The 1,153,433-nt window shown below is 44.2% G+C and overlaps 9 protein-coding genes, 5 long non-coding RNA genes and 2 pseudogenes across 90 annotated transcripts; 8 read left to right on the top strand and 8 right to left on the bottom strand.

Annotated features, from left to right (window-relative positions):
- Positions 1-82,680: 82,680 nt before the first annotated feature.
- LOC149126128 (uncharacterized) lies at positions 82,681-201,875 on the bottom strand. 13 transcript variants are annotated; one of them, XR_016236432.1, is made up of 5 exons: positions 201,275-201,541; positions 198,258-198,371; positions 196,368-196,400; positions 161,643-161,801; positions 135,033-135,504 (listed from the first exon to the last, which is right to left on the bottom strand). It is a non-coding gene; the product is annotated as an uncharacterized LOC149126128 (long non-coding RNA). The 13 variants fall into 13 exon arrangements; XR_016236431.1 differs by lacking the exons at positions 135,033-135,504; positions 161,643-161,801 and adding exons at positions 170,701-170,936; positions 201,551-201,875 and having other exon boundaries at positions 201,275-201,460; XR_016236434.1 differs by lacking the exons at positions 135,033-135,504; positions 161,643-161,801 and adding exons at positions 170,701-170,936; positions 201,551-201,875 and having other exon boundaries at positions 201,275-201,427.
- Positions 201,876-216,805: 14,930 nt separating this feature from the next.
- LOC127490526 (uncharacterized) lies at positions 216,806-668,375 on the bottom strand. Of its 35 annotated transcripts, XR_016236398.1 has the most exons (9): positions 667,761-667,979; positions 585,277-585,376; positions 563,241-563,310; positions 515,469-515,540; positions 500,633-500,777; positions 383,239-383,332; positions 245,682-245,766; positions 221,676-221,801; positions 216,810-217,069 (listed from the first exon to the last, which is right to left on the bottom strand). XR_016236398.1 is itself a non-coding variant. In XM_089336152.1 (6 exons), the coding sequence occupies exons 2-5, from the start codon at positions 585,322-585,324 to the stop codon at positions 500,635-500,637; spliced, it is 333 nt and encodes a 110-aa protein (XP_089192278.1). In that variant the 5' UTR covers positions 585,325-585,376; positions 667,761-667,976; the 3' UTR covers positions 466,516-466,802; positions 500,633-500,634. The 35 variants fall into 35 exon arrangements, 3 of the variants coding, with proteins under 3 accessions (XP_089192280.1, XP_089192278.1, XP_089192279.1); XR_016236402.1 differs by lacking the exon at positions 500,633-500,777 and having other exon boundaries at positions 216,808-217,069; positions 667,761-667,989; XR_016236406.1 differs by lacking the exon at positions 585,277-585,376 and having other exon boundaries at positions 667,761-668,003.
- LOC138850002 (large ribosomal subunit protein eL39) lies at positions 267,749-268,093 on the top strand. Its single transcript, XM_070075716.1, has one exon. It carries the CDS (start codon positions 267,763-267,765, stop codon positions 267,916-267,918), a length of 156 nt encoding a protein of 51 aa, XP_069931817.1. The 5' UTR covers positions 267,749-267,762; the 3' UTR covers positions 267,919-268,093.
- On the top strand, positions 634,596-634,938 carry LOC100348383 (elongin-B pseudogene; annotated as a pseudogene).
- LOC100350983 (small ribosomal subunit protein eS19 pseudogene) lies at positions 664,149-664,691 on the top strand (annotated as a pseudogene).
- A 12,041-nt stretch (positions 668,376-680,416) lies between the features above and the next one.
- On the bottom strand, positions 680,417-715,548 carry MRPL22 (mitochondrial ribosomal protein L22). Of its 9 annotated transcripts, XM_070076369.2 has the most exons (10): positions 713,807-713,855; positions 713,680-713,728; positions 710,746-710,832; positions 709,237-709,597; positions 707,281-707,578; positions 696,713-696,830; positions 691,424-691,489; positions 690,317-690,394; positions 688,191-688,260; positions 680,417-680,694 (listed from the first exon to the last, which is right to left on the bottom strand). In XM_070076369.2, the coding sequence occupies exons 7-10, from the start codon at positions 691,442-691,444 to the stop codon at positions 680,483-680,485; spliced, it is 381 nt and encodes a 126-aa protein (XP_069932470.1). In that variant the 5' UTR covers positions 691,445-691,489; positions 696,713-696,830; positions 707,281-707,578; positions 709,237-709,597; positions 710,746-710,832; positions 713,680-713,728; positions 713,807-713,855; the 3' UTR covers positions 680,417-680,482. The 9 variants fall into 9 exon arrangements, with proteins under 9 accessions (XP_069932470.1, XP_069932462.1, XP_051699513.1 ...); XM_070076361.2 differs by lacking the exon at positions 707,281-707,578; XM_051843553.3 differs by lacking the exon at positions 713,807-713,855 and having other exon boundaries at positions 707,281-707,574.
- A 2-nt stretch (positions 715,549-715,550) lies between these two features.
- On the top strand, positions 715,551-760,955 carry GEMIN5 (gem nuclear organelle associated protein 5). Of its 2 annotated transcripts, none has more exons than XM_002710179.6 (28): positions 715,551-715,855; positions 716,673-716,833; positions 719,270-719,451; positions 722,874-723,025; positions 723,216-723,335; positions 725,751-725,883; positions 727,415-727,580; positions 727,989-728,201; positions 729,370-729,455; positions 732,055-732,137; positions 733,253-733,389; positions 734,688-734,761; positions 735,705-735,886; positions 738,246-738,385; positions 739,646-739,817; positions 742,770-743,003; positions 744,310-744,423; positions 744,798-744,920; positions 746,803-746,898; positions 747,400-747,537; positions 749,096-749,243; positions 752,304-752,423; positions 752,949-753,159; positions 754,629-754,883; positions 756,800-756,962; positions 757,925-758,447; positions 759,241-759,337; positions 760,054-760,955. In XM_002710179.6, the coding sequence occupies exons 1-28, from the start codon at positions 715,690-715,692 to the stop codon at positions 760,219-760,221; spliced, it is 4,557 nt and encodes a 1,518-aa protein (XP_002710225.3). In that variant the 5' UTR covers positions 715,551-715,689; the 3' UTR covers positions 760,222-760,955. The 2 variants fall into 2 exon arrangements, with proteins under 2 accessions (XP_002710225.3, XP_008253533.3); XM_008255311.5 differs by having other exon boundaries at positions 715,560-715,855; positions 723,219-723,335.
- A 2,233-nt stretch (positions 760,956-763,188) lies between these two features.
- Positions 763,189-811,091, bottom strand: CNOT8 (CCR4-NOT transcription complex subunit 8). 8 transcript variants are annotated; one of them, XM_089336148.1, is made up of 7 exons: positions 810,971-811,091; positions 777,464-777,651; positions 775,633-775,826; positions 770,386-770,547; positions 769,673-769,817; positions 768,368-768,478; positions 763,189-764,674 (listed from the first exon to the last, which is right to left on the bottom strand). In XM_089336148.1, the coding sequence occupies exons 2-7, from the start codon at positions 777,578-777,580 to the stop codon at positions 764,525-764,527; spliced, it is 879 nt and encodes a 292-aa protein (XP_089192274.1). In that variant the 5' UTR covers positions 777,581-777,651; positions 810,971-811,091; the 3' UTR covers positions 763,189-764,524. The 8 variants fall into 8 exon arrangements, with proteins under 8 accessions (XP_089192274.1, XP_089192276.1, XP_008253521.1 ...); XM_089336150.1 differs by lacking the exon at positions 810,971-811,091 and adding an exon at positions 782,818-783,126 and having other exon boundaries at positions 768,312-768,478; XM_008255299.5 differs by lacking the exon at positions 810,971-811,091 and adding an exon at positions 782,818-783,126.
- On the top strand, positions 792,622-819,592 carry FAXDC2 (fatty acid hydroxylase domain containing 2). Of its 4 annotated transcripts, XM_008255297.5 has the most exons (10): positions 792,622-792,725; positions 797,777-797,986; positions 804,731-804,778; positions 806,676-806,767; positions 806,902-807,005; positions 809,823-809,944; positions 815,464-815,669; positions 816,109-816,214; positions 816,834-817,000; positions 817,674-819,592. In XM_008255297.5, exons 3-10 carry the CDS (start codon positions 804,731-804,733, stop codon positions 817,825-817,827), a joined length of 999 nt encoding a protein of 332 aa, XP_008253519.4. In that variant the 5' UTR covers positions 792,622-792,725; positions 797,777-797,986; the 3' UTR covers positions 817,828-819,592. The 4 variants fall into 4 exon arrangements, with proteins under 4 accessions (XP_008253519.4, XP_002710224.5, XP_089192269.1 ...); XM_002710178.6 differs by lacking the exon at positions 797,777-797,986; XM_089336143.1 differs by lacking the exons at positions 797,777-797,986; positions 806,676-806,767; positions 806,902-807,005.
- On the bottom strand, positions 813,923-815,555 carry LOC138850203 (uncharacterized). The gene is made up of 2 exons (XR_011389868.2): positions 815,422-815,555; positions 813,923-814,582 (listed from the first exon to the last, which is right to left on the bottom strand). It is a non-coding gene; the product is annotated as an uncharacterized LOC138850203 (long non-coding RNA).
- A 3,470-nt stretch (positions 819,593-823,062) lies between the features above and the next one.
- LARP1 (La ribonucleoprotein 1, translational regulator) lies at positions 823,063-949,622 on the bottom strand. Of its 6 annotated transcripts, XM_070076354.2 has the most exons (20): positions 949,529-949,599; positions 857,817-857,911; positions 849,345-849,406; positions 849,039-849,104; positions 847,991-848,165; positions 846,472-846,600; positions 846,188-846,394; positions 845,927-846,089; positions 845,059-845,203; positions 839,591-839,765; positions 839,298-839,467; positions 835,282-835,674; positions 834,322-834,445; positions 834,016-834,221; positions 833,497-833,603; positions 832,519-832,670; positions 830,478-830,622; positions 827,319-827,428; positions 827,030-827,157; positions 823,063-824,096 (listed from the first exon to the last, which is right to left on the bottom strand). In XM_070076354.2, exons 5-20 carry the CDS (start codon positions 848,112-848,114, stop codon positions 823,887-823,889), a joined length of 2,688 nt encoding a protein of 895 aa, XP_069932455.2. In that variant the 5' UTR covers positions 848,115-848,165; positions 849,039-849,104; positions 849,345-849,406; positions 857,817-857,911; positions 949,529-949,599; the 3' UTR covers positions 823,063-823,886. The 6 variants fall into 6 exon arrangements, with proteins under 6 accessions (XP_069932455.2, XP_051700363.2, XP_069932454.2 ...); XM_051844403.3 differs by lacking the exon at positions 857,817-857,911 and having other exon boundaries at positions 949,529-949,622; XM_070076353.2 differs by lacking the exons at positions 857,817-857,911; positions 949,529-949,599 and adding an exon at positions 923,338-923,538.
- Positions 949,623-949,644: 22 nt separating this feature from the next.
- LOC149126127 (uncharacterized) lies at positions 949,645-958,679 on the top strand. Its single transcript, XR_016236397.1, has 3 exons — positions 949,645-949,726; positions 958,068-958,221; positions 958,327-958,679. It is a non-coding gene; the product is annotated as an uncharacterized LOC149126127 (long non-coding RNA).
- Positions 958,680-1,010,963: 52,284 nt separating this feature from the next.
- LOC103347934 (uncharacterized) lies at positions 1,010,964-1,070,489 on the bottom strand. The gene is made up of 3 exons (XR_011389867.2): positions 1,070,353-1,070,489; positions 1,061,407-1,061,716; positions 1,010,964-1,011,118 (listed from the first exon to the last, which is right to left on the bottom strand). It is a non-coding gene; the product is annotated as an uncharacterized LOC103347934 (long non-coding RNA).
- Positions 1,070,490-1,091,781: 21,292 nt separating this feature from the next.
- LOC103347935 (uncharacterized) lies at positions 1,091,782-1,093,658 on the top strand. The gene is made up of 3 exons (XR_016236396.1): positions 1,091,782-1,092,105; positions 1,092,442-1,092,485; positions 1,092,995-1,093,658. It is a non-coding gene; the product is annotated as an uncharacterized LOC103347935 (long non-coding RNA).
- A 5,706-nt stretch (positions 1,093,659-1,099,364) lies between these two features.
- Positions 1,099,365-1,104,480, top strand: HAND1 (heart and neural crest derivatives expressed 1). 2 transcript variants are annotated; one of them, XM_008255296.5, is made up of 2 exons: positions 1,099,365-1,102,021; positions 1,103,542-1,104,480. In XM_008255296.5, the coding sequence occupies exons 1-2, from the start codon at positions 1,101,479-1,101,481 to the stop codon at positions 1,103,641-1,103,643; spliced, it is 645 nt and encodes a 214-aa protein (XP_008253518.2). In that variant the 5' UTR covers positions 1,099,365-1,101,478; the 3' UTR covers positions 1,103,644-1,104,480. The 2 variants fall into 2 exon arrangements, with proteins under 2 accessions (XP_008253518.2, XP_002710377.2); XM_002710331.6 differs by having other exon boundaries at positions 1,101,229-1,102,021; positions 1,103,539-1,104,480.
- A 14,727-nt stretch (positions 1,104,481-1,119,207) lies between these two features.
- Positions 1,119,208-1,135,538, bottom strand: SAP30L (SAP30 like). Of its 6 annotated transcripts, XR_007918998.3 has the most exons (6): positions 1,134,059-1,134,926; positions 1,129,656-1,129,778; positions 1,127,399-1,127,497; positions 1,124,100-1,124,275; positions 1,123,161-1,123,283; positions 1,119,208-1,122,387 (listed from the first exon to the last, which is right to left on the bottom strand). XR_007918998.3 is itself a non-coding variant. In XM_017341210.4 (5 exons), the coding sequence occupies exons 1-4, from the start codon at positions 1,134,275-1,134,277 to the stop codon at positions 1,124,147-1,124,149; spliced, it is 570 nt and encodes a 189-aa protein (XP_017196699.4). In that variant the 5' UTR covers positions 1,134,278-1,134,926; the 3' UTR covers positions 1,119,208-1,123,283; positions 1,124,100-1,124,146. The 6 variants fall into 6 exon arrangements, 4 of the variants coding, with proteins under 4 accessions (XP_017196699.4, XP_051700370.3, XP_089192267.1 ...); XM_017341210.4 differs by having other exon boundaries at positions 1,119,208-1,123,283; XM_051844410.3 differs by lacking the exon at positions 1,123,161-1,123,283.
- Positions 1,135,539-1,153,433: the final 17,895 nt, after the last annotated feature.

Genomic DNA, 1,153,433 nt, shown 5'->3' with positions numbered 1-1,153,433 from the left:
TCCATGTGGATGCCAGAACTCCTGCGTCACTAGCCACTGGAGCCTGCTGCTCCCATCCAGAAACGAGCATTCAAGCACAGTGTGAAGCCCCGTAAAGCCAAGCGGTATTTTCAGTGAAAACATCTTTATACAAAACTGCATGGGAAATTGCAGTAAGCTTCAAAACCAAGCAGAGAGAAGTAACCAACAAGGTTAGCCAAAAATCAGAAAAGTCCTTTCACAAAAGCCAATCACCTGCCTGCCCAAATCACCAGGAAATAAACCCATATTGAAACCAAAGACTAGGAGATTAAACCAACCACTGTTTGTAGACTCACAAACTTCAGAGAAGTGGGCCAGGGATGTGTCTCAGGATGCTGAGCAAATGAGGCGTCCAGTTGAACGTGAGCCTAGATCTTCTGATATCTGGTTTGCTTTCCAGAGAAGCACAATGGTTCTTGTTTTTCCCTCTGTAAAAGGAAGACAGAGCACTTACTGAACCAGTTGATTGCTGAGTTTCTTTCCAGCCAATAGCATCTCACAATTCGATCCTCTTGTTTTACTCTACTCCATCAGTGCTGTCTCTTCCATATCTGATCATATTAACCCTTGCTTATTTTATTCCCAAATAATTGCCATCTTCAAATGTACAATTCAGTATCACTGAGTGAAGTCACAGCGTGAAATGTAATATGAGCATTGTGGATATAATTTTTATATAACAATTCACATTGTTCCTTTTTAAACTATGCATTTGCCAAGACTGAATCATTTAGACAACTGTTCTCAGGCTTGCACTCCTTCTTCCTCAGAAGTCAGGTCACAGGATGCTCACTGTAAACTCTCCCACCTTATTCATGATAGCCCAGGCTGAGTGTGAAGGAAGGCCTTCAAGCAATTGTCATTCAATGCTCAGAGTATAACATTCAGCCTGACCTTGCCTCTCCTTTGGGAAAATAAATAACTGCTCATTTCCTAGAACCTATCTGTTTCTTGCAATAAAGTTCTGGTGGAAGAAATCCCATCTTACTCCAAGGGACAGAGGTTCTGAGTTAATAATTTCCATTGTGCACCACCCCTTCATTACCATAACCATGCTTTGCTCTTATCAGTAACACATTTAGGGATTCAAATCCTAACCCAAATTCGTTTTTCTTTAGACATCATAGATTATAATTTAATGGTAGAAATGTAAATGGCTCACCAGTCGCAAATAGTAAACTTCTTGACACATACATAAATTCACTTCAGAACTTCAGTCCTCTTTTAATACTAATTCTTATACAACAGTGCTTTATTAAGTTTATGATGTGTTATTTGCATTCAGAAACAAAAAAAAAAAACACAAATCAAAGTACTCCTCTCACAGGTTAACAGGTCTACTTTTCTTACATGGTGTCATTTTTGTCATTTACAATGCTTTCTCCAGAGATTAGGCTGTTAAAATTGCTTGACTGCCAAGTACCTAAAGATTGACAACATTATGTTATTTTGAAGCTAAAGATTTTTTAAAATGTTTAGGTCTTGAAATAAGCTTTTTACAGTATTTCAGATAGGTTATGGAAATACAAGTATCAGCATCACTAATTTATAAATGATCTGACTTCTAAAAGAGGCTATTACTTGTCAAAGACCAATGGAAAAGCTCCATGCCATTAGACAGATCTTCTTGAGCAAAAGTTATAACATCCAAATTGCTCCAATCATGGATTTTGGTCCATTTACTATCATCAAAAGTAAATTCTGGAACAATCAATTTCTTTTATATATTTTTATTTTATTTCAGGTAAACATGTCATGTATTTCATATAATAGATTTAGGAACATAATGATACTTCCCATCCTATCCTCCCTCCCCCACCTTGCTCCCACCCATCCTTCTCCTTCCTCTCTGATTCCCTTTCTTATTTTGTACTATGATCTACTTTTAGTTTACTTTATACTCATAAGATTAAGCCTACACTAAGTAGAGTTCAACAACTAGTAGCAAGGAAAAGAACGCTGTTCCTTAATGTTAGAGACAAGGGCTATAAAGAATCATCAAATCTCAAAATTTCAATTTCACTCCTATTCCTTACATTTTTGGTACTCAATCAGTTACCACAGATCCGGGAAAGGGTACAGTATTTGTCTTTTGGGGACTGGCTTATTTCACTAAGTATATGGTATCCATTTGCATCCATTTTGTCACAAAAGATAAGAAAAGATTTCATTTTGCATGTATGGTAGAGTAGTAGTCCATTCTTTCTCCCTTTCTAAGAGAGAATATATATACATATATATATATATTTTCTTTATCCAGTCACCAGTTGATGGACATGTGGGTTGATTCCATCTCTTACCTATTGTGAATTGAGCTGCAATAAACATGGGGGTACAGACAACCCTCTCATATGATGATCTCACTTCTCTTGGGTAAATTCCCAGGAGTGGGATTGTTGGGTCATGCAGTATATCTATTTTCAGCTTTCTAAGGTATCTCCATACTATCTTCCACAATGGCTGTACTAGTTTACATTCCCAACCAAAACTGTGTTAGTGTAACTTTCCTTCACATGCTTTTGAGCATTTACTGTTTGTTGATTTCTGTGTGAGATCCATTCTAACTGAGGTGAGCTGAAACCTCATTATGGTTTTGATTTGCATTTCACTGATGGCTAGTTATCCTGCACATTTTTTCATGTGTCTGCTGGCCATTTGAATTTCCTCTTTTGAAAAAAGTCTGTTGAAGTCTTTTGTCCATTTCATAACTGGATTGTTTGTTTTGTTGTTGATGAGTTTCTTGAGCTCTCTATAGATTTTGGATATTAATCATTTATCAGTTACACACCTTGCAAATATTTTCTCCCATTCTGACGGTTGTCTCTTCACTAGCTGAATGTTTCCTTTGCAGTACAGAAACTTCTCAGCCGGATGCAATCCCATTTGTCTGTTTCTGCTTTCATTGCAAGTGTTTCTGGGGTCCTTTCCAAGAAGTTTGCCTATGCCAATGTCTTGCAGAGTTTCCTCAATGTTCTCCTCTAGTAATTTGATGTTATCAGGTAGTAGACTTAGATCCATGATCTATTTTGAGTTAATTTTGTATAAGGTGTAAGGTAGGACTCTTGTTTCATATTTCTGCACATGGCTATCCAGTTTTCCCAGAACCATTTGTTGAAGAGATTGCCCTTTCTTCCAGGATTGATTTTAGCTCCTTTGTTAAAGATTAGTTGGTTTTGTAGATGCATGGATTGACTTCTGGAGTTTCTATTCTGTTCCATTGTTCTACATGTCTATTTTAGTTCCAGCACCAGGCTGTTTTGTCTACAACTACTCTGTCGTATGTGTTGAAATCTGGTATTGTGATGCCTCCAGCTTTTTTGTTGTTTGTTGTTATAGCTATTAGGGGTTTCTTGAATTTTAGCATAGTTTTCCTAGATCTGAGAAAAATGTCTTTGGTATTCAAATTGGGATCAGATTGAATTTGTCAGTCATTTTTGATAGTATGGATAATTTGGTGATATTAAATCTTCAAATCCACAAACATGGAAGATTTTTCCAATTTTGTGTCTTATTGTTTATTTAACATTTTGTAATTTTCATCATAGAGATCTTTCACCTCCTTTGTTAAATGTATCCCAAGGTACTTAATTTTTTGTAGCTATTGTGAATGGGATTTATCTTAGAAGTTCTTTCTCAGCCATGGCATTTTCCATGTATTCAAAGGCAACTGATTTTTATTAATTTTATGTCATGCAACTTAACCAAACTCTTTTATGAGTTCCAATAGTCTCTTGGTAGACTCTTTTGGTTTCCCTATATATAGAATCATATCATCTACAAATAGGGATAACTTGACTTCCCCCTTTCCAATTTATATTCTTTTGATCTTTTTTTCTTACCTCATGGCTCTGGCTAAAACTTCCAGGAATACTGAATAGCAGTGGTGAGAGTGGGCATCATTGTCTGGTTCCAGATTTTAGTGGGAAAACTTCCAACTTTTGTCCATTCAATAAGACGCTGGCTGTGGGTTTGTCATAAATTGCCTTGATTGTGTTGAGGAATCTTTCTTCAGTACCCAATTTGCTTAAGGTTTTCATCATGAGAGGGTGTTGTATTTTGTCAAATGTATCTGAATCTATTGAGAAAGATATATGGTTTCTATTATTGGGTTTGTTAATTTAATGTATCATATTTAATTGATTTGAGAATGCTGAACCACCCCTGCATACCAGGGATAAATCCCACTTTGGTCTGGATGAATGATCTTTCTGATATGTTGTTGGATTCAATTAGCTAGTATTTTGATGAGGATTTTTGCATCTTTGTCTATGAGGGATATTGGTCTATAGTTCTCTTTCTCTGTTGTATCATTTTCTATGAGGCTGGCTTCATGGAAGGAGTTTGGGAGGACTCCCTCCCTTTCAAGTGTTTTGACTAGCTTGAGAAGAACTGGAATTAGTTCTTCTTTAAATATCTGGTAGAATTAAGCAGTGAGGCCATCTGGTCTTGGGATTTTCTTTTTTAGGAGGATCTTTATTACTGATTCAATCTCTGTCTTGGTTATTGATCTATTTAGGCTTTCTATGTCTTCATGACTCAATTTTGGGAGATTACATGTGTCCAGGAATCTACCCATCCATTTCCTTTCTGATGATTCTTTCTATTTCTGTGGTATCCATTGTTACATCTCCTTTTTCATCACTAAATTTATTGATTTGTGTCTTTTGCTTGTTTTTTTTTTTAGGATAGTTTGGCCAATGGTCTATCAATTTTGCTATTGTTTCAAAACACCAACTCTTAATTTCACCAATGTTTTGTATTGTTTTCTGGTTTCAATTTTTTTTTAAATTCCTTCTCTAATTCTAATGATTTCTTTCCACCTACTAATTTTGGGTTTGGGTTGTTGTTTGTTTTCTAGGTCTTTGAGATTCACTGATGGCTCATTTATTTGATGATTTTTCAATTTCTTGATGTAGGCACCAATTGTATATAATTCCCTCCTAACACTGCTTTTGCTATACCCCATGTTTTGAAATGTTGTATTGTCATCTGTAATCTTTTCCAGAAATTTTTTTAATTTCCCTTCCGATTTCCTCTATGACCCACTGTTCCTTCAGGAGCATGTTTTTCAGTCTCCATTTGTTTGCCTATTTTCTAGAGGTTCTTTAGTTATGAATTTCCAGCTTTATTTCATTGTAGTCAGAAAAAATACATGGAATGATTTCAATTATTTCGAATTTTCTGAGACTTGCCTTATGGCCTATATAGTTTATAGTTTATCCCAGAGAAAGTTGCACACACTGATTAAAGGATTTTGTATTATGCAACTGTGGGAAGAAATGTTATCCTAACTTTGAACTTGCTACTGGTATATTGTTACCATCTAAAAAACTTCTGTAATGAGTACACATAGTAGATGACAAGATCAAGTGTGAAAGAAATATAGGTCCACTTTTTATTAACTGAATTGAGTTTCTCTCCTAAACTTTCTTTCTATGTGGTAGAAGCTGAACTCACTCAATTCAAAATGTTCCCAACCCTCCTTTTCCCTGGGTCACATGAAGTCAGGACATTAGTAGAGGAATGATAGAGGCCATTGTCATGTATCCACATTGACACCTTCTGTGACAACTTCATTCCAATCCAGTCTCATCAAGATCAATACTATCCTCCCTTACCCAATCTGAGGCCCTTTGGAAATCTGGTTCAGCTAAATGGTAACACTTTGTTGTGTCACCTGGGAGTTACAGGTCCACATCTGTACCATTTGAGGACATAGAAGGCTGGTGGTTCTTCCTAGCCCCTCATGCAGTCATTTCTGCTCTATTTTTCTGCACCATTCTGGCACAAGGGAAAGTTGAGGTCTTCTCTATTTTCTGGGGCTTGTTCATAGGTAGGAGAAGCACCTTTCTGTTCTTAGCTTACTCAGGTCCTTCTGGGGATGCTCTCTCCACTCAAAACTCAAAAATCGGGAACAGAATATAAGCCTACTTCTCAGGGACCCACCCAAGACCAAGTGTCTTCATCCCACTTTGATTTTCCCTCCCTCCATTCTGTTGGACATTATCGTATCCAGTCTCTGTGACACAGGAGCAGGAAAAGGTTGACTGCACTTGTCTCAATTATTTTTTTATCTTATTCTTGAACTTTGACTTTTGAAATTCCAAGGCCAGAGATTTTATTCTTTTAATTTTTGTTTTGGTTACCCCAAATCCTACCTGGAATACTGTGTCTGCCACTAAAATTGAAAAAGGATTATATGAAAAAATGAAGACAAAAACATACTGAGCTATCAAATAATATCCCCCTACTCTTCCTTTATGTCAACTGTATGGGAGCTACTTCTGAATTCACTCTCTCCAAATTCGCCCAGCCTAATGGAGTCCTACATTAATGAATAGTAGTTTCCCAGTACCAAGGTGGTTACCCAGACCCTTTACAAATAGAATCCCATCTACTGCCATGCACTTGATTCTTTCATCACTCATCCCTCTCAACTCCTTTAGTACTCCTATGGCTCTTAGGACGCAGAGGTGATCTTGAACACAAGGATTCTTCTAGAAGGTGATCTCCAGATCAAGGTTAAATCTCATCACTAATGCTATTTCAGATTGGAGAACTGTTGTGTAGCAGGGTTGAGGACTGCCCTATGCATTATAGCATCTTCAGCAGCAGCATCTCTGGATCTACCTACTATGTCAGTAACACTCAGGCTGACAACTGAAAATGAATGGAGACATGAACAAATGTCCCTTCAGAGGCCAATTGGCCCCTGACTATCACTGAGCTAGCCAGAGAAACAGGCGCACAAACGGATGATTGTAATACAGTGCAGTCAGTGCATGAATAGAGACACACACTGAAAACTACAGAATGCAGAAAAAAGCCATCTACCCCTCCCCCATCAGAAGTAGGACAATGAATCCTGAGTACATAATGCTCACAACTAAAATTGCCCTTCCACATTTCTGCTCTGCCATTCATCATCTGTTTATTTTAACAATAAACATATGTCATTACTGGTGCTAGGAACTAGCCAATGAGCATATAGGAAATAGTAAGATATGACTCCTGTTTGCACAAGGCCATGGATAATTATAATTAAGATCATGGGCTTCGAGGAAAACTGATTGATTTCCAATCCCAGTTCTTTTAGTTGCCAGGCCTGTGATACTAGGCAAATTGCTTAACCTCTCTGATCCATAGTTTGAATTCTGTAAATGGGGATGATAATGATAATAACCTATTGGAGTTAATGAGATTAGAAGAGATGATCCTTGTAAGTCTCTTAGCATCTGGCATGGCAGGTGGAAAGCATGGAATAAATGGTAGCTTTTATTAGTGACTAGAACTGTCCAAGTTACATATTTTTTGTGGGAAGGTTTTATTCCAAGCCATAGCTGCTCATCAGTGCCAGTGCAATTAAATGGATTATGTCTGGTAGTGTCCTGAGATGTGACAAGCAGAGACTTGGGATCTTGTCATCACTGGATTTCCATTAAAATATCATTAAGATTAAAAGTACTATAAAATCCTAATTAGGACATTAATTTCCATGGTAATAAATTAAAAATTCCAGGTCAGTTACAATAACCAGAATAAACAAAAAAAAAAAAAAAAAAGAAAGAAAAACTCTGAAAGCTAAACCTCACAATCTCAGATTTTAGCCCCATTTCTGAGTTGATATTTTCAGTCAAAAATTGTTTTTCTTCCATTTTAATATACAAACATTAGTTTGGAGACTCTATCTTCTCCAAGGCTTTGCGCAATTCCTAGTGCATGTTTGAGCATAGCAATTACCCACCAAAGAGAAGCTTGGGGATGGTTTAATAACAGTCTTCAAATATATGAAAAGTTATTACACGGAACATGATGACCAGCTGTTCCCTACTTCCACAGAGGACCAAGGAAAATAAATAGGCTGAAAATGACAGGGGCTGACAATTTTACTGAAGAAGTTTGCAGAGAATAAAGTCAATGTAGAAAACCTTAAAAAGAACTGAAGAAATACAGTATAGCAGGAAAAGTCCCCAACCTAGAGTCAGGGGATATAGGTTCAGTGCCATCTAAAACCCACAACTTTTTTCAAACTGCTAACCCCCTGAGACTGTTCTTTAATTGCCAGAATCTTCCACAGTTCTTCCTTATAAGAAGGGGTCATCGCATAGACAGATCAACAGTCTGTGGGTTCACATAAGATGACTTTCGAGTAGGAGCTCTCAATTGGGGTGATTTTTTTCTCTTAGGGGACATTTTGGTAATAAAAATAGAGACACATTTCTAATCACCACATCTGGGAAGGAAAAGTGCTGCTGGCATCCAATGGATCAGAGGTCAGGGATGCCATTGGACATTCTACAACACAGAATAGGCCACTACATCAAAGAATCATCAGGTTGAGTGTGTAGGTAATGCCAAGGTTGAGAAACCCTGCTCTAGAGTAAGAACTGAAATTTTTCAGTGCTATATATCTAATTATATAATCCCACATCTCAGTGGCCAGGATTTCATCATGAATTTGAGAGCTTTGGTGTGAGAGCTACTGCTATTCATGCAGTTATGGCTCTCTGTCTCTTAGGTCATGGAAGGGCTGGACTTCTCCATTACTTTGCAGTTAAGTGTGCCCATGTGACTTGCTATAGCCAATGAAACAGAATAGTGAATAGAAGTAATTGCTGAACTTGAAAGGTTAACAGGTGACTTACTCTTCAAAGGCATAGAATCCCTTCCCACTACTACATTGGCATTGGAAGTGCAGGTCAGGGATCATGACACCTTTGTCCACCTAACTTTCTCAGCTACTATGATGAGCAGTAGTTCCACCTAATAGGTTGGATGAGTAATATTTCAAATATTTTCCCATAATTGTACAGATCCAGGAGTATGACAATCTTGGAAGTATAAAACTACTTTTTATTTTCAAAATTATTTATTTGTGTACATATTTATTTGGCAGGCAGAGAGACATAGAGAGAGGAAGAGAGTTAATAAGTGGAGGGGGAGAGAAAGAGGGCTCCATATACAGGCTAACTCCCCTCAAAAACCTTTAAGACGACTGTGCTGAGGTCAAAGCCAGAAGCTGAGAATGCAATCTATGTCTCCTATGTGGATGGCAGGAACTCAAACACTCCAGCCCTTACTGGGTCCACATTAACAGAAAGTTGAAATCAAGAGTTGAGGATGGACATCAAGCCCAGGCTTCCCAATGTGGGATGCAGGTGTCCCAGCTGGGAGCCTAACTGCTAAGTCAAATATCTACCTTGAAAATGTGAATTTTGAAGACATGTACGCTGTCAAGTCAAACTTCCTTGATTCAAACTTGACTGTACTGCTTACTGGATGGATAGCTGAGATAGTTAAACTGTTCTGCATTCTACTTTACTTTTGTATTTAACACAGGGTGATTAATAGCATCTTCCTTTGAGGTCAAATAGGAATATGCATGTAGAGCACTTAGTAAAGTATCTTGCTTACCAAGGACATTATAAGCCTTAACTCAGTTAATCCTTATAATAGCTTTGTGAGATATTTACTGTGATCAACCCCTTCCCATGGATGAGGAAACTGAAGCACAAAACGTTACGAAACTTGCCCAAGCCCACAGAACTAGTAAATGGTTGAGGCAACATTCAGACTCAGAATATACAGACTCCACACTGCTGACCATGATGCAATGACAGTAATGATGATGAAGACCAAATAACTGTCTTTCAAATGGGATCTGTTGGGCCACATTGGACTACAGACTAGTATCTAGCCAGACTGTATCCTCAGAGTTCACCACCTAGCACAGAAGCTAAGACATGCACTGTGCCCAGGAAAGCTAAAATGTGATAAGTGCCATAAAACCAATAAATAAAAGTGCTTGGGCAATTTTACTAAATCTCCTATTTAACCCTCAGTTAACCTGAAAATTCAATTAACCAGAAGCATTACACATATGTTCCCATTAATCAAGGCTTTATAGTATCAGTTGAACTCACTTAACCTTAATAAGCAGATGATTGCATATGGATGGCTAGAGGATTTCGGAGCACAATAATTCAGAAATCCACCCCACAACTAAACAGTTTCCTAAAAGCAAAAGGAACACTGGTAGACAGAAAGAGAGAAGAGAATGCAGTAAGTACTTAACACAACTTGATAAAGAAGGGAAGAAAAATCTTGGTTCACAGAAGACTAAGTAGGTCAGAGGAGAAAGAAAAAGTCTTTGGCATCCCTGATGTTATCTGGGGAACGTCTGTCAGAACAGATGGCCCCACTTTTCTAGCACACAGTGCAAAGGACAGTAGCTGGTGAGGCAAGGTGTGCCCATCTATATAAAACCGATTCTGAAGATGGATGGACAATCACACACAGAGCCCCCAGGCATGATTACAAGGAAGGGTTAAAGAATTTGCAAGGCCATGACATTTAGGACATGCGCAGAGAAACTACAGAAAATGCACTATTACCCCCAGTATACAATAACCTTCTCATCCAAGCTGCCAAAATCCAATCCATCATTCAAGGCCCAACTCAAGCACCCTATGTATACTGCATAAATGCTCTGCAGCAATTAAAGTATTCCCTTTTCTGTATTCATATGGTTCTTATTTATGTCTTCTCTGTGCTCATTTTCAAGTTGCAGTTTATACAATATGCTTTTCTAGAAAGCAGAGAGCAACGTGGTCCCTAACAGTTACAGAGGTTTGATGAAGATTGATAGGAACCCTTGAAAGCAAAGGTCTAGAACACTTCTCCCTCCAGACAACTATGCTCTCTTTGTAATTTTACAGACCATGTGTCAATGCTTGTGACTCAGTGCCACTCAATGAACACACATTTTATGGTGAAAATTAATATTTTTATTGTGTTCCTTTTTCAATATTTGAAATAATGAGATAAGAAGATTGTGCCCAAAGAAAGAAGACCAAACACCTAAGCAAATAAGCAGAATTTTGATGAGGGATAGGGATAGAGAGAATGAGGTATAAGAATTCATGTTTCACTTATAAGTAAAATTAATCCTATTGACACATGGCAATAGTAAACCAAAAGTTCATACATTTGAACCAATTTCTCCCAATTTGAGAGTATTCGAAATCATGCCAATCATGGAGTTGGAATACACTCCGTGAGGATTTTTTTTCTTAATTCCACTTAGTTCATTTTCCCTGTTCCTATTCTTTCACTCCACTTTGCGTACATTTTAGCACTTGTAACTGCTGTGGAAGAGACTGCCTCCCCCAACAATACTGTAACAGCTGGTTCTTGTAACTACAAACCTAAAGAGCCGAATCAGACCTACTCTCTTCCTACAGAGAATGTAGGTTCTCATTTGGACACAAATCAGCAGGTGTGAGCTTGTTCCTTCACTGGAATCAAGGGTCACACTGTAAACTGTGGTCATCTCAGTGAGCTCATCAACCTCTAAAACCACAGAACCCAGTAATACATGAAGACGTGAACATCCCCAAATTAATATTAAAAAATCTGGGGCCAAACTTGTACGTAGAGATTAGAATCATTCTTGTTTTCCAGTCACCCTCTTAAGCCAATTTCAGCCAAATAATGATATGAAAAAGTATTCTCAGAGAACTACTGAACACATGAACTCCTGGGATTGGCATTTCTCTCCTGAGATTTGTAACAGGCTTATACTGAATGTTGCAGATGAGGCCTGAAGCTAATCAATGATTTCTTCTGCAGTGTGTGTCTATGTGAGCTTGTGTAGGCGTGTGACTTGACTCTATCTAATTAGAGTTGTTTCTGCTTCCTACAATGTCATCCTCACCTTCTCATTAAGAAGCTTTTTATTATCAAGTGTCCATTTCAGTCTATTAAGCACTTAGTAATGTAATTCCCATGTAAGTTTAGAAATGATGAATCTCACATTCTATTTCTAGTCAATGCCAACAAAATTAAGCTGCAGAAACACTGTACACAATATGACATTAAATTCTAAAAAATCATAAGCCATCTCTTCCCTATTGTTCCCTTCCTATGTGTAACTTTCAATGCCGATCATTACAATTTCCACTACTGTTATGGAAGGACAATTGTAAACAATTGCACTAACATTCTCCAGTAAATGACCACAAGAGAAGGCCTGTCAATACCCAAAGAGGATAATAAAACAGAAACTTTTATTTATTTCAAAAATTAAGGTCTTCATTCCTAGTCAACAAACAGTTAAGAGGGCATTGCCATAAAAACAGAATCATACCAGGTACTACACGTGGCTTTTGCTTTTAGTCTGTGGTGTTGACAATGCAGAGCAGAGGTTATCAAAGTAATCATCTTCCCTCTTGCGTGTTTACAGAAGTGGTAACTAAAGCTTGATCTACATGGTTAAACAGAAGAACCATGTCCAACAAATGATAGACAAAACATTATACTCATTTGAAATGTGTATTTGATTGCATTATTTCTAGTACTACTATTGGCCAAAACTGAATAGTTTGTCTTCACTACCTCTGTTAACTCTCTCCTATATTCTCTCATTTACATCCTTCAACTCGTATCTTAAAATTATGCATTTATTTCATTTTATTTAAAAGACAGAGAGACAGAGATATATGGAAACAGATTTGTCTTACAATGGTTTACTCCCCAAAAGCCAATAATAGCTGAAACTGGGACAGCTGATATCAAGAGCCTGGAACTCAATCCAGGCCCCACATTTGGGTAGCAGGGATCCTAATAACTTGAGCCGTCACTGCTGCCTTCTAGAATGTGTATTAGCAGGAAGCTGGAACTGAAGCAGAGCTGGGACACTAACCCAGACACCTGGTTTCAGGCATCCCAAGCGGCATCTTAACTGCTGTGCCAAATGCCCACCCCAAACCCTGCCATGGGAAGTTTGAGTAGTATTCTAGGTTTTATGGTTGTGGTGGGCCAATTAAATAAAACTGCATCCAAGATGGAAACAAATACTAGTTTATAAAGAAAAATTAAGAGACTATGGTTTCTATTGATGGTAAGGAAAGTTATTCTAGTATTGGTGGCAAAACAATTCAGAAAATCTTCCTGCTCATGAAAGTCAGAAAATAAGGTCATGCATAAAAATTTCTGTTTACAGGCTTCAGAGAAGCAGTAAGGTTATGGAAATTACTGGGTCAAGATCTCAGAGAAGGAAATCCAGAGATATGAGTCAAGCTGGCAAAGCCACCTTTGACCTTAGGACATCTGCAAAACGGGAATAGACATAAGAGAGGTGGAATGGAACTTCCAACAGCCTTCGGGGTAGGGTAAGAGTACAAGTACAACACCGGCCCCAGTGCAGGCATTCTGGTAAACATCTTTACTTTTGGTTGAGACTCCAAAACCTTAGTGCTAAACACAGCCAGGGGTGGGAGAGGAGGGGTCACTGAAAGTAAAACCTTTCTCAAGGGCTTCAGGCAAACTCTGAATTACCTGGATGGGCCAGAAAATACCAAGCTCTGAATTTGGATCAAGATGCTCCCAGAGAAACAGTGCTTCTGGCTATTTACCAGAAGTAAATTTGGCTTAAATTTCTCGCTGAAGGAACATAACATCATGATAGTCCTCAAAGTAATTTCAAATTCATTATCTATCATACAATAAAGATGACAAAAGCTAAAGAAAATAGGACAGCAGCAACAAGAACCAAGGAAAGCAACAAGCATTGACTCCTGGATGGGGCCCAGCCATCAGAAAATAACAAGCCCTCCAAGTGACTCTGAAACATGCTAAAGTTGAAAAGCTCTGCTCCAAAGCATTACTGAGAAAACTAAAGGAAAAGAAACTGAAAGATATATCATCTTTTTAGCTCTTGTCTATACTGCTGTGTAATTGTGGTCTTTCTATTTTTTACTTGTTGAATATTGTGGTTAGTGATACACTAACCTGTGATTATAGAGTGGACTGAAATTTTTTGCAAAAATTAAAGAAAAACAGAAAGAAAGGAGGGGAATTAAGGGAGGAAAAGATGAAAGTAGAGAAATATGGTTATCTTCTAAGAACTGTATGTATGAAATACATTAAAGCTGTTTATATTAGTAAATTTTCTAATGAAGAAAAGAATTAAAAATATAAAAAAAAATTCATAAGAGAATGAAGTCAATTCTCTAATAAACTATAGAGTTAATGTAATTCCAGGTGAAAAATCAACCCTTGTATGTGTGTTTGTAATTTGATAAATGTATCCAACCATATGTATGAAAACATAAAGGAAAAAGAGTTGTCCAAACATCTTGAAGAAGGTCACAGTGGAGAGACTCGCTGTACTAGATGCCAAGATTCATTATTAAAACTTCAATAGCTAGAACAGTGTGGTAGAGAACAGAAACAGACTGATTCCTAAAAGAATATTTGATTTTTTGAAAAATCAGGTTTCTACTACAGAGAATTTTCCATAATTGGTATTGATCCACAATATATTTATGTGAGAAAAAATGAAACACAAACCCATCTTTAACGAGAAACAAATATTTGATCTAAATATGAAAGCCTACATAATAAAACTTTTGGAAGACAACATGCTACTCATAAGGTTTATACATAAAGAAATTGATAAACTGGACTACCTTAAAATTAGAATTTTTTGTTCATCCAATAATGCTATCAAGAGGGTAAAAGGTGAGCAATAAGTTAAAGACAACATATTCTGCCCATAAATTGACAAGACTTTCATAGTTTGAATAATTTTTAAACTGCAAATCTATAAAACAATTACAACCAAACAGAAAAATAGACTGATGGCTTCAATTGGCACTGGTCAAAACACAATGATGGATGGTAACTAAACAAATACAAACACACTCAGTATTATTACTAATACAGGAAACATGAATGAAGACCACAATCATGAACCACCACACATTCTCCAGAATGGCCAAAAATAGCCTGAAGTGTTAGAGAGAATACAAAGCATCAGGAATCCTAATGCGCTGATTCTAAAAATTAGTAAAAATACTTTGAGAAGAGTGCCACGATCTGCAAAAGCTAAACATACATCTATGTTTTGGCATTTTTTCTTCTCCAACTCAAATGCGTGTGCATGTGCTCCAAAAGACATGGAGAAGAATGGCCATAGACAGTACGTGTTAACAGCCAAAACCTGGAAAGAAACCAAATGCCCATCAACAAAAAAATGGATAAATACATTGGGGCATATCCAAACAACACAGCATGAAGATAAATGCATTCTGTGTACATCAGAGTCATAATTATGAGAAGGAGGAGGAAAGGGAAGAACAGACCAGCAAATAAAATGAGCCTGTAAGATTTACGAATGAATCATGGGTGAAAATAGTATGTCAGTATTGACCATGAAAGTCATAAACAGTGGTTACCTTTGTGGGAGAAGGATGATTACTAGGAAGGAATGTGAAGGTCCTTCTGTGGTGTAGAATCATTCCATTTTTGGTGTACAGAGTAAGGAATCTAAAGAAAGTTGCTTTATAATAACTAATTAAGATATGCATTTATGTTTTTTGACTATGCTGTGTAGTTTATTTTATAATTCAAAGGTTAATAATAAACCTATTGCCTTTAAAATAAATTAAAAGCTACAGTTACAGATTTTAGACAATGTATCAGATTTTATACAAAGACCTTTACATTAATTAATACAATTATCAAACAACCCTAGGAGGCATATACTGTTAGTATCCTTATACCATAGCATGGTTTTTCAGATTTGTTTGCACATTTGAGTACTTAGGGAGCATCTATAATTTCCAACAGCCTGGCTATATCCCAGACTCATTAAATCAGAGCCTCTGGAGGCAGGACCCAAGAATCATTGTTTAAAAAAATACATAAATAAAACCTATCTTGTATTTCCAAGCCATTGCCAAGTTGGAGTACCATGAGATAGATTTATCAGATGATTATGTAATGTGTCCACATGGACACAACTTAAACTGGAGTCCAGTGTGATTCCCATTCTTAACCACCAGACTGCAGAGCCTCTTGGATTCAAAAGACAACATCACTTCTTACAGAAAGTGGAGAGATTTACTACACAAGGGAGCGGGGAGCCTGTTCTTCAAAAAACTAGAGCACACAGTGACTTTTGGGTTGAGGATATGTTGCAGGCAAGGCTAAAGGATAGGTGAAAACCAAGAATAGTGGCTAGGTCTAGCATGCCAAGTATTCAGGCTTTCTTCCGCTGCCAGTGAGGGCATTAGCCTATGCGCATCTGGGAGAGCACTCCAACTATACTGCAGAGGGTGTAGTGGAAAGCAGGACAAGACAGGAAGCAGGAGGGTCACCCTAAAGGACGATGGTACCTGCCTAGAAAGAAGATGAAGAGGATCTAGCTGAATGTGCTAGGAATTACTAATAGAAAACTTTAGTAGGAATACTTTAAATGATTGGCATGATTCTTTTACAGTAGGAATGAAAGATGGGAGGAAACCAGGATGCCATCTAGCTAGTTGATAGCATTCATCATTGTCAAAGAAACAGGAGGAAAAGACTTGGAAGGGGAAGATAATGAAATTCATTTGGAATGACTTGCAAATGGCTGGAAAATTCAAAAGATACCTGTAAATACAGTTTAGAAGGGAGGTCATGTCTTAAAATTGCAGCTTTAGATTTCAATAACATACACATGACACAAAAAAATCTCTAAGAGTAGGTGAGATGGCCCTGGATATCACCACACTCCAAAGTGTTGTATTGCTTTTAATGTTTGTTCCCTAGATTTTCATTGCGTCCCTGCTTCTGAAGTCAACAAAACAGCAGAGCGTATGAATGGCCCAGATCACAACTTGCACACTGCCTCATCCACCTCAGTACCCTTGTAAATAAAATTAAAGTGATTATCAAGAATTCTCTCATAAGGTTTCTGGGATAATTGCTTTACAAATACTGAGGATTATGACTAGTAAGATGGTCTTCATTTTCATAGCAAGACATACCAAAATACAAGATTCAAACAATGCCTCTTGACACATAGATCACTGTAGAATATAGGAATAAAATGTTTTGTCTTATGTTCCTTTTTTTGGATGACATATTTCCTAATCATTCTCTCCTACTTGCAGCCAATAAGAACTGTACACAAGAAATATGTCTTTGAAGAATACATCGTAACAGTCATCACTATTGCTAGCACTTGCAAGTAAGTACTATATGCCTGTGTACTTTTAAGTGCTTTAATGTAAACTGACTCATTCGATTCTCTACAAAATGGGAATCACATTAGTCCTCAATTTTGTTTCAGAAATCCTTATGGGCAGAAGAGAGCCTAGAAATCATCAAGAAGAAAAATACATGAATCCAAGGGGTAAGAGAGCATCTCGGAGGGCTTGCACTGAGTGTGGGAAACATGCTTGTGGTGGAATGAGTGTAGGATGAAAGTAACAGAGCTGATAGTGAGAGGGGGTGGAGAAAGGAAGCCTCAGGATCCACAGCAAGGCAGAGCTTTTGGCTCCTGGGAAGATAAACACAACTGAGTGTAAAAAGAAGACATCGTTTCTATAGACAAGTCAGAAAAAATCTAGAGCTAGGAGTATACTGGGCCCATATATTCCAGAATGCAGGACACAATTGCCCTACAGGAGCATGGGGCACAATGTGGGGTGTGTGCACCAGGTACACAGGTGATGCTAATAGAGCTATGCAGGTACCTATTTAAATAATACTTGAATCACATAGGGAAGAAATTAATCTTTTGATGCCTGTGCACTCTCCTTTCAACAAAGACACTTTGGCAGGTAATATAGTACTTAACTAGAGGTGAATAATATTATTCTATGTTCACTGTTCATTTTATAGCTGTCTTCTACTTATGTCAAGAATTATTTATTGTGGTAAGAAGATTATCTGTATAAAGAAAAATTATGTAAGAAAAATGTAAATGCTTTAAAGAATTATTACATACAAGTTATAAAGGTTTTAAAGAAGCATTACACATAAATAAAAAGGTCAAATATGTGTATTCAAAAATTTGTTATGATAGGGTATAAATGACCAAAGCCTGGAAAATCTTATTCTCAACCCTTCAAATGATTTGTGTTGTTCCAGTGTCACACCCTGCAGTGATTGGTCCACATCAGGAACATTGTGTTCCTTGCAGGAGAGCATTCTTTACAAAGGATTTAGACGCATCTTACCCCAATCCATCCAGAGTAACCAGACATACAAAAAAGCAACAACCAGAGCAGAAGAACCAGAGTGTAGTAGGGGCCTCTGCATCAAGGCAAAAGAACTGTTTTGAAGAACCCCAGGAGCTACCATGTGAATGGGACTCAGCAGGATTTAGTCATCATGTCTACAAAGGGTAGCTATGGAACAGTGATAACTGCTCCACACCATTTATGGAAATTTCATATTTTCTAAACCACTTACTGGTAGGAGTAGTGGTAAGAGGAACCCAGAAGGCATGCTAAGGTTCTAGTCTCCTCCAGAGGAGTTCCTGAGGGAGTCCCAGAGGAGCAGACAGCAGCTTAATTCTGAGTCATGTGTTCCCCATAGGAAAGGTGAAAAGGCTGAACTACAAGAGCTAAGGAACAGGCTGACATTGATAATACTGACTGCCTTGTATTTGCTGCCTGAAACACCTTGCTGAGAAAAAATTTGAGGCCATGTTCAGGGTTAGTGGGAAGAAGGACTGACTACAAGCATGCACCAGGGGTAACAAGTGTGCCTGACTGTGTTTCTGATGGCTTCAAACAGACCATCATTAAGATCCCTTCCAGCTCCATAACACAACATCAAATTCACATCACCTCATTTCATTTGCAACCACATGCATTTCGAAAATCAATTTCTTTTTTTTTAAGATTTATTTATTTATTTGAAAGTCAGAGTTACGCAGAGAGAGGAGAGAGAGAGAGAGAGAGAGAGAGAGAGGTCTTCCATCAGATGGTTCACTCCCCAGACGGCCACAATGGCCGGAGCTGTGCCGATCCAAAGCCAGGGGCTTCTTCTGGGTCTTCCACATGGGTGTAGGGGCCCAAGGACTTGGGCCATCTTCTACTGCTTTCCCAGGCCATAGCAGAGAGCTGGACAGGAAGCAGAGCAGCTGGGTCTGGAACCATGCCCATATGGGATGCTGGCGTTTCAGGCCAGGGTGTTAACCCACTGAGCCACAGCGCCGGCCCCAAAAAACAATTTCTGATCAGAAAGGAAAACTACACTATCTTCAAAATTTACATTACTATACTCATTATTATTACTTTGTGAATATTAATGTCCTTATTTTTATAAGATTATCCTAAGAGTCATGAACCAGAGACCAATAACACTATTCAATAGTCTCATAAATAAGTGGAGTAGTGGGTCTCTAGCACTTTAACCAACTTAAATAGAGAAATTATTCAAAATTTATGTGTTCTTCAGGTTTTTAATGAATGTGCTGTTTCAGTTGGTATGCCTGACTAATGAAAGGGAAATTCTATTCCCCCTCCACTCTGCTAAGGGTGACCTGTACTTCTGAACTGTAAAAAAAGCCCTCATTGGCTGTAAAATGATTTTAACAAGCATGCCCTCTTGAAAGGGGATTCTTCCACACACAGATGGTGATGGTATCTAGTAAATCTGCCTTTATGATAATGATGTGACTTCCATTTCATTTTACTCTTCTCCTCGTACATAACATACAGGATAATAGATGACACCACACTCAAATGCTATGGTAAGACCTAAAAGAGAATACATTCGTCAAGGACCACAGTAGACTCTGCCGACCACGCTTCATTTTTCATCAGCATTCTGCCTAATTTACCACAAGTGTCATCCTCCCAGGGCTGTCAGCCTGGAAAGATGATGCCCTTGTGTGTGGGCTTCATGGATTTTGACCGTGCAGGGGTTCGGGCTGGAAAGAGTGGGCCATCAGTCATAATTTCCCACTCTACTTAGTTGAGGCAGGCAGATGCCTTGGAACCTGAGGAAATGAAGGTTTCAAAGCTAAGCAGATGGACAGGCGACTGTCTCCACAGCATCTGCTGTTGCCTGTGATGCTTCTAGCTACACCTGTCCTTAGGAAGAGACTGCCTGCTTCTTAGTGCTTACACTGTAGATCTGTGCTATCCAATACGGCACCTGCCAGCCCCATGTGCCCACTGAGCACTTGTACTGTGACTTGTCCAAGCTGAAGTGTGTCTTGTTTATTAAACACACAATGAAATTTAAGACTTGATGCAACAAAAAATGTAATTTTTGAATTGAAATAATGATTTATTGGATAAATGAGCTTAAGTTATCATCAAAACTAATTTCAGCTCATGGACTTTTAAATATGGTTCCCTGAAAACTGAAAACGCCCCATCCTGCTTGTGTTATGTTCATAACAGACTCACTGTTCCAGAGTGAAAGTGATATGAAAGCACTCCCCCTCATTTTATAGAGAAGAAAACAAGAGAAAGATTAGGAAAAGGGACTTCACTGCGGTCACAGGGCCAATAAATGACAGAGTAGGGTGTGTCACACATCAACTTCGTCCAACATCACCTTCTTAGAAGTACACAATTTGAAGAGTAGCATACCATTTCCTGTTGTCTGTCACTGGAGATAGAACAGAAACTATGATAGTAATAATGTCATAGCTGCTACTTTGCTAAAATATGAACATGTATCCAGATGATCATCTGAGAAATCTAAAAAAATTTAAAAGTGTTTGAAAATTCTAACGACAACACAACATCAAGGCAGCCTAATGTAGAGTTTAAGACACAAGCGTTGGAGAAATACCACCCGTCTGCACTTCACTTCTGATGTCACCACTGTGTTAGGTTATTCAGCTTCTCGGGTCTTAAATTCTTCATCCATAATAGTCTCTCCATTAAGAGTTCCTGGGAGGATTCAATGAGCTAGTACATACAAAACACTTAGAAAATTGCCAGGCCTTTAGCAAACACACAGAAGTGCTGTTGTTTTTAAGAGGTGGCACTACTGCGCTTTCCTCATCCAGATCTCCTGTGAGCACACGGCACAGAAAGAACTGTTCTTAAATGTGAGCTCACGGCTGAGTCACTACTTTGTGTAGAATAATCAAGGCCTCCAAAAAAAGGCTCAGTTTCACTGTATCTAATAATAATAATAATAATAATAATAATAATAATATTTACCTCTCCCCCCGCTGACTGGGGCTGTCGAGAGAATTAGAAGCTTGTTACACTACCTGAAAATAAAAGCCTTGAAGTTTCAAAAACAACCACAAGAACGCCCCCATCCACTAGTAGATACCTTGAAGTCACCACTATAAATGTGCAGTGTTGGTTCTGTTTGATCTCTACTTGTCTTTCCTCTCACACATACAGAGAACCCATCATCTCCAACTCAGTCTCTCAACCCTAGTGATTCTCTAACTCTAGTCCTATTTTCTTCTGAACACCACCCAGCGGATTCAACTGAATGTGCCGCATCCACAGTTTCCTTTCTTTCTATGCATTTTCTGACACACAAGCCCCTGGGTGAAGTCTGTGAGTCTACACCACTCATCTCTAGAGAGTTTGAAAGTACCAGCAGACACCATGTGGCATCACCTTTTCTCAGTCTTTGTTTTCCTTCACTTTCCTGCACACTCTTGGTCTCATTATTTCTTTAACCATGTATCTTCCTCTTCCTCTTCTTGTTACATTCTTCCCCTCTGCCACCTCCAACTCCTAACTTACAATACTGTCCTCTTCACTATATCTGTTCTCTTTTGTTGACTGTATTCTCCCCACAGCTCCCACATCCTTGCTAGGCACATACTACATACCTCCCTTTCTCTCTCTCTTTCTCTCTCTCTTTCTCTCTCTCTTTCTCTCTTCCTCTCTCTCTCTCTCTCTCTCTCTCTGTGTGTGTGTGTGTGTGTCTGTCTCTCTCTCTTGCCCTTTCTCTCCCCTCTTTCTCCTCCTTCCTCCCTCCTTCTGTGAACCCCACTCACTCCACTCCTTGCCTTCTTCCCTCCTTCCTTCTCCCTTTGTCTTGACAGTAAATGACCACTCTTCACGTGAAGCCTACAACAAAATTCTAAAACTTTATTTCAGTTACTGATCTTAGGGTTCTTCCAGTTTTTCCAAGATTAAAAACTCAATTTCCTTTGATTTTTCACACTTTATTCTAACAAGTCTGGAATTGAAGCCTCACCATGAGCAAGTTACAGGACTTCTTTGACACCCAGTTGTGTAGCTGCTAAAGGGTAGTTGCAGGGAGTCAATAAACTAACACATTCATGACACTTAGACAACCTTTTTTCCACCATGAATATTCCCCTCCAACTAAAATTCTACTCATCCTAAAAGATTAATGGCCCATGATGTGTCTCTTTCCTCTGACAAAATATATTCATGTAATGTCAGACATAATTTTAGCAAGATGAGCCCATATTTAACTTGTAGAATTAACCTGTTGATTCTTTTCTGCATGAAGTAACTCATCATAGCTTGTATATTTTTTTCTAGGAAATGTTTGTTGTGTCTGTTCCCGTCTTTCCATTTTTTTTATTCCTACCACTTTCACCAGGCTTTGATCCTTTTATAACAAATAGGCATTTTATTTTCAATAATGTCATCTTCTTCTAATCCTTTTCTCCATTCATGTAGTCTCACAAACTAATTGCCCTAAAATGCCATGATCTGAAAGTCTCCCACCATTTCTCATTGCCTGCCTGTAGCAAAAAAGTAATAACACATAGACCTTCTTTCCATCATCTGACATTAAATTACTTTGTGAGTCTCATCTCCCACCATTGCCTGCTCCACTGGATTATTTACTGTTCTTTGAGTCGACTTTGTATTCCCACTTCAAGGCGCTGCTTACAACATTCTCTGCCCTGAGGATGCTCCATGTTCTCCTTTACTTATCTTTTGAAATTCTTATTCCCTAAAGTTCCCCTGGATTTCTCTGACCCCTACCAGTTGGTACCTCATCTAAATACACATCCATATCTGCACCTCCTGGTTAGTCCTGAATTATGCATTGCTTTAGAGCATGTCTTGGATTGCTATCTTATGAGTAGTCGGTGCACATGGTCTGCAAGTTCACAGGCTTTGAATCAAAGGTTGGGTTTAAATTTGGACCCTGCCTCCTACTAGCTAGGTGACCTGGAGCAAGTCAGTCATATAATCCCTCTGACTTTCCCTGTTCAGCTTTAAAAAAGAATTAATATTGCCTACTTCACAAAGATAGTAATATTAAGTAAGACTACATCTAATTGTACCAGTTAACAAGAAAGTAAAAATGCATCCCACAATGGGAAAAATGTATCCCGCAAATGGGAAAATATTGAAATTTCATATGTGATTATGGAATACTATCCAGACTATAAAACTATTACAATATAATTAAAAAAAACAATTTAATTTAAAAATCAGCAAAGAAGGAGAGGGCATCTGGCCTAGCAGCTGAAATGTAGGCTAAGATACCCATGTTCTACACTGTGATATCTGGGTTGAGTCAAGCTACCAGCTTCAGCCAGGGCTGAAGTGAACTAGCGGATGAGTGCTTTTTCCATTTCTCTGCTTCTCAAATTGAAAAAAAAAAATCAGCAAAGGATTTGTGTAGACATTTCTCCCAAGAAGTTATACAAATGGCCAATAAGCACATGAAAAGATGCTCAACATTATTAATCATTACAGAAATGTAAATAAAGCAATGGTGATAAACTATTTCACACCCACTAGCTATAAATAAGAAAAAAGAAGGTGACAATTTTGGTGGGTATGTGACATTTTCATGCATTGCTGGGGAGGATATAAAATGGCATTGCCACTGCTAAAAAGTCTTGCTGCCCCTCTCGAACTACAACATGGAGTTACCATATGAAACAGTGATTCTACTCACCAGTATTTCCTCATAAGAAACAAAGACATATGTCCACACAAAAATTTGTACTTGAATGCTCATAGCTAAATATGGAACAGCCAAAATAGAACCAACACATGTCCATCAGCTGATGCATGGACAGCAAGATGTGGTATATCCAAATAAGAGACTGTTATTTAGCTATACAAAGGTATGAAGTGGCATTGATATTTGTGACAAGGCAGGGGACCTGTAGGACATTGTGTTCAGTGAAATAAGCCAAACACAAAAGGACAAACACTATATCATTTCATTCAAATAATGTCCCTGCAGTAGTCAAATCACAGAAAAACAGAGTACGATTACAGTAACAGGAGACTGGGAGAGGGAGAAATGGGAATAATTGCTAAAGAGGTACAAAATTTCCTTTCAGGGAGACAAAAAACTTCTGGAATTAGATAATGGAAATAATTTCACAACATTGTGAACTGCTGGATTGTACTTCTTCCGTGGTGAATTTTATGATACATAAATTATACTTCAAAAAATAAACAAAAAGGAAGAGGGAGAGATAGAGGTAAGATACTGTCTCCTTTATACAGACTGAGCAATCTTCCTCCATAACAATGGTAAAGCTAAGATTCAAATCAAGACATTCTGATTCAAGAATGTGCTTTTCACCACCCCAAGGACCTTGCTTAGCACATGTGCCAAAGCAGAGATCTGTGGAAAACAGAAAGAGTGAAACAATCATTTCTGGTGGTTCTGCCATTTTGACTAAATACTATTTGTTCAATAGTATGACGTTGAGGAAAGAAAAAAAGATATGCATGTCCTTTGGTAAATTAAATGCATCTTTAGGACAGCATTAACAAATCTAGCCAAAGACAAAAAAGACAACACAGAAAACTTGAAAACTTGGAAGAGAAAGTAAAATAAATATCAACAGGCTGGAGAATATTAGCACATCTTTTTCCTAAACAAATTACTGCAAACAATGCTTTTGCCAAAGTGAATACAAACATTGTTTTAAAATCTAATTCAAGTTGAGGGAAACTTGGTTTGACAGATAATTCTTGAACTGAAGACTGCATATGAAACCAAGGATTAAAAAAAGAGCAAATATTTCTGGAACGCCTACCATGATGTAATGAATCAGGCACACATGGCTCCATAACTGTCGCCTGCCACTTTGTCCATAAGCTAACCTTGGCCAAGTAATTTCATTTTTCCAGCCATCTTTTTTCCTTATGGGTAAAATACATATAGAACAAGGTGTCTTTGTAAGGTTAGTATCAGACATGTAAAAGGCAGGAGAGAGGCACACTACCTCATGGCTCTGATTAATGAGTATTATTTGGGCCAGGATTGACAGTATCCAACATCTGGGTGGAGATCAAAGGATAATACCCAAATTGGGTAAGAGGGTAAAATTTCCAAATGTCAAGCACAGGCCTACAAATATAGACAAACCATGCCCTAAACCTATACTGATCAGGAATTTTGGGGGGAATAAATAGATAGAAAAAATAAAAATAAATAGATAGAAAAATAGATAGAAAAAAATATAATCTACAGAAAAATAGGATTTCTTTTCAAAGTAGCAGACTAAGCTGACAGATCAAATCATTTCTTCTCAAAAAATAATTAATTTTTTTTTAAATTTCCTTCAGGAAGGTTTCAGATTCAGTTTCAGAAAAAGAACTTAACAAATTTTCAAAGAGCATTTAAATTATAATATATGTAAAATGTTTCAGTGATTAGGAGAAAAAAGCAAATAGGCATCTTCATTTATAAAACTGGGATTTTTTTATAACAAAATGATAACAAGATGATATCAGGAAAGAAAATTGCTAACTAATCTAATTTAAAAATATATAGTGTTTTCAAATAAAATATCCAATGGTTAAGTACTTTAAATATAGTAAATCATGTCCAGGTAGAGTTTATCAGAGGAATGCAAAACTCTTTCAATGTCAGAACATGTTTTTTTTTTATTTTTTGTTTTTTGTTTTTTAAGATTTATGTTATTTATTTGAAAGAGTTGCAAATTGGGGGGTGGGGTGGGGTGGAGTGTCTTCCATCCACTGGTTCATTCCCCAAATGGCCACAAGGGCCGGAGCTGAGCTGATTTAAAGCCAGGAGCCGGGAGCTTCTTCCCGGCCTCCAACATGGGAATAGGGGCCCCAAGGACTTGGGCCATCTTCTGCTGCTTTTCCAGGTGCATTAGCAGGGAGCATGACTGGAAGCAGAGCAGCAGGGACTTGAACCAGAGTCCATACAGGATGCTGTCACTACAGGCGGAGGCTTAAACCCGCTGTGCCAAAGTACCAGTGCCAGAGTATGTTTTTAAAATCACCACACTAATGACTAATTGTGGAAAATATGTGACCATCTCAGTGCACACAGAGAAATCAAGTAGCATCCCAAGAACATGTTTTTCCAATAAGTTTTTACCAAAGATCAGAAATAAAACTTTTCATCTTGATGAAACCTGTACCAAATGCAATACTTACTGATGACATTTTAGCAGTATTCTTAGTAATTTCAGAAACAAGACAAAGATTTCCATTATAATGTCTATGATTTTTATGATGGTATTGATCAACAAAATAAGATATATTCAGAAGAACTAGAAATTTGTGTCATTTGTGAATGAGTTATATAGGCAACACATCCCCATCTCCAGAATCAAACTATCAGAATGTATAAAACAATTCAGGATGGTTGCCAGACACAGAATGAACTAGAAAATTCAGTAGTTGTTTATGTACTAAAAACCAATTAGTTATTAATAACAAATTAATAAACATAAGGGAAAAACTGCCACTATTCATAGTAGTAGTAAAATTATAAGAATCAAAAACAGATCTAATAAAATATGTTGAGCACTCAATGGGAAAATTTTTGGATATTAAAGGTCACAAAAAATATCTGAAAAATGGGGAATTAGTCACATTTATGAGTGGGGAGAGTCAATATCTTAGATAGGAAAATTTTCTCTGAATTAATATTTAAAATTTAAAACCCTTATAATCAAACTCAAACAGAATTTTTATAAAATAATAACAATGAGGAGTAGGGCATTGGATAGAAAAATAGACTAATGCAGAGTATAGAAAATTCAGAAACACACTGCAGCAACTGGCAACTTAGAATATAAGAAACAGAGGATCATTTATTTGAAGGAAAAGTATTTAATAAACTGGGTTGCCATCTGGGACAGAGTACATTAAAATTATGTCACAACAACTCATGATATTGGGATTTGAAAACTCACTCAATGTGTTCAGGAATTAACTTTTTTTTTTTTTTAAGTTTGAGGGGTAGGGTAGGTGCTATAGGATTCACGGTGACTTTCCACCAAGTCAACAAGGAGAATGTGACGAAGCCTCATGTAATGCACCATAACGACAAGAGTGTTAACCTAGTACCTCTGCCATATACATAATGCAATCACAGGAGTATCATACCCCACCATTTCTGGGGTACTGGTTAGAAGCATGTCACAGACCTCTGCCCACATCTAAGAAGAGGGAACGGTACAAGGACATGAACACGGGGAGCTGGGAATAGTGGATGCCACATTAAAGTCTGTCACACTGCAATTCTTTGACATTATGTAAAGTCATGAGAATGCTCAGAAAGTCAGAATGTACCCTGCCTTACTGAATTTTACTAATGTCCTTGATTGTGCTTGAGTAGAATAAGCCTTTCCTTTTGTTTCCCAAATTCAACATTCTTGATTTCTAAATAATTGAGAGTTCTTCTCCATCCCTCCCACAAGTATTCCTCCTTTTTCCGTCTACCAAGATGGGTTAAAATACAAATGACTATTGAGCAACTGTATTATTACTAGAGCAAAGCTGGAAGTTAAGATGGCTGTTTAAAAACAAGAGGAAAAGGTTTAATAAGAAATAGAATATAACAATCTGCTCAAACTATTCATGTTCTAGGCTTTGCATTATCAACAGATTTTTCAAATCAGAATTTCTAACCTGTATTAACTTTGAACTCCAAATGTATCCTGAGACTCCTTGGAAGCAAAAACTCTGGTCAACATTCTAGAAATCTGCACTTAACACATTTCTCTTTTCCACCAAGAAAAACAGAAAATAAAAAAACAAAACAAAACAAAGTTTAGATTTCTGGCATTCTACCAATAGGTCAGAAAACAATCTCTCCTGTGTTCCAAAGGAAGAAATCAAAATCTGGTTTATAAAAAACACCACAGTCTAGATCATCTTCCTCACTAGTAATAACTAAATGAAGGAAAATAAGAACTACCATTTATTAAATATTAACCATATACTGCATAAAGGATTTGCATGCATTGCTTCGTTTAGTTCTGATAAACAAGACTCTAGCTTAAGTATTTTTATGTCATTTTTCCAGATGAACAGACGAAGGGATAGTATAGTTATATAACTTGCCCAAATTCCAGTGACACATTAGTGGCAGGGCAGGGATTTGAACATAGCTTCATTTGTCTCCAAAGTCTACTCTCTTAGCCTTAGAGTCCCCATAATACCACACATCATACAGAAATTATAAGTACTTGTTAATGCTTAGATGGTTCCTTAATACACTATTTATAAGGAACATAGATTGGTAATTCATTTAACAGAAACGAAAAATATCATTACAACAGATTTAAAATCTGTCCAATACAAGCTATGTGATTATGAGCAGATGAATTAACCTCTGTGAATTCTTTTCTCACAGGTAACATAAATATTTTATTCTTCTTTTCTTATAGTATTTTGTTAAGTATCAAAAGCAACATATACTTTTCAGGTATTACATAAGGCAAAGACAATATGCATAAAAGGAGTTAATATTTTTGTATATGAGAAGCAATGTGAAGAATTCACAGTTAATTCAGATGGCACTCATGTTCAATATCCCTGTATAGAACACAGGGCACAAACTATCTGTTTTGTAAAAAATAATGAGAAATGGAATAAACTACTTACTGAGCTTACCTCAAACAATCTTATTTCCAAAAGACAATTTGATATAGCTATGCCAATTAAACACTATAACAAATTCTTTACTTTCTTAAAAGATTTGTTTATTTGAAAGGCAGAGTTTCAGAAAGAGAAAGATAGGCAGAAAGTCAGGAGAGAGAAATCTCCCACCCTCTGGTTCACTGCCAAATTACTGCAATGGCCAGGCCAAGTCCAGGCTGAAGCCAGGAGGAGCCAACATCTTCTGTTGTCTCCTACATGGGTGCAAGGACTCAAGTATTTGGGCCATCTTCCACTGCTTTCCCAAGCACATTAGCAGGGAGCTGGATCAGAAGAAAAGGAGCTGGGACTCGAACCTATGTCCATATGGGATGTTAGCACTGCAGGCAGTGGCTTAACCCACTGTGCCACAGTGCTGGCCTCACAAATATTCTTAAACAATATTCATTCCCTCCAAATCTGGTGACACTTGAAACACTTCTCAACATGAAATACAAAGATGACAGAGAGTACAGAAAAACATCAGATCATTTTAAAAAGGATGCTTTTGAAGTCAGAGATTCACTTCTTCAGCTGTGAAACAGGTGTATTAAACACCTACCGTGCCAAGATACTGAAAGAATTCCGGAAGTCTGCATTCAATAAAGGCAGACTTGATCATTTAAACCAACCCTCAGATACTGAGGTAGCTAAAACTTCTGGAAAAACTATGAAAGATGTCTTGTGAAGAGATACATTCTAAGAGTCAACGGTTCCCTGAGGAATGAACCCTGAAGAACAAATGTTTAGAAGAGAGAAATGCAGACAGCTGAGCCCAGCACTTGTAGGAGCTCAGAGGTGGAGTACCACATGGGATGATAATTTGGAATTTCAACAGTTTTTTTTTAGAGTTAGGGGGACAAAAACATTATCCAAATCTGCCAAGAATGGAGGGCCTAATAAAACCCCTGTGCTTTAAATGGATGACGCAAGAGCTCCTCCTAGAAGTATCAGGCAATTAGAATGAAGACAGCCCTGCCACAGAACGCATCTGTCTTCAGGATGCCTCTGCGTCCCAGCGAGTCTGCAGCCCAGACACAATTTAATGGAGAGGTCAGATATCTGAGGTCTACAGGAACCTGGCAGAGCAAATTAACATCCTTTTGGGAGCAAGATAACATCAACCTAGCTTTATATTATTTCTGTAAATATATTTCAAATGCAATGTCCAGCATATAATAAAAGCAGACCAGACAGTCCCAGAGATAAATCAACATGAATGGGGACCAATATAAATAACAAAAATAGATTTATACTTAATTCACAGAGTAATATTACCAGACTCAAAAAAATATATGTTTTGAAAAAGCATGACTGTAATGCTTAAGTAGAAAAAAATAAGAATTTAAAATTTCTGCCAAGGAATGGCAAACTATTAAAAAGAAATGATTTAAGGTCAGCATTGTGGCATAGCATCTTAAGCCACCCCCTGCAATGCCAGCATCCCATATATGTGCTGGTTCAAGTCCCGACTGCTCCACTTACAATCCAGCTCCCTCCTAATGCACGCAGGAAAAAGCAGTGGAAGATGGCTCTAGTGCTTGGGCCTCTGTACCCACATAGAAGACCCAGAAGAAGCTCTTAGCTTCAGCCTGGCTCAGCCCTAGCCGTTGCAGCCATCTGGAGAGCAAATCAGCAGATGGAAGATCTTTCTCTTTCTTTCTAACTCTGACTTCCAAATGAATAAATAATCTTTAAAAAATGGCATTGACAGTATGATCCCTCAAAATACAGATATGAAAACATTTGATAAAATTAATATATCACTTGTTTGGTTTAATAGGAAATGAAAAGGAAGTGTCCGCATTGTGATGCAATAGGTTAAGCCACATCTTGAAACATTGACATTCCACATCAGAGCATTGAATTGAGTCTCAGCTATTTTATTTCTAACCCGTCTTGCTGCTGATATGCCCAGAAAGTGGCAGAAGCTGGCACATGTACGTGATTCCCCGTCATCCACATGGAAGACGAGTGGAGTGCCAGGATCCTGGTTTCAGTTTGGGCCAACCCAGGTTGGCCCAGCCATTCAGGTAGTGAACCAGCAGACGCAACATCTCTGTATCTCCCTCTCTGCCTTACTTTGCCTTTCAAATAAATATATCTTTAAATACATTTTTAAAGAAAATGAAAAGAATTTTAAGAATTATTTCAAAGGGAGAACTGGTTGATAATTATTTAGGCAATTATTCACTATTTAGAATGAGTCACAAAGAGATAATATTACAGAAATAAAGAAGAAAGTGTTAGATGTAGAGAGAATACAATGAGAGGGTCTAATATGAGATATACACACACACATATGTATGTATATATATATATCTATACACACACAGAGAGAGAGAGAGAAAGAGAGAGAGAGATTAGAATCTGGAAGAAGCAGAGAGAGAAGATGGAGTGTCTGAATATATGACGGTTAAGGATTCACTACACCTGAAGAAAGAGACTGGTTTACAGATATAAGAACCTCATGCAGAGAGAAGCACAATGCGTTCCTCTAACAACTATACCAGAAAATTCAAAAGAAAGTCATCATCATTTAAAAAAAATCATCTATTATTTTTCACTTTATGTTTCTGTGTGGGAGCAAACTGTTGAAATCCTTACTTAATGTATACTAAGCTGATCTTCTGTATATTAAGATAATCTAAAATGAATCTTGATGTGAATGGAAGGGGAGAGGGAGTGGGAAAGGGGAGGGTTGTGGGTGGGAGGGACAGTATGGGGGGGAAGCCATTGTAATCCATAAATCGTACTTTGGAAATTTATATTCATTAAATAAAAGTTAAAAAAAAAAAAGAAAGTCTATGAGCTCATGACTTTTCTTGAATACTACAGTTCAATAGCAATAATAAGCCCAAAATCTGAGGCGAGAAGGGCACTTGGCAGGGAGGACAGACTGCAAGCACGTCCTGACCTGGGGATAGACACAGCAAGACATCAGTAAGAAGGGTTCAGTTGGAATTATTCATAAATTAGGGCAGGGCAAGCATGGGCTGGAGTGCACATGCAGAGTTTCTCAGGGCTGCAGATAAAGAGTCTGCATGCGGTTCTTGTGGTTTCTTCTCCACAGACCTCACTGGGTACAGACGAAAAAGGGTGGTGGGATTCCTCAGAAGACATTCCTCCTGATACAGATGGAGAAGGGAGAAGAGCAGTCACAGCTGGAGGGGCAGGAAGACGAGCCCCCAGGATTCAAGTGATATCTCAATGAAACTGCGGGAAAGACAGATAAACACATCCTCTACTGACAAGGGACAGGCGGGAATAGAACTGAGCTCAATTCAACAGCTGGAAAAGGGGCAGGAGGCCACCCTGTAAGGTTTTTAGACACAGTACCCACCGAACAGTGAGCTTTATCAGAGCAGAGAATGCCCCTCTGTCAATCCTCACCAAAGAACATCCAGTTACAAGCAGGAACAGACACGCCTGGGAGAGAAGTGTGTCAAAAGGGACAAAGAAAGGAAAGAAAAATTGTCTGAGGCCAAGAGCAAGTGGGAGGCCTAAAGCTGGTGATAGAAAAGACCTTGAGAAAAACCATTCAGCAAACCAACCCCTCTGCCTAATACAAGATGAACCAAGAGGAATGTAAACTCTGCTGCAAATTTCAATGGATTAAAAGTACATAGTGTGTTTTGACTTTAGTGCAATTAAGTAAGAAGCAAATATAACTAGAAAATTCCATGTCTATAAATTAAGAAATATGCTTTACACAACCCATGAATTAAAGACATCAGATTAGAAAGTGAAAAAACCTTAACTGAACAGTGATTAAAATGCCACTTCACATAACAAGTGAGATTTGGCCAAAGAAGTATTTAGAGGTAAACTTCTAATGTACATGCATATGAGGATACTTTGAAAAAGTCATGGAAAAATAGAATTAAAATAGTTTACTTTGGTTTAAAAACATTCTGAAATCTATGCATTATTTTTAATAATGCACATTTTTTCTATTAACTTTTTCAGATTCCTCACATATGGCATAAAAAGAGATGACAAATTAATGAAGTAAGCATCCATTTGAAGAGGTTAGAACAAGAAAATCAAAATAAACACTAAGGAAAAATAAGAAAAAATATTAAGTAAAAACAGAAATGAAAGAAATAAATATTCAGTAGGAAGGATCCACAAAATGATATGATTTTTTGAGAAGAATAATACAAATGACAAGCTCCTGATAAGATGACTAAGAGTAAAAAAGAAAAAGAAGAAATAAAAATTACCAGGAATAAAAATAACCAAGTCCCTATAGATCTGAGCACAATTCTAAAGACAAGAGGCTATAATGAACAGCTGGAAAACAATAAATTGTAAAACTGTGCTACAATTCTGAAGTAATTTTTCTCCTTCTAATTTGATCTTAAGGTCTCTCTTTGGAGAGTGACTATAAACTATAGCCTTGGTTGACAGGTTTCCAAGAGATACGGTTGTACATATTTATAGTGTGCCTTTCACAGGATAATTCCCAACAGATGGCCTAAGACTCAACTGTTCAACCTGTGACCAAGTGTTCCTCTCACAAGAAATGTGCGTATACTGGCAGATGCCCTTATGGCTCTCGTCTGACCTGCATCCAGTTTATTCCTACCAAGAGTGTCTATGAGAGCCCCAATGGGAAGAGAAGTTAAATCATGTGTGTCAGTCAAGAGGGGCAACTCAACAAATCACATGAACTAACACAAGCAGTTTGTTACTCACAGTCCCAGAGTGAAAAGAGCCGCTTGCTTTGGCGAGCAATGGAAAGAGAGGAGCCATTCAAGACACTCAGCAGGTGGGGAAAGAGACAAGAGAGGGAGACAGTGAGGGAGGGACCTGAGGCCAACACCTTTATGGGAGCACAGGATGCTACTTTTGCAGACTTCTTGGAGGGATTCTACTGGTCAGTGTACAATGAATGGGCAGGCACCAACTCTGTGGGATTGGACTATGACTGAGCGGGGGTCACTGCAGCACATCTAGAAGTCCAGGCAAGGGTAGGGGTCAGTGGAGCAGTCAGGAAGGTTGTCCAAGGGGCAGGTGTCCAGTAAAGAGGTGGTCACAAGGAAGCGGTTTCTTATGGCAGAAATCTCCAGCAAGCACACTGAGGAACTAAGAGGGAAGCAGAGAGCCAGAAATTCAAGGATGACCAACCCTTCATTAGTATGAGAAAGTCCAACTGACTTTTAACTTTTTAAAAATATTCAACTTTAGTTTTGATAAATAAACCATGGTTTTGGTAAAATGTTAACATTACAGGAAGCTGGTGAAAGCATATGGGAAAACTCTGTACCATCTTTTCAACTTCTATAAAACTAAATTATTTTAAAGTACAAAGTAAAAAAGGGTCAACATAATTAATCACATTAACAGGATGAACAGGGAAAATACATTAATACTTTAATAGCTGAAGAAAGGATACTCAATAAAATTGAAAATCTGTTCACAGCTTAAAAAACTTAGAAAACTAGGACTAGATATAGAACTTATTTTACTTAATAAAGAGTATCCTTACATAATCTTTAGCAAACTAACAAGAAAATATTCAGTCTTTCATTATGCATGGCAGTAAGGCAAGAATTCTTACCATCACCCTTCTGCTCCACACTGTATACATGACCCTAGATACGACAGAAAGACAGAGGCAAATACCATGTGCTGATTGGAAATGGGGAAATAAGACTGTTGCTTATAGATGCTATGTTTGCATAGGTAGAAAATACACAATTATCTACACATACAAGGGTAGTGTAAGAAATGATCATCACCCTATAATTCAATTGAACCATTGTCTTACCTTGGGTTTTGCTGAAAGGAAGACCTGGAGACAAAGGTTTGTCTGTAAGTTGTATGTTTGAATTGAAAGATAAAGAGGCCTTCAAAAAGGTTTTGGAAATGTGTGTCTTGAAAATACACATTAATCCTATTTTCCATAATATTGTAAGTACTCTCAGAAATTATTACCAGTGAGTAATGAAGTAGTGTATTTTGTACCATTTCTGGTTTCTCTTCTATACACCAGATACAAGGTTAGAAAACAAGAAAACATAAATACCTAGAAAGGTATCTAACAAAGATGCCCAAGATTACTCTATAGAAATGCTGGAAAGCACTTTTTAGAGCAAGTAAAGAAGGGTAAATTATGCTCGTGGAAATCTTAATGAGGTAAAGACAGCATTTTTTACTAAAATGATCAACAGTTTAAAGATAATTTCAGTTAAAATCCAAAATGTTGGGTGGTGGGCTTGATAATGCACACAGAAATGCAAAGGACCAACATCAGCCAGAACATTCTTAAAAAAGAAAAGGTAGGAGAATTTTCACTACCAGGTAGATAACTTAGTACAGAACTACAATTTTCAATAAAGCATGGTAATAATTTGAACACAGCTAAACAGTGCTGTGGATTAGTGTAAAGAACAACTGTGAGCCACATCAAAATCCTCTCCCAGGCACCCCTTACTCCAGCCTGCTACTCCAACAATCATGTTGACATTGACCAGTATCTCACACCTACAGTCACAACCACAATGCATCTGGCTTTCAACCTACACTTTGTACTTCTTTCTCCCTGGTCTATGACTTTTCTATTGCCAGGACATAGCAACAGAAGCACTTATGTACATATAACCTTGAGGTATAGAGAAGTTAACTCTTGGAGACAGTCATGGCCAGCAGGCAACCCAGTGGAGAAATATTTCTTCCATTTGTTCCCGGGCAGAAAGTTCTGGATTGTATTTCCTTCTTGTAATGATTCAGCACTACTGATCCATAGCAGTGGCCAATTTGATCACACATACTTTTATTGGCTTTTTCTGCTTTCTTATTTTATTGCCCATCGTATACTTCTGCCAAACATACAACTTACAGACACGCCTTTGTCTTCAAGTCTTCCTTTCAGCAAAACCCAAGGTAAGACAATGGCTCAACTGAATTATAGGGTAATGATCACTTCGGCAATATATGGTACTGGGACAACTAGATATCCATATAGCAATAATGAAACTTGACCTCAAGTTATACTTCATTTCAAAAATCAATTTTAGGTGGATTATAGATCTAAATGGGAGAAGCAAAGCAATAAAAATTTAGAATGTAGAATATCTTCATGACCTTGGGATAGAAGAAGGCTCATACAAAACGCATCACTAAATAAAAGCTTGAAAAATTTGACTATATCAAAATTAAGAACATCTGTTCAGGGGCCAGGATTGTGGTGTACCAGGTGAAGCTGCCACCTGCAATACCAGCATCCCATATGGGTGCCAGTTTGTGCCCTGGCTGTTCCACTACCTATGCAGTTTGCTGCTAATGGCCTGAGAAAAGCAGTGGAAGATGACCCAAGTGCTTAGGCACCTGCACACACGTGGGAGACCCAGAAGAAGCTCCTGGCTCCTGGCTTCTGATAGGCCCAGCTCCAGCCATTATGGCCACTTGGGGAGTGAACCAGAGGATGGAAGATTTTTCTCTCTTGTCTTTCCCTCTGTCTGTAATATTTATTTATTTACTTGAAAGGCAGTGTTACAGAGAGACAGAGAGAGCAAGAGAGTGAGAGAGATTTCCATGCTCCAAATGTCTAGGAAAGGGTCAGGCCAAATCCAAGAGAAACGAATTTCACTGGGGTCTCCCACATGGGTGGTAGGGGCATCTTCTGCTGTTTTCTTGGGCATGTTACCAGGGAGCTGGGTCACTAATGGAGCTGACAGGACTTGAATAGGTGCTCACATGGGATGCCAACATTGCAGATGGTGGCTTAACACTTGGCCCACAATTCCAGCTGTAAAAAGATATTTCAAACCCATACAATAAAGAATTTGCATCTAGAATACAAAAACAAGTTCTATAAACTAATAAGAAGCCAGAAAATCTAATAGAAAAATTGGAAAAAGAAAATATCCAAATAGCTACTACACATATAAAAATTAGCTCATTAGCCACCAGATAATACTATAACACACCCACCAAGCGGGCTACATTTTTTAAATTGAGAATTCCAACTTCTGCTAAGAATGCAGAGCAAAGGAAATGTTCAAATTCTGCTGGTAGAAGTGCAAAGTGATACGATCACTTGGAAAACAGGACAATGTCTATTTAAATTGAATGCATGCATAACCTATAACCTAGTAATTCTAGTCCTAGAAATACACCTGTTGGAAATGCATGGACACGTGTAACAAAATGTATAAAAGTGTACACAGTGCCGGCACCGCGGCTCAACAGGCTAATCCTTTGCCTGCGGCGCCAGCACCCCGGGTTCTAGTCCCGGTTGGGGCACCGGATTCTGTCCCGGTTGCCCCTCTTCCAGGCCAACTCTCTGCTGTGGCCAGGGAGTGCAGTGGAGGATGGCCCAAGTCCTTGGGCCCTGCACCCCATGGGAGACCAGGAAAAGTACCTGGCTCCTGGCTTCAGATCAGTGCGGTGCACCAGCCGCAGCGCCCATTGCGGGGCGAACCAATGGAAAAGGAAGACCTTTCTCTCTGTCTCTCTCTCACTGTCCACTCTTCCTGTCAAAAAAAAAAAAAAAAAAAAAAAAGTGTACATAGCACATTCTTTTAATAGGCCTGTATTAGAAATAACTCAGAATTTTATCAGTAACTATTCAACAAATCAACCATTGTGTATTCACACAATGGACAACAGCAATGAAAACAAAAGCCCTATGGCTATTCCAGGATACTTCATAAAGTTTGTGGGAAAGTAAAATTAAGATAATTTCACCTAGGTATAAAAAATTTAAATTTAGACAAGTTTTTTTCATGATATGCTTTTTCTATGAACTTTCTGAAGATCCCTGTATACAACATAAATGAGTGTCACAAACATGTTATGTACAGAAAGTCAGACACAAGCATTTCAATGACAAAACAGCCAAAACCAAACTACAGTGTTTGCAGAGATATAATTTTCCCTTTAGAAATACAAAAATGTGATTGTCAGAAAGTCATAATAATAATCAGAAAATCAGAATTATCAGACAGTAATAATAATGTAGGTAGAGAATGGGAGCTGTAGCTGTCATCTGAGGATGGGTGGGTGCTGACAATTCTATTGCTTTATCTGGCCTATGGTTATACAGATAGTTTATTATAATAATCCACTAAGTTATATGTTCATTTTTTTTCAGTAAGCATAGCATTTCATGATAGAAAATTTTTTGAAAGAGGGAGGTAGCAGAATCCTGATATATAGATTTTTACTATGTTTTAACTCTCTTTATAATTATGAAAAGAAAGTTCAATAAGAAGCCAAAAGCTATAGTACAAAACTTGAAAAGTTTTCATCATCAAAATGCCCTGTCATTGTCCCACAGTGAAACTTTCCAAATTCAGAGACTCGATGATATTTTTCAAGTGGTAGGAACCTGTACCTCAGACAAGTCAAGTGACTTTTCCAACAGCAGAAAGCTACCAGATGCTTTTAAAAGGACTTAAACATAACTGTTCTTCCTTGAGTCTAGCAATTTTTCTCCTAATCCCAGAAAATTGGCTATGAGGAGGAATAAGAAACTACAGGGAAAATAACATGAGACAGTAAGAGTTGTTGGTATTGGCTTTTTCTACTCAATTTTAAGAAATAGTTGTTGAGAATTTGCCTCTGTTTGTAATAGTGTGTGTGTGTGCTTGCACATTGTTTGACTTGTTTGTGTTTACAGAGGGTAATCTTGCCAAGGCCACTTGACTAAGAAGACAGTAAAAGTGGGGAAAGACTATGATCATTTGCGACAAGGGAAGGATCCTTGGAGTCCTGGCTGCTTTTCCCTGTATTAGTACTGGTGTGAGGTCACCTTGCACCTGTCTTCAGGGGTCACCTTTTTGAAACAGCATCTATTGTTGACATAATAATTATCCCTCAAAGCTTTGTTGCTGAACTTCACTTTCTGAGAAATTTCTAAGAAATGGCTCTACCTCACCTATGAATAAATTACCCATCATAAATGCTCTTCAGCCCCAGAATAATAAGCTTTGCCCTGACCCCATTAGATTACATCAGTGTAACTACATAGATGCTAATTGTAATACTCTGTTATTTGCACACTGAATCAAGGGGCAATGTCCTGCCTTAAGAGTTTAATGGCTCTAAAGCAGCAAGAAGCAGATTTCGTTATCCCTTTCTGACTGTTCAGCAGCTGGTGGCCTCTGTAAGAAAATGCAAATGCAAAATCAGAGTAGTTGAACCTTGGATACTTTTGCATTTGCACCTGCTAATTAAACCAAACGAAAAACCTCATCTTCTCTGTGGAAAACCTTCTAACCTGGGGTTTCAACTCAGACATAAGCCCAGGGTGCAATGTACACCATATTTGCAGCACAGTCCATCAGAAATATAATGTGAGCCAACACTGAGAGTCTTACTTATGATTTTAAATATTCTAGTACCTTAGAAAAATAAACAGACAGAATTAATCTTAATGATATTTAGGGCAGTTTTTCTGAAATATTATTTCAATATGTAATCAATATAATGATATTTTGCATTATTTTATTTATATTAAATATTTAAAATCCAATGTATAATTTACTTACACACATCTCAATTTTCACTTGCCACATTTTTCTCCACTAGTCATAAGTGACTAGTAGCTACTGTATTGGATGTTATTATATTACCATTGATAAATAATATAAATATTTACCTACATCTTTAATGGAACCTACACACTTCAGTCCTTTTTCATCATATCCCTGATATTAGAATATTTGCATAATATTTGTTTTATTATTTTGGACTTGTCTTCAGACTAACTTGCTTCTTCAATTGATTGTTTTAGACTTTATCCTCATCCGAAAAGGTCACAATTCTGAAATAAGAGTCTCACATGCTAGATTCATACTTTTCTTAATGCTAAAATAAATCTATAACTATTTTTAAGAAATGTCCTTATGCCTTTCCTAAAGGCATAATATTTACAACAATACTGAACATAACACATTTTAAGAAAAAGTTATGTAATAAAAATCATATAACATTCCATCCTGGCTCTCCTATGTTCAAGCGTTGTGGTGGTAAGTTACTGAACCTCTCTAAGTATTAGTTGTCTTATCTATAAAATGGGGAGAGTGACAGTATCTACTGCCTGGGGATTTTGTGTTTGGACAAGATAATGCATGTGAAATGTCTGGTTTTCTCGAGTGCCTTGACCAAAAATATCAGCTTTATTTTTATAAGTAGTAATATACATTACTACTTATAAATAATTGTAAATAAACAATTCTCATGTACTATTTTCATATGAACCTACTGAAGAAACTGAGGTTCATTATGTCTACAGGTGAGCAAAACAATACCTGATAAACTGTCCTGGATTAAGGGATCAGTATGCAGTAAAGCTGGACTCAAACTGAAATCTTTGAAGGCAACTTCATTGCCTCTTCCGTAAGATGTCTTCCGGTGTCTCAACTGACTTTAGTAACACAGGTTTCATAGGAATTTATTCCCAGAACAAATACCCAAACACACATTACAGTAAGTCATCTCCTCAGGCTGAACTTAACTTGAACCATCACTCAACAAATTAAAGAATCTGAGTAATTTTCTAGGCTATGTGGTTCTGGTGTCTAAAATAATGTGGTTTATTGAGTTGGGGGAGGGGAATAGCATTTTCTTTTAGAGTTTAATTTTCTTTTTTTTCTTTTTTTAGCTTTTATTTAATAAATACAAATTTCCAAAGTACAGCTTATGGATTACAATGGCTTCCCCCCTCCATAACTTCCCTCCCTCCTGCAACCCTCCCCTCTCCCGCTCCCTTTCCCATTCCATTCTTAGAGTTTAATTTTCAAGTCAAGTTTGAAATTCTCTATATCTCCCTATAAAATTCTCAAGACATGTAGCCTTGGTGTCTTTCACAGACTAAGGGCAGACTCTGCCTTTCACCAGACCCAAGAAACCTTTCAAAGACAAGTTAAGCCAAAAAAAATTATGTCAGAAGATTATGCAAGAAAATATTCATATGAGGCATTATAGAAAGCTGTGAAACATGTTCATAGGACTAAAGAACTGTCCTTTTCACCACACTTTTTTCTATTTTTCTTCTACAAGGAAAGTTAAGCAATTAAATCAAAGTAGAATTTGGAAAACCAAAACAACTTGTATTTCCAGAAAAAAATAAACCACATCTATGAAGGCCTAAAAATACAGAATCTGTACCATATATCTTAGATTTTACATACTATTCTTCTTTCAAAAAAAACCATTATGTATTTATTTATTTAAAAGGCAGAGTAACACAGAGAGAGAAATAGATTTTCCATCTGCTAGTTCACGCCCCAGATTCAACAGCCAGCAATAGGTGAGGCTAAAGTCAGGAAACTGGAACTCCATCCAGTCCTCCCACATGAGTGGCAGGGGCCCAGGCACTTGGGCCATCATTTACCGCTTGTCCAGCCACATTAGGAGAAAGCCAGATCAGAAGAAGAGAAGCTGGGTATTGAACTGGCACTCTAATATGGAATGCAGGCATCATAAGCAGAAGTCTAACCTACTTTGCTACAACATCCACCTTCATTATACTCTTTAAAATTTATTATACAGATATTGGCCTTCCCTCTAAAAAAAAAGAAAGTTCTGTAAGTGCATATATCTTAGAAAAGTACATTGTTGAGTGAAAAAAAAAATAGTTCACTCTAAAATGATTTATTTCGGGGATGGCGTCATGGCATGTAAAGCCACCACCTGCAACACCAGCATCCCATACAGGCACCAGTTTGTGTCCTGGATGATCCACTTTCCAGTGCAGCTCCCTGCTAGGAAAATCAATGGAAGATGGCCCGGATGTTTGAGCTTCTGCTCCTCTCTTGGGAGACCTGGAAGAAGCTCCTGGCTCCTGGTTTCAGCCTGGCCCAGCACTGGCCATTGCAACCATCTGGGAAGTGAACCAGAAGATCAAAGATCTCTACCTATACCTCTGACTTTCAAATAAATGAATGAATCTTAAAATAAATAAATACATGGTTTGTTTCATGTGATTTTGTTTCTGTAAAACAATTACATATGAAATATGTTTTATCAATACATCTCTATCCATATCTGTCTATCTATATGGTACTCATTACATCAAATGTTAACAATGTCTTCATAGGAAGGAATTTATTATTTTTTTAATATAGCTTCATATATTAACTTAGAACACTGACAGTTACTGTAGACTCAATGCCTGTGTCACCCCAAATCCATATGCTGAAGTTGTTATGGCAATATGATGGTATTAGGAGATGGGGGGTTGGGGAAGGAATTAAGGTCAAAAGTGTGGAGCTCTCACAAATGGGATTAGTGCCCTTATAAAGGGATGAAGAGACTATAGCACATGCAAAAGCACTCTTCGTTTCACAGGCTCATGCTTGTATGTGTCCCCTCCACTTCCTTCCTCCCCCACTAGGATAAAATGAGACAACAGCCATCTGCAAATCAGAAAGGGAGCCCTCACTAGACACCAAGTCTGCCAGCCAGTCCCTTGACCTGGGACTTTCCAGCCCCCAAATCCATGAGAATTCAGTTTCTGTTGTATAAGCCACTTTGTCATACTCTGTTACAGCAGCCCAGACTCACTAAGATGCATGTATTATTTGTATGTTTTCCAAAGTATTTAAAAATGACAACTAAAACCATTGTGGTTTTGCATTACTTCCTCCCAGAGGGAAGTAATAATAATTATAATAATATAATTATTATTATATTATAATAATATAGTTGTGCTGACCATTATTAATTATATTATATAATATGTAATAATTATTAATATATAATATTAGTTATATTAATATATAATATATTATATTATATATAATTATTATATAAGGTCCCTTCTTGCCTAGGCCTCAGTTTCTCCATCTGTGGATAACATACCTGCAGATCAGATAATAATTATAATAATATATAATAATAATTATTATTATAAAGACATTCTGTCTTTCAAATAAAATTATAACAATAATTATTATTAATAATAATAAAATCTTTTCTCCACATAATGTGAGGATGAGAAGTGCTCTTGGGCAAGGGACACCAAGCACTGTTTCTGGAACAGAGAGGAGATGCTTCATGAAGAGGAACTAGCAGCAGCCACACCCAAATCAAGTCTTTTCGTCAAGCCCAATGGGGAGAGATGAGGAGAGCTAAACCCTCAATTCTCTCTCCCTTGAAGTTTACTGCTTCAATGACTCAGAGAACTTTTAGCTTTCACTCTCCCTCCGACGCCACCAAATAGTTGGGAAGCAACAAGACTTACACTCTCAACATCCACAACACACAGCAAGAAGACTACCTCCACCAACTCCAGATTCTCAGTGGTGACTGGTGGACCCTGAGGATCCTGCAGGAAAACATAGTCTTAGCTCCCTGCGTCAAGAAAGCTGACTACAGGAGAAAATTAAATTTTGATAATGCCGTTTAGAAATGGGCACTAAAAATGGGTTAATGTAAACCCACTGAGGAGAATGCAATTGTTTGAGAAAGAGGATAATTCTATGCAACAAATAAAATAATAATAGTAAGCTTACAAGAGGATAACAGAACCGAATTTGCTAGAGAAGAATAGTGATGCTAGACTTTGAAATGAGTGTGACTCCGTCAGTTGCTTCAGTTTTGAAACGTCAGAGTCATGCAGTTTCCTCATCTTTAAGATAACGCTGATAATAGAAAATCAGAAATTATGCTCTAGTTTGTAAACTACTCTGTTAAAATAGAGTTGTCAGATTTAGGAAATAAAAATATCAAGATGCCCCACTACATTGGAATTTGAGATCAATAACAAGTCATGTTTTACTGTATTAGCCATGGAAAACACTAAAACAATTCATTGCTGGGGCTAGTGTTGTGGAACAGTAGGTTAAGCCACCTGCTTGTAATATTAGCATCTCATATTGCAGTGCTGGTTCTGGTCTCAGCTGCCCCACTTCTGATCCACCTCTCTGCTAAAGCGCCAGGGAAGTTTGTGGATGAGGGCCCTATTACTTGGGAGAGACCATGATGGAGTTCTGGCTCCTGACATTAGTCTGACACAGATCTGGTTGTTGCAGCCATTTAAGCAAGGAATCAGTAGATGGAAGCTCTCTTGCTCGCTTGCTCTGTGTATGTGTATGTATGTGTGTGTGTGTGTGTGTGTGTATGCTTGTCTTTCTCTCCAAGTCATTCTGTCTTTCAAATAAAAACAAACACTTTTTAAAAAAGAAAAACCTCCCTCTCTCAGCTTCTCCCTCTCTCTGTGTCACTCTGCCTTTCAAATAATTAAACAAAAGCTTCTTTAAAAGTATTTGTCATCCTTCTAAAGTTGAGGTGTCCTGTATTTTATCTGGTAATCCTAATTGGGATGTAAGCACAGGCATTTATATATATGGTCTGACCAAAAGAATAGATTTTCTTAAAATCTTGAAAGGTGTAATTCAAGGCAAAGGGATGACATTTTACAGTTTTTAAACCATAAAGCATCTGTGAAGCACTTTAGACTTGACTAATAATTTCCTTTGATTTCAGTCCTCCCAAACTGACACTCAAAGGAATGATGCTCTTTGCTCCATGTCACATAGCTAGTAAGTTAAGAATCTGACATTTAAATCTAGATCACCTAATTCAGCTGCTACTCTTTCTTCTCTAGCTAATAATGGTCAGCACAACTATAATTTATTAAGTGCTTATTATACACCCTGTCAGGGGCTGTGGTTAGAGTTTATACATCATCTCTTCCTTTATGTGAGGGCAAACTTCTGCATAGAAAAGGTTTTCATTGAGTTCTGCTCAGAATTTTACTTCTCATATTTATTCCTCATCACAGTATGATAATGAGTAACTAAATTGAATAAGAGCACAATTTAATAATTTAGTGCAAAACCTTACAAATTCCTAGGATATTATTTGGAGAACCACTGTCTATTAATGTCGAATGCTACAATGACAGAGCTGCCTCTTCGTGTAAGACTGGGACTCTGTCTGAGCCACCAGTGCGGCATCTTTCACTGAGTCTGGAGTCAGTACTTTGCAGAGAGACTCAAACAATGCTTGTTAAATGAGTGAACAGGGCCGGCGCCGTGGCTCACTTGGCCAATCCTCCGCCTGCGGCGCCGGCACCCAGGGTCCTAGTCCCGATTGGGGCACTGGATTCTGTCCTGGTTGCTCCTCTTCCAGTCCAGCTCTCTGCTGTGGCCCAGGAAGGCAGTGGAGGATGGCCCAAGTGCTTGAGCCCTGCACCCGCATGGGATACCAGGAAGAAGCACCTGGCTCCTGGCTTCCAATCGGCGCAGTGCACCAGCCGTAACGCCCATTTCGGGGGTGAACCAACAGAAGGAAGACCTTTCTCTCTGCCTCTCTCTCTCTCTCACTGTCTAACTCTGCCTGTCAAAAAAAAAATGAGTGAACAGAGGTCTAGAGAATATGAATCTCAGATTCCAGAAGAGACTGGAGAACATCTCTTGCTTTGGTTAATAATTCAAAACTATCAGAGAGAGGATTTTAAGAGAAGAAATGGATAAATCCTCAAGAGGTGTGAGTGTAGAATAAGCCTTGTTTCTCTAAGCTATTGCTTGAAAAAGTATTGTCAGAGAAAGGGAAAAACTGGAATAATGAGATAAAGGCTTTCATTTAATTAAGTAATATCATTCAGTAGAAAACTCATTTCATTGTGCAACCCAGAACAACATGGAGAGTCATTCTAGAAAGAATATCCCTCAAAATTCCCCCCACCTCCCCCACTGCTAACAGCACAGAGAGTTTTGCTGTTAAGAGACTTCTTAAGTTTGTGGTTGATGGTACTAAGACAGAGCTGGCTGAAGGCAATGATCAGCAAAAGCTACCAATAACCTGGTCACAAGGAGTTCAACAGTCCTTTACTGCTCTGAGACAGAAAAGCATTACAGAGGAGAGGGGAGGAGAAGAGGAGAGGTGAGGAGAGGAAGGGTATGGAGGAGTAGAGGAGGATCGAAGCAAAGAGCATGACAGGGGAGACATTAATGAACTCACCAAGAGTAAGGGGCTGGATTTCAGGACCACTACAACTCCCAGAGACAAAATCTAAGGAAGTCCCTTCTTGCCTAGGCCTCAATTTCTCCATCTGTGGATAACATACCTACAGATCAGATACATGAGATATTGATAGACAATATAAAAAAAGTGGCGGGGGGCGGGGTGGACTTCCACGGTCACTTAAATGTTGATAAAGCTAGGTCAAACAAAATTAAATGAGTTTCTTTATTTCAGAATTTGGGGTGCCTTTGAAGCTCTGTGTATTTTCTCATCTTGAAAAAGGGATGGGGAAGGTGTTTGGCAAAATGGTTAAAGTACCCCTTGGAATGCCTGCAACCCCTATCAATTGTGCCTGGGTTTGAGCCCCTACTCTATTTCAGATTCTACCTAATGTGCATCCAGGAAGGCAGAAGAATATGGCTCAAGTACCATCCATATGAGAGACTCAGATGGATTCCCAGGCTTCTGCTCTGGCCTGGTGCAGCCCTGATTGTTGCTAGCACTGGGGAGTGGACCAGTAGAAGGAAGCTCTTTCTGTGTCTGTCTGCTCATCTCTGTGCCTCTCCAAAAAATAAATAAATAATTCAGAAGGGATTATTAGTGTCTGAAATTCTTGTAAGGATTAAATGAATCAATTCTAAGCACTTAATAAATGTTAGTTTTAATTGTTATGCCTTTTATCATCATTACCATTGTCTGGAAATGTGGAGAACATAGAAGAAATAAACTCCATATCTATGAGACCGTGGAACTCTTATGTATTTAGTTATTTATTTATTTGTGAACTATATTATTTGGGGCTAATATTCATTGTTGCACTTCTAAGAAATCCAATGCAGAATGATGTCACAGTCCATCTCTGATGTCCCATGATGATTTCGGGGTAAAATAAGCTTCTAAAAATAGACTGTGATAGCCTGAGTAAGCATGCTAAAGCCTCAACAAGTATTAAACAAATATATGTTCAAAGCACAACTGCCTTTTATTTATTTATTTATTTGACAGGTAGAGCTACAGACAGTGAGAGAGAGAGACAGAGAGAAAGGTCTTCCTTCCGCTGGTTCACTCCCCAAATGGCCGCAATGGCCGGCACTACACTGATCCGAAGCCAGGAGCCAGGTGCTTCCTCCTGGTCTCCCATGCAGGTGCAGGGGCCCAAGCACTTGGGCCATCCTCCACTGCTTTCCCAGGCCACAGCAGAGAGCTGGACTGGAAGAGGAGCAACCAGGACTAGAACCCGGTGCCCATATGGGACGTCAGCACCACAGGTGGAGGATTAACCTAGTGTGCCACAGCGCCAGCCCCAAGAACAACTGCATTTTTTAAAAAAGTTCAGAACCCACAAATTCCACGCAGTTCAGAAGCCCCAACCATAGCCCTGGCTCCCAGCTGCAAGAGGCTTTCAGAGCCTGTGGATTTGATATTCTAACAACAAAACATGAGTCTTTAGTATACCTGCAAACGCTCATCCCCTCTCAGGCTAATTCACCCATAAGCACCCAAGCCATTAGGTGGTTCATTCATTTGCTCATTTATTCATTCACTCTGCAAATGTCTACAAAATTCTCCATAACATCCACGTATTGTTACTTCAAGGAGGAGGTTACAGAGGAGATTACGATGATGAGTCATTCACAAAGCAAGCCTTCATAGTCATTATAGTCTCCTTGAGAGGAAAACACATGGACCATAATGATAATCTAAGGCGATCAGTGATACAAGCAGCAGCTCAATGCGGTCATAGATTACAGTTAGCTTTGAGAAGCAGTAAAGTCATCAGGGGAAAAACACATAGCATTTAAAGCACAAATAACATTTCGGGTAGAAGGAATTCATGAGCAAAGCATTAATACCACATCACACCAACAACCTGGATCTCAAGATGTGACCAAACGTATGACACAGCCCGACAGAGTAGGAAGCCAGCGAATTATATCTCACGGTGGCCACGAGCTGAAAACTAGGATGATGCAGGTCATCACTCTTTTTCCTTATTACTCATAAAATATGAATATTAAAGTCAGATGAGCAAATATGGCAATAGTTAACGTTTACTTAGTCCTTTGAAAATGCCAGGCACCATTTTAAGCCCCTAGTATGTATTAGAGCACTTAATCTTGACCATAAACACATTCTCAGGTAAAAATATTTTGAGCAAAATCAAAGAGCAATAGGATTGAAACCCAGACTTTTGCCCAATTCTTTATGATTATGGGTCCAGAGCAGACTCTGGTAATTGCTATTATCATCTCTATTCTCTTATTGAAGAAATTAAAGTTCAGCCAAGGTAAGGAACTCTGAGTCAAGATCACACAGCTGGTTAGGTGGCAGGTCTGGGGTTCTGTCTTGTTTGTTGGCCTGTGCGCTGAAGGCTCATGCGCGTCCTGACTGAGGAGGCAACAGCAGGAGCAGCAAACGTGCATAAAACAGCTGTGCGCATGGCACTGTTTTAATTGGTTAACAGAGGTTAACACACTTAGTCCTTGCAATGGTCCCATAGAACAGACAGAAATGAGTAAATTCAAGGATGGAGCTGTCTGGGAACATGTCCAGAGTCACACAGGTAGGCATCCTGAGCAGGTTTCTGGCTTCAGCGTGGGAGTTCTTAACTACTATATTATAACTCTTCTTTCAAAATAGGGTGGAAATGATGGGGTTCATTTGGGAAGTGCAGAACCATCCCCCTTCCTCCGGAGACAGCTTAAATGATCAAAATTTCAAGAGCAGCATTTTAAAACACAAACGAATCCACTGGGAGTTACTCCTTTTTCTCAACTGGATCACTCATATTTTCACTGCATAAGCTGAGTGGGACTTCGAAAAAGATTTCATCAAATGAATAATATGGAACCTTCTGTAGGCGCAAACTGATCTTGTCTAGATGTGCTCTCACGGAAGACATTAGAAAACCTTTGACACAGGGGCTTGTACCCAGTGTGTCATTCTGTTTCTGCGAATGCACACTCTATGGGAAAAGAAGTGAAAAGGTCATTTAGCCAAGTTAAATAATGCACCTTAAAATGAGAAGAGATTAGAGTTTCTGAAGCTTAAATGAAAGAAGTCCTGTGGAGTCTTTTTGTTTCTACCACTTCTCATGTTCTGTGACCCTCTTTTGAATGGTAGCTATCATCTTCCTAAAGGTGGTGAGCTTCTTCTTAAATTAGAAATGATTGGGCTGGTGCTGTGGCATAGTGTATAGAGCTGCTCCCTGCAGTGCCAGCATCCTCTATGGGCAAGGGTTCAAGTCCTGGCTGCTCCATTTCTGATCCATATCTCTGTTATGGCCTGGGAAAGCAGCAAAAGATGGCCCAAGTGCTGGGGCCCCTGCACCTATGTGGGAGACCCAGAAGAAGCTCCTGGCTTCCAGCTTCGGATTAGTGCAGTTCCGGGCATTGCGGCCATCTGGGGAGTGAACCAGCAGCTGGAAGATCTCTCTCTCTCTCTCTCTCTCTCTCTCTCTGCCTCTCCTTCTCTGTGTAACTATGACTTTTAAATAAATAAATAGGCCGGCGCCGCGGCTCACTAGGCTAATCCTCCGCCTAGCGGCGCCGGCACACCAGGTTCTAGTCCCGGTCGGGGCTCCGGATTCTGTCCCGGTTGCCCCTCTTCCAGGCCAGCCCTCTGCTGTGGCCAGGGAGTGCAGTGGAGGATGGCCCAGGTGCTTGGGCCCTGCACCCCATGGGAGACCAGGAAAAGCACCTGGCTTCTGGCTCCTGCCATCGGATCAGCTCGGTGCGCCGGCCGCAGCGCGCCGGCCATTGGAGGGTGAACCAACGGCAAAAAGGAAGACCTTTCTCTCTGTCTCTCTCTCTCTCACTGTCCACTCTGCCTGTCAAAAAATAAAAAAAAAATAAAATAAAAAATAAAAAATTAAATAAATAAATATTTAAAAAAAGAAATGATCTGATCTCTAGCTCTGAAATTGAAGATGGTAATAAGTGTCTGATAATCTGTGACAGTTTTGCTATTTCCTGATGCTCTTTTTTGCTTGTTTTTAATTCATGATATGAAAATGCTTAGTAGGTATATTTTCTGTCAAAAATCAAAGGAAGATGCATTTTGGCTAATTGCTTTGTGTAAGAGTTGGTTAGGAAATAAGAGTTACTGTTAAACAGCAAGATAAATGTGCAATTAGTGACAACTGTGTAGGAAGTAAAGAGCAGGAAAATATTACAGTGAGTCTAAGCTAATGGAAAGAAAATAAAAATTCTCCAACCTCTTGTGGCAATCTATTCTGCTTCCTTGCTTTGTATCTTGAGTCTTTTCAATTTTATTGCAGTTCGCAGGAAAACAAAAAGCAAATCTATCATCTATCTTTTACTTGCATTTGAAACTGCAATATGAGGTAGAAATAAAGCCATGCTACAGGTTTATTATATCTACAGTACATATAAAATATTAATAATAACATTTATTAAAAAGTAATAATCACTAAAAATTCCCTTGGAATTACTATGTCTTGAGGACTGTTCTGGCTACACAAGCATTTGTTCACCAGGTCCCCACAACTCATAAGGATGAGTCATGTAATCCACTGAGAAAATCATGGCTGAATGAGGTCAAGTAATTTATCAACGGTCATGCAGATTATCAGTGGTAGAGCAGAATTCCAGCCCGTAGCCATCTGACCAAACACCTGCTCTTTTAATGGCCACTCTGGATGCCAGTTTTCCCTGGTGCTCTTTCCTCCATGCTTAAGCAATTCACTTGCAACAGTGAAGAGACCTGACAATGGCTCTCTTACTATCTGATAGTTGGATAAAGTTGCATCTCAAGCAGTAAGCTCTAGAGTGTAGAGAAGTGCCTGGGGCACTGAAACCACAGGGTTTAAAATGAAGCCTCTTCCTGGAATGTAAAAACCAGGCAGTAATGGAGGGGAAACTGGTCATTATAAACATTATTTTACATTAAAACACATATGATGGAGAAGCTGTCTCATGAACTTTTAAGAGAAAACATGATGAAGATTTAAAGAACCACCAGTTCATCTTTCTACTAAAAGGGCTAGGCCCATGACTCGAACCCTGATTCATTCTTTTTGGGTCACTTCATACCTTCACCTGCCCTGCATCCCACTTTACACAGTGATTTTCCTCGAGGGAACTATATACTCTGGCTCATTGTCATTCAGTGATCAGTCCAAGTTCCCTTCTAAGGGAAGCCTGTGATCCAGGTTGGACCAATGCAATTCAGTTATAGGTAAGTTTTTTTTTCTTTTTCTGGACCTGAAGCTGTGAAAAATGAGGACTTAGAGTTGCTCTGGCCCATCTGGCCACTGCATAAGCAGAACTTGCCTGAGAATGATGCCAACATAGGCAAAATCAGAACAAAGCAATGAACCAAGACCAAGTCTTGCTGAAACTGAGCATAGCCATGCTTGAGCTGAATTTATTAGTTACTTTACCCAGCATGTGTGTGTTTGTGTGTGTTGTGTGTGTCCATGCACACTTTTGTCATCTGCAACAAAAGTACACTAATACAGTGTCCATCAATCCATTTGATCATTATGCAAATTCAGGTATCAAGCATCAGGCAACAGATGGAGGAAAAAGCCATGGCTTCTGGTGGTTTTTTCACAATCTAGTTGGTTTCCACAGCATGGCAGACAAAGAAGCAGGAACTCAGAAAAAAAGAATTTTGGCAGTAAGCAGCTCAGACCTTCTATCCATACAAGTACATAAATCAAGCAATGAAACAAAAATGATGTATTCAGAAAAAGGGGAAGAGATGAATACAAGATTGGACTAAGATGGCAGAGTAGGGAGGGAGCTTGGGATGCTGGTTTAGGAGAAGATAGTTTAAAAAAAAAAAGTGGAGGGGCTGGAGCTGTGGCGCAGCATGTTAATGCACTGGCCTGAAGTGCTGGCATCCCACAAGGGTGCCAGTTTGAGATCTGGCTGCTTCACTTCTGTTCCATCCAGCTCTCTGCTATGGCCTGGGAAAGCAGTAGAAGATGGCCCAAGTCCTTGGGCCCCTGCACCCACGTGGGAGACCTAGAAGAAGCTCCTGGCTCTTAGCTTCAAATTGGCATAGCTCCGGCCATTGCGGCCAATTGGGGAGTAAACCATCAGATGGAAGACCTCGCTCTCTCTCTGCCTCTCCTCTCTCTGTGTAACTCTGACTTTCAATTAAATAAATAATCTTTTTTTTAAAAAAAATGGAAAAAGTGCAGTCTCAGGGAAGAGTTAGGGAGAAGACTGCAGAGGAAACTCTATGCAAATTGGAGGGACAGAGTGGACCTACATAGAGAGCAAGAATACCCACAACTCAGGACCCCAGCAGCCAAGAGCCCCTGCACCAGCACTGGAGAGTGAGGTGAGACCAGACTGCAGCAGCCCAAGCCACTTATGAAAAAGCTTCAGGAAGAACCTAGAGGGAATCCAGCTTGGAGCCCCATGGGGGATAGTGTACTTGCTAAAATAGGAAAGAAAAAACAAAGGGAGGGGGCATGTTTTCTCTCTCCTCGATCACCCTACAATGGCATCCTGTAAAAAGCCAATAGGAGGCCGGTGCCGCAGCTCAATAGGCTAATCCTCCACCTGCGGCACTGTCACACCAGGTTCTAGTCCCAGTCGGGGTGCCGGATTCTGTCCCGGTTGCCCCTCTTCCAGTCCAGCTCTCTACTGTGGACCAGGAAGGCAGTGGAGGATGGCCCAAGTCCTTGGGCCTGCACCCGCATGCGAGACCAGGAGAAGCACCTGGCTCCTGTCTTCAAATCAGTGCAGTGCGCCGGCCGCAGTGGCCACTGGAGGGTGAACCAACGGAAAAAGGAAGACCTTTCTCTTTGTCTCTCTCTCTGTCCACTCTGCCTGTCAAAAAAAAAAAAAAAAAAAAAAGCCAATAGGCAGCAGCTGCCATTTTCGAAATAGATAACAACATTTGTCTGCACCCAGCAACCAGCTAAGTGGAGACTCCTGAGTCTAGAGGGGGAAGAACAGACAGGAGGCTGGGTGCTCATGACTGTGGGAAGCTTGTGTGCCAGGACTGTGAAAACACTGAAGCTGCATGGGAGGACTCAGGGTGTGGCTGCAATATTGGGCAGTCACTGTGGGAGGAGCCACATGATCAGGGCTCCCTGGTTACCTGGTGAGGGACGTTGCTGGGAAATCTGAGTTACTCTGAGGACTGCACAGAACCTTTGTGTGGTTTTTGTGGCAAAGCAGATGAATGATATACCCACTGGGGCTAGGGCCCAGACACTGGTCTCCTTTGAGGTGAGGAACTCAGCTGAGTCTCGGGTAACAAAGAAGAAACTTTCCCTCTGTTGGTTCACTTCCCAAGTGGACTCAACAGCCGGAACTGTGCAGATGCAAAGCCAGGAACCAGGTGCCTCCTCCTGGTCTCCCACGTGGGTGCAGGGGCCCATGGACTTGGGCCATCCTCCACTGCTTTCCCAGCCCACAGCAGAGAGCTGGACTGGAAGAGGAGCAACTGGGACTAGAACCGGTGCCAAGATGGGATGCCAGTGCCACAGGTGGAGGATCAACCTAGTGTGCCATGGCACCAGCCCCAAAAACTTACCTTTTCTAAATGGATTTAATGAGTATATGTGTGTGTGTGTCTACGTGTGCTCTTAATCCTGACACCGGCTTGGGAAAAAAAGAAAACTTAATTGCACTATGTATGATTTCAAACGTTTCTGCATCATAATGGATACTTTCTAATTCCACGCTTCTACAGACCTTTTGAAGTACCCTTATATTCTTCAGAAGTTCCCTCACCCATGCTATCAGCTAGGTTAGGTCCCCAAATGGGACTCATTTACTTTACGGAAGCTAACTCACATCAAGGATAAAGAGCAAACAAGTCTCAAGCATTCTCAACAAGTGATAAGTGAAGAGAGTGTGCTCACATTTTACCACTGAAAATGGAATGAAGGAGCATCCAGGGATCTAAAAGTTCCTTAAAGAAAACACCTGCATCTGTGCGTGGAACCATGGTGACACTTGAATACTCACTGACAAATATGTTCTGAATGATGTTACTTCTTAACTTTAGTAATGTTTTATATTTGGTAGTTTTGCAAAATTGAGAAAACAGAGGTAGGGAATCCAGAAAATAAGAATCAAATGACATTTATTTTATTTTGCTACACAATACAAACGACATGTTATTTTTGTCAAAGTTGTATGTACTCATAGTTGTTTTTTTGCTTTTGCTCAACAAAAATTTTTCCAAGAAATTTTTCTCCAGAATACCTTAATTTTTTGGTACATTAATTAATTAATATCAAAAATTAAGCTTAAGAAAAATACTATAGAGATCCAAGATGGCTGAATAGAGAAAAGACACTCTAAATTCAACTGCTGTGGGATACATGAAGAACAAAGGAAGGAACAAATATCCAGGGGTCTAACTGATAGAAATTTTTGGCAGAGAAGTGAAAAAACAATGAAGACCACAAGGGATAAGGGGAGAGAGGACAGCCACTGATGCAGTCAGCTGTGTGGCACAGCCAGCTGCTGGCCGTGAGCCTCCATCTTACCAAGTCAAGGTAGGAAGAAATTGTTCCATGCTCCACCACTCACAGTTTTAGCTGAGAGGGAATTTCACAGTCACCCAATGACTTTTACTCCAGACCAAGGAGTTGACTATGGTCTGAGCAACTGCCAAGCTTAGAGAAGGGTAGCTAACATTTTTCAAACTATTCCAAAATATTGAACAGGATGGAACTCTGCCAAACTCTTTTTATGAGGCCAACATTACTTTGATACCAAAACTGAACAAAGACATGACACATAAAGAAAACTTCAGACCTATATCCCTAATGAACAAAGACACAAAGATTGTCAATAAAATACTAGCAAATAGAATCCAAAAAATATATGATCCAAAAAGATCATATATCACAATCAAGTGGGATTTATCCCAGGAATAACAGAGTGGTTCAATGTGCAAATCAGCCAGCATCATAAACCACATCAACAGAATGAAGAAGAAAAAGCATATAGTCATCTCAGTAGACAGAGAAAGCATTTGATAAGATTCAATACCACTTCATGACAAAAAAGCCTCCATAAATTAGGCATGGCAGGAACATAATACAAAACTATAAAGGCTATATAAGACAAACCAACAGCCAATATCATACAAGCTAGGGAAAAGCTACATGCATTTCCCCTCAGATCTGGAGTAAGACAAGTATGCCCACCTGTACCTATCTTATGGAATAAAAATTGCTCTTTTAATGAGAGCAATTAGGCAGGAGAAATAAAAGGCATCAAAGCTAGAAAAGAAGAAGTGAAATTATCCTTGTCTGCAGATGACTTGATGTTGTATATAGAAAAACCTAAATACTACACCAAAAAATTATTAGAACTGATGCACCAATTCAGGAAAGTTGCAGGTTACAAAGTAAGCATACAAAAAAAAAAAAACAGTGGCCTTTTTATACACTAAAGAATTCACTGAAAGAGAAATGAAGAGCAAAATCTCATTCACAATACCTACACACATGATAAATCAAATATTTAGGAATAAATTTAATCAAAGACGTGAAACCTCTACAATGAAAATTTTCAAACACTGATGATGGATATCATCAAGGACACATAAACAAAAATATGGTGGGATATTCCTTGCTCATGGGTTGGTAGAATCAGTATCATTAAAATGTCTGTACTATCTAAAATCACCTAAAGATTTAATGTATCCTTATCAAAATATCAATTACATTGTTTACAGAATTAGAAAAAACAATCCTAAAATTTGGGCCCCACACCCATACAGAAGACCCAGATGAGGATCATGTCACCTGTTTTATTTCTTTCATATTATATTCATTTATTTCTTCATTTAATTTATCATTTTTCCTTTCTAAATAAAAGGGTCCTCATGTCTACCAGGATATGTGCACACAAAGTCTAGAAATGAAGACACTGATAGCCCACTGCACCCGCATGGGAGACCAGGAGAAGCACCTGGCTCCCAGCTTCGGATCAGCGCAGTGCGCCGGCCGCCGCGGCCACAGCGGCCATTGGAGGGTGAACCAACAGCAAAGGAAGACCTTTCTCTCCGTCTCTCTCTCTCTCACTGTCCACTCTGCCTGTCAAAAAAAAAAAAAAAAAAAAGGAAGAACTTTGATATGGGTTGAAGTCATTCCAAGAAATGAAGACACTGACTTTTTGCCTAGGAGATGAATCCTCACTACCTAACACAATTTCTAGTACAAACCAAAACCCAGCAAATGTTTTTCAAATAAATAAAGGAACTTCTAAGAAGTAGAGATAAACTAAATCAAATAAAATATTATGATTACTCAAAATAAAAGAAAGTTTAGAGGCCGGTGCTGTAGCGCAGCGAGTTAGAGCCATGGCCTGCAGCTCCAGCATCCTATATGGGCGCCGGTTTGAGTCCCGGCTACTCCACTTTTGATCCAGCTGTCTGTTATGGCCTGGGAAAGCAGTAGAAGATGGCCCAAGTCCTTGGGCCCCTGCACTTGGGTGGGAGACCTGGAAGAAGCTCCTGGCTCCTGACTTCCAATAGGCACAGCTCCAGCCTTTGCGGCCATCTGGGCAGCGAACCAGCAGATGGAAGACCTCTCCCTCTCTCTCTCCTCTCTCTCTCTCTCTCTCTCTCTCTCTCTCTCTACATCTCTGTAACTCTTTCTTTGAAATAAATAAAAAACAATAAAACAAATCTTTAAAAAAAAAGTTTAAGTGATCATATATAATTAGAATAGCTGTGCTTTAAACTTAATATTGTGGAGTGTTTCTGATAAAATTGTTAATGTATCTAAATAGTATAATTATGTTCCATTATATTAATTTTAAGTATCTTTGGCACTTTTCATGGTTTAGAGTATACAAGATTTTCTCTCATTCAAAACATAGATAGGCCAAATCCAACTCTAGACACTTGTTTTTAATATGAAGAGACATCGAAATTCCTAGATTCCACTCTGTGTTAGCCTAAGTCCTCTAAGAAAGAGTAATATGCAAGTCTTGGGTTGAACTGTGTTTCCAAACCTGTTTTGAAGTGCCAACTACCAGTACTTTTGAATTTGCGGTCTTATGTGGAAATAGGTTCTTTGTAGATGATCAATCAAAGATGAGGTCATTAGGATGAGTTCTAACCAGTATGACTCTGTCCTTATGAAAAGGGAACATTTGGATACCAAGATGACACATATCAAGGGAAGATGATGTAAAGACACATGAGACACAACTACAAACTACAGCACACCTGAGGCCACAGAATCCAGAGAAGATGCATGCAACAGCCGTTAGAAGAACCTAACATTGCAGACATTTTGATGTTGGACTTATAGTCTCCATAAATGCAGGCCAATTAATTAATGTGGTCTAAGCCATACTATTTGCAGAATTGTGTTAAGGCAACCCTGAGAAATTAATAGAGTGGAGTAGACACACAGGAGACTAAGAAGGGAAGACATCTCTGAGCAAAAATGGAGATAGTAACACAGCAAGTCAAGAAATAAATCGAAGCGTCATGCAGGTCTGTCCTTTATGAACCAGAGAAGTGACTATTATTAAGTGCAAGAGTCTTAGACTACATTTAAATTTTAAAAAAGCTTGTCAGACTGGATGGGGATCCCTTGTACCAAGGACACCTGACAGAGAAAATCCCACATCTCCCAGGAACAGACCTAAGTTAGTGTGCTTGCCAGCCTCAGTCATTGTCTTGGAGAAGCCCAGTCTTGGCTTTATCATGAAGCTCTTCCTGAAAGTTAATCTAGAGAGATTTTACAAACTTTCTAGATAGTTACCCCATACTTAGTGGGTAAGATCTTAGCATCCCAATTAGACAGACTAGACCTGGATACCAGCTCCACCTCTGCCACTTACCAACTGTGAGATCTCAAGCAGTTAATTAAGCTCTTTGGGCCTCAATTTCTTTTTCTGTAAAATAGGCTCATAATAACACCAAATCCAAAAGACTGCAGTAAGTTTTTAATGAAAGAATGTCACAAAAGTGTTCAGCATGGTTTCTGGCATATCATTATCAACCAACAAATAGCAATCTATGGTTATCATACTACCATTATTCTTACTGGTGATATTATCTGTGCAAGAAGGACTTGTGATTTAGTGTGGATGGGTTGTTTTATTTTGTTTGTTCCATCTATTGACAATGCTTAGCTACTCCTAACCCTTTTTTTAAGCAATGGGAATAGTTTATCCTATCAAGAACATGGGGTTTATCAATCCCTTACTACCTACCCACCCCTGTGAGACTTGCAAATCCTAGGATTAGCCAATTAATGGACCCCATTCCTCTGCTGTCATCAGAGATAACTGCATGTCCTAAGCTAGTCTCACTGGTCATCATTTCCACCCAAGCCTCTAATGAAGAGGATCTCTTCCTATGAGTGTTGTGGAGCCCTGTCTTTGCATAAGCTGGGTCCTGCTTACCCTCTGTCATGTCAGTTTGTATCTCTCTCTTTGTTTAGTCACTATGGTAAGCCACACAGACCCTCTTTAAGGCTCTCAGATGCCCTAAGTCCCATTATTATGGAGGCTTTTGCCAAGAACACTTTCTTCTCCCCTGGCTGCTTCAGCATTTTGTGATCTCATCAAATATTTGCTTAAACATTCTTTCTTAGAGAGGCTATCAGCTTCCCCCAAGGTCTCTAAGTCAACATGTCCAAACTGAAATTCATTATCATCTCCACCATGGTCCTCTCGCCCTGCAAACACTCTCACCATAAATAGAGGAAAGTGAGCTATAAGCACTAGTCTTCACCTGCCAGTGATGAGCACTCCTACCCTGTTTCTAGAGCCATCTGATAGCTAAAGATTCAGAAACCTCACTCAGGGTTGGCTGGACTTTCCAGATGAGTGAGCCAATGTATCTGCTTTTCTTCCTAAGCTAACTTGAGCTTGGTTTCCGTTACTACAGAGTTGGCTAATGTTTTTATTATAATTATTATCATTAATACCAACATATTTGTTGTTATTATCTGCTTGAAAAAGTGTGACTTCATCTCTCTAGGAGGTGGAAATGTGACCTTATTGGCAAACAATGAGGTAGGCTAGATGACAAATCAGAGCTGTATCCAGATAAATGATTTTAGGAGCTAGAACATCAGAGGTGAGTTTCTTGCTTAGGTTTCACTGCCCTTAACCTTCAGCAATGCTCATTTTTCACAGTCACCAAAACCATTTCACAAAACTTTGAGTACCCATTCATCCATCCACCTGTGTGTCACTGAGAGTGATTTAGAAAGATTACAAATCTCCTGTGCCTTTCCATTGTCCTTAGAATAGACAAAAATCTAGCCTGAGATCTCAGGGCAGCATGAACAAGGAACATCATGATATCAAGTCGAGTGTGTATTGGGCAATAATTATGGTGTGAGAAGCCAAATGGAATATAAGCAAAGTCATCCACAAGTTTCTAGCCCCAATGATCAAGTCAGAAATGCCTATGTAACCTTGACTCAACAACTCGGGTCAAAAATAAGTAGAAATTTGCTAGTAACACTGAGGCAAAGAATCTCTGTGCTGATGGACGTAAATGAGTATGTGTGAAATTCTAGGAGCTTAAGAAAACCATCCTGGGACTCAGGTGAATAAGCCTTAGAATGAAATTGAACCTGGGGAAGAAAGAGCAGAGGGGAAGAAATACTTAGGCATCTGTGACATTGTTGAGTTTCTCAATCAGCCACTGCCTGGAGTCAGATACTCCTGGACTTTTGGGTTACTTGAATCAATAAACTTCCTTTAGAGTTTAAGCCTGTGTCATAGGGTTTTCTGTTACTTGCAACTAAAGCATCCTGAGAGACTGATATTTACATACTTTTTTTTCTGTAAAGGTCAAAGTATCCATCAGATTCTGAAGATATCTGTGACTCCCGATGAAATATTTAAAGAATTTGGTCTAAAGAATTTCTAAGGTTCCTTGCAACATTTGCATTCTGTGATCTTTCCACTGATTTTGTTTGAAAGTCCAAGCTTAGCAGCTAATACATAAATTAGGCAATATGAAAATATGATTCCCAATAAAGTCAGGGTTTTCTATTAGAAAAACATGCTTATAGAAATATGCTTATTTGAAATATATGAAAAAGCATAAAATGACAGAAATACAGCCACTATTAATATCTGGGGGTTATTTTTCTATGCACATTTACACACAGATTAATGCAAGTTTTATTGGGGCTATGTTGATAATGTACATACATAAAGTTTTGTCTAGTTTTTTTTTCTATTGTACTTCATGAAAGAAGTATTTTTTCTAGACTATCAGAGTCTTTTCATAAGTATAATTTTTAATATATGCATAACTTTCTACTAAACAGAATAATTTCCTTAGTGTTGGACAAAATGAGGTACCTGCTTTTGTAATGTTTTCTTTATTTTGGGGAAAACAAGGAATGGGAGGATTCACTACAAACAAAGAAGCCCCAGTGAAAAAAGGCTTCTCACAATGGCAGGAGGAACCACAGGAAAAACACAAGGAAGGACGCAGGAGGACACCAAGGTGCTCCAGGTTGCATTTCTGTCTCACTTCTGCTCCTCTTTGAGTGTCATCCACATCAATCCCCTTATGCAGAATGTCTTCCTCTCATTTTAGACCACGTGGAAGCTCATAGCCATCAGTGACCTTCAAGTTCCTTGGTCAGCCACTGGGAGAAGATGACTTTAGCTGAATCAGCTTCCCAGAGAAGGAACTCTAACTGCTCTGGCTCAAGTCATATTCTTATCCTTAATCCACGTATGTTTTCAGCAGGAAAGGGAGGTGAAGAGGGTCCCATTGGACAAGATGGCTGCAGGAACCCACCAGCATGGAGTCAGACCTCACTGTACTGGTCAGAAGTACTTCTTTCCAGAGGAAAACAGGTCATTGACTGGGAAGCACCCCAATCTATCCATATTAACATTTATGGCTTACAAATACAATACCACCCTTCCCTGCCGTGGCTCCCCAGTTTTCCCACTGTTCTTTACACCAGCTACCAACTTGTGCAGAAGACATCTTCAATACGTCTGAGTATTCCAGCAGGGATGTACACAGTGATTCAGTAAGAAGATACATTTTTTTATGCCTTTGGCTTTTCTTGCTTATTTTTTGCCCAGTTTCTGCAAGACCAGCTTTAGCAGAGGCCAGAATGTGCTAATTTGTAAATCTTGCCTGGACTTTCTCATTGTTTATAATACAAAACACTTCCCTACAGGATCTGCCCTGACAAAGAGCTAAGAATGCTGGCTTCTTCTGCATCCTGGATTCATGAGGCGTTTGATGTTTCCTGCCTGCCTGTGGCTACCCCATGGGTTGGAGAGGTGGGAGCGCAGCAGGCAGGGGGAGGACAGGTGAGAGAAAAGGAGCAGAGGGTTTAAGTAATTCCTCGGGGCTCTACAGCATGTCTTGTAAACATTTGCTGAAAACTCTCTGAAGTCTACACTCTTTTGAAGGGCACAGTTAATAAATGTGTATCTCTAAGGAGACATGAAACGGCCCACAAAGCCTGTTGCTTGCTGATCTAATCGGCAGCTACACACATTTCATGCTTTTTAACTGTTCACAGTTTGAATGGTTCTGACTGAAGAGATTTCCTTCCCTAAACAGCTCTCCTGCCCCCAAGAACTTAATCAGGAACTGTACGACGTGCAGAGTTGAAATCAAAACGGAGTAAGTGAGGCTAGAAGCTAACTTCGTGATTTCCCGCTTCTGTAAAGATGAGTCTTGCTTGCTTGCTTGCTAATGGCTGTCTTGTGAAACTGTGTGGGGCAGATTCCAGGGACTGATGTATGGGGCCAATTCCAGGAACCGAGAAAAGGCCCAACCCAGTGTTCTGGCTAAGATTAGAGAAATGTGCCTCACACCACGTTTATCTTACAACTGCATTCTGGGCCTGGCAACTGCATGACAAGAAGTTTCAAAATTGTGAGCCAGAATTCTACAAAAAGCTGTGTACCTCGCTGTTGGGGGCCACACTCTGGTAAGGGGTATCGGTCCCGATAGGTTGCCTTGCCCCTCAAAGAAAATTTAAGCGTGTGACTGTCACTAGCCTCTGTAACATTTTGTTTCAGTGAATGAGTGGCTGTAACACCAAGTGCTGTAAGCAACAAAATCAGAAAAAAATACCAAGCCCAGATCCAGAGACATTTCCAGTCTAACGTGTAAGCAAAAGACACCATTGCAGAACAAGGTGAATGGAAAAACGTGCAGAAGAGGCCCTGATTCTGTGAGATTAGAGTATTTACAGAAAAAAACAATGATGTTCATTCCGAACTATAGCAATGAACATGATCATGTGATCTAGATTAGGACTAAGGGGATAACATGGAAGACCCGTTCAGCTAAAGAAATATTACAAATAACAATGAAACAGGTGGAGGAAAAAGTAAGTAAATGGGACTTGTTCAGAGACGATTACCCATCCTTGTAAAATTTTAGCAGACGTTTCAAATGATACATTTAGAAGAAACAGGCTGAAAAGACAGCCTGAAACCAGTAGTTGGCAGATTTTTAACTTTTAGCTCTAATGCAGCCATTATGGAAAACACAATCAAGGTTCTCAAAATATTAAAAACAGAACTACCTTGTGATCCAGCAATCTTACTGTTGCATATATATCCACAGGAAACGAAATGCCTAAGAGGAACTGCATTCCGTGTTCACTGTAGCACTACTCACAATAATTAAGATATGAAATAAACCTACATGTCTGTCAGTGGATGAATGGAAAGAGAAAATGTGACATATATTTGCAATAGGATATTCTTTAGTTATAAAATTATTAGATCTTGCCATTTGCAATGACATAGATGAATCTGGAAGCCATTATTTTAAGTAAAACGTGTGATTCTGTTCGTATGTAGAAGGAATGAATAGAATGGTGGTTATCAGATGTTGAGGTGTAGCATACGAAGAGATGCTGCTCAAAGTATGTTCACAAGTAATTAGACAGAATGGACAATTTCATGAGATCTCATATACAGTATGGTGAGTTCATGAAAATGTATTGTATAGGGGCCAACGCCATGGCTCACTTGGTTAATCCTCTGCCTTGCAGTGTCGGCATCCCATATGGGTGCCGGGTTCTAGTCCCAGTTGCTCCTCTTCCAGTCCAGCTCTCTGCTGTGGCCCGAAAAAGCAGTGGAGGATGGCCCACGTACTTGGGCCCCTGCACCCACATGGAAGACCAAGAAGAAGCACCTGCCTCCTAGCTTCAGATCGGCGCAGCGCTGGCTGTAGTGGCCATTTGGGGAGTGAACCAACGGAAGGAAGACCTTTCTCTCTGTCTCTGTCTCTCTCCCTCTTTCTCTCACTGTCTACGACTCTACCTGTCAAATAAATTTTTTAAAAAAGAAAATGTTTTGTATGTTCAAAAAATGCAGATATTAAATGTTCTTACCACAAAAACATGATAAGTATGGGGTGTCATAAATTTGTTACTTAGCTAAATTCAGTAATTCCACAATGTATATATATATATATAAGTAAAAATATTACATATGATAAATATATATTATCTTTATCTGTCAAATCATAAAAAATAAATGCTAGGTTAAGGCATTTGGACTTTATATGCAGTAGTAAAGTCATAGAAGCTTCTCAAGTGAGAAAGAAAATGGAGTCTTATTTTCACTGGAAGAAAATAACTTGGGAGGCAATTCAAAGGATGGATTGAGGGATGGTTGACAGGATGCGCTATGGTAACACAAGAATGCCTAGAATGAGAATTGGGGCAGTAACAAAAGCAAAAAGAAAACTAAGCTTTGTACCTAGAACCTGCACTTGACACAATTTTCTTCGTTGATTCCTAAGGAAGAAGGGAATTGTCACTCCCCCTCTTCATGGAGGAGCGACACTAAGCCCTGCCTAGGCTTCATATCCGAGTCACGGCACCATTATGTCGTTCCCCGTCTTTGTGGAGGAACGACACAGGACCCTGCGCTGTTCTTTTGTCTGCTCGGCCCTTCCAGGGTTTGCTGCTGGTTCTTCCCGGGTTGGCTACCATCCCTTCCACCTCCGTGGAAGGGCGGTTCCCCCTGCCACATTCCCCACTTCCGCAGGGGAGCGGCACACCACCGGCCGGCTCTCTCGGGGGCTGCACAGGTGTTCCTTCAGATAGATGTTCCTTCAGATAGATGTTCCTGGTACATGTTGTCTCTCTCCTCCTTTATAGTCCTCTTCCACCAATCCCAACTCTGCTACCCACACGCCGAGTACGCTGCTCTCCTCCAATCAGGAGCAGGTCCTGCTGTTTATTGGTTGAACTGGAGGCAGCTGTGTAGAAGCTGCTCCCTCCTCTCCCAGCACCACATTGTGGGAGAGCAGATGCGTAAAATAAGTCTTAATTCGAGTAACAGTCTAATCCCAGTTGCTCCCCACAGGGAATTGGATGTGCCAGGGAACAAGACAATAAGTCTTAAGAAAAATACAGGCACAAATTATTAAAATTGTATGGTAAGGCAGTACTATGCTAAGTATATCTAGGAAATTCATTTCAACATGAAGGTATACAATCCAAATAATGAAAAGTGAGAAATGAAGGAAGTACATCTTAGAAATCCATACAGGGTAGGGAAACGTTCCTTTGCCAAGCAAGCACCATTTAGATATTTGTAACATCATTCATGGGCCATACAAAATCATCAAGTTAAAAATTAGTCTGCTCTAGATTTGATGAATTTTCAGTCCTGCTTGTGGATTGCCTTGGCAGGGCCCAAACAAATTATTTTGCAGGCCTTAAATGGAACCACGGGCCAGATGTTCCCCAGCCCTGTGGAGAACTCGTTGGCCTGAGAAGCAATGCACACTGGGAAAGTTTTGCAAGTCAGACTGATGGTATTTATTGAGATTCAAAATCAGATGCTGCGGTAGAATCAAGAGGATCAGCTTCCTAAATGTCAGCTAGGGAAAGACAGGTGTAGGTTGGACATTGTGATGACCATCAGGGAAGTAAGAGGGTAAAGGGTGATATGAGCCAAGTGGTCCTAGTGTAGTCTGTGATTTGTGGCATTGAAGATGAAATTGCTACATCTATGGCTATTTTATCACTAAACTATAATTCTTAACTATCTTCCATTTTTGGTAAAAAAAAAAAAAAGGTGTTCTGTCAAAATGACTGCCCAACATGCACAGCTGCCATCCACGGGTGAGCCTTGTAAAGAAGGCATCAGTAACTTCCACTCTCTTTCCTTTGCAGTTCTACTTTAGGAAGACAGAGATGGACAGAGAGGGGAGCACTAGCCTGTCTCTCTGGAGGTTCTGGTCATCTTTGCTTGCATATTCCTTCATGCATAAAATGAGGATTAATTATCTGCCCTGTCTCTGGAAAAGGGTTCTTAAGAGGACAGAATGACAGACTGTGTGTACAAGTGCCTTGAAAGCAAAACCAGCAAAGTAATTACATGTGATCAATATAATGTTAGATTCAAAATTTCCATCTGAGCTATGTGGAAAGCAAAGATAAAAACAAAACACCACTTTTTTCTTGCACACACCACACATGCCAGGCACTATGACATAGGTTATATATGTATGACCTTATTTAATCCTCCTGTGAATTCTGTGGAATCAGATTCCTTTTCTCAGATGACAACACTGAGACACAGAGAAATTAAGGGTCAGATCTGAGATCACACAGCTAGTAACAGAGTGGACCATGAACCCAAGCTGGCTGAGAGCAGAGTTCCTTTAGTATCTTCTATACTACACTGCCTTTGAGGGACTTCAAGCCCAGTAGGATACATCAGAGCTGAGCCCAAAGATGGGCTAAAAAGAACAGTCTCCTGAGACCACTGATCAGTCTCTTAGATGGTCACACCTAAGGCTTAATTCTCATTAATGACACTTGTGCATGCTAATGACAGGCAGCAAGTGGTAAGATAAAATGAAGTCAGGGATAGATCCGCCAGACCTAAGAGAAATGAACATGGGATAGGGGAATCTCAAGTACATGTAGCAAAAAAACTAGAAAATAACTGTTTGTGGTATGGATAAGTGGGTGGATACATTAACAAATTTATTGTTAAGAAGACATCTCATTTTTGCTGGCAAATTGCTCTTCACCAAGTTGTATGGGGCTCATCAAAAAAAGTTTGCCAAAAAATAGAAAAATAAGTATGATGCAGAAAAATTGAAGTCCATGCATAGCTTTTTCATAGCATGCAGTTTCCATGAACTTTCTGAAAACCCCATATCTTATTTTTAAATTCATCTTCTTTTTACAAGGTCACTTATGAGCAGTTGGGGAATGATTTAAGAGGAATTTATTCCTATAATTAATAAAAACAAAGCATTGTAGAGATTGGGAATGAAACAGTGCCTTCAAGCCAGCCCATGGATGTCATGTCGCTAGATGGCTGATTCAAAGCTCTCCAGTTAGTGAGTGCAGTAACTGTTCTATTCCTGAAAGGTTGCTATGGAAAGATCAGTCATAACACCTTCCAGAAAGAAGAGTCCAGGGAAAATATTAATACCCAGATATTTACATGGCTGTCACAGAGTCATTATGCTATGACTGAATGCATTTCTGCAGCTGCTGTTCAAGTATATTATGCACATTTGGAATTCCACTTGAGTGAAATTTTCTATGTAGTGCTTCTTTTATTTGTGAGTAGAGAGGTGGGCAGTATCATTCTGGTTCCACTGCCACGTCATTGTGCAATCCTGAGAAAGACAGTACCTCTCTAAACTTCAGTCGTCTGACCTAAAAAGTAGGTATGAAAATGCTTATTTCTAGGCTATAAAGCTGCAAATGAAGTGAAATGATACATATTAAAGACTTAGCCTGGTATCAGGAACATGACAATATCTGAAAACTGTTCACTGTTATTACTGCCATAAATGATCTATTTACAATGGAGAACCTTCATGACCCACCCTGAGCAGCACAAGCTAAGCAACTCACTCCTATAAATCATTAATAAGTTTCTTTATAAAACTGAAAAAGGGGGGACAGTATTTATTCTCCCATCACTGCTTCATCTGAAACAAAAATTTTAGCAGGTACTGCACAAAAAGCAAAGAAGTTGTCTTGTGACCCTGCCACATACTTATGAATTATAGGTATTCAAGAGTCTCAGCAAGTTACAGTCTTCCCAAGGTGCAAAGTGGAATGGCCACCAGATAAATTGCTGGAGACACAGGTAGCAGAGAGAAAGAGCAAAAGGACTGTGGTTTGTAGCAGATTAGAATCTATTCCTCTAGTGGCTCATGGCACCCTATCAGATGGTACAATTTATTCTGGCATTGTAGTAAGACATCCTGTGGTTAGCACAGCACCTGTGACTTAGGCTTCCCATAGTTCCCGATGCCTTTGCTTTTGGCTCAAAGTTACAATCCTTTGGTAGAAGAATGATGTCTCATTTAATGGCTTATTTTTTTTTTGGATCTCAGAGACTTGCAGAGCTTAATGCAATATAACTGATCCGGCAGAAAGCATGTTTACGAACTGGGTTTAAGGCCTGGAATGACAGCGTTAAGATGGTAATGGCACTGCTACTTCAGGTTGATTTCTGAGTTTGTCTGAAAGCAGATCAGCGAGATGTAGGAACAAAGATTTCTGGCATGCTTATGTATAGACCAGGGCATATTAACTCTGGAAAGGATTTTAGGAATTTTTTTTATCCCAAGTCTCTTGGTAACCAGGAAGTCAAAACAAACCAAGATAATTTGGTTTGGCACACATAATCTTCAAGATCAATTTGAAAGAAAAATTCTCTCCAGCTGTCCCTTCAGAATGCAGTCCCTCCCCTGTTCTTCTAGTGTCTTCCCGTAGTCAAAATCACTTTGTCTTTTTGCTACTCAGCTAACTTGGGTCCCCACAAAATAACTTCCAATAAGCGAAGCTGACAGCTTTGATTTGATTGTTGTCTATGGTGCTGTGGAACAGTGGTCTGTCCATCTTTTACTTGCAGAGCACTTTGTTTAGAGGGGCACTGAGGCTGTGATTATAAATAAATTGAAATTAGTTTATCACAAAAATTCAAAGAAAAAAGGAAAGAGGGAGGGAGGGAGGGAGGGAGGGAGGAAAGCATCACTGGATTCTTGTAGTCATATCTATGAAATTCATGAAATCTGTTCCCTAAATATTAATAAACTTAAAATGTAACTTTAAATAATTTTACAAAGATTAACTTGAATGAGATGCAACTTCTCAAAATTGAAAAATTATACATAATAATCAAGATTTTTGGTTTTTCACACACACAAAAGAAAGCTGAAGAATTTGGTAACATTGGGTCCAGAGGCAACGATGTTTGAGCTGTCCCCTTCAACGATTTGCCATGGTCCTTTTGGCATGTTAAATCTCTTCAACACTGAGGCCAAATGAAAGACATCACTGACCACTGACACTGGGGTGCCATAGATAGTTAAACAGCTTTCTATCTAAAGTAAGAGAGTGGCAGACCAGGAGGGCTTGGATTTTCAAGAAAGATGAGAGAAGAAAAATTTATTTTCTAACATGAGAGCAATTTTTTGCGCATTTAATATCCAAAAAAGCATGTCCTTCTAGAGAGAATATGGTTTAAGACAAAAAGACAGACACCATTTTCAAACTAACCTGGCATCATCTGACATCCGAGTTTGTAGCTGTGGGCTCATACAATGTCCCCATCACTGCACAGGTAAAGACAGAGAGGCACAGAAAAGACCCAAGATCTCACCCACATTTGACTGCAATGGCATGAATATACACATCCATGAGAAAGAAAACACAGAGTACAGAAGCAAGTTCCCATGGTTTATGCTAAGAAGGTAAACGATGGAAGCATGCAGTCATTGCTAAACCTTGAATGAAGGTAAGGTATATTGTATACCTCCTACTTAACAGCACAAACCTTGGCAATGACCTGTTCTGCACAGATTCATCTCACTTTGCATAGGTGCTGCTCTGGGGCTTGGCAATGACACATGTGTAATCCCGGATATAGGGGAGTTAATATTCCTTGGGACAACTTTGACTGGAAAGGACAGATACTGATGGGTTTATATGTCCCATTCTTATTCCCTCCACGTGCACATTTCTAAGACAATTTCATACAACTTCTTAAAAAGTTCAAAAAATGAGGCAACAGCTTCTTGGTGACAACTTCAGTAGTATATCCACATAGTTCTCCACCTCCATCCCCCGTGTCTTAGTAAGTCTATATGCTACAAAAAATTTTTAAAATACTAGAAATTAGGCATCTTAGACATTTATTTCTCACAGTTCTGTAGACTTCGAGGTCCAAGGTAAGGTACTGGAAAATTGTCTGGTAAGGCTTCACCTGCTCACATGTAGATATCCACCTTCTCACTGTGTCTTCACACAGTGTAGAGAGAGGACACACTCTCTCTCAAACCTCTTCTTATAGGAGCACTAGTCCCATTCATGGGGGCTTCAAATTGTTTTTTAAGATTTATTTATCTGAAAGGCAGAGAGACAGAGACAGAGATAGAGATAATCAACTTTCCATCTGCTGGATCACTCCCCACATGGACATAACAGCTGGGACTGAGCCAGGACAAAGCCAGAGGCCTGCAATTCTATCCAGGTCTCTCATGTAGGTGCAGGGGCCCAAGGATTTGAGCCATCTTCTGCTGCTTTCCCAGGTGCATTGGTGGGGAGCTGGGTCAGAAATGGAGCAGCCAAGACTGGAACTGGTGCTTATATGGGATCCTGGCATCACAGGCAACAACTTAATCAACTATGTAACAAGGCAGGCCCCAAGGTATCTATTCTTAAGACCTACTTACTTGCCCAAAGTCCCGCCTCCTAATAACATCACACTAGGGCCTCAGTTTCAAGATATGAATTTTGCGGAAATAAAATATACAGTCCATAGTACCCAATCACCCAAATCACCATACCTGGTAACTGAAACGTGTCCAAATAAACTACTCTCGCCAAAGCCTTTGTCTCAGGTTTTGCCTTAGGAGAGCTTGGACTAAGACATGAGTCCAGTGGCAGGGGAAGTCAGATATTTCACATAGGACATCAGGTAGCTTTCAGAGAGAGGACTGCGTATTTCCAATACAAGGCTTCTTGGCAAAGGAATATATGGGAATAATTGGTTTTGGTGGTATTACATCATACAAACTCTTGCGAGTTTTAATTAAAGGATATTAGAAATGCCCTTAGAATGCCCTGTTCACTGACTCACTGCCAAAAGTAGTTGAAATAGAGTTATGAGCTTAAAACAGCTCAAGCATAAGCACTGAAGTTTATTTTTGTTTTTGCTTTTCTTTAATATTTAATTCAAAGTAGTCAAATCAAGTTTTCAATTGAATAAAATTGCCCAAATTTGTAGAACTCTTTCAAGAAGTATCCAAATACTCAAACTATGCCATTATTTGAGGCAGAGTTTTATTTCAAGTGGGCTCGCCTAGTTTCTCCTTTTTTGATAGTTCTAATGAGTGAGGTCTATACTTCTTCCCTTCAGCAATCCCAGGGTAATATTGGGGATTATTTCTAAAGGTTCATGTATGTCCAGTGACTTGCATCACAAGCTTTGCAAAATACCTCATTCTGGCACCAGTACTGTGGCACAGCAGGTTAAGCTGCCACCTGTGATGCCAGCACCTGACACGAGTGTCAGTTTGAGTCCTGGTTGCTCCATTTCTGATCTAGCTCCCTGCTGATGTGCCTGAGAAGGCATCGGAAGATGCATCCTGACCCAGCCCTGGTTGTTGAAGCCATTTGGGGAGTGAACCAGTGGTATGGAAGAACTTTCGCTTTTGCTTTCTCTTTCTTTTTCGCTTTCTCTCCCTCCCTCCCTCCCCCCTCTTTATATATATGTATATGTATATATATGTATATATATATAAAACTCTGCCTTTGAAATCAATCAATAAATCTTTTAAAAATATAGCTCTTCTGTGTCAGAGAGTACTGAACTCTTTCAACTAGCCCACGTGCCAGTTGAAAATGTTCCTGAGTGGAGAAAACATAGTTGTTTGCTTGCTTGCTTGCTTGTGTGCTGGGTTTACAGCAGTCTTGCTCCAAATATAATCTGAAATGGCAAAGAGATTCCACAAGCCTGAGACTCCTGAAGGCACCAATGTTATCATAAATTTCTTGCTGTCATTTGTTTCATTCATTCAGATGACCTCTGAAATTCCCTCCCCTGTGGGGAGCAACTCGGACTAGACTAAGTTACTGGAATTAAGACTTATTCTATGCATCTGCTCTCCCACAATATGGAGCTGGGAGAGGAGGAAACAGCTTCTACGCAGCTGCCTCTCGCCAACTTGAGTGATGACCTACAGGAGCTGATCCTGCTCCTAATTGGAGGAGAGCAGCGTACTCGGCGTGTGGGTAGCAGAGTTGGGATTGGTGGAAGAGGACTATAAAGGAGGAGAGAGACAACATGCACCAGGAACATCTAAGGGGAACATCTATCTGAAGGAACATCTGAGCAGCCCCCGAGAGAGCCGGCCGGCAATGTGCCGCTCCCCCGTGGAAGTGGGGATAGTGGCAGGGGGAACCGCCCTTCCACGGAGGTGGAAGGATCGGCAGCCAACCCGGGAAGAACCAGCAGCAAACCCGGGGAGGGCTGAGCAGACAAAAGAACAGCGCAGGGTTTAGTGTCGTTCCCCCGCGAAGAGGGGGAGCAACATAATGGTGCCGTGACTCAGATAGGAAACCTAGGCAGGGTTTAGTGTCGTTCCTCCGCGAAGAGGGGGAGCGACATAATGGTGCTGTGACTCAGATAGAAACCTAGGAGGGAAGAAGCGGGAAGAAGCGGGAAAATACCGGAGAGAGAGACTAGCAAAGAGCCTAGGGAAAAGCCGGATGGAAAAGGTGCTGGAAAAAGCTATCGAAAGCCTAGGCATAGACTTGGATACGGACTACGGGGGGAAGCTGGGAGAAATCTCTAAGGTCGAAAGCGAAAGTGAAAGCTAGAAGAAACTTAGACTCGGATACGGACTGTGGGGAGAAGCCAGGAGAAATGAGAGGGGAATATTGTTGGAAGAAAAGTTAGGAAACATACTGGGTAGAGAAAAATATGTTAGGGAAAATGAAGCCGCGGGGGCAGGCTGAGGTGGAGACGTAAGCTATGTTGGGATTCGTCAAGTCAGCCCAGGGAACAAAAGGCGAAAATCTAAAACCAGAGGCGGAGACGTAAGCCAGGTTGGAATCCGTCAGATTAGCCCGGGGAGCAAAAGACGGGAAGCCAAACCGTAAGGCGGAGACGTAGGCTAGGTTGGATTTCTCCAGGTTAGTCCGGGGAACTTAGACCGAAAACCGAGAAGCGGAAACGTGAGCTAGGCTGTGTAATTCGCGGAAGCCGCCGTGTGCAGAGCGCGCGGGGCACGAATAGATAGGAAGTGCGGGGCTGGCGCGAAGGCCGTGGTGCGGGCAGGAAGGGGCGCGGAGACCGCGGAGTGCGCAGGAAGCCGGGAAGCCGCGCAGAGCAGGGAACCTGCCACAGGGTGGGCGCCGGGAAGCCGCGCAGATGAGAGAAGCACGGGCTGAAGCCGGGAAGCTGCCACGGGGTGAGGCGCCGAGAAGCAGCCTCGGGGCGGGCGCCGGGAAGCCGCGGGGATAAGAGAAACAGAAGTTTAGAAGTAAAATGAGAGAAATAGGAATGCTGGCAGATAGAAGTAAAATAGGAGAAATAGGAATGCCCGGAGATAGAGAAATAGAGAAAAATAAGGCCTCCCCACAACATGGCAATGAGAGAGCTTGGATTCGGTCTGCCTGATTAGGCACCAGCAGGCAGCTCGACCAGAGTATGAGCTGCAGGTCACCGAAGATAGGCACAAATCAACATCAATAAGTCTCCCCACAATACGGCAAGGAGAAGGCTTGGATTCAGTTTGCCTGATTGGTAGGGCTTGTAAGCACCTGCAGGCAGTTCTAGCAGAGCAGAGCATGTGCTGCAGGGCACCAAACACAGGCACGCATCAGCACCTAAAAACCTCCTCACAACATGGCGAAGAGAGGACCCAGATTCGGTTTGCCTGATTGGTAGGGCTTGTAAGCACCTGTGGGCAACTCCAGCAAGCAGAGCAGAGTGTGTGCCGCGGGGCACCGAAGACAGGCGCGTATCAACGCCAAAAATAAAAAGAAAGGGGGAATTGTGGGGAGCAACTCGGACTAGACTAAGTTACTGGAATTAAGACTTATTCTATGCATCTGCTCTCCCACAATATGGTGCTGGGAGAGGAGGAAACAGCTTCTACGCAGCTGCCTCTCACCAATTTGATTGACTGAGCTGCAGGAACTGATCTTGCTCCTGATTGGAGGAGAGCAGCGTACTCGGCGTGTGGGTAGCAGAGTTGGGATTGGTGGAAGAGGACTATAAAGGAGGAGAGAGACAACATGCACCAGGAACATCTAAGAGGAACATCTATCTGAAGGAACACCTGTGCAGCCCCCGAGAGAGCCGGCCGGTGGTGTGCCGCTGCCCCGCGGAAGTGGGGAAAGTGGCTAGGGGGAACCGCCCTTCCACGGAGGTGGAAGGATCGGCAGCCAACCCGGGAAGGACCAGCAGCAAACCCGGGAAGGGCCGAGCAGACAAAAGAACAGCGCAGGGTCCTGTGTCGTTCCTCCACGAAGAGGGGGAGTGACACTCCCCAAAGTTGTTGGGGTTTATTGTTTAATTTATTCCCCCTTCTGTATGTCTGAGAAATGTTTTTCCCCAACAGAACTTCTAGTAATATTGGAGATGGCCTTTTCTGACTGGCTACACGGTGAGAGACTATACTCTCTAACAACCCACTTTTGGCCTCGCATAAGCCTGACTTCTCTGGCCTTCAGTCTACCACTTTGTGGCTGCATCAGGAAAGAAAGGAGCAGACATCAATGCTCCATTACTACTGCAGGAAGAAAGAGCATAAAAAAGAGTTTAACTGATCCATTTTTTGACTTGCATCTCTGAACCTCAGGAATCAGCCAGTGACTAATGCTGGCGTTTCTGGGCCCTCTGTGTGGGTGCCATCTGATTAAGCATCTGTAGGTGTCAAGGCATGGATGACATCCAGACCTTTCCTTCTGGCTGGACTTCATTGGCCAAATGTGGCCTTTCATCACACATCTGTCCTCCAAGCTGGTCACACACTAGGTACCAGCATTTTGGCAGACTATACAAGCATCACAATTACCACTATCTCTGTGTGGTCCTGCACATCCAAGCTTCTTAATTAGCCAATTTGCCTTAAGCTTGTTATTCACAATCTTGCCCCTAACCCCAAGAGTGCAGTCTGCCCCAAAGAAGTTCTGCACGTTTTCATCAGATTTAGTCTCAAACACTTGCTATTATGTTTGCTCCTATAATGTTATATTTTCTTCATTTCATTTTTTTATTTCTGGCACACATAAATGCAACACAAATTGTACAGTGAAACTCTGTGATGACATGCTCTGTCATACTGCAAATACAGATATAAAGCAATCAGTGTTCCAGTTCGGTTTGGCCTCAGCTCCCTCATGGGTGTGGGGTCAGGTTCTTCTCTGGAAGCAGGAGGCACACAGTTGGAGAGTGGCTGCTTTTGCTCTGTGGTCACATGGTACTTTCTTGGGTCACTGTGTAGTCAACTGGGTGCAGTGTAAATGTCATCTTTACTTTTGTTTTTTGTGTGTCACTACAGGTGGTCTGAAATATTTGCCTTTACATTAACCTGACCAGAAATGAGCCCTTACATTTTACTTGTTGAAATTTTGGACCTCATTTAGAATAGCATGGTGGTTGTTGTATACTGGTTTCATTTCCAGCAGCCTTGTTCAATTTATTGTTGATAATCATTTGCTGTAGATTCTTTTATTATATCATTTACAAATAATGAAATTTTGCTTCTTCCTTTCCTTCCATTGAGCCCTTTTTTCTCTCTGATCATACTGACCAGAATCTCCAGTTCTGTGAAGAATGTATTTATAGCAATATCCATATCATAGAAAGTTTCAATGTTTCACCATTAAACATAATGTTTGCTGTAAATCTCTTGTAGATTCACTTTATAAATTAAGAAAGTCTCCATCTATTTTCTTATTTAATAAGAGCGCTTATTATAAATGGAAATTAAATTATAGCAAATGCTTTACTGAAATAATTATATGATTAATCCTTTAATGTGAAATACAATCTAAAGTTCCTGGAACAAAGAAGGAACATATTATTAATAATATATCATAGTTTTCACCTTTTTATGTGATGTTTGATTCAATTTGTTAATATTTTGCTGACTTTTGCTTTTATTATCAAAATCAAGATTGTGCTGGTTCTCATCCTGCCATCTGCTACCTCAGAAAATGAGCCAGGAAACATAGTCTCTTTGTTTATCATTTTCTGGAAAAGTTGACTAGAAGTATTTTTTTTTTTTTGAACAGTGGGTAGCACTCATTAGTGAAGCTATCGGGATTTGGAGGTTTCTTTGAGGCGAGTTTTTGAAAAGCTAATTTATTTTCTTTATTTATTACAGGATTTTCAGGTATTCTTAATCTTTTGCTAACAAGTTTTTTACTTGGGTGGCAACTTCCACATTTGCTCTACATTTTCAACTTTTTTGACATAAAATTGTAGTATCTTCTTGTTGGCTTTTAGAATCATCTAAAGACTCTGTAATGATGTCACTTTTTCATTTCTTAAAAGATTGGTCTGCTTATTTATTTATTTGAAAGGCAGAGTTACAGAGAGAGAGACGCAGAGGCAGAAGCAGAGGCAGAGAGAGAAAGAGAGAGAGACAGGCCCTTCATCCTCTGGTTCACTCCCTAAGTGGCCGTAACGGCTAGAGCTGCACCAACTGGAAGCCAGGAGCTTCTTCTAGGTCTCCCACATGGGTGCAGGGGCCCAAGATTGTGGGCCATCTTCTACCAGGCCTTAGAGAGCTGGATCAGAAACGGAGCAGCAGGTGGCAGCTTCACCTGCTATGCCACAGTGCCGGCCCCTCTTTATCATTTTTATATAAGCTCTTTTATCTTCTATCTTTTCTACGTTTTATGAGAAATTAATTACAGCGTTTTCCCCCAAAGAAGCATATTTTATCTTTGTTAATTTTATAGTCTGTTTTCCATTTCCTTAATTTCTATTTTCTTCCTCCCACTTTCTTTGGATTTTATCTATATTTCATTTTTCAAATCCATTCAATTTTTCTGGATTTTTTGATCTGTTTCATTAATTATGAAGAGAAGTTGTTAAAATATTTTTGAATTCCAGATTTGCTCATTTGTCTTTTTATTTTGTCATTTTTAGCTATTTCATGCATATTATTGAAAGCATACAAATATATCTTTCTGCTGAATGTCAACTTTTCGCATTACAAAGGGACTGTACTTCTAATAATGACTTTAGGCTTTAAATTCTAGTTTGTCTGACATTAACACAGCTGCATCAGTTTTCTTTTCATTAATATCTGTATAGTAGATCCATTTCTACTCCTTTGCTCTTTTTGTTTTTGGATTCATATGTTTCACATCTCTTGTGCTTCTCTTTACCTCCATTTCTGTCTTTTGCAGTAAGAGTAATTCCATTGTTGTTAACTTCTACTACTTTTAGTGATTATATTCTTTATTACTTTTTTTAATGGGCACATAAGAAATTGTGATGTGAACTTTCAACATACTAAAATATATCAAATAATGTCATTATTCTTACTTACATAAACTCTAGATAACATTTTCCACCCTTTTAACTTACATGCATTTTTTAAGAAATATTCTCCATTTTTTACTTTGAAAACTTATTACTATTATTTTTAATTAATTTTGATGCCCTCTTTATTATTTATTTCTTCTGGTACCTCTGACTTTGCACCAGAGACCACTTAAGTTTTATTTGAAGTTTCTCCAATATAATCTCCTTTAGGAAGGATCTAATGGAAGTAGAAAGTCTTCCTATTTGTGATTCTGTGAAAAAAAAATCACAAAATATACCTTGATATAGAAGTCTGTCATTAACAATTATTTTCTGAAGACCCTATGGCTGCCAGATTCCATTTTATTTTTGAAACACTGGTGCTTATACTAGACAGAGGCTAGTATACCACAACCCTCAACCTAATCCAAACCACAATTTATTTTAATAAAGTTCTACATAGCCATGCCTATGCATCTATGTATTATCTCTGGCCTTTTTACACTACACTGGCAGAGTTAAGTAGTAGAGACAAAGATCATAAGACCTTAAAACCCAATATAAACACTTTGGGGCCCTATTTTAGAGAAATTTTGCTTAGCTCTAGAAATTTATTTTCTCAGGCTTCTCTGAATATTTTTTCCTGTCTTCATTTCCTTAATTTTTACTATAATTTGTCTCTTTATATTTATTTTTGAAATGCTTAGAGGATGCTGAATTTGTTGACCAATGTTAGCAGTGTTGAAGTAATCCTGATTCATTATCTCTGCTAGTTATCTATTGATGCACATGAAAGCTCACCCGTAATCAGTCACTAAGACAATGAGCTTGTCAGGTCTCACAATTTCTGAGGATGGGAAACTCAGGAATGACTTGGCCGGGCAGGTGCGGCCCAGGAGCTTTCACAATGTTGATTTCACAACTTAGCAGAGGTTATAGTCAACCAAAATAATGACTGGGATTGGAGGATCCACAGAGGGTAATTCAAATGGCCAGCAGTTAGTGCTGGCTGTTGATGGAAAGCCTCATTTGTCTTCAGATGGAACTCTCTATACAGTGTGGCATCCTTGCAACATGAAAGCTGGCTTCCCATTAGAAGAAGCAACCCAGGAGACAGAATGTTCAGCAGAAGCTACCCTCTCTTTTGCCACCTTTTTTTCCTTTCTTCAGTTCCTTTTTTATTTATTTGAGGGACAGATGGAGAGAGAGGGGGCAAGTGCACCCCCATGCACTGCTTCACTCCCTGAATGCCTGGGACAGCTAGAGCAGGGCTGGGGTCAAACTGGGAACTCAATCCAGATCTCTTACAGGGTGGCTTCAATCCAATTACTTGAGCCATCACCTCCTGCTTCCTAGGTTCTACATTCACAGGAAGCTGGGAGCTGGCACTGTGGTACAGCGGGTTAAAGCCCCAGCCTGCAGTGTCGGCTGCTCCACTTCCAATCCAGCTCTCTGCTTTGGCCTGGGAGAGCAGTAGAAGATGGCCCAAGTCCTTGGACTCCTGCACCTATGTGGGAGACCCAGAAGAAGCTCCTGGCTCCTGGCTTCGGATCAGCTCAGCTCTGGCTGTTGCAGTCATTTGGGGAGTGAACCAGCAGAATGGAAGACCTCTTTCTCTGGTTCTACCTCTCTCTGTAACTCTGTCTTTCAAATAAATAAAATAAATCTAAAAAAAAAAAAAAAAACCAGGAGGCTCAAGTCAGGAGCTAGAAGCCAGGCACTTCTATATGGGACATGGGCACCTTAACAAGTATCTTAACTACTACATCAAATGCTTAAGCATTGTAGGCCACACAGTATCATTTGTACCACATTCTAATCATTAGGAGGAAGTCACTAAATTCAGCCCATACTCCAAGAAAAGGTGAATTAGGATCCAGCTGGTAAATGGAGGCATGTCAAAGAGTACAGACATATTTTAAAACCAAAACAGTTTTATAATATTTTACTCTACTCCCATTTTCTCTTGCTTCACTACTCCTAGGACTCTAATTAAATTTAGATTAAGCTTTTTCACTGCATCTATGTCTTCCACTTTCTCTTTTCCTATTTTCTATCTCTTTATTCCTCAGTGCTACACCATGAGTAGTTTTCCCAAATATTCCAATTCATTAATTCTATCAACAACTATATCTAATCTGCTGATAACTTCACCATTAAGTTGTACACTTCAGCTATTTCATTTCAAATATATTTTTTCTTAATTAAAAAATAAATGGGGTTTTGAGATTCTATTTGATTTGAGATCTACTAAATCCAATAATCTTCTATTATTTGCAAATGATTTTGATTTTGCAAACATGTCATTAATGTGGTTCTCATATCTATCTCTGTTAATGCCAAGTGCTTGTGGGCTTTTTTTTTTTTAGGAGTAGGGATTAGAGGAGCTGTCTCTATTGAATTTTATTCATGAAGCCTAATTTTCTCACATACCTGGATCCTTACATTAAAGAATGTACCTTAAAAAAAAAAAAAGAACGTACCTTAAAAACTAATTTTATTCTATCAGACACCTGGGGAACACTCTGAGTCTAGCAAGTTCCAGGACTGAGACTTACTGAAAAACACAGTATATGCAATCTGTAACTGTAATTCCTCAGAAGCGCTTTTCTAGATCTTGTTCTCTCTCTTCCTTATAGTGCATGGAATCTTTGAGAGTTGCAGCTGAGTGTGATGAGAGGACTGGTGAGATTTCTCCCTTATGGTGAGTGCTCTAGATTTTTATATTTGCCCACCTTACTGTACAGAATGATCAAATAGCCTTCCAGGGAGAAGCAGCAAATGTTACAGTTGAGTCTTAAACCAAGGCTCCTATGTTCTTCCTATGCCACACTCAATCTTTATAATCAATAACTGTTAATGATAATTATGGTATTAAACTGTTTTACTTATTTGCATTTTTATTTAAAAGGCATAAGGACAAGAGACAGTTGCAAAAAGATCTTCCATCTGCTGGAGCTGGGAATCCAGAACTCAAACAGGATTTCCCACAGAGGTGGCCGGGACCCAAGTATCTGAGTCATCATTGCTGCCCCCTAGGATGCACATTAGCAGGAAGCTTTACTGGAAGTAGAGCTGTGACTTGAACTCAGGTATTGCAATCACAAATGGTGTCTAAACTGCTATGCCAAATGCCTATGCCCACGGTAGCATACCTTCTTTTCCTTTTCTAACAACAGTGTTCAGGCAGACATTCCATTCAGCAATATCAAATCATACAAAATATAGGTATGGCAGTAAAAGATGGGCCCACAGATGCTGAAGGGGGAAGCACTGCCTGTTACTATCTGGATTGCCAATTGACGGAAGTAAAACCTTCAACTTGAGTAATATGAGGAGAGCTAGCCAGCTACTGGGAGAACAACTGTGTACCTTCTGACTTAGTGCTGATGATACTGCAGAAAGAGAACAGCACTGTCTATAAGATAGCAGGATATTTTTTCATGGTGCATGTCAGCAGGCATCTGATTGATACACTGCATTGTTTTCAATCATGGTTTTATGAGCCACCCGTTAAATATTGAAAAGCAAGCTATATATTTAGAACAGTAATTAGTCTGAAGCAACCTCTGTGTCGTATCCCTGTTAAAGTTTTAAAGTAAACCAAGGATGATGAATATTTAATGTACTGTACCTCATTGTCATCTGATAATAAGATTTGTTATAGGGTTATAAAATGTTATGTTAGGTTCTTACAGCATATCATTAATATTGTAGAATGTATCTGGGCTCAGAGGCAGAGCTGCATGACAGTAAAACAATAGAAAGATAAGTGATATCAACCATTTTCTCCAAGGGCTTAGAAGACAACCACCCAGGAGGGGAAAAGATGTATTTGGAAGCTGGGATGCATTTGCTACAAATTAAAGAGAAAAGAAAGGTGAAGACAAAGAGGGAAGTAAAAGAGAGAAAGGGAAAGGACAGAGGGGAAAGAGCCAAGAAAATATGAAAAACAAGGGGAAGAAAGAGTTGTTTCATGGTTAATAATTCGAGGGTCAGAGGGAAAGTTAGGTGGGATGAACATTAAAGCCCTTTCCCACATTTTGATTCTATGGTTCCCTTTTCCTTGTAATGGAGATAAGAACATGCCACCCTATATGTGCCACTTTGCCATAAGGATTATTTTGACTAAAAGTGTCAGGGAAAAAAAAATCAGACACCAGGAGACCTTACTTTCCTCCCCAAATCTGCCTAAAAGCAGACCATAAATTTCCATTGCAAAAGTGCCACCCTCTCCAATGTCAAAAAGATGAAAATAACCTTTATTGTTAACAGAGATGGCACCAAAATGAGCCTGTATAAACAAACTTTACTAAATAAATCTTACCTACCATTAGTTTCCCCCATATATTTTGTAGTGACCTTCCAATAATTTACTGCTCCTGTAAATCCAAAGCCCCTTCCTTTGTTTAGTGCCCTATCCATGGTTTATTGTCCTTTGTTGAAAGTCACAGATTTTCATTAAAGTGAAAATGGAGATTATGAAACAATATGTAGAAATGACAATACTTAAGCAAAAGGGTCATTTAGAGATGTTGAGATGTGGAGTTTTGATATTTTATTTGTTTCTTATCTATTTTTAATTGTCTTTTCTTAATAAGTTGGAATCATTTTCATGTTCAGAAAAAAAATGAAGTTCATTTCATGTTGGAAAGACAAAGGTAATATTTTAAATTGAGAGGAAGTAAAACAACAGAATGAGTCAGTGTAATATAAGAAAAGATAAATCTAAAATCCTCATTTTAATGAATTCTTTAATACTCTCCTTTATCAAATCTTACCTAAGAGAGTCTAAAGGAGCAACAAAGCTTTGAGTTCACAAATGTTCTTTTCTCTTCTCTTGAATCTACAACAATTTCAATGAGCAAGAAAATTACCAAAGCGGAGGGGACATAGGCTATCTAAGTCTGGGTAATTTGTAGATAACCTCCACTGGGTCCCAAGGGTAGGAAAAGGATGAGAACAGGAACTCAAAGAGAGACAAATTTGGGATTAAAGTGAGAAAGGACACTCAGAGTAGCAAGCTCAGAATCCCTGGAGGTCTTTAGGCAGAGATGATTTGACCATTATTTGTCAGTGCTGCTTTACAGGGAATGGACTCCACCAGCAGAGGTATTGGACCAGATAACCTTTAAGTTGTACTTTGGTCTAAAATTAACTGTTTCTGTCTACTGCTGAACAAGTGACAGTTCTCTGAGTACTGAGTAGAAAAGATGCCTGTAGGAGATTCCAGAAAAATTGTGACTTAAATGCCATTCTTTTACTCTCTCCATCTCAATTCAAATCTTTTCACATCTAAATAAGAGCCTAGGCCCTCTGGTGGGTACACTGAAATTTGTGAGAGCCTTTTGGGCAAATAATCACTGGAGAATTCCTTTGTTGTAGACTAGGGGCACATACTGAGACCATAGGCAGAAAGCCCTGGGGCAAATATCTCATCTAAATTGTGGATCTTGGGAAGGTTTGGCCTGCCAAGATCTGTGGGTCAACAGGGCCCCCAGAAAATGCCAGGTTTCCCAGGTTCCCAGGGATCTAGAAGTAGCTGTAATGGGTGAGTGAACTCTCACCTTTTAGATTGGTGAATACAGGAGATGGGGGATAAGAAGGTGCAACAGGTATGGTGCTAACCATACCTCAAAGGGACAAAGCTGGGGCCAGCACTGGGGCACAGTGGTTTAAGTTGCTAAGGTGCCAACTGCAATATCAACATCCCATACCAGTGTTGGTTAAAACCCCAGCTGCTCCACTTCTGATCCAGCTCTCTGTTAATGTTCCTGTGAAGGCAGCAGCAGAAGACCCAAGAGCGCCACCCACATGGGAGACCTGGATGAAGCTCCTGGCTCCCGGCTTCAGCTTGGCCCAGACCCAGTCATTGTAGCCATTTAGGAAAAGTAAACCAACAGATGGAAGACCTTTCTCTCTGTAACCCTGCCTTTCAAATAAATATATGAATGAAAGAAAATTTAAAATGGGGGAAGGAAAACAGGAAGAGAGAAATTGAAATAAAAAACAACACCAAAAATGCACAGAAACAACCTTTAAAGATGCTAACAGACGAATGACAGCTTGGAAAGGAAATAATGAGAGCTTAGTGACACCTATGCATAGTTCTGCCGGTTTTCACTCCCTCTCCACACATCCAAAAAACTTTCCAGGAAAAAAAGATTTGATTTCTAGCTAAACTATTTAGTTGTGAATTAAAGATGACATTCAAAATCACTTTTGAAACTTGACTTAGTTGCTTGGAAAAAGAAATCAGAGTATGAAGAAATATATAAAAAGATAAAAATCATGAGGAGGGGGGGAATGAATTGGAAGATGAATATGAGAAACTTAACACACAAATAAAAGCCCCCAGAACACACATATAAATAGAATAAAACTCCAGAAAATAATTTTACTTAAAATGCAAATAAAAGCAGCTCCATAAAGGGAAGAAAAAAAAAGCAAAATAGAAAAGTAGACCTATAAATTCATTGCATTTCCAATCAAAACAGGGTTTCTGTAGAAACTGAAAAGCCAAATCTAATATTTAAATCAAAAACCCTTTCAAATAACCTATGAAAATGTAATAATAGCAAAATTGGAGGACTTACACAACCTTCTTTCAAGACTTACTTGGAAATAAGTGAAGGTCACCCAGATGAGAATAAGCAAAGCCTGTTTATCCAGAGCTTGCTAGAGCCAGGCAGTCAGCCACTGTAGTTGGGAGAGACTCACAGAGAGGCAAGGGAGTTGGAAAGCACTGGAAGGACAAAAAGGAAAATCTTTAGGTATGCTCTGATCACAGACTGGACATTAAGAATGTGGAACTTAGTCCTTTTTATAGCAATAGTTAAAAGACTCTGTACAGGGTACATGTTTGATACAGCAGTTAAGTTGCTAGGTGGGATGTGCAAAACCCATTTTGGAGTCCACAGGTTTGAGCTCTGACTCCACTTTTGATCCAGTTTCCTACTAACATGCACATTAGAGGCAACAGGTAATGGCTCAAGTTCTCTTCCTTCCTGCACACCCCACTTTTCAAATATGTCATTTCTTAAAGATTTATTTGAAAATCAGTTACAGAAATAGAAAGGGTTGGGGGGAAGAGAGAGAGACAGAGATGTCTTCCTTTCATTGGTTTATTCCCCAAATGACCGCAACAGTCTAGATTGGGACTGGCTGAAGCCAAGAGCCAGGAGCTTCTTCCAGGCCTCCCACATGGGTAGCAGGAGCCCATGCTTTAGGCCATCTTCTACTGTCTTTCCCAGGCCATTAGCAGGGAGCTGAATCCGAAGTGGAGTAGATAGGACTCAAACTGATGCCCATGTGGGATGTTTTACCCACTATACCACAGCACCAGTCCCTCAAATAAATAATTTAAACATAAATAAGGGGCCGGCACCATGACGCAGTAGGTTAATCCTCTGCCTGTGGTGCCGGCATCCCATATGGATGCCGGTTCTAGTCACGGCTGCTCCTCTTCTGATCCAGCTCTCTGCTGTGGCCTGGGAAAGCAGTACAAGGTAGTCCAAGTGCTTGGTCCCCCGAACCCACCTGGGAGACCTGGAAGAAGTACCTGGCTCCTGGCTTCAGATGAGTACAGCTCCAGTTGTTGTGGCCACTTGGGGAGTGAATCAATGGAAGGAAGACCTTTCTGTCTGTCTCTCCCTCTCACTGTATGTAACTATCTCTAAAATAAATAAATAAATAAATAATCTGAAAAATTTAACATAAATAAAAAACAGCATACAAAATATCAATTTAAAAGATAGTAGAAATAAACGTAAATCCAAGAATTCTCAGACTAAACACTGAAGAAAATCTATACTACCTTCAGGTAAGGAAATGTTTTCTTAAAAAAATGTGAAATGTACACATGTGTGCACACATACATACACACACACATATATTTTAATGCCTACATCATTAAAGAAAGATGAAAAATGAAGGAACTTGGAATTTATCTGTAAAAAATAGGAAAAAAAAACACAAAACAAACAACACACACTAGAAAAATAAGATTCAAAATGATGGAAAGAGTTGAGGAAAATGAAAATGAAAATTTGTAGGAAAAGTAAACTATCTTCAGGCAAAAGAAAAGACACATGTACACATACAAAAGTGATTAGAAATTGAAAGGAAATTCAACCATAGGCACAAAAGTAACAACAAAGAATCATAAGAGGAAAATGCTATATGTAAGTATAAAGCAATAACTTTGAAAATCTATGACAAATGGCTAAATTTCAAGCCAAATATAAATTGTTATTATTGATTGGAAAGTAATGGACAAGACTTACTCTAGACTGTATTGATAGTCATCAAAGAGCAACAAGGAGGGCAGCGGGGCAGCACAGCTGGCTAAGCCACTATGTGTGACACCGTCATCCCATAACCAAATGCCAGCCTTGCCTACTCCACTTCTGATTCAGTTTCCTGCTAATGCACCTAAAAAGGCAGTGCAAGCCATCCCATGTACTAGGACCCTTGCCAAAAGGTGGGAAATCAGGATAGATCTCCTGGCTTCTAGCTTCAACCTGTACCAGACCTGGTTTTGCAGCCATTTGGGGAATTGAATAAGAAAACGGAAGCTTCTGCTCTCCCGTTGTTGTTCTGCCTTTGAAATAACTAAATCTTGAAAATATAAAATAAAGGAGTAATCAGGACTAAAAGAGCTCGCAGGTCCATCTATCTAACCTTCAATTAAATTATACTGTAAATGTTATTTGAATGTCTACAAGCTAGTAAGGAACCAAAAGCTAAAAGTTCCAAGTTTATCACAGAACGCCAGCACTCCTTTATTACCAAAATCTGACTAACATATGGAAAAGGAGAAAATTAATGACCACTTATATCCATGACAACATTTGAAAAATGGAATACAGCAAGGCTTCAAAATAATTTTATCCTTATACCTCTGTATAATTAATTCTGTCAATGCACAGGAGGTTTAAATTCAGGAAATATATCAATATAACACATCATTACAAAAAAGGTGAAGAAGGAAATCATGTTGGCCAATCAATAAATCAGTGGCTTTTGATACTATATATTCATGATAATTAACTAGGGAGCTTTAAAATTGTGATGAACTAGCTCTACCCCCACATTCTGATTTTATTCACCCAGGAAGAGGTTTAGCACTCCTGAGTTTAGTACTGTGGTGTTTGCAACATACAACCAGCAAGGAGAATGTCTAATAAAAATTGACAGTGTTTTTCATAAAACGGGAATAGACAGAAACTACTTAACTACACTTATCAGAAACTATCAACTATAACAAAAGACCCTTAGTAGTAAAACATGGTGTCCACTTCAATTATAAGGCAGAACTCAGTAGGGATGTCTACTACAGCTATTATATTCATAATACTGCTCCAGAGAACCTCGTACATATAATACAATTTAAAAGTCAAATAGGTGGTATTAAAATTGGGAAAGTGAGAGAGAAAGAAACATTTTGCTGTGGATAGGATTTTATTTTTAGAAAAATGAAGTTTATCATTTTAAAACATTCTTGGATGGATTCCAAGATGGCTGAATAGGGAAAACATGTGCCAATTTTGACCAGAAGAAAACTGGAGAAAGTCTATTCCCAGGGGAAAGTTGGAGAGAAGTTTGCAGTGGAAATTCTACAGAAAGAAGAGGGACATAGTGGGACAGTGTGGAAAGAGCATACGCACAGCAGTGAGTGGAAATACCACACATGACTCCCAAGGCCAGGGCCTGGAGGAGACGCCAGCTTCTGAGAAGGAGGTGAGAGCAGGCTGCAGCAGCCCATGCCACTGTTGATACGTCTGAGGGAGAACCTTGTGGACAACACTGACTTTTAGTCCAGCCTGGAGCACTGGGGAGGCAGGGTAACCACCCAACCCAGCAAAGGAAAAGCAGGTTTCTTTTTCCCCATCCTCCCATGAGGGAGTCTGGCACCTGACGAGGTGAAGGCACCATCTTCACACCAGTAGAGGCTGTGACAGTTCCTGCACACACGACCGGAAGATTTTAACAGAGGGAAGAATCCACATTTCCCACTGACTTTGAGATATGCTGGGAGGGTTGACAGGGGGCTAGGCACCCAATTAGGATTGTGAAGTGTTCCCATCCTCTTAATATAAAACAAGATCCAGGGTTCAGACTGCCAAGACAGAAAACCCACAGGCAGCTGGCTCTGGGAATCAAAGTTTCTGCTCTCTTCATGCATAGGGCAGATTTGCAGGGCTGAGAGGGAATCCTCTGTATCCCATAACTATGGGAGCCTTGCACCCTATGATAGTGGGAATTCTGTGATTTCACTACAGGACTTGGGGTGTAGCTAGGTTTCTGTGCAATTACTATGCCTGGTGTCAGAGACTGAGATCCCTGGATGCCTGGGGTGGGTCACTGCAGAGGGTTCCATGTTCACACTGAAAACTGCACAGAACATTTGTGTGGTTCATGCACCAGCATGGGAGAAGGTTGTGTTCACTTTGGGCTAAGCCCAGGCACTTACACTTTGGAAAAGAGGAGGTGAGATTGTGATTATGCCAATAGGTGTGACCATACCCTGATGACAAAAGAGATCTACCACACCTAATCTGGGTGTCATTCTGGATTCTTGCCCCATCCTGGAGAACTGAGAGAGTTCCCAGGCCGGCCCTACCAAACACATGCCTCTAGCATTTACTTAAGGAGCAGAAAATCCATTCAGCCATAGAGGCATAGTTCAATTATAAAACCTATCAGTGGAGAAAGCCAACAAGTGATTGCACAAACTAAAAATAAAAGCAGAAAAACAAGAAACAAGAACAAGTAAAACAAAATAACTCCCCCAAAGGAAAATACCAACAGTTCAATACTAGAATGTGAAGACAGAGAGACTGATGAAATGCTTGAAACAGAGTTGAAAAGAATGACCATAGTATTACTCAGAAACAATAAAAAGCAAAGTCATGAGTTAAAGAAATACATACGGCCAGCGCCGCAGATCACTAGGTTAATCCTCCGCCTTGCGGCGCCGGCACACCGGGTTCTAGTCCCGGTCAGGGCACCAGATTCTGTCCCAGTTGCCCCTCTTCCAGGCCAGCTCTCTGCTGTGGCCAGGGAGTGCAGTGGAGGATGGCCCAAGTACTTGGGCCCTGCACCCCATGGGAGACCAGGAGAAGTACCTGGCTCCTGCCATCAGATCAGCGCAGTGCGCCGGCTGCGGTGTGCTGGCCACGGCGCGCCGGCCACAGCGGCCATTGGAGGGTGAACCAATGGCAAAGGAAGACCTTTCTCTCTGTCTCTCTCTCTCACTGTCCACTCTGCCTGTCAAAAAATAAATAAATAAATAAATAAATTTAAAAAATTAAAAAAAGAAATAAAAAAAGGAAATACATACATGACAAGGATGAAAAATTTTCCCATGACATAGATATTACAAAGAGAAATCAAACTGATATATTAGAAAATTTCAATATGTCAAAGAAAAAAATACATTGGAAAGCCTTAAGAAGAGACTTAGTAAGGCAGAAGATATAATATCCAGGCTAGGGGACCGGCACTGTGGCACAGCAGGTAAAGCAGCCGCCTGCAGTGCCGGCATCTGTATGGGCACAGGTTTGAGTCCCAGCTGCTCCATTCTGATCCAACTCTATGCTATGGCCTGGGAAAGCAGTAGAAGATGGCTCAAGTCCTTGGGCCCCTGCACCCATGTGGGAGACCTGGAGGAAGCTCCTGGCTCCTGGTATCAGATTGGCTCAGCTCCAGCTGTTGCAGCCAGCTGGGGAGTGAACCAGCAGATGGAAGACCTCTCTCTCTCTCTTTCTCTCTGCCTCTCTGTAACTCTGCCTTTCAAATAAATAAATAAACCTTTAAAAAGTATCCAAGCTAGAAGACAAATCTTTGGAAATATCTCAGTCAGACCAAAAAATGAATAAATACCAAGAAAAAAATTAGAAAAATTAAAAGCAGTGTTTGCAATTTATGGGATACTATCAAAAGACCCAACATACAGGTCTTAGGAGTTCCTGAAGGTGTGGAAAGACAGAATGGACTAGAAGTCCTATTCAGTGAAATAATAACAGAAACTTACAGACTTTGGTGAAAGAAAGGGACATCCTAAAAAAGGAAGCCCACAGAACTCCTAATAGACATACCCAGAAAAGACCTTCACCATGACACATTGTAGTCAAATTTTGAAAAAGAAAACATGAAAAGAAGATTCTAAAATGTGCATGAGGAAAACATCAGACTACCTTCCAAGTATCTCCAATTAGAATCACAGATGATTTCTACTCAGAAACCACACAGGCTAGGAGAAAACGGAGACATAGTTTAAATCTCTTTTTTTTTTTTTTTTTCTTGACAGGCAGAGTGGACAGTGAGAGAGAGACAGAGAGAAAGGTCTTCCTTTGCCATTGGTTCACCCTCCAATGGCCGCCGCGGCCGGCGCACCGCGCTGATCCGATGGCAGGAGCCAGGAGCCAGGTGCTTTTCCTGGTCTCCCATGGGGTGCAGGGCCCAAGCACCTGGGCCATCCTCCACTGCACTCCCAGGCCACAGCAGAGAGCTGGCCTGGAAGAGGGGCAACCGGGACAGAATCCGGCGCCCCAACCGGGACTAGAACCCGGTGTGCCTGCGCCGCTAGGTGGAGGATTAGCCTAGTGAGCCACGGCGCCGGCCTGACATAGTTTAAATCTTAAAAGAAAAAAAACCTGTCAATCCAGAATACTGTAACCTGTAAAGCTCTCATTCATGAATTAAGGTAAAATAAAAACCTTATATAACAAACAGAAATTGAAAAAATTTGTCACTGCCTCTCTACCCTTACAAATGATGCTAAAATAATTGATATATCATTGGCCTAACTAATCAAAAATAAAAGAGAAAAAAGGCATAAATCAATAAAACCAAAGATGAAAAAGGATATGTAACAATGGATACCACAGAAATAAAAAGAATCCTCGTAAATTACTACAAACAGCAATGTGCCAATAAACTTGAAACCCTAGAAGAATGGACAGATTCCTAGACACATACAATCTACCAAAATTGAGGCAAAAAAACACTGAAACCTAAAAAGACCAATAACCAAGACAGAAACTGAATCAGTAACAATGATTCTCCCAACAAAGAAAAGCCTAGGACTTGATGGCTTCACTACTGAATTCTACCAGACTTTTAAAGAAAAATGAATTCCAATTTTTCTCAAACTATTCAAAACAATTGAAATTGAGAAAATGGAGGGGAAACTCCCAAACTTCTCCTAGGAGACCAGCATCACTTTAATTCAGAACCAGAAAAAGATACAACAAACAAAAAGAACTATAGAGCAATTTCTGTGATGATCATAGATGCAAAAATCCTCAACATAATACTAGCTAATTAAGTCCAACAACACATCAGAAAGATCATTCATCCAGACCAAGTGGGATTTATTCCTAGTATACAGGGGTGGTCAAACATATGCAAATTTAAAAATGTGGTGCACCACATTAACAAATTGAAGAATAAATATCCTGTGATTATCTCAATAGGTGCTGAGAAAGGATTTTAAAAAATACATTATCTTTTCATGATAAAAAAATAAATAAGCAGGGCCAGCGTTATGGCGCAGTGGGTTAACACCCTGGCCTGAAGTGCGGGCATTCCATATGGGCACCGGTTTGGAACCTGGCTGCTCCACTTCCAATCCAGCTCTCTGCTATGGCCTGGGAAAGCAGTAGAAGAAGATGGCCCAAGGCCTTAGGCCCCTGCACCCATGTGGGAGACCCAAGGAAATCTCCTGGCTCCTGGCTTCAAATCAGTGCAGCTCCAGCCTTTGCGGCCAATTGGGGAGTAAACCAGCGATGGAAGTCTTCCTCCCCAACCTCTCCTCTATGTAATTCTGACTTTCAAATAAAATCAATAAATCTTTTAAAAAGTTAAGCAAATTTGATATAGAAGCATTTATCAACACAATCAAAGTAATATACGACAAATACAAAGCCAGCATCACATTGAATGGAGAAATTAGAAACATTTCCACTAGGATCTAGAACCAGAAAAGGATACCCACTCTCACCACTGCTATTCAATATATTTCTGGAAGTTGTAGCCAGAGCAATTAGGCAAGAAAAAGAAACCAAAGGGATACAAACTAGAAAGGAGGAAGTCAAATTATCTCTGCTTCCAGATGACAGGATTCCTTATATAGGAGAACCAAAAGACCCCACAAAAAGACTTTGAACTCATAAGAGACTCTGGGGAAGTTGCAAGATATAAAATCAACACACAAAAATCAATAGCCTTTGTATACATATACAATGTCATGGCTGACAAAGAACTTGTAAGATCAGTCCCATTTACAAAACTACAAAAAAAATTTAAATGCCTTGGAAACAATAAACCAAGGAGTTGAAAGATCTCTATGATGAAAGTGACAAAACACTAAAGAAATTGCAAACAACAAAAAAGTGGGAAAATCTTCCATGCTTGTGGATTAGAAGAATTAACAGCATCAGTGTCCATTCTACCAAAAGCAATTTACAGATTCAACTTGATCCCAATCAAAATATCAATGGCATTTTTCTCAGTTCTAGGAAATGATGCTAAAATTCATATGGAAACACAAGAGATCTCAAATAGCTAAAGCAATCTTAAGCAACAAAAACAAAGCTGGAGGCATCAAAATACCAGATTTCAATATATACTACAGGGAAGTTAATCAAAACAGCTTGGTACTACACAAAAATAGAAATGTAGATGTAGACAAATGGAACAGACTAAAAACCCCAGAAATCAATTCATGCATCTACAACCAACTACTCTGTGACAAAGAAGCTAAAATCAATCCCTGGAGAAAAGACAGTCTCTTCAACAAGTGTGGGAAAATTGGGTCTCCACGTGCAGAAGTACATAACAAGACTGCAACCTTACACCTTATAAAATAATCAACTCAAAATGCATCAAAGATCTAAATCTATGACCTTAACATTGGGGAAACTATGAAAGACATTGGTCTATGCAAGCACTTCTCAGAAAAGACCCTACAAACAGGCAATAAAAACAAAAATAGACAAATGTTATTACATCAAGCTAAGAAGCTTTTGCACTGCAAAAGAAACACTCAACAAAATGAAGAGACATTGACAGAATGGGAGAAAATATAAGCAAACTATGCAGCTGGTAAAGGATTAAAATCCAGAGTCTATAAAGAGCACAAGCAGCTCAACAACAACAAAACAAACAATACAGTTAAGAAATGGGCAGAGGATTTGAACAGGCATCTTTCTAAAGAGGAAATTCAAATAACCAATGGACACATGAAAAAATGCTTATTGTTTATTGCAACTCAATTCACAATAGCTAGGATATGGAATCAACCAAGATGTCCATCAACTGATGACTAGATAAAGAAAATGTGGTATATACACACTATAGAAAATGACTTAGCCATGAAAAATTAAATCCTGTCTTTCACAACAAAGTTGTTTCAACTTGAAACCAGCATACTTAATGAAATAAACCAGTCCCCAAAAGATGAATATAATAAATTTTCCCTGATCTGTAGTAACTAATGGAATACTAAGAAAGTAATGTATATGAGCAAAAAAATAGGCCAGCGCCGTGGCTCAATAGGCTAATCCTCCACCTTGCGGCGCCGGCACATCAGGTTCTAGTCCCAGTCGGTGCGCCGGATTCTGTCCCGGTCGCTCTTCTTCCTGTACAGCTCTCCACTGTGGCCTGGGAGTGCAGTGGAGGATGGCCCAGGTCTTTGGGCCCTGCACCTGCATGGGAGACCAAGAGAAGCACCTGGCTCCTGGCTTCAGATCAGCACGGTGCGCCGGCCGCAGCGCACCGGCCGCAGCGGCCACTGGGGTGTGAACCAACGAAAAAGGAAGACCTTTCTCTCTGTCTCTCTCTCTCACTGTCCACTCTGCCTGTCAAAAAAAGAGTTTATTTTTAAAACACAGTAATATGGTTTAATATAATATAAACAGAAACAATAGCTTTACTTCAAGCCCAAAGTCACTATAAAAGGATAATCACCAAATATTATTTTCATGTTGGTAACAGAAAACATAAAATAAAATACATGTAATATGACAGTCAAAAGATTTATATTAAAATCTACATTTTTACATTAAGGGTTAAAAATAGAATAATAGAAATACATATCAAAATTAAAATACTCTGAGGAGGCTTCATTGATTCAATAAAGTTAAGATAAAAATTTTACCTTTTAGGTAACAAAGAGCACTAAAATCCTGACACAATCCAAGATTTGTTGAAAAGAGTAAAAAAAGTACTTTCCATGCCAAATATCAGAATACTTTAAAGCCTTGGTATTAAAACCAGTATGTGATATTGGTACAGTAACAGAAAACCTAACAAATAAAAGTTAGTAAGAATTCTAAAATTAAATTTTAGAATTTGTAAGAATATGACAAGGGCTGGCGCCGCGGCTCACTAGGCTAATCCTCCACCTACCGGTGCCGGCACACTGGGTTCTAGTCCCGGTCGGGGCGCCAGATTCTGTCCCGGTTGGCCCTCTTCCAGGCCAGCTCTCTACTGTGGCCAGAGAGTGTAGTGGAAGATGGCCCAAGTACTTGGACCCTGCACCCCATGGAAGACCAGGAGAAATACCTGGCTCCTGCCATCGGATCAGTGCGGTGCGCTGGCTGCAGCGCGCCAACCATTGGAGGGTGAACCAACGGCAAAGGAAGGCCTTTCTCTCTGTGTCTCTCTCTCACTGTCCACTCTGCCTGTCAAAAAAAAAAAGAATATGACAAATTAATATTTCAAAGTGATAAGAATGAATTTTTTAAAGGAATCACCACAAGTTGTGATCCATACAAAAGAAGATAAATGAGCCTCTCAATATATACAATGTGAAGTAAAGATAGAACAAAGGAGAAAAAAATATGTAAATCACACAAGAAAAAATAGATGGCTTCATGTATATTCTCATGGTAAATCTATAAACACCAGAAAATAAAATACTACAAAAGCCACATTGAGCCATGTAAAAGTTTAAACATCTACAGCCAAAGACATTGTCTTAATCCATTCAGTTTGTTATCACAGAATACCTCAGACTGGGTAGCTTATGAGCAACAGAAATTTATTTCACACAGTTCTAAAGTCTGGGAAATTCAAGATCAAAAGTACATGTAAAATGTGCCCTTGTCTATGACTATATGGAACATGAAGGAAAATGTAGACACATACACATACTAAGTTTTTTTTTCTTTTTTTGAGATTGATTTATTTGAAAGGTGAAATAGAGAGAGATCTTCCATCTGCTGGTTCACTCTCCAAATGGTGCCAATGGCCAGGGTTGGGCCAAACTGAAACCAAGAGCCAGAAGCTTCTTCAGGGATTCCCACATGGGTGCAAGGGTTCAAGTGCTTGGGCTATCCTCTGCTGCTTTCCCAGGCACATTAGCAGGGAGCTGAATCAGAAGGGGAGCAGTCAGGACTCAAAACAGTACCCATACACAATGCCAGCTCTGCGGACCGTGGCTTTAACCGTTGTGCCACAGTGACAGCCCCCATACTGTTTTTATTTATTTATTTTTTTTTTTTTTTTTTTTGACAGGCAGAGTGGACAGTGAGAGAGAGAGACAGAGAGAAAGGTCTTCCTTTTCCTTTGGTTCTTTCCCCAATGGCTGCTGCAGCCAGCGTGCTGCAGCCTGCGCACTGTGGCTGGCACACCGCACTGAACCGAAGCCAGGAGCCAGGTGCTTCTCCTGGTCTCCCATGCAGGAGCAGTTGGGCCATCCTCCAATGCACTCCCGGGCCACAGCGGAGAGCTGGACAGGAAGAGGAGTGACCGGGACAGAATCCGGCACCCCAACCGGGACTAGAACCCCGTGTGCCGGTGCTGCAGGCAGAGGATTAGCCTAGTAAGCTGTGGCGCCGCCCCGTACTGTTTTTAATATAGGTTTTCTCAAGATGGGTAATATGGATAAAGAAGGCATGAAGGAAAGAAGGGAGGGAGGGAGAGGTACTCAGCCTAAAACATCCTTAACTGTGATATGATCATGTGTACTCACTTAGGTTAAGTAATAGCTATATAAATAATCTTTAAATATTCCTAGCATAGAATAATATGGTGTAGAATCCAGCAGTTCATAGCGCAGTATGCACAGAGTGGCACCACTTTTACTGGCAGATTCAGTGTCTGATGAAGCTCAGAGAAGGGCCAACTTCCGACTGTATCGTCTCACGGTGGAAGAGGCAAATGAGCTTTCTGACATCTCTTCTATCAGGGGTACTAATCCTGCGCGTGAGAATTCTGGCGCATGACCTGGTCACCTCCCAAACTCCATCTCTAAGAAAATCACATTGGAGATTTATGAATTGTGAGGGGCACAAATATTCAGACTATAACAGAAACAAATCCTAATGTAGTAGAGTACCTGTAATAATTTTTAAAAATCTCTCTTAAAGAGACAAGAAGAAAATTTCCCAAGAGCAAAATATGCAAAGTCATAAGTAGGAATTCACTGAAGGATAAATTGAAATAACTAACAGAATACAGAAAAGGACTTAAAATCACTGGCAGTCAGGAAAATGTGAACTAATCCACCAATTAATTATGATTTTTACAAACATTCAACTGGCAAAAGATCAACAAAAATTATTGCCAGTGGGGATATGGGAAGGAAAAGTTTAGTCTTGCACATTGCTGGTAAAATGTAAATTATTAAAGGCTTTTATAGAATACATACTGGCAATATTATTAAAATTAAATATATATATATATATAGATATATAGATTCAGCAATTATATTCCTGGGGATTTATTTCATAAAAAAATTAGTCCCAGGACACAAAGATATATTTTTAAGGATATTTAATACAATATTATTGGAGGTGGCTAAAGAGCAAAATGAAACAAACACTGGCTGAAAACTTAATATCCACTAAATCATTCACAACACGAAATAGTATAAGCCATGATACGTAATCACTTAGAACTTCAGCAAGATTTCTGTGAGTGATAAAAACAAGATCCAGAAATGTCTATCAGTTTCAAATTCATCTTGAGGTAGAAAGATGTAGGTTTGGACATCTGCATCTCGCATCAGAGCGCCTGTGTTTGATTTCCAGCTCCCACTCCAGACTCCGGCTTCTTGCCAATGCAGACCTTGGAAAGCAGTGGTGACAGCTCAAGTAACTGGGTTCCTGTCACCCACCTGGGAAACCTGCATGGAACCTGCATTGGGGAATGAACCTATGGATGAGAACTGTTTCTTCACTTCTTAAATAAGTAAGTAAATATATTTTAATATGTTTAATCATAAAGAAGAGAATACCTAGAGACCTAGGTTTTAGACATTAGATTTTATTTCAGAAATCCAGAGTTGGCTGGCACTGCGGCTCACTTGGCTAATCCTAATCCTCCACTTGCGGCACCGGCACACCGGGTTCTAGTCCTGGTTGGGGTGCTGGATTCTGTCCTGGTTGCCCCTCTTCCAGTCCAGCTCTCTGCTGTGGCCCGGGAAGGCAGTGGAGGATGGTCCAAGTGCTTGGGCCCTGCACCCACATGGGAGACCGGGAGGAAGCACTTGGCTCCTGGCTTTGGCTTGGCGCAGCACACTGGCCATAGCGGCCATTTGGGTGGTGAACCAATCCAGAGTTCAGCAGTTGCTGGTACAAATTTAACCTCTCAAAGTGCTACCAGGAACCTCAGCCTTATATCCCTATCATGATACTATTAATATTGTGGCGTGTGTCCCAAGATGATCCAAAGATGTTGTCTCATTCCAGGTTCCATTTCCACTTTCCAAGAAGAATGAAAGGAGAGGGAGCTCCCAAAAGCCAAATAATCTATTAGGAAAGAAAAATTCCCTAGAAATCCTTGCAACATATTTCCTCTTGAGCATAACAGATAGGCACAGGAACCCTCACCTCTCCCACCCCAGCAGCAAAGGCATTTGCTGGGAATTCAAATGCTAAGCTTTCCAGTCTCAATTAGTAAATGAGGGCTCAGAAAAAAAGTCTTTCATAATTTATCAATTACAGAACTCCATATGGATGATATGTACTTTTGTCTATAATAGCAGCATGAAGGAAAATGTAGATACCTACATATACTACGTTGTTTACGTGGAATCCTCAAGACAGGTAATATGGACGGGAAGGGCTTAAAGAATAAAAGCAAGTCTCAAAACATCATTAACTATGATATGGTTGTATGCATGCAATTGTGTTAAATAATAGATATAATTTTTAAGTTTTCATAGCAAATTGTTAGTTTAAAAACTAACCTATATCATAGCATGCATAATGTGGCACTATGTATACGTGTCAAAAAATATGTATGTTTCACATGCCTGGAAAAATACTGATAGCCAATATTCACTGACTCTTTGTTTTTACACATTTATGAAAGTGGCATATATCCTTTAGTCCTGTCAACAGTGCTACAAGCTAAGTAACTCGTGTTATCCTCACTTTACAGAGATGAGAAAAGCTTGGAAGAGTTCAGTAGCTTGCCCAACACAGCCCAACAGGTGACTCATAGAATACATACCAAATTCATACTACATACCCCTGGGAGTAAAATAAGGGCAGGAGTGGGGAGAGAGGGGGACAGAGGTCTTTGTTACTTTTCCCTTCATTTTACTCAGAACATTTACACTATTTCATAGTTTCCTGTGCTTTAGAAACAAGTTGAGATTTTTTAAAAATTTGACCTATATTTAACCACAGAAGTGAAGCAATTTTGCTTTACTTTTCTATACCTCTTCTATATTTAAATTCGTATCCCCGCTTACTTCTCTATATCATTGTTCTTGTAGTTTTATTCCTGCCTCAGAACAACATTGTTCTGGCTCCTCAGTTTTTTCTCTAATTCTCACCTTCAAAGTAAGATAAATTATATCTCCCATCCTCTCACACACACAAAAGGAATCACAGAACAGAAACTAGGCTCTTTCGTCAAGCTTACAGAGGATTACATATGTCACAGAAATGCATTTTGATGTGAAACAGATCTCAGCACAAGCTCTTGGGAACTGAACCATCAAGCATGAATTGAGGAGGGTGATCAAGCGCGTACCTGGGGTACATCAGATAGAATTCACTGCTGTACATGGCAAGAAGGGAACAGAAATAAAACAGAAGATGTGGATGACTTCAAACACCCAGTATTAAACAGAGATTGGAAGGCTGCATTCCGGTGTCAATCCCTCAACTGTCTGAAGAAAAATTCTGAGTCAGAGAGAAAATCCCTTCAGCTTCTTAAGTCACTAGATCCCTGCCTCCACTTAGCCCCTGACATTGCGCATGTTCCAAACTCCAGTTGAAAATGGTGACAGGGAGTGGATTAGGCCCAGATGGGCTTTCACACTTCAACTCTGAGCATTAACGATTTAGCAAAGCAAGGTTTTCCCACTGCAGCTATGGTACTTCCAAGTTCAAACTTTTGATAAGCTCCCAAGTTTAACACATTTGAAAGAAATATGCATGTGTGTTGGCCATGAATGAGAACACACATCTAAAAGTAGAAACAGGAGTCTAGGAAAACAGCCAAGTGGAGACCGCCTTGGCTGAGACAAATAGCATTTCTTACACATTGCTGGGCTTAGAAGAATAAGTTTTCCCAACAACAATTTATCAAACATATGAGGGTGCTTCAGAAAACGGAAAATGTAACTAAAAGATAAGTTCATTGTGGTGCAGAAAAATTTGAAACCTGTGAATAAGTTTTTCAAAATATGCATTTTCTTTGAGCTTTTTAAATATCTCTCATAGTAGCCAATGTTTAGGGGCCAACACTGTGGCTCAGAAGGTTAAAGCCATGGCCTGCAGTGTTGGCATCCCATATGGGCACCGGTTTGAGTTCCTGCTGCTCCACTTTCCAACCAGTTTTGTGCTAGGGCCTGGGAAAGCAGTGGAAGATGGTTCAAGTCCTTGGGCCACTGCACACATGTAGGAGATCCAGGAAAAGCTCCCAGCTCCTGCCTTCAGCTTGGCCCTGCCCTGGCTGTTGCGGCCATTTGGGGAGTGAACTAGCAGAGGGAAGATCTCTCTTTCTCTATGTCTCTCCTCTTTCTAATTCTACTTTTCAAATATGAATAAATCTTTTTAAAATGAATAAATGAATAATAAATAAAAAATGAACAAATCTTTACAAAATAAATAATAAATATAATAACTAACATTTAAAGAAAGGGATATCCATATATAATAGATATTGAATTGCAGTTACCAATGAATTTTTTAAAACTCTGCCCCAATAAGCAGTGTTAATACCCTCCACTTAAAACAATTTCTATGGCACATTTTCAAAGAGTTTGATCTTTTAAGTTCAACTCATCTTTATTGCTGTAATAAATACAAATATCATTATGGCAGTCTCAATTTGAAAAATATTGTTATACATACAGCTTGTTATATTTCGAAGATGGTGAGTGAGATTTATCCTTATGTTGGAACATTCAGGGACTGCTATCTCCCTAAAGACAGTGGAAAGTGAGACTTAGAAAAAAAGAAACCTCCCATGAAAGAAGTATTAAAGTAATCTCTAATTACATTTCAATAGTGTCAAGGGAAACCCATTAGGACTCTCATAAAGGCTAGCATTTCTTCATTGTTACTGAAATTCCCTTAGAAATGACTTTCCATTGCCCAGATTCCCTCTGAGTGGTCTTAGCACGTGGCAGAGGAAGGGGAGGGGATAAACACAGTGAGGAGATAGTCAAATGGAATAAGACAAAGATAAATGTAATAAATGTCCTGAGAAATAATGAGGAGGAATGTTCTTCCTTTCTGGAAAGACATAACAATAACAACAACAACAATACAATCAGCTATAGCAATCCTGGTATACCCAATGCTAGGATACTCACTATGTCTAGTGCCTTCCTTGTAAACCTCAGATGAAAACTTGTATTCCTCCCATTTGGAACATGAGAAAAGTGGGCAAAGAGCAGAACTTTTTCTTGGTCACACAGCTTAGAAAGCAGCCAAGGGGGAGTATCAGTCAGCTTTTCGTTAATTTAGCTATAATACCTAAGAGAAGCTTCCTGGGATGGAAAGCGTTTATTTTGGCTCACAGTTTGGCTGTCACAGCTCAAAATCAAGTGGCCCCATAGTGTGGCATCTGGGGGACAGTGGCAATGACAGAGGACACACAGGGACAGTCACATGGTGATCCAGGAAGCAGAGAATCCAGGCCGAACTGTGCTCAAATAACCAACCCTTTCACAAGCGCCAACCCCATGGGCACGCCACACATGACCAGTCCCAACCCCTCTTCTCAGACACCCCAATGGGATCAAGTCTCCACCGTCAACCCCACAACCTTGAACATTCAGACAGCAGAGTCTAAACATCTGCATGAGTTTGGGCAGCCAACTTCTCTTCAGAATGGGAAGAATGCTATCTTCACCCGGTCCTCTGAATTCCTTGAGAGAAAGAGGTGCTGATGAATATTAGACAGAAAAGGGTGGGAAACGATTATATAAGATACAAACAGGAAAAAGAAAGGAGAGCTTGGGGGTGGGTGATGAAGGGGGCCAAAGGAAGAGCAGAAGAGAAAAGGGAAGGAGAGAGACAACAGGAACCAAGGAAATCGCCTGGCAGTGACGGGGACTACATTGTTCTTCGAGCTACATTTCCCTGTCTGGTTACCTCAACTGCCGAACTTCTTCAAACACCCTCTTCCTACATTATTCCCTCCTGGCCCTCATTCCACAGATAATTCAGAATCTTTTCCAGCAGGGAGAAGTAGTCAAACTGTGAGATTGAAGTTCCACAACATTCCCAGATGGATTGATTTGGAGCTGTTAATTAAACTACCTGAGACATGTGTCTCCAGAAACCAGACCACAGCTTGTATAGCCATGATCAAATATGGTTCTGAATTTTTTTTTAAGTTTTATTTCTGTACTTGGAAGACAAAGAGATAGGGGGTAGGGAAGAGAAAGGGAGAGGTAAGGGAGGGAATGAGAGAAGAGAGAGAGATCTTTGATCTACTGGTTCACTCCCCAAATGCCTGCAACAGCCAGGGCAAATCCACGCGGAAGCCAGGAGCCAGAAACTCCATTCAAGTCTCTAAACTGGGTTGTAGAAACACAAATACTTGGGTCATCATTTGCTGCCTCCCAGGCACATCAGCAGGAAGCTGGATTGGAAGTAGGGGCAGAGAGAGGCAACACTTGATCCCAGACACTCTGATAGGAGTTTCAGATATTCCAAATATGTTGGCTTAACCCATTATACCACAATACCCATGCTGGGTTTCTCTTTTTATATTAGCTACTCTATTAATTCTACTTGACATAAACAAGGCACTACGCTGCTGTATCCTACCAATTAGAATCTCAACACACCATCAGGAGTGTAAGGACAAACTTAGTAACTAGTATCAAGCAACATAAAACCTATAGTCCTGGCCGGCACCACGGCTCACTAGGCTAATCCTCCACCTACCGGTGCCGGCACACCGGGTTCTAGTCCCAGTCGGGGCACCGGATTCTGTCCCGGTTGCCCCTCTTCCAGGCCAGCTCTCTGCTATGGCCAGGGAGTACAGTGGAGGATGGCCCAAGTGCTTGGGACCTGCACCCGCATGGGAGACCAGGATAAGTACCTGGCTCCTGCCTTCAGATCAGCGCGGTGTGCCGGCTGCAGCGCGCCGGCTGCGGCGGCCATTGGAGGGTGAACCAATGGCAAAAGGAAGACCTTTCTCTCTGTCTCTCTCTCTCACTGTCTACTCTGTCAAAAAAAAAAAAAAAAAAAAAAAAACCTATAGTCCTGAGACTTTCTCTAAGGTAGTAGCTAGATCAATTGAGTGTTTTTGTTTTGTTTCCAAATAGCACAACTGACTTTAGCAAACTGAAGCCAAACAGTTTTATTGGCAGGATATACAACAACACAAATAATTGAAGAAACTGCTAAAGAGCCAGTCTTAGGGGGTGGGAGAAAGGGAGAAGAGACCCAAGTAGAAGGAAATAATAAATAACAAGGGTGGCAACCCTGTAAAAGAATCAATCCTGAACGTTTCATCCTAGGATCTCTGAACTTTAAAGTTTCAAAATGAGAATCAAACTGGCCTTGTTTGGGTATCTTGTTGACTTCTTGATTAGAGAAATTTATTTCACTAAAAGTCAACTTCCACTAAAAGTCTACATAATAGAGAAGACACAATTCTCCAAAGAAACTTGGGAACCGAGTTCCCAAAGGGGTTTAGGGGTGATGTGGGAAATGGATGCTTAGTACAGGAAAAATCCACTGCAATATTCCAGAACTTTGATTTTTCACTGGGAACATTTTGTTGTTTGTTGGTTTGATTTGGATTCCCTCATTCATTCATTCTCATTTTCTCTCTCTGCCTTTCTTTCTCAAGACTGAGAAGACTGGGAGGGAGGGAGAAGGGATAAAGAAACACTGAGAAAGGCGGTAACTTTCAGCAGCATTCAGGACATCCATTCTGGCTTAAAATAACAGGCCTGTGACACAACTTATTTGTAGATTTTTTTTATTTAATCAACACATAAAGATTGTACATATTCTTCAGGAACCATAGGATGCTCTATGCATTCACACACTACATGATGTCCAATCACCATTACCATATCTATCTCACCGAACATTTAACAGCTCTTCACAGAGGGCACACTCAAAATCCTTTCCTCAGGGCTGGTGCTATGGCATAGTGGGTGAAGCCACTGCCTGCAGTGCCGGCATCCCATATGGGTGCCAGTTCGAGTCCTGGCTGCTCCACTTCTGATCCAGCTCTCTGCTATGGCCTGGAAAAGCAGTAGAAGATGGCCCAAGTCCTCGGGCCCCTGCACCTCTGTAGGAGACTCAGAGGAAGCTCCTGGCTCTTGGCTTCAGAGCAGCACAGCTCCAGCTGTTGCGGCCAAATGGGGAGTGAACCAACAGAAGGAACACCTCTCTCTCTCCCTTCCTCTCTCCATCCCTCCTTCCCTCTCCCTCTCTCCCTCTCTGTAACTGCCTTTCAAATAAATAAATAAACCTTTTCTAAAAATCCTTTCCCCTAGGCTTGCTTCCGTTGAAATACACAGTTTATCTCCACCATCCACAGTCACTCCACTGTGCCGTGGGACATTAGCACTTCTTCCTCTAGCTAACTATGTAACTCAGTCCCTGTTCTCAACCTTTCACCATTCCTCCATCCTCCACTACTCTCCTCAGTCTCTGGTAACCACTATTCTACTCCCAACATCTATGACATCAACTTTTTATAGGTGCCTTCATGAGCAAGATCATGGGCTACTTATCCTTCTGTGCTTGGCTTAATTCACTTAACAAAATAACTTCCAGCCCCATCTATGTTGTCGCATATGACAGAGCTTCATCTTTTTATGGCTAAATAATATTCTGCTACGTATACATGCCACATTTTCTTTAACCATTCACAACTAACGGACTGTATGCTGGGTTTATAAACATGAGAGTAGAGAAGTCTCCTGACAGACTGATCCCATTTCCCTAGAATATATAGTCAGAAGTGGGATTGCTGGATCATATGTAGTACTATATTTGGTTTTTTAGAAATTTCCATACTATGATCTGCAATTGATGTGTGGATTGGCTTTCCTACCAACATTGTGCAAAGGGGTCCCTTTTCTCCACATCCTCACTAGCAGGTGTTACCTCTCTGTCGTTGACAGTAGCCATTCTAACTGCACGGAGGTGGTATCTCATTATGGTTTGATGTTCTTAATACTCTATTTTTCAGAGAAGTTTTAAATTCATAGCAAAATGAAGAGAAAGGTACAGAGGAGTTAAAGAGGTTTCCTGTATATTCTCTGCCCCCACACATGCATCGGCCACTTTACAATCAACAACCCCACCATCACAATGTCACACAGAGAATTTTCCCAGCTCTAAAAACTCTCTCTGATCTGCCTACTTATCCCCTTCACCACCCTTGCCCTTCCCCTAAGCGACTACAGATCTTTGTACTGTCTACACAGTTCTGCCTTCACCAAAGTATCACAGAGTCGGAACCATAAAGCATGCTACCTTTTTAGATTGTTTTCTTTGCTTAGTAATACACATGTAAGTTTCCTCATATATTTTAATGATCTGATAAAGTATTTTTTTAAGTGCGGAATAACCCACATTCCATCTGGATATACCACAGTTTATTTATCTGCCACTCACTGAAGGAGATCAAGGGTACTTTCAAGTTTGGGCAATAATGAATAAAGCTGTTATATAAGGGCATCTTAAAAAAATGTAGAAAAAGAGAAGTAAAGGATAAGTTCATTTCACTATAAAAGAAATCCATGCATAATTTTTAGAGTATATATTTTATGTGAATAATTTTTCCTTTTTTTTTAAAGGCAGAGTTGTGTGAGAGAAAGAGAGAAAGTGGAGGGAGGGAGATCTTCCGTCTACTGGTTCACTCCCAAAAAGACATCAGTGGACAGGGCTTGACCAGACCAAATGCATAAGCCAGGAACTCCATCCATATGGAGTTGCACATATGGGTGGCCAGGGCCCAAGTAACTTAGGCTATCTATCAGTGATTTCTCAGGAGCATTAGCAGGGACATAGATCAATCAGAAGTGGAAGAGGTAGGACTCAAACTGGCATTCATATGGCGGCCAGCATAGCAGATGGTGGATTAATCCACTGCACCACCACACCAACCCCTACACAAACTTTCTGAAGACCCCTCAATAACATTCACATGTAGGCTTTTGTATGGTCACAGGGTTTGTTTTTAATGTATTTGAGAAGCAGTGAGTCGGAGAAAGACATAAAGCTCTTATCCGTGGATTCACTCCCCCAAATAGCTGCAGTGGCTAAGGCTGTGCCAGGTCAATGCCAGCAGCCAGAATGGTAATCCATGTCTTTCACATGGGAGGCAGAGACCCAACTATTTGAGCCATCACTCAAGGTGCACATTTAGCAGGAAGCTGGAATCAGAATCAGAGACAAGACAAACCCAGACACTCCCATACTAGATATAGTATCTTCGACATAGCATACAACTGATATGTAAAACACACCCCAAGAAATAGGTTTCCTTTAAAAAAAAGATTTATTTATGTAAAAGTCAGAGTTACAGTGAAAGCAAAAAGACAGAGATAGAGAGATATCTTCTATCTGCTGGTTCACTCAGCAAATGGCTACAACTGCCAGGTGGGGCTAGGCTGAAGTCAGGAGCCTGGAGCTTCATCCAGGTCTCCCACATGAGTTCAGGGGCCCAGGCATTTGGACCATCTTCTGTTGCTTTCCCAAGCACAATAGCAGGGAGCTGGATCAGAAATGGAGCTGCCAGGTCTTGAATTTGAGCTTATATGGGATGCCAGAGTCACAGGCGGCAGCATTATCTGTTATGCCACAATGCCAGGCAGAAGATAGGAGTTCAGTTCATCGGGGTAAATATCAAGGAATGTGATAAGATGCACTGTATGGAGAGAGTATATTTAGTTTTCTAAGAAACTGCCCAACTCATCTGAAATAGCTATATACTATTTTGTATCCTCACCAGCAATGAATGATAATTCCTATTGCTCCACATCTTTTTTTTTTTTACTTTTTAAAGACTAATTTATTTATTTGAAACCCAGAGTTAACAGAGCAAAGGCAAGAGAGAGAGAGATCAATCTTGCATCCACTGTTTCACTCCCCAGATGGCGCAACAGCCGGAGCTGAGCCAGTCCAAAGCCAGGAGCCAGGAGCTTCTTCCAGGTCTCCCACATGGGTGTAAGGGTCCAAGGACTTGGGCCATCTTCCACTGGTTTCCCAAGCACATTAGCAGGGAACTGGATCAGAAATGGAGCAGCCAGAACTCAAACTAGTGCCTATATGGGATGCCTGCACTGCTGACAGCAACTTACTCCGCTGAGCCACAGTGCTGGCCCTATGCTCCACATCTTTTTAACATTTCATGTGGTCAGTATTTTTGAGTGATTCTAATTTTTTTAAAAATTTTTTTCCACTTGATTTGAAAGGCAGAAAGACAGAGTACCAACGAGAGCCAGAGATAAGCCTGGCCAAAGCTAGGCACTGAGTACTCAATCTGGGTCTCCACGTGGGTGGTAAGGACTAAGTTCTTGGGCCATCATCTGCTGCCTCCCAGGTGCACATCAGCAGGAAGCTGGATGGAAAGTGGAGAGCAGATGAGAACCAGGTCCATGATATGGATGCAGGTATCTCAAGCATCTTACTCATTGCTCCAAATGCCTGCCCCTCTAGGTTTTGGACATTCTAGTAGGTATGTAGTGGCAGCTCACTGTTGCCTTAATTTGCATTGCCCTAATGAAATAAGATAGGAGCAAAGTATCTTTTCATTTGCTTATTGGTCCTGTGTTTATCTGCTTTGGTGAGGTGTCTGTCAAGGTCTTTGACCCATGCAGACAATTGTTAAAGACTGTCAGAAAGGTTCTGGTAATAATAGAAACGTTTATTTTGGAAACTTCAAACAGGTATTTTCTAAAAGGATGGATTTTAATAAATGTGGGCTGACAACTTGATACACAAATCTGGGAGAAGAGATGAGAGCATGGAGTGCCTAAACCTGGCAGGAGCTGAGGAAATGGAGTTCAGAAACTGCGTCCAGACAGCTGAAAACCCTGGAAGCTCAGGACACATAAACAGAGACTGCCATTCTGAAAAAGCCATCTATGGTATACGCAGCCTGGTCCAGCTGAAGAGGTGACCAGCGAAGCAAGGCAAGACAGAAAGTGAAAGAGTGGGGCACACATGTAGAGAGTACACTACAAGGAACAGGAGTACTAAAATAACTGCCTTGACATCTCAAGTCTATCCAAGTCCAGTTTATGTCCCTCCTGACAAATGGGATTTCTAGACCTTTGGTCAAAAAGATGTCCCTAATTCCTTATAACAAATCCTTGTATTATTGAACCAGATGGGTTGGCCTCTGTTTCATTGCTATCAAAACAATGCCAGTGTAAGACAAATCTCCTTGTTTAACATGGGGAAGAAAGTTCACAAGCTGGCCAGTAAGCCAGGCTGCAGCATCAGAAACCATGGGGGTGGAAATACAATCCTTGGCCCACTCGGGAGAACAGTCTGCAACACACACCTGAGTCCTGCAGCTCCAGCAGACGTTGCACTGTTAGCTAGCTCCACAGCCCATGTGGGGTGAATGAGGACACTCTGACCAGCCGCCCTCAGATGGCCAGCAACCTGAGCCATGAGAAGGCTCTTCACTACTTTTCACAGCTCAGGAGTGGTGAGCGATTACTGTGATTAACACGGACACCGGGTCCATTCACATGATGAACTTGCAGCTTTGGACAGTGAGGAATTATGGTGATTAGCCATTCAGAGTGATTAAAAGTTCACTGGCTAAGGCAAAATCTCTACTGACGGGATAAAGTGATGGAGAGGGGCATGCCCGGTGCAAGAGGAGGGAAGCCACTAATATGAGGAGCAGAGGATGGACATCAATTGTCATTAGCTTGGTTGCACCCACCGTGACCCATAATAAACTGAGCTTCCCTGACAGAAAGGGGAAGAAAAAGCAGTAATTTACAAAAGAATATCATCTTGTTTGGGAGGGGAGAGGAAAGACTGATGTCTTTATCCTGATTAAATAGGATTAATTTTAAAATATCTCCATTAACTCTTTTGCAGCCAGGTTCAAGGATGGCTGAATCTAAGAAAAACAGGCATAAAGAAATGGCACAGAAAAGACTTAGCATTGCAGTAGAAGTCTTGGGCTCTGGAGTCAGATACATCAGGTTAATCAGGTTTTCCTATTTATCAGCCGTGACTGTGTGAATTTCACTTTAAGTCTAAAAAATGGGGCTAATGTCAATAACTCCTGCCACTGAAATGCTGAAGTCTTAGAAAGTGTTTAGAAATGTGCCTAGCACATCACACTGAAATAATATTATTAGTAAACACAAAAACAATCTTGAAATTATTTTGCCATTCATTGCAAATACAAGGAAGGGATTGATATACTTTTATAAATCCCAATAAAGTCTCAATCACCAGAGCATGCTTACAAAATTTATAATTACTATGATACTATGGAAAATATTCAATGAAATAGATGATAAAATTGAGATTTCAAAAGGTCACATCTACCTAAGATGACAATTCAACCCTAACACAATGAAACTTGATTCTATAACCGACTGTACATCAGGCACCATACTGAGCACTGAACATACACAGAAAATCAAGAAGTGGTTCCTGCTCTCAGTGAGCTCAAAGCGTAGTCAATACATACTCCAACACAAGCAATCTCCTTGTATTAGCACAGTGAGAAATACATATCTGGTGAAAGGACTGTGTTATCCTCTCCTGAATGGGAGCAAGGGAGAAAATGAGGGAGCCTGAACTGAGCTGAACTCCACATGCAGGAAGGACAATGAGCAAAGGAGCGAAACATTCACTGCCATGGCCTATTTGAGAAGCAATAATAGGACAGAGGGGTGAATGAAAGGAGAAGAGGTCAGAAAAATAGAAGCTGGGTGGGATCTTGAAAGGTTTCACCTTTCAGGCTAAAGGGTTTGGGCTTTATTTTGAGTGGTTCAAGGGAGAATTTAGTAATTTATCCAATACATATGCTTATAAAGTATCTAATTTGTGTGAGATATTTTTCTAGGCACTGGGAATATATATGGTAGCAAACAAGAGTTGCTGCCTTTTGGGGCTTACATTCTAGTGGCAGAAGGGAATAGACAACATAAAAAAATTAAAATTTTACAGATAATATTGCACGTCATGAGATATCCTGCAAAGCAAGTAAAATGGGGTAAGGACCTAATGGTACGGGTAGGGAGGCCACTTCGCCCAAGGAAGTCTGAGAGTGTTTGAGAAGGTGGCATTTGAGCTAAGCCCTGAGCAAGATCCAAGCCAGGCAAAACTTTGGAAACACAATAGTCCAAAGGGTACAAAAAGAAAATTCAGCTTTCCACTATTTATGACAGATAAAGAAGGCGATGAATTTGGAGCATGGTAGGAAGGGCAGGTAAGAGACACAAGAAGAGAAGAAAGAAGTCAGGACCACACGCTGCGGACAGAGGCTCTCCATTGGATTCGTGGGTACCAGCCACCCCTGTGGACATTTCTAGTGGTTTTCCAGTTGGTGACAATGACAGAAATTCTCTCCTGGTACTGGGAGGGCTCAGATCAGGATTTCTGGGCTTCTGGGAACACACAGGACAGTCAAGACATTAGAGTTACAGTTCATCCTATACGACATTGTAACATCTCACCAGACATTCACTTGGATAAAACTCCAGCTTACAATCATCTCAGCCTAGAATCTACATTAATTTTATATAATATAATTTTAAAAATGATTAGTCCCTCAATTTTCCAAAAACACAAACACCTTGTGAAATTAAGAATGCCTCTTTTGTTTGTTCTGACCATTGACAATACTTAAAGGTATAATATCACCAATAGCAATGCTGTTTGAGGTATCTGAGTCACTACTCAAAATACAAACAGACCTAGAGCAACCTACATTTGTCCTTTATGTATTCCTGATGACTTTACCTGTGGGTCAATCATCTATAAGAGTACTTCAAAAAGTTTACAGAAAATGGAGCTTAAATGTTTATTTTGGTTTGAAATATAAAATATTTCCATATAAATATGTTTTTATTTTGGTGTGGAAATTTTTTTAAATCTGTGCACAGCTTTTTTATAATATACATTTCCATGAACTTTTTGAAGACCTCTTATATGTATAGATTTCAATCTTCCACACCAAAAGAACTGCTTCTACCATTCTGTTTCCATGAACTATCATAATGATCCCTATATAGGTCCAATCTATAATACATATTGCATTATTGTGCACTACTTCACTTCCATTCTGAATTTCATAAAATTAGATTATTTTTATTTGTAATTAATGGTCAGATAGGCAACATGATCTGTAACATTCACTACAAGGGAGTAAAGGCAGTGATTAAAAACATTTGTTTACAAGAGAGTATCTGGATCTGACAGAGGGCCCCTGTAGGACAAAGTGAAAACTGTGTGTTTCATTCAAAGGCCAAGAAAAAGTTTGGAGGATACTGAAAAGGGGAGTGCTGTGGTCCAATTTTCAGTTTTAAATGCTCCCATCTGCATTGGTGGAAAACTGATTGCAGGAGATAAGAAGGAAATCAGAGACCAGAGAGAAGCATAATGCAGGGGTCAAGTCAAACAAGGATGGGGACCTATATTGGTGCTAAGAACAGAACGAGTGAAAAGGTTGGCTTTTTCATCTGTTTAGGACCACTGAAATATTTGAGGGCTGTTATCATTTCACTCTTTATTTGCCTTGTTGCACTAAACATGCTCAGATCCTTCAATTACATTCCATATGACAGTTTCTAGACTCCTTTCTACCTTTATTGGCAACTGCTGACAACATTCTAGGTTGTCAATATACTTCCTAAAGCAGAACTCCCAGAATTAAAGGAAATTCTACAAAAAGGATTTGACTTATCAATTGAAAGGTATAACTAACACCTGTGACCACTCTATCATGTTGCCTACTGGGTTTCTGTTTTTGGCAGCTACACTGTATCATTTACTTATTTTCAGCTTGTGATAAATGGTGACCCCTTTTTTTTAGCCTACATGCCAGTCTTCATGGTTCTAAGACTATTACCCTGATGAGCTCTACTTCCCCCATCCCTTTCCATTACAACCCAGCACATGCTGGAAACAGAAGCCATTGACATGTTACTGAAGCCGAAAAAGAGAAGCCAATATGTGAAAACTAGCAGCTAAACAGTCCAAGCAACAGCTACCATGGTGTGTCCCTTTTTTTTTTTCCCCCACAAACTCCACCCTGCATAGGGTCTTTCCCCAAAGCCATTTCCTGATGCAGCAGTTTGAGTCCTATCACCAGTCACTTCTATCCAGTAGTAAGAGCATCTCTTTGGTACACCCATTTATAACTCTGCAAGAGAGAATGTTTCATAAAGTAGTGACTTCCTCATCATTGGAAGCATGTAAGTAGAGAGTAAATCACCTCCACTTGACTATTTCAAACAGAAAATACCTATTAGTAGCTACTGAGGGACTGTGAATTTACTAGACAGAATTTAGAGTCTCTAATATTTCTAAATTTATTAATTCTATGATTCTTGTAGTCTTTTACCTGTGTGGGTTTGCAGTTAATCTCGCTTCTCCTTCTCAGATTTGGAAGATGGCTTAAAAAAAATCACTGTTCCAACTATCTATTGCTGTATAACACACTACCCGAAAACATAGCAACATAAAAACAACCACCAGTTTATCATGCTCCTGGATTCTAGAAGGGTAGAATTTGGACAAGGAAGAATAGGGTTGGCTGGTCTCATCTCCCCATTGTCTATATCCATGTCAGACATGAATAACTGTGGGTGACTGGAATGTCTGGAGTTGGCTCAAACCACTGGGGACTGCATTCATTTGGAAACTTCTTCACTCGCATAGGTGGCACCTGGATTGGAGTAACTCAGAAGCTAGCAGCACCTCAAGCTGTTAAAAGAAGCATTGTGTGGCTTCTCCTAGGTCCCTAGGTTTCCTGACAACACAGTGATCCTCAGAGTAGTCAAACTTCTCACATGGCTCTAACAGTTCCAAGAGCAAGTGTCTCAATGTCAAGGTGGAAAATGTGTTTTTTTTACCTTGCCTCTGAAGGCACCTGACATCACATTTCATTATTTGAATATGTCATTTGCCTACCTAGATTTAAGTAGGGGGAAGTATAGATACCACCTTTCACTGGAAAAAAATGTCGAAGAATTTGTGACTACAGTTTAAGTTTCCACATTCCATATGGTGTTTATTTTTTAGCTTTAGAAAGCAACTACAAGTCTGGGAGTTTTTTTCTTCCCCTGGATTTCCTGGCTCTGATTGAAGTAAAGTATGTACTTGTGTAGCTTACAAATAGGCATTGGGGTTTCTAAACACAACAGGGAAGAAGACAGAGAGTGAACCAAAGCTTCCAGAGGACATGACAAAATTTTTCTAGAGCCAAGAGCACATATGCCTTTGGAGTGGAACAAAGACTGACATTCTGAACACCTGCTGCTTCCTTTATAGACCCTGGGAGCTCCAAGATTAAACTCTGCAGCATCTCAAATCCTGGGAGGAAAAGCCTTGCTCAGACTCAATTTATTGAACACTGACCTTTAATCCGCTGAATGTGTATGTGTTCTGCAAGTCTCCTGATGCTCCATTTTGGTTAATTGGTTACCTGGACATGTCCTCATTCTCCCCTGGGGACTGTAAACATGCCTGAGCGAGGAGGTGCAGACAAAGAGATGATTAGGCTTCCCACAGACACCCATCGAGTTCCACTTCTGAGCAAGAAGGAAACGAAGGAAGCTATCTCAGCACGGGAATTGAGTGTGAGAGGAAGAATACGCTCTTAACTGAGTGTAATGGCATTCTCTGCAGTAACAATCAACTAATTACTTCTCACTGACACCAGCAAAAGCTGACCTGATTAAAATCATAACTCAGTCCTGTGTTTCCATGTGAAAGCTGTGGAACTGGGTATGTACCTTAAGAAGGGCATTATCACAAAAAATAGAAGCTCTGGTCAAGTCACAGCCCTTCCTCATGTTTAACCCCAGAAAAGCAGCATTCAAGTTCAGAGACACTGACTCTTCAGTCCAAATTTGAAGTCAATGAAATTGAAGACATGCTATTAATCGACACCCCTGTCTTTCACAGCAGGCTCTGGGGTCATAGGCACAAGGAAGAAATAAGAATATTTTGTGATCACAGATTAACATTTATAACAGTAATCATTGGGAGGTAATTAAGTTAACTAAGCACTTGCCATGCAAACATCAAGCCATTCATTCACATCACCTCATGCCATCCTTTTAAAAGTCCCATTTTGGGGCCAGTGTTGTGACATAGTGGGTTAAGCTGCTACCTACAATGTTGGCATGCTGAAATGCTGGATGTTCCAGCTGTACCACTTCCAACCCAGTTCTCTGCAAAAGTGCCTGGGAAAGCAGTGGAAAATGGCCCAATTTCTTGGGCTCCTGCACCCACATGGGAGATCTGGATGAAACTTCTGGCTCCTGGTTTCAGCCTGTCCCAGCCTTGTCTGTTGTAGCCATTTGGGAATTAAATCAGTGGATCAAATATTTCTCTCTGTGTGCGTGTGTGTGTGTGTGTATATGTACATATGTGTCTCCCTCTCCCTTTCAAACTCAGCCTTTCAAATAAATTACTTCTTAAAAAAAGAAATCTGGGGCCTGCATTGTGGAGTAGTGGGCTAAGCAACTGTCTACAGTTCAACATCTCATATGGGTGCCAATTCGAGTCCCAGCTGTTCCATTTCCTATCCAACACCCTGCTAATGGCCTGGGAAAAGTAGCAGAAGATGGCTCAAGTGTTTGGAGCCCTGCCACCCATGTGGGAGACCCAGATGATGCTCCAGGCTTCATCCAAGATTTCAGCTTGACTCAGCGCTGGCTATTGCCATCTGGGGAGTGAACAAGCAGATGGATGCTTGCTCGCTCTCTCTCTCTCTCTCTCCTCCCCCATCCCATAACTCTTTCAATGAAATACATTTTTTTAAAATGTCCCATTTTACCTACATAGAATCTGAAACTCAAAGAAGTGAGATAACGTACCCCAAATTCTAGCATTTGAAAGTGATGGACAAGTTTCAGTCTAGATTACCATTTCAGCCACTAGACAATACTATCTCTGCTCAGAAGTATATGTGAGACACCTTTCAGGTACCACCTGGACTGTAAGAAAGAGGGGAGGTAATGCCCGGCGTGACTCCTTACAGGAGAGAGAAACCACCTGGGCTGAGAAAGGCATGTGCACAAGGAGCGGGATGGGGGGCAGCATGAAGAGAACATTGCAAGCTGAAGGAAGAGTGGGATCGATGGAGCTCAGAGGACTTTTGAAAGCAGTGACACTCCTCCGCATATTATGGTGTGGATACATATAATTCTACATTTGTCAAAGCCCACAGGATGTACCACATCAAGAGGGAAGCCAAGGTCAACTGTGGCCTTTGGGTAGTTAGGACGTGTCAGTGAAGGTTCATCAGTTCTGACTAATCCACTCTTCTGGTCGGTGAGGTTCATATACCGCCCTTATGGGGGAACAGCACATGAGGACACTGCAAAAAGTTCACAGAAAATGTATACTTTGAAAAAAAAACTATGCAGAGATTTCAAAATTTTTACACTAAAATAAATTTCTCTTAATTCCATGCCCATGAATCTTTAAAAAAAACTTTAGTATAATAATAATTATAATAAAATAATAATAGTAGGGGAGATTGTGGCCATGTGGGGGCAGATACACATGGCAACTCACTGTATCTTCTATTCAATTTTACCATGAACCTGAAACTGCTCTAAAAACTGAGGCCTTTTTAAAAAATAAAAGGAACAGCATGTATAAGATCCCGAAGGCTGCCGAGAGCCAGGAGGGAAGCTCCTTGAAGTCAGAAATGATGTCTTCTTGCTCACCACGGAAGCCCTTGGTGCCTGGCAGTTGACAGGCACATGAAGCGCCAAGAGAGAACAGTTGTCCTGAGCACGGGCTCCGGAGCTGGTCTGCCAGCACTCAGTTGTGTGACTGCAAAGAACCAGCTTCCTCGCTATGAGCTTTGGTTCTCCCATCTGTGCAAAGCTGGGGATGGGTACAGAATCCGCCCCTTCAAGTGGTGAGGGAGAAATCAAATGAGGTCACCCAACTAAAGCACATGCATTGTCTATCGCAGGCCTTGGAGTCCAAGCTCGAAACTCAGTACAGACAGTCGCTTGTTATTAGGGCTGTGAGTCTCCATCATGGAATAAATGAGTGCTATTGGTCCAACTTGTAAGAGGGCAGTGAGGATTTCAGTCTGACTACACAACGTGACAGAGCAGTGACACGAGATCAAGCTGAAGCCAGGTCAGACCTCCCAACTTTGCCTTCCACCTTTTCCTTACATCCCATTATGCTATGAGGAAGAGGAGGAGAGTCTACCTCTGCTCACACTGGAACTCGCACTTCACAACATTCTTTTACAGCTGTGATTTAACTCTATCCCACAAACAAATATACGACAAGTAACGCAATGTGAGTCTTGTCCTTGTTTTCTATAAATCTGTGGAGGCTCACAGAGTATATGTTCCTATAAAAGTCAACAGGCTGGTAAATAGCAGAAAAGCAAATAAAGCTTGTTTTTTCTGGCCCCTGGCTCTCGATCCCTCTGCATCAATAATCAGAGTGGGTGTGGACACTCTAAAGGAATTCCCATCATACCAGACCATCACTTTGGCCAGCTGGCTCTCTGCTGTGCCTGCTTGTTTTTCCTCCTTTATAGTCTCCCTTACACTGCATTCACTCTTTTTATGATGTCTTCGAATGTTTGTTTTTGTCAGAATAGCTTACAATTTTCTGTCTTTCGGTTTTAGTATTATAATAAGTATTTCCTCTCCTAAAAAAAAAAAAAGCCATTCAAAATAGCTCATCCCTGGATATCAGGAACTTTAACTGAATGTTTTAAAGAAAATGATATCAAAATTCCCTTAGCTTTGATGAAGAGAAATCTTGTCTTTTGGCTGTGCTCTGGAGAACAGAAGCACTTCCTATCTGCATCTATGACAGTATGACACTCCTCTCCAGTTAGGGGAGATCACGTGACAACGCTCCTCTGTTCAGTGGAGAGTGGGTAGGAGGAACTGTGGCGCTTGCGTGCCTGACCCAGGAGATCTTCCTTTCTTTCACCTTGAACAGCTACTGGGTAGGTAGAAGATGGCAGATCTGCAAGACGGAAGGAACCTGGATCCCTGAACCACAGCTTTAGGTGATACTGCAAAATGATCTGGGACCCCATTTTTAGAAAGTACACAAACGAGAAGTATAACCCAAGTATGCGAAGCAGCTAGGTTTATCTGTTTCAACATCAAGCATTACATTAACTAAACAAAAGCAAGTACTATAAACGCAAACATCAAGACCATCTTCAGAATTCTCACATCTGAAACTCTGATGAACTTTTACATCTTTTTGAGAATGGTATCAAGTGCCAATCCTGACAACAAGTGGTATTGATTACAATTGCAGGACTATTAACTCTTTTTGTTCAGGGTAGGTACCATCTACCTTATGACGGCAGCACCTCACAAAGTGCCAGGCACAGAGCAGATGTTCCACATTTATATGTTCAACAACATATAACTGATAAATAATCATCCTAACACCCATCATCTAAGGAAATGATAGTTGAGTGGATCTGGAAAGTACAGGTTCTTCAAACAAAAGGGGCAATTTCTTTCAGGAGGCATCCTAGAGAAACACAAGATCCTTCACAACCTGGTTATAGTTCAGGTAGCAACAGATTTTATTCACCCATTCATTAATTTCTTGAAAGCTATTTATCAAGCACCTATTACTTACCTGGCACTATTCCAGGGGACAAAAGTGCAGTCAACAATAAAATAGACTAGACACTCTAATGAATTTCTGTGTACATGCTGAAAGCCTTACACACAAACCAGGAACCAAATCAGCTGGGTAGTCAGTGATCTGGGTTTACATTACAACAATGAGCATGTTACAGTTTAGCAAAGTTATGATGAGAGGCGCATTATGATAATGGCCCATTCTCTCAAAACGGAACACCTGTTCCAAAAATATGATGCAAAATAGTCACCAACTGAAAGCTGGAGAGCAAATTACGAAGATCCGCACTGAAGAAGTTAAACGGTGCAGGAAATAAAATTCACAATTACAAATGGCAACGGTAAAGACAATCTACTGTGGATGGTCAGAGAATTGGTGATGAGGATGATATCAATCTACTCTGTTTCTAAGCTCCTGTTTTAAGAGAGTTAATCACACAATTTGGCTACAGAAACACCAGTGGTAGCAGATGTGCTGTCCAACTGACCAGGTTAAGAAAAATAAAGGCAGATGGTTTTAGATTAAAGTCTGGACGGCAATGTTGCCATTCGAGAATTGACGTCTGTCAGCAGGCCAAGCTTCTTTTATTCTACTTACTTTCCTCTCTGAATTAACTGCCACCTGGTGGCCCAAGAAATAATTCAGAAGTTTAGACATGGGCAGTAGGTAAAAACTCACAAATGCGGATTCAGTGATTCATTCAACAAAAATATTTGTTTATTTCAAAAGTATACTGTCAGAGACAGAGAGTGAGAGTGCGTGAGAATGAGTGAAAGAGAAAAAGAGAGAGAGAGAGAGACCATTCATCCTCTGGTTCACTGCCTGAGTGGCCACAACAGCCAGGGCTTCACTAGACCCAGGCCTTCTGGTCTTCCACATGGGTGGCAGACACCTAAATACTTGGGTCACAATTTTCTACCTAGAAGAAGCATTAGCAGGAAGTGCCTAGTAGTTAAAAATAAAACATGGGACACAGGCATCCCAAGTGGTGTCTTAACTCACTGCATCACAAAGCCCACCCTTAAAAATGTTTATTTAGTGCCTACTCAATATACAGTGACATTCCAGGCTGTGGAGGACACAGCAACTAGCAAGAAAATGAGCACAGAAGGTGGCTTTAGATTCTGCTAAGTGGTAACCAGAGAATAAATCAGATCCATGAGAAAAGGAGCCCCACAACATTGGAGGGCTCAGAGAAAGCTTTGCTGTGGAAGTAACACTTCAGCCAAGACAGGAAATAAGAGGTGTGAGATTTCTATTACCATAGGATAAATTGCCATAAACTTGACCCCTTTAAAAAAAATGCATTATTGCAGAGTTTCTCTGACTCAAGTGCCCAGGTATGTGTTACCAACATTCTCTACTCAGGAGTGGATTCAACAGAGCACATAGACATGAGCGTGAAAATCTAGAGGGCCTGTGTAGATTTTTTCCACTTTAGCTATGAACCAGCTGTTCGAAACCAGGAGGAGTCTTTCAAGTAGGGTTGCCAGAAATAGAAAAGACTCAGAGTTGGTGACAAACTTGATGTTTTCAGGAAAGGGAAAGTATGTTGTTGCACCAAAGCATGAAAGAGGAGGCAAAGCATAGGCGGGCATGAGGTAGGAGGTATCAGCACGTGCCAGAATATCTTGGTCCTTGGTGTCAATGACAAAACCTTGAGTTTCAGTTTTTGTGGGAAGTAGAGCCATTAATATTAGCTGCTCATCCCTTGTATGCGATTACACTCCTCTGCAACAGAAATATCAATAGATGTCCAGTTAAGAAGGAATGGTGACAGTAATTCCCCGCCCCTTCCTTTCATTTTGTAAAGTGAGAGCTTGGGGTAAAGGTTCTACACAGATTTGAAATTCCATTATTTTCTGGGTACCATTAAAAAGACCATTAAGGAAAAAGTAAAACACTATGAATGTAATGTCTTTCCAATATTGGCTGACCTACTTAGAAAGAAATCCAGTCTTCTGCTTCTTCCATGCATCTTCCAAAACCCATGAATGCACCCTTGAGTCATTTGATAAATTCTAAAAATAATAATAATATTAATAATACAGATGCATTTCCAGGAACAAAATGCAATTTGTCCTTTAGTCAGAGGTAAAATCATAATTAGCATTTTTAGAAATTTCTATCAGGGCTGGCACTGTGACACTCAGTGTTAAGCCACAGCCTGCAGTGCCAGCATCCCCTACAGGCACTGGTTCAAATCCCAGCTGCTCAACTTCCGAAACAGCTCCCTGCTAATGTGCCTGTGAAAGCAGTGGAAAATGGCCTATATCCTTAGGTCTCTGCACCCACGTGAGAGACCCTGATGAAGCTCCGGGCTCCTCGCTTTGGTCTGGCCCAGCCTTGGCCATTGCAGACACTTGGGGAGTAAACCAGCAGATGAAAGACTTCTCTGTCTCTGCCTCTGCCTCTTTCTCTCTCTGTAAATCCATCTTTCAAATAAACAAACAAATCTTATTACAAAATTAAAAAATAAGAATAATTTCTATCAATGCATATTTTCAAAATTACATTGAGACAAGACCTTATTTTTTAGAAATCAAGCTCATCATAGTCATTTTCCTCCTCTTTTGTAAGCTGAGACTGAATGGGAGTTTCAAGTCTGAAACAACCTACTAAAGAGGCACTCAATGCTCACCTACCCAGAAGTAAGAAACAGACCTCTTTCTTAGTATCTTCAATTCAAGACCTAGCTGGACTTATTCCAAGCCACCCTTTGAACTTCTGATTAGTAGAGGGCAAAACAAATTTTTAAAAATCCAGAATTTCAATTATAAATTCTGAAGACCCAACAAAAGCTGCTTGATGACACCCACATTTTGTGAAATACCTCCTCATTAATGTAACTTCCCCAGTCTAATTTGAACTAGGATGTGGATTATCACTAAAATAAGGCAATACAAGATCCTTATTCTCAACATCCCATTCTTGTTCCCATGGCTAAGACCTCAAACTGTAAAGATCGTATTACAGTATTTTCCTCTCAGAAAGTAAGAAATATATGCAGTGAAGCAATCTAAAAATAACTCATTCGAGAGCCAGTGGCTTCCATGGTTACCAAAAGACCCTGCTGATTCTTTGCTCTAATGGGCAACCACAATTGGGGAATCATTTGAATAGAAAACACCACACACTCTAAATAGCACCAAGGACTCTAGAACAGAACTGTGCATCCTTCCATTCCACTAAGTGCAATTTTCTTCTAGCCCCATGAGAAGCACATGCCAAGAAGGAAGGAATACACGTATTGTGAAACTATTGTGTTCAGAAGTAACAGTGAATTATTATAATTTTGATTTAAAAAAACCAAACAGGTTACCTGAGGTACTTTTTGCTTAGATAAAATTGCATCACATAACATTGTATGAAAGTTACATATAGGGGCCGGTCCTGCAGCCTAGCAGGTAAAGTTGCCGCCTGCAGTGCTGGCATCCCATATGGCCACCGGTTTGACTCCCGGCTACTCCATTTCTAATCCAGCTCTCTACTATGGCCTGGGAAAAAAATTAAAAGATGGCTCAAGTCCTTGGGCCCCTGTACCCATGTGGAAGACCAGGAGGAAGCTTCTGGCTCCCGGCTCCTGATTGATGCAGCTCCAGCAACTGCAGCATCTGGGGAGTGAACCATCGGATGGAAGACCTCTCTGTCTCTACCTCTGAGTCTCTCTAACTCTGCCTTTCAAATAAATAAATAAATCTTTAAAAAAAAAAAGAAAGTTACATATAAAGCTAATGATGGTTGGAAATTGAGAAATTAATGTACTATGCATATGTATGAAAGATATATATTCATTTATTTATATATTTCTTCATGCATGTGAATTTCAGTCTCCTAAGATTTGGACACCCTATTTCAAGCTATTTCCAGAATTAAGGAACTAAGAAGGAACTACTTTTGAAAAAATAATTTCATATTCTCATTACAGATTCTCTAGTCTAGCATACTTGAAATGTATTTATTGAAGTATAAGAAAAACAAGCAGCAAAATACTTGTACATCGGTTACGTTTTAACCAAGTGAAACAGAGAACATACATTTATTTACCAGCAATCTCGGTTAGAGAAATCAACAGTCATATCTGACATAGAACCCATTTGAAACTGATTCAAGAAATGATTATTCAAATACAATCAAATCACCTTAGTTTTTTACACCAAACATCACCTTACAGTACTTTCTTACATTCAGCAACTTCAGCAAGTGGTTACTATGTGCCAAGCCATTATTCTAAGCATAAGGACATGCTTGAATAAGATAAAAAAAGATAACTGTCCTTGTCAATCTTACTTAATATTTTTTGAAAGGCATAAAGATGGGGGGGAGGAAGAGAGAGAGCGAGAGAAGGCGAGCCCCATTCACTGGTTCGTTCTTCAAGTGCCTATAACAGCCAGGGCTGAAGCCCAGAACCAGAACTCATCTAGATCTCTCATTTGGGCTCCAGGAAACCAAGTACTTGATCCACCACCACTGTTTCCCAGGCTCTGCATTGGTAGAAAGCAAGACTCAAACCCAGGCACTTCAACATGAGATGATGTCTTAATACGCCAGGCCAAAGACCAACCACCGAAGTTTATATTCTAACAATGAAGACAAAAGGACTAACAGAATTTCAAACTGGAATGAATTCCATTAAGGAAATTAATTTCAGATAGAGAAGAGACTATTTGATAGCGCCTGCTCAGAAAGGCCTCTCCTACGCTATTTTCAACTCTGACTTAAGGTAAGTAGGAGGATTCAGCCGTGAAAAGAATCACGTGAAGGTTTACATGGGCAGAAGGAAAAAAATACAAAGGCCTAAAGGTAAAAGAGAGCTTGAGAGAGAAAAAGCAGCGAGCCAGCATGCGTGCAGCAGAGGAGACCAGCCAATCAAGGGGAGATGGAGAGGAAGCCAGAAAGGATCCTGGTAAGGAGCTTAGATGGCAGTGTAAGTGCTTCGGGAAGCCATTAGAGAATTGAAGGAACGAAGTAATAGGATCAGAGGCAAGCTTTTAAAAAATGACTCTGAGGGACTGCAACAGCCTAAGCACATGATCAAAGCCATTACTCTGGGTGCCAATTGGAAAGCGCAAGTGGAGGGTAATGCTGGCTTGGCAAGACCAGGTTTAGAAATACAGACAGACATGAGTGGAGTCCCTTCAACAGGATACCTGGACACAGGAAAGGATGGAAAATGCTGAGGAAGGTACGAGAAGATGTGGTGTTTCTCATTTAAGAGTGGGCTATGTTCCAAAAACTTCTAGTGGATTGTTTCAAACTCAGATTCAACTTTGCCACAGATGTGGTGAGCATCTGCTGGCTATTCATATGAATAATGAAGTGGTCTAATGCTTAAGCTGATGAACAGCAGGAAAGTCCCAGAATTCCACACCTGCCCCGTCCCAGACTTAATCTCAAAGCAAATGGTTCCAAATGGTCACACATTTGCCTTGAGGCTTTTTTGATCTCCCTTTCTCTTTCTTTTACCACATCTAATTTTGAAAATCACTTGTTGATTAAAAAAAATCAATGATCTTCAAGCATCAGAACCATGAAGAAAACTACACCAAGGTATACCTAAATTAAATGTCTTAAAACTAATGATAAAGAGGGCCAGTGATGTGTCATAGCAGGTAAAGCTACCATCTGCTGTGCTGGCATTCCACGTGGGCACCGGTTCAAGATCTGGCTGTTCCTCTTTTTTTTTTTTTTTTTTTTTTTTGACAGGCAGAGTTAGAGAGTGAGAGTGAGAGAGAGAGAGAGAGAGAGAGAGAGAGACAGAGAGAAAGGTCTTCCTTCTGTTGGTTCACCACCCAAATGGCTGCTATGGCCGGTGCTGTGCCGATCTGAAGCTAAGAGCCAGGTGTTTCCTCCTGGTCTCCCATGTGGGTGCAGGGCCCAAGCACTTGATCCATCCTCCACTGCCTTCCTGGGCCACAGCAGAGAGTTGGATTGGAAGAGGAGCAACCGGGACTAGAACCTGGGGTGCCGGTGCTGCAGGCGGAGGATTAGCCTAGTGAGCCGCGTCACCAGCCTGCTGCTCCTCTTCTGATCCAGCTCTATGCTATGGCCTGGGAAAGCAGTACAAGATGCCCAAGTGCTTAGGCCCCTGTACCTACATTGGAGAGGAAGAAGAAGCTCCTGGCTCCTGGCTTCAGATTGGCACAGCTTCAGCCGTTACAGCCATTTGGAGAGTGAACCAGCAGATGGAAGATCTCTCTCTATGCTTCTGCCTCTCTGTAAGTCTTTCAAATAAATAAATAAGTCTTTAAAAAAAACTAATGATAAAGAAAAAAGTAAACAACTATGAAAAAACTTCAGTGTGAGTATGGATTACATTGCTATTCTTTCACAATGCAAATACTGATATAATAGGTCTGGGTAGGACCTCAGATTCTACAGTATTAAAAGATCCCAGGTGACACAAATACCACTAACATGAGGACCAGACCTTCCAGAAGCAAAGTCCTAAATCTCTAATGGACAAACTGTTTTGGTTTTCTAAGTTAACCCAAAATGTAAGAACCTCGCAACCAAAAGAAAAAGAGAGATTCAGGAAATCTCAGAAATATCTGAATTTTGTTGGGTCTTCAACCAGTTCTACAACAAATCTAGCCTTTAAAATTTTACTTTCAATTCCTTTGGAAATAATGGCAAATGCTGTTTTTGGTTTTCGGAACTATTCCATCTCATTGGGTAACTTTATTCTGATTTCTTTTTGAAATATAAGCATCTCATCCATTACCAAGTTATTAACTTTGAGTGGGACTCCCTTTGAAACTGTAAAAGTGGGACCTGGAATCCACCCATTCCCAAGCAACTCACTATATTTCACCAGACATGACAATCGACCATAGTTCTTCAACTAGATACATGTGGGAACATCAAGAAAAAGAATCTCTTCATTTGAGCCTAGAAATTTTCAGGATGCAACTTCTGCCATCAACTTGCCTCCTTTATTGGAAATAATGTAAGAATGCAGTCCAAAGAGAAACAGCAAAGGGAAGACAAGGAGAAATAAAAACTAGGTTCTGGTGTGCCATTTAATCCCTGGATCATACCATTCCTGGTACTTGACCTATGCCTGGACTCTGTGGGGATATTAGCCAATAAAAGATCTTTTTTAAAAATTTCTTCAATTGGGTCCAGCACCATGGCGCAGTATGTTAATTCTACCTGCAGCGCCAGCATCCCATGTGGGCGCTGGTTCTAGTCCTGGCTGCTCCTCTTCCAATCCAGCTCTCTGCTATGGCCAGGGAAGGCAGTAGAAGATGGCCCAAGTCCCTGGGCCCCTGTACCCACGTCAGAGACCGAGAAGTAGCACCTGGCTCCTGGCTTCAGATTGGTGCAGCTATGGCTGTGGTGGTCATTTGGGGAGTGAACCAACGGAAGAAAGACCTTTCTCTCTACTCTCCCTCTCCTGTCTGTAACTCTGCCTCTCAAATAAATAAATAAAATATATTTTAAAAATACATTTCTTCGGGGCCGGCACTGTGGCGCAGTGGGTTAATGCCCTGGCCTGAAGTGCCGGCATCCCATATGGGTGCTGGTTCAAGATCCGGCTGCTCCACTTCCTGTCCAGCTCTCTGCTGTGGCCTGGGAAAGTAGTAGAAGATGGCCCAAGTCCTTGGACCCCTGCACCCGTGTGGGAGACCTGGAGGAAGCTCTTGGCTCCTGGCTTCAGATTGGCACAGCTCTGGCCAATGTGGCCAACTGGGGAGTGAACCAGCGGATGGAAGACCTCTCTCTCTCTCTGTCTCTCTCTCTCTCTCTCTCTCTCTCTTTCTCTCTGCCTCTCTGCCTCTCTGCCTGTCCTCTCTCTGTGTAACTTTGACTTTCAAGTAAAATAAATAAATCTTTAAAAATTATATTTCTTCAATAAATTTTGACTAATGTTTTCCTCTCATTAAACAAGAGAAACATGATCAGAGAAGAATTATAAATGCAATAGTCTGACCTCAAAACTATATAGAGACAGAGATAGATAGATAGATAGATGGAGATAGATTAGAGATAGAGATAGAGAGGTAGAGAGGTAAAGAGGTAGAGTGGTAGAGAGGTAGAGAGGTAGAGAGGTAGAGGTAGAGGTAGAGGTAGAGGTAGAGGTAGAGGTAGAGGTAGAGATAGAGATAGAAGGGCCAGCGCTGTGACGCAGCAGGTTAACACCCTCACCTGAAGCGCCAGCATCCCATATGGGCACCAGTTCAACACCCAGCTGCTCCACTTCCGATCCAGCTCTCTGCTATGGCCTGGGAAAGCAGTAGAAGATGGCCCAAGTCCTTGGGCCCCTGCACCCACATGGGAGATCTGGAAGAAGCTACAGGCTCTTGGCTTTGGATCAGCACAGTTCCGGCTGTTGTGGCCAATTGGGGAATGAAGCAGCAGATGGAAGACCCCTCCGCCCCCCGGTGTAACTCTGACTTTCAAATAAATGAATAAATCTTTTTTTAAAAAAGATAGAGATAGATGGTTTGTTTCCCAAAGATTCATATGCTAAATGCTTGGTCCAAATTTTAAGGATATTGAAGGATGATGGGATCTTTAAGGGGTGAGTCCTAGTGTGAAGTGATTAGGTCATGGGGTCACAGCTCTCAGAATTAATGCTCTCACTTTGGGAGTGGTTTAGGTCTCACAGAATGGGATTTGTTACCATGAGAGTAGGCACTTACAATAAGGTTAGTCTCCTTTCTCTATTCTCTCACACACATGGTCTGTCCCTATGTATGTGCTTCTTCTTGGTGCTTCTCCATCATGATACAACATAGCATGAGACCCTCACCAGAAGCTAAGCAGATGCCAGCACCATGCTCTTGGACCTCCAGAAAGGTGAGCTAAGAGAAACATTTTTCTTCATAAGTTACATAGCCTGTCATTTTATTTTGGCAACCAAAGAACAGGCTAGGACACGTATTGTTTTATGTCCATAAATTTAATCAAAACTGGTAATGCATCATCTTTGAATGATGAGGAGTTGCAAATCAAGTATTAGGATTCTTGGAGACATTTCTTCCCCACTTGCTGATACAGCATTTGTGAATGAAAGGAAACTTCTGCCTGGATGGGAGATAGATGTTTGTCAAGGAGTCCCTAAAATTGTGTCTAGCACAACATTCACTAATTATAGAAATAATCTCAGAATATTTCTAAAAATAGATGTCAAAAGACATCTGATGTGGGGTGGGCATTTGGTCTGGCAGTTAAGATACTAGCTGAGACACCTGCAACCCAAATCTGAGTCCCTGGGTTCAAGTCCCAGTTCCACTCCCACTTCCACCTTCTTACTAATACAGACCCTTGGAAGGAGTGGGTGATGGCTCAAGTACTTGGATCTTTGCCACTCATGAGGGATACCAGTTTGAGTTCCAAGTTCAGAGCTTTGGCCCTGGCCTAGACTCAACTATTGAAGGCATTTGGGCAGTCACAGAGTATGGGAGTTTTCCCTCTCTCTGTCTCTCTCTCTCTCTCTCTGTCGGTCTTTCAAATTAATTAAAAAAGATATGGTGAGTAAAGTGAAAACAGCAGCAGCACCACACTCATACACATCTGGACTGACAAAGAGGGTACACATTACCAAGAAAAACAGCTGATCTGCACATACCTTCTTCATTTTCTTAATTTAAAAAAATTACACTAGATCCCAAGATAACAGAATAAAGAGCAAGCTTACTGCTCTAGTCTAGGGGAAGATAGTTTAAACAAAAGTGGAGAGAGTACCATCTCAGGGAAGAGTTAGGGAGAACATAGCAGAGGAAACTCCTCAAAAGTTAGAGGGACACTGTGGGTCAACATGGGTCTACATGTTGCCAGCACCAACAAGGACACAACACAACACTCTGGCAGCTGAGCGCCTCAACACTACCTTTGGAGAGTGAGGGGAGACCAGGCAGCAGCAGCCCAAGCCACTGGCAATAAAGTTGTGGGAAGAGCCTGGCATGAGTCCAGCTTGGAGTCCTGTGGGTAACAGTATACCTGCCAACCTAGAGGGAAAAAAAAGAAGGCACTTTTCTCTCTCCCTGAACCCCAGCACCAGCATCCTGTAACTAGCAGAGAGAGGGTGGGCACCATTTTGGACATACATAACAGCTGTGCGAGCTTCTGTCCATGCACCAAGCAACCAACCAAGAGGAGACAAATGAGTCTGGCTGGGAGAACTGACAGGGGGCTGGGTGCTCATGTCTGTGGGAACCTTGAGTGCTGGCACTGTGAAAACATCGCAGCTGCATGGGAGAATGCACAGTGTGGCAGGGTCTCGGGGCAATCACTATGGGCAACTCCACAAGCAGGGGCTCCAGTTGCATAGTGAAGGTTATTGCAGTAGGATCCGTGCTGACACTGAGGACTGCATGGATCCTTTGTGTGGTTCTTGTGGCAGTGTGGAAGAATATTGCACCCACTGGGGCTAGCGCCCGGCACTGGTCTCCTTGCAGGAAAGGAGGTAAGCAAGAGACTACGCCAACAGAGCAGATCAAAACTCCCCGATGATTAAAAAAAGAGAGAGAGAGGATTTGCTACACCCAACTTGGGCATTACCTTGGACACTCCCTTCACCCTGGAGCACTAAACAGAGCTCCCTGACCACACCCACCACACACTTCACTGTATTCACTTCACTGTATTCATCAAAACAGCAGGTATGTCACTAAACAACAGAGGCATAGTCCAAAGATAAAAGCATTCATAGGGAAAAAAAAATTTTAAGACCAGTAAGTAATTCCACAAATGCCTAAAAATAAATGCAGGAAACCCAAGAAATAAGAATAAGGAAGACAACATGACCTCTCCAAAGGAACACAACACTTCATACTAGAATATGAAAATGAAGAGATTGAAGAAATGCTGGAAATGGAATTAAAAAATTGATTGTAGGATTAGTTAGAAGTAATCAGAAGCAAATATATGAATTAAAGAAATCCATACATGGCACGAATGAAAAATTTTTCCAGGAAATTGAGATTTTAAAGAAAAATCAAAATGAAATATCAGAAATCAAGAATTCAGCAGTAGAGCAAATAAAAATTGCAGTTGGAACACCTTAATGACAGAATCAGAGGCAGAAGAAATATCCAAGTTAGGAAAGAAATCTCTAGAAATTTTACAGTCAAACCAAAATAAAAAGATGAAATTAGAAAAATTTTAAAAAGTATTGGAGATTTATGGGATACTATCAAACAACCCAACATATGGGTCTTAGGAGTGCAAAGAGAATGCATTAGAAGGCCTATTTAGTGAAAGAATTATAGAAAACATCCCTGGTTTGGAGAAAAAAGGGACGTCCAAGTGCAAGAAGCACATAGAACTCCTGACAGACATGACCAGAAAAAATGTTCACCACAACACACTGTAGTCAAACTCTCCACAGTAAAACATAAAGAAAAGAACCTAAAATCTGTACAAGAGAAACACCAGATTACTTTCAGAGACTCTCCAGTTAAAATTACAGCTGACTTCTCATGAGAAACACTACAGGTAGAAAAGAATGGCAAGATATATTCCAAGTTTTAAGAAGAAAAAACAATCTACCCAGAATACTGTACCCTGCAAAACTCCCATTCATGAATGAAGGTGAAATAAAGACCTTCCATAACAAACAGAAATTAAAATCGTTTATCTCCACTCATCCAGGCCTACAACAGATGCTTAAGAGTGAGCTACAAAAAGAAACACAGAAATCTGGTCATCACTAGGACAGAAGGTGAAGGTAGAAAATCTCCTAGTAAAAGTACAAAGGAAATCCCAAGTAAACAAAAGGAATATTTATGGAAAAATGGCAGGGTCATTCATCATTTATCAGTAGTCACCTTGAATATAAATGCACTCAATTCTCCAGTTAAAATAGACAGGCTGAATAGATTAAAAACAAGACCCATCTATTCACTGCCTACAAGAAACACATCTCACCAACAAAGATCCATGCAGACTGAAAGTGAAAGGATGGAAAATGATATTCCATGCTAACAGAAACCAAAAAAAGAGCTGGTGCAGCCACCCTAATATCAGACAAATTAGACATTAACACAAAAACTGTTAAGAGACAAAGAAGGGCATTATGTAATGATTAAGGGATCAATTCAACAAGATGATGTGACTATAATAAACGCCTATGCACCCAACTAAAGGCATGTGGCTATTTAAAAGAAATGCTAATGGAGCTAAAGGGAGACATAGATTCCAATACAGTAGTAATGGGGGACTTCAACACCCCACTCTCAGCATTGGAAAGATCAACTGGAAAGAAAATCAACAAAGAAATAATAGCGCTAATCAAAACTAAGGACCAGTTGGGCTTGATACATATAGAACATTTCATCCCTCACTTACAGAATATACATTCTTCTCACCAGGGCATAAACTTCCTCTAGGTTAGACCATAGTCTAGGCCATAAAGCAAATCTCAGCACATTCAAAAAATCAAAATCAGGGGCCAGCACTGTGGCGCAGTGGGTTAAATCCCTGGCCTTAAATGCCGGCATCCCATATGGGTGCCCGTTCTGATCCCAGCTGCTCCTCTTCCGATCCAACTCTCTGCTGTGGCCTGGGAGGGCAGTGGAGGATGGCCTAAGTCCTTGCACCCCTGTACCCACGTGGGAGACCCGGAAGAAGCTCCTGGCTCCTGGCTTCAGATAGGTGCGGCTTCAGATCGGCTCATCTCTGGCCATTGCGACCATCTGGGGAATGAACCATCAGATAGAAGACCTCTCTCTCTGTCTCTACCTCTCTCTGTAACTCTTTCAAATAAATAAAATAAATCTTTTAAAAAATCAATATCATACCACGCATCTTCTTCTGACCACAATGGAAGCTGGAAATCTACAACTTAAGAATGTCTAGAACATATGCAAATATATAGAAACTAAAAACCATGATCCTGAATGAACAGTTGCTTATTGAAGAAATCAAAAGAGAAATCAAAAATTTTCTGGAAACGAATGAATATGACAATACAACATATTAAAACTTATGGGATACAGCAAAAGCAGTGTTAAGAGGAAAGCTTATAGTAACTGGTGCCTACATCAAGACACTGAAAAAGAAACCAAATAAATGGGATATCAATGCACCTCAGGATCTAGAAGTAAACAGCAAAGCAATCCCAACATCAGTAAGAGAAAAGAAATAACTAAACTTAGAGAAGTAATACATAAAATGGAAACTAAAAAAAAAAAAAAACAGCAAAACAAAGAACTGTTTTTTTGAAAAAACAAAATTGACACATCACTGGCCCAACCAACCAAAAAAAGGGAGAAGAACCAAAGCAATAAAATTAGGGATGAAAAAGGAACTGTAACAATAGATAACAGAAATATAATGAACCATCAGAAATTACTACAAAGAGCTGTATGCCAACAAATCAGGAAACCTAGAAGAAACGGATACATTACTGGACACATACAACTGACCTAAGTTGAGCCATAAAGACACAGAAAACTTAAACAGGCAATAACTAAGAAAGAGACTGAATCAGTGATAAAGACCCTTGCAACAAAGAAAAGGCCAGTACTGGATGGTTTCACTGTTGAATTCTACCAGATATTTAAAGGAGAACTAACTCCAATTCTGCTTAAGCTATTCAAAACAATTGAAAGGGAGGGAACCCTCCCATATTTTTTTCTATGAAGCAAGAATCACCTTAATTCCTAAACCTGAAAAAGATGCAACAGAAAAGAGCATCACAGACCAATTCAATAACCAGAATATATAAAGTGATCAAGAAACTGTGGGGAGCAAACCGGACTAGACTGTTACTGGAATTAAGACTTATTCTATGCATCTGCTCTCCCACAATATGGCGCTGGGAGAGGAGAAAACAGCTTCCGCACAGCTGCCTCCAGTTCAACCAATTAACTGTAGGACTTGCTCCTGATTGGAGAGCAGCGTACTCAGCCGAGTTGGGATTGGCGGAGGAGGACTATAAAGGAGGAGAGAGACGGCATGCACCAGGAACATCTATGGGGAACATCTAAGGGAACCCGTGCAGCCCCCGAGAGAACCGGCCGGCAGTGTGCCGCTCCCCTGCGGAAGTGGGGAATGCGGCCAGGGGGAACTGCCCTTCCACGGAGGTGGAAGGGATAGTAGCCAACCCGGGAAGAACCAGCAGCCAACCCGGGGAGGGCCGAGCAGACGAAAGAACAGCGCAGGGTCCTGTGTCGTTCCTCCACGAAGAGGGGGAGCGACATAAACTCTACAACAACAAAACAAACAACCCAGTGAAGATATGGGCAAAGGACTTAAACAAACATTTTTCAAATGAGGAAATCCAAATGGCTGACAGACACATGCAAAAATGTTCAGGAACACTAGCTGTCAGAGAAATGCAAATCAAAACGACAATGAAGTTTCATCTCACCCCAGTAAGAATGGCTTTCACACAGAAATTAACAAACAAAAAATGCTGACAAGGATGTGGGGGAAAAGGTACCCTAATCTACTGTTGATGGTAATGTAAACTGGTACAGCCACTGTAGTTGACAGTATGGACATACCTCAGAAATCCGAATATAGACCTACCATATGACCCAGCCATTCCACTCCTGGGAATTTACCCAAGGAAAATGAAATCAGCATATGAAAGAGTTATCTGTTCCACCATATTTATTGCAACACAATTCACAATAGATAAGTATTGGAATCAACCCAAATATCCATCAACTAAAGACTGGATAAATATATTATGGGATGTATACACCATGGAATACTACACAGCGGCTAAAAATGAAATCCTGTCATTTGCAACAAAATGGATGCAACTGGAAAATATCATACTTAGTGAAATAAGCCAATCCCAAAAGGACAAATACCACATTTTCTCCCTGATTTGTGGTAACTGATAGAGTACCTAAAAGGTATTCTATAGAAGTGAAATTGCCACTTTGAGATGTGATGACTTTGAACAGCTCTTATTTCACTGTTGAGGAACGGTTCTTTTTTTCATATTATTTGTTGAACTCTTTACTTAGTACTGAGTTAATCTTCTGTGTATAAATTTAAGTGAAAATTAATCTTAGTAAAAAACAAGAATGGGAATAGGAAAGGGAGGAGGAAGAAGGGTGGGAATACAAATGGCCGATGCAGTAGGAGAATCAGTATGTAACAAAATTTGTAATATATGAAATGCATTAAGTTTGTATACCTTAACTAAAAGGTTTCTGGGTAAAAAAATATTACACTGATATGAGATTGAAGTCTTAAAAAAACTACAAGGCAGAAACCTTAAACATACATTTCTATTAACAAAACCACAGGGTCCCAGATCCCTGTTAATACACCTGGGAAAGCAACAGAAGATGGTCCAAGTGCTTGGGTCCCTGCCACCCATGTGTGGAGATCCAGATGAAGCTGTTGGCTCAGGACTTCTGCCATGTTCAGCCCAGGCATTGCAGCCATTCAGGAGTGAACCAGCTCTTGGAAGATCGATCTCTCTCTCTCTCCTTCCCTCCCTCTCTCTCTCTCTGTCTCTGTGTGTGTGTGTGTGTGTGTGTGTATGTCTGTAACTTTCTCTGTAACTCTGACTTTCAAGTAAATAAATCTTAAAAAAAAAAATAAAACCTGGGGCCGGTGCTTGGCGCAGCAGATTAAAGCCCTGGCCTGAAGCGCCAGTATCCCATATGGGTGCCAGTTCTATTCCCGGATGCTACTCCTCCAATCCAGCTCTCTGCTATAGCCTGGAAAAGCAGTAACTATGGGCCCTTGCACCCACGTGGGAGACCCGGAAGAAGCTCCTGGCTCTTGGCTTCAGATCGGCACAGCTCCAGCCGTTGCGGTCATCTGGGGAGTGAACCAGCGGACGGAAGACCTCTCTCTGTCTCTACCTCTCTGTAACTCTTTCAAATAAATAACATTAATCTTTAAAAAAAATATAATCTTACAAGGTATGAATCCTATATCATATAACTATGCAAGTATTTCAAATTTGTGTAGCAAAACACACCTCTTTAAAAAAAAGATTTTATCTATTTATTTGAGAGATAGTTACAGATATAGAGGAAGAGACAGAAAGAAAGGTCTTCCATCCACTGGTTCACTCCCCAAATGGCTGCACTGGCACTGGTTGGAAGCCATGGCCACAATGGTCTGAAGCCAGGAGCCAGGAGCCAGGAGCTTCCTCCATGTCCCCCACCTGAGTCCAGGGGTCAAAGTACCTGGGCCACCTTCAACTGCTCTTCTAGGAAATAACAGAGAAAAAGAGGAGTAGCCAGGACATGAACCAGCACCTATATGGGATGTCAGTGCAACAGGTGGAGCCATAGCCTACTGTGCCACAGTTAGCCCCCAGATCACATCTATCTTTTAATTCCTTTTTTACGTGAACTTTCTGAAGCACCATTGTATAATTCTGTCAAGAGACAGAGCTAATTAAGGTTTCAAAAGCTTTCAATAATGAGACCTGATATTAATCCTAAGTCATCAGAATAGTGTGGGCATAGTGTAGAGCAAAGTCTGTTGAGCAGAAAATATTTGAATCCTCCACAGTCCATTTTGTACCAGGTTGCTGTCCATCTCTCTCCAAAGCCACACAGCATTGGGTTTACATGCGCCTTTCCTCATGTTCTAAACCAAACATGGGGCTGGTGCTGTGCCATAGTGGAGAAAGCCATCACCTGCAGTGCTGGCATCCCATATGGGCGCTGGTGCCAGTCCCGGATGCTCCACTTCTGATCCAGCTCTCTGCTATGGCCTGGGAAGGCAGTAGAAGATGGCCCAAGTCCTTGGGCCCCTGCACCCACATGGGAGATCTGGAAGAAGCTCCTGGCTCCTGGCTTCGGGTCAGCGCAGCTTTGGCCATTGTGGCCACCTGCAGAGTGAACCAAAGGATGGAAGACCTCTCTTTCTATCTCTCCTTCTCACTCTGTGTAACTCTGTCAAATAAATAAATAAATCTTTAAAATAAATAAATACATAAACCAAGCATATGAGGGGGCTTCTGCTAACATCTGGCTAACTCTCGAGTTCTCTTATCATAGAGACACATGCAGGTTTGCCTGAGAAAGAGCTTCAAGGGGAGCAAAGGAACAATGGCGATCCAAGGACTCTGGCCCATTAGTAACATCCACAAAATAGGAAGATACTACTTCTTGTAAACACAGCATCAGAAACCTCTCCACCTGTTTTGTTTATGAGTTACCATGGAAACAGGAGGAGGTGCTTCTCAAGGAGACTACAGAAAACAACAGATACTGTGACTGAAAAATGTCTATGAATGTATCTTTTTGTAGGTAGGCATTTGGTTCAGTGCTTGTCACTTGGACTCTGTCACACCCCATATCAAGGTGGCTGGTTTTGAGCTCCAGCTCTGCTTCTGATTCCAGCTTACAGCTTCCTGCTCATGCACACAATAGGAGGTAGCAAATAATGGCTCAAGTTCTAGGGTTCCTGCCACTCACATGGGAGACTCAGACTGAGTTCCAGTCAGCCAGCTTTAGTCTGGCCAGCTCCAGCTGCTGCAAGCATTCATGGAGTGAACCCGTAGATGAAACATCTCTCTCTCTCTCTCTCTATCTCTCTCTCTTTCTCTCTCTCTCTCTTTCTCTCTTTCTTTCTCTCTCTCTGCCTTTCAAATAATTACAAGTAAATCATTAATTTTTAAAATAAATTACCTCGTTCTGAGTCAGGCTTGTAACTGAATATTTCCCATTTCAGTGAGTGATAAAGTAGTTTAAGTCTTTGTTGGTGTCTACCTCCATTTGAGTTCACCTGGAACATGGAACATCCCAACTACCTTAGGTCTTCATCATTCTAACAGTAAAGCTGTTTTCATATACAATCACGTCAGTGCCTTCCTATGCTATTAGTTCAGATTCTCATACATCAATCCTGAAACCCAGTAGCATTCTACAGAACTCACAAGTTAAATGAATTTATTTCATTCTATTATTCCAACAGTAAATAAGCCTTCTCCCTGAGAAACAAAATCCATTGTGAAGGTGACAAAAAGTCTTTGTGGTCTGTAATGATCCCTTATCCATCTTATACCCTTTTCCTCTGGGTTTTTGGAGTTGGCACTTGGCTTCTCTCCCTCTTTTCATTCAGACACAGGACAGGAAGAAGCACTGAGCCCAGTGCAACCCTGTGCAGACTATCTCATGGAGGGAGAAGCAGTGATGCTTCCAGGGCACAAAAATACTTCCTGCAGAAGTACAGTGAAGTCTTCACTGTTACCCAAACTCAATCAATGGTAAGCCATGGGAGCTGGATTAGTGGATCAAACACCTGTCTGTAGCTTGCAGCTTTTCCAAAACCATGGGAGATTATCACAGCATTACATGTTCCCGGTGCAAAAAAAAAAATTTCCAGAGGAGACCACAAATATCCAATCTTGCCTCATCTAGCAGCAAGTAGCCTAAGAAACATCCTACCACAAGCCTCAAAGAATATAGATTTGTTCCTGCTTGAGTCCTGTGGACCAAATCTTTAATCCCCTATCAGGAAATTCCAGTTTCACAAAAGACGTGGATGCACATCTTCTAAGCTCAGAGATTCCTTGGAAATGGCTCCAAGATTGTTCCCACTAAGGAGAACAGGGTGCCGTCCTGTTCAGCTGCATGTAAACATTCTACTTTTCCTCTCTCACAACGGGTCACAACGTGCATCTGTGTTGTCGCTCCCCCTCTTCGTGGAGGAATGACACAGGACCCTGCGCTGTTCTTCTGTCTGCTCGGCCCTCCCCGGGTTTGCTGCTGGTTCTTCCCGGGTTGGCTACTGTCCCTTCCACCTCCGTGGAAGGGCGGTTCCCCCTGGCCACTTTCCCCACTTCCACAGGGGAGTGGCACACCGCCGGCCGGCTCTCTCGGGGGCTGCACAGGCGTTCCCCTTAGATGTTCCCCTTAGATGTTCCTGGTGCATGCCGTCTCTCTCCTCCTTTATAGTCCTCCTCCGCCAATCCTAACTCGGCTGCCCACACGCCGAGTACGCTGCTCTCCTCCAATCAGGAGCAAGTCCTACAGTTTATTGGCTGAACTGGAGGCAGCTGTGTAGAAGCTGTTTCCTCCTCTCCCAGCGCCATATTGTGGGAGAGCAGATGCATAGAATAAGTCTTAATTCCAGTAACTTAGTCTAGTCCGAGTTGCTCCCCACACTGTGTGTGTGTGTGTGTGTGCGCGTGCATGCATGCGTGCGCACATCCATGTGTAGTTGGGATGTGATGATGTTTGATTCATTTATGTATTTATGCCATAAATATTTAAAGACACTGCGTGCCAGGAATATGTGATACATGGAAATTTGCCTCTGATGTCAACAGTCACCTGCTAAAGTCCCTGTATGCTCAGAATTCACAGAATGGAAGGAAACAGTGAGCATGTGAACAGGTCACATAATAAATAGAGATGCAGGAAACGGAGGAAGTGCTGAGAGCAGAGAGAGGCACACCCACCTCAGGTTTGGGAAGAGAGGAAATGTTTTCCAAGGAAGGTGGCTTCCGAGGCGAAATTCGGAGGATGAGAAGAAGCTGATGATGGCAGAGAAAAGTTTACAGGCACCGGGAATGGCATGTGCAAAGGCCCAGGAGAAGGGATAACAGGAATAACTTGGAGAAACTGCAATTATTTCAGTCGGCATGGGAAAATGATTATGCAGCTGGGGCGTACAGAGGAATGTGGCTTGGAGAACAACAGGACTCAAATCATCAGGAGACTTCTGGTATCCATTAAGGAGGCAACCTTCTTCCTTAAGAAAACCCTGCCACGGTCCCCCATAGACAAACAGCAAACCCATCTGGCTAAGTTTAATACAAATTTAATGCAGTCAGTGAGTGAACTGAGAGGACTGGATCTCATACTGGATCCTGACGCTTTGTAGAAACAGAAGTTACAAGTGGACAAACACAAAGTGGGTAAGTACTTTTGTCCAAGGATAAGATAAGATGAGAAAAAAGCTGGACCCTCATGTCTCCACACTGTGATCTTAGCAAGGAAGACACTGTACAAGTCCCACCCCTGGTTTCTCAGTCATGAGCCCCACTCACCCCATCCTTGCCTCATCGCAATGAGAACAGCCACCTGCAAAAGAGGTTCAGCAGTACACGGAGCAAGGCTCGCTCTAAGAGCTGGGAGTGGGACCAGGGATGCAGCAGGAGAATGCAGTAGAAAGTGGAATGGGTCAGAGGATGAACTCAGTTCCACAGGCCTGTGGTCTTTCCTAACGACTTTGGTCACTATAGTTCATACACCAATGTTCAGCCTTCACATCGTCCCATTCGTCCTGATGTTTGCAGGAAAAAAAAAAAAAAAAAAACCAGAGGAATCAGGTGAGTAAGCTTCCCCAGATAATCTTCTTTTCTCAGTTTTACAGATCAGGGAACCTGGATTCAGAGAGGTAAATTAACTTGTCCAAGTTGCACAGTCAAATAAACAGCAGAGTCAGAATACCAACCCTGAGAAGTTAGACTGCCAAGTACATGCTGTCAAGTCTTCTGGATCACCACAGAGGATTTCTTCCCAGAAGCTTGAAATACTACACAGGTGATTTGTATGGCCTTACCCCCTTGGGATTGTGTGCATGTCTGCGGCCTTTGGAACACTGGCATAGGCCACATCAGATAATGCCACTTCTATCTTCTACCAAGGACAGACTTAAAATCCCAAGCATGGCCTTGTGTAAACTCTATGCCGTCTGTCCTGACCCACTGCTCCAACCTCTCACGCCCTCTTCCCAGCTCAGGCATGCCACCTCCTCTGGTGCTCTCCCAGTCCTGGTTGCCAACATGCAGGCCACTCTACCTGCGGGCTCCTCCTGCTCTTCACACTGCTCACTCCTCCCCTTCCAGGCCACAGAGGCCACCACCCCAGAACCTTGGGAACAACCCAGTATAAATGGTTCCTGATGCACAGCAACTGCATGTTGCTTTATTTGGATATCGTTTTCTGATTCCCACCCTGTTTCCAAAAGGCAGCCTCCATGAGTTCCTAGCCACACTCGGACCACCATTTGGTACCTTGCAGAGGATAAATAACCATGTTGAATGAACAAATAAATGTTGAAGTGAAAGGGATTAATTTCATATGGTGATCATGTTTTAAGTCCTCACAGCATTTCAATTTTTTTACACAATTGCAAACTCCAGTACCCAACCTTTCCCAGGATTCCTTTGTCCCAAAAATAATAACCTCTCTACACATTCTGCAGACCACTCCCTGCTGGAATCCCTGGACAGCATTGATGGCGAGCTCAGGGCTGAGTCAGCAAATCCTTCCCTTGGTCCCCACCTTTATCTCGGAGCTGCAGAAAAGCAGAGACTCCCAGGCCTTCCCACTCATCCATGTGCCAATAAACATGATAAAGATGAAATCTCTTTGTGCCTAGGGATGTGATGTTAAACAATGCCATTTGCATTGCTACAAGTATCCCTATGAGAGAACCTACTCCAGTCCCTGAAGTCACTACAGTAAGTACTATCTGTATGCACTAACAGCACTATTGACTACAAGGGATGAGTCCTTTCTTAAGAGTGAAAGGATTCTCTAAAAGATAAACAGTTATTGGCAAGGAGCCTGCTGCTGGTTGATTTGAAAGGGAATGTTTTACAAATTATTTTCAAACTAGAGTTGTAATTCCTTAGGGTACATGAGACCAAATTTGGTGAAGAAATAGCAGAAAACCTTAATGTCTGATTAAAACAAAAACCAAAGTGGGCATTCTCAGTCAAAAGGATGTTAACTTATTTTGGAGGATTCCTTGACTCACTAGAGTAAGTTTAGTGCTTCAGAATTTGAAAAACTTCTGGCTAGAGGCCACAGAAAAGGGAAAATGTGTTGCTGCCCTGGATGCGTTGATGGAACTGGGGTCTGGAAACTGAACTAGCACCAACTCAGGATCTAGAAATCGTGCGATCAAGGCCTGGGACAAAGGGCCCCAGAGAAACCTTCTTAGCAGCAGAGGCTCTTGCCTGGGAGTCACCCAAAAACTGTGCAGTGTGAGTGAAGCAATGAGATGTGATAGGAACGTTAAAGGCCAAGGGTACAGAGACACAAAGAGTTAGTGCTGTTTTTCCTCTGATGCAAAGACGCTTTCTGGATTTTGAAAAAGCATCACCAGAACTCCACGCAAAGCATAATTGTAAAAGAACAGTTGTGTAATCCACAGAACATTTGTAGAGAGCCATAGGTTAGGGCCAAGAAGGCCTCTTGGGTTCCCCTTGAGTTCGTTGAATAGAGCAGGTGGCAGAGGATGAGAGAGGAGAGCTGTCTTCCTCTCTCTGTGAGAACCAGTAAGAAGCTTTTAACTGGAGAGGGGTGCTGGAGAGCTTCGCGAAAGTCCTTCCGGTTAACACGACAAGTAGAAGCAGTGGTCATTTGTAACAGTCGAAGCATGATCATGTATGTTTTTTCTAACTGCACCCAACTAGTCCTTGCCAGTAAGATGAGAATTCCACTTGACAGGCTAGTTTGGCAGACAAAACAGGATGATGTTTATATGAGACCTGAAATTTTGCCCAAATTTAAGAATGCAGTGCGTGGCAGCTGCTATTATCAGAACTAGGATTACTGCAGAGGTTGGTTATCCCTAATCCAAACATCCAAAAAGTTCTAAAATCCAAAACATTTTAAGTGTCAACATAACATCATAAGCAGAAAAGCCCACACTTGACCTCCCATAAGAAGGCATGGTCAAAATGCAGGCACACTAAAATTATTGTATACAATTATCTTCAGGTTGTGTGTACATACAACATAAAAAATTTCACATTTAAACTTGGGTTCCATCCCCAAGATATATCATTATGCATATGTAAATATTCCACAATCCAAAACACTTTTGAGCTTAAGCACTTTGGATAAGGGATATTCAACCCTATAAGCTGTCCCAGATGGGGTTTCTGGGGCCAGAGATTGGCAAATCCATTATCAGAGTGTGCTTTAAAAGCCAGTACCTGTGGAGGGAGGAGAAGAAACATCATGGGACAGAGGGAAGTCGAGCTGTCACCATTCCCAACAAAGGTCTCAATCCAGCTGGCGCCACGGCTCACTCGGCTAATCCTCCACTTGCGGCGCTGGTTTTAGTCTCACTTGGGGCTCCGGATTCTGTCTTGGTTGCTCCTCTTCCAGTCCAGTTCTCTGCTGAGGCCCGGGAAGGCAGTGGAGGATGTTCCAAGTGCTTGGGCCCTGCACCTGCATGGGAGACCAGGGGAAGCACCTGGCTCCTGGCTTCGGATCGGCGCAGCGCGCGGGCAGTAGCAGCCATCATTGGGTGAACCAATGGAAGGAAGAGCTTTCTCTCTCTCTCTCTCTCTCTCTCTCTCTCTGTCTAACTCTGCCTGTCAAAAAAAAAAAAAAAAAGTCTCTGTCAATCCTATGGTCTCTGTCAATCCTATGGAGAGCTCCAGACGAGGTTGGCTCCACGACCTTATCACTGACTGGCTCTTTCTACCCTCACACTGATGAGTAGCTATTTTTTAAAAGTTTATTTTATTTTCATCCACTTGAAAGAAGGAGACAGAGACAGAGACAGATAGAGAATATCCCATGTGCTGGTTCACTCCCCAAATGCCCACAGCATCCAAGACTGGGCCGTGCTAAAGGCAGGAATTCAGAACCCCACCAGGTCTCAAGCACTGGAGTCATCATCTACTGCCTCCCGGATGCACTGGCAGGAAGCTGAACTGGAGTCAGAGGAGCCATGACTTGAACAAAGCACTCCAAAATGAGACGCACACATCACAAGCAGCAGCTTCCCCACCCCCCACCACAATGCCAGCCCCTGTGAGTCATTATTTTGGATTGTCCTTGAAGGAAGCAGACCCTGTGTAAGGCAGTTTTCTCCAGCTGAGGCCACCCCCAAACAGAGGTTCATTTTTTGGAGCACATCCAGAAGCTGGGGAGTACATCATTCATTGCAAGAGGGACAGCTGGTTGCACTGTAGACCCTCCTACAGTTAGTCGATAAGAGGGCTCAAGTGACTGGCCCAAGGCATTAGTGGGTAAACAACAGTGCCGGAACCAGAAGTCATGACTCCTTCTGACCTAAGGCAGTGCTCTTCAAATCCCAAATCAGGTGGTATTTCCATTACTTATCATGCCACCAAGTCCTTTACCTCCTCTGGTGCCCTACAAATCAAGGAACATCTGCTTAAAGCACTTGCCATGTCTTTTCCTGACAATCAGGTTGCTACACTTATTCAATAAGGAGAAGAAATAGGGAAAGGGTTTTTCTTTTCAAATTTTGCTTACTCTTATGATGGTGTTCAAATTTTTACCTTGCTACTCCCATTTGCAACACATACACACCCTGTAGACCTCAAAAGTATCTGTTTAAATGAAGACTTCAACCACAGACCCACCAAATCTCTACAGATGAGACACAGACTGGCATCTGCCTTTCTCAGAAGCACTTCAACTGAGCTCAAGCATAATAAATGCTACAAACCTCCTCTGTAAATTCAGCACACACTGGCCTGAAGTTATGATTGGGGAATGTATTTAGTAGGGTGGCTAAGTCGAGTGCTTAAGGTCAATGGCAGGCTTTTGCACTTGCTCCAGTTCCGGCTCCTGACTCCAGTTTCCTTCTAAAGCAGTCCCAGTGAGGCACGACTGATGGTTCAAATAACTGAGCTGCTGCTTCCCAGAGGCCTGGGTTGTGTTCTCAACTCCCTGTTTCTTTCTGGGCCCAGTCCTGGAGATTATGGGCATTAAAGAGTAAACGAACAAATAGGAGGTCTGTCTATGTACCTACCCACCTATATACCTATCTGTATCTCTATGTCTGTGACCATCTGCCTCTCTCTAAAATAAATAAATTTTAAAGTTGTGATTACATTTTATTTGTTTCTGTAAACAAAATTATTCCCCCAAAAAATTTATTGAACAAAAAAGTTCTCAATTTAAAAGACATCCTGAAGGGGCCAGTGTTGTAGCACAGTAGACAAAGCCACCACCTGTGATGCCATCATCCAATATAAGCGCTGGTTCATGTCCAGGGTGCTCCACTTCTGATCCTGCTACCTGATAATGGCCTGGGAAAAACAGCAGAAGATTGCTCAAGTTCTTTGGCCCCTGTACCCAGTTGGAAGACGCAGATGAAGCTCCTGGCTTCTGGCTTCTGGCTTGGGCCTGCTTCAGCCCTGGCCATTGTGGCCGTTTAGGGGCTGAACCAGCAGATGGAAGATTTCTTTTTCTTTCTCTCTCTCTCTCTCTCCTTCTCTTTCTGTAGCTCTTACTTCCAAATAAATAAATTAATCTTATAAAAAAGAAGTAAAAAAGACATATTAGAGATTATTTAACCTTTATTTTTAAGAAGAAAAAAAATCGAGACCAGAGAAGATGAGTAAGCATGTGGTCATAAAAAGGTTAAGGACCAGACCCAAGCTCCCATTCAAGACTTTTTATTGCTATAACAAGCTTTCCCTTTAAAGAGGATTCAAATAACCTGGTATTAATGAAAAGAACAATTTAACAAAATGGTTAGGGTGAGCACTTGGTCTAGTGGTTATGACGCTGATTGGGAAACCCACATTCGTATGAGAGTGCCAAGATCTGAGTCCTCGGTGTGCTCCCAATCCTAGCTTCCATCTAATGTGCACTCTGGGATGCGACAGGTGATGCCTCACGTGCTAGAGACCCTGCTGCCCACCTGGGAGACCCACACTGGGTTCCCGGCTCCCGGCCTTGTCCTGGCCCAGCGCTGGATGCTTTAAGCACTTGGGGAATGAGCAAGCATGTAAGATTCTCTCTCTCTCTCTCTCTCTCCCCCCCCTCTCTCCCTCTCTCCCTCTCTCCCTCTCTCTTTCTCCCCCTCTCAAATAAATTAAATAAATAATTTTTTTAGGTTCCAGGACCATTTTTAAAGTCACAAAATGTCAGAATGCAAAAGACATCATTTACTTTGTCATAAATACCTCAGCATATCACCTACAACCCTCCCCAGCTCGTGTATCTTGCAATATTCAAGATGCTGGAAGCCTGCTTATCTGAACTTGGTTTACCCTATGGAAAGAGAAATTCTGAAAGCCATCCCAGCCAAAAGAAATAGCATTACCCTTCTACAGTTGAAAACAGACTTAAAAAACCTACTTTATTTGTACTCAGAAGTAGACTCGGCCTTTGATTTTGTTCCTTAAAGAAAAAGAGGAGAGACACTTCAGGGCATGACATTTCAGATAATTTTTTTTCATTTGAAACCTCTCGGGCTTTGATTAATGACAACAATAATGATGATTATAATGATGATCAAAAATCAACTTACACTTTTCTCTTTAATATTCCCCACATGCTGTGACTCAAATAAACATGAAATATGAAAGATGTGGCTGCTTCTATTGGCATCTGTGGTCTCCAAGTCCCCAAGTGGCCTGTGGTTAATTTCATTTATAGTAAATTCAGGAAGTAAATAAACTCTTAATTTGGGTGCCTATGAAAATATGGCAGGCTGACATGCCGTCACAGCCAAAAATCTGCCTCAGCTGGTATTCTTGCCCATTAATTCCATTAAAACTTGCTAAACCAGGAGCCCTGCTTAGAGTGAGATGCAGAGAGCTTCTGGTTCTGTCCAGGGAGACGATCTGGGTTGGTGGGGAGAGGACTGGGAACTCAGCCAAGAAGTCAGGATGCTCTCAAGGCTGTGTTTCTGGTCTCTGCCAACACATGGCGTACATTTCAAAAACACTTTTTCTCTCCTGATGCCTCAAGTACTTTGCCCACTGCTGGATGATTTTCATACCTGAGACTTGTTACCTGAAAATAGAGGTGCTATCAAGACACACAGCCGTGTAACAATCGAGGGGTGTGTCACAAGTACACTCTAACAAATATAAGGAGACAAACATTTGTTAAAGAGAGTTCATTCCACATTGTCCCCATAACCTGGCATTCCTGACGATTTCTCAGAAGAGCAAGGCATGGGCTTATTTATAGATACAAAAGAATAAATAAGTAACACTTAACATACATGTTAGCTATGTAAGTATTTTTCCAAACAATGTTGCTCACTTATAATATATTTTAATAGAGAAGTACAGCTGAGAGAGGTAACTAATTTGTCTGGGATTCAAAAGCTACATAATTTGAACCTGGGCCTGCCTAACTTCAGAGCCCAACCCTCTGAATCATTCTAGGCACACAGCCACTTGAATTTCATCTATCATGTGTGACACAGCAGAAAGTCAGTCAGAACACCTGCCGCTGGAACTGCGAATCTGGAGAATAAAGAAATGCAGTAAGCCCCACCTGCATCCATCCTGTTCAACTGCTAGTTCCTATCCCACTGGACCTTGGCTAGGGAGTTTCAAGTCTGCCAAGAAAAGCAGCAGACCTCCTGGGGTATGTTGGCAGGGCTATGAAAAAAAAAAGTTGCCCAAAACAAGTGAATTCAGCCCTCCTTGGCAGAGGTAAAAGACTTTCCTTCTGCCATTAATGGGGCCCCAGTGACCAGTGGGTCCTCCGTAAGAGTGAATTTCATGATACATCTGGACTTGTGGGACAAACACTTGCTGAAAAGACCTGGGTCAGGGATGCTGCAGTCATCCTGTAACCACAGAAAACAGGCATAAGAGAAGAGCCAAGAGAAAAATGGGCCAGAAAGACAAATTGAGGCCAGATGAATGTGCTGTTTTACTCCTGTATCCCGTGTGGCAAGAAACACCTTCTCCCATCAGTACTGCTCAATTATATAGCCCCATTAAGACTTTTTCTGCCAAAGGAAGGAAGGAAGGAAGGAAGGAAAGAAGGAAAGAAGGAAAGAAGGAAAGAAGGAAAGAAGGAAAGAAGGAAAGAAGGAAAGAAGGAAAGAAGGAAAGAAGGAAAGAAGGAAAGAAGGAAAGAAGGAAAGAAGGAAAGAAGAGAAAGAAAGAAAGAAAGAAAGAAAGAAAGAAAGAAAGAAAGAAAGAAAGAAAGAGAAAACAGACAAACCCTCAAGTCAAACCACTGGTCATTTCTAACCAAAAGAGACCTAACTTCTTCAATGTAAAAGTGACTCACAAAAATTCTGAGTGTCCTTCCCAAGGACATGAATCTTTTAAGGGATGAGTAAGTCCATGAACAGATTCCTAATACCCAGCTCACAGCATATTCTACTACACCCCATGCCTTTGACCGGCTGGCATCAATAAAAATGCCTTCCTCCTTTTCAAACAGGAGGGGTTTAAATGCTTTCTGACCTGGCATCACATATGCAGTGGCCCAGACCTTAACCCATTGTGTTTTTGTCTGTTTCAGACAAGAGGGCCACTGGACATGATTTCCAAGTGTGAAGTGTCAGAGTATCTTTAATTATCTCACTGACATGGAGGAATGACCCTCAGCACCAGAGCCATGCAGCCAACTGTCCCCGCAGTGTGGTTTCTCCAGCATAGCCACAGACAGCTTCTAAATTTAAGCTCCAACTGCCTTCTAATTGGGTGGTTAAGTATTGTTTCCCGCCCACTCTTGCTACTAGCTTAGCCTCAGGCTACTAATTACCAGCAAGACAGGTCAGTTGTGAGGCTGCAGCAACTCCATCATTTCTGACATTCTCACACAATGACAACCTTGCCCTTTTCCTTTGAGTGAATCTGGGTTAGCCAGGGTTTGGCTTCATTTTCATGAATTCAGGATACCCAGTAGTCCTATCCGTGACTTAAATTATTTAGCTGGAATGTTCTGCAGCTCAAATGTGGCTGTCTGCTCAACAAGTAATTATTTATTCAATGCCTGTTCCATGTCTAGCCTTCTGCTAGGCCCTGAGTAGAAAAATAGGGTTAAACAGACCAAGGTCTTGCCTTCATGGACTCTGTCATCCAATAAAAGAGATAGATAATGACCTAATGAAGAATCACAAAAACATAGAAGTAAATACAAATTGTGTTCAAGGCCAAAAAGGGAAAAGAAAAGAATGCTATTAGAAGCAAATTTAATTCAGCTGGGGGAGACAGGTCAGAATGGCCACTCTGAAGAAGTGACACTCACACTGAGACCTGACTAATGAGAAGGTGCTTCATATTAGTAGGAGTGAGGAGCCCGGGAGTCCAGAAATCGAACAGCTGTGGAGAAGGCACAGAGGCACCAAATGCTACTGATGCATCTGGATGACTGAAAGAAGCTGGACTTTAATGAGGACTGAAGGTGAAGCTGATGGGAGAAAGGGCCTTGTAGGCCATATTCAGGAACTGTGATTTTATTCTGCTGTCGTCAAAGGTTGAGACAGTTTATTCACACGTTCTCCCTATCACTCAGACAACAGTTTACCAAGCATCTGCCATGGCTGGGCACTATCCTAGGCATCAAGAATACATCCTCTCTCTCTCTCTCTCTTACACACACACACACGCACACACACACACTAAATCCTTGACTTCTTGAAGCTTATTTTCTGCAATAATGACTAATAAACATTTTCTTATGTCTCCCACAATTTTTAAATGATCTCTTTGATTTTTCTAGGCAGTTCTTGCATGGATCTACAGGGGACATAGAGAAACATGGATGCTTTCCATGCTTCAGAAAGAAGCCATTCTTCTTGATGTCCTTTTCAGAAGGTTTTTCTCCTGGGTTTTGGGTAGTTTCACCTTGTTTTTGTTATTGGCCAGAGCAGTAATGACTTTGCATGTCACCATTATTTCATCTCCCCTCCCACATTGTGAGAGACTGGCTAAAGCTGAACTACAGGCTATTGCCCAGAAATGACCAGAGCTGAGCAGTACTTCTGAGACTCTTTGAAGCAGGAAGCTATGACCAAGGATGCATGCTGGATACAGCCCTGAGTGGAAGAATACATACAGAGATGTATTTGTGTTTAGCTGATTCCTCAATCCTCCTTACTAACACATTCTTTTCCCCTAACTAACTAACTCCATTTCCAACATTTTCCTTCTCTCTCACCACTTAACATTGCAGGTGTGCCTGTACACACACACACACACACAGAGAGAGAGAGAGAGAGACCTTTAAACAAGTTAATCCAGGAAACCTGGGCTCCATAGAGCCTGGAATGCACAGCCGTAACAATCCATCTTTTCTCAAGCTGTGACCGAAAGATCAGGTTAGCAAAAGCAGCAGGGAGTGAAGAAACATCCTATTCCTGTGCAAATTCTTACCCAGACAGACAGGGGGAAGCCCAGGAGTTCTCATCATTCACAGATGACTCCAAGTTTTGCTTCACTTCTCTCACCATAAGAATTCACTTATTCAACCCAAGGAAAACCACACAACCTGTCTGCTCTTTTTTCCATAATTAGGGGTTGATGGGAACCAGGGAACCAGAGACCAGTCCGTGATCTCTAAAAGCCCTGCTCACACTGAGAGTCCAAGAGAGGAAGGATGTATGGTGACAAGAGATGGTAACAGGCCATATCTAGGTTCAAATACTAGCACTAGCAAATAATTATATGTTCATAACAGGTGGCTTAGTCTCTTCATCTTAGTTTTCATCATGTAGAAAATGGAGACAATGACACTTCATCTATTTCTGTGAGCATTCAACGGAGCAACAAAGTCAAGTCGCTGGCACAGACCTGGTACATGCTAGTGTACAACCTAGTGTTATGGCAATGGTAATGATGATTGTGATTTTTTTTCTTTTTCACCTTTGCTATTAGAACCTGCAGGGCATATTGTAAACATAAAAGATAAAGATTACAGACTAACAAGTCCATCCTCTCTAAAAGTGAATTTTAATTCACCTTAATCACTATTCAAGACATGTTTCCTTAGCTGAGGACACACAGAATGCCAGCCTGGATCCCTTATGTAAGTGTAGAAATCGCTATTCCCACAAGGAGCAGAAGCAGAACACCCACACTCTAGTTCTCCCAAGCTTAGTCAACACGCAAAAGCTGGGCTTGTCAGAAACACCTCTTGATCTGTCCCTGGAGATCATTCTAACCTAAAGTTAATTTGATGCCTCTGGGGGAGAGGACAGGGAGGGAAGAGGTGGAGAAACTGGCATCCAATACCATCTCAGAATTTCATCCTGTTTTAAACTTGCAACCTAATAAAAGCAGTAACCTCTTGAGAAGTAACTTGCAGAACTACATTATTCCCAAATGGCAGAAAGGACACTGAAGACTTAGTGAAGCAAAATGTACTCTTCAGGATTGGTGATTATGATAGACAAAAGACAACTCCCTTGCCACTCTCCCTATTCTAGTTACTGTTTCCTTGCTAACACTCATCTTTGCCCTTTTTGGATGTGGCCCTCCTAACCTCATTTTTAAGTATTCTATTTGGAACACAAATCAGTAAAACAAAATATGCATTCTTTGGATGAGGGAAGGGGAAGAGACTGAATTCAAGTTTTTTCTCAATCAGCCATCAGCTCACAAAAGCAGAGATGATACAAGCAGAAGCACTGAGAATGTCAAGGTATATGTCTGTTACTGAATGAGAATGGCACCGCTTTGAAGGGAGGCATGACACATGAGAGGGCTTCTCTTCTGAGTTCTGGAGCATACTCAGATCTGGGGAGTTTGTCTTGCTGGTTGTGATGGCTGCTGTCTTCCTAGAACAATTCCTCTCCTCACTTTGTTCTAGCAAGAAGCCCTACGACTCTGATTACAGGGAAGGAATTTAATCTTCATCAAGCCAGGACTGGCCACATATAGTTGGCCCATGGTTAGATTTGTGACCCTCGTAGGGCAGAGTCTTTCCCAGGGATCTTTTAAAGGGGCTCATGGAAAAAACCTTTTTTTCACTATCCACAAAGCCTGAGTACGTCCCTGCAAAGGCACAGGACAATATCCTTCAGCAGGGGATCATGGGTAAATGAAGCTGATCCCTGGGAGAACATTCTGAATCTTATGTGAGAGTGGATTTGAATGCCAGCAGGCCCTGATCTGGAGGCCCTGACCTACAGCTCCTTAATTCATTAAGGGACCAGCTCTTCCCTAATCTAAAGAACCTGAGTACTTAACACTTGGAATTCCACAAATCCCAATATAGTTCCATCACAAAATAGACCAAGCTGTAGCCTGACTAATCCTGTAAGCTCATAGGAAATAATGGATGTCTCTTCTTTAAAATCTCACTCACTCAAAAACAATATAATTTAAAGTAGCAGGAAATAAACTGTTAAAAACTACTGGGGGGAGGCAGCATTGTTGTGCATTGGATCAGCCACCGCTTGCCAAACCAGCATCCCATATCAAAGTGCCAGTTTGTGCCCCAGATGCTCTGCTTCTGATCCAGCTTCCTTCTAATGCACCTGGATAAGAGCAGAAGATAGCCCAAACAGTTGGGCCCCTACCACCAAAGTGGGAGAACATGATGGAGCTCCTGTCTCCTGGTTTCAGTCTGGCCCAGCTCAAGCTATTGCAGCAGTTGCAGTCATCTGGGGAGTGAGCAAGTGGACAGAAGATATCTCTCTCTCTCCCTGCATGTTTGGATGTGTGTGTGTTTCAATCATTCATGCGTTTGCTTGCTCTTCCATTCAAAAAATAAATATTTTCAACCTACTTGGTGATAAATTTGATAAAAGATACAAATCTATACACTGAAAAACAACAAAACCTTGCTAAGAGAAATTAGGAAGACCTAAATAAATGGATATATATACACACACACACACACACACACATACTGTTCATAGGTGAGAACTCAATTATAAAGATATTAACTCTTCCAAAATTAATACATAAAACACAATTCTAAAAAAATTCACCATATTTTTTGGAGAAATTGGAAGACATACTCTAAAGTGCACATGGAGATGCAAAGGACCTAGAATACCAGAACAAAATTGAAAAACAAAAACAAAGTTTAAAGAGGTATATTACCTGATTTCGAAACAGATAAAGCTATATGATTTCTCAACCTCACAACATGACATTTTGTACTGAATAATTCTTTGTTGTAGGGGGGTTGTCCAGTGGATTATAGGATAGTTAGCTCTACTGATCTCTACCTGTTAGATATAAATAATGACCTTTCTTTAGTTGTCATAACCAAAAATGTTTCCAGACATGGCCATGTGCTCCTTGGGTAACAAAATCTCACCCTGTTCAGAGACACTGAGCTATACTAATAAATAAAGTGATATAATGGCATAGAAATGTACAGGCTGATGGAATACAAATAGTACATCAAAAAGTAGACGTAAACATTAATGATCACTTGATTTTTGATGATGATACAAGATAATTCAATGGAAACAAGTCTACAACAAATGGCATCTTACAATAGGATATCACAGGCAAAGAAAAGGAAAAGAACCCAGGTTCATAGTCATACTACATATAAAAATTAACTAAAAATGAATTCTACACCTAAATAAAAAATAACAATTCTACACTCCAGAAAACTTCCAAAAGAAAACATAGGTGAAAATATTTGCAATCTTGAGTTAGGCAAATGTCTTTTAGTTATGACATTGAAAGTATGATCCATAAAAGAACAAAGTGATGAACTGAATGGCATCAAAATTTAAAACTCTGCTCTTCAAAATACATTGCTACAAACACAAAAAGGTAAGAAAAAGAAGGTAAGAAACCTTTTCAAATCACTTCTCTGATAAAAGAATTAATGCAGAAAATAAAAAGAAATCTCAAAGGTAATAATAAAAAGCAAACAACCCAATTAAAAGTAGGTAAATTATTTGAATAGATACTTCATCAAAGAAGTTAGGTAGATGGGAAATAAACATATGAAAAGATGTTCAACATCACTAACTATTACAGAAATGGAAATTAAAGCCACAATGAAATACTACTAGAATGGCTAAACTTAACCAACACTAACCCTATCAAGTGTTGATGAGTTTGTGGAGAAAATAAAACTCCTATATACTTCTGCTGGGAATGGAAATTGGCATAATAACATTGGGGGTGAGTTGAGTGATTTCTTGAAGCAAGAGATACTCTTCTAATGTATTAATTTTCTAGGGCTGCTATACAAAAGTCCCTTGAATGGGGTAGCTTCAATAACAGTTTATCATCTCACTGAATCAAAGTTCTTGCTGAGGGCTGAGGGCTCAGTTGTTGATTCAGGCTGACAGCTCCAGAAAGACTCTGTTTCAGGCCCCACCCCTGCATGCCTGTGGTTTTCTGGCATTCTTTGGTGTTCTTTGGCTTGCAGAAGCATCACCCCAATCTCTCTGCCTTTATCACCACACATCATTCCAGTGTGCATGTTTGCATGCCAGTTTTCCCCTATGATACCCACCACATTGAATTTTATCTTTGTGATGTCTGTAAAGACTCTAATTCCAAAAAAGAGGAACCACACATTACAACTCCAATGTATCAATTGGGGAAATACTATTCCACCTATAACAAACGTCTAGCCACCACATTCACAGGCATTTACTTGGAAGAAATAAAAACAAACACCCATATGCTCAGCCACATTATTCATTATAGCCAAAAATCAGAAACAACCAAATGCCCATGAACAAGTGTATGGATAAATAAATTGTGATGTATCTATACAACACATTACTATTTAACAATAAAAGCAAATTAGTTATTGATCTATATAATGATATAGGTGAATGTCAAGATAAATTATACTGAGTAATAGAAAACAAACAAAGACTAATGCATCTGGCCAGCGCCGCAGCTCACTAGGCTAATCCTCCACCTTGCAGCGCCGGCACACCGGGTTCTAGTCCCAGTCGGGGCGCCGGATTCTGTCCCGGTTGCCCCTCTTCCAGGCCAGCTGTCTGCTGTGGCCAGGGAAGTGCACTGGAGGATGGCCCAAGTACTTGGGCCCTGCACCCCATGGGAGACCAGGGTAAGTATCTGGTTCCTGCCATCGGATCAGCATGGTGTGCCGGCCGCAGTGCATCGGCCGCAGCGGCCATTCGAGGGTGAACCAACATCAAAGGAAAACCTTTCTCTCTGTCTCTCTCTCTCACTGTCCACTCTGCCTGTCAAAAAAAAAAAAAAAAAAAAAGAAGAAGAAGACAACAACGACGACTAATGCATCAGGGCCAGCGCCTCGGCACAGTAGGTTAATCCTCCACCTGCGGTACCGGCATCCTATATGGGTGCCAGTTCCAGTCCCAGCTGCTCCTCTTCCAATCCAGCTCTCTGCTGTGGCCTAGGAAAGCAGTAGAAGATGGCCCAAGTGCTTGGGCCCCTACACCCACATGGAAGACCAGGAAGAAGCACCCGGCTCCTGGCTTCGGATCAGTGCAGCTCCAGCTGTTGCACCCATTTGAGGAGTGAGCCTACAGAAGGAAGACCTTTCTCTCTGTCGCTCCCTCTCACTGTCTATAACTCTACCTCTCAAATAAATAAATATTTTTTAAAAAAAAGACTAATGCATCTTTTGTGATTTGATTTATGAAAAAAAAACTCAAGAAAATGTAAAACAATTTACAGCAACAGGAAGCGCTGGGTGGCAGGGATTGGGGGGAACAGCCAAGAGAAAGTGAATATAAAGGGAACAAGGAAACTTTCCATCGTGACAGATTTGTTCACCACCTTGATTGCAGTGATATAGTTTTATGGGTTTATACATATGTCAAAACTTATCAAACTGTACACTTTAAATATGTGTGGTTTGCACGTCAGTTATACCTCAACCAAGATGCTTTTTAAAAAACCCAAGAGTTTGTACATAAAGAAGGCTCCTGGTAATACAAACAATAAGAAACTGTCATGCTAACTGGATGATTTTAAATGGCAGTTAGGACACTTCCAAGAAATACCACTCCATCATTTAAAGCAAGACATTGATGTTTCCGCAGTATTTTTTTTTTTTTATCTTGGGACATCATCCAAGATTACATAAAGGAAATACTGCCATCTCTAAGAGGTATGGTGTTTTAGGCTGGAGGAAGGATACATGCAGACACTGACTACCCTACATAACTAAAGTGGAAAGGGAAACTGCACAGGGTTTCAGGATAACATGCCCCACCAATGCCATCTCAGTTCAGTTATTCGACACACATATACTGAGCTCAAAGAAGTGCCTCAAGCTCTGGATGTGTTGATGAATTAGACAGCTCCCTATCTGTAAGGAGCTCCTAATCTAATGGGAAAAAGGCAGAGGCTGCACATTGTCAATTTATCAGAATTCTGTTTGATGAGACTCTGATACACCAGTGGGTACTAAGTGCTGGGAGCACAAAGGAGGGGGTAAGCCTGTCAATTACAGCTAATTTGGCATATAAATCACCAGAATATAAATCTGTCACAAGTAGATCAATGGCCAGGCTGCCCAGGTCAGCATTTTGCACCTGACTGTAATATGTAACAGGGAATGTGAAGGAGAAACACGTAAGTATGCTCCTTGGTGTTAGTAGGAAATGTGTGACTTCCCCCCCGTATTCTAGGGTCTTTATCATCTGTGCCTTAAAATTTAAATTTATCCAAGTTACATGGAGTCTGAAAGGTAGATTAGAATGATATAATTAGAGCATACACAATCAGTGGTAATCTGAGTAAGATTAATTTGGACTTGTTAATTCACTGAAATCCACTTAGTCAAACAAACCAATGTTTACAACTTGCAGGAGACCAACCAATTGATTTGCTATCTTCTTTTAATTATTGACTGCTGCTGGATGTAGCACAGCAGAAGACAGCATGTTATTTTCCATTTTTCAATAATTTTTTAAAATTTTTAACTGACACTTAAGTATCATACAGATTTATAGAGTATCATGTGATATTTTGATATTTGTATGCATTGTACAATGTTCAATTGGGGTAAACATATATCTCTTAAAATATTTATCATGTGTCTACTGTGACATTCAAAGTTCTTTTTATAGATTTTTTGTTTTTTGGAGTTTTTTTTTTTTTATTTGAAAGGCAGAGTCTCAGAGAAAGAGAGGGAGAGAGAGTCTTCCATCCATTGGTTCACTCCCTAAATGGCTTCAATGACCCAGGGTGGGCTGGACCAAAGCCAGGAGCTTCTTCTGGGTTTCCCACATGATTGCAGGGTCCAAGGACTTTGGTCATCCTCTGCTGCTTTTCCAGGCACATTACCATGGAGCCAGATGGAAAATGGAACAGCCAGGACTCCAACCAGGGCCCATATGGGATGCCAGTAAACAACCACAATTGGTGACTACAATTGTGCTCCTAACTTCTATGTGATCAACTTTTTTTTTTAAGATTTCATATATGAATATTTAATCAAAATCCTAATAAACAGAAAGGAAGTAGATGGAAGACAAGTACTAGAATCTTTCACCTAACTGCATAACACTTAGATCTGTTAATGGAGTTCTCTGACACTTAAATTCTTCATTGATATAAAAACAGTAACAGTACGTACCTTAAAGAGTTGACTTAGGGGGGCCAGCACAGTGGCATAGCGGGTTAAGTTGCCACCTGCAGGGCAGGTATCCCATATGGGCGCCAGTTCAAGACCCGGCTGCTCGACTTCCACTTCAGCTCTCTGCTATGGCCTGGGAAAGCAGGAGAAGATGGCCCAAGGACTTGGGCCCCTGCACCCACAAGAGAGACCTGGAAGAAGCTCCTGGCTCCTGGCTTTGGATCCATGCAGTTTCGGCCATTGAGGCCAATTGGGGAGTGAACCAGCGGTTGGAAGACCTCTCTCTCTCTCTGCCTCTTCTTCTATCTCTGTGTAACTCTGACTTTCAAATAAATAAATAAATCTTAAAAAAAAAAATAGCTGACCTAGGGATTTCAAAGTTAATGTATGTGGTCCCTAGTATATTTTTTTCATTAAAAAAAATAGTTACCATCATCCTCATCATCAGTAGTTACAGTACTGCTATCATTTTCATTTATGTTCTAGACGTGTTACTTGCTTTCTAGGCATGCCTTCACTGCTAGGACTTCTCACCCTTTGTGAGTTTACATTCACTAACCTGTAAGATGACAATAATGACAGCTACCCAGCAAATTAATTCAAAATATAGTTCTTTCTGATAGGTGCATGCCAGATAATAGCGATATAGAGATAGCTAAGATATGATTTCTTTTGTGTGGTTAAATGAGCAAAGAAATGTAGAAGCAAGTCTGATCAGTAATCATGTATCTAAAGTATTGCTTTTATTTGATCTATCTAAAGTATTGCTTTTATTTGATGACATTGTTAGGTGGGTCCCAACTGGGGGGTGGATATGGGGGGACAGCTTAAGGTAATCTTGACTCCAGGAGGCTTAAAGTTCTGGAGGGAATTTCAGGAATTCCAAGCCCAGGAAGTCCACCCAGCTAAATCTCAGAGAGGAGGAAGGGAGGAGAAAAAGAGGATCCACACCGATATCCATAAAAACTTCAATCTGAATGCACACTGGGCTCTCAGTCCTTTGATGAGATGCCTATCTGGTGTATCAGGTATCCTCTCTGCATTACTTCTCATTGTATTTGCCTAGCATGCTTACTGCTAAAAAATAAAAAAATTAAATGATAATGTGAGCTTAACATGTATTTAACATCATCTCATTTTGTATTAAAAAGTATATTTTCCAAAAATGTATTAACAGAAAAATGAAGTTCATCTATATCTTGCTTGAAAATACAATGCCAAGATTCTTTTTATACCCAAAAGGTTAAATCCAATTAGAAGAATACGTTTGATTCTCAAAACAAAACAAAACAAAAAGATATGATTCCTGAAGTCACGGCATTTTTCAGTCCAATAAGGACACTAGACAAGACACCTGTGATACAGAATGAAGGCACTATACTAAGTGACATCCTGGATGCCAAGGATCCATACCGGAGGGACTATCGGTAAGTGGTTGAGTACGGGACAGCTTCTTCAAAGGAGTTAACCAAGAGGGCCGATGTTGTAATGCAGGGACTTAAAGCCACTACGTGCAACACCAGCATCCCAGAAGCCCGTTGGAGTCCCAGCTGCTTCACCTGCACTTCGGAGAGCAGCAAATGATGGCCCAAGTACTTGGGCCCCTGTCATCCATGTAAGAGGCCCGGTTGGAGTTTCAGCATCCTAGCTTCAGCCAGGCCCAGCCCTAGCCATGAGAGTAAAGCCGTGGATGGAAGATTGATATCTCTCTCTCTTCTTCTCTCTCTGTCCCCCCACCTAACCCTCTCTCTTTCTGCCACCTGCCTTTCAAAGAAAGCAATCAATAAATCTTTTTTTAAAAAAGAAAGGAGTTATGGTTCTGGCAGAGGAAACATATATCCTGAGACACAAAAGGAACAAACATTTCATCATTTAGCAAATAAGGAGTTTTGTCTGACTGTAGGATAGAGATCCACAAAGGGAGAGATGGAAGAAGTATTGATGAAATAATTAGAGATTACACTAGAAAGGCCTCCTAAACCACCTGAAGCAGTGAGGACATTATCCTCAATACACAGCTGGTATTACAAATAAATGTTGGGGCCGGCACTGTGGCATAGTAGGCTAAGCCCCACCTAAGCGCCAGTATCCCATATACATGCTGCTTCACATCTCAGGTGCTCCTCTTCCCATCTAGCTCTCTACTTATGGCCTGGGAAAGTGGTAGTAGATGGTCCAAGTGCTTGGCCCCCATGCCCACGTGGGAGACCCCGAAGAAGCTCCAGGCTCCTGGCTTCAGACTGCCACAGCTCTGGCCATTGAGGCCATTTCAGGAATGAACCAGCAGATGGAAGACCTCTCTCTCTGTCTCTCCCTCTATCTGTAACTCTACATCTCAAATAAATAAATAAAATGAAAAAAGAAAGAAAAGAAAAAACTGTTATAATCTAACTTAAAATACTTAGCAATTATAAAACTCTATTCAAACATTGCTCTTATCATCAGATACACAAGGATTCAGCTTGAGCTATGTGCAAAGGATAGCCCATATCCTCACCCTTCTTTCTCTCCCTCTCTCTCTCTCTCTCTCCCTCTCCCTCTTCCTCTCCCTCTCTCTCTCTCTCTTGCTGTATCACACACAAACATGCACACACACTGTCATATGATTGCTTACAATTACAAACATGAAGTTCCAGGCCTGCTCATGTTCTTCAAGAAATTCAACAGGCCAATGAACTTAACCATCACTACATGGGGAAAACAGCTATTATCCATAGTTCTACTTTTACTGCTTTTATGTGATCAGAAACCAAGAACTCCTAGTGAGGCTGCTCTGTGTCTCCAGTTTTCCTATCCCTTGTGGTGAAGCAGTCTTGCTCAGAACACCTGATATGTCTTGCAAAATGGAGAGAAGAGAAGTTCATTGTTGGGAGACGTGACACTGCTTATCCTTGGACAAGGTGGGACACTTGTGGGGTGGACAAGGGTGGGTCAAGTCCTCCAAAAATCCAGAAGAAAAAGGGACCACTGAAGGTCCCACAATAAGCAGTGCCCAGTGATCAGAATATTAACATAGTCTTAGAAATTCAATTGTCAGTCATCCATAAACCTTCTTGCCAGATGAGCATTTAGCCTCAATGCCTTGGGTTGCCGACAGATGTCTTATATTGCCACTAATAGATTACAAGAGGGAATTTGAGGAGATGCTACGTAAACAGGGGAAGAGACCATGGAAGAAAAAAGGAGGGCCGGCGCCGCGGCTCACTAGGCTAATCCTCCGCCTAGCAGCGCCGGCACACTGGGTTCTAGTCCCGGTCGGGGTGCCGGATTCTGTCCCAGTTGCCCCTCTTCCAGGCCAGCTCTCTGCTGTGGCCAGGGAGTGCAGTGGAGGATGGCCCAAGTGCTTGGGCCCTGCACCCCATGGGAGACCAGGAAAAGCACCTGGCTCCTGGCTCCTGCCATCGGATCAGCGCGGTGCGCCGGCCGCGGCGGCCATTGGAGGGTGAACCAACGGCAAAGGAAGACCTTTCTCACTGTCTCTCTCTCTCACTGTCCACTCTGCCTGTCAAAAACAAAAAACAAAACAAAACAAAAAAAGAGTCTTTGAAGCACATTAGAGGGGCACCAATTTATTGTCCTTTGAGATGAAAACTAAGATCTCTGCATCTGAAACTCTTCATAAGAAGAATGGCTTAGGAGGTTGGTCCTGTGGCATAGTAGTTTAATCATCCACCTGCAGCGTAGTCATTCCATATGGGTACCACTTTGAGTACAGGCTGCTCCACTTCTGATCCAGCTCCCTGCTAATGGCCTGGAAAAGCAGGAGAAGATGGCCCAAGAGCTTGGCCCCTGCACCCATATGGGAAACCCAGAAGAAGCTCCTGGCCCCTTTCTCTCTGTCTCACCCTCTTTCTGTCCATAACTCTACCTCTCAAATAAACAAATAAATATTTAAAAAAAGAATGGCTTAGGAAAGCTGCTACGTTTTCTCATATAGAAGGAAAGCAAATATACTCTCAAGAACTTTTAAAAAGGCCAGTACATTGTATGAGTTCTCAACTGTGCTTTTATTTTGGAGAAACAAAGAAATGAAGAACTGGCTTAATCTCAGACAACACATTGTTTCTTCTGGAACCTGCCTCGTAAAAGGAAGTTCTCTGTGATTCGGTAATCACAGTTACGTAGCTGATTCGCTCTAATCGGCTCATCTTCCCCAAGTGTCCAAGGTCATGAAATAATACAAATTCACAACAATTTTTATGAATTCATTATGTGTAATTTTTGTTTCTCAAATTATTATAACAAATGTTAGCTAATTATTAGGTAATATTAGATTATAATTATTACAATATCAAGATTATAGTAACTGTAATTAACTTACTGAAATTAATGACAGTAGGTTGCTATAAATAAAACAAGCCAAAATTCCCTCAGGAACTAGAAAACTCAAACTGAAATACATGACCTGGTATTCTAGAGCCAAAGATCACATCCAGAGACACAAGATTTAAGAAAACTGGCTTTCAAAATTTCCTCTAGTTCAAGTAGTACAGTCTTAGGAAATAACAGTGGTGCTGACAGGATGGTGGAGAAATCTCTATGCCTACAGTCCTACCATGATCGGAATATCTGCAAGTAACAGATCAGATGCCTTGTCATTGTTTCAAATTATTGAGTTCTCTAGAAACCTTAATTTCTGACCTACAAATAAAGCCTCCTGATGGAATGTCTTAAGAGTGGCTTACACAAAGCTAGATTTGGAAGCCTATGCAGTGTACAGTTTCGCTCACATGGATCACATCTAACAGATTTGAAGAAGGAAAATTAGAATGAATACACTTGTTTCAGTAAGTTCACAAAACAATTATCAAATATTTAGTCAAATGGAACCTTGGAATCACTGCTTCAAAGTGACTCTTGGAGGATGAAATACTAATCAAAGATGTCATGTCATATTCCAATTGTCAAAATGGCATTGATTCGGCCGGCGCCGCAGCTCATTAGGCTAATCCTCCACCTTGCAGCGCCGGCACACCAGGTTCTAGTCCCGGTCGGGGCGCCGGATTCTGTCCCAGTTGCCCCTCTTCCAGGCCAGCTCTCTGCTGTGGCCCGGGAAGGCAGTGGAGGATGGCCCAAGTGCTTGGGCCCTGCACCCCATGGGAGACCAGGAGAAGCACCTGGCTCCTGCCATGGGATCAGCGCGGTGCGCCGGCCGCAGCTCGGTGGCCGTGGCGGCCATTGGAGGGTGAACCAACGGCAAAGGAAGACCTTTCTCTCTGTCTCTCTCTCTCACTGTCCACTCTGCCTGTCAAAAAAAAAAAAGTGAAAAAATGGCATTGATTATTCCATGCTTACAAACATAGTGGTTCAAGTGGTCAAGTTAGAGCAACACAACAAGTTTTTAATTCATTACCATCAGATGACAAATCCTGCACTAAATGCTGTGAAACATATAAGCATTGTATGTGTGTATGTGTGTGTGTTTTGTTATAAATTTTTAACTTTCACAGTGGGGTGACTACAGTTCCTGATGATTTACAACACCCTGTATAGAGAACTTGAAGAGAGCAGACAGTAGGTTCCAAACAAAAAGATAAGGAGATGGAAAGGCTGGTTATCTGCTATGGTTGGTTTAAGCTATAAATATTTGTTGAAAAGTTGTACTGTATGCTTCAAAAATGTGTAAGACATATTAATCTAAAATTTAAAAATAAATATATAAACACCATGTAAGATATGGATACTATTCTTAATATTTCCATCTCTCCTAAAAATTAAAACTTTTAAAAATCAAACTTAAAAGTAATATAATTTAGTAGAAAATTAAAGGCTGTATTTTTAAACAATCAATAATTTATTCTACATTTTTTGAATGGCTACTGTATGAAAAGAATTATATTTGCACTGAAGAAGCTCCTGGTTCCTGGCTTCGGATCAGCACAGCTCCAGCCGTTGCGGCCATATGGAGAGTGAACCATTGGTTGGAAGACCTCTCTCTCTTCTCTACCTCTCTCTGTAACTCTGTCTCTCAAATAGATAAAAATGAATCTTTAAAAAAGAGAGAGAGAGAGAAAGAAGATAGCAAAAAAAGTTTCTCTATTTACAAAAGCACACCAAAACTACTTTGGTGTGAAAAGTATAAAAGTGGTTGGCTAAAAAGGTATAAAGATGTAGTAAATTTTAATTTGATTCTAAGTAGCAGAATCAATCTGCAACATTAGAAAGGAAATCATCAATTTTGGCTTTGGCCTGCCCCAACTTTGGCCATTATTGGCATTTGGGGAGTGAACAAGAGAGAACAGAAGATCTCTTTCTCTGCTTCTCTCCCTCTTTCTGTTGTTCTGCCTTTCAAACAAATAAATGCATCTTTTTAAAATATGTAAAATAAAAGAAAACTATCTTTCACAAAAACTCTGGAGTTAAGAACTGAGGGAAATAACCAAGAACTTGAATGCTTGAAAAGATTCCATTGTCTGCAAACTTATGCAGCAAGTAAAATACAATGGCTCCTATTTCTGCCAGTAAACATAGTTGAAAGCAAACCTAAAAACAAAGACTATAAGAAGTTAAAACTAAACGATGAGCCAGCCCAATCCCCCATTTGCCAGAGGGAGGAAGGGAACTCCCTGAAGGCAAGAGGCTTGTCCAGGTCACGCTGGACACCTGAAGGCTAGAAGTCAGTTTGCAGCTTGTCAGTTTTGAGCCTTCTGAAACCTGAGGCTTTTCTATCTTCGTGGGAGTACCTAGCCTGGGTCACAGGCAGCTTACTGTACAGTAGTGTCTGTCTCAACCCCTGCCAGTCTGAGGAGTGGACCACGTCCTGTCCTCTCCGTTTTAGTCATTAGTTAATTTCCTAAATTGGCCTGGACTCAACATCTTTATTGTAGTCATTAATTTTAAAAGGCTCCGTTGGCAGTGCATTGAAAGACATCATTTTTCTCAGGATAGTATGAACTTCCCTCCCTAAATTGTTTTTCTCTTAAGCAGGGTCAAGAGTAGGAAGCAGAATTTTTCCCTAGTTTTGATAATGACCACATTTCCTTTGGCAAAGATCTGCTCCAGGCAAAGGAGTCTAGCGCTCTGGAACCTGATATTCCAACTCCTGCCTGTCGAGAGAGTACCACACACTTGAAACAGAATTCCTAGAAGCAACTTAGCATGTCTGCCCAGGGAGGTGGGAGAGAACTCTGATTTAATTTGCAACTTTTTTCTGATGTTGGAAACCCTATTACAAGTTCTAAAATTTGAAGTGCTTACTCAGTTTACTTCCACAGTGTAGAGCTTTAGAAGGATGAAGCTGCCACACCTATTGCTTTTCTTGCCACTTAGCCAGTGATAAATTCAGAAACATAGAGGGAATTGTGTCAAGGCCCTTCATCTCTCCAATCTCCCTTCACATTTGCAGGGATCTGTTTTAGAGAATGAGGCGATCCGGCTAAGGTTGGAGTTCATTTTCTGACACTCCCGAGATTTTCCATCCTTACTGACAAACCACAGGAAATTTCACATTTTTCCCTACACTGTGACAGCCCCCTGGCTCTCTGTGCTCTGTCACCAGCTGGATTATGGTCCACTAATGGGAGTGGATTCCAAAGAGACAGAAGGCTGTTTTCAATCCATTTGTTATTTTAATGACAACAAATCACCCCATAAGCCTTGTTAAAAACTCATTTAATCTAGAAAACACAGAAGCATGGAGACACTTAAGCAGGAACAGGGAATATCAACATCCATCAAAGAAGAAAGAATGGAATAGAAGGAGGCCTGGAAAAGAAGTCCTGTAGGCACGTGACCACCCCAGAGTGAAGGAGAGCAACCATTTCACTCATCAACGTTAGCCACCACACGGTCCAACCCCATACTTGATGAGAAACAGGAAACTTTGCTTTGCTGTTCTCAGACTCTGGGGTTCAAGTAGTTAGAAAAAAACTGAGCTCAGAGTATGTAGGAAAAAATGAATTAACAAATAACAAGGGTGGGCATTTAGCTTAGGGGTTACGACACCTGTTAGAATACCCATGTCTATTATATCAGGGTATTTGGGTTCAAGACCCAACACTGGCTCCTAACTCCAACTTAGTGCTAAGGCAGACCCTGGGAGGCATTCAAGTAACTGGGTTTCTGTCACTCATGTAGGAGACCTAGAAGGAGTTCTGGGCTCCCAGTTCTGGCCATGACCATGTCCCGGCCATTAGGAGCATTTGGAGAGCAAACCAGTAGTTGGGAGAGCTCTCCTTCCCCCTAGCAAATAAATATTCATTGTTAAAAGTTATGTTTATTTAAAATTTAAAAAAAAATAGCAGCTTGTGTAGGGATCTTGGAGATTATCTGTTAACAAGTCCCCTCACTTTACAGATACACAAACCAAAGTTTAGAGTGGAAGAAGTAAACAGGACTTCCCTCAAAGAGTGTTTAAAAATAGCATCAGGTTGTGTGAAATATAATTTGCCAATAGTCTTTATCCTAGTCTCGTCTCTGTCACTTATTACCTTCATGATCCTGAACAATTAACTGAACCTCTGCATCAGCTAGTTTTCTCATCTCCAAAACAAAAGTAACAATGGTGCTACCTCATGACGTTGCAAATAATAAATGACAAATGCACATGATATGCTCATCATACAGTCAGTGCTAGAAAATGACAGCTGTCACCATTGTTATTTATGACACAACATTTTACTATAATTCATCTGTGGAGATAGATCCATCCAAGAACTCCTCTGCCCTGATCCCCTGTTTCTCCATCTGCTTCCCTCGTTCTCTGTCACAGATGTGTTTTATAAGCATGGAGTGTGGAGGCAGAAGACCCGGATATCAGTCTCAGCTGTGTGGCACCCTATGTGGCTCATTTGGATAAGCTCTTCCCCCAGTCCAGTCCTCTGTCTCCTCATTCACTGGATGCTGAAGTGGGATCAGGCGACATCCAGGGTCCTAACCATCTTTACTAGTAAAACAATTCTAGACTGGAGACCGCTGACCCACGTCCCAGGCCATTTGCCTGGATTTGAAGTGAAGAGGAAGGCTTCCCATGATATTCAGCCCCACCAGGGGCTTTCAGAATCTGAGAGAAGATGATGCTCAGCTCTCCAAGGATCAGTTTCCATACATCGCTCTAAAATCCCCAGCAACTACCATGCTTCGATAAAGCCTGGGCCGCCTGAAATACCCCACATATCTCACACTCTTCCCTGCCTGACCGCCTGCCTGCCTGCCTGCCACACGTTTACAGTGCCCCCAGCCCTCCCCGACATCACAGCACACACTGACCTGTTACCAAGTAATCCCAGTTGCAAGTAGCTATGAGCTGTTGCTGAACAGGCTCACAGGAGTCCAGATGGAGGATTTTCACATTCAAAGTCCACTGTTTCAGCAAATGACTCTCACCGAAACAGAAAACCGTAGGAATGAAATTCAGAGCAGTAACGTCTGTAAGACAGTGCCCAAAGCTGTACTTAGATTTCCTAATTTTTTAAATGCATAAAGAGAGTTTCTTATTTGTCAGGCATAATTCTAAGAACATCATTCCATCTTCTTCACAACTTGGAGAAAGATACTTTATCACAGAAATTTTACACTGAGAAAAACTGAGGCACAGTCCTACCATGTCATCTTCCTGGCCACTTCAACTAACATCCAGTCTTCTAGCCAGGCAGCAAAGATGCCATTTGGGACACTCGCAGCCCATATCACAATGTTTATGTTTAAGTCCAAAATCTGCTTCTAATTTAGATTCCTGCTAATGTGCTCCCGGGGAAGCAGCAGGTGATGGTTCAGTTTAGTCCTTGCAACCCATGTGAGAGACCCAGATTGAGTTCCAGATTCCTAGTTTTGGCCTGTTCTGCTACTGCGGGAATTTAAGGAGTGAACCAGTTGATGGAGTATCTCTGTCTATCTCTGTCCATGTGTTTGCCTCGCAAATAAATAGAAAAATTTTGTAAACCTTCCATCCATATTTATCACGTGGTTTTGATAAAGACTTTTTTCTTTTATATGCAGGATTTGCTTACACCATTACAGGTTTTAATTGAGCCTTCTTCACACCTATATAGCAGGTGCATAAAATCATTAAATACTATTGAAAACTCTCAACAGGAATATTGATTTTTCCTATAGATTTTGCCTGTCTTGGTTGTTCTTGACAATGTAGACTCATGCATGTCAAAATAAATTGGCCTGGCATTGCTGCTTAACACAATGAGTGATCCTTTGTTGTCCAATTTCACATCCTCACATAAAATGATGCTGCCACAGAATGAGACACAGGCAAACATTTGCTATTTTGCCAGCAACTCATGATCATAAAATGGAAAGATTATCTTTTTCAGAATGTCTCTTTTAAAATAAGAAAGCTTTTACATTTAAGGGCCTTGATTTCTTTATTAGTCAAGGTTCTTTGGAGAAACAAAACCACTAGAAAATAAATAAATATATACATATAAGGTATCTTCAAAAAGTTCATGGATACTGATACTATTGAAAATATAAAAAATAAATAAATAAATACATAAAGAATGAAATCCTAGCTCAGTAGGTTAAAGCCATGGCCTGCAGTGTTAGCATCCTATATGGTGCCAGTTCAAATCCTAACTGCTCTACTTCTGATCTAGCTCCCTGCTAATTTGTCTGGGAAAGCACTGGTGGATGGTCCAAGGCCTTGGGCTCCTACACTCTTGTAGGAGACATGGAAAAAGCTCCTTGATCCTGGCTCCTGGCTCTTGGCTTTGGCCTAGCCCAGCCTGGTAATAGAAGCCACTGGGAGAGTGAACCAGCAGATCTCTCTCTGTGTCTCCTGTTCTCTGTGTGTAACTCTGCCATTCAAATAAAATAAAATAAATCTTGAAAAAAAAAAAAAAACAGAATGAAATCCAGACATTTGCAACAAAATGGATGCAACTGAAAATCATTATGCTAAGTGTAATAAGCCAGACACAAAAACATAAACCCCACATGTTTTCTCTTATTTGTGATAGTTAACATAGAGAGGATAAAAATGGTTTGGATGTCAGATCATCTGGTATATAGTTACAAGCATTGCTTCACTGAATCATACCATGTGAATGACACTATACTTCTGTATCACAGGTTTAAAAAAAAAAAAGAAATGGAGAGATGTGATTAGTGAGGACTCTTGGGGCAGTAGTCATGCTTTGCTCTGAATTTGGGTGTTGGATATGAGTAGGATCACATGACCCAAAAAAGCACTAATCTGCACACTTAAGTGCAGTTCTTGGTATATTACTGTACTTTAATAAAGTTTTTTTAAAATGAATTTTAAAAAGTGTGTGTAAGTTTTAAAAAAATTTGGCACCCAAATAAACTTATCTCTTAATTCCACTATTTCATAAACACATGCAAATAGAGAGGGATTTATTTTAAGACATCAGAGGGGATTCCAAGATGGCTGTATAGGGAAAAGACATGCTGATTTTGACCATGGGAGGATAGCAGAAGGAGTGTATTCCCAGGGGAGAGTTAGAAAGAAGCTTCCAGTGGAAATTCTACAGAAAGAAAGGGATGCCAAGGAGCTGCGTGGAAAGTGCTGACTCATAGCAGCCAACAGGGAAACCACAAACGAGTCCCACAGGTGGGAGCTAAAGGGAACTCCAGCTTCGGAGGGTGAGGTGAGAGCAGAAGGCAGCAGCCCATGCCACTGGTGATGTTTTCTGAGGGAGAACCTGTGGACCACACTGACTTTGAGTCAGTCCTGGAGCACTTGTGGGGGGCAGGGTATCCACCTACTCCACTGCAGGAAAAACACATTTCTTTCCTCCCACTCCCCCAAGAGAGAAGCTGGCAATTGGTGGGGAAAAGGCATCATCTTAACACCAGTAGAGGCTGCAACAGCGTTTGACCAGGGGATTTTACCAAAGGGGAAAATTCATGTTTCCCACTGACTTGGAGACTGGCTGAGAGAGTTGACGGGGGCTGGGAACCCATAAAAGACTGTGAGGTGCTCTCCTCCTGTCAACACATCATAGGCTCAGGGGCTCAAACTGCCAAGGCAGAAAACCCACAGGCATTTGGCTCTGGGAATGTCTATTCTCTCTCTGTGGATGGGGCAGACTCACAGGACTCGTACTCTGATCCTCTGCACCCCGTGACTGTGACAGGAGCCTTGTGCACTGGGATTGTAGGAATTCTGTGACCACACATTTGGATGAAGGGTACACCCGGGTCTCTGGTCATTCATTGTGTTTGGAATCAGAGGCTCAGAGCTCCCTGAATGTCTCAGGCGGGTCATTGCAGAGGGTTCTGTGCACACAATGAGGACCACAAAGATCCTTTGGAGTGGGTGGGGGTTGTACTCACTGTGGGATAACCCTGGGTATTGGTCACCTTGGAAGAAAGGAAGTAAGGTCAGGATTACGCCAAGAGGCATGATCAAACCCTGCCCCTGCTGCAAATTGAGATCTACCATGCCCAACTTGGGTGATATGCTGGATTCTCACCCCACTTTGAGCACTGACCAGACCTCCCTGGCCCATCCACCACATTCCTCTGGGTATTTACTGAAGGAGGCATGGTACAAGATAAAACCATCATTAGAGAAAATCAAGTGTTTCCACAAATGCCTAAAAATAATCACAGAAATACAAGAAATGAGAACAAGGAGGATGGGGACAGGTGATATAGCACAGCAGGCAAAGATACCACCTATATATCTGGCATCCCATAAGGGTGACAGTTAGAGTCCCAATTGCTCCATTTCCAATCCAGCTCAATGCTAATGCATTCAGGAAAGCAAGTATGAAGATGAAGAGATAGATCAAATGCATGAAAATGAATTAAAAAGAATGATCGTAACATTACACTGAAACACAGAGAAAAACTTGTGAAATAAGAAATCCATACACTATATGAATAAAAATTGTGCCAAGATATTGAGATAATGAAAAGACATAAAACTGTAATGCTATAAATGAATAATTCAATATGTCAAATAGAAAATGCAGTGGAAAGCCTCAACAACAGACTTGATGAGGCAGAAGAATGAATAACTGAGCTAGAAGACAAATCCTTGGAAATAGACAAAACAACAAAAAATTAAAAACTAAAACTAATGTTCAAGATTTATGGGACATCATCAAATAACCAACATAAGTGTCTTAGAAGTTCCTAAAGGCATGGAAAGAGAGAATGGCTAAGAAGGCCTATTCAGCAAATAATAGCAGAAAACTTCCCTACTTTGGAGAAAGAAAGAGGCTTCCCACTACAGGAATCAAACAGAATTCCTAATAAACATGACAAGAAAAGACATCCTAGTCAATCTTTAAACAGTAAAACATAAAGAAAAGATTCTAAAATGGGCACAAGAGAAATGCCAGATTACCTTCAGAGTATCCCCAATAAGACTAAAAGTTGATTTTTCATCAAAAATCCTATAGACAAGCAGGTGTAGCCATTAAAATAACAGACAAAACAGACTTTAAGACAAAAACTGTTCAAAGGGATAAAGAAGGGCATAATGTGATGATTAAGGTATCAATTCAATGGGAAGATGTGACTATAATAAATGTATATGCACCCAATACCAGGGTGCCTTGTTATTGAAAAGAAATGTTAATGGATGTAAAAGGAGATGTAGGCCGGCGCCGCGGCTCACTAGGCTAATCCTCCGCCTAGCGGCGCCGGCACACCGGGTTCTAGTCCCGGTCGGGGCGCCGGAGTCTGTCCCGGTTGCCCCTCTTCCAGGCCAGCTCTCTGCTGTGGCCAGGGAGTGCAGTGGAGGATGGCCCAGGTGCTTGGGCCCTGCACCCCATGAGAGACCAGGAAAAGCACCTGGCTCCTGGCTCCTGCCATCGGATCAGCACGGTGCGCCGGCCGCAGCGCACCGGCCGCGGCGGCCATTGGAGGGTGAAGCAACGGCAAAGGAAGACCTTTCTCTCTGTCTCTCTCTCTCACTGTCCACTCTGCCTGTCAAAAAAAAAAAAATAAATAAAAAAAATAAAAAAATAAAAAAAAAAAAAAGGAGATGTAGACTCCACTCCAACAGTAATGATAGACTTGAACACCCCACTTTCATCGATGGACAGATCAACTAGACAGAAAATAAACAAAAAAACAAGAGTTAATCTAAACTATGGACTAAATGGAGCTGTTATTTATGGAACATTTCATGCCACAGTTTCAGAATACATATTAATTCATCAGTACACGGAACTATCTCTAGGATAGAGCAAATACTAGGAGATAAAGAAAGTCTAGGCAAATTTAAAAAAAAAAAATTGAAATCATATCACGTATCTTTTCCGACCATAATGGAATGTAGCTAGAAATTAACAATTTCAGAATTTCTACAAAATATGCAAACACATAGAGAGACTGAGCAACATGCTCCTGAATGAACAGTGAGTCACAGAATTAATTATGAGAGAAATAAAAACATTACTGGAAATGAATGAAGATGACAATACAACACAGCAAAAGCAGTGCTCAGAGGAAAGTTTACAGTAATTATTGCCTACATAATGAAATTGGAAAGGCATTATATAAATAAGCTATGTATGGCATCTCAGAAACCTAGACAAACAACAAAACAACCCCAAAATTATTATGAGGAAAGAAATAATCAAAATTAGAGAATAAACAAACAAAATTTAAACAAAAAATGAAAAAGCTTGGTGAAATGAAGAGCTGCTTATTTGAAAACACAAAATGAATACATCATTGGCCCAACTAACCAAAAATAAGAGGGAGAAAACCCAAATCAATAAAATCAGAGATGAAAAACAGAAGTGTAACAAGGGATATCACAGAAATAAAAAGAAGCACCAGGAATTACTACAAACAGCTATATTCTAACAAACTGGAAAATCTACCAGAAATGGAAAGATTTCCTGGACACAAAAAAATCTACCAAACTTGAGTCATGAAGAAGAAGAAAAACTAAAAAGATTGATAATGAAAATGTAGATTCAATCAGTAATATTGAACCTCACAACAAAGAAAAAGCCCAGGAAAAGATAGCTTCACTGCTAAATTCTACCAAACTTATTTCTCTTCCAAGAAATCTTTTAATTAAGGTACCCAAATTTTATGCATTTCATAAACATAACTTAAGAAATACAGTGATTCTCCCCACTGTATCTGCCTTCCCATCCACACTCCCACACTTCTTCCTCTTCCCTCTATGACTCCCATTCTTATTTTTTACTAAAACCTATTTTCAATTAACTTTATACACATAAGTTTAACTCTGTACTAAATAAAGTGTTCAATAAATATCATGCAAAAAAAAAAACTGTTCAACAGTCGAGAAAAGGGCTGTTTCAAAGTGTCATTTTCACTTCTATGGATTACCTTACAGGGATTCTATTAATTACCTCAGACCAGGGAGAACATGTGGTATTTGTCCTTTTGGGACTGACTTATTTCACTAAGTATGATGTTTTGCAGTTTCAGCCATTTCCTTGCAAGTGACTGTATTTCACTTATTTTTACCACTGCTTAGAATTCCATGGTGTATATATCTCATAATCTCTTTATCCAGTCTTCAGTTGATGGGCATTTAGGTTGATTCCATATCTTAGCTATTGTGAATTGAACTGCAATAAACATGGGGATACAGATAACTCTTTTATTTGTTGATTTCATTTCCCTTGGGGAAAAATTACCAAAAGTGGGATGGCTAGGTCTTATGGTAGATCTAAATTCATATTTCTGCGGTTTCTACATATTGTCTTTCACAATGGCTATTCCAGTTTACAATCCCAACAATGGATTAGGATACCTTTTTCCTCACATCCTTGCCAGCACTTATTACTTGTTTTCTGTACAAAAGCCATTCTATCTGGGGTGAGGTGAAACTTAATTGTGCTTTGGATTTGCATTTCCCTGATGGCTAGTGATCCTGAGCATTTTTTCATGTGTCTGTTGGCCATTTGGATTTCCTCTTTTGAAAAATGCTTTCTTAAGTCCTTTGCCCATGTCTTAACTAGGTTGTTTTGTTTTAGAGTTTCTTGAGCTTTTTTTCATAGAATCTAGATATCAATTCTTTATCATTTTTTAGTTTGCAAATAATTTCATGCATTCTGTCAATTGCCTCTTCATTTTTGCTGAGCGTTTCTTTTGCAGTGCAGAAGCTTCTCAGTTTGATATAATCCCATTTGTCAATGTGGATTTGATTGCCTGTGCCTCTGGGTTCTATCTCAGCCATGGCATTGTCTATATATACAAAAGCTATTGAATAGGGTTGAATTTTATGGGTTTTTTAAAATATCTTGCCAATTTACCAAATTCTTTTATGAGTTACAATAGTCTCTTAGCACAGTCTTTTGGATCCCCTATATAGAGAATAAGGTCATCTGCAAATATGGATAGTTTGCCTTCCCCTTTCCCAATTTGTATCCCTTTGATTTCTTTTTCTTGTCTAATGTCTCTGGCTAAAACTTCCAGGACTATACTGAACAGCATCAGTGCGAGTGAGCATCCTTGTCTGGTTCTATAACTTAGTGGGAATGATTCCATTTTTTAAAATTCAGTAGGATGCTGGCCGAGGGTTTGTGATAAACTGCTTTGAATGTGCTGAGTAATGCTCCTTTGAACCAACTGATGGAAGACCTCTCCCTCTGTTTGTCCCTCTCTCTGTAACTCTGACTTGCAAATAAATAAATAAATCTAAAAAAAAAGAAACCCAACTTGTGTAAAGTTATCTTTATGAAAGGATGCTGTATTTCATCAAATGTTTTCTCTACATCTTTTGAGATAATCATATGATTTTTGTTCTTCAATTTGGTAATGTGATGTGTCTTAATGATGGTTTTGTGAATGTTGTACCTTCCTTGCATACCAGGGATAAATTCCCCACCTGGTCTGTGTGAATGAGCTTTCAGATGTGATGTTGGATTTGATTAACTAGTACTTTGTTGAGGATTTTTGTGTCTATATTCATCAGAGAAATTGGTCTGCAGTTCTCTTTCTCTGTTTTATCTTTTTCAGGTTTAGGAAGGTAATGCTAGCTGTTTAGAAGGAGTTTGGGAGGATACCCTCCCTTTCAATTGTTTGGAATAGCTTGAGAACAATTGGAGTTTGTTCTTCTTTAAATACCTGGTAAAACTCAGCAGTGAAGCCATCCATTCCTGGGCTTTTCTTGGCTAGGAGGGTCTTCATTACTCATTCAGTATCCATCTTGGTTATAATCTGTTTAGGTTTTCTGTGTCTTCATGGTTCAGTTTAGGTAGGTTGTATGTGTCCAGGAATCTATCCATTTCTTTTAGGTTTCTGATTTGTTGGCTTACAATTCTTTGTAGTAATTTCTGCTGATTCTTTTTATTTCTATGGTTTATGTTGATATTTTTCCTTCTATTGATTTTGGTCTTCTCCCTCCTAACTCTATTTTTTTTTGTTAGCTAGAACAAAAGCTTATCAATTTTGTTTATTTTTTCCAAAACCAGTTCTTCATTTAGCTGATCTTTTGTATTGTTTTCTTCATTTCAATTTTGTTTATTTCTTCTTTAATTTTAATTACTTATTTTCCCCTACTAATCTTGGGATTTGTTTGCCGTTGCTTTTCTAATTCCTTGAGATGCATGGATAGACCATTTATTTTTGGTGTCTTCCCAATTTGAGTATTCCTCATTGCTATAAATTTTCTTTTTAACACTGCTTTTGCTATATCCCATAAGTTTTGATATGTTGTATGTTTGAATTCTCCTCTTACCCATTGCTCATTTGGGAGCCTAGCATGTGTCTATCCTAGACAAAGTTCCTTGTACTTGTGTGAAGAATGTGTATTCTGCAACTGTAGGGTGAAAATTTCTATAGATACCACTTAGGTCCATTTGGTCTATAGTGTCAATTAACTCTGTTGTTTTCTTGCTGATTTTCTGTCTGGTTGTTCTGTCCATTACTGAAAGTGGGGTATTGAAATCTCTCACTACTATTGTATTGAAGTCTATGTCTCCCTTTAGATCCATTAAGATTTCTTTTAAATAGCCAGTTGCCCTTAATTAGGTGCATAAATGTTTGTTATAGTTAAATCTCCCTGTTGAATTGATCTCTTAATCATTACATAGTGCCCTTCTTTGTCTCTTTTAACAGTTTTTGTGTTAAACTCTATTTTGTATGATTTTAGGATGGCTAAATGAGCTCTTTTGTCATTTCTGTTAGCATGGGATATCTTTTTCCATCCTTCAACTTTCATTCTGCATGTATGTTTTTTGGGGAAATGTTTCTTGTAGGCAGTAAATAGATGGGTCTTGTTTTTTAATTAATTTGTTTATCTGTATCTTTTAACTGGAGAGTTGAGGCCATTTATATTCAAGGTGACTATTGATAAGTAACAACTTTGTCCTGCCATTTTTTTAAAAAAGTTTATTTTATTTACTTGAAAGTGAGTGTTACTCAAAGAGAAGAGAGGCAGAGAGAGAGAGCGAGAGAGCGAGAGAGCGAGAGAGAGAGAAATTTCTTCCATCTGCTAGTTCACTCCCAATTGGCCACAATGGCCAGAGCTGTGCTGATCCGAAGCCAGGAGCCAGGAGCTTCTTCTGGGTCTCCCATATGGGTGCAGGGGCCCAAGAACCTGGGCCATCTTCCACTGTTTTCCCAGGCCACAGCAGAGAGCTGGATTGGAAGAGAAGTTTTTTGGTTTTTGGTTTTTGTTTTTTTAAAGACTTAGAATATCTCACCATTCTCTCCTAGCCTATAGGGTCTCTGATGAGAAGTCAGCTGTGAGTCTAATTGGAGATCCTCTGAAAGTAATCTGGTGTTTCTCTCCTGCACCTTTCAGAATCTTTTCTTTATATTTTACTGTTGAGAGTTTGACTACAATGTGTTATGTTGATGTTTTCTAGTCATATCTATCAGGAGTTCTATGTACTTCCTGTACTTGGATGTCCCTTTCTTTCTACAAATTAGGGGAGTTTTCTCTAATTATTTCACTAAAAAGGTCTTCTAATACATTCTCTCTTTGCACACCATCAGGAACTCCTAAGACTTGTATGTTGGATTGTTTGATCATATCCCATAAATCTCCAACACAGTTTTTAAGTTTTCTAATTTCAATTTTTATTTGGTCTGACTATAAAAGCTCTAGAGATTTGTTTTCAAACTCACATATTCTTTCTTCTGCCCGAGTCTGTTGTTAAACTTTCCACTCATTTTTATTTCATTTATTGAATTTTTCGTTTCTATTAATTTTGGTTTCTCTTTAAACTCTCAATTTTATGAGAAAATTTTTCATTCATGTTATGTGTGAATGTCTTTAATTGATGGATTTACTTCTGATTACTTCTAAGCAACCCTATGATCTTTTTTTTTAATTCTGTTTTTGGCATTTCTACCATCTCTTCATTTTCACATTCTAGTATCAAAGTGTTGTTTTTGTGTTCCTCTGGCGGCATCATGTTGTCTTCCTTATTCTTGTTTCTTTGATATCTGCCTTCATTTTTAGGCATCTGTGGAGATACTTTTTGGAATTTTTTCCCCCATGATGGCTTTTATCTTTGGACTATGCCTCTGTGGCTTAGTGGAATATCTGTTCATTCAATGAATACCCTCTGGTGTGTGCTGGGTGAGGCCAGGGAGCTCTGTCCAGTACTCCAGGGTAAGGGAGTGTTCAAGGTGACACGCAAGTTGGGCGTCACAAATCTCCCTTTTTTTTTAATCAGAGGGGAAGTTTGCTCAGCTCTGTTGGCATAGTCTCACACTTACCTCCTCTTCTCCAAGCAGACCAATGTCTGAGTGCTAGCTTCAATGGGTGCAATATTCAACCACCCTGCCACAAAAACCACACAAAGGATCTATGCAGTCTTCAGTGCCAGCACAGATCCCATAGCAATGACCCTCATCAGGGAATCAGGGAGCCCTGACTGTGTGGAGCCACCCACCGTGACTGCCTAAAGACCCAACCACAACCTCTGCCCTCCCATGCAGCCATAGTATTTTCACAGTCCCAGCACACAAGGCTTCAACATTCATAAGCACCCAGTCTCCTTTCAATTCTCTCAGCCAGACTCTGCCATCTCCTCTCAGCTGGTTGCTTGGCCTGTGAACACAACCTGGTGCCAGCTGTTATATATATCCAAAATGGTGCCTGTCCTCTCTCAGCTAGTTACAGAATGCCATTGTTAGGTAGGTCAGGGAGAAATGTTTCCCCCTTTTTTCCCTATAGGTTGGCAGGTACACTGTCCTCCCACAGGGCTCCAAGCAAGACTCATGACAGGCTCTCCCACAGCTTTATCACCAGTGGCTTGGGCTGCTGCAGTCTGCTCGCATCAAACTCTCCAAAGCTGGTGCTGAGGCTCTTGGCTGCCAGGTTCCTGAGGGTTTTTTTTTTTAAGATTTATTTATTTATTTATTTGAAAGGCAGAGTTACAAAGAGGCAGAGGTAGCGAGAGGGAGGAGAGGGAGAGAGGAAGAAAGGGAGGAAGAAATTCCATGCACTGGCTCACTCCCCAAATGGCTGCAATGGCCAGAGCTGCACCAATCCAAAGCCAAGAGTCAGGAGCCTCCTCCAGGTCTACCCTGTGGGTTCAGGGTCCCAAGGTTTTGGGCCATTTCCACTGCTTTCCCAGGCTATAGCATACAGCTGGATCAGAAGTGGAGCAGCTGGGACTCAAACTGGTGCCCATATGGGATGCTGGCACTGCAGACAGTGGTCCCATCCACTACATCATAGAGCCGGCCCTATGGTTCCTGAGTTTTGCATGTCCACATGCTCCACAGAGATCCAAAGTCTCCCTCTAATTTCCATGGAGTTTCCTTTGTAGTTTTCTCCCTAACTCTTCCCTGAGGTTGCACTTTCTCCACTTTTTTCCACTATCTTCCTCTATACTAGAACAGTAAGCTCCCTCTCTATTCAGCCATCTTTGAATCCCCCACACTTTTGAAAAGGACATAATTCCAATTCTTCTTAAATTATTCAAAACAATTGAAAGTGAGGCAATCTTTCCAAACTCCTTCTATGAGGCCAGCATCACCTTAATTCCAAAATCAGAAAAAGATACAACAAAGAAAAATTACTATAGACCAACATTCCTGATGAACAGAGAGGCAAACGTTCTCAACCAAATACTTGCTAATCAAATCTAACAACATATCAGAAAGATCATTCACCTGGACCAAGTGGAATTGATCCCTATTATTCAGGGATGATTGAACATTCACAAATCAATAAATGTGATACATCACACAAACAAATTGAAGAGTAAAAACCACAAGATTACCCAAATCGATGCAGAGAAAGCATTCCATAAAATATAACATCCTTTCATGATGAAAACCTTAAGCAAATTGGGTATAGAAGGAACATTCCTTAACACAATCAAGAAAATATATGACGGCTGGCGCCGCGGCTCACTAGGCAAATCCTCCACCTTGCGGCACCGGCACACCAGGTTCTAGTTCCAGTCGGGGCACCAGATTCTATCCCGGTTGCCCCTCTTCCAGTCCAGCTCCCTGCTGTGGCCTGGGAGTGCAGTGGAGGATGGCCCAAGTCCTTGGGCCCTGCACCCCATGGGAGACCAGGAGAAGTACCTGGCTCCTGCCATCGGATCAGCGCGGTGCACCGGCCACAGCTTGCTGGCCACGGCGGCCATTGGAGGGTGAACCAACAGCAAAAGGAAGACCTTTCTCTCTGTCTCTCTCTCTCACTGTCCACTCTGCCTGTGAAAAAATAAAAAAAAAGAAAATATATGACAAACACACAGCCAACATCATATTGAATGGGGAAATGTTGGAAACATTTACACTAAGATCTTTAACCAACAATGATGTCTACTCTCACCACTGCTACTCAATATAGTTCTGGAAGTTTTGTCAAGGGTTATTAGGTAAGAAAAAAAGAATCAAAGAAATACAAATTGGAAAGAAGGAATTCAATTCAAATTGTACCTATTTGCATATGACATGACATGATTCTATATATAGAGGAACCAAAAGAATCCACTAAGATAGTATTGGAACTCATAAGAGAGTTTGGTAATGTTGCAAGATGTAAAATCAACACAGAAAAATCAAACAGCCTTTGTTTGCTAGACTGTCACAGCTGTTCATTTATTGGAAGAATTAATATCTTAAAATGTCTAAACTAGCCAAAGCAATTTACAGATTCATTGTGATCCCAATAAAAATACCAATGACATTCTTCTCAGTTCTAGAAAAAATGATACTATAATTCATATGGAAACACAAGAGACCCCGAATAACTAAAGCAATCTTTTTTTTTTTTTTTTTGACAGGCAGAGTGGACAGTGAGAGAGAGAGACAGAGAGAAAGGTCTTCCTTTGCCATTGGTTCACCCTCCAATGGCCGCCGCGGCTGGCGCGCTGCGGCCGGCGCACCGCTCTGATCCGATGGCAGGAGCCAGGAGCCAGGTGCTTTTCCTGGTCTCCCATGGGGTGCAGGGCCCAAGCACCTGGGCCATCCTCCACTGCACTCCTGGGCCACAGCAGAGAGCTGGCCTGGAAGAGGGGCAACCGGGACAGAATCCGGCGCCCCGACCGGGACTAGAACCCGGTGTGCCGGCACCGCTAGGTGGAGAATTAGCCTAGTGATCCGCGGCACCAGCCTAAAGCAATCTTAAACAACAAAAACAAATCAGAGGCATCCCAATACCAGATTTCAAAATGTGCTACAGGGTAGTTATAATCCAAACAACTCCATAGTGCACGAAAACAGAAATGGAAATATAGACCAATGGAAGAGAATGGAAATCCCAGAAATCAGTTCATGTATCTACAACCAACCAGTCTGTGACAAAGGAGCTAAAATCAATCTCTGAAGAAAGGAAGTTCTCTTCAATAAATGATACTGAGAAAATTGGATCTTCACATGTAGAAACATGAAATAAGACCCCAACCTTACTTTTCATACAAAAATCAACTCAATATGGATCAAGGATCTAAATCTATGACCTGATCCCATCAAATTACTAGAGGAGAACATTGTGCAAAGTACGCAAAACACTGTATTCAGCCAGAAGAACAGGCAATAAAAACAAAAATAGACAAGCGGGATTACACAAGCTAAGATGCTTCTGTACTGCAAAGTAAATGCTCAACAAAGTGAAGAAGGAACTGACAGACTGGGAGAAAATACTTGCAAACTACACAACTGATAAAGGATTAATTGCCAGAATCTATATAGAGCTCAAGAAACTGAACAACAAAATAAACAACCTATTTAAGAAATGGGAAAAGGATTTGAGCAGGCATTTTGCAAAAGATGAAATTCATATGGCCCACAGACACATGAAAAAAATGCTCAAGATCACTAGCCATCAAGGAGATGAAAATAGTAACCACAGCAAGGTTTCCCCTCACTCCAGTTAGAATGCCTTTTATACAGAAATCAAAAAGCAATGTTGTGGAGGACATGGGTAAAATGTACCCTAATAAACTTTTGCTAGGAATGTAAACTAGTACAGCCATTATGGAAGACAGTGTGATGATTCCTCAGAAAGCTGAAAAAAGATCTACCATATGATGCAGGCATCTCCCGCCTGGGAATTTATTCAAATGAAATGAGATCAGCAGTTGAAAGAATTTCCTATACCCCATGTTCATTGCTGTTCAATTCACAATAGCTAAGATATGGATTCAACCCAGACTGGATAAAGAAAATTCTGTATATATACATTATGGAATACTACTCAGGCATAAAATAAAGAATGAAATGCTATAACAAAATGATGTCGATGCAAACCATTATACTTATTGAAATAAGTCAGTCCCAAAAAGACAAATATCATATATTTTCCCTGATCTCTGGTAACTAATAGAGTACAAAAAATGTAATGTATAGGAGTGAATTGATATTTTGAGATTCAATGCTTATTTACAGCTCTTGTCTCTACTGCTGAGGAACAGGGCTTTTTTTCTTCTTATTCTTTGTTGAATTCCTTACTGAGTGGAGGGTGAAGCTTATGATTATAAAATAAACTCAAAGTATGTTGTAAAATTTAAGATATAGGGGATATAGGGTGGAAATCATTATTATGCTCCTAAATCTGTATATAGGAAACACATGGCACATTCAGAAAACAAAAATGAAAAAAAAGAAATTAAATCTAAAGAAGTCTATAGAATTAGCTATCAGCTAATAGGAAAAAAAAAAAAAAAGACATCGGCCTATTTGGTTGTGGAAGTTGGGAAGTTCCATGATTTGTCACCTGGAGCTGAAAGCATGGTTTTAGTCAAAAGTCTGAGCATTTGAAGAGCTGATGGTCTGAGTTATAGTCTAAGAACCAGGATTGCCAATGATGTAAGTACCAGTCCAAGAACAGAAAACCAACGCCCCAGCTAAACAATCTGATGTAGAAAGCAAATTGTCCTTTCAATCTCTTTTTTGTTCTTCGGGCTCTCAGTGGACTGCAGAGACATGTCCACACCTGGGAGAGCAATCCACTGAGAATACTGGCATAAATGCAAAACTCATCCAGAATCACCTTCACAGACCAACTCAGAAGTAGTCTTCAACCAAATACCTGGATACCCTCTGACCTAATCGAGTTATCACCTAAAACTAGCCATCACAGTTCCTCTAAGTTAAAGGACACTGAGTAAAGGAGCTGTGATGTGCAAGTTCAGCATTGAATTGCTACATAATCAACTGCAATGAACGCTACCTTTCTCAGAGGTATTCACAGAGATCTTCATCTGAGACCAATTAGCAGCAACTGTGGCCAACATCGGAATATTTTCCCTTGCTAAATTACTACAGATATGAATTTTATCAACTTAATCCACCCAGCTTAAGCTATTTCTTCATTAAAGCAAAACTTTCTCCCACAGGAAAACCTCTAAATCCTGCAAATAGAAGTGTGAACACCTTCAGTTTGTTTTAATTATTTTGCTTAAATGAGAAGTGGAGTGCATTTTGCCAAGGATTAAATTAGGTCTCAGAAATTGGTATGCTTGAACTAAATCCATGTCCTCATGTTGCAACTCTTTTGAAACTGAAGGGTAATCTTTTCATGCCACTGGGGAAAACTATTTAAAAACCTAGGAATGTAGCAAGCAGCTTAGGCAAGACCTTATCTCCTAACACTGCTGCTAAATTCAATATCAATTTCCTAAAGGGCTATAGATTCCTCATCAATCTCTAATAAAGTTTCAAAAGAAAAATTATTGTTAAAAATTAAAACACTCAACAGAATGAAAAGACAAGCTATAGACTAAGAGAAAATGGACTGTTATCCAACATATACAAAGAATTCTTAAGATCCAACAATAAGAAAGCAAAAAAATATGATCTAAAAGTACTTGAATTTTGGGTCCATGCTGTGGAGTAGCAGGTTAAGCCTCCGCATGCAGGAACCATACACTGCAGGAACCATACCCTGGGCTCCCACCTGGGTGGCAAGATCTTAGTATTTGAACCATCAACTGCTGCCTCCTGGAATGCATAAGAAGGCAGCTGGTGAACAAGAATAGGATTAAGATGGCGGGGAGGGGGGGCGGGCTTACTACTCTAGTTTGGCAGAAGATAGTTTAAAAACAGTGGAGAGAGTACATTCTCAGGAAGAGTTAGGGAGAAAACGGCATTGGAAACTCCATGCAAATTAGAGGGACACAGCAGACCTACATGGAGGGTGTGGGCACACGTGAATCAGGACCCAACATCTGAGAGCCTTCACACTAGCTTTGGAGAGAGGTGAGACCAGACTGCAGCTGCCCAAGCCACTGGAAACAAAGCTGCAAGAAAAGCTGGGAGGGCACCCAACATGGAGCTCTGCGGGAGACAGTGTACCTGCCAACCTAGAGGAGGAAAAGAGGAGGGCACTTTTCTCTTTCCCCAGTCTCCCCGCAATGGCATCCTATAACAAGCTGATAGAGTGGGTGCCGTTTTGGACATGCGTAACAGCTGCACCCAGCAACCAGCTGAATGGAGACTGCTTAATCTGGTGGGGAGAAATGATATGGGGCTGGGTGCTCATGACTGTGGGACACTTGTGTCCCAGAACTGTGAAAACACTAAGACTGTGGGGCTTTGACAACGCTGAGGCTGCAAGGGGAAGGCTCTGGGTGTGGCTGAGACTTTGGGCAGTCTCCGTGGGAGGCTTCACATGCTCAGGGCTCCCTGGTTCCCTGGTAAAGGACGTTGCTGGGGAATCTGCTTACACTGAGGACTGAACAGATTCTTTGTGTAGCTCTTGTGGAAGTGTGGATGAAATTATATCCACTGGGGATAGTGCCCAGGCACTGGTCTCCTTTGAGGAGAGGAAATGCATTGAGTCTATGCCAACAGAAGAAAAACCTCCCCTCTGATAAAAAAGAAAAAAAAAAAGAGATTATACCATGCACAACCTTGGTGTCACCTTAATACTCCCCTGACCCTGAAGCACTGAACAGAGCTCCCTGGCCACACCTACCATAGACCTCTAGATATTCTATGAAAGAAGACACTCCACTGATCCACAAAGACATACTCCAAAGATAAAAGGCACCATACCAAAAAAAAAAAAGAAGAAGAAGAAGAAGAAACCAACAAGTATCTCCACAAATGCCAAATAATAAATGCACCGATTCAAAAAACAAGAATAAGGAACACAACATGACACCCCCAAAAGAATACAACACTTCACTACTAGATTGTGAAGATGAAGAGTTTGAAGAAATCCAAGAAATGGAATTCCAAAAATTGATCATAAGATTACATAGAAGTAATCAGAAGCAAATGTACGAACCAATGAAATCTGTACATGACAGGAAATAAAATTTCTCCCCTGAAATTGAGATCTTAAAGAGAAAGCAAAATGAAATCTTAAAAATGAAGAATTCAATAAAACAAATGAAAAATGTAGTGGAAAGCCTTAACAACAGAATCAGTGAAGCACAAAAAAGAATATCCAACTTAGAAGGCAAAATCAGGAAATTATATATTCAGACAAAATACATGAAGAAGAAATTAGAAAACTAAAAAACACTGTTAGTAATCTACAGGATCCTATGAAATGACCCAACATAGGGCTCCTAGGAGTTCCTGAAGGTGTGGAAAGAGAGAAAGGATTAAAAGGCCTTTTAAGTGAAATAATAACAAAAAACTTCTCTAATTTGGACAAAGAAAGGGACACCCAGGTATAGGAAGCACATAGAACTCCTAATAGACATGACCAGAAACAAACTTCATGATAAATTATAATCAAACTCTTCACAGTAAAACATAAAGAAAAGATTCTAAAATGCGCTCGAGAGAAATGCCAGATTACTTTCAGAGGATCAGCAATTAGACTCAAACAGACTTCTCATCAGAAACTTTACTGGCTAGAAGAGAATGGTAAGATATAGTCCAAGTCTTAAGAGAAAAAAACTGTCATCCCAGAACACTATGAATGAAGGTGAAATAAAGACCTTCCATAACAAACAGAAATTAAAAGCATTTGTCACCACTCATCCAGCCTTACAAAAAGATGCTTAAAGATGTGCTACAGATAAAAACACAGAAGCATGGTCATCACTATGAAAGAAGGTAAAGGTAGAAAATCTCCCAGTAAAAGTACAAAGGAAATCCAAATTAAACAATAGGAATATTGATGGGAAAATGGCAGGGCAAAGTCATTACTTACCAATAGTTACTTTGAAAGTAAATGGCCTCAACTCTCACTAATAGACAAAAACTGGCTGAATGGATTAAAAAAAATATCTAGGAGCCAGCAATGTGGCATAGCAGGTAAAGCCACCACCTGCAGTGCCGGCATCCCATATGGGCGCTGGTTTGAGTTCTGGCTGCTCCACTTCCGATTCAGCTCTCTGCTATGGGCTGGGAAAGCAGTAGAGGATTGCCCAAGTCCATGGGCCCCTGCACTCGCATGGGAGATCTAGAAAAAGCTTCTGGCTCCTGGCTTCAGATCGGTGCAGGTCCGGCCACTGCAGCCACCTAGGGAGTGGATCAGCAGATGCAAGACCTCTCTCTCTCTCTCTCCCTCTCTCTCTCTCTGCTTCTCCTTCTCTCTCTAACTGTGACATTCAAGTAAAATAAATAAATCTCTAAAAAAAAAAAACACATCTATTTGCTGCCTACAAGAAACACATCTCACCAACAAAGATGTATGCAGACTGAAAGTGAAAGGATGGAAAAAGATGTTCCATGGCAACAGAAACGAAAAAACAGCTGGTACAGCCATCCTAATATCAGACAAAACAGACTCTTACACAAAAATTATTAAAGGAAACAAAGAAAGGCACTATGTAATGACTAAGATTGATTCAACAGGAAGATATAACTATTAAAAACGTATATGCACCTAATTCCAGGGCAACTGGCTTTGCTTATGGCCTTGTCTGAATACTGACAGAGCTTGTGGATTCAAAAGCCTTCCAATAGCCTAGCCAGCTCATAGGAAGAGCCTCAAGTGACCACTGCTGTCATACATAAAAGTGTTAATTGTTAAATTAACAAGAGTCACTGTGCACTAACTTCCTATGCAGGACCTCTGTCTTCAAAGAATTGTATTATAATTATGTCTAAGTGCTTGCAAAAGATGTATCATTCCTGGGTGCATTTTAAAGGTAAGTAAAAGAAATGAAGTGAAATTAACTTCAATATGCAATGACTTTGCACAGCCCTTGTCTCGACTGTTGAGGAAGTTTTTTTGTTTATTTGTTTTGGTTTTTTGGTTTTTTTTTTTACAGTGCAAATTGTTGAAGTCTTTACTTAGTATAGAGTTGGTCTTCTGTGTATAAACTTAATTGAAAATGGATCTTAGTGGAGAATTGGACTGGGAATGGGAGAGGGAAAAGAGGGGGCAGGGAGACTGGGTGGGAGGTTGGGTATGGTGGGAAGATTCACTATATTCCTAAAGTTGTACTTACGAAATACATGAAGTCTACTCCTTAAGTAAAAGGTTTCTTTGGGTGGAAAAATAAATTTTAAAAAATTTTAAATAAAATTTTAAAGAGAATAATGTAGACCATTTATCTTTAGGTCATAATTATGTCTCTTTGTAAATCATTTGTATTGTTTCTAAAGAAGAGCTCCTTTTTCCTTCAGGTGCAGTAACTATTATTGTTACTTTGATCTTTGCAAGCACATCTTTCTTCGGACTGTTGTATATTTATTGATGGACCAATAATAATGAGGAAAGCATGATATGTATATTGCCTTATTTAAAGCAATTATTGGAAAATATTAAAAGGCTACCAATTAAAGGACCAAGGTGGGAAGGGTGAAGAAGGAAGCTGGATTTAAACTACTGGCAGGAATCCCTCTCAGGCTCTCTAAAATAGGATATGGGTATCCCAAGGAGCTCCTTAACACCATCTGCCACAATGTCCTCCCCTCTGCTTATTCTTAATCTTAAAACATCTTATAAAATTTACTGATAGCCTCTTTGGAAATATGCATTAAAATAGATACTTTCTTAAACTGACTACAGATCTCTAACCTTAGATAATAAATCAAAATTTCTAGATCATTTTCTACTGAATATTGCTTTTTCACCACAGTAAAATAAAAAAAAATCATACCTAGGGACCACCTGTGTGAGCAATTGATTGGGCCATTTTAGAAGGTAAACCTCAAACTACTATCAGTTTTTTCTACAAACAGGAGTCAAGTGAAGAGAGGATAAACCAAGGCAGATTTTTATTTTATCTTCATTGCTAGTGTTTTCTTTAAGAAGATATTTATAATGCTATTAATAAATGGAAAAAAGGAAAGAATATGAAAACAATGAAAAGGTAAAAATAAGAAAAAAATTGGAATTCAAACAGTGTAAAGTCATTATCCTTTAGAGCTCAACTTGCCTTGCCAGGAATAGTTTAAAATCTGCATTGTTGAACTGTGCAATGTCCAGGGTGAGGTGACACCAGCTCTGAACTATGGCTGTAAAAACACCACCAGAAAGATGAAAAAAGTGAATTGGGAGGAAAAGCATTCATATTAAAACACTAAAAAAATGAACAACCACAATGAGAACACTGACCTCTAATTAACCATATGTCTCCCCGATGAATTATTCTGACTTTTACATGTGTGATCAAGCATGAAAGTTTGCTTTTAATTTACTTTACAAGACCTTTTCCATATCCTTCCCCCAAACTACACAGTGCATTATTAAAGCAATAAAATAAATCAGATGCCACATAATTTCGCATCTTAGGTATACCAAAAGTCACCCCAACAAGGAAAATCTTGAGAATGGTGGTAAGAGAAATAGTCTTCATATTTCTAAGATTCAACATAAGCAAAAAAAATTTTTTTAAGCAATTCTTTTCCTCAAACTCAAAAACAAGGTTCAGCCTGCACTTCCCATTAAATTTCTCAAGTGTCACGTGAACCACGTTGGAATTCAGACACTGTCACTTTTTTCTCAGTGTGAAATATTCCAACATGATTTGATAGGCACCTGCTCTGAGATTTCAGCTAATGCTATTAGAATTCTTGTAGGCAGATGATCCTGGAGTAAGGGGTAACTTCATGGAACCATGCAGTTCAATTATTGTTCAGTCACTGATCTAGATTAAGTGGCAAAGGGAGAATTAAATCCCACTCTGAATATACCCTGGAGTCCATCAAAGCCTCACCTTTTCATTCTTGTATGACAGCATGCACAATACCATTTACACAAAATCACTATAAATCAGTTCAGGGTAGGTAGCCAACAAATGATGTGCTTCTACAGATATGAGCCTTAAAGAATCCACTCAAATTATGTTCTAGTCATATGATGGCTTTTTTAAACTTCAGGGGGAAGAAAAATGCAAGTGTTATGTACTTGGACAAAATCAAACTCTGGAAATTCCATGTTTCTATCCAAAACAGTGGTTCTCTGCCAGGAGCATTTTGCACCCCTTTTCCAGAGTACATTTGATAATGTCTAAAAACATCTGAAGTTTTCACAACTGAGGGAGAAAAATGCTACTGGCTTCTAATGGGTAGAAAGCAGGGATGATGCTAAACTAGAATTACCAAGCCTCAATTTCCAACAGTGCCAAATTTCTTTCAGAAACATAGTCTGAAGTTAATCAGTTCCACAATCTCTTTCCACTGCAAAAGCAAACTTCAAAAAGCTGTTCATACACCCCACCTAGTCGCACCACATCTTACCCCAACCTGGACTGGGCTCCCTTCACACCAAGCAAACAACCCTCACTGAGGTCACTGACGAGTACCTGTCACCCAACCCAATGAATATTTCTCAATAGATACTCTCCCTCCACTTCCAGAACCATACATTCTCCCAGTTTCCCCCCTTTCTATCTTCCTGGTCTCATTTGTGCACGTAGCCTTCCTATGTGGCCATTACATATTGAAGTTTCCTCATTCAGTTTTATGCCCTATCTCTAGTGTCTCTCAAGGCGATTGCTTTAACTTCCTATAGCTGCCGTAAAACATTACCACAAAGGTAGTACCTTCAAACAACACCAATGTGTTACCTTGCTGTCCTAGAAATGAGAATCCCAAAATGGGTCTCCCTGGGCTATCAAGTTTTCAGCCAAGCTGTGTTCATTTCAGGAGACTCTAGGGGAAGATCTGTTTTCTTATCTTCCCCAGCTCTAGAACTCCCCCCTATTCCATGGCTAGACACTCCCTTCCATTCAAAGCCAGGACTGGCAAGTCTTTCTCCTTTAATTACTAATACCAACTCTTCTGCACCCCCTCCCCTTCCACATTGAAAGACCCTGGTGTTTACATTGTGACTGGACAGATAACCCAGCATAATCTGATTATTTTACCACTAACTGCATAGTGCTAGCCACCTGCCAGGCTTTCATTGCCTTTGCCTGTTTTAACCCTTCCAAACACCATTCTTTGTATAGCAGAATCATCTTCTTGAAACACAAACCTCAACAAGTTGTCCTCCCATTTCAGTTCTTTAACAGCTCATTTTTCTAAAACACAACACTTGAATATACGTAACAAGGCTCTGTGAACTCTGACCCCTGTGTCTCTCCAACCTCAGGAGCAGCACAGCATATTGTTCTTCTGCCAGTCTGACAAAGCACCATCCAGTCTCTCCCCACAGGACTGTGGCACACACTGCTTTTCCTCTGGACTGTTTATTTCATTTCTCTTCTGCTGCATTTAGCTCCTACTCACTCTCAACTCACAACTTCCACAACTTCCATCTCCTTGGGGAAGCCTTCCCTGACCTTTGCTCAAGCCCTCAAGCACCATGTGTCTGTTGTAGCACTTAGCATAGCTGGGATTTTAAATGTCTTTGTGAGACTATTCAACAGTTCTCTCCTTCAATTGATTACATGTTTTATCCAGCACAGAGAGTGCTCATGCTCACAATGAATCCCTAGTGCCTAGTCTAGGTCCTGGTACAATGTTGGGACTCAATAACTATTTGTCAAACAGGTCAGGGAGTGCATGAATCAACAAGAAGCCTAATGCTGTAACCAGTCATAGTAATAATCAGCTAATGATCTTTCTGCTTGTTCATTTAACAAAGATTTACTAAATATGTGTGTATGTAGATATCACTAAGCTAGTTATATGCTATATTTTATGTGATAATTAGAATATTCGGTACTGTAAAGCAGCCTAACAAATTTTGGACAGGTCAAGAAGAAAGGAAAATGCTCTTTTCAGCATCCCTTGCTTTCTTCCGCAGATTCTGTTGACTTCTCTTATGATGGATGTGAACTATTCCACAGGAATGTAGCCTGATTCTCTGTCCTCAGCATCATTGGCAGCAATTGCCAAAACTGCCAATGACTGCGGTGGACACTTATTGGAAATGACAGATTTCAATATGGCATGGATTTACATGATTTTTTTAATGCTTAAGGAGTTTGGTCATGTGTCAGAGCTGCTCATGTTAGATGATCTATTAGGTGCCATGATCTCCATGAGGGTCATCTGTCACACTGTAGGCCAGAAGTGTCACCCCTGTTGAATGTGATATAAAGTCAAACTCCTAAACTGACTAGAAGGAAATTGGCATATGTCACTGCTGATGGATCAGAAGTTGAAGGTCTCAGTTCATATCCACAAATGAAAAGTGAAGACTCACAAACTTTAGTACATAAATATATAGCAGTTAGAGACGCTGTGACATATCAGCAATTGAATTTAACAGTTATCACAGGGGCAGGCATTGCTGCACAGCATATTTCGTGTCTCCTCTTCAGACGCCTACATCATACATTGGAGTGCCAGTTCAAGTCATGACTATTCCACTCCAACCCATCTTCTTTCTAATGTACCTGGGAAGGTAACAAGATGGGCCAATACTTGGATCTCTCACACCCATGTGGGAGCCACAGATGGAGTTCCGGGTATTTGGAAGGTGGACCAGCAAATGAGGATCTCTTCCTCCCTCTCTCTCTCTCTCTACCTCTCTCTGCCTCTCTACCTCTCTACCTCTCTCTGCCTCTCTACCTTTCTACCTCTCTACCTCTCTATCTATCTCTCTATCTCTCTATCCTTTTCCTTTGTCTGACATTCTGCCTCAAGTAGTCTTGTATTATTATGACTAAGATGAATGCAAACTTTGGCTTCATAATAAAAATATTTAGAAGTAAAACTGTGAAAATGAATTTGTCAAACAATAAAGATTTTAACTATGAAGTCCAGGAAAGCAAACATAGTAGTTGTGGGAATCTGAGGGGATCTCCAAGTTGGCTGAAGAAAATTTTATGCACGGCATCAACTAAATTGAAATCAAGTTTAGCAAAGTATGCCTGAAGAGGGAAATACAGCACTCAACAGAAGAGTACCAACTAGTTGTCACTATACTAACCAACAATGGAATTTCTAAAATTAATTATAGGGAAAATGTAATTAATATACCTATGCTAATAATTATGCATATCAGGGGCTGGCACTGAGGCATCCTGGGTTAAGCTACCACCTGTGATGCTGCCATCCCATATGGGTAGGCACTGGTTTGTTTCCCAGTTGCTCCACTTCTAAATCAGCTCTATACTAGGGCACCTGGGAAAGCAACAGAGGACAGCCCATGTGGTTGGGCCCCTGCACACACATGGGAAATCCAGAAGAATTTCTGAGTTATTGGCTTTGGTGTGGCCCAGCTCTGGCTGTTGCAGACATTTGGGAAGTGAACCAGCAGATGGAAGATTCTCATTCTCTCTCTCTCTCTCTCTCTCTCTCTCTCTCTCTCTCTCCATCCCTCCCTGCTGTAACTCTGCCTTTTAAATTAATAAATATTTTAAAGAAAAGTATGCATATCTATTTGGATTTATTCTGATACTACAAAAGGCATAATCAGGTTTACTCTGCAAACCTTTGTACCAATATATTTAAAAACAGAAGAGAAAATGCGTGCTTCAGACAGATATTTTGTTATTGATTTGTAGAAAATGTATATTTCCTTTGTTTTTTTTCTTTCACTACAATCTAAGTAATCTCAACTATAATACAAAAGGGTGTTTCTAAAGTATAAGTTCCATTAGAACAGCAAGGAAACACAAAGTGGTTATTTTTCAAAAATACACAGTTACTGTAGAACAGAAAGAGACAACAGTCTTCTCACTTGAAGTTCTGTACGTTTCCAATGTACCAGGCTGCCTCCCCACAGCTAACACTTTTCAGACATGATCAGTCTCCACAGTCTTTTGCTTAAACAGTATGACAGCATACTTAATCATAAAATAGATGTTAGGAAACTGGAATACCACAAACTATTGAAAAGAACTGATAAACTGACAACATCAAGTTCAATAAATGTTATATTTAAAATAAAAGCTACAGTTGAGAAAATACTAGTAGTAGACATAACTGAAAAGGGATGAGTCTTCAGAATACATAAAGAGCTCCAATAAGTCAAAAAGGAAAACAATGGACAAAGGGTTGAAAGAAGCAATTCATATACCAAGAAACCCAAAGGAATAATAGATGAATTAAAAGGGGCCTACCATATAGATAGGAAGACACAAATTAACAATGAGATAGCATAAAATAAAAGTTCATATCTGACAATGTCAAGTAGTACAACCATTGACAATACCCGGTAAAGCTGTAAATGCTCATATCCCAACATCTGACAATATTCTCCTAGAACAATGGTTCTCAATGGTAGAGGAGGGGACACATGACAATGCTCAGAGACATTTTTGGTGGTCACAGCCAGGGAGGAGAGAACAGATACTACAGACATCTAGTAGGTGGAGGCTACAGATGTTGCTAAACATCTTACAATGTACAGGGTGTCCCTATCCCCAGAGAATTCTCTGTCTCAAACTATTAATAGTGCTGAGATTGGGAAACCATCTGAGAGGGTTGTATGGTAGTTCCCCAAAGTCATGTCCACCTAGTGATAGGCATACAGAATGGTGGTTAAGGTGTCACCTGGGACACTTGAACCCCATATCAGAGTTCTGCTATTGGGAGATAGAAGGTGCTGTTCAAGTACTTGAGTCCCTACCACCCATGTGAGAGATCCAGATTTAGTTCCCTGCCTGGTTCTTTAAGGCATTTGAGGAGTGAAGTAGCAAACAGAAGATCCCTCTATGGTTGTTTCTGTTTCAGTATCTCTGGTTTTCAAATAAAATGAAAATACATTTAAAAAATTTTTAAAGATCTATGTCTACCCATAACCAGTCAATGTAATATTTATCTGGGAAAAGTGTCTCTATAGCCATAGTAAATTTAGGTATTTAAGGAGAGATCATCTTGGATTATCCAGGTTGGCAGCATATTCAATGACAGTGTATTTGTAAGTAGAAGGAAACACATGGACAGAAGAGAGGCATAGAGAAGGCCATGTGAAGACAGAGGCAGAGATGGGAGTGACACTGCCACAGGCAAAAAAAAAAAAAATGCCAACAGCCACCAGGAGCAGGAAGAAGCAAAAGACAGAATGTCCCTTCAAGCCTCTTGAGTACAAAGTGAACACTCTGATTTTGGGCTCCTGTTCTCCAGAAGTGTAAGGAATAAAACGCTGCTGTTTTAAGCCACCAGTTTACAGTAACTGTTACAGTACTGCTAGGAAATTAACAAACAGTTCTGGACATATACTCAAGAGAAGCTCACACGTATGTACACAAGGAAGAAGGATTAATGCTACTTGAGCATTAATCATTATAGCTGAAGGAAACCTGCTGGACAGATGTGCAGTTTCAGTTGTGCAGGATGAGTAAGTTCTGTAGATTTAATGTATAGCATGGTAATCACAGCTCACAATGCCGGGTTGTAACTTGCAATGTGTTAAGAGAATAGATCTTAAAATGTTATCCTTTAAAAAAAAAGGTTAAGTATGGGAGGTGATGGGTATGTTAATAAGGTTGACTGTAGCAAGCACTTCACAATATATACATATATCTAAACAATGCCTTATATACCACAAATATGGACAATTTTTATTTATAAATTTTAATACTGTAACAAATCTAGAAAAATAAACTGTATTTTTTGCAGAAAAAGGTCCTTGGTAATTTATATTTGTATTACTGAATAGAGAATATAAAGATACCAAAAATTCCCCCTGAAAATGTACTGAAGTATGTTCATTTGCTGCTCTACAGCTGTAAAGGTGAATGAATTAGAGCTGCTTGTGTCACGACATATTAATTTCAAAATATTAAATGCAGAGGATAAAAGTTCAGAGGCCATATGTGCTGTTATCATTCACATAAAGATTTCAAAATTGCAAAGCAATATTATATAACATTGATAAATATCTAGAAATCTAGAAATGTGATAGGTAAAAACACTCAACCCACAATAGTAGTTACTCCTGTAATGGGTGAGGAGAAAAAAAAGAAAAAGAATGGGTATACACAAGTGAGTCAAAAAAAAAAAAAAGAGAGAGAGAGAGAGAGAGCAACAGAACAATCAGGGTGAATCACCTTTGGCACACCCTTAACCTTGTAGAACCAGAGCTCTCTGGCCACACCCATCACAGCCTCTAAGGATCCATCAAAAGCAGACAGTCCTCTTAATCTAGAGTCATAGTATAACAAGAAAAAAAAAAAAAACAAAACAAAGAATATCTCCAACATGCCAAACAAACGCAAAAGCCAGGGAACAAGAACAAGGAAGACACTATGACGCCCCCAAATGAAATAGACACCCCAATTCAAGATTATGAAGATGATAAGATAGAAGAAATGCAAGAAGCAGATCTCAAAAAATTGATAAGAACATTAAGAAGTTCTCAAAAACAAATTCTCAAACTACAGAAATCCTTAATGGACAAGATAGAAAATCTCTCTTGTGAAAATGAAATATTAAGGAGGAATCAAAATGAAATGAAACAACTAGTACAACAGGAAACTGTGATAGTGACGAGAAATCATAATGAAGTGAAGAATTCAATAGATCAAATGAAAAACACATTAGAGAGCCTTACGAACAGAATGGGTGAAGCAGAAGAGAGAATATCAGACTTACAAGACAGAGAACAGGAAAGGATACAGTCAAACCAAAGAAAAGAAGAGGAAATTAGAAATCTAAAAAATATTGTCGGGAATCTTCAGGATACTATTAAAAAAACCAACATTCGGGTTCTAGGAGTTCCTGAAGGCATGGAGAGGGAGAAAGGATTAGAAGGCCTTTTTAGTGAGATACTAGCAGAAAATTTCCCAGGTTTGGAGAAGGACAGGGAAATCCTAGTGCAGGAAGCTCATAGAACCCCTAATAAACATGACCAAAAGAGATCCTCACCACGACACGTTGTAATTAAACTCACCACAGTGAAACATAAAGATCCTAAAATGTGCAAGAGAGAAACGTCAGATTACTCTCAGAGGATCTCCAATCAGACTCACAGCTGACTTCTCATCAGGAACCCTACAAGCTAGGAGGGAATGGCGAGATATAGCCCAGGTACTAAGAGAGAATAACTGCCAGCCAAGAATATTATATACTGCTAAACTCTCATTTGTTAATGAAGGTGAAATAAAGAACTTTCACAACAAACAGAAATTGAAAGAATTTGTCACTACTCGTCCAGCCCTGCAACAGATGCTAAAAGATGTGTTACACACAGAAACACGGTCATCAATATGAAAGAAGGTAAATGAAGGAAATCTCACACCAAAAGTTCACAGGAAGTTCAAAACATATATCAGAAAATATCTTTGGCAAATGGCAGGGCAAAGTTACTACTTATCATTAGTCACATTGAACGTTAATGGCTTGAACGGTCCAGTTAAAAGACACCGATTGGCTGATTGGGTAAAGGAACATAACCCATCTATTTGCTGCTTATAAGAAACACATCTTTCCAACAAAGATGCATACAGACTGAAAGTGAAAGGCTGGAAAAAGATATACCATGCCAACAGAAATGAAAAAAGAGCAGGCGTAGCCATCTTAATATCGGGCAACATAAACTTTACCACAAAAACAGTTAGGAGAGACAAAGAGGGGCACTATATAATAATTAAGGGATCAATTCAACAGGAAGATATAACGATTATCAATGTATATGCACCTAATTACAGGGCACTGGTTTATTTAAAAGATTTGTTAAGGGACTTAAAAGGAGACTAAGACCCCAATACAATAGTACTGGGAGACTTCAATACGCCACTCTCAGAAATAGACAGATAGGACAGAAGATCAACAAGGATACAGTAGATTTAAATGACACTATAGCCCAAATGGATCTAACAGATATATACAGAACTTTTCATTCTACACAGAAAGCATTTACATTCTTCTCAGCAGTACATGGAACCTTCTCTAGGATTGACCACATACTAGGCCATAAAGCAAGTCTCAGCAAATTCAAAAGAATTAGAATCATACCATGCAGCTTCTCAGACCATAAAGGAATGAAGTTGGAAATTAGCAACTCAGGAATCCCTAAAGCATATGCAAACACATGGAGATTGAACAACATGCTCCTGAATGAACAATGGGTCATAGAAGAAATTAAAAGAGAAATCAAAAATTTTCTGGAAGTAAATGAGGATAAAGTACAACATACCAAAACTTGTGGGATACAGCAAAAGCAGTGTTAAGAAGAAAGTTTATATCAACAGATGCCTACATCAAGAAATTGGAAAGGCACCAAATAGATGAGCTTTCAATGCATCTCAAGGACCTAGAAAATCTGCAGCAAACCAGACCCAAATCTAGTAGGAGAAGAGAAATAATTAAAATCAGAGAAGAAATCAACAGAATTGAATCCAAAAAACTTTACGAAAAATCAGCCAAACGAGGAGCTGGTTTTTTGAAAAAATAAACAAAATTGACACCCCATTGGCCCAAATAACTAAAAAATTAAAAGGCACAAATCAATAAAATCAGAGATGAAAAAGGAAATGTAACAACAGACACCACAGAAATAAAAGGAATCATCAGAAATTACTACAAGGACCTGTATGCCAGCAAACAGGGAAACCTATCAGAAATGGATAGATTCCTGGACACATGCAACCTACCTAAATTGAACCAGGAAGACATCGAAAACCTGAACAGACCCATAACTGAGACAGAAATTTATACAGTAATAAAGGCCCTCCCAACAAAGAAAAGCCCAGGACCAGATGGATTCACTGCTGAATTCTACCAGACATTTAAAGAAGAACTAACTCCAGTTCTTCTCAAACTATTCAGAACAATCAAAAAAGAGGGAATCCTCCCAAATTCTTTCTATGAAGCCAGCATCCCCTTAATTCCTAAGCCGGAAAAAGATGCAGCATTGAAAGAGAATTACAGACCAATATCCCTGATGAACATAGATGCAAAAATCCTCAATAAAATTCTGCCCAATAGAATGCAACAACACATCAGAAAGATCATCCACCCAGACCAAGTGGGATTTATCCATGGTATGCAGGGATGGTTCAACATTCGCAAATCAATCAATGTGATACACCACATTAACAGACTACAGTAGAAAAACCATATGATTATCTCAATAGATGCCGAGAAAGCATTTGATAAAATAAAACACCCATTCATGATGAAAACTCTAAGCAAACTGGGTATGGAAGGAACATTCCTCAATATAATCAAAGCAATTTATGAAAAACCCATGGCCAGCATCCTATTGAATGGAGAAAAGTTGGAAGCATTTCCACTGAGATCTGGTACCAGACAGGGATGCCCACTCTCACCACTGCTATTCAATATAGTTCTGGAAGTTCTAGCCAGAGCTATTAGGCAAGAAAAAGAAATTAAAGGGATACAAATTGGGAAGGAAGAACTCAAACGATCCCTCTCTGCAGATGATATGATTCTTTACTTAGGGGACCCAAAGAACTCTACTAAGAGACTACTGGAACTCATAGAAGAGTTTGGCAAAGCAGCAGTGTATAAAATCAATGACCAAAAATCAACAGCCTTTGTATACAAAGGCAATACCATGGCTGAGAAAGAACTTCTAAGATCAATCCCATTCACAATAGCTACAAAAACAATCAAATACCTTGGAATAAACTTAACCAAGGACGCTAAAGATCTCTATGATGAAAATTACAAAACCTTAAAGAAATAAATAGAAGAAGATACCAAAAATTGGAAAAATCTTCCATGCTCATGGATGGGAAGAATCAATATCATCAAAATGTCCATTCTCCCAAAAGCAATTTACAGATTCAATGCGATACCAATCAAGATACCGAAGACCTTCTTCTCAGATCTGGAAAAAATGATGCTGAAATTCATATGGAGACACAGGAGACCTCGAATAGCTAAAGCAATCTTGTACAACAAAAACAAAGCCGGAGGCATCACAATACCAGATTTCAGGACATACTACAGGGCAGTTGTAATGAAAACAGCATGGTACTGGTACAGAAACAGATGGATAGACCAATGGAACAGAATTGAAACACCAGAAATCAACCCAAACATCTACAGCCAACTCATATTTGATCAAGGATACAAAACCAATCCCTGGAGTAAGGATAGTCTATTCAATAAATGGTGCTGGGAAAACTGGATTTCCACGTGCAGAATCATGAAGCAAGACCCCTACCTTTCACCTTACACAAAAATTCACTCAACAGGGATTAAAGGCTTACATCTAAGACCCGACACCATCAAATTACTAGAGAGCATTAGAAAAACACTGCAAGATATAGGTATGGGCAAAGACTTCTTGAAAAATACCCCTGAAGCACAGGCAGTTAAAAACAAAATTAACATTTGGGATTGCATCAAATTGAGAAGTTTCTGTACTTCAAAAGAAACAGTCAGGAAAGTGAAGAGGCAACCGACAGAATAGGAAAAAATATTGGCAAACTATGCAACAGATAAAGGGTTGATAACCAGAATCTACAAAGAAATCAAGAAACTCCACAAGATCAAAACAAACAACCCAGTTAAGATATGGGCCAAGGCAGCTCTCTGCTGTGGCCAGGGAGTGCAGTGGAGGATGGCCCAAGTACTTGGGCCCTGCACCCCATGGGAGATCAGGATAAGTACCTGGCTCCTGCCATTGGATCAGCATGGTGCGCCGACCGCAGCGCGCCGGCCGCGGCGGCCATTGGAGGGTGAACCAACGGCAAAGGAAGACCTTTCTCTCTGTCTCTCTCTCTCACTGTCCACTCTGCCTGTCAAAAAATAAAATAAAAATAAAAATAAAAATAAAGAGATGGGCCAAGGACCTCAATAGACATTTTTCAAAAGAAGAAACCCAAATGGCCAACAGACACATGAAAAAATGTTCAAGATCACTAGCAATCAGGGAAATGCAAATCAAAACCACAATGAGGTTTCACCTCACCCCGGTGAGAATGGCTCACATTCAGAAATCTACCAACAATAAATGCTGCAGAGGATGTGGGGAAAAAGGGACACTAACCCACTATTGGTGGGAATGCAAACTGATTAAGCCACTATGGAAGTCAGTCTGGAGATTCCTCAGAAACCTGAATATAACCCTACCATTCAACCCAGCAATCCCACTCCTTGGAATTTACCCAAAGGAAATGAAATTGGCAAACAAAAAAGCTGACTGCACCTTAATGTTTATTGCAGCTAAGACCTGGAACCAACCCAAATGCCCATCAACAGTAGACTGGATAAAGAAATTATGGGACATGTACTCTATAGAATACTATACAGCAGTCAAAAACAATGAAACATGGTCATTTGCAACAAGATGGAGGAATTTGGAAAACATCCTGCTGAGTGAATTAAGCCAGTCCCAAAGGGACAAATATCATATGTTCTCCCTGACTGGCAACAACTAACGGAGCACCAAAGGGGAAACTTGTTGAAGTGAAATTGACACTATGAGAAACAGTGACTTGATCAGCTCTTGTCCTGACGGTTGATGTACAATGTAATACTTTATCCATTTTAGTATTTTCTCTTTGTTTTGTTTTGTTCTAGTACTATTGGTTGAACTCTGTAATTAACACACAATTATTCTTACGTGTTTAAATTTTAACTGAAAAGTGATCCCTGTTAGGAATTTGGAAAGCATTATGCTGAGTGAAATAAGCCAGTCCCAAAGGGACAAATACCATATGTTCTCCCTGATCGGTGACAACTAACTAGCACCAAAAAGGAAACCTGTTAAAGTGAAATGAACACTATGAGAAATGGTGACTTGATCAGCCCTTGCCCTGACTGTTAATGAACAACTTAATACGTTATCCCTCTTAGTATTTTTTGTTTGTTTGTTCTACTTAATACTTTTGGTTGAATACTGTAATCAATACACAGTTATTCTCAAGTGTTGAAACTTAACTGAAAAGTGATCGCTGTAAAATATAAGAGTGGGAATAAGAGAGGGAAGAGATGTGCAATTCGGGACATGCTCAAGCTGACTTACCTCAAATGGTAGAGTTAGAAACATACCAGGGGATTCCAATTCAATCCCATCAAGGTGGCATGTACCAATGCCATCACACTAGTCCCAGTGATCAATTTCTGTTCACAATTGATCATAATGATAGGACTAAGAGCCAAAGGGAGCACACAACAAGACTAGTGTCTGCAAATACTAGCTGATAGAATAAAAAATGGAGAGAATGATCCAACATGGGAAGCGAGATACACAGCACACTCATAGAATGGCAGATGTCCTAAACAGCACTCTGGCCTCAGAATCAGCCCTTAAGGCATTCGGATCTGGCTGAAGAGCCCATGAGAGTATTTCAGGCAAGGAAAGCCAAGACACTCTGAAAAATAAAAATAAAAACAAAGAAAACCTAAATGAAAGATCTCTGTGAGATCCCAGTGAAAAGAACAGGTCATCAAAGAAGGAGGTACCTTTCTCTGAAGGGAGGAGAGAACTTCCACTTTGACTACAACCTTGTCTAAATATGATCAGAGTTGGTGAACTCAAAAGGCTTCCATAGCCTTGGCAACTCATGACAAGAGCCTAGGGTGATTACTGATGCCATAAACAAGAGTGTCAATTTGTTAAGTCAACAACAGGAGTCACTGTGCACTTACTCCTCATGTAGGATCTCTGTCCTTAATGTGCTGTACACTGTGATTTAATGCTATAACTAGTACTGAAACAGTATTTTTCACTTTGTGTTTCTATGTGAGTGCAAACTGTTGAAATCTTTACTTAATATATGCTAAACTGATCTGTATATAAAGAGAATTGAAAATGAATCTTGATGTGAATGGAAGGGGGGAGGGAGAGGGAAAGGGGAGGGTTGCGGGTGGGAGGGAAGTTATGGGGGAGGGGGGAACCATTGTAATCCATAAGCTGTACTTTGGAAATTTATATTCATTAAATAAAAGTTTAAAAAAATTTAAAAAAAATTAAAAAAAAGAATGGGTAAAGAATGGGTATACAGGAAGCTCCTATTTGCATCTGAGATATCTTATTTCTTTTGTTACATAAATAGGTCAGTTGCATATTTACATAATATTAAGATCTGACAAGTTGTAATAGTCTCCATTCTTGCCTATTTTATATCACTTATGGTAAAATTAACTGCAATGTTTCTAAGACATGGACATTTTTGTCATCTAAAAGCAATCATAATGAGGTTTACATGTGCCAAGGGAGTAATGATGAGAGAAAAAAATGACAAAGAAACAGAATATTATTGAAGTATTTGATCCTACACAAAGAGTAAGCCTTAAGGAGCTAAATCACAACACAATTCTTTTTTAATGGTTCCTCTGACCATCTCCCTGTTTTCCTCCCTGCCTCGCTTCTGATTCTGTCACTGAGTTTCAGTAGAGAACATTCCTACATGCCCTTCCCCTTACCTTTTGTTTTCCAAGTCCAGTTCCAGATTGAATCTGTAATGGTTACACAAGAGAGGGCAAATGAGGGTGGAGAGACACCAGTCTTTGATATGATGATCATCAACAGGCAATGTGGAGATCAGCATCCATGACTATTCCAACGAATCCCACTCTTCCTCCATTTGGAGGAATTGCATCCACTCTATTTTCCATAAGACCCCTGAGCATAAAATAGAGCTGTTTTACCAATACTTCTGTGTCTTGGCCTAGTGTTTGCTCCAGGCAGACAGGTGAGCAATATGAATGAGTGTGTGAGCCTAGTACAGCTTGTGATTAGATGCCAAGTTCAAGTTCCATTCATGATTATAAACATAGTCAAAACACCCACCTAGAAGGGTCATGGAGGATTTCAGACAGGAAAGGGGGAATGAGAAACTCTGCCTCTTATATGTGGGAAGGACAGGAAGTGTGGGGAGGTGTTTTGGGAAGCAGAAATATCAAGATTATCTAACAGCCTAAAATACCTATGCCATCACTCATTCCTTCCTCCTCCTATGTTATCTCTGATAGCAAAAACTGGATTTTCCTAACTGAATGATTGTCTTGAAATAATTAGGGAGACAGTGCTCTAACATCTGTTCTTTTGGCAGTAACAACTGTTATAAAATGAACCCCATTCACGCATGAATTTTCATGTTAGCAGAAGCAATTCCAAATGTGGAATGGAAATACAGTGCTGTTCTTTAAACACACACACACACACACACACACACACGCTATTTCTATTTTTGCAGTTCATTATCTTTCTTTGTCACCTACATACAATCTGCTCCAAGTCTAGGAATTAAGAACTTAATCATATGATTGCATCACTCTTGCTAACCTCTGTGTTATTTCCAAAGCTGCTAGACAAATGCTGTCTTTGGGCTTTGCAAAAATCCGTTTTCTCCCCAAGATGTGTTTGCCAGAACAGTAATTATTCCCTTTACAATCACTGGTTTACTATGTATCCACCTAACGCAACTGGAAGCTCCGTGAGGGGAGGGAGAGTGACTGCCTTATTCACTGCTGTTCATTGGTGCCTCGAGTAGATTTCACACCACTGAGTCCTTGTTATAGATTCATTTACGCTCCCACCACCATCAAATTTATACATAGAAGACATAACCCCAATGTGGAGATAGTGCCTTTAAGGAGATGATTAAATTTAAATGAACTAAAAATGAACTCAAAAGTGTGACCCCTAATCCCATGGGACTGGTGTCCTGAGAAGAAGAGGCAGAGACACCAGAGCTCAATCACTCTTGGTCAGGCACACAGAAGAGGCCATGTAAGGACACAGTCAAGAAGGGAGAGCAAACTGCAGGCAGCAAATGAGGCCTCACTAAAACCAACCCTGAGAGCACCTTAATCTTGAATTAGCTTCTAGAACTATGAGCAAATAAATTTCTGCTGTATAAGCCACCCAGTCTTTGATATTCTGTTATCACAGTCCAAGCTGAGTAACAAGTACAGTGCTCAATAAAATCTTGCAAAATAAATGGAATGGAAGTGGTGAGGAGCATAATGAATACAGGCTGGTAAAGCATAGACACTATGTGTGCAAAGGTGTAAGTGACTAAAACAATATTAATTGAGATTTACTTCTACTTAAGTATACAAAAATAATTCTTGATCTCAAAGGTGTTTAAATTACATTTAGCAAGAGTACATGGAGGCCGGTGCCGTAGCTCACTAGGCTAATCCTCCACCTTGCGGCACCAGCACACCAAGTTCTAGTCCCAATTGGGGCACCGGATTCTGTCCCGGTTGCCCCTCTTCCAGGCCAGCTCTCTGCTGTGGCCAGGGAGTGCAGTGGAGGATGGCCCAAGTGCTTGGGCCCTACACCCCAGGGGAGAACAGGAGAAGTACCTGGCTCCTGCCATCAGATCAGCGTGGCGCGCCAGCTGCAGCGGCCATTGGAGGGTGAACCAACGGCAAAGGAAGACATTTCTCTCTGTCTCTCTCTCTCACTGTCCACTCTGCCTGTAAAGAAAAAAAAAAAAAGTACATGGAGAAAAATAAATTTCATTCTTGACTGTTTGTGTGTGTGTTTAGCATTTGTTTCCATTTGTAAAGCATATTTGATCTTCCTAATCCACTTTGGTAATTTCCATGATTATTAAATAATTGAAAATGTTCATACAATCCAACAAATGTCAACCTAAATCTATATCCAAAGTAACATGATTCCCAGATTCCTTTATTCACTTGAACATGGAATTCAGAAAGAAATGATGAATGTTCCCTTAAAACAGAGGTAATTTCTTATTGCACAAGTATATGAGTATATATATGTATTTCTCACTCCCCAACCAATATGACATTTCTCACATCTTCTCCCCTTGTTTCTTGTTCATTTGTTTTATAACACTTAACACAATTATAATTTATAGCTAGATTTGAATTTTTTATCTTACTCTCTTACTGAACATTAAGCTCTATGGAATGGCAGATAGACAAAATTTGCTCTACCACTGCATTCTCTGGCCCTAGCACCACATCACGCACACTACATAATAGGAACTCAATAAATAACAATTGAATCAATCTTGGAAAAATTTACCCATTTCACCAAAATCCAAAGGTAAACAAAAATCCTCATCTTCATTTTAATATCAAAAGCCAGCCCAATAAGGTTAGACACTTCCAAAGGACAATTTTTGAGTTAATTGCATACCAGAGGCAACATAGAAACATTTTCTCTTGCCAGAATAGAATGAATCCATCAAGGGAAATAAATGCTACCCAGGACTTTCAAATGGTCTTCTGGGTGACTGGCATAAAAGAGGATAAAATTGGCTATGCCAAGTGGACTAGCCACTCTCTCCAAATCAGCACTCAACATGGTTGACTTACCACCCAGGAAACGTTCTCCAGAAGTCCAGAAAACAAATACACTTGTGTGATGAATGTGACCATGTTTGCTTTTGCTATTCATTTTGACTCACAGAGAATGATGTGTGGTGCTACAGGTCAGAATAAAAAAAAAAAATCACAAGAATCTAATCATGGGTAATAATGAGCTTCCCTTAGCTAAGACGCCAGAAATTGTTTCTGAGGAAAGTTCTTTCCCACATGCTCAGATGACTTAGGTCATTATCCAATCATTTATAGTTCTGAAAATGCCTTTATACAATAAGCTGGAAGTCTTTCATAGTCTTTAAAATCAAGCCTGTCAGAAAACACATCGTGAAAGGGAAAAGTTCATGACATAAATCTTTATGTTGGCTTAAAGTTTAATAACTCCTTCTACATTCTCATCTTCTAGTCATTTACTCTGGGTATATAGGGAAGTGCATTATACTCAATGGACCTACTGATCAGTAAGGAATGAATTGGGGAGGTGTATTAAGCTTTTTAGGCCATTAGGATGCCATTTAGTGCATTGGAGAAGGTCATTTACTTCTAGCAAGCAGCCAAGGTCCCTCTCAAAGATGAGCCATTTAATCCCAGCTCACCCACATGCCCCTGCCCAAAGTGCATTTACAAATTTAATTTCCTCTGCAGGTTTTCTTTTATTTGCCCTATTTTATTTCTCTTGTTTTATGGTCACGTTGTCTAATTTAAACTCAATTAAAACTTTCAATTACAAAAAAAGAGGTAGTTCTGAAGACCTCCCAGGAAACACTTCATTAATGGGGACTACTTAATAAGCAAAATATCTCACAGCACAGACTAAATCCAAAGCTTCAAAGATCCAATGGGTTTTTTCAAAGCCTGGCTCAAGTTGGCCTGTGATGATTAAATGCCTCAAGGCTAAAGGGTTTGGAGTCTAATCCCACACAGCTTTGGCTGAAGGTGCAGGAAAGTATTGCATTCACCTGCCCATTACGATGGACTTGGGAGTAAACCATCACCAAAACCAAGGCCAACAAATACAAACGAATGAAAGAACTTTTTTTCTGAAAGTACTTGGGGAGGATGCTCTCTTCTTTTTGCTTTTCTACTGTTAAGAAGAAATTCTGGATCTTTAGGGAGCCTAAAAGCCAACAAAAAGAACAGCAGAGCCTGAAAATCGAGAGAAAACTCTGGAAGATCCTCCTTCAGCACTTGATCCAGCTGTTCCTGAAGCAACAGTAACTCTTCTCCAGGTACAGAAGGTACAAAAGCAAAAAATCTATATAAATAAAATTTTAAAAATTAAAAAAAAATGTTCCTCCCCACCTTCTTTTTTTCCACTTAAGACTCCAAAACCAGGAGTCAGCGCTGTGGCATAGGTTAAGCTTCTGCCTACAGTGCTGGCATCTGATATGGGCACCAGTTCATGTCCCAGCTGTTCCTCTTCTGATTCAGCTCAGTGCTATGGCCTGGGAAAGCAGTGGAGGATGGCCCAAGTTCTGGGGCCCCTGCACCCATGTGGGAGACCCAGAAGAACCTCCTGGCTCCAGGTTTCTCATATGCTCAACTCTGGCCTTTGGGTCCATTTGGGGAGTGAAACAGCAAATGGAAAGCCTTTCTCACTGTCTCTCCGCCTCTCTGTCTGTAACTCTACCTCTCAAATAAATAAATAAAATCTTCAAAAAGAAAAAGACTTCAGTATCTATCAAAATTTCAGGAGTACTACCATTAGCTATTTTGAATTCTACTCTATCAGTTACAGCTGAGGTATTCCTAATAAACACAGATAGGTTCTAATATCCTCTCTTTTTACAAAACAAGATCCTAAAACTCATAGAAAGTTCAGTTGTTCAGAATCACACAGACAGGAATTGTGGAGCTAAGCTGGACATACAGGCTGACTCCAGAGCCCATGTCTTTAACCACTGAACCGTAATACAGCGTTCACAGATTGTTATCCCAGCTGTATTAGCCAGAGTTGTTCAAAAAAACAGAACCAAAAGGACTTGAAGAGACAGAGAGAGTCACAAATGAAGGTATTGACTCACATGATTGTGGAGGTATATATAGCAAGATCAAAATCTGTCTGGCAAGGCTGGAAGGCTGGAGACTTGGGAAAGAGTTGCAGTTGGAGTCTGAAGGCAGCTTGCCGGCAGAAATCCTTCTTGGGCACGAGAGGTCAGTCCTTGTTCTATCAAAGGCTTCGAATGATTGGATGAGATGATTAGACCTACCTAACAGGACATACTTGTTTGACTCAAAGCCCACTGATTAAATGGTAATGTTATTATTAATAGAAAAAAAAGGCACGCTCACTGAAATACCTAGAATAATGTTTGGACACATTTCCGTGTGCCATGGCCCAACCAAGGTGAAACAGAAAATTAACTTTCACAAGGATTCATGGAAACAATGCTTTTGCCTCCTTGTATGGTACATGGCAGGTTCAACCATCTAAGAATAGCTCAGTAATAGACCGAATCTTTTAAGGATTAGCAGCTAACTAACTTATCCTTTCCGACACACAGTCATTCTCCAAGGAGTTTTATAAACCCCTACAGTTTGGCCTAGAAACTCATCAAAGGCTACTTTGGCTACAGCTGCTTCTGCTTAGAGACTTCCCAGGTGCTTCCAGGAAAGCTCTTGTCAATACAGGTCATGCTAAAAAGGCTTGGACATCACATTTAGGGAGGCCTGAGAGGCATGGGTGGTAAGTGGGATCTCTGTCCCCTGGTTTTCTGTCTTAAAATAATGAAGCCACGCTAAAAAAAAAAAAAATGAACCTCACATAAAGCTGGACTTTGTAGAGGGCTTTGTCAGAGACCGCCAGGTCTTCCTGCCTTGCCTTTAACTTCACTGTTCATTTTGTGGTTTGATTTTTTATTTACCTAGCTACACTTGAGGATACTTCAAAAAGTTCATGGAAAATGGGATTTTTGGGTTCAAAAAATTTAAAATCATACATATAAAAGATCTTCAAAATGTTCCGGGAAAATGCTTATTATGAAACAAATCTGTATGGATTTCAAAAATAATTTGTACCAAAATGGATTTATCTTTTAATTCCATTTTTTCATGAACTTTTGGAAGAACATTTTCATATATTTTTCAGATAATATGTTGGTTTTATTGAAGACAACTGACATTCTTTTAGAATGCAAACCCATTATACTTTTTCTTATTTTTATTCTTCCTTTTAGATTCATTTAGAACTCATTTCTAAGGATTATGGTAAGCATATGTATTGCTACTCTCCCCTTTCAGCTTTTTCAATTTTTCTTCATAAAATATTTTTCTCCATATATGCCTTGTGTTAATCAGCTTTGCATTACTACAATGAAGTACCAGAGGCAGCTAATTTAGAAAAGGCTTATTTAGCTCACAGTTTCAAAGGCTCGCACTCCTAGTTTGGGCAGTCCTACTGGTGTGGCGTCCAGTGAAGGTGGCAGGTAACAATGATGACAGCATGTGTCAGAGCAGGTAGTTACATCTCAAGCCACAAGCAAAGAGAGTGACAGAAAGAGGACAAAGAGTGGCAGAGAAACTAGGGCTCCATGGCCCACTTCAAAGGAACACCCTCAAAGACCAAGGGCCTACCAACCAGGCCACACCTAGTAAAGGTCCACAGTGCCTCCCAATCCTGCCACCGGAGAACTCAAGCCCTTCCATGGAGAAACGCTGAAGATCCAAACCATAACATGCCCTAGCAGTTCTTAAATTTTCTAAACACACATGCATAAGGGTCTCTCTGCAGATTTTGTCTTCCACAAGCTTGAAATACCTTTTGGGAAGACATGCCAAATTTACTGGGTTGATGACACCCACCTGCTATGATGTAAAGAGTAATGAGATTTTAAATCCATTATCTCTGATACAGAAAGCAACCAAGACAACAACATGCCACAGGAAGAAAGGCATGGCACTAGACGTGACTTAGTTGTGTGGCCTTCTGCAGACCCACTGGTGAAACATGATGGGGTTGCAGGCTTGACCTCTGTAAAGAGCCAAGGCACTGCTAGCCTCCTGACAGACTCCCTGAGTGACAGCAGGTGGCTGAGGGCAAGATTCAAACTTGTGACAACAAATGGACAATGAGTGCTCTTATTTTGATATTGGTCCAAGTTTGTTATTCTGCATATTCAGGGAAGAATCAAGTTGTAGATTCTCCATCCTGAGTCAGGATCTCTAGCTCAACAGTTACCCTTTTGTAAAAGAAGGCTTTAATGCATGTTCAGTGTAGCACAATCCATATTAGGCTCCCTGGACTCAAAAAGTTGGTGTCTAAGGGAAAAGGGAGAACTAATTCCCTGCCAGATCCAGGGTATAGGGAAGACTTGAATTGCTCTCCCTTTCAAGTTCTGAATACTTCACCAGGTTATAGTCCTTAATAAGTGCCATTAAATGTCCTAAAATGAAAATCTCATCAATTTACCTCCCTGCTTTAATCCCCCAATGACTTCTAACTGCTCCTTGGATTGATAGCAAAGACAATGATACTAAAAGATGACCTGGTTTGCTGTGTGCCAAGCACAGTCCTAAGTGCTTTACTGACACCTCTCCTTCTCTACTTCATACTCTGCCTGACACCCAACCTGCACTTCTCTAATTTCTTGAAAATGCCAAGGTCAGATCTGATGCAGTGGCATAGCGGGCCACCGTCTGCAACACCGGCATCCCATACAGGTGCCAGTTTAAGACCCGGCTGCTTCACTTCTCATCCAGCTCCCTGCTAATGGCCTGGGAAAGCAGTGGAAGATGGCCCAACTGCTTGGGCCTCTGCACCCATGTGGGAGACCTGGAAAAAGCTCTTTACTCCTGGCTTCGGATGGGCCCAGCCATTTGAGGAGTGAACCAGCAGATGGAAGACTTCTTTTTCTCTGCCTCTCCTTCTCTGTAACTTCGCCTTTCAAATAAATAAAGAAATCTAAAAAAAGATGAAGAAAGAAATGCCAGTGTCTCCCGCCAGCCGCAGGCCTTTCCAATTCTACCCCCAGACAACTCTTCTCCTACTTGTTCTCCAGGTAACAATTTAAGTATCATGTCTGGAGGGAGATATCCCTAACATTCACCTTCTAAATTACTAGACACACACACACAAACACATTATGTGATTCCAGGGTTCCCTGGCTTCCTGCTTAATAACACTTTTCCCATGTACAATATTCTGTTCAATGTCCATCTTCCCCCCTGGATTATGAGCAGAACAGCATTCCTTTTGTTTGCCAAAATAGCCCACAGTACATCACCCATTGCTTTGTACACAGTAATGCTTGTGGGATGAATACATAAAAATAATCCCACATGATTTAGGACAAAATGACATAATCTCTGACATCGTCTCTGTCGCTCCCCCTCTTCGCGGAGGAACGACACAGGACCCTGCGCTGTTCTTTTGTCTGCTTGGCCCTCCCCAGGTTTACTGCTGGTCCTTCCCGGGTTGGCTGCCGATCCTTCCACCTCCGTGGAAGGGCGGCTCCCCCTGCCACTTTCCCCAGTTCCGCAGGGGAGTGGCACACCGCCGGCCAGCTCTCTCGGGGGCTGCTCAGATGTTATCCGGATGTTCCCCTTAGATGTTCCTGGTGCATGTTGTCTCTCTCCTCCTTTATAGTCCTCTTCCACCAATCCCAACTCTGCTACCCACATGCCGAGTACACTGCTCTCCTCCAATCAGGAGCAGGATCACTCCTGCAGGTTATTGGTCGAACTGGAGGCAGCTGTGTAGAAGTTGTTTCCTCCTCTCCCAGCGCCATATTGTGGGAGAGCAGATGCACAGAATAAGTCTTAATTCCAGTAACTTGGTCTAGTCCGAGTTGCTCCCCACAGTCTCGGTTCCCCCAAATTTGGGGGGCCTTTCACAGATTTCCCTCAAGGGTAAGTTTCTTTGCCCATGGTGCTACCTGTTACAGTAGCACTCCCTAAATGCACAAACTACTTGGCCTCAGGCAACAACACCTTCCCATATCATGGGACTGGATCCTCATGGCCTTGGCATCACTCTGCTCAGTGACCATAGAGGATAAGACCTCTCATGTGTCTACAAGGTCTTCAAACCTAATTTATCAAAAGCCCTCGTAGGGTTGAATGGTAACATGTTAGGCACATCCTAGTGTAATACTACCAATGCATTATCCCTAGGGAAGAAATGTTGATTTAAGACAAACCTATTGTGTACCAATATTATTAATGATGATAACTAATGATGCTTATGACAATGATGGTAACAACATCACAATTCTTTCTTGAGCACCAGCTCATAATAACTCAATGAGTTTATTATCCTTATTTTACAGAGAAGGAAAATCAGTCCCAGAACCTGCCAGTGTTCACTCAGTAAATAAGGACAGAGGGGACAATTTTTATCAGCTAGATCAGTGTGGCTCTAAATGTGGTTGGAGATCCACAGACATGAGAATTACCCGGTGTTACTTAAAACATAGACTTCTGATACATACCCCCATAGAGACTAGAATTAGAATCTCTGGGTGGAGTCCATTAAGCTCCTCTTTAATGCACCTTAAAATTTGGGAAACATCAAACTAAACTACAGTCTTTCTGTAAGCTGTTGCAAATCCACCGCCTCAGCTCGTTGAGCTACTATTTGTCGGCTTACTACATCTTTCAAAATGAATTCTAGACCCAGTATAGCCCCTCATTTTAGCAGCCTCAGATCCCATCTGCATCCTTACATGATCTGATAAAGAACTGAGAAGAGGGACAGATGTTTGACCTAGACATTAAAATGCCAGTTAAGGGACAGGTATTGACACAGCAGATGTCACTTTGGACACGTGAATTCCATAGTGGAGTACTTGGATTTGAGTCCTGGCACCACTTTCAGTTCCAGCTTCCTTTAATGCACATTCTTGGAGGCAGAGGACATGGCTCAAGTAGCCAGGATCCCATGTAGACACCCATGTGAAGACCTGGACTAAGTTTCTCGTACTCAGCCTCAGACCAGCTCAGGCCCAACTGCTGCAGTCATCTGGAGTAGGAACCAGTGGATGGGAGCTCCCTGTCTGTTTCTGTCTCCATCTCCATCTGCCTCTAAATAAATAAGTAAAGCTTGAAAAAAAAAAAAGAACTGAGAATAAGAAATAAGCTGAAGTGTTTTCATACACATGCATGACTACATATTCATAGCTAGTATCTTTTCAACTTTCTACTGTAAAATAACTTGAGATTCACAGGAAGTTGAAATGAAATGTCTAAGAAGGTACAGTGTCCCTTTCCCCCAGCCTCCCCCAGCGTTAGTGTTTACAGAACTATAGTACAATATCAAAACCGAGAAGTTGACAATGGTGTAATTCAGACTTTTTCAGACACCCGCCCTCAGTTATGTGTGTGTACAGGTCTGCACAGTTTTGTAATGTGTAGCTTGTGTGACTACTGCTAAAATCAAGATATAGAACTAAACCATCCCTGCAGAGCCCCTTTATGCTACTACTTTTAGCCACAGCCTTTCCTGTCCCCAACCTCCTTCAGTAATCTATTCTTCATCTTTTTAATCTTGTTATCTTAAGAGCATTATATACTGAAATCATTCAGGATGTGGCATTTTGTGGTTGTCTTTTTCACTCAACATAATTCCCTTGAGATTCACCAAAGAAAATTGAGTTGTTATGCAGACCAATAGCTGATTCATTTTTATATCTTAGCAGTCTTCCATAGCATAGGTGAACCTAAGTTTGTTTTAAAAATCACCCACTAAAAGATATTTGGGTATTTTTCAGTTTGGAGCTATTAAAAATAAATCTGCTATGAACGTTTGCGTAAATTTTTCTGTGGGAAACTAAGTTTAATTTCTCTGGGATAAATGCTCGTAAGTATAATTGCTGAATCATCTACATCCATTTTTAGCTTTCAAGGAAAATGCCAAACTATTTTAGAGTAATTTTCCTTTTTGCATTTCTAACAGAATTATGTGTAACCCATCTTCCCTTCATTCCTTCCATCATTTGGTATTATCACCATTGTGACATCTGTGAACAAAGTTTATTTCTTCCTTTTAATTATAGGGTCATTAATTTCTTTTTCTTGCCTTATTTCACTGAGTAGTACAAGGAGTTCTGTGTTCAAATAACCCACATGAAAGTAGGAAAAGAGAAAAAGGAAAAACACAGAAAATAAAAATGGCAGACTGAAACCCCAACATACCAATAATTATTTTAACTATAAGTGGTCTAGACACACCAATTAAAAGATGAATATTGCCAGATGAATAAAAAAAATGTTGTGACCCAATTATGCTGTCCACAGAAAGCCACTTCAAACAGAATGACAGAGGAAGGTTGGAAATGAAAGTATAGAAAAAATATAGACCTTGAAAACGTAATTTTTAAGGGCAGGAATGACAATGTCAACATAAAACAAAATAGAAAATAAAATGTTTGACTGTTTTTAAAGATGCCACCTGCCTTCTTTCAGGCCAGCTCTCCTCCCAGGCCAGCTAGGTAATAGAAGTCAAGAGGGTGCCCTCCCTAAGGAGATTGCCACCTCCCTTATGATGCACCCCATGTGAAGAGAAAGATAGGTCCGGGCCTCCTAACTTGCAAGACTTTAAAGTCCACCTGATTATTAGCAAGCCCCTTCTGTCGGTTTCTATTTGCCTCTCAATTGGAAAACTTGCTCGTGGTTTAGACTGTATCTTTTGTAGGTTTTCTAATAATGACTCTGTCCTTCGTTTTAGACCCTGAGTTTAATCTGCTTGCTAGATTCGTTTTCTCTAGACTTGAAACAGTGAAATTCTAGGTGGCCATGCACATGAAACCTCAGGTGGAAGCACTTTCTGCAAGCTGGCACTGCTGTCCCCTTGAGAAGCCACCTCCTGCTGAGAAGCCACCTCCTGCTGGAACCCTGTCTCAGAGCTGTTCCCAGTAATGCCACCCGCGGTGGAGATCACTGCCCAGCTCCCCTAACAGAGGGTAGGGTCTATTCATCCTGGGAAGGGGAAATGTGATGAGTCAGATGGGTTGAGAGGCACTCAGTGGAAACTGGGGTGCATTTATCTAGGATTCTCCATTTCACCATGAGAACAGCAAGGGAGTGGTGGTGATTCCATACTCCTGAGCTCACAGTTTACTGTGAAAACAAGCTACCTATCCCACCCTTCTGGATGGCTTTGTTGTTTTATCATGAGCAAGCCAGACAGGATAAAGGATTGCAAAGCAAGTCTTGTGATGGGTTTTGTCCCTGCCTTGTAACTGAATATCAATATGATTGTCCATCTTTTTTTCCAAAATTGTGCTAAAAAACCCCACTACCACTGACTAGGCACTTTGGGTTTTTCCTCTCTTGGAAGGCCCGCTCCATGCCACTCTGGCTGGAGGTCTCTGACTCTAACAAATCTTGCTAGAAAGAAAGAAAGAAAGAGAGAGAGAAAGAAAGAGAGAAGGAAGGAAGGAAGGAAGGAAGGAAGGAAGGAAGGAAGGAAGGAAGGAAGGAAGGAAGGAAAGAAGAAAGAAAGAAAGAAAGAAAGAAAGAAAGAAAGAAAGAAAGAAAGAAAGAAAGAAAGAAAGAAAGAAAGAGGAAGGAAGGAAGGAAGGAAGGAAGGAAGGAAGGAAGGAAGGAAGGAAGGAAGAAAGGAAGAAAGGAAGGAAGGAAGGAAGGAAGGAAGGAAGGAAGGAGGAAGGAAGGAAAGAAAGAAAGAAAGAAAATGTTTTATATAGAAAACTGATTTTAAAGAAAGCCACACATCTTTCCTCCCTCACCCCCCAAAAAAGTAAGCTTGGAGCACAGAACATTAGAAGAGACAGAAAGGGATAGTACAAAATAATTAAAGAGGCAATCCACTAAGAAGACATAGCAAGATTAGTTGTGGAAAGGCCAAACGACAGAGATGCAAAAACTGTGAAGCCAAACTAAGAGCAGTAACAGGAGAAACAGGCAAATCAATAGCTGTAGTTGGAGACCTATATACTCTAAACTCAACAATTATTAGAAATATTAGATAATCAGCAAGGACACAGAATTCAGCATGATCAACCAACAGCATCTAATTACCATTTGCAGAACACTCCACCCAACAATAGAACATACAGTATTTTCAAGTATCGAAGGAACAATCAACAGGATAAACATATCCCAGGTCATCAATAAACTTAAATAAATTTAAAAGAACTGAAATCATACATAGTATGTTCTCTATCATAAGGGAATTAAACTAGAAATCAGTAACAGAAAGACAACAGGAAAGTTTTTAAACATGGAGAAAATAAAGATCTTCTGAAATCTCCCCTAAGGCACATCTTCTCTCACATCATCACAAGAGATTGTTTTTAATATAAAACTGTCCTATTAATCATTTGGCGATGTAGTTATCTTGCAAGAGCTGAGGGAAATAAGTAAAATGAGTAAAAGCTTAGAAACAGAATATCACATCCCTGACCAAAAAAATCTTTTCTACCCTTTCATTCTATGGAAAATGGAAGACACTGATGAAACCCCAAAGCTGGAAGCCTCTCCCTGAGCTATATGCCTACTGGCTCACAGGTAATTGAAGATTTTCAACCTATTCAGCTGAAATTTTAGGCATCAAGGGTAAATCTCTCTTCTTAAGCTGCCCACTTTTTCCTGATGACGTACAACCTTAAAGTACATTAGCAAGGAAGAAGTGAGTTCCCTGAGCAGTGCTGTACTGATAGGTAATCAGGTGCCATTTCAGTAGAAAATTGCCTTCTACCCAACAATCCATGAATCCAGCCGAAATGGCTCACACTTGCCCCTTAAGGAAAGATCTGTTCCACTCCAAGAAAAGGACTTCCAAGTGACTTTAATCAAAACACTAATGAGCAGAGAGAGAGAGTGAGATAGTACAATGCCTTTTTCACCAGGATCTCAAAGGTGCAGCAGGAAAGCCACTGAAAACAAGTCTGTGGTGTTTACAGAGGTGAGACTAACAAAGGCAGAACAGGTGGGACTTAAATGGTTTCTTTCCCTCCATACTGAAATTGTCTAGAGGCAGTCAAAGCAAATGCATTGCCCTCACAAAACTGAGAGCTCCAACTTCATTTGCAATCACAGATGGTACCTCTAACCTCAGCTTCCTTAAACAGTCTCTGTGTCCCATTGGCTCCTGCATAGAAAACAGCTACTTCAGTCTTAGCTAATTCTTTTTTTGTTTGTTTTGCTGGAAAAATAACTGTTATTCTCCTCTTCAATCCCCTTAAATGTCTTCCCCCAAACCCAGTGACTAAAGTTGAAATTTCTTTTGTGACTTGCAGACAATTGTTTGTAAACTTCCCCTATTTGCTGTATGTCGTCAGAGTCATCTCTCAACCACCTTCCCCTCTATCCTGTTCTCAGCTACAATCAACTTCTGCCAGTTCCTTCACTACATTATGTTCTCTCTTATCCCTAGGCCTCTGCATACCATGTTTTCTCTCCATAACACACTTCTGCCTCTCCACCTGGTTAACTACTACTTATTCTTTAGGTCTCACTTAAATGCCATTTCTTTCTTGGATCTGACTCATGCCAGTTAAGCCCATCTGCATCACCCTGTACCGGCCCTATCGAGTCCTTTATTCACTTGTGATTATTACTTGCTGATAGTTTCTCTTCCTCACAGATTAGAAGTTCCACCTGTGAATGTAGGAACCATGCTTAACTTATTCATCAGTCATCCCAACATTATTACACAGTACCTGATACAAAAAATACACTTCATAAATGCTTTTTGGATGAATGACAAAAGTAACAAAATCAAGAAAGTGCAATTCTCTGGGAATAAAGGTGCTTCTTATATAAACAGAAGCCCCACTCGAAGATAATATCATTAGATTTAACAATCAGGACATGGCCTATGGCCCCAAGCAACCATGGGACACATGAGTATCATCTATAAAGCTATTTCATAATATCAACATTTCCACATTTCAACTTGATATGTTCAATACACATTTGATAAATTAATATATTAACAAATAGCAGGGAAGGATAATTTTTCTCCTCCAAAAACCATTTTCAGCCATCTCATCACTTATTACTTTATCTTTACGATGATTTTTTGTCTTACCATTTTTTATGACTAATAGCAAAATAAGTGAAGCATGAGGTCCAAGAGATCCAAGACTTTCAAACATTAAAACATGACATGATCATGGGCCACAGCTTGTCTTTCTTGATCCTAAGTTTCTTTATAGCCAACTATGTCAAGATAAGCGAGAGGATGCTACAATGCTCTTACAAACCTGAACAAGTCACTTATTATGTCAAAACTAAAATCAGAAATTAATATTCTTCTTTATCTCCTATTTTCATTTGGGAGTCAGAAAAAAGTTTGAATATGAGTGTGAATAGAGAGAAACACATCAAAGATGATTTCATGAAACTGATACTTAAAATTCCATTCTGAATACATAATGTTTTCAGAGGTTCATGTCTTGGATTTCTGTGCCATTCAATATCTTGGTTCTAGTATCTGCCATCTCAGAGATGAGTAAACTTTTCTGTAAAAGGGTCAGATAATAAATGTTTTGGATTGCATTGGTCATGGAGCCTCATTTACAACTTCTCAGCTCCACCAATGTAGCCAGAAGACAGTCATAGAAAGACAATCACAGCCAATAAGTAATGAACAGATGTGGCTGTGTTCCAATAAAACTTTATTTACAAAAACAAGCAGTTGTTACCAATACAGCAAGATATTTCCCATGGGCCAGATATTAGCCCCTTCTTCTAAAGTGATACCAAAGGGTTTTCTGTCACAGATTGCGTTTCAGGAAAAGCAGATGTTGAGATGGAACAGCATGGAAAAGCTTAATCAGGATGTATCCTTGGGGTCAACATTTACAGAAGGGAAAGAAAGAAAGCACGACTGGAAAATCAGACAAAGAAGTGGAGCTGCAAACGCAATAAAAGTCTCATTTAACTCCAAAGGGAGCTCTCCAGTGGGGATGTCTCTGCAGAGTGGCACAGATTGGAGCAGAAGGCTAAAGCTTTATACTCCAAAAAACTGGTTATTGGTTGGGCCCTGCCCCAAGAAAGTAACATGGCCTCAGGCAAGATTAATCTCTTCAAACTGGGCAATTCCTGTCAGAGTGCCAGCAGCACAGTGCTCCCAACGACCACAGGAGTACCCTTCACTGCTCATGGGTGAATTCAGTCAGTCCATCATATCAGCTACCAGACTCTCTCTTGGGATTTAGCTCCTTATGTAAAAAGCTACCTTTTGCTCATTTCAGTGTCTCATCAATACATAATATACTTATCTTAAATATATCTAATATTACTGCAACCAGCTTTAGAAAAATCTTAGCTCATTGTCATATTTCTCAACTTTCTAAAACAACATGAAAAGGAGTAAGATCATTCTGGTTCATTGCTTGCTTGTGTTTCATTCCAAACTCAGAAATCTCTGGTTGACAAGAATTGCCATCTGGCTAGCAAAGGGGCCATGCACAAAGTTTCTTTTACTTAATGCTCACTGAAAAGAGGGCAAGGTTTTGGTGACCGTGTAAATTTGTGCAAGTTCCATCATAACAAGCCTGAATCCCGAATGCTACTTCAGGGACACATAGCATTAAAAAAAAAAAAAAAACCTACAAAAGAAATGGTATTGCAGAAAGCCTTACTTACAATATTAAAAACCTAAGAAATATGCTTTAGGCCTTGGATTTAGTACATTCAGGGATGTCCAAGGGATTATGTCATAAAGAGGATTGAAGTACATTAAGTTGTGAGGCTAGGAAATCTTCTAATTCACAGTTGGGGTTCTACAGGACCTCACAGGTCTACAATATTTTTGGAATTTTAGCTTTGCTAATTGCATACCCTCTGAAGAACCGCATTTAAGCTGACCTTTATGAACAAGCTAGTGTATCCCATTGCAATGACAATGCATTCTTGCATGGTTTCATAGCAACAGCTTGTGGTTGACAGACAACTGAAGGATCTACAGGATAATCTACAGCTCCCAAGAAATGAGTCCAGAAATAAATACAACCGCAGGCCTTTGAGGGTCATTCTTATCACAATAAGGCTAGAGCAGCTGGATTTTCTAGGGGGAGAAAAAAGTCAGAGAGCTGGCTTTGCATAGCACTGGGCCTGAGAGTTCCCGTCTGGGCTTCTTTTTCCAAGCGACAAAATGAGGAAACAGCCCAAAATAAACTGTTAGCTTCCTCTCATTTCCAACATTCTACAACTAAAATGTGAACCTTGTCCATAATGTGCCTTCCATCTGTGTCCACAGAAGAACTAAACCAAAGATAAACCACCACAGGAATGCATGAGCAAAAGCAATTTGTCTTTGGGTTGGCAGAAAGCTACTTCCAGAGAACAATTTGCAGTGTTCTCCATAGTGGTCCCCCAACAGACACAGACTTAGATTTTATTAATGCTTTGGGTCAGACACAACTTCAGAAAAACTATTCTATGCCAATCTAGACTGTGAGATTACACAAAAACAGACCTTGGGGGCTGGCACTATGGCACAGTAGGCCAAGCCTCCACCTGCAGTGCTAGAATCCCATATGGGCACCGGTTCAAGTCCCGGCTGCTCCTTTTCCAATCCAGCTCTCTACTATGGCCTGGGAAAGTAGTACAAGATGGCTCAAGTGCTTGGGCCCCTGCACCCATGTGGGAGACCCAGAGGAAGCTCCTGACTCCTGGCTTCGGATCAGCCCAGCTCCGGCTATTGTGGCCAATTGGAGAGTGAATTAATTGATGGAAGACCTTTCTCTCTATAACTCTACCTCTCAAAAAATAAATAAAATCTTTAAAAAATAAAAAAAAACAGACCTTGAAAAGCACAGATCCTAAATTGTCAAGATGGTTTGCAGTTTTGCCTAGAATTAATAAACAAACCAGGTGCTATAATTTGAATATGATTTACCCCCCCAAACTCATGCAGGAGTTTAATCCCCAAAGTCTTATGTTAATGACATTAAGTAGGTAGAAACTTAATGCATCTTTGATGCTGGGAGGTGGAGCCTTCAGAGAGAGAGTAGATGCTAGATGGCAGTAGGGTGGAGTGGCCAAGACTGAATCCTAGTGACTTTATAGACAGTGGGGAGAGATCACATAGATGTAGATGGACACAAACCCTTCTCCAGGATGAGATGCAGCTAAGGGAGTCCTTGCCTAAGCTTGTGTCATGCTGACTGGAATTTGAATCTCCAGAGCCACGTGTTAAAACAAACCTCTTTTCTTTATAAAGTTGCCCGTTACAGGTATTTCATTACAGCAATGGAAAGCTGAAAACCACAAAGTAAAATCTGTGATCATGGCCAGCGCCCCGGCTCACTTGGCTAATCCTCTGCCTGCCGCACCAGCACCCCGGGTTCTAGTCCCAGTTGGGGTGCCGGATTCTGTCCCAGTTGCTCCTCTTCCAGTCCAGCTCTCTGCTGTGGCCCGGGAAGGCAGTGGATGATGGCCCAAGTCCTTGGGCCCTGCACCCGCATGGGAGACCAGGAGGAAGCACCTGACTCCTGGCTTCAGATCTGCGCAGCATGCTGGCCGTAGCGGCCATTTGTGGGGGGTGAACCAACGGAAGGAAGACCTTTCTCTCTGTCTCTCTCTTTCTCACTGTCTACTCTGCCTGTCAAAAAAAAAATCTGTGATCAGTAAAAAGCATATATTAGGGGCCAGCACTGTGGTGCAGTGTGTAAAGCCGCCACCTGAAGTGCCAGAATCCCATATGGGCTCCAGTTGGAGTCCCAACCACTCCACTTCCAATCCAGTTCTCTGCTACAGCCTGAGAAAGCAGTAGAAGATGCCCCAACCCTTGGGCCCCTGCACCTGCATGGGAGAACTAGAAAAAGCTCCAGTCTCCTGACTTTGGACAGGTCTAGCTCTAGCTGTTGTGGCCACTGGGGAGTGAACCAAATGGAAGACCCCCCCCCCCTCTATCTCTGTCTCTGTCTCTCTGTAACTCTGCATTTCAAATAAATAAATAAATCTTTAAAAAAATATATTAGCATGCATACAAATAGATGCAAAACTATTTAAAATAGGCTGTTAGGCCAGAAAATCTTGAATGGTTCAAGAGAAATAATTGTTTGAAGTTATTTAAGCACAGCACTATACTGGCTAAGAGTCTATTGCTAGTTAATTCTGGCAACACAATACCTCTTCAATCTCCACCAGATTTCTGCTGGAGTGACAAAGAGGGCGAGATAGAGAAAGATCCTCTTACCCAAATGCCAGCAACAGCTGGAGCTGAGCCAGGCCAAAGCTAGCAGCTAGAACCTCCATCTGGGTCTCCAACATGGTAGCAGGAACCCAGATATTTGGGACATCATTTGCTGCCTCCCAGGCACGTGAGCAGGAAGCTGGATAGGAAGGAGAGGCAAGACCGGATCCCAGGCTCTTCAATATGGGATGCAGGTATCCCAAGGTGTAACCACTTGTACTGCAACATCCACCCCAGCTTCCTGCTTCTAAGAGTGTAGCTGGATCTTCCTGTCAGTCTAGAGTTTAATTGAGCATCAATCAATGTGCATTTCTATCTTTGTAGCACTTTCCGTAGTGGTAGCAGAAGAAACAAGCTTTGATAGATTGTATAGATTAGCTCCATTTCTCTATATAAAGGTCCACGAGGGAATCATTTATGATTTGTAATAGTGCTGCTGGGGATAGCCTTAATCATCTCTTCACATTCAAAAATTAAAATTGGCTGTGAAATTAGAAAACGTGTAGGGGCAAAAAAAGAAGGGGGAAATTTTTTTAAAGTATCAGAATAAAGCCAAGATGCACGTTATAGTCATTTGTTTATTTTAATTGAATGGTTTGTATCTTCAGGAAATCTCATTATTCTCCCCAGAGGAGAAGTGGTGAATGAAGGCACCAACCTCATTAACCTTTGAATGCTGAAATCAATAATCTGCAATAAATCTAAGCTAATTTGTTGCCAATAAATCTCACAAAACACTGTGTTTTGTAGCTGGAGACGCTGGAGGATGTGATAAGAGCATCCAAGTTCATTCCAAGATGATATCTGGGGCTTGCCTTGTTGGTTTTTAGGAGTTTCTGAATATGAAACAAGTTACTAATATTTATATAGAAGATGGTTTTCCAGTGAGGTTAATAATCTGTTTTTTAAAACTGAAAATCCTGTGGAAATTTTTCTTTTTACATGATTCTTTCCAATAAATGAAATGAATAAAGGAAAACAGGCACACATCCAACTGATAGCTCCTTCTTAAACACCTGCCCTAAAATTTAGGAATGTGGCCCACATTGCGGAACTACAAAGAGGTCCCCTGAGGCCACAAACAGGGTCTGACTTCAATCACGGAAGCACATAGTAGGAACTCAGAAAACATTGGTTGAAGGAATAATGAAATGATCCTGAAGTTTAAGAGTTAACTTTGTCTGCTAAATGTATACACACATGTGTATGTGTATAAACACACATAGATACACACATATGTGTACACAGATACACATGTCTATGTAAATGTATTTTTATACACACACAAATGTGTGAGCAAAAGAATGGGATACTTTCTAGTTTGTCTTTTTTTTGCTTTTTTATTTTTATTTTATTTAAAGCACACAAATTTCATGTATTTCATATATACATATTTAGAAACATGGTGATTTACCCCACCTTCTCCCTCCCTCCCATGCGCCCACCCTTCCTCCTCCTTCTCTTCTATTCCATTTCTTTTTTCTTTTAAAGATTTATTTATTTATTTGAGAGTTAGAGTTACACAGAGAGAGGAGAGGCATATATATAGAGAGAGGTCTTCCATCCAATGATTCACTTCCCACTTGGCTGCAACAGCCAGAGCTGCACTGATCCGAAGTCAGGAGCCAGGAGCTTCTTCCAGGTCTCCCACGCGGGTGCAGGGGCCCAAGGTCCTGGGCCATCCTCCACTGCTTTCCCAGGCCATAGCAGAGAGCTTGAAAAAGGAAAGAATGGGACAATGAATTAGATATCAGTTTCAGGGAAGGGAAGTGATTGGGAAATAGGGTCCAGGGAACAAACATGGCTACTCATCTGTGTTACAGTGAAAATCCCACAAGAGCATCTGCTTTGTTGTATTCACTGCTAAATACCTACCCCCAGTGCCTAGAACAGGGCCTAAGAAACAGCAGGTGCTCAGCAAGTACTTAAAGGCTGAAGGATGCATGGGTGGGTAGCTGCAGAGATGAGGAAATAGTTGTTGGAAGCAGGAGAAATAAGAGTGAGTGTTTGGTCAAGCTTTTAAGACACCCATGTTCCATTTAGAGTGCCTCAGTTCTGGTCCCGGCTCTAACTCCTGACTCCAACTTCCTACTAATGCAAGCCCTGGGAGGCAACAGGTGATAGCCTAAGTAACTGGCTTCCCATTTTCCACTGGGGGAGATCTGGATTGAGTTCTCAGCTCCCAGCTTCATCCCCAACCCAGCCCTGACGCTTGCAGGCATTTAGGGAGTGAACCAATGGATAGGAGTGTCCATGTTTCTTTCTCTCTCTCTCTCTCTCTCTCTCTCTCTCTCTCTCTCTCTCTCTCTCCCCCCTCCCTCTCCCTCTCCCTCTCCCTCTCCCTCTACCTCAACCTCTAAAATAAGAACTTTTTAAAAAGTAGGAGAAATAAGAGAGTAGTTGTGATTTTTCCACAACTGGTCTTTAAAGCAAAAGGACCATCAATGTGCGCACACAGCAAGGGACTACTTACTCAAATGTCTCTATCCCGTGCACTGGGTGAACCTTTTATCCAGGAGAAGAGTTTTCCATTCTAATGCAGTATGTCAAAACCATAGCATCTAAACAGGAAAATGGAGGCCCCTACCATCCTGTCTTATTTCGTTGATGTTTCCTCTCCTAGGTCAAATGGAACAACTTCATGTTTCTGAAAACTCTACTGAGTCCTCTGACAACCAGACCCCATACTGAAGTGTTCCTGTGAGAAGCCACCTGCTGCTGCTGATTGACTTGCCTTGAAGGAAGGCCTAATTATGCCTCCTAACTCCTGGTAGCCCTGAGTTCAGCAGCAATCATTGAACCAGATGCTGCTTACCCTGCTGGAGTTGCCCCTGGCTCACTAAGTGTTCTGTGAATTAGGCTTTGTTATTTAATGAGCCAAAATCCGTTCCCGTTCCCTAAGTAACAGAAGCAGAAAAGGTAGAAACTGTTGCATCAGCTTTGGGTTTCCACCCAATGGCATACAACTGCTCAGGTGGACCTAGCTAATGAAGAACTTGCAAAATAATATTTCTCAGCAGTATCATCCCCAGGCTACCTGCATCAGTACCACCTGGATGAACAGGTAACAATATAGATTCCCAGACCCTTCTGCCAGAGATTCCTGTAAGAGATCCGAGATAGGGCCAGGGAAACTGCATCAACAAGCACCCTAGAAAAATCACAAGTGCACTGAAGGTAGAGAAACTTTGACTCAAAAATTAATTTACATCCATCTTCCTCAATAAACATTTCACAAACAGCTGGTCTTGACTCATCCTGGAAGGCAGACTATTCTCTGGAGAGCATGGTCAGGACAATGTACTAAATCTTTACATGCTTACTGAGTATCTTTCTCAACAAATGAGTGACAGGCTGACTACAGTAGAAGATAAGGTAGGGCCTTTGGGTTGTGGTTGCCTGAGTTTGGGCTCCAGCTCTGCCACTCTGTAGCTGTGGGACCTTTAGCAAGTTAATTAACCTCTTTGCATCTTAGTTTCCTAATTGTAAAATGGTGATGATAACCACAGCACCTGTCTCACAGGGTTGTTAGGATTAAGTAAGCCAGTACATATGGAGTGTTCAGAATTGAGCCTGGCCCAAGATACATGCCTAACCAATAACTAAAAATGGACGGCTTTTATGACTATGGGCACAGGGTTAAGCTGGGAGAAGACAATCTTGTCCCTGCTCTAATGAAGTTCAAAAATAACAAGAAACAGAGTAACAGTAATCTACAAAGCATTACTAAGATACAAGGGTATCCTCAGAAGGAGAAATAGAATTTGTCATTAGAGTGCATAAAAATGTAGTCCAAAGAAGAACCTGTCACGGTGGGTTCCTGAGACCGGAACTATCTGGTAAAAGTCATTAGGGAATAAGAACTAGGGTCACAGGGTAGGTTGTGGGGAGCAACTGAGACTAGAGTAAGTTACTGGAATTAAGACTTATTCTATGCATCTGCTCTCCCACAATATGGCGCTGAGAGAGAGAGACCAAACAACCTCTACGCAGCTGCCTCATCAGTTTGATAAGCTGCAGGAGCTGATCCTGCTCCTGATTGGAGGAGAGCAGCGTGCTCAGCGTGTGGGCAGCAGAGTTGGGATTGGTGGAAGAGGACTATAAAGGAGGAGAGAGACAACATGCACCAGGAACATCTAAGAGGAACATCTGAAGGAACACCTGAGGAACATCTGAGCAGCCCCCGAGCAGCCCCCGAGAGAGCCGGCCGGCAGTGTGCCGCTCCTCTGCGGAAGCGGGGATAGCGGCGGGGGGTGCCGCCCCTCCACGGAGGTGGAGGGGCCAGCAGCTAACCCGGGACGGCGTCATTCCTCCGCGAGTGAGGGACCGCCAGCAAACCCGGGAAGGGCCAAACAGACAAAAGAACAGCGCAGGGTCCAGTGTTGTTTCTCTGCAAATGGGGGAGCGACAGTAGGTGTTGTGGCACAGTAGGTTAAGTTGCCACTGGGAATGCCCACATTCCATATTGGAGTGCCTGGTATGGATTCTTGCCTCTGCCTTGACTCTAGCTTCCTGCTAATGCACCTGGAAGACAGCATATGATGACTCAAGCACTCAGGTTCCTGCCACCCATTTGGAGACCTGGATGGAGCATCTGGCTCTTGGCTCCTGCCTGGTCCAACTCCAGCTGTGGCAGGCACTTGAGGATTGAGCCAGCAAATGGAAACTCTGTTTGTCACTTCCTCTCTGTCACCTGCCTTTCAGATAAAGAAGATCAGGATCTTCAAATCTCAAGATCCAGACTCTACTCCCCACCTTATCTCTCTAAGTTTGCCTTGGGCAGGCCTTGACCTCTTTGGAACCTCAATTGCCCTATGCATAAGATGAGGGGCTTAGCTGAGAGAATCTCAAAGGCCCCTGCAGCAAGGCAGAGAACAGGGAGGCTCTACAGGGCCTCTTGCACCAGAGTCCATGCTGCAAGAGGCAGAGGCTCCATCCTGGGAGGGGAGGCAGCAAGGGAACAGGTTAAAGAAGAGGGGAGCTGCCTGGGCTCAAAAGAATCTTCGTCTTCCCAGAATTCCCTTTAGCTTGAACTTGCAGACATATTTCACCATTGTTGAAAGCATTTTCCTCCAAAGTTTTATTTTTCTAAGAAGGATAAGTGGGATGGAAACACACAAACTACATGGCGTGTTGGGGCAATGATGTTAGGCTAGAATCTGGGTCTCTAGAAAGAGAAATGCACATTTTTCAAGTTGGGACACAAAGAGGAAAGGAAAGCATAAAAGATCCAAAGAGGTGGAGTGGAAAAATTGAGGCAAATGGAGGCAGTGGCAGGAGACAGAGACTAAGAGGAGCTAAGATGAGGAGATACTAAAAGTCCAGGTGATTTCATCAGAAGGAGGGGTTCACAGTTCAGTAGCTTGCTCCATCCTACTGTCTCTTCCCCATCTCCCTCTGCCTCTCCACTCAGACTCTTGTAACCACACCCCAGAACCTTTCAGTTGCTTCTTCTCTCCTCATGTATTTGTCTGAGTAGCAATGATACATGAATGTCAAGAACGACCAACATCCTTCCAAGGTTAAGATTGGAAACTGCCTTTATGTAAGTGAGAAAAGTTTTAAATTGACCTGTCTGCCCACATGAGCTCTTCTTTCTGTTATAAACATTACCTTCAGCTGGCAAGAGAAAACAAAGAGGAAAAAGATAAAGCATTAAGAATCCATTTCAATTTGAAGATGGAGAGATGCCGGTATGGAAAAGAATTGCTACCTGCACAGGGTCATAGAATCAGAAAGTGGCAGGACTGGTGTGTTGCACAAGTCATCAATCATCTAGTGCTAGTGAGGAACATTCACAAGAACACAGGAAGCATTTTATATTTTAATAAGTTATATACATGGTGCAGTATTATGAGGGTACTTCAAGAAGTCCACAGAAACTGTAATGAAACTATTTTGGAGGAAAACATTTTGAAATCCACATATATGAGGAATCTTAAAAAACTTCATGGAAAATGTACCTTAAGAAAAAGCTGTTTATTTCTTTTTCTTTCTTTTTTTTTTTTTTTTGCATCAAAATAAATTCACCTTTAATTCAGGTTAAGCCCTCCTAGTTTTAATAAAATTAGCATATCACATCCACATTTGGGGGGGACATATTTTTTAGGTATAAATTATTAATCTTTTTAAAAATGTGAATCAATTTAAAGACAACATTAGGTAAATGACACAATCATTGGTACTTGCATAACTGATTGGTCCTGACTACATTTCAAATTATTGAGAGAGACCATGTTTGTAGCCTTTCAGTAAGAAAAAAAAAAATCCAACCAGCTTGCAAACTAACCCAGCATCCTCTGAAAAGTCAACCAACTCACCTTGGGGCACCTCCTTCTCTCTCCAAGCAAGCCAGGGAAATGAGATTTGAGCGTTCAAAGGACTCAGACAAGCATAATATTATATACGCTCTCGACATCCATCTCCTGCATGAAACCTCATTGTTCCTGTGTAACAAAAAGTAAATATTTACCATGAGGCAGGAGAGGTAGCAAATGATCAGCAGCCAGGCCATCAATCACCAGGAGCCATGCTCCCATTCTAATAATCCTCATAAGGGAGGGCAGGCAAGGACGGCAAAGACTGCCCAGGAGATAAGAGTTTGTCAGAGGAACCAAATCGCTCACAGTGGAAGAATATAAGGAGAGGCATTCAAGCATGCAGGTTGCAAAGGTCCCTCAAAATGAGTTTAGGTATAAATTATTAATCTTTTTTAAAATGTGAATCAATTTAAAGACAACATTAGGTAAATGACACAACGTTCAGTCGAAGCAGAAAGGCAGAGCGGTTTGGAGCACAGCCCCTGCAGCTGGACCACTCAGCAGCTGAAGGCGCTTAGATGAGACAATTTCTCTTGGTTGTTTCTGCAACTGTGAGATGGACAGAACCACCAGATCCACTTCGTAGGGTTGCTGTGAGGATTAAATGAGTTAATGCAGGCCTAGTGTTTAGGACAGTGCAGCACAGGAAGTGTTCGATAAATATCTCTTTGGGTATGAGAAGACAGTAGCCTCACAGCTGCAAGAAGATGGCCGAGACAGAGTCCTCAATCTCTGTTAGCTGTGGTGCATGCACAGTCCTGGAACTGAATCAGCTAGTTTAGAAGGTAGGTAAATGTCCTAACGCTCGAGGAACTAGGATTTGAGCTTTAGCAATCTGGCCAGAATCATGGCCTTAACCATCATGCCATGAAACCTCTCTTAAGAGATCATGGGGCTGGAGTTGTGATATAGCAGGTAAAGCCACCACCTGCAGTGCTGGCATCCCATAGAGCCTGCTCTTCCAGTCCTGGCTGCTCCTCTTCCAATCCAGCTCTCTGCTATGGCCTGGGAAAGCAGTGGAAGATGGCTCAAGTCATCAGGCCCCTATTTCTATGCGGGAGACCGAAAGGAAGCTCCTGGATCCTGGCTTCAGATCAGCTCAGCTCCGGCCACTGCAGCCATTTGGGGAGTGAACCAACAGATGGAAGACCTCTTTGTCTATTTTTCTCTCTGCCTCTCTGTAACTCTGCCTTTTAAACAAAATAGATAAACCTTAAAAAAAGAGAGAGAGAGATCATAACACACATGTTCTTGTTTTTTTTTTTTTTCTTTCATCCTTCTTTTCCGGGTAGTTACCTTTCCCTCTTTCCAATACAGAAATTGACTAATTCTCCAAAGGAAAGATAAAATACCTAAATGAAAATAAACATCCCAAACAAGAGACAGAAAACTTATGTTCTAGTCTCAAGTGACTGAAAGAACTGAGAATGATTAAGCCTGGTGAGGGGCTTATTTGTGCAGAGCTTAAATCTTTGTGCACTGAGAACTTACAGAAACCTCAAAAAGTTCATGAAAAATGGAATTAGAATATGTTTATTTTCGTGAAGCAAAATTTTAAATCCATGCATAGTTTTTTCATAAGATGCTTTATACATCAATGTTTTGAAGACCCTTATGTGCATGGATTTCAATTTTTGCACCAAAATTAATTTTAATGTTAACTTATTTTTTCATCTACTTAAAAGGCAGCACAGCAGAGAGAGACAGAGAGAGTGTGCGTGTGTGTGTGTGAGAGAGAGAGAGAGAGAGAGAGAGAAATCTTCCATCTGCTGCTCCACTTCCCAAATACTCACAGCAGCCAGGACCATGCCAAGCCAAAGCCAGTAGTTCAGAATTCCATCTGCATCTTCCAAGTGAGTGGCAGCTACCCAAGCACTTGGGTCATTATCTGCTGCCTTCCAGGATGTATTACTAGGAAGTTGGATTGGAAGAGAATAGCCAAGCTTGAAAAGGCTATCTGATACAGGATACAGGCATTGCAAGTGGTGGCGTAGCCTGCTGTGCCACAATGCCTACCCCCCAAGAAATGTATCTTTTACTTTCATTTTCCATGACCTCTTTGAAGCACCCTCGGGGAGAAGGAAGAAGAGCCTTATTGCACATAGCTCAAAAGAGAGAGATCTATATCCAGTAAATGAGAGATTATCATGAAATTCCAGTCCAGTGTTAAGACTGAATGTCTTATTAGGCTTTTCATTGCTACAACACACCACAAACAAGCTTGGTTTATAAAGAAAAGAGATTTCTGTAGCTCTCAAGTTTTAGATGTTCCTAGTCCAAGATCGAATGGTTTAGCATCTGATGAAAACCTCATGGTAGATCACAATGCTTCCTCTGGCATGTGCAGGAGGAAGGTAGCTGATGGCAAGGTAAAGCAGAGAGATAAGAAGCGCAAAGGTTCAGGATTTCCTGACAACCCTCTCAGAGGTACTGCATGGGAACTACCTTCATCTATTCCAAAGGGCAGCTCCCTCAGGTGACCTAAGATCTCCCACTGGGACCCACCCCAAAAAGTTCCATATCATGTCATATCCCAATACTGCCACCCTGTGGATGAAGCTCCCAACACAGGACCCTTTGTGGGGGATAAACCATTGCACAGAACATCCCAGGAGCGATAAGAGAGGGAAGAGATGTATAATTTGGGACATGCTCAAGCTGACTTGCCCCAAATGGTAGAGTTAGAAACATACCAGGGGACTCCAATTTAATCCCATCAAGGTGGCATATACCAATGCCATCTCACTATTCCAAGTGATCAATTACAGTTCACAATTGATCATAATGAAAGGACTAAGAGTCAAAGGGAGCACATAAACAAGTCTAGTACCTGCTAATACTAACCAATAGAATAAATAAAGGGGAGAGTGATCCAACATGGGAAGCGAGATATTCAGCAGACTCATAGAATGGTGGATGTCCTAAATAGCACTCTGGCCTCAGAATCAGCCCTAAAGGCATTCTGATCTGGCTGAAAAGCCCATGAGAGTATTTCAGGCATGGAAAGCCAAGACACTCTGGCAAAAAAAAAAAAAAAAAAAAAAAAACCCTAAATGAAAGATCTCTGTGAGTGAGATCCCAGTGGAAAGAACAGGTCTTCAAAGAAGGAGGTACCTTTCTCTGAAGGGAGGAGAGAACCTCCACTTTGACTATGACCTTGTCTAAACAAGATAAGAGTTGGAGAACTCAAGGGGCTTCCATAGCCTTGGAAACTCATGACTGGTGCATAGGGAGATTACTGATGCCATAAACAGGAGTGTCAATTGGTAAAGTCAACAACAGGAGTCACTGTGCACTTACTCCTCATGTAGGATCTCTGTCCTTAATGTGCTGTACATTGAGGCTTAATGCTATAACGAGTACTCAAACAGTATATTTCACTTTGTGTTTCTATGGGGGTGCAAACTGTTGAAATCTTTACTTAATGTGTACTAAACTGATCTTCTGTAAAAAAAAAAAAAAAAAAAGAAGAAATTATCAATTCCCAACTTGACTCTCGCTGGGATTAAACATGACAATAGGTCTGATCTGATTTCATCATCATTTAAAAAATCATCTATTATTTTTCACTTTATGTTTCTGTGTGGGAGCAAACTGTTGAAATCTTTACTTAATGTATGCTAAACTGATCTTCTGTATATAAAGAGAATTGAAAATGAATCCTCATGTGAATGGAAGGGGAGAGGGAATGGGAAAGGGGAGGTTGCGGGTGGGAGGGACGTTATGGGGGAGAAGCCATTGTAATCCATAAGCCGTACTTTGGAAATTTATATTCATTAAAAATAAAAGTTAAAAAATAAATAAATAAATCTTAAAAAAAAAAAAAAGAACATCCCAGGAGCTAACACTGAGCAACTACAATGGACTTTTGTAGCCTCTCAGAACTCACACATTGAAAACCCAAACTCCCATGTGATGATCTAAGGAGGTGAGACTTTGGGGTACAGATTCAGTGATGAGAGCAGAGCCCTCACGAATAGGAATGACGTCCTTATAAAAGGGACCCCAGAAAGCTCTCTTGCTCTTACCACACAATGCTGCAACAAGAAAGTAGCCACCTACAGCCTAGAAGAAGGCCCTCCCAGAATTCTGCCACGTTGACTCCTGATCTCAGACAATCAGCCTCCAAAACTGTGAAATAAATGTCTGCTGTTTATTACCAATTTATGGTAACTTATTACAGCAGCCCAAATAGATTACAACAGAGATGAAGAACTTTAATTCAAGTCAGACAAATCCTAGCTTCACCTCTTACTATCCTCATGACCAAAAGCAAGTATTACAGCCTCTGAGCGGCTGCAGTTCTAAGAGGAGAGCTTGGTATTACCTTTCTCGCCAGATCCATAACATCTTTAAATAAGATAAAGCATTTTTTAAAAGGTTAGAACAGCTCTTGACTTACAATGATCCTTGCACGTGTGTGGGCTATAAAGCTGGTCTAGATTATGAGAAAATAAAAACAATTTTCTGTGGAAAGATAGCAATTTTTTGATATTCTAGTCCTCTCTAGAGACTTCTGTGATTAAAGTTTTTGTTTTTTTGTTTTGTTTTGTTTTGTTTTTTGGAACACCATCATCCATTCTTTCATTTAGCAAGCAAATGTTCCCTGGGCAATGACCAGAAGTGTCCCTAGGATAGAGCGTGAAGACTTGTGAAACGGTCCACCCATGAGTATCTTCCACTGAAGGAGGCCAGTTAGATGAGATCATCGTCCAGTGAGTCATTCAACCATAATCATAATACATGCTATGAAGGATGATTCCAGAGCTGCCACCAGAGCATTTAACGAAAGGACTGATTCAGACGGAGCAGAGAAAGCGCGGGGCCCTCCAAGTGCGTACATTTTCAGCTGAGTCACCTCCAGGTGATTTGTGGTCAAACAATGGCCTGCACGAGTCCATAGAAGAGAGTTATTAGTCTTACACGACCCAGGAAAGCTTCACATTTCAGCTAGTTTGTGAAAGATGAGGAGCATTTCCGCAACAAGAAAAAAAAAGAAGGATTTTTGTGGTTGGGGATTTTGTATAGACTTGAACAAACTCTCAGAACAGAGACTCACATAATATTACTTTTGTTATGAGTAGCAGCTGTTAATCAAAAATTAAAAATATTCTTTAAGATTTTCACTGTCATGGTATTCATCAATGAATCTTGGAAATAATCCTAATAAATAATTATCTAACACTTGCAGAAAAAATCAAGCTAAATTAATTCTAACAGGACTTTCTACGTAATACCAATAATATATTAAATACTATATGCTTAAGGCTCTGGGATAACATGGGAACAGGAAACACACTACAGTTGCAGTGTGAGCACAACCACATTCTTTAAACCCAACCCTGTGTAAATTCTCCAGGCCTCAAAACAATTCTGCCCATTTACACATTCGTCATTGTCTGTCTCTTTCTGTGTATGTGTGTGCATGCACACAAATGTGCCCCTGTTTTTTATATATATTAAATAAAGCTAATGACTGACTTTCCTGGGCAAATTGATTTATATTCATTGGTGTTTGGAACTCTTTGAAATCACAAACTGCTGTGCCAGTCCAGGTTAAGAACAAGCATGCCACCCTGGTGCCAACTGTGAAATTAAGTGGGAAATTGGGCAATCGCCAGTAGAACTGTATCTCTCATCCTGGGCCCTACAGCCACCTTCTAAGCTAGTGCTCCAAGTCAGGAATATGACCACAATAAAGTTGACAATATCTACTTATTTTTATCTCAATAGATGCCAAGAAAGCATTTGATAAAATACAACACCCGTTCATGATGAAAACTCTGAGCAAACTGGGTATGGAAGGAACATTCCTCAATACAATCAAAGCAATCTATGAAAAACCCACAGCCAACATCCTATTGAATGGGGAAAAGTTGGAAGCATTTCCACTGAGATCTGGTACCAGACAGGGATGTCCACTCTCACCACTGCTATTCAATATAGTTCTGGAGGTTCTAGCCAGAGCTATTAGGCAAGAAAAAGAAATTAAAGGGATACAAATTGGGAAGGAAGAACTCAAACTATCCCTCTTTGCAGATGACATGATTCTTTATTTAGGGGACCCAAAGAACTCTACTAAGAGACTACTGGAACTCATAGAAGAGTTTGGCAAAGCAGCAGGGTATAAAATCAATGCACAAAAATCAACAGCCTTTGTATACACAGACAATGCCATGGCTGAGGAAGAACTTCTAAGATCAATCCCATTCACAATAGCTACAAAAACAATCAAATACCTTGGAATAAACTTAACCAAGGACGTTAAAGATCTCTACGATGAAAATTACAAAACCTTAAAGAAAGAAATAGAAGAGGATACCAAGAAATGGAAAAATCTTCCATGCTCATGGATTGGAAGAATCAATATCATCAAAATGTCCATTCTCCCAAAAGCAATTTATAAATTCAATGCAATACCAATGAAGATACCGAAGACCTTCTTCTCAGATCTGGAAAAATTGGTGCTGAAATTTATATGGAGGCACAAGAGACCTCGAATAGCTAAAGCAATCTTGTACAACAAAAACAAAGCCGGAGGCATCACAATACCAGATTTCAGGACATACTACAGGGCAGTTGTAATCAAAACAGCATGGTACTGGTACAGAAACAGATGGATAGACCAATGGAACAGAATTGAAACACCAGAAATCAACCCAAACATCTACAGCCAACTTATATTTGATCAAGGATCTAAAACTAATTCCTGGAGCAAGGACAGTCTATTCAATAAATGGTGCTGGGAAAACTGGATTTCCACGTGCAGAATCATGAAGCAAGACCCCTACCTTACGCCTTACACAAAAATCCACTCAACGTGGATTAAAGACCTAAATCTACGACCTGACACCATCAAGTTACTAGAGAACATTGGAGAAACCCTTCAAGATATTGGCACAGGCAAAGAGTTTCTGGAAAAGACCCGGGAGGCACAGGCAGTCAAAGCCAAAATTAACTATTGGGATTGCATCAAATTGAGAAGTTTCTGTACTGCAAAACAAACAGTCAGGAGAGTGAAGAGACAACCGACAGAATGGGAAAAAATATTTGCAAACTATGCAACAGACAAAGGGTTAATAACCAGAATCTACAAAGAGATCAAGAAACTCCACAAAAACAAAACCAACAACCCACTTAAGAGATGGGCCAAGGACCTCAATAGACATTTTTCAAAAGAGGAAATCCAAATGGCCAACAGGCACATGAAAAAATGTTCAAGGATATTAGCAATCAGGGAAATGCAAATCAAAACCACAATGAGGTTTCATCTCACCCCGGTTAGAATGGCTCACATTCAGAAATCTACCAACAATAGATGCTGCAGAGGATGTGGGGAAAAAGGGACACTAACCCACTGTTGGTGGGAATGCAAACTGGACAAGCCACTATGGAAGTCAGTCTGGAGATTCCTCAGAAACCTGAAGATAACCCTACCATTCGACCCAGCCATCCCACTCCTTGGAATTTACCCAAAGGAATTTAAATTGGCAAACAAAAAAGCGGTCTGCAGCCTAATGTTTATTGCAGCTCAATTCACAATAGCTAAGGCCTGGAACCAACCTAAATGCCCATCAACGGTAGACTGGATAAAGAAATTATGGGATATGTACTCTTTAGAATACTATACCGCAGTAAGAAACAATGAAATCCGGTCATTTGCAACAAAATGGAGGAATCTGGAACACATCATGCTGAGTGAAATAAGCCAGTCCCAAAGGGACAAATACCATATGTTCTCCCTGATCGGTGACAACTGACTGAACACCAAAAAGGAAACCTCCTGAAGTGAAATGGACACTATGGGAAATGGTGATTTGATCAGCATAGCCCTGACTGATAATGAACAACTTAATACATTATCCCTCTTAGTAGTTTTTTTGTCTGTTCTACTTAATATGACTGGTTTAATTCTGTAATTAATACACAGTTATTCTTAAGTGTTAAAAATTAACTGAAATGTGATCCCTGTTAAACATAAGAGTGGGAATAAGAGAGGGAAGAGATGTATAATTTGGGACATGCTCAAGCTGACTTGCCCCAAATGATAGAGTTAAAAACATACCAGGGGATTCCAATTCAATCCCATCAAGGTGGCATGTACCAATGCCATCTCACTATTCCAAGTGATCAATTTCAGTTCACAATTGATCATAATGAAAGGACTAAGAGTCAAAGGGAGCACATAAACAAGTCTAGTACCTGCTAACACTAACCGATAGAATAAATAAAGGGGAGAGTGATCCAACATGGGAAGTGAGATACTCAGCAGACTCATAGAATGGTGGATGTCCTAAATAGCACTCTGGCCTCAGAATCAGCCCTAAAGGCATTCGGATCTGGCTGAAAAGCCCATGAGAGTATTTCAGGCATGGAAAGCCAAGACACTCTGGCAAAAGATCTCTGTGAGTTAGATCCCAGTGGAAAGAACAGGTCTTCAAAGAAGGAGGTACCTTTCTCTGAAGGGAGGAGAGAACCTCCACTTTGACTATGACCTTGTCTAAACAAGATAAGAATCGGAGAACTCAGAGGGCTTCCATAGCCTTGGAAACTCATGACTAGAGCATAGGGAGACTACTGATGCCATAGACAGGAGTGTCAATTGGTAAAGTCAACAACAGGAGTCACTGTGCACTTACTCCTCATGTAGGATCTCTGTCCTTAATGTGCTGTACATTGAGGCTTAATGCTATAACGAGTACTCAAACAATATATTTCACTTTGTGTTTCTATGGGGGTGCAAACTGTTGAAATCTTTACTTAATGTATACTAAACTGATCCTCTGTAAAAAAAAAAAAAAAAAAAAACGAAATTAGCAATTCCCAACTTGACTCTCACTGGGATTAAACATGACAATAGGTCTGATCTGATTTCATCATCATTTAAAAAAAATCACCTATTATTTTTCACTTTATGTTTCTGTGTGGGAGCAAACTGTTGAAATCCTTACTTAATGTATACTAAGCTGATCTGTATATTAAGATAATTGAAAATGAATCTTGATGTGAATGGAAGGGGAGAGGGAGTGGGAAAGGGGAGGGTAGTGGGTGGGAGGGACGGTATGTGGGGGAAGCCATTGTAATCCATAAATCGTACTTTGGAAATTTATATTCATTAAATAAAAGTTAAAAAAAATTATTTATTTATTTATTTGAAAGTCAGTGTTACACAAAGAGAGAAGGGGGGGGGGCTTCCATCCACTGGTTCACTCCCCTGATGGCCACAACAGACAGAACTGCACTGATCTGAAGCCAGGAGCCTCCTCCAGGTCTCCCACATGGGTGCAGGAGCCCAAGGACTTCAGACATCTTTTACTGCTTTCCCAGGCCATAGCAGAGAGCTGGATTGGAAGTAGAGCAGCCAGGACTTGAACCAGTGCCCAAATGGGATGTTGGCACTGCAGGCGGCGGCTTTACCCACTAAGCCGCAGCGCTGGCCCCCTGACAATATCTACTTATAATTAAAGTCAGTAGTGTGTGCTAGATGTAAACCACACCTAGTAGAAGAAAATGACCAAAGAAAGAAATGGAACCTCACCAGCGTGATGCTTAGGTGGCAGACATCCATCCAACTCACTGATCGGTAAGGGAAAGCACCCATGCCTCCATAACTTCTGTGTGCAAACATGTGAGTGCTTGACAGGCTCAACCTCCAAACTAAGTATATGGTCACCTACACGCTACTATAGTAACACATATCTCTGTGACCTACCTGCTCTATTTCTGAATACCTCTGTGACCTGCAACCTCTTCAGAGAGACTCAGATGTGTGCAGGTGCACATTTATGAATGTTTTAGTTTTACAAATCAGTTCAGCCAGCACTTGCCTAGGCATTGTAGAAGGAAAAACAAGAGCAAACTACAGGAACCACCCATCCTTTGTCCATGGTTCCACTTTTCACAGCTTCAGTTTCCTGGAGTCACTTTTGGCCTTAAAACATTACATGAGAAACTCCAGAATTGAACAACTTGTAAGTTTTAAATAACTTTTATTACAGTGTGAGGGTACTTCAGGAAGTTCCTAGAACAAAATATACAAATAAGTAAATTTTGGTGCAATAATATTTTGAAATCCATGTATAGTTTTCTCATAATACATGTTTTCTCTGCACTTTTGTTTTGGTATAGGATTTTATTGCAACAAAATTTTTTTAAAGATTTATTTATTAATTTGAAAGTCAGAGTTACAGAGAGAAAAGGAGAGGCAGAGAGAGAGAGAGGTCTTCCATCTGCTAGTTTACTAGTTTACTTCCCAAATGGCTGCAACAGCCAGAGCTGGGTTGAGCCAAAACCAGGAGCCAGGATTTTCTTCCAGATCTCCCACATGGGTGCAGGGGCCCATGGACTTGGGCCATCCTCCACTGCTTTCCCAGGCCAGAGAAGAGGGCTGGATCGGAGTGGAGCAGCTGGGACTTAAACTGGTGCCCATATGGGATGCCGGCACTGCAGGCGGCAGCTTTACCCACTACGCCACAGTGCCAGCCCCAACAAATTTTTTAAATGAAAACATTTCTATTTTATTTTCTATTTTTACTCATCTACAGTAAGTTTTAAAATAGTCACAGCTCATTAAAACTATAGTAGCATATCACTGTTAATGATTTTTTGACAAATATTTAAAACAAAGTTTGACAAATCATTATATTTGCATAAAAACTGAAACGGATATCACAGACACTTTTTTCTTTCTTCATTTTTGTTGTCTTTTAATTCTAATGCCCACATATAAGGGAGAATATACAACATTTGTCTTTCTGTGTCTAGCTTATTTCACTCAACATGATGCCTTCCACAAGCAACCCCTTTGATGCAAATCAGAGAATATTATTCTTTTGTATAACTAAATAATATTCCATTGTGTATATAAATATATATTCTATACTATATATATCCATTGTATGTGTATATGTATGCCACATTTTCATTATCCATTCATCTGATGACGGACACCTTGTGGATTCCATATTTTGGCTATTGAACGGTGCTGCTATAAACACAGTGGAACAGGTATCTCTTTGACACAATGTGCACACGTCTTTTGAGTATATACCCCTTAGTGGGATTGCCAGTTCATATGGCAAGTCTATTTCCAGTGCTTTAGAACTCTTCGTAATCTTTTCCACCAATATACATTTCCATCAGCCATGAATGAGTTCCCTTTCTCCACAGCCTTGCCAGAATTTGTTATTCTCTGTCTTTTGGATAGTAACCACTGATAGGGGTGAGGTGACAACTTACTGTGATTTTTCTTTTTAGTTCCCTGATGGTTAGTGATATTGAGCATTTTTTCATATATTTGTTGGCCATGTGTATTTCTTCACTTGAGAACTCTCAACCCAGGTCCTCTGCCTCCTACTTAACCAAATATTTTTTGTTGTTGAGTTTTTGAGTTGCTCATATATTCTGGATTTTCACCCTTTGTTGGATAGATACCTTGCAAATATTTTTTCCCATTTTCTCAGAAATCTCTTCACTCTATTGTTTGTTTCCCTTGCTGTGCAGAAGTTTCTGAGTTTTATATAATCCCGTTTGTTTAGTCTTTTTTTTTTTTTTTGTCTGTACTTTGTGGATGTTTTCCAAGAAGTCATCACCTACACCAATGTCTTGGGAGTGTTACCTCTATATTTTCATCCAGCAGCTTCATCATCTCAGATCTTAAATTGATGTCTTTGATCCATCTTGAGTTGATTTATGTGTATGGTGTGACACGGATCTAATGTCATTCTTCTACATATATACATCCGGTTTTGCCAGCACCATTTATTGAAGAGATTATCCTTTCTCAAAATTATGGTCAGGCACTTTTGTCAAAAATCAGGTGGCTGTACATAGATGGATTAATTTCTGGGCTCTCTGTTTCATTGATATATGTCAGTTTTTATGCCAGTGTAATGTTGTTTTAATTGCTGTAACTTTGTAGTATGCTTTGAAGTCAGTTATAATGTCTCCAGCTTTACTTTTTTTCTTTCAGGATCAATTTAGCTATTCTAGGTCTCTTGTGATTCTATATGAATTTTAGAACTGTTTTTTATAATTCTGTAAAGAATGTCATTGATATTTTGATGCTGACTGCACTGAATCTATAGGATCTTTTAGGTAGTATAGGCATTTTAATGATATTGATTCTTCCAATCCATGAGCAAGGATTATCTTTTCATTTTTTTCTGTGTCCTTCATGATTTTTATCAGTATTTTATAATTTTCATTTTCATTGTAGAGATCTTTCACTTTTTGAATTATTTCTAAATATATGATTTGTGTATGTGGTTATTGTAAATGGGATTTCTCTTTTTGTGAACTCATTATTAGCATATAAAAAATTTCTACTTTTTGTATTTTAATTTTATAACCTGTAACTTCACTGAATTGTTTCATCAGTTCTGACACTTTTTGGTGGGGTGTTTAGGTTTTTCAATGGACAACATCTTGTCATCTGCAAACATGGATATTTTGACTTCCTCTTTTCCAATTTTCATGCCCTTATTTTTTTTTATGACTATTTTTTGAAAGGCAGAGTTAACAGAAAGAGAAGGACAGAGACAGAGACAGAGAGAGCAATCTTCCTACTGCTGTTTCACTATCCAAATGGCTGCAATGGCCAAGGTTGGGCTGGTCCGAAGCCAGGAGCTCCTTCCAGTCCCCGACATGGGAGACCTGGATGGAGTTCCAGGTCTTTGTCCTGGCCCAGCCCCAGTCATTGTTGCCATTTGGGGAATGAACGAGCAGATAGAAGGTCAGCCTGCCTCTCTCTCCCTCTCCCTCTCTCTCTCAATTTCCCTTTCTCTGAAATTTTGCCTTTCAAATAAATACATCTTTTTAAAAAGAGAGAGAGAGAGAAAACTCTGCAGATTTCCACCAAATATCCATGTTCCTCCACCCTCCCACTCCCCCATCCATGTAGTTGCCCAGCCCAGAACTTGGAAGCCTCGTTACACACCTCCACTCCCCTGTGGCCCATATATCATCATTCCAAATCTCTTCCTGTTGCTTCTCAATCCTTTTCTTTCCACCTCTACCACTGCCACCTTAGCTCAGATCATCAATGGTCACTTGATGAGACATTCAAGCTCCAATCCGTTTTCCACACAGAGTCAAAACTCTATTTCTGAAAGTCACATCTCATCATATTCTTCCTTACTCCTGGTTAAGGCCCTTTGCTAGGATCCCACTGTACTAAGGACAATGTAACCCTGTGGCTCACAAGACTCTTCCTTCTCTGTTCCAAACCTCCCTACCCCTTATTTCTCTAGCCACTTTGGGCATCTTTCAGATTCCTAAATATACCAATATCTCTCTCTTACTTCAGGGTCTTTGCATATGCTGCTTCCTCTGTCTAGAAGCTTCTACCTACACCTGGATTACTCCTCTGAAAAATATCTCCTCCAACCTCAGGGACCAGTTAATATTTCTTGAATTCCCATAGTTTCACTCATAATTTTAAATGCTTCTGTGACCTTTTTCCCCTCACCCTCACTGCAGGAGATTGTAAATTGGGAGCTTTGTTTATTGTTTGTTGATGCATTTTTAATACTTAAATTGAAAAGTACTAAAGAAATATTTGCTCATTATGTTAATGAATGAAACATCAAATGAAATTACAAGATTCCACAGCATAAAAAGAAAGAAAAGGCCACCACCCTACTAAAGCCTTGGTAAAACAGATGCTAATATTCCCTCCTATTCCTCAGTATGGTTGTCCCTACCTGGACTCTCATTAATGGTTCTTCCTTCATTTCATTAATTTCTTGTCTCTCTCTTCTGCTTTCCAACTTAGAAACTCTATCATCAAGCCTGAATCTTTCTGGGGAGCTCCTCACTCAGAAAATGACCACAGTTTCATCCAACTCTTCCATATCTTTATCCACCACCCACTGTGCATTAGGGATTTTACTGGATGAATTACAGAGAAAGGCTGAAGTCTTTCACTTTATTACCAGATAATGAAAAGTTCCCAGTCTGTGGACAGATGCTGTATTAGAAAAATGACATCACAGGAGGACATTTTTCACCTTAGATGGAACAGCAAAGTGTTTCCTCTTCAAACACAACACAGCAAACTGGTGTCGCCTACGGGCTGTAGGGAGAACTCTGGGGTCAGACTAGCTCACACTGGACCATGGTGAGGCTGGTTTGGAAGGACTCTAGAGAGATCCATGCTGCTACAAGTCTGACCCATGGACTTGTTCTCATTGACATCAGAGCAAAAATTGTGAGTAAACATCTAGGAACTTTTAGGGCTAGTTAACATGGCTGCAATATTTTCACTGCACTTTATAGAAGTATCAGTCTGAAAAAGAATGGGCATTAAATACACATAAAAAACTAGTACTTTACTACAGATATTTGGGCAGCACTAGAACAGACAAGCTGAGAGACAAATTCATCATGAAGGGCTTCCTTTCAATCATAAGTAGTTTGTGCTCATCAATAAGAATAGTTCTATAAGAACCTGGTTGTGCAAATTCAAGAGAATTCAAATAAAAATATTTATGGCAAAAGAAGAACCTGTTTCTTACACAAACGTAATTATGCAAGGCTGATCTGCTCCTCATCTTACATCATGTAGTAATGCTCACAGTAGTTAATAGTTAGGAAGCTAGCTCCACTCTGGGCCAGGCCATTTAAGTCAGACATATATTATTTAATACTCAGAATTCTTTGAAATAGGTATTATTATAATCTCTACTTTAATCATGGGAAACTTGGAAAAACCAGAGTTTAATTAAGTTGTGCAAGATCACATAGCTAGCAACTGGTGACACCTAGATTGGAGACTCAATTCCAAATCTGCAGTAAATCCTTTAGCCCTAAATCTGTATTATACAGCCTTAATCATTCCATCTATATGACTAGTCTTTATCATTCAAAAGAAACACCAAGGCAACTGCAACGCAAAATAACAGAAAGAACATTGAACTTTGAGTCTACATACCCATACCTGGGTGCCAGCCCCAGATCTGTTACTAAACAATATGATATTGTATATGAAACTTATATTTTCTCATTTATAGAACAGGGACCATCATGCTGGTACCATCTACCTACTTCACAAAGTTTATGAAGGTTGAAATGAAAAAATTAATAGGAAAATTCTCCTGACCCCAGTTTCCTACTAATACAGATCCTGAGAGGCGGTGGAGATAACATAAGTAACTCGGTTCTTACTGTTCACATGGAAGACCTATATTGAGTTTCTGGCTCCTGGGTTTGACCCTGGCCTAGCCCTGGCCATTGAGGGCATTTGGTGGGTGAATTAGCAAATGGGTTTTCTCTTTCTCTCTACCTCCCTCCCTCCTTCCCTCTTTCCCTCCTTCTTTCTTTCTATGCGTGTATGTGTATGCGTATGTGTGTCTGTCTGTCTCCCTACCTCTCAAATCAATAAATATTTTTGAAAAAATAATATGAAAATTATCTAATAACTATAAAAAAGCTGTTGGCTCAATGTAGTCAATTATTAATATCTGAGAAAACTGAGACCTGTCTACCTTCATCTCAGGGCAGATTCAGAATACTTAGATCATTTAACTATCTTCCTGAGAAATATAAAGTAATTGGGACTATTTCAGTTAACAATTCAAGCCAATAACTTTATAAACTCAGGATTATGTCATGATTTTTAATAGTCCTAGAAGACATATTTCCTTCCTTCAAAGAACTTCTCATTTTATCCAAGCAATACTATTTACATACACTGAAAATAAAGCATACAAAAAAAAAAGCAATCTCACAAAGCAATACAAGATCACACAATTAACCCAAGTCTGGATGATATGGGACAAACTCAGGAGAAAAGTCACCAAGAACCAATTAGGAAACACTTCATGAAGGAGGGAAGCCTTGAGCTCAGACAGAATTACACGAGACCTGAATGCCAAGATTGGAAAGCTCTTCGAGATCAGCTCCCACCTTCTGGCTGTGGAGAAAAGGAAGCCTACATGACAGGCAATGACTTGCCAAAGCCCTTACAGCACTGCAGTGAGAAGGGCAGCATTATATGATCATGGTGCTTCCTCCTCATCACCAACTTCCCAAAGGAGCTATGAATGAGGTCTTGATGTGGGAATTTTTAAACAGATTGACAGACCTGTGGCAAGCGTATTTCTGGATGAAGAAAAGGGAGGTAGCTTACTTAGCATGCACATTCTGCTTCTATGACAGAATCCAGCCCTGCCTAAAGAGTTAAAATATGGGGTAATGAATAAGAATGCAAACGTCACACCCCCTACATGCTGAAAACAGTCTCTTGTAGACAAATTGTATGGCATGGGAATCTGTGCAGGCACAAAACATCTACAGGGGCTCCTGACAAAGACTACATCATGGCCATACTCAATTCACAGCTGCTCCAAATAGTGTCCTCCCTCACACACCCACCTCCAACATCCAAATAGCAACTCACTGCAAAAGCACACTTTCAGGACCAGACTCTGAATCTGGACATGATGTCACCATTGCAAAAAAAAAAGGCAGGAGAAGTATGGCTAAAACAAGAGCAGAAAAGCTAGAGACACCCCTAAGACTTGCACTGTCACAGGTCCAGATGTTGCTCCTCAAAGGGTAGTTAAGGCTGCTTCAAGATAGACCTGAGAGAATGGAGGGACAGAAATGGGACCTGCTTTGAGCCCCCAAGGAATTACCTCTGGTTCCATATTGACTTTTCAGTGTTTACACAGTTAGGAATAGGGGAGCAATAGCTATAGGACACCCTTCAGCCAGACTGTGGGTCTTTGCCTATGGAACATCCCTTGTCTCTCTGCCCAGGCCCTTGGCAGGCAAGAGAATGCAGAGAGAATGCATTCACCTCTCCAGGGTTGTCTGATCAAATGAGCAACAGTTCACTGGCATGCCAGAACCCTGGCTTCTCCTGGGGCTTCAATGTATCAGGAGTCTGCCACTTGTACAAATGGCTCCTGTAGACACAGTCAAAAGTGCCTGCCATGCCATGACCCTGCTCTTCACAAAGCAACACATTACTCAATCCAAACATGGCGTGAGAAAGAGAAATCAAAGAACATGATCATTTCTCAGGGCTTTGGGCCACTACAACCAATTCATGCCTACTAATGATTGAGGGTTACTATTCATTCTTCTGCTTCTCAAAGAAAATGCAAACAAAGCCTCAACATGTAGCCAGAGTTTTTATTAAAACCACAGTGTCCCGGGAGCTTAGCTCTGGAAGGATGAGAGGCTTGTCAAATAAGTTCAGAGGGCCCAGGTAACGACATTGCCTCCATCAATTTCATTTCCTTTAGTTGCACAGTGTAATGTCAAATCCCCATGTACCTGCCCCTCCCACCACTACAACCTTAGATCTGGGCTTTGCTTCCAATCCTGGTCAAGACAGCAAATCATGTTTCCTTTCTCTTGTCAACTCCAATCAATTGCTAGTAACTTACTTCAGGGCACTCTGAAATATCTAGTTCCCATAGGAAAGAATGCTATGCTGAGTTAGCAAATGGCTTCCAAAAACTTGGTGTAGGTTACAGGGATAAACTTACACACAGTATATGTCTATCATCCCATGATGTTGCCTTTTCCAAGTCTTTTATGCATGGTCTCATAGCAACATCAGTGCAACAGCAAGCTTTCAGAACAATTGCTTTCAACACAATAAAAATTCAGCCCATAGGTCTGTAAGATTACATACATATCCACTGATTGTCACATAGTAAATGCATAAGTATTTGAATGAGAGTGAATGAGAGAAATGCATGAAAACCACATACAGGTTGGCAATCATGGTCAAAGGCAAAAACCTTACTCTGGTCTTGGAGAGCAGGCTTTCCTAATGAACCACAATTATCTCTTTCCAGTTTCTAGATTCAGAAACACAGAAGCAGAGCTTCCCACTGTCCTCAGTATTGTGGAAGGAGTTGAGTTCCCACCTCCGCCCTCCAACCCATATCCACAAGCACGCAGAAGCCACAACAACATATTCTAGTCTGTGGCTTTGAAAAGCTTTTGAGGTAGGAAACAGGAAGGAACTCAACATCGGAAGATGTCCAAGACATCTTAGCCACAGCTAAATGATGGTGACACACCCAATGCCTTGGGAATGCTCCTTGTCTTAGTACTGACCCCATGGAAGGAATAAAAATTCCAAGTTCACTGAAATTAAGCTGTACTCCCTTTGCCTCCATGCACGGAATAAAGAGTAAACTCACTTACTTTCACTTCCCCCAGCAAATGGAAGCACAAAACACAAAGTAGAATCACTTAAGAAGAAACAGAGAATATTACGTCTCTTACACATACGAGTTGTTAGAGAAACATGCCCACCTCACATATATTTTCATCTGAATTTCACTCACTTTTCCCAACTAATTATTTTCATTATTAACATTCTTGCTTTACGTGGAACATTCATTTCTTTTTATGAGACACAGTATAATATTTCAACACATATCCACAGCATAAACCCAAGCCAATTTTTTTATATAAGTTTTGACTGGCCAAAGATCCACATATTTAGAAAGAGGCAATCCAATCTAAAGTAAGTCTCCCATCCTCAATCTTGTCCCCTTTACATAAATTTATAAAAAGAAAAAAAAATGGTGCTGGTGCTGTGGCTTAGTGGGTAAAGCTGCCACCTGCAGTGCCTGCATTCCATTTGGGCCCAGATTCAAGTCCCAGCTGCTCCATTTCTGAGCCTGGCTCAGAGGAGATGGCCCAGTCCTTGGGCCCCTGCACCCACATGGGAGACCTGGAAGAAGCTCCTGGATCCTGATTTGAACTGGCCCAGATCCAGCCATTGCAGCCATTTGGGGAGTGAACCAGCAGATGGAGGAGCCCTCTTTGTCTGTCTGTCTCTCTCTCTCTCTCTTTCCCTCTGCCTCTCTATAACTCTACCTTTCAAATAAATAAATATATCTTTAAAAAAATTAAAAGAAACAGTTCACAAGACATGAAATTGATGCCCAGATGTGTTGGCTAACTTAACCCATCCATATCACACTAGTAACAATAGTACTAAGATTTGAATGAGTTTTGCTCACTGCATCAAAAGTTGATCCCTGACATCACCTGAGACCCAGGAAGTGCAGTTTCCAGTGAGCCAAACCAGACATAGACACAGTGAGTGGGATTCTGTTCAGACACCAGTTGGTTATACTGTCATGAACTTCAAAACTAGCAACGGTGCTGCTCTACCGCATTTTCAGAATGGGAACTCACTTTGTGATTTCAAGATATTGTTTCTACAACCAAAAATGCAGGTGGTCATCAGCCCAGTAGGCACCCTGACATTCTTCCTGGGAACATTCTATCCTGAACTTCCTGCTGTGGGAAATTGTTAGGACCAGGCTGGGCAACCACCCTTCAGTGCGTATGGAGAAAAACTGCATCAAACTTCTCATGCTGATAAAAAGTTACAAAGAAAGAAAATAATGTGAACTCCTACTGTTCCTGAATTAATTAGAAAATGTATTTTTCTTTCTTAAAAAAGGAAGAGAAGAAAAGTAGAACATCTTGTTCTTTATACTTGCTAAAAAAATTTCCTTTTCATTTAAAAGGTTAAGTAAAACCATTTATGTGCTTTTACATGTTTTCTTCCCCAAAAAAATCACATCACTTCTTCAAACTTAAAAGAGTTTTATGTTTCTAGACTGGTCTAAGCCAATATGACCGACTTCCTGCATTACTATTGTTAATAATTTTTCATTTTCCTATCATTGCTGGAAAGCCATATTCCAAGACTGGTGCTCTGGGCTCTGCAGGATTTGCAGTGCTGTTCTAACGAAGTGACTGGATGGCAGCACTTCTGTCTCATGGTCTTCGTTCACAGGGCATTACACCACCACTGGGAGCTTCAAAATGGAATCTGTGCCTCCAGTACACGCCCTGAGCCCAATTCTAAGAGCACCAGAACTCCAAGGTGTAATTCTTTTAAAGAAGAAATAGCTGCTCATTTTCAAAATTAAGATGAAACCATAGCAACAAAAAATTTTTAATATCTTAAACTTCCAAAATTTTAAGAAAAATTTCATAGTCTGAAATGGACATCCTTTTTTTAAAGGTTTTTATTTATATGACAGTCAGAATTACACAGAGAGAGAAGGAGAGGCAGAGAAAGAGAGAGAGAGAGAGACAGAGAGAGAGGTCTTCCATCCGCTGGTTCACTCCCCAAATGGCCACAACAGCGGGAGCTTTGCCAATCCAAAACCAGGAGCCAGGAGCTTCTTCCAGGTTTCCCACATGGTGCAGGGGCCCAAGGACTTGGGCCATCTTCTACCGCTTTCCCAGGCCATAGCAGAGAGCTGTATTGGAAGTGGAGCAGTCAGGTCCCTAACCAGCATCCATATGGGATGCCAACACTGCAGGCAGTGGCTTTACCTGTTACACCACAACGCCGGCCCCTGAAATGGACATTCTTAAAGCCAACATTTGACTGATTATATAGTGTCATGACTTTAAAAAGTGATGAATCACTTGTATTATGTTAAAAAACATTTTAAAACACCTCTTCCTCCTCCTCTCTGGAGAATCATGTTTCAGAGAGTCAATGAAACTGATGAGAGTGCATGCTGCACAGAGAACCGTGGTATCATCTGAGGACCATTCTGCAAAGCTAAGCCACACTCCCAGGTTTGGGGAAGGGAGGCATCTACAGAATGCTCAGAAACACTCCAGATGCAAGCCTAAACTCGGAGAATTCTCAAAGAAAGCGATGATAGCAGAGTAAGTGGAAGCAAGACAAAATGTCAGTAAAGTTATACAGATGAAAAAAGAAAGGCTATTACAGAGCTAGGGATAGCGGCAGAGGTGGTGGGTCAAAAGTTCACAAGTCAAAGAAGGCTACCGTAGAATGCAGGAGAACAGTACAAAGCAAGTCTTTTTGCTCTAGTAGACAGGAGAGAAAATGAAGAGCTTGACACTCTACACACATTTTAAAGATGGCAAAAGCCACACCACAGATTAGAGAATTATATCTGCTTGTGAAGGAGGTAGTTCAATGCCAAGTCAGTGGGAGACAGAAACCAGTCGGTTGGCTTGGAGAACTGTACTCATGTCCTCTGCATTGGATAATCCATCCTGTACTCTCAACAAAAGTCCTATTCATCTGTCAAGGTTTCTCTCAACTTCTCCCCAATCAAAAAGTCTTCCCAGATCCCCTGAGTCAAATTAACTTCATCACTACTCGGATTGTGTGTTCCCTAGGACTGCTGTCCTCTGCTCTGCATTAAAGCCAATTCTACATCGCTGCTTCTCTTCAAAGTCTCCTTCCAAAGCTGTTTCACAGGCAGCAGTAGCAACCCTTGGGGAAGGTTTAAGGAAAGGCTCACACATACTGGTTTATGTGTGCTGGTTGCAACACTACCAAGGGGGGAAGTGATGAGTAGTGTCCATATCCAAAACTCCTTTGGAAATAAGGCTTTCCCTTCGGGCCACAGCTTCAACCCTGCCCCAGATTACCCTCTCAGTCACCATACTTCCAGATTCCACAAGAACACTGCGTATGTACAATAATAGTAATAATACATCCCTATCTGTCTTCCAGAATGCAATCACCAGTACCGCACCCTAAGATCCCTAATAAGCTCCCGAGAGCTTCAAGGTTTATCCCAGTCCACGTTTTCACAAGCAGTCTCTGAGTTCACTTTTCTCTGGGTGATATGAGAAATAAGCAAGCCTACCTAACTTCTTCAACCAACTTTAAAAAATCCACATCACATTACCATAATACGTTTTGATTTTGTTTTCAAATGATTACTTCTGACAGGCTCCCCATTCTAAACTATGTGTGGCACAAAGTAGCTTTCACCTTCAAGAAGAGCTTTGTTCACACCGTACCTTTCAAAACATAAATCAATAGGCACACTTTAACCTCAAACAAGAGCATGAGAAAAACCAGTTTGCATTTCTAAGAGATATAAAAGAAATCATACGCAACTGTCATGTGGAATTTACAGAGGATATCACACACTTTCTTAATATAATTAGGCCCTACGCTATGGTATCCTGTAGTGTCTGTAGTACTTCCTGTAGTATCCAGGCTCTTTAATGCCATCAGCATAACTTTAAAAGCGAATGGCCTTTTCCTACCATATTAAATGTGTCATACTATTTTTTAACTATAGAAAAAATTTCTAAGTGGGGCATAAAGAAAAGTCACTCACACTCTTACCTCACTGAGACCCTCCTCTTAATAGTTAGGTCCTCTTATTCTTTATTTTATCTAAGATTTTTATAAGCAAGGAAATTTTGGGAATTCTATACAAATTATCTTTTTTCAACTATTACAACAAGTTTGGTTGGCTTGCTTACAAAGGGAATGACCACGTAAATCAGCAATCCCTCATTTAGATATAAACTAAAAGGAAATGAAATTACCTTCTCATAAAGCTCTCTGCACTCTTGGGAACAATGTTAGAGTCCATGAATGGGTGAATAGATAAAGCATCACTGGCATATTATTCTACCCTAAAAAAGGAATGAGTTCTTGCCAATTGCTACAACACATGTAAGATTTAATGATATATTGCAAAGTGGAATAATTCATAACAGTAAAAATATTGCATGATGTCACTTATACATAGAATTTGGAAAAAAATCAAAGCTACAAAAATAGAGAACAAAATTGATGATCAGGCCCAGGAAATAGGTTGAAGAGAAGGATGCAGGGAGACATAGGGCAGAGGATATGAAGTAAAAGATATGCAGAATAATTAAGATGAGACGCCTGGTGTGCAACATGAGAACCAAGATAATAAAATTGTTCTGTCTACAGGATTCATGCTAAACAAGTACATATATAAGAGGTGGACATTGTGGTACAGTGGATTAAACCGCCACTTGGGATACACATATACTGTATTAGCATTTCTGGTTTAAGATCTAACTACTCCACACTTCCCATCTAGTCTCCTAGGAATGGCCTGTGAGGCAGTTCTTGCTGGCCCAAATACCTGGACTCCTGCCACCCCTGGGAAAAATTCTTAGCATTCCTGGCTCCTGCATACATAACATAATTAGCTCTACAGCATAATTAGTTATTAGACAAAAAATTTTATGGAAAAACTTGATATTCAGTATAAATAAAAAAGTTTAATACTTTATAATTCACCTTTCAATTATATTTTGTAATCATCAAAATTAGATTTTTAATGAACTGCAATGGCATGAAAATAATATAATTGTAAATAAGTAACATATAGGACACAAAGGTACTCAACTTCACTTTTATTATTTGTAATGTATTAAACAGGGTGTGTGTGTGTGTAAAAGTATCCAAGAAGGGCCGGCACCGTGGCTCACTTGGTTAATTCTCTGCCTGCGGCACTGGCATACAGGCACCGGGTTCTAGTCCCGGTTGCTCCTCTTCCAGTCTAGCTCTCTGCTATGGCCCGGGAAGGCAGTGGAGGATGGCCCAAGTGCTTGGGACCCTGCACCCACATGGGAGATCAGGAAGAAGCACCTGGCTCCTAGCTTCGGATCGGCATAGCTCCGGCCGTAGCGGCCATTTGGGAGGTGAACCAATGGAAGGAAGACCTTTCTCTCTCTCTCTCACTGTGTAACTCTATCTGTCACAAAAAAAAAAAAAAAAAAAAGAAAAGAAAGAAAGAAAGAAAAGTCTCCAAGAAGAGATCTCAGGTTATCAGATTATTTTTCAGGTTGTGAAATTAATGATTTTTGTACCTTTTTAGATCTTTCTCTGGATTTTTACATTTTCTACATTGAGAGTGGATTTCTCACAAAACCAAAATAGAATAAATGTAAATGCATACATAAACATTTAGATATCATTAATCTAAAATTAGAGGCAGAAAATTAGTCTGAGTTAGATTGTCATGTGAAAGTGAGGACACGTTTTACTTACCCTCTGGGAATAAATTTCATTATTTTTAAGTATATTAATTTTTTTTGACAAACCACTGTCATCACATATAAAACACAGATTGTGAGGGTCATATCTCTTTTAGAAAGCTTTTCACATCTCTCACAATAATATCTACAACCATATATAGAGAAAAACGTCAGACACAAAGATGTAGAAGCCAAAATACTTACCCTCAAGAAATCTCGTGTGACCAGAGAATTCAGTGCACTGAGATACAACTGGAAGGCTTCAGTGGAAAGCCCTGAGATTATGCACCTGGGGGAAAAGAAGAATCCATTCATTCAGGTATTCACTTATTTATTCAACAAATATTTATTAAGCACTTATTAGTTTCAAGCACTGTTGAATTCCTGGTTACACAGAGATTAACAAAACACAAGTAACTCCCATCCTCATGGCACCTAAGTGATTAACAAGTAGACAGTAAACTACACATGGAATCACAACTGAACTCTGTGGAGAAAACAAGGAAAATCCAGTAAATGACACTAATGGAAAGGGAAAGGGTGTGAGAAGAAGAACAAAGTAGATCAAGGGATCAGAGAAGACTTCTCCCAGGAGATGGCAGCTGAGCTGAAACTAACAGTATAAAAACTAACCAGAAAACCAACAGAAAAACCATCAGGCAAGACAGCCCGTGCTGTTCACTGACTGAGTGGTGTAGCTGGAGCCGGGAGGCTGCAAGAGTAGAATGCGCTGCGATTAGAAATGAGGCAGGAACTCAGTTGTGAAGAAACTTGCCTTTTACACACTTCGGTTAGACTGAAATCTGACCCTCATGGTTATTTTTGACATCTTTAAAAGGGAGCTAAGTAAAAAAAAAAAATATTAGAAAAATTTTAAAAAGGGAGTTAAGTAAAGATGAATTTCAAGAGGCATTCTTGGACATATTTGAGGAGCTAAATGCCCCAAGATGCCCCAGTATGTCCGAGCCCTCTTATACACTCCATTGTCCCTACATGTTGTACGGAAGCAACATGGAGTAACAGGAAGGAAGGAAGGAACTTGAAGGTCACATGTGCAGTGTGCACAGAAAGTATTGCTGTTCTGCAAAAGGTAGCAATCAATTGAACCAGAGGATGTGGATTTCTTGCACTAGAAATATGAATTTATTAGTTCTAGTTGGATGTTATTGAATACTATCAAAAATAGTACTTTAGCATCGATTGAGAACTGTAGGGTGCACAATCAGCATAATTAAAATGAGAGAACCTAAGCCATTTCCCCATCTTGCTTCCTTATTATTGTCTAATTGTTCAGAATGTCTGTCTGTTATGGAGACAAAGCAATTAAGCCCAGCAAGTTGCAACAATGGGGATCATAAAGCGGGGGTCTGCTTCATTAGCAACTTGGGTATCACATAGAAAACATTAAAGAAAGAAACGCAATTGTAATTGCAAATAATTGGATAGCACAGTTCACTCAGCTGAGGAAAATACACTCTCTACATTTGGAGGCTTTTTTGAATTTTGTGTGTCTTTTCTAACCTGGGCTCTTCAAATCGAATTCCATAAACATCATGGTATCACAGTTGAGATACCAAGAGGCTCAATGAGTGCCACGTTTTTCAGAGGATGGCACCTGCCCCCAGGGAATCCAAAAGACTTTTGTTTCTTGTTAACTAGCCCAGCAAGAAGAGGCAAAGAGTCAATGTTTCTGTTAAACACTAATCACCAGAATAAAGACTCCCATGTTTCTCCTACCCCATTTCCCACAAATACTGAGTTGTTTCCAAGAGTCCAAAGGCTACTCTTAGAACACATTATTTTTAAACACTGATCATCTCGAATGCATTTACAATGCAAGGGATTACATGACAAGCACAATCGCATGTTTGGGTCTGAGTCTAACCATAGTTTCAAAAGCCCCCTTACCTAAAGCCAAGACAGGAAATGGACTTGCCCCAGAGACGATAAAGCAAAAGAAAGACAAACGGAAAACATAGGTCCCCTGATAACAATACTACAACATAGTGAGGGTTACTGAATATTATATCATCACTATGTGGTACGCATTGTTGAATGCTTTCCATATATCTTTTAATTACATGAGATTTAAGAACTATGAATTGTATATATCAGAAAATGAGTTACACAACTGGCTCCTACTATATACAAAAAGTCATAAATGAACCTAGTTGTATCTGATGGCAAAGCCCATGCTCTTAACTGCTAACTGCTCCCACTTCCCTGGACCAAGTTACAAACACAAAGCAGAGAAGGGCATTTAGTCATTTAATCTAGCAGTTAAGATGCAAAAATCCCATGTTGGAGGACCTGGATTTGATACCAGGCTCTAGCTCCTGATTCCAGCTTACTGCTAATGCTGACCATAGAAGGAGACAGCATTGGCTCAAGTAAATGGGTCCCTGCCATCCATGTGGGAGATCCAGCCCTGACCTGGCCCAGTCCCTACTACCGCAGGTATCTGAGTAGTGAACCAGCACATGTGAGCTCACTGTCTCTCTGTTTATGTGTGTATAAGCGTCTGTCTACCTTTCAAATAAATGTTTAAATAAAAGAAGAATTAATGTGTCCTACTGTTATGGGTGAAACGGTGGTGGGGAGAAAAAAATTACCTCAGTTCTTTGTCTCACATGTTAGAATTCCCAAGCAGCCAAGGCAAAGAGAAATCAAGACGTATTTAAAAGCAAGATGTACTTCAGTCAGAGACCTCTTGGTGGAGTGGCCAGAACAGGGGCAGGCAGGCAGGCACTTCTGATGTTGTCAAGATAACTTTCAGGGAAACCAAGCATTTTGTACCCTCAGTTTCCACTGGAACCAACCTGGCTACCTATTAACCTGTCTGACTCCCCACACTACTATTTCCTATCACCAAACCAGAAACAAAAGAAAACAATGGTAGGTGTAGGGAAATTAGATAATTCCTTAGACCAAGAATTAACAAAACATAGCCCACCAGTTGATTTTAATATACCTCATGAGTTTAAAATCATTTTATATTTTTAAATGGTTAGAAAATATCTGTTAGTTTTATCTACGGTGCGATCTACACCCTGATTTACATCCTATGCCCTGGCTTTCCCCCCACCCCCTATTGCTGAAAGCCAGGTGGTCACATGGCCCAACCCAACCGCTGTTGTCAAGCTCCACCCCCATCCTAATGGAATTCGTTGCTCCTGCTTCCCTGCCCATCCTCCGGCAAAGTTTTAAAAGGGCCTGTTCCTGAACACGTGGCGCTCTTGGCTCTTCTCTCCTGCTCGCTCTCCTCTCTTGGCTCTTTCCTGCGCTCTTGGCTCTTCTCTTCTGCTCTCTTGGTCTGCTCTCCTCTCCTCCTCTCATCTCTCTTCTCTCTTCTCTCTCTCTCTCTAGCCTCCTCGTCTCCTCTCTCTAGCCTCCCATCTCTCTCTCCTCTCTCCTCTTTCTCTCTTACTCTCCTTTTCACTCTTCGCCCCTTCCCTCCAGTCTGCTGGGTTTTCCCCAGGAAACCCTTTCCCTTACTCCGGTGTTCAGTGTGCTTTGTGATGGCTAACAATATCAAGATTATTTAGTGACATATAAAGATTTTATGAAACTCCCAGTTCAGTACTCATAAATAGTTTATGGAACACAGCCATGCTTATTCATTTTTGTGTTATCTATGGTTGCTTTTTTGTTGTTGTTCTTTGCAACCATATAATCTTTATGTAGAAAAACTATAAAGCGTCAGTCTGATCAAGAAAGTAGCTCCAAGCCGGCGCCGTGGCTCAATAGGCTAATCCTCCACCTTGCGGCGCCGGCACACCGGGTTCTAGTCCTGGTCGGGGCGCCGGATTCTGTCCCGGTTGCCCCTCTTCCAGGCCAGCTCTCTGCTATGGCCAGGGAGTGCAGTGGAGGATGGCCCAGGTGCTTGGGCCCTGCACCCCATGGGAGACCAGGAAAAGCACCTGGATCCTGGCTCCTGCCATCGGATCAGCGCGGTGCGCCGGCTGCAGCGGCGGCCATTGGAGGGTGAACCAACGGCAAAGGAAGACCTTTCTCTCTCTGTCTCTCTCTCTCACTGTCCACTCTGCCTGTCAAAAAAAAAAAAAAAAAAAAAAAAAAAAAAAAAAGTAGCTCCACAACAAACCTAATCCTTCTATCAGGAGTAACTTAATTATGGAATCAGTTCACCCAAAAAAAATTGTCTTGCTGTACATTATTCAGTTAAGCTAATTTCAACTATAGCATTCTCACTTCTAAAAAATTCTATCCTGACAATTCAAATCACCAGATCCAACTTACCAGAGCCTTCTGAAGTCAAAGGATAAAACACAAGCACTCTAAGCACAATTACAAGTGAAAATGAATGAGGGCATTTTATCTATAGATCTACAAAACTATACAAATTGCCAACTGTACATATAATCTATTTACATCAAAGCTCCATGAGGTGGTACTGAATAAACACGGAGGCAATGAACTTTCAACAATGGAACAGCAGCACATTCCCACCTTTTAGCCTAGCATCACACTTCCCCTGGGATTTGTATTTGCTTGTTATCTAAAGTCCTCAGAAGTTGGTAACAAAAATAAAGAAAAACTGAAAAGTGATCCCTGTTAAATATAAGAGTGGGAATAAGAGAGGGAGGAGATGTAAATTTGGGACATGCTCAATCGGACTTGCCCCAAATGGTGGAGTTAGAAATGTGCCAGGGGATTCCAATTCAATCCCATCAAGGTGGCATGTACCAATGCCATCTCACTAGTCCAAGTGATCAATTTCAGGTCACAATAGACCATAATGATAGGTCTAAGAGTCAAAGGGATCACATAAACAAAACTAGTGTCTGCCAATACTAACTGATAGAATTAAAACGGGAGAGAACAATCCAACATGGGAAGAGGTATACACAGCAGACTCATAGAATGGCAGATGTCCTAAACAGCATTCTGGCCTCAGAATCAGCCCTTAAGGCATTCGGATATGGCTGAAGAGCCCATGAGAGTATTTCAGGCATGGAAAGCCAAGACACTCTGGGGAAAAAAAAAAAAAAAAAAAAAAAAAGACGACCTAAATAAAAGATCTCTGCGAGTGAGATCCCAGTAGAAAGAACAGGCCATCAAAGAAGGAGGTACCTTTCTCTGAAGGGAAGAGAGAACTTCAACTTTGACTATGACCTTGTCTAAATAAGATCGATGTCTGCGAACTCAAAAGGCCTCCATAGCCTTGGCAACTCATGACTAAAGCCTAGCGAGATTACTGACACCATAAACAAGAGTGTCAATTTGTTAAGTCAACAACAGGAGTCATTGTGCACTTACTCCTCATGTAGGATATCTGTCCTTAATGTGTTGTCCAATGTGAATTAATGCTATAACTAGCACTCAAACAGTATTTTACACTTTATGTTCTGTGTGGGTGCAAACTGTTGAAATCTTTACTTAGTATATACTAAATCGATCTTCTGTATATAAAGTTAATTGAAAATGAATCTTGATGTGAATGGAATGGGAGAGGGAGCGGGAGATGGGATGGTTGTGGGTAGGAGGGAAGTTATGGGGGGAAAGCCATTGTAATCTATAAACTGTACTTTGGAAATTTATATTTACTAAATAAAAGTTAAAAAAAGAAAAAAACCAAAGGGTAACTAAATATTCCCTAAAACCTATTCTAAACCATGCACCTTACTTTGGAAATGTTTAGTCATATATTCCTTTAACTTATACCAATGTCTTCACTAGTATCTGCACTGAACTGCCTATGATTTGCTTTATATGGTTGTTTTGGAACTTTGAAGGCAAAGCTAGGCAGTTTGCAGAGACTGTATGACCTACAAAATATTTACTATCTGGACCTTTACAGAAAAAAATAATGTGCTAACTACTGCCTTTGATCACATTTAGCTCAACTGACAGAAATAAGAATATAAAGAAATAATTATATAATCACTATTCCATTTTTTCTGGAGATGAGAGGGAAAGTAAGGATTATGTGGTCAAGGGAGAGGGAAGACAATGGCTTGCTTCACCTTGATAGCTGAAAATCATTTTATCTACAAAGGTGGTTTATGTCCCTAGAAAAAGGAGAACAGGGAATGTGCCATGCATGATTCTTCATTCTACCAAAGAACTTTAAAAGGAAAATAGCATCCAAAACTGCAGTGTGTCCACCAGGAAGCAACTGTCAGGCTCTACTTTTCACCTACCTGGACCATATACTTGGCCAACAAAGTGATTAGGGGAAGTTGGCAATGGCCTTCCTCTCTTGATACCAAGGAGACATAAAGAAAAACAGTAATAATGCTACACACCGAACTCTATTAGACTTTCCTTGGAAGCACACATAAATTTAATTCACTGTGAATGCGTGGGGGAAAAGTGAATTTGGCTGGACGGGAAAGTGATTTGGGCACCATTGGTCTATGTAATCCCCCAGCTGCTGAAGTCACACACCCTTCACAAAACATAAGGCAACAGAATGACTCACTTACTTGGGAAATGAATTAACCCTTTAGTTCACCAGACTCTTTTAGCTAAAGACTCTGGTCTAGTTTCATTTCTTGTTGCATATTTTAGAATTTTCTTTGGAAATATAATTTGACTTCCCATGTAGATTTCCTATAAGAAAATTGTGGTGGCTACTGACACAGATGTTCTAGCTTATGTAACAGGTATATTTCTCAACATGAATTAGCATTCTGGTTCATATGCCCATTGGTCTCTATTAATTAGTGAAACTATCACTGCTGTTAAAAATCTGAAATTGTTAGGTATGGAGTCAGAAATTGAGCCTTTGTGTGTATGAGAAAGGCCTGAAGACCAGCACCTAATGTGGATGCTCCAGAAGCCCAGCATCTGCACTTCAAAGTCCTGCCTGGATCCTGCTGACCTTCCAGGGGGTCCTGCCCCTTCTACCTGGCCTGATTAACATCCTTCCTCTAAGGCGGGGTGGCGCCAGCCAGGCTTCCCCTGTCCGATAACTTCAATGGGAAAAACTCAGAAAGGAGTTTTTCAGATTTACATCCAACAAGTCCTTTGTTCTGGGTGGAGAAGGAGAGGGGAGAGTAAAGGCTCATGCCTGAATTCTTTCTTGTGTGAAGACAAGGACCCTTTGCTTCTCCGGTAACAGCTTTACTTACCATGCCATGATACCAACCCAGTGATTTTGTTACAGGAGAAGCAAACGGTCCTTGTCTTCGCACAAGAAAGAATTCAGGCGTGAGACAGACAGCAGTGGAAAGCAACACGGCAAGGTTTATTAGGGCAGGGACATCTGTAAGAACGGATGGGCACCTCTCCAGACAGAACCTGAGAGAGAGCCTAGTGCACGGTTAGGCTGGGGTGTTTAAGGGGATGGGACTTGCCTTCCTGCCTTTACTCTCCCCTCTCCTTCACCTCCCGGAACAAAGGACTTGCTGGATGTAAATCTGAAAAACTCCTTTCTGAATTTTTCCCATTGAAGTTATCGGACAGGGGAAGCCTGGCTGGTGTCACCCCACCTTAGAGGAAGGATGTTAATCAGGCCAGGTAGAAGGGGCAGGACCCCCTGGAAGGTCATCAGGCTCCGATCGCTGTAGATGTCAATTCCTTAGGCCTTTGTCACATACACATAAGCTCATTTCTGACTTCCTATCTAACAAAGCCACCACCTGCAATGCCAGCATCCCATATAGACACTCATTTATGTAACACATGCTCCACTTCCAATCCAGATTCCTGCTAATGGCCTGGGGAAATCAGTGGAAGATGGCCCAAGTGTTTGGGTTACTTTAATCCACATGGGAAACCCTGATGAAGCTCCTGGATCCTGGCTTCAGCCTAGCTCAGCCAGGTAGTTGCAGTCACTGGGGTGTGAACCAGCAGCTGAAAGATCTCTGTGTGTGTGTGTGTGTGTTTCTCCCTCTTTCTCTGTACCTCTGTCTTTCAAATTTCTGATCTTTAAAATTAATTTTAATGAATTTTTCAATTTTTATTTTTTAAAAAAATATGAAACCAATGAGACTTTAAGGACAAAATTCCAGATTGCATCAAATTCACCAAAGGCCATATGGCAAGTGTCTTGAAACCAGGTTTCTGGCATTCCCCTGGAGGGAAAAACAACTCTCTAAAATTCTGTGCACACTACAGAAGGAGACATTGAAGCAAATTTAATATATGTAAGTTTAATAATACATGCTGAGAGACAGAGACAGAACTATTCAAATAGTATGGATAATTCCGTGAGCTCTTCCAGTAAATACAACCATTCTCCATAACTCAGAATAGGAGACGTGGAGTTGCTATTCCCTCAGTCAGTCCTATTTCAACCCACACCTAAAAGTCTAAGCATCTTACCATGCTGACTGTAGATCTAGGGCTTAAAGACTCCTGTTCTTCAAGCTAGATGCTACTCAAATACTTGATAGGACACATCAAAAAAAAAAAAAAAAGTGAAAATGTTGGAGGGTCACACAAGCTACACCACACTTTATGAATGATGGTACATCAGTGTGTAATATAATATAATAAAATTTTTTCCAAAGAAAATTTTTACTAGAATGTAATTTTGGTTTTATGTGTTAATTTTAGTTTCTAACTCTCATGTGAGATGTAACTTCACTACAGCTGTCTTAACTTTTGGAAAATTGACAAATCTAAAATTCAAGCAATGAAACAGACCAGATTTCATAAGGGGGTGGGGATTTCATCTTACTTTTCCTAATAAGATCATGATTCCCTTGAGACTGGCACTTCCAATATAGAGTTCCAGAGAACATTGACTGTTAATAGATCTTCCTCAAAACAGGGTTGTGAAATTCGAAAAGTTTGAGCAATGCTGCATATCATATTCTCTTTCTAAAAGTCACAATGTATATTAACATGCTGAGAAAATCTCGCATTAAATAAATTGAATTTTGCTTCAACAAGAAGTTTTGCACATGCAATAGGCAAGAGCTCTCAACTCTTTTTATCTTCCCCATCCCTTCTTCATTTCTTCCCAGATTTAAAAGTACTAATCTTTTTTTAAAAGATTTATTTATTTATTTATTTGAAATTCAGAGTTACACAGAGAGAGGAGAGGCAGAAAGAGAGAGAGTTCTTCCATCCAGTAGTTCACTCCCCAATTGACTGCAATGGCCAGAGCTGGGCCAATCTGAAGCCAAGAGCCAGGAGCTTCTTCCAGGTCTCCTACATGGGTGCAGGGGCCCAAGGAATTGGGCCATCTGCTACTGCTTTCCCCGGCCATAACAGAGAGCTGGATCAGAAGTGGAGCAGCCGGGACTATAACCGGCGCCCATATGGGATGCTGGTGCTTCAGGCCAGGGCATTAACCACAGCACCGGTCCCTAAAAGCACTAATCTGATTACTCAAATTTGCGGCAGAGATTGGGCCCTGATTAGTAAATAGAAGTCAGGGTCACCACATAGGAAAGTCACAGTGAAGGTCCAACCGCGAGCAGCTGAGTTGACTCTGAAGCCTGTTTCCTGGAACAATGTGTCTCAAACATGAACAAGCATACACATCACATGGAGATCTTATTAAAAATGCAGATTTTGACTCAGTTGGTCTGGGATGAGATCCCAGAGTCTACACTTCCTTTTTTTTTTTTTTTTTTTAAGATTTTTTTTTTATTTGAAAGTAGAGTTACAGAGTGAGAGAGGGAGAAAGAAAGGTCTTCCATCCACTGGTTCACTCTCCAAATGGCCACAGTGACTAGGTCTGGGCCAGGCTGAGGCCAGGAGCCTGGAGCTCCTTCCAGGTCTCCCACATGGGTGCAAAGACCTATGATTTAGGCCATCATCCCCTGCCTTTCCAGGCACATTGGAAGAGAGCTGGACCTGAAGTGGAGCAGCCAGGACTCAAACCAGTACCCATATCGGGTGCCAGCATTGCACATTATAGCTTAAACAGCTGTGCCACAGTGCCAGCTCCCAGAGCCTACATTTCTAATAGACTCTTAGTTGATGTTGTTGGTATGCAGACTACATTTTAATAATATATTAGGAACAATCCCAACCATCCTGTTCCCCCTTCTTCAATACATGGCACACAGAACATCTGTGTCTCCAGCAATTGATGGTAAGATTTGAAATCAGGATAGGCCTCAAACCTAATATGACTGTCCTAATCCAGTAGTACAGGAGAGCTCTCATGGGGGATACTATGCCCTTATTCAAGAGGTGACAGTTTTAATTATGATTTTCTTTGCCTCTGGCATGTGAAGCCTCCTAAGTAACACCACAGTGGAAGTAGGCATCAACAAAACAGGATGATGCACTCTTGTATCTCTTAGCCTAATGTCATTCTAACATGATCAGAATTTCAGGAGGGCCCATCACACTTGCTGGCTGCTGAATCACGATTCACACAGGACATCTTTTAGCAGCAGGCTATGGTGTGGAAAGAGAGCTTTGTGAAGTCTGCTTCCTTGTTAGTGGAGCCTATCTTCCAGCTGACAGAGGCTAGGACTGAAGAAACTGCCCTTCTGTTTCCCCAGGCTCTGTCTCTTTACATATGCAAACTCGGATCCATGGCATCAAGAGCTGTAGTGTGGAGTCTGCAGCACCATCTTTTTCTCACTGAGAGACAGGAGAGCATATGCCAGGTCAGCACGTAAGCAACAGGTCGCTAGGATCTTCCACCTACCCGGGGAGCATCTGAGAACAGAACAATCCAAGGGGATTCTCTCTGCCATTGCAGAGAGCAAGAAACTGACTTCCCGAGGCATGGTAACTCAGCTTGAAAAAAAAGCAGGGGGATGGGGCTTTACTAAATTCCCAAATGTTCAAGGAGAGCTGTGCATATTTAGTAAATGAAATTACCCAAACAGACAAACAGAAGGATTTACCCACTCCTGCCTGGCAGCTAGAAATAGTTTCTCTTTGCATTTCTTTCCTTCTTTGCTGTTAGATGATGATAAAGGCGACTTCCTAGGGAAAAGAGGAGGAAGGTGGGCCAGATGAGCGCTCAAAGTACCTTGTGAGACTTGAGAACAGGTGTCTAATATATTGGGCTTTGAGTATTTCCAATTCAGCATCCAAGAAGGGCAGGAACTGTCCACCCTAGTTTCTTAGCCGTAAAGGCCCAGTAGGCCAAAGAATAATTTGCTAAATCTTGCATTACGACTTCCACTGCAGAAGGAAAACAGTTTAAATAAAAGTTTTATTCTGAATTTTACTGTTTGGGCTACATGAATTCTTGGATGCAATAACAGAAATCAGTGTCAGGCAGAGAGAAGCAGCACCAACATTCAACATTCCATCATCTCCCAGGGCTTCTCTTTAACATACAAGTTTATTCTTGGCCATTCAGAAATTCACATCTGTGGTCATCACCCTCAGCTTCCAGAAGAGCAAACTAAAGGGTATTTTTCTTTTGACAGGTAGAGTTAGACAGTGAGAGAGAGAGACAGAGAGAAAGGTCTTCCTTCTGTTGGTTCACCCCCCCCACACACACACACACACCGCAAATGGCCGCTACGGCCAGCATGCTGCACCAGTCCAAAGCCAGGATCCAGGTACTTCCTCCTGGTCTCCCATGTGGGTACAGGGCCCAAGCACTTGGGCCATCCTCCACTGCCTTCCTGGGCCACAGCAGAGAGCTGGCCTGGAAGAGGAGCAACCAGGACAGAATCCAGCGCCCCAACCGGGACTAGAACCCTGGGAGCCGGCGCTACAGGTAGAGGATTAGCTTAGTGAGCCACAGCACCGGCAAACTAAAGGGTATTAAAGTGAAGACCTTACTCAGCCTGAGTTACAGAGCCTAGCATAGAAACCAAGGACATACTTTCTGCTTAGAACTCTGACTGGCAGAGAAGATGAAGAGAGATTTACTGCACTAATAGCCTTCTGGGTTAAAAAGGTGGGGTGTTTAGCAGATTTGAAAATGGTGGGAAGAACTATTTCACAGTCAATTTTATAACTTAGAAAAGAAAACAAATCATTCATTTTATATTCAGATAAAAGCTTGAAGGACAATCATAGAAACTAATGAGAAAAGGAAGCACTTTAGTAAGCCCATACGTATTTTCTTAAGATTTTTAATTTTATGTATTCAAGGGACAGAGTTTCAGAGAGAGGTAGAGATAGAGAGAGAGGTCTTCCATCCACTGGTTTATGCTCCAAATGACCACAATGGCCAGAACTGAGCTGATCCGAAGCCAGGAGCCAAGAGTTTCTTGTGGATCTCCACATGGGTGCAGGAACCCCAGCACTTGGTCCATCCTCTGCTGCTTTCCCAAGCTCATTAGCAGGCAGCTGGATCAGAAGTGGAGCAGCCGGATCTCTAACTGGCACCCATACAAGATGCCGGCACTGTAAGCCTCGGCTTTAACCCACTGCGCCACACTGCCGGCCTCAGTTCATTTTCATTACAGTTAGAAATAACCTATTTTTCTAGAGATTTAAATTTTCACATTTTTAACAGTTTAACATGTATGAAATACTTACTTGTATAACCATGTATAGGATAGGTAGGGTAGATAACAGAATTCTCAGGCCAGCGCCGTGGCTCACTAGGCTAATCCTCCGCCTTGCGGCGCCAGCACACTGGGTTCTAGTCCCAGTCGGGGCGCCGGATTCTGTCCCGGTTGCCCCTCTTCCAGGCCAGCTCTCTGCTGTGGCCCGGGAGTGCAGTGGAGGATGGCCCAAGTGCTTGGGCCCTGCACCCCATGGGAGACCAGGAAAAGCACCTGGCTCCTGTCATCGGATCAGCGCGGTGCGCCGGCCGCGGCGGCCATTGGAGGGTGAACCAACGGCAAAGGAAGACCTTTCTCTCTGTCTCTCTCTCTCACTGTCCACTCTGCCTGTAAAAAAAAAAAAAAAAAAAAAAAAAAAAACAGAATTCTCAGTTAGAAGCCATGAAAAAGCATGTTTTTAACAAATGGTTAGTTCCTTTCATGATTTATTTTCCCCTTCTTAGAAAAAAAAAAAAAAAACAATTAGCCAGTTAAGAACTCAGAAGCTAACTTATTAAACACAAGGAGTTAAAATGTTGATGTTTTCCCTTCTCCATAGCCTTGTATATTTGTGTCCACGTATGTCTATTTGTGCATTTGCATAAATCAGTTCATGAAATTGAGGTCCTGTCTGTATTGAAGTAGTTTTTTTTTTTTCTTGCCTTTATTCTGTATTAAAATCTGAACAGGATCCTGGGAAGATGGAGAAGATATGCTTTTCTCTATCCCATCCTGGAATACAACCAAAAGCTCAGGTCGCCATATAGACAACACATAGAAAAAGACTAACAGTTAAAGAGAAGAAGACATATCAGATAAGGACCTCAGGACACAAGAAACGACAGGGTACTGAGTTCCCTGGGATTTCTATTAGCTTTTGATTTGTTTTGTTTTGTATCTTCCTACACCTGGAGCTGAAAAAGTCAGGAACCCAAAGCTGGTGGCATATATGACACGGGCACAGGCTGGAAGCCTGAGGATGGCGCAACACCAGGGCAGGCCCAATCTCTGGGGGCACTGTGGCCTGTTTGCAACTGAGAGCTGTCCAGGGCCTGGTAAATGAGCAGTAATACAGCCCCAGGTGTGCATTACCTAGTACCCACCTAGTACCAGCACAAGTCTGGAACCTCATTCCATAGCTGCAGTCCTGGTGTCTGGAGCTGTGAGGGCCTGCTTCATGTTCAGTCTTACGGTGGCATGCTGGTGTTGGGGTTCAAGGCAAAGTCCCATGCTCATTTCCTCCTCTTTTTCCCTAAGTGAATAGTATTTCTTTTTGTGCTGTTCTTTCTGAGGTTGTGTGGATAATAGAAAACCTCCCTTCATACCCTCATCAATGCATATTTTCTTATGACTATGCTGTGTTACAACCAGGCATTGTGGTTTTTCACCTGATTTCCTTAGCTCTTGTGTAAGTATTTTTGGATAGGGATAGCTATTCAAGTTGTTTCTCTTGGGAGATAACTACAGAGAGTAATATTCTGCTACCTTGCTCTGCCCCTCTCTTCTAGAATCTAAACACAGGTATTTCTTTTGAGAAAAATCTGAGAGAAATTAACAGTTCAGTATCAATGTGCACACCTAGCTCTGTCATCATGAGATTTTGACTATAAAATCTACATGAGGTAGAAGGAAAAGTATTACGCTAGGTGTGTGTAGGATATCACAGTATGAATAAAGTTAGATTATAGTGAGTGAGTAGACTAGGGGAAATGTCCACACACCATCAGAGATGCTCACAAGTAGTTTTTTCCAATCCCAGGCATCGGACAAAAAATAAAAGTTTCTAACAGGCCATCATAATCATTGATTTACTTAATATAAATTGGGAATTTGAATGAAAACTACCTATGATCCTGGAATTCCTAAGTCCTAACTATTTATGAGGTGCCTGGCAGAAGGCATTGCATTACTATTTTGAAGGGATACACTTAAAACCTAGGTGTATTATATTTTATTATATTATTTATCTTATTATTCAATGTCTTTCCAACTTTCAAATAAATCTAAATTTTTTACAAAATTTTAAAAGGAAGTCTTTTTTCACACTTTTTTTTAGTTTTTTTCTATTTGTTTCCCACTACTTTTCATTGCAGATAATACTTCAATGTGTGCACAAGACTGTAAACCTTTGCTCATTCATGAGAATTTCCTGAAAAAAAATCATTTCTGGATCAAAGGATAGATCCACATTTTTGAAGGCTGTTAATATATAATTTCAAATTGCCCTCCAAAAAGGACTTATCAAACTTGATTCTCATTGGTAGTATATTATAGTGCCTATTTTATCTTGTATCATTGTTGATATGAGCTAATATAGGGCATGTCAAGAGTTAATGGATAAATGGAATTTAAAAGTAATTCCTGTGAAAACAATCTTGAAATCCATGTGCAATTTTTCATGAGATGCATTTTCATGTAATTTTGAAGACCCCTCATATGCACAGTTTTGCACCAAAACAAATTTATCTTTTAATTCCATTTCTCCACAAGCCTTTTTAAGTTCTCTTACACAGTAGTCAAAATGTTTTCCAAGTTGATAGGTAAGAGGTAAAAATGCCATTCCCCTTTAAGATTAGTAATCCTTTGCTACCACAGGACTAAACCTGAAAAGAATCGTCAGATTACCTGTTATAAATTCCTTTAACAGAGCAACTTTGTCTAAGGCTCAAATTACTCTAAATTGCATAAGATGACAATATGTAAAACTTGGGAGGCAAGGTTTAAAGAGTGCAAAAAGAGATCTGGTTTGCAAGACAGAAAGAGCTTAGAAATAAGAACAAGATAGTGCAAATTTCTGACACATGAACCTGTTCTTCCCTTTCCATTACACCGTGGAACTGAGTTCCTGTTCGTCCCTTTCTTACACTTATCAGACAACTCCTCAATGAATTTGGAAACTACATCTATCCTTTCAATACAGCACTCCTGCCAGTAATTGATTACCATTGGTGCATAACATAAAACGTCTCCTCACCCATCTTGATTTAGGAGATTACAGTCTTTAGGTCATGACAAGAGGAAGAAGTATATAATATTTAATGTTGCTTTGTATGTGAGTCAATAAACTTTGCAGCTGGGTACAAATGCTATTGTTTGTTTGCTCAGGGGAGAGCCAGTGTCAAGATCACTGTTAGAGAATTCTCCTCTCTCAGAGCAAGACAAAATTCAAGAAAAAATTCCCAACCATGGTATCTAGGTTGCCTAGTTAGAGAATGGGAACACAGTGGGAAAAAATGCAACCAGACAATTCCCAGACATCACCTGACTTTTAGCAAAGACTCTTCCCTTTGTGAAACAAGAGGATGAAGACAAGAAGTGAACAGCCACTTCTATTTTCTCTCTCTCTGACCTGTGAAGCCTCAGGTCATAGTCAACATAAAATGCTCTCGGAAAAAAACAAGGGAGCTTCCAGATGACTGCCAGGAAACTCCACACGCACCGAGACTTTACTCTGCACCTTCACATCAATTCTCTACGGAAGGAAGCTCCCCAGAGAAGTATCCTGAAGATGGAGGTTTCAACACAACAGTCCTGAATGGAGGGTTCTTTTTACTCTGGGCTTTGCTTGATGTGTAAGCTGAGCAAACCACCAGATAAGGGGTGAACTTGGATCACAACATTCATAACCCAGTATGACAGCATTTGAGTCCCCACTCCTTCATTTCCCTGATTTGGGAATCTCAGCCCAGGGTGCTGCTTCAAGGACTTTCTGCTGATGGAGTAAGAAGGCAGTAAATAAAATGACTCACATATCACAAAAGTTCAGCACTACCCAGGGAACATTTCCAATATAGAAAAATGTTTCTTATTCTTCTCCATCTGACCTAAGGATTAGCCCAATCTCATGCTTTCTGACACTTAAAGCCAGTCACCTCATTGCTCATGACCTATCCCACCTCAATGCCACCCCTCCCCCACCAACCATGACAATACTCCTTTCTATTATGGGGAAATGTATTTATTGTAGGATATAATGTTCTGACCAAGCAAACCACACTCTTTCACAATACTTTGCCATGGGAAAGTACACACAATCACCTGTGTGCACATGTGCACATGCACACACACACACACACACACACACACTGTTCTACCATTTCCCGCTCCTGCTACTTTGTACCTCCTAGCCTAGATGGGGCAACCATTTTCTCCAGTGGAGGAGAGGTTTTGATGATGACAGCGGACACAGAAAGAGCAAAGAGCCCTTCAAGATGAGGAGGAATCTGGCATCAGGATAAGTTATTTTAAAGACAATAAAAACTCTGTACCTCAACGACTAAAATTTGATAATATAACTCATCTTACTACAGTAAAGGAATCATTGCCCTCTCCATTACCCATTGATTTAGGGTTTTTTTAAGATTTATTTATTTGTTTGAAAGTCAAAGTTACAGAGGCAGAGGCAGAGCGAGAGGGAGAGAGAGGGAGGTCTTCCACCTGCTGGTTCACTCCCCAAGCGACTGCAACCTGGCCAGAGCTGGGCTAATCTGAAGCCAGGAGCTTGGAGCTTCTTCCAGGTCTCCCACATGGGTGCAGTGGCCCAAGGGCTTGGCCCTTCTTCGTTTACTTCCCCAGGCCATAGCAGAGACCTGGATTGGAAGTGGAGCAGCCAGGACTTGAACTGGCACCCACATGGGATGCTGGCTCTGCAGGCAGTGGTTTTACTCGCTACACCACAGTCCCAGCCCCATCACTGGTTTAGTTTTAAAGGCTTCATTTTATTCTTATTAGTCATACCCTTTCATATGCTAGTTTCTGAGAAGGGGGAAGAAAATATCTTGCAGTACATATACGCACTGCCCTAAGCTGCAAAACCTCTATTCTTTGTTCTCTTGCTGAGACTCCTCCTTATCCTTTGTCCCCTCAAATTGTCTGTGAAAATGTAGACTTCCCTTGGGAGACACAGAGATTTCTTCCTAAGGTTTCTTCTGCAACCTATGAGCATAATTCTAATTACATTCTTCCACGCATGCTACTGTATCTGCCTTGCTGTTGTACTGAGGGCTCCTGAGGGTCAGGAATGCTTGTCCTGGACTTGCTTTCTCTAGCATTTAGCCTACCATCAGGTATGTGGATGGTATGTGATAAATTCTATTGCATGGTTGGATGGATGAACCCCCATGACGAGAGCCTGTCTAAATCTCACTTACAAATCTTGGAATGTAAAGGCTGGAAAGAACCATAGGATTCATAGCATTTAATTCCCTCTTCTCAAATACAAGGGAAATAGAGATGTGATTTAACTGAGGCCAGAGAGTACATGGTTCTAGATTCACAAGCAGTCCTCCTTCTATGTAACACTTTTTCATTCATTTGTGTAAGAGAAAAGGAAAAAAAGTACCGAGCATATCCAGTGTGTCAAGCCCTGCAAATACTATAAAACAAGGGAGTTGTGGGGTGTCGCTCCCCCTCTTCGTGGAGGACACAGGACCCTGCGTTGCTCTTTCGTCTGCTCGGCCCTTCCCGGGTTTGCTGCTGGTTCTTCCCAGGTTGGCTACCGACCCTTCCACCTCCGTGGAAGGGCGGTTCCCCCTGCCACTTTCCCCACTTCCGCGGGGGAGCGGCACACCGCCGGCCGGCTCTCTCGGGGGCTGCACAGGTGTTCCCGGTGCATCTTGTCTCTCCTCCTTTATAGTCCTCTTCCACCAATCAACTCTGCTGCCCACACGCCAAGCACGCTGCTCTCCTCCAATCAGGAGCAGGATCAGCTCCTGGAGGTCATCACTCAAGTTGTTAAGAGGCAGCTGCATAGAAGCTGTTTTCTCCTCTCCCAGCGCCATATTGTGGGAGAGCAGATGCATAGAATAAGTCTTAATTCCAGTAACTTAGTCTAGTCCGAGTTGCTCCCCACAGTGGGGCAGGCGCTGTGGTACAGGAGGTTAACGCCCTGGCCTGAAGCACCGGCATACCATATGGGCGCCAGTTCGAGACCTGGATGCCCCAATTCTGATCCAGCTCTCTGCTATGGCCTGGGAAAGCAGTAGAAGATGGCCCAAGTCCTTGGGCCCCTGCACCCACGTGGGAGTCCTGGAGGAGGCTCCTGGCTCCTGGCTTCAGATCGGCGCAGCTCTGTCCATTGTGGCCATCTGGGGAGTGAACCATCAGATGGAAGACTCTCTCTCTCTCTCTCTCTCTCTGCCTCTCCTTTCTCTGTGTAACCCTGACTTTCAAATAAATAAATAATTTTTTTTAAAAAAAGAAAGAAAAACAAGGGAGTTGCTGCACAAGGAAAAGGATAGAATAGTTTTTTCCTCCTACTTTTGGTAGAGTGCGACAACTCAGATAAGCAGATGATATTAGGAATACGGTGAGGTGAGTCATGCAAATCAGGATAAAATCCTAAGTTTATTCAAAATGCTGATATTTTGTCCAAAGATTTTTAGTTTGATTATTGAAAAATATTGGATTTATTCAGTAATGGGTAGTTCACCCAGATAAAATAATAAACAAAGAATTACTGAGGTTAAAGTATACCATAGACCAAATGGATTTAATAGACATTTATAAGACATTTCACCCAACAGCTGCGAAATACATATTCTTTTCATCACATCATGGAATATTCTAAGGACAGACAATATGTTAGGCCATAAAACAAGTCTCAACAAATTTTAAAAAGACAAAAATTATAGCCTGTGTTTTCTCTGGACACAGTGGAATAAAACTAGAAATAAACAAGGGAAACATTAGAAATTGTACAAACACATGAAAATTTAACGTCATTCTCTGTAATAACCAATGAGTCAATTAAAAACTCAAAAGGAAAGTTCTTAAATTATTCAAACAAATGAAAATGAAAACACAATATCAAAATCTGTGGCATATAGCAAAAGCAGCACTAAGATGGAATTTTATATTATTAAGTGCCTACATAAAAAAAATACAATCTAATAACCTAGTGTTGCAACTCAAGGAACTAGAAAAGCAAGGGAAAAACATCAAAATTAGTAAAAGGAAAAAAAAAAACAACAGAAAAAATATAATTAGAGGCCAATAGACTATATATGGGGTTACTATTTTAGATATTTCTCTATTTTAAGAAAAACTGGTAGGGCCAACACTGTGGCACAGGGGGTTAAAGCCCTGGCCTGAAGTGCCAGCATCCCATGTAAGTGCTGGTTCAAGACCCAGCTGCCCCTCTTCTGATCCAGCTCTCTGCTATGGCCTGGGAAAGCAGTGGAAGATGGCCCAAGTCCTTAGGCCCCTGCACCCACATAGAAGACCCAGAAGAAGCTCCTGGCTCCTGGCTTTGGATCAGCTCAGCTCCGGCCACTGCGGCCAACTGAAGAGTGAACTGGCAGATGGAAAACCTCTCTCTCTGTCACTACCTCTCTCTGTAACTCTATCTTTCAAATAAATAAAATAAATCTTTAAAATAAAAAAAGAGATTTTGGATGCTTTCACTATAAAAAAATATAAGATGCTTAAGAGGATGACTATATTTACCCTGATTAGATAATAAATAATGTATACATGTTATGAAATATCACACAGTACCCTGTAAATATCATGATTTTATAGGTCTGTTCAAATTTTTTAATAAAGTTTTAAAAAATAAGCGAAATGACTATTTGGCTTTTTGAAAAAACAAAATCATCAACCCTTTAGATAGTCTGAGTAAAAAGACAGAAAATCCAAATAAAGTCAGTGATGAGAAAGAAGATAATACAATCGATGCCACAGAAATACAAAGGAGCATTAGAAATTAGAAATGAACAACTATACTCAAAAAGCAGGAACCCGGCCGGTGCCGCGACTCAATAGGTTAATCCTCCGCCTGCGTCGCCAGCACCCTGGGTTCTAGTCCCCATCGGGGCACCGGATTCTGTCCCGGCAGCCCCTCTTCCAGTCCAGCTCTCTGCTGCACCCCATGGGAGACCAGCAGGAAGCACCTGGCTCCTGGCTTCGGATCAGCGCAGTGGGCCAGCCGAAGCACGCCACTGGGGGGTGAACAAACGGCAAAGGAAGACCTTTCTCTCTGTCTCTCTCACTGTCCACTCTGCCTGTCAAAAAAAAAAAAAAAAAAAAAGGCAGGAACCCTACCAAATTCATTCCATAAAGCCAACTTTACTTTGATACTAAAACAAGACAAGGAAACAACTACAAAAAAGAAAGCTACAATCCAATATCCCTGATTGACATAGATATAAAAATTCTCCAAAAAATACTAACAAATAAAATTAAACATTATAAAAAGATTACACAACACAATCAAGTTGGATGAATATATAAAGAAAATATGGTATATCTACACAACAGAATATTATTTGGCTATAAAAAGTGAAATTCTGTCATTTCAACAACATGGGTAGAAATCAAGGACATTATGGTATGACAAAATACCACATTCTCAATTACACAAGTAAAAGGCAAAATACTGACCCAAAAGAAATAATGGAATAATTGTTATCAGAGTCTTGGAAGGATATAGGGTTAATGGGTACGGGCTATAGTTGGACAGAAGGAGTAATTTCTAATGTTCTACATCACAGTAGAATAATGATGGCTAACAATCATTACTTGGATATTTCAAATTAGCAGAGATGATTTGGCATATTCCCGACATGAAGAAATTATAAATATCTCAGTTGCTAAATATGCTTATTACCTTGATCTGATCATACCACTTTGTATACATGCATTGAAATGTGACATTGTACTCCATAAATATGTACAATTATGTAGTGTGTCAGTTAAAAATAAAAATATATTTTTTAAAAATTAGAGATCAGGGACCGGTGCTGTGGCACAATATATTAAAGCCCCAGCCTTCAGCACTGGCATCCCATATGGACACCGGTTTGAGTCCTGACTGCTCCTCTTCCAATCCAGCTCTCTGCTATGGCCTGGGAAAGCAGTGGAAGATGGCCCAAGTCCTTGGGCCCCTGCACCCACATGGGAGACCCAGAAGAAGCTCCTGGCTCCTGGCTTCAGATCAGCTCAGCTCTGGCTGTTGTGATCATTTGGGGAGTGAACCAGAGGAATGGAAGACCTCTCTCTTTGGCTCTATCTCTCTCTGTAACTCTGTCTTTCAAATAAATAAAATAATTCTTTAAAACATAAAAAGTAGAGAGCAGAATAGAGGTTAGTAGAGGCTAGGAGGTGTAGAAGGAAATGGGAAGGAAAAGAGGTTAACAAGTAGGTGCGAAATTACAGTTACAGGGCCAGCGCTATGGCATAGCAGGTAAAGCCACCGCCTGCACTACCAGCATCCCATGTGGGCGCCAGTTCAAGACCAGGCTGCTCCACTTCCAATCCAATCTCTGCTATGGCCTGGGAAAGCAATAAAAGATGTCCCAAGTCCTTGGCTCCTGCACCCACACGGGAGACCTGGAAGAAGTCCCTGGCTCCTGCCTTCAGATTGGCCCAGCTCCGTTGTGGCCATCTGGAATGTGAACCAGCAGATGGAAGACCTCTCTCTCTCTCTCTCTCTCTCTCTCTCTGTCTCCCCCTCCCCCCTCCCTCTCTCCCTCTCTCTGTAAGTCTGCCTTTCAAAAAATAAATAAATCTTTAAAAAAAATACAGTTAGATAAGGGGACTAGGTCTGGTGTTCAATAGCACAGTAGGCTGACTACAGTTAACAACAATTTATTGTATATTCCAAAAGAGCTAGAAGAGAGGATTTTCAATGCTCTCAACATTAACAAATGATAACTACTTGAAGTGACGGATATGCAAATTTCTTGATTCAATCATTATACATTATATACATATTAAAATGTCACATTTTATCCCAAATAGTATAATTATATGTCAATTGAAAATAGTAAGTGTTTAAATGAAAATGTAACACACACATGGATACTTCAGTAAGTTCATGGACATGGAATTAAGAGATAAATTTATTTTAGTGGAAAAAAAGTTTGAAGTCCAGTCCCTGATTCTTCCTTGCCATGTCTTCTCACAAGACCTTCAGAATCAAGAGGTTCCTGGCCAAAAAACAAAAACAAAACCGCCCCATTCCACAATGGATTCGGATGAAAACTGGTAATAAAATCAGGTATAACTCCAAGAGGAGACATTGGAGAAGAACCAAGCTGGGTCTATAAGGAATTGCACTTGAATGGCGTGCTCATTTCTTCTGTCTCAATGTCACAATGTCACTATCACCACATCAAGCTGAAGATGTCACCATCATCTGGACAGCTGGACATGTTTGATTAGGGCTGTGACCAGTGGGCTGGTTCAGTAATAAATATGTGAGCCCTTTTGAAAAAAAAAAAAGTTTGAAGTCCATGTACATGAGAAGCTGTCAAAAACTTAATGGGAGATTTTTTTGAAAAAATTAGGTATAGATTTCGAAAATTTCTTGCACCAAAATAAAGTCATTCTTTAATTCTACTTTTCCAAAACCTCTAAAGTACCCTCCTGTGTGTGTGTATGTGTCTGTATGTGTGTGTGATGGGAGTGGGGGTAATTTACCTTGATTCCTGAGTTTCAGGGTACCTCCTGACTATTTGTTTCTGAGACAAGTACCTCATTTACTTCACCCTAGACCTTGCCCTATATGTAACTGAAAATTTAAATGAAGAGGAAATCAGATGACCAAGGCTATATGACATACCTCCACAGAAAAAAAATTTTTAAGATTTATTTATTTGAAAGGCAGATCCAAACCTGCACTCTGACATGGGATGTGGCCATCCTACGTGGTGGCTTCACCCACTGCACCCAATACCAAACCCCAGAAAGCTTTCATAATGTTCAGTGGTCCTTGGTCTGCTTGTGAACAGGATAAGATGACATACTGTGAAGCATGGGACTCTTCATTTATTACCTGAATGCTCAGACAGACTCAGATACTTCCTAGCCTATTAAGTCATTTTTTATGATATCCTAATTTATTAGATAATTTTGTGGTCTTCAACTAATTATACAAAATAATTTGATTTTTAAGTAAAATCTCACACTCACTGTCAACTTAGATGATCAAAATGGACCCTGTGATTTGTGTCACCAGGGAGACACCATCGGGTTGATTTAAGGCACATTCATCAAATAAAATAGGAATTTTCTTCATACATCATGACTATCAGTGCCATTCTTAACTGACCAATATTTCATGACTATCAATGATGACAACAACAAAAATATGAATTTAAAGAGTACAGAGTAAGAAAATAAACAAAAATACCAAGTTATCACCGTGAATGCACAATTATGAAGACCACCGGCAACACAGCAAAACTGCAGAACATATGGTTACTAGCTCTGGTAACAGCAGTATACAATGCACTAGCCATGCCAAAGCTGCTCACGAGTGCTCCCTGATTCTGTGATCCAGTGGTTACAGTTACGAGTACAGAGCCAGGTTCACAGCTCATGCGCTAGCACTGCAGTCAGCCTACAGTTACCTTAGGCAAGCAGTGTGGCCTTTCCATGAGTCAGTCATCTAGCCATGACAAGTTCCATTCCCAGGAACTTATTTAGAGAATCAGGATTCTCTAAAGAAACAAAGAAGACTCCCTTGTGTTACACTGGCAGTGCTCAAGGAGGATCTGTCTTACAGAGTAGACAAGTGGCCCTGTGCAGGATATTACTGGATGATGACCACTTAGCACAATGGAAATTCAAAGGCAATTAAACGTAATTTTCCCACATCAATATTAAAAGAATACAAGAAAATAAAATGTGTGTTTGCTAATGGTTAGTAAAATGGCGCAGTCTTATCTATGGCACAATCTACACCCTGACACCATTCTAGGCTCTAGCCCCCGCCACCATTGCTTGGAAGCCAGGTGGCCACATGACCCAACCACCAGTGTCAAGCTCCTCCCCCAACCTAATGGGATTCACTGCTCCTACTTCCCTACCTGCTCCCTGCAAAAGTTTAAATGGACCTGTTCCTGAACCCATGGCTCTCTCTCCCTCCCTCCCTTCCCCCTCCCCCCACTTCCTCTCCGTCTTCTGACTTCTTTCTCTGTCTCTGTCTCTGTCTCTTATTTTCTCTTTCTCCTTCTTCGTTCCTTCCCTCCGGTCTGTTGGGTTTTCTACAATAAACCCTTTCCCTTACTCCAGTGTTTGATGTGTTTTGTGGCAGCCTTACACTAATAGTGTGAATACTGCTGGTTTTCATGGCTTGAACTTCATGGAAAATTAGCATTGTTTCTTTTGTCAACACAGTGTCCCTGGTGGGTTCATTTAATACCAAATAACTTATCACCTAAAATGCTTGTATCAGGTATTTAAGCATTGGTGTCAGATTCATCTCATAGCATTAACAATCTTCTTCATGGAGTTTCTCTCAAGATTAGAAGAGATGCACATATGAAAAGCATCATGCCACATATGTAGAAAGCATGTGATAAATGGAAGTAAAGAGAAAACAAACAAATAAAAAAAGACTTTAGTATCCCTCGCCCCCCCCCACACACACACACCTAGAACAATACCTGGCCCCCAGCAGGTGTGAACAGATGTTTGAAAGAATTAGAGTTTACACATTTCAAGTACTATACAAAGAGGAAGGAAAATAAGCAAGAAAGAAATGACAAAGAAAAAAAGACAGTGAAAAATATATATATTATTCCCATTCTTGAGGTCATTTATTACTCCTAATAAATCCAAATATGTTTTAATCTCTGAGTACTTCTTACACACAAGAATGGCCAGTCAAGTACACTGCCCACAGCTCTGCCCATGGAGAGGCTTATTCCTCATCACTACCTTTCAAAGCCAATGTCAACACTGCAGTGCAGTTCTTACCATTTTCTGCATGCCTCCACACGCCCACGTACTATATCAACCTGTTAACTACCCAGTTGTGAGTCTATTTCTCAGTGAGTAGAAATCAAAACCTCTACCTGCAGTAGTTGGCACACAAAGAATTTCTCTACAGCAAATAAGGAGAATGAATGTACAAGAGGGGAAGTTCTCATCGATCATGTGTGGGTGTGGGCAAAAGCTCATACAAGTATAGCTTAGAAACATGACCCCACAATGAGAAACAGACTTGCCATAGGACCCAGAAATCCCACTATTGGTTATATACCCAGAAGATATGAACTGACTGTATCAAAGAGATACCTGCTCCACCATGTTTATAGCAGCACTGTTCACAATATCAAAATAGGGAATCGCCCAAGGTGTCCATCATTAGATGAATAAATAAAATATGATATGTGTGTGTTTACAGACACACATAATGGAATATTATTTAGCTATAAAGGAAAAAGGAAATTCTACCATTTGCAGAACTATGGTTAGAACTGGTGAATATCATGTTGAGTGAAATAAGCCAAACACAGAAATGCAAATTCTGCTCATTCTCCCTTATATGTGGAACCTAAAATTTAAAAAGAAATGCCGAAGTGTACTAGCCTTGCTGCAAACACAGTGTTTTGTCTAACTTTGTTTTAAATACTTATCAAATTTATTATATACAAATATAGTTTAATGATATTGTGACTATTTTAAAATTTACTTTGTATGAGTGAAGTTGAATATCTTCTCCTTTGATGACTGTGTATAGCCCTTGCCTATATCCCTGCTGGATTACAGTCTTTTTTACTTTTGACTTGTTGCACTCTTTATTTAATGGAATCAATGGTCTTTTGAGCAAATTGTAAATTAAAAATGCTATCTTTGGGCCATTTCTGTGGCATAGTGGATAAAGCCACCACATGCAGTGCTGGCATCCCATATGGGTGCCAGTTTGGGTCCTGGCTGCTCCACTTCTGATCCAGCTCTATGCTATGGCCTGGGAAAGTGGTAGAAGATGGCCCAACTGCTTGGGTCCCTGCACCCACCTGGGAGATCCAGAAGCAGCTCCTGGCTCCTGGCTTTGGATTGGTGCAGCTCCGGCCATTGCAGCCAATTGGGGAGCGAATCAGTAGATGGAAGACTCTCTCGCTCTCTCCCTCTCTCTCTCTCTGTTTCTCTCTCTCTCTCTCTGCCTCTTCTTCTTTCTGTGTGTAACTCTGACTTTCAAATAAATAAATAAATGTTTTTAAAATGCTATCTCAAAAAAACCTGATAAATATTTTTTAAATAAAAATACAATATAAACATATCCCAACACACACCACGTGTTATGGTAAAAAGGTTTCAGTTCCACCTGGCTGAAGATCTTAGCATTAAAATTAGAGAAAGACTAATCTTCAAACACTTGGCATGTATTGCTCTCCTGTCTCTGGTCATGTCTAGTTACAGTTGGTTTCTTGGGGGTCTTTCAGATCCATTGGAGTCATCTGTTTCCTACATTTAGGCCTCAAAATAATGTTGAGGAAATGGGACTTTTAGTCTTACCAGACAAAATCACCTCTCTGGTTTTATCCTGATCCTCATTCTTGAGGGGAACAAGGGAAAGGTCTTCCTTCTGGCACTGCTTCCTGCTACAACTGGATATTGTCTCAAGGCCCAGTAGAGGAGCTGAATTTTTCACCTCCTAGCCCATAGCTGGCTTGGGGAAGATCAGAAGTAACTTCTGATTGTATATATCCCTGGATAACATTGATATGTAATTCAATGACTCATTGCATTTGATCCCAAAGTGTACAAGGCAGTTAGATATACAAGGCCCAAAGGGCAAAAGAACGACCACCGGTGGCCCCAGGAATAGGAAAAATCCAGTCATGCTAGGAAAGCTTTGCTTTATTTCATTTCATGTTTGCTTTGTTAGGGTCAGATTGGCTTTTTTGTTAGCCAGGTGGTCTTTTTTCTAGTGGCCTAGTTGTGCTTTTATTTTGGAGCAACACTAGCATTAACAGAGAATCACCAAGGTGTGCTGGCTAAGACACAGATTCCCTATTGGTCTGCGAAAAGATTATCAAAGGCAATATCAATTCTAAGTGATACTTTTATTAAGGGTAGGAGTAAATCATATTAGAAGAGCATTCATTTATGAGTGTCCCAGGCAAGGCACAGGTGACTGTAAATATCAAAGCCATTAACAAAGCTATAAGAAAAGAGATTCCCAGTATAGAAGCAAGACCGGGGGTTATACTCTTACCATGTAGATAGAAGGTCTGTTTCCTGTAAGAGGTAGAATCATGAAATTTTTAAGGAATCCCCACATTGTCTATTTGGTGACCCAAATCCTTTCTTGCTAGTTTATCATTTAGCATTACCTATTGGGGACCAAAGACAACCCTCTGTAAGAGAGCATCCCTTATTTTAACAAGGGAGTGCATTGGTGTAAACTCATAAAAGGTAGAGAAGAAATTAATGGCAATTGGAGAAACTCCTGACACGGCAGTTCTTTTTTGCTGATGCACCTGTTTTTTTTTTTTTAATGGTCTCTGATTTTCCCCTTTTATGACCTCTACAATGACCACAGTTGCGTTCTTAGGGCCAATGCACAACTTGTAGCAGTTTAACAATCTCTGGTCCATGTTTAAATTATTATTGTTGCTGTTCAGAAGTCCTCATTCTTTCCAAATGATTCCATGAGTGTGAATTTCAGAGGAAGCGTACGTGGAATCCACGTACATTGTGGTTATCTTCCGTCTTCCCAGTTCCAAGTCTCTACTTAGGCAATAATTTCTGCTTTTTGAGCTGAGGTGGCTGCTCCTGGTTCTTTGGCTTCCATGACTGAATGCAGGGACACTGCTGCATAACCTGCTTCTCTCGGTCCATTGTTCATAACACAGTCCCCAACTGGAAACCACATCTTCTTTGCGTTAGCTGTGGGTTCACCCTAGGGATGTTTCTGACAAGAGTAAACTTGATCATGTCATCAACATGTCAAACTTCTGCTGAGGCGTGGGTAACAGGCCCACTGGGATCAGGGAGCTGGGTAGCTGGATTCAGAATATGACAGGGTTTTCAGGAGATCTGAGAGGAGTCTAGCAATATGGCTTGATACTGTAGTACTCTATTTTAGGATCAAACAGATGTCCTTTAGTCTCTAGTAGGCTGGAGACTTACCATACTGTCAAAGGCTGACTCATAGTTTTTTGTTTTCTTGATTAAGGGACAAGTGACAGCCACAGCTCCCGTACATGGAGACCATCCTTTTGCTAATGTGTTTAACTGCTCTGAGATGTAGGCTACTATTCATTTTAAAGGCACCAATATTGGCCGGTGCCGCGGCTCAGTAGGCTACTCCTCCACCTTGCGGTGCCGGCACACCGGGTTCTAGTCCCGGTCGGGGCACTGGATTCTGTCCCGGATGCCCCTCTTCCAGGCCAGCTCTCTGCTGTGGCCAGGGAGTGCAGTGGAGGATGGCTCAAATGCTTGGGCCCTGTACCCCATGGGAGACCAGGAGAAGCACCTGGCTCCCGCCTTCGGATCAGCACAGTGCGCCGGCCGCAGCACGCCAGCCGCAGCGGCCATTGGAGGGTGAACCAACAGAAAAGCAAGACCTTTCTCTCTCTCTCTCTCACTGTCCACTCTGCCTGTCAAAAAAAAAAAAAAAAAAAGGCACCAATATCTAGGTTAATATTCATGTAGCTATTCCTCTCCTTTCATGGACGTATAGGTCAAATGGGTTATTTAAATCAGGTTTAAAGCCAGTGTAGGTGTTTCCATAAGCAGGCTTTTAAGCTTCTTCAAAGATTGGTCACACAGCTTATCTTATTTAAAGGACTCCATTTCTCGCCCCTATAATTTATCATAGGGAAGATTATCAATTCACCCAAAGGTAGGCATCCAAATACAATAAAAACCAGTTATCCCCCAAGAATTCTTGTATTTGTTTATGAATTGTTGGCAGAGCAAGTTGGCATGTTATCTTTTTTTTTTTTTTTTTGAGGAATGTTGTGTTGCCCTTTTGAGACACTGAATCCCAAATATTTTACAGTTTTGTTTTTTTTTTTTAAAGATTTGGGCCCTTTCTTTAGACTTTGTATCCCTTGCCTGCAAGAAAGTTTACCATGGTTACAGTTTTCTCATTAGATACTTTTTAGCAGGATAAGAATCAACATGTCATCTTTTTTTTTTTTTTTTTTTTTGACAGGCAGAGTGGACAGTGAGAGAGAGAGACAGAGAGAAAGGTCTTGCTTTTCCGCTGGTTCACCCTCCAATGGCCGCCGCGGCTGGCGTGCTGCGGCCGGCGCACTGTGCTGATCCGAAGGCGGGAGCCAGGTGCTTCTCCTGGTCTCCCATGGGGTACAGGGCCCAAGCACTTGGGCCATCCTCCACTGCACTCCCTGGCCACAGCAGAGAGCTAGTCTGGAAGAGGGGCAACTGGGTCATCTATTATTAATACATTACTCTGTCTCTAACTCTCCTAAATCTAGACCCAGGATTTTCCCAAAGCTAGTAAAGGGAGTTTTGATACTTTTGAGGGTAGATAAGGCAGCAGTTCAGTCTCTTCTGGTGGGAGTCTGCAGTGCTCCCATTCAAAGTAAGTATTCCAGAGATTTAGAATCCAATGGGAAACAGAAGGGGAAAAAAATCTTTTGAACAGAATTTGTTTAAATAGAATTAACAGACATATTAAAACTGTACAAATTTTTTTGGTTCTATGTGACATTTCATTGCATGTTCATACTGTGTAATGTCCAAGCATTCCTTTCAAGCATTCACTATTTCCTCATAGTGAAAACATCCAAAATTCTGTCTTTTTAGTAGAGAAATATACAGTCTTTTTATATACTATCTTTTTATATACTTTTATATACTGTCTTTTTAGTAGAGAAATATACAGTAAATGAACATTATCTATCTTCACTCTACTGTACAAAAACTTCTTACTCCTATCAATCAACGTTTCCCAATCCCTCCTTGCCCTACCTCTGGGAACCACACTTGGGCTTTTAACTTCTCTGAGATCACTTTTTTTTTTTAACTCCACATATGAATGAGATCATGTGATACTTGGCTTTCTGTATTTGGCCTGCAGCACCAGTATAGTGTAGAAATCCAACACAGTCTCCTCCAGCTACTAAGGTTACCCTGGGCTCCTTGGAGAAGATGACTTGCCTGGAGCCAGCCCAGGAGCCTCATGGCCCCATCATAGCTCATCTTCATCTCATCTCACTGACATGCTCCAGACCTGTTCAGTTCCTCCCAACTCTATGTACAGTTCAGACAGACCCACTGCCAGTGTCCTTCCTACTTGTAGTACCAGCAGAGACTAGTTGACTTGGTTCTAGTCCCTCATCAAGAAGACTCTACCATGGCATCTTCTCCATTGGGCTGCCTCCAGCAGACCTGAGGCCACAGCTAACAGGGCAGCTTACTAATTGTCTACCCTTTCTTCTGTGGTCAAAACTCAGTTGTAAATACATTAAAGCCTGTGATAGCTAGGCAGAGTTAGGATTAGGAGCTGTCAGGGATCACCACATGGCCTGAACTCAGTTAAAGGCCTAGACTTTAGAGACCACTGCATTGACTGAATTCTGCCAAAGGCATGCTTGGCCAAATTGCAAAGGTGATTGGTCAAGTTGTGTTAACAATGGCAAAGGTCATTTGACATGATGCTGAAGCAGCTAAAGAAATGCCATGGGCTCCAGTAGACAGCAAGTGGGATCAGCCCCAGTTAATAATTAGTCCCCCTCAAGACCCTTCAACATTGAGATTGCTTTCTTAACCCCAGCTTCTAATCAACAAGTCCTCCCTGTTTCACTATTTTAAACTGCCTCATCATGAAGTCCTGTTTTCACAAAACTGCATATGTTTATGATTAATCAGTCACATCACCACTGATAATAAATACTTGGAGTAATCAGACATCTGGGCCTCTGCCTCCAGCTTGGGCAGTGGATAGAGTATCCCCTGGTTTCCCCACACTAAATCTTCAGCCTGAATCTGTTTCCTTAACCTGTGCGATCTCGTTCCTCTTTTGGGTTAACTGGCCACCCTGCCTTGATGGATGCAGCAGGGAACTACAGCCAAGATCTGGACCTTCCTATGGATGCCTGGAACACTTTCAGATATGCACTAAGTACTGAGAATCACTGTAGTTCCTTGGGCATAAGAGTTCCAAGTCCTAGCCGGTGCCGCAGCTCACTAGGCTAATACTCCACCTTGCGGTGCCGGCACACCGGGTTCTAGTCCCGGTCAGGGCGCCGGATTCTGTCCCGGTTGCCCCTCTTCCAGGCCAGCTTTCTGCTGTGGCCAGGGAGTACAGTGGAGGATGGTCCAAGTGCTTGGGCCCTGCACCCCATGGGAGACCAGGAGAAGCACCTGGCTCCTGCCTTCGGATCAGCACGGTGTGCCGGCCGCAGCGTGCCGGCCGCAGCACGCCGGCCACGGCGGCCATTGGAGGGTGAACCAATGGCAAAGGAAGACCTTTCTCTCTGTCTCTCTCTCTCACTGTCCACTCTGCCTGTCAAAAAAAAAAAAAAAAAAAAAAAAAGTTCCAAGTCCTATGTCACCTGAAGCAGTCCCCAGTCTTTATAAGATGGCAGGTAAGTTTTCTTCAGAATCCTGCTGGACTTTTCCTAGCTTAGGCCAGTTAAGGCATGACAGATTCACCATTTGTATGGCTTTCAAGAGTAGACCCTAAAAACATCCTAACTTTTTTTTAGTTATCAGGATCTTTGGGATCCCGTTTAGGGTCATTCCCTGGCACAGCCTCTTTATTGGACCTCAAATATCTGACTCTAACTGGCTCATATTATCTGTTTTTCTCAGCTTTTGTCCAAGGATGGTATTAAAACTGGGGATCTCATTTTCTGGCCAACGTACTTTTTTCTCTAAAAAAGAAATTAACATTATCTATATTGTGGCGCATGGACTGTAATGAGAATAAAGACCCAGGCCAGTGGGGAAATCACAAAGGCCTTCCCATTATAGAAGATGCAGCCCCATGGGCCCTCTTCCCAGACGAAGCTTGCTCTCTGTAATCTAGGGACCTTCCTCAGAGTTTGTTTCTAGAATCCATGTGGTAACTTAAAAGTGATTAGTCACAACACAAATGGCATAGTTTTTAGCCCAAATCAGACTACAAATTTGGTGGGCTTGATTGCCAGACCCAAAATGAACATGGGTAGACATTAGGAGATTGTAACTTATGGAATTCCTCCTAAAGGATATAACACTCTTTCTCCATGCTTCTTTTATTCCCTCTGAATATAGACAACTCCATAGGACCAAGCTGGGCACAGGCTCAGGCTGACTCTGGCTAAGGCTGACAATCATCTAACTTCTTTTAATAGAAAGAAGATAGCTCAGAAGTAGATGGCTCATGGGTTGGGCTGGGGGCCTTGAGAGAGGTACTTCCACTGGGAGTCCATGTACAAGTGCACCATGTGAGAGAGACGTGAGAAAGCACCAGGAAGACCGGAGAAGATCTTCTGAAAAAGGAAGGAAGTTTAAGGGAACTCTGAATGCATGTGCAAGACAGTCTAAAAAGTCTGGGGCACCATCAGAGAGCAGTAATGGGAACTGGGAGAAGCAAGCACAGTTTAGGTACCCTAAAAAGCCAGCCTGATAATTTAAACTATGAGAAGTTGGGCATCCCCAACAAGGCTTTGTTTAATCACCCAGTGACTCTGGAGGGGGTGAATGCATACATGGTTATTCAATTACATGTTGACAGAAGAGGGGGTTATATCCATACTTGAGCTATGCAGAAATGATTGGTCAAAGTTTAGACTACTCCCAAGATTAAGGACTCTCTTTTAGGGCTATGTGATCATCAGATTTCACAAGTCAAGTTTTACAGACTATGAGATAACTCAAAGAAATAATTCATAGCCACGCTCGTCTTGGAGATCCTCAGCAAAGTTTTCAGGGACATTTCTAGGTCTCTTAAGTGGGCAGTGATGCCAGATTAGCAGCATCAGCACCATAAAGGAAGCTCCCTTCATGAGGTACGATCCCGGACTCCCAGTTGGTGTGAACAGCTTAGCTCAAATGACATGCCATTGCCCTCCTCTTTATCTGCTGGACACTGGGAAGTGAGAAGACCAAGATCCCCAAGGGACAGAGTCCTGTCTGGGTTGCCGAAAAATCTGTTACCCACTCAAGTTGTGTGCCAACTTCTTGGTGAGTAAAATCAAAACCTCTACCAGAAGTAGTTGTCACCCAAAGGAATTTACACATAACAAATAACAAGACTGTGCAATGGCCTCCCGATCGAGGAGAAACAGGCATCTTTTTCAGGGAAAATGAATATGCAAGAGGGGAGGTCCTGCCATCTTATGAGGCGATGGGCAGAGCTCACACAGTAGAGTTTGGAAACATGCTCCAACATGCAACATGTGTTACGATAATAAGGCTTAAACTCCACCTCAGGTGGCGATCTGTGGGGAGCAAACCAGACTAGACTGAGTTACTGGAATTAAGACTTATTCTATGCATCTGCTCTCCCACAATATGGCGCTGGGAGAGAAGTAAACAGCTTCCGCACAGCTGCCTCCAGTTCAACCAATAAACTGTAGGACTTGCTCCTGATTGGAGGAGAGCAGCGTACTCGGCGTGTGGGCAGCCGAGTTAGGATTGGCGGAGGAGGACTATAAAGGAGGAGAGAGACGGCATGCACCAGGAACATCTAAGGGGAACATCTAAGGGGAACACCTGTGCAGCCCCCGAGAGAGCCGGCCGGCAGTGTGCCGCTCCCCCGCGGAAGTGGGGAATGTGGCAGGGGGAACCGCCCTTCCACGGAGGTGGAAGGGTCGGTAGCCAACCCGGGAAGAACCAGCAGCAAACCCGGGGACGGCCGAGCAGACGAAAGAACAGCGCAGGGTCCTGTGTCGTTCCTCCACGAAGAGGGGGAGCGACAGCGATCTTAGCATTAAAATCAGGAAAAATTTCACTTTGAGATACTTACACATTTTCAGTTATCTTGACTGAGTTCATCACCGGTTCTAGCAGGTTTCTTAGGGCTTTTTCCAGGTCAGCTGGAGTCATGTGTTTCCTCCATCTCAGCCTGAACACCAGCTCTGAGGAAATGGCACTTTTTGTCTGGTTATTCAAGGGGGTGGACTCCTAAAACTCTTGTTATGTGGGTGACAGAATAATCCATAAATAAAGTTTGGCATGTTTCTTGCTCTCTCAGCTAGTGTTAAATGATGTTCGCCATAGGCAGAGGTGTGGCTGAGGGGTAGGAAGGCAGGGACCTAGAGCAACTGTGGTGCATGGCAGATTTTTGGACCACATGCTCATGTACTTTGCCTATACCCCCTAGTCCTACTTGCATTCAACTCCAGTTGTAGCAATTATCTTTGGGTAGATTCCTGAGCCCACCCAAACTTATTACTTTGCTAATGATGGGCAATTTAAGACCCACTGTATCCTGGTAACTCTTGATGCTCTACCTCTCCCAAGGTCCAATGATATGACAGGAGATGTTTTCCCCAAGATGCACAAACACCTATTATTCTTGATCCAAATGTAAAGACACTGTGTTGTTCTCCCACTGACTCTTTTTTTAAAAGATTTATTTATTTTATTTGAAGGGCAAAGTTACAGAGAAAGAGAGAGAGAGAGAGAAACAAAGAGATCTTCCATCCATTGTTTCACTCCCCAGGTGGCCTCAATGGCTGGAGGTGGGCCAGACTGAAGCTAGGTCTCCCAAGTAGGTACAGGGGCCCAAGCCCTAGGGCCATTTTCTGCTGCTTTTCAGGGTGCATTAGCAGGGAGCTGGATTGGAAGTGGAGCAGTCAGAAATCAAACTGGTGTCCATATGAGACACCAGCGCTGCAGATGGCAGCTTAACCCACTTCTCCAGCCTCTCTCATTGAGTCTTGACCTAAGCACCACACGGTAGCTTCTCCTTTCACCGACACCTCTAATAATGCAGGGCCCTCCAGGTTGTAGAGCCAAATAGCAGACTGTTGTGGCATAGCCTAGACCTACCACAGAGCCCTTCCCTGCTCTGAGTTCCATTTAAAACTGGATGCCATTTGCATGATTTGGCGTATGAACTGGAACAATATTCTTAACTATGGAGTAAGAACCAAAGAGGCTCATCAGACACTATGGTTCCTTTTCTGGTGAGAAGTGCAAGACAAAATAATTTGTACTTTAATTTGGAGAGCAGGACCTAGTTTTTCCTTACTACAGGTCTCTAAGTATTTTACAGATGTCTATGCCTCTGAATCTTTTTGGGTTGTATCATCCATCCAATGGAGAGCATGTACCTTACTACAGTCTCTAGTGTGCTAGATGCTTCTTATCCATTGGGCTAGATTAGCATAAGAAAAAATTAGTGTAGGAAACTGAACCACTATAAACTGGACCTTAGCCAGGTCTCTATTCCCAGGATTGCCATGGAGCTCAGCTCCAAGTCTACAGGTATCAGTCTAAGTACCAGCTCCCCAGATACCAATGCCAATTTGAGGACTGCTGGACTTGGTCCTGAATAACCAACCGTAGTTCTCATATGGGAAGCCTGCTACCGTGTTACACAATCCCTTCAGGGGTCTCAGCCTCCTCATCAATTAACAACTTCTGGGTCTTAAAACTGAGTCATGAGCTCAGTGCTGTGGCATAGTGGGTAAAGCTGCCACCTGCAATGCGGGCATCCAGCATGGGCACTGGTTCAAGACCCAGCTGTTCCACTTCTGATCCAGCTATCTGCTATGGCCTGGGAAAACAGTAAAAGATGATTCAAGTCCTTGGCCCCTCGCACCTGCATTGGCGACCTGGAGGAACCTCCTGGCTCCTGGCCTTGGATCGGCACAGCTCCAGCCACTGTGGCCATTTTTGGAGTAAACCAGTGGATGGAAGACTTTCTCTCTCTCTCTCTCTCTCTCTCTCTCTCTATCTCTCTGCCTCCACCTCTTCATAACTCTGCCTTTTAAATAAATAAATGAGTCTTAGAAAAAAAACTGAGTCATGTCTGCAAACCAGTCAAATGATCAAAACTTGTTATTACAGCAACAGTCCTCCACCTCTCAAGCCTTCTTTTCATGAGACCCTATTGGCTGATTAGAACATTTTTTGGCTGCCCAACTAATTTACCCCAGGGACTTTGTGTTCCATTAAGCATATTGCAACTCCCCGTGGGTCAGGCCTCTTTGCTGCCACTCTGACCCTGCCACTCATTAGAATAATTGTGTCCACCTGGCTGCTACTGAGTCTGGGCCCTACTGCTACCAGGGAACCTAATTCTGTAACAGAATCTCCTATCACCACACCTAGCTTTAGAGCAGAGACATCTTCACTCATCTTTTAACACTACACTACTTCTGCTGTGGCTAAGAATTCAGCTGGAGGCCAGCGCCATGGCTCACTAGGCTAATCCTCCACCTAGCAGCACCGGCACACTGGGTTCTCATCCCGGTCGGGGCGCCGGATTCTGTCCTGCTGCCCCTCTTCCAGGCCAGCTCTCTGCTGTGGCTGGGGAAGGCAGTGGAGGATGGCCCAAGTGCTTGGGCCCTGCACCCCATGGGAGACCAGGAGAAGCACCTGGCTCCTGCCTTCGGATCAGCGCGATGCGCCGGCCGCAGTGGCCATTGGAGGGTGAACCAATGCCAAAAGGAAGACCTTTCTCTCTGTATCTCTCTCTCACTGTCCACTCTGCCTGTTAAAAAAAAAAAAAGAATATTATGATCCTTTTTGTTTTCCCTATTCCCTCTTACCACCTAGCTCCCCAAGAGAGAATGATATGAATCTCTCAAGGATCTGAAAACAGCAGTACTAATTTCTGAGCCAAACCTAAGCAACCTAAAGGCTTTGACTAGGAATTTGAGGGAGCAGAGCAATAAGAGACTCAACTTCACTGGCATCTAGACACCCATCGGCAAAGGACAGGGGGTGTGAATGCATAGTTTTCTTGAGTGTTAGACAGGAGATACAGGCGAGAGGGAGAGAACTGATTTTTGATGTCCTTTAAATGTCAGCGGAAGGCATTGTCCAGAGGGATGTAAAGAAACCAGAACCACATATTCCCTGGCGATGGTGGAGGAGATACAAAAGGCCAGCAGATAGAAAAGCATCTCTGGCTTTGCAAGAAATGCAGAAAAATTATCTATCTCAGTGTGATGCTGCCTCCAAAGAACCCACCACCAGTTCCCAAAAAAGGGACTCAACTGTGATCACTCATGAGCCTCAGTGCAAGTCGGCTTTCAACACTCGCCAAGGTCAGAAGAAAGAGGAAACCAACGCCAGTTTCCTAATCCTTTCTGGCCCTTTTCTACTGATAGAGAGGGAAAGCTTTTCCTTTAACTTCAAGTGCTCAGTACCTGAAGGCTTGTAAAATAAGCTAACAAAAGACAGGTTAACAGGGGGAAAAGAGCACACAATTTTCCTCAGTATTTATGTGCACTGGAGTTACCAGAAAAGAGGTGAAACTCAAAAAAAGGCAACTTGGAGGCTTTATTCCCTTTTAATACAGGAAAGGGAGTTTGGATATCTAGGGACAATAAGTCATGGGGAAGTGACTAGGAAATACAGGGGGGACCTAGTGGTAATGTCTGTTAATGCTAACTCATCTCCATGCTGGCTCTCCACCGTCAACAGTCAGAATCTCCCTTTATTCCTCACACAACAGAAGCACCTTTCTCAACTAGAAATTTATGCCCTGATTTTAGGTAGACAAAGAGAGAAGTGAACTCTTTCTCTGTTGTTTCTCAGTTGCCTGTAGCTCAAAATAATCCTTATGACAAAGTAACATGTTCAAATCCTCTTGAGTACTCCTCTCTGCCCCCTGCTCCATCTTTCTCAAAGAGGCTATCTGGGGATCACATGGAGAGCAGAAGGATACCCAAACGGTGCAGAAATGAAGAAGTCAGACCAGGCCAGAGCTGGGAAAGAGAAGAAATGTTAACTCTTCCTATAACGTCAAACAAGGCACATTCACTGCTATACTGAGACTTCTTGGGAAACGTAAAATATTTAGCAATATTTTTGTAAATGACAAGCATGAATATAGGATACAGGGCCTGCCTGATCATATCCAGGAAACTGGGAAGAAATATTGGAAGTGAGAGTGTGTGCACACATGTATGTGTACTATGTGACTGAGAGCATATACACACTTGTGTGGCTTAGTACACGTGCACATGGATATGGATTTGTGAAACAGACTGTGTGCACATACATACACTTATATAATTGAGTGTGCACAGACGTGTCCGTGTGAGGCAGAATATGTGTGTATATGCATGTGCTCTTGCATGTGCTGCACAAAGGGAGGGTGAAAAAAGGGGTAAGACAAAGTGGGAAAAATAAAGTTGTTTTTTTGATTCTGCCCTGAGTTCTATCCACTTACTATATCAATTATGTATGGGTTAAATTTATTTAAATTAATCTTAGAGCAAAACATTTTGTAGCTGCCATCTTGAGCTCACTAGACTCTCGAGTATCCCTTTTTATCCTGAGGGGAGAACTTCAATTCCTGGGAAGTTTTATTGATTTCCTCCTCTTCCATAATACAAGATGGATTTTCAGCTGTGTATGAGACTACTGTTGTCTGATGTGTTCTGGTTTTTGCTTTTTTTTTTATTTTTAGTTTCCTTGCAGCTGCTTTTGAAAAAACAAATTCTATTGAATTGTATAGCTTATACATCTCAGGGCTCTGAGTTTATTATCCATCAAACACTATGCAACATGTTTTGAAATATTTCTCATAGCTTTTCCCGGGGCTTTCCTGTCCTGGGAGGCAAAACAGCATGAAGTTCTGCAGTTTTCAATTCCCTCTTCTAATGTACAGGTAACAGAGACAGGAAGACTTTAATAAAAACATAATGACACTTCTATGTCATAATAAAATTGCTAAGTCTTTACGGAAACCTTCACACTAGGGTCTTTTCTCCTCCCTAATAATACACGAAGCAGATAAATAAAGCCAGGAAATAAGCATCCTTCGTGAACCAAGAGCTCAAAAACCTATGGGGGTGGTGGAGAGACATGCTGGTCACTCAGACTTCTCAGTACCTAGACTTTATGACTCCCATGTTACCCACAAGTCAATTAGTAGAGAGGGAACCAACTTAATCGTCGCTTGTCCCAGTGCAAAATACAATACATACAGTAAGTGCTCAATACCCACTTGTTAAGTGAACAGCAACTGCAATTATAGAATCAAGGTAGCAGGAAAGCTGCAAGAGTACCAGGATATAGTCCTTGTTAATACAGATTATGTTGAAAAACATGTGTAGACTAGGCTGAGCAGAGTCTCAATGTTAATGTAACTTTTGAATCATTGTATCACATCTCTGTAAAACATCATGATGTGTTTTCATATTTACCATTGTATAAAATTATTTAAGTATGTGTGTGCATACATATATTATATATAATGCATGTGTCTATGCATATACATAAAATGTGCTTACACATACACAACCAGTGTAAAGGTTAGCACCTCCAGCAATACTAACCCCAGCTCTTCCCTTTCCATCTCTTAGACACTACTGAGTCTTTCGTACAGCTACAGCCTATATCTGTGTTTAACCTCTAAGAACAATCTACCCCATAGACTAATCCCATCTCCTCACCTGTGTCAGATTCCCTAAATTTCAGAGATACAGGTATGCCTGCTTTATTTGGGCAAGCTGGGGGCAGGGCAGAGGAGGGCGAGGAGGAGGGTGGAGTGGGAGGCATGAGGGAGGGAAATGAAATAGATCAGAGAAGTTGCTAAGTAGGGACATCATATCCAGGAGTCCCTGAAGCAGGGGTCGGCATTGTGGCACAGTGGAATAAACCACTGCTTGTCATGCCAGCGTCCCCTATCAGAATGCTGGTTTGAGTCTCACCTAATTCCACTTCCAATCCAACTCCCAGATAATGCAACTGGGATGCAGCGGATGATGGTCAAAGTATTTGAATTCCTGCCACTCATGTGAAAGTCCTGGATGGAGTTCCTGGCTGCTGGATTCACCCTGGTCTAGCAGCCCCAACTGTTTGGGGCCACTTGTTGAGTGAAGCATCAGATGGAAGCTCGCTGGCACTCGCTCGCTCTCTCTCTCTCTCTTTCTCCCTCTTTCTTTCTCTCTGTCACTCTGTCTTTCAAATAAATAAACCTTTAAAAAACAACAGCAACAACCTTGAGACCACACCGGTTGGTCATTGGCTGATACTGGGGTGGGAGGTTGTAGAACAACATGTAATAGCCAGGATACTCCCAGCTACTGGGGGTGGATATCCTGGAGGACACTTGTAACAGTCCTCTCTACAGTAGACAGTAAGAGGATCCTAAAGTCCCTGAGGGTAGGCTTGCTGATTTTTCATTTTTTCCTAACTTCTCACCCCTTAGCACAGAAGCTTGGAAAGCTGAGATCCACTTTTCATCCTACTTTCAGGCCATTTGAGAGCTCTCGTAATTTTTGCAATTGAGGAAACTAAGTCGCTCTGTGAGCTGCATCAAGGCATGTCTGTGGCTCACGGGCTAACTTCTCAGCCACCACTGGAGGAGGAGAGAGCCAGATTCAAGCAGTTTCAAAAGGGAAATGTCGGCCCTTCTTAGTGAGCAGCCAGCACAGTAGCAGCTACCTGCACTGGCCAGCTGGAAAGATACTTGTTTGCAGTAAAAACCCAGACTTCCTGGCATGCATCTCTGTCCAGGAGCTGTCTGACTAGCTCTCTCCAGCACAAGCTCCCAATAACGTAAAGAGGCAGAACCATGGGAGAAAGCACTTGGACATTCCTTAATACCACACCCAACACTGGCTAGATCCTCACTGTGTGCCAGAAATTACCTTCAGTGTTTTGCACACTAAGTCATTCCATCCTCACACCCCCCCACCCCACAACCCTATGGACTAGGTATTACCACCTTTGTTTTCAAATGTTCATACGCTCTTATCCAGTAATTCAAATTGTCAGATTTCCCTCCTTAGGAAATAATATTTAATACAAAAGACCATTACCCACATTAACTTATCTAGATATTTACTATACCAAACATCATCTAATAAAAGAGAAATGTTAATAACAGCTAAACAATGGAACTTTATGTAGCCATTAAAATTGTACTTAAAAAGTTGTAATAAAAAAATCTGACACATTTCAATGATACTAAAAGACATAAGATTTTCTGTTCAGAACGATCACAACTTAAAATCACGCACAGAGGGTTTTCTGGCTCAAGATGGCAGATAGAATATGCAACATTATTTTCACTGTGACAGAAATGTGGGATGGTCTTGGAATCTCAGATCATTCAGATCCTAAAAAATAAAAGGGCAGAAGTTCGGCGCAGCAGTTAACATGTCTCTTGGGACACCTGCATCCCATATCAAAGTCCTGGCTCCGGCTCCCAATTTCAATTTTATTCTGATGCTCAACCTGGGAGTCAGCTAGTGATAGCTCAAGTAGTTGACTCTATGCCATTTTTGTGGAGACCTGGAATGAGTTCCCAGTTCCTGGCTTCTGCTTGTCCCAGCCCTGGCTATTGTAAGAATTTTTGGAGTGAAGATACAGATGGGAGATACTTGTCTGTTTCTTTCTCTCTCTTTCTCTCTCTCCCTCTCTCTCTCCCTTTCAAATAAATAATTTTAAGTTAAATAAGTAAGTAGAACAACTTAAGTTAAACTGAAAAAATTCAATGTGAACTTAGGTGCCATAAGTAAGTAATTTTTTCAAGTCCTGTTGCCAACAAGGTCAAAAGTAGGTGTAGTGTAGGGTTTTTGCTTACAACCATCACTTACAAGAGCTCCAAAAGCCCAGATCACCAATACCATTATTCTCTGAGGAGCCATGCCTCCTAACTTTGACCCAGAAAGGGCAGTTTCTCACTTATGGGAATAGTGGGAACAAAGTCAGATTGGTCTGGTTTACTTTACAAAGCAGAAAGAGCCGAAAGCTAGAGTCAGCTCACAGGGATCCCATAGCCCAACACGAGCACCAAAAATGGGGTAATAACCAGAGTTAATTGGAAAACTCCATAAGGCCAAGACGGTGTAATAGCTCACCAAAGAGGTTTTAAAAGTGCAAAAAGGAGCTGTAACACAATACAAATACAGAGAGCACATACTTAGTTTTTATTGATTTTAATAAGCTGCAATGTATTACTACACATGAGTCAGATTTTGATTTAAAAGTGTACCTATAATGTGCAGACAACTATATGCATATATAATATATAATACTTAAAAGTCTATGAACTTCCCTCAAAATGTAAAGAAAAATAGTCCACAAAGACAGATTATTTCAGAAAGTATGATTGGTGCTAAGATTTATTCATAATAACTGAGTGGAAGGCAGTGCCCACTGATCACCAATACCAAAAAGAAGGCCTCGTACTCCAAGATGGTAAATTAGCTGTGTTCTAAGAGTCAGAGGAACCACATGAACTTGACCCCTTATCTCTTTGAAGAGTAAACCTGAAAGCAACTCTACTAATTATCATCAGACCCTGATAAGGCATAGGAGGGTATTTTTAAAAGTTCATCTAAAGTTCACAGTATCTCTTACTTCCATTTTTTTTTTTTACAAACTTTTTATACCAATTTCTATGAGGACAATGAGAGAGATAATGCCAACCTAACAAAATTTAAAGAATACATAATTTCTGGAAAAGTGGCCAGATTTCAAAAAAATTATAAATCCTCACGAAAGGCAGAGAATTGCAATGTAACAAATGAACATTGATCCTAAGGGGGGGTACTGAGCCTAATCACAAGTGATTTGGGTTTGAATCACCTAATATCTCCTAACCAGTTAGATACCAACTCAGACTGTAGAACTTAACCGCTCTGAAGTCTGATAAATATGACTACACATACACAAAGTTGTAAAATAACATCTAGCAAAACTACTGCAAATTTAAGAAGGTCACCACTAAAAGAAACTTTTTTAAAAAGAAGAGGCCAGGACAATCACATCTTAGATTGGATTTTTAATCCTAGTATTATCAGCAGTTCAGTAATCACCAAACGTTCAGTGCATATTGTCTTCTACATCTTAGGTGCTTACTAGCATTTTAAAAGATTCTAATATATCAAAGTTTTTGTAATGAATTCTTACAAAGTTTATTAAATAACTTTGGGTAAATATAATGTATTAAAATAACAAGTGTTGATTTATCAACTGTATAAATAAGCATACAAATATTTAAAGAAGTATTTAGAGGAATATTTTTAGGTTAGTAAGATTTAAAATTCAGGCGTTACACCACATCCAGATCATAGGAAATCAGTTTCTATGCCCAGAAGTTTCAGGGGGTACTTACAAAGTTATTAATAGTTAGCACTTTTCCATCCAGAGACACTATCAAAATGGTAATAATGTTTAAGCCATACTCAACAATAGTGAAAGAAAAATGGAGGACAACCAAAAAGATATTTTAACAAATTTCTTGGACACAAAAAGATGGACATGGTTTGGGTGGTCAGGAAAGAAAAGGAAGCTGGAGCTAAGACAATGTTTAGAGGTTCCCAGAGGAGCTGAGCGCAAGGTAAGGCAAGTACAGGGTCATGGAACAAAGCCTGGGACAGACACTCACCACCCTCACCATCACCCTGCCTCAAAACCTCAAATAAGCACTCTGGAAAAACTGAAGAAGACTTGTGAGAATGAGGCTGGCTGGTAAGAACACCAGGTTTTAAAGAAGGGAGCAAGAAATGAAGTACCAGCAGTGGGAATTTCAAGCACAAGGGAAGAGTTGTCTCAGCAAGGAGTAACGCCAGTGCCTCTGAAACTCCCCCAAGTAGACAGACACCTGATGATGGCACCTTCGGGCCTAGTCATCAATGCTTTTTACTATTATCTCCAGTAAGTATTCCTGAAACCCAGTAAGTTTAGAACAGAACCACTCTTAGCCCTAAAACAGTCTTTCCTCCTGGAACAAGAGGATGAAGTGTTAGGAAAAGCCACATCACAAGACGATAGTGCAGCAGGCATTCCTGAATTCCAATTCAGCCCTCAGGTAAGCAAGGTTGTTAGGGGAGAGTCTCACATAGGATCCAGAAACATCTCTAAAATCTCACAATCCAAAAAACACTCCTGTACATGAAATTCCAAAGCACACAAGTGAAATTTTAAAAAATTTTAAAAATCAGAGCTTCTCTCACCAACTTTCACCAAGCCCATAGAACCCAAAATTTTTCTCCATTCCAAAAATTAAAAAATATAAAAATTTCTAAGATGTTGTCCATAGCCATAAAGTAACCTTTGCTTAAATACAAGGAATTTTTTAAAAGTTAAGGTAAAATGTGCATTATATAAAATCTGCATGGATTTCAGTTTTTTCCACACAAAAATCAATTTTTAATTCTGTTTTCCACAAACTTTTTGAAGTATGCTCATAGATAAGATACACTGTCTCACACACTTCAGTAGAGAAGAACACAATACATCATTAAAAAGAAAAAAGTATGCATAAAAAAGTAAGGGTAGGAGTATTCTTTCTTTCTTTTTAAACCTGCAATGAGTCACAGACATGAATAACAATGACTCTAACAGAATCCATAAAGCATCAGTATGGTGTATCAGAAGGGGTAGCATTTATTAAGAATCACCTAGAATGAGTGCAGCTCTCCCATAGACTTCACACAACTCCACCCCCCCCATTTTTTTCTGGGTCTTGGTTTCACATCTGATCACAGAGGGGACTAAATGATCCAGATAGTCCTAAAAGATCTTTTTACTATTTGGATTCTTTTCTGGCTTTGTAGGTCCCCTAAAACCTGAAAAACCTGTATGAAGAAACTCACATCTGACTACTGCCACCCACAACCAGTCCAGACCCTTAGACCACATTAAGATATATAAGGCCCACGGGGCCAGCGCCATGGCTCAGCTTGGTTAATCCTCCACCTGCAGCACTGGCATCCTATATGGGAACTGGGTTCAAGTCCAGGTGGCTCTTCTTCCAGTCCAGCTCTCTGCTGTGGCCCGGGAGGGCTGTGGAGGATGGCCCAAGTGCTTGGGCTCCTGCACCCGCATGGGAGACCAGGAGAAGCACCCGGCTCTTGGCTTCAGATCAGCACAGCGCCAGCTGTAGCGGCCATTTGGGGAGTGAACTAATGGAAGGAAGACCTTTCTCTCTGTCTCTGTCTACAGCTCTACCTGTCAAATAAATTTAAAAAAAAATAATAAAAAGCTATGTAAGGCCCAGTTCACTCACTGGGAAACCGGGCCCTCTGCCATTTGTTCAGTCTGTGTACACACTGGCAGTTGGCCACCCACCTCTGTGACTTATTTTTCTTGAAGAAATTCGTTCATATCGTGTCTCCTCTCTGTTTTGCTTCCCTTTTCCTTTCAGCTACTATTAACAGCCTTATTTCACAAATGTGAGAAGTGAAGCTCAGAGAGCAAATAACACACCCAAGGCCATACAGCCAGCACACGGCAGGAGGCCCTTGTCTGATGGTTCACCACTGTAGCACCTACATGAATGATATTTTAGTCTGTCCACTTACTATAATAAAAATATTTTATACTATGTAATTTATAAACAATAGAAATTTATTGTTCCCAGTTCTAGACACTGCAAAGTTCACTTTCAACCATGGCTACAGGTCTGGAGTTTGGAGGGCACACATAGATGGCAACTCGCTGCTCACAGGACAGAAGGCTGAGCCCAAAGGAGCTCAAGCCTATTTTATATGGGTAATAATCCTAATTAATCACTTCCCTAAGGCCCCCACCTCCTATTTCCACACTGGGTGTTAGATTCTAACACGTGAATTTTCAAATGACACCAACATTTGTAACACAACAAGTGACAGGTACGTCATAGGCACTGGACAGAAACTGTTAGTTGAAAGAACTGAACAGGCTTAGGTTTGCATTCAGCTCTGCTGGGCTTGCCTTCTATACTTCCTGCCTTTCTTGTTAATAATGGGTACCTGCAAGTTCTTATCAAATGCTTCCAAGTTCCACTTGGAGATCTACAGACCCTAAATTTTGGTGAAAGGTCACCATTCTTCTTCTTCTTTTTTTTTTTTAAAGAAGAGTTACAGAGAGAGAGAGAGGTAGAGACACACAGGATGAGGAGAGACAAATCTATCATCCTCTGGTTCACTCCCCAAATGGCTGCAACTACTGGAGCTGAGCTGGTCTGAAGGCAAGAGCCAGGAGCCTCTTCCAGGTCTCCCACGTGGATGCAGGACCCCAAATACTTGGGCTTATAGGGATAGAGTCCCTAGCTTGCTAAATATTGGTTTCTCACTCTGGCCATGACAGGCCTCATTCTGAACCGGGAAGGAGGCAGGCCGGGTCCTTGAGAACAAAGAAAGTAAGCTCTCCTGTAATTTATGACCTTCTGCCCTCCACCAGCTCCCCTGGAGTCTATGGCCCAATGCTTCCCGCCAGTTCCTCCCCGTGCCATCCTTTGTGTGGCCTTCCTGCCACATAACGTATATAGCCTATACGTTTAAATGAACCAATGAATATGTTAGGTCACAATACCTTGCCATACAGAGAGTAAGAAGGTAACCTACTAGGAGATGACCTGCACCCTTGCAAGTGTGAGGCCATAAAAACCTCTCTTATGCAAACGAAGGGGCCTTTTGCCTGTGCAGTGCTAAATGGCTGTGTGCAGGTAGGGGGTCCCAGCCAGCTGGTAACAAATAAACCTCTGCTTTTGCATCCGCGACTGTGCCTTGTTCATTGGTTGGGAAATTCAGACACAACAGGCTATCCTCTGCAGCTTTTCCAGGCACATTAGCAGGGAGCTGGATTGGAAATGGAAGAGCCAGGACTTGAACCAGCTCCCATATGAGATGCTGGCACTGCAGGTGGTGGCTTTACCCACTACACGACAAAGCCTACCCCGCATTCATTTTTAATAAAACAACATCTAACAGCTGCTGAGCACTTCCCAGATGCTACACCCAGTGCTCAGTGCTCCATAATTATTAACTTCTTTAATCCTCAAACCAAGCTGATGATTGGAGTACTATCATTATTTCCACTTTCAAGAAGAAAAGTGAGGCATAGAAGAATTAAAGAAAACGCCAGAGCCGGCACTGAAACCCAGGCTGTCTGACTGCCGGGTCTGCCCTCACAACGGCCTCAGCACACATTGTACTCTTCTGGCAATTTCATCACGGACATCAATCAACTTGACTTTCAGTCCTTGACTGGAGAAGTAACAAACAGGGTGTCTTCTCTCCTCCCGGAATAAATCTTGATGGTGACTCCTCAAGCAGTGACTTCTTGGGGGAAGCTCTGCTGACCCCAACCATAAAACTGGATTCCGGTAAGGGAAAGGAAGTGGGGCCAACGGTGAGTGATGAATGTGTGGGATATTGGATACGAAAAGAGCAGCCAGTGAGTGACAGCAGCTGCCTGGTTAATCTTTTACCTGCCTCCTCTCCTTGTAAAGTACTTACCCTACTACATTTTAATGAAAAGGCTGATTTGGGCCATGATTTAGTGGGTTTCTTAAACATGTGTCTTTCAGAGACGTGCCTGCAAGACATCCATTTCTCCTGACCTTGGAAGTTCAAAGACAGAGTCAGACTCACCCCTGCAGCACTAGAAACAGTTGCCTAGGAGATGGGATGTCAGTGGGTGGCAAAGACTCCTCCCTGGCAAAAAGGGAGGGGGAAGCCAGTTCCTCCTGTTCTAGGAAGTCTAAAACTCCTCCAACAGAGAAAAAAACTTTTATTCCACAACAGCAAAAGAGGAATATATGCAAAAACTCCTGAGAAAGCAAATACAAATATAGTGGTCCCAATTCACATTAAAGAGGAAAGAGCTAATAACACAGCAGTCCCTCTGAGCCCTGTGAAGAGAAGAGGGTAAAGAGGGAGGATGGGGCTGCCACAGAGAGGAAGAGGGGGAGAAAACCCCCTCTTTCAGATGAACCCAGCACCCTTCCCCACCTCACGGGCCATACTTTGCCTTGGGCTTCCTATCCCTGTCCTTATCATGCAGATTTATGCAGCTCCTTCCCCCAAAGGGCGTGTCTTCCTCACCCTCCACAGGGCTCCTCCTTCCTGGCTCCCCTGGCACTTCTTACTTTTCTCCTATCATTACTATTCATATTTAAGAGAAGGAGAGAGAGAGACAGGCAGGTACTACTGTGGGGTAGGCGCTACTTCCCAAAATGCACGAAACAGCTTTGGGGCTGGGGAACAGTTCTGCCCAAGGTCATGGAGCAAATACGAAGCACAGCTGAGATTCTGCCTGTGAAGGAGAAGAGTGCAGCTTGGTGCCTCCTCACACAGGGCACCAACATGTAAGAAAAGGGCGCAGAAGAGAGAGGAGACAGAATATGAAGTCGCAACCAGACCGAATTTATTCAGAGAAAATAATTCCGCAGACCAACTGCCATCATGTTCACACACGTGGCAGAGGCCTCAACCCCAGCAGGCTGGGCCCTTTTGTCTCTTGGGTGGGCTGGGGCTGGCAGTGGGTGGCAGCAGGTGGAGATGAGCTTCTCCATAGTGGTTCTTATGGTTTGGCCCACTGGCTTTCAAACCCCGGGGGGAGAATGAAGGGGGAGGGGGTGGCAGGGACAATGCAGGGTGTGAGATGGAACTGATCTCTGGAAAGAAGGCAGGGTAACAAGGAACCTAAAACGGCTGAGGCTTATGTCCTTATTCCATCAGCCTATTTGCCATCCAACCCAATCTGGCTCTTAAGCCCTCTTCCTTATCAAAATTTATCATCCACTCTTTTCAGTTTTCTCCAGCAAAGAACTAACTCCCTGGAGCAGGAATCCGGATTGATTTATTGCTTCATTTCCTTTTCACGGTGCCCAGTTCAGTGTATGGCATAGACTAGGCAAAAGTTTGTCAAAGAGAGGAGGAAGGGAAGACAGGAAAAAAAAAAAAAAACTTAGAAGGAAGCCAAGAAAGAACAAAAAAGAGTGACTTAGTGAACAAGGAGACAGGAGGGTAGGGAGTACCTCAGTGCCATCAGCCAGTATGTGCAGTAAAATTAATCCAATGGATCCGCACATAGGTCCTGGGAGTCAGTCACCAGCCCTGCAGACATTAACACAGGCAGACACAGGCTCTAAACACACAGTGGCAGGATTGCATTAACCTGAAACAGGCTCTCTTACTGATTATACCTTCTATCTGCTATAAACACAACTCTTTTAAGAACATTATCTAGTAGTTGCCACAATCTTACTCTGCGAGAAATGCAATTTTTTAACAGTCACTGAGCCAGACCCATTCAATGTGCTCCGGGCAGTGATTTCCAATTGCTTTGCAGTTCTGACAGCCTATCAGTGCTGGGCCTCCCGATAGCAGGCCCCCATCTTGAGCAGCATGGTGCAGCAGGAGTTGTTATCGTTACTGCTTTTGCTGATTACCAAGGAAAAGTCAGCGCGTTGCAAGATTTCAAATGATACTGAAATGTACTAGTATAACTTATCAAGTGCAAATTTCGCTGCCTCCCTTGCCCAGCTTTCACACCACCCCTTCCTTGGAGATAACCACAAAGAACCATTGGCCTTCATATTAATAGCCCTGTATTTGTATACAAAGGTATTTCAAGAAGCTCATGGAAAATGAATTTCAAAGAGGAGTTAAAAATGTTCAAATTCATGCAGCGTTTTTTATAAACAATTCCCATGAACTTTTTCAAGTGCCCTTGTATTGTCGTTAACTCAAATGGGATATTATATGATAGATAAATAGCTTGAACATTTTCCCATACCAGCTAATATTATTTTTCATTCTTTAGAATACCTGCATCAGCATTGTTTATTTAACCAACCTCCTACTGATGGAATAAAATGTAGAAGCAGCTCCAACATCTATAAAAACAAGGTTGCAATGAAGATTCCTCTAGAGATGTAGGTGACATAATACATGACAGATGTAAATAAAGACAACATTATATATTACATCCATAAAGAGACATAGATAATAGAGATACATAGATCTTCAAATCTTAGGCAAATATTCTGTGCTACAGATTTCTGAGGTAGGGTTTCTGGATCAGAAGAGAGGCACTTATTTGATTTTAATGGAAATGCCAAACTGAAAATAGATAAAGTTATACTAATACTCACTCCCATAAAGTACTGAATATATGAAAAGAACATTTTAGGGAGTGTGATTCATGTAAAAAAATGTCTTTTTATGAGCCTTGGTTTCCTTTGTTATAAAATTAGAACATCTCTAAGACTCCAGGTCTATGGAGAGAGGGTGGGGATTATAAGAAAAACAACATGGCAGTCACTCCTTTTGATGTGGGCAAGGGAGTGTATTTATTTTTACTCTAGGTTCTTGTCATGCACACTCATGCTTAGAGCTGACAGGTATAAGGTGTGCAAAGTGATAAAAATTTATGCAAAAGGTGAGAAAGTGAACACACACGTAAGATGGATTGCCTCACACAGAGAAGTATCTGCCTGAAAAGGAGAAGGGGTTGGGGAGAGGAGACAGAGAAAGCACCCAAATAGCTCCTCTAGATGTGGTCATTGGCAGGAGAAAGTGAGAGTGAGAGAGACTGAGAGCAATGCTCCCCCAATGTTTATCTCTTCTATGATGTTCACGCCACCTGAGAATTACATAGCACTTCCACAAGCTCCACAAAGGGCTCAATATCCATATTTTCTTTTTTTTTTAAATATTCACTTTATTTATTTGAAAGACAGAGTTACAGAGAGAGGTACAGACAGAGAGAAAGGTCTTCCACACGCTGGTTCACTCCCTAGATGGCCGCAATGCGGGAGCTTTGCTGATCCAAAGCCAGGAGCCAGGAGCTTCTTCCGGGTCTCCCATGTGGGCGCAGGGGCCCAAAGACTTGGGCCATCTTTCACTGCTACCGCAGGCCATAGCAGAGAGCTGTCAGTATCCATATTTTCATGGCATCATCTCTTAACTTTTGGATGAAGCAGATGAATCTTGGGAAAGGGGGTGTTTGGATTGACAAGTAGTAGGATAGAATTACCCACAGGGGCTTGTGAATTCCAACTCAGCTGACCTAGCTGGCTGCCTGCTTATCCCACATCACTTTGAGATCCTAACCCTAAGTATTCTCGAAGAATTCAGGTATACCCTAAAGGAGCCTCACAGAGTCTCCCATATTTAAAAGAAATGGAAATAACTTTCTATTCCCACTTCCCCTTTTTTCTAGCCCTACACACAACACTTCCAACATGGGCTAATCAAACTGTAACATTCTAAACTCAGATGGCTTCAGGGGCCAGAAGGTAAAGTCAGGAGTAGAGCAGCCCAGGGTGCCCCAAAGTGAGTGATGTTCATATCACTATCACCCAAAATCTGAAGAGTTAAGTTGCATTGTAGACTTTAGCACTTGCCTATTAACTTGTTATATCAACTGGCCAAGAAGAAGCTACTTTAGTAGAAAGAAAGAATATGGCAAGAGTTGCACATCCCCACAGGCCATAGGTAAAACCTAGGAATCACTTTAGCTAGCCTGGCACTAACACAAATTGTCTGGCTCCGCTCCTTCCACTAAAGCCTGAAGCCAGGTCGCCCATGGTGCTACTTACTCCCCCTAGCACCTCCATCACTTTCCTGAGCTCATTTTTTACTCTGATGCTAAGAATGAGAGAAAGGTTCATTCATGTAGGTAATAAATGAACCCCTGACTTTGGAAGAGGGGTAATTAGTGCACATTATCACTTGGGCTAATGAGATCAGAGTGGCGCTGTCCTCACCCAACATGTCTAATCAGGAATTTAAATTAAGAAGTCCCACTCTTTGTGATTAAGGAGATAGTCACTGAAACACTGCACTCATAATTCCTTTGTATTTTCATTCACCAGCTCAGTATAAAATGTTTTATGACACTGAAAATATGCTTAGTTTAAAAGGAACAGATGCCCAAATCTCTTTGTGCTCATTTAGAGAGACAACCTGATTTTTCTTTATCTGGGGTGTTATCAGCCAGGATTACACACAGATACAGAGACACACAAGTGATTCTAACTGGATTTTGTTGAAATTGTTTCTTTATGAGCTATATAAACAGAGCTTTAACAAAAATCCCACTGCCATGGGGAAAAAGAAAGGGTTAGACACAGGAGGAGGTGGAAAGGGATGTATCTAAATTCTACTATCACAAAAACTTCTTATTCTGTTTGGATGATCATTCTACCAGGGGCAGGGAATAAAGTTCCCTTGAATTACCTAAAAATGAAATCTAATAAAACTTCTATGAACTCCAGCTGTATGCATTCCCTTTTTACTATTGCATGGAAGCAGTGCAATCTAGTAGTGTGAAATCAATTTTTGCACTCAGATCTGGAATCAAATCTTTCCCAGCAGCTACCGTAAATGCCTTGTGTAACACACTTAAAGACTCCATGCCTCAATTTACTCATCTCTTATAAATTAGATGGCATTAAAACTGAGAAACATGTCATCAGTAGGTACCATGAAGGGAGTGAAGAAGACAACGCAGAAATGAGGAGATGCTATTTTCAACAAGAAAGACAAAAGCAGTGGGCAGAATATACAAAGATCTCCTGCAAATAAATAAGATAATAAAATAGAATAATGAACAAAGGATTCAACACCTTACAAAACCCAAATGACTAATAAATATATACAAAGATATTCAATTTGATTAATAATTGGAGAAATATACACTAAAATCCCAAGACACTATCCTATATACATCAGAATGGCAAAAAAAAAAAAAAAAGAGAGAGAGAGAGAGAGATATCTTATTTATACTATCTAAAGGTAGCAAGAATGCAAAGTGATGGAATATTTACCCACTACTTGTCAGACTGGATTATGTTATAATCATTTCGAAATACAATTTGGCATTAGCTAATAATTTGAAAACAGAGGTACCCCATGACTCAACAATTTCTAAGTTTCTACCTCAGGTCCTTGCTCTTATGAAGTTCTTACAAACGTGCACCCACATATTACAGCAGCACTGTTCATGAAAGTAATGAAAATCTGGACAGAACCTAGATGTTTATCAGCTATAGAGTTGAATACCTGTAGCATATTCATATTTGGGGATACTCTTACTGGAAAAAGTCCAGTGTTCACACTGTGTCTATAGGGGAGGCTGAATCTGGAAAGGCCTAGAGGAACTTCCTAAGCCGGCCTCAAATTTGAAAACCTGTCTTTAAGTTTCAAATCCCTGGCGGTAAACGACCCAGCCCCAGGGCACTTCTGCCTAAGGATCATTGAAGTGGTATAACAGGATTGGCTAAAACCTTTTTGCATCACATCACCCCACCCCTTGCCTGCATCTGCATCCGCTCTGTACCACGGCTATATAAACACCTCCCTTTTACAATAAAGTGAGATCCTGCTTCCTCTCGATTGTCCCCTGGGGTTCCGGGAGGCTGAGTGGCAGGTGGCGGTGGCACACTTCCCCTCCTCAGCCAAGGCAAGCTGTTGGCAGCCTGCCTAATTCCCTGGTGGTGAAGAGGAAGAGTCACCACAGCGTCAAAGTCAGAATTCTCACTTACATCTAGCATTGAGAGTCCCTCCTTCACTTCTCCAATGAGGAAAAATGGAGAAGATACAAGCAGCCGTGAAGGACTTGGTATGGTCTGGACATCAGACATATAGTCCAATGCAGTAGTTAAGATGATCTCCACGCACCTGTGAGAACATCCGTGTTCAGAGATGTGAAGTACACATCCTCCTCCACTTATGATGAAGATACAATCAGATAAACTCATCATACATTGAAAATGCACTTAATTTACTTAACGTATTGATGACCATAGCTTAGCAACACAGAACACTACAGGTATCACCCTATGACTGCCTGAGAGCGGTGGCCGTCTGCTGGTCTCCAGCATCGTAAGAGAGTATTGTATTACACATAGCTAGCCTGGGAAAAGATTTAAATTCAAAACTGGAGGTGCAGTATAGTGTCTACTGAATGCATATTACTTTCACACCATCAAAAAGTTTTAAGTCAAACCACTGAAAGTTAGGGTGCAGTTATAACTTGCTTACAGCCACCTGGCAAGAAAGCGACTAGATTAGCGTTCAAACCTAAGTCAACCAGGGTCAAAAGCCATAATCATTCTGTTCAATTTCAAAACCATCTTCAGACAGTTTGACTGCTGGAAGTCATGTTTAAAAACACACACACACACACACACACAGTAAATCCTGGCAGAGTAGGTATGGAAGAGAAAATAGAAAGGTATAAAGTATTAGAAGTCACATCAGCTATTGGAAACAATGGCTACTGGCTCCTGGGAAACCAGGGTCCTCAAAGTATATCAATTGGAAGAGAAACACATACATGGGAGATATGTTATTGGAGAAGAGCTGTGGAAGGACATGAGAGGAAATGGGAAGTTAAAAAAGGAGGTAAGGGGGCTGGTGCTGTGGCATAATGGGTAAAGTTGCCATCTGCAGTGCCTGCATCCCATATGGGTGCTGGTTCAAGTCCTGGCTGCTCCACTTCCATTCCAGCTCTCTGCTATGGCCTGGGAAAGCATAAAAGATGGACCAAGTCCTTGGGACCCTGCACACACATGGGAGACCCAGAAGAAGCTCCAGGCTTCTGGTTTCAGATGGCCCATCTCTGGCCATTGCAGCCATCTGGTGAGTGAACCAGCAGATGGAACACCTCTCTCTCTTCTCTCTCTCTCTCTCTCTCCCTCTTCTTCTCCCCCCACCGCCTCTGCCTTTTGAATAAATAAATACTTAAAACAGAAATAAAAATGTAATAAAGATTATAAGTCTCCGCAAATTCATTCTTTTAGTAAAATTCTAGGTGCAGCAACACTGTACCAGTAACTCTAGATACTACATTGTACAGCAGATTTCTAGAACTCAGTAAACTTCAAAATTTATTCAGTGGATAGATCTCACAAGAAGTGTTCTTACCGTAATAAATTAGACACAAAGAGACTTTGGGTGGGAGGCACTGGATATGTCAGTTATCTGCATTGTGGTGGTTATCATGTGTGTTCATAGATCTTCAAACTTATCAGATTGTGCATATTAAATATTTATACTTCTTTGTATATTGATTATACCTCAATAATACTGTTAGAAAAGAATATCCCCATCCTCGCCTTTGCTCAGATCAGGACAAGTCATTAATCTCTCTATTCAGATCAGGGTCACAATACCGGCTACCACTGGGCTTCCTCCCCTAAATCCCTCAAAGTCAACCCAAGCACCTCAACTCACTCCCACTCTTTCTCTTGAAGCAGCTAATAAATCAGCTATCACGGACTGTTTCTGTCTCCCTGCTCACTCGATTAATGATAATCTACTGGGGATGAACACAGCGTTCAGGCCAATGTCAGAGGAACGTTAAGAGAATTCCAATTAATTCCTCAGAAAGCAGCTCTCCTGTGACAGGCTCCTTTGCAGAAAGCCCCGGCATTTATCTCAGCCAAACAAAGCTGTAATGTGATCTCAAGTTGCTTTTAGAAAAAGTACCTTTAACATGGAGGGAACTGAAGGACATTCTCATTGTTCAGTGTAATAGACCAGACACAAAAACACGACTACCACATGTTCTCACTCCCATGTGGAAGCTTAAAAACTTGACTTCATAAAAGTAGAGATTAGAAGAGTGATCACTAGAGACTAGGAAAGGAGAGGAGGGCAGAGGGTGAGAATGTAAAATGAACACCAAAATACGACCAGATAGAGGGAGGAAGTTCCTGTGTTGTACAGCAAAGTAGGGTGACTATAGTTTACAACCATTTATTTTATGTCTTATAAAGAACAAAAAGAGAGGAGTTCAAAGCTTCTCCACGCAAAAAAGTGACAAATGTTTAAGACAAAAATGCTATTTACCCTAGACTTAATCTAGGGTATCCATTGTATTCATGTATCCAATAAATATGTACAAGTAAATAAGTATCAATTAAAAGGAAAAATACAGGGGCAGGTATTTTGTCCAGCAGTTAAGATGCCACTTGGGATGCCTATATCCCATATCAGCGCTCTCGATTCAAGTCTCAGCTCCACTCCTAATTCCAGCTTCTGCCAAAATGGAAGAAGTTTATAGCTCAGGCTCTTGGGTCCCTGCCACCCATGTGGGAGACCTAGGTTGAGCTGTAGGCTCCTGGTTTTGCCCTGGTCCTGCCTTTGCTATTGTGGGCATTTGGAAAGTGAACCAGTAGATGGGAGACCTCTCCCTGAATGTCGCTGCATTTTAGATAAATAAAACAAATAAAGAGCCAATTAAAAAAGAATAAAAATGGAAGTAAGTAAAAATAAAACAGAAAAAGCAGGCTGTCCTTTGGCAAAACAGGGTCTTGCTAGAATGGGGTGGGAGAGTAGTCTTCCTGTCTATCTTAAATCCCAGTACCAAAGCCCACTCAGTAAGTCACTCGTTTCCATAACCAACCAATGTCTCCATAACCAACCAATGTCTCCATAACCTTTAGCCCCAAATACTGCCCATTCTGTCCCAGGCATGGTGGGATTCTGGGTAGTAGTTAGGGACACTGTCTGTGGAGTTTGGCCATCCTGATTGGATAGCTGACTCTGCCTTTTAATAGCTGTGTGACCTAGAGCAATTTGCTTAATTCTTCCAACTCTTGGCTTTGTAAGTTTCCTTATCTAGAAAACAGGTATGGTAATAATATCTCTTTGCACAGGATTAAAACCCTTAAGGCAATACCTGGTGCCAAACAAACTCAATCGATATTAACAATTTTGATTATCATTCCCATAATCTCATTGAGGCCAATACAATAGGTTTTATTAATCCATCTGATAAAACCAAGACTCAAAGAGGTAAAACTATTTACTGTCTGTGGACATATAGCTCATTCAAGGAAATGGCGTTGTAAATCTAATTTAGGATGGTGCCAAGATCAGGAATCTCCTTCTTTGAACATGTGGGTTTTTTTTATTTTATTTTAAGATATTATTTATTTATTTATTTGAGAGGTACAGTTACAGACAGTGACAGGGAGAGACAGAGAGAAAGGTCTTCCATCCACTGGTTCATTCCCCAAATGGCCACCAAGGCCAGAGCTGGGCCAATCTGAAGCCAGGAGCCTGGAGCTTCTTCCAGGTTTCCCACATAGGTGCAGGGACCCAAGGACTTGGGCCATCTTCTACTGCTTTCTTAGGTAATAGCAGAGAGCTGGATTGGAAGAGGAGCAGCTGGGATAAGAACTGGCACCCCTCTGGGACACTGGCACTGCTGGTGGAGGCTTTAGACCACCATGCCACAGCGTCAGCCCTGAATATGTACAATTCTTTCTCAAACATGAATGGAACCTTGATTTTAAGGCTGTCTTTTGATACCCTCCTGGGGAAAGTCTCCAAGAGGTTCAGAATCAATTCAGAATCCAGCAAGACAGGTGTTCTCCTAGGAGGCTGGAAGACCACAAGGTTCTTTGTCATCATCCAATAGTTATGTCACTGGCTAGCAACAGGCAACTCTCATTCACACAGTCACCAATCCTGACCCACACCAGCGGTTCAGACAGTCACATGGCACCACCCTACAGTAGCTCTAGGAAGCAGGCTTTCTCAGCACAGCCTAGGCTCCCATCTCAGAAGAACATGGAAAAATTTTTCACCACTCAGACATTATGAATATTATACATATATATATATACACATCATACACATTGAAGAATAACTCTTATCCTGCACATGAAATTGAAATGAGCCCTTTTTTCCCATGGGAATGTTTACACTTAGAAGAGTTTGAGGTCAGAGGGAAGCAGCCTTGTGCCTCATAAATGTTCAACAGCAATCTTCCCATGTTGGCTCTCATCTTTGTAGGAAGTAGCTATGGCAACCCTGATTCTACAGCTTAGGAAGGAAATCATTAGCTAGTTAACATCAACCTTAAAGACTCAGGATGGCCCCTAAAAGATTCCAGTTTCCTTTAATAGTCTTTATGTTTGGAGATCATACATTTATGCTAAGTGCGTTACACTAATACTTCTGTAATATCCAACATTTTTAAATTCCCTTCTCACATGCAGAAAAGGCCAGGTTCTTTAAAATCTCTCCTCCCAAGTGATCTTTCTTAATAACAAGAGGTAATACCATCCTGTCATAAAGCATATATGGGGAGAAGCTAAGTGAATCATGGCCAGTACAGGGAAGAATTCTATCCCCTGCACATAATCTCTTCAGTTCATATTTTAAAACCCACTTTAAGTTCCATCTTTTCCAGAAAGCCTTCTTAAAGGACACAAGCATAACATCAGCTAGAGGAGGCCATGAGAATTCTTAGAAACAATCTCAGTTGGTCCCTTATTCTTTAATGTCCTGCGACAATAACAATAGTTCAATGCTTTGTTATATCATTCATAAACACATTTATCGTGTTCTTAAATTCACTGTTTGACTTCCATGTGTATCTTCATTTGTACTCTCCCAATTGCCTACTACAACTTAGGATACAAAGCTACAGTTAGATTAAGTATTGGCTGATGTGTCACATGATGGTGACACCATTTGTGTTTGTGTACTGCCAAACCTGTGGAAGTTGTATTAGCTTTTATTATCCTCTCATGAGTCAAAGAAGCAAAATGGATCCGTTGTACCACAAGAATAGAGCTTCTAATGGAAAGAGTGAGAAGGTTCACTCTTCTAGGCACTTCTTCTGGGAATTAACTTTTACTTGAATGAATTAAAGGAAAGAAGAAATAGAGATTGCTGTGTCTGGCAGATGCAGCCAAAGACCTTATGAGAAGAGCTTAAAGGACTCAAGGTTTCTACACTGACTAATTCCCTCAAGCTTCTGCATTTAGCCCAGACCCTGCTGTTCATTGTGTCCCAGACCAAACAAAGCCCTGGCCAATCACAGCTTTCTTTGATTGGCTCCAACAGGACCACATGATCTGAGTAGAGACAATCAAAGTACTTCCTTAATTTTAATATATAGGCATTTTATATATATAAATATTAAATATATATAATATATATGTGATATATATTATACACACACACACACACACACACACACACACATATATATATATATGGTCACCTGGCACAGGGATCATTCAAGCCTATATCTGTTAGCAACCATCTTCCTTGGCTATATGGAGGAATCTGCCTACATTGTGACAGAAGGAACTCAAAAACAAAGACAGCACAAAGGGATCACATAAACAAAACTAGTGTCTGCTAATACTGATAGAATTAAAAAGGGAGAGAACGATCCAATATGGGAAGCAAGATACACAGCACACTCATAGAATGGCAAATGTCCTAAATAGCACTCTGGCCTCAGAATCAGCCCTTAAGGCATTCGCATCTGGGTGAAGAGCCTGTGAGAGTATTTCAGGCATGGAAAGCCAAGACACTCTGGAAAAAAAAAAAAAAAAGAAGACCTAAATGAAAGATCTCTGTGAGTGAGATCCCAGTGAAAAGAACAGGCCATCAAAGAAGGAGGTACCTTTCTCTGAAGGGAGGAGAGAACTTCCACTTTGACTATGACCTTGTATAAATAAAATCAGAGTTGGCAAACTCAAAAGGCTTCCATAGCCTTGGTAACTCATGACTAGAGCCTAGGTTTATTACTGACTCCATAAACAGGAGTGTCAATTTGTTAAGTCAACAACAGGAGTCACTGTGCACTTACTCCTCAGGTAGGATATCTGTCCTTAATGTGTTATACAATGTAAATTAATGCTATAACTAGTACTGAAACAGTATTTTACACTTTATGTTCTGTGTGGGTACAAACTGATGAAATCTTTACTTCATATATATTAAACGGATCTTCTGTATATAAAGATAATTGAAAATGAATCTTAATGTGAATGGAATGGGAGAAGGAGTGGGAGATGGGAGGGTTGCAGGTGGGAGGGAAGTTATGGGGGGGGGGGGGGAAGCCATTGTAATCCATAAACTGTACTTCAGAAATTTATATTTACTAAATAAAAGTTTAAAAAATTTGAAAAATTGGAGTTAAACCTATTACAAAGGGCATATTTTGTCATTTACTCATTTTTTCTTAAAATGTAAAGTTTATTAAATTGAATTTTATTTAAAAAAAAAAAAAAACAAAGACAGCAAAGCCAAAGGCGCATGGAGAAAAAAGCCTTCCTAAATCATGTGAGCCAGTGAATCAAGTGTGGCTCAATCTCTCTCCCCGCAGGACTTTCTAGTTTCTCAAACCATGCCTTCCCTTTTCACTTAAGCCAGTATGACTTGAGTTCCTGTCACTTACACAGAAGAGTTCTGGCAAACACAAGGCAAAGTCCTAGCAGCAACAGAAAGTATACATCATGAGTGTGAGGAAAGTATGTGTTATTGCCAGCTTGATGATTATTTGGCAGAATGAACGAATCAATATATTAGGGTTTCTAGATACTTCAGCAGGAAATGGTCAGCCAAGAAGAGGCCAAAGGCCCAGCACACATCTGAATTATCACTGTTGTTTGAGAAACAGTATCCATCCTTCTCTTTATTATTCCAGTCTACCCTAGGCAATTCTCAAGAAAGCACCAAACATCTTCTTGGTTAAATACTCCGATTTTCTTTCTTTTTTTTTAAGATTTATTTTATTTATTTGAAAGACAGTTACAGAGAGAGCTAGAAACAGAGAGAGAGGTCTTCCATCTGCTGGTTCACTCCCCAGATGGCCGCAACAGCCGGAGCTGCACAGATCCATAGTCAGGAGCCAGGGGCTTCCTCCGGGTCTCCCATGCGGATGCAGGGGCCCAAGCACTTGACTGATCTCTCACTGCTTTCCCAGGCCACAGCAGAGAGCTGAATGAGAAGAGGAGCAGCTGGAACTTGAACTGGCGCCCATATGGGATGCCAGTGCTTTAGGCCAGGGCTTTAACCCACTGCGCCACAGCACTGGCCCCTAAATACTCCAATTTTCTAACCCAGCTCCTTCTTGGTGATTTAACTCTGGTTTTTAACTATTTATTGTCATCAAAATGCTTTTCACATTTCTGTGGTGTTCCTCTCAAAGATCTTTAGGGTTTGTCCTTCAACCATTCACATTCTTCAGCATACCACAGGCCCTTACCAAATTACAAAGAGGTTTTCTGGTAGGATGTTGATCAGATGGTTTAAAATAACTTCCATTCCCCAAAGTAGAATCCTTCAGTGTGGTAACTTAGCAACATGACAAAGCACCTCCACAAACAAAAAGACACAGGAAAGTCTTGGTCTTTTGTCATACTTATTTACTTGCAACAAGTATGTTACTTACTGATAAGCAAAATAGAGATGCCACTGCACATATGTTTCCTGTTGGTGTTGACAGGGATGTTTGTGTACAAACAGGAAGCCCACGTCCACAAATGGAGTCTGGCAAATCTGCCATATATCTGATGCCCTTAGCTAATTTTTCATTCCCATTCCACCCGTATGAAATACCAGGCAATTAGAAAGAGACAATAGGGGCTGGCATTGCAGCACGGCAGGTAAAGCCTCTGCCAGCAGTGCTAGCACTCTGTTTGAACACTGGATAGTGTCCTGGCTGCTCCATTTCCAATTCAGCTCCCTGCTAACGGTCTGGGAAAAGCAGTAGGAGATGCCCCAAGTACTTGGGCCACAACCACCCATGTGGGAGATGCAGAAGAAGCCCCTGGCTCCTGGCTTTGGCCTGGCCCAGCCCAGGCTGTTGCAGCAATCAGTGGATGGAAGGTCTCGCTCGCTCTCCCTCTCTCTCTCCCTCCCTCCTTCCCTTCCTCTTGTAACTCAGACTTTCATATAAATAAATAAATCTTAAAAGTGGAGGAGCAGGGAGAGAGAAACTATTTGGAATCAACTTTAAACTACGACCTTTTTCCTGTGCCTTGCAAGATGTGGAATACCAAAGCAAATGTTCACATGTATCCTAGACACAGTGTACCTGAAGGATTCTAGTACAGTACAGGGAATTAACAAGAAGATGCTGAGGGGGTTTCCTCTTGCACAGGTCTTCAGTGAAGGGCATTAAATGAGACATTGGACCATGTGTGGTGCTGATGATGGATATGGCCAAAGCCTGGGCCTAGCATCATGAAGCAGGTACTCCTGATAAGAAGAGCCTGCGAAGCTATTCTATTTGTCCTTTCTGAGGTCACAGAGCTTTTCTGATATGATTCCATTATGTTAGTAATAATCAGGCCAATGAGGCCACAAATGCCATCTCAGCCTCTGCTTAGTCTCAGGTCATACTGATAAGGCAATGCCAAAATATCTCCAGAGTGGGGTTCCTTATGAGCAGGTTAGTCCATATCAGACTACATCAGTTTCAAATTTTTAAGGAATCCCTGCCCCCATAGGATAGACATGTCTTAGCATAAAAAACAGGACTCCAATTTCTCACGTGCAAAATATCATGCTTTGCTCCCCGAGAGCACAGGCTATTTCAGCATTCCCATTCATCTCCTAGCAATTTTTTTAAAGATTTATTTATTTATTTGAAAGGCAGATTTACAGAGAGGCAGAGGCAGACAGAGGGGTCTTCCATCTGCTGGTTCACTTCCAAAATGGCCGCAACTGCCAAAGCTGGGCTGATGTGAAGCCAGGAGCCAGGAGTTTCTTCCAGGTCTCCCACACAGGGGCAGAGGCCCAAGAGCTTGGACCATCTTCTATTGCTTTCCCAGGCCATTGAAGAGAGCTGGATCGGAAGTGGAGCAGCCAGGACTCAAAATGGCACCCATATGGGATGCCGGCACCATAGGCAGCTACTTTACCAGCTATGTCACAGTGCTGGCCCCTCCTACTGATTCTTATCCCAGTGCTTTTGCTCATTTTGTTCCCTTTTCATAGCCTCCCCAGATCACCATTGGTGGTCAAAATCCTCCCATCTTTTTTTCCAGGAGTCCTTCCCTACTCCCTCTTCTCCAGGCCACACATGCACAGGCTGGCTAAGTTCTCCTTTTTGGTGCTTGTGCATCTAGCAAGTTCACTATAATTTTCCACTGATGAGTCAGTCTCGTCCATGAAACTAAGTCCTCTTTCTGCATAAGAACTGCATCTTAGGCAATTCTGAATCACCAATGCCTGGCACAACAATTGACTTATAGAAGAAAAATACTTGTTGAATGAATAAATTAACTTTTACGTTTTCTCAAAGTAAATCATAACCCCCTTAAAGCGTACCCACAAGTGTGCACGTATACTTGTATTTGAGTATATACACACACACACCTTATTACAATGTTTTAAAAGAGCAAAACAATCAAAACAACTAGATACCAGCATTACAAAAGTCTATCCTTTTGCTTGACGTGAATATCCTCTGCATCTCGTTCACTAAGTCATGTCCAACATGCGCATGTCCCATGACTGATGGAGAACTTACCACTTCCAAACACAACCTATTCTACTCTTGGACTACTTGAGTGTTCTCAGGTCCTGTTCATGAAGAGCTGAAATTGGCTTGATTATTATTTCCATTAACTCACTGGTTCTAGCTGTGTCCCTTGAAGCTATACAGATCAAGCCTAATCCTTCCCACATAGCAGCCCTTCAAATATGTAAAGAAGCCAAGATTTCGGACGGTGCCGAGGCTCACTAGGCTAATCCTCTGCCTGTGGCGCCGGCACATTGGGTTCTAGTCCCGGTCGGGGCGCCGGATTGTGTCCTGGTTGCCCCTCTTCCAGGCCAGCTCTCTGCTGTGGCCCGGGAGTGCAGTGGAGGATGGCCCAAATGCTTGGGCCCTGCACCCCATGGGAGACCAAGATAAGTACCTGGCTCCTGCCATCGGATCAGCATGGTGCGCCAGCCATGGCAGCCATTGGAGGGTGAACCAGTGGCAAAGGAAGACCTTTCTCTCTGTCTCTCTCTCTCACTGTCCACTCTGCCTGTAAAAAAAAAAAAAAAAAAAAAAAAAAAAAAAAAGCCGAGCTTTCTCTAGAGTAACTATCACAAATCCTTTTAAACTGACACCAGAATGTTTAAGTTCTGAATACCTCTCAAAGCATGGCCATTCTTCTAGGACGTATTCCAGATTGATCCCCCAGGATCATCTGTTATGAGATGGACAGTTCTACATTCTAAAATGATATTCTTAAACTTGATGGAACATTAAAATCACCCCCAGGGAATTTATTTTAAATGTACCTGGGAACACCACCTCACAGAAGCTCTGATTCCTTAGATACACATAGCACCTATGGCATCTGCATTTTGGTGGCTACTCAACCAAAAAAACACAGTCAACTAAGATGTCTACAAACTCAATTTTTAATTCTGCAAATGGGGATTACACCTGTGTTGCTCTCAGTTCACAGGGTAAGTTGAATCGTAACTCCAAAGTTGCTTACAAAATACCACCTGACAACTGAATGTACACTCAGAATAGAATGGGGAATCATACATCCTGTAAGCATTCAGATTTAAGCAAGATAGGAGCTGGCAAGGCTGTCCCTTCACCGACACTGAGTTAAAAAGGTTGGTCAAGGAGGTGAGAGCAGAAGTCAAGTTCTTTATCCTCCTAAACAGTAGCAAACAGCATACTGGTAAGCGATTTGCTCTCTCTACTTTCTTAATGTGTCATGGGAAGGCTTTAACATTCCATAAACACTTATATTAGCAAATCAAATAAGCTGGAGAAGCACTTAGGCATAATGCCAAGAGAAAAATCATGCCAGTGTTGTTTCACCTCGTTAATGTTATTAGTAAATTATTAATTGCCACTATTGATGAGTTCTACTTAAAGAGTATCTCTAATTCAGCTATAGAGAATGAGTTACAGAGAGTAAGGCAGTACAGAGACAGTTTCAGGGAGGGAGGCAGACCTCAAAGGATGCTAACTGCTCCGACTCCAGAATCAGACAGTCCTGAATTTGAGTTCTGGTCTTTCCATTTCCTCACGCTTTACCTTTAAACATGGTACTTCACTGTTCAGAGCTACCATTTTCTCATCTGTATAGTGGAAGTCTTGCTGGTATCATTACCATGGGTTATCGCCAAAATTAAATACAAAAAATAGTACAATGCAAAGGTCTCCGTTTATTAGGTGTTACTGTTTTTCCATATTTATATACATTTACATTTATGCAATATTTCTTCCATCTCCATAAAATACTACATCAAACTGTCAAACTATTACTCCCATTGCACAGGTGAAAAAACTAAGGCAAAGGTAAATCGCTATGGAGGTAAAATCCAGGTCACTCAGGCACCTCCCAGTGCTCCATTTTCCAGCAACCTCTCTTTGAGAGCAACCCCCACAGTACCTGCACAGCAAGAGCAGCTGCTCAAAGCAAACTAGGCAGACACCGACCCTACGGAGCTAGAACATAGGAACAGCTGCGGCTAAAATTCTATCCCATTCGATGCATCTGCTTATTCCTTCACTTGTTCCTATTTATTGAACCCTTTTTCCTGTGTCAGGCCCTGTGCCAGGATTGGGGACAACAGTGAGTAAACTAAACTGGAGTGTCTCTGTTCTTTCTAAAAGAAAATATCTATTTATCTGAAAGGCAGAGTTATACAGAAAAAAAAAAAAAAAAAAAAAAAAGAGCCCACCACCCACTGATTCTCTCCCCAAATGGCTGTACCAGCTGGAGCTGGGCCAGGCGGAAGCCAGGAACCTGGAACTCCATCTGAGTGAATTATCTTCTGTCAATGGGGTGGGGGACAGGGATTTGGCAACCAGTTGCATAAGTGAGGTTTGTTTCTAATCAGAAGGTGCAGCAGAGTATCTCTAGAAAAGGCTGCCTTTACACTCCCCACGGGGTATTCTGGGAAGGCAAGGACTTCCCACACCTCCCGTTTTGTTGAAAAACTGGAAGTATAAAAGCCTCACCACATCCTCACAATAGAAGAGCAAAGCAGGTAGAGGGGAGCAAACAGCTCAGATAGGGGCAGAGTGAATCATTCAGGTGCAATACCCTCCAGGCCTCTTCTATTCCTCTCCTCCGTACCTACATGCAAACAGCATTTCTGGAATCTTTTTTTTTATTTTTTTTTATTTTTTTTTTTATTTTTTTTTTTTATTTTTATTTTTGACAGGCAGAGTGGACAGTGAGAGAGAGAGACAGAGAGAGAAAGGTCTTCCTTTGCCGTTGGTTCACCCTCCAATGGCCGCCGCTGCAGCCGGCGCACCGCGCTGATCCGATGGCAGGAGCCAGGATCCAGGTGCTTTTCCTGGTCTCCCATGGGGTGCAGGGCCCAAGCACCTGGGCCATCCTCCACTGCACTCCCTGGCCATAGCAGAGAGCTGGCCTGGAAGAGGGGCAACCGGGACAGAATCCGGCGCCCCGACCGGGACTAGAACCCGGTGTGCCGGCGCCGCAAGGTGGAGGATTAGCCTATTGAGCCACGGCGCCGGCCCGCATTTCTGGAATCTTAACCACAAGACCCCAGACTCTGACATATTCACAGCTTCAGATTAACACCATGGTACTCTAATTTGAAACCCAGGGATTTTGTCCCTGACACTTGATGGCCATGCAGCCCAAGCCCATCACTTCACCTATGGACCTCCATTCCCTCATCCAACTCATTTCTGGTAAATAGCACTTAAAAAAACATACAGAGCATTTTGGAGAGATAATAATTTTATACAGGATAATTCACATTAAGCCATCAGCACTCTACCTGGAATTCATTTATTAGATTAGCTTTGAAAAAGACATGACAATGAATGAACACAACCAAGAGCAGGCAAGCTTCAATGAAAAAAAACTAAAACATGATCCCCTGCGGCAGAGGGCAGGCCTGGAGACGGAGCTTTCACTGGGCAGCCCAAAGCAGTCAAAGATGACAGAACAAAAGGAGGAGCCTGAAGAAGGGCTCAGAGTCAGAGGCGTGAATCAGGAACGTATTAACTTCCTTGGAGAAGGCATTTGGCCCAGTGGTCCCACATCGTAATACTAGGATTCATTCCCAGCTCCAGCTCCTGACTCCAGCTTCCTCCTAATAAAAACTGTGGGAGACATCGGAGATGGCTCAAGCAACTGGGTTGCAGCTACTCAGGAGGGAGACCTGAAATGAGTTCCTGACTCTTGTCTTCAACCCAGTCCGGCCCAGGCCATTTCACATGTTTGGAGAGTGAACCAATAGATGGGAGCGCATGTGCTCTCTCTCTCTCACTCTGTCTCTCTCTTTCTCCATCCTTCTCTCTATCTGCCTCTCAAATAAATAATAAATATTCTTCAAAAGTGATGGGGGGAGGTCACCTTCTCTATAACTTTGCCAACAGCAGGCCCTGCCCTCCAAACTCTGGGCCTCAGTCATTGCACCGAGAAAATGAGCACATTAACTACCCCCTTAAGGTTGGGTGAAGATTGAATCAAGAAACATTTGTCAAGCACCAGTGGGCTTAGAACATAGCAGATACTCTCTAATAACGTGGCTAATTTAAAAAATAATAGTGATGGTAATAAGATAATGGCAGAGATGAGGAAGGCCTGGCAAGAGTGGTCTCTATGGAGACAGATGAAGGAAGAGAAAAGTCAACAATGGTGGCCAAAGGGTACTTCTTAAGGAAGTGGCGCTCACTGCTTTGGGCTGATGGCACCCCATTTCTTAGGACCAATCCTTCTGTCTCAGCTTCACTTTCCATGTGAGAGCATGGCAGGGCACCAACAAGGAGCTTCAATAAAAGGTCTGTGGAATGTAAGAGTACGGTTGACCTTACCATGGACCTCCTTTGTACCAATACTCTGTGTTCCCCATCTCATTAACACTTTACTACTCTTTTAATATGTTATGATTATTATTCCCATTGCACAGATGAGGAACCTCAGCTGCCTAGCAGGTAACATTCTGAGTCCTCATAGCTATCACATGGTGCAGATGGGATTCCAACACCTAGATACTATCAATCATTAACATTTATTGGGTCCTGCTGAACTCCAGATAGTGCAAATGCCCTTAATATATCATGTCATTCAATCCTGAGCCAACTTTAGGAACTGGCTGCTATTAGGATATCCATTTAAAGGTGAGTAAACTAAGATTCAAAGAAGTCAGGCATCTCACGTTTTCACAGTTAGGGGAAGGTATCTGGCCAAACAGTTAAGATACCTGTGCCCCACGTCATAATATCTGGGTGCAATAGCCAGCTCTACTTCTGATTCCAGCTTTCCGTCAGTGCAGACCCTGTGACGCAGCAGATACAGTTGAAGAGATCGGATTCCTCCAGGGTCATGAGCAACCTGGACTGAATTCATGCCTCTGAGCTTCAGTTTAGTCCTGGAGCTGTTGCAGTTGTTTGAGGAGTGAAATACTAAATGGGAGCTCTCTCTGTCTGTCTGTCTGTCTCTCTCTCTCCCCCCCATCACTGCCATGCAAACTAAAAAATTATTTTTTAAAAATTACACAGCCAGTAAGTAGGAGAAACAAGCTCCAAAATGCAGAATCCATATTGATCTTGTCATGCTCGTGGTCTGTGGCTTGTTCCACATGCCACACTAACAACTTGGATAACAGAACAGGGAAGACACAGCATGTTGAAACTGGAATGCCATGTACTGCAGAAGCCTAAGGGCCCAGGAAGAGGAATTTAGCTGGGGAATGGAGTGCCTCCAGCCAGAAACAGAGAGCCCCACTTCCTTAAGAAGTACCCTTCAGCCTCCAGTCCTGTCTTTTCTCTTCTTCATCCTTTGGTGTCTCTTTGTCTCCGTACAGACCACTCTTTTTTTTTTTAATTTTTTTTTTTTGACAGGCAGAGTGGACAGTGAGAGAGACAAAGGTCTTCCTTTGCCGTTGGTTCACCTTCCAATGGCTGCTGCGGCCAGCGCACCACGCTGATCAGATGGCAGGAGCCAGGTGCTTCTCCTGGTCTCCCAGGGAGTGCAGGGCCCAAGCACTTGGGCCATCCTCCACTGCACTCCCTGGCCACAGCAGAGAGCTGGCCTGGAAGAGGGGCAACCGGGACAGAATCCAGCGCCCCGACGGGGACTAGAACCCGGTGTGCCAGCGCCACAAGGCAGAGGATTAGCCTAGTGAGCCGCAGCGCAGGCTCATACAGACCACTCTTGCCAAGGCATTCCTCGTCTCTGCCAGCCCCTCCCTACTGGTGAAGCCATTGATGAGCCAGTTCCCACCTTCTGACTGACTGTCCTGGGGGACCCCAGCTGAGATGCCATGAGTACCAGCAATCTTCTCTCCAACATCCTCCCCTGTGCCAAAAAAGGCTTAAAACTAAGGACCTTTATTATGTGCTGCCTGATAGTTGAAGCCAGGAGGTTTCAAACAGCCTATGGTGAATTCCCTGCCAACTCTGTTCCCACAGGTAAGTGTCTCCTTATCAAAGGGGATCCAACACAGTTCTTGCTAAGCCCTGAGTAGTAGATACAAGTTCCTTGTAAGCCCATGAAATTATTCCACTAAGGCAGTCACATCCTCCTATGCGAAACAGGAGGCACCACATCCTCTGGCTACTATACAACCTGCATCGCACAGCCCCTACTGGAACACTCTATTGCCAATTGCAACCCACTTCATGTGTATCCATGACTAATGCGATGCTGTTGATCCTACTTGTCCAGCATGAGGTGTCACACACTGAGCCATCTCCAGAGCACTAGAGTGGGAACAGAATGAAGAGGAAGGAATTGAAATTCCCTGGATGACAGGCTCCATGAGAAGACCATTCTGTTGATCTTGTTCAGTATTCTCTCCATAGACCAGCCCAGGCCCAGTGCATGCTAAGAGCGCCGACACCTGGACACATGGAATTGAATTATTTCAAAGACCTCACAACTACCCTTGGAAGCTTTTTTTTAAAAAAATGATTTTTTTTGAAAAGTACAATTACAAAGAGAAATTGAGATCTGCCATCTACTGCTTCACCTCCCAAATGGCTGAAGTGACCAGGAGTGGGCCAAACCAAAACCAGAAACTTCTTCTTGATCTCCCACATGGGTTCAGGGGCCCAATCATTTGAGATATCTTCCACTGCCCTTTGAGGAGCATTAGCAGAGAGCTGAATAGCAAGTAGAGTAACTGGGACTTGAACCAGTGCCTATGTGGGATGCCAGCATTGGAGGTGGTAGCTTTACCACTATGCCAGTATGCCACTTGGACCATCTTCCATTGCTTTCTCCAGGCATATTAACTGGGAACTGGATTGGAAGTGCAGCAGACCATACTTGAGCCAGCACCCTTATGGGATGCCACAATGTTGGCCCCCACTAAACTGCTTTTTATCATAACAGATTTGCTTATTCTAGACATTTCAGGTAAATGGAATCCTATGATACGTGGTGTTTTATGATTGGCTTCTTTCACGTTGTGTGATGTTTACAGGGTTCATCCATGTTGTAAGCCATATCGGGGTACTTCATAAAGTTTGCAGAGGGGCAGGAGTTGTGGTACAGCAGGTTATGCTGCCTCTTGGGACACCCATATCCCATACTGAAATGCTAGGGATCAGGTTCTGCCTCTGCTTCTGATCCACCTTCCTGCAAAAGCACCTAGGAGGCAGCACATGATGGCCCAAGTATTTTGATTCCTGCCACCCACGTGGGAGACCAGGCTGGAGTCTCTGCCTTCAGCTTGACCCAGCCCCAGCTGATAATGGGCATTTGGGGGGTGAACCAGTAGATGGAAGATCTCTCTTTTCCTTCCTCTCTCTCCATCATTTATGTCTTTCAAATAAATAAATAAATCTTTACAAAAAGTTTGTGGAAAATGGAAATAAGTTTATTTTTATGTAAAACATATTTGAAATTCATACATAGGGCTTTTTCATAATATACATTTTCCACAAACTTTCTGAAGACCTCTGTACTTCATTCCTTTTCTTACGGAGTAATATTCCATTGTATGGATATATACCATTCATCACTTTGGTGGAAACTGGAGTTGGTTCTACTTTTTGTGTATTATGTAATATGAACCTTTATGTACCAAAAATAAATAAATAAATAAAAGCTGGCCTGGAAGTCACCTCTCCCATTGTGAAAGTACTGCATTTCCTTATATCAGATGACTTTTCTTTGTGGAAAAAATGATGTAAAGTATAAAGGATCATTTAAAATAACAATAATAAGACCTCCTTGGGTTGCACATTTGGTATGCAGCTCAAGCTGCTGCTTGGGATGCCTGCGTCCGTCCTGTATCTGAGTGCCTAGTTTGAATCCCGGCTACTCCACTTCTTTTGTGGCTTCCTACTAGTGTAATCCTGATAGGCAATGGGAGGTAGTTCAAGTACTTGCTACCTGTCCCCAGGGATGGAGTTCAGGACTCTTGTCTTTGGCCTGGCCCAGCTGTGGCTGGTGAGGACATTTCAGCTCTGTCTCTCTGCCTTTCAAATAAAAGTTAATAACAGTAAGAACATCTAACATGTAGTATGGTTTTCCATTATAGCAGACACTGCTATGTGTTCACAGAGAACACTGGTAACCTATTTGGAGTGGTAGTCCTCACTTACTCACAGCTTCATTTTCTAGTTTCAATTTTCTACAACCAACTGTGGTCTGAAAATATTTAATGGAAAACTCCAGAAGCAAACAAAAGTTTTAAACTGTACATCATTCTGAGTAGGATGATGAAATCTCATGCCATCCCACTCTGGCTGGAATGGGATGTGAATCATTCCTTTGTCCAGTATATTCATGCTGTACACCCTGCCCACCCCTGAGTCGTGTAGTGGCTATTTATTATCAGAACAGCTGTCTCACGATTGCAGCCCTTGTGTCACCGTGCCGACATCTGTATCTCACTTCATCTCATCTCACATCATCATCAGAGGAAAGGTGAGTACAGTACATAAGATTTTAAGAGGGGGAGGGATTAGAGACAAATACCATACTCACATAATTTTTATTATAGTACATTATTTTAATTGTCCTATTTTACATTTAGCTATTATTAATTTCTTACTTTTTTTTTGACAGGCAGAGTGGACAGTGAGAGAGAGAGACAGAGAGAAAGGTCTTCCTTTTTGCCGTTGGTTCACCCTCCAATGGCCGCCGCGGCCGGCGCACTGCGCTGATCCGATGGCAGGAGCCAGGTACTTATCCTGGTCTCCCATGGGGTGCAGGGCCCAAGCACTTGGGCCATCCTCCACTGCACTCCCTGGCTACAGCAGAGAGCTGGCCTGGAAGAGGGGCAACCGGGACAGAATCCAGCGCCCCGACCGGGACTAGAACCCGGTGTGCCGGTGCCGCAAGGCAGAGGATTAGCCTAGTGAGCCGCGGCACACTTTATCTATAAATTAATTATCTATAAATTAATTATAATTATCTATAAATTATCTATAATCTATAGATTATCTATAAATTAATCTTTGCTATAGGTAGATATGTATAAAACATATAGCATAAGCAGGGCTCAGCATTAGCCACAGTTTCAAACATCTGCTGAGGGTCCTGAAACAAAGGGATACAACTGTAAGAATCTTTTCTTACTTTCATCAAGTGCTTTGGGCACCAGGTGTTGTGCTAAGGGCTTTACCTACACTCTCTTATGTTTATTTTCATGGAAGTATTTGTCCCATGTTACAGATGAAAATTGGTGGTCCATTCGGGGGTTGTGAAATTAATTCAGTAAGTGTTGATGTGCATTGCATTAAATTAATAGGCAGAAGAGAAAAGGTACAGGAGGGAATGAAATAGAATAGAACATATCAAAACATATTATATGGGGTAAAGGTTAAGTGTTATTTCATTAGCTGAGTTTTAATTCGTGTGCACCTCAGTAGCTGTATTGTGGAATGAAATGATTACTGGGTTCTCGATGGGAGGTCCAAAAGCCACAGTGCCAGAAGTCATGCGGCCAGAAGATTTAGGAGCCAGGATCTAAATCCAGACAGTCTATCTGCAGAGACCACACTCTCCACCTTCAAACCATCACAGGTCAAAAAAAAAAAAAAAAAAAAAAAAAAAAAAAAAAAAGCAAAACACATATGCAGTTTAAACCTTTGTACTATCCATATCTAAAATGTTAAAAAGCAGCATTGAAAAGTGGGGCTGGTGTTGTGGCTTAGCAGGTTAAGCTGCCACCTGCAACACCAGCATCCATATGAGCAGCAGTTTCAGTCCCAGCTGCTCCACTTCTAATCCGGATACCTACTAATACACCTGAGAAGTCAGTGGAAGATGACGCTAGTTCTTAGGCCCCTGCACCCACGTGGGAGGCCCCGGTGACACTCCTGGCTCCTGGCTCCTGCCTGGCCCTGCCCTGGCCTTTGCAGCCATTTGGGGAGTAAATCTGAGGATTTAAGATTCTCTCTCTCTCTCTCTCTCTGTCTCTCCTTCTCTCTCTGTAACTCTGACTTTCAAATAAATAAATAAATCTTAAAAGAAATTATTTGGGCCCATGACATTCACTTGGGAGATCAGGATGGAATTCCTGGCTTCCTGACTTCAGCCTAGACCAGCCCTACTATCAGGAAGTCAATCAGTAGATGAAGATATTCTTTCTCTCTCTCTTTCTCTCTCTCTCTTTCTCTCTCTGTCTTTGTTACTTTGCATTTCAAATAAATAAATTTCTTTTTAAAAAACCAGTATTTCACACACTAAAAAAATGGAGGGGGAAATAGTGAGGACTCATGGGATAATAGCAATGCTTTGTTCTTAATTTGGGTGTTGGTTATAAATGTAATCAGATGACAAAAAACTCATTTGTATGTAAAAAAACTTAAATAAAAATAAAAGTTCCCCCATTCTCTACCAAAAAATTAAAATTAATTTAATGTTTTTTTAACTTTTATTTAATAAATATAAATTTCCAAAGTACAACTTTTGAATTACAGTGTCTTTTTCCCCCATAACAATTAATTTTAATCATATATTTTTCAATTTTCCCTCAATATATCAAAAACATCCCAACATGTGAAAATAAATTTTAAAATTAAAGTTGAGGGAGTTTTTTGGCACTAAGTCTTGGATAGCTAGTGTATATTTTACTCTTGTAGCACCTATCAGTTCCAGGGAGCTCACCTGCAAGTGCTCAGTAGCCACAGATGGCTCATGAATACCATACTGCACAGCACAGCGCTGAACTACACAACCTCCAACACCCCACTGAGCCCTGGCCTTGATCTTCACGATTCAGTACAAAGGAAAATTCCCTGTCATTTCTCATCCACTTCTATTACCTTCCAGTGGCCTCCTTCCCATATTTCCAGAATATTTAAACCCAAGTCCAGTGTCCATTGTTATTAGGTTCTGCTCACATTGGCTACCCTTTGATGTCACATCCTAACTAGGCTTTGAGGGAGAAAAACTGATGTGAAAGGGACTCAGCAGCCAAGGCATCCTTTGTCCTAGAGTGAGGACAAAGACTCTAGATAATAGGAACCTGTAGGGGGAGGAGGGGAATGGCCCAGAACATGCTATTTACAATGCTGCAGGTTCATTGGCCTCTGAATACCAGCTTTTAATAGCATTTCTCCTATTCAGCTCTGAAGAGACACCCTCAATCCTTCACATTCAGCCGTAACAGAAATCAGCTGGCCTCGTTTCTCTTTCTTTGCCAAAATAAGCAGACTGTGGAAGTGCACGAAGATTGGTGTCTGGTCATTAGAAGGGGTGACAGCTATTGAGTAACTTGGGAGCAGCCCATTGGATAATGGGATAAGTATCACACATAAACGAGCTGTAATCACAGCTGATAACAGCCCTTTCACAACATGCACCAAGGCCCAGGTGGCCATTACTTAAGTTGTCTTTGCTGCTTCAGTGGACTGAGAGAGCCTCTGCACAGACACAGAGTTGGCGAGCGCTCCAGAATCCAGGGACAGCCAGGGCTTGGAAGCAAGAAGCAGACATCCTCCAGTTTCATGCTCTTCACAGTTTCTACTAGACCCAGCTGCCCATCTACCGAGGCAAGTCTACTCATCAGTCCTTTGATTAGACTTTCAAAGAGACCAGCCAATCCTCACATTGAATGGGGGAGCTGAGAGAAGACTCACCATGGAGAAGACAATGCCAGGGCTAAAAGAAAAAGAGAAATCATTTTTGCCTGGATGGTGGGCTATGTCTCCCTCAAATTGAGAAATGAAATCACAAGTCCATGGAGTCTTTGTTTATCTCAGTGGAAGTGATCAAGACTTCTGTTATTCACTGGCTTCCTGCTCACTATGCAACTACTGCGCGCAAAGCACCCTAGCTGGATCCTCGGCCCTCAGAGATACACTGGTTGCCTTTCTTACATTGGAGTACTCACACACCAGCCAACAAAACTGATTACAAGAACCCATCACTGCACAGGCTTAATTGGAGCCAGAAATTAAGTTGGACCTGGAGAAAAGGGTACTAAATATTCATGGGGTAGTTGGGGGAGGGGATAGAATGGGCAACTGTTGCTCACAGGATCCTACACATTTTTACTATTACAAGAGCTCATGAGCATCCTATTCAAGTCATGTAATATTTATAAGGCCAGTAAAATGCATATTTTATTATTGGGGAAGTTGAGGTCAAGCATCAAGGTACTCATTTATTAAATGGAGATAAAGCTCTCACTTCATGGACATTGGAAAAGTGGCAGCCAACCATAATTATTTGGAGTGTATGCCACATCCTTTTATTTCCTTGTTAAAGAGGCTGCCCTACCACCACATCAGAGGGTCTGGCTCACAGCTTCTGTCCAAGACAGCCATGACATGACATACTTGCCAAAGACTCTTCCATAGGATCTTAGAATTGAGACCAGACCTTCTTTTCACTCTCTGTGGACCACCTAGACAGCTACTTCCACCATATCATGGAGAAGCAAAATTCAGAGTCTATTCCAAAGAGTCCAAAGGTGGAAGCAATCTAAATATGCATCAGCTATTCAATAGATAAGTAAATGTAGTATATCCATACAATGGAATATTGTTCAACCATTAAAGGGAATGAAGCACTAATGTATGCTACAATATGAATGAACCCCAAGAACATTTATGCTAACTGAAAGGAGCCAGACACAATATCTGTGCATTGTTTGATTCCGTTTACATGAAACAACCAAATGAATAGGCAAACAAATGAATAGGCAAATTCAATGAAAGTAGATAGCAGTTGCCAGGGAATAAGCAGAGAGGGGAATGGGAAGTAACTGCTTCATTGATGTGGGGTTTTATTTTGGGGGTGAAAGAGCTCTGAGAATCAGAAAGACCGTGAGGATTGCTATACAATGTACTGGAAGCTACTGAACTGTGCATTTTAAGATGGTGAAAATGGTGAATGTTATGTGAATTTTACACCCCCAAAAAGTAATTTAATAGTCTATGTTACTCTTTTAAAAATAGCTTTAGTGGATCTATGTCTCTCACAACTAAAATTCACTGACTAAAATAAGTTAAATTTCTTGTCAAGGGCATTTAATTCTTTTTTTTTTTAGTTTGTTTTAAGGTTTACTTATTTATTTGAAAGGCAGAATGATGAGGGAGAGATCTTCCATTCACTGGTTTATTTCTCCAAATGCCCACAATAGCCAGATGTAGGGAAGACCAGAGACAGGAACCAAGAATTCCTTTTAGGTCTCCCACATGGGTGACAGGGACCCAAGAACTTGGACAAGGGACTCAAGAACTCTGACCATCTTCCACTGCCTTCCTAGCTGAATCAGCAGGAAGCTGGATCAGATGCAGAGAAACAGGACAGGAACTGGTACTCACATGAGATGCCAATGTCAAAGTGGCAGCCTAACCTAAAGCACCAAAACGCTGACCACCAGGTCACTTAATTCTTAGAAGTCAGGGCCTGGTCTCAATGCTGTGTGCTACTAATTGCCATCCTATCTCTTTTTCCTCCATACTGTACCCCTATTTAATATGTAAAAGAACTCTTTTTGCATGTCTTAAACAGACAGCTGGCTGGTTCTGCAAACCTGCCCATAAGTGGTGAAGTGTGCATCCAAGTACATTTATTTCAGATCCTGTCAGCAGGACTTTATTAAGAGGGCGTGAGCAGGCCTCTTTGCTTTCCTGCTTTTGTGAGAATTCTTAATGGCTCCAAGGCACACATGCCATTTTTCAGCAAAATCTAATATTTATGTCATTTCCAGAAGAAGAGCATTTGTATCACTTCTCGTTGTGCTTCATGGCACAGACTGGACAAATTGCTCAGGTACTGTATCTGTCACATATCCCCTCACCTGCCTCCCAAGTGCAAGGTTAGGCACACTGTTCACTGAAGCAGAAAAGGCAGTGCAGCACCAGGACAAGAAATAAGTCCACATCTCAGAAATGTCCTGGTCTAGTGTTTTATGGAAATTCAATCTAGAGGAGACCTTGAAACTTTAAGAAGTCACAGAATCTCTTTATCCAAATTATCTGAGACCTGTGATTTAGCTATAAAATTTCAATAATTCTATTATAAATAATTATAATATTTATTTTCAGCTAGCCACTGACTCTTGGTTTTGACTAATAGAAAGAGCTAATGTTTAGGGGAGAAAAGTTAGGGACAATGATGGCAAGGAGGGTGTCTGTTAAGCTACTTACAAAGAAAGGGGTGTGTGTGTGTGTGTTTGTGGGGAGTACAAGGTGCATGCTTCACATGTGTGACCTCACAAATTTCATCCTCCTTACACAGATGATGAAACTGTGGTTCACAAGATTCCATGATCTGTACCAAGTTCCAACATTAAGTAGGTGAAGATGACAGATGTTATCTCAAAGCCCACATGATAGTATAGAATGATTACACAGTAAACAGTCTAGAGTCATATCCTGAGTACACAACAGTGCTTCCAATTTGTACAGCAATTCCCTACTTGTTTTGAAGTATAGACGCCAAGCTGCAGAATTTCTGGGGTGAGAGAGAAACAGGCAGCAGACAACAGGTAAGACTGCAACATGGAGTGGGCTTCAGAGAATTGATGTTTTAATCATTAAGCAAGCAAGTGAAGAGGGCAGCACGAAATAGAAAACACGAAATAGGGCAGCAAACACAAAACTGTGGAAGAGAAAGGTATAATAAATATCTGTGAATCCCTAGAATAAGAACATAATCGTCAACTAGGTACCACAGAGACATTCACTTTGGGGTCTTTTCCTCAGAGGCAGCATACAATGATGATGACCATGATGATGACCATGATGGTGATGATGATGATGGTAATGATGATGATGGTGATGGTGATGATGGCTGCCACTCACCGAGCCTGGTGAGCATGTTCATTACCCTCTGGTAACCAACCACAAACGCCCACACGTATGTATTTTCAGGTCACATGATTCTCTCAAAACTGGATCCATTCCCAGCTCCTAGCGTCAGTTTTGTGACCCAGGTCTTCACCAAGTAGAGCATAACATAGGAACCAATACTGGCCTTGATATGGATTCAGAGATAGACATGATAACCAATCAGAACCAATGGTAGCAACTTCTTCCCTGGAAGCAGGTAAGGGTTGGAACTATTAGTGTCATCTTGTTAGAGGTGCAAAGTTCTGAAAACATGGTTTGAGCCCCCAAACCCGGCCTTTCTCCTGTACATTTACATTTGGCTGAAAAACAGAGTGTCCTTTAGCCTATGGTGGCATCAGTCAGGTTTTGGGCATTCAACTCACGAAATCCTAACCAACATAAACACTAAAAAGCACCTTGGCTAATCCCCACAAAAACATCAAGTACACACACACATACACACACACACTTTTTAGATGAGAATTTGAGACACGGGGAAGTGAAGTCACCCTCCTACCTGGTAAAGGCAGGATTTGAATCCTCATAGTGGGACTCCAGAGCCAGTGTTCCCAACAGCAGCTTTAGGGCTTAGCTCCACTCTTGGCAAACAGAACTCTCCACGAACTCAAAATAAGTCTTTGCACTCAAAATAGTTCTGAAGGCTTAAAATACCTTAAAGGGTGTAAATTTTCTCAAGCTCCTGTAGGTTTGCAACAATCCCTTTTTGGCTTCAGTTGTCTCCCTGAAAAGAATCATTTAAGCAATAAAAACGACTCTCCCTGAGTCATCCTTCAATTGCTGAATCTTCACTTTCCCCAAAATTACAGATAAAAATAACAATGCACAGACGCCAAGACTATAGCTGCTAAAATGGACAAGAGGGAAGACACGAAGAGATCCTGGCCAAACATTGTCTATATCAGTATTCAAGAAGGTTGGATCAATATCATCTGGTCATTTTTGATGGCTTTCTTAATTAAAGTGGGTTTTTATCCATCACACAAACTCTGGGACTGGTAGCATGGAAAAGCCCCAGCTGCTGCCTCCTAAATGCTTTAGAAATTAAAAAAATAAAATAAATACTAGCTAAGAGGACAGAATGACATGTATACCACAACTAAGCAATCTTCTCTCTTTGTTCAGTTTCCTAGCAATTTGCCAGTGGCTGGGCAACTCTAAGAGATAGCAATTGTGAAATCAAGAGAAAGCAAGGAGAATACGCCAGGATCAAAAAACTCAAAGACCTACTGGTATTCTCCAGGAGCATCAAAGACACACTTCAGCCATGAGAATTGTTCAACTCAATCTGTTTGATGGCCAGAAAGAGGTTGGACCTAGGAGCAGGAATTCTTCAGACTGCCACTGTCTAATTTCGAGTTTCAGGTTGCCAATTATAAAATGCTCACTAGGCAAAATCCTCTGCCTTGCGGCGCTGGCACACTGGGTTCTAGTCCCGGTCAGAGCGCCGAATTCTGTCCCAGTTGCCCCTCTTCCAGGCCAGCTCTCTGCTGTGGCCAGGGAGTGCAGTGGAGGATGGCCCAAGTACTTGGGCCCTGCACCCCATGGGAGACCAGGATAAGTACCTGGCTCCTGCCATCGGATCAGCGCGGTGCGCCGGCCGCGGCGGCCATTGGAGGGTGAACCAACGGCAAAGGAAGACCTTTCTCTCTGTCTCTCTCTCTCACTGTCCACTCTGCCTGTCAAAAAATAAAAAAATAAAATAAAATAAAAAATGACATGAAAAGACTTTATGTTTTGGGTTGGATTCAATTAATAGTAAAGAGGGTGTATAATGAAGAAAAGCATGGGCTTTGGATTCTGAAAGAGTTAAATCTACACATCAACCTTGTAATTTAATATAGATGCAACCTTGAACTGGTTACCTAACTGTACTAGCCTCATTTCTTCATCTCCAAGTGAATAAATGCTGCCTACTCTTAGGGCTATTGCAAAAGTGAAAGGAGACCAAATAGACTTAGTACAGTTGATTCCTCTGTATTAAGAGAAAATAAATATAAACCACTATTATTTTTTTATTAGCATTACTAATGATGAGGTTTAAACTTGGGTGTAACTCAGAGGGCAGTAAGGCCCTCCCTTGTAACAAAAAGCCACACTGGAAAGCATCCCAGAAAATGCTGGCAATCAGCAGCAGTACTTTCTTGGTTTGTATTTTGTATTTTTGTATTGTTGATTGTCTGGGGTGAGACACATTTTTTGGCTTGTTCTTTGTGTTTTTTTTAATTCTGTCATTATCATTAATTTTATCATAACTTATTGATGTGAAGGTACCTGGACATTGCTTGCTGGCATATGACTTGGCCTCAGTTTTACTCATGTGAAATTTGTGGGTGCTAACAGGCTGGCAGGTGAGACTGAAACTCCAGCCATGCTGCCAAGCCCTGCTCCTTTCCATCGTAACTTTTCCTCACTGCCCCTAAGAAGACCTTGTAGAAACGCTTGCCTTAGCCGCATATTAAATCATAGCTGTTCTTCCTCCAAGACTATGCACTATCACTTGGACTTTGGCCAAATGATTAGGGAAATAGCATGCTTTATCTCCCAGAGATTTTCCACTCATGAATAATTTTAGCAAATCTAAGGATTTAACAGCATCTTTTTGACCAAAGATCTTTGTTTTTGACTAGACAGTGTAAGACTGAAACGCCTAAGGTAGATAGCATGGCATGGGATGTGGTATGGTCAGAGAAGTCAGGCAAATTTAACCATGGTAGCTACAGGTGCTGTGACTCCTTTTTTACTGAGTTTGTTGGACTCCAGGTGGCCTATCCTACAAAGGAGACTGTATCTGATTAAGTCATCCAGAAGATCTCTCACAACTGTGAAACTCAGCACCTCTCTCTGTCTACACAGTGAGATTTAACGCTTCCTTATATGCCATCTGGTGGTAGTCTTTGATTCTCCTGTGAATTTCAAGGTAAAGTGGTAATCAGTAATCAGGACTCGGTTCCAGCCCCAGCTCTGAGACCCTTCTTTCCATGATAATTACATGGCCGTGGCTTCATATGCTACCAAAGGAGGTATGCCACATGGATCCTCTGTTGAGAAAACACTTTCTTGCAGCTACTAGGTAAGCAGTTGGTTGACAGCCTGCAGCTGTAACACTTGCAAGGTCCATTTGAGCTTTTGAGCCAAGACAGTCTTTTTTCTAGGCAGCCCCCAGCCAGCAGCAAAACACAGCATGGTTACTAGGGTCCATCATTTCTGCTCCACGCAAGTTGCCTCTGATGGGAAATCACTGGTCTGGAGCGCCTCCTAATAGTGAGACATGCTCCATGTTCTGTGCTTGTCACTCTCCCAAATCCTGTTCTCTTTCCCCTTTTCTTCTGCTAGCGCCTTCATCTGAGAGCCTTTCCCTGACTCATCTGTCCTCCCCCTTTATTTTCACAGGAGTTGGCAGCTGCTCCTGACCCAAGTTCAACATCTCTTTCCTGGGATAGTCAACTGACCTGGTATTAACATTCCAAACTTGCTCACTGGTTTTGTAAAGCAGGCATCAATAACAACATCATCATCATTATCATGAAGAGGAGGGGAAGAAGGCAGAGCAGGAGGAGGAGACAACAGTTTTGCAGGATCATTTTGAAGTGCAGAGAGTACCCCCCAAACTCTTCACATCCCACCACTACCACTATTCATTCCAAAGTACTCTTGCCTCAGGAAATGGCTTATAGAGCAGAAAAGCTAAATAATTGATTCTGAGTTTTCATGGCATAGCTTTTGTGTCTTAAGAGCCAGGCTTTTTGAGATTTAAACATCTAAGGTCTGAAATACTTGAAACAAAGTTTGTGCCCTAAAACATTTCAAAGAGAAATTGCTGCACCTAGTGATCCTCTAAATAAGGACTGGGTGGATTGAGAAAAGAGGGAAGAGAGGGGTACGGTGCGCGGGAGGGCAGTGGAGCCTGGCATTAAAAGGAAGAACCCAGAGGTGTAAGTCTTCATCATTGAGAGGGATCACCACTTCGATTAAGACACCCATCTTCTCCCAGCACCTAGGGCCCTGTGGGAGCCACAGCAGCACCCACTAACTTCCTGGCCTCCACCAGGGTAACCACCCCTACAGGACCAATTGCCAAGGAACCTCCTAAGTTGCCCTTGCTGTGGGGGCCTCCTACTGCCTACAGCCAGCAGAAACACTCCCTCTCCAAGCACTAATCCTCTGATGGCTCCCCACGCCATTTACTCTACGACGTCTTTCTCTACAGCCTGCATTATTTACCATCTGCTTGCAGCTTCCTCAAAGAGGTGAACCCTGGAGTGAACATTTGGCTCAGTAGTTTAGACAACATTTGGGATGCCTGCATCCCATATCCGAGTGCCTGGTTCAAGTCCCAACGCCTCCACTTCCCACCCAGCTTTCCATGAATGTGCATCTCCGGAGGCAGCAGATAATGACTGAGGTCCCTGCCACTCCTGTAGGAGACTCAGGTTGAATCCCAGACTTCTGGCTTAGCTTGGTACAACCCTGATTATGGTTGGCATTTGAGGAATAAACTAGCAAGTGAAAGATCTCTCTTTCAAATGAAAAGAAAATTTTTAAATTACACAAAGCATGAACTGTAAATATTTAAAGGAAAGATCCTGTGTGGTTTTTTATTAAAAAAAAAAAGCATCCACACCCCAAATTCAGTCAGAAGTGAAAATAAAATAGTAATAACCATTAGCTATTTTATATGATTCTATGCATTCCTGAATGCCAAGCACGATAAAATGTCCTTTCCAGACATCATCCCATGACTCCTCAAAAAGCAAGGCCACTGAGGCTCAAGGAGACTTAGCAAGCTGCACAGACTCATCTAGCTGTAAGAACTGCAAGGTTCTACTTAATTCAAATCTCTCTCTGGTCTTGACATTAAACTCCTTAGGAGAAGAGCTGTCTTCAACTTTTGTGCCCTTCTCTGTCCCCCCACATAACACTTAGCCCAGTACTGGTCACAAGATTCTCAGTAAATATTTTGTGTTTGGACCAGCTGTTTGCTATATGCACCCCTCATAGAAAGGAAAAAAAACGGCTTGCAATGTGTGTCTCCATTTCCTCAGCACCAGCAAGACTCCCAGTGCAGCTGCATAGAAGGAGGTGGGAGGCTGTGAGTGTACATCCACAGGAGAGATCATATTTCAGTCTTTTCATTTCATTTGACAGGAGCAATACTGATTAAAATCAGCCGAACATGTCACGAAAGGGTAACTGGGATCTTCATTTTTTTCTGTGCGGTGGCAGCTGCAACTGTACTTCAGAAGGAAACTCTTCATGCATAAAATTACTAATAGACACCATCTATCTGATGAATGTCTTCTCCTTAATAATTTATATCACTTGATCTATTTTCAAAGGTTAGTCTTACATTAAAATTACAATCCTGAATAGGTCAGCCTGTTATTTAAGAATAAATTATTTCACCTCTTCATGTTAGTGTTGTGTTTGGTTAATGATGAGGTTTTTATTTCTAGCCCCCAATGAAACCACGACGGAAATTGCTAGCCTGACCTAACCCTCATCACCCTGAGTCTTACTCCTTGCTTTATGCTGACTCACTGTCAGTCACTAGCCTGCATGCTTCAAGGCACTTCACTCCATCCTGGTCTTACTCTTCCATATTTTTCTCACCACCTGGCCATCTTTCCCCATTTCCTCTCCTCACCCACTCCCACCTTTCCCAGCAAGGAGCATTCTTGAGCCCTGTCTCTGGACACACAGCTCTATGTCCACACCCTCTTTAGCCCACTCCTCCATTTCTGCAGAGATAATAAAGGTGGCCCACAGTACCTCCTCTAGCTTTTCCCAGGGAGTGACTCACCACTCACTTAATAAGAATGAGGAAGCCCTATGGCACATGCAAAGAGGACTACAGAGAAAGCTGTTTAAGTTCCACAAGAACTATTCCAGGCAGTAGTGATTCACTCCTGGTTCTAGTTTTTGTTTTGCTTTGTTTTGTTTTAATGCAATGGAAAGAGCCCAGATTTGAAATCAGATAGTTTAAATTCAACTCTGGCATTCCTCATCACTTGGTAATTTGGAGCAGAGCAATCTCTGAGAGTTGTTTTCTTCTATAAAAAGGGAATTGTCACATTTCTCTGAGAGATTTGTTGTAAGAACTTATCAGTTAAAATAGGAAAAATATCCCACATAATGTAAACGTAATAAAAAGCAGTTAATTAAAGTTTGTTAAATGAATTAAATGTTGGGGAGGAGGCAGTTTATTTGGCCTAGCATTTAAGATATCAATAAAGACACGTCCCAGTTCAGAATGCCTCGGTTCAATCCCATTCTCTTAACTTCTGACTCCAGCTTCCTGCCACTGCGTATCCTAGGAGGCAACAGTAATGGTTCAAGTGATTGGGCTCAGACCACCCATGTGGGAGACGTGAATCGAGTTCCCAAGTTCGGCCTAGCCAGCTGTAGGCAGTTGTTGGCGTCTGGGGGCTGACAGAGTATACCTCTGTCGCTCTGCCTTCCACATAAATATTTTTAAGTGAATCATGGATTAATAGATTATCAGTACACCGAAGACTTACTATGAGGAAAAGGATTTTTAATAAAAAATTTGCCTAGTGAAGAAGACCAGAAATTGCAAGTTAAATAAAATTAAGAAGATGATCCTGTTGAAGAGTGGCTAACAGAATGCCTCCCTGTAAATGGAAGGTATCATTGATAAATAAAAATAAAGTGGAGTGAATGGTCTCTGGTAACTCTACCTTGTAGGAGCTGTTAAGGTAGATAAAGAAAATACTTTGTAGCCAGAAAATATATGAACATATGAAGAGATTGTTATTACTATTATTAAGGATATTAAGAATGAGCTGAATAGATGACTTTTATTGGATGAAGTGCAAACCCCATGAGACGCTTCTCCACCTGAGGTGAGTGTATGTGCACAAATACTTGAGAAAGGTATAGGGTTGGTTTGTTTAATTAAAGGATAATTTCTGTTGTTGCTCTGAGTGCACAAAGTCATAAAGTGTGGGTGTTTAAAAGAGAGGCTGAAGTCATGTGCAGAGAATCTAATTGATACTCTAAAGCTGTTGATTGTAAATATGCTCAGGAGGTAGATAAGTTCACACTGTTTCATGGCAGGAAGGCTTTTTATTGGTAATTTCGTGTAATTGTGAAGTTGGAAGAATCACTGGGCTGGAGGGATCCTCTCCTGCTTCGAATTTTGAGGAGGACCCATGGGAGCTGTGGCCATGACCTTCCCTTTTCTGGGTAAAGGGTTTTCTCTGAAGAGACCAAGAGCAAGACACAAGAAGACAAGAGGTTGTCAGCCCAGGCTTCTCCCCACATTCCCAAGGGCATCCTCTACCCATAAACATGTGTCTCTGCTCCTAGTATCAGAAACAGGCCAGGCAGGGGCAGAGGTGATCTCACAGCAGTGAGATCTCGGAAATTGACAGAACCACACTAAAAGCTTCCAGGAACCTAAGGTGTTGGCCTGCTCATTCTCACACATGTGCCTTACTTGTGATTTGCTTCTACCTCATCACCTTGTATATCTGCTCCATTCTGTCTCAGCAGACTGCTCCTCTGCCCACCCCCCCACTATGAACTTGGCAGACAATAGCACCCCAGCTGCCAAGTTTGACTTAAATTCAAACAACCAACAGACCAGCGGCCTGCCAGGTGAGAGACTGTCCGGTCAGGTGTCTACGAAATCACCTAACAGGGTCACAGAATAACAACATGGCTGCCAGGGCTTGCTGAGCAGTTCTCAGCGAAGGCTCATAGGCCCAGAAGATATCCTAAAAGGAATTAACTTCTCTGAGTATAAAATATGTGATGATAAATTTTTAATACCTGGTGATGAGGCCCAAGTATTGACTAATTATGTTAGCAAATGCAGAGAGCACTTACCATGGTTGCTCTCTCCTCAGTTTTAATGGAGCCAACAGGTATGTGCTGCTCCCAACTAAAAAAAGAAAAAGTCTCCATGTGGCCCAGAGGAGACATATAGGTAGAGTTAATCCTTACATTCTCCTCGGTGAAGGGCTCCGACTGTCATCTTTCCTTTGCACATTGAACAAGTAAGACGAGCATCAGCAGAGCACCTATTAGAGCAGAAGTAGAAACACTTTGAGGTCAACACGGGCGTGCCATTTCTGCTTTGCTCCAAAAGCACAGGTAGAATCTTACCTCCACCAACTAGAAATGTGCCAGGGGATTTCAACTCAGTCTTATCAAGGAGGCATGTACCAATGCCAGCGCACTTGGTAAAGTGATAAGTATAAATACACAACCGATCAAAAAGATAGGGTATGTGTCGAAGAGATTACACAAATAAGACGAGTGTAAGCAAATAATGAAGGATAGAATTAAAAGGGAGAGAATGATCCTGCAGGGGAAACAGGACACACAGCAGACTCATAGAATGGCAGCACTCCTGCCTCAGAATCAACCGTTGGGACATTCAGATCTGGCTAAAAGGTCCATGAGAGTCTCACAGGCATGGAAAGCCATGACACCGTGGCAAAAAAAAACAAGCTAAATGAAAGATCCTGGTGGACAAGACCCCAGCAGAAGGAACAGGCCATCAAGGAGGGAGGCACCTTTCTCCAAAGGGAGGAAGGAACCTCCACTGTGATATGATCTTGACTAAACAAGTTCAGAGTCAGTGAATTCAAGGGGCTTCCATAGCCTAGACAGCTCATGGCAAGAGCCTCGGGGTATTGCTGACGTCATAAATAAGAGTGCCAATTGTTAAATCAACAATGGGAGTCACTGGGTACATGCTCCCCACATAGGATCTCTGTCCTTAATGTGTTTTACTATGAAATTTAAAGACAACACTACTAGCCGTACAATACCCTATACCTTGCGCGGTTGTGTGAGTGCAGCCTGTTGAAATCCTTGCTTAGTATATACTAAATTGATCTTCTGTATATGAAGGTAATTGAAAATGAAACTCGATGAAGGGCAGGATGGGAGAGGGAGTGGGAGGGGGAGGGCCGCGGGAGGGAGGGAGGTGGGGGGGGGGAGCCACAACAATACAAAAGCTGCACTTTGTAAATTCACATTTATTAAATTAAAAAAATTTTTTTTTAAATCATACCTCCACCCAACACAAAAATCAATGTGATTAAATGCAACTGCATTGCTAATGGGTTTTCATAATGACCTCTTCCTTTAAAGAGAGTTGTCCTAAAAGTGCAGCCTGGTAAGTCACTTAGCCCAGTAAGACAAGGGATGTGTCTTCCCATGTTACAGGTGACAAAACTGAGGCTCAGAAGGATGAAGTCCAAATGACTAACAAACAGCAGAGCTGATACCAAAACTAACATCTTCTCATTTATAACCCAGTTGCCTTTTTGGTATATTGCTTCACTTCCCTATAGGTTACTATAGAGAATTTCCCATTATAGATATTTTTCCTTTCATCACTCAAGAGCCACTATATAATCTTTATCTGGTTCTGTGCCCCAGGAAGAGGACTTTATCAAGGGAATTAACAGAAGCCTGTGGCTCTAACTTATAGCATGTTGGGTCAATCAGAGGAACCAGAAAGAAATCATGGAGTTAGGTCATAGTATTTTATATGTTCCTTCCTCTGGGATACCTCTATCAGAGGCCACAGTGCCTACTGGAGTTTCTCCAGGTTCCAGTAACTCCTTCCTCCCCTTGATCTTTGAAGACTAAGGATGACAATTTCTTCTAAATGCTGCTAACCCTCAAGTGCTGCATCACCCCTTGTTGGTGTCCCTTACTCCTGCCTCTATTAAACTCACCCTTTTTCTATCAGAACCCTGAGTGACCAAACAACTAACAGCATTCCTTAAACCTCTGGTTATTGTACAATTGAGGTATGTGTATATATTTTTATTAGATGGAGACACAGAGATCCCCACTTACTGCTTGACTTCCCCAAGAGCCCACAATAGCTGGTGCTGGGCAGGGCCATAGCTAGGACCAGGAACTTCATCCTTATGGTTATTGCGACCCTGGCTCCCAGGGTACATATGAGAAAAAAGCTGTCAAGAGCAGAAGTGGAACTCATACACAGGCACTCCAATATGGGACGAGAGCATTCCAGGCACGGTCCTAACCATTGCACCAAATGCCTACCAAGTCTTACTAATATCCTGTGAGAAGGATAGACTTTATAATCTTCTTCCAACTCACCACCCACAAATACTCTCAATTTGCATGAAAGGGCACAGGTGTTTTTCCATACTGTGCTCATAACAGAAAAAACATACTTTGCTCCTCTTAATCTTAAGTAGGCAGCCTGGATGGCTGGAACCCATTGCCAAGGTTCTTGTCTCTCACATTCAGGATTAGCTCTACTGATCCAAACAGGAAGTTCAAAAGAAGAAGAAAATACTGAAAGGACTCGCCTACCTCTGGGAACATATGGGTCAAAAAGGCTGAGACTTAGAGACAGAGAAGAATGACAATAAAGAGAAAGAGGAAGAGAACACGGTACACTGTACATACAAGGGGTCTTAGAAAAATTCATGGAAAATATGTATTAGGAAAAAACTATGCATGTGTTTCCAAACTGTTTTGTACCAAAATAAACTTCTCTTTTAATTCCATTTTTTCCATGAATTTTCTGATGCCCTCATAGAACAACAGAGTTATAAAATCATAAGAAACAACCCAGGGGGCTGGCGCTGTGGTGCAGCAGGTTAACTCCCTGGCCTGAAGTGCTGGCATCTCATATGGGCGCCAGTTCGAGACCCTGCTGCTGCACATCCAATCCAGCTCTCTGCTATGGCCTGGGAAAGCAGTAGAAAATGGCCCAAGGCCTTGGGCCCCTGCACCTACATGGGAGACATGAAAGAGGCTCTTGGCTCCTGGCTTCGGACTGGCACAGCTCCGGCTGTTGCAGCCAATTGGGGAGTGAACTATCGGATGGAATACCCCTCCCTCCCTCCCTCCCTCCCTCCCTCTCTCTCTCTCTCTCTCTGCCTCTCCTTCTCTTTGTGTATAACTCTGACTTTCAAATAAATAAATAAATACATCTTTGAGAAACAAAAAAAGAAAGAGTGAACCCAGGGCAAGTGTTTGATGCAGCTGTTAAGATAAAGATTGCATTGTCCATGATCAGTATCTGGGGCTTTGCATTCAATCAAGCTTTGTACTAACACACACCCTGAGGGGCAACAGATGACAGCTCAGGCACTCAGGTCCCTGCCATACATTTCAGAAACCGGGATTAAGTTCTGGGCTGCTGGCTTTAGCCTAGTCCAGCCCTCACCATTCACTGCAGGCACTTGAAGACTGAACCAGCAGATGGAAGATCTCTTTCTGTGTATCTCTGTCTCTTTATCTGTGTTTCAAATAAAATGAAAATAAAAATTAATAAAAAGATAAACATTCCAATCCATACTGCCTGTGTATAATACCTGAACTTCAGTCAGCTGTTTAGTTGCTGACATATTTTTATTTGGCCTAAGACTAAATAAAGAGAGCAATTTACTTCAAAGTTGAGTCTTTCAAAACATGAGTACAAGAGAACAACTTTTAAGTGGGTCACCACATACCTTCCTCTTCACCACATATACATACGTAAGTCAACATTCTCCATGCAAATTGCTCTATAACGCTATTTTGGTGTTTACTGATCCCTGTCAGCCAACTGTGCTCAAAAGACTAGCAACAATCTTGCCCCAGATGACAAACTTACTTACTCAGAGCAGTTTTTCTATGCCTTCTCAGTGCCCAGGATCCAGCACAGTGCCTAGCACATGGTGGGCGTGCAGGAACTGTTTTTGAGTCAAAATGAATGCTGCAACAATTTTGGAAAGTACTAGATCAGTAGAATCATGTCAGAGAGAGAAGAGGAAATATAAGAGATGATGCTGAATGGTGCCCTCGGACTGAGTCTGTGCCTGATCTCTCCCCCTGCTCTCTAGCAGTTCTGCAAAGAGCTGCTTCCTCCAAGCTGCTGCTTCCTCTTTGGAGCTCATCAGACATGGCCACTTTCCTAATCAGAGCTGCAAGTGAGCATTCACATGGACATTTCCATCTAAGTTGTGTCTGCCCTTACCAAGCAATGTTTAACAATAGAAGAAAACGAGTTCCCAATTATTCTCTGAGGAGGGCACAGCACGGAACACACTGAGCAGGTGGCTCCCGCTGCATTCTTTGCCTCCCTACCAACAAGTCACACACCTGAAGGGCGGTAATGAAAGACACCTCCAGCTCTTCTTGCCAGTCAGCATCCCAGTTTTTCCTGACTCAAAAATAGTTTTCTAGCTGCTGTTTCGAGTCTCCACAAGGAATTCAGAGTGTCGCTGATGATAAAATATTCAGCTCTCCAGAAAGCGAGACAGCAAAGCGAATTCTTCGCTACTGCAGCAAAATGTCTTACTTTATTCTCTCTGGTACAGGAAAGAGCAGGTGCCTCTTCTCCATCGCCTGTGCCCCATAAAAACTTGGGGGCACAGTGACACCACAGAATGTTTCCCTGTATCCAGTACTCCTTAATACTTAAAATCTGGAGATTTCATTCCAAGTAAATTCCAGATACATCTTCTGGGCTCTAGTTCTGGCACTGATGGAAAATAAAGTAAATAAAGTTGGCCCTTATACTTAAAGAACTCAAAATCTAGCATTTTTTCTTGTTTTCATGGATTTATTATTTTCAACCTAAAAGGGACTGAGGTGGCTTACCAAAAATGCAAATGCTACAAATAAGATAGAAGACAACTTAGAATAAGTGGGTGAAGAAATTGAGAAAGAACTAACATGAGGATGAAGGTAGGAATGCAGTTAACACCCAAATTGCAGGCTGTAGGATCACATATGCCTGCGAGGTATAATCCTCCACTTGACTCCAGGCTTTCTAGAAGACAGGAAACAGTGAGGAGCCAAGCCAGGTTTCCAAGTAACTACAGTGAGTACCGTGAGCTATGCAATCAGAATATCTGGGTTCTAAACTCAGCTTTGAGATCTAAGAGAAATCACTGGATTTTTCTTCAATTGCCTTTCCTTACATGCAAGATAGACAACGGTGCCTGATCCAAGGGATTGTTTGAGGAATAAAAGAACTTATGCACCCAGGAATGCAAAACATCCAAAATACTGTACCTGCTTCTTAATTCTTGTCTATGACAAGACAGAGTGCAACAAGTATTGCAAGCAAAGTTCAAGTTTATTGCTGAAAAGAGGAGAAAAAGAGTGATGTTAGCTGAGGATGGGTGAGGGACATACATCAGGAAGCACTTTGCAGAGGAGGTGGTAACAAAATGTACACCGAAGTAGAAGTAACATTTTGGCTACTGGATGGAAGGAAAAGAAAGGAAGATATTTTCAGCAGAAGGAACAGTACAAGTGTTAAAACAGAAAAGTACATCATGTGCCAAGGAACAATAAGTATTTGAAAATTCAGAAATATAGTTGTTTCTTGTCAGCATTATATCAGACAAAAACTTTTAAATAATGATAGAAACTCAACTGGACTTCCAAACCAAAAGACAGGTTATATTATTTCCCTTAACTCAGAACTTAGTGGTAGTTTCAGGTACAACTGGATCCAGTACCTTAAACAATATACTATACAAACTTAACTTATCTCATTCACACAGTTCTACTTCCCTCTACATCAGATTCCTTTTCCACCAGGATCTCTCCTTGGAGAATTAGCCAACCATTCCAGATTTTCATCTCCCCAGCCTCAGGTTGGTAGAAATGCCCCCAGCATTCATCACTTAAAAGATACTTGAAGTAATTCTGGAGAACTTCAGAGAATACTTCTATTCTCCTCCTGAGCACAAGACTACACTAGGACTGCACGGCTGACTTTAATCAAAGAATCCTGAGTGGAAGTGATGTTCTCACTTTCAGTTGAGAGTTTTAAGAGCTGCTAGCTGCATTTCCTTCCTCATCATGATGACTGCAATTCTTTCGTGTCTGGGTAGGACTTCATCAGCCTCGCTTACTGACCAGCAGGCTCCCAAGCACTGGGTTTTCTCACTCATAGTGGTCTCATGGTTTTCTATGATCTAGAGAAAGAGCTTGTCAATCTTGCTTTCAGCATGAGATCAAGTGCCAACCAAAGCATCAATTTCTATTTGTCCCATTCTACTTCTTCTCCAGAGTCTTTGTGAACTCTCTCAAGCCCTAACTTCCAGAAAAATATCTAATCTCCTTCAACACTTTCGTATCTTCTATGAACCAGACGCATGTGCTACCTGTTGGTCAGACACCAACACTACACGTCCTGTTCCAAAATGCAGGAAAGGAGATCATGGCTTAAACCATGTGATCAGATAGATTTGTGAAAATACCCAAGAGCTGATGACCCCCACCATTATTTGATACCATTTCTTTCTTCAACTTGTAAGGAAAAAAAAATTTAATGTTGGAAATCCTAAGGAAGCAACATAGCATGGTTGCAGGTTATAACATCAACAGAGTCATTATTTATGACAGTTCTCTTCTGTACAGTTATAAATGTTCCCCAGGGACTCGCAGGAACCTAACCTTTTATTTCCTTTTGGGCGCACACATTCAGCATTTACTAATGCATTCCTTAAAGCTTCCTTTAAACTGTGAACCACTGGCAGGCTTAATTTTTCTTTGCTGTTCATGAGCGAAGAATCACCTTTGGCTCTCCCTTTTCATTACCTAAAGAAGGCAAGTTTTCAGCACTTCTGTGGCTTTCCCAAGGAAACAGCCACAAGGTGTTTGGAAAAGTAAATTGGCAATAGGCTGGTAAGGCATATACCTGCATCAGATAGAGGTAGTACAGTTGTCAACACTTCCTGGCCAGGAGGTAGGACCCTTATCAAATTGTTAAGTAGGCAAGACTACTTTTGCTTACCTGACACCTGAATGAATTTCCCAAGTCTTCCTTTTTTTCACTGGCACACCTCTTCATTTCTGCTGCCTGTCGCCTCCCACATAGGTAACCTTCTTATCGTCTTCCAATTCACCCATTCATCACTTCAGTGCCATTCTCCCAGGTGGCTAGCAGGGAAAACTGTCATTTGATGAATTCATTCACACTTAGCTTGAGTTACTTTTTAGAACTTGATTATAAACTTTCTCAAAGGCATTTGAAAGTTAAAAGAAGTTTATTCAAGGAAGAAATCCACATCAAACTAAGCTCATGACCTATGTCTGTTTTTCATTTCCCTGTGAGCCACAACTCTCTGTCTCCAACAAAAAAACTTTGGATATTCCAGGGTTTACCAGGTTAAAACTTATCCCCTCAACACAGCTACACGGATGCTTTGGGCATTTTGCCAATTACTACTTAAGAAAACCTGACTTCCCTTTCTCTTCCTTTCAGCCTGTGTCTTCCTCCTAAGACACAAAGGGACATCTTCCTAGACTGTCATTCTTTTCTGCTCTATTTTTGAGTAGCCTAGTAGGGAAAACAAACCTATGAACACAGACAAAGCAATATCATATGGCAATTAAAGTAATGGGAACAGAGACCTGTAGAGGGTAAAGGTTTGAGTACTAACTATGACCAAATGGCACTGTCCCTTAGAACTCTTCTGTTTCTTAAATGCAAAGAGGAATCAAATTATTACTAGATAAGGAAGAGGCAGTTCAACAGGAATTGAGGCTGACATGATGCACAAGTCCAGAAGACATCACTCATCCAAGTGAATGGTGCCCCTGGGATTGTGTGACAGTGATGCTGACAGGCTCTTTCAAAACATAGCAACCAGTTCCACCATCTCCATTGGGCAGGTAAAGCCATTCTGAGAAGTTTGATGGTTATCCTTTTGAATTTCTGGACTTCATATCTTCTAGAGACCCTTCAGTAAAAAAAAAAAAAAAAAAAAAAAAAAAAAAAAAAAAAAAAAAAAAAGGGGGTTCTAAGGTGGCAGAATAGCAACAGGATGCTCTAAATTACATGGGGTGAAATTAATATCTGAAAAAGGGGAGGTGATTAGAATGGCTCTCATACAGAAATCAACAAATAACAAATGCTGGCAAGGGTGTAGGGATAAACATACCCTAATCCACTGTTGGTGGGATTGTAAACTGGTACAGCCACTATGGAAGACAGTATAGAGATACCTCAGAAATCTGAATATAGACCTACCATGGGACCCAGCCATCCCACTCCTGGGAATTTACCAAAGGGAAATGAAATCAGAATATGAAAGAGCTATCTATACCCACATGTTAATCACAGCTCAATTCACAATAGCAGATATATAGAATCAACCCAAATGCCCATCAACTAAAGTCTGGATAAGGAAATCTGGGGATATGTACCATGGAATACTACACAACAGTTAAAAAAAAAGAAATCTGATCATTTGCAACAAAATGGATGAATCTGGAAAACATCATACTTAGTGAAATAAGTCAGTCCCAAAGGGACAAATACCATATGTTCTCCGTGATCTGTAATAACTAATAGAATGCCCAAAAAGCAGTCTGTAAGACTGAAATTGGCATTTTGAGAAGCAATGACTTTCAACAGCCTTTGTCTTGCTGTTGAGGAACAGTTTTATTTTTTTCCATACTATTTATTGAACTCTTCACTTAACATAGAGTTAATCATAGGTGTATAAAGTTAATTAAAAATAGATCTTAGTAAAAAATAGGAGTGAAAATAAGAGAAGGAGAAGGAAGTGGAGTGAGAATTTAAGTGTGGGGGTGGGAGAGTGGGTGAGCGGGTGGGCATGTTATAAACAATCACCATGTTCCTAAAGTTGTAATTGTGAAATGTATGAAGTTTGAAACTAAAGCAATATGGTTCTGCAAACATCCCTACAGACTTAATTCTATGGGTACAGCTTAAAAACTTGCCATGGGACCTCAAATCCCCTTACGCTGAGTATTAAAGTGATTTTAGTGTTAAAAGTGATCATAGAGATAGGATTAAGGGTTAAAGTCTCATATAGATAGGATTAAGTGTTAAAGTGATCAGATAAATAGGACTAAGTGTTTGGTAATAATAGAAATAAAAAGGAGTGAATGTTCCAACATAGGAAGCAGTCCATACAGCAGACCCATAGAATGACAATCATCTTAAGTAGCACTCTGACCTCAGAATCAGCCCTTAAGGCATTCTGGTCTGGCTGAAAAGTCCATGGTAGCATTTCAGTCATGAAAAGCCAAGACACTGAGGCAAAAAAATGTTCTACATTAAGGACTTCTGTGGGTCTCACTGTGGGTAAGACTGCAGTGGAAAGAAGCAGCCACCAAAGAAGTATATACTTTTCTCTGAAGGGAGGAGAGAACTTCCACTTTGCTTATTGCCTTGTTGAAATACTGAAGGAGTTGTGGATTCAAAAGTTTTCCATAGCCTAGGCAGTTCATATCATGAGCCTTGATTGATCACTGGCCTCATACATAAGAATGTTAATTGTTAAATTAACAATAGGAGTCACTGTGCTTTAACTTCCCATGCAGGACCTCTGTCCTCAAAGGGTTGTATTATAATTAAGTCTAAGTACTCTCAAAAGATGTGTCATTCTTGGGTTCTTCTTTAAAGATAATTAAGTTGAGAGAGAGAGAGAGGGAGGGAGGGAGAGGGAGAAAAAAAGAAAAAAGAAAGAAAAATTAACTCTGAGATGCAATAACATTGAACAGTCCTTGACTGGACTCTTAAGGACCAGGGAGTTTTTTGGGTTCCTCTCCTCTCCTCTCCTCTCCTTTTCTTTTTTCTTCTCTCCTACAAAATGCTGAACTCTTTAAGAAGAATAGAGTTAATCTTTGGTGCATAAAGTTAATTAAAAATGGATCATAGTAAAAAAAAAAGACTGGGAATAGGAGAAGGAGGAGGAAGAGAGGTGGGAATGTAGTTGGGAGGGCAGGTTGTTGGGGAAGAAATGCTATGCTCCTACAGTTGCAATTATAAAATGCCTGGAAATACATACATACATACATACATACATACAATACCAAGAGAGTACCAAGAAGAAATTGATGCTTCCATCTATTACATGGTAGAGGTGGAAAAGGTACTCCCTGATCTGTCCTGTGTTTGCATAACCTTAGTACCTATGTAAGTTACATTCATCATAGCAAAGTATTATTTTGTTGATTGGCATCTGCCCTCTAAAGTTAACCAAAATGTTGTGACAAAAGTTTGTTTGGAAAATGTTAAACTCTTACCTTATGGTTCACTGAAATTTTTCAGATTTTTTGAAATATTTTCTTAGATTCCAAATTTCTCAGCAATCTTTTTTTTCCATTTATTGTTTTCCCTTGAAAAATAATTTTTCTCCCAACTTGCTAACTGGTGCTTATGGCACCCTATTCATCAAACAACCAGCCATGCAATCCCAGTCTTTTGCACCATCTTCTTGCAATTTATATCCACTTAATTTGCCAAGTCTGTTGAGTCTTCCAGTTTGCTGTCACCTGCTTCCTCATCTCAGTCCCCACAGGCATCACCTCTCTCTTAATTATCATGTTCACTCCAATCTCTCCATGCTCCACTCCTCCTAAAACTTCCTTAAAAATAAAACCTTGGGGCCAGGGCTGTGGAGCAGGAGGTCAAGCCGCTGTCTTCAAGTTAGCACCTCATATTGGCAGCAGATCATGTCCCAGCTGCTCCATTTCTGATCTGGCTCTGTGATAACAAGCCTGGTAAAGCAGCAGAGGATGGCCAAAGTACTTGGATCCCTACACCCATTTGGTAGACCAAGATAAAGCTCCTGGCTTTAGCCTGGCCCAGCCCTGGTTGTTGCACTCATTTGGGGAGTGAACCAGCTGATGGAAGATCTCTCTCTGCCTCTCCCTCTCTCTCTGTAACTCTACATTTCAAATAATTTTTTTTGCAAAAAATAAAACCTCAAAACTTTTTTACAGTTCTGATCTAATATCTTCAAATACAATTAGGTACCAACTAATAACAACTCTTCAGCCAGGCATGACAAAGTCTCTATAATATACCCTCTGGCTATTTTATTTTTTGGCAGCCTCCTAGATCACTATTCCTCAAAGTATGGTCCACGGCCTACCAAAGTATCACAAGGACAGGTCTTGAAATGACCCCAAAATCCCTGTCCTTTCCTCAAATCTCAAGAGCTGATTATGAGCAATTCCACAAATAACTATACCATGACTGAGTATTTTTCATTGGGAACCCACTAAGGAGGAAGGGGACCAAAATCAGGTAGTCATACGCTGTAATTACCACCACAATGGAGTTTCCCAGGCACTCTACTTCAGTATTTCACTAAACAGTTTTGATATCGTGCAGAATTAGAAAGCTCCTCTGTGTGCACACGTGTATCAATGGAATTCCTATGGATAGGCTGGGTGGGGTAAGTGGGCTTGAAGGCATTTTACCCAGATAACCCCAGTCAAAAAAGCTATCGGTAATGCTGCTTTAAGGAATCTCAATGACAGTCAAAGTCACTCTTCTCTGAGTCTGTCTGTATGCTTTACTTCTTTACCTTTGCTAACTCAGGTCTTTCTGCCTAGGCTGCCCTTCCCATACCTGACTGTACACTAAACATCCTTAGACCAACATTGTGGTACGTTAAGCTGCTGCTTGCAATGCCTGCATCCCTCATCAGAGTACTGGTTCTCCAATTATCTAGCTCACTGTTAATGTACCTGGGAAATCAGCAGAAGGTGGCCCAAATGCTTGGGCCCCTGCCACCCATGTGGGAGACCTGGGTGGAGTTCCTTGCTCCTGACTTTGGTCTGGTCCAGTCCCAGCCATTGAGGCCTTTTAGGCAGTTAACCGGTAGATAGACTATCTCTCTCCCTTTTTCTGTCATTTTGCCTTTCAAATAAAGTAAGTACAACAAATGTTTTAAAAATACCAAATATGGGGCCAGCATTGTGACACTGCGACTCCAGCACCCCATAAGGGCACTGGTTCAAGTCCTAGCTGATCCACTTCTGATCCAGCTCCCTGCTAATGTACTGGGATAACAGCAGAAGATGGCTCAAATATTTGGGCCCTTGCCACTCATGTGGGAAACCCAGATGAAGCTCCCCTGACTTCTGGCTCCTGGCTTCAGCGTGGCCCAGCCCTGGTCATTGCAATTACCATGAGAGTAAACCGGCAGACAGAAGGTTCTCTCTCTTTGTCTCTCTCTCTCTCTATAACTCTGACTTTCAAATAAATAAATCATATATACATACACACACACACACACACACACACTCTAGATCCATTTGAAAAGCTCCCTAGCCCATCAAATTCAATTTCAATGTGTTAACTCTACGTGGTCCTAACAGATCTACTGTGAAACATAATTCATCTATTCCAGTGTCATTATATAAATTCTTACATTATTTCCTCTGCCAGATTGCAAACCCTTTGAAAGTAAGTTTTGTGCCTAATTTCTATTTGCATCCCTTCAAACACCTAGCACAATGCCATATACATGATGAGCCCCCCCTAGTTTGCATCAAAACAGAAAAAAGCAGTAGCCCCAATGATACAACAGTACTTGAGGTAAAGGAACAGTTTTACATAGTTGAAGTACTTTGGCTAACACAAATGGAACTATCCAATCTATAAGAGTTATCACATGTATAATTCCACTTTAAAATCAGCCACCCATAGGATAAAACATTTTAAGCAAAGAAATGGAAAAGATGTCCAACCCTGGGGTGTACTGAGACACAATGTATCAAAAAAGAAACTCTTGCCATATTTTCCTGAATCTGAAATCTCTCCAAAACTGACCCTCTTCTGTCCAGAGTTGTATTCCCACCCTACTCCCCCCCCCCCCACACACACACACGCATACAAGTCACTACTTGGACAATTTAGACAATTTAGAGAGCTCCTTGGATGCTTATATCCTTAATATGTTAGGGGGCAGGGTTGTGATGCAACACGTTAAACCACCTCTTGAGGTCCCCACATCCCATATCAGAATGTTGGTTGGCGTCCCAGCTGCTTCACTTCTAATCTTACCCCCTGCTAATATTCCTGGGAAAGCAGCAGAAGATGGCCCAACTACTCGTGCCTCTGCCATTCATATGGGAGACACTGATGGATTTCCAGGCTTGGCTGGCTGAAGCCTGGCCCATCCCTGGCAATTGCAACCATTTGGGGAGTGTACCAGTGGATGCAAGCTCTCTTTCTATCTATCTCTGTCTCTGTCTCTTCATCTTTCTGTCTGTAACTTTGCCTTTCAAATAAATAAATCTTTTAAACAATAAAATAAATAAATGTCTATGTGAAATGACAAAAATCACACTTTACTAATGGGCCAATAGCTAAGACTGTATATTTCAACTTGAGTTCTAGAAGACAGCTGGGAAGAATACTAGCCAAGGAATCTCACTACCAAGGTTTCTCTTTCAGCCTGGCTTCTTTCTAACAGTATGTACTTGAAAAAGTCACCTTCAGAATCTCAGTGTCCTCATCCTAACGATGGGGAGAAAAATCACCAAATTCTTCAAAAGAAATTTCTAAAGATTCAATACAATCATGCATATGGAACATAAGCTACAAAGTGCTCAGGAATTAATTTTTGCACTGAGTTATGTAAGATGAATTAACCTAAACCCAGAGACTTCATTTGATTTTTCACACCAGTCAGAACATGTCAAGTTTCAGTTGCAGAATGACTTCAGACCTTCTGCAAAGCAGAACGGCTGAGAGTTGGGGGCTAGGAACTTGAGCAATGATCAGAGGAAAAAGAGAGGCATGGAAAGGGAAAAAAAACAGATGACTTTCTTGATGTTTCCCAGACACTGAGAAATGACAGCCTCTAAGTCTATAAGGATACATTCTGTGTCCCTGAAGTCAAAGGATGCTGCCCCAGCTCCTCAGTTTCCCTGTCACATGGACGGGGGAGCAAGGTTTGAGCAAGAAGCAGGGTCTCTCCTGAATTCACAGCTAAGGTTCTGCTGTCAGGGAACTCCGCCCCTGTTTCCTAGAGATGGGTCAAAAAACTCCCAAGGCATTTCTGCCCACAATTCTGCCCTGTCTCCCCAGGAAGGAACAGATGAGGAGTGAAAGGGCAAATATTTCCCAACTCGAGTCACTGAGGCTAGCACAGAAATAGAACAGGGACAGCCAGCTCCCTAGTTATTAATATTTTAAGCCTGGTGGCCTGGCTCTGCAGTGCAGAATGTGATGCCCATATAGATGCAGTTCTTAATGAGCCAATTATTTTCTTCCTAAGAGGGAGAAGACTGGTCTAGGAGGACAGATGCTGGATGCCTAATACCCTCCAGTCATCTAGCAAACACAATCGGGAAGAATTCATTCATTCCCCCACTCGACAAATACTTACTAAGTCTCCACTGTGTATTGTCTCAGGTCATGGAAACTAAATTGACCAGAACCTTGTTATCCCAGAGCCTTCCTTCTGAAGTGTGTGTGTGTGTGTGTGTGTGTGTGTGCCCAAGTGTGTGAGAGTGAATGAAAGTGAGAGTAAGAGTGTTGGAAGGCAGAGGGAGAAAATAGGATAAATAGATGAATTAATTCATTTTTAAAGTAGGATAATTTCAGACAATGATCAGGATCATTAAAGAGGAAGAGAGTAGTAAGAAAGAGACTGCCGAATAGGATGGGAGAATGGCTGTAGTCTCAGAGTAAAGGAAGATCTCTTTGAAGAGGTAACGTTTGAGCTAAGAACTAATAAGAAAGATTCGGTTGTGGAAAGCAGACACGACTTCCCAAGAAACACCACCACTTCTATTTCAAAAGCAAAGCATGCTCAGTGTTTCCATGATGGAGTCTACTCACACAGCTCAGTGACACTTCAGTAATTATGGTATCCAAGTTGCTTACTCCTCTGCTTTCCTGGAGCTGGGAAACACTCTTGAGGTGAATTAAGACATTATCAGGAACTTCATTTTATATCTTCAGCTTGGGATGTTTCATAATTTTTTTTTTTGACAGGCAGAGTGGACAGTGAGAGAGAGAGACAGAGAGAAAGGTCTTCCTTTTCCATTGGTTCACCCTCCAATGGCTGCCGCGGCCGGTGCGCTGGGGCCGGCGCACCACGCTGATCCGATGGCAGGAGCCAGGTGCTTCTCCTGGTCTCCCATGGGGTGCAGGGCCCAAGCACCTGGGCCATCCTCCACTGCACTCCCTGGCCACAGCAGAGGGCTGGCCTGGAAGAGGGGCAACCGGGACAGAATCCGGTGTGCCGGTGCCGCAAGGCAGAGGATTAGCCTAGTGAGCCGCGGCGCCGGCCTGTTTCATAAATTTTAAGTTTCTTTTCACAGCATATTCCTCAAACTCACCTGTGACAGAATGTGTATTGCATAAATACATGCATATGGGCATATTCCTGCGCACACACACACATATATATATACATATCAGTATACTTGTGCATGTAAATTCACATGCATATATCTGTGAATATATTTATATGTATATATAAACATACACACACGTATACATACACATATATACATACTGAGCTTCTTGACATGCCTGTCAAAGATTTGGAGATGACGCTTAGAAATTATTATATGTGGTAAATAAATATATATTTCTGATGCCCTTGATCCCCTTCTACCTCACTGATGACCCTAAGGTTGCACATGAGTTTATGTCTGAGCAACTTCAAGAAAGCAAAAGCTAGGAAAGTGATTTTAAGAGATACAGGACATGGCACTTAGAAATCAGGCAATCATTTTCAGCTTAGCAAGGGTGCAGGACACCTGTGGCAGTCAACACAGCCCTGCTGCAGAGGACTTGCAGATTTTGGCATCTCAAGAGAAAAATCCCTTTTTCAGGGATGTCAATGTTTCACGTGTGCCTCCCCTAACCGGGGTGCTCATACGACCAGTGACTGTGGATGTCAGCGCATTGTCTGAAACATACTAGACTAACAACAAGCTTTGTTGGATTTGCTGGATTCCTAAAATGGTCACTGACAATAATGGTAAAAGATGGTTTTCACCGGGGTGTGCGAAGGCAAGAGCAGAAGACATGAGGGGATTATTTATAAGCACATTGGGTACTTCCTGCTACACTCATCAACACTTGGGGGCTAATTTTGCAAATCAGGAGGGTGCAAGAGGCAGTGTGTAGAAGCAAGGCAATTACTACTTATTTCCCCCTTGTGTATCACAATAAAGGGACCTGTATATGCCAACACAATCCAGGTTAATGTGGCATTTTATATCCTTGGTAAGGCCAGAGATATTTCAATGGTCAATCTGTGTGACCATTTAAAACTATAAGGAAATAGTTTTGTTTGAACATACACTCAACACAAACCAAGTAGGCACTGTATTCAAAAGCAAACCCGAGTTAAAAACCCGGCTTCTGTTGTCCACCCTACTTTCCTAAACAATTGCTGATTGTCTCAATTCTCTATTGGGACTTTCAGGTGATATCAACATCCTTGCTTTCTCAACAACTCTGATGTCCTGAGCTGTAGTTCTGGGATCTCTGCTGAGATGATGATACATATTATTTTACAAAAATAACATTTCCTTCACTGTAGTGTATGTGTACTCATTGACAGCCGAGTGACTTGTAGTGAGGAATCCTTTCCATGAGATTTTGACCTTGGTCATTGTGCAGCTCACCAAGAACCTAGCTCAGCAGTCAGCAATTAACCTTCCATCCACAGGAGCATTTTCTTCTAAATGCACTTTTCAAACCTCTGAGTACTTCAGAAGATAAAGGTAAGCCATTGGAGGCCAGTGTACCAACTCAGTGCCAAATCACAGATGTGTGGTAAACTTCAACTGTAGTGTTCACCAAGGACCTCCAAGTCATTAACTCTTAATCACGACTGTAATAATAATGCAAATTTTAGGCATTGTTTTAAAAGGGGTCAGAGGTCTTCAAAGAGAAAGGAAAATTATTCCATATTCTCATCTACGATGAGATTCAAATCCTTTACTAAAGGCTGTAAGCCCTCCGTCCTTTGTGCCTCCTTCTGCACTCACCCCCATTCTCCCCTCCACACACATGCATAAACCCTTCATTATGACAAAATGATGTCAAGAATATGATCTTCTATCCAGGTTCAAATTTTGACTCTAACTACTATCTAATAGGCCAAGTTTTCTTAACTTCACCAAACCTCAATTTCTTTACCAGTAAAATGGATATAATAAAGCTTGTCTCCCAGTACAGATGAAAATATTTGACTAAAGAATGTCTGTAAAACTCCTGTGAGTGTACGGAATTGGGCAAATACTCTATAACTATTAACAAAAAAAAAAAGGGTGGGGGGGAACCAAACAGAATTCAACCTAACCCAATAAATTGCTTCCCATCCCCTGAGTAAAGATTCCTTTGGGCCAATGGTAATGTATCAGTGTAAGTACTTACAGATCTCCAGAAATAGCTGAATGGGTTTTGTGGATGAGAAAAGGAGCCAGTGGCATGATGGTTTTAGTTAATGAGATGACCTCCTGGGAGTCATAGTCTGAAGAGTCTAGGAACACAAGCCCACGTAATAAATCCAATGGCACCTGGACCCAGTGATAGAAGCCACAAGTCCTATATTAATCCTGTAACACTTCCTCCTCTGGTCCATGCCAGAACTCAAAGGAAACATGTTTCTACTTTACAATCACCATAAACATCAAGAAATGTCTCCTGAGTCCAAAGTGTATTCTACCTTCAAGACTTCTGATTGGCCTCTTCTCAAAGACAGAGACAGCCCCTCCTAGTACCAGAGTACTAGTATCTCTAGTGTACTGTCACCATACAGTGTGGCATGGTGGTTCCAACTAGCAACTCTGTAGAAATGAGACCTTGCTCAAGTCTGGGATCTGCTTCCATTTTGCCAATCTCTTGACCTCTCTGTACTTTGGCCCCTCATTCACCTGGGGTGTGGAAAGAACACCTAATCCACTTCCTAAAGTTGTTGCAAGGACGAGAAAACAAGAAAGCTCTTAGCAGGGTATCTGATCTACACAAGGGCTCAATGAGTAAGAGTCACCCTGGCCACTCTCGAATCAGGGCTGGAGCCCAGCAGCCTTTGGCAGCCAGAGGATCAACCACTGAAGGCGCTGTTCTCACAGTCTGCAGAAAGAAAAACAAGGAAAGGCCCCCTTGCCTGCCAAAACTGTGCGTGGTAAATAATTGATGTCCCACCATGTGTTCTTTTATTCAGAACCGCCTTTGAAGTTTCCCCTCGCCCTTGCCTCGGGGAATTGGGAGTGAGGAGGCTGTGAAGGGAAGGAATTGCAGAGGAGGAATGGGCCATGTGTGACCAGGAAAATGGAAAAACTAAAAGCATGTCTGGAATCCATTCAGGTTTGAAGGCACTTATTGTAAGTTTCAATAAGGCAAGGATTCTTAGGAGCCAAGATCCTAAAAAACGGAGAGGATCAGGAAGAATTCAAAAGTAATTCCTAGGAACAGCTGTGGGTGCTAGACCAACAGCTCCCTCCTGGGGAGGGAACAGTTGGTGAAAACAGTGTGCAGCAGACAGGAGTTTACCTGTGCAGGAGCAGCCAGCCAGGGCCTCACAGGGACTAATTATGAAAATATGATTACAATGGATTAGTAATCTTGTCAATCAAAGCCACATGCCAGGTAGCACCTGGCAGTGAGTAAAAATGCCACAGGACAGAAGAAGATGATGTTGTGGGTTTTTGTACAAAACGTTCCTCCCCAGGAGGGCAGGTCTTCCTGGGTTCAGGGGCTGAGAACGTGCAGTGGAGGCACTAACAGGCCCTCTAGGGACAGCAGGAAACTCAGCAGGACAGTTCTCATGCATGTGTATTTGAAATTCTGTTTGGCGTCCTCTTATTGCTACCCTTGAGAATTGGCCCAGTGCTTGCTCCCTGATTTACATAAGCCTGAAAGGAAATTAGTAAATAGAGTTTAAGAAACAGTGGGAACAGTAATGGCACAGCCACAGCTGCCTTTCCCAAGCACGCAGAATGTTCCTTACCCAGGGCCCGGCACTTCACAAGCTCCATCCCACCTCATCCTTACAACACCCGGTCAGACTACATCTCCTCCACATCATCGGCAGCTCATACATGTTGTGACTCGACCGATATCACACCATGAGCCACACCATGAGAAGAGTAAAGCCACTGAACACCACAGCTCATACTCACAATCATCAGGTTGTAACGCCTGTGGCAAAGTGGGAGGCCCCAAACCTAAGCTCTCCTCTAACCCTTGGCCTCTGTTTGAGAAGTATTCTAAAAGTCAGCATCATATCCTCAGAAAATCAAAGACCAGCAGCAGGAAAACTTTATACAAATCAGGTGATGCTTGTTCCAGAGAACTATTTTTAAGTGAATGTTTACTGTACTTTGCCATTGTATTCAGTGCTTTGGCTGTACTTTGATATTAAATCCTTACAATAAATGTACAAAGGAGATATTATTCTACTTTGTAAATGAAAACAGGGTACTTTAGAAAAATTGCAGAAACTGATCCATACCTCAGTCAGAAGAGAAATTCCAAACCGTGGTGTCTTTGGTCCCTGAGACTCATTTGAGAGTTTTAACAAACCCTCATCTGCTCTCAGCCTGACCATGTATGTAGACCTCTTGGCCACAACGTGTTGCGCAACCTTACTTTCCTAATCCATACACAGGACTACATTTGTGAGGGCATTTATACTGAGCCATAATGATGCAAAGTCACTGGAGTGGAGGGAGATACAATTCTGTCCAAATTCACAGAAGTGTTAGTAGTGAGAAATCCTACAGCTACGTAAATTTTATTCATGAATTTCAAAAGCATCAGAGTGAAGGAGACAGATGTTTTCCAGCCTATAACTGTTGGAATATTAAAAAAGAGACATGCTCAGCTAAATTTAAAAAAAGAAGAAAAAATTATTTTGTACTGCCTTTTAGCAGAAAAGCAGAATTAATACACTAATGGAACGTGAGTTGGACTGCCACTCCTCCTACGCCCACTTAGGTTAAAGCACTCAGCACCCACTCCTGAGATTGTTTATTTGGATAGTCTACAAATCTCCATCGCTGTCCTGGGCACAGGGGCTCAGCTTACGTATCACAATCCATGCCCCTGTGCGAACACAGAGCCCTGAGCAGACACTCAGCCTAGCAGTGATTCAAGGGTTCCCTCCAGTTAATCCTACGTAGAGGCAGAGAGATCAACGAGAGGATCTTTCCACTTCCTTTCAAGGCTTAACATTCCATAATCCTGGGGAGAAATAGATGTGATGTATGGGAGGCATTCAATTCTTAGACTTAAACTCCCTCTCACTGACCTGAAAGGAAAAAAACAAACCTTAAAAAAAAAAAAAAAAAAAAAACTGCATGCACACTGCCCTGTTGCAGTGACAGATGGCATTGTCAGGAACTTGATGAGTAGCGCGAACCACCATGGAAAAGGATCCATACATAAAGCACACAAAGGAATACGGAAGTACAATCGAGAGCTGTGTTGATAGATTTCCCCCATTTCAAAGACACCACCCCCTGGTGTACTGCAAGCAGCCCAGACTGAAGGAGAATTTTTATGAAGAGGGCTGGTGAATGCATACCAATGCTGTGAGTGACACGTGTGAGAATACTGCGAACCAGAGGTTGAGTCTATTGATAAACTCAGCCGACACAGGAATATACCCACAGCACAAAACCAGCCTTGAGCATCAGAGTGTCTTCCTGGTAAACAGCACTGGGTTAGCTTGGAATTCATGCTTCACATCAGGAGCCTGTTTGCAGCCCTCCTTCAGAGCCACACTGTTCAAGGGAGGGAGAGGGGAGGAAAAACAAAAAAATCCTCATAATTGCTGAATTATCCCTTTGAAATATGCTGCTCTCTCCTCATATAGATAACAACTTCAAAACACAAGGGCATTCTAAGAAGAGAACCCTCTCTGTGTTCCGAAGAGATGAAAACCACACTGTACATTTTAGGTCAAAGGAAATGACTTCTGAGTGTTCGCATTTGTATTTGAAAGTGCTTGATGGCTTTTCGTTTCCTCGAGGAATGGGTCCCAATGCCTCCACCTAATAAATACTCTTTAAGTCTGTCTTACGGGCCGGCGCCGCGGCTCAATAGGCTAATCCTCCACCTGCGGTGCCGGCACACCGGGTTCTAGTCCCGGTTGGGGCGCCGGATTCTGTCCTGGTTGCCCCTCTTCCAGTCCAGCTCCCTGCTGTGGCCAGGGAGTGCAGTGGAGGATGGCCCAGGTCCTTGGGCCCTGCACCCACATGGGAGACCAGGAGGAAGCACCTGGCTCCTGGCTTCGGATCAGTGCGATGCTCCGGCCGCAGCAGCCATTGGAGGGTGAACCAACGGAAAAAAGGAAGACCTTCCTCTCTGTCTTTCTCTCTCTCACTGTCCTCTCTGCCTGTCAAAAAATAAAATAATAATAATAATAATAATAATAATAAAGTATGTCCCACAGAGTCCCCAACCATTCTTCCAGCATGCTCCTCTCCACACCCCACATGAGGGGCACACCATCTGCTGTCATGGCACATTACAGTCCCACCGTCATGCCTCTAGTCATGCCACTAGTATCACCTGGACTCCTGCCTTCTCCAAGAAAAAATCTCAGCTACCCCTCAAAATCTATCCGATGCTTCCTCCCTCAAGAAGCCTTTCCCAAACATCTCCATCCCTAGTGTCTCTTCCTTCTCTGAGTTACTCTTTTAGGCCTGGGATCTTTTGTTTTGTTTTGTTTTGTTTTTTGCCAGACAGAGTTAGACAGTGAGAGAGAGACAGAGAGAGAGTTATAGATAGTGAGAGAGCAGCTGAGAGAAAGGTCTTCCTTCTGTTGGTTCACTTTCCTAATGGCTGCTCCGGCCGGCGCACTGCACCGATCCAAAGCCAGTACCCAGGTGCTTCCTCCCAGTCTCCCATGTGGGTGCAGGGACCCAAGCACTTGGGCCATCCTTCGCTGCCCTCCCAAGCCACAGCAGAGAGCTGGACTGGAAGAGGAGCAACTGGGACTAGTACCCGGTGCCCCAACCGGGACTAGAACCCAGGGTGCCAGTGTCACAGGCGGAGGATTAGCCAAGTAAGCCATGGCGCCTGCCACAGGCCTGGGATCGTAAGACAGACCTTCCTGTGATCTAATGGCTACCAATGTTCATGCTTTGATCAACTCAATGAGAAAAGAAAACCAACAGTTGATATTAACTGGGGATGTACTACATTTTGAGGCATTAAACACAAACTATTGTGATCACACTTAATCCTCACAACCAACCCATAAGTACACACCTATGCTACAGGGGAGGATAACTCAGGTATAGGGAGGTTGCATATCTGGGTCATAACACCAGGGCATGAGTCCAGGCCAGCCCAACTCCAGATCCTCTGACTATAAACATCCTAGGGAGCTGATCATTCTCCTGGATCTCCCTTAGGACTTCATACACTGTGTATTCCATTCATTTCTAGTGAAAGAAATCCTAGAGTAACCTAAATTTCATTCATAACTTGCTGATTCTTCATCAATCACCCAAAATTTATTGAAAATTTTCCATGTGGCCATCTCTGTGCTAGGTCCTGGGTAGATAAAACACAGCTCCCCTGTCTCTGGAGCACATAGTCATAAAACAGGAGCTCAGTAACTACTAGAACTGGTCTACTATAAACACAAGCTAATTACTGTAACCTCAACCAGATCTGTGTACAATGGTCACTTTGTCAAAGAAATATTAAGCTATATTAACCACAAAGACTGCTATGATTGACTATGGCTTGTATACCTTGAACTCACAGAGTTCTGCAAAATTTTTTATTTTAATTTTTTTATTTAATTAATACAATTTTCATAGGTACAACTTTAGGAATATAGCAGTTTTTTCCCTTTACCCACCTTCCCACCCCCACTCCCGTCCTACCACCTACTCCTTCTTACATCCCATTCTTCATTAAGATTCATTTTTAATTAACTTTATATGCAGAAGACCAGCTCTATACAAAGTAAAGATTTCAACAATTAATCTGCAAAATCTTAAGTGAATAGTATTAGCAAAGTAGAAACTTCACTGAACTATGGTGTTTACAGGTAGGGCCTTCAGTAAAACATCAGAAGTAAATACAGTCATTGGTGCTTCTGTAACTGAACATAATAACTTCTAAAGAAGAAAAGAGACCAAGCATATACACAGGCTAGTACATGTGCTCCCATCTCTTGTCATGTAATGCTCTGTGCCACCTTGGGACTCTGACAGCAACAGAGTTCTCAGATATAGCTCCTTGATCCTGTACCTCCAGAACCATGAGCTGAAGTAAACCTTATGTCTTTACAAAGTAGCCTGCCACAAGTATTTCACTATAGAAATGAAAATGGATGAGTACAGAATCATTGGGATATAACCAAGAGTACCGGGTTTCCCCCTGAACTATGCATAGCATGCTGTGCAACCTCCAGCAAGGGGAATTCCACTTATCAGCTGTCATATAAAATCAAAAGGCTGGCCAACATCACAATTTGGCTGAGCATCAGAATCACCTACTCAATGATTCTTTTTATTGCTGAATGAGTATCTGGGAAAATATTAGGGAATGAATGAGCAACTTGGCTGATCTGTTTTGAGATTTGGAACAGAAGGGAACTCCCTTCAATGATTGCCCATTAATGATGTACAATTGATCTTCATTACTCATGGACTCCACATGTGCCAATTTGCCTACTCACTAACATTTATTTGTAGCCCTAAAATCAATGTCTGCTATGCTTTCACACTCATTCGCATATATACTCAAAGTAGCAAAAAAAATTTTGAATTGTCCAAAGTACATGATCCCAGCTGAGTTCAGACAAAGAGATGTTCTGCTTTCTTATTTCAGCTCCCATACCAGAAATAAGTGTACTTTTTGCAGTCTATTTAACACAACACTTTTTACATTATTGTGCTTTTTGGTGTTGATTTTGCTATTTATATAGCTGCCCAAGAAAGTGCTGAAATGCTGTTCAGTTTTCCTAAACATAAGAAAACTGTGACTGTGTCTGACAGAGAAAATACATGCATTAGATAAACTTTGTTCATGTTGAGTTAGATTTATTAGCAATAAGTTCATTGTTAATGGACCAGCACTACCTATTAAATAATGTATGTTTGAATAAGAACACACATCAAACAAGGTTATACATTCTTCAATTGATTAAAGTATTATGATTAGAAAATCACAGGAATCTAAGCCTATATTTTCTCTAGGGGTAATATTTCCATACTTAGTAATTTCATGTCTATAGTAACTTATAGAACATTAACTATTGCAATACTGAGAATAATTCTATTCCTGGTGAGCCTGCTATAAAAGAGGTCTTCAGGCCAGGTCTCAATGAGTTAGCTATGACATTTCAAGCGTAATCACCAAAACAACATAAGATGAACAGAAGGGAATGTATTAACAATGCTGTGCAATGTCTTTGACAAGTTTGACAGTGCAACAGTCACCCCCAAAGACCAAGACTAAAAGCAAAGTCCAGGAACATTGCTTCTCAGTATAAGCCCTTATGTACCATTGGATTTATTAACAATAGCTTTGTTAAAGCATATGTGTTAGCTTATAACAATAAAGATAAAGGAAAAAAATCAATTCATTAGCCCCCCCTTTGATTTCAGAGTTCCAAAAACCATACTCATAAATCATTTTCTTCCTGATAAACAGACTTTCTTTTTACCCCAGTTTTTTGATCTGAAAAATGATAAATAGAACAGTGCTTGTTTCCTATGGTTTTCATGTGGGCTAAATGAAGTAATGTATTTAAACAAGTTAGCAACATGCCACTGGAATGTAAGCAACAATGAGAAGGAAGGCACAACATAATCTGGTAGAGGTGCAGTTAGAGAATTATGATTTCTAGAGGATTCTTACTGAGTAGAATCTCTCAAAGATGCATTTTCCTGACTGACCCCATATACCTCCTTCCCAATACAGTCTTTTAGTCTGAGTGATTATTTTTGGTTTTCTGAGGCTTGTGTCTAAACCAATAAATTGTTAGCCAAAAGTTGTGTTTAAGAGTATGAATTTTAGGGTCTGGCACTGTGACGTAGTAGGGTAAGTCTCTGCCTGTGGTGTCAGCATCCCATATGGGTGCTGGTTCCAGTCCCAGCTGCTCCTCTTGCAATCCAGCTCTCTGCTATGGCCTGAGAAAGCAGTAGAAGATGGCCCAAGTGTTTGGGCCTCCTGTATCCATGTGGGAGACCCAGAAGAAGCCCCTGGCTCCTGGTTCCACCATAGGTTCAGCTCTGGCCATTGCAGCCATTTGGGGAGTGAGCCAGCAGATGAAAGACCGTTCTCTCTATCTCTCCCTCTGTCTGTAGCTCTACCTCTCAAATAAATAAACAAATTCTTTGAAAAAAAAATGCAAAAGACCCCATATTTTAAAATAAAAGAGCATGAGCTTTAGAAGCACACAGATCTGGGTTTCAGTTCTGACTCAAACAAGTATTAGCTATTAGCTTTGGTGTAGGCTATGTAACATCTTGGGGCCTCAGCCTCCTCTTTGGAATACAGGGATCACATTTCTCTTGAATACTTTTAAGTAAGATTAAATGGGATTGTCTTAGCGTCTCCTGAGAAGTAGATGCCAAGACAGAAATGAAGTACTACAGATTTATAAAGATAAGAAGTACTGCTACACAGGCTAAAAGTTTCTATTTTGGATACTGAAAAATTTTGGAAATAGAAATAGATGGTGGTGATAGTTATACAGCATTGTGAATATAATTAAGGTACAGAATTGTGCTCTTAAAATTGTTTAAATAGCAAATTTGACATATATGTATATATTATATTCACAATTCATAAGCAAGGTTATATTGGAGGCAATACCTGTGAGATAAAATGGGAAGAGGCACTGGACATGCAGGGAGAACCATAAGACTATAATGCAGATCTGACTCTAAGCATAGGAGACTGAGATAGAAAAGTCTTATACTACAAGGCAGGCTTAATGAAAGTTCAGCAAGTTCATGAGAACATGCACTGCTTCCTAAAAATGGGGCTCCTTGGGGTCTCTGCCACTCTCAAATACTGGCGGGAAGTATTTCCCAGCAGGAAGCATGTTGTTGGCACACACAGAAAAAAAGTCATAATGACTTTCAGAGTACAGACTGTGGGGCCATGAGTCAATTATGCTCTTTGCATAGCCTCATGGCTGCCGAAAGCCTCATGCATGTAGAAGCATTCATCACCCTGAAAGGATGGTAGATAGTAAAAGTAGTGATATTCTCTATAGCAACTATCAAAATACTATCATCATTAATCATCATCATCATCATCTTTATCTCTACGTTTGTTCAAATTACCATACAACCAACCTATATTTCCAATTTGTGTTAGTTATAACAGGTTTTACTGACTGCAGTACCCATCAAGGTAGCTTAAACTGTAATGTCCGTATTAGAACTGCTAAATTCTGTGTCTCTTGTAGGTACAGAAAGACAGGAAAGTACATAGACTCAAAAAGAATAAATCAGGAGTTGTGAATTACATCTTTGTGATGCCTTCAAATTCCACAGCCTTCAATCACATTTCACAGGCGGCACTGGTCTCCACTGGCTTGGGGACTGTCGCACTACTCATCTATTTTCTGCCCATACCATATCATCACCTACAGCCCAACTCACCAGGAGAGAGAAGTCATGTAAACTTACCTTCATCAAAAGTGAACCAGAAAGCAACAAGAGTTCTTCTCTATATGTTCCTAGAGTACAAAGCAGAGGAGGGGGTGTTGGAGGCTTGCAGAGGGGACAAACAGGAAGGCTTCTCTTTCCCTGAGCAAGGGTGGGAAATGTCTTCTCTGCCAAGGGCCATTTGAATATTTCTAACATCCTTCACTGGTCACCTAAATTAGCAACTTAGAAATAAGCCTGCTAAACACGTATTGAATTTCAAGTCCCACCTGTAGCTGCCTTGGCAAGCCAAGACCAAATGATTTTGAAGGCCTTATACTGTCCATGGGCCAGATATTCCCTACCTCTGCCAGTATAGGGCAACTAACCTTGGACTATTTAAGTCTGACTTTCTCTTAATCACATGAAGAAAATCCACATACACAAGAGACAAAAATGATACAGAGAAGCAGAAATGAAAAAATGGAAAAAAACTGGTTAGGGCCGGCACTGTGGCATAGCGGGTAAAGCCTCTCCTTCATTCTCTGTGTAACTCTGACTTTCAAAAGGAAGAAAGGAAGGAAGGAAGGAAGGAAGGAAGGAAGGAAGGAAGGAAGGAAGGAAGGGAGGGAGGGAGGGAGGGAGGGAGGGAGGGAGGGAGGGAGGGAGGGAGGAATTGGTCAGTACTAATGATACAGCACTCTGGCCTCAGAATCAGCCTTAAGGCATTTGGATCTGGCTAAAAAGCCCATGAGAGTTTCACAGGCATGGAAAGCCAAGACACTGTGGCAAAAAAAAAAAAAAAAATGTTCTTAATGAAAGATCTCTGTGAGATCCCAGCGGAAAGAACAGGCCATCAAAGGAGATACCTTTCTCTGAAGGGAGGAAAGAACTTTCACTTTGACTATGGCCTTATCTAAATAAGATCAGAGTTGGTGAACTCAAGAGGCTTCCATAGCCTTGGAAGCTCATGACAAGAGCCTCGGTGATTACTGACATCATAAATAAGAGTGTCAATTGTTAAATCAACAACAGGAGTCACTGTGCACCTGCTCCCTATGTAGGACCTTTGTCCTTAATGTGTTGTACTATGTGAATTAACGGTCAAACTACTACCCAAACAGTACTCTATACTTTGTGTGTCTTTATGGGTGCAGTCTGTTGGAATCTTTACTTAGTATATACTAAATTGATCTTCTGTATATAAACATAATTGAAAATGAATCGTGATGAAGAATGGGATGGGAGAGGGAGTGGAAGATGGGCTGGTTACAGGTGGGAGGGAGGTTATGGGGGGAAAAGCCACTATAATCAAAAAGTTGTACTTTGGAAATTTATATTTATTAAATGAAAGTTGAAAAAAAGTACTAATGATACTCAGACTACTGGTCTGATCATTCCAAAACCAGCTCTCCTCCCTTTTCTAACAGGTGAGCTAGGCCACAAGAAATGTCAAGAACCCATTGGAAAAGAAGAGCTACAAGATAAGATCCTTGAGGATGAAGGCCCTTGACTAGAGGAAGGGGTTGCATCTGAAGATGTGTTCCAGCATCTCCTGACAACTGGCCCTCTACTCTAAGTGGAATGGATGCTAATGTGTGAATCGAGGGGGCAAAGGAGCCTCGGGACTGTCCGAGGCATTATGGTAAGAATGACATAAATTATACAAAATTTAGTATTTATTCCTTTGAGAACAAGAAATCTAACATTACCCATTCCATTGGTCCAAGTAGGCATAATGAGGACAATTAAGTCTCTCAAAGATTCTGCAAACTACACTTCCCCCGAGGGAGGTGACAGTTATTAAGAGAACCCAAGTCAAGCAAAATGATCCATCAGCTGTAATCACAAGAAGCTTCTAATTCCAAAATCTGTGTAACCAACATTCAAGATAATATGGCTTTTAGTTAATGTTTGAGGGGCCTGTGTCCTGTATCAGAGTACCCGAGTTAGATTCCTCACTCTGGATCCTGACTCCTGCATCCTGGTAATACATGCCTTTGGAGGTAGCAGTTATGGCTCAAGTAATAGGGTTCCTCCCACTTATGAATGAGACCTGGATTATGTTCCCAGACCCTAGCTTTGGCTCTGGTCCTTGGGGCTATTTGGGGAGTGGACCAGTGGATGAGAGCTCCCTCTCTCTGCCCTACGATTTCTGTCAAATAAGTAAAAGTTAAAAACAAAATCTCTAATGTGCCAAAATAGGAGGCTTGCAGAGGTTCAGTACCAGAAAACAACTGTTCAGCCCTTCTTCCATTTGAAAATAGGAAGTAGCTGACAACTATGTATTTCTCAAAATGATTTCATCTGTAAAGCAGGCACAGACTAAGAAAGCTTTCAGCTCTGCAGGTGGGGAAGGAAGTAAAAACCAAGCAGTCAGTCAGTAAAGGCCTAGCAGCCTTCCTTCTCGTGCAAAATATGGTACGTGAGACCAATCCAATGCCTAGGAATGTGGGTGGCGAGAAGGGCAAGAATGTGCCACACTCAGCTCTCAGGTGTAGCCAGTCTTGTCATGCTAGGCACAGGTGCAGCTAAGATACATACTCCATAAGCCTTTCAAGGAAGGTAGTCACATACACTTTCCATCCCACTCTCTCCATAGTACTTGCCTTCCCTAGAGCTGGCAAACTGGTTACACTAGATGACACCATCTGCTACAAAGGAAACTCCAAGTACAGAACCCAGACCTCAGTGGAAAATGTGTTAGGATAGACACCATCAAATAGTGTAATTATAGTAACCATAGGATTTTATCCAATCATTAGAACAGAAACCCCATCCTGTCTTTAACAGTAACTCTGCCATTTACCATCACGAACCTGTTATCTTGATTCCCCCACAGGTGCTTTGTTGGTCACAAGAGGAAATGATGAAATCTTCCAGTTTTCAGTTATCCAAGTACAAAAGTATCTTTCTCGAGCAAATCTGAAAGGTTCCATTTCTTACAGATTGTACAAGCCTACAGGGCTCCTGAAGAAAATACCTGCTCTCTTTCCTTTGAATCTCTACTGCTTTCCTTTTGCTCTAAGAACACCACAGAGAGAAACCAAATGTGCCTAATAAATCTGCTACCAGCACATGTTACAGTTCCAATGGCGATTCTTCTATTCACATTTTTCCAAGCCACTGGCACAATTTTATCCCTTTACTTTAAACAAGGCCCTCTTCCTATACTCTTGAAATCTAGGGCATCCACTTTGGGCTTCCTTGTCTTCAATCTGTTCCCAGTTCTCTCTCCTCCTTGTCACCATTCTACCTACCCCACTGCCTACAAACTCCCATAAGACTGCCAACAGCCTAACCTCTTAATCAGGCCCTGCTCTTTCTCCACAACAATTCATCCCTCATACTGCCTGACATATGAATATTATTACAGCACCTTTGATCATTTCATACACATACAAGTTCCTTTTCATTCAGTCCTCATTACTTAAAAGAAGAAATTAGCTCCGTACCTAAGGACTGAACCACACCTGACTCCAGAATTGCATCCCATTCTTATCTGATATACAGGCTTGCTCCAGGTGCACCCTAAACCTCCTTGCCTCTGCAGCATTGTTTGTGCCCTTTCTGCCACCTAGGATATTCTCTCCCCCTTGTCAACTAGTCCAACACTCATAACAACCTCAGGTCTATGTGCCACTGATGCTAGAGTGTAAAGTCAAAGGCTGGAAAGGGAAGCATGCCTTCAGTTCATAGAAACTGTTGTGGACCACAGGAGGGGCTAGCACTGATCCCTATGATACTAGGAAGCTACTGAAGATTTGCAGAGCAGTACATGATCCTATTAGACTGTAGTAAAGTCTTACTGCAGCATATAGATTAAGAGATCAAGCTATTGTGGAAATACAGACAAAAGTGATCTCCACTACCACAGTTCCACAATGATGTAAAAGAGTGGGCTGAAACTACAACTGGCATATGGACACCTGCATCCCATATCAGAGAACCTGGTGCAAGTCCTAGCCACTCTCCTGCCAGCCCAGCTTCCTGAGAGGCAGCAGCTGATGGCTCAAGTACTTGAATCCATGCTACCCATGTAGGAGGCCCAGATGGAGATGTAGGCTACTGGCTTTGGCCTTGCCAAATGTTGCAGGCATTTGGAAAGTGAATCAGCAGTTGTAGAATCTGTGTTTCTATCTCTCTCTCTTTCAATTAAAAAAATTTTAGAAGAAAGAAGTGGACTGATTTGAGTGCTATTAAGGAAGTAGAACCAACAGAATTAGCCATTTGATGAAGCCAGGAGTGAAACACTCATATTTCTGGCTTGGATAGAGTACCGCTTACTAAGACAGGAGAACATGGGGCAGGAATAGATTGAAACAGGTTGCATACAATGTCAGAGGGATTTTCAAGGCACAATGTCCAATTAGTTAACAAATAAAAGAAGCTAAAATTCATGAGAACTACCTGGTCTTACTTTTTCAACCTGGGTAACACCAGCTATAGGCAAATGGTCATCTAGTCACTATAAAGAGATTAAATCTATCCAGAACAAGTATATGGTGTGAGTACAGATGAGGGCCATGATGACTATCAATATTTCAAGGATACCCAGGGGAGAATTTTCAGAGAGAACACAGAAATAAGAAATCTCAGTTGTAGAAGAAACACCAAGAGTGAGTGAAAAGTGCAGGACGGAGAAAGAATACCTACAAGAGATTGATGAAGTCAAGTAGAACAGGGGATGCCATTATCCTTCAGATTTAGCCACAAAGAGGTTACACATGAAAACAAAGTATTTTTTTTTCCTTTGGAAAGGTGGGATCAGATGCCGTGTGTGCTGTTAAGGACACTTACTGGATAGAGTTGGACAGCAATAAGGCTGTGTGTCTCCCAGCACGCCTTCCAGACCCCCGTTCTGATTGAGAGGCCACAGAGCCTTATTCAGTCCCCTCACACACAGGAGGCACTGAACAAACACATGTAGAAAAGGAAGTGCGAATTGACATTCCCTCTTGCAACAACTTCATTTGTAAGCACAGCCAAAGTTGCCAGAGAGAGGGGAGAAGACGCTTGCAGTTGCTCAGTGACCTTGTGTGGCATTTGTCTATCTCTCACCCCATTTGCAGACATTAAATTAATCATGCCCTCTCTTTCCACCTCTACTAGTAGGTCAATAGACTTGGGTTTTCTGGTCTAATAAGACTCCTAAATGAGCTCTAGAGCCTTAAGGCAGGGCCTGGGCTGAGGAATTCAAGTCACCCTCCCTTCTTTTATCTAATCCTGTTGAGTTGATGCTAAAAATTTTTTAAAAATCAGACTGGTTTTGCCTTCTGATTATTTCTCCTGGATCCTTCAGTGACCTCCCTCAGAGAGAGTGACCACTCATCACTCAGATGACAGGCGAAAGCCACAGCAGCAAGAGTCCAACTATCATTTATTAAGCCCTTACTACGTGCCAGATATCCTCCTGCCCTTCCTGAACCCCCTTACAGCTCAGTCCTGTTCACACTCTTCTTTGCTCCACACTGTCCACAGAGTCAATTTCATTGGCCTCATTTTCTTGTCTAGTGTCTTTAATTCATTCAGAGTAAGACAAAATAAAAGAACAATGTGCTAGATTAAAAAGCTGTTATCAGATTGCAGAAACACATTTGAGATCAAAGTATCCTATTGTTGGTAATTCTAACAAAACAATGTCCTGGGAACAAATGGGGAAAAATGCTTTCTCTTTGCTTGGCTTAATCAATTTATTAATTGTGCGATGGCCACATTTATCACTACTGGAGTTCATTTTCACAAAGGACTACACAAGTAGTCTCTGAAGGGAGACATGGCTTAAAACACTCAGGGGAAGGAAACATTGAGTAGGTAAAGCTGCGCATTGGCTACTACTGTGAATTATTGAAAGGGGGCTCTGCCTGGGGAACAGAGCACTGATCCTCTGACAGTCACTCAGAATTAAGGATTTATTTTATCACCATCTGTGCCAGTTGACAATTAATTGCCTTTAAGCTCCGAAGTCACCCTTCATTGCCCACTTTGTGAAAAGTGGTTCTTTTGAATGACTTGTCATTTGCCAGAGGGCGTTGTGTTTGGTTTTGTCAATAGAGGGCGCTGAAGATACACTTCAGCAGAAAGTTTTTCTTGGTTCCAATGGGCTCAAGAAGGCTACTGCAGACTAGCTTCCCATGAATGCTGTTTTCCCCAGCAACAGAGGGTAAACTGCTCACAAATGCCAAAGGGCAGATTTCTAGTAAGTTCAGCCAATGTGACACAGTGACTTTCATGCCATTCAGGGAACCATAGCCATGTCCTCTCCAACAAGGTCTGGGTCTCAGTCTGGAGACAGAGGGGTCTCTTTTGGGACACTCAATCTCAGTCCTTGGGGAATTGCAGCTGTTCCCTCTCTCTGACATCTCAACCTTCTCAAGGGCTCTATCCACTTCTTACTAGCCAATCCACCATTACTCCAACTCTGTGTAATATTTGATTCTTTATATTAAACTGTTCTTATTCAAATTACTGTATGGCATTTGTCATCTGAGTTTTGGTGGGCACAGCATTATTTATGCTTGTGTGCACATGCACACACCCAAAATGGTTCACAAGTTGTAGAATGGTATAAATTGTGATGGCCTTCTAGATCCACCCCATCCTTTGCTGGGCTACAGACGGTCATATTAGCTTTTAAAATCCTCATCATATCCCTGTGAGACAAATATTTTATCCCAAATTTATAGAGGGGAACTGAAATTTTGAGTGTTCTTATTTATCCATGAAAGCCATATGGGATACTCTACACAGTTGGCTGCTCCAACACTGATGTTTATTAATATAGTTAGGAGCATCAGATCTTTCCAAAAGTTGCATCTATCTAATAATAATATGGATTATTCTAGCTGTTTTTTTTCCCTCTTGACTTCTCTCACAACAACCCAGATTCAAAATCCAGGCTGACTGATTCAGAAATTCACTCTCCTGACTCCTGTAACATCACTATAACCTTCAGTCCTCAACACTTCATCTGCTACATGGTTGAGCACACAGAGGAAAAAACACCTTCTAATGGAGACCTAATTTTTCCCTGCACTTCCAAGAAATGAGTCCTTCAAGGAATCCTGCCTACATTAAACTCTACAGTGAAAATGGGATAGTCAGAGACCAGTGACTGGGAAGTAGCATGATGTCAAGCTATTCTTTTGCGTACATGCGGATACCCACGTCAAAATAAGGATCCAGCATTTTCAATAAAGGAAAGTAATAGCATGAAGACTGACAGCTGTTTCTCTCTAAAGCTGGAAAAGATACTTATATAAGATTAAGGCTCAATCTGACATTTTTTTCCCAGTGCCCCCTCTTTTCAAAAAAATTTTAACAGCCACCTGCAAAGTATTTGTTGGAGAATTTTTAATGACTTCTTAAATCCCAAATCATGATCAGCAGAAGACCTGCATCTGCCAAGGCTTAAATATTGTGATCCACTCTCCTGTCTCTAGAACTCACATTATCTTCCAAAAGAGCAGTGCCGACTGATAAACAAAGAAAGCCAAACAAGTAAAAATGTTTTAAAGCAAAATCCATCCTTGGAAAAATAGCTACTTTTTCTTTGTTTGTTTTAGTTAAGTCCTGGCTTAAAACTACTTTGCTTGAATCGAAGACAGAAGTGGGCTGCCAACAATGACTCCTGGGTGCCTGCTGGTAGAAGTCCAATACCACAGGCCAGAATGCAAGGCCTATGGAGACAGCTTTGTCTCATCAGCATAGATGCATCTTCTCCAAGCTCAAGGGTAAGATTCAGCCACGACACACCTGAATTGTACCTCCACGTAGTAATATACTGCAACCTTTCTGTCAAGTAAATAAACCCTTTGCCCCAGACTCATCCCCCTATCTCACACTACTCCACCTCTCAGCAACTAGTTTCAATTCCTGGCATAACCAGGAGACCTCCTAGACTTGTTTCAGGCCATGAGAGCTTAAATTCTTGGTCATCAGCGTCGTTGGCAATCAGCCCCCTAAAACTCCTATTGTTTGGCTCCTGCCAGAGTAGTTGAGGACCCAACAGAGGGAAATGCATCACTGATACTGGCACTTGACACTGATATCCTGGTGGACAAATATGAGATGCCTATGTAGACCCTGAAGCTGTGACCCTACATTACCAGCCTGATCTCCCATGGTACTGATCATGTAGCTATTGGTGGTAACCACAGCTCCTGGGGGACTTCAGCCATAAGATCAATTTAGGTTCAACAAGGAAAATTGGAATAAAGAGGATATTGGCAATAACAAGATCGCCAACAGATACTGAACATGAATAATGGGTTGTATCAGTATCGTGGGTTCTACTGGATGCCCCAATAACAGGAGGAAGGCTACAAGTAATAGCCCTCTTTACACCATTCCCATTTTAGTTCAAGTTGCTATAATGGGATGAGTTGAAAAAATCTTCTGGATTCTCACTCAGACATTAACATTAGCATACATAACACAACCCACACTAAAGACGTAGTAATTTATATGAGTACTACAAACATCAAAATAATTATCCCCGATTTAGAGAAATTTAAATATTGTTTCTGGGCCTCAATTTAAGACACAGAGCCAAAGTTTGGTACATCTTCCAGAAACAGGGCTTTGCTTCCTCTCTTCTGGCCTGAAGGATTGAGTTGGACCTAATCAAAGATGACAGTCCAATATACTATTTTTATGACATCTGATAATGGAAATATTGAGTATTTTAAGACTTCACACAATATGGTAAGAGCTGGGGAATCTTCAATGTCAGGAGTATGAACTCAGCAAAATCTGAAGCAATTTAACACCATGAACATGAAAGAAAATGTCATGGACAAGTTTAATGCAGTTTCCCTCATCAAATCATGACTCAGACAGGGGCATCTAGCTAGTAAGAGGTAAAGCAAAAGAGCACAATTTGTAAAGGTAAAAAAGAATAAGACATTTATTGGAGTACTATCATAATTGATACTGTCAACAAATTATATCATTTGGCAAACAGCTTTGTAATGTAAGTTTAAGTATAGCTAGGAGTTGGCACTGTGGCATAGGTGAAGCATCCACCTGAGGTACCAGCATTCCATATGGGTGCCAATTCAAGTCCCAGTTAATCCACTTTTGATCCAACTCCCTGCTGATGGCCTGGGAAAGCAGAAGATGACCCACGTGCTTGGGCCTCTGCACCCACGTGGGAGACCCAGAAGAGGAGCCTGATTCCTGGCTTCAGATCAGCCCAGCTCCAGTCATAGCAGCCATTTGGGAAGCAAACTAGCAAATGGAAGTCCTCTCTTTCTGTTTCTCCCTTTTTCGGTCTCTGCCTCTCAACTAAATAAATGAATAAATATTTAAAAAAATCTTTTTGGTTTAATAACCAGAATCTCCAAAGAGGTCAAGAAACTCCACAACAACAAAACAAGCAACCCACTCAAGAGATGCGTCAAGGACCTCAACAGACATTTTTCAAAAAAGGAAATCCAAATGGCCAACAGGCACATGAAAAAATGTTCAGGATCACTAGCAATCAGGGAAATGCAAATCAAAACCACAATGAGGTTTCACCTCACCCCGGTTAGAATGGCTCACATACAGAAATCTACCAACAACAGATGCTGGCGAGGATGTGGGGAAAAAGGGACACTAACCCACTGTTGGTGGGAATGCAAACTGGTCAAAGCTACTATGGAAGTCAGTCTGGAGATTCCTCAGAAACTGAATTTTTATTTTTATTTTTTTTTTTTTGGACAGGCAGAGTGGACAGTGAGAGAGAGACAGAGAGAAAGGTCTTCCTTTGCTGTTGGTTCACCCTCCAGTGGCCACCGCGGCCGGCCCGCTGCGGCTGGCACACCGCGCTGATTCGATGGCAGGAGCCAGGTACTTATCCTGGTCTCCCAGGGGATGCAGGGCCCAAGGACTTGGGCCATCCTCCACTGCACTCCCTGGCCACAGCAGAGAGCTGGCCTGGAAGAGGGGCAACCGGGACAGAATCCGGCTCCCCAACCGGGACTAGAACCCAGTGTGCAGGCACCGCAAGGCGGAGGATTAGCCTAGTGAGCCACGGCGCCGGCCCAGAAACCTGAATATAACCCTACCATACAACCCAGCCATCCCACTCCTTGGAATTTACCCAAAGGAAATTAAATTGGCAAACAAAAAAGCGGTCTGCACCTTAATGTTTATTGCAGTTCAATTCACAATAGCTAAGACCTGGAATTAACCTAAATGCCCATCAACAGTAGACTGAATAAAGAAATTATGGGATATATACTCTACAGAATACTACACAGCAGTAAAAAGCAATGAAATCCGGTCATTTGCAAAAAAATGGATCTGAAAAAAACATATCCACTTTTTTTAAACACTCAGATCAATTTCATCCCTCAAACACATTCCTAAAACTCTTTCCTAGAGGTCCTCTCAATTTGACTCTCTTTATCTTAATGCCTCTTTTGAGAGTCAAGAGTGTTCCTCAAAATATATGTTTACCTTGAACCCCAGACTGTGAAACTACCTCAAAATAGGTTCTCTGTACATATAATGAATCAAGATAGGGTCACACTGCATTAAGCTGGGTCCTAAATCCAAGGACTGCAGTCCTTATATAAAGGAGAAAGCCTACAATATGAGATAGAAGAAGCCATGTGAAGACACAGACAGCTACTGGGGTGATACAGCTATAAGTCAAGAACACCAAGGAAGAGCAAGAATCGTGGTGCCACAGGTTAAACTCACTTGGAGTGCCCCCATCCCTAGATTTGAATGCCTGAGTTTGAGTCCCACCTGTTTCCAGTCCAGCTTCCTACTAATGCATACCTGAAGGGTAGCAGGTGATGACTCAAGTGGTTGAGTCCCTGCCACCCACATTGGGAAGCAGAATGGAGTTTCCTGCTCTTGGCTTTAGCCTGTCCACCCCAGCACTTGGGGAGTGAATCAGCAAATGGAAGATCTCTCCACTCCTCTCCTCTCCTCCCCGCCCCCTCTATTTGTTTAAAAAGAATTTCAAGGACGGCTGGGAACACAGAAAGAGACATGGGGCCAGCTTCTTCCTCAGCGACCACAAAAGGAACCAGCCCTGCCGACACCTTCATTGATGGCTTCTGGCCTCCTAAATAGTATGAAAATTAATTTCTGTTATTTTCAGTCAGCCAGTTTGATTTGTTGTAGCAGCCTAGGAAACCAGTACATTACCTTTAACATCTACAGTCTACCAGGGGTTCCCCCATTGCACTGTATATTAGAAGTCACTTAGAAGTCCCACTCCCAGAGTCTCCGATTAATCAAGTCAAACAGGTTCCCAGAGGCTGCTGATGCTGCTGGTCTGGGAATGACATTTTGAGAGCGACTGTTTTATGCCATCTATTTGAGTGCTTAATTTCATTCAATTTAGAACTTCATGACATCATATCTTACATCATGTTTATAATAAGCTCATAAGTGCAAGGTTTGCCTTCCCAGTGATCCCATGAGTGCCACAAAATCCATGCTTTAACCTACTTTTGTTTATTCACAGGACAGAATAGAGAATGGCATGTTGCTAAATTGAATGGTCCAGCACACTAAATCTTGTTTCCTCATAGGTAAAATGGGGTTATGGTATTTAACAGAGATTTTTGTGAAAATTCAATAGGGGTAACTTAACTAAAATATCTATTATCTTGCTTCTAGAATGCATGCAACAAATGTTAGGAACTATTATTTTTTGACATTTTTATTAATGTACAAAGGTGGATATACCCAGGAAGAATCTTCTGAAACAACAGGTATGTCCAAAGTGAAATACAGCTTGTCAGAAACAGACACAGAGGGCTGTGGACTTTGTGCACACCAGGTAGTCAGGAAGGGAGACTGCTAGTAGTAGCTTCAGTTACACAGAAGCCCCACGTGCTTCTCCACTAAACTCCGGATTGACAGGGTGGTGGCAGCCCAAAGGAAAGGAATAGCAAAAGGAAAATAGATGGCAAAAATAGAGGACCCCCTCCAATAGCTGTGACATTTGACTATTAAAAAAAAAAAAAACACGAATCTCACACAGTGACCAAAATTCCAGGACCACTGGAATATGATGAATTCTTTCTCACAAAATTGAGTTCCTTATTCTGTTATTCCCCAAATACGCAGCATTCTACTGGCTGGAAAGCAGATCACTAGAGCCAATGGAGACCTCTCTGCCTCCACTGCTCAACAGGTCAGGACAATTCATGTTGTAAGATACTGTGTCACACATCGATAGCAGCAGAGGTGAATACTGGAAAAAGCAAATACAGACAGAAACTTCCAAGGCCAACAGCAACCAAAATGAGGATGTGGGTAATCTTTTGCATAAGGATGCATATTCATTCTAGAGCCAGCATTCACCATTAAATGGGAAAGTGATATCTGCAAAGGTCACACCAGGAAAAGTGCATGGCAGGTGTATAGGGGGTAGGTCCTAGGGTCTGATTTGTGAAGTTTTTCCTTTAAAGTCAGCAATAAAAAAGGAAATTATATTTTCCCAATCTTTAGCACTTGTCCTAGTCCCTTTCCTGTATGAGGATACTTCAAAAACATCATGCAAAATGGAATTAGAAGATGAGTTTAGTTTAGTTTAGTGAAAAAGATTTGTGGGGCCAATGTTGTGGCACAGTAGGTTACAGCATCACCCGGGATGGGGATGCTGGCATCGCATATTGGAGCACTGGTTCAAGTCCCAGCTTCTCGGCTTCTCATTCAGCTCCCTGCCAATGCACCAGTGAAACCAGCAGAAGATGGCCTGAGTGCTTGGGCCCCTGCCATCCATATGGGAGAACTGGATGTAGTTCCAGACTCCTGGCTTCAGCCTGGCTCAGCCCCAACCATTGTGGCCATCTGGAGAATGAATCAGCAGATGGAGATCTATTTCTCTCTGTGTCTGTCCCTTTGTCTCCCTCCTTCCCTCCCTCCCTCTCTCTCTCTCTCTCTCTCTCTGTCACTCTGCCTTTCAAAGTAAATAAATCTTTTTTAAAAACTGTAATCATAGATAGTTTTTCCTAGTACACATTTTTCCACAAATTTTTAAGTCCCCTTGTACTCATCCATAACTGAGCAATCTTGTCCTGTCCTTCAGGCCTACTAAATAGCAATCAGACACTGAATGAGCATCCTTGTGCCAGCCACAGAGCACAGGGTTGGATACCCAGCAGGGACAGGAAATACGTGGCCTGTGCCTTCCTGAAGGCTGGTAGGGAAGAAGAACAAAAACCTTTAAGTAATTTTTCAATGACGTGATGTCATGTGCTAAGGAGGAAGGCAGGAGGAAGAATGCTGGGGTGTATTCAACACAACCTCACTCTCTTATCCAGAGAGAAAACTGTGGAACCTGCCTAGCACCCAAGTCACAGTGCTGATATATACCCTATATCCACAAGGAATGTTATTTTACATCTCCATCAATTTAATTGACTGGTGATTTCGACCGGCTCAGTTCCTCTGTTTTCCAGTTGAGCAATTTTACAGACTGTTAAAGTCTTCCACGACTTCAAAATAAGGTGACTAGGCTTTCCTTTAAGTACAGCCCTGGGGCTTCTCCATGAGTTAGATAATGTTTTAGGAAATGCCTAAAGCAAGGAACTGAAAGCCAAAACCATAAGAGAGAAGACTGCAAGGAGGAGATGGAATCCTACTTCCAACAGTAACATGTTTCATCTAAAAGAGAACACAGTTCAATCCAAAGAAAAAGAAATTGGGAGAATAAGCCTTGGCTTTAGTATAGAATCAAGCATGGGATGTCCTTGGGTTTCTCTCTGGTTTGACTTTTCAAACAGTAACTTTGGATTATTAACTTTATTCATATTGTTGTTGTAAATTTTCATTGACACCACAATTAGAACAAGAATCTTTTATTGAAATATTTTTTACCTTCAAAAGGGAGATTCCATCTAACCCCTGTGGAATTGCTAAAGCCACTTTGCAAACAGGACCAAGGTCATGTAATAACCACCATCATTCATGAAAAGACCTATAAAATGACCAATCCAAAATAGAGATGCTAATTCCTGCCCACAAGGCATTGAACCCAGAATAGTTCAACTCTATTCCCTTATCCTTTAGTCAGTCAGTGAGTCCATGAAATTTACTTGGCACCCACCAAATAATACACTGTGACAAAGTTCAAAATGAATAGAGATGTTGTTTCTTATTCATCCACGGTCTCTGGCTTCTGAGATCAATGCAATGACCCTTAAGCTATAATTTATAAATTACAATAGTACAAATAATTTAAATAGATTCAGGTAGGATTGCATGGCCAGCACATAAAGAGACTCAAAAAAAGATTTATTGAGGAGAAACATGAATTTGTCCAATCAAGAGTTAGTCAGTTTGAGCCCTGTAGCTAACATTCTCTTTTCAGACCCAAGTGGAAACTACATAATGAAAAACAAAGACAGTGAAGGGGAAATCTGTAACGTAATTATTTCTGACACTAAGGGCAATAAGTTTAAGGAGGGGCTATTCACACTATGGGCAATAAGTTTAAGGAGGGGCTATTCAAAGTTTCTGAGGTGTCTGTTACCCATTGCAAGGAGATAAGGAGTTTAGATGAGGATGTGGATAAGTGCGCTGCTCCCTTCACTAACAGCGTTTTGTCTCTTCTCACCCCCCCTCTCCCACAAAACATGTCACCTGGCCTAAACACTAAACACTTGACTTTATAATACAGCTGCCTGGTTGCTCGCTCAAGCTCCTGAGAATTCTAGAATGAGTAACATAATTCTACTTTGAGTAGAATTTGTTTAAGGAATAAGAGTTCAAAATCCGGAGTGGTGGGAGCCAAGTTTGAATCACACCTTCATGACTTTCGTCTGTGTAACTTTAGGTAAAAAAAAAAAAAAAAAAAAAAAAACTCTTGGCCGGTGCCACAGCTCAATAGGCTAATCCTCCGCCTGTGGCACCAGCACCCCAGGTTCTAGTCCTGGTCGGGGCGCCATATTCTGTCCCGGTTGCTCCTCTTCCAGTCCAGCTCCCTGCTGTGGCCCGGGAGTGCAGTGGAGGAGACCAGGAGAAGCACCTGGCTCCTGGCTTCAGATCAGCGCAGTGCACCAGCCGCAGAGTGCCAGCTGCAGCAGCCGTTGGGGGATGAACCAACGGAAAAACGAAGACCTTTCTCTCTGTCTCTCTCTCTCACTGTCCACTCTGCCTGTCAAAAAAAAAAACAAAAACAAACAAACAAAAAAAAACCTCTTGCTGCCTTAGCCTACTTCTCTGTGAAATGACATCAACTTCACTGAGTCATTATAAGGACTGAATGGGAAAGTGTCTAAAACACTTAATGCAGAGTCTGGTATGTGATTGACAACAGAGAATGTGACCTAACATTGTGATTTAGGTCCTTACTATCTCCTCTTCTTCACAGGCAAATGTTCAAGTTAAGAGATAGCAGTCTCAATGCACAATGAGTTCTTCCTCCTTATGACTTTTTATTCCATGCTGCATAGAGCAACAGCAAAATATAGGATGAGGTGCAGAGAAAGGACACCTAGATTAAAGGGTAGAATTCTTAGATCCCAGTCCTAATTTACAAAAGAGTCCCTTGGGCTAGAATTTCCTCTCTCAAGCTAAAAATTGAAAAAAAAGAAGGGAAGGATTAGTGCTTCATTAAAAACAGCTGTAATATTACTTTTGCTGCCTACATCACAATCACTGTATCAAATAAACCAGTGTTTGTGAAAGCATTATATTAACCACTCAGCCTGAATACAAATACAGTATTTAAAGGAGAACGCCCTAAGAAAACAACTCAGGTGAAGGCACATGCCCACATTTCCTGCTCCACACTACCTAGTTTCAAGTATCCTCAGCCACTTGCCATGCAGCATTCTCTGGACAACTTCCACAGTAATTCCCCGTACATTCCTGAGCCAAACAGGGAAGAGCTGTGGAAGCGATTCCCAACTCGCTCTCTCTCCCGGCTGCCTCTGGAACCCACTCCATGAGTTAATTACCCAATGTGAAAAAGCCACTTATCCTCAAATCCCTGAGCACAAAGCCTTTCACACTGGTGCCCCTGGTTTTTTGAACCTTGTTGCTTTTAATGGGTTGTGACATTGTCCTCTGTACACCGCAGAATAAACGGCCTCCCTTGCTTTCCTCTTCCTGGATTTCTATACCTGTTCACATTGGTATAAATTTGGGGGTTTTCTGGAATTATATTGTAGACTTTCTAGATAATAAATATGATCTTAAAATGTCAGCTGGTGAAACAAACACACAGACAGATTCATCTGCAAAGATATTGACCCAAACTTAGAAATACTCCCTGAATGGGGCAAGCACTAGGAGAATGTTCAGATAAGCAGCAGGGCTAGGTGCTGAGACAGCTCTCCATCCTACCAGTAGAATTTTATATCGGGAGGCATTAGAAGTCATGTAGGTCAAACTTAAATATGTATAAAAATTACCCAAGGCATCTTTCTCCTTACTTTTGTTTGTTTGTTTGTTGTTGTTCCTAGCTGCATAGAACAACAGAGAACAAATCCATGACTATATGAGTGCCTTTTCAAGTTGCAGTCAAGCTCAGCTGGTACAGGGTGGGGCCCGGGTTTCTGAATTTTTAGCTAACTCCCAGGCAACACTAGTCCTAAGCAATCTGTAGAAATGAGTGGCTAATAAAATGAGAATCTGTGAACAAGCAACCCAAAAAGGGGAAGAGAGGCTAAAATGAGGCTGTTCTCAAAAGAAGATCATAAGGAAGAATTTACTTATTTATCCAATAGCTTCTTGCAGATTCCTGTTTTATGCCATATATGCAGTAAGGCTTATGTGCTGTAAGCTGAAGTCTCTGAACATAAATCAGTGAACCTGGCAGAACTGATTCTACCCCCATCAAGTTCACAATCAAACACCACACTCTAGTTTCAACTGCTTAATAAACCAGGTGAGATGGGCAAGTTTACGAAGACCAACACTGCATAGAACTCCCACAGCAGCAGTGCCTCCCAGAGCGACACTCGGAGGCCTCCACCTCTACCCACCTTCACTGCCCTTACTCTTTCAAGAGTCTCGGGCGGCTCTTCCCCTAGACGCCACAGCCGGCCTCCCAGCTCATCGCCAAGCTTCACCCGTCCTTCCTGCTTCCAAGTCCTTCTCCCCCAACAGCTGGCAGTGATCTGTCATCGGTGTACACTGTAATGCCGCTTCTGCCCAAGACAGTGAGAGAGAACAGATTCCCCCTCCTGCTTAAAACAAGAGAGAAGTCAGATTTATGAAACAAGGGTTTTGCAGACAGAACATCAGGCCATGGCAGCCATGATCCCTGGGAGCCCTGTGATGTCCTGGCTTACTATCGTGAGACAGTGTGCAAGCAGTGGCTTAGGGAAGGGGAATCCAGGCAAGGACCAATGAACTGCTGTGCAGACAGAGTGAAGAATGGGGGCAAACCGAGGCAGGTGTACAGCAGAAAGCTGTCCCCTTCCTTCAAGTACACAGCATAGTATTGATCAGCACATACAGACATAACCACCACCTGAGGCACAGAAAACAGTATCTAGCAGGATTAGCTACCCACCACTCATCCCTTAGGAACTTGGAGCTACCCCAGGGCTACTGAGTCACAAACTCTAGGGGCAGACCCCCAGGTCTGCATTTTCAAACAGGCCCCAGGTAATCCTTAAGCACATCCACTGCCCAGAATCATCTCAGAAATCTGAAGAAAATCTTCCCTCTGAGATCCCAAGCTCCCACCTAGACACCAATTTAATCAATCTCTGTCTGGATGGGGTGGGTACGACCTGAGAAACTGCATTTCTAGCAGGTTTCTAGGTGATACTGAAGTAGATGGTCCATAAGCCACAATTTGAGAACCAGAACCAGTGGTCCCCCTAGTGATGAGGCCATCACTATCCTCTACATTATCCTACTGAGGAGCAACTATAATTATTTACAATTTCTTGGGGTAGGTATTGTGGCACAGCATGTTAAGTCACTGTCTGTGGTGTTGGCATTCCATATAGATACCAGTTTGAGTCCTGGCTTCTCCACTTCCAATACAGCTCCCTGCTAAGGTGCTTGGGAGAGCAGTGTAAGACAGCCCAAATGCTTGGGCCCCTGCCACCATGTGGGAAACCAGAATGAAATTCCTGGCTTATGTTTTCAGCCCAGCCCAATCCTGGAAATTGCAGACATTTGGGGAGAGAATCAGCAGATGAAAGATATATCTATCTCTCCCTCCAACTCTGCATTTCAAATAACTTTTTATAAACTATTTGAAAGTCAGAGTTACAGAAAGAGAGGGAGAGTTCTTCCATCTGCTGATTCACTTCCTAGATAGCCACAATGGCTAGCACTAGACCAGGCCAAAGCCAGGAGCCAGAAGCTTACTCCAGGTCTCCTACATGGGTGGAAGGGACCAAAGAACTTGGGCCATCTTCCACTGCTTTTCCCAAGCCACTAGCATGGAGATGGATCAGAAGTGGAACAGTCAGGACATGAATCGGCACTCATGGGATGCCAATGTTGCAGGTGACAGCTTTATTCCAAAATAACAGCCACAAATAAATATTTTTTTAAAAAAAATTCTTACACAGAGGCCTAGCACTGTGGTGTAGCAGGCTACGCCTCCACCTGCAGCACCAGCATCCCATATGGGTGCCAATTCATATCCCGGCTGTTCCTCTTCCAATCCAGCTCTCTGCTATGGCCTGGGACATCAGTAGAAGATGGCCACAGTTCTTGGGCCCCTGCACCCATGTGGGAGACCAGGAGGAAGCTCCTGGCTCCTGGCTTTGGATTGGCACAGCTCCGGCTGTTATGGACATTTGGGGAGTGAAACAGCAGATGGAAGACTTTTCTCTCTGTCTCCCCCTCTCTGTGTCTGTAACTCTACCTCTCAAATAAATAAATAAAATCTTTTTTTAAAAAATTCTTATCCAGACTGAATTAGCACCTCACTCTCTATGACTTTTCAGCTGTTTTTGTTTAAGTCCTTTCCTATTCGCTGACTCCATTCTTTTCTCCTTTGAACAAATTAAACAAAAACATATCCCACACTGATCATTTTAAGTTATTCATTGCTATCTGTCTTTTTGAGTTTATTATTATTATTATTATTATGCTGTTATTAGAGAGATAGAGAGATTCCAACCCCTGGCTCATTTACCAAATGGCTACAATGGCCAAGACTGAGCCAGGACAAAGCCAGGAGCACGAGTCAGGTCTTCCGTGTGGTGGCATCATTACTTGAGTCGTCACCTGCTGCCTCCCAAGGTTTGCACCACAAAGAAACTAGAATGGACAGCCAAATACTCACCACTGTAAGGATCTTCACTTACTAAACCTATCAGACCTCGAGTGCTCAAACTTCAATGTGCAGAACAACCACATGGAAACCTGCTGAGAGTGCAGCCTAAGAGCTGATTCACTAGGTATGGCATGGGCCCCGGCTTCTGTATTTTAATAAACACCAGGAGTGGCATGCACAATTCAGTAAACATCAGGAGCATCTGTGACGCTCTGGGACATGCACTGGGACCCGCTACCTTGGGATCTCATTGTCAGTATCCATTTTCAGAAAGAAGCCTTCCTACATAAACACAAAGCATCCTAAGACTTTCACCTCTGAACAGTGAAAATTCTGTTACCATCTCTAGGTACAGTTATGCCAGCAAAGGCTCCTGCTGTTCCCAGGTGGCCTGGGGGTGACTGCTGAGGTTTGTATACATGGAAACTGTCTCTATGGTAGCGCCAGCTGGCGAAGAACCAACAGGCCCAGTGGCTTTAAAGCCTGATGGAAATCACTCAGATTGGTTTTCTCCAACTTTTCCCTAAGGTTCTCACCCGTTTTTTCTTCCCTTCATTTACTGTCCCTGTTCTCTTTGTCCTCCAAAAATGACAATAGCAACTGTCCATGGAGCCTTTGTCTGAACAACTAGGTGCCTTGTGCCTTGCTGAGGAAGTCCCACTCTTCCTTCCCATTTGGCCCCTACAGTCACTGTAACTTTAGCCTTATTTTATAAATGAAAGAAAAGAGAAATTTGCCCCAGGTCACACAGCCGGCCCCTGGTAGCTCCAGTTCCCAAACCCCCACGTCTTCATCCCATGCCTGTTCTTCTCCAGCATCCTTTGTGTTTCTTCCCGTGCTCTCGCCCACTCTCTACCAGGTTTGGAACTGGTGAGAAACTGAGAAAGAGGCAGGAGGGAAGGAAGAGGAAGGAACAGGACCAAAAGAGAAACAGCAAGAACTCTAAATTGGCAAAGTTAAATTAAGAACCTTAGAGATTTGGGCCAGGTAACTTTAATTCACAAACATCCAATGTATTCAGTCCCACTGATTCACATTTGAGGAAACAGCCCTGGAAAGAGATTGCATTTGCTCAGATAATGGGAATTAACACACAATAAGAAGCATCCAGAATGTCCAACTCCAAGGACGGTGCCCTTGGTACCAGGCAGAGAGCTACGTAGTCATTTTCTGCCTGTGTTCATCCTGAACCCTGTAATCCTCTTCCTGAGGACATAGGAGCAGAGTTGGGAGGGAGCAGCAACAACAAGGTAAATCTGGTGCAAGCTTCATCTACAGAGCCAGCAGGGAAGGTGGAACCCTAGGTTTTATGTGAATGCCTGTGTCATAGGTCAGGGTGGTGATGTGCTTAGGATATCTGAGGCCCTGTAGCAGACATAGGCACAAAGCCTGTGGTTGAAGATCCTCTGAGCCTTAGTCTGGAATTTCTCCAACACTCTTAGCCTTCACAGAACACAGACCTGTCACTATGAGCCCAGCTGGGACTTGTTTCCTGCTTGCTAATCTCTGAATGTCCATGAAGAGGCTCATCTGCAGTCAGTGCACTTATCTGATTCCAGGAAGAGCAGCCTGGGTAGCAAGAGTCAGCAATACAAGTTCAATGTCTGAATTCTCCTTGACTGCTTGCACTGCCCAAGTGAACACTGCACAGAGAGACTTGGCAGAAGAGCTTCACACCACCTCCTACGCCAAGAAGCTGAGGCCATGCCGAGCAGAGCGTGTCTCATCTTCCATCTATAGCAGCTCAGGTTCCTTTAAGCACTGATGAACTCCCCAGGGTGCTTCAGGACCAGATTCAGACACAGTTAGCTAGAATGCTAGCCACCACTGCCCTGGATGAGTGAAGGTCTTGCTGGATCCAAGGGCAGTTCCCAGACATTCCAAGAATTCCTTTTTCTTAGAAGTCCTAGGAGCCTTCAGCCAGGGACATTTGATACACAGAGCATTCAGAAGGTGTGAACACACATTTCTTCTTCCAAGTAACAAAGATTAGTGTGTCTCACAGGAAAGGGACAAAGAATACTAAGTACAAAGATTTCTGGGAACTGACAGCAGATTTTGAAGACCAGTCCAGAGACAAGGGACAGACACATCGTAGGCAGATTAGACTTTTCCCAGGAAGGTAGCACATAGGGTCTGAAGTCAGTAATCGAAAATGAATCTTGATGTGAATGGAAGGGGAGAGGGAGTGGGAAAGGGGAGGGTTGTGGGTGGGAGGGACGGTATGGGGGGGAAGCCATAGTAATCCATTATTCGTACTTTGGAAACGTATATTCATTAAATAAAAGTTAAAAAAAAAAAAAAAAAAAAGAGAAGGTACTCCTCGAGTAATACTGAAGCACCAATTAGTGTTGAAATAATGCAAAGATAACTTCATAGTCAAGCTGACTTTGGCATCTTTGAGCATGCTACATGTGTTCCCAACCTACACTTTCCAAGTTTGATAGAAGAATGAAAATCCCTCTCCCATAAATTGTAAAGTTCATTACAACCACAGACAAATGTAATGTAAACTATTTGAGTGTTAAAGTGAATTCCGGCCGGCACCGTGGCTCACTAGGCTAATCCTCCGCCTTGCAGCGCCGGCACACTGGGTTCTAGACCCGGTTGGGGAGCCAGATTCTGCCCCAGTTGCCCCTCTTCCAGGTCAGCTCTCTGCTGTGGCCAGGGAGTGCAGTGGAGGATGGCCCAAGTGCTTGGGCCCTGCACCCCATGGGAGACCAGGAGAAGCACCTGGCTCCTGCCATCGGATCAGTGCGGTGCACCAGCCGCAGCGCGCCGGGCGCGGCGGCCATAGGAGGGTGAACCAACGGCAAAAGGAAGACTTTTCTCTCTGTCTCTTTCCCTCTCTGTCCACTCTGCCTGTCAAAAAATAATAAAAAAATAAAAAATAAAATAAAGTGAATTCCACTCACATTTTGACATTATATGGTTTTTTAATTAACCCCCATGAGGGAGATGCTTTGGCTTCTTCTTGGACATAATGTCATCCACAGACACGTCCCAATTAAAGGAACATTCTATACATATGACCTCCATTACTTTTCTCCAATGGCTCTGGCTAGACCAGGGTGACACTTATATCCCAGGGATGCCCATTCATGAGCTGGTTGATGTATCAAATTTTCATGAGACTAAAACCTTTGACCAGTTTTGGGATTGTGAAACAGGAAACAAGAGAATAATCAAGCCACTAGGAAAAGAAACACAAGGCAGTGAAAAATATTAACACAAGAACTGGAGTAAAGAAAAAGGCATAGAAGTTTTGGAACACGGATGGTAATGGATGGCAACACAATGGAAGCAGAGATAGAAAGGTATAGTTGAGTTAATAGGGAAGCCCAGAGGGAAGTCCGCAAATGCCTAGTACTGACTTCCCTACAGATATCCTAAGTCTGGTTCCTGTCTCTAAGAGCAAGAAGATATCAGTTTCTTTTATTGCATTCCTGTGAAATTCCCATTGCCTTTATAACAACATATCTCCTTTCCTCAACCAAGTTTCTATGGGTCTGTCTTTTGCAGGCCAAAGGATTTAATTCATATGGCAACAAGTAAGTATGTGAGATTCTGGATGGATATTAGCCATACACATATATTAAGAGGGGTATCTCTGGGCCAGCACCATGGCTCACTTGGTTAATCCTCTGCCTGCAGTGCCGGCATTATATATGGGCGCCGGGTTCTAGTCCCGGCTGCTCCTTTTCCAGTCCAGCTCTCTGCTGTGGCCCGGGAGGGCAGTGGAGGATGGCCCAAGTGCTTGGGCCCCTGCGCCCTCATGGGAGACCAGGAGGAAGCACTTGGCTCCTGGCTTTGGGTAGGCACAGCGCCAGCCATAGCGGCAATTTGGGGGGTGAACCAACAAAAGGAAGACCTTTCTCTCTATCTCTATCTCTCTCTCTCTCACTGTCTAACTCTATCTGTAAAAAAAAGGGGGGGGGGCGGTATCTCTGATAATAACTGCAGGAAGTTTTGCTCTAAGTCTTCACAACTTCATGCAAAATCAAATCGTAAAGGCTACCACCCTTCAGTTTCCTTCCAGGCTGCAGGATGGACTGAGGGACTTGAACATGAACCTTTTGAAGGGAGGTACTGATTTACATAATGGTTATAAGAGAGCTTCAGCATATTCCCTTTTCCCCAAAATGCATCATGCTCCTTTTTAAAAAAAATAATCAAGGGAAAGGGACTTTAATGTTCTTTATTTTCTTTGCTTAGTTTAATGTAGACAGCAAGGGAGATGAGAATTCGTGGACTAAGCAATTTGCTGGAGTGGCTGTTAAAGTGATGTGTGGAGGGGACCACAGCAAAACCTGCTTAATACCCAGAAACACCTGCTGGGAAATATTTTTTCTGCATGGATTGCAAACAGCATTAAAATAATTTTCTCGCCTTTAACAAAAGAGGAGGGCTAGGAGAGGCAGTAATGTTTCCATGGGTGAGCATTATGGGACAGAACTGGAGAGAAGGAAGAGCTAAGCTAGAGGCTGGCAAAGAAGGCAAGGGTCTCTGCTAACTTGGGGCGGACCGCTCTGCTGCCTTGACCTTTGTTCTGCAGCTCCAAGCTCTCTTCAAAAGGTTCATGTTCAAGTCCCTCAGTCCATCCTGCAGCCTGGAAGGAAAGCTGCCATGAATTCCCACTTGGCTGCCCTCATTTCAGAGTCTTGGGGGATCTCAACTTCAAATCCTCTCCATAGCTCAGTGTGGTCCAAACATTTCATTGAGTGTGGAGGGTGAGGAGAAGGCCCATCAGGGTCCACCCCTCACTGAGGAGGTCAGTAATCAACATTCCCTTTCTGTCCACTCCCCTCTACCCTAGCACAGGTTGTGAGCACCTTTCAGCACAATTATTTCAGTGGCCACCCACCTGGTCTCTTTACTTCTGGTTTCTCATTTCTCCATTGGCCCTCCTACACTGGTGCCATCAATGTCCAAAATGAAACCAATCCTATGTGGCAAAAGCTCAAAAACTTCTATGACTTCCTTTTGTCCATGGAACTGAGTCCTAACCTCTCAGTCCTGCAACTCATATTCTCCACAATCTGACTCCAGGCCACATCGCTCCTCTAAGCACTCCTCGGATTCCTTTGCTCTGTGCCTTTGTTCTCGCTGTTACTCTCTCAGGAGTTCCTTTTCCTCCCAGGGGACTCTAAACTTCAGGCACTTGAAGATAGAAACAACCAGGATATTGTGGGCATAAATCGGATGTTTGAGAAGCAAATTAACAAGTCCAGGTTTGTGTAATGTGAAAGTGGAAGTACTTTGGGGGCCCCCAAAAACTATTCAAAGGACCTAGGAAATATTTCACAGATTCAAAGAGGAGCATCACAGCTGGCAGAATAGATTTAGGAGAGGTTGTCTAGAAGATCATAAACAGCTCAAGCATCACTTGTTTTACGTTTGGTTAGGGAGTGGATGCTTTTGAGATGATTTGTTTTTTGCCCCCAATCCCTGGGTTCCTTTTTGTAGGTATGGCTCTTGTTTCATCTATTGTTCATCTCAAAATTACATCCAGCTAATTTGAACCTTAAAAGACCCTGAATAATTGGTCACCAACAGATGCAGAAGAATCACAGATCAGTGGGTATCATGATGACACATACCAGGAATTCCACCAACTCTCATTCTCCAAGAGGAATTTCTGCTTCAAGGGTACTTGCATACAGCCACCCTTGGAAGTGTTAAGTGCATTTTGGTTTTCACATGGTCCCCAGAACAAAATGCTGACCTCTCTCTCTTTCTCAAATTGCTACCCTCTCATGGAAGGAAAAGGTAGATGGTTTTCATGAACATGTATCCAAGCTGGGAAAGTTCCTTAACTTCTTTCCCCATAAAACACATAAAGGGGCTGGATTAGTCATAGTAGACAAGATATGCTAAGGTAGTAAGTGACTCCAAGATTCTGTGGTTCCTAATAACCAACATCTGTTGCTCACTCATGCTACATGTCTACCACAGGTAAGCACCAGTTTTGTTCTATACCATTTTATTTGGAGCCCAAGACTGTGAGAGTAACCTCTATCTGATACATTACTGGTCTCATAGGCCAAAGTGTGAACCACCCAATGGCTTTTCAAACTTCTGTGTTGAAGTAACCCTTCTTCTTGGAAGAGTCACATTTAACTTCTGCTCATATTTTAGTGGTCAAAAGCAAACACACAACCATGTGACAGAGATGTGTAATTCCTCCATAGGAGGAGCTGCAAATATTATAATCAATAATACAACCTACCTGCAAGGGTGAACACCATGCGACGCCAGTTGGCCCTCTTACTTCTGCATGCTTTAAGTATATCCACAACAGTTGGTAGTCAGAACTAAAACTCCTGTAGAGGTCAAGCATATCACACCAATATGTCAATAAACTATAGGGAAAAGAGGGTATAGTGAGGCCTGAGGCAAACCAACACTCCAAAACAATTTTTAAAAACCCAAACAAATAGTATTTAGGAACCAGATTTAAACCTAGAATGATGAGCAGGCATTCTGTACAGCTATTAAAAGACCATGTGGGACACCTCCATCACATTTTGAATGCCTGAGTCCAAGTCATAGCTCTGCTTCCAATTCCAACTTCTTGCGAATGTACAACCTGGGAAATACCAGAAGATAACTCAAGTGCTTGGGTCCCAGCCACCCATGTGGGAGACCTAGAGTTCCAGGCTCCTTGCTTCAGGCTGTCCTAGACCAGTACTGCAAGCATCTAGGGAGCGAACTAGCAGATGAGAGCTCTATCTGCCTTTCAATTAAAATGGCAAATAATTTAATTTTTAAAATAAATCCAGAATGATTTTTGTTAGGAAATATGTATATATATATATGTGTATATATATATATATATATATATATATAGTTGATGAGGAAAACTATCTATTTCGTGTCCATCCTATCTTTACAAATATTAACTTCAGTATCCTTAGGATCCAGAGTTGTCTGCCTTTGATATTTAAACAAAACTAAGACCTGTATCACATATCCTATAGGAAAAACCAGGACCTCTTTAAGACTACTGTGAATCCTTGAGGCTTCATTCCCATTTGCACTTTTGCCTCTGAGTCACGTGCACTAAATACCCCCTCCCTACCACAGATGGGACAGACATGCCATTCAGCCTCATTTCCTCAGTGTTGCCCATGACCATTCATTCATACAGCACACAACTGAGGGCTTAGAGGGGTGGGAGGGGAAGTTCTAGTCCAGCAACACTGAAGCCACCCTACCCCACAGTCACTCCCTCCTGCCCTGCTTCTAGCCCCATGGTACCCAATCCCACTTATCCCACCTCCTACTCTACTTTCATCCTCGCCCCTACATTTGTGCCTGTGTAACATAGAACAGTTCAACTATTACTTTGCTTTGCTGTCTCATTCCAAACTAGGAAAATGGGATCTACCTTCCACCCTCCTGGAGTCTTTTTCTGGTCTTTCTACAAAACCCCCTTCACAACAGGTACTTTGTAACCTCTTGTTACAGTAAGAATGTTCACCCTACAATACTTAAAATAACTGACTGAGGTAGACTGTTGCTGAAATCTTACAACTTAGAACTTGAAATGATAATTCCACGATAGATTTTTTTCTAGATTTGAACCATACAACCCATGGCCATGCTGCTCAGTCAGTTACAGGCCTACAGAATGTCTTACAGGAATAGTGATTCTTATCATGAGTAGAAGAGTGGGCAAGGAAGTCAGGAGCAAATATGGCAGACACATTTGAATGCTGGGGAGCTCCTTAAAAGCCTCTGTTTCTCTACAGCTCTCTTTGAGGAGACCATTTTTTTCCCTTGTTATAAGAGGAAACTGTCTCTCCAAATTGATCTGAATAACACTCCCTAACCTGAGTCTCACTGACAGCTTTAGATTCAGAGTTAGGCTCCTGACACCTCCACAGAGAAGCCAGCATTACTGCAGAAGTACACAGGACTTGAAAATCCAAGAAATTAAATTCAGGAGCACCTTGGCTATAAGTGAGACTGTCGCTCCCTCTCTTCGTGGAGGAACGACACAGGACCCTGCGCTGTTCTTTTGTCTGCTCGGCCCTTCCCGGGTTTGCTGCTGGTTCTTCCCGGGTTGGCTGCTGTCCCTTCCACCTCCGTGGAAGGGCGGTGCCCCCTGCCACTTTCCCCACTTCCGCGGGGGAGCGGCACACCGCCGGCCGGCTCTCTCGGGGGCTGCACAGGTGTTCCTCAGGTGTTCCCCTTAGATGTTCCTGGTGCATGTTGTCTCTCTCCTCCTTTATAGTTCTCTTCCACCAATCCCAACTCTGCTACCCACACGCCGAGTACGCTGCTCTCCTCCAATCAGGAGCAGGATCAGCTCCTGCAGGTTACTGGTCGAACTGGAGGCAGCTGTGTAAAAGTTGTTTACTCCTCTCCCAGCGCCATATTGTGGGAGAGCAGATGCACAGAATAAGTCTTAATTCCAGTAACTTAGTCTAGTCCGAGTTCTCCCCACATGAGACCACAGACTACACTGGGATCAGCACCTCTTCATCATTCATACAGCCACGTGGGAACATTCGCAACTCAGTTTCCAGTCCAGGCTTCCAGGCTGAAGCTCTGACAGGATTGAAGCTTGACTACTTTTATCACATCCTGGAATCTGGTTCACTGCCCCCTTTCCCTGTAGCCAGTGATCCCCTAGCTCTCACCATGAAATTAATCTTGCAATCACTGCTAAACATGTGGGACACAGTGAGAACACAAATGTCTCCACCCTTGGTAAGTTTCCATTCTGCTGAATGCAGACAGATAATAAAAATTTGTATTAAGTATTTCAATTATATAACATATTAGAGGGTAAACAAGTACCATGGAGAAAATATGTCAGAGAAGATATGTCCTCTTATCTTCTCTTTAAGAAAATGTTGGATGGGGGACGGCGCCATGACTCACTTGGCTAATCCTCTGCCTGCGGCACCAGCATCCCATATGGGCACAGAGTTCTAGTCCTGGCTGCTCCTCTTTCAGTCCAGCTCTCTGCTGTGGCCCGGGAAAGCAGCTGAGGATGGCCCAAGTGCTTGGGCACCTGCACCCACGTGGGAGACCAGGAGGAAGACCTGGCTCCTGGCTTCGGATTGGCGTAGCTCCGGCCGTAACAGCCATTTTGGGGGTGAACCAACAGAAGGAAGACCTTTCTCACTGTCTTTCTCTCTCTCTCACTGTCTAACTCTATCTGTCAATAAAAAAAATGCCTTCTCTTTAAAAAAAAAAGAAAATGTTGGATGTACATAGGTTAGCCCAGCATTTCTCAATCTCAGCACTACTGACATAGGGGATCGGATTATTCTTTGTGTGGTGGCTATCCTTTGCATTGTAGGATGCAGAGCAGCATATATTCACTAGAGATCATTAGCACACCTTTCCCCCTGTTGTGGCAATCAAATATATCTGTAGGCACTGCCCAATTTCCACCAGAGGGTATAGTCACATCCAGCTGAGAGCCGTTGGGTTAGAGACACAGAGGTAAAATCATTAAGCACATACTCAAAGATAAGGGAAGACCCTCAATTCAGTCTCTTTCACTCACTTAAGGTATCAGCTCTGTGACCTCGTCCCTATTTCTTAACCTCTATATCTCTTTCTCTATCTGTGAAATAGGATTAATTGCATTACCCTTCAACAGATGCTGATTTAAAGAATTAAACACAACATAGATGTAGGTAGATCACCTGGTGTGCAAGGCCAATATAGAATTAATAAGCCTTTCCTGCTCAAAACTGAAAACTAGAAGCTTACTTTTTCCACTTGGTAATCTTCTGTAGAAGAAAAGCAGGCAATACCGTTATTTTATAAAAGGGTAAACCTGGAGGATAATAGGTTAAACACTGTGTCCAAAGCCACACAATTAGAAAGTAGCAGAGTTATGACAAACCATCAAATCTTGGTTTGCCTTAAATCTCAGTTTTGTGTCTTCTCCCTGATTCCACTACCTCGCTAATTTTAACTTGCTTGCCATGGGTTAAGGACATAACTGCCTACAGAACAAGATACACTAGTCAAAGAACACATTTGGATCACAACAGTTTTTCCCACAAGTTGATCAAATTCCTCTATGACCTTGATTTATATACATTGGTGTGACTTCCCAAGAAACTCCCATCCAACAGACCCAGTCTACCCACCTCCAACACAGTGACAACATGGAAGCCCAGATCAGAGTGCATCCTATGTGTGGACATTTTCTTCACATTGAAAGTTGGTAGGAAACAACCCAGTCAAGAAGTGGGCAAAGCACTTAAATAGACATTTCTCAAAAAAGGAAAACCAAATGGCCTACAGGTACATGAAAAAATGTTCAGGATCACTAGCCATCAGGGAGATGCAAATCAAAACCACAATGAGGTTTTACCTCACCTCAGTTAGAATGGTTCTCACACAGAAATCAACAACAAATGCTGGTGAGGATATGGGGCAAAAAGGTACCATAATCCACCACTGGTGGGAATGCAAACTGGTAAAGCCATTATGGAAGACAGTTTGGAGATACCTCAGAAATCCAAATATAGCCCTACAATATGACACACCCATCCCACTCCTCAGAATACCCAAAGGAATGAAATCAGCAAATAAAAGGGGTCATCTAAACCTCCATGCTTACTGCAGCTCAATTCACAATACCCAAGATATTGGAAGACTGGATAAAGAAACTAAGGGATATGTACACCATGGAATACTACACAGCAGTTAAAAAAATGGAATTCAGTCATTTGCAACTAAACGGATGAATCTGAAAAAAATCATTCTTAATGAAAATAAGCCAGTTCCAAAGTGACAAATATCATATGTTCTCCTTGATCTGTGACAACTAACAGAGCACCTAAAAGGAAACATGTGAAACTGACACTATGAAAAACAATCACTTGAACAGTCCTTGTATTCACTGTCGAGGGACAGTTTATTATTTCATTTTATTTATTTTTTTATTCTCTACTTACTACCATTGGTTGAACTCCTTACTTGATGTAGAATTAATCATAGATGTATTAAGTCAACTGAAAATAAATCCCAGTTAAAAATAAGAGTTGGAATGAGAGAGGGAGGAGCTATAAAGATCAGCACATATTCCCACAGAATTACCTGGTAAGTCAAAGAGATCATATAAATAAGACCAAATGCCTGGTAGTAACAATAGATAGAATTACAAATCAAAGAAAGTTACATTATGGGAAGCAGTCCACATAGCAGACCCATAGAATGACAAACACCCTAAACAGCACTCTGACCTCAGAATCAGCCCCTAAGGCCTGGCTGAAAACACCATGAGAGCATTTCAGGCATGGAAAGCCAAGACATAGTAGCAAAAATGATTTTGCATGAAGGATCTCTATGAGTGAGACCTCAGAGGAAAGAAGGGGCCATCAAAGAAGGCTGTACTTTTCTTTGAAGGGAGGAGAGAACTTCCTCTTGTCTAAACTTATTTAGACAGGGCCATAGGCAAGGCCAATATAGAAGGCCTTTGATCTCTAGTGAATATATGCTGCTCTGCATCCTACAATGCAAAGGATAGCCACCACACAAAGAATAATCCGATCCCCTATGTCAGTAGGCCCTGTCATAGGCCCTGTCTAAATACCGATGGAGTTTTTGGACTCAAAAGGCTTTCATAGCCTTGGCAGCTCATGTCAAGAGCCTCGGGTGATCACTGACGTCATAAATAAGAGTGTCAGTTGTTAAATCAACAACAGGAATTACTGTACACTTGCTCCCCATGTTGGACCTCTGTCCTTAATGAATTGTACTATGAGAATTAAAGGTAAAACTTGTCTTCAAACTGTACTGTACACTTTGTGTATCTGTGTGGGTGCAAATAGTTGGAATCTCTACTTAGTATAGAGTTGGTCTTCTGTATATAAAGACAATTAAAAATGAACCCTAATGGAAAATGGAATGGGAGAGGGAGTGGGAGGTGGGATGGGAGTGGGGGTGGCAGGCCAGGAATGGGAGGAAGAAACACTGTATCTCTAAAAGCTGTACATATGAAAATTTGTATTCATTAGATAAAAACCTTAAATTAAAAAAAATAAAGTTGCTAGGGCAAATGTGGGGGCACTCTATACCCAAGCTTCCCTTACAGAACATCAGCATCTCACAAGCTCAGACACAAACAAGATTCAAATAACCAAATGACCTGAGGAAAGGAAGAAAGGCGTAAGACTGGATGAGGCCATAGCCCACAGCCTTGGACAAGTGCACACACCCTCCTGTTGCCATTTTAACAAGACCCCAGTCCTCTTAGAGAACTAATTCCTCCCTGGATCACTGCTTCCCAGAGCAATAACATAAATCCATCTAACATTTAAGCAAAAGGATATTGAGCTTGGCAGATCCGTACGTGTATGTTTGCCTCTTGGAGTGATAAGGTCACTCAATCAAGACCTGCTAGGAAGAGCAGATGTAAACACAGATAGCCACAACATGAGGTAGCCAGTTCCAACAAGAGAGGTAACCTCCGATGAACCAAAGAATAAGCAGGGGGAACCAAGCCAGTGCTTTCTTTGAATTTATATAATTTCTTTTGCTGCTTGAAAGGCAGAGTGACAGAAAGAGATGGAAAGACAGAGAAAGATCCTCTATCCAGTGGTTCACTACCCAAATGGCTGCATCTACCTGGACTGAGCCAGGTCTAATCCAGAAGCCCAGCATTCCATCTGCGTCTTCCACGTGTATGACAGAGGCCTAAACATTTGGGCCACCTTTGATTATTTTCCCAGAAACATTAGCAAGCTGCTAGACCAGAAACAGAGCAGCTAGCATTGCAAGAGGCAGCTTAACCTGTTGCACCACTACACCAATCCCTAAGCTAGAATGTTTAAGAAGCACAAGCACAAGGTGTAGAATTGCCATTAAGAAATACAGAAAGCAGGGGCCGGCGTCGTGGCGCACTAGGTTAATCCTCCGCCTGCGGCGCCATCATCCCATATGGGCGCCGGTTCTAGTCCTGGTTGCTCCTCTTCCAGTCCAGCTCTCTGCTGTGGCCTGGGATAGCAGTGGAGGATGGCCCAAGTGCTCGGGCCCCTGCACCCATATGGGAAACCCGGAGGAAGCTCCTGGCTCCTGGCTTCAGATTGGCACAGTTCCGGCTGTTGCAGCCATTTGGGGAGTGAACCAACGGAAGGAAGACCTTTCTCTCTGTTTCACTCTCTCAATGTCTGTAACTCTACCTGTCAAATAAATAAATAAAATCTAAACAAAAAAGAAATACAGAAAGTGAAAAACAAGTCAAAATGCATCCTGGTATTACCAAGATATGTAAGTCACATTCACATGGCTGGCAACTCATAAGAGGCAGATTTTTGGCCCTAAAACATTGATGTTTACCTTCTCACATCTAATCAAGTGATTTTTATGTATTAATCCACAGCTTCCCGAATCTAACTTGTACCCAACTTTTCAGAGAAAACACCCCTATTTATTTCACTATATTATGTCCTAGAAACTGATCACAGCCACTAAAAGAATATGTTAAAATCAAAAAGAAAAAATGATCATCTTCTCATACTGTTGCTAGGACATTAAACTGATACTGTGTTTTTGGAGAGAAATATTTTAGGGTAGGGTCTTCCAAATTTAGAACCTACATATCATTTTATTCGGAAGTTCCACTTTTAAGAAAATATTAAAACAGGTACATTCACCCATGGCCAAATTTTTATGTATTCTCAATACAGCATTTTCATAATTGCCCCAAAACAAAAATATCTGAAAGGTCTGTCAAAGGAATTCTGGTTAAAACATGTCAGTAAAACGTTAAAAAGTCACTGAAAAGGATGAGACAGGTCCAGGGGTACTATGGCAGAACAGAACAGATCCTATCCAAAAAGTATTGTTACATTTTTAAAAAGGGTACTTGTAAATTTTAAAAAAATACTGCAGGTCAGTATTATAGCATTCTATCATGTATGTAAAAAGACCAAAAAGAGCATATACAAGTGTTTGTTTATAATTTACAGGTATGCTGAATCATGTATGCACACACACATACAATACAAACAGATCCATATCCATGTATATGTATATAATATCTCTGGAATGATAAAGAAACATAGTATAACAATAAGTGATTTCTGAGAAAAAGAAAAGAAAAATTTTGAGGCTGCTTGAGTATTTTACTGCTTGCAGACATTATGATAAATGAGAAAATGAAAATTTAATATAGGTTATTTTGTAGGCTTCAAAAGCCAGGAGCCTGCAGAGACTCATCAAACCTAAGCAAACTCCAACCTGGTTGGAAGGTAGAACAGAGATCAATGAAGAGCCATACAAATGCATATTCTTGCCTTGCAGTGGTCTGTGTACACAGGATACCATTTTACATGCTATCCACTGTAATTTGTTTCCATTCCAAAGCATATTAACTCTGATACCTCAACAACATTTTGAACCACTATGGCATCTCATTGGTTTGCAGTGGAAACTAATTTTCAAATTAGCTTAAGAAAATATGATTTATAAAGATAAATCTACTCACCCAGGAAAAACATTTAACTCAAATACAGGTGGTTTCTTGGAGTTAATGATATGTTCTTAAAACCAAAGGACAAAGAATGAGACTCTTGCTAGCTAGCTGGTAAATGAGACTCAGATTTTGGAGTATAGCTTTGAGTAGGCAATCTCTTGTGGCCCCCAAACTCACCTGATTAAGAGTCCATTTCTATAGTCCCATAAATCCATCTAGCACATCTCCTTCCCTTCTATGTCATCATCGCTCACTTATACATCTGTCCCTTGCACTAGACCAGGAGCTGCCCAAGTTCAGAGGCCACATCACTGCTTCCCCAGCCATTCAGTGTGTGGCCAACAGACTCTGCTTAATCAAGACTTACTAAACTGACTGCAGCGATTTTCCATCAACCACACAACCTTCATGCAGCTCATCCTGGGTGCTGGTAAGCTATCTTTCACTGCTGCATACTTTCATGGGTCTAACACAGAGGACAATAAATGATAGAGCACACAGGTAAATTTCAATCATTATAGCTGTGTCCTGGGGCAATTCACTTCATCCCTAAGAACTGTTTTGTTATGCATGAAATGGAGATGCTATCAGCTTCTTTGCCAGGTCGAAGTGAGGAGCAGATGAGATTATGGAAGCAGTACATCTTGTACAGGGCAGCCGCTAAATAAATAGTAACTGTGCACACCTTCCTCGTGTTAACGATGAGCACCTTCTGAGCACGGATTCTCTTTTACACACCTTGCCAGTCTCCACACGCTCATCGAGGTCGCTTGTACAGATTGCATGTTCAGTAAATGGAGGCCATTAGATATAGGTTGGAATCTAGGCTTTGGCTGATGACTTAGCTGAGTATTTCTGGACAAGCTACTTCACCTTTGAGTCAAAGTTCTTATCTATAAAATGGGTACACTAATGCTTATCTCATGGAGTCAGGGTAAAGATTAAGTGAGATGACCCATTTCAAGAAGGCAAAGCTTGGCACAAAGTGTCACTGAATGGTAGAATTCATTATCAAGCAGAAACCACTGCACACTGGAGCCCTGAGGCATGAACACAGCATGTGCTGTTACTGCGAATTCCTTTGGGGTAGAGAGAGAAGGAATGTAGAAAGGAGAGGTGAATTCTACTGAGAATAAGAAAGCTAAGCGGTACGCTGGAGGCAGCCCAACTCTGAGAGCTGAGTTCAGCTGCAGGTGAGAAAAGAATTCTTTGCCGGAGTAACACCATCACTGTCTGCTGGAAGCAGTCCAAGGCGACAGCCCTGCCAGACTACACTGGAAGACTGCACAACGTCCCAGGAACTTGAGCGACTTACAGATACAGGAACAGAGGATGAATGACTTGAGCAGGAAACTTCGAAGTTAAAGCTGGACCTCAGACTTAGGTCCTCTGGACAATTAGCTCAGTACTCTTCCCACTGTATCACCTGCCTTTGAAGGGAATAAGAGGCAACAATGATCCTGTCTACCCATAGAGTAAATAATGGCATTTCAGAAAGTTTAAAACATAGTCCCCCTCCAAAGACAGAATGATCATGTGTCAAAGACTTATTCAATTCATTAATGAGGAAGACAGGAGGACAACACTGGTTCAATGAATAACTGAGGCAAAGAGATTCATCTTTACAGGAAGCATGCACCAAAGTAAGTTCAATCACCTTGTTAGGTTAGAGCCCTAAGGGGCAATGAAACTGTAACCTTTCAATTACTCTTTTCCGGTGGCAAAGCTCATTTCTTTCTCTAACAGACAAATATCCATGAGCTAATGTGCAACTTCAGAGCTGTGGTCCTCACCAACAATAAATAATAAGACAAACAAAGGTTCATGCCCTAGAATTAAATATTCCTTGGGTAGGTCAATTAGATCATGCTTCAGAATAACACTGAAAGGACAGGCAATTGTTCTTCGCCAAGTTTGAATAATTGTTCAAACATATCTATTAACCTTACTTACTATGTGGTAGGCACTTTTAGCACTTTACATACATTAATTCATGTGATTATAACTACATGAGTCATAGCACCATGAGCTGCTAGCTATATCTGTCCTATTTTTACAAATTAGAAAAACTGAGGAGAGACAAATGGCTTAAATGAGTCACTCAAAGTCAAACAGCTAGTATGTGGTGTAGCACCAATTTGAACCCACGTTGATGACAGGGTCGCCAAACTTAATATGCTATTCTGCTTTACCAAAACAAAGACTATAACCCTTCAGGATAGCAGCAGGGACTATAGCGCAACATTTGCTGAAACTCCGGCATCTTGCTCATAATCAGACAGATGGGTACTCAGTATTTTCAGGCTTTGATTTTGAATCTAGATCTAAGAATAAAATAGCTAACCCTAGGGGCCAGCATTGTGGAGTAGCAGGTAAAGCTGCCATCTGTGACACTGCAATCTCATATCTCATACGGGTGCCAGTTCATGTCCTGGATGCTCCACTGCCAATCCAGCTCCCTGCTAATGTCCTAGGAAAAAAAAAAAAAAAAGATGACCCAAATGCTTGGGCTTCTACACCAATGTGGAAAACCTAGATGAAACAGCTAGATCCTGGCTTCAGCCTAGCCCAGCCCCAGCTGTTACAGCAATTTAGGGAGTAAACCAGCAGACAGAAGCTCGCTCTCGCTCTCTCTCTCTCTCTCTCTCTCTCTCCCCCTCAACTCTGTAACTCTGACTTTCAAACAAGTAAATAAATCTTAAAAAGGAAACAAACCCTGAGATAACAAATTATTAAATGCTACTATGTGCCAGACAATGAATTTGTTCATGAACTAACAATTTTAGAATCAACTTGAGACACTCAGAAGCATATAAGTACTCATACTAGGTGAAAAAAGTGACAAGGCTTTGCACTAAGACTGTTCAAAGCAAAATGGAGAGAATAAAGTAAACAAAGATTAAAAACAAAACACTATGTGCATTGTGAATTGTAAAGAATAAGGTGGTATGCAGGCTTATTACGCTCCGGGATCAGAGTCCTTGCAGGAGGACTTGGCCATACATGAATGTTTTGTCCTTAGAAATTATCAGGGGGCCGGCGTTGTGGTATAGTAGATAAAGCTGCCACCTGTGGTGCCAGCATTCCATAGGGGCACGGGTTCAAGTCTCAGCTTGATCAAGCTCTCTGCTATGGCCTGGGAAGGCAGAGGAGGATGGCCCAGGTCCTTGGGCCCCTGCACCCGCATGGGGGACCCAGAGGAGGCTCCTGGCTCCTGGCTTTGGATCAGCACAGCTCTAGCCACTGCAGTCAATTGGGGCATGAACCAGCAGATCAAAGACTTCTCTCTCTCTCTCTCTCTCTCTCTCTCTGACTCACAGACTCTCCTCCTCTCTGTGTAACTCTTCAAAATAAATAAATAAATCTTTTTAAACAAATAAATTATCAGGACTTTTTGATCATATTCAAGTCTTCTTCCTAGAACAAGGAAGAGGATGATGACATCTCTTTCCAATTCAGGCCAAGTTCAAAGGTGAATTTAGCACAGACTTTATAATAGAGCAGTAAATAGATTACAAGGATTGTAATTATTGGAAAGACGGTGACCAAGGACTCATCAGCTTGGTGTACCTGGACTTCCTTATCAACCCTGTGGCATGGTAGATGAATTCATCAAATGTTGATTACAGGGATTCCAAGATGGCGGAATAGGGAAGAAGCTTACTGCTGTAGTCCAAAAGATAATTTTTTAAAAAAGTGGGGAAAGCACAATCTCAGGGAAGAGTTAGTGAGAAAATTTCAGAGGAAATTCCAGGCAAATCAGAGAGACACCATGGATCTGTGTGGGGGGTGTGGACATGCACAGGTCAGGATCCCAGCAGCTGGGAACCTCAGCACCAGCTTTGCAAAATGAGGTGACACCAAACTGCAGCAACCCAAGCCACTGGAGACAAAGCTTCAGGATGAGCCTGGCATGAGTCAGGCATGGAGCCTAGTGGGAGACAATGTACCCGCCAACCTAGAGGGAAAAAATGGGGAGACAAAATTCTCTCTCCCCAACCACCTGGCATCAGCATCCTGTAACTAACTGAGAGAGGGTGGGTGTCAATTTGAAAGCACGTAACAGCTGTGCCAGCTTGTGTCCGGCAACCCAGCAACAAGCTAACAGGAGACACCTGAGTCTGGCTCAGAGCACTGGACACTTGTGACTGTGGGAGCCTTGTGTTCTGTGACAGACTGTGAAAACACTGTGGCTGCATGGGCAGGCACAGGGTATGGCTGGGTCTCTGAGCAGTCACTGTGGACAGCTCCACATGCTCAGGGCTCGCTGATTAGAGGCATTGTTGTGCGATCCATGTTTACACTGAGGACTGCATGTATCCTTGGCATGGCTCTTGTGGTGGCACAGATGAATATTAGACCCACTGAGGCTAGTGCTTGGGCATATATCTCCTTGCAGGAGAGGAGGTGAGCATGAGACTAAGCCAACAGAGCTGAGAAAACCCTCCCCTCTGCCTCTCAGATAAAGAAGAGAAAGAGGGAGGGAGAGAGAGAATTTTCCATACTCAACTTGGGAGCTACCTTAGACACTCCCCTCACCTTGAAACACTGAACAGAGCTCCCTGGTCACACCCAGCGCGTTTCTCTGTGTAGTCACTGAAAGAGCAGACATTCCACTATCCCACAAAGGCATACTTCAAAGATAAAAACCATCACAGGGGAAAAAAAGTATCTCCACAAATGCCTAAAGATAAACACAGAAATCCAAGAAACAAGAATAAGGAATACAACATGATACCCCCAAAAGAACACAACACTACTTCAATAGTAGAATGTGAAGATTGAGATTGAAGAAGTGCCAGAAATAGAATTCAAAAAATTAATTGCAGGGTTACTTTGAAGTAATCAGAAGCAAATACACAAATTAAAGAAATCCATAATGACATGAATAAATATTTTTCCCATGAAATTGAGATTTTAAAGAGAAATCAAATAGAAATATTGTAAATAAAGAATTTAACAGAATAAATAAAAAATGCAGTGGAAAGCCTAAAAAACAGAGTCAGTGAGGCAGAAGAAAGAATATTCAAGTTAAAAGACAAATCTCTGGAAATTTTACAGACAGACTAAAAGATAAAAAGATAAAAGATAGAAGATAGAAGAAGAAGAGGGAGGAAGAGGAGAAAGAAAGAAAGAAAGAAAGAAAGAAAGAAAGAAAGAAAGAAAGAAAGAAAGAAAGAAAGAAAGAAAGAAAGAAAGAAAGAAAGAAGGAAGGAAGGAAGGAAGGAAGGAAGGAAGGAAGGAAGGAAGGAAGGAAGGAAGGAAGGAAGGAAGGAAGGAAGGAAGGAAGGAAGGAAAGAAGGAAAGAAGGAAAGAAGGAAGGAAAAAAAACTAAAAAACAGTGTTGAGGGCCAGCTCCATGGCGCATAAGGTTAATCCTCCACCTGCAGTGCCAGCATCCTATATGGGCTCAGGTTCTAGTCCTGGCTGCCCGTCTTCCAATCCAGCTCTCTGCTATGGCCTGAAAAAGCAGTAGAAGATGGCTGAAGTGCTTGGGCCTCTGCACCTACGTGGGTGACCAGGAAGAAGCTCCTGGCTCTGGCTTCAGATCAGCGCAGCTCCGGCCATTGCAGCCATCTGGGGAGTGAACCAATGGAAGGAAGACCTTTCTCTCTGTCTCTCCCTCTCACTGTCTGTAACTCTACCTCTCAAATAAATAAATAACATCTTGAAAAAAAAAAGTGTTGTAGATTTATGAAATGCTATCAAATGAATCTTAAGAGTTCCTGAAGGCATGCAAAGAGAAAATGGATTAAAAGGCCTTTTTATTGAAATAATTACAGAAAACTTCACTAATTTGGAGAAAGGACCATCCAAGTACAGAAAGCACAGAGAATCCCTAATAGACATGACCAGAAAAGATCTTCACCATGACACATTATAGTCAAATTCCCCACAGAAAAACATAAAGAAAAGATTCTAAAATGTACCCGAGGGAAATGCAATGCTTTGAGGATCTCCAATTAGATCCACAGCTGACATGTCATCAGAAACCATATAGGCCAGGAGAGAATGGCAAGATAAATTTCAATCTTAGAGAAAAAAACTGTCAACCCAGAATACTGTACCCTGCAAAGCTCTCATTTACCAATGAAGGTGAGATAAACACCTTCCAAAACAAACATAAATTGAAAGAATTTGTCACCATTCGTCCAGCCTTATAAAAGATGAGTAAGGATGTGATACACATAGAAACACAGAAATATGGGAATCACTGTGAAAGAAAATGAAAGCAAAAAATTTCCCAGCAAAAGTATAAAGGAAACCTAAAGTAAACAATAGGAATACTTATGGGAAAATGGCAGAATAAAGTCATTACTTAGCAATAGTCACCTTTAACGTAAATTACTTCAACTCTCCAGTTAAAAGATATAGACTGGCTTAATGGATTAAAAAAGAAAATATCAATTTGCTACCTACAAGAAACACATATCATCAACAAAGATGCACACATCCTGAAAGTGGAAGAATGGAAATATATATTCCATGCTAACAGAAACTAAAAAAGAGCTGGTATAGCCATCCTAATATCAGACAAAATAGAATTTAACACTTAAACTGATAAAAGAGACAAAAAGGGCATTATGTAATGATTAAGAGATCAATTCAACAGGAAGATGTAACTATTATAAATGTATAAGCACCTAATTATAGTAGGACACCTGGCTACTTACAAGAAACATTAATGAATCTAAAGGAAGATACAGACTTCCTTTAGAAGGAACTAAACTAAAAAACACTGTTGGAGATTTATGAGATACTATCAAATGAGTCTTAGGAACTATAACTGTATATGCACCTAATTACAAGGCACCAGGCTATTTATTTTTTTTAAGGGAGAGTGTTTATTGGGGAAACCCAGCAGGCTGGAGGGAATGGGTAAAGAAGGAAAAGAGAGAGAAGGAGAGTATAAGAGAAACAGAGAGGAGAGGAGTTAGTGAGGAGAGAAGAGAGAGAAGAGAGACTAGAAGGGGAGAGGAGAGCAGAGAAGAGGAGCCAAGAGAGAGGAGAGAGCAGAGAGCAGGAGAAGAGCCAAGAGAAAAACGTATTCAGGAACAGGCCCTTTTAAAACTTTGCCTGAGGGCAGGCAGGGAAGCAATAGCATCGAATCACATTAGGATGGGGGTGGAGCTTGACAACAGCAGTTGGGCCATGTGGCCATCTGGCTTTCAGCAATGGCAGTGTGAGCCAGGGCATAGGATGTAAATCAGGGTGTAGATTGTGCCATAGATAAAACTCTGCCATTTTCCTAACATTCCCCCCATTTTTTTTTTTTTATAAAGCAGGCATTGTACGGGATTTCATTAGTCCCAAAAGTCTAGGAGGTAGAGGGATGATGATCAAAGCACCAGACTATTTAAAAGATATGTTAAGGGACTTAAAGGGAGACTTAGATTCCAATACAATAGTATTGGGGGACTTCAATACTCCACTTTCTGCAATGGACAGATCAAGCTGACAGAAAATCAGCAAGGAAACAATAGTCAATCAACACTATAGATCAAATGGACATAATGCTATCTACAGAACCTGTCATCCTACAGACACAGAATACACATTCTTCTCATCAGTGTATGGAACTTTCTCTAGAATAGATCACATGCTAGGCCATAAAGCAAGTCTCAGAAAATACAAAAATATTGAAATAATAGCATGCATCTTCTCTGATCACAATGGAATGAAGCTGGAAATCAACAACTCAAGAATCACTACAATATATGTAATCACGTGGAGACAGAACAACATGCTCCTGAATGAACAGTGGGACACTGAAGAAATCAAAAAATTTCTGGAAACAAATGAAGAAGACAATACAACATATAAAAACTTCTGAGATACAGCAAAATCAATATTAAGAGAAAATTTTACAGAAATTGGTGCCTACATCAAGAAATTGGAACCCATAAGAGCATTTCAGGCATGGAAAGCCAAGACAATGGGGGAAAAATGTCCTAGATGAAGGATCTCTGTGAGTCAGACACCAGTGGAAAGAAAGGACCATCAAAGAAGGATATACTTTTCTCTTAAGGGAGGAAAGAACTATTTGATTATGGCCTTGTCTAAATACTGATGGAGACTGTGGATTCCAAAGGTTTCCATACCCTTGGCAGCTCATATCAAGAGACTCAGTTGATCATTGACATCATACATAACAGCATTAATTATTAAATTATCAAGATTCATTGTACACTTACTTCCCATGTAGGGCTTCTGTCCTCAATGAGTTGTATTATGAGAATTACTCTCAAACAGTTTTTTTGTATGTGTGCATGTACGTGCAAATTGTTGAAATTTTTACTTAGCATAGAGTTGGTCTTCTGTGTATAAAGTTAATTGAAAATGAATATTAATGGACAATGGGAATGGGAATGGGAGAGGGAAGAGGAAGTAGGGTGGGAGTGGGGGTGGGAGTGCGGGTACAGTGTGAAGAATCACTATATTCCTAAAGTTATACTTACGAAACTTGTACTCTTTAAATAAAAGGTTTCTTTGGGGAAAAAGGGAAAAAGCAATGGGATTTAATTTCAATTCTATTCCTATTTTGGGTTTTTAGATGTAATTACTAAGAAACACTGTTCTCATAAATAGATAGAATTTTGTTATAACAGGAAAAAAAATAAATTGGAAAGGTACCAAATAAATGAACTATCAATGTATTTCAAGGACCTAGAAAAAACCGCAAACCAAACCCAAAATTAGTAGGAGAAAAGATATAATTAAAATTAGAGAAGAAATAAACAAAATTGAAACAAAAAATAAATACAATTAGGGAAACAAAAAGCTTTTTTATTTGAAAAAATAAACAAAATTGACACACCACTGGCCCAACTAAACAAAAAAAGAGGGAGAAGACCCAAATCAGTAAAATTAGAGATGAAAAAGTAAATGTAACAACACACACCACAGAAATAAAAAAGAATCATCAGAAATTACTAAAAAGCTGTATGCCAACAAACCAGGAAACCTAGAAGAGATAGATCCCTGGACACATACAACCTACCTAAACTGAGCCATGAAGACACAGAAAACCTAAACAGACCCACTACCAAGAAGGAAATTGAATCAGTAATAAAGACCCTCCCCCCCAAAAAAAGCCCAAGACCAGATGGCTTCACTGTTGAATTCTACCAGACATTTAAAGGAGAATCGACCCCAATTCTTCTCAAGCTATTCAAAATAATTGAAAGGAAGGGATTCCTCCAAAACTCCTTCTATAAAGCCAGCATCACCTTAATTCCTAAATCCAAAAAAGATTCAACAGAGAAAGAGAACTAAAGACTAACTTCCCTGATGAACAGACTCAAAAATTCTCACCAAAATACTAGCTAATCAAATACAACAACAGGTCAGAAAGATAATTCACCCAGACAAAGTGGGATTTATCCCTGATATTCAGGAATGGTTCAACATTCACAAATCAATGCGATACATCACATTAACAAGTTGAAGAGTAAAAAACACATGATTATCTAAATAGATGCAGAGAAAGCATTTGACGAAATACAACACTCTGCCATGCTGAAAACTTTAAGCAAATTGGGAATAAAAGGAACATTTCTCCACACAATCAAAGCAATTTATGACTAACCCATGGCCAGAATCCTATTGAATGAGGAATAGTTGGAAGCATTCACAATGAGATCTGGACCTAGACAAGGATGCCCACTCTGACCACTGTTATTCAATATAGTCCTGGAAGTTTTAGCCAGAGCTATCATGCAAGAAAAAAAAATCAAAGGGATACAAACTGGGAAGGAGAAAGTCATACTATCCCTATCTTCAGATGACATGTTTCTATAAATAGAGGATCCAAAAGACTCCACTGAGAGGCTACTGGAACTCATAAGAGTTTGGTAAAGCCAAAGTATAAAAAATTAACACACAAAAATCAATAGACTTTGTATACACAATGCCATGGCTGAGAAAGACCTTCTAAGATCAATCTCATTCACAGTAGCTGCAAAAAAGTCAAATACTTTGGAGTAAATTTAACCAAGGACATCAAATATCTCTATGATGAGATTGCAAAACATTAAAGAAGGAATAAGAGAAGATAAAAAAAAGTGGAAAAATCTTCCATGTTTGTGGATTAGAACAATCAATATCAAAATGTCCATATTAATGAAAGCAATTTACAGATTCAATGTAATACCAATCATAATACTAAGGACGTTCTTCAAGACAGAGGAAAAACAATGCTGAGACCCCTACCATACACCTTACACAAAAATCCACTCAAAATGGATCAAAAACCTAAATGTACAACCCAATACCATCAAATTATTAGAGAACATCAGGGAAATGCAAATTTAAATCTCAGTGAAGTTTGGCCTCACCCCCATTAAAATGGCTTTCATATAGTAATCAATAAGAAACAAATGCTGGCAAGGATATGGGGAAAAAGGTACCCTAATTCACTGTTGGTGGGGATGTAAACTTGGTAAAGCCACTGTGCAAGACAGTGTGGAAATACCTCAGAAATCTGAATATAGACCTACTAAATGACCCCGGCTTCCCACTCCTGGGAATTTACCCAGGGGAAATGAAATCAGCATGTGAAAGAGTTATCTGTACCCCCATGTTTATTGCAGCTCAATTCATAATAGGAAATATATGGAATCAACCCAAATGTCCTTCAACTAAAGACCAGATAAAGAGATTCAAGGATAGGTATGCCATGGAATACTACACAGTGATAGAAAAAAAATAAAATTCTGTTGTTTGCAACAAAATGGATGCAACTGGAAAACATCATACTTAGTGAAGTAAGCCAGTCCCAAAAGGACAAATAATATATGTTCTCCCTGATCTGTGGTAACTAATAGAGCACCTAAAAGGTAATCTATAGAAATGATATTGACACTTTGATATGCAATGATTTTGAACAGCCCTTGTCTCAACTGTTGAGAAAAAGCTTTCTTTTTCATACTAACTGTTGAACTCTTTACTTAATATAGTTAATATTATGTGTATAAAGTTAATTGAAAATAGATCTTAGTAAGAAATAAAATAGGAATAGGAGAGGGAGGAGGAAGAAGGATGGGAGTGCAGGTGGGAGGGCGAGTGGGGTGGTAAGAATTACTATGTTCCTAACGTATTTACGAAATGCATGAAGTTTTTATACATTACATAAAAGGTTTCTGGGTAAAGAATAAAAATTTTTGAGCCGGCGCCGTGGCTCAATAGGCTAATCCTCCACCTTGCGGCGCCGGCACACCGGGTTCTAGTCCCGGTTGGGGCGCCGGATTCTGTCCCGGTTGCCCCTCTTCCAGGCCAGCTCTCTGCTATGGCCAGGGAGTGCAGTGGAGGATGGCCCAGGTGCTTGGGCCCTGCACCCCATGGGAGACCAGGAAAAGCACCTGGATCCTGGCTCCTGCCATCGGATCAGCGCGGTGCGCCGGCTGCAGCGGCGGCCATTGGAGGGTGAACCAACGGCAAAGGAAGACCTTTCTCTCTCTGTCTCTCCCTCACTGTCCACTCTGCCTGTAAAAAAAAAAAAAAAAAAAAAAAGAATAAAAAAAAAGAATAAAAAAAGAATAAAAATTTTTTAAAAAGTGTTGGCTATATATCCATTTAAATAACTAAATTAATTAAATAGCTGTTTTTGCTAAGATTATATTAGGTGCAACCAAGTAAAATAACCTATTAGTTACTAAGACATACATATTTAAGAATTCCATGTTGAATGGAGGAAAGAATAAGTTGGCGTTTTTTGTCAGCCACTCAACTCAATTCCCCACTGCTGGTGTTAAGTATTAAATATCTGTTACCAAGGCAAGAGCAGAATTTCTTCAAGAAAGATCGAAGACCCACACTTTTAAGTATTCTGACTCCTATTTCCTCCTGAGAAGGAAGCTTCTTGCCAGCTATAAAGAAGAAAATTAGACCCATGAAGTCACTGAGTAATAGTGAACCTGGCAGGGAGAAAGTCGATGACGTATTTTATGGAATTAAACCTGTTCTCTGTTTATACAGACTTTATGTGCTTTAGATAACATAGCATGAACCAATCTACCTGGAGCTACTGACACTCAGGAGTTAACCTAACATGTCAATGCTTCCTGTAACTAGCAGACACGAAGTTCAGACTTGTTCTCCACTCTTTCCCATAATTACTATCATATGATTCTGTGCATACCTGATAGCCAGAGGATTCTGGATATGCCTTACTCACCAAGACACCCCAGTAACTTAACAGTGTCTGGAGCACAGAAAAAAAAGTCATAAATGCTCAACCCTCTGGGCATCTGTCCTCTGCCTCCAAACCAAGACTCCTTTGACCTGGAAGTTCCCATTATAGCAAGTGGGCAAAAAGGAGCTACATGTCATGCTTCCCAGCTTAAAGAAGAGCTTTGGTTACCTCACCCTGACAGAAAGTCAATGGGAAGCCATGTGATTTGTAGAGCCTGGCTTTATCAAACAAAGATGGATGACCAAAGTCCAGCTAGCCTCTGGGGTAAGGTGGCATTGGGCCAGCAAGCTCTTCTGGGAGGGTGAAACGGACAAAGCATAGCAAATTTTAATGCAGCTCCAAACCTTTTCTGAAGGGAATTTACTTTCGAAGCTTTTATCTTGGGTCTTTTCATTGCTGAGGTCTGCATCTTTCCATCTGACAACTCCAAGCTGGTGCCCAAGAGGGGACAGTATAGGCTTTTGAGCCTCTCTCTCTCTTTTCTCGCTCTTTCTCTGTTTAAGCTAGACGCTTCTAATTCTCAAGATGAGCTCATGCAAAACTGATTGAACTGGCAGAAATATGTAGCAATTTGTAAAGTCCAACTGTTTTTTGTTATTTCCAAACAGAACTAGGGTTTTCAAAATAGCTTATCCATACACTACTGTGTGTGCTTGGTAGGGGGAGAGGTTTTGTGTTTCTATGTTCCAGAACTGTTTGCAAATTAAATGCCAAAACATCCTCTAGGCTAGAGGTTGACAAACTTAACCTGTTCTTGTGATAAAGTCGTATGGGAACACAGCCATGCTTTCTTGCATACATGTTATCTATGACTGCTTTTGTGTTACAATGGCAGAGCTGGGCAATGTGCAAACACAGTATGGCTGGCAAACCCTACCATATTCACTACCTAGAACTTCAGAGAGAAATGCAGATCATCCCTGACCAGGCTTACAATACATTTTACATTCTCTCCAGGTGTACAAAAGAGGAAATTTCCCTGGCATGCTACAATAGAAACTTCTCTGCGTATGACAATCTAAGGAACTAGCATGAAAAATATAATATGGTTACACCTATTTTACCACCACAGTTTGATTTTTCACCTCAGTCAAGATCTTTTGCAGATTGTGAGCATATGACCCACTACAGAGGAAATATTTTTCAGTCTTCAAAACAACAGGTTCAAAAACTATGCTATATATAGAGAAGGAATTTGCTAAATTCTTCAGCTCCCTCTTAGCAAATCCAGGGTTGTTCGGGCTGCTTTCAAAAAGAAAGAGTGACCTCTATCCCTGCACCTAATGGCCACTTATAGCCAGAATAAAGAAACACATTTTGGGCCCGGTGCCATGGCGCACTAGTTTAATCCTCTGCCTGCGGCGGCAGCATCCCATATAGGCACCGGGTTCTAGTCCTGGTTGCTCCTCTTCCAGTCCAGCTCTCTGCTGTGGCCCGGGAAGGCAGTGGAGGATGGCCCAAGTGCTTGGGCCCCTGCCCCGGCATGGGAGACCGTGAGGAAGCACCTGGCTCCTGGCTTCAGATCGGCACAGCTCCAGCCATTTTGGCCATTTGGGGAGTGAACCAATGGAAGGAAGACCTTTTTCTCTGTCTCTCTCTCTCTCTCACTAGCTGTAACTCTACCTGTCAAAGAGTAGAGTTACATTTTTCTATGTACAGGAGGGACTTTGTGAACCTGACTAGAAACTATAGTTACTCTTAGATATGCACTAGGGCTGATTATAGGACACTTCCTTCCCCAGATACCAAAGTGTCTGGATGCTCAGGTCCCTTAGAAAATGGCATAGGATTTGCATATAAACCTATGCACATCCTTCCACACACTTTAAATCAGCTTAATTGTAAACATGTGCAGGCTTTAAACATGTGTACATGTTCAGCACACAACCATGTCTGCTCTGAGTATTTTTCAGTCTGCAGTTGGTTCAATCAATCTGCAGACATTGAATCCATGAATACAGAGATCAAATGTATACTGAAGCTACTTGATCACTTTTTAGATACATACTTCTAATGCTGACTCCCTATGCTGTCACTGTACTAGTTTCCATATTCCCAAGGAAAAGTTGGCCTTCTGGCCTCTACTCATTTACTTCTCAGGGCCAAAAGTTCCATGTGGAGGGTACACAGAAAAGGCAATGAGGAAAGTGAAGGTTAAAAAAAGTAAAAAAAACACATTGCCAGAAAATGGGAAAATGTACTTCTCATCTGATAAACTTGTAGTTGGTTCATTTGTTCTTTCTTTGATTCATGTATTCATTTTACTCATTTAATAGATATTTAATAAGCACCTAAAATATGTTGAGCATTGACCTAAATTCTGGAGACAAAGAAGGTAACAGAATAGACAAGGTTGCTACCTCCTAGGGTTTATGTTTTAATGTGAGGAAAGATAATAAACAAATAAATGGATAAAAATGCAAATCATCTTCATTTCTGTGAAGGAAACCATCAGAGTGAACCTATAAAGGATAACAGGGAACCTATCTGGAACTTTCTCTGCCTAACACAGCATATGCTACAACAATGTGCTTTTTTTTTTTTTTTTTAATAATGTGGTGCTCAACAGTAAAACAAAAAACTAAAAATGCCCTGTTTGTTGTCACTTCTATATGGCCAGTTCAGGCCAACTCTGACTTGTAGAACAAGACTAAAAGGAAGAGAAGAAAGGCTAAGGTGGTATTCCTTGACTCCAACAGAATTACTACAGATGAAAAAAGAAATTCTCCTTTGAGAGCATTTGCAATGACAAGGCATGCACCTGTCAAGCTGATAAGAAAGTCAGAAATCAGTGGTTCAGACAAATGGATCTCAAAAGAGATCTATTCATCCAAGACAAGATTATCTTTTTTAAAAGACTTATTTATTTATTTGAGGGGCAAAACAACAGAGGAAGAGGATAATAATGAAAGAGGAGACGGAGGGAAGTCTTCCATCTACTGCTCCACTCCACTCCCCAAATGGCTATAACAGTGAGGTATGGACCAGGCAGAAGCCATGAGCCAGAAACCTTATCCTGGTCTCCCATGTGGGTAGCAGGGATCTAAGTATTTGAGCCATCTTCCGCTGCCTTTCCAGGTGCATTAGCAGACAGCTGCATCAGATGGAGCACTCGGGATGAGCACTCCAATATGGGATGCCTGAATCAAAGGCAGCAGCTTAATCCACCATGCTACAATTTCAGCTCCACAAGACAATATTCTTACACTCATATAACTTTCAGCAAGTTCTTAGCTTCTCCAAACTTCAATGCCTCATCTTTACAGTGGGTATAAAAACAGAACCTACTTTTTAGTATCATCACAAGGATTCAGTGGATTAACTAAATGAAAGTCACTTAATACCAAGCTCTGGATGTTGCACACATTGAGTAAAGGGTAGCATCACTTGGAATTTATGCCTCCGCCCTTATTTGTGTAATGAAGATAACAATACTTACCTCAAGCACTGATAGGGGGACTAAATGAATTAATCCACATAAAGCATGTAAAACATCACAGCCTACAGTAAGGACTTAATAAATATTGGCCTTTAGTTAATTAGTATCATTATTAATCTGACTCACATGCTGGTGACAGTGGTAGTGAAGCCATCCCATTTTTAAAGCAGCAATAATGACTTTGAGTCCTGGATTTCTGAGCAAATTCTGCAAAAGAATTGGATTAGCTGAGCCCAACCCACCTTGACCACTGATTTGTCTGTAATTTATTCATCACTTGAGATTGATGGAATGGGGGGACAGAATGGATGAGTTACAGGAACCCACTGATAATTTTAAGTATCACTATCATGAATTAATCACCTTTTCCAAATTTATTTATTCAATAATGATATTCTCCAATTTTATTTATTCAAATTAATTTCATTTTCAAAATTATATTCTTTGTATTACCGTACTATTTCTTTAATTCCTACTATTGGAAGAGGACCAAAATTTGCAAAATCATATATTGTCTTTCATCTGTTCATTCTCAAATTCTACATCTGCACTGGACTACAAATTCTACTAGGTAAGGAGCCACATTGGTTAGGGTCTTAGGCCATCCCTAATGCCTTTATGTATCTATCACAGATGTGCAATTACAGGGATGCAGAAAAGCAAGGGGAAAAAATAGTAGTGGCTAAAGGTCTTTGTCTTCCCAGTACAAGTTTCTCCAGCTTTGGATAAGGGGACTTCTACATCACCCAATGCAATCAATCACAGTAAAGTATCCAGCAGTTGGTACAGAGATGAGCACATGACTTCATCTGAGCCAACAAGTCCTTCCTCCAATTTTTCTGGCTGGAGTTTTTAGGAGAATTTCCTTTTCTCTCAATGGTTATCTGATCACAGATTATTCCTTTAAATGGGAAATGCCCTATCTGGGACATCAGCATGTCTGGTCACCAAGGTTACCTCTAAACCTGCCATATTTCTACAATTTGCTTAGACAAATGCATTCCCCTATTGCTTAATCTACTTCAAGTCTCCTTTCTCTCCATACATCCAAAAATCTAAAAAGGCTCTAGGAAGGGATGATCAAGCTCATTATTAACAATAGAAATGACAACATAACTTTCTTCTGGAGACCCCACCACATGTCACTCACGGTATTAAGTATGTTTTTCTGTATCATTTCATTATTCACAAGTCCATGAGGTAGGTACTAACATTATCCCCTTTTTGCACAATGGAAACAGGCAGAGATATCAATTAACTTTCCCCGGGACATAGAGCAAGGAGGTAATTGACATCAGAGCTTATCTCATACGTATGTCAAAGAGAGCACATATCCAAATACCGTTCCTGCACTATTGCTATTAGGATTACTGGGCAGTGGGAGGCTTCTTTGAAATACAGACCAACAGACTGCACCTTAATTTACTGAATCAGAAGTTTCATGGGGAGAAAGAATTACAGTTTATTAGACTGGTAGGTCTATCTTTAGATTCCCTAGAGAACAGAATAAACTGAATTCTTGGGATTACATTCTCACCATTACAGTCACTATTCACCAAAACCAACGAGTCAAATTAATGGCAGTATTACTTCCATCCTTCATGGCAGAATTACAGGGAGTATGAGGAATGAAGGAAGGACAAAAGTACAGAAAACAATCAGGACATCATGTCCCCAATCTTATCCCTCCTTCCATATCCAGTTGGAGCCACTGACTTTATAAATCGACAATAAAGAAGGTTAGAAACTGAGATTACCAAATAATATAAATAATTCTCCTTTAGCCTACCTTCATATGTGGCTTTGAACTCCAAAGACATAATCTTCACACAAGTTCTTCATTTTAACAACTTAAGGCAGGTGCTCTGAGAGCATTTTGAGCTCCAAGAAGAATCAAGTTAGAAGAGGTCCAATTTCACCTTTCCACAATTTCTCTGAAATGCTTTCCTTTCTCTCATTCCAAAAGTTACATTTTAATTTTGTTCTCACATTTGAGTTGTTTTGGGCTTTCCACCACCAAAGCAATGTTTTCTTACCAATGCTTCATTGGCTTGTGTTTCATTTATTCCACCTCATCTCCTACTAAGTTTCTCCCTGGAAAGGTTTTACACGTATGCTGCAGCCTCCCCTCTTCCCTGACCCACCACTAGGAGATGATGGGCACCTATACTCATTACTTTACAGTCACCCTCCACCAGCAAAACTGCATTTCTAACTAAAAGAGGGAATAATGACTATGAATGCTGGAGTTCAGTACCTGGCTAGGATGAACAACACCAGCAGATCATATCTGGGTTTTTATAAACCTCTTCCTTTTTTTAAAAAAGATTTAATTATTTATTTGAAAGGCAGAGCTACAGAGAGGCAGAGGCAAAGACAGAGAAAGGTCTTCCATCCACTGGTTCACTCTCCAGATGGTCGCAACAGCCAGAGCTGAGCCCATCAAAAGCCAGGAGCCAGGAGCTTCTTCCTGGTCTCCCACATAGGTCAGGAACCCAAGAACTTGGGCCATCTTCTACTGCTTTCCCAGGCCATAGCAGACAGCTGGATTGGAAGTGAGCAGCTGGGACTCGAACAAGCGCCCATATTGGATGATGACATCATAGGCAATGACTTTACCCACTACAACACAGAGTTGGCCCCTAAACCTCTTCTTCTTCTTGTTTTGTTTTATTCTGTTTTTTTTTTTTTTATAAAGGGATGTTTTCCCTCTTCTATTCTTTTTTTTTTAAGCTTTATTTATTTATTTGGAAGGCAGAGTTAGAGAGGCATAGACAGAGGCAGAGAGAGAGAGAGTCTTCCATCCACTGGTTCACTCTCCAGATGGCCACAATGGCCAGAGCTGAGCCCATCAAAACCAGGAGCAAGGAACTTCTTCCTGGTATCCCTCATGGACGCAGGGGCCCAAGGACTTGGGTCACCTTCTACTGCTTTCCCAGGCCATAGCCATGAGCTGGATCAGAAGTGAAGCAGCTGGGACTCAAACTGGTGCCCATATGGGATGCCCGCACCACAGGCAGTGACTTTATCTGCCTTACTTACTTTATGCCAAAACACTGGCCCCTAAACCTCTTCATAATTCACTCATTCTTCTGTGAAGAGATTGAAAATCCATTTTCTGCTATAGTGGCCCCTAAAATTAACAATAGAGGAGTCAAAACCCTCTAAACCTAAAACATCCAAAGATTTTTAACTAGATACATGGTAGCCCAAGTCTATTAGAATAACAATTTCACAAAAATTTCCTAAGTCCCAACATTGTCATATCTCTCCCAGTTTCCTCTAAATTCATAGCTACCACCACCAATCACTAGAGCAACCCACCCAAGAAATGAGATGAAATTTTCTTATGGGTAACATGTTTAGGGTCTTGGTCATCATTTGATATTTTAAGACTTACATCACCACCAAACAGACCTCATCCATACTCCATGATTTATATTCCACTAAATAGGTACCTTACTTTCAAACTCTAAATAGCCAAATTTAACATGTTGTACAACTTATCCTACCACTTAAGTCCTCCAGACTGTGGCAGAGGCATATTAAGATACTCAGAAACAAAAGGAAAATCATTTGGCAAATACAAGGCTGCTTAAAAAATTTCATAGAAAACTAGAACTTTAAAAAGTTTATATCAGTGCAAAAGTAATTTGAAACTGATAGTTTTTAATAATATGCATTTTCCAAGAACTTTATTTTATTTTTTTATTTTTTGACAAGCAGAGTGGACAGTGAGAGAGAGAGACAGAGAGAAAGGTCTTCCTTTGCCATTGGTTCACCCTCCAATGGCCGCTGCGGCCGGTGCCCTGCGGCCAGGGCACCGCGCTGATCCGATGGCAGGAGCCAGGTACTTCTCCTGGTCTCCCATGGGGTGCAGGGCCCAAGTACTTGGGCCATCCTCCACTGTACTCCCGGGCTACAGCAGAGAGCTGGCCTGGAAGAGGGGCAACCAGGACAGAATCCGGCGCCCCGACCAGGACTAGAACCCGGTGTGCCAGCGCCGCAAGGTGGAGGATTAGCCTAGTGAGCCGCGGCACTGGCCCCAAGAACTTTTTGAAGAAGCCTCTTCTGTGATCCTTCAAACTTCCCTGCCTTGAGAAAATAGTGTAAGGCAGAAAGCAGAGAATGGTAAAGGATGAAATGGAAATATTTCTTTCTTTCTGTTTTACTCTGCTTATATTTGAATAATACATCTTGATGTATTATTGAACTATTTAATATTCCTCAACTCATCTTCCTAACTTGGACAGTACCTGGAACAATTAACAGTACAGTATTAACTAGCAATAGTGACAAATAATAATCACCTCCCCTGAGACACCACCATTGGGCCAGTTTCCTGGCATGATTGCCTTACTTATAATGAAAGCTAATAAGAGAGGGGATTTTCACCATGGTATTATGTGAAAAGGAAGTTCTACTTAGTGTTGAACAGGCACATTGAGTATTGCCTACTAAATGATCCAGACAGGGTCTTTTCTAACCCATTTTGGACCTGATTGAGGACTAAGTTCTTAGTGTTGATGACACAAAAGTAACAGCCAATCCCAACAAAAATATTCTAATCCATCTTTGATCCAATCAGAGATTGATAGACTTTCACCTTTCTTAAATAAAATTTATTTCTCAGACTAGAGCCAACTCTTCTGTTTTCCTTTGGGGGAAACTGAAGTAGTTCCTAAGGAATGTGGGTTTCCCTTGCCTAGCAAACAATCAAGTCAGCTTTACCATGGACTCTTTAAGTAGTCAATGGATCTGTTATGTGATATGTCATACCTACTTCTTTGATTCTTTTATACTGCTCAATATATGAGCATAATTTATCATGAGTTGGGAACATCAAACCAACCATCCATCCACATATTTGATTTTCTGTCCATCCAATAAATACTGTAATATTTTCCAACATTTTTTTTTTTGACAGGCAGAGTGGACAGTGAGAGAGAGACAGAGAGAAAGGGCTTCCTTTTGCTGTTGGTTCACCCTCCAATGGCTGCCACGGCTGGTGCGCTGCGGCCGGCGCACCATGCTGATCCGATGGCAGGAGCCAGGTGCTTCTCCTGGTCTCCCACGGGGTGCAGGGCCCAAGTACTCGGGCCATCCTCCACTGCACTCCCTGGCCACAGCAGAGAGCTGGCCTGGAAGAGGGGCAACCGGGACAGAATCCAGTGCCCCGACCGGGACTAGAACCCGGTGTGCCGGCGCCGCAAGGCGGAGGATTAGCCTAGTGAGCCACGGCGCCGGCCTTTCCAACGTTTTAATTATCAAAATATACATTAGACTACATTACTTCACAGTGGAGCAGAGATGAAGCTGCTAGAGGTGAAAGGGAACTGACTGGGGCCGTGGCTCACTTGGTTAATCCTCTGCTGCGGCGCTGGCATCCCATATGGGTGCTGGCCTGGGAAAGCAGTAGAAGATGGCCCAAGTCCTTGGGCCCCTGCACCCACATGGGAGACTGGGAAGAAGCACCTGGCTCCTGGCTTCAGATTGGTTCAGTTCCAGCCGTTGCGGCCATTTGAGGAGTGAACCAACGGAAGGAAGACCTTTCTCTCTGTCTCTCCCTCTCACTGTCTGTAACTCTACTTCTGAAATAAATATATAAAATCTTTAAAAAAAAAAAAAAAAAGAAAGGGAACTGACCACCTCTGTCCACAAATGGACCTTCCCAATGGCTAAGTGATCAGTATATCAGCGTACCTATCATCCACTTGGGACTCTCATTTGTGCCAAGGCCATCTGGTTGGGGTGACTTTGAGCTACTATAGTTGCACCAAGAACCAGAAGAAACCACCAAGACAAATTAACAAGTATGGCCCTGGCCCTCATGGAATTTACAGCCAAGTGAGTATTTCAAGAGTAATGTGTGATACAAAAGAGGAATTATGGGACTTGTGCAAGCACATGATAGCAGATCCACCTGATCTGGGAAGCCTTTTAGAGCTCAGTGAACTTTGGAAGTGATCCAAAAGAACTAGGTCAGAATTCAGCATTGAGAGGAGGTGAAAGTTCTGTTACAGAGATAACACTACAGAAGGGGTTAGATGTGCTAATTTGGCCTTCCTCATTTTGATAGACAGGAACAATACCTAACTCCTTACTGTCTTCGAGATCATTGAGCACTGCACCATACTGCACATATAACAAATTTTTATGTATCCAAAAGCTTTTCCATCACTAAAATAAATTGTTGAGTTAGGAAGTAATTATATTGAAAAACAGAGCAAAACAACGCTATTACCCTGAACTATCTTGAAGTTAAACTTAAACCCTTCTTAGCTTTTTACTCTTAGATTTAATAAGCACTCTCACGCATCCTATTTTGCTCAAGGTCAACACCAATGAAGTTAATGAAAATCTTCCTGTTTGGAATCAGTCCCCGATGTGCTACACACAACCTTTAAGACTTACTTATTTCTCTGTGCGGTGCTCTCAATCTGTACGGCAGAGGAAAAGTAGCTTGTGTCCAGTTTGAGTTTTGCCTTTAGCTGTCAGTCCCTTATTCTGGCCTTGGGTTTTTTACTGATAAAATGAGGAGAGTAACCTCTATGGTCCTTCTTTCAGTTCCAACTTGCAACACAGCTGAGTACAAGTGGAAGCAACATGCCTGAAGGAAAGGAAGCCTGAATGACAATGAATTCTGTTTAAATAGCATTCTCATTACAAATAACCCCTGGGAAAGAAACACACAGTCCCAGGAGAACAGCACCTGGTGATGGTGGTGAACAGAAGGCAGGAAGAGAGGTAGGGGCTGGGCCCACAAAGATGGAAACAAATGAATCAGCACTTTTGAAGCAACTTCTTCTGTTTATCCCATTTCTCCTTCCCTCCATTGAGTAAACAGATTCATGATCCATGTGGAGATTTTTAAGGCCATTTTCAATTATAATGACTTTTCATTTATATTTGGCAGAAAGACCAGAGAAACAAAGGATGCTTCAGTATTTTTACAAGAAAAGATGCTTAAAGGGCCAGAGTGGATTGCTCATTAAAAAAGAAAAGGCCACTCCCTGCATAGCAACAACACACATGGCAACCAGAAATACTAGGAAGCCAAGTTCACCCCCATTTAGGTAAAAGGATGAAAACTGTCAAAAGATGACAATGCTATCATTTCAGGATTAACACCTGTCAAGGAGAAAAGGAAATGAGCAGAGGTGCATAATCTGTCTGAGAGTCAAGGTCAGAGGCAAGCAGGTCCTTATTTTATTCATTTTTCTAAAGGTACAGAAAGATTACATCCAGCAGATGGAGGCTTTTAGCATTAAATAAGCTCCTGTGGCTGCGTTTACTCGCAACACAAGGACAAGAAATATACAGCTCTAGTTGGCCATCTGGTTCTTAATGTGAAGGTAGAGGCCAAGGCAAGTTTTTTTTTCAACTTTAGGTTTTTGAATTTACAGAATAATCATTATTATTTTTAAGCACAGACATCATTAACAACTCCCATACTGCATTGTTTATGCGAAGGTCTATGCATATTGTATGAAGCTTTTGCCAAAATGATAATACCAGGTGTCAACATACACATCTCAATAGCCCTTAAAAGAAAAAAGTGCCTGTGTTTGCAAATTAGCACCTGAGCACTCATTCCTGTTAAGAGCTGGATTTGCTTCACCCATTCTTTGCTGTGAGTGAGACATTCACACGGAAATGGAACTGTTTCTGGGACTGAAGGAGACAAAAAACTGATGGGATTTGCTGTGTTTATCCTGAAGCTTCCAAATCAGACTAAAGTCCTTAACAGTAGGAAGTTAGGTCCTGACACCAAAAAGATGTGCACCTTTTGATTAATTGGGAACTTCTATGCGATGCAGGCTGCAAAATATGTCTTCCAAGCCTTGCAGAAATTTAGGGACCTGGATCTTCCCACATTGCTCCTAAGAGGCGGTGTTGCAGTGCAGATGATGTCTGCACCCAGCTTTTCAGCGGGATGAACAGCATAGGGGAGAATGCAGAGCTCAAGGTAAGAATGGCATCATTAAAGCACCAATGAAAAAGTACAAGGCAAAATGTTTCTCAGAACCAAAGAACCAGAGTAGCTGTTGTGGCACAGCAAGTTAAGTTGCTCATTCAGATGCTCACATCCCATACTGGAGTGCCTAGGATCAGGTCCTACCTCTTCTTCCTATCCAGCAGGCAGATGATGGCTCAAGTGCTTGGATTCCTGCCACACGTGTGGGAGATCCTGATCGAGTTCTTGGCTCCTAACTTGGGCCTGCCCTAGCCACAGTTGTTGCACCATTTGGTGTGTTAACTAGTGGATAGACAATCTCTTTCCCTGCCTCTGTCATTCTGTCTTTCAAATGAATAAATAAACTTTTAAAAGAACTTTTAACAGAAGGAATAGAGCCAACATAATAGCAAGGGTGAGAACAGCTTCATTCCAGAGGTCCTGCTCCTGATTCCTTCCTCAAATGCATCACAGTGCACCCAAGTTCCTTCCACCACTCATGCCCTTAATTTTCTCAAAATGGAAAACCTAGTACAGCAAATACCCACACCTTCGATTTCCTGGACTTCCATTAAAAACCAAAAGAGTACAATTTAGCTAGTTAGATGCCAGTGGAAAGTTTCCAGATGCCAGTCTTACAAGTCAGGCTGCAAAGTGGACTCGGAAAATCACTCTAAAGGCTGGGAACAGAGACTCCTAGCATAGACTCCCAGGCCTCCCTTCTGCCCAGCAGAGAATGATAAGAAAGACATAATATTCCAACACTGTTTGCAATTATTAATCTTTTAGTGTTATCCATTAAAGGGATTGCATTTGGGACACAGGATACTTAGAAATGAACATAGCTTTGTTTTATCTCTCTGATGTTGGCCCACAAATCATTAATCTAACATGAAGAAACTCAATTGCCCAGATAAAATTTTTCCTCTTAAACCGAATAAACAGATGCAAATAACAGAATGGCCTACTTCTCAAAGATGTAGTTCATTTCCAAGTGCTGTCAGAGAGACACGTGCTAAATCAGCCTCATCTGTATCTCTACACAAATATTAGAGCAGAGCACTTGTTTCGTATTCTTCTATGAGATGGTCAGTCACATGGGGCCACAAGAAGAGACAGGGACAGGCACAGGAAAGCAAACTGTATTATACACACTGTTGTGGGAAAAGGAATCCTCCCCTTCAACTCAAAATAACATGTACGTCCAGCTAAGGGTGCTTTTTTTTTCTCTGAGATCTCTATCACAAGAACTCTTCATACCTGGTGACCTGGGAGATTTCTCAGAACAAGTGCTCATGCCCTTAACCAGCAAGCTTCCTGTCTGTCTAGTGCAGTACAACCACAGCACCTGCAAGACACCGCAGTTGCTCACTCCTGTGGTGCTATCATCTCCTGGAAAAGGCCCAGGATCTGATAAGAAAACCCCCGAACCTTGGGCCTGCTGCTGCTTCTCCAGACACAGCTTTCTAGGGCTGCTGCTCCATTAAGCACAGCCCTTCACGGCCCTTCCTCTGTGAAGTAAAACCTCCTCTCTGGTCTTTTTCCCCAGCCTCTCTGGGGCTATTGCTTCTTAAAGATACAGCCCATCCTCTGTAAAATAAAACTTTGATCACAAATGACAGCTAAACCTAATTTGGCTGCCATTGACCTTGGCCTGTTGAATACCTGTCGCTCACGGGTCCTAGAAACAGGCAGCCTGGCCTGCCACAAAAAGATCTGTTTTAAGGGTGGAATTTTGTTGATTCTTGGCAGTTAAGAATATTCCAGGAACCAATATTTTGAGGGTCAGCTACTGTGTTTAACATGGTAGCCACTAGCTACACGAGGTTATTTAAATTGAAATTAAAATGTGAAGTCCTCAGTGGCCACGTGTGGTTGGTTCCCACTATCTTAGTCCAACGGAGAACATGCTCATCATTTTCCAAGGCTCTCTTTGACAGAGTTTCTCTAGAAGCTTAAATTGGAAGGAATCTTCCATGTCTCTCTAGTTCTACCTGTTGTATAAAATCCATGACAGAGTCTAAAAATAAAGTTTGAAGAAAGGAAAACTCAGATGTTCAAGATCTTCCTGAGAGCAGTTTATCAGGGTCGTTTGGCAGTTCTGGCGTTCCTTCGAAACCCAGTTCTTCCACATGCTGGCTACGCAGCACTGGGATGGTTACCTCATTTCTGAGCCCGGCCTCCCTCAGTTTCCATGGCCACCCACAGCCTCGCCCCTCTCTCTTCTTCCTTAATAATAGAAAATTTGTCTACAACATATGTCAGCAGATCACAGGGCTTCCTTAATGGGTGGAGGCCAGATCCCTCCACAGACATGAAATGAAGTCTTGTATAAGGAGATACGAGGGGAACTTGGCTAGGGAGGAGTTCTAGTCCCAGATAAAAAAACCAAGACTGTGAGGAGCAAACCTTAGGCTCTTCCTTATCTTTCTTTCTTGCTGTGCAGACCTAATGCCTGGATCTGTAGTAGCAATCTTGCAGTCATGTGGTATCAAGCATGATGATAAAAGCAAATACACTAAGGGTAAAAGAACGGAGACTGCAGAGAACTTGGGCTCTGAACAGCCATACACAACTGCACTCGTTATGCTGGGGGCAGGGGCAAGAACCTACATCTTAACTCCTATATGCTTTGTTTATTGTTACTTACATCCAAAAGCACTTCTATCATAGGTAAAAGAGATTTGAGGTAGACAGGGGAAGTTCCAGTTCCGAAGTCATCAAGGCTTCTGCTCTGTTATCCTAGCATTTGTCCTCCAATCTCAAAACTACCTCCTGTTCCAGAATTTCAGCCATCACAAGGAGGTTTCAGGCAGCAGGAAGGAGGAAAAGGGAAGTACAAGTGGCTGCATCTCCCCGATGACTTAGCATCATAATACAACCAGTCTAAGAAGTTCCACACAACACTCCCACTGAACAGCCCATCTGTCAGAATACAGTCACAGGGCATGACTGGTCCCAAAGCAACCTGGGAATGTAGCCTTTGCAATGGAGACCATTGCTAGTCCAATAAAATGGGCTCTGCTACTTAGGAACAAGGAGAGAAAGAATCTCAAGTGACACTTGGCAGGCTATTGTAAAATAAAAAGAGTTGAGGCAAGCAAATTGTTCGACACAGTGTATCATACAACTTGTATAATCAACACTAAATAAAAGTTGGGACTGGGGATGGGGACGGAATGAAATATATTTGGGCTAGTATTCAGTTGGTCTTCTTTCATTAATACAGCATTCTCAAAACTTTGGAGCCGGTCTGTGGCGCAGCGGCTTAATGTCCTGGCCTGAAGCGCCAGCATCCCATATGGGCACCAGTTCTAGTCCCAGCTGCTCCACTTCTGATCCAGCTCTCTGCTGTGGCCTGCGAAAGCAGTAGAAGATGGCCCAAGTCCTTGGGCCCCTGCACCCATGTGGAAGACCAGGAAGAAGCTCCTGGCTCCTGGCTTCGGACTGGCACAGCTCCGGCCATTGCAGCCAATTGGGGAGTGAACCATCAGATGGAAGACCTCTCTCTCTCTCTCTCTCTCTCTCTCTCTTCCTTTCCTCTCTCTGTGTAACTCTGACTTTCGAATAAATAAATCTTTAAAAAAAAAAAAAACCTTCACTCATTTGCACACTGCCTTCACGATTTCTCTCAGAATTCATCATGTTTATTATTAATACTATTCTTAAATCATCTTCTTTTAAGCAAGTATATAATTTCCATAAATACAAAAATGAATATTCCTCTAACAATGAAATAAAAAAGATATATTTGGAAGTTACCTAAAATCATCCTTCACACCACGTTTTTGGAAAACACAACTCTATCGAATGCTCCGGAATAAATGCCTCCTGTGATTGATTGCTGCAGGTTTGCTGTGGCCATTAATCAATCTCTGCTGCTATTTATTTGCTTCATCTAACACTGTCATATGGAGATTATTCCTTAAATATCTTTAGTAATTAGCAAAATTGGCATTTTGTTTAAGTTTAGCCAAACTCTCAAAGAGAATCAATGCCAGAAAGAATGTGGTCCCTGAGCCTTAAAAAAGCCAACTCACTCAACAGTGTTTTTATTCTCTTTTTTGGGGGGATCTGGATAGAAACCTACTGAGAAATAGCGATTGAACACATTGTCAGTTTCAAACATATCTTCTGCATCTTTCCTTTTTGATCTCTAATCTCTATTTAACCTTCCCCACTAAGCTCCTTGACATGACATCCAGGTCCTCGGTGATGCCTCCCTTCATTCCGCCGCACACCTTCTGCTCTGTCCCCTGCTGTCCCTGCCATTTTCAAGCCCTCGTGTCGTTCCTCAGTAGTTCTTCCCATCCATGTTCCCTCATATGTAAAGGGGGCAATTTTAGCTCCTGCTCCATTCAACTGCCAAACCTGTCAGGAGGATAAAACAAGGCCACATTGTGAAAAGCTCTGGAAAACTAAAAGTGTCATATGTCACATAGTGTCATCCAACTCAAAAGCCTTCATGTTGCAGTGGTTCTGAGCATGGGCTCCACACCCACAGCAATTAGCTCACCACCATTCATGGGCTGTGTGGCTCTGTCTGTCTCCATTTCTTTCTCTATAAACTAAGGAAAGCATGTAGTAATGAGTACTGTTAAGTCAGTGGGTTAACACACATAGAACAGAGCCTGGCACACAGTAAGCTCTCAGAACTTGTTAGCTGTTATCCTTGTCAGTGTTACCCTCAAAACAGTGGTTAAAAGGATGGGTTCTGGAGTCATGCAAATTTGATTTAAATTCTACCACTCATATGTAGAAAAGATCACAAATCCACTCACATTGCTAAGGAAATGCTGCTTCTTAATTTATCTCTATAACAAACCAACTCTTTCACACAAGCTCTTACCTACTGAGCAATGGGAAATGAATAAACAAATGGAGATTTAGTCTACTCTAGTTAACATAGACCAACATAATAATTTAGAGTTCCCTAGGAAAGGCTCATTCATTGTAACTACAAGTATATAATCACAGATTTCCAAACCCCTCCCCTCCTGCTTCTCTCCAGGGGGACTAGTGGAACCAGGCTGTGTTGTGGAGAGGCAGGGCCAGGACAAGGGTGCAGCAAGCCATGCCCCTAGCATGCAGAATGTAGGAGGCACCTGCCCAAGGCTGAGAGCTAATGACTCCTCTGACCTAGAGCTTCATTTGCCTTGCTCTAGTGCCAGCCCTGGGGGCAGGAGGACCCTTGACCTCATGCTGCCTTTTGAGATGAGTCAGCCAGTTGAGGACCTCATTGTTGATAGTGCTTTTGCCCCCGGGCACGCCAATAATGCTGAACTTGGTGCCTGGCATATCTCTAAAGTAGGCTTTGATGACTGTCTACAGAGGTTCTCTAGCCAGCTTATCTCCCCATAGTTCCTGCTAAAGCCACTGAGTTTCAGGCAGATCTTCCACCGATAGGTCAGATAGGCAAGGCATTCACATTCTCTGCCAGGCTGTGTTGGGGTCCCTCGGGCCAGCTTCTCCAGAGCCCACTTTCTTGAGCACCCAGGCACTCCTGGGCTCCCTCCATACCACAACACAGCAAGGACTCTGAAGACAACTTAGAAAAGCTGAATGTGGGCCTTCTCTCTGCCTGAGCACACTGGTCTGGCCAGCTAAATGCCCTCAGGTGTGGCCATGCCCAAGTCCGAAGCATGGCAGCCTGGAATCAGTCTCCACCCAGGGCCCTGAATATACCTACATCCAAAGCCACATGACCTTGTAACCTCCTCAGTTAACCTCACCATCCCCACTTCTCCAGCCACAAGTCTCCAGGAGGAGATCAGGATCCATCCCTGCCTCTCTCACCTCTTCTCCCCACAAAAGTCCTGTCCGGGAGAAACAGGTCCCTACCTTTCTCATCAGACAGCATGTCTGATGTTCTTCCTAACATGGGCAGCAAATCACATGGCCTTGCCAACAGGGGAAAGAGTTCTCTCTATTCAGTGAAAGAAACCAGGATCAAAATCTTCCAGGTTTCCTTTCTAGATGCACTAAAAATACTGAAAAATAAATCAATCCGATCCACCTCCCTTTCCCTTTCATTATCCTCTTCCTTCTGAAGCTGGCTTTAATCTTACTATCTCATCCCTAAATCATAGTTTCAAAGTCAGAAACTGATTAACCCATCCTCTGATCTTTTAATTTCCGTCACAATGCTTCCAAGACCCTCATCTCCCACCTGAAGTAGATGCACGACTCGGGGCTAATTTGCAGAGTCAATAAGGAATATAGAAATGCAAATAAAAAAGTGTAATCTATGTTTTTAAAAAATATTACCTCTACTGCATTTATCACCTCATACAAATTTCATATTTTTAAACCTCATTTTTATCACCTGGAGAAAAATAAATGATCATGGCACTAAAAAACTAAATAATGATGGTACAACACCATAGGGTAATTGAGGCAACTTAAACTGTGTGTACACAAGGGCATGTGAGCAAATGTTCATTATAGCATTACTCACAATAACCATAAGCTAGAAGCAATCCAACTGGAAACGGGAAACAAAATGCTATCTAGCCACACAGGGTAAGACTACTGGCGATAAACATGAAAGAACTACTGTTACATAGCACAGTAAGGTTGAATCTCAAGGACACTATGCTAAGTGAAAAAAATCTGACTCAAAACCTACATATGGTACAATTCCATTTATTTCAATGTCCAGAAAAGGCAAAACCATAGTGACAGAGAATTAATCAGTCCAGGTCTAGGAGTGGGAATAAGATTGATAACAAACAGGCACAAGAGAATGTTTGGGCATGACAGAAATATTCAACAACTAGATTTACTAAAACCATTGAATCGTGTATGTACCATGAGTAAATACCATGGTCCATAGTTTGACCCCCTAAGAAGTTATTTTTAAAGTGTTGTGTGTATACCCATCACAGAATACATATGCATGCACACACACACACTCACAATGTCTGCACAGCATAAGCACTTTAAAAATATCAATACCTTTTATGATTGTTTTACTGAAATGTTTTTATTATTATTAGACCTCTTATTCCATATAATTTACATACATAAATTCCATATAATTTACATACATACATACATAAAATAATTTGGTGACATATTTATGCTTAGGGAGTTAGCTATTTAGTTATAGCATCTATTATAAAATTCTTAATATCTTCCAAAATTCTAGCTGTGCAGAAGGTCAGAAAATATCCTCATTATTTTTTTAGATCTATTTATTTATTTGAAAGGCAAAGTTACAGAGGGAGAAACAGAGAAAGATCTTCCATCCACTGGTTCACCCCCAAAATGGTCATGATGGCCGGGACTGAGCCAGTCTAAAACCAGGATCCCGGAATTCCACTCAAGTCTCCCAGGTACATGGTAGGGGTCCACATATTTGGGCCATCTTTGTTGCTTCCCCAGGTGCATTAGTAGGGAGCTGGATCAGAAGCGGAGTAGCTGGGACTTGAATCAGTGCCCATATGGGAGGCCGGTACAGCAGGCGGCAGCTTAACCCCCTGCACCACAATACCAGGCCCTATCCTCATTATTTTATTGTACTTTAGAAACAAAGGTAAATAGGCTCATATTGCTAGAGAGCTATTAGAAATCTCAGCTGATCCTTTGCCTTTTGTGAAAGTCAGTTTTCCAAATCACAATACTTGAGACTAAAAATAAATAAACAATAGTAAAAGCATTCAGCACACCTGCTTCACTAAGGTGCTGTAGCCTTTTAAAAGAACGTTAATATTTATACTCTTCCCCTGGGCTGGTATAAAGGATGCTTCGTCTTTAATATTTAAAGGCATAAGTACATCATCCACTTAGCGTTTACAGCCATTTGTTCCTATTCATAAGGTGATATCTGTTTTAGTAGGAAGAGAAATCTGAGGCATTTAACCAAACCCTCAGCTATACCTTCACATTGTTTCCTGAAAGCAGCTGCTTGCTCCACATTTGAGATGACTGACCATCCATCTACACTCTCCAGGGTCCAGAGTCCTGTGAGGCTTCCTCTCCATGTGACCGGCTTCCAAAACTCATTCCTTTTCTCTCCCAAACTGATCTTCTCCCTCTAACCAGTCAGGTTGCTAACTTCCTAGTCTCCTGATCTCCACTCAGCCTGCTTGCTCTCCTCTTGCCAAGGAGATTTCACCGCCACTGTCCCTCCTGCAGAACCCAGGTCCCTCTGAGGGCTTCGACCTTGCTTCAGAGCTTTCGCTTCGCTCAGCCCTCCCATCATCCTTGTGCTCCACACGGGGGTCAATTTACCCTCCAGCAGATTTATATTCCAGATTAAGTGCTTTTTTTTTTCCCCAGCATTAATTAGGTTACAAACTTCTCAAAAACAAGACCATGGTTTCTACTTCTTGGGGAGCCCTGAGGTGCTAACCTGGGAAATTCATCACACACTGCATATTCATTCAGGGACACAGGCTCTTTGAGGAAGTGTGTACTAGATTGTCCATATTCTGTAAGTTCCCTGGCTCTGCACAGATGTGAATTTCTCTAGCTCGGCAGTTCTCAGAGCCTGGTCCCCAGCATGAGCATCCAGCCCTCCAGCTGGTTCTGAGGCATACCTTATATGGAGAGCCACTGCACTAAATTGAATAGCTATGTCATTCAACTCTGCTCTAATGCGATCAGGGTGGCTACGACGCTCAAACTTCTCACTGCTTTACGCGCGCTTCTAAATTGTTAGCTGCCCCTTAAAAGACCTCTGTCACCCTCCAGACATTTTGCCTTCATTGCAGCCAGACAACCACAAAATGAGGAAGAAAGCAAATCAACTGCGTAGCTTCCCAACCTGTGTGCAGAGCTGAGCTGACATTATTAATGATCGTCATCAGAGACGCTGATGGAACTGAAAAGTTCCTTTGGTGAAATCCACTGTGGCTTGTGCTCTACTGGAAACAAGGGTGGCAAAGGGTCAGCCTTTGCCAGATGGAGAAGCATCCATGTAGCAGGAAGACAATTTGCTGCAAAGCTTTGAGCAGAACTTGGAACGTGCATTGCAGTGGTGTTAAAACTTTTTTATTTAAAAAAGTGTCTCAGAGGGCATAGAAGATCTTTTTCAAACAGCAGACACAATAGCTCCATTAGCAGAATACAAAGCAGCTGGATTTTTAATTTTTTTAAAAATGGTTTTTGTGTATTGCTCTTGTTTTTGAGAAGTCATTCCTTTTTTTGTGACCTGGCAACATAATACATCTAGAAAATTCTTTCCAAAACAAATGAGAGTGGAGGTTAATGCATTTGTCTCAGTTATGTGGGTTTTCCAGACTTTGGAAGGAGACAGATTGGGATCCACATAAGTGAGGACTATAAACACTTACTGAGAACCTCTTAGATGGAAGGCTGTCTGACCAGAGGCAACCACTGTGTGCACCAGCCAAACACCATCATCTCTCACCAGAACAAATTCAAGAGCCTCCTACTGGCTTTCCCAAGAATGGAACACGCTTCTACACCTGCAGACAGCAGTCAGAGATCCCTCTGACACTCAAATCAGCTCATGACCCTCCCACCCCCAAGACTTCCAGCACACTCAGGACGAAGTCCACAGTACTAACTTCAACCCATCCAGCCCCTAGTGAGCTGTCCTCTTTCCCCACAACCTCTGAATCCCTGACGACCCCTCTTCCCTCACTGCACACCAGCCCCTCTTGCCATCCTGCACACTCCCACCTCGGGGCCTTGGCACCTGCAGTTCCCTCTCCCTGGAGCTCCGCTGCCTCATAGAGCCATGGTGCTGCTTTCTGCCTACCTTTTAGACTCTATTAGATGTCATTGTGTCAGAGAAGCCATCTCCTTACAGGAAATATAATGAGGGCATACAAAGCCCTGCCTCCTTTCTTTCTTGCTCCCCTCTCCTTTATTTTCTGCATAGTGACATATTGTACTCCTATTCTTTTAGCCTACAGGGTGAGCAATGTTTAGCCCATGAGTTCTATAAGGCCCATTAAATCATTTGGTCTGGCTCTGCTAAGGCAGGACTCAAAATTCACTAATTGTAAAGCAAAATAATTTTTCAGTTCATAATTTTGTATGACCCGTGAATGATGTCATAAATATCCAAATGGCCCTTGGCAGAAAAAAAACGTTGCCCACTTGTGCATAAGCTCCATAACAGCAAAGATTATATCTGTTCTCTGCTCTATCCTCAGAACCTAGAACTGTGTCTTTTTTTTTTTTTGACAGGCAGAGTGGACAGTGAGAGAGACACAGAGAGAAAGGTCTTCCTTTTCCATTGGTTCACCCCTCAACAGCCGCTGTGGCCGGCGTGCTGGGACAGGCGCACTGTGCTGATCTGAAGCCAGGAGCCAGGTGCTTCTCCTGGTCTCCCATGCGGGTGCAGGGCCCAAGTACTTGGGCCATCCTCCACTGTACTCCCTGGCCACAGCAGAGAGCTGGCCTGGAAGAGGGGCAACCGGGACAGAATCCGGTGCCCCGACCGAGACTAGAACCCAGGGTGCTAGCGCCGCAGGCAGAGAATTAGCCTAGCGAGCCCGGCCTAGAACCATGTCTTGTATATAGTACGTGCTCAGTAAATATGTGTTGGATTAAATAATTGTTAAATAGATGAGGGATTGTTAGGTGCTAAGAATCCAAAAAGGTAAGTTAAAGATTTCTGCCCTGGAAGAGGTCACCATCAGGGTCATGGTTATAGCCTCACGGTTAGGTTCTTTCTCTACTTGAAGAAATTAAAATTGGTGGCAGATGTGAATTATGCAAAATATTTGCTTCTCATCTTTACAGCTGGAAAGTATACAAACATATTAGCACCTGAAGTGTTTTTGTAAACCATCTGGTAAGTCAAATTCATTTAGTAGGACTCATAAGCACAGACACTTGAAAATTCTGGTTCTCCTTAAAATCCAGTCTGTCACCATTGGCCAGAAGTACCCACATAATTTCCCTCTGTATGATGGTGAAGCCAGGTGTCTAGAAGTTACTTAATAACTGATAAGTCTGATAAGTGACGTTTCCCAAGGAAAGGGGAGTAATGTGCCTTTAAATGCTTCTAACTGCAAGAAGGTCAACAAGATTTATGGTTTACCAATGTGTAAACACCTCACTTTATAAGTATGTCCCTGGAGACCTGGAGAACACTCAATAACCTCTGTCTATGAAGGTAAGCAAAATCATTACTACTAGAAACGCATTCTGCTCATTAAGTCAGACTGGCGTTTCATGAAACTGACGTCAGTCATAATTTCCCTCTTCCGTGGTTTGTTTAATAAAGGTAGTATTATGAAGGCATTCTCTCTGGCTTTGTCCATGGTTGTGAGATAAAAGGATTTTAAAACACTGTCCAGAAATAGCTTACTCTTTTGGATTATTTGTTCCCTGGGTTGGTATCACTTTATATATAGGACTTAAGAGAGAACTTCTAGCAGAAACCTGTTGGTGAAACATTAACCAACCTCCATATAGCAATGCCCTGTCAGAAACTTACTCACAACATCATCTTCAGAGGAGTCATATGAATGGATATTTAGGAATGGGCATTTGGTGAGCAGTTACAAGGCCCCATATTTCACATGGGAGTATCTGGGTTCAATTCCTGGCTCTGGCTCCCAAAGGCAGCTTTCTGCCAATGAAGACCCTGAGGGGCAATAGCAAATGGCCCAAGAAGTTGGGTCCCTGACATCCATATGGGAGCACTGGATAGAATTTCTGGGTCCTGGCTCTGGCCTGGCCCACCCTGGCTATTTTGGCTGTTTAGGGAACGAATCAGCTGATGGGATCTCTCTCTTTTCTGTTATCTCTCTGTGTGCCCCTCAAATAAAAAAAAATGTTTAAAGGTTAAAAAAGAAAAAAATTTATTTAAATATCTGAGTCAGATCGAGTCAATGTCTAGGAGGAAGACTTCTTAGACAAACTTAAAAAGAAATTTAAAATATCCCCAGGGTAGAAATTGGAACCTTTAGGAATTGATCCTATGTGGGCTGGTATCCCACCTGCACACATACCCAGAGTAAGGGACTGATCTGTCTGAGTTCCTACCTCCCTGGAAGGAGGGAACACACAGAAAACACGCATGCCCAGCCAGGCAAGTGGGACTTCTCCAGGGAGCATCAATCCTCTGGTCCCCCAAAGGACTCCTGTTGTGGGGGCTGACACAGATTCAAAATCTCTTTGGATCAGTAAAGACAAGTATTCTGCTACTAGCCTGGCATCACAGATCGGTGCAATAACAGCTTCGTGCCTTCACTGCCAATATTCACGCCTCAGAAAGAGTCAGAAGGCTGAAGAGCTGTGTAGTAAAATGTCCCCTCTCCACAGAATGGCACCTAGAGAAAACTCCACTTTGTGGCCCTGACAGCTGGAGCTCTCCAGAGACATCTCAGTGCTAATAGCCTGGACATTAAAACTCCACCCACACTACAAAGGAAATCAGAAACTCCAGCATGTGCTACAAGATATAAGTTTTCCTTAGCATCCTGGTCCTGTCCCAGGGTCACTATGACCTTCTGTCCCCGGGGTTTCTGTTACATGTTCCTGTGTACTAAAGGACAGCATGTACCCCAGCAAGCACTCCAAGAAAGGAGGCTGTGAAGTTGCGTGAGCCAAAACTTACTGAAGTACAGGAATGGACAGGGGAGAGAGAGGCACCTGTAGTTCAGAGAAGGAAAGCTTTGGCTGATCCATCAATGAAAGATCCCAGCATGTAGGTACCTAAGCTCTCTAACAGTCTCAAGGGTATAATGAAAAGAATATCAAGGGATTCTCAATATGAGGAAAGTTAAAGTTACAGGTTCCCAGGGAGACAAGGTTAAGTCTATGACCGAACATATATGTAATTTATCTATATAATATTATATATGTGGTTTATATAATATATATATATTTATAGAAACATAACCAGAGACCACTAGAATTTATGAATATAACAGCAAATAGCATCAGGAAAAAAGACTTCACAAATGTTAGAGAAAACATTAGCAGAAGGTTTCAAGCACAAATAGAGTTTGATAGATACAAGTACCCCAGGAGGAGTTGGTGGCCCCAAGAGATGTAGGAGAACATGCCCACCTCTGTAAGGTCCCCAGAGAACTATTACAGGTGTGTGAGATAAATCCATACGAAATGGATTCTATGGGAATGTATGGCTTTATCCCATGGTACCTTTTAAAACTGTTCTACAAGTTCAATGGGAAGATGTGAGTAAAGCACTTGGCACAGAGTAGATGCTACCTAAGAAGTCACTGAAAGAGAAGGAGCTAAAAAAAAATAGTGCTTGGCTGAGCTGAACAGTTAATAGTATGTCAGGTGGGAAGAGAAATATGGAATCATTTGTAGACAGAATGACAGGTGGACTCCAAGTCTGTGTCATATTCATCTTCTGCCTCTGAATTACCAAAACTTGGTGAAGGGAAGGAGTCAACATGTTTTCTCAAATGGAAGGGAACTGGTGAACTCAGCCATATTTTATCCCACTCAAACATCTACATCTGTTGTTTTTCATTTTCAACACTAAGTGGGATATTTAAGAGCTGAGTTATTCTCTTATTTAGTTCATATGGCTAAGAATGAGGTGTGAAAATGGCTTAATATTTTTAAGCTTACTGTTAAGTAGTTCCCATGTTTCCATAAAATATCTGCATGTCGCACTGCAGGGTGGGAAAAGAGAAGAGGCAGAATGCAATTTCTAAGAAGGAAAAGAAAACCTGAACTGGCACCCAAAGTATCCAAAAAGCCTAGAAGGAGCAAAGTGGCCTTTTACAAAAGAAAAAAAAGCAACAATAATGCACTGTTTTAAAACAGGAAATATCTCTTCAAAATCTAGCTTTTAAGAAAGGTCAGAGAAGTTTAAGGTTTACTCAAGTGTAAATGTCAATTGGAATAAGTGATACCTGTGAGAAAATGGGGAGACCACTGACCTTTTATCCGAAAGGAGGCTAGAAATGATGTCTAAGAAAGGTGAAGGGAAGAAAAGTTTTGCAAGGATTTTGAATGAGGGAAAGGAGCCAGAATGAAGGCAAATACAATTAACTGAAACTGCTAGTTCGACACACAGAATGCAAAGTCATATTCAATCTGAAAAGAGGATACATTAGGTTAAGTGACAAACTTCAAGAGAGGTTTGTCTTATCTCAGTGTGGTCCCAAACTCTTTCTCACCATTTCTCAACTGCTTTAACCTCACAACTGGGCTTCAATACCAGGCACATTTTCCCCTGGTAGCAGCCAAAAACTTCCATGTGAACACAGAAAGAACCTACTCACTGGATAAAGTAAAATCCCAGAACTTAGTCTTGTGTTGATCAGTCTAACCTAGATTATGTGTTCACCCCAGAGCTGAGTGGTCATGGATATAGGACACAATGAGTGGCTTATGCCCCTGGAACTGAGAGACAGGTCCATTCCACCAAAACCACACAAAGTGGAATATTGTGAAGAACTAAGAGGAATGGATACAAGGAAAGCAGTAAATAACCCCTACACAAAGTGACTAGGTTTCTATTTGAAAACAAGTTCCACACTTGTAATTAAGCCACCCTGTCTTTAAAAGGTTGACACTAAATAACTTCTTAAGACAAAGGCATTCAAACATCCTTATGAACCTCACAAGCTTATCACAAGCCACATGTATCCTTCAAAGAAATGCAATCTATGAAGAAGGTATATAAAATCAACTTAGCTAGAAAAATCTTTATTTTATTAAAGTTAGTAGAAAATACCATTAAATACCCAAAAGATTTTTAAAACTTAGACTAGTTTATAAAGTTTTCCATAATCAGCCCATATACCTTTCCGAATTTTTCTCTTAACACTCCCTGCTCACGTCACACTTTCTAAGCAGTCAACAACTTAACAAGATGTGTCATCTTTTTAATTGTCATGATTTTGGACTGAGCATTTTTTGTGATTTTATTTCTACTTTGGCCTCTTACCTATACTTCTTTTTCCAGTATTTTCAGTTGCAGCTCTAGGATTTCCATCTACTTTCAAATAATACTCTCCATGTAGAGGATAAAAACCTTATAACAGTATACTTGGAATTCCTCTCTCCCATTTTTGGTGATGTTGTTGAATGTACTTTATACTTACATATTATACCCCAAAGCACTTTATTACCAGTTTGCTTTAGATAGGTAATAATCTTTTAAATGATTATGAAATCAGAATAAAATTTCTATTTACCTTCGTTTTTACCATCTTCAGGGCCTTATTATTTTTCTTATATCCAAGTTTCTGTCTGGTATCATATAACTGATTCCTGAAGAACTTTTTTTTTAACATTTCTTATGGCACAGATCTGCTTGTAATATATTCTCTCAATTTTTGAAATACATTTTGAAAAAATTCTTTGTTTTTACTTTCAGCTTAAGACATGTACACTGGATATAAAATCCTGGGTAGTTTTGGTGGATTTTATCGATGATGTTTTCTTAAAAGATGCCTCTCTATTGCCTTGCTGATTTGCCTGTCTCCTGAAAGAAGTTAGCTGGAATTCTCTTATTTCAGTGTATATTACGCATCTCTTTTCTCCTGGTGTTTTCAATATTTTTATTAAGATTTTTTAACATTTTGAATGTAGTTTGTTGTTGATGATGTTTGGGTTTTCTGAGTTCTGTTATGTTGCAGTTTTTGTTGTGTTTCCTTGTCCTACTTGGAGTTTTCTGAGCTTCCTAGATCCATAGTTTGGCATTTTTTCATTATTTTTAGAAGATTATCAGCCATTATCTCTTTAAATATATCTTCTGCCCTTTTCTTCTCTTCCTGGGATTCCTGTTATACAAGTGCTGAATAATGTCTCATTGCTGTTAGGTATTCTGGAGGTTTTTTTGTTTGGGTTTTTTGCCTTTGTGCTTCAGTTTGCACAATTATTGATTTAAATTCAAGTTCACCAATTCTTCCCTCAGCTCTCTCAACTTTACTGATGACTTGTTAAAACAATTATTCTGGGGCCAGCCCTCTGGAATGGTGGTAAAGTTGCTACTTGCAGTGCCCACCTCTCATATGGGCACCAGCTCAAGTTCCAGCTGCTCTACTTCCAATCCAGCTCTCTGCTATGGCCTGAGAAAGCAGTAAGAGATGGCCCAAGTCCTTGAGCCCCTGCACCCATGTGGGAGACCAAGAAGAAGTTCCTGGCTTCTGGCTTCAGATCAGCCCACCTCTGGCTGTGAAGGGCATCTAGGGGGTAAACCAGCAGACAGAAGACTTTTCTCTGCTTCTGCTTCTCTGTAACTCTGCCTTTCAAATACATAAGTAAATTTTTTTTTCAAAAAAATTATTCATCTCTGATTTACAGGTTTTTTTTTTATTTCCAGCATTTCTATTTGACTCTTTCTTAGAGACTGCCTTTCCACTGGTGTTCCCAATATGTTCATTCATATCAATGAGCTTTTTCATGATATCCTTTAATGTACTGATTATAATCACTTTAAAGTCCTTGACCTATAGTTCTAACATCTTAATCATATCTGGTTCTATTGATTGCTTTCTTGGGTATCTCCTAAGATTTTTTAAATGTCAGATTTTGTGTGTTGAAAGATAAGACCAACAATATTTCTGCTGGGAAGTGGAAATGCCTCTACTTTGGTCAGGCTGTAGGTATCAGGAGTTGTGTCAACCTAGCAAGTACAATGAAGCAGAGACTAAAACTGGGCTTACGCAGTTAGGCCTAACCTCTTAAGTCCCCAAATTTTCCTTTAGCAATAATGAGTCTTTACTGCCTCAAAGTTGCAGGGTGCTGGACTTCCTCCATAGCTTAAGTGTTTGGATCTGTAGGAAATTTGGTTAGGAGTAGCAAGGTAGGGTTTTGGGCCTTTCTCACAGTGGCCATCCCTTCCTCCACACCTACATTAATGAGAATACTGCTCTCTGGCCTTTCACCTCCAAAATTTCTTGTGAGTATCTGATGATGGCTTATAGAAAAAAAACAGTAATTAAGTACAAACTCTTCTTATATCAGAGGGCCTCTAGTGTTCCCTTATTTTATTCTAGCCCATTTTCAGCTTAAAGAAATTCATTCACATGTTAATTCTCCTTACTCATTTATATGGAAGCCTCTCCCTCTTCCTGTATTCTGTCACAGAGGAACAAGGTCACCTATCTAGTCTCTCTTTAGAGGGATGTCTCACTTTTCTAAATTTAGCATATATAGGGGCCAGCATTACAATGCAGCAGGTTAAGCCATCACTTCCTAATCCTGTATGCCATGTCAGAGTACCTGTTCAAGTCCTGGCTGCTCTGCTTCCAATCCAGTTCCCTGCTAATGCATCCGGGAAGGCAGTGAAGATGGCTCAATGCCTGGGTTTTTGGCCTCCTGTGGGAGACCATGACAGAGTTCCCAGTTCCTGGCTCTGGCCTGGCTCAGCTCTGGCTGTTGTGACCATCTGGGGGATGAACCAGCAGATGGAAGATCTCTGTCTCTCATTATCATGCTGTCACTCTGCCTTTCAAATAAATAAATACAATTTTAAATAAGAAAATTCAACCTGCTGGCTAACTCTATGACTTCAGCTCCCCAATGGATGCAGGCACAACTAATATTTTATAGTTTCACTGACTTTGTCTCATTGTTAGAATAGGAGAAAAGTGCTGTCTAGCTCTCCACATTTAAGTGGAAGATAACACTTTGTCTTAATATGTTCACATTACCACAGCAAAATATCATAAATGTGGTAGCTTAGAAACCACAGAAATTTATTTCTTACAGGTCTGTATTCTTAGAAGTCCTAGATCTAACTTCCAGAAGATTCAGTTTCTGGCCAAGATCTCCTTTCTGGTTCACAGACAGCAACTTCCAACTATATCATACATGATTGAAGGGGCCAGAATTCTCTCTTGGGCTTCTTTCTTTTTAATTGACACATAATAACTATATACATATTTATGTAGAGTGCAGTATTTCAATAATGCATACAATTTATTTCTTTATGTTAGAAACATCCAAATGCTCTGTATTAATTATTTTGAAACATAAAATTAGTGACTGTCAATCAGTCACTCTACTGTGATATAGAACATTAGAAGTTATTCTTCTTATCTAACTGCGCCCCAGCTCCCATTAACCATTCTCTCTCCATCCCCCTGCACCCTTTCCAGGATCTGGTAACCACTATTCTGCTCTCCACTTCCATGAGATCAACTTTTTTTAGCAACCATATACAAGTAAGATATTATCTTTCTGTGCACTGAACATGATGTCCTGTAGGTTCATCCACATTGCTCCATTATGGTTGAATAATTCTCCACTGTGTGTATGTACCACATTTTCCTTATCCATTCATCCATTGAAGGACGCTTAGGCTGAGTCCACATCTTGGCTTTTGTGAATAGTGCCACAACAAACATGGATGCATAGATACGTCTTTGACACACTGCTTTCCTTTCCTTTGGATGTATACTCAGACATGGAATCTCTGGATCATAGGAAAGTTCTATTTCTAGTTTTGAAGGAAGCTCCATACTGTTTACCAAAATGGCTGTGCTAATTTACACTCCCACCAGCAGTGTGTGCATGTCTCTACATCCTTCTTTGGTACCTTTTGTAAGAAGACTGATCACATTCATGAGCCTCCTTCTCATGATTCAGTCTCCCCCAAAAGCCCTACCTCCTATTACCATCACATTGGGGATTAGAATTTCAACTCAGGAATTTTGAGGGAACACAGACATTCTGATCATAACACTCTTCTATGTTCTTGTACACTAATAATGAGAAGAACTCATATTTATTGCATACCAATTATGTGCCTGGCATAGTGCTACAGGATTTATATGGATTAGCTCATTGAATTATTACATCCATTTCCTAGGTTGAAAATCAAAATATACAGCAGTTAAGTTAAGTGCCCAAGGTCTTGGCAGCTGCAAAATGGTAGGGATTAAACCCAAACCCAGGAAGTCTCACTCATAAGCTCTGTTCCTTGAAATAGTGACAAGTCCTTATTCTTGTGTATATCTTATTATACCTTGTAGATATCACATTGCATAATTCAAAAGAGTACCTAACAATGCTTGTTGAAAAAGGAATTAATTGCCTTTCTCTTGATATGAAAGCCAAAGTAGGGTTTAGAAGCAGTGATCTAGAGGTGGGTTTACCAGTCTTATTTCTTCTCACCTTCCAGTCTCACACACAGGAACTTTATGTCATAATACATGATGAGAAAAAGTTCCCAGTACCTTGAACAATCTCCTCCCTACACTGAACAAGTCAATCCACTTATAAGAAAGCAATGATTAATGACTTCTCTGCCAAGGGATGCTTGCTTGATTAGGAAGAAATATAGTTCATATTTCATATGATTTTCCCTAAACTTCAAGCACAAGGACTGAAAGTTCAGACTCTATCAAGCGATGGCTTCACACTGTATCTTTGCCATCCTCTCACTGTGATTAAGCAATAAAACCTTAAAGGGCAAAATCTAGAAATTGTACTTCTCTGTATCCCACACAGTACCCAGGCAAAGCTCTACAAATACCTGTTGAAGGAAGGAACAAAAAAAGATTAACTTCAACTGCTCTAGTGTTACAGTCCAAATAAAACATCTCACAGTGACATGCTTCTACTGAAATGCTAGGAATTTTTAAGACACATGTGATTCAAATGCTTGGGACCAAACAATTTCAGGGGTAAGTCAGTTTTATCCAAAATGAATGAATGCCAGTTCTCAATCTTTGTACTTGATATTTCCTTCTTAGTTCTTCAGTCAGAAAGGCTACTGGACTTGGGAAATACAAAAATCTAGGTTCTTGTCCAACTTTTGCCACTTATTAGCCATAACACATTAATAAATATGGATGATGGTATTTCAGATGATGGTTTATTGTGAAAATGGAATAAGTTGGCAAATATAAAATACCTCAGTAATTATAAAGTACTCTCCAAATGCCTAAATTCTTATTATAAGAATTCCCATTTGGATCAGTGCATTAAAATCCTATAGATAACTGGAATCCTAACAACTCACTTTTATTTAAAGCTTACAGGGTTCTAGGCTATAATCCAAATTAACCCTCACAAAACTTTTCTACATTAGGTACTATCAGCATATAAACCTCTGCAACAAGGCAAAGTTAAAGGGCAGAATTAATGTTACAGGCAGTAAATTGCAGCATTTGGATTCAAACCTACACAATCAGTCTGATTCCAGAACCACAACTCTTTTTTTTTTACTTTTATTTAATGAATATAAATTTCCAAAGTACGATTTATGGATTACAATGGCTTCCCCCCACATAACGTCCCTCCCACCCACATCCCTCCCCTTTCCCACTCCCTCTCCCCTTCCATTCACATGAGGATACATTTTCGATTCTCTTTATATACAGAAGATCAGTTTAGCATACATTAAGTAAAGATTTCAACAGTTTGCTCCCACACAGAAACATAAAGTGAAAAATAATAGATGATTTTTTAAATGATGATGAAATCAGATCAGACCTATTGTCATGTTTAATCCCAGTGAGAGTCAAGTTGGGAATTGATAATTTCTTCTTCTTCTTTTTTTTTTTTTTACAGAAGATCAGTTTAGTATACATTAAGTAAAGATTTCAACAGTTTGCACCCCCATAGAAACACAAAGTGAAATATACTGTTTGAATACTTGTTATAGCATTAAGTCTCAATGCACAGCACATTAAGGACAGAGATCCTACATGAGGAGTAAGTGCACAGTGACTCCTGTTGTTGACTTTACAAATTGACACTCCTGTTTATGGCATCAGTAATCTCCCTATGCTCCAGTCATGAGTTTCCAAGGCTATGGAAGCCCTCTGAGTTCTCCGACTCTTATCTTGTTTAGACAAGGTCATAGTCAAAGTGGAGGTTCTCTCCTTCCTTCAGAGAAAGGTACCTCCTTCTTTGAAGACCTGTTCTTTCCACTGGGATCTCACTCACAGAGATCTTTCATTTAGGTGTTTTTTTGGGACTCCAATTCAATCCCATCAAGGTGGCATGTACCAATGCCATCTCACTAGTCCAAGTGATCAATTTCAGTTCACAACTGATCATAATGAAAGGACTAAGAGTCAAAGGGAGCACATAAACAAGTCTAGTACCTGCTAATACTAACCGATAGAATAAATAAAGGGGAGAGTGATCCAACATGGGAAGCGAGATACTCAGCAGACTCATAGAATGGCAAATGTCCTAAATAGCACTCTGGCCTCAGAATCAGCCCTAAAGGCATTCCGATCTGGCTGAAAAGCCCATGAGAGTATTTCAGGCATGGAAAGCCAAGACACTCTGGAAAAAAAAAAAAAAAAAAAAAAAAAAAACAGAACCACTGCTCTTAAGCACTACATTCTTCTATTCTTTATCTCCTAACAAGAAGATAGAGATTTAGTTCATATCTATTTAGATGAAATCTGGCTGGAGGGTAAAATCATGGACATGTGGAGGTTTCTCTTCTTGATTCTTTATTATTTTTTTAAAATTTATTTTATTTGTTCGAAAGACAGAGTCACAGAGAGAGGTCTTCCATCCGATGATTCACTTCCCAGTTGGCCACAACGGCTGGAGCTGCACCAATCCGCAGCCAGGAGACAGGAGCTTCCTGCAGGTCTTCCATGGGGGTGTAGGGGCCTAAGGACTTGAGACATCTTCTACTGTTTACCCAGGCCATAGCAGAGAGCTGGATCAGAAGAGGAGCAGCTGGGACTAGAACTGGCTGCCATATGGGATGCCAGTGCCTCAGGCCAGGGCTTTAACCTGCTGAGCCACAGCACCAGCCCCTCTCTTCTTGATTCTTATTCTCTACACTATCCCCAGATGATCTCTTCTACTATATTGCTTCAATCATCATCTATATGCTAATAGTATTCAAAATTCTGTCTTCCAAGCCTTGAGATCCATCTATCTACCTCACCACTCATTCATTCAGCAAATATCCACTGAGCATCTACATGCTGGGCCTGAGCTAGATGTTACAGCATAAGGTAAAGGACTTAATCTCATAGCATTTACTCTAGCCTGAGTGAAATGAAATAATTCATGTAACAAAAAATTAATTAATTAAATACCATAATTTCACATAGACATATACTGTATTAATATATAATTATTAATTTTTCCATTTAGGTTTTCTTTTTTAAGATTAATTTTATTTATTTGAAAGACAGAGTTACAGAGAGAGGTAGAGACAAAGATAAAGGTCTTCCATCTGCTGGTTTACTCCCCAGAAGGCCGCAACAGCTGGAGCTGCACTGATCTGAAGCCAGGAGCTTCCTCCGGGTCTTCCACGTAGTGCAGGGGACCAAGCACTTGGCCCATCTTCTACTGCTTTCCCAGGCCATAGCAGAGAGCTGGATTGGAAAAGGAGCAGCTGGGACTAAAACTGGCACTCATATGGGATGCTGCTGGCACTTCAGGCCATGGTTTTAACCTGCTGCACCACAGTGCTGGCCCCTCTGGTATTTTTTTTTTTAAGATTTATTTATTTATTTGAAAGAGATAGAGAGAAGGAGAAAGAGAGACAGAGAGGGAGAAAGAGAAAGAAAGAATATTCCATCTACTGGTTTATTCCCCAAATGGTTGCAATGTCCAGGACTAGGCCAAGCTGAAGCCAGGAGAGACATCCATGTCTCCCATGTGGGTTCAAGGGCTTTCCCAGGTGCATTAGCAGGGAGCTTCATTGGAAGTGGAGCAGCCAGGACTCAAACTAGCACCCATATGAGGTGCCAGCACTGCCAGAGGAGACTTAACCTTCTACACAGTGCTGGCCATAGTTTTCTGGTTTTTTATAACGATATATGGTGCTATAATGAATAACTGTTTTCATATATACATATGTAAATGTTAAAGAGAACATGTAAAATAAAACATAGAACAAAGGCATATGCATTTTAAATTACCAAATTGTCCACTTCAGAAATTATACCAAAGATTGATCCAGCCAAAAACTATGAAGTTCCTACTTTTCCACATGATCTTGTCCATAAAAGTAAACCCTTAACAAAAAAATTAACCTCTCCAATCTTCTGTATGCTCTGAAATTGAAAGAGAGAGCTAGAAAAGGACTCAAGAATTATTTCAGAGATTGAATCATTCATACTTGGTAGTCATTTGAATAGACTAGACTGCAGAAAGGTGAAGAAGAAGTTAAACCCAACTTCTCTGCAACTGAACAGATGATAATGTCACTAACTAAGCTCCGAAAGGCAGAATGAAAAGCAATTTTGGAGGGAAGGTAATAAGTTTGATTTTTGACACACTGACTAAGAGGTGCCTATAAATCTGGAGAGACTGGTAAGATAGATAGTAAGGAAAAAATGGCTCTGCAGGAAAAGGACAATAGGTGTTTTTAACCATAATGCACCTAGTAGCATTTTAGGAACATTAAAGTTGTGCCATAACCACAGATTTAGGAGACCAGCTTAAAAATTGGGAAAGAGGAAAGACGGGAATTGATCATTTATGTAGCAAATTTGAAAACAATGCAATTCTTTTAACAGTTATGATTGCCTCTCCTCTTATCTACAATTATAGCAGATTATAAATTGTCTTTACTTCCTTTTCTATCATTATTTAAGGATTCCTGTTCCCATCAGGCAACTGTCTATAGGTTTTCTTCTAAACCAGAGATTTTACATGAAGTTGCTTCCTAAAACACAGGAACAAACCACCAGCTCTCTAAAGTAATTGTTCAAGGTCATCGGTTATCTTACTTATCTACTACTATGTAACAAACCACTCACAGCTTAGTTGCCTAAAACAACCACAATGTTTATTTTTCTCACAAGTTGGCAATACAGATAATATTTAATGGGGACAACTTGTTTCTGCTGTGCTTTTTGTCAGTCAGTGTGGCTTGAAGACCAGGGGCTGGTATCATTTGAATGCTCACCTGTTTGTGTGACTAGCAGTCAACAAAATGCAAGCTCTCAGCTGACATCTCAACTGGGGCCACTGATTTCCATGTGGCTGTCTGGCTTCCTCATACCATGGTGCCTGTATTTCAAAGGTGAACATCCCAAAAAAGAAAAAGCCTGCTGAAACCTCTGTTGCCTTTTCTAAGGCTCAACCACATTACTTTTGCTATGTTCTAGAAGTTAGTCACCAAAAACAACTCATACTAAAGGAAAGGGAGATTAGATCCTACCAATTGAAGAGGGGTATGCCAAAGAATTTTCTAACAAGCTTTAGAGCCACCAAAATAGGGACTTTCCTTAACCTACAGATGGAGGTGGACATTCACAATACCTACTAAAAAAATTAAATACCTTGCAACAAATTTAACCAAGGATGTCAAAGTTCTCTACAATGAGAATTATAAAATATTAGTGTAGGGTTAATATTACAAATATAAAGTAAACTGAAAATAGATCTTTGTAAAAATTAAGAGTGGGAATAGAAGTAGAAAAAAGAAGGGAGGGAGCATGGGTGGGTGGGAGGGTAGTGTGAGAAGTATCACTATGTTCCTGAATCTGTATATATGAAACTCATGAAATCTGTAAACCTTAAATTAAATTTTAAAAATTTACGGTGGCTTCAAAAGTAGCAAGGCTGCCCTGACAACCAGTAGAAACTCAACCACACCCTTTAAGGAACTTCCGTGGGACTCCACGGAGCTGGCTCTGTCCACAATGCCCAGTGTAATCTTTCTCTCTTCTGAGCTCACTACACATACTTTCCCATCATGACACCTCCTTGATAACCATTTTATATTTCAGCAGGGTCAATATAGAACTTTGATTTCCTAGTCTCTTCATCTGAGTTGGAGGTCCTTAAAAGGCACTACATACGCCATAGGGAAAGAGGGAAAGATAGAAAGGTATTCCATCCCCTGGATCACTCCCCAGATGGCCACAACAAACAAGGCTGGGTCAGGCCAAAGACAGGAATCAGGAGCTTCTTCCAGGTCTCCCATATGGGTATAGGGACCCAATAATTTGGGCCATCCTCCACTTCTTTCCCAGGCTCAGTAGCAGGAAGCTGCATCAGAAGCAGAGCATCCAGGCCTCAAATAGGAATGTATATAGGATGCCAGTGCTTCAGGGAGCAGCTTAACCTGTCGTGTCATGATGTCAGCCCCTCACAATATTTTAAATAGCACTGCACTCATAGATTGTGGAGAAAAGAAGGAAGGGATGGTTTCTTCTTTACTTTCTAAGAATACTTGTCCCTATAAAACCCATATAACTTTTTTTTTTTTTTTTTTTTGGACAGGCAGAGTTAGACAGTGAGAAAGAGAGACAGAGAGAAAGGTCTTCCTTTGCCGTTGGTTCACCCCCCTAAATGGTCACTATGGCCAGCGCGCTGCGGCCAGCGCACTGCGCCAATCTGAAGCCAGGAGCCAGGTGCTTTCTCATGGTCTCCTATGTGGGTGCAGGGCCCAAGCACTTGGGCCATCCTCCACTGCACTCCCTGGCCACAGCAGAGAGCTGGACTGGAAGAGGAGCAAGCGGGACAGAATCCAGCACCCCAACCGGAACTAGAACCTGGGATGCCAGCACCACAGGTGGAGGATTAGCCTAGTGAGCTGCAGCGCCAGCCCCCACTATAACTTTTATGCTATACAAATCATAAAATACGTACATATACTGCATGGATCATGCTGCAAACTATATGTAATATCAAATTCTTAAATATATGGATAGACCTTAAAGATCATCTAGAATACAGTCATCCTATTTAGTCCTGGAATTCTATAAGCACTGTCTTATGTAATTCATACAATAATTCTATAAGGATGGTATTACTATTATCCATTTCTCCCATTATATGGTTAAAAAAATGAGAGTAAGCATGTGATATCTTAAGCTTACACCAGTTGGTGATAGGAATGCTGGGGCCCATCTGAGTCTTGAGTCCAAATACATATTCCACTTCAATGAGAAATTTCATGTCCAAGAAATAGGGACTTGCCCAAGATGAGAATTTAAACATCCTGACTCCCAGTCCAAACTTTTGCTCAGATAAATAAGAGAAAACTCTTTTATAAATAAGTTCAAAGTTAGAATCTATTTGCCACCAACCTAAAATCTCAGATTATGTCTTTTATCTTTATTTTTTCCTCCCAGGCCTTAATTAAAATAAGTGAGAAAGACTATACAAGCAAAAAAAAATCATAAAAAGAGGGAGTCCCGATAATACAAGATCTTGCCACATGAAAAGGTCAAATGATACTCTGTTTCAGCCTATAATAGGCTACAATTTGAGCAAACCTGGCCATGAAATACTGGGCAATTTTCTGACCTTTTTAGCTGTAGCTGAAAGTGCTTTGATTCTTGGGACATTCTATATCTATATTTGAAACTAACTAAAAAGAAAATAAAAAATGTTTCTAGGCTCCACTTTCATGATATAAAATATAACCTACAGGCATGTGTGGAAGACACTGGATGTTACTTGGAGCTTTGTTCATTTGCTTTATTTTGTTTCAGCTACCAAATATCTGAGTGTCTTTCCTCTAACTGTAGATGCCCTACTGAATTAGTCAAGATTCTCTAGAGAGAGATGTGCTGGGGTAACTGGCATACACAATCATGGCAACTGAGAGATTCCATGGCAGATAATTTGCAAGCTAGAGATCCTGTGATACTGGTAGCATGGTTCAGTTTTCAGCCCAAGGGCATAAGAACCAGGGAAACTGATGGACTAATTCTCAGTTTGACTGAAAGACTGAGTACCAGCCAGAGAGCCATGGGTGAGTCCTGGAATCTAAAGTCCTGCAACTGACACCAAAGGTAGGAGTGAAGCAAAGCTCACATCTCACAGCCAGACCAATTTGCCGTCTGTGTTTAGTTTCTGCAGATCCTTAGTCAATTTATGGTGCCTGCCCAAATCAAGAACTGTATTCCCATCATGTCCATTCAGATGCACATGATCATCTCATTTGACAACACCTTCCTAGATGCACCCACAATCATGTTTTTTTTTCAAGCTTTCTAGGTCTTTCTTTAGCCAATCAAGTTGACATCTTAAAATTTACCATCAAACTTGTCTTAGAAATCTTAGTGGCAGACAGAGTCTACCTCCCACCATAGAAACTGAAAGACAAGACACTTGCCTCTCTTAACTGCCTTGCAGTTACTGCATAAGACCCAAACTTGATCCATAAGATCCTTCTACACTAGATTATGGAGTAATAAAAAGAGGCAGGAACAAATAAGAATCCATTACAGAAATGAGCACAGCATAGTAGGAGAAGCTTCTAGTTTCCAGGACAACAAAATAAGTGATAACATTTTCTTTCCAGTGCCAGAAACAGTGCAAGCAAAAACAGCTATACCCTCCAGTTGAGACAGCTGAGTCTTCATAGAGGCTGCTTAGTGTCATCTTGGCTGAACCAATGGTTGTGGCCTATTATCCCTTACCTCAGTCCATATCCTAAGCCTAAATCTTTAGCCTTTCCAGTGATTCTGTAAGTAAATTAAAAATCACTTGAATAAAATCCCTTCCTAAGTCAGACAAACTAAGTCAGGTTTTTTTGCCTGCATTCCTATCACCATGCCTACAACTAAGGACCCCAATACTAAGCAAGAAAAATTAAAATGTAGGCCAGCGCTGCGGCTCAATAGGCTAACCCTCTGCCTGCGGCACCGGCACCCTGGGTTCTAGTCCCGGTTGGGGCACCAGATTCTGTCCCGGGTGCTCCTCTTCCAGTCCAGCTCTCTGCTGTGGCCCAGGAGTGCAATGGAGGATGGCCCAGGTCCTTGGGCCCTGTACCCGCATGGGAGACCAGGAGGAAGCACCTGGCTCCTGGCTTTGGATCAGCGCAGCGTGCCAGCCACAACACGCTGGCTGTAGAGGTCACTTGAGGGGTGAACCAACAGAAAAGGAAGACCTTTCTCTCTGTCTCTCTCTCTCACTAACTCTGCCCGTCAAAAATAATTTAAAAAAATTAAAATGTAGTAAAAACACAATGGATGGAGGCAGAATTTTGTGAAGAAATTATATTCGAATGTAGTTGGTAAACTGATAGAATTAAAAAGGAGAGAACGATCCAACATGGGAAGCAGGATACACAGCAGACTCATAGAATAGCAGATGTCCTAAACAGCACTCTGGCCTCAGAAACCTTAAGGCATTCGGATCTGGCTGAAAAGCCCATGAGAGTATTTCAGGCATGAAAAGCCAAGACACTCTGGCAAAAAAAAAAAAAATGACCTAAATGAAAGATCTCTGTGAGTGAGATCCCAGCGGAAAGAACAGGCAATCAAAGAAGGAGGTACCTTTCTCTGAAAGGAGGAGAGAACTTCCACTTCAACTATGACCTTGTCTAAATATGATCAGAGTCAGCAAACTCAAGAGGCTTCCATAGCCTTGGAAACTCATGACAAGAGCCTCAGGTGATTACTGATGCCATAAACAAGAGTGTAAACTGTTAAATCAACAACAGGAGTCACTGTGCTCTTACTCCCCATGTAGGATCTCTGTCTTTAATGTGTTGTACTATGTGAATTAATGGTATAACTAGTACTCAAACAGTACTTTATATTTTGTGTTTCTGTGTGGGTGCAAGCTGTTGAAATCTTTATTTAGTATATACTAAATTGATCTTTGTATATAAAGATAATTGAAAATGAATTTTGATTTGAATGGAATGGGTGAGGGAGTGGGAGATGGGATGGTTGTGAGTGGGAGGGAGGTTATGGGGGGGAAAGCCATTAAATCCAAAAGTTGTACTTTGGAAATTTATATTTATTAAATAAAAGTTAAAAAAAATCGCACAGGAAAAAAAAAGAATGTAGTTGAATATTTTAAGTTAAATATTTTAACTTAATTCATTTGTAAACAAGTCACTACATCTACCTATTAACACAGTTTCATAATTTCTAAAATAAGACCAAGATGTAAACTGGTATTTCCACCCACATCTAGCTATTCCTCTAGATTATTTCTGTAAGAGACATCTAAATTTCCTCATCATTCAAGCCTGAAAACCTGAAATTATCTCATCTTGTACTTCTTCCTGTTGTCCATTAACCAAATACTTTCTAATTTCCTTTATGGTGACATTTCAGGTCTTCTCCTGCCTTCATACTCAAGGGCCCATACTTAATACTGGAACTTATCACCTCCTACATGAGATGCTGAAATAATTTTTTAACTGGTCTACCAGTCTCCACTGTATCTTGTGCCAAATTAATGTTCCTAACATACTTTTTTTATGTCAGCACTCTCTAGATCAAAGACCTTGGTGATTCACTATTGCCTGCAAGACAAAATCCAAACTACATATCATAACATATGGGACTCCCTCAAAATATGATGCCTTCATACCTTCCCAATTTTACCACCACATGTTTCTATATATTCATGAAAATAGTACTAGAATGAGGAACATATTTTTAAACATAATGAACTGATGGCAAAAACAGGAAATCAAGATATATAATGCATGCTTGAATAAAGATTACAACAGTTTACAAATAACCAAATAAAACTTGCAAGATTTTTATAGCTCTAATGTTATAAATAACCAATACTAAAAAATAACTATTGTGTACAGAATGCTTATTATGTGCCAGACTACATTTTAAATTTCCTATTAGTATTGTCTACAAAAACATTACAGCAACTTTATGAAGTAGGTGTTTTAATCCCATTTACATGTAGAAATACTTGAGTGTTGAGAGAATGTATTCAAAATCATTCAACCAATCAATCAGAGCCAAAATTCAAACATTAAGGAGTCAATTCTTAAATAAGGATCATATTTTATTAAAGGAATATTATCACAGAAGTGAGTAGCTACATATTTGCATATGTTGTTTTTTATAACACTTTAAATCAGTTGTAAAAGGGACAATATTACTAACCTCAATTTCCCAATTGAACATTATTAACATTTTTAGATGATCATTTTTCTATGCAAACTTTGTCTCATACCACAATAACAAAAAAATCCAGATTTTCTGGCTCCACTTCATAGGAATTCTATTCTACTGGGTCTGGCATGGATTTCAGTACCAGACATTTTATTAAGTACCTGAATGCTGCTGATACAGTTGAGTCAACTAGTCCATCAATCCAACTTTGCGAAATCTTGAAATGGGTAATAGGGGAAGGATGTGATCCTTGGTCATGGATCTTCCAGCTCTACCCCTCACTTGATACATAACTCTGAATGGTTATTTTACTGAATCTCAGTTCTTTCATTATTAAGGGAAGGATGATGAGTTAGATGTGATAACTTGCCACCACATACCCAACTCACCAATTTGCTATTCCAGGAAAACAACAAAAATATTTGCTCACTTGCTCACCTTACACAACTGGTGGTGTCCACCTGAAGCTTTGAGCTCTGTGTTGGGAAGGATTCTAAGTTACTATTTCAAGGTTATCATTCAAAGATGAGCATCACACTTGTATGAAAGGAACTACAACCATGTTCTCAACCATGTGATAGTTTCAATATAGTTGCTCAGGTCTATTTTCCTCTGCTTAATTCATACTTTCTTGTGCCCTTAAGGTTACTGAAATTATCCTTCTAGTTTTGCTTCAAAAACTCCATAAACACTTACAGATCACCCCATTTCATCATCCCAGTTTTTATATTTCAAATAAGTAATTTCATTATTCAGCCTTGTAATCTGGGTAGTAACTTACCTGGATCTCTCTCTCTTCCTCAAAACAAAGGTCTCTGAGTTCTTGTGAAGCCTTAGTGAAATTACAAATATACAATGCCTGTAGTTTGGTAAAATTTCATTATTATTTATTGAATTCCATTCAACTCCTAAATTCTCAACTCCATGTAACACTTAATTAAACACTGGTGATGGGCACAGTTGGCAAGCATGCCTGAGATGGTAACATTTCAGCACCTTGGACAGCTCGGGAGACTTTGCAGCATTCCTGATGCAGTTGTGACATAACTCTCAACATTTCCCAGCCCTACCTCTTCCTAAGGATAATTTCAAGGGTCTATTCTCTTTTTTTATTTATTTGACAGATAGACATTGAGAGAGGGAGACAGAGAGAAAGGTCTTCCTTCTGTTGGTTCACCCCCCAAAATGGCCGCTACGGCTGGCGGCTGCGCCAATCTGAAGCCAGGAGCCAGGTGTTTCTTCCTGGTCTCTCATGCGGGTGCAGGGGCCCAAGCACTTGGGCCATCCTCCACTGCCTTCCCGGGCCACAGCAGAGAGCTAGACTGGAAGAGGAGCAACTGGGACTAGAACCTGGCACCCATATGGGATGCCAGCACCGCAGGTGAGGATTAACCAAGTGAGCCACGGTACTGGCCAAGGGTCTCTTCTTATCATTATTTTCTCTGCCAGTCTGAAGGAAGAGGAACATCCTTGTCTCTTTGGTACATTTTATGTCCTCATCTAACTAACTTATCTCACTGCAGAATAGTAACAAAGTTAAAAGTTGAGGCTATGCTGAAATTAGTCGATTGTGAATTCATGCTTCTCCACTTCCTAGCAATGCATATTAGGCATATTCTTTTGTATCCAAGTGCTTCAGTTACCTTCTGTTTTAAATGGCAACAATTAGAGTGCCTATCCCACAGAATTTTCATGACAACACACAGATACTATCTGCATATAGTGCTTAGAACAGCCTAACACGTAGCAAGCACTCAGTAAGTATTAGTTGCTAGTGGCTACCACAGGTCACTGAACTAAATCTATGTTGGCCCTTTCATAGACTCATATGACCTTTTACTTCCCCAGTTGTGAAACAAAAGAATTGTGACAGACTAGATAGTCCTAAAGTATAATCCATAAAACCTAAAACATTCTTTTTTATACCCCAATAAAAATTTTTCCTATTTAATTCCTATCCTTTCAGTCATCCTGGGATGCTGTCAAGAGTGAGTCTTTGAGAGGTCTATGGATATGGGATACCATAACCCCAGTGCTTCAGCTCAGGTTCCCTTATAGTAGTGTCCTAAATTTTAGATGATTCAAAAAAAGAAGAAGTATAAGGTTCTCAGCATCCCCCTAAGATTCAGGTTTTCTGAATCTTCTTCAGGACCAACTGCAAATTCAACACTAATTCATGAAGGATAAGCCCTCAGATAAGGAAAGAAGGCATGAGGCACCAATATTTCCAGACCATTACCCTGCTCTCTGCTACCTGTAACAATCTTCCTTGGCATCTGTAGTCATTCATTTCAATAATCCTAAAGAGTTGCTTCAAGTATTTGGTGGTTTGCATATTTTAGTTTTCTATTCCACCTTTCTTCCTGAGAGAACTTGAAACAAAACCATGAAGCTCTAAGTCTCTCTGTACAAATCTTCTTGTGAGTTTTCTCTTTAATCCTCAACATCTTTGTCCAAGAGCTTTGAGAAGTATTACAAACCTAAACAGCTTCATGGCCAACTGTGGTTTCTGACACACGATCATGGTTTTAAATCTCCAAATCACAGTGTACTTGGTTATTAATAGCAGGGGATTTCATCTCAACACATGATCTAGTAGACTGCTAGAAATCCAAGTTTAACATCCTTCAGGGTGTGAAATTAAAAAAAGAGAAAAATCCAAAAAGCATGAGTGTTTCTGTTTCATTTGAACTAGTTTTAACTCTAAATCTATTAGCTGTAAGATCACTGCATTTAAGGTTCAAAAATCTATTTTTTGAGGGCTCCTGGGACAAATGACTATCTCTTCTTCATCTTTTTATCTTTAATGACTTGTATATAATAAGCACTTGTAGTAGAATGGATTATTATTCAATAATATTCATTTCCTCCCCATCGCTGTCACAGGAAGACTATATGTCCTTGTACAATTGGTGCTTGGTGAGGAGAGTTCCAAGATGGCGGAATAGGGAGGGAGCACACCAATGGTCCGGGAAAGGAAGGTTCAAAGAGGGGTGAGAATTTGTGGTTTCAGGGAAAGGGAAGCTCTTCCGAAACGGGGGAGACAGGGTGGACCTGCGAGGAGGACGCGGATGCCTGAGGAACAGGACACCAGCAGGAGTGTGTACACACCAGTGCTGGAAGCCTTGGTGAGACAGGGCGCTCGCCCAGCACTGCTGTAGCAGCCGCCACCGCCCCTCCCTCAACCCACCCTGGGATGGACACTGAGACACGCATGACTGAGTGGGGGAGGAAATAGAAAACGGAACAGAGTGAGTAGCGCCTGCGGAAAGAGTGAGCAATTCAGGGGGTCTGATTGAGGGACTGAACAATCCAGGATCCCTCCCCCAAGTTGGAGCTGCAGCGGGCAGGAAGCAGCCATCTTGTTTGTTTACATTCGGACTTAAAGGAGAACTGCCTCTGCCTCCGCACTAACCTTCAGAGGTGGAGCCCAAAGGTGGAGTGGAGCGACACAACGTTCCTTGCGCAGGGGCGGGCAGCGAGGGAGGGCAGCTCAAAGCCCTGACACCCATCTACTCAAGTTACCAGAAAAAAAAAAGTGAATAGCACCCGTAGGAAGAGGGCAGGATCCAGGGGTACAAACTGAGGGATCAATAACGCCAGGATCCTTAGGACCACCCAAGCCACAATCAGAGCTGCAGCGGGCAGAGTGCAGCCATCTTGTTTGTTTACATTGGGGCTTAAAGGAGGCTGGCCTCTGCTCCAAAGGAGGGAGCAGCAGGGGCGGAGTCCAAAGGTGGTCTAGAGCTACTTGACACTCCTCACACAGGAGGTGCAGTGAAAGAGAGTGGCTGACCAATGAACCCCAGGCACAGACACGTAAGGGCAAACATAGGAACAAGGAAACCCCCAAGGGGAAGAGATTGGCACCTCAAAGCCCTGACACCAGCCCACTCAAGTTACAAAAAGTAAATAAATAAATAAGTAAAAAATAAACAAACAAACTCTAGAAGGCAGAGCAGCCTGCTTACACTGCATATTGGTACAGACTCACAGCAGCCCATAGCAGAGGGAAATCAACCTGAAAAACCACCCAGAAGGAATGCCAAAAAACAAAACAAAACCCACAATAAGAATATAGAAGAACATATAAACTCGCCAATGGAGCAGGCTAAACCAACCATAACAGAGGCTGAAGAAGAAGAAGAATTTGAAACTATGCCAGAAAAAGAATTCAGAAAATTAATAATCAGAATACTTAGAAATAATGAGAAACAGTGTCAAGAGCTGAATGAAAAACAAGCCCAAGGATTAGAGATCCTAAAGAGAAGCCAGAATGAAATACTGGAAATGAAAAATGCAATTGACCATATAAAAAACACCGTGGAATCCCTCGGAAATCGAACAGATGAAATAGAAGACCGAATATCAGAATTCAAAGACAAACTTCCAGAAATAATACAGTCAGTTCAAATGCAGGAAGAAGAAATTAAAAAATTAAAAAATATGGTCGGAGACCTACAAGATTCAATCAAATGGTGTAATGTTCGGATAATAGGAGTCCCTGAGGAGGTGGAAAGAGAGAATGGATTGGAAGGTGTTTTCAATGAAATAATATCAGAAAACTTCAAACAAAGGCAGCTGGATAACAACAGGCAAATTCAACAGATAGCCAGGACTCTGAACAGGGTAGACCAGAAGAGAAATTCACCACGACACATTGTGGCAACACTCAGCTCAGTGACACACAAAGAACAAATCCTAAAATGTGCCAGAGAAAAGTGACAAATCACGTTCAGGGGTAAGTTAATCAGACTCACCCCAGACTTCTCATCTCAAACACTACAGGCAAGGAGACAATGGCATGATATATTTCAAGTTTTAAAAGACAAACAATGCCAACCTAGAATACTATACCCTGCAAAGCTATCATTTATGAATGAAGGGGAAATAAAGATCTTCCACGACAAACAGAAACTGAAAGAATTTGTATCCAAGCGTCCAACCCTACAACACTTGCTCAAAGGCGTGCTGCACACAGAAATACAAAAACAAGAACTTCACTACAAAAAAAAGCGAATGTAGAGTAACCTACAAACAAAGTTCAAAATACATTAACAGCTCGTTTAGGAAACATGAATGGGAAAAGACAGTACTTAACAGTAATCACATTGAATGTGAATGGTCTTAATTTTACTACCAAAAGACATAGACTAGTTGATTGGATCAAGAAAGAGAATCCATCTATATGTTGCCTTCAGGAGACACACCTTATCAGCAAAGATGCACGCAGACTGAAAGTGAAAGGATGGAAAAAGATACTCCAAGCTAATGGAAATCAAAAAAGAGCTGGTGTGGCCATCCTGATATCAGACAAAATAGACTTTAACATAAAAACTATTAAAAGAGACAGAGAAGGGCACTATATAATAATTAAAGGATCTATCCAACAGGAAGACATTACTATTATAAATGTATATGCACCTAATTACAGGGCGCCTGGCTACCTGAAAGAATTACTAAAGGATTTAAAGGGAGATATAGATTCAAATACAATAGTAACAGGGGACTTCAACATCCCACTCTCACCAATGGACAGATCAACCAGTCAGAAATTCAACAAGGAAACAACAGAGTTAATTGACGCTATAGACCAAATAGACCTAATAGATGTCTTCAGAACCTTCCACCCCACAGCCAAAGAGTTCACGTATTTCTCCCCAGTACATGGAACGTTCTCTAGGATTGACCATATGCTAGGCCATAAAAGGAGACTCAACAAATTCAAAAAAATTGAAACTATACCATGCAGCTTCTCAGACCATAGCGCAGTGAAACTTGAAATCAACAACCCAAGAATCTCTACACCATAAGCAAAATATGGAGAATGGACAATATGATCCTAAATGAACAGTGGGTCATCGAAGAAATTAAAAGAGAAATCAAAAGATTTCTAGAAACAAATGAAAATGATAACACAACCTATCAAAACCTGTGGGACACAGCAAAAGCAGTGCTAAGAGGAAAGTTTATAACAATTGGTGCCTACATCAAGAAGCTGGAAAGGAACCAAACAAATGAACTCTCCATGCACCTCAAGGATTTAGAAAAACAGCAGCAAATCAAGCCCAAATCCAGAAGGAGGAAAGAAATACTAAAGATCAGAGAAGAAATAAACAGAATTGAAACCAAAAAAAAAAAAAATACAAAAGATCAACAAAACCAGGAGCTGGTTCTTTGAAAAAATAAACAAAATCAACACACCATTGGCCCAACTAACCAAAAAAAGGAGAGAGAAGACCCAAATCTGTAAAATCAAAGATAGGAATGGAAATGTAACAACAGACACAACAGAAATAAAAAGAATCATCAGAAACAAAGAGATATATGCTAACAAATTGGGGAACCTGGAAGAAATGGATAGATTCCTGGACACATACAACCTTCCTAAACTGAGCCATGAAGATATAGAAAATCTAAACAGACCCATAACCATGGAAGAAATTGAATCAGTAATAAACGCACTACTGAAAAAGAAGAGCCCAGGACTGGATGGATTCACTGCCGAATTTTACCAGACATTTAGAGAACAACTAACCCCCGTTCTTCTCATGTTATTCAAAACAATTGGAAGGGGGGGAATCCTCCCAAATTCTTTCTACGAAGCCAATATCACCTTAATTTCTAAGCCCGGAAAAGACACAACAGAGAAAGAAAACTACAGACCTATCTCCCTGATGAACATAGATGCAAAAATACTCAACAAAATTCTGGCAAACCGAATCCAACTGCACATCAGAAAGATCATTCACCAGGACCAAGTGGGATTTATCCCTGGTATGCAGGGATGGTTCAATATTCAAAAGTCAATCAATGTAATAAATTACATTAATAAATTGAGAAACAAAAATCATATGATTATCTCAATAGATTCAGAGAAAGCATTTGACAAAATACAACACCCTTTCATGATGAAAACCCTAAGCAAATTGGGGTTAGAAGGAACATTCCTCAACACAATTAAGGCAGTCTATGATAAACCAATGGCCAGCATCATATCGAATGGGGAAAAGTTGGAGGCATTTCCATTGAAAACTGGCACTAGACAGGGATGCCCACTCTCACCATTGCTATTCAATATAGTCCTAGACATGTTAGCCAGGGCCATCAGGCAAGAAAAATAAATTAAAGGGATACAAATGGGAAAGGAGGAAGTTAAACTATCCCTATTTGCAGATGACATGATACTATATATAGGGGACCCGATAAACTCCTATAAGAGACTATTGGAACTCATAGAAGAGTTTGGTAAAGTAGCAGGATACAAAGTCAATGCTCAGAAATCAACAGCCTTTGTATACACAGACAATGCCAGGGCTGAGGAAGAACTACTAAGATCAATCCCATTCACAATAGCCACAAAAACAATAAAGTACCTTGGAATAAATTTAACCAAGGATGTCAAAGACCTCTATGATGAAAATTACAAAACACTAAAGAAAGAAATAGAAGATGACACAAAAAAAATGGAAAAACCTGCCATGCTCATGGATTGGAAGAATCAATATTATCAAAATGTCCATTCTCCCAAAAGCAATTTACAAGTTCAATGCAATACCAATCAAAATACAAAAATCATTCTTCAAAGACCTAGAAAAAATGATGCTGAAATTCATATGGAGAAACAGGAGACCCAGAATAGCTAAAGCAATCCTTTACAATAAAAACAAGGCCAGAGGCATACTACAGGGCAGTTATAATCAAAACAGCCTGGTACTGGTACAAAAACAGATGGATAGACCAATGGAACAGAATAGAAACACCGGAGATCAATCCAAACATCTATAACCAACTCATATTCGACAAAGGACCTAAAACCAACCCCTGGAACAAGGACAGCCTCTTCAACAAATGGTGCTGGGAAAACTGGATATCCACATGCAGTATGAAGCAAGACCCCTACCTTACACCTTGTACAAAAATCCACTCAACATGGATCAAAGAACTAGAGATGTGCCACGACACTATGAAACTAATTGAGAGCATAGGGGAAACCCTTCAAGATATCGGAATAGGCGAAGAATTCCTGGAGAAGACCCCAGAGGCACGGGTAATCAAAGATAAGATAAACAAATGGGATTACCTCAAATTGAAGAGTTTCTTTACAGCAAAGGAAACAGTCAGGAAAGTGAAGAGGCAACCAACAGAATGGGAGACGTTATTCGCAAACTACACAACAGATAAAGGATTAACAACTAGAATCTATAAAATGATCAAAAAACACCACAAAATCAAAACAAACAACCCAATAAAAAAAATGGGCCAAGGACCTTAACAGACATTTTTCAAAAGAGGAAATCCAAATGGCCAACAGACACATGAAAAAATGCTCAGGATCCCTAGCCATCAGGGAAATGCAGATCAAAACCACAATGAGGTTTCACCTCACTCCGGTTAGATTGGCTTACATACAGAAATCAACCAACAACAGATGCTGGCGAGGATGTGGGGAAAAAGGGACACTAATCCACTGTTTGTGGGAATGCAAACTGGTAAAGCCACTATGGAAGACAGTTTGGAGAGTCCTCAGAAACCTGAATATAGCACTACCACAGGACCCAACCATCCCACTCCTTGGAATTTACCCAAATGGAATTAAAGGGGAGAAAAAAAGAGCCATTTGCAGCTCAATATTTGTTGCAGCTCAATTCACAATAGCTAAGACATGGAATCAACCTAAATTTCCATCAACGGATGACTGGATAAAGAAACTATGGGATATGTACTCTATGGAACACTATACAGCAGAAAAAAAAACCCACAATGAAATCTGGGCATTTACAACAAAATGGAAAAAGCTGGAAAACATGCTGAGTGAAATAAGCCAGTCCAAAAGGGACAAATATCATATGTTCTCCCTGATCGATGGCAACTAAACAAGTATCTAAAATGATACCCATTGAAGTGAAATGGACACTATGAGAGACAATGACATGATCAGCCCTTGTCTAGACTGTTGAGGAACAACTTACTATTTTATTCCTTTTAGTATTTTTGTTGTTGTTGCTCTGTTTGTTCTACATAAGACCACTGGTTGAACTCTGTAATCAATGCACAATCATTCTTAGGCGTTTAAAATTAACAGAAAAGTGATCTCTGTTAAACATAGGAGTGGGAATAAGAGAGGGAGGAGATATATAGGTTGGCACACCCTCACTTGGACTTACCTCCAATGGTGGAACTAGAAATGTGCCAGGGGATTTCAACTCAATCTTACCAAGGAGGCAGGTACCAATGCCAGCGCACTTGGTAAAGTGATAAGTATAAATACACAACCGATCAAAAAGATAGGGTATGTGTCAATGAGATTTCACAAATAAGACCAGTGTAAGCAACTAATGAAGGATAGAATTAAAAGGGAGAGAATGATCCTGCGGGGGAAACAGGACACACAGCAGACTCATAGAATGGCAGCACTCCTGCCTCAGAATCAACCGTTGGGACATTCAGATCTGGCTAAAAGGTCCATGAGAGTCTCACAGGCATGGAAAGCCATGACACCGTGGCAAAAAAAAAAAAAAAAAAAAACAAGCTAAATGAAAGATCCTGGTGGACAAGACCCCAGCAGAAGGAACAGGCCATCAAGGAGGGAGGCACCTTTCTCCAAAGGGAGGAAGGAACCTCCACTCTGATATGGCCTTGACTAAACAAGTTCAGAGTCGGTGAACTCAAGGGGCTTCCATAGCCTAGACAGCTCATAGCAAGAGCCTCGGGTGATTGCTGATGTCATAAATAAGAGTGCCAATTGTTAAATCAACAACTGGAGTCACTGGGAACATGCTCCCCACGTAGGATCTCTGTCCTTAATGTGTTCTACTATGAAACTTAAAAAACAACACTGCTAGTCGAACAATACCCTATACCTTGTGCAGTTGTGTGAGTGCAGCCTGTTGAAATCCTTGCTTAGTATATACTAAGTTGATCTTCAGTATATGAAGGTAATTGAAAATGAAACTCGATGAAGGGTGGGATTGGAGAGGGAGTGGGAGAGGGAGAGGGAGGGCCACGGGAGGGAGGGAGGTTGGAGGGGGGAGCCACAACAATACACAAGTTGCACTTTGTAAATTCACATTTATTAAATAAAAAGAACTATATAGCAAACAAAAAAGGAAAAAAAAGAACTTAATACTTTACCCTTTTAGTATTTTTTTATGTTCTACTTAAAACTATTGGTTGAATTATGTAATTAATACACAATTACTCTTAGGTGTTTAATTAATGCTATAACTAGTACTCAAATAGTATTTTACACTTTGTGTTTCTGTGTGGGTGAAAACTGTTGAAATCTTTACTTAATATATGCTAAATTGATCTTCTGTATATAAAGATAATTGAAAATTAATCTTGATGTGAATGGAAGGGGAGAGGGAGTGGGAGAGGGGAGTGTTGTGGGTGGGAGGGAAGTCATGGGGGGGGAAGCTATTGCAATCCATAAGCTGTACTTTGGAAATTTATGTTTAAATAAATTAAAATATAAATTAAAAAAAAAACAATTGGTGCTTGGCTTGGCCAAGTGTCTTTTGATTCAGTCAACAGGAAGTCAGGAAATGCAACTCAGCAAAGGCTAAAAATGTTTTCATGCTTGGATCCTATTCTCCTGGACCTCTGCCATAACCAGGAGAAGAAAATTTCTGGGCTGTCCCAGTGGTCCCAGAAGGGATATGAAAAATATTGTGAGCTACACAGCCTACCTTAGATCAGACAACTTCCAGTCAAGTCAACTAATGAGCTAAATTTCTATTGTTATATATCATTCACATTTTAAACCCTCTTGTTACAACACATAGCTGTACTAGTAAACCAATAAAGGCCTCAATGAGTGAATAAACAAACAACCATTAGGACTGCAGAAGTTTCATATATCAATTCTTTACCTACTAGAGACTAATAAGAGAGAAACTAGGTCATTCATCGCTGGGGAAGTATTCTAATATCTGTTTCTCTTCCTACTGCAGATAATGGCATAACAGTGCCATGGCCACATGGACATGACCTATAATTTGTTATTACTTAACATCAGGTTAAGTAAAGGACAAAGTTTTCCAATTTCATTACATCCTCTCTTTTCTTCCCTGACCTTGTTTCCATCCCACAGATAAGAAAGCCACCCTTTTAAGAAGGGCAGAACTATCCTGAAGTCATGCTGTGCTAAGGGGAAAATATAATCTCTACTGTAATAAAACTCTTTAGAATATATAAGGATCAAGAATTCCCAATAAGCATATAATTGAACTTGTTTTTACTGTTATGGTAGAACTGGACTGAAAATTAAAAATTCATTACCTAGTACAGTTTTACAGAAGCTATGTTTCAGCTCCTTGGACAAGATTCCCAATTCACTCAACGTAACACAAAAATTATCAAACCAGGTCAGATCCTTTGTACCCTTCAGCAAAGAGTTCTTTGACAGCTGAAAAACAAAGTTGTCCTTGATAAAAAGTTAACTTGCAAACAAAAGACCCCTGGTCACTGTAAATAAATCATCCTGGATCTGTCATTCAGACCAGCTTCTGGTAGAATTAACCAGACTTGTCCTGTGCCACAACAAAAACCTATAAAACAGAGGAAGCCATATCTTTAAGCTCGATACAGCTTTTTTTTTGAGAGGCAGAGAAAACTGAAAAGGTCCCATCTGCTGGCTCACTCCCCAAATGCCCACACAGTGAAGGTTCCAAAGCCAGGAGCCAGGAACCAATCAGAATCCTTCCCAGTGATGGTAGGGACCCAACTAATGAACTAGATTACCTGATACTTCCCAAGATTTGCATTAGCAGGTGGCTGGAAGAGGGAGCAGAGCTGGTGCTCAACCCCAAGTTCTCCTTTAATGAGATGCAAGTATAGGCATCTTTTTAAAAAATTTTTTAAAGATTTTATTTATTTATTTGAGAGGTAGAGTTACAGACAGTGAGAGGGAGAGACAGAGAGAGGTCTTCAATTTGCTGGTTTACTCCCCAAATGGCCGCAATGGCCAGAGCCAAGCCAGGAGCTTCCTCCAGGTCTCCAATGTGAGTGCAGGGGCCCAACCGCCTGGGCCATCCTCCACTACCCTCCCAGGCCACAGCAGAGAGCTGGAGTTGAAGAGGAGCAGCCAGGACTAGAACTGGTGCCCATATGGAATGCCATCACTGCAGGCAGAGGATTAACCTACTGCACCACAGCTCTGGCCCCAAATATGGCATCTTAATCAATCTTCACCTTCCTCTTAGGAAGCCACTGTTTTCAGGCATTGCAGCAACCTGTCTGGAGACTGTTTCCCAACTGTGCCACGCTGAGCTCAAGTCCAAGCAGAACATGGTGGTTCTGCTGAGCTGACAGTGCAAAGATCAAAATCTGAGGTAGCTGAATCATTCGAAAACTATGGGGAGCAAACCAGGGGAAAGGATAGAACCACAGGAGGAGGGAGGGCACTACAGAAGTTACTGTTGGGCATCCCAAGAAAGTCCTAGCCCAAGGGTTTAGCTTACATACATGGGATGATTACTGTATGAGGCTTACCAGCGAATGGTAGCTATGAGCTTCAGAGTGAAAAAGAGATATATGGACCAAGCAGCACTAGAGAACCTTCAAAGGCTAGTCCGTTATGGATAAAAAGATTTTATTAACACCTCATTAAATCTCCAGACAGCAAGCTGACACACCCAAGAGGCTTCCTCTTGAGAGTTAAGACCATTTGCCAAGGGGCCAGCGTTGTGTCACAGTGGGCTAAGCCGCTGCCTACAATGCTAGCATCCTGTATCTGAGCACTTGTTTGACTCCTGTCTTACCTGCTTCCAATTCATCTCTGTTTATGCACCTAGGAAAGCAGCAGAAGATTGCTCAAGGGTTTAAACTCTGCCACCCACACTGAAGAAGGAGCTTCACGCTACTGGCTCAGCCTGACCCAACCTTGACTATGGTTGCCACTTGGGGAGTGAACCAGCAGATGAAAGATTCTGTCTGTCTGTCTGTCTGTCTCTCTATCTCTGTGTGTGTGTGTGTGTGTTTCTTGTCTCTCACTCTCTCTGTGAATCACTGTGCCTTTCAAACAAATAAAGTAAATCCTTAAAAAAATTTTCCAAAATAAGATCTGCTCTAGACTTGCTGTTGTAATGCCTTAAACTGAGTCCTGACAACAACTACAGAGAAAATAGCTTGTAAGTTGAGTCCCAGCAAAGTTGAATTTTGGCAATCACTCTGGACCTTCCACTTGTAAACAGCACAACTAGACATAAAAATCAAGCCTACACAACTATTAGGTGATCATTCAGTAACTGAAATAAATCATCTTCTGAGGAGATTACAGAATCCAGTGTCTCCACAATGTATGAGCAATGAGTAGTACAAAATAAAACATTACAAGATGTAAAAGGAAGAAATATGTACCCTGATGGAAAACAATCAGTCAAAAGAAATGGACTCCAAGGTATTTTCCCAAGAGAAATGAAAACTTATATTAATACAAATATCCTTATATGAATGCTTAAGTCAGCTGTATTTATAATCACCAAAAATTGAAAACAAGTCAAATGTCCTTCAGTGGGTGAATGGATAAACTGTTGCCTAGCCACACAATGGAACACCATCAGTAATAAAAAGAAATGAACTACTGGTTACTTAAAACAACAGGGATGACCCTCAAAGGCATTTTGCTGAAAGAAAGAAACCAGTCTGAAAAAGTTGCACACTGCATGGTTCCATTTATATCACATCTGGGAAAAGGCACAATCATAGCTACAGAGAACAGAGGAGTAGCTGCCAAAGTTGAGGAATGGGGAGGGTTTCACAGCAAAGGGGGGGCAGGAGAGTGTCCTAGGATGACAGAGTTGTTCTGCATTGTAATGACACCAACTTGCAAACACATCAAAACTCACAGAACACCAAAACAGTACATTTCACTGTGTGTTAATTTTTTAAATAAAATTGAAAGTATGAAAGGAAATAAGATATAAAGGGAATCATATAAACATCTTTAATCAATTCAATAAAAGAAAATATAGGGGCCGGTTCTGTGGCGTAGTGGGTAAAGCTGCTGCCTGCAGTGCCAGTATCCCATGTGGGTGTTCCACTTCCAGTCCAGCTCTCTGCTGTGGCATGGGAAGGCAGTGGAGGATGGCTCAAGTGCTTGGGCCCCTGCACCACCCATGGGAGACCCGGAGGAGGCTCCTGGCTTCAAATCGGCGCTCTCTCTCTCTCTCTCTCTGCCTCTCCTCTCTCTGTGTAACTCTTCCAAATAAATAAATCTTTAATAAATAAATAAAATAAAAAATAAAACACTTCTGAAACAATGAAAAATGGGCAAATAATATAAATATACAATTCACATAAAAGGAAACACAAGTTGCTGTTAAACATACGAAGAGGGGCAGATGTTGTCACACAGCAGGTTAAGCTGCCCCTTGGAACAATTGCATCCCATACTAGATTGCTGGTTCTGATCTAGCTCCCTGCTAATGTACCTGAGAAGCAATGGATGATGGCCCAAGTGTTTGGCTCCTGCCACCCATGTGGGAGACACAGATGGTGTCCCTGAATCCTGAATTCAGCCTGGCTCAGTCCCATGTGTTGTAGCCGTTTGGAGAGTAAACCAGTAAATGGAACATCAGATCAATCTCTCTCCCTCTCCCTCTCCCTCTCCCTCTCCCTCTCCCTCTCCCTCTCCTTCTCTTCTTCCTCCTCCTCCAGCTCCTCTCCCTCTCCCTCTGTGTGTGTGTGTCTGTAATCCTGCCTTTCAAAAATGTAAATAAATAATTTTTTTTAACAAACACACACACTAACAGATACTCAGTCCCCTTTTTCACTCACTGGATTGACAAAGATGAAAGACCTAAAAATGTTTGGTGTTGGTGGGAATTTTTGGTCAGCAGGTATTCCATCACCATGCTGGGAGAAGGTAAGCTGGTATAATGTTAATGGAGGGGAAATTGTTAAGATCTATCATAATGTTCAAAAAATGCATATGCCATTTTACCCAGCAAGGTCACTTACAGAAATTTATCCTAAAGATATACTTGTAGGGGGCAAGTGCTATAGCATAGCAGGTAAAGCCACCATCTGCAGTGTCAGCATCCCATATGGGTGCCAGTTCAAGACCCGGCTGCTCCACTTCCAATCCAGCTCTCTGCTATGGCCTGGGAAAGCAGTAGAAGATGGCCCAAGTCTTTGGGCCCCTGCACCCACATAGGAGACCTGGAAGAAGCTCCTGGCTCCTGTTTTCAGATCAGCCCAGCTCCGGCTCTTGCAGCCATTTGAAGAGTGAAACAGCGGATAGATCTCTCTCTCTCTCTCTCTCTCTCTCTCTCTCTCTCTCTCTCTGTAATTCTACCTTTCAAATAAATAAATAAATCTTTTTAAAAAAAGCTATATATTTATCGCTTCTCGGCCTTTTGGCTAAGATCAAGTGTAAAAAAGCTATATTTGTAAATGTATCAGTGACTTAGGAATTAAGTTACTTATTGAAGCTTTGTGGTTTTTTGGGGGGGTTGTTAATTATCTTTCACTCTTTGGATTTTTTAAATTGATTTTCACTTTATTAGGAAGGCAGAGAGACATAGATTTTTCATCCATTGGTTCACTCCCCAAATGCCCACAACAGTCCAGGTTAGGACAGGCCAAAACCAGGAGACTGGAACTCAATTTGGGTCTCCCATGTGGGTTGCAGGAACCCAATTATTTGAGCCGTCACATCTGCTGCCTCCCAGGGTACGCATGTGCATGCAGGTTGAATTGAAAGTAGAGTCGGAATTCAAAACCAAACATTTCAATATGGGGTGGGATGGGGGTACCCCAAGTCGGATTTTATTTTTGTTGTTTTGTTTTGTTTTAAAGATGTATTTATTTATTTATTTATTTGAAAATAGAGTTACAGAGAAAGAGAAGGAGGAAGAGACAAAGAGATCTTCCAATTACTGGCTCACCCCCAAAATGATTTCAATGGTGGGGATTGGGCCACACAGAAGCCAGGAGCCTGGAATTCTATCCAGCTCTCTCATGTAGGTCCAGGGTCCCAAGGACTTGGGCCATCATCCACTGCTTTCACATCAGCAGAGAGCTGGATGGGAAGTGGAGTAGCCAAGACTCAAACCAGCACCGACATAACATACCAACGTGGCAGGTAGTGGCTTAGCCCACTGTGCCACAATGCTAGCCCTTCAAGTGGCATTTTTACCACTGCACCCATCTCCCAACCCTGTTTTTAATAGCAAAATGTGGAGGTCAACCTAAATGTCCATCAACATCAGATTACTTAAATCAAGTATAGTGAACATATGCAATGAAATACAATGCAGATTTTCAAGTTCTGAAATGAAACTTAAGTGAACATTTTAAAGTGAAAAATGTAAGATAAAAACACTCTGAGGTAAGCAGTCCTATAAAATAAAAGTAAAAAAGTGTCCACAAAATCCCATAAATAGCATAAAATATCTTTAGCAAAATACACAAGAAAGTGATTAAATTGGCTGCCTCTAAAGAAGAAATCTATATAACTGAGTGACTGGGGGCAAGGCAAAAATGTGTAATTATACATCTACTTGTTCTTTCTAAATTTTGAGCCATGAGATCAAATGACTTACTTCCAAATAAATAAAAATGTTAAAATATCAGAACACTTTTGGAAAGTTATGTGTTTGGAACCACAGTTCCAAACTCACTTTTTTCCCATAATCACAGTAAGCACTCTTTTGCACCTGGCTTCTTTAACTCACCATACGTTTTCAAATTCATCTGTATTATCATAAAATACAGTTCTTTCTGTTTTTAGTTCTATCTTTCCTTATTTATTTATCCTTCTTATATAGTAGTAACATACCATAATTCATATATATATATATATATATATATAATGTTTCCTATTGATCCAGATTTTACTATTTCCAGTATGGGATCATGTTGAATAAAGCTGTTCTGAAAATTTGTACAGGTTTTTGTTTGGATGCATGTTTCATTTCCTTGGGTAAATACTCAAGGGTGGAATAACTGGGTTCATGGGAGGTATATACTTAATTTTCAGGGAAATGCAATTGAAACCACAGGGAGATATGAATTCTCATCTACTAAGATAGGTATAATCAAAAAGACTGATGACCCTGAGTATCAGAAAGGACACAAAGCAATACTCTGAAAAGTTAACTCAATTCATAGGGTTGGTTGGCCAGTTCAAGGTACTGTTATCTCCTGTGCTCTGGGCACTCAGTGTCCATGAATTAATCCAACTCACTCTGCCCTGACTCCTTCTGAGTTTGACATCAGGGGCACTCTAAAGACTTTTCTTCATTTACTACAGTGAGACTTACTCTCTCCAAATTCTTTTGTTCAAATGATCTTCACAACCAGGATGTTGAACGTAATTTTCTGACTTTAATGAACTATATAACAAATTACATTTGTTCCAATTATAAAGTAGAAATTGGTTTGCCACCAAAGCAAACACATAAGAAAAACTTAAAATGTTTATGAAATGTCTATAAAATAAAACAAAATGAAAAATAAGAAGAAAAGCAAATTATTGGAAAAAAAGAGTACATTAGCCATATTTCAGAAGAGAAAATATTTCCTATACATGGTCTCTTTTACAATAATCGCCGCTGGATCTGGCAGGTGACTTAATCTCTCACATATTTTGTGAAGGAAGATTCATGTTCAAAGGGAATAAGTGACTTGCTCAAGATTGTAGCACTAATGAATTATCAATTCATGAATTAAAATCAAGTTCATGACCAGAAGTTGTGTGAGTTTTCTGCTACATTGGCACATCTCACCCTGATTACTCTAAAAATCACAAGAGAAACCCTGATCCACTTGACCAGTTTGCATCAGGCTTAGTGAGGACAGATTTTGACCCCCATTTTATGATTCTTGATTGTTCAGGTTAAAACATAAGTCTCTTGAAGCACTCAAATTAGCCTTTCCTTTGTTCTTTTGTCTGAGGTTCAGTGGCATCCTGCCATGGAGCAATAATATGGACAGTAGGATCAAGAGGCTTGTTTTCTGGGGCTGGCTCCATTGCACAGTAGGTTAATCCTCTGCCTGCAGAACCAGCATCCCATATGGGGACTGGTTCTAGTCCCGGCTGCCCCTCTTCCAATCCAGCTCTCTGCTATGGCCTGGGAAAGCAGTAGAAGATGGCCCAAGTCCTTGGGCCCCTGCACCCACGTGGGAGACCTGGAGGAGGCTCCTGGCTCCTGGCTTTGGATCGGCACAGCTCCGGCCATTGCAGCCATCTGGGGAGTGAACCAATGGAAGGAAGACCTCTCTCTGGCTCTCCCTCTCACTGTCTGTAACTCAACCTCTCAAATAAATAAATAAAATCTTTAAAAAGAGAGAGTGAGAGAGAGAGAGACTGGTTTTCTGATCCTGACCAGGTATTAACAAGCTAAGACCTTGTACTGAGAACATTTGGGGGGCGGGGAATGTGAGTATTGGACCCAAGAAATACCTGGATTTAGGCTAACCAACTGTGTGGACTTGATGATAGTTACTTCACCTTTCTAGCCTCATGTTCCTAATCTGTAAAAGGGGGATAATAATATCTATCTTACAAAGATCCTGTGGGGATTAAATGAGGTGATATGCTTAGAGACCACAATAGCAGGAGTTCCAGGAATGAGATTTACATCATCATCATCATCACCTTCATTACGAGTCATTACTGTCTCAAGAATGGACTGCAGGAGCATGACGCTCATGGGCAGCTTTGCTCCTCTATGAGCCTGCCCATGACCACATCTTCATATACGCAGTGGAAAAACTAGCTGTTTGGCAACTCCAAAAAAATAATTGGATGGTTACCATGTCACTCTCTGGAATATTCTTATAGAAGTGTTTTCTTGACTCAGTCTTTCACTCATTCATTATTGCCAATCTATTATATGTCAGGAACCTTGTTAGATAGGAAATGAATATCCAGTGAAACTGACAGTTATCCTGTTTCAGAAATACGCATAATTTTCCTTGCAGGGGACATCGAGAAACCAGTCCAAATGCCTTCAAAAAAGTACTGCTCTTTTTTAAGATTTATTTTATTCCATTTATATGAAAGAGTACAGAGGGAGAGACAGAGAGAGAGGTCTTCTGTCCGCTGGTTCACTCCTCAGATGGCCACAATGGCCGAAACTTCGTCAATCCGAAGCCAGGAGCCAGGAGCTTCTTCTGGGGCTCCCACATGGGTGCAGTGGCCCAAGGATTTGGGCCATCTTCCACTGCTTTCCCAGCCCATAGCAGAGAGCTTGATTGGAAGAGGAGCAGCCGGGACTTGTGGGGACCCATGAGCCGGCCATGGGCCCACAAGCTAAGCCTTAGCATGTGGGCCCATGGCCGGCTCATGGGTCCCCACGGGGACTCAAACCAGCACCCATATGGGATGCTGGTGCCTCAGGCCAGGGCTTTAACCTGCTGCACCACAGCGCTGGTCCCAAAAGTACTGCTCTTTTAAAATCTGTGAATGTTAATTTGCTCCCAACAATCACCACTCAACAGGAAAGTTTACTAAAGAAGTTCCTTAGAGACTGCATGCTGCATGAAAGGAATTTTTGAAAACAGACACTAATTTGACAAAGCTACGTATTTGTTCAGATTGGTGGCTTCTCATAAAGGGACCCACATATGCAAAATTAAGGAAATGGATGTTGGATGCTGAGGCCAATACCAGCTCAAACCACAAGCCAACACAATACTCAGGAAAACTTAGGTGTTTCCAGGAGACTACACATGCACCTTGCTTTGCCCAAAAACAGCATCCCAAATAATTATGTGCAGATCAATTACTCTTACATGAAAATCTCTTTCAAGTATACATAAGGGGGAAAAATACCTATAGAAAGTGCTTTTGCAAAGCCAAAAGTTGTTGTAAAAAGAAAACATAATTCCTGAAATACATTTTATAAATCCAGACTTCCATGTATCAACACTGTTTAATTAAATAAGGTGCACATGAATTTTTGGTGAACATTCCATTTAGATCTCCCCTGCAAGTGATTATTCATCACTGTGGTCTGCAGCCTCCAATGAAGTACAATAGTCCATTTCTATTTCATTTCATTACACAGTCACACCATGAACAGGAGATGAAGAATGGCAATTTTCGTAACATTTTTGCTCTTTGGCACAATGAACTTGCAGGAACTGGGGTATCCTAAGGTTCAGGTAAAGGAGCAACTCTTTTCCTAATTATGAAGGATTTGCAAGAGGAGAACAGCCTGAGTAGGGTGCTGGGCAGGGCGGGGAAGAAAGGCTGGCAGTCCAGAACAGGAAAGTTATTTGCCTATCAATCTGCAAACTGCATTTTATTAAAAATGTAATTACCCTCAGGACTCTTATTTGCAAAGACTGTTGAAGGTATATTGACATTTGGAGCTGTGTGAAGGTCTCTGATGTCATCACAGAGCACTGAAATCTTCCTTATCTGGTTCAGTGTTTGTGGAGTTTTCTTCTCAAAAGACATGAAAACCCAAGAGGATGTTGCTTTACGACAGCAGATACTTGGGTCAATAACCAGAAAAAAAGAAACAGGGTCTTGGGATTCCTCCTTTGCCTCTTTTTCATTCCCTCCTCCATCCTATCCCTAGTCCTCAGACTGGCTTCATAGGCCTGTGGGTGTCCAGCTTGTGCATAGAGCCTTGGGTGCAGAAGGACCTCATGTTCGGTTTGATGTTCTGCTGTTGCCATTTTTAAATACTTAATAACTTTTTGAACAAAAAAATTGTAATTTGTGCTGACTCCCACCAGCTTCCCCCACTACAAACACACCCCTCATAGACACTTCCCTGAGGCCACATGGTGACCATTTACTCTAATCCCTGACCAGGTCAGCAAGGCAGAACGCTGGCTCAGAGCCAGACTGCACAGTGAACCTGCTGAGCTCCTCCTCCTTCCTACCTTTGTGACCTTGATTTTCTCAGCTGCTTAATGGGGACAGCATCCTTCCTATGCCTTGATGCCCTTAGAAGAATTAAATGACAAAATGTACAGAACACTCAGAAGAGTGGGTACTCCACAGAGGGGACTGTTTGTCTATGGCAGATTTTTTAAAGATTTATTCTATTTATTTGAAAGAAGGGTGACAGAGAGAGGGGGAGACAGAGAAAATCTTCCATGTACCCACTCCCTAAATGGTTGCAAAACCCAGGGCATGGCCAGGCTAAAATTAGGAACCTGGAACCCCATCTGGGTCTCCCACATCGGTTGCAGGGGACCAGACACTTGGGCCATCTTCCACTGGTTTTCCCAACTGCCTTAGCTGGGAACTGGATTGTAAGTGGTGCAGCCAGGACTCGAACCTGCAGGCATATGGGATGCCAGTGTCACAGGTGGTGGCTTAACCCGCTGTGCCAAACTGTAGGCCTCTTCGTGGTGGATTTTATATTGTTGATTAGAGAAGAGGGAGGGAGACTGCTACTCCCCTATGAAACATGCCTGCCCTCCCAGGGTGAGCCACCAACTCCTGTATCTCATGAACTACACTCAGTGCAGCCCTACAGTACCTCCGCCCAAAAAGCAGCCCTTGCTAAACTTCCCTTCTCTTCAGGATTTGCACTGTCTACCACTTCTACTCCTTGATAGATTCGTTCTGATCAACTGAATTTGTTTAAGTGAAATAGTTACTTTACAAAGAGTATATAGTATCACCATTATATATTTTAGGGAATATGTAAATAAGCACTTTTTATTTTAATATGGGATAGCTAACATTTTAAATGTTCATTTACATAGCACCAGTGGCACCCATATTAACCTCATTTCGTCTTCCATCAGGCTCTGAGCATTTTTTTGTTTGTTTTTGAAGATTTATTTATTTATTTTTTGAAAGGTAGTGTTACAGAGAGGAAGAGATAGAGAACATTTTAAGTGAAGCAGCTGCAGTCTCATTTCAATATTGTCAGCTCACACAGTGCACTGTGTACAGCCAGTTTGCCACAGCTGTTTGTTGAATGAATACTTGTTAGCAAACTGATGACAGTGATAGTTCCCCACGAAGCTGTTCATACCTTGGCCAGTGTCCATCTCAAGTCTGTAAAACTTTCAGATCCCAAAAGCACTTCTCCAATGTGGTGGTTCCTCAAAGCCTCATCTGAGAACCACCTGCAACAGAATCCATCAGGGAGGGGTGGGTGTGGCAGCCCAGCAAGCAGAGCCACTGCTTCAAATGCCCACAGCCCTTAGTGGAGTGCCTGGAATCAACTTTCACCTGTGTTTCTTACGCAGCTTCCTGCTAATGCATTCCCTAAGAGGCAGTAGATGATGGTCCAAGTACATGAGTCCCTGCAACCCACATGAGAGGTCCAGATGGAGTTCCTGGCTCCTAGCTTCAGCCTGGCCCAGCTCCAGCTGTTGCAGGCATTTAGGGAGTGAATCAGTAAGTGGAAAATTAATCCACTTTCTCTCTCTACACACACACACACACACACACACACACACACACATCATCACACATCATTCCATCTTTCAAATAAATAGAAATAAAAAAAGAATCACTCATAGAGCTTGCTAAAAAGGCAGATTCCACGGCCCCAGATTCCCCAGTCCCTACTAACTCAGAGCCTCTGCACACTAAAGGATAGCCCTGTGGTAGGATTTTAGAATTGACATAAGTAGTGGTAGTAGTAATAGTAACAGCACAAGAAGAACTCATACTAATTATATACCAGGGATTAAACTCAGTACTAACATATATGATCTCACTTAATCCCCTAACAATTCTGTAAGATAGGTACTTGCCTAAGTTGTACAGCTATTAAGGGGCAAGGAAAGGATTTAAACCATGCCATCTGACTCTACAACTAAACAGCTAATCGTCACACAGTATTCCTGGGGAGAAGGGAAGCATCTAGAGAAAAATCTCATCAATGAATCCACCCAGAACCCTTTGGAGCACACCATTTATTTTACAGTTTATAAGCTCAGATCAGCCTACAGCACAGTCATTATCTAAGCTGAAAGTTTTTTTTTTCTTAGTGCTATTTAGTTTATCATGTGCATTCAGTTTGCATAGTCATCAAAGCTGCCTCAATACAGCTGTATTAAGAAAGAATCTTTTATTATCGAAGGCATAGGACCTTCACTTCCTGGCAGGACAAAGCTGCCACTCTCAGATTCTGAAGACCATGTCAAGGAAGGGGGGCCCTTACCTCCAAGAACTTGAGATGATAAACTGGTGTAGTAATTAAATTTGAATACGAAAGGGTTAAATGACCATTGCCCAGATGTTCTAGATGAGATTTTTGCCTCAACTGAGGATTTAGAGTTCATCAACTCCTGGAATCTCTCCCAAATCTGTCCAGATTTCATGACCATGCATTCCACAGAAAGAAGCTTAATTAAAGGCAGTGTTTGAAATAGGTACATTTGTGCTCCATGAAAGGAAGGGAAAAAAGGACAAGATGGGAGAAGAAAGGAAGGAAGGGAGGGAGAGAAAAAAGGAAAAACAAGAAAACCGAAAAGAGAAAAAAAAATGTTGACTGATGTTAAGAATCATTAAAGTCTCATAAACATGGAAAATCCAGACCAGGTGCAGGCATTACTTAGCAACCACATTATTAATCATCAGTCTAAAGAAAACAAAAAAACCACTAAGTCAGGCAACATCCATTCTGCAAATGTTTAGTGTGACATGATTCCTGCTGAAGATTTGATATTGGAATTTACAATTCAATGTCCAATGGAAACATTCACCTTAGCAAAATCTGAGCACCATGCAAATCCCTTGCTCCACATAATTATCACTCTTTGAAATCATAAGAAATATTTCCAAATAAATAGTATTTAAAACTTCCTATTCTCAAGTCTTATTTAATTTGACCAAAGGTTTTGGAGCCACCTTCATTCTATGCTAGATTAATAGTCACAAGCAATTCTTGCAAGTCTAAATGTGCTAAGCAGAAAAAAAAAATGTTATTTCTGAAGCAGTGAGAGGAGAAAGTTCTGGAATGATTTTAGTGCCTTTTGTAGCTGTGAACTCTGTTCAGGCTTGCAGATGACAAATCACATAAAACCCATGTTTTTGGAACTGCCGCTAAGTTGGACATTTCAATAATATTCAAGATCACTTGGTAAAATAAGTAGCTTTTTTAGATACCAACAATGATCTTGCTGAGAAAGAACTTAGAAAAACAATCTCATTCACCATAACTACAAAAAGATTAGGTACATTGAGATAAATTTAACCAAGGATGTGAAAGACCTCTACAATGAAAGTCATGAAGTAATAATGAAAGAAACTGAAGAATACACACCAAAGCAATGGAAAGACCTCCCATGTTCATGGATTGGGAGAATTAGTACTATCAAAACATCCATCCTATCCGCAGCAATTTACAGATTCAGTGCAATCCCTATCAAAACACTAATAACATTCTTCACAGAAATAGAAAAAAAATCCTAAAATTCATAAGGAAATACAACACATCTCAAACAGCCAGAACAACATTGAACAACAACAAAAAACAAAGCCAGAAGCATCACAACATAAAATGTCAAAATATACTACAAGGCTATTGCAACCCAAACAGCATGGTACTAATCTAAAAATAGACACACAGACCAATAGAACAGAATATAAACCCCAGAAATAAATCCATACATCTATAATCAACTTATTTTTGACAAAGTTGCTGAAAACACTTCCCAGAGAAAAGACAATCTTTTTAATAAATGGTGGTAGGAACACTGAATCTCCATATGCATAAGTTTGAAATAAGACACCTACTTTTTACCCTATACAAAAATCAACTCAAAATGGATAGAAAATCTAAATGTAAGACCTAAAACTATGAAACTTCTAGAAGAAAATAGACTGTCATCTCTATAAGACATTGGGATAAGCAACTATTTTGGGGATAAGACCCCCAAAGCATAGGCAATAGAGGAAAAATAGACCAAATTATAGATCAAATTAACAAGCTTTTAAACAGCAAAAGAAACAATGGAGTGAAGTGACAACTAACTAATGAAGAGAAAATATTTACAAACTGTGCATCTGATAAAGGATTAATATCCAGAATGTACAAGGAGCCCAAGGAATTCAACAAAAAACAAACAACCCAGTTAAGAAATGGACAGAGTCTGAACAGATGATTTTTTAAAAACAATTACAGGTGGTCAACAAACACATGAGAAAGCAGTTAATATCACTAATCCTCAGCAAAATGCAAGTAAAAACCACAATGAGGTTATCACCTTACTCTAGTAAGAAAGTGGCTATCTTCAAAAAGTCAAAAAATAACAAATGTTGGCAAGAATGTGTAGAAAAGGGAAACCTAATACACTGTTGGAGGGAATGCAAATTAGCATAGCCATTATGGAAAACAATATGGTGGTTCCTCAAAAAACTAAATACAGATCTACCATATGGCTTAGTTATCCTACTCCAAAGGGACTACATCCAAAGGAAATGAAGTCAGCATATGAAAAAGATACCTGCACTTGTATGTTTATAGCAGCCAAATTCACAATAGCAAAGATATGGCATCAACTTAGATGTCTAAGAATGGATGAGTGGATAATGAAAACGTGGTATACACACACAATAGAATATTGTTCAACCCTAAAAAAAGAATAAAATCCTGACATTTACAATGAAATGGATGGGAATGGAGATCATTATGCTAAGCAAAATAAACCAGATGCAGAAATATAAACAGCACATTTTTTCTCTTGTATGTGGAAGTTATATTTTTATAGTAAAAAATAAATGTGGTAGGCATATTATTTGAAATACATTTATAAGGGTTGCATTCATTGAATTAAACCCCTTACATAATAATATACCTTTCTTTCTACATTTTATGATGTTTTTCACAAATCCTGCATTTCGTGATATTAATACATCCGCTTTTGCTTCCAAAAAAATAATGTGTTTATATATAATATTTTCAGAAGAAGTGAATATGATGGGTTTTTTTTAAAGTTATCTTGTGAACAAATTGTCATTCATACACAAACCTAATCCCTGTTATATAGGGCATTTGAGTGGCTGCAACAGTTTTTATCTATAGCTGGCAATTATGGGCTGGGACATTTTTTTCTGCTAGTTAACATTTCTGTTTACTTATCTCTGTTTCTTCAGCTCATTGTTGTACTTGCTACCATTTTCCCCTCCTTCTCCAATTTTCTCATTTTCGAGTTTGTTTTTGACTGAACTGCTTGGGATATGAAACATCTAGAGCTATTTTGCATAAGTGTAGTTATGTAGTAGGCATATTCTCTGAGACTGTCGGAAGTCTCCTGGAAGCCTTGGTCAAACATTATCTCCCCTGATATAAAATTACGGGGTGAAGTCCTGGTCTGTTTTCTGTTGCTAATAACACAATGCCACAGACTGGGTTAAACTATAAAGAAAAGAGATTTACTGCAGGCCACAGTTCTACTCCGAGACCCAAGATGGGTCCTGGTGATGATCCTTTCACTCACAGAGTCCTGGTCATGTGCAAAACAAAGAGAGGCTCACACCCCAGGGACAGAGCCATACTGGCTCTTAGCGCAGACTCACTCTCCTTGATCCATTAATCGTATGAATGGATTAACCCATTCATGAGGGCAGAGTTCTGATCACCTCTTAATCTCTCATAATGAGGATTAAATTTCAACAGAAGGCTCAGAAGGCACAAACCACAGCAGGACAGCCCTGTGTCCTCTCAGAAATGTCCAGCTCTTGCCCACGTTCACCCAACACTGGCTATTCAAAACAAGAAAATAGAAATTAACTTGATTGATATGCTCTTAAAATAATCTGTTTTTGATGGCTCAAGTACTTGGGTCCCTGCCACTCACAAGGGAGATCCAGAATGAGTTTTTGCCTCCTGGTTTCAGCTTGTCCCAACTCTGGTGGTTGCAGACATTTGGAGAATGAACCAGCAGCTAGACGAAAGGGCTAACTCACTCTCTCTCTCTCTCACTCTCTCTCTCTCTCTCTCATCATTCAAATAAATAAAAATAATAAACAAATAAAATAGCCTCCTCTGTTCTTTTTTTCTAATTTCCTGTTTGGCGCCTATAGAACTTTCTGTTCCTCCCTAAAAATTTAAATCCTTAACAGCATTTATCCTCACCTTGAAGTGCTGCCTAAAAAATTTACTTTCTATCTAAGTGGAGGTTTTGGTTTGCTTGTTTCAGTTGTGGAAAGTTTCCTATTATTCCCTCAATCACCATGTATACTCTATCTGCTCTTCACAAATTCTCATTACGTGTAGGTTGCACTTTTGATCACTGGCTTCTCCATTTCTTCACTCTTTGCATCCCTTTCACCTTTTTCTGCATTCTGGGGAAGTTTCTAAAATGCATGTCCTGTTCTTAAACATTCCACTGTATGGACTCTACCTTCCATGCTTCTAATCAACAATCCCTGTTGGGAATTGCATTTTGCTGTACTTTGCTTTCATCGCAACATTTTAAGAAATGATATGAGGTCAAAACTGTGGTGTAGCAGGTAAAGCCGCCGCTCACAGTGCCAGCATCTCATATGAGCACTGGTTTGAGTCCCAGCAGCTCCACTTCTGATACAGCTCTCTCCTAATGCATCTGGGAGAGTAGCAGAAAAATGTTCAAGACCTTGGGACCCTGCACCCATGTGGGAGACCTGGAAAAAGTTCCTGGCTCCTGAGTTTGCATCAGCCCAGCTCTGGCCATTGTGGCCATTTGCAGAGTGAACCACGGGTGGAAGATTCATTCTCTCTCTCTCTCTCTCTCTCTCTCTGCCTCTGCCTCTCCGTAACTCTGCTTTTCAAATAAATAAACAAATCTTAAGGGGAAAAATGATGTATTCTTTATCTTATTCCACATAAATTATCTCCTGAACTTTGCATTGGATCACTGGGAGGTTTATAAGCAGAGAAGAATATTCCTATTCTTGCTTTCTTCAACCCTGTGCTCACCAAGAGCAGCGAAGTCTTAGAGAGATGCAGCAGTTAAGCCAAAGATTCCAAAATTGAACACCTGCAGCAGGTGGGGCAGCCCAAAGCTAGGCAAGCAGAGGGACTCTTATCCTAATCCTAGGGGACAACCACTACCCATCTCCAACCAGAAATGCAGATGCCACAGTGATAAATCCAGATGTTTACACATCAACAACTAATTTGAAAATGGTGTAAAACACTCTGCAGGCCAGCAACACGCATCGCAGGCTCAGTATGTGCACTGAGCCAGGAAGCTGCCTGTTTATGTCCTCTGAGTTAACAAGTCAGTTTTCTTATTATCTCATTGTTTTCATTTTATTTGAGAGGCATAAAGATAGAGAGATCTTCTATCTTCTGGTTCACTCCTCCAAATGCCTGCAGCAGCCAGAGCTAGATAGGGCCAAAATCAGGATTCCATCCAGGTCTCCCGCATGGGCAGTAGGGACCACATAAGCCATCACCCACTGCCTCCTAGGGCGAACATTAACGGGAAGCTAGATGAGAAGCAGAAGAGCCAGGACATGAACCAGGCACTCTGACATGGTCTGAGCACACCTCAGCTGATGACTTCAACTGCTGCACCAAATGCTGGCCCATGGGTTTTTCTTAAGCAAATCCATTCCAGCCTCCCTTCACCTCTCACTTAGTAGGAATTCTGAAAAGGGGCTTCAAGCATGAAATGTGGAAATGGGGAAGGATGGACTGCAAAACATTTATGGTCCTTTAGATCTAGGTTTCCTCTACCATTTCACTCTACTTGATACTCCCACTCCTATCCCAACCACTTACAAAAATCTTCATCACTCCCACCCCCCCCCCAGGTTAGCCTTGGGGGCCACCTCTTCCAGGAAGTTACCCAGGATTACCTAATCCTGTTTCCTGTTCTTCCTTCTAAAAAGAACTTCTCTACCACTTCCTTTCTAAAACTCTTACTGTGTTCTATAATCATATCAACTCATATTCTTTATAAAATTCACTAACAAAGTATTTTTATTCTTTTTTTATACCAAGCCTTAAAAATTATCTCCTTGAAGGTTTTCTCTGTTTTTCCTGGTTGGGTCTAGAACTGACTTTTTATAAATATTTATCAAAGTAAAAAGAACATTTACTGGTATTGTAGACAGCAAGAATTTGCTCTCCAGTTACTCATTTTCCACAGTAAAAGGACCAAGGGATTCCCACACCCAGTTTCTCATCACATCAGCTTCTGAGTACCGGATCAGCAGTCAAGGGTCCCTGCAGTCGTAGCCTCACGCAGACCCTCCACACTTTCCTCTTTACCAACTGTCTCTGGCACCACCTGCTGGCCACTCAATATATTCAACAGACATAATAAAGGCAAAGATGAATGATGTCCCTAAAGGCGAACCCAAGTCCATTCTCCTTGAAAAACAGAAATATCCTTAAGGCTCAGGCTTCAGGGCTCAGGGTAGACAGGACCAGAGCACTTCCCCAGAAAGTCTTCTCTCTGCTTTTTGGATCAAAACTCTTAATTTAATGTGACTTCTGTGCCGAGTATAGAACCATCACAACTATGACATGGCCTCCAGCATCCAGTGAGAGTTTCCTATGCAGCATGAACTTTGTTACATCACAGGACCCTCAAAATCGAAGGAGCAGGACCGGAAGGACAGAGACCGGTGTCAGTTCCTCACCACTTGCCCTGCACAAGGCTTGGACAACGGGAATCCTCCCTTTGATGTCCTTGCTGCTAACTAAACTCTCCAGCTTGAAATCTCATGGTAGCAACAATCTTGTGTCAGACCTTCCAGTCTACTAAACATGCTGGCCAATACACATGGCGGGTACCAGCAGCAAAAGCCAACTATGATCAGCAAGCCCTTGAAATGTGGTTAGCGCGGCTGGTGCTGAGGCATAGCGGGTAAAGCCACCACCTGCAGTGCTGGCATCCCATTTGGGCTCCAGTTTGAATCCTGGCTGTGCCACTTTCAGTCCAGCTCTCTGTTACAGCCTGGGAAAGCAGTAGATGTCCAAAGCCCTTGGGCCCCTACACTTGCATGGGGGACCCGGAAGAAGCTCCTGGCTCCGGATTGGCCCAGCTCCAGCCGTTGCAGCCATTTGGGGAGTGAACCAGCGGATGGAAGACTTCTCTCTGTCTCTGCCTCTCTATAACTCTGCCCTTCAAATAAATTAATAAATCTAACAGTGGATGGAAAGAGGGAAGGGAGGGAGGGAGAGAGGGAAGAGAGGGAAGGGAGGGAGGGAGGGAGGGTGGGAAGAAAGAAAAATGTGGTCAGTACAATCTGAGGCATGCTTGAATGTCAACTAAACACTGAATTTAAAAGACCTAGTACTGGGAAAAATAATGTAAGATATCATCACTAATGTTTATATTGATTATATATAAAATGATATTTTAATATACTCAAAACACTATCAGAATTAGTTTTACTACTTTACTGTTTGTGCGTATGTGTGTGACACCAGAAAATTTTAAACTTCATATATGAGAGTGAACATGAGTCAAGTAGTTAAGGCACTGGTTGGGATGCTTACATTCCATAGAACTCCTGGGTTCAAGTCCAGGCTCTGCTCTCAATTCCAGTGTTATGCTAACACACACTTGGGAGGCAGCAGGCAATGGCACAAGTACTTGGATCCCTGCTACCCACATGGCAAACCTGGAAAGAATTCCAAGCTCTGAGCTTTGGCCTGGTACAGTCCTGGCCCTTGCAGACAACTGAGGAGTAAGCCAGCAGACAGGCTCTGTGTGTATGTGCATGTGCGTGTGTGTGCCTCTAAGGTAAATATAACATACATTTTTAAAAATTGCACACATGCGGGGCCGGCACTGTGGCACAACAGGGTAACGCCCTGGCCTGAGGCACCAGCATCCCATATGGGCGCCGATTCTAGTCCCGGCTGCTCCTCTTCCGATCCAGCTCTCTGCTGTGGCCTGAGATAGCAGTAGAAGATGGCCCAAGTCCTTGGGCCCTTGCACCCACGTGGGAGACCTGGAAGAAGCTCCTGGCTCCTGGCTTTGGATCAGCTTAACTCCGGCAGCTGCGGCCAACTGGGGAGTGAACCATCAGATGGAAGACTTCTCTCTCTCTGCCTCTCCTCTCTCTGTGTGTAATTCTGACTTTCAAATAAATAAATAAATCTTTTTAAAAAATTGCACACATGCTTCACGTTCTGTTCCCATCGAACTGCACTGATCTCAATAGCTGAATGCTTCTAGCACACAGTTGTCTTCCACAGTCAGCCACAGGCTCCACATTCAGACTCAACCTACCACATTTGGAAAATATTTGGAAAACAATACTTCTGTGTGTACTGAACATGTACAGACTTCTTTTTCCTTGCAATTATTCCCTAAAAGATACAGTATAGCAGCTACTGACATAGCAGTTACATTGTATTAGATGTTATAAGTAATCCAGGGATGATTTAAACTACACAGGAAGATGTGCATAAATCATATGCAAATGCTGTCATTTGGCATAAGGGACTTGAGCCTCCAGAGCTAGGGAGATCTGAGACCAATTCTCTGTGGTTACTGAGGGACAACTGCATACCAGCAGAGGAAGGGGGTCTCAGTTGCTAGGATCTTTCTGATTTTTTTGTCCTTTTTGTATGAGTCTCTGTAGTAAATAAAAAGGCTTAGGTCTCCTGCTCATAGGAAGACATTTTTTCTCTCGGAATCTTGGAATCTTGACGACAGTCTCCCTAGAGCTAGAGATGGCCTGGCCAGGAAATCTTGTGACATCTTCTCTGAGACATGTCCTAAAGGGGTATGAGCTAGACTGAAAGGTTCTCTATCTAAAAACTGATGTTGGTAGGGTCAGGAGCATTCCAAGAGTCATAAATGACCAGCATACTTGCAAAAAAAAAATGCCCAAAAACTTATTTAAAATTATGGTCAGTGTTGGCCAGGATGTACAGAAGTCATTACACTCCCTATCTGAAAACTGGTGCTTGCATGGCCTTTTTAGGGGACAATCTAACCATATGGAAACACAGCCTTATAACCACGCATGCCCTCTGAGTCAATGCTTCCTCCTCCAGAGAGTCAGCTGAAGTCAATCATCGCTGCCATGCTCTCCTAACCTATAGGGACACTCTTTTTTACAAAAATCATAACAAAAATGACACCAAATCAAGGCTTTCAAAAATTACAGCATATTAAGCAAATAGAATAGTATGGTGCCATTAAAGATGGCCTTCTAGGGGCAGGTGTAGTGTTGCTCAGGACAACTGTACCCCATATTGTAATGCCTCAGATCAAGTCCCAAGCTCTGCCTCTAATTCAGCTTCCTGTTAGTGCACATCCTGGGATGAAGCAGTGATGGCTCAAGTACTTAGGTCCCTGTCAGTCATGTGGAAGACCTGGAGTGAGCTCCATTATCCTGGCTTCAGCTTGTCCCACCCCTGGCTCTTATAGCCATTTAGGGATAAAATGTGTGTGTGTGTGTGTGTGTGTGTGTGTGTTCCCCTCCCAGTCAAATAAATTTCTCTTACAAATCTTTTCTAAAAATTGCCTTAGAAAATATGTGACGATAAACTCCTCCCTTCCTGCCCTCTATTCCTATTTCTCAATCCAGCCTGTGTGCGCATCTTAAAGTGAAGCAGATCACGTCACTCCCCTGTTTAAAATCCTTCAAGTCCTTTACTTGATATGATAGGTCTTCAACAAGCCCTTATATAGGCAAAAACTATGCACAGGTTTCAAACATTTTTTCACCAAATATTCTTATCTTTTATTTCCACTGTTCTGTGACCACTAACAAAGTTCCCTCATTGTAGAACAAAGCTGCTTGCCCCTATATGACCATGGGATTCTGGGCTCTGCCCTCCTTCTCAGCTTCATCTCTTGCCAGGTTCCTCTCCTTTATTTACCTCCCAACAGGCACAGAGAACTTTCTTCAGTCCCAGAGCCCTGGAGAGCTCTTGCTGGCTGTGGGGTTTTGCTCACAGCCCCCTGACAGGATGCTGCCTGTAACTCACCACACTCTTCTCCTGCCAAAAGCCTACTAAGAGGGCTCAGTGTTAAATAGCAATTCTTCCAGAAATCCCTTTCCTGACTCCTTGGTCCAGATCAGACCTCCTTTTTTTCCTGTCTCACACTATCTTCTTTTTCCCTCCATAGGACTTACCCCAGTATCTGACTCTGCAAGTGTTACTGTGATTATTTGTTGCATGTCACTCTCCCCACCTGATGATATGAGTCAGTTCCTACCTGGCAAGTACAGGGTGCACCAGAAGCGCATGTTGAATAAATGCATGCTATTTTAATGGTAAAAGGCAGGCTGTGAGAGAGTATGTATAATGAGATTCCAATATCAATTTTAAAAAATGTGTATGTAACACATCTGGACATAGAATTTTTTTTAAAAATGAGATTCTAAGCTAATAACAGCAACTATCTCTGTGCCCTATTTTACTTATTTTGTTCAAATTTTCTACAGTGAGCATGTTACTCTCAAAAAAAAGAAAATTCATTTTGGAAATAAATAGTGTTGAAAACTTAAGTCCTGGGTCCAAGTCTCAATTCTTAAAAACAGTGTGATCTCAGGAAACCAAAACTCCTCACAGACTATTCATTATAAATGGAGGGATACCCTTCCTGGCGATCTCATAAAAGAACGCACAGAAGTATGCACAGGAAAGTTCACACACATTTCACCATTTCCTTTGGATGTATAGGGGAATGAGACAAACACAGTGTGGGAGGGGGGTGACAGGCACTTAACAACTGTGTACTGTGTAAATACCAGGAGGAGTTGACAATTGGTTGAGCAACTAGAACCCGTGACTTCTGACTGCCATATAGACCACTAACCACCAAATGAGATGAGAGTTGGAAGCATTGAGAATACAAGAGGAGAGTCCACTACAGGGAGAGAAATGAGAAAAATGTGCAGGTACAGGGTTATCTCCTTTCCAAGACCAAAGGCTGGGAGACAGGTGATCCCCAGAGCCCCAGCGTGAATTCCCACCAGGGGTAAGAAAGGCCCAGGTTGAGACACAAAGTTCCTTCATCCTGAGGAACTCAACATGGAACAACTCCTTCTGCACTCTTTTGGCAAAAATCCAGTAGTGAGGGGCATTCTCTTTGAGTTCTTTCTCCTCAACTTTCTACTTGTTGAAGACAACTTCAGAGAAGAGCTGCTCTGACTCTAGCAGAAGGCAATATCTAATTCAGTTTATTCTATAAATATTTATTGAACATTTACAAGGTAGGCACAATGCTAGGAGCAGGGGCCATGCATGAGCATGGCACTCTCTCTGCTTGCCAGCAGCCTATGACCCGGTCATCATTATCTGCTGCTACCCTCAACTTCCCCCAGTACAAACAACCGCAGCACTCCTTGCTTTGTGTCCCTACTATGCTCATTTTAACATTTATCCCACTGAACTGCAGCCCACTCACCCAGCAGCCTGTCCCTATTAAGCCTGTAATCACCTTGGGGACACAGATGCCACCTTTAATCTGCATCTGCAGAACAAGTCTGTTATAGATGCTGCTCAGTAAATGAGCAAATGAACAAATGATTTAATTGCCTGAATCATTTCACAAGCACATGCCAATAAAACAGTGAAGGTTATCTAGAAAATAAATGCTCAGTGAGGCTTCATGCTTTGCCGACTGAATAGAAATGTGTGCTCTCTTGGTGTGTGTTCTGTCTGCGGTAAAATAGACTGCAAGTAAAGAAGACATAGGAAATCAGCTTTCTCTTCAAAGTTTCCTCTGTTACAGATGCTTCAGCTCTGACCCCTCTAGACAGTGATCCAAAGGAGATCACAGCTCACAGAGTCCAATAAAGACTCAAAGTTCCTCCTGAGAAGTAATCATACCTGCTAAAGGCAACCATCAAAGACATGTCACCCATACACCCAATTATCTTGCTACAAGGCACAAAACTAAACAAAACTGGAATAAATAGTAGCTTGCATCAAAAAGAGAACATCCAGAATGGTGAGGGCAATACCATGAGAAACAGGAAAGGAATATGAAATGGACAGCCCAGTGGAGACCAAACTCAGAGGCGGTGTAACAGCTGACTACAAATATCAGAATGATTATGACACAGAAAAGGCATGATAGTTTCTCAATGTGCCTTCCCAAGATCAAAACTATGTTCTGGGATCAGCGATGTGGTGTAACAGGTTAAGCCACCACCTGTTCCACTTCTGATCCAGCTCCCTGCTAATACACCTGGGAAAGCAGCAGAGGATGACCCAAGTTTTTAGGCCCCTGTGCCCACTTGGGAGATCTGGATGAGGCTCCTGGCTGCAGCCTGGCCCAGCCCAGGCCACTGTGGCCATTTGGAGCATGAACCAGAAGATGAAAGAGTCTCTCTCTCTCTCTCTCTCTCTCTCTCTCTCTCTCTCCCCTCCCCGTCCACCCCCACCCCATAACTGCTTTTCAAATAAATAAAATTAATCTTAAAAAAAAAACTATGTGCTACAAAAAAAGTGTTATAGGGAGGCAGAATCTTGGCTCCAATAAAAGAGGCACATGATATTAAATTACCATAAAGGATGCAAGTTGAGAACTCAAGGTCAAAAGCAGTAACACAGGAGAGAACTACCTTTGAAATGCTGATTTCAAAGTTTACAAAGAGTGCTAGAGATTCACACTGAGGATATATAACTGAATTGTTTAGTTCCCTGTCTACCAAGAAAGAATGCTAAATCTAACATCCATTGAGAGTGCTTTCTTCAAATCGATGGACTCAAGGCCTGCCACATGGGCCTTGGTTTTTTGGCAACTCACTTTGCACATAACAGCTCTACCTACCTTCAGTGCACTTTAACTATTCAATTCTATAAAGCCCAATAACATCTCCATAATGAAAAGCCCATGGATCACTGTAAGCCACAACTACCCCTCCAGTCATCAAAGCACATATCACCATGGTCCCTCTACTTTGACCTCTTTGGACTTGTCATTTCAATTGTTCCAGTATTTATGTTTTGCCCTCCAATTAGATGCTAGTTGCCTTAAAGGAAGATGTTACATGTTTTTAATCTACAGGAACTAATACAGTATCTTGTATTTAACAGGTCCTCAGTAAATATCCACAGACTTGGTGCTGCTGGATTGAGGCCAGAGAATGAAGGGAACCCATTATGTCAAGGTCTTGGACAACATCTGTGTTTTTTCAGCACAGCATTTGCCATCCATCACAGAGGAGATTGGAATAGAAGAAGTCAAGTAAAGTACAAGGTCATTTTCAGCAGCCCCAGCAACTCCATTCTCCAAGGTTGAAATGTTCTCTCCCTCTCTCCAAGCAGCGGACCAGATGGTCTCCTAAATCTTGGCTTTCATGGTTTAACTCTAATTACAACGTTAGTTAGCAATGAGTTCGGTGATTCAAAGTCACTAGTAGATTCTTTTTAGGCAGTCAAGCTTTTCTTCTGCTCTCACTAAGAACAAGGTGGCTCCGTCATCAGCCTTGTTCTTGCTTCCCATATTATAATTGCTTAGCTCTTCAGAAAATGAAATGAGCCCAAGACTACCAAACCTAGCTGCAAGCAGTGAACGAACGCTCCAGGAGACAGGAGGCAGCAGCAGCCAGATGGCTAAGTAGCCTCTGATGACGCTGCAGTCAATTTGGGAGGCACAAATCAGGAAATGCTCCTGAATTGTGCAAATGCCACATGCCAGGTGTTGAACTCAAAGGTGTACATGTGTTTGCCTAGATAGTTTGTGAATGTGTAGAGAAGAAACTCTTCAAACTAAGTCCTTGGAATTGTAAATGTGGCAAAGAACTTTTCAAGGTCATCTAATCTAAACCTTTCCAAAGGCACAAACACCTCCCCAAAGGAGCGCACTCAAGTTCTGCTCAAATGTGTTCCATGAAGGAAACTTGGGGGTCTCAAGAGATAGTCCATGTGGAGATGGTTTTTCTTAGGGTTTCTTTTTCCTAATATGCACAACACCTTACTCTGACTTTTACTCATTGGTTCTTGTGGTACTCCCTGAAGCTATGCAGAAAAAAAGACTTCCTCATCCAGGGTAACTCTTTTTAAGTAATTAAGGAAGCTTGTGGTTCCCCTTCTAAATCCTTATTTATTTCCTTTTAAAGATTGGCTTATGCATTTGAAAATCAGAGTTACCAAGAGATAGGGATAGACAGAGATTTTCCAACCATTGGTTCACTCCCTAGATGGCTTCAATAATGGTGAGGGCTGAGCAAGGCCAAACCAGGAGTCAGGGAGCTTCGTTCCAGGTCTCCCACATGGGTGTAGGGACTTGGGTCACCTTCCACTGATTTCCCAGGCCATAGTAGAGAGCTGGCTTGGAAGTAGAGCAGGCAAAACACAAACTGACACTTGTATGGGAAGTCAGTGGTGGTTTAATCCAGGACCCCACAATGCCGGCCCTGATCCTTACTTCTTTAAATATCCTCAAGGATTCAACTGTACAGTATTTAATTTAATCTCAAATTCCTGCACTTCCCTTGCCCACATCCTTCCCTCAAGGCATCAGTTACTTACTGAGCCTTGTTGGGTCTACCTGATCAGATTCTCACCACCTAACCCACCTCCTGGCCACATTTGATTGGTTCAGGGATAGAGACCTGGCACAAGCTCAGCTACCCATAAGTAACCTGTGCCATCAGGCTGGTGAGAAAAGGTGAACTAAGCAAATCAGGTTGCTTTCCTGAGAACAGGAACTGGGAAGCTTAGAGACTTGTTTATCCATGGGCTGCTGAGCTGGAAGGATATCCACAGTCTGGGCTGCAGCGGCAGCTGAGCCAGGGGAAAGATAAGCAAGCAAAGGAAATATGCATTTTAGGAAGGACAGGATAATGGCACAAATGCAGAGAAGTTGAGGCCCTGTGAGGAAGTGACATTGACATGAGCGAGGAACTATTCCTGTCTTTCCTGAGATTTGAGTTGTAGCTTCTCTGGGATCTCAGGGTTCTTTAGCCTTTCAACAAAAGATGAGGAAGATTGAGAAATCTCTATTCCTTGCAACCCTAAGATGCTGGGCTACAAATTGTTCTCTGGACAGTGTTGCATCTGTTAAAAGGAAATCATTCATTTCCATGCAACTCCAAACATAGCCTTTTCCAACTTTGTTTGCCTATTTATGCCATAGACATTAAAAGTTTGTCTATGCAAACAGGAGAGGGAGGGAAAGGAGGGGTAGGAGTGTGGGTGGGAGGGTAGGTACGGGGGGAAAAATCACTATGTTTCTAAGGTTGTATTTATGAAATGCATGAAGTTTGTATTCCTTAAATAAAAGGTTGCTTTGGGGAAAAACATAAATAAATACAAAAAAGAAAAAAACTAGGTCTATGGATCAGTGCTGTGATACAGTGGAAAAGCCACAGCCTGAAGCAGCAGCATCCCATATGGGTACTGATACAAGTTCTGGATGTTCCACTTCTGGTCCAGCTCCCTACTAATGGCTTGGAAAAGCAATGGATGGTGGCCTCTGCATCCATATGGGAGACCCAGCAAAGGCTCTATGCTCCTGACTTTGGCCTGGCCCAGCCCCAGCTGTGGCCATTTGGGGTGAGCCTGCAGACTGAAGATTCATATTCTCTCTCTCTCTCTCTCTCTCTCTCTCTCTTCCTTCTCCCCCTCCTCTTTCTCCTCCTCCTCCTCCTTTGCCTTTGAAATAAATAAAAATAAATCTTTTTTAAAGATTAAAAAAAGAGCTGACGCCGTGGCTCAATAGGCTAATCCTCTGCCTTGCGGCGCCGGCACACCGGGTTCTAGTCCCGGTCGGGGCGCCGGATTCTGTCCCGGTTGCCCCTCTTCCAGGCCAGCTCTCTGCTGTGGCCCGGGAGTACAGTGGAGGATGGCCCAAGTCCTTGGGCCCTGCACCCCATGGGAGACCAGGAGAAGCACCTGGCTCCTGGCTTCGGAGCAGCGTGATACACCGGCCACAGCGCGCCAGCCGCGGCGGCCATTGGAGGGTGAACCAACAGCAAAAGGAAGACCTTTCTCTCTGTCTCTCTCTCTCACTGTCCACTCTGCCTGTCAAAAAAAAAAAAAAAAAGATTAAAAAAAGAACTCAAACAGCATCAAGACATCACCTTTAGTTTGACCAGGCATTTGGTGATGTTGGGCATTTATTCAACCTTCAAAGAGGTCCTGTACTTTAAAGTTGGTTCATATTTGCATGGTTGTGTTGTGAATACCATATTCTTCCCTAGGCCAGGAGTTTCTGCATTATTTCTACTTAACTTTAACATGTACTCCTCTAACATGACAAAATCCATGTGAAATTACAGAAGAATCCATGAGACAAAACCTTGCTGTATCCAGCCTAGACGTTAAAAGTTACATCAGCAAAAGAGTTTATCCTAATCTGAAGCCACTAAAAATCCACCTGCATGTCAGATTGAGACTTTCAGTGATGCTGAAACAGGTTAGCAAAGGTTATTCACTTCAAGATCCAAAGGCAGCTAAGCCACAGCCACTGAAAGTGACCAACTTTATTTCAAAAGTAACATTTTTTATCACCCACAAAATGCTTGAGAACCTTCATTTCCGTACAAGAGATCATGACACAGAAATAAGGTAGAGGCATGAAAACAGGAATGTGCATATGGAAGCAAAGGCATTTCAGAGATAGGAATTACAATATGTTAAGCCTAAGTAGAAAGAGATAGAGACAGGGTAATAAAATAGTGCATTCACTCAATCAATAATCATGCACTACATGTGCACTATCTGCTCAAAATCAGGCTTGGTGTGAAGGTTACAACTGTGAAAAAGACATCTTACCACTCACTACCTCGTAGATGTTATAGACAAGACAGGAATCATAACAAAGAGAGGGAAACAGATGATGCTGTGGAAGCAGCTAGAAGGAGAATGCTAACATAGCCCAGAGGCATCAGAACAGATTTCCAAGAGGAATCAATATTAAAGTTGACACCTAATAGAGGTACTATATAAAAACTAGCCATATGAATGGCAGGTCACAAAGCATGGGTAGTGATTGAAGACATGTGCCCTGAGTCATACTTTGCAGGTTCAAATCCTTGCCAGTTGTGTGACCCTGAGCAGGTAACTAAATCTCTTTCTGTCTCATTGTCCTTATACATTAAGTGGAAGTAATAATTCTTTCCTCAAAGAGCTATAATAAGGACCAAATTAAATAAACAAAGAGTTCTTGGCACAGTAACAGGCACATAGTAAGAGCCAAGTGAATGACAGCATTTTACTTATTATTAAAAAGGAAAATGAAGCAGGCATTGTGAAACAGCAGGTTCAGCAGTTACCTGGGATACCCACAACTCATATGAGAGTGCCTGGTTCAAGAGCCGGTTACCCTACCCTTCCGATTCAGCTGCGTACCAAAGTGCCGGGAGGCAGCAGATGATGGTTTAAATACTTGGGACCCAACCACCCACATGGGAGGCACACAGAGTTCCTGGTTCGTGACTTGAGCCAGGGCTAGCCCTAGCTATTGCAGGCATTTCGGTAATGAACCTGTGGATGGAAGTGCTCTCTCCCTCACTCCCTCCCTCTCTGTCACTGTGCCTTTCCAATAAAGTAAGAAATTTAAAAAAAAAAAAAAGAAGAAGGAAGCAGGGCCAGAGCTGTGGTGCAGTGGGTTAATCCTCCACTTGTGGTGCTGGCATCCCATATGGGCGCAGATCATAGGCCTGGCTGCTCCTCTTCCGATTCAGCTCTCTGCTATGGCCTTGGAAAGCAGTACAACATGGCCCAAATGCTTGGGCACCTGCATCCACATGGGAGACCCAGAAGAAGCTCCTGGCTCCTGGTTTCAGACTGGCTCAGCTCCAGCCATTGCAGCCATATGGGAAGTGAGCCAGCAGATGGAAGACCTTCCTCTCTGTCTCTCTCTCTCACTGTTTATAACTCTACTACTCAAATAAAGAAAAAGAAGAAGAAGAAGGAAGAAGAAGAAGAAGAAGAAAGACTGGAAGGTAATAAAGAACATAGTAAGTTCAAGGGAAACAGTTCAGTGTTGTTGGAGCATTGGGGAAATAGCAAATGAGAGGCAAGCAAAGGTAAAGTCAGGAAAACTCTCTTAACTTGCCTTAGAAAGGTAATAAAGTGCATGGCAATATCATAAGACAAGCTATGGGCTTGGAGAGAAACCCAGAGCATCCTTCTGAGGACACAAATGACAATGATTACCTGACAACCATCTTAAAACATTCTCCTGGGACTGGTGCTGTGGTGTAGTGGGTAAAGACACCACCTGCAGTGCTGGCATCCCATCTGGATGCCGGTTCGAGTCCCAGTTGCTCCACTTTGAATCCAGCTCTCTGCTGTGGCCTGGAAAAGCAGTAGGAGATGGCCTGAATCTTTGGACCCCTGCATCTGTGAAAAAGATCTGGAAGAAGCTCCTGGCTCCTGGCTTCAGATCAGCGAGCTCCAGTGATTGCGGCCATCTGGGGAGTGAACCAGTAGATGGAAGACCTCTCTCCCTCCCTCCCTCCCTCTCTCTCTCCCTCTCTCTCTCTCTTCCTCCCTCTCTCTCCCTCTCTCTGACTCTGTGTCTCTGTAACTCTTCCTTTCAAATAAATAAATAAATCTTTTTTTATGAAGTTCAGCTGAGAGCTATAAATGCTAAGACAGTGAATGAGAAGCAGCCAGAGGTCCAGAGTGATAGCAAACAAGAAGGAAGCCAAGTCCTTGGATAAGACTCTTAGAGTAGAAATAGGTCCCATTTGAATAGCAGGGCAGAGGGAAAGGCCACCTCTGTCTTTGTTCAGACTCTACTTCTGAGCCTGCCTTATACAAAAAGCAAAACTCTGTATCCTAGTAAACAGAAGAAGAGCCTATGTTGGTTCATTCTCAACCCAAGAACCATGGACAACTACAAATCTAGGAGGTCCTAACACAGTCAAAATTCGTCCTCAAGATACTTTTTGTTTTTAAGATTAATTTACAGATTTGTACAATTCACTATAGCTAAGATACGAAATCAACCCAGATGTCCATTAACCATTGACTGGATAAAGAAATTACAGTATACATAAACTATGGAGTACTACTCAGCTGTTAAAAAAAAATGAAATCCTGTGTTTGTAAAAAGATGGATGCCACTAGAAACCATTACACTTAGTGAAAAAAGCCAGTCCCAGAAAGACAGATATCATAGGTTTTCCCTGATCCAAGGTAACTAATAGAGAGTATCTGAAATGTAATGTCTTGGAGTGAAATAGACATTTTGAGATTTGATGATTGTTTACAGCCCCTGTCTCTTCCATTGAGGAAGTGTTTCTTTTTTTCATACAATTTGTTGAACTATTTTGTTTAGTGTAGAGTTAACTATATGATCAATAAGTAAACTGATATTAAATCTGTAAAAACTAAGAGTGGGAATGTGAGAGGGAGGAGGAAGAGGGCGGAGGGAGAGAGGGTGAGGGAAGAAGAGGGAGGAAGAGTAGTTGGGGGAAGTACCACTATATTCCTTCAAATTCTTAAAATTTTAAAAGATTAATTTATTTATTTGAAAGGCAGAGTGACAGAGACAGAGAGATTCTCCATCCATTAGTTCATTCTCTCAATGGCTACAACATCTTGGGCTGGGCCAGGCCAAAGCCAGTGGCCAGGAACTTCATTTGGATCTCTCATTGGATGGCAGGGACCTCAAGTACTCGGGCTACCATCTGCCACTTCCAAGGCACATTAGCAGGGAGCTAGTTCAAAAATTGAGCATTTAGAACTCCAACTGGCATTCTGATATGGGATGTTGATGTCACAAGCTGTTTTGTATCACAAGCTATACCAAAATGCTAGCTCCTGTTCTCAAGATACCATTATAAATATCCCAACACAATACTGTTTCTTTCAAGCTGATTAAAAGGCTAGTGCCCAATGCACATTTTAAATTAATTCCTAATAACTGGGGCAATAAATTAATGATAACTTATTAAATGCAATGTGTCCTTTTTAAGAAAGAATAATAAATAATAAAGGTACTGAATGGTTTGATGAAGCCATTCCAGCCTTCACACTCACCTACCATCAGATATCTAATTTATGAGTTTATGTCGTTGAGATTAAAATCATGGGACTCAGAGTCACACAGGCCTGGGTTTCAAGTCTCAGCTCTGGCACTTGCTAGCTGAGTGAGCATGGGTAAATGACTTAACCTTGGTAAATCTCAATATCCAAGCATGTGAAATTGAGACTAAAATACTATTTCCTGACAGAGCTGGTGCAAGGAATGAGATAATGCAAGCTTTAGTCATTGGCATACTTCTACTTGATCTTTGCCAAATCTGCTTAAAACCTGAACATTAGGCAATACTTTTCTTTAAATCAATGCATGTTTCTGCTTAAACTCGTGTACTTCAACAGAAAGCTGTAGATTGCTACTGTGAATGGGAAGCCAATATCACCGTAAATCAGCAGACACTATAAGAACAATGCCAATAAAAAGCATATGGAAAATTTCTGTCCATAAATAACAACAAAAATGTCACTGAGTTTTAGCTAAATATTATGCCCTTCTGAAGGCTGCCTGAGGCTGCGTTCTCATTGTTAAAATGGAGATTAATGTATAAAAACTGAGTTTAGGGACAAGCACTTGGTCCAATAGTTAATGTGACACTTGGGGTGCCCATATTCTATATCCAAGGGCCTGCATTGAATCCTGGTTCTGCTCCTAAATACTAGCTTCCTGCTAATGAGCACTGGGGGGAGTCAGCAAGAAAGGCTCAGGTACCTAGGTTCCTGCCACTCCTGTGGGAGACCTGGATTGAGTTTTGGGCTTCTGGCTTCACCCTGCTCCAGCCCCAGCTATTGCAGACATTTAGGAAGTAAACCAGCAGATGGGAGATCTCTCTTTCCCCATCCCCTTTCAAATAAATAAAAAATTAATTTTGTAAAGAATGTTTTTAAGAATTACTTCCCCTTGAAGTATTTAGAAAGTTGGAAAGAAAAATGAAAAGGAAACTGTCCATGCCACTTAGTGTCGTTCACTGCCTCAGCTGGGTATCAAATAAACAGTCTTTTAGAACACATACACCACATTTGGGGTACACTGAGACCATGCGTTCAAAGCATTTGTCACTGAGCTTGGTCTGAAATAACTGAATAGGTTCATTTTTATTATTACTGGTGACAGACCCAATCCTCTTGGTTAGGACACAGCCCCCCTTGCTCTCCCCACACTGAGTGCTGACAGTCTAGCCCTGTCACCACAGAGGCATCCCTATGTGGCACTGTGGTTTACTGTCTCCTGTCTTTTAAGACCACTGACTCAATTTCTCCCTTATTCCTTTTTTTTTTTTTTTTTTTTTTTTTTTTTTTTTTTTGACAGGCAGAGTTAGACAGTGAGAGAGAGAAAGAGAGACAGAGAAAGGTCTTCCTTTTTCCGTTGGTTCACCCCCAAGTGGCCGCTAAGGCCGGTGCGCTGCGCTGATCCAAAGCCAGGAGCCAGGTGCTTCTTCCTGGTCTCCCATGCGGATGCGGGGCCCAAGGACCTGGGCCATCCTCCACTGCCTTCCTGGGCCACAGCAGAGAGCTGGACTGGAAGAGGAGCAACCGGGACAGAATCTGGCACCCCAACTGGGACTACAACCCGGGGTGCCAGTGCCACGGAGCTGGCCTCCCTTACTCCTTTTAATCCATCCTGTTCTGTCCACTTTGATAATGACCACATGTCACCTGGCCTTGGTTTTTATACCAACCTACTCTCTCTGTGTACACTTTAAGATTTATCTGGAATCATTGCTTTGAGAAGCCTCACCTGATCTCCAACTCCCACACTAGAGAGAACCAGCAGCCCCCTTGACTGTGGTCCTTGAGTCACCCACACATCCTTCTGTTTGTGACAGTTACCTGGCTGTACCACAGAGCTGTTTCTGTCTTCCCTACTCAGTTATAAATGTCTGGAGCCACATTTTACCCTTTAGTTCACAACAGATGCTCAAATCTGTTTTCATATATGGGTAGAATATAGAGGAGGAAGGAAGGAAGGAAGGAAGGAAGGAAGGAAGGAAGGAAGGAAGGAAGGAAGGAAGGAAGGAAGGAAGGAAGGAAGGAAGGAAGAAGGAAGGAAAGGGGAGGGGAGGGGAGGGGAGGGGAGGGGAGGGGAGGGGAGGGAGAAGGGAGGAGAAATGGTTTCACAGTGATGGATCATATTGCTTCCAACTTTCTGATCTCCTAAGAAGGAAGAGAAACAAGGTAATTCAGGCAGAGCTGGCTTAATTCCCCGGTCTGATTTTTTTACATCCCTTGCACACACCATCCATGGCATTTCTCTCATGCTACAAACACCTAAGGACTCTAGCTTTCACAGAAACTACCTTGGCTCCTTGCCAGAAAACAAACAAGCCTAAGAATAAAGAAAAATAAATAAATAACAACTGCAACGCCTCCTACTTCGAGGTCTGGGAAATGAATTCCAAATGAGAACTGAACTCAAAGCCAAATGTTTGGCTCTCAGTGACAACCAGCTCCTTGGCCGAAAGCCTCAGCCCCCTCCTGAGACCACTTAGAAAAACGTCTGCCCAGAGCGCTTCCTGAGAGCCGCTGCCTGCTCTCCACCTCTCTGAGGCATGGAGAAATCTCTGCCAAGAGAAAACAATCACACCTCCTACCTACCACTTCAAGGTCATTGTTGGTAGTTGATCATTTTCCACCTCGGGAGCTTTCCAAACGCTTCCTCGGGAATTTGGTTATGTGTTGAAAGTGTTTGCTCAAACCAGGTGAACCCCCATCTACCTGTATGAGTCACACACACACACACACACACACAGAGTCAGACTTCGAACCTGGCACCTCCTTGCCGTTCAAGTTCCACAGCAATATATGTCTTACAGAAGCTCCAGACGTGGCCTAAGCCTGGGGCAAAGTCAGCTTCCAGAGAGGATGAAACCAGGACTAGGGAGTGGCAGAGGAGGCTCTGAGATGTGCTAGGACAAGACAGTGGAGAAAATGCACAAAATGAAATAATAACAAAACCTCCCTGCTGAGCACTTGACTCAGATAAACCAAGTTCCTGGGAAATTTTGAATAGTGGTGCTCCCGGAATGTGATCGCAGGAATATTTCTCTATGCCCCAGCTCCTCTTTTAAGAACATCTCACACCACACACAAAAAAGCCATGTTCAAAGCCTCAGTTCTCACTAAGTAACAGCATCTGGCCTTGGGTCTTTTCCATCCACTGCTCTCCTACGTGGAAGGAATCCATGATGACATAGCTGGCCCACTCTCCTGATGATAATGTCAAGGTATTATCCGAGAGAAGCATCAAGTTCAAACCACACAGGCCCAGCAAAGCAGACTAGGGAGAATGAGAGAGCTTATACTGAGGCAGTGTTACCAGCCAGAGGCACGCCACTTTGGGAGACATAAGACTCTAAGCTCAATTCCATGATGACTTCTCATCTCTGAGCTTAGATTCCTCATCTGGAAAATAATAGGGATATGGTCCGTCCTGAAGGATGAATTATGAGGTCTGTGTTCAGTGAGTGATATATACTTATACAATGCTCAGGTACTATAATCAAAGAAGTGCTCGATGATATTTGTTGAATGTCAAAACAAAATGACTCCCCCTGTCCTGAGCTCCAGGTAAGGGAATCCAGGCATATCTTGAAGAGCAGGTTGCTCATTCCTGGCTTTCATAAACAATTCCTCATCCCCAACCTGCATATGAGGGCAGGTTGTAGGAACAGTCAGCTCTGTGTACAGACAATGAAGGGGTACACTTGTATTTAGAGAATTGAAAATGATTAAAAATCAGTCTGTTTTAGTGGCACCATGCACAAGCAATTCTAAGCCATATCAGCAATAAAATATCCCTCCCCTCTCCCACCACCTACCCCAGTCATGCCGCCGTCTTGGTTAAGAAAGGATTACTCCCTGCACCCTGGCTGTTCCTGTCTCTCCTCAGACCCCATCTGGCACGGCAGAGGCCAAGTCCCCAGGACTCTTCCAGCAATCAGAGCTGCTCCTAGATCTGTGTCTGTATCTATTTTTCTGGGGAATGCCTTAAATCTTTTGGCCCATATAGTTTTGAGAAGAGGGCAGGGTAAGAACCTGAGCTACAAGTAAAGTTACATTAAGCCACTAAGTCTCTAAACAGACCCAAACCCGGATAATGGGCTCAATTTTATCAAACAAAACTTTCCCTTTTATTTGGTGTTGCTCAATGGGCTTCTTTCCTTGAAACTGAAGTTTGACCACTGGAAGGCCTTAGGCCTCTATTTGTTTTTTTATATAGTAGGAAGAGAAAAGGACATAGAAAGTAGAGCTGGAGGAGGTTATCTAGACAAACTCTTACATAAAAGGACACTGATAATCAGAGAAGAAAAGGGACTGGTCCAAGAGCACACAGCAAGTGGGTGGCAAAGAGGATGAACAAGCACCTGTGGCACTAGGGCAGCAAGGCTGTACACACAAAATGCTGAGCTCAGTGCCCGATGGAGCAAGCTGCTGATGAACACTACCTGCTACTTTTGTGCCCTTGCTGCTGTTTACCGTTATTGTTACTGCTGAAAACAAGACTAGACCCACATCTTCAGGCTTTGGGGAAGCTCCTCCCGGCACCTCGTTCAGTGTCAAGCACAATCAAGGTCATGCTGAACTAACTGTGGGGTAAGTACATTAGCTACTTCTGCTCAGAGACCATCTATCCTGTGTGACCATCTCCAGCCTGAGACATCCAATCTCCATACCCAGAGACTCCAGCCTGCCACCAATTCCTTCCAATAAACAGCTCGCCTTCATAATGAGTCAGGTTTAAAAGAAAAAAAAAAAAAAGAATGCATCTCCTCCTCTCTGTGTCCATTGGTTATTCCTGGATTGAATCTCACCAGCTATCAGCCTTTTTGCAAAGAAATTTCGATGTTAAATCAGGATGTGCTGGTCCCTGGACAGAAACCATCCAATTAACCTGACTGGGTGGTTAAAAAAATAAATTATCTTTCATCAGTCATTCACCTCGCAAAAGAAAAGGTCGATCTTTATCTTAATAACAAAGAGGACACCTTAATCATGGCAAATCTGCTGAATAAATCAAAACAGTAAGTTTTCAGGAGGCAAATGCCCTCTATTAGGTAAATTAAGATGAGCACTTTAACAAGTGCCCATTACCCTGACAGGAGCAGAGAGGAACTTGTCTCTGTCAATCTTCCCTCTGACAAGACAGCATTGATTAGATGCTGACACAAATTTATGTCTGAACAGGAATGAACTACAAACAAAAAGGAGGTCTCAGACATCATCTTTCCACCCAACAGCAGACAGAACAATCAGTACAGTTTTATGCAGCTCTTTCTATACTCTGAAAACAACGTTCATAGGGTTTTAGCCTTTATGCAAATTCTGTGATATAACTTTTACAGAACACTCAATTGTACAGATGACCCAGTGAGACAGAAAGTGGCCAGCCATGGGACGTAAAGACCATTTATTTATTTATTTATTTGGCAGCAACTTATTATTGCATACTGACTCTAAGCTCAGCACCATGCTAGGTTCTGCAGATGTGACAGTGAGCAAACCAGACAGGCTCTCTGCTTCCATGTCTCCTAAAACAGGAGAAAACAGTAGATTGAACAAGCATGTGGGATAAATGGTAAGTGGGGAATGCAGGTCAAGGGTAGGCTATGGAGGGTCAGTGGGATGCAGGCAAGCCACACTTTGACCCTGGGAGGCTCAGCTTAGAAAGGAGAACCACTTAAGGCAGGAGATATATTAGAGCCATCACAACAGCAAATGGCATTCCTGCACAGGATCATAGCATGGTACAGGAGGCTCCAAACAAGGAGACAGATAGGAGGTAGGATGGTATAAATGTATAAATTCAAATACATTCAGTGGCCACAGGCTCCTGAGACTTCAAAACTCTCTGGAGTTCCCTAGTGTGATCCCTGAGAGATAATGAGATCTGATCACTGTATTGTAGCGTAACAGGCAAACACAGAAGCCAGATTCCTCTCACTGACTTCTTATTTACCTCTCCCTCATAACCAGGGGTGACAATGAATACATAAGGCCAGGTATCTCTGTCTGTACAATAGCCACGATAAACCAGAGTGGCAAAGAGTCTGCATCTCACCAGAATGATGAGAAGAGAAATGAGCACTGGAGAAGGAAGTTCGCCAAGTGGCTGAGGTACTGGAGAAGACATGGGCTTTCTACACTGCGGTGCCTGAGCTCAATCCCCAGCTCCAGCTCCTGACTCCAACTTCCCACTAATACAGACTCTGGGAGCAGCAGTGATGACTCAAGTGATTGAGTTTCCTCCCAACCACGTGGGAAACCTGGATTGAGTTTCCAGGCTCCCAGCTTTGGCCCTGACCCAGCACAGGCCATGGTAGGCACTTAAGAAGTAAAGTAGTAAATGACAGTGCGTGCTTGCTCTCTCTCTAATAATTTTTTTTAATTTATTTGAGAGAGAGAGTTACAGACAGTGAGAGGGAGAGTCAGAGAGAAAGGTCTTCCATCCGTTGGTTCACTCCCCACTGGCCACAACAGCCAGAGCTGTGCCCATCCAAAACCAGGAGCCAGTTGCCTCTTCCTGGTCTCCCATGTGGGTGCAGGGGCCCAAGGACTTGGGCCATCTTGTACTGCCTTCCCAGGCCACAGCAGAGAGCTGGATTGGAAGAGGAGTAGCTGGGACTAGAACCAGCACCCACATGGGATGCCGGCGCCACAGGTGGAGGATTAACCTACTGTGCGATGGCACCAGCCCCGTCTAATAATTTTTAAAACTATTTTTCTTAAGAATATCTCCAGTCTTCCTCCTTCATCTTAAGCCTCTAAAGTGACAGACCTGTGCCATGAAGAAAAGGATGGCAGGCACCAGAAAAAGGAAAGGTACTTCCCAACTCCGTAACACTTGCTGTTGACACAATGAATTGATTTTTCAAGGAGCACAAATGAGAAACACTTCAAATATAATTTTTTTTCAGCTGAGAGTACAAGGGTGCTTCAAAAAGTTCATGGAAATGGAATTAAAAGACAATTTTATCTTGGAGCAAAAAAACCTGAAATCCATACAAACTTGGAGCCTTTAAAAATTTCATAGAAAATGCATATTATGGAAAAAATAGACACGAATTTTCAACAAATCTGGTACCAAAATAATCATTTGACTCCATTTTTCTATGAATTTGTTTCCATACATATATATTTATAGAAAGACATCTTAAGAGAGAGATGTATGATTAAGAAGTGGCTCACATGATCATGGAGATTGAGAAATGCCATGATCTGTCATCTACAAGTTGGAGACCCAGAGGAGCTATGGTGTAACTCCAGTCTTTTTCTGAAGATCAAGAATCAGAGCCAAAGGTATAAATCCCAGTTCGAGGACAACGTAAGACCAACACCCCTGCTGCAGCAGGCAGGCAGGCAGGCAGGAGGGGACAGATTGTCCTGCTTTCTGTTCTATTCAGGTCCTCAGTGGCTGGGATGATGCTTGTCCACACTGGGAAAGATGGTCTCCTTCAGAAAGCCATCAGCAGCATTTTTAATCTCATCCAGAACACCCTTGGAGATACACCTTTTTTTTTTTTTTTTTTTTTTTTTTTTTTTTGACAGGTAGAGTTATAGACAGAGAGAGACAGAGAGAAAGGTCTTCCTTCCATTGGTTCACTCCCCAAATGGCTGCTATGGCCAGCACTGCACCGATCCGAAGCCAGGAGCCAGGTGCTTCCTCCTGGTCTCCTAAGAGGGTGCAGGGGCCCAAGCACTTGGGCCATACTCCACTGCCCTCCCAGGCCACAGCAGAGAGCTGGACTGGAAGAGGAACAACCGGGACTAAAACCTAGTGCCCATTTGGGATGCTGGCGCCACAGGCAGAGGATTAACCAAGTGAGCCGGAGACACACCTTGACATAAGGGTTCAAGAGAGTGCACCATGGCCCAGTCATGTTGACACATTAAAAATTCACCATCACAGTCAGATTGCTTGTTCCTTTTGTGAACTATGTGTTTTTCAAATAGGTTTCATTTCAACTATTTCATTCCCATGAAGAGATGGGGGAGCAAATGACAGTATAAAAAAAAATAAACAAACAAACTTCTTTCACCTTTGACTTGTTCAAGCCTCTATTTGTCTGGTGGCCTCTCAGTCTTCCTCTTCCTTGTCTCAACTTTGAATTCTCTCCTGTAACCACCATCTCCAAGCCCTGAGCCCTACTCTTCCTAGTTTGCTTCCTAGGTCCATAAAATATTTTGTCTATCCTCAGTCAACAAAATTTATTTAAGTTATTTTGTTATAAGTTGGCTACTCAGTGCAGCCTCTCCAGCCGTCATAAATTCCTAACACAATTCCTCTGTGCTCCATTACTGGAACAGTCAGTAGCTTTTATGACATTGCTATAGGTGCAGAAATGTTGCCAGGTAGCTCAGACACATCACAAAACAAAAAGCTGTAGCCCACAGAGCTCTGAGTCAAAATCCCTCTCAATCAGGCCAGTGAAGTTTCTCTTTTTTCCCCACAGGAATTCTAAGATTAGAATGTATATGGTTCAATTCTTTATATTCTAGAAATTATCTATTGTCAACATGTGGTCTGTGGCTACTAGCACCCAATTATAAGCCTTTATTTATTCACTTCACCAGTGTAGAACACCTGCTACTTATGAACCACACTTTCAGTTTCTTCATATGAAAACTATTCATTTACATTCCACACATTCACCATCTGAAACGCTCCTCTAATTTTTGGTTCATTCTGTCTCTCCCAACAAAATACATGTTCCATGAAAATAAAGATGTCATGGGCTTTGCCTAGCAAAGTGTTTCCTGTGCTCCATCCAGGGCCTGATGCACAGCAGATAACGAATAAACATGTGGTCGCGAATGACAGTGACAGGCAAAGGCACTGTGAGGATCACTCATTCACTCAAGGGTTTTAAACACAGAACTGCTGATTTTTTATGTCATTGTGTTTATAATACAATATTGACTGGGACTTTTCTCATATATCAATCTTTTTTCCTCCATATCAAATTTTGTCATTTAGGTATCTCTCTTCCCAGTCTCTGTGAGGGGAACTGAGCTACATACACTGGAGGTCAAGGTCCAAGATACCATTAGAGATGCTAGTGAATTTAACATTTTACAACATTCTAATAGCTCTTTCTGATGATGGCTGGGACACTCAATTGAATTCAAATATGTTTAATAGCATTCTAAACCAAGAATCTAGAAGACATAGCAAGAAATATGTAGCTTCAAAAAATATAGCTCCACTTTTTCAGTTTACTGTATTGGGTGCCATAAAGGATTTTGTCTGGGAGAAAAAGAGCTTTCTTGGGTTTAAAAAAAAAATGGGAAAGCACTCTTCTAGGGAATAAGGCCCTTCCATCTGTAAACTTCTACAAATCTCCATTTCCACTCTAGGACTCCATGTTCCTCTTAACCTTCCACATTTGTTAAATGAATATATAAATTTATGAGGGTACTCTTCACAGGGAGGGTGTCTGGCACAGTGATTAAGGCATTACCTAGAATACCCACATCCCATGCCTAAGCACCGGGGTTCAAGCACCAGCTGTGCTTCCAATTGCAACTTCCCGCTAATGCACACACTAGGAGGCAACAAGTGATGGCTCAAGTACTTGCATCACTGCCACCCACAAAGGAGTTCCAGACTGAGTCTCCAGGTCCTGATTTCAGCCTGGTCTAGCCTTGAATGTGCAAGTACTTCAGGAGTGAACTAGTGGATACAACAGCTCTGTCCCTGTCTTTATCTGTGCTTTTGCCTTTCAAATAAATAAAAATTTAAAGATTGTTTAAAAAGTTCATGGGAAAATATAATTAAATGGTACATTCATTTTGGTGAAAAGAATTTGAAATCCATGCACATAAGGTATCTTCAAAATGTTCATGAAAAAAACATAATGAAAAACGGATATTTTCAGATCTATTTATTTGAAAGTTGGGGTGGAGGGGAGAGAGTGAGAGAGAAAGAAAGAGATCTTCAATCTGCTGGTTCACTCCCCAAATGGCTACAAAAAACCATAGTTGGGCCAGGCCAAAAATCAGGAGCCAATAACTTCATCCAGGTTTCCCACATGGGTGACAAGGGTGCAGACTCTTCAACCATCTTCTACTGCTTTTTCCAAGTCATCACCAGGGAGCTAGATGGGAAGTAGAGCAACCAGGACATATATTTGGTGCCCATATGGAATGTAGATATCACAGGTGTTCGTTCAACTCAATATACCAGAATGCTCAACCCTTATGTTTGGATTTTAATAATCTGCACCAAAATAAACATCTTTTAACATCATTTTCCATGAACTTTTTGAACTATTTTATATTTATAATGGAGATGAGCCTTGTTTAGATAAATAAGCTGCCCAGTTAGTTTTCAACTTAGAAAATGGGAATGTAGGCCGGCGCCGCGGCTCACTAGGCTAATCCTCCGCCTAGCGGCGCCGGCACACCAGGTTCTAGTCCCGGTCGGGGCACTGGATTCTGTCCCGGTTGCCCCTCTTCCAGGCCAGCCCTCTGCTGTGGCCAGGGAGTGCAGTGGAGGATGGCCCAGGTGCTTGGGCCCTGCACCCCATGGGAGACCAGGAAAAGCACCTGGCTCCTGGCTCCTGCCATCGGATCAGCGCGGTGCGCCGGCCGCAGCGCGCCGGCCGCGGCAGCCATTGGAGGGTGAACCAACGGCAAAGGAAGACCTTTCTCTCTGTCTCTCTCTCTCACTGTCCACTCTGCCTGTCAAAAAAAAAAAAAATTAAAAAATTAAAAAAAAAAAAAGAAAATGGGAATGTAATAATGTATTAGATAGATTTCTATGTGTTCAAATCTTTTGATCTTTACAATAGCCTTGTGAATTTTGTATGAGAGACTATCTCTTTTCCCCAAAGTAGCATGTGAATGTTCAAGTTTGTCCAAAATCCAATAATCCATTATGGCTAAACCAATTGCTAATCTTGTGTTCTTTGCACTGGTTGAGGATGGCAAAATGACTAACACTTGAATCACTCTCCAAACATGGTAGGCATTACTAATCAATCAACACCCTCCTGCCCACTGTCCTGGAAGCAACTTCAACACTGTGAAGCTCTTTCAACCTGGTGTTCTAGGCAGCCACTACCAATCAATCTCAAGTTGAAAACCAAGAGTTGAAATTGGTTTGCCTACCTGGCACTAACCAGTTTCCTCTGTGCATTAGGCAGCCCCTTGCAAAGCAATGCAGAGGTGAAAGCTGCCATGTGCAGAAGGAGGATGAGCATTTGAGAACACAGGAAGGTGATCTAGTAGGACAGGAGATGGGATGGATTTTTAATTTCCCTTCCTATCATTGCCTGAATGATTTTACCCCAGTTTTTGTAGGAAGTAGGGGTGAATCATTCTCACCACCACAGAACAGTCAACTGTTACATGCAAATGGTTGTTTACTGCATTCCCTGCCTCCAGGGAAAAGGTAAATAATTATTTCAACCTCTCCCTAGGTGACCAGTGTGTATATATTCCAGCCCTATTCCCTCCATGAAAACATTTAAATGGTGCTTTTATAATCAACCCAGCTTTAAATGCAGCCACTTTAGAGGTGATGTGCTACCTCTGAAATAAAATCCTACATAAAATCAAATGATTTTCACTTACGAAAAACAAATGCAGCTGCACTGCTCTTAGAATCTTTCTTTCTTTCTTGGTTGGTTCACTCTCATTCTTACTTTAGTTTAAAAAAAAAATGCTCTATAATAAAACTGGTAACTACCTGAAGAGGTGACTCACAGCACCAACAGATCATTTTCTCTTAGAAGGATTGACTCTTTCATATTTTCTCTCAGTAAATCACTTTAAAAGAAAATACTTCTTGAGTTAGCACTTAGCAGAAATAAAGCCTATTTATTAGCTGCTGAATAACTGGAACAAAAATAGAAATATGAGTGTGTGCAAGGATTGGTGACTTTGCCAGGATTCTAAAATAAACATAGGTTGCTGAAATCATCTATGTCTGACAACGCCCCCATTTGGAGTTCTGCAATGAGATAAAAAAAAAAAAAAAAAAAAACAACCCAGCCCAAAAGCTGGAGATAAATATTCTTTCCAGCACTGCCTAATTGCTGTGCCTAAACAGAGCAGATGGGGTACTGGGGCGGGTCTACCCCTTGAGATCACTGAGCATTTTCCTATTTAATTGTACTTTGAAAGCAGATTGTTCTGCTCAGGTACCTGTGACCAGGAGCATTTGGGATTTTACTCATGTTATTTATGGAGGTCATCCAACTTGGAGGTCACCCACTTCATCTTTTATTGTGACCTCCTTCTTCCAAATTATCCTTGAAGTTGGACATATGGTACATCATGGACATCAGCAGGCCTTGCAATTTGACCCTTTTGGCCAATCCCAACCTCAAGTCTCTCTAACTTAGTCATAACAGCTATAATTGATTAAGTACTATTATATGCACGGCACTGTCCCAGGAATTCACAGACATCGTCTTACAAGAACCCTAAGAGGTAGATGCTAAGTCATCTCTTTACAGATGAGGAGATTAAGGCTGATAGAGATTAAATAGTTATTTCCAAGTCACCAAGCTGGTAAGTGACAGAGATCGGAATAGAAGTCAGGATCCAGAGCCTGTGCACTAAGATCTGTGTGTACTTCATACCTGGCCAATGACACGCATTCAGACACTCAAGGAAATGAGAGATAGCAGACTCCTTCATGGTCTTTCATCCACTACACATTGCATGTTGAACCAACAAAGCATTTTATTATTAGGATCTAAAATATCAAGGAGATAACTTTTTCACTGCTTCCAACAATGGTTTAAAATAAACACAACATGAATCTTTTGGCTACCCAGCAGATAAGATTATTTTCCATGTTTGGAGAATTCCCCTTGCCTTAAGGATCTTGTTGGAAATCAGAACTTATAATGTGATATTTGTATTCCCAGCCATTCTGGACATTGCTGGGGCTGCCGTTTGGACTTTCAACCCATTTCTTCTCTAACAGTCAGTCCATTTCGGCTGCGAGCTCTGACTAGACCTGTGAGGCAGCAGTAGGATAACAAATGCCTCTGTTCTCCATAATCCCTTGCCAAGCACTTCACTAAAGAAGAAGTAGGGGATCTCATTACATGAAAAACCCAGAATCCTGAATTTACTCACCCTTAGAGAAGACTATCAATATAGGAGCACTGGCCAACTCTGAAAGAATTCATTTGTACACGACTACTGCAGCTAATGAACACATGTTCCAAATAGTTCAAGTTCTGAGAATCACAGAGCTGGAACCCAGCAAAGGCCAAGGGATCTGCAGAAATGAAAACACCCAGGGGAGCAGGATGATTTATCTCCAGATTAAAGAGGGACATGTTGGGGCTAACATTAAACAAGGCAAGGAAATTTCTTAAGTGAAAACAACTTTTATGAAAAAAAAGTTTTTAAAAAATCAAGTAAATCAAAGCTGAACTACAGACAGTGCTTTAGTCCCTGTGCTTTACTCTATATCAGTCAACACATTTCAAGGCTGTATGTGCTAAACATTCACAGGCTAGCAAATAATTTTTAAATGTTTTCTATCCAGAAAACTTACCTGTTGTAATTTCCAGATGCTTATAATTTTGTTTCTGGTAAGAGACCCAGACATGTTTGTTCTATTCTACTGTAATTCATCAGATTCCTTCTATGGGGTAATCACTTTGCCAGGCCCTAATAACACAGAAGTGATTTTGATTAGGGTTTGGCCCTGAGAAGTCCCAGGCCACTGGGGAAATTGGTCTCATGAACAGGAGCTCACAAGGCAATGTGGCAAGAGCTAAGAGAAACACAATGTAGGATGATAGCCATGATGATGATAAAAATATTACAAAGTTGATCCTTAGCCAATAAGTCATCAATTTGTTCATTTTACATACCAAGATGCTAGCATAGATTTCACCTCCTAGTAATACTCTGTTTACTTTTGCACGTTCCTCATATGTATCATCATGGAAGGAGAGTAATCCCTGGTGGTCATTTCCCAGTAGAAAAGCTGAAGCCACATAGCCTTCCTCTCTGTGTTCACAAAATAGCCATGGAGCAAACTTGTGGCCTATTCTGAACCAGTTGACCTTCTTCTGGAAGTCTTGTTCTAGACAAATGTTGCAGTGAGAGAAGGAAGCCTTGATGGCAGACCAACCAGTAGATAAGCCTGTCTTCTGGTGACATGAGGCTATTGCTGTGGGCCCTGCTGCCCAACTCTCCTGGGTCCTGTTTTGTTCCTGCCTTTCTCCAACATGGGATGTGCTCTGAGAACCTTTCAATTTCTCCCTATGTGATCCAGTTCCCATAGTCTTCCATTAAATTCCTATTTGCTTAAGTAGTCCAGAGTCTTTACAGTGGCCGGTGCTGTGGCACAGCCGGTTAAAGTCCTGGCCAGTGGTGCCAGCATCCCATTTGGGTACCGGTTCAAGTACTGGCTGTTCCACTTCCAATCCAGCTCGCTACTGATGCAACTAGGAAGGCAGCAGAGGATGGTCCAAGTCCTTGGGCCCCTGCACCCACCCAAGTACTTGGGCCTAAGTCCTTGGGAGATCTGGAAGAAGCTCCTGGCTTCTGGCTTCAGATTAGTTCAGCTCTGGCCATTTCAGCCATTTGGGGAATCAGCCAGTGGAGGGAAGACCCCTTTCTCTGTCTCTACCTCTCTCTGTAACTCTTTCTTTTTTTTTTTTTTTTTTTTTTTTTTTTTTTTTTTTTTTGACAGGCAGAGTGGACAGTGAGAGAGAGAGACAGAGAGAAAGGTCTTCCTTTGCCGTTGGTTCACCCTCCAATGGCCGCCGCGGCCGGCGCGCTGCGGCCGGCGCACCGCGCTGATCCGATGGCAGGAGCCAGGAGCCAGGTGCTTTTCCTGGTCTCCCATGGGGTGCAGGGCCCAAGCACCTGGGCCATCCTCCACTGCACTCCCTGGCCACAGCAGAGGGCTGGCCTGGAAGAGGGGCAACCGGGACAGAATCCGGCACCCCGACCGGGACTAGAACCCGGTGTGCCGGCGCCGCTAGGCGGAGGATTAGCCTAGTGAGCCGCGGCGCCGGCCTCTCTGTAACTCTTTCAAATAAATAATGCTTTAAAAAAATAAGAATCTTCACAAACCAAGGATTTAATCCAATTCACTGAAACTGGACCCCTTAAGACACACTGTAGAGCTCAGCAAAGCAGTTTTCATATTCTCCTTTCCAAAAACCACCAATCATTTTTCCTTCCACTACTATGCTAGCTGTTCTCTAATCTTTTTTCCTGCCTCAAGTGACCAGCAGCACAGTTCGTTGTTTGAAAATGTACAGATTCAAAATCCAAGAAGTTATCTCACATTGGAATTTTCAGCCATATCTTAGCACTACTTAATGATTAGCCACAAATCCCTTCATTCTCCCAAGCCTCTGAAAGCCATTAAATGCCATGTTGTTAAGATTGACCACATACAGATTACTGAATTGGAAAATAATGTTAGGCCTCAAATACCATTGCTTCACTTTTATGGATAATTAAGCCTGAAGTGCTACTGGGCTTTGAGGAATCAATTACATTGAATGTATGGAATAGAATGTCCTTCTTCACTACTTGTTCAGGAAGATATTGGAAAGTCACTGTCTAGACCAAGTGGCTGCTAGAGTGTCATGCTTGGTTTCCATGTGCACAATGAATGGGCCAACATTTAAGAGTTACAACTGAAAAGCAGCTACTGTGACTGTTTATTTATCAAGTGTCCCCAATAGGGTGGCAACCACATCTACTTTGTGCACTGCCGAATCTCCAAAGCCTAACACGATAGACCAAGTGTTCTATATACATTTTCTGAATCAGTGTATGTTAAGCATAAGGCTAAGCACTTCATTTACCCTTCCATTTAACCATCTCAATACTTTCATCTATAGCATATGCAACAAAGGAGGGCCTGAGATATCAAACAACTGGGAGGTAACAGAGTTAGAACTTGAATTCAGGCTCAAATAACATCAAGGCTGATGTTTTTAATCACTATGTTTCATAGCTTCTCCCTTCACTACGTAAGTACCACCACCAAGGTATCCACTATCTCGTGGAATAAGCATAGATGGCAAAAATTATTGTAAGAAGTTGAGCAGGAAAGGGCCACAGTATAAGCCACAGGCTACCCTTCCATGTCTACTGCCATGACCTTAGTTTTCGAGACTCACATGACTGCCAGTCTGCTACCACCACCTACTCACTGACTTCTATTTGTTTATCTCATTTATTTAAAAGGCAGAGTGACAGAGAGGAAGAAACAGATAGAATCCTCCATCCATTGGTTCACCCCCTAGATGGCCACAATAGCCATGAATGAGACATGCTGAAGCCAGGAACCTAGATCTCCATGGGTGGTCAGGGCCATAGTACTTGGGCCATCTTCCGCCGCTTTCCAAAGTGCATTAGCGGTAAGCTGGATCAGAAGTGGAGCAGCAAGGACCCAAAACATCACTTCAACACGTGATGCCAAAGTTCCAAGTGGCAGCTTAATTTGCTGCACCACAATGCCAACCCTCTCACTGATTTCTATTTTCCAGGTTCACTCAACTAATATCCATTGTTCACAGCACTGGTAATGGTATCTTCTACCACACCGTTAGGTCATGGTACTTGCCTACCTAAAACTCTTTGATGGTTTTGCCATTGCCCTTAATGAAGGAGTCAAAGGTGGTCCAGAACCAGAAGCACCATTATCATCTGGAAGCTTATTAGAAATGCAGACTCTCAGACTCTACCTGACCTCCTGATTCTCAAACAGCATCTTAACACGACCACCAGATGCATACGCGCATGGCTCTTTAGACTTTGTTTAATGGATCCTTCAAGATCGCTCCATTGAAAAACAATGTCCACAAAAAAAAAAAAAAAAAAAAAGGTGGGGGGAACCATTGTTGTGTAGCAGGTTAAACCTCCTCCTGCAATGTTGACATTCCATATGGGTACCCAGCTGCTCCATTTCTGATTCAGCTCCCTGCTAATGCACCATAAGATGGCCCAAGTGCTGGGACCCCTGCACCCATATGGGAGACCTGGACGAAGATCCAGCCTCCTGGCTTCAACCTGGCACAGTCCCAGCCATTGTAGCCATTCGGGGAGTGAACCAGCAGATAGAAGATTCCTTTCCCTTTCCCTTTCCCTTTCCCTTTCCCCTTCCCTTTCTCTCTTTCTCTTTCTCTTTTCTCTCTCTCCACATTTCAAACAAATAAAAAATAAATCTTAAAAAAGAAGCAATATCAAACTTCCTCATCATACTATAGTCCAGCCCACATGACTACTTACAACCCCCTAAATTCAAAAAATAAAAAGATGCAGGAAACTTATGTAAACAGCATTTCCATCTCTACTGACTTCCGGGAGGAAACAACAAAGTAACTGATAGCTGATGCCAGCACACACACTCATGCACGCTGACCTACACAAAATGACACCAACTGTTCATCCAGGTAGAGGGAGACAGAGCACCAGAAAATGAAATCCAGTCACTTCACGTGTGCCGAATGACAAGGCTGTTGTGGGCAGGCCTGCAAAGCTTTGAAGAAGGGTGGGATGGTAAGAAAATATTTAACAGAGTATATTTTTAGAGTTTTATGGGGTTTATCTAATGACATCTGTCTATAACTTTCTTAAGAGCTCAGTAGGACTCCAGAGAATTCATGAAAAATCAGAGAATTCTTTTCAGACTTGTCACAAAACCCAGCCAGAGAGAGGTCATGCTAAAATAGCAGGTATGCAAAATTCTTCACACCCAAGGTAACGACAGATGTCATCTCTTTTTCCCCATACCAATTAGGCCCTGTCTTCACAGCATTTTGCACACATCCATGCCATGCATACATCAACATAAAGTTACTGATGCATCCATATAGCAGAAAATACCATCACATTGGATTGCTGTCAAACTCTCCCAGAAAAGTCACCAAGGCAAAGTGAGAGAAGAGAAGCTGAAGTCATTCAGGCTCCAAAATTTACAAAGAAGTTGCTGTTAGCAGCTTCCTGAACAGCAGCCCGTGTCTTCAGAGCCCAGTTCTGGTGTTATCTGCCCTGGGAGGCACGGTGAGCACAGAGCCAGCAGGCACTCCCGGTGATCTCATTATCCTTCTTGGCTGTGATCTCCCAGAGCTCCCCGACTTGGTGATCCACACAGCCACCAATCATGGATCCTTTCCTTGCCTCTGCTGATGGAGAGCGCGGTGCCTTTCTTTGGCAGGAAACAGATTTTCTCTCTCCTCCCTCGGGGCACTTTCGGCTCAACCTCTATGATCTTTCAACCAAAGATTATGATTTGCATGAAAGTCCGTTTTCCATGCATCTCTTCAACATAGAGGTCTTCTCTGAATACAATTCAGTGTTAATCCATTTAACGCCTTTCTTTTTGTGGTGCTTTTAACTTTTTCAAAACCATTCTAAATTATATTACCATTCCATTCACAGGAAAAAAAAATCCTGTGAGCTAAGTTAAGCAAGTAGTATTCTGTCCAAGAGAACTAAGGCCCAGAGAGTTAAAACACATCACAGAAAATCATCCAATGAGTTAGAAAAAAAAAAAAAAAACTGGGTGGAACTGACATTGTGGCCAACAAATTAAGCCACTGCCTGGGATGCTGGTATCCCATGTTAGCACTGGCTGCTCCACTTCCAATCCAGTTACCTGCTGAAGTGTCTACAAAAAGTAATGGAATATGGCCCAAGTAATGGGGATCCTGTTAGCAGTGTAGGAGAATCAGATGAAGTTCTAGACTTTTGGCTTCAGCCTGGGCTGGGCCATTTGGGGATTGATCCAGTAGATGCAAGATGTCTCTAACTCTGTCTTTGAAATAAATAAAAGAAGAATTTAAAAACAAAGCAAAACAACAAATAAAATCTGGGTGGAATATCTGGGGAGACCAGCTGCCACTTCACACCATGTACATGATATCACATTGCCTTATATCACCTGTACCTTCTGGTGGAGGTGATGGAGGACTTGTCTTTGTTACTCTTCACACACACACGCACACACACACACTATGGACACACATGCACCTGCAGAGAAAGTACACACAGAACGAGATACCTGTTTAGAAAGGGATATACTCATGCATTGAAACACATACAGTCATAGACTAGGTAATTCAAAAAGTTTGTGGAAAATGGGACTAAAAGATAAGCTTATTTTGTGCAAAAAATGAAATTAATGTATAGTTTTTTCACAATATGCATTTCCATGAAATTTTTGAAGACCCTGCAAACATATCTAGTCAGAGTCAGAGAGACAAAGAGAAATACAAAGGCATACACTCAGAAGATATACCCAAAAAATACACAAGGAGAAACAAAGAGACGTACCCACACAGAAAGAAATGCAGAGACACATACAAGGACATGGATGACACACAGTCCACAAATACACACATCAAAACCCAACCATACAGAGAGACAGAGACACACGCACACACAGAGGGAGACAGGTGCTTTGCAACAACTTTCACTTCATCAGCCCCGTGCGGAAATCCTATTTTTTTTCTGTGGACCCTATCTATGTGAGTTACAGAGAACATCCTGCTCCTGATTGTTGCATAAAGGACACCTCCTGCTGTGAGCTCAGGGATAAGAGTATGTTAGATGGGAGAAGATGGCTCTCAGCAGAACTGCTGTGTGGCAATCTGTATGGCACTCATGCGCTTATTAATCAATCACTCATAACCTAGTTTGTGTTGAGATAGTCTCAGAGGCTGTTATGCTTATTAGGAAGGATCAGAATGCATTGTGGCTGTCACTTTGGGTTCTGATGACCCCACCTAGGGGCTGACTCCCTATTGGAACTGTCACATTTGTTTTAAGAACAGGTTATTGAAGCCATCACCTGATCTCCCAAGAACAGAAGCACTTACTGTTAGTACTCAAAATGGTAATGGATCTCTGTAAAGAAGCAAGGGGAGAGAAGGAACAAATGCGAAGTTTTTGGTTTTTTTTTCAAAAGTTCATGGAAAATGCCTATTTTGGAAAAGCTATACACAAATTTCAATTTTTTGCACCAAAATAACCTTATCTTTTATTTAGTTTTTTAAAGTTTTTTTTTATTTATTTTTAAGAGTAACAGAGACAAAGCGGGAGATGGGAGGAGAGGGAGGTAGGGAGGGAGAAAGAGAGAGAAAGAGAGAATCTTCTACTTGCTGGTTCATTCCCCAAATGTCTGCAGTATTCAGGGCTGGAGAAGTCCAGAATCCAGAATTCCATACTAGTCTCCCACATGTGTAGCAGGGGCCAAAGTACTTAGCCCATCTTCCACTGATTTCTCAGCCCCTTTAGCAGGAAGCTGGATCCAAACAAGAGCAGACAGAACTTGAACCAGTGCTCTGATATGGGATGCCAGCATTGTAAGTGGTGGCTTAACCCACTGTGCCACAATGCCAGCCCCAAAACTTATCTTTTAATTATATCTCTCCATCAACTTCTAAAGTACCCTCATGGCCAACAGACACAGGAAAAGATGCTCAGGATCATTAGCCATCAAGAAAATGCAAATTAAAACCACAATGAGCTTTCACCCATTTAGAAAGGCTCTCATCCAAAAATCAAAACACCATAAATGCTGGAAAGGATGTGAGGGAAAAGATACCCTAATACGCTATTGGTAGGAATGTAAACTAGTGCAACCATTACAGGAAAACAGTATGAAGATTCCTCAGAAACCTGAAAATTGAACTTATGGCCCAGTCATCCCATTCCTGGGAATTTACCAAACAAAATGAAATCAGCATATGAAAGAGCTATCTATACCTCCATGTTTATTGCACCTCAATTCACAATAGCTAAGATAAAAAACCAACCTGGATGTCCACCAAATGATGAGCAGATAGAGAAAGTGTGTGGAGCCAGTGCTATGGCGTAGCAGGTAAGCTGCCATCTGCATTGCCGGCATCCCATGTGGGCGCCGGTTTGAGTCCCATTTGCTCCACTTCTGATCCAGCTCTCTGCAACAGCCTAGGAAAGCAGTAGAAGATGGCCCAAGCACTTGGGCCCCTGAACCCATGTAGGAGACCTGAAAGAAGCTCCTGGCTCCTGGCTTCAGATCAGCCCAGCTCCTGCCATGTTGGACATTTGGTGAGTGAAGCAGTAGGTGGAAGAGCTCTTTTTCTCTCTCTTTCTCTGTGTCCGCTTCTCTGTAAACTCTGTCTCTCAAATAAATAAATAGACCTTTAAAAAAAAAAAAGTGGGCCGGCGCCGCGGCTCACTAGGCTAATCCTCCGCCTTGCGACGCCGGCACACCGGGTTCTAGTCCCGGTCGGGGTGCCGGATTCTGTCCCGGTTGCCCCTCTTCCAGGCCAGCTCTCTGCTGTGGCCAGGGAGTGCAGTGGAGGATGGCCCAAGTCCTTGGGCCCTGCACCCCATGGGAGACCAGGAGAAGCACCTGGCTCCTGCCTTCGGATCAGCGCAGTGCGCTGGCCGCAGCGCACCGGCCGCGGCAGCCATTGGAGGGTGAACCAACGGCAAAGGAAGACCTTTCTGTCTGTCTCTCTCTCTCACTGTCCACTCTGCCTGTGGAAAAAAAAAAGAAAGAAAGAAAGAAAAAGGAAAAAAAGTGACTCTCCCACCCTCAATCTTCTTCCTTCTATTTTTTTAATAATTTTTGCAGATAAGGTTTTTTTAAGATTTATTTATTTATTTGAAAGGCAGAGTCACAGAGAGAAAGAGAGAGGCAGAGGCAGAGAGAGAGAGAGAGAGAGAGAGAGAGAGGTCTTCCATCAACTGATTCACTCCCCAAAGGACTGCAGTGGCCAGAGCTGAGCTAATCCAAGCCAGGAGCCTCCGCTGGGTCTCCCACACAGGTGCAGGGGACCAAGGGCTTGGAACAACCTCCACTGCCATCCCAGGCCACAGCAGAGAACTGGATCAGAAGTGGAGTAGCTAGGACTCGAACCAGCACCCATATGGGATGCCAGTACCTCAGGCAGTGGCATCACCTGCTACTGCACAGAGCCAGCCCTGACAGATATGCTTTCAATCCTCTCTATAATCACAGGCTTAATTCACCATTAACCATAATATTCAACAAGTAAAAAGTAGGAAGACCAGAGATCTATAGGGGTATAAACAAGGGCTAAAAACAACAATCATATCACAGGATATCCATTTCATTCCTACATTTTTAAATATTCTATATTAACTGCCACATATCAGAGAAAACATGTGATATTTGTCTTTTGGGATCTGGCTTATTTCACTAAGCATAACGGTTTCCAGTTGCACTCATGTTGTACAAAAGACAGGATTTCATTCCTTGTTATGAGTAGTATTCCATGGTGTGTATATACCTCACTCATCGCACTATGCGTAGGAGTGCTTTGTTTAGGCAGCACAGCTAACCAAAACAAATGACAAAGAAAAAAGATGGAAAAACCTGCTCCCTGATGGCAAGGCTGAAAGGCTAAATTAACCAACTCCAAACACGTCTTGCCTCTAGGTTTATTGGTAATGTGAACTAATTGGCTCCTCCAGAGTTTGAGCTCTTTTGCAATGGTGTGGTATGTTGGCTAGGGCTGTCATACTAGAGTACCACACACAGGTGAGTTAAGCAACAGAAACTTATTTCTGGAGGCTGGAAGTCCAAGATCAAGGTGCTGGCAGGTGTGCTTTCTCCCAAGGCCTCCTTTCTTAGATTGCAGGTGGCTTCCTTCTTGCTGAAGGACAAAGTCAACATAAAGACTCTTTTTTATAAAGACTTTTTTAAGATATAAAAGAGCTGAAAGAATTCATTGCCAGGAGTCATGCACTACAAGAAATATAAAAGGAAGTCCACTAGACAAGAAGAAAATGATACCAAACAGAAGCCACGATGTACAGAAAGGATAGAAAAGCACTAGAAATGTTAAATATCCAGGTAAATACACAATAATTTGTTCTTATTTTAAAATGTATAATAAAAAAGTAGGAGGAGGGGCTGGTGCTGTGGTGCAGTGGGTTAAAGCCCTGGCCCGAAGCGCCGGCATCCCATATGGGCACTGGTTCTAGTCCCTGCTGTTCCTCTTCCTATCCAGCTCTCTGCTATGGGATAGCAGTAGAAGATGGCCCAAGTCCTTGGGTCCATGCACCCACGTGGGAAACCCAGAGGAAACTCCTGGCTCCTGGCTTCAGATCGGCACAGCTCCGGCTGTTGCAGCCATCTGGGGAGTGAACCATTGGATGGAAGACCTCTCTCTCTGTCTCTACCTCTCTCTGTAACTCTGTCTTTCAAATAAATAAAATAAATATTTAAAAAAAAGTAGGAGGGTACATTGTACTGTAAAATATAAGACTTCATGTATGATGGCAATAAAAAAGTATTCCCACCAAATGGCCAACAGGCACATGAAAAAATGTTCAAGATCACTAGCAATCAGGGAAATGCAAATCAAAACCACAATGAGGTTTCACCTCACCTCAGTTAGAATGGCTCACATACAGAAATCGACCAACAACAGATGCTGGCGAGGATGTGGGGAAAAAGGGACACTAACCCACTGTTGGTGGGAATGCAAACTGGTCAAGCCACTGTGGAAGTCAGTCTGGAGATTCCTCAGAAACCTGAAGATAACCCTACCGTTCAACCCAGCCATCCCACTCCTTCGAATTTACCCAAAGGAAATGAAATTGGCAAACAAAAAAGCAGTCTGCACCCTAATGTTTATTGCAGCTCAATTCACAATAGCTAAGACCTGGAACCAACCTAAATGCCCATCAACGGTAGACTGGATAAAGAAATTATGGGATATGTACTCTTTACAATACTATACAGCAGTCAAAAACAATGAAATCCAGTCATTTGCAACAAAATGGAGGAATCTGGAACACATCATGCTGAGTGAAATACGCCAGTCCCAAAGGGCAAATATCATATGTTCTCCCTGATCGGTGACAACTGACTGAACACCAAAAAGGAAACCTCCTGAAGTGAAATGGACACTATGAGAAACGGTGACTTGATCAGCATAGCCCTGACTGTTAATGAACAACTTAATACATTATCCCTCTTAGTAGTTTTTTTGTCTGTTCTACTTAATACTACTGGTTTAATTCTGTAATTAATACACAGTTATTCTTAAGTGTTGAAATTTAACTGAAATGTGATCCCTGTTAAATATAAGAGTGGGAATAAGAGAGGGAAGAGATGTACAATTTGGGACATGCTCAAGCTGACTTGCCCCAAATGGTAGAGTTAGAAACATACCAGGGGACTCCAATTCAATCCCATCAAGGTGGCATGTGCCAATGCCATCTCACTATTCCAAGTGATCAATTTCAGTTCACAATTGATCATAATGAAAGGACTAAGAGTCAAAGGGATCACATAAACAAGTCTAGTGCCTGCTAATACTAACCGATAGAATAAAAAAAGGGGAGAGTGATCCAACATGGGAAGCGAGATACACAGCAGACTCATAGAATGGTGGATGTCCTAAACAGCACTCTGGCCTCAGAATCAGCCTAAAGGCATTCGGATCTGGCTGAAAAGCCCATGAGAGTATTTCAGGCATGGAAAGCCAAGACACTCTGGCAAAAAAAAAAAAAAAAAAAAAAGTAAATGAAAGATCTCTGTGAGTGAGATCCCAGTGCACAGGGATCTTCAAAGAAGATGAACCCAAAGAATCCAAAGAAGACCCAGTGAACAGGTCTTCAAAGAAGGAGATACCTTTCTCTGAAGGGAGGAGAGAACTTCCACTTTCACTGTGGCCTTTCTAAATAAGATCGAAGTCGGCGAACTCAAGAGGCTTCCATAGCCTTGGAAACTCATGACTAGAGCCTAGGGAGAGTACTGATGCCAAAAACAAGAATGTCAATTTAAGTCAACAACAGGAGTACTGTGCACTTACTCCTCATGTAGGATCTCTGTCCTTAATGTGCTTTACATTGTGATTTAATGCTACAACAAGTACTAAAACAGTATTTTTCACTTTGTGTTTCTATGTGGGTGCAAACTGTTGAAATCTTTACTTAATGTATACTAAACTGATCTTCTGTATATAAAGAAAATTGAAAATGAATCTTGATAAGAATGGAAGGGGAGAGAGAGCAGGAAAGGGTAGGGTTGCGGGTGGGAGGGAAGTCATGGGGGGGGGGGCAATATAATCCATAAGCTGTACTTTGGAAATCTATATTCATTAAATAAAAGTTAAAAAAAAAAAGTATTTTCATTTCATCAATTAGAAAGATCTGCTCAAAAGCAACTGAATTAAGTAATGGTTCTTTTATTTTTTTTCACTTTAGTCAATTATCACCTATATATGTTTGAAAGTAGTCATACGGGATGGGCGTTTGGCCTAGCAGTTAAGATATCTGCATCCTATATCAGAATACCTGGATTCAGTACCCAGATCCAGCTCCTGACTCCAATTTCTACTAATGCAGACTCCAAGAGGCAGTAATTGAGTTCCTGCCTCAATCCAGAGACTTGTATTGAGTTTCCAGCTCCTGGCTTCAGCGTATGTCTGTTGCCCCAGCTATTGTGGGTACCTGGAGAGTGATCCATCTGATGGGGGAGATATCTCCCTCACTTCCTCTGACTCTCAAATTAATTACATTTTTAAATTAAAAATTAAATAAATAAAAATAGGCATGCATTTGTACGTAAAACACATCACCGACTCTTGGTGAACATACAGATTTGTAGAAATGTTGTAATGACCGAGAAGCCAGTCTGTTCTGCAAGTCACAGGGAATCGCAGGACTGAGACTGTTCCATAAAGCAAACAAGAATCACACAGTGTGTCAACACGGACACTAAACCTATCATTAACACCTTGATAATAGTCCACTCTGTGTACTCAGATTTCTAAAAGACACTCTAGTTATCATATCTACTGTGCACACAATACAACCTTACAAGTAAGAAGCACTCCAAAAAATACTTGTCCAATGTATGCATGGCATCCTCAGTATCACCAATATATGATGACTATTTTCTGATGGCTACTCAAGAAACAGAACTACCACGTCACACAAGTGCCACGTCCAGAATTTAAACTTAAGTTTCTCTTTCTACTTATCCCTGTCTTTCCCATTTCAAATCTTCAAACTCTTCAGGCCAGGTGTCCACCTTCAGCCACGTGCCCTGGGACTCACCACGGCACATTCCTTCAGAGCCAGACATAAGACGATGCATTTAAATCATAAAACAACGCAAGTCACAGTTGCAACTGTAATCATCACAGCAGACCTCCATCAGCCGGAAAAATCTCTTTCTGTGGTTATAAAACTGAGATATAAGCTGCACACTGTACCCAGGTGAAAACGTGACCTTGAAATAATTTTGCCATATCTATACCCTGGTAATACCTGTCCCCATATTGCCTTTGGCTTTGACAAGTTCTAAATGTTACAGCTATGACAGTTATACACCAATCAAAGGGTCCGAGAGAGTGACTTGGGCAGAACCCACACTCACACTACCCAAAAGGAGTAGAAAAAGAAGATCTTACTCTTCTCCTGGGATGTCCCCTGGGCTTCCAACAATTTAGAATGGGCCCACCGTAAAAAACTGAACCCTCACTCACACCTATCTTACTTATGCCCATCCTCGTTCCTCAGCGACACTCCTCTCATCTCCACTACTCAGTCAAAACTGAAGAAACTCTCCCACCATTTGCTCAGTGCACTTTGTGAGAGCGGGGAATATTATCTATCTTCAGCCTGCAACATCAGCTTAGAGCAGAAGCAATCAGCAAGCCTCATTTTCTTAATTTCATGTATGATTGAATATTATTAGAGGAACTGTTAAAGTTACAAAATTCTGTGCTCATATTAGCTTTAGGATGGAGTGGCTATGGACACATATAAAAAGAATTATCTACTTCTCCTTTTCTTAGCATTAACATTTAGCACCAAGATATTGCTTTTCATTTCCATCACTCTTTACAAACATTAACTGTACGATTTCACTACATTAACTGCAAAGAAAGTCAGAGATGGCCCTGTAATTTTGTAGTCACTTTGGTGATATTCAGTGTCTCTCAAAATGATGTACTCAGCCCCAGAGTCAACGTTTAACCTGATTTAAAATAGGAAGGTAAGAAAAAAGGAAAGGAGCAAAGAGGTCATATTCTAAAATAACAGAGATCTCAGGAACCCACTGAGGGATTCCAGGAATGTATCCTGTGGATTAGAATATAGAATAAGAATAATAAGTGAGCCAAATGACACAAATAAATTTGGAAGAGTCTGTTATGCTGAGCATATTAGAGTTTGCATTAAAAATGAATAAATAAACACAAAGAAAGGCTCCAAATCTCTTCTAGCAGAGAAACGGTTCCTTTGAAAAATTTGGATATAGTGAGTATATATATCCATACACAGACAAATAGGCACCCTATGTGCCGTCTTTATTTGTAATACAATTTTAGCTCACCTCTCCCTGGAACCATTTTTTCAACAAACACCCTGGGAATGATAAAAATTTACTAGTATTTGTTGAATCTTTACTATGTGCTAGGCACTGTGTTAAGTACTTGTCTTAGTCTGTTTTCTGGTACTATACCAGAATATCCGAGACAGGGTAATGTACAAAGGAAAGAAGTTTATTTTGGCTCATGATTCCAGAGGCTGGAAGACAGTGGCACATCTGCTCAGCTTCTGGTGAGGGCCTTAGGTAGCTTCAAGCCACAGCAGAAAGTACAAGAGCAAGTGGTCATGTGCAGACAACAGGCATACATGCCAAACAGTGAGGAGGAGATACCAGATCCATGTCAGAACAATGTACTCTTGCAGCAACCAATCATTGCTATAAACATCTTACCAAATGTCCTACCAGAGGAAGAACTCATGCCCACCCTGGAAAAAGTCATTAACTCCTCTTAATGACCTAATCATATCCTAATGGCTGAAAAACCTCTCAACATTGCCACATTAAAAACAAACCTTGAGGTGATTTTTTGGGGAGAAAAACCAAATTCAGTAATAAACCAAACTCATATCCTTCTCGCATATAACATATAGTCATCCCATTACAATGGCCCAAACATCTTACCTTCTTCTAGCACTAACTCACATATCCAAAGTCTCATCTGAGGTTCAAGAAAAACTCCATCCAGTTGTGAACCTATAAAATCAAAACAAGTTATCTACATTCAATATACAATGGTAGGCCAGAGGTGGGGGACACATTCCCATTCCAAAAATGAGAGATGGGGACTGGTGCTGTGGCGCAGCAGGTTAACTCTCCACCTGTGGCACTGGCATCCCATATGGCACCAGTTCTAGTCCTGACTTCTTCTGTTCCAATTCAGCTCTCTGCTATGGTCTAGGAAGGCAGTAGAAGATGGCCCAAGTGCTTGGGGCTCTGCACTCATGTGGGAGACCCAGAGGAGGCTCCTGGCTCCTGGCTTCAGATTGGCCTAGCTCCAGCCATTGCAGCCATTTGGGAAGTGAACCAGTGGGTGGAAGACCTTTCTTTCTGTCTTTCCCTCTGCTGTCTGTAACTGCACCTCTCAAACAAATAAATAAAATCTTAAAAAAAAAATGAGAGATGGGCCAAAAGAAAGGAATAAGCAGTCCAAAGCAAATCCCAATGCAGCAGAACAGACATTACATCATAAAGCTAGAGGATAATCTTTCACTCCCTGTGCCACTTCCTTGATAAATAGGGTAGAAAGGTGGGCCTGCAAGGCTTTGGCCAACTGTACCCCCAAGGCTTTGCTAGGCTCAGGCCACATGTCTGCTGTCTGTGATTGAGGTTGCAAACTGGTGCCTGCAGCTTTCCCAGGACAGTGCTGTATACTGTCAATGGCTATTCCACCCCAGGGTCTCAGAAATGGCAATCCTGCTCCAATAGCTTCACCAAGCACCGCCTTGGTAGTGACACCTTAGAGCAGTTTCATCCCCATGACAGGTTTCCGCCTGGATTCTAATCTGGTTGACACATCCCTTGAAATTCACCTCCGTGGCTCATATATTCTGCAGAATAAGCATCATGTAGACACTACCATGTCTAACTGCTTGCATCCTCCAGAATAGTGGCTCCAACCACAGATGCACTTGAACCACAGCAGGGAGTAGAGGCCCACAGTGGCCCTGGATGGCAAGCCCTTTCTGTCCTCAGCCTGTAATAGGAAGAACAATCTGAAAATACGTGAAAGAAGGCCATCTTCCTATTCAGATTAATGGCTCCTAGCTCTACTGCAGCTGTGCTTATCTCCTTAGTAAGGGGTTGCTTGACCTCACCCTTAGGGTTCTCCACTGGATACACTTCTTTATTCTTAATATGGCCTGGCTGCAACTCTTCCAAATGTTTGCTCCCTGTTTCCCTTTGCTCTCACATCTCAGCATAAAAAGTTAAAAGTAACCACATAGCCCCCTCTGAATTTTATTTAGAACTTTCTTCCACCATATAGTCATCACTCTTAAATCCAGCCATCCACAAGGCCCTCAGATGTGGACACATTTTGGCCAAGTCCTTTGCAACAATGGGACAAGTGTAGCATTCACTCCAGTTTCCATTAAGACAGTTCTCATTTCCACTCAAGGACTCATCAGCACAGCCTTTATTGTCTACATTTTTTTTTTTCATTTTTAGCAGCACTGGGGCCACAATCATTTAACCAATATCTAAAAAATTTCCAGAGTTGCCCTTAATGCTCCATTCAGGGCAATACAGGTTTTTCCCAGCCTGCTCCTCCAAATTCTTCCAGCCTCCAACTATTACAAAGCTATTTCCATATTTTCAGGTATTAAACTCCACTGTCAGCCAGCTCCGAGGCTCAATAGGCTAATCCTGGCTCCTGGCTTCGGATCAGCACGGTGCACTGGCCACAGCGCGCCAGGTGCAGCAGCCATTGGAGGGTGAACCAACAGTAAAGTGAGACCCTTCTCCCTGTCTCTCTCTCTCTCTCACTGTCCACTCCACCTGTCGCTCCCCCTCTTCATGGAGGAACGACACTAAACCCTGCCTAGGCTTCATATCCGAGTCACGGCACCATTATGTCGCTCCCCGTCTTCGTGGAGGAACGACACAGGACCCTGCACTGTTCTTTTGTCTGCTTGGCCCTCCCCGGGTTTGCTGCTGGTTCTTCCCGGGTTGGCTACCGTCCCTTCCACCTCCGTGAAAGGGCAGTGCCCCCTGCCACTTTTCCCCACTTCCGCGGGGGAGCAGCACACCGCCGGCCGGCTCTCTCGGGGGCTGCACAGGTGTTCCTCTTAGATAGATGTTCCCCTTAGATGTTCCTGGTGCATGTTGTCTCTCTCCTCCTTTATAGTCCTCTTCCGCCAATCCCAACTCGGCTGCCCACACGCCAAGTACGCTGCTCTCCTCCAATCAGGAGCAGGATCAGCTCCTGGAGGTCATCACTCAAGTTGGCAAGAGGCAGCTGCGTAGAAGCTGTTTTCTCCTCTCCCAGCGCCATATTGTGGGAGAGCAAATGCATAGAATAAGTCTTAATTCCAGTAACTTAGTCTAGTCCGAGTTGCTCCCCACATCCACCTGTCAAAAAAAAAAAAAAAAAAAAAAAAAAAAAAAAAAAAAAACACTCCACTGTCCAGTACTAATTTTTCTGTCTTAACTTGTTCTCTGTTGCTATAACAGAAAACCTGATACTAGGTAATTAAAAAAAAAAAGAGGCTTATTTGGACTCAAGGTTCTGGAAGTCCAGGAGCTTGGTGCCAGCATCTGCTTGTATTCATAAGGGTCTCATGAGTGGAAAGTTGAAGGGCACAGGCAGCTCCCTCTAAAAGTGTGGTTAACTACATAGCTACTCATAGAATGGCAGATGTCCTAAACAGCACTCTGACCTCAAAATCAGCCCTTAAGGCATTTGAATCTGGCTGAAAAGCCCAGGAGAGCATTTCAGGCATGGAAAGCCAAGACACCATGGCAAAAATTTGATCTACAAGAAGTATCTCTATGAGTGAGACACAAGTGGAAAGAAGGGGGTATCAAAGAAGGATGTACTTTTCTCTGAAGAGAGGAGAGAACTTCCATTTTGCTTACAGCCCTGTCTAAATACCGATGAAGTTTGTGCACTCAAAAGGCTTCCATAGTCATGGCAGCTCATGTCAAGAACCTCGGGTGATCACTGATGTCATAAATAAGACCGTCAACTGTTAAATCAACAATAGCAGTCATTATGCACTTGCTCCCCTTGTAGGACCTCTGTCCTTAATGTGTTGTACTATGAGAATTAACTGTAAAACTTTTCTTTTTTTTCAGTTTTTTAAGAAAACTTTTATTTAATAAATATAAATTCTGAAAGTACAACTTTTGGATTATAGTGGTTTTCCCCCCATAACCACACTCCCACCCACAAACCATCCCATCTCCTACTCCCTCTCCCATCTCATTCTTCATTAAGATCAACTTAGTATATACTAAGCAAAGATTTCAACAGGTAAAATTTGTTTTCAAATAGTACTTTATATTTTGTGTGTCTGTGTGGGTGCAAACTGTGGAAATCTCTACTTACTACAAAGTTGGTCTTCTGTATATAAAGTTAATTTAAAACAAATCTTCATGAAGAATGGGATGGGAGAGGGAGTAGGAGGTGGGTTGGGAGTAGGGGTGGGAGGGAGGGTATTGGGGGGAAGAATCTCTATATTTCTAAAGCTATATCTATGAAATTTGTATTCATTAAATAAAAGCTTTCTTAAAAAAATAATAAAAGAGCAGTAACTGACCCAGTCCTGTGAGAACACAACTCACTCCCAAGAGAAAAGGTGAATCCCTCTTAATGACCTAATCACCTTTCAAAGGCTACACTAAGGACCAAACTTCAACATGAGTTTGGTGGGGACAAACCATATTCAATCCAGAGCAGTTTTTTTTTTTTTCATTTGAGAGACAGACAGACAAAATGAGAGATCTCATCTGCTGTTTCACTCCCCTGATACGCCAGCAACACCTACCCTGGGCTAGGCTGAAGCCAGAAGCCAGATAAAATCCAGAATTTCCAGGTTGGTGGCAGGAACAAAAGTTCTTAAGCCATCATTGCTACCTCCCAGGGTCTGCATTAGCAGGAAGCTGAGCCTCAGGAGCTGGAGCCAGGATTTGAACACAAATATTCCCATGTGGAACACAGTATCTTAACTGCTAAGTTAAACACCTGCCCACCCCAGCAGTACTTTTAATACATATGCATTCAATTCAGCTTCTCCATCTACAAAATGAAGGAATTTATCTTGAGCAGGTGTCAGCAAACCATAGCCCACAGGGTAAATCCAAATACGACTTTTGAAAAAATAAAGCAGCTTAGGAACATAGCCAAGCTCTTTGATTTAGAAACCACAACTGCTTTCCCACTACCTGAGCAGAGTTCATTGAGACAAAACACATATGGTTCTCAAAGCTTAAAATACTTAAGAACTGTTTCTTTACAGAAAAAGTTTGCCAATCTCTGATGTACAAGACGATCTTAAAGAACTTTCAAGTACAACGTCCTGTGCTTTGACACTAGGTGCTGGGGACTCGGCCTCCACTATGCCATTCACATCATCAAACAGCAAAAACAGCCTCTCGGCTGGGGCTTTCCTGTGTGTTGTTACATAGGCTTTTGCACCAGTGTCAGTTTTTCAGGGAACTATCCTTAGCATTTTACATTTTTAATAATACATTTATAAGGTCATTGTTGAGAGCTAACAACTTCAGGCAATCCAATTTTAAATGGTATGCTCTTGATAACACCCACATTGGCTGTAAAAAAGTGCAATTATGAACTCTAATAAATTACACCAATACAAAAAGACAAATTGTCTCACTTCTCCCTTCAGTCTCTCAAGTTCATTCATTGCTCCTTCTTTCTCATTGCTGCCACCAATGCCTACTGCAGTTTAACCCATACTTGAATATTTTTTTAAAAAAGATTGATTTATTTGAAAGTCAGAGTTACACAGAGAGAAAGAGAGGTAAAGAGAGCCCTTCCCATCCACGGGTTCACTCCTCAATTGGCCGCAAGGGCCAGAGCTGTGCCGATCCAAAGCTTCTTCCCGGTCTTCAACCTCCACGCAAGGGCCCAAGCACTTAGGGCATCCTCCACTGTTTTCCCAGGCCACAGCAGAGAGCTGGATTGGAAGCAGATAGCTGGGACTCAAACCAGCACCCATATGGGATGCCAGCACTGCATCTAACCCCAACACACTTGATTTCTACCTGAGCAGAATTCAGTCTAACCTTAAACAAAAAGTACCAGTCCATGCACTTGATATCCATGATTTGCATTTTGAAACCATAAGAGCTAGGTTTGTAGAAATTTTCTAACATTTTCTTTCATTTCTTCCCACAACAAAAAATAATGAACAACTATCCCTTTTTTCAAATCCTCTAATATCCAAATAGTTCTCATGTGGGGTCTAAGAGTTGACCATTTAATAAAACGTATAATTGGGCTGGGAATTCAAAATGTTTTAAACTCATTTATCGCCATAGTTGTTCTAGGCAGTACTGGAACTGCTGCAAGTTGTCAAACAACTTGATTTCCTGCTCTCTCTTAGGGTCTGCAAAGAATTACCATTCTGGGGCCAGCGCTGTGGCATAGTGGGCTAAGCCTCTGCCTGTACCACCGGCAATCCATATGGAATATCCTGGCTGCTCCTCTTCCAATCCAGCTGTCTGCTATGGCCTGGGAAAGTGGTGGAAGATGGCCTAAGTGCTTGGGCCCCTGCAACCAGGTGGGAGACCCAGAAAAAGCTCCTGGCTCCTTGCTGTGAATCAGCTCAGCTCCAGCCATTGCAGCCATTTGGAGAGTGAACCAGCAGATGGAAGACCTCTCTCTGTAACTCTTTCAAAAAAATAAAAAATAATAATAAATCTTTTAAAAACAAAAGAATTACCATTCTAAAATAGCCAAAGCAAGAGCATTGAGAGGACACGAACACACTACTTTATTCAGTGCTGCCAAGTCAGTATCAGTGCATACAGGGCACAGTTTCAAGGAAATATTTTTAGCCTCAATAAGACCAGGTGCTGAATTTTAACACTGTTTCTGAGAACTTTCTTTCCTATTTAATCTAAAATGTTAATCATTCCTTTAACTGACTGAGTCACCGACTTCGCCATTCAATTTGTTAATAGCCTTTATCGGGTTCACTCTAAAAGACTTCAGTACTGACCCAGAAATGATTCAGATTCAGGTATAAATTGCAGCTTAACTATTATTACAGAAAGAGATAGAAGTACCCTTGTTATTCTTTGAGGGTCAATTTTTGTGTTATCATCAATATATCAGTTAAATACTACCAGAACCCTCCTCCAGTAGAATACTGAACATCAGAGAGGGAAGCAGCAAACAATCCAACTTTATCCCATCTTCAAGTCTGTAAATGGAATTAAACTAATTCTGCTCTATGAAGTAGGGATTCAGCTTGATATAGCCAGTCATCTCAAGCTCTGGGTGATCCTAAATGTCATCTCAGACCTCATGACTGCATTAACAAACCCCTTCAGTTAATTTTCTAGGCTTCTCTTGTTGAGTTGGACCCTAGATTGTCTCTGAACTGATGCTTGTAATACTAATATTTCTTGAAAAAGTTCAAGTGCACTTAAATTAGCTGTGGGCTATCTTTACCTACCTTAAAAAAACTCCTTGCTAGTGATTGGGGGTGCAGGTATCTGTTATCTCATGGCCACCTAAGACCATACTTCTGTCTGTAAATCCCCTTAATAAATTACCTTCTATATAATCTTGGATTTGTCATTCTTTGGTCTCTTGGTCTCTTCTGTCTTTGATGTCTAGGACACACATTGCATTTTCCCAAAACATAAAATAATTCTTCTCATGTGTCTCCAGAAGTAGGTGACTGAACTGAAATAGATTCTTTAATGAAGTAGTCACAGCCTCTGACAATACTATTCGTGATTATATGTTTAAATGTTACTGGTGACACTGGATGCCTACTGTCTTAGACTGTCTCTCATCTTTCTGCTGGGACAAATGTTACAATCCATACAACTTTTGTATATGTCTGATCCACTAGCAAGCACACTGCTACTACAAGAGGTAGACTCCAAATAACATCCTTTATATCAACATCAATCTGAAGGCCAAGAGCTCATAAAAGGAATACAAAAAGGGTGGGCATTTTGGTGCTCCTTAGAATTTCTACAGCCCATATCAGAATACCAAGGAACAAGTCCTACCTCCACGTCTGATCCAGCTTCCTGCTAATGCAAACCCCAGGAGGCAAAAGATAATGGCTGGAATATGTGAATCCCTGACACCCACAATTGGGGAAGACCCAACTGGAGTTCGAGGTTCTTAAGTATAGCCTGGCCCAGGCCCAGTTGTTTAAGACATTCAAATGGAAGTGCTTTCTCTCTTTCTCTCTCTCTCTCCTTCCCTCCCTCCCTCCCTCTCTCCTCTTCGTCTCTCTCTCTCCCTCCCTCTCTGTTGCTCTTTCAAATAAAAAAATTACTTTTTTTAAAAAAGGACACAAGAACCGGAACATCTTTCTTTAGAGTCAAGGGATCTAGTTGCAGGCCAGCTGCACCCAGGTAAAACCTTTGTTGCTCTACTAACTGGAAGAGGTTGAAACCAAGAGTGCACAGAGAAATGGCGCAATGGGAAGAGGCATTCTCCTTTCTGCTATGTGAGCATTGTTCAGAATGTAATGATCAGAGGCTGGCACTGTGGCGCAGTGGGTTAAAGCCCTGGCTTGAGGCGCCAGTATCCCATATGGGCGCTGGTTCGAGTCCGGCTGCTCCTCTTCCAATCCAGCTCTATGCTATGGCCTGAGATAGCAGTAGAAGATGGCCCAAGTCCTTGGGCCCCTGCATCCATGTGGGAGACCTGGAGGAAGCTCCTGGCTCCTAGCTTCAGATGAGCAGAGCTCCGGCTGTTGCAGTCATCTGGGGAGTGAACCAGCGGATGGAAGACCTCTCTCTCTGTCTCTACCTCTCTCTGGAACTCTGTCTTTCAAATAAATAAAATAAATCTTAAAAAAAAAAAAGAATGTAATGATCAGAATGAGTCTGCTGAGGTATCAACTGCTTTGCCATGCGCTTTCCATACATGACTTCATTCAGTCCTCTGAAGAGCCTTAGGAGGTAAGAAGTATCACCACCACATTCACACACAAGGAAACTTAAATGAAACACAACTAAGCAGCAGACAACTGGGACTTAAAGAGGGTTCTGAATGACTCTCTAACTTGGCCTTGTGACCCTTTGTTTTGGTTCTGATGACACGTCCCAGATAGAAAAAGTCAATAAAAATTTAAGACACAGAAAATCCTATCAGTGTACAGCTTTTTTGTTATTCTAGAACACTGAAGCTTTATGGTTATTTGAAACCGGATCCTGGAACTGTGAAAACACATATTCTGCAGACGTGGACTTCTAAGATGGCTGAATACAGTGTAGCCACACTAACTTCGGTTGCTCTGGGATGTGAAAAGAACAAAGAAAGGACCACGTTTCCAGGGGTCTGACTGACGGAAATTGTCAGTGAAGAAGTGAAAAATCAACGAAGACTCGACAGAACAGGAGGAGAGCAGAAAGAGACACTGCTGCAGGTAGCTGTGTGGTGCACCCAGCTGCTGGCTGTAATCACCATCTTAGCACGTCAAGGTAGGAAGAAACTGGTGTGCACCCCGCTGCTCGGAGTTTTAGCTGAGAAGGAATTCCAGTCACCCGCTGAATTTTACTTCCGCCCAGGGAGCTGAATGTGGTCTGAGCAACTGCCAGGCTTGGAGCAGGGAAGCCGCCTTGCTTCCTTCCCCTCCCCCACTCCCACAGAGCACCATACTCAGCAGCTAAAAGCTGGGCAGTCAGGAAGAGGTGCCAGCTTCTTAGAGAGAAGTGAAAGGAGTCTGCAGCAGCCTGTGACATCGTTGACACTGCCTCAGGAAGAACCTTGCAGACCACACTGACTTTGGGTCTGGCCTGGAGTGCTAACGGAGGGAGCGGGGAGAATATGGTGCCCACCTAACCCTGTAAATAGAGAGAAAGAACACTGTCTGCTTCCCATCCCCTAGACAAGGGCTCCCAGCAACAGGGAGGAGGCGCCATCTTGCAGGTAGCCACAGCCTGTGCATGTGCAAATAGGGGATTATTTTCTGAAGGGATAAATCCATGGTCCCCACTGACTTTGAGTCCAGCCTAGAGGGTTAGCAGGTGGCAGGACATCCACTTAAGCCTGTGAGGCACTCCCCTAACTCTATCACTGGCAACCTTACTCACATTGCCAAGACGGAACACCAGCAGGCAGCAGGCTTTGGGAAAGGACTCACGGAGTGGGCTCACAGGAATTCCCTGCTCCCTATGATGGCAGGAGCCCTGCTTGCTATGACTACGGGAATTCTGTGACTGCATGATACAGTGTGGGGTATAGCTGGGTCTGTGGGCAATCACAGTGTCCAGCTTCAAGGCTCAAGTTCCCTGGGGGCTTGGGGTGGGTCACCACAGTGGGTTTTGTGCTCACCCTGAGGACCACATAGATCCTTTGTGTGATCCATATACCTACTGGTGGGGTATGTAGCCACTGTTGTGCTTGCCCCAGGCATTTCTCACCTTGGCACAAAGCAGGTAAGGCTGTGATCACATCAGTTGATACGATCATACCCTCCTCCACCCCTGCTGACAACATGACATCTGCCATACCCAACTGGGCAAATAAAAAAGCTGTCTGCACCTTAATGTTTATTGCAGCTCAATTCACAATAGCTAAGACCTAAATGCCTGTCACCAGTAGACTGGATAAAGAAATTATGGGATATGTACTCTATAGAATAGTTTACAGCAGTCAAAAATAATGAAGTCCGGTCATTTGCAACAAAATTGAGGAATCTGGAAAACATCATGCCAAGTGAAATAAGCCAGTCCCAAAGGGACAAATATCATATGTTCTCCCTGATCGGTGACAACCAAAAAGGAAACCTGTTGAAGTGAAATGGACACTATGAGAAACAGTGACTTGATCAGCCCTTGTCCTGACTGTTGAGGAACAACTTAATACTTTATCCCTTTTAGTATTTTTTTGTTCTAGTTAATACTATTGGTTGAACTCTGTAATTAACACACAATTATTTTTAGGTGTTTAAATTTAACTGAAAAGTGATCCCTGTTAAATACAAGAGTGGCAATAAGAGAGGGAGGAGATGTACAGTTTGGGACATGCTCAATCGGACTTGCCCAAACGGTAGAGTTAGAAACGTGCCAGGGGATTCCAATACAATCCCATCAAGGTAGCATATACCAATGCCATCTCACTAGTCCAAGTGATCAGTTTCAGTTCACAATTGATCACACTGATAGGTCTAAGAGTCAAAGAGATCACATAAACAAGACTAGTGTCTGCTAATACTAACTGAAAGAATTAAAAAGGAGAGAACGATCCAACATGGGAAGCGGGATACACAGCAGACTCATAGAATGGCAGATGTCCTAAATAGCACCCTGGCCTCAGAATCAGCCCTTAAGGCATTTGGATCTGGCTGAAGAGCCCATGAGAGTATTTTAGGTATAGAAAGCAAAGATGTTCTGGAAAAAAAAAAAAAAGAGGACCTAAATGAAAGATCTCTGCAAGTGAGATCCCAGTGGAAAGAACAGGTCATCAAAGAAGGAGGTACCTTTCTCTGAAGGGGAGGAGAGAACTTCCACTTTGACTATGACCTTGTCTAAATAAGATCAGAGTTGACAAACTCAAAAGGCTTCCATAGCCTTGGAAACTCATGACAAGAGCCTAGGGTGATTACTGATGCCACAAACAAGAGTGTCAATTGTTAAGTTAACAACAGGAGTCACTGTGCACTTACACCCCATATAGGATCTCTGTCCTTAATGTGTTGTTCAATGTAAATTAATGCTATAACTAGTACTCAAAGAGTACTTTATACTTTATGTTTTTGTGTGGGTGCAAACTGTTGAAATCTTTACTTAATATATACTAAATTGATCTTCTGTATAATTGATAATTGAAAATGAATCTTGATAAGAATGGAATGGGAGAGGGAGCAGGAGATGGGAGGGTTACGGGTGGGAGGGAAGTTATGGGGGGAAAATCCACTGTAATCCAAAAGCTGTACTTTGGAAATTTATATTTATTAAATAAAAGTTAAAAATAAGAAGGGGCCTGATAATAATCAGGTGGGCTTTAGAGCCTGGACAGGTATGAGGGCAGGCCTATCTACATCTTCACATCATAAGGGAGGTGTGAACCTCCTTGGGGAAAGCACCCTGTTGACTTCCATTACCTAGCTGGCCTGGGAGAAGAGCTGGCCAGGTGAAGGCAGATGGCATCTCTAACAAGAAATTTACAGTTCTGCCTGCAATACTGCTGGCCTTATTTGGCCGTTCCCTTAGCAGACACACAAACAACTTTTAAGAGCACTTCTGTGTGGGCCAAACTCCCACAGACTACACCAACCCATCTTTTTGACACAGGCCTTGCAGGGAACATGAAGAAGGGAGGAGGAGCATTTCTGAGCTCTGTGGTTTGAATGATGTTATCTCTTCCAAAATGAAAGTTGAAACTTATTCCTGCATGTAAGAGTATTAAGAGGTGAGGCCTTTACAAAGTGTTTTGGCCAGGGAGACTCTGCCTTCGGAGATGGAATTGGCACCCTTCTAATAGGGATCAATGGAGTGAGTTCAGCCACTTTGTGACTTTGCTTTGCTTCCACCACAGGCAGACACAGCATCCATACTCTCTGGAAGGTACAACAACACAGTGACAATCTTGAAAACAGGAAGCAGTTCTCTCCAGACACCCAAAGTTGCCAATGCCTTGACCTGGGACTTCAGCCTCCAGAACTATGAGAAATACATTTCTATTGTTCATCAGTTCTCCAGTTTTAGGTATTTTGTTATAACAGTACAAAAGGACTAAGACACTAGTTCTTCAGTTATACAAAGAAAACCCAGAGCCGAGTTAGGAAGAAAAATCAAAAGAGGACCTCATTGCTCTGTGTAATAAAATCAAAGAAATTGTTTTCATCACTGAAAACATAATTGAAGGAAGAGAAAAGAAGGGCTGAAACACTGTCAATACATAGGGTCTAGGGAATATATTTAAAGAACACATATAAATCATGTATTACTGAAATATTACATTTTCCACCTTACCAATCTTTCAGGAAAACTAACTCCACCTCACTAAATACTACACTACTTTTCCTACCCAAAAAAAAAAAAAAAAAAAAAAAAAAAAACCAAGTAAAGAATTGGAAAAAGGGCAGAAACAGATTTCTTAATATTTTCAAAGTGGTGGTGGAACTTCCTGTTTTGCAGGCTAGAAGAAATACAGGAAGATGGTAAGGGTGGTGTCAACTTAGGCAAGGAAAGAAAAACAGTCAGAGGACTCTGACCAATACTTAAAAAGTCTTTTAAACCTATCCCATTGTTTTTTTCATTCCCTAAAGGCAGTTGTTGCCTATAAAAAAATGAAGAAGTGTGTTTCTAGAACTTTCTAAAACCTGACCAGCCAGTCTCCAACTCACTCTGTATCTCCCTGCAAGGGCACAAGAGCCAAGTAGCTCAGCTAGTAGACACCAGAGTTAAACTTCGGTGAACCTTACAGCCCACGTTTTTCCCATGCCCACCCTCCTTATCTGTCCCAGCATCAGGATTCATGCAGGGCCGACTCTGTTGAACTTATTTATAAGTTTTATCATCACACTCACCCACATTATGCAAGCAGTTTGCAATCTCCCCTAATTCTCTGACTTTAATTATATAATTGAACAAGCCAAAAACTCATTTTTCCCAGGAAACATTAAACATTACCATCTTAATGAAATTCTTAATGAAATGGTTCACTATGCATGCAAATGACTGGTAGTGGCTGGGCCACTAGCTTATCACTGGGCAAGGCAGTTGGACAAATGTTCTTTCCTTTGTCAGTCACTAGGAATGGCAGTTCTCACCCACACTTTGGCTGGAATGATAATTCCACAAGACTGGAAGATGAGCCTCTGTAAGATACGTGGATATAATTAAGATTGGATGAAAGGAGTTTAAATGAAATAGGAAGTGATCTCAACCTATACAAATCAAAACTTACTTTCAGGGCTGAATGAGCTCACTTCAACTTTTCTGACCAATTTTTTAAAAAGCTAAAACTGTCCTTATTTTCCAGAAATGAGAGGTCTAAAGAATTAATAGCATCAAACTTGTTTCTCAACTTATTTTCAGGGCTGAATATAGGAAATAACTGAAATAAAGGAAATGTGATGGATTCCTGAAATGCTCAACATAACTAATGGATAATTCTTTATGGATCTCTTCTTTTCCAACTGCATTTTTTCAAATGCCCTTGTTGTATAAAACTCAGATCTTATACGCTGCATACAAGCTCATCATGCCAAAGCCACTACCTGCCAAAAACTAAAATGGAAAGAATGAAGGCCTGTTTACACTTTGATTCAAACAGCATGAACAACAGTGTTCTGGGCCACACAGACATCCAAATTAAAGTACTTAATAATAGCTTATTTATATAATAAATTCCCAGTACCCAAATCGTGTCAAATCTTTGCATTGCCAAAAAAAAAGTCAAGATGCCCAAAATGTCCAACCCAAAACCTTATCCTAACATGCAAGACTTGGAAAATGCAACGACTGTACCTATCTCGGGCTCTACCTGAGTAAATGTACTTTTTCTTTTTGTTATGGTTTTCCATTTTTCCCCAAAAGGAAAACCTTGTTTGTAATTTTCTGACATTTATGTGTGAGGTGGAGAGACAGAGACAGGCAGAAGCATAGTCAGAGAGTCAGACATAAGTCTTATCTGCTGATTCACTACTCAAATGCCTACCGTGGCTCAGGCCGGACCAGTCCAAAGCCAGGAGCCAATAACTCAGTGTTGGTCTCCCACATAAGTGGCAGATACTCAACTACTTGAACAATGACCTGCTTCCTCCCAGAGTACACATTAACAGGAAGCTGGAATCGGGAGTGGGGTCAGGATTCAAAACTGAGCACTCCAATGTGGGATGGAGACATCCCAAGCAATGTCATAACCACTAGGACAAATACCTAACCTATAGAACACTTATCCTCAGTTAAGATGGACCCTTTTTCTTGGATTTTTTTGAATTTTTTTCATCTCTAGAAGCTTCTCCCAATCCCTCTCCACCACCAGACACTCATTCTAAGGCATTTGATACAAATCTTTAAGTACAAGAGGTCTTCAAAAATTTATTGCAAATGCATGTTATGAAAAAACTATGTTTGGATTTCAAAAAAATTGCACCAAAATAATCTTTTAATTCCATTGTTTCTATGAACTTATTGAAGTACCCTTATACATACATAGGCTTCTAAAATACATAACTATGTATTATTCAAACTTACATATAAATGAATTTAATCTATATAAATCTCATTCTGATTCTTACTTTTTCCCTCAAATCTATTTTCAGATATACACATATTACTAGTTTAATGTTTATTCCCTGAACTAAGACATAAAGAGATAAAAATGCTCTCATTTTATTACGTTTCCTCTGTTGAGGAAGATGACTCTCACTGTAACTGCTGTACTTCTCTGAGACACTGAAGAAACCTCTGCATCTCTCCCTGCGCTACCCACTGCATCTCCGTAATGAGAGGGTTCACCAGATCAGAGATCTTCGATGGGCAGTAGGCAGCAAATGACCTGAAAATATTTTTCAAAATAATGTCTCCAAACTGGGAGAAACTCTCAAGACAGTAAAACCCTGGAATAAATAAATTTGGGGGAAAAAACACTCATAGATGAGTCCGGTGTGTACCCCTGGTTAAAATCCTTGCACAAAACAGGTGTCTGAAGTCTCATCCTTTTAATCCTCCAGGATTTGCGATGATACAAATTTTGTGTGTGTGTGTGTGTGTGTGTGTGGCAAAAGTCCCACAGCAAACCAAAGGGTAGATCCTGGCAATAAAAATGCACTCATGTCTCAGCTTTCTGTTCTCTAAATATAAAATCTATTTTAAACGTGCTTATGCTATTTTATTGCTCTCTTCCATAAGTATATTCCCAGGATTAACTGGTCCTGGTTAACACGCTCATTCACAGCTCCTCAGGGCTCAATCCTTCCTTAGCACAGATCATGCCCTCTGGTTCCTGCATTTGATAAAAGCTGAAAGAAACTGGGAACATCTTTCATTTCTATTCCCATCAGAAATTTGTGTAGCTCAATAGGGTCACCTCTGAGTGTCTGCTTTTGCAGGGAATACAGAACCGGCTTCTATAGTCTGGTTTAAAAAGAAAACATTTGTACCACACTACATGTGTGGTGCCCCTCCTTCTCTCCTCCTCCACCAGCCATGTCTTGTTCTGAATGCAATAATCAGGACTCACTGTCACAGCCTTCTCTATCTTGCCCCCAGATATTAGTGCTAATAACATGGAATACAGAAAATAGGAAGAGAAAAACAAAAATGACTATAATCCCAGTGGGTAAAATTACTTTTCCTCACAAATATGTCCCACTCCAGGCTTCCCCATTTGTTTGTGGTGTCCTATCAGCCCCCTTGCTCTAACCCTGGGCCTCAAAATTAGAGCCAGTTCCTCTCTTTTCCTTATAACCTCCAACCCATCAACTCAACCTCCAAATATATTCTACATCCCTCTTCACCTTTCCCTTTCCATTCCTATCACCTTGGGCACTTAGTGCTATCATCTCTCACCTGGATGTCCCATAAGCCCCACTAGTAATCTGCCAAGGAATTGAAATATATTGATGAGCAGAATCATAAAAACAGAAGATCCAGAATATCTTCAGGAATTGGGCCAAAACCAACAAGATTACATTTAATGCAAATAAGGGTAAGCTTCTGCATTTACTTTCCAAAATTCCATGGCAGAAGTTATAAGATACATAGAGGAATTACATGATTTATTTCACTGCAAGCTCAATTAAGAAAACAATGTGACATACCCAACCAAAAAAATAAAGTTTTGCTACACTGGCTGAATGAATAAAAATGTGGCACCCTGTATAAGAGACATAATTGTCTGTCTGTGCTGGTCATACACAGGGTTTCATTCTGGAAAACAGATTTGATTGAGAAGGATTATGAGAGGAACTGATCTAGTTCATATGAGCAGAAGCTCAAAGAATTAAGGATGCCTGTCTGAAGAAGAGGAGACTGATGATCTAAAGGGCATATCACACTTGAACTACTCCAAGGCTTTGCCCCTACCAGGAAGAGAGGTTTCCAACAATACAACTCCAAAAGGTTCCACAGAAATCCACACAACTCTCATAGCCCAGATGAAATGTCTCCTCCTCAGAGAAGCCCGCCCTGATCACCCTGCCTACACAGCCCCAGTCACACCCACCCCATAACCCTGTTCCCTTCTTTCGCTTGCATTTCTCTCCAGGTAGAGTTGTTTGGCTGTTGCTTAGGCATACACTGTATCTCCGACCTGAAGCTAACACCTGTGAGAACAGTGGTCTTGCTTGCCCATCTCGCACAACATCCTGGTGCCATAACTGTGTATGGCACATAGAAGGAACTCCATAACTACTTGCTGACCAATGGAGTGAGTGGACTTCGTCCCACAACAGCCACAGGCATTAAAGGGCCCTAAGGAGCCAAGCTTCGGGACCTTGGGAAAGCATTTCAGGGTTCCAGCTAGTAAAAGAGGATGCAGAGAGTAGGGTTCATTTTCTTCTGCCTCCCCAGGCTTTTCCTTCACTCAACATTTTTCATTTCACAACTGTAGACTCCTTGCTGTCCTCTGTTCTCCAGTTGTCCTTGTACAGGAATATTATTTTGGGTTCTCCCCAGAGTAAGCTTCCTCCCTCCCTGTAGATTCCTCTGGGGTTTCCTGAAGTCCAGGACACTGCTGCCTCTTTGCCTTCTTCGTGTTAGATCATCTGGAGATGTTTGAGACCCAAGCTCCCAAGGACATCAGGAGGAAACCTCCAGAGTGCTATTCTGCACTGCCTGGCACATTCCTTCCGGAAAGGTGGACTGCATCCCGGAAGTAGATTTTTATCTTCAGTCAAGTCTTTGGAAGATATGTTAAAGGTACAGTCAGTAGAAAAATAATAAGTGGTCTTTACCTACTTACGTGACAACTACCAATAGGATAATATTTATTTTTTACTTAAATAATGGGTGACAAGTCAATATGCTGAATGTATAATACCCATTTCTGTTTTAGAATAAAACACATATAAAAATCCTGCAGAAAATGTTAATGATAGAATTGCTCAGTACAGAGAACAACAGTGCCTTTGCTTTCTTTTTTATAATTTTTTTCAATTTTTATAATTTTGTGACAGTGATCTGTAATTTTCATAATTTAAAACATAGAAGAGCTAGGCATTAAGGCTACAGGTTAGAATGCCAGTTGGGACATGCGCGTCTCACACTGGAGTATCTGGGTTCACTTCTTAGCTACAACTTGTGACCCCACTTTCTGCTAATACAGACTCTAGGAGGCAGCAGTGGTAGCTTCAGGGACTGGGTTCCTGTCACCTATACGGAAGTCCTGCTTTGAGTGCCTGACTCCCAGCTCAGGACAGACTCAGCCCAGCCATTGTAGATCCCTCCGGAGTAAACCAACAGATACAATCTCTCCCTGTCTGTCCATCTCTCTCCTCTCTTTCTCTCTGCCACTCACTGCCAAATCAACCATTTCTTAAAACACAGAGTAGTTTATGGTACAGCAAGTTAATTCCTTGCATGGAGTGCCCATATCCCATCCTGGAGCACCAGTCTGAGTCCTAGTTATTATGCAATTCCAATCCAGCTTCCGGCTAATGGACCTGGGAGGCAGCAGATGACGACACAAGTACTTGGATTCCTGGCGCCCACATGGGAGACCTGAATGGAATTCTTGGCTCCTGACTTTGGTTTGGTCCAGTCCAGCTGTTGTGCCCATTTGGGAAGTGAAGCAACATTTGGATGATCCCCCTCTCTCCCTCTCTCTCGCTCTCACTCTGTGTGTGTGTATGTGTGTGTGTGTGTGTGTGTTTCTCTCTGTCACTCTGCCTTCCAAATAAAAACATCTTTTGAAAATAAATAAGCAAAACAGGAGTAATTTGAGGTGAACAGTTGGTTTGCTTGTTAAGGAAGGCTGACCTGAATCTTGAGACCGATCTGAAAGCTGGGGCAAGGAAAGGAGTGCTGCACACGCAGCAGGGCAGCCTACTGCCTCCTGTAACCCTCACAAGTCAGCGTCGACAAAGAGCCCATTTTACAGCTAGGAAATCAGACTCAGGGCAGTTAGCAACCTGACTAAGCCACACCATTAGTGGAGATGGGGGTTGGATCCAGCTCTGCCTAACCCCATGCTGGTGCTTTAGTACAATTAGAACACTGTCCTTCTAACTTGGCAAGTCTGAAGTTGGGGCAAGAGAAGCAGCAGTGTCTGAGATTTGGTGAGCTTAACATTCAGAGTCATCTCAAAGTTTTAGATTTCTCTGTCCACTAGCAAAAAATCCTCTACACCCTTGTTACTTGCGGAGTGGTGCGTGGCAGCATGGGCACCACCCGGGAGCTTATTAGTAATAAAGAAGCTCAGGCACCTTCCTAGGCCTGTGGGATCAGAATCTGCATCGTAACAAGGTGCACAAGTGATTCACCTGCACATGACAATTTGACAAGTGTGTTGAAATACACCTCCCCAGCCTCACTTCCTACCCGGGTTGCTATGGTAACAGCCATCTTTTGTTCCAATGTCCAGTCTCTTTGCCCAGAGCAAAGTGCTCTCTCTGTCAGACACTCACAGGAGCTTTGGGGCACCAGAAGAGAAAAGTTATTTCGAAAGGTACTTTATTGATCAAAATAATGCCTGGTGTACAAGTGTGAGTCTTGAGGAAAGCTGAACCTGGCCCCTCTACAACAGCCACGGCAGCCATAGGTTGGTGAACGCTTAACAAACAGCTTGGACGGGAGCTGGATTTGTAGCATTTGCCAATTTCCATGGAATGAATACCTCTACCAGGGCCAATTCCAAGCAACCAATGTAAAGTCACTGAACATGGAGCTGAGAAGGGACGCATGCAAACGGCTCATGAAAACAGCCCTGAGTAGGTACAATCAGCTCCAGCACACCACTGACTGCAGCCTCATTTTTATGAATCAAGAACCATCATATGAGATGCAAGTCCACATTATTATTTCAGCTAATGAGGACATAATGTTTTATTGTTGGCTTTCACAACCATTTAAATTTATCCATCTCTAATTAGTTTTGGAAACAGAAAATGACACGCCAAATACACTCTGCAACAGTCTGGCAGACTGGAAAACTGTCTAGAGTGGCTGTTCTCTTGGAAAACACAGACAGTCTGGGGTATGCAATGCAGCAAGGCTGGGAAGCCCTGACTTAAGACTCATGAATAAAACATTTCCAGTAGCTCCCACGTGGAAGGAGAAAGGGGCTCAGGCAAAGCCTGTGCCATGTGTTTCCCCCTAATCTTCATGTCTCAGTGGAGGAGAGGTGTGGAAGCTGTGTAGTTTTGAATTAGGAAGTCAGAAAATCTAGGTAGAGAGCCCAGGAGGAGCTGGATTGACTGGGAAGAAAGACAGCATGGGAGCTGAGCTGAGAAAGTAAAAATGAATGGCCAGCGGTGGAACTTGGAAATTCTTTGTTCAACACTGAGACAGATCTGTTGGGCTGGAGGAGAGAGTTGCTGAATATCACCATCATTTTAGCCTTCATTTACTGAGCACCTATTAGGCTCTATGATTCCTATCTTAAGTCAACTGTCTCTCCTTGACTCTTTGTAGAAACCCTGTATTGTTACTGTTTTCCTCCTCCTCCTCCTCCTCCTCCTCCTCTTCCTCCTCCTCTTCTTCCTCCTCCTCATCATCATCTTCACCTTACAAGGTTGAAACTTCAGTTTAAAAGTCTTAAGCAAGGAGCAGGTGTTGTGGTGCAGCTGGTTAAGCCACCACTGGGACACTGACACCACATATCGGAGGGCAGTGTTCAGGTCCCAGTTACTCCAAGCTTGTGACCCATCCTCCTTCCTGCTACTGTGCCTGGGAGGCAGCAGATGATGGTCCAAGTATTTGGGTTCCTGCCAGATGTAGGAGAACCAGATGGAGTTCCTGGGTCCTAGCTTCAGCCTGGCCCAGCCCAAGTGGTTGCAAGCTTCTGGGAGAGTAAACCAAAGGATGGACCATCTCTGTCTCTCCCACCCTCTCTGTCAAATAAATATTTTTTAAATGTTTTAGGGGTATGGGCATTGGGTTCAGCGGTTAAATCATTGGGGTTTTTGCACATCCCATAATATTCCTGGTCATAATCCTGGCTACTCTGCTTCCTTTCTTGCTTCCTACTAATGCACACCCTGGGAGAAGGCAGGCTCAAGTTCTTGGGTCCCTGCCAGTCATGTGAAATATATGGATTGAGTTCCAGGCTCCTGGCTTCATCCTGGGCCCAATACTGACTGTTACAGGCCTTAGGGGAGAAAACCAACACACCAAAGATCTCTCAGTCTGTCTCTTCTAGTTGATATCTCTCTCTCTATCTGTATCTCTATCCCTTTCTATATCTCTATATCTTTTTCTGTCTGTGTGTGTATCTGTATGTCTTCCAAATAAAATGAAAATAAACTTTAAATTTTTAAATAAATTAAATAGAAAGCTTAAGCCAGTTGCTCAGCATCACATGGTTCATAAGAAAAAGAGACGAGGCTCCAGTAATTAATACACAGTTATTCTTAAGTGTTGAAAATTAACTGAAATGTGATCCCTGTTAAACATAACAGTGGGAATAAGAGAGGGAAGAGATGTATAATTTGGGACATGCTCAAGCTGACTTGCCCCAAATGGTAGAGTTAGAAACATACCAGGGGACTCCAATTCAATCCCATCAAGGTGGCATGTACCAATGCCAGCTCACTATTCCAAATGATCAACTTCAGTTCACAATTGATCATAATGAAAGGACTAAGAGTCAAAGGGAGCACATAAACAAGTCTAGTACCTGCTAACACTAACCGATAGAATAAATAAAGGGGAGAGTGATCCAACATGGGAAGTGAGATACTCAGCAGACTCATAGAATGGCAGATGTCCTAAATAGCACTCTGGCCTCAGAATCAGCCCTAAAGGCATTCGGATCTGGCTGAAAAGCCCATGAGAGTATTTCAGGCATGGAAAGCCAAGACACTCTGGCAAAAGATCTCTGTGAGTGAGATCCCAGTGGAAAGAACAGGTCTTCAAAGAAGGAGGTACCTTTCTCTGAAGGGAGGAGAGAACCTCCACTTTGACTATGACCTTGTCTAAACAAGATAAGAATTGGAGAACTCAGAGGGCTTCCATAGCCTTGGAAACTCATGACTGGAGCATAGGGAGATTACTGATGCCATAGACAGGAGTGTCAACTGGTAAAGTCAACTACAGGAGTCACTGTGCACTTACTCCTCATGTAGGATCTCTGTCCTTAATGTGCTGTGCATTGAGATTTAATGCTATAACGAGTACTCAAACAATATATTTCACGTTGTGTTTCTGTGGGGGTGCAAACTGTTGAAATCTTTACTTAATGCATACTAAACTGATCCTCTGTAAAAAAAAAAAAAAAAAAAAAAAGAAATTATCAACTCCCAACTTGACTCTCACTGGGATTAAACATGACAATAGGTCTGATCTGATTTCATCATCATTTAAAAAAAATCATCTATTATTTTTCACTTTATGTTTCTGTGTGGGAGCAAACTGTTGAAATCCTTACTTAATGTATACTAAGCTGATCTTCTGTATATTAAGATAATCGAAAATGAATCTTGATGTGAATGGAAGGGGAGAGGGAGTGGGAAAGGGGAGGGTTGTGGGTGGGAGGGACGGTATGGGGGGGAAGCCATTGTAATCCATAAATCGTACTTTGGAAATTTATATTCATTAAATAAAAGTTAAAAAAAAAGAAAAAAAAAGAAAGAAAGAAAAAGAGACGAGGCTCCAGCCCAGGTCTCAGATACTGAAGCCCAGGCTCCAAGAGTGGCTGGAAAGGGAGGAGCCCTCTCCGAGAGAAGTTCCAAGAAATACCTGCCAACAAATCAAAAGTAGAGGGAATGGAGATGGACCACCTTATGTCCCCCAGGTGCCTGAGGCTGAGTGAGGTGCCTCACCTGCCAGGTTCTGCCCTGTTCAGACTACTCCTGGGTGTATGCTCAGCTCTGGGAATGCCACTGTCAAAGGAAACTGGCAAATCAATGTACACACAGAGAGGAATGACAAGAAGGTAGGAAGATTCTAAAGACACAGCTACCTGGAAGGAAATGGCTAAACTGACAAACACATCTGGCAGAGATGACTGACACTTCCCCTTCTGCCTGGACACACAGCCAGACCACAGCTGCCAGCTGTCCTTGTCATCAGTCTGACCATAAACTGAGTTCCAGCCGATGGAATGCAGGTGGGAGTTACTTAAGATACCAGAGGCTTGGGGGCCCCTGAGAGTCTCCCATGTGTTGTCTTTCATCTCCTTTCTCCTCCTGCTTCCCCTGTCGAAGACGCCAGGGCCTCAAGGTGAAGGAACCTGATCTCTGAATAACTGCTTGCAGACATGCCACCCATATATCAAAAATAAGAGCAGGAAATAAACTTGAATTTATTAAATTTTAGAAAAGGGCATCCTTGTAAGAAAGCTTGCACCGTAGCCTGTAGAAACTCACAGGCAGAGAATGATTACGATTTCCAGCTTCAAGTATCTCATAGGCCACCATGAAAGATTTCCTGTGTGACTCCAAGGAAGAGAACACAGACCAGGGTAGTATCTGTAGGAAGACTGATTGCATAGGAAATTCCCAGTATAGGTGAAATGAACCTAGAAATTTGAAATATCCAAAGACCCAGCTCCTGTCCACTCTTCAACTTCATCTCCCATCCCTCCCCTTCACTACACATCTTCCCTTGTGGTTTCATGAGCATCCTGTGCTGGCTCTTACTTCTGGGCCAGTATGCATGCAGATTCCTCTACCTCAGACATTCTGCCTAGCCGTTCACAGAATTCATTCACATATCCATTCAATAAGCATGCACAAAGGCTGGTGTTGTGGTGCAGCAAGTTAAGTCGTCACCTACAATGCCAGCATCCCACATAAGCTTTGGTTCCAGTCCTGGCTGCCCCACTTCTGATCCAGCTCCCTGCTAATGCACCTGGGAAGACAGAAGAAGATAGTCCCAGTGCTTGGGACTCTGTTGCTCATGTGGGAGACCCAAATGGAGTTCCAGGCTCCTGGCTTCATCCTAGCCTGGCCCCGGCCATTGCAGCCATATAGGGAGTAAACAAGCAGATGGAAAAATCAATCAATCAATCAATCTCTTCCTCCTTCTCCCTCTCCCCCCCCTTTATGTTTTATTCTGCCCTTAAAATAAATAACTCTTAAAAAAAAAAAAAGCTACAACTATACACCAGGAACTGTTCTGAGTACTTGGGACAGATCAGTGGATAAGCCAGGTAAGAATCCTTGCCCTGTTGAACATAAATTTTAAACCTGAGTAAATGACAGACAGGTTAGATGATAAGCACAATGGGGGAAAAGAAATGATAAACAAAGAGTCGGGACGTGGGAGTTTCAGGGCAGGAGGCAGAAGTAGCTGCCATGGGAGAGAGGACAGGCAGGTGATATAAGCAAAAGCATCTCTGGAATGTTCCAAGAACAGTAAGGACCACGCGTCTGGAATGCAGTGAACAAGAGGCAGTAGGAAGAAGATATGGGAGAAGCAGCCAGGCAACTTGGGCTACAGGGAAAATGTCACCTCTTCATGGAGGCCTTTCTGGATTTCCAAATCTAAAACTAAATTACCCTTCCTGGATCGCCTGTGTTCCCTCTCATAGCCCCCCTGTCTTTTATACCATTATAACTGTTGTACTTGTGCACTGACTTATTCTCTGTAACCCCACTAGACTAGAGGTTCCCTGAGGGTACAGACCAGGTCGATCTGAGCCATCTCACCACACCCAGCACCTAGCTCGGAGGTGCTCAGTTAATATTTGTGGCCAAAGGAGTGGCTGTTGCAATCAGTTGCCTCCAGAGGCGAGGCTGCCCTGATCCTGGAGCTACGGGGACAGGGGGTTAGGAGTCAGTGGTGGGAATTCAGCCATCACAGGGTGCCATTAGAGCAAGTTCTGAAGTCCTTTCTCACCCCAGGAGTTGGTAATTCCCTGGCATTCCTGAAAGAAAGCCCATGTTTATTTTGTTCTGCTGCAAAGTGGCAGAGCCACTTCCTCTTGTCCCTCGGGTCTGCCGAGTTCTTTCCTTCCACTCAAAACCCTCTTCCCTCAGGGCTGTGCTGTGTTCTGTTGGCAAATTACACATCCTACTAGGTTTCCTCACTTGATGCTGCCTCTCGGCCGTTTTCAAGAACAGCCAGGCAATCATTCCTGCAGTTATAATGAAGCTCAGTTTACTCGACTCTCTTTTCTCCCCCACTTCCCATGCAATCTCCTAACACAGCCAGTGGCTACGGAAAGACACACATAGCATGCAAACATAAACCTTCTGGACACAGACTGATAAGGCATCCAAAGTCCCCTGTGGGGAAACAGCAAAATAGCAAAGAGAGCAAAAGTTCAGTGTAGATTTATGTCCCCATTCCTTAGCCAGATGTTGATTTGTGATGGGATTTTGAAGATCTCGTTATTCTCATATATAAATTAAACATAATAATGAACAGGGTTAGCATCATGTCTTAGCCTATTTCCCATTGCTATAACAGAATGTCCGAGGCTGAGTCATTTAAAGGAAAGAACTTCATTATGATTCACAGTTTTGGAAGCTGGAAAGTCGAACAGCACAGCACTGACCAGGACCTGGTGCTGCTTCAACTCATGATAAAAAGGACAAGCAGGGTGTGCAGAAGAGAGAACATGAGTGGCAAGCCTTTGGCATAGCAGTTAGACAGCACTCAGGACACCTGCATCCCATAACAGAGTGCCTTGTTCAAGTCCCAGCTCCACCCGCAATTTAACTTCCTGCCAATGCACAACCTAGGAGGTAGTAAGAGAAGGCTCAAACAGTAAGATCCTTGCCACTCAGCAGATTCACATCTGGTTCCTGGTTCCTGGCTTTGGCTTGGTCCAGCCCCAACTGTTGTGGGTACTTCAGGATTGAACCAGTGGAAGGAAGATCTGTCAGTGCCTGTCTGTCTGTCTCTCTTTCTCTCTGCCTTTAAAATAAACAACATAAATGTTTTTTCAAATAAAGGAGCACAAGGGATAGGCCTGCTTTTTAACAACTTGCTGTCACAGTGATAATCTAATCCTGTGGGAGAAAGGGTTCCTGTAAGAAAGATTAATCCATCATGAGGGCCCTGTCCCCATGACCCAGACACTCCTCATCTGACCCCACCTCCCAACACTGCCACACTGGACAATCAATGTTCCAACACGTGGACTTTTAGGAAGCACACCCAAATCACAGTACATCATAACCACACACAGCTATCACCACGCTATGAAGGCTTCCAAGCCTTATCCTAATGTGAAATGTTTTATGGCAATCTAATGACACAGCTTTCTATCATCGCCTACAAAATCTGGCCCTAGGCGCTCCAAATCTACCTGGAGCCACTCTCCAGATGGTTATGTATTAGTTCTATAAACACGCAAGTTCTCCCAGCCTCAAGAGCTCTCTCTTTACCAGGTGTACTTTCCCCTTCCAAAAGTTTACATGCTTCTTTTCCTTTAGTTCTCAGCTTAAACTCTGTCTTCTGCTTTGCCCTGAATGTTGGTATCTCCCCACAATTCAGATACCCAAAGTGATAGTGTTAAGGGGTAGGGTTTGGGGAAGTGATTAAGTCCATCTTTAATAATGTGACACTGCCCTTATAAAAAACACTCAAACAAGCTCCCTTGAGCTTCTGCCAGAGAAGGATGCAGCACAAAGTCACCATCTTTAAAGAGAGGGCAAACCCTCGCCAGACAATGAAACTGCTAGCACTTTGGACTTGGACTCCCCAGCCTCCAGGACTGTGAACAATAAATTCTGTTTTCTATAAATACTAAGGTATTTAGATACAACAGCCTGAGTAAATTAAGATCCCTTCTAAAGGTCCGTTCCCCAATTATTCTCACTCTTACGTCTCCACAGCACTTACTAAGTCTTTCCACTCATTCTACTCACTTTTCTGTCTCTCTCCTTCACTATCCCCATGGTGCAGTATATAATGTGACCCATAACCATGATTCAATGAACATTTTTGAAAATGTGAATAGATTAAATTATGACAGTCAACTGAAAACAATAAAAAGGCACAATAAAAGGGGGAAGCTAAGGAACTTAAGCTACACATACTTAATAAAAACACTCTAGGGACATTCATAATTGTTACTAGGAAGACTATACAGCACAGCAAAAAATTCAGAATATTCAGCAGGTGAAGCCACACCTGCAGTGTTGGCATCCCATATGCATGCCTGTTCAAGTCCCAGCTGCTCCACTTACAATCCAGCTCTCTGCAAGGCCTGGGAAAGCAGCAGAACATGGCCCAGTACTTTGGCCCCTCCACTGACGTGAGAGACCCAGAAGACGCTCCTGGCTCACAGCTTCAAATCAGCACAGCTCCGGCCGTTGTGGCCATTTGAGGAGTGAATCAGCAGATGGAAGGCTTTCTTTCTCTCCACCCCCTCCCCCCGCCCGGCTCTGCCTCTCAAGTAAATAATAATTTTTTTTAAATATATTATGCCAGAAAATGCTATTTATCCTCAGAGTGCAACAATGTAAAAATATAACACTTTATGGCCAGAAATTAAAAGGAAACGAAGAAAGAGAATCCAAGATGCCTGGACAGGGAAAAGATGTGCTGATTTTGACCTCAGGAAGATAGCAGAAGAAAAGCAGAGTGAATACATACCCAAAGGAGAGCTGGAAATGAGTTTACAGTGAACATTCTACAGAAAGAAGAGAGAAACTGTGGAAAGGCATGGATAGCACAGACACACAGCAGCGAACAAGACATCAGCAGCGACTCCTGCAGCCAGGGGCTGGAGGAGAGCAAGGCGAGAGGTCACTGTGGCTGTGCATGTCACTGGTGATGGTGCCTGAGGGAGAACCTTGCAAACCACACTGACTTTGAGCCTGGCCTGGAGTGCTAGCTGTGGGTAGGGTGCCCACCGAACCCCATGATGAAAGAGCACATTTCTTTCTCCACATCCCCCCTCAAGAGCACCCAGTAACTAGCAGGGAGAAAGCACTATCTTAATAACACAAGGGGAGGCTTCGGCAGGCCACGGGCACATGAGTTTCTAGGGGATTTTATCAGAGGGATAAATCCACCTTGCCCCACTGACTTTGGGTCTGCCCTGGAGGGCTGGCAAGGTGTGGGGCACCCACTTGGGACTATGAGGCATGCCCCTCACCCCGCTCTATCACATGTGCCTGGACTCAGACTATCAAGGTGGAGCACAGACAGGCAGCTGGCTCTGGGAACTCCTCTGCTCTCTCAGTGGATAGGGCAGGTTCTCAGGTGAGAGTGGATCCCCAGTTCCCCGTGACTGGGGGAGCCTTGCACACTATGACAGCGGGAATGCTGTGACTGCATGCTAGGGTAGGGAGTATAGCTGGATCTCTGGGCAATCACTGTATTTGGCTTCAGAAGCTCAGTGTTCCAAAAGGGCGTGGGGTGGGTCACTGCAGAGGGTTCTGCGCTCACACGGAGGACTGCACAGATTCTTTGTGTGATTTTTGTAATGTGTGGGTGGGGTGTGCAGTCATTGTGGGCTAAGTCTGGGCATTGATCACCTTGGAAGGGAGGAGGCGAGGCTTTTATCATGCCGGTTGATATCATCATACCCTCCCGCTGCTGACAATAGAGATCTACTCCCAACTTGGATGTCACCCTGGACTCCTGCCCCAACCTCAAGCACTGACAGGAGCTCCCTGGCTGCACTAGCACACACCTCTGGATATCCACTGAAGGAGCAGACACTCCACTAAGTCACAGAGGTATGTTTCAAAGATAAAAGCCATCAGAGGAGAAAACCAAGTGTTTCTATAAATGCCTAATAATAAACATAGAAATACAAGTTCATCTTTAACACTATAATCCAAAAGTTGTACTTTTGAAATGTATACTTTTATTTAACAGGTAGAGTTATAGACAGTGAGAGAGAGAGTGAGAGAGAGAGAGAGAGAGAGACAGAGAAAGGTCCATTTGTTCACTCCCCAAATGGCCACCACGGCCGGCTCTGTGCTGTTCCGAAGCCAGGAGCCAGGTGCTTCTTCCTGGTCTCCCAGGCAGGTGCACAAACCCAAGCACTTGAGCCATCTTCCACTGCCCTCCTGGGCCACAGCAGAGAGCTGGACTGGAAGAGGAGCAACCAGGACTAGAACCTGGCGCCCGTATGGGATGCCGGCGCCGCAAGGCGGAGGATTAACCAAGTGAACCACAGCGCCGGCCCCAAATGTATACTTATTAAATAAAAGTTTTCTATTAAAAACATACTACAAAAAAAGAAATACAAGAAACATGAACAAGGAAGACAATATTACTCCTCAACTGGAACACAATAACACCTCACTATTAGAATGTGAAGACAAATGTAATTCCATACAACTCCTACTTTATAAAAAATAAAAGGGGGAATGTTAGTAAAATGGTATAGTCTTATCTATGGTATGATCTATACCCTGACACCATTCTAGGCTCTAGCCCCTGCCGCCACTGTTGGAAGCCAGGTGGCGACATTGTCAGCTCCACCCCATCCTAATGGGATTCGCTGCTCCTACTTCTCTGCCTACCTCCCAGAAAAGTTTTAAGAGGATCTGTTCCTGAATACGTGTCTCTCTTTTCTCTTGCTCTCTTTCTCTCAGTCTCCTGATCTTTCTCCCTCTCTCTGTCTCTTGATCTCTCTCTGGATCTCTCTGTTGCAGTCTCCTTTTTTTTCCTTCTTTGCCCCTTCCCTCCAGTCTGTTTAGTTTCCCCCACTAAACCCTTTCCCTTTAAAAAAAAAAAAAAAGAGAGAGAGAGAGAGAAGACAGAGATTGATGAAATATCTGAAAAGAAATTCAAAAGAATGATCATAATAATATTCAAAAACACAGATGAGCAAATATATGAGATAAGGAAATCCATACCTGACACGGATGGAAAATTTTGCCAGGGAATACAGATAGTGAAGAGAAATCAAACTGAAATATTAGAAATGAAGAAATAGAAAATACAATAGAAAGCAATAACAGCAGACTTGCAGAGGCGGGAGAAAGACTATCTGAGCTAGAAGACAAATCAATGAAATATCTCAGACAAAAAAAAAAGAAGGAAAAACTAAAAAAATCTGAAAATAGTGTTCAAGATTTAGGGGATACTATCAAATCACCAAACATATGTGTCTTAGGAGTTCCTGAAGGAAAGGGCTGGAAGGCCTACACAGTGAAATAATAGCAGAAAACTTCCTTAATTTGGAGAAAGAAAAGAACATTCAGATAAAAGAATCACTCAGAATTCCTAATAGACAACATGATCAGAAAAAATCTTCAGTATGACACATTGTAGTCAAACTGTAGACAATAAAACAAAGAAAAGATTCTAAGATGTTCATGAGAGAAATGCCAGATTACCTTCAGAGGATGCCCAACTAGACTGCCAGCTGATTTCTCAACAGAATCCCTACAGGCTAGGGAAGAATGGAGAAACACAGCCCACATCTTAAAAAAAAAAAAAAAAAAAAAAACTGTCAATCCAGAATAGTGTTCTCCAAAAAGTTCTCATTAATAAATGAAAGTGAAACAAAGACCTTGCAAAACAAATAAAAATTCAAACAACTGATCACCACTTGTCCAGCCTTATAAATAATACTTAAGGAAGTGCTACACACAAAAACAGAGAATGATATTCATCATTATGAAAGAATGTATGGGGGCCAGCACTGTGGTGCAGTGGGTTGAAGCCCCAGCCTGCAGCGCCAGCATCCCATATGGGCGCCAGTTCGAGTTCTGATTGCTCCACTTCCAATCCAGCTCACAGCTTTGGCCTGAGAAAGCAGTAGAAGATGGCCCAAGTCCTTGGGCTCCTGCACCCATATGGAAGACCCAGAAGAACCTCCTGCTCCTCGCTTCAGATCAGCTCAGCTCTGGCTGTTGCAGTCGTTTGGGGAGTGAACCAGTAGATGGAAGATCTCTCTGTCTCTCTCTTTGGCTCTACCTCTCTCTGTAACTCTTTCAAATAAATACAGTAAATCTTTAATTTAAAAAAAGAATGTGAAGGCAGAAAGTCTCCTAGTAAAAATACAAAGGAAGTTTAAAGCAAACAACAAGAATATTTACAGAAAAATAGCAGGACCAAGCCATTACTTATCAATAGTAACCTTGAATGTAAATGGCCTAAATTCTCCAAGTGAAAGATACAAACCAGCTGAATGAATTAAGAACAAGACCCAACTAAGTGAAAGAATCAAAAGATATTCCATGCTAACAGAAAACAAAAAACAGTAGATGTAGGTTTCCTAATTTCAGAGAAAAAAAAAAAGACTGTAACACAAAAACTGTTAAAAGAGACATAGAAGGGCATTATATAACAATTAAGGGACTCATTCAAAATGGATATGTGACTGTAATAAATGTATATACACCTAATGCCCAGGGCACCCCGCTATTTAAAACAAATGCTAACAGATCTAAAGGGAGACATGGACTTTAATACAATAATAATGGAGGACTTCACCACCCCACATTCATCAATGGACAGATCAACTAGACAAAAAAATCAACAAAGAAACAACAGAGCTAATCTACATTATGGACCAAATGGACCTCACTGATATCTACAGAACATTTCATCCCACAGCTGTGGAATACACATTATTTGCATCAGTGTATAGAACTTTCTCTAGAATAGAACATATTCTAGGCCACAATGCAGGTCTCAACAATTTAAAAAAAAAAACTGAAATCACACCATGTATCTTTTCTGAACACAATGGAATGAAGCTGGAAATTAACAACTTGAGAAACTGTAGAAAATACGCATATACATGGAGCCTGAATAACATGCTCCTGAATGAATACTGGGTCAAAGGGGAAATTAAAAGAGAAATCAAAAAATTCATAGAAATGAATGAAGATGGCACACAACATATCAAAACTTATGGGACACAGCAAAAGCAGTGTTAAGAGGGGAGTTTATAGCAACTGCTGCCTACATGAAGGAACCGGAAAGGTACCAAATAAATGAGTTATCACTGTATCTCAAGGACTTAGAAAAATAAGAACCAAACCCAAAATTAGTAGGAGGAAATAAATAATTAAAATTAGCTAAGAAATAAACAAAATTGAAACAAAAATTACACAACATCAGTGAAATGAAGAGCTGGTTTTTTGAAAAAACAAAGTTGAGGGGCTGGCTCTGTGGTGCCAATTCGAGTTCTGGCTGCTCCTCTTCCATTCCAGCTCTATGCTATGGTCTGGGATAGCAGTAGAAGATGGCCCAAGTGCTTGGGCCCCTTTACCCATGTGGAAAACCCAGAAGAAGCTTCTGGCTGCTGGTTTTGGATCAGCACAGCTCCAGCCGTTGCAGCATTTGGGGAGTGAACCAGCGAAGGGAAGACCTCTCTCTCTCACTGTCTGTAACTCTACCCCTCAAATAAATAAATAAAATCTTTTAAAATAAAAAACAAAGGGGGTACTGACTGTTCCTGGCCAAAAAGAGTCTCTGTCTCCACTACATTATAACAAGTGACATGTGACCAGTTTGTCTCAGTGCTTAAGGGTATTTTACATACACAATTTCATTCAGTCCTCAAAATTCTTCTTTGTGAGGTCACTGGTTATCAGAAATGTGTTACAGAATAGAAAACTGACAGTGGACATCATCGTCTTCTTTTTTCACCTTGCAAACTGTCAAGGCAGTGATATCTGTAACTAGATTTATACTTCCCAACAGGAAAACTGCACCATGTATTTCCTTATGCAGGCCGCTAGACACAGACTCTTGTGACTGTGTGGTACCATGAAGGCTAACCTGCCAACTCACCTGAGCTGTCTTTCATGAAGTGCCACAGGATGGCTGGACAGTTCTCAACCTTCCACCCACTGAGACACAAATGATGGATGTCACTCACATGTGCAACATGCATCCATGGAAATCCTCAGGGCTACAGTTCCCAGGCATCAGCATGAGGACTTTCTCACCTGTCCAGGATGGCACCCTACATACAAGTAAGCTAAAAGGCAAACAAGTTGGACTGACACTGTTGCACAGCAGTCTAAGCCACCTCCTGCGATGCCAGCATCCCATTTGAGTGCCAGTTCAAGTCCTGGGTGCTCTACTTCCAATCCAGTTCCCTACTAACACACCTTGGAAAGCACAAGAAGATGGCCGAAGTGCAGAGGTCCCTGTCATCCACGTGGGAGGCCTGGATGGAGTTCCTGACTCCTAGCTTTGGCCTGGTCCAGCCCTGGCCATTGCGGCCATTTGTGGAATAGACCAGCAGGTAGAAGCTTTCTCTATATGTAATTCTCTGCCTCTCAAATAAATAAATAAATCTTCAAAACAAAGCAACTTTTGACAAGTAAATCAATTGAATACTTTGTTGTTGTTGTTGTTGTTGTTTTTTTCACAATTATTAGCACAAGAAACAGTTTTGCACCAAGGGCTAAAAGTGTGGTCTGCAATGGCAGCCAGAACATAACATAAATGTTGATTCTAACTCATTCCTTCTAGCTAAATCTGAGATTTAATTATCTCTTTGCCTTAGTCTCCTCATCTGTAAATTGATTGTAGTAACACCCATGACATAGAGCCTCCGTAAAAGTTAAAGAAGCTGGTATACCTACAAAGCTCTTGGCAATGAGCTTAGAATATAGCATGCATTCAGTAAGTGTTAGAAATTAATTTAGGCCAGCGCCGCGGCTCAGTAGGCTAATCCTCCGCCTTGCGGCGCCGGCACACCAGGTTCTAGTCCCGGTCGGGATACCGGATTCTGTCCCGGTTGCCCCTCTTCCAGGCCAGCTCTCTGCTGTGGCCAGGGAGTGCAGTGGAGGATGGCCCAAGTACTTGGGCCCTGCACCCCATGGGAGACCAGGATAAGCACCTGGCTCCTGCCTTCGGATAGGTGCGGTGCACCGGCCGCAGCACGCCGGCCACAGCGGCCATTGGAGGGTGAACCAACAGCAAAAGGAAGACCTTTCTCTCTGTCTCTCTCTCTCACTGTCTACACTGCCTGTTAAAAAAAAAAAAGAAATTAATTTAGAAAAAGCTATTTGGTGTAGCAACCAAGATACTACTTGGGATCCCCACATTCCATGTCATGGTGCCTTAGTTCAAGTCCTGGCTCCACTTTTGATATAGCTGCTTGTGTGTTAATTTTTTTATTTTTTATTTATTTTTTTTTTGACAGGCAGAGTGGACAGTGAGAGAGAGAGACAGAGAGAAAGGTCTTCCTTTGCCGTTGGTTCACCCCCCAATGACCGCCATGGCCGGTAAGCTGCGGCCGGCACACCGCGCTGATCCGAAGCCAGGAGCCAGGTGCTTCTCCTGGTCTCCCATGCGGGCACAGGGCCCAAGCACTTGGGCCATCCTCTACTGCCTTCCCGGCCAACAGCAGAGAGTTGGGCTGGAAGAGGAGCAACCGGGACAGAATCCAGCACCCCGACCGAGACTAGAACCCGGGGTGCCAGCGCCGCAGACAGAGGATTAGCCTATTGAGCCGCAGCACAGGCCAATGTTTAGCTTTTTAGCTATTTATTAGTAAATAGAGAGCAGATATCACAGCATTAATGCATGCTTTGAGAAACAGCAAAGACTCAAGTACTTGAGTCCCTGCCACCCACGGTGGGAAACCTAGACTGAATTCTCAGCTCCCAGTTTCATTCCCTTGCAGTTGCAAGCATTTGGGGACTCAACCAGTGGATGGTAGTGGGACCTGCTCACTCTTTCTCTCTCATTCAAATAAATTAATAAATAAATTTTTAATAAGTAGCTCGAAAAAAATCCTTCCAAAATAACCATAACACACTAGGCAAATCTGCTGCCTGGAGCCACTTTGTCCCAAGAGTTTCTCCTATAGAGTTGAGAGTTGACAGCTAGTGTGGTGAAGGTCAAAGTGAAGCAGGACCGTTCCAGCAGAAACCATAGTGTCTGTGGTGGTCCTTCGAGCAGAATTCTCCCCATAGAGGGGAGAAAAGGAGAAAAGTTCAGAGGATCTATGAGATCTGCTGATGGAGGGAAGCACTTGGCACAGCCAGCAAAATTTCCAAGAAAAACAATCACACAAAGCTTTTTGAAAGACTTCTGAAAGGAAGATGGGGTTGGCCTTGAAGGACAGGTAAGGTCTGGGTGGGGGAAGAGGGGCAGAGCAGGGCCAGCTATGCAAGACAAGGAAGGATGGGGCCGGCGCTATGGCATAGCTGGTGAAAGCCCCTGCCTGCAGCACCAGCATCTCATATTAGCGCCCCTTTCAGTCCTGGCTGCTCCTTTTCTGATCCAGCTTCCTGCTAATGTGCCTGGAAAAGCAGAAGAAGACAGCCCAAGAGCTTGGACCCCTGCACCCATGTGGGAGACCCAGAAAAAGCTCCTGGCTCCTGGCTCCTGGCTCCTGGCTCCTGGCTCCTGGCTCCTGGCTCCTGGCTTTGGATTGGCTCAGCCCCTGCCATGTGGCCATCTGGGGAGTGAACCAGCAGATGAAAGACCTCTCTCTCTCTCTCTCTCTCTCTGTCTCTACCTCTCTCTGTAACTCTTTCAAATAAACCAAATAAATCTTGAGAGAGAGAGAGAGAGAAGGAAGGCCATGAGGCCAAAGCATGGTTTTGTACCTAGAGCTGTGAGTGAGTCTCCTTGCCTTCTTCTTCAGGCCTCTCTCTTACCCTCTGCCCTTCGCGAAACAACAGAGCTCTTTGGCGAAGTTATCAGGGTGTTCCAGTTGGTTCTTTTGCAGTGTCTCCCTAGCCAGCTAATTAAACGCAGCTCGTTTAATTGACTCATAGCGAGGACCACAGCTGATGTCTCCACACCCGCAGGGAAAAAGGTGGAAAGTAATGAAAACCAAGCACATCTCACTGGTGCCAGCAAGAATCCTGTAGATATTTTCAGACCTCAGCATAAAAACTTTGATATTTGAGGCAATATCATGCACAGATTAGAGTCATCTCCCAAACAAGAGAAGAGAAGATATCCCTTTTATACAACAACACTTCAGTAAATTTTGTTTAGCTTGCGTAGGATACAGTTAATTACAGTAATTTATCAAAGTGGCATAAGGTGGTATTCACACGCACAAAGAGTATTTTCCCACAGTTGAAAATCCTTAGTTTTATATAAGCTGAAACTGGTCCTAATTGAATTTTCACTTGGGTAGATAAAATCTTTAACAACTCCGGAATAACTAAATGCTCTTTGCTCGATGATGCGGATCGGGATGATTTACAACACCTATCACACAATCAAGCTAATTTTGCTTTCATATGATTAATTAAAACAATATGTTCGTTCTTCCTAAAGTGGAATTAGGGCACCCAAGGAGTTGGCTTTTATTATCAACTTCCCTACCCAGCAATAAAAGCAATTTTCACACAGCATCCTTGAGAAAGCAGTAAGGGCACGGGCCCCCTGAGGAAGAGGCTTTGTAAGGTTCAGCTTTGTTCCTTGGAAGACTGCAACAGAGGTGAGTCTGATGGGAAGACACAAGTGTCTAGAACTTCTGAGCTACACAGAACTCGTGAGAATGCCCCATTTCACAGATGAGAAAACTGAGGCTTGGGGAGGCAGGAAAGTTTACCTCAACTTACAAGGCCCCATTTTTGGCACTTTTTATATCATATCCAGTCAATCGGACACTTAACCCAGTCTTAGCATTTGTAGGTAATTTCTTCACCTGTAAATTAGGGATGGTAATATCCATCTTAGAGGGTTTCAGTATAAGAAAGAACACTGGATGGGAGTCTTTGGGCCTAGATTTAAGATTGCAGATCTGAAGTTTTAAGAGCCACGAATGATCTGCAACATTTCAACACGGAGGACATCGACCCAGCCCCAGAAAAGAGGACACTGGGCTATCAGAGTCTGCCTCTCGCAATCAGTCCCGTTTATTAACAGCTCTAGGTCAAGCGAATTCCAGGGAAGAGCTACTATTAATTTCATCCTTTTTATAGGAAAATTCAAGCATAGCAAGTTAAACTGCCACCTGTAATGCTGACCTCCTATATGAGCAGCGGTTCAAGTCCTGGCTGTTCCCCCTTTCTATCTAGCTCCCTGTTAATTCACCTGGGGAAAGCAGCAGAATAAAGTCCAAATATTTGGAACCCTGCCACCCATGTGGGTGACCAGATGGAGTTCTGGGCTCCAGGCTTTGGCCTCAAGCATTGCACCCGTTCAGATAGAGAGAACCAGCAGACCCTCTCCCCCTCTCCCCCTCTCTCCCTCCCCCTCTCCCCCCCTCTCTCCCTCCCCCTCTCCCCCCTCCCCCTTTCCCCCTTTCCTCCTCTTCCCCCCTCCCTCTTTCCCTCTCTCCCTCTCCCCCTCCCTTCCCCTCCCTTCCCCTCTCTCCCCCTCTCTCCCCCTCTCTCCCCCTCTCTCCCCCTCTCTCTCCCTCTCTCTCCCTCTCTCCCCCTCTCTCCCCCTCTCTCCCTCTCCCCCTCTCTCTCCCTCTCTCCCCCTTTCCTTCTTTGCAAAGAAAAAGCAGAAGTTCTGAATAAGTTTCCCTAGATCCTGCTGGCAGTAAAGAGGCAAAGTGTAAATTCTGAAGCCCTGGGCCTTGGCGGGGTCTCTGGGCTTGGGTTTTCTCATCCAGGAAATGAAGGGCTGAGGCTTTAGAAGCTCTGAGTTCTCTCACATCTCCACATGTAATGTTTCCTGATGGGACGAGCGCCTCCAGCTCCTGCCTAGCAGGACAGGGTTCATTGCCTGGGCTTTCCTTCAGCTACTGAGCGTCTCTCCTCTCTCACCCAGAACATCCCATCCCAGTGCCTCAAATCCTATCTTTGTCCTCCAGGACTCACTGACCCCTTGATGACTGATGTATCCCATCCACCAAAACAGCACCTAGCCAGGCAGTCAATTCAGGAGGGCCCAGCACTTGAACTGCCCAATTCCATTGCCAGGAAAAATCCAGAAGCACTTACAAGCATCTTTAATTCTCTGATTCAAGATGAAGCCATACATATTTACTGAGCACCTCCTCTGTGCCAGACTCTGTCCTAAGTGCTGCAGACGTGTCGCTGAGCCCACAAATCCCTATCCTCATGGGGCTTAGATTCAAGTGAGAGAGATAGATGAAGTAATATATCAGGTTGATCAGGTGTTAGCTCAAATCAAAGTTAAGGGCAAACAATTACATGGGAATGGGGGCTATCAAATGTGGGGGCAGGGGCTGAAAGCTTAGGGTAGCCTCTCTGAGAAGGGGACTTGGGGAAGAGTTGAAGGACATCTAGCCATTAGGAAGTCTGGGACAAGAGCATCTGGCAGGGGGCAAAGCAAGAGCAAAGGCTGTCTGGTGGGCTCAAGGAAAAGGGCAGGGGAAACACCAAGGGGGAAAAGAGGACTGAGGGGCATCCAGGAGCCAGACCCACCTGGCTTTGCAGGTCATGGACATGGACTTGGAATTCTGGAGTATTTTATGCAACAAATTATATGAAGTGACTTAAAGTCACAAGAGGCATCCAAAGGGATCTGTGAAGGGCAGAAGGAAGCAGCTGCTTAAACTTGGGCAAGAGACAATGTTGTCCTAGATCCAGGTCATGGCCATAGTGGTGGGGAGGAGACAAGTTATTTGGAATCTGAGATTTGGGTGGAAGAGAGAGTCAAGGCCATCTCCATAGCTGTTGTCCTGAGCAACTGGACCTCTTCTGCCTCCGAGCTCCTCCAGAGGCCTGGCACACACTTCCCAGGTAAGATACTCAGCAGGCTTCTATGGGAATGAGTGAATTCACGTGCTATTGCTGCTGCAACACATCATCACAGAGAGGGCCAGTCAGGCTCTGCTTCCAATGCGCATTCCTGCTAATGTGCACCCTAGAAGGCAGCCGGTAAGGCTGAACTAGATGGGCCCCTGCCACCCATGTGTGAGACCCAGATTGAGTTCCTGGCTCCTGGCTTCAACCTGGTCCATATCCAGCTATTGTGGGTGTTTGGGGTGTGAACCAGCAGATATGATATTGATATTTATTCTCTCTCTCTCTTCCTCCCTGTTTCCCTCTCTCCCCCTCCCCCCTTCCTCTCCCTTCCTTCCTCCTCCCTCCCTACCACTCTAACTCTCTAACTCTCAAATAAATAGAGTTCAAATTCCTCTCCCTCTCTAAAATGAACAAGCCCACTGCAGAATCGCCAACAGGCCTTCCACGCAACAGGAGCCCATTCACAGTTTCGTCAGGAGCAATCACAAAGGAAAAGAGGTGACAGAAGGTCCCAGGAAATGCCTCACCACAGACCCTCCGAGAATAGTCAAGGGTGCTATACCCAGAACCTCAGCACTCCTGCAGAGAAATGGGCTCATGGGTGTCCCTAGCACTCACTCACCCACACACTAAGCACACTGGCAGCCCCTAGCTTGGCACTTGCTCACATAAAAGTTGCTACAGCTTGGCCTGACCACATTGCATTCCACAGTTGCCTTCCTTCTTGTGTAGTCTTCGGATACCAGCCAACAAAACCAGAATGCTTGGCAAGAGGCTGGGAGAATAGCTACATGTGTCAGTCTGTGGGTAACTTCACTAGCTCCTCAAAGGCAAAGCCTTGCAGATAGGAAAATGCCATGGTGTCCAAAAGAGGAAACTGTTCAGCAGGCTGTGTGGTGCAGTGAGGAGTCTTGATCCCTCCTTCCTTGGAGGCAGAGAGCTGGTAAACTACACACACTGCTGTGGTTGAAATTCCAACTCACAAACTAAAAAGTCAAATTCATGGAAGCAAACAGTAACATGGAGGGAGAGGACTGGGAAGACACTGGTCACAGGATACAAACTTGCAATTAGGGAGAATGAATTAAAAAAATGAATCACACAACAAAGTGCTGACAGTCACTAACAATGTATTGCATACCTGAACGTTGCTAACAAAGGAAATTTTAAGTACTCTCACCACAAAAAATGCTAAGTATATGACGTAATGTATATGTTCATTAACTCAATGTAAACATTCCAAAAAATCATGCTTTTAAATATCATGTTGTATACCATAAACACACACATTTTTAGTTTTTCAATTATAATTGATAAAATAATACCCAGGCATGAGCATTTAGCCTAGCAGTTAAGACACTCACATCCCATATCACAGTAGTTGGCTTTTATACCCAGCTCTGGCTCCTGACTCCAGTTTCTTGCTAACAGACACCCTGGGAGGCAGTGGTAATAGCTAAACTGGTTGGGTTCCTGTCACTCATGTGGGAAACCTGGAGTGCATGCCCAGCTCAGCTGTTGTGAGCACGTGGGGAGTAAATCAGTGGATGAGCTCTTTCTCTGTTTCTGTCTCTCCCTCTCTTGGTCACTCTGCTTCTTGAATAAATAAAAATTTAAGTTAATAAGTAAATCCCCAAATTCCAACAACAAATGAGGAATCTTAGCTCCTAGCTCAATAGTTTAAAGCTCAGCAACAGTGGGCAAGCTACTTAAACTCTCTGAGCTTCAGTGTCTTCATTTGTAAATACAGACAAGTAATACACTCATATCACCTGGCTGCTTGGAAAAATCTGATGAGATCACTAAATCAAACCTAGAGGCCTGTGTTTGGCATAGAGCAGGGCGCTTTCAATGTCAAGACCATTTTAATGATTTTAACTTTGGTCCACATGTTGAACTACATCAAGATTATAGATCTTCCAAGTCTGAAGGTTCCACCTGGCCTGGACTATAAGACAGATGAGCTTTGGAGCCACTCCTCCATCCCTGCCCCCCACTGTCTCCTGAATTTCTCAGACCCGACTGGCTGAGTTCCCCTTCACTAGGTCCTTGCCACACTCCACTCCTTAGACTCTGCAAAAGCAGTCTTATATTCCAGCTAGGAATGCTGAAGCCAGGAGACAGCAAGGCACCACTGCTGCTCCCGAGGAAGCTGAAGTCCAGAGCCACTTCTCTATGCTGCCTCCTACACCCATCCCGTCAGGACCCTGCCCTCTACCACTGGTGACAGTGGGTGGCAACTGTCTTGGATGACGATGCTTAACCCTGAGGGTGCCTCCTTACCCTCAGACTGACTTAGCTGCCAGCCCCAAAAGTGATACCCTTTTCCATCAAGACCTCTGATATCTGATTCAAGCGCTTTTTCAGAAAAATATTTAATTAATTTATTTATTTGTAAGGCATAGTTACAGAGAGAGAGGGAGAAAGAGAGAGATCTACCATCCACTGATTCATTCCCCAGAAGGCTGCAAAGGCCAGGACTGGTCCAGGCCTAAGCAAGAAGCCCAGAACCCTATCTGGGTCTCCCACGTGGGTGCCAGGAACCCAAGTACTTGGGCCATTTTCTGCAGTTCTCCCAGGAGCATTAGCAGAGAGCTGGATTGGGAGTGGAGCAACCAGGACTCAAACAGGCCCCCATTTGGGATGCTAGCCTCACAGGTGGCAGCTTAACCTGTTGCACCACACATGCTAAGAAAGAAGCCCAGATGATCACATAAATAAGACTAGTGTCTGCTAATACTAACTGATAGAATAAAAAATGGAGAGAACGATCCAACATGGGAAGAGGGTTATACAGCAGACTCATAGAATGGCAGATGTCCTAAACAGCACTCTGGTCTCAGAATCTGCCCTTAAGGCATGCAGATCTGGCTGAAAAGCCCATGAGAGTATTTCAGGCATGGAAAGCCAACACACTCTGGAAAAAAATTAAAAAAGAGAGGACCTAAATGAAAGATCTCTGCGAGTGAGATCCCAGTGGAAAGAACGGGCCATCAAAGAAGGAGGTACCTTTCTCTGAAGGGAGGAGAGAACTTCCACTTTGACTATGGCCTTGTCTAAGTAAGATCGAAGTCAGCAAACTCAAAAGGCTTCCATAGCCTTGGAAACTCATGACTAGAGCATAGGGAGATTACTGATGCCATAAACAGGAGTGTCAATTGGTAAAGTCAACAACAGGAGTACTGTGCACTTACTCCCCATGTAGGATCTCTGTCCTTAATGCGTTGTTCAATGTGAATGAATGTTTTAACTAGGACACAAACAGTATTTTACACTTTATGTTCTGTGTAGGTGCAAACTGTTAATGGAGCAATGCTCCCTATGTAAGTGAAAAATAAAATCAATTAGGAGGTGCCAAACACAGGTGTCACAGGCATTCAAACTGATGGCACACAGATTTCAAATGGATATTCAAGGGTTCTTGCTTCCCTCAAGGAGTCACTGGCTCTGGTTCCACCAATGCCATTAACATAATGACAACGCTGCTTGCTGCCTCAGTGCCCAGCTGCCTCCAAAGTGGCCCCTCTGCTTCATGCTCCACTGGACAGCACAGGCAGCTATGCTCATCTACTGCAGAAGCCTTAAAACCCATTCAACAATGGGCATGCCCTTGCCCTTGTGACCAGCTCACCAGGAAGACCCACGGTTCTGATGATCAAAAGTAGGTAACAGAAAACTTCTAAAACCACAGGCAATATGGGATAATACAGCAGAGAGAAAACTGGGTTTTATATGGCATGAAAACAATAATTCATTCAGCAAACATTTTTATGATCAGGTTTTCCCAAACTCAGTTCTACTAAGCAAAGATTCTAGAATTTCACCAAAGAATCAAATGTCATGTTAGGGTCTTTAAAAAAAATTATCAAGATTTATACTGCACTTCTGCAAAACAGAAGGAATTGTATTCACTTACATAAAATATCCCCAAATTATTTTGTCATCCTGTGAAGATAATTTCATAGACAGAAGCAAAAAGTAGGCAAGACTTTTGAAAAGCTTCAATAGCAATACAATGCTAACATGGAGCAATGGGCTTAGGAACTGGGTGGCCTGGGTCTTCCTCTGTCCTGTTACTCACCAAGGGTTGGACCTGGGGTATGATACATGTCTTGGCCTAGTCTCACTCCCTTCCTCTGTGATGTGGGGATGATGATTATAAACAATAAATAAAATAATAAATATAACAATGCAGAGAGAATGTTAAATAGGGAGAATTATGTCCATTACATTAATGAGAATTCTTGCTATTAGAAAAGATTGCAGCTAATTTGAACCCAAAGAAGGCACAAAAGATATTACCTTACCACCTAGAGAGATATGTGTTGCGTCATGCCCAGCAACTCAGACAGCATGACAGTCTCCACAAGTCCCCTCAGCTTTGCTCTATCAGTTGTCCTTATTGTCTCAGTTCCCTTGGGGATGTGGTTCCTGGAATCAGTTCCTTACACATCATGAAAGAAGCCCACATGGAGATCCCACCTCCACCTACAATTCCCTGAATTTCCAGGGGCATTTTCAGTATCCAGGGAAGCACTGACTCTAGATCCACCAGATCCACCCATTACAGGGAGCAAGTTTTCTAAAGGAAAAGAGGAAGGACAGACCAAGTGATACTGGGCAGGTCAGTTGACGGATGCTCATTATACCTGTCATCATTGTATGAACCTGCCTGTCACAAGAAGTGCTTTTAAAGCATATATGTGAGGGGACTTCAAAAAGCATGGAAATGAATTAAAAGTTTATTTTGGTGAAAAAAATTTGAAATCCATGCACGGTGGGATCTGCAAAAAGTTCATGGAAAATGCTCATTATAAAAACACTATGGGGGGCTGGCACAGTGGTGCAGTGGGTTAATCCTCCGCCTGTGGTGCTGGCATCCCATATGGGTGCCCGTTCTAGTCTCGGCTGCTCCTCTTCCAATCCGGCTCTCTGCAGTGGCCTGGGAAAGCAGTGGAAGATGGTCCAGGTGCTTGGGCCCCTGCACCCACATGGGAAACTGGGAAGAAGCACCTGGCTCCTGGCTTCGGATCGGCACAGCTCCTGCTGTTGCAGCCATTTGGGGAGTGAACCAACAGAAGGAAGACCTTTCTCTCTGTCTCTCTCTCTCTACCTCTCACTGTCTGTAACTCTACCTCTCAAATAAATAAATAAAATCTTAAAAAAAAAAAAAAAACACTATAGGGGCTGGTGCCGTGGCGCAGTAGGTTAATCCTCTGCCTGCAGCGCAGGCATCCACTATGGGTGCCGGTTCTAGTCCAGGCTGCTCCTCTTCCAATCCAGCTCTCTGGTATGGCCTGGGAAAGCAGCAAAAGATGGCCCAATGCTTGGGGCCCTGCACCCACATTGGAGATCCAGAGGAAGCTCCTGGCTCCTGGCTTCATATGGGCGCAGCTCCAGCTGTTGTGGCCAGTTGGGGAATGAAATTTTCTCTGTCTCTTCCTCTCACTGTCTGTAACTCTACCTCTCAAATAAATAAATAAAATCTTTAAAAAAAATTAAGGGGCCAGCGCTATGTTGTAGTGGGTAGGGCTGCCAGCTGCAGTGCCACCATTCCATATGGGAGCCGGTTCAGGTCCCAGCTGCTCCTCTTCCAGTCCAGCTCTCTGCTATGGCCTGGGAAGGCAGTGGAGGATGGCCCAAGTCCTTGAACCCCTGCTCCCATGTAGGAGACCTGGAAGAAGCTCCTGGCTTCTGACTTTGGATCGGCGCAACTCTGGCTGTTGCAGCCAACTGGAGAGTAGACTGGCAAATGAAAGACTTCTCTCTCTCTTTGCCTCTCCTCTCTCTGTGTAACTCCAATTTTCAAATAAATAAAATAAATCTTAAAAAAAAAAAGACCATGGCAGGATTTTCAAATTTTTGCACCAAAATAACCCTACTTTTAATTCCCTTTTCCACAAACTTTCTGAAGTACCCCCACAATACACTGATCTACAATAACCAATATATACACATGTTGTGTATCAAACAACAGTGATGTGCCCTGTTACAGTGAGAGTTATACACTCAGGCAATTTGGAAGTAGAGGTTAGGTTTATACTCCCTTCTGTCCTCCCCAGCCTCAGCATAGAACAGGCACTCTAAGAAATACCTGGAAAGGGATTCACAACTCAGCTCTGGAGTCAAATTCCACTGCTGTCAAGTTAAGATAAATGAGATTTTGCTTCAATGTTTTAAAATAGCTCCCAAATCTTAATGACTTACTACAAAAACTTGATTTCTCACTCACACAAAGTTCTCCATAGGTACCTGCAGGCCACCATCTGCTACTTGGGGGTCCTCAGTCAACTACAAAGTACAGCTCTAGGGAACATCTCAAAATAGTTCTTTATTCTAGAAGTTACTCATATCGTTCTGCTCACTGGCCCCTGCCTGGGGGTCATCTTTCCATGTGCCTGCAAGGACACAAGAATCAGATATGTTTAAACACCAGCCATTCCTACTAAAACTATAAAAAAGCTATGTCCTTTATACATTATATTCCAATTTTTAAATATTATAAAGATCCAAAGAAAAGAAAATAGCCTAAAACCTATTACTGCGGCTTTCCGACTGCCCTGTCACTGAGTGTCTCAGCCCAGCTAGAATTATAAACAGTTGTGACTAAGCCTCTATTACAACCTAACAGTGACTGATTCCATTTGAAAGTTCAAAGTTGATTTATTTTGCACGCTCCACTATTAGAAATGACCTTCAAAATCCAATTGAGCATACAAACTTACCAGAGGGTGAGTGACAGTTCTTCACAAAAGCCTTCTTAAAAAAAAATGCACCTACTCGTTTACCCTGTAATTCTACTCCTGTGATCTAACCTGAGGAAAAACCATCATGTGCGCATAGATTTAGCTACAAGAATGTTCTTTGCAACCCATTTGTAATAGGGAAAAGTAAGAATTAACCTAAATGCCAGCAAGAGAGCCAGCAAGCAAATAAATTTTAAAATATCCCCACACTAGAGTAACATGCAACCATTAATAATCACACTGTGAAGGTATATATATTAATGTGACTGGAGGCCTGTGGTATATTAAGTGGGAGAAGAAAAAAGCAGGCTATAAAATGAAGCATATACTATATATGCCTGGGGAGGATTTTAAAAGAAAATATATTGAGGAATTAATGTTTGCTCCTGTATGGGTAGGATTATGGGTACTTTCATTTTTCCTTTATACTAAACTAATATTTTTTTGCTATGCTAAGTACCGCTGCTGAAATAAGAAAAACAAGAGAGTTTAAATTATAAATAAATAGGGCCTCTCACATACCCACTACACATAATGAGGCTTTTATCCTAGACGTGCACTGCAGGCTATTAGGTTCTCTATAGTCTTTATTGTTCACAGTCACACTAGCAGGCGACTTCATGAGAGACAGCATTTCCCAGTTTATAAAACCCTTTTACATTCACAGCCCCCTCCCCCCAACTGTAACGCAGCTCAGGCTTTGCCACCCTCCCTGTAGCACTAAGGGTCAAAACCACTAAATGACTTGTCCATGGCTAAAGACTACACAAGAACCCAGAACTCTCCCAGGGAGCCCCACTATTCCCTAGTGTGTCTTTCATACCAAATATAATATGGAAGGTGGCCCCTGGAGTTGTGAAACTCCAGTCCTGTTCAAACCCTTATTAGCTGCCGCTATCTTACACCAAGGGGCCATCCTATGTCAAAAGTAGGGTACAACAAATCAGTAACAGATAGTTATTGAGCACTTCTGTAAGTCAACACTGTTGGATAACTTGAAACTGAAGCAATTAGCCTTTATCCTTTAAACAACAAGATATTTGAGGATCTTAAAGTGTAGAATTATGAGATCATAGCAATGTTTAGAAAGAAAATTCAGGTACAGTTAAGAGTCAGTGAAGGTGAGTGAGATCAAATGAGGCAGGGTGACAAGTAGGTTAGAAGGCTCCCTAGGCACTCTGAGCTCAGAAACAGCCATTAAGGCTTCCTGGTCAAGCTGAAAAGCCTGTGAGAGCATTTCAGGCATGGAAAGCCAAAAAAACTGTGGCAAAAAATGTTCTACATGAAAGATCTCTGTGAGTGAGACCCCAGTGGAAGAAGTGACCACCAAAGAAGAATGTATTTATCTCTGAAGAGAGAAGAGAACTTCCGCTTTGCTTATGGCCTTGTCTAAATACTGACGGAGTTTATGGATTCAAAAGACTTCCATAGCCTAGGCAGCTCATGTCAAGAGCCTCAGGTGATCACTGAGATCATGCCAGTGCTGTGGCATAGTAGGTTAATCCTCCACCTGTGGCGCCGGTATGCCATATGAGCGCCGGTTCTAGTCCCATCTGCTCCACTTCCAATCCAGCTCTCTGCTATGGCCTGGGAAAGCAGTAGAAAATGGCCTAAGTCCTCAAGCCCCTGCACCCATGTGGGAGACCTGGAAGAAGTTCCTGGCTCCTGACTTCAGATAGGTGCAGCTCCGACAGTTGCAGCCATTTGGGGAATGAATCAATGGAAGGAAGACCTTTCTCTCTGTCTCTCCCTCTCACTGTCTGTAACTCTACCTCTCAAATAAAATAAATAGAAAAATCTTTAAAAAAAAAAAAAAGAGTGTTAACTGTTAAATTAACAACAGGAGTCACTGTGCACTAACTTCCCATGCAAGACCTCTGTCCTCAATGAGTTGTATTATGAGAGTTAAATGTAAAACTTGTTCTCAAACAGTTTGTGTGTGTGTGTGTGTGTGTCTGTGTGGGTGCAAATTGTTGAAATCTTCACTTAGTATAAAGTTGGTCTGCTGTGTACAAAGTTAATTGAAAATGAATCTAAATGGAGAATGGGACTAGGAAGGGGAGAGAGAGGAGGAAGTGGGTGGGAGTATGGGTGAGAGGGCGAGTATGGTGGGAAGAATAACCATATTCCTAAAGTTGTATTCATGAAATCTGTATTCCTTAAAAATGGAGGGAGAGAGAGAGATAAATGAAGAAAGAGAAGAGAAGAGAAGAGAAGAGAAGAGAAGAGAAGAGAAGAGAAGAGAAGAGAAGAGAAGAGAAGAGGAAAAGGAAAAGGAAAAGGAAAAGGAAAAGGAAAAGAAAAGAAAAGAAAAGAAAAGAGAAAGGGGGGGAGGAAGGGAGGGAGGGAGGGGGAAACAAACGAATGAATGAACTGGGGCCGGCACCGTGGCACACTTGGTTAATCCTCCACCTGCAGCGCCAGCATCCCATATGGGCACCAGTTCTAGTCCCCGTTGCTCCTCTTCCAGTTCAGCTCTCTGCTGTGGCCTGGGAAAGCAGTACAAGATGGCCCAAGCCCTTGGGCCCCTGCACCCACATGGGAGACCCAGAAGCTCTTGGCTCCTGGCTTCGGATTGGCGCAGCTCTAGCCATTGTGGTCATTTGGGGAGTGAACCAACGGAAGCAAGACCGTTCTCCCTGTGTGTGTCTCTCTCTCTCAAAGTCTGTAACTCTACCTGTCAAATAAATAAATAAAATCTTAAAAAAAGAGAGAGAGAGAAAACCTTTCTATCTCTCTTTCTCTTAAATAAAGCTCTCACTCTCTTATGCATCTTTTGTACTCTCTCTCTCTCTTAAATAAAGAAAAAAAGAACTGCTGAAAAAGAAGGCTGTTTAGGGGCTGGTGTTGTGGCATAGTTGGCTAAACCTCTGCCTGCAGCACCAGCATCCCACTGGGTGCTGGTTCATGTCCAAGTGGCTCCTCTTCCATTCCAGCTCTCTGTTTATGCCCTGGGAAAGCAATAAATGATGGCCCAAGTGTTTGGGCCCCTGAACCCATGTGGGAGACCAGGAATAAGCTCCTGGTTCCCGGCTTCAGATCAGCCCAGCTCCGGCCATTGCAGCCATCTGGGGAGTAGACCAGTGGATGGAAGACCTTTCTCTCTGTCTCTTCCTTTCTCTGTCTACAACTCTATCTCTCAAATAAATAAATAAAATGTATTTTTTTAAAAGAAGGCTGTTGAAATAATCCAGGCAGGATAAAATAAATGCCTAAGTAAGAATCATTTGAGTTGCAGAGAACATCAACATCATCACCATAATTTTGATAAAGCAGTATTGATGAGGGGAATATGTTCTGAGAAGTTCTTCATCAGGCAACTTTGTCATTGTGAAAACATCAGAGAGGGTGCTTACCCAAACTAAGATGACTCAAAGTCTCTACGTGATATGATCTCACTGGAACACCTCTGTACATGCAGTCCATCTATAATCAAAATATATCATGTAGTAGTAGTTACCATTTATTGAGTACTGACTATGTGCCATATACTGTGTTAGTGATTTACATAATGATCATAATATAGAATACTCCCCAAATTTTAAGATTTGCTATAGAATCCCCAAAACTATGTCTGCTCTCCTGGTGTTTGTAAGCCAACCACTGGTATGAGAATAAAGTAGTTTATTGGCAATGCACAGAACAAGAAACCATGCAGCTAATGCTGACTTCGCATATACCCCCAAGGGATTAAAGGCAGCAGATTTTTTAAAAAGATTTCATTCATTTATCTGAAAGGCAGAGTTACAGAGAGAGGGAGAGACAGAGAGAAAGGTCCTCCATCTGCTGGTTCACTCCCCAAATGACCACAAGGGCTAGAGCTGGTCCAGTCTGAAAGCAAGAACCAGTCTCCCACATGGGTGCAAGGGTCCAAGCACATGGGCCATCCTCCACTGGTTTCCCAGGCCATAAGCAGAGAGCTGGATTGGAAGAAAAGCAGCTAGGACACAAACCAATGTCAGTACGGAATGCCAGCACTGCAGGTGGCAGCTTAGCCTACCTTGCCACAGTGCTGGCTCCAGCAGTGGATCTTATACCTGGAGGTGAGTAGTGTATGATCAGCTCATGTGTGGGCCTCTGATTGATAAAGACTATACAGACTGCCTTTGGTTGGTGATAGGGACCAGTGTGTTCCTTTTGGAATGGCAAAGGTGGCCCTAGTCTCTTTAACACTGGGTATGACTTTGGTTGATCCAGTGCCTGTGAGTTCCTGCTCTTATATTAGAGGTGGGCAGTGGGAATAAGTGAGGGAGGAGATGTACAATTTGGGACATGCTCAATCGGACTTGCCCCAAAAGGTGGAGTTAGAATCATGCCAGGGGATCCCAATACAATCCCATCAAGGTGGCATGTACCAATGCCATCTCACTAGTCCAAGTGATCAATTTCAGTTCTAAGAGTCAAAGGGATCATACAAACAAGACTAGTGTCTGCTAATACTAGCTGATAGAATCAAAAAGGGAGAGAACGATCCATCATGGGAAGCGGGATACACAGCAGACTCATAGAATAGCAGATGTCCTAAATAGCACTCTGGCCTCAGAATCAGCCCTTAAGGCATTTGGATCTGGCTGAAGAGCCCATGAAAGTATTTTAGGCATGGAAAGCCAAGACACCCTGGAAAAAAAAAAAAAAAAAGACCTAAATGGAAGATCTCCGCGAGTGAGATCCCAGTGGAAAGAACGGGGCTCCATCAAAGAAGGAGGTACCTTTCTCTGAAGGGAGGAGAGAACTTCCACTTTGACTATGACCCTGTTGGAATAAGATCGAAGTTGGCAAACTCAAAAAGCTTCCATACCATTGTAATCCATAAGCCGTACTTTGGAAATTTATATTCATTAAATAAAAGTTAAAAAAAAAAAAAAAGCTTCCATAGCCTTGGCAACTCATGACTAGAGCCTAGGGAGATTACTGACGCCATAAACAAGAGTGTCAAATTGTTAAGTCAACAACAGGAGTCACTGTGTACTTACTTCTCATGTGGGATCTGTCCTTAGTGTGTTGTCCAATGTGAAGTAATGCTATAATAGTACTGAAACAGTATTTTATACTTTGTGTTTCTGTGTGGGTGCAAACTGATGAAATCTTTTTTTTTAACTTTTATTTAATGAATATAAATTTCCAAAGTACGACTTATGGATTACAATGGCTTCCCCCCCATACCGTCCTTCCCACCCACAACCCTCCCCTTTCCCACTCCCTCTCCCCTTCCATTCACATCAAGAGTCATTTTCGATTATCTTAATATACAGAAGATCAGCTTAGTATACATTAAGTATGGATTTCAACAGTTTGCTCCCACACAGAAACATAAAGTGAAAAATAATAGATGATTTTTTTAAATGATGATGAAATCAGAGCAGACCTATTGTCATGTTTAATCCTAGTGAGAGTCAAGTTGGGAATTGATAATTTCTTTTTTTTTTTTTTACAGAGGATCAGTTTAGTATGCATTAAGTAAGGATTTCAACAGTTTGCACCCCCATAGAAACACAAAGTGAAATATATTGTTTGAGTACTCGTTTAATATATACTAAACTGATCCTCTGTAAAAAAAAAAAATATATATATATATATATATATACTAAATCGATCTTCTGTGTATAAAGATAATTGAAAATGAATCTTGATGTGAATGGGATGGGAGAGGGAGCAGGAGATGGGAGGGGTGTGAGTGGGAGGGAAATTATGGGGGGAGGAGCCATTGCAATCCATTAACTGTACTTTGGAAATTTATATTTACTAAATAAAAAAAAAAGTAGAGGTGGGCAGTGAGATATTAACTATGTTAACCATAGGGGCAATTCCAGTCTTTGTGATTTAGGGTCTTACCTCTGGCTTTACCCTTATGTCATTCCTTTAATTTAATGAGTGAGTCTTCAAAGAGAAATTATGAGCTAAGGGAGAGATACTGTGCCCTGATAAAATCTACAAAAAAGAGGCTGGCACTGTGGCATAGTGAGTAAAGCTGCTGCCTGCACTGCCAGCATCCCATATGGGGTCCAGTTCAAGTCTCAGTTGCTCCACTTCCAATTCAGCTCTCTGCTATGGACTGGGAAAGCATCACAAGATGCCCCAAGTCCTTGGGCCCCTGTACCAACATGGGAGACCCAGAAGAAGTTCCTGGCTCCTGGCTTCTGGCTCCTGGCTTCGGATCAGCCCAGCTCCGGCCACTGCGGCCATCTGGGGAGTGAACCACCAAATTGAAGACCTCCCTCCTCTGTCTCTCTGTAATTCTGCCTTTCAAATAAACAAATAAATCTTTATAAAATATTATACCACAAAGCCTTTTGGGGTAGGGAGTCGGTTTCAATCTCATTCAATCTGCAGACCAATCCTATGAAGAAGGTACAGTTACTATCTCCATTCGGTAGTTTGGGAAATTGAGGTCAGAATGGTTTGGTCATTTGCCTAAGGCCACATATCCATACAAACTCAGACCTATGTAACTTTAAAGCTTGTTCTCTGAGCCACTGTCCTAAGAATTAATTTTTAAAAAATAGTAAAAAGTTGGGGCCAGTGCTGTGGCATAGTGGGTAAAGCCGCCGCCTGTGGTGCCAGCATCCCATATGGGCACTGGTTCGAGACCCAGCTGCTCCACTTCCAATCCAGCTCTCTGCTATGGCCTTGGAAAGCAGTGGAGAATGACTCAAGTCCCTGGGCTCCTGCACCCACATGGCAGATCCAGAGGAAGCTCCTGGCTCCTGGCTTCCAATTGGCACAGCTACAGCTGTTGCAGCCAATTGGGGAGTGAACCAGCAGATGGGCCCCTCTCTCTCTCTCTCTCTCTCTCTCTCTCTCTCTCTCTCTCTCTCTCTCTTTCTCTCTCTCTGCCTCTCCTCTCTCTGTGTAACTGTGACTTTCAAGTAAAATAAATAAATATTTTTTTAAAAATAGTACAAAGTGTAGCTGGCCGGATGTTGATGATAAAGAATTCAGTTTCAGAAATGAGGGGTGCCAAGGAACATCCAGGTGGACAAATCCTGCAAACATGAAAAAATTCAAGGGTTAGGGATGAATCTCTGGATTCATCAGTGATTAGGTGAAAGTTTATTCCATGACATTGAACAAGCTTAGCAACAGAACACATAGAGGTGCAGGCATTGTGGAACAGCAAGTTAAGCTGTCTCTTGGAACACCCACATCTTGTGTTGGAATGCCTGGGATTGAGCCTGAAATCCCACACTTCCAATTCAGCTTCTTGCTAACACCTGGGAGGCAGAAGGTCATGTCTCAAGTACTAGGATCCCTGCCACCCAGGTGGGAGACCCAGAGGGAATTCCTGGTTGCTGGTTTTAGCCTGGCTGGTACAAGAATTTGAGGAATGAACCAGCTGATGGAAGATTCTCTCTGTCCCTATCTCTCTCTCTCTCTCTCTTTCTCTCTCTCTCTCTCTCTCCATATCTCTCTCTCTCCCCAACGCCCAACCCTTATATCTGCCTTTAAAATGATTAAACAATTAGAGAAAGAAAAAGAGAAAGAGAGAGAGAGAGAGAGAAAGAGAGAGAGAGAGAATAGCACAGATAGCCTTGGAGGGAACTCTAGGGAATCCCAAATTTTAAAGCTTAGAAAAGCATCTTCAAAAAAATAAAATATAATCAAGACAGGAGGAAAATCAACAAATAACAGAGCCAAGTATACAGAGAACAAAGAATTTCAGAAAGCAGAGGGTGGACCCAATTGTGTCAACTGCTACAAACTCCTCAACAGTAACAGGGTTAATAGTTTCAAGGAGGCACAGTTTATTCAATCCTCACAATACTTTCATGAGGTCCACGCTATTGTAGCACAGTAGATATTCGAATTTCTATTCCAGGTTCTTGTCTTACACAGAGTTAAGAATTCTAGGCAGAGACATGTGTAAAAGCACACAAAGTGAGACCAAAAATCATTTAGGGGTTGTGGCATAGCCTTGTAAGCTGCTGTCTGCAGCACTGGTTCAAGTCCTGGCTGTTCCACTTCCAATTCAACTCCCTGCTAATGCGCCTGAGAAAGCAGCAGAAGATGGTTCAAGTGTTTGGACCCCTGCCACCCATGTGGGAGACCCAGATGAAGCTCCTGTTTCCTGGCTTCAGCCTGGCCCAATCCTGGCCATTGCAGCCATTTGGGGAGTGAACAAGGGATGGAGAGGGAAGACCTCCCCCCTCCTCTAATTTTGTCTTTCAAATAAATAAACCTTTAGAAAGATAATTATTTAAAAGGTGAGAAACTGCATATACATTCACAGGTGAATGTGAGACTCTGTTCATGTGGAGACATATCCATCACAACCAGGCCTAAATAGAGGGGGTGGGGCAGGGAGAGAGAGAGAAAGAGAATTCTGAGTAGCACCACCAACCATGGTCCATGGTGAAAGAGCGCTCTCCCCCACTTTCAGTCTTTTTGATGAGGTAAGCCATCGTGCTTGAGCATGCGTGATGCCATCTGGGAATTTCATGGCACCTCCATAAACTCCAGGTGGAGCTTAATATCCACATGCTCATCATGGTGACTCCCTTCTTGGTCCAGGATGAGACGCAAGGGCATCTTTGACAAATAAAGAGATAACATATATGGCTGTAAGGATTCCAGCTCACTTAGACTAAACTAGCTGCCTACCTATCCGCACCACATCATCCTCCCTTTACAGATAGAAAACTACTCCGCCCTCCCTACCATGGCTTCTAAGCAGTAGAGCCAGGATTCAAAGTCAAGCTGTCATATTCCAGAGTTGGTATTCATATCCCCCACACTGTATTGCCCTTCTTAGTACTGCCTAACAGTTTTTGAGTGTTCAATATATGCCAAGCCCTGTACTAAACACTAACTCATTTAATTTTCACAACAGCCTTATGAAGTAGGTACCATAATTATTATTATTCCTATGCATAGATGGGAAGGCTGAGTCACAGAGCAGCTGCCCAGAATCACAGAATTAATAGAACCATGATGGTATAGCAGGCCTATTCATGAGGAAATTAAAGAATTGTCAATTAGGAGATGATGGATGAAGGAGATACTCTATAAATTCTAACAAAAACTGTAATTCTAATCAAAGCGATAGGCAGGAGTGAAAACTTGGATGTCCATCAGAACTAGAGGATTACAAAATCTTGGTCCTGGAAGAGGCCTGGGATACCCATTAAAGCAGTTCAACAACTGCCAGGCACCTGGTAGGACTGCAGTTTCCAGTGCTCTGTGCTTATGTGAGACCTTTAGCTCCAACCAAAGGGTTGTGACAGGACATGACATCTGTCACTTTGGGGCCAGTTGACTGTCAGGGAAAGACCTTCCAGAGCATTCTTCCCTTTACCACAGCAATCTGCAACAATGAAAATGGTGCAACCTGAGTGGCAGAGCAAAGGGACACCGAAAAGAGCCATGGTAGACAGTTGGTGTGAATGAGAAGTAAACTTTGGTGACTTAAATTATTATGATGACTCTTCTAGCTGATACAAAGTATTAAACATGACCAAAATGGGGAAACTGAGGACTCAAAAGAAAAAGACCTGCCCAATGCCAAGGAACCAGCTACCAAGAGGCACCAATTGCTAGAAGCCCAGCCTCTAGTGCGCCATGCAGTGATCTTCCCTTCACACCTCACTGAGCATGTCACACATCTTGCAGCTCACTGTCCTTTCTAACCCACAGCAATTCCAGCTTATGTAAATTAGTGCAAAGGCTTAATTAAACTAACCATTGCCCAGTTTTTACAAACCGTCTCCTAATGCAGAATTCTGTATTCTCAAGAGGTACAGGGAGATGGCACAGGGCTCCAGAGGGATGCAGGAGGGAAACACTGCTCTATTATTTATAGAATCAGGGCTAATTTAATTAAGTTTTGACGGAAAGTGCTCAATTTCGCAGACAGTTGCCACCCATTTCTTCCACAGCCCAAATCTCCCTGTAGTAACTGACTCCCTTCCATCTTCCTCTTTGATATATGAGGCCATAAAATGGGGAGTGAACAAGTCACCTTCAAAGAGGCCTTTTGTCATCGCAATAACTAGAAATAATTTATGGGCCCCTGGAATTGTGGGCTCTTTGTCTCTGGCTTGGCGAGAGACTGAAATCACAATACAGATGCTGGCAGTCAATTGGAAGGTCGAAGTGACTCTGAAAGTTATCTGCCTTCTAGAATCTAGGATAAGGACACATCCGTGTCCACCCTCAAAGATGAGGCCATCAGCAAGTTTTCGAACAAGGCTGCCAAATGTGGTATGTGAATTTAATTCACATTTGGGGCATCCTGGGATATCCTTTCCCATGACAGCCACCATCTAAGTCTCTCCCATCATTTAAGGCCAAGTATAGTATCTGCCAATCCCAGGAAATCCTCCATGACTACCTTAGCCTATGACACATGTTGGAGAAGAGCACTCAAACAAGTTCATGGAAAAATTAAATTAAAAGGTGTGTATTCTGGTACAAAAAATGTTTGAAATCCATGTGTAATTTTTTCATAATATATGCTTTTCATGAACTTTTTGAAGACTCCTCATAATTCTGAGAACCTAAGAATTTTTACAACTGTTTTGGCATTTATCACATTCTCCCTTGCTTGGTATGTAATTTTTCGTTCACATGTTTAGACCCAGTTGTTCATGTTTTCTGTAGAAATAGCTTTCATCTCATGTGCCAACTCTCAGTTAGCTGTGGCTGCCTAGAGTGTGATAAAGAGAATTCTGCAGCTGCATCTGGACTTAATGATTAAGAGTGTCATGACTGATTAGCAAGGTCTATGATGGGCATGGTAGGTGAAAAAGGAAAATGTATGGCATATGTTTGCCATCTAAGCTGCATACAGGAAATTCCTTAAAGATAATGTCTGGATGAGTAGGTATCTCCCCATGCAAAAAATGCCCTGATGCTAATGCATTAATTATGAGGCATCTTCAAAAAGTTCATGGGAAATGTGCATTACTGTTTAATTCCATTTGTCTATGAACTGTTTGAGGTCCTCTCATCTAACTAAATACCCTAATTATGATTCCTTCAATTGCCTTTAACACACCCATGTGTAGACATAATTCTCATCAGAATTTTTCAAGGAACAGGCATTTGGTCCAAGAATTAAGACCCTGCTTGGGACACCTGCATCCCACATTGGAGTGCCTGGATTAGTGTCTCGGCTCCACTCCTGATCTAACTTCCTGCTAGATCCTAGGAGAAAGCAGGGATGGTTCAAGTACTTGAGTCTCTCTCACCCACATGGGAGACCTGGAATCAGTTCTACACTCCTGCATTCAGCCTGGTCCAGCACCAGCTCTTTTGGGCATTTGGGGAGTAAAACTAGCAGAAGGGAGTTCTCATTCACTCTTGCTCTTTCCCTGCCTCTCAAGTAAATAAAATAGCATATAATTTTTTAAATAAATTTTCCAAAGTTGGATTTTTTTGAAGGATGGTTTTTGGTACATCAGTCCCCTAACATTTTGCATCTTAAACCATTAAAATCTTAATAATTCTTATGTCTGTGCAGTTATTAATGGTGGTTAAATTTTATACCTAGCATTTCATTTGATTTCTTTATGACCTTCATGAGGTGCAACATTATTTCCCTTGTACAGATTTGAAACCACTTGTTCAGATTAGCATAATAATCAGTCAGGACCTGAAAAGGAGATAACCCATATATATACCAATTCCCAACAACATAAAATAAACACTTAAAGTCTAGGACAGTGTTTCCCAAAGTTTTCTCCCAAAAGATCAAGATATTAGCCAGAGCACAGCATGTGTTTTGGTAAATAAATGTCAAAGAACAAAACTACAACTAAGGGGCTGGTGCTGTGGCATAGCAGGTAAAGCTGCTGCCCGAAGTGCCAACATCCCATATGGGAGTCAGTTTGACACCCGGCTGCTCCACTTCCACTAAAACCACATTTATTAGTTAAGACAACCACAGGCTGGACACAACACACATGTTAAGAAGTGGACTTTTAAAACTTAACGTAAATAGGTAAATTTTTCCACAGTCCCACAATCATTTCCATAGTTTACAAATTAAAAGGCCCACGTTGACATTAAACAGTAAAATACGTAATAAAATGTTCCAACCTATCTGCAAAGCTTCAAAAGATCATGAATTTGACTAACCATGCCATTGAAATCACTCAGTATTCAACGAGAGGTTGAATCAGTTTCAGTATATTAGTCCTAGAAATACCATAGCTCTCTGCTATGGCCTGGGAAACAGTGCAAGATGGCCCAAGTCCTTGGGCCCCTGCACCCACATGGGAGACTTGGAAGAAGATCCTGGCTCCTGGCTTCAGATCAGGCCAGCCATTGCAGCCAACTGGGGAATGAACCGGCAGATGGAAGACCTCTCTCTCTCTCTCTCTCTCTCTCTCTCTCTGCCTCTCCTTCTCTCTGTGTATAACTTTGACTTTCAAATAAACAAATAAATTTTTTTAAAAAAGCACAACTATTTTAAAGATCCTAACTGGCTTTGTAATTCTAGAACTAGTCAACACTTCACCCCATAAAACAGAATGAACATTTTGGTGAGCTGAGTGGTGGAGTTTGGTTTTATGGACAGAAAAGGGCTAAAGAAAGTAGGGGAAAAAAAAAAAAACAGAATAAATGCAGGTTAGGTTAGGAGAGCAGGTGTTCAGTCTAGCAATTAAGATACCTACAAACTACATAAGCATGCCTAGGTTCGATTCTCAGCTCCAACTCCAACTCCAGCCAATACAGACCCTATGATGACTCAGATGGTCATGTAAAGGGGCTAAGAGGTCCAGGTTCTTTTTGTCAACAGAGGAAAGAATTCAAGGACAGGAAATAAACTCCAATAGGAAGACAGCACTGACAGAGCAAAAATACATGTAAAAAGACTGTGTGGACAGGCTTGGAAAACAAGCACTGCAACAACCGGGCCTGAGCTAGACTGTTTGATCAGGTTCCTCCAGTAGAGAGGGGCACCCTTCACTTTGCCATGTTCAGGGTGCATCTTTGTTTGTACAGGAGCAACTGGAATTGTTCCAACACACATCATATGTTTCATTAGCACCTTAAGTCTCCTCCACTGTTATAAAGAAGCAAAGGTGCGTCAGCAGTCAAGACGACCTCTCAATCTGATTAAAATCTATTTTTGTTTCAGAGTCCAGGGAAATCACTGGTAGTAAGAGGGTGTTTCTTATCAAGAGATACTTGTCACATCGTTAATGTTTGCCACTTAGGGAGCTGCCCACCCTAGGCCAATTATTTATCTCTCTTGCCTCAGTTGGGTCCATTCCACCCACATGGTGGAACCTAGATCATGTTCCTATTCCCAGATTCAACTCCCACTCAGCCTTGACTCTTACAGGCATTTGGAGAGTGAATGCACAGATGGGAGGCCACTGTCTGTCTAAATAAATAAATAAACAAATGATTCAATAAATCCAACCTGCCAAGGCACTGCATTTTGGGGTGATAATACCTGGATTCTTCCCCCAATAACTTTAGATAAAAACTGACAGGTATTTGGTGAGCCCAGGCCAACATTTCCCAAAATGTTTTGCAGAACACAGATGCCTTTTGTCAAAAGAGCCCAGGAACCAAAGAGGTAGGCAGTATTACATGTCAAGTGGAGGGTCCCCTGTGCATGTCACCAAGTGAGTTACTGTTATACGTGTTCTCAGAAGTCTCACCATAGGGAAGAGTATTGATGTTTCCCAACTTTGGGACTAAAAAAGCTAAAAGGTACCATTGGTTTGGACCACTTGAACTATTACCTGCTCCTCCCAGGGTGCACGTTAGTAGGAAGCTGGAATTGGAGGCAGAGCTGGGACATGAACATAAGCACTACAATATAGTATGTGGGCATCCCAAACGGCATCGTACCTGCTATGCCAAACACAGACCCTGGTATGCCGATTTTAGACAAAAGAAGCTTAAAGAGCAGAGGACGCTGAAGGAGGCTCTACTCTAACACCCCTTTATATGCCTAATTACCAGATCCATCAAAGGAGAGAATAATTACCTCTGGTCCCTTCCCTGAGTTTTCATTAACTCAACTCATTTTGCAGGAATAAACACTGAAGCTTGTCAACACACCTGGAAGACTTTTGTTATACACCACTGTCTTCTATTTCAAGCCCATCCAATATTCCCAAGAGAATCACTTGGGAATATTGTTTCACAAGCCCAACAAAATCTGTCCTGAGCCATTATATGTTCTCCCAGCCCACTGAATTCACCTAAAAATCATTTACTAATCCCCTTACTTCTCTATAATCCTCCTTCCTTATGGAAAATGGTATCTAAGCTTCTGAACCATGTTGGGCCAATGGGTAGTTACATTTTGTGATTCCCGCATGCACATTAATGGATTTGTGTGTCTTCCCTACAATTGATCTCTTTTTTTGATTAATTCCAGAAACATGAAGAGGGTGAGGAGTGACAGAGAAACTTTGCCTTTCCCCCTATGCCAGCAAGGTATGAGAAAGACAGCAGAATAGCTGGGAATCTACATTTCAATAAGGTTCTGATTACTTACTGTGTAGCGGTGCACCAAGACATAAGTCATGGAATTCCTAGTCTTACTCCCTCATGTGTACCACAAAAATTCGAACAACTTCATTCCTAGGATTGTCATGAGGATTGAGAGAAACAAGGCAGGTAGATTGCCTAGTTCATCATAAAGACCCAACAAGCGTTATCTGATATTTTTGCCAATGAGGAAGAAGGTCAGAGTGGAATCCAAAAACAAAACAAAATGCCACAGATTGGGTTACATAGCAGGTAGATTCTTAGGTGGAGTTTAGCTTGTGGGAACTTGACTGAAGAGTGCTCTGAAGGTCAACACCTGTGGAGCTGTGATGCAGCCCAGTGATAATTGCTATGGTCTGAATAGGCACCCAAATGTTTGTGTGTTAGAAACTTAATCCCCACATTGATAACTCATGGTGTTTGAAGATGGGAACTTCCAGAGAGATAAGGGATTAGACAAGGTCATCAGGATAGGTTCTCTTGGTGGACTTCATGAGGAGAGAGAGACTCAAGCTAGCACGTTCACTGTCTCATTGTGTGACACCTTCTACCACATGTGATATAGCAACACGGCACTCAGCAGATGCCAAGCAGGTGCCAGCACCACGCTCTTACCTCCCAGCCTCCAGAACTGTGAGTTAAGTCAACCTCCATTTTTCACAAGTTACCCAGTTCATAGGATTTCAGTTATAGCAACAGAAAACCAACAATGCCAATAGCCAACCACACAAAGAGATCCAGAACTCAAATGAGAACAGCAGGTCTTTTAGCCCCACATAGCTCAGGAAAGACCAAACTTGGGTGCGGCAGCTCTCCACCATTCAGGTAGCTCCTCAAGGGGACACTAGCACTCCCACCAACATCTGTCTCCCAAGAGGCATCTAAGCAATATACATTATGTCCTGCAAATAACACCCACCACCTAAGTAGAAAAATCAAAAAACAAAACAAAGTAAAAACTTCCTCCAACCCTCTGGGAAGGAAATGCAGCAATCTGCTGACATCAACCAAATGCAATCATTTATTCATTCATCATTTATTAATGCCTACCATATGCCAGGCTCTGGGGCTTGGGGCTTATGAATCAGTACTGATTCTATAACAATCATCATAATAGTGTTTTCTCTTTACTTTGTAAGGCATGAAAGTAAAGATAGGGAAACAGAGAAGGAAAACATATCAAATCACTTGAAGCCAGAATATATTCTCAGGTGATCAGTCACCTGTCAGCCGGGTATGAAAAGGTGTTAATTTGAATGAAGAAAGGGACACAGCAATTTTTTTCTCCTCACAGCAATATATCAAGTTGTTCTTCCAATGACTTAGCATGCTTGGCAAGCTGTGTATGCTGCACAAAATTGAATTCTCAGGTTTGGGGAAGCCTGGGTAAGCTTGAGATGTAGGAGGATTTATTGCTTTAAGTATTTAAAATACCTTCCACTAAATTGTTTGTGACCCCCATGGCCTGGGGTAGAGCAAAGGTTAACAACACACCAAATAAAACAAAAGCAGCCCCAAGGAGACAAGTCTCTGCTCCATGGAAGTGATACAGCCAGGTCTTTCATGTCCCTGGAAGACATGGCTGCAACCCACTGTACCCAAGAGCAAGTTTAGTCTTTGCTGCCCACCTGCCACCCCCATGCAGTCCTCTCTGACTTGCCACTTAACCTATCTTGTCAGTGCCCCTCAAGCATTCTTCTCTCTAGCAAAAAGTAACTCTTGGGCCGGCTCCATGGCTCAATAGGCTAATCCTCCGCCTTGCGGCACCAGCACACCAGGTTCTAGTCCCGGTCGGGGTGCCAGATTCTGTCCTGGTTGCCCCTCTTCCAGGCCAGCTCTCTGCTGTGGCCTGGGAGTGCAGTGGAGGATGGCCCAAGTCCTTGGGCCCTGCACCCCATGGGAGACCAGGAGAAGCACCTGGCTCCTGCCATCGGATCAGCGCGATGCGCCGGCCACAGCGCGCCGGCCGCAGCAGCCATTGGAGGGTGAACCAACGGCAAAAGGAAGACCTTTCTCTCTTTCTCTCTCTCTCACTGTCCACTCTGCCTGTCAAAAAAAAAAAAAAAGTAACTGTTGCTATACTCACCTGCTTATATTGGTGGGACCAGGACATGTCACTCCAAAATATGAGTGTAAGAGACCAAAATACACCATCCCAAAATATGAATCCTTGCCATAAAGATCATTTGAATTGATTATTTTAAGAAAAAGCAGACACAGGAGAAGGTCCAAAAAATACTTACAAAAGTTACTCTTTTAGTGTTAATTGTTAAATCAACAACAGAAGTCACTGTGCACTTACTCCCCATGTAGGACCTCTGTCCTTAATGAGTTATACTATGAGAATTAACTGTAAAACTTATTTTCAAACAGTATTTTATAGTCTGTGTGTGTGTATGTGTGTGCAAATTTTTGAAATCTTTACTTAGTATATAGTTGGTCTTTAGTATACAAAGTTAATTAAAAATTAATCTTAATGAAGAATGGGATGCAAGAGGGAGTAGGAGCTGGGACAGGAGTCAGGGTGGGAGGGCAGGTATGGGGGGAAGAACCACTATATTCCTAAAGCTGTACCTATGAAATTTGTATTCATTAAATAAAAGCTTTACTTTAAAAAGTTAGTCTTTTATAAGAGAAACTTACATGTATAAAAGAAATTTCCATCTTTTTTTTTCAATATTTACCTATTTCTTTGAAAGGCAAGTGACAGAGAGAGGGATAGGGAGAGGCAAAAAGAGAAAGGGATCTTCCATTAACTGGTTCACTCCCCAAATGGCCTCAATTGCCAGGGCTGTGCCAGGCTAAACTCAGGAGCCTGGAACCCTTCAAGGTCTCCCATGCTTGTAGCAGAGCTCCCAAGCAGCTGGGCCATCATCTGCTGCCCTCCCAAGCGCATTAGCAAGGAGGGAGCTGAATCAGAAGCAGAGCAGCTAGGGCAATGCTGGCAAGAAGCATCCTGGCCCAGAAAATTTCCATTTGTAAGGGCACCACCATCTCTGCATAACATACCTCACCCTTATTTAGCGTACTTTTTCTGCCTTCCCCCAACAAAACACACACACACACACACACACACATGCATGCACATGTGTACACCAACCTTGCCTTTCCTCACATCTTTCTTTCTTTCTTTGTCTAGGTTGTGGTTTTAGGGGTGGTATTTAATCCTGAAGTCTAAGACAAACACTTTGAGACCCACTCTTGAGATGTTACTCTTTCAGAATTCCTTCAGCATACCAGTCCCTCCTCTGTAGCTTTACTTTTCTATGGTTTCAATTACCCACAGTCTACAATATTAAATGAAAAATTCCAGAAATAAGAAATTTATGTTTTAAGTGGCACGCCATTCTAACTGTGAAATGATATCTTGTACCACCTGTTTCTTCACACCTGGGACATAAATCATCTACCACATCCACACCCCACAAGCTATCCTCCCATTAGTCACTTGACACAACTATGTTAAAGTGATTGTCACAGTATTACAGTTTGCTTTTATTTGAAAACTAGACCCTACACAGTGCCCTGAAAGCAATGCTAGATACCATCTGTCTTTCACAATCTCCCAGCCTCCTTCCTTTGCTTAAAGTTCTTTGGCCAGCTTTTCCCATTGCAAATCAACTTCTTAGTAAAATTAGCTCAATGAACTGAGGTAGTGGAGCAGATACATACTGAAACAGGCAGGGCAGGGAACTAGTTAGGGAATATAGGAGGTCAGAGGCTGCCAGCTCTCCCCTGGCCACAAACCTGGAGGACTAAAACCCCACCCCCTTCCATACCAATTCAGGAAACCCACTTTCCCATGATGCACCTGAGCCTCACTTCTCATGCCAAGACTCTGTGATATCCAGGTGTATGCTGAGCTCCATGGGGAGACGCCATGAAAGATGCCATGATCTACCCAGAGATCAATTTGCACAATGAACCCCACCCAACTCCACTGCATTTGTATATTCAAACAGTGCACATTCCTATAAAATGTTGATTGAACTTGGGTGGTGGCAATTCTCCCTCATGAGGTTTTGCCTGCCCTCATGTCTGAGTGTATACTATCTCTTTACCATTCAATAAATCCTACTTTCCTACTCATCTCTATCTATGATGTAGATGTAGGAAGACAAGAACCTGGACAAAGTCTAGCCAGAGGTCTCCCTGAGCCCAGCAGAGGCTCCCAGTATCCACAACATAATTCAAGTGTCCTGTTCCTCATGACACTAAAAGGTCCCTAATCATCTGAGGTCACTTATTTCCCCTATAGATAACATTCTGACTTGGTCTTGTCATGAGGGGCTTTTTGTCCAGGCCACAAGCAAAAAGTATCACCTACAAGTAGCCCCTAGACTGACTAGAGACCAATTTCCTATCATCAAAATTCCCTAAAGGACATGATATCACCCACCAATCAAAGAAGGGCCACAAGCACTACAGACAAACCAAGAACTTGAATATGAGTAGAACTTAAGCCTCTACACTCCAACTTCAATCTGTAAGACCCTTACTATTAAATCCTCCAGGAGCCCAGAATTAAGCACAGCTGCCCAGCTCCTTGCTCTGCACTTTGTAATAAACTCCTCTACTATCATACTGATTTCAGTGATTGGGGTTCTGCACATTGAACAAGAGGACTGAGTTTTTGAAGGTTCTATAACAACTCCAACCAGTTTTGGGAGTGTTTTACTTAACAAGGGAGTGTTGATGCTAGTAATTTGTATACACCAAAGAGAAGCTGTTTTCTTTAAGTGAAAAACATGAAAATTCTGCACTTAAGAAAAAAAAATCTGTGCTGAAGTTGCCAGATTTACATAAGAATGAATTTTCTGCCCATGAAATTGCAAAGAGAAAAACAAATTCATGTAGTTTTGCTGTTGCTTCCCAAACTACAAAAGTTATGGCCACAACATGTGACAAAGCGTTCAGTTAAGAAGGAAAAGGTATCATTGGCTAATGTCCATGGTGTCTGTTTCAATACCCTAAAAGCTCTTGATTCTCTGAAATAATCATTCAGGTTTTCAGGCACATTCCAGAGATGCCATAACCACCAATCTGGACTGGTCCAACCCCTACTACAAGCGCAATGCCCACAGAGATAGAACAAGAAGTACCCAAATGTCAATTTTTGCTTCATTTTAATACTAAGATCTACCCCCAGGAGGAGCTTAGGTCTCATTACCATATCATACAGCCTATGTTATCACATATTTCTGAAGTGTGCCTGTGTGGACTTGTGTCCACCCTATATGTGATGACAAAAGTTTCTCCTCTTACATATTAATTTCCCCCAAAAAATCAAAGATACCCATTTCCCTTGCTCATTAAATCATGGCTTTGGAAATTATTCCCTCTGGTCTTGTTATTTACTGCACTTAACTTACTTTGCATTGTAACTCTTTTTGGCATATTTTTTAGAAATCACCAGAAAGTGCGCCCACAATTGGGGGTGGCAACATGGCATTAAGTAGGTAGATGAAGAAGGAACCGAAAACATTTGAGTCCTGACTGATAGAGTATGTTATGCCTCAGAACTCATACAAAGAGTTCAGTGCAGGATTCCCTGAAATGTGTGATGCTAACCCATTTACCTAACTTTTACCACAGTATATTGCTATAATTTATCTATTTTATTACTATTGTCATTAATTTCTTACTGTACCTAATTATGTATAGGGAAAAAAACTAGTATATACTGAGATGGGTAGTGTCTGTGGTTTCAGGCATCCACTGGGAGTCTTGGAGGTATCTGCTAAGGATAAGGGGTGACTTCCACATGCCCCATGATAGGAGACAGACCTATGCATGTTATTAGATGTCTGTTTGGTTTTCTATTGTCATTCTGTCTTTTGCTCTAAAGAGTCTCAGCTAAGAACTATGAAGAGTAAAGAGAAAATTATTTTTCTTCCCTTTCAATGTCTTGTTAAGAAGTCAACAGCCTACCCTGCTACTGAGTATTTTGTACTTACATAGTGCATTACAATTTATGGCCTGCTGTGTGGTACAAAAAGCAGGCACTGTGACAGTGACCACTCAACTCCAGAGATGAGGACACTGAGGCCCAGAGGGAAAAAGTTACATGTGCCCATGGTCACAGGGCAGAAAGACAGCACTTATACCACACCTCCGCGCCACACACTAGAGCCACTCACCATCCCTTGGGAACAAGGACCAGACCACACGTTGGCAGTGAAGCTTTACACTTAATAGAACCACTGAGCAAGACCACAGGCTGGGGGCCGGCGCCGCGGCTCACTAGGCTAATCCTCCGCCTTGCGGCGCCGGCACACCGGGTTCTAGTCCCGGTTGGGGCGCCGGATTCTGTCCCGGTTGCCCCTCTTCCAGGCCAGCTCTCTGCTGTGGCCAGGGAGTGCAGTGGAGGATGGCCCAGGTGCTTGGGCCCTGCACCCCATGGGAGACCAGGAAAAGCACCTGGCTCCTGGCTCCTGCCATTGGATCAGCGCGGTGCGCTGGCCGCAGCGCGCAGGCCGCGGCGGCCATTGGAGGGTGAACCAACGGCAAAAGGAAGACCTTTCTCTCTGTCTCTCTCTCTCACTGTCCACTCTGCCTGTAAAAAAAAAAAAAAAAAAAAAAAAAAAAAAAAAAGACCACAGGCTGGGGAGAATCACCTGGGAGTAAATGACAATATCCAGCCTGCAGAGGAGACTCAAATACGTTATCCAACGTGAGCACACCAGAAGAGCCAAGGTCTTTTTTCTTCTCTTTGGATTGCTATCAAGCCAAAACAATGAATTAGAGTTTTGGGATAAAACAATATACTTTTTCTTTTTTTTTTTAATTTATTTTTAGCTTCACTGTCCCAAGTAAATTAGGAAATTATGTTCCTCCAAGTTAAAGTCCTTGTTTTAAAATATTCCCAGGCAAAGAGAGGGAAGAGATGTATAATTTGGGACATGCTCAAGCTGACTTGCCCCAAATGGTAGAGTTAGAAACATACCAGGGGATTCCAATTCAATCCCATCAAGGTGGCATGTACCAATGCCATCTCACTAGTCCAAGTGATCAATTTCAGTTCACAATTGATCATAATGAAAGGACTAAGAGTCAAAGGGAGCACATAAACAAGTCTAGTACCTGCTAACACTAACTGATAGAATAAATAAAGGGGAGAGTGATCCAACATGGGAAGTGAGATACTCAGCAGACTCATAGAATGGCAGATGTCCTAAATAGCACTCTGGCCTCAGAATTAGCCCTAAAGGCATTCGGATCTGGCTGAAAAGCCCATGAGAGTATTTCAGGCATGGAAAGCCAAGACACTCTGGCAAAAGATCTCTGCGAGTGAGATCCCAGTGGAAAGAACAGGTCTTCAAAGAAGGAGGTGCCTTTCTCTGAAGGGAGGAGAGAACCTCCACTTTGACTATGACCTTGTCTAAACAAGATAAGAATCGGAGAACTCAGAGGGCTTCCATAGCCTTGGAAACTCATGACTGGAGCATAGGGAGATTACTGATGCCATAAACAGGAGTGTCAATTGGTAAAGTCAACAACAGGAGTCACTGTGCACTTACTCCTCATGTAGGATCTCTGTCCTTAATGTGCTGTGCATTGAGATTTAATGCTATAACGAGTACTCAAACAATATATTTCACTTTGTGTTTCTATGGGGGTGCAAACTGTTGAAATCTTTACTTAATGCATACTAAACTAGTCCTCTTTAAAAAAAAAAAAAAAGAAAAAAAAGAAATTATCAACTCCCAACTTGACTCTCACTGGGATTAAACATGACAATAGGTCTGATCTGATTTCATCATCATTTAAAAAAAATCATCTATTATTTTTCACTTTATGTTTCTGTGTGGGAGCAAACTGTTGAAATCCTTACTTAATGTATACTAAGCTGATCTTCTGTATATTAAGATAATCGAAAATGAATCTTGATGTGAATGGAAGGGGAGAGGGAGTGGGAAAGGGGAGGGTTGTGGGTGGGAGGGACGGTATGGGGGGGAAGCCATTGTAATCCATAAATTGTACTTTGGAAATTTATATTCATTAAATAAAAGTTAAAAAAAAATAAAAATAAAAAAAATGTCAACATATGAAAAAAAAAATATTGCCAGGCAAACTTCTAAGAATGAACCTTTAGCGAGTATTCATTCTATAGTTTCCCTTTCACTCAACAAATATTTCCTGAGCCCCTACAGATGGCCTGGTGCTATACTGAACACTGAGGACACAGCCAAGAAAAGGCAGGCAGAGTCCTATCTCAGGGAGTCTTACAGTCTGGCAGGATGATGTGGTTATTAAACAAGGAAGTAGAATGTCGAATTCACAAACATTACTCTTGTCAACTCTGTTGGTGGGAGTTAAAAATAGTACAACCTTTTCAGAGGGCAATTTGGCAAGAGCTATCAAAATGGTGATCATGTGTAACTTTGGATCCAGCAGACACAAAAGTAAAACAAACCAAGATAAACTATAACAGTAGTTACTAGAACAAGGCCATAAAGTTACAGGTACAAAAATACTCAATGCTGAGAGTTGGTGTTTAGCCACGATTTTAAGACATCCTGTCCTATGTCAGAATACTGGGTTAAATTCTCAGCTCTGGGTCTTGACTACAGTTTCCTGCCAATGCAGACAGTTGGAGGCAACATACATGGCTTAAGTAATTAGGTTCCTGCTACCCACCTAAGATATCTGCATTGAGATCTCGGCCCCAGGCCAGCCCTTGCTGTTGCAGGTATTTGGGGAGTGAACTAATAGGAGCTGGGGAGGGGGGGCGGGGGGAGCAAATTTTATGAGGTGCTGGACAAAGAAAACATACTTGATTGATTTATATTAATATTAATATTTAAGTCCCTAGTTAGAGGTTAGTTGGTAGTGTCTTATTGACTAAGCTAAATTGTATTTTACTGTCCATAATGGGCTTCGTTGCTTTCATATGAACTCAAGGTGTTAGAGCCTAATGGCCTTCCAATTAATTACTTTTAAATACAAGTAGGAGGGAAGAAAAATCTAAATCTTCATCCAGAAGAGTATGGTTTAAAAATTTATGGCAAAGTCATACCATAGTATTCCATGTAGCCAATGAAAATGATGATGGATCTATCCGTAGCAACTTGGGGAAATGTTTATCAAATATGCTAACTAAAAATAAGCAAGTTGTGGGGCCGGCGCCATGGCTCACTTGGCTAATCCTCCGCCTGCGGCACCGGCATTCCATATGAGCGCTGGGTTCCAGTCCCGGTTGCTCCTCTTCCCAGTCCAGCTCTCTGCTGTGGCCCAGGAAGGCAGTGGAGGATGGCCCAGGTGCTTGGGCCCCTACCTCCGCGTGGGAGACCAGGAAGAAGCACCTGGCTCCTGGGTTCGGATCAGCACAGTGCCGGCCATAGCAGCCATTTGGGGGGTGAACCAACAGAAGGAAGACCTTTCTGTCTCTATCTCTGTCAAAAAAAAATATAAAAAAATTCATAAAAATAAGCAAGTTGTAAACACTGTTTGTCTTATAGATGCCTATATTTGAGTTTGCAGGATCTACCTATGTAGGTACATATGGATGTGTTATGTACATCTATATACAGTCTAAGAGGGATATAAGGAAGGATACAGATCAAACTACTCTGAGTATCTGTGAGGATTGGAACCAGGATGGTTTTAATCAATCACCTTCTGAGGTATTTGCAAGCAACACTACTTAGTCATTTTAAAACCCGAATTCAACAAATTCAGGAGTACTAAATGCTATGACAGGGTAAGAAGAAAGTGCCATTTCTGAGCACAAAGCCAGTGTCAGTCACCCTTCCACTCTTTTCCTTTCAATCTGTTAATCCTACACCCTCCAAACAGGTCCCAACAAAGACCACAAGCATCCTGTAATTTAGAACCCTCACCTTGCGGTCAACGTGGGTGAACTTAAGACACCAAACCATGACAAAACAGAGGCTTAGCTGTTTTTCCAAAAGGAAGGTGGATATGATGGGTTTCATAGCCAAATGCCATGCTAGTTACAAAAAGAGACCACAGTGATCCTTACTTAACTCACAGGGTTCCCGTGAGAAGAAAAGGAGCAGAGGGTGTGTAGAGGTTACGATTCCCAGTCCACAGACTCAGTTGTGCAAGAAACACGCTTTCCCTTATTCTACAAAGTCATCTAAACTTCTATTTGGAGCTTTCACACTGCCAAGAAGGCAGAAACATTTTCAGCCAATCTAGTTCCACCTGTTCTGCCCCCACTAGCACTGCCATACAAATTTTCACATCTAACACACAGCTTGTGTTAAAGTTCAATAGGGGAGGGTCTCTGAAAGTCAACATACTGAGGACAGGAATTTAAATCTCCACAGGCTACTGCTAAGAGGCTCCTACACCTCATTAAAGAACAAATATTCAGCCACTTGGTAAAGATGGGCAGGCTGACTTTATTCAGGAGGGTTACTGTAATACAGGTTGACAGCAAGGGGAGAGACATTGGGCTCAACTTCAAATACAGCAAGGAGAGCTGGGAATTTATGCCAAATGCATGGTACAGGTCATCGAATGGAATATTACTAAGAGGAAACATCAAGGCTGAAGAGAGTCCTAGTACATCGATTCAACAGGATTCTTGCTAAAAGTAGGCCCAAGTGATAGTGAGAGTACAGGAGGAGGAACTCAATTAGGAATTCAATCAAATATCAAGAGGGGTCAAACACTAAGAAGAGAGGATTTTCTAAAATCAGACTAAGCTGGCCAAGAAACAAATTCAGGGCCAGGGTCTTGAGGACTGAGAGGATCCTGGGTAGAGTCACCACAAGCAGGGGTCTGTCAGCCTTTGCACTTGGCTCTTCCAGACCCAGCAACCATCCCCAGCTTCACATCAGGAACTTCCCTGCCTCCCTGAATTGAGAGCAGAGGCTCTCTCTCTCTGGTTAAGCCCTTCCTGGGGCTGAGCTCTGGCTCAGTACATTTGTGCTGATTCAACAGAAGACCACAGAAAGGATCACTTACAACCAACAGGAATTTTCTGCTCACAGTTCTGGAGGCTAGGAAGTCCATTATCAAGGTGTCAGCTCAAGATCTGGAAAGAGCCTTCTTGCTATGTCTTCAGCTGGCAGAAGGTAGAAGAGAAAGTTAGCAAACCTCTGTGAAACCTCTGTTGTAAGGGCCTTAACACCATTAACAGGAGAGCAGCCCTCATAGCTTCATCACCTCTTAAAATCCCATCTCTTAACACTATCACATTGGCAACATCTGAATTCTAGAGGAGACATCTTCAAAGCACAGAAGTCAGCCTTGGCATTGAGTTCTTTCAGGCCCAACAACTTCTGTTGCTTCTGAGTCAGGATATCTCCCTGCAAGGCCATCGCTGCCTCCCCCATCAAGACTGGCTGCACTGCTTTTCTCTCTTGCTATTCCCTTCCAAGCGCTGAGCTCAGGGGCAGGACATGGGACCTCACTCTGCAGAGCCACCAAGTTCACTGCCACTTCCCACTCCACCCTGCACCACCAGGAATCTTTCTCCAGTCTGAATGGGGCTGTGGAAAGCTATAAATCCCTCTGGCCTCTGACCGTCTCCACTCAGCTGTGTGGGGACAAAAGCCTTGAAACTCTTCCCCAAAGTCAATGAAAGAAAAAGCTCATGGCAAGGGAGCAGGGAGCAATGCAAGGATGGGGAGAAGGAAAACAGAAGGGAAGAAAAGAGGAGGCTAACATGCCATGGATATACATTGTAGCATGGTGGTTAAAGGTCTGAATTTTGGTATATGATGGTCTGGGTTTGAATCCCCATTCCTTTTTTTAAGATTTTATTTATTTATTTGATAGGTAGAGTTACAGTGAGAGGGAGAAACAGAGAGAAAGGTCTTCCTTCCATTGGTTCACTCCACAGATGACTGCAACAGCTCAAGCTATGCCAGTCTGAAGCAATGAGCCAGGAGCTTCCTCTGGGTCTCCCACGTAGGTGCAGTGGCCCAAGGACTTGGACCATCTTCTATTGCTTTCCCAGGCCATAGCAGAGAGCTGGATTGGAAGAGGGGCAGCCAGGACTAGAACTGGCACCAATATGGAATAACAGTACCACAGGCAGAGGATTAACATACTGTGTGTGCCATGGTGCGGGCCCCTGAATTCTATCACTTAATATTTTAGGTTTCTTCAATAATGGTATGTACCTCAAGAGACCACTGTGGAATTCAGCAGGATGTTGCAAAGGACAGCAGATGCTGAATTGACCCTCCTTTATACCTTTTCCACTTACAACTAAAGATGAAAAGTTGGTTTATTGTCATTAAATTTGGGCGTGCTCAACCCACTTGAAAGTGGAAAAAGGCCATTGGCTAGTGTGAACCTCATGGTGGCACTGTATCATTGTTAGCCATACTCAGTTTTGTGCAGAACTCCAAAACTTATTTTTCCTATCTAATGTAATTTGTACTTAATAGCCAGCCTCTTTCCCTTATTCTTCCCTCTACTCTGTCCAGTCTCTGATTGTTACCAACTCTATTTTTATAAGAACAACACCTTCAGGGGCTGGCACTGTGGCATAGCAGGTTAAAGCCCCAGCCTGAAGTGCCAGCATCCCATATGGTTGCCAGTTCGAGTCCTGGCTGCTCCACTTCCAGTCCAGCTCCCTGCTAATGCACGCCTGGGAAAGCACTGGAAGACAGCCCAAGTCCTTGGGCCCCTGCACTCACATGGGAGACCCGGAAGAAGCTCCTGGCTCCTGGCTTTGGATCAGCCCAGCTCTGGCCATTGTGGCCATTTAGGAAGTGAACCAGTGGATGGAAGACTTCTCTGTTTCTCTCTCTCTCTCTCTCTCTCTTTATCTCTCTCTGCCTCCTTCTATGTGTAACTCTGACTTTCAAATAAATAAATAAATCTTTTTAAAAAACAACACTTTTAGATTTTGCATGTGAGATTTTTTTTTCTTTTTTTTTAACTTTTATTTAATGAATATAGATTTCCAAAGTACAGCTTATGGATTACATTGGCTTCCTCCCACCCCCCGATGACTTCCCTCCCACCCGCAACCCTCCCCTTTCCCGCTCTCTCTCCCCTTCCATTCATATCACGATTCATTTTCAATTTTCTATATATACAGAAGATCAGTTTAGTATACATTAAGTAAAGATTTCAACAGTTTGCACCCACATAAAAACACAAAGTGAAAGATACTGTTTGAGTACTCGTTATAGCATTAAATCTCAATGCACAGCACATTAAGGACAGAGATCCTACATGAGGAGTAAGTGCACAGTGGCTCCTGTTGTTGACTTTACAAATTGACACTCCTGTTTATGGCGTCAGTAATCTCCCTATGCTCCAGTCATGAGTTTCCAAGGCTATGGAAGCCTTTTGAGTTCTCCGACTCTTATCTTATTTAGACAAGGTCATAGTCAAAGTGGAAGTTCTCGAGTGAGATTATAATGTACTTGTCTTTCTGGCCTGGCTTATTTCACTTAGCACAATGTCTTTCATGTTTTGCAAATGACAGGATTTTATCCTTTTTATAGCTGAATAATATTCCATTGTATCTACCACATCTTTATCCATTCATCTCTTAATGGGCTCAAGTTGTTTATACTTCTTGGCTAGTATGAGTAGCACTGAACTGAATGTGGGAACGCAGAAGCTTCTTCAACTCACTGATATCACTTCCTTTCGACATATATCCAGTGATGAAACTGCTAGATCATATGGTAGTGTAATTTTTTTCAAAGATTTATTTATTTATTTGAAAGGCATCCCATATGGGCGCCAGTTCGTGTCCTGGCTGCTCCACTTCCGATCCAGCTTTCCAATCCTGCTACACCACAGCGTCGGCCCCAGTAGTTATAATTTTATTTTTTTAATAAAAAATTATGTTTTCCATAATATCAATACTAATCTATATCCCACTAATAGTATTGTAAGGGTTCACTTTTCTTTATATTATCACAACACACATTATCTTGATTTTTTTATAACAGCCAGTCTAATTGGACTTAGGTGGTACCTCACTGAGGTTCTGGTTTGCACTTCTATTGCAATTGGTAATGGTGAGCATTTTTTTTTTTAGGTATCTGTTATCCATTTGAATGTCTTATTTTTTTTTAATATTTATTTTATTTATTTGAAAGACAGTTACAGAGGGAGGTAGAGACAGAGCGGTCTTCTATCCACTGGTTTACTCCCCAGATGGCTGCAATGGCCAGAGCTGCACCAATCCGAAGCCAGGAGCCAGGAGCTTCTTCTGGGTCTCCCACTTGGGTGCAGGGTCCCAAGTACTTGGGCCATCTTCTACTGCTTTACCCAGGCCATAGCAGAGAGCTGGATCAGAAGAGGAGCAGCCAGGATTAGAACTGGCGCCCATATGGGATGCTGGCACTTCAGGCCAGGGCTTTAACCCACTGCACCATAGTGCCAGCCCCTTGAGTGTCTTCTTTAGTATGCCTGAAAAACACCAGGAAACAGCCTGCTGGGATCCACCCACAAAGGATCTGATTCTGTAGACCTAGAACAGGGCAATGAATTTCCATGTCTAACAAGTTCCCAGCAATGTTGCTGGGAGATCATTCTCAGAATCACTGTATTACAGAAACATACAGCGAAATATTAAGGATCAGCAGGAACTTTAATGAAGAAAAGGGATTTGCATCCATAACCCATTCCTCCTGGGGTAAGTTTATAGATATATTACATGAAAGAGTGCAACAATCTTGGCATAGCTCACTCAAGAACTAGGCTCTTGGATTTATTAACACTCATTATTCCCCATAAAAGGGAAAATGTTATATGGTTAATGCCCAGGAAGTTTCAGGCCTCAATGGGAAGTTTCCCCAAATACTCGCAGAACCACTCTAATATAAGCCAGTTGGATAAGACCAAGGAATCCATTAGTCCTGTCACTTGCTGGCACATGTGCCCCCAGCCAAGCTCTGAGTACAGAGTTGACACCCTCAGCTCACTGTCACCCCTTCTATAGGTAGGCACCTTCTTTCACAGACTCATCAAGGCAAAGCAGCCACTAAATAAATCCGTATCTGCCAGCTCCTAAGTGCCTTCTCTAAAAGCTTCCACCTGACTCATGGGAGAGAAGAGGAACAACTATGTGACCCTACTCTATCATTTCTGATTTGACAACAAATGGACAGCTGACCCAAACTCGGCCAATCAGATCCACTCCTGGAAGTTGGAAACTAGAACCCATAGACATCCTGCCAGCATTCAAAATTGGCTACACTAGTAATTATGAGGTTAATTCACCAGGTAGGCTGAGGAGCACAGGAAACTAGTCCACAGAGAAGAAAGAACAAAGAAGCAGAGCATAGGGGAGAGAGTTCGTGCAATATTCCCACACTCCACCTTCTATTTTTTGCTGAGGCTTTTCTGGGGTTTCTTAATCCTTCCCCACTATGACCACCTTGAATTCCTTCTAATTTTTTATGTCATCATCATTTTCCCTTTTTACTTGAATTAATGCCTTCATTTGCTTATTTTGGCATCAGCTGTTTATTGAACTGCTTTGCCAGTACCAGGAGCTGTCCTCGGTACTGAAAAATGATGGTGAACACAACCATGGTGCTTTCCTGCACAGGTTTTGTCACCAGTAATCAGAACACCTAGTGTAGCTGCTTGCACCTATCACAATATAAAGAACTGCACACGCAGAAAGAAAGGTTGTAGGGAAAGCATACAGTTTACTGAGCACCAACTATGTGCCAGACACTCTGATAAGTGTTTTACATTTATCTTCTGTCACAATAAACCCTATGAGGCAGGTTCTATTATCACTCCTATTTGCTCAAGGATAGACAGGATTCAAACCTAGGCAACCTAACTATTCAAGTTAGTACGAGGCAACAGAGTGGGCCGGCACTGTCGCACAGTAGGTTAAAGCTCTGGCCTGAAGCGCCGGCATCCCATGTGGGCACCAGTTGAATACCCAGCTGTTCTTCTTCTGATCCAGCTCTCTGCTGTGGCCTGGGATAGCAGTAGAAAATGGCCCAAGTCCTTGGGCCCCTGCACCTGTATGGGAGGCCTAGAAGAAGCTCCTGGCTCCTGGTTTCAGATCAGCACAGCTCCGGCCACTGCGGCCATCTAGGGAGTGAACCAGCTAATGGATGACCTCTCTCTGTCTACCTCTCTCTCTGTGTCTTTCAAATAAATAAAATAAATCTTTAAAAAAAAAAAGTAAGAGACAACATGGTAAAAAAAAAAAACCTAGAACCAAGGCAGACACTGAGGAAGACACACACACACAATTCTGGCCCAGCTACGTCAACACAGACTTGGACATCCTGTTCATCAGGCACTGCCCTTTCCATCTTTATCCTCAAAGTAGAAACAAAATTAGAACGTCTATCTTCAAAAATAATCCTGAGGAACAGTTGGGCTCAGTAATACTTTAATTGCACAAGAACCTTCCAAATCTGGCCTCTTGAACACAGCAGGGGTGTGGTTTCCACCTGCCTTTTAGAAAAGGGGCTGTCCTGGATTGCATATGAATGCTCTTTGGGTAATGTCAGAGAATCACTGTAGAGTGCTTTCTGCCAGCATGATGGCACTTACCCACCAGATGCCTCCTGGGAGGACACATTTAAGTACTCTTTCACTTCCCTCCCACAGTGCTCTCTGCCAGGACAAGGACAGCAGGGGGCAGCCCTAGTCCAGTTGGACAGAGGTGTAGATGTAACTGCCAGCAGCCCCCACCTCCTCAGAGTAGGTAAGCAGAGTAATTGAAGGCCAGCCAGGACTTCAAACCTGGGGAAGAATCAGGATGCAAAGAGGCGAGGCGCAGACCAGCAAGAGGGAATGGAGGAAGCAGAGTGCAGGTGAATGCACTAAACTTGCCATTCTTTAAAGCAGGGATGCTCACGTCTGCCCTGCCTAGAAACAGTCACTACTACTGAGCACTTGGACCAGGCACTGTGGGCATTATCTGTAAAGATTCCTGGTAAGCAGGGATAACTCCCCATTTTGTAAATGACAAAACTCAGGTTCCAAAAAGATAAAGCTGGTTCCAGAGCTAGTACTGGTTCATATAACTAGTAAATGGCAGAACCATCATTTCCTAAATCCCATGCTCTTTGCAGCTAGCTGGCTTCCTTTGTCTTCTATTTGGGAAGACAGAGCCAGCAGTGGGAAGAGAGAAAGGAAGAGCCACCAGAATGCTTTCATAATTTGCCAGCAAGATCCTGAGCTGACTGGATTTCTAGCTCCACATTTGCTCCACTCCACCTATGAATTTTCTCCCAACCCCACCACAGGGTTTTTAGAACCCTCTTCAGGATCCTAAGTCAAGAAACGTAGCCCTAAAAGGCTTTAGCTGCCAACCAGCCTGGCAAGTACCCAGGGCTCTAAAACAAATATGATCTCAAACCCAGATTTTTTTTTTTTGAGAGAGAGACCTTCAACTTACTGGCCCACTCCCCAAATGCCAGCAATGACCAGTGCTGGGCCAGGCTCAAGGCAGAAGGAACCAGGAACTTAATTCAGGTCTTCCACCTGGGTGGCAGGGACCAAACCACTTGAGTCACCAGCTGTGGCTCTCCAGGGTGTACATTAGCAGAAAATGAGTCAGAAACAAGCACTCTGGTACGGCATGCTGGCAGCTGAACTACTAGTCCAAATGCACAGTCCAAAACTAAAAGTTTTAAAAGTGAAAATCAGATGTGCTAAGGAAATTAGGGAATGAGAAGTACATCAGTAGTTAGACTTCGAGTGCTTCTCTAAGCAATAGGAAATGTTTGTCTTATGGTACATTTAGGAAAACCTCTCCGAAATCTTATCTGCCTCCCATGCTCTCTGCTGGTGATGATCACGCACTCAGCGTTTCTTGCTTTGCCCTCACCCCAGCTGCAGGGTTATCACCTTCTTTGCCTTGTCCTTCCCAAATTCTCAGCAGAAGAAAACAAAGCAAACAGCCAAACATCCAGTCTCTACAGGAAAATAAACCCTCTGAGACACATATCCAGGAACAGAAAGATGTTTCTTCCCCCACTTCAGATCACTTCCTTCCCAGGTAAGAGAACTCTGAGGCACGAGTTCTGCAATGACTTCCAGATGTGATGAAAATAATTCAGTTCCCGTTACTCTCAGTGGTAGAAGTTTCTGTCCTCCCATCCTTGCCACATTTCTCTACTCTTCTGCTGGTGTGTCCTACACTAAGCTCCTAAATAAACTCCTGCCCTTGAATTATTTTTTAAAGATCTCATTCCAGAGGAATCCAAATGAAGATAGCATCTTTGTTCTTGGAAGTACTTGGGCAATTCTACGTGCTCTGGCTCCTTGCCCCAGCTGCCTGGTTCCGTAGCCTCCTATCTCTTTTCTCTCTCCATAGACAGTTAGTTGGTCTTAATATTTTCCCCCTTCTGTTCAGTAGTAGAACCCCCAGTTTTTACCTGAGTACAGTATTGGAGGGAAGACATTTCCCAGCTTCCTGCACAATCAAAGCAAAGCCATTTACATAATTCTGACCAATGGAATATAATAGGAACTAGTTTGAAACTATGACTCCTTCATGGGTGGGCATGGCCTGCTTACCTGTCCCTCTTACTTCCTGCTGTATAGAATGTGGATGTAATGAATAGAACTCCAAGGGTCACTTGAGACTTGGAATTCCCCAAGTCACTTGAAGGAAGTGACCTTGTTAAGATAAAAGGAGCTTGGATCCCTGAAAGTACCTCTGAACGGTAGCCATTTCCAAATGAGAGAAATACCTTCCTACTTTATTTAAGGCTCCTCGTTTTCATTTTCTGTTATTCACTACTAATCCTAATCCAAACTGCTATAGCCTATGACATCTCATCTCCCCCTCAGCTCAGTCTCCACTTAATTTAAATGTAAAATAGCTAATCCATCTTCTTTGGTGGTTTTTCAGGATGTTTCTCTGAAATAAAACAGCTCCCTCCCGAAGATGAACTATGGTGCTAGTTAATAAGCTAGTATTTTATCACCCTATATAAGCTTAATAATTGTGCCACTCAATATAACATTTATGCCAAACATCATGACCAAGGTGTACATGATTAAATCATACTTATGAATCCAAATTTTCCTTCTATAAAAATAGCAATTTATTATGCTTTTTCTTTATAAACTATATCTCAGTATATTGCACTAAACAATGAAGGCAGGGGTTCTAGTCCCAGTTGCTCCTCTTCCAGTTCAGTTCTCTGCTGTGGCCCTGGAGAGCAGTGGAGGATGGTCCAAGTACTTGGGCCCCTGCACCACACGGGAGACCAGGAAAAAGCACCTGGCTCCTGGCTTAGAATTGGGGCAGCTCCAGCCATGGCGGCCATTTGGGGAGTGAACCAATGGAAGGAAGACCTTTCTCTCTCTCTCTCTCTCTCTCTCTCTCTCACTGTCTATAACTCTACCTGTCAAATAAATTTTAAAAAATGAAGGCAGTTTTTCAATCTGTAAGAATTTTAGAAAAACTATGAAGAAACAATAGAATTAGAATATTTCTACACTACAACTCCTGATGAATTAATGGACCTATGCAATGATCTAATAACACTACAAAAATCATCCTTAAAAAAGAACTAGATCGGGCCGGTGCCGCGGCTCACTAGGCTAATCCTCCGCCTTGCAGCGCCGGCACACCGGGTTCTAGTCCCGGTCGGGGCGCCGGATTCTGTCCCGGTTGCCCCTCTTCCAGGCCAGCTCTCTGCTGTGGCCAGGAAGTGCAGTGGAGGATGGCCCAAGTGCTTGGGCCCTGCACCCCATGGGAGACCAGGAGAAGTACCTGGCTCCTGCCATCAGATCAGTGCGGTGCGCCGGCCGCAGCACACTGGCCGAGCGGCCATTGGGGGGTGAACCACCGGCAAAAGGAAGACCTTTCTCTCTGTCTCTCTCTCTCACTGTCCACTCTGCCTGTCAAAAAAAAAAAAAGAAAAAAAAAAAAAAAGAACTAGATCTTTGTGCCTCCTTATGGAAGAACATAGTACTTCTGAAATAGGCTTGCAAAAACAAATCAAATATCAATGAGATCACACCTTTTATTCCCCATTTACAGGAAATACAGAGACATAGGAATGTACTAAATGATAGATACCACATGAATACAGTTGGCAAAATCCACACTGGATACAGGAAATAATGTGACTTCATCAAGAAAACTCTCTTAAAGAAAAATGGTGATGATGGAGGAATGTATGGATTAAAATACACAAGACGGAACTGATATCACTTAAAGTAGCAAAAAACCTACAAAAACCTCTTCTTCCATAAAAGCAAAGAGAATAGTAATAAAAATTGTCAATATAAATTTTTTTAGAACTCTAGATATTAGCCAAAGTTTTGCAACAATTGGGAGAAATGACTGAACCTCAATAAGAACAATGAACTTTGTTGCATTTTACCTTGGTCTAGTCCTAGCCCCTCTCCAGCTCAGCAGCACCTGAAAACCAACAACCCACAAACATTGTGAAAAGCAGCAAACTGGCAACCACTAGAGGGAGCAGCAGAGAGTTAGATATCCTTCAAAGTCTTATGCTCAGAAAATTATTATCTGACCTGTGTAGTGACCCCCTCCGAGATCCCACTTGGAAGTCTTTCTTTGGCCTAAGTTGGAGCTCATTCAGTTTGAATTGACTTTTTCCTAAGGACATTTGTTGAAAGCAACTGTTTAGCACCCCTGCTGCCTGGGAAAATAGTTGGGCAAATCACAGGATAACAAAAACTTTTAAAAGAAAAAAATAGAAAATGAAATGTCTACTGATGGCTTTGCAAAGCTCAGACATATTGCTGCATCACAAGGCTACATATATGCACTGGGCTGTGTGCATGCTGAAAAAAGACCCAGGAAGGTCCTAAGTTCTCATCTGTGGCTAATATTGAGGCACTATTCAAGGTAAAAGTCAAAGCTGAAGCAAAGTTGTGCAATGCTTATGTGGGAACTGAAGGTGTGCCCCATAAAAGACCACACAGCTTCTCAACAAACATTGGCAGACTTACTGATTTTGGCGATTTATGAAAATCTCTGACTAGTCATTAGCTGACCAACAAGCCAAAGGAGCAGACTCCAGTGACCATACATGACAAGGAATACAAACTGAAAAGAATTTTACATGTTTTTAATTCTATTTATTTATTTATTTAAGAGGTAGAGAGAGCAACAAAGAAAGAGCTCCCAGTCATTGGTTCACTCCCCCTAAACACCTACAATAGCCAGGGCTGCACTGGGCTGAAGTCAGAAGCATGAACTCAACCATCTCTCCCATTTTGTAGGAACCAAATTATTTGAGCCATGATCACTGCCTTTAAGGGTCTGTATAAGCAGAAAGCTTAAATCAGGAGCTAGAGCTGGGAATTGAATCCTCTAACGCAGGACACAGATGTCTTACCTGCTATTGTGTACCCAATAATTAATTTTTTAAATAATGAAATACACAATAACAATGATGACTGGCAATAACAGCAACTCTCTGGGAAGAGGGAAGCCTTTGATTTCCACATTATCTAATTTAAAACTTCCTGTCAACAAAAAATATGAAATATACAAATAGGGCCAGAGCTGTGGTGTAGCAGGTAAAGCCACCGCCTGCAGTGATGGCATCCCATATGGGCGCCAGTTCATGTCCCGGTTGTTCCAATTCTGATCCAGCTCTGCTACAGCCTGGGAAAACAGTTAGAAGATGGCCAAAGTTCTCAGGCCCCTGCACCTACATGGGAGACCTGGAAGAGGCTCCTGGCTTCGGGTCGGCACAGTTCCAGCCATTGTGGCCATCTGGAGAGTGAACCAGTGGATGGAAGATCTCTCTCTTCTCTCTCTCTCTCTCTCTTTCTCTCTGCCTCTGCCTCTCTGTAACTCTGCCTTTCAAAGAAATAAATAAATCTTTAAAAAATAAAGAAATACACAAATAAACAAGAAAAAATGACCCACAACTAATAAAACTGCCCCCCCAGAAGCACCACAAGACATTAGCCTAGGCAAAGACTTTTTGGATAAGACCCCATAAGCACAGGCAATAAAGACAAAAATAGACAAATAGGAATACATTAAGATAAGACGCTTCAGGCCGGCACCGTGGCTCAATAGGCTAATCCTCTGCCTTGCGACGCTGGCACACCGGGTTCTAGACCCGGTCGGGGCGCTGGATTCTGTCCCGGTTGCCCCTCTTCCAGGCCAGCTCTCTGCTATGGCCAAGGAGTGCAGTGGAGGATGGCCCAAGTGCTTGGGCCCTGTACCCGCATGGGAGACCAGGAGAAGCACTTGGCTCCTACCATCGGATCAGCGCGGTGCGCTGGCCACAGCGCTGGCCGCGGCGGCCATTGGAGGGTGAACCAACAGCAAAAGGAAGACCTTTCTCTCTGTCTCTCTCTCACTGTCCACTCTGCCTGTCAAAAAAATAAAAAAAAAAAGACAAGACGCTTCTGAACAGCAAAGGAAACAGTCAACAAACTGAAGAGGCAATCAACAGAATGTGAAAACATATTTATAAATTATATATTTGATAAAGGATTAATATCCAGGATATATAAGGTGCTCAAGAAACTCAATCACAAAACAATCCAGTTTAAGACATGAGCTGAGGATATGACAGGCATTTTTCAAATGATAAAGTACAAATGGATGACAAAAACATGAAAACTGCTCAGGATGACTAACTATGAGGGAAATGTACATAAAAACTACAATGAGGTTTCACCTCACCCCAGGTAGGATGGCTCTCATACAGAAATCAAAAAATAATAAATACTGCTGAAAATGCAGGGGGAAATGTTCCCTAATACACTGTTGGTAGGAATGTAAACTAGTATAGTCATTATGGAAGACGGTACGGAGATTTCTCAGATATGTGAAAATAGATCTACCATATGACCCTGTCACTCCACGCCTGGGAACTTACCCAAAGGAAATGAAATCAGCATATGACAGGCTAATCTGTATCCCCACAATTATAGCACTCACCTCACAATAGTAAAGATATGGAATCAACCCAGATGTCCATCAACAGATGACTGGATAAAGAAAGTATGGTACATACACATGATGGAATAATATTCAGCCATTAAAAAAGAATGAAATCCTGTCTTTCTCGACAAAATGGATGAAATTGAAGAACATCATGCTTAGTGAAATAAGCCAATCCCAAAAAGAAAAATGTTATAGGCTTTCCTTGATCTGTGGCACTGATACACAGAGTACAAAAAAAATGTAATATATATGAGCAAAACTGACATTCTGAGATTCAATTATTGTTTAGAGCCCTTGTCTATACTCCTGAGGAACACTGGTTTCCCTACTTACACTTGCTGAATTCTTTATTTCGTGGAGGGTTAAGCTTGTGATTCTAAAGTAACTTAAAAATATGTCATTATAGGCCGGCGCCACGGCTCAATAGGCTAATCCTCCACCTAGCGGCACCGGCACACTGGGTTCTAGCCGCGGTCAGGGCGCCGAATTCTTTCCCGGTTGCCCCTCTTCCAGGCCAGCTCTCTGCTATGGCCAGGGAGTGCAGTGGAGGATGGCCCAAGTCCTTGGGCCCTGCACCCCATGGGAGACCAGGAGAAGCACCTGGCTCCTGCCTTCGGATCAGCGCGGTGCGCCGGCCGCAGCACGCCAGCCGGGGCGGCCATTGGAGGGTGAACCAATGGCAAAAAGGAAGACCTTTGTCTCTGTCTCTCTCTCTCACTATCCACTCTGCCTGTCAAAAAAAAAAAATATGTCATTATAAAAATATCTTGAAAAATAAGGAAGGAAGGAGAAGGGAGGGTGGGAGCAAGAAAGGTAAGGAGGGTAGGGTGGGAAATATCACTATGCTCTTAAATCTGCATATATGAAATACATGAGATTTGTTCCCCTTATATAAATTTTTTTAAATGTTAAGTGCCCCTTTGGAAGCCCATTGAATTTACTACACAACAACTTTAAACATCCATTTTAAATATGTTTCTAGAACTAAATAAAACTACATCAATAGGACAATGACATCTCACAAGAGTAATCTGTAATATACAAGGGATCCTCAAGAAGATTAACTGCTGAGGGGCTGACACTGTGACGCAGAGGGTTAAGCAGCTGCTTGTAATGCTGGTATCCCATATCAGAGTGCTAGTTGGAGTCCAGGCTACTCTATTTCTTATTCAGCTCCCTATTAATGTGCCTGGAAAACGTGGGTGATGGCACAAGTACTTGGTCCCCTGCCACCCAAATGGGACACTCAGATAGAGTTGCTATGTCCTGGCTTCAGCTTTTCTAATTCCAGCTGTTGTGTCATTTGCGAGTGACCCAGCAGATGGAAGCACTCTCTCTCTCGCTCTGTGTGTGTGTATCATTCAGCCTTTCAAACTAATAAAATATTTTTTTAAAAAAACTATTAACTGCTAGTCTCTCATCAGAAATTACAGTGGCCAGGAGATAGTGCGGTGACAGATGCAAAGTAATGAAAGAAAGACTATCTAAATCTTAAAAAAAAAAAAAAAAAAAAAAAGCCCGGGGGGGGGGGGGCACTGTGGCGTAGTGGGTAAAGTTGCCGCCTGCAGTGCCGGCATCCCACATGGATACCAGTTCGAGACCTGGCTGCTCCACTTCTGATCCAGCTCTCTGCTATGGCCTGGGAAAGCAGTAGAAGATGGCCCAAGTCCTTGGGCCCCTGCACCCACGTAGGAGACCCAGAAGAAGCTCCTGGCTCCTGGATTTGGACCAGCACAGCTCCAGCTGTTGCAGCCATCTGAGGAATGAACCAACAGATGGAAGACCTCTCTCTCTCTCTCTCTCTCTCTCTCTCCTTTTCTCCTCTCCTCTGCTCTCTCTGTGTAACTATGACTTTCAAGTAAAATAAATCTTAAAAAAAAACTAAGAACTGAAAAATAAATGTATATATAGACTATTGGGTACAGTGTTATTTTATGCCACTACTGGACTCAGATTATCAGATAGACTGGAGTTTGTATCTCATCACTGTCAGTTACTAAATAGAAAAGCAACAATAATAATTAATATTCATAGCAATACTAATAATTAATATTATAAACTCAACCTGTTCCTTTCTCCCTGGGGCATATCACCTGATTCCCAGTGCCCATATCTATGATAATAATGAGTGGCAGTACACATGGATGGTAGCTATAACATGAGAAATTCTCAACAAAGAGTTTTCTAAATGGCATTATGTTATTTTGAACAATTTGTAAGCTTGTTCAGAACAATTACTCTATCAATATCCAGACAAGTGCAAACTTTGCAACCACCTACTGTGGAAAAAAATCTATTCAAATATGTTTGTCTTTACTTTTCTTGAAAACTAGTGTTTTTAAATGTCATCTTTTATCTTCTGGGTTGTTCATTCCAGCAGAAATAATAAATGTATTATTTGCCCATTTCCCATTATAATTCCAAAATAATTCTCACAAATTCAGGTAGCTCATTATAAGATTTCACAAGGAATGAATGAGAAAAATAAAAACATCCATCAGAAGCATATGTGTATGCTCTATTGAAATATTAGAGTCAAGAATGGAAGGTTTTTAAAGGTACATGTATGAAAATGAGACACTCGGTTGCTCTATCCAGGCAGTCCTGTATTAATAACACTATATCCTTACCACCATAAGGATGTCCTTTCGATAGGATTTTGTTATTTGTATTGATTGCACTGTAGAATCAGAACTCCTGGAAATTATCCAATTCAACTGCCTTCCAGCTCCAGGCCCCACATGCAGAAGAGAAAACTGACAGCCCAAGAACCAATCAGGCAGGAGGTCAGCTATTTGCTGTTGAACATGTGTTATTTGTTAGACACTGCTCTAGGTTTTGGGGTTACTTCTGTAGACAAAAGAATACCACACCTCATAGCACTCATGTTCTAGTGGGGACCAATGACTTAGCTGGGAACTTGAAAGGCTGGCTGGTAAAGCCAAGTCAAGGTCCAAGGCTAGGCTTGAACTTCTACACCCAGGGAGCAGACACTTCATTTATCTCAAGTGTTGAGTTCTAGTTATGGTTAGGATTATTTTTCCTCCATTTTCCCCACAAGGCTTCAAAGCTCTCTTTCTGTTCCATCTCTTTAGCAGAGGTGAAATTGATTACCAGGTAACCCTTCATCAGCCAGCAGAGGATGCAGTCTATCCACTGACACTGGCCAATACAATGTCACCAAACATAGCAATAAGCCTTATAAACTGTGCATTACTAGAAAGGTCACAAGGATTTTTGGAATTGTTTGGAGTTGGATATTCATGCTATATTCTTTCATAGTACATCTAGCTTCAATTATCATATTTCTTATAACATATTTTATAGGTGTCTATTTACTTCCTACCTTTTAAACTCTCTCTCTGCAAGCTCCTACCTCTGTAAGCTCCAAGACAGACCAGGGGCGTGTGTGTGTGTGTGTGTGTGTGTGTGTGTGTTTACTCCCTTGGGCCAATATCTAGCCGTATCACTGGCATGTGGTTGACATTTGGTACATAATCACAGATGGAATAAAATAATGATCTATTTTCCTTCTAAATCCTCTCAGTTGCCCTTTTAAGTGGGTAGAGATTACTGTCCCATTTTATTGACTGGAGAACTGAGACTCAGAAAGCCCTGATCACATTTCCAAGGTCATGCAGATGTTGTGATAAAACCTATAGTGCCAATCTGGAAACTACCTCAGCTACTTTTCATGTTCTTTGAAGTCTAAAACCACAATTTTTCCATCTCTGAGCCCTTTCTAGAGTATATCACAGTATGGTGTTTGGCCTCTAAAAAAGCAATGGTATATTCAACTATTAAGAATAATTTTTACTAAGAATAATTTTTTACAGAACAGAGATTTGGAATGAGAGGGCTGTATTTCCTCCCCTGTCACTCACTCGCTCAGAGACCTTGGACAGACTTCTTCACGTCTTTCACTTCCTTACAAACAGAATAATCGTTCCTTCCTCCAGGGAGGTTAGGAGGCTAACTTGAGAAAATACATGCAGAGATCAGCGTGACTTGGGCATCTATGCAGCACCTTCAGGCCAAAGCCCCTTCCTTCCCCAAATAACAAAGACTTCGCAAAGGAAGCAAGACTGGGACTTCTGCACCACCCGGTATAAAGTGTAGACGTGCCCTGCCAGGGGGAGTCAGGCTCTCACTCACTGATCCCCACCTAGACCAGGGATGCTCACAATCCCACTCAGAGTCCCCAGAAGGCTGCTTCCCAGCCTCCACTCATTTCCAAGCCTGCTCACCAATTCCCCCAGGGTCCATGCAGGTTCCCCATTTCAAACACTTTTTTCTGGAGTTCCCCATCTGAAAAAAGCATAGGTGCTACTAATTCTTAGTCTGCAAATCAACAAAGAAATGCTTTTTGTTCAGAATACAAGCCCTGAAGAAACAAGCCAGGTAGTGACATAGGAGAGGAGCCTGATAGTCAATAGCCAGATAGTATTAATAGAATAGGAGAACAATGGGAAGCCCCACCTTTCTCCTACACATCAGTGAATAAACAAAGGCCCAAACCAAGACCACCACATATTAGGTGACAGAGGGTTAGAAAATGCTCTGCTTTCCAAGCTGTTGTTCCAAGTGTTGGCTCTGCTTTCCAAGTCATGCAGCAGAGGGACACACTCTACCCTGTACCTACAACAAGAAAGTCACTTCCAAATAGTTGTGACAATACAAGCATGCTATTTATTGTAGCTTATTACTTCTACAAAGCAAAGCTTTGGAGCATCCCTTTACAATTTAACATTGTTTTGTAATTTTATTTTATTATTTCCCCCCAAAGAAACCTTTTATTTAATGAGTATAAATTTCATAAGTACAACTTTAGGAATATAGTGATTCTTCCGATCCCCACTCCCACCCCACCTCCTCCTCCCTCTCCCATTCCCAGTCCATTTTCCATTAGAATACATTTTCAATTAACTTTGTACACAGAAGACCAACTCTATACTAAGTAAGAATTTCAACAATTTGCACACACACGCACACACACACACACACACAAAAAAAACTGTTCAAGAGTAAGTTTTACAGTTAATTCTCATAATACAACTCATTGAGGACAAAAGTCCTGTATGGGGAGTAAGTGCACAGTGACTCCTGTTGTTGATTTAACAATTAACACTCTTATGTATGAAGTCAGTGATCACCAGAGGCTCCTGCCATGAGCTGCCAAGGCTATGGAAGCCTTTTGAGTCCACAAACTCTGTCCGTATTTAGACAGGGCCATAAGCAAAGAGGAAGTTCTCTCCTCCCTTCAAAGAAAAGAACATTCTTCTTTGATGGCCCCTTCTTTCCACTGGTGTCTCTCTCACAGATCCTTCACATAGGACATTTTTTAGCCACAGTGTCTTGGCTTTCAATGCCTGAAATGCTCTCAAAGGATTTTCAGCCAGACCAGAATACCTTAAGGGTTGATTCTGAGGTCAGAATGCTATTTAAAGCAGTTATCATTCTTTGATTCTGCTGTGTGGACTGCTTCCCATTTTGAAACATTCTCTCCTTTTTAAATCTAGCTATTTATTATTATCAGGCATTTCATCATATTTATATGATACCTTTAACACTTAATGCTACCTATATGATCACTTTAACACTTAATATGGCCACTTTAACACCTAAGATGGTATTTTTACCACCCATCTGAATGGGATTTGGGGTCCCAAGACAAGATTTTAAACTGTACTCTTAAAAGTAAGTTCGTAGGAATGCATGCAAAACTATACAGCCTTCCAGTTACAAACTTCCTCCTCCCAGTTTTCCCAGCACCATTTGTTGAAGAGATAGTCCTTGCTCCAGAAACTGGTTTTACCTCCTTGGTCAAATATAAGTTGGTTGTAGATGTTTTGATTGACTGCTGGCATTTCTATTCTGTTCCATTGGTCTATCCATCTGTTTTTGTACCAGTACCAGGCTGTTTTAATTATAACTGCCTTGTAGCATGTCCTGAAATCTGGTACTGTGATGCCTCTGGCTTTGTTTTTGTTGTACAAGATTGCTTCAGCTACTCAAGGTCTCCTGTGTTTCATATGCATTTCAGCATCATTTTTCCAGATATGAGAAGAATATCTTTGGTATTTTAATTGGTATCACATTGAATCTGTAAATTGCTTTCACAAGTATGGACATTTTGATGACATTGATTCTTCCAATTCATGAACATGGAAGATTTTTCCATTTTTTTCTATCTCCTATTTCTTTCTTTAATGTTTTCTAATTCTCATCGTGGAGATCTTTGACATCCTTGGTTAAACTTATTCTAAGTTATTTGATTCTCTTTGTAGCTATTGTGAATGGGATTGATCTTAGAAGTTATTTCTCAACCATGACATCTCTGTGTACACAAAGGCTGCTGTTTTTTATGTGTTGATTTTATATCTTGCTATTTTACCAAACTTTTTTGTAAATTTCAATAGTCTGTTGGTGGAGTCTTTTGGATCCCCTTTATATAGAATTATGTCATCTGCAAATAGGGATGACAATTTTTATTCCTTTGATTTCTTTTTCTTGCCTAATGGCTCTGGTAAAACTTCCAGGACTATATTGAATAGCAATGGTAAAAGTGGGCATCCCTGTCTGGTTCCAGATCTCAGTGGGAATGCTTCTAACTTTTCCCCTTCAATAGGATGCTGGCCATGGGTTTGTCATAAATTTCCTTGATTGTGTAGAGAAATGCTCCTTCTAGATCCAATTTGCTTAGAGTTTTCATCATAAAAGGGTGTTGTATTTTATTAAATGCTTTCTCTGCATTTATTGAGATAATCATACAGTTTATGTTTTTCATTTTGTTAATATGATGTATCACATTGATTGATTTGCAAACGTTAAACCATCCCTGCATACCAGGGATAAATCCTACTTGGTCTGGGTAAATGATCTTCCTGATGTGTTGTTGAATTTGATTGGCCAGAATTTTGTTGAGGATTTTTGCATCTATGTTTATCAGGGAAATTGGTCAGTAGTTCTCTTTCCCTGTGTGTCTTTTCTGGGTTTAGGAATTAAGGTGATGCTGCTTTCATAGAAGGAATTTGTGAGGATTCCCTCCCTTTCAATTGTTGTACATAACTTGAGAAGAACTGGAGTTAATTTTTCATTAAATGTCTGGTAGAGTTCAGCAGTGAAGCCATCCAGTCCTGGGCTTTTCTACGTTAGGAAGGCCTTTATTACAGATTCAATCTCCATCTTGGTTATGGGTCTGTTTAGGTTTTCTATGTCTTCATGGCTCAATTAAGGTAGGCTGTATGTGTCCAGGAATCTAACCATTTCTTCTAGATTTCCCAGTTTGTTAGCATAGAGCTCTTTGTAGTGGTTTCTGATGACTCTCTTTATTTCTGTGGTGTCTGTTGTTAGATTTCCCTAGCCTGTAGAGTTTTTGGTGAGAAGTTCCACTGTGATTCTAATCGGAGATCCTCTGAAAGTAATCTGGCATTTCTCTTGTGCACACTTTAGAATTTTTTCTTTATGTTTTTCTGTGGAGAGTTTGATTACAATGTGTCATGGTGAAGATCTTTTCTGGTCATGTCTATTATGGGTTCTATATGCTTCCTGTACTTGGCTGTCCCTATCTTTCTCCAAATTAGAGAAATTATCTGTTATTATTTCACTAAGAAGGCCTTCTTATCATTTCTCTCTTTCCATGCCTTCAAGAACTCTTAGAACCTATATGTTGGGTTGTATCATAGGATCCTGTGGATTATTAATAGCGTTTTTTAGTTTCCTAACTTCTTCTTCATGTGTTTGGTCTAACTATATAATTTCCTGTGCTTTGTTTTCTAAGTCAGATATTGTTTATTCTGCTTCACTGATTCTGTTGTTGAAGCTTTCCACTGCATTTATTTGTTCTACGGAATTCTTCATCTCCAAGACTTCAGTTTCCTTTCTCTTTTTAAGATCTCAATTTCGTGAGAGAAATTTTCTTTCATGTCATGTATGGATTTCAGTAATCTGTACATTTGCTTCTGATTACTTTTAAGTAATCCTATGATCAATTTTAATTCCATTTCTGACATTTCTTCAATCTCATCAGCTTCACAATCTAGTAATGAAGTGTTGTGTTCTTTGAGGGGCATAATGTTGTCTTCCTTATTCTTGTTTTTTGAATTGGTGCATTTGCTGTTCAACATTTGTGTAGAGACTTGATTTCTCCTTTGTTTTTTCTGCAACGGTGGCTTTTATTTTTGGATTATGTCTGTGTGGATTAGAGGCGTGCGGTGGAAGTGGCCAAGGAGCTCTGTTCAGTCTCCAGAGTGAAGGGCATGTCTGAGATGACAAACTCAGGTTTAGCATGGTAAATCTCTTTTTTTTAAAAAGGGGGAGGTTTGTTGTTGTCTGTTGGCATAGATTCAGCTGAGTTTCACTCCTCAAAGGAGACCAGTGTATGGGCACTAGCACCAGTGGGTATATTACTCGTCTGCTCTGCCACAAAGACCATACAAAGGATCTGTGCAGTGCTCAGTGTAAATTCAGATTCCCCAGCAATGTCCCTCACCAGGTAACCAGGGAGCCCTTCGCATGTGGAGCCTCCCACAGTGACTGTGCAAAGTCCCAGCCACGCCCTGAGTCCTCCCATACCACCTCAGTGTTTTCACAGTCCCAGCACACAAGCCTCCCATTGTCCTGAGCACCCAGCCTCCTGTCTGATCTCCCCCACCAGACTCAGGGGTCTCCACTTGGCTGCTTGCTGGGCATGGACATGAGCTGGCACAGCTGTTATGTATGTTCAAAATGGTGCCTGCTCTCTATCAGCTTGTTTGTTACAGGATGCAGTTGCAAGGTGATCAGGGAGAAAGAAAATGTGCCCCCACAACTTTTGTTTTATCTCCTGCAGTTTGGCAGGTACATTATCCCCCACAGGGCTCCAAGCCAGATTCCCTCTAGGCTCTTCCTGCAGCTTCTTCGCCAGTGGCTTAGGCTGCTGCAATCTGGTCTCACTTCACTCTTCAATGCTGTTGCAAAGGCTCTCAGCTGCTGGAGTCCTGAGTTGTGCATGTCCTCACCCTCCATGTAGGACCACCATGTCCCTCTAAACTATCTTCTCTTAGACTAGAGCAGCAAACTCCCTGCCTACTCCACCACCCTAATCACCTATTTTATTATTGTTAACACAAGACCTAACCTCTTAAAATTTTAAGTGTACCATACCAAACAGCTAATCACAGGCACAATGTTATAAAGTACAACTAATTAATCATGCAGAACTCAAACTAATAGCCCATTAACTAGCAGCTCCCTATTTTCCATCCACTCCAGCCTCTGGCAACCATCATTCTACTTCCTCTACTTCTATGAGCTTGAATATTTCATAAGCTTCATGTGAGTGGAATCATGCAATGTCCTTCCTACTATGATTGGCTAATTTCCATGGAAAAATGTTCTTAGAGTTTAGCCATATTGCTTTATATTACAAAAATTCCTCCTTTATAAAGCTGATAGTCCATTGCATGTGTATAACACATGTTCATTATCCATTCATCCATCAGTGGACACAGGTTGTTTCCACGTCCTAGCAATTGTTAATTGTACTGCACTGAGCAAAGAAGTGCAAATATCTCTTTGAAATTCTTTTGGATCAATACCCAAAAGCGGAATTCTAGATCATATGGTACTTCTACTTTTAATTTTTTAGTAACTTACACACTGTTTACCATTATGTCTATACTAACTTAATTCCCAGGTGTACTAGGGTGAAAATTTCTCCATATTGCCATCAATTCTTGTCTGTCTCTCTCTCTCTCTCTCACACACACACACACACACACACACACGTATATACCCTAACAGATGTGAATTATTATCATAGTGATGCTTAGTGATACTGAGCATCCTTTCATTTACCTATTGGCCTTTGTTTTCTTTGGAGAAGTGCCTGTTCAAGTCTTTACTCTTCAATCAGGTTATTAGTTTCTTTACTTTTGAATTGTAACATTCCATTTTGAGTTCCTTGAATATTTTGGAAATTAAAATCTTACCATAGTTTACCAATATTTTCTCCCATCCCATAACTTTCATTCTGTTGATTGTTTCCTTTGTGGTGCAGAAACTTTTTGATTTTACATAGTTCCACCTGTCTATTTATTGCCTATGCTTTTGGTATCACATCCATGAAATCATTACCAGTAACAATGTTCTGAAGCTTTCCCCTTATGTTTTTTTTCTCCTAGAAGTTTTACATTTTCAGATCTTATGCTTAAGTTTTGACTCTGTATTGAGTTGATTTTGGATTATACTATATACTTTCTCCTGCACATGAATATCCAATATTCTCAAAACTTTGTGAAAGAGATTATCCTTTCCTCATTGCATATTCTTGGTATCCTTCTCAAAGATTAGCTGAATATATATGCATAGATTTATCCCCATACTCTCTAGTCTGTTTCACTGGTCTATATCTCAACCCTTCTGCCAGATCATACTGTTTTCATTGCTCCAACACTAGAATATAACTTGAAATCAGAAAGCATGATGCCTCCAACATTGTTCTTTCTCAGTATTGATTTGATGATTCAGGTTCCCTTGTACTTCCATATGAAATTTAGATGTTTCTTTCCACTTATAAGAAAAATGCCATGGGGATTTTAATAGGGATGGCACACAATCTATAAATCACTTCAGGGAGTATGAATATTTTAACAATATGAGAGTACTTCAAAAAAGTTCACAGAAGGGGCGGGTGTTATTGCACGCTTTAAGTCACTGCCTGAGATGCCAGCATCCAATATGGGCACCTGATCAAGTCTCAGATGCTCAACTTTTGATCCAACTCCCTGCTAATGTGCTTAGGAAAGCAGCAGAAGATAGCGCAAGTGCTTGGGCCCCTGTTGCCCATATGGGAGTCCCAAATGTAGTTCAAGGCTGCTGGCTTAGGCATAACCCAACCCCTCCCAGTAGATGGAAGATCTCTTTCTATCTCTCCCTCTCTCTGTGTAATTCCGCCTTTCAAATAAATAAATAAAATAAATAAATCTTTTTTTAAGTTCACAGAAAACAAAAGTAAAGAATAATTTATTTTGGTACAGAAAAAAAAAATTTGAATCCAGGCATAGTTTTTCATTATTTAAAAATATTTTATTTCTGATAGGGAGCCAAGATGGAGGTATAGCAACAGGACCTTATGAGTCTTGGGGGCAAAATAAGCAAAGGGGATATGGGCTGGTGACAGAGCTGCAAAAGTTTTGTGAGGAGAAACCCTGGAGTCCAGCAGAGACTGAGCAGTTCCACACAGAGGGAGTAAAGAGTGACAGAGGCACAGGGGACATGTGGTAGAGAAGCCAAATGTGTAGAATGAAACCACACATACCCTCCTTCCCCCAGCAGACCAGGTGAGATGCAAGGTCAGGAGTCCACAGAGCTGCAGTTAGCAGCGGGAGGGAGAGCAGGGCAAACTGTGTTCGAAGTTCCAAGCAGGAAGAATATGGGAACAGATAGAGAATTCAGGCACACCACTTTCCATCCACATCTCCCCTGTCCCCCCAACTGGACCTGCAGCCAGCTGAGAGAAGCCATATTGTCTGTTTACATCTCCAAATGTAAACAGGGTGATACTGCATTTGCCTCCCATGCACACACCCATCAATTGCAGGGGCCACTTCACAACATGCTCATACCCAGAAAAAAATGATCACAACATTTCAGAGTAATTTCTCCCCATCACCATGCAAGCTGTACAATGGGAAGAAGTTCTAAACATTGAAACCCCTAGCTCATTTCACACACCAAAGCCCGGTCCAAGTAGGCGGGGCTTAGGTCATCAGAGCTCTCCTATCTTTCCCCATCAACACTGAGAAGTGAGCATGACCCTCAGAGGCAAGGCTGTGACTTTCCACTGGCAATGCACAAGCACACAGCAGCACATAGCAGAGGGAAATCTCACCACAAGCACCAAGATACATATTGAAGAGACAAGCAACCGGAAATGCCAAAAAAAAAAAAAAAAAACAACGGGAAAAATCTTAATAAGAGTAAGTAAGACAGTATGAGCCCCACAAAGGAACACTACATCTCCTCTTCAATAATAGAAGCTGAAAAAGAAGAGATCATGGATATGCCAGAAATGCAATTCAGAAAATTAATCATCAGATTACTTAGAAACAATCAGAAAAAAATTCACAATCCAAATGAAAAGTGTTCCCAAGAAACTGAAATACTGAAGAAAAGTCAGAATGAAATACTAGGTATGAAGAATTCAATAGATCAAATAAAAAGTATAGTGGAAAGCCTCATAATAGAATAAATAAAACAGAAGAAAGAATATCAGAACTTGAAGACAAATTTCTGGAAATAACAGATAACAATGTGTTTGTCAGACCAAACACGAGAAGAAATACAGAAATAGAAAAACTGGAGATCTGCCAGATTCCGTCAAATGACCTAACATACACCTCCTAGCAATTTCAGAAGGCATCAAAGCAGAGAAAGTATTAGAAAGTGTTCTTAATGAAATAATAACAGAGAACCTCCCCAATGTGGAGAAAGAAAGAGACATGCAAGTACAGGAAGTACACAGAACTCCCAATAGACATGACCAGAAAAGATCCTCACCTCGACACAGAGTGGCAAAGCTCTCCTCAGTAACACTTAAAGAAAAGATCCTAAAATGTGTATGAGAGAAATCACAAATCACATTAAGAGGAAAACCAATTAAACTCACCCTGGATTTCTCATCACAAACCCTACAGCCAAGGAGAGAATGGTGAGACAAACTCCAAGTCCTAAGGAAAAAAACTGTCAACCCATAATACTATAACCTGTAAAACACTCATTTATGGAGGAGAAATAAGGATCTTCCACAAAAAAAAAAAAAAAAAAAAAAAAAAAAAAAAAAACAGAAATTTTAAGAATTTGTAAGTACTTGCCCAGCCCTACAAAAGATGCTCATGATGTGCTACACACAGAAACACAGAAACAGGAACACCACTACAAAAGTAGATGAATACAGAAAGTTACCCAGCCAAAGAACAAATGAAATTCACAGTACAGAAACAGAATTATTTTAGGAAACATGGCAGGGTAAAGTTGGTACTTAACAATAGTCACACGGAATGTAAATGGTCTTAATTCCCCAGTTAAAAGACACAGACTGGCTGAATGGATAAAAAAAAAAAAAAAAAAAACTTATCTATTTGCTGCCTACAAGAAACATATCTTAACAACAATGATGCACTAGATTGAAACTGAAAGGATGGAAAAAGGGGGCCGGCACCATGGCTCACTTGGTTAATCCTCCGCCTGCAGCACTGGCATCCCATGTGGGCGCCGGGTTCTAGTCCTGGTTGCTCCTCTTCCAGTCTAGCTCTCTGCTGTGGCCTGAGAGGGCAGTGGAGGATGGCCCAGGTGCTTGGGTCCCTGCACCTGCATGGGATACCAGGAGGAGACACATGGCTCCTGGCTTCGAATCAGCACAGCGCCGGCTGTGGTGGCCATCTGGGGAGTGAACCAATGGAGGGAGGACCTCTCTCTCACTGTCTATAACTCTATCTGTCAAATAAATAAAAAAAAACAAAGAGTGGAAAAAGATAATCCATGATAACAGAAACCAATAAAGAGCTGGTGTGGCAATCCTAGTATAAGACAAAATAGAATTTAACACAAAAAATCATTAAGAGAGATAAAGAAGAACACTATATAATGATCAAAAGATCCATTCAACAGGAAGATATGACTACTATAAATGTATATGCACCTGGGCCGGTGCCATGGCTCACTTGGCTAATCCTCCACCTGCGGTGCCAGCATCCTACATGGGTGCCAGATTCTAGTTCCAGCCGCTCCTCTTCCAGTCCAGCTCTCTGCTGTGGCCTGGGAGGGCAGTGGAAGATGGCCCAAGGACTTGGGCTCCTTCACCCGCATCGGAGACCAGAAGAAACACCTGGCTCCTGGCTTCAGACCGGCACAGCACTAGCTGTAGCAGCCATTTGGGGAGTGAACCAGTGGAAGAAAGACCTTTCTCTCCGTCTCTCTCTCACTGTCTGTATCTCTACCTGTCAAAAATAAATAAATAAATAAATAAAAAATGTATGTGCACCTAACCACAGGGCACCCAGCTATTTAAAAGAAATGTTAAAGGATTTAAAGGGTGATATAGACTCAAATAAAATAGTAATAGGGAACTTCAACACTGCACTTTCAGCAATAGACAAATAAACAAGACAGAAAATTTACAAGAAAACAAGTTAACTGACACCATGGACCAAATAGACCTAGCAGATATCTACAGAACCTTCCTCCCTACAGCCAAAGAGTACACAATTAATCTCCGGTACAATGAACTTTCTCTAGGATTGGCCACATGCTAGGATGTAACGCAAGTCTCAGCAAATTCAAAAAATACAAAGTTACGCCATCCACCTTCTCAGACCACAATGCAATGAAGCTAGAAATCAACAACTCAAGAATCTCTACATCATATGCAAACATATGGAGAATGAACCACATGCTACTGAATGAAGAGCATGTCATAGAAGAAATCAAAATGGAAATCAAAAAATTTCTGGAAACAAAAGAAGATGACAATACAACATACCAAAATTTGTGGGATACAGCAAAATGAGTGTTACGAGGAAAGTTTATAGCAAATGGTGCCTACATCAAGAAATTGGAAAGGCACCAAACAAATGAACGATCTATGCATCTCAAGGACCTAGAAAAGCAACAGCAAACCAAATCGAAAACCTGTAGAAGGAAAGAAATCATTAAAATTAGAGAAGAAGTCAAGAAAATTGAATCCAAAAAAATACAAATTATTAGCAAAACAAAGTTATTTTTTGAAAAAATAAACTGACATACCATTGGCACAATTAAGTAAAAAAAGGAGAGGACCCAAATCAATAAAATTAGAGATTAAAAAGGAAATATAATAACAGACACCAAAGAAATAAAAAGAATCATTAGAAATTACTACAAAGGGCTGGTGCCGCAGCTCAATAGGCTAATCCTCCGCCTTGCAGTGCCGGCACACCGGGTTCTAGTCCCGGTCGGGGCACCGGATTCTGTCCCGGTTGCCCCTCTTCCATGCCAGCTCTCTGCTGTGGCCAGGGAGTGCAGTGGAGGATGGCCCAAGTGCTTGGGCCCTGCACCCCATGAGAGACCAGGAGAAGCACCTGGCTCTTGCCTTCGGATCAGCGCGGTGCGCCGGCCACAGCACGCCAGCCATGGTGGCCGTTGGAGGGTGAACCAGCAGCAAAGGAAGACCTTTCTCTCTGTCTGTCTCTCTCACTATCCACTCTGCCTGTCAAAAAAAAAAAAAAAAGAAAAAGAAAAAGAAATTACTACAAAGAGCTACAAAGAGCTGTAGGCCAACAAACTGGGAAACCTAGAAGAAATGGTTAGATTCCTGGACACATACAACCTACCTTAATTGGACCATGAAGACATAGAAAACATAAATAGACCCATAACCAAGATTGAAATTCAATCAGTAATAAAGACCCTGCCAACAAAGAGAAGCCCAGGACTGGATGGCTTCACTGCTTAATTCTACCAGACATTTAAAGAACTAACTCCAATACTTCTCAAGCTATTCTAAACAATTGAAAGGGACAGAATCCCCACAAATCAATCTAAGCATCTATGACCAACTTATATTTGACCAAGGAGCTAAAACCATTTCCTCGAGCAATGAAAGTCTCTTCAAGAAATGGTGCTGGAAAAACTGGATTCCACATGCAGAAGTATGAAGCAGGACCCCTACCTTACACCTTACACAAAAATCCATTAAAGATATAAATCAATAATCCAATAGCATCAAATTACTAGAGAGCATTGGAGAAATTCTGCAAGATATCAGCACAGGCAAAGAGTTCGTGGAAAAGACCCCAGAGGCACAGTCAATAAAAACCAAAATTAACAGATGGGATTACATCAATTGAGAAGCTTCTGTACAGCAAAAGAAACAGGAAAATAAAGAGGCAACCAATAGATTGGGAGAAATTATTTGTAAACCATGCAACTGATAAAGAATTAATAACCAGAATATATAAAGGGATCAAAAAATTCTACAACAGCAAAACAAACAACCCAGTCAAGAAATGGGCAAAGGCCTTAAACAGACATTTCTCAAGAGAAATCCAAATGGCCAATAGACACATGAAAAAATGCTCAGAATCACTAGCCATTACGGAAATGCAAATCAAAACCATAGTGAGGTATCACCTCACCCCTGTTAGAATTGCACTCATGGGGCCGGCACCATGGCTCACTTGGTTAATCCTCTGCCTGCATCACCGGCATCCCATATGGGCACAGGTTCTAGTCCTGGTTGCTCCTCTTCCAGTCTAGCTCTCTGCTGTGGCCCGGGAAGGACTTGGGCCCGTGCAACTATGTTGGAGACCCAGAAGAGGCTCCTGGCTCCTGGCTTCAGATCGGTGCAGCTCCAGCCATTGCGGCCAACTGGGGAGTGAACCATCGGCTGGAAGAGCTCGCTCGCTCGCTCGCTCTCTCTCTGCCTCTCTTCTTCTCTCTGTGTAACTCAGACTTTCAAGTAAAATAAATAAATCTTAAAAAGAAAAAAAGAAATCCCAGTTAAAAATAAGAGTGGGAATCAGAGAGGGAGGAGCTATACAGTTCGGCACACATTCCCACAGACTTACCCGTAAGGGTAAAGCTAAAAACTCGCCATGGCACTCAAATACCATTAAGCTGGGTGGTACTAATTCCATCTTATGTGATAAAGTGATCATATTAAGTATGGAATTGATCATATAGATAGGATTAAGTATCAAAGGGATCACATAAATAAGATCAAGTGTCTGGTAATAACAATACATAGAATTACAAGGGAGACAAAGCTCTAAATGGGAAGCAGTCTACACAGCAGACTCAGAATGACAAACACCCTAAACAGAACTCTAACCTCAGAATCAGCGCCTAAGGTATTTGCATCTGGCTGAAAAGCCCATGAAAGCATTTCAGGCATGGAAAGCCAAGACATAGCGGCAAAAAATGTTCTGCATGAAGGATCCATGTGAGTGAGATCCCAGTGGGAAGAAGAGGCCATCAAAGAAGGATGTACTTTTCTCTGAAGGGAGGAGAGAACGTCTATTTTGCATATGGCCCTATCTAAATACCAACGGATTTTGTGAACTCAAAAACTTCCAAGGCCTTGGCAGCTCATGTCAAGAGCCTCGGGTGGTCATTGACATCAAAAATAAGAGTGTTAATTGTTAAATCAACAACAGGAGTCACTGTACACTTACTCCCCATGTTGGACCTCTTTCCTTAATGAGTTGTACTATTAAATAACTGTAAAACTTGCTATCAATCTGTACTTTATACCTGGTATGAGGGGTGCAAACTGTTGATATTATTACTTAGTATAGAGTTGGTCTTCTGTGTATAAAGTTAATTTAAAACGAACCTTAATGAAGAATGGGATTGAAGAAGGAGTAGGAGGCAGGACAGGAGAGGGGGTGGGAAGGCGGGATTGGGGGTTAGAACCACCATATTCCTAAAAGCTCTACCTATGAAATTTGTATTCATTCAATAAAAGCCTTCTAAAAGAATACTTTATTTCTTTTTAATATTTTAAAGGCATTGAGAGAGAGTGAGAGAGAGAGTGAGAGAGAGTGTTCCCTTAATGCCGAAACAGTCAGGGTTGGGCCAGTCTCAAGCCAGCAGCCTAGAACTTAGTCACGTCTCCCTTATGGTGGCAAGGACCCAGTATTTGAGCCATCACCTGCTGCCTGCCAGGGTGCACATTAGCAAGAAGCTAGAAGCAAAAGTGGAGACAGGACTTGAATGTAGGTGTCCCAAAAGTGTCTTAGCCTATACACCAAATGCTCATCCCTGCACAGTTTTTTCATAACATATGTTTCATGAATTTCTTGAAAATTCCTCTCTGTACCTAAGCCTTCCAATCCATGAACTTGAGAAGTCTTTCCATTTGTCTTCTCTAATTTCTTTGATCAATGCTTTGTAGTCTTCAGCATGTAAGTCTTTCACATCCTTGTTTTTTAAGATTTATTTATTTTACTTGAAAGTCACAGATACACAGAGAAGAGATGCAGAGAGAGAGAGGGAGGGAGAGAGGTCTTCCATCTGCTGGTTCACTCCCCAGATGGCCACAATGGCCGGAGCTGTGCCAATCTGAAGCCAGGAAACAGGAGCTTCTTCTGGGTCTCCCATGTAGGTGCAGGGGCCCAAGGACTTGGGCCATCTTCTACTGCTTTCCCAGGCCATAGCAGAGAGCTGGATCGGAAGCAGAACAGCCGGGTCTCGAACCAGCACCCATATGGGCTGCTGGCACTGCAGGGAGCAGCTTTACCTGCTACACCACAGTGCCAGCCCCTCACATCCTTTTTAAATCTATTCCTAAATATGTATTCTTTCTTGTGCCATTATAAATGAGTTATCAGTTTCCATTTTAAGATAGTTCATTAATAGAATGCAGAAACACAAATATCTTTGCTGTTCATTTTGTATCCTGCAACTTTAATTAATTTGTTTATTCTAAAAAATTAGTTATAGTCACTAGGGCTTTCTGTATATGAGATTATGTCATCTGCAATCAGGGACATTTTCCTTCTTTCTTTCCAATTTGAAGGCTTTTATTTCTTCTTGCCCAACTTCTCTGACAAGGACTTCCAGTCATATGATGGACAGAAGAGGTGAGAGGTGGCATCCTTGCCTTGTTCTGTTTCTGAGAGGAAAAGCTTTGAGTTTTTCACTACTGAGCATGATGCTAGCTGTGCGCTCTTCATATGTGGCCCTCACTATGCTGAGGTCATTGCCTTCTATTCCTACTTTGTTTAGAGTTTTTATCATAAAAGGGAATTGAATTTTGTCAAACACTTTTTCTGCATCTATTGAGATGATCATGAAATTGTTATCCTTTATCATACTAATATGGTATATAACATCTATTCTTATATGTTTAATCATCCTTGTATCCCAGGTGTATAATTCTTTAGTACATTGTTGAATTCAGCCTACTAGTATTTAGTAGGAGATTTTTGCATTTTTATTCATAGGGAATATTAGCCAGTAGTTTCCATTTCTTGTTGTATCTTTGTTTAGCATTAGTATCAGGATGATCCCGGTCCCGTGAAATGAGTTTGGAAGTATTCCTTTCTCTAACTTTTTGGAAGAATTTGAGAAGTGTTGATATTCTTTCTTAAATGTTTGGTAGAAAATACCTGGGAATATGTTTGGTCAAGGGATTTCTTTGGTGAGAGGTTTTAGATTATTGACTCAATCTTCTTACTAGTTATAGATCTGTTCAGACTTTCTATTCTTCATGACTCAATCTTGGTAGTTTGCATGCTTCCAGAAATTTATTCACTTCTTCCAGTTTACCCAGTGTATCAGTTCTAATGGTTCTTCATAGTCTCTTACAGTCCATTTTTTTTCCTGTAGCAATAATTAGATTGTCTCCTATTTATTTTTTGAGTCTTTTATCTAAAGGTTTACCAATTTTATCTTTACAAATAATCAATTCAGTTTTGTTTTATTTTTTCTATGGTTTTTCTATTCTCTATTCTGTTCTTTTTCTGCTCTAGTCTTTTTTAAAAAAGATTTATTTATTTCAAAGTCAGAGTTACACAGAGAGAGGAGAGGCAGAGGTAGAGAGAGAGGTCTTCCATCCACTGGTTCACTCCCCCAGTTGTCACAATGGCCGGAGCTGTGCCAATCCAAAGCCAGGAGCCAGGAGCTTTTTCTGCGTCTCCCACACGGGTGCAGGGACCCAAGGACTTGAACCATCTTCTACTGCTTTCCCAGACCTTAGCAGAGAGCTGCATAGGAAGTGGAGCAGCCAGGTCTCGAACCAGCGCCCATATGGGATGCCGGCACTCCAGGCCAGGGCATTAACCCACTGTGCCACAGCACCAGCCCCATGCTCTAGTCTTTGTTATTTCCTTTCTCCTGATAACTCTGGACTTAATTTACTTTTGCTTTTCTAGTTCCTTGATATATAAAAAAGATTGATTGATGTGAAAAGTAGAGTGACACAGAGAGAGGGAGAGACAGAGAGAAATCCTCCATTCACTGGTTCACTCCCCAAATGGCCATAACAGCCTGGGCCGAGCCAGGTCAAAATCAGGAGCCTAGAACTTCATCTGGGTGCCCCACATGATGGCAGGGGCCTAAGCACTTGGGCCATCTTCTGCTGCTATCCCAGGTGCATTACCAGGGAGCTGGATTAGAAATGGAGCAGCCAGGATTCTCATCTGCCCTTATATGGGACAACCTCATCACAGGCATCGGCTCAACCTGCTGACACCAGCCCCAGGATCTTCTTTTTTAAAATAGTATTTATTGCCATAAATTTCTCTCTTAGTACTGCTTCTGCTGCAACTCAAAAGTTTTGGTGTACTTTTATTACTATTATTTTCATTTTTGCTTGTCTCAAAGTATTTTATACTTCTTTTTTTTTTTTTTCCAGTGGTAAGCCAAGTAGCAAGGTTTCATGGGGCAGGGCATCCATAAGAACGGATGTGCTGTCATATATTAATGTTAGCCATTGCAAAACACACCTAACATCGGAGTAAGGGAAAGGGTTTATTGGGTAACACCCAACAGACTGGAGTGAAGGGGCGGTGAAGGAAAAAGAGAGAAAGTATGAGAGAGAGAGCCAGAGGAGAGGAGCTAGTGAGGAGAGAAGATAGAGCAGAGAAGAGAGGAGGAGAGGAGAGCAGAGAGCAGGAGAGGAGAGCCAAGAGAGCACAGGAAAGAAGGGCCAAGAGAAAGGAACCAAGAGAGAAGAGCCAAGAGAGCACGTGTGCAGGAACAGGCCCTTTTAAAACTTAGCCCGAGAGCGGGCAGGGAAGCAGGAGCAGCGAATCCCATTAGGATGGGGGTGGAGCCTGGCTCAGGTAGCTGGACCATGCGGCCACCTGGCTAAAACTGCCCCAGTTTGCTAACATGTGCCCCTCTCCAGACAGAATTTGAGAGAGAAACAGCCCACTCATTAAGACTCTGGAAAGCAAGGTTACATAGATTACGTATTTTAAAGGAGTGAAGCTACCTCACGGACAAGGCAGGCGACTCAGGAAAAAGCTGAGACCTGAGCACACAGTCTGTATTCTGACGGGGGCTAATAAAGGAAAGGAGTCCAGTTCCTCCCATCGTTTCTCCTGCCCCTTTCTCTCTTCTCCAGGACAAAAAGTTTGCTGAGTGTGACTTAGGTGGAATTCTTCCCAAGGTTTCAGTACTCAGAGCTATCAGCCCGGGTAGTCCACCTGGGGCTAGGAAGAGGTGATTGCTCTAGAGTGTCACCCTTGGAGGACGGTTGTGAGGGTTTTATTGGCCACTGTTATCAGGCTAGATAACCCATTTGGTGCTGAGTGGAGATGATGCTCCTGGGGAGCTTTTCTTAGGCAAAGGCTGAGACCACTTGTAAAGTTATGGGGTATGGACAGGACTTCGTATTGTAAAACACTGGGATGCTTTCAAGGTGTGTTTCCCAGCTTAGCTTCTGTGCAGCCTTTGTTTTCTCCAGGCCCCTCTCACATACAAAAGCTGATTTCTAACTTCCTACCTAACATTCCACCTCCTCAAGAAAAGTTCCCCATAATCTTATGGGGATAGAATGGATAAGGTCTAAATTTCTGTGTCTTCTTCCAGCTGACAAAGGGATGTAGAACTGCTTATGGGTATTCTTCTCTTGATACCCGTCCTATGGTATCTGAGAGTGGCCTTGGAAAGGGCTGCCCTGCTTGATCCAGGGGACTGTTCTTATCATCTGATGGGATAGGCTGGAAGCCTTGATTTTCCTTGATTCTCTGTATTTGTGGATGTTCATCACACAAAACAGCTATTTCTCTCTGTCTTCCTAGACTGGTTATATAAAGAAGAAGAGCTCAGCAATCAGGCCAGCCAAAAATCCTAGAAGACTCTCAACATTTATCATATGATCCAGTAACCACATTCCTTTTAAAAATTTTATTTATTTATTTATTTATTTATGTGAAAGGCAGAGAGAGAGAGAGAGAATCTTCCATCTGCTGGTTCACTCCCCAAACAGCCACAACAGCCAGGTTAGACAAGGCCAAAGTCTCGAACTAGGACCTCCATCCTGGCCTCCCACATGTGTGGCAGGAGCCCAAGTAATCAGGCCATCATCTATTGCCTTCTCACGCACTTTAGGAGGGAGCTTGGATCAGAAGTGGAACAGCCAGGACTCCAACTGACACTATGACATTGGACATCATCATCACCAGTAGCGGCTTAACCAGCACACCAATACACTGGCCCCCACTCTTCTTGCTATTTATCCCCAGTAGTTGAAAATCTATGTTCACAAAAAATTTGTGTATGAATATTTAAAGTAGGTATATTCATAATTGCCCAAACTGGGAAGCAACCAATATGTCCTTCAGTACATGAATGGATAGACCGTGCTACATTCAGAACATAGAATATTATTCAGCACTAAAAATAAATTAACCATCAAGCCATAAAAAAGCATGGGAAAAAATCAAATACAAATTACCACATGAAAGAAACCAATCTAAAAGGCTAAACACAGCATGATTCCAATCATACAACATTCCCGAAAAGGTAAAACTAGGGAGACAATAAAAAGATCAGTGGTTGCAGGGGGTCGTGAGGAGCGGTGGATGAATCAACAGAGCACGAGATTTTTAGAGCAGTGAAACTACTCTGTATGACACAAATGGCAGCTCCTTGTCATTATTCCTTTTTCCAAACCTACAGAATGTACAATACTAAGAATGAACCCTAATGTAAGCTGTAGGCTCTGGGTGGGAATGATGTGTCCATGTAAGATCATCAACTGCAACCAACGTATCACTGTGGAGGGGGTAGCTGATAACTAGGGAAGCTGCATGCATGAAAAGGCAGGGGATTTACGGGAAATCTCTGTATCTTCCTCTTAAGTTTGAGTTTAAAACTGCTCTAAAATATAAATTTTTAAAGGAAAAATCATTATGTAGAGCAAAATATGTTAAACCAAAAAGTAAAAACTGTATGAGTATTCATATGAAATTCTAAAGTAGTGGGAAAAATAATCTATGGGCATACAAGTCACTTTCTAGTCATCCCATAGACATGATGAGGGTAGTGAGGAATAACTGACTGGAAAGTGCCACAAGAGGCCAGGGAAATTCTCTTCTGGGGAAATTGAAATGTTTTAAGTCTATTTTGGATGGTGGTTACTCAAGTTATACATTTGAGGAAACATCATACTGAATTCTTAATTTGTACTTTTATCTGTACATTTATTTATTTATTTATTTTTGACAGGCAGAGTGGACAGTGAGAGAGAGAGAGACAGAGAGAAAGGTCTTCTTTTGCCGTTGGTTCACCCTCCAATGGCCACCGCAGCCGGCACACTGCACTGATCCGAAGGCAAGAGCCAGGTGCTTCTCCTGGTCTCCCATGGGGTGCAGGGCCCAAGCACTTGGGCCATCCTCCACTGCACTCCCAGGCCATAGCAGAGAGCTGGCCTGGAAGGGGGGCAACCAGGACAGAATCCGGCGCCCCGACCAGGACTAGAACCTGGTGTGCTGGCACTGCTAGGTGGAGGATTAGCCTATTGAGCCGCGGCACCAGCTTTTATCTGTACATTTTAAAACATAGATTATATCAATTAAAACTACACCAGCGGGGCTGGCACTATGGCATAGCCGGTAAAGCTGCCACCTGTAGTGCCGGCATCCCATATGGGCACCAGTCGAGTCCTGGCTGCTCCACCTCTGATCCAGCTCCCTGTTAACATGCCTGGGAAAGCAGCAGAAGATGCCAAAAGTGCTCGGGCCCCAGAATCCAAATGGGAGACCTGGAAGAAGCTCAAGGCCCCTTGCTTCAGTCTGGCCGAGCCCTGGCCATTGCTGCCATTTGGGACGTGAACCAGAAGATGGAAGACTTTCTCTGCCTCTGCCTCTCCTTCTCTGTAACTCTGCCTTTCAAATACATACATACATACATTACTTTAAAAACAGATACTTAGCGTACACCCATGATTATTCATATGTACAACATCCTTCCTGTAATTTCAGTGTATTTCTTGTCCTCAGAGGTTCATTTGTATCAAGATTAAGGACTGCTGGACTAACTGACTTCTCACAGTTTTCTAACGTCTTAAATTCTTTGAAGGAAAAAGAGTTCTGGAACCACTCCATAATTAGAGTCAATGGGGAAAATGACTACTCCAAATTCCATAGACCCACATTTCACCTAGAGCATAAAGTAAGAAACACACACATCTTTCTTTAAAGTTAACTGTAAAGGTCAATGTCTTCATTCAGGCTTAGTGGAGCAGAGATGGAAGTCAGGACAACAAAGAACAACACTAACTGGAGAAGGCCACCAGCCACAGGAGATTCACCAGGAGACAGATTCACCACTCACAAGCTGAAGAACCCTGAAGGTCAGTTGTCTCATTTCAAGGATAAGCACACTGAGTCCTACGTAAGATTGAGCAGCTGAAGTCCAAATAGCAGGTTAATGGCAGAGCCCGGATTACAACCCTGTCTCATCAAGCTCAACTGCTATAGACCCTGGTGGTTTTTCTGCCCAGTCTCTATTTTCTTGGAATTTTTTTCATAGAATTACTATGTACATAATCACAACAGTTGCTACTGCATTCCTTTAAGATGAACCCCCTGGCCTGGCCCCCAGTTTATGAGTCCATAGGTGGACACAGGACTAAGCTTATACAATCTGTCTTTTCCAGAGAGAGAGAAGAGAACAGGTGGAGAAGGAAAGAAAGGCTCCAACCTCTACTAGATATTTAGATGAGGGTACTTCAAAAAGTTTATAGAACTTGAACTGTATTTTGGGGGACAGGTGTTGTGCAGCAGGTTAAGCCGCTGCTTGGGAAACCCAGATCTCATATCAAAGTACCTGTCTCAAGCCCTGGCTACTCTGTACTTCCTATCCAGCTTCCTGTTAATACAACTTGGAGGCAGCCGATGATGGCCCAACGACTCGGATCCATGCCACTTACATGAAAGACATGGATGCGGTTCTGGGACCCTGGCTTCAGCTTGGCCTGGCTCGGCAGCTGTGGGCATCTGGGAAATGAACCAGCAAATGGATAATCTCTCTATATCCCTCAAACCCTCTGTCACTCTTTCAAATAAATAAGTAAATCTTTAAATTAAAAGTTTATCATGATGCAAAAATTTTTGAAATCCACTTCATAACTTTCTCAAAAAACACATTTCCCATGAACTTTTTGAAGACCCCCTCATCTGGGGCCAGTGCTGTGGCCTAGCAGGTTAAGCCTCCATCTGCAGCACTAGCATCCCATATGGGCACCAGTTTGAGTATTGGCTACTCTGCCTCCAATCCAGCTCCTGCTGATGGCCTGGGAAAAAGCAGTGGAAGATGGCCTAAGTGCTGGGGCCCCTGCACCCATGTGGGAGGCCCAGAAGAAGCTCCTGGCTTGGATCGTCCCAGAGCCAGCCATTGTGGCCATTTGGGGAAATGAATTGGCGGATGGAAGACATCTCTGTCCCTCCCTCTGTCTATAAATCTGCCTCTCAAGTAAATAATAATTTTTTTAAATCATCTGCATAGATTTATAATCTTATTTCTCTACTGATTTTTTGCAATAGCTTCATACCTCAGGAGCTTCTGGCAAAGGCCATTACCTGCCCCATGACACTCATATACCTTGCTGCTGGACAATCTGTAATTCAGAAGCACCTAGGGAGTACAGCTACTGATTGGCTTCCAGGTTCTCTTTGAGAGGTCAGAGGTAATGGAAGAAATCCAGAGACCATGAAAAGGCTGTGAGGAAAATTAAACCTAACAATGGCAAATAAGAGAAGTGGTGGCATGAGAAAAATAAGGAACATTTCTGAAGTTGAGATGTTTTATTCTTTTTGTTTGTTTTTTTGTTTTTACAGGCAGAGTGGACAGAGAGGGAGAGAGAGAGACAGAGAGAAAGGTCTTCCTTTGCCGTTGGTTTACCCTCCAATGGCCACCGCGGCCAGTGCGCTGGGCCGGCACACTGCGCTGATCCGAAGGCAGGAACCAGGTGCTTCTCCTGGTCTCCCATGGAGTGCAGGGCCCAAGCACTTGGGCCATCCTCCACTGCCCTCCCTGGCCACAGCAGAGAGCTGGCCTGGAAGAGAGGCAACCGGGACAGAATCCGGCGCCCCGACCGGGACTAGAACCCGGTGTGCCAGCGCCGCAAGGCAGAGGATTAGCCTATTGAGCCGTGGCACCGGCCAAGATGTTTCATTCTAAAGAAAAGTTATGGAAAAACACATGGCCATTTATCAGACAGTCATTGAGAAAAGCAAAAACTTGAAAGTCAACTAAATGTCCAAAATAGAAAACATGTCAAATAAGTGTTGATTTAGCACTTTAATAAACTATTGCATAAACATTAAATATCCTATTCTGGAGAATATTTAATCATTTGGCCATTGCTTTCAATATAATTTCAATCATTACCAACAGAATACAAAACCATATGATAAAATAACCCCAAGCTTTAAGAAGTAGGGATACCTATTTATATTAATACGTATGGAAGAAAGACTGGAAGGAGAAAATAGTCTAACAAATGTTATCTCCAATAAATCAGATTGTGATTTTTCTCCAGTTGGTTCTTTGTTAACCACCAGATTTATAGCACAGAAAAATCACTTACTCTACTTCCACCCAATCCAAACAATTAAATTAAGTGCAGTAAATGTCAAGTTTCTTAATAAGAAAAACAGACTTATTTATTAGAGTTGATAGACAAAGAAGGAAGAATTGACTCCCAATCCTTGTCTTTGCAGATGTTCTGCTGCTGATTCCATACAGGATCTTTTCAGGCCCCCAAGCATCTCTTTTTCTCTTTCTTTCAAGATTTTTTTAAATGCAGTTACAGAGAAAGAGGGAGAGATACACAAGGAGAGAGAGACAGAGACAGAGAGAGAGGTAAAGATAATCTTCCATCCACTGGTTCACTCCCCAAATGGCCTCAATGGCCAGTGCTGGGCAGTGCCAGGAGCATCATCTGGGTCTCTCACATGAGTGCAGAGGCCCAAGCACTTGAGCTGTCTTCTGCTGCTTTCCCAGGCACATTAGTAGGGAGCTAGATTGGAAGTAGAGTCTGAAACTTGAATAGGAACCCATATAGGATGCCAATGCCACAGGCAGTGGCTTAACCTGCTGCACCACAATGCCAGCCCCTCAAGCATCACTTTCATGTTAACAGTTAATGTGGTTGCAATGTCATAAATCATGTGACACCCATATACCTTGCTTCTGGGTTCATAACAAACATACCTGTTTTGGACAGAGCAAGGTGGTCATTGTGACAGCTGGTGAAATCAATGTGACCCGGAGCATCACAGACCATCATCTGAGCTCTGTTTTCTCACAGAACCCACTTTCCTCCTACTATCACTAGTCCATATCCGCAAGTTTTTCTGTACAAATCCAAACGGGTGCAAACATTGGCTCTAGCAGGGTGTCGTCGAAGCCCTTTCTATGCTCAGCATTGCCATTTCAGTTGTGGGATCATGGGGAGAGCCAGGGAGTTGGTGCTTAGGGAGGGTCAGGGCCGCAAGGGTTGTAATGAAAGATCACACAGGATTCAGAATAGCAGCTATCCCCAACCACATGCACATAATTCAGTATTTTAATTATCAGCTCAGTCATCTCAGCGTATGATTCCACCCACAGACCTTGGCACAAAGGGTCCTTGCACTGAGCCTCAAATTTAAAAGGCCCCATGTGTCACAAAAATATGTTTATTAAATAACACATAAGTAAGTGTATCCATCAGTACTCAGCACTAGAAGGCAGAGCCCACTCCCTAAACACCTGCTCTCAAGAATGGCACTGCCAAGGTTCCAGGAAAGCAGTTCAGCTTTTGTCCTATGTCCTTGAATACAGCATGACTGACTCCAAATGCCATGGGGGTCTGTGGGTTGTGTCACTGCCAGCATCAAAGACATAATTCAGCATGTAGGGAGGATTTGTGTGGCTTAGGTTACAGGAAAGATGAATTAATTAACTTGTCACATCCTTCCACAAAGATAGCATGAATGTGAGATTCTGGAATAATGAAATATCATTTCCCACTGGTACTCAGTGTCTCCCCCCCTCCATTTTTTTTTTTTTTTGCTTCTCTTTGTATTACAATACGTATTCCAGAAATATCCACAAAAGAGTATATCATTCATAATTGCACATAGTAACTATGGAATATTTTGACATATTTAACAACTCATTGAAAGGTATCTGGAAATCATTAAGTAAAAAAAATAGGGGTGAATGGCTGGTGTAGTGGCTAAGCCACTGTTTGGGATGCCTGAATTGCCTATTAGCATCCCTGGTTCAAGTCCCAGCTACTCCACTCTCAATTCCAGTTTCCTGCTAATGCATATCTTAGGAGGCAGCAGGCAATGGCTCAAATACCTGGGTCCCTACCACCCACATGAGGGACCTGGATGGAGTTCTGAGCTTTGCTGTCATTCTGGCCCAGATCTGACTATTGTGGGAATTGGAGGAGTGAACCAACAGATCAAAGAACTGTCTCTCTCTGTATGTGTTTCTCTGCTTTTCAGCTAACATGAAAATAAACAAAAATTTTAAAAATAAAGAGAATAGTATGTATACTATTTTCTCATTTTTGGAGTTTTTAAAAAAAATCATATAGGGAAACACAGTGGGTTTAGTCACTGTTTGCAACACTGGCATCCTGTATCAGAGTGCCAGTTCAAGTCTGGGCTATTCTGTCTCTGACCCAGCTCCCTGCTAATGTACATGAAAGAGCAACAAGTGATGGCATAAGCGCTTGAGTTCCTGCCACCCATGAGGGAGACCAGGATGGAGTTACAGTTTTTGGCTTCATGAAGCCTGGCCCATCCTTGGATAGTGTAGCCATCTGGGGAGTCAATCACCAGACAAGAAAGATCTCTCTTTCTCTCTCTTTGAAACAAATAAATAAATCTTTTGAAGGAAGGAAGGAGGGAAGAAAGGAAGGAAAGAAGGAAGGAGAGGTGTCAACAGTTTAAGCCACTGCTAACATCCCATATGGGCACCAGTTTGAGTCCTGGCTGGTCCACTTCTGACCCAGCTCCTTGTTAATGAGCCTGGGAAAGCAGCAGAAGTGGTCCAAGTACTTGGGCCCCTGTACTTATATGGGAGACCAGGATAGAGTTCCATGCTCCTGACTTTACCTGGTCCAGTCCAGGCAGGAGTTGTAGTCATCTGGGAAGTGAACCAACAGATGGAAGATCTGTGTCTGTGTGTGTCTCTCTTCTCTCTCTCCCTCTCTTTCCCTTTTTCTCTTTCTCTCTTTCTCTCCTTCTCTCTCTCTCTCTCTCTCTCTCTCTCTCCTTCTCTCTCTCTCTCTCTCTCTCTCTAACACTGCCTTTTAAATGAATATTAGAAAAAGAATACATTGGTATAACCATACTAAATTTCTAAAATCTTCTGTCTTAAGAAGAGATTACAGTCTAGTACTAGAGGATCTTGTTCTTTATCTCCTGTTCTTCTGAAGTATTTGAACATTTCATACAATTCATAGATTACTTCAATTAACAAAAACTAGGATTTAATAGCAAAAATTCCTTATGCATTAAATTAATTTCATTTTCTTTTCTGTTGATCTTCATTTTGTAATATTTGTATGTTGAACATGTATTATATAGCAATGTCTTAAATTCATAAAAGTTATAGTAACTAGCCACTCTCCCCCCTTAATTAGCCCAATATGCTTCCAGGAGATTTGCTCCCTGTATCTAGCTGAGAATATTTCTAGTGACACACTATTGCAGGTGGTGAGTGTGAGTGTGGGTGTGAGAGAAAGAAACAGAGACAGAGAAATACAGAGACAGGACAGAGACGTACAGAGAGATACAGAGAGAAAAAGCCAACAGCTGCCAGTCTCCCTGGAGAAGCAAATGCAGGAAAGCAGCAAGGACAACACCACGAGGATAATGCTTCGTCCTGGGTTACGAGGGACTCTTCTAGACAGCACTCTCTGAAAAATCCCAAGTCCCAAGGATGACGCTCACACACTTGGCCAGCCTGAAAACTGCTGACAGGATCAGAAGCAGACGAGGAAGGCACATGGCCCAGCAGCTGAAGCTGAGTTACTACGAACAGAATGTCCAATAAAATGAATCAGTAACAGGGGAGTGGGGGAAAATAAGAGAGACAGCCAGAGAGCAGGAGTCTGACCAACAAACTCAGAGTGGGACGAGGCAGGCACAAAGCCTCCAGCTGCCAGGACTCTGTGGCACTCACCTGGGATTCCAACAGGGCAGGTGGTGGCTTAACCCAGTGAAGCACAAAGCCACCCCCTGATTATTTTCTAAACTTGAATAAAGTTCCCATGGTATGTCTTCCTTCCTTCTCTGCAGATAGGAATGGAAGGGACACTCCCTTTCTCTGACAGTCCCACAACTCCATCAGCATCCATGACCTTCCCAGCATACAAGTCCATCATCTCAAAGGCCTCCCTTCCTGCAAGCCTTCAGAGTGAGCAGTCATGAACAAGAGTCACCTGTACTCAAGGACCTTCAAGTTATGAAAGTTTGTGTTGAGCACATAAAACTGAGGACAAGAAATGTAGGAAGGTGGATTCACAGGATGGGGAAGAGAAACTAGAGAACAAGTCCAAGTAAAATACATTTTATTACCAATACCTTAGAAATAATTAGCTCTTATGAAAGCAATGTCCTGTACCTTTCATCTCTATGTGTCTTAGTACAATCTTCCTATTCAAGAAAATATGTGACTGGGGTGAGCATTTAGCCTAAGGGTTCAGATGCTGAACCCATTAGGGCCGGTGATGTGATATAACAGGTAAAGCCACTGCCTGCAACACTGGTATCCCATATGGGTGCCAGCTTCGAGTCCTAGCTGCTCCACTTCCAGTCTGGCTCCCTTCTAAAATGTCTGGGAAAGCAGCTGAAGATAGCCCAAATGCTTGGGCCCTTGTACTCATGTGGGAGACTGGATGAAGCTCTTGGCTCCTGGCTTCAGTCTGGTCTACCTCTGGCTGTTACAGCCACTTGGGAAGTGAACTAGTGGATGAGATCTCTCTCTCTCTTTCTCTCTTTCTCTCTTTCTCCCCTCCTCCATCTTTCTGTGGAACTCTGACTTTAAAATAAATAAGTGGCTGGCACCGTGGTTCACTTGGCTAATCCTCCGCCTGCGGCACCAGCACGCCAGGTTCTAGTCCCAGTCGGGGCACCAGATTCTGTCCTGGCTGCTCCTCTTCCAGTCCAGCTCTCTGCTGTAGCCTGGGAGTGCAGTGGAGGATGGCCCAAGTGCTTGGGTCCTGCACCCCATGGGAGACCAGGAGGAGCACCTGGCTCCTGGCTTCGGATCAGCGCAAAGCGCTGGCCATAACAGCCATTTGAGGGGCGAACCAATGGAAGGAAGACCTTTCTCTCTGTCTCTCTCACTGTCTAACTCTGCCTGTCCAAAAAAAAATATATATATATATATAATAAATAAGTAAATTTAAAAAAAAAAAAGCCTACATCCCATATCAGTGTGCCTAGGTTTGATTCCCAGCTCCACTCCTAACGCGAGTTGCCTGCTAATGTTGAGCCTGGGAGGCAGCAGATGATGCCTCAAGTGGTTGGGTTCCTGTCACCGACAGGGGAGACCTGTATTGAGTGATTTAATTCTTGGTTCCTGACTTTGGCCCTGCTCCACCTGGGTTGTTGTGGGTATTTGGAGAGTCAGTCAGCAAATGGGATCACTCACTCTGTCTGTCTCTGAAATAAAAATTTTAATACATATGTGAGAGTTCACTGGTATCTGTGAAATGCTTAAGATATCTGAGTAGGAGGGTCTTTTCAAGAATATTCTAATGTAATACAAAACACCCCACACCCACACACCCACACACCCACCTATAAACCAACGCCAAGACCCCACAGGTACCCAAGAGCCCCAGCACAGTGATCATCCATTCAAAATTCTGCACGTAGAGTCTCAATAGAAAAGAAAATTGGAATTCAGTCTTGCCATCCAACAGCTCTCAGATCCGTGCTGCTGCCTCTACGTGATTCTTATCAGTCTGATTTGAAAAGCCTGACGCAGGCACTTTTCAGCCCTGGGCCAGGGTAACTGCTGCTCTCCTCAGAAAATGTGATCAGCAAGCTAGTTGCTGAATTCAAAGTCTAAATCCCTTAATCGTGAGGAACATGTTTTCAAATAACGATACCGCCTAGAAATCGTACAGTGCTTTATATTTTCAAAGCGGCTTCACCGGCACGGTCTCACTTGATCTTCTTCCAGTACTGACAGCCGGGCAGAGCAGAAGAGAGCAAACCACTCAGGGCAAAGCCACATGCCCAAGGCTGCTCATGAAGGCATGCCCCCAGGGTATGCCAGTCAGAAGGAAGACCCTGACCCCAGGACTCTTTCTGTTGCCTGGGCAACCTTGTACACTGAGGGCACTTCTGCTAGCTTAATTGAGAGCTCACATGCACTTGGGTCCCCTCAAGGTCTTTGTGTCTCCATCTGCTCGGAGGGCTCATCCTCCCACAGTAACTCCCAGAACAGCCACTTCATTCCCACTGTTCATATCTTGGCTCCAATACTTCCCTCCAAGAGGCCTTTCCTAACCTCACTTCTCAGGAGGTGAGGCTCCTCCACCAGGACATACCTTGCTTCCTAGAACCTAGCACTTTCTGAATGGGTGATCTTGTTAATTCAATTCCACATCTTTTGCAGACCTTTTGGGGAGGAATCAGTAAATGGAAGTCCCTCTCTTCCTCTTCCCCAACCCACATGTCACTGAGTATTTGCCGCTCAAATAAATGTTTAAAATTTTTTTAATTTGAAAAACAAATAATTCTTATTAATTATGAGTTATTTCATGTACCACTCAATCAACCAACAAAAAAATGCTGAATACTTACTAAGCCCCAGAAAGTATAGTAAACATCTTGAAATATCAAAGGATATTGGCAAGTTACGCTTCTGGCCCTCAGACGTACCGTCTTCTTAGCTGACGTAAGTACATAAGCATTCTCAAAATAAAATAGAAAACCTCAAGTGCTATTATGGACAAATTCATATTTGAAGTCTCCATCTCCAGTATTTCAGAAGATGACCTTGTTTGAAGACAGAGTTTCAAAGACGTGATCAACTAAAATGAGGTAATTTGGGTGGATTTTAATCCAATGTGACTCCTCATAAGAAGGAAGGCACCTAAACAGCACTCTGACCTCAGAATCAGCCCTTAAGGCATTGGCTCTGGCTGAAAATATCATGAGAGCATTTCAGGCAGGGAAAGCCAAGACATAGTGGCAAAAATGGTTCTCCCTAAAAGATCTCTGTGAGTGAGACCCAATTGGAAAGAAGGGCCCATCAAAGAAGGATATACTTTTACTGAAGGGAGGAGAGAACTTCCACTTTGCACATGGCCCTGTCTAAATACCGACAGAGACTGTAGACTCAAAAGGCTTCCAAGGCCTTGGCAGCTCATGTCAAGAGCCTCGGGTGGTCATTGACGTCAAAAAATAAGAGTGTTAATTGTTAAATCAACAACAGGAGTCACTGTGCACTTACTCCCCATGTTGGACCTCTTTCCTTAATGAGGTGTACTATGAGAGTTAACGGTAAAATGTGTCTTCAAACAGTACTTTATACTTTGTGTGTCCATATGATTGCAAACAATTTAAATCTCTACTTAGTACAGAGTTGCTCTTCTGTATATAAAGTGAATTAACAATTAATCTTAATTAAAAACGGAATGGAAGAGGGAGTAGGAGGTGGGATGGGAATGAGGGTGGGAGGGTGGGAATGGGGGGAAGAAACACTATATCCATAAAAGCTGTAAATATGAAATATAAATATGAATATAAATTTCATATTATATTCATTAAATAAAAACCTTCAAAAAAAAAAAAAGGAAGGAAGGCACCAGGGCTGGCACTGTGGGGTAGCAGGTGAAGCCACCACCTGTGATGCTGGAATCCCACATGGCTGCCAGTTCACATCCTGCCTGCTCCACTTCCTATCCAGCTCCCTGCTAATGCACCTGGGGAAGCAGTGGAGTATGGCCCAAGTAGTTGGACCCTTTCACCAGGTGGTTGGCCAAGATGAAGCTCCTGGTTCCTGGCTACATTCTGGCCCAGGCCTGGCCATTGCAGTCATTTGGGGAGTAAATCAGAGGATGGAAGACTTCTCTCTTTGCCTCTCCTTCTCTCTCTGTACCTGTCTCTCTTAAGCAAATACATCTTTAAAAAAAAAAAAAAAAAAAAAAAAAAAAAAAAAAAGGAAGGCAGGCACACAGAAAAGTCCCTGTGAGGACACACCAGGATAGCAGCAAGTGCCAGTTAAGGAGAGAGACTTCAGGAGAACGCAAATCTGCTGACACCTTGATCTTGAACTTCCAGCCTCCAGAACCATAAGCAAATGAATTTTTGTTGTTTAAAGCAGCCAGCTTATGGTACTTAGTTACAGCCACCCTCCCAAGCTCAGACAAGTGCCTACACGGAAATGAAGAAAATCTTCATCCACAGACACATCTGCGAAGATTCTTGGAGAAGATGGAATTTCATTTAGACTTTAAACGTAAGTGGAATTGTATTTATAGAGATGGGGGGGGGGGGGTTGGAAGCCAGCTCCAGCTTGAACTGCTTTTCAAGGCCAGATCAAAGAGCAGGATCTCACTCTATTGGTTTAGAGGGCCTCTGAGGGATTTTGCACAAGACAAGGGAAAAGCCAAACCAAATTCAAGGTGCACTAACTCTGCAACTTGTACAAAATGCACTGAGAGAAGAGGAGGAAAGCGTGAAGGAAAGTTGAGAAATTCCATCTGTAGCCCAAGCAGGAAGTGCTGGGGCCTGAATAGGACAATAAAGGCTACAGGAGATACCTAGACTTCTCGTCCATGCAGCTTCCATTCTCCCTTTCTGGTAAACGTTCCCCAGTTTTCCCGGACAGAACTATCATTCCCTCCCCACCTGCCTCCCAGGCGAGGTCATTTGAGTGAAATGACACATGTGATGGCACACATCCCAGGCCTGGCCAATCATCTTTTTTTTTTTTTTTTTTTTTTTTTTTTGACAGGCAGAGTGGACAGTGAGAGAGAGACACAGAGAGAAAGGTCTTCCTTTGCCGTTGGTTCACCCTCCAATGGCCGCCGCGGCCGGCGCGCTGCGGCCGGCGCACCGCGCTGATCCGATGGCAGGAGCCAGGAGCCAGGTGCTTTTCCTGGTCTCCCATGGGGTGCAGGGCCCAAGCACCTGGGCCTCCTCCACTGCACTCCCTGGCCACAGCAGAGGGCTGGCCTGGAAGAGGGGCAACCGGGACAGAATCCGGCGCCCCGACCGGGACTAGAACCCGGTGTGCCGGCGCCGCAAGGCGGAGGATTAGCCTAGTGAGCCGCGGCGCCAGCCATGGCCAATCATCTTATTCCAGTCTCCTGGCAACAGTGATGCCAAAGCCAAGAACCACAAATGGGGTGGCTTACAACAGATTTATTTCAGCACAGGTCTGAAGACTAGAAGTCCAAACTGAAGGTGTCTGCAGGGCCAGGCGCCCTCCCAAGTCCCTTCCAAACTTGGTAGTCCCATGTGTGTTTTGCTCCAGCTGATGTCACTCTAATTTCTACTTCTATCTTCACATTTATCCCTCTTCCCTATGTCTCTTTGTCTTTGCACAGCATTCTCCTCTGTGTCTCTCTCTTCTTTTTAGGAGGGCACCTGTCATGTTGGATTAAGGACCCATCCTGCTCTATTATGACCTTATGGTAAGTTAACTAACTACACCTGCAAATAAGGTAATACTCTGAAATGCCGAAGATTACAAGCAGGCAGTTCAATTTCACCCCCAAAAGACTTTTCCTAGGACTTTATTTGAAATATTAGAAAAGATTAACCTTACCACTACATGGCTTAACATAAGGAATGCATAAGCCTGGAGCTACCAAGGGTCATGAGTGCACCATTAGAGAGGAATCGGCACAAAGTCCAGCCTGGAGAACAAGAGAACAAACAAATCTTGATGGTGTGGTCTGAATTCCTAGATCCAACCATGCCTGAAGCTGAGTTCCAGCTATGGAAGTGATTGTATTAAGTTTATTCATTAGTCCGATCTATATGTGTCATTTAAAACCAACAGGCCTGCATATCACTGAAATACTAAGATTTGACCAGTGACTACATATGAGCGCAGTAGGAGAAAATCAAAGATTTATCCAAACCTGAGTTACAAAGAAGTAGGGAACAGTATGGGCAAAGAAAACTCAATAGGAAGAGCAAGTATGGAGACGAGGTAGATACTGATATTAATTTTGGACTTCCTGAGCTTAAGGTTCTAGGAGGATGTACATGGGGCTACATTCTGTGTGACACAGGAAAGGTAAGATAAGTGCTTAGGAAATAAAGAATATTGGCCATCACAATAAGTATGATTTGTACTAGCACAGAGATATGTGTAGGTCAGAGTTCAATACAAAGGGAAAAAAATCACTGTAAATATTCCAAGTCAAAGGAGATTTAACACAGGGAATTACCAATGCCATAAGCACTCCAAAAGCCAGAGGGCCAGGAGGGACAGAAGCTGAGACCATGGCATTCCAAGACGTGCTACCACTGCTGCAATTCCAAGGTTACAGGCTGTAGCTACCACTGTCCCTTCCAGCCCTAGTAGATGTTAACTATACAGTGACACGATGCATTCAGCCATCACAGCAGCTTCTGAACACTCATGTTGCCACCACCTTGGCTCTGTATAGGCACCGCTGCGGGAAAGTCTCAGGCAAGAACAACCAAGCAGTAGGACTTCCCCTGCAACAGGCATCCTAGCTTCAACAAAAATGGGTTTACTTTCTAACCTCTCCCAGTGGAAGGAAGAAGAAATAGCAGTTGACAAAGCCAAGTTGAAGATTCTGGCATAAGGAATGTTTGAGTACTATGAGGACACAAAGGAGCAATTAATTGTCACTGTGATCACTGAACAGCCTGAGCTTGACCTTTATGCACGAGGTCTGTCTACCCATCTCTAAAATGAGGCAGCTGAAGTCTGTGATTTGCAAGCATCTCTTCATCCCAGTTATTTCAGAAGTCTGTGAAAGACAACCTCGCTCCAACCCACAGTTAGTTTTCTCCCTGGGAGTATTATCTTCCCAGGCGACAGGCAAGCCCCGTACATTGGAACGTAATCATTAAACATCTGGCAAGAAGCACCACCCCATACACAGTTTAATAACTCACATTCCAATCCAATTACTGCAGGTTTCATAAACAAGTACTTATTAGAATACGGTCGTTTCCTCTGAGCAAGCAGCATTTTTAGACGGGAAATTACAATGATTAGCTTCAAGATACAGGCATGAATAATAGAATCACTCCTCTTCTCTCCTTGTTCTTATTGTTCCCCTTGCACGCCGTCTTAAATAGGCAGTGTCTGTGCAGTAGCTCAGTGCAGCCGGCTGTCCCACTTGGACCTGTCCATCCCTTGACAGAAGATCCTGTAGGTTTCTTCATCAAAACACATCTGCCAGCACCTGCGTGTCAAGAGGAGAAGCAGCCAGTGTGATGGATGTTCTCCTCATGATCTGCCATCACCAAATCACCATCTTCAGTGATGCCGAGGAACCAAGTACCATGCTCAAACCGAAGCGCAACATCCAGGGCATCTTCAAGCAGCTGCCCGATGAGCAACAGCTGTGCAAGGCCAACCAGCTTCTGGATGCCTACAAGACGCTGGGAGAATGTGGCTTTACCAGCCAGAGAGCATGGCCACAGGTTCCAGCCACAGTGGGACTGGCCTTCCGGGCAGATGGTGCTTTTGGAGCTCAGCACGTTGAGCCCTTCTCCAGCCCTCCGGAGCTGCAAGACTCAGAGAGCAGTACCCATGAACAAGCTGCACCGTGAGGGCCCCAGGCCCACCCCCATAGAGGCACATTCACCCAGTTAGGGATCTGGGCGTCTGCCTGGTTGCTGCCTCTTTCTCCCCCACCCTCCTCCAGACTCCAGGAGCTACCCTCCCTGGGATGGGTCCTGCAACCCTACAAGACTTCAGCTTCTTGATAGCCAGGCAACCTGCTGCCGCTGAGAATTGGGTACGTGGCTGCCCTGAAAGCCGGACCATTCTCCACAGCCAACATGGGGACAAGGGAAGACTAGTCTGGGACAAACAGTGAATTCTTTCTCCAAGGTACCTTCCCAGGGACCTCCTGGCTTGTTCCAAGTCTTCCAGGATGAGGAATAAAGGCCAGGAGCCAAAGTATGAGCTGAAGCCCCAGTGCCTGTAGCCTGAGAGCAGGATCTGTGAGGGAACCACAACTTAGAACACCTACTGCACAGCCTGTGGGCCTTTAGCAGATCCTGACAGCGATAGAGCACATGTGGTTTTTCCCTCGCTATACTTAATTAAGCAGGCTACAGACCCCAAGAAAACATGCATCTGCCTTGCTTATGGGTCTGCTAGGCGTCCTACTTATTGTTTATCCATTGCTGAGTGGCTATCAATAGTATGAGAATATGAGGGGACTTTGGTGGAAGAAGAGCAGCAGCAGACTGACGGTGGACTGCCTGGCTTCAGATACTGGTGACCTCTTGCTGAGTCAATGAATCCCCGTTGTTCAAATGAATGGGCTGGATTAGAGCAGGAATTCTTAACCTGTGGTACGTGGACATGCTTCAGGCAGATTAAGAAGCTGACAATGAGTTAAGAATACGGTAGTGACTTATCCTGACTATCGAGGAACAACTTACTACTTTATTCCTTTTAGTATTCTTTTTGTTCTGCTTAATACCATTGGTTGAACTCTTTAATTGGCACACAACTATTCTTGGGTGTTTATTTTTTTTAACAATCAATATCTGTTTATTTTTTTTAATTTTCAATTATCTTTATATACAGAAGATGAATTTAGCATATATTAAGTAAAGATTTCAACAGTTTGCACCCACACAGAAACACAAAGTGTAAAATACTATTTGAGTACTAGTTATAGCATTAATTAAACACCTAAGAATAATTGTGTATTAATTACAGAGTTCAACCAATAGTTTTAAGTAGAACATAAAAAAATACTAAAAGGGTAAAGTATTAAGTTCTTGTTTAGTCAAGGCCGTATCACAGTGGAGGTTCCTTCCTCCCTTCAGAGAAAGGCTCCTCTCTCCTTGATGGCCTGTTCCTTCTGCTGGGGTCTTGTTCACCCACATGAGATGCTGGCACTGTAGGCACCAGCCCTGTAGTCAAATTTTCAGAATATAATATAAAGAAAAGATCCTAAAATGTGCAAGAGAGAAATGAAAAACTAACTTCAAAGAATCTCTAGTTTGACAGGTGATTTCTCATCAGAAGCCCCACAGGCTAGGAGAGAATGGGGAGTTATAGCCCAAGTCCCGAAAGAAAAAAACTGTCAGGCCAAAAAACCTCTCATTTATAAATGAAGGTAAAATAGAGACTTTTCAAAACAAACAGAAATTGAAAGAATTTGTCACCATCCAGCCAGCCTCACAAACAGAGAAGAATGATCAGCATCATTAAAGAATATGAAGGCAGAAAACCTCCTAGTAAAAGTACAAAGGAAATCCAAAGCAAACAATAGGAATATTTATGGGAAAATAGCACAAACAAGTCATTACTTACCAATAAAAACCTTGAATGTAAATGGCCTAAATTCTCACAATTTAAAGATACGGACTGGTTGAATGGGTTAAAAAATAAGACTCCAGTATCCAAGATGGCTGAATGGGATATAGCCACACAAACTTCAGCTGTTCTGTGGTATGAAAAGAATGAAGGATGGACTACATTTCCAGAGGTTTGACTGACAGAAATTTTCTGTGAAGAAGTGAGAAAAAAAAAATAATGTGGACTTTGTGGAACATACAGAGAAAAGATGAGATACTGACAGAGGCAGCCACATGGTACAGCCAGCTGCTGGCTGTGAGCCACCATCTTGTCACTTTAAGGTAGGAAGAAATTGCTGCATGCACAGTGCTCCCAGTTTTAGCTTAGAGGGAATTTCATAGTCACCTGCTAACTTTTACTTCAGCTGGGAGAGCTGTCAGAGCAACTGCCAGGCTTGGAGCAGGGAAACCAGGACCACATCGTCCTCTCAACAGATGCAGTGAAAGCGTCTGCTAAGATTAAACACCCTTCATGATAAAAACTCTCCCCAGGTTAGGTATAAGAGGAACATTCCTCAAAACTGTAAACCAACAGCCAATGTCATACTGAACGGAGAAAAGGTGAAAGAATTACTCTCAGATCTAGAACAAGACAAGGATGTCCACTTTCACCACTCTCATTCAATACAGTACTTGAAGTTTTAACAAGAAAAATTAGGGGGGCTGGCGCTGTTGCACAGCGGATAAAGCCACATCTGCAGTGCTGGCATCCCATGTGGGTGCTGGTTCAAGTCCCAGCTGCTCCATTTCTGATCCAGCTCCCTACTACAGCATGGGAAAGCAGTAGAAGATGGCCCAAGTCCTTGGGCCCCTGCAACCATGTAGGAGACCCAGAGCAATCTCCTGGCTCCTGGCTCCTGGCTCCTGGCTCCTGACTCCTGACTCCTGACTCCTGGCTTCTGGCTTCTGATTGGCACAGCTTTTAGCCATTGTGACCATTTGGAGAGTGAAAACATCAGATTGAGACATCCTTCTCTCTGCCTCTGCCTCTCTGTAACTCTGCCTTTCAAATAAATAAATAAATCTTTAAAAAGAAGAAAGAAAGAAAAATTAGGAAAGAGAAAAAAATAAAGGGCATCAAAATTGGAAATGAATAAGTCAAATTATCCATGTTTGCAGATAACATGATGTTATAGAAGGAAAAACCTAAATACTCCATGAAAAAGTTGTTAGAATTGATAAACCAATTAAGTAAAGTGGCAGATTACAAGATAAACATACAAAAAATAGTAGCTTTTATATGCCAATGATGGACCCACAGAAAGAGGAATCAAGAAAGAAATTCCATTCACAATAGCCACAAAAAATCAAATATTTAGGAATAAATTTAATCAAAGAAGTGAAAGAACTCTACAATGAGAATTATCAAACATTGATGAAAGAAATCATCAAGCATTCAAAAAAATGTTAAGATATTCCTTGCTGATGGACTGGAAGAAATAATATCATTAAAATTTCTATACTACCTAAAGCAATCTACAGATTCAATTCAATTCCTATTAAAATATCAATGACATTCTTTATAGAACTAGAAAACACAATACTAAAATTCATATGGAATTATAAAAGACACAAAATAGCCAAAGCAATTGTAAACAAGAAAAATCAAGCCGGAGACATCACAATACCTGATTTGAAAGCATATTGAGGGCTGGGGCTGTGGTGTAGCAGGTAAAGCTGCTGCCTGCAGTGCTGGCATCCCATGTGGGCGCTGGTTCGAGTCCTGACTGCTCCACTTCTAATCTAGCTTTCTGCTATGTCCTGGGAAAGCAGGAGAAAATGGCCCAAGTTCTCAAGCCCCTGCACCCATGTCAGGTACCAAGAGGAAGCTCCTGGCTTTGGATCAGTGCAGCTCCAGCAGTTGCAGCCAGTTGGGGAGTGAACCAGTGGGTGGAAGACCGACCAACCTCCCTCCCTCCCTCCCTCTCTCTCTCTCTCTCTCTCTCTGCCACTCCTTCTCTGCCACTCCTTCTCTCTCTGTGTAACTCTTTCAAATAAATAATAAAATAAATCTTTTTTTTTAAAAAAAAAGCATATTGGAAAACTATAGTAATTAAGACAGCATGGTACTGGCATAAAAACTGACACACAGATAAACAGAACAGAACAGAGAGCCCAGAAACTAATCCACTGAATACAGCCAACTGATTTTTGACAAAAGTGCTCAGATTATTCAGTGGAGTAAGGATAGTCTCTTCAACAAATAGTGCTGGCAAAACTGGATTTATTTATAAGCAGAAGAATGAAATTAGATCCACACCGCTTGCCATACACAAGATGGATCAAAGACTTAAATTTGAGATCTGAAACTATGAAGTTGCTGGAAGAAAACATATGGGAAACATTCCAAAACAATGGCGTAGGAGATGACTTCTTGGTTAAGACCCTCAAAGCACAAGTAACAAAAGCAAAACTAAATAAACGGGACTCTATCATGCTCAGCTTCTGCACAGAAAAGGAAGTAATCAATAGAGTGATAAAGCATCCAACAAAATGTGAAAAAATGTTTGGAAACCACCAATCTGACAAAGGTTTAATATCCCAAATAAATATATTATCAACTTTAAAAACTCTACAACAAAAAGCAACCAATCCAGTGGAGAAATGGCAAAGGACTTCACTAGACATTTCTCAAAAGAGGAAATACAAATGGCCAATAAATACATGAAAAAATGCTCAACATCATTAGTTATCAGGGAAAAAGCATATCAAGACCACAGTGAGATATGACTTCACCCTGTCAGAATGAGTAAAAATCAAAACACAGAGAATAATACATGCAGGTGAGGATGTGAACAAAGGGGAAAACTTACCCACTCTTGGTGAAAATATAAATTAGTGCAAAGACTTTGGAAAACAGTGTAGAAACTTCTCTAAAAAACTAGAAATAGATTTGCCAAATTATCCAGCAATTCCTGTATGGGGTATATACCCAAAAGACTCAAACATAACATGTCAAAGAGATACCTACACTACCATGTTCAGAGCAGCATGGTCACAATAACCAAAATTTGGAATCAACCAACATGTCGATCATCAGATGAATGGATCAAGAAAATCTGGTACATACACATAATGGAATATTATTCTGCTGTAAGAAAAAGCATGAAATTCCACCACTTGCAGCAAAATGATGCAACTGAAGGACATCATGCTGAGTGAAATAAGCTGGACCCAAAAAGACAAATATCACATGTTCTCTCTTATATGTGGGAACTAAAATTCAAAAACCAAATAAAAAGAAGAAAAAAGGGAATGTCTATGTGTGTCAGTATTACTGCAAATATAGTTATATAAAATTGTGCTTTATACCTTTGTGAAACCAATGGTTAAGAATGTTATAGCCATGGGAAGCAGTCCATACAGCAGACTCATAGAATGACAATCCCTTTAAGTAACACTCTGACATCAGAATCAGCCCTTTAGGCCTTCATATATTCCTGAAAAGACCATGAGAGCATTTCAGGCATGGAAAGCTAAAACATAGTAGCAAAAACATCCTACATGAAGGATCTCTGTGAATGAGACCTCAGTGGAAAGAAGAGGCCATCAAAGAAGAATGTACTTTTCTCTGAAGGGAGGAGAGAACTTCCACTTTGATTATGGCCTTGTCTAAATAGTGACAATGTTTGTGGGCAGAAGAGCCTTCCATAGCCTTGGCAGCTCATGTCAAGAGCCTCGGGTGATCACTCATCATAAACAAGAGTGTCAATTGTTAAATTAACAGAAGTCACTGTGCACTTACTCCCTATGTACGACCTCTTTCCTTAATGAGTTGTACTATGAAAATTAACTGCAAAACTTATTTTCAAAACAGTACTTTATATGTTTTGTGTGTGTGTGTGTGTGTGTGCAAATTGGAAATCTTTACTTAGTACAGACTTGATCTTCTGTATATAAAGTTAATTAAAAATGAGTCTTAATGAAAAGTGGGATGGGAGAGGGAGTAGGAGGTGGGCCAGGAGTGGGGATAGGAGGGTGGGTATGGGGGGAAGAACCACTATATTCCTAAAGTTGTATCTATAAAATTTGCATTTTAAATAAAAGCTTCAAAAAATAAAAAAAAAGAATGTTATAGGGGCTGGCATTGTGGCATAGTGGGTAAAGCTGCTGCCGGCATTACCGGCATCCCCATACAGGTGCCAGTTCAAGTCCCAGCTATTCCACTTCCTATCCAACTCTCTGCTATGGCCTGGGAAAAGCAGTAGAAGATGGCCCAAGTCCTTGGGACCCTACACCCATGTGGGAGACCCAGAACAAACTCCTGACTCCTGGCTTCAGATCAGATCAGCTCAGTTCCAGCCATTGTAGCGATTTGGGGAGTGAACCAGCAGATGAAGACCTCTCTATCTGTCTCCCTGTCTCCCTCCCTCCCTTCCTCCCTCTCTGTCTCTCTCTCTGCCTCTGACTCTGCCTTTCTAAAACTGTGCCTTTCAAATAAATTAATTAATTTTAAAAAAAAGAATGTTATACTACTATAGTTTTAAAGTGATCTGAAGCTGACTAAATGTGCTATGTAGCAACTCCTCTCAGGCTTTTGTCATATGTTTCCATAGGTTGGTCACTCCATCAGGGAAAAGAATGATGCTTATTAGATCCTTTAAAAACCAAAAACTAGGGGCCGGTACTGTGGCGCAGTGGGTTGATGCCCTGACCTGAAGTGCCGGCACCCCATATTGGCACCAGTTCTGGTCCCGACTGCTCCTCTTCTGATCCAGCTCTCTTCTATGGCCTGGAAGGGCAGTGCAAGATAGCCTAGGTCCTTGGGTCCCTGCACCTGCGTGAGAGACTAGGAGGAAGCTCCTGGCTTCAGAACAGCACAGCTCCAGACATTGCATCCATCTGAAGAGTGAACCAGTGGATGGAGGACCTCTCTCTCTGTCTCTACCTCTCTGTAACTCTTTCAAATAAATCAATCTTAAAAAAAAAAAAAAGAACAAACAATAATACCCTCTATTGGTACTAAATTTCTTCTCTTCCCATTCTGCAAGAGGTTGCTGGCATTTAGGGCTCTCTTTAAAGGACTTAGCTGAAGGCAAAACTTGTTGCCATCTCAGGACCTTGGCAATCAAATGATGGCCAGGCAGACACAAAGAGTATAGAACCACTATTTACAGCAGCCACTGCCATTTAGAGTGGAAACAACATGCCCTGCATTGTATCTGTGGGGAGCAAAGCGGACTAGACTGTTACTGGAATTAAGACTTATTCTATGCATCTGCTCTCCCACAATATGGCGCTGGGAGAGAAGTAAACAGCTTCCGCACAGCTGCCTCCAGTTCAACCAATTAACTGTAGGACTTGCTCCTGATTGGAGGAGAGCAGCGTACTCGGCGTGTGGGCAGCCGAGTTAGGATTGGCGGAGGAGGACTATAAAGGAGGAGAGAGACGGCATGCACCAGGAACATCTATGGGGAACATCTAGCTGAAGGAACACCCGTGCAGCCCCCGAGAAAGCCGGCCGGCGGTGTGCCGCTCCCCTGCGGAAGTGGGGAATGCGGCCAGGGGGAACTGCCCTTCCACGGAGGTGGAAGGGATAGTAGCCAACCCGGGAAGAACCAGCAGCAAACCCGGGGAGGGCCGAGCAGACGAAAGAACAGCGCAGGGTCCTGTGTTGCTCCTCCACGAAGAGGGGGAGCGACATAATGGTGCCGTGACTCGGATAGGAAACCTAGCTCGGTTAGGAAACCTAGGACGGATAGGAAACTTAGGAGGGAAGAAACGGGAAGAACTGGGAAAATACCGGAGAGAGAGATTAGCAAACAGCCTAGGGAAAAGCCGGACGAAAAAGGAGCCGGAAGAAGCTATTGAAAGCCTAGGCATAGACTCGAAACAGCCTAGGGAAACGCCGGACGAAAAAGGAGCCGGAAGAAGCTATTGAAAGCCTAGGCATAGACTCGGATACGGACTACGGGGGGAAGCTGGGAGGAATCTCTAAGGTCGAAAGCGAAAGTGAAAGCTAGAACAAACAGACTCGGACGCGGACTGTGGGGAGAGGCCAGGAGAAATGAGGGAGGAATATCGTTGGAGGAAAGCTTGGGGAAACATACCGGGTAGAGAAAAGTGTTAGGGAAATTGAAGCCGCGGGGGGCAGGCCGAGGCGGATACGAAAGCCACTTTGGGATTCTCAAGTTAGCCCGGGAATAGGGGGCGAAAAGTTGAAACCAGAAGCTGAGACGTAAGCCAGATTGGGATCCGTCTGATTAGCCCGGGGAGCAAAGGACGGGAAGCCAAACCGTGGGGCGGAGACGTACGCTGGGTTGAATTCGCCAGGCTAGCCCGGGGAACTTAGATTGAATGCTAGTGGCGGACACGTAAGCTACGCTGTGTTACTCGCGGAAGCCGCCGCGTGCAGAGAGCACGGGGCGTGAATAGATAGGGAACGGGGCTGGCGTAGGCCGTGGTTCAGACGCGAAAGGGTTAAGCGTGGAGACCGCGGAGCGCGCGAAGCCGAGCCGCGCAAAGCCGGGAAGCTGCGCAGATGAGAGAGGCGCGCGGGCTGAAGCGGCGCAGAGCCGGGAACCCGCCGGCGGGGCGAGGTGCCGGAAAGCCGCAGGGATAAGAGAAACAGAAGTTTAGAAGTAAAGTGAGAAAAATAGGAATGCTGGAAGATAGAAATAAAATGGGAGAAATAGGAATGCCCGGAGATAGAGAAATAGAGAAATAAAAAGGCCTCCCTACAACACTGCAATGTGAGAGTTTGGATTCGGTCTGCCTAATCAAGTGAGGCGATGAGCACCTGCGGGCAGCTAGCAGCTTATGCGCCGCAGGTCACCGAAGACAGGCACGAATTAACATCAGTAAGGCTTCCCCACAATACAACAATATTAAGCTTGGATTCGGTCTGCCTGATTTAAGGCGGTAAGCGCCAGCAAGCAGCTCGACCAGAGTATGAGCTGCAGGTCACCGAAGATAGGCACAAACCAACACTAATAAGTCTCCCCCACAATAAGGCAATGAGAAGGCTTGGATTCGGTTTGCCTGATAGGTCTTGTAAGTCCCCTGCAGGCAGAGCAGAGCATGCGCTGCAGGGCACCGAACACAGGCACGCATCAGCGCCTAAAAACCTCCTTACAATGGCGAAGAGAGGACCCGGATTCGGTTTTCCTGATTGATAGGACTTGTAAGAGCCTGTGGCAACTCTAGCAAGTAGAGCAGAGTGTGTGCCACGGGACACCGAAGACAGGCGCGTATCAACGCCAAAAATAAAAAGAAAGGGGGATCTGTGGGGAGCAAACCGGACTAGACTGTTACTGGAATTAAGACTTATTCTATGCATCTGCTCTCCCACAATATGGCGCTGGGAGAGAAGTAAACAGCTTCCGCACAGCTGCCTCCAGTTCAACCAATTAACTGTAGGACTTGCTCCTGATTGGAGGAGAGCAGCGTACTCGGCGTGTGGGCAGCCGAGTTAGGATTGGCGGAGGAGGACTATAAAGGAGGAGAGAGACGGCATGCACCAGGAACATCTATGGGGAACATCTAGCTGAAGGAACACCCGTGCAGCCCCCGAGAAAGCCGGCCGGCGGTGTGCCGCTCCCCTGCGGAAGTGGGGAATGCAGCCAGGGGGAACTGCCCTTCCACGGAGGTGGAAGGGATAGTAGCCAACCCGGGAAGAACCAGCAGCAAACCCGGGGAGGGCCGAGCAGACGAAAGAACAGCGCAGGGTCCTGTGTTGCTCCTCCACGAAGAGGGGGAGCGACAGTATCAAATGTGTTACATGCTTAGTTCATGCTAAGAAGAAACCCTGGGATACAGACTGTATCCTCCTGTTTGTCAAGGGTGGAGGCAGGCCCAGAGAGGTTTGGAACACGCAGACTCACACCGTCAACACTGAACAAATGGGGATCTGCACTGGAAGACCTCGGAAAGCCTGTCCTCTTATCTACAGGGCTGGCACAGGCAGCCCCAGGGGTCCATCTGAGTGGGGAAAGGAGAGGGGCAGCTCAGAAAGAGCGTGGAATCCCTCAGGACCTCAACTTTCAAGGGCATTTCGACCCAGCTAGGTCTTTATCTTCCCAGAGACTACTTTGACAGCATTGGTGTGCTTTAAAGGGACCTCACAGTGGATTTTGTTTACTTTTAATTTCTGTTTCTTGAGATAAAATTCATCATTTTAAATTATACTTTTTAATGGCATGTACTACACTGACAGTGTCATTCAACCACCACCTCTATCTAGTCCCAAACCATTTTTATCACTCCTTAGGGGGCCCCTCATTAAGCCACCACTCCATTTCCTCTCTCTGCAGCCTTTGGACACGGTTAGTTAGCCTTTTGTCTGTGGAATTCCCTCCTTCAGGCATTCCATAAGAATGGAGTCTCCTCTGGGAGAGGTCTCACAGATGATAGCAATTCTCACAAGCCCCTGGTTTTGTGGCAAGGGAATCAACTCTCTATGCACAAGGGAGGACAGAACCAACCTTTCAATGCCTAACCCAGAATTTTATTTGTTGGATGTTTTCTCCCTAACTGAACTAGCCTTCCCCAACTCTTACTTCCCATCTACTCTAAATCAAAAACCTTCTAAATCAATGAGCTAGGACTTCTCCTGAGCCAATCTGGGAAATTCCAAGGATTCAACCTTTTTTCTCTTGGCTTAAGAAGTGTCACGATCAAAATGGCACCCATTTTGACTGGAATCCAGTAGTCCAAACAGCAACCTTCAGCCTGGACACACAGGTTCTCAGGGTATCAATGAAGTGTCTCCCCCACCCACACACCCACTGGCCTTCATCCTTCATCCTTGGCAGAGAACTTCTGAAAACTGCATAGAAACTTAACAATGTATTATCTCTTCTTCCTAAGCTAATTCTGATGTGAGGCAGGTATTAAGTCCTCACTCAAGGCTTTTGTCATACACAAAGACAAGACAATTCTAAGTGCTGACATATGTAAGGTAAATTTTATTCAAAAGCTGAGAAATACAACACATACATACACATGAGCACAGATTGCCCCACACAGAGAAACACGTGTTGTGAGTGGTCAGTGGACCAGAAGGTTTATCCAAAAAGAGAGGGAAGGGAATAGAGAGAGCATCTAGCAGTCCCCCTAGCCATGGTCTGTGGTAGGAGAGCACTCCCAGTCGTTGGCCTCTTTTATGAGGTAGGGGGTGGTGCCTCTACAGGTGTGAAGCTACCTGGGAATTTTATGGTACCTCCATAAATTCCGCATGGAGCTCAATATCCATATTTTATGGTATCTCCCCACCCCCAGGTCCCAGATGAAGCAGATAGAATTATATATGCTGGCTTGTGACTTGCTCAAGGTCCTAAACTAACTCCTACATCAAATCTAGTACTTCCTGTAGTAGCTAGAGCAGTGAGCAATGACCCTGGTTTGTCACTCCTGTCTGCATTTTTCCCTCTATTAGTTGGATACAGCAGGGGAGAACTTCAGAGCTATTCAAACAACACTGTCAGGTGCAGAGGAGATAAGGCAAAGGAGTATCTGGTGGTCACATGGGGAGGGAGGGAATCTGTTCTAAAAAGTGACTTCTGCTGGCGCCGCAGTTCACTAGGCTAATCCTCTGCCTTGCGGCACCGGCACACCGGGTTCTAGTCCCGGTCGGGGCGCCGGATTCTGTCCCGGTTGCCCCTCTTCCAGGCCAGCCCTCTGCTGTGGCCAGGGAGTGCAGTGGAGGATGGCCCAAGTGCTTGGGCCCTGCACCCCATGGGAGACCAGGAGAAGTACCTGGCTCCTGCCATCGGATCAGCGCGGTGCGCCGGCCGCAGCACACCAGCCGCGGCAGCCATTGGAGGGTGAACCAATGGCAAAGGAAGACCTTTCTCTCTGTCTCTCTATCTCACTGTCCACTCTGCCTGTCAAAAATTTAAAAAAAAAAAAAAAGTGACTTCTATATCTTTTATACCATCCTGCAGAAACACAAATTAAAGCTGAAAGCAGCTGGCTGACTCTTGGGGAAATTATGTGGGCACAAAGCATATGCTTCACAATGTGGGCAGAGTAAGTCTTCCCTGTCCTCTCATTTGAATAAAGACGCATACACAAACCTTAAAATTCCAACAATTTCCTATGTCTGGCCTAATTTCTCTGCCTCTTACACCACCAAGAAAATTGCACAAGGAAAGGGACAGAGCGAGCAAGCAGGAGATCTGGGACAAATCTGCCACAGCAGCCTTGCCTGTTGTCCTAGCATGTCCCCCACTACTTTTCCACATGTGTCCTTGGCATCTGAGATCCTGAATATCTACCCATAACTGAAGACTCCCGGCTCTCCTCAGTCATGGCACTTGTTGGCCCCCAACACACACACACACACACACACACACACACTCCCCTCCAGCTTCACTAAATCAGTAGACAAATAACCCGAATCTGTTTGGGAATTTATTATTCAGGCTCTATTCATGAACAGGGAAATGAATGCTCTCTAACAACTCTAGTTAAATGGGGGTCCAGGAGGCCATGCCCTTCACTGACTCTTTCTCATTAGTTTGCTAGAGCTCCCATGACAGATTATCACACACTGGGTAGCTTCACAAAACGTCAAATTATTGTTCCTGGGATCTGGAAGACATCAAGATGTGGGCAGAGCCATGTTACCTTCAAAATCTTTAGGGGAGAATCCTTCCTTACCTCTTCTATCTTCTGGAGTCCCCTTGGTTCATGACAACTTGACTCAGTTCCTGCCATTGCTGTTAGGAAACTGGCGCAGTTTTATCTATGGCGTGATCTACACCCTGCTTTACATCCTAGGCTCTGGCTCCTGCCCCCATTGCTGGAAGCCAGATGGCCACATGGCCCAACGGCTGTTGTCAAGTTCCACCCCCATCCTAATGGGATTCGCTGCTCCTGCTTCCCTGCCCGCCCTCCGGCAAAGTTTTAAAAGGGCCTGTTCCTGAACACGTGGCGCTCTTGGCTTCTCTCTTGGTTCCTTTCTCTTGGCTCTTCTCTCCTGCTCTCTTGGCTCCTCTCATTGCTCTCCTCGCCTCCTCTCATCTCTCTTCTCTCTGCTCTATCTTCTCTCCTCTCTCCTCTTTCTCTCTTACTCTCCTTTTCCCTCTTTGCCCCTTCCCTCCAGTCTGCTGCGTTTTCTGCAATAAACTCTTTCCCTTACTCCAGTGTTCAGTGTGTTTTGTGACGGCCTAACAGAAATATATAACAATTGCCTTCCCATGGTGTTCTCCTTATGTGTCTCGATCCTGACTTCATCTTTTTATATAGATACAGCCATTGGATTAGAGTCCACTCTAAACCGATATGACCTCATCTTAGCTGGATTACACCTGCATAGACCTTGCTTCCAAATACTTTCTTAAGTAGTGGGAGCTAGGACTGGAACACAGTTCAACCCACAACACTCTCTAATAAGAATCAAATCAGAGGTCTACAATGCATCAACAGTAAAAAGATTTTCCTGTTGGCCAGCTCCGGGGGCACAAAATTACATAGTCATCAACATCACAAAATACCAATATTTACTGAGCACTTACTAAGTGCCAACCACTGTAATAACTTTGTGGATTTTTTCATTAATCCTCATACTCAACCTATGAAGTAGGAACTATTATTATCACCAACTTACAGGTGAGGAAATGGAAGCTTGGACAGGAAACATAGTGGTAGATCCAACACATGAGCACAGCTCTTCTGGCCCCAAAGCCCACTAGAGTCCTCCCATGATTCACTGCTGAGCTAAGCTGTATGACTTCGGGCAAGTAACTTTCTGTCTCTGGGCTACTGTATCCTTATTTATAAAAGCAATTCTGTCTGCCTGCGGCGTCGGCACACCGGGTTCCAGTCCCGGTCGGGGCGCTGGATTCTGTCCCGGTTGCCCCTCTTCCAGGCCAGCTCTCTGCTGTGGCCAGGGAGTGCAGTGGAGGATGGCCCAAGTGCTTTGGCCCTGCACCCCATGGGAGACCAGGAGAAGCACCTGGCTCCTGGCTTCGGATCATCGCAGCACACCAGCCGCGGCAGCCATTGGAGGGTGAACCAACAGCAAAGGAAGACCTTTCTCTCTGTCTCTCTCTTTCACTGTCCACTCTGCCTGTCAAAAAAAAAAAAAAAAAGTATTCCTAAAAAAAATTTTTTAAAAAGCAATTCTGAGAGGTTCTTAATGGCTCTCCTATCAAGAATCTACAGCGCTATGAAACTTTTCATCTTTTCACTACAGCCTCTGACCTACCTTTGAAATCCACTACAGGCATCAGCACTGTGGTGTAGCAGGCAAAGCTGTTGCCTGTGACGTCAGCATCCCACATGGGCACCAATTTGAATCTGGGCTGCTCCACTTAGAATCCAGCTCCCTGCTAATGCACCTGGGGAAGCAGCGGAGGATGGCCCAAGTGTTTGTGCCCCTGCACCCACATGGAAAACCCAGAAGAATTTCCTGGCTCATGGCTTTGGCCTGGCATAGCCCCAGCTGCTTAGGCATTTGGGGAGTGAACCAGTGGATAAACGCTCTCTTTCTCTGTAACTCTGCCTTGAAAAGAGAAGAGAAGAGAAAAGAGAAGAGAAGGAAAAGAGAAGAGAAAGAAAAAGAAAGAAGGAAAGAAGGAAATAAAGGAAAGAAAAGGAAAGAAAGAAAGAAGAAAAAGGCAGAAATTCACTATAAAAAGACCTGCCCGACCTCCACCCCCACACCAGACTGCCTAGATGCCTCACAACGTGTTTATGCAACATTCTAACCAGTAGGATTTCAAATGCCTTTCCCACATTCTGAGGCAAGGCTCAACAGCCTCATCAGAAGCAGTGATAATTTCCACCTGTGTTTGTTTTCGGTCCTGCCTCACTGACCCACAGGGACAGACCAGCTCATCTTTATAGCACCTGGAGAAAAAAGCTGACATTTCTAATTTGTTTCTTATCAGCGGTGTTCCTCCTGAATTAAAAGAGAACATCACATTTGTCATGTTTTTACCTTTAAAAAAAATACTTCATATTCCCATTTTAGGAAACGTGCTAATGGACGAGCTTTCCGTATTTCCTGCCCCAACCTCCTGGCATTCCTCCTCTGCTTTTCATTCCATTTTCCACCTCAGCCATGTGATCTGGGGCTCCAGACACAATGGCAAAAAGAAAAAGAAAAAAAAGCAGGCCAGGAAAGGTGCTGGAAAAATTAGAATGGGGAAGGAAGGTGGTAGGAAGATAAGGAACAAGGAACAGTGCTCAGAGCAAGCTGGAACCAAAGGACCGTAAAATGTTCTTTACCAAGCAGCTGCTCCAACTCTGGCTGCTGGATTGTTATGCAGAAGAGAGTGAAAATGAGTCACATTTTATTGAACACTATGCCTTTTGAGCATATTTTCTCTTTTAATGATCTCAGCAGTTATGTGGAGCATAATTATGGTCCCCTTTACAGACGTAAAAAAAAACACAGCTCAGCCAAAGAGATTCAGGACCAGGTGTGGCTGATTCCGAAGCCTCTTTCGTCTACAAGCCTGAGGGCTGGTGCTCATGACGGGTAGAACAGTCTCCCCACTCGTTCTGGAGTTTACTTGGCTGTCAGTGTCACAGCAGCCAGCTTTCAAAGGCATGTTCTGTTTCATTTTTTTCATGGAGGAGGAGACAAGATTTTATTCTAGTGAAGTCGGTAACAAGCAAGATGAGCTAAGATGCAGAAGTACTTGCAGAGGGTACAGGAGGAAAGAGTTGGTGTTTCTGTCCACCCTTGATTCTCCTCTCTCTCAATTCAATCACAGAATCAGGATTGAGTGATTCCTGCTCCCTCTCAAAGACGTTCCCACCCACTGCACACACACCACATCCCAACAGAGTACGAAGTCACAAAGACAGAGATTCCAGGCCTGGCTCTCAGCAGTCAGATGAGGACTCTAGCACACAATCAGCTATTTCATAGACTGCCCGAGTCCCACCACGTCTCACTCCCTGCAGCCTAAGGCCATACCCAAGAGCCACCGAATGCATCTCCTTTCACTCTTGCTCCTGTTAAATAAAAATTTTAGGAGGCCATGGATTTGTACCGGAAACTGCAGAGGACCCAACTGACGAAACCAATATAGAGTTTAATCACAGTGACTAAGCTTCAGTTGGTTGCAGGAGGCCCTGCAGCCAAGTAACTAAGCAGTAAACGACTAACTCGGTAAACCGTAAACCAGCTGACTATTGACTAGGCTGGAGCCAATTAAGCTCACTTTGCTTCCGGAAGTACGGTCTGATCACGTTGTTGGTTGGAGTTCTCACCCATGCTGGAAGTGCAGATTCATCAATCATTTTTGTTTTGCTTCACTTTGCTCAAATAAACTCAACTAAATTAAATGGTCTAAGGAGTTTTTCTTTTAACTCCCACTACAGTCCACTGTACTCAGTGGGCATAGTGATCTTTTTAAAATGTAAATTAAATTAAATCACATAACTACATTTGCTCAAAATCCTCAAGAGGTAACTTCTTATTCCTAGATCTTGAAAAAATCTCTGTTGTAAACTTCAAGGCCCTCCCCTTTGATCCCTGTATATCAACCATATAAATTGTAGCCTAGGTCAAGGTTGTCCTTGAACTCGTTCTTCCCTCACGCTGCCTTGCTGCTCACAGAGCTTCACACCACACCCTCCTTTGCTTCATGCAGATCTCTGCTCAAACATCCTGTCCCCAGGGAGGCTTTTCCTCAACTCGCCATTTTAAAAACAGCTTGTTTTTCGGATTTTTCTACAGAAATTCATTATTCACCTAAATTATACACCTAAATGTATTATTACCTAAATTATAAATGTTACTGTTTGTAACATTTGCTAAAATATAAGCTCTGTGACAGCAGGAGACTTGCCTAGCTTTATCCAACATTTGTAATATAATAAGTACTTAGTGAACATTAGAATGCATGAAGAGACCATGCCAGTTGTGGCAAAGACCGCTAGTTGTCCCCAGTATCCATTATCCCCTTTTAGTAATTAAATACCTTTTAGTAATTAAAACACCAAGTTGAAAATGGACAGATGACCAACCAATGAAAGACTACATTTCTCAGACTTTGTTGTAGCCACATGGGACCACATGACCAGTTAGCCAGTTAGCCAGTTAGTGTTGCCATATAAAATGCAGAATAACCAATTACATTTGAATTTCAGATGAACCAATCATTTTTAGTATAAACTTGTCCCAAATTAAAAGTTCAGTAATTTTTTACTATATCCATTGGACAAAAGTATGTTCAATTTGGACAAAAAAAAATGTACTGTTACCTGAAATTCAAAGTTCACTGGATGTCCTGTATTTTCATCTGCTAAACCTAGTGCCCATCTATGGCCAAGGGTGCATAAGAGAAAGTGATGTCTACAACTCAACAGTTATGGCCTCCAGTGAAATGGCTCACCTTCGCTTTCCTTCCCACTGGCTGAAACATCATTATCGAGGGTGGTACGAGTCATTCTGGCCCTGGAGACCAGGGCTGCCTTCTAGGACACAGGTAGAGCAAGCACAAAAAATCAAAGGGTCCCAGGCCAGGAGGACCTCAAAGAGCTGCTTCGCTCCCAAAGCCCACCCACTAGCTCCGACTCCTATCTGAGAGCACAACTAACTTCCATCTCATTGAAGCCTCTGTTATTTTGTTCTCTGTTAAAGCAGCTAAACTAACACCCAAATAAATGCAGGATTATACTTGGGTTATGGTCGTGTGGCTTTCCATTACATAAGAAAGCCTCAAAAAATACTTTCTCTTTTCCTCCTTAACAAGCTGTCCCCTCCTTGGCTAATTTCATAGCCGTGTTCTAAAAGGACTCAGTGCCTTCATCTGTCATCAACAGTCCTTGAAAGCCTCGCTTGTTTCAAAGCACCAGGGTGGGGCTAAAGGACTCCAGCTGCCCTCTTGGCCTCTCAAGAGTGGGGCTCAAAGCCAGGCATATGCTCAGGTTAAAATTAAAGCTGGAGCAGGTGTTTGGCCCACGGATTCATCCCGTTCCACTCCCAGGTCTAGGCTCCTGCTACTGTGAGCCCTGGGAGGCAGTAGATGATGACTCAAGGAGTTGAGTCTCTGCTACCCAGGTAGGAGATTCAGATTGAATTCTCATCTCTTAATTGAAAATGAATCTTGATGTGAATGGAAGGGGAGAGGGAGTGGGAAAGGGGAGGGTTGTGGGTGGGAGGGACGGTATGGGGGGGAAGCCATTGTAATCCATAAGTCGTACTTTGGAAATTTATATTCATTAAATAAAAGTTAAAAAAAAAAAGAATTCTCATCTCTTGACTTCAGCCTGACTCAGCCCTGGCTACTGCAGGCATTTGAGGAGTTAACCAACCAATGGATAAGAGATCTTTTTCTTTTTCTCTTTCCCTCCCTCTCTCTCTGATGTTCTCCCTTTCAAATAAATAAATATTGATTTTTAAAAAATCACTGGCAAACTAGCAGACTTTACTAATGGCTTACTCCATAGAGTAACAAAAGCTACATGGCTAGGAAGATGCTGTTGCTTCACCAGAGGAAACAACCCTTTTGGCAAAAGGCTTGCCTTCCTACTGCAATTCCAGGTAAGAAATGACATTTCCAGGGGCTGGCGCTGTGGCATAGCGGGTGAAGCTGCTGCCTGCAGTGCCAACATCCCATATGGGCGCCGGTTCAAGTCTCAGCTGCTCCACTTCCGATCCAGCTCTCTGCTGTGGCCTGGGAAGGTAGTGGAAGATGGCTCAGGTCCTTGGGCCTCTGCACCTGGGTGGGAGACCCCAAGGAGGCTCCTGGCTCCTGGCTTCAGATCAGCGCAGCTCTGGCTGTTACAGCCAACTGGGGAGTGAGCCAGCAGATGGAATACCTCTCTCTCTCTGCCTCTCCTTCTCTGTCTAACCCTGCCTTTCAAATAAATAAGTAAATCTATTTAAAAAATGACATTTCCAGAGAACATTAGGTCCAAAGAGATCTGAAGTCCAAGTCCCTGATGGTGAAACCAAGGCCGGAAAGAGGACAGCGATGTGCCCATCACAGTAACTGACATCCGTCAAACTGTTAACTTCACAGAGCATCCTTTTCACAGCCAAATGGCAATACTATCGATACTGTTATGATTTTATTTAAATATAATTTTAGTCTGCTGAACTTTGTACTTAAAATGAAGATCATAAAATATAGGTTATGTGCTTTAGAACATAATTAAAAGTTAAAATTAAATATACATAATTATTAGCCACAACTCCATTTTGCAGATAAGCCAGACAAAGCTCAGAGAAGCTGTGACTCACAAGGCACACAGCTAGGTGTTGGAGAAGCAGCAACAAAAAGCCTTCTGAGACCAGCTCTGCACCTCGTCCACAAGGGAGAGAAAACCTTCCCTACACAAACAACCTTCACTCTGCAACATGAGAATCAGCCTGCAGCTGGAAGATCTGCACCCTGGGTTTTACAAGGCTCCTTCCCAAATGCTCACTGCAGCCCACCTGCTCAGGAAGCCGGCTGCAGAGGCCGGCTTCCTCCTGATGCCATGCCCAAGTGGCTGATCCAACAGACAACAGTTCAATACAGACCATGTGTCAGTTATTCTCATTTTGTGACAATTAATTTGCCCGGGGACCAAGTGTGCCCAATGGTTACATTAATGTGCAAAGTAAAATTAAACATTTATGCATCCTTTATCTCCTCATTTCTAGAGGTATAAGCCCTGTCAGTGTCTGCAGAAGATTATTTTCATTGACATTATTTATCTGCTCCACTTGACTCAAAATTACACTTGAGAAACAAGAAATAACACACCATAGTGTTTATATACAGCAGTGGGGAGTAAAAGGGGCCCCATACGAAAGGGAAGTGTCTTGCCTGAGAGCCTAGTGCCACATAAATTTAGGGCAATATGACACGAAGAATCAGGCCTGAACACGCAGGAACTCAATAAAGGCTTCTTGGAACAGCCCATCTGGGATCCCTGAGTCTCTACTTAATATGCAGCTTTTGGCTGGGAATAGCAGAAAGGTTTCACCTCATATGCCAGCCTTGCTCTCATGTCCAAATCACTGTGTTAAGAGTCAGAGGACTAATTATGAGAGCTGCAGTCACAGTATGGAGCCGATTCGACTCTAATTGTCTGTTTTCTTGTCCGCTGCCAGCTCTTTCAACCTACCTAGGTCATGTTTATCCCTTTCATATGGGCTGCCTGGTTTTAATTCAATAGCAGGCTGCTAAGAGAAACTTTGGGATCCAAGAGACCTTCATTTCTTTCTTTTTTTTTTTTTTTTAGATTTCATTTATTTGAGAGGTAGAGTTACAGACAGTGAGAGGGAGAGACAGAGAGAAATGTCTTCCTTCTGTTGGTTCACTCCCCAAATGGCCGCAACGGCCAGAGCTGCACCGATCCAAAGCCAGGAGCTTCTTCCTGGTCTCCCATGTGGGTGCAGGGGCCCAAGCACTTGGGCCATCTTCTGCTTTCCCAGGCCATAGCAGAGAGCTGGACTAGAAGAGGAGCAGCTGGGACTAGAACCAGTGCCCATATGGGATGCTGGTGCTGCAGGCGGAGGATTAACCTACTGTGCCACCGCACCAGCCCTGAGACCTTCATTTCAATCTTAACCACCATCAGTACCAGCTGTATAACCCTGAAGAAGATACTGAATCTCATTGATCCTGGTTACTCATCTCAACAACAGGGATAATAATATTGCTTATCTCATAGGATTATTTTCATTTAAAGCATTGCTGATTTAATTAATATAATTAGTTTAATTTTGGATTGAATGAGATGATATGTGCAAAGCACTACGTATTGCACCTCCTGGCACAAAAAGCTCAATCAGTGGGCAATTAATGTATGGGACACAATGCCTAGCACTGCGTTCATCTCATCATACACTTCCAGTCATCTCAGGATCATAAGAATGAGCCATCTCTTGGTTATTTTTTACTGCATTTTGTTAAGTATTAGTATTCATTAAGCATAAAGTAAGTGCTAGGCCCTGTTCTATGTGCTGCCCAACAGCCCCATTATGCCACTGGTCTGGCACAAGTGGGCTCCGCCCCTGGAAACCTGGTGCCCCCCACAACTAAACTCCTAACCACGATTCTCACAGCTCTTCCCCGGAGCAGCTGTTACTTCTTCATAATCAGGAAAAATCCATTTTCAAAACAATCTAAGATTTTAAAGAATTACTTCTTCAGTGACTATCAACTCCCAACTCAATCTCTAAGAAGCTCAAGATGGAAATACTGACACTTCCTTTAATTCAGATGGAAATTTTTATGGAGAGCAGAAAGGTCAGGCACTGGGAAATAAAAGAAAGAGAAGACACTGCAGGCCCTGCAGCTGTGGAAGGGGAATCCCTGTGGTTTAGAGCTGACGTGTGGGGCCAACACTGTGAGGTAGTAGGTTAAGCATCCGCCTGCAGCGCCAGCATCCCATGTGGAAACCAGTTCGTGTCCTAGCTGCTCCACTTCTGATCCAGCTTCCTGCTAATGGCCCAGAAAAGCAGCGGAAGATGGCCCAAGTGCCTAGGCCTCTGTACCCCATGTGAGGGACCTGGAAGAAGCTCCTAGCTTCAGATCAGCCCAGTTCTGGATGTTGGGGCAATTGAAGGAGTGAACCAGAAGACGTAAGACTTCTCTGTGTCTGTAACTCTGCCTCTCAAATAAATAAATAAATCTTAAAAAAGAGAAAAAAAGGAAGAAAGAGAGACAAAGAGCTGACAAGTAGGGTCAGTGTTATGGCAGAGTGGGTTAAGCCAACATCCCATATCGGTTTGAGTGCTGGCTGCTCTACTTTTGATCCAGCTCCCTGCTAATGTGCCTGAGAAGGCAGCAGAAGATGGACCAAATCTTTGGGCTCCTGCACCCACAATGGAGACCCAGATGGAGTTCCAGGAAACCATTTGGGGAGTGAACCACCAGATGGAAGATCCTCTTTTTTTCTTTAAAAAAAAAAAAAAAAGAGCTGACAGATGTTTAGTACAGAGTGGTCACTGTTCTAAAAGTTACTTCATTTAATCCTCCTAACAAATAGATGAGTTAGGTAAATTAAAACTCTCTATGGTGCAAATGAGGAAACCAAAAGCCTTTGCAGGTTAACAGGCTCCGGGTTTCCCAAGCAGGAAAAACCTGCGTAAGCTAAACGCCTCAAGACTACCTTAGCCTATGGTTTCTATCCACTTGCCTTTTCCCTGCTTTGTCTTAGAAAGACACACACCTGATAGGTACCTGAAACATGCCTGGCGAAGTGAATACCAACTTTTAAATGCACTCTCGTCACTAAATGTCAGTGCATTTATGAGACACTAAACTTTAAAACAAGACACTTACAAAGCCGGTGGGTTCCAAAGAATCCTGTTCTCAGAATTTATGGAGCTCCTCCACCAGCACCTCCCCTCTCCACTTCAGCCTTTGCAGATGGGTCCAAGGTGGACCCATCTGCAAAGCTCACTTGCTAATGCTCGCTTTCAAGATGTTCTATTAGACCTGATTTACAGCCTGACAGGGCTCACTCTAGTCTGCAACCTTGAGCTTGTAAAATGCTCAGGGGGAAATTTACTAACAATGTGTTCGTCTTCATGCACCGTAGGGAATTATTTTAAGTGAAAAGGGCTCAAGAAGCAGGGACATTTCAAACCGCCAATTATGAATAACAATTGCGTGATGGGCGAGTGCATGGATCTTCCAGCTCATTCGGTTTTCATCTAATTAAATCTTTCATTTCCACGGGCAGCATGCTGTACAAGCGTGTGTCTGCCTTTGTCGGCAGGAAATAATCAATAGGAGAAATGTGGGTGCATTTCAGCATTTATTAGCAGCTCAATTGGAAGTTGTTTTATTTTAATAACATCTTGCCTGCATTCTGCTAGGGTAAATCGACAGCTTTGATGAATAATAGACGGCAGAAAACTGGTTTATATTATCCCATTAGGAGTGACAAAATCAGAGAATTAAAGGGAGCTCAGAGGGAAATTGAAAAACACTTTAAAATCATATTTTCTTTGTTACAAAAAAAAAATTCCTTCCATTCACTCTAAAAGATCATCAAAACTATTTGACTTGAGAAAATAACAATAAAATCCCTCTTTCTAAAGCTTTCCAGCACTTTTATTCACAGCTCATATTTACTTATTTCTTTGTTAATTTCCAATGGCGCCACACTGTGGTTTAGAAAGCAGAGAACCAGGTACAAAATGCTATTTGTTTACCAGGGATGAACACCAATGCCTTAAGGTACACAACCTTCAATCTTCAGCGCCCTTTACAACATGGTGCATCAGGCTAAGCCTCTGAAAGTGATGCTAGCATCCAATACCAGAGTGCTGGTTGCAATCCAGCTCCCTGCTAATGCACCGGGAAAGCACAGAAAATGGCCTAAGTACTAATGTCCCTGCCATCCGTATGAGAGACCTGGAAGGGGTTCCTGGCTCCCTGCCTGGCCTTCACAGTTGCAGCCAGCTAGGGAATGAACCAGTAGATGAACGATCTCTTTCTCTCTGTCTCTTCCTCTTTATGTTGCTCTGCCTTTCAAATAAATAAAAACTAAATCAAAAAAAAAGTCATGGGAGGAGGAGGGGGAAGCACTAAGAACCAACAAGGAAGATCCACCAGGAAGGTCGATCAGAGCTTTGTACCCTAGAGTCAGTGGGAGTCTCAATGACCAGAGACCTCTCTTCTGAAATCCAGAGATCACAACCAACCAATCACCCAAGAAATGCAAATTTAACACTGCAGACACCTGAATGGATACCACTGCACATGCATTATGATGACTGTAATTAAAACACACACAGAGAGACACAAAAAATATGGGCTGCCAAACTTCCAGAAAAATGAGAACCCTTGTGTATCACTAGTAGGAATATAAAATGTGCAGCACTGTGGACAACAGTATGGTGATTCTTGAAAAAAATAAATACAGAATAAATACAGATGATTAAAGGTTTCAGTTAGACAAGGAGAATGTCTTTGAAATCTATTGCACAGTGTAGTGACTATAGTTTCAGTAATGTGATGTACATTTGAAAATTGCTCAGTGGTACTATATTTGCCTGGAACATTCTCTTCTCGTTGGTTGTCTGGCCACACCCTCATTAAATGTCAAGTCTTGGCAAAAACGGCACTTCTTCAAAAGACCCTTCCTGGAGACCACAAGCTTCTGTCCTTCATGATATGTTCTCACTTGTGTATCTGTTGTTCCTCCTTATACAGTATGCCATGTCTGTCTGAATATTTTCAGTGCCTAGCACAGTATCTGTGAGACACTTGATAAATATTCACTGAACAATTAGACAAATAAAGGAATACATGTACCTTGCAGTCCTCCAGAAAATTAAAATAGCAAACCTTCCTTTAATTCAGAAGACCCCACCTTATACTGTCTTGGATACCAGGACCATCCCCTACGATTCTATGAAACTGCTGTGCATATAGCATTCCACAGATGCTCTCATAACCACTGATGCTAGCTAGCCAAGTGCACTCAAGACCCTCTGGGAAAAGGGCCTGGCCTTTCCTGAGGTTGCGATATGAGTGATACATTGTCAACACAGTAATTGCTTGAGTTTTTGTCTGCAATGCTACCAGTCTGTTGAGTAGTGACACACAGCTCTCGCTTTTCTTTGGGTTTCCATGGCACGCTGCCTTCCAAACATGAAACTGGCAATAAAGATTAGCTATAAATTTAGGCCTGTAGTTGCCAAGTCTCCTGGAGCAGTCCTGATTCCTGACTTCAAAAGTCACATTAAAGGCATCAGCTCCACCCACAGGTGATCTTCCCCTAGGTAACACTCCAACCAGCAGTACTTGGGTAATTAATGACCAGAGCTACAGGGGTTATTATTGTTAAAATTAACTCTATTTTCATTTAATTAGTAATTATTTCAAATTACATGGCTAAAAAGCTGCTACAGTGGTGCTTCTGGGCATCCAGTGGTTAATCCTCTAACAGTGCTGAAATATGGGCTATTTTGAGTTTAGCCATTATAAGCTGCGATGATCAACACCTCTCAGTGCCATATGGAGTAAGCCAAACTTACTGTCTTGTCACACCAATAGTCTCCCTTCTGTTACTATTCAAGAGAAATCTATGAGGGGGCCGGCGCTGTGGGGCAGTGGGTTGAAGTCCTGGCCTGAAGTGCCGGCATTCCATATGGGCGCCAGTGCTAGTCCCGGCTACTCCTCTTCCGATCCAGCTCTCTGCCATGGCCTGGGACAGCAGTAAAGGATGGACCAAGTCCTTGGGCCCATGTGGGAGACCCGGGGGAAGCTCCTGGCTCCTGGCTTCAGATGGGCGCAGCTCCAGCTGTTGCGGCCATCTGGGGAGTGAACCAACAGATGGAAGACCGATCTCTCTCTCTTTCCCCTCCCTCTCTCGCCTCTCTCTCTCCGTGTAACTCTGACTTTCAAATAAATAAAATAAATAAATCTTTAAAAAAAAAAAACTATGAAACCTGGTTTTTATGCAGACAGAGCCCTATGCTGGCAGGCTCCTGAGTATCTGAGAGGAGGAAATCCAATAATCCCACAATATATATCAGCATTAGCTCCTTCTGCATCACGCCTCACAAATATTCAAGCTCACAGATAATACACAATCAGTGGTCAAATGCACACATCTTCTATGGGAGTTTATACCTAATCTGTTAACAAACCAAGGGTGAAATCTTAGACCTGTGTGCCTGGGCAGTAGGGTATGCCCATGAAGCAAACTGGGTAACACTGGTGGCTTTTGCATTTTAAACACCTGAAAGTAGTCTCACTTGATGAATAAACATGCTCTCTTCCAATTACTAGACCCAGGGATACCACAAGATCAGCCTGGATCATCATCTGGGGTCATAAAATAAGGAAATGCTCCAACAATGATGAAAAAATGTCAAAAGGACATAAGGACCAACTTGAAGTGGCTCCCATGGGCCAGATCTAGAAAATTTTGAGCATTAAAATACATAATGACAGTAACAGATTATAATACATTGAATAAAGTAAGCACCTGTGACTCCATACTGATAGAAATAAATGAGTAAATAAATAAAAAGAGAAAGCTCTTCTTTTTAGCTTAAAGACCATTAATAGATGCAGAAGGAATGATGATGACATTAGATAATCACCATTTGGCCACCCTCACAGTAATGATTAATTCAACCAACAATTATCAGTGAATACTGAGCGTATTTACTACAAATCTCTGGTGAGTGCAGGGTTGAGGAAGGATGAGGTAATTACACAGACTCAAAGCATCTCCCCACAAGACTTTTACTAATTACAAAAAGAATAAAGAGTAACTTTACAGTAGATATGTCTAGAAGATGCTGAACTAATAAGTGATCAAAGTTTAAAAAAAACACCAGTAACCAAACAAACATCCCATGCAATGAAAAATACACAGGACCTATGACATTCTAGCCAAAATGCATACCACGGTCTAACCATGAAGAAAAGTGACAAGACCAAATTGAAGAACATTCTACAAATCACTGATCTACAATCTCCACCCAAGTCTCCGTCATGAAGTCAGGAAAAGGCACAGTAACTGTTCCAGGTTCAAAGACACTGAAGAGACAGGGCAGCAGGCTGCAATGTGTGAGTTGGATGGGCTCCTTGGCCATCAAGAGTGTTACTGGAACAATTAAGGAAGCGTTCATGGGATCTCTAAATGAAAAATATGCCAGAGTTCTGTGTACTCAACTTAGAATTCTACACTCAACTTGTCTGAAAGTTTGAAACTGCTTCAAAATAGAACATTTTTCTTTTACGATATTTTATTTATTTGAAAGTCAGAGTTACACAGAGAAAAAGAGAGGCAGAGAGAGAGAGAGAGAGAGAGAGAGAGTCTTCCATCCGTTGGTTCATTCCCCAGTTGGCTGCAACAGCTGGAGCTGCACCAATCTGAAGCCAGGAGCCAGGAGCTTCTTCCTGGTCTCCCATGTGGGTGCAGGGGCCCAAGGACTTGAGCCGTCTTCCACTGATTTCCCAGGCCATCGCAGAGAACTGGATCACAAGTGGAGCAGCCAGGGCTTGAACTGGTGCCCATCCATATGCTGGCACTGCAGGCAGTGGCTTTACACACTACGCCACAGCGCCGGCCCCAAAACATTTTTTCTGTAAATGCTCTCTTCTATTTTTCTTGAAACCAATAACTTCTCTATCATTTTTCACTTTTGATAGAGGCAGGTTATAGGAAATGACCTTTTTCATTAACATAAGAAAAATAGTCCAAGTTCAGTGAACAACGGCGCTTGACATTTAACTCCAGTATTAGGGACACCTGGCACTGGTGGTGCAATGTGAAGAATGGCTGCTCTCACTTTTTCTACAAATTTGACTTTTTAATGAATATTTGTTACTTTGGTAAAAAGGAAAATTCATTAATTCTTTAAATAAGCTGAGGTTATAAGAGGAGGAGTTCAGGATTTCACATTGAATCAGTATCACTAACCATTAGTCAAATGTAGTATCACTAACCAGAAGTCAAAACCACAATAAGATACTCCTGAACACTCATTAGAATGGCTATTGGAGCAATATAAATAAATAGCAAGTATCAGCATGCTATGGAGAAATTAGAACCCATGCACATGTCTAGCAGGAATTTAAAATGGCTCAGCTACCATGAAAAACAATATGGAACTTCCTCTAAAGCATCAAACATAGAATTACCATATTACTCAGGAATCTCACTTCTGGTTAAATACCCCGAAGTGGAAGCACGGACTCACACAGATATTTGCACACCCATGTTCACAGCAGGGATGTAGGCAGGGAAATAATGCTAGCAGCACCCTGCAGCCCCAGGCTGTGCAATAGGCCCAGGCTATACTACCCAAACCATCCCCTTCCCTGCTTCCATGCACCACCCAAACCACACTTCTGTGCACTGTCCAACCTCCCCTCTCATATACTGCCAACCCCTCCCCTCCTGTGCAGAAGAAAATCTCAACTCACAGTTTTGCCACTCAGAACCAGCACCAGGGCCAGCACTGTGGCACAGTAGGTTAAAGCCTAAGTCTGCAGGGCTGGCATCCCATGTGGGTGCTGGTTCGAGTCCCAGTGGCTCCACTTCTGATCCAGCTCTCTGCTATGGCCTGGGAAAGTAGTGGAAGATGGCCGAAGTCCTTGGGCCCCTGCACCCACATAGGAGACTCAGAAGAAGCTCCTGGCTCCTGGCTTCAGATCAGCACAGCTCCGGCCTTTGCAGTCACTTGGGGAGTGAACCAGCAGATGGAAGGCCTCTCTCTTTCTCTGTCTCTCTGCCTCTCTTTTTCTCTCTGTGTAACTCTTTCAAATAAATAACTTTAAAAAAATTTTTAAAAACCTGCACCAGCTGAAAATATCCAATATGACTACAGGCTATGTTTCCACAATCCCTTTAGGTCATTATAATATCATTATAATAAAATTACCATGGCCAAAACTCCCACTCCCAACAGGTACCGATATCAGGGTACTTTCCAGTTTTTTTTTTAAAGCCAAGGAAATAGATGACACTCAAGCCCTGCCCCCCAAACCCCACCCCTTCTGAATATTCAATTAAGCCCTGCCCCGGACAGCACCCCTTGTGCCTCCAGATCATGCAACTGGACAGCCCTGAAACTTGCTGAACACAGCTCTGTCTCCTGAGCTTGCCGACTCTCCTGAGTATGTACTTCTGCTTTGCATGTAAATAAATCTTGCTCTCTGCTGACCTTTACCCACATCTCAGTGAATTCCATTCCACTTGGAGACAAGAACCTGGACTCAGCCTAGCCAGGGGACACTCAGAACAGCAGCACTGTCACAACAGCCAAAAGGACAAAGCAATCCCAAGATTCATCCACGCGTGTAGGGATAAACAAAACATGGTGTAGACTGACAATGGAATAGGACTCAGCCTGTTGAAGACATTAGGTTAACTGAAACATGCCAGTGACAAAGGGACAAAAACTGCATGGTTCTGTTCACATGCAGCACCTGGAGCTGTCAGGTACATAGAGGTGGAGAGACCAAAACAGAATGGTGGTTCCCAGGGAATTCAGGGAAGGGAAATGGGAAGTTACTGTAAATGAGTACAGAGTTTCAGATGGGGACGATTAGAAAGTTCTGGATATATTAAATAAATTTTTTTTTGAATTCTGGAGATGGATGGTGGTGATGATTGGACAACACTATAAAGGTACTTAATGCCATAAAATTATACATTTTTAAATGACTAAAATACTAAATTTTATATTATGCATATTTTACCACAATTTTTTTTAAAGAATTCAGGGGCCAGCACTATGGCATAGTGGGTAAAGCCACTGCCTACAATGCCAGCCTCTCATATGCGCCCCAGTTCAAGTCCCAGCTGCTCCATTTCCAATCTAGCTCTCTGCTGTGGCCTGCGGAGGTAGCAGAAGATAGCCCAAGTCCTTGGGCCCCTGTACCCACGTGGAAGACCTGGAATAAGCTCCTGACTCCTGGCTTCAGACTGGCCCAGCTCCGGCTGTTGTGGCCATTTGGGGAGTGAACCAGCGGATGGAGGACTTCTGCCTTTCTGCCTCCGCCTCTTTGTAACTCTCTGCCTTTCAAATAAATAGATAAAGCCTTAAAAAAAAATAAATTGTGCTTTCCCCTGGCTGGCAGCGCGGAGGCCGCACGATGTCTGGAGTCACCGTAAAGGACGTGAACCAGCAGGAGTTCGTCTGAGCTCTGGCCGCCTTCCTCAAAAAGTCCGGGAAGCTGAAGGTCCCTGAGTGGGTGGACACCGTCAAGCTGGCCAAGCACAAGGAGCTAGCCCCCTACGATGAGAACTGGTTCTACACGCGGGCCGCGTCCACAGCGCGGCACCTGTACCTGCGGGGCGGTGCTGGCGTCGGCTCCATGACCAAGATCTACGGGGGCCGGCAGAGGAACGGCGTCATGCCCAGCCACTTCAGCCGCGGCTCCAAGAGCGTGGCCCGCCGCGTCCTGCAGGCCCTGGAGGGGCTGAAGATGGTGGAAAAGGACCAGGACGGGGGCCGCAAACTGACACCTCAGGGACAAAGAGATCTGGACAGAATCGCCGGACAGGTGGCAGCTGCCAACAAGAAACATTAAAACAAGTGATGCTGGGTCAATAAATTGCCTCATTCGTAAAAAAAAATAAAATAAAATAAAATAAATAAATTGTGCCTTTGGCATCAAATCTGGCTTGAAATTCTGGCTCTATCATTTAGTAACTATGTAACCAACACACATTATTTAATTCCTTGCAACCTCAGGTTTCTCATTTATAAAAAGAAGACAATATTCAGGTCTACAGGATAAGACTGCCCTAAGAAGAGAGATCAATTATGTAGCACAGGGCCTGGCCCCTTGGTAGGTGTCTGATAATATCAGAAATACTCTAAGTGCCCAGAGACAGGAATGAGCGTGTCATATGTGAGCAGAAAACTATGGCTGGAGTATGTGGTGATCAGCAAGTCTCCGAAAGTTTCAGCTCTGTCCTGAAGCCTGTGGAAGGCCTCTGGAAAGCTGTGAGTCGTGCGGTACAGAGAGGGAGTAAAAACTATGCTAAGGTGCTACACATATAAATGTCTATACATTTGACTTAGTCATTGGCTTTTTTCTCTCCATCAACACTGACAATTCATAACAGTGGCTTAAGGGAAATCAAATTATTGAGGGAAATGCCACACAACCCTCTCAGCTTCCACCAGCACCTCTTCAGACAGGCAACTCGGATATGCAGAAGTAGCCCTCTCACAAAACCCAAGTTAGGCATCCACGTTGACTCCCAAAAAGCTCCCTCGCTCCTGTTCTCCCACTTTGAACCGCTGGTTGGAGGAAGAATGGCTTCCCCTGCCTTTTCCCAAGGCTTCAGCAAGCCTTCCCCAACCCGGGGGTTCCATCTGTCCCCTGCTTCCATCTTCCCCAGGCTTGCTTTGGACCCTTAACAACCGTGATGAGCAGGGCTGGGTCAGAGGCGGTTTTGCTCAGGTTACTACCTGCCTGTGTTTGAAGGGCCTGTGTCACAACCTCTTCCTATTTCAACATTCCAGTGCGGCCACACTCCACCAGCATTTGCCTAATGTCATTTAGTCAGTCATTCTCTCTTGACTTTTTCTCTCCACCTATAAAACTTAAATTTTTACACGAAAAATGTGAGGAAAGCAGCCAAAAGCACAGATTTCTCATGGGTTAGCTGCTTTCTTCCATTCCTGGTGCTGCTCACAGTCCTCAAAGTGAGATTTATTTTTAATTTTACTGTTCTTTCTAATTACCTAGGTAAATATATATATTCCACCCAGAACATATCAAAAATGTCGAATCATACACAAAGGAAAATTAAATGTCGAATGTAATCTTATCACCCAGGTACATCTCGTGATACTCTGAAAACATTCATCTTCTGCCTCTGCTTTATAAAAAGGCTCTCTCTACCCTAAGTCAGGTAGACTTCAGCTAAGTTTGCTCATTTTTTATTCAACACCTCATAGCTGCAACCTAGGTTCTTTCAGATTGGCCTTGGTTTAAAGAGTTCAGACTGCTAACTTCCACTGCATGACATGGCTGCTTTGGCTGGGAGAGCAACTGCCAGGAGGAGGAGTACGGAATGGGATGAACTGTTCCTCACAGATGGACTCAGCCTCTCTAGGCCTAATTTTCCTTGGGTACAAAATGCAATAAATGACACTTGGATCTCAAATTTGCCCTTTTTTCCTACTGTGAAATTTGACACGTGAGGGCTCCACAGCGTGACAAATAATCACAAAATAAATGCCCACTAACTGTCATCCGGATGAGAGTGAGAGACCTTTCATGGGTCCTTCTTGAGGAAATGCCCCTCTTACTTCTTAGTAACTACTCCTGTCCTAACATGAAATTCTTCACTTCCTTGTTTTCTTTACACTTTTATCTCCTAGGTATTCATCACCTATATTATCTGCATATTTCTAAGTTTCGTATGGTTTTATTTTTCATTCATGTCTATAGTGTGTTTGCAATTTATCTTACTGTATGATAGGAGAAATCGAAAGCTATTTTTCACCATTTGGTTTACCGATTATTTCTGTACTACACATAGCACAATACTTCATCCCTAAACTATTTTTTCAAGCCAGGTTTCTTTAGGTATAAGTCACAAACAGTAAAATTCATCTTTTTTATAACTATGGCTCTATGGACTTTGACAGATGTATACAGTTGGATAGTCACCCTCACAATGAAGACATATAGAGAGAACATTCCTATCAGCCAAAAAAGTTGCCTTGTACTCCTTTGTAGTTGATCTCCAACTCACATCCTCAGCCCCTCGCAACCACTGATCTGTTCTCTGCCTATAATTCTGCCTTTTCCCAAATAGCAACATAATATGATCCTATAGCACACAGCCTTTTGCATCTGGCATATTTCACTTAGCATAATGCATTGGAGATTTATTCTTCTTGCTAACATCAGTAGTTCATTCTACTTATTGTGAAACAGAATTTCACTGTATGGGCATACCACAATTTATAAATTCAACTCACCACCATTAAGTAAGATGCCCTTTATCAAATCAAGGAAGTTAACTGAGTTTTTATCATAAATGGAGGCTGGATTTTCCCAAATGCTTTTCTTGCATCAATTAACCATTTTATTTTTGCCTGGCTTTGCCACTCCTACATCTAAAGCTTCAAGCTATCGTCCAGGGAAAGCTGTCTGGGGAACTTGATAGGAGAAAATGGTTCAGAGAAGTTAGGAGAGCTTTGTGCCTCTCCTGGCTACCCCACAACCATCAATCATTTTAAGCCTTTTGGGGCCAGTGCTGTGACATAGTGGATAAAACTGCTGCCTGTAGTGCCAGCATCCCATATGGGTGCCAATTCCAGTCCTGGCTGCTCTACTTCCAACCCAGCTCTCTGCTATGGCCTGGGAAAGCAGTAGAAGATGGCCCAAGTCCTTGGGCCCCTGCACCCACGTGGGAGACCTAGAAGAAGCTCCTGGCTCCTGGCTCCTGGCTTCGGGTCAACTCAGCTCTGGCAATTGCAGCCATTTGGGGAGTGAACCAGTGGATGGAAGACCTCTCTCTCTGGCTCTACCTCTCCCTGTAATTCTTTCAAATAATAGAGTCTTTTTAAAAAATTTAAGCCTTATGATTGAGAAAGTTTGCTGATCTACCCCAGGAACTTAAGGCTTCTGATGGCTGTGAGAGAAGATTCCAGAGAAGCGTATGGCATTTTGTGGCCCCCAAAACCATCAACTGCCACCTACCTGCTTTCTCTACTGGTGTGGGTTGGAAAGAGCCAGACTCCTGCCGTGCCTCTAACATTTCTAGCAAGCACTGGATGGAGATCTGTGCAAAGAGTTTACAGCTGAGTGGAACTCCCCTGCCAACTCAGCTATTCCAGATTTGTAGATCAATCCACACATGGGTGTTGACAGTGTTTTGCAATTTAGCTGATTACTTCTCACCCCCTGGAGTAGGGGCGGCCTCCCTTCCTGAGCTCTACTCCAGCTGAGACAGCCGTACGTGTAAGTACACTGAAAATCCATCCTTATCCTATTCCAAATGGAGGTACTGAGCTTGTCTGGGGGGCTATTTTTATTCTTATGCAAGAGTCACGCTGCTTAAATATAAATCTTTCTTCCTAGCAGTGTGAGAAAGCTTTCAATCTGATAAAAATTTCTATATCCCTTTATTAAGCTTCCCAGGTGACCTTAAAATTATATTGTCCAGTTAAAAAATACTTTTGACAGATATTAGAATTGAAATGGCAGAATGACTGAGTTACGCCATCCACAAATGTGGAATTCCCCATCATTTTATTCAAGTACTTCTTCAAGTCCCTTGGTAAAGTTTTACAGTTTTATTTCTATGGGTCCTACCTACTTAATGTTAAGTTTTTGCTAGATATTTTATGTTAGTTTCTAGCTCTAATGTCTGCTTAATTTGTATTTTCTGATGACTCTTGATTTTAAAGAGTATGCATTGAATTTGCATGCTGATTTTGTAAGCAAGTGCCTTATTGAATGCTACTTCTTATAAGGTTTCTGTTTACTTTCTTGGGTTACTAAATAATTTTTTTTTTTTTTTTACACAGGCAGAGTGGACAGTGAGAGAGAGAGACAGAGAGAAAGGTCTTCCTTTGCCATTGGTTCACCCTCCAATGGCCGCCGCGGAGGCGCGCTGCGGCCAGCGCACCGTGCTGATCCAGTGGCAGGAGCCAGGTACTTTTCCTGGTCTCCCATGGGGTGCAGGGCCCAAGTACTTGGGCCATCCTCCACTGCACTCCCTGGCCACAGCAGAGAGCTGGCCTGGAAGAGGGGCAACCGGGACAGAATCCGGCGCCCCGACCGGGACTAGAACCCGGTGTGCTGGCGCTGCTAGGCGGAGGACTAGCCTAGTGAGCCGCGGCGCCGGCAACCTGTTTCCTCTTATCAAAAGATTTTCCCCTGAGTTCATTTGTTTTGCCACTTTGATTGAACCTTCAGAAAATACTAAATGAGCATGGACAGTGAACATACTTGCTTTGGCAAACACCAAAGCTTCATCATTAGAAATACCTGTGACAGACTCACTAAATTAACTTACCCAATAATCCCAATCTACCTTGCACTTGAGAAAGAAGAAAAAAGAGCAACCTCGGACATTCAGAAACTGGCCAAGGCCTCCTAGCTAGGCCATGTTGTATCTTGTTGGGCATAAACCCTCTCACAGAATATGGACCTCAGACAAGATACCACTAAGAACATGGTAAGTGAGATCAAGCAAGTTCACACCACCATTTTTTCTAAGCTCTGACAAAAATCTCATTGTGCCACCCACAAAATACAAATAATGTCCCTTTCTATGATCAAATGACTGTTAATTCCTTACCATTTATGCCCTTTTCCCCTCACTCTAGTTTGCCATCTCTATTGATAAAATTAGAGATGGTCTCAGAATTGCCCCCACTTTCTGACTTCATTCAATCTAAAGTGAAACTCTGCTTCCTTAGGCCCTCCATAAATCACCCAAGCAAAGCCCAAATCTTGTAACAGGTTCTACATAACACCCTCTTACTAAAACCCACACTGGCTCTCCATCCTTGTTCTTCCTCTTGCTGCAACAGATAACAAACTCAACTTGTTCAACTATGCTCGTGTTCCTGGTAGTCTCTGGCCACAAGACACTGACATGCTTTACAGATAGAAAACTATAAAGAATACTTCTAGACTCCCTTACAGCTAAGGTTCAGTCATACAACTTATGTCAAGATTCAGATATGGAATAGAATCATGTGAAGAGGTAGTCACAAGCAAGGAGATTACTTTTTTTTTTTTTTTTTAATTTATTTGACAGATAGAGCTAGACAGTGAGAGAGACAGAGAGAAAGGTCTTCCTTCCATTGGTTCACTCCCCAAATGGCCGCTGTGGTGGAGCTACGCCAATCTGAAGCCAGGAGCCAGGTGCCTCCTCCTGGTCTCCCATGCAGGTGCAGGACCCAAGGACTTGGGCCATCCTCCACTGCCTTCCTGGGCCACAGCAGAGAGCCGGACTGGAAGAGGAGCAACCGGGACTAGAACCCGGTGCCCATATGGGATGCTGGCGCCACAGGCGGAGGATTAACCAAGTGAGCCACGGCGCCGGCCCAGAGATTATGTATTAAATAGGACAGGGCACAGGTACCTGGCCCTTCTGGAGCAGCAATGGAAGAATCTTGCTGTCAAGTCCATAGTATCATATGTGGTCTTCCCACTACAATAGTACTGTTGTGGTGAGAGGGTTTTTTTTTTTTTCTGGGTGTCATCCCTTGTTGCATTCTTCCTTGTTGCATAAAATCTAGTTCTTAGGGCATGAGTTGTGGCACGCAGTGGGTTAAGATACTATTTGGGACACCGGAATTCCATATTGGACTACCTGGAATTGAGTCCTGTCTATTTCCAATACAGCTTCCTGCTAACATGCCTGCAGACAGCAAATAATGGCCCAAGTATTTAGGTTCCTTCCACCCATGGGAGACGCAGATGGAATTCCTGGTTCCTGGTTTAGGTCTGGCCCAACCCTAGCTATTGCAGTCATCTGGGGAGTGAACAAGCGGATGGAAGATCTCTCTTTCTCTATGACTCTGTCTTTCAAACAAATTAATAAAATTTTAAAACCTAGTTCTTAGACCTACACATTCTGAGCTATTTAATATTATTTAACAATTCCTTTATCTTTTTAAGATTTATTTATTTATTCGAAACTCAGAGTTACACAGAGAGAAGAGAGGCAGAGAGAGACACAGAGACAGAGACACAGAGAGAGAGATCTTCCATCTGCTTGTTCATTCCCCAGATGGCCACAACAGCTGGAGCTGTGCCGATCTGAAGCCAGGAGCCTTTTCTGGGTCTCCCATGAGGGTGCAGGGGCCCAAAGACTTGGGCCATTTTCCACTGCTTTCCCAGGCCACAGCAGAGAGCTGGATCGGAAGTGGAGCCAGGACTGGAATTGGCACCCTTATGGATGCCGGCACTACAAGCAGCAGCTTTATCCACTATGTCACAGCGTCGGCCCCAATTCCTTTATCTTTAATTTTAGAAGATGTTAGAATTGCTGATTTGGTGTGTTAACTTTTTGTTAAAAGATTCATTTATGTATTTCTTTATTTGAAAAAGGGAGAAAGAGAGACAGACACAGAAAGATCTTCAAATGGCTGCTTTGGTGGGGACTAGTCCATCACCAAAACCAAGAGCCTGGAAATCCATGTGGGTAGCAGATGCCAAAGTACACGGACTATCCTTCGCTGCTTTTCCAGGTGCATTAACAGGGAGGTACATTGGAATCAGAGCAGCCAGAACCCAAACCAGTGCTCCAGTATGCGATGCCAGGGGCTTAACCTGCTGAACCACAAACACTGGTCCCTGCTGTGCTATCTTTAAAAGAAACATTGCTGTAACTGACATTGGTATGCCAAAGTGATTGAGAGAGCATCACTTCCAACTCTCAGATTTTACTTGAGTTCATCATTTGGCCAATTTTATCCCAGAAACTGTAGAGAAAAGGGGGTTCTGTACTTCCACATCAACTGAACTGGCAGTAGAATGAGCCAGCATATTCCTGCACAGCATTCTTAAGTTTCACTCTACGCCCTTTTCCCAAAGCTAGTTTTTTCAATTGTATCTTTCTTGATTGTTTCACAGAATCTGTGCATTTCAGTGATTTTTCTCCAATAAGCCAAGAGCTAGGGGGCCGACGCTGTGGCATAGCGGGTAAAGCCATCACCTGCAGTGCTGGCATCCCATATGGGCATTGGTTCAATCCTGGCTGCTCCACTTCCGATCCAGCTCTCTGCTGTGGCCTGGGAAAACAGTGGAAGATGGCCCAAGTCCTTGGGCCCCTGCACCCTCATGGGAGACCCCAAAGAAGCTCCTGGCTCCTGGCTTTGGATCAGCACAGCTCCAGCCATTGAGGTCAGTTGGGGAGTGAACCAGCAGATGGAAGGCCTCTCTCTTTCTCTGCCTCTCCTTCTCTCTCTGTGTAACTCCAACTTTCAAATAAATAAATCTTTAAAAAAAAAAAGTTAGTACCGTTCCATTATCAAGTAGTTAAAATTATGTTTAAACTTTTTATTTTTTTTTAAAAGGGACATTCATTGAAAAAAAGGAAAAATTTTTAGTTTTAGGGAGTTCATTTTCTTTTTTTTATTTTATTTAATGAACATAAATTTCCAAAGTACAGCTTATGGATTACAATAGCTTCTCCCCCCATAACATCCCTCCCACCCACAACACTCCTCTCTCCCACTCCCTCTCCCCTTCCATTCACATCAAGATTAATTTTCAATTATCTTTATATACAGAAGATCAATTTAGCATTTATTACGTAAAGCTTTCAACAGTTTGCACCCACACAGAAACACAAAGTGTAAAGTACTATTTGAGTACTAGTTATAGCATTAATTAAACACCTAAGAGTAATTGTGTATTAATTACAGAGTTCAACCAATAGTTTTAAGTAGAACATAAAAAATACTAAAAGGGTAAAATATTAAGTTCTCTTTTTTCTTTTTTTTTGTTATATAGTTATTTTTTTATTTAATAAATGTGAATTTACAAAGTGCAACTTTTGTATTGTTGTGGCTTCCCCCCTCCCCAACCTCCCTCCCTCCTGTGGCCCTCCCCTCTCCCACTCCCTCTCCCATCCCACCCTGGGAGTTTCATTTTCAAAAGTGGTCTAGATAATTCCTATTTGGAAAAATCTACTAAGGTCTTTTTGATAAGTCTAGAATCAATTTTATAAATTCTTACAGCCACTTGAAAAGGATAGGTAGTCTTCATAGGATATATAGATTAGGCCGGCGCCGCGGCTCACTAGGCTAATCCTCCGCCTTGCGGCGCCGGCACACCGGGTTCCAGTCCCGGTCGGGGCGCCGGATTCTGTCCCGGTTGCCCCTCTTCCAGGCCAGCCCTCTGCTGTGGCCCGGGAGTGCAGTGGAGGATGGCCCAGGTGCTTGGGCCCTGCACCCCATGGGAGACCAGGAAAAAGCACCTGGCTCCTGGCTCCTGCCACCGGATGGGCGCGGTGCGCCGGCCGCAGTGCACCGGCCGCGGCGGCCATTGGAGGGTGAACCAACGGCAAAGGAAGACCTTTCTCTCTGTCTCTCTCTCTCACTGTCCACTCTGCCTGTCAAAAAAAAGGATATATAGATTAAATATTTTTCATGAGTCTTTATGGTCAGTTTGTGGAGGTTTTTCTGTTCTAATCTGCATCCATTCATGCTTCTGCTGTCAGTTTTTGGCTGGGTAGGTGACTGTGCTGACTCAGACGAGGCTCATATTTAGGGGCTGAATGGCTCTCACTTGCACACAGCTCCTTCCTAGTAGTCTCTTGTTCTCCCACGGGTTAGCCTGAGCCTGTTCATATGGCATAAGCAGAGGTCCAAGCAAGAGGTAGCTACCAAGGTTCTGAGGCCAAAGCCAAAAACTGGCAACTGTCATTTCTGCCACAGTCAATTGCCTAAAGTCACATAGCCAACCTAGATTCAAAGGCTCCACCTTTTTAAAAGAATCTACAGTTAGATTGCAAAGTGTATGGCTATAGGGAAAGAGGCAGGAATAGATGAACAGATAAAGATTAATTAGGATAGAGATTGATAGATAGATGTTGAGAGAAACTTCAAGTATTTAAATTGGCATTTCTTATCCTGGGATTCCCCATGGACACCAAGAATTTGTAGATGATCCTCAGTAGCAAGCACTTGACATGGAGTTAAGATGCTGCTTGGGACATCCACATTCCATATCAGAGTGCTTAAGTTTAAGTCCCTGCTCTGCTTCTAATTCTAGCTTCCTGCTAATGTGCACCCTGAGATACATTAGATGATATCTCAAGTACTTGGGTCCCTGCTGCTACTGTGGGGGTATCTGGATCAAGTTCTAGACTCCTGACTTTGGCCCAGCCCTGGCTATTGCAGGCATTTGGGGAATGAACTAGTGGATGGGAGATCTGTCTCTCTGTGTCCCAAATAAAACAAAAATAAATAATTGACAATGTATAGACAATCTTTAGGTTTAGAAATTTTCCCAACTGCAGAATGTGTTCATCCATGTATACATTAAGCAAGGCTTTTTGGTTCAGTTTATGCCTTTTTAAATTCTACTTTGATATTAAAATTGTCATCCTTTCCTTTTATGAACCTCTTTGGGCTTTAGAGGAAAATAGAAATTCATTTGTCCCTATTGGACAAATATTTTTAAAAATATTTAAATCTTTACACAAATGTATCTTTACAATATGTCTTCTCTTTCTTTTAAAGTATTAGAACTATCTGTGGGGAGCAACCCGGACTAGACTAAGTTACTGGAATGAAGACTTATTCTATGCATCTGCTCTCCCACAATATGGCGCTGAGAAGGGAGAAGCAGCTTCTACACAGCTGCCTCCAGTTCAACCAATAAACTGTAGGACCTGCTCCTGATTGGAGGAGAGCAGCGTACTCGGCGTGTGGGTAGCAGAGTTGGGATTGGTGGAAGAGGACTATAAAGGAGGAGAGAGACAACATGCACCAGGAACATCTGAGGGAACACCTGTGCAGCCCCTGAGAGAGCCGGCTGGCGGTGTGCCGCTCCCCCGCGGAAGTGGGGAATGTGGCAGGGGGAACTGCCCTTCCACGGAGGTGGAAGGGACGGTAGCCAACCCGGGAAGAACCAGCAGCAAACCCGGGGAGGGCCGAGCAGACAAAAGAACAGCGCAGGGTCCTGTGTCGTTCCTCCACGAAGACGGGGAGCAACACTATCAAAACAGATACTTCCTAAATTACACATTAAGAGAATTCACAGGCTCGTTTAAGAATAAAGTCCAGGCCGGTGCTGCAGCTCACTAGGCCAATCCTTCACCTACGGCACCAGCACCCTGGGTTCTAGTCCCGGTCAGGGCACCAGATTCTGTCCTGGTTGCCCCTCTTCCAGGCCAGCTCTCTGCTGTGGCCCGGGAGGGCAGTGGAGGATGGCCCAAGTCCTTGGGCCCTGCACCCGCATGGGAGACCAGGAGGAAGCACCTAGCTCCTGGCTTCGGATCAGCACAGTGCGCCGGCCGCAGCAGCCATTGAGGGGTGAACCAACGGCAAAGGAAGACCTTTCTTTCTGTCTCTCTCTCTCACTGTCCACTCTGCCTGTCCAAAAAAAAAAAAAAAAAAAAAAAAAAAAAAAAAAAAAAAAGAATAAAGTCCAGAACTTCTCTAAAATATAAGAAAAAAATTGCTCCTGGACAGTTACATCAGGGACAGAAACTTTAGAAAGAATCTCACTTAACTTTCTTCTAAGTTCTTTTCTTTCCATCCACTGATGTGGATGTTACTCCCCAGATGTTCAGAAATGCTGGGGCTGGGACAGGCCAAAGCAAGGAGCCAGGAACTTCATCCAGGTCTCCTATGTAGGTGGCAGGGGTCCAGTACTTGGGCCATCTGCCACTGCTTTTCCCAGGCCATTAGCAGGGGGCTGGATTGAAGTAGAGCAGCCAGGACACAAACTAGCACCCACATGCCTACATTGCAATCAGTGGCTTTACCCGCCTATACCACTTCAGTGGCCCCTTTAAGATTTATTTATTTATTTTGAAAGTCACTAGTTATGGTGGGGAGCGAAAGAAGTGAATGAGCACCTTACACCTTCTAGTTAACTCCCCAGATGGCTACAGTGGCCAGTGCTGGGCCAGACTGAAGCCAACAGCTTCATGGGGTCTCCCAAGTGGGTGGCAAGGGCCCAGACACTTGGGCCATCTTCTACTGCTTTGCCCAAAACATTAGCAGGGAGCTGGATCAGAGGTGGAGCAGCCAGGACATGAATCGGCACCCATATGGGATGCCAACATTGCAAACAGCAGCTTAACCTGCTATGCCACAATGCTGGACTCAACTTTCTCCTACTTAGAACCTTCCTGAATGTTCAGCTACTCCAAGAATGCTTGAAATTTATTTTAAACCCACATATGTGACCAAACTTCTCTTAATCAACTAAAAGTACTATACAGCCTCTTATTAAAATCAAATGCATGGAAAAAAAGCCTAATTACTATTCATCTTCAGAGAAACACATCCATTTTACTTAGCAATGTTCATAGTACATTTCACACATCTTTCCCCTTAGACTTTGCTAAAGCCTATGGAGTTTGCTGAATCTCAGCTCTAAAAATAGTACCTTCCCCACAGTGCCTCCAACACCCACATCAAGCTTGTGGAGGGAAAAGTGGTCCTAATGTTTAGGCTGTTAAAAAAATTTTAAAAACCCTTAAGTTGGTATTCTGATATAATTCTTTACTGACCCATATATTCGTTTTTAACTTTTTCTCTTTTTATCTCAGGAAATAACTAAAACAGGACAAAGGAAAAAAAAAAAAGCCCTAGTAACTATTTTTCAGGGCCCCAATGTCTGTTTCCACAGCCTCCTGCAGCTCCAGGTATGTCACATTCAGCATGGCAAACTCTTGCAATGACTGAATTACTGCCTGTCCCTTCTGAGTGAATTCCAAAGGGCACAAGCTGTGTCTGCTCTATTCACTGCTTATATATACAGTGGCAGGCATGTAATGATTACCTGATGAATTATCCTGAATGCAAAAAAAGAAATCAAACCACTCTCTTATAAAAGCTCTGATATGTCAGAGGTCAGAGGGAAGCAGGGAGGGAGTGGTGACTGGGAAGGGGCATGAAACGGACATCACATTGATAGGTATGTTCCATTTCCTGACCCAGTAAAGGTGACTTGGGCAAGCTCACCAGCTGAGCTCAGGTACTAAGCTGTATACTCCTTTTTGTATGTGCTACCCTCCAGCAAGCTTCTCTATGAACATTCTAGGAAAAAAGAAGAAAATTGCAGGCCTTCAGAAATTGCCATGAAATAAATTTGTATATGTGAAGTTAAACTTCAAGTGGGGACCACTATGTTCTTTTATTAAAAGTTCACTCTCAACCACAGAAACTAACCAGATATCCTCCACCCAGTGACACTAGAAAAGATGCACTAATTGAGATAATGTACACAATGTGCTTAAAATAGTCATCAGTACCTTGTAAGGTATTGCCATGACAGTATTGCACTTTCCAACACCCAAAATGTGGTGCAGTACCAGATGAAGTCTAACCTTAGGTCCTAAGCAGACTTTCTTCATCAGAATATACGGTTCTTCTCTTCACCTTTTTCAAAACAGCATAAATAGCCTAAATGAAGCAGTAGTTTCACCACCACCATTTTATGGTAATGGAACTCACACTACCACTGGGCTTGCTTTACCCACACCTGAGGAAGTCAAACTCCAAGGCTAAGAATCACAGAGCTGAAAGCCAGCACAGAGATCCTCTAGTCCACTGACTCCCCAACACACACATCACCCAGGTACTGGCTGAAAGTAAAGGTCCCGGGTCTCCCACTCAAGATTCTGCTTCACTTTGACAGTTGGGTCCAGGTGTTAGTGTTGGTTGTCTACAGACCACAATTCACCGCTGTGTTACAGATGGAGGCCCATGAGGGACAGGACCTGCCCAGTCTTTTTTTTTTTTTTTTTTTTTTTTTTTTAACAGGCAGAGTGGACAGTGAGAGAGAGAGAGACAGAGAGAAGAGTCTTCCTTTGCTGTTGGTTCACCCTCCAATGGCCGCTGCGGCCAGCACACTGCGGCCGGCGCACCGCGCTGATCCGATGGCAGGAGCCAGGAGCCAGGTGCTTTTCCTGGTCTCCCATGGGGTGCAGGGCCCAAGCACCTGGGCCATCCTCCACTGCACTCCCTGGCCACAGCAGAGAGCTGGCCTGGAAGAGGGGCAACCGGGACAGAATCCGGCGCCCCGACCGGGACTAGAACCCGGTGTGCCGGCGCCACAAGGCGGAGGATTAGCCTAGTGAGCCGCGGCGCCGGCCACTGCCCAGTCTTGATTAGTGTGGGCAAGACCTAGATTGCTTTTTACCACTCTAGTCTCATTTCCATGACCTCACACTATAACAACTTAGGACTGAGAATGAACCTATCCTAAACTTTGGCCTATTTTACTGAGTTCTGATATCATTTTTATCTTTCCACTAGTTTAACTGGAGAGACACAAAAACCCCCTCCCCTAGATGTGGAGTGCCGGGTACTTCAGAGATGCAGTTTCAATCACAGCATGTTTAGTAACTCTGCGACAGTTACCTTGAATTTTATGTGCTTCTGTTCTGTGCTTTCCTTCGTAAAACAGCAAAACAATACCTACAGTTGCAGGATGTTGGGAAGGATTATGTAAAGAATTAGCAAAGTCCTAGCTAAGGAGTAGCTTTACTAACACCATCTTAAAACATGGCACTGAAACAACATTCTTCCATTTACTAGAGCAGTGTTTTCAAAGCATATTCAGAACCACCTGGAAGTGCTTGTTTAAAATACTGATTTCTGGAACTAGCCCCTCACAAGACCTGGTGAATCAGAATCTCGGGGGCCGGGGGGTGTGGGGGGAGAAGGGACCCAGAAGTCGACATTAATAAGCAAGCACCCTAGATTCTTCCTTTGCATTCAAAAGCCTGAGAAATGCTGGACTAGGGCTGTGGACAGTGTGTTTCCTGTCCGAAAACAGGTGTCCAACAAGTCAAGCAGTGCTGAACACTCTGATACTAACGAGGTTACACTAACAACAGGTAAGAGACTGCCATCTACTGCCTTATTTTAGAATGCAGGATTGATGTTGGCTCAAGTTCTTTCTCAGTAACTGAATTCATTTTTAAAAAATGAAATGAGGGGCTGACGCTGGGCATAGTGGGTAAAGCCACAACCTGTTGTGCTGGCATCCCATATGGGCACCGGTTCATGTCCTGGCTGCTCCACTTCCCAACCAGCTCTCTGCTATGGCCTGGGGAAGCAGTGGAAGATGGCCCAAGTCCTTGGGCCCCTGCACCCATGTGGGAGACTCGGAAGAAGCTCCAGCCATCGCAGCCGACTGGGGAGTGAAACAGCGAATGGAAGACCTTTCTCTGCCCCTCCTCTCTCTGTGTAACTCTGACTTTCAAATAAATCTTTAAAAATAAAAGAACAGGCTATCCAAGCAATAGAAAGCATACTGGAAGGAGATGTGAAAACAGGCTTTATTTAACAGGAAGAACACTTTATAACTTAAAGAGGTTTTAGATTAATATAATAAACCTGTAATTTCAAGTCAGTGCTAAAATAGTGAAGGGAAATACAACTCCTCACCAAGTGGCCTGTCCCAACAGCAAAAAGAAAACCAGAACCATTGATATTCTAACTGTTGCAATGAAGCAACTTGCAGTCATATTCCCACCATACCCTCCCCAAGCCCCAAGGGAAAAGCCAATGAAAACATATACACACTTTCTTGTCCCACACCATTCTGTCAAGTTCAGCATCAAAACCGCCACCTGCAGGAGAGTAAAGCCCTTCCAAGATGCAAATGCATACAAATAAGACCAGGGCATGAAAAGCCAAAAGATCTACAAGAAGGACCTCTGTGAGACCCCAGTGGAAAGGGGCCATCAAAGAAGGATGTACTTTTCTCAGAAGGGAGGAGAGAACTTCTGGCCAGTGCCCCGGCTAATAGGCTAATCCTCTTCCTAGCAGCGCCAGCACACTGGGTTCTAGTCCCGGTCGGGGCGCCGGATTCTGTCCTGGTTGCCCCTCTTCCAGGCCAGCTCTCTGCTGTGACCCGGGAAGGCAGTGGAGGATGGCCCAGGTGCTTCGGTCCTGCACCCGCATGGGAGACCAGGAGAGGCACTGGCTCCCGGCTTCGGATCAGCGCGGTGCGCCGGCCGCAGTGTGCTGGCCGCGGCAGCCATTGGAGGGTGACCCAACGGCAAAGGAAGACCTTTCTCTCTGTCTCTCTCTCACCGTCCACTCTGTCAAAAAATTAAAAATAAAAAAATAAAAAAAGGGAGAACTTCCACTTTGATTTGTGGACTCAAAAGGCTTCTATAACCTTGGCAGCTCATGACAAGAGCCTCGCGTGATCACTGACGTCATAAGAGTGTCAATTGTTAAATCAATAACAGGAGTCACTGTGCACTTACTTCCCATGTAGGACCTCTGTCCCTAATGAGCTATACAGTAAAACTTGTCTTCAAACAGTACTTTATACTTTGTGTACCTGTGTGGGTGCAATTTGCTGAAATCTTTACTTAGTATAAAGCTGGTCTTCTGTATATAAAGATAATTAAAAATGAATCTTAATGAAGAGTAGGATGGGAGAGGGAGTAGGAGGTGGGATGGGAAAGGAGGTGGGAGGGTGGGTGTGGGGGGAAAACTGCAACATTCCTAAAGCTGTTACTATGAAATTTGTATTCACTAAATAATAGCTTTCTTAACAAAAAAAAAAATAAAAAAAGACCAGGGGCTCCAGAGACATGGGCAAAGCTTTATCAATGTCCCCATCAAACTAGCATTTGTATATTTTGTTCATTAATTCAATGACAAGTTGACAAGTCATAAAAAGCATGCTTTTAATTTTTGTTTATTTTTAAAAAGAAATGACAAAATATATACACAGTGGTGCAGAATCCCCCGTCACAGAGTGTGAATGATGGTCCGGTTGCGAAGCTCCTGAATGTAGTCTCTGGCGTGGGCGAGTGCGGTCTTCGGGGGCTCACGTGGAGGTGGGGGTCCTTCCATCAGCTTCACAAAATAATGGCAGTACACCTTCTCCATGATCCCAAAGCGACCTCTGCCGTGGTAGCGGATGCGTTTCAGGCACTGGCCTCGCCCTGAAGTGGACTCAGCTGCACAGAGGAGAAAGGAGAATGATAGGAAAAGACTGCTAGCCAGAAAACTAGAGCTGCCAGCTGCACAATTTTGGTCGTTTCCTCCACTAGAGTCTAAGATTCCATGAGCTCACTGGTCTACTGGAGCAAGTATCTCCAAACAAGTATCTCCTGAGCACTAAGAAAGGACCACGTACTATTCCAGGTGCTGGAGAAACAAGACTGAGCCAGACTGGCAAGGCCCCTACCTCCATGCACTTTACTTCTGAAAATAAAGTCATACATTTCAGTTGGGGGTAACTGCTATGAAGAAAATAAATCATAACAACATAACAGAGACTGATGGGGCACTGGGGCAACCTCGGGTGGGAGATGTCAGAGGCACCCCTGGGAAAGACATCTGACCTACAACCAGGACGAATCAGTCTCACAGATATGCATGGACAGGGGAACAGTATACTAAGTCGCCACGGCAAGAATATACTTGTTCTAGGAAAAGAAAAAGGACAAGCATGGTAAGGCACAGCAGAGAGTGGTAAAAGAGGGCAAGGGGTGCCAAACCCACAGAAGACATAACTATTAAGGCAAAGGGATAGATTACATGAAGAGACTTCAAAAGTTCATGGAAAATGGAGTTAAAAATAAGTTTATTTTGGTGCCAAAATGTGAAGTTCATGAATGTGGGCTAAGGTGGGGATTTCAGATTTTATTCTAAATGCAATAAGAAGCCACTTGAGCCACTGGTTCTCAAATGCTGGCTCTTAGACCAGCAACATCACACTATCATAGGGAACATACTTAAAATGTCATACTGTGACCCTGACTGTGAAGATTCTAATTCAGTATATTTGGGGTAGGCCTTAGAAATTACATACTAAGCAAACACTCCAATCTAGTGATTCGGAGTCACATCCAGTTTTAGTAACTCCAGCAATTGCCTTCTTTCTTCATTTTATTTGCTATTTGAGAGGCAGAGGTCTCCCATCCTCTGGCTCACTCCTCAAATGCCTATAACAGTCAGGGCTGGGCAGGGCCACAGTTGGAAATTAGGAACTCAATTCAGGTCCCCCACGTGGGTAGCATGAACCCAACTACTTGCTGCCCATTACCAGAAAGCTGGAATTGGAAGCAGAGTCAGGGACCTGAACACAGGCATTCCTATATGGAATGGATCATCCTAACTGGTATCATACTGGTAGGACAGACACCTGCCAAAGAGAATCTTTTAAATAATACATAAGGGAGCCAGTGTTGTGGTAGAGTGGGTAAAGCTGCTGCCTACAATGCCAGCATATCATATACAAACTGGTTTGAGACCAGGCTGCTCCAGTTCCCTGCTAATGTGCCTGGGAAAGCAGTGGAAGATGGCCCAAGTACTTGGGCCCCTGCACCCACATGGGAGATGAGAAAGAAGCTCCTGACTCCTGGCTTCGGCCAGGCCCAGCCCCAGCTGTTGTGGCCACTTAGGCAGTGAACCAACACATGCAACATCTCTCTGTCTATCTGTCTCTTCCTCGCTCTGTGTAACTCTGACTTTCAAATATATAAATAAATCCTAAAAAAAAAAAAACAAAAAAAACATAATAATTCTGATCACCTATCAATCCATAGTAAATCAGAATAGTAAGCTACCATCTACAATTTTCTGTATGTAAAGTCAGTTCTTCTTGGTTTATTAATACACCTTTTTAAAAGGAAAAGATAAAAATCCATAAAATACATATCAAACTAATTTATTTCAATATTGAATTATTTTCCTATTCCGACATAACTTTATACATACAGGGACTACATCAAAGTATGCACTTGTCAACCTGGTAACTAGAATCTTTGCCAAAGAGAAAAATGAGGATAAAATAGTTAAGAAAACTGTTCAGGATCTCAGTGAGATAAAGGAAGTGCTACTACCCTCTACCAGCTTCATCTACCCAGCCCTGAAAAATGAGTCTAAGAACTTCCTAGAGAAAGTAGCATTACACAAATCACTTTTCAATGAAACACCACCAGGTTCCCTGGATCAACTCGTCACAAGGAAACCTACAAATAAAAATGGTGAGACTCGGAAGAGATCAAGAAATTTCTAAAAGCATTTTATAAACATCCGAATTTTGCTTCTATCCAAAACTGCTATTACACCCAACTTGTGTAGGTATTTCCAAATACTCAGGATAAAGAACACCTCAGTGAAACAAGTATTAACACTGGCCAACTGTGCAAGATTACACAGCTATCACCTGTATCTGGTCTATGTCACTTCCATTTTCTTTCCATCTTCCACAAAACACAAACTACAGAGCACAAGCACAGAAGCTCAACATCAGCTAAACACAGTCATGATTTCACCCTAAATCCACAGAAGATCTTCTTCTATCTTATAGCACATAATGCCATCATTTCGTTAGATCAAAACAGAAACATTAATTCTTTTATTTATTTTTTTAAAGATCTATTTTTTATTTATTTGCAGAGAAAGAGAAAGGGGACAGGGAGGAAGAGAGAAAAGAAGAGAGAAAGAGGGAGAGAAGGAGAGAGAGAGAGAAGGAGAGAGAGAAGGAGAGAGAGAGAGAGAAGGAGAGACAGAGACAGAGAGAGAGAGAGGTCTTCCATCTGCTGGTTTATTCCCTAAATGGCCACAATGGTCAAGGCTGGGCCAGGCCAAAGCTAGGAACCAAGGTCTCCCACGTGAGTGGAGGGGCCCAAGGACTTGGGCCATCTTCTATTGCCTTCCCAGGTGCACCAGCAGGGAGGTGAATTGGAAATGGAGCAGCCAGACTTGAATCAGTGCACATATGGGATGCTGGCATTGCAGCAGTGGCTTAATCCGTTAGGCCACAGCACCAGCCCCCAACATTAATACTCTGGGTACACAGAATTCTTTACTACACTGAAAGGAGAATCCCCAACACAGCAAACCTGAGGTCTCCATGAAATCAGGACTTAGAGCAAATAGCTTCCAAATTAGTTTCTCCTCCCACCTCTCCTCCACTAATCCTGTGTGTTAGCGGTTTCAAGTGCTTTTATATGCAGAACAATTTCAATTAAAATTAAACAATACTTGTGTATAGAAGCCCAATATATAAGACACTGTCGCGTGGATGTGTTGCAGTTGAAACATGTGTGGAAGAAGAATTGAAACTCTGCCATTCATTCACTCAATAAGTATTTCTGAATTCCTATTACCGGGTATGAGGTTCTAGCCTGTGCTAAAGAATATAGTATTGACCAAAAAATCAAGAGCCCCATCCTTCAAGGCTCTGGAGAACCCAATTTCAAAACTTCAGCCCTTAATTAAGTCTTAACAGCAGAAGAGGTTCAATACAGTTTGAACCAACTGCCACTACCTGCCACATTCAGCCCTCTAGAATCTAAGCCCAATTTACTCTTCCAATCTTCTCTACTTTATCTCCTTCACACTATTCTGTTCCTTCTATCACACAAGTATGACATATGCCAACCTATGAACCTTTGTTTATGTGGTTACATCACTTTGAAAGCAAATTCTCTACAATTCCAAAAACCTTAATTTTTCTAGAAAATCTCCGTGACTATTTTAACCCGTATGGAATTTTTCTTTTCTACTTCAATAATAGCATTTATCTGTATTCTACTTAGTCCCAAATAATATGCTGTCTTTATAACTGTTCATGTTTTATCTGTTAAAGTCACTTCCTCAACCAAATTTATAATTATTTTGTATTGCCCCAAAAGTACACAATATACAAGGAACAGAAATTATTTTGAAAATTCATCCTCTGTTAATCCATATCATTTTTTAAATAGCAGGTTTCTGGAAATTTGCTCAAATTATGAATTTCAAAATTTTCCAAATAGCTATAATATGCACGCTTTTGTTCCAACACAGAAATCAGAATTTATGTCTTTTTCAAAGGAATACTTGTGACAAAGAGCAAAACTACATGTGCCAGATGTCTTAAACTGATTGAAAAGATGTACCATCTCCTAATTATATGGGCAACACGCACATAGAAAGCACTCAGATGCTTTGTGAAGGAAAGCATATGTTGGAACATCACAGAAACTGAGAATGACTTTTCTATTTTATTTATTTATTTAATTTTTATTTATTTATTTATTTTTTTTGACAGGCAGAGTGGATAGTAAGAGAGAGAGACAGAGAGAAAGGTCTTCCTTTGCCGCTGGTTCACCTCCAATGGCCGCTGCGGCCGGCACGCTGCAGCCAGCGCACAGCGCTGATACGATGGCAGGAGCCAGGTACTTCTCCTGGTCTCCCATGGGGTGCAGGGCCCAAGCACCTGGGCCATCCTCCACTGCACTTCCGGGCCACAGCAGAGAGCTGGCCTGGAAGAGGGGCAACCGGGACAGAATCCGGTGCCCCGACCGGGACTAGAACCCGGTGTGCCAGCGCCGCAAGGCGGAGGATTAGCCTAGTGAGCCGCGGCGCCGGCCTTGTTCTCGTCCATAGATAATACCCCAAAGGTACCACATACTTAAAATATTTAATTTTCCCTATTACTATTATGTAGGTAAATGCACACATCTTGACATCTTAATATTAGAAGTCCTCTTTTGCCCCATTCCATCAGTCTTAGCTCAGAAGACTAATGTACAAAGTCAGTTGACCATCTTCCCTAAAGTGAATCATGAAGCAATGACATTTCATTGGTTCATGTCCACTTGTTAAGGACTATTCATAGTGTCGTTAGTCATCATTATAAGCTTGAAAAAGAAATGAACTTTAACGCAATATCAGGTATTAGGATTATACTGATGCCAGGCATGTGATGAATTACCACATAATGAAAACCTATGCTACCAAGAAAGTAGGTCCCTTAAAATGCCTACAATTATCTCAGGGTACTAAAACAGTCACTACCAAAATGGTAGCCAACTAGTAATCAATTTTCCAAAACTCTAATACATTTCTGAAGAATGAAATGTGTAGGACTTTTCCATGAATGCAATAAAATAAATAATATAAATAAAATAAATCAGTTTCCAGCATTTAATAGGTATCCAACTAGGGTAGTTATTAAACAGACAGCTTCCCAGGCCTCTGCCCTGGGTTTTTAGGACCCAGGTATGTATGGTAAGGCCTAGGAGTCCAAAATTTTTATTAAGACTCTCACATGATTTTTTTTTTAAAGAATTATTTATTTATTTCAAAGGCATAGTTACAGAAAGGCAGAGGCAGACAGAGAGAGATCTTCCATCCACTGGTTCACTCCCCAGATGGCCGCAATGGCTGGAAATAAGCTCCTTCTGGGTCTCCCATGTGTGTACAGGAGCCCAAGGACTTGGGCCATCTTCCACTGCTTTCTCAGGCCATAGCAGAGAGCTGGATTAGAAGTGGAGCAGCTGGGACTCATACTGGCACCCACATAGGATGCCAGCACTGTAGGCGGCTACTTTACCTGCTATGTCACAGTGCTGGTCCCTCATATGATTCTTACCAGAGAAGTTTGGTAACTTAAATGTCCAACACATCAGGGTAAAATGTTTCATCTTCCTGAGAGTACCCATGAAAATATGACTGAATCAGGCATCAAAACATTTAAAAGAATGAAATTTTTCAACTCATAAAACAAATTCAATCTATTGTCCCTTTTTAAGAAAAGTACTTTCACAGAGAACTTGAAGAAAAGAGAGCGCAGGAAGAGCAGTGATTTTTTTAGCAGAAAAAAATGCATAAGGAGACCTCTGAATTAACAGCCCCTTGATACAGGACTGCTGAAGTATATTTCTGCTTAACAGCAACAGTGGAATTTGCCCCTTCAATGGGGATGACAGTTTTAAGAACCTCAGACTATTTCTCTTTACTACAATTATTGAAAAGGATTTTAAAAGTTATTGAAAAAAGTTTTGAAGACAAATCCTATTTCAGTTCTTATGTGAAATGTATTATAAAGTCAATCATGTCAGAATCCCATATTTACATGGAATTGAATAAAGTTAAATTTAATTTGAAATCAGAATCATAAAGCAGGAAAGGTCACCAAGGTTTTAAGCAAATGGTCTTGCTCCTCTTCTAGTCCAATCCCTCCAGGGATTCTGTGGCCCCTACTCCCCAGCATTACTTATCCAGGCTGCTCCCAGAAGGAAATGCTTATGAGTAATTTCAGGGGCCCTGTATCTTCTCAGTTGCCATTTTGATTTCCTTCCTAATTTGTGCACACATCAGAGTAAAAGTAGTTGTAAAGATTACAATTTAAAATAACTAATTTGAATTTCAGAAGGAGGTGTGGTTGCTGACAGCAATTCCTTAAGAGCTGAGTTGAGATTTTAACCTAATCGGAATAAATATGTCCAGGAGGACAGAGGTTAGAAGACAAAGTAGGATTTAGATGATTTCTCTGTTACTCTAATTCAGGGGTAGAGAACCTTTTTTCTGCCAAGGACCATATGGATGTTTCTATCATCATTTGCAGCCCAACAAAACTATCAATTTAAAGATTATCTTCTATAGATTTATTTACTGAATTTTGAGTTCCACCTGTTATTGCCTTGGCAGGGCCAGAGAAAATTATTTTGCATGCCTTACATGGTCCATAGGTCAGATATTCCCCACCCCCATTCTAACCGTTGAAAAACTATAAAGTACAACTAATTCCACCTAAAATGCTTCTGCCCCTTTCTCCCATTTGAAGAAATAGCAGTTTCCCATATCTTGAATTTAAAGTATTTAGATAAAATAGTCCTTCTTATTTGGAGGTTCCATAGACTGAGACAATTTCACATCAACAGCAACATCTTTGTTTGATTATGAAAATGCTGAGGTTAGGAGAAACTGCTGCTGAAGAGAACAGAAAACAGTAGCTCTACCTTACATGGTACTGGGAGGGGACAGGAGAGCTCTGCAATAAGGCTGATCTCCTTCTAGGAAAAAGCTATATACAATATGCTGCAAAAAACCTCCCTTCTCTGTGTACAGTGTATCACTTCCCAAAGCATCTTCCTGTACATCAGTGCAATGTGATGGGGAACAAGCAGATACAAGCAGAGGTAATGCTTCAGGATGTAGCAGCCAAGGGAAGAAAACATGAGGGTCACCTGAGCCTTCCAAAGCCACTTAGCTTCCTCAATTCTACACATCTTCCACTCTGATAACTACAAGGTTAAATGACAAAACCCTTTTAGGGATACAGACCTGGCTTGGACCATTACAAATGAAGATTTATTTTAAGTCTACTTCTGATCTTTCATTCCTTCTAGCTGACAATGAATTTGATTTTCAGAATTTAAAAAAAAAATGCTCTTAGTTTTATTATGATAAAAGATCACCTAGGTAGCAGTCTTGGAATCTATTATTCACTAATTATTAGCAGTTAAGTTTCATGGTCTCAGACTCATTACAGAAGAGGTAAGAATAAAAAGTACAATTATTACCAATTTTAACACATTAGCAATGATATGCTAAAAGCTGAAGAATAAGTCATTACCAGCAAATTTCACTGGCAAACCTAGTCCTAAGTAGTTAGATATCAAAGAATGTATTGGAAGACATTTTCCAATGTAAAGAATACTAAAAATCTTACCTATATATAAATTGGATCTGAATTCTACATTGTGGTCTCTCACTGCCATATCTTGTGCTTCTAAGAGAACCTAAAACAAGGAAAAGAAAGACATTCATATGGCTAATCCTGAACTGCAACAGAATTAAATATCTCATCTCTTGTCATCTCTGTATTATGACTGTTAATCACATGCCTTCACCTTATAGCCAGTTTTTAAAAGTATATCAAATGATAAGGACACTAAGGATAAGCAGTACCATGAGTTTTCTTTCCACAAAGAAGAAATGAAAAATGCAAACCACACAGTCTATCCTGCTAAATTTTAACTGGCACACATAAGCCACAGAGGAAGAAGTGGCAGCACTGGTACAAAGTCATGTATTTCAGTAAGGGACTTACCAGAAAGGTCAAGAAATTCAAGAGCTGAAATTTACTGAACATTTAAAAATTCTAGATCCAAAAAATCCATTAACAGTGTCTGAGAAATACAGAAAATCATACTTGAGAATTTCCTTTAAGAAGGCCAGCACTGTGGCGTAAAAGGTTAAGTCTCCACCTGCAGGGTAGGCATCCCATGTGGGCACCAGTTCAAGTCCCAGATGCTCCACTTCTGATCCAACTCCCTGTTAATGCACCTGGGAAAGCAGTGGAAAATGGCCCAAGTCCTTGGGCCCCTGCACCCACGTGGGAGACCCAGAAGAAGCTCCTGGCTCCTGGCTTCAGATCAGTGCAGTTCTGGCCATTGCAGACAACTGGGGAGTGAACCATCAGATGGAAGTCCTCTCTCTCTCTACCTCTCCTTCTCTCTCTGTGTAACTCTCAAATAAATAAATAAATCTTAAAAAAATTAATTATTAAATATACTCTCCATAGATATTTTGAATTAACTGCCTCCAGAATACATTTTTTTTAAAAGACAAAAACCATTGTCAGAAATAACAGAAACCAGATATTTTATTCCTTTAAGATAAAGAATGTAGCACAAGGCTAGGTATATAAAAGATACAAAATAAATGCACTGAGTTGAATTAAATACAGTAAAATCACAGCATCACAATAGAAGCTCTTAGACATCTGAATCCATCAGTGACAGCTATTCAATCACTAAACTAAGAACTCACTTGGCCGGTGCCGCAGCTCAATAGACTAATCCTCCGCTTGCGGCACCAACACACCGGGTTCTAGTCCCGGTCAGGGCACTGGATTCTGTCCCGGTTGCCCCTCTTCCAGGCCAGCTCTCTGCTGTGGCCAGGGAGTGCAGTGGAGGATGGCCCAAGTCCTTGGGCCCTGCACCCCATGGGAGACCAGGAGAAGCACATGGCTCCTGGCTTCACATCAGTGCGGTACACCGGCCACAGCGCGCTGGCCGCGCCGGCCATTGGAGGGTGAACCAACAGCAAAGGACGACCTTTCTGTCTCTCTCTCTCACTATCCACTCTGCCTGTCCAAAAAAAAAAAAAAACTCACTTAAGGTGAGAATTAACAGAAGATATAGAAAACAATGCTGATATCCCAAGATGGTAAATATCAATATAGTTTGTTGAAATAAGAATATTCCTATGCGTAGAATGAGGCAGCACACTTACCACTGACACAGTATTACCTAGAAAATCAGCCACATTTGGGATTAGAATGGTATTTATTGATAAGTTAATTCAATCCCACCAGATGAGAAAAATGGAAGCAGACAGGTTAAGAGTCTTGCCCATGGTTACAAGAAAAGTGTCACAGAAAGGACAAGCTTTCAGGTATCTTGAGTTCCAGCCTAGTGCTCTTTCAATTCAACTAGTAATAAAATTCCAAGCTCTCATTTGTAGACTTGACTTAAAAAAATAATTTTAAAAAATTCCTAAAAAACAGCCTGAGCCCCAAATCATTAAAAATAAAGTTTATCGTTGATAGTAAAAATAATAAATAAACGTCTGGTGCAAATAAAAGAATCTGAGGGGAAAAAAAATGTTCAAAGTATGTACATTCCTAAGGTAAAAGGGGGTCAATAAAACTGAGTGCCCTAAATCTTTATCATATAAAGTATATATTTACACCAGAAAAGTCAGGGAATTCAGTAATTACGCTGAGATTATTAACACCCACAAGATGGATACGCATCTCCCCTGTCCCCTGCCCGGATCTTACAAGTTTACCTCTTTAATTATCTGTGCTCCTTTTTTGTCACTGAACTCCAACTGAGCCAAAGCCTGGTCAATGGACATTCCTCTTATCTAGAATTAAAGGGTGACAAACCAGAGAGAATAAACAGGTTATTTTACAAAGTTCCCTTTCCAATAAAAACTAAAAGCTTTACATAATCCAAATAATTTCTAAAAACAGTGAACCAATCCAGGCAAAAGATAAGAAAACAAGTTTGCAAAAGGATATTACCCTCTTGAGGTCAAAATCAAACACATTAACAATAAAACCTAGGTTGTAGTAGCTCTACTAACACTGAAAGACAGAAGACATGACAACAAATCACAGCTGGCAATGTTCACACTAGCACTGAAGGCATCTCCTTCTCCTTTCTAAGACAAGTAATACATGTAGATTTGCTGCTTTTTTCTTGCCTTAGCTACAAATATTTTCCAGGGAAGCGCTGCAGGACTTTAAAAAGCAACAATTTTGAAACAAGTTGAATGTACTTTACAGGTAGCTAATGTTCCAGGATTCTCTGCTTATACCCAGATTCCCAATGCTTTATTTTAATGTGAAGAAGAAGTAAAAACTGAGTAAAGCCATATATCTCTGAGCAATCATTCTTTGATTACCTACCAACTGTCAGAACATGGAACTGTTATTTCTAACTTCTTGGGGAAATCAGGGCAAGCTTTTTTGGTTTCCTCAAATGTTGAAGAAAAATCACAGCTTCTTTCCTAAGTATTATATGGCAGTGATCAGGGCCAGTATCGCAGCCCAGCAGTTAAGCTGCTGCTTGCGAGGTCAGAAATCTATATTGAAGCCTCTGGGTTGAGTCCCACAAGCTCCACTTCCAATCCTACTTTTTGCTAATGGCCTGAAAAGGCAAGAGAGGATGGTCCAAATACTTGGTCCCCTGCCACCCACAGTAGGGACCCAGGTGGAGTTCTAGACTCTTGGCTTTGGCCTGGCCCAGCCCTGGCTGTTGCAGCCATTTGGAGAGTGAACCAGCAGATTGAAGATAACTCTTTCTCTCTCTCTGTTGTTCTGCTTCTCAAGTAAGTAAGTAAGTAAATAAATAAATAAATCTGTATATGAAAGTTGTCATTTTAGCTTACCAATTTTGCCAGATACCACATCTTGTCTTTGCTGTATTTTATTTGTCTTCGACAGTGGTAGATTTCCTTACAAATAGGAAAACAAAAAGCAAACAAACTTTAGCTGGCTTATTAAAATAACACTAAAATACAACATTAATGAGGTTTTCACTTTCTATGACTAATGAAAATTCTGACAGTACTGAAAATGTAGAGATCTCTTTTCCACATATCTTTCCAAAATTTCACTACGTTAACGGATCACTAAGTGTGAAACAGAAACTATAAAATGGGAAGTTTGTGCCAACATTTAAATATCCAGAGGAGGCTGGCGCCGCGACGCAATAGGCTAATCCTCTGCCTGCGGCACCGGCACCCTGGCTTGTCTCAGCTCAGCTCCTGATTCCAGTTTCCTGCCAGTGCACACCCTGGGAGGTAGCAGAAAATGGCTCAAGTACTTGGATCTCTGCTCCGCATGTGGGAGACTTATTTAGATGGAGCTCTGGGTTTCTGGCTTCAAGCTGGCTAAGCCCTGGCTATGTGGATATTTGTAGAGAGACAGCAGATGAAAAAGCTCCCTCTGTTTATCTCAGGCTTCCTCTGTTTATCTCCCCCTGTGACTGTGCCAGCATCCCATATGGGCGCTGGTTCGAACTCGGCTGCTCCACTTCTAATCCAGCTCTCTGCTATGGCCTGGGAAAGCAGAAGATGGTCCAAGTCCTTGGGCCCCTGCACCCGCGTGGGAGACCCAGAGATTGCTCCTGGCTCCTGGCTTCATATCGGCACAGCTCCGGCTGTTGCAGCCAATTGGCGAGTGAACCAACGGATAGAAGACCTTTCTCTCTCTCTCTCTCTCTCTCCCTCTCCCTGTCTATCCTTGTCTCTCTCCCTGTCTCTCTCTCTCTCTCTCTCCCTCTCCCTCTCTCCCTCTCTGTCTCTCCCTCTCTCTCTCTCTCCCTGTCTCTCTCTCTCTCTCTCCCTCTCCCTCTCTCCCTCTCTGTCTCTCCCTCTCTCTCTCTCTCCCTGTCTCTCTCTCTCTCTCTCCCTGTCTCTCTCTCCGTAACTCTTTCAAATAAATACATATATCTTAAAAAAAAAAAAAAGAAAGAAGGAAAAAGAAAAGGGAAAACAAACAAACAAACAATTTCACAATTAGTAAAGAGAATAATGGCAAAATCAACAAAGTAAGTGTTTTACAGGTGTTTGGTCAAGAGTGTAGGTTCCAGATTCAGAATCCCTGGGTTGGAATCCCAGTTCTACCGTTTACCACTACATAATCATGGACAAACCACTTAACCTCTAAGTTTCTTCCTCTTTAAAAGGTAGATAAGCATACGGACTATATTAAACTCTAATGAGAACTAAATTAAAAAAAAAAACATTTAAGGAAACCACTTTGTATGGCATGGCACATGGCAAGTTCTCAGTGAATGCTAGCTTTTATTATCCTCTATTTAAAGTGGCAGGCATAACCTATTTTAAACCAATTCACCTATTAAACAATTTATAATGCACAAAGCACTTTTTAGACCCATTACTTGATGAATAGAACTCTAAGTGTGACAGGAAAGATTTTATAAATATTTTACAAAGGGAAAACCAAGTGAATTGTCCAAACCCACCAAGCTTGTGAGGAAGAAAGCCAGAAGTCAAAGAGCAGGGAGGTATGTGAAATACCTAATATAAGGTCTAGCAGGTGGACTTTGCAAAGTCCCCCTTCTGACCCTGATACTCATGTTACAATAATCTATCACACTGCCACTTTAAGAAAATTAGAAAACATTAAGACAAACAATAGCAAGATCTTAAAACTTTCTAACATCCTGACCCCTTCTGGAATTTTCAAATGCCTTAGAAACAGCCAAGTTTTCTCAAGTGGCCATCTTTCAATATGCAGCATATTTCATTTCAGTGGCAACAGAAGCTGACAGGCTGAAAACTGTAGCAAAAGCCTAATTACATTTTCAGTAATAAGTGTCCTAGGGAGCAAGGGAGAAGAAAGAAGAACTGTCACGACTGATAACAGTAATCTGCAAAAGTTAATCCACTCAATGAAACCATATACACAAAAACCTTTCAACTCATGGGTTCCCATGGCAGAATATCTTTAAAATGAACTGTCTATGATTATCCACAAATTTTGTTTTCATAAAAAAAATTTTTTGTTACACTGTTATATAGTATTTCCAGCAAGAGCCTAAGAAAAAATGGTTACAAGCAAGGTGAAAGTTAATCAAGCATCCTCTTCTCAAACTACAAAGCTCAGCATTTACTTTGGACAGTTGAAATGTCTAAGGACACTTTCTAAAAATTAAGTGGACAAAGTCTCAGAAGAAGAAGACCTATCATGGCAAACAGATAAAGTAGGAAAACCAGAAATCAGAAGGCAAAGCTATATATCATTGCCATTAATTAAATACAGTAATTATTAGGTAAAGTGAAGTGAGGATAAAATGCACAAAAGGGTCATTCAGATGAAATAGTAGTCCAAATATAAAATGCCCCCCCCCTTTTTTTTTTGGACAGGCAGAGTGGACAGTGAGAGAAAGAGAGACAGAGAGAAAGGTCTTCCTTTTGCCGTTGGTTCACCCCCTCCAGTGGCCACTTGGCCAGCGTGGCCGGCGCACCGTGCTGATCTGAAGCCAGGAGCCAGGTGCTTCTCCTGGTCTCCCATGTGGGTGCAGGGCCCAAGCACTTCAGCCATCCTCCACTGCACTCCCGGGCCACAGCAGAGAGCTGGACTGGAAGAGGAGCAACCGGGACAGAATCCGGTGCCCCAACTGGGACTAGAACCCAGTGTGCTGGCACCGCAGGCAGAGGATTAGCCTATTGAGTTGCGGCACCAGCCGCCTAAAAATTTTTAAAAACCATTTTAAAATGTATTTTTATTTTATTTGGAAGGCAGACAGTCACAGGGGGAGATAAACAGAGGAAGCCTGAGATAAACAGAGGGAGCTTTTTCATCTGCTGTTCTCTCTACAAATATCCACATAGCCAGGGCTTAGCCAGCTTGAAGCCAGAAACCCAGAGCTCCATCTAAATAAGTCTCCCACATGCAGAGCAGAGATCCAAGTACTTGAGCCATTTTCTGCTACCTCCCAGGGTGTGCACTGGCAGGAAACTGGAATCAGGAGCTGAGCTGAGACAAGCCAGGCACTGTGATATGGGATGCGGGTAACTTAACCACTGAGCCAAACACCCACTCTAAGACAACAACTTACCTTTTTAAAAAAAAAAAAATTATTTATTTACTTGAAAGTTGGAGTTACAGAGAGAAGAGAGGCAGAGAGAGGGAGGTCTTCCATTCACTAGTTCACTCCCCAATTGGCTGCAATGGCCAGAGCTGTGCCGATCTGAAGCCAGGAGCCAGGAGCATTCTCTGGGTCTCCCACGTGAGTGCAGGAGCCCAAGAACTTAGGCCCTCTTCTACTGCTTTCCCAGGCCATAGCAGAGAGCTGGATCAGAAATGGAGCAGCTGGGTCTTGAACCGGAGCGCATATGGGATGCCGGCACTGCATGCAGCAGCTTTAACGACTACGCCACAGCACCAGCCCCAGCAACAACTTACATCACATAACTCAAATAAGGAAAACATGTGACCCAATAAATGTCTTTGCTAAAGAGGGGCCAGCGTTGTGGTACAATGGGTTAAGCTGCCGCTTTTGATGCCGGCATCATATTATCACAATGCTAGTTCCAATCCAGCTTACTGCTAATGCGCCTGGGAAGGCATAAAAAGATGGCCCAGATGCTTGTGCCCTTCCCACTCCTATAGGAGACCAGGATGAAGTTCGTGACTCCTGGCTTTGGCCTGGCCCAGACCCAGCTGTTGCAGCCATTTTACAGGTGAAACAACAAATGGACAATTAACCAATCTTTCTTTTTCTCTATGTGTCGCTCCCCATCTTCGTGGGGGAACGACACAAGACCCTGCGCTGTTCTTTCGTCTGCTCGGCCCTCCCCGGGTTTGCTGCTGGTTCTTCCCGGGTTGGCTACTATCCCTTCCACCTCCGTGGAAGGGCGGTTCCCCCTGGCCGCTTTCCCCACTTCCGCAGGGGAGCGGCATACCGCCGGCCGGCTATCTCGGGGGCTGCACAGGTGTTCCCCTTAGATGTTCCCCTTAGATGTTCCCCGGTGCATGCCGTCTCTCTCCTCCTATATAGTCCTCCTCCACCAATCCCAACTCGGCTGCCCACACGCCGAGTACGCTGCTTTCCTCCAATCAGGAGCAAGTCCTACAGTTTATTGGTTGAACTGGAGGCAGCTGTGCAGAAGCTGTTCACTTCTCTCCCAGCGCCATATTGTGGGAGAGCAGATGCATAGAATAAGTCTTAATTGCAGTAACTCAGTCTAGTCCGGATTGCTCCCCACATCTATGTACCTTTTAAATAAATAAATGAATAAATCTTTTTTTAATAAAAGAGTCGTGGCGGGGGTCGGCATTGTGGCACAGTGGGTTAAAGCCCTGGCCTGCAGCGCTGGCATCCCATAGAGTGCCAGTTCCAGTCCGGGCTGCTCCACTTCTGATCCAGCTCTCTGCTATGGTCTGGGAAAACAGCAGAAGATGGCCTAAGTCCTTGGACCCCTGCACCAGCATGGGAGACCCAGAGGAAGCTCCTGGCTCCTGGTTTCTGATCAGCTAGGCTCTGGCTGCTGCAACAATTTGGGGAGTGAACCAGCAGATGGAAAACCTCTCTCCCTCTCTGGTTCTACTTCTCTCTGTAACTCTTTCAAATAAACAAAATTAATCCAAAAAAAAAAAAAAAAAAAGAGTCATTGGTGCCAGCATTGTTGCTTAGTTCGGTGCTGGTTCAAGTCCCAAATGCTCCATTTCCGATCCAGCTCTCTACTATAGCTTGGGAAAGCAGTAGAAGATGGCCCAAGTCCTTGGGCCCTGCACCCGCATGGGAGACCAGGAGAAACACCTGGCTCCTGGCTTTGGATCAGCGCAGTGCGCCGGCCACAGTGCGCTGGCCGTAACAGCCACTGGGGGGTGAACCAACGGTTCTTTCTGTCTCTCTCACTGTCCACTCTGCCTGTCAAAACAAATAAAAATAAAATAAAAAATTAAAAAAAAAAAAAAGAGTAAAGGCCCCTCCCTAACCAGCACATTAACTAAAGGCAGAAGGTAAGTAAAGCAAGGACAATCTTTTAAACTACAAAAGGATAAATATAATACATGTTCTGTCAAAAAAATAATTCATAATTGTATAGTTTTTCTTTTCACAACTGAAGAATAAATCACTGCTGGCCACATAAAAATAGGAGCACTGATCACAATCAGGAGACTGATTCTAGACACAAACTTACTGCTGGTCTCCGAGGTTCTCCAGGGAGTTGAGGAGGATATACAATTTTATTCTTCTTTTCCCATCTTCGAGAAATATCAAGAGAAGCACTTGTGTGGATATATGATTGGGGTAAAACCCTGGGGGATGAAAGAAACCAGTAAAACAAAATCTTAGAACTTTTTGCAGAGTTTAACCTATCTTCTGAACCACAGAAACCACCTAATGATTACAAGTCGAAGCACTCTGTTAAGTATTCTGTAATAGAAACTGATTTTACATAAAATATCACACAGAACTAGTTTATTAGAGGCTAGGAAGGATGACAGCTAACAGATCCCTGAGTTGACCTCTGAGTGAGCAAGACAAACACAGAAAACAACTACAGGACAGTATGACTGGGCCTGGAGAGCATGCCTTTAAACATCGACGTAAGGCACAGTGACTTGATGACAAAGATACTAAATACATCACTCCCTGAACTCCCCCACTCTAGTTATCCATTCTCCTTCTTCCATATCACTAAATAAAATCATCCTTGAATAGGGTCCTAAATTTATCTTCACCCTCCCAATTATCTATCCTGCAACAGTCAGTCACCAAGTCTTAGATTTTTCTATCAAAATATTTCTCAAATGCCTTGCCTCTTCTCATTCCAATTGCTACCATCCTAGTGCAGGACCTGTTCTTCTCTTTCAGATCCACAGCAACTGTTTTCTCTGCCACGAACATCCTTGGTTCCAACCCACTTTCTCTGCCTGAGAACCAAATGAGCTACTCTTCTATATTACAGAGCTATCGATGTCATTCTCCAGTTTAAAATCCTTTGCTAAGATAAAACAAATGAATAATTATGTAATATCCTAATTCTATCTCTTTTTTCATGTCACTACCAACTGGGATTGTTGATATGGGAACAAGAAGAGATTTCGTCAAAATCCTCTAAGTTCTAGGAGGCCCAGAAAAAGCTGCTAACAATGACCCAGGAGCAATTAGTTTCCCTTGTGCCCAGATTATTATCTTGAAATACCTATCAAAAAGAATCCAACTTAGGGAGAAATGGCAGACTGCAGATCTTGAACAGAAAATATACAAAATGGACATGGAACATCATGTGATATCAGAAAGCAAGGAAGCTATCAAAGACTGTCAGGGTCACGTCAAAGGCACTTAGGAGCGAACTGGTAAATGCCCCTATGGACCAAAGAAGGGAGAATTAGAGCATTTATAAGAATAAGCATGGGGGTTAAAACATCAAAAATGAAAATAAGAATAAAAAAGAATTAGCTACCATTATAACATGTTTGTAAGCCAACTTACTTCAAAAAGTTCATAGAAAATTAAAAAATAACCTCAGGGGGTTGGCGCTGTGGCATAGCAGGTAAAGCCACCACCTGCAGTGCCGGCAGACCACTTAGGCGCTGGTTCCCAGCTGCTCCACTTCTGATCCAGCTCTCTGCTATGGCCTGGGAAAGCAGTGGAAGATGGCCCAACTGCTTGGGCCCCTGTACCAACATGGGAAACTTGGAAGAAGCTCCTGGCTCCTGGCTTTGATCGGCCCAGTTTCAGCCACTGCAGCCATTTGGAGAGTGAACCAGCAGATTGAAGACCTCTTTCTGTCTGTCTGTCTGTGCCTCTCTGTGACTCTGCCTTTCAAATAAATAAATGAATCTTTTAAAAAAAAAAAAAAAAAGATAACCTCGGGATGGGCATTGTGACACAGAAGGCTGAGTCACCACTTGGGACACCTGCACCCCCTATCAGAGTGCAGGTTCGTGTCCTGGATTCCCAGCTTCCAATCTAGCTTTCTGCTGATGCATGCTAGGAGGTAGCAGATGGTGGCTCAAGTGCTTGGGTCCCTGTCACCCATGTGGGAAAGCCAGATGCAGCTCTGAGTTCTTAGCTTCAGTCTCCCCGAGGTCTGGCTGCAGAGGTCATATGGGAATGAATCAATGGATAAAAGACCAAGCTATCTCTCCTCTCCCCCTCTTTGCCTGTCACTGTCTTTCAAGTACATTAACAGGGAGCTGCATTGGAAACGGAGCAGCCAGGACTTGAACTAGTACCCACATGGGAGCCAGTGTCACAGACAGCAGCTCTACCCACTAACTACAGTGCCAGCCCCATAGAATGCATTTTCCATAAACTCTTAAAACACTCCTGATACATATGTATCTCAAAATTTTTTTGGTATCAAAATAACCTTTAAAAAAATCTTTTTTAAAAGGTAAGTTGGGGCCGATGTTGTGGAATAGCAGGTAAAGCCACCACCTTGACACCGGCATCCCATATGAGCATTGGTTCGAGTCCCAGCTGCTAATCTTCTGATCCAGCTCCCTGCTGATGTGCCTGGGAAAGCAGCGGAGGATGGCCCAAGTGCTTGGTTGGGCCCCTGCACCCAAGTGGGAGACCCCAAAGAAGCTCCTGGCTTCAGTCTGGTCCAGCTCCGGCCATTGTGGCCATTTGGGGATTAACCAGGAGATGGAAGACTGCTCTGTCTCTCTAACTCTGCCATTAAAATAAATAAAAAAGAAAAGGAAAACTTCTATTTCAGTTTTTTAAGAAAAGAAAATAAACACTATGAAAAAAACTATGCATAGATCTCAAAATTATTTTGCAGCAAAATAAGCCTCATCTTTTAATTCCACTTTTCGACAAATTTTTTTAAGTACCTCATATTTTCAAAACAGGTGAATAAAGAGAAACAATCAAACATTTATCCTGTGTTTCCTATACAAGCTGTACCCCTAACTGCTAAGTAGCAGGTGAAAGTTTGACTTCTACAGAGTAAATAATGAAGAAATAGTAGAATTATAATAGCACCATTTTATAATCCTTAATAAATTAACGGCCAGTGCTAGAGAGGCCAGAGTTAGGAATCAGGAGCTTCACCTGGGTCTCCCACATGGGTAGCAGGGTCCAAACCCTTGGGCCATCTTTCACTACTTTTCCCAGACCATTAACAGGGAGCTAGATCATTAAGAGGAGCAGCTGGGACTTGAAGCACTCAAGTGGAGCAGCCAGACATAAATTGACACCCATACAGGATGTCAACATTGCAGGTGGCAGCTTTACCCGCTACACCACAACACTGACCCAAGAAAGCTGGTGGCTTTATAAAAGGAAAGAGACCACACACACTCACTCTGTCTTTGCCCATGTGACGCCCTGTGTCACTCACCACCTCAGGACTCTGTCAACAAGAAGGCCATCACCAGATATAACCCCTTGACCTTGGACCTCCAGAACCTCGAGCTAAAATAAATCTCATTTATTCATAACTTACCTAGTCTGTGATATCATACTATTATCAGCAGAAAACTAACCAACATACCACCCTGCTTGGCTTATTCACATAACGATTTAGCCACATAGATGCTCACTGTTGCCTGAATAAGCCCAGTACTTTCAGATCTTTGCTTGTATTGTTTTCTCCTGGTTTTTCATCTCCTGAGCAAAATGTTTTTTCTGTTTTAAATGACAGTTTATCAAGACTAGAGTCTGCAAACACTAACTGATAGAATCAAAAAGGGACAGAATGATCCAACATGGGAAGTGAGATACACAGCAGGCTCATAGAATGGCAGATGTCCTAAACAGCACTCTGGCCTCAGAATCAGCCCTTAGGGCATTCGGATCCAGCTGAAAAGCCCATGAGAGTATTTCAGGCATGGAAAGCCAAGACACTCTGGCCAAAAAAAAAAAAAAAAAAAAAACTAAATGAAAGATCTCTGTGAGATCCCAGTGGAAAGAACAGGTCTTCAAAGAAGGAGGTACCTTTCTCTGAAGGGAGAAGAGAACTTCCACTTTGACCATGGCCTTGTCTAAATATGACCAGAGTCGGTGAACTCAAAAGGCTTCCATAGCCTTGGCAACTCATGACAAGAGCCTACGGTGATTACTGATGCCATAAACAAGATTGTCAATTGTTAAGTCAACAACAGGAGTCACTGTGCACTTACTCCTCATGTAGGATCTCTGTTCTTAATGTGCTGTACATTGTGAATTAATGCTATAACTAGTACTCAAACAGTATTTTACACTTTGTATTTCTGTGTGGGTGCAAACTGTTGAAACCTTTACTTAATATATGCTAAATTGATCTTCTGTATATAAAGATAATTGAAAATGAATCTTGATGTGAATGGAAGGGGGGAGGGAGAGGAAGATGGGAGGGTTGCGGATGAGAGGGAAGTTATGGGGGGGTAAAAAGCCATTGTAATCCATAAGCTGTACTTTGGAAATTTATATTCATTAAATAAGTTTAAAAAAATCAAAACAAAAAAATGCCAGTTTATGTCACTTCAATGCGAAGCATCAAGTAATCCCTTATCCCAGATTCCCCCTATTGTCTTTTTTAAAAAATATATACATATATTTATTTGAAAGGGAGCATTAAAACGAGGCAGAAAGACAGTAAGAGAGAGGTCTGCCATCCCCTAGCTCACTCCCCAAATGGCCACTACAGCCAGAGCTCGGTCAATCCAAAGGCAGGAGCCTGGAGCCTCTTCTGGGTCTCTCGTGGGAGCAGCAGCCCAAGGACCTGGGCCATCTTGACTGCTTTCCCAGGCCACAGCAGAGAGCTAGATCAGAGAGCAGTAGCCGGGACTCAAACCAGCGCCCACAGGGGATATAAGCACTGCAAGTGGCAGCTTTACCCACTACACCACAGCACCAGGCCCCTCCCTACTGTCTTCTTCTTTTTTTTTTTTTTTTTTTTTTTTTTTTTGACAGGCAAAGTGGACAGTGAGAGAGAGAGAGAGAGAAAGGTCTTCCTTTTTTTTTGCCGTTGGTTCACCCTCCAATAGCCACCGCAGCCGGCACATCGCGCTGACCGAAGCCAGGAGCCAGGTGCCTCTCCTGGTCTCCCATGCGGGTGCAGGGCCCAAGGACTTGGGCCATCCTCCGCTGCACTCCCAGGTCATAGCAGAGGGCTGGCCTGGAAGAGGAGCAACCGGGACAGAATCCGGCGCCCCGACTGGGACTAGAACCCGGTGTGCCAGCGCCGCAAGGCAGAGGATTAGCCTAGTGAGCCGCGGCGCCGGCCCCTACTGTCTTAATACTTTCTTTTTGCCAGTAATCCAGTACTGGCTTACACCACTATACTTAGGATGTGGCCACACTATAAAGAGTTCCTATACTAAGTGTACAGATGAGTACCTCAAGGACAAGCCTGACACCTTTTGTAGGCTGAAAGTTTCATATTACACAATTTTAAGCTTTCTTCTCATGTTTATAATCATGAGCATTTGTATTTTTATGTGATACAACTGTCACCTCTTTGGACCTGGGTTTCTTTGTGAAAAGATGAACTGGCCTATGTCATCTCTGGGGTCTCTCTCAAGCTCTATTCCATCTCTAGTCTCATCAGTGACAACATACAGAAATACAAACCCCTCAGCTTCAATTTCAATCCTTCTTGGCACATGAGTGGTTATTCAATGAACATCTGAGTCTTAAACACTCAAAGTTGTTGTATATTGGCAGATTCTCACTCAGAAGTTGTAACTTGTATGATAACCTGGCAGAGCCTTTAATTTTAGTCTTCAAACATTTCAGACTAAAGAATCAAACAAATTGATTCTCTTCCTACTACATAGTTTTCTAAAAAGATTTATTTGAAAGAGAGAGGTTGTCCAAATGCTGGTTCACTCCACAAATGCCTGCAATAGCCAGGGCTGGGCCAAGAGGAAGCCAAGAGTCAGGAAGTCCATCCTGGTCTCCCTTGGGTGACAAGGGCTTAAACACTTGGGCCACCTTCCAGTGCTTTCCAAGGAGCATTAGCAGGGAGCAGAATCAGAAGCAGAGCAGCTGGGACTCGAACAGGTGCTCATACGGGATGCAGCATTGCAACCAGCAGCTTAATCTGCTGCACAACAACACCAGCCCCACTTAGCGTGTCATCTCTCTAGTTCACCACTCGTATCCAATTATCAAGATCAGTGCCACCATAATACTTAATAAGCTGATCATCAGCATCCCCATTTAGCTTCCAATGTTTTAACTGAAAAGCACAAAAATAGGATATATGATGTTAGTGGCCAGCACTTCCTAATGAAACTCTACACCAAGGGTGAGGGCAGAGGTTCTGGAGTAAAGCAGACCTGGCTCTAAATCCTAACTAATTTTCTAGGGAAATCATATAACTTTCTAGATCTCAGCTTTCTCATCAATAAATAGAGTAATAATAATTACCTCATAACTTTCAGGAGCTCAAATGAGATATTGCAAGTAAAATACTTAACCTGACACTTAAGGGGGCTCAATAATGTCAGGTGTAATTATTTATAGAATGAGAATAACAACTACCTCATTCCATTCTTAGATTAACTATTAATATTACACAGCCTACAGTCTCTATCAGGTGATAAACACTGAGGGCTAATATATTTTTAAATTAGCCCCTCTGAACAGCTGTCTCACTGTTCCCACCAAAACTAAGTCCTGTGAACTGAAAATGATATATTACACAATTTCAAGCTTTCTTCTCTAGTTTATAATTCTGAGCATTTGTATTTCTGTGTTGTAACTGTCTTTGGACCTGGGTTTCCTTGTGAAAAGAGAAACTTGCCCATGTCATCTCTGGGGTCTCTCCGAAGCTCAACTCCATCTCTAGTCTCCTCACTGACAACGTACAGAAACACAAACCCCTCAGCTTCAATTTCAATCCATCCTCAATGAGACCTCTGCTGCTCCAGCCAACCTGAAAGATTCACCTGGGGGAGTCCCATATCTTCTGCATCTTCCCATTAGCAGTGTCTTGTACTCCTTAAGACCTTAGTACATATTTGGTAAATTAAATATGCAGCTTAATAAATCAAATATATTATGAATTAATAACAAGCTTTCTGAATAACTATAATACTTTTCAGAACTTAGACAGTTATAAACTGAATTATTAAGCAAATACTCAACTACTGTAATCAAACAAAATTAAAACAGTATTCCAAATGGGGTAATTAATTTAAAGTACTGTACATTAAATCAAAAGTTCCTATGTGCCCTCTCCTGGCCAATTGTTGGAATAACAATGAATTAAAGCATAACATGAAGCAATCTAAAGGTAAAAATGAAATGAATACAAAATTGACATTTTTATGAGATTTTACATGTGAGAAGCCTTGTGAAGAGTCAGTAGGGAAAACACATTCAAGAAAAGGAAGTTATTGAGGCTGGCATTGTGGTGTAGCAGGTGAAGCCTCCGCCTGCATCCCATGTGGGCTCCAGTTCAAGTCTCAACTATGCCACTTCTTTTTTTTTTTTTTTAAAGATTTATTTATTTATTTGCAGGCAGAGTTTCAGAGAAGCAGGGGCAGAGAGAGAGAGGGAAGTCTTCCATCCACTGGTTCACTCCCCAGATGGCTGCAATGGCAGGAGCTGGGTCAAGCCCAAGGTGGGAGCCAGGAGCTTCTTCCAGGTTTTCCATGTGGGTGCAGGTCCTTGGGCCCTCTTCTACTGCTTTCTCAGGCCATAGCAGAGAATCGGATCAGAAGAGGAGCAGCTGAGACTTGAATCAGCACCCATATGAGATGCTGGCACTGCAGGCGGCAACTTTACCTGCTATGCTACAGCGCCGGCACCTAAATAAAAATTTTTTAAAAAATACTATAAATCTGCTTATAGCTATAGTTTACTGTTAGCATTCTAAAGAATAAAAACAAACCAAAACTTTTTAAAAGCACTGCTTCAAAAGACATGTAGGATCAACTTTTATCACTAAAGTTCAAATATCATTACTGACAAAAGCCTTTCATTGACCTGGAAACCCAAATCCGTTTAGCTTCACCATCTGTGTTTACTTGGTGAAAGAAGGGTAGGTGTGAACCAAGTCCCCAGAGTGCCTGTTACACAATACACATGCAAGTCCTTGACAGCGAGGCGAGAATATCAGAGCTCAAGTCCAAAGCAGGAAATACACTGGGACTAACATCTGGATTTCCTTTTTCTCTCATTATTCAGGTGTTTTCTACCTACAAATATTTTAAAAGGCTAAGCTTAATGACCATTTTAAAAACTCTGCCTGCAGTTTGAAGAGCAGCAGGTATAAGCCAATTTTTTTGTTGTTGCTAAGAGTTAATTCAGATAAAAGAGTATCTGAGAATTTTCTAAAGTCACAATCTGAAAAACAGAACTAAGACCTCCTATTTACTACCCAAGTTCATCTTGAAACTTAGTACAAGGTATACTCAAGTCCCCAGTGAAGATAATAAGAGCCTCAGGCTCAATCATGCTATTATATTCATCAAGGGTAAAATGTTCTTTGTTCCAAATTTACTTCTGAGAACATTAAGTGAATTCTACACTTGAGACTGAATAAAAGAACATCTTCCCTCTTGTCTCAATTAAAATCTAAAAGAGGCTGAAGTGAAATGTATGTTCTCATAAGTCAATATAATTTTACTTCGTGAAAGTCAAGGACAAACAAGGAAACATGAGTTTAGCAAACAAAGAAATCCAGCAGTGATTATCCAAAATATGCTCAGGGTTTCTCAACTTTTGCACCACGGACTTCTGGGCCAGATAACACTTTGTTGGGAGGGGTATGGAGGTCTGTCCTGCACACTTACAACATATTGAAGGCCAATAGCAGTCAACCAGCCTGAGTTTTAAGCACTAAAAATTTCTCCAGACATTTCCAAATGTTTCCTGGGGAGAAAAAAGGCTCCCCATTTTAAAGTCACTGAGCTACAGTAACAGTAAGCTTACAGTAAACAGTAAGATGTCACAGTTTAATGTACTCTCCAGTTTACTCACTTGGCTCACTACTTGCTCCCTTCAGTAGACTATATGCTCCAAGAAGGTAGGGATAGTTGTCTTTGTGCATTACAAAACTCCCCGTGCTAGAACTCCTCACACACAGCAGGCACTAAATACATATTTGCAAAATATGAAAGAAGAAAAGGACCTAAGTGACAGCCAAGATAAGAAAGCTGTGTGTAAACAACTACGCAGAAATCAAACATGGTTGGGAGCAGAGGAAAACTGAAGAGCATATACCCCATCTAAGGAGGGGATGCAATTCAGCTCTGAAAAATGAGTTGCCATGTTGGTGGAAAGCAGTTTTAAACTCTGGGTAGTCCAAACAAAATATCCCATAGGTCTTCAGCCTACAACCTCTTAGGGCTACCTAGTACAGCCCCAAAGCCACTATTTAAAGGAACTTCCATTCCTCCCTACCCCCATGTTACTCTCATTTTCCATAAGGTACAGGGTCATTAAAATGGGAAAATGGAATTAAAAGGTAAGTTTATTTTGGTGCTAAAAAATTTTTGATTCACTGCATAGATTTTTTTAAAATATGCATTTTCGTGAACTTTTTGAAGACTTCTCATATAGCAAGGATGTTTGACCACTACAGAGGGGTATAAGAACAAATAGAAAACAAAGTATCACAATTCTTAGCTGAAGAATTAAAAATATAATAATCTGAGAACAAATCAAGAAGTTTGTAAACATGTCCTTGATCAACTTATTTTACAGACCTAAGAGAAAGTAGTGGAAGCCTTTGGTGTCAGTACTCATTTTTAAATAAGGCCCTACCATGTTCGTATTACTGCTGATCATTAAGAGTAGTTACAATCATACTCTTATCAGTAACTTATTACAAGGGCTAGTGCTATGGCACATTAGGTTATTACTCTGCAGCTCCAGCATCACATAAGGGTGCCAGTTCGAATCCTGCCTGCTCCTCTTTTAATCCAGCTGTCTGCCATGGCCTGGGAAAGCAGTGGAAGATGGCCCAATTGCTTGGGTCCCTGCACCCGTGTGGGAGACCCAGAAGCTCCTGGCTCCTGGCTTCGGATCGGTGCAGCACTGGCCGTTGCAGCCATTTGGGAGTGAACCAGCAGAACAAAAACCTTTCTCTCTGTCTCCTCTCCCTCTCACTGTCTATAACTCTACTTCTCAAATAAATAAATAAAATATTTTAAAAAATAACTTATTACATGGGTATTCAGAACTTAACAGAATTTGGATAATCAGCATAAGCCATGCTGTTACACAAAGCTGAAAAGCAGTGCCTATGCCAAATTGGCAATTAGGATTCCTTCTTGGCAGTGCACTGGGAAAAAAAGGAATCCCAATTCCTGCCAATCTTTCAGAATACAACTTGCATCTGTTCAGACTGACATTTTGTCAACTTACACATAACCACCTAAAACGCATAGGGCACCAGTGCCTTTTTTTTTCCCCACACCAAATGTGTAGGGGTTTTCCAAGCCAATAACCTATTCTCTAATTCTCAGACTCCAACTGGGTGTCAAATAACTGAATTCAATTCTGACATTATCCCTCCTACAAGTCCTACAAGCTTAGCTGTACTTCAGATGGCAACTGCAAAAGGAGTGCCCAGGCTATGCACATTTCCTGGCTGACTGCTAACTTGGGGCTCTCACAATCCCTCCACCAGCTTGAACAACATGCTAGAACGGCACACGGAACCAGAGAAACACTCTGTGATGATTACAGAAGATGCAACTCAGCAACGGTGAAATGGAAGTGATGCACATAGCGAGGCAGAGAGCAAGACAAAGCACAGAGCTTCCACCCCCTCTCCAGGTAAGCCACCCTCCCAGCAAATCAATGCATTACCTGGGGTTGGCGCTGTGGCACAGCGGGTAAACACCCTGACCTGAAGGGCAGGCATTCCATAACGGCGCCGGTTCTAGTCCTAGCTACTCCTCTTCCGATCCAGCTCTCTGCTATGGCCTGGGATAACAGTGCAAGATGGCCCAAGTGCTTGGGCTTCTGCACCCAAGTGGGAGACTCAGAAGAAGCTCCTGGCTCCTGGCTTCGGATCGGCGAAGTTCCAGCCATTGCGGCCATCTGGGGAGTGAACCAGCGGGTGGAAGACCTCTCTCTCTGTCTCTACTTCTCTCTGTAACTCTGTCTTTCAAATAAATAAAATAAATCTTAGGAAAAAAAATCAATGCATTACCAACACAACAGTGAACCTCACATTTTTATAACCTAATTTCCAGGGCCGGTGCTGTGGCACAGTGGGTTAAAGCCCTGGCTTGCAGCACTGGCATCCCATATAGGTGCTGGTTCTAGTCCCGGCTGCTCCTCTTCCAGTCCAGCTCTCTTCTATGGCCTGGAAGCGGTAGAAGATGGCCCTAGTGCTTGGGCCCCTGCAGCCACGTGGGAGACCCAGAAGAAGCTCCTGGCTCCTGGCTTCGGATCGGCGAAGCTCCAGCCGTTGCAGCCAGCTGGGGAGTGAACCAGCAGATAGAAAACCTCTCTCTCTGTCTCTACCTCTCTCTGTAACTCTTTCAAATAAATAAAAATAAATCTTTAAAAAAAAAACAAAACTTAATTTCCAGTCTGTCTAGAATACCCTTTGTTCCAAAAGGACTTAGTATGAAAAACAACTACATTTCTGTTACTCAAGATATTTCAAGGGTTGTAGGAGTATAGTGCTAAGAACCAGAGATAAAATCCAAAATCCAAATAGTTTTTTATTATACCAGAAGTACTATTCTAGGGAAAGGAAATGAAGAAAGAAATAAAAAATATTTCTAGTCATCAAATGCTTTACAATTTAGTTAGAGGGTTGGGGCCAGCATTGAGGCACAGCAGATTAAGCTGCAATGCCAGCATCCCGAATTGGAGTGCTGCTTCAAATCTCTGCTCCTTTACTTCAGATTCAGCTCCCTGACAATGCACCTCAAAAAGCAATGGAAGACAGCCCAAGTGCTTGGTTTCCCGTCACTCTTGTGGGAAACCTGGATGGAGTTCTAGGCTCCTGGGTAGGCCCGGCCCAATCCCAGCTGTTGCAGCTATTTGGGACTAAATCAGCAGACAGATGCTCTCTTTCAATCTAAACCTCTCTCTGTCATTGCCTTTCAAATAAATAAAATAAAAGATTAAAAAAAATTAGAGGGATAGAAGATTAGTCATAAACATGCAATTGGCATTAAAATATCAGGGGAATCAACACAAGGACTGAGGTAACTGGGATGACGTAAGAAATGGAACTTGAGCTGTGTGAAGGACAGACTTCAACACAGACCAGATATATAGGGCAGTTGGGGTTGAAGTTAAGGTGAGACTTATTTACAAGGTGAAAGAGCTGAGCAAAAATAGGTTCACAGTGAATGACACCTTATACAGCAAAGGTGTGATTAGAGATTATTATTACAGGAATGGGTTTAAATCTGATTATCCTATTCAACCTAAAAGCAATCTGATGTGCCTTTATGAGAACAAGGCAGAGGGAGTTTGGAGACAGACCACAGAGCTTTGAAAAGCCAAGGGAATGCCAAAGCCACCAAAAGTTGAAGGAAGAAACATTTTCCCCTACAGCCTCTCCATGGAGTACAGTACACTGATACACTGATTGTAAACTTCTAACTCAAGGAACTGTAAGTGAATTTCCACTGTTTTAAGGTGCCTACTTTGTGGTAGTTTGTTGTATCAGTCCTAGGAAACTAAGATAGAAACCTTTCAGATCAGAGTTAGACTTTAACCAGACATAAACTCAAACTGAAAGAACAGTACTGAGAGTGATGTGAAAAGAATAAAGAGTCACATTTACAAGAAACTTACCAAATGAACATAAATATCATGGAATTGAAAATGTCCACTGGGACTGGTGCTGTGGCATAGCAGGTAAAGCCACTGCCTGCAGTGCCAGCATCCCATATGAGCGCCGGTTCAAGTCTGGCTGCTCCACTTTTGATCCAGCTCTCTGCTGTGGCCTGGGAAAGCAGTACAAGACAGCCCAAGTCCTTGGGCCCCTGCAACTTCGTGGGAGACCCGGAAGAAACTCCTGGCTCCTGGCTTCGGATCGGCACGGCTCCAGCCATTGCAGCAAATTGGGGAGTGAACCAGTGGATGGAAGATGCCTCTCTCTCTCTCCACCTCTCCTCTCTCTGTGTAACTCTGACTTTCAAATAAATAAATCAATCTTGAAAAAAAAAAAAAAAGAAATGTCCATCTATAAAATGTTATTTCAGTGCATGATAATTTTAGGGCTTATTGTCAAACTGCAAATAACAGCCAATTTCTCTCTTTATTTTTTTTTTTAAGATTTTTATTTGTTTATTTGACAGGTAGAGTTATAGAGAGAGAGAGAGAGAGAAAGGTCTTCCTTCCACTGGTTCACTCCCCAAATGGCCACCATGGTCGGAGCTACGTCGATCCAAAGCCAGGAGCCAGGAGCCAGGAGCTTCTTCCTGGTCTCCCATGCAGGTGCAGGGGCCCAAGCACCTGGGCCATCCTCCACTGCCCTCCTGGGCCACAGAGAGAGCTGGACTGGAAGAGGAGCAGCCGGGACTAGAACTCGGCACCCATATGGGATGCTGGCAAATCAGGTGGAGGATTAACCTAGTGCGCCACCACGCCAGCACCCAATTTCTCTTCTTAAAAAAATAAATGTTGAGGGCCAGCACTGTAGCGCAGCAGGTTAAAGCCTGAGGCACCAGCATCCCATATGGGCGCTGGTTTTAGTCCCAGCTGCTCCTCTTCCAATCCATCTCTCTGCTATAGCCTGGGAAAGCAGAAGATGGCCCAAGTCCTTGGGCCCCTGCACCCACATGGGACAAGAGGAAGCTCCTGGCTCCTGGCTTCGGATCAGCACAGTTCCGGCTGTTGTGGCAATCTAGGGAGTAAACTAGTGGATGGAAGACCTCTCTCTCTCTCTCTACCATTCTCTGTAACTCTCTTTCAAATAAATAAAATAAACCTTTAAAATAAAAAAATAAAAAATAAAAACAAATGTTGAGGGTAGCGTTGTTGCATAACGGGTTAAGCCGCCACCTGTAATGCCAGCATATCATCTGGGCACTGGTTCAAGTCCTGACTGCTCCACTGTCAATCCATCTCCCAGCTAATGTGCCTGGAAAAGCAGCGGAGGATGGCCAAAGTCCTTAGGTCCCTGTACCCACGTGGGAGACCCGGATTAAGATATTGCCTCCTGGCTTTAGCCTGGCCCAGCCCCAGCCCCAGCCCCAGCCGTTATTTGTGGAGTGAACCAGCCTGGCATAGCACTAGCAGTTGCAGCCATTGGGGAATGGAAGCACATGCTTGCTTTCTCTATCTATTTCAATTTCTTACCTTCTTGCCAGCTGTTCCATGAAAGTAGAGCTGATAGCTGAGATGTTCAGAGGAGTACTGATCCCTTTCCAGCATCAAGTCTGATTCCTTTGAAAGAACCTCATGAGGATATCATCACCATCACATACCTCCCAGTGCCAAGCACTATAGTAGACATTTTACAGCTTAGTCTCCTAATTCCCACAACCACCCTTTAAGGTATATGTTATCTTCATTTTTTTTTTTTGAGATGATGAAACCAAGCCTCAGAGAAGATGAACAAGTTGCCCAAGGCCATGCCATGTAACCCTGACAGATACCTGAAACTCAGCTCTATCTTCTGCAGCCCAGTGTCATTCATTCTTCCCCAAAACTGCTAACTCATGACATTTCCAAATTGGTTTTTCTTGGAGAGAATTTTAACCTATGTAAAACAGCTTATTAGACACCAGAATCTTCAAACTTTCACACTAAGCCTTCTACTTCTTCTTCTTCTTTTTTTTTTTTTTTTTTTTTTTTTTTTTTGACAGGCAGAGTGGACAGTGAGAGAGAGACAGAGAGAAAGGTCTTCCTTTTGCCGTTGGTTCACCCTCCAATGGCCGGCGCACCGCGCTGATCCGATGGCAGGAGCCAGGAGCCAGGTGCTTTTCCTGGTCTCCCATGGGGTGCAGGGCCCAAGCACCTGGGCCATCCTCCACTGCACTCCCTGGCCACAGCAGAGAGCTGGCCTGGAAGAGGGGCAACCGGGACAGAATCCGGCGCCCCGATCGGGACTAGAACCTGGTGTGCCGGCGCCGCTAGGCGGAGGATTAGCCTAGTGAGCCGCGGCGCCGGCCTTAAGCCTTCTACTTCTAAGCACCAAAATACATGCTTTCAACTCTTATATTCCCTCTTCAAAAGATTCCCCTTGTCAAATCTCCATTCACCCCATGACTTTGTCACTCCCAGTTTGATAGAGCACTGTTTAGAGTCACAGAATTTTTTTTTGTTCAGTTTAGTAGCAACTAGCATTGCTACTTATTAACAGTGTAACCTTCAGTAAAACACAAAACTTCTTAAAAATGCATCCATCAGTAAAACAGGAGACTTGGCATTCAAAGATTGAAGACTGTCCCTTTGCTACCAAACACAGCCTACAGGAAAGTTGTATTTGGTCAGCAGCATTTTTTCTTAACCCAATTAAATGCCTTTCGATGAAGAATGCACTCAACAGACTGCCAGAGGTCCCACCTCTCATTTTACACAGGGGTCTTCCAGTGCATTTATCTCTATGCAATTAAGTTTCCATCACTGCATCTAAGATTTTCCATGTATACTACAAGAATTATTTACATCTTTTTACTTAATATTCATACGGTAATTACCCCCATTAGAAGCCCAGAATGGGTGTTCACAAAATTATATAGTAACTTCAGAACTACAGAGAGCCTCAGAGATGATCTAGCAAAATTCAACACTTCCATATCACAACATAGATAAAAAGACTGAAGTCAAACTCCTTAAGTTACTCGCTCAAAGTTTCTAAGTATAAATCATAACTGTAAGACGGTTCAAATCAATAAACATTATCAAAGTATTTACTTTGTGTAAAACTCCACACTGGAGCTAAAGACCAACAAGAACTATTCCAACCTCATCAAGACACAAACTAACAAAAAGAACAGCCACATACACATCAAGTCCTTATACAAGTATACTTGCTAAGACAAAGGGGAAGTTAACTTCTTCCAGGTTTATGGAGATCTGAGAAAACTTCCCAATAAAGAGATCTGATAGGGCTGCTGGTATAGATAGAAAGTGAGAACACAGAATAAGAAAGAAGCAAGTAAATGAGTAAATGCACAGAAAAAGTAAGTAAATCAGCATTACTGGACTGGAACAGAACATAACTGAAAAGCAAAAGCGTGGACGAATCCTAAGAGCAAGTGCCTTCTGCTTTCTTCTTTATGATGAAGTCCACTTCACACTCCCAACCCAAATACCTAAAACAGGGCTAAATATATTGGGAACTCACTACTAGCCTATAATAGGAAAAATATTAATGGCAGCTAGAGCTGAGGGTGGGATTATTACATGCCACATACTGTACTAGCATTTCATTTGCATCTCATTTAATTCTCATGAAATATTTATAAGTACTAACACTATTCTCACACAAGAAATAACTGAAGCTTAGAAAAGGTAAGTAACTTTTCTAAAATCACACATTTATAAAATGGAATCACAGCCAACTTGCCTCCAAAGCATATGAACTACACCAAACTGCTAACAAATGCATCCGACAGAAAACTTACTAAGATTTTCCAATCAGATTATCGATCTCCACATATCAATAACTGCACTGCAAAGAGGAACAAAGAGAAGAGGCCAGGCAAAGACTTGGATTCTCTAACCTTGCAAATGCATCCCTACTTTTAAAGAATGCTTTTATCCTAAGGCCACAAAATGCCTGGGAGAGTATAAAACTTCATAGCTTCCTTTAACTGAATGTTCTCGGGCAAGTTATTTTACGTCGGGGAACTTCAACGTTCTTGTCTGAACAGTGGGAACAGCAGTACCCACTTACTAGGATGCTATGAGAACGAAATCATGCATACACAGCACTCAGCATAATGTCATGCACGATGTGAACCGTGGCGGTCTACAAACAGTCCCAACTCACGTAAGTAACCAGAGAAGTAATTAGGAGAGGGGGACGCTCCCATACCCTAACCAGGTCCGGCAAGGTCCGATGAGAAGGCTGACGGAACGCATTCGCAGTAGTGCTTGCGTGATGCGTAACCTAATCCCCGCAGGTCTACGCAATACGACGGCGGAAAAATGACATGTCAAAGCAAACACATGGGCGGTCTAGTTTGCCTCTGTGGCCCCAGACTCTAAAGCTCTGCCGGAAAGTAAGCGCTCAACAACTGACACACTAATAATTGGGCCTTGGCCTGGCACTTCCAGACTTACCCCAGGGCCAGCTTCCCCCGGGTCCTCAGGTTCTGTATCCAAAACGCACCTGTAACATCAACGCAAGCTGTTAACTCACATCTCCAATCCTTTTTTCCGTCCCTTAACCGCTAAGAGAAATCCTCACCGAACTGCTGCAGCACGGCCACCGCCATCTTTCCCGCCCTCCAGCCTCTACGGAAGCCTCCGAAATCAAACGCCGCACGGACAACACGCATGCGCAATACCCCGGCGTCCCTCCGGTCAGGATACCGAGTAGTACCCACGCCTGCGGTGTTGTCATGGAGACCGGGAAAGCGCAGCTCTTGGCTTCGGGCGCCGCAGGCCAGAATTGCTTGGGAAGGAATGACTTAATAAAGCCCAAAAACTAGTGGGTTTCCAGAAATCCACTAAGATAAAGAAAAACTGTGAGGAAAGAGAGAACTGAGTCTGTGAAAAAGCCACCTAGCACGGTGGGCCTCATTTTCTTGACAGAAATGCTCTTACGGAAGCACAAGCTTGTAAAAATCACTGAAAATCATATGAAAGTTCCCCTTTTTAAAGAATTCTTGGCCATTGGAGGGTGAACCAACGGCAAAGGAAGACCTTTCTCTCTGTCTCTCTCTCTCACTGTCCACTCTGCCTGTCAAAAAAAAAATTAAAAAAAAAAAGAATTCTTATTTATTCATTTTATTTTTTAAATTAAAGGCAGACTGAGACACAGATCGTCCACCAAGTAGTTCATTCCCCAAATGCCTGTAATAGTCAGGGCTGGGCCAGGCGTCCTGAATCTGAGCCTCCCATGTGGATGGCAGGGACCCAGGTACTGTAGCCATCAGTCACCACTTCCCACCATGCACGTTAGCAGGAATCTGGGATTGGGAGCGTAGCCGGGACTCAAACCCAGGCACTCCAACATGGGAGGCAGGAGTCTTAGACGGTACACGAACGATTCTCCCCGAAAGCTCTTTTGAAGAACACATATTTTAATTATGAAATAATGCATGATGTCCTAATTCCCACACATCTCCAGGTTGATCCTAAAGGGATCTTACTACCATATTATGTGCGGCAGTCATTTCTCTAAATCTCATTTATTCCTAATAGCAATCCAGCAAAACATGGATTATCATCTTCCTTCTTCAAATTAGAAACATATTCAGGGAAAGTTAAAGTCTCCACTAACAACTGGCACAACCAGTGGTCAGTCTAGGGCTACGTACCTCTGAAGTTAGTGGCCCTTGATACCTCCCAGTACATGATACATCTTTGATTTCTCCTTATTATTGATAGTTACCTCCGGTTAGAGTTTGCTACACACACAAGGATTCCAGATGCAAACAAACAATACAGGAGTAGCAGAACCTAAGCATGTTCCACTGTTTTTCTTCGGCACCACTCACCATTATACAGTTCCCTTAAGAGCAGACAAAGAAATCAAAAGAGTAGCTCCATTTGGCTTCTCTTAAATCTTTTAACACCCAAGAATTCAGTCGGAATTTCCACCCAGTTGCAGAAACCGTTCATTCCCGTTTTGATTCCTGATTCGTACTTTTATGTTATTGCTAACTGTCTTTTTTGTAGATCATCTTTAAAGCATCTGCTGACCTAGCAAAGCGCTCTGGCTGGCAAACAGCGTTCAAAAACCACTGGACAGGATAGTAGTTGAACAGCTCCAAAGCAACACCCGCAGAGCCGGGAGTTGGCACAGCTAGTCCAACTCTCTCATCACGTGCTTCGCCGTGAGATTTGACTACCTCCAGGGCTGGTCTCCAGGATCACCAAGATTGGGGCGGATCTCCTGCCCCAGGCTAGATTAGGACGAAGAGCGAGGTGTGCGTGGCTGCGCCCTTCCCAGCCTAGAGCGGCGGGACCGGAGCTCGCGCTGCCGCATGGGCCTCGGCGCGCGCCGTAGCGGCGGCCTATGGGGGCGGGGCTCAGGGTCTACCCCGCCCCCGTTTCCCGCTACAGCGTGGGGCTGCGAACCGTCTACACCTGCGGCTGCTTCCCTGAGCTGTAGCACCGGTGATCATGGGGCAGGAACCGCGGACTCTGCCGCCCTCCCCCAACTGGTACTGCTCCCGCTGCAGCGATGCGGTACCCGGCGGCCTCTTCGGCTTCGCGGCCCGAACCTCCGTCTTCCTTGTGCGTGTGGGCCCCGGCGCGGGCGCGAGCCCTGGGACGCCCCCTTTTCGAGGTAACTTCCCACCCCTGGGCCGGAGTTTTCCTGTCCGTCCTGCTCCTCTGGGGCGTCAACTGGACGTCTCCAGCTAGCCCTTTTCCTACAGAGAGTGCCACTGAGACCCCGGCAGGAGGAGAATTTGCTCACGGTCACTGAGCTAAGTTGCCGTGGGTCTCCGAGAATGAGCTGCACCACGCTGTGGCAGACCGGTCCCGCCTCCCGGCGCTCGCACGTGGGACCGCTCCCTTTCTGCAAGTTTGCACTGCGTAGACCCAGCACTTGAAACATGGTTCCCTGCAAGACCAAGTGCGCGCTAACCCCCTGGGAGCCTTGCCGAGACGGAGGTTGGGGACCTGCCTGCGGATGCAGACTCAGAGCAAAATCATAGGAATATGTGATGCTCCTCTCTGCGGGATGAATGGGTTGAGCCTGATGCTGTCGGGCTCCAAACTAAAGCTCTGATCGTGCCTTGGGCTGAGACGTGCGAGATATTTATTATACTCCAAACGACCTCAGGCCTAATGTAAAACTGGCCTTCACATTCTTCCTCTGAGTAGCTTCCCAGCCTAGGAGGTGACGAAGCAACAGACACCTACTGCGATTACAGCTAAGGAAACTGAGGCACAAAGAGATGATAGGATTCTGTCTGACGTCACATGGCAGAGCCAGTAGTATTAGTCCTTGGGGTTTCAGGTTGTTAGTCTGTGGTTATTTTTATTATAGCCTGAGTTGAGTTCACCCCATCTGATCATTCGCGATCCAACAACAGTATGATTCTACCAAGAATCTTGGAGAGCACTTTAACTAACCTAGAGTCTGGTTTTGCTTGAAGTTGTAGGAGAGTTGGTGGGACACACCGAAAGGGTCTCGGGCTTCACGTTTTCTCATCATCCTGGTCAGTACAACCTCTGTGCCTCCAGCTCCGACGATGGGACTGTGAAAATCTGGGATGTAGAGACAAGAGCAGTTGTGACAGAACATGCGCTCCATCAGGTACTGTGGATTGCTGGTTTCTCTGACCTTTTTCATTAGATCTGTGCCAGGTATAGTTTTGCTGGCTCATGTGCAAGGTAACTTTTACAGTTTTGTTCATTATTTATAATTTTTACTTACTTTTATCTGATAGGCAGAGAAAGACTGCCACACGGATATTTTCCAGCTGTTGGTTCACTCCCCAAATGCCTGCTGCACCTGGGACTGCACCAGGCTGAAGCCAGAAGCCTACAATGCAATTGGTGTCTCCCATGTGAATGGCAGGGACCCAAGTACTTGAGCCATCACGTGCTGCCCTCCAGGTGTCATGTTAACGGGAAGCTGAAATCAGAAGGGAGCTCAGACTCAATCCCAGGCACTTCAGTATGGGAAGCAAGTGTCCTCAGTGGCAAACTGTGTCACTGTGCCAAATGTCTGCTTGTGTTTTATTACTTGGAGAAGGAACTCTATGTTGTAAAGCTCCTCAAATCTTTTGTCATAGGAGGTGCATATAAACCAGAAGTTGGTGAACCATACTGCCTGTTTTTGCAGATGGTTTTATTAGAATATAACCATATTGATTGATTTAAGAATTATCTATGTCGGCTGGCACCGAGGCTCAGTAGGCTAATCCTCCGCCTTGTGGCGCTGGCACACTGGGTTCTAATCCCAGTCGGGGTGCCAGATTATGTCCTGGTTGCCCCTCTTCCAGGCCAGCTCTCTGCTGTGGCCAGGGAGTGCAGTGGAGGATGGCCCAAATCCTTGGGCCCTGCACCCCATGGGAGACCAGGAGAAGCACCTGGCTCCTGCCTGCAGATCAGCGCGGTGCGCCGGCCGCGGCGGCCATTGGAGGGTGAACCAACGGCAAAGGAAGACCTTTCTCTCTGTCTCTCTCTCTCACTGTCCACACTGCCTGTTTAAAAAAAAAAGAATTATCTATGTCTACATTGATGTTACAACAACAGAACCAAGTACTTGGCAACAAAGATGGCATGGCTTCTGGAGTCTAACACATTTACAACTGACTCCTGCCATAAACTATACATGAGTGAATGAAGCTCATTTCTAAACCAGATAATTAACTGGGGACATGTGACCGTGGCGCGCGAGTCCAGCATCCCATGTCAGTGTGCCAGTTTAAGTCCCAGCTGCTCTTCTGTTCCAGCTTCCTGCCAATGTACCTGGAAAGGCAGTGGAAGATGGCTCAAGTGCTTGGGCCCCTGCTACCCATGTGAGACCAGGATGGAGTTCCTGATTCCTGGCTTCAGCCTGGCCCAGCTCTGACTATTGCAGCCATTTGGGGAGTGAACTAGTAGATTGAAGATCTCTGTCACTCTCTCACTCTGCCTTTCAAATAAATAAATCTTTTTAAAAATTAAATAAAACAGCTAGTTATCTGATATACCTGCCTTTTGAGAGAACAAATAAAGGAAGGAAAAGAATCCATCCAGTCTTCAAAAGAATTTTTATTAATGGGGCTAGCATTGTGGCTTAATAGGTTAAGCCACCACCTGCAATACCAGCATCCTATATAGGCAGCAATTCGAGTCTCAGCTGCTCCACTTCTGATCCAGCTCCCTGCTAACATGCTTGAGAAAGCAGCAGAAGATGGTCCAAGTTCTTGGGCCCTGCCACCTACTTGAGAGGCCTGGAAGAAGCTGCTGGCTCCTGGCTTCAGCCTGACCCAGCCCTGGCCGTTGCGGCCATTTGGGAGTAAACCAGTGGATGGAAGATTAGATTCTCTCTTTCCCTCTGCCCTGTAACTGCCTCTCAAATAAATAAAATAAATCTTGAAAAAAGAATTTTCATTACAATTTTTTGTAGAAGATTTTATTTACCTATTTGAAAGGCGGAGTTACAGAGAAGCAGAGGCAGACAGAGAAAGAGAGGTCTTCCATTCGCTGGTTCACTCCCCAAATGGCTGCAACGGCCGGAGCTGTGCTGATCCAAAGCCAGGAGCCATAGCAGAGAGCTGATCAGAAGTGGAATAGCCAGGACTTGAACAGGCACCCATATGGGATGCTGGCACTGCAGTTAGCGGCTCTACCCGCTTCGCTTCAGTGCCAGCCCCCAGATTATATATTATTTCTTTTATATCTTTTATTACTGTCTTTGCAAGTTCCATCCCTCCTGAGGTGAGAACAAATCAGAATATGAAAAGAAACAGATTTCCATTTGTTAGGGGCCATTGTTTTGTTTGCTCCCTTTCTTGGTAGATGTTAAGACACTGGAAAAAGCACTAGAGAAGAAAATGATTCTTTAGTCTCCACTAGTCTAAATTTTACAGTCACTTGGTTGATAATGGTGTCACTATACAGGTAGTACTTAACAAGTATTTTTTTTAAGTACCTATAATGCACCTAGCATATTATGATGGTCTGTTAAATGGGTAAAAATTAAGTAAAAATTCAGCACTGACAAGTGAAAAACAAATATTTTTTTGTTTTTTTCTTAAAGCATACAATCTCAGCACTGCATTGGTCTCCTCGAGTAAAGGACTTAATAGTATCTGGGGATGAGAAAGGAGTAGTTTTCTGTTATTGGCTTAACAGAAACGATAGCCAGCACCTCTTTATAGAACCCAGGGCAATCTTCTGTCTTACTTGCTCACCTCATCATGAAGATTTAGTGGCCATTGGGTAAGTACTTTGCCATCATTATTGAGCTTTATTTTTGTTTGTGATTATTGATTATATTTTGCATGTGCCTTACTTTCTCACCTGCCTTTATTCCTCAATACAAACTTTCCACAGAAGGTAGAGGGCTCATACCTCCAAGCCTATGGTATCATTTATTACTGTCTATCCCATTCCCTCTCTCTGTGTTTGTTTCCCTGATACTATACTTCCCACATTCATCATATCTAATTCCTCCAGTCAACCTCCAAATGTTGGACATGTCCTCTTTTACCTTTTATCACTTTATACTACCTTGGGCTATAACAGTGACTCCACAAGTGTCAAATGATTGTATCTGTCTCTCTGGCACTGAGCTGTCCTTTTAGATTGGGGAAGTGATATGGCTTTGGGGTCTATCTCCCCATTGATCACCAAAGCTGTTTCACATAAGCTGCAGAAGTGAGCATCCTCTTTGCCCTTGCTACTCCATGAATTTTTCATCCAAAGATACCCTCCAGTTTGAAGACTTCACATTAGCGATGACATTAGACTTTTGGAGGAAAAAGTTGGACTTGGGCAGATTCAAGAAACTAGGGGGCAAGATAATAATGGACATATGCATGTATACAACTTTTCTATAAAGTTGTAAAAAGGTGGGGCCAATGTTGTGGCATAGTGGGTAAAGCCACTTCCTGCAACACCAACATGGGTACCATATGGGTGCCGATTTGTATCCCAGCTTCTCTGCTTCTGATCCAGCTCCCTGCTAATGGCCTGGGAAAAGCAGCAGAAGATGACCGAAGTACTTAGGCCCCTGCCACACACATGGGTGATCCGTAAGAAGCTCCTGGCTCCTTACTTGGGCCTGGCATAGACCCAGCTGTTGCAGCCATTTGGGGAATGAACCAGCAGATGGAAGATATCTCTCTCCCACTCTCTATTTAATTTTAACTTTCAAGTAAATAAATAAATCTTTCAAAACATAGATGAAAAAAACATACATAGACATGAAAGCAGAAGAGGAATATTGGGTCAAGGAAATCTTTAATGGATGATACCAAGAACATGTTATTATGTAAATGGAAGTAAAACCGAAGAGAGAAAGCTTGTTGCAGGAGCAAGAGCGATGTTGAGATGTCAATAGCACATTGGAGGGGCCGGCACCGTGGCATAGCAGGTAAAGCCGCCACCTGCAGTGCTGGCATCCCATGTGGGCACCGGTTCAAGTCCAGGCTGTTCCACTTCCGATCCAGCTCTCTGCTATGGGCTAGGAAAGCAGAAGATGATGGCCCAAGTGCTTGGGCCCCTGCACCCACTTGGGAGACCCAAAGAAGCTCCTGGCTCCTGGCTTCAGATGGGCGCAGCTCCAGCTGTTGTGGCCAATTGGAGATAAAAAGAGTACATTGGATACAGATGACAAGCAGAACGATTGATAATATTGAAATAGATGCAAGTAGGTTTGTAGGTCAGTTTGGAAAAGGAAAATGTTCCATTCTGTAGCTTCTGACTTTTCTCAGAAAGGCATAAAAGCAGTGGGGTGTCAAGTTCCAGGTGGGTTGGAACTCGATTCAGGATGAAGGGACTAAAACCATCATCTCAGAGAACATGACAACGAAGTTGTGGAGATAAATTGTAGGTGTGGTGTTCAGTGTTGAATACCAACCTGATGGGGCGGGGGCTGTGGTGTGGAGGGTTAACACCCTGGCCTGAAGCTCTGGCATCCCATATGGGCACCAGTTAGAGATCCGGCTAGCAGTAGAAGATGGCTCAAGTCCTTGGGCCCCTGCAGCCGCGTGGGAGACCCAGAGGAGGCTCCTGGCTTCGGACCGGCGTAGCTCTGGACATTGCAGCCGATTAGGGAGTGAACTATCAGATGGAAGACATTTCTCTCTCTGCCTCTCCTCTGTGTAACTCTGTCTTTCAAATAAATAAATAAATCTTTTAAAAAAAGAAAAAATACCAAGCTGAGGGGCCAGTGCTGTGGCATAGCAGGTAAAGCCGCCACCTGCAGTGCTGGCATCCCATATGGGTGCTGGTTCAAGTCCCTGCTACACCACTTCCAATCCAGCTCTCTGCTATGGCCTAGGAGAGCAGTGGAGAATAGCCCAGGTCCTTGGGCCCCTGTACCCATGCGGGAGACCTGGGGGAAGCTCCTGGCTCCTGGCTTCGGATCGGATCGTCGTAGCTTTGGTCGTTGCGGCTAATTCAGGAGTGAACCAGGGGATGGAAGACCTCTCTCTCTCTCTCTCTCTCTCTCTCTCTCTGCCTCTCCTACTCTCTCTGTGTAACTCTGACTTTCAAATAAAAAATTAATATATCCTTTTTTTTTAAAAAGTACTTTACACAATAAAAGGAATTTATTTCTTAAAATTTTTTTTAAAAGATTAAAAAAGAAAAGAATACAAAGCTTAGGATCACAGTCATAAATTTAAATAACTACTGAAACTGAGAAAGGAAACAGTTGGATTCAACCAGGTTTGGGGTTTTGTGGAGTAAACACCCCAGGAGAGAGGAGACAAGGGATACAGTGTTGAGCTGATGAGAGGAGACAAGGGATACGGTGTTGATGAACACTGTGCTGCAGGATGGGAAGGACAGGAGGACAGATGTGGGTGAGTGAGGGTGAAAACGTAAGGGCTCTGTGAACCAGTGATCCTGTGAAGTGCAAGCACTGTTGCAGCAGAAGAGTGAACATACAGGGTGCAAGGCAGGGTTCAGAGAAGCCTGAATCAGACTGACCGTGAAAAACGAGCAAGGGGTCACAAGTAGATGTAAAGGAACTGCAGAGTTGGACAAAAAGGACCAAATCAGAGTGATGTGCTTTTAGAGGATCTTCAAAACTATGATTATTCCTGGAAAGCTTAACTGGAACGTTAAAACAACTTGATCCCATGACATTAGATTGCATACCTTGAAATCCAGGTGTTCAAAGATTAACATACCATTTTCTTTCTTTCTTTCTTTTTTTTTTTTTTTTTTTTTTGACAGAGTGGATAGTGAGAGAGAGACAGAGAGAAAGGTCTTCCTTTTTGCCGTTGGTTCACCCTCCAATGGCTGCCACGGCTGGTGCGCTGCGGCCGATGCACCGCGCTGATCCGAAGGCAGGAGCCAGGTGCTTCTCCTGGTCTCCCATGGGGTGCAGGGCCCAAGCACTTGGGCCATCCTCCACTGCACTCCCTGGCCATAGCAGAGAGCTGGCCTGGAAGAGGGGCAACCGGGAAAGAATCCGGCGCCACTAGGTAGAGGATTAGCCTATTGAGCTGCGGCGCCGGCAGTATTATTTCTTTTTGTTGGTTTATTTTTAAATAAAGCTGTAATGTTGTTGTTCTCTTTAGAATCACCTAATATGTAGACATCCACAATGGTGACTGCTAAGCTGAAATGTTAACAAGAGAGAATGTTCCGGGTTGGCTTTTCATTAATGTTTCTAACTTGTTTTTTAGCTACAAGGATGGCATAGTGGTCATAATGGACATCAGTAAGAAAGGAGAAGTGATTCACAGGCTTCGAGGCCACGATGATGAGATCCACTCCATAGTCTGGTGCCCCCTGCCTGGTGAAGACTGTTTATCCCTGAGCCAAGAGGAAAACTCAGGTAGAGATGATTTAAGGGAGAGTTCAGAACGAAGTAAAGAGAGTTGTATCATTTGAATTAAACCTAAAATTTAGGTTTTCTGTATCAGACCTTTGAAAGAGATAGCTAAGTTTTAGAATTGCTTACAAACTAATTTTTCATTAATAAATGTATATTGAATGCATATTAATGAAATTATCATCTCTCCTAGAAGAACCTGACATTCACAATGGGAAAGTTGTAGCACAAACTCCACTGTCAAAAGGCTGCTACTTAGCCACTGGAAGCAAAGATCAGACCATTCGGATCTGGAGCTGCTCTAGAGGCCGAGGTAAGACTGGTTTTTGAGATTCATTTTGTGAGATGACCTGTATTGATCCAGTGGAGGTAAAAGCTTTTTTGTTGTATCCTCTGATCCCAAGAGTGTATCATCTGTTAGAAAGTTTTTCTCTACCTTTTTGTTCCAGAAAATTGCTTCCCCCATTTAGCTTGGGCTGTAACTCTTGGTGCTATGAACATCTGGTTTTCGTGTTAGAAATGAGTTTCTGATACATTTCAGGAGAAAGCAGGGTCCCGGCTTTAGCAAAGGGTCCTTAGTATGGACAGCAAGGTATTTGTTAGAAGAATAGGAATACTGGAACGTGACAAGGCCTGAAGCAAAAGAATAGAAAATATGTCTAGAGTTAGAGCTTCTTACGCACAGATGCAGAAGAAAGAACATAAAGCCAGCAAGCAAGTGTGTGTGGACATGTGGAAGCTTACTGTACCCGAATTATGGGGGCCCTCAGCATGAGGTTTTCCCAAGCTTCTAACAAAACTCTTCCCTTAAGCTTGGAAACGGAGAGCAGCTCCAGAGAAACTGCATGTCACCTTTGTAGTAACAGTCTCACCTTTTTATAGTGGGCCTCTCTTCTCTGACTTTGTTTTCCTTTTCTAGTTTTTTTTTAAATACTATTATAAAATTCACATAAAATGTACCAGCCTAACCACTTTATTATATACTTAATTATTAAATTTGCTGTAATGGTGTACAGCTGTTGGCACCATTCATCTCTAGAACTCTTGTCATGTTGTGAAACTGAAACCATGCCTGCTAAACAGTAAGTCCTCGTTCTCCTCTCCCCACAGCACCTGACAACCACTACCTCTGCCTGTCTCTGAACTCATACTGTGTATGTCTTTTTTGTCTTACAGTACATGTCTTTTTGTGGCTTAATTCACCTAGCATAATATTCTTGATTCCTTCTGTAACACATGTTAGAATGTCCCTCCTTTCTAAGGCTGACTAATACTCTGTTGTACATATGTGCCACGTTTTGCTTATTCATTCACCCATCAGTGGACTCTTGGGTTGCTTCCCGGTTTTATCTGTTGTGTATGATGCTAGTGTGAATGTGGGTGGACTGTCAACATTATTTTAAGCCATGAACATTTTATGATTTGGGCCCATATGTGTTAATGCATGTAAGGTGAGCAGCACAAGGCTTGACATGCAGTTCAGGGTTGGTCAGTGGTGAACTTTGCAAACTGTGGGCAACTTGTAGACTTACTACAGCTAAAACTGAGGGGGACGTCAGGCTGAGACTCCCTCCAGAAGGGCAGCCTCTAAACTATGGATCTCTGAACTGGATCATCTGTGGTATTTGAAAGGCAGAGTTAAGAAAGAGAGAGTGAGAGAGAGAGAGAGAGAGAGAGAGAGAGAGAAAGAAACAAAGAGAGACAGAGAGATCTTCCACCCCCTGGCTCATTCTGCAAATGGCAGCAATGGCTAATGTTGGGCCAGGCCAAAGCCAGAAGCCTGTAACCCTATCCAGAGTTAGAATGATCCAACAGAAGTTCTTAGAACCCTCTTCAGATCTACTCGGTCAGAATCTTCAGGCAGTAGGTCCTGGCACATAAATTTTTAAAAGCTGCCTCTGTGATTCTGATGCACCTACAAATTAGGAGCCACTGGTTGGTAGTGTGTCAGTGCAGCAACTACTGCCACGATGTGTTGACTGACAATTTTTCTCTTTTGGATCTCTAGCCACCTAGAAGAAGTAATCCTACCCTCTGTCCTTCTAACTCTGGAAAATTTGGAGTTGTGTTACCAGCATGGGCTCTTAGTTATAATTGGGAACTTGTTTTCCCCAGACCAAAAGTGTGTGTGTGTGTGTGTGTGTGTGTGTGTGTGTATTCTTAATGTGTTAAGGTTACCTAGACAGCATGTAAAAGCTTACTTGACATGAATGTTGCTAGGCTGATCTTAACCACTATTTATGATAATGTCTCTGTGGAAAATGAGGTTTATATTATAAGTAACCAAACTAAGAAAGCTTTAGGGGCTGGCACTGTGGCATAGCAAGTTAAGCTGTCACCTGTGACAGAAGCATCCCATATGAGCATCGTTTAGCATCCTGGCTGCACCACTTCCGATCCAGCTCCCTGCTGCTATGGCCTGGGAAAACAGTGGAAGATGGCCCAAGTGTTTGGGCCCCTGCAACCCACATGAGACCTGGATAGGGTTACAGGCTTCTGGCTTTGGCCTGGCCCAACATTAGCCATTGCTGCCATTTACAGAATGAGCCAGGGGATGGAAGATCTCTCTGTCTCTCTTTTTTTCTTTCTCTCTATCTCTCTCTTTCTCACTCTCACTCTCTCTTTCTTAACTCTTCCTTTCAAATACCACAGATGATACTGTGACCTGCTGATGACTTGTGCAGTAGTTTCACTGTCTTGAATACTATTAACCTTTTTTGATCCACAGGGGTAATGATTTTGAAATTGCCCTTTCTGAAGAGACGAGGAGGAGGAATTGACCCAACTGTTAAGGAGCGCCTGTGGTTGACACTCCATTGGCCCAGTAATCAGCCCACACAGCTGGTGTCCAGCTGTTTTGGGTAAGTCTTTTTTTGATAATATCACCTTGATGTATTTTGTTTTTCTGTTGTTGGGGATTCCCAGGGCTTCTCTTCGTGGATAAAGAAGTTAGAGTACCAGTCAAGACTTGTGTTAGGATGAGCCATTTGAAGTAGAAAAATCATGAGGCTGATAGCTGTGCTGTCTACTAACAAAGCTTGAACAATAACTTGGTGGTTAAATGTGTGGGTTCTGAAATTAGGCAGAACTGAATTTTGTAACCTATCTGCTACTTACCTGCTTTGTGTTCATAAACAAGATGCTTTATTTTGCTGAACTTCAGTTGTAGCATGTAAAAAGAGGAGATAGTAGTAATAGTTTACTTCTTAGGGTGTTTATGGGAGTTCTATAAAAAAGTAAATTTGACAAGTTCCCTGCCTTTAAATGAGGTAAAACAGGGGCCGGCGCTGCGGCTCACTAGACTAATCCTCCGCCTTGCGGCGCCGGCACACCGGGTTCTAGTCCCGGTCAGGGCGCCAGATTCTGTCCCGGTTGCCCCTCTTCCAGTCCAGCTCTCTGCTGTGGCCAGGGAGTGCAGTGGAGGATGGCCCAAGTCCTTGGGCCCTGTACCCCATGGGAGACCAGGATAAGTACCTGGCTCCTGCCATCGGATCAGCGCGGTGCGGCGGCCTTTGGAGGGTGAACCAACGGCAAAAGGAAGACCTTTCTCTCTGTCTCTCTCTCTCACTATCCACTCTGCCTGTCAAAAAAAAGAGGTAAAACAGGTAAAGCACATAGAAACCACCTGAAAATGTTAACCTTGTCTATTCCACCACCACCCTAAAAGAGAGATACTGTATCTTAAACTTAAGGAGCTGTGTGAATTATGGCAGCATTTTATTATTAAAGCTGTTAGGAAAGTCTATTAAAAAGTAGTCTAGGACATTCACATGGTTCAAAAATAATGAACCTATATAATAAAGCATCCTTTTCACTTCTGTCTCCCTAGCTGCTTGGTGCCCCTCCCCATAGGCAATGACAAATTTTGTGTGTATGCCCTCCTAGAGATATTCTGTGGATATCTGAAAAATATGCAATTCTTCCTTTTTTTAAAGCAACAAGTGACAGAAATTACCTGTAGCTAAGGGCTCTGACTCTGGCTCAACAACCACTGTTCTTCAATTACTTGTGAAAGACAACTAACACGGGGGACTGGCACTGTGGCACAGTGGGTTAAGGCCCCGGCCTGCAGCTCCTGCATCCCATATGGGAGCCAGTTCGAGTCCTGGCTGCTATGCTTCCAATCCAGCTCCCTGCTAATGCGCCTGGAAAAGCAGTGGAAGATGGCCCAAGTCCTTGGGCCCCTGCACCCACATGGGAGACCCAGACGACGCTCCGGGCTTTATATTGGCTCAGCTCTGGCTGTTGTAGCCATTTGGGGAGTGAACCAGTGGGTGGAGGATCTCTCTCTGTCTCTGCCTCTCTCTCTATAACTCTTTCAAATAAATAAAATAAGTCTTTCAAATAAGAAAGAAAAGAAAGAGAACTAAGATCTGTGTTTTTCCTTCCTAGAGGCGAACTGCTGCTCTGGGATCTCAACCAGTCTTGGAGACGGAGATACACCCTCTTCAGCACTTCATCAGAAGGGCAGAACCACTCCAGAATCGTGTTTAATTTATGTCCTTTACAAACTGAGGATGATAGACAGCTGCTGCTTTCCACGTCCATGGATAGAGATGTAAGAGCTGCTTGTCAGTACTCAGCACCCCACCCCTGGTTGCAGCTTCAGAGTTCCTGCGACTGATGGGCACTAAATATACTCTCAGTACCGAGTGGTGAGATGTGAGGGGCCACCAGGATGCTTGTGTTGAGGGAGACATGATCTGGAAAAGTGGGTGTGTCCAGGAAAAGATGTGTGAGGACATGCTGCTGTTTCTCCTGGTCCATAGTTTACGTAGCCGAAATCTCTTGAGATCCCTTTAAGCTATATAATTTGTACTGTTTTTTTTTTCCTAAGCCACTTTTTCTAATTTCTACCAGAAAAATTAAATTATATTACCCACTCTGTTAGCCAATCCTATTTGAAAACTTTTTCCTATTTCTCTGATCTTTTTAATATTTATGCCCTAACCTTTACTTTATTCAGGTAAAATGTTGGGACATGGCCACACTGGAGTGCAGCTGGACCCTGCCTTCCCTTGGTGGGTTTGCCTACAGTCTGGCCTTCTCTCCTGTGGACACGGGCTGCTTGGCAATAGGTGTTGGGGATGGCATGATCCGCGTCTGGAATACACTCTCCATTAAGAACAACTATGACGTGAAAAATTTTTGGCAAGGTGTCAAGTCCAAGGTTACATCAGTAAGGATGCTTTTTTTTTAAGCTTGTTTTGTACATTTCTTTTCAAATAACTAATTCTGCTTTTAGAAAATAATCTATTTATTATTTGAATTCTATTGGGAATCAAAAGTTGTTTAAAAACATTTTTGGTGAAGTTTGAAACTGGGAGAGCAGAAGGAAACCAAACTTATTATCCCAAATCAGAGTTTAAACATATTGAGGCTTTGTTGAATTCACTGTTTTCATAATACTAAGAAATGAGAAATAACCTGAATGTGTTTTCATAGAAGATATGTCAAGTTATAAACACCTGTTTTGATGCTATCAAACTATTAAAACTGATAGTATAGATGTCTCTTTGATGTGGAAAGACATGATTCATGAAAAATGCAAATTATAAAACATGGAATGCAGATTAGAAAAGACTATATATAATAATCTTTGCTTTCCTCTAATGTTGGGGCTGTTGCTTTTTAATCCGAAAGCAAAACATGTTTGTGAATGAAAGGAAACCCAACAATCTGGAAGTGTAGAAAGCAAATATTATTTCCTACCCTGTCTGCCACTCCAGTCTCCAGCTTCCATAATGACAATGTGTGCTTTTTCCAATTCATTAATTATTAAAAGAGACATACTCTCTAAATTTTTTGGAATCTTTTATTCCCACTCTACAGTATACCAGCCACATTCTTAAATGTTAGGACTCTTTGTTTTTTTCTGTTGTGTATGAGGGTACTTCAAAACATTTGAAAAATTTATTTTATTTTGGCTCTAAAAATTCTGAGTTCCATGCATATAAGGCATTTTCAAGAAAATGGATATTCTGAAAACTATGGGGGAAAATGGAGAATGCATATTCTGAAAAAACTACACATGGATTTCAAAATACTTGAAATTAACTTATGTTTCATTCTGTTTTCCCATGAACATTCTAAAGTACTCTTGTATATCTAAAGTTTATCCATAAAAATGCCTAAAAACACACAAAATTGGTGGATTGGGGGGGGTAGAGATGATTAGATCATGGTAACTTTCATTTTTTATTAAAAATATTAAATTCTTTGTTTTTCTCTTGAAATTGATTACAGTTAGAAGAAATGTCCATTTGAATGGTTGGAGCCTAATGTAAGGACTCCCTTAATGGCATGTCCCTCTTCTCATGTATTCTTATTGGAAACTTTTTTTGTAGCTGTGCTGGCACCCAAACAAGGAAGGTTGCTTAGCTTTTGGAACTGATGATGGAAAAGTGGGATTGTATGACACCTACTCCAGCAAGTAAGAAATGTGTGATTCTCTTCAGCCTGTTGACCAGAATATCAATGATGAAGATCAAAGTGGCATGAATGGCTTTTTTGGAATAAGATTCTGGCTCTGAAACTGAGGTTCAGAACTGAGAATTTTATTTTAAAAAGTTTTCAGGTGGTAGTATTTCAGCACATTTGATATTTGGTAACCACTGAAATAAACCATTATTTTGTTTTATGTGAGTTTTCAAGCATACATTAAAGTCGTAAAATTGGTAAAAGAATATCCATGTCCCTTCTATCTAGATTGATCAATTAACATATGGCCATACGTGTTTTATGTGATTTTATATGTGTTTTATCTGAAACATGTGAAGCAAGTTATAGTTCTCAGAATAAGGACATTCTATATAACTATAATATCCTAGTCACACAAGAAAATTAATAATTTCATAATATGATCTTATATATATAATGAGGTGCTTTTAAAAGTTCATAAAAATGCATATTATGAAAAAATTATGCATGGATTTCAGAAACTTTTTGTTCAAAACTTTTCTGTGAACTTTTCAAAATACCCTCAAGTTATAGCTCACTTTAGGTATCTTTTTTTTTTTTTAAAGGTTTATTTTCTTTATTTGAAAGAGTTACAGAGAAGTAGACAGAGAGAGAGAGAGAGGTCTTCTATGCGCTGGTTCACTCCCCAAATGACCTCAACGACCAAGTCTAGCCCAGGCCAAAACCAGAAGCTAGGAGCTTCTTCCGGGTCTCCCACGTGGGTGCAGGGGTCCAAGGACTTGGGCCATCCTCTGCTGCTTTCCCTGGCCATAGCAGAGAGCTGGATAGAACATGGAAGGGCCAGCACTGTGGCGAAGCAGGTAGAGCCTCCACCTGCACCACTGGTATCCCATATAGGCACCGGTTCAAGTCCTGGCTGTTCCACTTCCAGTCCAGCTCCCTGCTAATCTGCCTGGGAAGGCATCGGAGTATGGCCCAAGTGCTTGGGCCCTTGCACCCATGTGGGAGACTCGGAAGAAGCTCCTAGCTTTGGATCAGCCCAGCTCCAGCCACTGCAGCCCTTTGGGGAGCAAATCAGAGGATGGAAGACCGACCTCCCTCCTTCCCTCCCTCCCTCCCTCCCTCCCTCTCTCTCCCCCTCTCCCTCTCTCCCTCTCCCACTCCCTCTCCCTCTCCCTCCCTCTCTCTCCCTCCCTCCCCCTCCCTCCCCCTCCCCCCTCCCTCCTTCCCTCTATCTGTAACTTTGTCTTCAAATAAGTAAAAAAAAATTTAAAAAGTGGAGCATCTGGCACTCAAACCTGTGCCCATATGGGATGCTGATGCTTCAGGCCAGGGCTTTAACCCACTGAGCCACAGCACTGGCCCCACTTTAGGTATCTTATACATAGCTGTTCTAGAGGTTTGATGAAATTGCAGACCCGTGCAATTCAGTTTGGCAGCCAGTAGCAATATGTGGCTATTTGTACTTAGAATAGTTATAATTAAATAAAATTAGAGGGGCTAGTGTTGTGGTGGGTGCTGGCACTGCTGGCATCCCATACTGGAATGCTGGTTTAAATCCTGGCTGCTCTGCTTCCAGTCCACCTTCTTGCTAATGTACCTAGGAAGGCAGCAAAGGTGGCCCGAGGCTTGGACCCCTGCCACCCATATGGGAGACCGGGATGGAATTCTAGCTCCTAGCTTCTGCTTCACCCAATCTGGCTGTTGTGGCCATTTGGGAAGTGAACCAGCAAGCAAATGGAAGATCGGTCTTCTGTCTGTCCTCTCTATCTGCCTTTTAAATGAATAAATAAATAAATGTTTATTTTAAAAACCCTGCTTATTCTATTCCTTTTAGCCAAAGAAATTTTGGCTCATTATCTAGATTGTTCACTATAAATAAGTCAACAACTAGCTTGGTGATAGTTCTAGAATTCTAAAGTCATACAAGGGATATAATTTATATTAATAGTAATAACAGTGCAGCCCTTTGTTCCCCATGTCATTATCACCATAGTGACCTTAGAAAATATTCTTAAATGCAAGCCTTCTTTACGAGAGAATCAAAAACTACCAGTCTGTCCACCCTGAAATCTTTCAGTTTAAGATTGGGATGTTAGTCTCACTGGGTAAGTCTGAAAATGACTTCTGATCATCTCCATGAATATAAAATAAGGTGAATACATTTGGTTGATAATGATAAATGCTTAGCAATAACCCTAGTTCTGGGCTCAGTGGTATGCATCTTCTGAATTGACACATGGAAAAGACAGCCTATTTTTCTTTAGTTGTGATAACCTTTATGCTTCTGTAAAACTACAGTAATATTGGAGTACTTGACACTTAATTGAAGTGGGCTTTTCAGAATGAGAAATGAGGAAAATGATCCCAAACTGGCTGGATGGGTAGGAGTAGCATTTTTTTCTGGGTAAGATATCTTTAAGACTTCATCATTTTGGTAGCAGAAATCATTATGTAGTTTGTTGTAGTCAAATAGATAGATTAAGATATTGTTAAATTGTTTTTGTCTAATAGCAACTAATTATATAATAGGGACCTTTCAGAAAAATATGGTCTGTTTTACACTAAAAATTTTTTTTAAAAAATCTTTCTGTTTGTCCCCCACCCCATAGACCTCCACAGATTTCCAGCACATATCATAAGAAGACTGTGTACACGCTAGCCTGGGGGCCACCAGTACCCCCCATGTCACTTGGTAAGTGTTTGGGCCATTCTGTTAACAACTATGAGAGTATTCCCTTTTCTTTCTATTAAAGCTGAAAAGAATTCTAAATGCTCTAGTGCAGTGACTGCTTATGTAGTCTGCTGTGTCCTCTAGAGGTCTATAAAGTAGTAGTGGCAGGTCATAAATTGGCCTTGGTGGGAGAAGCCATTCCCCCATGACCCTCCCCAGTCTCAAAAGGAAGCACAGTTCTACTCTTGAAACTGAAATTCTTCATTGTACATAGAGTCAGCTCATTCTGGGTCCTGACCCCAGTCTACTGTTCTTCACTAAAACTTGTCACTTTGTAGTTTTATCAGAATTAGAATGTTGCTTCACTGTGTTAATGGGATAATGCTCATCTCTTTTCCACCACAAAACAACTTAGGATTTCTGTATTGATTTCTTCTCTTTGGTTACACTTTGCTGCTTTCCCTCCTTTACCACTTCAGCATTGTCTTTTTGTTCTTGTCCCCATCTTTTTAAATGAATGTATTCATCAAAAGTCTCTTACAAACTTTTCTTAACTATTTGTATTGAGACATCTGTGGCTTTCCATAGTAACTGCATCACTAAGAGAGAGTAAATCCTTTAAGTTGTTGGAACTCAAGCAGCATTGGAATTCTGGTTCGTGCAACAGATGTTTATTGTGTTCCAGCACTAATGGAAATAAAAGTTGTTCTCACAGAAACCCATCAGCACCTCTGGCTACTGTAATACTAAGGAAATCTTTGCTGTGAGGACAGCTCCTTACAGTTAGCCATAGAAGGCACTGCAGCTCCATATATTTAAATGCTCAAGAGTACAGTACTCATTTCTGAGGAAAAAAATAACTGCTCAAAAGCTTTAATTTGATGACATACTATGTTGTTTTCTGACCCAGTTTTGGTGCCTCTACTATTTTGAATTCCTGAAGAATGAAGCAAACAGATTGCATCATACAAATTAATGTAGAATTAATGTACCTTTTTACTTCTCCACCAACTGTGTTCAGGTGGAAAGAGCATGCACTTTACTCCATCTTAAGCAGTTTATAGTATGGTATGGTCACACTACAGCAGCATATAGTTAAGCTGTGAAACTGATACAAACTTTCTTATTGCTTATAGGAGGAGAGGGAGACAGACCCTCCCTCACTTTATACAGCTGTGGAGGGGAGGGGATTGTCCTGCAGCATAACCCCTGGAAGCTTAGTGGAGAAGCATTTGACATCAACAAACTCATCAGGGACACCAACTCAATAAAAGTGAGTTCTTACAGTGCAAAGTCTTCTCTTGATCTACATCTCACACTTCCCATCTTTCATAATAAATGCAGTTATTCCTTATAGAACAGGCTGTGAAGTAATTTGCGGGCTGTAACCTATATCTTAGGAGTGTTTATCCTTAGGCAAAGCAAAGAACTTAACCCTCCCCCAAAAAATATTTATCTACTTGCATGAAGATTTAGTATAAACCCTCAGATCTTGGATGTGAAGCATCCTTTTTGGTGTCCATTTAGCCAGAGTGATGTGTGGCATACATGGCTTCATGACGTTGTGTGCCAATGCAGCTGCAGAGTATTTGGCTTGAGAAAGAATTGGCCTTCTAATATTTCAGTGAAATAATTTCACATTTAGACTAAAACTACCAAAATAATACAAAGAAATTATACAAGGAATTCCCTTACATCCTTTACTCAGATTCCCACATAAATCACAATTGCTTTACCATTCTATTAATTTATCTGCTTGCAGAACTGTAAAGTCAAACCATAAGAACAGAGATTTCCTTACCCTCTCAAATGAGCATTTTTTAAATGCTGTTTATTTTAGTATGACTAGCCTAAAAGTCACATTTAATCACACATTGAATTATATTTATTGATTACAGTCTTTCACTTTCTTAGTATCTGAACAATAATATTCAGCAGGGAATAAAGGAGACAAACTTTCTGTTCATAACAGCCTTTTAGATGAGTGGCAGCTGAGATATAGATCAGATGTTCGTGCAAGGAGCCTGGGCTGGAAATAGAAATTTGGAATTCCTTATCATAAATGATAGATGATGAAACTGTAGGCATGTGTGGAGTGTGCAAAAGAGATAAATAAGAAAAGAAGAGAGTCCAGGCAGCCTAGAGAGACGGCAACATGTAGAATTAGAGGAAAATCAGATTCTGGGAAAGAAATTTTGGAGAAAAAAAGAAGAAACAAGGAGTGTGTATGGCTTTCATTAAGGAATATGACTCCATGTTGTCAAGGCCAGTCCACATATTTCATTCTTTATTGTGAACAAAAATCTTTGATTAGGTTTATTCACAAGGTTAAATGCTATAGATCATTAGTGTTATTTACTAGGTTCTTCGCCTTATGTAAGAAATCAGAATTAGAATATTTGTCATTAGTACTCCTTGACTCATAATGTTGATTATTTACAAGAATGGCTGTTACACAGAACATTTTTAAACTCTAGGGATTTTTTTTCTCATGCTGTCGTCATTGATTTGTAAGCTGTGTGGAGAGAAGAACACTGTTTACAGTTAAGATCGGTTTGTTTTGCTTTCTAGTATAAATTGCCTGTACACACAGAGATCAGCTGGAAAGCAGATGGCAAAATCATGGCTCTTGGCAATGAAGATGGGTATGTGTTTGCTTCTCTAAAAAACAAAAAACTTGGTAATTACACACATACTTGGTCAAAAGCTGGCTACTGCTATCTGTAATGCTAATTGGGAAAGCGAAGTTACCTTTGATATTGTGACTGATCCTTGTATCTTGACTGATCCAGGAACTCTTTACTTCTTTGAGAACTGTGGAACTATTAAGATATTTTTGATCCAAAAAGAGTGTTTTGACTGGTCTGTGAGTCCACGATGCTGAGCTCCTACATTAAACTGCCAAAATCTCACCCTTGTTTTTTTGCTTGTTTATATGTTTTAAGATTTATTTATTTATTTGAAAGGCAGAGTTACAGAGGCAGAGAGAGAGAGAGAGAGGTCCATTGGTTCACTCCCCAAATGGCTACAATGGCCAGAGCTGGGCCAGTATGAAGCCAGGAGCCTGGAGCTTCTTCCTGGTCTCCATGCAGATGCAGAGGCCCAGTGATTTAGGCCATCTTCCACTGCTTTCCCAGGCAACAGCAGAGAGCTGGATTGGAAGTGGAGCAGCTGGGACTTGAACCAGTACCCACTTGGAATGCCAGCATTGCAGCCAGCAGCTTTCCCTGCTGTGCCACAGCGCTGGCCTCTCACTCTTGTTTTTTAAAGTAAGCCTCAGCAAAAAATGCTTTTTAGGGCTTATAGTGTGCTATCCAACTTTGATCTGAATTTGGCCACTGGATCACTAGCTTCTCTCTAGCACCATTTATTACAAATACAAATGTCTTAGTGCAACTTCCCAGAGATTGTTAGAATTTTCAGAAAACAACCTTCTGTACTTGGCTTTTACGAGAATGACCTTTAGAGTAATAGAAATGGTTTTCCTGTTCCATCTCACTTTTGCCTAACAGAGTGGGAGAGGCAGCTGCTCGCACCGGACTGTCTCGATCATCCATCTTTCTTGTCTTGCTGTGTTTCTCATTCCAGATCAATAGAAATATTTCAAGTTCCTAACTTGAAACTGCTCTGCACCATTCAGCAGCATCACAAGCTTGTGAATACGATCAGCTGGCATCATGAGCATGGCAGCCAGCCAGAGCTGAGCTATCTGATGGCCTCTGGCTCCAACAATGCAGTCATTTATGTGCACAACCTGAAGACTGTCATAGGTAACTTTGGTTTCTTCCATCCAGGCGACAGTATCATGTCTTCACCTACTTTCCTTTCTATTCTTTGTATCTTTTTATTTTACTATTGACATTGAAATAAATACTGTTCTTACTGTTTTTTCTGCTTTCAGAAGAAATATCTTCATTTTAAAATCTTTTCAAACATGACAAAAATATTAACTTACAAAGTGTTGTATTCTACATAATCCAAAGCCTCATCAATAACGAATGCAGAAAAGTCTTCTGCACCTAGCTAAAAATTACCATATAAATAGAGATATATATACCACATGGAATTTTTCTTCTTAAAATATGTATCTTGGACATCTTTTTTGTTAATACATAGGATCTGTCTTACTGTCATTAACAAAAATCTGTCCATTCCATTTTGTGTAATGCATGTATCTTCCCCACAAGTGAGTAACATTTGTTTACCTTTTTTTCAACTTAAGTAATATTACAGTCACAGCCTTGTACATATATCAGCATGAAAGTGAATGAGTAACTTATTTGCAGAAAATTTCTAGAAGCGGAATTGGTAGGTAAAGGGTTGAAGACATTAAAATGTTTTTATGGTTATTGCTAAAAAATCGTGCCAGTTTATATTCCCTCAAGCAGTATGTGAGCATGACACATGCACATAGAGGATGCACCCCATTCCTGTGTTGTTAAATTGCATCTAAATCTTACAGTCGTGGGGTTTGTTATCCTTGTTTCACCCATGACTACAAGTCACACAGCTAGTATGTGACAGAGCCTAGATTCAGGCTCACACTGTGTGATTGCACAACCTGCATGTGTTCCAGAAAGTACTACTCACTGTGTGATATGTTAACTTTTTCAAAATGTATGTAACTTAGTCCTTAAGGAATCTTAGACTTCTTTGAACTCCCTTTACCTAATGGAACCACAGTAGGTAGAAAGAAGAGCCCCCTTTTTAACATGAGAGAAGTGGGATTCCCTGTTTTCCTACTATGAAGAAATTATGACCTAACACTAAACTGTTTTCAGAGTGCTGCACAGTTCATGTTCACAGCCATTGTGAAAATAGGTGGTTTTTTTAATCTCTCAAACTGATATACAGAAGAAATTTTAGTCTAACAAGCAGTATAGACATTTTTCTGATAACAAGTCGTAGGCACTATGTGACTGATGAGCTGTGTTAGGAAGCTGATCCTGGCCTAGCGGCTGTTACTGGGTTTCTAAATTAATCATCCTCTTTGGCAAAGGGCATTAACCTCACTGTTAATAATAGTGTGAATCTTTGCCAACTACTGTAACACTACTACCCTAAATTATCTATTAACTAGAAGAAAAAGGAAGAAGACTGCCAGAATCAATTTCATTTAATTTTTCATCTTCTTTTAAAGACAGTTCTAAGAATAGTATAAGAAACTCTCACATCTTTCCCAGATTCAATAATTTTTAACATTCTGTCCCATTTGCTTTATTCTGAAGTAGGAAGTATAAATATTTTTCCAAACTATTTGATATTCTGTTGTGTATATTATAACCCCCTCCATATCTGTAGTATTTATATTTTGTGATGACAAGACTATTCCCTTATGTAATCATGCCATTATTAACTTCATAAAATTTATTTTAAATACATTAATTTTTTTAAGATTTATTTTATGTATATGAAAGGCACAGTGGCCAGAGCTGGGCAGATCCAAAGCCAGGAGCCAGGAGCTTCCTCTGTATCTCCCATATGGGTTCAGGAGCCCAAGCACTTAGGTCACCCTCCACTGCTTATCCAGGCACATTAGCAAGGGAGCTGCACTGGAAGTGGAGCAGCCAAGACTTGAATGGCGCCTATACAGGATGCCAGCATTGCAGGTGGCAACTTTACTCTTTTTCTCCAACAGAGGAACTATTCCAGATCACTTATTTTCATTTTGTTGTCATATCTCTTCAGTCTCCTTTTATCTGAAACAGTTCCTCAGCCTTGTTAAAAATGTTACATGACATTTTCAAAGAGTACAGGCCAGTTCTTCTATAGGTGCTCCATCAATTTGGGTTTGTCTGTTATTTTCTCATACTTAGATTCAGATTAGTCATTTTTACTTAGAATACCATACACATAATGATCTTTTTTAATATCACATTTGTAAGGCAGTATTCACATCTCAGTTGCGTTTAGAAAGAAATAACTAACACTTCTTATAATAAGTCTTTGTATAGGCCTCTGTGGACGTGCCCATGCTTTTACCCATTAAACAGTACTGGCTGCTGAAAATCACCTAGCTGTGGCAAAATCTTGACTTTTACCATGTTAATACCTTCCTGTATGTCCTTTTTTGTTTTTGTTTTTGTTTTTTGTTACTGTTAGCAATGATGTCCTCCCCTTGTCTTTTAGAGAACAACCCTGAGTCACCAGTGACCATTACAGAGCCCTACCGGACTCTCTCAGGGCACACAGCCAAGATTACCAGGCTGGCATGGAGCCCGCATCACGATGGAAGGCTGGTGTCTGCTTCCTATGATGGTACAGCCCAGGTACAGTTATGTCCTGACTGGATGAGTTCTTCACCTGGGTTAACTCGGTCTTCTCCCTGCCACTTGTGGACATGTTTTCTTTCCCTTCCATCTTCTACGGAAAGAGATTCTCTGAGCTCCAGAAGACAGCTTAGTTTTACTGTACTGATCTAGGCCCTAAGCATGCTTAGACTGGGTTTCCTTTACCTAGATGAAAATTAACATATTGATGGGAACTATCTGGAGTCTAACATTTTTACACATTGCATTCTGACATATCAGGGACTAAACTGATGTGAAAAGTACTCCCTCCTGTTCGAAAAAAAATGTTGGCTAGTAAATCACAAAAAGATAAATCGGGAACCTCCGAATTCTAAAAATGCAAAAGAAATGGCAAGCCAGAACTATGAGGTAGAACTTCTTGGGTATTAAAACAAGAACAGGGCCGGTGTCACGGCTCAATAGGCTAATCCTCCACCTGGGGCGCCGGCACACCAGGTTCTAGTCCAGGTCGGGGCACCGGATTCTGTCCCGGTTGCTCCTCTTCCAGTCCAGCTCTCTGCTGTGGCCCAGGAGGGCAGTGGAGGATGTCCCAAGTGCTTGGGCCCTGCGCCTGCATGGGAGACCAGGAGAAGCACCTGGCTCTTGGCTTCGATCAGTGCAGTGTGCCGGCCGCAGCAGCCATTGGAGGGTGAACCAACGGCAAAGGAAGACCTTTATCTCTCTCTCTCTCACTGTCCACTCTGCCTGTCAAAAAAAAAAAAAAAAAAAAAAAGACCTTGGGAGCTGGGAATCTAATGTCTGTAGTGGGCGTTTGTCCGTGTTGAATTGTAATTGGGCTATCTGCCCATAGCTGGGAACCATGAGGGACTGCCTCCTGTGACATGGACACTGGAATAATTCAAGAAGCAGCAAAGAAATTGATGATTGGCCCAGGGACTTAGGAGAAATTAAAGCTCTAATTTTTAAATTAGGAGTGGGTTATTTTCTTCGTGACCAGAACTCTCAAACCAAAAATCAACACACAGTACTGGTTCAAGGTAGGGAACTCCATAGGGAACCAGTAAAAGCTCATTCAAAGTCATCCCCATAGGAAAATGTACATCCCAGAACACTTGAGCATCCCACACACAACAGTACTATCTGGAACTGAACTCCTAGGAGAAAAATGACATGTCATAGGAGAAGTAGGAGTCCATACAGACTTTAAAAATATAAAAGCTTTGCCCTCAGCTCAATTAGCAGTAGCTGTCTATTCAGTCATGTGCCTTTGGGTTTTAGGTGTGGGATACCCTCCGAGAGGAGCCGCTCTGCAACTTCCGAGGACATCGAGGTCGGCTGCTTTGCGTGGCTTGGTCCCCACTGGATCCTGATTGCATCTACTCAGGGGCAGATGACTTCTGTGTGTACAAATGGCTCCCTTCCATGCAAGATCATTCTCGGCCTCCTCAAGGTCAGTGAGAACAAGAGTCCCTAAACGCTCTTCCAGTTACCTTTATCCCTTCCTCCAGTAGCTGAACTGATCAAGGTCGAGTGATGAAGATATTCATGTGGGCAGCAGCATCAGAAAGGCAGGAACCTAAGCAAGGCAGCCATGGAGGCCTCAGGGCAACAGCAGCCAAACTGTGATGTGTACACTTAAGCCCAGACCTTGCTTTCAAGATACCATTCTGCAGTCATAGGATCCAGGGCTTATCAAAAAAATGGCTGATTGGGACAGGGGAAATATGAAGTGAGTCTGAAACATCATCGTTAGCCACAAAGGAAGGAAGTGTTCAAAGAATGAAGTAGACACATCAAAAGGACAGAGAAGGTAGCTTGAAGGGCTCCTACAGACCAAACCTGGGACAGCCTCATTGTGAAAATAAGTGACATGGGGCCAGTGCTGCGGCATAGTAGGCTAAGCCTCCACTTGTAGCGCTGGCATCCCATACAGGTGCCCGTTTGTGTCCTGGCTGCTCCTCTTCTGCTCCAACTCTCTGCTGCTGGCCTGGAAAAACAGTGGAAGATGGCCCAAGTGCTTGGGCCCCTGTACCCACGTGGGAGACCTAGAAGAAGTTCCTGGCTCCTAGCTTCAGATCAGTCCAGCTCCAGGCACTGTGGCCATTTGGGGAGTGACCAGTGGGTGGAAGACCTTTCAGTTTTTCTCTCCCTCTCTAACTCTGCCTCTCAGATAAATAGTATCTTAAAAAAAAAAAAACAAGAAGAAGAAGAAAGACAAGGGTGAGAGAGAGAGAGAGAAAGGGAGGGAGGGACAAAAGAATTCCACTTTAGGCTACCAAAAATTCACTAGTACCAGACTTGCCCACCTGTCATAAACAACTACAGATTTTCTCAAAAGCAATGAAATGTCTCCATGAAGCCTTGTACAAGAATACTCATAGCAGCTTTACCCGTGATTGCCAGAAACTAGGAACAAGCAACATGTTCCGCAGTTAAATGAATACACTGTGATATAGCCTTACAGTGGAATTCTGCTGGGCAATAAAAAGAATGTAACTGCTAATACAACAGAATACATAAATCATGCAAACATACTGAGTAGGCCGGCGCCACGGCTCACTAGGCTAATCCTCCAGCTGCAGCGCCAGCACCCTGGGTTCTAGTCCCAGTTGGGGCGCCAGATTCTGTCCCTATTGCTCCTCTTCCAGTCCAGCTCTCTGCTGTGGCCCGGGAGGACAGTGCAGGATGGCCCAGGTCCTTGGGCCCTGCACCCGCATGGGAGACCAGGAAGAAGCTCCTGGCTCCTGGCTCCTGGCTTCAGATCAGTGCAGTGCCTCTTATCAGAGAATCATGGGGGAACATTTTAAAGTAATGGAAATTCTTAGACCTTGATGGGAGTAGTGAATTACAGGACTATGCATCTGTCAGAACTCATCAAAGTATTAAAGAGTGGGTATATTTTATCTTATTAAATTATATCTCAATATAATTATCAAATTATATCTCAATAAAGGTTATTTAAAAGTAATCAAAGCAATGGGCATTGTCACACAGCAATTTAAGCCACCACCTGCAATACCCTCATATTGATGTGTCTGACTCCCAGCTGTTCAGTTCTTCAGCTAATGCACCTTGGAAGACAGCAGACATAGCCCAAGTATTTGGGCCCCTGCCACCCACATGGGAGACCTGGGTGGCATTTGGAATCCTGGCTTCAATGTGTTCCCAGACCTAGCTGTTGAAACTGGGGAGTAAACTATTGGATAGAAAGTCTGTCTCTCTGAGTCACTCTGCCTTTCAAGTAAATAATTTTTTTTAAAGATTTATTTATTTATTTATTTATTTGAAAGTCAAAGTTATAGAGAGAGGAGAGGCAGAGAGAAAGAGAGAGAGAGAGAGAGAGAGAGAAAGAAAGAAAGAGAGGTCTTCCATCCATTAGTTCACTCCCCAATTGGCCGCAACGGCCAGAGCTGTGCTGATCTGAAGCCAGGAGCCTCTTTTGGGTCTCCCATGTGGGTGCAGGGAGCAGGGACCTAAAGACTTGGGCCATCTTGTATTGCTTCCCCAGGCCATAGCAGACAGCTGGATCGGAAGTGGAGCAGCCGGGTCTCAAGCCGGCGCCCATATGGGATGTTGGCGCTTCAGGCCAGGGCGTTAACCTGCTGCGCCACAGCGCCAGCCCTCAAGTAAAGAATTTTTAAAAAATAATATTGGTGCTGGCATTGTGGCGCAGTGGGTTAAGCTGCCACCTGCAATGCCAGTATATCATAGTGATGCAGATTCAAGTCATAGCTTTTCTGCTTCTTGTCCTGCTCCCTGCTAATGCACCTGGGAAAGCAGCAGAAGATGGCCCAAGTGTTTGGGACCTTACAACCCACATGGGAGACCCAGGTGAAACTCCTGGCTTGTGGCTTCAACCTGGCCCAGCCCCTTCTGTAACAGCCTTTTGGAGAATAATAAGAGTAGATAGAAAACCTTTCTGTCTCTCTCTGTGACTCTGCCTTTCAAATAAATAAAAATAAATCTTCTTATAATAATAATAAAAGTTTCAAGTCAAGAAAGTCAAAGGAAAATGAGCAAGTGTTCCAGAATGAGGGCATGTGTTCCAAAGTGGTATGATGACCTTTTGCTACAGGAGACATTCTTGGTACAACTTGGGGGTTTGATGGAGTATGTGCAGTGCACTGGAATAGTCTATTGATGTTAATTTTCTGATTTCACTGGCTACACTGGTGATGCTCAAAAACGGGCTTGCTTGTAGGAGACACTAAAGTATTCAGGGGTAACAGAATAACATTTATGGTTTCATAGAATTCTAATAATTAACACTGTCATAAATTGAAAATCCACTGGGAAGGAAGGGGAAGAAGGATGAGTTATAAAGTATTAGAGATACCACTTAGAGTGCTTTTAACCAAGAATATCAATTTTAGTTTAATCTTTTTTACTGTGATTCCCACAGGCAAGAAAAGTATTGAATTAGAGAAAAAACGGCTCTCTCAACCTAAACCAAAGCCTAAAAAGAAGAAAAAGCCCACTGTGAGAGCACCTGTAAAGCAAGAAATGTTGGATGGGACTGAAGAAGAAAGTCTAAAGGACAACTCAGACCCTGTGGAGAACGGCGTGTCGGACGCAGAGGGGGAGGAGGACGCCCAGGATCCAGAGCCGCCCTGCAGCCCCGCTTCTGCTTCCGTGGGTATGTGGCAGCGTCCTGGTTCTCACTGACTCCCGCCCAGTCTGATACTGCTCTGTCTCAGACCTGCTTCTTTGCTCAACCTCTTAACTGGGGCGGGATCATCAAGTGCCCTTGAAATACTATTCATGGGATTTATTAAAGTGTTATTTAGGTCTCTTATTTAAAACCCTTTGAAGTGTTAAAGGGGATCTAGTAGATGTCTGGGGTGGAAACAATAAAATGCTAAAGAAAAAACCAGGGTCAAGCCAGGCAGGGGACAAAGTGAAGCAAGGGTGGTGGTTACAGAGGGAAAAGCTTTGCAGTGTGATGGCAGCCACTTCCTGGAACCACTGTCCCATACTATGTCACCCGTGGGCTGCCACCTCAGTGGGAACTTACAAGTTCTCTCCCCTCCTGTCTTGATTTTCATCCTGGCTTTCTGTCTTCTCACAGAAAAACATTTGTGGGTAGCTAATAGGTTCTTCTAATCAGTTAAGCTATGGTGGCAAATCTTAGATTTCTTGCAAAACAGCAAGCCATCATTAGTTTCCACTAATAGAGTCTATTTCTAGTTTGAAGAGAAAAAAATGTTGCTGGATAAAATTTTAGCACTTTTATTACTTTATATGTTTACCTTCAGTATCTATTGTCCATGCCTCTTATCTGTTAAAATAGATGATTAAATAGCAAATGATATAAAGAGAAGCAGTGACTGATAAGCGTAATTCTACAAATTATTTTGATGTGACAGAATTAAAAGGGCCAAAATTGATGGTACAGAGGTATCTCTGACCTTGTCCATCCCAAGGATGGCTGCTGGACTTATAGCTAAGGTAAATGAAGAGCTAAAAGCTTAATTTGTATGTTTGGCTCAACAAAATACCTCTGCACCCAAAATCTTCTTTACCACTGCTCAGGATTGTGATTTCGTATCACATACATTCTCTATTAGTTAACTGATTCCTTGTTTGTATAATTAATATGTAGTTAGTACTTTGACCTAAATATGTAAAAAATGCTCTGTCACCTGAGTAGAGTTTAGAAATTCCTGAATCTGTGTTATAAAGCTGAGGAGGCTAGAAGCTTCTGGTTTTTGCTTAGCTAGTCAAAGTTCTAGTTACAGATTCCTGTAACATAGCCAGTTTGTAAGGTGGGGAAGGGAACCCCCACACTTCCATGGTAAAGCATTTTTTGCTAACAGATAAAATTGCATTGATAGGCCTAGTATAGCTCTTAATTTAAAAAAAAAAAAAAAAAAAAAAAAAAAAACCTCAATTGCACATTGTTCTTATTCCAAACTCTTCTTTGTTTTTCCCTCACAACATAGTTTCTAGAGAACCAGTTGTCTGCACTGCAGTGTCCTCAGGTGTTGAAAAGTCTAAAGGCACTATTATTAACAAAATGTCTTTACTGAAAAAGGAGCCACCTAAAGAGAAGCCAGGTTGGTATCTGTAACTGAAATATTTTGTTAGAGCATCCCAAAGCATTACGTGCAGCTGAGAATTCAGAAGTGTGTGGAGTTGGTTGGTTTCAGTTTTAAATATTTGTAGGCATCCTTCTGACTGTGTGTCAGTTGGAGGTCATGCACTTGATGGCATGTGTTGCAGTTGTTGATACTGCTTCATAAATGTAAGCACGGGTATTTCTGTGTCTGTTGTGAACACTGCACCAGCTGGTTGGATGTGAAAGCTTCTGTATCAGAGGAGGAACTTCCTGTGCCCAGCAGTAGCCCTTCAGATCACACTCACACAGGAAGCATTCTACTTTATATTTCTAACTAGTTCTTTAGACAGTCTGATTTTCATTACATTTCAGAAGCCTTGATCAAAAAGAGAAAAGCTCGATCCATGCTGCCCCTGAGTACGAACCTGGATCACAGATCCAAAGAGGAGCTTCATCGTGACTGTTTGGTACTAGCGACAGCAAAGCATTCCAAAGGTACCAGATACACTTCTTCAGCCCATCCACGGTTTTCTGGAGACTGGCATATGAGGGGTGCTTGCTTGCTTGTTGAATGAATGAGCAAACTAAAATTGTTGTTTGTACATGGTTCTTCCTCACCTACATCCCTGTATTCCACTGCCAAACTTCCTATTTTGACCTACTGTCAGCACTGCCCAGTGCCTCTGAGAGGTAGCTCTGTGCTTTTGTTCTCAATCTAGCTGCTACCAGCCATCTGCATGCTAGAATTGCGATGTTAGCTTACTTATCACTGTATGAATCAGTTCCTTATACTGTCTTTCCTCATTCAACAGTATCTTTAATTAGAAAAAAAATGTTTTTTCTTATTGGAAATATACCCATAATATGGCAGTTGTTTAAAAAAATCTGATGGGAGTTTTTGTTTATGGAGAATATTTTTAATTTTTATTTTTCAGAGCATTCATTTAATGCCTGCTGCTTTGATATTTAAGCAACTGTATTTTTATAATTTTAGTTTTGCATGTTGAAATGGGATCACATTCTAAAATAAAACCTAATTTAAAAAAAAAAAAAAAAAGAACATCTCCCCCCGTCCCAGCCCTGACACTTAGTCTTCCATTTCAGTTCACTACAGGTCACACTGTCAGTTTCTTGTGTTTCACCAGAGATGTGTTATGATTCTATTATTTACATAGCTTTCTTTTAGAGGCTTTGTGATGACCTTCTGTAATTTATACAGTTAACTGTACAATTTTACATTATTTCTCTTAATGGAAAATTATTTATTTTTTTTAATCTACTCAGTGGTAGGTTCCACTGATTATTAATGATATTTTGTGGGTTTTTTTTGTTTGTTTGTTTGTTTGTTTGTTTTGACAAGCAGAGTTAGAGAGAGACAGAGAGAAAGGTCTTCCTTCCGTTGGTTCACCCCTCAAATGGCTGCTACAGCCGGCGCACTGTGCCGATCCCAAGCCAGGAGCCAGGTGCCTCCCCCTGGTCTCCCATGCAGGTGCAGGGGCCCAAGCACTTGGGCCATCCTCCACTGCACTCCCGGGCCACAGCAGAGAGCTGGACTGGAAGAGGAGCAACCGGGACAGAATCCGGCGCCCCAACCAGGACTAGAAAGCTAGAGTGCCAGCGCCGCAGGCGGAGGATTAGCCTAGTGAGCTGTGGCACCAGCAACATTTTGTTTTGTTTTTTACAGCATTTACATACGTGTTGGATTTGAAATCAGTTGTCCCATTTTACTTTTTCCCCTCAAATCTTTCTTTGAGCAGACTACAAACTGTATTGTCCAGTTGGATTTTATCAAAGCTAAAATTAAAAAAAAAAAAAAATCTCTTGTATATTTCCCTGTTTTGCTACCTTTGTAACCAACAGGGCTCAGAGTAAGCATGGGCAGCCCTGATGGTCACAGTATCTTTAGTGGGTGTTCTGACAAATATTCAGAAATTATTGAGGCCGGCGCCGCGGCTCACTAGGCTAATCCTCTGCCTTGCGGCGCCGGCACACCAGGTTCTAGTCCCGATCGGGGCGCCGGATTCTGTCCTGGTTGCCCCTCTTCCAGGCCAGCTCTCTGCTGTGGCCAGGGAGTGCAGTGGAGGATGGCCCAAGTGCTTGGGCCCTGCACCCCATGGGAGACCAGGAGAAGTACCTGGCTCCTGCCATCGGATCAGCATGGTGCGCCGGCCGCAGCGCGCCAGCCATGGCGGCCATTGGAGGGTGAACCACCGGCAAAAGGAAGACCTTTCTCTTTGTCTCTCTCTCTCACTGTCCACTCTGCCTGTCCAAAAAAAAAAAAAAAAAAAAAAAAAAATTTTTTTTTTTAAAAGAAAAATTATTGGACACAGAGCAATATAATGATTTTATCTTACTATTTGTCTTTTAAAATTAACAGAGCCAAATGAGGATGTATCTGCTGATTTGGAGGAAAGATTTCACCTGGGACTTTTCACAGACAGAGCTACCTTGTACAAAATGATTGAAATTGAAGGTGAGACAAGTCAAGGTAACATAGTACTGTCCATGTTTACCAGGTCCCCAACATTTAAGAGCGTGAACTTCTGGCCAGCGTAGTGGCTCACTTGGTTAATCCTCCACCTGCAGCGCTGGCATCCCATATGGGTGCCGGGTTCTAGACCTGGTTGCTCCTCTCCCAGTCCAGCTCTCTGCTGTGGCCCGGGAGTGCAGTGGAGGATGGCCCAAGTGCTTGGGCCCCTGTACCCGCATGGGAGACCAGGAAGAGGCTCCTGGCTCCTGGCTCCGGATCAGCACAGCATCAATCATGGCAGCCATTTGGAGATTGAAGGAAGGAAGACCTTTCTCTGTCTCTCACTGTCTATAACTCTACCTGTCAAATTAAAAAAAAAAAAAAAAAAAAAAAAGAGCATGAACTTCTTACATGGCTGCTATAGTACTGTAATAGAGAGTTTTACGTGTCAGGTCAGCTAACTAGGTTCTCAGCTCCTGACCTGCATCTCTCTTTTCCAAACAGGAAAAGGTCACTTGGAAAATGGCCACCCGGAGCTATTTCACCAGCTCATGCTATGGAAGGGGGACCTAAAGGGAGTTCTCCAGACCGCAGCAGAACGGGGAGAACTGACAGACAATCTTGTGGCTATGGCACCAGCAGGTATGTTCAACAAAGCTCTGTCATCTCTAGGATGTGTTCACTCAAGAAGACTTAGCAACACCAACCTTAAGCCTAAAATCACAAATACAGTTAGAAACACAGCTCATTCTATTTTTAGCAATAGGCTGGCGAATAAATCAACCCAACCTCTGAAAAACAGCAGGTCACTGGCTTCCTTTAATGACAAAACCATGATTAGAGAAAACTTCTTGAAGAACAATGGGTCATGTCTGATAAATGGTTAAGTACTTTTAACCTGTGGTTCATTGATTCTAATTACAGGATTTATTCAACTCAGAATGACAAACATACATGAATTTTCACTGCAGTACTATTTGTAATAGCAAAAGTGGCAAGAGCTTCTATGTCTATCAGTAATAGACTGATTAGACCATGTACGGTAGAAACCCTAACAGATAAAAAAAGAACAAAACAGATCTGTATCCTCACATGGAATGGAGCACCAAATATAATAGATGAGAAGAATGGAGTTGTAGACACAAAGCCAAGTATTTAATACTCATTTGTGTTTACTCAGTTAGGTGGTTGCATATTCATAGACTGTCTCCAAAGGTTTTAAGAGAAACTGGTAATGATGGTTGACAGAGGAAAAGGAGCTTGAGGTATGGTGAAGGGTGCTCAGGAAACAAAGAAACCTGTTCATATTTTAGCTTTTTATTCTAGTATACTGTGTATAAGAGTACTTCAGGAGTCACTGTGCACTTACTCCTCAGGTAGGATCTCTGTCCTTAATGTGCTGTACATTGTGATTTAATGCTATAACTAGTATTCAAACAGTATTTTTCACTTTGTGTTTCTATGTGGGTGCAAACTGTTGAAATCTTTACTTAATATATGCTAAACTGATCTTCTGTATTTAAAGAGAGTTGAAAATGAATCCTGATGTGAATGGAAAGGGAGAGGGAGTGGGAAAGGGGAGGGTTGTGGGTGGGAGGGAAGTTATGGGGGGGAAGCCATTGTAATCCATAAGCTGTACTTTGGAAATTTATATTCATTAAATAAAAGTTAAAAAAAAGGAAAAAAAAAGAGTACTTCAAAAAATTTATAGAAAAATAGAATTAAAGGGTAAGTTTATTTTGGTACATAACATTTTTGAAATCCATGCTCAGTTTTTTTCCATAATATATATTTGCCATGGAGAAAGAGGTAGGTACAGATTGTGAATGGACAGTGAATTTACCTTGTAACACATACCAACAAAGCTAACATTACCAGCACCCTGGAAGCTCTCATAATGCTCCCTTGTGGTCACCGCCTCCCCTTGCCCCTACAAGGGTAACCACTGCCCTGGACTTGTGGTTTTTGAGTTTTGTAATATTTTGTATGTATTATATAACCAAAGAAACAGTTTATATTGTAAAACATAGATATGGGGAGGTGGATGAAGCAGATGATCTGTAGTGGTAGTCCAGTTGGTATCTAAATGTTCTGCTTACTGCAGTGACTACAAAAACACAGCATTTTTCAGCTCAAATATACCTGTTTTTCCTTAAACCTCCTTTTTAAAACATTAAGCAGCATCTTTCATTTTTTTCAGCGGGCTACCACGTGTGGCTGTGGGCTGTGGAAGCTTTTGCCAAACAACTATGTTTTCAGGATCAGTATGTCAAGGCCGCCTCTCACCTACTTTCCATCCACAAAGTGTATGAAGCTGTGGAGCTGCTCAAGTCAAATCATTTTTACAGGTTTGTATGATCCTGAGTTGAGCCAGTAGTTGGACATAATGTGAAAAATAAAGTTCTTTACTGTTAAACAAGTATAAGAAACAGCGTACAGCAAGTGAACAGCTTAATGAATTCTTATTCTTATAAAAGAAGTCCCCCCACACACACTTTGAAAGAACTCCTTTTTTAACCCCATCTAGGGAAGGAAAACCCTGTTGCCAGCCACTTCAAAAGGTCTCCATGTCTCCCAGCTTTATTTTTTTAAGAAATACACAACGTTGTAGATTTAGTTGAAATGCCTTTCCCCCATTCTCTCCTCATCTGCTCTTCTCCTGAAGTCGACAAACATCCTTCCTGCCCAAGCACTTGCTCTTTCACTGCAGTACATGTGTAAGGAGCAATGAGCAGATGAAAAATAATTCTGTCAAACAGCATGCAGTTGCATCCTATTTTTAGCCATGGTGATATTCTCTGCCTTTTACCTAGGATACTTAGACTACTTACAACTAATGGAAATATTAATATAGCAAATTAAATCTACCATGTTGCTATTTGTTTTCTGTTTGTCCCTTTGTTATTTACTCCTTTTTTCTTATATTCTTGCTTTCTTTTGGATCAGCTTTCATTTCTAGTACTGACTTATTAACTGCACCCTGTTTATTTTTTAATGATTTTCTTAAGGTTTAAGATGAGTATCCTTAGTTTACTTTCAAATAATATTGTATCACCTATTGCATACAGTGATATACAGTTGGTCCTCTACATAGAGGATTTCTACATGCATGGACTGAACTAACCAAAGATCAAAAATATTAAAGGAAAAAGATTACTTCTGTACTGAACATATACATTTTTTCTAGTTATTTCCTAAACAGTGCAATATGCATTTACAGTGTATTAAGGGTTAAAATAATCTAGATACTATATAAAGTATATGATATATAAAATATATCTTTTTAAAATATTTTAAATGATTTTTAAAACTTTATATTTACTCACATGCTTATTATTTCCAGTACTTTTTATTCTTAATATAGGTTCAGGTTTCCAAATACTATCAGTCTCTTCATCTGAGGAACTTCAACATTTTTTGTGACAGATTTCTTCAAGTTTTGTTTGTGTAGAAAAGTCTATAATTTCATGTTTAAAGAGTATTTTTCATGAGTATAGAATTACAGGCTAGAAATTTTTGTCTTTTTAACTAAGCACTTGATTCCATTTTCCCGTGACTTGCATTGGTTTTTACTGGACTGCTACATTTTGTTTTTATCTTTGTTATAAAGGAAGTGTCTTTTTGTCTCTGGCTGTTTTTAGGACTTTCTCCATCACTAGTTTTCAGCAATTTGAAATGATGTGCTTTGGTCAGACTTTTTTGTTTATCCTGGTTTAGTTTTGTTGTTTTCTTTGAGAGAGTGCTGATTTTATTTATTTATTTATTTATTTTTGGCAAGTAGTAATGTTACTTATAGAGCAGCTTGATCCAAAAGCTGTTCAACTTTGTTAGGACAGGTTTGGAGAAATCCACATTCTACAACTAGTTTGCTCTCCTACCTTCTGATGTCTTTATAGAATGCCTTATAGATTCAACAAGTCAGAACTCACATGTCTCCAAGCCCTGAGTGTGAGCTCTGGGAATTGTTCAGCTCACAATTCCCTGTGTTCTTTGTTTAGCCTTAAGGAGATTCCTTCGCATACATGGGTTTGTATTATCCAAAGGCTCAGTGGGATCCCCAAGCAAAGTTGTGAAAATCTTTGGACAGCTCCTTCCTTCCTAGTTTGGTGCCCCTCAAATTCCATTGTTTCATCTCCTCAATTCAGGGGAACTGTGGAAACTGATCTGCTGGAGTCGACCTAAAGAGAGCGGCTTTAGGCAGAAAGTGGCTGTGATAGGGCTCAACCACTGGCTTCCCTTCTGTCGGAATGGCACTCCAGTGCTGCTTGTTGTCCAGTGTCTGAAGAGTTGTTTCATTCATAGTTGGTCCAGGTTTTTTATTTGTTTTTGTTTGTTTGTTTGTTTTTTGTTTTGTTTGTTTTTTTGGCAGAAGGGTAAACTGGTCCCAGTTACTCCATCATGGCTGAGTGACAAAGTCCCATAATATTCTATGTTGCTCCCTATAAATCACTTTGGTCTAACAGACTTTTATTCCAGCTACAGTTTTAGGCTGCCACAACTCAGAAGTAGTATGTCATTTGAAAGATATTAGTTCACTGAGTTATACAGATCTTCCAAATATTGACACATTTTATTAAAAACATTCTTTAAAAATTACTTTCTGTAATATCCCCTCAATCTAATAATAATTCAAAAAAGGGGAGGAGGGTTGTAGCTTCTAGGAAGCTGTCAAGCTCACAGTGCCAGGCACAAGTTTTCTGAAATTCTAATTTTCACTGGAAAGTCAAATGTTGTCATTAGCAGCAAATCCCAATAGTTGTTTTCTGTGAAATAACAGGCTTATTTTGTTCATTTTTTCAGTAAATGTCTGCCAGATACCCAGTGCTGAGTACCTGGATTTATCTGTTAAGGCAAAGAGGTTCCAGGAAAAGGCAGCAAGTTCAGCTTGCTGCTGATTTCTGCAGGCTCTTCCTAGAGACAGTCGTACTTGGAACACACAGTCGTCTTCCTATTTTGTCACACGAATATGAATGGGATGCAGACTTGAGAAATACAGTAAAATTAGAAATGTTTACTCCTTCATCCTGAACATTCATCTTTTTTTAAAAAATGCCAGGGCCATTGTCTTAATTCTTGATGAGATACCAGCACTTCCACCCCCCATTGCCTTTGTACAATTGGTGCGAATTGCAGTATGGTAAAAAATATATGTATATATAACATTATCATGAAAATTATTTTGACCTCAAGAACCTCCCCAAAGGGTGTGAGGACAAGTTCCACCCCAGGGGAAGAACTGAATGCAGCATGTGTTTTTAATTTGCCCATGTATTGTGGGAATCGTTTTCACAAGAAGTTGGAATAGTACAGACAACACAAAAGAAGTGGTTTGTCCTGTTTTGCATCTCCTACGGCCTCAGACAGAGGGGCCTCTTCAGATGGGCTGAAGCATGTGTTATTGCCTTTAGGGAAGCCATTGCAGTTGCCAAGGCCCGGCTGCGCCCAGAGGACCCTGTCCTGAAGGACCTATACCTCAGCTGGGGAACTATCCTAGAAAGAGATGGCCACTACGCTGTAGCAGCCAAATGGTAAGTCTGGGGGAACAAGAGTACACCCAAACACAGAGCTTCTGTCAGGGACAGCAGGACAAGAATAAAAGCATGAAGAATTGTAGAGGTGGAGATAGTGGTTGAAAAATCAAAGAGCGTGTGTACAATGTACCCAGCTTTATAAGACTCATCAGGATCCACCTTGTGGGTATTGCTGTAAATCACCCTAACTATATAAGATACCTCAGTAGTAGGCTCAGAAATTACAGCTTTTTTTAGTGATGTCTTCTGCAACCCAGAAAGGAAACTGAGAGGGAATGACTCCTGTATTTGGGTTCAATTCAGCACATGCCCGTGTTTGTCCTCAGCCCTGTGATACTCTCATTCACTTTGCTGAGCTGTGCTGGCCTCAGCCTTCCTGGAAACAACCAGAGGTGGCAACACCTTGGGACCACAGAGAGGCACATTCAAAACAATGAACAAAGAGAAGTCATTCAACCCCCTGGGGCAGGGAAATAGAGATCTGTTGATGACACTGTGTTTGGGTTCTCATTCATACCATAGCTATTTAGGGGCCACTTCTGCTTATGATGCTGCCAAAGTTTTGGCCAAAAAGGGAGATGCAGCATCACTTCGAACGGCTGCTGAGTTGGCTACAATTGTAGGAGAGGAAGAGCTGTCTGCCTCCCTGGCTCTTAGATGTGCCCAAGAGCTGCTTCTGACCAAGAACTGGGTGGGAGCCCAGGAAGCACTGCAGCTGCATCAGAGTCTACAGGTCAGTCTGTTTCATCTCCAGGGATGTAGCGGGGAAGCTCCGGAATTCTCTAGTCAAAGCCCACTGAATAAACCCAGCTGCACAAAGGGTAGCAACTTCACAGGTATCCTTAGAAATGTGCAGCAAGTCCTGCTGGTGCTCTCACTGAAGGACCAGAGCTCGTCGGTTTGGACAAAACATCAGGACTGGATTTCCAGCCAGCCCCTGGGTTGGCAGACTGGTGTTTATTCTTTGATGTCATCATGCTGTGTTCCTTGAAGAGAGGGAGCGTTGGCCTCTATAAATGTTCATTTGTTCTCTTCTGGTTACAAGTGCGTCACTTATCCTGACACTTTAGCTTGAGGCTACTTTCACCTCCTTGGCACCCTCACCTAATCTAAACAGATACACAATTGGGCCATTTTAGAACCTACTTTTCAGACACTAAGATTTGTTTTTCAGTCCCCCCCCCCTTTTTTTTTTTTAGATTTCATTTATGGAGTCGATGCTATGGTGTAATGAGTGAAGCAGCTCCTACAATGCTGGCCCCAACATTTAATTTTTTTTTTTTTTTTGACAGCCAGAGTTAGAGAGAGGCAGAGAGAAAGGTCTTCCTTCCATTGGTTCACCCCCTAAATGGCCGCTATGGCTGGCATGCTGCACCGATCCGAAGCCAGGAGCCAGGTGCTTCCTCCTGGTCTCCCATGCAGGTGCAAGGCCCAAGCACTTGGGCCATCCTCCACTGCACTCCCTGGCCACAGCAGAGAGCTCGACTGGAAGAGGAGCAACCGGGACAGAACCAGTGCACCAACCGGGACTAGAACCTGGGGTGCCGGTACCGCAGGCAGAGGATTAGCCTATTGAGCTGTGGCGCCGGCCTAATTTTTTATTAAATAGCATGCTTAACAAGCAAGAAAACCTATAAGCTTATGCTAACTATTCTGATAAAGGATATTATGCTTGTATGAAAGAGAGAAAAATACAGGAGTCTACAAGGAACCTTGGGGCAAGTGTAAATCCAGCAAAAGTAAAAATTGTCCAGGCCTTATGCTTCTTATTTTATCTCTCCTGGCTGACTCTCTATTAACCCTGCTTCGATATTGACTTAAATGTCTGCCCTAGCACTCCCTTCTACCAGGCCTGTATGCTCCAGCACCCCTAGCCCATTGCACTTTACTTCTGTATTGCTCATTATGAGGTTTGCACAGAGAACCCGATGAGCCCAGCCCATCTATTCTCAAAGTGAGCCACATGCCTAAGGTGGCTGGTCTGTTTGTAGCTTAAACTGTAGTGGGAAGGTCTGTGGTTGGGACTCCATGTAAGGAAACTTGTTTCCTGGGTTCCAAGACCCTCACACACTGGGCAGACAGCTCTAAAGAGGTCTGTTGATTACAGATGGAAAAGGGAATACTTTGAAGAATGGGAAAGCTCTCTGCATAATCCACATGCGTTCCCTCTGACAATTCCTCTTCTTGGCTGTTGGGTTCCAGGGTCAGAGACTGGTATTTTGCCTTCTTGAGCTACTGTCCAGGCATCTAGAGGAAAAGCAGCTTCCAGAGGGCAAAAGCTCCTCCGCTTCTTACCACACATGGGCCGAAGTCACCGAAGAGCCATTCATGGAGAGGGTGACGACAATATGGAAGACCATCTTCGGCCTTGACACTCAAGAGCAGTGCCAGGCAGCCTTTGAAAAGCTGCAAACCATCAAATACCCATCTGCTACGAGTAACACTCCCTCCAAACAGGTACCCAGCCTACAACAGCACCTGACATGAATCACTCCGCAGTAAGACTTCTTTCACTGGGTAGTGTAGCAGAGAAAGCAGCAGAACACCAGTATGCATTTCAGAAACAACGACAGCAGGCACAGGCAGCCTGGAGAGACCCTTCAGACTAATGAGCTTTGAAGTTAGCCTGACATCACTATTTGCTTAAAAAAAAAAAAAAAAAAAAAAAAAAAAACTAAAACATACAGAAAAGCACAGAGAACAGCATAATAAGCACCTGTCAACCAAAATTAACATTTTGTCATTTTTTGCTATATAGGGATCTTTTCACTTAGATTTGTATATTTGGGGTTTTTTAGTAAAATGAAATCCCTCTCTTCTTTTCTCTTATTCAGCCCCATTCCCTTTCCTGAGCTCACCAAGGCAGCTCCTTTGTAACACTAGATATTATTTTGTGGCATGTTGATTTTAGTGACCATTGTTTTTTTGTTTTTTTGTTTTTTTTTATTAGAGACAGAGAGAAAGGTCTTCCTTCCGTTAGTTCACCCCCCAAATGGCCACTACAGCCAGCACGCTGTGCCAATCCGAAGCCAGGAGCCAGGTGCTTTTCCTGGTCTCCCATGCGGGTGCAGGGCCCAAGCACTTGGGCCATCCTCCACTGCACTCCCGGGCCACAGCAGAGAGCTGGACTGGAAGAGCTGGAAGAGGGGCAACCAGGACTAGAACCTGGTGTCCATATGGGATGCCGACGCTGTAGGCGGAGGATTAACCAAGTGAGCCATGGCGCTGGCCCCATGACCATTGTTTTTGAAATCTATCCATGTTGATACAGAGATCAAGTGGGCTAATTTTAACTGCTGTGTCCATCTTAAGACTACATCTTAATTTGTCTTTTATTTTTTAAAGATTTATTTATTTGAAAGGCAGACTAACAGAGAATCTTCCATTGGCTGTTCCACTCTCCTAAATGACTGCAGTGGCTGGGGCTGGGCCAAGCCAAAGCCAGTTACCAGGAACTCCATCCAGGTTTCCCATGTGAGTGACAGGGGCCCAAGTATTTTGGCCATCTTCTGCTGCCCTCCCAAGTGGATTGGTAGAAAGCTGGCTCAAAAGCGGAGCAGCCAGGACTCAAACTGGCAGGCCTGTATGGGATGCTGGCTTTGCAAGCAGTGGCTTTACCCACAGTGCCACAACACCATTCCCTATTTACTTGATATTTTTCAAATGAGAGAACATTTTGAAAAATAGTCTGGCAGTTTCTTATAAACATACCCATGTCCCACGCTCCAACAGTTCCACTGCCTAGATACTTGACTAAAATAAATGAAATCAGATGTCCACACAAAGACTTATAGACAAACGCACCTGAGTCCACAATAACCAAAAACTAGAAACAACCTAAATGTCCACCAACTGATGAACAGATATGCAAGTTGTATTGTACCGCAAAATGAAGGACTATATTGTTTAACAGAAGGGCAGCTGGCAAAGAACAGATCAGTGGTTGCCGGGAGGGTAGGGCGAGGGGACTGCCTACAAAAGCACATGTGGGAATATTTTTAGTTGATGACAATGTTCTGTCTTGATTTTGGTGGTTTGTCAAACTCAAACTGCAGACCTAAATTGATACATTCTATCTTAATTCTACTCCAAGTTTTGTTTTGTTAATTACAGTTTATTGTTTTAATTAAATGCAAATGTCAGAGCATTTTCTCAGCACGAGCAGACTTTAACACCAGCTAGCATGTGTTGCTGTTCAAGTAGGTATCAGAGTTGCTGATGCAGAAGCAACACTGGATGGTGGAGATAGGAGAAACTTTTATAAATGTGTGGTGTGTACTTGTTTCCATGTGCAGTAAACAAACAGTTCTAGAATCCCCCTCAGTGCCTACCCCAGGAGGCCGTCTAACCAAGACTCTGGCTCCCCTCTCCAGCTCCTGCTTCACATTTGCCATGACTTGACCTTGGCAGTGCTGAGCCAACAGGTGGCTTCATGGGATGAGGCTGTGCAAGCACTGCTTCGGGCTGTATCCCGGAGCTACGACTCAGGGAACTTCACCATCATGCAGGAAGTGTACTCCATCTTTCTCCCTGATGGTAAGTGCCCCCCACCCCTGCCTGAAACATACCCACTAATGATACAGCACCGCAATTACCTAGGTTATAAAAAGATAGAGAGGGGCCAGTGCTGTGGCACAGTGGGTTAAAGCCCAGCCTGAAGCCCTGGCATCCCATATGGGCGCCGGTTCTAGCCCCTACTGCTCTTCTTCCAATCTAGCTCTCAGCTGTAGCCTTGGGAAAGCAGTGGAGATTGGCCCAAGTCCTTGGGCCCCTGTACCCCTGTGGGAAACCCGGAAAAAGTTCCTGGCTCCTGGCTCCTGGCTCCTGGCTTCCAATTGGCTCAGCTCCAGCAGCCGCAGCCATTTAGAGTGAACCAACAGATGGAAGACTTATCTCTTTCTCTCTCTGTCTATGCCGCTTTCTGTAACTCTGTCTTTTCAAATAAATAAAAATAAATCTTTAAAGAAAAAAAAAATATGAAGATTGGCCAGATGTGTCACTGTAGTAGAAAGTTTGGTTTCTCATACCCAGGCTCCTAGGAGGTAACCAGAATGACTACACTGTTTTCCTTTACTTGGCCCTACCTGTCCACCTCACTGCCTCCTATCCACTTTCCATGGTCAGTTTAAGAAAGAGGAATAGTACTGTGGTCAGTTAGTAAAAATAGAAAAGCACAGCACAAAGATAGATATTCCTTTAGCTGCATAATTAGTTGCCGAACTAAATCATTGGGATTTTTCAGAGACACACACTGATAGTGTGGCCCCAGAGCTTCCAGTAGGACTTTTCCTGAACCCTACCTAGCCTGTAGCAGTAAGAACCTTGTCCCCACCCAGGAAATGTTTAGCTCCAACTGGCTTTTGGTGGAATGTGCATGGTCCCTGGATCACACTATTTTCTTTTTCCTTTGGGTTGGCCTCTTGGGTGATAGCGCACAGATAGGAAGACAGATTTCTAGCGAATAGTAACATGTACAACCCAAAATCCTTTTCTTCTAGGCTGTGACTACCTACGAGACAAACTGGGTGACCTTCACTCCCCCACCACAGCAGCTTTCAAAAGTTTGGAGGCCTTCTTTCTTTATGGGTGTCTATATGACATCTGGTGGGCTCTCTCCAGGCCTTGCCCTCACTCCAGTATCTGGGTAAGGGCCTGTCACAGAAGGACGCCCTCTGTTGAGCAAAGCCAAGAGGTGGAGAACGCCAGTGCTGAGGAAACAGACCCAGAAGCTGCCTCTCAGGCAGAGCCAAGCAAGCCGCTGCAGCTAGAGCCGCCACAGCTAGACTTGAAACTCTCAGAAGAAAGTGAGCAAGTGCTGAGTGCTTGCAAGGAGCTCTTTTCAGAGAAGCATGCTAGTCTCCAAAACTCGCAGAGGACTGTTGCTGAAGTCCAAGAGACTCTGGCAGAAATGATCCGCCAACACCAGAAGAGTCAACTCTGCAAATCCACCGCGAACGGTCCTGACAAGGACGAACCTGAACAGGAAGCAGAACCGTCCCTCTCCAGTCCTCAGAGCCAGTGGTAAGTACTGAGGCAAGTGTAACAGAGAAAAACACCCTGCTGGATTCTCATGTCTTTCGGTCAAAACCAGATGGATCCGGTTACTTGGAAGCAACCTAATGTATTTAAGTCACAGTCAGATTTGGGTTCTAATCCTGGCCCTGCTGAGTGACCTCAGGCAGGTTTTTAATGTCTGCGCTTCAGAAGGGTACCCACTTGTTGCTAACAATGATAGCACTGTAAGATCCTACCATTGTGCGCTAAGTAGATCCCTCCCCTAAGAAGAAATGATGCTAAATCATGTAAAATGTAGAACTGCATTACCGCATCATTCGTGACAAACGGTTTTTCAATTATTCTGTATTAGCACCCCCCCCAAAAAAAAAAAAAAACACAAAAAAGGTAGTGTATAGAACTGCATATTAAACTGAGACAATCCCGGATGACCAGAATGCTGTCACTTCCAGCCTAGTGACCACAGAGCTGGACATGTGTTTCACAGGGCGTGAAGCTGGGGCATCTGCAGGGAGTAGCAGCTGCTGCTGGGTAATCAAGCTGCAGCCTTTGACCTTAGGTCTCCCAGCACAGAGCCTAGACACAGCATTTCAGTGTCACAAGATGACAAGAGGGAGCTGAATGGTGGTGATGCTCACAGAAAATGTGAATACAAACCCATGAGCTGTGTACTTGGAAGTGGGTTAAGATGGTAAATTTTATATTGTGTGATTTATCACAGTAAAAATGTGGGGGAGGGTGGTGTTGGGAGTTACCTGAGGTAAAATGTTTAACTTGCACTTTTTATTATGATTAATAGTAAAGAAGAAAAAAATGAGCCAGTTTCTCTGCCTGAATTGACCAAAAGGCTTACAGAGGCAAATGCAAGAATAGCTAAGTTTCCTGAGAGTATTAAGGTAAGATTAACAATGGTTCATGTGGTCATACATTATTTTTTGTGTTATCGTTTAACTATGTCAAATGTTTAAAGGTCATCTACTTTTCAGTTTCTGCAATCTACCTAATTGCATATGCTCAAAAATGTAGGGTCCATTTACCTTTGATTCACTAAAATGTTTTACTTGTAAGAGTAGAAATACAGACCATATAAGCACTTTTACGCCACATATTATTGTTGGGAAGTAAGAAATAAAATTGTAATTGGTACCAGGTATTTAGTAGCTTACAGGTGGATAGGTATATTTGGCAGGGCCTTAACAGTAGTAGAAGCAACATTTTTTAAACTGATTTAAGTAGAGCTCTAGAAAAAGACTGTCATTTGAGAATGGATTCCCACCAGCCATCCCAGTTTTGGGTTATCAATTGTCCTTAGAATAACTGACAAAAAGCAAAAAATGACACTGCCTTATTATGACAGAAATGGTTCAGCCATTCCTGAGAAGTACGAGGCGTCTTCAAAACCTTCATGGAAAATGCACATTGTGAAAAAACTAGGTGGAGTTTTAAAAAATTTTTGCACCAAAATAAACTAACCTTTTAATTCAATTTTTCCATGAACTTTTTAAAATACCCTCTTATCAACAGATGAATCTAGGTGATAGTGCCCTCTGCGCAGCTGTCTTTGGCTCTTTCCCAAGTGCTTCCTTGTTCACCTTCACATTCTCTCTCCCAGAACTGGCCCTTCCCAGATGTGCTGGAGTGCTGCCTCGTCCTGCTTCACATTGGGTCCCAGTGTCCTGGCCATGTGACCCAGGAAGTACAGCAACAGGCCCGAGAGCTCCTTAAGAAATACGGCAACACTAAAGCTTACAAACGATACTGCCAGGCCTTCTGCACATGAACTCTCAAGGACTTGGAAGAATCATGCCAATTTTAAAATGACGGACACCTTTCAACTCTGCAGTTACACCTCAACAGACTCTGATCTAATACACGTGAGAATGAAGTTTGAATGGACTCTACCTACTCTTAGACAGCAGAATCTGACTTTGGCCTCAACTGTGGTTTCCTACAAGAAAGATCAGGAAGTCAGCAGGGAGTTGTTCCAAACATGCACCTGCAGAGTGACTGGTGGTCATCCCTGAAGCCTTATGCCCGTTTCACCCAAAGAGAAGAAACTTTTGTAACCACCTGAAGTGTTATGTTCTTAAATACAAGCTACCTTTATAAATACTCCACAGCATTATGAACATGTCATTCTTGTTAGAGACAGATTGCCACATTTTATGACTTGTTTTTTTTTTCATTATTTTTGTTAACTCAGTTTCTTCCTCCTCTACTGTTTCAAATACTGAAGTTCAAACGAGAAATAGGCCTTACCCATCATGTTGATTCTTTACCTTCTGTCTGAACAACAGGTTGAAAATTTGGTTTTGTTTCACTTAATGTCTTACTTAGACAAATTACTTACCAAAACTTTAGAACAAATAACTAACTCAAACGTATTGTATCCCTTGAGTTTTATAACAAAAGATTGATGGTGATCAAATAGCTCAGGAAGAAAATTCTGTGTAAGTGGATTACAAAACTTTGTTCTCTCCTTTGGTTATTAAAACAGCTGAACAGTGTTAGGAACTCAGGTTTCTGTAATGTCCTATTTGCAAAGACAGGACAACCACAAAGTCCGGCCTGGTGGTGAAAAGGGAGCCCTCCTTCCTGATCATTGAACTGTTTTCTTTTGGGATTCACTCCAAAAGCCTTTCTGACTAGTTTATTTTCCAATTAATTCCTAAGGTTGAGGTTCTCATGGGTGGGGCAGAAAGCATGAAATTGATCCGGAGTAACCCTCTCCAGGAAAGAAAAAGCTTACCAGGCAGGAAGCAGTTTTTAAAGACATTTGGACCTGCCAATTGCTAAAGAGTTTAGAAAATGCTAAGTCCAGAGGATTTATCAGTAAGCAGTATTTCCAAAAAAAAGGAAAGACTGTAAAATGAGATCCTCATGGTTCTTTACATTGTTTAGTAAACAACGCTCATGATTTACCAAAACCATCACCTATGGATGGAGGAATCCTACACATTCCACAGTCAGTGTTTTGGTAAGAACTAGACTTACTAGTTCAAACTAAGCAATAAAAGCAACCAACAGCAGAAAAATAAGAGACAACTCAGTTTCCTCTAAAACTCATTTCCAGTACTGCATCCATATACTCGAGCTATTATAATTTGAAAAAATAGTTTTCATTTGTATTTATCTAATTATGAGAACCACAAAGAATCAAAGTGGCAAGGAGTTGATCTGAAGATTCTGAGTGCAAAGGGATGCATTACTAAGCCTCTTTTTTTTTTTTTTTTTTTTTGCTGGAAGGAGGGTGTACTTTATCGCCATCCAAAGTAATTTTATAGTATCTTTCCCCTATCTCCAGTTACAAAACCACTTCTCCGTTATCTATGAATGTACTGGCCTCCCATTAAATAGTTCCTGAATCCACTCTTAGTAACCATCCATTCTTCTCAACAGTGAATAAGTTGCAAATCAGACTATCAACTCCCTGCTAAAAGATAAAAATTTTGAATGTGGTTTACAAAGTCCTGTCTGATCCCAGCCTTTACCTCCTTGTCCCCTGTCCAGACACTCATTCATGGCTTCCAATGTTCCAGCCACACTGGTCATTTAGCTGCTACCAAGATCTCTAGTTCAGGGGTTTGCCCATATTTGTTTGGGCTCACTCCTACTGACTTTTAAGACTTCGGCCTAAATGTCCTTTCTCTAAAACACTATTGCTGGACCTCAACCTCCGTGACATCAGTGTCTTACACTTTCTAGTCCACAAATTGTATTTGTGTGAATTATTTACTGTCTGACAATATAGGCAGATTGTAGACTTCAGTGAGGGTAGAGATTATGTCTTCTATGTACTGTTTTATCCCTAACACCCATTCAAGTGTCTAAACTTAGTGGGTGCTTAATGAAAATTTGAATAAACTAGGAAGTTGAAAGAGCATTTGATAGTTTGGCCTTAAAGGGTTCATTCATTCATACCAGCACTGTCTGACAACTAGGCATCTAACCCTGGAATTCAAGAACATTCTGCAGTATATTGCAAGCACAGAATTACACCCGGTTATTCCCATTGATCACCCTTCAGCATCATCACTTTCTGAGAATAACCATTCACACAACTCTGCACACACTCGTAGACACAAAAAGCAAAGTTCCTGCCAGCTCTGATAAACTCTGCTCCGTATTTAGCACCACTTGAACAAGCTATCTCTTATCAATGCAATAACCAGACACCTGCTCAACACTGACTTCCTCAGCCCTTCATCTCAGCATTTCTCATGACTTGAAATCTGTCCTCAATGGTAGAGACGATAAATTTCCTATTTTAATCCAAACTTGGATTAACTATAGGGCTTACAGTCACCAGCATGCCAGGGCACCTTGGCTGACAGCTACCAACCGTGCTACTTTCATCCTAAATTTCTCTCTTGTGGACAATGAACTTCCAAGTCAAAATTGTACACCTGCTCTTATACCTTCTTACAACCCCACATTTTTGTGCCAGTGAAATATGGTGAAAAAGTCCTAAGTGAAGTCTTATTTGTCTAAGGAATACCACTAAACGCTCTAATTCACCCTGTACGTGGAAATAGAATTAAAGTGGCTTCCTTGTAAATCCCAACAACCAGCAGGGGTATGAAGTGACAACTCCACTTACACAGGTACTCATTAAACGCTTCCTACCAAGTGAGATGTTTTGTTCACAACCGAGCTGTGGACAGTGGAGGCAACAGTCTCCCCGGCAACATGACAAATACCATCTTGCAGAGCCAGGCGTCCAAAGCTACGAAAGACCAAACCTTCATGCCAGTGGTTAAAAAGAAATCTTTATTTTACAAAATTAAAAACATAAATAGTATTTACAAGCATCTTAAATACCAGCTTATAATACTTGACAGTTTGGAATCATTTCAAGTTGAATTTTCCATAAGCTTTTAAAATGCAAGATTATTCATCCACTTCAGTGAGTCACCAGTTTTTATTTCTACCATTCCAAAAGGATTTTTGGTTTTTTAAAATTGTTCTGGCTCTAGTCATTCAAAAAAATACAGAATACTTTTTTAAATGACTAGCTTAAAGGAAAAAGTCCTGAGCTTCCTACCCTAAGTTGTGGGATATTACTTCAGGGTAACTCTATAAACCAAACTCTTTATTGTCCTGTTTATAAATCACCACTATAACTTTTTAAAGACTCACATTCCTGGTACTCACATTAATCCATCTCCCCTAACTTCTCAGGAGAAGCAGGGAAGATGGAGACAAGAGGTGGGAGAGTACATATGAGCATCTGAAATCACACTGCTGAAAAATAACACAATTATGATCCAAAATCTGATCTTACCAATTTTTTTAAGGATAAAACCCAGGCTAGCTAATTATGTGAAAAAAATGATTTCAGATGAGGCACATGTAACAGCAAACGTCAGTGGCACAATGGAACACAGACTTAAAGACAATGAAGTGGTCACATGAACACCCATCCTAGAAGCACCTCATGAATCAAGCGTGGACAGACTCAGGAGAACTGTTTGACTTTAAGAAAAGGTTCGTTATCAGCTCTTCAAATTTCAGCACTGAGCAATTCATTTCATATAATAGTACATAAAGAAAGACTACCAAAGAGTGAGGGAATCAAATGTCCTTGAGAAGGGCCAAAAAAGCAAAGACTAAATAGTTATAGCCCACTTCACAAGAACACCATTTTGTTCCATTTCCCCCTGGAAGCCCTCAGCTCAGCTGAGAAGCTTAGCAAAAATCCTCATCAGAGATTAGCAACAAATTTAAAAGAAAAAGAAGGACAACAGGTAAGAGTTATATACATTTTACTAGTCGTTTCAGAACTGTCCTGGGTATTTAAAAAGGTGTCAAAAGAGCCGAGGATGCTGGTGGCAGGAGGCAACTGGAGAGAGGCGTGGGGATGAGGAATACGGGAAGACTTGTTTACAAATTCGGAGCAAACTCCCCTCTTCTGGATCTAAAATAAAGACATCTTTTGTCTTCAGTAAAACAAAAGTCTTTCTGCCCAATGCAGATGGTAGGTACAGTTTGCTCAAAAGAAATGTTTTCTCTTGGGGAAGAAGCAGAGTCAGCTCAGAAAGCACCACGCTGGGACCAGGCCCGCCGTGCAGAGCCAGCCGCCATCACTGCTGCATGTTGTTGATAATCGCCAAGATGCTCATCTTCTCCTGGGCAGAGTCCACATCCTCATTCTGCTTCTGGGCCACACCCGTGCCTAGGCCATAGAGCCGCCCACAGTACTTGGCATCATCAATACTGTCCTCAAAAAACAGCTGCAGAACAGGACAAAGAGCTGTGGTGAGAATCACGCCAGAAGCCATTCTGAGTCTAAATGCTACCACGTCAGCACTTCCCAGCTCTTAGAGCCCCAGAAATCTAGCAAACTAGCAACTAAGCAAAGGGCTCCAAACCCTTCCTTGTACTCCTGCTGTTGATGCTTGGTGGGAATGTTCCCTTGTCCTTAAAAGGTCAAACAACGGTCACAAACATGCCTCTGGCCTGACTGATTTGCTGTGTAACCTTGGCAAAGTCACTTCAATTCTTTTTAATCCATGATTCCTGCCACGGTTTAAATATGATACAGCTCCCAAAAAAACTCAGGTAGATATTTCAAGTTTAACCCCCGAAGTCTCATGTTAATGATACTTTGAAGATGGAAACTTAGTACAATTATGGTGTTTAGGAGTTGGGCCTAGCACAGGTCCTCAGGCCATTGCAAGTGTGCCCTCAGAAGACATTCTTGAGAGACAGTTGGTTAAAAATGTTGAGTTAGGTCTAGCCACACTCTTTGCTTCCTGGTTTGCCACATGACTGTGCACACACATTCCACTATTACCATCTTCCAGCCTCAACAGTTGGCCAAACCAATGGTGCCTGGTCAATTTTGAACTGTGAACCTCCAAAATCATGAGCCAAAATCTTTCCTTGCTAGGTAGCTTGTCCTAGGTATTTCACTATAATAAGGGAAAGCTGTCTAGTATAGAAAATGAGTACCAAGGAGCAGGGCGGTTACTATTAACAATACCTGAACATGTGGGAGAGTCTGGAATCGGTTTACTGGGAAAGGCTGGAAGAGTTTGAAGAAGCAGGCTATAGAAAGCTGTAAGGAGAGACTTATGAGTGATTCTGATAGGGCTTAGAAGCCCAGGGGCTAATATAAATGTAGTAAAGACCACAGAGACAATGTTTCCAATGGAAATGAGAATTCTGTTTGGAAAATGGACTAAGGGCTATCCCTTTTACATCATGGCAAAGAACCTCACTTTCTTGTGTCCATGTCCTGCTACGCTGCAGGAGGCTGAACCTTAAGATGGTGGACTAACACGCGGGTGGAGATTTTAAGGCAGCAGAGCTTTCCAGCTGCAGCGTGAGCGCTATAGGCTGCTGTTACTGAGTTTCACGGTGAGAACCCGCAGCAAAAGGAGGCACAGCAGGGCAATTTGAAAATCTCACAGCCTGGGCTTTGGAATGTGAGCATGCAGCAGAGAAACCTCCCACTAAAGAGATCGTGCAGGTGAGAAGAAGCCATTTTGCTAACAGGCAAGACAATGGGAGAAAAGACCTTGACGGCACCTTAGAGATCTTCAAGGCAATCCTTCCCATGCCAGGCTCAGGTTTAAAAGTGAACACTTGTTTTCAAGATCTTCCAGCAAAGAGCCCCAGGGCACCCGGCTTGCCCACGGCCAGTTCCAGATTCCAGCTTGCTGCCCAAGTGTTCTATGGTTACTACAGGCAGGGTTCCAGAAGGCCCAGGTGTGGTGTGTGCTGGCATCAGACTCTGGCATCCATGTCCATGGTTTTGTAGGCTTGCAGCATCCAAGAGTTATGGGGTCTTGGCAGTTTCCACCATAATTCCAAAGGAAAGCCTGGGAGGCCAGGCAGAATTATGCCATACAGTTGGAACCCCCACATGAAATTCCTGATGAGCTGATGCCTAACCAAACTCTGGGTGTGACGCTGCAGCAGAGACCCCAGGAGGGTGGGGATGCCAGCAATGTGAAATACCCACCAGGGAAACCTGAAAGCAGTGTGACTGTGTCATGCCATCCTTGGAAAGCCAGAGATGTCTACATGCAGCCTGAGAGGGCAACCATGTGGGCAGAAACCAACAGTCACAGAGGCAAAGAAGCCTCCACCTAGATTTTAAGGGATGTCTCTCCCAACCTGAGGGCCAAGCAGGAATCTGTTGCCAGGGCAGAGCCACTGCAGATAACTTGCCACTAGGGCAATGCCAAGCAGAAATGAGGAGGGGTTGCTACAGAGTCGCTGACAGTCATGCTTAATGGAGTTCCACAGACTCCAAGCTGCAGGAACAAAAGCATAAGCAGTAGCAAGTAAAGCTGTGCAGCAGGCCTGCCCAAGCCCTGAGGGGCTTACCCACCAGTGTGCCCGACGCTGGACATGGAGCTTTAGGACTTAACGCCTGCCTTACTGGGTTTCAGTCTTGTTTTGGTCTGATTCCTCCTTTCTATTTCCCTGTCTCCCCCTTCTGTAATGATAATATTACAAGTCCAACAATTCTCTGCCTGTCTCACCATTTTATCTTGTACATACTTTGGATTTTTACAGACTCACTGCTGGAGGAGTTTTCCTTGGGGATCGATGATTCTATGTTGTATGTGAGGAGGCCATGAGTTTGGAGGAGGCAAGAACAAAACAATACAATTTGAGCTGGTTGTGGCTCCAGAACTCATGCAGATACTTTTTTAAATTGCAAAGTCTTATGCTACAAGATAGAAATTTAATCCAGTAATGGTGTTTAGGAGGTAGTAGGCCTAGTGGGAGATTCTGAGGTCCCTGGGGATTTACCATAGCAAGGTATTCTTATGAAAGGGTTGGTGATAAAAGCTAAGTTAGGCCTGGCATCCCTCTCTGCCTCCTGGCTCACCAAGTAATTGTTCCTCTGCACACCCCGCACCATCGCCCTGGTCCAGTCTTACCAGACAGCTGAACCAACATGAACCACCTGATCCTGGAATGTGAACCTCCAAAACCATGAGCCAATATAAACCTCCTTCCTTCATAACGAGCTTACCATAGGGATTTTGTTGTAGTAAGGAATAGCTGAATACTACAGTTACTGATCTATGAAACGAGATGATATAATGATAATTGTTCAGAGGTGTGAAGTAACGGACATCAAGCACTCGCAGCACAATATCTCAGTCTTGGTGCTACCGAGCAGGATAATGTTTATTTGGCGAGGGCTATCCGGTAGGATGTCTGGCAGCGTCCCTGACCAGTGGCACACTTCCTCCTCCACCACAATGGAACAAGCAAAAATGTCTCCAGACCTTGCCAAATGTACCCTGGAGGGCAGAATCACTCTCAGCATTTCCCAGCACATGGTAATGACAACAGTGTGGTTTATGCTTAAAAAGAACAAGGAAATGTACCATCTCCTTCCACAGTCTTTGCACTAGAAAGGAAAACTTTATCTAAAAATCAATCTGATTCATTCCTTAAAAGGAAATCATTTAATCATTTTAAATTTTTCAAAGCAACCTCTCTCTCCTATCTCTTCAAATACATTTTAAAGCTTTGAGCGGGTGAGGGAAGAAGCTCAAAAGGAAATTCAGTAAACTCAGTATGATATTTAATAATAAACAGAACTCAGCATAATCTAAGTGGGTGGTCAAACAAATGTGTACCTGTTACGGAAATCCGAGGAAAAGCCAATGACTGAAAGCATCAGAGCTGCTAGAGTCTGCTCCCAGATTTGGGTACAGTCAAGAACACTTGGGTATTCTAAAGCAGCTTCCACTAGAGAATGCATCTGTGTCTCTCAAACTACATTTGATATATTGCACACAACAATAAACAAATAAAAATCAACTACTTTCAAAGTGGCCATCAGCTTCTAAAAGGAACTACACATGTTCAGCAAGCCTTGGCCCACAGATCACCCACCTCCTGAGCTGTCAGCAAGCCACTGCAGAGAGGCCCTCATCTCTGACAGAGCCTACCTCTTTCATCCTGAAGAACGCCATGCCTGTCAGCAGCGAGTCTGAGCCAGCCTGGTGCTGCCTTCCAATCCTCTGCAAATCCAGCTGATCCGCAACTTCCTGAAGACCTCCCTAGGGCCGGATGGAAACCAAAGTTAACACTTCAGACTCAACACTCCTCTGCTGCAGTCAACTAAGTGCATTCAGGAGTCCACTTACTTCTGACGGCCAGAAGCAGAAACAGGCCACTTACATAACTGACCTTAATATCCCTTTTGCCCTTGACTTCTGCCCTCTAAATATATGTTGTTTTATATTCCACATGTACTCCTTTTTTTTGTTTGTTTTAAAGATTTTATTTATTTATTTGAGAGGTAGAGTTACAGACAGTGAGAGGGAGAGACAGAGAGAAAGGTCTTCCATCCGTTGGTTCACTCCCCAAATGGCTGCAATAGTTGCAGCTGGGCCAATGCGAAGCCAGGAGCTTCTTCCAGTCTCCCACACAGGTGCAGGGGCCCAAGGATTTGAGCCATCTTCCACTGCTTTCCCAGGCCACAGCAGAGAGCTGGACTGGAAGAGGAGCAGCCGGGACTAGAACCGGCACCCATATGGGATGCCGGCACCGCAGGCGGAGGATTAACCTACTGTGCTACCGCACTGGCCCCCTCCTTTTCTTTACTGTTAATTTTGCCAGATCTGTCAAAAACTGCTGTAAAACAAGGTTGAAATGCTAATCCAATTCTAGACAACAAATCTCTTTCGTCAACAATTTATTAAGGTAATGAGTTCTTATACTTTATAGGGTTAAGAAGCCCTCTGAGGGGTGGGCATTGTGTTCCAGCCAATTAAGCCTGCCATGTGGAAGTCCCTAGGGTTCGAGTCCTGGTTCTGCTTCCCATCCAGATCTCTGCTAACCTCCCTGGCTCTTGTAGGAATTTCGGGGAGTAAACCAACACATAGAACTTCTCTGTGGCTCTACCTTTCAAATACAAATGAATAAACATTAAAAAAAGAAGAAGCCCTCTGAGAATCTAGTACACTACAAACCCCATCCCATACAACTGCACTATAGCTCATGCTGCCTGCTGACTGCAAAGCTGGTCGGCCCCAAGTGAAGAAGGCCTGCCCTAGGAAGAGAGAAGCAGAGGGCTCCCTCCGAGCTCAGGCTACCATGGAAAGATGATTACCACACAAAGCCCTGTGCCAAGCAGCTCTGGATTACACCTCTCCAGCAGAACGCTGGCACCCAGAAAGCACTCAAGAATGCCTGCCGAGCACAATAAAACAAAATGACAAGCCTTTTTTATGAAGAAAAATATTGTGTACCTTAAGGTTTTTGCAACTCTTCATAAGGTATTTCACATCATAAATGGAAGGGAAGAAAAGGTTCAGAATATGAAAGAATTCATGCTCTTCTTCTGGTAAACGGGAATCTGTGAGCAACTTCACCATGTAGCCAAAGTCATAGCCACTACAAGCAGAGAAGGAAGCAGAGGTCACAACACAGCACTCACCGGGCCCCAGCACTCAACCACTTTACTTCTCACAACTCACGGTGCTCCTTTATGTCAGGGCCTTTCAGTCTGTCAAGGAGTTTATGTGCTGTGATATGAATGTTCTATTAAATAACAACGTAACAGGCTTACACTGAGCTAGGGAAAGACCCCAAGGGTTCAAAATGCAGAACTGATTCATCAAGTATCCAAAAATAACGTCTCTTAAGGACAATCTGTCTTTTGACTCACTGGGAAACTCCAGGACAACCATTTAAAAGATAAGTGCTGCAACCCTCTCCACCCTCTATGTTTCCATGGGAACGAGACCCACTGACAGCCACATGACAGACAGAGGCCAATACGGTGCCACAAACCACTGTTGATTACAGAAGCACTTTTTGAAAACCTGAAATATAACCCAAAAGGTACCACTTAAACTTCTAACCAGGACTGCTAACCAGAATGGAGCCAAACTAAGATTTCAATTCCCTTCTCCATCTGTACAGCCAAAAACAACAGATATACACATTCTCTGGGACTGACCTGTGAAACGACAGCCATTTGACATTGTCACACAGAACCACTCCTGAGGTCATAAGCAGCTCCGCAAAGTGCAGTGTGTCAATCCCTTCCTCTTCATGCTTCTGAAACTGCAGTCCTGAGTTAGCAAGGAGGTCTATGGAGTCCTGGGAGTACATGTCCTCTCTGAAAAACAAGAAGTGCTGGATGAGTAATCAAACAGAAGGAGTACGCAACACTGTTCCCCTCACCTTCCAATTACACTACAAGTATGCTTGAAGTGCTTTTTTCATGATTTAAGAATAGATCAATTCATCCCTTCCAGAATTCTAGCAAGCATGGATAATCTCGTTTACATAACATATTTAAAAAATGGGATTTTTCCCCAGACTAAATCTACTCATTTTAAAAGATCCACATTTGGGAGGATGGCCCAAGTGCTTGGGCCCCTGCACCCGCATGGGAGACCAGGAGGAAGCACCTGGCTCCTGGCTTCAGACTGGCGCAGCACTGGCCGTAGTGGCCATTTAAGGGGTGAACCAATGGAAGGAAGACCTTTCTCTCTGTCTCTCACTGTCTATAACTCTACCTGTCAAAAAAAAAAAAAAAAATCCACATTTGCCCATTATCTTAAAAAAAAGTCAACACAAACATATTAAAAACAGAAGAAAATGAAAAACATAATACTACCCCAAAGAAATAACAACTCAGTTTATCTACCTTTCCAGTTTTTCTCTATCAACCCATATAGTCCCATACTCCTACATCTATATATCACAGATCACCTATCCAGATCAATATTCATAAATATAACACATCCTTTGTAACTCTCACATTATATTCCATTAAACACAGAAATGTTTATAACACAGCAGTACTAAAATAAATAATTCCTTTCCTACTAGATTTCACTGTTTTCATATAAAGTTGGATTACACAATCAGAAACAAAACCGTCATAATCTTAACGCTGGAAGTAAAAAACATTTTAAGCTCATACATACTAAACCCCCTCAGTAAAATAACCCTCATTTTTCCCTTGTTTGTATTATCAGCATGGTACAAAACTATAGCCTTTGGCAGTAGACTAAAAAAAAAATAGCTAAACATAAACATCATCTCCCAAAATTATTTGCACCTCACAGAGATTTCCAAAATGTATCAACAGTAAGCAAAAGATTATTCCTCAGCTATTAAATACTCAGCGCTCAGTGAACCAAAACAATGTACAGGAATTGGGACCCAACCAGAACTACACTAACACGCAGCAAAGTGAAAGCCTCCTCCGCTTTTTTGTTTTGTTTTTCTTTTTCCTTAAGAAAGATTTACTTACTTATTTGAAAGGCAAAGTTAGAGAGAGAGGTAGAGCCAGAGAAAGAGGGAGATCATCCATCCACTGGTTCACTCCTAAAATGGCTCCAATGGCCAGGGCTGGGCCAAACTGAAGCCAGGACACTAGAGCTGCAAATGGGTCTCCCACAGGAGTGGCAGGGGCTTGAGCCATCTTCTGCTGCTTTCCCAGGAGCATTAGCAAGGAGCTGGATGAAAAGTTAAGCAGCTGGGACTTGAATAGGTGCTTATATGGGATGCCAGCATTGCAAGCAGCAACTTAATCTGGTACACACAATGCTAGTCTCCAAATTTTTTTCTTAAAGTATTACATGATCTTCCAAACACTAAAAATATAACTATCATATAATCCTTCAATCCCTCTTCGAGGTATTCATCCAAGAGAACTGAAGCCAAGGTATCAGGAATGTATTTATTTGTCTGGCAATGAGGTGCAGTGGGTTAAATCACTGCCTGAGATGGCAGCATCCCACACAGGCACCGGGTTTAAGTCCCAACTTGAACTTGCTCCACTTTTTTATTCTTTTTTAAGATTTATTTTATTTGAAAGGCAGAGTTATACAGAGAGAGATCATCTGCTAATGCACTCTTTAAATGGCCACAACGGCTAGGGCTGGGTCAGATTGAATGCACCTGGGAAAACAATGGAAGGTGGCCAAAGTGTTGGACCCCTGCCACCCACGTGGGAGATCCAGATGCATTCCAGGCTCCTGGTTTCATTCTGACCCAGCCCTGACTGTTGCAGCCATTTGGGGAGTGAAGCAGAAAATGAAAAGATCTCTAAGTCTGACTTTCAAATAAATAAATCAATAAAAAGAAAAAATTTTAAAAAGATATTCTTAAAAAAAGATCCCCATGTTCCTAGCAATACTATTCACAATAGCCAAGAAGTACAAACAACACAAATGTCAGCCAACAAATGAATACATATATGGTGTACACATACAGTGGAATATTCACCCTTCAAAAAGAAGGAAATCCTACCACACACACACCGATGAATCCTAAGGAAATAAACCAATCAAAAGGTGCTAAGAGACCTACAGTAGTCAAAATCAAAGAAAGAGAGAGTAGACTGGCAGTGACCAAAAGCTGGGAGAAGAAAAAAAGAGTTGTTTAATGGGTACAGTTTCAGTTCCACAAGATAAAAATCCCTAGAAATCTGTTTTTTAACAATGTGAATGCACTCAATACTACTTAAGTACATACACTGAAAGTTAACATGGTAAATTTTACATCACTTACCAAAAAGTTTTTAATCACATCAAAGTTTGGCCACTATCAGGCTTCAGATTCAACTAACCTTGGTCAGCACCCACACTCTCTACCTTATTTTTGTTATGACAGGTGCTAAACATCTTGTTTTACAGATTACGAAACTTAGTTACAGAATGTGAGAAGACTGACCCAAAAATCACACAACTAATTCTGAGAACTTAACTTCTTTGTACCTTAAACAGCTTTATTAAAATATAATTTACTCTCCACTCTCCCGGTCTTGGCTGGGATCAGCTTTAAACCACGTCCAAACAGTACTCAGAAAGGTCCCCATTTCCTCTCCTCTATGAAATCCTCTCCTTACTTGGTTAATGCCACTCTTAGGATCATTGGTTTCTATCCGCCCCTGTCTTTTATACTACTGTGTCTGCTTAAGTGTTTACAGGAGTTGATAATGGCATGAACCAAGGCTTTCAGCAACCAGGCGGTCAACCAAACGCTGCTACAGGGATATACTCAGCTCCCTACCCAGGAGACAGCGGCTTGAGACATCGCCCCATGTCAGCAGAAAGTAGCTCCAAAGACAGATCATTGTCCCTCTACCCTTCCTGGGCTTTTGGGACTAATGTAATTCCATACAACTTCTGCTTTTAAAAAAAAGGGGGAGGGGATTGTTAGTAAAATGGAGCTGTCTTATCTATGGCTCCATCCACACACCCTGACACCATCCTAGGCTCTAGCCCCCACCCCACCACCACAAGGCCCAACCAGGCCAGCTCCACCCCCATCCTAATTGGATTCGCTGCTCCTACTTCCTGCCCACGCCCCAGTAAAATTTTAAAAGGACCTGCTCCTAAACACGTGTCTGTCTCTCTCTCTCCATCTCCTGATCTCTCTGTCTCTGTATATCTCTCTCTTGATCTCTCTTACACACTCCTTCTCCCTCTTTTCCTTCTTTGCCCCTTCCCTCCAGTCTGTCAGGTTTCCCTCAATAAACTTTACTTAGACACAAAACAATTCACTCATTTAGAAAATACAACCAAGTGGTTTTCAGTATATTCAGAGCTGTACAGCCATCACTACAGGTAGTTACAGAACAGTTTCATCACCTCAAAAAGAAACAACAAATGCATTAAACAATCACTTCCTACTACCCCAAAACTTGCCCACCTCCTGCTAGACAACCACTACATCTATTTTTTTTTTTTTTGTCTCTAGAGATGTGCCTGCTCTGAACATTTCCTATAAATGGAATCATACTATGTGTTAATTTTGCACCCAGCTTCTTTCCCTTAGCATAATGTTTTTGAAGTTCATGTATATTTTGCATGGATCAGAACTTGATTCTTTTACACTGCCCAGTGACATTCCACTGCACAGAGAGGCCACATTTATTTTTCCACGTCTCTGACCACAGACATTCTGGATGGTTTCTACTTTAGCGCTATTATGAAAAATGCTGCTACATGGAGGCTGGCACTGTGGCTTAGTAGGCTAAGCTTCCACCTGTGGTGCTGGCATCCTATATGGGCGCTAGTTCGTGTCCTGGCTGCTCCTCTGTCAGTTGAGCTCTCTGCTAATGGCCTGGGAAAGCAACTGAAGATGGCCCAAGAGCTTGGGCCCCTGCATCCCTGTGGAAGACCTAGAAGAAACTCCTGGCTCTGGGCTTCAGATCGGCTCAGCTCTGGCCATTACAGGCATTTGGAGAGTGAACCAGCGGAGAAAAGACCTTTCTCTCTGTCTCTCCCTCTCTCTGTAACTTCACCTCTCAAATAAATAAACAAAATCTTAAAAAAAAAAATGCTATAAAAATTCATGTTCAAGTTTTTACACACACATGCTTCATTTCTCCTAGGCAGTGGAACTGCTGGTCATACATCAACTCTGTTTAACCTTTTCAGGAACCACCAAACTGTTTTCCAAATATTTCCAAAGGATGCTACATCCCCAACATCACTGCACAATGGTCTCCATTTCTCCACACCCTCACCAACTCATGCTATTATGTTTCTGGCTACAACAAACACTTTAGGAGGTATGAAGTACCATCTCAATGAGGTTTCAATTTGCATTTCCTTAATGACTAACAATGGTGAGCATATTCTCATGTGCTTGCGGATCACTTGTGCATGATTTCTGGAAAAACTTTGGCTATTTTTAATTGGCTTGTCATTTTACTACTGAGTTGTAACAGTTGCTTCAGGGGAGCTTTACTGCTGGAGAGTCCCTATTCCTTCCTCTGACTGCTCTGTCCACTGTATACATGGGTTCAGTGAAAACATGTCTTAGTAAACTCAGTTACAAATCACAGTCTGGAGGCTGGGGTTGCAGCACAGAAGGTTGAACTGCCACTTCTGGTGCCCAGCCTCCATCTCTGCATGCCAGTTCGAGTCCCGGCTACACCACTTCTGACCAGCTCCCTGCTAATATGCCTAGGAAGGCAGCAGATGGTGGCCCAAGTGCTTGGCCTCTGTCACCCAAATGAGAGACCCAGATGTCGTTCCTGGCTGTTGGCCTCAGCCTGGTCCAGCCCTTGCTGTTGTAGTCATCTGGAGAGTGAACCAGTGGATAGAAAAACTGTCTTTCCCTCTCTCTCTATCTGCTTTTCAAATAAACAAAGTAACAAATCAAAAAAAAAAAAAAATCACAGTTAACACAAATGCAGCAGATCTAGAAAAAACGTGAGAAGTTACTCAGAACTTACGTAAGGTTGAATTTGAAGTTAAACTGCCAAGTGTTGATTCCGGAAGGATATTCTCCCTTCTCATTTGTGAACGTAAGGCCCAGCTGGATGATTTTTAAAAGGTCAACATTGCACCGCAGAAGCTGATACTGGTAATCTATGGAACTACGAAATTCACCAATTGGACGCACGACAACACCTGGAAATTCTGTGTCCTAGGAAAAAAATAAGTCTCTCACCACAAGATTTCACAAAACAACAGATGCTAACTTTGAAATTCATAAACAAAATGACTCAGTTTATAAAAGTTAAGTAATAGCCCCAAGCTTGGGTATAAAAATATATGTTAAAATACTAATCTTGGGGTCAGCACTGTCGTGTGGTAGGTTAATCGTCCACCCATGGCACCAGCATCCCATATGGGTGGTTCAAGTCCCTGCTTAGGCCTGGGAAAGCAGTGGAAGATGGCCCAAGTACTTGGGACCCTGTACCAGCATGGAAGACCCAGAAGAGGCTCCTGGCTCCAGGCTTCAAATTGGCCCAGCACCGGCTGTTGCAAAAATTTGGGGAGTGAAGCAGCAGGTGGAAGACCTCTCTCTTTCTCTCTCTCCTCTCTATCTGTAACTCTGCCTCTCAAAAAAAATCAATAAACCTTAAAAACAAAATACTAACATGGTAGATTTCTACTGAAGAAAATTCTAGAAGAATCACAAAGTTTTACACAACAATTTATAGTTCCTAAGCAAGATGTGAACAGAAATAGCTGAATAACTATACATACATATGCAGCCAACTAAGAACATTCTAGGAGGACCAGCACTGTGGCGTAGTAGGCTAAGCCTTGGCCTACAGCGCCAGCATCCCATGCGGGTGCCGGAACATGCCCTGGCTGCTCCTCTTCTAATCCAGCTCTTTGCCTGTGGCCTGGGAAAAGAGTGGAAGATGGCCCAAGTGCCTGGGCCCCTGCATCCACGTGGGAGACCCTGAGGAAGCTCCTGGCTCCTGGCTTCAGATGGGCCCTGCTCACTGTGGCCATTTAGGGAGTGAACCAGCGGATGGAAGACCTTTATCTCTATCTAATCCTCTCTGTGTGTAACTCTGCCTAGAAAATAAATTTAAAAAAAAAAAAAAAAAAAAGAACATTCTAGATTGAGAACAATATAGCAATAAAAACACAAATATGGTGAAGTGAAAATAACTATATGGGAAAATAATAAAGAGCCATGATTAGCCTGAGTGAAAAAGAATAGAATCCGATCATACAGTTCTGTACACCACGGTAAAGACTTAATTCCATAATCTCGAAAGTGACTGGTGTACAGGAGATTAAGTGAGGAAGGTATGAAAGTGGCAGCAAGCAATGGGAACTAGGGTAACACAGGGCACACATGCCTCTTTATAGAAGGCCTTTAATCTCACCACAGTACTCACTTGTCTCTTCAGCCACTTAATGTCAGGCAAAAAAGTACAGCATAAATGACCAGATCTGCCTATGTTTTCCAGAAATGCCACAAATTTTCAAATATCTCTTGATTTTTAAATGGTGGCAAATTTTTTTTAATTTTCAAAAACACTCAAGTCGAATCTATTATTTTTCAAACACAGGACCCTATGGGCGATCTACCTTGCTTCAAGCCTTTGAGCAACATAACACAAAGTCTAAGATATACCAGAGCTTATAGCCCTCTCAGAGCCACTGGCTACCTTATTTTATAATATCAACATGATCTTCCCTCAAGTTTAATTTACCACTGCTTTAGTAAAACATACTAATTCCTCCTTTTCAAAATCAAACAGTAGATATTTCATAAGCGCAGACAAAAAGGCGAGCGAGATACAGCAGCACCCTTACCATGGCAATATAACTGTAACTGAGCACAATTTCTCGGATCTTCCGCATCTCTTCCTCCAGATTGCTGGCCCAGACTTCACAGATAACCTGGCTGTTCTCCACAAGTGCTGCCGGCATCCTGAAGAAACCTGAGAAGTCACTTTCAGCTAACTTCGTCAGAAGGCAAGCCAGACAAGGTTTGAGCTGACCTGGATTCAAAAACATTGGGAAACCATGTAAGTTTACAATCTGGTATAAGGTGACAACACATGAAAACAATACTTGAACATCACTTCGTAAGTTTACACTAGAACACTAGGAGCATTATGTTTATCATGGGAAAATCTGCCTTTTTCAAGAAATACATATGTACACATGTACACACATGCATGCATGCATATACACACACAGAATTCTTTAACCTGAAAGAAATGAAATTTGCCAAGGAAATATCTGCCCAAGCTGCCCTTCAGCAAAGAAGTGAAACCATTACCCTGAAGGACTCCTCAGTCCACTGCAGACTCCCTAAAACACATCTGACCACAAACGTGCCCTTATCCTCGACTTTCACATCACTCTGGCAGGAGACCACATCATGGAAACATCTCTAAAGGAATCACGTTAGCCATTTTAAATCCACCTGGGATCTCGGAAAGCCTGAAGCCATGTGGATCTAAACACTCACACTCCAGTCTCACCTGACTAATGCATGAACAAGGGCATAGGTCTCCTTCCTCCACTCCCCAAAAAGGGAAAATTGTTTTTCCCTGCAATCCACAAGCCTCACAGAAATGGAAGCAATTAACTACTTAGTATAGTGCCTCTTCGGATTTGTGCAAGTAGATTATGAAGTAAGGGGTTTACATCATAGAAACTACTTGCTAATTTGAAAATAAACAACCTTAACAACCACAATAAAAATCAAAATTTGATGACTAATGTCTACATTTAAACATGTAATATTGTAAGAAACTAAGCAGCAATTCAACAATGAGAGAAAACATGGCAGGTATAACTCCTTCAACCAGAAGCAGAATGATTTAGTGTATTTTTGGGGAGGAAATTGGGGAAGGGAAAGTATTTTGCAAAATAAAATGCACATCTTTTAGTCTCAAAATAATGCTATTGTTATAATCAGGTCAACAAGAGAAGAGAGTTATAAAAAGGCCAAAAAGAGAAACTTATCATAAGGCCACTTACATATAAGGCAACTCCACTGTATGGATCTTCCATACACTGTAACAGGGGAGGGATATGTGTGTGTGTGTGTGTGTGTGTGTGTACACTGGGAAAATTCTTAGAATCAGTAAAATGAATTGAGTGGTTTCCAAAGGACAATGCATGGAAAATCTCTGCTTCCTATTTTTTAAGACTGGCAGATGCAATAATAAGAATCTAGAAGAGGGGCCACTCTGGCATAGCAGAAAAAGCCACTGCCTGCAGTGCAGGCATCCCATAGGGCCAGTTCAAGTCCTGGCTGCTCCACTTCTGATCCAGCTGCTATGGCCTGGGAAAGCAGTAGAAGATGGCCCAGTTGATGCCGTGGCTCACTTGGCTAATCCTCCGTCTGCGGCGCCAGCACCCCAGGTTCTAGTCCCGGTTGGGGCGCTGGGTTCTGTCCCAGTTGCTCCTCTTCCAGTCCAGCTCTCTGCTGTGGCCCGGGAAGGCAGTGGAGGATGGCCCAAGTGTTTGGGCCCTGCACCCGCATGGGAGACCAGGAGGAAGCACCTGGTTACTGGCTTCAGATCAGTGCAGCGTGCCAGCTGTAGCAGGCATTTCGGGGGTGAACCAACGGAAAAAGGAAGACCTTTCTCTCTGTCTCTAACTCTGCCTGTCCAAAAAAAGAAAAAATTAAAAAAAAAAAAAAGAAGAAGAAGATGGCCGAAGTCCTTTGGGCCTCTGCACCCATGTGGGAGACCCGGAAGAAGCTCCTGGCTCCTGGCTTCGGATCGGCCCAGCTCCAGCTATGCAGGCCATTTGGGCAGTGAACCAGCAAAAAGACGACTTTCTCTCAGTGTGACTCTGCCTCTCTGTAACTCTGCCTTTCAAATAAATAAAATAAATCTTAAAAAAAAATCTAGAAGAAAGCAAAAGTGACATTTTCAGGTGTCACATTTCTGAAAACCTTCTGAGAAACGAACCTGATACTGTGTTGGCAATCCCTGAGAATTCATTTATTCAACGTATCCTATGTTTCCACAGACATTTCCCTGAAATTAGTTATTCAACCTATGTAGACCAGGTAATAAGTATGGGTGGAAACTGCTTTAAGACAGAATCCTTTCCATTTCTAGTGGTCGTTCTATTACGTGCCTTTTCTTTTTTTTTTTTTTTTTTTTTTTTTTTTTATTTTTGACAGGCAGAGTGGACAGTGAGAGAGAGAGACAGAGAGAGAAAGGTCTTCCTTTGCCGTTGGTTCACCCTCCAATGGCCGCCGCTGCAGCCGGCGCACCGTGCTGATCCGATGGCAGGAGCCAGGATCCAGGTGCTTTTCCTGGTCTCCCATGGGGTGCAGGGCCCAAGCACCTGAGCCATCCTCCACTGCACTCCCTGGCCATAGCAGAGAGCTGGCCTGGAAGAGGGGCAACCGGGACAGAATCCGGCGCCCCGACCGGGACTAGAACCCGGTGTGCCGGCGCCGCAAGGTGGAGGATTAGCCTATTGAGCCACGGCGCCGGCCTATTACGTGCTTTTTCAAATGAACAAATCAAGAGCAGGAAAATCAAAGTTCAAACTTAACATGGAGTAAAATCCACTTTCTGTCCATAATCAAGAGACTGCCAGGCTAGTAAATATGTCAGTCCAGCAGTTAAGATGCCTCTGTCTCACATCAGAGTGCCCTGGGTTTAATTCCCCGCTGCGGCTCCTAACCCCAGCTTCCTGCCAAGGCAGACCCTGGGAGGCAGTGCTGATGGCTCTATTTAGTGGGTTCCTGCCATGCACGTGGGAGACGTATATTGAATTCCTCACTCCCCCGAGGCTTCAGCTCTGGCCCTGGACCCAGTCACAACCCCAACCCAGCCTCAGCTGCTGTGGGCATTTGGGGGGTTAATGGGCAGACAGGAAGTGGAAGCCTGCTTTTTCTCCCTCTCTCCTAAATAAGTAAAATGGATAAAGATAACATTTAAAGAAAAAGACAACACAATGTTGAGTCTCAGATTTCTAGATTCCTAATCAAACTTAAAACATTCCCCTATAAATGGGACTACAACCATTTTCTAAGCCTATTTAATGTTAAATTGGTGTCACTTCCTTATTTCCCTAGCTGAAACAACACACTTGCTTTTCCACGTCATTTCAAACACTACCACAACCAGTTTAGGGGAAGTGGGTATCACTCCTGAAAGATGTTTCCGCAAAAGCAACAAAAGAGACACGAGCAAAAAAAATGCCACTAGCCACCATTTATTTTTAAAAAGCTAACCACTGCTAAAAACCTAATCACTGTCTTACATTAACTGACAAACGGTGACCACACAAACCAGACCACTGGCAAAAATACGCAGAACAGTCTTCTACCAAATTCTCAGCTAGGAAATTTGTGGAGAAATAAACAGCAGCTTGCAAGACCCTCAATGCAGTGCCAGTCCAAACCTGAAGAGGAATCACACTGTGCGCATTTAATTCAGCAGCTCGAATCGAATGGATGTAATGGACAAAAGAAGAGGAACAAAACAGCAACTTAGCAGCAGCAATTCCACCTGCCGCTTTCCGTTCTGCCAGTACACCCTCCAGAAAGCCCAAAACAGGAACCACAAACACACAGGACAGTGCCTCTGCTTTCCCTTCCTCCTTTTAAGTCTCTCCAGGTTTTTGGTCCATGATGACTCTAAGTTCTTAAAAACTATTTGTACCACACAGCTCTTTACTTCACCTGGGTTGCAACTAAAGACACAGTAACAAGTTTCAAGGCTTGTTACAAAACAGTGGTGGATTTACTCAAAAATAGACATCAATCTCAAATTTTGCCTCTTCCTAAGGAGTCTTTAAGGATACTTTTGATTGCATACAACGTCTGCCTCAGAGGTTGACTTTAAAAGTTGACTTCCACTGCAAGGACACACCCCCTTCAGATTACTAAGGTCCTGCAGCCTATTCGGGTCCGTCCTGACCACCTACAGAGCAATCTTCCCCATAACAGAGTTCCTGATTTCCCCAGAAAAATTCTAAAGAGCCACTCAGGAGAAGACCACCGAAAGCCTTCTACGCAAGCCATCAAGAGTACCGGCCTGGCCAGGAGAAAGATCATTTACTTGAATGTTTGGTTTTTCTGGCTTAGGAAACAATAAACATCGCTGCACTATTTGAGAAGACCGAAGAAAGGCTCTGCCCTGCACCAGTAAGATAGAAAAGGAAGCAGCAGCGCGTTAGCAGAAGTGGCAGCAGCATCACCAAGGAGGGGCGACCTCGCTCCACAGGGTCGCCGCCACCACCCCCGCCCTTCCCCCGCCTAAACACAGAGTCGGAGACGCTGGGCCCGGGACCCAAGTGCAGTCCAACCAGTCCTTAAAACCCCAGAGTGTCCCAGGCCTGGGGTGAGCTCCTCCAGGGTAATGGCTCTGCCTCCTAAAGACACACGGCAGCAAGGAAAAGTTGCAGGGCTGCAAGAACTCAGGAGGAGGAGGTGAGTGAGGTCAGAACTCGGGTCCTCTCCCCTACTCAGTCTCCAGCCTCATCTTCCTCTTCCGTTCGGGATCCCCCTCCCACTTGAAACCACACTCAGCCCTCCCCTCCGAACACCCCACTCCTCCCCCCCGCCCAGGGCAAAACGAAGATATGAATACTACAGGCCTTAGAGCCAGACAGGCCAGGCCACGAACCAGCCGTATGCACTTGCATAAATTAACCTCTCCGGTGCCTCACTTCTCCTATCTGGTAGAATGGGTCTGAGACTAGTATGCACCTCGGAGAACTGCAGCAGCGGTTACCCAGAATGAAGCATAAAAGGTGCTTTGCAAACTCCTGGCATATATCGCCGGAATAGGATCAGAATGATTATACTGATTGTTATTACTACTATTCGGTGGGCTTCCTCCCCGCCTCACTGCTTGCCGCTCGCACACTGCCCTTCCTCCTACAAGCCCCCAAGGATCTCCCACTCTTCCAGCTCACGCTCCTCTTTCCGGTAAGCGAGAGCCCGCTTACCCTGACCAGCAAGGCCCGCGCAGCGCGGGTTGGCGGGCTGGCAGCCGGACTCCCCAGCGGCAGCGGCGGCGGCGGCCCCTGACCCGAAGCTCTCCTCCCTCTGCCCCGGATCTGCTCCTAGAACCGAGTGGGCCAGTGAGATGGGAACCCCCGTGCCCAGAGCGGCCTTACGCACCGCCTACCAAACAACACAGCTGCGCCACTCTACCCGTAAGATCCTCCCGACTCGCCTGCTCTCTTGCGTCATTCCAGAGGCGCGCGCGCGCGCCTGTTCATGGCCGCGCTTCCCTCTGGCGCGCCCCGGCAACTCCGTGCGTGCTCTCTGGGCCCTGGAGCTCGCGGGAAGCAGCGCGCAGGCGCAGAACCAAGAGGGCGCCGCGAAAATGGTGGGGCGGGGCGGCCTCGGAAGACGCATGCGGAAGACAGTCCGCTCTAGGCCTTGGCGCGATTAGTTTCGCTGGTTCAGTTCAAGCACGATCTCTACGCCTCCATGTCGGTTTCCCTTCCGCGCGCCCAGGGAAGGGGCGTGGTCTAGAACTAGCCCCTCCTGGTGGGCGTGGCCTGGGGAACCCAAAGGCCGAGGCGAGGGCGTGTCGAGTCTGCCCCAATCCCCCAAACTACGGCGCCCCCTCCTCCCTGCTTTGGGGGACCGTTAAAGTCGTTGGCAGTACAGGATTGGGAGTGTACTGGGGAAGGATCCTGAGCCGGCCTTCTGTATTAATGTGGCCCCTTGGATCCCTCACTTAGGACTAACATCTGCCTCATGGGTTCCTTGCTGGCAAACAATTAGTTGGGGATGCGGCGGCGCCCCCAAACCGAAGCTTCGGTTGTGTCCGCCTCCCTCCGCGCACCTCGGGGCCGGGCCGGCGCGTTACCGCAGCAACCGGCTCCTCGCGGCCTGCTCGGGCTGGGTACTAAGGGGACACCGCCTTCCCTGGGCGAGCTCAGGCGCGCGGCCTTCTCAGAGATTCCATCGTGGGGCAGTCTCCCCACTTTTTAGTTTGAACAGTCGGGGGTCCCAGGCCCAGCCCACGCGGCCTCTAGGGCCGTTCTTCCAACCCTTGGATTCCTTTTTAATCCTGTTTTGGAGAGAGGGCTTTTCGCCAACGCCTGTCCTTGGCAGCGTTTGGCCAGGCTGGGCTGCGCCACTGCCACTCGCGTGCTCTAGCGGCGGCTGCCGGGAAGACAAAGCGCCGAGCCCTGCGCTCGGCTCCAGGCCCAGGGCCATCCCCGCTGTGGCTCTCGAAGGAGCTCCGCCCTTGTCCCTGGGGGTGAAGCCAAGGGCCGTTGTTCAAACACAGTGCAGACGCAGCCCTAGTAACCTACGAGCGGCCTGCCGGCTGTTGGCTTTTAAAGATTTCCCCGTAAGCGGGTTCTCCAAAACCCTTTGCCTTGCCGAGGCCGGATGCCGAGCTGGCCATTTCAGAGGGGTTTCCAAAACCTGGTCCCCGGGGTGACAGCATCAAGTGCGCTTTCTCCCCTCCAAATGAGTGTCTGTCCCCTTAGCTTCAGAATAGGAATGGACTGACCCTCACAGTGTTGTGGAGATTAAATAATTAATAAATGCAGGGGGTGGGGAGGATCCCGCAAGCAGGAAGACATAGAAAAGCCTTCAGTAAACCCCTGTTCCTGGCACGTCCCTGTTTGTTCTGCCTGAAACTGTCAGTGTTTATTAGCTGTTCCGCAAGAGCTGTCGGTGGAGGAACACCCAGCCAGTTCTGGTTTTCTAACATCCTTTCACCCACTTAGGCTGGGACTGGGGAGAAGGTAGCCCTGTCAGGCAGGCGCTAGTCCCATGAAGAGGCGTCCACAATCCTTCCTTGGAATTTTGTTTTTTCCTGCAGCTCAGGGCCTGGTGTGCACTGAAACAATCAAACAGGAAACCATCCCCTGCAGCACTGCTCACCCAGAACTGGGTGTTCCTCTCTTAGATTACTGAAGATAAATTTAAAGCAAACACAGATGGGTTGCATCTCAGGGGGCACTGGAGTGTTTGTTTAAAAAAATTGATTTTATGCTACACTCGTGCTACTGCAGAATTAGGACAGTTGTGGAAATGGCTGACTCAGTGGGAGAGGATCCCAACTGCGTGACAGGGATGCTGAAAAATAGGTTCAATAACAGATTTCATATTTGATAAGAATTTTGAACTTCAAATCATAAGGTTTGGACAAATCTCAGTTGGGAGAGTATAGACTTTTTTTAATTGAAAAGCATATTATAAAAATAGGTCTCCTTAAGAAGCAATTATATCTTTGACCAGACAAGCCTTCCTGTTATTCTCAATTCTAAATAAATATAACAGCCTGCATTTCTTTGTTAAAAAATTATATTTTTAAAGATTTATTTATTTGAAAGTCAGAGTTACACAGAGAAGGAGAGGCAGAGAGAGGTCTTCTAACCGCTGGTTCACTCAATTGGCCACAAGGGCCGAAGCTGAGCAGATCCAAAGCCAGGAGCTAGGATCTTCTTCCAGGTCTCTCATGTGGGAGCAGGGACCCAAAGACTTGGGCCATCTTCTACTGCTTTCCCAGGCCATAGCAGAGAGCTGGATTGGAAGTGAAGCAGCCGGGACACCAACAGGCGCCCATATGGGATGCCGCACTGCAGGCCGCAGCCCGACCCACTATGCCACAGCGACAGCCGCCCCTCCCCGTTAAAAATTTATTTTAACTGACACCTGAAAAAATGTACATATTTATGGGGTGGGATGTATTTCTTGAGAGTATAATATGAACAGGAAAGTAAGACCTAAAATATATATTTGAGTTTGAAATATTTTCACAATGGAGAAGTTAAACGCTTCCAGGTTAGGACCACAGTAACTCAAGCTGTGACTCAAAACCTGACACATCCAGATGCCTATAGAATGATTTATTACATTCTTCAAGTTTTTGCCCCTAAGGTACACCCAAGGTCTATCACTTTATATAAGGTTATCTTTTATCAGATGATGTGCTTCTGACTCTATTTTATTTGTTTGTTTATTTACTAGTTGGATTTAACTTCCTGCTTTTGTTTTTTAAGATTTACTTACTAGGGGCCAGCGTGGTGGCGTAGTGGGTAAAGCTGCTGCTTGCAATGCCGGCATCCCATATAGGCGCCTGTTCAAATCCTGGCTGCTCCACTTTCAATCAGGCTCTCTGCCCTGGACTGGAAAAGCAGTAGAAGATGGCCTAGGGCCATGGCTCCCTGCACCCGTGTGGGAGACCCAGAAGAAGCTCCTGCCTCCTAACTCCTGCCTCCTTGGCTTCAGATCCGCCCAGCTCCAGCCATTGCAGCCATTGGGAAGTGAACCAGCAGATGGAAGACCTTTGTCTCTCTGTTTCTGCCTCTCTGTAATTCTTTCAAATAAATAAATAAATCTTTATTTTTTTAAAAAAAGTACTTATTTATTTGAAAATCAGAGTTACAGAGAGAATGGGAGAGGCAGAGAGAGTGAGATCTTCCATTTGCTGGTTTACTCCCCAATGGCCGCAACAGCCAGGCTGAAGCCAGAAACTGGGAGCTTCATCCCAGTCTTCCAGCAGGGTTGCAGGGGCCCAAGGACTTACGCCATCCTCTGCTGTTTTTTCTAAGCCATTTCTGGATCAGAAATGAAGTGGACAGCCGGCGCTGTGGCGCAGCAGATTAAAGCCCTGGCCTGAAGCGCCGGCATCCCATATGGACGCCAGTTCTAGTCCCGGCTGCTCCTCTTCCAATCCAGCTCTCTGCTATGGCTTGGGATAGCAGTAGAGGATGGCCTGGATCCTCAGGCCCCTACACCCACATGGGAGACCCGGAGGAGACTCCTAGCTCCTGGCTTCAGATCGGCGCAGCTCCAGCTGTTGCGGTCATCTGGGGAATAAACCGGCGGATGGAGGACTTCTCTCTGCCTCTCCTTCTCTCTCTGTTTAACTCTTTCAAATAAATAAATGAATTTTTTTTAAATTCCATTAAAAAAAAGAAAGAAATGAAGTGGAGTGGCCAGCACTGTGGCGTAGTAGGTAAAGCCGACGCCTGCAGTGCTAGCATCCCATGTGGGCACGAGGGTTCAAGACTTGACTGTTCTGCTTCCAATCCAGCTCTCTGTTAGGGCCTGGAAAAGCAGTAGAAGATGGCCCAAGTGCTTGGACCCCTGCACTCATGTGGGAGACTCAGAAGAAGCTCCTGGCTTCGAATGGGCCCAGCTCCAGCCATTGTGGCCATTTGAGGACTGAACTACCGATGGAAGATTCTCTCTCTGCCTCTGCCTCTCTCTAATGCTGCCTTTTAAATAAATAATCTTAAAAGAAGGAAGGGAAGGGAAGAGGAGAGGAGAGGAGGGGAGGGAAGGGGAGGGAAAGGAAGGGAAGGGAAGAGAAAGGGAGGAAGAAGAAAAACAGGACGGAAGGAAGAAATCAGGGAGGGAGGGAGGAAGAAAGAAGGAAAAAAGAGAAAGAAAGAAAATGGCCGGCGCCGCGGCTCACTAGGCTAATCCTCCACCTAGCGGCGCCGGCACACCAGGTTCTAGTCCCGGTCGGGGCGCCGGATTCTGTCCCGGTTGCCCCTCTTCCAGGCCAGCCCTCTGCTGTGGCCAGGGAGTGCAGTGGAGGATGGCCCAGGTGCTTGGGCCCTGCACCCCATGGGAGACCAGGAAAAGCACCTGGCTCCTGGCTCCTGCCATCGGATCAGCACGGTGCGCAGGCCGTGGCGGCCATTGGAGGGTGAACCAACGGCAAAGGAAGACCTTTCTCTCTGTCTCTCTCTCTCACTGTCCACTCTGCCTGTCAAAAATAAATAAATAAATAAATAAATAAATAAATAAATAAAAAGAAAGAAAGAAAGAAAGAAAATGAGAAAGGGAGAAAGAGAGAATGAAAGGAAGAAAGAGAGAAAAGGAAGAACTAGAGTAGCCGGGCCAGGACTAGAACAGGTGCCCACATGGGATGCCAGCACTGCAGGCAGGAGCTTTACCTGCTGCACCACAGCCCCGGCCCCAGCTTCCTGCTTTTGAGGGTATGTTGTCCTTGCTTTTCCTACCTAAGAGAAAAAAAATCTCCTTCCTCTTAGTAATTATCAACAGATCGTAAAAAGTCCCCTAAATATGGAGCTAGGGTCATGTTTGATGACTATGCATTTGAGTATCATTTTGATTACAACCAAAATGCACTTGATCTTAGCCAAAATGCTGAGAAGTGATACAACCAAAATAACTTCATCTCTAATGATCTCAGGTTGTGGATATCCCATATATTTTTTTAATGTTTCATTTATTTATTCTTTTTTTCCCCAGAAATCTTTTATTTAAGGAATACAAACTTCATACTTTTCATAAATACAACTTAAGGAATACAGTGATTCTTCCCATCGTACTCGCCCTCCCACCCCTCTTCCTCCTCCCTCTCCTATTCCCATTCCTTTTTTTATTAAGATCTATTTTCAATTAACTTTATACACATACAATTAACTCTATACTAAGTAAAGAGTTCAACAAATTGTATTAAAAATAAATAAGCTGTTGCTCAACAGTCACAACAACAGCTGTTCAGAGTCATTACATCTCGAAACATTAATTTCACTTTTATAGATTACCTTTCAGGTGCTCCTTTAGTTATTACAGATCAGGGAGAACATATGGTGTTTATCCTTTTGGGACTGGTTTATTTCACTAAGTATGATGTTTTTCAGTTTCATCCATTTTGTTGCAAACAACAGGATTTCATTTTTTTTTACCACTGTGTAGTATTTCATGGCATATATATATACACACACACACACATATATATATATATCCCATAATTTCTTTATCCAGTCTTCAGTTGACGGGCATTTGGGTTGATTCCATTTCTTAGCTACTGTGAATTGAGCTGTATCCCATCTATTTTATTCATCTCATTTGATTTTCCTTTGCTCCTGTAGTCTACTAAAGTAACGACATTTCAAAATCTACTGATGGGGCCAGCACTGTGGTGTAGTGGGTGAAGCCATCACCTGCAGTGCCGGCATCCCATATGGGCACCGGTTCAAGACCCGGCTACTCCACTTCCCAACCTGCTCTCTGCTATGACCTGGCAAAGCAGTAGAAGATGGCCCAAGTCCTCAGGTTCCTACACTCACATGGGAGACCTGGAAGAAGCTCCCAGCTCCTGGCTTCAGATCAGCACAGCTCTGGCCATTGCAGCCAATTGGGGAGTGAACCAGCGGATGGAAGACCTCTCTCTGTCTCTTTGTCTCTGTCTTTGTCTCTCTGCCTCTCCTCTCTCAGTCTAACTCTGACTTTCAAATAAATAAGTACATTTTTTTAAAAAATCTATTGATAATAATAATAGACCTCTAAATTTCCAAAGCCGACAGATTCCACAAACATGTTCTAACCAATGCATCCCTTGTTGTCACAGAAAAGAAGTAAATAACTTGTGACAGGAAGGTCGCCCAGTTCCCAGAGAAAGGATGGGGATCTGAGGCTTCTAGTTCCCAGTCCAGTGCAGGGAATCCGGAGTTCAGCAGTAAGTTTTGGTTGGGGTCTGTTTGCTACCACTGCTTTCCCAGGCACATCAGCAGAAAGCTCAATCAGAAGTGGAGCAGCTGAGACTCAAATCAGTGCCCAAATGGGAAGCCGGTGCTGCAGGCAGAGGCTTAGCCCACTATGCCACAGCGCCGGCCCCAGGCAGAGACATCTTAATTTTTTAATTTGAATTTCACTAAAATTGGCAATAAAAGACAGCTGAAGTTCTCTGCTGAGATAAAGATATCATCTATGTGTACAGGCTTTGGGACAGTGCTTAAGCCTCTACTTGGGACACCTGCAAAATCAGATGCTTGGGTTTGAGTCCCTGCTGGGCTTCAGCTTCCAATGCAGCTTCCTGCTAATGCACACCCTTGGGAGGCGGTGTAACCGTACTGAATAAATCTTCCTTTTCCTTTTGACATTCTGATGAACAAAAGCGAACTGCTGAGATTGTAACTAATCACAGTGCCTATATGATTTGACAGATAAATGCTGCTGCTTGAGAAACTGGCTTTAGAAAGGTGACTGCAGGGGCCCACGTTGTGGCATAGCAGGTGAAGCAGCTGCTCCACGTCCAATCTAGTTCTCTGCTAACAGGCCTGAGAAAGCAGCAGAAGATGGCCCCAAGTGCTTGGGCCTCTGCCCGACTTGGGAGACCCAGAAGCAGCTCCTGGCTTCAGACTGCAGGCCCAGCTCCAGCCACTGTGGCCATCTGAGATCTGGGGAGTGAACCAATGAATGGAAGATCGCGCTCTCTCTCTCTCTGTAACTCTTCCTTTCAACTAATTAAGTATTTAAAACAGATATACATTATATTATATATTTATATATAATATATAAAAGATGTATATATGTATTATATAATATTTACATATTCTTATGTACTTATTTAATTGAAAGGCAGTTACATTTTATACATGATATATATACATATATATATATAGAGAGAGAGAGAGAACACATAGAAAAACGTTTTAAAGGAAGATCTATGATATTTTTTTTCCATGACCAGCATTGAAAATCTTCTTTTGAACGTCCAGAACATTCTATAATGTCCCAAAGCCTTCAGAATTTCTTAAAGTTTCCAACCAGATTTGCTTGTCTGGAGCAGTGCATAGGGGGTGTATTCCAGAGGACTGAGAAACATGATTCCAAATCTCAATTCAGATCATCAGACGTTGTTCACTCACTTTACAGATGAGAAGACTGAGACCAGCCAGACAGAGGTCACCTGGCTGACAGGTAGCAGCACCGTTTACCTACCCTCTCCCTGGCTCTCAGGGTCTCTCCTCAGTCGTGTTTCCTCAGGAAAGAGCAGCCAGGAGAGAGCATCTTCTACAACCCAAGACAAGAAAGCTGAGCAACTCCACAGAGGCAAGACGGCGAGAAAGCCAGGAGCACTGTGTGTCACACAGGAGCAGTGTGTCACTAGACAGACAGGCTCTTCTCCAAAAGGCCTTGCATGTTAGGTAGCCAGGTTTGATCAGTGCATAAGATTCACTTTGACTGCCAAGGGAATATATACAGGATATAAATAGCTGGAATACTGTTTTTATTTATTTATTTATTTGACAGGTAGAGTTATAGACAGTGAGAGAGAGACAGAGAGAAAAGCCTTCCTTCCACTGGTTCACCCCCCAAACGGCTGCCACGGCCAGCGCTGCGCCAATCCGAAGCCAGGAGTCAGGTACTTCCTCCTGGTCTCCCACGCAGGTGCAAGGGCCCAAGCACTTGGGCCATCCTCCACTGCCCTCCCAGGCCACAGCAAAGAGCTGGAGTGGAAGAGGAGCGACCAGGAATAGAACTGGCACCCATATGGGATGCCGCCACCACAGGCGGAGGATTAACTAAGTGAGCCATAGCGCCGGCCCCCCGGAATACTTTTTTAAATGTCCTGTTACCTGAGACAGGATAGGTAAGGAAAAACAGGAACAAAGTTGTACAAAATGTCATTTGTGAGCAAGCATTGCTATGGGACCCTGATTTGTGTGAGGAATTAGCAAAAAAAAAAAAGACAGAGATACGGTCCTCTACTGGCCAAATAAAGTCTGGTCAGGGGGGTCGGTGCTGTGGTATAGCGGGTAAAGCCACCGCCTGCAGTGCCGGCATCCCATATGGGCGCTGGTTCGAGTTCTGGCTGCTCCGCTTCCAATCCAGATCTCTGTTGTGGCCTGGGAAAGCAATGGGAGATGGCCCAAGTGCTTGGGCCCCTGCACCCATGTGGGAGACCCGGAAGAAGCTCCTGGCTCCTGGCTCCTGGCTCCGAACTGGCCCACCTCCAGCCACTGTGGTCATTTGGGGAGTGAACGAGCAATGGAAGATCTCAGCCTCTCTTTGTCTCTACCTCTGCCTCTCTCTAACTCTATTTCAAATAAATAAATAAACCTTAAAAAAGAAAGGAAGAAAGCAATCCTGGTCTGTCTATCCAAGCGACACCACGCAGCTTTACAAAGAACACGGTAGCCCTTAAAGTTAGAATGAGTGATCATCTCTAGGTTTTGAGTGTTAAGTGAAGAGCAAAGTGCAGGACAGACATGGCACCCTTGTGAAATGAGCAGACAACGTCACAGAGTGCATTTCCCTGATGTAGACAAGCTTCGAGCTCTGGAAGGGCAGACAAAAACCTGATCATGGAGTTGCCTCTTAGAGGGAAAAGAAGAGAACTGAAGAGGAGTTAAACGAAAACTCACTTTTCCCTAAGCAATGCTTTTGTATTTCATATCATAGGCATGTACTGTACTGCTTATTTAAAAAAAAAAAAACTTTTAGAAATTAAAAACCAGCGGCCGGCGCCACGGCTCACTAGGCTAATCCTCCGCCTTGCGGCACTGGCACAATGGGTTCTAGTCCCGGTCGGGGCGCCGGATTCTGTCCCGCGGCCGCGGCGGCCATTGGAGGGTGAACCAACGGCAAAGGAAGACCTTTCTCTCTGTCTTTCTCTCTCACTGTCCACTCTGCCTGTCAGGAAAAAAAAAAAAAAAGAAAAAGAAAAAGAAATTAAAAACCAATTCAGTTCTTTTTCAAAAATGCTCCCATTTCACGTCATGGTCCTGTGTCCTAACTGCCCCTATTCCAACCCAAGTGTACACTTGCTTTCTATGTGTGTACTTTTCCTACCTCTAGACTCACTGGTCGCTGCTAATGCATCTCACCTATCTTGCCTGTCCTCCTCAGGAGGCATGCAATGAGGGAGCCAGGTCCTCTGGTCTCTAATCTTCCTATTAGCTTGGACTGCCTGCCATTATCGCACACCCGCATCTTTTATTGTGCCTGCCTCTTAGAGGACAGTGACATTCTCTTTAGATGCAGAAGACAAAAGAGCCTCTTAACAAAAGTGAAAGGGGAAAAGCCCAGTCTGGTCACATGCACCATTTCAAAGCTCCTGCGTGAACTACGCAGGACACAGCCTTCAGAAAGAAGGGCGTTCTGTCTCCAGCCTACGCAGACCCAAACTTTTTCTCTCATCACGTGCCTGTCCTGAGCCAGTCCCAGGCAGCAGCTCTGTAATGTGATCGCTCTGGCCGGCCTCCTGACCCAACCGGGTGACAACAGTGGTTAGCCCGGCAGACAGAGTGCAGCAGCCACCCAGCAGGGACCCAGCAGGAAGAGAAGGCAGCGTCACCTGTGGCCAAGATCCCAGAGGAGCCTGTCAAGCAGCCCACTGCAGAGGTGAGGGGGCCAGTGCTGGGCACGGGGGACGGCTGTGAAGTTCCAGGCAAATCCAAGTTCACTTGATGAAGGACAAAACACACTCTTCTCACCTGAGCCATCTCCCTGTCCTCCCTCCTGACAGCTCAGGCGAGATTTGCTCTCAGCATCCTCTGCCTGTGTCTGCAGTGTCTGCTTCCTCTGTAGTCTTGTTTTTAGCAAGAGACAGGAATTCTACCAGGCTGGATTTTGCTTCCAAGCCATACAAAGGAGCAAAACCCCCAAGTCAGAACTCACAAGAGGCAAATCCAACAGGGAGAGACTGTGGGGAAGCAAGTGCTGCCCTGTTGGTACTTTTACCTGGTGGAAGAGATGGGGCCCAGGACAAGGGGCTCTGGATAGGTGTGTGGGCTAGAAGCTGGACAAGCAGGCCAAGGCTGTGATTCATCAAATAAACAAACAGTGGCTCCAGTCTGAGAACTGCTATTGGCTTGATGATCTTTCTAAGAGGGCTCCCACAAAGTGCACTGGGCGAGGGGAACGCGGTCGGGGTGTGTACTTGAAGCCAGGCAGCAGCCAGGGGTTTCAGGGACCCCTACAGGTCCTTTGGTGCTGAAGGCAAGCAAGATCCGGCGGGTTGCTTGCTTCATGTGCACTGTGGCGAGGACACAGAGGTTTAATTTCACTAGCTACAACAGAAATAAACAGCATCGGCTTCCCACTTCAGGCAGGAAACGAAGGAAAGGCACAGAAATGTTCAGCAGTGAATGTTGAGAAAGTCTAAGGCCAAAAAGCAATGATTTTTCTCCTTTTATCCCTTCTTTTATTTATTCGGCAAATACTTCCCAAGTAACTACTTACCAGGCTTATGCTCAGCACTGTGGATCTCAGTCGATAAGACAGGCAGGCTCACAGCCTCACGGGCAGGCAGTCAAGTGGCGCGGTAAACACTTAAAAGGGTGCAGTACCTACCATGCTACCAAACAGTGAAAGGAGTGTTACTAAAGCAGTCCAAAGGGAGCCTTTTTTTTTTTTTTTTTTTTTTTTTTGACAGGCAGAGTGGACAGTGAGAGAGAGAGACAGAGAGAAAGGTCTTCCTTTGCCGTTGGTTCACCCTCCAATGGCTGCCGCGGCCGGCACACTGAGGCCGGCATACCGCGCTGATCCGATGGCAGGAGCCAGGAGCCAGGTGCTTCTCCTGGTCTCCCATGGGGTGCAGGGCCCAAGCACTTGGGCCATCCTCCACTGCACTCCCGGGCCACAGCAGAGAGCTGGCCTGGAAGAGGGGCAACCGGGACAGAATCCAACGCCCTGACCGGGACTAGAACCCGGTGTGCCGGCGCTGCAAGGCGGAGGATTAGCCTAGTGAGCCGCAGTGCTGGCCGTCACTTCTTACTTTTTAAAGATTTATTTTATTTATTTAAAAGGCAGAGTTACAGGGGTGTGGGGGAAGAGAGTGGAAATAATAGAGAGAGGTCTTCCGTCCTCTGGTCCACTCCTCAATGGCCGCACTGGCTGGGGCAACGCCAGATCCAAGCCAGGAGCCAGAGCTTTATCCAGCTCTCCAACGTGGGTGCAGGGGCCCAAGCGTTTGGGCCATCCTCCATTGCTTTCCCAGGCACATCAACAGGGAATGGGATCAGAAGTAGGGCAGCCAGGCCAGTGCCGCGGCTCAATAGGCTAATCCTCTGCCTGCGGCGCCGGCACACCGGGTTCTAGTCCCAGTCGGGGCACCGGATTCTGTCCCGGTTGCTCCTCTTCCAGTCCAGCTCTCTGCTGTGGCCCGGGAGTGCAGTGGAGGATGGCCCAAGTCTTTGGGCCCTGTACCCGCATGGGAGGAGACCAGGAGAAGCACCTGGCTCCTGGCTTCGGATCAGCGCGGTGCGCCAGCCGCAGCGGCCACTGGAGAGTGAACCAACGGAAAAGGAGGACCTTTCTCTCTGTCTCTCTCTCACTGTCCACTCTGCCTGTCCAAAAAATAAAATAAAGAGAGAGAAGTAGGGCAGCCAGGACTTGAACCAGGCAGCAGCTTAACCCACTATGCCACAGTGCCAGCCCCAGAGCAAGTCACTTCTGCTATCCAGGCCTAGAGGCCGGATGACAATTCATGTTCTCTTTCTCTCTCTCTCTCTCTTTCTCCTCTAAGAATAAATTTTTTATTTTTTAAATTTTTTTTGACAGAGTTAGACAGTGACAGAGAGAGAGAGAGAGAGAGAGAGAGAGGTCCTCCTTCCGTTGGTTCACCCCCCAAATGGCCGCTACGGCTGGCGCACTGTGCCAATCCCAAGCCAGGAGCCAGGTGCTTCCTCCTGGTCTCCCACGTGGGTGCAGGGCCCAAGCACTTGGGCCATCCTCCACTGCATTCCCGGGCCACAGCAGAGAGCTGGACTGGAAGAGGAGCAATCGGGACAGAATCCGGTGCCCCAACCAGGACTAGAACCCGGGGTGCCAGCATCACAGGCGGAGGATTAGCCTAGTGAACCACGGCGCTGGCCACTAAGAGTAAATTATTTTAATAATTCACAAAATATTTACAAAGAAACAGTGCACATTCTTATAAAGATGATGTATTTTCTTTTTATAAAATAAGACCACTCCTCAACCATACAAACTATCCAGGAACCAAGAACCTAAAAAATCTCAAAGAATTGGGTTGTAGACAAATAATCTTCAAAATTAACCTGTCTTTACTCCTCCCACCCACTTTATTCCTCGGACCTGTATCCAGTCTTGAGTTCATGAACATCAGCTGTAGCCTCACTGTGTCATTTATCGAGCCTGGAGAGTCTTCAACATGAAGCTTGCATAGTAAGAATCATCTACCACCACTAGCAACATATGAAAACTTATCTAGTTTGGGTAATTCACAATCTATCACCAAATTCCCCTTAATGGAGAATTAATTCATCATTATATCAGAACCTTTACTTTCAATGTATTTCACTTCTTTCTCTTCCTTGCATGCACTGTCTTCTTAAATACTTCAAAATCTCCTCCGAAGTTCCTTTTCACTTGGAAAATCAAAGTTCCATAATATTATTTCATAAAATAGGGCAAGAAGCATGTCTTCTACATCTTAACATCCCCTGTGTCTAGCATTCTGTCTGCCACACAATGTTTCTTGAAAGAATGATTAATATTTCAGAGAAAGCAAGTTTTTGGTATTAAAGCACGCCCACACACACACACAGTTGTCCATTATTCTAGGCTAATACTGGCTAATCTCATTTCTTTGTGTTCCTTCTGATTCCTCACACCATTCAAGTATTCATCAACATTAAGGAATTCGAAACTCTGTACAGCTTCAACTGGTAGAATAAGCATTGAATTCAAACTCTGCCACTAAACAGCTACAAAATTTGAAGGCAAATTCTGAATATTTCTACAGGGGTCATTGGAAAAGATGAACTCTTTTTTTTTTAAATAAATATTTCAATTCCATTTTTTTAAAGATTTATTTATTTGACAGGCAGAGAATTACAAAGAGGCAGAGGCAGAGAGAGAGACAGACAGACAGACAGACATGTTCCATCCACTGGTTCACTCCCTAAACGGCGGCAATGACTGAAGCTAGGCTGATCCGAAGCCAGGAGCCTGGAGATTTTTCTGGGTCTCCCACTTAGGTGCAGGGGCCCAAGCACTTGGATCATCTTCTATTGCTTTCCCACACTAAAGCAGAGAGCTGAGTTGGAAGTAGAGCAGCCAGGGCTCGAACCAGCACCTGTATGGGATGCCGGCACTGCAGGCAGTGGCTTCACACGCTACGCCACAGTGCCAGCCCCCTAGATGAACTCTTAAGATAATGTCCAGTTTTTAGATGGAAGACTTCAAAATGTAGAGAAAAAGAAATTAACAGTCAAGACTAAAAAACAAAAAACAAACAACAAAAAAAAAAACAAAACAAGGAAGCCCAATAAACATCTAATGATTCTAATACTTTATCACATTAAATGCTGATAAATGTTGTTAACTTGGCAACATGTTAAGGAATTTCTCTGGGTGAAGATGCATCTGTACACCCATGTTTGAGGTCTTCTCTAGAAAATGTCTGACTACATTCATGTAAAACTGAAAGCACATCGGCTGGTGGGTAGAGAGGCACAGAAAGCAGGCTGCCTTTGCATAAAATATTCAGCAGGGTGATATGGTTGTGTGGCTTTGAGAACTCAGCCACCTAGATAAGCATCATATTGGCACAGCTAAAGAAGAAATGGCATGTTAGGAAATGCACCGTTGGTTCTAATGAAACCAGATGTTAACAGATAAATGCTGCTCCTCCTACAGCCTAAGGGCCTTCCCATCACTAGAAGATTAGCAGTCAGTTTTCCTTTGGCCAGAAGGTGTACATGAGCAAAGAAGTCTAAGGTCAAACTTTACATATCAGCCCCTGATCACTTGGTCTCAGCAATACCTAGTGTCCGTAACGTGCACTGGGCATCAGTGCCCTGCCTGGTGGAACAAACCAGAGCTGCCTCCTTCCAAGAGCAAGGTCCTACTGTACTGACAGTCACCCTGGTCTCTCCTGGGTTTGGTTTTTAATTTTAGTACCTGGTGCTATTTATCTATACTCCATGTGAAGCCTACGTCCCAAGACAGTCTCAAGTAGCTTCCATGGGAAAGATTTACCACAGAACAGCTGCAAACAAACAAAAACTGATTAAAACTCCTTAGTCACTAAATCCCTTCTATACACGACTCTGATCGGGAGGGTGTGATCTGCAAAGAAAACAACCCTGGCTGTTGCAGCCATTTGGTGGGATAAATCAACAGATGGAAGATCTCTCTGACCCTTCCTCTCTGTGTAACTCTCAAATAAATAAGTAAATCTCAAAAAAAAAAAAAAAAAAAAAATGTTGGTCAAAGTGAAGCCATGTTTTCTGAGCTCATAGCTGGTAAACATGCTCTGGTAATAAAATCAAGTACAGTCATATGGGAAATAACAATCTCCATAGAAGCAGAAATAAATGGCACAGGGGCACAAACTCCAGATTGGAAGCTGGAAACAGATCCTAGCTCTGCCACTTACAGACTAATGGACTCTGGGAGGTCACCTGACCTTTTCTTTTGTCTAGGTTCCATCATTCTTGTCACACGCTAGGACCAGGAAATCTGCCATGCTCCTCTTGAGTCACACTGTGACACTATCATTGGAGACGGCCAGGGGATTAATGCGTGCCAGACCCTCTGTGCTGGTGTGGCTGCCTTCTGTGCTGTGCTTCGGACTCTGAGCTCGGTCCAGACTCAGGTGAAAGACGCTGGAAACAGCAGGTGGTGTCCACCAGGTATGAAAGAATGGTGGAAGAGAACCTGCTATTTGATTTTTAGTTACTATTTCTGAATTAAAATGAACAAATCTTGAATAGCTACTATTTTCCTACGGGCCAATATTTCAACCATATAAAAAGAGAAAACAGTTGATGCCAACTGATCTTTGACAGAGCCGCCAAGGCAATTCAATGGGGAAAGAAGTTTTCAAAACCAGTGCAGGAACAGTTCAATATTCACATGCAAAAGAATAAAACTGGACCCCTTCCTCACACCATACACAAAAATTAACCCCAAATACACCGCAGACCTAAATAACAGCTAAAATTATCTTTAAGACTTTATGAAAAAAAACAGACTTAAATCTTTGTAACTTTGGTTAGGCAATGGTTTCTCATATATGCTACCAAAAACACAAGTGGAAAAAGGAAAATAGAGAAATAAAATTAACTGAAATAAAAATTTAGAACCTTGCTCTACAAGTGAAACGGCAACCCAGACAATCAGAAGAAATACTAGCAAATCATGTATCAGACAAGGATAAGGACTGGCATCTAGAGTATACAAAGAACACAACTCAAAACAAAACAAACAAATCAAATGTTAAAATGGGCAAATGATTTGAATAGACATCGCTCTAAAGAAGATATGAAAACGGCCAGTAAACACAGGGGAATAAGGGCTCAACATCCTCAGTCATTAGGGAAATGCAAAACCACAATGAAAAATCCTTTCATACCTAGTGGGAAGACTATAATAAAAAAGGCAGGCAATCACAAATGTTAGTGAGATGTGGAAAAACTGGAGCTCTCACACTGGCAAGGAGGAATACAAAATAGTCCAGCCACTGTAGAAAATTGTCTGCAGTTTCTCCAAAGGTTCAATAGATTCACTGTATAACTCAGCAATTCCACTCCCTGGCATATATCCAGGAGAAACGAAAACATACGGCCACATAAAACCTTGTACACCAGTGTTCACAGCAGCATTATTTGTATTGACCAAAAGTAGAAACAATCTAAACCTTTATTCATCATTTGGTGAACAGCTAAATAAAATATGATATACACACCCAACAGAATGTTACTGGGCAGGAAAAGGGAATGAAGTATAGGAGCTGGCACTGTGACACAGTGGGTTAAGTCACAGCTTTGTGACACCAGCATACCAAGTTGGAGTGCTGGTTTGAATCCCAGCTGCTCTGCTTCTGGTCTGGCTGCTGTTAACCTGCTTGGGAAGGCAGTGGATTGATAGCCCAAGTACTTGAGCCCCAGCCACCTATACAGGAGACCAGAACAGAGTCCGTGGCTTCTGGTGCTTTGGCTTGGCCCAGGGCTGTGGAGGATCTCTCTTTGTCCCTCTGCCTTTCAAATATATATTTAAAAAAGGAGGAAATGAATTGCAGATATGTGCTACACCATGGATGAACCTTGAAACCATGCCAAGGGAAGGAAACCAATTACAAAAAGCTGTATATTGTATATATATTGTATAAATTAAGTCTTTATATTAAATTTCCAAAATGGGAAAATCTATAGAAATAAAAAGTAGCTTAATGGTTTCCCAGGGCTGGAGCAGGGAGCAAAAGAGGGAAACTGAAGGTGACACTGAGCTTGATGGGAAAGGGTACAGCGATATTCTAACAGTAACTGTGATTATAGAGGTGAACTATAAAAATACTAGAAGTCATTGAAATGTACACTTTACATGGGTAAATTGTATGGCATGTGAATTCCATCTCAGTAAAGAGATTTTTTTTTTTTTTTTTTTTTTGACAGGCAGAGTGGATAGTGAGAGAGAGAGACAGAGAGAAAGGTGGTCTTCCTTTGCCGTTGGTTCACCCTCCAATGGCCGCCGCGGCCGGCGCGCTGCGGCCAGCGCACCGCGCTGATCCAATGGCAGGAGCCAGGTGCTTCTCCTGGTCTCCCATGGGGTGCAGGGCCCAAGCACTTGGCCATCCTCCACTGCACTCCCTGGCCACAGCAGAGAGCTGGCCTGGAAGAGGGGCAACCGGGACAGAATCCGGTGTCCCAACCGGGACTAGAACCCGATGTGCCGGCGCTGCAAGGCAGAGGATTAGCCTAGTGAGCCGCGGTTCCGGCCAGTAAAGAGATCTTTATAAAGAGAAAACAAATACAATTTTAAATTCCCCTGTGCCTCATTTAGCAGGGCGTGGGATCAGATTTTTGGATTTTTATCATTTTTACCATTCTGATAGAGGAGAAAGAGCATCTTGTCAAAGGTTAATTCACATTTCTCTTATTGTAATGGAGGCTTAGCATCTGTTCAGTTTCAAGGCTACTTATATTGATCCTTTCTTAACAAATTCTAAATTCATATATGTATTTTAATATATTCATATGTATTTAGGTCTATGGACTATCTATTGGACTATCTATTGGACTATCTATGGACTATCTATTAAATAACATCTACCTCTCAAGTGCTAGTACCACATTTTTAATTATTGAAGTTGTCTTTTTTTTCAAATTGTGGCAAAAAAATGATTCGACATAAAATCCACTGTCTCAACCATTTCTAAGTGTTTGTCTCAGTAGTATGTTCACATCTGTTGACTGCCATGATTTTTTCATGTCGGAAAACTAAAGCTCTAGATCCATTTAACAACTCTCCATTTGCTTCTCCTTCCAAGCCCTGGAAACCATCATACTATTTTCTATTTCCATGAATTTTCACCTGTGTTATAGCATGTGGCAAGCTTTTGTTCCTTTCTTTTTTTTTTTTTTTTTTTTTTTTTTTTTTGACAGGCAGAGTTAGACAGTGAGAAAGAGAGAGAGAGCCAGCGAGCGAGCGAGCGAGCCGGTGCCGCGGCTCAATAGGCTAATCCTCCGCCTTGCAGCGCTGGCACACCGGGTTCTAGTCCCGGTCGGGGTGCTGGATTCTGTCCCGGTTGCCCCTCTTCCAGGCCAGCTCTCTGCTGTGGCCCAGGAGTACAGTGGAGGATGGCCCAAGTGCTTGGGCCCTGCACCCCATGGGAGACCAGGAGAAGCACCTGCCTCCTGCCATCGGATTGGTGCGGTGCACTGGCCGCAGCGCGCTGGCTTCGGCGGCCATTGGAGGGTGAACCAATGGAAAAAGGAAGACCTTTCTCTCTGTCTCTCTCACTGTCCACTCTGCCTGTCTAAAAAAAATAAAAAAATAAAGAGCACCACCCATCAAAAGAGAGAGAGAGAGAGAGAGAGGTCTTCCTTTTTCCATTGGTTCACCCCCCAAATGGCTGCGGCTGGAGCGCTACGCCGATCCCAAGCCAGGAGCCAGGTGCTGCCTCCTGATCTCCCACACGGGTGCAGGGCCCAAGCACTTGGGCCATCCTCCACTGCCTTCCTGGGCCACAGCAGAGAGCTGGATTGGAAAAGGAGCAACCGGGACAGAATCCGGTGCCCCAGCCGGGACTAGAACCTGGCATGCCAGCGCCGCAGGTGGAAGATTAGCCTAGTGAGCCGCGGCACCGGCCATTGTTCCTTTTTCAAGATGAATAATAGTCAATTGTGTAACTATATACCATATCTTGTTGATCCACTAACCAGTTGATGGACAGACACTTGGGTTGTATCTACCTCTTGGCTGTCATGAATACTACAACTATGAATACGGTTATACAAATAGTTATTCAAGATGTTGCTTTTGGGGCTGGCATTATAGCTTAGCAGGTAAAGCTTCCTCCTGCATTGCCAGCATCCCATATGGGCACAGTTCATAATCCAGATGCTCCACTTCCAATCAAGCTCGCTGCTACTGTGCCTGGGAAAGCAGCAAAAAGACAACCCAAGTCCCTGTGCCCCTGCACCCATGTGGGAGGCCCAGAAGTTCCTGGCTCCTGGCTTTGGCCTGGCCAATCCTGGTCATTGCAGCCATCAGGGCAGTGAACCAGTGGATAGAAGAGATCTCTCTGTGTATAATTCTGCCTTTCAAATCAATCAATCAATCTTAAAAAAAAAAAAAAAAACAAAAAAAAAAACTCTTGCTGTCAATTATTTTGGATATACACGTAGACTTAGGATTGCTGGATCATACGGTGGTTCTTTTTTTCTTTTTTTTTTTTTCTTTTCTTTTTTTTGGACAGGCAGAGTTAGACAGTGAGAGTGAGAGAGAGAGAGAGAGAAAGGTCTTCCTTTTCCGTTGGTTCACCCCCCAAATGGCTGCTGCTGCCGGCGCGCTGCGCCAATCGAAAGCCAGGAGCCAGGTGCTTCCTCCTGGTCTCCCATGTGGGTGCAGGGCCCAAGGACTGGGGCCATCCTCCACTGCCTTCCCGGGCCACAGCAGAGAGCTGGACTGGAAGAGGAGCAACCAGGACAAAATCCGGCGCCCTGACCAGGACCAGAACCTGGGGTGCCAGCACCGCAGGCAGAGGATTAGCCAAGTGAGCAGCGGCACCAGCCCATATGGTGGTTCTATTTTTAAGTTTTTGAGGAATCTCCATACTGTTTTCTGCAGTGAACATATCATTTTACATTCCCACCAACAGCACACATGACTCTAATTTCTCCACATCCTCACTAACATTTGCTGTTTTCTGGATTTTTTTTAAAGATTTATTTATTTGAAAGTCAGAGTTACAGAGAGAGAGAAGGAGAGGCAGAGAGAAAGATAGATCTTGCATCCAATGGTTCACTCCCCAGTTGACCGCAACGGCCGGAGCTGCACCAATGCAAAGCCGGGGGCAGGTGCTTCTTCCAGGTCTCCCACACGAGTACAGGGGCCCAAGGCGTTGGGCCATCCTCCACTGCTTTCCCAGGCCATAGCAGAAAGCTGGATCAGAAGTGCAGCAGCTGGGACTCAAACCGGCACCAATATGGGATGCTGGCACCACAGATGGCAGTTTTACCCACTATGCTACAGCACTGGCTCCCCTTACCAGCTTTCACAGCTCTGTATAGTATGTGTGAAGGAATGGGGGACCACGTATATATTTGCCATGTTTTTTGACAAACTACTATGTGCATGTTGTAAATGAAATCATCTTCCTCTACTAAAGTTAAATCTAACCTTTAATATTGGCCAGCGCTGTGGTTCAATAGGCTAATCCTCCGCCTGCGGTGCTGGCACATCAGGTTCTAGTCCCAGTCGGAGTGCCGGATTCTGTCCCGGTTGCCCCTCTTCCAGGCCAGCTCTCTGCTGTGGCCCGGGAGTGCAGTGGAGGATGGCCCAAGTGCTTGGGCCCTGCACCCGCATGGGACACCAGGAAAAGCACCTGACTCCTGGCTTTGGATCAGCGCGATGCACCGGCTGCAATGTGCTGGCCATGGCGGCCATTGGAGGGTGAACCAATGGCAAAAGAAGACCCTTCTCTGGGTCTCTCTTACTGTCAAAAAAAAAAAAAACAAAAACACACACACAACAACAACAACAACAACCTTTAGTATTAAAGTACCTAATCTACTTAGAAGACAAGTTTTTTTATCTACCTCATTCAAGATACATACTGGACAATGCCACATTGTTTTGCTTTTGGTTTTGTTTGTTTGGCGAGGGACAGATTGACAAAGAGACACACAGAAAGATCTCCCATATGCTGCTTCACTTCTCAAATGTCCAGCTATGCTGGGCCAAAGCTGGGAGCTGGGAATGCAATTCAGGACCCCCACAAGGGAAGCAGGAACCCAGTTACTCGAGCCATGGCTACTGCTTCTCAGAGTCTGCATTAGCAAGAAATGGTAGTCAGAAGCCAGAGCCAGGTACTGAACCCAAGTATCTTGATGTGGAATGCAGGTATCTTAACCAGTAGACTAAATACCCATCCAGCTCGGTTTTTTTATGTGTCTATCAGCTTTTAACATTGGATTTTTTTTTTTTTGGAAGTTAACATTGGATTTTTAAGAAGTATTTATTTATTTACCTGAAAGGTAGAGCAGTGCAGAGAGGGAGGGAGAAACAGAGAAAGAGATCTTCTATCTGCTGGTTCACTCCCTAATTTCCCACAACAGCTGGGACTGGACCAGGCTGAAGCGACGAGCCCAGAACTCCATACAGATATCCCACGTGGGTGGCAGGGACCCAAATACTTGGACCATCACTGCTGCCCTCCCAGGCACACCAGCAGGAATCCTAGACAGGAAGCACAGTAGCTGGGACACGAACCAGCATTCGAATATCAGATGCAGGCAACCCAAGTAGAGGCTTACCCCATTGCACCACAATACCCTTCCCTCACGAACACATTTCCAGTGACTCTGCTTCTAACCAACTCTTAATTAGGCTGGTTTCTAAAAGGCTAATGCAAGGAATTTGTGTCCATTTATTTCACAGAACTCTTGGAAGTCTCAGAGAAAACTTGGTCCTTGTTTTTAAACCAACAAATAATATCAAAGCAAACAAAATTGAACCAACTTGAGTTAAAATTACTTTTTAAATCCTGGATAAATAAGCCCATTGTTTCATCTGACAACAACTCTTTCATAACTGGAAGAAATGAAGAGAAAATAAAGATATCTTTTAAAAAATTTTTGTGTATTTACAGTTGGGAGACCTATTATTACTCATCCTGTCACCTCTACCACTTCTTTTCTGACTATTTTCTTAGCTATTTACTTGGCTAGTTATTGATCCATATATATTTTAATGTTTTTTTAAGATTTATTTATTTGAAAGTTAAACAGAGAGAGAGGCAGAGAGAGAGAGATGTCTTCTATCCAGTGGTTCACTCAGATGGAAGCAAGACCAGCCTCTGTTAGTTCTGAAAAAAATAATTGCTAACCATTCACCAAATCACACCCACACTCACCTGTTCTTTCTCCTTCCAGATGAAGGGAGAGGTTGGAAGCATGCTACACAATGAGAAGTCCAAGCAGGTAAATGCCAGCACCGCACCCACCGCACTCACTGGGTGAGACCACTGCCCGGGCCCGGCCCCTTCCATATCTGCACTTGAAGTCCCCTCCAAGGTGTAGGGGTGACCAACACATGTGATGTCCTCCTTTCAGTGGCTGTGCAAGGAGCACATGACACCAACTGCCATGTAGCTGCAGCCCTGTGGCCTGCAGGAGGGAATGTGTGTGCATGAAGTGGAGGGAAAGCCCCATCACCCTCCTACCATTGTCTCTCGGGCTGTGCCTGAAACCTTTGGCAGGCCCCAAGCCTGGGGCCTGGCAGCCTTCCCTTTCTATAAACTGCTCTTGGGACAACAGAGGCCCCTGTAGGTTAGAGATAGGGGATGGGCACAAGCTCCTGACCACAGCTAAGTTCCTGCATGTCCTAGGGGAAGTGGGTCCTTCTCATCCTATTCTATTCATCAGAGCTGCCGTAGACTGGAAAACCCTAAGTCCCTGGAAAAAAATATCCAATCCTGTTTGTAGAAATGAGTTTTTAATTGGACTTGATTTAGCTTGATTACATTGAGCAGATGAAAAATTCCCAGTAAGTCCAGAAACATTCCTGAATAGAGTCAGAATCCTAAAGAAGGGAAAAAAAAAAAAAAAAAAAAAAAAAACTAAGCAGAAAAGCGCAACATAGCCTGTGTAGAAAAGTCGGGGTGATCTTGAATGGCCTCTATAAAAGGCCAAGTGTCAAGTTCCTCTGATTGGGCTAGCCGAGACAGAGAGAGACACAGAGAGAGAGAAAGGAACACAAACACAATGTGTGCCCATTTCCAGACCTCAGGACGTGCTGAACACTAGCCCTTCACCAACTTCACTGACCTCCTAGTATTTTGGTCCAAAGCGGGATAGGGTGGGTAATGCTGAGCAGTGATTCAGTGTGGATTCACATTGCTGAAAATGAGTGAACTCAAAGTCTGTCTCAGACCTCAGATGACAATGGAGCATCCTGTGAGAGGAGCTCCCTGCCCAGTGCCTCTCCTGACCCAGTACACACTGCACACACCCCAGAGGAGTGCCGCCTTCCAGCTCTCTGCCATGGAGGGCCAGGAGCTAGCAAACAAGGCATCTGAGCATGGTGCTGGTGGATGCTGGTGACCCAGCTGGCAGCTGGTGCTTCCCTTGCGGAATGTGGGCCCTCAGGTTTGCAGTGAGCTCCAGTTTAGAAGAGACCTTTCTGGAGGAGAGCACAGTAGACCCTCCCAGTGACTGCCAGCGGCCTCTTCCTTATCCACAATGCTTAATCATCCTGTCCAGCTGGCAGCGCGGGGTAATCTGGCTGAAGGCACAGGGATTATGAAAAGTCAGAACATAATGTTCAATTCATTCTTTTCCTCAAGGGCAAGAGGGCGGGAGGGAATGTGAAAAGGCTGCTTCGTAAACACAGGGGCGTCCCTGTGACTGGGAGATTTCCACATCAGAGTGTCTGCAGGTTCCACTGGGGTGACCGTCTCGACCCCACGGTTGCCCACTAAAATTACCCGAGGGGCTGTAAAAACTCTCATGTCTCAACTCCAGAGACTCATGCAATTGGTTTGAGAGGATTATGGGCATCAGGAGTTTGCTACAGTTCCCAGGTGATCCCAATGTGCAGGTCGGTGTCACCATGCATTTCCGAAGAGGACCGAGGACAAATCCCACAGCTGCTGGAAGGCTTGCCTAACCTTCTGGGGCAGCAGGTTGATTCCCTGGGACCTAATTTGCATGAACACACCCATGTGCAGCCCAGGGGTCTTGATAAGAAAGAGCCTCCCAAGGGCAGGGGACAGGTCAGCAGATTTGCCCCTCCAGCTGCTTGGTACCTTGACCGCCAGCCTTGGCAGGCAAGTGCGCATGAAGCCGACACAGGGTTTGCCACTCTCTTGTCCTCCAGGAGGGACACATCTGGGGCTCCATGAGGAGGACGGCTTTCATCCTGGGATCTGGCCTACTCTTGTTTGTAGCCCTCTGGAACTCAGTGACATGGTGAGTCTTGCCTGGCCCAGTTTGCTCCCAAGATCTGGGGCAGTGTGGTGGTGGCGTGTGGGCAGAGCATGGTGCAAAGTGCTGTCTGTCCACCAGTCTTCACCCAGAAACCTAAATGGTTGTTTTCTTCCCAGGCATCTTCAGAGATTTTGGGGTGCTTCTGGCTACTTTTGGCAAACCCAGTGGGAGAGGCTGCTGTCTGAGTTTGAAGGGAAGGAGTGGCTCCTTTTCACCCTAGGTGAGGCTTACCACCCAGGGCGTGTGGGGCTTGGGGAGCTGACTACCTTGGAATCCTTATTCCAATGTTTTGTTCCCTGCTTTGGGACTTCTCAAGTTCATGATCGCAAGGGATGAGGACTTGGAAGTTTAATAAGGTGGCAACCCTAAAGAGTGTTCAACTTCAGGCAGTCTGGAAACAGAGTGTATGAAAAGCTGAGATAATGAGGGCTCCCTTCCCCAAATACAGAACAAGTAGAAAGGTTCCGCAAGAAAAACAGGTGCATGTTGAGATCAATAATCCTGCTTCTACACAAAACTCCCCACACACAGAGCGCTGCTCTAGCTCATCTTCTACTGTGTCCCCATATTCTGCCTCTCCAGGCTTCACCGCAAGGGGCCACTTGATATTAATATTTAACAATAGTAGGAATGGCTCTAAATAAGCCTAAGAGAGTGAAACAGAAAGAAAAAGCTTTTTACACCCAGATATTTGTAACAACTTTATCTACAATGTGAATGTCCTCGATCATACATTCGCCCACTCATAATATTTACTAATGCCACTGTATGGTGAAACAGTATAGAAGACACGGGACTACTTGCAATGAAGTGTTTGCCTGCCCCATGAAAAAACTGTGTCATAGATTAGCAAGGAAAAAATAGATTAGTAGGGCAAATAAGAAGTGTCAGTTGTCATAAACAAAAATACAAATAAAATACTCCTAAGCACTGTTTTCAGCTAAAACCAGAACCCTGAAGATGAGTTGAACACTAACTACTATAGGTGCAATGAAACCTTAAGCAGCATAGAAAAAACAATGCAGGCCATAGAAGTGAGTGTGAAAAGTAGCTGGGACACATTTCACATATTTCATGATAATGATGTGAAAACTACCTAGTATCTTGGAGACAAGCAAGAGAGATAAAATATTTGCAATTTTAATTGTTAGAGCTGGAAGAAAGTTCAAGATCATCTTAAATTGGGATTTTGAATCTGGATTCCTAGTATGGATACCTTGTGTGTAAACCACCCACCGTACATCTTCTTTCCAAAATAAAAATAGCTTATTATTTCTGAGTATAAAAGTAAGTATGTACTGTTGTTAAAAAATCACAACATTTAAATAGGTGTAGAGTGAAAATCAGTCTCCCTGCTCCAAGAAATAACTACTGTTAATATATTAGTGTACATCTCTTTATTGGACATACTATTGTACTTATAGGACACCAGCTTTTTAACCCTTTGTTTACATCGACTAGGTTGTAGGTGTCTTTCCTTGTCAATAATATAGACTTAACAATTTAAGCTGCATCATCTATTCTATTGTATGAAAATAATCTGGTCTATTTACCCCATTCTTTACTTATGAACATTTAGGCTGATCTAAATGTTTGACCGTGATTTTTAACGCTGCAATGTACACTTATGTACACCAATATACTCATGTCTGTCCTTCCTTACTTCGGTCCGTCTCTGTTTCTCTCATTTTCCTCTGCACTTCAGATACTGCCGAAGTGCCCTCCTGAACATTTGCACCAATCGTAATGCCCCACAGTGCTGGCCAAGTCTGCTCCAAGTCGCATTCACTGCAAAACAGTGGTTCATGCAGCAGAAGGGGTGCACAGGGACACGGAATTGAGTAAAACACTGTCCTTCCCCTCCAGAATTCTGACTCTGGACGTGGCGGTACATCATGCAGAAATGAAGTTAATTAGTAGGAGAGTTAGGTAACATCAGATGTTACCTGAATAACCGCCAACGGGAGGGGACAAAGTGCAGCTTGTTCCTGCTGGGAGATCACACACTTGGAATGCATTGACAGAAGTGGGGGATGCGGAGCACAAAGCCCAGTCTACACTCTGTCTTAATCAGTGTTTTCCAAAATACTCTGCAGTTATCGTCCACACAGGCCCTCCAGGATGAGGGAGGGCAGGTAATAACCATGCTGGGAAGGACCCACAGACACGGAAGCTGCCCTGGGCACGCTCAGATGCAGGACCATCCGGCTCTTCGGTGTTCTGAGTCAGTGGTGGTGTAGGTCAGGCAAGCATGGCGAAGACTGGGCTTAGCAAAGCCGGAAGGTCTCCCTGTGCAGGAATGCTCTGAGCTGTGAACACAGCAAGTGAGGGCCACGCCCCTTCGCAAGAGTGGGATATGAGGACTACAGAAAGGAGGAGCCCAGTGCCAGCCGGGTATGAAGAAGACTACTGAAAAAGGAGCCCAGTGCCACTTGGGGCGATGCTGACTGGGTGACCCCTGGGGTTCCAGTGCTCAGTCAGTAGGGGAACAGGGATAAGATTCCCCCCTCGACTCCTAGCACAGTGCTCCTTGTCAACTGTACCCCACCGAACATTTCCTTGGCTTCTTCCTGAGCAATTCAGAAACAGTTCAATGGCCATAGACTCGTCACGTGTCAGCCTAAATTCATTTCTAGTTTACAGCGTATTATGTATCTACACACATTTTTACACACCTGCAGACACACACCACCACGTGCTGCTCAGCGGGGGGGGGGGGGGATGATTTGTGGGGCAGGTTCAAGTTGGTCACCACGGCGTGTGTTGTTGACCGAGAGGCTGCTATTTGGCACATGACCGTATACGTGTCTGTCTCTAACCACGTGAAGGTTGTCCCCATTTTACAGCTAAGGAAATCGAGACACCCTTAGGTGAGCTATTCAAGTTGCCACAGCCAAGACTAAGAGGAGACCCCTGGTTCTGAACGCGAGGGCCTGTCTGGCGAGTCTGTGTGGCTGGGAAACGGGTATTGGGTTGAAACGTGCGCTGTGGGAACCTAAAACTGCTCTGACCACTCCCTTCTGCTTCCCAAATTCAGGTGCCACCGGGGTGCCTGCTCTGGTCTTCTGGGTCTTCAGTGGGCTCCTCCTGGTGGTCGACACCACGGGCAAACCCAGCTTCATCTCCCGCTACCGCATCCAGGCTGGCAAGAATGAGCCTGTAAGTGTGGCTGCCGCCCCGGCCCCCAGACCATAGCGCCGAAAGCAAGAAGGAAAAGCCACTCTACTGGCGCAGGGCAGCCCTCACCCGTGTGAGCCAGCCTAGCCAGGGCGAAGCTTCCCCTCTTTAGAAGATCAGAGAGAGGGAAGAATTTCTCCCAAATCTCAGAGCCCCTTGGTTGGTGGCCAGTCGGGACTAAGGTTCCAGGTCCCTGAGTCCCAGCCCAGGCTCTGTCGCCACCTGTGCAGCCCCACACCGCCGACCTCAGCCCTTTGCCAACACAAGTGATCATCTCAGCCCAGTGCTGCGCTGAGTCCCTGGGAGGCCAGGCCTCCCTTTATCCTCAGGGGCAAAGGCTGGACACTGAAGCCACAGATATCAGCTGTCGCGGTGAGGGAGGGAGACAGCTGCCAAAACAATGCACTAGCCTGCTGTAACAGACCGAGAGTGTGGATTCCAGTGCAGGGGGTGATGGGTGTTTTTGTACGCAGCTCCTCCCTCCTCTTTATTCAATTCAACAGGTAGTACAAGGTACCAGGGTAAATCCATGACAGACCAGGTACAGACTCAGCCCTGCAGAGTGAGGCTTGCTGCTCCCTTGGGGTGGCTCGCCAGCTTGGTGCTCTAACCCCCTGCACAAGCCTTCTCTTACACAATAAATAAGAGGTTGATTGTAAACCCCACATTCTTCCCCTGGGCTCCACCCAATGTCCTGGCTTCCTCCCCAGATGAGACAGTCATCTTGCAATCATCCCCTCTGGTTCCTGCGTGAATCACCTCAGCTCCCAGGGCACCCGCCCCAGCGCAGCACTCCCGAAAGGCAGCCTGGGATGCAGCTGGCAGAAGCGGAGGCTCATCCAGGAGGAGGGACTACCTCCAGGGCAGACTGTTAGGAAAGAGCAAGGGCTGGTCCCACCTGACTGCTAGGCCTGTGCTCCTGCCCCTGAGTACATGCAGGCCAGCATGCGAGCAGGAAGGAACCTCCCCAGGCCATTCAGGCCTTGGCTGTCTCCAGGAAGGACTCACCTCTGAACCTAGACGCCAGAGCCAGGGCACCAGGAGGGAGCTGAAATCTTCACAGCACTCACGTGACGCACCGCTGGTCTGTTTCTTCTCCCGCTGTCCTGCAAGCTAGGTCACACCGTCTGCTCTCTCCTCCAGTCCTCAGGGCCCTGTCCCCAGCCTCTCTCGCAGAGGCTGGTCTTGCTTCCTACTCCACTGAGAACATTAAAGGCAGCAGCAGAAAGCTCCGCGGGCTTGCGGGCTCGTAGCGCAGCAGCCGAGCTGCAGCACCTGCACCCTCACGCTGTGCCCGCCCTCCTGACAGCACAGGTGACCCCCCACCTTGCTTCTGTCCGCAGGTGATTCCTCTACTCTCTCTCTCTCTACGACACCCATCACCCCTCCCACTGCTTCAGCAATTTTCTCTTTTTCTTTTCTTCATCTTTCTCTCTCCTCAATTGTTGCTCTCCGGATTATCATAAATATGCTGTACTTTTTCTCACTTTCACAACAACAAAATCCCTAACTCCAGTTCCCACTCCCATGTCCACGCATACGTTTGCTTCCCTTTGCATTGAAGCTCCTTAGAAGAATTGCTCCACAGTTTCCTGACCCTCTGGCCACTCTCTGTTCCCAACATTTTATAATTAGAAGGATTGAAAAAAATAGTGCGATAATCACTCATTTGCATATCACGTAGCTTCACCAATTTTTTTTTTTTTTTGACAGAGTGGACAGTGAGAGAGACAGGGAGAAAGGTCTTCCTTTACCATTGGTTCACCACCCAATGGCCGCTTCGGCCAGCGCACTGCGCTGATCCAAAGCCAGGAGCCAGGTGTTTCTCCTGGTCTCCCATGTGGGTGCAGGGCCCTACCACTTGGGCCGTCCTCCACTGCCCTCCCAGGCCACAGCAGAGAGCTGGCCTGGAAGAGGGGCAACCGGGACAGAATCTGGCGCCCCGACCGGGACTAGAACCTGGGGTGCCAGCTCTGCAGACGGAGGATTAGCCTAGTGAGCCGCGGCGCTGGCCAGCTTCACCAATTTTAAGCATGTGGCAGTTTTTGCTTTAGACAAAAACAGAAATATACAAGCGTCTATAATTTTTTACTTAGCCATTTCAAAGTAAGTTTGAGACATCGACGACTTCACCCCTAGGTGCTTCGGCCTGCACCTCCTAAAATAATAACAGCAGCAGCTTCTCCCTAACCCTCCTCCCACTCTACTGCCACCCCCTACAGAAGCCCGCCACAGCTGCTTTCGGCCAGCTCATCAGCAAGCCAGCCTCAGCTGGTCTCGGCAGACCGCCGGGCGCCTTCTCCCAGGTGCTCAGCACCTGCTCCTTGCATGCAGGCTCGCCGGGCTCCCGGACCGACACCACACCCTCACCCAGCTGGGTTCTCCCCCCATCTTACTGGCTGCTCCTGCACAGGCTCCCTTCTGCTTCAGCCTCGTCTCCCCAACCTCTCACCGTGGGATGCCCTGGGGCTCTGTTCTATCTGCATTCCCTCGGGTTTCTCTTCAGTTCCATGGCTTTATTATTTTCTAAAGATATTTGATTTTTTAAAAAGATTTATTTATTTATTTATTTATTTGAGAGGCAGAGTTACAGAGAGAGGGAGCGACAGAGAGAGAGGTCACTCCCCAAATGGCCAAAATAGCCAGAGCTGAGCCAGACAGAAGCCAGGAGCTTCTTCTAGGTCTCTCACGTGGGTGCACAGGCAAGCACTTGGGCCACTGCTTTCCCAGGTCATAAGCAGAGAGCTGGATCAGAAGTGGGCCAGCCAGGATACGAACCAGCGCCCACATGGGATGCCGGCACCACAGGCGGAGGCTTAGCCTACTGCACCACAGCACCGGCCCCCAAAATAACTATTTTGGGAGACAGAGATCTTCCATCCACAGGTTCACTCCCCAAAACACCGCAATGGCCAGACTGAAGCCAGGAGCCGGGAACTCCATCCAGGTGTCTGACGTGGGTGGCAGGGATACGTGCATTTGGGCCGTTTTCCGCTGCTCTCTCAGGTCACTAGCAGGGAGCTGAATTGGAAGTGGAGCAACTGAGACTCCAACTGGTGCTCATATGGGACATCAGCATCACAGGCGGCTGATTAACCTGTTGCTCCACAACCCCAGCTCCAGTTCCATGACTTGAAATACCATTTGAGAGCTGAGAGTTCACAAATGTATATCTCTCGCCCAAAACTCTTTCCTTAGTTTCAGGTTCAAATTCCCAACTGTTTCCTTGACATCTGCACATGGAAGCTAACAGACATCTCTAATGCAGCATGTCCCAAAGAGAATTTCTGATCTCCCCCTAAAGCCTTTAGCACCCACAGCCTCCACAGTCTAAGCTGATGGCAATTCTACCCTCCCAATTGCTCAGCCTAAAATCTTGGAGTCATTCTGGACTACTCATTTTTCTCATACTCCACTTCCAATCTATCAGGAAGCCCGACTGGCTCCATTTCCAAAACAGATCCACAACTCCCTCCTCACACCTCCCCTGCTAGCACCCCGGGCTGAGTCACCGTCACTCCCTGTGTGACAGGACTGCAATCCCATCTGGTCTTCCTGTTTCTGCCATTGCTCTCCCCTTGTCTCAGCACAGCAGCCGGCATGATCCTGAATGATCTTGTCACTCCTCTGCTCCCAGCCTTGCAATGGCCACCTGTTCCCCTTGCAGTAAAAGCTCCAGTCTTTACAAGGCCAGCAGTGCCCTATGTGACCTGGCCCCTCCCAGCTCTTTGCTCTTCCCCTCTGCTCAGTCCCCCACTACCCTCCCACCCCACAAGCCAGAGCCGTCCCCTTGCTGTGAAGGCTCCTGCCTCAGCTACGTTCTTGGTCTCCTTACTCGATTTCATTATCCCAACAAGGCGTGCTCTGGCCATTCTATTTGAAATTAATGGTGACCCCCCTCCTCGCTGGTACTCCCAAAGCCCCTTCCCTCCTTTTTCTTTTGACCAAAGCAAATGCCACTTTTTTTTTTTTTAAGTTTATTTTATTTTATTTTGACAGGCAGAGTGGACAGTGAGAGAGAGACAGAGAGAAAGGTCTTCCTTTGCCGTTGGTTCACCCTCCAATGGCCGCTGCGGCCAGTGTACTGCGCTGATCTGATGGCAGGAGCCAGGTACTTCTCCTGGTCTCCCATGGGGTGCAGGGCCCAAGCACTTGGGCCATCCTCCACTGCACTCCCTGGCCACAGTAGAGAGCTGGCCTGGAAGAGGGGCAACCGGGACAGAATCCGGTGCCCCAACCGGGACTAGAACCCGGTGTGCCGGCGCCGCAAGGCGGAGGATTAGCCTAGTGAGCCGCGGCGCCGGCGCAAATGCCACTTTCTATTACATTACGTACATTTTTCTATTTCTTGTTTCCAGTCTGTGTTCTCCACTGGGATCTAAGTTGCACAGGGACAGCAATCTGCTTCCTCTTTGCTTTACTTTCACCACCTGGAACCCTGAGCGCCACGCCGAGGGTGCTCGATAAATGAATGAGTGAATAAACAGATCTGACACTCACCTCTCCGTCAAGGCTTCAGGGGGAGGTGAATGGCCTCATCTGACCAGGCTTGCCGGACACAGTAGGTAGAAGGAAAAAAATGAAGGTGTGAGTTCTGAAGTCAGTCAAGGCTTGCAGGGCCTGGAAAGGTTGAAGGCAGAGGAAGAGGCCTCAAGTGTGGGGGCCATTCTGCACCTGGCCTCACCTTGGGGACAAACTTCTCCAGCTTGCAGAGGGAACTCAGGGAGAAATCCCTCTAACCAATCCCAAACGAGTGCATCAGCTCCCAAGAAGTGAACTGTGCTCACAGAGCTGGGCCCTGGAACTCGTGTTCTGACAAAGGGAAGGGTCCAGGAGTCCCTGGTTCTTGAGGGCAGTATTGTATCGTCTGCAGTGTTGAGGCCGAATGAGCTATGGGCACGTGGAGCCACAGCTCTCCAAGTGGACACTGGAGAAAATGCCTAGGCAGGCATCCTGCCAAGGGACATCCCCCCTATCCTGACAGCTCCACTGAGAAAACCAGGAAGGCGGTCTAGCGGCCAGCAAAGCAGCTGCCTGGCTCGCCTTCCATGCTCTGGGCCTAGGCCAGTGTGGCTGGGCCAGTCGAGGAGGCAGGCGACAGGCCTCTGGTGGTGAACAAGTTTCCCCACGTGACGAGGCATGAGATGCACGTCAGCCTGAGAGCCAACAGCCTTCTCCGAGCACCCCAAAGGCTCCCCAAGCTACCTGCCAGGAATTCATGGGGAGGACAGTGACGATGCGTGTAGAGCTAGGAAGGGGGAAGGCAGGCTCAGGCAGAGTCAAGGCTGTTGGGAGTGGCCAAGACCAACAGCACTCCCCCTGTGACAGCCAGAGCCTTCCTGCCCTGGCTGGGGGTGGGGACAAGTTGGGAGCTGCTATGCCCAGAGGTATACACTGCCAGCATCCAACCCTGAGTGTGGAACTCCCGGAAGCTTGGTTTCTACAAGGACTGAGCTTACTTCTCACTCTCAGCCATCTCTTGCCTTCCTTCCTTTGGGCAGGTGGACCCCGTGAAACTACGCCGGGCTGTCTCCATGGTTCTTGTCAACCAGTTCATGATCTCTTTCCCCATGGTGGTCTTCTTCTATCCGTTCCTCAAGTGGCGGGGGGACCCCTGCCGCCGAGAGCTGCCTACCTTCCACTGCTTTCTCCTGGAGCTGGCAGTCTTCACCCTGATGGAGGAAGTCTTGTTCTACTACTCACACCGGTGAGCAGGGCCCCTGCCTGGCCGTTGCTGCTTCCTCACCTACCTGGGCTCACTTAGCAGTGAATAATGAGGCCTCCAAATTGTAGGTATGGGACCAGCAACCCTAGAGACAACTATTTGCCCCAGAACTGACAACTTGGGACAACCCGACCAATGTCCATAAAAGTCTCTCCATCTGTGTGGGAGATTGGGCGATTTCCCAGGCATTTCCTTATCAGATTCCCATTCAACAGCAGGAATCATGGGTAGAGAGGTCAAGAGACCCGACCGCACATTATGCAACCTAAGGGACAGCATCTGAGCTCCAAGGCAGGTGTGAGTGCCGGAGCTGTGACCTGCTGCAGATGCAACCCCGCGCTCCTACTTTGGTCTCTCATGGTCTGGCAGGGGAGGGAGGAGGGAGAACCGGCAGACTACTGACTCTTAACCATTCTCCTAGGCTCTTTCACCACCCAGTACTCTACAGGAAAATCCACAAGAAACACCACGAGTGGACAGCCCCCATTGCTGTGATCTCCCTCTATTCCCACCCCGTAGAGCACGTGGTGAGTAGAGATCCAGTCCCCCCACGGGCAAAGGGCTGACTGCTCCAAACCTCTTTCTGGGTCTGCAGACCTGGATTAATTTTTTAGCAAGAGAGAGAGAAGGGGAGGGACCTTCCAACCATGGGTTCACTCCCCAAATGGCCACAACAGCCAGGGATGGGCCAGGAACTCCATCTGGGCCTCCCCCATGGGTGGCAGGGGCCCAGGCACTTGGGCCATCTTTTGCTGCCTTCCCAGGTGCATTAGCAGGGAGCTGGATTGAAAGTGGAGCAGCCAGGACTTGCACTGGCACTCTGCTATGTGATGCCGGCATTACCAGCAGTGGCTGAACCTGCTGTGCCGCAATCTATCCCCCACCCCCTTCCTTTCTTCTTCTCATTAGATTGCTAGCCGTTATGGTCAACCTCCCATACATCAGGTTATACTAGGTACCCAGAGTAAATGGCCTCATTTAACCCTTTTTTGATACTACTTTTGCTGATGAGGGGGTTGAGGCTCAGTCACTAAGTTGTCCTAAGTGACAAAGGTGAATGTATTTCAACTTCTCCAGATCCAAGTCAAGGACGTCTTCCTCTGGCTCCATCCGCTGGGTCCTGACTTGCCATCTCTGTCCTTGCAGGTCTCCAACATGCTGCCGTTGATGGTGGGCCCCTTCGTGATGGGCTCCCACTTGTCCTCCATCACCGTGTGGTTTTCCTTGGCCCTCATCAATACCATCTTAACCCACTGTGGCTACCACCTGCCCTTCCTGCCTTCACCTGAATTCCATGATTACCACCATCTCAAGTAAGGCTCCGCCCCAGGGCGGCATTCCTGATGGCAGACACTGGCATCACAGCTTAAATGTGGGTGCTGGTTGGGGCAGAGTCTGGAGGTGAAGTGATGACCACAGTAGGCCACTACCTAGCTCTCTTCCTTCAGACATGAGGTCTTCCTAAAGCTGGAGGGTTTTGGCCTTTCTTTGAGTCCTGGCTCCTCTCAGTATGCAAGTTATGGACACCCTCCTTAGAAAAATGCATATACGCAGTTCCCAGGAGCTTGTCCTCTGTGAGAGCTTCCAGGCCTATTCAAGTGTGGCCTTCAAACCTCCTAAACCAGAATCACCTGAGATGCTTAACATGCAGGCTCGTGGGTGCCATTCCAACGAAATCACCGAGTCCACGTATCTGGGAGAGCAGGACCTGTAGCCTGCATTTTATTCAGCATTCCAAAGGGTTCTGATGAACTGAATCTGAACAAGCCTGGCCCTGCCAGAGGTCTTCAAACCTGTGCACATCAGAATCGCACTGGGAGCTTTTCAGACTCCAGATCTTGCAGGTCTGCAGGGGCCCCAGGAAGGTGCATCTGTCAGTCACCCCCCAGGCTATTCTGCAGGTGGGCAGGAGGGCTGAGAAATGGGTGAGAGGCTGGCCTAGGGACCTCTAGCACCAGCCCTGCAGTGCCTTCCTCTCTCCTTCAGGTTCAATCAGTGCTATGGGGTGCTGGGAGTGCTGGACCACCTCCATGGAACGGACACTGTGTTCAAGCAGTCCAAGGCCTACGAGAGACATGTCCTCTTGCTGAGCCTCACCCCGCTCACGGAGAGCATCCCCGACTCCCCAAAGATGCAATGAATGAGGGCCCTGGCACTATCCTGGCTGACCCCTCAGCAGCGAGACACCAGGAATGCCCAAGCCTCATGACTGCGCCTGACATTTTGCCCCTTGTAGCCACTGTCTCCAATGATGGCACCACTAGGGCACCAGGAGGTCAGCTTCCCAGAAAAGCAGGGACAAGGATGGGGCCAGGGCTCTCCCTAACTTACTGCCCTTGACTTCTCTGACAGGATCTGGAGTTGGCTACTTCAAACAGTGCTACTGGCTGGAGGCTGTAAGGGGAACTTCCTTGAGGGCTATCAGCAAGTCCTGGGGTCCCCTGTGGTGGAAGGGGCGAGGGGATCCACCCCAGATGATTTCACTATGGCAAAGGCTTGATGCAGAGAATGACAAAGGGGACACTGGGGGCCACCTGGCTCCAGGAAGTGCTCCTTCTGGTGCCAGGGAGCGGTGGAAGTAGGTGGCACTCTGCCTGTTCTGTCCCAGGAGGCTTTCTTTTCTTACACACTATTCAGGCCAAGTAGGGCCAGGACCCCTGGCTTGGTTTACAGGTCTCAGTTCTTAACATGACAGACGTCCAGCACCACCCACACAGGCCAGTGACCAACACCCCACTTCCACTGTGCCCACCACCACCAAGTCTTCCCTCTCACGAGGAAAGTCCTGAGTTTCTCCCTGGATCTCAATGCAGAAACTGAAGAGGTGCCGACCAGACTCTTGACACCTTCTATCACGCGAGAACCAAAGGACAAACCGAAGAAAGTGCTAAGCTGGGAGCTCTTTCTCCCAGAAAGGTTGCTGCTGTTGGGGACACTCGAGATCCTTACTTAGCCAGTGTCCACCAGGAAGAGGTTAGAATCCTCCTTCTCTCCTAGCAGAGCCCAGAAAACATGGCTGAGCAAAGGGCAAAATCTTTTCCTCCAAATAGTTAGCCAGTTTTATCAGCACCATTTATTCAGGATGGTTTTAGCAGCAATACCTTCTTTTTTCCTAAATAAACTTACCCTTTAATGCCATTTTGCCATTAACTATCTGTGTTTGGAGAGGCAGCAAGTGAGCTCCCATCTGCTGGTTTGCTCCCCAAATGCTAGGAATGTAATCCAAGTCTCCCATGTGGGTGGCAGGAACCACACAGTTACTTCAGCCATCACTGCTGCTTCCCAGGGTCTGTCTCCATTAGCAGGAAACTGAAATCAGAAGCCAGAGCTGGGTGTTGAACCCTGCCATGGGACATAGACTTCTTAAGTTCTAGGATACACACTTGCCCCATGATAGCTTTTCTGAATGAAATTTTAACCACATACCAAACCACAGAGGAGCTTGGATTGAAGCAGTCCCCACCCTGGCCTCCTCCCAGGAGCCAGCAGCCAGGCCCTAGGACTCAAGGGCCAACCGAGCATGTAGGGACAGCATCCTCCCTTGGCCTTCCAAAGCCCTGCCTGCCCACCTTCACTTGATGGACAGCTTCTGGTGCATCAAAGCACTAAGTTCTCATGGCTGCAGGCCTGACCATCCATTACCCGTTCCTACAAATAAACATTGGGGAAAAGAGTCAATCTTGAGTATATGCATCAAAGACAGAGCACGGCAGAGGAAAGAGAGCAGTAGCACCCCACCCCCACCTCCACTAAGATCTTTTGCTTGTTGTCCAGTGGGACAAGACCATTCTCTTCCCCCTTTTTGCAGACAGGTTGGTGGTCCCTGACAGAGGGGTCCAGCCCTATCCTTTTCTCCATCAAACAGAATGGCCATTAAATTGGTAAATAAAGGCTTCCAAAAAGGACTTAAAGTTCCAGCAGAATGTGAACATGAAAGGAGAAACCTTGCAAAATTAACCAGTCTCCATATAATACCAGCAGATACTCCAGTTTGTTTTGCTACAAAGACTTGTTCTAACACTCCTGACCATTCCATCTGGCACTGCCATCAGATACCAGTAGCCTTTTTCATTAGCCATTTCTAACAGGAACAGGTAGAAGTGAGATTGAGTTAACTGGCATGTCTGTTCACAAGGTACCAATCAGTCCACTGATGCCCTGACCACTGCTTAACTCTCCTGTGGCCTACAGAGGCCACTGCTGACACTGAAGTACCTGCTCATCAGAAGGACAGTGAAAAAACTCTCCAAAAGAACATTTCTAATAGGAAGTGCCAGGTATTGGAGATAAACAGCTGTCAAATAAGCAAAGGCCACACCGGTAGCTCTGTAACCACACATTGTGGGGGCTCCCCCAGGCTACAATGTTCACCGTTACGCCTTCCTAACCCTGTGGGAGAGTCTGTGCAGATCCACCACGCACAGCATCACACCACAGGCTGGGAAACTGGGATCCATGAAGCAGGCTGAAATCCTCAAATTGCTGCACTGGTCTCTGCTTGCTGCGGCACTGGCCATGGTCCCTGCGTCTCACTGAAGACACAGGTGCACTTGAATTCAAGGCTGGTAGAAGCTCAAAAGACCAACGAGGAGGTCACCTGGATGCACTTGTCACCTTAAAAGCTCTGTAAGGAGCCCCTACCTTGGGCAACTCCCTGTGAGCCCAATGGCAGAGCTCCCCTGAGGGCTGGGCTCCATGTCTCACACCCGACAGCGACGCCCAGATGGGAGACCAGCCAGTATTTTGCCTTTTCAAGTTTTTATTTTTATACATTTTTTTGTATTAAAAAGAAAAGCATAATTACCACAAATTACAAAGGACTAAAGCAGGACTAGAATAATGAATGAATCACTTCAGCCTGGAAAGCAGATACTCTCAATAATATTAATGTTATAATACAAGCTCATTCAAGTACTTTACATTTTTTTTGTCCTTTTGAATGTGATATCCTAGCACATGGTAAAGAGAATGTTCTACGAGCATAAGGTGGAACCTTCTCTGCAAAGCCAGATGACAAGTTTTCCTCTCCAGTGAGAAATGGGCTGTAAGTTCTTATCTTCTCTGCCTCTGCCATCAACATGGCTGGAGGAGGAGCAGACCGGGCTGGGGAGAACACACGGACCCTTCCACACAGGAGACAGTTTAGGGTCCCATTCTTGAGGGTGCCCAATGAGCTGGATCTGCCTCACTCAGGCTTGGGGCACCCTACCCCCACCCCGCCGTCTTCTTGCCCCTCCATCCCACTCTAGGGCCTTTTGAGCAGCTTACTTTCTTTTGGAAATCAATCATCAGGAAAGGGTGTGTTTTTTTTTAAAAAAAAAAAAAAAAAAAAAAAAAAAAAGAGCTACAATGGAACAAAACAAAAATGTTTGAACAACTTTGATGGGGGGCTCAGCACCTGTGAGCCCCAGGGGTCCAGGCTGGGGCAGGAGCCGGTGGCCATTCTCTGTCTCCCGGGTTCACGGCGGGGCAAGGAGATCTGCCCTAATAGGGCGGAGGCACACAGACCTTCTGATGTTTGGAGCCCAAAGGTCATGTAGGCATGGACCAGCCTTGAGGGTCGTGGGATGGACAGAGGGGTGAGCAGGCTGTCGTTCTGTGTCTCAGGTGCTGGGCCCCCACGGGGGAGGACGGTGGGTGTAAAGTGGCCAGGCCTGCCGGCCCCTGCCACTCCTGGCATGCTAGTCACAGATACATCGGTCCTAAATTCAAGTGTCTTCAGAAAGTGAAGATGTAAACTACTCTTTGCAACATTAACTCCTAACATGTTACAAAAAGAAAGAAAGAAAGAAAACAGCCCCTCCCCTCCCTCAGCCTATGTTGAGATGAAGTCCTCACCTCCCACTCCTAAGGGGCTTCCTCTTCCAGTGGTGTCTGTGGAGGACTGGGGAGAGGATGGCAGCCCCCTAGCCTGGGGGTCAACTCTGCAGAACAGCCTTTCCACATCCCAAAGCTTCCTTGTGCCCCCATGCCCGGCAGAGGCCAAACACTGAGGTTGCTGTGGTGCTGGATACAGTACAGGGCTGAGGGATTGGAGGGGGACAAAAGGGGAGGGGGGCTCAAGGAGAGGGTCCAAGAGACCAGTGTCTGGTACCATGTCGGGGAGGCACCAGGCTGGGGAGGGACAGGCCTCAGCTCCCACCGCAGTAGCCAAGACCAGACACCCATCAGACAACTGGGTCCCTGTACTAACCACCTGGAGGGCAGAGGTGGGGGAGGGTGCAGGCTAAGGCAACACCGTGCCCTTCGAGACAGAGGGCAAGCCCTTGTCAGCCTGGGATACCGTCTCCTACTCCTGACCTTCGGGCCCAACAGAGAACCAGCTGAAAAGCAAGGCCAACAGTTTCAGCAGCTGAGCAGTGAGACCACACTCTTCTCCTTGCCCAGTTCCCACTGGGTGAACAGTCACACCCATACCCAACACATGTGCCAGGCTGCGTGGATCAGTCCTTTATCACCCTCCCTAGTTTTTGACGACAGCAGACTCCAGCCTTTCCACTGTCATTCACGGCCCAGCCCAGGCAGTCAGTGGCTGGAGAAGAGAAGTCAGGTATACTCTATGTCCACATATACCTTCCTGCCACAGGGCTTCACCAATGGGCAGGGTTCCCCCCAGCCCCCAGCACCTCCTCATCTCTTGCTCCCGGGCCGGCTCACTCGGAGGGTGGGCAGAGATGGCTTGCAGAGGGGAATGCGAGATGAGGAGACCCCCAGACCCAGGAGAATGGCATCTTTCTCCGGCTGCGATGAGACAAAGCCTCCGTGAGGTCTCAGATCTTTCAAGCAACACAAGAAACATTTCTGAGCCTCAGCTGCCGGGGTTCGCCTATCCCCTGTGGGGCGGGTGAGACGAGTCCTTGCTGAGGACACATGTGTTCCGGAGCCAGGCCAACTCTGTTCTCCAACAGTTTGAAGCAAACTTGGCCTCAGGGTTCCAAGGGTAGGATGAAGGGTGTCACGGCAGGCCGGGGCCTGGCGTGAGGCAACAGCAAGCAGAGCGAGGACACGACAGTGGCAGCAGTGTACAGACACAGGACGTCAGCTTCAAACGATGCAACAGCAGGGGTATTTTGGGCAGGACTCTGATGCGAGCCGCCGCCAACTCTCTTGCCTCCAGGCAGGAGGCACTGTACATGCAACTCAGTCCAGAGAAAGATTCTAGCCAGTCCAAGCCCAGGCACATCCAGAGAAGGTGGGAGCTCTTCAGGTGGACTCCACCAAGGAAAACAGGCATTCGGGTATTATTTCAGATTCCCGCTCCACAATAAGGCAACTTTTAAAAAAATATTATTTCCAAGAACAAAACAAACAAAAAAAATTCCAAGGAGAGGGGAAAGACATCACTTTCTGTGGATTAGGTGGGGGTTTTCTGATCTTATTTTTTTTTCTTTTTTTCTTTTTTTGGTCTTTTATGGTCGATTTTTGTCTTTTTTTTCTTTTTTTCCATTTTCCCAAGGATGGAAAGGTCAGAGAAAAATAAAATAAATCATCTTTCAATAGTCTTTTCTGGTATGAGCAGCGTCTCTCTGGGCTGGGGAGTAAGGGGCGTGTAGAAGAGGAATGGAGATGCTGAGAGCTTCCCCACTCCCACTTGTAGATCCTTTGGTTTCCTTCTCCCAGAAGATGGCAGAAGGGCATGGTAGGGAGAGAACATGGTGACGGTAAACCCCAGATGATCCAGGGGCTGGCGGCTCCAGGGGCCCAGGGGCACTGCCAGAGCCTTCTGTGGGACAGTGCCAGGCGACGGGGCCCACAGGGGCCTTCTTGTGGGCTGCATAGTTGGCTTGAGGGGGACAGCAGGAGCTGGGGGTGGGTAGGACCAGGGCTGCGGCCTACCAGCCGCGGGCAGGACTGCAAAGTGATTTTGGTAATCCAGACAAACTATCAATAATTTAAAACTTGATATATATATATATATAATATATATATAAAAAAAATCTCCCCCCTTTCCCTCCCCCCCCTTAGAAGAAGCTAGGATGTGAAGAGTCATGGAGAGAGGAGGGAAGGGGTTACGTGGAGGCTCCTGCCCAGGGGGACCTCAAATAGCCCAAATCGTGTTGCTACTCAGCATGAAGGCCGTCCTCACATCTCCAGGCCTGTCCCTTCTCTGTCCCCTCTCCTGGGACTGGGCACCCCCATGGACTCTTGCCCCACCCCACCTCTTCCCCCTCCCCCCCAACCCCAGGACTAAAGGGCTGTTCACTTTCCCAAAGTTTGTGTATCCGAGTGCTGGCTTGTCCATTTGGCATCCTCCCGCGTAGGCTGGCCGGTGGGTGGAGTAAGGGGTTGGCTGATCACGGTGGAAGGCCTACTGGAAGACTGTGAAGGGCACCGCTTCCTGCCTTCTCCGCCACCACCTCCTGCTGTCACTGGGTGTCGCTTGTGGTTGCCCTCCTCACCCATGGGTGGCTGCAACAGAGGAGGGAGTCACAGGTGATTGGGGGTACAACCCCTAATTCCTTCCTTGCCATGGCTGTCAAGAGATCCACTCTCTACTTCCAAATACAGATAAGTGGTTTAGACTCAGAAAGGAATTACCAGCCAGTAAGCCTTTCTCCACACCCAGCAGGGTGCTGTTTTACAAATGTTCTCTCACAGGGTCCTCATCACCTTTTGATGTATACATAATTGTCTAATTTTACACATAAGGAAAGCAAAGCACAGAAAAATAATTTTCCCAGGGTTCCACAGCTGGTAGCTGGCAAAGACAAAATTTAGGTTTGGGGCCAGTGCTTTGGCATAGTGGGTAAAGCTGCTGCCTGTAGTGTCAGCGTCCCATATGGGCACCGGTTCGAGTCCCAGCTGCTCCACTTCCATTCCAGCTCTCTGTTATGGCCTGAGAAAGCAGCAGAAGATGGCCCACGTCCTTGGGCCCCTGCACCCATATGGAAGACCCAGAGGAAGCTCCTGGCTTCTGGCTTTGGACCGGCTCAGCTCCAGCCATTGCAGCTAACTGGGGAGTGAATCAGCGGATGAAAGACCTCTCTCTCTGCCTTTCCTCTCTCTGTGTAATTTTGACCGTCAAATAAATAAATTTTTTTAAAAAAATTTTGGGTTCACCTAGGACCAAAACCCTGAGGGAGGGTTCTGGCTTAGGAAGCGATGTGTAGAATGAGGCCTGAGGATGCCCAGAAGTCGCAGCTCCCAAGGCCCAGATGTTTCTAGGGACCACCTCACTCCTTCTTGGTGCCGAAAAGGACACTGACCCAAGCAGCACACCATGACCCAGTCCGACCTTGTGGCTGCCAACGGTTCTCTAACCTCAGGGACATTTCCCTTCCTTTGTGAGCACCAATGCTGGGTCCTTCTGTTTCACCCTAACAAGTCCACCTATCATGAGAGTTCTCTGCACTTGTAACCTGCCTGTTTCTCAAGAACAGGAGCACCTAAGGAGGGAAGAAAATCAGACTGTCTTTTTTCTTTCTAAGATTTATTTATTCGAAAGGCAGAGGGAGACAGAGATTTTTCCATCCATTGGTTCACTCCCTGAATGGCCACAATGCATTGTGCTGGGCCAGGCAGAAGCTAGGAGCCCAGAATTCCACCTGGGTCTCTCCTGTGGATGGCAGAGTCCTAAAGACGTGGGCCATCTTCTGCTGTTTTTCCAGGCACATAAGCAGGCAGCTGAGACTTGAACCAGTGTTCATATGGGATACTGGCACTGCAGATTTAACCGGTGCCAAAGCACCAGCCCCTAGGCTCATCTTTTTCTTTTCTTTCTTAAATATTTATTGGCTCACTCCCCAGTTGGCTGTACCAGCTGGAACTGCGTCGATCCGAAGCCAGGAGCCTTTTATGGGTCTCCCATGTGGGTACAGGGACCCAAGGACTTGAGCCATTTTCTTCTGCTTTCCAAGGCCACAGACAAAAGCTGGACTCGAAGTGAAGCAGCTGGGACTTGAACCGGTGCCCATATGAGATGTTGGCACTGAAGGCGGCGGCTTTAATGGCTACGCCACAGTGCTGCAGGCTCATCTTTATACTGTAGTTATAAGCAGCGGCTTCAGAAAAGTCCGGCACATGGTAAACACTCAAGAAATGCTAATTTTGAAATAATAAATGTGGAGCTGGCATTGTGGCACAGCAGGTTAAGCCACCATCTGCGATGCTGGTATTTCATGAGTCATGGTTCAAGTCTCAGCTGCTCTACTTCCAATCTAGTCCACTGGCTAGTGAATCTGGTAAAGCAACATGCCTGATTTTATGTCTGGATGGACCTCCTGGCTTTAGCTTGACCCAGACCCAGAAGATGAGGCCTTTTGGGGAATAAACTAAGAAATGAAAGATCACCCTCTCAAATAAATAAGATAAAGTTAAAACAAAACAAAACAAAACTGTTCCTTAGGTCTCTGCTATTAAAAAAAAAAAATCTCAAAAAGGGGCCGGTGCTGTGGTGCAGCAGGTTAACACCCTGGCCTGAAGTGCCAGCATCCCTTTTGGGTGCTGGTTCAAGGCCTGGCTGCTCCTCTTCCAATCAAGCTCTCTGCTATGGCCTGGAAAGCAGTGGAAGATGGCCCAAGTCCTTGGGCCCCTGCACCCACTTGGGAGACCCAGAAGAAGCTCCTGGCTCCTGATCAGCGCAGCTCCGGCCATTGTGGCCAATTGGGGAGTGAACCAGTGGATGGAACACCTTTCTCTCTCTCTCTGCCTCTCCTCTAACTCTTTCAAATAAATAAATAAATCTTTTAAAAAAATTTAAAAAAGGAAAACAATAAATGGAATAGCATTGCCATTTATTTCTATTTTCCTTTTTGTTATAAAAGTTTTGAAAGGAGTAAGATGACTAAAGAGAGCTCTACCACATTAAAAACTCTTGGAAGGAAAAAAAAAAAAAAAAAACACCTTTCCCTGTTCTCTGGAGTTCCTAGAGCACCTAGCACAGAGACACCTCATTAGTATCTGCTCAAATTACCCAACCATCCTCCCTTGATACAACAGCTCAGACCCACCACTGGATGTCACTGTTGAGGCACTGCTGCAAGAAGATGGATGGAGACACAGCTATCACTTAACAAACTTGCGGGATTGGAAGTGGCCTTTGCCAGAGAGAGCACATACATTACGCGGGTACCCATCTCGACCAACCAGTCCACAGCAAGGAGGGTGCTGGGATTGGAGGGGAAGGACATCGCCCCCCCCCCCCCCCCTCCATACCACACCACCACCACCACACACACACACCAGACACAGAAAAAAACTGCAGCCCAAACTGGCGGGGGGCGGCGCAGGAAAAATGGTCCCAAGCTGGTGGCACAGATGGGATCAGAACCCTAGTATACCAATTCCTGGTCCAACTTCTTTAAAGGAAAAGCAGGACTTCCAGAAAACAGATTTTTACTTACATCCACTCGGAAGTCTTCAAGACGTCGGAATTTGCCGAGGTATTCTTGCAGTTTGGGGTCAATGTCCAAATTTTTGGCTTTGGAATATTTCAAAAAGGCCCAGAATTTCTCCAGCCCATACAGTTGGCCTGTAGGGAAAGAAGAGAAAAAGGTAGGGAGAAGCAGGGTTGGTGAAGATGAGGCTAACAGAAGGAGGTGTGGAACGACACACAGAAGACCCCACTAAGATCCGGAGACAGGACAAAGGCTTGGGTGACCAGAATTCACGGAGATCCAGCTTTGCCCTCACCAGCTTCATAGTCCTTCACAGTTTCCTCCTGAAAATCCTTGAATATGTCCAGCCGAAACTTCTTTTCCAGGCCGTAACTGTAGTAGCGAAAAAGGCACTCCAAACCATATCTGGAGAACACAGAACATTCATCAGTGAAATCAAGGTGCAAGGTTTTCTCCGCAAAATGGATAATGTTCCTGTGTAAGAGGAACAATCAGTTTAAATAGTGCATTACTCTCATTCTGAGAAAACAGCATATAGGCTTAAAGATGGCCAACATTTGAAGCCAGTCTAAGAGTGTCTAGCATTAAATGTTTCTAGTCAGCAAACCCTTTCTGTCCCCAACCCACATCTGTTCACATGTATTTGTTTACAGTGCCTCTGGTTGCTTTTTGCTATAGGAGCAGAACTGAATAGTTATGACAGTGACCTTATGGCCAACCAAGCCAAACAGATTTATTGTCTGCCCCTTTATAGAAAAAAAATATTAATCTCCAGAATCAGTGCTCTGCATAGCCACTACATGCCAGTTAGCAGGTTTATTTATTTATCTGACTTCAAGACACCTTATTCCTAGGAGCATATGCCAAGTAAAAAGACCAAAATGCTTAATAAGATTTTACACACAGGGGTAGGTGTTCTGATTCAGCAGGAGCAGGTTAAACCACTGCCTGCAAGGCTGGCACCCCACATGGGTACCAGTTCAGGTTCTGGCTGCTGCATTTCTGATCCAGCTCCTTCCTAATGTGCCTGGGAAAGCAGCAAAACATGGCCCAAGTGGTTGGGGCACTGCCACCCACATAAGAAACCAGGATGATGTTTCTCTCTTTGGCTTGGCCCAGTCTTGGCCATCTGGCGAGTGAAATAGTAGATGGAAGATATCTTTCTCTGTCTCTCCTTCTCTCTAACTCTACCTTTCAAATAAATTAAATACTATTTCACACATGAACAAAAATGTTCATAGTAGTATTATTAAACAAAATGTAAGTGTCTAACAACACCGAAGAAAAACCATGGGTGGGTACTGGGGCAGCGAGGTAAGCTGCCATTAAGGACACCCGTATCCCCTATCAGAAAGTTACTTTGAGTACCAGCTGCTTCGCTTCCTGCCAATGCACCTGGGAAGGAAGCAGACAGTGGCTCAAATAGCTAAACCCTTGCAACCCCTGTGGGAGACCTGGATGGAATTCCTGGCTTTAGCTTGGCCCAGCCCAGGCTGCTGTGGCCATTTGGGGAGTGAACCAGTAGAAAGAAGATCTCAAGCTTTCTCTAACTCTGTCACTTTGCCTTTCAAATAAAAAATACATAAATATTAAAAATAAAGAAAGAGGGCCCAGAGCTATGGTGTAGTAGGCTAACTCTCCGCCTTCAGCGTCAGCATCCCCAGTGGGCACCAGTTAGAGTCCCAGTGCTCTTCTTCTGATCCAGCTCTCTGCTATGGCAAGGGAAAGCAGTAGAAGATGGTCCAAGTGCTTGGGCCCCTGCAACCACGTGGGAGACTTGCAACAAACTCCTGGCTTTGGATCAGCCTAGCTCTGGCCATTGCAGCCATTTGGGGAGTGAACCAGCAAATTTAAGACTTTTCTGTCTCTCCCTCTCTCTCTCTCAAATAAATAATAAAAATCCTGAAAAGAAAAGAAAAGAAAAGCATGTGGGCATCCTTAGAAAAACAAAAAGAAAAGAAAAGAAAAAAAAAAAAGGGAGACCAGTGTAACACAACAGGTTAACACAGCAGGTTAACACTTGCAATGCCAGCAGCCAGCATCCTGTTTAACAGTGCTGGTCTGAGTCCTGGTTGCTCCACTATTACCCATCTCCCTGCTAATGTACCTGGGAAAACAACGGAAGATGGCCCAAGTCCTTGGGGCCCTGTCACCCACAGGGGAGACGTAGATGGAATTTTAGGCTACTGGCTCTGGTCTGGATCAGCCCCAGCCATTGCGGTCATTTGGGGAATAGAACAGTCAACGAAGATCTCTCTCTGTTGTCTCTCCCTCTGTTACTATCAAATAAATAAATCTCTTTACAAAAGAAAAATCATGGTAAATCTATACAATGGAATGATACAAATTATTAACAAGTATAGTGTAAATGTACATTTATGGATACTGAAAGATGTTTACAATTTACTAACAAGTAGAAAAGACATGTCCATAGCACATGTAGAACAATCTCATTTTTGTAAACCAATCTGTAAATTGTTCATCTGTTATTTATCATTGAGGACTGGATTTCTCAAGTCGTATTATCTGTATTTTCTGAACTTTCTACAGAAACCACATTACAACTTCTGTACGAGGGAAAGTGCTCAAGCTTGTGAGTGAAAAGACGCTGAAGGGCATTCACAGGAGAAGCTAAATACACTAGAGACGCTAGATCAGGTCAGACAAGGCGAGGCTGGCCAGACTGATGTCACAGCCTGCACACCTGCTGCCTGCTTTCCAGGCTTCTGTAAACTGTGCTCTCCTTTCCAACTTGTCAGAAAGAGCCACATTTTTTTTTTGAAAATCTGGAAGGAGGCCTTATAAAGTTTCTTAGGAAAAGTTTTACTTTATTTATTTGAGAGGTAAAGAGACAGGGTGAGCAAGAGAGTGCTCCCATGCACTGGTTCAGATGCCTCTTCCAGTTGGACTAGGGCAGGGCCATGCTGGGGAGGAAGCTGGGAATCAGGAACTCAATGTCTTCCATGTGGGCAGGAGGGACCCAATCACTTGAGCTATCACCATTGCCTCCTAGGTTGTTCACTGGCAAGAAGCTGGGTCAGCAGCCAGAACCAGGGACTGAACCAAGGAACGTCAGTGTGGGACCTGGGCATCGTGCTAGGCTAACTGTCTGCCCCTAGGTCACCTTTGCATAAACAAGGCGAGTAGTGGTGATGAGACAACATGGCTCTATACTTGCTTACAGAGATAAAAAGCATTTGTAGAAAAGGCCTACAAGATTCTAACAATACTGGTTACCTATGGGGAAAGAATAATATTTTAAAGTCCTTTAACTTTGAGCCATATGAATACAATATTCATTTCAAAGAAAAAAATTGGGGGCCCACTATTTGAACTATAAACTTCTGTAAGAAATTTCCAGTTTCAGTGCAAGAAGCAGACTCTTCACTACTGCCTGCCCAGACTCCTCCCACGCACCCCAGGCACCAGAGTCCCCTGCTCTAATCCTTCTCACCTGTAGCCTTCTTTGGCATCCTCCAGAGCCAGCTGCTTGAATTCCTCATACATTTTCTTGTTGAAGTGATCACGGAGGAAGAAGGACCAGAAACGGAAGAGAGTGTTCATCTCCTGAGACTGGCCAATGCCCAAGCGTTTCCGCTCTGATGGGGAAGGAAGGATGAAGAATATGTCTCAGGGTCAAGCTGTCCTGGCTTTGAGGACAAAGGGTCTTGGGACAACAGCATTTGGTTCTTTCTCTTGTACCTCCAAATTCCCTTGCCCACCAGCTGCCACTTTTGTCAGTTAGCACGTACTTACTGGGCACTACTGGCTTTGTGTCTGTCCCTGAGCCTTGCCAGAAGCAGGTGGCACCAGTTTCTGAACCAGGTTGCCAGTCTAGCTGTTCAGCTCAACCGAGATCACTCTGAAGCGTAGGGAGAACAAGGCTGAGCACGAACAGAATGCAATCCCCAGTTTAAAAAGGATCTGAATAGACATTTTTCCACAAAAGATAAATGAATGGCCCATAAGCACACAAAAATGCTCATCATTAGCTACCAAAGAAATTTGAACCAAAATCATTCCATACGCAATAGAATGGCATAGCTGTAAAAAAAAAAAAAAAAAAAAAAAAAAAAAGCCAGACAATAGTAAGTGCTGGGAGTCTGTGGAGAAAGGAGATCCTTCACATGTTGCTATTAGGAACACAAAACGTCCTGCCACTGTGGAAGAGTTCTGAAGGTCCTCAACAGGTTAAATATCATTACCATACAATCACAATGCTACCCTCCCAGTCGATATAAATGAAAATTTCTGTATCAATGTGCATAGCATTATTCATCATAGACAAGAAACAGAAACAACTCAAACATCCACTGAGTCAGGAATATGTAAGCAAAATGTTATCTATCCACACAATGGAATATGATTTGGCAATAAAAGAGAATGAAGTTATTGACAGTTTACAACATGGAAGTACTTTGAAAACATGCTCAAAGAGAAGAAAAAACCATACAGAAGAAGAAGGATGGTGTGACTCCATTTGTGCATTATGTCCAGAATAGGCAAAGCCACACACACAAAGCAGATGAGCAGTTTCACAAGGGCTGGGAGGAGAATGTGTATGTGTATAGCAACTGAGAAGGCGTTTCTTTTCAGGGTTAGGAAAATATTCTAAGACTGATTCTGGTGATGGACCCAACTGTGTGAATTCACTAAAAGCCAATGCATTCTACAATGTCAATGGGTGGATTGTTGAAAATGCGAATCATCTCAATACAGTAACAGCTGTTATTACACACAGAGCAAGGAAGAGGGAAGTGAGGAAGATAAACTCAGAACTGACAAGCCATGTTTTGCTCAAAGGAAACAGGTGGGGTGGGTTAATAACCATGAGTGGTTTTTAGCATTGGTTTTGAGCATCTTCACAACCAGCCTATCAAAATAGCTACAGTTAGAAGACATCTTGTTTCATGATAAAAATGAACACATGACAGAATTAAGCTACTGCACCATCCTCTACAGCAGAGGTCGGCTAACTTTTCTCTGTAAAGGGCCACAGAATAAACTGTTTGAGCTTTTGCAGGCAACATACAATCTGTCCCAAATTCTTTTTTCTATAACCTATTAAAAGTTTAAAAAGTGTTCTCAGCTCCAGGACTGTACAAAACCAGAATGCTGGCTGGGTTTGTCCCACAACCCATAGTTCGGAAAACTCTTGTTCGAGACAGTATGAGCCACCTCCTGCACACCCTCTCTTCTGGTATGGACTGTGGGTCACTCTGGACAACATCGGAGTCAGCAATCTTGCCAGAAATACAAACGCTTGACATCTTCCTATCAACAGAAGACAACCAAGGAAGCAGAGGAACGCTCGGAGTGCCATTCCCTTAGTTTCCTGCATTTCCAACCAACTGGCCAGAATTTAACTTTAATCCTTTTTGCCACCCTGTCATGTCACTTCTCGCTCTAAGGTCTGAAAACAGTAACTCTATCCAGCACCCCGCTAGCCCTTACACGTCTCATCAGCTCGGTTCTAATCTCCCTGTACTTCTTACCGTTAAGGCAGCGCCTACGATACTTGTGGTAGACGTGTTGTGTGAAGCCATTTTCCTTGAGCAGCTCATGAGAAGGATGCTGGAACTTGGGCAGTGACTGAGGGGTACAGCCATAGCTGCCAACTGCAGGTGTCCCTTCTGAGGGGCTGGAGCTACAGAGGCCATAAGAGACGGTCACTGGTTACTGGGTTCCCACGGCAGTCGCACCCTAATGCCACAGGTTCTCTAATCCAGGCTCTTGACAGAGTCCCCAGCAAGAAAGTTCAGGTACTACACTGGGCCCTTAACTTCTATCCATGAATCAGCTTAACCGTGCAGCAACCCTTAATGAGTGTTCTAGAGAGGTCACTGCAGCTTAACAGACTGTAAGACCTGCGCAGGGTTACAAAGCTATTTAAAGGCAGAGATCTACTGCCAAAACCTGGGCTTCTAACCACCAAGTTTACATAGCTTATAACATTTAACTTTCCTTCATGAATCAATATGGGTCAAATCTTTGATACTTTTCTCGAAACCATACCTATTTTCAGTCTGTGCCACCTCTGCAGAGACCAGTGTGTACATGGGCAGCTCCCCAACCAAGGAATAAACACTGGGGCCACATCACTGAAAACCTTACAGGATCTGGGCCCTACCCCTAGAAGCAGTCAGCAGATTTAGGCTGGGGCCAAAAATGTATTTTCATTCAACTCCCTGGCTACCCTCTTGCAGGGAGGCAGCAAATGCCCATTTTAGAAACCAAGTCAGAGGTGATCTGTCTGAATGTTCTAAAGTCTGGTCTCAACTGACTGCAATCCTACCTCACAAAGAAGCCTTCCCATTCCCAAACTGAGTACTACATGTTCCACACTACTGAGCTTCAGGGTTCAGATAAGGCTTGCTTTACTTTTTCCCATCAACTTCTCAGTCCAGATTTCACTCACGACCCGCCATCCATCCCATAGAAATTCTGGGCTCCACTTCCCTCCTGCCCCACACCTGATGGAAGCAGTTCGAGGCCTGTGCTCACGGGAATCCATCACCCAACCCACGTGGCTCTCCAAAGGCGGGTTCGAGCTGTGTCTTGTCTTCCTTTTTCGAGGCATCTGCAAAGATCAGTCCAGGACTTATACTTTGTACCCATACCATTCCAAAAAGCATTAATTTTAACCCTTGCAGGACTAACAAAGGCCCTTTCAAGCCATATCTATTTTCCCACGAAATGTACACAACTATAAGCTAGGAACAGCTATGCCTAATTCACAAGTGAAGAAATAGAGGCTGGGAGTGAAGTGATTTGCCGTAATACACACACTTGGTCAGTCCTCCTTAGGCATCTTCATGGCTACGAGTCCCCACACCCCTTGAGTCTGTTTCAAAGATATGGTTATTCCATGCTAGGTGAGCCCTACAGCGTAAGGACACACAGCAGGTTTGGAGGCACTTACCTGGCTCAAACAAGCAAGGGGGGAAGGAGGCAGTGGGCATGAGACTCTGAGCCCAGTAAGAGGGCCTCACCTTGGCATCTAGCGTCCGCCCTTCTTTCACCACTGGGTAGAACCGTGAGGTCTGACTTGAGTCTTTGAGCTGTGGGGTGCGGGGCGTGCGCGGGGTCCTGGCATTGCGATAGTTTGGCGACTCTGGGACAGTAGTTGGTAGAGAGCGGGCGATGGTGGAGGGCTCAGGAGCACCAAACAACTTGTTGGCCAGGGCATCAGTGGGAACTGCAGATACAAAGATGGATCAGCAAGCAGGGGAAGGGCCCTGGTCTGGGTACTACAGATGCTCTCACCCACACCAAAGTCTTAAGTGTCTACTCCTCACCTTGCTGGAACCGGGGTGGTCCAGGGGGGACTTCCTGGTTGGGATCCACAGGGGGCTCTGGGGTTAGTGTGTCAAACTGCTCCCGGCTGATCATGTTGACTTTCTTGAAGTTCTCAACCTCTTGCTGTAGAGCAGACAGATGGGTGGAGAGAGGTTAGTCAGCATGCTGCTCTAACCTGCTCAGGAATCAAGACTGGCAGGAAGGTGCAGAGGGCAACTCCTGTACCCACACAGGTGGAATTCTGGCCCCCCAGCTGCCACCATTCATCAGCTGCAATTCCTTGGGTGTTTTGAATGCTACTCCCAAGGGATTAGCATCTGTCTTACCCTCCCTAGGATCAGGAGAGCAGCTCCCCAGGAACTCACTGCCTTCTCTGCCTCAGGCACTCCAAGTGCCTCCCACCCTTCTTAGCACTGTCTTGTCACTCAGTGGCTAGGCTCTGTCTCCTCACCTCCACCCAACACACTGCTGCTACTCATTACACAGGCTCACCCAGCCCACCCACCACCATGCATACTCATAAATTAAAAACCCACAACAAGGATGTCCTAATTACTTCCAGGCAGCAGCAATTTTGAAAATGTCGTATCTTTTCTCCACTTTCCACACTCCAAGAAAGCTCAAAAGCCTCATAAATTTCACATACAACTAAAAATACTAAAAACTAAAAGAACCATCTAACCCTTATTCCAGTCCCTGGAAAATGTCCAGCCATATGCAGTAACAATGAATGCAGATGTTCAGGCAGGACAACAGGCAGTCCACAGACAGGTACCACTGACAGCGCTTACCTGGCTCTCGTTGCTTTCTGACCCAGAAAGGGGTTCGTCACCACCCTCCTCTCACACATGAGGGCGCAAGGGCTAGAATGGAAGGACCTGCCAAGCCAGGTAGCCTTCCTCTTCACACTACAGATGGGCAACAAGGGCTCCCACACTCAGTGGAGGTCTGAACCTCACCTTTATCTGGGAATACTCAGGCTCGAACTTCTCAGTCCACAGGTCCTGCTCATAATAGAAGAGCCCGTCATTAATGACCTTGGCCAGCTCAGCGCTCATCTTGGCACGTGAGGTATGGTTGCCTGTGCGATCCCCTCCTGGGTGCCGGCGCATATAAGGTGGTGTCTGGGTGACAATGAGGATCTTGTTGACATCCCGGTCATCAATCTCATAGTCAGAATCTTCATCAGACCAGGCAGTGAAGGTGTTCTTCCGCCCATCCATTTGCTCCATCTCCTCATCAAACAGGAAGTCCAGTTCCTCCTGTTCATCCTGATCCTTGGATACCAGCTGCTGGGAGGGCAGCTGCTGAGGCAGAGAGGTCGGGTGGGTAAATCTGGGCTCTTCTGACTTCTGAAACAGAAACAGACCAGGGGAGAGAGGTCGTCACTTAAGAGGGGCTAGGATCAGGGACTGCTGCCCTTCAGCATGAGCCTGTGACAGCTAGGGCCCTGGGAACATCACCCTGGAGTCAGCTTCATGAAGGGAAGAAAGTTCTGTAGGACTCCAGGTTCCTCTGCTCAAGGGTGAACAATCCCACAGGTAAGACTGAGCTTTCATTTACCCTTATAACCTAGATGGCTGCTAGCCTGGGAATGGGCACACAGCAAGTTCAGGCTGACCCACCCATCCATCTATCTACTCCGTATCTCCCAATAAGCTAGAAGCTCACTGCCTTGCAACCCATTAGACAGGTCCCTGCCACTTACATTGTATAAAGGTACTCTGAAAAGCTGCACGAAAGTGCTAAGTTTATTTTGGTGCAAAATAAATTGAAATCCATTCATACAAGCAGTCTTCAAAGGTACATGGAATGACAGTATAAAAACATAATGCATGGATTTCTAATTTTCTTGAACCAAAATAAACCCATCTTTTAAATTCATCTTCCCACAAATTTTCTCAAGTAGCTCATCCTTAGTACTTAGACGAGGACCTACCAACAACAAGTATTCAACTATTCAATGAATGTGCAAGAACCCACTAGTACCAGGCTCTGTATTAACTCTGTAAGCAAAGCCGGCGCCGTGACTCACTAGACTAATCCTCTGCCTTGCAGCGCCGGCACACCGGGTTCTAGTCCTGGTCGGGGTGCCGGATTCTGTCCCGGTTGCCCCTCTTCCAGGCCAGCTCTCTGCTGTGGCCAGGGAGTGCAGTGGAGGATGGCCCAAGTCCTTGGGCCCTGCACCCACATGGGAGACCAGGAGAAGCACCTGGCTCCTGCCTTTGGATAGGCGCGGTGCGCCAGCCGCGGTGCGCCAGCCGCAGCGCTCCAGCCGCGGCAGCCATTGGAGGGTGAACCAATGGCAAAGGAAGACCTTTCTCTCTCTTTCTCTCTCACTGTCCACTCTGCCTGTCAAAAACAACAACAACAACAACAGGCCGGCGCCGCGGCTCACTAGGCTAATCCTCCGCCTTGTGGCGCCGGCACACCGGGTTCTAGTCCCGGTCGGGGTGCCGGATTCTGTCCCGGTTGCCCCTCTTCCAGGCCAGCTCTCTGCTGTGGCCAGGGAGTGCAGTGGAGGATGGCCCAAGTCCTTGGGCCCTGCACCCCATGGGAGACCAGGAGAAGTACCTGGCTCCTGCCATCGGATCAGCGTGGTGCGCCGGCCACAGCGGCCATTGGAGGCTGAACCAACGGCAAAGGAAGACCTTTCTCTCTGTCTCTCTCTCTCTCACTGTCCACTCTGCCTGTCCAAAAAAAAAAAAAAAAAAAAAAAAACCAACAACAACAACAACACACAAAAAAACTCTGTAAGCAGAATACTGAGTAAGACAAGATAAATGTGCTTAGGGAGCTCACAACTGAGTGGGAGAAAATGTTAACCAACAACCAACTGTAATACAGTTTGGCAAAGGCTATAAATAAAATTGTGGGGAGCAAATGGGGAGCAGAGAAGACTTCCTGGAAAAAGTGAGTACTAAAGAACAACAACAAGAGAATAGCATGTCTTAAAGGCAGCATAAAACAGGGTGCTTTCAGGAAAACGTTTCAGTGTTCATAAACCCTTTCTCTCCGTCTCTCCTTCTATCCACCTTTCAAATAAATATATAAAAATCTTTAAAAAAATTCAAATCCAAGCCAGGTGGGAGTAGGGGTTCCACCAAATGAGGCAGAATGAGAGGCTATGTCTGTCTTCCACCTTTATTCATTTACTACCACAGGGATGAATTCTGTTGGGGAACAGGGATGAGAAAGGAGACGGGGGAGGTGGTCAAACAGATAATGTAGCATCAACTTTCGCTGACCGAAGTCTAAGGTCATCTTCAGGATTTCCTCAGAGGCTCCAGCCCAGAGATGAGACGAAGGCAGATGGAGAAAAATTTATGTTTGGAATATAGACAGTAATTTCAGCTTGAGACCCAAACAATACTCTGACAGTGAATTCCATCTCCATGTGTATTACAGACATTATGGTATTATTTTTAAAATAGCTTAAACAAACTCTCCTTTCCCTCATCTTATGATGAGATGGAAGCTTTGAGGTACTAAACAAGATTCTCATGGGCACACAACCATCAGTGCCACAAGGTCTACATTCCAATCTAGACTCAAACTCCACATCTGGGCCACAGGTCTGCGCCTTCTCTTTCTTCTTCTGAAGGCCCTAGGGCCTTATGAATGGGACAGAGAGAATGAAGTCAAGGGAGATACTGAACACACAGCCCTAGAGAATTACATGAGGCAGAAAGAACAACCAGGAATCAGGAAACCTGGGACATGGCTGTCAGATGCTACGTGATTTCTTCCTGTGAAAAATGCCACTCAGGGTGAGAGCTTGGCCTAGTGGTGAAGATGCCAGTTGGGACACCTGCATCCCCTACTGACGTGCCTGGGTTTGAGTCCTTGCTCTGCTCCTTATCCCAGCTTACTGTTAACGCAGACCCTGGGAGGCAGTGGTGATGGCTGAGAAACGTCCCTGTCACCCGCATGTGAGATGCAGATTGGGTTTCTGGCTCTCAGCTTCAGCATGGCTCATTCTGCCTGTCACAGGCCTTTGAAGGAATGAACAAGCAGATGGGAGGTTGTTCTCTTCCACTCTCAAACAAGTAAATAAATGTGACTTCGGGGTAGACACTGTAGTGCAGCAGGTTAAAACACTACTTGAGATACTGGCATCCCATACTGGAGTGCCAGTTCAGGTCCCAGTTGCTCCACTTTCTTTCTTTTTTTTTTGACAGGCAGAGTGGACAGTGAGAGAGAGAGAAAGAAAGAAAGGTCTTCCTTTGCCATTGGTTCACCCTCCAATGGCCACCACGGCTGGCGCGCTGTGGCTGGCGCATCGCGCTGATCCAAAGGCAGGAGCCAGGTGCTTCTCCTGGTCTCCCATGTGGGTGCAGGGCCCAAGAACTTGGGCCATCCTCCACTGCACTCCCAGGCCACAGCAGAGAGCTGGCCTGGAAGAGGGGCAACTGGGAAAGAATCCGGCACCCTGACCTGGACTAGAACCTGATGTGCCGGCGCCGCTAGGTGGAAAATTAGCCTAGTGAGCTGCAGCGCCGGCTCCACTTACTCCACTTTCAATCTAGGTCTGTGCTGATGTGTTGAGAATGACAGCTCAAGTACTTGAGTTCCTACCAAACATGTGGGAGGACTGAGACTGATGTCCCGGCTCCTGCCTTCAGCCTGGCCCAGCCCTGGCTGTTATGGCTTTTTAGGGAACAAACCAGCACTCTTTCAAAGAAATTAAAAATAAAAAGAGATTTCACTTTAAAAATTAAAACATGTCACCAAGGAACTAATACAGCAGAATACAGCAGGATATTCTAAGGGTGGCCACCAAAGGAAAAAACAGGTGATACATACCTCCTTGCAGCACTACTAATGACCTCCAGCTTGCATCATAACCCTAAATCACCCAGCCTGCTGGCTAGCCGGAAGGCTAGCTAGACACTGCTAGTGTCGTTGTGATGTCCTCTCCAACTACTCCAGTGCAGGGCCCTTGAACCCAAGGCAAAGGACATGGCTCACCCACCTTGGGCCGTGCTGGTGAGGGCCGAGGCCTCTTCTTCACTTCAATCCAGTTTTCGGAGTCCAGGTCAGGCAAGCTGGCAGACAGGCCCTTGGGAAGTGTCTTTAGGTTGCTGACTTCCTCTGTTTTGGTTGGCACTGGGGTGACTGCACGAGGAGAGCCAGGTGCTGACTCTGAAGAGTGGAAAGAGGAAGTCTTTATTCCTTCCATCCTTCTCCTGATGCCAGCACCGAGGAGGACCACTGGCCAGTGGACAAGGATGACAAAGGGCATCAACACGCCACCAGGGTACCAACCTGTCTCCTTCTGGTAGTGCTGCCGGGGGACAAACTCAGGGCAGTTGAGAAGCTGGGAGAAATCAGTCTGCGAATAATCCACTATTGGGGGACCAGGAAGAGGCCACTTCTCAGGTTCTTCCCTCCTACGGACTTTTTCATCAACCATCTCCACGACCTTGCTGTCCTTTAGGGCCTGCATACAGGGAGGAGAGAGGATGAAGATGAACGATTAGGACAGAGATCTTGGAAGATGGCAGATAACTGGGCCCTCATGATCATGAGTCTGAGTCCAGTGCTAGCAGCAGTTTTAAAAAAACGGGCACAGGCCGGCGCCACGGCTCACTAGGCTAATCCTCCGCCTTGCAGCGCTGGCACACCGGGTTCTAGTCCCGGTTGCCCCTCTTCCAGGCCAGCTCTCTGCTGTGGCCAGGGAGGGCAGTGGAGGATGGCCCAAGTACTTGGGCCCTGCACCCCATGGGAGACCAGGATAAGCACCTGGCTCCTGCCATCGGATCAGCGCGGTGCGCCGGCCATTGGAGGGTGACCCAACGGCAAAAGGAAGACCTTTCTCTCTGTCTCTCTCTCTCTCTCACTATCCACTCTGCCTGTCAAAAAAAAAAAAAAAAAAAAAAAAGGCACAATTGGCCGGCGCCATGGCTCACTAGGCTAATCCTCCACCTGCAATGCTGGCATTCCAGGTTCTAGTCCCGGTTGCTCCTCTTCCAGGCCAGCTCTCTGCTGTGGCCCGGGAAGGCAGTGGAGGATGGTCCAAGTGCTTGGGCCCTGCACATGCACAGGAGACCAGGAGGGAGCACCTGGCTCCTGGCTTCGGATTGGCGCAGTACGCTGGCCGTGACGGCCATTTGTGGGGTGAACCAACGGAAGGAAGACCTTTCTCTCTGTCTCTCTCTCTCACTGTCGAACTCTGCCTGTCAAAAATAAAAAAAACCACAGGCACAATCTTCAACCACCAGCAGATATGTGAGATGTTCAAACTTGTAGGAGCGCACCAACATGAAAAACAACCCTGTCCTGTGGCCCTGCAATTCCACTTTCAGTAATCTGCCCAAGAGAAGATCTGCACAATCAAGTGACAGCAGGCCCAAGACTTGGACAAAAGGCTTCTCACAAATCAGTTTATATACATAAAGGAGAAAAACAGGAAACATAACTTGCCATGTCACAACTTAAATAAATTATGGCTTATCAATCAACACTACATACTCATTAGAAACACAGCTTTATATGTGCTCCAGTGGAAAGACACAAAACATATATTAAGAAAAAAAAGCAGTTACAGGCCAGCGTGCACAAGATCCCTGAGGTGTTTAAATTTTTAAGTAAAAGCACAGAAACATACATATACCATTATTCCTAGTGTCCATAGGTAAACTTCTACGGGTACTTGGGAAAAAGGGTGAAGAGTAGAGAAGGGACATGGGTTTTTTATTTTAAAATATTTTAAGAATCTTTGAAAGTAAAAAAGGGAAAAATTTCCCTGTGTGACATACTCTTGTTCATGATACTGGGCAATGAAGCACTTTCATGAACTGTTGGTGACTGTGCAAAAGGCACAGTCTTTAGAAATGCAATGCAGCACCGCACTACCTACCAGAATTATGTATACACTCACCCTTTAACTCAGCAATGCTACTTCCAGAAATCTATATGAAAGACTTACTGGCAAAAATAAGAAAAATACACATAGATGTTCACTACAGCACAGGAGAAGTATATGTATTATATTGGAAACAGGCAAGCATTGTGGCACAGGGAGTAAAGTCGTCCACACAGGTATCCCATATAAGCCCTGGTTCAAGTCCCAGCTACTCCACTTCGGATTCAGCTCCCTGCTAATGTGCCTGGTAAAGCAGATGAAGATGGCTCAAGTATCTGGACCCGTTACCCATGTGGGAGATGAGGATGCAGTTCTAGGCTCCTGGCTTTGGCCTGGCCAAGACCCACACATTGTAACCCATTTGCAGAGTGAAACAGCAGATGGAAGATCTTTCTGTCTCTCCCTCTCTAATTCTGCCTTTCAAATAAATGAATGAATCTAAAACAAACAAAAAACCAGAAACAAAGTGCCCATTCAGAAGTTAGCAGCTTTCCCATGGAGAATCCATAACAGTACACTATGCAACTAGTTAAGACCGGCTCCCAGATAAATGAAGCAAAAACAAAAAACACAACTGAAAACACATGTTTTGTAATGTCCATTTATCAAAGAAGGGGGAAGGATATGAATACACATAGGAATTTGTCTTTACTTTTTTTTTTTTTTTTTGACAGGCAGAGTGGATAGTAAGAGAGAGAGAGAGAGACAGAGAGAAAGGTCTTCCTTTTGCCGTTGGGTCACCCTCCAATGGCCGCCACGGCTGGTGCGCTGCGGCCAGCGCACCGCGCTGATCCGAAGGCAGGAGCCAGGTGCTTCTCCTGGTCTCCCATGGGGTGCAGGGCCCAAGCACTTGGGCCATCCTCCACTGCCTTCCCAGGCCACAGCAGAGAGCTGGCCTGGAAGAGGGGCAGCTGGGACAGAATCCTGCGTCCTGACCGGGACTAGAACCCGGTGTGCCAGAGCCACAGGTGGAGGATTAGCCTAGTGAGCCGCGGTGCCAGCCTTGTCTTTACTTTAAAATGAAAGAATTCATCATTGCTAATGGTGTGAAATACTCACTTAACTGTAGGAATTAAAAAAATTGGTTTTCAGTGGTAGCAGAGATAATGATGTCAGGGCACTGTTAGGCACAGTAGTTCCATCACTGCTGAAGACATCCATCTCTCTCTCTCTCTCTTTTTTTTTTTTTTTTTTTTTGGACAGGCAGAGTGGACAGTGAGAGAGAGAGAGAGAGAGAGAGAGAGAGAGAGACAGGGAGAAAGGTCTTCCTTTTGCAGTTGGTTCACCCTCCAATGGCCGCCGCAGCCGCCGTGCTGCAGCCGGCGCACCGCGCTGATCCGAAGCCAGGAGCCAGGTGCTTCTCCTGGTCTCCCATGCGGGTGCAGGGCCCAAGGACTTGGGCCATCCTCCACTGCACTCCTGGGCCATAGCAGAGAGCTGGCCTGGAAGAGGGGCAACCAGGACAGAATCCGGCGCCCCGACCAGGACTAGAACCCGGTGTGCCGGCGCCGTAAGGCGGAGGATTAGCCTATTGAGCCACGGCGCTGGCCAATCCATATCTCTTTATCAGTAAATCTGGTTCAGACCCAGCTGCTACACTTCCAATACAGCTTACTGGTAAAGTGTATCCTGGGAGGCAGGAGATGACAGCTCAAGTACTTGGGTCCCCTGCCACCCAGGTGGAAAGACTGGATTGAGTTCTAGGCCCATCGGCCCAGCCCTGGCTATTGCATAAATTTGGGGAGTGAACCAGTGGAAGTGTCTCTTCCAAATAAAATGAAAAGAAATAAATAAAAATTTTTAGAAAGAGTGAACAACGTGTATATACTGTGGAATGAAACAAGTAATTATGCTGATGTTACTAGCAATTAAGATTTTTGGCGGGGGGGGGGGGGAAGGAATTAGATTCAAAGAAAGACCCAGTTTAAATAAAGATCCTATACTCCTGAACTTTATAAGAAAGTATAATCTCACAATCTTTTTACAAAAGATTTATTTGTAAGTCAGAGTTAAAGAGAGAAGGAGAGGTCTTTCATCCACTTGTTCACTCTCCAGGCGGCTGCCGACAGTGAGGGCTAAGCCAGGCTGAAGCCTGGACCTAGGAGCTTCTTCCGGGTCTCCCAAGTGGGTGGCAAGGGCCCAGGTACTTGTGCCATCTTCTGTTGCTTTCCTCAGCACATGAGTAGGGAGCTGGACTGAAGTGGAGCAGCTGGGACAGAAACTGGTGCCCATATGGGATGCCAGTGTTGCAGAGGGCAGCTTTAACTGCTATGCCACAATGCCAGCCCCAAAAATTACCTTCTAAAAACAATCAGCGAAGCAACAATGAGCAGCCCCTCTAACTGGGACTACAGTATTTAAATACCATTTTCTTTCAAAAAGCAATTAAAGTTCTTTTAAAAAGTGGCTAACTCCAAATCTGTGGCATAAAATGTACAAGATGAACTGGTCAAAAATCAGACAATTTGATCCAACATATTAACTGCAATGAACTGAAGTAAAAGTTTGAATCTATAATATTAAAATATTCAATAATTCCAAACAGACCAAACAAACAAACAAACAAAACAAAAAACTCCGAGGAAGTAATTAGGGATCAACTGACAATTCCGTAAACTGGCTAAGGAAAGGGAAAAGATCGAGCCATCTATCTGCCTCAGTAACTGCGTAGTCAATGAGGCAACGGTTCCCCTCAAAGCGAGATTCCAACCCTGGAGACCGACAGATTGAGACCACCACAGTGTTACCATTCCCAATGAAGTCATCAGAAATGATCACCAATATTAGCTTTGCTCACAAGAGAGATAAGCAAAAGATATGTTACGTGCCATGAAAGAGAAAACATCATTCTTGATCTGTACTTAAAAAAAATATTAATTTATTTGGAAGAGTTAGAGAGAGAGACAGGGAGAGACAGACATAGAGATCAATCTTCCATCTGCTGTTCTATTCCCCAGAGGGCTGCAATAGCCAGGGCTGTGTCAAGCTGGAACCAGAAATTTCTCCCACGTCCCTCATGTTGGTAGCAGGAGCTCAAGCACTTGAGTCACCTTCCTCTGCTTTTCCCAGGCCATCAGCAGGGAGCTGCAGCAGAAGTCGAGCAGCCAGGACACATACCAGCACCCATATGGGACTCTGATGTCACAGGTGGCATCTTTAACTGCTATTCTACAAAATCCAGCACTCTTGGAACACTCTTGATAAGGGTGAAACAGCTCCCAAACTTCCATGTAATCAGTTCTCTAGGCTACCAATTTACAGAAACTTTGGAACATAGATGAACATGTTAACTAACATCACAGTGTCTTGAGGGATATTCTACAGGGTACACACCCCAGTTTACTCTAACAGTAAACCGCAAGAAAAATAAAGGGATGGAGGGAGGAGCTTAAAATGCAGAGGTCTTACTGGAGTCCTGAGCTTCACAAACTATGGTTAAGATTATTTTTGGACAACTTGGGTGAGTCTGAAACTGAGTGGGTATTTGGTGGTATTGATGAATTGTTAATACTCATGTTTTTAGGAGTGATGATATTGTGGTTACATTTTTCAGCAAGTCTTTATCTCGAAGAGATGAATACTGACACATTTGTGGATGAATATGAGGGGGAAATAGATGCAGGTATGATGGACTAAGACTGGCACTTGTTAAAGCTGGTGTTGGGCTCCTTAGTGCTATTCTGTCTACATTTTCTGTGAAAGCAGGAAGGAAGAAGGCAGGAAAGGACGGTAGCTAAACCTTGGGACTACAACACAAGTAATCAGATGAGGACCCTCCCAGGGATTTTTGCCCTGGCCTGCAACTCCAACTCCGTTAAGTAAGAACCTTTCTCTTCCCTGCACCCTTGTCCCAGGGAGGGAGACATACCGCAAAAATGAGTGAGATGTCAGTGGTGAGGGCCTGCACTCGGTGGAAGGAAGCAATAAGGGTGATAGGAAGGAAACCATCAGCATCCATTTTCCGTCGCAGGAAGAAGTCTCGCTCTAAATTGTCCACGCTGAAGTAGTATTCACTAAGTGGAGGGAAGAAGAGGTATCACCAAGGGATCACCACGTCATTCACAAACACACATCCCCCACCCTGCCACACCCTCCAGTGGCCTCATACAGCCTTCCCAGACCTATCCTGTTCACCTCCTACACCTACCTGCCCAGCCATGCAGGGTGATAAGGGCTAAGAAGTTATGCTATCTCTTCATGGCCCCTACTTTGAATCTTACCACTCCCTCTGCCCTTTCAGTCCTTTGGCCCACATGACAAACTCCCCATCTTTCCTTAAAACCAGTTCAAATACTATGGACACTTTCTCTTTTGCTCTAAAAACACTGGTAACATTCTACCGCCACTCTTCATTTCCTTGTAAGGTTCCCTCACAGCATTGTGTGACAGTATAGCAGGGTGCTTAAGAATAAGCACTCTGTAATCGGACAGAAATGGATTCAGATCTGTGTTTGTCTATAAGATACGGATAAAAGATCCAGATCCTAGGAGCTTGCTAGATAAAAATCAGGATTAAAAAAGATAATGCCTATTAAGCACTTTAACACTGGGACTGTCCAGTAGTGAAGACTTAGTAAATGTTTGCCAGCATTCTGTCCATGCTGTCACTACAAATGAAACTACTCATCGGGCAGGTCGTGTGTGTGTGTGTGTGTGTGTGTGTGCCACCAGACATTTCCCTCCATTTCGTTAAGTGTTTTCACTTCTCTCCAGGAAGAAGGCTTCTGCACACTCACATCTGGCGCTTAATGTAGTCTTTGAGCAGCTCCTGGTCCACACTGTAAAGTTCAGTGCTGCTGACGTTGTCAAAGTAGTAGGTGATGTTGTTCATGTACTTGGGGGTGCGAGGCCCCTCGGCACCATCAAACTTTCGGTAGCCAAACTGGTAGTCAAAATGCGCTATGGGGGAAATGGATGTCATGAGGGTGAGGAGATTCCTGCCCATTACCCCACCACACTCCCCTGGACTTCCCGGAGCCCAAAGGGGCCTCACGTACTTCGAGTGCCACCCCGGCCACGTCCCCGGCCGCGACCACGCCCCCGTCCACGGCCACGGAAGGAAGCCCGCGCCCCACCAGCCCCATCACTCTTCACACTCGATGTCTCATCCTGGTCGTGCCAGGCAGGCTCCGGTTTGGTCTCTGGTTGCCAGGCTGGGGTGGGGGGGGCCACGGGCACGGGCATGTAGGTGGCAGGTTCAGACCCTAAGGAGAGAGGGAGCATCAGGTCAGGCCTGTGAGTGTCCCCTATGTCCAGGTCCTCCCTAGTGGGCAATGCATACCTTTGATCTCCCCGCGGTTGGCAGGTGTGTGTCTTGGCTCCTGAGGACGAGTAGGGCGTGAAGCCAGCTTCTCTCTGGGCACTTCAGGCTTCATGTCTATTTGCAATGGAACCCACTTGTGTTTGTTCCCTGAGGACAGCATGGGCACGTGAGAAAGTACTTGGGGGAGAGCACCCCTGCCTGCCCCAAAACCATCCTTACTTCCATTCATTCTCCTCTGCCCTGGGTCCAAATCACAACTGGTAACCTTGGGCAAATTCCTTCCCCTCTTTTTCCTCTCTAAACTAACGAGGCTAGTGGCCCTCAGTGTGATGAGACTCCTGGCTGATTCCCAATATGGATTTCTCAATTATATTACAGCCTTCTTCTGGAGGTAGATTCAAGGGTGCTCCCTTTAGACACATGCCAAAATGTGGCCTGTAAGTTAGGCCCCTGCTTGCAGCTCTGGCATCCCACATGGGCACCAGTTTTGTCTGGGATGCTCCTCTTCCAATCCAGCTTTCTGTTAATGACCTGGGAAAATAGTAGATGATGGCCCAAGTATTTGGTCCCCTGCACCCACGTGGGAGACCCAGAAGAAGCTCCTGGATCCTGGCTTCAGATTGGACCAGCTCTGGCAGTTGCGGTCATTTGGGGAGTGAACCAGCAGGTGGAAGACCTCTCTGTCTCTCCCTCTTTTCTGTCTGAAATTATCTCTCACATAAATAAATAAAATCTTTTTTTGTTTTTTTTTTTTGTTTTTTGTTTTTTGTTTTTTTTTAAAAAAAGTGGCTTGTAACAGCTGAGTTAGGGGCAGAGGTAAGATCCCTGAGTTCCATATTGGAGTACTGGGTTTGATACCCGACTCCAGCTCCCGATTTTGGCTTCCTGTTTCCAGTGTCCTGCTGATATGGACCCTGGTAGGCAGCATTAATGGCTCAAGTAATTGAGTTCCTGATACCTACATGCGACACCTAGATTGAGTTCCTGGCTTTCAGTTTTTGTCCAGCCCTGGCCACTGTAGGCATCGATGGACTGAACCAGGGGATGAGAACTTTCCCTCTACCCCCACCCTGTGTGTGTATGCCTCTTTCTCAAATAAGTAAATAAATGAAATTAAAAAGAGGGAGTTAAAGTGGCCAGTTCTAGGTTAAGTACCTTGAATGAGCAGGAAACAGGGAGCCATCCATGGTGACAAAAGGAGTTAAGTGAGGTGCTGAACTAGGCCTGACCTACTTCACACAATGCTCTGAATGAACTAGAAGTTTATCTTGTTTAAACCAATGTTCCTTTGGCTCTGTAGTACAGCAGCTCAATGTGTATACTAATCATTTCAGCAGGTTTTTGGAAACTCTTAGAGCAATCGGAACTCTTGCCATTAAAAAGAACTGATGGACAGGCAGCTGAAGACTGCTGTCCACTGAGTGGTATACACCAACCAGCCTCCCACTGACCTGCAATTTCTCCAGTGGCTCCCAGAGTCCTCACATTGCCCAGCTCAGCTGAGACACCTTCTAAAGTCCTGCTCCAAGTCACTTACCTTTCTTCTTCTGCCCGCTTCGCTGGCAGTCATCATCCCCATTCTTCTCTTCCCCTGATTCATCGGATTTGGTTTTCGGGCTCTCCTTACTATCACTCCCCTCTCCTTTCTCCTGTTCCTTCATGTCTTTCTTGGGTGGCAGCTTACGGGTAGGCTGAGGCTTGTGCGACTGCGGCTGCAGCAAGAAGGAACAGGGAGGTGGAGTGAAGTCAGAGAGTTTCCTGTGCTAGGAGGGAAGGCGCTCCCTGTCACTAGGAGACAGGCAGAAGGAGCTACTGTAAGCACTGGCAGGTGGAATGATATGTTGTCATGCCCCATTTTCTCATCTGAAATGCTTTTATTGGAAAGCCAGATCAAACACCAGCTTTTCTGAGTCTTGGTGACAAACCCAAGAACAGAGATGCTGGGACACACAGAGGCATACTGTTACTCCCTTCAAGAGTACTGTCAGTCTGCCCTGGTAGTTTGTGCAGTGGAAGAGATGATGGCCACTGGCCTGTCCACATCAACCTTGTGAACCAAAGGTGGTCACAGTCAGTGAGCAGAGGGATCTAGGCCACTGACCAGAGCAAAAGCACTGGGAAGAACCACCTGATCAGGAATCCTCCCTGTACTTGGGCCCATGACAACTGCAGAAGCCTCCCCAAGACATGTGGCAGCATCATGTCCACTGTTTCACTCATAGAAAATCAAAGAGCAGTGACAGAGAACACAGCCTTTGAACATACTTGACTTCCAATCCCCACTTGGTCATCGAGAGCTAGTAACCTCTCTGAGTTTCCGTGGCCTCATCTATGAGATGGGAATTATAAATGGATGTATCTCAAGAGTCACTGTGAGAGGTAGAGATGATTGACAGACAGTGCTTGGCAGTCCCTGGCACAAAACAAAAGCTCAAATATTGGTAATGCTTAATTATCCAAAATCATCCATTAATCATCCCTTTTTAAAAAAAATGACCTAGGGAAGTCCTAAGGCTCTGGAAGCTTGAGAAGCCAAATAGATGTAGACAGAAGTTAAGCCTGTCTATTATTCCCCACAGACTCACCTGTACACTCTTGTGGGCTATCTCTCCAGGCGTGGGCCAGTTGATTGCATCTCCAAAGTCACCAACCTGCAAGGAACATTCTATGAGGCTCCCAGGGGTGACCCTGCCTCTGTTACTCAGACCCCCACTCAACATTCAGCTGCAATGAAAGATCAGAGGCCAAATGGGTCCGCCGCTAGGACCACCTACACTAGCAGCCTACAAGGGCTCCCCTGCCATTCAGGAAGTCTAGAGGCACTTAACACAACAGCAAAGAGGCGACCACCTCAAGTAGGCCACTTTGGGCTGCCCACTTCTATTCTTTACCTTGCTGCCTTTGCGTTGTTTAGGAACTGCTGCCCTCACCACCTTGGCCGGAGCAGAATGTTCTGTGGGAACAAGAAGGGAGAGATGGTTATGTAGAGCCTGTGTGAGGTATCCACTGACAGCTTCTCATGTTCTTCACCAGCCCCACCCCTCCAAACAATCTGCAGGCTCCCAAAGCCAAAGGAAGGCTACAGGTACTCAGACACCAGTAACAACTGTACCAATCCCTTCCTGAAAAAATCACAAACAGGGAAACCATGAAAAGAGCTAGAAGCCAAAACCAAAGCACTCATGCTCTGAGGTGGGAAGGTAGCTGCCCAGAGTAGAGCTTTGTTCCCTCTTGAAAAATGGCAACTAAGGCCTGGGGAGTGAAGTCCACGTCAGCTTAATTCAGGACTCCTGGGGCCAGCACTGTGGCACAGAGGGTCAAGTGGCCACCTGTGACACCAGCATCCCATATCGGTGATGGTTCATATCCTGGCTGCTCCACTTCCAATCCAGCTCCCTGCTAACGCTCCTGTGAAAGCCACAGATGGCCCAAATGTTTGGGCCCCTGCACCCACATGGGAGACAACGAAGAAGCTATTGACACCTGGCTTTGGCCTGGCCCAGCATATTCAGTAAACCAGCATAGGGAGGATCACTCTTTGTCTTTCTCACTCCCTCTCTGACTTTGAAAATAAATAAATAAATCTTAAAATAAAAGACTCCTCAATCATGGCAGATTCCATAAAGCAGACGGGGGGAACTTAGAAAGGCCCAGAGGATTATTTGCTCTGGCCCTGCCAAGGCAATCACAGGCAGAACTTGAGAAATTTAATAACTCTATAATAGACTAATTTTTCTAAAAATAATTTTCTAAAAAATAATTTATTTACTTATTTGACAGGCAGAGATGCATAGAGAAGGAGAGAGAGAGAGAGAGAGAGAGAGAGAGAGAGTGTGCTCTTCCACCCACTGGTTTACTCTCCAAACGGCAGCAACAGCTGGAGCTAGGTTGACATGAAGCCAGGAGCCAGGAGCTTCTGCCGGGTCTCCCACATGAGTGCAGGAGCCCAAGGACTTGGGCCATCTTCTACTGTTTTCTCAGGCCATCAGGCAGGGAGCTGGATCAGAAGTGGAGCAGCCAGGACTCATATGGCATGCGGATACCACAAGGCGGATGCTTAACCTATGATGTCACAGCGCTGTCTCCAGGCTAATTTTTATGTTGAGACTATTGTATGGCCCTACAAATAATGTTATAAATATCCAAAATGCCCTGAGCAAAAAAATAAATAAAATTCCTCACTCCTGTAAGGGAAGGGTTTGGAAGACCATTTCTGGTCCTAACATTTCAGATGTCTGTGTGTGAACAGACATGGGCTAGAAGACCATTTGGTACAGTGATTAAGCTGCTGCTTGAGACACCCGCATCCCATATCAGGGTGCTTGCGTTCAAGTCCTAGCAGCTCCACTTCAATGTATGCTTCCTATAATGTGCAGCTGGAAGTCTGCAGATGATAGCCCAAGTGGTTAAGTCCCTGTTGCCCATGTAGGAGACAAGGATGGAGTTCCAGGCTCCAGGTTTCAAGACAGGCTTAGAGTCAGCTGTTCTACTTTTAGAGAGTGATTCAGAGGACAGAAGATTTTTCAATCTCTATCTGCCTTTCCAAAAAAGATGTCCAGGGACCAATAAGATTCAGGAAGATTACGTTTATCTTTCAGTTTCCAAAGAAAAAGTGGACTCCCAATTGACTTAACAGTCTGCCTTCAGAAATTTACATTAAAAATACTAATTACAATATGTACAAGGATATCCAAAGTGCCATCTCTAACTTTCAAAAAGTGAAAGCAACCCACAGGTCCAACAGTAGGAACTGGCTAAATAAATCTAAGTTCATCATTTCAGAATTTATTAAAAAGATAATAATCTATTAGTATGAAAAGTTAGACAAGTTACAGAACAATCTCATTTTTGTAAAACCAATAAAAATATATACATGTACATATTCATAATACAAACTCTAGGGCAGACTTGTGTTTTACCAGGAGTTCAGGAGTACATATACAATGATTTTAATTTTCTGACACAATCACAGACTTATAAAAAAAGACAACAAATCCACAAATTTTTTTAGAATGTCATTTCTTAAGGAAGTGGTCTTAATAGGCCCAGTCTTTTCTACACCCAACCTGTTTTCCCCACACAGTTCTGAGAGCACAGGTTTCTACTCCTGCCTCACCCACTTCTCTCCTGTCACTTTGCTTCCACTGCTGGCCCGCCATGCCCGAGCAAGAGCGGCCCCCAGTCCCTGGGCAGAGGAATTTGCCAAACTGTTTAGTCCTTGATCAGACTCATGTTCCTTTAATGAGCAGAGAGTGTCCTTGCCTGACTCCTAACTGAGGCCACTGCATTCCTAGTTTCCACCTGCTACCGGAGGAGCCACTGCCCCCTCAAAAGACACTCCACAAACCTTCTCAAAGATAGAGCTGTGGAACTCAGCCCACAGCACCCTTACTCCAGGGGCCTGGTAGTGGAGAACCAGAAAACCTCAATCTTAAGGGGCTACTCTGGACTCATTTCTCTGCCACTCTCAGGTTGGCCCAGACAAGTCTAATACCACCCAGGTCTCCAAGCAGGCTAACAGCATCCCCTGTTTCGAACCATGTACACCTGAGTTATGGCTGGCAACCTCTTCTGCTAACACTCAGCAGCACTCTAAGCGTGCTAGATGAGGAGAGCAGGTCAATAAGCCAGTGAATGCATGTTCATTAACAGCATGTCGGAAAAGGGAATCAGGCTCAGAAAGCAAGATGTTCCTGAGGACTTTTCTCAAAAAAGTGAGCACAGTCCAAGGGGCAACTGTTGCTTCTTATTAAAACCCTGTCAAAACAGAGAAGGATCACAAGTGTAGCATGGGGGCCAGGCGCTGTGGAGCAGTGGGTTAACGCCCTGACCTAAAGCACCGGCATCCCATCTGGGCGCCGGGCGCCGGTTCAAGTCCTGGCTGCTCCACTTCCGATTTAGCTCTCTGCTATGGCCTGGGAAAGCAGTACAAGATGGCCCAAGTCCTTGGGCCCCTGCACTGTGTGGAAGACCCAGAAGAAGCTCCTGGCTCCTGACTCGGATCGGTGCAGCTCTGGCCATTGCGGCCAATTGGGGAGTGAAGCAGCTGATGGAAGTCCTCTCTTTTCTCTCTCTCTGCCTCTCCTCTCTCTGTATAACTCTGAATTTCAAATAAATAAATAAATCTTAAAAAAAAAAAAAAAAAGGTGTACCATGATCACTCTGATTTGTTTACCAAGATCAAAAAGCAATATGGCCAAGACAAGACCCCAACAGCTCCCCACTGTTACCACCATCTCGAGCTGCTGAGGAGGATGTGGTGACTATTTTGGACATACATAGGAATATTCATAAATTAGTCCTATGTGCAGTCTGCTGAGACCCAAAGCGTCCGGTTCATGCTCTGCTACCAGAGCCACAGGCTGCCCCCACAGAGGCAGAAGAATCCACTGGGGAGACCAAGCTTACTTTTTTATATAAAATTCACAGATCTGTTAAAACAATAAAGCCTTCAGGGAAACCCAGGAAGGCTCAGATGAGCTGTTACAGGGCCCTGCAGGAACCTAGAAAGAAGGCAAAGCTTTCTGACAATTTCAATTATATATCTGCTTTCTGGGTTCCCGCCCAGCCATTCATCCTTACCAGACAACTGTTAAAAGTGTGCACTCACACATGCATGCAAACACACACCAAACGTCCCACCGGGCCTGGCATCTTAAATGGCTTCCAGGGAAAATCATTCCTTCTGTGTGGGCAGCAGTCCCCACCTCCAGCACCATCCCACTGAAACCATTGGATAAGTCCCCTCACTCCTAGCTCTGCATTCCAAAACCTGTGCCTGCTACTGATGACCCAAGCCCAGTTCAGGAACCATTACTGTTCATTTGCCCAAAAACACAGTTGTAGAATTTAAGAGTAGTAACAAGGCTCACAGTTCTAATCCCCTCTGCAAACTGAGGCTGGAACATGGGAATGAGCTACCCCAGAACTGGCTGCAGTTAAGATGGGAGCTCGAAATCAAAACTTTCCTAACCAGCTCACCTGAAACTACACAAGGTCACATGATTCCCTTGAGTCCTTCCTGGCATCATCTTAGGGCACTTCCCTGGTTTTTCCTAGTAAACACAGTTACTGAACAACAGGGAGAGGCTCTTGGAGAGGGAGGTAGAGTCCAGGCCCACATAAGGGCCTACCCTGTTTATCTGCCCACAGGCCTCCTAAGTCCAGGATTCCAGGTGGAAGAAGCAAATAGAGGTCTCAGGATGCTGTTTCTCCCCAACTAAGGCAAATCTGGGGCTCAAGAGGATTTGGAAGAAAAGGAAAACCACTTTCTCTCCCACAGGCAGCAAGGAGGCAGGGTTCCTTCTAGTTTCAGGAGAAACTAAACTAAAGAGATACAAGCATTTGTGAAAAGTGAAGAGTACAAAAGTGCTCCGTACAAGAAGCAGTTGAATTTAGGGATGGCTGAGGCCCTACGGGCCTATTCCTGAAGCTGTAACTGCATGGCAGACTCACTATCTTCACTTCTTTTATTTAGTATGATTTCTAGTGGCAGAGATAAGCTGCCACTGCTAAGGATGAAGGAAAGCTAGGGACAGGAGGCAGAACAGCGATGAATGGAGGAAATGGGGGGGGGGGGTAAATGGGGGGGGGGTGGCAGGGGGAAGAACAGCAGCTGCCCTGTAAGGTGGAGTGGCTGACCCTATAACCTTGACTGTGTAAGCCCAAGGCTCTGGATCTCTCTCTCGCTCTCTCTTTTTTTTTATAAGATTCATTTTATTTATTTGAAAGAGTTACAGAGAGAGAGATATAGACAGAGAGAGAGGTCTTCCATCCGCTGGTTCACTCTCCAGATGGCCGCAATGACGGAGCTGCTCCGATCCGAAACCAGGAACCAGGCGCTTCTTCTGGGTCTCCAACGTGGGTGCAGGGGCCCAAGGACTTGGGCCATCTTCTACTGCTTTCCCAGGCCACAGCAGAGAGCTGGATCAGAAGAGGAGCCGCCGGGACTAGAACCGGCGCCCATATGGGATGCCGGTGCTTCAGGCCAGGGCCTTAACCCACTGTGCTACAGCACCAGCCCCTCTGGATCTCTCTTGAGCCTCAACTCTCAAGCATGTACCATCCTCCATAGACATTCACCTAGGAAACATCATCCCTATTATGAAGCACAGAGGACAGAGCTGGATTGGACTCTGCCCTCCTCTGCCCTTGCAAAGTTCCTTTCAACTGAAACTTCCTCTGTGAAACTGAAATCCTTGTTGTCTCAGGACTGGAACAGTTCAACGGGCAGAATATAGTTCACCATAAATGCTCAAGAAATGCTAAAGATTCTCTTTCAAATTTGCAAAGAAAGCTTCCTATTTCCAAACAATTCATATTCTCATGAGTGGAGGGGCAGGGGACACATATACATCAAAAAACTCTCAATGTGAAAGAGAACCAGAGAGCAAGGGGGAAAAAAAACTCAAACCAGATCACATGAGACACAGCTTACCGCCCGCCCGCCTGGCTCTTTTTCCACAAGATGGCCTATGGGAAGGAAAACACTCCCTATGCCACCACCACCCTCCACCCTGCCACTGTACTCCAGACAAGACTGCCAGGCTCCCAGGCAAGAGTCTCCAGGACAGAGCAAAGCAAAGAGTCAGAACCTTTACAGTTGCAATCAAGACGGGGAGATTTTCCCCAGAGGGGGTTAGCCATAACGTTCTGCTGGCTAAGTGAGGAAGGAAGACACCACGATCCCTTTCAGTTGAAGAAATTTGGTCTTTATACTCTTTACTCAGCATGGAAGAGAGCTCCAGTCTCAAGGAGTCTCTCTATTCCTACCAAAGGGGCTAAATACCTCGAACAAAGCCAGATAAAAAGAGTTTAAGAGTATCTTCCATATTTTTTGTTCTAGAGAGATCCCAAGTATGCTGACCTTTGGAAGCAAAAACCACCCAGAAGGACCACGTGTAGCAGGTCTAAGGCACAGGACTTGGGTCCAACAGAGATATTAGTGAAGGGTTCTCTGGCCAGAAAGCGAGTGGGTGATTCGAATTCAGCAGGGCTTGGTAAAAAGAACTGGTAGAGAAACTCAGATAGCAACTTTGACAAAACACGTGATGGGCCAGGCTAGTTCAGAGAACCTGCAAGACTGCAAGTAGGTGGCCAGAGAGAATTAACAAAGCTCAGGCCTGACGAGACCAGAACAGGGAGGGCTTGGGGGCCCCACCTCCTGGAGATGGGCAGCTGGAAAAGCACTGCCATAGCTTGGACACAGGGGCTAGACTACACTCACACTCGCCCATCTACTGCCCTGTACCTGGCCATTCATTAGGCCTCCCGTCTTGGGGGAGGAGATCTCCCAGTTCCCAACTGCACCAAGTGCCCTGCTGGGTGCTCTCACTATACTGCATATGTCAACTAGACTATGCTCCCCTCTCAGAAGGCAGGGACCAGGCAGCTGTTACAGCTGTAATCCTAGGGCCAAGAGCTCAGGGCTCTACCAGAGGGTCAGGTGTAGAGGTCCAAAGAGCAAGAACTTGGTTTATTTTTTTTTTTTCAACTAATATTCCTTTTTTTTTTTTTTTTTTTTTTCCCATTTGACAGGTAGAGTTACAGAAACTGAGAGAAAGAGACAGAGAAAGGTCTCCCTTCTGTTGGTTCACTCCCCAAATGGCTGCCACGGCCGGCACTGTGTCAATCTGAAGCTAGGAGCCAAGTGCTTCCTCCTGGTCTCCCATGCGGGTGCAGGGCCCAAGGACTTGGGCCAACCTCCACTGCCCTCCAGGGCCACAGCAGAGAGCTGGACTGGAAGAGGAGCAACCAGAACTAGAACCCGGCGCGCACATGGGATGCCAGCGCCGCAGGCAAGTGAGCCACGACGCCGGCCCCAAGAACTTGGTTTAACCAACCAATGAGAAACTAGTGAAGTTTTTCAGGAGAGAAGGTATATGAGTGAATCAAATTCACTGGGTCCTGGTAGAAAGAACTGATAAGAAGGGACAAAGTAGGACTGAAACACAGTTTGTGAGGTTATGTATGGCCTCAAACCTTGGCCTCCAGGAACACAGAAACTAGTGTCCTAGAAAGGGCTGTCTCTCACAGTAATCCCGGCCTCAGCACAGCCATGACTCAGGCAACCAACTGCTTGAAATCAGTGTTGGGCCCCAATTCAAACCCCAACAATCATCAGTTATATAATCGTGGGGACATGCCTACCACCGTTCTTTCTCAACTGAACAAAAGGTACTACACGTAGCAGACAGAAGGCATGATCTCAACTACTGGGATTTCTAATCCAAGTGGGAGAGCTGATGGCAGCAGAGTGACAAGCATAGACATTATGTAGTGAGCACTTACTAGATGCCACACAGTTCTAAACTGCATGGATTCTCTTAACCCTTAAAATTAAAACAGCTCAATTCCTTTAATTGCTCCCATTTTACAAATGAAGAAACCAACTCATAAGGTGGAAAGGTTATTTGCCATGATAACAGCCAGCAGGCAGAACAAGATTGGAAGCCAAATAGTCTGACCCTAAAGTCTATCCTCTTAACCCTAAAAGGAAGTGGAAGAAGAGTGAAGGGAAGCCAAGTCACCACCACACTGTTACACACAGGGCAGGATCTTCATGTCACAGCTACAGGGGAGTCCTTCTACATATCATGGAAAACCAAGTCTCACTGCATGGAAGTCAAGGGTCACAAAGCTGGGCAACTAACACTCCAAAGACTGGACCCTGGTGATCCAGGGTGACCCTTTCCAGAGAGAGATCCCTAGCTAGCACCTGGCTGCCCTATGGGAAAGGTACTTCAAGGTCTACCTCCCATTTCCTCCACTGTAGCCTCTGCCCACGGGAGGCTCATAAGCCACACCCTGGATCTAAGCACAGAGGACTGTGACACTACAGGGCACCACATAGCTCCAACTGACAGAGATTCTGCCTCACCCTCAGCCTTCTGGAAAAGGGAAGGCTGCTACCATTTGAGCTGCAACCGAGGATCCTCACTATGAAAGGCGGTGAGGCCAATGCAGAGTAGGGTACAGCAAGCAGGGAGGGAGCCTGGGCTACACCATACACCTGTGCCCGTCTCTCTCAGGCCAGCCTGGAGGCAAGCTCTGTGAAAAGCCTGGCTACCCTCATCTGTCAGCTAGCCTGGGAATAAGGTGGAATCAGAGTGGAGAACCTCGAAGACTCACAGGCCTTTGGTCCATCCCCCACTGACCCGGGCACCCCCAAGCAGGAACACTCTTCTACAGAGTATAAAAACAACAACGTTGTTCTAACCCCCCTCATCTTGTTCTCTAGCTGCTGTGGCTGACATCTCTCAAGAGGCCTCTCTCCCTTGCAGATTTCCTCCAAACTGCAGATAAAACAGGTGGGGCTGAATGGCACTCTTGCGGGGAGGGGTTGGCAAAGAAGGGAGGGATACCTTTGGAAGGTCAGACCATCTTGAGGCTTTGCAGAAAGGAAGTGGCTGGCAGGCCAGCAGCCAACCCAGAAGTGCAGAGTCTATGTCCCTTTGGCCTAGGAGGAGGAACAGAGGGAGGGCCAGGCTCCAGTCACATGACACCAGCCAGCCTGGCCCAGGCCAACCCAGACCCAGGCCAGCCCCAAACCCAACTGACTATCTTTAGCCTCTGATGCCAACTGCCTGCCCAGACATGGACTCAGCCACCCTCACTGCTGGTACCAGTCTCAGAAGTCGTGTCCAAAAATTGATCAACAATCATGGCAGCTGAAAGTTATCAGCAGCAAATGAAGCCTCTGACTTGCACGCTGCCAGCTCCCTAACCCAGTTTTTTCTGCAGAGCACTTTCAGCTCTAGTTAGGCCAGTAATAATAACCACCTTTTAATGTGTGCTGACTAGGCAACAAAGCTGATCTAAGCTGCTTTCTGTGATTCCACTTAGTGGCCTCAGAGGGACACTATTATTCCAGTCATCCAGAAAATGAACCCAAGGAAAGAGACTTGCCCAAGGTCACAGAGTATGCTGAAGCAAGATGGCCAGCCCCTCCTGAGTTATAGATCTCTCATGATTCTCTTCAGGAGGCCTTCCCCACTGCCCACAGAAAGTGCTGTCCACCAGCTACTCTGGACCAAATACTACAGGAGTCTGCTATTCAGGGAGTGCAACACACGGACCCAGACTTGCCTGCCTTTGTGTAGATCTCAACCCCACGAGACTGGATTCAAATACTGAGCCATTACTATATTCTTACATGTTCCCAGAGTTCTTTACATGCAGCAGCTTGCTTACTTTCCACAATCACCCTAGAAGGTAATATGATAAGGATTGCCGGTTATCAGATGGGGGAACTGAGGCTCAGAGAAGCTAACGGACTTGTTCAAGATCATCAAGTTAATAGGTCACAGACTGAATCTGTGCAGCTGACCCAACCCTGGGCCTAAGTTTGCAATTCACTCTAAAGACAACGACTAGAAGTATTAAGAGATAAGAATTATTGCTACCTCCTCACTGGTTCCTGCAGTCCAGGACTGCAGCCTGTAAATGGTAGGTCCACAGTAAATATTTACCAAATGAAGGAATTTACATACTTGTTGGTGCTTCTCAAAAAACGTCCAGAGCTTTCTCTTCCAGGGAGAGAGAGGGTTAATTACATACCACCTTTCTCAGCAATGCCGGAGACGACCTAATGTTCTGCTCTCTGCACACTTCAATCTGAACACCAAGGGCCAAAGGTGGGACACACAGGATAGAAAGGGTGTGCAGCAGACAAAACAGTATAGCTAACTCCCCAGAGGTCACAGACATAAGCCTCCAGGTCCCAGGCAGGACCATAAATCAGCAGACTGGCTGGCAACCCAAAGTGACGCTAAGGGGGCAGCACCCACTTAAGAGTTGCTGGGGCTCCACAAACACACACACATGCTTGGTGCTGCCAGATCTTCTGAGTTTTAAACAAAAAAAGGGGGGGGCGCACTCAGAAAAATAAAGTAGATCTCAGAGAGAAATTACCTTTCTAAATACTGTAGCTCACGTTTCTACACACATACTACAAATGCTACTTTCAGCCTAAGGTTTCCACAGACTCTCGCAGGCCCTGGGTTTTAGGAGCCCACCGTCTCAGGCAGGCCCTGGGTTTTAGGAGCCCACCGTCTCAGGCAGGCCGCCAAGTACATGCTCTGCTCTGCTGCATGCCTGACTCCATCCTGGCTCAGGAAGTGCTGATCTCAAGACAGGTTCCCCCCAGTGCCCATGGTCAACAATCATCTCTCAGGTAACACGAATTCATTCTCTGGGAACAATCTTCACTTTGGACTATGCCCCTTACTGAAGTTCTTTCACAGGTCAAGAAGTCACGCTGTTATCCTCTCAGGCCAGTTAGCTCTGCGCACAACTATGCCCACTCACAGGGTAAACCCAAGGTCTCAAGGACCCAAAAGTTCACAAAAACTGTTCCCACAACCACTGATGCTGCTTTTAATATCCATCTGCTTTTAGGAAAAACTTTTCACATGGAACTGGAATAAATGAATAAAAAGGAGGGGTGCTTTATTTTTTTAAGAAGACATATTTACTTGAAAGGCAGAGCAGTGCCAGCATTGTGGCACAACAGGTTAAGCTGCTGTCTGCCATGCTGGTAGCTGAGTGCTGGTTTGAGTCTCAGCTGTCCCATTTCCAATCCGGCACCCTGCTAATGCACCTGAAAAAGCAGAGGAAGAGGACTCAAGTTCTTGAGCCTCTACCACCCATGTGGGAGACCAGATGGGAGTTCCAGCTCCTGGCTTCAGCCTGACCCAGCCCCAGCCATTGCAATCATTTGAGCAGTGAACTGGTAGTGGATGGAATCTCTGTGTGTGTGTCCCTACCTCTGCCTTTCAAATAAAATAAATCTTGAAAATGAAAGGAAAAAGAGAAAAAAGGGAAGAGAAGAATCAGAGCATCAGGAGGGTGTGGGGGAGTGATCTTCCATTCACTGATTCACTCCCCAGATGCCTGCCAATAGCCAGGACTGGGCCAAGCTGAAGCCAGCAGCCAGGTACTACATTCTGGTCTCCTACTTGGGTGGCAGTGGCCCAAGCACTTGTTCCCCAGGAGCATTAGCAGGGAACACATCAGAAATGGACTCATATAGGATGTGGCAGCTTCACCCACTGTCCTACAACACCAGCCCTGGAGGGGTGCATTAGTTGCAGTAGCTCTGGGAGGAGCCCCATTCTTCCTCTTTTCACTATGCCAGGAAGACTGCCTTTCAAATAAAATAAATCTTGAAAACAAAGGAAAAAGAGAAAAAATAGAGAAGGGAAGAGAAGAGGCAGAGCAACAGGAGGGTGTGGGGGAGTGATCTTCCAGTGATCTTCGGCTAGCTCAGAAAGGCTCAAGGAGGCAAGCCCAGGAGGCCTTTCAGAGAGCAGTTATCTACCAACTGAGGTAGATTGGGCACACTCACTCAACTGAATAGCAACAGCTCCCACCACAGTAACTTGAAAATGCCACAACAATGGGAGGAACCAGCCAGAGTCCCAAAAGCAGATCAGGAGTGGGAGTTCTTAGATAGAGATCAGTTCCCCGAACCCAGGTCAGCCACGGCAGCCAGTCCTGTTTCCCAAAAGCCCTGATTCACCTCTTCCACTCAGTCAGTGCCAGCCCACAGGCCTCTACAGTACTACAATCTACATCCCAACTGTCAGAGCAGAGCCCTGGGATGCTAAGAATGTGGAGCGAGTCTGCAGGTGGGCTCCTAGATGCTCTCACACTCTTTCCGCAAACGTCAAGGGGGTCTGAGCCCTATCCCAAACCACCCAACAACTCATTAGACTGCTGGGTTACAAGATGGGGTAGAGCAGCAGTTAGCAACATGGATTCTGGAGGCCATCCTTGGATGTGCTAACCTACAGTAACCAATGATTGAAACTCATGGGGCTGGGGCTGTGGTGTAGCGGGTAAAGCTGCTGCCTGCAGGGCCGGCATCCCATATGGGCGCTGGTTCAAGAGCCAGCTGCTCAATTTCTGATCTAGCTCTCTATGGCCTGGGAAAGCAGCAGAAGATGGCCCAGATCTTGGGCCCCTGCACCCGCGTGGGATTCCCAGAGGAAGCTCCTAGCTCCTGGCTTAGGATCAGCGCAGCTCTGGCCGTTGCGGCCAATTGGGGAATGAATTAGTGGATAGATCTCTCTCTCTCTCTGCCTCTCTGTAACTCTGCCTTTCAGATAAATAAATAAATCTTTTGTTTTAAAGATTTTATTTATCTGAAAGGCAGAGTTACAGACAGAAAAAAAGACAGAGATAAAGGTCTTCCATCCACTGGTTCACTCCTCAAATGGCCACAACAACCGGAACTGGGACGATCTGAAGCTAGGAGCCAGGAGCTTCCTACAGGTCTCCCACAAAGGTTCAGGGGCCCAAGCACTTGGCCCATCTTCTACTGCTTTCCCAGGCCATCAGCAGAAAGCTGGATCAGAAGAGGAGCAGCCAGGACTAGAATCAGTGCCCATATGGGATGCCAGCGGTGTAGGCAGAGGATTAACCTAATGCACCACAGCACCAGCCCCATAAATAAATCTTTAAAAAAAGAAAATAGAGCCAGCGCAGCCGGCACACCAAGTTCTAGTCCCAGTCGGGGCGCCGGATTCTGTCCCGGTTGTCCCTCTTCCAGGCCAGCTCTCTGCTGTGGCCTGGGAGGGCAGTGGAGGATGGCCCAAGTGCTTGGGCCCTGCACCCGCATGGGAGACCAGGAGAAGTACCTGGCTCCTGGCTTCAGATCAGCGTGATGTGCCGGCTGTGGCAGCCATTGGAGGGTGAACCAATGGCAAAAGGAAGACCTTTCTCTTTCTCTCTCACTGTCCATTCTGCGAAAGAAAGACAGACGGAAAGACGGAAGGAAGGAAGGAAGGAAGGAAGGAAGGAAGGAAGGAAGGAAGGAAGGAAGGGAGGGAAAGGGAAAGGGAAAGGGAAAGGGAAAGGGAAAGGGAAAGGGAAAGGGAAAGGGAAAGGGAAAGGGAAGGAAAGGAAAGGAAAGGAAAGGAAGACCATGGAAGTACTGTCAATGCACAGTAGTTATTTTTCCCTCCTTTGGGACAATTTTTCAATCTGTAATGTACAAAAAACGGGGAGGGGGGAACTATGGGTCCCAGATTTAACAAGCAGAAATTCAGAACAGCCAGTTAAATCTGAGTTTCAGATAGTTTTTTTTTTTTTTTAATTCTACATATGTCCCACGCAATATTTGGGACACATTTATACCAAAAAAATGATCTGGCTTACTTGAAATCTATGGTTATCCTATATTTTTATTTGTTAAATCTGGCTACCATGTGAAAAAGCCAAACTGAAAATGAAGGAGTGACAGAACCCTGGATTATGATGCCAGCACTACAGTTTCTGCTGTGGAAGCCCCATTCCCATGTCTTCAGTCTCCCTACTCAAAGGTCTGTGGTAGGCAGGTATTGTTTTTGTTTTTGTTTTTTAATTTAAATTAACAGTTGTGCCTGGGCCAGTACAAAGCCAAGAACTCCATACAGGTCTCCCACATGGATGACAGGGGCCCAAACACTTGGGCTATCTTCTACTACCTCCCCAGGCACATTAGCAGGAAGTTGGATCAGAAGTGGAGCAGCTCAGATGCAACTCGGTATTGCGATATGTCACTTATGCGATATGCTGGTGTCACTTCATGGGCCACAATGCTGGCACAGATTTTTGTCTTTATATCCACTGATCCTTTAAACGCAACCAGATACCCATGAAACCACTGCTCTGAAGGACTTCAGCCCTAAGATTTTAGCATGCAGAATTAGCATCTAAGGAACTTATCCAAATGTAGATTTGTAGGTCCTTTTTTAAAAGGTCATCTTCGATGTCATCTGTCTTCATACCTTTTTTTTTTTTTAAAGATTTATTTTATTTGAAAAGCAGAGTTACAGAGAGGCAGAGGTAGAGAGACAGAGGTCTTCCATCTGCTGATTCACTTCCCCAAACAGCCACAATGGCTGAAGCTGAGCCGCTCTGAAGCCAGGAGCTTCTTCGGAATCTCCCATGCAAGTGCAGAGGCCCATGATTTGGATCATCCTCTGTTACTTTCCCAGGCGCATTAGCAAGAAGCTGGATTAGAACTGGAGCAGCCCTGACTTGAACTGGCACCCATACGGGATGCTGGCACTGCAGGCAGTGGCTTTATCTACTATGCCACAGTGCCGGCCTCTCCAGAGATTTTTGCTCAGGGAATTCTAAAGTAGGTTTTCTGGGGATGTACCGGGAGTTATTTTTATTTAACCCATGAGTTTCATCAGTTGTCCAGAACCAGAATACAATGTACAGTATCTTAAAATCAGGGCTACACGTCTTAAAAGCCAGAAGCAGGAACTTGGGTTCATGTTTCAGTATTTTTATTTTTCCTTTGTATTTTTTCTATGGACTAAATATTTTTAGGAGATTCCTGTCTCCTTCTGAACTCCAGAAGTGAATCTGGGGAGGTGAGCAGAGCTTGGGCCCCTGCAGTTTTAACAGGTTTTCCTGTACAGTGACAACATCAAGTATGTCTGAGAACTGAGCTGCCAATGAAAAAAATGAGACTGCCAAGAAGGGGCTCTGGTCTCCAACAGTCAGGGCTTAACTAGCTCAAAAGAAAAAGAGGTTAAACATAGTTTGAATTACATAAACAGTGGCCAAAAGGGTAGGTGGTGTGGCACAGTGGCCAAGACACTGCTTGGAATACCCACATTCCATACCAGAGGGCCAGTAGTCAAGCTCCCATTCAGCTTCTGAATCAGTTTCCTGCTAATACACACCCTGGCTCAAGTACTTGAGTTGCTACCACTCAGGCAGGAGAACTAGACTGGAAAGAAGGTATTTTTTTCTTTTTTCTTAAGATTTATTTATTTGAAACACAGAAAGCTAGGAGCCAGGAACTTCTTTCAGGCCTCCCATATGGGTGCAGGGGCCCGAATCAGATATGAAGTCAAGTAGCCAGGACTCGAACCGGCACCCATACAGGATGCAGGCATCACAAGTGGTGGTGTAACCTGCTATGCCACTACGTTGGCCCCTGGAAGATATTTCTCTCTTTCACTTAAAAATAAAACAACAGGGCCGGCGCCATGGCTCAATAGGCTAATCCTCCACCTAGCGGCACCGGCACACCGGGTTCTAGTCCCGGTCGGGGCGCCGGATTCTGTCCCGGTTGCCCCTCTTCCAGGCCAGCTCTCTGCTGTGGCCTGGGAGTGCAGTGGAGGATGGCCCAAGTGCTTGGGCCCTGCACCCCATGGGAGACCAGGATAAGTACCTGGCTCCTGCCTTCGGATCAGCGCGGTGCGCCAGCCACAGCGCGCCGGCCGCGGCAGCCATTGGAGGGTGAACCAACGGCAAAAGGAAGACCTTTCTCTCTGTCTCTCTCTCTCACTGTCCACTCTGCCTGTCAAAAATAAATAAATAAAATAAAACAAAACAACAGGGGCTTCTGGCTCCTGGCTCCAGCCTGGCCCAGCCCCAGCCACTGCAGCCATTTGGGGAGTGAACTAGCAGATGGAAGATTTCTCTATCTCTCCCTGTCTCTCTCTAACTCTGCCTTTCAAATAAATAGATCTTGAAAAAACAAAAAACAAAACACTGCAGCCAGAAGAGGGGCACATGAGGAGCTCACCCCCTCCACCTGCCCACCAGCTGAATCCTCAGCACGAGGAAGCAGAATGTTGAGTATTCTGACAGACATAAGGTCACAAGGGATTACTCTAGGAGGGGCTGGGGTTTACTTTTTAAAAACTGCAACCTGTGACTGTGCTAGAAAAATGAAGGCTCTCAAGAAATGGTCCACTTCTTTCCTCCTTACTGCCAAACAGACTCCAACCTCTCATACCCTACACCTTACAGTGTGCTCACCCAGTGGCCCAGGTCTGAGTCCATTAGAAACAACAACAAATGGCTGCCACTTATTAAGCATTAACCTCAGGAGGCCAGGTCTCCCGCTACGGACCTTTTGAGCATTAGATTTTTTTTTTTTTTTTAATCTCCACAGTGGGGGAACTATTTTAACAGTTTTAGAAGAGCCTTCTAAGAAGTCAGGTGGAGGGCCAAAGGTCACACAGTGAGGAGGTATCTGACCCTCCCGAAAGGCTCTGAAGCCCCAAGCCCCTCTCCGAACTACAAGAAACTGGGTTCTTCATGTCACCAAAGGGCTCCAATCTCAGGTCTGTAGACTATACCACAGACTAAGGCCAATGGCACAGAACCTCTGTCTGGGAACCCATTAGCTTACTTGCCAGATGCGGAAAATACCACTCAACACAGGGGAAGAAGAAATCAAAACACCACTTATTTTATAAAAGCAATGCTCCAGGAGCAACCTGCAATCCAAAATCTGAGCTGTGGTTAGCATCAAAGGCCCTAGAGAATTTTGCCTCCTCCAGACCAGAAAGAAGTGAATGGAGGAAATTCACAAACCCCGCAGGTCAAAGAACAGGTGGGACAGATGAACAGGAGGAGAAAAAACAGGCTGTAAGGCCCAGGGGAGAGCAAAAGCTACCACCCAAGCAAGTCATCTTTCCTTACTCTAGGTGGCAGGGCTAAGCAACTCATAGAGTAGCTCCTCATCCACCATCACACCCATCTCACTGTAAGAGTTTCAAGGATGAATGGATGTGGTTCTACCCATTTTACAGATGGCAAAATAGAGACACAGTGAGCTTCCTGACTTGACCCAAGAACACCAAACTGCTTTAAGATATGCCAGCCCTGGTGTCCTGCCACTACACCAAGAAAGCATGACAAACTCGACCACCAGTAACTCACTGTGAGTAGTGTTCAATCATTGCTGGACTGAAATTATAAATTTTCATTTTGTGGCTGCCCTTCTCTTGCCTATAAGACATCTATCCCAGGCTTTCCCTGAGCCTAGATAAGGGCCAAAAATCCTCAGTACAGGCAGTCAAGACCAGCCAATCATGCTTTTACACAAGCTGAGCCTCAGAGGATAGGGGCTGTGGGGCTATAGCTGCCACTGCCTGCAATGCAAACAGGCATGAGGTGCGGGTAGAAGGCACAGGAAGGAGGCTGGCTTCCCAGGACCTACCCAGCTTTTTACATCTGAGTCACTCCAAGGTTTGCAACGCATCCCAGCTTGCCTCTGAGAGGACAGGGGAGGTCAGCAATACATCAGTGGTGCAGCTCAACTGTACAGGTTGAAAAACTGAGGCACACTTTTGAGTGTGGGGAGGAAAAAAGAGGGAGGGAGAGGCAGGATAGAGAAACAGAAAGTGAAAGGCAGGGGAGGAAAGGAGGCAAGGAAGAAGAGAGAAAGAGAAAAAGAAAAGAAGGCTCCTATAAATCTCACACTTGCTAAAAAATGAGGTTCCTGCTACAAAGCGGCCTAGTGCGTGAAGTACACGTGTCCCTACACTAGGGTGACAGGGCCACTTGATAACTAATCAATTTTTCAGGTTTCTAAGGTCTGACCTCACCCAGGCCAACTCACATCCCTCTCTATACCTGCTCAGAGCCAGCTGGGCTTTTCCCCACTGCCTGCATCAGTCCTCCCCAACAGGCACAGGAGAAATCCTGTGGGAAGCTGCTATCCACCCTTCCTCCATGGGCAATGGCCTCCCACTGAGTACTGCATCCAAGACTTACACTTCAGCTTAAAGATGGTACCCCAGTGGGGCAACCTTGGTAAGCAGCTTCCCCAGTCTGGGCCTGATTCTCTCAGCAAAGCGCACACAGAAAGCGGGGGCAGAGCACAGGATCTTAGAGCCACCGCAGAGTGCCTGCAGGGGGCAGCAGAAGAGCAGAGGCCTCCCCGGCAAGAGCGCCTCCACTGCAGAGGCAGCTTTCGCTCTAAAACAAAGTGAAACCTGCCTTACCAAAGCTGTTTCGATGGATACAAAAAATTGAGTCCTTGGAAAGTACACTTTTTAATAATAAACATTTTTGGCAAACTTTCTGAAGATATCTCATGCGAACTTAGAATTTTTTGTACAAAAATAAACATCCATTAATTCTCTTTTCATATGTACTCAAAACATGCTGTAGCATAAGAAAGCCAGGAGCCGTATGTGGATACTGAGCACTGAAAGGTGGGAAAGTGCTTCAAGTGCAACAGACACACCAGATTCCAAATCTTAGTGTGAGAATGTAAAATCCTCATTAATCATGTTTGTATCTTGAAACATGTTTAAACAGTTAAATACATGTATTGGGCTTATTAAAATTAATTTTACTTTTTAAACTTAAAACAATAGCTACCAGAAAAATGTCAAATTACTTAAGCAACTTGGATTATATTTCCAGAAAGCAGCACTGGTCTAGAAAGGTCTACAACCTATTGATGCACACTAATATCTATAATGGTTGGTGGGACAGATTACCAAAGGATTGTTTTTCTTTCTACTAAAATAGTATTTGGATGTTTTCCCACAATGAATTAAAGATTTTCCCTTCACAGTAAATTTAAAAGCCTAGCATATAGTAACCTTAAGTATTTCCCATCTCCTTTAGTAATGCATGGCCAATGTGTTCCCCTATAGTTTGCAGAGAGCTCCTCCTGCCCTGTGTCCACTCTGGCTTGGAAGCCATGCCTGAAAAAAATGTAAGCTCTTTCCAGCAGACCTACACGTGGCCTGTCAGAGCTGAAGAGGGGATGGGAGATGGGAGGAAGAAGGGTCAGGGCTTCCCATCAGGATCACAAGTCCCAGGGCCGGATTCACACCTACTTGCTTATGGCCAGAGAACCCAATCTGCCAAAAGGGTGGTTAGGGCCGCTAGGCTGGGCTGCATGGGCTTCTACCATCTGAAGATCTGTGTGGGTCCTCCATCCCCCCAGCTACAGTTTTCCTGGTGGGGTATATATGCTTCTATGGTCTGGGAGAATGCAAAGACAGACAAGGCACACAGCATGACCTTTGGAATCATTCTGCCATGGACTCCGATACCAGCTACTCACTAACTACTGTACAGCCTTGAGCAAATCCTTCGACCTTTCTAAGCCTGTTTCTTATCTGTAAAATAAGGATCATAGCTATAGCCAGATTCTACAAGATGTTGTTAAGACGAATGGATAATGAATGGAATGTGTGTGGAGGTTCTGCGGGCACCTGTGATCTGGCCCCTGAGGCATCTGTCCTCACAAGGCAAGCAACTAAAGTAACAGACTCTAGGACAACAAGCTAAGCTCAGACTTGAAATGCTCATCAGCCAGATGGGCACTACACTGGACAGCAAAATCCAGTCCCTCCATACAAATTATAGAAACAAAGCTCTCACCAAGAAAAACTAGAGAGCAAGGCTGAAATCAGAACTAAGATTGCCAGACTTTTAGCTCAGGCAATTTGCTCTGACACCACCCTGAAAATCTCACTTGACATCAAAAACCCACTGCCATAACTGACCCAACAATTTCTGTTCCAGCAGGAAAAGAACAAAACTGTGACAGGGCCAGCGCTGTGGGGCAGTGGGTAAAGCCGCCACCTGCAGTGCCAGCATCCCGTATTGGCGTTGGTTTGAGTTCCAGCTGCTCCCCTTCCAGTCCAGCTCTCTGCTATGGGCTGGGAAAGTAATAAGATGGCTCAAGTCCTTGGGCCCCTACACCCACGTGAGACCCAGAAGAAGCTCCTGGTTCCGGGTTTCAGATCAGCCCATCTCTGGCTGTTGTGGACACTGGGGGAGTGAACCAGCAGATGGAAGACCTCTTTCTCTCTCATAAATAGATAAATCTTAAAAACAAAGAAAGAAAGAAAGAAAACTGACACAAAGACACAAGGTCAAGACAATTCCCTCCCTTCAGGAAAGAAATCCCTGCCCCTGCTGGTGCTTCAAGGCAACTCATCATTTCACCCTCATTCAACCTTCTCGCTGGGGTATGGAGCCTGAGACAAGCCAGGGCAGGCAGGGCAAACAATGAAGCACTAGCACTCAGCCTGGATCTGGAGCCCAGAGATCCATAACCAAGGGAATGAAAACCCCTGCCTGCCTAAGGCCACTCTTCTGATCAATGGGCACAGCACAAATTCATTCAGTTTCTAAACAGTGTGAGAAGGAAGGTAACACTCAGACAGCTTCCTCTTTAAGTGGCCTAGTCTCAGAGGAAAACACTAATGTTATCAAAAACAAAAACAAAAAACAAGCAGGCCCACGTCAGCACGCTATCACCCATTCCTGGTCTACTCATGCCTGGACTACAACAGAAGGCTCCTAGGGATCTCCCTGTTCTAGCCACCACCACCCTCCATTTGCCACACAAGTGAGGACTCCTAAAGCAGAAGTCAGATTATGTCTCCTCTTCCACTGCTTTCCCAACAGAATCCAGAATCCCTGAGCTGGCTTCCAAAGGCCTCCTACTTATGACTTTTTGAGCCCTTCTCCTCCCATTCACACAAATCTTCGGACTGCTCCTTGGAGAAACCTAAACTCATCACCACCTAGTACTTGTAAGTGCTTCAGACAAGAATGCTCATCACCAGGCTACTAATCAATCCAGGCTTGCTCACTCTATATAGGCATTTCTTTTTTTTTTTTTTTTCTTTTTCTTTTTGCCAGGCAGAGTTAGACAGTGAGAGACAGACAGAGAGTTATAGACAATGAGATAGAGACAGAGAGAAAGGTCTTCCTTTCAATGGTTCACTCCCCAAATGGCCACTACGGCTGGCGCACTGCGCTGATCTGAAGCCAGGAGCCAGGTGCTTCCTCCTGGTCTCTCATGCGGGTACAGGGCCCAAGCAGTTGGGCCATCCTCCACTGCTCTCCTGGGCCACAGCAGAGAGCTGGACTGGAAGAGGAGCAACCATGACAGAACTGGCGCCCCAACCGGGACTAGAACCCAGGGTGCTGGCGCTGCAGGCGGAGGATTAGCCAAGTGAGCCTATACAGGCATTTCTTAACACCTTGATTGGGAGTTGAACCAGTGCTCACACTGGATGCTGGGCATCACGGGCGGCCTAACCCACTGTTCCACAACGGCCCTGAGTCAAACAGTTTTTTAACACTATTAAGCTTCTGGGTGATATGTTGGGTAGCAACAGGTAACTGGAAATACCTTGTTGATTTACTCTTTTCTTACTGCAATGTAAACTACAAGAGCAGGCCCCTTCTGACTTGTTCCCAGCAGTAGTCCGTGGTTTAACAGTAGGTTGCTCAAATGAGCTGAGTGAACAATTTTCAATATGGTAACAGCTAAGCTAGTTCCTTTCACAGAGAGGTCTGGGTCAGGCCCTGGTGCTTCTCTGAACAAGCCTGAGCACCCTGATACTGAGACAATCTCTTGAGAAGGGGCCTCACCCAGACCTAGGTTCTAAATCTCGGAGCTAGAGGGGGAGGCGAGTGTCTCAGCAACCACCAAATCTAACCAAGCACAGATACCAAAATCTGAATGGCATTCCTGTCAGCAGATGGCCCACCACTGCTGGCATATTGCACGGATACTCACAACTTGTAGTTGTGAGCAATTTCTAGAAGCCTAAGGAAGAGAATCCCACACTTTTGGGCAAGCTTGTAGGGAAGACACTTAGAAGTCAGTCTACTTTGGTGGGCCAAAGAAACCTTACTGGATGAAATCTCCTGACAAACTGCAGTCTTCATACCCAGTGTGATGTATCCAACTTATTCCTGATGGGAAAAGATCTTTGAAAAGTCTTCTAGCTCAATCACCTTCATTTACAAAAGCAAAGGGAAACAGTCCAAAAATATTCAGCAAGCTGCCTATGGTCTCTCTCAGCTGGTGAGCCAAACGGCTGGTCTCCAGGCTCACTGTCTATAGAGTTTTCTACTCTAACCCCACAGGGCTCAGATCGACAACTGTGTGAGCAGGGCTGCCTTGCAGAACTTCTTTTCCAGTGTCTGTCACCCCTAGAAAATTAAGATGCTCCAATGGGGGCCGGCGCCACGGCGCAATAGGCTAATCCTCCGCCTTGCAGCACCGGCACACCGGGTTCTAGTCTCAGTCGGGCACCGGATTCTGTCCTGGTTGCCCCTCTTCCAGGCCAGCTCTCTGCTGTGGCCCAAGAGTGCAATGGAGGATGGCCCAAGTGCTTGGGCCCTGCACCCACATGGGAGACCAGAAGAAGCACCTGGCTCCTGCCATCAGATCAACGCGGCGTCCATTGGAGGGTGAACCAACGGCAAAGGAAGACCTTTCTCTCTCTCTCTCTCACTGTCCACTCTGCCTGTCCAAAAAAAAAAAAAAAAAAAAAAAAGCTCCAATGGGCCTTAGCTCTGTTCCCCAAATATCAGGATGGCAATGCACAAAGCTTCTTACCAGGCTCTTTCCCCCTTTCCACGGTGTTTTTTTTTTTTTTTTTTTTTTTTTGACAGGCAGAGTGGACAGTGAGAGAGAGAGAGAGAGAGAGAGAGAGAGAGAAAGGTCTTCCTTTTGCCATTGGTTCACCCTCCAATGGCCGCCACAGCCGGCGCACCGCACTGATCCAATGGCAGGAGCCAGGTACTTATCCTGGTCTCCCATGGGGTGCAGGGCCCAAGCACTTGGGCCATCCTCCACTGCACTCCCTGGCCACAGCAGAGAGCTGGCCTGGAAGAGGGGCAACCGGGACAAAATCCGGCGCCCCGACCGGGACTAGAACCCGGTGTGCCGGCGCCGCAAGGTGGAGGATTAGCCTAGTGAGCCACGGCGCCGGCCCACGGTGAGATTTAACATCTGCCTTAAGTTACTCTCACATCTACAGGGTACTGGAGCTGAAGGGACCGTATACACAAAGGAGGAAGGGCACATAACCTAGTCTCCCTGGCAAGCCCATCCCTCAGCTGCTCTCAGAGAGCCTCCGCCTGCCACTCCAGGGTCTCAGGCCACAATGCTTATGGTATCTCCCTATCACACCCACTCTCCCTAAAGAGGTGGGTTCCTGTCCTAGCTCTGAAAGTCTGCCCTACTTACTCTTCTTCCATTAGGGTGCTCCTTTGCCTGTAAGCTACACAGGTCACTGTCCTTCCTCCTGTGTATTATGAAACATACTGAGTCCACAGGCCCCTTGCTGGATGGAAACCTAGATCAGGGATGGCAAACTCAACAGCTCACAGGGGCCAAAAGAGGAAGGGCCAGTATTGTGGTATCGCAGGTTACCTACAGCTCCAGCATGCCATCTGGGCACTGGTTCTAGCACCAGCTGCTCTGCTTCCAATCCAGCTCCCTGCTGATATGCTTGGGAAATGTGTGGGCCTCCGTGGGACACCGAGAAGCTCCTGGCTCCCGATTGGCCCAGCTCTGGCCGTTGCAGCCATTTAGGGACGAACCAGTGAATGGAAGACTTCTCTCTGTCTCTCCCTGCCTTTGAAATACATAAAACACATCTTAAAAAATCTAAAGAGAAGCTAGGTCCTGTCACTGGACAGTGATGAGAGGACCAGTATGACCAGGTTTTCTCACTTCCACTCCCCCATAACAGCTTTACTGATATAATTCACATAACATGCTACTCCCCCATTTAGAGACCCTAGGTTTCTAGATAATATTGACTACTAATAAATACAAATGATTACTTTAAAATTGCTTTTACATGCACATCAGTCAAAACATGTCAATAGGCTGGACTGAATCTGAGGTTGCTGGCTAGGGGGTGCTCACTCTTGACTTCTGCCTTTCAGAACACAAGCCCCACCATGGAACTGACCAATTTTTGGGTCACCTAACAAAGACTCAAACATTTCTGAATGAAAAAGAAAAATTTTTCTCTGAATGAACAAATCTAGAAAACTACACTGTCAACTTTTAGCTGCAGACCCCTACAGCAAACTGCCATCATCCAAACTGTTTAGACACTACCACGTCAAAGAATTCAGTATCTTACTATGACAGGTGAACCCAGCTGGGGGCTCTGTTGAAAGTTACCGTTCAACCAGAACCAAAACACACTCACCTTTCACTTGCCATCTGCCAGTAGAGCTTTATTTGTCAGGCTATATGGAGACTCAGATGCTGTAGTCTCAACTGGCTCCGGAATTCAGGCAGGACTTTAAACCTCAATGCCATAATTTAATGGCACTACCCAGAGGGTGGGAACTTAATCCAATTACGGTGTTCAGGAGGTGGGGACCTAGTGGGAAGTCCTTAGATTGATGGTAGGTGTGCCCTGAAAATGTGTTCTTGTGATAGAGTTAGTTAAGAGACTAAGTCAGGCCCAGGCACTCACTCTGCTTCCTTGCTTGTCACATGATACTCTCTGCAGGTGCTCTGCCACTGCCAGCCACCACTCTTACCAAATGCCAAGCCAACAGGACTACCCTATCTTGGGCCTGAATTTTCAAAACTGTGAGGTAAATATACTGTTTCTCTTGATAAAGTGAACTGCCTCAGATATTTCATTGTAGTTACAAAAAACTAATACACATGGCTCTATTTCGAGTCAACCAGCATTTCTCACCCACCCCAAGCTTTGATTCTCCAAGCAAATAAATCCTAGTTCTTCAACCATTCCATCCTCACAGAAAGGTGCATGCATTCCAGTGAGCCACCTGTGTCCCTGACTTCCGTCTAACTCACAATCTCAAGCAGTAGTATCCAAGCCTCTCACACCCAACCTTACAGTCACCAAGCCCAAATCCCACTCATAGACTAGACTCTGAAACCAGGTTATTCCATCCATTCACTGATTTCTCTTCCTATCATCACTGTTAATACAGGTACAGACTGATATCTCTACCTCTCCACCTATCTACAGAACAGGAAAATACACATACAGAACAAGAAGAGCAGAGACCTCTACTCCCACAAACAAATCTGAAACAAAAAAGACACCAATAGGCCAGCGCCGCGGCTCACTAGGCTAATCCTCTGCCTTGCGGCGCCGGCACACCGGGTTCTAGTCCCGGTCGGGGAGCCGGATTCTGTCCCGGTTGCCCCTCTTCCAGGCCAGCTCTCTGCTGTGGCCAGGGAGTGCAGTGGAGGATGGCCCAAGTGCTTGGGCCCTGCACCCCATGGGAGACCAGGAGAAGGACCTGGCTCCTGCCATCGGATCAGCGCGGTGCGCCGGCTACAGCGCACCGGCCGCGGCGGCCATTGGAGGGTGAACCAACGGCAAAGGAAGACCTTTCTCTCTCTCTCTCTCACTGTCCACTCTGCCTGTCAAAAAATAAAAAAATAAAATAAAATAAAATAAAGACACCAATAATGGCACAGGACAGTTTTCGCATAAAACACCTGAGCTCATCCATATCCCCTTCTGACACTCTACCAAGGCTTCTCACTACTCAGACTATGGACCCCAATGAGTCCTTAAATTCCCCTTCACAATGAATTTGCAGGGATCAGCCTTGGGCAGGGGAGCAAAACTGGCTCTACGACATGGCATGGGCTGTCTTGCTGCTGATGCTCAGGACATGCAAGGATAGAGGGGCAGAGGACCCAGGACAACTGAGGAAAATTGGCTTTAGCATCTAACTTCTGTTAAGCACAGTGAAGACCTGGATCAAATTCAAAGCTTCAAAAGACAAACAACCAACACCCTGGCCTCTATCACTTCTGACCACATGCCTGAATCCAAACACTTAGGTATCTTCACCTAACTCGTCTTCAACAATAATTCTGTAGGTGGGTACTCTAGACACAGCCCCACTGACTTCAGTTACCAATCTTAGAGCACTCAGTTGGTAAGTGGCTGGGCTAACTAAAACTATGACTGACTCCAAAGTCCCCATACAACCTCCCCATTCTATTTTTGCCTCCAGAGGTGGAGTGAAAACAACCTACAGTGGGAGCATATGCAAGTCCCAGTAATTTTGATTTCAAACACTTTCTATTTCTTTTCTGGGCCAGAAGTACCCTAACCTATAAATGAGGGGTTTAGATTCAATAACCACTGGGGCCCCTTCTTGTTCCAGATACCCACACCTCATGTGAAATCAGAGAAAGGACAACCAAGCACCTGAAGCAATAGGAGAAGAGCTGACAAGTGAGCTGGTAAGCATAAGGTTGTAGAGCCCATCACTCTACGGAACTCAGTTCAGCAGCCTATCTCTAGGCAAATGCAAACCCGTTGTTTTCAGCATGGGTGTAAAAAGATGGCACTGATGGGAAGGAAACCTGTGTCCATGGCTCTCTGTCTGTGGAACAGCCCACAGAGTCATGCTGCAGAGTGGCTGGTGGGAGCAGCCTAGCTCGTGGACAGCAAAACCCTAGCGCATGGGGACCTTATCTAGAGTCAGAGGGATCTGCAGTCTGGAAGCTGCCCAGTCACTTTTTCCAGGGCCTCCCCTTCTTCCCATACGCCCAGCAGCAGCAGGGACAAGCAGGTAGGCTGTGAGCTTATTATCTGATCAGTCCATCAGCAATTGTGCTTCTTTCAGCAACCAAGATGCATTCCAGATACCGTGGCCTTGAAGTGTCAGAAATATCCCCAACACCCTGGTCATTCTCTACCCCTACCGGATGACAGCCAACAACTACCCAGGATCTACATTTCAGGAATGACTTTGAAGTCTGCTCCTTTTTGTAATCTAGGGCTTTGCCCTATAAAATATCAAACCAGAAACCCCAAACCATCTATTCTTAACATGAGAGGTTCTGCCACACGGCCAGAATCATCTTTCAAAGGGGAAAATGTGATCATACCACTCCCTCATTTAAAATCATTTTTGCTCTCCACTGCCTTCTAGCTAAAACCGGATCTTAGCAGTGCTTATAAAGAAGGAGTGCTGGCATTTCCAGTCAGCTACATTTTACAGACAAAGGGAACAGAATTACCTGAAGCCCAGGGTCTGTCTTCAATCAAGAATGAGCTCTCTGCAAGATTTTTCTCATTTAACTCCGACTCATCCTTCCCATTTCAGCTTAGCCACTGGATCCTCCAAAGATTTCTTTGGCTGACGGTAACAGGGGGCCCTAACACACTATCAAAAATCCCATACTTTCCTTTCCCTATACAACTTCTTCCATACTGAAATTTGAGGGCATGTGCTCCTTGCCAACAGATTTTTATCATTCACTTAAGTATACTATAGGTCAATGGCAATCAATGAAAATGTGCTGAATGCCACCACTTGGGATGCCTGCATCCCATAGAGTGCCAGTTAGAATTCCAGCTACTCTGATTCCAACCTAGCATCCTGCAAGGCAGCAGATGATGGCTCAAGTACTTGGGTTGCTGGCTTCAGCCTGGCCATTTGGGGAATAAACCAGTGAATGGAAGCTCCTCAACTCCGTATCACTCTGCCTTTCAAGATGAAAGTAAACATTTTTTAAAAATTATTATGAGGATTTAGGAGCTGGCACTGTGGTGTAGTGGGCTAGGCCTCCAGCTAAGATGCCAGCATCCCATATGAGCACCCCTTCTAGTCCCGGCTGCTTCTCTTTCAATCCAGCTTTCAGCTACGGCATGGGAAAGCAGCAGAATATGGTCCAAAGTGCTTCGGGCCCCTGGACCCAAATATGAGACCTAGAAGAAGCTCCTGGTTCCTGACTTCAGATCAGTTCAGCTCTAGCCGTTAAGGCCATCTGGGAAGTGAACCAGCACATGGAAGACCTTTCTCTGTCTCTCCCTCTCTTTGTCTCTAACTCTACCTCTCAGATAAATAGCAATCTTTTTAAAAATTTTTTAAAAAGTTAGGCCAGTGCCACGGCTCAATAGGCTAACCCTCTGCCTTGCGGCGCCAGCACACCGGGTTCTAGTCCCGGTCGGGATGCCAGATTCTGTCTCGGCTGCCCCTCTTCCAGGCCAGCTCTCTGCTGTGGCCCGGGAGTGCAGTGGAGGATGTGCACCCGCATGGGAGACCAGGATAAGTACCTGGCTCCTGCCATCAGATCAGCGCGGTGCGCCGGCCACAGCGCACCGGCCGCGGTGGCCATTGGAGGGTGAACCAACGGCAAAAGAAGACCTTCCTCTCTGTGTCTCTCTCTCACTGTCCACTCTGCCTGTCAAAAAAAAAAAAAAAAAAGAAAATGAGCAGAGCTAAGAAGAAAAATGAAGCAGCGTAACAGGAACAGTGATAGAGCACCCAGGCTTGGTTTGCTAGTCTTTATAAGGTGGTCTAGAAAGGCTTCTTTACCAGTGATCAGGCAAGAGCATTCTTAAAAAAAAGGTCCTGAGGCAAGAATGCACAACATGCTCCAGGAAAAGTGAGAACCAACACTGCTGGAAGGGAATGGGAGGAGGGACAAGCAGTGAAGGACAGGGTTAAGGACCAAATCAAGTAGTCTCAGACAACAGTGTAAAGATCCTACATTTCACTCTGCTATGAGAAGCCACCAGAGGGTTATGGGCAGGAGAAACAGGAGACTGGTAGAGGTTGCTGCAACTATCTAGGTGAAAAACTGTGACAAGAGGCTGCTGTTGTGGCACAGCAGGTAAAGCTGTCACCTGTAGCACTGGCATCCCATATGGGTGCTGGTTTGAGTCCTGCCTGCTCCACTTCCAATCCAGCTGTCTGCTAATGGCCTGGAAAAAGCAGCAGTGCTTGGGCCCCTGCCACCCACACAGGAGACCTGGATGAAGCTCCTGGTTCCTGGCTTCAGCCTGGCCCAGCAGACAGAAGATCTCTCTGTCTCTCCCTCTCTCTCTGTAACTCTGACTTAAAAAAAAAAAAAAAAAAGATTTTTATTTATTTGAGAGGTGGAGTTACAGAGAGAGGGAGAGACAGAGAAAAAGGTCTTCCATCCACTGGTTCACTCCCCAAATGGCTGCAACAGCTGGAGCTGGACCAATCCAAAGCCAGGAGCCAGGAGCTTCTTCTGGGTCTCCTACGTAGATGAAGGGGCCCAAGTACTTTGGGCCATCTTCTACTACTTTCCCAGGCCATAAGCAGAGAGCTAGATCAGAAGTGGAGTGGCTGGGACTAAACTGGTGCCCATAGGAGATGCCAGAACTACAGGCGGAGGCTTAGCCTACTAAACCACAGCGCCAGCCCAAATAAATAAATCTTAGAAAAAAAAAAAAAAAAAGGTAAAACAGTGATGAGTGGTCTAGGCTGGTAACAAAGGAGGTAAGAAGCATTTAGATGGGGACACAATTTTTAAGAGCCAAAAGGATGGACTGGTAAATTAGATGTGAGGTGACAAAGAGGTGGTAAGCATGATCTCAAGGTTTTCAGTCCAAGTAATTACAAGGACAGAGTTGCTTAACCACTCCTGAGTCTGACTTTCCTCGCCTCTGAAGTGGGGATAAAAAGAGCACCTGCTGAGATTACCTGGGCCAGGACAGGTGCAACACCTAGTAAATTGTGACTACTCTATCACTTTCTCAGGGTTACCAGGAGCCTGAATAAATTACTGTACAGCAAAAGCAGAGCAAAAACCACACCAAGATCAGGCAGACATTCATCCAGAAGGCTTGTGGCTACTGTAGAACTTAACCTTTCTCTGAGAAGCTTGCAAATTCATCCTAAGCAGAGAAATGGTACTTTGATTCGCTGGAATGGGTGTCTCCAGGGTAAGGCGGTTACCACAGTAAGCCTGGCGAGATATTACAAGGCGCCTTGTAAACAGGCCTCTAAGGAAGGGGTGGGCGGGGGTGGGTCATGGGGGTTTACAAGAAGTACTCCAACTGAGGTGCCCAAGTCCCTACCTCATCAGATTTATCTGGCCAGCTTTACAAAACTCATAAAGGACTGCACTCCTCACCCTGTCCCCATACCAAGGACTTTGCCAGTCCAAAGACAGACCAAAGGAAGAAGGTGTCCTGCAGAGACTGTCCCCTGAATTCCAGGAAAACCCCTCAGGGAGACACCAGGCTACCTGCCACAGGAAGTTGGCCAGCTGGCCCTGGAACTATCACAAACAGCCCTTCCGGAAAATCCAGCTAACTCTTGATTACCCCTCAGAACGGATAATGGCCTCAAGTTTTTCATTTGGACTTTTTAATGTATCCTGTAGGATATAAACTGGGATACCCACACTATCAATTTGATCCCCAAAATCACCTCAGTACAAGGATTAGCCCCATTCTGGGAATAAGGACCAGAGGGTAGGCAATCTAAGGTGGCAAAGTGAAAGGTACACACTGCCCATGTTCACCTTCCCCCTTCACAAGGTTGTGCTATTTCCACAAAGTAAGGTCATCCCAGCCACTCCCTTAGATAACTCAGCACTGAGGCACCTGTGGAGCCTGGGAGCCCTACCAGACCCTGCAATCTAATTATCCACCCCCCAAACACACAAACACACAAATAGCTTGTCTTGGATTTTGCAAACAGGAGCACTCCCACTTGCCACACTCTCCATTTTAAAGAGACTTTTGTGGTTTCCAGGCCTGCTCCTTCTCCTCCTCTAACTGCCCAACTCCCAGAAGAGAATGGGAACTGAGCAGCAGCTATAAAATGCCTACTCCAGTCAAGGGCCCACTGCAGACAGGTGTCAGATCAGCAAAGAGAACCAGTCCTGGAGTCCTGGGTGGGGAGGCAAGGGCAGCAGCAGATGGGACTTTGGAGTTAAGATGGCTTGGGACTACCCCCCAGCCTCCAAAGGACCAGAAACCACCTCCTAAGTACCTCCTGCGCCCAGGCTGGCACTCACTCCCTTGTTAGTGAGAAACTCCAACTCTGAAGGAGAGAGACTAGGCTGGCTAAAGGCACCAGGTTAAGGCTGCCTCTCCCACTCCCCTTCAGAAGAGTCCCCATTATGTGCTTTCTTTAGAAAAGGATAAAGTGATTTGAGCTATAGGCGAAAAGTGCCCTAAGTCATATTTATTGAGGCTAAACTAGGAGTTCTGGGGTGGGGGTGCACAATACACTAGTTATAGAGTTAAAAGCAAACAAGCAGCCATAATGCCATCATTTCCTCTAACAAAATATGGTACCTTAATTACCTAAAATTTGCTCATCTGAAATGAGCCAATCTCTTCAATTGTACCCAAATGTCTTCTTATTGCCCAGTTTTTTCAAGTCAGGAAGATATAAGATCCACAAGAATGCATCTTATGCATGCTACAAATATTTTTCATCTATAACAATTCCCCCTTTTAAAAAATGCCATTTAGGGGCAGATACTGTGGTATAGAAATCCATCCAACATGGGTGCCCATTCAAATCCTTTCTGCTCCACTTCCCATTCAACTCCCTGCTAATACCCCTGGGAAAGCAGCTGAAGATGGCCCAAGTGCGCCAGCTCCTCCCTCTCACCCACATGGGAGACCTAGAAGTTCCTGGCTTTGGCCTAGCCTGGCTCAGCCCTGGAGGTTATGGCCATTTTAGCCAGTAGATGGAAGACATTTCTCTCTCTCCCTCTCTGACTTTCCAATAAATAAATAAATCTTTAAAATGCAAATGCCATTTACTTACTGAAAAAAATAATGCATTATCTAGAACTTCTCACGTTTAGAAACTGGATTATTGCTAACCTCACAGCAAATTAATTTGCTCCTCTATACCCACTTGCTCTCCAAATGGACAGTGAGATCTATGGTGCTAGCAGATGTAGTGGCAAAGAATTTTCACAGGCAGCACTCTATGTTCCTATCATCACACTGTCAGGCACATAATGTGTACAATGCCACATGTACCCTCCAAGCCATCCACCTAGGTTCACAAGTCTCTCCAGCCCTCACAGAGTTTGAGTTCAAAGAAGGAGCTCCTAATCATAAGGGCAAATATACACACATATAAAGCTCTACTCCCGTTTCTTTCTTTTCTGAAAAGGTGGTTTACTGAAAAGGAGAAGAAAAAAAAAAGTTTTAACACTAGAAGAAATTAGAAGATATTTAGGGCCGGCGCCATTGCTCAATAGGCTAATCCTCCACCTAGCGGCGCCGGCACACCAGGTTCTAGTCCCGGTCAGGGTGCCGGATTCTTTCCCAGTTGCCCCTCTTCCAGGCCAGCTCTCTGCTGTGGCCCGGGAGGGCAGTGGAGGATGGCCCAAGTGCTTGGGCCCTGCACCCCATGGGAGACCGGGAGAAGCACCTGGCTCCTGCCTTCGGATCAGCGCGGTGCGCCGGCCGCAGCGCACCGGCTGCAGCGCGCCAGCCGTGGCAGCCATTGGAAGGTGAACCAACAGCAAAAGGAAGACCTTTCTCTCTGTCTCTCTCTCTCTCACTATCCACTCTGCCTGTCAAAAAAAAAAAAAAAAAAAAAAAAAAAAGAAAAAGAAAAAGAAAAAAAAGAAGATATTTAGACCTAATTCAATTCCCTTGTTTTACAGATAAAGAAGCAGAGGCAGAGAAACCTTAAGCATGCCGCTGGTGTCTACCTTGCCAGCCATGGACACAATCAAAAGTGGAATAAACACCTCTAATAATGGTGATCGTTTATTACAAAAACTTAAAAATAGCTACTATTAAATAAGCAGCACTTATTGGCACTTCCTCTGTGACTGGCACTAAGTAAAGGGCTTTACAAACATTATCTTCTTTAATTTGCACAATGCTCTCAAATAGCTATTTCATGATTCTTGCTTTGAAGATGAGCTAACAGTGGTTCAGAGACAGTGAGTAATTCACTCAAGACTGCACAGCAAATTAGAAGCACAGCTACAACACAAAGTGTGGACTGTTATGTATCCAGGGAAGAGCTCTTACTGACATGCAGCCCCCTTTCTGGAGTGTGGACTGTCTGAAGTAGCTCTAACACTAAGGTCACAGCCATGCCTTGGGACAGCCACAGGCAGCTTGGGAAGGATCCAAAGGCAGGAAAGAAAACAGCAAAGAGTAGAAGTTTATTTATCCGCCAGCTCAGTGCAGCAGAGGATCTCGGGCACCACAAGGCAGCTCGATTATAACTTTTTTTATTTTGTGCCATCAGTTAATTGCATTTCAAAGGGACATACACACACACACACAGAGTACCTAAAGCACAACACCTAAGTCTCAGACCTAGTTGGCTCTACTTTTCTCACTACACCAAGCTACAGGTGTGTACACAGCAACCCCACTCACTGATTATCCTGCTGGCTGGGTGGAGGGAGGCTCCTGGGGTGGTCTCATGTGTTCTGGCCAAAACAAACTTAGTTCAGTGGCCCTGGCCTTTCCCCACAGCTCTGAGGGCACCAGGGCACTCTCCCCAAAGACAATCATTCATTACAAAAGGCAGAGCAAAATATTAAAACCTATTTTTTAAAAAATCATCATATACTTCCAAAGGAAAATAGCCAATTCTTTGGGTTACCAACCTGTAAGGCTATCCATAACATGCCCTTCATGTAGCTGGATAAGCAAAGTCAATTTTAAAGGAGACAGATCTCAGAGCTGGCACTGCAGTGTAGCAGGTAAAGCTGCCACCTGCAGTGCCGGCATCCCATATGGGCACTGGTGTGAGTCTCCGCTGCCCCACTTCCGATCCAGCTCTCTGCTATGGCCTGGGAAAGCGGTGGAGGATGGCCCAAGTCCTTGGGCCCCTGCACCCACGTGGGAGACCTGGAAGCAGCTCCTGGCTTGGCCGTTGAGGACAACTGGAGAGTGAACCAACAGATGGAAGATGTTTCTCTCTGCCTCTCTTTCTCTGTCAGTGTAACTCTTTCAAATATATAAATAAATCTTTAAAAAAGGAGACAGATCCCACTCACTTATTCACAAAGTACCACTAAAGCAACAACAAAAAAGAAAGGCATGCATTTTCCAATCTCCTCATTCTACATATGGAGGAAAATGGAGACTCAGAAAAAGTCCCTGAAAGTCCCACAATCACCCAGATGTAAGAGCTACCACAGGCCCGGGGCTGGGCTCATATCTTCCATGTATCATCAAAGTGAATGTTCACAATAGCCCTATGAGACAAGCTAAGTAACAAATTAATCCCCGTATACACATGGTGAAGGTGAGGCACAGATTATGGTTAAACAACTTGTCCAAGGGTTCATGGCTTACAAGTGGTAGGGTTAACATATGAATGCATGCAATTCGTCCCCAAAGCATCTGCTATATAGCATCACCCTACATCCTACACTTAGTGTCTGGAATAAGGTAAAAATTATTATAAGACATTTTGAAAATGCCCTAAGGGACAAGGGGATTTCAAAAAACCAAAATGCAAATCCCAAGACTGAAGGTTACAAACCTAAAACTTGGAAGCTTAAACATGAGTAGAGAACCCTTCAAGAAAAGAGAAGATATCGTAAAACATATTTTATTACTAGTTACTGCATGTGTCCCTTAAAGAACTAAAACACCAGCATCTGAGCCAAAAGGAGGGCTAAAAATAGGCATCTGCAGCAAGCTTTGGAAAGCTTTTAGCTTGCTTATGAGGCACTCATTTTTGTAGACTCCCAAAAACATATGCATCACAGAACACAAAAATTCCCAAGACCACACAGTCACTCCGCTGGTGTCACATTTAAATTTGCCCAGGCTGCAAACAAAAGCAGGGCTGGAAATGGGCCTTAGAGGTCCATGCTAGCTCCAGGGAAAGGGCTACTACCTAACTCACAGAGCAGAGGATCCAACCACAGAATTCTCTCAAAAAGCAGCCCAGCCCTAACAGGCTTAAACAGACTCAACTACTGGATTAATTTGGCTAGACAAAAAACTATTCCAAAGATTCTAAACTAGCAAACAGATACTCTCTTGCCTTAAAATTCCAGAAAGACAAGAATACAGCAAATCCACCAGACTCAGAATTTCGCTTTGGGAGCTTACAGCCGGCACCTTACCCACTCAGAAGGAAAGGCGAGATGCCAGCCAAGCTGTCTTCTTCCCACAATCAATAACCCCAGTGACGCAAGCTATCAAGGGCCCCTGGACTTACACAAAATGCCAGCTCAGGCACCCAACACCAGCTGATGTCATGGCTGATTTAAAACCCACAAGGCAGGTCCACCATTAGCTAAGCAGAAGCAGCAGCCAGGGTGAGTAGCCCCATTTAAACTTCTGAGGAGTGCTCTCTTAGGGATGATTATACCTCTGAGTTTAAAGAGGGGGAAGGACCAAAGAGTGTCTTAAAGTTGTTTTCCCTAGCACTGTGGGTGGATAGGAGGGATTTGAAAGAAAATGGGAGGTTTCAGCATTGTCCTTTGCATAAGAGGGTTCGGAAGGAAAAGAGGGAAGGGGAGGAGGAGTAGAAAGAACACTGTTGTAAACCCCAAATTCTCCCCTTCAACTGAAGCATCTTGTAAAAAAAAAAAAAAAAAGAAGAAGAAAACTGGCCACGTGCTGTTTTCAGGATGGGCGCTGGTGGTGCGCCGAGGACTAACAGTGCTTCCTCCCTCCGAATGTGAAGGCATTAAGCTCCCGTTCCTCTTGCCTTTCCCCGTTTCGAAGGTTTGACCAGTCAGCCTCAGCCAGCTCACTGCAGGACGCGGAAGTTTTGAAAAAGCACTAGGGTTACGGACAGAGACCATCGTTTTAGAACTACCACTCAGTTCCAACACCGGCCCACTTCAGAAGGACCCCAAACCAAAGAGAGCCAACAAGAGAGAGGGCGGGCCCCCCACCTAAGCCAGCCAGGGGAGGCCCAGCGCGGACTCCATATTCTGCAACGACTGTCTCCTCACACTGTCACCGCTCTGCTGGGATTTCCAACACCTTCACCTCCCCCAAGGCGCCCGGCCCAAAAACACCCCGAAGCGGAGGCGAGAGGGAGGCCCGGGGCGCACCGGGCGGTGGTCACATGCACTAGCGCGCCGGGAGCACCACGTTGCCCCGGCTGCGGAGGAATGCCGGGAAGGGGGCGCGCACTTACACCCGCGCAGACGCACCCTTCGCGCCTCGGGCCCGCACCCGCCTCCCACCCTGGCCGCCGCGACCCGCACCGAACGCACAGGCCCCGCGGGCCGCCGGCGCAGCGCATGGCGCCCAACTGTCACCCGCCCGCCCGGCCACTCCCTCCCCGCGGCCACACGCCCCTCGAGTCGCCGCAAGCCCCTCACCCGCCTCACGTTTTCCGCCGGCCCTAACTGGCTCTCCCTGCCACCCCACCCCTCGGCACACTCGCCGCGGGGCTCCAGCTCAAGGCGGAAGGTGCCCGGCATTGGAGGGAAACCACAGCATCCAATGACACGTTGGGTTTCCTCCTTCCCTCGTCCTCCCTTAACTGACCTCAGTCTGTCTCCGAATGGCGATTCTCCGGCCCAACACCATCTCCTCGACAGCAAACTTGCTAACTTTTAAATCCCGAGTCCGTGCGGCCCGCCGGAGCTCGGCGCCGGGCTGCCCCTGACATATGCTCATTAAGCGTTTACAACGTGGGGACGCTCGCAACGCGGCCGAAACCCGGGCGCGGTAGGAGAGGGGGCCTCCCAGGAAGGTGCCCACCGGAGACCGTCTGGACCAACGCGCGGCCGGGGACAGAAGGCCCTTCCCCGGCACCAGCACCCACCCCCTCTTCTATGGCGAGGTAGGCCCGGACCACGCCGTTGCCCACTAACCGCTGCGGCCCAGGAGGTGGCCTCCTGGAGGCCCGGCACTCCAGCGGGGCAGGTTCCCGAGCGTGCAACGGGAAGGGGGAGGGAATGCACGATGACCCTAATTAGCCAGGAGGTAATAAAAAAAAAAATCCCGAGTCACCACGACTAGGGGCCGACCCCCGGAGGCCGCTGGGGGAGGGGACGCCGGTATCCCCGGAAGAGGCCCCTTAGACCCTGGAGAGCAAGCACGGAGACCCACCTGGAGGGGACTGTCCGTTCACGGTGGCCAGGACCGGCGGGAGCGCGTTCTTAGTCCACGGGTTCACCTTGGGCGGGGGGGCTTCCACGAAGTCTCGGCGCCCGGCGCCCGCGGCTCCGGCCGCTCCTCCGCCAGCGCCCGGCTCGCCGCCGCCCTCCTCCCCGTCGCTGACTGGGCCCTCGGCGCCGGGCGGCTGCGGCAGCCGTGGGCTCTCGCGCTCCTGCTGCCCAATGCCCTCCTTGTGTGGCTTGGCGTAGGGCGGTCGGGGTCTCCGGGCGCCGCCGTCCGGCTCCCCGCCTCCGACGTCGTTCGCCCCGGGCTCGCCCTTGCCCTCAGACGCCAGTGGAGGCTTCTTCCTCACCAGCCCCCCGTGCTCTTCGGCCTGCAAGAGGGGGGCGCCCCCCGGCAGCAGCGGCTCCACCTGAGTGGCCATCTGCGCGCCCGCCCCCCCGGAGAAGCCGGGCGCGCCCGGGGCTGCCTCCCCCGCCTCGAACTTGGCTCGCAGGGCGCCCGCGACGCCTTCCTCCGGGGCGCTGGGCCCCAGTCCCTGCGGAGAAGAGTCGGGCTTCACGCTAGGCGCGGCCCCCCTCCCGGTCGGATGCAGCCGCCGTAGATCCGAGGCCCACTGGTGGGGCGGGGGGGGGAGGAAGGCCCCCCAATCTGCGGTCCAGGCCTCCTCGGCGCGCGTCCCCCCCCGCCCGTTCCTCGCAAGACGCCCCCACCCCGAGCCTGGCAGGCTTCTCGTCCCGTCCCTCCCTCCCCCCCCGCCCCCGGGGCGGCCCGGGCTTCCCGGCTCGGGGGCTGCAGCAATATGGACGGACGGGGGAGAGGCGCGGCGAGCCGAGCAGACCACGCGATCCGCGGCAGGCGGCGGGCGGGCGCGCGCCTCGCGACGCGGCTGGCGAGGGGAGGGGACGGCGCGGCGGGCGCGCGCCCGCTGGGCTGGCCCTGGGCGACGGGCAGGCTGGCGGAGGCGGCGGGAGCGCGCGCGCACGGCCACGCGGGCCCGCCCCTCGCCCCTCCCCTCGCCTCCGATTCCTCGGTGCACCTCCCGAGCGGGGGGGGGGGGGGCGGAGGGGGAGGAGTGGTGGTGGCGGAGCTAAGACCGGACGGGGGCGAGCACGTGCCTGATGCAATTCTAGAGGTGGGGGGGGGGGTGCAGGCAATGGCGAAGCAGGAGAGGTGGGGGGGGTGGAGAGGGGGAGGTGCCTTAAAGGGCCAGCGCGTGAGAAAGGGCGCAGGTGGAGCACATGGGAACGGGCCATGCGGCCGATTCGGCCTGCTCGCACTCTAGATTTCGTGCCGGATTCGGGGACGAAGTCGTTAATGTCTCCCCCGACTGCCAAGTTGCTAAAGGGGGGGTCTTCATCCGAGCCGAACACCACCCCTTGCCCAGCTCCCGGGGGGCCTGACCCCTCCGGGCCCTGCCCGAGTGACCTTGGACGAGCGGCGCTCACCTCCGCGGGCTGTGCGCGGCTCCTCCCAGCTGGGCCCCGCCGGGACGCGGCTCGGAGATGGGTTAGACTCGGGTCTTGGAGGACAGGCCCTTGCCTCTCAGGGGCAGCGGGCACATCGTGAGTGAGAACGGAATTACCCGTAGCCCTCACGCCCACGAGCCCCCCCACCCCCGGAAACGAGTATTTGTGAGAAGAAAACGCCTTTTCTTCCGAGTGGATTTCGTTTTCCCTTAAGAGTCCCTTTGTGCGGAGCAGAGCCGGTGCTCGCTCGGGACTCAGACTGTGAAGTTTTACCCTGGCCCTTCCCCCTACCAACCCTGGGGCGGGCGCTTCCACCGCCGTGAGACTTAGTTTCCCCGTAGTAAACTGACGGAGCGGTGCGTGACAGCGATTTCAAACTTCAGCGTACATTCAATTCGATAAACATTCACTGACCTCCTACCGTGAGGGCTGCAGGGTTCTAGGAAACCAGACTAGTCCCCGGTCTCATGGAATTCCCATTCTAAGGTAGTGAAAGAGACAGTAGTGATAAATGCTTCCTTGGTATCCACGACGACAATAATTACTGCGATAGTAAGAGTACATCAACTACTTCAGTTTGTGTGATGAGGAAAGACTGACTGAAACGCGGATCCCGAAGTGTTAGGAATCAGACACGGTCAGGGACTGGACCCAAAAATCTGCGTGTCTAGAGACCCTTTGGTGCCGACGCGCGCCAGGTGGTCCGACCCTTCCCTGAGCCAAATCCCGGCATCTGAATGGCTGTGCTCCCATCAGCTCCAGACACAACAGCCCGGAATGTTAGCCAACTCCAACACAGAGAGTAGGGCACACTACCTGCTGGATCGCGGAAAGGACTTGGGGGGGGGGACCCCTGAACCACCCCAGCCAGCAAGGCTGCGTTGCAGGATTGCTGTAACCAGGAGTACTGGCAAGTATGGCTGGAGAAAGCCAGGCAATTTGAATGGTTGCTCCAACTCTCCTGTAAGCCTTGGCCAGCTCTCCACACTTTCCCCAGGCCCCCTACCCATGTTAAAAATAGGGATAAATAATGCCTGATTTGTTCCCATTCTTTGGCTTCTATGAAGGGTCAGGTGAGAAAATGTTAGTCAAAGTGCTGTCTAAATTCCATATACTTCAAAAGAGGTATCAAGGAAGTTAACGATTACAGTGAGCGCAATGCATTTAAGCAAGACTCTACTTTTAAAGGCATTACATTACACCCTTAGAAGGGAAGTTGTTCTGCATTGCTGTTGAGATGTACTATTATTTTTGTTTGCTTTATTTATTAATAAATATTTCCTAAAGGTACTATTCACGCTAGACCCTGGACTTTTTTTTATTAATAGGGGACATAATTCTCATCGTGATCATTTTTCCCTTATATTTTTATAATTGAAATAAAGGAGGCCGGCGCCGCGGCTCACTAGGCTAATCCTCCGCCTTGCGGCGCCGGCACACTGGGTTCTAGTCCCGGTCGGGGAGCCGGATTCTGTCCCGGTTGCCCCTCTTCCAGGCCAGCTCTCTGCTGTGGCCAGGGAGTGCAGTGGAGGATGGCCCAAGTGCTTGGGGTCTGCACCCCATGGGAGACCAGGAGAAGCACCTGACTCTTGCCATCGGATCAGCGCGGTGTGCCGGCCGCAGCGCACCGGCTGCGGCGGCCATTGGAGGGTGAACCAATGGCAAAAGGAAGACCTTTCTCTCTCTCTCTCTCTCTCTCTCACTGTCCACTCTGCCTATCAAAAAAGAAAAAAAAAGCAAGAAATAAAGGAGACAGGTGCCCCCACACAAACTGTGGGGGTGGCTGGGCTCTGTCGTTCATGCCACCCAGCTGTCAGAGTCAGAGCCAGACAATGGCCAGGGCCCTCTTCAACTATGCCGGACAGGCACTGGGATCCACACACCCTGGACCTGCCCTGAGGTAAAGAAGAGCACACTGGGGCCAGAGGAAGGAAATGACTACACTGTAGACGTAGGGGCTGTTAGAGCTGGAAGAAGGAAAAGTAATGACTCCTCAATCTCCTTCTTTTGCATCTGAAATTCACAGATGTTAAGTTACTTATCCAAGGACACATAGCCAATCCACGGCAAGGCCTCACACCTTAATCTCTTAACCCTAAATCCAGTACTCTTCCTATATTAAAATAATGGAAGGGGGGGGGGGGGTTGGGGCCTGCTTGCCCCCTTGGGAGACCCTGTCCCACATGGAAGTGCTTGTTTGGAGTCCTCGCTTCCTGTTAACCAGCACTGTGGAAGGCAGTAGATGATGGCTGAAATACTTGGGTTTCTGGCACCACTTGGGAGAGACCCAGATGGAGTTCCTGATCCCCAGCTTTGACCTGACCCGGCCCTAGCCAAAGGGGACTTTTGGAGAGTGAGCTAGATCTCTCTGTCTCTCCATCTTTCTGCCTTTCAAATAAAAATGAAAATAAATAAATAAATCTTAGTGATGGAATTGAGATTTGAATTAGTTTTTTAAATTCTGGACCCACTGTGGTATTCCAAGTGTAAGTATTGTTTCTAAATAGCAGTAATGACCAAAGCATTAAAATTAGCCACTTTTATTGAGTAACTAGAAAAGTACTTCAAAAAGTTTGTGTAGGGGCCAGTGCCATGGTGCAGCAGGTTAACACCCTGGCCTGAAGAGCCAGCATCCCATATGGGCACCGGTTCGAGTCCTGGCTGCTCTACTTCAGATCCAGCTCTCTGCTATGGCCTAGGAAAGCAGTACAAGATGACCCAAGTTCTTGGGCCCCTGCACCCGTGTGGGAGACCCAGAAGAAGCTCCTGGCTCCTGGCTTAGGATCGGCGCAGCTCCGGCCGTTGCAGCCATCTGGGGAATGAATCAGCGGATGAAAGACCTCTCTCTCTCTGTCTCTAGCTCTCTCTGTAACTCTGTCTTTCAAATAAATAAAATAAATCTTTAAAAAAGAAAGTATGTGTTGGGCCCGGCGCCGTGGCTTACTCGGCTAATCCTCCATCTGCAGCGCCAGCATCCCATATGGGCACTGGGTTCTAGTCCTGGTTGCTCCTCTTCCAGTCCAGCTCTCTGCTGTGGCCCGGGAGGAGCAGTGGAGGATGGACAAGGTGCTTGGGCCCCCGCACCCGCATGGGAGACCAGGAGGAAGTACCTGGCTCCTAGCTTCGGATCGGCTCAGCGCGCCGGCCCTGGTGGCCATTTGGGGGGTGAACCAACAGAAGGAAGACCTTTCTCTCTCTCTCTTTCTCTCTCACTGTCTGTAACTCTGTCAAGTAAAGAAAGGAAGAAATAAAGAAAGCTTGTGGGCCGGCGCCGCGGCTCACTAGGCTAATCCTCCGCCTAGCGGCGCCGGCACACCGGGTTCTAGTCCCGGTCGGGGCGCCGGATTCTGTCCCGGTTGCCCCTCTTCCAGGCCAGCCCTCTGCTGTGGCCAGGGAGTGCAGTGGAGGATGGCCCAAGTGCTTGGGCCCTGCACCCCATGGGAGACCAGGAAAAGCACCTGGCTCCTGGCTCCTGGCTCCTGCCATCGGATCAGTGCGGTGCGCCGGCCGCAGCGCGCCGGCCGTGGCGGCCATTGGAGGGTGAACCAACGGCAAAGGAAGACCTTTCTCTCTCTGTCTCTCTCTCTCACTATCCACTCTGCCTGAAAAAAAAAAAAAAAAAAAAAAAAGAAAGCTTGTGTAAAATAGAATTTAAATAAGTTTATTTTGGTGCAAAAATGTTTTGAAACCCATGCCTAGTTTTTTTTGTTTGTTTGTTTTTTGGTTTTGTTTGTTTGTTTTTAATTTGGCAGGTAGAGTTAAAGTGAGAGACAGAAACAGAGAGAAAGGTCTTCCTTCCATTGGTTCACTCCCCAAATGGCCACCACAGCTGGTGCTGCGCTGATCCGAAGCCAGGAGCCAGGTGCTTCCTCCTGGTCTCCCATGCGGATGCAGGGGCCCAAGCACTTGGGCCATCCTCCACTGCCCTCCCAGGCCACAGCAGAGAGATGGACTGGAAGACAAACAACCGGGACTAGAACCTGGTGCCCATATGGGATGCTGGCGCCACAGGTGGAGGATTAACCAAGTGAGCCACGGCACCGGCCCATGTCTAGTTTTTTTTTTTTTTTTTTACAATCTACATTGTTCGTGAACTTTTTGAAGATTTCTTGTATGCATGGGTCCCAAAAGGTTTTGCACCAGGGCCGTCACTGTGGCACAGCAGTGCTGTCATCCCATATGGGCCCAAATTCAAGTCCTGGCTGCTCCTGTTCTAGATCTGGCTGTTCCACTTCCAATCCAGCTCTCTGCTATGGCCTGGGAAAGCAGTAGAAGATGGCCCAAGTGCTTGGGCCCCGGCACCCAGAGGAAGCCCCTGGCTCCTGGCTTTGGATCAGTGCAGCTCTAGCTGTTGCAGCCATTTGGGGAGTGAACCAGCAGATGGAGGACCTCTCTTGCTCCCCCTCTCCCTCTCTCTGCCTCTTTGTGTAACTCAGACTTTCAAATAAATAAATAAATCTTTTTTTTAAAAAAAATATTTTGCGCCAATATAAATCTATCTTTTACCTCCATTTTCCAGAAACTATACTGTACTGCCTGCTTCTCTTCTCTTCACTGCCCTCTCAAGTATTTATGAAGAATTCATCAAATACGTAGGCCTCAGAAAGATACTGAAAAAACTGAATCCTGTCCCTCCCAAAGATAAGCTTTATTTAGAAAGGACAAATAATTAAGCAGTATGTAACCTCAGGCCCCAAAAAAGGAGGTAAAACAAAATATGTTTTATACAGAAAATGACAAGGATCAGGTCATTTTGTGCCTAGGGCTTAAGTATACCATATGTGTAAACACATAACAATGACAAAAATCAAACTTGAAAAATCATCAAGTGGCTCCAGATGCCTCTTCATATGTTCTTGTGGACAACTTCCTAGAGACAGAGAAGACTTGAATGAAAAACTAGAGCTCTGTGGGACTGATTTATCAGCTAGGTCTCATTTCAGGGTGTGCTGTGTGACAGGCCAGCCTCCTGAGCCTTGCTGTGCTCCCACTCCCCCTCCACAGAAGGGGAGGCCTAGTATCTGTCCACCTGGCTTATGTGTATGAAGGAAAATAGTCTCCATGAGACATTATTCTGTCCTTTTTATTTATTTATTTTTCATGGGAGGGATAAGTAAAGGAGGAAGAAATAATTCCTTGAATTAGCTGTGCTTATCAGGAAAGAATATGTAACTCATTTGGTTATGTAGGTTTTTTTGTTCCTCTTTGAGTTTGATTTTCCAAAGGACCTTGTGTTTCTGGAAGAACTGGAGAGCTGTTATCACTTCTGATTCAGGGGTTCTTGGGTCCCAGGTCTCTACTGACAGGGAGGAGTGGGTGGGGTTAGCAAAGGAAGGGGCCTTAGCCAAAACAAACAGTGCCAGCTGGGGAGTGTTGTTCCAGACCCTGTAGACTCGTGGGCCTTCTGGCACATGCCATGAAATTATTTCAGTTCTTGAGAGGAAGTGCAGCCAAGACGTCCTCTTGTGAAGTAAAGAGCACAGCTAACATGGAAGAAGGATACTGGTGTGCGGATGGGGGACCCCAAATACTGACGGTTCCCCTAATACCAGGCTACTTCAAAAAGTCTGTGGAAGTGGAATGAAAAGATCAGTTCATTTGGGTGCAAAAAAAGATTGAAATCCATGCATATGAAGGGTCTTCATGAAGTTCATGAGAAGTGAGTACTATGAAAAAAAAAGATATGTGAATTTAAAAATTCTTCTGTATCAAAAAGTGTATCTTCTAATTCCATTTTGCCATGAATTTCTTGAAACACCGTCATACTTGAAACAACAACCACAACAACCCTTTACCATTAAGTATGTTTATCCCCATTTCACAGATGAGGAAGTAGGCTCAGAGGAAAGAGGTTAGTGAAGGAGGAGGATGGTTTGCCACCAAGAAAGTGTGATAGAGAACGAACCTGTAACACACTCACTTCTGTAAACTGGAGACTGGTGCCAGCTGTTCTCTTCTCATCAGTTCTAACCACGCAGACTCTTCACCCAACCCCATGTCCATCCTTGGACTTCCCAATGGGCTTTTCCACTAACTGAACTCCTTCCTGCCATCCAGCACACTGTCCAGTTAGCTCTCTGACTCTGTGATGGACTTTGGTCAGCTCCACCTCTGCTTAAAATTTCCACTTTCACACACAACCCAGACTCACCCTGACCTTCCTGTCCTACCTTCCAGCCACACATCTACACTCCAACAGCAGGGAAGCAGCATTCCTTTCAATTTGTCTTGTGACAAAGATTTATCTACCATTGGTTGGGTACTGCCTCATGCCTAGTCATAGAGACAGATGAACAAGACACACGTGCCCCTGCCTTCAGAAATCTCCCTATCTAATCCCCTGCGAGCCTGCGTTTTCCAACCTCAGTTCATATGACAGAGCTCCTTATAGTAGGTTCCTGGGTGTGAATCCCAGCTCAACCACCTTGTGACTTTGGGCAAATAGTTGACCTTCTAAGCCTCAGTTTCTCCATCTATAAATTGGAGATAGTAATACTACTTATCTCATAGAGTTTCCATGAAACTTACGTGAGATTAGGTGTGTTATTTTTTATTATGATTTATCTATTTATTAGCAAGACAGGCAGAGAGAGCTCTCATCAGCTGGTTCATTTCCCAGATGTCTGCAACAGCAAGGGCTGGACTAGGTCAAACCTAGAAGCCGGTAATTTAATCCAGGTCTCCCACATGAGTGGCAGAGACCCAAGTTCTCAAGCCAACAGCGGTTGCCTCCCAGGTGTGCATTAGCAGGAAGCTGGAATTGGACACCAGAACCATGACTCAAACTCAGGTAGCCAGATATATGGGATAAGGGTCTCTTAACTGGCACCTTAACCTCTAGGCCAAACATCTACCCCAAGATGTATAATTTGATAGCAGAATGCCAGGTACATGGTATGTGCTAAGTGAATATTAGGTGTAATTATTTTTATTGTCACCAATAATGTCTTTCCATTTCCATTTGTCTACTCATCCTTCAACACTCAGCATAAAATGCCAACTTCTTCACAAAAATCTAGATTTCTCCCCATTCTTTACTCCTAGTGGAAATTTCCCTAAAGCAACTTTTTCATTTATCCATTAAGTTATGGTTACTTATGAGTATGTCCTGTACTCCATGTAGATTTTGACTTTTTTTTTTTTTTTGACAGGCAGAGTTAGACAGTGAGAGAGAGAGAGAGAGAGAAAGGTCTTCCTTCCATTGGTTCACCCCACAAATGGCCGATCTGAAGCCAGGAACCAGGCGCTTCCTCTTGGTCTCCCATGCAGGTGCAGGGCCCAAGCACTTGGGCCATCCTCCACTGCACTCCCGGGACACAGCAGAGAGCTGGACTGGAAGAGGAGCAACCGGGACAGAACCGGCACCCAAACCGGGACTAAAACCCGGAGTGCCGGTGCCACAGGCGGAGGATTAGCCTAGTGAGCCATGGCACCGGCCTAGATTATGACTTTTTTAAAAGATTTTATTTGTTCGTTTGTTGAATTTGAAAGGCTGAGTCTCCCCAAATGGCTGCAACAGCCAGTGCTGGGCCAGGCCAAAGCCAGGAGCCAAGAACTCCATTAGGGAGTTCCTGGTGGCAGAAACTCAAGTTCTTGGGCCATCATTTTGCTGCTTCCCAGATGCATCAGCAGGGAGTTGGATCAGAAGCAGAAGAACCAGGACTAGAACCAGCACTACGATATACAATGAAGGTGTCACAAGCAATTGTTTAACCTGCTGCACCATAACTTCCTCCCCCTAGAATTTATTTATTTGTTTGTTTATTTATTTATTTGACAGGTAGAGTTATAGTCGGTGAGAGAGAGAGAGACAGAGAAAAAGGTCTCCCTTCCTTTGGTTTACTCCCCAAATTGCTGCTACGGCCGGCGCTGTGCCGATTCCCATGCTGGTGCAGGGCCCAAGCACTTGGGCCATCCTCCACTGCCTTCCTGGGCCACAGCAGAGAGCTGGACTGGAAGAGGAGCAACCAGGACTAGACCCGGCGCCCACATGGGATGCCAGTACCTCAGGCGGAGGATTAACCAAGTGAGTCACGGTGCCGGCCCCTAGATTATATTTCTTGAAGACAGGAGTCATACCTCATTCTTCTCAGTGTCATTTGTAGTACTCATCAAGAGTGACTTATGCAGAGCAAACACTCTGAGCCTGTTTTCTGAACAAAGGAAAGAACGAATGTATCCAGGATCCCTCCTGATCACATTAGTTTTAGAAATAAGGGCAATACCATCAGAGGCCATGTGCTAAACTATAGATCTTTCAAATGGTAAAATGTAAAAATTAAATGTTCTAATTTTAACAGAACAGAGAAAACAATGTCTGAATCTAGCAAAGCAAAACTCATGAGGCCAGTATTGTGATGTAGGAGGTAAGGCTTCCGCCTATGACACTGGCATCCTGTATGGGCTCTAGTTCATATCCCAGCTACTCTTCCTTTCAATCCAGCTCCCTGCTAATGTGCCTGGAAAAAGCAGCAGATGGCCCAATAGTTTGGGCCCCTTCCACTCAAGAGGAGGCCTGGATGAGGCTCCTGGCTCCTGGTGTTGGCCTGATCCACCCTTGACTGTTGCGACCATTTGGGGAGTGACCCAGCAGATCAAAGATTCTCTCTCTCTCTAACTCTTTCAAATAAACAAATAAGTGAATTAAAAAAAAAAAAAAAAAACACGCACACACAAAAAACAGCTACATATAAGTCTACAACCCAGAGGCAATCACTGGCAATACAATGGTGTATTTTCCTCTAGTCTTTTTTCTACATGTATTTCCATAATTGAAACTGCACTGCACATATGGAAATTTTACTTCTTGTTTTATTTTTTCCTTCCTTGACTTTGTATCACAAGTGCTATCCACACGTTATTGTAAATTCTATCCCTGGAGTCGGTTAAGTATTATCTATTGAGTACCTATGGTGTGCCTTATATTACAGTGAACAATCTTCTATTTATATCACACTGTGTATTTCCCAGAGAGTTTTGGTGGAGGCAGAACAGATGTGATAGTCCCCAGCTGGCAGCTGAGACCCACAGAAGTGAAGTGACTTGCTCCCTCATGTCAGGGCAGCAGAAGCAAGGTGAGAACCCAGACCTTACCCCTCCCATCCCAGAGCTCTAAGTACACCACAGGAGACAGGTAGCACACATAGAAAATGCAAAAATGTCCCAGTCTGACAAACTCACACAACCACGTTTAAACATTCTAGGGTTAGAAAACATTCCAAGGGCAGGCGTTGTGGTAAAGCAGGTTAAGCCACTGCTTCGGATGCCCACATCTCATATCTGAATGCCAGTTTGAGTCCCTGCTGTTCTGCTTCCAATCTCTGCTACCCACACGGGAGGCCTGGTTAGAGTTCCATCTAGGAACTCCAGGAATCGGTTTTGGCCTGGCACAGCCCTGACTGTTGCAAGCATTTGTGGAGTAAACCAGGTAAGTTTAGCGCAGGCGCTCTCTCTTTCTTACTCTGCCTTTCAAGCAGATGAAAACAATAGTTAAAGGAAACATCGACGTCCATGGAGACAAGGGGAAGTAAGCAGTCAGAAGGAAGGCAGGAGACGATTTCCCTGGCAACATGACTGTAACTGGTCACAGGGCAGGATTACTCAACAGAACTGTCACTTGGTCAGACATGAGCACCCATCTCCAGGACAGAAGGCCCTTTCCCCAGGGACTGGATTGGAAACAATAAAGGACAAGACATAGTCCCTGCCCCAGGGAACAAAACTCCCTACACCAGCACATTGTTCTCTTCATAGATCACTTGTCTGTCCGGTACATGTGACACAGAAAAAAAAGGGCAAAGGATTTGGGTTTAGGCCCAGCTTTGTACACTTTCTAGCTGTGTGACCTCAGACAAGTCACTTTGCTTCTCTGAGCTTCGGCATCTCCATCTATAAAACGGTGAAAAGGGAAATATTTGCCTGCTAAATTCATCATGCCTAGGAGAAGATTAAGTGAACTAACTATTTGTGAAAGTGTTCTGCAGTCCCAGCTCTGCCACCCACCATCTCCGTAACCTTGGGCAACTTCCTTTGCCTCCGTCTCCTCAGTATCCTCAAATGTAAAATAGGGTTGACAACAGCACCTCCCGCTGAGGATTGAATAAGGTACCCAAAGTGCTTAATACAGTGCGTGCTACATGTTAAGTGCTGGATAAATGTTTGCTGTTTTCATCAAGGGGGTCATGGTCACTGGCATAGTCAAGAAAAGCATTCTTCAAATCCCACAAAGAAGGCAGAACAATTGTTACTCCATTTTATAGATGAGAACACTGAGGCTCAAAAAGCTGAGATGTTTCATTTGGAGTCAGGCTGCCATTTAGCAGGAGCTTCAGGACTTCTCAAAATTCCAAATCCAGGCCCCTTCCCCACCAGAGTATCCTAGCTATTGCAAGCTGTTAGTCCAATTTCAGTTCACAGGCATGTGATTTTTGGCCCACATGGTATTTCTTTTAATTGAACTTAAATGTGATTAGGTAAGCCCAGCACACATCAGGGAGCCTCATGTCCCTGCGCCTCCTCTCATGGGACTTCCAGATAATACCCTCATTTAGATCCAGCACAGAATGAAGGCAGGCCAGTCACCAAACACCTGTTGCAGACAAGTCCAAGAGACTAAAAAGAGAGCAGAGAGGACCACAGGTGAGAAAGACAGGGAGGAGGTAGTCAGATAAGCCTTCCGGGAGGTGGCTGGACCTGAGTTAGAACTTGAAACTGAGGAGGAGGTTTTGTTCATATTAAAAAGGAGGGCAGGCCGGCGCCGCGGCTCACTAGGCTAATCTTCCGCCTGTGGTGCTGGCACCCCGGGTTCTAGTCCCAGTTGGGGCGCCGGATTCTGTCCCAGTTGCTCCTCTTCCAGTCCAGCTCTCTGCTGTGGCTCGGGAAGGCAGTGGAGGATGGCCCAAGTGCATGGGCCCTGCACATGCATGGGAGACCAGAAGAAGCACCTGGCTCCTGGCTTCGGATCAAGTGGTGTGCCGGCCGCAGCGCACCGGTCTTAGCGGCCATTGAGGGGTGAACCAACAGAAAAGGAAGGCCTTTCTTTCTCTCTCTCTCTCTCTCACTGTCCACTCTGCCTGTCAAAAAAAAAAAAAAAAAAAAAAAAAGAGCAGAGAATAGGGAGAACTGCTTTTGCATTTGGTGACCTTCAAAGATATTTCTGAGCATCCTTACTAAGATTCCTCAGGCTATTTCCTTGAAAGATGAAAGAAATTAGTTGTCCTTTACTTCACTGAGGATGTGTGACCCAGGGGGTCCAGAGTCAACACAAACTGCCAGGGTTTGTTGATTAACTGACATGCGTCACCTGTGAAGTCTGAGCACTATACAAGACACCTGGAGGGAGATGACATCACACAAGCCTGAGTATGAAGTGTGGCCCCAGCCCCCATCGTAATAATAGTCCTAAGAGTAACAGCTAACATTTATGACACCATTACCCTGAGCCTATGGATAGAGGAATTTTTTTTTTCCTCAAGGAGAATTCCATAGAATGTAAATAAATATACACCAAGATGCACTCTGCCATTCAATCCCTTGGGGAACCATTGGGCAATGTTAACGGCAGCTCTGCTGCAGGATGTTTCAGGGCCTGTAATATTCATGGTGAACCTTTAGGAAGGAAGCAGTGACTATAGCACCCCCAAACTTAGTGATGCAGACCAGATCCCCTGGGTCCAGTGTTCAGTAGAACCCCCTCTGAGAACCCTAGCTCAGGTTTGTGACACTGTCTCCCTTTCTGCAGGTGCAGTCCCAGGAAGTGTTACACAGGAAATGGTCTGCCTTCCAATACCGGCTCTGCTGCTACTTTCTATGGATCTTTTCCCCTTTTTGGACTTCAGTTTTCCCTTATCTAAAAAAAAGTCTAAATGTTCCAGAGCAACAGAAAGAGAGGGCAAGACGGGGGCGGGGGGATCTTTCATCCATCTACTGGTTCTCTCCACAAATGGCCGCAACAGCCAGTTGTGGACCAAGCCAAAGCCAGGAAACAAGAACCCCATGCAGATATCCCACATGGGTGGCAGGGACCCAAGTACCTGGGCCATCACCTGATGCTTTCCCAGCACTAGCAGGAAGCTGGATGGGAAGCAGAGCAGCCCAGACATACAAACATTCTAACTAGTGTTCCAGTATGGGATTCCAGCTCGCAAATGGTGGCTTGACCTGCTGCACCATAATGCAGGCCCCATCTGAGCTATCTCAATAGCACTGTATGTTATGTCCTGCCTGTACTGGCAAAAAGAATGCACACTGACCACAGGAGTGAGGCTGCAAGGTGATAGGGCCGCCCAGTTGCTGGTGCCCGGGACAGTCACTGGATCGGTGAGGTTTGCAACTTCCCACAGCATCTGGATCTCTGGGTCTGTTTGAAAGCAGTGGTAAGAACAAGGAACTACAAATGAATGTGAGTGATGTGGCAAAGTGCGTAGAGATCACTAGATTAAGATAAGGAAAATCCTGGGGCTGGCTCTGTGGCACAGTGGCACAGTGGGTTAATGCCCTGGCCTGAAGTGCCGGCATCCTGTACGGGCGTAGATTCTAGTCCTGACTGCTCCTCTTCCCATCCAGCTCTCTGCTGTGGCCCGGGATAGCAGTAGAAGATGGCCCAAGTCCTTGGGCCCCTGCACCCACATGGGAGACCTGGAAGAAGCTCCTGGCTCCTGGCTTCGGATTGATGCAGCTCTGGCTGTTGTGGCTAATTGGGGAGTGAACCATCGGATGGAAGACCCTCTCTCTCTCTCTCTATGCCTCTCCTCCCCCTGTGTAACTCTGACTTGCAAATAAATAAATCTTAAAAAAAAATAAGATAAAGAAAATCCAACTCATTTTGCATGGGCAGCACTGCCTATTGTGTTTTCTGAAAACTTCCAAGGTAATGGCTCCTGGGAGCCCTACACCTGAGAAAAGCAGGAAGCATTACAGTATGTCTGCCACTCTCTGGCAAAAAAAAAAAAAAAAAAGAGCCCTCCAATAACTTCCTGAGCAACAAGTGTAAGCTCCAGCCCTCTCACCTTGGCCCAGGAGACCCATTCCACTTCCTGTCCCCCTCCCCCGCCTGCCTCATACAGCTGTGGCCTTGTGCCAACTCCTCATCCCAGGACAGCATTTCCGCTGCGCTCCCACCTCTCCCAGTCTTCCCCAACACTGCCTGTTCCTCTTCTCCTTTTTTCTTTTTTTAAAGATTTATTTTATTTGTATGAAAGAGTTACAGAGGAGAGGCAGAGAGAGAGGTATCTTCCATCTGCTGGTTCACTCCCCAGATGGCTCCAAATGGCTGCAATGGTCAGGACTGGGCAGGTCTGAAGCCAGGAGCCAGGAGTTTCTTCCAGGTCTCCCACATAGATGCAGAGGCCCAAGGACTTGGACCATTTTCCACTACTTTCCCAGGCGCATTAGTAGGGAGCTGGATTGGAAACAGAGCAGCTGGGACTTGAACCAGTGCCCATATGGGATGCTGGCACTGTAGGTGGCAGCTTTACCCACTATGCTACAGTGCTGACCCCAACTGTCAGGAGCCAGCCATGTGGAGGAGCATGTAGGCCAGGAAGCATGAGGGGGTGGCCCAAAGGCCATACTCTCTTTAGGCGCAGGGGCAGCACGGGCCCACAATGGCAAAAGGCCAAAACGGAAAAGGGTGCTTGCTCCTTTTCTTTCAAGGCTCAGCTTAAGCAGCCCCTTCTCAGAGAAACCTCCTCGGATCAACTTGCAGTACTTTGTGTTCCTCAGAGCACAGTTGGCAATCTCTGACTTTGTGTGTTTTCCTGCTCCACTAAAGGATGAGCTCTGTGAGAGTGGAGCTCGTGGCTGTTCTGCTCACCCTTAGTATCCCTGGGGCCAAGCACAGTGATACGTTGCATGAATGCTGTGTGACCTCTAGCAAGTTGCTTCCCCCTCTCTGGGCCTCCACACCCCAATGCATGAGATGAAGTGGTCGAGTGAGGTACTGCTGAGGGCCCGGGGAGCTCTGGCTGCAGCTCTGTGACTAACAGCTGGGCCTGGAACCCAGGAGTGAGCCTGGCATGTTGTATCTCCGCAGCACTGCACACAGTGCACTGATCTAATCGGACAGCAGACACCCTGCAATTTAGTACGCTGCTGTCCCTCCTCCCCAGTCTCTGGGCTGAGGACCACGCTGTCAGATTTCCATGATGAGCCACGCATAGCACAGCCACCTGTTCTCCCAGCTCATTGATCCCAGTGCCAATGAGTAGAGGAGGGTGGGCAGGTTGGGCGGGCTGCGAAAGCATGCTCAATCAGGAAGCCCAAAGGCCAGGAACATTTGTCACCGTCCTCATCTGAAAGGCTGGAATCTATAAGCGATTTCATCAAGTCCTGGGTTAGAAGGAATCTTCCAGCATGCTTGGCCTCACACTCTCCCTTAAGCCTAAGAGCCCTTTAAATATTCCTCCACTTTGATTCACTGGAAGTGCTTAGAATAGGGGCCTCACTGCCTATCGGGGCTGCTCATCTGTCAATAAACAGCTTTGTTTGGAAAGTTCTTTAATCAGCAGCATGGTGTAACTAGCAGAGGGGTGAAGGGCCTGGGCTTCTGGCCAGGCTGCTTGGGTGGAATCCCAGTACTGCAGTCTTGCTGTGTGAGTAAGCCCTGAAACCTCTCTGTGCTTCTGCTTCCTCTTGCATAAAACAGGCACAGTCATCATGGTTTTGGGAGAATTCAAGTGTTAATCCGTCCTGGGAGGATGATAAATAAACGTCTGTGACTCTGTAACTGCCATCTACCGAGTGTGGTTGTTTTTTGATCCTCTCGAACCCAGAAGGTTCCCTGGGTGGGTGGGCAGGTTTGCAAAACAGAGAGTGGGGCCCAAGCGGAAGAACACAGGGCTGGGACATCAGAGGGCTGGGCTCACCATTGGCTGGGAGAACACTCAGGGTATCTTTCCCAAGCCTCAGGATCCTCATCTGAAAAAGGGGTACAATACTCCATGTCCTGTTTCTGCCACAGAACCTAGGTGTAGCTCCAATAGGAAATGGACCAGCAGGCTCTGAAAAGTGAAGAATACGACTTGAATGTGAGGGACTCATCTTGTTTTGTTGGAGAAGCCCTTACCTCTTTTAGCAAGACACGTTAACTTCCAAACAGCAAAATGGCAAACCCCAACCTGTTTGGCAAATCAGGTGTTTTTGGTACTTGCTGTGAATTTGAAACTAATCTCTTTAGAATCTTCTTTCATTTGTGTTCCAGAGCAAAAGAACTTTTGAGAAGGGCTTGATTACAACCATTTAGGTACATTTCTACAGGATGCAGGGCTTGCTTTGGCTGATTTCTTCCATCATTGTTAGGATGATTATTTCTTCAGTTGCTCTTTGGAAATTCCGTTTTGGAAGGCAGACTGAGAGAGAGAGAGAGCGTGCTTCCATCCCTGAGTACATTCCCCAAATGCTCACAACAGCCAGGTCTGGGCCAGGAGCCAAGAACTCTATCCTGGTCTCCCACACAGTGGCAGGGGTCCAAGCACTAGGGTCATCTACAGCTACCTTCCCAGGCGCATTAGCAGGAAGCTGGATTGGAAACAAAGCAGCCAGGACTTGACCTGGCACCCTGCCGGCATCACAATTGGCTGCTTAACACCTGTGCCACACTGCCATCTCCTCCTGCACCACCCCATACATTGTTGTAAATGGGGCAGTTGCTATAGGATGCAATGTGCACATTCCTCAAAAAGTGAAGAAGGGAATCCCCAGGGCAGGCAGGTGTAGTGGTTAAGATGCCACTTAGGACACCTGCATTTGATTTTTGAGCGCCTAGGATGGAGTCCCAGCCATGTTCCTGATTCCGGCTTCTTGCTAACCCACAGTTGGCTGATGATTGCAGGCAATCTGGACTGGGTCCTTTGTTCCCAGGCACAGCCTGGTACAACCTTAGCTGTTAGGGGCATTTGGAGAGTGTACCAGAAGATAGAAGAAGATCTCTGTCTCTGCCTCTCCCTCTGCCACTCAAATACATAAAATTAAAAAAAAAAATACATAGGGGCTGGTGCTTTGTCTCAGTGGGTTAAAGCCAAGCCCTGAAGCACTGGTATCCCATATAGATTCTGGTCCGAGTCCTGGCTGCAATACTTCCAATCCAGCCCTCTGCTAATGTGCCTGGAAAAGTTGCAGAAGATGGCCCAAATGCTTGGACCCCTGCACCCACATGGGAGACCTGGAAGAAGCTCCTGACTCCTGGCTTTGGCCTGGCCCAGCCTGGGCATTACAGCCATCTGGGGAGTGAATCAGCGATGGAAGATCTCTCTCTCTCTATCTATCTCTTTCTTTCTCTCTCTCGTTCTCTGTAACTCTGCCTTTCAAATAAATAAATCTTAAAAAAAAAAAAAAAAGAAAACATATAGAATTCCATATGATCCAGCAATCCCACTTACGGGTGTACATTCAAAACACTTGAAAGGAGGGTCTTAAACAGATACTACATACCCCTGTTCACAGCAGCATTATGCACTATAGCAATGAGGTGGCAACAACTGAAAGTCCACTGATGGATAAATAGAAAAACAAAATATAGTGTATATACACAAGACAATATTACCCAGCACTGAAAGGGAAGGAAAGATGTGAGAGTCTGGTGCAGCAGTTGAGTTACTGTTGGGATGCCTGCATTCCATACTAAAGTTATTGGTCTGAGTCGTGGCTCCTCTGCTTCCAATCCAGCTTCCTGTTTTTTGTTTTATTTTGTTTTTTAAGATTTACTTATTTATTTGAAAGGCAGAGGCAGAGAGAAACAGAAAGAGAAATCTTCCACCTACTGGTTCACTCTTGAATGGCCACAACAGCTGGAGCTGAGCTGATCCGAAGTGAGGAACCAGGGGCTTCTTCCAGGTCTCCCATGGCAGAGCAGGGGCCCAAGGACTTGGGCCATCTTATTCCACTTTCCCAGGCCATAGCAAAAAACTGGATCATAAGTGGAGCACCCGGGACTCAAACTGGCACCCATTTGGGATGCTGGCATTGCAGGTGGCGGCTTTACCTGCTACGCCACAGTGGCAGCCCCAAGCTTCCTGTTATGTTCACCCTGGAAGGTAGCAGACGATGGCTCAAACAACTGGGTCCCTGTCACCCACAAGGGAGGTCTGGATTGAGTTCTAGGCTCCTGGTTTCAGCCTGGCCCAGCCCGAGCTGTTATGGGCAAGTAGGGGAATAAACCAACAAATAAAAGATTTAACTCTTGGCTGGCGCCACGGCTCAATAGGCTAATCCTCCACCTAGCGGCACTGGCACACTGAGTTCTAGTCCTGGTCGGGGCGCCGGATTCTTTCCCGGTTGCCCCTCTTCCAGGCTAGCTCTCGGCTGTGGCCCGGGAAGGCAGTGGAGGATGGCCCAAGTGCTTGGGCCCTGCACCCCATGGGAGACCGGGAGAAGCACCTGGCTCCTGCCTTCGGATCAGCGCGGTGCGCCGGCCGCGGCCATTGGAGGGTGAACCAACGGCAAAAAGGAAGACATTTCTCTCTGTCTCTCTCTCTCACTATCCACTCTGCCTGTCAAAAAAAAAAAAAAAAAAAAAAAAAAAAAAAAAAACTCACTCTGTCTCTCCCTCTCTCTGACTTTCAGATAAAATTAATACTAAATTGTGGGGAGCAACTCGGACTAGACTGTTACTGGAATTAAGACTTATTCTATGCATCTGCTCTCCCACAATATGGCGCTGGGAGAGGAGTAAACAGCTTCTACCCAGCTGCCTCTCACCAACTTGACAAGCTGCAGGAGCTGCTCCTGATTGGAGGAGAGCGGCGTGCTCGGCGTGTGGGCAGCCGAGTTGGGATTGGCGGAGGAGGACTATATAGGAGGAGAGAGACGGCATGGTGGTGTGGGTTGGTTGGAGAGTGCGTTGGAGAGTTCGCGGGGAAGTTCGTTACTTCGTTCTTTCTCATTTCTCTCTACTCATTCTTGCTTTGGGAGTTTGCTGTTTACTTTTTTTTTTTTTTTTTTTTTTTTTTTTTTTTTTTTTTTGACAGGCAGAGTGGACAGTGAGAGAGAGAGACAGAGAGAGAAAGGTCTTCCTTTTGCCGTTGGTTCACCCTCCAATGGCCGCCGCTGCAGCCGGCGCACCGCGCTGATCCGATGGCAGGAGCCAGGATCCAGGTGCTTTTCCTGGTCTCCCACGGGGTGCAGGGCCCAAGCACCTGGGCCATCCTCCACTGCACTCCCTGGCCACAGCAGAGAGCTGGCCTGGAAGAGGGGCAACCGGGACAGAATCCGGCGCCCCAACCGGGACTAGAACCCGGTGTGCCGGCGCCGCAAGGTGGAGGATTAGCCTATTGAGCCACGGCACCGGCTGTTTACTTATTCTTACTTTACTATAGAAAGGACTTGTAAAAAAAGGGGAACAACAAGCGCCCGGTCCGGTGCGGCTCCTCCGCGTGCGGAGGAGCAGCACTAAATAAAAATTTTTTTAAAAGAAAGGAATTCTGACACATGCTACAACACAGATAAACCTTAAGGACAATATGCTAAATGAAATAAGCCAGTTGCTAAATACCAAATACTTCATTTATATGCAATATCAAAAATAGTCAGATTTATAGAAACTGAAAGTAGAATGGTGGATACCAGGGTCTTGAGAGACAGGGGTCAGGGGTGGGAGGATGGGGTTGTTTCTTAAAGGGTATAGAGTTTCCATTTTGTCCATAAAATTTGTCCTGGAAATTTGTTTCACAGCACTGTGAATATACTACCGAACATATGCTTAAAAATGCTTAAGGGCCGGCGCCGCGGCTCAATAGGCTAATCCTCCACCTTGCGGCGCCGGCACACCGGGTTCTAGTCCCGGTCGGGGAGCCGGATTCTGTCCCGGTTGCCCCTCTTCCAGGCCAGCTCTCTGCTGTGGCCAGGGAGTGCAGTGGAGGATGGCCCAAGTGCTTGGGCCCTGCACCCCATGGGAGACCAGGAGAAGCACCTGACTCCTGCCATCGGATCAGCGCGGTGTGCCGGCCGCAGCGCACCAGCCGCGGCGGCCATTGGAGGGTGAACCAACGGCAAAGGAAGACCTTTCTCTCTGTCTCTCTCTCTCTCACTGTCCACTCTGCCTGTCAAAAAAAAAAAAATGCTTAAGATGGTACCTTTTATGTTGTTTTTTATCACGATAACAACAGCAAAAAAAGTAAGAAACAAACAAAAAATTTCCTGTAGACTTCACTGAAAAACAGCAAGTTATAAAACTGCCTGTTCAGTACAATCCTATTTTTGTCAAATGTCCTCATCTATTCTAATACATATAAATTATATTCATTAGGACATACATCAAAAGTCTAACAGTGGTTATTTCTGACTACTAATTTTGTTCTTTTTGCTAATCTGTATTCTTCAACTTCTTTTATGGGAATATTTTTGCCACTTAGTAAAACAACAAAACTTCACCCTATCCAAGCCTCTATCTAGATGTCCACAAAACGGACAGTTGAATTCATATTTTTGAGGTTTAATTTTGCATATAATTAAAAATCACTGCTAATAGTTCATTTTAAGATAAAAATAGTAATTTTTCCTATGTAGGGAAAGATATTTATATTTTTCATTACATAATAACTCTTAGAGGTACATACTATAATTAAACCCATTCTGCAGATGAGAAAACAGAGGCTAACCAGCTTATGTAAATTCATGCATAAATGTTTGAGCTATAAACCCACAGCAATCTGACTCCGAAGCTATGTACTGACAGCCTGCCTATAGTGCTTCACCAACACAAGGTAACTCACCTTCCACAGCCACAGACATGCAATTTAGGCACTACTTAAGCTGGTCAAACAATACCCCTTCTACTCTTCTGAAGTGTATTTTGTATTTCTTTTTTTTTTTTTTAATTTATATGACAGGCAGAGTTATAGACAGTGAGAGAGAGAGAGAGAGAGAGTGAGAGAAAGGTCTTCCTTCCATTGGTACCCCCCAGATGGCTGCCACGGCCGGCGCTACGCCGATCTGAAGACTGGAGCCAGGTGCTTTTCCTGGTCTCCCATGCGGGTGCAGGGCCCAAGCACTTGGGCCATCCTCCACTGCACTCCCGGGCCACAGCAGAGAGCTGGACTGGAAGAGGAACAACCAGGAGTAGAAACTGGCACCCTTATGGGATGCCAGCACCACAGGCGGAGGATTAACCAAGTGAGCCATGGCGCCGGCCCCTGGAGTGTATTTGTTTCAAAGGTAATACAAAGGTCAACCTTCTTTCAAAAGCCCCAAGCCAAATAATACTCTAGGTGGATCCAGACAGACCAACAAATGAGATAATCCTGGGGACCCTGAGTGGATTGAGACTGTGGGACAGTCTCTTCCTCATCTACCTACTAACTGCACTACCCATACCAACCAACCAGGACACACACCCACCTCCCAGGACCAGCATCACCTTGAGGGGAGGGCAATGAGCAAACAGGGAAAGCTGGAATAATGTAACATAGCTCCAAAGAATGATTATGATTATGTAATTAACACTTTGTATGCACGTATTTCCATCTCAGGAGCCCTGAGAGTCTTACCCATTATTTAAATATATATCACATGCATTGCTGGAGACAAGGTCTATTGTTTTAGAAGATAATTAAAATTCCTTCCCCTTTGGAATTCAGAAGATTGCCTATGGGATGAATATCATGCCCACCAGCCACATGAACAGATCCAAACCTAAGAACTCCTGACGCAGACCTGCTAAAGAATCTTGAAAAGCAACTTGTCCAGGAAACACAAACATCTCACAGATACACCAATTTCAAATCCCTTGCTCACATCAGAAATTATTAATCAATTACACTCTTCTCCATGAGTTTTAGACTTAGTCTTGGGATTCTTCCTCAATGTAGCCCTCTAGGTGACCACCACCCTCAGTCAGGAGTCGAATCTGAATTGCTATTGTAGAAATTAGTCCACTCTCATCCTTCAATGGGACAGAAGACTGAAGTTTACAGAGGTAAATTAACCTGCTGAAAGTTAAAGGACAAAATTTGCTTTTTCCTTAATCCCCACCCTTGCTTCTGTGCTCTGTTCAGACTGTACTTGGTAGGTTATACAGCTGGCCCCAAATTCCTCTTTTTCATTTATTTGAAAGGCAGAGGGTAAGACAGAGAAATATCCCATTTGCTGGTTCACTCCCTAAATACATACAAGATTGGGGCCGACACTGTAGTGTAGCGGGTAAAGCAGACACCTGCAGTGCTGGCATCCCATATGGGCGCCGGTTCGTCTCAGCCGCTCCACTTCCGATCCAGCTCTCTGTTATGGCCTGGCAAAGCAGTGGAGGATGGCCCAAGTCCTTGGGCCCCTGCACCCACGTGGTTGACCCAGAAGAAGCTCCTGGCTTTTGGCTTCGGATCGGCACAGCTGTAGCTGTTGCAGCTGATTGGGGAGTGAACCAGAGGATGAAAGACCTTTTTTTTTTTTTTTTTTTTTTTTTTGACAGGCAGAGTGGATAGTGAGAGAGAGAGAGAGAAAGGTCTTCCTTTTCGCTGTTGGTTCACCTTCCAATGGCCGCCACGGCCGGCGCACCGAAGGCAGGAGCCAGGTGCTTCTCCTGGTCTCCCATGGGGTGCAGGGCCCAAGCACTTGAGCCATTGTCCACTGCCTTCCCGGGTCACAGCAGAGAGCTGGCCTGGAAGAGGGGCAACCGGAACAGAATCCGGCGCCCTGACCGGGACTAGAACCCAGTGTGCCGGTGCCGCTAGGTGGAGGATTAGCCTAGTGAGCCGCGGCGCCGGCCGAAAGACCTTTTTTCTTTCTCTCTCTCTCTCTCTCTCTGTGTGTGTGTGTGTGTGTGTGTGTAACTCTTTCAAATAAATAAATAAATAAATATTTAAAAATAAATAAATGCCAGGCCAAATGAGGAGCCAGGAACTTAGTCTGGGTCTCCTACATGGGTAGCAGGGACTTGACGACTTGAGCCACCACCTGCTGAATCCCAGGGTGTAAATTAAATAGGAGACTAGACTCTGGAGTGGAGTCAAGACAGATCTAGGCACTCTGATATGGGTTGTGGGAGTCCCAAGTGTCATTTCAACTGCTACACCAAACACATGCCCCAGATTCCTCTTTCTTGAGTGAGCTGTTTAGAATGCCTCTACCATGATTTGCCAACTGACAAAGAGCCCATTGCTTAACCTCTTTCAGCATTAGGTATTTTCAAGTTAAAAATGTAGAGAGGGGCCGGCACTGTGGCACAGTAGCTTAATTCTCTGCCTGTGGTGCCAGCATCTCATATGGGCACTGGTTCCAGTCCTGGTTAATCCTCTTCTGATCCAGCTTTCTGCTGTGGTCTGAGAAAGCAGTAGAAAGTGGCCCAAGTCCTCGGGCCCCTGCATCCGGGTCGGAGACCCGGAAGAAGCTCCTGGCTTCAGATCCACTCAGCTCTGGCTGTTATGGCCATTTGGGGAGTGAACATCGCTCTGCCTCTCTCTAACTCCACCTTTCAAATAGGGAGGGAGGGAGGGACTCATGGCTGAAACACAGGTTAACTTTGCCTTATCTAATAGAATGTAGAGAGATATCCAGGCTGATTCCTGCCTCTCTTAGCTACAGGTTGGGGTGTTCTGAGAAATGTGAGCTGCTAGTGAGATGTCTGTGGCTGTAGTGGGTAAGGTACTGTGCTCCTGCATCTGTTTTCTCTAAGCTTGCTCTAAGGGGTGTACAAATGGAGTGAGATGTTGGCTGGCTATGACAATTCCGTCATGCTAAGGCTATGTAGATGGAAGTGGCATTCGAGCTAGACTTTGGATATCAATAGGATTAAATGTTTCTTTTGATTATAAAAGTACTATATGGTCATTATGCAATTATTGGGAGGGAAAGAAGGTCAAGAGGAAAAAACCTCTCCTATTTCATTTACTTATCAACTATGTCAACATTTTTTTATTTTCTTTCACATTATCTTTTTTATTTTTATTTTTTATTTATTTATCTTTTGACAGGCAGAGCGGACAGTGAGAAAGACAGAGAGAAAGGTCTTCCTTTTTCTGTTGGTTCACCCCCCAATGGCCACTGTGGCTGGTGCGCCGCGCTGATCCAAAGCCAGGAGCCAGGTGCTTCCCCTGGTCTCCCATGCAGGTGCAGGGCCCAAGGACTTGGGCCATCCTCCACTCCACTCCTGGGCCACAGCAGAGAGCTGGCCTGGAGGAGGAGCAACCGGGACAGAATCCGGCACCCCGACTGGGACTAGAACCCGGGGTGCCAGCACCGCAGGCAGAGGACTAGCCTAGTGAACCTGTGGTTCCCCCATGCCCAATTCCTGCAGCTGGAGGCTGTCTCCAGCATCAGCCCCTTGAGGTACAAAGTGGCTGGCAGCACGTTCAGCCAGAAGCCCCTCAAAGAATCCCTCTGAAGTGATTTTGCAGCAGTGTGGGACGTGCCTGGTGAGACATTTCCCCGTCAATGATTTTGCCTGGCTATTTTTACCCAAGAGGGTCCTTTCCACAGACTTCCAAAGAATGATTTCCACTAAGTTCCCCTGGCCTGACACAGTACCATAGCCACTTCTCTGCCACTTAATGGGAGAAAGCCATGTTCTCTCCAAAAAGATCTGCATCTCAGCTCTGGGAGGCTCTTCCTGGGATGTTCTCTGTCAGCCATGGATAATGGCTGCTCCTTAAATCTGCTACTCCTGTATTATTTCCAGTTCGCTTGACTTCTTACTAGTTGATCTTTTTGGTTCCAGCCCTCTATTATAAATAGTAATTCTTTGTGTTAAACTTTGCTGTTTAAAGAACTACATGATTTTTTTAAAGATTTATTTATTGGGGTGGTGCAGTGGATTGGGCTGCCACTTCTGATATTGTTATCCCATATCAGAATGCCAATTACGGTCCTGGATGCTTGACTTCCCATCCAGCTTATACACCTGGGAAGGCAGCAGAGGATAGTACTTGGCCCTGCCACCTATGTGGGAGACCCAGATGTAGTTCCTGGGTCTGGGCTACAGCCAGGCCCCAGCCTGGGCTGCTGCGGCCATTCTGGAGAGTGAATTAGTGGATGGAAGACTCAATCTCTCTCTCTCTCTCTCTCTCTCTCTCTCTCTTTCTTTCTCTGTATCTCTTTTTCTCTGTATCTCTACCTGTAGCTCTACTCCAGAACAGATGGGGTGGGATCTGGGAATCTAAAATTTTAACACCCTTCCTCTTCCCTACCTGCTGAGATTCCTACTCATATTAAAACTTGAGAATCATTTGTCTAATCTCACATAGCCTATATCCCCACTCATCACTTTGAAGACAACATTCCATTTCTTTTTGGGTTTCATTATTTCTGTTGAGAATCTATCCATTTTATTGCTGCAACCTGTAAAATTTTTTTCTTACCTCTGCTTTCTAGTAGTTACACCATAACGGGCCCTAGTTCAGTTTTGTGTTTATTTTGCTTGGGGAGTAAAATGACTAATTACTGACCATCATCAAATATTGCTTCTGGCTTCACTTCATTTCTTTTTCTTTGTTCCTCTCTTTTCCTCCCCACCCCCAACCCCCAGAACAACTTCAATTATACGTATTCAGATATTTTTACCATGTCCCATGTGATTCTTCTGTATTATATGTACCATAGTGTGGATATTTCCTACTGATCTGTTTTTCATTCTCTAATTTTTTTTTTTTTTTTTTTTTGACAGGCAGAGTAGACAGTGAGAGAGAGAGACAGAAAGGTCTTCCCTTTACCGTTGGTTCACCCTCCAATGGCCGCCGTGGCCGGCGCGCTGCGGCCGGTGCACCGCACTGATCTGAAGGCAGGAGCCAGGTGCTTATCCTGGTCTCCCATGGGGTGCAGGGCCCAAGCACTTGGGCCATCCTCCACTGCCTTCCCAGGCCACAGCAGAGAGCTGGCCTGGAAGAGGGGCTACTGGGACAGAATCCGACGCCCCAACCAGGACTAGAACCCAGTGTGCTGGCGCCGCAGGCGGAGGATTAGCCTAGTGAGCCGCGGCGCTGGCCTCAGTTCTCTAATTTTATCTTCAGCTGTGCTAATATACTGTTATAGCTATCAACTGCATCCTTAATTTCTGTTACTGTATTTCAGGCCTAGCATTCCCATTTCATTTTCCATAATAGATTCTAGATCTTTGATAAAATTCTTCACCTTGTACAATTTCTCAGTTTACAAGCATAGTTCCAAAATGTGCATTCTCTTTTAAATTACATTTTCCATGCACTTTTTGAAGTACATGGAAAAATGTTATATTTGATGGCCAATATCTAGACTTCCTATGGGCCTATTGTCTATTTTTTCTCTTGGTTTTCAGCCATTTGGTCTTATATACTAAGATGTCAATTAAGTTTTGATTGCATGTCAGGTATTCTTTAAGAAGAAATTATAGCCAGCACCGCGGCTCACTAGGCTAATCCTCCACCTTGCAGCGCCGGCACACCGGGTTCTGGTCCCGGTTGCCCCTCTTCCAGGCCAGCTCTCTGCTGTGGCCCGGGAAGGCAGTGGAAGATGGCCCAAGTGCTTGGGCCCTGCACCCCATGGGAGACCAGGAGAAGTACCTGGCTCCTGCCATCGGATCAGCGCGGTGCGCCGGCCGCAGTGCGCCGGCCGCGGCGGCCATTGGAGGGTGAACCAATGGCAAAGGAAGACCTTTCTCCCTGTCTCTCTCTCTCACTGTCCACTCTGCCTGCCAAAAAAATTAAAAAATGAAAAAAAAAAAAAGAAAAAAAGAAGAAATTATGAGGGCTAGCACTGTGGCACAACAAGTTAAGCCAAAGTCTGCAGTACCAGCATCCCATATGGTGTCAGTTCAAGACCTGGCTGTTCCATTTCCAACCTAGCTCCCTCCTAACGTGTCTGGGAAAGCAGCTGAAGACAGCCCAAATGCTTAGGCCCCTACATCCACGTGGGAGACCTGGATGAAGCTCCTGGCTTTACCTACTTAGAGTGAGCCAGTAGATGGAACATCTCTCCCTCTCTCTCTCCTCTCTGTAATTCTGACTTTCTAATAAATAAATATATATTTTAAAAAAGGAAGATGAAATTATAGGAAATTTCACATCTTGGTATTATCTTCCTTTGGAGAGATTTTTTTCCTTTTACTTTTTGCAGGCATTTAAACTTAAGTCCTATAAAGGACTGAAATGACTGGACGCTGGGCTTCACTCTGGCCAGGGCTGTTCTATTTCTAATTCAGTTCTCCTTGTAGATTGGTGTACTTCGGGGTTTCCAAGTGAAAAATCAGTGGTGTTTATTGGGGATTCTCCCCCTTTATAGATTCTGAATTCCAGTCTTTATACCTGAGCCTCATAAAACTACCAGATGCTTTGTTCAACTTCTTAGCCTTTTCTTGAGTAACAGCACATGCTTCAAGAGGGAACAAACACAGTACTCGGCTCTCTGCATTTCCCTGTTCGCTGGAATCCTGGCCTCTTAGTACGGCAGTTGTCAAATGCTTTCAAATACACATACCCGTATGTATATGGGCATATGTCAATTTATTTTGTTCAGCTCTTTTAATATTTCCTAATGTAGGGGAAGGGATGGTCTTCAATAAGCTAGCCAGTAATTACTAGAAATGGAAAACTCTCACTCACCTGGCTTTTACGTTGTATTTTTCAGTGGACAGAATCATGATTTATTTTTAGTAGTGTTAGGGGCTCCCTTGCTCTAAGTTCTCAGTAGATGCCATGTGAATAAATAGTTAACAATTTGCAAATCGCTTTCACTTTTGTAATCTGAAGCTGGAGGCAGTAAAGAATGACCTTTCTGTAGTCCTAGCTATCGGACCCAGGGAGAACTTGTCCAAAGGTGCCCTGCTGTAGGTCCACTAAGAAATCAATGGTCTAGCTGGGCCTTGAATTCAGGACCAGAGCAGTGCTTTCCCTATCCTGCCAGACTACACTATAGCATGATGGTTAAGAGCATGAGCTTTGGCATCAAGCAGACCTGAGCTTAAATCTAAGCTCTGCCACTTACCAAATGTGTGGCCTTGGACAAGTTACTTGAACTCTGAGAGCTTCAGATTCCTCACCTGGTAAAGCGGAGATGATAACCCTAAGAGCTACTCAAGACAGGGTTGCTGTGAAGCTCCATGAAGCAGGGTGTACAGAGTGCTGGGCCCAGGGACCAGACCTGCAAACAAGTTACTACTTAAGGGAGGACTAGTGTGGTGAACAAGGTGCCTTCCTCTGCTTTCTTCCTAGGAACTCCAGCAGCATCACAGCAAGGAGGGATAGCTCCCCACCTCTCCCTTCCTGAATGTGATCCCCAGAGATCATGGTTCCCTCGAAGCCAAGCTTCAGGTATCCGCCCCCCACCCCCAGTCCTGCTGATAATCTGACACCAATGACAGCAGGCATCGGGGGTCACCCTCCCTGCTTAGGGGACTCCTGGGCCCCACTGCCTGCATGTTTTCTGCTGTAGGACACCCTAACAACCGCCAGTCTGGGTGAAAGGAGAATCAGCAGCCCTGAGGCCAGGGTTACAGGCCTGTGAGCTCCCAGATCTTCTCTCATGGCCCCTCACAAGGAGTCCATGCATCAGAGTAGTAATGAGAACAGAACCTTGGCAAACTCCCTTCCATTCCCTGACTCAGTTTCCTCCTCTGGACAATGGAGGTAATAACAGCATCTACTTACAGAACTGGTGCAAGGATTAACTGAGGCCCAATACACGGAACCTCCCATTTTTCCTCCTATTATCCCCCCACCAGATTATCTAAGACAGAAGGAAGCGGTATAGCCAGAACTAGAAGCTGCACCTTCAGATGCTCCTTTTCCCTACCTTGCCTATATATCCCTAAAAGGAGCCTGTTCCATGCAGTGCTTCTCAACTTTCCCCAGCATGGTACGTGACATGTAGATACCCAAAGGCCTAAATTTAGGAAGTTGTGTGAGGCCTGAAGGTGACTGCTCTGGCAGGGTGGGTGGCTCTGGCTGCCCCAGGCCACTTGTAGCCAAGGGCTTTATATCTGAGACACTTAGAATCTGTCACTGTCCACCCAGGTGGAGACTGTGGGGTTAAGGTGCCGACAATCCCTGGCAAGAGCCAACACTTGCACTGCCCAGCAGTGACACATTAACTCATTGCTGGTCAATCCGTCCTGCACCAGTTATTCAGTCTCCTGCTGGGAGTCCAGAGGCCAGAACCCAGAACATAAAGATTGGAAAGAAAATCAGATGTGGGCTCCAGTCCAGGCTCTACCTCAAACTCACTGTGTGACCCTAGGCAAGTCACTCCTCTGCTCTGAACTTTGCTGTCTGAAGCAGAAAGGAGTTAAACCCAAGGAAAGAGCCATGAGGTCCCTTCCAACCCTAACATTCTATGAATCAGGGATTCTATGAATTCTCCCCCATCACTTGGCTGTATTCTGTTCCTGGTGACCTGGTTCCAAACAAGCATAACAAATGGCAGACTCCAATGCCCCGTGCAGGTAACACCAGCTCCCTCCGGGTGCTATAGGCTGGTCTTTGGAAAGAACCCATCTGGCCCAGCCAGAGGGCTCAGCCACACCTGCTCTCTGTCCCCACTGACTGCATTCCTCTGAGTCCTCAGTGCGTTCAGCTTCCCCCTGCCCACCATGCCAGCCTCTAAGCCAGCAAACCTTCCCTGTTTCCCATCTCCTCTTCGCATAGCTCCCCGTGGTTGTGCTGTTGTCTGCGGACTCTCGAAGCTTCCTGCAGGAGGAAGGAGCGATGCTGGGAAAAGGGAGGTGGAGGAGGCCGCAGGCAGATCAAGAGGAGTCCCAGCTGCCTCACATGGAAGTGCTGGACTCTGCCATTGTGGGCAGTGAGGAGACCCCAAGGGGCTGGCAGCAAGGTCAGAACTTGTGGTCATTTTTAGGCCGGCGCCGCGGCTCAACAGGCTAATCCTCCGCCTTGCGGCGCCGGCACACCGGGTTCTAGTCCTGGTCGGGGCACCGGATTCTGTCCCGGTTGTCCCTCTTCCAGGCCAGCTCTCTGCTGTGGCCAGGGAGTGCAGTGGAGGATGGCCCAAGTGCTTGGGCCCTCCACCCCATGGGAGACCAGGATAAATACCTAGCTCCTGCCATGGGATCAGCACGGTGCGCCGGCCGCGGCGGCCATTGGAGGGTGAACCAACGGCAAAGGAAGACCTTTCTCTCTGTCTCTCTCTCTCTCTCACTGTCTAACTCTGCCTGTCAAAAAAAAAAAAAAAAAAAGGAACTTGTGGTCAGAACATGTTTTGGCTCCATGGAAGGCAGACTAGAACACACAGAGAGACTGAGGCCTGTTCAAGAAATGCAGGCCAAAAATAATGAGCCAAGACTGGGGACAGCAAAGAGGAGATATCAGGAGGTAAAGTGGCAGAACAGGAGATTGCAGGTTGAAGCCCAGATCCTCCTGCATCACCAGGCTGGGTGACAGGGATGACACTAGCACAGGATAGACAGACTGTCTGACTTGGGGGTATGGGGAAAGAAAGCAGTACGGAGAAAGGAGTGTCGGGCTGTAAAGACAAATGCATTGCAGTCCCTTCAGCAGTGCTGTATGCCTCTCAGGGCCTTCCTTCATTCAGTTGTCTCAATACTCATGTATCACTGTCCACTTTGAGGATGAGAAGCTTGAGATAGCAGCAGAACAGGATCCTTGAATTCAGGTTTCCTGACTCTTGGCCTAATATCTGGCCAAAGCACCTGAACGGACTGTCAGGAAGAGGCACAGTGAAGTTCTCCCTTCCCCAGCTGCTTCCCACCCACCTCTCCCTGGACTCTGCATCCCTGACCCTGCAACTGTGTGGATGCCTCCCCTCACGCCTCTTGGCCTCAGCTTTGCTTTATGTCTTAGTAAGGGGTGAGTGGGCCACATGAAGGTTTCCAACATTCCAACACAAACAGGGAACTCCTTATTTATTTTTAATCAACGCCGTCTTGGGTGAACCACTGAAAGGAACTGAGGTAGAAAAGAACTTTCTCAGGATGAAGCAGAGATAGTGGATTCGCAGGTGCTATGGCTTGAACAGGATTTGGCCCCCAAACTCAGGGATGATTACACTCAAGGTTGTAAGTTAATGATACTTAGTGGGAACTGAATCCAGTGATGGTGTTCAGGAGCTGGACTTAGTGGGAGGTCCTTAGATCACTGGAGGTCTGCTCTAGGAAAGCAGTTCTCTGTGACCATTTATTTATTTGAGAGGCCGAAAGAGAGAAAGATAAAGTATATTCCTACTTGTTGGTCTATTCCCCAAATGCCCATAATGATTGGGGCTGGGCCAGACTAAAGCCAGGAGCTAGGAATTCAATCCAGACCTCCCACGAGGATGGTAGGAACTCAACTACTTGAGCCATCACCCGCCACCTCCCACAGTGTGTATTAACAGGAATCTGGAGTCAGGAACTAGAAGCAGGCATTGAACCTGGAACTCCAGTCTAGGGCACAGGAATCTTAACAGGCAGCTCAACAGGTAGGACAGATTCTAGCCACTCAGGGTCTCTTGAGTCCTCATGAGAGGATTATAAAAGCCTGAGCTGGGTCCACCCACTCTATCCCTATTTTCTGGCTCTCCATGTGACCATTCCTCTTCAAGTGCTCTGCTACTGTCATCCACTGCCTTTACCAAACAGCCAGCCAGTGGGGCCAACAGCCCTTGGACTCGAACCTCCAAACCTATAAACTGCATAAGCCTCTTCTTATAATTTCCTCAGGAATTTAACTGTAGTAATGTAAAGCTGACTAATTCAAGCAGCTATCTAGTTGGATGGTGACCTGACTTGCTCCTCCCATCTCACCACCTGGTAGTGTCCATGACACTTGCAGAATCCCTGGGGTTCCATAGCCCTCAGTTTGCAAAAAAGAGCTAGCAGACTCTTATTGGATGATCTTTGTGCAGGGTTTCTCAGTTTGAGTCCACAAGTAGAATTCAGCGTGTTTCTGAACTTGGATGGAGAAAATTCCATCTTTATTTTCACCATCCTCTAACTCAAGTCAAATATTATGAATTTAGGCAGTGACCTATAGTAGTACTGGCAGTTCTTGTGACTGTGTCACCAAGAGAAATCACAGGTATTTTCCCATAAAATTGCAGATCTTTCAAAGTGTCATTTATGCTCAGCATTACTTTAAAATTACAATAGTCATATTTGCTGCAAGGCCTCATTCTCAATGTAATAATCAAGAAGCTCATATTATTAAAACATAAACATGAAAAAAAATCTAACTATATTTTGAAATGATTGGTCTCCTTTGTAGTCCTATGGATTTTATGTACAAATATTTAACAACTTTCTGATAAGTTGTTCTGATAAGGGGTCCATAGGTTTCCCCAGATGACCACAGAAGTCCAAGGCATCAGTAAGGTTAGAACCCCTGCGATAGGACTTCTGCAGAAGAGGGGGCTGGGCAGCTTGCTGAAGGCTGCCAAAAGAGGGTATGTAGGGCCTGTGATCCCCAGAGACCCCCTGCTCCAATGTGCACTCTCTAAGCCTGAGGAAAATGAGACAGGAAACTGGGGCAGGAGCAAAGGGACTCTGAGAAGTGGAGCAGAAGCCGACAGGCCAAGCTGGCAGGGCTGACTCTGATGGCACAGAACTGAATTCCTTCTCTGGCCAGGCTTCTCAGGACCTCTGAGTACCAGATCTTTTTTGGTCGTTTCCCCTCCTAAACTGTTTTCTTTTCCACGTAAAGATAGTGGAAGCCATGGTGGCTTCAAGGTCAAGAGGGACCCTGCTTCTGGATCTGCCTTTGCCCTGCCTTACCACATGACTCTGAGCAAGTCAATTCCCCTTCTCAGACCAGTTTCCAAACCTGCGTAAGGAGGAGGTTGGCTGCTCAAGGATAGCAAACTGCTGTTAGCCCTCCCAATGCCCATGCTGGTAGACCTCACAGTCTGATGCTGCCATGCCCACATACAGCTTAAGAAGCCTTTTCAACATTCTATTAACAGACTGGAATGGGCAAATGAAACGAAGCCAACTTGCTTTTACAGTAGAGGTGATCTATTGCTAAGGTACCAACTCCATTTCTATCTCTGATATACCACGGCTTTAAAGATTGCTCTCAGAACCTCAAGTAAGACGCTAGATAGATGTGAAAACATGCAAAGGCTATTTATGACTCTTACGTGTGTGTGTGTAGCACAGGAGGACATTCTTGGCTAATCTATAAATTTAATTTCAGGTGCCTTATAGCTAAAATGAGGTCAGAAAAGGATACTCTGATGCTAGAAGCTCAGTAGTTCAATTAGGTCTCCTTGAACAGATGAAGAGAAGCCCATGGAAGTCAGACTCTTTGATCAGTGTTGGGAATTTGCATCCTATCAGGACTGATATTACCAGACCCAACCTGTCCCTAAGGGTCTCATGTCAAAAGAAACATCAGGCATGCAGTATAGTGATGGATCAGAGAGGACAAACGCTGGCCTGTCTTGGTATAATTTACATAAATTAAGATCACAACCAGCCATGCAGCCAAGAAGCGGATGTTTGGGAGATTTTCAGCTTCTCCCCAAGCAATGTAGAAAGCTACTTAGGAACTTATTTCAGAGTGTAGCTAGCCCAGGTTACAGCTGAAGCCCAGATAGGTCCATAACTTATCTAGTATTACAGCCAGTTCAAATCAGCACTATGACCAGGGTCCAGGGATGTATGAGAAGAGTAGAATGCAATGCAGAGGTTGAACAACCACAGGCTTGTGAGGCCATGCAGGTGTCAAATACCAGCAGATTGGGTAGAATAGCAGGGAGTCCTGGGGACTCCGGCAAACTAGGAGTCCCATTCCGTCCTTAAGGTAGCAATAATCAGTTCAAGTTGATAACTGGCATATGGGAGTGTGCACTATTAGTGTCAGATCTTCCTTCTGATTATTAGAGAAGTTAGATTTATAGCTCCATGTCAAATGCTGAAATTCTCAAAATGTTAAAAAAAAAAAAAAGTACTACAAAAGCTAAACCAAATACATCTGAGGACTGCAGTATTTCACCTGATTTGTAACTTCTGATGGCACAGGTGGGAGCCCAGCCTCTGGGTTTAGACATAGAAAGAGTCATAATTCTACCACTGATTATTTTATTCATTTGGGAGGCAGAGACAGACAAATAAAGATAGAGAGACAGACAGAACTCCCATGGTTCAATCCCCAAATACCCACAAAAGTCAGGGTTCGGCCAGTTCAAAACCAGGAGCCTGGAACTCAATCCAGAACTCCTATGTCGGTGTCAGGGACTCAAGTACTTGGGCTGTCACTTGCCACCTCCCACGCTGTGCATTGGTAGGAAGCTGGAATTAGGAGCATAACCATGACTCGAACCCAGGCACTCCAATATGGGATGTGGGCTCTCAAGTGGCATCTTAACCATGGCACCAAACTCCTGACTCTGAGTAATCTCAATTGAGATGTGTAGCCTCTCTGAGCATCAATACTCTCATCTGTAAAGCGGGAATAAGAAAGTGGGCTACTGGGAGTACTGACTGAAGTAATGAGTTTAACACACCTAGCAGAATTGTTAGCCCATAGTAGGTACTGTCCTAAAGAGCACCCCCAACCTCCACTGCACCTCACTCTTACTTCCCCCCACAGTTTGGATGCTCAATGTCCCTGGGACTCTTAACTCATACACTGAGTGTCATCAAACAGTCACACACACCTTGCTTCCCCCTTGGGAAGCTTTCAGATGCCAAGGCTGGTTACCAAGGAAGGTGTTTAGGAGCCTTCCCTGGGGCTCAGCTGCGACTTTCCAGAGTTGGTTAGAAGGGAGGCTTGCCCCGGAGCTGGGGGCTAGCTCACAGAACCCTGCATGAGCTATAGATTTTTCACTTCAATTTCATTAGCTGTTGTGTGCATTCCCCCACCCCAAACACACACAAACGCAAACACAACACTCACACAGGTCGTTTGCCCAGATACCTACCAAGGTTTCCTGCTCCTGGAAAGCGTTCTGGAGCTCAATCCTGCTCTCGTACAGCCTCCACTGGCAGGGCGGGGGCTGCCTCAGCCCTTGGAACCAGCATTCCCTGAGATCGATTTACTCAGAAGCTGCCGGAGGGCAAAGCACAGGGCAGCTGAAACTCAAGCGCTGAACAGAAGTGGCTTTAAAAGGAAACGTGACTTACACGGACAAGCATGTGGCCTAGCTCTGAAGATGCCACTCAGGAAGGCCACACCTCATATATGAATCCCTGGGTTCGAGTCCCCTAATCCATTTCCAATTTCAGCTTCCTGCTAATGCACACTCTGGGGAGCAGTGGTGATGGCTCAAGCGCTCAGGTGCCTGGCACCTATATGCAAGACCTGGATTGAGTTTCAGGATCTTGGTTTTGGCCTGGCCCAGCTCCAGTTCCAGCTCTTGTGGACATTCAGTAACTGACCCAGTACAGAGATCCGTCTCTGTCATTCTCTCTCTCTGAGTCTGCCTTTCAAATAAATCTTAATGTAAAATAAAATAAAATAAAACTAGGTCACTAATGGATCTTCTAATGTGTATTTGAACCTGAGATCAATGGTTGCAAAATGCCTGTTCTCAACACTGTCTCATATGCCTCCCGCATTACGGCCACATTCCAGAACTAGTTTTCTGTCCCAAGAGTACTTGGGAAACAACATAACTCAGTGAGCTATTTCCCGCTTCTTTCTGCCCATATGATTTTACATTTCAAAAAATTCCAGAGGTTGCCCATTGTGGCATAGCAAGTTAAGCCACTACTTGGGATGCCCACATCCCCATACTGGAGGCTTGGTTTTAGTCCCAGCTACTCTACTTCCAACCCAGCTGCCTGCTGATGCAATTCTGGGACACAGCAGGTGATGGCTGAAATGGTTGAATCCCTGCTACACTCACAGAAGACCCAGATGGAGTTCAGAGCTCCTGGATATGGGTTAGCCCAACTCTGGATTTTGTGTGCATTGAATGAACCAGCAGATCAAAGATTCTCTCTCTCCCCCCTCTCTCCCCCTCTTATTTGCTTTCTCTGCCTTTAAAATAATAAAAATAAATAAAATATATTTCTTAGAGGTGTCAATAAATGGTGTTTAATGTAAAATGATTTTTTAAAAATGCAGTCACAATTCCATTATAATCAGAATAATTTTTACCACATAATTATTAACAATCATCTTAGTTAATAATAATAATGATCACATAGGTCACACTTTACAAACCATTACTTTTTCTTGTTAATTCCCAAATACATCTTTTTATCTTTGAATTTATCTTAAAACCTGTGGAAACTAAGTTCCATTAAGTTATGTATTTTATATGATGCTAAAATTAATTCTGTAGGCAAGCACTGCCAAGATTACAACCCCCTATTTGTGACTGGGAAAATTGAAGTTCAGAGTGCTGAGGCAACTTGCCTGAAGTCACAGAGCCAGCTGATGCCAAACCAAGACCACCAAACCTGTCTCCTGATTTCTAGCACAAGCTGTGTCCACCACATCCAGCTAGCCTCCAGGTCCTGCACCTGTCACCTCTTCCCAGCACCCTCATGGCCATATCCTACCAGAAGGGCCTGAAGGAGACGTTGGCTCTCCCATCCAGGGTTCTCCGACATTGGCCAGAGGTTTGGTGAACCCAGCAGGGTCCAGCCTCATTTAGGAGGTTTTCAAGCTGGAGATCCCTCCCAGCTTCAAGAACAAGCCCTGTGTGAGAGGCAGGTTTCTGCTTGGTGCCCTCAAACACCCAGTGCACAGCAGATCCAGGGGTTCCCCACCTGGGGGACCCACTCTCTGAACATCACTAGCAGGCACCCTATCCTTCCTGTTTCCCAGGTCAAATGAAAATCAAATGTTGACTCTAGATAAAGATTTCCCAGACAGATGAAAACACTCCATTTCTTTGCTTTTGGTTAAACTTGCATCAGTCCAGCGGATTGTGCCTGCTTACCAGAAAACTTCGATCGGCTCCTGGAGGTTCACAATCACCAAGGAAGGGGAAAATCAATTAAAGACTTGTTATGTAACAGGAACAGCTTTACAGACGAAAATCTTTGAAAACAAAGGGTGTGAGGGGGCAGAGGATAAAGGCAAAAGCAGACCTGGGAATTTGAGCTCACTTTCCCAGATGGGGACTGTGAGGCTCGGAGAGCTGGAGTGACTTGCTCAAGGTCACAGCGCGGGCTGGAAAAGCACCTAGGCTTCCACCCCTTGGGAGAGGCGTCTTCCCACCACACCTGCTGCCCTGCAGTTCGAGAAGCCTAGAGCAGTGCCGGGACTCACCAGGGTTCTCCCTGTCACCTGTGGGCTCCTTTCCGTGGGGGCAGCCGCCAATGCCACGCTGTCTTTCCTTCCTGGGAGTCTGCCAGGACGACCAGGCATGGGAGCCTCCTTGGAAAGCCGGCCTTGGGCAAGGTGAAAGAGGCCGCCCTAGAGAAAATGCCCTGTAGAATCAGGAGTGACCGGCACCGGGGTCACGGTGTGGCCACGGAGGGCTTAGTTACACCCAGACCCACAGCTGCCTCCTGGCACTTTCCTGGGAGCTCTCTAGGTTGCCAGGCTGGTTTTACTGCCAGCAGCTGGGTGCCTTTAAGAGAGCAGCTGCAGCTCATTGGCTGAGCAGCGCTCCCCCGCCTCTTTACCTGAGCAGGTGAAAGCAGTCAGGCTGGGGGCAGACCGAGGACTCAGGTGAGTAAACAAATCTGTGGCAACCAGCTGACTCGGCCCTCCTGGGCAGCCCTGGCCTTGGGCTTCCTCCCTCACCCCTCTCCGCCCCTCTCCACCAGGGTGAACAACCTGGGAGGAAAGGAAGGGCAAAGCCCTCTGCACGTGCTTCAGGCTGCTCAGTTACATGACCTCGCAGTAATCCTAGGCCGGGGCCATTTCTTCTCTTTCCTCTGGAGACAGTGAGTCCTTGGAAGCAAAGGGAATTGTCCAGTCCGCACAGCTCTTGGAAGGAAGATTGATGGGGTAGGATGGTGTGAGGATCCAACCCCATCCAGAGCTGCTGTCTGAGAGGTCTTTTTTTTAGACAGTCCTGTCTGTAGAATGGTGCACTCACGCTTGTGGGTCTGCACTCGCTGTACTGAGTGTGTACCCTTGGACTTCAAGCTTAAAGGGGCTTTGGATGTTATCTAGCGCATCCATTCAGTTAGCCAGCCTTCCTTCATTCCACAGGCATTGTTACTGAGCAATTATGTCAGGCCGTTGTAAACACTTTCTAGAGATACATCAAAGAACAAGAAAGGCAAGGATTCATGGAAATATAAACATGTAAACAGATTAGACAGGTAATAGTGCCATGAAGAAATGAAACAAAGTGACAAAGGATGGATATTCTCCAGTATATGATCAGGGAGGCCCTCTAAAGCTAGAACCTGAATGATGAGAAGGAACGGGACATTTAAAGAGCCAGAGCACGACTATTCCAGGCACAGGGAACTGCAGGGGCAAAGGCCCAAAGGCAGGCGTATCTGGAGAACAGAAAGGATGCTACTATAGTCAGAATCCGGTCCAGTCCCTGCACTCTGTTTTACAGTAGGTAAGGAAAAGCTTCAGAGAGGTGACCTGACTTATCCAATGTTCCCTCTTGCAAATTCCTCCTTCCTTTCTTCATTTGCATATGTTAGGGAGGGAACTGAAGCCTGGAGCTCAGTTACCAACTACACAGTCACTCCGCTGGCCCACCTGCTACCACCTCATGCTTCTGCCACTCTAAAGGCATGTGAATCCCCAGAGGACGGGGACTACATGGTTTGGTATTCAAGATCCCAGAAGTAAGGATGTGTGTTTGGCTTAACCATTAAGCTGCCACTTGGGGTGCCCATCACCAATATTAGAGTGCTGAGTTCAAGTCCCGAGCTTACTCTTAATTCCAGCTGGAGGCAGTAGGTGATAGTTCAAGTAGTTGGGTCCTAGACACCCACATTGGAGAACTGGATTGAGTTCCTCGTTCCTGGCTTGGGCCTGGTCCAGCCCCAGCTGTTGCAGGTATTTGGGGAGTAAATGAGCAGATGAGAGATCTCTATCTCTGTGTTTCTCTGCCTTTCAAATAATTAATAAAATAACTAACTAACTAACTAATAAAATAAAAATCCCAGGAGTAATGCAGATTGCTTCACAGACAGGTCTGGTAAAATAAACTTTTCCTGCTGAATTCCCTTCCACTTTCACTTTCCAAATATTTTGCTGTATTTCCCATCATCATACTGTTAGTGGCAGCTTTTTTTTTTTTTTAAGATTTATTGTATTTATTTTCAAAGGCAGAGTTACAGAAAGAAGTAGAGATAGAGAGAGAGGTCTTCCACCCGCTGGTTCACTTCCCAAATGGCCACAAAGGCCAGAGTTGGGCCAATCTGAAGCCAGGAACCAGGAACTTCTTCCAGGTTTCCCACATGGGTGCAGGTGCCCAAGGACTTGGGCCATCCTTACTGCTTTCCCAGGCGCATTAGCAGGGAGCTGGATCAGAAATGGTGCAGCTGGGACTTGAACTGGTGCTCTGGTGGAAATTTAACCTGCTGTGCCACAAACTGGCCCTTTGGTATGAATATCTGATGTAGCTGATCTGAAAACAAACAAGGTAACCCAGTTTTCCAGTTCAGTACACTATTCTCGGGTCTAGAAACTATGGTCAGCCTTTTGTGCTCAGACTGTGGTCTTTAAATACTATTTTCCACTAAGAAGCCAGAGCTATGGCATAGCGGGTAAATCTGCCACCTGCAGCGCCAGCATCCCATATAGGCACTGGTTCAAGTCCCAACTGCTCCATTTCTGATCCAGCTCTCTGCTATGGCCTGGGAAAGCAGTAGAAGATGGCCCAAGTCCTTGAGCCTCTGCACCCAGAAGAAGCTCCTGGATCCTTGCTTCAGATAGGATCAGCGCAGCTCCCGGCCATTGCAGCCATCTGAGGAGTGAACCAGCAGATGGAAGACATCTCCGTGTCTCTCTCTCTCTCTCTCTGCCTCTGTATAGTTTTGCCTTTCAAATAAATAAAATAAATCTTTAAAAAATACTATTTTCCACTAAAAGGAAAGAAGGTATCCGTGAAAAAATAAATAGCCAATTTAGACTGTCTTCTGGTGCCAAAAGTCAAGGAAGCTAGAATCGCACTAAAGAGACACAGGAGACAGCCCCAAGAGATTCTCATCTGTAAAAGTCAGGATGAACTGAGCATCAGTAAAGAAAAATAACTGGAGTGATTGGGAAACAACAAGTATATTTAAAGACAGGAGATAATGATATTTCAAAAATAAACAAAACCTCAGAACCTCAGTATCATCTTTGAAAGTTGTTAGGAAATCAACTCATGATGCTGAAAACCAGTAAATTAAATGGAAATAATCAAACATTTATTTTGTCTTTCCCTTAAGAACTGTGCCCCCAAGCAACCAAATGGTAGATGAGAGGAAGTGGTTCTTCCTATAAGCATTTCAACAAATACAGTGAGAGTGAATGAAGGACTGACTCAGAGTACCACCATTTTGCAACCCCTTATGAATTAATTAATCTAACTGATATTACAAAAAGGAAAACAATCAGATAGAATGGGCCTCCGGATGGAATTAAACAACTCCTATGACAAAACCATGCCCCAAACACCCAGCACACATCTGATCAAGGCTCCACTGCAGAGTTTAGCAAACGTCCAGGTACTAAATAAATATTTTAGAAAGCCGTAGAAGATGGCCCAAGTCCTTGGGTCCCTCCCTGCACCCATGTGGTAGACCTAGAAGAAGCTCCTGGCTCCTGGCTTGCAATCAGTGCAGCTCCGGCAGTTGCGGCCATCTGGGAGTGAACCAGCGGATGGAAAACATCTCTCTCTCTGTCTCTACCTTTCTCTGTAACTACATCTTTCAAATAAATAAAATAAATCTGGCTGGCGCCACTGCCCACTTGGCTAATCCCCCGCCTGCGGCGCCGGCACACCGGGTTCTAGTCCCAGTCGGGGTGCCGGATTCTGTCCCGGTTTCTCCTCTTCCAGTCCAGCTCTCTGCTGTGGCCAGGGAGTGCAGTGAAGGATGACCCAAGTGCTTAGGCCCTGCACCCACATGGGAGACCAGGAAGAGGCTCCTTGCTCCTGGCTTCGGATCAGCGCGGTGCGCAGCGGCCTTTGGGGGGTGAACCAACAGAAAAGGAAGACCTTTCTCTCTCTCTCACTGTCTACTCTGCCTGTCAAATAAATAAATAAATAAATAAATAAAATCTTTAAAAATAAATATTTTAGACTCTGAGTTGCACAATTTCAGCTGCAATAATTCAACTCTGCTTTAAAAAAAAAAAAAAAATTTATTGGCCGGCGCCGCGGCTCAATAGGCTAATCCTCCGCCTTGCGGTGCCGGCACACCGGATTCTGTCCCGGTTGCCCCTCTTCCAGGCCAGCTCTCTGCTGTGGCCAGGGAGTGCAGTGGAGGATGGCCCAATTCCTTGGGCCCTGCACCCACATGGGAGACCAGGAGAAGCACCTGGCTCCTGGCTTCGGATCAGTGAGATGCGCCGGCCGCAGTGCGCTGGCCACGGTGGCCACTGGAGGGTGAACCAACTGCAAAAGGAAGACCTTTCTCTGTGTCTCTCTCTCTCACTATCCACTCTGCCTGTCAAAAAAAAAAAAAAAAAAAAAAAAAAAGATTTTATTATTTATTTGTTTGAAAGTCAGAGTTACAGAGAGGAGAGGCAGAGAGAGGTCCTCCATCCATTGGTTCACTCCCCAACTGGCTGCAACAGCAGGAGCTCTGGCGATCCAAAGCCAAGAGCCAGAAGCTTCTTCCAGGTTTCCCACACGGGTGCAGGGACCAAAGGACTTGGGTAATCTTCTACTACTTTCCCAGGCCATAGCAGGGAGTGGGATTGGAAGTGGAGCAGCCGGGACTTGAACCAGTGCCCATAAGGGATGCCGGCACTGCAGGCAGCAGCTTTACCCCCTATGCCACCGTGCTGGCCCCACAACTCTGCTATTTTAACACAAAAAACAGCCCTAGACAACAGCTGAACAAATAGGCCTGACTGGGTCCCAATAAAATCCTATTTCCAAAAATAAGGTGGGGGCCAGGCCCTGTTGTGGACCTCACTACCCATTTACGGGAATACAGGGACTGGGGAGCATGTAGGAGGACACCACAGGGATGCCATAAACAAAATCCAAACAAAGCAACTCTAACAGGAAAACCAACCTGATTTCTTTGACAAATGAATTCCAAGGTAATGGGGGGGGGGTGAGGGAGAGGGGGAGGGGGAGGGAGAGGGAGAGGGGGGAGGGAGAGGGGGAGGGGGGAGGGAGAGGGAGAGGATGCCTATGAATTAAGACACTGAAGAAGGGGGTGGGCAGTTGGTCTAGCGTTAAGATACCTGCTTCCTACACTGGAGCGCCTCAGTTTGGCAGTCATCTCTGGCTCCTGACTCCAGCATTCCGGAAACAGCTTTCCTTTTTGTTTTTTTGTTTGTTTGTTTGTTTGTTTGTTTGTTTGTTTTTTTGACAGGCAGCGTGGACAGTGAGAGAGACAGAGAGAAAGGTCTTTCTTTGCCGTTGGTTCACCCTTCAGTGGCCACCATGGCTGGGGCGCTGCGGCCGGCGCACTGCACTGATCCGAAGCCAGGAGCCAGGTGCTTCTCCTGGTCTCCCATGGGGTGCAGGGCCCAAGCACTTGGGCCATCCTCCACTGCACTCCCTGGCCACAGCAGAGAGCTGGCCTGGAAGAGGGGCAACTGGGACAGAATCCAGCACCCTGACCGGGACTAGAACCCGGTGTGCCGGCGCCACAGCCGGAGGATTAGCCTATTGAGCCGTGGCACCGGCCTAAAACAGCTTTCCTTGTAAGGTGGGGACAAGGAGACAGAATAGAGAAATAACTGATTCAGTAACAACAAGTTACTTTTTTACAAGGATTAAAGAATAGGGAACTTAATTATCATGCTAATTAAAATTGGCCTGGTTGGGAAATTTGGCTGTTATCACTTTCCGGGTCTCCTGGAAGGTCAGATTAACTACTTAGTTTGGGTTTGGTAATGCAGGACTTTAACATGGGGGACTCTCATTTTGGAGCAGAACTGGAAGACAGATTAGGCCCCTGGCCAGCTGTGATGGCTAGATATCACACCTGTGAAACATGAGGTCCAGAGATGCTAAACGAGTTGCCAAGGACACATAGCTCCCAGGAATTGAGTCAAGCCTTCCATGCACAACAGTATCAAGACACCTTGGGGGGTCACATGTTTTTAAGTTGAATTCTGACTCTGTAACCCACTAGCAGTAACCTTGGCCAGCTTATTCAGTGCCTCTTTCCTTGAAAGGATACTGCCTATTCCATAGGACGATGTGAAGAGTAAATGAAAGGATATACATAGGCCCTTTACCCAGTGACTTCAAAGGAATAAGACTTCAATGCATAGGGTATTTACTCTTATTTTGATATAAAGTAAGGCTTTAGCTGTATTGCTCTCAAATATTTAAATCTGGGGTGAGCATTCAGCCCACAGTTGAGAAACTGGTTAAGTTCCATATGGTTTTTTAAAAATACTTATTTATTTACTTGAAAGTCAGAGTTAGAGAAGGAGAGGCAGAGAGAGAGAAGTCTTCCATCCACTGGCTCACTCCTCCAGCTGGCCACGATGGCCGGAGCTGCGCCCGTCTGAAGCCAGGAGCTTCCCCCGGGTATCCATCGCGGTGCAGGGGCCCAAAGACCTGGGCCATCCTCCACTGCATTCTCAGGCCACAGCAGAGAGCTGGATCAGAAGTGGAGCATCCGGGACTCAAACCAGTGCCCATACGGGATGCCAGCACTGCAGGCAGCGGCTTTACCCGCGATGCTACAACACTGGCCCCTCCATATGTTCTATATCTGAGTTCAATACCTGCCCCTGGCTCCTCATTCCAGCATCTTGCTGATGTAGACGTTGGGAGGCGTGGTCATGGCTCAAGTAATTGGGTTCCTGCCACCCTTGTGGAAGGCCTGAATCGAGTTCCTGGCTCCTGGCTTCATCTTGCCTAGTGCTAACCATTATGGGCATCTGGGGAATAAACCAGTACATGGGGGGCTGGGTTTGTGATGTAGTGGGTAAAGCTACCACCTGTGCCCTGCTTGCTCCACTTCTGATGCTGTCTGGGAAAAGCAGCAGAAGATGGCCCAAGTGTTTGGGCCCCTGCCATCCACATGGGAGACCTCGATGAAGCTCCTGGCTCTGGCTTCAGCCTGGCCCAGTGCTGGCCATTGTGCCCATCTAGGGAGTGAACCAGGAGATGAAACATCTCTGTCTCTGTCTCCGTCTCTCCCTCTCTTTGAAAGACTGACTTTCAAAATAAATAAATCTTAAAAGAAAAAAAAAAAGAAAACCAAGAATAAATATATGTTTAGGGGCCAGCATTGTGGCATAGCATGTTAAGCCTCCACCTTCCAGGTGCATTCGATCTGGCCCAGATCTAGCCATTGCGGCCTTTTGGGAAGTGAATCAGCAGATGGAAGATCTCTCTTTTCCTCTCTCTATAACTCTACCTTTCATATAAATAAATCTTCTTTTAAAAAAAAGAATAAATATATATTTAAACTCACACCTGTTAGAGTCATGATGGCCATGGCCATGTATCAAGTTGAAAGCTCATCCCAGGTAAGTTGGCTGTTTTGTATTTCAGGCGCTGATCCAGAGAACAGGTTTTCATGTAAGTGCAAATGCAAGGGACTCGCCACCTTCCCACTCTGCTATCTCTGCTCTGTGAGGTCGGTGAGTGACATCAGAGGGTAGCACAGCTCTGTAACCAGTGTGGATCCTGCCCCACCACCCTGTGAGCCTCAGCTCCCTGTAAAATGAGGACAGCAGAACCTTGGTCATGGGGTTGCTGAAAGCAGTGAACGAATACCCAGTGCACTGTAAGCCCTCAATACATGGGAGCTGTGATGCTGAGGATGGGAGGGGCCTGTCCCCAGGTCTCAGGTGGGAGACACAGAGTCTCCCATCCTCAAAGTGCTTCAGTCCCGTGGCCATGTAGTTCAAGGCCACTTCTTTCTTCCCACTTTTTCCCAAGCTGTCACATTTCAGGCCTGGATCAGGGCTCAGAGAGCCAGGTGATTCTGCCTGCTGTATCCTACAAGAAGGCTGACTGGAAGGACAAACGTCTTATGTCTGAAGACATCCAGATGCTCACCTCTGCTGTGAACCCTGTTACCACCTCTACAGAACTGGGCACTGTCTCCAACTGTTATCAAGCCAAAGTTTCAGATGCTCTGAATAATAAAGCCATCCAGAGAGTTCTCTGTGGGGAGCTGGCCACCATGCTCTAGTCTGTACCCTTGAGGCCAAGCAGCCAGAAATATCACAAAAAGCCTGACCTCAAAGCTGAGCTCTTGATTCCAGCACACCACACATGGAGTCATGGGACCCTGAGGGTTTCAATACCTAGTTCCTTCCCTTTCCTGATGCCTCTTCTCCCAATGAAATCGTCTATTTTTCACCCAATATCCTATTTTTACAGAGCCTAAGAGAACTTTCTCAGCATGCCCAGTGACCATCTGGCCCAATTTTTCTGGTCCTAGAGAGTGAAAGCTGTTGAGGGTCAGGGGAAAACGTGCTCAGACCAACATTAGGTGAATGGCACCTGTTAGATGTGTTTGTTTCTCCTGGGGAGGCAGGAGGTGGAGTTGTTCTTTCAAGCTGGTGGCAAAGCTGTGAACTTGCATCTGCTCACAGCGGCAGACCAGGGGGATCCCTAGTCAGCTGGTGTACGTGTACTCTGTGAGCGCCTTAAGGGGAAAGGCTGCGCCTTGTTCCCCACTCTTCAATCAGCACTTAGCACCTAACTCAGTGCCCAGCACTGCTCAGTTAAAACAAATATGCCAAAACAAGAAAGTTGCTTAGTTACACAGCTGACCAACGGGTTAGGATACTCACATTGTACACTCCTATAAGAGGCTGAACTTTTCCTTCTCAGTGCTTATCATGCTTGTAATTGAATAATTGCACCTGCAATTATTTCCTTAATGTATGCCTCCCTGACTAAACTGTTGGCTCCCTGGAGGCAGGGACTGCCTTTAGTGTTGTTCACCACTGTACCCTATATGCTCAGAATGGTACCTGGCCTCAGCTAGCATCATGAAGCATCTGTTGGGTGGGCATTGGGCCTAGCCATTAACTGCTACTTCCGATGATTGCATCCCACATTGGAGTGCTTGGATTCAAGTTCCAGCTTTGGCTCCTGATTCCAGCTTCCTGCTAATGCAGACCCCGTGAAGTAGCAGGCTCATAGTTGGGTCCCTACCACCCATGAAGGAGACCTAGTTTACTTCTTGGCTTCTAGCTTCATCTGGCCATTGTGGGATGTTAGGGAGTAAATCAGTCCACAGGAGCTCCCTCTATCTGTCCCAGTCTCTCTCAAATTTTTTTTTTTTTTAATTTTATTGACTGACTCAATGAATACAGATGGCAAAGATGGTCAAAATCAGCAGGTTAGCACACATGCCCATCTTGGAGTTCTGGCAAAGCAAACTTGTGAAGGGTTCTTTATTTCAAGGTTCTGGGGTTGGCATCGTGGCACAGCGGGTTGGGCTACCACCTGCAATGCCAGCATCCCATACGGGCGTTGATTTGAGTCCCAGCTGCCTGGCTTCTGATTGGATCCAGCTCCCTGTTAATATGCCTGAGAAACCAGTGGAAGATGGCCCAGGTTCGTGAACCCATGCCACCTACATGAGAGACCTGGGTGGAGTTCCTGGCTCCTGCCTTTGGCCTGGCCCAGCCCTGGCTGCTGTGGTCATTTGGGGAGTGAACCAGCAGATGGAAGGCCTCTCTCACTGTATCTCCCTCTCTCTAACTCTGCCTCTCAAATAAATAAATCTTTAAAAAGGGGAGGATGAGGTGGGTATGATTTGCTGAAACCCAATCTCAACTGTTCTTACGAAGACTTCAACTCCTAGAAAAAGTCTATCTATTCACAAAAGAGACAAAATGGAGTGGGAAGAATGCTCCTCTGCTAGTTAACCAGGGCCTACCCTTGGTTGGGGATTTGGTACATGTAGCCTCAGGGTAGATTGACCAAATTTCAGCCTGCAGTTAACAGTGGAAGCTGCTTCACAGACAAACAGCCTGTAGTAGGACAAATGATTACACAGATGTGTAACTTTTTTTTTTTTTTTTTTGACAGGCAGAGTGGACAGTGAGAGAGAGACAGACAGAGAGAAAGGTCTTCCTTTGCCGTTGGTTCACCCTCCAATGGCCGCCACGGCCGGCGCACTGCACTGATCCGATGGCAGGAGCCAGGTGCTTCTCCTGGTCTCCCATGCGGGTGCAGGACCCAAGGACTTGGGTCATCCTCCACTGCCCTCCCTGGCCACAGCAGAGAGCTGGCCTGGAAGAGGGGCAACCGGGACAGAATCCGGCACCCCGACTGGGACTAGAACCCGGTATGCCGGCGCCGCTAGGCGGAAGATTAGCCTAGTGAGCCGCAGCACCGGCCCAGATGTGTAACTATTGACTACAGGGCTTGACAATAGTGCCAGCGCCCAGTAAAGCTTTCTATAGTTGCTAATGTTTTCTTTTCTTTTTTTTTTTTTTTTTAAAGATTTATTTATTTGAAAGTCAGATTTACACAAAGAAAAAGAAGAGAGGTCTACCATCTGTTGGCTTACCCTCCAACTGGCTACAATGGCCAGAGCTGCGCTGACCCGAAACTAGGAGCCAGGAGCTTCTTCCGGGTCTCCCACATGGATGCAGGGGCCCAAGGACTTGGGACATCATCTACTGCTTTCCCAGGCCATAGCAGGGAGCTGGATCCAAAGTGGAGCAGCTGGGACTTGAACAGGTGCCCATATGGGATGCCAGCACTGCAGGCGGCGGCTTTACCCTCTATGCCACAGTGCCAGCCCCATGTTGCTGATGCTTTCAACACTCTTCTGCCTTCTAAGGCTCCCCTCAGATGAAGAGCACTTTGGCTGCCACCATTTAGATGAAGATATTTAGGGCAAACTCTGGTGACAGGTGCTGGGCTTCACTGAAGCATCTCCTGGGGCCAACCTTGCCAGAATGCAGACAAGAGAGGGTGTACCACCCATGTGGCAGAGACACAACTCAGATTTGGGCAAGAGTTAGCCCACACATCCCCTAAGTCCAGAGGGTAGAATTGGTTTGAGGGGTTCAAGCAGTATCATCAGGATGTCTCCACATAGCTTCTGTCTTCTATGTGGGCTGCCAGCTGGGTTCAGCACCCAAGCCCAACCCCTACCTGCTTATCTGCTCATCTCTCAGCTACCCCAGACAAGAGACACTGACCCTTCCCCAAAGTTTAGACTAGAATACCAGAATCAAGTCTCACTGGCTGTAAATGAATCATGACTATTACTGAACCAATCACTATGACCACAGGATGCAAGGCACTGATTGGTGGAGCTGAGTCATAGGCCCACCTCCCTATGGGCTGGTGTCAGCTAGACAAGGGGAGGGGAGGTTCCCCAAGTAAAGTACTGTAATTGCAGTTCTCAGCACAACAAATAACCACTGCAGATTGCAATCCTCCCTGCACGTCAGATGACAACGGCAATGTCACAATGAGACCGAGCAAATGTCAATTCTGACAGACAAATAAAATGATAGGATCTGGAGGGATTCCCAGAGGGCAATGGGGCATCACTCAACTGTCTGCCCAAAGAACTATTTTATAGGGCCCCCGATTAGGGTGACGGGAGTGACGCACTTGCCTTGGGCACTAAACTACAGGAGGAACAAAAAGCCAGTAATCGAGGTAAACAATAGTACTGTAATGCAATATTTCCAAAAGCAAAATTCACTCTCTCTCTCTCTCTCTCTCTCTCTCTCTCTCTCACACACACACACACACACACACACACACGTGCGCACGCATGCGCACACCAATGAGCAAAAGATAAAGATTTTAAGTCAAGACAGAATGAAGAATATTACAAGACAAACCTATACTGGAGCTTGGGGCAAAAGGAAAAATCAGTCCTGCTTTTTATTTTAGGCTTTGGTGTTTTGTTCATTATGAATCTTTTGCACTTAGATTTTTAAATTTTTGCATTCAAATATTACTTGATTATTGAAGCTTTGGGAACCTCCCTACTTTGTGTCTGAGGTAAACTCGCTCCCTTCACTCTAGTCCAAGTTTTGCTGGCTTGTGTGGGATGTGCTAAAGGTAAAAGGCAAAGTCACCCAGAAATGAATGGAGGTATCCCAAGCTGATGTTCCCTAACCCTGCTGGGGACGGGAGGGCTGGAGTCAGTCCCCAGCTGTCAATGTGCTGCTGTTAGTCCAAGGCCCTCAGAAAATGGTTTCTTCTCTGAGCCTCCCTTTCTCCACCTGCATATAGGGAACAGAGTGTTAGTAATGCTTTTTTAAAGTGACATAACCCAATTATGAACAGATTAAAATGAAGCATTCGCACCTCTGTTCCTCGACCAACTCCACGCCCTCTCCAGGGTTCCATGGAGCAAGCCCTCAGGAGTTCCAGGAGGCAATGCATGAATTCCATTAAGTGCAATGGTCTCTAAGATCTCTAAGCAAGCCCACTTTTCTACCTGAGATAATGTACATATTTCAATTCCTCCTGTCCACAGCCTTCATTTAGGTGTTTCTCACATGGATAATAGTCCCCACTATCAGGGACACCGCACATGCCTATTTAAAATGCAGATTCTGGGGCAGACATTTAGCATAGCAGTTAGGATACTGCTTAACAGGGCCAAATCCCACCAAAATACTCAGGTCCTTTATTAGTTCCATACCTGGGTTCGGCTCCTGACTCTGGCTTCCTGCTTATGTACATCCTGGGGAGCAAGAGATAATGATTCAACTAGTTGGTCCCCTGCCACCCACATCAGAGACTTGGATTGAGTTCTCAGCTTCTGGCTTCAGTTCCCAAGCTGGCCCATGGCTGTTGGGGGCATTCTCTGGGGGGCTTCTGTGGGCACTTGGGGAGTTAACCAGCAAATGGTCTCTCTCTCTCTCTCTCCTCTCTTAAATAAACATATAGAGCCCATGACCTTACCCTGGTCCTACAGAATCTGAATCTGCATGTGGAGGGCCCAGAAACCAGCACTGTAAACAATACTCCTTCCCAGCCAGGTCACAGATGTCCACTGACACGTTTGGATCCTCCCCAGTGAAGTTATTTCACAGAAATACAGGACATACTTGATTCTGGAGCTCTGACTCCAACAGTCCTTCTGAGTGTCCAGGACGAGGGGACAAGCCCAGTTAAGAGTCAGATAAGCCCACAGAAGTACATCGATGCTAGCTAAACTCCAACAGACCACCCAGAGGTGGTCTCTTCAGGGGCCTTTTCCAGACAGAACATCCTGGCAGCCCCTTACTCTGCAATCCCAGAGTTTGTATCGGAAAAAAAATGTTTGAGCATCTCTCTCTTCTTCCGGAGTGACTCGGTGACCTCAGGAATTATTTATTGAATTATCAGGTTTCTTATTAGTACTCTAATAGGTTCCTGGAAGCTACAAATGAGCAGGTTTGTGAAACAAGAGAAATCATGTTAGACTTTGGGAAGATGGCAGATTTTTGTCAACTGGGAGGAAGACAGCCATCCACTTTCAATTTATTCACTAAAGTAGCTTCACAGATTCACCAATTCCTCTGCTTCCCCCCCCCCATACATACACTATACAATTCATCTATTTGAAGTATAAATCCAATGCTTTTTCACATATTAACTGACCTGAAGGGCCAGCACTGTGGCATAAAAGGTTAAGCCTTTGTCTGCAGCGCTAGCATCCGACATGGGCATCGGTTCAAGTCCCAGCTGCTCCACTTCCATTCCAGCTCCCTGCTAATGTGCCTGGGAAAGCAGTGGAAGATGACCCACGTCCTTAGGCCCTTGCACCCATATGGGAGATCTGGAAGAAGCTCCTGGCTCCTGGCTTCAGATCGGCCCAGCTCTGGTCGTTGTGGCCATTTGGGGAGTGAACCAGCGGATGGAAGATTGCTCTCTTCTCTCTCTATAACTCTGCCTTTCAAATTAATAAATAAATAGATCTTACAGAAAAAAAGAGCTGTGCAGACATAATCGTGGTCAATTTGAGAATATTTTCATCACCTTTAAAGAATTAGTCCCCTTTAGCTGGTATGCACCTACCAGCTCAGTCCTTGTATCCTCTTAGCCCTAAATATCCACCAATCTACTCTCTGGTCTCTGTGGATTCACCTTTTATAGACTTTCACACAAATGGAATCCCCAATATGACACACTTCTTTCATGCAGTATAATGTTTTAGATTCACCTACATTACAGTACCTCATTCTTTTTTCTATTTTTAAAGGCAGAGTTACAGAGAGGCAGAGGCAGACAGAGAGGTCTTCCATCTGCTGGTTCAATGGCCTCAACAGCTAGAGCTGGGCCAATCTGAAGCCAGGAGCCAGGAGCTTCTTCTGGGTCTCACACAGGGGTGCAGGGGCCCAAGCACTTGGGCCGTCTTGCACTGCTTTCCCAGGCCACAGCAAAAAGCTGGATTGGAATAGGAACAGCCGGGATTTGAACCAGTGCCCATATGGGATGCTGGCACTGCAGGTGGTGGCATTACTGGCCATGCCATAGTGCTGCCCCCACCTCATTCTTTTTTAGGGCTGAATAGTATTTCGTTGGATGGATCTACCACATTTTGTTTTGTCATACATGAAGTTGATAGACATTTGGTTGTCAGGCTATTATCCAGTAATAGTGCTGTAAGCTTTGGTGCCCAGGTTTGTGTGTGGATATGTTTTCTTTTCTCACACAGATATAGGTGCTAAGGCAGGTGCCCACAGTTACCCATGCCAGTAGGATGGTACAAGAGAGAGACAATGATAATGGTCAGAACCATTCTGCCAGTGCTAACTGAATGACTTCGGACAAGTTCCCTCAGCCTCTGTGCATGTTGGTTTTCTCATAAATAAAATGGGATCACTATTTCATTACCTTTTGGGTTGCTGTGAGGATACCAGGAGTCAGTGTATTGTAGGGACTTGCCCCAGTAAGTGCTTTAATAAAGTTGGCCACTATCAGTTTTCATGTGGAGATTCCTAAGAATAGGTTTACTTATTATTATTATTATTTTTTTTTTGACAGGCAGAGTGGACAGTGAGAGAGACAGAGAGAAAGGTCTTCCTTTGCCATTGGTTCACCCTCCAATGGTTGCTGCGGCCGGCGCGCTGCGGCCAGCACACCGCGCTGATCCGAAGCCAGAAGCCAGGTGCTTCTCCTGGTCTCCCATAGGGTGCAGGGCCCAAGCACTTGGGCCATCCTCCACTGCACTCCCTGGCCACAGCAGAGAGCTGGCCTGGAAGAGGGGCAACCAGGACAGAATCCGGTGCCCCAACCGGGACTAGAACCTGGTGTGCCGGCGCCTCAGGCAGATTAGCCTAGTGAGCCGCAGTGCCGGCAGAATAGGTTTACTTATGAGTCATCTTCATTCATTCCCTAAGTGAATTCATTGAATATTACGTACTCAGCACTGTGAGGGAAATACAGTTGCTCCGGGCCTGAATCCTACCCCCATGAGCTCACAATTCATGATGTGAAAGGCAAAATGGACTAGCATACATCATATATGGTGATACTGTATCATGGCATTAATAAAGGTCCTCAAATTGCCCATATATTGTGATAGTAATGAAGCCCCCACACCCAAAACTGGTAGAAGAGCCCTGGAAAAAAAACATTTTAAATATAAAGTTTTTATTATAAAAATGTGGAAACACAAAAGTAGATGTATGGTAAACTGACTACCTAGGCATCTATCACAGCTCCAACAACTGTCAACAGTTTACCAGATGTACTTTATCTGGCTATATAGAAAATGCATGGCTAACCATTATAAAGGCAATTACAGGTATTCTAACACTGACTGAACACTTCAGCAGGCATTCCCAAAAATAAGGAGGTTCTCTTCCATAATTAAAATTCATTTACCAAGTCTCACAAAATTAACAATGATCTCCTTCCATCATGTAATACAAAGTCTAATAGCTAAAAACATAGCCTTTATTAAAAAAAAATCTTGATGAACCAAGACACAATCAAGAATCATATTTTACATTTGGTTGTTAAACACACTGGTCTCTTCAAATCTAAAACTTCCTCCCCACTGTTTTTGTTTTGATGACACTGACTTTTAAGAGATCATGGCAGTTGTCTCATAAACTGTCCTGCATTCTGGATTTGTCTGATTGCTTCTCTGTCATGCTTAACATGTTCCTCTATCCCCTACATTTCCTGTAAACTGAAGCTAGTTCTAAAGGCCTGATTAGATTCAGGCTCAAGGTCTTTGGCAGATGACAACACAGGTAGAGCTATATAGCCTAGGGCACCCCATCAGGAGGCACTTAATGCTGGTGTCCCACCTTTGGTGCTGTTAAGTGTGATGCTTGGGTTAAAGCGGTGATGGGCAGACCAAGGAGGAAGGAACTGTTTACTCTGCTGGATGGAATTATGAAAGTCTTCACGGGCAATGCCTGGCATTTGAAAGGAGGCATGAAAGGGTTTATGTGAATCTACTGGGTGGAGAAGGCAGGAGAAGGGCTCCACAGCTACACATGGAGACATAGTTTATGGAAAGAGAATGACAGGTTTGAGGAAGTAGGCGGTGGTAACCAAATGTGGGCTGACAATTATCACAACAACAGGCACTTAGGGTGAGTTTATTATGTTCCAGGAACTATGCTAAGTGATTCATTTAATCCTCTTGCAGCCCAGTGGGATGAATGGGAAGGGGGAGAGGAGCACTGCATGGTGATCTATTAGGCTGGACGAAGAGCATTCAGGTGAGCGGGCCCCAGGGTACCGGAAGGGAGGAATTCAAGAGCCCACTGACCACGCCTACAGCTTCACTCCCTTTCACAGTAGGGGAGGGAGGGGTAGTGGGGCTTGTGTCACTCTTGTCCCACTTGAGGCAGGGCGTGGCACTCAGGTCATGGGCACATCACACAGAGGTCCCCCCCTCCTTCCTACCACATCACCCAACAACTGGCATCCAGGCGGCCACATCAGAGGGGATGGTGAGCTACACAGGTTGGGTCAAGGGACCAGCTTCAACTTCCAAGGTTCCAAGACGGCAAGTGCCTGTAACTTTAAGTTACGTAGCCGGATGGCGACAGAGGCAGGACTAGAACTCAAGCTTGTGTCTCTTCATTCCAAGTCTGTTATACTTTCTTCATGGTTTCAATTTAGAACCAAACAGGGATCAAGACACAGTTGCTGGGGTAGGTGTTGTGGCCCAGCGGGTTAGGCTACAGAGTGCTGGTTCCAGCCCTGGCTACTCTACTTCAGATCTAGCTTCCTGCTAACATGCATTCAGGGAGGTAGCCAGGTATTTGACCCAAGCAGCCAATGTGGGAAACTTGGGTGGAGTTCCAGGCTTCTGGCTTTGACCTGGCCCAGTTGCGTTAGCATTTGAATGAACTAGCAGATGTAAGATAATGCTGTCACTTTGCCTTTCAAATAAATGTTAACTAAATAAACATTTAAAAAGACAACAGATGCTGAAGACTGGTTGTTTGGATGTCAGGTAATCCATGGAATCTATTATTTTTTTATTTCTGTTTTCCCACTTTGGGACTCCTGAGGATGAGGTGGGGATGGAAACGGGGGCTTCTGGAGTCCCCTCTTCCACACACACACACAAGCTGGAGTCACTACGGTCTCCAGGAGCTGCAACATAAAGCCCTGGTCCGCTGCTCAGTGTGTGAAGATAGTGGTGCCTCCACCCTGGGGCCTGGCTACCTGAGCACACATCTCTGCCCTGGTACTAACCAGCTGTACAACCTGAGTTGGTCACTTTCCTTCTCTGTGCTTCTGTTTAGTCAAATATATATATTTGAAAGGCTGAGTGCCAGGGAGAGAGATGGGGGGAAGAGGGGAAGGGAGAGATCTTTCATCTTGCTAGTTCATTCCTCAAATTCCTGCAGCAGCCGGGGCTGGGTCAGGCTAAAGCCAGGAACCAGAAGCTCCATCAAGGTCTGGCATGTGGGTGGCAGGGGTCCAAGCAGTTAGGCCATCATCCACTGAGTCCTAGGAACATTAGTAGCAAGCTGGATCGGAAGTAGAGCAGCCAGGACTCAATTCCAGGCACCCTGAAAGGGGATGCCAGAATTGAAAGCAGCTTAACCTGCTGCGCCTCAAAGCCAGCTAGTGTCTTCTGCTGTAATTGGCGCACTGTAACAATGCTGCATATAGTTGGGTATGGGAGGTTTAACTAACTCAAGGAGTAAGGGGTCACTAGGGGCCTGCCCCAAGATAAAGGCCAGGGATCTTCAATGTTTGCGAGTCGGGAGGCTTGCATGCCTGCTCCAAGCTATGAGTTTGACAAACTGTCTAGACTGCACACAGCCTGCCTGTTCTATGAAGTCCACTCAGATGACCTGCGCTCAGATTAAAGCTGCCTTACCCAGAATTTAAAGGATAGCTAGAATGATCTAAACTAGCTGTAATAGGGAGGGGAAGCAGGCCTAGATGTCCCCTTCCCGACCACAAACTCAGACTCAGAAGGCCTGGGGTTTAGAGCCGAGCCCTCCGTGAGCTGCCACCTGCTTGCTTTTGGGTAAACCTACTTCACCTTTGTGTCTCACTTTCCTCCATGAAATGAGGGTAAAAATCCCAGTTTTTGACAAGACGAAATAAAGCAGATTTCTGATGATTCTTTGAGAATGGAAGAAAACAAGCAAGCAAAATGTTTCTTCAAAGCATATTTAATAACCTGAAAAACTGACGTCAATATGTTGATATTTTCTTTCTGAATTTAATTTTTGATGTAAAAATTTACAAAAGGAATACATTAATACATTCTCATGGTAAAATATTCACAGTACAATATTAAGTGAAAAGAGGCAACCATTGTATATGAAAGTTGACTTCAACTTTGTTTAAAAAAAGTGTAAGTACACTGAAAAAATAAACATAAATAAATCCACAAACCGATTAACAGTGTTACCTCTGGTGCTGGGATTATCAGATTATTATCTTCATCTTTATTTCTCTATACTGCCCACATGATTTCAGATTAGAATGTTTTATTTATTTATGCTTTGTTTATATGAAAGCAGAGTGACAGAGAGAGAGGGAATCATAGAGAGATCTTTCATCTGCTGGTCACTCCCCAAATCACCACAGTAGCCAAAGCCAGGAATCTGAAACTCCATTCTGGTTTCCCACACATGTGGCAGAGGCCTTCCTAGGTGTGTGAGCTGGAAGATGGATAGGAAGCAGAGCAGCTGAGACTCAAATGCAATACCAACATGGGATGCTGGCCCAACCTGCTGTGCACACAATACCAGCCCCAGGATGCACTACTTTTATAAACAGAAGAAAACTACAGCCTTTTCAAAACTTAAAAAAAAAAAAAAATTTTTGGCTGGCGCCGCAGCTCACTAAGCTAATCCTCCACCTGCGGCGCCGGCACATCGGGTTCTAGTCCCGGTTAGGGCGCCGGTTCTGTCCCAGTTGCTCCTCTTCCAGTCCAGCTCTTTGCTGTGGCCTGGGAGTGCAGTGGAGGATGGCCCAAGTGCTTTGGTCCCTGCACCCGCATGGAAGACCAGGAGGAAGCACCTGGCTCCTGGCTTTGGATTGGCGCGGCGCCCCGGCTGCAGCACACCGGCCGCAGTGGCCATTTGGGGGGTGAACCAACAGAAGAAAGACCTTTCACTCTGTCTCTCTGTCTCTCACTGTCTAACTCTGCCTGTCAAAAAAAAAAAAAAAAATCTTATTAGAGGGAGCTGGTGTTGTGGTGCACTGGGTTAAACCAACACCTATGATACAGACATCCCATATCAGAGTGCCAGTTTGAATCCAGCCTAGTCTGTTTTAAATCTAGCTCCCTGTGAAGGCACCTGGAAGCCGCAGAAAAATGGCACAGGTACTTGAGCTCCCACCACCCATGTAGGAGATCAGGATGGAGTTGCTGATTCCTGGCTTCCATCTGGCCTAGCCCTGGCCACTGTGACCATCCAGGAAGTGAACCAGCAGATGGAAGATCCCTTTCTCTCTCTCTCTCTCCTGTGCTCTCTGTCACTCTGCCTTTCAAGTATATAAAACACATGTTTAAAAAAAAGAGACAGAGAAAGCTTCCACCCACTGGTTCACTCCCCAGATACCTGCAATTGAAGTAGGCAGGCATACAGGCTAAAATTGGTTAGATTTGTGAGCTGAAAGACCACGCCTTCACTACGCCCCTGTATGACCTCATCCCCCTACCTGGCCACACCTGGGTGCCCACCAGCCAATCAGGTTAATTAACCACTCCCCTTTGGAAGTAGGTTAAAAGCCTGGGACACGGTGTGGTCCGGCCCTGCTCTTCTTCCCTGGCCTCTTGCCAGGAGGAAGGCTTGCTGTAGCCTTGTGCCTCCAGGGTGCATGGCCTTCGGGCCATGTGCTCTAGGCTTCCTGGCCCAGATACAGGCCTAGGTGCTCTTCCACGTGGCTGGTTCCTGGTGCTCAGTATGAACCCCTATTCACCTCTCGCTCTTAAATAAAGCTCTCACTCTCCTATGCATCTTTCTCACTAAATAAAAGCCTAAAATGTACCACGCTGCCTTGTTTACCAGTGCTGGTATTTAGAATTCTCTAAAGCTTAGGCAAGAACCCTCTTGGGCTTATTAATATTGGGGGTTTAGTAATAATCCCGTGGTGAAATCATATGGCACCCCAAATTCCGGTAGCACATGTGGCACCCTGGATAGCATTTCCAGGGAACTTTAAGGGGCCACATTTTAGTGTAGATTTTAGGGGGTCATGTCTGATTTCACAATGGCTGAGGCTGAGCCAGCCCAAAAGGTCAGGAGCTGGGAACTCAATCCCAGCCCCTTACACGGGTGGTAGGAGCCCAACTACTTCAGTCATCACTGCTGCCTCCTGGGTTGCACATTAGCAGGAAGCTGGAATTGAGAGAGGAGTCAGGTTGAACCCAGGATACAGGGGCTTAACCACTGTGCCTAACAGAAAAATAAAACAATGCATTTGAAACCATTCAAAGCTATCTAAAAGCAAGTTAGATACCTCCATGTCAGTAATCAGAAGTCTTTAAGATGAAAATTCTGCCTGTGCACCACCCACCTTCCCAGCCCCAAGCCTGCCTCAGACTAGGGTCACAGCCCTGGGTCAGTCCTCACTGCATTTCTTTGAAAGTCTGGTTCAGAGCTCTCTGCTCCCTTGGCTTCCAGTACTTCACAGCCTCTTTGGCATGACTTTTCCCTTTCTGAATTCAGGCCAGAGGAACCGTGGGCAATGCTCCACGGAGCTGGAGAAGACACTGGACATCCCTGCAGAGGGACCAGGTTACGAACTCAGCTGGGAAGGTCTGTTATTCATGGGTCTCAAAACCAAGCGGTGACGTTCATGACCCCCCTCTTGGGTTATCTTGCCTCACAGCCGTAATGAACCTAGAAGCTCAAAATCCCACAGAAGATCATTTCCGTCACAATGAGTATGCGCCAACCTCTTCAGTCTGGCATTTAAAGGTCTGCAGCAGCTGACCCAACCTTCCTTACAGCTCCCCTGTACCAATCCAGCGGTTTGCCTGCCAGCTCAAAAGCCAGGTCAGGAAGGGACAAGAGACAGCGGGTGTGAGGTAATGGGGAAAGGTGGGGACTGTGGCAAACTGGAGCAAACCCAGAGTTTCTAAAGGGATAGCTACTTCTCTGTGCCAATCAACTGCTGCTCGGTGGGCTCTACAAAAATTTTCAAGACAATGGAGAAATCTGGATCTTTATGTGAAACCTCCATTTTTAAAATATACACTGGGGGGGCAGTGACGGCGCTGTGGTGGAGCAGGTAAAGCCACCGCCTACAGTGCCAGCATCCCATGTGGGCACCGGTTTTAGTCCCAGCTGCTACACTTCTGATCCAGCTCTCTGCTGTGGCCTGGGAAAGCAGCGGGAGATGGCCTGAGTCCTTGGGCCCCTGCACCCATGAGAGACCTGGAAGAAGCTCCTGACTCCTGGCTTCGGATTGGTTCAGCTTCAGCTGGCCATTGTAGCCATTTGGGGAGTGAAACAGTAGATGGAAGACTCTCTCTCTCTACCTCTTTGTAACTCTTTCAAATAAATAATTTTTTTTTTAATGTTTTGACAGGCAGAGTGGACAGTGAGAGAGAGAAAGAGAGAAAGGTCTTCCTTTTTCTGTTGGTTCACCCCCCAGTGAACCAACGCTGACGTACCACACTGAGCCAAAGCCAGGAGCCAGGTGCTTCTCCTGGTCTCCCATGCAGGTGCAGGGCCCAAGCACTTGGGCCATCCTCCACTGCACTCCCAGGCCACAGCAGGGAGCTGGACTGGAAGAGGAGCGACTGGGAAAGAATCCGGCGCCCCGACCGGGACTAGAACCTGGGGTGCCGGCGCCACAGGCGGAGGATTAGCCTAGTGAGCCGCGGCCTCAAATAAATAAATCTTTTTAAAAAATAACAGTAATAAAGCATACACTTGGGCCAGTGTTGTCGCACAGCAGGTTAAGCCACTGCCTGGGATGCCAGCATCCCATATGAATGCTGCTTCAAGTCCCTGCTGCTCTACTTCCTATACAGTTCCCTGCTAATGCACTTGGGAAAGCAGCAGAAAATGGCCCAAGTCCTTAGGCCTCTGCCACCCACGTGGGAGACCCAGATGGAGTTCCAGGCTCCTGGCTTCAGCCTGGCTCAGCCCCAGCTATTGTGGCCATTTGGGGAGTGAACCAGCAGATGGAAGATTTTCAATTCTGCCTTTCAAATAAATAAAATAAATATTAAGAAAAGATTGGCATGTGTGCTAGGCTGATCTTCTGTATGTTAAGATAACTGAAAATGGATCTTGATGTGAATGGAAGGGGAGAGAGAGTGGGAGGGGGGAGGGTTGTGGGTGGGAGGGACGGTATGGGGGGGAAGCCATTGTAATCCATAAGTCGTACTTTGGAAATTCATATTCATTAAATAAAAGTTAAAAAAAAAAAGAAAAAAGAAAAGATTGGCAGCCAATTCACTAAACACATTTGTTCAGTCTGCTGGTCACAGTCTGTAACTTGCCTTCAGGACACACTGACCTTTTCTTCCTCTGCACCTCTGCTTTTGCTGCTCTCACTGCCAAGAACCCTTCCACCTGTGTGGGTCTAATGAGCTCCATGTACTCTTGTCAGGCCCAGCCAAAACACCCCCTCTTCCACAAGCATTCCTGGATAACCTCAGCCAGAAGTGACATGCCCTCCCTGGGGCTGGTTCAGCTCATGCCAAAGCTGTTTCAGTAAGAGTCCCAACTCTCCTGGCAGACAATGAGCTCCTGAACTAGTCACCAAATCCTATGGAGCACCTGCTACACTGCAGGCACCAAGCTAGGCACTAGGGATAGGCACACAGCCTACAACGAGATAACAGTCTTTGCCCTGATGAAATATAGGGTCTAGTGCAGGGTACAGATTTAAAATAAATAATCCTCAAGGTATCTAGTTCCAATTGTGATGAGCTCTGTGGAGTTAAGGAAGTTTATAAAAGGGACTTAATCTAGGCAGGAGGATTACGCAGGTCACGAGGTAGCTTGGGGAAGCATTAGCACTAGGACTGCCATGTAAGGTTGTATAGTGTGTATGCTGCACAAAGGTAATCAGTTGAGAGGGCAGAAGAGAGCTGAAATCCTGCTCCTACTTGCTTGCCCAATTGAGCCTTTTTCTAATTTTCCCAAAGGCATTGCATAGACTACCAGGGTTCCTACCACTCCTTCCCTCCCCACAAAACTAAATAAACTCAGAATCTCAGTAAAGTAGTGACCTCCCTCTGTATACACAGCCTAAGGAGATATCCCCTGCTGCCCTTGAACATGCCCACTAAATCCTTCCTGTAGACTGCGGGGGGGTCCCTGAGTAGCAGCACAGGAGCTAAGACTGAAGAAGCTGCCAAGCAAGCTGGGGCAGGAGGAGCAGCATAGGGGAGGCCTCTGTGGGGAGAAGTTTCAGGGCCAGTATAGCCCGAGTGTGGATGGAGGTGCACAGGAAGGAATCCGGTGCTGGGCTAGGCACTGATGCGTGGCCCAGAAGGCGGCCTAGGGCTTTAGTTCCCATCCCGAGACATCTACACACCCCTAATTCCCAAAAACCTCAGGAGTGGGTTTCACTGCCCACAAACACTCCCACAGCTCCAGGAAGTAGCTCTCCACAGCTCCCACTGTGAGCCACACATGCAGGGGCCACACATGCATTCTTCCATCCCCACCGGCCTAAGGAAGTAAGTGTTACGATTCCAGTTGAACAGGGAAGAAAACAGGGAGGCAGAGATGAGAAGCAGTCTGCCTGACACCGGCCGGCTGTTAACATCGACTGGGACCCACACCCACGTCTGCAGATTTCAAACCCCTTCTCTTGGCTGCCATTTAGCAATGGTTCTCAGTAATAAACAGAAGCCCAAGGAGGGCTGTGGTGCAGTGGGTTAAAGCCCCCGCCTGTAGTGCTGACATCCCATATGGGTGCCTGTTCAAGTCCTGGCTGCTCCACTTCCTATCCAGCTCTCTACTATGGCCTGGGAAAGCAGTGAAGGATGGCCCCAGTCCTTGGGCCCCTGCACCCACGTGGGAAACCCAGAAGAAACTCCTGGCTCCTGGCTTCAGATCGGCAGAGCTCCAGCCCTGGCGGCCTACTGGGAACGAACCATCGGATGGAAGACCTCTCTCTCTGCCTCTCCTCTCTCTGTGTAACTCTTTCAAATAAATAAATAAATCTTAAAAAAAAAAAAAAAAGTCCAAGGAGTCCAGAGCCCTGCTGCTCAAAGTGGGGCCTGGGGGGATGCAACACTGACACCAGCTGCAACTCTGTGTCAGAAATGCAGGCTCTTGGGGCCAGCAGGTTGAGCTGCCACCTGCAACATCAACATCCCAACACCCCGCAGCTTTTGTCCCAGTCCTGGCTGCTCAGCTTTCCATTCAGCTCCCTGCCTATGTGGCCCAGGAAAGCAGTGGAAGATGCCCCAAATGCTTGAGTTCCAGCCACTCACCTGGGAGTCCCACACCAAGTTCCAGGCTCCCGGCTTCAGCTGGGCCCAGCCCCTACCATTGTGGCCACTTGGGAAGTGAACTAGTAGATGCAAGATCTCACTTTCTGTCACTCTTCCTTTCCAATAAATAAAAATAAGCCTTAAAGAAAAAGGCTTTGTGGTATAGTAGGATAAGCCTCTGTCTATGGCACTGGCATCCCATATGGACACTGGTTCATCCCAGCTGCTCCTTTTCCGATCCAGCTCTCTGCCTATGGCCTGGAAAAGCAGTGAAAGATGGGCCAAGTGCTTGGGCCCCTGCACCCACGTGGGAGACCCGGAAGAAGCTCCCGGCTCCTGGCTTCAGATCAGCCCAACCCAGTTCTGGCCATCGCAGCTATTTGAGAAGTGAATCAGTGGGTGGAAGACTTCTCTCTCTGTCACTCCCTCTTTCTGTAACTCTGCCCCTCAAATAAATATGTAAATCTTAAAAAAATAAATAAATAAATAAAACTAATACCAAAAAAAAGAAATGCAGGATCTCGAGTGCCACCTCCATTTGACTGAACCCGAGTGCATACACTGGACTCCTGGGCGCCATGACAAGCTGAGAACTAGACCAGAGACCTAGAGCAGAGCAGCGCGCTGCCTCTGCAGCCCTGCCACAACTTGAAGCCGCCAGCACCAACTGTCCTGCGGGCCCATCGGCCTCCGGCTTGCCCTGTACTTCCAGTCCGAGAGGCTGGGAGCCCCCATCGTCAACTCCAAAGAGGAACCACTCCACACTAAGCTTCTACTCACTTCCTCAGGAATGATCGGTCCTCATCCAGGACTCCATCTAAAGCTGTCTGGCCATTCTACTCCTAAGGTACTGATCCAGATCCTCGCTGGCTTTCAGGGTGTAATGGTGAGCACTGTGGACTCTGAATCCAGATCCTCTCCCACTTGGGGTCCACGAGGACCCCCTCCCCCAGGTCATTTTCTGGAACTCACTTTGCACAAGATAATTCCCTATCAGCCTGCATGTGGGCAGCAGAATGCCTCCTAGGAACGTTCAGCAGGGGAGGAAAAGCCCTGTTCCCCTTCAGCTCTGAGGCCACGTGCTGTGTGACTGCAGGCAAAGTCCCACCTCCACTGCCCCACCCCTTTAAACATGGCTGGGTGGCCTGGCAGGTAACACGACGGAAGTTCATCAGCTTAGGTGGCACACTAGGGCGCAGTGGCGACTGTGGCAACCACAAGGCGCCGCGCCCTGTCAGCAGCAGCTGCTGTAATCACGGGACACGTGTCCTGTCAGACTCTCATTGCCAAGTCTCGGGGGTCTGATGTCCCCCTCTGACGTGTATGATGTTTAACGTGCAGCACCACTAGTGAAACTCCACAACACAACACCGTGTGGGGCCCGATACGGAGGAGGGGCAGGCCGTGTCTGCCCGCGGGCCGCCATGCCCGGCCTGGCTGAGGCCCACGCCTTCCGGGGCCCCGGCCCCCTCCCCAGGCCTCTCCAGGAGCGGGCCCTGCGCGGGGACTCAGCCCTGACGGGGCCGCCGGGTGGCTCGGCGTCGCTGGCTTCACACCCTCCCTACCTGCTCGGCCGCTCTCCGCGACGGCCCGCAGCGCCGCAGCCATGACTCAGCCTCCGCCGGCCGAGCCGCGCGCAGCGGGGCCGGGGCGGGGCCGGACGGGGCGGGGCGCCGGGGCGGGGGCTGGAGGGGGAGGAGAGAAGCGAGAGGAAGGGAGAGGGGAGCGGGACGAGGAGAGAGGAAGAGGGGGACGCGGCCCGGGTAGGGGAGGGCACTGGGCGGGGACTTGCCGGCCCCAGTGGGCTTGCCCTTCCCCCACCCCGCGTGCACGTGGTTCGCAGCCGCACCCACGGGTATGGGTGGGGCAGCGCTGGGGAAAGCGCCTTACCGGCGTGCGCAGGCCTGGGGCACTGGGCAGTTGGGGGGTGCGGGGTGGGGGACACGGGGAGGGCTGAGGCCGGCTTCCTGAGGGTTCGCTGTAAGGGGTAGGTCGGCATGTGGAAAGGGCCAGGGCGAAAGGAGCTTCCTGGGCGCATTTTGGTGTGTGCGCAGGTGGAGCTGGTGCCGTGCAAGGCTCTTTGGAGGGCATCTCCACGGGTCCTCCCTCAGCAGTGTTGTGGACCATCAGGAGGAACGAACAAAATAGGCTTCGGGAGTGTGACTGTACATAGGACAGGGCTTTTCACGCGTCTTTTTGTATTGGGGGGGGGGTGCAGTAAGAGCCGTGTGTGTGTATGTGTGTGTGTGTGTGTGTGATTGAATAGTGTCTGTACCCATGTGCCTTGTGTGACCGCAGCAGCTAGGAGCCTGTGTGTGTATGGGTGTGTACCTGTGTGTGCTTGAATGGCAAGTGTGGGTATATGGCACCTATAGGCTCTCTGAGTTTGTGTTGAAATGTGTATGTACATGAAGTTGTGGGTGTCAGGCTGCAGATCCGTGGGTGTGTAGTTTTGGTGTGCCCGTGTTGTGTGAATGTACGTGTTTCTCAGAGTCCTTATGGACATGCCTGTGGCTGTCTTGATGTGTTCTGTGGCTGCCCTCCTGACTCATCTGGGAGAAAGGCCAGGTGATTGTTAAGGGTTGGGCTGGTCGAGGCAGCCTCTTAGGAGGAGGAGGAGGAAGAGGAGGCCCTCCAGGTGGGGGCCACAGGAAGCAGGAAAGAGCCCTGTGTGCTGTCCCACTGCACAGACCATTCAGAGCAGCGGGCGGCGAGGAGGCCAGAGTCCGGCGCAGCAAGACCGGCGCAAGGAAGACCTTGGGTGTCCAGATGGGTTGTCCATTGTCCATTGTAGCCATGCTTGATCTGCAACTCTCCTGTGTTCTGCAGAGTGTTGTCCTGGGTCTTTTTTTTTTTTTTTTTAAGATTTATTTATTTGAAAGAGTTACAAAGAGGGAGAAATAGAGATCTTCCATCTGCTGGTTCACTCCCCAGATGGCTGCAATAGCCAGGGCTGGGCCAGGCCAAAGCCAGGAGCTGGGAGTGTCATCTGGGGCTCCCAGGTGGGCACGGGGGCCCAGTGACTTCAGCCATTTTCTGCTGCTTTTCCCAAGCACATCAGAAGGGAGCTGAGTTGGAAGTGGAGCAGCTGAGACATGAACCGGCACCCATATGGGATGCTGGCATCATAGGTGGAGGCTTTACCTGCTCTGCCACAATGCTGGCCTGTGTCCTTGGGCCTTAACAGTAGCAATGCTGATGGGGCATTACTCTGTCTGCCCTGGAAAAGCGCTTAATAGGCATTGGGTCAGCTCAGTGAGGCACAGACACAGTATCCCTACTTTTACGCTAGGGGGAAGAAGTGTCTGCACAACCCGTGAGGGTGCCTCAGGTTCCAGAAGCTCCATGTCTTTCAACCTCTACTGACATAGGCCAGTTACTTCACTGTTGTGGGTGGCTGTCGTGTGCATTGGGTGACCAGCAGTCCCTGGTCTCTGTGCTAACATAAGGCTTGCCAGCTGGGCTACCTTGCCAAGCTGTTCAACCTCTGTGCCTCGGCCACAGAAAGCCCAGGGCCCTGGGCCTTGGAGACACCTCTATAACATGTGCTAGTATCATTTAAATTACAAGAGTTTCCTGGAGGGGGCGTCCCCAGAGCCAGCAGACCCTTTTCAGAATTCTGGAAGCTGTTGGTTCTGCAGGTTTTCCAGGTTCAGTCAGAACACTGTGGTTCTGGGCCAAAAACCGGTTCCATTTTATGCTGTTATGTGTTAACGCTATTTCATCCTTGAAAATAAAACAGCCTGGCTCTCCCGGCTCTGGCAGAACCCAGTTATAATATGCATGTAGCATGCTACGTTGTAGCCAGAGCAGGTCCTCAGGAAAGGCAATTTGGAGCCACCAGTAGGGTGCTAACCTGGGCCCAGGCCCAAGCTGGGTGTCCATGCTGCCATGGGAGCTGGCCACCCTGGCAAGGCAGGGCAGGGCAGGACCAGAAATGCAGGAGGATGTAGTGCTCTTTCCTGTGCACAGGAGGCTTGGGATTCCCACGCCAGGCAAGAAACAGACAACAGAGGACTTCCGTGCCATCTCTGCCCCTGCCACTTGGGAATCTCCCTTCTCTTGACTGCGGCACCATCTCTCCAAGGCTTAACACTTGCAGTGTGCTGGTGTTTGCAGGGCCCTGTGCTCCTTTCCTCTTGGGAGAGTTCTGAGCCAGGTGGTTAAGGGTGAGGGTGTGCTGCCTGCTGACGTGTGTGCTTGGAAAGGCAGTTCACCTGTCTGCCTCGGCTCCCTGGTTTCTATAGTGGGGATCCTGAGACCCTATCTCACAGGACTGTGTAAGATAGCACATATAGAGGAGGCTCATAGCCCTGTAGGATGCCCTTAATAAATAGCAGCCACCACTGTTGCTATTATTCTTGATTAACAATAAAATACAAATGAGCACTTCCTAATTGCCAAGCACCGTGCCAAGCTCTGAACAATTCTTTTCTCACCTGATGCCTTCAGCAGCCCTATGAGGAAGGTGCTATTATTAGCCCATAGCTGGGAGGAGGACGCTCAGGGACAATGGTGTGAAGTAACTTACCGGGTGACAGCTTCTGAGCCGTAGCTCTGAGTGGGAAGCAGTCTTACCCCTGCAGAGCCTGCTTCCCTACCCTGCTCTACTGAAGCTCACTGCAACATGGGGAGGAGGTCTCCATCTGGGGCTGAGAGAAGCAGGCAGTGACCAATAGGAACCCCCCTGGGCAGAAGCAAGGGTTTGGGCACAAGGGGAGTGAAATCCACCCCGCCATTTATTTAAAAAAATTATTTTTATTTGAAAGGCAGAGTTACCGAGAGGGACAGAGAAGTTCCGTTTGCTGGTTTACTCCCCTGATAGCCGCAATAGCAGGATGGGACTGAACCAAAGCTAGGAGCTTCATTTGGGTCTCCCACATGGGTGGCAGGGGCCCAAGTACTTGGGTCATCTGCTGCTGCTTTCCCAGGCACATTAGCAGGGAGCTGGATCAGAAGACAAGCAGCAGTTACTCAAAGTGGAGCCCAGACAGGATGCTGACATGGAAGGCGGCAGCTTAATCCACAGTGCCACAACACCGACCCTGAAATTTCCCTTTTTAGGAAGCAGTGGTAACACGGAGCCCTGTGGCTGTGGCCTTGTGGCCTTCTAAGGATTATCACCGAGTTTGAATGGGTGCATGGAGTTTATTTGTATTATAAGCCAGGACCCATACTGTTCCCGTACTGTTTGAATTGGACTAAAGGGAAGGTAAAGAAAGGCATTTGCTGGCTACAAGTCAGGGGAGCAGATGAGTGATCCCTTGTAGAGGCCGGAGAAACATGGTGCCATTAACTGTAGCTGTGACAGCCTAGCTAGGTGAGAGCCAGAGTGAGGTCTGTGCGAAGGGTCAGTTCCTCCCACACATTGCCAAAACAGACTAAGGGAGCCATGTGATAACTAGTTTTGATGTTTTTATTTTTGACAGAGTGGACAGTGAGAGAGAGAGAGAGACAGAGAGAAAGGTCTTCCTTTTGCCGTTGGTTCACCCTCCAATGGCCGCCGTGGTCAGTACCACACCGATCCGAAACCAGGAGCCAGGTGCTTCTCCTGGTCTCCCATGCGGGTGCAGGACCCAAGGACCTGGGCCATCCTCCACTGCACTCCCGGGCCATGGCAGAGAGCTGGCCTGGAAGATGGGCAACCGGGATAGAATCTGTCACCCCAACCGGGACAAGAACCCGGTGTGCCGGCGCCGCAAGGCGGAGGATTAGCCTATTGAGCCGCGGCGCCGGATAACAGTGAGGTTGTCTTAATTATCTGTTGCTGTGTAGCAAATTATCCCAAAGCTTAGTGGCTTAAAACAATGCACATTTATTCTCATGGTTTCTGGGGATCCGGATTTCAGGAGTGGTTTAGCTGCATGTCTCTGGCTCAGGTCACTTCGGAAGTTACAGTCGAGATGTCAGCTACATGGTGGGCGTTGTGGCACTCCAGGATAAGCCACTGCTGCTTGGGACACCTGCCTCCTTCACTTCCCATCCAGCTCCCTGCTAATGTGCCTGGGAAGCTGCCAGTGATGGCTCAAGTTCTTGAGTTCCTGTCACCCACATGGGAGACCTGGATGGCATTCCTGGCTCCTGGCTTCCTGGCTGGTGCAGGCGTTTGGGGCAGTGAGCCAGTGGATAAAAGATCTCTCTTTCTCTGTCACTCTACCTTTCAAGTTAATAAATAAATATTAAAAAAAAGATGTCAGCTAAGTCTGAAGTCATCTGAAGACCTGATGAGCTGGCACACTGAGATGGCACACTGGCCTCCGCATTGGTAGCAGGCCTCAGTTTATCACCAAGTGGACCTCCCCAGAGGGCTCCTGGGACATCTGTATAAAGGTAGTGGGGTGGGGTTGGGGCAGGTTTCCTCCACACCAAAGCAGAGTAAGATAAAGGCCACAGTCCTCCATAGCCAGCTTCAGAAGTCCCCACTGTTGTTTTCCTGAATGCCTTGTGGGTTACCCTGAGCAGCTCTGCTCAGGTTACCCAGGTCAGCTTGTGGGAGGGGACCACGCAAGAACGTGAACACTGGAGCCATCTTGGAGGCTGAAAAATCACAGTGGTCCTCACTGAAGATTTGTTTGCTATGATATGGGAGGTTTTAGATTTCAAATATAATCCAGTATTCAAAAGGGTACTGCCAGCACCTAAAAGTTGAGAGCTGCTCATTGAATTGGCTTAATTTTAGCTAGGCCCAACTGTGATGTTCTCTGGGAGGCAGGAGTCTTCTAGCATTAGCGATAGTTCCATGTGAAATAAAGCTGTACAATCCAGACACGGTGAGTGTTCATTTCCTGTGCCGGCTGTCAACAGGGCACTGTGCTAAAGAGCATGAATTTTGCAGCCAGACAGAACTGGATTATAATCTCGATTTTCCTATTGAAGGAGATTTGAGAAATTTGTTTAGCTTTCTGAGCCTCAGTGTCTCCGTGTGTAAAATGGGTTAAGATCAACTACAGGGTTGTGTCAGGTGGAACACAGGGTGCGGAGCTGTGCTAATGGCGGTCAGGTGCTCAACCAATATTGTCCCGTGAACCTATTATTAATAATATTAACAATAAAGTAAAACTCACATTTATTGAGCTTATATTATTTTTGGTCTCTAAAGTTTAGAGCAGTTAAGAACCTTACCCAAGGGGCCAGTGCCATGGTGCAGTAGGTTAATCCTCTACCTGCAGCACTGGCATCCCATATGGATGCAGGTTCTATTCCTGGTTGCTCCTCTTCCAATCCAGCTCTCTGCTATGGCCTGGGAAAGCAGTAGAAGATGGCCCAAGTCCTTGGGGCCCCTGCACCTGCATGGGAGACCAGGAAGAAGTGCCTGGCTCCTGGCTTCAGATCGGCGCAGCTCCAGCCGTTGTGGCCATTTGGGGAGTGAACCAACAGAAGGAAGATCTTTCTCTCTGTTTCTATCTCTCTCACTGTCTGTAACTCTACCTCTCAAATAAATAAATAGGTAATCTTTAAAAAAAAAAAAAAAAAGAACCTTACCCAAGACACACAGGTACGAGCTGGCATTGTGGTGCAGTGGGTTAAGCCACTATCTGCCACACTAGAATCCCCCTATAGCAGCACAAGTTGGAGTCCTGGCTGTTCTGCTTTTTTTTTTTTTTAGATTTGTTTATTTATTTGAAAGGCAGAGTTACAGAGAGGCAGAGAGAGTGAGCGAGAGTGCTAGCTTCCATCCTCTGGTTCACTTCCCAGATGGCCACAACAGCCAGAGCTGGGCTGATCCAAAGCTAGGAGCCAGGAGCTTCTTCCTGGTCTTCCATGTGGGTTCAGGGGCCCAAGGACTTGGACCATCTTCCTCTGACTTCCCAGGCACATTAGCAGGGAGCTGGATGGGAAGTGGAGCAGCCATAAGTTGAACCAGTACCCATACATGAGATGCTGGCACTGCAGCTTTACTTGCTATGCCCTATTCTGCTTCTGATCCAGCTCCCTGATAATGCCTCTGGAAAGCAGCAGCAGCAGACCAAAGTATCTGGGTCCTTGCTACCCATGTGGGAGATCCTGATGAAGTTCCTGGCTGCTGGCTTCAGGCTTAAGCCTTCAGCCTGGTCCACACCCGGCAGTTATGGCCATTTGGGGAGTGAACCAGCAGAATGAAAGATCTCTCTCTCTCTTTCTCTAAATTTAAAATAAGTAAATAAAAAATCTTAAAAAAAGAAAAAAAATACACAGGAGAGCTGGGACTCAAATCCAGGCCTCATTCCAAAGCCATACTCTTGGCTAACTCACTCTTTGTACTTAGCAATATTCTGCAATGATCTCAGCATTATGCCGCTCTGCATTCTTCCTCCCCCACTTCCCCTGCCTTTTGGATATACAGGAATGTAGCATACTTAGATAATGGTTTCCCTGTTGTTGGAGTCCTAGTTTCCAGTTTTTTATTTGCTTGTTTGCTTGTTTTACTATTTTTAAAAGATTTTTATTTATTTATTTGAGAGGTAGAGTTACAGACAGTGAGAAAGAGAGACAAAAAGGTCTTCCTTCCATTGGTTCACTTCCCAAATGGCCACAATGGCTGGAATTGTGCCGATCTGAAGCCAGGAGCTAGGCGCTTCTTTCTGGTCTCCCATGCGGGTGCAGGAGCCCAAGAACTTGGGCCTTTCTTCTACTGCTTTCCCAGGCCACAGCAGAGAGCTGGACTGGAAGAGGAGCAACCAGGACTAGAACCAGCGCCCATTTGGGATGCCGGCGCCGCAGGAGGATTAACCTAGTGCGCCACGGTGCCAGCCCCTGCTTGTTTTACTATTAACAGTGCCTGGGCCTTTGCCCAGTGCTCCCAGTATGCTAGGGATGGTGCTAGGAGTTTGACCTATGTACTTCGTTTCATCCTCCACCAGCCAAGGACACATAGCTTTGAACTTGGCTAACCTAGAATGCCTCTCAAGGACTGCAAATTCCCATCTTTCTCAATCCTTGAAGTTGTTTCCTCCAGCAGGGACCCCAAAGAGGACCTTTAGCTCCTCTCTAGGCAGGTTTACCTGAGAGAATGGGGAAGTGAACTTGGAGTTTCCAAACCCTGGCTTAACAAAAGGACAGCCCTTGGTAGGCTCTCAGCAGCCTGGGCTCCCGGGATGTTGCCTGTAGCAGTCAGGGTAGGCTGGGTTGTGCTGCACTAAGAACTCCAAGAGTGTGGCTTGAAGCACCTCTTGGGGGATAGTGGTGGACTGTTCAGGTCTCAGGTCCATGGAGCAGCCAGGTTGTCCTTCCAGGAGACAGGGGAAAACTGAACAAATTCCTCTTGGGATTGACACACCACTCATCTCTTTTCATTTTTGGACATAGCCACACTTGTCTCTCAAGTGGCAGGGAAGTACACCCTAGCATGTACCCAGAGTAAGGAGAGCTGGAATATTTGGTGACCATCACTAATTACTACACAGGTCTTGCTTTTTGGGCCAGTGTTGTGGTACAGCAGCTATAGCTGCCTCTCAGGATGCTGGCATCCTATATGGGAGCGCTGCTTCAAGTGCCTGCTGCTCCAGTGTGGATCCAGCTTCCTCCTAATGTGACTGGGAGGGAACTGGATGATGGCCCAATATTTGAACCCCTGAAACCCACGTAGGAGACCTGGATGGAGTGCTGGGCTGGCCCAGCTATGGTCGTTGCAGCCATTTGGGGAGTGAACCAGAAGAAGGAAGGAAGATCTCTCTCTGTGTGTCATTCTTTTTTTTTTTTTTTTTTTTTTTTTTTTTTTTGATAGGCAGAGTGGACAGTGAGAGAGAGAGACAGAGAGATAAAGGTCTTCCTTTGCCATTGGTTCACCCTCCAATGGCCGCCGCTGCAGCCGGCGCACCGCGCTGATCCGATGGCAGGAGCCAGGATCCAGGTGCTTTTCCTGGTCTCCCATGGGGTGCAGGGCCCAAGCACCTGGGCCATCCTCCACTGCACTCCCTGGCCACAGCAGAGAGCTGGCCTGGAAGAGGGGCAACCGGGACAGAATCCGGCGCCCCGACCGGGACTAGAACCCGGTGTGCCGGCGCCGCAAGGTGGAGGATTAGCCTATTGAGCCACGGCGCCGGCTCTCTGTGTGTCATTCTTTTTGAATAAATAAATAATATCATTTAAAAAGGAAAACAGTCTTGTCTTTCACTTATCTTTTAGAAAAAGAGGCTGACAATCCTGTGTCTTGGAGCAAACACATCCAGGCCAGAAGAGGCTTAGCAGCGTGTCCTGGAAGAAAGATCTTTGCCTTTAAAATCCCTCTTGTTCATACTCTGAAACCTGGCTGGTGCTGAATCTCAAGGAACCCAAGAAGGTAAGAAGGATAGAGAGGATGGGTCGGGGACATGGGAGCAGGATCCCACCAATAGCCAAAAGGGACCATGGGTAGAGCGCTGATTCCCCAAATGCATTATCCCAGAGTCACTGAGAACCTGTGCCCTTGGTTTGACTCCTGTGTCTCCTGGACAAGTCATCTGGAAGCAGCGTAATGAGAATGGATACAGCAGCCAGAATACACAGCACCAAAGAAGAATGATCTAGAATCGACATTCTACATAGGCACCTCAGAAGCCACGCTGAGAGAAAAAAAAGGCGCTGGCAGAATGATATGTGCACTTTGGTGCCGTTGGTGTCATCTGAAAACATATGCTGAGCACTACTCCAGCATGCTCTCCATGCTGTGGGGAGGAGGGGCTGGGACAGAGAACAGGGGGAGAATGGTGCTTTCACCCTGCTTGTGATTTTAAAAATAAAAGCAATAGAGCGGCCGGCCCTGTGGCTCACTTGGTTAATCCTCCGCCTTGCGGTGCCAGCATCCCATATGGGCACCAAGTTCTAGCCCCGGTTGCTTCTCTTCCAGTCCAGCTCTCTGCTGTGGCCCTGGAAGGCAGTGGAGGATGGCCCAAGTGCTTGGGCCCCTGTACCCGCATGGGAGACCAGGAGAAGCACCTGGCTCCTGGCTTTGGATCAGCGCAGCGTGCCGGCTGTAGTGGCCATTTGGGGGGTAAACCAATGGAAGGAAGACCTTTCTTTCTATCTCTCTCACTGTCTAACTCTGTCTGTCTAATAAAAAAATAAAAATAAAAGCAATAGATTAAGCAAATATAATAAACTTTGAACAGTTTATTCTGAGTAGTAGGACTTGAATGTGATGTTATTCTTGGCCACTACTAGGTTTTTACTTTTATTTATTTTACAAGCAGAAATAGAGAGAGAACAAAGACAGAGATCCTCCATCCACTGGTTCATTCTCCAAATGCCTGCACTAAGCAGGACTGGGCCAGGACGAAGCCACCAGCCTGGAACACCATCTGCATCTCCCAGATGTTTGGCAGGGCTGCCCCCAGGGAGCACATTTGCAGGGGGTAGAAGCGGAGCTGGGACTTGAACCCACGCACTCGGATAAAGGATTCAGGTGTCCCCACTGCTGTACCTGATGCCTGCCCGTTCTGTGCTTTCAGAATGAAAAGGGAAAACTCGATTGGTCTCCCTAGGTCTCAGTTTCTTTATTTCTTTTGTTTTCCCAAAGAAACAAGTTAACTTTATCGATTTCCTAATTACCATGTGTGTTTTGTACTTTATTGATTTTTTGCCCACAGTTTCCACTTTCCTTCACATAAAAAAATTTTTTTTCATTCATTTGAGAGACAAAGTGACAAGGAAAGAGAGAGAACTTCCATCTGTTGGTTTATTCCGCAAACGCCTGTGGTAACCCAGGCTGGGCCAGGCTTAAGCCAGAAGGCAGGAACTCTCTCATATGGCTGGCAGGGGCCCAAGCACTGGAGCCGTCATCTGCTGCCTCCCAGGTCCACTAGTAGGAGGCTGGATCAGAAGCAGAGTAGCTGGGACTCCAACAGTGCTCCAATATGGGATGCAGAGGTCCTGAGCTGTGGCTCAACCCACACACCACAATGCTTGCCCCTCAGCTTCCTCATCTCTAAAGTGATGGGCTGGACCAGAATCCTGCGTGACCGTCACACAAGAGGACTTCACGGACTGATGAAATTTCTGGAAAGAAACAATTGGGACCTATCATTTTTAAATTTGTCCATCATCAATCATCATCTACTCCATCTACTCTGTGGTTCCATAACAGGGAGGAATTTTTTTTTAAGATTATTTATTTGAAAGGCAGAGTTACTGAGAGGCAGAGGGAGAGAAAGGTCTTCCATCCATTGGTTCACTCCCTAAATGGCTGCAATGGCCGGAGCTGGGCCAATCTGAAGCCAGGAGCCAGGAGCCCCTTCTGGGTCTCCCACTTGGGTACAGGGGCCCAAGGACTTTGGCCATCTTCTACTGCTTTCCCAGGCCATAGCAGAGAGCTGGGTCGGAAGTGGAGCAGCAGGGACTCTAACTGGCGCCCATATGGGATTCTGGCACTGTAGGTGGTGACTTTACTGGCTATGCCACAGCACCAGCCAAGAAGGAATATTTTAACATAAAAATGCAGGCAATGACACAATCTCAAAATGGAATATTGAATAAAATTTTATCCTTATTTTCAAATAACTTACTTAGTAAAATAAACATATGCTCATTGCAAAACATTTGGAAAATTCATAATGAACAGAAAAATGACCTGCCCTCCAGGTCAAAGCCAGGAGCTTGGAACTCCATCTGGGTCTCCTATAAGAGTGTCAGGGGCCTAAGTACTTGGGCCATCTTCTGCTTCTGTCTCAGGAGCATTAGCACGGAGCTGGAACAGAAACAGAACAGCTGGGACTCACATAGGATGCTGGTGTAGCAAGCGGTGATTTAACCCGCCACACCACAAAGCCAGTCTCTGTAAATTATATTTACTTAAGTCTTACTACATGCCAGATGCTTCACAGGCTTCACTCCACTTAATTCGCACCACAAATCTAGGAGTGAAAATTATTATTGCCCCATCTTACAGACATGGAAGCTGGGGTGCAGAAAGGTTAGCCTGACACCCAGAGGGGTTAAATCAACCTAAGTCTGTTCCCACTTGACCTCCTGAATGATTTGCCCTCTGTCTACTCTGCATCCTGAGAACCAGTGGGTGGTCTTCCCAGAACTGAGATTCAGTTCAAGGACAGGGGACAGTGGGTACTGTTGCTTAGGTCTCATGGGGATGAGGTCCTAAATGTGGTGGCCTTATTGTGGAGGTCTTCTCTAAGAGGTGCTGTTGTGGTATGGTGATGGGGGTACAGCACACTCTCCCTCTCATCAGCCAAGGCCAAGTCTGTCACATTTTGCCCTCCCTTGGAGTCAGCTCTGGAGCACAGGTCTAGGGTCAACCCACTCATGAACCCCTGGTAAAGCTCAGGTCACCATGCCTTGGGGGCCCATCCCCAAACGCCCTCTCCTAGAAACCAGATAGCGAGACCTGTCATTCCTGCATCACAGGTTCCCTTGTTCACCACCTTTGGACAGAGGCCTGCCTGTGCTGGGTGCTGTGACAGTGTCCAGTGAGGGACAAGAGAGGAGGTCCCTGTCCTCATGGAGCTCAGCCTGGGAAGAGTCTGCAGGTAGAAAGAGAAAGGGTCCAGGCCACAACACCAGCATCCTGTATCGGAGGATTCGATTCCTGGCTGCTCTGTTTCTGATGCAGCTCCCTGCTAATGCACCTAGGAAAGCAGCAGAAGATGGCCCAAGTGTTTGAGCCCTTGCACCCACGTGGGAGACCCAGATGGAGTTCCTGGATCCTGGCTTCAGCCTGGACCAGCCCTGGCCCTTGCAGCCATAATGGGGGTGAACCAGTGGATGGAAGATCAATGTCTCTCTCTCTCTGATTTCCAAATAAATAAATCTTACAAATAAAAAGAGAGAGAGTCCCTGATAGCAGCTGACACTGCTGGTGGCCCTGATTCCACACTAGGGGAGGCCACCAGCAGCAGGCACTTCTAGATTACCCGGGAATGCCACAGGTTTACTGAGGCCTGAAGCTTGCACTGTGTTAGTAGCCTTCTTTAGGAAAAAGAATATAACCTGCAAATCATGAATACAGAATCAGGGCAAGCGTGAAAGTCTTCCGAGCATGTAAAAAGAAAGCACAGCAGGGGCCAGCGCTGTGGTGTAGTGGGTAAAGCCACTGCCTGTGACACTGGCATCCCATATAGGCACCGGTTCAAGTCCCACCTGCTTCACTTCCAGTCCAGCTCCCTGTTAATGGCCTGGGAAAGCAGCAGAAGATGGCCCAAGGGCTTGGGCCCTCACACCCACAAGGGAGACCTACATGAAGCTTCTGGCTTTGGCCTGGCTCAGTCTTGGTCATTGAGACCATCTAGGGAGTGAACCAGTGGTGGAAGATTCTCTCTCTCTCTCTCTCTCCCCCTCCCTCCCACCCTCTCTTTCTATAGCTTTTTAAAAAAATAATAAATCATTTTTTTCAAAAAAATAAAAATAAAAAAAGAAGCCATAGACCTACCATATGACCCAGCCATCCCGCTCCTGGGAATTTACCCAAGAGAAATGAAATCAGTAATCAAAACAAAAGAGCTTCTGCACCTCCATGTTTATTGCAGCTCAATTCACAATTGCTAAGACATGGAAACAACCTAAATGACCAGCAACCAAAGACTGGATAAAGAAATTGTGGAATATGTACATTATGGAATTCTACACAGCGGTAAAAAAAGAATGAAATGCAGTCATTTGCAACAAAATGGAGTAAGCTGGAAAACCTCATACTTAGTGAAATAACCCAGTCCCAAAGAGACAAATAGCATATGTTCTTCCTGATTTGGGAGAATAGCACTCCTAAAAATGAAAGTTATAGAAGTGAAATTGACACTTTTAGAATCAATGACTTCAATAGTCCTTGACCTGACTGTTGAGGGACAGTTTATCATTGTTACTTTTTATTTTATATATACTTTTTGTTTTGTTTTTCTCTATTATCTTTCATTTTCTTTTCTCTTCTTCATTCTATATGCCAAACTCTTCACATAACATAGAGTTAACTGGGGCCAGTGCTGTGGTGCAGTAGGTTAATCCTCTGCCTGTGGCACTGGCATCCGAAGTGGGTGCTGGTTCTAGTCCCGGCTGCTCCACTTCCTATCCAGCTCTCTGCTATGGCCTGGGAAAGCAGTAGAGGATGGCCCAAGTCCTTGGGCCCCTGCATACACATGGGAGACCTGGAAGAAGCTCCTGGCTCCTGGCTTTGGATCAGCACAGCTCCGGCCATTACGGCCATCTGGGGAGTGAACCAACAGACGGAAGACCTTTCTCTCTGTTTCTCTTCTCACTGTCTGTAACTCTACTTCTCAAATAAATATTTTAAAAATACATATAGTTGGCTGGCGCTGCGGCTCAATAGGCTAATCCTCCGCCTGCAGCGCCGGCACACCGGGTTCTAGTCTCGGTTGGGGTGCCGGATTCTGTCCTGGTTGCCCCTCTTCCAGCCCAGCTCTCTGCTGTGGCCTGGGAGTGCTTGGGCCCTGCACCCCATGGGAGACCAGGAAAAGCACCTGGCTCCTGCCATCGGATCAGCGCGGTGTGCCGGCCTCAGCGCGCTGGCTGCGGCAGCCATTGGAGGGTGAACCAACAGCAAAGGAAGACCTTTCTCTCTGTTAACCATATGTATTTTAAGTCAATTGGAAAAAGATCCCAGTTAAAAATAAGAGGGGGAATAAGAAATGGAGGAGGTAGTTTGTAACTGTAAAGCAGTATAGTTCTGAACACAGTCCTACAGACTTACTTCTAAAGGTATCGCCTAAAAACTCGTCACGGGATTCCAAACCCATAAAAACTGGTGGAATAAATGCCATCTTAACTGTTAAAATGATCATATTAAATGTCAAAGTCAACATATAGATAGGTTTAAGTATAAAAATGATCATATAAATAATATCTAGTGCCTGGTAATAATAACAGAATTTAAAAGGAGGGAAAGACCAATACAGGAAGCAGTCCACACAGCAGACTCCTAGAATGACATTCGCTGTAAATAACACTCTGACCTCAGAATCAACCCTTAAGGCTTCCTGCTCAGGCTGAAAGGCCTGTGAGAACATCTCAGGCATGGAAAGCCAAGACTCTGTGGCAAAAAAAAATATCCTACACAGAGGATCCCTGTGAGACCTCAGTGGAAAGAAAGGACCATCAAAGAAGGATATACTCTTCTCTGAAAGGAGGAGAGAGCACCCACTTTGCTTATGGCCATGTCCAAATACCGATGGAGTCTATGGTCACAGAAGGCTTCCATAGCCTTGGCAGCCCATGGCAAGAGCCTCAGATGATTACTGACGTCATAAATGAGAGTGTGAATTGTTAAAGGAACAACAGGAGTCACTGTGCACCTGCTCCCCATGTAGGACCTCCGTCCCTAATGAGTTGTACTATGAGAATCGTCTGCAAACTTTATTCCCAGACTGCATTCTATATGTTGTGTGTGTGCGTGAGTGCAGAATGTTGACGTCTATGCTTAGCATGGAGTTGGTCCTCTGTATATAAAGTCAAACTAAAAATGAACCATAATGAAGAAGGAGATGGGAGAGGGAAGTGGGATGGGAGTTGGCGGGGTGGGAGGAGGGTGGGTATGGGGGAAAGAACCACTGTATTCCTAAAGCTGTATCTATGAAAAAATGTATTTATTAAATAAAAACTTTTTAAAAAAGCACAGTAAACAACTAATTTTGAAGACTTACCCATTCCATAAACCTCACAAAATGCAGACAAATAAAAAAAATGCTGCATGCTTTTACTGCCTGACACACCTCTATAACATTCTGTCCTGTGTCTGACGTGGGCTTGCCCCCTTTGATCCCCGTGTGAACACATCACGAGGGCCCCTCCCAGGGCCTACCCAGGAAGGGGCAGGGCAAGTGCGGGGCCTGAAAGTTCATGCTTCATTAGCTTCTCTGTAATGTCCACCCTTAGATTTACCTCCTTTACCCGAGTCCTCTGAATAATCCAATCTCCTGGGCATCACTACTACCCCATTTCACAGATTAGGTAACCGAGGCTCCAAAAGGGAATGGGTTGTGTGAGCTGCTCTCCATAATGGCCTGGGTCCTTGGGTTTCTCAGACAGACTAAGACACAGCCCTGGCCCACAGTGCTCTCATGCTGGAAGGAAAAGGCAACACGTGAAATCTAGAAAGGCTTTAGAAAAGACCAACTATGATACGTGCCCTTGCTTCCTTTTCTTTTATTCTATCCAGATCTTCATTAACTTGCACCTCTTCCAGGAAGCCTCTCTGGATTCTGTGCACCTGCTATGGTCTCTTCCTCTTTGCGTCACTAAATGAATATGTGTCCCATGTCTGCTCTTCTGTCACCATCGAGGGTGGTGAGTCAAGGTTCCTCCCGGGATGCTGTTTCCTGAACTGAGAAATGATCTCTAAGACCCCTTTCAAGTATAAAATTATAGGATTCTATTATTCTACTTTTTGGAATTATTTTTTATTTATTTGAGAGACAGAGACAGCAAACTCTCACAGGCTGTTTCACTCCGTAAATGCCCACAATGGCTGGGGGCCGGCCCAAAGCCAGAAGCTGGGAACCCAATCCAGATTTTTCAAGTGGGTGGCAGTGACTTAACTACTTGAAGCATCACCGGCTGCCTCCCCCGGCAGGAAGCTGCAGTAGGACCTGGAGCTGGGCGTTGAACCCAGACTCTCAGATGTGGGACACAGGCATCTTAACCACCAGCCTAAACACCTGCTCCTATGGCTCTGTTTTTCCTTTGTTTGTTTTTAAGATTTACTTTATTTATTTGAAAGGCAGAGTTACACACACACACACACACACACACACATCTGCCATCCACTGGCTCACTGCAAATGGCTGCAATGGCCAGGCCAAAGCCAGGGGCTTTTTTCCCCTCTCTCAGGTTGACTGCTTGTTTCTGTCTTGACAGCAACTTCTCTTCCTGGAAGAAGCCTTCTTTAACCCCTTCGTGTTGTGGTTTTTCTTTCTTTTCTTTTTTCCCCCAAAATGTTTATTTTCATCTACCTGAAAGGTAGAGTGACAGAGAGAATAAGAGTGTGAGAGAGAGACAGAGATCTTCCATATGCTAGTTCACTCCCCAAATGCCAGCAACCACCAGACCAAATCCAGGAGCCAGGAGTTTCTTCTGGGTCTCCCACATGGATGCAGGGGCTCAAGCACTTGGGCCATCTCCTGCTGCTTTCCCAGGTGTGTTAACAGGGAGCTGGGTTGGGAAGCAGAGCAGCTGGGACTTGGAGTAACGCTCTCATATGGGATGTGGGCATCCCAAGCAGCAGCTTAACCAGCTGCACCACAGCGAAAACCCCTGTTTTGCTTAGTCTTGACAATATGCAGGTGAGAAAGCTGAGACTCAGAGAGATCGGATCATGGGCCTGGGTGTGCAGCTAAGGAGCCACAGGCTGGGGCCTGCGACAGGCTCTGAGCCCCTTTACTGGGCTCTACCGTATGACTACAACACTTCGGTGTGGAGAAGTTCTGCAGAGATAATCCCACGCTGGGTGGGGGATTGTGTCTGCAGGGTGGATTTACAGGCGCTTTTACTTTCCGTCCCATCTCTCGGTGTTGATTTGCAACATACTGCAGCCGTCCTCAGAGACCGCACTACAGATGAAGACACAAGTACCCCAAAAAGTCGCCGCTGCTGTATCTCTTCTGCCCAGGACCCGGGCACCCTCCCCTCACTGCTCCCTCTCCCAGCTGGGGCTGCGTGCCTGCCTGGTGTCCCCAGGTCCACTGATAAAGACGCCCTGGCCAGCCGAGCCCCATATCGGGCCTGAACAGCGCCTGCAGCCTCGTCCATCTGGTGCCCCCAGGGAGGGTGGGACTCCAGGGCCCTGAGATAACAGGAGTTGCAGGGGTTGGGGGGAGGGAGGCAGTGAGGACCTGGGGCTGGGGGCTGCAGCAGGGCCGCAGCATGGTGAGCCAGGGTTGCTGGCAGGACATCTGAAGCTCTGAGGCCCAGAGAAGGTATGACCTGTGCAGCCTGTGTTGTGGCCCTGGCTCTGTGTGCTGTGCAGCCCTGGGCATGTGTCAGCCCCTCTCTGATCCTCAGGTTCCCCCTGGCATTCCTTAGTTCCATTCTGACCCTCATTTGGGAAAGAAGCTGGGCGTGAAACCCCAGGGTGTGTGCAGGCAGCACTATGGACGCCCGAGCTGTGCACAGCCTCCAAGTGGAACCCCCAGATACACAAGAGATGCAAATGTGCCCCGCACCACTGTGAGCCTGTACACACGCCTGCCTGCAGGGCCCAGGACAAGGCTGGCCACCCCCTGCCAGGCCATGGCTTGTTTACTTGTCCAAAGGTCGGCCTCAGCTGCTGAGAGTCTGCAGCTGTGTCCTCAGGATGCAGATAACCCGTGTCCTGGGCAGGCAGCGGAGACCAGCGCTTGCCTGTCGGGGAGCGCCCCTGCCGGCACCACTGCTGCTGCGGGCCCTCCCTGGCACGTGCCTAGGACTCCCTCCAGCCAAGCTGGCCTGGGCCCTACTCAGCCTGCCACTTTCATGCCACTGGGTGCTGCCACCTCCCAAGTCCCAGTCTCCCCATCTGTGGAGTGGGGAGCATCCCGGGTCTTACCCGCTAGGGTGCAGTGAGGAGTGAGTGAGCAAAGGTGAGGTGTGGCGTTGGGTGAGGGGCAGGGCCCACCCCAGGGCTCTGAGTGTTATTCCCGATGGAAGGAGGCGGAGAGCTCTCCCGTCTCACATCTCAGACTCCTCCACCGTCTTCCCTGCAGTATTTCCCAGTCCCGGTCCCTCTTCCTGCTGCCCCATGATGACTGGCACACGCTTCTCACGCCCGTGAAAGCTCCCGGGGAATCCACAGTCCGGCTGTGGTGCTTCTCCCCAGGAACAGACATGGGGTTCGCATGGCTGGGATCAACCCTCGCCAGGGGTCTAACATACCATCTCCCCTCTCCCCCCAGGAGACAGAAAATGGCGGAATGCAAATGTTGTCAGTGACCTCCCGGGAGCTGCAATCCCTGGGAAGGTGGACTCCTCCCTGCTCTGCTCCTGACAATGACCACGGGCAGGGCCCACCTGCGGGTGACTTGCATCTTTATCTGCACACACGCCTGGCGGCTCAGGGGCCACACTCTGGGGACTCTATGGACAGAAGTGCTAGTGTAGGGCCACTTGTTCAAGAAAATTTCTGGGTGCATTTTTGCCTGTGTTCTGGTAAAAGCACAAACTTGGAAGTAATTCAAATGATTATGTGCGGACAGCATATGGTCCACCCCTTTTAGAGCACGCTATGGATGCCCCAAATCCGCACGGAACCCCTCAGAAATGCTCCCAAGATTCACTGGCAGCTTAAAGAAGCCCGTGGAGAAGAACTCTGAGCACACACACTCACACACACAGACCCACATTCTTCCTCTGAACTCCTGTGTATAGCAGCAACCCTGGTGTCCTGGCATAGCCAAGTTCTGGAAGGGTTTACAGCAAATGTTCGACATCATTCATGCCAGGTTCTAGTGTGGTCACTGACCCTGGGAAGTGACAAGGCTCACTGTTTCTTCCCTTGCAAGTCTGTAATAACAAATCTCATAAGCTTGAAATGAGACTATAACCAATCCTTGCACCTTATTTGCAACCTCAGATGCATTCCATTGGTTATCGCAAACATAACTCAGAACCGGTCTGCTAAAGGCTGACTCATCCATCTGTCTTTGCTGCCACCTACTGGCCCCAAGCGAGAAGGCATCTGCTGGAGGGCTTGTGCTCCATTTTCCCCTTTATGTCACTCACAATTTACTGAAGGCCCACACACGACGCGTCAGACTGTGCCTTCTCACAAGAATGAGTGTAACAACCACCCTTACTCCATGAGTAGTGAGGATGAGGTGTAGTAATACGTGTAAAGCCTTTCACCCTGGCCCTGACATGGAGAACACTCTAGAAATGGTAATTACTGGTATGGATCCTTCCTAGCTTCCCATGGGGTCACGTCCCGATAAACCCATTGTAAGCTGACAATACTGTAAGTGGGCAGTGCACCTAACCCACCCAACCTGGGGGGCGCCACATCTCAGCACCACGCTATGCTGTGCTGAGTGCAGGTTTACACAGCTGCCCGGGAGCTGCCTCCCTTGCTAGCTCAGGAACAGACCCAAATTCGAAATTCAAAGGGTGGTTTCTATTGTGTATTGCTTTTGTACCGTCATAAGGTCACAAGTCTTAGCTCAAGCCCTTGTAAGTCAGAAACCATCTGTGTGCATTACACCCATTTCATGGATTCAGAACTCGAGGCTCAGAGAAGTCAAAGTAACTTGCCTGAGGCTACTCAGCTAATCAGAAGAGCTCAGATTCGAATCCTGGTCTGCCCTTTGGCTGCCTCACTGTGCTCCAGCCCCCTGGCCCTCCTCACCCCCCACTGTGGGTCAGAGGTAACCTCAGTTCCTTGCCACACTGGCAGGGCTCCTCCTATGAGGCACTTTGCTTCTTCAAAGCTGTAAGCCAAGAGGCCAGTCAGCTGGCAAGATAGCCGGCACACTCACCGGGCCCAGCTCCGCCTCCAGGGGAGGGCCCTGTGCAAGGGTTCCCGGGCCACAGTGGGGCCCTGCCAAGCCTTCCTGCCACACTGGCATCGCCAACTTGTGTTTCCATCAAAGAACATTGAGAAAAATCAAGCCCCACCCTCGGGCACCATCATTTCATAAAAGAGATGGACATTTTAACAACTAGATATGTGGAGTTCAGAATCAAGACCAGGCCATGCTGGGCAGATACACAGAGCCCTGGAGCAGCTCCCAGCTTGCCTGGAGTTGTCTCTGCAGCATTTTGCTGCTTACACCAGCACTGGGAACCTCTCCCCCACCCCCATCATCAGAGAGACTGCACCCCTGTCAAGGGAAGCAGAAAGGGGGGCCTGGGCATCCACACGGGTCCCACAGTGTTCAGCACATCACACCACCAGCTACATGAATGAATGAGTCCATATGCAAAGGAAAGCCCTCAGCTGGAAGCATCATGCTCATCCCCAACTTCAGATGAGGAAACCTGGCCCCATAAGGCTGGGTGACAGGTGCAAAGTTTCAGGGTTTCAGGGCTAGAAAGGAGATGCATCTGCAGGTGCCTCACATGCCAAAAATGCCTTCCCCGAGCCTGGATAAACTGAAGCCACAGCCCCAAGCCACAGGAAGAAGGCTGGAGGTCCCCTATGCTGAAGAGGCTATTCAACTCACCCCGAGGGACTTAGTGTGGCTGTGGGGGGTTAGCTCCACGGGGACAGTGCTAGAGAAGTGCTGGTCAATTCTCAGTGCCACCCTGAGAACCTGGGTGCAGCTCGCCAGCTCCCCTGGTTGGGATGACATCCATGTAGGTTCACTGGGGTCTACAGCCTGGCTCTTGCTCTCTCTTGCTGGACCTGCAGCCTGGGGTGCAACTGAAATGCAGGGTGGGCCTGGGGTCTTGTGGCCTATCTCTCCCAGCAGGTGCTCCTCAGTGGTCCTCATCCCTGCAAGGAGGGGCCGGAGGTGACAGCACAGTAGGCGGGCACCAGGGAAATCTGCAGCCAGATGGGCCCTATGCAAAGGCAGCCAGAGCCCAGCAGGTGGCCAAGGCCATCTTCACTTGCAAGCTTCTCCCCTTTCTGTTTGCTGCAGCCTGAACCTGTCCGGTCTCTCAGGGCCTCCCCTGCTGGGCCTCCAGGACCACTGCTTACTACTGGTTCCCTGTGACTTCCCTGCTTGAGGCATGCACAGCCTAGAGGTGGGGGGACTTCTCTCTGCACCCCCAGCCCCCATATGCCCAGAACAAGATGCAGACCTTTGTTTCCTATTTACTGGGTCTCAAGAGGAGCCATCCTTAACTCACACGCAAAAATCCCCAGGGTAGAGCTATGGCCGGCCATCCCTGTGGACTGGAGAAAGGAGCCTGGTAGGGCACAGGTTGAACAATGGATTGAAATCACACAGCCGGTTCCTGGTGTCAGTCCTGGAAGGTGAGACGGCCATGTGCGAGATCACGAGGTTTTCTCACCAGTTCATTCTCTGGAACGCTACCTCCAAGGGAGATATGAAGTGAGTCCCAAATCTAATTGTAAGTGTTCTAATAATCACATTAAAAGATGGAAAAGCAAACAGGTGAAGGTAATGCTAATATTTGATTTAAACTACCATACATAGAATATTACATTTTAACATGTGATCAACACAGAACTAATAATGAGATATTTTCCATTCTTGCTTGGAACCACATCTTTGAAATCTGGCTGGTAAAATCAAGGCACGACATAATAATAAACATATGGAAAAGATAAGGATGCTTCAGTCATTAGATCTTAGTGACTGCAGGAAGACAAGAAAGAGAAAAAAGAAGTTTAATTACTAGAAAGCAAGAGTGAAAACAATTTATCAGTGATAGGATCAAACATATTAAGGACCCAAGAGAATCAACTGCACAAACCTTTAAAACTTACCTGAGATTTCAGCAGATGGTGAGACATGAATCAACACAGGAGACTAAGTAGCCTTTTGAAATTCAACAATGATAATCGTTCATAAATTACAATAGAATAAAGCCCCTAGGTGTTCAAGCTCCAACCATAACAAAAAGCTACATCAAATTTTTGAAACTAAGTGGCAGAATTTAGGAAAGACCATTAAGTGGGAACTGAGGTGCTCTGTTCCGTGCACTGCCACTGCGGGGGTGAGACACGCCTCCCCGGGCAGCAGCTTGCCCATATGAATCGAAAGTTAAAGAGCCATATTCTTTCTTTTAGAATGTCTGTGTTGCAGAATCTTGGTCTATTCCAAAGGTAGAGTGACAGACAGAAGGAGAGATGGAGAGGGATCTTCCCTGTCTCCAAATGTCCTTAACAGCCAGGAGCCTGCGATTCAATCCAGGTGGCCCACATGGGTGGCAGGGACCCAAGCATGTGAGCTATCACCTGCTGCCTCCCAGAATGCTCAGGAGCAGGGAACTGGAACCCGAGCAAAGAAGCCAGGACTCCAGTTGGCGCTGTGATATGGATGCTGGAGTCCCAAGTGGCAACTTAATTTGCTGTGCCAAAACACCTGTCCCCTAAAGTACTTTTATGAATTTTTGATTTCACATGGTACTTCGTCACTTATCAATGGGAACATTACACTTTGAGATAAAATGTTTGTGTGTGTGTGGGGGGGGGGGCTAGCACAAGCCTCCGTTTGTGGTGCCAGCATCCCATATGGGCACTGGTTTGAGTCCCACCTGCTCCACTTTTTTTTTTTTTTTTTTTGACAGGCAGAGTGGACAGTGAGAGAGAGAGAGAGAAAGGTCTTCCTTTGCCGTTGGTTCACCCTCCAATGGCCGCCGCGGCTGGCGCGGTGCGGTCGGGTCATCGTGCTGATCTGAAGCCAGGAGCCAGGTACTTTTCCGGGTCTCCCATGGGGTGCAGGGCCCATCCTCCACTGCACTCCCTGGCCACAGCAGAGAGCTGGACAGGAAGAGGGGCAACCAGGACGGAATCCGGCACCCCGACCGGGACTAGAACCTGGTGTGCCAGCACCACAAGGCGGAGGATTAGGCTAGTGAGCCACGGCGCCGGCCACAGCGCTGGCCTGCTCCACTTCTGATTCAGCTCCCTGCCAATGGCCTGGCAAAGCAGCAGAAGACAGCCCAAGGACTTGGGCCCTTGAACCCGTGTGAGAAACCTGGAAGAAGCTCCTGGCTCCTGGTTTTAGATCAGCCCAGCTCTGGTCATTGCGGCCATTTGGAGAGTAAACCAGCATGTGGAAGACACTTTTCTCTGTCCCTCTCTTTGTAACTTGCCTCCCAAATAAATAAATATTTTTTTTTTAAAAGGGAAAATCTTGGGGCACGTGCTTGGCCTAGTGGTTAAGACCCAAGCTGGGACACGCATATCACATATTGGAGTACCTCAGTTCCAGTCCTGCTCTGTGCTTTGTTTCAGCTTCCTGCTAATGCACACCCTGGGAGGCAGCTCAAGTGTTGGAGACTCTGTGATCCACATGGGAGACTCGCGTGGACTTCCCAATTCCTGGCTCCCCAGCCCAGCCCCGCTGTTGTGGGCATTTGGGGAGTGAGCTGGCAGATGGAAGTTCTGTCTCACAAATTAAACAAATCTTTATAAATACAAAAATCTCTTTGCCTTCCACCCCCCAGAACTCACAGCACTGAGTATGTACACTTCCAGAGCTTTCTATACATGCCCATGCACACACAGAAGTATGAGGATAATTATTCCATAACTAGGTGTGTTAACACTTTGACTTGGAACTCCACCAGGAATCTGCCATATTTTATTATTTTATTGTCACTTTCTCTATTCCCTTACTGATGGCTACCTAATAGTAAAAAAGGGAAAAGAGAGAAAGAAAAGAAAAAATAAATTAATAAAGCAACGGGAAGGAAGAGACAGGGGCAGGAAGAGACAAGGAAGATAAAGGAACCTGCCTTTGCTACAAAGGTTTTTAAGGCTCCCTTCATGTTCACTATGGGAAGACAAAGACACGGACACGAGGCGTCGCTGTGCGGATTACCGGTTGGTGCACCAGACAGCGCCGGCCTCTGCCCCGCGCGCTGCCAGCCTTTCCACCGCGTCTCTGCCCCAGGATTCAGGATTAGGAGCCTTCTCGGGGCGTCCACCCCGTTCACCCCCACGCTCCCAGACAGACGCGCCTTCCAAGGTGAGCCGGGGTGGCGGGTCAGGTGCCTGTGTCTCCCAGCCCAGTGGCCAAGAGCCCGACCTTTCTCGCCTCCGCACCACCGGGCATCGCGGCTCGGTGTTGATCGCCCCCACGTGGCGGAATTTATTAGTGAGCCCGGCTCACACCCACCTGCGTTCCAAGCTGGTGTTGCAGGTGCAGCTAGTGCAAAAGTCACCAAGCCACCGTGATCACACTCCAAACACTCCGGCTCGAGAAGCCCCGCCCTTCCCGGCGCTCCCCAAAGTGGATTGTGGGGAACAGGGGAGATGCTAAACTCTGGCTGCTAAGCTTGGCTGAGCATTCCACCGGTGGGATCAGGGCAAGCGCTCCCCCTTGGAACAGGTTTATCAGGCAACAAACATTTAATTCTAACACTGCTCACACGTCTAGCTCTGTGTTAGGTTCTCTGTGTGTTTAGGGGATGGGGTCGAGTACAAAAGCAGATCAGAAGCAAGTATCGGGGTGTGCATTTAAAGCCGCCAAGCGGGCATCCCTTTTGGGCACCGATTTGAGTCCTGGTAGCTCCACTTCCGATCCAGCTCTCTGCTAATGATCTAGGAAAAACAGAGGAAAATAGCCCAAGTGTTTGGGCTCCTGCCACCATGTGGGAGACCCTAAAGAAGCTCCTGGCTCCTGGTTTGGGTTTGACCCAGACCTGACCACTGCAAACATCTGGGGACTGAGCCAGCAGGTGAAGATCTGTCTCTGTCTCTCCCTCTCTCTCCGTGACTTTCAAATAAACAAATAAATCTTAAAAAAAAAAAAAGTCAGATCAGACTCCACCTTGCTCCTCTATGTTAGGATTCCGTGTCCCCTCCATGCCCACCCACACCCATACCTACCCACGCCAGATCATCTGATTGTCTGAAAAGCAGAGCTGGTATCAGTGGCTCTGGCTGCCCCTAATCCCTGCATCCCCCAGCACGCGGGCAGGGAATGGCAGCAGCCCAAAGACATGTCTGTGGGGTTTCCTGGGAGTAGGGGAAGAGCCGTGGACAGGGAGCTGCGGGACTGAGCTGTGACGGGGGCTTGGTGGTTCCTTGCTGTGAGAACTCGTTTTGGTCCTGCCCTTTCTGTATTGGCCTCCTCTACGCTTACAGTCACCCCAAGCTCTCCTACTCTCAAGTGGCCTTTAGTCTTGCAGCTCTCACCTCACTCCCTGCTGCCTCCTGGCATTCAGCTTTCTTCCTTGAGACTGGGCTAAGTGGCCCGGGCATGGCTCCTTGTCCTTGTGGACTTCCGTCCAGGGATGGTGGTACCCAGGCTCCAGGGCCAGGCCCTTCTCTGGGATGGGTAAACCGCCCTCCTTCATACCAGGGGCTGATAGGCATCTCCTCAGGGCCTATGTAATTCTTATTTCTTCAGTTCTCAGCTTAAGCTGAGATTTTTTTTTTTAGTTAAAAAGCCAGGATTTAACACTAAGGACGGTTATATACAAATTGCCTGCTTCTTTCCTAAAATGGAAGCTTGCACCTCTCTCTCACTCCCCGCTCCATCTTGCTCAGCATGGGGCACAGACCTCACCTGGCCTTGGACCTTCACCTACGAGACCCCATGAGCTGGAAAGCAACCTTTTCTGGTGAGGGCTGGTGTCTGCACCCCAGGGCCCATCACTACGCTTGGAACGTGGTAGGAACTCAGCAAACATTAGCTGAATAAATGAATGAATAAATGTGTGTGACATCACATCCAAATTTATGTCCTTCATCCTGGCATTCAATGCCCTCCTTGGTTGTGCCCACAACTATCAACAACTTAAAGTAGCCAGGTCAGTGGTGCACCACAGATGGCTTTGCAGCTCTGCAGAAAATCCCAGTGATCCTGTCAACAGCCCTTGGGGAGATGAATTCTCTCTCCCTATTTGATGCACAGGGAACCCAAGGCTTAGAAAGGTGAAGCACTGGCCAGGGGTCAGGCGGCTTTCTTGGGGGGGCAGAGCTGGAGCCGAAACTCAGACCTGCATGACTACCAGCTCAGTCTTTTCCACTTTTCTCGCCAGCTGTGGTCAGTCTAGGGACCCTGATTCAGTCCCAGTCCACCCCACAGGCCTGTGCCAGGCAGAATGCTGTGGCAGAGGTGGGACCACGCAGAGAAGCCCTCTGGCCCTGCCCTCCCAATTCTCCTTTTGCCAGGCAATCTTGCAAGCCCCATCCCAGTCACTGGGAGCTCTGGCTGGGGAGCCAGCAGCCTGCGTTTTCATGAGATTTTGATCCAACCAACAGGTCTGGGGCCTCTGGCTTGTAAGAAGGGCTGGTCTCAAGGGACCAAACAGGGAGCTCAGGAAATCCTCCACCCCACCAGCCATCTGGGAGCTTCAGGCAGAGGTGGGCATTGTCCACTTAGTTATTAACCAGGGCCAGGCATGGGCGGGCACTCCACAGTGAGTAAACCAGACCCTGGCCCTGTCTTGGGCTTGCAGTCTCTGGAGGGACAAAGGAAGCAACACGCAACTGGAGATGTGCTGTTAAAGGCAAATACGGGGAGGAATGAGGGGACTTCGGGGGGTCCATCAGAGGCAGGAGGAAGGAGGAACTGGGTAGAAGCCCTCCACAAGCCAGGCTGTGTGGATGGGACACCAGAGGAAAGGGAGGAAGTAGAGATACCTGCGGAAAAGTGACTTACTCTAAGGAATCTGCTCATGTAATCATGGGGGCAGAGCAACCTCGAGAGCTCAGGGTGCATGCAGTTCTGGTCCAGTCTGAGTCGGAAGGTGGGAGAAGGGTCAGGCAGGAAGATGGCTGTGCACCGGTCCTCCGTGGCCTGCAGGAGGCCCACTGCACAGGCAGGAGCGATTGGCTGGGCTTCGCTAATTCAAAAGCGAGTTTCCAGTTCGAATGGCCAGATGCAGCCTCCAGAGCAGATGCACTCGGAAACAATGCTTGGCCAGACAGTTGGGCACCCAGTGGGCGAGTCCCGCTGACACTGTTGGGCAGTGGGAGGTGTGGGACCAGGCTCGCCCTGCTCTTACCCACATGGGAGGCCATCAACAAGGGGAGGGGAGATCGTGGGCCTCGCCTCCTCCAGCAGTGGGGAGAGGCCCGACCCATACAGACCAGGCCGCAGTCAGCACTGGGCTTCTGTGCCGGAAACCCCGCCCCTGATTAGGACTCCCACTTGCGTATTCTTTCTCTCTCTTTCTCTCAAAATTTATTTATTTATTTATTTGAACATCAGAGTTACACAGAGAGAGGAGAGGCAGAGAAACAGAGGTGTTCCACCCGCAGGTTCACTCCCCAATTGGCTGCAACTGCCAGAGCTGCGCTGAGGCCAAGAGCCAGGATTCTGGAGCTTCCTCCAGGTCTCAGGGGCCCAAGGACCTGAGCCGTCCTCTACTGCCATAGCAGAGAGCTGAATAGGAAGTGGAACAGCCAGGACTTGAACCATGGCCCATATGGGATGCCGGCACTGCAGGGAGCAGCTTTACCTGTTACGCCACAGCGCCGTCCCGGGTATGTGGTCTCACAGGGGCTGGAGGTTCTGTTCCTGGAGAAGCCACTGGGGCAGGCCCAGCTCAGGGTGCTGGCCTGCGCCAGGCCCTTGCGAAAGCCGGGTTGCTCCTGAGCCGCTGCTGACATTTATGGGGTGCCCGGGAAGGGCCGCCTCCAACGTCCAAGGAATGTTCATCTGGCAACGCTGGAGCTCGGCTCCTTTGTGACCTGCCTTAGGGCCATTTTGTCTTATTTATTTATTTATTTATTTATTTATTGACAGACAGAGTGGACAGTGGGAGAGAGAGACAGAGAGAAAGGTCTTCCTTTGCCATTGGTTCACCCTCCAATGGCCGCCGCGGCTGGTGCGCTGCTGCCAGCGCACCACGCTGATCCGATGGCAGGAGCCAGGTACTTATCCTGGTCTCCCATGGGGTGCAGGGCCCAAGCACTTGGGCCATCCTCCACTACACTCCCTGGCCACAGCAGAGAGCTGGCCTGGAAGAGGGGCAACCGGGACAGAATCCGGCGCCCCGACCGAGGCTAGAACCCGGTGTGCCGGCGCCGCAAGGCAGAGGATTAGCCTAGTGAGCCGCGGCGGCGGCCAGGGCCATTTTGTTTTACCCTGTTCCCCTCCGGTTCCTCAGGCACTGCAGTGGGCACAGTGCACTGGAGCCAGACATGGGAAGGGCAGAGGCTGTGACTGGTGGAACATGCAGTCCTGTCCCCAGCTCCCACTCTCAGCTGCTGGCTCTTTCCGGGGTCTCCGCTCAGGGAGGGGGTGAGGAGAATTGTCTGGGAAATGAGCAGACTGCAGAGACTAAAGGCACCACTTTGGTGTCAGACCCAACAGGGCCCAAACTGGAGCCCGGAGGGTGAGGCTTGCTCCCGAGGTCCAGTTACTGTGTCTGCTGCGGGCCTCTCCCCCTTTTGGGGCTGTCACAAGAGAAAAAGGGAATGGCAATCAATGGAGCAATCCAGTGCATTTTTGCCTGGGAAGGATTAGAAGATGACCCAAGTGCTTGGACCCCTGCACCCACGTGGGAGACCCTGAAGAAACTCCTGGCTGCTGGTTCCTGGCTTGGGATCAGCTCAGCTCCAGCCTTTGCAGCCATCTGGGGAGTGAAACAGTGGATGGAAGACGTTTCTCTCTCTCTCTTTCTGGAACCTACCCCTCAAATAAATAATTTTTTTAAAGATTTATTTATTTATTTGAAAGTCACACAGAGGAGAGGCAGAGAGAAAGAGAGAGAGGTCTTCCATCCATTGGTTCACTACCCAATCGGCCACAATAGCTGGAGCTGAGTCAATCCGAAGCCAGGAGCCAGGAGCTTCTTCCAGGTCTCCCACGTGGGTGCAGGGGCCCAAGGAACTTGGGACATCTTCTACTTCTTTCCCAGGCCATAGCAGAGAGCTGGTTCGGAAGAGGAGTAGCCGGGACTAGAACCGGCGCCCATGTGGATGCCAGCACTTTAGGCCAGGGCATTAACCAGCTGTGCCACAGTGCCGGCCTCAAAATAAATAAATTTTAAAAATCTTAAAAAAAAAAACACCTGCCCCTTACCTTACCTCAGCCTCTGTGAATTTGTGTTTTGAACTTGTGTTTGGGGCTGGCACCCCGGCTCAATAGGCTAATCCTCCACCTGTGGCGCCGGCACACCGGGTTCTAGTCCCGGTTGGGGGTCTGGATTCTGTCCCAGTCGCTCCTCTTCCTGTCCAGCTCTCTGCTGTGGCCCGGAGTGCAGTGGAGGATGGCCCAAGTGTTTGGGCCCTGCACCCACATGGGAGACCAGGAGGAAGCACCTGGCTCCTGGCTTCGGATCAGCGCGGTGCACCAGCCGCAGCGGCCATTGGGAGTGAACCAACGGAAAAGGAAGACCTTTCTTTCTCTCTCTCACTGTCCACTCTGCCTGTCAAAAAAAAAAAAAAAAAAAAAGATTTTGTCTTTGAATTTGTGGTTTGCTCAGTCACGTGTGTCCCACTGCAGTGCTCTGCTTTCAGATAAATATCACTGCTCCTCCAAAAACCTCTCCCTGCTTTTTTTTTAGCTTGCTGCCACCACCTCACAGCACTGTGTCCCCTGCTATCCCCGGGTTGTCTGTGATCCTGCATCCGTTCTAGCCTTGCACCCTTAGAGCTGGGCAGCCCACCAGCACTGGCATTGGTGTGGCCTTCGGGGAGCGCAAGGTGTGGCAGCCATCCTTTATACCCTTGGCAGGTCAAAGTCATTCCAAACACCAATCCTGGCATTTCTCAGAATATTTCGGAGAAGACACTGCAGCTCAGAAGTTGTAGCAGCATTAATTAGCATATCAATAGCATGATTTATTGTTGTTTTTTTTTTTTTAAGTTACTTATTTATTTGACAGGTAGTTATAGACAGTGAGAGAGAGAGACAGGAAGGTCTTCCTTCCATTGGTTCACCCCCGAAATGGCTGCCACGGCTGGTGTTGCCTGATCCGAAGCCAGGAGCCAGGTGTCCCCTCCTGGTCTCCCATGCGGGTACAGGGCCCAAGCACTTGGGCCATCCTCCACTGCCCTCCTGGGCCACAGCAGAGAGCTGAACTGGAAGAGGAGCAACCGGGACTAAAACCCGGCGCCTATATGGGATGCCGGTGCCACAGGCGGAGGATTAACCAAGTGAGCCACGGTGCTGGCCCCAATGATCTATTAATTGTTAAAAATATTTATTTATTTATTGGAAAGTCAGAGTTACAGATTGAGAAAAGGATAGACAGAGATCTTCCTTCTGCTCGTTCACTCCCCAGATGGTCGCAAAGGCCAGGACTGGGCCAGGCTGAAGTCAGGAGTCAGGAGCTCCCTCCAGGTCTCCCATGTGGGTGCAGAGGTCCAAGCACTTGGGCCAACTTCTGCTTCTTTTCCCAGGCCAATTACAGGGAGCTGGGATCATAAGTGGAGCCCATATGGGATGCAGGCAACTCAGGTAGTGAGCAGTTTTACCTGTATGCTACAAGGCAGGCTCCGGTAGCCATGATTTATTGAGCACTTTCTATGTGTCAGACATGAGCCAAGACCTTTTCAGGTATCCATCCAGTAAGTATTGTTCAAGGCCCACTTCGCCAGGCATTCGTGAGTGTGCTGGAACAGAACGATGAGCCAGACAGAAACAGTCACCTGGAGCTGGGGTGGGGGTGGGGGTGGGGGTAGGGGTGGGCTGGGGAGGGATGCAGGAAGTAAGCAGGTGTGTAGTCAAGTAAATACGTCATTGTGGACAGGTGAGGGGCTGAGGCAGGATTAGAGAATGGGAGACCTCGTTAGGGAGGCCAGGGAAGGCCACTTCCCCATTTGGTAGAAGGGAAAACTGAGGCTCAGAGGGGAAATGAGGACCAAGCTAGTGAGTGAGGAAGCTGAGACATCACTGGTTTCCCCATAACCTGCATGGGGCCTGGTCTCCTGCCCCCAGAGGGCCCCTGGGACCCCTGCATTGCTTGCCTTGTGCGTGGCTCCTCGGAAGAAGGCTGCAATCAGGCCTGGAGCTGGGGGTTCCTGCCTCCCTGACCAGCTGGGCCTTCTCCTCACAGTCTAGCCTGGAGCTCTTCAGGAGCAGCGCAGGGACCCTAGGTGAACCTCTCCGACATCCACGCTTCTGACGTGACCCCAGCTCTAGATGTTACCCTGGCCACCTCGCAACAGGTCTGCAGCCTGAATGAATTCTAAGGAAGTTAAATCAGAACCGGGCCTTGTGTAAGCAGGAGTTCACCTAAAGCAGCTCTAGTCCTGGGGCCGGTGGTGGGCATTCAGGTGGGCGGGGTGGGGGCCTGGGGGTCGTCTGCCAGCCTGGCAAAAGCCCCTGCTCCTGGGAGACCTTGTGGCTGCAAACCCCTTGTGCCCCGCACCCCTACCTGCTGTCCTCCCAGTTGGCATCATTGCAGCATTACAGCACTTTCCTAACCCTTTCCCTAGAGCCCCCATGGGGGGAGGCCTGGGTTCCTGCTCCAGAAGCCCGTGTCCTCCTGGAGAGCTTCCAGCCAGCTTAACTCCCTGCTTCGTTTTTAATTTGTGCAAATTTTCACACACACAAGAGTAAAGAGCTCAGCCTACGTCTGAGTTACCACCCACCCAGCTTCAATGACCATCGGCGTATTGCCTCATTTAATTCCTCTATCCTTATCCACTTTTGGTTTGCCTTTTTTTTTTTTAATTGAAACAAAGCTCAGATATTTTGTCTGGCACCTCCAGATTCATCAATTTGCATCTCAAAAATCAGGAATAATTTCTTATATAATATAGTCATCAAGTGATTATTACACTTAACCAATTTTCAGTTTTTTAATGCTATTTAATCCTTAAGTCAAATTAAAATGTTTTCAGTTGTCAAAATTCTTGCCCCAGGATGTTCCTGCTTGTACTTACATATTTATTTGATTTTTTTTTTTACAGTAAGAGTGTACAGTGAGAAAGAGACAGAGAGAAAGGTCTTCCTTTTTCCATTGGTTCACCCTCCAATGGCCGCCACGGCCGGCGCGCTGTGGCCGGCGCACTGCGCTAATCCGAAGCCAGGAGCCAGGTGCTTCTCCTGGTCTCCTATGTGGGTGCAGGGCCCAAGCACTTGGGCCATCCTCCACTGCCCTCCCGGGCCACAGCAGAGAGCTGGACTGGAAGAGGAGCGACCAGGACAGAACCCGGCGCCCCAACTGGGACTAGAACCTGGTGTGCCAGTGCTGTGGGCGGAGGATTAACCTACTGAGCCCCGGCGCCGGCCTATTTGATTGTTTGATTATTCCTTCTAGCCTACCCTCAGCTTCTGGCTCTGGGCGATTGGGCTCTATTTTCTTTTAAATGTAATTGATTAATTAATTAAAGATTTTTATTTGAAAGGCAGAAAGAGAGAGAGAAACAGGCAGACAGACAGTGGTCTTCCATTTTTGGCTCACTCCCCAAATACCTGCAACAGCTAGGGCTGAGCCAGTCCAAAGCCAGGAGTCTGGAACTCAATGCAGATCTCTGAAATCCAATGCAGGACCCAAATATTTGAACTATCACCTGTTGCCTCCCCGAGTGCACATTAGCAGGAAGCTGGAACAGGAAGCAGAGCTGGGACTCTACAATGGAATGTGGGTGTCCCAAGTGGTATCTTCATAGCTGCACCAAATGCCTGAGTTGAGCTCTATTTGGTTGACTTTTTTAAATTAAATATTTGAATCTATATATAGCAGCTTAGGCAAATGAAGGGCCAAACAAAGTCTACTTATTGCATTTGTTTATATCTCTTAAATCTTTTTAAAAAGCCTTCAAAACTATACCACAGGTCCACCCTCCAATTTTCATGACATTGACTTGATTTTAACATTTTTAATGATTTATTAAGTGACCACCTGCTCCATGCCACACACGGTGCTAACTGTTCTGTGATTAATAACAGCGGCTACCCTTCCTTGAGTGTTTCTGTGCTAGTGAGATGAAGATTTTATGTCCTGATCCTCCAAGACAGGTGTTACTGTCCCTCTGGTTTTTGGTTTTTGTAGTGCAAGTCCTGGAGGGTAGAGGGCAAAGTGTCTTGCCCAAAGTCACCAGGAGCAGTGGAACCGTGTGGCACCTAGGGTTATCCCTTTCTCACTTCTTTTTTTAACTTTCATTTTTAAAAGATTTATGTATTTTATTTGAAAGTCAGAGTTACAGAGAGAGATGGAAAGACAGAGAGAGAGAGACAGAGCTCCCCTGATGGCCACAATGGTTGGATCTAGACCAAGTCAAAGCCAGGAACCAGAAGCTTTTTCCAGGTTTCCCATATGGATAGCAGGAGTCCAAGCACTTGGGCCATCCTCCACTGCTTTCCCAGGCCATTAGCAAGGAGATGGATCCAAAGTGGAGCAGCCAGAACACCAACCAGTGCCATATGAGAGGCTGGCATTGCAGGTGGTGGCTTTACCCGCTGTGCCACAATGCCAGCCCCAATTGAAGGTATCTTAACCAGTAGATCAAATGCCTGCCCCTGTACTCTCTTTTTCAACTGTGTCTGCAAAGCAGTGAAATATCTTGAAGTGCTGGGGGTCCTGGCCCCCACAGGGGAGAGTGTGCCAGAGGATGTCGCAGCACTGGGATAAAGAGAAGCCAGGTTCCCAGGTGTGGCAGGGTTGAGCCTCCAGATCCCGCTGTGCCTGAAGTGAAGTCCGCCTCAACTTTTCAATAAACAATTGCTGTGGAAGCCCATGAGAGCTGGGTTTATCTTCCTTACAACTCGAAGAATTCCGCTAATGCACAGTGTAAATCTTGTAGCCAGCCTCTACATTCCAACCCACCATGCAACTGGTAGCTCTCACTCAGCCCCAAATACAGCCAGCGGACAAACAGAGGCAAACAAAATGAGCTCAGGGCTTCACATGTTCCCTCCTTTCCCTCCGTGTTTACCCCATTCACATGATCTGGAGGAGAAGATTTTTTCCAGTTGATCACAATGCTGTCACATGTTTTACACGAATTTTTACCAAGACACCTGGTCTGAAGGAGCCCTCTCATGAGTCTTTCTTCACAAGGCAACCCCTTGCAAATGCCTGCCGAGCAGGGATGCCCTCTCCTCCCACTGCTAGGGCCATCGCCAGCAGCAGGGAAAGAGGGATCAGTGCTGCTGAAGCTAGCATCCCATATCAGAGCGTTGGTTCAAGTTCCAGCTGCTCTGCTTCTGAATTTTCAAATAAATACATAAGTACATATTTTATTTAAAAAAAGACACCCTCATTTCATATCAGAGTACCTGGTTCAAGTCAGAGCTCTGGCTCCTGATTTGAGTTTCCTGCTAATGCACATTTTGGGAATTAGCAGATAATGGTCAAGTAGTTGGGCCCCTGTACCCACGTGGGAGACCTGGCTCCTGGCTTTGCCCTGGCCCATTCCCATCTGTTGCTGCCATTTGGGGAGTGAATGGATTCACTCTCTCTGTAACTCTGCCTCTCAATAAAAGAAAAGCACAGTTTTTTTTTCCACACCTCTTTGAGAAGTGCTGAACTACTGCCCTGGGTCACGTGCCCTGCCTTGGGTTCCTACCCCAGCGTGGACTGAGGTGGAATAGGGCTGGTTTCACAGGAAAATGAGGTGCTGTTATGGGGGAGAGAGAAATGGGTGTGGGTCAGCCCAACTACGGACGTTTTCTACCATTTCAGGACCATGTTTGACAGTGTGCCAACAGAATCCCAAGAACAACATCCTTACAAAGACTTTCTGCTTGCTTTTGTTTTGCACAGAACAAAAAACTCTGAAGGTAAATAGTTATTGGCCGTGGATTAGCAGTTAAAGGAAGGCAATTCTAGGTCACTGTGACATTCTTAGTCTGCGTATGTTTTCAGGATGGCAGCTGCCTTTCCAGCCGTCACATCTTGATTCCAAGTAAACGATAAAAGGGGGAAGAAGGAAAAAGAAAATAAGTTGTCCATGAAATCCCCAGGAGATTCTTGTCCATGTCTCATTGGCCAGAGCTGTATCATGTAGGTAATTCTATGCATGCAGTAAGGGAGAAGGGGAGGGTCATATGCTAGTCAGACATACTGTGTCCCCATCAGAACTGGGGTTCTGTTAGCAATGGAGAAAGAGTAGGCATTCGTCAGGCAGCTAGCAGTCTGTTATCCTGCTGTTAGCAAGCACTGTCCACCATCCACTGTTACCTTGGGGCAGACTCTTGGACTCACGGTGCTGGGTTCTGAGACAGAGCATCCTCAAAGTAAACATTTCAAGAGGTCTAGGTGGCTTCTAATGATCTATCCTGGAGTTTCTGAATATCACTCTGCTACATTCTATTAATCAAATAAATCATTGAAGTCAGACTAGATCCCCAGGGGAGGGAATTAGACACCTGCTCTAAGAATTTCAGCCACCTTTAATCTACCACACCTCCCACAGCCCCTCCTCCTTCACCATTTCATCATCACCATCACCCCTCCAGATGGTATGAACTGGGCACCATCAAAACACAAGGCACCAAGGCAAGCTCTGGACACAAGATCCTCAACACAACCCTCCAAACAAGCACTGTCTCTCCTTTCACTTTCCAGGTGAGGTGGCTGAAGCTCAGGGAGGTTAAGTGACTTCCCCAAGGTCAGTACAACTAACAAGTGGTGGAACCCAGTTCTGCCTGGAATTTGGGAATCCAAGGCTGAACCTTTTACCACTGTGTGAATCCAGGCTCTCTCACCTAAGTCCCTGTGACCACGCTACAAAAGCCTAGGGCAAGGTCTGTCTTACACATTTCTGTGTTGACCATGTGGCACTTCCTCTGACCTGCTCCCAGTGCTTCCCAGCCTTTGAAGAGCTATATCCTAGTGTATCCTAGTGCCAGCCCTTTCCTAACCTCCCCTAACCATGGTGCTTCTTATATTCCTTAGGGACATCCTATTCCAGAGGATGCAAGGGATCTGTAGTCATCCTACATTTATTGAACACCTACTATGTCCCAAGCACCTGTGCTATGAGCGCCAATGTTGGAACTCAGAGCAACCTTGTGAAACCTCAGCTATCATCATTGCATGCATTTAACAGGTGCAAGTGGCTGGGGAAGGGAAGAGTTGCAAAATGAACCCAGGCAGTCTGACCCCAGAGCTTGCGTACAGGGTTCAAAGTGCTGGGAAAATGCAGTCTAGGGAGACAGACAGAGACATGAAACACACTGCGAGGAGAAGGAGCCATCCACAGAGGGGTGGGAGCGGAGGGAGGGCCACACTCTGGTGTGCTGAATGGGCGCACACATGTCTGGGCAAAGGCACCAAACCCTGTAGCTGGTGGTTGAGGAGGCTCAGGGCTCAACTGCGATGTTTTGTTTTCATGAGCAAAATATGTTCATCGTTTTAAAAGGACAATCGTGCCATGCTATCTATGCTGAGAGAAGGGGCAGCCCACAGTGCTACTGGTGCCAAAAAGATGGATGCGATCACCAGGGAAGGTGTCTGAAGGGGGAGACTCTGAGTGGGGGTTTTGAAGAATAAGTAGGTGTTAGGCAGATGGAAACATGGATGAGATGTGTTCCAAGCTGAGCGAATGCCACATGCAAAGGACCAGAAGGGTGGTTACACACAATGTCAGGAAACAACAGGCTAGCCCTTCCTAAAGAGTACCTCTTACTTTGCAGATTTCCAGGCCCTGATGCAGGCATACTGTGGGTCTGGGAATCACCATTTTGATCCGTTGACTTTTCAAAGCCCTATCATGAACTGAAAAAACACCTGGAGATCACTGGATCTACACAATCATTTTAAAAGGGGACATGGGAATCCAGAGAGACAAGGTAACCTGCAAAAGGCTACAAGGTGGTTATGAGTTGAAGTGGGGCTCCCGACCACCCAACCCAACCTTGCCCTTTCTATGAATGAGCCCTGTACTGAAGTTTCCACTGTGACACACCTACAGCCCTACCAGTACCACATGGGGTGGAGGGAGTGGCTTGCCCCAGTTCCACCTGAGTCTGGGTGTTAGGAGCAGTTATTTACTGAGGGCATGGGATGGCCCAGGCCCTTAGGTGCTCTCCATGTGTTCCTGACTATCCTGTGAAGCAGGTGTCGCTGTTTCTTCCTTGGTCTCACAATCCCAGAAGTGGACCTTCAGAGCAGTGTCACTTCTCCGAGCTCACTCAATTGTCAGAGATGGAGCTGGGGTTTTTGCCTAGGCTTTCCTCCTGTGTGTGGGGATGTGGGGTGTGTGTGTAGGATACCCCATGAATATTGCCAGGATAGGGAGCATGATTATATCTCATCACATAAATTATTTCCTAAATGTAATGAATAAACTGAGAATGTGTCCAAGGAACCATAAAACTAAAATATGAAATGCGATGGCATGCAAACAGCTGGCAGTGTGGGTCACACGCTGCAGAACCTGTCTCAGTTTTCACATTAACTGTCTGGGTGAGTTACTCTCCCTCTCTGAATCTCAGCTTTCTTGGAAAGAATTTGCAAATGTGCAAACATGGATAAGCTTAAGAATCACTGGCATGGGGCCAGCAATGGGGCACACTGGCTTAGGCTGCTGCTTTCTGATGCCGACATCCCATATGAGTGCCGGTTCGAGTCCTGGCTGCTCTGCCTCTGATCCAGCTCCCTTCTGATGCACCTGGGAAAGCAGGAGAAGATGGCAAAAGTGCTTGGGGCCCTACCACCCATGAGGGAGACCCAGGTGGAGTTCTAGGCTCCAGGCTTAACCCTGGCTCAGCTACTTAGGGAGTGAACCAGTGGATGGACCATCTCTCTTCCTCTCCTTCCCTCTCACTTTCAAATAAAACAGATACATCTTTAAGAAAAAAAGTAAAGAATAATTGGCAGACATGAGAGTATTTCAGGCATGGAAAGCCAAGACACTCTGGCAAAAGATCTCTGTGAGTGAGATCTCAGTGGAAAGAACAGGTCTTCAAAGAAGGAGGTACCTTTCTCTGAAGGGAGGAGAGAACCTCCACTTTGACTATGACCTTGTCTAAACAAGATAAGAATCGGAGAACTCAGAGGGCTTCCATAGCCTTGGAAACTCATGACTGGAGCATAGGGAGATTACTGATGCCATAGACAGGAGTGTCAATTGGTAAAGTCAACAACAGGAGTCACTGTGCACTTACTCCTCATGTAGGATCTCTGTCCTTAATGTGCTGTGCATTGAGATTTAATGCTATAACGAGTACTCAAACAATATATTTCACTTTGTGTTTCTATGGGGGTGCAAACTGTTGAAATCTTTACTTAATGCATACTAAACTGATCCTCTGTAAAAAAAAAAAAAAAAAAAAAAGAAATTATCAACTCCCAACTTGACTCTCACTGGGATTAAACATGACAATAGGTCTGATCTGATTTCATCGTCATTTAAAAAAAATCATCTATTATTTTTCACTTTATGTTTCTGTGTGGGAGCAAACTGTTGAAATCCTTACTTAATGTATACTAAGCTGATCTTCTGTATATTAAGATAATCGAAAATGAATCTTGATGTGAATGGAAGGGGAGAGGGAGTGGGAAAGGGGAGGGTTGTGGGTGGGAGGGACGGTATGGGGGGGAAGCCATTGTAATCCATAAGTCGTACTTTGGAAATTTATATTCATTAAATAAAAGTTAAAAAAAAAACATAAAAAAAAGAAAGGCGCCAACTGTGTCACTCTATTTTAAAAAGTGTTTCATCTATTTTAGGTCCTTTGAACTTCCATATAAATTTTAAAAGTGAAAAAAAAAAAAGAATAATTGGCAGAGTTGGTTAAAAAAAAAAAACTTCCAGGGTCAGCACTGTGGCTCAGCAGGTTAAGTTTCTGCCTGCAGTGCCGGCATCCCACATAGGCACCAGTTAGAGTCCAGGCTGCTCCCTTTCTGATCCACCTTCCTCATAATGCACCTGGGAAGGCAGTGGAAGACGGCTCAAGTCCTTGGTTCCCTGCACCAATGTTGGAGACCCGGATGAAGCTCCTTGTTTCATCTGCCCAGCCCATCCTGGGCCATTATGGTCATTTGGGGAGTGACCTAGCAGATGGAAGATCCCTCTTTCTCTGCTCCCAGGCATGCACCTTGCCTTGGGGAGGGGTGAGGCCAAGTTGGGAGACTGTCTTGAAGTGCAGAGGGTGAATCTCATATCCAGGGGCCACTGGTCCTGCATCCTGAGACAGCTCATCCTCATGCTGGGGTGTGGCTGGCCCTCAGCAGCCCTCCAGCCTGCTGCCTGCACCCTGAGCACCTGCCAGGGGAGCTCAGGCTAAGTCCCTTCCAGAGCGCATTTGTTCCCCACCCTTCATAGTCTTTGAAAGCCCCCTCCCCATGCTGACCTGGGGACTGAAAGACGCCGCCATGCCCATGCAGCTGATGAGGGAGGTGAGGCCCACGGAGGGCAGGTGAGACTCACCCTAGGTATCCCGCAGGTGGCACCCTGGGATGGTGTCAGGTGCCGTCTTGCCACATGGCCAGTAGGTGGCGTGGAAAACCAGGGTAAACAGCCTGAGGGCTTGGAGCTTGGAGAAAGAGCAGGTTAAAAAAAACCAAAACACAGCTATTGTGATTAATGCCTTCTTGCTGTTTGTCAGACCACGTGCTCCAGCCCTGCAAGATGAATCTGTTCAACACACTCTCGTTATTATCCCATTTTACACGTGAGAAAACTGAGGCATTCAGAGATGATTTCTTATGGTCACCCAGCTTCTCTGTGGCAGGCACGGCCCAGGGCGATTGGCAAAGCAGTGCTGTCTCATCATGCCTCTCATTGCACAAGGAGGGAAGAAGGACTGAGAGTTACCCTGGGAGTGGGACTGAGGCAGGCCACGAGCTGGTCTCTGATGCTGGCTCCTGTGAGCTGAGGGGCAGAACTGCACTGTCGGGGGATCCTGAGCAGAGAGAGGGAGGTCTGGAAGCCAGACCAGGGCTCCTCTCTCCAGAGCCTCTCTCAATCCTCACCATAGCCCACACTGGCGTCTTGGACTTGGGGGCAGGGTGCTCTGCTGCTCCCAGACTTTCCTGGCCAGGCCCAGTCTTCATGGGAGCTCCTTGTTCCTCCCCTGTGGACTGCCTGCTCACCAGGGTTCCCCCACAGCTCTTCTGTGAGGCCCTCCCTCCCACTGGAGAGGCAGTCCAGGCAGCCGTCTCAGCAACAGTCTCTTTTTCTTCCTTTAATTTATTTGAAGGGCAGAGAGAGAGAGAACTTCCATTGGGTGGTTCATTCCCTAAATGCCCCTAACAGCTAGTGCTGGGCCAGGCCAAAGCCAGGAACCAGGAATTCAGTCTGGGTCTCCCACAAATGGGTTGTGAGGACCCAGTTGCTTGAGCCATCATCTGCTGTCTCCCAGGGTGCACACTAACAGGAAGCTGGCTCAGAAGTGGAGCCAGGGCGGGTGTTGTGGTGCAGCAGGTTAAGCTGCTGTCTGTGATGATGGCATCCCATGTGGGTGCTGGTTCATGTCCTGGCTGCTTCACTTCCATTCCAGCTCCCTTGCTAATGCTGCTGGGAAATCAGGGGAGGCAGCCTAAGTTCTTGGGCCTCTGTAACCACATGGGAGACCCAGATGAAGTTCCTGGGTTCAGCCTGGTGCAGACTTAGCCATTATAGCCATTTGGGGAATGAACCAGCAGATGGAAGATCTCTCCCTCTCTTTCTTTCTGTCTTTCCCTCTTTCTCTGTATCTCTGTCTTTCAACTAAATAAATCTTAAAAAACAAAAAAAAGTGGAGCCAGGACTCAAATTGAAGCACTTGAGCATGACATGTGGGCATCCCAAGCAGCTATGCCACTGTCCTGAGCACTGAGAATCCAGCGCACTTCCCTGGGCCTAGGCAGATGCATTAACAGAAACCATGGGAACGCATCTCAGTCTCTGAACAATAAGCTGGCTGGCGGGGGGAGATGGCCTGGGAAGGCCTCTCAGGGGTTGTGAATTGGACAAGAACCCTTTTGAAGATCTGGCAAGGGTTTCCAGTTGTTGTAGGGGTGGGGTGGAGGGGCTGGGGGAGAGTCTGGAAGGGGAAGAAGGCAGGCCTGGCTGAAGCAGCCGAGGTTAGGGCTGCAGAAGGACAGGGCCTGGTAGGTGGGGCCAGGGTTTCTATTCTATTTTTTTTTTTTTTTTTTTGAAAGACAGAGTTACAGAGAGAGGTAGAGACAGAGAGAGAGGTCTTCTATGCGCTGGTTTACTCCACCAGATGGCCATAAAGGCTGGAGCTAAGCCAATCTGAAGTCAGGAGCCAGGAGCTTCTACCAGGTCCCCCTCATGAGAGCAGGGGCCCAAGGACTCGGGCCATCTTCAACTGCTTTCCCAGGCCAGAGCAGAGAGCTGGATTGGAAGAGGAGCAGCTAGAACTAGAACAGGAGCACTGGAGCCCTGCACCACAGTGTTGGGGCATCTATGCATTCTATTCTATTCTGTTCTCTTCTCTTCTATTCTACTCTATATGTAAGGAAGCACCCCAGAGGGTTCTGCGCAGGAGAGAGAATTGGTCCCAGTTTAGCTTCATCTCTGTGACTGTCAGTGGTTCCCTCCCCCCAGGCCATCCACTGTGCTGCTGAGAAGCCAGGGGCACAACTGGTAGCCAGGGCTGCTGACCCTGGCCCGGGGTCTGCAGGGTTAATCCCCTGGGCCTGGAGCCACCTCTGATTAGCCAGCACTGCCACTCCCTGCTGATAAACTCTGAGGCAGGAAGGGGCAGCTCGTGAGACTGGGGAAATCAAAGCAGGCAGGGGAGGGGCTCCAGCGCCCCCTGGGAGGGCTTATCGTCCCTGTCCCCTTTCTACTTGGCGAGTTTCCTGGGCGAGAGCCCTGGCTTTAGCCCTCACTTGGCACTTTCAGAGCCACCATTTTGGTCAGGACCCCATGTGCATTTTATGGAGCCTATTTAAGGAAAACAAAATTAGGTGCGGGGCGGGGAAGGGGCCCTGTGAGGGTGAGAGGGCTGAGGCCTAAGCTTCATTGGCTCTGGGGTGCTATCTGCTTCTGCTGCTCCGTCGGACCCTCAGATGAGAAGGCGGAGGCTCTGAGAGCTGGAAAGGACGCTCCTGCGGGTTTCCTGTCTCCCCACCCCCCTCAGACCTCCTTCTACCCCAGCTTGGGTTACAGGGTGGGGCCCCTTTTAGGGACAGGTGCTGCATGGCCAGGACCCCTGTCTGCCTGTCAGATGCTCCAGGCTGGCCCAGATCTACAGAATCAGAGTCGCATAGTGGGGCCAGGAGCCAGTACACTGAATGCACTAGCCAGGTCTCTCAGCACAGCCAGCAGCCTCGGTCCTGGGGGTCTGCTCACCTGTGCCAGGGGGTGGGGAGGTTCCCCAGGCACTTTCCAGGACAAAAGGTCCCCTTTGTCTAGGGAGGAGGTGAGTCTCAGAGGGGCCGACTGCCTATCCACACGGCTTGGGTGGGGTCTGAGCTCCAGACAGAGCTGCTCTGGGAAGAGGATGAGGCCTAGGGTTTGGGCACAGATGTGGTCAGGGTATATAAATTTTGCCTCTTGGCACTATCATTGTGGCAAAGCAGGTAAAGCTGCCGCCTGCAACACCAGCCTCCCACATGGGCACTGGTTCATGTCCCTAGTAATGCGCCTGGGAGACCAGCGGAGGATGGCCCAAATCCTTGAGCTTCTGCACCCACGTGGGAGACCCAGAAGAAGTTCCAGGCTACTGGCTTTGGCCAGGCCCAGCACTGGCTGTTGGCCATCATATGAAGAGTTAACCAGTAGATGGAAGATTTCTCTCTCCCTTCCCCCGCATCCCTCCCTCCCTCTCTCCCTCCTTCCCTCTCTCCTTCCCTCTCTCCCCTCCCCCCCTTCCTCCCTCCCTCTGTGTAACTCTTTCAAATAAATAAACAAATAAAAAAAAAAAAAACAGAACAAAACCCTGCCTTTGGTGCTTAGCACCGAGGCCTCTGCTGTGTCCTGCCCCTCACCTCTACAACAGAGCTGGAGCATCAGTTTCCTCCAGATGCCCCTTACAGAACCTGCCCTGGGTGCCAAGACAGCCCTGGAGTACACAGGCCCCTTCCCCGGGCACAGAGGAGGAGGCTGGCGTCCTGAGAGATGAGTGACCCGGCCAGTAACCGGCAGAACTAGAGTCTGGACCCAGGACTGCCTTATTCCAGAATGTGTGACTTCTAGGCCTTCCCCCACCTCCTTCTTGCTTCCTTCTCCTTCCCCGCCTGTGCGCACTCAGTGATATTCACTGAGCAGCTCCTAGTGCCGGTGGACAGTCTGGTGACTTCCTGGTGACAGATGAGCAAGGTCCAGTGGGGTGGCCCTCTGCAAATTCTGGCACACTCCTTGGCCACAGAGGCTACTTACCCATGAGGTCCTTACTGGGCTCGGGGCACACAGAGATGCAAAGAGGGCCTCCAAGTTCATGGAGCACAAGGGTTCCCTGAGACTATGCATTTTTGACAATGGCTCAGGCTGTGTGGTGCAGGTGGTTTGAATGTAGTACTTTAAGATACACCGTCATGGGCCGGTACTGCGGCTCACTTGGCTAATCCTCCGTCTGCGGCGCTGGTACCCCAGGTTCTAGTCCCGGTTGGGGCGCCAGATTCTAGTCCCAGTTGCTCCTCTTCCAGGCCAGCTCTCTGCTGTGGCTCGGAGTGCAGTGGAGGATGGCCCAAGTGTTGGGCCCTGCACCCACATGGGAGACCAGGAGGAAGCACCTGGCTCCTGGCTTCGGATCGGCGCAGCACCGGCCGTAGCGGCCATTTGGGGGGTGAACCAACGGAAGGAAGACCTTTCTCTTTGTCTCTTTCACTGTCTAACTCTGCCTGTCAAAAAAAAAAAAAAAATACACCGTCATGGACTAGAGTCTGTAGGAAGACATATCCTTAGGCGGCCAAAGGCTCAGATGATGGAAGTTACGAACTCTCTGCTGTCTCACCTATAAACAAGACATATGTACACTTTTAGGGACTGCCTGGGCCCTCAAATGCCAGCCTGGATCTTTGGGTCCTAAATTAAGAGTTCCTGATCTAGATGCTGGGCCTCAGCTCCCAGGTCATCTGCGCCATGGAGACCCCATGGAACTTCTGGAAAAGTCTCATCTCCTCTGTGTTCCCGCAGCACTGAGAGAGGACGTGGTTCTTGCAGGGGAGTTGCACGTGATTAGGCCTCCTCGCCTGGACTGTGGGGCATGTGGCAGGTATCGTCCCCCTCCCTCCCCGCACATGGTAGGATCGTGTTTTCCTGTCCTCTTGGAGCTTAAGACTAACTAACCATGTGAGTTACTCTTTTTTTTTTTCCAATTTTTCTTTTGAAATTGAAAGGCATTTCTGCATTTCTGGCACACAGAAATAGACAGAACTCTTCCATCCACTTGTTCACCTTTAAGAGTGCCCACAATGGCTGGCCTGGCCCAAGCCAGAACCTGGAAATACATGCAGATCTCCCATATGAGAGGCAGGGCCCAGGTACTGAGCCATCACTGCTGCCTCCTAGGGTATGCATTAGCCAGAAACTGGACCTGGGAGCATAGCCAGGACTTGAACCAGGAACTCCGACATGAGATACATATTCCCAAGTGGGACCTTGACCTCTCTACCAAACACCTGCCCCCACCATGGGATTTACTTTACAATGAAACTTTAGTGAAAGACACTATGAGCCAGGTTTGCTTCACCTTGCTACGATGATCCTGGACATGTGTCAAGGTGCAGGGCGCCCTGGCCTCTGTCCCTGAGGGGGTGAAAAGAAACTTCAGTCAATGTCACTAGACACAAGCCCGCATGGCAATGAGCTTGGGCTGTCCATCACGGCAGCACATCCTGCCTTGTCCTGTCTGATACAGACACTTTGAGGGCAGAGGCCCCCCCCCCCCACCCAGATTGTGCTTTGGGTCCCCAGCTCCTGGCAAAGGCAGGCACAGAGTCAGCTCTCAGGATTCACACCAGCCACCACTTATTAAGACCCTGCTCAGTACCAGGCACCACTCCCTGCTATCTCAACTTACAAGTCAAGGGTCACTGTTCCCACGTTACAGAGGAGGAAGAACTTCTGGTTAGCAGTCGGCCTGGGAACCCAAATCTGCACCCTGATCCGAGAGACACAAAGGCTTGGGGTCCTTCTCCCCACTTACTGGGCAAGTCCCTTCTCTCTGAGCCTGTCTGCACAGTGATAATGGTTTAATAATAACGCCTGTCGGCTGGGACACACACAGTGATCTGCACAGTGCCAGCTGTTTGTTCATTAGGATGCTACTCTGATGCTGATGAAAGTGGGTTGAACGAATGAATAACAAGGTGGAAGAACGTGCAGGGAAGTGGAAGCTGGAATTAGGTGCCCTGGGACACACTGGGAGCCATGCAGCGGACTTGCCTCTTTCTCCTATGGCCTCTGCCTTCGGAGACTGCTACGCACCAGGTTCTGCGCAGGTCACTGTGCACGCATCTGTGTCTCTAATCTCCACTCCGTCCTGGACGGAGATGAGCAGAGACTCTGGGAGCTGGGGGTGTTTCTGCGTGATTCACTGCAAGAAGAGGCCGATCGGGGCTGGCTGGGGGCACCCGGCAGAGCCCCCATCCAGGAAAACGGACCCCTTCACAAAGAGCAGAGGGGGAGGCCAGATCGCAGCTCCCATCCGGTGCTTTCTCCTTTACAGCCTTTTCTCCGCTGGCTCCCACAAGGTGTGAAAAGCACACGCACAGACACACAGCCCAGGCGGAGAAAGAAAGCGCAGGCAGGCGATGCCTCGGTGGCTGCAGGCGGCTGCTCGTGGCTGGTGTGGCGGCGCAGACTCCGTGTCACCACGGTGATTGGTAGACTAAACAGCTGCAGCGGAGCCAGCGTCCTCTGCCTCTCGCCAGGGCGGCCGGCTGGGGCTTTCAAAGCCGGCCTTGCTGCTATCTCCGCCATCAGCCCCAGCAGCATTTAGCCACTTTCTTCAAACGCCCAGCCAGGGCATGATGGTTAACGTCAAATCTGGCAGCAAGTCATAACCTAGAGGGCTGGGACATTTATCACGGCAGGGGCCCCTGGGGACTTCAAAGGGGCCTGGGGGGTAGAGGTGGGGGGCTGGGGCTGGGGGTGGGGCTGGCCCTCTACCCAGAACCTCTGAGGGCTCATCAGGGCTGGGAGGACCAAGGGGCTACCAAATAACCACAATGCTAATAATAAGTAAGGGTCCACTGATAATAGTTGTGGTGACTTGAGAGATTACAACTTTATTGTTATTTTTATCTTCCTTCTAGATATCAAGAAATGGGGGCACAGAGAGGTTAAGCCACTAGCCTACCACCACACAGCTAACAGTAAAAATAGCATCCACAGCAACAGCTGTAGCATTTGTCATTCACAAAGCCATTGCTTTGGACCATGTCCTTTGTGTGTTACCTCACTTACTCCTCCAGGTTCTCTATGAGACAAGAATTCTCCATGAGACAAGAATGAGGAAGCCATCTGAGGAACATTGAGCCGCTTCCTCAAGGTGCCATGGTACAGCTGGCATCCTAAAGCAGATGCTCCAAACCCAGCTGCCATCCCCTCCAAGAAGTCCCTGGGGCCAGGGTCCTGAGGACAGCCCAGTCCTCCTCACCCTTCCCGCGCCAGAGGCCCCAGTCCTGGCCGGAAGCCTCAGCCTGTGTGGGGGTAGCTGGCTTCTGACTGGGCAGCTCCAGGCTGCTGAGTGGCAGGGAGGAGAAAGGCAGGAGCCAGGCCCTTTGCCTCGACTCTGCTGCCTGGCCAAGCCTGGGGCCCTCAGTGGAGGAGAGCACTGGTGTCCCAGGCACGGAGGTGAGGAAAGGGCCCCAGTTGGCTTCAGGTGGGGGAAGAGATGTTCCTGGGACAAGGCTGCTTCTCTGCCAGGCTCCCTGGAGCTCTGTGACAAGCTGACCACATTTTCCACACGCTGTTCACCCCCAACGTGGAGCCACCCCAGATCTACTGAGAGCCCAGAGCCAGATGAGGGTCCGAAGCAAGGAGCGAAAACATCCTTGCTCAAAAAGATTCAACTCCCTCTGCCAGGCCCAATGTGGCAATCGTCCCAAGAGAGAGTGCTCCACAGGGCTTCCTGGAGGAGGTGGTAACTGGGCTGCTGAAGATGGAAATAAAGCCTGGATGGAGGGAGCAGGGCATTGAAACGGGGTCTCCAGAGAAAGAGAAGCAGGGGCTGGTGCTGTGACATAGTGGGTAAAGCTGTCCCTGTCACATTGGCATCCCATATGGGTGCCAGTTCGAGTCCCGGCTGCTCTACTTTTTTTTTTTTTTTAAAGATTTATTTTATTTATTTGAAAGACAGAGTTACAGAGAGAGGTAGTAGACAGAGAGAGAGGTCTTCCATCTGCTGGTTCACTCCCCTGATGGCTGCAACAGCTGGAGCTGAACTGATCCAAAGTCAGGAGACAGGAGTGTCTTCTGGGTCTCCCACGTGTGTGCAGAGGCCCAAGCATTTGAGCCATCTCTTACTGCTTTCCCAGGCCATAGCAGAGAGCTGGATCAGAAGAGGAGCAGCTGGGACTAGAATTGGCACCCATGTGGGATGCTGATGCTTCAGGCCAGGGCGTTAACCCGCTGTGCCACAGCGCCAGCCCCATGCTGCTCCACTTTCAATCCAGCTCCCTGCTAATGCATCTGGGAAAGCAGCAGAGGATGGCCCAAGTGCTTGGGCCTCTGCTCCCACGTAAGAGACCTGGAAGAAGCTCCTGGCTCCTGACTTTGGTTTGGCCCAGTCCCAGCCCCAGCCCCAGTCCCAGCCCCAGCCTGGCCACTGCAGCCATTTGGGGAGTGAATTAGCAGATGGAAGATTTCTGTCTCTCCCTTCTCTCTCTCTGTAACTCTGACTTTCAAACAAATCTTTTAAATTATTTATTTAATAAATCTTTTTTTTTAAATAGAAGCAATGGAACACATGCTAGTGTGTGTCATATGTATAAAATGCATGTGTGTTTGTGTCTGTCCATGCCCAGGTCATTGTGGGGACCACAGACTGGAAAGGACACATAGACCCCTTCTTGTCCCCAGGAGTTCGGGGGGTGAGATAAAGAGGAAGTGGTAGCTTGAAGGGAGAATCTAGGGGGCTTGAGAATGTCTGTGGACTCTGGAGAAGCAAATGGCAGAGGGGGAGGGAGAGGGACAGGGAGTGGGTGAGGAAGGCATCAGCCTGTGTGGACAGGTAGAGACACTGTGAGGAGGGGCAGGAGGCCAGGTGGCCCATCAGGGTGCAGGCTTCTCCTTGCTTGAGGAAAATACTTGGGCCCCAGCATAGAGCATGGGGGTAAGACAGGGCTGGTGGGTGGAGAGGCAGGGCGGGCAGAAAGGCCAGGGATGTGGTGCAGGGGGAGGCAGGGAAGAGTCCTGTTCCAGAGTCAGAGCGAAGTCCCAGCTGTCCCAGGTTAGCCATGTAGCCTTGGGCCAGCCTCTTTAGCTCTCCCGACCTTGACTTCTGTCAAGCTGACAATGAGGTTGTTGTGAGCACTGGGTCAGACAGCACAGGGAAGTGCTTGCACACAGTGGCTGGCTGGGTCACGAGGCAGACAGAAGGGGTGTGGGCAGCTGCGAGACCCTGACAAGCACTGAGGACGATCCCTGGTGGCCCAGGCTGGCTTCCTTCCCTGTTCTGTGCGCCCAGGGCTGACTGGGCTTAAACCAACACACTGGGGACTGGCCAGGAAACTCTGCTGGTTGTGCTCAGAGCCAACCCAGTCCCCATAGACTAATTCCACAACTTCCCGCCTGGGGTAGACTTGGGGTAAGGGGAACTGGGGCTCCAAGAAAGAGCATCTCATACAGTGGGTGCTTAATAGATGCCTGAGGGCACGGGCAGGACAGTCTGGCTGTGCTGTTGAGTAGCTGTGTGATTCTGGGCAGGACTCTCAGCTTCTCTGAGCCTCAGCTTCCCACCCATCAAGGTGAGGCTCCTAACCACAGTCTCAAATTCTCAAGAGTGACCATCTCAGGGGAGGGAGGAGGATGGGAAGCCCATGAGGTGAATTTCACTTTGTATTTTCTACCCTGCAGCAGAATGATGCTTTGTGATGATTCAGAACAATGAAGATGTTTCTATAGTTAAAAAAAAAAAAGAAAACAAAACACCATCTTTCCTGCCTACTTCAGATGTTCAGATCCTGCTAACGGGATAGCAGACGAGGAAGTCCTTATTACATGTGAAGTGAGGAAACATCAGCATTACCATTCTAGAGCACTTTGCCAGTTTTTGCAAAGGGATTTCAGAGTTATAAGATCAGACCTCAACCCTGCTTTCTAGTGGCCTGTTACACCCTTCACTCAGCAAATGTTTACTGCAGGCCTACTGTGTGCAGGACCTGTACTAGGTGCTGTCAGTGCAGAAGTGGGCAAAATAGTGCAAGTGCCTGCCACCAGGAGCTTACATTTGATGGGAGAGAACAAACACATACTATTAAACATATGGGAGAGAGCAAAATCAAAGGGGATAATAAAGGAAGGCTTTCCTGAGGAAGTGTCCTGTAACTGGGCCCTGAAAAGAAATCAGGGAGTTAAGCCAGTGGAAAATCTTGGAGAATAATCCAGAGAGGGCAAAGACCTTGACACAAGAACTCCCTAAGCAGCCACCATTCATGCACTTGACCTTCAGCCATACTCTGATCTACTGTTTATCCATCTATCCAAAAACCATCCACCCATCTACCCCCTATTCATCTGCCTTTCACTCTATTTACCTGTCCATCTACCCACTCATTCATCCATTCACTTAGAAAATTGGTCCATCCATCCACCTAACATACTTCCCTCTTCTTCCATCTATCCATCCATCCATCCATCCATCCGACATACACTGGAGATCTGTTATCATTCTGTCAGGGAGACTCATGGGAGGGAAGGCATGAAGAATTAGACTGCAGCTCTGGCCGGTGCCACGGCTCAATAGGCTAATCCTCTGCCTGTGGCGCCGGCAATCTGGGTTCTAGTCCCGGTCGGGGCGCCAGATTCTGTCCTGGTTGCCCCTCTTCCAGGCCAGCTCTCTGCTGTGGCCAGGGAGTGCAGTAGAGGATGGCCCAAGTCCTTGGGCCCTGCACCCGCATAGGAGACCAGGAGAAGCACCTGGCTCCCAGCTTCAGATCAGCGTGGTGCGCCGGCCGCGGCGGCCATTGGAGGGTGAACCAACGGCAAAGGAAGACCTTTCTGTCTCTCTCTTCTCTCTCTCTCACTGTCCACTCTGCCTATCCAAAAAAAAAAAAAAAAAAAAAAAAGAGACTGTAGCTCTACTAATATGGAGGTCAAGTTCGCGGGGAGAGCCAGGGTCAAACACTTAGTTTATGGAAAGGCAGTTGATGGTGCATACTCCATCACTCACTATGCATTTTTGCTAAGGAAGCTCTCTCAGTGTTTTCCCATTTTCCTGATTTTAGGAAATCTTGCTCAGGTTTCATAGCTCAGATTCCAGCCACCTTCTCCACAACACTTTTCTGATCCTTTCTCTCGGCTTGGGCCACCCTTCTGCACCACTGTACTCTGTCTTGTTTGATATCATTGTGTGAATTTCACCATTGGCTCATGAGCTCTTTAAGATCAGGGTGAAAATAAATAATAATAGACCACCACTTATTGAGTGCTTAACTGTATGCTTCTTATTGTGCTAAGCACATTTTTGTCTTATTTATTTTCCAAAATGCACAGAAGGGGACCCACTATTATTTGGGGGAGTTCTATTATAATCCCCATTTTACAGATGAGGAAACTGACACACAGAGAGTTAAAATATTTTGTCTATGTCACAAGCTTGTCAGTGGCAGCGCTGGGACCTAATCCTGGTTTTCCAACAGCGAAGGTGTCTTAAAAGTTGGACGTATTGCCATAGGCTTCTCCTCCCCATGTTACCAGGCAAGAACAGCAGGAGGACAGAGAAAGAATGCTGAATACCACAGAGGTTAAGTTCCTGACTCAGGGGTGGGTGTGGGGAGGTGGGGTGCAAATGTTTATGATGTCACCTTCACCACAAGGATCCAAGTTTTGTGACCTCGGCCCTGATCAACTCAGTTAACCTCTTTGTGTTTCAGTGGTCTCCTGTGTACAATGGGAGGAGCCACAGCACCTATCTCCTAGGCTTACTGTGAAGTTACACCAGGATCAATGTAAAAGGCACATGCAGTCAGCAACCCCTAAAACTGAGATGCTTGTTTTATTGAACAAAGGCTGCAAGCTCATTTCCTGCACAATTTATATCCTTTGTTCTTTAACTGTTTGCCTATAAGGCTTTATTATTCTTACTTTACACACTTATATAGTAACTGTTGCTAAAAGTGCCGGAACTTTTTGCCTTGGGAATTTTAAAACATTTCTTTAAAAAAGGTATCTGAAAGGCAGAGAGACAGAGAGCTACAGACACAGAGAGATACCATCCATCTGCTGGCTCACTCTCCAAATGGGGTGGCAGGGACCCAACTACTCTATCCATCACTGCTGCCTCCCAGTGTGTGCATTAGCAGGAAGCTGGACCCAGGAGCCCAGTAGGAACTCAAATGCAGGCAGCCCAAGCAGCTCCTTAACCGCTGGAGCAACCTGTAGCCCAGCCTTTGGAACTTTTAGACTGTGCGAGGAGCCTGTAAGAACAGGATTGGGTTTAAGCAACTCACCGCAGTGGGTCCCCACCACCAGCCCCAGCTGGGACAGGCCATGCCTGCGCTGAATGGGCTTGGGCGACACTTATCTGCCCTTCCCCTGGCTGTCAGTCGGGCCTTCCCAGGCCTCCCTCTAAATCACCCTGGTGATTTATACGGAGACATCCAGTCCACTAATCCGGTAAACAGGATCAGCAGGGCCCAGCTGGATTTATGGGCTGTCAGAAGGGCCTTTCACCACAGGAGATGTGCATGGTGTGACCCTTCTCCTCACCACCAGCCAGAGCATCCTAACAGGCAGAGGTCACATGGCCCACGTTCCAGGCCCCACTCTGCTTCTTCAGCTGCTATTGGTTGTGTCCATTTCCCTCTCTGGGCCCCTACCCACAGGGTCAAGTGTTCACCAAGCAGCTGGCATGCAGTCGGCAAGTGGGGAAACCAAAGGGGTTGTAACCTGGGTCCTGATACCCTGTGGCGGGCACTGATGTGTGGCCTGGGTTCAAATTCTGGCTCAGGTATTCCTAACTGTGTGCTCCTCTCTGAGCTTTACTTTCCCTGGGTGTAGCATGATACTGGTACATTGCCCATGTAGTTGTTATGAAGGCAATAGTGTGAAAGGATGTGTGTAAAGTGCTTACATAGTACCTGCCACTTACTAAGGGACCCGTCAAGTATTAGCTAATAACAAGTACTGTTGCATGAATAACTGGCCTGGGGAACCTCACAAGATGCGCACACAGAGGAAGCCTGCCCTGGGATGTGCAATGCCACTTTGTTTTGTGGCCTTGGGAATTGAAAGGCATCTTAGAGTCCCTGGCAGGGACGGCATGGACACCTCTACAGAAGTTCGACATGAAGCAAGGCACCGTGGGTGGGTCTTATAGGCAGAGTGGGCAACAATGAGGCAGAAATGATCCACGACCTGAAAATACACCCCTCCCACAGATCCAACAACAATTCCTATCAAAATCTCAGCATCATTTTTTGCAGAAATAGAAAAGCTCATTCCAAAATTCATATGGAATTTTAAATGACCTCAAAATATCAAAAACAATCTAGAAAAAGAAGAAAGCTGGGGATCTTACACAACCTGATTTTAAAACGTACTACAAAGCTATCAGAATCAAAACATAATGAACCATTGGAACAGAATCGACGCCCAGAGACAAGTCTTGAAATATACATGGTGAATTGAGACAGATGCCAAGACCATCCAGTGAGAAAAGGACAGTCTTTTCAATAAATGGTATTGAGAAAAGTGGATATCCATACACAAAGGAATGAAGCTGGGACTTTATATCAAATGCAAAAATTATCTCAAAATGGACCAAAGACTGAAATTTAAGAGCTAAAGCCACAAAACTCTTAGAGGAAAACATGGGGAAAGTCTCCATGACCTTGGATTTGATGATTGTTTCTTTCTTTTTTTCTTAATGATTTTTTTTTTACAGGCAGAGTGGACAGTGAGAGAGAGAGAGACAGAGAGAAAGGTCTTCCTTTTCCATTGGTTCACCCCCCCAATGGCCGCTGTGGCCAGTGCACCACGCTGATCCAAAGCCAGGAGCCAGGTGCTTCCTCCTGGTCTCCCATGCAGGTGCAGGGCCCAAGCACTTGGGCCATCCTCCACTGCCTTCCTGGGCCACAGCAGAGAGCTGGACTGGAAGAGGAGCAACCGGGACAGAATCTGGGGCCCCCACCGAGACTAGAACCCAGGGTGCCGGCGCCGCAGGCCGAGGATTAACCTAGTGAGCCGCGGTGCCGGCCAATGATTGTTTCTTAAATAGGACATCAAAAGCTCAGACTATGGGGAAAACGGGTTTCATCAAAATTAAAAACTTTTTTGTACTAAAGGACACTATTGAGAGAGGGGAGGAGCAAATACCTGTACATCTCAGTGCTTGATAAAGGATCAATATTCAGAAGATACAAAGAACTCCTACAACACGACAGTGAAAATGAACAAAATGAACGAGCCAATTAAAAATGGGCAGAGGACTGGAATAGACATTTCTCCAGAAACAATCTGCAAACATCCAGGAAGCACAAAAAAAGATGCTCAACATTGCTAGTTTCTAGAAAGATGCAAACCAAGAGCACAATAAGACACCATTCCATACTAACTGGGATGGCTATTATTTATTTCTGTTGTATTTTAAGTTTGATTCATTTGTTTAAGAGAGAGGGCCCATCTGCTTGTTCACTCTGCCACACACCTGCAAAGGGTAGGGACGCCTCTGGGTCTGAAGCTGGGAATTTGAAACTCAACCCAGGTCCCTTGCATGGGGGCAGGAACCCAAGTATTTCAGTCATTCCTAGCTGCTGTCCAGGGTCTGCAGCAACAGGAGCTGGGAACTGAGCCTTGGCACTCTGATGTGGAATGAGGGCATCTTACCTGGCCTCTCAGCTGCTAGTCTAAATGCCTAGCCTGATGGATAGCAAAGTAACAAGGGTTGGCAATGATGTGGAGAAGCTGGAACCCTTGTGGGTTGCTGGTGGGGATGCAGTCTTCAAGCAGTCAAAAACAGAGTAATTTATAACCCAGCATTTCTACGCATAGGCATTTACCCCCAAATAACTGAAAATAGAGGCTTAAACAGACATATTACAGCAATGATGATAACAACATTATTCACAATGGACAAAGGAAGGAAACCACCCAAGTGTCCATCAAGAGGAAATGTATAAACAAAGTGGGAAGATAAATACAACAAAATATTATTCAGCCCTAAGAAGGAGTGACATTCTGATACACGCTACAACATGGGTGAACCAGGAGAACATTATGCTCTTGTCATGAGTTGCCAAGGCTATGGAAGCCTTTTGAGTTCACTGACTCCTATCTTATTTAGACAAGGTCATAGTCAAAGTGGAAGTTTTCTCCTCCCTTCAGAGAAAGGTACCTCCTTCTTTGATGGCCCGTTCTTTCCACTGGGATCTCACTTGCAGAGATCTTTCATTTAGTTTTTTTTTTTTTTTCCAGAACGTCTTGGCTTTCCATGCCTAAAATACTCTCATGGGCTCTTCAGCCAGATCTGAATGCTGATTCTGAGGCCAGAGTGCTGTTTAGGACATCTGCCATTCTATGAGTCTGCTGTGTATCCCGCTTTGTATGTTGGATTGTTCTCACCTTTTTAATTCTATCAGTATTAGCAGATACTAGTCTTGTTTATGTGATCCCTTTAACTCTTTTTTTTTTTTTCGACAGGCAGAGTTAGACAATGAGAGAGAGAGAGAGAGAGAGAGAAAGGTCTTCCTTTTTCTGTTGGTTCACCCCCCCCCCCCCCAAAGTGGCCGCTACGGCCAGTGCATTGCGGCCGGCATGCTGCGCTGATCCAGGAGCCAGGTGCTTCCTCCTGGTCTCCCATGCAGGTGCAGGGCCCAAGGACTTGGGCCATCCTCCATTGCCTTCCTGGGCTACAGCAGAGAACAGGACTGGAAGAGGGGCAACTGGGACAGAATCCGGTGCCCCAACCGGGACTAGAACCCGGGGTGCTGGCACCGCAGGCGGAAGATTAGCCTAGTGAGTTGTGGCATCGGCCCCTTTGACTCTTAATCCTATCATTATGATCAACTGTGAACTGAAACTGATCGCTTTGACTAGTGACATGGCATTGGTACATGCCACCTTGATGGGATTGAATTGGAATCCCCTGGCACGTTTCTAACTTGTATGAGATACTCTAACAGACAAATTCACAGAGACAGAAAGGAGAGTAGTGCTGCCTGTGAGCGGGGAGTGGGTGAATAGGGAGCTATTAATGGGTATAGAACTGCTATTTGGGGTGACAGAAAAGCTTCAGAGATGGGTAGTGGTGATGGTTACACAACATCATAAAAGCATTTAATGCCACTGAACTGTACACCTAGCAATGATTAAAATGGTAAACTTCACATTACGTGTATTTTATCACAATAAATGTACATACACACAATTATGATTGCATTTTTTCAAAATGGACTTCAAGTCTAAAGAACGTGCGTGTGTGTGTGTGTGTGTGTGTGTGTGTGAGTTAGAGATGGGAGAGCGAAGATAAAAGGGAAGCGAGAAAACGCCTGTGCATAATCAGGCAGCATGGACCAACAGTGGTGGTGACTCTGGAGACAGGAGGGTGGTTAACTCGACCCTTCACCTTCAAGGTGCTGGAAGCAAACACACAAACTCGCCCTGGTAAGCAGAATAATAGCTATTAGTGAGGGGCTAAAACACTGGGCCTGAAAATGGCATCTAGATGCCCACTGTGCTATTCTCATTGGTTTGTGCTTGAAAAAGCATGTTTTATAACAGAAGTTAAAACAGTCAACAGCCAGGGTGGAGTTCATGCAATGCAGGGAAACCAGATGGGCAGTCAGGGGACAACGTGCACCTACTAGCTCAGTTGCTCTATGTATTGAAGACTTTGATCCTCAGTTACTGTTATCAGTAAAATGGGTCTAGGAGCACTGTATATCTGGCACAGCGAGTTGTGTGGATTTTTAAAAAAGATTTATTTTTATTTATTTGAAAGACAGTTACAGAGAGAGGCAGACACACACATACAGACACACACACACAGAGAGAAAGAGAGTGAGAGAGAAAGAGAGAGAGAGAAAGTCTTTTATCCATTGGTTCACTTCCCAAATGGCTGCAATGGCCAGAGCTGAGCTGAGCCAAGCCGATCCAATCTGAAGCCAGGAGCCAGGAGCATCTTCCAGGTCTCCCATGTGGGTGCAGAACCCTAAGCACTTGGGCCATCCTCCACTTCTTTCCCAGGAGCATTAGCAGGGAGATAGATTGAAAGTGGAGCAGCCAGGACTTGAACCAGTGCCCATATGGGATGCCAGCACTGTAGGCTGGGGCTTTAACCCACTGTGCCACAGCGCTGGTCCTGTGAGCTTTGTTTTTATGGTTACCTGCCCTGCCTTCTTCAGAGGTCGTAGCCAGGAACTCATGCATGGGTACACTTCAAGAATGGCAGTGAACTGGCAGATAAGGAGTTAGATGTTTGAAGGGTCAGAGAGCCCCCTGAACTATCTGGGTGGGCTTCATGAGGTAGTGCTGGCAGGGCACATGTTGGTGCTGGCAAGGGACAGGTAGAAAGGAGGAGAGGTGTGAGGAGGCACGAAACATCTGGCAGCTGGAATATAGGTGACTGAGGTGATCAGAAGGGAGGAGAGACGGGAGGCAGAGGGGCAGCGGAAGGCACAAGAGAAAGAAATGGCTCACAGGAGGGACAGGGTCCATGGGGAACTGCCAACCAGGTCTGCAGACTCCTTCATTTGTTCATTCAGCCTCTATTCACTCTCGACAGGCACCAGATCCTGTGCTGGGGACCAGGGATGCAGGAGTAAACAAGACAGACTGAGTTGCTGTCCTCAAGGGGCTGACACCTGCCAGTAGAAACAGACTCACGAAGAAATCAAATGGAATAAAAGAATCTCTCGGTGTCCACCAGCACTGGGAGGAGAGCGCCTGGGAGCGGGATGAGAGGAGTTGGCCCGGGGAAGAGCAGGGCAGGGCCAGCCCAAGCAGAAGGGCAATTTTGGAGATGGGGAAGGCAGTCGCCATGGAAACTCTGGGGTATCAGGCATCTCTGCCCAGAGACACCACATCCATTTTCTTTGCCTACATCTTACTTTTGGAAAGGCCATCTGATGTCACTTGGTCCTTTGCACAAATGGGGAAACTGAGTCCTAGGGAGTCAAGTCATGCTTGCCCATGGGGAGGGGGAGCCCTGTTCTATAACCCCACTTGGATTCTTTCCTGTTCCTTTGTTAGGAAGGGGCTTTTTCTCATGTTGAAAGAACTGGACAAGATGGCAGTGGGACAAACGTGCTGACTGGCTTTACACAGGCATTGGGGGATGTGACCCTGGAGCCTGAGGACCCAGGATTTGGGGACAAATGTGGGCCATCTTGCCAGAGAAGAGAAGATGTACATACTTCCTATGAGTTCGTTTAAATGATAATAAGGGAAAGACTTTTTTTCCCTTTTCTAGGATTTTCTCTGTTGGGATGTGGGAGGTGAGGGCAGGAGTGCTGCTTTCCCAGAACTCAGAGCCTCCCTGGGAAGAGGAGCAGCAGTCGCAAAGTCCTGGAGGAGAGATGTGGGCCACCAGTGGGGCAGGGGGACAGGTTCCAGGCTGACACGGGAACGCACTTGCTCCTCCTCACTGTGTCCACATGGGAATCCTGGGGCCAGCAGCACACGAGGGGCTAAGTGGTCATCTATCAGGGCAATGCCTGGGTGAGGTGAGAAGATGAACTTCTGAGATGTTTTCCAACTCACAGTCAGTGAACACTCAGGCTTACATTTAGGATCCAATGATAAGATTAAGAACCCAACAATAAATAAATTGTTAGCTGACTCGATACCAGATAAGTGATGGGTCCAGCTCCCATTTTCCACAGTCCTTGGCTGGCCCTCAAAATCTCCCCATGTGTCCAGTCTCAGGGGTGTTATGGGAAGAAGCTTTGGCTGCCAGGTTACCCCGGGCATTTTCTTTCCTGCCGGTACACAGCTCATCAAATCTCTACAGAGCATGGGCCCAGGTCAGGGCCCAGCCATAGGCACCAGATTCTCACAAGGGTCCCGTGAGGAGGTCCTATCAGTGCCTCTGACTCCAAGAGGTTTTGACTCCTTCATTCTTCTTTGTTAGTGTGAAGGGAGCTCCCAACTCTCTCCTTATGACTGAGGGGTCTGCACCTGCTCACGGAATTCTCATGTGAGACGGAAGGCCATCAGTCCCAGAGAAGAGGATCCCTGTTGACCTGGAGAAGCAGGAGTGCAGCTGGGTGGAGGACCGAGGAGAAGGCTGCAGGAGGAAGGCCACCGTGGAGCAGAGCTAGGAGCGTGCACACGTGTGTGTACACATGCACACTGGCCACAGAAAAGTATCATGTGAGTCAACGGCACAGTCTCGTTTCCACAATCGCATACACATCCAGCGAGCATCCTGGCTCTTCCCCTGGGTTAAGCAGAACAGGCGAATGGCAACATGAAGAACTGGATAAATATGGCAACAGCTGGCTGTACCCGGCATGCGGGCAGATGGCAGGGTCTACAGACATCCGTGTGATCCCTGTGCCCGCTTTGCCCGTGTCCTCTGAGCTGAGGACACGTCGGGTGGATTGCGATCCTCTGCTGCCACTTCCACACCCTTGGTTTGCACAGAGCTTCAGCGCAATTCTGCTTGATTCTTCGACCAGTTTCTGGGAAGAGATTTTCTTTTTTTAAGCCTTGAAACAAATTGTTGCTGAGGGGAAGGAAGTGTTGCTGAATTTCAAGCCCAGCGCTATTTTGCTAAGATTTGGTTCTCTAAAGAGTAGGATAAAACAAATATCTTTTTATCACCATGAGGCTTTCTAACAAGCTCCCCCATGCCCTTCTCTTAAATTTAAATCACTCGTCTCCACAGCAAACCTCCCAGAGGTACCGCTGTTAACACTCCTCGGGAGGCAGGGCTGGCCACAGCTGGCAATGGCAACCCCTAGCTTGTGGGCAGCGAGCCAGGGAGAGTGTGGGACTCGGGACAGGCGCGTGCAGAGAGCGTGTGGGATTGAGGCCTTTCCAGAAGTGCTCTTTGTTGAGGTCTGAGGTGTCATCGCACTGAGGAAACACTGGGGCACTCGCAGATGAGGATGCAAAGGGCCTGCGGCCACTGCAACTTTGACACAGTCTGGCAGATGTCCAGGGCTTGGAGCGAAAGGAATCCACTTCCACATTCTTCTACCCGGCCGCCCACCAGAGGTTTACACATCCCTGGAGAGGTTATCTGCATGACTCGAGGCAGGCCCAGCCCCGGGCCTCCCATGGGTGAACCTGGGGGATGTTGAGAAAGGCAGCTGGGAGTGTGTGTGTGGGCGGGAGGTAGGGAGGCCAGGTGGGGTTCAGAAGAAGGGTTCGTGGAATCCAGAGACTCACAGAGCCACCTGCGTTGCTGGCCATCCTCCAGCCGTGCCCTGCCAGCAAACCGAGAGGTCTTCCCTGGAGAGGCTGTCTTTGCCCTTGGCCCCTGTGTGAGCCTGAACACACAGACTTCCCCACCTGTGGAGAGAGGCTGCTGGCTTCCTGGGGACATGGGCCTTTTGGCACTCTGATTAGAACGTCTCTGTAGAGAGTGCATGTTACGTGGGCAGATTCCAAATTGTACTCCCACACTCAGGGCTTTTGGCCCTCTCCAAGACCCTCTGTGAGGGCTCTTGTCCACACAGAGTGGCTCAACTGTTGTGGAACAGATGAATGATCCCAACCAACTCTCTCCCACCAGGATTCTAAGTGCCAAATGTGATGCTGTGTAGGCATGTCTTACAGACAGAAGCAAAGCTGGGCAGGAAAGACACTGGCCTGCTTCTTAGGGGGTCCCATGGGCCTTCTGACTACTGGTCCTGTGACATAGATGGGTTTTCCAAGCAGCTACTATGTGCTAGGGGCTGGGGTGAGGCCTGAGACTATGCCAGGCCCGGGGGCACACAAGGCACAGGTGCAACACTCCAGCCGGGCCACACGTGGACTCCTGTGGGCCTTGGACACTTTGACTTCACATGCCCCTTCTTCCCTCAGGAAATGCTTGAAAATACGTATTTAACACCGGACTTCTGAACACAGGTCAGATTCATATTTATTATTATTCTTTTCTTCTGAGTTAAAACAAATTCAAATGAAACCATTTCTGTGGGCCCCTGTGTGTCACAGGCTGAGGGTCAGTGGGGCTGCTCGCAGCTCAGCTGTGCCCAGGAGATAACACAGAAGTGAAAGTGGTGGCGCCCAGCATGTGCATCAGAAAGAAGCCAGGTGAAGAAAGAAGTCAGGGAAGGCTTCCTGAGGGAGACAGCATGCAAACAAGACTGAATCAGTGGGGGCACAGACGCTCTCTGCCTTGGGAAGAGACCTGGACGTGCCAGAGTTTGCAGGGAGGGACAAGCAGGACATGTGGGATACCAGAGAGAGCCTCAGCTCAGCGTCCCTCAAAACTGGACCTGAGGTGGGCACCTGGCCTTGTACTGAAGACGTCTGCACCCCACGTTGGAGTGCCTGGGTCTGAGTGCCGGTTCTACTCCCGATTCCAGTGTCCTGCTAATGCGTACCCTAGGAGACTAAAGGTGATGGCTCAGGTGGTTGGATCTGTCACTCATGCGGGAGACCTGGAGTGAGTTCCCAGCTCCAGGCTTTGGCCCAGCCTAGTCCTGGCTGTTGTGGTGGTTAGGGGAATGAACTGGCAGTGGATGGGAACTTCTTTTTCTCATTCACTTAAATAAATTAATTAACTTTAAAACAACAACAAAAACCAAAAAGCTGGGCCTGAGGCCATTCAGGGTCTTCCCCACGGCCGTACTCCCTCACAGACCTTGGCTTTCTCACTTACTTGCAAAATCTCATAATGTCAAGATGTTAGCTAGCTTCGCAATCACTACTTGTTTATAGAGTACTGACTAGCACAAGGCACAGGAAGCTTTCTTATTATCCCATTGTACAGATGAAAAAACCAAAGTTCAAGAGCTTAGGTGACTTGCCTGCAGTGAAACAGCTCGGAAGAGGCAGAACCGTGCTTAGGCAGCTCTGTCTAACCCAGAGCGCTGAGGCCCTGCTACTGGGCCTTACAGTCTCTCTGAGGCTGATGAGCTCCAGCCACGGATGGGAAAACTGAGGACCAGAGCTGAGCTAGTTGAGCTGAGTTGTTCAACGGAGCTGGGAATTGAGTCCAGGTGGCCGACTCTCTCCTCCCCGACTCCCCACCGCCCAGGGATGCTGCCAACAGCTGGGGAGACCCTATGCCTTCTGAGGGCTCCCAAGGGCATCAGCAGACCTCCACAGCCTCTCAGCCTCAGGCAGCACAGAGCTCGTTCCCACAATGTCCTTGTCCCCTTCCTGGCCAGTGCTTCCCACCCACCTCTCTGTGTAGGTGCCTGCAGACTCGGTTTCTGTGAGTCAGACAGAGATGCCTTCCCCAACAGTTGTTCTGAGAGAGACCAGGGTGGGAGTGGAGGCGCTTTCTTCTTGAAGTTCTCCCAATCCCCACTCCCTGCCCCCAGGGAAGGCTCAGCAAGGACACAAGAGGCTCCTCTGTGTCCCAAACCCATCCCTCCAGTGCTAGAAGCACCTGCTGCCTGAGCTGGTGGTGCAGATGTTATCATGGGCAGGAGCTGACTCACCGTTGTGACATCCTAGCCCGCTGGGCAGGAACGCGGTTTGGGCGCCACACTCTTCCATGGGTATGAACACATTGGAGTACGCCCGGGGAGGGGCAGTGGGAGGCTGGGCCTCCACACAGTGCTCATGGGGCAGGAACGCAGTAATAGGAGCAGGGCTGTGGAAACAGGGGATGATAAGTCTGTCATCAAATCTTGGGAGGGCATTCCATAGACAGGAGGTTAATGTTTGAAGAGTCCTCCAGGGAGCGTTGGGACCCTGGGGCAGCAGTGACAGGTGGAGCCCATTCAACCCAGTACCTGTGGGCTTCCTCACCGACCCTCTTTGGGGGCTGTGTTTGTCAAGGCTGGGCAGGGAGGAGATTCAATGAGCAGGCAGTTGCGTGGATTAGAGCACTTTACAAGGCCGTGTACCACCAACCCTCCTCATCTTCTAAGAGTACAACAAGTTTAGTAGAAAGAACACACAGCTTTGAAGTCAGACAGTCCTTGTTTAGATGCATGGTTTCTGGGCTTGTGTTGTGGTGCAGAGGGTTAAGCCCTCTGCAATGCCGGCATCCTATATGGATGCCTATTTTTGAGTTCCAGCTGCTTCACTTCCAATCCAGCTCTCTGCTAATGCTCCTGGGAAGGCAGTAGAAGATGAATCCAAGTGCTTGAACCTCTGCCACCCATATGGGAAACCCGGATGGAGTTCCTGCCTCCTGGCTTCAGCCTAGTTCAGCTCTGACCATCATGGCCCTTTGGGGTGAGAACCAGCTCTCTCTCTCTGTCACTCCCTCTCTTTCTGTCATTCTGCCTTTCAAATAAATAAATCTTAAAAAAAAATGGTTTCTGGGGCTGGCGCTGTGGCGCAGTGGGTTAACGCCTTGGCCTGAAGCACCGGCATTCCATAAGGGCACTGGTTCGAGACCCAGCTGCTCTACTTCTGATCCAGCTCCCTGCTAATAACCTGGGAAAGCGGTAAAAGATGGCCCAAGTCCTTGGACCCCTGCACCCACATGGGAGACCCGGAAGAAGCTTCTGGCTCCTGGCTTCAGATCAGCATAGTTCTGGCCATTGTGGCCATTTGGGGAGTGAACCAGTGGATGGAAGACCTCTCTCTCTTTCTCTGCCTCTCCTTCTCTCTGTGTGTAACTCTGATTTTCAAATAAACAAACAGATCTTTAAAAAAAATCAGTTTCTACCACTCACAGACCACACGATCCTTCACCACTGTGTGACTTGACTTCCTCTGATGTGCAGTGGGAACAGTCAAGGCGATAGAGGCTGTCGTGAGAATTGACATAATGTATACAAAGGTTCTGACAGTAACTCAGTTTCTCTTACCATTTTACAGGCAAAGAAAACAGTTTTGGAGCTGATAAGTGACACCCCTGCCCAGGGTAAAATGCCTGGTAGCATTTAGGTTGATTCAGCATTGGAAATGGGATTTTTTTTTTTAACATTTACTTATTTATTTTAAAGGTAGAGTGGCAGAAAGACAGAGATACAGAGATTCTGAGACAGACCTTCCATCTACTGGTTCACTTCCTAAATGTCAACATAGGCCAGGGCTGCGCCAGGCTGAAACCAGGAGCCAGGAACTTCATCTGGATCCCTCATGGGGGTGGCAGGAGCCCAAGCACTTGGGCCATCATCTGTTCCCTTCCCGGTACATTAGAAAGGAGCTGGATCTGAAGTAGATCAGCCGGGACTCATAGCTGTTGATATACGGTGCTGGCATTCCAAGCAGCGACTTAACCCCTGTGCCACAATGTTGGCCCCAGAACCTGGGCTGCTTCCAGTATCCCACACACCGTGTCCTGTCCATCTAGATGCACTTACTGAGCACCGACAACATGGCTGAGCTGAATGCTGACCTACTTAGCAACCGCTCTAGGACCAGGTACAATGCTTATCCTGTTCTACAGAAGCAGCTCAAACAACAAAGCTAATTAGTCAAGGTCCCACCAATGACAAATCAACTGAGTCAGGATTCCAAGTTGACTCCCAAGCCCATGCTCTTAACTAGGAGTTGTCAAGCAATGGCTAGTGGGCCAAATCTTGTCTACTATCTATTTCTATGAATAAAGTTTTATTGGAAACAGGTAACAACAACAGCAGCTGGTTTTGAGGAACACTGGTAGGTGAAGTCACTGCAAAGAGGTTCCATTCATATGACTCACAGGGCCTCACACCTTTACTACCTGGCTGTTTGCCAGGAAGTTTGTCTTTCCCTGCTCATGGTGGCCAGTTTATAGTTTTCCCTTGAGAATTCTGAAGAGTATTTGTTTAACTCAAGTCACACTTTTAGGCAGGAAGTAGAGAAGCCCAGGGAATGAATCCTCGATCCCCACCTTCTACGATGGTCTCCTCCTTCCACCTGTCCCTGTGTAGATCTTTTAAGTTGAGGGGAATGTGCCAGGTGAAACCAAGAAGATGTATATGCCAAGCACATTAACGACTTCCGGTGTTTTGCACTTGTATATTCTGATGTAACCTGGGGATTTCTATCATTTCATAAGAAAAATATTATTTACAATGATTTAAAAAGTTTTTTTTAAATAAAAAACCTTGTTTATTTGAAAGGCAAAGTGATAAAGAGAGAAAGCTGGTTTACTTCCTACATGCTTGCAACAGCCAGGGCTGGGCCAGGCTGAAGCCAGCAGTCAGGAACTCCATCCAGGTCTCCAATGTAGGTTGTAGGAACTCAAGCATTTGAGCCATCATCTGCTGCCTCCCAGGATTGCTTTAGCAGGAAGCTGGATCATAAGTGGAGTAGTTGGGACTTGAACCCCGCACTCTGATCTGTGATGTGACTGTCCCAAGCAGTGGCTTTAACCCACTGTGCCACACACTTGCCTCATGATTTTTCACTTTATTCTTTACTGATACTTACTATTGTTTTTTTTTTATTTTTATTTTTATTTTTATTTTTTTTGACAGGCAGAGTGGATAGTGAGAGAGAGAGACAGAGAGAAAGGTCTTCCTTTGCCGTTGGTTCACTCTCCAATGGCCGCCGCGGACGGCGCGCTGCGGACGGCGCACCGCGCTGATCCGATGGCAGGAGCCACGAGCCAGGTGCTTTTCCTGGTCTCCCATGGGGTGCAGGGCCCAAGCACCTGGGCCATCCTCCACTGCACTCCCTGGCCACAGCAGAGAGCTGGCCTGGAAGAGGGGCAACTGGGACAGAATCCGGCGCCCCGACCGGGACTAGAACCCGGTGTGCCGGCGCCGCTAGGCGGAGGATTAGCCTAGTGAGCCGCGGCGCCGGCAATACTTACTATTGTTAGCGCTACTTATTATTACTGTTTAAGTAACACAGCTTCTTTTCTCTCTTTAAATATATGATTTACATAGTAAATGTATAAAACCCCAGGACCACTCCCTTCCCCAAGTGGATTGGTGATATTTTTAGCCATAACCAAGCATATAATATATTTTCATATCCAGGGATTAAAGGAATAGATCAAGTTCACAGAAAAATATACAACCCGATGAATCTGAGCAGGAAGAGTACCAGACCAGGAGTCAAGAGACCTTGGTTCTAGACACAGCAGATAGCTTTTCCTAGTATGGTATAACAGTCACAACGCTCCCCCCACCAAAAAAAAAAAAAAAAAAAAAAAAAAGCTCTTGGGAGTAGCTGTGCTAGAGGCAGGGGCTTAACAAGATGACTTCTGACCCCACAATAGCATTCTCTATTCTGAATCCAGCAATTCCTTTGGGAGTGGGGGATGGTCTTCGGGCAGCAGGCACCTTACCAGTCATTTCTGGTTTTGTCACAGGATCCAGGACTCTTTTATCAGAGGAAGGGGATTTAGGTTGGATGAGGGTGGAGTGTCCCTGGCGGGAGCCAGTAGACCAAAGGACACCACGGTTGGTCTCTGGTGGGGAGGAGGTGGAAGTCCAGGGAAGCAGAGGCTGACCTGTCATCCCTCCTCATCCTGGGATGGCTCTATCAGGGTTCTGGGGACAGGACAGGATGGATGTGTCATCACCATGCGCGGCACCATGTCCCCACCTTCCAGCTAATCCTCACCGTGGCTGCACTGTCCTCAGGTCAAGAATGAAACCCCTTGGTCTTTAATATACTTTCTTACAACTTGATGGGCAGAAAAAAGGAATTGCATTGTTGCTTTTATGTGTACCGATTTGATCACTCTAGGACTCAAGCTTTTCTCTTATTTAGCTATTTCTGTTTCTTTCTCTGTAAATAATTATTCATGGCTTTTCCTTTTGTTTTTTTTTTTCCCCTAGAGCAGTATTTGTCTTTTTACATTTGATTTTTTTAAGACTAAATGCTAAGTGTGTCAATACAGCTTTTGTTTACATGTCAAAGTTTTACCAAATTAAACACAGCTGAATGTAGCATGAACCTGTTAATAGCCTTCCTTGCTCTGCTATTCCCAACTTCCAGGAAATAACTGATAATTAACATTTGCTGGGTAACTGCCATCAACTTTTTCGTACTTATGCAAACTTAAACACACATATATACATATCATCTTTTCCCTTTTTAAAAAAGGGAAATTTATTGGGGCTGGCTCTGTGGTGTAGCAGGTGGAGCTGCCGCCTGCAGTGCCAGCATCCCATGTGGCTGCTCCACTTCTGATCCAGCTCTCTGCTATGGCCTGGAAAAGCAGTGGAGGATGGCCCAAGCCCTTGGGCCCCTGCACCCTTGTTGAAGATCCAGAGGAAGCTCCTGGCTCCTGGCTTCTGGTCGGCACAGTTCCAGCCCTTGCGGGCAGTTAGGGAGTGAACCAGCAGATGGAAGACCTCTCTCTCTCTCTCTCTCTCTCTCTCTGCCTCTCCTCTCTCTATGTGTAACTATGACTTTCAAGTAAAATAAATAAATCTTTTTTTAAAAAAAGAAAGCAAAACAAAACAGAGAAATTTACTTCATCCTTTTTTAAGGTTTATTATCTGAAAAGCAGAAACAGAGAAAAAGAGAGAGGGAGGGGTGAAGGGAGACAGCTATCTTCCATCTGCTAGTTCACTCAAAAACAGCTGTAATATCCAAGTCTGGGCCAGATGTGGGGAGCAACTCGGACTAGACTAAGTTACTGGAATTAAGACTTATTCTATGCATCTGCTCTCCCACAATATGGCGCTGGGAGAGGAGTAAACAGCTTCTACGCAGCTGCCTCCAGTTCGACCAATAAACTGCAGGAGCTGCTCCTGATTGGAGGAGAGCAGCGTGCTCGACATGTGGGTAGCAGAGTTGGGATTGGTGGAAGAGGACTATAAAGGAGGAGAGAGACAACATGCACCAGGAACACCTGAGGAACATCTGAGCAGCCCCCGAGAGAGCCGGCAGGCGGTGTGCCGCTCCCCCGCGGAAGTGGGTAAAGTGGCAGGGGGAGCCGCCCCTCCACGGAGGTGGAGGGGTTGCCAGCCAACCCGGGAAGAACCAGCAGCAAACCCGGGAAGGGCCGAGCAGATAAAAGAACAACGCAGGGTCCTGTGTCGTTCCTCCGCGAAGAGGGGGAGCAACAGCCAGACAGAGGCCAAGGGCCAGGAACTCCATCTGGGTCTCCTATATGGGTGACAGGGGCCCAAGTACTTAACCCATCATCTGTTACTTTCTCAGGCTTATTAGCAGGAAGCTGGATCAAAAGCAGAGTAGCTAGGACTAGAACCATTACTCTGATGTGGGATGTCGGCATTGCAAGCAACAGCTTAACTGGCTGTGGCACAGCGCAAGCACTCATACTTTTAAAACTTGAAATATATATATATACATATATATTTAAAGATTTCATTTATTTATTTGAGAGGTAGAGTTACAGACAGTGAGAGGGAAAGACAGAGAGAAAGGTCTTTGGTCCACTGGTTCACTCCCCAAATGGCCACAATGGCTGGAGCTGTGCCGATCCAAAGCCAGGAGCCAGGAGCTTCTTCCAGGTCTCCCACACAGGTGCAGGGGGCCAAGCACTTGGGCCATCCTCTACTGCCTTCCTAGGCCACAGCAGAGAGCTGGATTGGAAGTGGAGCAGCTGGGACTTGAACTGGCATCTATATGGGATGCCAGCACTGCAGGTGGCGGCTCTACCCACTATGCCACAGTGCCGGCCCTTTCTCTGTTTTTTAAACTCTTTCTTGTCATTTTCACTTCAAACATTAATCAAGAATTATTAGGCCCATTTTATTGGTTACAGAAACTGAGGCTAAGGTAGGAAAAGGAGAAGTGATCTACCAGGTGCTTCAACAATTTAGTCCCAGCACAAAAGCCCCAGCCTTCTGACTCTGGAGGGCCTTCCTTCTCCAAGCAAATGAATCAGAAATTATGCACCGAAAGTCCCTTGTCTTAAGGGATAGGCTGGAGTTTGGGGGGTAGACGAAGTACAAGCACTAACATTAAGGGTCCATTAAGGATGAGAAACTGTCCCCAAGGTTCTAGTCAACCCTAACATCCAAGGTGACCTTGGGGCAAGTCGCCTGCCTGCTCTGGACTCCTCCTACTCATCTACAATGTGAGGGCTTTGGTCCAGCCACAGGACTTTAAACAGCAGCCGCCACAAATAAATGTTCCTCAAAGATGAACACAGAGAGGTAGATTCCCGGATGCTTGTGTTTGTATTGGTGAAAACTTGGAAGCAATCAACATACCCACCACGAGGGGATACATTAAATACAACCAATCATTCATTTATTCATATCTTCATTCACTCATGGGACAGCTACTGGTTAACTACTGTCAGACCCTGTTTTAGAGACTAGGAATTTTAGACAGTAGGTATCAGTGGTGTAGAAAGTACACCAAGTCTGTGCTGGTACTGTGATACAGTGTGTTAAGATACTACCTGCGCTGGTGCCGCGGCTCAATAGGCTAATCCTCCGCCTTGCGGCACCGGCACACCGGGTTCTAGTCCCGGTCGGGGCACCGGATTCTGTCCCGGTTGCCCCTCTTCCAGGCCAGCTCTCTGCTGTGGCCAGGGAGTGCAGTGGAGGATGGCCCAAGTGCTTGGACCCTGCACCCACATGGGAGACCAGGATAAGTGCCTGGCTCCTGCCATCGGATCAGCATAGTGTGCTGGCCACAGCGCGCCAGCCGCAGCGGCCATTGGAGGGTGAACCAACGGCAAAGGAAGACCTTTCTCACTGTCTCTCTCTCTCACTGTCCACTCTGCCTGTCAAAAAAAAAAAAAAAAAGATACTAACTGCATGGGAGGTGGGATGGGAGCTGGGGTCGAGAGTAGTTATGGGGGAAAGAACCACTATATTCCCAAAGTTATATCTATGTAAAAATGTATTCATTAAATAAAAATTAAAAAAAAAATACTACCTGCAATGCCGGCATCCCATGTGGGCACCAATTTGAGTCCCAGCTGCTCTGCTTCTGTTGCAGCTCCCTGCTTACGTGCCTGGGAAAGCAGTGGAGGATGGCCCAAGTACTTGGGCCCCTGTCACCCACGTAGGAGACCTGGATGGAGGACTGGGCTCCTGGCTTCTGCTTAGACTTGCCCTGGCTTTTGCAGCTATTTGAAAGGGGAACTGCAGATAAAAAAATCTCTCTCTCTCTCCTTCAAATAAATACATCAATCTTTAAAACGGACCAAGTCTCCACTTTCTTGGGACGTACCTGGGAGCCAGGTCTGCCTAGTTCTGAGCTGCACCCAGTTATGGGAAAGGGGATGAATGCGTGTGTCCCATCACAGATGGGTCTTCAGGCCCCAATGCAGAGCAGTGGAAGCAAGGCACCATGCCCAGTGTGGGATGGTTCCTTTACATAACTCCCTACCCTGCATAGGGCAAGTCTGTGTATCTGTCTGTGGGTGGACAGATCCATGAGGACACATGCTGAGGGGGTCTAGCAGTTGTGGTGCAGAGGGTTAAGCCACTGCTTAACATTGCCCACATTCCACATCAGAGCGCTGACTGCTCCACTTCCAATCCAGTACTCCTGCGAATACACCTGGGAAGGTGGTGGGTGATGGCTCAAGTGCTTGGGCCCCTGTCACCCCCACAGGAGACCCAGATAGAGTTGCTAGCTCCTGGCTTTGGCCTGGCCGAGCCTTGTCTATCGCTGCCATCTGGGCAGTGAACCAGCAGATGGAAGATCTCTGGTGGTCTCTCCCCTCTCTCTGTCACTCTGCCTTTTTAATAAACAAACAAACAAATCTTGATAAAACAAAGATGCTGAGGAATTTCTAGGGGCACATCCCCACACTGTGGAGTTTCTAGAAAGACAGGAGAATTCTCCAGGATTGACAGCACTTGTTCAGAGCATTTTAGCTTTATCAGGATATTTCCAAAGAAGGAAGGCATATTCAAGTATTGTTTACAATTTAAATTTTTTTAAAATTTAACAAACAGATGCAGAGAGAAGGAAAGTACACAAATAAATATACATCATTCAGTCTTTGCAAGACCTGCCATGGGGGATGGGGAGGCTCTCTACCCACCCACAGCTAGGAAGCATCCTGGTTTGGGCATTAGAGCTTTTAAAGTAAACAAATCAATGTTTATGACTGCCTGGGACCAAGGATAAGCTGACCCCACAGACTAGGCAGCTCCCATTGCGTTCCGACATAGCGATTTCCCCTGGATCATGTGAATCCTGTCTCAGCAGGGCTGGGACACCTCCCCCAAGACTTAGCTCACCAGTGGGGAAACAGGCCCAGGCAGTGTGATTTCTTAATTTGCCGAGGACTCAACTAGTTTCACAGCCTGAATGACAACCCGAGAAGCAAGCTGGCCCTGCCTCCAGACCCCCGGTGGGGTGGCCAGATGGGGTGGAGGGGTGCCAGCCCTGGGCTTCACAGGGGCAGCTCCCATGATGAGTCCTGGTGTCCAGCACATGCTGAAAGGACGCCTTGTCAACATGGGAGGAGATCAAGGCAGCCAGGGGGTGCTGAAACCTCCTGTCGGGTCCAGCATCTCGGAGGAGATAGGGACGCTACCTCCACCCCCTCCTCAAGCTCTCGCCAGTGAATTCCGAGGGGCTTTGGAATCACTAGACTGTCTCCCGCTCCCAGGAAACCCCAGGCTGCAGTGGAGCCAGGCCACTAGCCATCCATCATCCTTATCTCTGGGCTCTGGCGGCCCCAGGTCCCTGGTCTGGATGGGCCCAGGGGGTTGGGACGGGTTGGGGATGGGGGCTGGAGCTGGGGGGATGGATAACAAGAAAAGCAGCTGTCCCCTGGGGGAACTTCAAAGTGCCTGGAGCTGAAATTTATGTGCAGAGCAGCTCATATAGGGGCCAGAGGGCCTTTCGTCCCACAAATACTGAGTACCTACTGTGTGCCAGACACTGGTTAGGGGAGTTTTAAGGACTGAAAAGATCTTGTTGCTTGTTTAATTGTGCTACCTACCTTGGTGGGCTAGGTCTGTTGCCTGGGTCCGCCCATTCATTCATTTATTCATTCTTTATTAAGCACCCACTGTGTGCTGAGGGTTTTTGGAGTCTCAGGCTGTTGGAATGATTACATGAATATGCTCTCCTATGCTGCCCAGCTTTGCTGTCTGCTAATACAATGGTTAAGAGCTTTGGGGTCAGGCAGCCTAGGTCTGTTTTATCTGTGACATGAGGGTAATAATGGCACCTAGCCTGTGGGGTTTGGGAGAAGAGGAAATGAAACAAGACAGCAGAGGGTGCTGGTGTTATGTCTCAGCGGGTTAAACCACAGCCTGAGATGCCAGCGTACCATATCAGAATGCTGGTTTGAGTCCCAGCTACTCCATTTCCAAACCAGCTCTCTGCTATTGTGCCTGGAAAAGCAGCAGTAGATGGCCTCAGTGCTTGGGCTCCTGCCACCCATGTGGTAGACCCAGATGGGGTTCTAGGCTCCTGGCTTTGGCCTGGACCACCCCTGGGTGCCGTGGCCATTGACCAGTGAACCAGTGAATGGAAGATCTCTTCTCTACTGTCTCTCTGCCTTAAGAATAAATAAATAGAAAAGAAAAGAAACTGGATAGCATAGGTCCAAGGCCTACCCAAGCTTGGCGACAGTTATCACACAAGAGAAGTGACTACCTCTATGACAACAATTGATTGACAAATTTATTCACACACTCAATATTGACCAAGTACCCATGACACACTGAGCAGATGCTGGGGAGGCAACTGAGCAGATGGCCTGGGAGGGCTTGCAAGAGTCCCCTCCTCTCCCACTGGTCTCTCTTTGGTGGAGGCTCTGGGGTTGAAGAAGAGCATCATGGGTCCTTAGGGTCTTGGGGTGAAAAGGATATGAGAACTAGCTGAGTTTAGTTTTTCCCCCAAGGCCTATGCACGAGCCCCTCCTCCATATTGCTGCCGTCTGGTCAACCACCACCTGCTCTCAACCACAGTGAGGTCCCCTTGACCTCCCAGGCAGCCCAGGAGGAAGGCGTTCCTTCCCTGGAGCCGAGGGAAAACTCTACGAGTTTCCTCTGAGAAATTCCTGGTTCTTTCCTTTGGGCCTCAGCCCGACTCTTTGAGCTTCAGTGTACTCACCCTATAAAATGAGGATACTAACGGTACCTCTCAGGTAAGGTTATTGTGAAGATAAAATGAGATAAAGAAGGTCAAGTCCTTGACACATTATCTGTACATGACATCTTTTTAATTTTTTCTATAAAGAGGTTTATTTAGCTCACAGCTCTGGAGGGTTGTTTTCAAACATTTATTTTTTTATTTATTAAGTTAGAGGGAGAGGGAGAGAGGGAAGGAGGAAGGGAGAGAGGGATGGAGGGAGAAAGGGGGAGAGGGAAAGAGGAAGGGAGGGAGAGGGGGAGAGGGGGAAGGAGGGAGGGGGGAGAGGGGGAGAGAGGGAGAGAGGGAAAGAGGAAGGGAGGGAGGGAGAGGGGGAGAGGGAGGGGGAGAGGGAGAGGTCTTTCATCCGCTGGTTCACTCCCCAGATGGCCGCAATGGCTGAAGCTGAGCTGATCTGAAGCCAGGAGCCACGGGCTTCTTCCAGGTCTTCCACGTGGGTACAGGGGCCCAAGGACTTGGGCCATCTTTTACCGCTTTCCCAGGCTATTAGCAGGGAGCTGGATCAGAAGTGGGGCAGCTGGGATTCCAACCAGTACCCATGCTGGCGCTTCATGCTGGGGCTTTAACCTGCTGTGCCACAGTGTTGGCCCCACATGAGATCTTAAGGGATAGCCAGGGGCCAGCACTGGTTTGAGTTCCCGCTACTCCATTTCTGATCCAGCTCCCTGCTAATGGCCTAGGAAAGCAGGGCCCCTGCGTCCACGTGGGAGACACGGAAGAAACTCCTGGCTCTTAGTTTCAGATAGGCCCAGCTCTGGCTGTTGCAACCATTTGGGAATGAGAAAGCATATGGAAGATCTCTCTCTCTCTCTCTTTCTCTCTGTCTCTGCCTCTCAAATAAATAAATAAATAAATATTTTTTAAAAGTAAGGGGTTGCAGTAAAGAGAAGCAACTATAATGACAGCCTTTGGGAATCAATAAACTGGGAAGAACAAGATGGGGGAGGGGAGGTGGAGGAAGAGGACAAGGAGGGGGAAGAAGAGAAAGAAGAGAAGGAGAAAAGAGGAGGAAGAAGAAAAAGAAGAGGAAAAAAGCTCCCAGAACAGCACTTGGTGAGGTGACAGGCAGTGCTCAGTTCCCAGGAACCCTAGGTTTAGCTAAGGTGGCCACACAGCGTCTGTGGTTTGAGGTTCTCGGTCTGTGGCCCTTGGTTACAATGGGCACACAGGAATTACACTGCTCAGTTCTGCTTGCTTGGGGGAGAGGCTGGGGTGAGACATCGCAGGCTCCTTTCGAGACCCCCCTGGGCTATGGAGCCAGGTCTCTGCCTTGGTCTCTGGCCTTGCTGGGGTGCCCTGAGGAGTGGACTTGTGGACACTCCGCTGCAGGAACCTCACCTACAAGTGCAGCCCAGCTCTGCCTCCCTCAGGGAGGCGGCCCCATCTGTTTCTTCCTCTCACTGCGATCTTTCCCTCCTCTTCCCTTCTTGCCCTTTGCCCTTGGACTGTCTTCACAAACCCCTCTCATCTCCCACTTCCTGCTCCAATATTGTTTTCTCCCAGCTCTGCCGGAGAAGCTACCAGCAGAGGAAGGGACAGACCAAAGGCCAAGGTTGCCTTCGAGACACTGCTTGGGAGCTGAGCAGAAATTCTGCAGACTCCTCCACCTTCTAGGAACCCCTGCTCCGACCCTGCCTTGATACCTGATTTTACTGAGCTTTGATTGCATTAAAAAAGAATGACTACATCCCCCTGTGGCTTCCATCAGGTCAGGATCTGATAATTGACCCTGGCAGGGGCTAGACGGGAGTCACTTTGAAGCTGTTTCAAGCAGGATGAGGACAAACCATTTTCCCAAAGTGGTCACATTAGGCAACCTGGCCAGTGGGTCAGCTTTTGTGGAGGAGCAAGTCCTGACTGCAGGCAGCTGCTGACTGGACTCCCAGGACCCCTGCAGGAGTGACAACCGCACATACTTAGCTTGCCCATGATATGCAAAGTGGCCCAAGCCCCTCCTGCAGAAAGCCTGCCCTGGCTGACACTCCCTGGCTCAGGGTGGACAGGCAGCTAGTCACCCAGTGTAAGAGGTCTGGCCCTGGAGGGGAAAGAAAGGTCAAGTTCACACAAGGCAGTGCTCAAGGGGGACCCAGGTCCTACAACAAATATGCTCCCTTCAATTTTCTTCCAATCCCTTGGGTTTCTTTAAGAGAAAAGCCTCAGGGTACCGCTGGTCTGTCTCTAACATCTCTCCAAAGTTTGCTAATGTTTCCTTTTACCCAAGAGGGCCAGTCCTGCGGTGGAGAGGTTGGGAAGGATGTAGCCTGTTTTTAGTAACACTCTGTTTCCCTAGGGAATATTTTCAATCGTGCCTTTCAAATGGCACTGGTTTTCTCTTTATGAAAATTAAACTATTGTGTAAAGATATGGCTGGCAAAATCCCCCGAGCGCAGGCCGCTGGAGATAGTACAGGGAGCCGCTCCCCCGCAGGGCTGGGGCTGGCCCTGAGCTGCTGGGCAGCCTCCAGGAGAGGACTGCACTCCCTCTCAGAGCCTCACCCTCTCTGTGTGCAGTGAGGTTGACGGTGCTCCTCTGTGGGGCTGCAGGACAGGCTTTCTGAGAGCAGGTGCACTCCCAAAGTGTCCAGACGGTGCTTACTGTGGGGACCACACTGTCTACCTGGTGGCTTCATCTTTCCAGGGACTGCCACTGGCCCCAGCCCATTCTTGGACCCTGCTGCTTCTACAGTACAAAGCGACTACATCCCAGGGTTCCAAGGAAACGCAAAGAACCCAGAACTCCCTGGTCTGGGGCCTGTCCCTTCTCTTTCCTGGGCCTCAGTTTCCCTATCTGTCAAGAGAGGCACTGATCAAATGCCTTCTACGATCCCCTGCAGCTATGAGAACGTTCTGAGCAGTAACCAGGCAGTGGTGAGTCCATGACAGCAGAACATCAGCTTTGCATTCACCTGTGTTCCTCCCTCCCTGCGGACTGGTCCATGGACCACAGCTCTGGCCAGCCCCGGGAGCATCCAGAACCTTCCAAGGAGGAATGTGTGTGGGAACAAGATTCCCAGCTATATGCTGCATGCCACAGTTTGCAAAGTGCTGCCTCCACCAGGGGTTCTGAAAGGAGAATACTAAAACACACTCACATCTTCAAAGATGTTTATATACTTCTGAGGAATTTTTAAGAGCAGTAAACATGTAATTTTCTCTCAAAAACAATAAAGCTGTTACAGAAATACTGAGCTAAGCCAGTCCATTTAAGAGAGCAAGTGATTTATGTAAATATGTTGAACAGCCTTTTCCGGGGAGTTTTCTTACTATGTAAAGACAACTCTTCCCAGCAAGTATCTCCCTCACACCTGACTGCTGGAATGTGGATGGAACATGTGCGTGTGCGTGCGCAGCGGCATGCGTGTGTGTGTGTGTGTGTGTGTGTGTGTGTGTCTTGCCAGTGATCTACTGAGCAGAAACTTCAGCCAAGTCAGCAAAACCAGGACAGAAGTACCTGGATTCCTCAGGGCTTCAGCCTGAGCCAGGCACCTGGGCTTCTGAGCTGCGTCCTTCTCCTGGACAACTTCCTGAATCTCCCCCATCCAGCCTCCAGCCTGTCTGGGGGTCTTGTTTCCCCTCATCTCCAGATGAAAGCCCCAAACATGGGGACATCTATTTCGGAAAATGTATCCCCAAGAAGTGATCATGATGCAGGCAAAGGTCTTCCCCCAAGACTGCTTTATCACAGCTGCTGCTAAAATTAAGATACAGGGAGAATAATTCAAATCTCTCAGAACAGGGATCTGAAGTCACTTGGTAGTTTAAACACTACAGAAAGTGGCTGGGAGCCATGCACCTAGGAGTAGGCAGATGTGGACTTGAGTGGCACTTTAAGCATCCTTAGCTTCTCTAAGCCTCTTTATTGTTTTCTCAGCTGTAAAATGGGGATAATAATAAGACCACCTTCATTTTTCTTATTTTGAGGGTTAAATGGGGCCATGCCTGGAAGACAATGAATGCTGCCTGGTGCACGGTGAGCAGCTGGCGCATGTTAGTTTGCGGGGCAGCTGCTGAGACACACAAAATGTGGATGGGGAGTGCTGATGACATGGAAAGACACAATACAGCAACAGTAAAAATGGCAGATGATTTCTCAGCACGAGCCATGTGAGTATGAGTTATACGTTCGCATTTACAGTGGTATGGAACGCTGGACGTGAAGCAGAGATGTGGCTGGTAACAGTAGAATTGACTGGCCCTCACATAATCCTGTCTCAGACTCACAGACTTGACTGATTTTTGCTAACAATTAGAAAGATAAAAGTGATCTCTATTGAGTGTCCACTATAGCCAGGCATGTCTAGCTATACTACTCCCTAATGTATCCTCCATACCCACCTATGTGGTGGATATTATTAGTGTTCCCAATATCCCCGTGAGGAAACTGAGGTAGAGAGGGGGTGATTAGCATTTTGCCTGAGATCTCACAGCCAGAAAAAGATTAGAGGATGGGTTCAAACCTAGAATTTTTAAAAAAGATATATTTATTTATTTGTAAGAGGGGAGAGAGAGAGAGAGAGAGAGATTGATTTCATTCACTGGTGGCCAGGACTGATCCAGGCCGAAGTCAGGAGCCAGGAACTTCATCCAGGTCTCCCACGTGGGTGGCAGGGGCTCAAACACTTGGGCCATATTCTGCTGCTTTTTCCAGGCTATTAGCTGGATCAGAAGTGGAGCATCTGGGTCATGAACTGGTGCCCATAGGGGATGTTGGCATTACAGTCAGCAGCTTTATCCACTATACCTCAATGCCAGCCCCAAACCTAGGATCCTAAGGATAATGCTATTTTGCCTCTCAGGCACCTCATGTTACAAACAGGCAAACAAAGGTCCAGAGAAATTGGGTGACTGGCCCAAGGCCACACAGCAGGCAGAGGCAAGGTGAAAACCAGGATACTGGTATCACCATGCCCAGGCTTTAGGCTCCACAGTGCTCCTGCTGGACAGCCCCTCTGGCTCTGCCAAGGGCACCTGGGCATTAGCTTTCCCTTCCTGCGCAGCCTGAGGTGGGAAAATGCAGGGAGGTTAGCAAGGGGGGAAGCCATGAAACACTTGCTCCGTGGCCCCAGGGCACTGCGCCTCACCCTAAATCCTCTATAATTTAAGGCAAATGTAATCCATATGACTGGTTCATTTACACCCAAGTCTTCAAAACATTTTGTTTGAAGAGCTGTAACTTACAGAGCCTTTAGAAGCTGTTAGCCGTATTCAGCTCCCCCAGCCCTTGTCCCAGCCCAGCTCTCTCCTCCTCCCCCATCTCCCCTGGAGTCCACACTAGCATCTGTCAGCCTGAAAAAAGCTCAGACACTTGGGTTCAGAAACCTTGAGTGTGGGCACAAGGAGACCATTGTCAGGCTGTTTCGCATGGCCCTGTTTGTAAACACAGAAAATTGGAAACAACTTCAATGTCCACCAGTGGAAGAATGGATGCATAAATTATGGCAAATTTAGGCACTGTGATGCTGTAAAGTGAACATGAATGAACAAGATCTTTACTTATCAAAATGGGAGAATCTCATAGATGTATTGTTGAAAAACAAACAGGTTGCAGATGAATTCACCATGTGATAACAATTACACACACTTTTAAAATATCCAATCTCTCGTGTATACAAATACACATATATTTATATATTCAGAAATAATGTATATAAAATAAAGAGCAGGATACTCATACATTTGATCCCCAGAATACTTGAGCTCCATGTCATGGATTCAAATAAGCCCAGAAGGAAAATATTTGAGAGAAGAAAATTGTATCTGAGGCAGGAGGTTGATGCACTGTTAAAGATGCTGCTTGGCGCATAGGCATCCTATATTTGAGTGCCTGGGTTTGAGTCCTGGCTCTGCTCTTGATTTGTGCTTCCTGCTAAGGCACACCCTGGGAGGCAGCAAGTGACAGTTTAAGTAGTTGGGTCCCCGACACCATGTTGGAGATGTGGACTGAGTTCTTAGTTCCAGGCTTTAGCTTGGTCCATCCCCAGCTGTTGCGGGTATTTGGAAAAATGAACCAGCAAATGGATGATTTTTGTCCACCTCTCTTTCTCTCTGCCTTGCAAATAAAAGTTTTAAAAATGCATATGGAGCCGGCCGGCGCCGCGGCTCACTAGGCTGGTCCTCCGCCTGGCGGCGCCGGCACACCGGGTTCTGGTCCCGGTCGGGGCGCCGGATTCTGTCCCGGTTGCCCCTCTTCCAGGCCAGCCCTCTGCTGTGGCCGGGGAGTGCAGTGGAGGATGGCCCAGGTGCTTGGGCCCTGCACCCCATGGGAGACCAGGAGAAGCACCTGGCTCCTGGCTCCTGCCATCGGATCAGCGCGGTGCGCCGGCCGCAGCGCGCCAGCCGTGGCGGCCATTGGAGGGTGAACCAACGGCAAAAGGAAGACCTTTCTCTCTGTCTCTCTCTCTCACTGTCCACTCTGCCTGTCACAAAAAAAAAAAAAAAAACAAAAAAAAAAACAAACAAAAAAAATGCATATGGAGCCGACGCTGTGGCATAGTGGGTTAAACTGCCATTTGTAGCGCCGGCATTCTATATGGGCGCCAGTTTGAGTCCCGGCTGTTCTATGTCCCATCCAGCTCCCTGCTAATGCACTTGGAAAAGCAGAGGAAGATGGCCCAAGTGCTTGGGCCCCTGGGCCCATGTGGGAGACACAGATGAAATGCCTGGTTCCTGGCTTCGGCCTGGACCAGCCCTAGCTGTTGAAGCCATTTGGGGAGTGAACCAACAGATAGAAGATAGATATCTCTATCTGTGTCTCCCCTCTTCTTTCTGTAACTCTGCCTTTCAAATAAATTTTTAAAAATTTTTTTTTAAAAATTGGAAAATGAAAATCAGCATTACTGGAGCTGGCATTATGTCTCTGTGGGTTAAGCTATTGCTTGTGACTTTGACATCCCATCTCAAAGCTTTCAATCTACCTGCCTGCACCTGGGTAAACAATGGATGATGCTCCAAGTGCCTGAGTCCTGTCAGCCATGTGGGAGACCTGGCTATAGGTTCCTGGCCTTGGCATGGCCCAGTGCAAGACATTGTGGCCGTTTAGGGAATCAACAGGGGAAGGAAGAGGTCTCTCTCTGTCACTTTGCCTTTCAAATAAATAACAAATAAATCTTTTTTTAAAAAATTAGCATTATTAAGATACTGGATCATGAATAAATGACATTTATAGCAGGAATACAAGGTTGGTTCAGCATTCAAATAATGATCCCATTAATAGAATAAATCAAAACTTACTATAAAGCCATCATAATCAAGAAAATGTGTTAGCAGTCAAAGGATATAGATTAATGAAACAGAAGAGTATCCAAAAATAGACTCCCTATAAGCATACATACAGATAAATAATCCATCCATATATATATATATATACACATACCATGTGTAGTCAACTGTTTTTTAAGATTTATTTATTTATTTGAAAGTCAGAGTTACACAGAGAGAGAAGGAGAGGAAGAGAGAGACAGAGAGCAAAAAAGAGAGAGAGAGAGAGGTCTCCCATCCACTGGCTCACTCCCCAGTTGGCCACAACTGCCGGAGCTGCATCGATTCGAAGCTAGGAGTCAGGAGCTCCTTCCAGGTCTCCCACGCAGGTGCAGGGGTCCAAGGACATGGGCCATCTTCTACTGCTTTCCCAGGCCATGGCAGAGAGCTGGATCAGGAAGTGGAGCAACCAGGACTTGAACCAGAGCCCATATGGAATGCCAGCACTGCACGCTGTGGCTTTACTCGCTACGCCACAGCCCCAGCCCCTCAACTGGATTTCAACAAAGGTATGGAAGACCTCTCTCTCTCCCTCTCTGACTCTCCCTCTCTCTGTAACTCTCTCTCAAATAAATAAGTTTTTAAAAAATAATAAAAAAAAGACTTTCAGCAAAATATGCTGCAATAACTAGATATTGTATGGGATAAAAAAAAAATCTCATTTCCTACCTCACACTATATCCCAAAGTTAATTCCACATGAGGCAGAGAGCTAAATGCATAAGCAACAACTACAAAGCCTCTAGAAATAAGCACAGAAGAACATTTTCAAAGCCTTGAGGCAGACACAGATTTCTTATAGAGAACTGAAGAGGCAAAAATCTATAAAAGATAAATATTGATAAATTTTCAAAAGAATGAAAACATAAGCCACATACCAGGGAGAAAACACTTGCAAAAAGCATATCTGATAAAGAGATGTTACCCAAAATATACAAGAACTCTTAAAGCTCAACAATAAGAAAATGAACAACCTAATTAAGAAATGGGCAAAGACCTGAATAGACCTAACCAAGAAAGATGTAGAGATGGCAAATGAGCATTTGGAAAGATGCTTGACATCATATGCCATTAGGAAATTGCAAATTAAAACAATGAGATTCCACCACATCACTATTAGAATGGCCAAAACCCAGAACACTGCAACAATAAACGCCAGAAAGGGTGTCCAACAGGAGCTCTCATTCATGGCTATTAGGAATGCAATGTGGTACAGCCACTGTGGAGGACAGTTTGGCAGCTTATGACACAACTAAACATATTTTTCCCATATCAACCAGGAATTATGCCCTCTGATATTTATCCAAATGAATGAGAAAACTATATCCACACAAAAATCTGTTCATGAATATTTATTATAGCTTTATTCATAATTGCCACAATGTGCAAGCAATCAAGACATCCTTTCGTAGGTAAATAGATAACTAAATCATGGTCCATTCAGACAATGGAAAATTATTTAGCACTAAAAATAAATGAGTTATCAAGCCCTGAAAAAAAACATAGGAAAATCTTAAATACATATTACCAAGTGGAAAGCGGCCAGTTTAAAAAGGTTACACACTGGTTACAGCTCCATGACATTCTGGAGAAGGCAAAATTATGGAAACAACAAGATCGTTGGTTACTGGAGACAAGAGGGGAGCAGGGGATGCTCAGAGTATTTTTAGGACAATTACACTATTCTGTATGATATTATAATGGTGCACACATGTTATTATTCATTCGTCAAAACTCTTAGACATACAACATCAAGTGTGAGCCTGATATAAGTTACGGACTTTGGGTGATAATGAGTCAGTGTAGGTTCATCAGTTTATCAGTGTAGTACAGGATACTGATAGCAAGCGAGGCTGTGAATGTGAGAGGGCAGGGCTACATGGGAACTCTTCGTACTTTCTGTTAAATTTTTTTTATGAACCTAAAACTGTTTACTAAATATACCTTAAGTTAGAATTCATCAAAAAAGCAGCTTTTGTTCATCAAAGATAATTTTAAAATGAAAAAAAAAAAACCAAACAGAAGAAACTATTTGTAATACACATTTACAAAAAGGACTTACATCCAGAATATACAAAGACTCCTACAACTCAACAGCAAAAGACAACCAGGCCAATTTAAAGCAAAAAGGGCAAGAGCCTTGAACAGACAGTCTGTAAAAAAGACCAGAAATGATGAATAAGCAAAGGAAAAGATGTTCAATATCACTAGATACAAAGGAAAGGGAAATGAAAGCCAATATGAGATACTCACTATGAGCCCGCTTGGCAGAAATGAAAAACACAGCAACTCCAAGTACTGAAGAGGATCAGGAGCACCTGGAACTCTCTTATGTTTCTGGTTCAAGTGTACGATGGTAAAAGCACTCTGGAAAACTCTGTGGAAGTTTCTTTTGAAGATAAATACAGCTACCTACCCTAGGACCTAGCAATTTGATTCCTAGGAATGAAAATGAATAACACACGCACACACAGCTTTATGAAATATTTACACACATAATATGCAAAAGCTGGAAACAGCCCTAATGGCTAGAATTGTAACAATTTATTACAATGATACACTGTTTGGCAATAACTAAATCACACAATAAACAAACCTGAAAAACATATTGAGTGAAAAAGCTATCATAGAAGTGTGTGATTCTGTTTGTATGAATTTCTTTTTTTTAAAAAATATTTATTTTATTTATTTGAAAGACAGGGTTACAGAGAGAGATAGAGACAGAGAGAGAGGTCTTCCATCCACTGGTTCACTCCCCAGATGGCCACAACAGCCAAAGCTGAGCCTATCTGAAGCCAGAAGCCAGGAGCTTCTTCTGGGTCTCCCATGTGGGGGGCCCAAACACTTGGGCCATCTTCTACTGCTTTCCCAGGCCATAGCAGAGAGCTGGATTGGAAGAGGAGCAGCAGGGACTAGAACCGGCACCAATGTATGATGCCAGCATTTCAGGCCAGGGCTTTAACCCGTTGCGCCATCGCGATGACCCCTATATGAATTTCTATGATATGGTAAACTAATGTATGGTGATGAAAATTAGAACCAATTTGCTTTTTGCTTCTTGTTGGAGATTAACATTAACTGGAGAGTGGCAAGAAGGGACTTTCTGGGATGAAGAAAATATTTTATATTTAATTTATTTTTATTATTTATTTACTGTGGTAGTGGTTACATAAGTGTACACAGTTGTCCAAACTTATACTTAAACTTTTTGTTTGCACTTAATTTTTTTAAAGATTTATTTATTTGAAAGGCAAAGTTATAGAGAGGCAGAGGCAGAGAATGAGAGGGGTCTTCTATCCACTCCCCAAACAGCCACAACAGCCGGAGCTGGGCTGATCTGGGCTGATCCAAAGCCGCGAGTCAGTAGCTTCTTCTGGGTCTCCCACACAGGAGCAGGGGCCCAAGGACTTGGGCATCTTCCACTGCTTTCCCAGAATGTAGCAAAGAGCTGGATCAGAAGTGGAGTGGCTGGGACTAGAACCAGCGCCCATATGGGATGTCAGTACTGCAGGTGGTGGCTTTACCCACTACGCCATAGCACTGGTGCCTGCATTTAAATTTTAACTCAACAAAAATTGCAAAAACAAAATAAATTACTTAATATAAGGAAAAATGATGTATCAAAGTTAAGGATTTTTTTCAATGAAGAATAGCACTGATTTAGTAAGCAGATGGCAGATTATAAGAAGATAATTTACACTGTAAAAAATCAAGAACAGAAAACCCTCTTGACGAAAATAGAAGAAGCCTGAACAGAACAGTGACTAACGGGTGACTTAACAATTTATAGCTCTTAGTTAAATTAAGCATATGTACACTTACTACCTGAGCATTCCCTTTCTAGCCACAGATTTTAATAAAAGTATCATATAGGTTCACTGAGGTCATATTCACTTATGTTCAAGATAGTAGTACTTATGGGGGCAGAGCCAAGGCAGTGTGGAGTCCATCCAAGAAGGAGTGGATGGCCAAGTGTGATGGTCAACACATCACACACTACACTACTGCACCTGGCTATACATATCACAATACATGTGGAGCCTGGAAAAAGAGTTCTGAGAGGAAAATCAATAAATAAAAGCAATGAAATAATAATAAAAGCATATGGAAGTCAGAACAACATGTTTTGTCAAGATAGCATACAAAAGAAGATCCACCAGACAGACTGAAATGGTTGCCTAGAAAGGGCATAATGGGAAATCTCTGTAGTTTCTGTTAAGTTTTTTTATGAACCTAAAATAGTTTACTAAAAATACTGTAAGTTAGACTTCATCAAATAAAGCAGCTTTTGTTTATGAAAGATCATTAAAAAATGAAAAAACAAACCAAATAGAAGAAGCTATTTGTAATACAATGGAAGGGCAATGAGAATCAAGGAGCATGAATCAGTCAACAAAAGCAGTTTATTGGGGTGGCTGCTGTGGTGCAGAGGGCTAAACTATCACTTGGGATGCCCACATCCCATACCAGAGTGCCATTCCAGTCCTGGCTACTCTGTTTCCAGTCCTGCCTCCTGCTAGTGCATCTTGGGAGGTAGCAGATGATGGCCCAACTGCTTTGGTTCCTGCCACCCAAGTGGGAGATCTGGATGGAGTTCCTGGCTCCTGGCTTTGGCTCAACCCAGCCCAGGCTGTTGCAAGCATTTGAGGAGTGAAACCACAGATGGAAGCTCTCTCTCCCTGTCTCTCTTTCTCTTTGTCACTCTGCCTTTCAAATAGAAAATAAACATTAAAAACAAACAAACAAACAAACCAAGAACAGAGCTTTGCATAGATCAATGGTGACAATGTGTCATAAAGTGGGAGTGTGGTAATTTCAGCTTTCTGCACCTGATCTCTCCCCCAAACACACACACTGAAGATATCCTATATTACACATATTGTTGTTTATTACATGAATTAACTCATTTAGTCTTCATAATAAGGAAGAACTGTTAGCATCCCACACACCTCCCCATTTTACAGATGAGGAAACTGAGACACAGAGTGGTCAGGTCAGGTCCTTAAGATGGCACAGCTAGTCATCTGCAGACCAGTATTCAAACTTAGCAAGCCAGAAGCCCTGACTGTGAATTGTTCCCCAGGCTGCCAGGGGAATTTCTCGAGGCCCAAGGACCAGGCTGTAGACCCAGCAAAAAAAGGCCTCCTAGAAAAGGGAATGCAGAGCGAGCAGGGTCTGCACTTTCAGCCCAAATAAACAGCCTGCCAGCATTTCCTCAAAGTCAGCAGCTGCAGGGAGGGAGCCAGGTGGCAGCCCATGTGGTTTTGATAGAACGCCCATGCAAGCCAAGCTTAAATATCACAGCGGCACTGTTTGCGTAGTTAAATTTAAGGATCTGTCAGTTTATGATGAATTTTTATTTTTAAGGGTTTCAAGTAAGCTGTAAACATTCCCTCCAGACTGAAATTCCACCCCCCAGAACCCCTGTTTAACACCTGGGAGGGGCAGGGCCAGGGAGCAGAGGAAGGAACTGGGGGAGGCACTGTAGGAAGAAGGTGAGAGAGAAGAGGGTGAGCACTGGCCAGTGGGGCAGGGCCAGGGGGACTTCTTCCAATCAGCATTCCCAGGAAGGGGTGGGAGGGGCTGGGGCCCCACAATAAGGGAGGCTAGTTGCATCCCCAAAAGCAATGGGCCAATCTCCTTGAAACCTAATTTACTTGCCCCTTCCCCCTGCCCAGCAAAGCAGGACTGGGCATTGAAGAATAACCCCCCTCCTCCCGCCGGGAACTGTTTGCCATCTAGTGCTAGAGGAATGAAGTCAGGGCACTGTGTGCATGGTACACATGCAGTTCTTTTTAATGCACACATATATGGTTCAAGGATGTTGTTATCGCTCTTGATTATTCTAGATTTTAAAATAATAAACAGGCATGACTTTGGCCATCATAAAAACTTGTGGCTATGAAAACCAAAAAGTAAACTGGAACCAACACCATACAAGTGGCTGCCCTGAGAATCCTGAGTTTCCACCCCGCATCAGGTCCCACTGCTACCCCTCAGTGTACCGTTTCATTTTCACCACACCCCCTTGGCTGGCTATTTTCCAACCCTCATTTTATAAATGAAGAAACTGAAGTTTGGGCAAGTGACCTAACTTGTACAGAAACACCCTGCTGGGAAGGTGTATGCGTCAGCTCGGGCTGCCATAGACACGAATCCCAAGCTTAACCAAAAGGCATTTATTTTCTCACAGTTCAATGCGTCATCAAGGCTGATGCCTCCTGAGGTCTCTCTCCTCAGTTTGTAGCTGACTATCCTCTCCCGTGTCCTCACGTAGCCTTTCCTCTGCACAGTGACAGCCCTGCTGTCTTTGTGCGTGAGAGGACTCCGGCCAGGCTGGATGACAGTCCCATCCTCATGGCCTCATTTTAACATCATCTCCTCTCGAAAGGATCTGTCCCCAAGCACAGTCACATTCTGAGGTTCTGAGGGTTGGGGCTTTAACATATGACTTTGGAGGAACACAGTTTGGCCCCTAATAGAAATGGACTTGTTGAGTAATGAAGAAAGATTGTTTAAGACTTTCTATTTCAATTTTTGGAAATTACTTATTTGAGAGGCAGAGAGACAGGGACAGAGAGTTCCCCTCTCTTCATTCACCTCATTTGCCCACCATGGCCAGGGCTGGGCTAGGTCAAAGCTAGAAGCCAGAAACTCAATCCGGGTTTCCTACATGGGTGATGGGGACCCAACCACGTGAGTCATCAATGCTTCTTCCAAGGGTGTGCATTAGCAGGACAGTGGAGCCAGAAGGAGCCAATTATTTAACTCAGGTACTCTGATGTGGGATGCAAGGGTCTTAACTGGTGTCTTTTTTTTTTTTTTTTTGACAGGTAGAGTTAGAGAGAGAGAGAGAGAGAGAGAGAGAGAGAGAGAGAGAGAGAAGATCTTCCTTCCGTTGGTTCACTCCCCAAATGGCCGCTATGGCCGGTGCTGCGCCGATCCGAAGCCAGGAGCCAGGTGTTTTTTCCTGGTCTCTGACACGGGTACAGGGGCCCAAGCACTGGGCCATCCTCCACTGCCTTCCCAGGCCACAGCAGAGAGCTGGACTGGAAGAGGAGCAACTGGGACTAGAACCCGGCGCCTATATGGGATGCCAGCACCACAGGTGGAGGATTAACCAAGTGAGCCACAACTCCGGTGTCTTAAACACTAGACGAAATGCCGACCCTGCCCTGAAGATTTTTTTAAATGGCGATTCAGCTCAAGCACAAAGCAGCCTCTCTCTCTCTCTGGAGGCACTTGGGGGTTCACCACTAGAAGATGGGGAACTAAACAACCTGTGTCCCTTGTTTTTCTCCAAAGTGTCTGGTAACACCAAGTATGGTCACCTGTGGCACCTCCCTCCCCTGCCCCCAGCCCCACTTGCTTCCCCACCATATTAATCTGTTTTACTTCACTGTAAGAGACTGGGCTATGTTTATAAAGAAAAGAGGCTTACGTAGCCCACAGTTTGGAGGCTGACAGTCAAAGCAGCATGGCTGAGGCTCTGCTGAGGGCACCCCCTGTTGGCTGTGTCACCTCATGGTAGATTCCAATAGTGAGAGCACACTGAGGAACATGAGCTCACTTGGCAGCGTGAGAAGAAGGGAGATGCAGGGATCAGGCGCAAGCTTTTATGGAAACGCATTCTCTGGAAAACTCACCCAGAAGACCAGCATCCCCTCCTGAAGGCAATGGCTGCAGGAGGCCCCACCTCTCCAAGTTTCCATTTCATCTTCCAACACTACACTGAGGACCAAGCTCCCAACACATGAAACTTCGGGGGCAAACTACATCTAAATCACAGCACTTGCCTCTGTGTAGTACACTGCCTGCCTCTGGGTGGAGCATGTGTGAGGATGCACTTGAAGGATGAACAAGGTTGAGTGCACAGCCATCCTTTCCCAAGAGCCTCAAATGTACCAGACATTCTGCAATGCCATCTTCAGTTATCACAGCAGTCTTAGAAGGAGGTATTAGAGATACATCATTTAGGATATTCTGATTGAAAATGAAAGAAAAACTAGCCAGGACAAACTGAAGCAGAACAAGGCACTCTTGTCAACTACTGTGGCATAATAAATCACCCCAAAATTCAATACTTAAAACAATATGCATTTACTGTTGCTCATGAATCTACAGGTCAGCTGGATGGCTCTGCTCTGCTGGGCTCAGCCTGCTCCTGGCTGATCTTGGCTGTGCTGTCTTGGGCATTTCCAAAATGGGCTGGGTTGCAAAACCAGGTCTCTCCTCCTCTAGCGTGAGAGTTCTGGCTTTTCACAGGTCCAAGAGAGCAAAGGCTTGGAACTGGCCCATTATTTCTTCTGTTCCATTGGCCAAAGTGAATCCCAAGCCAAACCAAAGAAGACGGAGGTGATTTCTACCTTTTGTTAGAAATTTCTGTAAAGCCATATTGAAAGGACATGAGGCCGGTGCCGTGGCTCAATAGGCTAATCCTCTGCCTTGCGGCACCGGCGCACCGGGTTCTAGTCCCGGTCAGGGCGCCGGAGTCTGTCCCGGTTGCCCCTCTTCCAGGCCAGCTCTCTGCTATGGGCCGGGAGTGCAGTGGAGGATGGCCCAAGTGCTTGGGCCCTGCACCCGCATGGGAGACCAGGAAAAGGACCTGGCTCCTGGCTTCGGATCAGCGTGATGCACCAGCTGCAGTGCGCCGGCCGCGGCGGCCATTGGAGGGTGAACCAATGGCAAAGGAAGACCTTTCTCTCTGTCTCTCTCACTGTCCACTCTACCTGCCAAAAAAAAAAAAAAAAAAAAAAGAATTAGGCCAGTGCCCCGGCTTACTAGGCTAATCCTCCGCCTTGCGGCGCTGGCACACCAAGTTCTAGTCCCGGTCGGGGCACCGGATTCTGTCCTGGTTGCCCCTCTTCCAGGCCAGCTCTCTGCTATGGCCCGGGAGTGCAGTGGAGGATGGCCCAAGTGCTTGGACCCTGCACCCCATGGGAGACCAGGAGAAGTACCTGGCTCCTGCCATCGGATCAGCATGGTGTGCCGGCCGCAGTGCGCGCCGGCCACAGCAGCCATTGGAGGGTGAACCAACGGCAAAGGAAGACCTTTCTCTCTGTCTCTCTCTCTCACTGTCCACTCTGCCTGTAAAAAAAAAAAAGAAAGAAAAAAAAAAGAACATGAGGGGCTGGCACTGTGGCATAGTGGGCTAGGTTTCCATCTGCAGAGCCAGCATCCCTATTGGTGCTGATTCTAGTCCCAGCTGCTCCTCTTCTGATCCAGCTCTGCTTATGGCCTGGGAAGGCAGTGGAAGACGGTCCAAGTTCTTGGGCCCCTGCACCCATGTGGGAGACCTGGAGGAAGCTCCTGGCTTCTGGCTTCAGATTGGCTCAGCTCCAGCCGTTGTGGCCATTTGGTGAGTGAATCAGTGGATAGAACACCTTTGTATCTCTCCTTCTCTGTCTGTATCTCTGCCTGTCATACAAATAAATAAATCTTTTAAAAAGAAAGAAAGAGGCCGGAGCCGTGGCTCACTAGGCTAATCCTCTGCTTGAGGCGCCGGCACCCCGGGTTCTAGTCCTGGTTGGGGCGCCGGATTCTGTCCCAGTTGCTCCTCTTCCAGTCCAGCTCTCTGTTGTGGTCCGGGAGTACAGTGGAGGATGACCCAAGTGTTTGGGCCCTGCACCCGCATGGGAGACCAGGAGAAAGCATCTGGCTCCTGGTTTCGGATGGGCGCAGCGCGCCAGCTGTAGCAGCCATTTAGGGGGTGAACCAATGGAAAAGGAAGACCTTTCTCTCTGCCTCTCTCTCTCTCTCTCACTAACTCTGCCTGTCAAAAAAAAAAAAAAGAAGAAGAAAAGAAAGGAAGGAAGAAATAAAGGAAAAGGAAAAAAGGAAGAAAATAAATGAGCCCAGGCAAGGGTGAAAAGCGTGGCTATCTCAGTAATTAATCTTCCCTAAAGAATTTACTGACATATATTTGGAAAGTCAAAGGAATCTGGCTTCAGGCACAGGTCAATACAGCTACTCAAATCATACTGCCATCCCCTGGCTTGGCTCTACTCCACAGATGGCTCCATTTGTAGACATATCTTCCCTTCAGAGAAGCCATGCAACAAAAGTGACCTGCTCATCCTCACAGCTTTACACCTACTGAAAAGCCAGGGGCTGTCCCTTTCTTTTTCTAAAGATTGATTTATTTATTTGAAAGTCAGAGTTAAACACACACACACACACACACACACACACACAGAGAGAGAGAGAGAGAGGTCTTCCAGCTGCTGGTTCACTCTCCAATTGGCCACAACAGCTGCAACTGCACCAATCTGAAGCCAGGAGCTTCTTCCTGTTCTCCCACGTGGAAGCAGGGGCCTAAGGACTTGGGCCATCTTCTACTGCTTTCCCAGGCTGTAGTAGAGAGCTGGATCGGGAAGTGGAGCAGCCGGGACTTGAACCAGAGCCCATATGTGATACCAGCACTGCAGGCAGTAGCTTTACCTGCTACGCCACAGTGCCAGTCCCAGGGACTGTCCCTTCACAGCTGGACTCTCACTGGCTGCAGTTGGGTCACATGTCCTTCTCTAAACCAGTCATTGGAGGGGGAGGGAGTGGTATAAGGAAACAGCTGAGTATCTCAGGCTCTGTGCTAAGGACAGGACTATCCCCAAAACATGTGGGCTGAGAGTCTAAGAGGGATAGGTACACATAGGCAACTGGGGATACTGAGTTGAAGGTTGAAGGCTGCTGGGTGGCAAAAACCTCAGATGCCCACTACAGTTACTACTTCCGTTGCACAGAGAACCCAAGGCTCAGATGGGTTATGTGCCTTGAGGGAGGTGATCCACTGTTGAGACAAGACTGCCATGCATGTTTGCCTCACCCCAGAGCCTGTATATTCTCAATAGCATCCTGATGGGTGCCTCTTGGTCCCAGAGAAGAAGAATCCTTAACCCAGACTGCTTGCTAACCATCCTCTCCAGCTTTGGATCATTTCCATATCTGGCCCCCACACGGCAGCAGCCAGGATGAGGAAGGGGGCAGAAGTCCTACCAAGTGGGGAATTTTTGAAGGCACGGGGGCTACATGCTTTGGAGAAGACTCAGGGGGGTGAGGAACACCCCACAATCTGAGTGGCTTACTAGGAGGAGCCCACATGATGGCCAAGGTCAGAGCTGGGACCAAGGAGAAAGATACAAGAAAGATGAATGGACAGTGAGGACACTCTGAGAACAACAGGGGACCAGGAGGAGAAAGGAGGTCGGGAAAAGGAAGGGGAAATAAGGAATAAGGAGGGGAGGGGCAAGGGCAGGGGAAGAGAAGGGACGGGCAGAGGCCCACTGAGCTTGTCCAGAGATCAGAAGGGGGCTTTGTGCATGAGATCTGTGAGGTCAACTCTATTGACATGGGATTCTCTTAGCCAAGTCAGGGCAAAATCCAGACAGGAATTGTCTTCTCCTAATCCTCCCTGAGCCAGGAACACAGCCTAAATTCCAGGCCAAAAGGCTTCAGGGGATCCCCAGGGGCCACAGAGTTGAGCGATGAGAATATAGCTTTTGCCTTTGTCAGAGAGGAGTTCTAGTCCTCCAACACTCCCCACTGCACTAGACAGCAAGTCTCTGGCTCTTCATCAGAAGTGGGAATAATTCCCACCTTCTAGGGCTGGGGTGGGGCCCCAATGAGCTATTGTGTGCCAAGCACCTGCACCCAGCCACAGCCTGCCAGGCCTTGCCTAGTTGCACACGTGCACCTCTCAGGTTCTTCCCCACCTCAGCCCCATGCTATGCCCCCCATCAACTCAGAAATTGCTTCTAGGGGCCAGAGGCAGCAAACCCAGAGTTCCCAAGGGGCCCCTCCACCGCCGGCATCCAGCCTCTGTCCTTTCCCTTGCCTCCCGGTGCCCATCGACACATGGCTCTCTTTCACCTCCGACTGCAAGAACCCAGCAGCTGATTTAGGAGTGTGCTCAGGGCCTAGAATGTAAACCATTTATCACCAGGAATGTGTAAACAACCCATAAAGCAAAGGATTTGGGGCCCAGTCACGTGGCCCAGCTGCCCATAAAACCAAAGCATTGATCTCAGCTCTCTAGCAAGCCTGTAAGCCAGGGGAATGATGGAGGGGCTGCGGCTTGGAAACCTGTAATCTCCCACCATACATCTGAGGTGGCATGTTTGAAGTCCTCGGATGAGTTATTTATATTCTTTTTGCAATGTGTACTAAAAGGGCATTAGCCCAAACTCCTGGCAACAGGACTTATGGGGCCTGGCCACTTAAAAAAACAGGGGGATGCAAGTGGTCCCCCTAACAAGTCTCTGGGCAGCCACATAATCGAAGCCAGATCATCCTGCCCGGACTTGGCTAAACTTGGGCTATTCAGGGACCACCTTCTCATCCTCCTCTGTGCCTGCGCACTGTTTAGTCTGTTATTTACTGAATGCTCTATATTTTACTTGGTAAAACTTTATTTATTTATTTATTTATTTATTTGAGAACGAGAGAAAGGGAGTGGGGGAGAAGGGAGGAGAGATCAAGTTTCTATCCACTGGTTTACTACCCAAATCACCACAATAACCAGGGTTAAGCCAGGCTGAAGCTGAGAGCTGGGAACTTAATCCAGGTCTCTCATGTGAGTGGCAGGGATCCAATTACTTGAGCTATCACCTGTTACCTGCCAGGGTGTGCATTAGTAGGAAGCTGGAATCAGAAGCAGAGCCAGGACTAAAATGTAAGCACTTCCACATGGCATGTGGGCATCTTAACCACTAGGCCCAATGCCTACCCCAATGGTTTATATTTCACTGCTTTTTACTTAGCTTCCTTCCAAACACTACTGATTAAATCATATTTACAATCTTTTCCCTCTTATACATTATAGTATATTTGTAACTTAATATTTCAGATGTTCACTTTGCACCATGTAAAATCATACAGCTTGCCCCAGTGTCACATTGCAGGAAATGTTGACATGGCTAAACACTCTTTTTGTACAAACTGGGAAACTGAAGCTCCTAAAGGAAAAATCTCACCCCCAGTCATTGAGCTGTTGAGTGGCAGAGCCAGGAGTAGAAGAGATTAACAGCAGATACCTGTTTGTTGAGAAGTCACATTTTACTCAGCACTGTGCAAAGCTCTTTATGTAATTTCCTGACTCAGATAACATGGGACAGTGTCATCACTATCTTAATTTTGCAAATGAGAGAACTGAAGTCCAGAGTTTCAGTGGCTTTTCCAAGGTCACAAAGCAAGTCAGTAGCTGGACCAGCATTTTAGAATAGGTCTGCTAAAGTATGTCTCTTACACATCCAAAGGAAACAGAAAGAAGAAAGGGGGCCAGCACTGTGGTACAGTGGGTGCCCACCATATGGGCACCAGTTTGGGTACTGGCTGCTCTACTTCCTATCCAGCTCCCTGCTTGGAAAGCAATGGAAGACTGCCTAAGTCCTTGAGCCCATGCACCCATGTGAGAGACCCAGATGAAGCTCCTGGCCCCCGACTTTGGCCTGGCCCAGCCCTGTCTGTTGTGGCCACTTAGGGAGTGAACCAACAGAAGGAAGATCTCTCTTTCTCTGTATCTCCCTGCCTCTGTCTCCTCTGTCTGTAACTTAGCTTTTCAAATAAAATAGATCTTTAAAAGAAGAGAAGAAGGAGGAGGAGGAGGAGGAAAAGCAAGAGGAAGAGGAGAGAAAGAAAGAGAAAAATAAAGAACAGGATATTATTCACTGTTAGAAATTTCTACATTGGGGCTGGCACTGTGGCATAGCAGGTTAACGCCCTGGCCTGAAGCAGCAGTATCCCATATGGGCGCCGGTTCGAGACCTGGCTGTTCCACTTTCAATCCAACTCTCTGCTATGGCCTGAGAAAGCAGTAGAAGATGGCCCAAGTCCCTGGGCCCCTGCACCTGCATGGGAGGCCCGGAAGAAGCTCCTGGCTCCTGGTTTCGGATCGGCGCAGCTCCAGCCATTGTGGCCAATTGGGGAGTGAACCAACGGATGGAAGACCTCTCTCTCTCTCTCTCTCTGCCTCTCCTCTGTGTAACTCTTTCAACTAAATAAATAAATCTTTTAAAAAAGAAGAAGAAGAAATTTTTACATCTGTTGCTGTATCCTTTTCTGCTCACACTTTCAGTGTCATTGTCCAATGAAATTCTCATCATAGCCTAGAATTGTCACAGAGAAAACTTTGGGCATACAATAGACAATTCCAGGGACCCAGTGTGATGGTATGAAAGGAAGCCCCTTTCCACTTTCACTCTCAACAGAGATCCTCACACAGCTGTGGCTATGGACACTGGGATTATGCTTGGCAAAGCTGAATATTTTGTTCTGTTTGCAGTTATTTTTCTTTCTTTTTTTTTTTCAATGTCTACTCAGCTTTATTTATTTGAAAGGTAGAATGACAGAATGAGAGACAGAGACAGACAGACACAGACACATACACACAGAGAGAGGTTAGATTTCACTTGCAGGTTCACTCCCCAAAGGCCTACAAAAGCTACTGTCCCAGGCTGAAGTCAGGAGCCAGGAACTCCATCTGGGTCTGCATGTGGGTGGCAGAAATTTAAGTACTTGAACTACTACCTGGTGCCTCCCAGATACACTAGCAGGAATTTGGATGGGAAGTAAAGGCAGCACTCAATCCCAGGCATTCTGGTAGGCATGTAGGCATCCCAGGCAGAAGCTTACCCTGCTATGTCACAACACCCACCCTGAAAGTTGGGATTTGGATCAGCCAGGTCTCAAACCAAATCTCAGTTTCATATTCTTTAAAAAGCGATAAGGGATCATATGGAAGGAGGGCAAGAACAACAGCTTCCATCTCCCCCAGAACTAATCTGCATCAGGCCACTGAGCTGGCAGCCACCAGATGGGCCAAGAGATGATGACAAAGAATATAGTCCGAGGAGGAGAAACAGCTCATCCTGCACTCAGTGTGGTGCAGGAGAACAGGTCCTTGCATGACTCTGGCCAGTACAGTCCTTTGCCTTTTTGCTTGCAATTTGTAGGCAGAATGTATTGAGGAAGTAACATCCTGAAATAAGGTAAAAATGTCTGAGACAATCAGGACTACATCCTCATTCCTTCCAGAACAGGATGTTCTGGAACGCTGAGCCCAGTGATCTCAATTGTCCCCAGGGTATAAAACCCAGTGAGCAGCATTTGCAGGGTCCCTCACCTTTGATGTGGAACCAGCATACATGAGACTCCACCCACCCTCTTCTTTCTGGAGCTGAGAGGCACCTGCCTGTGTGCTGTTGAGTCCTAGGCTTCTGCTTACCCTTACTGCCTGGTCTGTGCTTGGTAAAGAGGCTTTGTCTCGCTTGTGGTCAAATGTTCTGTCTCACCCCAGTAGACCCAGGAACCTTGGGCAGTGGCAACAAGGGACCCCAGGTTCTTGTGGTAATCCCATGGCCTTCCTGATTTCTTTTCTCAAGGTCACCTAGACCCCACATTTATTTATTTCCTTTCTGCTCTTTTTTAGCTTCACTAAAATATCATCAACAAAAATTTTATATATTTGAAATGGACAACTTGCTGTTTTGATGTACATGTACACTGTGAAATGATCTCCACAATCAACCTAATTACCATTTCAATCACCTTACACACTTTTTTGGTAAGAATAGAGTCATGTACCACAGAATGACATTTCTGTCAACAACAGATTGCATACATGATGACAGTCCTAAGATCATAGCATCTTGGGACGACACGGCCATCTTTGTATGACTATACTCTGTAACCTTCACGAAAGGACAAACTTGCCTGACAACTCCTTTCTCAGAATAAATCCTCATCGTTCAGACATGCATGATTGAATTTGAAAATTACTCTCTTAGAAGACATCAGTATGGTTTGGTTAATGCTAACCACACTGCTGTGCGTTAGGTCTTTAGAACTTACTCCCCCTGTACAACTAAAATGTGTATCCTTTGATCAACAGCTCTCCCTCTCTCCTTCTCCCTAATCCTGGCAATCACCATGCTACAATGTGCTTCGTGAGTTTGAATATTTCAGATTCCACATTTAAGTGAGGTCCTACAAACCATACACCTCATCTTTATCAGTTAATATTCAAAATATATAAGGAATTCAAATAACTTAATTGCAACAAAATAATCTGATTAAAAAACAGACAAAGAACCTGAACAGACATTTCTCAAAACAAGACAAACCAAAGACCAACAGATACAAGAAAAGGTGCAGTACATCACTCACCATGAGAGAAAGGCAAATTAAAACTACAAATTATGGGCTGGCACTGTGGCATAGTGGGTAAAACTGCCACCTGCAGTACCAGCATCCCATATGGGCACTGGTTTGAGTCCTGGCTATTCCACTTCCAATCCAGCTCTCTGCTATAGCCTGGGAAAGCAGTGGAAGATGGCCCAAGTCTTTGGGCCCCAACACCTTTGTGGGAGACCCAGAGGGGGCTCAAGGCTCCTGGCTCCTGGCTTTGGATCAGAGCAGCTCCAGCCATTGCGGTCATCTAGGGAGTGAACCAGCAGATCAAAGACCTCTCTCTCTGCTTCTTCCTCTGCCTCTCAGTAACTCTTCCCTTCAAATAAATAAAAAATCTCTAAATAAAAAAAAGCCCTACAAATTAAAACTTTACTCCAGATAGAATGATTGTGATAAAAAAGACAGTGTTGGTGAGGATATGGAGGAAAGGGAATCCTTGAGCACTGTTGGTGGGAATTTAAACTATAATAGCCATTGGAGAAAACAAAATAGAGTTTCCTCAAAAAATTAAAATAAAAACAGAACTCCGATCCAGCATCCCACTTCTGGGTGTATATCCCAAGGAAATGAAGTCAGAACATGGATATCCACACTCCCACACTCCATGTTTATTGAAAACAGACAAGACATAAGATCAACATGAATGTCCATTAATGAATGAATGGATAAAGAAAATGTGAGATGTATATCTGTTCTTATGTATATCATCCTACCTTATAAAAGGGAGATCCTTATTTTAAGTGTGTAACTGATCATATAGATAGGAATAAGTGTCAAAGGGATCACATAAATAAGATCAAGTGTCTGCTAATAGTGATAGAATTAAAAAGGAGAAAATGATCCAACATGGGAAGCAGGCCACACAGCAGACTCCTAGAATGACAAATGCCCTAAACAGCACTCTGGCCTCAGAATTAGCCCTTTAGGCATTTGCATCTGGCTAGAAAGCTCATGAGAACACTTCAGGCATGGAAATCCAAGACACTGCGGCAAAAAATGACCTACATGAAGGACTCTGTGAGTGAGATCCCAGTGGAAAGAAGGGGCCATCAAAGAAGGAGGTTCCTTTCTCTGAAGGGAGGAGAGAACTTCTACTTTGATTATTGTTCTGTCTAAATACCGACAGAGTTTGTGGACTCAAAAGTCTTCCATAGTCTTGGCAGCTCATAACAAGAGCCTTGGGTAATCAGTGACATCATAAATAAGAGTGTCACTTGTTAAACCAACAACAGGTGTCACTGGGCACTTGCTCCCCATGTAGGACCCCTGTCCTTAAAGAGGTGTACTATGAGCCGGTGCCGTGGCTCACTAGGCTAATCCTCCACCTTGCGGCGCCGGCACACCGGGTTCTAGTCCCGGTTGGGGCGCCGGATTCTGTCCCGGTTGCCCCTCTTCCAGGCCAGCTCTCTGCTATGGCCAGGGAGTGCAGTGGAGGATGGCCCAGGTGCTTGGGCCCTGCACCCCATGGGAGACCAGGAAAAGCACCTGGATCCTGGCTCCTGCCATCGGATCAGCGCGGTGCGCCGGCTGCAGCGGCGGCCATTGGAGGGTGATCCAACGGCAAAGGAAGACCTTTCTCTCTCTGTCTCTCTCTCACTGTCCACTCTGCCTGTCAAAAAAAAAAAAAAAAAAAAAAGAGGTGTACTATGAGAATTAACGGTAAAACTAGTCTTCAAACAGTACTTTATACTTTGTGTGTCTCTGTGGGTGCAAACTGTTGAAATTTTTTACTTAGTATAGAGTTGGTCTTCTGTATAAAAAGATAATTAAAAATGAACCTTAATGAAGAATGGGATGGGCCGGGAAAGGGAGTAGGAGTGGGACAGGAGTGGGGTTGGGAGTGTGGGTGTAGGGGGAAGAACCACTATATTCCTAAAGCTGTACCTATGAAATTTATATGTATTAAATAAAAGCTTTCTTAGAGAGAGAGAGAGAGAGAGAGAGAGAGATCCTGGGGTAGGCATTCAGCCTAGTAGTTAAGATACCCATATCTCACATCAGAGTTCCTAGCTTTGATTCTAGCTCCAGCTCCTAATTCCAGCTTCCCACCAGTGCAGACTCGGGGAGGCAGTGGGTGATGGCTCAAGTGACTGGATTTCTGCCACCACTGTGGGAGACCGGGATTAAGTTTCTGACTCTCACCTTTAGCAGGCCCAGCCCTGCCTATCACAAGCATCTGGGGAACCAACCAGTGGATAGCTCTTTCAAAAGTTTTAAAAGGAGATCCTGCCATTTGTGACAACATGGGTGAACTAGTAGGACATCACGCTAAGTAAAATAAACCTGGGCCTCAAATGTAAATGGACATTCATGGAATCGGGTCCTTGACTCATCAGGGCTCAGGTGCTGTCCAAGTCCCCCTGGACCAATTGCTGATTTTACCCACTTGGGAATGCTGTGTGCTTGTGCTTGCACACACAGTGTTCTGCACGCACAGCAGGGGCAGCTCTCCCGTGTCTGGGCTTCTGATCTGAAGGCTGCTGTCTCCACCAAGACCTTGCTAACCCTCATTATCCCCAGCTGTGAAATGAGCAGAGTCAAAAATCTCTTCTTGGCCGGCGCCGTGGCTCAAGGCTAATCCTCCGCCTTGCAGCGCTGGCATACCGGGTTCTAGTCCTGGTCGGTGCGCCGGATTCTGTCCTGGTTGCCCCTCTTCCAGGCCAGCTCTCTGCTGTGGCCAGGGAGTGCAGTGGAGGATGGCCCAAGTTCTTGGGCCCTGCACCCTATGGGAGACCAGGAGAAGCACCTGGCTCCTGGCTTCGGATCAGCGCGGTGCGCCGGCCGCAGCGCGCGGGCCACGGTGGCCATTGGAGGGTGAACCAACAGCAAAAAGGAAGACCTTTCTCTCTGTCTCTCTCTCTCACTGTCCACTCTGCCTGTCAAAAAAATAAATAATAAAAAAAATCTCTTCTTAAAGAATTCTTTGGAGGTTCGTGTGGGTCAAGGCTATAAAGCATTTAAAGCAGTGCCCAACACCGGGAGAAGGCTTGTTACACAAGCTATTGTTCCTTCCTTCCGAGAAAAACATTTTCATGGCCCTGTTAGGGAAACAGAGATTCTGGGAGATGCTCACTGAGCTTTTCAGCAGAAGGAAATGAAGAACTTGTGAAATCCACGAGATAGCCGAGTAAATATGAGCTGCAAGCCTGCTGCTCTTCCTCATTCAACACACACTGGCTTTGAGGACCCACCAATTGAGGGCAGACTCTGGCTCCCAGGCCATGAGATGGCGTCGCCGTGCCTGCCCTCAGGCTGCTCAAAGCCTCCCCAGCCACAAGGGCGACAGTCTGCCTGTCAATCAGGCTCTGCCACTGTGATGAGGGTGCTCAGGAAAGCATGAGGTTTCCCGACCAGCCCGACTCAGGAAGCAGGAAGGCGGTCTTTGTGTCACTCCTTTACAAATAGGAATAATTTCCTTAAAAAAAAAAAACAAACAAACAACTCTGCCCATGTCTGTGCATCCACATTCTACCCCCACACTGCCCTTCAAAAGTCACTTCTCCCAAAAGTCTTCTAGGAGCACTGATCACAGGTGTCATCCCTCCCTCCTCCCTCAAAACCCAGAAGCTCTTTCTGTGGCCAATTCCAGGGCTCTTATCACCCACTACTTGGTGTTTCGTATTTCTGGGGCTTTCTTTCCCACCTGGAGGTTTTTTAAAGAAAATTCCTAGGGGGCTTCCTTGCTGTTGCTACAAGAACCTGAAGCCCAAGAGGGCCCATGCATAATGTTCAGTAATTCCAAAGGAAACCAGCTGAAATTCTGGTTGACAGAGACACCTTTCCTTGCAGGAGACTGATGGCGGCAGGCCGGGCCTTGAGCAATCCATGCCTCAATCCAGACTGCCGTACCCAGCACCACGTAGCTGAGGAGTAAACAAGCAGCACTGGTTTGCGGTCAGAGCAGCCGGGCGTGTTCCTGGGGTTCTGTCAGCCGCAGCTGTGTTAGACGCACATGGGTCTCCCCACCTGATTCTACTGCAAGTGCTTACCTGGAGGGGAGGGTGCACCATCCCAGAGGCCACCGCCAGGACAGAGAATGCACTTTCTCACGAGGGAAAGGGGCAGTGGCAGGGGCCTTCCCTGCACTTGTGCAGTGAGCACTCCATAACTGAACTCAGAAGGCTCAGCTCCCAGGCTGCACACAGGCTCCTCTGGGGAGTGTCCAGCTCTGTGATGGCAAAGCTGCATGGCCTCTTCACCCATCCCTCCCTGCACGGCTCCACAGCAAACCCTGATCAGAGGATCTCAACATCCCAGGCCCCGGCCTCTCCTGGCTGACCCCCACTGAAACATGGCCTTTGGGGTTACAATGAGACCACATCAGGCAGGATCTGGTCTTTAGATTATTTGGACTGAAGGTGGGTGCTGGGCACTTTACATTTTACTTCATGGCATGTTCATAACACTGCAAGATAGGTTGTACCATTTTACCTGGGTACAGATGAGGAAAGGGAGGAATTAGGGACCTCCCAATTAGTAACCTGAGAATCACCCTTGCTGCTTTCTGTCCTCTCTCCATCCCACAAGTCAACCCACTCCCTGGCCAGGCCATTCCACCTGCTGAGCAGTTCTCAAATCCACCCCTTACTCTCCATGCCCACTGCTGCCACCCTGGTCTCAGCCACCCCCTCCTCTGCTTGTACAGACACAATGGCTTCCCAGTTGGTTCCCCTGCCACCACTCTGACCCTGCCAGTCTGTCCGCACTACTGTAACAAGTGACTTTGGGATTTAAAATCTTTTGAATGACATTTCTTTATACAGGTACCCACAATATGCACATGCATACACACACACACACACACACATACACAAGTATAAATGATTTTATCTAAATGCCTACAAAAAATCAGAAACAATGTATTCAGTACCATTTTCTCTCTTTTCCTTTTTGTTTGGCTCCTCTTTTTCCAGATCCTCTCCCTCATCATAGCACCCGCACCCCATGCCTACAACCTAGTGTGGGTCCTTCTTGGTTTAATCTGTAGCCATTCAATCCTAAGCATTTATTGGCATTCACATTAACACAGACAGAACTTACTTGTCATTGTCTCTTTTTAAAAAAATGGGGCCGGCGCCGTGGCTCACTAGGCTAATCCTCCGCCTTGCGGCACCGGCACACTGGGTTCTAGTCCCAGTCGGGGTGCCGGATTCTGTCCCGGTTGCCCCTCTTCCAGGCCAGCTCTCTGCTGTGACCAGGGAAGTGCAGTGGAGGATGGCCCGAGTCCTTGGGCCCTGCACCCCGTGGGAGACCAGGAGAAGCACCTGGCTCCTGCCATCGGATCAGCATGGTGCGCCCGCCACAGCGCACCGGCTGTGGCGGCCATTGGAGGGTGACCCAACGGCAAAAGGAAGACCTTTCTCTCTGTCTCTCTCTCTCTCTCACTGTCCACTCTGCCTGTCAAAAAAAATTTTTTTAAATGGTACAAAGTTATTAAAAAATAACCTTGAGCAATATTATGTAGTCTTCTGCCCCTGGTTTTCATTGTTCACAAACTTCACAGACACTTTTCCAAGTCATCTGGTACAGGTCTAGTTCATTCTTATCCATGGCTGCATAATATTCCACCTTGGGTCTATCCATTTATTCCATCATCTTTCTGTTGATGGTCATTTTCTGCTTCCAGTTTTGACCACTGGGAATACTGCTGCAACACATATATGACGGGGTTCAAAGAGGCAACTGCTTCTGATGCTATCTGGATAAGCTTGAGGCTACACTTTGAGGATCAAAGCCTCAAAGCCAGTTTCTCTCTGCCACCCCTTGGCTCACTCCTTGCCATTCTGCACCTGGAATTCTATCCTGCAGCCCCTGGGAAACTATCCCTGGTCCTGCAGCCCTAAGAACTGGATACCCCTCTGCCCTGACACAAACACAAAACAAAAGTCTCCCAGAGTCCATCTGATTGATGCAGTCCACTGGGATGGCCACATCCTAGCTACAAAGGAGGCTGGATTGTGAAATGAAAATCATGGACTACAGCAGTGACTTCGCCACATACAGAGACAGATTATTCAAAAGAGGGTGGGCAACAAGGAATATGACAGCATCTACTGCAATCTTCTTGCAAACAAGTTCTTCCTTATTGGAGCCTCTATTTCTATGGGATAAATCCCCAGGAGTTGAATTTCTGCTTTGTAAAATGTTTGTAGCACTTCATGTTGCCACTGGCAACATTTAGGAGCACTATATCCTTACCTCCCAGCCAGCAACAGGTGTTAGGGTTCCACTAGACTTTTATCTGCTAACACTGTATCATAATGCTAGACTCATTTTTGCATTTTCTGACTACTAACATACATTTGAGTATTTTTTGCATGAGTTTGTGGGTCAGTCGGTTCACTCAATAATTAACTGTCTAGTTACAGTCTTTGCTTATTTTTCTACTGGAATATCCAGTCCTTTCAAGCTACACGCGCATATCGCCCACCTGTGCCTCCAGATCCATATGCTGCCTTCCCCCATCTGCTCTGTACCTCTTTACCATGTGGACTGCAAAGAGCTCCCCATCTCATCTTCGATTGGGTTTGGCCTATGGGATGCACAGTTGGAGATCATGGGCAGGAGGAAAGAGCAGTCAGGGTATTTATTCCCAAGCCTTTTCCCCATTCCCACTGACATGGGTGAGCTTTGAATCTCTGCAGATTACAACTCCTGTCCTGCAGAACACCACCTCCAACACCCACTGGGCTTTGAACACTTTCTGTACCTGTCCCCTTAGGCCTTAATGGAAATGACTTTCTTCTGTTACCACCCCAAGGGATGTACACCTTCCTGGCTGTGTTTGCTAAACCCTGCTCACTCCTTTGAAAACAATCCCTCTGAGGTAAGTGTTGTGGCTAAGTGGGTTAAGTTTCTACATGCAATGCTGGCATCCCATATGGGTGCCACTTTGAGTCTCAGCTGCTTCACTTCCATACAATTCCCTGCTAATGCACCTGGGAAGGCTGCCACCCTTGTGGAGACTCAGATGGAGTTCCAGGTTCCTGGCTTCAGCCTGGATCAGTCCCAGCCATTGTGGCCATCTGGGGAGTCAATCAGTGGTTGGAAGATCTGTCTGGCCGGCACCACGGCTCAATAGGCTAATCCTCCACCTTGCGGCGCCGGCAAACCCAGTTCTGGTCCCGGTCGGGGCGCCGGATTCTTTCCCGGTTGCCCTTCTTCCAGGCCAGCTCTCTGCTATGGCCCGGGAAGGCAGTGGAGGATGGCCCAAGTGCTTGGGCCCTGCACCCTAAGGGAGACCAGGAGAAGCACCTGGCTCCTGCCTTCGGATCAGCGCGGTGCGCCGGCCGCAGCGTGTCAGCCGTGGCAGCCATTGGAGGGTGAACCAACAGCAAAAGGAAGACCTTTCTCTCTGTCTCTCTCTCTATCCATTCTGCCTGTCAAAAAAAAAAAAAAAATCTGTCTGTAACTCTGCCTTTCAAATAAATAAACCTTTAAAAAGTTCCTCTGTACTGTCCTTTCATTCATCACCTTAAACTACCCAATTTAGTTGTGCACTTGCCTCTGCAGGTCGGGCTGATGCAAGACAGGAACCCTTTCTCTGTCGACAGTGTTACAGGGATTTTTTTCAAGCTCTAACTTTTTCTTGTGGACTGCATTTTTAGTTTCTTCACCATACTGGAGACTTTATTTTTATATATATATTAAGCTTTCATTTTTAAAGTAGTCTCTCTCTTGTTTTAGAACATCTTGGTTTTCAGCGTGGAAATGTAAGCTCCTCCTTGTCTCCAGATCAGGAGCTGGCAGGCCTCTTCTTTTTTTTTTTTTCTTTTTAAGAAATATTTATTTATTCATTTGAAAAGAAGAATTACAGAGAGAGGGAAGAGAGACAGAGAATCTCCCTTCTGCTGGTTCAATCCCCAAATCGCTGCAACAGCTAGAGCTGGGCTGATCTGAAGCCAGTGTTCTATCTTAATGTTAGCCGTCGCAAAGCACACCGGACACCGGAGTAAGGGAAAAGGTTTATTGGAGAACACCCTACAGACCGGAGTGAAGGGGCGGCGAAGGAAAAAGAGAGGGAGACTGTAAGAGAGAGACAGAGAGGAGAGGAGCTAGCAAGGAGAGAAGATAGAGCAGAGCAGAGGAGAGAGGAGAGCAGAGCCAAGAGAGACCGAGAGAGCACGTGTTCAGGAACAGGCCCTTTTAAAACTTTAGGCCTCTTCTGTAAAAGCCAAATTATATATATTTCAGCCTTGAAAGGGCACATGGTCTTCATTTAAAGTGCAACTGTGCTGTTGTAGCACAAAAGCAGCCACTGACTGTCCTTCCACAAGTGTGTTCCAATAAAACGATGTTTACAAAAATAGGCAGCAGTAGTTTCACTTCCTAGGCATATACCCAAGAGAAATGACAATGTATGTCTACACAAAAACTGGTACACAAATATTCAAAACAGCACTCGTCATAATAGCTAACCAGTAGAAATACCCCAAGCGTCTATCAGCTGAGGAATGAATTAACAAGATGCAGGGGGCCAGTGCTGCAGTGCAGTAGGTTAATCCTGTGCCTGTGGTGCTGGCATCCCATATGGGCACCGGTTCTAGCCCTGGATGCTCCTCTTCTGATCCAGCTCTCTGCTATGGCCTGGGAAAGCAGTAGAAGATGGCCCAAGTGCTTGGGCCCCTGCACCCATGTAGGAGACCTGGAAGAAGCTCCTGGCTCCTGGCTTTCAGTCGGCTCAGCTCTGGCCATTGCAGCCATTTAGGGAGTGAACCAGCTGATGTTAAGACCTTTCTCTCTGTCTCTCTCTCCCACTTTCTGTAACTCAACCTCTCAAATAAATAAATAAAAATCTTAAAAAAAAAAAAAAGATACGTCTCTAAGCACTGGAATGCTATTCAGCCATGAAAAGAAGTGAAGGATTAATGAGTGCTACATTCAACATGAGTGAACACTGAGAACAGTACAAAAGATCATACATCCTACAATGCCATTTATTTGAGATGTCCAGAATAGGCAAGTCTGTGGAGACAAGAAGTAGATTTGCAGCGTGTGGGGCTGAGGAAGATAGAAAACTGAAAGGTGCTATGTGATGAAAATGTCCTGAAATTGACCCTGATAGGATGTTCAGAAATTGACACATCTCTGAGTTGCACAGACCTAGATCACGTGAATATACCCAAACCCTAGAGTTGTCTACTTTGAATGCGTGAATTGCATGTTAGGTGAATTGTATTTTCATAAAGTTTTTGTCTAAAATGATTATTTACAAAGCAAACATCTGGAAGTGGCCCAGGGCAGTAGCTTGCAGGTCCCCACTCCACGTTATACTTGTAGTTTTCTAGAATGTCTTATACTCTTTTGTTTTATTTTGATCTTATACTTAACTGTTTAGTCCACATGGCTTCATTTTACTTATTCCAGGAAGCAACATGATTGGGCCACACCATTTGTGAAATAAACCATCTTTTTCCCACTGAGATAAGGTCCTTCTTGCCAAATATTAGCATCTCCATTCTGGGATCTAATTCTGGATTTTGTATCATGTCCCATGGATCTATTCATCTGGGCCTTTCTAATACAGCAGTGATCTGATTTTTGTGACTTTATGGTAAGTTCTGCTTTCTGTAAAGGAAGTCTCCCCTCATGTTCTTTTCTTTTACAGCTGACTTGCAGCCAATGAGCTTGTCAAAATGCAATCGCTCTCTGCTTAAAAGCCTTTAATGGGTTTGCATGCTCTTAAAGTATGGCCCCCATCCTAACTGGCTCTTGAACTCTACAGACTTGGCCCTGCCTCACCCTTCAGCTTCATTTGGCCCAAGATGCCACACCTGGGATTCTCTATTTCAGCTCCTACCTGTCCCAGGGCCTTTGCACAGCCTGGAATGCTTTTCTTCATCCTTTGCCAAGTGAACTTCTTTTTCTTCCATCTCAACTTGATCGTCATCACTCCTGCAAGAAGGCTATACTGACCTGGACCAGAACAAGTCCCCTTCCCTGCACTGCGAGTGTAGGTTGGATTGCACTTGCTGCCTTGCTAACATTACATTTATTTCTATAATACTTTTGGCTAATGCTTGATTCCTCCAGCTCCTACTGCCTTCCCAGTGTTTAGCACTGAGTCCCACCCAGAGTCAGTACTTTACAAAAGGCTGAGGGAGTGAATGAACAGAAATCAAGTTCAGGCACCTGTCTGCCTGGCTCCTAACCACCCTCCCCCACTTCCCTTTATTATGCTGTGTGCTGCCCTGGATGGGCTGTTAGGGGACCAGGGTGAAAGAGCCAGCTCCACATCCAAGCAGGGGAATTCCCTGAGCCTGTGTGCAAAGGGCTTTCCCACCCCCTGCCTCTCCTGACCTCCACGACCACTGGGGAGGCCAGTCCAGCAAGGGGCATGTTCCTTTCTGACCGTGAAGTTGAGGGCTCCAAAGGAGGCCAGGCATGAAGTGACTCACTCCAGGTCACGTTGTCATTCAGAAGCAGAGCTGAGATGCTGGGCCCCCAGCTTGGTGTTTACCTTGGGAAAGATCCACCCTTCCCTAGCATGGCCTCTGTCTCCCCGAGTATGAAATAACCAGGAGTGGTGTGGGTTGCAGGGGGCCAATAGCGTTGCACATCTCAGGCACCTCAATAGCATTTTTCTCAATAGCGTGGCAAAATCTCAGGCACCTCAGATTTTGCCATAGCTGAGTCCAATCTGTCTGCTAATTTTGTAAGGTTGTAGAAAGAATTTATTAGACTATTTGCTCTAATTTTGAGAATGTCTGAAAATGATCATAAAAAAGGTTACTTAGGGGCCGGTACTGTGGTGTAACAGATAAAGCTGCCGCCTGCAGTGCCTGCATCCCATGTGGGTGTTGGTTCAAGTCTCAGCTGCTCCACTTGTGATCCAGCTCTTTGCTATGGCCTGGGAAAGTGGTGGAGGATGGCCCAAGTCCTTGGGCCTCTGCACCTGAGTGGGAGAACTGGAAGAAGCTCCTGGTTCCGGGCTTCGGATCAGCTCAGCTCTGGCCATTGTAGCCATTTGGTGAGTGAACCAGCAGATGGAAGACCTCTCTCTCTCTCTCTCTCTCTCTCTACCTCTGCCTCCCTGTAACTCTGCCTTTTAAATAAATAATTATTTTTTTAAATGTTATTTAAGGGTCCCAGAGAGAGAAGGAGAAGCAGAGAGAAAGGTCTTCCACCTGCTGGTTCATTTCCCAAATGGCCTCAACAGCCGGAGCTAGGCCAGTCTGAAGTCAAGAGCCAGGAGCTTTCTCTGGGTCTCTCACATGGGTGCATGGGCCCAAGTACTTGGGCCATCTTCCACTGCTTTCCCAGGTGCATTAGTAGGGAACTAGATCAGAAGTGGAGAAGCTGGGACTCAACCTGGTGCCCATATGGGTTGCCAGCACTGCAGGCGGAAGCTTAACCTTCTATACCACAGAGTCAGCCCTATTTATTTAATTAACATTTTTGTAAAGAAAGCTTCTAAAAACAGAGGCCAGTGTTGTGGCACAGTGTGTTAAGCTTCCGCCTTCAATGCTCACATCCATGTCAAAGAACAGGTTGAAGTCCCTGATGCTCTGCCTTGGATCCTACCTGGGAAGGCAGCAGATGGTAGCCCAAATGCTTGAGTCCCTGCCACCCATGTGGGAGACCTGGGTGGACTTCCTGGCTCCTGGCTTCAGCATGACCAGTCCCAGTTGCTGCAGCCTTTTAGGTAGTAAACCAGCAAATGGAACAGCCTCTCTCTCTCTCTCTCTCTCTCTCTCTCTCTCTCTCTCTCCAGCAGATAAAACAGCTTCTCTCTCTCCTTCTCTCTCTCTCTCCCTCTCTCCCTCTCTCTCTCTCTCTCTCTCTCCAGCAGATAAAACAGATTCTCTCTCTCTCTCCCTCTCTCCCTCTCTCCCTCTCTCCCTCTCTCCCTCTCTCTCCCTCTTTCTCTGTCACTCTGCCTTTCAAGTTAAAAAGTAATTTTTTTTTAAAAAAGGGGCAAGTTTGATTATTTCTATGCTATCACTGTAAGCACTGGCTGCATTTCATCTGAGTCACAGTTAATGTAAATTCGTACCTACTGGCATTCAAATGGCTCACTTGGTAGCACCTAAGACTCTCTCGTGCCCACAGAGGTTGAGGCTCTGGACTTTGGGAAGCCCTGTTCTGGGGTCTGGGCGGGGTCAGGCAGCTCTCCATGAAGCGCTCATGGGTTTAATGGATCAGTGAATATCTGCCTAGACCAAGGTGTGCAATGCTGCAGGCCAGGGCCTTCTATGTCCAGGCGGGGTGGGAGGGGCCCCACCTGCGGTTGTCTCAGGGAGGTGTTGAGGTTTCAGAATGTGGCCGTGGGCCTTTCCTGTGCATCCAGGTCAGTGTGTGTCTGTGTCTATCTGTGTGAGAGTTCATGAGATCATGTGCACAGGCCTGGGTGGGAGCTGGCTTGCCTGTACCCAGCACAGCCCAGGGCAGGGTTAGCCCATGTGATGGCCTGGGTTGGGGTCTGCTTTCTCTCAGGGCCAGAGCTGTGGAGTGAGAGAGACAAAGGGGGCTGCCATGGTGGGCCCCCAACCCTGCCAAACCTCCTGGGGGCCAGCAAGAAGAGGGGTCCCCTCAGAAGCCCTCCCTGGAGACTAAGCCATCCTGGGGCCTGGAATTCTTTTTTTTTTTTTTAATGAGCATAAATTTCCAAAGTACAGCTTATGGATTACAATAGCTTCCTCCCCCCGTAACTTCCCTCCCACCCACAACGCTCCCCTCTCCCACTCCCTCTCCTGGGGCCTGGAATTCTGGAAAGTTCAGGGTCACCCTCTCATCCCACCAATGGGAAGAATGGGCCTTGAATAGGGAGAGGACTGGCCAGAGATGCTGAGCACAGAAGAGACAGGGCCAGGCCCTGGGGTCCTCCTTGTTCCCCATGCACCTTCTCCATACACTTCCGCCAAGCACCATCAGCCAAAAAGACAGCCTACATGAAGAGAGAGCAAGTGCTCCGACATGCTAAGCACATGGAAAAGTACCTGCACTGAGCACTCCTGTCGGGTGCTGTTTTCAGCACTTCCAATATACAAACACATTTTGCCCTCCAACCATGAGGCAGGACTATTATCACCCCATTTTATAGCTGCAGAAAGTGAGGCCCAGGGTCACACAGCTGGTAAGCTGGCTTCACTGGGCAACCGCACATCAAGCAGAAGAATGGAGGCACGTGGAGAGAAAGAATCTTCATGGGACTCAGCCTCTGCTCCAGCATGGCGTGTGAAGTCCAAGGAGCTGCTCTCTGTTTTTCCAAGGCTGACTCGGGCTCACTTCACAAATGATGAGACCAAATTCAAGAAGGCGGAGTGATTTGCTCAAGCTGACACCATTGTCCCCACATTCTCTTGTCTTTTTTTTTGGGGGGGGGGGAGGCTGGGGATGCTCAGAGAAGTTAAGTGGCTTGCCTAAGGGCACACAGTAAACAAATGGCCAAAGCAGCACCTGAACGGGGTGCCCCTGATTTGAAGCCTGTTGTCTTAACCACTAGGCTCTCCCACCTCATGTCTCCTGCATCTCAAAACCATAGCAAGGAGGGCAAAGGCACAGCCATTGCCTGTTCCTCGGGAGGAAACAGGCAACCTGCTCAGGAGCACACAGCCAGTGAACATGGGAAAAGGGGTCAGAGATCAGAAGCCCCATCCATCAGATTCACCGGCCACTGCCTTCCTCCTGTGGTCCTTCAGGAATATTCCAGGAAAGGATCCAGTCCTGTGGTTTTCCATGGGCAGCAATGCAGTGTTGCCAGGGTTGCTTTCTCACCAATTTCTCAGCATTTTACTGGCGCTGTCTGCAAGCTCATGCAGATCATAGCACGTTCCATTTCACAGATGGGCAGTCAGAGGCTCGGAGAGGAGAAGAGGCTTGCCCGAGTCCTTGAAGCAGGGTCCCTGACTCTAACTCCATGGAAAGAGTCTGGGGGGCAGGGGGGACGGTTTCGCAGGGCAGGCTCCAGCTAGCCGGTCTCTGGGTGAGGTCATCGCCTTATCAGCTAATTGCCACCCTGAGGTCTAATCCTGCCGCCCAGCTGGAACCTGCAGGAATGATTTCTTGGAGACAGGAGCTGTTATTGTCCAGATGAAAGGGCTGGAGGGGAGGGCAGGGGAAGGGGGAAAACTGACGCTCATGATTCCCTCTTGAAGCAGTTTGCTTTCTCAACAACCTCTGGAGATAATGCTTCTCAAGCCTTCTCAGGCAGGACTGAGGCTGTGTGCTGCTTCCGCATGCAGCTGGCAGAGCTGCCACCCTGTAACAGAACAGCTCCAAGGCAACCCAGCATCCTATAACACACAGAGTGGGGCTGGCAGCAGCTCCCTCTGGTGCACAGGAATGGGTGTGTGGCATTGACGGTGGAGATAAAAGTTGAGCCACAGAGCTTGAAAACTGTTACCCAGGGGAGCCTACAGGGATGGGGCTGTGTGTTGAGAAGAGGAACTGAGACTCCACAGAGGGTAGTGACAGTCTGTGACAGCCACCACGAGTCAGTGTGCTCAATGTTCCTGGTGGCACCGTGTGTTCTACAAATAACAATCGGTTGCCAACCAAGCCTGCAGTGTGCCCTACAGGCCTGGGTTCAAGTCCCAGCAAAACCCTGAAACCCAGTGCCTCTAGAAATGTTGCCCAGGGTGCCTTGCTTGCTTTACCCTCAGCCTGGCCCGTGGGACTGGTTGGTCCTCATGCTAAACTCTACTTTGGTCACCCATATGATGGGGAGAATAGTAGCTCCTACCTGGGGCGGGTGAGGATTAAATGAAAAGAGGCGGAGAAAGCACTTAGCGGTATACTGGCTGGAAGCAAGCACTTCCAGTGTTGAGCTGCGTTCTTACTCAGGGCAAGGTGCTGCTTTGCTGGCTGAGCTGATGGCAGGGAGAAAGCCCCATCCAGTAACTGACCTCAAACAGTTTGCAGTCCAGCCAGAAGTGATGTGGGAGTGAGAGGGAGCCTGCAGGACCTACCAGTGAGACCCAAGAAGCAGGATGAGAAAAGACCGATCTCCACTCCCCTAATATGGTTGCTGAAAACCAGCCAAGGTGTTTGCTGCCCTGAACAAACCCAAACCAGATGGCACCTAGGATTTTTCTCTATTTGTCTTACTTAGTTTGTACCACAATTGTGTGCTCTCCTCACTGGATAAATGAAGAAATGGAAGCTCAGAGAGGTGAAGTAATTTTCCTAAGTCCGCACAGTTTAGCATGACAGAGACTAAGGTGCAGAGCCGAGACTGAATGATTTCTTCCTGGTATCCACTGTGCTCCGTAGCTGGACTCTGCTGCCAGCTGGATGTGTGACCTTGGGCAATCAACATCTCCCTTCCAAGCCTTAGTTTCCCTACCAATCAAGGTAGAAGGTGAGGGTCACATCAACTCATGGGCGTGGCACTGCTTCACTGTCTGTGGCTGAAGGGTGATTAGGGTGTGTCACACAGAAAGCACCCAGGGGCCCCTTACCTATGATGATGACCCTGTTGGTCCCTTCCTCCCCCAGGATTGGGTCAACAGGCCTCTCTGATGTCTATTCTGCTTTAGGAGATGTAGATGGAAGCATTTTAATTGGTAGTTGTGGCTTCCATCTGCCTATGAGAAAAGTATTGTGGGATCCGTTTTACAGATGAATAAACTGAGGCACAATGAGGTAAGTCATTTCCCATGCCAAGGGGGAACCTGAGAGCGGACTTCATGCTCCAGACCCTTGTGCTGTGGTTTCTAGGTGGAAGAGAGACACCTGGGGAGAAGCCAGAGGACAGCCCTTGGAGAGCGGGTGCCCAGAGCTGCTTTCTCTCAGGCGGGATGGGGGAAGCCCCACCAAGGCCTCCAACTCCCTTCTCTCACCCTCTCTTCCTGGACTGCAGATAGCTGAGAGGTGCCAGCCCCTCCCCCTGTGATGCAAATGCCCAGCCCTTTCAGCCTCATTCTCACCTGCCTGTGAGACTTTAATTCTACACCAAGCTGCTTTCTTTAGGACAGAGGAGTCTGAAGCACAGACCTGGGCAATCATGCAAGGGGGTGATCTCAAGAGGGTGAGAGATGGGGGGCGGGAGGGTGGCTGCTGGAACAGGACCCTACTCCAGCCAAGCTGGCATCCTGATTTCTTTCTGAAGTGTTGTAAAAAATGAGACCCAGAAAGTTGTCCCAAGTTCTACAGGAAGCCAGGGGCAAAAACCAGAACCCAGAGGTCCAACACTCTGTACTGTGACCTACAAATGACAGCATTCTTGGCTACAGGCAGGCAGGGGATGCATGCACAGCTGAATCCCCCAAGGGTACAAACTGGCAGGGATCAGCTCCTCCAAAACCACAGCTCCCTTCCCTGGACTTAATGCTCCTGGGAGCCTCCCTTTTCCCCAGAGAATTGGGCGCCACCTAGAGGACACTGGGAGCCCAGCATCCTGGTTGCCAGGGGAAAGTGCCCCACCCACTGCCTCTCACAGGCCCTGCTCCCTTTGGGCCTCTTATCTGCTGAGGGGAACATTCCAGCCAGGGCCCGCAGCAGCAAAGACTTAATGTAGAACATGCCACACTTTTTTCCCATCTCAGTGTTTCCTACTCAGGCCATTTTGCCTTTCCTTTCCCCTTTTCCCAGCTCCTTGCTTTCCTTACCTTTAAAAATCTGCTGGAAGAAACAGCATCAGGTCTACAGTGTTCCTGCTGAAGATGTGAACCTGAGCCTTGTCACCAGACAAGATCCCACTGGGGACATTCTACAAAGCGGTTGGTTGGTCCTCTTCACAACATCAAGGTCATGAAATTCAAAGAAAGTCCGAGGAATGGTTGTAGACCAAGGAAACCAAAGAGATGTGACAACCAAATGCAGCAGGTGATTCTAACCCAGGAACATCTCAGGTGGGGGTGTGAGGATCCACGGGCAGGGCTGGGCCAACGGCTGCATCCTGGTTTGCAGGAGCTCCTCCTGGTTGGTAGGAAATAAATACAAAGATGTCTGGGTGAGATGAGGCATCCTATCCACTACTTACTCTCAAAGAGTTCAGGAAAGACACATCAAGGTAGTGCGTTTGTCTACAAATGTGAGACTGTTTCAATATTTTTTTAATGTAGCATCAAATATAAATAAAATGAACTAATCACTGTATGACCTCCTTCAGACTGGAATGGTGGTGAAATGAAGATTTGTAGTCACGGTACTTACTGTTCATTAAGCTCTCAGGGTTTGTTTTTTGTTTTTAAGTTAGAGAAAAACAGAGGGAGATCTTCCATTTGCTGATTCACTCCCCAAATACCCAAAACAGCCAGGGCTGGGCCAGGCCAAAGCCAGGAAACTGGAACTCCATCTGGATCTCCCATATGGCTGGCAGGGACCCAAATATTTGAGCCATCCCTGCCACCTCCCAGGGTGAACATTAGCAAAAAGTTGGAATCAGAAGTGGAGTTGGGACTCAAACTCAGACATTCTGATATAGGATTTGAACGTCCCATTTTTTTTTTTTTTGACTGACAGATAGAGTTAGACAGTGAGAGAGAGAGAGACAAAGAGAAAGGTCTTCCTTCCGCTGGTTCACTCCCCAAATGGCCACCACAGCCAGAGCTACACTGATCTGAAGCCAGGAGCCAGGTGCTTCCTCCTGGTCTCCCATGTGGTGCAGGGGCCCAAGCACTTGGGCCATCCTCCACTGCCTTCCTGGGCCACAGCAGAGAGCTGGACTGGAAGAGGATGAACCAGGACTAGAACCCGGCGCCCATATGGGATGCCAGCGCCACAGGTGGAGGATTAACCAAGTGAGCCACGGCCCCGGCCCCTTTTCTTTTAAGATTTATTTGAAAGGCAGAGAGTAACAGAGAGAGAGAGAGAGAGAGAGACTCCATCTGCAGGTTCACTCCCCAAATGGCTGCAATGGCCAGGGTCAGACAAAGACAAAGCCAGGAACCGGGAGCTTAATCCAGGTCTCCCATGTGGGTACAAGGTTCCAAGCACTTGAACCATCTTCTGCTACTTTCCCAGGCACATTACCATAGAGGTTTATTGGAAATGGAGTAGCCAGAACCAGTGCCCGTATAGGATGCTGGAGTCCCAGGCCTTACCCTTTGTGCCACAATGCCAGCCCCCAAGTAGCATGTTAACCTCTTTGCCAAATGTCCACCCGTAAAGGCTTTTTTTCTAAATCCCATTTTCCCCTTACATGTCCCATCTGTGAAACAGGTGTCCTGCCCCCATATTTCAGATGATTAAACTGACTCAGCATTGAAGAGACTGGCCCAAGGCAGCCTGTGGTCTCAGCACCTCACAATGCTGTTTTCCCTCCAGCTGCCCTCAGTCCAGTGCCTACCCACAGCCTAAACACTGCTGTCTCCTTTTCTCCAGTCAAAATCTTCCCACTCATCAAGACCCAGCTTTGATGCCACCTCCCAAACAAGGCTCCTTTGATTCCCTCTCTACTGGACACAGCTGTCTGTCTCCAGACCTCCCAAGCGTGAGAGCTATCCTCCTCCTGCTTAGCCATTCCTTCACTAAAGAAACACTTGCTCAGACCCTTCCACGTGGCTGGGCTTGTACCAGTGAGGCCACCGCATGGATCCTGCAGTCTGTGGTGGAAACAGAGCCTCAACATACAGACTAACAAATGCACACACAATTACAGGTGTGATGGGAGCCACATCAGGCCAGAGCAAGGGAAAGAGACAGAAAGGGGGTAACTGGGGGAGAGGAGAGTTGACCTCAGCCTCACTGTGAGAGGTGCTGCCTGGCTACAGCAGGGAAAGGAGCACTGGCCCAGGGAGCCTGTGGGACTGGTTGGGTCTCAGTGAGGACACAGAAGAAACCCAGCATGGCTAGAGGAGGGGAGGTACTAGGGGCTGGGGTACCAACAGCATGGCGGTGAGATCCCATGGGACCCAAGGCCATTCTCAAGGGATGACCCCAACCCTGCTGCAGAGGAAGTCGCTGGAGGGTTGAGAGCAGGAGAAGGCTGCAGCTGGGATCTGCATTTTTCAAAGATCACTCCAGAGCACCCTGGAGGGCCAGAGGGGACAAGAGTGGAAGCAGATGGGCCCTTATCTCTCCTTCCCTGGTTTCTGGTTGGGCCCAGCTCTTATCTTGCTTTCTAGAGAGCTCCTTGAGGCCAGGGAGGGCGCCTGTCTCAGAGGCTGCTGAGCCCAGCCTGTCCATCCTCTGCCTGACCACAGGGCCTCAGTGTCCTGGCCTATGCTGTGTTCCTGGGGACAGTGTGGGACACACTCTGCTCTCGCTGGCCCCAGAGCAGGGGGAATGTTTGACAGAGGCGTGCACGTGTACTCCAAACAGACTCTGATTCATGTTTCCAGGAGAGACTTGCAAACAGACTTCTGCCGGCCGCATCCATCAGAGGAGAGCTGGGCTCTGTAAACAAAGGCCACGGCTGTCTCTGCCTGCCACGCAGACACCCTCCCTGCCAGTCACTGGCAGTCCCAGCCCTGCCCTAGCCCTTGAGGCCAAGCTCTGTGCCAAGCCCCTCAGCACAGCCTCAAAAGCATACAGCTGGGCTGGCTTTGTGGTGTAGCAGGTTAAGCTGCTGCCTGCAGTGCCCGCATCTTGTATGGACACTGGTTCAAGTCCTGGCTGTTCCACTTCCAATCCAGCTCCCTACTAATGGGCCTGGGAAAACAGTGGAGGATGGCCCAAGTGCTTGGGTCCCTGCACGCATGTGGGAGACCCAGATGGCTCCTGGCTTCAGCCTGGCCCAGCCCCAGCCATTGCGGCCCTTTGAGGAGTGAACTAGCAGAAGGCCCCCCCGCCCCGCCAACTCTGTCTTTCAAATAAATGAATTTTATTTTAAAAAAAGAAAAGAAAAAAAAAACTTGGGGGAATGAACCAGTGAGTGGAGAATCTCCGTGTGTATTTGTGTGTGTGTGTCTGTGTGTCTGTGTATCTATGTGTCTGCCTTTAAAAAAAAAAAAAAACACAAACAGCCCATTTCACAAATTAGTATAGTCAAGCTGTCAACCCAGACACTGCAGCTATTCTGCTGTAATCAACTACGGCATTCTACTACTATAAAAGTAATGGCCGGCACCGAGGCTCACTAGGCTAATTCTCTGCCTGCGGCACCGGCACACCGGGTTCTAGTCCCGGTTGGGGCACCGGATTCTGTCCCAGTTGCTCCTCTTCCAGTCCAGCTCTCTGCTGTGGCCCAGGAAGGCAGTGGAGGATGGCCCAAGTGCTTGGGCCCTACACCCCATGGGAGACCAGGAGGAAGCACCTGGCTCCTGGCTTCAGATCGGCATAGCCCTGGCTGTGACGGCCATTTGGGGAGTGAACCAACAGAAGGAAGACCTTTCTCTCTCTCTCTCTCTCTCTAACTCTGCTTGTCAAAAAAAAAAAAAAAAAAAAAAAAAAAAAGTAATGGAGGAGCTAGAGCTGTGGCACAGTGGTCAAAGCCCAGGCCTGCAGCACTGGTATCCCACATGGGCACCAGTTCCAGTCCGGCTACTCCACTTTCCATCCAGCTCTCTGCTCTGGCCTGGGAAAGCAGTGGAAGACGGGCCAAGTGCTTGGGCCTCTGCACCCATGTTCAGGACCTGGAAGAAGCTCCTGGCTCCTGACTTCAGATCAGCTTAGCTCTGGCCGTTGCAGTCATTTGGGGAATGAGCCAGCGGATGGAAGACCTCTCTCTGTAACTCTTTCAAATAAATAAAATAAATCTTAAAAAAAAAAAAAAAAAAAAAAAAAGAGGGCTGGTGCTGTGGCTCAATAGGCTAATCCTCCGCCTGTGGTGCTGGCACACCAGGTTCTAGTCCTGGTTGGGGCGCCAGATTCTGTCCAGGTTGCTCCTCTTCCAGTCCAGCTCTCTGCTGTGGCCTGAGAGTGCAGTGGAGGATGGCCCAAGTGCTTGGGCCCTGCACCTGCATGGGAGACCAGAAGCACCTGGCTCCTGGCTTCGGATCAGTGCAGTGCTCTGGCCGCAGCGCGCCATTGGAGGGTGAACCAACAGCAAAAGGAAGACCTTTCTCACTGTCTCTCTCTCTCACTGTCCACTCTGCCTGTCAAAAAAAAATAAAAAAGAAAAGAAAGAAATGATGCGTGGATTTCAAATTGCTATTTGCACCAAAATAAACTTATCTTAAAAAAAAAAAGTAATGGTAACTCACGTTGATGAGTGCTCATTGTGCTTCAAGAGTTTGACATAGATGGACTCATGTAATCCTCACAGCCCTCCTCAGGGTGAGGATTCTAATCTCCCCTTTTTTCTTTTGGGGAAACCAAAGTGATTGCCAAAGATGTGTTAGGAAAGTGCGGAAAGTGGGACTTGAACTCAGGCCAGGTGAGCCTGGAACTCAGGTGTGTCTGCTGTCTGCCGTGCGTGGCTTGTGCCCCCTTGGCCTCTGGTGTGAAGGCCAGGCCTGTCCTTCTCACCCACTTCTATCGCTGTTGGAGATGTATATAAAATCAGGCCCAGAAAAGGGCCACGACTCTGCTCCAGCCGCCACTACAGGGCAGCATGGGCTTCCCTTTCGGGAGGCCAGGAGAGGAGCTGAGAGGCCTGGGTGCCGCTGCCATTGCCTTGCTGTGTGGCCTGCAACAAGTCAGAGCCCCTGTCTGAGCCTCAGTGTCCCTGTCTGCTCAATGGGAATGAGCTGCAACCCTGAACACCTCGTAAGGCCCACAGGAGAAACAAGTGAGGGGGTGGGGCCCTGGGTGGGTTTTCTGGCCCAGATTCCTGTTCCGTGAATGGAATGTCCAAGCAGCGTCATTCTGGGGTTTAAGGCCCAGGGGTGGAGCTGGGCTGGGCCTCTTCTTCCAGGAGACCCCCCACCTTGGGCTCCAGCCCAAATTGCCAGACACAGGCCTGAGAGGAGGCCCCCCTCCAGGCAGGGGTGACCAGGAGCCAGCCGGCTGGCCATTTGTGCACAGATGGGTGTGCAGATAACAGGCGTCTGGAGATAAGGCAGGGCCTGCTCCCAGCCCAGCAAAGAGCCAGGCCCAGCAGTGGAAAGGTGGGGGCTCAGGGTGACTCAGGCAGAGTGGGCTGGACACCGGGCCATGAGGCCTGGCATGGCTCTCTTCCTACCACCCTTGTGGAGGGCTGCTGTCTTCCCTCTTATGGGACCTGTTTCCACCTCCAGCAAAACAAAACAGAAACAAGCCAGCAAACAGAAAACATCTATTTCCATTAGAAGCACTGCTCGAGCTGGAGAGAGCTGGGGCTGACACCAGGGCCCACTGACTTATCTGGCAGCCTGCATAAAATCACAACTGAACTCCAAGTCCTTACATCCTCACCTATGTCGTGGGTGCGGTGCTCTCTTCCTCACCTCCCTCCACCGCCCCCCCCCCAAATACAAGCAACAATAAACAACTCACACTGTGCTGACTGTGAAGTAGGTAACTGTGAATATCCCTACTTGACAGAGGAAGAAACTGAGGCATGGAGGGGATAGGTTATACAGGTATAATAAGTGGTAAAACCAGGACTCAAATTCAGACATTCTAATTCTAGTGGTGGCTCTTAAAAAAAAAAAAGATTTATTTGATTTTATTTGAAAGGTGGAGTTACAGAGAAAGGGACAGACAGAAAGATCTTCACTGGTTCACTCTCCACATGGCTGCAATGTCTGGGGTTGGGTCTGAAGCCAGGAGCCAGAAGCATCTTCTAGGTCTCCCATGTCGGTGCAGGAGCCCAAGGATTTGGGCCATCTTTCACTGCTTTCTCAGGTGTATTAGCAGGGAGCTGGATCTAAAGTGGAGCAGCCAGACTCAAACCAATGCCCATAGGGGATGCCAACATTACAGGCAGTGGCTTCACTTGCTACACCAGAACTCTGGCTACTGGTAGGCTCTTACCTGCTGGAATGCCTCTGCCAATATCATTAAAAGAATCAGGAAAATTGCAGTTGGAGTCCATTTTGGTTTTTAACATATACACATTTATGTTTATGTATCTAAAGACATTTTTGGAAAAAGATACAGTCAAATAATGACAGTGCTGGTACTCATCTAGAGCGGAGTTTCGCAACCTGGCTTACTGTTGTTGACATTTCGGGTAGGATAACGCCTGCATGTGTGTGTCGAGGGGGGAGCTTTCCTGTGCCCTGCAGTATGTCGAGCAGCAAGCCTGGCCTCTGTGAGAAATTGGGGTCAAACCATCGCTTCCCTCGCCCCAGCTGTGACAACCAAAAATGCCTCCAGACATTGCTAATCATTCCCTGAGAGCACACCCCACTATTTCCACCCCCCCCCCAACCCTGGCTGAGAATCAGTGATCTGGAAGGGATGCCCAAGAGAGATGTTCGTGTTGAAAGCCCTGCACTGAAAACTTTGTCCTGCACAAATCGGACACATTGAAATCAGGAAAACACCAGTAAAGATGAAGTTGCAGGAAGATCACTGGATGGTGGATGGATGGGTGGCACAAAAACGTATGGCCATAGACTGAAGGAGCCACATGAAAATCAGAACCTGGGTGTTTTGGGGTGAGGGGCATTTTGAGGCCATCAGAGAGTTCCTGTACTTTACAGCTGAGGAAAGGGAGGCCCCCAGAAGGGGGACTGGCTGAACTCACCCACAGCCTGATGCAGGGTGAGACAAATGCCTGGGTTTGTGGACTCCGAGTCCAGAGCTCGGAACTCAAGAATGTCAAAAAGCAAATGGGAGAGTAGCTTTGGGTAGAAAACTTTCCTGCTTTTGCCACTAGAGATGCCTGAGGCTGGAGGACGCCTTTAGGTGACAGCTGGCATACCCTGGATACATGGAACTCCACAGGGGGTGTGGTTCTCAGGGAATCCACAACATAGAGGGTAGATGTGGCAGTCTGTGCCGAGGCCCAGAAAGGGGAAGACTCTGCTCCAGGGCTCAATGTGTGCAGCCTGGGAAGGCCGACAGGGACCAAAACATGCTGGGGTGACCCCTGAGCATCCAGCCAAGGAGAAAGCGGGAGATCTAGGGCTACCCGGAATAGGAAGACCACAAGGTGTTTTTGTTTTTGTTTTTTTTTAGGATTTAATTATTTAAAAGGGGGTAAAGAGAGAGAGAGAGAGAGATCTCCCATCAGCTATTTCACTTTCCAAATGGCTAAAACACCCAGGTCTGGGCCAGGCCTAAGCTAGGAGCCAGCAACTCCATCTAGATCTTCTGTGTGGGTGGCAGGGGCCCAAGAAACAGAGCTATCACCTGCTGCCTTCCCAGGCTTATTAGCAGGAAGTTGGACAGGAAGTAGAGCAACTGGGACTCAAACCGGTACTCCAGTATGGGATGTAGGCATTTCTTGCTGTGGTTAACCCACTGTACCACAATGCCTACCCGTGGCCATGGTTTTTAGAGGAGAATCTCTTCCAGAGAATACGGTAGTGGAGATGAGAGCCCTTCTTTGCCGAACACTTAACGGGTGCCCAAGGTCCCCAGTGTGTCCTCAGGGTGGTAGCAGGATTCCACCATGAGGCTCCAAAGCCTGTGCTCCAACCATGACACTGTACCCCAGCGGACCACTACACTGAGCATTCACTCAAGTCCTGCAGCAGCACTGTACACAGTCAATACGAGGTGGCAGCAACCCAAGGGCTCACTGATGAACAAACGGACAAGTGTAGAACATGCATACAATAGAATCCTAGCAGCTTTCAAAGAAGCGGTCCTGCCATATAGGTGAACCTCAATGACTACCCTAAGTGGAAGAAGTCATGACAGAAAGGTGAACACTGTGATTCCACTTACACAGGGAGCTGGGAGTCTTCAGACTCACGGGAACAGAAGGCAGAATGGTGGGGACGGAGAGTGGGGAATGACTGCCTAATGGGTGGCATTTCAGTTTTGCAAGATGAAAAGAGTTCTGGAGACTGGTTGCACCACATGAGTCTACTTACTTCCACTACATTGCACACTTAATGGTGAAGATGATAAAATGGTGGAGATGATAAATAGTTATGTTATATACGTTTTGCCACAGTTTTTATGAAAGGATGAGGCGGAGGTGGGTGCTGTGGCACAGGTGGTAAGCTTCTGCTTGAGATGCCTGCATCCCACGGAAGCGCCTGGGTTTAAGTCCCACCTCCAGTACTGATCCAGCTCCCTGCAACTGTGCCTGAGAAGGCAGTAAATGACGGCCCAAGTCCCTAGGCCCTTACCACCCACATGGGAGACCTGGATGGAGTTCCTAACACCCGGCTCCTGCCTGACCCAACTCTGGCTATTGCAGCTTTTTAGGGAGTTAACCAGCAGATGAAGATTCTTCTCTCTCTCTCTCTCTCTCTTTTTCTCTCCGCCTTTCAAATAAATAATCTTAAAAAAAAATTTAGGAGGAGTCTCTTTCAAAAGAAACGGACAAGACAGATCGTTAGTTCCTTTGGGAAACAGAAACTGATTTCAGGAGAGAGGGTGAGGCTATAGGGGCCACACCCCTGTACAACTGGGGAAATGGGAACTTAGGTCTGGACGAGAGGCGAAGAGGGGCCCAGTCGGCCTGAAGACTGGGCGGCACCGGGAGGCCTACGGGCAGCGGTGCCTCCACGCCGCCACGCCTCTGACGCCCAGTCAGCCCGACCGCAAAGCCAGAAAGATAAAGTTGGAAGGAGAGCAGCAGCTGGAGCCTCCAGCACCTCTGCACTCCCAGAGTGGCGACTGACCTCAAGAGAAGAGCGGCTGGCCGCTGACGCTTCCGCCTTCCACCTCCTCAGCTTCCTCTTCCACCCACTCCAACCGGAAGCTCTGCTGTGAAGAGCATTCTGGGAAACACGGCTTACCCAAGAGGGCAAGAACAAACCTCCCTGGGCTGATGGAATGCTGTAGACACGGTTAGTGGAAACCAGAGTGAGTGTGGACGGCAGATACATGATTTTTGTATTAGCGTAAACTGCACAGAACACAAGCAGTACCGTTGTAACCATTTTTTAAGTGTGGGTCAGCGCTGTGGCTCACTTGGTTAATCCTCTGCCTGCGGTGCCAGCATCCCAGGTTCTAGTCCCGGTTGCTCCTCTTCCAGGCCAGCTCTCTGCTGTGGCCAGGGAGTGCAGTGGAGGATGGCCCAAGTGCTTGGGTCCTGCACCCGCATGGGAGACCAGGAGAAGCACCTGGCTCCTGGCTTTGGATCGGCACAGCGCCGGCGTAGCAGCCATTTGAGGAGTGAACCAACAGAAGGAAGACATTTTTCTCTCTCTCTCTCACTGTCTATATCTCTACCTGTCAAATAAAAAGAAGAAGAAGAAAGTGTAGGCTTCAGCAGCATTCACGTACATTCACAGTGCTGCCCAGTCCACACTACTATATTCTCCAGATCTTTTCATCATCCCACGTGGAAACTCCAGGCACATGATTCTTTTTTTTTTTTTTTTTTTTTTTTTGACAGGCAGAGTGGACAGTGAGAGAGAGAGACAGAGAGAAAGGTCTTCCCTTGCCGTTGGTTCACCCTCCAATGGCCGCCGCGGCCGGCGCACCGCGCTGATCCGATGGCAGGAGCCAGGAGCCAGGTGCTTCTCCTGATCTCCCATGGGGTGCAGGGCCCAAGCACTTGGGCCATCCTCCACTGCACTCCTGGGCCACAGCAGAGAGCTGGCCTGGAAGAGGGGCAACCGGGACAGAATCCGGCGCCCCAACCGGGACTAGAACCCGGTGTGCCGGCGCCGCTAGGCGGAGGATTAGCCTAGTGAGCCGCGGCACCGGCCCTAGGCACATAATTCTTAAGGGCACACACACACCCTCTACTTCTGCATGCGGGAAAGATACTCTGGAAACTAGCAGTGCTCCAGGGTGGGTAGACTGGCAGCTAGGGGTGAAAGAGATGCTACTGTTAGAGACTTATGTTTCCTGTCGTATTCTTTCAAAAGTTGATTTGCCTCCTGGAGGCTGCCCTAACCCCTGAATTCTGATTGAGTTGAGCAGAAAGCCATTCTCCCCTTTTTCAAATGGCTCAGAACATTGACGCTGTCTTCTTTCCCCACAGGGAATACCCACATTCTGACACAGTTTGGTCTGGCATAAAGATGGCTGTACTGTGTGACCCATCGTGTGACTAAGGCAGATCCCTACCCATCTGGGGCCTCTATGTCTCCATCTGCACAAGCAAAGGTTTAGCATAGATGGAGCCTAGAAATCCATGATGCTCAGACCCTCTGGGATGTCTTGATTCTAATCAAAGTTTCAGAATTCTGACCACCCCCTCCCCCAAGTGCCGGAGGAAGTTGAGACATAGGGAGATAGAAGGCATGGCCCAGAGCTACTTGGAGAGACAGCAACGGAAATAGGATTAGAAATGAGAGTTCCCTCCCAATGCAAAGAAAGGGGTCTGAGGTGATACGCCAGTTACCCTGATCTGATTGTTAGAAATTGTGTATATGTATTACAGTGTCAACTCTTACCTTATAAATATGTATAATTACTATGTATCAGTTAAGGATAAAATATATTTTAGAGGCCTACGTTGCAGTGGCTTAGCCGGTTAAGCCATACCTGCAGGGCCAGCATCCCATATGGGCCAGTTAAAGTCCCGGCTACTCCACTTCTGATCTGGCTCCCTGCTAATGTGCCTGGGAAAGCAGCAGAAGACAGGGCCAAGTCCTTTGGCCCTTGCACCCAAGAAGGAGACCAAGAGGAAGCTAAGGCTCCTGGGCTCGGACTGGCCCAGCTCTGACCGTTGTGGCCATTTGGAGAGTCAATCAGTGGATGGAAGATTTCTCTCTGTCTCTCCCTTTCTTTCTCTTTGTAATTCTTTCAAATAAATAAAAATAATTTTTAAAAAGAACAAGAAAAAGAAACAGGTGAGTAGATGTTTAGCTTAGCAGTTATGAACTTGTAGTTCATAAAGGGATACCTGAGTTCAATTCCCTGCTTGGGCTCCTGACTCCAGCTTCCTGCCTACATAGTTCCTGGGAAACAATGGCAATAGCTCAAGTAATTGGGTTCCTGCCACCCATATTGGAGTCTTGGGTTGAGTCCCTGGCTTTCAGTCTTGATCGAGCTTAGACTGAGCCACTTCAGGCATTTAGGGAGTATACCTATGCATGGGAGCTCTCTGGCTCTTTCTGCTTAAATAATTTTCTTAAAAAAAAAAAGATTTATTCATTTATTTGAAAGGCAGAGTTACAGAGAAAGAAAGACAGAGAGAGGAGTAGCAAGAGAAAGAGATCTTCCATTCACTGGTTCTCTCCCCAAATGGCTGCAACAGCCAGAGTAGGGCCAGGCAATAGCCATAAGCCAGGAACTCCATCCTGGTCTCCCACATGGGAAGTAGGGACCCAAGTACCTGGGCCATCATCTGCTACCTCTCAGGTGTGTTAGCAGGGTGCTGGAACAGAAGGGGAGTAGTCAGGACTCAGACTGGTATTCCAATCTGGCATCTCAAGCAGTGACTTAATCTGCTACATCACAATACCCACCCCACAAATAAATTTTTTTAATTAAAAAGAGAGAGAGAGAAAGAGAAATTTCTCAGTTACTTTCTATATCTGAGCAGCCCCAAATATGCTCAGTTTCAGTAATAGACCCAACTTGGGAATCATGGAATACCAGACTTGTTATTTTTGTGTTGTTTTTTCTTCTCATATAATAAAATATGCTCCAAGTGATTCAGCAGCAGATGTTCACTTTATATCAAGTAAAAGTCATTGAACTGGGGCTGGCACTGGGGCACAGTGAGTTAAAACCCCAGCCTGCAGTGCCGACATCCCATATGAGCGCATGTTCAAGTCCCAGCTGCTCCTCTTTCAGCCCAGCTCTCTGCTATGGCCTGGGAAAGCAGTAGAGGATGGCTCAAGTACTTGGGCCCCTGTACACACATGGGAGACCCAGAAGAAGCTCCTGGCCCCTGGCTTTGGATCAGCTCAGCTCTGACTGTTGCAGTCATTTGAGGAATGAACCAGCAGAATGGAAGACCTCTCTCTCGCTCTCTCTCTGGCTCTACTTTTCCCTGTCACTCTTTCAAATCAATAAAAATAAATCTATATTTTAAAGTTATTGAGCTTACCCCTCTTTGAGAACCCGGATCTGGTCCAGCACAATACAAGGAGCAGGTGTGTCGGTGTCCTTGACGAGGGCTGCAGCCTGACCTTCAGATGCATACAGACTCATTCAAGCAGCAGCTCTCCCAGTGCCTGGTAAGCGCTGTGTGTGAACTGTAATTATTATCACATACTGCAAAATGAAAGTACTGCACACTATGAAATAAAAATAAACTTATTTTTGCCTTTAAGAAAATGCATATCATATGCATTTAATTAGGCATGGAATATATCCAGAAAGTTCATGACACAGTGATCACAGCAGCTGCCTAGGGCTGGGACTGAAGACCTGGGGGTTGGGAGAAGGGGGTGTAGTCTGCATTTTATACTGTAGAAGTTGCTTTTTAACCTTACACATGTATACTTTAAAACAAAAAGGCTGGTAATCAGCATCGTAGTGCAATGGGTTAAGCTGCCACTTGTAACACCAGCATCGTGTATCAGAGTGCTAGGTTGAGCCCTGGCTGCTCTGCTTCCAACCCTGCTCCCTGCTAATGCACATGAGAGAGCAGCAGAAGATAGCTTGAGTGCCTGGGCCACTGCACCCACATGGGAGACCCAGACTGAGTTCCAAACTCCTGGCTTCCTGGCTGTTGAAGCCTTTGGGGCTGTGAAGGTATTTTTCTCTCTCTGTATTCTATGTGTGTGTATGTGTGTGTGTGTGTGTGTGTGGTGTGTATGTCCATGCCTTTCCCTCTGTACTCTGTCACTCTGCCTTTAAAAATAAATAAAACTAAATCTTTTTTTTTTTTAAATAGGTTGACACACAGAAACACAAAGACTGCATAATCTCATTCTCATGTGTAATCTAAAAAAGTTGATGCACGGAAGTTGAGACAGAACACTAGTTAACAGAGGCTGGGGAGAGCAGGGGTGCGGGAGGGATGAGGAAGAGGGGGTTGATCTATGGGTTCTACACTAGAGTTAGGTCAAAGGGAGAAGTTCTGGTTTTCTGTTGCACAGTACGCTAACTATAGACACTGATAATGTAAAAAAGAAAACACTTGGGAGAAAGGATTTGAATGTTTCTACCACAGAACCATTTTAAATGTTCAAGGAGACAGAAATGTTTATTCTGATTGGAACATTACATAATGCATACCTGTATTGAAACATTACATATACCCCATACATTTTTAGATGTTAGTAAAAAATAATAAAAATGAGTACATTTTAAAAATTAAAAGGGCGGCCGGCGCCGCGGCTCACTAGGCTAATCCTCCGCCTTGCAGCGCCGGCACACAGGTGTCGCTCCCCCTCTTCGTGGAGGAACGACACAGGACCCTGCGCTGTTCTTCTGTCTGCTCGGCCCTCCCCGGGTTTGCTGCTGGTTCTTCCTGGGTTGGCTACTATCCCTTCCACCTCCGTGGAAGGGCAGTTCCCCCTGGCTGCTTTCCCCACTTCCGCAGGGGAGCGGCACACCGCCGGCCGGCTCTCTCGGGGGCTGCACAGGTGTTCCCCTTAGATGTTCCCCTTAGATGTTCCTGGTGCATGCCGTCTCTCTCCTCCTTTATAGTCCTCCTCCGCCAATCCCAACTCGGCTGCCCACACGCCGAGTACGCTGCTCTCCAATCAGGAGCAAGTCCTACAGTTTATTGGTTGAACTGGAGGCAGCTGTGTAAAAGCTGTTTTCTTCTCTCCCAGCGCCATATTGTGGGAGAGCAGATGCATAGAATAAGTCTTAATTCCAGTAACAGTATAGTCCGAATTGCTCCCCACACACAGGGTTCTAGTCCTGGTCGGGGTGCCGGATACTGTCCCGGTTGCCCCTCTTCCAGGCCAGCTCTCTGCTGTGGCCAGGGAGTGCAGTGGAGGATGGCCCGAGTCCTTGGGCCCTGCACCCCACGGGAGACCAGGAGAAGCACCTGGCTCCTGGCTTCGGATCAGCGCGGTGTGCCGGCCGCAGTGCGCCGGCCACGGCGGCCATTGGAGGTTGAACCAATGGCAAAAGGAAGACCTTTCTCTCTGTCTCTCTCTCACTATCCACTCTACCTGTCAAAAATTTAAAAAAAAAAATTAAAAGGGCTAAGATGATGAAAAAGAGAAGCCTGATTGCAGGTCTGGAGCAGGGACTGTACCTAGAACATCTCAGAATGAATAGTAAAGACCAAGGAAACTCTGACTACTTGGGTCACGATCAACCATGCAACCACTGGTTACCAGTAAGAGGGGGAAATGAGCATTAATAGAGATCAATAACCGCAACAAGTCTACCATTCATGAAGAAATATAAATAAGCAAACACATATAACTCTCATCAGTCACCTCTGGAGGCTGCTGCTTGTCTGACTGCAAAAATGGAGCCAAGTTTTCACCCTTCCTTGACCATACAGGGGATTGGGCAGTTCCTCCCAGCAGGGGCGGAGTCTGTTTCTCCACCTCTTGACTCTGGGGTTGGCCATGTGATTTGCTTTAGCCCATGGGTGCTGGCGAACATGCTGTCATGTGCTTGCAGGGTTGGGCTTGCCCTTGAACTAACTGCCCTCAGCAAGGGAAGGACTTATCCCAGGGTAGCACACTGGCTATAGAAGAAGAGGACCACCTTGGGACAAAGCCCTGGCAACTTCAGCCAAACTCAGCTGCCTTCCTCATATGTCATCCAGTCTGGTGCCTTTTTGTTTCATTTTTCTTTGAAAAGGAGAGAGTCAGGGAGATAGAGGATGATCTTGTATCTACTCGTTCACTCTCCAAATGCCTGCAACAGCCGAGGCTTGTAGAAGCTGGGACCTAGGAAATCAGTTCCAGTGTCCCACGTGTAGGGCAGGGACCAACTGCTTGAACCATCATTTGCTGCCTCTGAGGGTGCTCATGAGCAAGAAGCTGGAGTGGGAAGCAGAGCCAGGACTTGAACCCAAGCATCTGATATGAGAGACAGTATCTTTAATACTGTACCTGCCCCCCTGCAGGGCTTGCTCCTTAGCATTATTATGGCAACAGGAGACTGATAAAGGGGTGATAATGTTTTTGCATTTATTTACAAAGTGAAAAAAAATTTTATAAAGAAAAACTGTATGCTGTTGTTAGACCAAATTTCAAGTCCCATGTTCTGCCCTGACTTAAGTCTGGTGTCCCTGAGGCACCTGTCTTCTCTGCCAGTGGCTCTGGGTCCTGGAGTGTTGGAGTTGGGCGGTGCTCTAGATGGTGCCTGCAGTGTCCTCATCTGGGGAATCTGTGAACTACAGAAGGAAAAGTTCCCACCCAGGCTCCTGACACCTCGGCGTTCCATGCCCCCACACTGCCAAGAGCAGGAGGCACTGGTGACTCAGGCATCTCTTCTCCTTCCCGGGTCCCATTCCTCACTGAGCTTAGAAACATCCAGAATTGCCTGCGAGCACTGGACATATCGTCCAGGCTTCACTGTCTGGCTATGCAAAAATCCCATCCAAGGGCCTATGCAGATGCCCGAGGGCCTGGCACAGCCCTCAGTCTCCTGAGGTGTCACAGGCCATCTCTCCAACCCACTTACTCAAGCTACACAACAGGCTTTCTAGGTTCCCCAACCCCAGCTGCCTCACCTGCCCTTCCTCACTGTCTGCCAGGCCAGCTGCCTTCCCCATGAGGGCCCTGAGGCAGCTTTGGGGGAGCAGTGCTCTACTTCCTGTGGCCCAGCAATGTGGGGTTCACCAACCGTGGCCTCTATGCCCTGAGTGTCACCCCAGCATCTGCACGATCAGCTTGCTCACCTCCTCTGGGTATCAACTCGAAAGCTACCCTGTTAAGAATCTTAAAACCCTGATGCTCAGTGAGAGAGGCCATTCACCAAAAGCCACACAGTGCATTATGCCACTTGTATGGAACTGTCTGGAACAGGGCAACACAGAGACAGTAAGTCAGTGATTGCCAGGGGCCAGGGAACCATATGGGTGACCTGCTGTGAGTACAAGGTTTCTTTTGGGGATGATGAAAATGTTCTGGAATTAGGTTGTGGTGATGATTACACAATCTTGTGAACACACAAACGCCATGGAATTGTACAGTTGTACAGTATGCAAATTATATAACGATAAAGGTTTTCTAAAAAAAATGAAAATAGAAGGAAAATGATTGTGTTAAAGAAGCTGTCCCGGGTCACTATATTTGAAACTGCAACCCCTCTGCCTTTCACACTTCCTCTCACCCTGCTTTATTATTCTCTATTCTACCTGTCACCACTGTCATGTTATCTGTTTGTGCTTATTGGCTCCCTCCCACTCTAGACTATACCCATTGTTTCCACAAATCCTAGAATTATGCTTGACCTGTCATAGTTGAACTCATTATGCAGCTATCTTTTTTTTCTTCATTTTATTTGAATGACAGAGAGTTGGACACAGAGAGATCTCCAGCCCACAATAGCCAGGGCGGATCCAGGCTGAAGCCAGGAACTCAGAAATCAATTCAGGTTTTTAACATGGGTGGCAGGGATTCAAATACTTGAGCCATCATCTGCTGCCTCCCAAGGTGTGCATTAACAGGAAGTTGGACTGGAAGTAGAGTAGCTGGGACTCGAACCAGACACTCTGATACAGGATGCTCCCAAATGGCTTTTTTTTTTTTTTCTGAAAGGGAGAGTGACACACAGAGAGCATAGGAGGGAGGCAGGGAAGGAGGGAGAGAGGGAGAGAGAGAGAGAGAGAGAGAGGGAGGGAGAGAGGGAGAGAATATCTATCTGCTGGTTCCCAGGTGTGGTCTGTCTGCCCCTTGTCACTGCCAGCAACTTGTGGGAAGCACTGTGGCTACCCACAGCCTCAGGGCTCTGGGCACATCAGGACACACTGAGAGCTGATCTATCAGAGTCAGAGGTGCTTACAGATCTGCAGACCACGTGTTATAGTCAGTCTTCCCGTAGGGAACTGTTAATGACAGTAGAGCACTGTCTATTTGCCAGGCCCTGGCTGAATTCTTCACCATCGCATCTCCTGTAATCACAACTGCCTTATGTGGTCCATGGTCCTCATTTTACACACAGAGAAAGTGAGGCTCAGCGACGTGTAGCAGCCTCCCCTAGGTCACACTAAAGCAAGCAGTGAAGCAGAGATTCTTCATTTCTCTTAATGACCAAGGCACACCACTGTAGCTGCACCTGCACATAAACAGCCAGCCTTCACTCACATCCCACTGTTGTCAGAGGGCTTTCTGAAATGCTTTCATGCATTCATTCAATTAATAAATATCTATTGAGCACTACTATATGAAGATACTATTTTTGACACTAGGGATGAAGGCTGCACAAGATGTTTGCTCTTGGGGCAGGCACTGGACATAGTGATTACTATGCCCACACTCCATATCAGAGTGCCTAGGTTCAATTCTTGGCTCTAGTTCCTGATTCTAGCTTCCTGCCAGTGCAGACTATGGGAGGCAGCAGCTGATGGCTCAAACAGGTGGGTCCCTGCCACTAGCCTGGGAGATTTGAACTGAGTTCTCAAATAACAGCTTTGGCCCCTGGTCCAGCCCTGGTCATCGTGGGTATTTGGGGGAAAGAACCAGTAGATAGGAACTCACTCCCCTCCCTACTCCATCTCTCAAATAAATTTATTTTTGAAACGTTTTTAGGAGCTGGCATTGGCATAGCAGGTAAAGCTGCCACCTGTGACACCCACACACCTGGGTGCCAGTTTGAGTCCCAGCTGCTCCACTTCTGATCCAGCTCCCTGCTAATGGCCTGGGAAAAGTAGCAGCAGATGGCCCAAGTGTTTGGGCCACTGCCACCCACATGGGAGACCTGGATGAAGCTCCCAGCTTCAGCCATCTGGGGAGTGAACCAGTGGATAGAAGATAGATATTTCTTTCTGGCCCTCTCTTTGTTTAACTCCTTCAAGTAAATAAATAAATCTTTTAAAAAAATCCAATTCTTTAAAACAGTGTTTTTGAAAGATATACTTTCATGGAGCTTATAGTCTAGAAAGCAGGGATAGACAGAGGCCAATGATAGGTAAAAATGACCATGGTCACCTGCAATTAGAATTAACATGGTGCAGATTAGATAGGGTGGGCTGGGAAGTCCTTTCTTAGTAGGTAATAGTTTAGTTGATATGGAAAGGACGAGAAACAGCCAGATTGGAGCTGTGCTAAGCACTCCAGGCAGACGGAACAGCAAGTGCAAAGTTTACGAGGCAGGAATGAGTGTGGTGTGCTGGAGGATCCAGGAAAACAGAGTGCAGGTATGTGTGTGGAGAGGAGCTGTACATGAGCTGAGGGCAAGGTGTAGACAGGAGGCCAGGTCCTTAGCCAGAGTGCTAGAACAGACCTGCGCAGGTTGCACCTGAATCTGTATACCTCATGCCTTGCTTTGTTCTAAGGGCACTCCCTGAACAAGCCTGCCCTGCCCACAAATGTCAGGCACCCAGTACTTAGTGGAAGTTCTCCAGAACCTGTTCTCATGATGATCCGCCCCACCAGGGGCTGTCACTCCGTGAGTGGGTCCCACAGCCCTGCTTCTGCTCACCTGTGGAACAGTCGTTACTGTTGCCGTGAAGGCTGGGCATGGAGACTGAGGCCCAGATTCAGGCTTTGCCCCTAGGACTGGCTGGGCAGTGCTGGGGAGGGACTCCCACAGCTGGAGTTTGAGTCCCAGTGAGAGTGTTTGTCAGGGTCTCAGAGGAAGAGCATTTGAGTCTTTCTGACCTTGGACTGGCACCTCATGCCCTCTGCAGAATGAAGGAGCTGCAATTTGCCCCGATGGTTTCCCAGGCCTGAGATGCATGTCACTGCTTCGTGGCTCAGGGTCCCAGTCCCAGAGCTCTGGGAGGTGGGCAACAGGAACAGAAGCTCTGCCCCAGGGAGCAGCAGCAGGAATGCTGGTGGATCTCCAGCCCTGATGTCGGCAATGGACCCTGCCCTGTAGCCCCAAGCCTGTGGGGCCTTCCTCTGGGGTTGCCATTGATCTGCTTCCCCCAGACACCGGATACTAAAAGGAAGCTGGTGGGTAACATGAGAGTAGCCCTCCGCCTTTCTGAGCCTCAGTTTCCCTAGCTCTGTTCTTCCCTGTGTCTAGAAAAGGCTACCTGAGTGGGCTTCGTGGCTGCTGCAGGGTTGCCATGGTGGCTGGCTGACCAGATCCTGTCCCCAAGAGGCCTGAGCAGGGATGCCGGTGCCCCGCAGGCGGGCGATGGTGCCTGGTGGGGCCCTTCATCAGGAGGGAGCTGCCACCACCGCTGCAGCAGCGACCTGCACAGGGGATGTGCTTTCCCCGCGGGAGCAGGCGCGGCTCGGGTTGCGAGTCTGGTTAATGCCTCTGTGCATTAGGCCTGTCGCCCGTTGACAGGATTTTTTGTTTAATTGGAGGCATAAGAAAACAATAACCTCCGTCGGCATGTGGGGAGTGGCAGGAATACAGCAGGAGAGCGCTCAGTGAGGGGTGGGCAGGGTGGTCTGAAGGTGAGCCTCTGCCAGGCCAGCTGGGTGCCCCAGGCAAGTCCCTCCACCTCCTCTGTGGGCAGTAGGCCATCTCACTGTGATCTAAAGAGCACCTGCATCAGAATTTCCCAGGGAACTTGGCAAATGCATATTCCCAGGCCCGGCCCAGCTTTCCTGACCCCAGGTCTCTGCTGCCCCATCCTTTGACTTGGCAGGACCTGCACCATGGGTGCGAATTGGCCCTGCAGCTTCCGCACGCTCAGTACAGGTCTGGTCCACAGCAAGAGTCAGCTCCTCCTAGGAGGCCAAAGTCAGAGGAAAGGAGCCAAGATGTCCAGGGGAGGCCTAACTCTGCTGATTCCAGTTTTTTCCTTCTTGTCTTTTTTACTCATTTGCATTTGTCAATCTTTCTATAAGGTATAACAGTATCTGGCAAAAATAATGATGAGGGAAAAGGACATGGCTCCATGGCTTGAATGGCCTTGTTGGTTGATGCTCATATAATACACCCTGATGTGTTAGCCGCAGGGCTTTCAGATGCAACAATACCGCAGGGTGACTGAAACAGCGCAGCAACAGAACACAAATGTGCGAGTATCGAAGGGAGCTCTCCACTGCTTCCCCAGACGGAACCAGGGTGCCTCATTCCACAGCATCTCTCTCTTGTGGGCATGCAGAGATGGACACGTGGTGTCCAGACACTTGGGGGATTTGGGTTGGTGTTGCTATGTTTTCTGAAACAAAATCCCCTTGTTCACTACTTTGCAGCTTGTTTTCTCACTTTACAATATGTCATGGACATCCCTAGGAGAAAAGGTGAACTCTTGCTCATTACTTCTTAAATTTGCTCAATAAATATCTTATTTTCTTTCTTCCCTCTACACATGGAAATGAGTCAAAGTAAAAGCTGCTGATAACTTCAAGGTTCCATTTTGGAACTTTGATCTGGAATATTCCATACTCATCCCCCTTCTACACACACACACACACACACGTACACACACCTCCTGCCTTCCTTCTTCTCCTTGCACTGCTAGTGACATGACATCTCAACCCATGAAACCTTACCTCCTTCATGAGCAGATTGTGGGTCTTAGTGTCCTTCAATCCTCTTGTCAGCCCTAGGCTCAACTCTTATTCACACCCTGCTCCTAAATGAGCATCTGAAACCGAAAGCAGTCAAAGGCAGACGGAACCTCAAGAACCAGCCCCATCTTTAGGCCCTGGAGGGGACTCTGCCACCTTGCGGGAAGAGCAGCCTTTGCTTTCCCACAACCACCACATCCTCTGAAGCCTCCAACCCAGAGCTGCAAACTGAGGCCACATCTAGCCACAGATGGGTTTAGTTTGGCCCAATCAGCATTAAAAATGTGTTTCAAGTTAAAACATTTAACAATTGGGAGATTTGATATAACGACCTAGATTCCTGGCATTTCAAGAAAACTCACAGGATTTGGTTACTCGGAGTCCAAATTCCCAAATAGCCACATCTGGCTGGGCTGAGTGTTCATGCCCCCTTTAGACTGGGCACTGCCTTCCAGCTCGACACGCTCCACTTGGCCCACAACAGGCCATTGTGGTCCTCCCTAGCCTCTGCAGGCCTAAGGCAGCAGGGCCTTGGGAAGAATCCCACGTGAGTCCATCTTGGATAAGGACAGAAGGCCCCTACAGAACCCTGAGCAGTCCTTGCTGTGTTCCTCCTCTGGCCCTTTCACTGGCTAAAATATTCTGAGTCGCCTCTGTGTGATGGGAAATGACAACACAACAATAATGAATGACAGCTATAGCCTATTGGGTGCTTACTTCTTGATGCACACTGAGCTAAGCAGGATTCCATTAACCTCCCCCAGCACCACCCAAACAATCCCATCTGGGCATCACTGTTTGCATGGATCAATGAAAAAACTGAGGCTGAGAGCTTGGGTAATTTATTCAAATGGCACCAAGTGTTAGGACCAGGATTCCAACCAAAGTGCAAAGTCCAAGTCCTTAGGCTGCCAGGCTCCATTTCATCAGGGACCATGGTGATCCACTCATTTGCAAATTAAGTTAACATCAAAGGGTAATGGAGAGCTGTCACCCATAGCTGCTTGGCCTTCCCACATGGAGAAAACATAGCAGAGTACTTAAGAGCATGGTTTTGGCATTAGATGGACCAGAGCTCAAAGCCCAATTCCTAGGAATACTGTTTACTAGCTGTGTTGCCTAGGCCAAGTGACTATACTTCTCTGAGCCTCAGCTTCCACTTCTGGGAGACGAAAGTGAGAGTAACACCTACTCCTGAGGACAACCGGAAGATTGAGATGTTGCATTTAAACGCAATGTATTTGTAGAGTTCTTTAGTGACTGGCATTAGAAACTGAATCTGGCTAAAATGTGAGCCAAAGAGGTATTGCTGGAGAAGAGCATGTGGAATACTCAGAGAATCTCAAGGAAAACCGAATAATGAGGGTGCTCCAGGACTCAGGAGAGCAGGAGTGCGGACAGCCCTGTGGAGGAGCCATGGCCTGGACAGTAAGGGTCCAGCCACATTTTGCTCCCCTCCTGGATTCAGCGTCCTGCAAGACTGGACTCCTTGGGTCATGTTACCACCTGGGTTATGTCAGCTTCCCTGGAAGCAGAGCTTGGGGCAAGCATTTTTGGACCATTTATTGGTTCAGAAAGTGCCATCAGGAGAATAGAGAGCAGGGAAGCAGGGGATGAAGCTGGTGAAAGGTGTGGTTTCTAATTAACTAAAAAGAAATCAGGGTGCTGTTTGCAGGAGGAATGGATACAGAGACTGAAAAACAACAACAACAACAATAGGGGCCAGCACTGTGGCGCTGTGGGTTGACGTCATGGCCTGGGATCCCATATGGGCGCCAGTTCAAGTCCTGGCTGCTCCTCTTCCGATCCAGATCTCTGCTATGGCCTGGGAAATCAGTAAAGGATGGCCCAAATCTTTGGGCCCCAGCACCCATGTAGAGACCCGGAAGAAGCTCCTGGCTCCTGGTTTCGGATTGGCGCAGCTCCGGCTGTTGTGACCGATTGGGGAGTGAACCAGTGGACGGAAGACCTCTCTCTCTTTGTCTCTCTCTCTCCCTCTCTTTTTCTCTCTCTCAGCCTCTCCTCTTTCTGTGTAACTCTGACTTTCAAATACATAATAATAATAAAAATAGCAAATATTCACTACAATTGATTAGTCTCAAGCCTGTCTGTGGAAGCATCAAATTTATGGTGGCTATTATTATAAGTGTAACAGGACTATACAATGGAATGTCAGCTGAGAGGCCAAGATATAATATATGCCACATTCTAGAATAAGATACAGGTGTCACTCAGCTTTTCATTACTGTAATGCAATACCCAATATAGGCTGCTTGTGAAGGAAAGAGTTTTATTTTGGCCCACAGTTCTGGAGGTTCACAGTCCAAGATCAAGTGGTCCTACTGGTTCAACCTCTGGTGATGGCATTCTTGATAGCAAAGTCCCAAGATGGCACAGGCCATCACATGGGAGTGTGACCTCTTATGAGGCAACCAGGATTTAATCATGGGCTCCACCCCAACAATCCAATCCAATCCAATCCAATCACCTCTCAAACTCCTAACCTCAAAATATCACAATGAGAAATAAGTTTTCACCCTTTAACTAACATTAACATAAAACTCTCGGGACTAGTTGCTGGTGTTATGGTGCAGCTGGTTAAGCTGCCACTTGCACCTCAGGCATTCCATATCTTGGCTGCTCTGCTTCCATTTCAGCACCCTGCTAATGCACCTGGGAAAGCAGTGGATGATGACCCAAGTGCTTGGGCTCTTGCCATCCATGTGGGAAAACCAGATGGAGTTCTGGGCTCCTGGCTTCAGCCAGGCCCAGCCCTTTCTTGTTCTGCCTTTCAAATAAGCAAACTTTAAAAAATGGTAGACTTGGGGCCAGCACTGTGGTGTAGTAGGTTAAGCATCCGCCTGTGGTGCCCCATCCATATGAGTGTCAGTTCAAGTTCCCCAAGTGGGAGACCCGGAAGAAGTTCCTGGCCCCTGGCTCCTGGCTCCTAGCTTCAGATCAGCCCAGCTCCCACTGGTGCCACCATTTGGGGAGTGAAACAGCAGATGGTAGACCTCTCTGTCTCTCTCTATCTCTCTCTCTGTAACTCTGCCTCTCAGATAAATAAATGAATCTTTTTTAAAAAATGGTAGATTTGGGGCCAGTATTGTGGCACAGCAGGTTAAGCTGCCATCTTCAGTGCCAGCATCCTATATGGGAATTGGTTTGAGTCCTGGTACTCCATTTCTGATCCAGCTTCTGGCTAAATGCCTGGAAAGACAGTGGAAGACAGTCCAAGTCCCTGGGCCCCTGCACCCACATGGGAAACCTGGTAGAACCTCCTGGCTCCTGGCTTCAGATCGGCCCAGCTCTGACCAGTACAGCCATTTTAGAAGTGAACCAGAAGGTAGAAGATCTCTCTCCATATCTCCCTCTCACTCTGTAACTCTGACTTTCAAATAAATAAATAAATAAATAAATAAATAAATAAATCTCTCTTTTTTTTAATGATAAACTTCATTCCTAACTTACACCTTAAAAAAAATCAACTCAGAATGGATGAAGGATCTAAACTTAAGACCTTAAACCAACAAACTACTAGAAGAAAGCATAGGGAAAAGACTACAAGACGTTTGCCTAGGCCAATGCCAAAAGCATAGGCAAAAAAGCAATAATACACAAATGAGATTACATCAAGCTATGAAGCTTCTGCACAACAAAGGAAACAATTAACTATACTTTTATAGAGGCAACCCACAAAGTGGTAAAAAATACTTGCAAACTATGCAACTGATAAAGAATTAATATCTAGAACATGCAAGGAGTGCCAGAAACTCAACAACAAAACAAACAGTCCAGTTAAGAAATGAGCAAAGGATGTGAACATTTTTCAAGAGATGAAATTCAAATGGCCAACATGAAAAATGCTCAGGATCACTAGCCATCAGAGAAATGCAAATTAAACCCCAATGAGGTTTCATCTCACCCTAGTTAGAAGGACTATCATTCAAAACAAAAAATAACAAATGCTGGTGAGGTTGTAGAGAAAAAGGTACCCTAATACACTGTTGGAGGAAATGCAAATTAGTACAATTGTTATGGAAAATGGAATGGAGATTAAACAGAAAACTAAAGGTAGATCTACCATACAGCTGTCCCACTCCTGGGAATATATCTAAAGGAAGTGAAATCCGCATTTGAAAGAGTTACCTGCATTTCATGTTTGTAGCAGCTCCATTTACAACAGCAAAAATATGGAATCAACCTAGAAATCCATCCACTAATGATTGGATAAGGAAATGTGCTATATACACACTATGGAAATTACTGAGCCATAAAAAAATGAAATCCTGACATTTGCAACAAAATGAATAGAACTAGAGATCATTATGCTAAGTGAAATAAGCCATACCCAGAAAGACAAATATCATTTGTTTTCTCTTATTGTTTTTCTGTTATTTAATATATAGAGAGAGTATGAAAACTGTGTGGATATCGTACCACTAGGTATAGTTATAAATAGTGCCTCACTGACATACCATGAACATGGCAATATACCTTCCTTGTCCCACACTATGATTATTATCATGAATCCCTTACTTTGTGTTATTAATATCTCTGTTTCCAAGAAAAATAGTATGTATATAAACATAGATACTATGTTTATATATGAAGAGAATGGGGCACCAAGTTAAAAATTATTAATTTAATAATTAATAAATAATTTAATAAGATCATTAAATTTTAAAGCTAAAAAACTTATTAAAAAAAAGTAGGCTTTCTTTTCAATAGACTAAAATCCTCTGATTCAGCCTCCGAGTTCCAGGGGTTTATCCTCTCTCATACGGAGATGGAGAAGACCCAGGCACCTGGAGAAGCTGGGGGTCCCGGCTGCAGCTGCAGGGAAACAGGAGGATCTAGCTGGCTTTCCCAGCCTCGTGGGAGGAGACGTGGGAGCAGAGGTCCTGGGACTTCTCTCAGGCTCGCTTCCCTGAGGTCCTGCCACCTCCACCCTCTTACTGTCCCACCTTTATCAAGCCTCACACCTTTGGGGCACTTTGCTGCTGGAGTTGACAGACCAAACGAAACAGAGGCAACAGAGGCGGGTGGCCGATAACCAGGGCCCTTTCTTGCCACACGTAGGCCTGTTGGCTTGTCAGGCCTGGAAGAGAAGGCATCTTGTTTCCCCAACACATTCCAGAGTCATGTTCCCCCAGGCTGCCTGGCCTCCAGACCACATCCCCCCGGACCCCAGGACTTTCATGGTTGAGACAAAAAGGACGTTGTCACACTCCTCTTTCCAAAGTGCCAGTGTCGCTGTGTGACCTTGGGCAAGTCCCTCCTCTCCCTCGGCCTGTCTTTCTGCCCCTGGAAAGGAAAGAGACTGGCATGGGTCATTCCAGAGACAGCCAAACACCCCCCACCAATCCAGCTCTGATTTTGGAGTTCCTAATTTATCAGAAATAGGAAGCAGGTCCACCACACCTCTAAAGGGAAGCCGGAATCTCAGGGCTGCCTCAGGGCAGGGTTGAAGGCCATCAGGTCAGGTGAAACGCGCAGGAAATGGCCATTGCACCTTGAGACCAGCACACACACACACATGTACTTGAAGGAGAAGCCTCATGGAATAATGCTGCCCCTTCCTGGATGAGATGCATTCTGAAATTTTCTATTCTACTTTTTTTATGTTAACCTCCATGCAATCCATTAAGATGTTTTCACAACCCCTGAAACATTCATCACCTGTTCTTTGAGAACCTCTGATTTCTGTAGCTAGGCCACCATTTCTGAGCAAGGTGGTGGCAGCCTAGATGGACACACACACACACACACACTTTGACAGATTCTTGGAAAATGGAAATAAAAGATAATTACATTTTTCACAAACATGTGAAGATCCTTGGACACACATATTTTTCAAATGGGTTATTTGCTTTTATTTCTTTGAAAGGCAGGGGGAGGGCAGAGAGAGAGATCTTCCATCCACTGTTTTACTTCCCAAATGGCTGCAACAGCCAGGGCTGGGCCAAGCTGAACTTGATCTGGGTCTCCCACATAAGTGGCAGGGGCGCAAGCATTTGAGCCATTATCTGCTGCCTCCCAAGTTCAACTGGAAGAGAGTGGGAACTCAATCCCAGGCTCTCTGAGATGGGATAGGGGTGTCACATCAATCTTTTTAAAACAGATCCTATAGTAACTATCTTTGATTACTAGGCTTCTCAAATATAGCATGCAAACAAGTAACTTAGAATGCTTTCAGAACACAGATTCTGACTCAGTAGGTCTGAGGTGGGGCCTAGATGCACTTCTTACCAGTTCCCAGGTGACACAGATGCCGGGACAAAAACAGGTATCTCAGGGGCTGTTGCTGTGGCAAAGAGGGTTAAGCGACTGCCGGTAGGTGCCTGCACCCAAGGTGGATGCCACATCGAGTTCCAGCTGCTCCATTTCCAATCCAGTTCTCTGCTAATGTGCCTGGGAAAGCAGCAGAAGATGGCCCAAGTACTTGAGCCCCTAAACCCACATGGGAGACCCAGAAGAAGCTCCTGGCTCCTGGCTTCAGCCTGGCCCAGCCCCAGCCCCAGCAGCTGTGGCCATTTGGGAAGTCAACCAGCGCATGGAAGATCTCTTTCTCTCTCCATCTCTTTCCCCCTCCCCTCTAACTCTGCCTTTCAAATAAAATAAATCTTAAAAACAGGTATGTCAGACATCCATTTCATTCATCAAGTTATTTTTTGAAAGATTTTATTTATTTATTTGCAAGGTAGAGTTACAGACAGAGAAAGGAAGAGACAGAGAGAAAGGTCTTCCATCCTCTGGTTAATTCCTCAAACGGCCACAATGGCCAGAGCTGGCCGATCCAAAGCCAGGAGCCAGGAGCTTCTTTTGGGTCTCCCACGTGGGTACAGGGGCCCAAGCATTTGGCCATCTTCTATTGCTTTCCCATGCCATAGCAGAGAGCAGACTGGAAGTGGAGCAGCCGAGACTAGAACCGGCGCCCATAGGGATGCTGGCACTGTAGGCAGCAGCTTAGCTCACTATGGCATAGCGCCAGCCCAGATCAAAGTATTCTTAAGAAGGGGACCATTTGTTCTCATATCTTTTTTCCCTCCCTCCCTCCCTCCCTCTTTTTCTGTTCTTCCATAAATGTGTTTGGGGAAACACTTCACTTCAGGTAACAGCTCTGCCCGTTACATGTGGACAATCTTGAACAGGTTACTTAAATTCTCTGTGCCTAAGTTTCTTTACTTGCACTATGGATTTCTTTACATGCCTTTTTCTGCTGAAGCGCCTGTGAGGACTGAATGAGATAACCTCTGTCAGTGACTACTAATACACTGCCTACTGTATTCTGAGTGCAAAGAAGTGCTGCTGCTGTTATCACCAAAGTTGCCGTGTCCTAGGCACTTTCTCTTATTGCCTATCTCCTCTCATAAGAATTATGTTTTAGGATGTACACTTTGCTTGTGAGTATTTATTTCTTAATTATAAAGTCCCGTTTCCAGGGGCAGCTGTTGCAGTCCAGCACATCAAGCCGCTGCTTGCAAAGCATGCACCCCATGTCAGATGCTTGGGATTGAGTCCCTTCTCTGCTTCTGATCCAGCTCCCTGCTGATGCTCCTGAGAGGCAGCAGATGATGGCCCAAGTCCTTGGGTCTCTGCCACCCACATGGGAGGCCTGGATTGGGTTCTGAGCTCCCGGCTTCAGCCCAGCACAGCCCCAGATGTTGCAGACATTTTGATAGTGAACCAGTAGATAGAAGAGCTCTCAGTCCATCTCTCTTTCTGTGTCTCTGCCTTTCAAATAAATAAAAACAAACAAATAAATTGTTTAAATAGGGAAATTGAAGGATAAAGGGATACAGGAACTATGTATCATCTTTGCAAATTTTCTGTCCAGAATTAATCTAAAATTAAAAGTTTCTTGAAAATGTTTGCATTTAAGGGAAGTCATAACAATAAAGCTGTTACCTAAAAAATGCATTTAAGATGATCCCAACAGTGAGCAAGGATGCTGAATATCCGGTTTGTGTCAACTCTCCTCCTAAAGTGTAGTCCTTCCCAAAGTCCACAGGGAGTGACAGGACTGTCCTGTACCACTGATTCCTGGATGACCATACTGGTAATGACCTTGCCTCTGAATTGTCTGTATTGAGCATGCTAGCATTCGTTTACTCATTCATTCAACAAGTATTTAGTTGTAACATCTATGTGTAGGTGCTGGGGATGCATCCAATCTCATTATGACAAGTCACCTAGATGTAACCTGATGAGCTCCAGATACCACAATTAAAACTGATGAGTATGAACTGAGTGTATCTGAAGGGATTCTTTGTTAGGGGTGAAGAAATGAAGCTGTCTGAGTGGCAGGTTCATATTCTTCTTTGACTAGTGTTATTTGTTATAATTTATTGTTGTCTAACACTGTCATTGTTGGAGAATTAAAACATTTGGGCAATTTCATTGTTCCCCCCCATGTCCCCCACTACACCACATTTATAATTGTACTGAGTAAAAGCAATGCCTCTGGAGTCAGGAACAGGCTTCAGTCCTAGTTCCCCAGTGTGCTAGTTGAGGAACCGTGGCCATTAACTCCAGGTCTGTTAAATGGGGTTAATGGTGTTGCTGCCAGGATTAAATGAGAAATGTGTGTGAAGTGCACGGCACACAGCAAGAGATTAAGTGGCCGGCTGTCGGCTGTCCTTGTTAGCATACTGTGATGGCCAGGGGATCTGCCTCAAGGATTCAGGAAAGAGTTACACATCTGTGGACTAAAATGCCCAGCGATCGTGTTTCTGGTGCTGTCTGTGTGATTTTGCTGGAGCCTCAAAACGTCTACTCCGACTACTTTGTTTGCTACAAGGTGGGGACCACCCTACCCAATTCCAGTCCATGCTGATGGCTGGGTTGCCTCAGGCAAGGACAACTAGTATCAGCTGCAACTAGTATCAGCTGCAGTGAGCTGAAAGCTGTCAGATCAAGTGACAAGACTGGGAGAAGAAACATACACATGTTCGAATGTCAAGGGTCCAAGTGACAAATGCATCTGAGTTTGTGCAATTACATTTTTTCCCCAGAGCTGAGAATTAAAAAAAAAAAAAATAGATTACAGGGGTTAGTGGGGACTTAAGAAGTCGTCTTATCCCACAGCTTATTTTCACCAATTCTTTCTTTTGCGGAGTATTTTCTTGAGTCCCTTCTATGTGCAGATATGCGCTGGTGCTGGGAGCAGGCCAGTAAAGACAGAAGGATGTTCATCTGTAAAGACGTTACACTTGAGTACCTACTACTACCTCCAAACAAGTCCTATTCTCAAAGCGTCGTTCCTGCATCAGAAACTGCTGTCCAGCCTTAATGAAACTGCCATCCTTTGCTTACCCGTCACCTACAGAAAACCCTGCATTTGAAACACAAGTTCCCGCCCCACTGGGAACGTGACACCCACTAAACTCTGAGAACCAACACCTATTCGGCTGATTCCCATGTGGCAAAGAAAGCAGCAATCATTTTTTAAAATTGGTCCCAGAAACTCAAATTAATGAACTAAGTTAATGAAAACAAACACATTTATCTTTCATTGGAATAAAGTCAACTCCTACCTTTTTCCTCTAGTGCCACAGCTAATTGCATCCATTATGTGTTTTTAACAGGTGCTATAAATCAGAGAGGAGGGCGCTAGGGAGGGAGTGGGAGAGGGGAAAGGGGGATGGGGCGGGGGGCACTCGCAACGAACAAAATGAAATGCAAAGCAAGTGGCACATTCCGCAGCCGAAAGCCGCCCCGCGTACTGGTGCCTGAGCCGTGCTCCCCTCCCGCTCACGCTCGGCAGCCGCCTCTCCCAGCCGCCCTGCTCTGCTTCGGGTTGCATAACGGCTCCTTCCCGGCCCTACAAATCACAGCCCTGTCCTCATTCTTGAGCTCTTTACACTGGCCAGCCCCACAGCCCTAGCATGTGTAACCTTTCTCTTTTCCAGGTTATCATCATCTGTCAGATCTGAAGCTAAACAACAAAAAACATGTCAGGTGAGTGGCTGGGAGAGACACTTGGCTGTTTACGAGAAATATTCCATTACAATCTGACGCAAAATGTTAGGATGCATCTGCCAGTGCAGGGCTCCACGACTCTCCCCCGGGCTCAGAGCGGGTCCCCTTCTCCGCAAGCAAGCTGATGAGCATGTGTGTGCTTCCAACCAGTGTTTATCCTCTCTGGCTCCGTGGCAAGCGCCCTTGGAAAAACCTGGTTCCACGGACGCCTGGTCGCCTGCTACACTCAGATTCATTCAATTAGGATACCCAGTTTGAGACATAATGGGTTTTGGCGAGCTCACTAGACTGATTGGTTTTTATACACATGCACAGAAAGATTCGATTTCCTCTGTGGAATTTATGGCAGGGGAGAAGAGGTAATTGAATTAATTTCTGCTCTGGTTTCTGGGGCTTTTCTTTCTGATCTCTCTTCCCATGCCACCTTTGGTTTTTGTCCCTCTTTTTTTTTTTTTTAATAGACTTTCTGGGAGCATTGCTTGCATGGATGAAAATGAATTTAATAACCGCCAGCAGTTGGTTTGAGTTTAGGGTTGGGTTTCACTGTGACTTCTTGTGTTTTACGTCACGCACTGGGTGGGTTTTAGGAAGTGAATGCAGACAATCTGGTGTCTGCTGGGGTGCATGGGTGAGGTGATGGATGTGTGTGTGGCCAGGGGTTCGTTCACACGGGGAAGAGGTGTTTAAACCTGGGCTTTCTGGGAGGGAGCCCGCCATGGTATTTGATGATGGTGTAAAAACCAAAGTGAAGCTCTCTCCTTTCATGCCTCTTTTGTGCCTCTCTCCTTTTTTTTTTTTTTTTTTTTTTTTTTTGGTCTGATTCCTGGTTTTTCCATCACTCCCTTATCTTCTCATCTCCTTATTCCAGAGCAAAACTGGGCTGCAGCAGAAGAAACGATAAGGCAGAAAGCAGGCTGTAGGAAGATTGGTAACGACAACAAAAAAGATCGAGACTCAGTTTGCCAAGCTTGCACTCCACTCCCCTGTCCTTTCGCAACCACTGTACTTTTATCCATCCTTGACACGTTAACAAAGGACTTCGCTCATGAAACAAAAGAGACAAAAGAAGACCCCTGAGAAATTTAGAAGTTCAATGGAAAAAGCAAAACACACGGAGCACTTAACTTCCCTCCCAAAGGATAGGAGAGAGCCTGCCAATTCACCAGCAAGTGCAGGGCTAAGCATTTTCCCAGTGGTAACATTAAATCCCGTTGTTGTTTTTCTCTTTTAAAGTATGTTTACAATTGACGGTTATGGGAAAGATGACGGATGTAGCCTGGCCCCATTTACAGTAATAAGACTAATACGGACAGCTTCTTCCCCCCAGACTCTTGTGGCGAGCCCGTGCACAGAAGGGAAGGGTTGAAGAGCACAGAACTTTCACCATCACGTGCAGCTAGCTGCTGATGTATGCCCCAGTGCACTGCTGGAAACACTGGGATTCCTGTAAACAATCTGGCTTTGACAAGGGTGCATTTCCCAAGATGTATACCACATACTTGCTGAGGTTGTTAATTCATATCAATAAACATATTTACAATATTAAAAATAAATGTAGAAGTCTGTCTTGATCTGGTCGGTCAGTGGAGATGGTGTGGATCCCACGGTCTTTAAGAGCAAAGCCACTTACTCTGCACAAACCCCAAGTTTGAAGGGGGAGGGCAGAGGGAGGGAAGACCCTCTCCCCTCCAACACTGGTTCATTCTACCTCACATCAGCTCTTCATCTCTCCCCGGACCGGGGCGACCTGACTGGCTTTTCTTTACCCAAATTTATTGCATTTCTTTGAAACAAATGCTACTGAGTATAGATCACTCCTGGCAGGTGGTGGCTGAGGGGTCTGGCCAGCGAATGGGCTTAACAGGCAGGCACCCGCACGGAGCTGTGGGCTGGGACGAGACTTGGCTCTCACACTGCCTTCCTGCCGCAGTCAGAACCGCGCGGCTCCCTGCAGACTCCTTAGCCTACTAGAAAGAAAAAGGCAGAAGCCATCCTGGAGACAGCAGGAGCGGCCAGCTTGCCATGTTCCCCATGAGGACTTGCCAAAGAAGAACAAGATCCATGGTTACATAGAGAGATGTGTGTGGCTCAGCTGTGCACCTGTGGGACAAAGTAGACCCCAGGGGTTGCTTGTGAAGGGCCATGGCACTGGGCAGGACTCCCCACCTGTGTGGCCAGGTGTTGGTCCTTACACATTCCCAGTTCCTCAGCTGGGGTTGGCTGCCCCCAGGATCCAGGAAATAAGTGAAGTGGGTTTATTCAACCTTTGCCGCAGAATTCTGATCAGATGGAGAAAGGGGAAAAAAATTCCCCTAACCTGGGAAGCAACATCTGGCAGTGAAATTGACCTTCACACCAGGGATAAACCCCTTGGCATAAAACAGCTCCGCACACAACTGATCAGTGGCTTGGGGACCTGTGCACTATGAAACTAATGGGCCTGCAACTAACAAAAATAATCCCCATACATCTAAAACAGACTGGCGCACAGCAGAACCTGGCTAACTGTTCACCTTATACTGATCACTGTGAAGCTGACCAGCATGAAATTGCCCTGACAGGCAGCAGACAGGGTGGAACAATCAGAGTGAAATCCACCTGCCTGCTAGGCGCAGCTCACTGTCCACTGCAAGGGACTGGAGCCCAAAGGCTCTTGTGGGGCTGCAGAGTGCCTGGGAGGAGACCGGCCTTTGGGTGCTGGGGAAACGCTGACCCCAACTGCTCCAGGATGAGGCGGGGGAGGGGGGAGCGAGTACTTTTTGATTTACAACTGCCGCGCCCCAAGCAATCCCATAAATTTGGGGGCCGTTTTCACCAAAACCGTGAGTTACGATTTTTCAAATAAATACATTTTCCAATCAGACGGGGTTCTGTTTAGGTTGAATGTGTCCCGAAGCAGACATCTCTCTGTGCGGAAAATACACAGAGGAGGAAACGGAGCCGGGACGAAGCTCAGACGACATAAAAACTTGTGTAAACACATTGTCATTTACAGACTTCGGAAAGGTGGGGTGGGGGGGAGGAAGGCAGAAAAAAAGGGGAGAAAACACATACATGTTTAATTCTCCCTTGAATTTTCTGCTCCAAATCTGGAGGGAAGACATGGACAATTTAATCTTCTGTTTTCATAAGTTTGAATTACGTTACTCATTAGACAATGGGCAGCAAGAGATTTGCCTTAAATAGATAACTTTTTTTGAGACTATTAGAAACCAAAAAGTGGATATAATCTCACCTTCCACCACAACCCCCCTCCCACCCCACAAACACGCATGAATTTTCTCCCTCTCAGTGGAGGCAGGAGAGGGATAGACCAGCATGGATTCTGTTAGAGACATGGATTCTTTTAGAGATTCTTAGCTGTGTGCCCTTGGTCAAGTCTCTTCTCATCCCCTGTGCTTGCTTTGCACCTGTAAAATAAGGGGACAGCACAAGAAATCAGAGGCCCCTGTTGCACACAAAAAAGTCACACATTTCTTCATGCACAGTCGCAGGAAACTCAAGAACCCTAAGCTTCAAACTTGGATACTCTAACCAGATGGCTCCTCATTCCAGGAAAGGAGCGATCAGGATGAGACAGAGGCTATTGCCAATCCCAGCTCCCTCTAAAGGTCTAGTCTTGGGGTTGGGTTTGGCATTGGGGTGCAGTGGGTTAAGCTACGGTTTATGACACAAGCATCTTATGATACCAGAGTCCCAGCTGCTCTGTTTCCCGTCCAGCTTCCTGCTAATGTGCCTGGGGAAGGCAGCAGATGATGGCTCAAGTATTTGAGTGCCTGCCACCTTAGTTGGAGACTTGGATGGAGTTCCCAGCTCCCAGCTTAGCCTGGCCCAACCCAGCCCCAGTAGGCTGTTTGGGCCATTTGAGGAAAGAAACAGCAAATGGAAGATCTCTCTATAAATCTCTATCTCTCCCTCCCTCTTTTTCACTCTGCCTTTCAAATAAACAAATAAATCTTTTAAAAAAGATTTATTTATTTAGAGATCTTTCATCTGCTGGGCTGGTTCACTCCCCAAATGGCCCAAAGGTTGGGGCTGGAAAAGTTGAAGCCAGGAGCTTCTTTCCGGTCTTCCATGTGAGTACAGAGGCCCAAGCACTTGGGCCATCCTCCACTATTTTCCCAGCTGAATCAGCAGGGAGGTGGATCCAAAGTGGAGCAGTCAGGACTTGAACCACACAGGTCCACATAGGGTCTACATAGGATGCTGGCACTGCAGGTGAAACTTAACCTCCTATACCACAGCAATAATAAATACAAAAAAAAAAAAAAAGCCTAGCTCCAGCTCTTCTGCTATTCGCCTGCTGTTGTGCCCTTAAGGAAGTCGCTTCCCCTCTCTGAGCATCTACTTACAAAGTAACTCCCGGCACTCGCTCAATAAACTTCCTACTCTCCTGTATTCGTGAAAGGTAGGAAACTTCTCATCCTATGAGCTTCCAGGAGAAATCCGCCCCCTGCCCCCGACCGTCCCCCAGCTTCGAGGAGCAGGCCAGGACCAGACTGGAAAGTCCTAGACGCTCTTTGGATTCGGCCGAGAAATGTTTAAGGGATTTGCGCGCTCAAGCTGCGGGGTAAATGGCCCGCGGGCTGATTTATGGCGCGTTACTGCGCGACGCGATTCCCCAAGACAGCGAGAATATTTTACACCGCGCTAATATAAACAGGCGGCCGGCCCGGGCCTTTTTATGGAGTTCCTGTAATTACCCGGGCCCTGACAGGGCCTTGATTTACTGCCCTATTTAGATAAGGGGTCCGGTGCGGGGATTGCCCGTGGCGTCAAGGTCACGGGACGCGGCGGGAGAAGGTTTTGCGGTAGGCGCCGCGGCGCGGGCTCTCCGAGGCTTGCTGGTCTTGGCTGGGGGTGACCAGAAGAGAGGGGAGAGGACAGGGGAGGGACCCTGTGCAGAGCCCCTGGGCTTGAGGGACCTTCAAATCGCCAGGTTCTGCGGGGAACCACTGTACAGACAGGGGAACTGAGTTCTGCCCAACATCATTTAGGGAGGGAAATCCGGGTGGAGTTGGGGGTATCAGGAACAGGAATTCGGGCTCTGGCAACGTAATGGCCATCTGGTGCTACTTGGTCTCCTCCACCTCCAGCCTTTCCAAGGCTAGGTTCTGCAGGGGCGGGAGAGGGTAGAAAAGGACGAGGGTCAGAGCCAGCGCACTGGGCGGGCGGGGTCCAGTGATCCAGCGTCCTGCTTTGATCCAGATCTCTGTGATCTTGTGGTTCCTCTGATTGCCTTTCTGCCCGCTGTGAAATTCATATTCCTAAAGATGGCCAGCGGCAGTTGATCGAGATGGGCTGTGACCGATTTCATTTTACTTGATTTTACAAACTGGCCCTCTGGGGCAGGAGTGACCATCCTCAACGGACAGAGGGGGAAGCCGAGGGTGAGCTGGCTCACACGGAAGGACAGTGCCCCGTTTCAACCCAGGTGCGCCTGATTCCAGAGCGAGCTCTCTTAAGTACTCTTTTAATATAAGCTTTTTTTTTTTTTTTAATCTCTGTGGGTTTAAGCTGTCTACTCTGTAAAGCAGAGGAAGAGTTCCTGCCTGGCTTCGCTAGTGTGATTGGAGGAAGAAGTGAGAAAGAAGCCTGCATTTGAAAGGACTCCAGCTTCCTCAGGCACTCAATAGGGCGTGGGGGCTGCAGGAGTGTGGGGCTGGCTGGCGGGACCCCTGGAGCCCCCCACCTCCCAGTCCTTGGTCTGTAGAGTTGGGCTAGAGAGGTCCGTGCAGGAGTCCTCCCACTGGGGCCCAGGGGCACTGAGTCAGCGATGAAGAGGAACCCAGGCAGCCAAGGTGCAGCAGCAGCAGGCGGCTGGGAATGTCCAACCTCCGATCAGTTAGAGTCTCTTCTGCTAAGGGGGAAACAGACTTGACCCAGACAGGAACAGAGCGAGGTGCTAGGGAGAGACGGAACTGGAGGCACGTATTGTGCCAGTCAGCCTAAAGCAGCGTCAGATCTCCGTCTTACGCAGGTCCTGGGGTGGAGGCAGAAAAGATGTTCTCCAGGTCTCCGTTGTTCGGACATTCTACCCGCAGCCCTCACGCACCTGAGTCCAGCTGGCATTAAACGCACTCTGAGGCCTCCTGGAAAGCTTTGGTGCCTACTTGTCTTCCCTGCATTCATCCTGATGGACTGCCCAGCTCCAGCTCCAGGCCCAGTGCAAGCCCCAGCCCCAGCTGCACTATCAGTGAGGGCATTACTGGACAAAGGACTTGGGGTCCCCCTTGGAGGGGTGAGGAGCAGGGCTCCCCGCGGCATTGGTGACTGGGGATCCCGTGCTCCTCAATGGCCAGTGTAGCTCAGGGTCCTCAAGGGGGTTTCCAGGAGCTGAAGCTTGTCACCCAGTTCTGAAAGTGCATTTCCCCCCACACTAACCAGCTGTGTTTGCAGCCCTGCAAGACGGGTGTACTGGGAGGAAAGTGACTGGGGCTCTGCGGGTTAGTGCGGAGCTCGGCGTTTGTGTATTGGTAATTGTGCAAACTCATGGGAGTGCATGTTATTGTGAGTACTCTGATAATGTGCATACCGTTCGTTGTACAACTTCACTTCCAGAGCCTGTGAATGTGACTTCGGAGGGAAGGCTGAGAATCCATGTCAGATTGAATATGTGGAATTTGTGTGCCTGTGTGTAACATGCCCACATGTGAGCATGTCTGTGTGAGCGCCTGTGCATACAGAATACTAATCATGGTTGTGTCCTTGTGTGTGCTTGTGGGACTGGAAATTTAGCTGGGACACTGAGAATACAAGAAATGGAGGTTTGGAAGTTTGTGCTGTGAGTACAACTGCGGGGAATCGCAGGAAAACACAAACTGGTTGTACCTGTGTGTAACTGGGACCCTCAGATTTGTAGAAAACCCTGCATCTGCATGTTCTTTAGAATCGGCTGATGTGACTGCCTGGGTGCATGCCTGGGTGTGGGGCTGGGAGTGGCTCCGAGCTGTAGCACATCTGACCCGTACCCTGTGGGGACAGAGATAACATCCAACATCTTAGGAATGAGTGAATCTTCAGAGGCGGTGTGCAGCGTGGGTGTCCATGTGCTCACTGAAAGGCTACACTTACTCTGGGGCGTCTGCATAGATAGGCTTCTGTGTATGCCGGTGAGGTTGTGTGACTCCGTGGGCATGTGGAAAGACTGGGCTGCGGGGTGGAGATCGTGCCCCAAATTAGGACAAAGGGTGCATGTGGGGGGTGGGTGGGCAGAGGTGCGTCTCCCTGGAGTAATTACTCTCCCATCCTCACACTCAGAAGCGCCTGCAGGCTGGAGAGGAGCGGGACCCCGCAGAGCCGCCGCCGCATCGGGCGCCTGGCGCTCCCTCCCTGCGAGCCTCCGGCTGCGCGCTCAGCCCAACCCCAGCGCTGCTGGCGCCAGGCGCCGGGAGAGCGGCGGGTTTGCAGCCCGCCTCGGGCAGGAAACCAGCACCTATCTCCGCCCTACTCCTCCGCCCCGTGAATATTGGGGCCCTCAGCCGCGCCGAGCTCGCCCAGGTAGAACTTGCCGCCTGGCTCAGGACTAGAGACTGTTCCCAGTGCCCCGCACGCCATTCGGTCCCGTGCGTAGCAATGGCCTTCCACGGGGCCACTCACTAGCGGACTTCCAGGAAAAGCCGTCCTGGGCTCTGCGCCACGCTTTCCTTAGCCGCACTGGAAGACAGTTGAGCTTTCTCCCGCTGCCTTTGGACCAGTGACCGTGCCAGGCACACGGTGGGCGTCGAGAAGTGTTTGAGTGAATGGAGACATAATGCGGTTGCCCTATAAAAAGAGCAATTGCGTAGACAATCATTCACACTCCCCTCTTCCCTGCTCTAGAGACAAAGCCGCGATCCCCGCAGCCCGGCTAGAGAAGGAATGAGGCGAGGCGCTGGGAAGGGCTGGCAAAGATGGAGGGTTCCTGAACATCAGCAGGGAAGCTAGTGTAAGGCGAGGTAATCCCCAGCCGGGATCGTCACCACCTGGGGATACCCACGTTCCAGCGCCAGCCCCGGGAAAGTCCCTGTGGAGAGCATCAGGCTCGCCCGAGCAGAGGGACCTCGGAGGGCTGTGCAGCCAGCATCAAAATCCTGCGCCGTGGGTGTGCGAGGCCCCGTGTTCGCCTCGTTGATGCTGCGCGCGCCGTCGCCCCCTGGTTGCGACAGTGCTTGCGGCGGAACGCTGACTCCCGGGGCAAGCTTAGAGATGCAAACGTTTTCAGGGAGTGGAGTGGACCCCGCAAAGCCGTGCCCCCGCCCCTTGCGCCAGTCCTGCGAGAGCCTCAGGGTCGTTGTCCGAGGACCCAGGCCCACACCGGGCTGTCTCAGCGTCAGCCCCTCCGGCCGTTGGGCCGGATCATGCGCGCCTGGGAGGCTGGACGCGTGGATCGAAGCCCTCCAGCCTGCAACAAATCAGAAAGGCCCGTGGGCTTTGAGTCTGCCTACGCCTCCGGGTCCCTATCACCCCCTCCCCCTGCCTCAGCCTCAGAAAGGCTCCTGGGCTGGTCAGTCGCCGTCTGTCTGTCTGCTCCAGACAGGGCCAGAATTGGCGGGCTGGGAGCGACTGCGAACACGTTCGGCTCCCAATCCCGCAAGAGAGGGCGGATGGCAGAGGCAGAGTCGGTAGGGTTCTCGAAGCCGGTCGGGGCCCATCTGCCCCCAGCCGCGCACTCTCATCTTCCGCCCGCAAGCTGTAGTAGCTCCCAACCGCGAACCGCTGAGATTCCTATCTTGAATTTTGGACAGTCTGGAAACATGACCCTCGCTTTCTCTGGGCCTCAGTTTCCCCGTCTGCAAAATCAAGGGGTGGGCTCTAAGCGAAGACCTTTTCGCTCCTTGATTCTAGATCTCGTCCTTGGGTCGCCGGGGAGCGTGGCAGCAGCAGGCCAGGACATTCGCGGGCCTGTGCCTCCATCGCGGAGCCGCTGCCCCCAGCCCCCGCTGGGGGAGGGGCGGAGGCGGGGCGCCATCTCTGTCCCCGCAGGCCGCCTGGAGTCGAGTGGCGCTAGCTGGGCGTAAAACCTGGGACGGCCACCCCCCCTTTCCTACTCCTCCCCGCCCCCCTGCCATTGGCTCTAGGGAGAGGTTGACATCAAAGCCGCGGCCTTATATAAGCCAGATCACGAAGGGAAGTCCGCAGAAGGGTTAAACAGGTCTTTGAGCATCGGCGGCCTTGCCCGCGACCGAAACCCGTAAGAAGGCGGAGAGCTGCACATCTCGTCTTTAGCCTTGCCTCTGACGCCCCCCCACCCCACCCCAAGCCGGCACCTAGCAGTGCGCGGCCCCAGAGCCCACCGGTGGCTCGGGCAGTCTCTGGAGCGCATGGGGCGGTGCTAATCGGGCTGGCGGTGCAGGCCAGGAGCCGCTCCAACATGAACCTCGTGGGCAGCTACGCACACCATCACCACCATCACCACCCACACCCCGCGCACCCCATGCTCCACGAGCCCTTCCTCTTCGGCCCGGCCTCGCGCTGCCACCAGGAGCGGCCCTACTTCCAGAGCTGGCTGTTGAGCCCGGCTGACGCAGCCCCGGACTTCCCTACTGGCGGACCTCCGCCCACCGCCGCGGCGGCCGCCGCCACCTTTGGTCCTGACGCCAGGCCTGGCCAGAGCCCGGGGCGGCTGGAGGCGCTCGGGGGCCGCCTGGGCCGGCGGAAGGGCTCAGGACCCAAGAAGGAGCGGAGACGCACCGAAAGCATTAACAGCGCGTTCGCCGAGCTGCGCGAGTGCATCCCCAACGTGCCCGCTGACACCAAGCTCTCCAAGATCAAGACCCTGCGACTGGCCACCAGCTACATCGCCTACCTGATGGACGTGCTGGCCAAAGATGCCCAGGCCGGAGACCCCGAGGCTTTCAAGGCTGAACTCAAGAAGGTGGATGGCGGCCGTGAGAGCAAACGGAAAAGGGAGCTGGTGAGTCCTGGGGCCAGCCTGCTCTAGCCAAGGATGCGGGTGTGGTGGGCGCGCTGCAGGCCTTGCAAGCAGAAGTTTGTGTGCCGCTTTGCAAGGCTGCCTGGGGTTCCGAGGTGGTCATGATGTATGTGTGTAGGGGGCAAATTCATAACTGACTTAATTCATGACGTGGGATAGACTGAATGACCCAGAATCTTAACCCTTCGGGAAAGAGCTCTGGGCCCCTTAAAACCCACTGAAAGCCTCTGGCCTGGGGAAATGCACACACACCACACATTTTTACTTCTTACTTGGAGGCATCCTGATCCATCTCTGGGATCTCCTGGAAGCCGGGTTCAGAAACTGGGTAGCAGTTCAGTGATTTGCTTAAATATGAGTAATGACCATGTAGGCTCTTAATGTTTTTAAAAGCTCATTGCTGGAGATGTAGTCTATCATTGTGCAGGAGAGGAAACTGAGGCGCAGAGTGAAGGCACCTACCTGAGGCATCAGAGGTGGAGCTGGGGTAAACGGGTCAGGTCTTCCATTCCCTGGCAGAGCGCAGCTTCAGGCTCCTGTCTCCAGGGGACTGATTTCACCGGCAGCTGCATTGGATGTCATGCCAACAAGCTCGGCTTTGGCTTTGAAAATCGCCATCACTACTCCACCTTTTTGGTCCTCTGGCGTGAGGGTGATACTGTCCGGCGCTCAGTTTCGCTGCCCAGAGAGGGCTGCTGCGTGTCAGAGGAGTGCGGTGATTTCCAGGCCGGAGAACTGGTTTCCCCAGATTGGTACCTCCGGGCCGGAGCGCGATGAAGCCGACTGGAGCACTCCCTGGGGTTTTATCTGACCGGCAAGGGCCTGTGGTAAAGTAGGGAAAGTTCACCCCGGGAACCGGCGAAAGGGAGATAGGCATCCAGTCTCCAACAGCCGCCCTAGGCTCCAGGAGTGGCAGGCCGGGCTGACGCCTGGCTGGAAGGAGTTCTTGGGCGGATCCCGCTCCCCCACGTAGCACCGCTTGGTTCCTGCTGCGAGAGTGGGAAGGCAGAAGCCTGGCGGACTCGCCCTCCTTCCCCTCAGGCTGGGGCTCCCAGCTGTAGCGCGAGGGGTCCTAATTCCGTCTCCAAGCCCAGACGCTGGGCCAGGCTGGTTGGTCGGTGGGACCGTGGGCGCACGGGGTTGGGGGCAGGTCCGCGCCACCGAAAGACTGCCGGTTCCTAGCCTTCCTATTCCGCCCCTCTACGGTCTCCCGTGGGCGCCATAAGGCCAAGCCAACGCGCGTCAGCCGCAGTGGAGCCTCCGTTCTAAACCTTCCGAAATTGCTCAGCCCATTCCCGGTCCCAGGAACTCGGCGCATAAAGGCAAATTTATGAGCCTGTTTGCCTGTTTTGCAAACAGAAATCCGTCACTTATTTAAAGACTCCCAGTTACTGCTCCCGACACCTACTCTCCCACACACTCCATGAGGGGCTATCGGAGCAGAAAAATTTAAATCCATCTCTCCTCTACCCCTTTCCCCGTGTGTGTTCTATTGACAGCAGCAACACGAAGGCTTTCCTCCCGCCCTGGGCCCAGGAGAGAAGAGGATTAAAGGGCGCACCGGCTGGCCGCAGCAAGTCTGGGCTCTGGAGTTAAACCAGTGAGCCGAGGCCCACGCCGAGGCCCTGGCCACGGCAGGCTGACCCCCGAGCTCCGGGACGCGAGGACGGCGGCGGCGAAGGCCAGGCTTCGAGTTCCGGCGGTTTGTGCTAGTGCATCCCGCCGAGCCTCCGCCGAGCGCTGGCAGGTCGCCGGCTGCAACCACACACTTGGATCGCACGTGCAATGTCATTTGAAATTGTTTTTAATACATTAAGAGAAAGAGAAATATATATATATCTATCTATATATATATCCACCTCCCCTAACCGAGGGCGGCTCCCAGCGGCTCGAGGCAGGAGACGGGCACTGCGGAACCAGGCGCTCAAAGATGCAGCCTGCCGGCCCTTCTGGGGCGAATTCAGAACGCCCAGGGCCACGGCCACGGCGCCCTCTCTCTCTCTCTCTCTCTCTCTCTCTCTCTCTCTCTCCCTCTCTCTCTCTCTCTCTCTTTCTAAGAAGAATCAGCGGCTCTGTCTGGGAAGAGAACCAAAAGCAGGAAGACGGAGGGCTGCCTTTTGTTGTCTTCCTTTCAGCAGCGGGTTTTCTGTTTTCTTTGCGTCGCTGCGTTTCCTACTTAGTTCCAAAGACAACACTCTCTCCTCCTCTTCTCGTCCTTTCTTTCTCCTTTCCTTTCCTTTGTTCTTTGTAAATAAAAACTTTTCCCTGTGCGGGAAGTTTTTATGTATTTAAACTACCTACGGTGCCTGTGCTCAGGTGTTTGTGTCTCCCCGCCCCCCATGCCCACCCCTCTTCTACCTCAGATCTGTGTGACCACTCACCACCCTCCCCTTGCCAAAGCAGTATCTATGTTCGTAACTAATAAAACGTTTCCTGACGTGCCCCAAAGCCTGTGTGGTGTCTCCGCCGGCTTCTTCGTGGGGACTCCGTGGTTTCTGCCAGCAGCAGAGCCCCCCCCCCCCCCCCCGCCTCGCTCCCGCCCCTGCTGGATGGGTAAGCACCAAGCACCGCCGAGCAAATTCATTCCAAGAAAGTAGAACTTTCTCCCTAGAATCTGACAACGGGGCGGGATAACTTCCTTCAGCCCCGAGCGAAGAAAAAGGGAAGCGGCTCAGATCCAGAGGCTTCCATGGAAGTCCAGTCGCCTTGTCTGTGGGTTAGTAGCATGCTGCTCCCTGCCTACAGTGGTTTGGGGGAGAAGGGTTGTTGGGGAGGGAGGAGGTCTATCCCACACAGAAAGGGCATCTGCAGGGCAGGGTGGCTCTGAAAGAGGGTTCGCTCAGGAATATTCCCGTGTGTGAAATTCTGAACATGGAAGTGTACATGGGCCGGTGCCGCCACTCTCAGGGCACCTGGAGACTGCCAAGGGGCTGCGAGGGTCGGCTTAGCACAGCTCCCTGCAGGCATGAAGGACAAGTCGCCGCCCCTGTTACATCACAGGTGAGTAAGGTAGGCTTGGAAGCGATTATGCCTAATTGGAGACATTAAGGGTTCTCTCTGGAAACGGGACATCCCAACACAGAGCGTGTGGACTTGTGCAAAGCGAAGCAGTGCGCGAGTCGCTGCTAATTCAGGGACAGGGGCCTCTGGGGCCTCACACGCGCACCTCTGGCTGGACGTGCGCCTAAACAAATGTGTGGGTGCATTTGCCTAGGAGCGCCGATGCGTGTTGGGCTACAGCAGGGCAAACGCGGGCGGCTACGTGTCCGTAGTAATAATGGACAGTGAGTTGACTTGCAATCGACTGTGCGCCGGGTACTAGGCTTCCCCCTAACAGCTCCCAAGGACTGCCCGAGGTGCGCTCGCCTTGTCGGCCCCGGTCTCCCGCGCTCCCTGCGAAGGAGGCGGGAAGACGCATGCGGTCCCAGGGTGCTGTCGCCTGCAGCTTATGCGCTCGCCTCCCGAACCAGAAAGGAACCCCAGGACGGCTCCCGGGCCGGGCCTCGCGCAACACCGGGCGTGCCCCGGGCGCCTCATCCGGGCAAGGGGTGAATACGGGGCCCCATTAGCCTAGACTGTAAACACCGTGGCGGGGGCTGACAGGCCACGCAGGCCTTCCCGGACACGAAGGAGTTAATAAAAGGTGTTTTATGGGCGCGAGGAAACGGTGGGGGAGGTGTGACCGTCATCCAACTTTCCCCCATCCTTAGTTTGTTCTTTCTTCCCTCTCGCTCCCGCCGCCAGATCAAACGGGCCCGCGGTTTAACGAGGGCAACACCTCGCGGTAATGAGCCGGTCCCGCGCACCCCTCCCCCGGCTTCAGCCCGGGCCGGAGGCCCTAAGGCCCCTCCGGGAGGAGCACAAAGAAAAACCCGTGTTTCTTTCCTTTTCTTTCCCAGAGCGTTTAGAAATCAGCAGTTTAGAAAGTCTGGCCCGCGTGGGGGAACTGAGACCCAGGGTGCCAGTCTCGCAGCACCGAGGGCACCTTAAGTAGACTCGAACCCAGGACTCCGTTTCCTGTCACAGACAAACCTCTGGGGCTCTACAAGGGGTCCAGCTCCCGCGACTATTTTTAGCTCGGGAAATATCCAAGGCACGGGAAGAATGCGCACCCGTGTGCTCTCCTTGCTGGAGAAGGAGAAGGGTACCGAGGGGTGCCGCGTCGGGCAGAGCAGGCGTTTGCAGGGAACCTCATCCGTCCTGGCCTCAAACCCTCTGAGGCAAGAGAGGGGTGGAGTCCCAGCCATGTCTGGTCCCCACCTCAGACGCTGAGAAGAGAGCTGGTGCCCAAGTGGCTCACGGAATCTTCGCCGGCCTTTGCGCCAGCGAACGCCCAGGCCCCGTCCCCAGCCCTCGGTGCACAGCTGCAAAGTGGGGCGGCAGGTTACGCAAGGATCCAGCTACCCTCGCTGCTACCCGCTCCCAGGGCCGCCCTCCTTCCTAGCCTTCGCTCCTTTGAAAATATCTTGAGAGCGGGAAGTTCATTTTCTTACCCCAGCCCAAATTTCTACGCAGCTTGGAGGACCCCTCAACCCTGCAGAAGCCGTGCAATTGTTCTTTTTGAATTAAATACATCATTTATTTTTATGTAGGGGAGAAATGAAGTGGTCGTGCACTTAAAAATAAATTCCAGGAATTTGTCATAAGGAAATAGTGATGTGCCAAAGCTTTAACTACAGAACTATTTGAAGAGTGAAAACTGGAAATGAATCCCAATGGGCTGTAATTACAGAATTGGTAAAAGAAATCCATTAGTCCAGTGGGTAACCATTCAACCTTTAAGGAGAAAAAAATGTGGGAACTGAATGGGAATTCTTCATGATATAGGAAGTGGGAAAGCATGGCTAAAATACTGTCTATTGTGACCCCTCCCCATGGACACAGAAGTAACTAATCGTGGAGAAAGAGTGGCAGATATCCACCCAAACATTTACATCTCTACCTTTGACTTGTGGGAGTGAGGGTGATTTTCACTTTTCTTCCTGCTTAGCTATATTTTTCTAATTTTTTTTAAAACCATGAATAAGGATTTACTTTCACAGTAAAAATTAAGCTGCAATTTCCTTCTAATTTCTCCTGTTCCCAGGGTACTTTCGACAGTGTTCTCACTTTATTCAACACCCTCTTATTGAGTGTTCACCTCATGCTAGGCAGAGGGCAAAAATACAATGAATGGCCGGTGCCCCGGCTCATTTGGCTAATCCTCCACCTGCAGTGGCGCCGTCACCCCAGGTTCTGGTCCCGGTTGGGGCAGCCAGATTCTGTCCGGGTTGCTCTTCTTTCAGTCCGGCTCTCTGCTGTGGCCCGGGAAGGCAGTGGAGGATGGCCCAGGTGCTTGGGCCCTGTACCCGCATGGGAGACTGGGAGGAGCACCTGGCTCCTGGCCTTGGATCGGCGCAGCACGCCAGCCGTAGTGGCCATTTTGCAGGTGAACCAACGGAAGGAAGACCTTTCTCTCTGTCTCTCTCTCACTGTCTAACTCTGTCTGTCAAAAAAAAAAAAAAAAAAGTACAATGAATAAAAAAAGTCATAATAATTAGTAACACACAATGGCAAATATCTTGAGGAATTTATTATCCCATCAACATAGGAAAGTGTTTTTTCAAACATTTAAAACCTATTGATGCATGAAATTATAATAATAACAATAGCTAACTTATCAACTAAATGATGTAAACCTTGAGCGTGCATTATTTCCTATAAGCCTCACAGAGGCTTTGTTGAGGTCAATGTGGAGGCAGCTGAAACTCAGAGGTGAAGGACTTTGTTCAAGGTCACTTAGACCACGAAAGGCAAGTAGGGCTTGGATCAAAATGCACTTCTGGCTGTGTTCAGAGACCTGGTTTCTCCCACATTGTGTGTGTGTGTGTGTGTGTGTGTATGCACATGTGTGCACACGTGTACGTGCATATGCAGCCAAATACAGTTTCTCCCAATCTGATCTTCCTTGGTTCCCAAAGTAGGTAGAAGAAGAGAAAAGGAGGGAGATACTCACAGGAGTCCAGGGTTTTAACCCCGGCCTTATTCTGGAACCTTCTTTCTGTGCCAGTTCTCGGAGTGAATCCCATCTATGAGGCAGAGGGTGAGCTACAAGATCTCGAGGTTCTTTCCTGACCACAACATTCTATGCCCAGAAATTTGATTTCAGCAGCCTCTGGCACTTGCACATCCAGTTTTCGCCTGTCCTGGGTGCTTGCACTTCCATTAGCACATTTGCCTGTCCACAAACTAGAAAGCGTGTGTGTGTGTGTGTGTGTGTGTGCACAACAGGAACAATGCTCCCCATCGCCAGAGGTGGACAAGAAGGTTCAGGGAGCTGAAGGGACCAGTTCCGGAGGCCAGAGCCCCCTGAGCTGGGACTTAGAAGGCAGGCCTGCAGGCTCCAGGCCCAGAGCTCTCTTGGAAAAGGCACTGGATGGATGACTACTCTCCATGCGACCAGCAGTTGAGCTTACAGTCTTGCTAAATCCTCATAAAAGAAATGAAACTAAGGAATCAGCCAGCCTCATTTTTAAATGAAAAGTGACTGGGAATAAAAAATATGTACTCTCTAAAGTGTCTGAAACTAGCCTTCTGATTTAAACCCAATTTGTTTGAAAAAAAATTTTTTTTTCCAGTGGAGAGTTTTTACAGCTGAGTTCTCCCAAACCCATAAAAAACAAGGTTTATATGGGAAATAGTGAAAGACTCTTAACTATAATACACAGCGTCTAATGTAAGCAGACACAGACACTATATAAAGCTCCTACAAATGTTATTAAAACAAACAGAAATGCACATTCATCCCCACAGAATGGACAACGGGAGGCATCGGACTCCAGAGGAGGCCGGGGAGACATATGTTCACTGAGATGTCCAGACACCCCAAAACACTGACACCCTCACCACCTTCGCCCAGCACCCCAACCCTTCTCTCTTCTTCCTGATAAGGCCCAGACAGGGCAGAGACTGCCCTGGGGCACCTGGGCAGTCAAGCTCTTGTCTTTGCTTTTGTTACCTAGCTTCTTCCACGTACAGTGCCAGGCACAGAGCCTGGTATGGCCCAGAGCCCCTGCACACGTTACTGAACACATCCCAGTCATTTCCTCGTCTACGAAGTAAGAGAGAAAATCGCCCCAATGTCCTGGGGTTTTCGAGGATGGAATGAAACACAACAAGCCCAACGCTTAGCATGCTGTCCAGGCCACAGCTATTTTTGTTATTTTATTTAATCCCCACCACAGCCTCCTGAGGCAGTGAGGTTTTATTTTGATTTCTTTGCTTGTTTTGGAAAAGCAGGAATACTTCCCACAGGCACTGTTTTCAGTGACTTGCCCAAGGGCACACAACCAGTGAGTAAATTCTAGGTCCAAAGCCCTGACAAGTGTATTACACAGCATCAAAGTAAAATAAGCAGCAGGCAGGTTGTAACAGTTAAATTTCTTTCTTTCTTTTTCATTTTTAAAGATTTGTTTTATTTATTTGAAAAGCAGACTTACAGAGAGAGGGAGGGAGGGAGAGATCTTCCCTCCGCTGGTTCACTCCTCAAATGGCTACAACAGGCTAGGGCTAGGCCAAACCAAAGCCAAGAGCCAGGAGTTTAATCTGGGTCTCCCATGTGGGTAGCAGGGGCCCAAGGACTTAGGCCATTTTCCTCTGCTTTCCCAGGTGCGTTAGCAAAGAGCTGGGTTGGAAGTGGAATAACCTGGACTCAAATCGGTGCCCTCATGGGGATGCTTGCGTCACAGGGGCAGCCTTCCCTGCTGCACCACAACGCTGGCCCCAGTTATATTTCTGAAACCATTTCAGGCAGCACCGTGCAGTAGAAATAGAACGCAAGCCTCAAATGTGAATCACATATGCATTTAAGCATTTTTAGTAGCTATGGTGAATACATGAAGAAAAACAACTGAAACTATTTTTAACACAATATTTTATTTTTTAAAAGTTTAATTTATTTGAAAGATGGAGTGGCAGAGCTGAGACACAGAGAGAAAGACATCTTCTATCTGCTGGTTCATTCCCCAAATGCTTGCAAGAAGCAGGGCTGGGCCAGGCCAAAGCCAGGAGCCTGGAACTCCAAGTATTTGGCCATCATCTTTTGCCTTCCCAGGAGCATTGGCAGAAAGCTGGATTGGAAGTGGAGTAGCTGGGACTCAAACTAGAACTCCAATAAGGGACATGGGTGTCCCAAATGGTGGCTTAACCTGCTGCACAATGCCTGCCCTTACAATATTTCACTGAAATCAACATATCCCAAAACAATTTCAATATAGATTAATTTAAAAATTATTGAAATATTTTACATTCTTTTTTCCATGCCATGTCTTCAGAATCAGGGGGTACACTTTATACTTAAGCACATCTCAGGCCCACATTCCAACCATGTATTGGCTACATGTGGTGAGTGGCTACCACGCTGGACAGTGCAGGTATAAAGGCATGGGTAGCAGGAACGCAGCGTATCACTGAATAGCCATATTTTAACCGGCCATTGACTGTGCATTAGGTATCAGTACTTAAAGTTCATGGGCTCATTTCCTTCTAACAGACACAGGAGTGCATCATTTACCCTGTCACTTAAGTATTAAGCAGCAGTGCTGGGATACAGCCCCAGCCCCGTGTGACTCCCAAACCTATGTCAGCTGCTGACTCCTAGAGACATGACAGGGGCTGGACTTAGTAGGGAGCTATGGAATGACTACTAGAGCTTCCTGCCCAGGTCCAGACCCAAGTCTACTATGATTCAAGTGGTTTGGGGTGATCATTCCCTTGGGCCCCAGCTATCTTCTCTAAGATGGGCTGACAATAGCTCTCTGCACCCGCACAGAACTCTTGTTATCTTAAAAGGGGAAAAAGTCTCTGAAAGTGTTTTGCAACAGAGAATACGGCACAAGACACCTGGCCAAGGTCTAGAGAGCGGTCTGGATGAGGCCCCAGGCCTGTACTCAACCACAGACACTGGCTAGGTGAGCCGTGTGGCACTGGGCAAGTTTCTTAACCTCTCTGAGCCTCAGAACTCTATGCTGTGAAAGGGAAAGGCTAGCTTCCTAAGAATGAAGAGCCAATGATGATTAGATAATACCTGGATAGCCGCTGGCCTGCCTCACTGTGAGCAGGTGTTAAACATGAGCTATTATTGTTGTTGGTGGTGGGTTTGGGCTGCTGGATCTGCTCTAGAGCAACAGGGTATGTTGGGGGTCTGGGAGAGGCTCTTTGTTGAGGAAGGTATTCAGGCAATCATCAGGTCAGGTGTGGGAGGGTGAGAACAGTTAGCATGGCAGAAAAAGCATTAACTCAGGGGCCAAGAAAAGGGGGTTCAGGCTGAGGTGTGACTGCTGGACCTTGGTGCCATCTGTAAGATGAGGTGGTGCAATCAGAGGTCCCGATTTCTTCCATGCTTTGACTACCTAGGATTTTAACTATAGTATGAATCAGAACATTTACCAAATGTAGTATCTTTGAGGGGGAAAATACCCCTGAGCTTTGCCATGTGGCCTGGGGATGCTACCGACTGAGGGGAGGGCGCCACCTGGCGGTCACATTCCTTGCTTTGCACTCCCAGTGCAGAGGCTTTCTAATTTCCCAGGCGACGTGAGCCCAAAGCCCCAGGGCTCCCTTCCTCTAATCTCTTCAGGAGGTTTAGGCGTGCAGAGAGAGAACACAGCAAGTTCAAGGAGCCAGAATTCTTGGATCAGAGGCTGACTCTTGGACGGATGCTTGGATTTTGCAATCCAGGATCTCTGAGGCCTTCTTCCCTAAAGGCACCCCAGGGGGAAAAGATGCAGTTTTCCTTGTTATGCAAAATTCAAAGTCACACAGAGGCAGGCATTCTGGTACACTGAGTTAAGCCGCTGGCCAAGACCACAGCCCATATGGAAATACCAGTCTGGTTGCTCAGCTTGTGATCCAGTTTCCTGCTAATGTGCCCAAGAGCATCTGCCATCCATGTGGGAGACCCAGATGGAGTTCCATGCTTCTGGCTACATCCTGGTCCAGCCTTGGCTGTTGTGGCCATATGGGGAGTGAACCAGGCTGCAAATCTCTTTCCCTATCACTCTTTCAAATAAATAAATAATTAAAAATTAAAAATGTTATCTTTTTTAAAAAAATTATTTATTTGAAAGGCAGATGGGGGTGGGACAGAAGAGAGAAAGAGAAATGAGAGAGAGGGTAAGAGACAGAGAGATCTTCCATCTGCTGGTGTTCTTCCCAAATGGCTGCAATGGCTGGAGCTGAGCCAATCTGAAGCCAGGAGCCAAGCGCTTCTTCCAGGTCTGCCACTGGGTGTAGGGACCTAAGCTCTTGGGTCTGCTTTCCCTCCTCTGCTCTCCCAGATGCACCAGCAGGGAGCTGGATTGGAAGCGGAGCAGCCAAGACTTGAACTAGTGCCCATATGGGATGCTGGTGCTGCTCACCAGCTACTCCACAGAGCCGGCCCAAGTTATATGTTTTTCCCCTTGTTCTTTTGAAGAGGAGCCACTGAGCAAAACATAATCCTCTCCGGGTACTTCAAAGTCTTGCTGCTGATACTTAGCAATAAGCTAAGAAAATGCAAAGGGCAGTATCTCACTGCACTAAACGCCAAGATGACTGCAATCCTAGTTCTTCTAAGACCTATTGCTGCTCTCTTCTATCTTCCCAACACTGTCAGCATCCCCTTCCCTATGTGTGTGTGTGGGGGGAGGGGGTAGAATGACATACAAAAGATCAGATTGACATGGATTCAAATCCCAGTTCACAATTGCTCCGAGCCTTAGTTTTCTACCTGAAAGTTAGGGATGAAAAGAGCTTCTTTAAAGGCTTGTGTGAGGCTATGACCATATACAGAAATATTCCAGCACAATGATACTTCTTAGTAGGTGCTTGACAAATAATGGCTTACAGGGCTTGTGTTGTGGTGAGAGTAGGTTAAGCCTCTGCCTGTGATGCCGGCATCTCATATAAGTGCCTGTTTGAGTTCTGGCTGTTCTACTTCTGATCCAGTTCCCTAATAACGCACTTGGGAAAGCAGTGGAAGATGATACAAATTCTCGGGCCCTTGCCACCCTCCTGGGAGACCTGGATGGAGTTCCAGGAACCTACTTCAGTGTAGTCCAGCCCCGGTCACTGTGGCCATTTGAGGAGTAACAAGGGGGTGGAATACTTCTCTCTTCCTCTAACTCTGCCTTTCAAATAAATTAAAAATAACAAGGGGCCAGTGTTGTGGCTCTGGCCTCTCTGCCTGTGACATCTGCATCACATTTAGCACCGGTTCATGCCCTGGCTGCTCCACTTCTGATCCAGCTCCCTGCTAATGTCCCGGGAAAAAAGCAGCAGAAGATGGGCCAAGTGCTTGGGCCCCTGCCACCCCTGTTGAAGACCTGGATGAAGCAAGCTTCTGGCTCTTGGCTTTGGCCTGGCTTAGTGCTGGCTGTTGCAGCCGTTTGGGGAGTGAACCAGTGGGTTCTGTGTCTCTGTTTCTCTCTTTCTGTAACTCTGCTTTTCAAATAAAAATAGATCTTTAAAAAAATAAAATAATGGCTATATTCCTGCAGGCCTCCCCTCCTGATCATCTTTTCATACCCAGGTGTGGTGGGGTTGGGCTGCTGGACCTGCAGGAATACAGATACACTTGAAAACAGTATCAGCAGCCACAGATACAACACCTCTAGTTGAAGCTGTAGAAGCCTCCTTAAAACTGTTTAAGTTGACTGGGCCAAGTTCAACCTCATCTAGCTTAGATGAACCCCAAGAGGCAGGCTGAGGTCTCCTTAGTTGCTGCTTCCTTCCATCCTCATTCTTTGGGTTCACCAAGCTCCATGAGATACAGTTGCACCTTCTGGCAATTGCTTGTTGATGTGGTTGAGTCTGAGCCCTGCCTGACCACTCGCTTGCCCTTCTATGTCCTCCACTGCTAGTGTGTGTGGCTGCCGAGGGGTTGTTGGTTGGGCACAGGTGCCCTCCCACTGCTTACTTGATGGAATCCAGTCTTGCTGGTAGCTGTGGGTCCTGGAGGAGCCTGGTCAGCCTCTTAGCTTAGCTGAATGTGTCACAGCTGCTATTGTCATTGGCTTCTCTATGACTTCAAGAGCCCAGTACACACCGTTCTTCTTCAGAAGTGGGGCTGGGTGCAGGGCTCTGTGCCTTCCTCCCAGATCCTGTGATTTTTAGGTAACAGAAGGACCATGCTCCACTCCTGAGCCTTGACCCTTCTGAACTTCCTTGCTCCTGGAGGACAGAGTCCATTCCCATGGGCACCTGGCCCACAGCAGACTCTCATTTTCTTGACCACAGTTCATCGCTTGGGTTGATTTTTAGAAATAGCAGTTTCCGCCGGCGCCGCGGCTCACTAGGCTAATCCTCTGCCTAGCGGCGCCGGCACACCGGGTTCTAGTCCCGGTTGGGGCACCGGATTCTGTCCCGGTTGCCCCTCTTCCAGGCCAGCTCTCTGCTGTGGCCAGGGAGTGCAGTGGAGGATGGCCCAGGTGCTTGGGCCCTGCACCCCATGGGAGACCAGGAAAAGCACCTGGCTCCTGGCTCCTGCCATCGGATCAGCGCGGTGCGCCGGCCGCAGTGTGCCGGCCGCGGTGGCCATTGGAGGGTGAACCAACGGCAAAGGAAGACCTTTCTCTCTGTCTCTCTCTCTCACTGTCCACTCTGCCTGTCAAAAAATTAAAAAAAAAAAAAAAAAAAAGAAATAGCAGTTTCCCTGACTCTAAAGTCCAAGCTACCCATTCTAGCACCTGAGGCTTTCTGCTCCTCATTCACAGTCCTGTGGGCCTGGACGTCCCTCATTCTCATCTAATCAAGCCTTCAGTTTCCCACAAGGCCTGTTTAGGAGTCTCTTCTTTCAGGAAGACCTCATGGTTTGCATAATGCTTTTTCTTTCCAATTTCCCCTTACTCTGAATCATAGATACAGTATGGCTATTCATGGGGTTCGTAAACAGATGCCATAATATGCCCGTAAATACAGCCATAGCCACAGATTCAAGTATGTATATAAATGTACACATATATACATATATACACATATGTAAAAATGTGTATGCAGTACATACAGTACATGTACCTGGACATATAGGATACATATAAGAAACTTCAAAAATTGATGGAAAATGGAGTTAAAAAGTAAGTTTATTTTGGTGTGAAAAATGTGAAATACATGCATAGTTCTTTTCTTGGTATCCATTTCCATAAACTTTTTGAAGATCCCTTGCATGTATACATACACTGTACTTCTACTATGTACACATGTCTTTCTAATGTCATTAAAAATTAGTTAACAATTATGACACACATAGAATATTTTTCAAACCATTACTCTATTTTAATTATGGGTGGGGCAGAGAGAGAATTCCCATCTACTGGTTTACTTCCCAGTGGCTATAAGAACCCAGACTGGGTCAGGGCTGAAGCTGGGAACCCAAACCAGTTCTCCCACATCGGTGTCATGAATCCAACAACTTGAGCATCACCACTGCCTCCCAGGGTCTGCATGAGCAGAAAGCTGGAGTCAGGAGCCAGAGTTGGGAGCTGAGCCTAAGCACTCTGATGTGTGTCTTAACCACTGAGCTACATGCCCACTCAGAACCCTAGTGTTTGTTGGACAGGCTGCGTTCAGTTCTTCGCTGAGAAATGTTATCTGGCCCACTTAGTAGGCAGCACAGCAAGGACGGACTCTGCACCTGTTTTTGTTTGACTCTCATCCCGAACACTTACTGATGACCTTGGATAAGTCATTTCACCTTCCTCTACCTATAAAACAAGGATTACAATGGTATCTATATCATAGGTTATCAAGGCATGGAAAATGCTTCTGTAGGGCTTGTGACAGAGTCAGTGAAAACTTGGTACCAATTTCAGAGGTGGAAGGTGAAGATTTGCTGTGGCTTCCCCTCTACCAGTGTGACCTAGCATGTCATGGTTTCCCAGCATGTGACAAAAACCCAGAGAGGCAGCCCTTTACAACTCTTAAATGCTGTCAAATTTAAGACTGGATTATTGCTGTTGCTTTTTGCCTCTATTTTCTACATGTTTCAGGAATATGTAACTTAAATTATCCAAGCATATAGCATTTCGAAGGCATCTTAAAAACTGTTTTTGCTATTTTACAATTATGGTGAGAATGATTTCTGCCTGTTATAAACAGTTTAGAGGACACCAAGAAAGCACAAGAGAAAGTAAAACTCACTCCTCAGACCTCCAGTCAGGACTAACCATGGTTGACATGTTGGTCACGGCCTTTACTTGCTACCCCTGTGGTGCCCAGGGCAGGGCACGGCAGGCTTCAGCTGTTGAATAAATGTCTGTTGACCTCAATGGGATTGACTCATTAACAAGGGCACGTGCTTATTCTGTCCCTCTTGGCCAACCTCTGACAGTTTCATTAACCCCATTAAATCATGCAGGTGCCTTTCCACCTCCTGGGTTTGTTAATCCCCATTCAGCTCCGGTAAGTTAAAACCTGGATGTATCTTATTAACCTCCATTAAACCCTATTAAATTTCTTAACTAGAGTCTTAGTGACTTCTTGGAATCTCTCATTAAAGTTTAGTCAATCCAGTTGATCAGGACAAGGTAACTGTTGTGGCTGCACAGCTTCAAAGCTTGGCATTCTGAGTTCTCTGTTGGCAGGACTGACAACAGTGTCCCCAGGGCTGGATAAAGGTTGGATTTGGGCCCAGAAGTGCCTCTAGCTGCTACTTCAGCAAGTTCCTCACCCTCTCCCAGTCTGTATTTATACCTCTATAAATTGGAGTTAATAACAGTTCCTATTTTATATGATTGAGATTAAGTGAAATAATGCACATAAAACTATTAGCACATTGTCTGGTGTACACTCTGTACTTGATAGCTACTATTATTCCTGGATGTGGAAAAGCCTTATAAACTAAGTTTCATAAGTGAAAGCTTCAGGTGCAGGCATTTATAGTGTCCTACATACCAGGCATTGTGTTAGAATCTGTGGGCTGGTCTCATTCTGATTCTGTCCACTGAAGACCACCCATTTGAATGATGTGTCTTAACGGTGTCTTTGTGGCTGCCATGTCACTCTATGTGCTCAGGCTCTGACACTTCTGAGCTGTCTTGATGTTGAATGTGGCTGCTTTTCTGACCTGAATCTTAGGGGGCTGGACCCAGTGGTTCTCAAACCCAGATGTGCAAGAGAACTCCAGGGGGTTTTGTAAAAATATAGTTTCCTGTGGCCCTAACTGGAGACTTTGATTTATGTAGATCTCACTGGCTGGTAACTTTTACCTAGTATTCCAGTGAGTGAGGCTGAAGCTGCTCACCTCACCACTAGGCCTGGGCAACCTCAAGACCAGAAAAGTGCTTCTCTACTTTACTAAGCTTAAGTATTACCCGGGGAAATTTATTTTTATTCATTTTTTAAAAGGATTTTGCTTAAAGTTTTTGTGGAGTTATAGTGTGGGTGGGTTGGGGAATCTTCCATTCACTGTTTCAATTCCCAAATGGCCATAATGGCTTAGGTTGGGCCAGGCTGAAGTCAGGACCTTAGAACTCTATCCAGATCTCCCTCATGAGTGGCAAGAGTTGAAGTACTTGCCCATCTTCTGCTATTTTTCCAGGTGCATTAGTAGGGAGCTGGATCAAAAGCAAAGTAACTGGGACATAAACTGGTGCTTTGATATGGGATGCTGGCATAGCAAGCAGTAACCTGCTGTGCCACAATGGCCTGGGAAATTTATTCTAATTTAAAATTATTTGAAAAGTAGAAAGGATAGAGACTAATGGAAAATGAGGGCTCGCATCTGCATCTACTGGCTCACTCCCCAAATATCTGCAATGGCTTGGGCTTGGCAGAGCTGAAGCCAGAGCTGGGAGCTTGATGTAGGTCTACTACATAGGGTGGCAGAGACCCAAGTACTGCCTCCCAGGGTGTACAGCAGGCAGTCAGTCAGTTTGGGAAAAGCTTGGGAACAAAGCACCTTGTTGCAGTTCAGTGTGTGAGGGGACAGAAGACAGCAGGCAGCCTCAGTGGTTGAATATGAAGTACGGAGGGAAGCAGAGGAGTAGAAACAACTACTTACGCTAAGCCTCAAATGGAGACCACATGGTAGGAAAACTGGAATTTCCTTTGCTGTCAGAAGATCAACTCTGGGGTCCTGTAAACAACGGAGCCCTTTAGCAACAATCCACCTGATCCTGGGGGCTCCTGGCAAGAGCCAGAACTCCCCACCCACCATGTCCCCGTTAACACCTCATGGGGCATCACTCTCCATGACGTTCACAGGGAAGTGGAATTAGAAGATGATGAAGACTGTGAGAGGATCTGGACTTTTAAAATTTGTGGTTTAAAACTTAAGAGCTAGGATACATTACTTCTATTTAACTAGTACAATAAAGAAAACCATTCCATTTCTTTTCCCTCTGCTGAGGACAGAGGTCTAGTCAAACAGCACTAACGAGGAATTTGAAGCGAGTCCTGGGTTTGAGGCTGGGCAAAGGGATTCATTCCACAAGGCCCTGGACCTCATCAGAAAAGCTCAGTCAACAGTCCAGACTTCTCAAACCACAGTGTGCAAGGGACTGTTTCCCTGGGTCCTTGTTAACAATGCAGCCTCTTCTTCAGGGCATGGCTGGCAGAGGAAGGAAGAGACATTCTGCATTTCTTCCAAGTGCTTAGGTAATACAGCAACTTTAAATGGCTACAGCCTATATGCCATTAAAATTGAGTTTGGGGGACATTTACATAAATGTCTGGGCTTCCAGTTCCTGTAGTTAAATTACAAAACTTTATCACACATGGCAACAATCCGTAGGAGATGAACAGTGGCTGCCTGTGAAGGGATGTGTTTGCCAAGGTGTAGATGCCCCTTGCAGGCATTTTAATTTGCAATCCTTTTACTTGGCTCAAGACTCTCACATCATGGACAGACAGGGGAAGACCCAGAGAGTAAACTCTGTTGCCCTTGATATCTCATATGTGACACAGAAGTCAAGCTTCAGATTCAAGCTGTTTGGGCCTGGCCAGCCTCTTTCTAGGAAAGTAACTGGGAGAGGGAGACCAGAATGTGGGTACAACCACCTGTGATCTGAACAAACTGTGTGTGCTCTAGGGGTGAGGGGGAAATGTAGGTGCTGGAAGCAAAGACTGCGGACATCAATCACTGTAATACACAAAGGCCCAAATGTGGAAGTGAAAGCACCTCAATTCTGAGTAGAAATTCAAAGGACACAGAGTGTCTCTTACTCATTCAGATCATTTATTAAGAGCGAAAAGTCGGGCCATCTCATCTCTGTGATACTGCAACATGAAAAGTCACATACATACTAAAGACCTCATAGAATTGAGAGCCTTTCAAACAGTACAGAGCCATATATTATAAAATTAAAACACAAACGATCGCCCAAATTTGGCAGGAAACAAGTACAATATGAGGAGGCCTGGAATGGAAGGGCACTTACTTTTCAATAAGGCAGTTACAAAATGGAGAAAGGAAAGATCCATACCCCAAAATACTCTGATGAGCATAGGACGACAGTGATGTTGAACAGGGATCCTGTGCAACCCTGTGTTGCTGGCAAATGTATTCAGCAGATGAAAGCAACTGAAGGGTTTCTGTGACAAGACACAAGCTTGATGCAACAACTGAGTGCAGACATTTCTGCCTCAAGAGGTCCCACTTTGCCTCAGGCAGGATTCTACCACTAACAGCAATCTACTTTATCCTTCCTAACAATAAATGTGGGAACAGTCTATAATAATGAAAGGAATAGGCAGCACCCTAAAGCACCATGCTTCCCAGGGCATGATCTTGAGTTCACCTGTTATTGAACTGCCTAGCTCAGCAGGAGGGCCAGGGCCAGGGCCAGGGCCAGCTGAATCAGACACTCTCCAAGGACTGCCTGGGAGGTGGAAGTTTGACCCATCACACCCCAAGCCCATTTCATGAGAATTAAGATTCTATGACAACAAGACACCTTCCACTAGAACTTCTGATCCCGGGTCTTCTATTATAGGATAGATCTGTTTTCCCTTTTTACTAGTTTTGCAAAACTCAGCTGGTCCAATCATTTCACTTGCCCTTAAGTTCTGCAGGTCAGTTCATAGTCCCTGAGAGCCAGGGTGGCCTTGGCAACTTCTGCTCAGTTACAGATTCTCTAGAATCTGAGGACAGCTTACTTTTTCAACTGAACTGATCTTTCCATGAGTCAGAAAGTGAGCAGAATGCTGGACAGGTCACAAGGACTACAGGTTAGTCTGATAATGCCATGTAAACTCAAGCAAATCTTGTATTGAATTTCAGCTTTATTTTTAAAAATTTATTGGACAATTCAACTTTACAAGACTTTCAGTATGGCACTTCTCTGATACGGAATCATGACTCCCCACCCCCATGTTCTTAGCCTTTGTCTTCTCAGTGAAAACAGTGTATGAAGTTGCTATGGGAATCACAAGGAACACACTGTTGGCAACCATGGAATCTTTAAACTCCATGGGAAGCAATGACATTATTTTACAATGTCCTAGGTCAGGTTTTGCCTAAGCAATGTGGTGAGCATTAGTTTTTGTGGGGCAAGCACACAAATAAGGCCTCATCTGTCTTAGGTGATTTTTTTGTTTTGTTTTTTTAAAGCAAGCTGTTAACATCCCCTCTACTTCCTGCCACATGCCACCACTTTGGCAAGAACAAAGGAGAATAACCAGGCTGATGGGGTTTCCTCCACATTCTCCAACAAGGAACTAAGTGGACACAGGGCAAAGGACAGTTAGGACATGAGTGTCTATGTCCTAGTTGCTCCATTCAAAAACACACTATGCCCTTGGATAGTGCAATTAGGGACTTTGCCAAGATGAATAACTTGTTCCACATGGGTCCCATGGGGCCGATGGAAATGACAGAGAACACAGAAAAGCCAGAGGTTTACAAGGATAGAACAAGTTCCCCCAGGAGGTAGTGAGTTCTCTGTCCTCAGAGGTGTTTAAGTCCAGACTGCTCAACCCCTTGTTGGGATGGTTGTAAGCAGAATGTCAGCACCTATGGGGAGACTAGGCCAGGCAATTTAAGGTCTTTCCACAATTTTGGTGTCTTATCCTTGTAATGACAGTCTTCAGGTGATTTCCATGGACCAATTCCCCTTGGACCCACACCCAGGACAGCCTACTCAACAAGCAAGGCCCTGAGAGTAAGTTCCCATCCCCATCCTCCCACCAGGCAGATGTTCTGCAGGACACCAACAAAAAGTTCCCACAAAATAAATAGCGCAAATGCCAAGGTTAGATTCAACATTCCAGCTGCAAACATTAGTATCTGTTCAAGAGGCTCATAGTAACTATTTAGCTACAAGAGGAACATCTAATAACTCAGCAGCTGTAACACATAAGTGAAATTCCTCTTCAGTTTACAACACTGGTCTTGAATCCTTTGGTTTTTCAATCTTTCATGAGATTCAGCTTTGATCATTATTACATGTTTTCGCCAATCTAAGAGTTTGTTCTTCAAATAAGAAATTTGTCCATTTGTTTTTTAAAAACAAAGTGAAACAACATGAATGGCAGGACATTGATGTTTCCTTGTGATGACCTTCAGGGCACATCAAAGAACCATGCCACGCTGGAATTGAGAGGCAGGGCCCATACTTGTTAAGACAATGCCAGTTCTGGATTTCAAATTCCAGTTTTGCCCAGGAGCACCAAGAGGAAAGAAGGTAATGCTGCAACATCACAGGTGGAGAGAAGCGCACGAGTCTGACTGGTGGTATAAGAATGCAGGCAGCCAAGGCGAACACTGCTTTCCCCAACCCCACTGCTCTCTACAGCCAGATTCTGTTGTTTTGGAGGGCCTGGCTGTTGCTCATAGGCAGAAGTCTTCTGCCCACAGATGAAGCTGTCAGAAACTGCGGAAGAGGCTAAGGCAAGTGGTTTAGTGGTTTCATGAAAGAACAGACTTTTGGACATGAATAAACGTTAAGTTCAAATAGCTTTGTCTTTTCTCTCAATTGACCTGTTTTTAGAAGGTTGAAGATGCCTACAACTTCCAGTTTCCAAAAGCACTTTTCAAGACAACATGAGACTCAAGTGCGCACAGCCTCTGGCTGAAGGTCACAAGTCGCCCAGGCTTCCGTTTGGAATAAAAGCAGTCTTACATACACATTTCAACATGTGAATCCTGATACCACATCTTCTTGGACGAGAATGCACTGCTGTTTCTCTCCACTGGGAAAACAGATTTGCTGTTAAAGGAGCTGTGACATGACTACATACTCACAATTTTGGTTTAAATATCAGAAAAATATACTTTCTTCCTCAAAAAGAAACATTTCCAGAGAGAACATTAACGATGCCTTAACCTGCAGGCTCCATCTGCCAAACTCCAGCCCCCGATGAGGCTTCTTGATGTCTCTATCAATATCCTTCAGCTGTAAGTAAGGAGACAATCACTAAATATACACTGGATCTGAATGAGAATACTCAAGAGTACCTTGACATGCCAGACACAGCCAAGTGTATCAAAACAGGATCCCTTCAGAGTTCAGAGCAATGTCTATGTACATTCATTTACACACATGTAAAAAAGGCTGCAATCTGCCAGACATGCACTTTGAACACTGGTGACAGCGTTGCTGCAATGAAACACACTGCATGTTAGTGACAGGGGTGGCTCTGTCCCCATTCCACAGAGAGCATGGTACTCTGCTCACAGAACTGAAATCTTCAGACACTGCCACCCTGCTCAGTTGGGGTTTTGTTTTGACTTCTTGCCTATGGTGCTCAGATTAAGCCATTTATGAGACATGGAAACTCTGCCAGCCAGGCTGTGCATTGCTCCTTTTATTATTTAAGGCTTAAAAAACAACTAAGAATTGAAACTGAGAAGCAAAATGACACCTTTGACCATCATATGTCATCATATGTATCAAGATTGGTCAGATACTAGAATCCAAATTTTTTTCTCTCAGCCTTCTACCCCCAACACAATGATCATATAGAGAATTTTGCAAAAGCATATTTTTGGATATAAAGCTTTGTTTTCCCAGGATACTTTGGTTCTGATAAAATTAGCTAGAAGAATGACTTACTGACAAAAACAAAAATCAGGCCATTATTAATACTTTAAAAATTATTTTAAGCAATCTTTCTCCCTAACAGGGAAGCAAATTGCTCACAAAAATGAGCATCAGATAGCACTAACCTTGGTTGCTCAAATTCATGATGTGCTGTCTACCAGACAGAGCCCAGGGACTTAAGGACAGCCGTACTTTCTACCCAACAGCTGAGCTTCTGAGCAGGAGTCATATGGTCCTTGGCAGCTTTCCTGGTGGTCATGAACTGAGGATTAATACTTCTGAAAACATTAGCCCCAAACCAAAATTGCTCAGTTTGTCAAAGCATTTATTGCCCAGGATCTTGGCTCAAGTCTTAATAACTTCATCCCAAAAGTGAAGCACAGAGGGGTGTGCAAAGTACCACGTCTCCTGTGAGAAACATTTCTCAGTGTTTCTGAAGCCTTGACAAACCGGGGCATGCAACTGCCCTGAAATACTCTTTTGATCTCAAACTTCCTTGTCCTTGCATCAGGAGTCCCTCCATACTTTAGCAGTTAAGTGCTGAACAACAAAAGTAGCACAGGTCTCTGTTACAAGAGCAAGGAAGCAGATGTTACAGGGCTGGCACTGCTTTGACAGCTTAGACAACTCAATGCCCCCTGTGGACAAGGGCAAGTGAAGAGACCAATGTCAAATTGATAATGACAAAAAAATCCGCAACAAAGCAGGCCATCTACATACCCAGTGGTCAGTGTGCAAGTCCATCAGCTATACCCTATCCTTATTCCAGGGCTATGTCCCAAAGGTGGCAGCCTGGTATTGCAAGGTGACTACCAAACTATTTCTTATCCCACATTTTTCAGCAGAATAGACTTAACACTTTATTGAATTCTGCAATACATAGTTTTCCTTTAATTCTTTTTATGATCCTGTTTGTTTCAGTCCAGTAGTTATCTTAAAAGTCTGTCTATACACATGCTGAGTCATGAGAATATAATCCTCTTGACCAAAAAGATTTACAGTATCATCATTCAAACTTTTATTTACAGTAAAACTGAACAGTCTTTAAATGTAGCAGATATCACCTGTGCATTAGGCATTATGCTTTGTTCCTTTAAGATGAGCTTTGTCTTCACTCAAGCTGCTTGCTGCCCTCTGATTTCTGGTCCAGTCTACTCTTGTTACTCTTCACCATGTAGATGAAGTAGGCGAGGGTCTCTTTTTCATTCACAGGTATGTTCCTGAAGTGTCGGCTGACAGTCTATGTGGAAGAGAAACCAAAATCCCTTAAACCTGTACAATTCAGGGTGACAAATTCAAAACTGTGCAAAAGAGGGGACAAGGACTCGCTTGCAGTGCTGTGGTGGAAATTACAGCTACTGCAGAAGTTCTTGTAACAATGTACAATGGTGACTTGTTTTCCAGAATTCCAGAAGTAGAACTTTAACCTACCAAGGTACAGTTCTATTTTAGTGGCAGCCAATCATCCATCATGATCATTACATTCCATGAAGAGACCAACTGCTCTGCTTAGTCAGCTGCTACCAAACCTGTCAGGCCCTGGCATGGGTGGAAACATATTTTATAAAAAGTTGTGTTAGGGGGCTGGCATTGTGGCATAACAGGTTAAGCCGTGGCCTGCAATGCCAGCATCGTATATGGGTACTGGTTCAAGTCCTGGCTTCTCCAGTTCTGATCCAGCTCCCTGCTAATGTGCATCCGAAAGCAACAGACAATGGCCCAAGTCCTTGGGCTCCTACACCCATGTAGGAGACCAGGAAGAAGCTCCTGGCTCCTGCCTGGACAGCCTTGGCTGTTGTAGCCAATTGGTGAGTGAGCCAGCAGATGGAAGATCTGTCTCTTTATTTCTCATTTTCTGTATAACTCTGCCTTTCAAATAAATTATATCTTTAAAAAAATAGAAATTGTGTCAGATGAATATTCAACTGAACTCGTGTTTGAACCCAAGAATCTCTCTCCTAAGTACTTAACTTTCTCTTTAAAAAAAAAAAAAAAAAACCACAATTATTTATTTATTTATTTGAAAGGTAGAGTTATAGAGAGGCAAAGAGAGAGATAGAGAAAGGTCTTCAATCCACTGGTTCACTCCCCAGATGGCTCCAACGGCCGGAGCTGTGCCGATCTGAAGCCAGGAGGTTCCTCTGGGTCTCCCACACAGGTACAGGAGCCCAAGGATCTGGGCCATCTTCTACTGCTTTCCCAGGCCATAGCAGAGAGCTGGATTGAAAGTGGAGCAGCCAGGACTTGAACCAGCACTCATATGGGATGCCGGCCCTGCAGACTAGGGCTTTAATCTGCTGCACCACAGCACCGGCCCCTATAACCTTCTCTAAAAGACACAATAGATTTGAAGGAAAAGTCATCATTTACTATAGTCCTGATGCTGGGCTTTATTAGCTAAGTTTTGAGAACACAGGTCTACTCTTGCCTCACCTCATCTTGCCTGCCATGTATCTGAGCAGTGCTTGGGTCCCTGCTACTCAAATGGGAGATTCAGATAGAGTTTGAGGCTCCTGGTTTCAACCTGGCTCATCCTTGGCTGTTGCAGGCATTTGGACAGTAAGTCAGCAGTCTTAAGATCTCTCTCGGGGCCGGCACTGTGGTATAGCAGGTAAAGCCTCCACCTGCGGTGCCGGCATCCCATATAGTGCTGGTTTGCGTCCCAGCTGCTCCACTTCCAATCCAGTTCTCTGCTAAGCAGAGAAAAAAAAAAAAAAAGCAGTGGAAGATGGTCCAAGTCCTTGGGCACCCACGTGGGAGACCCAGAAGGAGCTCCTGTCTTCAGATCAGCACAGCTCTGGCCACTGTGGCCAACTGGGGAGTGAACCAACAGACGGAAGACCTTTCTCTCTCTGCCTCTCTGTGTAACTCTGACTTTCAAATAAATAAATCTTTAAAAAAAAAACTCTTTCGAATAAATAAAAATGAATAACAAAAAAAAGAAAAAAGTCCAATAGAGCATCTGGCTTAGCAGTTAAGATGCCTACATCAGGGGCAAGCATTGTGATGTATTGGGTTGGGTCACTGGCATCCCATATGGGCACCAGTTTGAGTCCCAGCTGCTCCACTTAACAATCCAGCTCCCTGCTAATGGCCTGGGAAAAGCAGTGGAATACGCCCAAGTGTTTGGGCACCTGCCAACCACATGGCAGACTCGGATGAAGCTCCTGGCTTTGGCCCAACCCTGCCCAATCTCTCTTTCTGTAACTCTGACTGTACAAACAATAAATCTTAAAAAAAAAGTCCCACCCTGTATTACACCCTGGGTTCGATTTATGGCTCTTAGCTTCCTGCTAATGCAGACGCTGGGGGACAGCAAGAGACGGCTCACAAAGCAGGGTTACTGCCGATCCCATGAGAGACCTGGACTGAGTTCTCGGCTTCTGGATCTGGCCCAGATCTGGCTGTTGTGGGTATCTGAGGAGTGAACCAGAGGATGGGAACTGTTTCTGCATCAAATGATAATCAAAAGGTCCAGTAGAACATTATTTGTATTAGACTGATTTTGAGATTGAAGAATTCCATCTGCTAGTTCACTCCCCAAATGTCTGTAATAGCAAGGGCTGAACCAGGTGGAATCCAGGACTCCATTCAGGTCCCCCACAATGGTGGCAGGAACCCAATGCTTCAGATATCACCTGTTGCCTCCTAGGATGTTTATTAGCAGGAAACTGGATTAGATGCACAGCCAGGACTGACACTCAAGGGCTCCAATGTGGCATGTGGGTAGCCTAAGCAGCAACTTAATTGCTGGGTCAAATGCCTAACCCTGCTATGTGATTTTAAGCAACTCTATTCCTCTCCCTGTGTCATGCTTTCTTTTTTAGAAATTGGGCTTTTTTTTACTTTTTTTTTTTTTTTTTTTGACAGGCAGAGTTAGTGAGAGAGAGAGAGACAGAGAGAAAGGTCTTTCTTTCCGTTGGTTCACCCCCCCAGATGGTTGCTACGGCTGGGGCGCTGTGCCGATCCCAAGCCAGGAGCCAGGGGCTTCCTCCTGGTCTCCCATGTGGGTGCAGGGACCCAAGCACTTGGGCCATCCTCCACTGCCTTCCCGGGCCACAGCAGAGAGCTGGACTGGAAGAGGAGCAACTGGGACAGAATCTGGCACCCCAACCGGGACTAGAACCTGGGGTGCAGGCGCCGCAGGCGGAGGATTAGCCAAGTGAGCCGTGGCACTGGCCCGAAATCAGGCCTTAAGTCTAAAATTTTGAAGTTCTAGTATATGCACCAGAGGGAATAGAAAGTTGTTTCTAGAGCTATGGAAAACATAATGAAGACATACACACTGAAGTAAAAGAGAATTAGTGTGACCATTAGAACAGCAGTGCTGGCTTTCTTTTTAGGGGGTAATTTTGTCACCTACTTCTGCTAACTGGGCCTTATTGAAGCCTGGTCTGGTCTGCAGCTTGTAGTGTCGCTTATAACGTCGCAGAGTGTTCACCTGCAGCTGGAACAGATCAACCTAGAGAAGAGAGCAGCAACATGTTAACTATCACATGACCACCCAGGGGTCACTGAGAACCCAATACATGCCTTGCACTAAGGATGGGGGCAGGACGCTACAAAGGAAGTCTTAGAAATGGTCCACTGAGGACCAGTAACTGGCTGGGAAGACAAAAGTAACAGTGGAGAGAGTTCTGGCCGGGTGGGGTGATCCAGGAAGGGCAGTGGAGGAGAAGCTTAAGCTAAGGAGGGGTGAGCTCTAGAAGGACAGCGAGGAAGAGTAGGGAAGGAGGGAGATCACGTGTACAGAAAGCCAGGAAGTGAACAGATGGGCTACGGGTCACTGGCAATCACAGTGAGTTAAACAGAGACTGGCTGGTAGCAGGCCTTGAAAAGCAAGAGCTCCCAAAGGCAGTGGAAGGAGAGGTTTCAGGAAGATGATCTGGTGGAGATTCATTCACAGGGAAGACTGATTGGAAGCTAGGGAGCCACAGTGAGATGATGAGGCAGTTTTGGATGGTGATGCGAGAGGGGGACACCAAGGATGGAGAGCAAAGGCACGAACCAGAGGGCTTTAGGGGCAAGACCTGCCAGTGGGTCAAAAAGGACAGTGGGAGGCACTCTAGTAGTTGTCTTCCATTAGTTCTCGCCTAGCTGTGAGGTATCAGAATTCTTAATGACCCTCCAAGAGAAGGTGCAAAAGCTACTGCAGTGAACGTACAAACTGGCAAGTCAGGGTCGCGGTCGCTGACTGGAAAACAGAGGGCAAGGGACCACCCACCATATTTTTTCCCTAACACAGCAAGAAAAGAAAGCTACACAGTCATGAAATATCGAAGGCCCATCAAGCTGGGCTGCCTTTACCTGCCTCTAAAAGGGATGTTCTTGCTTCAGGCAGGTGGAGAGCACTTAAAAACAAAATGAACGATCAATATGACGGACAAAAGTCCTTCATTCTTTTCAAAACATTCCTTAAACCTTTTTCTGTGTGTGTGAAAAGCAGTTAGAAATTGAACACATCCATTTCTTTAAAAATAATAATACTAAACGCAACAGAATGGTGCCGTAAACTAACGCTGGAAAAGGGGACCCAGGGAGGGGCAGGGGCAGGGGCAGGGGCAGGGGCAAGTGCCGGAATTTTCAAAGGTTTCCTCCACATCTGCAGACAAAGGCCCGCCTACTCTTTCTATTCCTACACAGTCATTTTCACTCTGAGCGCTAACAGGCAGTTGCCTTATGAAATATTCATGCATCAAATATTCAATGTACACTATAAACGGTTCTTCTTTTGCTGAGTCTTATGTGAAAACAATTTAGAAACAAAGAAAATCCAATATCCTTTCCTGGAGCCTCATGTAACAGACACTGGCACCTTGAAGGCATCATGGTTTGAGAAGCCCAGGTCTCATGATCTAGTGCAGTGGCTTTCAACACAGGACCACTGTATCCCCTGAAAGGCATTTAGCAATGTCTGGAAAACTATTTTGATTGTCATGGCTCAAGGTATGGTATGACTGGCATCTAGTGGGTAGAATCCAGGGATCCCACTATACATCCTACAATGTATAGGACAGTCCCCCAGAATAAGAATTATCTGGTCCCACACGTCATAAGTGCCAGAGCTGAGAAACTCTGGAGCAGGATAACTGACTATGGAACAGATCCTTGGGAACCAGCCTGTACCAGGAGTCATGGAATTAGAGAGTGACAGAAAATAAGAGCTGGTAAGAACTGACGAATTTACACCTTCATCTCACAGACCACAAAACCAAGGAATAGATATCACCAAATCCTACACACTCAGTCTCTAAAGGCAAAAATAAGATATGTTAAATATGTTGACATGGTGGTTGCATTTAAGCATCTTGTGAGGGCCTTCTTGAAGAAAGAAGTATGGTCTCCTGGAAAGGACACTAGAGCAGAGCTTCCCAACTCTAATCGCGGATGTGACCTGCAGTCTCTGAACCTGTAAGACGACGGGACAGTCAGACCGCTGGATTTCCATGCTTTTACGTTCTCAGATTTAATATTATGACTCTACGGTTTGCTTTCCAAATAAACCACTGGAGAACAAAGGGAACTAAAATTACTTCTTAGCACAAACGCAGGCCAGGGATAAGTATCACATTAGAATTCATTCCTCCAGCTTTCTCGAGCTGCTATGTTTTGGCCTTTACCTCAGGAATGTCAGTGTCATGTTCAGGAGAATCTCCACCATCGTCACTTGTCTTCCTCTTCCTTTTATTTCGGACACTCTGGATGAAATTTTTGTGGAAATCACAGATATACAGGTGCCTTACCTAATAGGGAGGAAATTAAAGTCAGGGTTGCCAATTCCATAGAAACCGTAACAGGCATCTATCAAATGATGGGGCTGTTTTTCTTTGTGGGGCATTGGAGAGAGACAGAGGAGTGGGCTATACTTCCGGAAGCTCACCACTGAACTGGAAAACTAGAACACACATGGAGAAACCAAGTCACCATTGAACTGTAAAGACACTGAGCAAAGGAAAAGATCCCTGGTCAATCGGTGTGGAGGCTCCCGGCTCTGCAGGCAGAGGGGAAGGAGAATCAAGACTCAGAAGTCATCATCCAGTTATGATGACAAAGGGGTGAACGAGGAGGCCCAGGGCACACAGCATCAATTGGGTGGTAGTGACTGTCTGTGTAGGGGCTCAAGAACAGTTTAGATATTCCTTTAGATAAGACAGACTCCCTCAAGGTTTTTGAAGCAAGGAGTGATGTGACATTTCCAGGTCTATAAAAGTCATGACTTTACAATGGGGCTGGAACATGCTGTCCTGGGAGAAGGGAAGCAGGCAAGATGGGCTGTGGTAACAGTCCATGGGACACCCTATTTTAACACTGAGATAGTTACTATTGCAGGATAGTTCCTTAAAATTCTTTATTAGCATGTATCACTAAAATTTTTTTTCATGTATCAGTCTAATTCTTGTATTACCTCACATATGATCTACCAGGAGAGAGAAAAATGTGGAAATTCTCACAAAGTAGGACAACATAAAAGAAGCTGGATCTTACTGCTTATTTCCTAATACATGCTGCAGATATTCTGGCAATGAGGTGGTAACATCAGCTAAGATGTGAAGAATATGTATATACGTACTATGTTTTTATTTAAAGATATAAGTACCAGGGTTGGCGGAGGAACCATTCCAAAGCCTTAAGAAACCTAATGCCTTTATAAATGACTAGGGGTTGTTGATGTTGAAACAGCTGCTACACAAATGTTCTGGAGAGATTTAGGAATTTAAGTCTATTCCTTAAATCCTTAAAGATAAAAGTAAGCTGACAGGAAATCAGCATCAATTAAGTCAGTCCTTTTTGTAAAGAAAATAATGAAAACTTCATTTAGTCAGATGAATTACCAATTCTGTGTGGTTAGATTAGTGAGCTATAAACAGTTTTTTAAGTTTACATCGTGGTGGTGTTTAGTAGACAGCAGGTACTCTATAAAAGCATCCATAAGGCAATCTCCATAGGCCACATGAAGAAAGGTCACCACTTTCATGGTTATGAAATGGAATAGCTTTGCCAGATTCAACTCCATCAAAGGATCTTTTCGACAGGGCACAAGCCATTATCCCAAAGAATCCGACCTAGCCGATTTACACTTCATACATTTTATATATATATATATATATATATATATATATATATATGAAGGTACTTCAAAAAGTTCATGGAAATATGTTATGAGAAAACTATGTATGTGCTTCAAATCTTTTCACACCAAAATAAAGTTTTAATGCCATCTTTCCATGCAGTTTCTTTAGTGCCCATGTACTACTAGACATGATTTTCTCCTGTAAGTACACCCTGAATTCCTGATAGGAACCTGGTCCTCCACGTTAGCTAGGCTGGCATGTGAATGTTTAGAGACCAAGCCGCAACTCAAATTCAGAGTGACAAGCATGGTGGTGTAACAACAGGCAGATTAGGTGACTTCCTAAAGCTTTGGCTGGGAGACATCAGGTCTTAACATTAGAATAATGGAATCCTAGCTGGAAGAGAACTTAGCTATCACCAATGCAAACTCATTGGCCCCAATCTCAATTTCTAGAAGGGTAAACAGAAAGGACCTGACCAAGGTCACTAAAGTATTCTAACTCTGTGTACATGTACTTTCCTAGGCTACATCTTTTCCTTTATTTAATTCTCAGTTCCACTTTTCTCCAGAAAAAAGAAAAAAAAAATACATCAATTGGAGAAATGTTTTCAGGTATACTTAGTCTGAATGTCAGAACATGGCTGACAACTACATAAAATGAGTCAAACTGCCTGAGTTAGATTTTTGATGTTGTTACAAAGGTTTTCTGCTAGACTCGTCTGTTTCTCCTTAACCATTTTCAAGTACATGCCGATTTGAACAATTCAGAGCTTTTGAGGGTGGGGCCTTCCGGGTGAGAAGGAGGCAGGAGCATGGCAGCAAAGGCTCTAGTGTTGTTTTCCCCCATTTCACTTTTCAGTAACAGCGAAAAATTCTCATAACACAGCATTTACTTGGAATTGAATTCCTGCCCAAGCCTGTGAGAATGAAATAGAATCGCTTTCAGAAATAATGATTCCACAACACCATCTTGAAACCAATTGTAGTGACTCCACCTGAGAACTCTGTTCCTTCGAAGCATTACCTTCTGGGAAGGCTAGCGCTAAGCTGAGGCTTGCCTCTCTCCTGGAGGGCGCCTGTGCAATGATCAACACAGGTTTTTCCAGTGGGGTCAATAGCTTAACAGAGCCCTAGCTGCAGGAGCAAAATCAGGTGTGAAGGCATTTCTTTCTTTCTTTTTTTTTTTTAAGGACTGGGTAATATTATTATAAGTTGCTTAGGTAAAAGCTTCTAACATCTATAGAGAAGACAGGGAGTATTTCCAAATGGATGAATTCACTGCTGTCCCACAATTAAACATTTCACCGACACTTGACCTAATCAGGCACCACCATGGTGTCTAGTCAGTCCTTTGCTCCAAAATGAGTATCTTTCATTCATTCAGATTTGTAATAAGAAAGCCATTAACTCACCCCAGCAGCAGATGCATTATAATGACAAACATTAAATATATTAGAGGGAGGGAGGGAAAGGCCTAGAAGAAAGGATAGGGAAGACTTTTTATGAAAGACTTAACGGCTGGCACAGTGGCGTAGCAGGTAAAGCCTCTGCCTGCAGTGCCGGCATCCCATAAGGGCACTAGTTGAGTCCGGGCTGCTCCACTTCTGATCCTGCTCTCTTCTGCAGCCTTGGAAAGCAGCGGAGGATGGCCCAGGTGCTTAGGCCCCTGCACCTCTGTGGGAGACATCGAAGAAGCTCTTGGCTTCGGATTAGCCCAACTCTGGCCGTTGTGGCCATTTGGGTTGTGAACCAGCAGATGGAAGACCTCTCTCCCTTTCTCTGTTTCTGCCTCTAACTCCGTATTTCAAATAAAATAAATAAATCTTAAAAAAAAAAAAAAAGACTTACTGAAGAAGTGCACATGGGGCTTGGAAGTAAACTAGATAATGTATTGAAGATACAAACCAGCCTCTGTGGTGCTCTGTGTATTTGGCACCAACCCTTCCTGTATCTGGGTTTCAGTTTCAACAATAAAATCTGAAGTGGAAAAACGGGCTTCCTCTAATTTTAACAAACCGTCTCTGATTTCCCTGAACTGTAGAGGAATTCTGGCCCCAAAAGAGAACGGATATTAACCACCTAAGCTCTTAGCTAGTCTACCTGCATGTTAAAACCCCCTTAACTCATTTCCAATTCCTAAACAAGAAGCAGCCGCAGCCACTTAAGGCTTGCAGCAACAGATGTCAAACCAAAAAGTTCTTAATTGGTTGACAATAGGCACAGCTTTAGAATTGTTAACTAGAAGTGGTGAAATCACAGAGGAAAAGTTTCCTATAATTAGGCACAAGGCAGGGCAAGCCTATTCAAATTTCAATCTCCATTTCCCACCTCCGCATTCCTAAAGGCGCTACCCCAAGGAAACCGAATCTCCCCACCTCGCCCCCTCCCCCGCCCACTCCCAGTGACTTGACTGTCAGTGCCATCTCCTAAGACCTGGTCGTGGCCTTATTCCTGCCATATCCTGGAAACACCCACTCCCAGAGTCGTAGCCTGAGAGGCGATCCTCTGCGGAAAAGGAGGCCGCGGGGGACAGGGAAGTCGCTGCTGCCACCTCTCCCAGTCTGAAGAAACAGCAGCGTTCTTAGAAGGAGCCAGAAGTTGGCCAACAGCCGGGTCCCTTCATCACCCCCTCCCCGATTCTTGCACCTTCGTGGGCCAACAAAATTAACCCACCTCCTCCTGCTCGAACATCTGAGCCAATAAAACGAGCTAGAAACTGCTGTCCAATCTTCCCCGGCAGGAGGAGTCCTCGCACCCCCCGCCCCCAACCTCCCGGATCTCAACAGAATCACAGCCAGGGCAGGTCCGCGCTTCAGCGGCCTCCGAAATCCCGCGGCCAGCTCCTCGGGCTGGCAGATGAGGGGTGGCGAGGCCGGCGGTGGGGAGCGCCCCGGGCGTCCCGGCCGCGGCCCGGGGCAGCACACAGCGAGCGGCAGGGCGCGGACTCACGCTCTTGTCGATGTCCAGCTTGAGTTTCTTCTGCGAGATGCTCTTCTGCACCCTCTTGCTGAAGGAGGCGTTGCCCGCGGGCCGGACGCAGCGCTCGCCGTCCTCGATGAGGCAGCAGCTCTGGCCGTAGCCCGGGGCGGCGGCGGCGGCAGCGGCGGCGTTGGCGGCGGAGGCTGGGGGCCCTTCGCGGCTGTCCTCCTCGGTGCTGAAGCCGTTCATCTCCCCGCCCCGCGTCGGCCCCTCTGGGGGCAGGGCCCCCTGCAGGCCACTCCGCGGCCGCGCTCCCTGCGGAGCAGGTCGCCGAGACCCCCGCACCCGAGAGTCCCAGAGTCCGTCTCCAGACCAGGGCTGCCCTGCCCCGCGTCCCAGAGGCCCTGCTCCTGCAGCTCTCGGCCCCGAGTCTACGGAAACCCCCTTCCTCCTGGCCAGAGGCCCCGGGGTCGACTCCCGCGGCTCGCAGGGCCCCGCTGGGGGTCACCCGGAGGCCCCTCTTGCTGGGAGCTCAGAACCGCTACCCTGAGGCGCGGGCGTCCGGGAGGGCGTCCCAGGAAGCGGCCGCTCCCCAGGGACTCCGGGCCGGGGTTGCCAGGGGGTTTCGAAGGCCCCTGCCGGCTCCCGCCTTCTTTGGGCAGCGGGGCAAACTCGCTGCTGGGCAGCTCTCCCCTGGTGGCGCGGCCTCCCCGCGCGGGGCCCGGCCTCGAACCCGCGGCGCCCGGGCCCCCCGCGCCGCGTCCGGCCCGCCCCACCCCTGCAGCCTCTCGGCTGCTCCCCGAGTCCCGCGGCAGCCCCTGGGCGGCCCGGCCGCCGCCCGCCCAACGCGCCGCACCACAACAGTTCTCTCCCCCCCGCCCTCTTCGGGACAGCGGAAGTCCTGCCTCCGCACGCCTATTGGTCGCATTCGCTCTCAGGGCGGGGTCGTCGCCGCCGCTGGCGCGCTCCATTGGGCACCACTGCCGCCAGTCTCCGGCGCCAGGCTACTTCCTGGACTCTGCTGGGATGGGTTCAAAGTAGAGAAAGTGGAAGAGGGAAGAGTTCCTCGGGCGAGGGAGGGGAACTAGGGCGCAGATTGCCCAGCCCCAGGGAGGAATGATGACCAAGGGTCGGGAGGGACGGAGGGCAAGACTCCGAGAGCAGCGGAATGTATTCGGAAGCCGACAGAAGTACAGACGCGGGCGGGGGCGCAGAGGGACAGGCTTGGGGGAGGGGCGTGTGCGAGGAGACCTAAAGGGGATAGCGGTCCTGTCACGAGAGGAACCTACTGGGCACAACGACAGGGCCGGGGCCAGAGTCCCCCAGATCGACGTGGGGGTGAGGAGGCGAGGACGAAACAGGACAGAAGCCAGTCATGGCGGGAAAGACAGAGGGACAGCCCCGTACAGATACATGGAAAGAGATACCAAGGAGATGAGGGGGGCGATCTTGTCGGAATCTTGGGGGTGCCGGAGACGTGAGACTGTGGAGATTGGCTGGGACGGCACGGAAAGAAAGCGGGCGGGAGGAAGGAGGGCCCCGGGGGCTTGGGCGACCCCTCTACGGGAAAGAACCTGCAATCCGGGTAAGGTCCGGAGGGTGAGCCGGGTGAAGAGGGGCTGCCGAGGAGATGAAGAAATGGCTGGAAGTGGCCGACCAAGGGTCACTCCCGGGACCAGGTGAGGAAGGGCTTGCGTTGTCTAGGGCCCTCCCTGGAGCGATAGGCTGCAGTTGTGTTGTTCTGAGCTTCCGGGTGTGTTGGTGAGGCAGCCGCACCCTGCTAAGCCCTTGGGCCTGGGAGTTGGAGCCCAAGGCGTCATACCACCCTCCTGAAGGGCCATCTCCCAACTTGGGGGACAAATGAGTCCCAAGGGCAGATGGGGTGACCGAGTCGGGCAGTCAAGGTTGGGTAGCATTTTTTTTTTGGAGGGGAAATAGGCAAGTGTTGCTGATTTTTAGTGTTTTGGCTTTCTATTTCCTGCTAGAAGGCATAAAAGGAGCTGGATCTGTGTTCTGTTGAAAAAGGGAAAGCTCCCAGTTTCCACGGTTAGAAGCAGATGCCCTGAGATCTTTATTTTTCCTCATGACCTTAAATGTCTTTATACCATCTAGCCTAGTAATTTCACAGGTGAGACGTCCATCTTGGGAAATGGACTTCTCAGAGAAAATGTTAAGCACAACGATGTTCAATATGGGGTTATTTCTGATAAGGAAAAATTAAAAAAAAAAGAACCTACACATTCCAAAAGGGAAGTGGTTACATAAACTACCTAACGTCTTGAGAAAGAGATGTTGGGCAGTCAACATTTAAGGGAGTTAAATTTTTCAGAATCGATGTAAACATTTTCTATACTAATTCACTATTACCTCTTCAACAAATCATTGATGAGGGTTGTACACATACTTTTTTAAAAGATGCAGGATATAAATCGCATATAGGATATGATACGTTTCCATCTATGTTTAAAAGGAAAACGTGGGACCTGAGTTGGCGCAGTAGGTTAAATGGCTGCCTGCAATGCTAGCATCCCATATTAGAGCAATGCTTGGGGTCTGGGCTGCCCTACTTCCCATTCTGTTCCATGCTAATGTTCCTGGGAAAGCAGCAGAAGATGGCTCAAGTGTGTGGGCCCCTGCCACCAATCTGGGAGACTTGGACGGAGTTCCATGCTCCCGCCATCAGTCTGGCCCAGTCACAGCCACTGGGGGCTATTTGGGAAATGAACAAAGTGGATGGAAATCTTGGTCCCTTTCTCTGTCACCCTACCCTTCAAATAAATAAATAAATAAATAAATCTGTAAAAAAAAAACCACTATTTGTGCTTAAGAAATACACTGAAATACTAATTGTGATTATTTCTGGATAGCAGAAATACTGTTAATACTTTTCTTCTACCTTTGCATTTCCCTAATAAACACTTTTTTTTTGCTTTCACAGTAGAAAAAAATCAGTTCACTAGGAGTTCTCCCTTAGAGTTCATATATTCAAAAGTAAATTATTGAACACATGGTATGTACCCAGTGTAAACCTGGCTACAGGGGGAGGATGAAATACAAGCTTTGCCCTAATATCCTTCAACTGGGGAATTCAGCTGTAGATTGTAAAAACAGCTGGATGTCCGAATAAGCAAGTGTGTGTTGTTGGTTCTGAAGTCAATTGGAATGGACAGAAGCTCTACGTTTCCCACATTTACTTACATCTTTTTCAAAACACTATTTGTATTCAGTGCTATGACACTGTGGCACACAGCCTCTTCAGCACCAGCTGCCCCTGGCTGAGGGCAGCAGGCCCTTTGGCTTGGGGGCTCTGTGTCAGCAATCGGGGTGGTGGCTCTTCCTCCTATCTGCTATTACTGTGACCTCTACAGTTCCCTTTTCTTACTAGGCAACCAGTTATAATGAATAAACCTTTATATTAATATTTCCCTGTTCAAAATACCATGTGGTTTTTCTTTCCTGATTAGACCTCAGATTGACATTCCCAGCTTTTACAGATATGTGTCCGGTGGCTCATGCTTTTGCCCATCCCTTTTTTTTTTAATTACCTCAAAAGTGGGGGTCAGGAGAGTTGCTTGGGAGGGGGATGGTTGTGAAATCGTACAAGACCCCCTAAAATTTACACTGAAATGTGGCCCCTTAAAGTTCCCTAGAAATGCTATCTGGGGTGCCACATCTACTACCGGAATTTAGGGTGCCATACAATTTCACCTCGGGCTTATTACTAAATCCCCAATATTGATAAGCCCAAGAGGGTTCTTGCCTAATATTTAGAGAAGAAATCTAAATACCGGCACAGATAAATGAGGCAGCATGGTACATTTTAAGCTTTTATTTAGTGAGAGGAGAAAGAGCTTTATTTAAGAGAGAGGTGGTAAAAAGGGGTTCATACCAAGCACCAGGAACCAGCCACGTGGAGGAGCATCTAGGCCTGTATCTGGGCCAGGAAGCCTAGAGCACATGGCCCAGAGGCCATGCACCCTGGAGGCGTGGGGGCTACAGCAAGCCCCCTCAAGACAAGAGGCCAGGGAAGAAGAGCGGACCAAGCCACACTATGTCCCGGCTTTTAACCCACTTCCAAAGGGGAGTAGTTAATTAACCTGATTGGCTGGTGGGCACCCAGGTGTGGCCATGTAGGGGAATGAGGCCACACAGGGGCGTGGCAAAGGGATCAGGTAGGGGCATGACGTCACACAGGGGCGTGGTGAAGGCGTGGTCTTCCAGTATGCCTGCCTACTTCAGTTGAGAGACATGTCCTGTCTCTCAGGAAGGGGACGAGACATGTCTCTGAACCTTTTCTGGCTCAGTACTAAAAATGACCAGAATGGTCTGCAGTGCCTCAGCTCTGGCCAGTTTCACCCCTGCCTGGTGCTCTCATCTCCACTCTGCAGAGAACAGGGTTTTCCCAGCATGTCCTCCTGCTCTGTACCCCAGCATTAATTGGGAGAACAGATACCCTGCACCTGTCACCCTGATCTTTGCCAGTAGAAAAAGGAATCCTAGCACCCAGCTTTCAGGATCTGGAACCCTGGCTGTTGCCCATCCTTTCTGTATAATTTTGTAGTCTTTAAGGAATGCCTGATTGGCATCTTTTCCCATGTTATGATGTAGCTTTCACAGTTGCCATTTTTAATGGCTCTATAACATTTCAAATACTGTAGTGATGCTGTAGTACAGTTCACTATTATCTAGGGCACAACCAGCCATTTCTGCCACACCTCTTTTTTAAAAAATATTATTTATTTTAAATTTATTTATCTGAAAGGCAGAGAGAGAAAGGGGTGTCTTGGGTTTACTCCCCAGATGGCTGCAACAGCTGGAGCTGCGCTGATCCGAATCTAGGAGCCAGGAGTTTCTTCTTCTGGGTCTCCCACATGGGTGCAGGGGCCCAAGCACTTGGGCCATCTTCTACTGCTTTCCCAGTCTATAGCAGAGAGCTGGATCAGAAGTGGAGCACTGTAGGTGGCGGCTTTACCTGCTACACCACAGCACCAACCCCACCACACCTCTTGTTAGAATTTCCTCATCTACTAAACTGGAGATACGTGCTGGTTAATTTTGGCTCTCTTTCTCTGGAGAATTCTGTCTAACACAGACTGCAAAAACCTATAGGTTCTGACCCGGGGATCACTGCAGACTTGGCATTTTGCTGTTGGTCAAGTGTCTGAATTTCGACAGTGTTCCCGGCAGCTTGGGTTGCAGAAACTGCCACCATCTTCAATAGAAGGTGTATCACTCACGTCTTCAAAGAAAATACTTCCAGGGCCGGCGCCGCGGCTCACTAGGCTAATCCTCCGCCTAGCGGCGCCGGCACACCGGGTTCTAGTCCCGGTCGGGGAGCCGGATTCTGTCCCGGTTGCCCCTCTTCCAGGCCAGCCCTCTGCTGTGGCCAGGGAGTGCAGTGGAGGATGGCCCAGGTGCTTGGGCCCTGCACCCCATGGGAGACCAGGAAAAGCACCTGGCTCCTGGCTCCTGCCATCGGATCAGCGCGGTGCGCTGGCCGCGGTGCGCTGGCCGCAGCGCGCCAGCCGCGGCGGCCATTGGAGGGTGAACCAACGGCAAAGGAAGACCTTTCTCTCTGTCTCTCTCTCTCACTGTCCACTCTGCCTGTCAAAAAAAAAAAAAAAAAAAAAAAAAAAAAAAAGAAAATACTTCCAGGTTCCTATGGTCAAACCTAGCTCCACATCACCATCACACTGGGAGGTTTCAAGACAAATTTACAAATTTCCAGGTCCCATCCCAGATCTACTAAATAAAATTTTGGTGGAAATAGTATGGGGATCAGAAATCAACATTTTAAAACACATCAAGGGGCTGATGCTATGGCCTAGCAGGTTAAGCCTCTGCCTTTGATGTCAGCAACCCATATGGTCACCAGTTCCTCAACTAGCTGCTCCTCTTTCCATCCAGCTATCTGCTGTGGCCTGGGAAAGCAGTAGAAGATGGCCCAAGTCCTTGGGCCCCCGCACCCATGTCGGCGACCTGGAAGAAACTCCTGGCTCCTGGTTTCAGATCAGCCCAGCTCTGGCCACTGCAGCCATTTGGGGAGTGAACCAGTGGATGGAAGACCTTTCCCTCTGTCTCTTCCTCTCTCTGTAACTGTGCCTGTCAAATAAATAAAACTTTTAAAAAAACCATCAAATTAATCTACATTTAAGTAAAATTAGATGATTTAAAAAAATCTGATCTGACTCAAACTGGTTTCCTGCAGCCTTTAAAAAATGGTTATTTGAGGCCAGCGCTGTGGTGTAGCAGGTTAGGCTGCCACCTGTGATCCTGGCATCCCATACGTGCAGCAGTTCAAGTCCTGGCCGCTCCATTTCTGATCCAGCTCCCTGCCAATCAGCCTGGGAAGACAGCAGAAGACAGCCCAAATACTTGGTTCCCTGCCACCCATGTGGGAGACCCAGATGGAGTTCCAGGCTCCTGGCTTCAACCTAGCCCAACACTGGGCTGTTGGGGCCATCTGGGGAGTGAATCAACCAATGGAAGGTCTCTCTCTTTCTGTCTTTGCTTTTCAAATAAATACATAAATGTTTCAGAAAAAAAACTAAAAAAGTTTATTTTTATTTCTTTGGAAGTCAGAGCAATGAACACTGGTTCACTCCCCAAATGCCTGCAAAGACTGGAACTGGCCAGGGCCAAAGCTGGGAGCTGGAAGTGCACTCCAGGTCTCTCACTTGGGTAGTATGAAATCATTTACTTGACCCATCACCTACTGCCTTCCAGGTTCTGCATTAGCATGAGGCTGGAATTGGGAACAGAGCCAGGACCAGAACCAAGACACTCCAGTATGGGACACAGCATCTTAAGTGGCATCTTAACCACTGTGCCAAATGGCTGTACTGCTTCTGTAATCTTTGTTCTGCTTTGTGTAGGATCTGAGGTTCTAGAAACGGCCAAAAGAATCTGATTTGTTACATTTATAAGTTTAGGTAATTAACTCAAACAATTGTTTAACTGCTTAGAAACATTTTTTTAAAAATACTTATTTCATTTATTTGAAAGGCAGAGTTAGAGAAAGAGGGAGAGATAGAGAGATCTCCCATCTGCTGGTTAAGTCCCCAAAAGGCTGCAACTCCCAGAACTGAGCCGATCCGAAGCCAGGAGCCAAGAGCTTCCTCTAGGTCTCCCACATGGGTGCAGAGCCCTAACGACTTGGGCCATCCTCTGCTGCTTTCCCAGGCGCATTAGCAGGTAGCTGTATTGGAAGCAGAGCACCCATATGGGATGTGGGCAGTGCAGGCGGCAGCTTTACCTGCTCCGCCACAGCGCCTGCCCCTGCTTAGAAACATTTTGCTTTTTTAGATGAGTAAGACTGCCCTCTTGGGCAGTTAAAGTATTTGAGAAAATCAGTCATATTAAATTCATAATTGTAGTTTGAAATGACTAAGGAAATTTGATTAAGGCAGTAAACCTATTAAATATTTAAGGAGGATTGAGTCTATTAAACTTGAGAATTAATTCAACACTAATCAAAGAACTGAAAGTGATTGTTCTTATCTTTATTTGAAAAATTACTAGTTTTAAAATAGAAGCAGAAAGCTTGTAAGTTGAACTTAAAGGCTTTAAGAAAAATCTAGGTTTTAAAAGGGCAACTTGAATCAGTATCTGTCACATTCCTTTCCATACCTTACCCTATCTGTAGAGGTTTAAAACTGCAGGTTGATAACTCTCAACTTTATAGCTCTGGCTTAGATCTCTGCTTTGAACTCTAGACAGTAACCTTCAAGTCCTTTCTTCATTTCCTTCCTCCATTTCCCACGACCAGCAGTCCAGCCTTGGCCACTCTCCTCTTCGGCCTGAAGAGCTGGTCTACCCAGTGAGCATCTACAGGAACCACACCGGGCGTGCTACACCCTTTGCAGCTTCCCCGGGGGCAGCATTCTCACCCTGCTTCCTGCTCTTTGCCCCGTTAATCATGTGTCAGCTGTTATTCTTCCTTAAGCTCCTCGAATAAGCCACGCTCCTTCCTACCTCAAAGTTTCTGCTGTTTCCTTTCCCAGGAATGCTATTCCCCCTTGCTCCTCTTTTGGTTGGATCTAACCTATAGGACTTGATTTAAAACTCTCCACCGGGGACTGCCTTCACTGATTAAAAGAAGTTAGACTCCCCCAGCCCTGGCCACCACTGTTCTCTATGCAGTGTCTTATGAGCGTTTCTCACTGCTTGCAGTTATTCTGTTTGTTTTGTTGTTCTGCAACTGTCACAATATAAGCTACACAAAGGCTGAAACTATATCTGTCTTGTTGCTTTGGCCGCAGCATATAGATCAATAATTTTCCAGGTCTAGTGAATAACAGAGTGTATTTTTTGATAAATGAATTTAAATATACCCAACTATACCAAGATGTTTATTAAGCATAAAAACTAAGATACAAAACAGCATAAGACTTGTAATTTCAATTCTATTTCTCTAAGAGTTTACACACACACAACAAAGGATATACAACAAGCCAGCAACTGTGGTTGTCCTCAGGCTGGATGCTGTGGGTCAGGAGAGGAAATGCAGACAGAATTTTTATTTTTAATTTTATAATCCTTTTCCTATTTGGATTTTTTTTTTTACCATGTGCCTATTTCTTTCATAATACTACTAAGAAGAAAACGCTTTATCCATGTACTCTTATTTTTTAAAGGGAATATTGGATACCAAAAAATTGGGAATCATCTCAGGACGAATGGCAGCCATTTAAGTGGAATAAATTTAGCACAGTTTTGCAATTATCTTCCTCACCGTGCTGAGCACCCGTGGAAGCTTCCTCTAGCTCTGGTGCTGGCCTGCAGTCTGGGTCTTCACAGGTACAGCAGCTACTGGCACATGGGTAAGAGCAAGGGCTCTGGACTCCAGCAGCACATGGTTTGAGTAGCTGCAAGACTTAAACTCATAAGTCTCAGTTTTCTTCATCTGCAAAATGGGGTGAAAGCAGCATTCCTATACTAGGGCGCCTGTGAAACTCAAATGCAAAGTGCTTAGCACAGTGTCTTGAACACAATTAGAGATCAGTAATAGGTAGTAATGATTGCAAACATTCTCTGGTGATACTCCTAAGCTTCCATTGCATCCTGAGTTCAGATTTCTGCATGTTAGAAAAGGAGCTATCATACTGCAGGGTGGCAGGGTGGTGTCGCTTAGCCTGTTGTTCAGTTTCCACGTATGTCGTCTCTAGTTAAATCTGTGTAAAGTCTGTACTTGCATATTTTACTGCATCCTCTCTTTATTTTTTTTTTAAATTTTTGGTGACCTTAACTTCTTTCTTTTTTTAAAAAGATTTATTCATTTACTCAAGAGTCAGAGTTACAGAGAGAGAGAGACAGACAGACAAAGTTCTTCCATACACTGGTTCACTCCCCAAATGGCCACAACGGAGAGCTGGGCCAATCCAAAGTCAGGAGCCTGGAGTTGTGTTTTTTTTTTTTTTTTTTTTTTTTTTGACAGGCAGAGTGGACAGTGAGAGAGAGAGACAGAGAGAAAGGTCTTCCTTTGCCGTTGGTTCACCCTCCAATGGCCGCCGTGGCCGGCGCTGTGGCCAGCGCACCGTGCTGATCTGATGGCAGGAGCCAGGTACTTCTCCTGGTCTCCCATGGGGTGCAGGGCCCAAGTACTTGGGCCATCCTCCACTGCACTCCTGGGCCATAGCAGAGAGCTGGGCAGAGAGCTGGCCTGGAAGAGGGGCAACCGGGACAGAATCTGGCACCCCGACCAGGACTAGAACCCGGTGTGCCGGCGCTGCAATGCGGAGGATTAGCCTGGTGAGCCGCGGTGCCGGCCAGGAGCCTGGAGTTTCTTTCAGGTCTCCCAAGTGGGAGCAGGGGCCCAAGCACTTATACCATCTTCTACTGCTTTCCCAGGACATCAGCAGGGAGTTAGATTGGAAATGGAGCAGCCAAGACTAGAACTGGTGTGCATATAGTATGCTAGTGCTGCTGGCAGATGCTTAACCTACCATCCCACAGCACCAGCCATCTCTTCATTTTTTTTTTTTTAAGTTGTGAGATGGAAAAATGAAAGTACTAATAGTAGTGATAAGAAGTATGTGTAAATCAAGCAAGCAAACACACAGAATGAGAAAATGTTGATAAGGGACTAGTATTCAGAATATATATTTCTCTACTTTGTGAAGGAGTTATAACTTGACAAACTGATCAGATTGAAAATACCTTAAATTAAAAATGCATTTAAGGGGCTGATATTGTAGCATAGTGGGTTAAGCTGCTGGCAACACCAAATACCTACAGGGGAGTTCCTGTCCTGGCTGCTCCACTTCTGACCCGGCTCCCTGCTAATGGCCTGGGAAAAGTGGTAGAAGATGGCCTAAGTGTTTGGGGCCCCTGTCACCCACATGGTAGACCTGGATGAAGCTCCTGGCTCCTGGCTTTCGCCTCGCCCAGTGTAGCCATCTGGGAAGTGAACTAGTGGATGAAAGATCTATCTGTCTCTCCCTCTCTCTCTGTAACTCTATCAAAATAAATAAATAAATATCTTCAAAAATTAATAAATGCGTTTAATATCCCCTAACCTATCCAACATCGTAGCTGAGCAACACAGCGCCCTCTAGGGTATGGATCGTGAGCCCCTGTGATTGCCGGCCTGACATCGCACTGCAGCTCACTGCTGCCACCCAGCATCACAAGAGAGTATTGTGTTGCATATTGTTCAGGAAAAAAACCAAACTTCAAAATTTCTACTGACTGCGTATGGCTTTTGCACCACTGCAGAGCTGAAAAATCATTAAGTTGAGCTATCATAGGCTGGGGACCATCTGCATCCAAAGAACTCTTAAAATTCATTAACAAAGAGACAATCTAATAACAAAGTGGGCAAAGGTTTTGAATAGACATTTCTAAACAAATAGCCAATAAGCCCATGAAAAGATGCTCAACATCACGAGTAATCAGAGAAATAAAAATCAAAATAATAATGCAATACTACTTCACACTTTCCAGGATGGCTGTAACCAGTAATAGACAGACAATAACAAGTTGATAAAGAGGTGGATAAATTCAAGTCCACATCCATTGCTGGTGCTGAAGCCACTTTGGAAAGTAACTTAGCAATTCCTCAAAATTATACACTGAGAGTGAATATAATACTTAGCAATTCCAAGTATTCTCCCAAGAGGAATGAATCCATACATCCCCACAGACACTTGTATGTGAATTTTCTTAGTAGCATTATTCATAATAGTCAAAAGGTGGACACAACTGCCCATCAACTGATAAATGGATAAACAAGATGTCATTGATCTAGGTCATGGTATGTTAGTTGGCAACACAATGGAATGAAGAACTGACACATGCTGCAATATGGATGGACCTGAGCGTACTGTGCTAAATAAAAGCATGCAGTCACAGAACACGACACATTGTACGACTCTGTTGGGATAAAGAGTCCAGGAAAGGCAAATGCATTAGGACAGAAAGTAGAGTAGGTCCAGGAGCTGAAGGAATAGGAGGGGTAGAGTGGAAGTGACTATTACAGATACAAGGTTTCTTTTGGGGGGGCACAAGAATAATGGTGATGACTGCACAGCCTTGTAACCACACTGAAAGTGCTGAACTGTCCATTTTTAAAAATTAACCTATTTATTTATTTATTTGAAAGTCAGAGAGACAAAAAGAGGTCTTCCATCCACTGATTCACTTCCCAAATGCCTGCAAGTCAGGGCTAGGCCAGGCCAAAGTCAGAATTCAGGAATTCAATATGGGTCTCCCACATAGAAGGCACGGACCCAAGTACATGAGCCATCATCTTCTGCACCCCAGAGTAAGCATTAGCAGGTAGCTGGATCAGAAGTCAAGTAGCTGGTGCTTGAATCAAGCACTCTGATATGGTATGGGGGCAGCCCAAGTGGCATCTTCACTACAGCACCAGATGCCAGTCCCAAATTTTTAAATGGATGAATTATATAGTATGAGAATTATATCTCAATAAAGTTGTTTAAAAAGGAATGTCTTATTACTTCTTGATATAAAGGTAGAAATCATTCAATTTATTGAAAGGAAAACATTTTTAGCTTATTGGATGTTCTTAAGCGGTTGCTGGTCCTTTGATTTATCAAGGAAAATCATCAAATTGAAGCTATATATGTACTCGAAAGGATGGCAAAATATCCTCATAGGTTGTGTCTAAGAATGCAGGTGTAGTTGGAAATGTTTTTATTTATTTATTTTTAAAGGTTTATTTTATTTATTTGGAAGAAAGAGTTACAGAGAGAGGTAGAGACAGAGAGAGAGGTCTTCCATCTGCTGGTTCACTCCCCAGATGGCTGCAATGGCCGGAGCTGCGCCGATCCGAAGTCAGGAGCCAGGAGTTTATTCTGGATCTCCCATGTGGCTGCAGGGGTCCAAGGACCTGGGCCATCTTCTACTGATTTCTCAGGCCATAGCAGAGAGCTGGATCGGAAGAGGAGCAGCCGGGACTAGAACCGGCGCTCATATGGAATGCTGGCACTTCAGGTCAGGGCTTCAACATGCTGTGCCACAGCACCGGCCCCAGTTGGAAATGTGATGCCATTTTTTATTCCCAAGGAACAGATGTGCTTTTTTTTTTTTTTTAATAAAATCAATTTGTTCTTTTGACTTTTGTGCTTTTAAAGTGTTTACATTTTCCAAATTAAGTTATGAATGGAAGAAGGGGATTGTGTATGCTGTCATGGGAAATGCCCTCAGTCTGTTGGTCCTCTTCTCTTTCCATTTTTTAAAAATTTAATTATTTGATAAGCAGAGTTACAGAAAGAAGGAGAGACAGAGAGAAAGGTCTTCCATTCACTGGTTCACTCCCCAAATAGCCGCAACAGCTGGAACTGGGCTGATCTGAAGCCGGGAGCCAGGAGCTTCTTCTGAGTCTCCCATGAGGGTGCAGGTGCCCAAGGACTTGGGCCATCTTCTGCTTACCCAGGCCTTAGCAGAAAGCTCAATCAGAAGAGGAGCAGCTAGGATTAGAACCGGTGCCCATATAGGATGCCAATGCCACAGGTGGAGGCTTAGCCCACTGTGCCACAGCACTGGCCCCCTCTTTCCATTTCATTCATGTCAGTTTATCAAATAAACTTTCCCTGTGCAATACTTTAGCTGATACTAGAAGACGTCACATAATTATTTTACACAAGGGGAAGTTCTAAAGTTCATGAAAAAAAAAAAGAATAAGCCTTGGTTTACGGATGAGTCATTTGTAAGTCTGAGTGGAAAAGTGAGCCCTTGAAAGCTGTTTTATTTTGGTCATAACCAAATATGCAAATAAGAGTGATGTGAAGAATAGGATTACTGATAAATTCTACCAAACTAAAATTCCATTTGGTTGGTTCACCAGCAGCTCAACAGTTTCAGAGGTGCAAATCAGTTCTGCTAAGAGCCGGGAGGAAAATGGTGGCTGACACAGAGTTGGCGTTGACCTCCTGAAACCATGTGGAGCAGACTAACTGGGCAGCAGCAATCAAATGATTCTGATTACTTCTCTGGGTGCCAGTTCTCATCACAGGCAATGGAAGCCACAGATGTCCCTTACTCATCTTGGTATTTCCAGGGCCTAGGATAGAGGGCTGGGACTGCCTGCTATGGGCACAGAGCATGGGAACTGCCATGGACACAGTACAGGTTTCACTGCTGGTTAACTGACCAAGCCCTGGGATTCTGTGGATGGAGTTATGAGGAAACCACAGCAGGTTCGTTCCCAGAACTGCACAAACCCAGAATTCAGGCGTCTGCTTCTTAGGCTGACTGACAGGCGATGGTGGGAGGGAGCTCAGCTCTCCACTCTGGCAAAGGCAGACCTGCCATCCCCACCCTCTATCCCCAGGCACAGGCTGGCAGGAGATCATACGCCACTTCAATTCCAAGTAGCTCATGAACAAAGGCTGTGAAGTTGCTAAGAAACCTGCTTTGCTGAGGGTTCACTGTGTGTTTTTTGTTTCCATGGTGTTGTGTGTTACTGAGTGTGAGTGTGACTGCACAAAGGGCGCTGTCATCCTGCCAGTCTTGAACAGGTTCACCCCAGAAGGGAGAACATGCTGACTGTCCCGGGAGCCACCGTGGGCCCTTGGGGTCCCCAGTTGAGCAGCCTAGGCATGGAAGATAAACAAAAGAGCAGTCAGCTGCCCAAGGCTAGAGGCTGGCAGAGCTGTGAGCAGCTGCAGAAAGGAGGCCTTGCATGTTGAATGTTGGATCCAATAACAGCAAAAGCCCAGAAGCCCTGGGGTGGGAAACAATAACAGAACTGGGGTGGGGTGGGGGTCCCATCTCTGTCCTCACCCCTGTGCTGAGCTTGATAAATACATCCTCAACAAGGCTAGAGCTGTTACAAAATAAAAGATGTGAGATTTGTAGAACTATGAATCCACGTGGGCCTAATCGAGTCATCCTGCTCCCTGCTCTGGTATGGAGATTCTGAGGCCCACGGAAGGGAAGCTACTTCCTGAAAGGCACACGGCATCTCTGGAACGCAGGAGCACTGCCTGTCAGAAGAAGGTCTGTAGGCTGGGAGTGCAGGGGACAAAGGCCTGCAGTGTATCCGAAACCAGGTTACTCGTCCACTGATGCACCCCTTAAACACTCAGTGAGCCCCTCCAAAGTTCCAGGAACCCAAATCCTAAAAACAGCCAAACACAGAGAAAAGGAGAACCAGAACTTTTGAGCAAACTGTCAGCTTCTCCAAGTTTGTTTCCCAAAAATCATGCCAACAACACAACAATGATCTCACTCTGTTAGGCTGAGCATCTAAGACACCCGGGATTCTACTCGCACTTGCAGACTGGCAGGAAGCGGGTGTTGAAATGGAGGAGAGAGGCTCTGCCCCATCCCCACCCTCCTACTGCTCCAGGGAGGAAGGACATTTCCTCCCCAGGGTCAGTGTCCTTGAGGAGACACCAGAGGGCTGGCTGCACAGGGCTTGTTTCCTACCTTGCAGGCCCAGGGGCCTCCTATGTGTCCAGCATTTGAAGCAAGTCACTGCCTGCTTCCAGAGGTCAGTCAAGGGCACATCTGATGTTCTCATCTGAAACCCTCTTGACGTTCTTTTTGCTCTTCAAATAAAGATCAGAGACTGCCTATCAAGGCCCATGAGGCCCCTTACGGTCTGGCTTCTGCCTCCTGTTTCCTTCTTGTTCTCTTTCGTACTTGCTGCTCCAGCCTCCCCGACCTTCATCCCCTCCATACTCTCTCCATGGGGTCTTTGCACATGCTGCCCCTGCACCCAAATAGTCAGTCTCCCCTTCCCCTTCTCCTTCTCCAAGTAAAAGAGTTCAATCTTTTTTTTTTAAAGAAATAAGCGAGGTTTTAAAAAAGTATATTCATTTTTATTTATTTGAAAGGCAGAGCACCAGAGATAGTCCCCAGATGCCCACAAACAACCAGAGCTGGCCAGGCTGAAGCCAGGAGACAGAACTCCATGTAGGTTTCTTACATGGGTGTCAGGGACCCCAATACTTGAGCCATCATCTGTTGCCTCCCAGCGTGTACATCAGGAGGAAGCTAAATCAGAAAGGAAGAAGCTGGCACTTGAACCCAGGCACACTGATATGGGATGTGGGCGTCCCAAGTAGCAGCGTAACCTCTGAGCCACAAGGCCTGTCCAAAAAGACTTATTAAACAAACAAAATCAACAAAGGAAATTACAAAAGAAAATAGGGGTACATGTGGCCACATAAAATTTATGTGCAAAATAAAATGCAATTATAGGCCAAAGCTTTAATGTCTACATAGAACGAAACAATGAAAGAACTAGGACTTAGAAAAGAATACACACACACATAGACACACACACACATAGATAACAATCAGTAAGCGAGCTAGTGCTGCGCACAGATGCATTCCGCCTATACTGACAGGGACAACAGTCTGTCTTCACCATCTCACCCCAGATGCCCTCTTTAGCCCTGAGTGATAACTGTGTAAAAACTCGCATACCATAAAACTTCTTTAAAGTGTACAACTCAGGGGTTTGTAGTATGTTCACAGACTGTATAACCACCAGCACCTCCTAATTCCAGAACATTTTCATCACCCCCAAAAGAAACCCCATTCATAGTAGCAGCAACTTCCCATTCCCTCTTCTTTGCCCTGATGACCACCAATCTCCTTTCTCTATGGATTTGCCTATTTCGGACTTTTCACATCTGAGGCCTTTTGTGTCTGGCTGTTTTCACTTAGCATATTTTCAAGGTTCATTCATGCTGTAGCATATATCAGTAGTTTATTCCCTTCTATGGCTGAACAATATTCCATTAAATGGATGAATGCCATTTATTTGTATGTTCAAGCTTACATTTCCCTAATGACTAATGATGCTGATATCTTCTTATGTGCTATTTATGTTCCATGGTTATTTATATTATTTATATATTTTCTTTAAATAATGTTTGGGGCTGGCGCTGTGGTACAGTGGGTTAAAATCCTGGCCTGCAGCACCAACATCCCATATGGGCACCAGTTCAAGTTCTGCTGCTCTACTTCCAATTCAGCTCCCTGCTAATGCACCTGGGAAAGCAGCAGAGGATAGCCCAAGTTCTTGGGCCCCTGCACCCACATGGGAGACCCAGAAGAAGCTCCTGGCTTCAGATCAGCTCAGCTCCAGCTGTTGCGGCCATTTGGGGAGTGAACCAGTGGATGGAAGACCTCTCTCTCTCTACCTCTCTCTGTAACTCTTTCAAATAAATAAAATAAATCTTTAAAAAAATAAAAAAAGTTCAAATCTTTGCCCATATTTTAGGAAAACTTTTTTTTATTAAATAATTATTTATTTATTTGAAAGGCAGAGTTTCAGAGAGAGAGAGAGAGAATATTCCATCTGCTGGTTCACTCCTCAAATGGCTGCAATGGCCAGGGCCAGGACAGGCCAAAGCTAGGAGTCCAGAACTGCACTGGGGTCTCCCACAAGGATGGCAGAGGCCTCCCAGGGTGCACATTAGCAGGAAGCTGGCATCACAAGTAGAGCCAGGACTTAAACCCAGGCACTCCAATATGGGATGCAGGCATCCCAAGTAGCATCTTAACTGCCATGAAAAATGCCCACTTACGCAATTTACATCTTATTTAAACACATGTGGTTTGGCTTACTATCAACTCCATTTCAGTAGTATACAGGAACTTTGCCCCTTCTTAGTTCTGCTCCTCCCCTCCTTTGGCCTGTATTGTCCTAAGAATCACATCCTTCCTTATACACTGCACGTGCACCAACATACTTATACTTACTGATTTATGTGTTTTGTTTGTTTGTTTGTTTGTTTGGTTTTTGACAGGCAGAGTGGACAGTGAGAGAGAGACAGACAGAAAGGTATTCCTTTTGCTGTTGGTTCATCCTCCAATGGCCGCCGCGGCCGGCGCACCACGCTGATCTGATGGCAGGAGCCAGGTGCTTCTCCTGGTCTCCCATGGGGTGCAGGGCCCAAGCACTTGGGCCATCCTCCACTGCACTCCCTGGCCACAGCAGAGAGCTGGCCTGGAAGAGGGGCAACCGGGACAGATTCCGGCGCCTCGACCGGGACTAGAACCCGGTGTGCCGGCACCGCAATGCGGAGGATTAGCCTAGTGAGCCGTGGCGCCGGCCGATTTATGTGGTTTTAAGTCAGACAGGAGGGAAAAGTTACAAAGCCCCACTTATACTGTCTTCTTTATGAGTACTTACCTACTATTTATACTGACCAGTGGGTTTTTTTTTTTTTAAAGATTTTATTTATTTATTTGAGAGGTAGAACTATAGACACAGAGAGGGAGAGAGAGAGAGAAAAGAGAAAGGTCTTCCATGCTGGTTCATTCCCCAAATGGCTGCAAAGGAAGGAAATGGGCCGATCTGAAGCCGGGAGGCAGGAGCCTCCTCCGAGTCTCCCATGTGGGTGCAGGGGCCCAAGCGCTTCAGCCACCCTCCACCCCCCTCCACCCTAGGTGATAGCAGAGAGCTGGACTGGAAGAAGAGCAGTTGGGAGTCAAACCGGGGCCCACGGGGGATGCCGGATGCTGGTGCACCCACCACATCACAGCGCCAGTCCCAGACCAGTGCTCTTCATTTGTTCAAGAGGATTTGAATAACTGAGATCAGCCAATGGGAGGTAGTGTCAGGTGACCGCAAGGTAGATAAAAAGGAGAGGGCAGAGCCTGCGTTCCTCCCAGTCCCTCTCTGCTTCGGCCGTAGCTCAGGAAGCACTTCTCCCTAGCTACTACATACAGCCCTTTCTGGATTCCACTGACACTGATGCTTCTTGCCTCTGCAGGCTTGGCAGTGGTAACCCTTTATGCCAGGCCGTAGGTTCCTGTGCTTTCAGCATGGCTGGTTATTTGTTTAACTCTGCCCACACTCCTTAAATAGTCCTTTTATTATACTTTCACTGTAAGCCTGGGAGTGGCTATTTCATGCCAAGACCATGGCTGATTCAGCATGCTCCAAAGACCAAGTTTCATGACGCAGTCCCCCACACACTTGTCCTTCGTAGAATTTACCACATTCTTAACCGCACCCTCATCTTCATGATCATCTGATGAAGGTCTTTCTCGAGGCCCAAGCCAGGAGGGTGGCACATGTGTCTGTCCTGGCTCATCCTTGCGCCATATTTTCATTTCTAGCATTCAGTAGGTGTTTCTGATACATTTTTATGCAACAAATATAGCTAATATTTTTGGGCTAAATCTATTTCATGGAAGTACAAAGAGCTTTAGAATCGGAATCCTTCCCCATGTCTACAAGGCTACGAGATTGTACGAGGATAACATGGGAGCAGGGACACTGGGAACGTGGGCTGTGGCACTCACCACTAAATCATTTTGGGTCAGGGGCTTCCCAGGGCTTCACTTTTTTAATATATGAAATTAAGAGTTTGGAATAGTAGTCAGAGGCATCGTGAACCTGAAAGAAATTGTTCTGAGGCTCAAACCTGTGGCATGGGCAGGATTTCTCTTCTCCCATTCACCCTTCTCCAATCCAGGATCCACAGTGCCCCCTGGTGGGCCCCAAGAGATAGCACTGGCGTCATGCTCACGGTCACCCACAGTGGCCACCAAGACTTAACTGCAGAACCACAGGTGGAGCTGGAAATGACATAACAGGCCTAGGTGGACCAGGGTTAGCACCATGTCTCAGTGAATTTTTTTGCAGAGCTGGACTTGCCGGGGCGGGGGGGGGGGTGTCTTTCTATACATGGTGTTAGACAAAGCTAGTAGCCAACATTATCAAAATGTTCCCGTAAACAAGTACTTGTGGCTAACAGGTGAGCATCAGAGGGAGCTAAGTTTGTTTCATGTTGTCACTGCCTGCCTACAGTCCTCCACTCCGGGGTGCAGTCTGGAAGACCCTTTGTGGGCTGCCTCACCTAACTCTCACTTACCTCCTGCTCCAACGCGCTGAGGTAGGAGTTTCTTCCCACCGCAGAGCCCTTGCATCAGCTGCCCCCTCTGCCTAGAAGTCTCGTCCCTCAAACGGCCT

This window comes from Oryctolagus cuniculus, chromosome 6, assembly GCF_051225735.1.
Source record: "Oryctolagus cuniculus isolate XC-2025 breed Fujian yellow rabbit chromosome 6, ASM5122573v1, whole genome shotgun sequence".
Classification (NCBI taxonomy): Eukaryota; Metazoa; Chordata; class Mammalia; order Lagomorpha; family Leporidae; genus Oryctolagus; species Oryctolagus cuniculus.
Note: the sequence above shows the minus strand (reverse complement) of the source record. Positions and strands in the feature narration are given on the sequence as shown.

Bases quoted from the DNA above. Each gene is read 5' to 3' on its own strand.
- MRPL22 (XM_070076361.2), bottom strand. From the start codon at position 709,496: ATGGCTGGAGCCGTGCCGATCCGAAGCCAGGAGCCAGGAGTTTCTTCC. The intron at 691,490-696,712 runs GTAAGTTTGTGT...CCTATTTGTAAG, and splicing joins GAGAACCTCGGAGACCAGCA to GAAATCTACCACTGTCGAAG. The intron at 690,395-691,423 runs GTAAGCTAAAAT...CTTTAATTCTAG, and splicing joins TGTGGTATCTGGCAAAATTG to ATAAGAGGAATGTCCATTGA.
- CNOT8 (XM_089336148.1), bottom strand. From the start codon at position 777,580: ATGCCGGCAGCACTTGTGGAGAACAGCCAGGTTATCTGTGAAGTCTGG. The intron at 775,827-777,463 runs GTAAGGGTGCTG...TTTTTTTCCTAG, and splicing joins GTTACAGTTATATTGCCATG to GACACAGAATTTCCAGGTGT. The intron at 770,548-775,632 runs GTAAGTTCTGAG...CTTGTTTTTCAG, and splicing joins AACTTCAAATTCAACCTTAC to AGAGGACATGTACTCCCAGG.
- HAND1 (XM_002710331.6), top strand. From the start codon at position 1,101,479: ATGAACCTCGTGGGCAGCTACGCACACCATCACCACCATCACCACCCA. The intron at 1,102,022-1,103,538 runs GTGAGTCCTGGG...TTCTATTGACAG, and splicing joins GCAAACGGAAAAGGGAGCTG to CAGCAACACGAAGGCTTTCC.
- LARP1 (XM_002710333.6), bottom strand. From the start codon at position 886,227: ATGGCCACTCAGGTGGAGCCGCTGCTGCCGGGGGGCGCCCCCCTCTTG. The intron at 832,671-833,496 runs GTGTGGGGCAGG...TGGCCTCTGTAG, and splicing joins CCTCGAACTGCTTCCATCAG to CTCCAGCCCCTCAGAAGGGA. The intron at 824,097-827,029 runs GTAAGTAAAAAT...CCTCTGTTGCAG, and splicing joins TTGAAGACTTCCGAGTGGAT to CCACCCATGGGTGAGGAGGG.
- FAXDC2 (XM_002710178.6), top strand. From the start codon at position 804,731: ATGAAGGGAGAGGTTGGAAGCATGCTACACAATGAGAAGTCCAAGCAG. The intron at 806,768-806,901 runs GTGAGTCTTGCC...TTTTCTTCCCAG, and splicing joins CTCTGGAACTCAGTGACATG to GCATCTTCAGAGATTTTGGG. The intron at 815,670-816,108 runs GTGAGCAGGGCC...CCATTCTCCTAG, and splicing joins TTGTTCTACTACTCACACCG to GCTCTTTCACCACCCAGTAC.
- GEMIN5 (XM_002710179.6), top strand. From the start codon at position 715,690: ATGGGGCAGGAACCGCGGACTCTGCCGCCCTCCCCCAACTGGTACTGC. The intron at 715,856-716,672 runs GTAACTTCCCAC...TTTTGCTTGAAG, and splicing joins TGGGACGCCCCCTTTTCGAG to TTGTAGGAGAGTTGGTGGGA. The intron at 758,448-759,240 runs GTAAGTACTGAG...TATGATTAATAG, and splicing joins TCCAGTCCTCAGAGCCAGTG to TAAAGAAGAAAAAAATGAGC.
- SAP30L (XM_017341210.4), bottom strand. From the start codon at position 1,134,277: ATGAACGGCTTCAGCACCGAGGAGGACAGCCGCGAAGGGCCCCCAGCC. The intron at 1,127,498-1,129,655 runs GTAAAGGCCAAA...TCTCTTCTCTAG, and splicing joins ATGACACTGACATTCCTGAG to GTTGATCTGTTCCAGCTGCA. The intron at 1,124,276-1,127,398 runs GTAGGTGACAAA...TCTTCCACATAG, and splicing joins ATAAGGCCCAGTTAGCAGAA to ACTGTCAGCCGACACTTCAG.
- LOC127490526 (XM_089336152.1), bottom strand. From the start codon at position 585,324: ATGGACTTCCTAGCCTCCAGAACTGTGAGCAGAAAATTCCTGTTGGTT. The intron at 515,541-563,240 runs GTAAGCACCCTC...TTGATTTTATAG, and splicing joins TTTGAGTCATCTTAGTTTGG to GTTCACAACTGGATGGAGTT. The intron at 500,778-515,468 runs GTAAGATGTTTG...TCATTTCTGCAG, and splicing joins TGAGTTAGTGCTAGAAGAAG to ATCCCTTGGCCTTTGCTGGG.
- LOC138850002 (XM_070075716.1), top strand. From the start codon at position 267,763: ATGTCTTCTCACAAGACCTTCAGAATCAAGAGGTTCCTGGCCAAAAAA.